Raw genomic sequence first — 1096809 nt, forward strand, 5'->3', positions numbered from 1 at the left:
CTGTTGCACCAATGCTCTGGCAAAAGTCAAAAAGGCAAAAGGAAAATCTCAAGGGATGTGCCGAATTCCTGAAAAATTGTGCATTGTACAACTACTGCACTTCCTTTAAAATCACCTTTGTGCACCATCAAAACTAATCTTTTAATCTCATGTTGTAACACATAGTTGCAGTAGATTAAGTCTGGGGCAGGATAATGTCATCAGCAATCTGAAAGCACAGAGTAATTCACCAAATAAGGGAGATCTGTTGGAGCACATGGTGAGGTGGAATTAGTAAACTGGAGGAAAGGAAGTGGTAACCTTCACTTGGTCAGTGGGCTATGGGTTGGTGGTTGGTGGTGGTTATGATGGGGAGGCAGATGGTGTGGTAGTGGGGACATGAGTGTAGGAGGAAGATACAGATAAAGACTTTAAGCTTATATTTATAACATAATCAAAGACCCCACCCACCCCAGTCACTTTCGCTTCTCCCCCCTCCCATTGGGCAGAAAATGCAAAAGCCTGAAAGCATAAACCAACAAGCTCAAGGTCAGCTTCTATTCTGCTGTTATAAGACTATTGAATGGTCCCCTTGTACAATAAGATGGATTCCTGACCTCACAATCTACTTTGTCAAGGCCTTGCACCTTATTGTTTGCCTGCACTGCACTTCCTCTGTAACTGTAACACTTTATTCTGCATTCTGTTATCGTTTTACCTTGTACTACCTCAATGTACTGATGTGATGAAATCATCTGTATGGATGGCATCAAAACAAAGTTTTTCACTGTACCTCAGTACATGTGACAATAATAAACCAATTTACCAATTAACCAATACAGAATATTAGGTTAAAATTTGAGAGATTTACAGGCAAACAAGGTCAGCAGCTCTCGAGGTCTTTGGAAAAAAATGATGGCATATGATAGATGTCATTGTACATATTGGAATTCTTCCTTCTTTTCTTCTTTCCTTCCTTCCATCCTTCCTTTCTTCTCAAAATTATAACTTGTTTCAGACATTGAACAATTTTTGTTTTTTGAGGTCTAACCATTGATGTTCAAGCTAAGGGGGATTTTGGGTCATGATGGAAAGAGCACCTCAATGAAGAAATTAAGAAAGAATTGCCTAAAGTTGTTAATCCCCTTCCCCACCACCCCCCCCCCCCCACTCCCGAGGATGTTATTTTACATGTGAATGAATCCTGACCTGGAAAAATGGCACGGGGCTAAGAAAGATCCAAATAAAAGAAAAGGATCCTCATCAATTTAGATCTTGCACCAAAGAAGAAATCCATTCCCCCATCTGTTCTTGATTTAGAAAGAGGTAAACTTTAATTTGCTAATTGCTACCACTTGCTTCCCTCATCTTAGATGACACTAATAATCTCTGCCTCCAACTAACTCTTTGTCTTTCCTTAGAAGACAAATAATGTTGTACAAAGATAATAAAATTCAGCTAAATAGAAAGGACCAAAGGACTAAGCATCGGTGGAAATGTGATATCTGCATGTCAGAAAAAATAGTAAAGTATCTTTGCATAACATCAAAATACTTTAGAAACGTACTTCAAAGGACCAAACAATACTGGTGGTGGCAATGTCAGGCATCACTTTGCAATATGACATTGAGCTCTGCCACAGATATATATAGCTGTTCTTTTATTACAAAATAAAAATGCCTTTGCTAACAGTTTTCTGATTGCTCATAAAATTTGGCCTGAGAACAAACAGCAGCTTTAAATCTCTTCAATGCAATTTTGTTTTCTTGGAACAAGTGTGCAGCCAGACATTCTTGAGGGAACTTAACCTTCTCACTATGCAGAAAAACTCCCAATACTTCACTAACTTGTGCTGGCTGAATATCACTGAAATTCATTTTTGTTTCTTAAGTGGCTGCCAATAATGTGATTTTGTAAGCCTTTGCCAAAATGCAATGCTCTCCTGTTCATAGATGAAAAGATTTTTCTTTTAACATCTATTTAGGTTAAATCAGACACTTGTTAAAATAGGGGAAACTAATAAAATGAGGACAAAGGTGATTTTAGACTTCTGTTTTTCAATTTGACAAATAATCATAAACATTGCCATTAAACGTATGCACTTAAATCGAAGTAAAATTGAAGTAAAACTCTCAAACATTTTGGAATCAAACAACATTCTTTTTTGACTTAATTCTGATAGGTGACACAGGTATGACACCTTCACTTATGTTTTTAAGGATACCTAAACTGGCATGAATTAAACGAAGAAGTAAAAGCAGAGAGTGTTGGAAGTACTCAGCAGACCAGCCAGTGTCTGTGGAGGGACAAACAGGGTTAACATTTCAGGCCAATGACCCTCCATCAAAAGTAAAAGAAGTTTTTTTTCTGAAATCAGAGAGTGATGTGATTCATGCAGTTTTTCTGAAACATGATTGGTCGGAATTATTATGTTATGTAATTTAGTGCATAACTCTTCAATGTTGAGATGATGGCAGAAATGAATGAATTAGCTTGATTTAATACAGATGTGTCGAGCCTTGAAATTTGGTAACACCCAAAATTGATGTAGAGGAAGCCAGGTAGGGGCGTAAGATTAGTAGGATTGCATTAGTATGGGGGAGGGTTGCAGCTAGCACTATTTGTGCTACTTATTGCCGCAGTTACCATACCGCCCTTCATTTCACTTCTTTCTTCCCTGCCGACACCTACATTGTGTATCTCCTGCTCTCACTAATTGTACAATCTCCAGTTCTCTAAGCCTCCCTCCTTTCATGCAATTCCTTCCCCTATGAAAGATGCATTATCAAATTCAGCTCATTAACACTCTGTTATGGATATCATCAGGGACAAGTTGCAGAGGTGGGGTGCAGAGGTGTGGAGGGGATTGGATTGGCTTGAGAAAACTGGACTTCTACCAATGCAAATCTTTTCTTTTTTTCTCTTTCCAGGCTAATTGATATACCTTGCTTCCAGTTGAGCATGTGTGGGTTGACAAGGCAAGTAGGTGCCATTGCTGACCTCTGTGGGTGTGTGTTCAGTGCTAGTGGGATGATTTTGGTCCTAGTAGGATGTTGTGGGTCTGGGTAATGTGAAGGAGAGAGCTTCAATCCTGGGTGAAATCGGATCCCTCACGCCAGAGATCTTTGTATGGGGGCTGGGAGCTGATAAGGGCAGCTTGGAGTCCAAAGGAATCCACTGTTGATCTCTCTGCCTGCTGGCAATGCCATAATAGCAATTACCTCTCCTCTAAGTTGTTCTCGCTACCCTTTGGCTGGCAAGTTTCCCAAGATCCCCAGACAACCTGTAAAATAAATGAAAGGCTGCCAGGCTCAGTAAAACACTTAAACTGATAATCTACAGCCAGGCAATTGGTTAATTACCACTTTTAGCCCCACCTCCATTAAAACTGGATGGATTAGGAAAGTACTTGAGATGTTAGCATCTTAGCCATTTTATCAGGCAGAAGACCATGCCTGTACCATTTGGCCAAAGCTTGCCTGCACACATACCCTTCTCCCACTGGAGAAGGACATGTTATTTTATTGGTAAGGGTCAGCGAGGATGGGAGAGATGGATGATAAGGAATTTAGGATATAGGCAATAGATTTTGGGATTGACTGAAGTTCAAGAAAGTTGAAGGAGGGGAGGCCAGCCAAGAGAGCAGTCTATATCTGATAAAACCTTGTATTAAGATTTCAGCAGCTCCTATTTCATACTCTCTTATAACATAGAAGAAGGTCATTTGGCCCATCGACTATGCCAACTCTCAGAGCACTCTGATCAACCTCATTTCCCTGCTTATTTCTCTATAACCTAGTCTCTGTCACATATCTATCCCCTTCACCCTGAATCTCCCACCACCCACCTACCCGAAGTGTAATTTTCAGTAGCCAATTAACCTACCAACCAGCACATCTTTGGGATGAGAGAGGAAATGGAGCACCTGGGTGAAATCCATGTGGTCAGAAATATCAATGGAGGTTAGCATCAAACCTGGGTCACTGGAGCCGTGAGACCGAAGATGGAGCTGTAATTGGTGGTGAGGAGGAAGAGTTCATGGAGTCATAGAGCGATAAGAGTCATACAGCACGGAAACGGGCCTTTCGGCCCAACTGGCCCACACCAACCAAGATGCCCATCTAAGCTAGTCCCATTTGCCCACATTTGGCCCATATCCCTCTAAATGTTTCCTATCCATTTCCCTGTCCAAATACCTTTTAAAAGTTGTTAATGTACTGTACCTGCCTCAACCACTTCCTCCGGCAGCTCATTTCATATACTGACCAGAAAAGAGTGGCTCCTATTATCTCTCTCCCCTCTCACCTTAAACCTATGCCCTCTAGTTCTCGATTCCCCAGCCCTGGGACAAAGTTTGTATTAAGTGCACAAGGCAGACACATGCAATGGAGCTCTAAGGCCATGGAGGTGAGAGTGTTGTGGAGTACAGTAAAGAGACAATACGAGACAATCTAAAATTAAAGTGTGAACTTCTGTGTTGGGATGAATTGACATTAATTTGTAATACTGAGGAACCAACGTAATAGTAGTTTCTACTTTCTGGTAATCTAATTGTAACCCTGAGCTGCTCTTGTTTTGATAAAACGCCATCAACCTGAAACAACAGCCCAGCTTTTGCAGTAGTTCGAATGACAAAGCTACCATTCTGAGCCCATTATTATTCCATTAAATCTACACCAAAAGCAAGATTTTCACACACGTGCAATAAAAAGTGGAATCCCAAAGATGTAATCGGTGATTTCTATTGTTTTGCAGGCTGTGCAGTTTGCAGTTGTCCCCAACAGAATCAAGGAAAATCACTGGAGTCCATATAAATTTTCTTACAAACTGGTCCCACGATAAAACTTTGAAAATCTAATGCTTGGTTACTTGAGGTTTAGTTGAATTTTTAATGAAGCACTAAGTTACTTGGCAAATTATTTGTGTGTGTGTTGCCCTTTCTTTTCCTGAATATAAGTTGTTAATAAAGTTTATAGTACTTTATGTTCTATCAGGAGAGGCTGGACAAACTTAGGCTCTTTTCTCTGGGGCAGCGAAGGCTGAGGGATGATCTGTTGGAAGTATATAAAATTATGATGTATAAAATTATGAGGGTCATAGATAGGGTGGACAAGCAATATCTTTTTCCCATTATTGAATGATCTAATACCAGAGGGCATGCATTTAAGGTGAGAGGGGGTAGGTTCAAAACAGATGTGAGGGGTACGTTTTTTAGTCAGAGAGTGGGGGCTGCCTGGAATGTGTTGCCTGATAGGGTAGTGGAGGCAAATTCATTGGTGGCATTTAAGAGGGGCTTGGATGGGCACATGAATGAGAGGAAAATAGAGGGATATGGGCATTCTGTAAGTAGGAGGGATTAGCTATGTTGGCACAACATTGTGGGCTGAAGGGCCTGTTCTGCGCTGTACTGTTTTATATTCTATGTTCTTTAATCAGAAATATGTCTTTTCAAAGGGTGGGGAACCTTTAGAATTCTCTACCCCAGGTGGCTGTGGAGGGACAATTTTTTTCATTCAAATCAGAGATTCATAGATTTCTGGGTATTAAGGGAATCAAGGGATATGGGGATAGTGCAGGAAATTGGCGCAAGGTAGAAGATCAGCTACGACATTGATGAATGGTGGAGTCGGCTAGAAGGGCTGGATGGCTTATTTCTGCTCCAATTTCTTATGTTCCAATCTTTACCAAGCATTGTATAATGTTTAAAGAGTTACTTAGCAGCATGCCATCTGTGAAATTTTGGTTGCTCAGCTTGATGACTTTTCTGTTGCTGGGCAATGGGATCCATTAAGCTGTTGCATCACAGCAAGTGGTGTTGGAAAAAGAGAAGTTCTCAAACAGAGATTACTAGAACAGACTTTTAATAGGAGATTGGAAAGTGTTTCACTGCTGACTGCAGATTCTGAGCACTCAGCAGGTTCTTTGATAGATTTCTAAACTTTAAGGGAATAAAAGAGAGAAAGCTGGAAACACTCAGCAGGTCAGAGGGTATCTGTGGAAAAAGCAGCAGAGTTCACATTTCACTTCAAGGACCCTTCATCAGGACTGGTCAATGTTGGCATCCAGGTGGATTGGGAATTCTGGCGATGGGAGAAAGGGTTCACAGTTTGGGGGAAAACTCCTGGCCAAAGAAATAAACACAGAGGTGGAGATGGTGGAAGATGAGTTTAACATCGTATCAGGTTTGGAATTCCTTATGATGAGGATCCAGGGAGTAGCCGCTGCTGAGAACTGATTGTTTGAGATTGGAGAGGGGAAAATCAGAAGGGATGATACAAACATGGCAGGGAGTGGATCTGGTGGGAGAGATGACTCAGAGGAAAGTGAAGAAGGAGAAATGTCATGAGAGCTATTGGAAGCAAGACCCATTGAAGTGTATAATCTTTGACATCTGAAAGGATGGAATAAAGGTCAGCTGTTGTATCGCTGAATGCAGTGGACAATGAAATGGAACAGTGAGCTCCAATACCACGGCCAAGAAAGTGCACCAGTGCCTCTATTCCTCAAGGAGCTAAAGAAATTTGGCATGTCCCCTCTGACTCTCATCAATTTTTATTGATGCACCATAGAAAGCATCCTATCTGGATGTATCATGTATTGGTATGGCAACTGCTTTGCACATTACCGAAACCAGCCTCCCCTCCAATGGACTCTGCCTATACCTCTCGCTGCCTCAGTAAAGCAGCCAGCATAATCAAAGACCCCACTCACCTTGGACATTATTTCTTCTTCCCTCTTCCACCAGGCAGAAGATACAAAAGCCTGAAAGCACGTACCACCAGGCTCAAGGACAGGTTCTATCCTGCTGTTATAAGACGATTGAATAGTCCCCTAGTACGATAAGATGGACCTCACAATCTACCTAGTTATGACTTTGTACCTTATTATCTACCTGCACTGCACTTTCTCTGTAACTATGACACTTGTACTACCTCAATGTACTGTTGTAATGAAGTGATCTGTATGAATGGTATGCAAGACAAATTTTTCACTGTACCTTGGTGCATGTGACAATAATAAACCAATTTACCAATAGCTTTGATATAGAGTGAGCCAGAGTTCTTGCAGAGAGAGATCAAGCTTGGCGTAAAATATGGAGATCAGCATGAGATGACAACAGTGCCTTGAGAAATGCTGGATAGTTTGAGCATACCTGTCCGAATTATGAAGGGTGGAATTTGGGTAGAAATCTAAATGAGTTGGAGCCAAAGACGTTTGGCTATGAAGAAGTAACCATGAATCAGAATCAGAATCAGGTTTATCATGACTTATGTGTCATGAAATTTGTTGTTTTGTGGCAGCTGTACTGTGCAAAGTCATAACATTACTATAAATTACAAAATAAATAAATAGTGCAAAACAAAAGGAATAATAAGTTAGTGTTCATGGGTTCATGGACCATTCAGAAATCTGATGGCGGAGGAGAAGAAGCTGTTAATAAATCACTGAGTGTGGGTCTTCAGGCTCCTGTACCTCTTCTGCCTGTGACCGCAAGAAACTGCAGAGCGTTGTGGACACAGCTCAGCACATCACAGAAACTAACCTCCCCTTTATGGACTCCGTCTATACTTCTCGCTGCCTCAGTAAAGCAGCCAGCATAATCAAAGACCCCATCCACCCCTGACATTCTCTCTTCTCCGCTCTCCCATTAGACAGAAGATACAAAAGCCTGAAAGCATGTACCATCAGGCTCAAGGACGGCCTCTAATGAGAAGAGGACATATCCCAGGTGATGAGGGTCCTCAGTGATGCCGCCTTCTTGAGGCACCACCTCTTGAAGATGTCCTCAATGGTGGGGAGGGTTGTCCCCATGATGGAGCTACAACCCTCTACAGCCTTTTGCTCCAGACCAATAAGATAAGACATGACTAAGGAAACAAGTTTTAGTCAAAACCTTATCAAAGATAAGATGGGAAACAGAAAACGCTGAGGGAGAATAAGGCAAAAAAGAGACTGAAATCCTACCAGAGAGTGGAAGTGAACTTCTTCAAGATTGGCATTCTTGGAAGAGAAGTGGCAGCGAATCCAACTGTAACTGAAAATCCTAAAAAAAAGCTGCAGATGTCAGAGATATGAAATAAAAATAGAAAATGCTGGAAACACTCTGCAGGTTAGGCAGAATTTGTGGGAAGAGAAACAAAGTTAATGTTTCAGTTTGAAAATTCCTTGTCAGAACTGGGAATGATGGAATCTTGGGATAGCGCAGGAAAGTGGTGAGGTAAAAGGAACAACCATAATCTTAACAAATGGTAAAACAGGTCGAAGGCTGGTCGACCTAATCTTGCTCCAATTTCTTATGTCCTTGTGTTTAGATTGACTTCCTAAATAACCTATTGAAAGTATACTATTAAAGAACGATAATGTTTGGACACCTCACTATGGTATTAAAAGCAAGTTCAATATCATACCAACTTCATTTGATTTTATGTATCACACTTTCTTGTCTTATGTATTGCTGTGTTATATGATCCATCAGTATCAAAGCTGCTATCACAGCTAAAAATATACTTCTGTAAAACACACTGCTTAAAAAAAACAAAAACTGACTGACCTCAGTTTGATATAAATTATTACGTGCCTGACAGTGAAATAATCCACAGATAGAGTTCAGCCAATGAGAAAAATGTAGTCCTTGTTTCTGAGATAATGTTGTCCTCTATACTGGATGCCTGCCCTGTAATTCATTGGCGATCATCCAGTATTCTTTATCTTATGAACAGTCAGATTTAGGAGAAAGAAAAAAAACTCCAATATATGAATCCAGGTGGTTTTAGATTCTGTCTTTTAGTCTCATCAAGCAAGACAATTGCCAACATTTTCCTCGGAGCAAGTCCAATTCCATTACTGTAACTTTGCCAGTAAAAGAAGTTTCAGTTGCACTTTTGCTGAAGTTATGCCAGCTCCAAAGAAATACCTGGGCAATGAAATGCAAAAAGGCTATTGTTCTTCTATGGTCAGCATAGAGCTAAAAGATGTGAGCTAAATGATCCAACAGATTTCACAGAGAACAGTGAAAAAGATAACCGATTCCCAAACAAAAAACAATGAATACAGATAAAACAAAATAATTAAACGTTATTGTTGGCAGTGAATGAGTTTATAAGGTTATGTAAAGGCAGAGATGATCAAATATTTAATTTTATTTAGATTAGTGTTCAATGGGCAATCAAAGAGCCACTTGACTTCTCTGGGCCAGCTTAACATTTGTTGGCTTAATATTTATTGCTAAAATCTATGCCCAAGGAAATCAAACTGTCAATATGGTTTCATGAAAGGAAAATCATGTTTGACAAATTTGCTAAAGATGTTTGAGGATGTAACAAGCAGAGTCAATAGAGAGGACTCTGTAGATTTAGTGTATTTGGATTTCCAAAAGGCATTTGATAAGGCACCATATAAAAGATTGGTGCACAGATGAGAGCTCACAGTATTGTGAGAAGTGTGTTAAAGTGTATTGAAGACTGTTTACGAAGCATCAGCCCAATACATCACAGGCACATCCCTCCCCAGCATCAGTAGTATCTACATGAGATGCTGCTTCAAGAAGGCAACATCTATCATCACAGATCCTCACCATCTGGGCCATGCCATCTTCTTGCAGCTACCATAGGGCAGGAGGTACAGAAGCCTGAGGTCCTACACCACCAGGTTCAAGAACAGCTACTTCCCTTCAACCACTAAGTTCTTGAACGAACCTGCACAACCCTATCACTACCTCAGTATAGCAACACTTTGACCGCTTTGACCACTTTACACTACAATGGACTTTATTTTTTTTTGATTGAATTGTGTTCTTTCTTGTAAAAATTGTGTATAATTTATGTTTATGTTTTTCTTGTGAATGTTGTGTATCTGACACTCTGTGTCTGTGATGCTGCTGCAAGTAAGTTTTTCATTGTTCCTGTGCATAAATGTACTCATGCATTTGACAATATTCTCGACTTTGACTTTGGTTATCACATAGAAGGCTGCAAGTTGGAATAAAGCGATCTTTTTCAGGCTGGAAGGATATAATTAGTGGATTACTCCAAGGATCACTTCTTGATCCTCTATATTAGTGACCTGGAGGAAGGGGCAGAGTGCAAATATCCAGATTTTCTGATGAAATGAAAATAGGTGTGAGGGGAAATTGCAATGAGAATATATAGACGTTGTATATACTAGCTCTGGAGTTAGTCCAGAAGAGATTCACTAGGATAATTCCTGGGATGAGATGATTATTCTGTCGCAAATGGCTAAAGAAGTTGGATCTGTATTCTTTGGAATTTAGAAGAATGAGCATGATCTTATTGAAACAATGAAACTGTGCTAGTGTCTTTACTTTCTTAGGAGGTTAAGGAGGTTTGACTTGTCACCAAACACTCTGACAAACTTCTACAGATGTACTGTTGAAAGTATCCTGACTGGTTGCATCATGGTCTGGTACGGCAATTCGAATACACAGGAATGTAAGAAGCTGCAGAGAGTAGTGGACTCAGCCCAAGACATCACGGGCACATCCCTCTCCACCATCGGTAGTGTCTACAGGAGGCGCTGCCTCAAGAAGGCAACAACCATCATCAAGGATCCCCAGCATCTAGGCCATAACATTTCCTCACAGCTACCATTGGGCAGGAGGTATAGCAGCCTGAAGTCCCACACCACCAGCTTCAAGAACAGTTATTTCCCTTCAATCATTTGGTTCTTGAACCAACTGACACAACCCTAATCACTACAGTTTAACAATACCAGGACCATGTTGATCACTTTGCACTGAAATGGACTTTGTCTTTTTTTGTTTTTAATTGTGTTTCTTCTTGTAAAAATTGTGTATAATTTATGTTTTTCTTGCTTATATGATGCTATCTGCCTGTGATGCTGCTGCTAGTTTGCATACATATACTTATGTACGTGACAGTAAATTCAACTTTGACTTTGAGGCAAATAAGCTCCTGAGGGATAATGACAGGGCAGACATCGAGAAGTTTTCCCTAGTGAGTGCGTCTCAAATGAGAGGACATAGTTACAAGATTAATGAAGGATCTTTCAAAACTGAGGTGCAGAGGAACTCCTTCTTGCAAAGTGGTAAACTTCTGAAATTCTTTACCCTGGAGGGTTGTGGAGGCTAAATCATTTGGGGTATTTAAAGAGGAAGTGGATACTTCCTTGAAAGATCAGGAAATGAGGGACATGAGGAATTGGCACTGAAGAGGTGAGGCCTGGAACAGGTCATTGATTGGTGAGGCAGTTTGAGTGGCCCAATTTTCTTTATTTCTTACGTTCTTATCTCTAGCTGCAATATCTGCCTCCATATAAAATGTTAATATCACTGACTTTGTGGAGGCCAGGTAGAGCTTTGTCCCCAGACAAGACTATCCAAAAGCCACTTGCAAAGCCAGTGCAAGGCATACTCAATAGGATGTCCAGTTGTTCAGCTGGAGTCCCCCTGACCTTACAATAGTCCATGTAAAGTCCACATCTGTGTGCAGTGCACACTTATCAGGCTCATAACTCTCTAGGTTGCCTGGTTTTCTTTTACATTGGTTACTTGTACCAAACAAGAATTTTGTTTTGGTATCTCTTCTCTCAGGCAAATGACCTTGCCCTTCTCTGCACTCAGCTGATTGCCAGAATGCCAAACCTCTTGCAGCAGCATATTTTCCTAATCAATCTGTAAATTTGGAACTTAATGTGCTGAGACGTTGTTTTTCACTGAAAATTATCATTTTCTCACACGCACATTGTCTTTAGATGTGTTTAAGTGGCAGTATCAGCACAACAAATCCGGCGGCTCAATGTCTGAGATTCAGATGCAGCCCACTGTGCCCAGCAGGCTCCCAGCGAGTAATGAATCAGCTCAAATCCTGAAGCTGCTGCTTCAGGAATGGACCTATTGAAAACATCTTTCCTGGAAAGCTCAAATGGATAGTTCCCTAATGCGGGCACTGGGATTGTGATGCAGATGGTTTTCAATGCAGATGCCTCCTCAACCTTATTTTGTCTGCTAATTTGCATGAGCACTGTGTGCAGCCATCAATTCACTGTTGTCCTGATGCAGGGCCTCAACATGAAGTGTTAATTGTCCCTTTGCTTCCACAGATGCTGCCTGACCCATTAGTTCCTCTAGCAGTTTGTTTGTTGTTCCAGATTCCAGCATCTGTAGTCTATTGTGCTTCCAATTCACTGCATGGCCTCAGCAGGAAGTCAATATCATGCATGAACTACATGAAGTCCCACACCACCAGCTTCAAGAACAGTTATTTCCCTTCAATCATTTGGTTCTTGAACCAACTGACACAACCCTAATCACTACAGTTTAACAATACCAGGACCATGTTGATCACTTTGCACTGAAATGGACTTTGTTTTTTTTTTGTTTTTAATTGTGTTTCTTCTTGTAAAAATTGTGTATAATTTATGTTTTTCTTGCTTATATGATGCTATCTGCCTGTGATGCTGCTGCTAGTTTGCATACATATACTTATGTATGTGACAGCCAGCCTGTAACTCCTAAAGGGGAAACACATTTGGCTGCAGCAGTTGTGAGTCTGATATTTTGAAGTTGATACTGACCTGGGAAACTTTGAAGGACTTTGGATAGAAGATAGCAACTTCAAGGAATTTCAATGTTGCAAATGAGGCCTTAGTGTCCACCTCTTGTTGTCTGGTAAGACAGAATAAAATGTAAATCAAAAAACTTCAGATGCAAGAAATCTGAAACAAAAACAGAAAATGCTGGAAAGACTCAACAGGTGAGGCAGCATCTGTGGAAAGAGAAATAGTCAATATTTTTGGTCTGCGATCCTTTGTCAGAACAGTTACAGCTGAGTGTTTCTAACATTTACTGTTTTTGTTTCAGAATGAAATGTAGTCAATTTTCACTCATAGAACATAGAACAGTACAGCACAGGAACAGACACTTTGGCCCACGATGCCTGTGATGATCATGATGCCAAATTAAACTAATCCCACCTGCCTGCAAGTGGTCTGTATGCCTCCATCCCCTGCCTGTTCATGTGCCTGTCTAAATGCCTCATAAATGTCACTATTGTATCTACTTCCACCACTACCCCTGGCAGCACGTTCCAGGCCCCCACCACACCTTGCGTAAAAAAAACCCGCAAATCTCAACACAATACCAGGGACCTCCCTTATGCAGCAATGGTTGGCAAACTATAGATATTACAAATCTCTTCAGCTTTCGTTGTGAAGGTGCCTGATACACAAACGTCTGTTGCCACACTCGACTCGACAGCCACTTCCGTTGCTATCCTTGCTCTGCTCCGAGGTTGTTGTTATGGCTAGAACAAATTCTGGTAAGCACTTACAAAATAGCTTGCTGATATTCAGGTAGAAGAGATGATCCCTTAAAATTTTGTGTAAATATAGCCACCTGCTGAGAATTCCTATCTATAAGATATCTCTATTAGTCACATGTACATCGAAACACACAGTGAAATGCATCTTTTGCATAGAGTATTCTGGGAGCAGCCCACAAGTGTCACCATGCTTCCGGCGCCACCATAGCATGCCCACAACTTCCTAACCCATACGTCTTTGGAATGTGGGAGGAAAACCGGAGCACCTGGAGGAAACCCACACAGACACGGGGAGAACGTACAAACTCCTTACAGACAGCGGCTGGAATTGAACCCAGGTCGCTGGCACTGCCTCCCTCTTCTTTGGCTTGATCCTGGGTTTGGGCTGGGAGTTGTTGAACATGGATCAGTAGAGATGTCTAAAATGAATTGAGAAGATGGGTCAGGCATCATCCTTGTTTAGACCTGGGATTTTGGTAGAGAGAGGTAAGACTGGGGAGACTTATAGAGGCGCTGAGCTAGGATTGATAGAGATGTTAGCCTAAGGTTGTTGATGGGGAAGTTGGTCATGAATCAGTAAAGCCCTTGGACTCGGTAGGCTGGTAGAAGGATCTGGCAAGGGATTGGTGAAAGGGTTGAGCTAGCAAGTTAGGGTGAGGATCTCGGAGATTCTGGGCTGGAGGGGGCTGTTGACTGCAAGAGGGATGAGGGTTTGTCAGGACATGGAGGAGAGTCAGCAAACTGGTGGTTGGGGGGGGAAGTGGGGCAAGGATCAGCTGCAAGGGATTGCTCTTTGGGGGATAGGCAGTAATGGTTAGAGGAAGAGGCACCCAAGCTGAATCCCAGTGCCAACCTCCATTGGCAGTTGCTGTTCAGACAGATTTCCTTTAAATAGTGTTGAAGCTGTTCACACAAGCTCTGTGAAGATCTGCTGGGGCATGACTGGCATCCTACTGTCTACATGCAGCAATGAATTCTGCTCGAAGGTAGTGAGGCCCTTCTATAGATGGCCAGATCGTGTTACATCATTGGGATGTAATGGATACATTAATGTTAGTGAGAGCAAGGAGGCAGCTGATTTCTTGCCAGGCTGAAGCAGTTTGAGGTCGGATATTGTGAAGAGGTTCCTCCAGCCTACCAAGGAGGTATCCTGCACTACCTGGCCATTGACTACCCTGGAACGCTTATACTTACTTTGGGCCCAACCAACTGACCATATCCTTTACAAAGAACACCTGGGCCACAAAATTTAGGCTTCCAGCACGCATATTTTTCTTTTTGTGTTTCAGTGGTTCAGAATCTGGAACAATGCATAACCAGTGGGGTTAAATGCTAGCTGGTGGCCCTCAAATACGTATAGGCAGATACAGTATATGAAATATTACAGAGTAAGTCAATTAACTACATTAATAAATTTCATTTCAACAGTACTCACAAACAGTATGATGCATACATTGTGTTATAGCGTGAAGGAGTAAAAGAGTAAAATGCAGAGACAGAGCAAAAGCTTTGGAAATTAAAGAGTGTTCAAAGGGAACAATTTTAGTTAAGTCTTTAAAAGGAGAGAGTAGTTTTATTGGGGAGCAAGTTCTGGAGGATTGCTTGAATTATTCAGCACTACAATTGAATAGTGAATTATACTGAGAAACAAGTCAGTTATGAAGTGAAATAGGAGTGTGTAATGCAGGCTGAAACATGACTGCAGTACTGAGTATTTGCTAAGTTGTCAGATGTGCTGTTCAGATAAAATAAACAGTGCACATTTCACTTGTTTAATTGAAGTAAGGATCTCTTAGAAAGATTCAAGGACAAACCTGGTCTCCTGGGAAATAATCATTCCTCATTCAACTTTGGCAAAAGAACTGTTTTATCTGATCATTTAAAACAAAGCAGTTTGATTGTGCAAGATGGCCACTCTATTTCCCTGATGACATTTATTGCTTTTCAATAAATTTGTTGCATGTTTCTGTACTTTGGGACTCAGAAATGATATCATTGTCATCAGGGAAACAGAGTGACCATTTTATTCAAAGGTTTCTTTGTGAACAACTTTGTTATAAATGATGAGGTAATACATTTTTATTTGCAGAAATTGATTGAGGGATAACTGTTTAACAGGAGACCAAGTGAAAGCTCTTGTTTGTACTTGGATCTTTCTGTGGTGTGATATAAATACTTTGTTTTCTTTTCATTACATATATTTGATATTTTTTTCTGTATGTATTTATTCAATAACATGTTGAGACTTCCTTAACAATTTATTTAAAAATGGATTTTTACAATGAGTACATTAAAGTTGTGCATAAAAAATCTCTGATATATCAGAATAAGAACAGGTTAAAATCTCTTTATATCATATGTATAAATCCGTAATTAAATTGTTTCTGCTTCATGCCTTGCTAGTTCATAGCGTACAAAATATGTGCCTCTCTTTTGTCTAATTCTATTTCAAAGCAGCACAGAACACAGAAGGAAGCTGTTAAACTATTCCTGTATCAGTTCTTTGTTACTGTATTTAATTCCCCCCAAATTTTTCCGATAACCGTGTAAATATTTTCCCTTCTAATTTCCCTTTGACAGTTACTGTTGAATCTACTTCTGTCACACTTTCAGGTAGTTCATACCAGTAAAACATTTTCCTCATATCACATGTGGTTCCTTTGCCTTTCACCTTAAATCTGTGCCATCACTACTAACTGTTCTACCACTGGGAAAAAAATATTATGTGTGTTCTGTCAAAACCTTTCATGATTTTGCACACCTCCATCAAACCACTTTATCTTAAAATCTACTGATGCCAAAAATGTGAAATAATAAAAAAAATGCTGCAACCCCACAGCAGATCAGGCAGCATCTGTGGAGAGAGAAACAGGGTTAATGTTTCATATCTAAGACCCTTAACCAGAAATCCTCAAACTTTTATGGTCAAAAGAAAGTAACCCCAACTGTTCTTGGGTTTTCACATAACTGAAGACGCTAATTCTTGGTCCCTTTTTACCCTTGTAAGGTTTTGACATCAAAGACGGTACCCAGAACTGAACACAATATGGATTAAACCAGTTTCACGAACATAACCACCTTGATTTTAAGTTCTATAAATAAAGCAAAAGATCCCCTTTATTTTTAAAAAAAAATTCTTAAATTATTCTGGAACTTTCAGAAAACATACCCCTAAATATCTCTGTTCCTAGAGCCTCTTTAACTTGCACTATTTCGTTTAGACTGCCTTTCCTCATTTTCCTAACAAAATAAATCACTCTGAAATTTTCTGTATTAAATTTCTTGAGCCCTGTGTTTGGTCATTTCACCAGTTTGTCTATGTTTTCCTGCTACTATCCTCCTCATTCCATTTCTCAGTTGTGTCATCCAAAAACTTAGAATATATTCCCTGTACGCCCAAATCCCATTGATTAATGCATATCAAAAAATAGGCAGCAGAACCAACATTGAGGCCGAAGGGTCAGTTTTTTTGATTACTATTTTTACAATAATAAGCTTCCTAATAAGACATGGTAATGCAATGGGTTAAACAGTGGCCTTTGATCTCAAAGCCCTTGGTTCAAATCCAACCCAGGCTGATGGAATGAAAGTCTCCTCTGTCTGCTGGTTTTAAAGTCCTGTGTGAAATGAGCTTGGGCAATCTCATTCCAGGTCCCAATGGACATGGCCCTACAGCAAAAATAAAAATCCCTAATTCGGCATGAGTTGAAATGAATGGTCAATCTCAGTTAGAGAGGCCCAGCTGGCTGGTGTGGGAAATGTATAAACATAACTCTTGTATGCTTAGAGGTGCCTTTCTGAGGGGCATTGTTGGGGTAGAATACAAGAAGTTTACTTTGCATTAAACTTTGGCTCTACCGACTGGGAGTGCTTGGTGTTGACAATGGCTGCCCGCAATAGTTAGTGTATCACTCTCAAGCCTTAACTTCTCTTTAACTTAGCAAATATAAAAGTTCTCAAAGATAGATCTCCCTAATAAGTAAAACATAAAATGTGTTGAAAAGAACTGTGTTAGTCTGAATAACTTGTATGTGCAACGTATTTGGCTCAGCAAAGATTTTTTACATATTAGCACAACCTACAACACTGACAAGTACACATGCTGCCCAGGATTTTTTGCCATAATTACATCTTTAGTGAGAAATTTTCCCACTAGGATGTACTCTAACCCCAGCTGCTTTTTTTATTGTAATCATTATTTACAAAGCACCTTTATCATCCTATAGAATCTGCTTGAAATGCTTGGCAAATTGATTCTTCAATTATCTATGTCGGGTCTTTACAGTTTGAACTTGAGAATATGTTGGCTCTTCCATTCCCTTCAGCTAGAATACTGAACATAAAGGAAAATAGGTGCTTTGTGCACCAAGCGCTGCTGTGACACATGTCCGAGCAAGTATATTGGATTAGGTCTTTTTGAAATTCACGTTGTTTTACAGTATGTGCTCTTGTAGTTATCATGGCAGACTCTCCAGCAATTCACACAAGAAATCCTGGAAGCATCAAAAGATGGCACCGTGCTTGAAAGAGTGACTAATGACACTTCTACTTCTATATTCTGCAGTTGCACAGGCACTTTTAGCAGAAAATTGAGCTCTCAGTGCATAGATATTTAGGAGACAAAATCATCATTCATTTCCATGACCCACCTCCCCCACCCCACCCTCTACCCTTCTGCAAGTAACTTTGTTCTTCTCCAAATTCATAGGAATTGCCAACATTTTGGTCTCTTGCCCATGTGAAGATTTAAAATATTTTTGCAAACTATTTAACAATGGAAGGTATAAAGCAAATCTCAATCACAACCTATGCCAAGCTCCATAGATCTGCATTTTTTGAGACAACCTCTCATTAATCTTCAGAAGAAGATTTGGTTGAAATTTTTTTGTGTCTGCAAATAGCAATGTATCATCAGGGAGGCTGGTTAGTGTGGGAGAACATACTGACATTGAAAGTATATCCTTTAGTCAGTGGGAAGTATACCAATCATGCAACAGGTGCCAAAGGAGTATCTATTATCTATGAAACAACTAATAAGCAACTGAAATAGTGCAACACATTTGCTAATTCTCATACAAAACCCATAAAGGATTCACATTTGGAACTCATGTCAGTATTTCCCTTCACGGATAAATATAAAGATCAACAAAAGCATATTCAATTGTTTACAAGCAGAGGGTATTGCATGATAATGAAATATCCTATCTGCGGCCTTCCATTGCAATTTCTCACCAGATCTGTCCAGACTTCCTCCAAATCTAAATGGTGAAACCTAAGTACAAGGAAAGCCAAGGTAACAGAATGATTGTAATGCAAACTGTAACATATTGGTTACATTATTCTGATAATTTGTTGTTATTTGTAACATGGCACTTTGGGGCAGACCTTCACTTGCCCCAAGATGATTGGCTGCCTGTCCCTGGACCACGTTACTTCCTTCAGCATTGTCTTGGAGGCAGTCTTCCACTGGGACCCTGACAAGTCCAGCATATTACAATGCACTGCTAGGTCTCTCTCAGTGAAATGGACTGGCTGCACTCAAAGAACACATCTGATGGAACCAGCCTCAGCTTACTGGCTGTTAAAGCTGTCAAAGTGATCGAATATTCCTCTCTCTCTTTTACCCACACAAACACACGCAGTTTGTTCAATAATTAAATCAAATAATAAGCTCTTCTTACTTGACTCAGGCAGTTCCTTCCATTTCTTTTAATGGTGCTACTATACTTGTGTGAGATAGAACCTGCTGCAGGCTCAATGGGCAGAGTTCCCACACTTGGCACTGAACTGGAGCAGTGTAGGAGCCCTGGGGTCAGTAAGCTGCTGAGCAGAAAGCTGTGTTTCAGTCTACATTTGGGAAGGGTCCAATTATGGACTTATCTGATCGCAGATCCAGGTGCATCTTGGCAGAGGATCTTCCTCTTTAACTCTCATTTGGATTAGCTACTATTTGTTCCTATACATGTTCATGGAGTCTGCTACCTGAGGCCATTTGATGCTGCTTATCTTCATAAAGCCTACCTGACACATGATCACCCTCTGTGCTTTCCACAGAGAAGGAAGCTGAGTGTACATTCTGGAAGCAAAATAGTAGCACTAGTAAGAAATGAGTAAAGCAAAATTGAACATAAGAGAACATCTTGAAACAGGTTTTAAAAATAATTTTCATGATGACACAATTTGTTTGAGGAGTGTGCCAGCACCTACTAGCCAGCCACATTCAGGCTGGTTTCCTGGTTAACTTTCAAGGAGCTGTTGTTTTTATTGTGAGATTGGCAATGGCTTCTCTCTACTTTTATTAGGTAACAACAAGCCTGGCATGGTACTTATAACTCCTGAGGCTATTTCGAACTCATTGGAGGTTGTATTCTAAATAACCATTACCAAGAGCCATAAAGTCATAAAGTCATAGAGCCATTGAAAAAGTTACAGCATGGAAATAGACCCTTTGGATGTAACTCCTGCTCTTTTTTTGCAATTTGGCACCATCTTTACAGAAGTATCCCTTTTCCTTGGAGACAATTTTGAAGCAAGTGCTGAAAACATAAATGCTTAATGCTTGGAACTCCTCATATTTAAATTAACATCAACTAACATTTTATACCCATGCAGATGTTCTCCAGAAATTTGTTCATTCACTTTTTAAGGAGTAACAATGCCCTTGTTTCTGCTTCATCTCGACTTAGCTATCCCTACATCAGAGGAATCAAACCTAAGATCCTGAAGAAAGAGAAACAAAGGACTGCAGATGCTGGAATCCATATGAAAACTACTCTAATGCTGGAAGAGCTCAGCAGGCCAGGCAGCATCCGTGGAGAAAAGCAGGCGGTCAACGTTTCGGGTCAGGACCCTTCTTCAGGACTGAAGATAGGAAGAGGGGAAGCCCAATATATAGGAGGGAAAAGCAGATAAGATATAAGATAAGGTATCTTTATTAGTCACATGTACATCGAAACACACAGTGAAATGCATCTCTTGTGTAGAATATTCTGGGGGCAGCCCACAAGTGTCACCACGGTTCTGGCACCAACATAACATGCCCACAATTTCCTAACCCGTATGTCTTTGGAATGTAGGAGGAAACCGGAGCACCCGGAGGAAACCCACACAGACACAGGAAGAACTTACAAACTCCTTACAGATAGTGGCGGGAATTGAACCCAGGTTGCTGGCATTGTAATAACGTTACACTAACCGCTACACTACAGTGCCTGCCCAGAGCAGTGATAGGTGGACAAAAGAGGGGAGGCGGGTTGGGCACAAGGTAGTGATAGGTAGATGCAGGTAAGAGATAGTGATAGGCAGGTTCGGGGGGAGGAGGGGAGAGCAGATCCACTGGAGGATGTGTCAAAGGAAAGGAGAGAAAGAGAAAGAAAGGGTAGAAAAAAGAGCAATAGGCTAGGAAAGGGAAGAAGAGAAGAAGCATGGTTGGGGGCGGGGTGGGGTTTGTGGGGAAGGGGTGTGGTGATTACCTAAAGTGGGAGAATTCGATATTCATGCTGTTAGACTGCAAGGTTCCAAGACAGAAAATGAAATGCTGTTCCTCCAGTTTTCCCTTGGAATTCTGGCAATGGAGGAGGCCGAGGACTGACATATCTGATGGAGTGGGAAGAAGAGTTGAAGTGACTGGCAGCAGGGAAATGCAGATCACGGTTACGGACAGAGCGCAGGTGTTGTGTGAAATGGTCACCTAGTCTGTGTTTGGTCTCACCAATGTAGAGGAGGTCGCACTTGGAGCACCGAATGCAGTAGATGATGTTAAGGGAGGTTCAGGTGAACCTGAAAAGACTGTTTGGGTCCCTGGATGGAAGTGATGGAGGTGGTGTAGGGGCAGGTGTTGCACCTATGGCGGGGGCAGTGGAAATTTCCCGGTGTGGGAGCGGGATGGGTGGGGGGAGGAGTGAACTAGGGAGTCACAGAGAGCGCGGTCCCTGCAAAAGGTAGAAAGAGGTGGGGAGGGGAAGATATGCTTGGTGGTGGGGTCCCATTGGAGATGGCGGAAGTGGCGGAGAATGATGTGTTCGATACGTAGGCTGGTGGGATTAAATGTGAGGACAAGGGGGACCCTATCCCTGTTGGGTCTGGGAAAGGTGAGGGGTGAGAGCGGAGGTGCGGGAAATGGCAGAGATATGGGTGCGAGCTCTCTTGACCACAGTCGGGGGGAAGCTCCGGTTAGAAAAGAAGTTGGATATCTTGGACGTCCTGGAGTGGAAAGCCTCATCATGGGAGCAGATGCGGCGGAGGTGGAGAAATTGAGAAAAAGGGATAGCATCCTTGCAAGAGACAGGGTGGGAGGAGCTGTAATCAAGGTAGCTGTGGGCGTCAGTGGGTTTGTAGAAGATGTCAGTGGATAACGAATCTCCTGAGATGGAGATAGAAAGATTGAGGAAGGAGAGAGAGGTGTCGGAGATAGGCCAAGTGAGTAGGAGAGCCGGGTAAAAATTTGTGGTGAAATTTATGAAACTGTCGAGTTCCGCATGGGTACAAGAGGTGGCACCAATGCAGTCGTCAATATAGCAGAAAAAGAGTTGAGGACTGAGGCCGGAGTAGGCTTGGAACAGAGACTGTTCAACGTAGCCAACGAAGAGGCAGGTATAACTGGTGCCCATGCAAGTGCCCATAGCCATGCCCTTGGTCTGTAGAAAGCGAGAGGAATCGAAAGTGGTTTAGTGTGAGGACAAGTTCAACCAGGTGGAGGAGAGTGTTAGTGGAAGGGGACTGGTTCTGTCTCTGGTCAGGAAAGAAGCAGAGGGTGGTGAGACTGTCATGATGGGGAATAGAGGTATATAGGGACTGGATGTCCAAGGTGAAGATGAAGTTGTGCGTGCTGGAGAACTTAAAGCTATGAAAGAGTTGGAGAGCGTGTGATGTGTTACAGACATAGGTGGGAATGGATTGGATCGGGGGGGGGGGGGTGGGGGGGGGGGGTGAACAGGATAGTGTCCAGGTAGGAAGATATGAGCTTCATGGGGCAAGAGCATGCAGACTGCTGGGACAGTCCTTCTTGTGAATTTTGGGGAGGAGATAGAAGCGGGCAGTCCTAGGTTGTGGGACTATCATGTTGGTAGCTGTGGGGGGGGGGGAGATCTCCCAGGGTGATGAGGTCAGTGACGGCGCAGGAGATAATGTCCTGGTGGTCCTTGGTGGGGTCATGGTTCAGGGGTAGTTAGGAGGGGGTATCTGCGAGTTGGCATCTGGCCTTTGTAAGGTAGAGGTCAGTACGCCAGACTACCACAGCACCATCTTTGTCAGTTGGTTTGATGACAATGTCAGGGTTGGTGCAGAGGGAGTGGAGAGCAGAACGTTCAGAAGGGGTGAGGTTAGAGTAGGTGAAGGGGGCAGAAAAGTCAACACGGCTGAGGTCACGCTGACAGTTGGCTATGAATAGGTCCAGGGAAGGTAATAGGCCCGGTGGGGGAGTCCAGGTGGAAGATGAGGGCTGGAGGTGGGAGAACATCATTGGAAGGTGGGGAGGACTCCTTTCTGATCCAGGATCCTAAGATCCTGAAATTATTTATGGCATAGCTCCACATTACATAAGCTATTTCTCAACCAATCCATTGAAGGATGCCCATTAGCTGGTTGTCTAAGAATGCATTTTCTGCAGTGCATACAGATAAGGATATTTTCAACATAGTCTGATTCTGCACTGGAGGCCTAAGTAAAGCAGGTGGAGAGCAGAAAAGCTGTGCTTTATCCACAGGGACACAAAAGGCCACCTGAGAAACTCTCAGAAGGCAGTGTGATCAGATGACCATGAAGGTTGAAACCAAGAGTGACAACCCGATCCGGATGATATGCTGCAGAAAGTTCAATGCCTTCACATTCATACTCAAGCTCAATGAATGGATTTTCACATGGCATACCCTACTAAATCCATCAGAAGCATCAGTACTGCTCAATGCAACACTTCAATATCACTCATCTACCAACAAGTTCTATCAACCAAGACTTCCATCTGAAGTTCACCCTCACTGACTCTGTCTTGCTGCAAGCCTCTTGCCCATAACTCACAGCTTGCACACACTGCCAGCTATTCCACTAGGGCAGGCACAGTGAAACAGACTACATAGTGTTCACCAGTACACTTCCTCATTGTGTTCAGGACAATGCAAAGTGTAGTGAATGGCAGCAAGATATGAAGGAGGCGCACTAACATCTCTATTTGCTTTTAAGTTTAAGGAGATTTGGCATCTTATCAAAGACTGACAAACTTCTTCAGATGTTTAGTGGAAAGCATTCTGACTGGTTGCATCACAGCCTGTTAAGGAAACTCCAAATCACAGGAACACAAGAGGCTACAGAGAGTGGTGGACTCAGCCAGTTCCATCGTGGGTACAGCTCTCCCCACCATCAAGGACATTGACAAGCGGTGATGTCTCAGGAAAGTGACATTCATCATTAAGGACCCCCACCATCTGGGCCATGCACTCTTCTCATTGCTGCCATCAGGCAGGAGGTACAGGAGCCTGAAGACCCACACCTCAAGGTTCAACAACAGCTTCTTCCCCACTGCCAGCAGGTTCTTGAACCGACCTGGAAAACCCTAATTCTATCTTAGAATATACTCCCCTCAACTTGCACTAATGTCATTATGTTTATGTTTGTTTATTCTGTCGGGTGAGTTATGTATAATTTATATTAATTTAAGTTCATGTAATTTATGTTTATCATGCTTGTAGTGTACTGTGCTGCTGCTGCAAAAAGCTAATTTTCATGGCATTCGTACCCTGGATATTTATGCCCTGGGCTGAGGTTCTTGACATCTGTCTTTACCAAAAAGAAATGCTGCTGAAGTGCAGAAAAGGGAGATTCATTTGAGATTCTGGACGGGATAAAAATTTGATAAAAAAATATAAAGGCTTGCTGATGATACAAAGATAGGTGGGAGGGTGGTCTACAGGGAGTGTGATGCGATGGGCTTTGTGGGATATTGACAGGCTAAGCAAATGACCATGGATCCAAAGGATGAAATAAGATAAGACAAGATAACTTTATTAGTCACATGTACATCGAAACACACAGTGCATCTTTGCATAGAATGTTCTGGGGGCAACCCGCAAGTGTTGCCATGCTTCCAGTGCCAACATAGCATGCCCACAACTTCCTAACCCGGATGTCTTTGGAATGTGGGAGGAAACCAGAGCTCCCAGAGGATACCCACACAGACATGGGGAGAACGTACAAACTCCTTAGAGACAGCAGCTGTAATCGAACACGGGTCGCTGGTGTTATAATAGCGTTATGCTAACCACTACACTACCGTGCCAAATATAATTCGGAAAAACTTGAGGTCATCCACTTTAGTAGCAAGAATAGAAAGGCAGAATATGTTTTAAATGGTATTGAGATTTAAAGGTATTAGTTTCTCAGAGGGAACTGGATGTTTCTGCACACACATCACTGAAATTAACATTTAGGACAACAAACAATTAGGATGGAAAATGTGCATTGGCTGTTATTGCAAGAGATTTTGAATACAAGAGTAGAGACATCTTTCTCCAATTATATCGAGCCCTGATGAGACTAGATTATTGTGCACAGATCTGATCACCTTACCCAAGGAAGGATGTACTTACCATGGGGGTACCATACTTTCCATACCCACTTTAACTATTCTGTGTCTATACTATCCTGAGTTTTGAATAATGTGAGGTGATCTCATTGTTAAGTACAGAATTCTTAAAGGACCTCAGAGGATGGATGATGTTTTATCTGACTTGGATGTATTGAAGCAAAAGTCACAAAATCAATCAGGACCATTCAGCACAGGGATGAGAGGATTTTTTTTCACCCCGAGGGGAACTGGCGCAAGTTGCTTCAGAACTGTATTCAGGTGCACTATGTTCCATTTTAGAACCAAACAGCACTTGCTATATCTGAAAAACTGCTTTGGAACTAACTTGCTTTATTTTTGCTTATTTTCTTTGCTTTATCTTTTAATGCAAGAATAATTTTCAAAATATTGATATGGTGACCTATGAATTACATTTTGGGAAACTGATATTATTACAAGATGGTCTTGCTCATTTGCTTTGATATTGCTTCCATGCAATATTCTGCCTTTCATGCACAATTTCACGCATCTGTGTGGTTGTATCTATTGTGGATTTCAAAGGAAGCAAATTTCATAATGCAGGCAAATGATCAAGCATTAGATCATTAATGAGTCAGTTTGCCACCAGCTGTGAACCATCTGCATCACTGCTGATCGACATGGCTAGTATGTATTTACTTTCTGGGGATCCACTGGTGTCATCTTGCTGGTAAGAACAATCCCAATCATAAATGGCAAGGTCCTGCATGGAAGCCAGGGCAAAGTGTGATGTAACCCCATCACATGGGCAGACTGGAACAAGCCCTACCCACAATGCTTTGACAGCTGGTTAAGTCGCACAACAGGTTTAACCATAAGTGCGCATGGAATTCAGAATTATTCTAAGTATTCAAAAACTACTTGATTTTATGAAGAATTAAACATTGTTAAAAATTATTAAGATCTAGAAAAGAGTAGAAATGCAAAACATATAAAAACTTTTTCAAACATTTACGTAATCATAATTAATTTAAAAGATGTGAGAAGAAGTGTGAATATAACTGTACTCTTGTTCTATGCATTCCTCTCCATTGAAATAAATGGAGACAAAAGATACTGGAATCTGGAACAAAATACAGAACACTGGAAGAACTCAGCAGGTCAAGCTGCATCTGTGGAGGCAAAAGGTGTAATTTGATGTTTTGGGTCGAGACCCTGAATCAGTACTGAGAAGTAAATTGACCTGCTATTCCTGTGGTCTAAGCTGGGACAGGCTTAGCAGAGTGAATCACCAGTGTGATTTCCGTATTTGTGTGGGAATCCCAAAATTGGTAGCAATGACATGAAGAAGTACCACAGTTACACATGGGATTGATCTCATTTTCCTGCAAATCTTAGCATTTAATTTTTTTGTCATGCTGTTCAGATTATATTTTACTTTTATGTTGGTGTATTTATTTGTGGGATGAGCTGATATCATAGTATATCCAAAATATTTTTCCCATTGTCATTTCCAAAATTAACATCAGAATTGAAAAGTTCAATAGCATTCTTGTGCTCAGTCACAGCACAGTAGGTGGCCATAAGACCTAATGAACCCATGCCAGGTCTCTGAGAGAATTATCCAATTTGTCTCACTCCCTGCTCCTGTCTCATAGCGTGGAACTTATTTCTTCTCAAGTACGTAACCAATTCACTTTTGATCTTAAATTATTTTGGTTTAAAACAGAAAGTAATTTAAGATTTTGGCCCCAAATGTGATATTAAGCCAATATCTTACAAAAGTTTACCAGATTTTGTGAAGCTAAGATCTATAACTAATGAACAAACAACATCTAAAAGGGCTAAAATATGCATCCAGCATTTTGACAGTAGACAAGTATACAAATCAACCAATATTTGGAACAAATCAGAAATATGAACTAACATTTTAAACCATGTTTATGAGTGTAAAGCCAAATAAAGTACAGACCTCAATTAAGTTATATCTGTAATTTGCAGCAGTGTTTAAAACCTAATTAGAGGCTGGCCTTTTTAGCATTCCCAATTGTCAGTTCTGTAATCGATAGCCAAAACTAATTAGCTTATTGCAGTTTGTCATAGACATTTGCATAATGCTGCCAAATATAACATACTTTGCTTTGTTCTCCAAAATATTGAGAAAGTAACCTTTATCCTGTGATATTTTTCTCCATTATTTCTGCTTACTTTGGAATAATTGTAGCTGAAACCATGCTGATCGATCAAATTCTAACAAGGACAAGAAATACTTTGCCTAATAACGTATACAATAAGAAAAATGTAAAAGAAAATACTACAGCTCAACTATTAGTTGCCCTTATCTGAAAGAAAACAATTTTGAGTATGCCGCTACAGTATGCCATAAGATGTTTTAGGAGTTGTTCAAAGTCTACACTGTTTTCAATTCAATTCTCTTCGATAGAATATCCTGTAAGGAATAAAGAGTAGAAAGCAAACTGCTTCAAAGATTATGTAATATACTACAGTAAATATGTAAAAGTTTATAATTAAAATGTGTTCACCACATCATGATCAACTCTAACAAGCTTCCAAGCAGTTAAGCAATTTTTTTTGTCACTTATGCACAATTTATTTTGTTGCCTTTGGCAGGAAAGAATGAAGTGGATAATAAAAATGAAAACAGAAAGTACTCCAAGAGTAGAAGCAAAGGATCTGAAAATCTTTATAGCCTCTGTAATTGCCTGTTAGTATTTGGCATGGCACAGGCTAGAAGAAATAGGACCTCAAAGTTAAACAGATTTTTGGAGCATCTCTGTACATTTGATACCATTTCTTAGTAATGATGCAGACCCAGGCTTACAGCTATTTCAGATTATAACTCTTACAGTCTCTTTGTCCGTGAGCCATGGCGCCACATTGTTGCCACAAGGGACAAGTATGAAGATAAGAAGCTTTCACCAATGATATTTTATTTATATTATTCATAAAGTCTCTGTTTTTGTGTCAAAATTCAAAGCAATAAATGCGACTAATGAGAAATTTGAGGGTAAACATTGCATAAACATGTAGATGGTAGCCCTGCAGTTGGGAGGCTCAGTGAGATTTATCAGTTTTTAATGAATGGTTTTGAGGATTTGTAGACATAATTATTAATTTATATATTGGAAACTGTTGGCACTAAAGTGTCAGACAGAAGTAAATACTATTTTAAAATAATTAATTCTTTGAATACTTCAAACATAATTTTCTGTAGGATAACTGCAAATATCATAATAACAGATTAGTTGTTTGTTATCACATTGTGGTTTGTGGAGTCACCTTGTAACTAACCCAGCAGTCATACTTCCTGCAAGATAGCTGAATGCTTCTGTTGATTGAATTCTCAAGAGTGCTAAACATCAGAAACATAGATAACTAGAAAGGGTATTCATTCCAATAACTGCCATGTGCTTTCAGACCACCACAACTGAATAACAAAAGTTATTCAACATTAAGACACCTCAGCAACAGACTAGATGCTTTCATTTTTCAATGATCAAAGTTACCACAATGTTTTGAAGGACTGATAATGCAAATTTCTGAAGATCAAAATCCATCACTTTCCAGTTTCTGTTTTTTTTTGTGTCCTACATTCATGAGTCCAGTCTTCTGGGCAAGTCTCACCACCTTACCATGAACAATTTATTACACAGAACTAGAAGTTTAATGTGCTGATAACTGTCTCCATTAAGCCATGTTGACTGATCCTATCACAGACACACCCTTTGTTCTACATATCCCCCTCCCCCACTTTCGCCCTACTGAAAGCACACTTGTGCCTTTCTCTTTCCCCGATCTGATGAAGGATCACAGACCCAAAGCATTGGCTGTTTCTTCTTCTACAGATGTTGTCTGACTTGCTAAGTTTTTCTAGCATTTTCTGTTTTTGCTTTTAATTGAAATTTCTGCCTTAACTAATGATCTTATAGTGCAAACCCTTATTCCATCATTCATAGATTCACCCAGAAACATATGATCAAATATTATTTTGTTGGTTCTGAACCTTCCTACTTTTGCTTGAGAAAACAACTGATTACTGTAAAAATCTGACGAGCCATGACCAAAACATGCATTCTATAAGATAAGATAAGACATCTTTATTAGTCACATGTACATCGAAACACACAGTGAAATGCATCTTTTGCACAGAATGTTCTGGGGACAGCCCACAAGTGTCACCATGCTTCCGGCACCAACATAGCATGCCCACAGCTCCTAACCTGTACGTCTTTGGAATGTGGGAGGAAACCGGAGCACCCGGAGGAAACCCACGCAGACACGGGGAGAACGTACAAACTCCTTACAGACAGTGGCGGGAATTGAACTTGGGTCGCTGGCACTGTAATAGTGTTATGCTAACCACTACACTACCATGAAGCCAATTAATGGGATAGTTCATCATAAATGGCAAAGGAAATTTTTGTGATCCCATTAACCAAATGATCAAGAAGGCCAGTCAGACCCACTGGATGTGGGTATCCTGCTAGAGGTCAATGCAGAATTCAGAGGTGAAGCTGTGCTAGATATCTGGAGCAGGGGTTTATATGTTCCCATACTCCATTCAGATTATAAAAATGCAAGAAATGACACCATGTCATTAATATAAATGAAGTGGAATGGTTTAGTATGTGCATTGCACCATAGAAAGCATCCTATCTGGATGCATCAGGGCTTGGTACAGCAACTACTCTGCCCAGGACCGCAAGAAACTGCAGAGAGTTGTGGACGCAGTCCAGCGCATCACAGAAACCAGCCTCACCTCCATGGAATCTTGTCTTTACCTGTCGCTGCCTTGGCGAAGCAGCCAGCATAGTCAAAGACCCCACCCACCTGGGTCATTCTCTCTTCTCTCTCTTCCATCAGGTAGAAGATACAGGAACCTGAGGGCACGTACCACCAGACTTAAGGACAGCTTCTACCCCACTGTGATAAGACTATTGAACGGTTCCCTTATACGATGAGATGGACTCTGACTTCACAATCTTCCTTGTTGTGTCCTTGCACCTCATTGCACTGCACTTTCTCTGCAGCTGTGACACTTTACTCTGTACTGTTATTGTTTTTTACCTGTACTACCTCAATGCACTCTGTACTAACTCAATGTAACTGCACTGTGTAATGAATTGACCTGTGTGATAGGTATGCAAGACAAGTTTTTCACTGTACCTTGGTAAAAATGACAATAATAAACCAATACCAATACCATTGTTAATTGTTAATTTACAGTCATAGTGTCATACAGCATGGAAACAGGCCATTGAGCCCAACTCGTCCATGCCAAACAAAATGCCCATCTAAGCTAGTCCTGTTTGCCCGTGGTTGAAACATATCCTTCCAAATCTTTCCTATCCACATATCTGTCCACGTGTCTTTTAAATAATGTACTTCTACCTGCCTCAACCACTTCCTCTGGCAGCTCGTTTCATATATGTACCACCCTCTGTACGATAAAGTTGCCCCTCAGGTTCCTATAAAACTTTTGGAGAAGATCCAAATGAATTACCTGTGGGAAGATCTGAATATGAAGAATATCTCAAATTTTTTATCGATTGACACAAACAAAATTATATATCATAATTAAATTGATTAAAAAAAGCACCTTTTCCATATTGGAGTGAACGTGGATTTTGGCAGATTAATCTGTTGGGAGATTGCATACATTTTGTTAAACTAATGTTGATTTAACGATGAAGGCAAGTGTTTAGTTACAATGCTGGCAACCCTCTCATATCCTTCAGCAACATCTTGCCCTTCATTTATAAATATAATTGTTAATCATTGTATTTATATCCTGTGGAAAAAAAACTGTTGAGAAATGCTGATGTGAATCTGGAGGAACCGAAGAATGACCTAAGACACATGCAGAAATTCACACTTTGATCCAACCAAAGTAGACTGAAGAAATATGCATGACACCTCCAGGACATTCAGAATGGTATAGTGATAGGTGAAGTACAATGGATCCACATTTTACTTCAATTTGACAGTCTTATAGCAAAATTGTACATAACCAGATGGAAATTTTTAAAAAAGTATTTACAATGCAAACAGGCCAATTTCCCAAATGCCATGCAGCATTTATGCTCCATACAAGCATCCTCAAGCAGTCTTTACTTCACCCCATAAACATATCCTTCTATTATTTTCTAACTCATGTGTTTGTTTAGCTTCCCCTGAAATGCATCCACCCTATTCACCCAGTGGCTGTGGGTTCTACAGTCTAAAAATTGAGTAAGAATGTTCTTCTGAATTTCCTGTTGGGTTTATTAGTGAGCATGTTATATTTATCAGCTTGATTGTGGTCTTTCTCTCAAAGTAGAAACAACTCCTCTACATCAACCTTGTCAAACCATTCAATAATTTTAAAGACCTTTATCAAGTCAGCCTTTGGTCAGTCCTTTTCTGTTGAAAGGAACCCCATCTTTTTCATACTTTCCTGATCGATATGATATCTCAGTCCTGGTCACATGCCAACAGGGATCTTATAACCTTCTTTTAACCTTCTATGTGCTTATATAATATGGAGATCAGAGTTGTTCACTGTATCCCCAGCACGTATTTATCATGGTCCTGTATTAGTTTAATAGAACATCCGATTTAATTGTTTTAAATAGGCTTTTTAACATTGCTGCCTTAATGATTTGTGCATCTATAAACCCAGATCACTCAATTCCTCTACCATATTTAGACATTAGTTTCCACAAAATATGTATGTTGCCTCCTTATTTTTTCTATCAAAATGTTCTAGCTCACATATTTATTTTGAGTATCATCTGCCAATTACTCACCCTTTATTTAGTTTGGGAACTCCACCTATCAATCATCTATGTTAATGAATTAGATGAATGGACTAAATCTTTATTTTTGCTGATGATACGAAGTTGGGTAAGAAAATGAACTGTGAGAAAGCCACAAATTATCTGCATGGAGAAATAGATAGTAAGTGGGAAAGAAGGTGACAGACATGTAGCAAACTATGTATAATACACATTGATATGAAATATAGAGTAAGTTCATTTCATGGTACAAAATTGTGCAGAATGATTTGAGTGTGCATGTACAAAAAACATAAAAAGTGAAAATGGAGGGCCATCAAACAATTAGGAAAAATGGTGTTTTAGCCTTCATTGCAATGTAGAGGTCTTGCATTCATTATGTAGGGCTTTGGTAGACCACACCTGGACTACAGTGTGAAATTTTTGCCTCTCCATCCAAGAAATGATGTACTTTCCTTAGTGACAATTTTAGGGAAGTGCTGGTCTTAGACTGAGGGGATTGTCCAATTAAGAGAGACTGAGAAGAATGATAGTGCAGGAAGATGGTGCTGGAGTAAATGATCATTGAATGGTAGATTGGGCATGAGAGTCCCAATGGAATTATAGAGTCATTCAGCATAGAAACAGATTCTTCGGCCTGCCTCATCCATGCTGACCAAGATGCCTATTTACACTAATCCCATTTTCCTGCATGTGGCTCATATCCTTCTACTCCTTGGAGACACAAGAGACTGCAGATGCTGGAATCTGGAGCAAAGAAAACAAACTGCTGGAGGAACTCAGCAGGTCAAACAGCATCTGCGGAGGGAAATGAACAGTTGATGTTCCAGGGTGAGACCCTTGGATCTGGACTGAAAGAGTAAAGGGGAGATACTCAGTACAAAGAAGTGAAGGGAAGGGGTGGGGAAAGAGCTGGCAAGTGATAGGTGGATCCAAGTGAGGAGGGGTGATTGGCAGATGGAGGAAGGAAGGGTGGAAACAGTGACAGAGGCTGGGAGGTGATAGATGGAAGCAACAAAGGACTTCAGATGATGGAATCTGATAGGAAAGAGAGGTGGAGCATTGAACCAAATAAGGGAGGTGGTGTGGGCAGATGGGAACGGTGGGGGGAGGGGGCCTCCATTTACTGGGGCATCGAGAACCAGGGCCACAAACTCAGAATATAAGATTTAGGACAGAGATGAGGAGGAATTCTGTACTCCAGCAAATGCCCTGCACTGAATGTACTTAAGGCTGATATTGATAATGTTTTATGTTCCAAGGGAAGAAAGGGATATGGGGATAGATCGGGAATGCGGAGTTCAGTTTGAGGATGAGCCATGATCATTTTCAGTGATGGAGCAAACTCCAAGAGTTGAATGATCTGTTCCTGCTCCGATTCCTTGTGCTCGAGTCTTCTTGTATTATTGCAGTCATCCTCTTTGTCAACCAGACCCTTCCATTTTAAGTCCAAATGATCTGTGTAAATATTGAACAACACTGGTCTTGGCACCAATCCTTATGGAATACCACATCCCATCATTTGTCTGAGAAACTGGCCCTTTCTCCTGGTCTTTGCACTTTATTTTGTAACAAGTTTGCTATCCACTCTGCTTCTCATCTCCTTACTCCACATGATCTGTCCATAACTATGACTGTGCGATTTCTTATCAAAAGTTCTGTCAAAAATAAAATTACATCCACTGTATTACCCTTACCTCCTCTTTCTGTTACTTTGTCAAATAATTCAATAGGTTTATTAACCATGAACTATTCTTTTGGATCCTGTGATATTCTTCATTATAATTTAATTTTTACATTTTCTAGTATACCTTTGATTAAGGATTCTATTCCTTTTCAATTTCTTATGTATGATCTTAGACTTGCAACATAAATCACACTGAATCTACCAGAATGTTTTAAGAACAGATGCAAAAAATTTAATCAAAATATTTAAAGGTTACGTACAGATTTCCTCCAGCTCCAAAATGGTTTCAACTCATAATTACATTGTGAAATTGAGAGGCCAATTGTTTCACTTCGTCCTGGTATGTGTAACAGAATCAACTGAAAAATAATTTAAAAGGAAAAGTTGAAATGTTAAATATGGAGAACACAATTGTACAGAATGTACCTTCCGACATAAAGCATTATTGGCAGGTAATCTACTTGGCAACTGGAAAAGCTTTAAAAGAATTCCGCAAACTTTATGAGAGTGCATCATGCCTCATTAAGCAGTCAAAAGATGACAGAACTGTTTTACTAATTTCCTGTGTAGACAGTGAAGTAAACAAGACAGACTATGCTCATATTGCAAAAGGAACTGAGATTTTGGCCTTGATGTTATCTTCCCCCACAGTGGGTGGGAAAGGTTCAGATGGCCCTCAATGGGTGCATGCCTAGCATGGCAGTGTATTGCAGCGATAGAGGGAGCAATACACTGCCATGCTAGGCATGCACCCATTGCCTTACACATATTTAACTTTTTACAATGACAGGTCTTGAAGCACCTGTAGAGAGGCAAAGTAGCTTGTTAGTCTTGGAGACACATGAGACTGCAGATGCTGGAATCTGGAGCAAAAAACAAACCGCTGGAGGAAAACCAAACTCCTCAGTGGGTCGAGCAGCAGCTGTGGAGGCAAAGGGATAGTCAACTTTTTAGGTCGAGAACCTGCATCAGGACTGCGAGTGTAGAGGGAAGACAGTCAGTATAAAGAGGTGAGAGGGAGGGGTGAGACAGTGGCTGATAGGTGGTAGGTGATACTTCCCTTCAATCATTTGGTTCTTGAACCAACCGGCACGACCCTAATCAGTAGAGTTTAGCAACACTATGAGCACTTTGATTACTTTGCACTAAAATGGACTTTTTTTTATTCTAATTGTGTTCTTTCTTGTAAAAATTGTGTTTAATTTGTGTGTAATTTATGTTTTTCTTGTGAACACTGCTTATATGATGCTATGTGCTCGTGATGCTGCTGCAAGTAATTTTTTCATTGCACCTGTACATACATGTACTTGTGCGTATGGCAATAAACTCTGACTGACTTTGATAGATGGTAGCAGGTGAAGCTGGGTATGGTGAGCAGATGGAGCCGTGGGGGAGGGGAGAGGGAAGGTAAATACAGATGCTGGAAGATGATAGGTGGAACCAGATGAGGGAGGAATGATGGGTAGATGGAACCAGAGAAGAAACCCAGATAGATGGGTGTGTGGGTGATGGGTAGATGGAAATGGGAAAGTTGAACAAGGGGAGGGGGAACATAGGTGGACTGGTAGAGTGGGAACGGACCACAGATGGAGTGGGTCACCTGGGTTTCTTCCCCATTGGCCTATCTTACCTGTCTCCTCCCTATCTGGTTCCATTTGTCATGCACTCCGAATAAGCATTTTTAAAACGTTCAGAAATAGTGAAAAGAATACCTTCTTTAAATACTTAAAACTATTCAAAGCTCCTTAATGAGCTTATGAAAATTCAGGATTAAAACTGCAGCGTACTCTATCAAATCATCTGTTATGTACAACATGACTTCTTCTGTTGCACCTTGCTGTCAACCAAACACAATGTTTTCTGGATGAAGAAAAGGAAATAGAGAATCAGCCTTGGTCAAATCAAGTATAAACATCCCCACAAATTCCTCTATGCTCCCAGAGCACAAAACTCTGGGAAACATTTCCCCAATTGTTCAACTACCTTCTACATTATGCAGTTATACACTGTCCAAGACCTTATTGAATAATTTGCGGTGAATATGCATTCACTCTATGGTAACTTGTGTTATAGCTTGACAGTTCTCCAGTAATAAATAACTTCTAAGATCAAACCTTGTTCCAAGCTTATGTAACATCTGTCCTACTTTTGCCTAACCTTTCTTCCTCTTGTAGCCTTTCCACGTGAGTTGATCTTTTCAGACCTAATTTTAAATGGGCTGATGGTGAGTGGCACCTCTCTGAATCACCTTTCCAGTTCATGAAAATGCCACAGGAGTGTGATATAAAAAGCAGATCTCTTCAACTGACCGACGGCATTTGCAAGATGAGATCCAAATCAGGCGTCAACAATTTCAGACTAGTGGACGATATTCTCTATGGCAAACTAATTGTAGAGATGATTTCAGTTGCCAGGAAAACAGAAGAATCCTCGTGTGACCTATTAGATATTTCCCATAGGTGGCCACCAAAGAAAGCTGCTGCAAGAATAATAATTTCACCCATTCATCCAACATTTGAGCCTGTCATTCTTGCACATTGGATTTCCCAGGGAACGTCAGCACCAAGGACCATGATAGGCAGACAACTTCCTAGCCTGCTGATAGACCTTTCATTGCCTGCCATGAGACTTTCTGGCCAAATGATTCCTTTGCACAACTTCAACAAAATGGTGTTGTGCAGTTCAAAGTCAGCTTAGAGAGTGAAGCAATTCACGCACATTTCTGGGTAACATAGATAGGAGATTCAACTCTTAATATTTTGGTGAGTTTTTCTACCTTTCTAACATTCTTTTTTCCAGAGTAAAATTCCCCCAGCTGACATCAGCAATAGCAACATTCAACATACACAATTCATCTGCAGTATGATTTTCAATTTCATTGATCTGAGGAATGGCAGCTCTTATTTACTCAGGGGACAGCTGGGCTTTAATATAACTTTTCCCCTGAAGTGGGGCTATTTAAAGGGCCAACATTGAAGTTGCATTATTTGTCCTCAATGCGACATGCTGTGACAAATACAGCCTCACCTGGGTGCCTGGAATGATTTACATGGTCATACACAAAAGGATAAATTCTTGACCTCCTCATGGCCCTTACACTTTATTTGTCCACCTGCACTGCACTTTCTCTGTAACTGTAACACTTTATTTTACATTCTATTTTCCTTTTTACTACCTTGATGTACTTATGTTTGGAATGATCTGTCTGGATGGCACGCAAGCAAAAGCTTTTCACTGTATCTCAATACATGTGACAATAATAAACCAATTCCAATTGCAATTCTGATTGGGGCCATTATCGCTCTCAGCTTTGGCTACTGATCTCTGCCATATCTCAGAGTTTGCTGCTCATTCTTGCATTAGGGAGGTCACTCAAGCTCCATACTTAAGAAGAGATGATATCATCTACTATCTCTTCAGTCCATAGGATTAGACAGCGTGGGCATAGGCATTTGTTGACAATGCAGGCTTTCCCTGAGCGCAGACATTCTTAGACTGCACTCAGGTCCCAACAGAGACCTCCATGGCAACTTCCTTCCAGGAATGTCTGTTTGTATCCCTGAAGAATCTAAAGGGCTGCTATAATAAACAAACATCCTTTTGTGGGCATTGTTCTTCACAGGCTGTTTAGGTCCCTCCCTTGGGGAGCATTTTCCAACTCCAATCCTTTCATTGCAACATCCATTTATTTAGTAGCAGCAGTCTTCTGTAACTGGAAGAGCGTTGTTTGTATTGTATTAGGAGTTGGTTGCGTTGAATGCATCTGCTGGTCCAAATACCGGCAGCTGCAAAAACTGCAACATGTGAATGCTGTGCTGAAACTCACAATCTCATAGAGTCATAGGGTCATACAGCTGTACAGCACAGAAATGGGCCCTTTGGCCCAATGTATCCATGCAGAAATTTTTGCCCACGTACACCAAGTTTCAGTGTGGTGTTACACAGAGAAACCCAATAACTCTGTTTGGTAAATATCACAGCTGAAGATCTATATGTGGCTTTTACAAACAGTGTAAGGATGATCCACCACATAATTCAAACACAATTGAAAGGTAGTAGGACCATTTCTCCCCCTCTCCAGCTGTTTCAAGAATACTTCTTTGATAGGGAAAGTTTATTATTTTATTAAGGAATTATTTTTATTTTATTATTTTTTAATAAAAGTAATATTTTATTATGTAAAGCTCTTAAGAAGGTCATTGACATTCCATTGACTGCACATCCATAGAAAATTATATGATTCTTTGCAGGTGTGGAACATGGATTTACTTGAATGTCATTGGACTTCAGAAGTTAAATTCTGAGTAAAAAATGACAGAAGTCATGGAATTTAAAATATTAGGTTTTGACTGAAGTTTTAAGATGTTAAGGGGAATTGAAAGAGATATGGTGGGGTATTGTATTCTGCTTGAGGAGTCCATGATTGGAGGGTGTGGCTGAATAATTACAACCAGACCTTTCAGGAACACATTTAGAAGATTCAATCAAACCCAATCAAGAATAAAAATCGTATGTGGAAACCATGTAACATGGGGCATTATGTAAAAGGAAAATAGGGGACTGGGGAATTGTTAGCAAGATTTTACAACTTTTCACAATTAAAGGATATTTATACACAAAATAATAGAATTAATAGCATTATTAAAATCTTTATTCACAACGGTGGTTAGGAATATGTAGGAAAGGCAAACTATGTAAAATTGGAACAAAAATAGCCATGATATTGAATGGTGGAACAGACTTAAGGGGCTAAAATGGCCTACTCCTGCTTCAAGTTCGATGTTTTCATGTTTAGATTTGTGTGGCAGTTTTTTTACACAGGGTGTTGGAGGTGCTGGAACGTGCTGCCATGGGAAGTGGTAGAAGCAAATACGATAGCAATGCTTAAGAGGCATTTAGACAGATACATGAACAGGCAGGGAATAGGGGGATATGGATCATGAGCAGGCAGATGGGATTAGTCAGATTGGTATCATGGTTGGTGCAGGCATGGTGGATTGAAGAATCTGTCTATGTTCTTATGGTCATTATTTCTCCCTCAATCTATCCCCATAGATATATAATTGGAATAGGGCATTAATTCTCACGTAAACAGGAAATGTAAGGTATTGTAAGAAGGTGGTAAGGTTGGCCTTCAGGTTTGATAGGAAAAGGTTTGTAAAGACAAAGGAATTCTATTTGGAGGTTGAGGAAGGGAAATTGGTCTGTACTATTTTTTGTCTGAAAGCACAGTGATTTTAAGTGTGCCATTTACATCCAACTCTGGCTAGCTTCCCTCTCTTACCTTCAGCTTCAGTTGCTTTGATCCCATGCCCTAGAAATCCCTGCCCTTGTATATCCTTAAGACTTAGCTTTTGACTTCCCTTCTTAAATATCTTCTTCTTTGCTTGGCATCCATTTTTATCTGATTACACCTCCATGAAGCACCCTGGGGCTAAGTCCAGCATGAAAGAAAGCAGTGTTCAATGCACACATATAGAGGCATGATGCATACTGGTGCATATTATTAAATATAGACAAGAAAGATTGCTTCTGCCATGAAATTCATAAATATAACGCATAGAACCAGTTACCAAATTAAGTTTCTTTGTCATCTATTATTTTGCAATATGTGTTGCTGAGAGTTTGCAACTTCTATCTTCTGGAAAAATTTTGTCTTTAGTATCCTTCTTCAGGAAATTAGTCATATAAAGTCCATGGCAATGCAAGCGGATACACAAGAGTACATTTTCCAATTGCTTTTAACTTGATTTGTGAATCTAAACTGGGCATAACTAATGTGAAGTTAGGTGTAGATCAGTAATCTTGTCCTTTGCCCATTGTGAGCTCAATTCATTTTGGGAGTAGAGTTTTGATAGCTCCAGGAAGCATCCACCTGCTTGTGGGCAGATGCAGGTACTAAATGCTAAATGATGAAAAATGATATTTTCTATCAGTTTTCCTTTCTAAGGCTATTTACCTTACTGTATAAAATGAGTTCTGAGCTTCATCTGGAAATTTGAGAAGCTTAGCTGCCTTGCTGGCAGGAGTTGTAGGTTGGCAGATGCGTCCATATCACTACTTTTCTGCAACTGACACTCTCATGGAACTAGGTCCGTGGTCATAGAGAGTCATACATCGTTCTACCTAACATGTCCATTCTGATGTTTACATTGTCCTGATGTTTCCAGTCCTGATGAAAGGTCTCGGCCCGAAACGGTGACTGTTCGTTTCCCTCCATAGATGCTGCCTGACCAGCTCCACTCTGGATCTGGATGAATCTGCACTTTTATTTGGTTACATGGTTGGGTAAAATAATAGTCTGAAAGAACATGACCTTCTCCAACCTACTACATTCTTCAAACACCAGTGATTTTGAAAAGTTTTGGTTCAATTTCACAGAGGATGATGATGCTAGGTGGTGCTTCCTGTGCCTCTTGTCCTTGCAAAAAGAGAAGGTGAATGTTGTTGCATTACTCCCACATAGAGAAGTGCTCCTTTGTGGGTATTTCATCTTGCCTAAACCCACTCCACACAATCTACATTACTACATTAGTGCAATGCGGAAAGAAAACAACACGGCCATAAAGACATACTTCAGATGAAATGATAGACCAGGGGCCTATCTGTCTTCTGAGATAGATGTAAAAGATATCTCAACACTGTTTGAAGAGAGCCTGAGCAACAGCAACTTGTCATCATGCATCCAAAATGCTTGCTGTGTTCTATTATAAAAAGAGTTTTGGGTCAATTTGAGATTGTGATGTTGAGTAAGAGAAGAAATAATGTTCAGTCAGGATGAAGAGATGATGAGTGGAAAGCAAATGTGTAGTGCATCAAGAGAGCACAGAGTCATGACAGGAGTTTCTTAATCTACAATTGTTGTACACAAGGGCAGAGTACCTTAACTAACATCTGTGAAGACAGAAAACAAGGGATAGCAATAAAACATTGTGCTGAGGTTCTGTTCCCAGACAATAATCCAAAGAACCTTTCAATGCCAGTTTGAAAGTTTGAATTTGGGTTTGAATTTGGTCTTCTTATAAATAACTTAAGGTTGCATTCACTTATGCTATCTAGGGAGGAAAATCTGCCATTCTTGTCCAGTTTGGTTTTTACATGCTCCAGTTCCAAATTAAATTGAACTGTTCTTTTCCCCCAGTAATCTAACAAATCATCCAGCCAAATGAAATTTCTCCACTAACAGCAGTTTTAGACAAAGGCTTACACTCCCACTCACCATGCAGTGATGCTTAGGGAGAGAGGAGGAGAAGGAAGTAGGAAAAGAGGGAGAGCAGAAAAGGGGCAGAGGGGCAGAAGGGAGAGACAGAAGGAAAACCTTCTCTGCAGGTAATTGTTAGGATGAGTCATTAATTGACACAGCTGTTATCACGATAATGAAGGATTTCCATTGAATTATACAGGCATTTGTTGCATGAGAAACTCACCGATGAAATGAAAAGAGGATGGAAATACACTTGCTGCAGCTGTTCAGATTGCTTGACATAAAGACATACAACTCCTTTGTTAGTTTCCTCTGACAAATATTATAGTGAGAATATTTATCAGCAAAAAGACTTTGAGAAGTTTGAAACAGGTACTCAAGGGAGGTGGCATGAATGCTGTCAACACTACATTGGATAAAGTAGCTAACTGGGAGCAGCAGCGTACTGTGAACATGTGTACAAGAGGGAGGTATGCAAGATAAAACTGCACAAGAAAGAGGTACAAAGAAGAGGTGTGCCCATAGAGAGGTGTGATCATGAGAAAGGACACGAGTAGTGTATAGGAGATCAGTGATGAGATGGTGAATGCAGGGCAGCAGAGGGTGTACAGACAGTGGCTCAGTATCCATACCCTATCTGTGGAGCAGTGTCTCTATAAGTTTAAATCAACACTGCAGGTAGATGTCAATCTCCTTTGAAAGATCTGCTGGGTGTTGGAACTGATGACCACCATTGCTCACCACTGCAAAAGTTACTGCCACCATCAAATTCCTTACTTTAGGCTTTTCTCAGTGCAGAGACAGCTCAAGGATCTCTTAAATGCATGGTTGATAATACATATGATAAGTTATTAATAGGTTGTTTGTCAGAGTGCTGATGTGTCAACTTCCCATGTTAGTTGACACCCTTGGCCAGGAGCTCGCTAGCAGAAGTGACATGACGACCAGGTGTGTCCTTGAGCAAGCTATCAGTCTGTTGAAGAACCTTATCCGGAGACATTCTGCATATCTGCCAGCCATGGTACCCAGAAGTCATCCTATATAACAATGTGCAACAGGAGGGATTAACGATGGAAAGAGAAAGCAAAGAATGGATAATACTGAAACATTAGTGGATACATGGAGTGAAATGATAGAGTATGCTCAGCAGAACAAAGTGAGGAATCAGGGGATGAGGTGGGGCCTATGCACTTTTGAGCACATGATGTAGATAAACTGGAAGATGTACTCACTTTATTCCAAGCTGGTTACTTCTGCTCCTTTCACTGCAGCCAAGGGCAGGGCGCAATGCTCCTGCTGCTTATCTGCTCAGCTATCTCCACCCATTTCCTTTTGGTGATAGCAGTAGGTTTCACCTTCCTGTAGCTGGGGAAAAGTATGCCCCTCCTGCTTCTGATTGTGCACAGCATTTAAAAGAAACATTACTAAACTGGGACTTTACTCTTTGTGAATCCATTCCAGACTATTTCTGGCTCCTCTAAGTTCATGTTCTGTATCGACCATTTAAATATTGGTCCACGTTATGTCAGGAGGTTGTACAATACGCCAAGTGTGCAGCATGGAGATGTAAAACCCAGAAGGAAAAGTTTAATATTTCAGTTATCAATATTGAAGAATCTACCCATTGATTTTAGTTCTGAGTTTCATGTCCATCTCTGAATCTGCCAGTGCTTTAACATCAGGCCTACATATAAGATAACCATTCACATTCTATTTTTCTCCCATACTCTTGGACTGAGTTATCTTTGTTACAAATTTTATCTTTTGAGTCCAGCACGTAATGGAACGTATCACCTCAGGTCTTCCAGGAGCAGCAAGACCCATATTTGTGCCAGAGGTCTTTCAGCCAACAATATTGTTTTTTTTCCCCAAGAGAGGCCATTAACATTCCAATGAGGATCTGGAAAATGCATTAGGCTGGCTTTGGTGGATTTTCCACAGCTGTCATAGCACCCAGTCCATATGTGCACATTGCACTTGACGATGACAACTCAAGCTGTGCATTATTGACAGTGGCACACGCTCTTCAACCACAGCTTACGACATTTCTGGTTTATGCAGCACTTCCCAGAAACCCAAATGTGAACTAGTGGGGATGCTGGGAAATCACACAGGTTTTAAACACAATACTTCCTTTATTTGTAAACTTTCCCTGTGGTCAATTGGTCTGAAAACAGAGTCTCTGCAAACTATTTCATGCTTCTGTCTCTATCACACATTATCAACACAGTAGCTACTGAACAAACTGTTGTAACACTGCTACTTAAATCGAATAACAAAACATTGAACCATAATTATCTTTAGGTTAATGTAATCAAACAAGATTAAACCACTCCAGGATGCCCATTCAAAATTTAGATTCTTCTGACCTCTTTGGTATGAAAAATCTGTCTGCATGTTGCAAAGCAAATTATTTCTGCACAGGTTTTGAAATTTAACGCACTCATGTATTCAGCCGCTATTCTGCTGATATGTTCAAATGATAGACAACTACCATTTGGCTCGAATTGCTAAAAATAAATTACTTCACAAAATTCTGCTTTTGACCTGGAGGTAGATTTGAACCTATTTGCCAGGTGCTCACTGGAGAGTGGCCCAGGTTACTCAGCTGTTGAAAAATCTGTGAAGGAATCAATTTTCCAATTTTAACCTTGGCGAAGACAGTAAGGATAACTACCCAAACTCATGAGATACTGCTCCAATTTTTGCTCACCAGGATCCAGGTTACCACTTATCTGGGTTTTTACTGATTTTTTTCTGCGATGAGTCAGAAGCCACTGAGGCCTTGTGGCTTCCTGAGGCAGGACAGTCCCAAAGGGGTACACTTATTTACTTTCTTTGTGGAGTCAAGTGGAAAATGAGTGCTCCTTGGTACCACTAAGAATGCTTAGGCTGTCCTTGCCACAGACTTCTGGCTTCCTGCTTGTGAGGTCTCTATGATTAGTCTCAGTGGGACCCATGTAACATTACCTGTTAATGCCTGTGCACTGTGGTTTTTCTATCGTTTTTGCTGACTAACTCCCAATTCAACATGTCTAGAACCACTTGTATGTTGTCTGGGAGTTAAAATACTTCAAGATTATTCAAAATATGCTGGAATTAAAGAGTTAAAATTCTCATTTCTGAAGCAGTGAGCAAGGGTGCAGCTTCTTCAGGTATTCCCCTGATTAGCTTTTGTCTGGAGTTAAAATTTGGGTCTTATTTCAACCTAATATTAACCTTGCCTCATGAGTAACATTCTTAAGTCTGCAGAGAAAAAAAAAGGTACATGGTATTGACTTAGTCTTGGCTGACATTTAAGTCCAGGATTAGGAGTTAAAATTGTTTTCTTTCAAGTGAAATGTTAAACAGAGCCCATGACTATTCAGGGGACAGAAATTCACTTAAGACAATCTGAAGAAAATTAGGGGATTATCTTGGTGTCTTGGCCGACATTTATTTGTTTAATGATGTCATATCTCATAACTCTTTGTCAGATTTTTTTGTGCATTGCCTAGTTTATTCATTTACCAGAACTACAACTATGACCCCAGTCCAGAAGTATTTAGTTGTGTATGAAGCATGTTGGAAAGTTTTGATAGAATGAAGCAAGGATGAAGAACTGATAGCAAGTTTTATTTGTCCAGTGCTCTTCTCTAGGGAAGTGCTTAGGGATTGAGGATGGCTTGGTTCCACACTAGTTTTATGGGTTCTGATGCTTTCATGGGATCCACAGACTCTTTCACGGGTAGAGCAGGAGGTGCATGGCAGGGTGGGTGGGTATGCAGTCAGTCCACTCCTTCTGATGTTTATACTCTGCTTCTGTGTGCTCCTCACTCTTGCTGAATTCTCTACTTTGTGTGGTTATAGGTGAGAGAAAATCTTTGAATCTTTTTCACCTTCCATATGGTAATCTCATCACATGACAAAACTCAGAAGAGAGTGTTTGTTTCAAAAGTATGGTGCTGGACATGTGAACTGTATTGTCTTCCCACTGGAACTGACTGAATGTAATTAGGACTTTAGTGCAAAGCATATTGGCTTGGCAGAACACTGACAATAGTTTGTTTATGTTTTTAAGGGATTTGGATCATTCTATAGAGACAGTTTGGTGTATCTACTCAATTCTTTGAAGTGTCTGCTATAGGTAGTTCTGGTCTCAGAAGCATATACGAGGCAGGGATTTCTGCTGCTTGACCATGAATTTGGTGCCAGGTGTAAGATCTTGATCTTCAAGTGCACTTTTCCTCAGTTGACCAAAGGCTGTGCTAATGCACTGGAGGTGATGATGGATTTCACCATTGATGTCTGCCTTTGCATATGGGTGGTTCCCAAGAAATAGTGAGTGTTCTAGATCTCTGGGATCTTGTTGTGGATCTTTATTGTTGGAGGATGGTGTTGTACAATAGGGGCAGGTTGGTAGAGGAATTTCATTTTGCAGACATTGAGGGCCATCCTCAGTATGCTTCAGTGAATGAGTCAACGATAACTTGGAGATCAGCCTCTGAAAGAACATATATGAACTGCAGCTCAACTATTGAGGTCAGGGTGACATTGTTTCTGGAGTGGGGTTGATGTAGGTTGAATAGGTTCCCATTAGTTAGTCCTGTCCAACCACAGAATAAAAGCTAACAATTGAAATAGAAAATCTGTAAGTCTATTTTCAACAGCAAGACAGTTCAGAACTAAATTACAAAAAAAAGACTAAATTACAAAAGCCTCATTATGATAGCCACAATATCTCATCCAGGACAGATAACAATGTAACATATGAACAAAAAAAAACATAGTTTAGTCGGTTTAATTTTACTATTAGTACATGCAAAATTCCTTTTGAAACATAAGTGTTTATTAGTTCAAGGACATGTTAATCATGTGAAAAATGTCATGGAGAATCTGGCAATTGGCAAGTTTGTATCCAAGTTTTAGCTGCAGATGATTGAATTTCATTCCTACTGCTCCAAGATTCTTGAGCAATTGTTTGATCCATGCTCATTTATTTACAAACGGAATAAAATCAAATGAAGCTTTGTTATTTTGTGGTTACTACAGCATATTTTGAATAATCTTGAAGTATTTGCTTGATCCTCCAGGGAGAGAGGAATGAAAGTCCCATAACCACAGAGGTTATTTGTTTGCAGTGGTGACAGAGACTAGTGTTCACACAGATGTTGCTATTATGACCTTGACCTATTCTCACCAGTCTATCTATTTCTACTGCTGGTTCTGGATATTTGGATGCTTGGTGAAATTTCACATTGTGATCGTATACTGCACAAAACTGATAAAAAAATAACTCAGTACATTGACAAAGTTATAAAATAAAATGAGTATACCATATTGCTGCAATTTCTGGATCAAAATGGATGTTCTTGATTACCTTTGCAAAGCTCGGCCAAGCTGCGTGAGGCTGAGGCAGTTGTCCTCAGCCAACTGAACAAACAATCTGGGGTAGCTGGCTGTAGGGCACGGATAAGCTTGCTGCCTGAGAGACTGTGATGGGAGGTGAATTAGTGCCCTTGTGATGGGAGTTTGGGTGGGTGGGGCTATCACTGGCCTAAACCTGCAAATTGGACAACCTCTCAGAGACTGGTAGACAACAATGCAGCCGTCTACTGGCATTCAGACTGTTCCACCTTTGTTTCAATGTGCCGACCCAGAGCCAAGCTGGCTGACAAATTCCTGACCATGGTGCCTAGTCCTTGCAGTTTTCACTCTTCTTGTTGGAGTCAGTTCTCTGCACTACTTCAGGACCACGCTTATGATGAAGAGATGTGCAATCAGTTCTCTGCGCTACTTCAGGACCACGCTTATGATGAAGAGATGTGCAAATATAGGAGCATGTCTTTGCTCTTGCAGAAAAGAAATTGGTTTTCTCCCTCACCGCACAGCCTTTCTCTTTCATAGCAGCCATAGTTGCTGTCCTACTGCCAAGGATGAGAAAGAGGCTACAGAGAACAGGTAGGGAGACTTTTGGGCTAATGTCCTTCTCTGAATCTCTGATTACCAAGTGTTGGCAGCTAAGGGGTTACACTGAGCCAGCTGTCACTGGATGCCACACCAGTCCCTTTTTAAAATTTTGTCCTGGGTGAACTGCCTTAATGCTGTTTCATGTGTACTTTTTATCAACTTCATGATATTTTGAGGCTGCTAGAGCTAAAAGCAGCAATATTTTAAAGCACTGAAATGAATGAAATCCAAATTTCTAATGGTACTTTCATTGCAAAAATATTCCTTGATATTTGATGAATTTTAGTAGAGTTTTCTTGGTCAAATTCTATGATTGTTCCCATAATTTTAAGGGAAGTATGAATTACAAGGAGGAAGAAGAGAGGTAGAAGGCAAATATTATTGAGGAGGTATAAATTAAGGTGACAACTTATGAGGTTCTTTTCTATGTCATACCAGCAGAGGAATCCTTAATTCTTGATGAGAAATTGCTTGAAAATATCCAACTAATATATAATATCTAGCATAAGTAGTGGGAAACATGCTGGAATCTATTATAAATAATGTAGTAACTGAACACTTGGAAAGCATTAAAAGGATAAGACAAAATCAACAAGGGTCCACGAAAGGAAATCATGCTTGGTGATATTAAGGAATGCAACTAGCAAAAAAGATAAGGGAGAACAGTGGACATAATGCATTTGGACATTCATAAGGCTTTTGATAAGGTCCCACATTAGAGGTTAGTGTATAGAATTAAGGCACATGGGATTAGGGATATTATACTGGCATGGATTGTGAATTGGCTGACAGATAAGAAACAGAGTAGGCATAAACAAAGACAGACACAAAAGATTCTGCAGATGCTGGAAATCCAGAGCAACACACACAAAATGATGAAGGAATTCAGCTGATCAGGCAACATCTATGGAAGGAAATGAACGGTTGATGTTTCAGGCCGAGACTGTTCATCAGACTGGAAGCAAAGGACTAGGAATAAACAAAGTTCTTTTTTTTCTGGGTGGCAGGAAGCAACTCATGGGGTGGGGCAGGGATCAGCTCTTGGACCCCAGCTATTCTCAATATATATGGGATAAGGCACAATAATTTGCATGAAGGAACTAAATGTAACATCTCTAAGATGACACAAAGCAAACTATTGGGGTAATGTGAGTTGTGAGGAGGATGCAGAGAGGTCCCAAAGTGACTTAGGCAAATTGGGTGAATTGGCAAATACATGGCAGGTGCAGTTTAACATGGGTAAATGTAAAGTTGTCCATTTTGGTTCAAAAAGTCCGATAATTATCTGAATAATAACAGATTGGGAAAGGGAAGATGAAACAAAACCTGGGTGTCCTTGTATACAAATAACTAAGAGTAAGTACTTGCAACATGCAGTTAGGAAGGCAAATTGTACATTTGTCTTCATTGACAGAGGATTTGAGTAAAGGAACATGCATATCTTGCTATAGCTATATAAAGTTCTGATGAGTGAAAATCAAAAAAAACTACAGATGCTGGAAGTCTAAAACAAAAGGAGAAATTACAAGAAATACTCAGCAGGTCCAGCCACATCTGTGGGAAGAGAAACAGTGTCAACACTTCAGATCGGAGCGTCTCCCACTTGATACATTGACTCTGTTTCTCTTCCCACAGCGCTTTGATGAGACCCCCATCTAGAGTTTTGTGTGTTGTTTTGGTCTTGTTATCAGAGGAGAGATGTTCTTTCCATGGAGAGAGTGCAACAAAATTTTCCCAGACTGATTCCTATGGTGGCAGGACTGATGCATGAGAAGAGATTGGAAGTGTTAGGCCTATATTCACTGCAGTTTAGAAGAATAAGAGACAATTTCAATGAAACTTACAAAATTCTAATAGGACTAGAGAAACTAGAAGCAGAGAGAACGTTCTCAATGGCTTGGAATCCAGAATCAGAGGTCACAGCCCCAGGATACAGATTATGCCATTTAGAAACAGGTTCAGGAGAATTTCCTTCACCCATTGGGTTGTGAACCAGTAGAATTATCTAACATAGAAGGTAGTGGAGGCTAAATTATTAAAAATATTCGTGAAGGAAGTATGTATATTTCTTAATGCTGAAGGGATCCAGGGATATGGAGACAAGGCAGGAATAAGGTACTGAAATGAATGACTAGCCGTGATCATTTGAATGGTGGGGAAGGCTTGAAGGGCTGAATGGCCTCCTCTTGGTCCTATTTTCTATGTTTCTATTATCTAGGGAGTCAACCGTTCACACTATGGGAAAGCTCACGACAATTCAGGTGTCACTGAGCAATCTAGATTCCGCCACCTTTTTTTATTTAAACAGTATTTCAGTGTCACTGTGTAAGTGGTTTAGTTTGCATTTGTATCAGTTATAATTCCTATAAAATAATTCTAACCTATATAAATATGTATACCATCTCCTCCTGATGAAGAAAGCAAAGAAATAGTTTAGTGGTCTATAGTGCATTATGTAAGATATAAGATATTTATTAGATAAGATAAGATAAGATCTTCATTAGTCACATGTACATCAAACCACACAGTGAAATGTGTTTTTTTGCGTTACTGAGAATGTGCTGGGGGCAGCCCACAAGTGTTGCCACTCTTCTGGCGCCAACATAATGTTCCCACAGGTCCTAACTCGTACGTCTTTTGAATGTGGGAGGAAACTGGAGCACCCAGAGGAAACCCACGCAGACACAGGGGGAGGACATACAAACTCCTTACAGAGAGTGGTGGGAATTGAACCCGGGTCGCTGGCACTGTAATAGCGTTATGCTAACCACTACACTACCGAATAGAAAGGTGTTCCATTATATAGAATCTGGATCCATCCATCTTATTGATGAAAATTTGCACTTTGGCACATGATCAAAACAGGGTGAGCCTTGATGACTGTAGCAGTTGTCCTAGTGATGGATAACATCACAGTATGTTTGTGGTGCAGTGCAATCCAATCTGAAGCATGAACTGTCTTTAAGTATAAATGAGGAGGAGGCATCTAAACAATGAGAAATGGATGTGGTTAAAATGAAATATTTTGCTTTAAGCGCCAAAATCTTAAATATGATATTTAGACAGCATAGACATACATTTGAAATTTTGATATGTTGATGTAACCCTATTTTGACAAACCTGGTAATATCTAATAGAAGCTGATCATGTGTGGATTTATTATGAATTTCTGGGGAGGCAAGTATAATTGAGAGTGCTCATGATATACTTCGCCTCATGATGTAACCACAAGGTTTGAACACTTTAATGTGACTACTACCTTGGGGTATATTTACCATTGTTCAGATCCTCCATCTTACACATAGTTAAATTTAAAAATCATTATGGGATTTTTTTATGAAGCACCATTCAGAAGCCTGATCTGGGGAATGTGTTAATTTGCCACCATGTCTAAGGAATTTAAATTTATTTGATTGAATAAAACTGGAATAAAAAATCTTGTATCAGGAAAATGAATTGTGTAACTTGCAAAATTGTCATATATATATAACAAAATCCCTTGCACTAATGTTGTTTAAGGAAGGAAATATACCATTCTTACTTTGACTGGTCTTCCTGGATTTCACATCAGCACCACTTATTTTACTCTGCCCATTTCTCTCCTATTATCTTTCCCCTCCCACTTCTGTGGTCCTCTCACCTCTCTACCATTTATCCCATCATGATTTCCTCTCCACATACATAAATTGCTCTCTGAAATGGCTGAGCAAACCATTCAGTTCAAGGGGAATTAGGGATGCACAATAAATGCTGGAACTACCAGCGCCCCGTAAATAATATCCAAACAAAGGATTCAGGTGAAAACATAAATTGAAAGATAATCAGGTGTTTTAACTTTTGCTAATGCAATACTCATGGAGAAGGACAATTAAAATTACAGGAAGAAAGAAAATGCAACCTGTTGAGCTTGAATTTAAAGATTATTTGGGTCTTGGAGGAAAGGGGATGTGAGGAGATCCAAGCTGTTCTACAGTTGTCACAATTTGTTTTCATAGTTAGTTGGTTCCCAAATAGTGCAGACCTTATTTACTGGAGGGATGTAGCCTCCCTCAGTGTTAGTTAATGGACTTTCCCCAACTTGCTTCCAGGGATTCCAAGCTAATGATCTTCCACAAGGAAAATTCCTATTTTATCTTCTCATTCCAGAATGACCCGTCCACCCCCTGCACTCATCTGCTTCCTATTCCTTTGTCACTCACATTTCTCACTCCCTCCACAAACCTCTGATCTGACCCCCTGATTTCCTTTATCGCTTTTGATTTCCATCTCTGACACCCCAATAATCTCCAATGCAGCATCAGCCATCCCAGATCTCACCATCCCTCTGTATCTTCCTCACAAACCCCAACTCAATCATTCCAATCCTCTCCACATGCTGTACAACCTTCCTCTTTGACAATCACCCACCCCACAATTTTCTATCCAATCTTCTCCACATAGCCCTATCTTCTTCCACCATCCCTAGCTACTCCCCACTGACCATATCCGTACCCAGAAGCTCTTCCCGACCGTGGGGTAGACTACCAAGGCCTGGCACTCATTTGCCACGGACTTGCTGTGGATTGTCCCTTCAACACCTGCAAACACTTATACATTTAATTTTTCTGGTGGAACTTCATTAAACTGTTTCCAAGGCAAGTATGATCAGGAGAATGTGAGTGCACACAGAACAACAGACTTTTATCTTGTTTTCTCCTTGCATTAAGAGGCAATTCATAATTTCTTACCATCTGTAATCAATTTTTCTGTTCTCAGAGTGAGGTGAATAACCTCATATTTCCTTACATTTTGTTCCACCTGCCTCCTTATCACCCACCCATTAACCCATTAATATTCCGATGCATTCTCCTTATGTCCTTTTCACAGCTTACACTTCTACTTAGCTTTCTATTGTCAAAAAAACTTGCACTATACAAAGTTCCTTCACCTATGCCATCTGATTTCAGATTTACAACTTCTGCAGCCTTTGCTTCCTTAACTTAATTTGGCTCATAATTATAAATTTCAGGTACAAATAGGTGGAGAATCACATCGGTTCATACTGATGAATTGTTTATCAACTTCATTTCATGTTGTTGGCAGGATTACTAAAGACTTCAAATTAAAACAAAATAAATCTTTCTTTTTTTTCTTGTTTCCCCTTCTATTACAACCAGCACCATTTGGTTTCCCATGTCATTTTGAATGTGGTTCAAATGGTTTAAGAATCCCAAAATTGGCTTTGAGTGATTTAGTCAAGTTCATAATAATGTAAAATTTATGTCATGTAAATCTATTTGATTGATTTTCTGATAGAAAAAGATCATTGTCTAGAAACACATTACTGCTAAATACCCTTTATGGTAACCTCAGCACATTGTGCGCTGCCTCTGACTTTGATGGAATGAATTTCAGAGAAAAAGTACTGTGCATTGACACTATATAGAGTGTTTTGTGCTAAAGATGAGTTCCAGACAACCTGCCTTATAAAACTGTTTTTGCCCTTTGGTAGAAAACAACATACTACGGTGTGCATGTTGCACCAACATCATTTTGATCCATTAATGCTTGCTTTGAATTATTAATATACCAGGAACTCACTGGAAATCTTGCAATCTCTATTTGGCTGGCAGAGTTTTTTGCTATAGTAAGCATCCATCAACATAGGTATGTCCCAGTTGTCAATTGAAGGCTCAGACATAAACCACCCAATAAGAGGTGTCAACAACTCCTATTTCCAGAGTTTAGACAAGAGTTCCATTCATCATAAATATCCAAACATGAATAAAATTATATACTGTGAAAATAACATTAAACATGTCTACAACTTGTGTACACAGGCTGCCACAGGTTAGATCATGGCTTTCATTTTCAATGGAGTAAGGAGGACATTCTTTTGAAACAATTTGGAACTAAAGTCATTTAACTGGAAACTACTTGGCACAACAGCTGTTTTGTTTTGTTCAGCTACTGGCCACTGAGGCCAATGAAGTTTAGCAATTATGTGACGAATGTACATTAAATGCCTAAATGGAATCTTATGGGACTTCAAAGAAAAGTTTTGGAGATGCAGAATCTGTGTCTGTAAAAGATTACTGTTGTACTTCAACTTCAGACATTGCCAGGAGCCCATTCTGGAATATTGGTCAAAGTGCATAATGCAGTCTTTCTCACATTCTAACATTAAAATTAATAGCCAGAAAACTGGATTATCCTGCATACTCAATTGGCTGCAAGGCACTTCTTTGTACTTATAGAGCAGATTTGCAAAATGATGCTTTATATTTCTTTGTGATTAGCTGCCTGTTTGATTTTTAAGATGCATTAGAAATACTTTCAAAGGGCACTTCGACAGTCACTGCACAACCCCCCCCCCCCCCCCCCCCCACCCCCAGCTTCATTTCTGAGGCCATCGAGATTGAAGGCTGGAAACGCTATGGGTCAAACACAATGGCAAATATAGCTCACAGTTGGTCAAGGGTTACTTCTTTAGTTATTTTGTGTTTGAAGAGTGTGAATTAAATGTTCAATATGGACATGTTAGTCTGTAAAGATTTTGTTCTAGTTTATTTGTTATTTTTATCAAATTTATCCTGGCTTGCTGAAGGTGTAGAAATCACAACTAGCTTGCGATTTTCTCTGGTAAAGTAATGGCAGTGACAACACTTTCCATGTGATTTGTGGAGTCACTACATTACTGAATAATGGGTGCAAAAAATAATTTAATTCATAATGAATGAATGTTTGGTTAGAAGAGTAGTCCCAGGCACTCAACATGAGCAAATATCTGAGTAAGAATCAAAAGAATTAACAGAGCCCATGAGAGTTTTTCTTGCTACTTTTAGTGAAGTGCTTCAGGTGATTAATCAAACTGAAGCTACTGGGACCCAAGCTAATAATGAAAAAGCCTATGTTACGGATTAGGTTGCTATTTGGTGAATGTCCTTTTAAGACATAGTACAGTAGTGTGTGTGTGTGTGTGTGTGTGTGTGTGTGTGTGTGTGTGTGTGTGTGTGTGTGTGTGTGTGTGTGTGTGTGTGTGTGTGTGTGTGTGTGTGTGAGGCGTTATTACAACAACAGGAGATAAGGAAGAAGGAGAGGGAAGGGACAGAGAGAGACACTGCCTGCTGGTCTCTGTATCTGTGGATGAAAAACAATAACTGTGTCTGTCACTACAATCCACATGTGGATTTTTGGAATAATCCAGTGGAGTCCACTTTGTCATTAACCTGTAGAAGGAAACAGCTAATCCTAACCGCATCCTATTATCACAACCTTACTATTGTGCCCTTCCCCTTTCAGATGTCCAATACAACACCAGGTGTTCAAGGATAAGGGCACATTGTCAATTGATCTGATACTGGTAACCACCGGTTCAAAAATAAAAGCACACTGTCACTCATCTGGTTACTGGTAACCAGATGCAAATACTTCAAATAGAAGCTAGTTTACAGGTGGTATCTGCACATCCTGAACCACTGGGTAAGAGTGACCTGCAGAGAGGGCAGGCAGAAACAACCTATTTTGATGCCAGCCTGCTAGAGGGAATGCCACACCTGTTCCAGTGCAGACTGTCATGAGGATTTAACTGGGGTAGAATGCAGGAGGTAAATGAGTACGTGGGATGAAAGCTTATGTCGAATATGAAGAGGGATGGAGTAAAAACCTTACACAAGGTTTTGTGCAGAGTTTGGAACCTATCCTTTCCAGTTTGGAAGAAGTGTGGTTAGGATTAGCTGAGGCTCCAGCATTGATCAGTATGTCAGCCTCCTAGAAACAGCTGACCAGTCTGAAAGTGTAGGTTCATGTAGCACCTGATGGCCAAAGTCTTAGCAATAATCAGAATATGCCCAGCTTTTGGATGCTACGTAGAGGCTGAGGTTTCTGTTGTGCAAGCTCAGATTGCTGCTGTCAACTCAGGATTCAGTGTTCACAGGGGTTTGCAAAATAGTAGCAGTCTAGGAGCATGACCTGCAGCAAAACAATAGGATTCCCGGGGTGCTGAGGTGCTGGAGTGTCAATGTCTCTGTGCACCATAAATCTAGCATTCTCTTTTAGGAATGGCAACATGAAAGCCCAACAAGAAAGCACCAGACCATGAGGAGTCCATTATCCTCACAAAATCAAATGTTTGCTCTGTCTGCAGCTTTGTCAAGAAAAAATGACATGTATTCAGTTGTGTCAGATATAGAGCACCATTGACCACCCTTATGCAAATTGCAGATGACTCCAACTCTAAAATGGAAGAAGACTGCCATTTAAAAATTAATGGTCGCTCTAACCTTAACAGCCCTGTCAAAGCACTCCTCATCCAGTTCCATGCATGGAGTTTTAACAATGTTTTCTTTTAATTCTCCTTATCTTCATCTAATTCACCTTTGTTTGCTATGCCTCCTCCAAAACCAATGCTCTTTGAACAGTCAAGTTGTGTAAATTAGAGAAAACTGAAAAAGATACAGCCTGTTTGGACCAAAGTTTAAGGAACCTTATCTACTTCCCCATGTCCCCATTCTCTCTTTCTCTCTCGTTCACAGTGTGAAAGCCTCTTAGTTGAATATTTGGAGGTACATTATACAGAAGACAAATGCCGGAAAGGTTATCATATTGATGCACATTTTAGTTACATAATTTACTGCACAAGCATTATTAATAACTGTGACTGATCAACAGGAGATAATGATTTTTTGGTGGGCCTTATTAATTATTGTTTGCAGTAGAATTGAAATGTTTACATAAACACCAAACTGGAGATTTGCGGGCTTCCAGACAGAATCAGCATCATCAGTGAAATTCAAAATCTCTGTTATACTCCAATACTCATGTATGCTGATCTGACCTTGTTAAATTATTAACTGAGTGATATCCTGACATTGCAATCCTGCACTTTGTTTAACACAAGAAGATAGCACAAACATTTATATGAAAAAGGACACTGAAAATTGCACAAAGCAAAGTTAGTCAGAAAAGGGATGATTAAAATCTCAATATATTTTTAAAAAATTAAAAAAAAATTTATTTACAGCGTGGTAACAAGCCCTCCCGGCCCAACGAGTCCGCGCCGCCCATTTTAAACCCAAATTAACCTACCCGTACGTCTTTGCAATGTGGGAGGAAACCAGACACGCAGGCACGGGAGAACGTACAAACTCCTTACAGACAGTGACGGGAATCGAACCCCGATCGCTGGCGCTGTAACAGTGTTGCGCTAACCGCTAAGCTACCGTGCCGTCCATATATATAATTACATAATTCCGTCTATCTACACTTTAATTAACAAGCATCTAGATCAATTATTTTTAAATGTGATCTGAATAAGATTGCAATGTAAGCAGATTCATTGAATTGAAATTCATTAAGTATATTTTTCTATTTGCTTTTATGAAAGCTTGTACTCAAGTTAGCTGCTTCCTGAATTATTTATCAGTAGGTTTTCAGAAAACAAGATCCTATTCTCAAGCAAGATCCTATTCTCAAGCAGTGCAATCATACTGTGGTGACAAATGAAGGCCAAATACCCTACTGTAGGATTAGCAGGTAGAACAAACTGCAAGGCAGCTGTCAGTCCACCTTTCCCTTTATCTACTGACAGTAAGGGAGTTCCCATGAAGGGAAAGTAAAAAGAAAATAAAGAATTACTCTTCTTAAAGATATTTCTGTGGTGCCCCTATAGCTCTACTAATTCTACCACACACTGAAGTTTTAATTGTTAAGCACATCTATGGTGCCAGTGCTAGAAATCTACATTCAAAACTTTAAATACTTAATGCTAGCGTTATAACTTAATTGGTTCTGGCACCAATAAACAATGCTTCCTCAAGGAACCAAAGTGATTATATAAACTGCTAGTTTTAATTCAATGCTTGGATTGAAGGTATAGATTAAAATATAAGGGCAGACCCCAGCGTAACTTTAGTAAAGTTTCTCATTGTAATGAATGGTGTTATCAATGTCCTGTATTATTGAATCAGAATCAGGCCTATTATCACTGACATATGTTGTGAAATTTGTTGTTTTGCAGCAGCAGTACAGTGCAAGGACATATAATTACTATACATTACAAAATAAATAAATAGTGCAAAAAAAAGGAATAATGAGGTAGTGTTCATGAGTTCATGGACCATTCAGAAATCTGATGGCAGAGGGGAAGAAGCTGTTAATAAATCGTTGAGTGTGGGTCTTCAGACTCCTGTACCTCCTCCCCGATGGCAGTAATGAAAAGAGGACATGTCCCGGATGGTGAGGATCCTTAGTGGTGGATGTCACCTTCTTGAGGCACTGCATCTTGAAGATGTGCTCGATGGTGGGGAGGGTGCTGGCTGAGTCTATAACACTCTGCAGCCTCTTATGATCCTGTGCATTGGAGCCTCCAAACCAGGCTGTGATGCAACCAGTCAGAATGCTCTCCACCATACACCTACACAAATTTGCAAGAATCTTTGGCGACATACCAAATCTCCTCAAACTCCTAACAAAGTAGAGCTGCGGGCATGCATTCTTTGTGATTGCATCAATATGTTGGGCCCAGGACAGATCCTCTAAGATGTTGACGCCCAGGAACTTGAAGTTGCTCACCCTTTCCACCGCTGACCCCTCAATGATGACTGGAGTGTGTTCTCCTGGCTTCTCCTTCCTGAAGACCACAATCAATTCCTTGGTTTTGCTGACTTTGAGTGTGAGGTTGTTGTTACAACACCACTCAACCAGCCGATCTATCTCACTCCTGTACTCCTCCTTGTTGTCATCTGAGATTCTGCCAACAACAGTAATGTCATCAGCGAATTTATAAATGGTGTTTGAGCTGTGCTTGGCCACACAGTCATGAGTGTAGAGAGAGTAGAGAAGTGGGCTAAGCACGCATCCTTGAGGTGCGCCTGTGTTGATTGTCAGTGAGGAGGAGATGTTACCAATCCACACTGACTGTTCTCTCCCAATAAGGAAGTTGCAGAGGGAGGTACAGAAGCCTAGGTATTGAATCTTGTTAATTAATACTAAGGAGATGATGGTGTTGAATGCCATCTTTTTTTTTACAAAATAAACTTTATTCATAATAAAAGACAAACTACATACAATTACAAAACAGTGCAAGCCTTTACATTCTTGTATAGATCATTCATTAGTGTTACCTTTTTAAATAGAAAATCAGCACCAATGCCACACGTGTGGCTCCCTGGAAACTACCCAGTCGCGTATTTACAATATTTAGGGGCTTTCTCCCTGACCCCACCCCTCCCTCTCCAGTGGCAGGAGAACCCTAAACTGTAGTCCTTCCGCACTAAGCTTCTGCGTTGGCTGTGCCCAGCTTCACTGCGTCCCTCAGCATGTACTCCTGCAGCCTGGAATGTGCCACCCAGCAGCATTCCCCTACGGACAACTCGCAGTGCTGGAAGACCAACAAGTTTCGGGCAGACCAAAGAGCGTCTTTCACCGAGCTGATGACCTTCCAGCAGCAGTTGATGTCTGTCTCTGTGTGTGTCCCCAGGAACAGCCTGTAGATCAGAGAATCCTCTGTTACGCTGCTGCTGGGAATGAACTGTGACAAGGACCCTTGCATCTTCCGCCACACCCTCCTCGCAAACCTACAGCCTGAAAAGAGGTGGGCGACCGTCTCGTCCCCAGCTTAGTCCTTCCGGGGGCAGCGTGCGCTGGGAGTGAGGTTCCAACCATACAGGAAGGATCTGACTAGGAGGGCCCCTCTCACCACCAGCCAAGCGAGGTCTTGGTACTTGTTGGTGAGTTCTAGCGATGAGACATTCTGCCAGATGGCCTGGACAGTCTGCTCAGGGAACCACTCCACAGTATCCATTGAGTCCTTCTCCTGCAGTGCCTGCAGGATGTTCCGTACTAACCACTGCCTGATGGACTTATGGTCAAAGGTATTGGTCTCGATGGACAGCAGCCTGACGTATGTTTTGCTGTTATCTAGGTGCTCCAAAGCAGAGTGGAGAGCCAGTGAGATTGCATCCACCGTAGACCTATTGTGGTGGTAGGCAAATTACAGGTGGTCCAGGTCTTTGCTCAGGCAGGAATTAATTGTAGCCATAACCAACCTCTCAAAGCACTTCTTCACAGTAGATGAATATTGTTAATGATATGTGCAGGTTATGTTTACCTAAGCTTATGTGTCCTGACAGTAAGGCAGTAATCTCAAAGATCAGTTTAATAAAATGCATTTGCTCATTTATGACTTTTGTAGGTTGTTGTCTGCAATACATTGTAAATATTTGTTTTTAAATGCCAGTGAAATCCATGATAGATGTAGTAGAGAAAGAAAATTAAGTATTATTGGTCAGAGAAACAGTTGAACAAAGCATTCCAACAGGCTATCATTTGGATAAGATGATAAACAGTGGCACTGCTAACTGTAAAATATGATGTCAGACCTGTACCTTAGGTAAATCAATTCCAGCAATCATTAAATTAGCTCAATGACCTGGATACCATGGCTGCTGTCCATTTGCTCAAGCAATAATGCTTTGCTTTTTAGCACTTGATTATTCCACGCATCAGTTCCCTTTCATTCAGTTGTGTTTCAGCTGTTGCCCAGTGAAGTATCCCTCTGAGATCCTAATAACACCTACATGGTTGGTTTGGTAATATTGCACCTAATGGAATTAGCACCACAGTTGTTAAATGGTGAGTGAGCTGGGGGGTGGGGGGGGATGAAATTTCGTATAGCCTTTAAAAAATGACAGGCAATTAAAGAGGTTCATGCAGTTGTTGCAAGGTGAATTGCTGTCAATGTCACGAGGAACAGGGGCTTACAGATCACCAGACACAAGTATGGAAACATTGTTGACTGAACCCAGTGCTGGAGAATATTTCCAACTTGGAGATGGATATGCAAGTGATGCTATGCCATAAGTGGTGCTATATGTAAGTGGAGAATCTGCTGCTTTTCATCTTCTAGATGGTAGAGGGCATGGGTCTGAGAGGTTCTGTTGAAATAGTCTAGGTGAGCAACTGCAATACATTTTGCAAATAATACACCCTGTCATAATACACCACCTCCTCTGGTGGCGGAGGGAATTGATGCTTAATGTGGCTGATGGATAGATAATGTGCCTTTTACAATTTCAGGATTTGTTTAATGACCGTCTAAGTATTTATGAAATGTAGTCAGCGTTGTAAAGTATAAAATGCATCAGCCAATCTGTGCATAGCAAGATCCATGGGGATGAGATATATGACCAAATAAGTTATTATAATGATATCGGTTGAAGGATAAGTATATCTCCAGACTCAAATGAAGAACTGTAAATTGTGCCCTGTGAATGGTGGAAAGGGTTTGGAGCATCAGAAGTTGAATCACTCTCTACAGAATACCTAATCTTGAACCTGCCCTTGTAGTAATGCAAATAGAAAGAGCTATCCATTTAGGTAAAATTTTAACCATGGCTTTGTTGTACTATTCATACATCAAAATGTGTACCTTCTGTAAAATGTGAAGCACCAACTCACCAAGGCTACATCAACATCTTCCACATCCCAGAAATACAAGCATCAGGTGAATGGGAACATCGTCCTTCCTTCATGTCATACACATTCTTTCATCTTTACTTGGTCAGAATATGAAACCCTAACTAACCACTTGTGCTGTACATTTATCACATGGAATCTAGTGGCTTAATAAGACAGCTCACTGCTGATTTCTACAGGCCAGTTAGTGATAGGCAATTATGCCAGTCTTTCCAGTACTACACACATCCCATGAATGAATATATAAGAATTAATGGATAGGAATAGCTTGCTGCAACTCCTTGAGACCAATGCCTTTGAGCTCGTAATTCATCCCCACCAATAGTAAGTACTAAGGAAGATTTCTACGGCTGGTATCAACTTCAAGAAATTATTGGAAAAACTCAGCAGGTCAGGCAGCTTCTGCGGAAAGAGAAACAGTTAATGTTCCAGGTCTGGGATCCTTCATCAAATCTGAGAAAGAGAGAAGCTAGTCTAAGTAGCAGAAATGTTTGTGGAGGGCGATGAATGAAACCAGGGAATTTCTCTGTTAGAATGAAATAATGTGACAGGTAAGGAGCAGTTAAAATAAGATTAAGTTTCTTAGTCTGTGTAGTGTGTCTCTATTACTGTATAGTCTGTGAAACTTTGTATAACCTGGCCCAGTGGGACATGCGGACTGAATGCAGCTGCTCTGTAAAGTGATTACCTACTCTGTGGCTTGGTTTCTCCATTGTAGAGGAGGCAGTATTGTGAACACAGAATGTAACACATTATGCAGGTGAATCGCTGCTTCACTGGGAAAGAGTGGACCCTGGGTGGTGGGAAGGGAAAAGTTGAAAGGGCTGGCATTGCAACTCCTGTGATTACAAGGGAAAGTGCCCTTAGATGATGACTTGTTGGTGAGGACAGAAGGGCAGACCAGAGAGTTGCAAAGGCTGCAATCCCTTTGAAATGCTGAAAAGGGAAGTGAGGTGGGATGTTGTTGGAGCTGCTAGAAATTTCGAAAGATAATTTGTTGAACAAAAAGGCTGGTGGGGTGGAAAGTGCAGACCGAGGAAACTCTATTCTTGCTCTGTTCAGGAGAGGGGTGAGAACAGAAGTGAGGCAAATGGATGAGATGTAATTAAGTGTTCTGTTCGCTAGCTTGCTGGTTCAAGCTAGCCTGATCTGGTGCTAGCCAGGCACAAACTTCAATTTGGGACAAAAGGATATAACCTTAAAATCACAGATGGGTCATTCATGAGAGAAGTTAGGAAACATTTCCTCATCCAACATGGCAGAAGTGTGGAAGTAGCTCCCACATAAAACTATAGATGCAAACAGAGTTAATAACTATAATTTTGACTTTTTTCTAGCCTGGTGTATTAAAGCAGACATAGTGGAGTTAAGAAACAGCCATGAGCACAGTGAAACACAGAACAAGCTCAAGGGGATCAGTGACCTTCTCATTCTAAGATTTTTTTTAACTTTTTTAAAATTTTATTTACAGCATGGTAACAGGCCCTTCTGGCCCAATGAGTCCGCGCCGCCCATTTTAAATCCTTATTAACCTACCCGTACGTCTTTGCAATGTGGGAGGAAACCGGAGCACCTGGAGGAATCCCACGCAAACACGAGAGAACATACAAGCTCCTTACAGACAGCAACGGGAATCAAACCCCCATCGCTGGTGCTGTAATAACGTTGCGCTAACCGCTACTCTACTGTGCCGCCCTGAGTGTTCTGTCAAAAGCAATGCTTATATCGGCACCCTAAGGAGAGTTCTCCTAATGGCTTTATGATGGGCGTCACCCCAAAAATATCAATAGATTTGTTTTTGGATTCATTTTCTGAATGCAATTGCCCAATTGTAATCAAATTTTGGTCTTCCATCAACCAAAGATTTGTTATTTGTCCTTTTGAACTTTTCTGATAATAAAAGTTTCCATCTTAGAAATTCTGCATGTATATTTTTTTGCCAAAAATAAAGCACTAATGATCTGGGAAAATGTACAGTTCTTAAGATGTGATAATGATCAGGATTTCTAAAAGAATTGGCACGGCACAGTAGCATAGCGGTTAGCGTGAAGCTATTACAGCGCCAATGATGGGGGTTTGATTCCCGTCGCTGTCTGTAAGGAGCTTGTACATTCTCCCGTGTCTGCGTGGGTTTCCTCCGGGTGCTCCGGTTTCCTCCCACATTGCAAAGACGTATGTGTAGGTTAATTTGGGTTTAAAATGGGCGGTGTGGACTCGTTGGGCCGGAAGGCCCTGTTGCTACATTGTAAATAAAATTTAAATTTAAATTGTAATTATGCTGATTAAGCAACAACACTAATGTGGGTTATTATTGCTATCTCTTTATGAAGAGTATGAACAAATATGGAATCAGAATCAGAATCAGGTTTATTATCACTGTCTTATATGACATGAAATTTATTGTTTTGTAGAAGCAGTGCAGTGCAAAGACATGAAAAACTATAAATTGCAAAATAAATAAATAGTGCAAGAAAATGGAACTATGAGGTAGTGTTCATGGACTTACTGGAACTTGCAAATACAGCTGTTCCTTGGAATGATATGATTGCATTTGTTAAATGCTTTTGTTCCATAGAAAGATATAATTCCATTAATAAAAAATAAAAGAATAATTTTTAGGTAGGGTAGCTGTGACCCTCCAAAAAGGAAATACATAAGTAAATGTGTAAATAACAGAGGTAGAATTTAATTCTTGGTTGGGGAGCTAATGAATGTAAAGGCCTCTGGTCTGAGGCTTGGATTTTACCCCCCACTATCCTCAGGTAGTTCACCAGAAAAGGGACTGCCTGTAGTACTGATAGAAGACCTGGAACATTTTGATGACTGGTTCTCTTGATCAAGCAGGCTCCAAGGAGAAGGATACTCTCTCAACAAACCACCAGCTGCTGGCTAGCTTCAGGTCAGTGGGGACATGGTCCATGCATGAGAAGGGGTAGGAAACTTGTTGAGGCAGGTCATTTTTCAGGATTTTAAAAGAGGAAACTTTTTCCATGTAAATGTAAGCTTATCTTTTGGTCTCTTCTTCAACTAGCCTGCCAGCTGAAATCTGGACTGTGAATTGTACATTCTTTTTCCAGTAGAATCCCAAAGTGATTTCCTCATTCTTGGTCAAGTTTTCTGACATAGGGAGGAAGTGTGTTGACTGGAAATGAGGACATTATTCTTTTATTTAACCATGGATGGAACAAGTTCAAAGCAATCTGACATTCAAAAAATCTGAATTCCGAGTAGTAGATATATAAGCTTATAAAGGCTAACTTCAAGAAAATCCCGGAAAATGTGAAGCAAATTAATTGTGGGGATTGTGTTCCATGAAACAGAGTTAGCTTGCATTAGAATGTGGTTTATGTATAGAAAAGACCCAAAGATAATTTGAGAAGTGGATAAATTGAAGAGGCAAGAAGCCATGTAGCAGATAGAAGATTTGATCAAAAAAATTGTGGAAAAGTGGATTGAAAGTGAGGATAATGAAAAAGCATACAAATTTACCTAGAGAAGAAGTAAGGCAGAGGCAGTTAAGGATTTTGCCATTGTGCTAAATAAATGGAAAGATACAAAGAAAGAAAACTGGAAAAATGAAAGCATATTAAAAACCTTAAAACATTATTGTTTTAATACTTTATTTATACAGCACGGTAACAGGCCCTTCTGGCCCAATGAGCCAGCACCGCCCAATTAACCTACTAACCCGTACACCTTTGGAATGTGGGAGGAAACCAGGGCACCGGGAGGAAACCCACACAGTCATGGGGAGAACGTACAAACTCCTTACAGACAGTGATGGGAATTGAATCCCGATCGTTGCCACCGTAATAGCGTTACGCTAACCGCTACGCTACTGTGCCACACCATGATATGCTACGCCATTTATTTCCATGGACAATAATGCAGGTATTAACACGTTGGTGCCCTGGATATATTTTGCATAGTTATTGAAATTCCTGAAGGACTTCTCTGTAGTTTTGGAATATAGGAATACAAGACCTAAGGCAGATCATTGGATCCATAAACTTGTTATAATACGTCTTAACTATACCTCAACTCTATTTGATTATCTTCCTTCCTTATCTTTGTTATCTGTACCTAACAAAAATCCATTGGTATCAACTTGCACACTTAAATCAATATGGTATCTATTGCTTTTCATGGGAGGGACTTCCGTATTTCATTTACCTGTTATAAGAGAAAATGCTTCCTGATTTCATTCCTTATGACCTACCTCTATTTTTACCATCAAGTGAGGCAGTGCCAGTCTAATCTACACCACAAAAGAAAATCAGCTCCTTTGTAGCCAGAACAGTAGGATGCAAGTCAAAGGAAATCATGCTCAAGCTGCTAAGCATTCTGAACTTATTAAACCTTGATTAAGACACTTCGATTCAATCACTGGCATACATTTGGGATATAAAGCCATGGGGCAATTTATTGATTAAATGTAAACCTGATGCTCTATGTTATTGGGCAGAAGTAAGAAGACATTCTCGAAGCATTTGAACTTCTCAGCCTGGAGTGGAAGGATTTGGGTTGATTATGTTAGATATAAAAATGAAGTTTATAATCAATGTCAATAACACATGTGGCAAACTTCCAGGTAAAATAGCTCCCAAGTAGCAGTTAGAACTCTATAAGAGAGTTATCTCTTGTTGTTACCAGAAAAATAGATTTCCATTGGCTTCCCCTGAGGTATAGAGGCAACTTGGATAAATTTCTTGTTCAGTATCCAGATGACTGGACTATTAGTTCAAATCACACCACAGCAGCAGGGGAATTAAATCCAAGTCAAGAAGTCTGCAATAAAAATTGCTTAGCTCTAATTTTATCATGAAATGAGGTGGCACACAGTGCTGGTCTCATCTGCACCTGGAAAGAAAATCAGTTCTCTGTAGCAATGCTTTCCTTTGACTTGCAAAATGCAAGTCAAAGGAAAGCATGGTGACTGTGAAACTAGTAGATTGTTGCAAAAACTCATCTAGTTCACTAATTCCTTCAGGAAAGGAAATTGGTGAACTTAGTTCTGTCTTGCTTGTATTTGATTCTCTTACTCACCAAAAGATTATTTTTTAACTGCTTTCTAAAATGGAGCAATTAGGGGTGAGTGACATATACTGGTGATGTCAAATCTTATAAAGGTATAACTAAAGGAAAAAAAAGCTATTGCTGTAATACCCCAAGTTATTGCCTCTTTAACCAGTATGTATTGATACATTGGTGTCAAGGCTACCTTTACAATAATTACGGAACATTTTGGCAACATTACTGATTAAAAATTACATTTAGTCTCTTGAACTTGTTCCCCTTTTCAATTACTGCATCTGATTTGTGCCTCAGCTCCTTTGACTTGCTTCTGCATCACTTCCCGGAGGACATTTACTTCACAAAACTACTGGTATTGGTATTGGTTTATTATTGTCACTTGTACCGAGGTACAATGAAAAACTTGTCTTGCATACCGTTCGTGCAGATCAATTCATTACACTGTGCAAATACATTGAGTTAGTACAGAGTGCATTGAGGTAGTACAGGTAAAAACAATAACAGAGTACAGAGTAAAGTGTCACAGCTACAGGGAAATCTTGAGAATTTCATTCTGCTCAGCATCTGCTGCCATTTCAGGGAGAGACTTTCAGAGTTCCCTCCCATTTTTGTTAAATTCCTAAGACTAATTGAGGAGATGATCACTTAGAATCATTTAAGCAGCATTTAGATACTATGATGTTAGGAATGTAAGTTTTTCTATCTGAGATGGGTCAAAATCCATATTGATCTTGTAATGCGGCAATTGGGTGTATTATTGTACCACTGGTTGGTACCAATGCACTTTCAAGGTCCAGTTAATATTTTTGTTTTCTGTTCCTCCTTCACAATATGTTCAGTGCAGCAAAAAAAGTATTTAAATATTAGGGTCAACAAGTAAAGAAGTGAGTGGTGGAATCAGATACAATCACTAAGTTTAAGAGGCATTTGGGCAGACACTTGAATAGGCAAGGGATAACAGGACAAGGTTCCAATATGGGCAAATGGGATTACTGCAGATGGGCAAAAGGGTCAGCATTGACTCTTTCCAATAATCTATTCACAAACATTTACTGAAAAAAACTAGTATGACTTCTTAATCCTAGCTTCCTATGCATTGATATTTGCATTTATTTTTGAGGCGATCTCTCAAACAAATGGTGAGCAGAAACCGGAGAGACCAGCAGAGACTTGCTAAGCCACTTGGAAAGGTCCTGAGGCAAGGAAATGGGGAGTCAATGTGACCTTGACTTCCAGTGAGGGACAAGAGCATGGCAGAAGGTCTTCTTGAAGAATGTCACACTTCTCAGAAATGACAGCCTTGGAAAACTCGAGTCTGCCAATACGTTGTTCATCAGACAAATCCAGATCAGATGTAGTTTCTCTGAAGATCCACAGGGTGTCGGCTCTTCGCTGATGGGCTCTGCCATTGCCTCAAGCCCAGATCTCCCTGATCCACCCTGAGAAATGTGCCACCCTATAATGGGACGAGAAGCTCAGCAGCTAAATGCTGGAGAAATGCTCCCAGTATTTTCCCAGCACATCACTAACTTCCAATGACTCTAGTCCATAAACTACATTTGTGAGCAGGATCAATGAGGCAGTTCCTGGCAGAAGAGTTGCTGGCCCGAAATGGTGATGGTTTCTCTTTCCACAGACCTGCTGAATTGTTCCAGCATAGATAAACACCATTCTGCCTATTGCCCTTGGTCAACTCTTCGATAGGTCTATCAAAATAGTCCCACTCTCGTGTCTATCTCCATTGCCCTTGTAGTGTGGCAGTTAGTGTAACACTATTACAGCGCCAGCGACCCAGGTTCAATTCCAGCCACTGTCTGTAAGGAGTTTGTACGTTCTCCCCGTGTCTGCATGGGCTTCATCTGGGTGCTCCGGTTTCCTCCCACATTCCAAAGACGTACAGGTTAGGAACGCTAAGATCCTTTGAGATCCATCATCAAATTGCATTATGTTCTAATTGGCCATTCCCAGGACAATTTCTTCAGGCTCTTGTGCATCAGGGTATCACCTTCTCTGGCACTGGATTCATACTCACTTCCTGTTTCTGCCTCTCCATCTTTGGAGGACAATCCTACATTTGACGGTTGAAAAATTCTTTCATGCCTCCACCTTGTGTTGCTGACAGTCTGTACTCTCTAAAATCCTTCCCTGGTATGTCTCTCCTTAACTGTTCTCTTGATGTACTTTTTTTTCTAGAGCACTTATTATTTCTTATTTCTTATTTGAATTCACTTTGTATGTTCTTCTGTTCTATTTCAGGTATATCAACCAAAAGTACAGGTCATTCCTGGTGTCCAAGTTATTCTGCACACAGCAAAAAATACGTTTGAAATCAATCTTCAGTATACAAACATTACCTCACAAACGTATTAATAACAGTTAAGAAAAGTCATCAGCTTTTTTGGTAAAATAATATTTGTTCCTCTACTTCCAGGATATCAGATCCAATTACCCTAATTACCTGTGTCTTGACAGAAAAAGTGTCAAGTCAATGTTGATTAGATTAGATTTCACAAGGGGATGAAAAAGCTTCAGTTAATATGTCCTAAAGTCAGAAAGGTTAATTGTTATTTTATTGATTTGTAACAGGGAGAAGTTTGTCCATTACTAAAGTATTTGCATCCAAAATAGTGAGTAAATAATTGCCAGACTTGTGGCAGTGACAGCATATAATTTTCCCTCACTATATATTGGCATGGTCTCAAGGACAGCATGATAGCAACATTGTGATTTTGCCATTTATTATTAATTTTATAATAAAATTAAATACAAGTACTTGTGCATATGACGACAAACTCGACTTTGACTTTGACTTTTATGTTACTCTGATAATCAATTCAACTTTTACACCATGTCCTCCTCTAACTAATGGAATTTTCAACAGGTTGATTTAATGGGGGGAGGCGGGGTGGGTGTGATTGTGGTTTGATTGGCAGAATTTGCGGGTAATTCCAGTGAGAAGCTCGGTGGATATGAAGGCTGGACCTCAGTATTATGTCAGTGATAAGCTTCTGGCATCTTGTTTGTTTTTCCAGAGCACTATTTGTTGATTGGACTACCAAACTAAGACAATTGACAATACATTCATTCTTCAGCCTTCATGGCACGATTGGCTGAGAAATACAATGTTTATATAGCACATACAGTAGGTTATTTTATATGGATGAGTGATGTGATAAAATAAGGTAACATTTACAATAACACAAAGCTGCAGCTCTCTAGATCTGGGAATGTTTTGTATTTTGTTGTCCAGACTAGCAATTGGCAAATGCTCAATTTCTGACTTCTGCAAAGAGTCTTTGGTCTGGCAACCTGAGAAAAATCTCAGACAGAATGAGGGTAGAGTAGTCCTGGACCAGACTTTCCACTCCACCAGCCTTTGCATTTAATAGATCATCCTTTGCAATTTCCACCACTTTCCATGAAGTTCCACCACTAGGCACATCTTCCCCTCTCCACATTCCACAGGGATTGCTCTCTCTGTGACCCCCTTGTCCGCTCATCCCTCCCCACCAATCCCACTCCAGGCACTTATCCCTGCAACAATGCAGAATATTACACCCACCCCTAAACCTTCTCCTTCAGCACCATCCAGGATCCTAAACAGTTCTTCCAGGTGAGGCAGTCATTCACATGTGAATCCATTGACGTCATTTATTGTATCTGGTGCTCCTGGTGCAGCCTCCTCTACATCAGTGAGAACCAACGCAGAGTAGGGGATCGCTTTGTCGAGCATCTTTGCTCTATCCGCTGTGCCAGCGGGATCTCCTGGTGGCCAGCCATTTTAATTCCACTTCCCATTACCACACTGACACACTTGCTCATGGCCTCCTCCCCTGCTGGGTCGAAGCTGGATGTAGAGCAGAGGAACAGCACCTCTTACTCCACCTTGATCGTCTCCAACCTGAATGCATAAACATCAAAATCTCTAACTTCCAGTAATCACTCCCTTCTGCTTCTCCCTTTCTTCCTCCTGATCCAACTGGCCCCCTTCACACTATCTCTTTTCCCTCCCTCACCCTCTCCATCTGCCATCACACATAATTCCTCCCACTGATTCCCCTCCCTACCTTCTTCCCTTTATTCCATGCTCCATCGTCCTCTCCAATCAGATTCCACCTTCGTCGGCCCTTTGTCACTTCCAACTATCACCTCCCAGCTTTTCACATCATTCCCACTCTCTTTCCTGCCGTATCTGCTTATCACCCCCTCACCTGCATCGACCTATCACTGCCAGCTCTTGCTCCACACCTTACTGCCTTCCCCCACCTTTTTATACTGGCTACCTCCCCCCTTCCTCTCCAGTCCTGATGAAGGGTCTCGACCCAAAGTGTTGACTGTCCATTTCCCTCCATAGATGCTGCCTGGCACGCTGAATTACTCCAGCTCCTTTGCGTGTTGAATCAAATGCTTTGTCAAAGGAGTAGGTTTTAAGGAAAATTGAAAATCAATGTATGACTATATGTAAGGTAAGGTATCTTTATTAGTCACATGTATTTCAGAACACACAGTGAAACGCACCTTTTGCATAGCCGATTCTGGGGGCAGCCCGCAAGTGTCGCCACACTTCCAGTGCCAATAGCATGCCCACAACTTCCAAACCCGTACATCTTTTGGAATGTGGGAGGAAACCGGAGCACTCAGAGGAAATCCACGCAGACACGGGGAGAACTTACAAACTCCTTAGACAGTGGCTGAAATTGAACCCGGGTCGCTGGCGCTGTAATAGCATTACACTAACTGCTACACTACCAGTAGGGAAGCAACTTCAGATCTTACAGTTGAAAGTACTGTTGGCTGCAGCAGGAAATAGGCCTTTCGTTATCTGTAAGCGGTCAGACTTGGAGGAAATTGGTGTTTTTGGAATAATTGATAGGCTATAGGGTTAACGAAAATTACAGACAAAGAGAGGGAAAAAGCCAAGAGAAGATTTGAACACGAGAGTGATAATAGTCATTTTAAGTATGGTCTAAAATAGGAGAGGATGATGCAAAGATGAAGTTAGCAAAGGCGATTCCAGAATGTGACCCAGGTGGCTAAAGGTACAGCTACTAATAGTAGGTGAAGGTTATGCATAAAATGAGTCAGAGGATTAGAGAATTCAGTAAGTGTAGAACTGGGAAAAACAGCAGGAAGAGGACTGTGAAGGCAATTAGTCATTCAGAATGAGAATTTTACCTTGAAGGCTCCAGAGGAGTAGGACCCAATGTTCAACAGAAAGAAGAGGCATAATGAGCGTGAAGCATGATGTGGGATTGGACATGGATTTTGGTTAAGTTAAAAGTAATAGTGGGTGAAAGGAACGATTTGGCCAGCAGATCATTGGTGTATTCGTATCTGGAGGGGACAAAGAGGTGGATGGTAGTTCTCGTAACCAGGTTAATGGGAGTAGCAGGCACAAATGCTGTTAGGTAGGTTGAAGTCAGAATTATTTGTGATAGATATTAAAGGTCCCCAATCACATCCAACATAATGCTACTGGCACTAATTCCCATAATTGGAATCCGAATTAGGGAACTTCTCCAATATCAGAAGTCCTCTGGGGTTAGCAATGGAAGTTCTCCAACTTCATTTCTTTGCCTGAAACTTGTATATAATATTGGCTTCTGTTACCTTCTAGTTTGAAAATGTAAGCAGAATTCACTGCTGGAGCTAATTGAACTCTTGCCACAGTTCAACTCTATAATTAGAACTCTAGCAGAGATTCTCAAAGTGGATTATTCCTAGTTAATAAATTAATAACAGGAATAAAGGTGCTGTTTATTTCTACTTGATCAAGCAGAGCACTCACAGATTTCATCTTTCAGTGAACCTTGTTTGGAAATAATGTCCATTGGCACAATTTCCCTTTGTTGATTCCTGTATTTCTGAGACTGCTATAAATCTGTCAGGTGATAGAAAAGATTATGGAAAAAATATATGTGGTATGGAGTCATTTCAAGATCCATTGGATCATTCATAAGAAGTATTTTATGCCAGCTTAGATTTATAGCACTGTTATGCAAACCAAGAAATTTCATCAAAATAAACATTACATTCACCAGAGTGTAAGGCAAATAACCTTTCCTAAAATATTATGGTATTTGATTAAGTCTGGTAGTAGATACTGTTCAGCTCAAAAGACTAAATTATTTAATGCAAAGGTTCGGCTTTACATTTTATCAATTTGGTTAACCACTTACATCCTCAATAAAATAAAATTTTAAAGAACTTCCATAATGTAGCTGTATCCTCAATAAAGTTTGAGCTGGAGGAGAAAAAGACAAAAATTATCTGCAATATCAGCATAGAGGAAGTCCCATTTTGAGAGCTGGTGTGAATTTTAGTGATTCAAGGAAATATGTACCTTTGGATGGATGGTAGATAGCACACTGCAAAACCATTAATGCTCTAAGAATGAATAAAATTGTATTTCAACCATCAAAGACATTTAATAATTCATTTTCAATGCTAATTAGCTACTTTATTTTTTGCTGGATACAAAGAATACTCAGTATAATCATTCATACTGATTTTTATTTCTGATTAACATGAGAGATGGCTGTGTTGGGAAAAGCAGATTTTTTTGCAGCATCAGTATATCCAATGACTAAATGTTATAAGTAGTGGCAATGGGAGGACTTTGGCATCGTTTAACCACCGAAGTACACTACGTCCTTTCATGCTGGCATGTCCCAGTGAACCCCAGATGTTGCTTTATAATAAACTATCTGCAGGTGTTTCTGAAGCTGAGCTCAGTTTGGACAAAGATAATATTGGAAAACTTTACTATTTTGCCAAAATGCATCTCCTTATCCAGTAAAATTTAAGCAATACTTTCACCTAATTTAAATGAACCAGATTTGAATTTATTCCAGACTCGTTAACTTGAATCGATTTAGTAACTTTTAACTTTGGCGTATACATCTTGATAATATCAACTTTCAAATGCTTGTAATACTCTTCGTTGATTTCAATGGATGACTATTCTGTACATTTGGTGTTAAATATAGAAATTGTCTCATGGCATTTCACAGAGACATACTTACAAAATGGATGCATAGTCTAAGAAAAGGGCTCCAAGAAGGCTAACCAAAAACTTCTAACGTTTTAAGGAAGGATTGAAAAAAAAGTAATTTATAAGACCGGTGGGATTTGGGAAAGAATGTAGGTCTAGATGTTAGGCTGAAGGCTCAACTGGAAGTGGTGGAAGTGAAGGGAGAGTGGAATGCATGCAAGGTCATATCACATATAGATAAAATAAAGACTTAAGGTTTGATCCTCAGATAATCTTGGAGGTGATGTGTGGGTGAAAGAGAAAATATTTCTAGAAAGGTTCTGGTTATATCAAGGAGATGTGGCATCAAGTTAACTGATTAATCTACTTTTTAGCCATGATATCGAGGATGACTTGCTTCAACTCTAGTTTTGTGGGTTCTGAGGTGGCTAATGAGGCCAATGTGGGAAGTGCAGGTTCTTCCACAGATAGGGCAGCAGATAGGTGGTTTGTGAGTTGGTGCTCTCCTTCTGCCACTTTTGCAGGGCTTCTGTGTCTTCCTAATGGGTGGCCTCAAAGCTCTCAATACCATGCCGAATGCTCCTTCTCCACTTTGAGCTGTCACAGGCTAGAAGTCTCCTGGAGTCATCAAGGATTCTGTGCTTTTTCAAGGATGATTTGAGTACGTCTTTGAATCTTTTTCTCTGTCATTTGGTAATCTCCTCCCATGAAAGAGCTCAGAATAAATTGTTTTGGGAGTCTGGTGTCATGCATGCAAGTGAAGTGGCTGAACCAGTATTGCCAGCTGAGAGTAACTAGTGCCTCAATACCGGGGATTTTGGCCTGAGAAAGGACGTGAAGTTGGTTTGCTCATCCTTCCAGTGAATCTGGAGAATTTGGCAGAGACAGTGTTGACTGTAACACTCAGTTTATACTCAGTACACCAAGGCAAAACTACAGACGAAAATCTGCACTAAACTCTCTTATTGAGTTAGTACTTGGAATAGGGAAGTCATTTTATAGTTAGACTTATTGTAGATTCTGAGGGAAGAAATAATGGTGGTAGTGACGTAATATTCTGAAATCCTGTGGAATTGGAACTTTTGCCAGAGTTCTGAAGATGGTAAATGTAACAAATTATGTTCTCCAAATAGTGCCAATTGTTTGAGCCATCCCACTTTCACCAGCCCTGTCTATGTCAATAGCTTTCAAAAAAGAGGCTAATAGCCATTTTTCTCTAGCTTCTGTAACCTCTACATTGGTTGCCTCCCCTTTAGCCCAGCATTTCTTTCTTCTGATAGATCTTTAGAAGACTTAAAAGATAGCAATATTTACTGTTTCTTATATGTGGTCACTTATCTTTAAGCACAATATTTTGAGCAACATTTCTTTGAATTGCCAAGGATTTTTATGTGGATTTTCAAATGTATTAAGTAATAGACTTGATCAAAGATTGTAAGAAGTTGAAATGAGGGAAATCTGACCATGTGGATAGAGAGGCAGTTTAAAGGGTAGGGGGATATTATATTTCTTGGATTGGAAAGATGTAATGAATGATGGGTGTTCAACTGTGTTGTGTACTGCAATTATTTGTAATGCGTATCAATGATCTAGCCTTGGAATTGGAAAGAATAATATGAAAATTTCAGAATCAGGTTTATTATCGCTGACTATGACGTGAAATGTTGATGCCAACATGGAGAATATGTCAAATTGTAATGAAAATCAAATAAGGTGACAAAACTGCATGATTTGTCATTTAAGCAATGCCAGCCTTTCTAGCACTGCCTCTTTATCTCTTTTTATCATAACTAAGAGCCCAACAACTTCCCTATTGAGAAATTGCTATTTTTCTGTAAATACCAGTTCAAAGTATTTGTGCTGGAATGGTCAGTGATTTATGTAGCTGCGCAGAAAAATTCTTTAGCTCTTCCAGGTGATGTTAAATTTTACCATTTAAGGTATAATTCTCAGCCCATATTAATATCCAAAATGCACTTTTTCATATTTTCCTACTGTGAACTTCATCACTAATGATGTGGTAACTGCGCTCTTGAAAAAATGCAAATAGAGTTAACACAATTTTATGCAATACAAATCATGTTTTATAAACCTATTTGAGTTTCTTGAGGATACAATTAGCAGGATAGATAAGAAGAATTTGAACGTGTTCAGGTTTGGATTTTCAGAAAGCAACACAAGAGGTTGCTTGTGGAATTGTGGATAATATATTGACATGGATTAATGATTGTTCAAGAGACTGAAAACTGGAGAGTAGTAATAAGTAGGTAATCTTTGAAGTAGCACAAGGGTGAGCCAGGCTTCAACTATGTATAAAATACATCAATAACTTAGCTGAGGGTACCGTGTAATAATGATATGAAGTTAAATAGAAAAGACAACTGCTAAACTGGTTACGTGATAGGAGAGAAGTTGGCTTGTGGAATGCATAGTATAGATGTGGAAATTATCCACTTAAATTGGAAAATGGAAAAGTAGAATAGGTTTTAAAAGGCGAAAGATGAGTACGTGTTGAAAACCAGAAGGATTTTGGGTCTTTGTACTCAAATCACAGAACATTATCAGACAGATACAGCAGACATCTAGGGGATTGGAAAATAAGATTATGGGTGTCTTGCAGCAATGCACAGAGTTTTGGTGAGACCGTATTTGTGGAATTTATTGCCACAGATGGCTGTGGAGGCCAAATCATTGGGTATATTTAAGGTGGAGGTTGATAGGTTCTTGATTCATAAGGGCGTCAAAGGTTATGGGGGGAAGGCAGGAAAATGGTGTTGAGAGGGAAAAATAAATCAGCCCTGATTGAATGGCAGAGCAGATTTGATGGGCTGAATAGCTTAATTCTGCTCCTATGTCTTATCATCTTATATCTGGCATACTGTGTACAGGTTTGGTATCTTCACCCACAGTGGTTTAATATTGCTTAGTGAGCTTTCAATGGATGTTCACAGGATTGATTTCTGACTTGAGAAGATCGTCATATGAAGAACAATGCCTCACATTAAAGCACTTGGGGAGCTTGGCAGAGTAGACATTGATAAGAGTCTAGAATGACTAGAATAACTCGATACATTTTGGTAAGAAGATTTTTTGAAAATTTCTGAAACTTTCAAAGACAGGCAGGAGTTATTTATGGATGCTTGCGCACAAATCTTTGAAGGTGGCAGGACAAGTTAACAAAATGGTTAATTAAATATTCGGGATCCTGAGGAGGGTGTACAATACCCTGGAGGTTATTCTCAATCTGCATGAACACTAGCTTGACCTCAGATGGAGTACTGAATCCAGTGACGGCCATGAGAGTTTAGAAATTAAGTGAACACATTGGAGAGGGTAAGGAAGAGATTCACCAGAATTGTTTCAAGACTGAGGGATTACAGTTATAGAGATAGACTGGAGACATCAGGATTGTTCACCAAATAGAGACGATTAAAAGGAAATTAGGTAGCAAAGTTTAAATAAAGAAACAAGGCCAAAGATTCAATATTCAGAAGGTGTAGATCAAAGGTGATTGGAAAAGCAGAGATGTCATGAAAAAATACACTTTTTAATGCAATGAGCAGTTAGGAATTGGCTTAATTGGGGCTTTAAAAAGTAAGTTGGAGACAAAAATGCAGAAAGTTGGGGAAGCGCTGTAAAACTAATTTGAGCTGGCACTCTTTCTATGCTGGCCTATTCTTTCTATGCTGGCCTATTCCATCATTCTACAAAGACATTAAAAACACAGAAAGCTAGAAATTGGTTTTTATTTACTCTTGGTGAACCAAATATACGTTCCATTTTGCCTTAGTGTCAAATTGGGGTTTACCAAAAGACTCATTGGATTGGGACATCCTCCTCACTAATCATCAACACAGGTGCACTGCAAAGATGTATGCTTAGCCCCGTGTTCTACTCCTTTCACACTCATGACTGCGTGGCTAAGCACAGCTCTAATATCATCCCTAAGGTCACTGATGTTGGCTGAATCGCGGGTGGTGATGAGTCAGTGTTCAGGAGTGAGATAGAACATCTGGTTGAGTGGTGCTGCAATAACGACCTTACACTTAACATCAACAAAACCAGGGAGCTAATCATTGACTTCAGAAAGGGGAAGTTGGGAGATCATGTATCAGTTCTTACTGGTGGGTCAGAGGTGGAAAGAGTAAGCAGCTTCAAACTCCTAGGCGTTAATATCTTGGATGGCCTGTCCTGGGCTCACCACATTGATGAAATCATGAAGAAGGTATGCCAGCACCTCTACTTTCTTAGAAACTTTAGCAGATTTCACATGTCACCAAATTAACTAACTGATGTACTGATGAAAATATCCTGACTGGTTGCATCACGCCCTGGTATGGCAATTCCAAAAGACAAGAATGCTATAGGCTGCAGAGAGTTATGGACAGAGCCTGGTCCATCAACAAGGATCCCCACCATCTGGGTCATGTCACTGCTAGTGTCAGGCATGGAAGCCTGAAATCCCACACCACCAGGTTCAGGGACAACTACTTTCCTACAAATATCAAGTTCTTGAACCTACTTGCACAACCCTAACCCTACCTCAGCAATGGAACACTACAGACCACCTCTTGTCTTAACATGGGCGTCTTTGATTGTGTCTTTGTTTTCTTTTGCAATGTCTTGCTTTTGCAGTCTTCCTTTTCACCATATAGTATAATTTTTATGTATAATTTGTGTATAATTTATGTTCTGTGCAGTTATCTGTACCTATGTGCTCATGATGCAGCTGCAAGCAAATTTTTCATTGTATTGTAGCTCACCATACTTGTGCAGATAACAATAAACTCAACTTGACTTAAGATAAGATATCTTTATTAGTCACATGTACATTGAAACACACAGTGAAATGCATCTTTTGCATAGAGTGTTCTGACGGCAGCCCACAAGTGTCGCCATGCTTCCAGCGCCAACATAGCATGCCTACAACTTCCTAACCTGTACGTCTTTGGGAATGTGGGAGGAAACTGGAGCACCCGGAGGAAACCCACGCAGACACGGGGAGAACGTACAAACACCTTACAGACAGCAGATGGAATTGAACCCGGGTCGCTGGCGCTGTAATAGCGACACGCTAACCACTACACTACAGTGCCTTGCCGTAGTTTTCTGCCACTTACAGGTAATGGAACTGGACTTGCATGTTCAGAGACAACAGCTGGCAATCACGGAGTAGAGCAGAGTGGGAGAGGGGAACCAAGGGGGAGGGAAAGTCAGCAAAGGGTTAAGTGGCACAGTGGCATCTGATGATGCACACCATGACCTTCTCCTCCACTCTTTGAGTGGCACATTCAGGCCACTGCCATAATGATCCCCAGGGTGCAAAGATGATGTGATCCTTATCAATGTTGCATGTCTACGAAAAGGTAGCACATGGAAATCAATACTTTATCAGTTGATGTCCCAGCAGTGGTCCCTTAAATCATGAACATCTCCCAATTTTATTGTGCGGTTTGCTCCTTGTTTCACAGTGAGTGAAAAACCAAGGTTGTAGGTTGTGATATTTTGATCCAGTTTCTGTTGGTAAGTCAGAAATGTGTGCTGGACACATTGACAACACTATCACATGCATGAAATACAATGGGGAAAGGACACTTGTGTTGGCGTAAATAGCAGCAGGAAGTGCCAATTAAGTTTTCCAGTGGGAGTAGGGGGTACTTCCACTGGGAATTGGGAGTAAAACCATTTAATACATGCACAGAATACTTCCTACGCATAAAAAAATAGATGTAATAGATTTTTTTTCTGATCCACTTTCTAGGCTTTAGTCATAATGTTTAGAGGTACCAAATACAAGACAAAGAGGAGCCCAGATGGCTCAAAGAGTCATTGCTGTCTCCAACACTTGCATGAACTGGAAGCAAAAGAAAATGAAGATGACTCAACTTGAAGAAGCAGTGCCACACTTTAGATACTTAGCACAAAAGCCTGGAATTCCATTTTAGAGGTTGCCTGATTTTAGTCAGTCTTTCAAATGAAAAGGGGTGGGGAGGTCTCTGTTCTTTTTCACCCCTAGAAATTCCTGACATGCTTTTCTTCCTGTAATGTTAATCTGCCAGTCAGAAGTATCCCCTTCAAATTTAAATCAAATTAATGAGCTCCTGCAGCTGGACCCACTCAGCTATAAGTTCCTAACAATTAGCAATTACATTCATAAAGCCATTGTTGACTGGAAGCACGCCCTACCTTATTTAAATGAAGTTGCCACGTTGCTGCAGCATTTGAATAAGAGTTCTTGAAGATTAATGGCCACAGCCATATTAAGAGTCCTCATCTGAGCAACAACAACAACAACAACAACTAGATACATTCCCTTTTGAAGTTGCTGATGGCCAAACAGATAGGTGCCCTAGGGAACATAATAGATCGTTGAAGAAAGTTTCTGTGGCAACTTGGGTAAAAATTACTGCGATGGCATCTATATAAGCCATTAAAAAAATAAACTTTTGTGTGATCTTTTTGATTATTTATGCAGGAGAATAGATTGCTTAGCTAAAAAAAACTCTTCAGTAAACTCTGCCAAATAGCTCTGGCTGCAAGTTGTTAAAGCTCTTGCAGTTCTTTTCATGAACTAAATTATGAGTGTCATTTGGCCCATTTTGCTGAAAATCCTTAACCGCAATTTCTGTATATTGTTCCTGTTTCAAAGCACAGTTACACAGCAGTCAACAACTCTTATTGGCTGACTGAAAGAAACCATCAAACCGGTCCTAACTTTGCAGAATGTGACCTCCAGTTAAACTGTGGATATGATTGTATTGCATTTCTGCTGCAAAGCTGAGAAGAGTCATGAGATGAGTCTGTAGACGTTCTTATGCAACAGCTGAGAGCAGAGGTGGGATGGAGAAATGCTGTAAACAGACCATGACAATTGGCAGGAAAGCAGATAGAAATCTACATGATGATCATGCACACATTACACATGAATTGAGTGTATCACCTTGTAATTTATGAAATCAATGGGCTTGTCAGGAAGAGTCTGCAGATCAATGCAAGGAGACCATGGAGTTTGGCAATGAAAATATGCTCAAAAGCTAGTCCTATTCTACTGCTTCTCATGTCTACAGAGAGAGCAATAAAAATGCATGACTGTTATTGTTACTCTGTATCACTATCAAGCCAGCAAATGAGACAAAAAGAGAATTCAAAATGAAAAATGTGATTACTTAAAACTCACATAGATTTAACATTACGAACTGAATAAAGAAACGAAGGTGTGCAACAGAAAGGATATGCCAATTGTGGCAACTCATTGTAGGTTTGGTTGCAGAAGGCAACAGAAATCTGTAACTGCTTCCTGAAGGAGGTCCAGTGTTACGGACTCAGTGAAAGTCCCTTTAAGATAGAGAGTGTGTGTGTATGTGTGTGTGGGGCGTGCTTACGTCAATAGAAGATAAAGGACGTAATGACGTTGTTGAAGAAGTAAGAAGAAGAAGAAGAGAGAGAGAGAAGGGAGAGAGACACCAGCCTGCTTGTTTTTCTCTATCGATGGATGAGAAACAATAACTGTGTTTACCACTGAAATCCATGTATGGAAAAGTTGGAAGTAATCCGGTGGAGTTCACTTTGTTGCTGACCTGTAGAAGGAAACAGGTATTTGTATGTGGACGACCACGGTTCGGATGCTTTTCGGGGTGAGGAAGTCACTACCGAGTAAACACTGAAGTGTCGTTTGGGTTCCATCGTGGAACATTTGGATTTCGTATGTACTCTCTCTATGTTTTTCTACATCTACATCTTATCTTCAGACAACGGTGGTTGTTGAAGAAGCCCTTGCTCATGTTTCACCTTATGGCTTGCGGAACTGAACTTTAAGAACCATTCAGGAACTGGGAGGTTTGGACTTTGTCACACACACGACGAGTTTAGTTTTGGGGTTAACGTTCGAGGTTTAACATTCTTGAATTCTAACATACTAACATTTTTACTTTTATTTTACGTATTATCATAAGTAGTGATTAATAAAATAGTTTTTAACACTGAATCATGCTCAGTGTGTTTCTTTTGTTGCTGGTTTGTGACAAAATTGGGGGCTCGTCCGGGATAGTTCCCAAGGTTAACGAGTGTCGTCTGGGATTGTACCCCAGATTGACGAGATTTGTTCGGGATTCAATCCAAAGATTTTTGAGGGAGGTCTGATAAATTCTTTTTAATTGGCTTGTGTGTGTGGAAACCAGCAGCAATGGATATTAAGGCATTTTTGGAGTCACCAACCCAAAAGGGATTGGAGGTGGCGAAAAAGGATGATTTGATAAAGATTGCTACAAGGCTAAACCTTACAGAAGTAAAGCAGTCTATGAGAAAGGCAGATATTCAGAGACTGATAGCTGGCCATTATGTGGAAAAGAAAGTGTTTGAGAAGGAAGTGTTAAAACAGTTTCCTGGCAGTGAAATAGCAATTTCTGAGGCACAGGTGCAGCTGGCAAAGATAGAGGCTGAACGAGAGCAAAATAAATTAGAAGCTGAACGAGAGCAAAAGAGATTAGAGGCTGAACGAGAGCAAACTCAGTTAAAGATAGAGGCCGAACGAGAACAAACCCAGTTAAAGATAGAGGCCGAACGAGAGAAATTAGAGACTGAACAAAAGATAACTCAGATGAAGATAGAGGCTGATCTAGCAATGAAGCAGATGGAATTGAAGAGGATGGAGCTGGATAACGAGGAGAAAAAGAGGCAGCATGAGTTACAAATGAAGCGTAGGAGTTCGGAATCTGATTCTGATGATGGTTTTTCAGCCAGCAGGGAGGTTCGATTAGTCCCTCCGTTTGAAGAAGATCAGGTTGATCAGTATTTCCAACATTTTGAAAAGGTTGCTGTGAGTTCAAACTGGCCAAGGAAAGGATGGGCTCTTATGGTACAGAGTGTGATTAAAGGTAAAGCTCAAAAAGCTTATTCTGCTTTGTCTGTTGAGGATGCAGCTGATTATACCAAGGTAAAACAAGCTATTTTGAAGGCCTATGAATTGGTCCCTGAGGCTTATAGACAAAAATTCAGAGACTTGAGGAAATCTGCAGATCAGACTTATATGGAATTTGCCAATGGAAAGAGAATATGTTTTGAACGATGGTGCCTGGCTAAAAATGTAGATGGGGATTATGATAAATTGACAGAATTGATACTAGTGGAAGACTTTAAAAGATGTGTTCCAGCTGAATTAACAACATATTTAAATGAAAAGGCAGTGGAAACTTTACAAGAAACTGCTAGGTTGGCAGATGATTATGCTTTAACCCATAAATCCAAATGGGGACAACCTAAAACCTTTCAAAAGAGTTACAAAGACAATCCAGGTAAACCGGAGATTAAATTGGGAGGTAATCAAAAAAGGAAAGGATGAAAAGAAGCCAGGGCTGGAGAAACCTGTTGAGCGTACTTGTTATTACTGTAGGAAACCTGGCCACGTGATATCTAATTGTGCCCTTTTGAAGAAAAAGAAGGAAGCTGGGCCCAATGCTTGTTTTCAGGCAATTAAAAATCAAAAAGGTTTAGGAGATGCTGTTAAAGATCAGTCCTTGCAAGAGGGAAAAGCAGAAAAGTTGGAGGAGGTGAGAAAAGAATTCCATTCGTATGTATCAGAGGGTTTTGTTTCACTGAATGATGAGTCACCCCAGGTGCCAGTGAAAATTCTTAGAGATACTGGGGCTAGTCAATCTCTCTTGCTGGACAGTGTTTTAAATTTTGGTGAAGAAAGTGACACTGGTGAAGTAAATCTAGTACGAGGCATTACAGGTGAGACCATGTCTGTCCCTTTTCACAGGGTGATTTTAAAGTCAAAGTTCGTAGAAGGACCAGTCGAGATAGGGATAAGACCTAGTTTGCCAGTGGAAGGAGTTTCTTTGTTATTGGGAAATGACCTTGCAAATGGAGAAAGTGATCCTGTGGTACGGTTAACAACCAAACCAAGGATTGATGAGTCTGAGAATGATTCAGATGTTTACCCATCATGTGCGGTGACTCGAGCTAGAGCTAGAGAATTAGCCAAGACAGACAGTCCGATGCAGTCTGATGTGGTTCCTTGTGACAGTCCTAAACAGGAAGAAAATTTTGATGCCTTATCTGAGACTTTTCTGTCTTCACTGGAAGATCAACATCCTTACAGTGAGCCTGAATTTAAAGATTTGTCTTTGTCGAGGAAGGATTTCATGGTGGAACAGACAAAGGACCCTGAGTTGACAGAATTGAAAGAAAAAGCACTCTCATGTGAGGAGATTGAAAAAGTACCAATTGGATATTATGTCAAAAACGGAGTGTTAATGAGGAAGTGGAGATCTCCCCATGTCCAAAAATTTAAAACTCGGTTGGAGAGAGTCTGCCAGCTAGCGAGAGAGAATCTGAAAACAAGCCAGATAAGAATGAAGACATATTTTGATAGACGTGCTCGGCCTAGGACATTCGCAGTGGGGCAAAAGGTATTGGTATTTTTCCCTAGCCAAAATAATCCCTTGCAAGCTCGTTTTTCTGGACCCTATGTTATTGAATCTCGAGTGACTGATCTAACATATATAATCAAAACACCAGATAGACGCAAGAAAACACAACTCTGTCATGTAAACATGCTAAAACCTTATTATGAGAGGGATTCAGTTGTGGCCTTGGTGGATGGTGAAAAGGTTGTTTCTAGAATGCCTGATGTTGATGTTGAGGAAGGCCAATTTAGACCAAATATTGTTCCATCGAAACTAAAAAACCAAAATATCCTGGAGAACCTTGAAACGAAGTTGGACCATTTACAAGTTTCACAAAAACAACAGATGAGAGAATTAATTTTAAAATTTAAAAATCTGTTCCCAGATGTTCCAAACAGAACATCGATAATTACCCATGATGTTGATGTTGGGGATGCAAAACCAATCAAACAACACCCATATCGAATGAATGTGGAAAAAAGTAAACTTGTTGATCAGGAAATAAAATACATGTTGGAAAATGATATTATTAGACATTCTACTTCAAATTGGAGTTCGCCCTGTGTTATTGTACCTAAACCTGATGGAACTGTTAGATTTTGCACAGATTACAGGAAAGTGAATGCTGTAACAAAGTCAGATGCTTACCCTATTCCTAGAGTGGATGATTGCATAGACAGAGTGGGAAAGGCAACATTTCTTACAAAGATTGACCTATTAAAAGGGTACTGGTGTGTTCCATTAACAGATAGAGGAAGGGAGATTTCAGCCTTTGTAACCCCTTCTGGATTGTATGAATACAATGTTTTGCCATTTGGAATGAAAAATGCTCCGGCAACATTTCAAAGAATGATTAATTCAGTGATTCATGGGTTAAAACATACAGATGCCTACATTGACGACTTAGTGACTGGGAATGATACTTGGGAAGATCACATCTCTGCGTTAGAAAGGTTGTTTGAAAGACTTTCCAAGGCTAACCTTACAGTTAACTTGGCTAAAAGTGAATTTGGCCATGCCACTGTGACATATCTTGGTTATGTTGTAGGTCAAGGCAAGCAAGCTCCTGTTCAGGCAAAAGTTCAAGCAATATCTGAGTTCCCTATTCCCACAGGTACGAGGACTGTTAGAAGATTTTTGGGAATGGTTGGATATTATCGAAAATTTTGTAAAAATTTTGCTGATATTGCTCTTCCCCTAACTAATCTTCTGAAGAAGGGAGTAAAGTTTGTTTGGACAGATTCTTGTCAAGAAGCATTTAAGAAGCTGAAAGCCATTTTATGCTACCATCCTGTGCTCAGAACACCTGACTTTGAAAAGCCATTTTCATTAGCAGTAGATGCCAGTGATGAAGCTGCAGGAGCTGTGTTGTTGCAGAAGGGTGACCTTGATGATATTGACCATCCTGTAGCTTACTTTTCAAAGAAATTTAATGAGCATCAAAAGAATTATTCCACCATAGAGAAAGAATTACTGTCGCTTGTTTTAGCCTTGCAACATTTCAGTGTATATGTTTGCACCGCTCAGAAACCATTGACTGTGTATACAGATCATAACCCATTGGTGTTTCTGAGCCGAGTCAAAAACAAGAACAGAAGGCTGTTAAACTGGAGTTTAATTTTGCAAGAGTTTGATCTCATGATAACTCACATTAAAGGCAAAGATAATGTGATTGCTGATTGTCTTTCCCGATGTTAAATGGGAAACATGTATCTGTACTAATCTGATAGTCTGTAGTTGTGTAGCATGATAATTATTAACATTACTAACTGTATGCGCGGTTAAATTTTTCTTGGGGAAAATTTTTTTTAGGTGGGAGGTGTTACGGACTCAGTGAAAGTCCCTTTAAGATAGAGAGTGTGTGTGTATGTGTGTGTGGGGCGTGCTTACATCAATAGAAGATAAAGGACGTAATGACGTTGTTGAAGAAGTAAGAAGAAGAAGAAGAGAGAGAGAGAAGGGAGAGAGACACCAGCCTGCTTGTTTTTCTCTATCGATGGATGAGAAACAATAACTGTGTTTACCACTGAAATCCATGTATGGAAAGTTGGAAGTAATCCGGTGGAGTTCACTTTGTTGCTGACCTGTAGAAGGAAACAGGTATTTGTATGTGGACGACCACGGTTCGGATGCTTTTCGGGGTGAGGAAGTCACTACCGAGTAAACACTGAAGTGTCGTTTGGGTTCCATCGTGGAACATTTGGATTTCGTATGTACTCTCTCTATGTTTTTCTACATCTACATCTTATCTTCAGACAACGGTGGTTGTTGAAGAAGCCCTTGCTCATGTTTCACCTTATGGCTTGCGGAACTGAACTTTAAGAACCATTCAGGAACTGGGAGGTTTGGACTTTGTCACACACACGACGAGTTTAGTTTTGGGGTTAACGTTCGAGGTTTAACATTCTTGAATTCTAACATACTAACATTTTTACTTTTATTTTACGTATTATCATAAGTAGTGATTAATAAAATAGTTTTTAACACTGAATCATGCTCAGTGTGTTTCTTTTGTTGCTGGTTTGTGACACCAGTCTTTCTCATACACTTCACCTCAAAGTGAAGATATGTTGTTCCAGTTGGTTACAATCTGTATGGACAGTAAGGATTTCTGCAAAGACATTTCTTCTCTCTGGTCTTGCAGCTTCAGCTTTGTTTGCACCTTTCTCTGCACTTTCCCCATTTTTCTTTTCCTGAAGTCAGGGTGCAGTTTTCTGAAACTTGACAATGCAGCATTTGAAGCTTTGCTTGGTCAAAAAATGAAGTGCAAATTTTTGGAATATAAAATGCTCAAAGTAAGCAATTTGTACAGAGGCTGAGAAATAAACAGACTGTAAGCATTCACATAAGATAATCTCAAAGCTGATTGAAGGAAAGTTTTTGAAAGAGAGATTGAAAAAGAAATGTTTGTTGTTTGGTACTCAGAATATTAATGGAATATTTTGGATAGTAAAACTCCTTCAGGACTTCTGAAAAGTTGTTAATAATATACTTGAGGCAATTTTAATTAAGAGACAGGAAAATTACACAACCAAACAGGATATTGGTTGTACTGGACAAAACCGCCAGACTTGTCCTGACTCTGCTCAATGTGACCCTGGGTTCAATTCAGGATAGGATATAATGCGGTAAAAAAAAAGTGTCCTTTGAATACCAATGGTGGGTATCATGCAGGATTGGGATAGTGAGGTGATGGTGGTGGGAGTTGAGAATGTGAGAGGTGCAGGCTGGTGATTTTTGCAATTTTAGGGACATTTCCACCACCTGTCAATTTTGTCCCACTCCAAACCCAGCCTTTTTACTTCCTTGAGTTAAGTCATAGAAAGAATGGGTATCTTGCAACTGCAGTGGCCTAATTTAAATACCAATCTTGCATCCCAGTTGTATTAATGAAATGTACATCTCATTTTAATTACTGAATCAAAAATACAGGCCTTGGGGATTACAGTCCATCAGGAAATGTTGGTATCAATGATGATCCAAATGCAGGCAAGATTTAATTCTGTTCTCTTTTTTTACACTCTTTGCAGGTTAGGAAAACCATAATTGTTTTTTGTATTATTCCAAAATAAACTTTATTCATCATGAAAAAACAAACTATATACAATAACAAAACCGTGCAAACCATTACATTCGTGTACAGATCAATCATTAGTGTTACCTTTTTATAAGAAAACACAGCACCGATGCCACTCATGTGGCTCCCTGGGGTGATACCCCAATCCCATATTCACACCACTGAAGGGGCTTTCTCACCTGACCCCACCCCTCCCTCTCCAGTGGCAGAAGAACCCTAAACTGTCGTCCTTCCCCACCGAGCCCTTGTGTTGGCTGCGCCCAGCTTCAGTGCGTCCCTCAGCACGTACTCCTGCAGCCTGGAATGTGCCAGTCGGCAGCATTCCCCTACGGACATCTCGCAGTGCTGGGAGACCAACATGTTTCAGGCAGACCAAAGGGCGTCTTCCACCGAGCTGATGACCTTCCAGCAGCAGTTGATGTCTGTCTCAGTGTGTGTCCCCAGGAAAAGCCCATAAAGCCATAATTATTTTTTATACAAAATAAACTTTATTCATAATAAAAGACAAACTATATACAGTTACAAAACAGTACAAACCTTTACATTGTTGTACAGATCATTCATTAGTGTTACCTTTTTATATAGAAAACAGCACCGATGCCACACGTGTGGCTCCCTGGAAACTACCCAGTCCCGTATTTACAATATTTAGGGGCTTTCTCGCCTGTCCCCACCCCTCCCTCTCCAGTGGCAGAAGAACCCTAAACTGTAGTCCTTCCCCACCGAGCCTTTGTGTTGGCTGCGCCCAGCTTCAGTGCGTCCCTCAGCACGTACTCCTGCAGCCTGGAATGTGCCAGCCGGCAGCATTATTTGCTGGGATACACAGCTATACCTTGAGGAAATCCTTCTTCATGCTGCATTAGCTTCCCTCAGTTGGGAACTTGCTGCACCACTCCACAGTGCATATTTTACTCCTTCTTAGGGGCTTCTGATAAAGCATTTTACACTGTTGTAAGCAGATATGATTTTGTCTGTGTCTCTGAATTGAGTTCTGACTCCTTAAATGGACGAAACAACTTGGAGAAAAGATTTTATAATTTATGTTGATTAGCTACAGAAATTACAATAAAATTCCAAGTTTAACGGTCAACAGGTAATCTTTGGCACGCCCATTCTTCCTTAATTGTCAGGTTTCCTATGCATCCCAAGCCCAGAATGAGTGGTCAGTTGGCCACACTGAGCGAGTCCAACTGAGCACAGTAACAACTGTCTATGCTCCAGGCCTGGATACTTCTGAGGTCCTGTCTGTTATCAAGGAATTGGATGTAACTACAGTCTTAGATATTACCACAGTGCATTTTCTCTCTGGGATGCCATTACTTTTCCCTGCAGTTTCCAGGGACAGTATTTTGGACCAGTCAGAGACTTCCACAATTTATCGTTGAATTTACAGGAAAGGCCATGTGTCAGGAACAGACAGAGGCTCTATGTTAGTGGCAGAACTGCCAACCGCCTGCTCTCTCAGTCACACCTGACCCATATTGTGGAAGGGTCTGTGATTTCCACATTGGCTTCATTAACCTCACTAACCATCTGAGAAACCAAAATGGAAGTAAGTCATTCTCAATCCTGAGATATTGCTTAAGAAGAAGACTGAAACTCTGGGCTACTGTTCTAGCATAAATTCCATCATCTTACATCCTGTGCCTCAGCTAATGAAGCCAGGCACCCTATATGCTTTGTTAACTACTTTATTAACCTTTAACGATCTGAGAAGATATTTCTGATACCACTTGTCTTGATAAGACTAGAGTTTCCAGTTAAAATCCTATTTCATAAGTATCTTCCAAGTATCTTCCCGGGACAGATTTCACACTGATGTGGCAAAGACAATTATATCTTCAAACATTATATGAGAGATGCCAAACCAAAAGGTTATAAAGTATTTAATACGCCAAATAATGATACAGATTCAGAAACTGTCACACACAGAAGGTTGTAGTTTGACATATAATCCCAAATGTGGACATAATTTCCCTCAATGTTCCTTTCAAATCTATCCATTCCACAGATAGCTATCACTAGCTATTAGTTCTTCTTAGCCCTCAGATGATCATTTATATTCTATCTCCCTCCGTTTAAATGTCGCCTAACTCCCTCTGGCTAGTGTCATTACTTAAATAAATAGCTTATATAGTTAGATGGTGTTCTGATCATTTAAAATGCTGCCTCACACTTCTGAGTTATATTAATCCTTACACTTTGTGCTGTTTTCAGGTAACCACTATCACATCTGAGACCTATTCTCCAGAGCAAATTCATCACAGAACAAAAAACAAGCTGCTGGAGGAACTCAGTGGGTCAGGCAGCATCTGTGGAGACATAGTTGACATTTTGGGTCAAGACCCTGCTCCAGGACTGAGAGTGTAGAGGGGAGATAGCCAGTATAAAGAGGTAGGGGATGGGTAGGCAGGAGCTGGCAGGTGGAAGGTGGAACCAGGTGAGGAGGGGGGGAAATGGGCAGATGGAGCCAGGTAGGAAGAGGGGAAATGGAGGTAGAGACAGTGGCTGGAAGGTGAAAAGCATAGACAATAAAGGGCCATAGATTGGAGAGATTAATTCACAGTACATGCTGAATTGTTAGGTTACTGGAAAATTCACCCAAAGTTATAGTAGCAAAGTGGGAAAAGCTTTCAAAATTTTGAGCACACATATTTTCAGGAAATGATAGATCACCATTCACAGTTCTTTTTTGAAGGGTCTGATGACAGAGATCATTTCATTCTATGTCTTTATTAATTATTCAAATTTAATTCATGTACTATTTTAACAACGAGGCTAAATTTTTTCACTTCCTACAAAATAACAGTAGTGTCATTTTAAGAGGGCCTGCTCACGTAAAGCCAATGATTAGGTTTACTTGCACTCACTTTTCCACTGTCCTTTAATGTTACACACATGCTTTCTGGTGCTTACATGCAATATCCAATAATATTCATCTGCCATATGTCAGCCAATTACATAAGTGGTCCAATCTCTTTAAGGTGGGATTTCTGTCCTACTCATCATCTGCCCACATAGTTTCCTGTTAGTAATAAATTTAAAACGACTACTACAGACATCCTGTTCCCTATTACTCACAAACAGCAGGGATGCCAGAATAGATTCCTGTGCAGCTTTACCAGTCACTTTGGGGCTGACGTCAAGAAAGGAGTGGATATTGAATATTCCTGGTTTTCGGTGTTTTAAGAGGGATAGGGAAGGGGGGAGAAGAGGTGGAGGGGTGGCGATACTGGTCAGGGACACTGTTACGGCTGTGGAAAAGATGGATGTTGTAGAAGGATCATCTCTAGAGTCCGTATGGGTGGAATTAAGGAACAAGAAAGGAGCAGTTACTCTACTAGGAGTATTCTATAGGCCCCCCTGGTAGCAGTAGAGATATAGAGGAGCAGATTGGCAGGCAGTGTTTGGAGAGAAGCAGAAATAACAGGGTTGTTATAATGGGAGACTTCAACTTCCCAAATATAGACTGGAATCTGCTTAGTGCCAAAGGTTTGGATGGGACGGAATTTGTTAAGTGTGTCCAGGAGGGATTCCTGACGCAGTATGTTGACAGGCCGACTAGAGGGAATGCCATGTTGGATCTAGTTTTAGGAAATGAACCTGGACAGGTGAAGGATCTATTGGTGGGTGAGCATTTGGGGGACAGTGACCATTGCTCCATAACCTTTAAAATTGTCATGGACAGGGACAGGTGCAGAGAGGACAAGAGGTTTTTCAATTGGGGAAGAGCTAACTACGGGGCTATAAGGAGAGAACTTGGGAATGTAAATTGGGATGTCCATTTTGAAGGAAAATGTACCATGGGGATGTGGTCGATATTCAGGGATCTTATGCAGGATGTTAGGGATAAATATGTCCCGGTGAGGCAGAGAAGGAATGGTAGGGTGAAGGAACCGTGGGTGATGAGAGAGGTGGAACGACTTGTTAGGGAGAAGAAGGTAGCATACGTGAGGTATAAGCAGCAAGGTTCAGACAGGGCCCGTGAGGAATATAGGGTAGCGAGGAAGGAACTTAAGAAAGGGCTGAGGAGAGCTAGAAGGGGACATGAAAAGGCTTTGGCTAGTAGGGTTAAGGAAAATCCCAAGGCCTTTTTCAAGTACGTGAAGGGTAGGAGGATGGCTAGGGTGAAGGTAGGTCCGATTAAGGACAAAGGTGGGAGAATTTGCCTGGAGGCGGCGGAAGTGGGAGAAGTTCTGAATGAGTACTTCTCTTCGGTATTCACCAGGGAGAGGGGTCTTGATGATGCGGAAGGGAGTGCTGGTAGGGGTAATGTTCTCGAGGTTTTAGATATCAAGAGAGAGGATGTGTTGAAGTTGTTAAATAATATTAAGACAGATAAATCTCCGGGGCCTGACGGGATTTTCCCCAGGCTGCTTCGAGAGGCTAGGGAGGAGATTGCTGAACCGCTGGTAAGGATCTTTGAGTCCTCGTTGTCTACGGGGGTGGTGCCGGAGGATTGGAGGGTTGCGAATGTTGTCCCCTTGTTCAAAAAAGGTAATAGGGATAGGCCAGGGAATTCTAGACCGGTGAGTCTCACATCTGTGGTGGGTAAGCTGTTAGAAAGGATTCTAAGGGATAGGATTTATGAACACCTTGAGAATCATGGACTGATTAGGGACAGCCAGCATGGCTTTGTGAAGGGAAGATCTTGCCTCACAAGCCTGATAGAGTTCTTTGAGGAGGTGACCAGGAAGATTGATGAGGGCAGTGCGGTGGATGTGGTTTACATGGATTTTAGTAAGGCATTTGATAAGGTTCCTCATGGTAGGCTTCTTCAGAAGGTCAGAGGCCAAGGGATCCAATGAAGCTTGGCTGTGTGGATTAGGAATTGGCTTGCCTGTAGAAAGCAGAGGGTTGTGGTGGAAGGAGTGCCCTCGGATTGGAAGGCAGTGACTAGTCGTGTCCCACAGGGATCCGTTCTGGGACCTCTACTTTTTGTGATATTTATAGATGACTTAGATGAGGGGGTGGAGGTCTGGGTTGGTAAGTTTGCGGACGACACTAAGATAGGCGGTGTTGTGGATAGTGCGGAGGGCTGTCGGAGCTTACAGAGGGATATTGATAGGATGCAGAGCTGGGCTGACAAGTGGCAGATGGAGTTCAATCCGGAGAAGTGTGAGGTGGTACACTTTGGAAGGACAAACTCCAGGGCAGAGTACTGGGTAAATGGCAAGGTACTTGGCAGTGTGGAGGAGCAGAGGGATCTGGGGGTTCATATTCACAGTTCATTGAAAGTTGCCTCACAGGTGGAAAGAGCAGTTAAGAAGGCCAATGGGATGTTGGCTTTCATAAGTCGCGGGACTGAGTTTAAGAGCCGCGAGGTGATGATGCAGCTTTACAAAACTCTAGTTAGGCCACACTTAGAGTACTGTGTTCAGTTCTGGTCGCCTCATTATAGGAAGGATGTGGAGGCATTGGAGAGGGTGCAGAGGAGATTTACCAGGATGCTGCCTGGATTGGAGAGTATTGAATATGAGGAGAGGCTTAAGGTGCTAGGGCTTTATTCACTGGAAAGGAGGAGGGTGAGAGGAGACATGATAGAGGTATATAAAATATTGAGAGGAATAGATAGAGTAGACAGTCAGCGCCGCCTTCCCAGGGCACCAATGCTCAAGACGAGAGGTCATGGCTTTAAGGTTATGGGTGTGAGGTTCAGGGGAGATGTCAGGGGGAGGTTTTTCACCCAAAGAGTGGTTGGTGCATGGAATGCACTGCCTGGGGTGGTGGTGGAGGCAGATACATTGAACAGGTTCAAGAGCTTGTTGGATAGGCATATGGAGGAATGTGAGAGGGGATATGCGGGAGGAAGGGGTTAGGTAGTGTGAGGGTGGTCTGATGGACGGCACAACATGGTGGGCCGAAGGGCCTGTTTTGTGCTGTATGGTTCTATGGTTCTATGGGGCTCATTATCTGGCTCTTCTGATACATTCTACTGCAAGTGTAGCAGCTGAGTGGCAGCAGGAGAGCAAATTTATCTGCATTTCTGCCTCCACTCACCTTAAGTCAAACAATCGATGTGGCGGGGTGAGTTGGAATGGTAGGCTGCGGGGTATGTGGAACATCCAGGCCAGAAACTTCTATGTGCCTAACAGGTGGAAAATTAAATACAAATAATAAAAAACTGCAGTTGCTGGAAATCTGAAATAAAAATATAACAAAAAATACCTAATGGAAACACTCAGAGGTCAGGCAGCACCTGTGGAAAGAAAAACAGAGTTACTATTTCAGACTAAAGTCTAGTACACAGGCTCAAATGGTAAAAGTGGGGTCCAAATAAAGTTTGTAGTTGATTCATGCCCTGAACTCCTGTTTAAAAGGTCATTACATCTTTCTCCTGGGATCAATATTCTTCTCTTGAAAACAACATATTGCACAGCCTTATTTGGTCTCTTTCAGTGATGCACAATGAAGATGCACCTATAGTGCTTCGATTCCCAGCTCCAATATTTAAGCTAAATGACTTAACATACCCTTCCAGCTCTCATTCCCCATGTTTCCCTCTTCTCTCCAGTTCACTGCTGTCGACAGAGCTTTCAGCCATCCAGGTCTCCATTCTAAATGTTCTGTCTCACCTCATCTTCCTTGTTGCTTATGCTCTTAGTTTTGAAACCCTCCTCAGAACTTATCTCACCAACCACATCTTTAATCATCTTCCCAATTCTTCTATAACTAATGTTCTTTATTTGTTTGCATCTTCCTATTAAACAATGTAGGACTTCTTATGTTAAAGGTACTATAAGGAAGCTAGGTGTTGCTATGGATCACTGTTTACTGTGACAAATTGTCTACATTGCCCCTTTGTGAAAATGGATGTGAATAATCCATTCAGTTTAGTTTTCATTTCCTGACCTTCTTTAATAGTTTTACCTTGAGTTAATCTTTAATGGACCCATCTGTTCTTTGGCTTTTTTCTACTATTAATATAGCTGCAAAACATGTTTGTTTAGAAATTAAAAGTATCTAGTTTAGCATGTTAAACAGTTCATTGCTAGGAAACTCAAAAGCCAATGTTTAGCACATGAAGGATATCAGGTAAGTCTGAGGCCAACCCAGCTTGGGAATGAGGGGGAAGGATCAGGGATCAGAAGGAATATGGGGATTGATAAGTATGTAGAGGAATTGAGTAAAGCCATTAGACTGAGAGATGTACAAGGATTTTCAGTGGAACAATCAGTGGGGTAATTGGATACTAAAAAGTGCATTACATAAAGGGGAACTACCCGGTTCCAGACTTCAGGGAGGACACGTTTAGTGATGAACCCTGTAAACCATGCTGAAGCAGGTCTTGCAAGTGCTATGCTGTGCTCCTGCTGAACTGGCCTACAAGTGGCACAGGACATATTTATTTGAATGAAAATTCCACCTCTCCCTCTCAGCTCTTTCTACCAGCTATCTTCCCTCTACTCTCTCAGTCCAGATGAAGGGTCTCGACCTGAAACGTCGACATATCCCTCCACAGATGCTGCTTGGCCCACTGAGTTCCTGCAGCCGTTTGTTTATTCATCTGGATTCCAGCATCTGCAGTCCCTTGTGTTTCCAAGTTATTTTAGTTTTTATTCAACTTGAATCATTGCGACTTATGCAATTTAATTTCCAGGCAGATAGATACATGGTGCTGCCTTTTTCAATTTATTCTCCTTCCTTGTTCTAATGGTTTCATCAGCCATCCTTGGTTCCCTTTTAGATGAATTCCAAATGTTTTTTCTGTTTCACTGAATTTTTAAATTATTTTATTTTTAAATATGTTCAATTTCATTATTAAACCACTGTGGTCTTGCAGTGTAAGTTTAAGGAATATCATGCTTTTTCCTCATCCGATGTAACAGCCCTAAATATATTCCATTTTACTCTGCCCTATTTTTAAATTCATTTTCCCAAACTCTCTTTTAATAAAACTGAAAATAACAACAGAATTAAGGATTGGCCCTGGCTTTTTCATAGAACTTTCCAGAATACTCCTGATGTTAGTCAGGCAGAAGTGTGACGGAAATTAAACTGAGACATGAATATGATATACAATATTAGAACATAGAACAATTACAGCACAAATCAGGCCCTTTGGCCCACAAAGCTGGGCCGAACATGTCCCTACCCTAGAAATTACTAGGCTTACCCATAGACCTGTATTGTACTCAGCTCCATATACCTATTTAACAGTCTCTTGAAAGACCCTATCGTATCAGCCTCCACCACCGTTTCTGGCAGCCCATTCCATGCACTCACCACTCTCTGAGTAAAAAACTTACCCCTGACATCTCCTCTATATCTACTCCCCAGCACCTTAAACCTATGTCCTCCTGTGGCCACCAATTCAGCCCTGGGGAAAAGCCTCTGACTATCTACCCTATCAATACCTCTCATCATCTTATATACCTCTATCAGGTCCCCCCTCACCCTCCGTCTCTCCAAGGAGAAAAGGCCGAGTTTCCTCAACCTGCTTTCATAAGGCATGCTCCGCATTCCAGGCAGCATCCTTGTAAATCTCCTCTGCACCCTCTCTATGGCTTCCACATCTTTCCTGTAGTGAGGCGACCAGAACTGAGCACAATACTCCAAGTGGGGTCTGATCAGGGACCTATATAGCTGCAACAATACTTATGGCTCCTAAATTCAATTCCCCGATTGATGAAGGACAATACACCATACGCCTTCTTAACCACAGAGTCAACCTGCGCCTCCACTTTGAGTGTCCTATGGACTCGGACCCCAAGATCCCTCTGATCCTCCACACTGCCAAGAGTCCTACCATTAAGACTATATTCCACCAACATATTTGACCTACCAAAATGAACAACTTCACACTTATCTGGGTTGAACTGCATCTGCCACTTCTCAGCCCAACTTTGCATCCTATCCATATCCCTCTGTAACCTCTGACAGCCCTCCGAACTATCCACAACACCCCCAACCTTCGTGTCATCCGCAAACTTACTAACCCACCCCTCCACTTCCTCATCCAGGTCATTTATAAAAGTCACAAATAGTAAGGGTCCCAGTACAGATCCCTGAGGTACACCACTGGTCACCGACCTCCACTCAGAATATGACCCCTCAACAACCACTCTTTGCCTTCTGTGGGCCAGCCAGTTCTGGATCCACACTGCAACGTCTCCTTGGATCCCATGTCTCCTCACCTTCTCCATAAGCCTCGCATGGGGTACCTTATCAAACGCCTTGCTGAAATCCATATACACTACATCTACTGCTCTCCCCTCATCGATGTGCTTAGTCACATCCTCAAAAAATTCAATCAGGCTCGTAAGGCAGGACTTGCCCTTAACAAAGCCATGCTGACTATTTCTAATCATATTATACCTCTCCAAATGTTCATAAATCCTACCTCTCAGGATCTTCTCTATCAGCTTACCAACCACTGAGGTAAGACTCACCGGTCTATTATTTCCTGGGCTATCCCTACTCCCCTTCCTGAATAAGGGAACAACATCCGCAACCCTCCAATCTTCCTGAACCTCTCCCGTCTCCATGGACGACACAAAGATCATCGTCAGAGGTTCCACAATCTCCTCCCTTGCCTCCCACAGCAACCTGGGGTACATCTCATCCTGTCCTGGCGACTTATCTAACTTGACGCTTTCCAAAAGTTTCAGCACCACCTCTTTTCTAATATCCACATGCTCAAGCTTTTCAGGCCACTGCAAGTCCCCACTACAATCCCCCAGATCTTTTTCCGTGGTGAATACTGACGTAAAGTATTCATTAAGTACCTCCGCTATTTCTTCCGGATCCATACACACTTTCCCACTGCTGCACTTGATAGGCCCTATCCTTTCGCATTTCATCCTCTTACTCTTCACATACTTGTAGAACGCCTTGGGGTTTTCCTTGATCCTGCCCGCCAAGGCCTTCTCATGTCCCCTTCTGGCTCTCCTAATCTCTTTCTTAAGTTCCTTCCTTTTAGCCTTGTACTCCTCCAGATCTCCAACATTACCTAGCTCTCTGTACCTTTTGTAAGCTTTTCTTTTCCTTTTGACTAGATTTATTATAGCCTTCCTACACCACGGTTCCTGTATCCTATCATGACTCTCCTGTCTCATTGGAACATGTCTGTTCAGAGCTCTACACAAATATCCCCTGAATATTTGCCACATATCTTCCGTACTTTACCCAGAGAACATCTGTTTCCAATTTAATCTTCCAATTTCCTGCCTGAGAGCCTCATAATTCCCTTTACTCCAAGTAAACACCTTTCTAGCTTGTCTGTCCCTATCCCTCTCTAGTGCTAATGTAAAGGAGATAGAATTATGATCACTATCACCAAAATGTTCACCCACCGAGAGATCTGACACCTGACCAGGTTCATTACCCAATATCAAATCAAGCACAGCCTCTCCTCTTGTAGGTCTATCTACATACTGTGTCAAGAACCCTTCCTGAACACACCTAACAAACTCCACCCCATCTAAACCCCTCACTGTCTGGAGATGCCAATCGATGTTTGGGAAATTAAAATCCCCCATCACAACAACTCTGTTATTCTCACACCTTTCTAGGATCTGCTTCCCTATCTGCTCCTAAATAACCCTGTCACTATTGGGCGGCCTATAAAAAACACCCAGAACCGTTATCGACCCCTTCCTGTTCCTAACCTCCACCCACAGAGATTCTGTAGACAATCCCTCCACAACGTCCACCTTTTCCGCAGCCGTGACACTATCTCTGATCAACAGTGCCACTCCCCCACCTCTCTTGCCTCCTTCCCTGTCCTTCCTGAAACATCTAAAACCTTGCACTTGAATCAACCATTCCAGCCCCGGAGCCATCCAAGTCTCTGTAATGGCCACCACATCATAGTATCGATCCAAGCTCTAAGCCCATCCACCTTGTTCACAACACTCCTTGTGGTAAAATAGACACATCTCAAACCTGTCTGAATACTTCCTTTCTCTATCACCTGCCCACGACACCCACTCCTAGCCTCCTCCACTCGAGAGCCAAACACTTCCTCCCTAGTCTCTCCAATACGGATCCCACCCTCCAACAATTCTAGTTTAAACTTTCCCCAGTAGCCTTAGCGAACCTCCCTGCCAGTATGTTGGTATATTATTATATTATAGCATATAACAAAAATAATATATTATAGAGAGAGAGTCAATAAGGTCCTCATATGAGATTTGCCAAAGGCAGAAACTTCTTCTGGCCCAGAAGTGGACCTTGATGTCCAAAGGGGTGTTGCTCAGGGAGAGATTTTCAGGCCAGGAATTGCTTCCAATTCAATATAGATTGTAGTGAACAGTTGGTAAACTCACATGATTTTCTTTCAAGACAGAAACAGAAAATATTCAGAAGCTAAATTTTACTTTAGAAGTGGACTTCAGCTTGTCCTGTTTTCTGATGTTTGCTGCAATCATGTACCTGCATTGATAGTGCAGACTAGGGAAAATACTCCCACATAAAATACGATTTGATGGCATCTGAAATTTTTTTTCATGCAGTGTTAGAGAACACAGAATAAAGTCACAGTTCACATAACTTTGCTGGCTCATTGAAAAGGCAGTTCCTTATACTCACTCCTTACCCGAAGCTCTGGATTTTTTTTTCTTTTATGTGCAGTTTCCTTTTGAAAGTTACTATTGAATCAGCTTCAGTAGAACTGAATTTTTGAATCAAAGGACAATGTGTTGCATCTAATACACTGCACAGTTAATGCAAGCAGCTGAGTGGGAATTTCTACCCTCAGTGTCTCAGTAGCTTTCAGTCATGTTTATGGGTTAGCGAGGATATGTCAGATTAGTCTCTGGCTTCCAACTGAGGTTAAGGTGCACAAGATGTTCCATCTTTTACTTTCCTAAAAATTTCCAAATGTTTTGTGTAAAACCAGACCTGTATTCTTGTTGCATCTGCAAACCCCAGTTACCTTTCATCTGAGTGCTGCAGTTTTGCTTCAGTGAATACAAAAATTACTGTAATTAAAAATGACCTTTCAACTTCTCCACAGTTATAATTTGGGTGGAGGAGCCTTTTCTGCTTCATGAGCTGTACATACTGAATGGATAATTATCATGAAAAAGTAACAAGAAACAAATACAAAAGATGAAGTGATAAAATAAGAATGGTAATTAGGATTACTCTTAAAGTACGGACAGAAGTAAATCCCCCTGTGGTAGAAACAGCACTGTCGGTGGAAGAAAACAAGTAGCATAGATTCACTGAATCATTGAGAGTCTGCAGCACAAGAGACCATTCAATCCCTTATATTCATGCTATCAAGAAAATGCTATCTAGCATAATCTGACTTTTCAGCACTTGATCTGTATCCCAGCATGTCTGGTTCTTCAAGTAGATACATAATTACCTACTAAATGCATTGAGGATTTCTACTTTCCTTTCAGGTTGTAAATTCCAAACTTCTACAACCCTCTGGGTGAAAACATTCTTCCTTCCTTCCTTCATATCCTTCTGCCAGTTATTTTAAATCTATACCTCTGGTTTTTGGTCCTACTGGTAAGGCAACAGGACTTCACAATTTATTCTAAGCCCCCTCAAGTTTTATACACTTCAATTAAATCTCCCCTCAGCCTCCTCTGTTGCAAGGAAAACAATCCCACCTTACATAACCTTTCTCATAGCTTCACTTTTCAGTCCTGACAATGTCCTGGCAAATCTCGTCTGGATTAAATTCCCTTGCCATTTTTCTGCTCGGCTGAACAGACCACCTGCATCTTCCATCAGTTTCATTCTTTCTTCCTCATTGTCAACAACTTCACATCTGTCCTAAATTGCCAACCCCTTATTTTTAAACAGGGACTCATCTCCACGTCCACCATGTCTTGACCCCTCATGATCTAATATGTTTCAATTAAATCCCTTCTCACTTTTCGATATTTTACTGTGTATAAGGTCCAAGGCTTCGTCCTAGTAGAATAGTCCCTGTCACCAACCAAGTTATCTCTCACTTTTCTAAACACCACATGACTAATCTAGTTCTTGAATTCCAGATGCCCTTTCGTGACAAAGGATCAAAATGTTAACATTTGAACAAAATGAAATCCTTAACATTTCCTTTTTTACTATGCTTATCTCATCCAATATTTCACATTCTCCTTTATTAATTATAATATGGGCATTGCTTTCCTCTTTTGAAAAGATAGCCAGCCTCTGCACATAGATGTGCTCTTAGGTTGCAAGTAAACCCTATTTTCTCCTTTTTTATCCTGTTTGTTTTTCTTTCTGTAGTTATAAAACTTTTTTTTTTCTGGCAACAGTTTTTTGAGTATTCTGTTTGCTTTCCTAATTTTCCCTCTAATTTCACACCTACTCTTTTTTTTATTTTTCCCATGTTTTCTGCTGCATTAAATTCTCAGTATCTGACATAACCTTCCTTTTTTTTATCCTATCTTCTGTGGACCCTATTATCCAGAAGGTTCCCTCTAGCCCACATGACCAGTGGACTGTTTGGGCAAGGCCACTGCATCCTGAAGTATGAATGGCTCCTTGATCACCTCATTGTCTAATCCTATCATCCTTTCAAACACACAGTCCCCTTGGTCCCAGTGACTCAATTTGATCTATGCCCATGATTACTTAAATTCTTAATTCATGTATATTGTAGCATCTTCCACAAAACCTCCATAGGCACCTAGACCCACCTTCCATTGACAACCCAACAGATAATTTCCACTATAACTCAGAGTGCCCTTCTTGCATAAATGCCCACCACTGTTTTACTCCGCAGGAATGGAATGTTCTTAAGATATTTTTTATACATGCTCCTTCTCATAACACACCACTGTATCAATAAGCATACTTATAGTTGCTTCCTCAATCAATATGGTGGCCTTAAGTAAACTGTTCTTATCATCCTCTTTGTGTGTGTAACTGATGTTGTTCAGCATTCCCATTTCTACCTTCTCACTATCCAATTCCACCTTGTGCATGATACCCTAGAGGGACTGCTCTATACCCTTGCCCCCTTGTGCCTGAGAAATATGGGGAGTACTGTCTTTACCAGCAGTAACTTGACCCTCTAGAATATTTACTACCTAGTGACAATAATAGAATTGAACCACCTTGAACAGGTGTTCTGACGCTGGACGGCTCTGGTAACATCCATGGCAAGTTCTCCTGCTTTTTACACTCACCAGCTTTGAAACAAACCCACATGTTTCAGCTGCAAGCTGCCACATTGCCCTTACCATTCATATAGCTTTGTTCCTTGCTTGCAGCTTGGAACAAAGCATGCCACTGGAGAAACCACCTCAATTGTTTTAATGCCATCTCCATACTGGCAGCTCTTCTACAAGCTCCCTCAAACATTGCCTGCCATATTAAATAGTTTCATCCAAATTCTCTCATTTGCCAGTTGTTTCATGGAATGATTCTGACTTAGAGTACTGTGTCCAGTTCTGGTCGCCTCATTTTAGGAAGGATGTGGAAGCGTTGGAAAGGGTGCAGAGGAGATTTACCAGGATGCTGCCTGGTTTAGAGAATATGCATTATGAGGAGAGATTAAGGGAGCTAGGGCTTTACTCTTTGGAGAGAAGGAGGATGAGAGGAGACATGATAGAGGTGTATAAAATATTAAGAGGAATATATAGAGTAGACAGCCAGCACCTCTTTGCCAGGGCACTAATGCTGAATACAAGAGGGCATGGCTTTAAAGTAATGGGTGGGAAGTTCAGGGGAGATATCAGAGGAAGGTTTTTTACCCAGAGAGTGGTTGGGGAATGGAATGCACTGCCTGGGGCAGTGGAGGAGGCGGGTACATTGGTCAACTTCAAGATATTGCTAGATTAGCATATGGAGGAATTTAAAATAGAGGGATATGCGGGAGGAAGGGGTTAGATAATCTTAGGTGAGGTTTAAAGGTCGGCACAACATTGTGGGCCGAAGGCCCTGTATTGTGCTGTACTGTTCTATGATTTGAACAATTACCCAATCGAAACAGTTTTGGAAATTGTACCTCTTTGCCAGTTTCTTCACCAGGACCACATATTCATTAAGCATTTCCTTTGGTACCTCATTTGTAGCTCTTTAAAATCTTCAATGGCACCAGATTCAAGTGTCCCTTCAAGGTTTTCACTATGTCCTCATGGAGACGTCATCTTGTTTAGGATGTTAGCAAACTCATTAATATCTCACACGTCTCCAAACCTACCATCAACAACAATATCACCTTCTTCTGACATACGGCTGAATTTCCACGACGTCAATTATATTGTTCACCCTCAGAAGCATTTCCACTCATGTCAGTGACTGTGAAAATGGTTGAATCTGCATATCTCTCAAGCTTGCAATGTATCTGCCAAGTCCAATGCCTGTTATGATACTGCTCTACTTAATGAACTCCATCTTCTGTCTCTTTTATGTTGGATCACTGTCTTTCTATTTCTTCAAGCAGGAACACCCCATCTTTGTCAATAATGTGTGCCTGTCAGCTCTTTAGAGTTGTAGCTTACTAAGGCAATAACAGAGGTAGAGCCATCGACAGAACATTCATTGCTGAAGGCAGTAATCACTCAACTAACAGCACTATCTAGTGCAATAATATATCAAACCCACATGGTACACTCACTTACATACATTCCAATCACTCTAAGTCAGTGCATTCCAGATCATAACTACTTGCTAAATATGAGAAAAAAAATCTCTAGCTCCCTTTTCAAATATACATTGTATTTCCTTTAGGTTAAAATGTATTCTACCACTATTACCATTTTAAGTAGGGCAATGTAGATCATAAAAGACTCACTAAATAAATGAAAAAATAATCTCATCTCCCTTCTAGTTCATATGCCAATTAATTCTCATCTCTCTATTCTGCTTACTTACTTTCCTGTCAGTGGAAAGAATTTCCCCTTCTATCAATACACATAATAAATTTGCACACTTCTGTTAAATCTTTTCTTAGTTTTCTCTGCTTTAAGAAGACAACCCTCGCATCGCTTCAATAAATTTGTGGAAATAAATTGTACTTTTTTTTAAGGAAGTGGTTATTTTACATTTCCCCTTATATATATTTTATTCATAAAAATGCATGGATAAATCAGTAGTAATTGCAAGCATTGTTAAAAGATAAGAGAGGCTACATTGAATAATCATAGGAACTAAACATAAACCTGATGAAGGCTGCATGCAAAGTCATGTTGTTAATTGCTTTATAGCTTTATTAAAAGGCCTAGCTTCATGAATCCCAAATCAAATTACTTCAAATACTGGAAATTTAAAACAAAATAAATATTGCAGGTCAGAAAGCATCTGTAGAGAAAGCAGAAGAGATAACATTTCAGGTAGATGACCTTGCATCAGAACTGTTTTGCTGTCTGGACATTAGCCTATATACAGCTACACATATGGCTGGACATTGAAGGCTTACAAAATATCCTTTATTGCAAGTGTAATGACTACATTCTGAAGTGAATGGAGTCAATGGCATTCTGCGTCTTGGGGAAGCCCGCAGATCTCTTGAAGTCAAGTGCTTACTCAGCTTGCTCCTCTTTGGGGAGGAATAATGATATGTATGCAGCTTTCTTGAACAGTATTTATCTGACCACCCTAATGAAGCAAGTGTGTGACAAACTCTGTTGTGTTGCAGATCTTTCAAGTCCCAATTTTCACCAAACTAATCCATAGTTTTTGTTGACTACCCAGGTCTAAGCAGCTATTAGCAAGGTGGCTTTTGCGGTGCTCTGAAGCTGGAGTTATAGCTTAAGCATTAGGCTTACCACAACAATGTTGTGCTTGAAGAGCTCACACTTGGAGTATTTTGGTTTCTTCCTTAGGAAAGATACACTTGCTATTGCCTGGGATAGAGTAGACTAAGCATTTATTTTCTAGAGTTTAGAAGATTGAGAGGTAATCTCATGCAGAGATAAAGTATTCTTGGCGGATTCAACAGGGAAGATATATCCCCAGCTGAGAAGTCTAGAAATAGGGATCACATTCACAAAAAGGAGAGGCTATTTACAACAGTAATGAAGAGAAAATTCTTCAGAGTTGGGAATCTTCGGAATCCTTGAGCCCAGAGGGCTGTAGAGGCTCAGTTATTGACTGCAATCACAACTAAGATCAACAGATTTGTAGATATTAGAAAAATCAAAGGATATGGGGTTAGGGCAGAAAAATGGTGCTAAGCTTAAAGCCCTTGATGAATGGTGAAGCAGATTCAAGTAAGTGAATAGTCATCTATTTTTTGTTCTTAGAGAGATATGACTTACTGTAGAAGATATTATCTCCCATTACACTTCCTACCTGATTTTGCAGATTGCCTTGGTCTGAGTGCCCTATTAATCTCCCTATGAAGTTGTACCCCAGGCCAATGGTTAGAGCAGAGTTTTTGCAGATTTGAAATCCCTTGACACACCATTGCCCATAGATTCTGAAGAAGTCCAGGAACATCAAATACTCACTGAATATGAGCATCTCTAAGTAGAAATTAATTAATGTCTTTGCTGATGCTTTCAAATACCAGATTTGGGGGATTCTTCCTCCTGTTGAATAATTGATCAATTTGTTTGCATTGAAATTGTTTGTTTTGGGTGGCACAGTGGCACAGCAAGTAGAACGACTGCCTCCCAGTGGTAGAGACCCAGGTTCAATCCTGACCTAGGGCCCTGTCGGTGTGGAGTTTGTATGTTCTCCCTATGACCATGTAGTTAAATATGGGGGGGGGGGGGGGGGGGGGGGGGGGGGGGGAAAGAGAGAAGTTGATGAGAACATGGAAGAATTAAAAAAAAAAGAAATTAATGTAGAATTAGTGTAAATGGTCATGGTGGACTCAATGAGCCAGAGGGCTTGCTTCCTAGCTGTATCTCTCTACTTGACACAATGTGCATCATTGTGATCCAACTTGACATTGCTGGGGTTAAATCAATGTCCCAGAGTGAGTGATATCATGAGCGATACTTTACGTATTTCTGGCAGATTATATCAATGGTAATATATAAGCTAACTTTGCAGCTGAGCAATTATTATAAATTTGTGTCGAGTATTGATAAACCTATTCTGCAATCTCTTCGATAGCCACTGTTTATAAGATTTATCTGTTCTTATAGTCTAATAATGAGATCATTGAGTCCATGAACAGTCTTGTTTGGATCCACAGAAAATATTTATGGATTACAGTCCATCCATCTAATTGAATCACAAAATTACAATTGGATAAATATATTTCCAATCCAAATAAATGATGTAGCTCGAGAAATGATGAACAATAGATAATAAAGAAAAAAGAACCAAATATTAATTTAAATATTAAGAGCTAGAAAGATGATTAACTGGAACAAATACACAAAGTACCCTGACCTGAATGTAGGGCTCAAATGGTGCATCAGTTTTTTTAAAAAATGCTTAAGATGTTAAAAAAATTCAACTATGATAATTATTTAACCAAAATGCTTCAGGAATTTTATAAGGGCTGACTAAACCAACTATAAGGCATCAAAATACAATGCTATTTTTTAAAAAATGCACCAATGACTCCAGCTCTTCACAAAGACATTAAGGTACATAAATTAAGTTGCTTAAGTGCTAACCTTGAAGGAAAATCAATAACAGCTGTCTCGAGAACATTTTATTTCTTTTGTGCTTTTTGCAGACCATGTTTGTTTTCTTGCTCTAGATTCTGACTGAAATGATTAAAATGAAAAAACTTCAGAGATAAATATTGCATTCTCAGATAAGGAAACAAGTTTGTTATAATAAGTATGCTCTATGTGAATTGATTTTATTCACTTATTAATGAAATTATTAGTTTATAAATTCTGTGTTCTTTTAATTCCCTTTCCTCATCATAAGGGTTTACATTTTGTTTTCAAATAACATAAGGAATAGAACATAGAACAGTACAGCACAGAACAGGCCCTTCGGCCCACAATATTGTGCCGACATAGCTCATTCCTCTAAGATTTCAAACTAAGATTTCAAAATCTGAATTTGAAGTAAGCACACTAAGATTTCAAAATTTATTTTTTTATGGACAGGAATCTGAATGCCCATATCCCTCCATTTTCCTCTCATTCATGTGCCCATCCAAGCCCCCCTTAAAAGTCCCCAATGAATTTGCCTCCACTACCCTATCAGGCAATGCATTCCAGGCATCCACCACTCTCTCAGTAAAAAACGTACCCCTCACGTCTGTTCTGAACCTACCCCCTCTCACCTTAAATGCATGCCCTCTGGTATTGGATCGCTCAACAATGGGAAAAAGATATTGCTTGTCCACCCTATCTATGCCCACATCTATTCTCCCCACATTCCCATCAACTTCCCCCAAAATCCAACAATCCAAAACGTGCACACACCAATTCCACCGTGGGTGCGCAGCAGGGTCTTTAAGTTATTGGTTGGTACACGGGTTAAGGGTTATGGGAAGAAGGCAGGAGAATGGGGTTGAAAAAAAAATCAGCCATGATTGAATGGTGGAGTGACTCGATGGGCCAAATGGCCTAATTCTGCTCCTATATATTATGGTCTTATGGCAACTGGAGCAACACACAAGATGCTGGAGGAACTCAGCGGTGCAAGGACATAGCATTTCACAACATCCCATAATTCTGTAAATGACTAGTAATTTCCTTCTGACATGTTCAAGTAAGTCATTCAGTTTAGGGGCTTAATTGTGATAGGCAATAAATGCTGGCCTTGCCAGTGATGGCAATATTGTGCGAATGAATAAAAGTTCTCTGGGAAGCAATGAATCAGGTTCTCCAGGAAGGCAGCTGAAGAAGTTGTTATTTCATGTAAGAATCATTTTACCTGTTAAAAAGTAGTTGAGGGCTGGGATAGATCAGCCTTCATGGTATCAAATGGTGGGCCAGGCTTTCAGGGCCAAGTGGCCTACTCCTGTTTCCTTGTGTCCTTATCTTATATCTTGCATTTTGCAGCCAAGCTCACCACTGCTCCAAGCAACTTTGTCTATGACCCTTTACAGACTGCAACAGGAAATATGAGCAATATTAGTCACTCAATAATCCATTACATTATTAAACAGGTGATGACTTGCTTCTTCATCATTTTTCTCATGGAAGATGCATGATAGTGAATTCAGATAACAACATTTCCCGAAGCTGGGATGTCATTGACTCCACTCTAGTCTCTTGCAGGCTTTTTTCACATAATCCTGCTGTCTTCAAAAACCACAAGAACTTCATTGTCATTAATAACCAACAACATACTATACGGCTCCCTGCCTATTTATTTTTTATTGCTACCTTATTTCTTTTATTTTGTTTCTGTCTTTCTCCTTTTTTCGCCTTTCCACACCAAATCAAAGGTTTTGAGGGAGATGAGATGAGATATGAGATGATATGATATGAGGAGCGGGGACTAATTATTCAGCGGGGACTAAGTGCTCTACCCTGTAGTTGGCTTATGATTCCTTTAACTCCTCAAGACCCCATGCAATAGCTGAAGAACTTAAGCCCTCATCAAAAATACCACTGTATTCAAAGCAATGATGAGCACCTTACCAATTCCTGCTCATCCACCTTAACAGTTATGTCCACAATAACTTTCTGTCCTTCCAGATTAAAATTAAATGGCTCCTGTCTAAAAATGGAAGTTGATATTCATGTCAACTGATGAGCCACCAATTGCTCTAGGAACCAGTGCTGCACACTAAGATTTCAAAATTTATTTTTTTATGGACAGGAATCTGAATCAAGAATCAAGAATGTTGAGGTCAAGATGGGGTCCTGGTGCACTCAGTAGAAATTATATGACAATGAAGAAGAGCCTTAACTTGGTACTCCTGTCAATATCATTATTGTTGATAGTGTTACGGACTCAGTGAAAGTCCCTTTAAGATTGTGTGTGTGTGTGTGTGTATATGTGTGTGGGGCGTGCTTATGTCAATAGAAGATTAAGGACGTAATGACGTTGTTGAAGAAGTTAGAAGAAGAAGAAGGAGAGAGAGAGAGAGAAGGGAGAGAGACACCAGACTGCTAGTTTTCTCTATCGATGGATGAGAAACAATAACTGTGTCTGCCACTGAAATCCATGTATGGAAGTTGGAAGTAATCCGGTGGAGTTCACTTTGTTGCTGACCTGTAGGAGGAAACAGGTATTTGTGTGTGTGGACGACCACGATTCAGATGCTTTTCGGGGTGAGGAAGTCACTACCGAGTAAACGCTGGAGTGTCGTTTGGGTTCCATCATGGAACATTTGGATTTTGTATGTACTCTCCCTATGTTTCTCTACGTCTTATCTTCAGACAACGGTGGTTGTTGAAGAAGCCCTTGCTCATGTTTCACCTTATGGCTTGCGGAACTGAACTTTAAGAACCATTCCGGAACTGGGAGTTTTGGACTTTGTCACACACACACACGACGAGTTTAGTTTTGGGGTTAACGTTCAAGGTTTAACATTTTTGAATTCTAACATACTAACATTTTTACTTTTATTTTACGTATTATCATAAGTAGTGATTAATAAAATAGTTTTTAACACTAAATCATGCTCAGTGTGTTTCTTTTGTTGCTGGTTCGTGACAAAATTGGGGGCTCGTCCGGGATAGTTCCCAAGGTTAACGAGATTCGTCCGGGATCCAATCCAAAGATTAACGAGTGTCATCTGGGATCGTTCCCCAGATTGACGAGATTTGTTCGGGATTCAATCCAAAGATTGTTGAGGGAGGTCAGATAAATTCTTTCTAATTGGCTTGTGTGTGTGGAAACCAGCAACAATGGATACATTTTTGAAAAAAACCCTCTCCTGGAGGATTGCAGGGGATGAGGAAGCCTGATTTGGTGAAAATTGCTGCAGAGTTACATCTTGAGGCAGTAACGCGATTTATGAGAAAGGCAGATATTCAGAGACTGATAGCTGGCCATTATGTGGAAAAGAAGGTGTTTGAGGAGGAAGTGTTAAAACAGTTTCCTGGCAGTGAAATAGCAATTTCTGAGGCACAGGTGCAGATAGCAAAGATGGAGTTAGAACAAACACGACTGAAGTTCGAGTTGGGACAAAAGAAATTGGAGGCTGAACGAGAGCAAACCCAGTTAAAGATAGAGGCTGAACGAGAGCTAACTCGGATGAAGATAGAGGCTGATCTAGCAATGAAGCAGATGGAATTGAAGAGGATGGAGCTGGATAGTGAGGAGAAGGAGAAACAGAGGCAGCATGATTTACAAATGATGCAAAAGAGTGTGGAATCTGATTCTGAAGATGGTTTTTCAGCCAGCAGGGAGGTTCGATTAGTCCCTCCTTTTGAGGAAGATCAGGTTGATCAGTATTTCCAACATTTTGAAAAGGTTGCTGTGAGTTCAAACTGGCCAAAGAAAGGATGGGCTCTTATGGTACAGAGTGTGATTAAAGGTAAAGCTCAAAAAGCTTATTCTGCTTTGTCTGCTGAGGATGCAGTTGATTATACCAAGGTAAAACAAGCTATATTGAAGGCCTATGAATTGGTACCTGAAGCTTATAGACAAAAATTTAGAGACTTGAGGAAATCTGCAGATCAGACTTATATGGAATTTGCCAATGGAAAGAGAATATGTTTTGAACGATGGTGCCTGGCTAAAAATGTAGATGGGGATTTTGATAAATTGAAAGAATTGATATTAGTGGAAGACTTTAAAAGATGTGTTCCAGCTGAATTAACAACATATTTAAATGAAAAGGCAGTGGAAACTTTACAAGAAACTGCTAGGTTGGCAGATGATTATGCTTTAACCCATAAATCCAAATGGGGACAACCTAAAACCTTTCAAAAGAGTTACAAGGACAATCCAGGTAAACCGGAGATTAGATTGGGAGGTAATCAAAAAGGAAAGGATGAAAAGAAGCCAGTGCTGGAGAAACCTGTTGAGCGTACTTGTTATTACTGTAAGAAACCTGGCCATGTGATAGCTAATTGTGCCCTTTTGAAGAAAAGGAAGGAAGCTGTGCCCAATGCTTGCTTTCAGGCAATTAAAAATCAAAAAGGTTTAGGAGATGCTGTTAAAGATCAGTCCTTGCAAGAGGTAAAGGCTGAAAAGTTGGTGGAGGTGAGGAAGGAATTCTGTTCTTATGTATCAGAGGGTTTTGTTTCACTGAATGATGGGTCACCCCAGGTGCCAGTGAAAATTCTTAGAGATACTGGGGCTTGTCAATCTCTCTTGCTGGACAGTGTTTTAAATTTTGGTGAAGAAAGTGACACTGGTGAGGTAAATCTAGCACGAGGCGTTACAGATGACACCATGTCTGTCCCTCTACACAGGGTGATTTTAAAGTCAAAGTTCATAGAAGGACCAGTCGAGATAGGGATAAGACCTAGGTTACCAGTGGAAGGAGTTTCTTTGTTATTGGGAAATGACCTTGCAGATGAGAAATTGTTCCTGTGGTACGGTTAACAACCAAACCAAGGATTGATGAGTCTGAGAATGATCCAGATGTTTACCCATCATGTGCGGTGACTCGAGCTAGAGCTAAGGAATTAGCTAAGACAGACAGTACGGTGCAGTCTGATGTGGTTCCTTGTGACAGTCCTAAACAGGAAGAAAATTATGATGCCTTATCTGAGACTTTTCTGTTTTCACTGGAGGATCAACATCCTTATAGTGAGCCTGAATTTAAAGATTTGTCTTTGTCGAGGAAGGATTTTATGGTGGAACAGACAAAGGACCCTGAGTTGACAGAATTGAAAGAAAAAGCACTCTCATGTGAGGAGATTGAAAAAGTGCCGATTGGATATTATGTCCAAAAATTTAAAACTTGGTTGGAAAGAGTCTGCCAGTTAGCAAGAGAGAATTTGAAAACCAGCCAGATAAGAATGAAGACATATTTTGATAGACGTGCTCGGCCTAGGACATTTGCAGTGGGGCAAAAGGTGTTGGTATTTTTCCCTAGCCAAAGTAATCCATTGCAATCTCGTTTTTCTGGACCCTATGTTATTGAATCTTGAGTGACTGATTTAATATATATAATCAAAACACCAGATAGACGCAAGAAAACACAACTCTGTCATGTAAATATGCTAAAACCTTATTATGAGAGGGATTCAGTTGTGGCCTTGGTGGATGATGTAAAGGTTGTTTCTAGAATGCCTGATGTTGATGTTGAGGAAGGCCAATTTAGACCAAATATTGTTCCATCAAAACTAAAAAACCAAAATATCCTGGAGAACCTTGAAACGAAGTTGGACCATTTACAAGTTTCACAAAAACAACAGATGAGAGAATTAATTTCAAAATTTAAAAATCTGTTCCCAGATGTTCCAAACAGAACATCGATAATTACCCATGATGTTGATGTTGGGGATGCAAAACCAATCAAACAACACCCATATCGAATGAATGTGGAAAAAAGTAAACTTGTTGATCAGGAAATAAAATACATGTTGGAAAATGATATTATTAGACATTCTACTTCAAATTGGAGTTCGCCCTGTGTTATTGTACCTAAACCTGATGGAACTGTCAGATTTTGCACAGATTACAGGAAAGTGAATGCTGTAAGAAAGTCAGATGCTTACCCTATTCCTAGGGTGTCTATTGCATAGACAGAGTGGGAAAGGCAAAATTTCTTACAAGATTGACCTATTAAAAGGGTACTGGTGTGTTCCATTAACAGATAGAGGAAGGGAGATTTCTGCCTTTGTAACCCCTTCTGGATTGTATGAATACAATGTTTTGCCATTTGGAATGAAAAATGCTCCGGCAACATTTCAAAGAATGATTAATTCAGTGATTCATGGGTTAAAACATACAGATGCCTACATTGACGACTTAGTGACTGGGAATGATACTTGGGAAGATCACATCTCTGCGTTAGAAAGGTTGTTTGAAAGACTTTCCAAGGCTAACCTTACAGGTAACTTGGCTAAAAGTGAATTTGGCCATGCCACTGTGACGTATCTTGGTTATGTTGTAGGTCAAGGCAAGCAAGCTCCTGTTCAGGCAAAAGTTCAAGCAATATCTGAGTTCCCTATTCCCACAGGTACGAGGACTGTTAGAAGATTTTTGGGAATGGTTGGATATTATCGAAAATTTTGTAAAAATTTTGCTGATATTGCTCTTCCCCTAACTAATCTTCTGAAGAAGGGAGTAAAGTTTGTTTGGACAGATTCTTGTCAAGAAGCATTTGAGAAGCTGAAAGCCATTTTATGCTACCATCCTGTGCTTAAAACACCTGACTTTGAAAAGCCATTTTCATTAGCAGTAGATGCCAGTGATGAAGCTGCAGGAGCTGTGTTGTTGCAGAAGGGTGACCTTGATGATATTGACCATCCTGTAGCTTACTTTTCAAAGAAATTTAATGAGCATCAAAAGAATTATTCCACCATAGAGAAAGAATTACTGTCACTTGTTTTAGCCTTGCAACATTTCAATGTATATGTTTGCACCGCTCAGAAACCATTGACTGTAAATACAGATCATAACCCATTGGTGTTTCTGAGCCGAGTCAAAAACAAGAACAGAAGGCTGTTAAACTGGAGTTTAATTTTGCAAGAGTTTGATCTCATGATAACTCACATTAAAGGCAAAGATAATGTGATTGCTGATTGTCTTTCCCGATGTTAAATGGGAAACATGTATCTGTACTAATCTGATAGTCTGTAGTTGTGTAGCATGATAATTATTAACATTACTAACTGTAAGCGCGGGTAAATTTTTCTTGGGAAAAATTTTTTTTTAGGTGGGAGGTGTTACGGACTCAGTGAAAGTCCCTTTAAGATTGTGTGTGTGTGTGTATATGTGTGTGGGGCGTGCTTATGTCAATAGAAGATTAAGGATGTAATGACGTTGTTGAAGAAGTTAGAAGAAGAAGAAGGAGAGAGAGAGAGAGAAGGGAGAGAGACACCAGACTGCTAGTTTTCTCTATCGATGGATGAGAAACAATAACTGTGTCTGCCACTGAAATCCATGTATGGAAGTTGGAAGTAATCCGGTGGAGTTCACTTTGTTGCTGACCTGTAGGAGGAAACAGGTATTTGTGTGTGTGGACGACCACGATTCAGATGCTTTTCGGGGTGAGGAAGTCACTACCGAGTAAACGCTGGAGTGTCGTTTGGGTTCCATCATGGAACATTTGGATTTTGTATGTACTCTCCCTATGTTTCTCTACGTCTTATCTTCAGACAACGGTGGTTGTTGAAGAAGCCCTTGCTCATGTTTCACCTTATGGCTTGCGGAACTGAACTTTAAGAACCATTCCGGAACTGGGAGTTTTGGACTTTGTCACACACACACACGACGAGTTTAGTTTTGGGGTTAACGTTCAAGGTTTAACATTTTTGAATTCTAACATACTAACATTTTTACTTTTATTTTACGTATTATCATAAGTAGTGATTAATAAAATAGTTTTTAACACTAAATCATGCTCAGTGTGTTTCTTTTGTTGCTGGTTCGTGACAAAATTGGGGGCTCGTCCGGGATAGTTCCCAAGGTTAACGAGATTCGTCCGGGATCCAATCCAAAGATTAACGAGTGTCATCTGGGATCGTTCCCCAGATTGACGAGATTTGTTCGGGATTCAATCCAAAGATTGTTGAGGGAGGTCAGATAAATTCTTTCTAATTGGCTTGTGTGTGTGGAAACCAGCAACAATGGATACATTTTTGAAAAAACCCTCTCCTGGAGGATTGCAGGGGATGAGGAAGCCTGATTTGGTGAAAATTGCTGCAGAGTTACATCTTGAGGCAGTAACGCGATTTATGAGAAAGGCAGATATTCAGAGACTGATAGCTGGCCATTATGTGGAAAAGAAGGTGTTTGAGGAGGAAGTGTTAAAACAGTTTCCTGGCAGTGAAATAGCAATTTCTGAGGCACAGGTGCAGATAGCAAAGATGGAGTTAGAACAAACACGACTGAAGTTCGAGTTGGGACAAAAGAAATTGGAGGCTGAACGAGAGCAAACCCAGTTAAAGATAGAGGCTGAACGAGAGCTAACTCGGATGAAGATAGAGGCTGATCTAGCAATGAAGCAGATGGAATTGAAGAGGATGGAGCTGGATAGTGAGGAGAAGGAGAAACAGAGGCAGCATGATTTACAAATGATGCAAAAGAGTGTGGAATCTGATTCTGAAGATGGTTTTTCAGCCAGCAGGGAGGTTCGATTAGTCCCTCCTTTTGAGGAAGATCAGGTTGATCAGTATTTCCAACATTTTGAAAAGGTTGCTGTGAGTTCAAACTGGCCAAAGAAAGGATGGGCTCTTATGGTACAGAGTGTGATTAAAGGTAAAGCTCAAAAAGCTTATTCTGCTTTGTCTGCTGAGGATGCAGTTGATTATACCAAGGTAAAACAAGCTATATTGAAGGCCTATGAATTGGTACCTGAAGCTTATAGACAAAAATTTAGAGACTTGAGGAAATCTGCAGATCAGACTTATATGGAATTTGCCAATGGAAAGAGAATATGTTTTGAACGATGGTGCCTGGCTAAAAATGTAGATGGGGATTTTGATAAATTGAAAGAATTGATATTAGTGGAAGACTTTAAAAGATGTGTTCCAGCTGAATTAACAACATATTTAAATGAAAAGGCAGTGGAAACTTTACAAGAAACTGCTAGGTTGGCAGATGATTATGCTTTAACCCATAAATCCAAATGGGGACAACCTAAAACCTTTCAAAAGAGTTACAAGGACAATCCAGGTAAACCGGAGATTAGATTGGGAGGTAATCAAAAAGGAAAGGATGAAAAGAAGCCAGTGCTGGAGAAACCTGTTGAGCGTACTTGTTATTACTGTAAGAAACCTGGCCATGTGATAGCTAATTGTGCCCTTTTGAAGAAAAGGAAGGAAGCTGTGCCCAATGCTTGCTTTCAGGCAATTAAAAATCAAAAAGGTTTAGGAGATGCTGTTAAAGATCAGTCCTTGCAAGAGGTAAAGGCTGAAAAGTTGGTGGAGGTGAGGAAGGAATTCTGTTCTTATGTATCAGAGGGTTTTGTTTCACTGAATGATGGGTCACCCCAGGTGCCAGTGAAAATTCTTAGAGATACTGGGGCTTGTCAATCTCTCTTGCTGGACAGTGTTTTAAATTTTGGTGAAGAAAGTGACACTGGTGAGGTAAATCTAGCACGAGGCGTTACAGATGACACCATGTCTGTCCCTCTACACAGGGTGATTTTAAAGTCAAAGTTCATAGAAGGACCAGTCGAGATAGGGATAAGACCTAGGTTACCAGTGGAAGGAGTTTCTTTGTTATTGGGAAATGACCTTGCAGATGAGAAATTGTTCCTGTGGTACGGTTAACAACCAAACCAAGGATTGATGAGTCTGAGAATGATCCAGATGTTTACCCATCATGTGCGGTGACTCGAGCTAGAGCTAAGGAATTAGCTAAGACAGACAGTACGGTGCAGTCTGATGTGGTTCCTTGTGACAGTCCTAAACAGGAAGAAAATTATGATGCCTTATCTGAGACTTTTCTGTTTTCACTGGAGGATCAACATCCTTATAGTGAGCCTGAATTTAAAGATTTGTCTTTGTCGAGGAAGGATTTTATGGTGGAACAGACAAAGGACCCTGAGTTGACAGAATTGAAAGAAAAAGCACTCTCATGTGAGGAGATTGAAAAAGTGCCGATTGGATATTATGTCCAAAAATTTAAAACTTGGTTGGAAAGAGTCTGCCAGTTAGCAAGAGAGAATTTGAAAACCAGCCAGATAAGAATGAAGACATATTTTGATAGACGTGCTCGGCCTAGGACATTTGCAGTGGGGCAAAAGGTGTTGGTATTTTTCCCTAGCCAAAGTAATCCATTGCAATCTCGTTTTTCTGGACCCTATGTTATTGAATCTTGAGTGACTGATTTAATATATATAATCAAAACACCAGATAGACGCAAGAAAACACAACTCTGTCATGTAAATATGCTAAAACCTTATTATGAGAGGGATTCAGTTGTGGCCTTGGTGGATGATGTAAAGGTTGTTTCTAGAATGCCTGATGTTGATGTTGAGGAAGGCCAATTTAGACCAAATATTGTTCCATCAAAACTAAAAAAACCAAAATATCCTGGAGAACCTTGAAACGAAGTTGGACCATTTACAAGTTTCACAAAAACAACAGATGAGAGAATTAATTTCAAAATTTAAAAATCTGTTCCCAGATGTTCCAAACAGAACATCGATAATTACCCATGATGTTGATGTTGGGGATGCAAAACCAATCAAACAACACCCATATCGAATGAATGTGGAAAAAAGTAAACTTGTTGATCAGGAAATAAAATACATGTTGGAAAATGATATTATTAGACATTCTACTTCAAATTGGAGTTCGCCCTGTGTTATTGTACCTAAACCTGATGGAACTGTCAGATTTTGCACAGATTACAGGAAAGTGAATGCTGTAAGAAAGTCAGATGCTTACCCTATTCCTAGGGTGTCTATTGCATAGACAGAGTGGGAAAGGCAAAATTTCTTACAAAGATTGACCTATTAAAAGGGTACTGGTGTGTTCCATTAACAGATAGAGGAAGGGAGATTTCTGCCTTTGTAACCCCTTCTGGATTGTATGAATACAATGTTTTGCCATTTGGAATGAAAAATGCTCCGGCAACATTTCAAAGAATGATTAATTCAGTGATTCATGGGTTAAAACATACAGATGCCTACATTGACGACTTAGTGACTGGGAATGATACTTGGGAAGATCACATCTCTGCGTTAGAAAGGTTGTTTGAAAGACTTTCCAAGGCTAACCTTACAGGTAACTTGGCTAAAAGTGAATTTGGCCATGCCACTGTGACGTATCTTGGTTATGTTGTAGGTCAAGGCAAGCAAGCTCCTGTTCAGGCAAAAGTTCAAGCAATATCTGAGTTCCCTATTCCCACAGGTACGAGGACTGTTAGAAGATTTTTGGGAATGGTTGGATATTATCGAAAATTTTGTAAAAATTTTGCTGATATTGCTCTTCCCCTAACTAATCTTCTGAAGAAGGGAGTAAAGTTTGTTTGGACAGATTCTTGTCAAGAAGCATTTGAGAAGCTGAAAGCCATTTTATGCTACCATCCTGTGCTTAAAACACCTGACTTTGAAAAGCCATTTTCATTAGCAGTAGATGCCAGTGATGAAGCTGCAGGAGCTGTGTTGTTGCAGAAGGGTGACCTTGATGATATTGACCATCCTGTAGCTTACTTTTCAAAGAAATTTAATGAGCATCAAAAGAATTATTCCACCATAGAGAAAGAATTACTGTCACTTGTTTTAGCCTTGCAACATTTCAATGTATATGTTTGCACCGCTCAGAAACCATTGACTGTAAATACAGATCATAACCCATTGGTGTTTCTGAGCCGAGTCAAAAACAAGAACAGAAGGCTGTTAAACTGGAGTTTAATTTTGCAAGAGTTTGATCTCATGATAACTCACATTAAAGGCAAAGATAATGTGATTGCTGATTGTCTTTCCCGATGTTAAATGGGAAACATGTATCTGTACTAATCTGATAGTCTGTAGTTGTGTAGCATGATAATTATTAACATTACTAACTGTAAGCGCGGGTAAATTTTTCTTGGGAAAAATTTTTTTTTAGGTGGGAGGTGTTACGGACTCAGTGAAAGTCCCTTTAAGATTGTGTGTGTGTGTGTGTATATGTGTGTGGGGCGTGCTTATGTCAATAGAAGATTAAGGATGTAATGACGTTGTTGAAGAAGTTAGAAGAAGAAGAAGGAGAGAGAGAGAGAGAAGGGAGAGAGACACCAGACTGCTAGTTTTCTCTATCGATGGATGAGAAACAATAACTGTGTCTGCCACTGAAATCCATGTATGGAAGTTGGAAGTAATCCGGTGGAGTTCACTTTGTTGCTGACCTGTAGGAGGAAACAGGTATTTGTGTGTGTGGACGACCACGATTCAGATGCTTTTCGGGGTGAGGAAGTCACTACCGAGTAAACGTTGGAGTGTCGTTTGGGTTCCATCATGGAACATTTGGATTTTGTATTTACTCTACCTATGTTTCTCTACGTCTACGTCTTATCTTCAGACAACGGTGGTTGTTGAAGAAGCCCTTGCTCATGTTTCACCTTATGGCTTGCGGAACTGAACTTTAAGAACCATTCCGGAACTGGGAGTTTTGGACTTTGTCACACACACACACGACGAGTTTAGCTTTGGGGTTAACGTTCAAGGTTTAACATTTTTGAATTCTAACATACTAACATTTTTACTTTTATTTTACGTATTATCATAAGTAGTGATTAATAAAATAGTTTTTAACACTAAATCATGCTCAGTGTGTTTCTTTTGTTGCTGGTTCGTGACGATAGTCAAAGAGTCACAGAGTCATAGAGTACTACAGCACAGTAACAGGCCCTTTGGCCCATCTAGTCCATGCCGACCTGATCTTTTGCCTAGTCCCATCTACCTGCACTCGGACCATTGCCCTCCAAATTCCTCCCATCCATGTACCTATCCAAACTTTCCCTAAATGTTACAAGTGGACATGCATCTACCACTTCTGCTGGTAGCTCATTCCACACTTGCACCACCCTCTGAGTGAAGAAGTTTCCCCTCAGATACCTCTTATATATTTCACCTGTCAGCCTAAATCTATGTCCTCTAGTTCTAGTCTCACTCAACCTGAGGGGAAAGAGCCTGCAGGCATTCACCCTATCTATGCTCCTCATAATTTTGTTTACCCCCCCCCCCCCCCCCCCAATTCTCCTGCGCTCCAGGGAATAAAGTCCTGACCTATTCAACATTTCCCTATAATTCAGGTCCTCAAGTCCCGGCAACATCCTTGTAAATTTTCTCTGTACTCATTCAATTTTATTGATACCTTTCCTGTAGGTAGGTGACCAGAACTGAACACAATATTCTAAATTCAGGTTCACCAATGTCTCATCCAACTTCAACATAACATCCCACCTCTTGTATTCAGTGCCCTGATTTATGAAGGCTGAAGTGCCAAAAGCTCTCTTTATAACCCTATCTACTTGTGACGCCACTTTCAAGGAACTATGGATCTGTATTCCCAGGTTCCCTTGTTCTACCGCACAACCCAGAGCCTTACCATTCACTGTGTAAGTCTTACTCTGGTGTGTCTTACCACAGTGCAACACCTCACACTTGTCTGCATTAAACTCCATCAGCCATTTTTCAGCCCATTTTCCAAGCTGGTCAAGATCACGCTGCAAGCTTTGATAGCCTTCCTCACTGTCCACTACGTCTCCAGACTTGGTGTCATCCGCAAAGTTGCTGATCCAGTTTACCATATTATCATCTAAATCATTAATATATATGATAAACAACGACAAGCCCAGCACCAATTCCTGCTAAATGGCACACCACTAATCACAGGCCTCCAATTAGAGAGATAACCATCTACTACCACTCTCTGGCTTCTCCTGCTAAGCCAATGTTGAATCCAATTGGCTACTTCATCCTGAATGCCATGTGACTTAACCTTCTGGAGCAGCCTGCCATGCAGGATTTTGTCAAAGGCCTTGCTAAAGTCCAAGTAGACAACGTCCACCGCCTTTCCTCATCGACATTCATGGTAGCCTCCTCAAAAACTCTATAAGATTGGTTAGACATGACCTACCATGCATAAAGCCACATTGACTATCCCTAATCAGGCCCTGTCTATCCAAATACTTATATATCCTGTACCTTAGAATGCCTTCCAATAACTTACTCACGACTGACATCAGGCTCACTGGCCTATAATTTTCCGACTTAGTCTTAGAGCCTTTCTTGAACAACGGAACAACATTAGCTATCCTCCAGTCCTCCGGCACCTCACCTGTGGCTAAGGATGTTTTAAATATCTCTACCAGGGTCCCTGAAATTTCTGCACTAGCCTCCCACAAGGTCCGAGGGGACACCTTGTCGGGCCCTGGGGATTTATCCACCTTCATTCGCCTCAAGACAGCCAGCACCTCCTCTTCCGTAATCCGGATATCATCCATGACCTCACTACTCTTTTGTCTCTGTTCTATAGTTTATGTCTGTCTCCAGAGTAAATACGGATGCAAAAAATTCATTTAAGATCACCCTCACCTCTTTCGGCTCCATGCATAGATGATCATGCTGATCTTCAAGAGGACTAATTTTGTCCCTTGCTACCCTTTTGCTCTTAATATTGCTCTAGAAACCCTTGGGATTCTCTTTCACCCTGTCTGCCAGAGCAACCTCATGTCCTCTTTTTGCCCTCCTGATTTCTCCCTTACGTGTTCTCTTGCATTTCTTATACACTTCAAACTCCTCATTTGATCTAAACTGCCTATACCTTATATGCACCCCCTTTTTCTTTATCAGGGCCTCAATATCCCTTGATAACCAAGGTTCCCTGAGCCTGCTAGCCTTGCTTTTTATTCCAATAGGAACAAACAGTTTCTGTACTCTCAATATTTCGCTTTTGAAAGCCTCCCACTTACCAATCATCTCTTTGCTGGAAAACAACCTATCCCAATCCATGCTTGCTGGATCCCTTCTGATGCCATCAAAATTGGCCTTACTCCACTTTAGAATCTCAGCCCAAGGACCAGTCCTATCCTTCTGCATAATTATCTTTAAACGAGTGGAATTATGGTCACTAGATCCAAAGTGTTCCCCTACACACACTTCTGTCACCTGCCCTATCTTGTTCCCTAAGAGAAGATCCAGTATCACATTCTCCCTAGTTGGGACCTCTACATATTGATTGAGGAAACTTTCCTGAACATATTTGACAAACTCGATCCCATCCAATCCCTTTACACTAAGGGAGTCCCAGTCAATATGTGTAAAGTTAACATCACCTACTATCACAACCTTATTTTTATGCAACTGTCTGCTATTTCCCTACAAATTTTTTTTAAGATTAATGTTTCTTTATTAGTCACATGTACATCAAAACACATAGTGAAATGCAGTTTTGAGTAGAATATGCTGGGGGCAGCCCGCAAGTATCATCACGCTTCTGGCACTAACATAGCATGCCCACAACTTCCTAACCTGTACGTCTTTGGAATATGGGAGGAAACCGGAGCAACCAGAGAAAACCTATGCAGTCAAGGGGAGAACGTATAAACTGCTTACAGACAGTGGCTGGAATTGAACCTGAGTCACTGGCGCTGTAATAGCATTACGCTAGCCGCTATACTACTGTGCCTGCTTCGAATGCATGCCTCCATGGAGCCTTAGTCCAGCACCTTAGACTGCTCAGTCACACTGGATCCCATATTTTATTTACTTTTGAGTTAACATGCAATGTTTGAAGAAAGCAGTGTACAATAAAATCTTTCCATTCTTATACTTTAAAATTGTACCCCTTGGCATCTATGCTCTCCTATTTTTCTTCCCATCAAAACATGTCATAGAATCATAGAAATCTACAACAGTGCAGACCACTCAATGCATCATGGTCAAGCCAGGACAAAAAAAAATTGCTACTATTCTCAAATTCTAGTTCTGGTCCTTAGCCTTTTATGTTATGACATATCAAGTGGGCAGCCAGGTACTTCTTAAAATATTGAGGGTTTCTATCTACACCATCTTTTTCAGGCAGTGAATTCTAGTCCCCATGACTCTGACATCACACATTCCTACATCATGTAGTCTAATACACATTTGGAGTCCAAAGGTGAAGTTCACTCTTGCTGCTAAGGAATTGCCTGCCAGATCTTGCACCTTGTGCAGGAGTTAAAACCCCACAGATCTTAATGATTATTAGAGCACAAATTCAAGGGGCAAAGGAAAAGGTAATTACTTCTGAAGTATTGCTTTAATTTAATATTTTTTGCACAAAATAAAATCTTTCATTTTTAAAAATTATTTGCTTCAATTTTAATAGTTTTTAAATATCTCTTAATGTAAGGTTGTTAAAGTCAACAAGAAGTTGCTAAGAGACAAAGCGGTATCTCTACTCTTGCTCTCTGTCAAAGTTTGTCAGGGTTTTTCTGGGATAAGACCTTTCAACTTCACCACCCGTGGCCAAGTCACCACCCAGTCCATTGTTGGACTCCAGTGGGATAGACCCTCCATGTCCAGGTAAGTAAGTACAGGCACGTGGGCCCAGTCTAGCACACATTGATTTTGGTAGATTGAAGTTTTGAAAATTGTGTGAAATTCTTGACAGCTGATTTGATCAGACAAGACTGACAATAATTAAAATTCATGTAACTCACAATTCTTTTCTGGTTAAAAACTATTAGTGCCTCATCTATTGATTACATCTGATTTATGTTATTTATTTAGCCATCTACTGTCTTACATTCTTTAGATGACTGAAGGTTTGCATCATTTCAACTAAGTTTTATATTGGTGCACTTATTCTGAACTTTTCAAAGTTCCCAAAGCTGCTGAAATGTTTGTGTTCTTAAAGGGGTGGATATTTTTCTATATCTACTTATGATTTTGATTTTGCAGCAAAAAAAATATGTAACTGGAGAAAATGTGTATTCAGTCATTTCCAACTATCGTTATTCTTTTGAATGCAAACATCTAAAAATATTCCTGTTACAAAGATTAATGTTATTCATGGTTATTTGTAATGAGAAACATATGGAAAGATTTCAGTGAGAATGGCCCTGGTTTCTTTAGTCACAAAATGTCATTTTCACATATTTTAAAATTAGAAAAACAAACTATGAATCATTAAAGCGTGTGTAAAAACATAAAATAAAAATCTTCCTATTTGAACAAAGTACCCATCAAGCTGATTATGTTTTCTTTAACAAATTACAATGATATTTAATAAATGGTCCAACATTCCCTACTCCAGATTGATATTCACTTATAAGAAAAATACTATAAAAATTAAATTTTCTCTTCAAAAGTTGCAGGGAAGCATTAGGTCTATAGCTAGATAGATTGATGTTACCATATCTGACACCAACCACATTGTTGTGGGTTCAGAATCACATAGAGGCCAGACTAAAAAAAGTTTTCCTTCTCTGAAAGATGAATGAACCAAAAGGATTTTTGCAACAAATTAGTAGTTTCATAGTCGCCAACAGTGATCTGCATTTCAGATTAATGTAAACAATAGTGAAATTTACATAATGTAATTCCAAATTCAGTTCAGTCATTGGAACAAAGAGTACATCAAGATGAATGAATTCAATGGTACCAAGTTGGAACTACATTATTTAACACTAAAAGAGGAACACAGCACAGGAAATCAGTCAATTAGAAATATGATTACTCCACTACCAAATATGATATTAGCCAAGAAATTCCCCAGTATCTGTACCTTATTGATGCTATAGAAAGTTTTTGAGTTTCCTACAGAGAGAATTACACAGAATTTCCTTCATAACATGACTAGCATATAAACTGGTGTAAATTCTAGAACAATTACACTTGGAAAAAGCATTGAACAGATAAGGTCCAGGACACGTTAGTGCAGTTGTGACACAATATCTGTAAAGTCTGTGGTTTTCATTAAAGCATTTAGGGTAAGCCTTGACTCCAATTTGGAGTTCACAACACCTTTATGTTTTATCCACCTAAGGCGATGCCTACTCTCATCTAAAGTGCCAAGAGTTGACACAGGCTACCTTAGGTCATGGAGAAGACCAAGAAGGCAACATCCCATCACAGAATCATGAATAGTTCACAGAAAGACTTGTGCATCTTCTAGGAAGAAATGGATATCAAGAAATCTAGTGCCTTAAGTGTGTTGGACAGAAAAGCAGCCAGTATTGTCTAACTTACGATTTTGACTGCTTGTTTGCTCACTTGCTTAAAATATAATAAGATTATTGCTTTCTCAGGTCTCCCATAATCTTGTGCCATGACTTGGATGGTAAACATAATAAAATAGATAAGCCACAAAGAGCAAATAGCTATATCTGAAGAATGCATGCTCTTAATGTTATCTTGGAAACCGTGATTTTGTAAGGCAATAAGTACCAGACAATATACTAAAGTGTCAATTTTGAAGTACTCATTCTTGATTACATTATTAACAATTGCAGGGCATATTACTACAAACATATTTATTCCCTTTTGTTTCTTTGTGTTTCATGACCATCTCTACTTATTTTCTCTTCTGACATAGAATACCTTCCCCCTACACCAACTTCACCCCGTCACAGATATTCCCTTTTATTCTTTCCTCCCTTCCTGCCTTTCATAGTCTCTGAATGTGCTTAAAATCCAATGCATCTCCAACTTTTGCTCTCCACATTCAGACCTCCAGCATCTACTTTGTTTGCTTTAGTATACATATTTCTTCTTCTGGATTTTGGATTTCAACACTAAATTGAACAATTTCTGATAATCTCCTATGCCAATACAGTATCTCACATTTCCAGCAGTCATTTTCTCCTTCTCCTCTTCTGGTTGGTGTTTCAGATTTCATTCTCTCCTTACTTACACCTCCTCCAGAAATACTTTTACCTCTCGCTTTCAGCTGGCACCACCACCACTTTTCAATTAACCTCTTTTGTTACCTACCCTATCACAAACCGTTTTTTGCTCTCTTTCTTTCCTCTTCTCTGGAACTGAAAAAAACATTTCACTTTTAACTTTTGCTAGATCTGATGAAAGGTTATGGGATTGAAATGTTCCATGTGTTTCTCTCTCCACATATCCCACCTGAATTATTGAGTACTTCTAGCATTTTCTAATTTAATTTTAAATTTCCAGCATCTGCAGCATTTTTCTTTTGGATGTCTCCGTTGAAGTATAAATTAAAACTGCTGCAAAATTATTCACCACCATTTATTTTACTTCATCTATTTTACTATATCAATGCTAGAACAAATTTAGCTAATAAACACACAGTATGTCAGTTTACATATTAGAATCAAATCAATTTGACATCTAGATATTAAATTACTGTAATAAGAATCTAAATACTGTCAAATAACCCCTCATATTGTATGGTTCAACAAACAAGAGAAATTATCCTTTTGATATTTTTATGAATTGTTGAAAGTTCAATGGCACTGCAAAGACTATTAAATTAATGCCTGCAAGATGGTTTTGAATCTATCCCCTTAAGAATATTCCTGTTGATAAAATAGATAAATCTCTGTTTGGTTAATATAAACCAGTAAATTTGGTAACGATCTGATTCTCATCCATTTTTATCCATTTATCATGACGGCATGGTACCTATCAGGAACTCACTCTAAGATAAGAAATTGTTTAGTTACTTTGTGTAAAGATGTTTACAATCTATTGGTTCATTATTTCCACTTCACAGGTAAACTCATTCATTAGAGTGTGATTAAAAGTTAGTGATCGACATGCTCACAAATGGGTTTGTAGTGTTACTACAGAGAAGCACCATTTTACAATTAGAACTTGCAGCCTACCAATACTTTGGCACCAAGGAACAGCAGTTACTGTATATCCCATTTGTTTCACAGGTGCTGAATACAATTGGATCATCCCAATTTTAATGAAGTTTGGGAGCAGCTAACATGATAAAATCAGGTAATTTAGCTTTTGTCTCACTCTTTCTGTGTCGGTCTTCTTTCATCTTATGATTACACCGGCCTGTTGACAATCAAGTACACTTCTATTCTAATTCCTTTTACCAGAACTTGATTTATAGCTTACTGTGTCTTGATGGCCCTAGGGATGTCTAGATATTTCTTAAATGTCATGAGAGTACAGGTCCTCCCCAGGTTATGGCAGGGTCCTGTGAACTGTTCATAACCCAGACAGTTCATAACTCAGAAATGCAACCACAGACTGAGTTCCCAAGTGCCAAGAGATGTCTGCAGCCTTGCGGTAGCAGACAAATGCATCCCGCTGGTCTCCCAAATGCTCATTCATGTGCACAAGCTGTACATAAGTTGGGTTTGCCTCCACCATCCGGTCAGGCACTGTGTTTCAGATTCCAACCACCCTCTAGGTGAAAAGTAATTCTTCAGGTTCCCGTTAAGCTTCAGGCCTCTAGTTTTAGAACACGTAAATTTATGCTTTCTGGTTTCAGATACCTCACCACAAATATTAACAAATGTGCATGCAAGGCCAGCAATGAAAGGTACGTAAGAATGTTATGTAAGGAGTAACAATCAGACAGAGATAAGAACAGCACTGATGCATTATTGGACCATGTACATGGAAAACTATATTGTGATAGAAAGAACAGAAAAGTTGCTCTATTTTAATAGAGGGCATTTACAGAAACAGTTACTGAAATTATTGCACCCCAAACAGGGAAATGACTGAAACCTGTCTGATCGTAATGCAATTTCTGTTTTGTAACTACATTTAAAATCTGATTTGGAATTTACCTTCTCAGGAGATGGAAAAGTAACACTGACTGTTCTCTCGCAAGGGCCCCAGCTATGCCTGCCTCTTTGACAGCTATGTGTGTTCCAAGCTTATACTGGTTACGCCCCTCAACTCCTTCTCCACCACATAGATGATTGCATTGGAGCTGCTTCCTGCACCCGCGCTGAGCTCGTCAATTTCATCAACTTTGCTTTCAACTTCCACCCTGCCCTCAGATACACTTGGTCCATCTCTGATACCTCTCTCTGGAGGCAGATTAACCACAGACATCTACAAGCTTCTACAAACCCACTGACTCCCACAGTCACCTTGACTACACCTCTTCCCACTCTGTCACTTGTAAGGACACTATTCCCTTCTCCCAGTTCTTCCCCCTCCGCCGTGTCTGTTCCCATGATGAGGCTTTCCATTCTAGGACATCAGAGATGTCCTCCTTTTTGAGGAACCGGGGTTTCCCTTCCATCACCATCAATGCCGCCCTTGCCCGTATCTCCTCCACTTCCCGCACGTCTGCCCTCACCCCTTCCCCCCCCCCCCACATAACAGGGACAGGGTTTCCCTTGTCCTCACCTACCACCCCACAAGCCTCCACATCCAACACATCATTCTCCACAACTTCCACCACCTCCAATGGGATCCTACCACCAGGCACATCTTCCCCTCACCCCCTCTCTGCTTTCTGCAGGGGCTGCTCCCTCCCCACCAATAACCCCCCTGGCACTCATGTCTGCAACTGCACCAAGTGCTAAACCTGTCTCTACACCTCCTCCCTCACCACCATTCAGGGTCCCAGACGGTCCTTCCAGGTGAGGCAGCACTTCACCTGTGAGTCCAAGGGTGTCATTTATTTCATCCAGTGCTCCCGATGTGGCCTCCTGTACATCAGTGAAACCTGATGCAGATTGGGTGACCGCTTCATCGAGCACCTTCGCTCCGTCCGCCACAACAGCCAGGACCTCCAGGTGGCCACCCACTCTAATTCCACATCCCACTCCCACACTGACATGTCTATCCACGGCCTCCTCTACTACAACATTGAGGCCAGACACAGGTTGGAGGAATAACACCTCATATTCTGCCTTGGGAGTCTCCAACCTGATGGCCTCAACATTGATTTCTCTAACTTCTGGTAACCCCACCCCTTCTTTTTCTTTCCACCTAGCTCCTTTATCTTCCCTTATTCCTATGGCTCCCTTCCCTCGCCCATCTCCTCTCCTCCCCTCCTCCATCCTTTATTCCATGGTCAACTGCTCTCTCCTACCAGATTCCTTCTTCTTCAGCCCTTTGCCTCTTCTACCTATCACCTCTCAGCTTCTTACATCTTCCCCCTCTCACCTGGACTCACCTATCACCTGCCAGCCTGTGTTCCTCCCCCTCTCCCACCTACTTATTCTGGCTTCTGCCCTTTTCCCTTCCAGTCCTGATGAAGGGTCTCGGTCTGAAATGTCGACTGTTTATTTCCCTCCATAGATGCTGCCTGATCTGCTGAGTTCCTCCAGCACGCTTTGTGTATTGCTCCAGATTCCAGCATCCGCAGAATTTCTTGTGTCTACTAAGAATGTTTATTTTTCCCTTTATTCAAATCCAAGGATTGAGAAATAATATTGTTGATTGGACTAAAATAAACAGCAGCCTGTGTGCCTAGTTCACTAGAATTCTACATTTAATCAGATTTCCAGCAACACTGCTCCATGGTTCCATTACACAGCTGTTAATAAAGTTCAAGATGACCTCAAATTTATCTTTGATTCTGACATTAGCAGACTGAAAAATGTTTCTAGCATGTAGTAGCTACAAAGAAAAAACAAATTAAGGGAACAGAAGCCTAGAAAGAAATACCAAATGTGCAACGCATGTAGTTAACATTCCTTTGTCTGTTATTTTATTGAAGGTGCCAATCCTTATAAAATAAACAACCCTTACAATCAATGACAGATGCATGCACAATATGTTCATATAACAATATAACAATCAGAAAACTACCATTTTACCCACAAAATGCAAAGGTTGAAGAATTGGAATAGAAGCATGCATTGGCACAAAATGGGTATCCTGAAGGGAACTTTAAATCAAAGGTGTCAAGCAGAGCCATTCATAAAATCGGCATGGTATAGGCAACAATCAGTCAAGGTAATGAGAAAATTATAGAGAAACAAAGGACTGCAGATGCTGGAATCCAGACGAAAACACTATGATGCTGGAGGAACTCAGCAGGCCAGGCAGCATTCGTGGAGAAAAGCAGGCGGTCAACGTTTCGGGTCAGGACCCTTCTACAGGACTCAATACTGGGGACAATTTCTAAGAAAATTATATCGAGATAGCTCACAGTAGGTCATAGGAGGAGAGTTAGAAGGTGACCAGGAAGAAACATGGCATGTAGCAGACCAGAGCATTTCTGTGGCATCAAGAGAAGCTCCCCTGCTCTTCCTGGCCCCTGAGAAAATAAATGTTCACTTTTTTTTGGTTGGCATGTCATAGTTTCTTTAAGGATCTGCAGTCAGGCCACTGAAAATCCAGACCAACTGGGGAGATGAGGAAATGTTGCAATGGGCATTAGAAACACTAAACAAGGCAGAAAATATAGTTCAAGTAGTATCCGTGGAAAAAAATCAAAGTTAACATTTCAGGTTGATGACCTTTCATCAGAACTGGAAAAAAGTTAGAGAGTTTGATGTGTAGAGAAAAGGGGGAAGAGGCAGAAGTAATAGAATGAATGATCTGTGACACGGTGGAGACCTTCAGACCATGATTGACAAAATTAGTTGTGGAACTGGCTGAAAAAGTGGTAAAGGCTTTTGAATAACAAATATTTATCTGGGGAAGTTTTAAATAGGAGAAGATGAATAGATCTGAAATGACCAGAAAAAAGCACAGTGAATGCTGAAAAGACTAGAAACAAAGCTGGAATGGCTGATTTTCCAATACCATTGAATTCAATGTTTAATTCAGATAGGTGTAATATCTTGCTGAAAGATGCAGGGTTGTTCCTCAAGCTTGCATTGGGATGTTTTGGAACAGTGCATGAGCCCAATGTAGAGTCGGAATGGAATGGGGAACTCAAGTGACAGGCAACTGGAAGCTCCTTCTCATACTTGCAAGCTTAATGGAGTTGCTTTGCATAGCAGTCACCAAATATGTGTTTGTCTTCCCAGTGCTTTTGAATTTTTAACACTATTTATTTAATGTAAATGCCTACTAAGTGGGTGCTGTACACACTTGGAAATTACTGAAGTCCAACTTGACAGCCAACACTCTGAGGTTGATTATGACAGATTGTGACAAAGACTTGTTATCCCAAATATCTGTTTTCCTCCCCAGTTGAAGTCCAATTGCTCTACTAGTTAATTTGGATACCATAGCAATCAAGGGCTATGGGGATTGGGCAGGAAGTGAATGAGATAGTGGATCAGTCAGGATTTTACTGAATAGTGCATCGGGTTCCAGGAACTTGTGGCCCATTCCTGTTTTTATTATGTATGTTTGTAAAATGCTAAAATTCATTTCTGGGAACAAGTAATTAATGAAATAATGAATGCTGCAACCAAAAAAATGACTAACAGGGAAGCTTGAACATTATAGCGAAAAAGCAAAATATGTTAGGAGTAAAAATAAGGTATATTGAGGGAAGGGGCCATGGTTACAAAACAAATGGAAATGTTTCAGCTACCTTTTCAGACATTATGCATATTTATCTTTTCTTTTGACTTTAATAACTACTTTTTTTTAGAGCTACAGTTCTTTTTTAGCTGTTTTTCTCAGGGAGACTGGTAAGTTCATGTGACTTGCAAACTTGCTCAACACTTGTTTTTTGCATGTATCAGTGGAGTGGGGAAAAATAAAAGCAATTTAATTGCATCAAGACAGGTGCGGACTAGAAGCTGACAAGTCCCCTGATTCCCGTATGCAAGTTTCTTAAAATAAATAGCTGCAGAGACATTAAATGCATTGATTGAGATCTTCCAAAATTCTCTGGATTCTGGAAAGGTGCCAATGGATTGGAAAATTGCAAATGTATTCAAGAAAAGAGACTGACAGAAAGTAGGAAACTTTTAACCAGCTAGGAAACATCTGTCAATGTTAAAATTCTGGAATCCACCATTAAACAGGTGTGTGGCAGCCTTTTTGCCTATAGGATGATGGTTTATGCCTTGTAGGTTCACTCCATGTTGAACATCCTCTAGTATGGCACAGGAGCCCTACTCTGGCATAGCAATTTCTGCCACACATGCAGCAGATGAAAGCAATTGGCTGAGAAGGTACAAAATTTGCTGGCCTCTGTTTTCTCCAAACCCTTTCCTCGGCCAGCTGAGCTTTCTATTTTTCCTGAATCCTTCCAAAGCCCTCCTAAACAGCCACTCAGAGCTCCTGACTGCTGGCTGTCAGTGCTTATCTTCCATTTGCCAGCTTTACAGTTCACATGCAGTCCATGCTGTAGTGGAGGTATGGACATCCAGAAGGTCATGACCCAGTTCTCCATGCAGAATGTCATGGGAATATGGCAGTGATCCATCCAATGCCAAACATCATTAGCTTAGTAATGAATATTTTACTGACAGACACTGTGTGCTTCAGAAACTCTAGGTACTGACCTTCCCCTGCACAAAGACGCGTAAGATGCATCTTAAGAAGGGAAGGTGGAGACTTAAGCTTTGAATATATTGTCCAGGTCTTACAACTGAAGAGGAATTCATGGAGGACATGAGCTTGGTAGGATCACAATTTTGGTCAAATTATTGTTGGTCTACACTTGCACATCTTGGACGACAGTTGCTATTTTTGTTATGTGCATATTGATTTCAGCATGAAGTGACAGATTTCTGATGATTGTGGAGCCTAGATATTTGTCAACAACTTCTAGTAACACTAATGCTCATTGGTTATGGTGTGGCACCACCTTTGGCCATGACATCTTCTTGATGCAGGTGTTCAATCTCAACTCTTTAGAGGCAGGAGAAAGTCTGTCCATTGTTCCTAGGCATGGGATCCAAGGAAAGCCTGGAACAACTCCATGAATAGGATCTGGTGAAATTTGTTCTAGCCCTCAAGTAAGGCTGAACAGTATACTTCATGTCTAACTGCTATGAGTTGCAGGCAGCATTGACAAGAATATGCCAATGAGTAGCAGCATCAGAATGCAATCCTGTTGGATGTTATCGTCTTTGCAAGAAACTGAATGGCTTCAATGGGCAACTAATTTTCTTCAGCTCATTGACTATGTTGCCTCCTGTTCACATGGTCGAGTGCCTTGGTAAGGTTGATGAAAGCAATATATAATGGTCCCTTTATTCATGGCATTTCTCATGCACCTTCCAAACTGAGAAATTCATATTGATTGTAGACCTCCTAGTTCTGAAGCCATTCTGGGATTTGTGGTATATATATTCAACCAAGATCTGCTCATTGACTAGGGCAACAGGGAAGTAATAATCAGGGAAGTAATATGTATGCAGATATCAAGAGAGAGGATGTGTTGGAGTTGTTAGGAAATATTAGGATAGATAAGTCCCCGGGGTCTGACGGAATATCCCCCAGGCTGCTTCATGAGGCGAGGGAGGAGATTGCTGAATTGTTGGTTAGGATCTTTGAGTCCTTGTTGGCCATGGGGATGGTACCGGAGGATTGGGGGGAGGCGAATGTTGTCCCCTTATTCAAAAAAGGTAGTAGGGATAGTCCAGGGAATTACCGATTAGTGAGCCTTACATCTGTGGTGGGTAAGCTGTTAGAAAGGATTCTAAGAGATAGGATCTATGAGCATTTAGAGAATCATGGACTGATTAGGGACAGCCAGCATGGCTTTGTGAAGGGAAGATCTTGCCTCACAAGCCTGATAGGGTTCTTTGAGGAGGTGACCAGGAAGATTGATGAGGGTAGTGCAGTGGATGTGGTCTACATGGATTTTAGTAAGGGGTTTGATAAGGTTCCACATGGTAGGCTTCTTCAGAAGGTCAGAGGCCAAGGGATCCACGGAGGCTTGGCAGTGTGGATTCAGAATTGGCTTGCCTGTAGAAAGCAGAGGGTTGTGTTGGAGGGAGTGCATTTGGATTGGAGGGCTGTGACTAGTGGTGTCCCATAGGGATCGGTTCTGGGACCTCTACTTTTTGTGATATTTATTAATGACTTAGATGAGGGGGTGGAAGGGTGGGTTAGCAAGTTTGCAGATGACACAAAGATCGGTGGTGTTGTGGATAGTGTGGAGGGCTGTCAAAGCTTACAGATAGATATTGATAGGATGCAGAGCTGGGCTGACAAGTGGCAGATGGAGTTCAATCCAGAGAAGTGTGAGGTGGTACACTCTGGAAGGACAAACTCCAAGGCAGAGTACAAGGTAAATGGCAGGATTCTGGCCAGTGTAGAGCAGAGGGATCTGGGGGTTCATATCCACAGATCACTGAAAGTCACCTCACAGGTAGATAGAGTAGTTAAGAAAGTTTATGGGATGTTAGCTTTCATAAATCATGGGATCGAGTTCAAGAGCCAAAGTAATGATGCAGCTTTACAAAACTCTGGTTAGACCACACTTAGAGTACTGTGTCCAGTTCTGGTCACCTCATTATAGGAAGGATGTGGAGGTGTTGGAAAGGGTGCAGAGGAGATTTACCAGGATGCTGCCTGGATTAGAGAGTATGGATTATGAGGAGAGACTAAAGGAACTAGGGCTTTACTCATTGGAGAGGAGGATGAGGGGAGACATGATAGAGGTATACAAGATATTAAGAGGAATAGATAGAGTGGACAGCCAGCACCTCTTTCCCAGCGCACCAATGCTCAAAACAAGAGGACATGGCTTTAAGGTAATGGGTGGGAAGTTCAAGGGAGATGTCAGAGGGAAGTTTTTCACCCAGAGAGTGGTTGGTGCGCAGAATGCACTGCCTAGGGTGGTGGTGGAGGCTGATATGTTGGTCAAGTCCAAGAGATTGTTAGATAAGCATATGGAGGAATTTAAGATCGAGGGATATCTGGGAGGAAGGGGTTAGGGTTAGGTGTTTTGAAGGGCGGCACATTATGGTGGGCTGAAGGGCCTGTATTGTGCTGTATTGTTCTATAGTTCTATGGTTCTATGAGAAACAGGAGCAGGAGTAGGCCATCTGGCCCGTCGAGCCTGCTCTGCCATTCAATAAGAACATGGCTGATATGGCCGTGGATTCAGATACACCTACCTGCCTTTTCCCCATAACCCTTAAGATAAGATCTTTATTAGTCACATGTACATCAAAACACAGTGAAATACATCTTTTGTGTAGTGATTTTTTTGGGGGGGCAGCCCGCAAGTGTCGCCATGCTTCTGGTGCCAACATAGCATGCCCATAACTTCCTAACCTGTACATCTTTGGTAGGTGGGAGGAAACTAGAGCACCCAGAGGAAACCCACACAGACACGGGGGGAACGTACAAACTCCTTACAGACAGTGGCCAGATTTGAACCCGGGTCGCTGGCTCTGTAAAGCATTATGCTAACCACTATGCTACTGTGCCTATGATGCAAAAATCTAACTGTCTTAAATATATTTAATGAGGTAGCCTCTACTGCTTCCCTGGGCAGAGAATTCCACAGATTCACTACTACCTGGGAAAAGCAGTTTCTCCTCATCTCCATCCTAAATCTATTCCCCCAAATCTGAGGCTATGTCCTATAGTTCTAGTCTCACCTACCAGTGGAAACAACCTTCCTGCCTCTATCTTATCTATCCCTTTCATAATTTTATAAGTTTCTATAAAATCACCTCTCATTCTTCTGAATTCCAGCGAGTATAGTCCCAGGCAACTCAATCTCTCCTCATAGGCTATCTCCCTCATCTGCAGAATCAACCTAGTGAACCTCCTCTGCACCGCCTCCAAAGCCAGTATATCCTTCCTGAAGTAAGGAGACCAGAACTGCATGCAGTACTCCTGGTGCAGCCTCATCAGTACCCTGTATAGTTGCAGCATAACCTCCCTGCTCTTAAATTCAATCCCTCTAGCAATGAAGGACAACATTTCATTTGCCTTCTTGATAACCTGTTGCACCTGCAAACCAACCTTTTGTAATTCATGCACAAGCACTCCCAAGTCCCTCTGCACAACAGCATGCTGCAATCTTTCAGCATTTAAATAATAATCTGATCTTCTATTTTTCCCTCCAAAGTGGACAACCTCCCATTTACCAACATTGTACTTCATCTACCAGACTCTTGCCCACTCATGTAACCTATCTATATCTCTCTGCAGACTCTCTGCATCCTTTGCATAATTTACTTTTCCACTCACTTTAGTGTCATCAGCGAAGTTAGATACGCTACACTCGGTCCCCTCTTCCAAATCATTAACGTATATTGTGAACAGTTGTGGGTCCAGCACTGACCCCTGCGGCACCCCGCTCACCACTGATTGCCAACCAGAAAAACACCCATTTATCCCAACTCTGCCTTCTATTGGTTAACCAATCCTCTATCCATGCTAATACCTCACCCCCAACTTCATGCATCCTTATAGATAAGTCTTTTATGCAGCACCTTATCAAACACCTTCTGGAAATCTAAGTATACGACATCCACCTGTTCCCTTCTATCCACTGCACTAAGTATATCCTCCAAAAACTCCAGTAAGTTTGTCAAACAGGACCTGCCCTTCCTGAATCCATGCTGTCTCTGCCTCATGGGACCATTTCTATCCAAATGTCTCACTATTTCTTTCTTAATGATAGTTTCAAGCATTTTCCTGATGATAGACATTAAGCTAATTGGCCTATAGTTACCTGCCTTTTGTCAACCTTTTTTAAACAGTGGTGTGACATTCGCAGTCTTCCAATCCACCGGGACCTGCCCAGAGTCCAGGGAATTTTAGTAAATTATCACAAACGCCTCTACTATAACTTTTGTCATTTCTTTCAGTACCCTGGGATGCATCCCGTCAGGACCAGGGGACTTGTCTACCTTTAGGCCCACTAGTTTGCTCATCATTACCTCTTTAGTGACAGTGATTGTATTGAGGTCTTCACCTCCCATCACCTCCATAACATCTCTTTTTGGCATGTTAAATGCATCCTCCATAGGAAGATCGACACAAAATAGTCATTCAAAACCTGAGCCATTTCCACTTTACCCGATATTAATTCCCCCTTCTCACCTTCCAAGGAACCTACATTCACTTTAGCCACCCTTTTTTGCTTTATATAATTAGAAAAACTTTTAGTATTTGTTTTTATATTCTGTGCTAGTTTACTTTCATAATCTGTCTCCCCTTTCCTTATTGCTTGCTTAATGGTTCTTTGTTGCTTTTTAAAATTTTCCAGTCTTCCAGTTTCCCACGGCTCTTGGCAACTTTGTATGCATGAGCTTTCAGCTCGATGCCTTCTTTTATTTCATTAGTTATCCAAGGCTGGCTCTCCCCACCCTTACTGTCCTTGCTTTTAACTGGTATATACTTTTGCTGAGCACCGTGAAAAATCTCTTTGAAAGTCTTCCACTGTTCCTCAACTGTTCCACAATATAGCCTGTATTCCCAGTCTACGCTAGCCAACTCCTCCCTCATCCCTTTGTAGTCTCCCTTATTTAGGCATAATACACTGGTTTTAGATTGATCTATTGCACCCTCCATTTGTATGAAAAATTCAATCATACTATTATCACTCTTTCCAAGAGGATCCCTAACTACAAGATTGATAATTTTACCTGACTCATTGCCCAGGACCAGATCTAAGATAACATGTTCCCTTGTAGGTTCACTAACATGCTGTTCAAGAAAGCTATCACAAATGCACTCTATGAAGTCCTCCTCAAGACTGCCTTGACCAACATGATTCGCCCAATCTATGTGAAAGTTAAAGTCCCCCATGACAACTGCCATTGCAATCTTACATGCATCAAATATTTCTTGGTTTATTGCCTTTGCCACTGTAATGTTATTATTCGGTGGCCTATAGATAAATCCACCAGTGATTTTTTCCCTTTACTGTTCCTAATCTCTACCCAGATGGACTCAACATTCTGCTCCTTAGATCTTGTATCCTCTCTCACTATCATCCTGATTTTATTCTTAATTAAGAGCGCTACCCACCTCCCTTACCTTCCTGCCTATCCTTCTGTATTACCTGATACCTTTGGATATTTAACTCCCAGTCATCTCCATCCTGCAACCATAGTTCTGTAATGGCCGCTAAATAATACCCCTTTGTACTGATTTGTCCCACAAATTCACTGACCTTGTTTCGAATACTATGGGCATTCAGATAAAGTGCCCATACACTCATTGTCCTTTTAGAATCTAGTAACCTTTGTGTCCTTTGTGTTTGACTTTTCTGTACTCCTTTCTTACTTCTCTTTTCTAACTTTTGCTCTGGTCTCTGCTTTGCTTCCCTGTCTCTCTGCATGGATTCCCATTCTCCTGCCATATTAGTTTAAACCCTCCCCAACAGCTCTAGCAAACAATCCCCCAGGACATTGATCCCAGTCCTGCTCAGGTGTAGACTGTCTGGTTTTTGAACCGGTTCCAATGCCCCAGGAATCTGAAACCCTCTCTCCTGCACCACTGCTCAAGCCATATATTCATTCTAACCATGCTGCTATTCCTACTCTGACTAGCATGTGGCACAGGTAGTAATCCTGATTATTACCTTTGAGGTCCTACTTCTTAATCCATCTCCTTAGCTCCCTAAATTCAGCTTGTAGGACCTCATCCCGCTTTTTTCCATATTGTTGGTACCTACATGCACCACGACAACAGGCTGTTCACCTTTCCCTTCCAGAATGCCCTGCAGCCGCTCTGAGACATCCCTGACCCTTGCACCTGGGAGGCAACACACCAACTGGGAGTCCCATTTGCGGCCACAGAAACTCCTGTCTGTTCCCCTTACCATGGAATCTCCTACCACTATAGCTCTGCCACTCTTTTTCCTGCTCTCATGTGCAGCAGAGCCACTCTGGTGCCATGATCCTGGTGCCTTCCCCTGATGACCCATCTCCCCCAACATTATCCAAAGTGGTATATCTGCTTTGAAGGGAGATGACTGCATGGGACTCCTGCACTACCTTCCTGCTACTGCTCTGTCTGTTGGTCACCCATTCCCTATCTTTCCTTGGGCCTTTAGACTGTGGTGTGATCAACTCACTAAACATGCTATCCACAACATTCTCAGCATCGCGGATTCTCGAAAGTAAAGCTATGCCCAGCTCCATTGCCATCATGCAGTCTGTCAGGAGCTGCAGCTGGACATACTTCCTACACATGTAGTCATCAGGGACACTGGCAGCCTCTCTGAGTTCCCACATTGTGCAGGGCGAGCATGGCACGGGTCCAAGCTCACCTGCTATGACTAAAAAAAATTGAGGGAAAATAAAGAGACAGAAAAAGTGAATAAGAGCCTACCCTCACATTATCTTAGTGTTACTTGCCCTTCTCACCGAAGTCTGGTATTCACAGGTTAGTATTCACTCTCAAAATGGCCATTCCAAAATGGCCACTCCACTTGACCCTAACCTTTTATTAGCAGCTGATAATAAGCTAATTAGCCAATCACCTATGAACTAACAATTAGCTGACTTGGATATACAGATAAAGTACCACATAAAAGATTACTGCACTCGGCAAGTGTTAATGGATCAGTATCAATAGAGGACTAGATAATTTACAGAAAAGAGAGATTTGTGTCATTTTTAGGTTGGAAAACTGTAACTGAGGTGATCAGTGCTGGGGCCTCAACTACACAATTTGTACTTAAGATTGAGACTAAGTATATTGCAGCCAAATTTTCTGATAAGGCTGTGAGGCGTGTGCAAAGAGTCTTTAAAGGGTTACAGATAGATTAAGTGACTAAGCAAAAATTTAGTGGATAGAGTGCCATATGCGGAAAAGCAAGGAAAAATAGTAAAGCAGAACATTGTTTAGATGCAGAATGCTATGGTACAGAGGGATCGGGGTGTTCTCATATTTGAAAATCAGAAAGTTAGTGTACAAGTATAGCGTGTAAATCGGAATGCAAATGGAATGTTTTACTTTATTGCAAAGGAGATAGAGTACAAAGGTGAGGAAATCTTCCTGCAATTATACAGTGTGTTGGCAGGCTACAACAGAATTGGTCTCCTTATGTAAGAAAGGATATATTTGAAATGTGGGCAATTCAGAATAGGTTCATTTGTTTGATTACCGGGACAAGGGGTTATCTTGTGAGGAAAGGTTGAGGAGGTTAAGCCTATATTCTTTGGAATTTGGAAGAATAAGAGATGATCTAATTGAGACAATAAGATTCTGAGGTGATTTGACAGAGTAGATGCTAAGAGGATCCTTCCTCTTGTGGGAATCTAGAACCAGGGCTTTGTTTCAAACACAAGTCTTCCATTTAAGATGGAGGTATAAAGGAATTTCATCTTTCAATGGGTCATAAATCTTTGGAATTCTCTACTCGAGAGAGCTGTGATGGTTGAATCATTGAATATATTCAAGGCTAATATGGATAGACTTTTGGTCTACTGGGGAGTCAAAGATTATGGGACCAGGTGTGAAAGAAGAACTGAGACCAAGATCAGGTAGACATGATCTTATCAAATGGTAGAACAAGCTTGAAGGGCAAAATAACTTACTCCTGCTCCTATTTTGTTTAGGTTCTAATATCCTATGTCAGTCACTTTTCATCATTAATGCAACATTAACACAACATTTTATATTATTCCAAAAATGCTGAGCTCGATATATTGTTTCGATTCTTAGTCAACAGGATATTAATATACTATCATGTTGGCATGTTACTTAAGTTTTATTTATGGAAAATGATAAAGATGCATGTTTATATTCCCGTTTTATTTGTGATGAACTAAACACCAAATTAAGTGTGGAAATGTAAAATTATCCCTTTAATCTGTTCACTTAAGATGAGCCAATACTCTCTTGAATTTAAAAGAATGAGAGGTATTTTCATTGACACATCCAAGATTCTTTAGGTGTTTAGTAGGGGCGTGGGGATGATGTTTCACTTGGCTGAGTGCCCACAATTAGGAGTCACAGTCTCAAAATAAGGGGTCAGCCATGTAGGACAGACAATGAAAGAAATTTCTTCATCCAGAAGGTAGTGTATCTTAGGAATTTTCTGCTTAATAGGTTCATTCATTGAGTATATTCAAGATGGAGATTGATAGGTTTTCTGGATATTAAGGAAATCAAGAAATATTGAGTTAGAGCAGGAAAGTGCACTGTGGTACATGATCAGCCACGATCTTATTGAGTGGCAGGCAGCACAAAGGGCAAAATTGCTGATTTCTGCTTCCATTTTTCATTTTCTTATCATGTGGTGTGTTGCCGAGGAGTGATGAAAATCATTGTAGATAAAACTCTCTGCCTTTGTGACTCTGAAGGTTAGATTAAATGACCAATGAGATAGTTATATGAATTGGATGAGAATGGTCATGCCGATTAAGTCCATTGGTGAATGGTCATTTGCCTTTCAAGGCTTGAATACTATGGGAATTGTGTAGAAGTTTGTGGTGAGTGTAGGATAACTGGTTTGTTTAAAGTGTAGCATTCAAGTTTCTATAAGAAGAGTCTCTCAGTTATGAATGGTGTACTTTAATTATTTATATGCCACACCTGTAATATTCTTTGTTAGTGCAATTTTCCAGAGTTTTTGTTCAATTAGTCACAGGTCACAATGATGGATTTTCTCTTTGTCTGTGGGTGATAGTAAGGTTTCATTATCAATTAAAAAGTTCAATTACATTCAGGTAAACTTAACATGAGTTTAAAGCAGGCAATCAGAAAGGATTTATCTTGCTTAGTAAACCTTTAGTTTTGTTATGGCATTGCCTAACTTGGGAAAAAGTAATATAAGCAGTCCACCCATTTTGAATTTGTAAAATAAATCATTCATGAAATAATGAAATGATCACTTGTCGGACTCATACCCTTATGAAGCCTGGTTCCAGTAATACTTTTACAAACAACTTTGAAAAGTGATTTGATGAACAGATAGACTTCACCTGCAATTCATTGCTTTTTACAACTGCACTTGCAAAACTTATAGAAGCAGTTTGCATTACTTCCTTCTCCATATTTCTGATGATACCAGATTTTAATCTGTCTGGCCAGTCAGAGAGGAAATAGAGACACTGCTGTTATGTGTACAGGTAACATAGTGTGATATAAAATGTACAGTCTAGAAAGAAACAATTCTGGCTTTGCTAGTACTTATTATCGACGTGAGCTTCAAAAAGTATCTTTGCCACATAGTTATCCATTCAATGTCACAGTGAAAAGAAAACGAACTGCTGGAGGAACTTCTGGCTCCATCTGCTCATCATCTCCCTCCTCACCTGGTTCCACCTATCTCCTGTCAGGCCTTGGCTCACCCCTCCCCCTCTCCTCTTTATACTGGCTATCTTCCCTCTACACTCTCAGACACTCTCGACCTGAAACTTTAAATATTCCTTTGCCTCCACATATGCTGCCTGACCTGCTGAGATGAACTAGCAATTTGTTCTTTGCTCTGGATTCCTGCAGACTCTGTGTCTCCAGTGTCACAGTGAATTTCATATTCTCACCACTCTAAGTAAACAGGTTTCTCCTGATTGCTGTTTGATTTTTTTGGTTTATAGTAATTAATGGGATAGTAAGTCAATTTTATTTCAATGTAAGAAGTAGTAGAAGTAGGTCAGTTGGCCCTTCATAGCGACTTTACCATTCAATTTGAATATGGCTAACATTCTACTCAGTACCATTCCCTTGCACTAATGTAAAATCCTTTTGGTCTCTTTAATATCCAAAAATCTATTGATGTTTATCCTGAATGAACCCAATGATTGAAACTCCACAACCACCTTGGGTAGAGAATTATAAAGGATAACTGTCTCTGTCCTGAATGTTGTATCCTTTACCTTGAGAATCTGACTCAGCCAGACACCTCAGCCAGGGGCAGCGCTAACTTCACATCTACCCCATCAAGTCTCATGAGAATTTTGTAGATTTCGTCAAGATTACTTCTCATGCTTATAAATTCTAAAGAACATAGGCCCACTCCAGTTAATCTCTCTCCTGATGAAAAACTTGCCATCCCTGTAATCAATCTTGTGAACCTTCACTGCATTCCCACTATCTCAAGTATATTTTTTCTTAGTAGGGAGACCAGGCTAGTACCTAGTGTACATAATATTCCAGATGTAATCTCGCCAGGGTCCTATATAATTGGAACAAGACGTCTCTGCTCTTGTACTCTTGTAATTGAATCCTCTTGCAATATAGGTCAACATATGGTTTCCCTTCCTAATTGCTTGCTGTAACTGCATATTAATTTTCAGTGATTCCTCTTCAAGGACACTCATGTCCCTCTGAAAGTTATTGCTTTTCAATCTGTCATCATTTAAAAAATACGTTCCATGTTCTACAATGTTCTACAAAACGATATGTTCAACAAAAGTGCATGACCTCATATTATATTCCATCTGCTATATTTTAGACCGTTCTTTTAGCCTGTCTATATCTCCCTGAAGCTGCTCTGTAATCTCCTCAAAGCCTACACTGCTACCTAGCTTTGTATCATCAGCAAACGTGGATATATTATACTTGATATCCTCATCCAAATCATTGATATAGATTGTGAGCAATGGGGGCCCCAGAATGAATCCCTATATCTCTATGGCAATCCACGAGTCAAATGAAGTATACCCGAAGTATTTGTTTATTTCCTCAGCCAATTCCTTATTCCTTTCACTGTTTATAGGGGACCTACATTAACTTCTGTTAATCTTTTCCATTCTATGTATCTTCAGAAGCTCTTACAATCTGTTTTCTCATGTTTCTCACTAGCCTACTACAGAAATCCACTTTCCCATTTCCTTATCAATTTTGAAAAATTCCCAGTCTTCAACCTTGCTGCTTTTTTGAGCAATATTATATCTTTTTTTTTTCCTTTAATCCTATTTTAACTTCTCTTGAGAACCATAGTTGGATCACTTTTCTTGTATTTTTTTGCTTCATTGGGATATATATTATTTGTAAACTATGTGTTAATTCTTTAAAGGCTTTCATACCTCTTAATGTGGATCTACCATAGCTAACTCATGCGTTATGTCTGGTTGTACAGGCTGTTCAGATATAAGACCCTGGTTTCAAATTGATCTAAATCACTTTCAATCATTTTTATAAAATTCTGTTACATTATGATTACTGTTTCTTAAAGGTCCTTTAACTATTAGATTGTCAATTAGCTTTCCTCATTACACAGTACTAGATCTGTAGAGCCTGTTTCTTTATTGGTTCCTTAACATACCGATCAAGAAAACTATCTCTTATACATTCCATGAATTCATCAATCACACCTTTGCTGCAAATTTGGTTTGACTAATCTGTAAATAGATTAGTCCCCAAGACTATTTTATTACCTCAGTCGCATGTACTTTCTAATTTCCTAATTTATACTTGTCCTTACATTACCATATACAAAACACTCTGCCTTTTGCTGTTCCTTAGCTCCAACCAACCTGTACCTATTTTTTGATTTTCTGTGCCAAGATCCTCCTTATACACAATCTTTATCCTATCCCTTATTATCAGAGGTACCCCAACTACTTTTCTATTTTGCCTATCACTTCTAAAAGTTAAATATCATGAAATCTTTAATTCCCAATCTTGGTCACTCTGAGGTTATGTAATTCCTTTTTTAAATGAAAAAGATAGCTTGACCATAGATTAAAAGTCCAGCTTGGAAGTCCAATCACAGTTCAAGAAAACAAATAGCAAGGCTTCACCATTTTCATTAACGTTTTACTGCTGATTTTAAATAAACTTGTCTATATTGACAACTGAAAGTAATCAGATTTCACTCTTGGCTAATATTTGTGGGCACTGAGCACTTATCTCATTGCTTCCTTTTCGGAAAGCAATGTCAAAAATTACAAATTTTTTTTGGTTACGTTTTGGAAGATTATTTCAGCTGTTACTTTAAAAATTCAGAAAAAAATAGCTTAAGAATATATTAAAAATGCTTTATCTCTACAATTACAATAGCAATTATATTCTATTTTTGTAAGATGACCTCATGTTTGACGTTGCATGACTGTAAGATATAAAAGGACATTTCTAAAGTATGGCTTAGGTATTCTTGCCAACCTAAACATGTGAGTAATGATGCATTAGAATTTATAGTTATTAGTATTAGTTTGCCTTATTGAAAAAGAAATACAATAACTTATTTTTTCTTTACCAACATATCATAATAATCTGGAAATCTACATTAAAAAATCGACTATCCTGGGCTTCCTCAGTGCTTTATGTGGTCAGCCCCGACCCTAAATTTCTCAAAATGTAATAGACATGTGGTGTCACAGGTAGACAGGATGGCAAAGAAGGTTCTTGACTTGAGTCAGGGCACTGAGTATGGAAGTTGGGATGTTATTTTGCAGTTGTACAAGACATTGCTGAGGCCACATTTCAGGGTCCCAGACAATCTTTCCAGGTGAGGCAGCACTTCATCTGTGAGTCCAAGGGTGTCATTTATTGCATCTGGTGCCCCCGGTATGGCCTCCTCTACATCAGTGAGACCTGTCACAGATTGGGTGACCACTTCATTGAGCACCTTCGCTCCGTCTGCCGCAACAGCCAGGATCTCCCGGTGGCCACCCACTTCAATTCCACATCCCACTCCCATACTGACATGTCTATCCATGGCCTCCTCTACTGCCACGTTGGGGTCAGATGCAGGCAGGAGGCACAACACCTCATATTCCGCCTTGGGAGTCTCCAACCTGAAGGCCTCAAGATCAATTTCTCTAACTTCCATTAACCTCATCTCTTCTTTTTCTTCCCCCTACTCCTTTGTCTTCCCTTATTCCTGTGGCTCCCTCCCCCTGCCTTGATGACCTGCCCATCTCCTCTCCTCCCCTCCTCCATCCTTTATTCCATGGTCCACTGCCCTCTCCTACCAGATTTTTCCTTCTTCAGCCCTTTGCCTCTTCTACCTATCACCTCTCAGCTTATTATATCTTCTCCCTCTCTCCCACCCACCTACCATCACCCTCTCATCTGGACTCGCCTATCACCTGAACTCACCCATCGCCCCACATTCTGGCTTCTGCCCTCTTCCTTTCCAGTCCTGATGAAGGGTCTCGGCCCGAAACGTCAACTGTCTCTAAGAATCTTCTTCAGTGATTTGCCCACCACTGAAGTAAGACTCCCTGACCTGTAATTCCCAGGGTTATCCCCACTCCCTTTCTTGAACAAAAGAACAATATTTGCCACCCTCCAATCATCTGGCACTCCTCCTGTCGCCAGTGATGACACAAAGATCATCGCCAAAGTTGCAGCAATCTCTTCCCTCACTTCCCATAATAATCCTGGATATATCCCTTCCGGCACCGGTGACTTATCTATCCTAATGTTATTCAAAAGTTCCAGCATATCGTCTTTCCTCACATTGACATGCCCCAGCATATCAGCCTGTTGTACGCTATCCTCACAAACGTCAAGGTCTCTCTCAGTGGTGAATACTGAAGCAAAGTATTCACTAAGGACCTCCCCTACCTCTTCCAACTCCAGGCACATGTTTTCTCTTTTATCCTTGATTGGTCCTACCCTCACTCTAGTCATCCTCCTATTCTTCACATACGTGTAGAATGCCTTGGGGTTTTCCTTAATCCTAATCACCAAGGCCTTCTCATGCCCCCTTCTAGCTCTCCTAAGTCCATTTTTAAGCTCTCTCCTGGCTACCTTGTAACTCTCCAGAGCCCTTTCTGATCCATGCTTTCTAAATCTTCGGTAAGCATCTTTCTTGCTCTTGACAAGATATTCTACATCTCTTGTCAACCATGGTTCCTTCACTCTACCATCCTTACCCTGCCTCATTGGGACAAATTATCCAGAACCCCATGCAAGTACTCCCTAAATAACCTCCACATTTCCATTGAGCACTTCCCCAAGAAAATCTATTCCCAATTTATGCTCCCAGATTCCTGCCTAATAGCATCATAATGCCCCCTCCCTCAATTTCTTTCCCATATTGTCTACTCTTATCCCTCTCCAAGGCTATGGTAAAGGTCAAGGAGTTATGGTCACTGTCTCCAAAATGCTCTCCCACCAAGAGATTTGAAACCTGATCAGGCTCATTGCCTAGTACCAGGTCCAGTATGGCCTCTCCTCTAGTCGGTCTGTCCACATACTGTGTCAGGAATCCCTCCTGGACACTTCGAACAAACTCTGCCCCATCTATCCCCTTTACACTAAGGAGGTGCCAATCAATATTAAGTAAGTTGAAATCACCCATGACAACAACCCTGTTATGTTTGCACGCCTCCTGATCTGCTCCTCAGTGTCTCTGCTGTTGTTGGGGGCTCTGTAGAATACTCCCAATAGAGTAATCGCTCCCTTCCTGTTTCTGACTTCCACCCACACTGACTCAGTAGATGATCCCTCCAGGACATCCTCCCTTTCTACAGCTGTGACACTGTCCCTGATCAGCAAAGCTACTCCCCCACCTCTTTTCCTCCGTCCCTGTCCTTTTTGAAACACCTAAACCCTGGAATATCCAGCAGCCATTGTGACAGCCAAGTCTCTGTAATGGCCACAATGTCGTAGTTCCATGTACTTACCCATACTCTGTTCATCATCCTTGTTCCTGATACTTCTCGCATTAAAGTAGACACACTTCAGCACATCCAGCTGACTACAATTTTGCCTTTTCAACTGCCTATCCTTCCTTACAGCCTTTCTACACTCTGCACCTACTTGTACACTAAATGTACAAACCTCTGACCTCTGACCTCTGGTTCCCATTCCCCTGCCAAACTAGTTTAAACCCTCCCCAACAGTTCTAGCAAACCTGCCCACAAGAATATTGGTCCCCCTCCAGTTCAGGTAACCTGTCCCTTTTGTACAGGTCATACCTTCCCTAGAAGAAATCCCAATGATCCACAACTCTGAAACCCTGCCCCCTGCACCAGCTCCTCAGCCACGCATTCATCTGCCAAATCAACCTATTCTTATCTTCAGTGGCGCGTGAGAGTAAGAATAGGTTACAATCCAGAGATTGTAGGCAGCAATTCAGAGAGTACTACCTTTGAGGTCCTGCTTTTCAGCTTCCTACCTAGCTCCCTATATTCCTTCTTCAGGACCTCATCTACCTATGTCATTGGTACCAATATGTACCACAACATCTGGCTGTTCGCCCTACCCCTTCAGAATGCTGTAGACCCGATCCGAGACGTCCCAGACCCTGGCACCTGCGAGGCAACATACCATCCGGGAGTCTCTTTCACATCCATAGAATCTCCTGTGGATGTGAATATAAACGTATGGAGGTTATACTTCAATTATATTGACCATTGATGAAATCTCATCTGGATTACTGTCTGCAGTATAGGTCTCTTTATTTAAGGAATGATATGAATGAATTTGAAGCAGTTCATAGAAAGTTTACTAATATCTGGAATGGGTGGGTTAGCTCATTAGAAAATCCTGGACATGCCAGAGTTGTATCTGTTGGAGTTAACAAAAGTGAGAGAGGACTTGATTCAAACATATAAGATCTCTTAGAGGGGTCATGAATCTTTGGAAGTCTCTGCCTCAGAGGGTGGAGGAAGCAGAGTCTTTGAATATTTTAAAGGCAGAGATGGATAGATTCTTGATAAACAAGGGGTAAAGGTTATTGCAGGTAGACTGGAATGTGGAGATGAGGTCAACCATAACCATATTAAATGTCAGGGTAGGCTCAGCAGCCAAGTGGCCTACTCATGCTCCAAATTCATATGTTCATATGTACATAATTGGAATACAAGAGTAGTGACAAACATAAAAACAGTATGAAAAAGCTTTAAAAGAAACATAAAAAGGAAAAGATAGGCAAAAATGTCAATCACTTATGGAATCAGGAAATGGCAGAGATAATATGTTGTGTCAGAAGCCACGAAGAAGACACAGAAACAAATCCAGAGTCAAAATGAGGAGCTTAAAGAAATTAGCATTAGTAAAATCCAGTAATGGAGAAATTAATGAGAACGAAAGCTGATAAACCTCTGAGACCTGATGTACCTAGGGCCTTCATAGAGGTAGCTATGGAGATCATGAAGGGACTTGTCATCTTCCAAAATTCCACAAGTTGTAGAACAGTTCCCACAGATTAGAAGGTACAAATGGAACCCACTATTTAGGAAGGGAAGCAAAAGAAATGGTACTTCAGGCCTGTTAGCCTGATAACAGCAGTGGGGAAAATGATGGAATCCATTAATTAGGAAGTGACAACTAAGCATCAGGAAAATAACCATTGGATTGGGCTCAGTAAACCTGGATATTTGAAAGGGAAGTCTTATTTGGCAAATCTGTTAGAATTTTTTGAGTTTGCAGGCAGCAGATTAGATAAGGGGAACCAATGAATGCAGTATATTTGGGCTTTCATAAGGCTTTTGATAAGATGCGGTACAGGAGGTTATTAAATGACATAAAGCACAGGGGTAGGGGATAATATATGGGCGTATATGTTGGTTGAAGGACAATAAAGAGAGAACAGCAATAAATGGGTAATTTTCAGGGTGAGAGGCTGGGGTGCAGCATTTGGTGCTGGGGCCTCAGCTGTTCACAATCTATATCAATGATCTGGATGATTGGATGAAGTGCAATATATTTAAAATTTTAGATAATTCACAGCTGGGCAGTAGGGGTATGAGGAAAGTGCAGAGAGGGTTCAGAGAAGTATAAACAGGCAAAGTGAAAGAATGAGGCCAAAGGTGAAGTTATCCACTCTGACAGAAAAATATAAAAGAAACAAGTTTTTTTTAAATGGTGTGAGACTGAAAGGTACTGGTGCTCAGAAGGGCCTGGATGTCCATAAATACAAATCATTAAATGTTAACATGCAGGCACAGCAAGAAATTAGAAAGGCAAATAATATGTTGGCCCTTACTGCAAGAGGATTCAATTACCAGAGTAAAAACCTCTTAGTGCAATTGAAAGCTGTAGTTATGGGGAGAGATTGGATAGGCTAGGTTTGTTTCCTTGGAGCAAAGGAGGCTGAGTGGGTGACCTATAAAGTAATTATAATTATAAGAGGCATGGATAGGGTAGGTAGTCAGATTTTTTTTAATCCATGGTGAGGGTATCAAAAACAAAAGGGCATAGGTTTAGGGTGAGAGAAAGGAGTTTTAAAAGGGATTTTAGTGGATTTTCTTTACACAGGGTGGTTATTATCTGGAACTTACTGCCAGAAGAGGTGGTGGAACCAGATACAATCACCACATTTAAGAAGCATTTTGACAGGCACTTAAATGGACAAGGCACAGGAGAATACAGACCTAGTGTGGACAAAGGGGATTAGTGTAGATGGTCAACAAGATCAGCAAGGACTTGGTAGACCAAAGGGTCCATTTCTGTGCTGTACAACTCCATGACTGTATGCCTCTCCACAGGGCTCCGATGAGCCTGGACCTGAAATATTGTGAACAGGTCTGGACTCTGACTAAGGAAGCATATAAATGCTATAGAGGGCGTGGAGCAATGGTTCACAAGGTGAATTCCAGGGATGATGTGTTTGTCCTATGACAACATATAATGTCTAGAGTTAGAAGAATGAGAGATGACAGAACAGATGTAGGAATGATATTTCCCCTGGCTGGGTTGGCAAGAACTTGGGGCTACAGTCTCAAAATGATGGTTCATTCAGAACTGAGATGAGAAGAAATTTCTCCAACCAATGGGGTAGTGGATTTTTGGAATTCTCAACCCAATGGGTCCATGGATGCTCAGTCACTGAGTATATTTATGACATGGATTGATAGATTTCTAGATATTAAAAAAATGAAGACATATGGGAATAGTACAGGAAAGTGATACGGAGGTGGAATGTCAGCCACGGTCCTATTAAATGGTGGAACTGGCATCCTGGGCCAAATATCCTACTCTTGCTTCTATTTCCCAAGTTCTTGTATTATTAGTTAAAGTGTATCATTTGATACATGGGTATCATATGAGAAAGACTTAAGTATTGGTTACTCAAGCTATCTGGAAAAATATAGTTGTGCCTGCAGGTTGTGCATGCGGGTGAGAATATTTTAAAATTCTTAGTTATGCAACTTGCATGTAATAGAATATTACCTTGCAACAAAACTCACCATCATTACATATTCCAGGGCATATGGAGATGCTAAATTCAATATTCATTGCATAAAGCCACCTTGATCAGTTTAAATATAACAAAATGTGCAACAGTCAAATTTAAATGTCAAAACTGAATAAAGCTCCAATGAACTGCTCTTGCCAATCAAGGAAAAATCAATGACATAACTTATTCTTCATATTTTGTTTCCGAAGTAAATATTTAGAACTTTCTAATTAAGAAATAAATAACCTTAAACCCAAATAATTACAAACAAAATCCAGTAGCAGAAGTAATGTCATCTGCTGAAACAGAAACCATTTCCTCACATTTGAAAGCTGTTACATTCAGAAAGCAACCCTTTAACCAAATTATATGCTTGCAGTTACAATTAGAAGTGAGTGCTAATAATTTATCTATTCTACTTTGCCATGTCACTGGTGAATATATACTAAAAATTACAATTCTTCCTTGTTTTTTCTTTTCAACTTTACCAAGGGTCATGTTGGTCCTCCATTTGCCTTTGATCTTGCAACCCAACTACACAAGTTTCAGTCGTCCATTATATGACCAATTCCAATTTCTGAAACACAAGTTTTTGATTATGGTTTAGCTTTAATCAGTAATTCTTCCCCTGAGCTGTTCTTATATTTCTTTATTGTCATATTATCAATTTCTACTTGACATGCACCATTATTCATTTTACCATTAAATCACACCTGTCACCTCCCCTTTCACAGACCTCCCTCTACCCTTCCTTCTTCTCTGTCTCTATACTGTTGAAAGTATAATTTCATCTGATTCTGATATAATGTCATTGAACTTAAATGCTCAACTTTTTTCTCTCTCTCCACAGATACAATCTGATCCGCTGAGTGTTTTCAATATTTTCTTTTTATCTCAGCAGCCTACCTTTCTGCCTAAACTCTATACTTAATCCAACAAAATACATAGCAATGTCAGATCAAATCAAATGTCAGCCAATACAGCTTTTAAAAGTTACTTGAAAAGCAAAAAAAAAGTGCAGATGCTGGAAATCTGAAGTACAAATTTCTAATGAAAAGTTATCAAACTGAAATGTTAACTTTCCTTCATCACAGAGGTAACATACATGCTGAGTATTCCCAGCATTCCTTGTGTTTTTCCAAAAGTTAGTTTCTGTCTGAAATGATGGAAATCTTGGAAAGTAATTTTAAAAATTGCCTGAATGAGAGAATACTGTTCAACTATCTTCACAATCAAGGATTAGAGCTTGCTGTTGGCCAGGAAGAATAAATAATTTAATTGTGTGGCAAAAGATTAGCGATCCTTAAACAGTGGACAGTTCCTAAGAGGATTTTGCTTTCACTGGAATGATTATGGATGATTGGATCTGAGAACAAAACTATTACCACTTCCTACTGAGGATGCACAATTAATAATTAATGCACTAATAAAATAGAATGAACATTTTCAAGTGTCATAACCAGTCTAACAGCTATCTTTTTTTGCATAACATTATTTATTTATAGGTAAGGGTTTTTTTAATATCAGTGCTGAACTGACAGCTCATATTTTGAAATAGGCATGAACACACAGTCTCATTATTTAGATGCATGTGCCTAAAAACTGGATTGCATAGCACTATGCTTTTGTGCCAATGCAATACATTTTAAATGGGGAACTAAAACCAAGAGATTTGGGGATTTACTGCAGGTGCACGAAGTTCACAGTTTTCCTTAAAGGTTCCCCATGCACTTGGCACAGAAAATTGCAGAACGGACAGTGGCATCTGACAGCACACAACACATCTCTGGATGCCACTGCTGAGATTTCTTTCCATTCACATAGATTCAAGCTTTCACAGGGCTTTTGATGCAGGTTGCAGCATAATTTAAGAAAAGAACTCCCTCAGGATGTCCCAGCCCTTGAAATATGCTCCAGACCTGCCTCAGATATAGCCTTTTTAACTCCCTCAGTAGATAACCCCATCCCTGTCACAGCTCACAACCCCTTGGCCATTCCAATGCCAGTCTGCTGAATTTACCTCAATCCACTCCTGACTACCTAAACCCCCACTGAACTACCAATCTCCTGTCCAATCCCCGAATATTAACCTTCCTTTTCTCAACTTTCTGACTTCTAACTCTTAATCAGAATCCACCCACTTCCCCCCACCCCCCCACCCCCCCCACACACACACACACACTTCCCCACTAACCTATCTGCTTACAGAGCTGTTGACCAAAAGTGGGTTCTGGGCTAAGCTAAGCATGACTACTCTTTCAAAGCACCAGCACAGGTACGTATGCCCTGGAAGATTATTTTCACTCATTCACTTTTTGAGATGGAGTATTGCTGGCAAGGGCAGCATTTATTACCTGTCCTTAGCTGCCCTTGAGAAGGTGGTGGTGAGCTATCATCTTGAACCACTGGAGTTGTTCTGGTGAAGGTACTCCCACAATGCTGTTGGATAGGGAGTTCAAGACTCAGTGATTATAAAGCAAAGGCATACTTTATAACTATGCTTCAAAATTATTGTATTTCCATTGAAAGACTGAAGCATAAAGAGAGCTCCTCGGTTTCAAATACCAATCTTTTCATGCTGCTTCACTTTCATTGTCATTGCACATAAATTCACTTTCTTCCTATTTTCAAACTAATATTCCAGGAACTCTTTATCTTTCTCTCTCCACATGTTTTTAAATCCCATATCCACCCAATTATTGTTGATTTTCTTTAAATATCTTTGATCTTGTCGATGTGGTGTGTATTCTTGATCCTGTAATTGCCTTCATGATGGATAAGACCACTATAGCATGAAAAAAAACTAATGTGAAACAATTTCTGAGGAGCTGACTAATCATACTTTCTCCAAGAGAACCTTGTATAGTGAAGTAAAGAGCAATACCATATCAAACATGAAAGGAAAGTTATGAATTGTGAATTTTCACTGGAGAGTATGTCAAGTAAACCATAATTTCATAAAATTCCTTAAACCTGAAATTTCTGTGCTTTAGCTTTTGTGTACTTGGGCATATTCTGACCTAACGCTTTGACAACAACATTGAGTTAAAACTGAACTTGTATTATATCATTTTCTTTAAGCAGTGGTTCATTTATAAAAATGCAGAAGTCCAAGTGCCCAATTTATTTCAGCTCAATTCAAGTTAACCTATAACTGCACAAACTTCATTAATGGACATGTTTAAATAAATTAAAGAATTTTATTGGTCCCACATTTTCGCAATAAAGTTGGCAGTTACCTGGGTAACTGTGAGAAAGTTCTGGACACCTGTACAAGTGTGCTTAAATGGAGAAGTCCTGAAATTTCACACAACTGATTGTCATAGCTGTTGTGGTCTGATATTGGATTCCTCATGATGTCCAGCAACATATCACAAATCTCTGTAGATTTGTAATAGTTCCACCGGGAAATCTTAGTGATTCTGCACCAGTTTAGAGTTCACCAACTCCATAAATTTCAATGGAGAGGAATGGCTGTGTGGGAGAGATCATATATGGTTTATAACTGAGTTAATTTAGTCTAGTGTCCTTCAATCTTCTAATCTGTTAAAAGTAATTTTTAATTGTTTCAGTATATTTGTAAAATTTGGAGACATTCACAAACATTCAAGTTGCTCAACAGCTTCGCCAGCTGATTCAGCCTTGAGGTATGGCTTTAGTGGCTGTCAATACATTTCTGTGGGATTTACAATCAGAAGACTGTACTGGACAGAGCTAAACTGATTTGGTTGGACCGGTCTTCTTGAAAAAGCTGTTGCTGGAGTTTCCATTCAAGGTAAGAACAAGGCTTAACTGGCAGGTCAGTGCCAAGTGTGGGCAGTGAACCACTCTGAGGAATTTCCAGGCTGCTACATCTAAAGGGGATAAACAGATATTCTTTCCTTTACCAACTGTAATTCTGGAAATCCCATAGAACTATGTAAACATTGCTTCCCTCGGGTTTCAATGATTCTGCTGAAATTATAGTGGAGAAGCTGGAAAACCCCAGTAAAAATTAATCTCAATGGAATTTATTACAATATTTAATCAGGGTATTTTTGATGGAAACTGCTGATTTTAAAGTTGTGTAAAATAGCATGATTATTTTTTCAACTTTACACTTTATGTAAATGTTTTAAATTAATTTTATGGGTATGTTCAATGATATCCTTTAGAATTATGTTACTTTATATGTTGTCATTATATAATTATTGTTATTCCTAGCTATATACACTTTGATCCAAGTGAAGAAAAAGAAGGCAAATAAAAATTATGGAATTACTTGAATACACTCTTAAATGTTTCTCCTATGATGTGACATGCCCTGACGTAACAATTATGAGATCCAATGGTTAGTAAAGTGTTGGACAAACTTCTAAAATCTTACTTCAATAATTCATTGTTTATTTTCTACTTAAATCTTGATTTGCATGATATAATAAAAATATGGTTTGTAACTTTAAGATATTGGAATATATGTCTGAAAATGCAAAAAGCTAGTGTTTAATCAAGTTCATGCTGCAAATTCAATCTTATAGGCTATTTATTGTGGATTTTTTTCATGATATTGCCCTTGTTATGTCAGAATTATTAACATAACTTTATGGAAAAGTCAGTATAAGTTTAAAGACCTTGTATTCACAAAATTATTTTCTTATCTGGGTGGATTATCTTCTCTGAAAGCCATAAAACAGATGCAAATAACATTGGGCTAATTTGTGTTAAAACTGATACATTTCCCACTGTCATATTAACGTTTTGTGGCATGCAGCTCAAAGGTCTTGCCTGCATTATTGCCATTGCCAAGGCAGGAAAGGTGCAAACAGTGACTAGCTTTTTCTTACTGTTTTCAAATATCTCTGATAATCTAAGACATTTAGAAAAGGCTGAAAAAAAAGTTGGTTATAAATACTTATACAATGATTGATAAAAAATAATAACATTTAATAAATTCACCTGAAATACATTTATTATAATTTAAAACACTGATATTAATTAAAATGGAGTACAAAAAATTAGCTGGCTTTTTAATGAAATTGGTGACTTGATTCAACCAAAGTGTATCTGGCCTTTAGCCCAGAAATCTATGGAGCCCCTGGACTCCTTAATGGTGAGGCCAAGAATGGCACAAGAACTTAATTGCATGTAAATTAATTAAAAGCAATAGTAATTAAATATAGTAAAAAAAACTGCCTTCATATACAATTTTCATGAAGGTCAGTGTCCCAGATGTGGCATAGTTTTTTTATAATTGTACCATAACTTCCTTGCTCTTGTATTCTATGCCCTAGCAAATGAAGGCAAGTATCCCACATACCTTCTTAAATGCCTTAACTACCTGTGATACTCCCTTCAGGGATCTTTAGACATATATCCCTAGGCGCGTTCTAGGCACCGACCACACACTCTGTGTAAAATTAAATTTGCCACGTAAATCTATTTTAAACTTTCCCATTCTCACTTTAAAGCTTTGCCTTCTAGTTTTTCACATTTCCACCCTTGGGTAAAAGACTCTGACTATCTACCCTGTGTATGCCTCTCATAATTTTATATACATCTATCAGGTCACCGTTCAGCCTCTGATGCTCCAGAGAAAATAATCCAAGTTTGCCCAACCTCCCCTTATAGCTAATACTCTATAATCCAGACAACATCTTGGTGAACCTGTTCTGCACCCTTTCCAAAGTCTCCACATCCCTCCTGTTTAAGATTTCTTTATTAGTCACATGTACATCGAAACACACAGTGAAATACATCTTTTTGTGTCACGATTTGGGGGGCAGCCCACAAGTGTTGCCATGCTTCTGGTGCCAACATAGCATGCCCACAGCTTCCTAACCTGTATGTCTTTCGGAATGTGGGAGGAAACCGGAGCACCCGGAGGAAACCCATGCAGACAAGGGGAGAACATACAAACTCCTTACAGACAGTGGCCGGATTTGAACCCAGGTTGCTGGCGCTGTAAAGCATTATGCTAACCACTATGCTACCGTGCCCCTGAACTGTGGTCACCAGAACTGCACACAATACTCCAAATGTGGCCGAACCATAGTTTTATATAGCTGCCACATAGCTTCCTGACTTTTATACTCAGCACCCCGATTGATGCTCTATGCCTTCTTTACCACCCTATCTATTTGTGTTGCCACTATCAGGGATCTAGACCCCAACAGTACATCAATGCTGTTAAGAGTCCTTCCATTCACTTTATGCTTTCCCCTTACATTTGAACCACCCTCCCCCCCAAAGTGCAACACCTCATACTTGTCCAGCTTCCATTTCTCTGCCCACATTTTCAACTGGTCTATATTCTGCTGTAATCTTTGACAATCTTCCTCACTATCCATAACTCCATAAATTATTGTATCATCTGAAAACCTACTGATTTTTTCATCCAGATCATTTATATATATCACAATTCTGTCCTGATCACTTATATATATATTACAAACAACAGAGGTCCCAACACTGATCCTTGTGGAACTCCACTGGTTTCTGGCCTCCAGTCAGAATAACACCCCTCCACCAATTACCCACTGTCTTCTATGGCCAAGCCAATTTTGAATCCAATCTACCAAGTCTCCGTGGGTGCCATGTGCCTTAATCTTCTGTATCATCCTACCATGAGGGACCTTGTTGAAAGCTTTACTAAAGTCCATGCCCTGCCCACATTAATCATCTTTGTCACCTCTTCAAAAAACACAATCAAGTTTGTAAGATATGACTTCCCCAGGACAAAGCCATGCTGATTATCCCTAATCAGTACACATCAATTTTCATGTCATCTGAGAACTTACTAATCATATGACATTTACATGCAGATTATTGATGCATATAACAAAAAGCAGGTCTAACTCTAACAAACATGAGGTCTAAGTAACTTTTATTGTCATGCTAAGCTATAATAATTACTTCAAAAATTTCCAGGTCAGAGAAAGGAATTTTATGTATTTGCATTGTAATTCCTACACATGAATATTTCAAGAAGTTGAATTTAAAAGAAATAAGTCAATTTATAGTATTTAAATTTCTAGCTAAATATAATGTGTGTATTTCAGTCTTTGTTTAGTACTCCATATAATGTTTAAAAGGGTAATTAAAATGTGTGCATTTTGCTTTCTGGTATGTGGTCTACAAATTCCTTGATGTAATTGGTGGCTCATTTGGCTGAGGATCTCTTTGAAGTTATGCCTGACAGCAGCAAGTGTTGGAAGATGGGATATTTTCACTACTGAAATTAATAAGTCTTTGCGATGAGCTTTCTTTTGGGTCAGCAATGAACATTGTTTCACAGTTGACTGCACATTTTGGTCTAATATCTAGGATGGGTGTTTCAGCTGTGGAATGCCCAAGGCTAAATACGAGGGCATTCCACACCCATCCTAGATATTAGACCAAAATATCTAATGTTTTTAATGTACATTAGACTTTTATGCACTTTTAATTCCTTCGCAACCTCTGAATGATAATAACTGTCCGCTCATCAGAAACCACTTGCATAACAGTAGGAAACAATACTGAAAGTGGAAGATGGTGGCACATATACATGGGGTGCCATTTGCAAGTTCACATTATCTTTTTATAAAATCAGACAGATGATTTCAATTGAACCAAATGTGTGTTCACAGATGTGACATAAGTGACATGTGACTCAAATCTCATACCAGTCAGTATATTTACTTCACAGAGAAGGTCAATATTTATTTGTGTAATGCTTTTCCAACTTTGCAAATGCTTACTGACCCTGAACAAATTGCTTAAACGGCCCTAAAATGAATGTCACTTATGTTGAGGCCAGATGGATATTGCCATGATACACTGCAAAAATAAACATGATGAAGCTGCACCGTCTGTGACCTAATGCAGGACAGTGGCTTGTTTGACTAATCACACAGATAATTTTGAAAATTGCTGAATTAAAATTGCTCTGTTTGTGGGAGTAATCTAATTATATTGAACATTACAGGCACACATGTTGTGCATGTTGGTAACTGTCTTTGTAAATTGTTTATTTTAATGTTTTCTACATCAATATTTGTGTAATAGATATTTCTGGAAGCAGAGTACCAATATTTCACATAAAGGCCTTTATCTCATACTTGATAATGTAATGCAGCTCAATATTATGTATATATTTACATCATCATAACAAAACTTGAACCTGGCTCTTTTTGCATGGGCCACATTGATGTTTTCTTGACTTAGTATGTGGTATTGAGTAATGAGGAGATCTGCAGAGAGCAGCTTGCAATGAGTTGCCACGTTCCGGTGCCATCTTGCCAAGGATCATTTCATTCTCATGTGGTATAATTTTAATATTTATGTTAAAAATAACAATGTTGACAGATAGTCTTTTAAAAATTAACTTAAATTATGTGATTAAATTACATTGTTGATCCACAATGTGCTTTCAAAGTCATATTTTTTGGTGGTTTCTTTGAGAAACTTAATTGACAGGCAAGCTTTCTTGGGTGTTTCTTAAAGTGCATCATCAATAATTATTCAAAGGCAGGTCACCAAGTCTCTTTCTGCTGTTGAGACTGGGCTAATTGTCTAAAAAGAAGAAATATACATTTATATTTTCTCTTTTTAAACTTCAGCATGTTAGCAAATGGGAGCCCAAGGAAAAAGCAGCATGTTCACTAAATCATCTAAGAGGTAGAAAATAGAGAGATGTGCTGAATGGCTGTTTTTCAGATTGGACAATGATATGCTGTGGAAGTCCCAAGGTTCATTGTGAGGACCACTGCTGATTCTAATATACATTACTGTCATAACACAGGGTGCAATTCCAAAGTTTATAGAATTCAAAACTTGAAAATGTAGTTCATCCTGAGGAAAATTATAAGTGATATCAAAAGACCGAAGACAGGCTGGTGAAATGGGTAGACACATGGCAGGTGAAGTTCAATACAGAAAGATATGAGGTGATGTATGTTGATAGAAAAAATGGTACATTCTAAAGGGCACAATTCTAAAGAGAACATAAGAAGACAGGGACTCAGTGATGTTAGTGTGTAAATTTTTGATGGTGTCCAAAAGGATTAACACGTGTAATAAATATGGGATCCTGGATTTATAGAGGCTTCAAGAATGAAAGCCAGGAAGTTATGCTAATCTAAATAAAACATTAGGTTGATATCAGCTGTGATACTGTGTCCAATTCTTGGGACCAGACTGTAGGAAGGATGTGAAGGATGGGAAAGGCTATGGAAGAGATTCATTAAGATGGTTCCAGTGAATAGACTAGAGAAGCTGGAATTGTTATTTTTAAGCACAGATATTTGACAACATGTTTAAAATCATTAAAGGTTTAGTAGAATAAGTAGTCAACTGTTTCCATAGGGACAATAACCAAAGGGCATTGATTTAAGATGATTGGCAAAAGAATAAGAAGCAACATATAGAATCATATAAACATACAATACAGAAATAGGCCTTTATGGCCCACCTTGTCCATGCCAACCGTAATTCCCTTTGCCCATGTTAGGCCCATATCCCTCTACTCCTTTCATATTCCAAATGCCTTTTAAATGTTGTAACAGTATCTTCCTCCACTATACTTGTGGTAGCTTGTTCCAAATATTCACACCCTTTGTATGAAAAGTCTATGCCTCAGGTCTCCTTTAAATGTTTCCCCTCTCACCTTAAACCTGTGCTAGACTCCCCTGCCCTGGGAAAAGGATTCTATCTATCCTACCTATGCCCCTCATAATTTTGTAAAATTCTGTAAGGTCATCCCTTGGCCTCCTATGTTCCAGTGGGAATAAACACAGCCTATCCGATCTCTTCTTATAACCATAGCCCTCCATTCGAGGGAAAGCTGTTTACTTTAATGAGTATACAGTATATGGAATGAAGTGCCCGATGGAGTGATGGATAAAGGTTCAGTAGTAGTTTCAAAAGTGTGAAGAGGAAAATAAACGTTAGATGTTCACAAATGCTCTCTTATTGCATGATTGATAACATATCATTATAACAAAATTTGAACTTGTGTTCATTTGTGGAGCAGTCACTTCTGATTCCATAAGCCTTTGCAGTGCCAAGGCCATGTGTCATTATGCACACAGCTTAAGCCGCCTCCTTCCCTTATTCCTTTCTGATCACAAGAAGTAGATGATGTAGCATGAATCTACTGCTTCTTTTCCTCCTTCCATCATGACCATACACATTCAGATAGTCAGAAGTATGGCTATACAGGAGATAGACAGTAGAAGGGCAAAGATTTTGAAGGCATTCCATCACTCAATCTGACATCAGCAGTGGACAGCTCAGACCTTGTCACTTTGTTAACTAAGTGATGGGATCTGAACATTGTAAGTCATCAGGTATGAGTGTCCCACAGCAAAGTCAGGGGTGAAGGGAAGTCCGGGCAGTAGCACCCAAGAAGGTGAAGTTGTGCAAAGACCTCCTGCAGAGGAACCTTCAGTTAAATCCTCAAGGTCTAATTGAAAGCTAGACAGTAAGACACAGGTCTTGCTTCTGTCATTCCATCTGCAGATTTCAGAGACTGTGATGAGTAACCTGTACCTCTTACAACTAACCCTCGACAAATCAATCATCTGCAGGCCTGCAAGTAATTGATAATCCCTTTAAATAGTGAAAGTTTGGGAAGGGTGAAGATGTGAGGAGTAATTATCTTCTGCTAATTGCTGGATCCTTATAATTTGATCATTTGAGTTTGGAAAATGAATTGTGTAATGACTGTCTGTTTGGATGCAACACAGTCCAATTTTGACTACCTGGAGTAGATGGACTGGAGATCATTTTAGGCTGAAATTGCAACATATGTGAAATTGGACCAGGCACTTCTGTGCACCATTCATATTAATGAGCCTGTCATTTTCTTAGTTTTTGGAGTGCACAAGTGATGTCAATATCATGTAACTCCCAAATCCCTCCTCACTGACATAAATTGGAGCAGAATGCAACAAAGTATGATACATTGGAACAGTATTTATAGAACTAGGAGCACATTGTGCTGATTTGATGCTCATTTTGCTATTGAAAAGAACACCCTGCTGAAATGAGAAGACTTGACTGGACAGAAGCAGTCTGTGATGTTGGCTGAAAGGCACAGTTGAACATACTATCATAAAGGGAGTAGTGCGAGGTGAACTGCTGCCTTTGTGAGAAAGGACATCAATATCCTGAAACTGCATATGAGGTGATCTCTGAGCTACCCCGCCTCCTCTCACCTCTCCTTCTCTTGGCCCATAGTTCTGCTGGACACACCAAGTACAAATCTGAGTACTGTTTAAATGTGTTGTGAGTTTCTGCTATTGTCACCCTTTCAAGCAGTGAGTTCCAGACTCCTTGCACTCTGTAGGTGAAAAAGCCTTTCCTTGTCCCCCCTCTAATCCTTCCATTAATTATTTTAAAAATTATGCTGTCTGGTTTTAGACCTCTCTACTAACAGAATAGATTGTTCCTATTTACCCAGGCCCCTTTTAAATTAATCCATCTCAATTAAGTCTCCCCTCAGTCTCCTCTGTTTAAATCACTCTTACTTATTCAATATTTTCTAATAGCTACAAGTTTCCAGTCTTGCAACACCATTGTAAATTTCTTCTGAATCCTCTCTAGTGCCACCACCTTCCTGTAATGTGGTAACCAGAACTGTATGCAGTACTCAAGCTTTGGTCTATCTTGTGTTGTGAAAGTTCCAGCATAAACTCCCTGTGGTTATATTCCATCTCTTGGCCAGGACAGGAAAGAATCCCATATACCTTTTTAACAACCTCATCAACCTGCTACACTTAAGGATTTGTGGATATGCACTCCATGTCCCTTTGTAACATAACACCTCTCATCCATTGTTCATTGTCTTGCTGTTTCCAAATGTTTTACCTCACACTTCTCCAGACTGAATTCTATTTGTCACTTTTCTGCCCTGCTGATCAGACCTAAATCTTCTTTGTCACTGTCAAGCACAGGGATAAGTCTTGCATCATCTGCAAACTTCTTCATAAAGCCTACTAACATTTAAGTCTTAATCATTCATAAATACTAAAAAAAGACAAGGAAAAGTAATAGGAAGGCTATAGCACAGCTATATAAAATTCCTTATAGTCATAAAAACATCTGTCAACTAATATCCTTTGTTTCCTGTCATTGAGCCAATAGTGGATTGTTTGCCACACTCTCTTGGATCCAATTGGCTTTTCTCTTTCTGACCAGTCTGCTATTTGGGACCTTATCAATTTCAAACAAGTTATTCAGACATGACTTTTCCTTACCACATCCACCTCTGACCATTCTTGATTAATCTATGTCTTTCTAAATGAAGGTTTCTATGGTCCCTTAGAATGGATTCTAACAATTTTCCCACCACTGAAGTTAAAATAACTGGCCTGTAATTTCTTGGTTTATGCCTTCTTTTTTAAATAGTGGAAGTATTACTCCAATCCTCTGACACCATTCCTATAACCAGGAAGATTGAAAAATTGTCGTCAGTTCCCACCCTCTCCAGAACCGGTCCTAATCTCTCTCACCTGCATCAACTCCCAGGCCACACATTCATCTACATTATCTTTATATTCCACCCCCCACCCCCCCACCGTTCCCTCCCCCCATTCCCATCTGCACTCCCCACCTCTCTCATTTGGTTCCATGTTCCACCTTCATTTCCTATCAGATTCCATCATCTGCAGCCCTTTGATGCCTCCACCTTTCACCCCCCCAGCCTCTGTCACTATTTCCACTCTTGCCTCTTCCATCTGCCTATCATCCCTCCTCACTTAGATCCACCTATTGTTTGCCAGCTCTTGCTCCACCCCTTCCCCTCACCTCTTTTTACTGGCTATCTCCCCTCCACTCTTACAGTCCAGATGAAGGGTCTCAACCCGAAATGTTGACTGTCCATCTCCCTCCACAGACACTGTCTGGATCATTGAGTTCCTCCAGCATTTTGTTTTTTGCTTTTTATATTTTTGTACATTCTGCCACATTGAACTAGGTATAATATAGAAATAATTATCTTTCAAGGTTCTGCTTCTTAGTCTTTATCCTGGTTCCCTAAAATATATCTGTAGGACTTCAGTTCTTTCTCTATGTTGTTGGTACCAAGATGGACAGCCTCCATCTGTTCGCTCTCCCCCTCCAGAATGTTCTACATCTTCTCAGTGATATCCTTGACCCTGGAAGCTAAGATACAATTCTGCAACCTCAGGAATGCCTATGTGTCCCATTAACTATAGAAACCTTATGACTATTGCACCCTTGATCTTTCTCCTCCATCTCTCTTTAGTTAAGCCAACCCTTGGTGAGTGAGGGGGTACGAGGTTGATGTAAGAAAGGATGTGTGCGGGAATGGTTGAATGGATGGAATAATGGTTTGTGTGATTAAAATTTTGTGTGTGTGTGTGTGTGTGTGTGCATCTTTAGGCTAAAAGAACAGTGTTTATAGTGGTGTGCAGTTAACCTTCACATTTCTTCCAGGTTCATGAAATTTCCTCTGGCATCATTTTGTGCTGCATGGATCCTTGCTCCTGCAGGAGATCACTGGAGTTACTTCCCTCTAGAGTCTTCTAACTGTGGCTTGTAACCAACTACACCACTCCCCTTCCCCACCATCCCGGAACACAAGTCATCCTTATTGACATGTCTCTTTCAGAGAACAGGAGTGCTTTCTTCCTCTTTCTTCCATGGCAGCCATGAGGAATGTCAGACAATGCAGCAAAATATCAGCAACTGTTTGATTCTATTGGAAACTACACATGTTCGATTTCAGCACTAAACCACCCTAACAGAGTTTTCTTGACTAATTTTGTTTTGAATTATGCACAAATAAAAATAGAAACATAGATTTTAGAAAAGGTGTTCATGTGATTGTCTTAAACACTATTAAAGCCATACATTCACAACTGGAAAATATTGTGCATCAAATTATTGACTAAGAAAGTGATTAAAAGGTATGATAACTCATGAAAAATGATAACTCATGATAACTCTTGAAAAATCCATTTTTCAAGTCTAATACATTCCATTTCTAAATACTATAACATTTTTAAAGCTTTTGCAAAATTCAAAACTTCTACAAAATTCCTATTAACATATCAGTTTAATATAAAACTTATTTTTACAGTGCATGCATTGCTTAACTGACAAGAAGATATTCAGCTAAAACCATGTTCTGCAATTTAAACAATATTTTGCGTGACTTTTAGTCAGTTTTAATTATCTATCTACGTGTTTGCTCAAAAGGAAAATATTTGGTTTTGTTCAGTCTGAGTTCCTTCCTTAATTGAAAACTAATAATGACAGAAAACTATTAAATAATGGAGGACTGTTTGATATATCAAAACCATCACTTATGGACTAAGCATTCAAAATGTAATGACTTAATAATGGGTATTTTTCATCATGAAATAATGTAATTGTATAAATGTTTATTGGCATCTATTGCAAATTTGTAATTTTTCCCTTTTGATGTTGGAGTAGTTTTAATATGGCATATTCATTAGGAATTTTAGGGCTGGCATCTGCAAATCCCAATCCAAACATTTGGCAATATCCAATGCTCAGATTTATTTGATGTTATTTTTGAATAGTTTATTCCTCTGACATAGAGACACAGAATTTCATTTGCACGTGGAACTTTGAGCCAAAAGATACTTCGTGGGACACCTTCCCTAGCTTGTCCCATTGTTGCTCATGTTTGATTTTGGTACAAGCTTTCCATATAGTCCTTTGGAAGTGATAATTATAATATTTGCCCATTAGCACACTCGTATGTGAGTTATTTAGGTTCATGTGGATTAATTGAAACTAAACTGCGTTAATTGACATCTTGCTTTCAACTCTAAAGGGAATGTGACTGGTAAAGCTAATACTATTATGTAAGTAGGGGAGCAATGACAACAACAAAGGCAGTGCAGGTACAGGAATGGGCAACCTGTTTCACTGACACTGACATTAACAACCTGCTAGCAGGAAAGACATTCTAAATACTAGGGGCACCAGGAAGCCATCAAAAATGAAAATGAAGCATCATGGATAGGAGGTAGCCAGACAGATGTTACGGACTCAGTGAAAGTCCCTTTAAGATAGAGAGTGTGTGTGTATGTGTGTGTGGGGCGTGCTTACGTCAATAGAAGATAAAGGACGTAATGACGTTGTTGAAGAAGTAAGAAGAAGAAGGAGAGAGAGAGAAGGGAGAGAGACACCAGCCTGCTTGTTTTCTCTATCGATGGATGAGAAACAATAACTGTGTTTGCCACTGAAATCCATGTATGGAAGTTGGAAGTAATCCGGTGGAGTTCACTTTGTTGCTGACCTGTAGAAGGAAACAGGTATTTGTGTGTGGACGACCACGGTTCGGATGCTTTTCGGGGTGAGGAAGTCACTACCGAGTAAACACTGAAGTGTCGTTTGGGTTCCATCATGGAACATTTGGATTTCGTATGTACTCTCTCTATGTTTTTCTACATCTACATCTTATCTTCAGACAACGGTGGTTGTTGAAGAAGCCCTTGCTCATGTTTCACCTTATGGCTTGCGGAACTGAACTTTAAGAACCATTCAGGAACTGGGAGTTTTGGACTTTGTCACACACACACACACGAAGAGTTTAGTTTTGGGGTTAACGTTCGAGGTTTAACATTCTTGAATTCTAACATACTAACATTTTTTTTTACTTTTATTTTACGTATTACCATAAGTAGTGATTAATAAAATAGTTTTTAACACTGAATCATGCTCAGTGTGTTTCTTTTGTTGCTGGTTCGTGACAAAATTGGGGGCTCGTCCGGGATAGTTCCCAAGGTTAACGAGTGTCGTCTGGGATTGTACCCCAGATTGACGAGATTTGTTCGGGATTCAATCCAAAGATTTTGAGGGAGGTCTGATAAATTCTTTTTAATTGGCTTGTGTGTGTGGAAACCAGCAGCAATGGATATTAAGGCATTTTTGGAGTCACCAACCCAAAAGGGATTGGAGGTGGCGAAAAAGGATGATTTGATAAAGATTGCTACCAGGCTAAACCTTACAGAAGTAAAGCAGTCTATGAGAAAGGCAGATATTCAGAGACTGATAGCTGGCCATTATGTGGAAAAGAAGGTGTTTGAGAAGGAAGTGTTAAAACAGTTTCCTGGCAGTGAAATAGCAATTTCTGAGGCACAGGTGCAGCTGGCAAAGATAGAAGCTGAACGAGAGCAAACCCAGTTAAAGATAGAAGCTGAACGAGAGGAAAAGAGATTAGAGGCCGAACAAAAGAAATTAGAGACTGAACAAAAGCTAACTCAGATGAAGATAGAGGCTGATCTAGCAATGAAGCAGATGGAATTGAAGAGGATGGAGCTGGATAGTGAGGAGAAGGAGAAACAGAGGCAGCATGAGTTACAAATGAAGCGTAGGAGTTCGGAATCTGATTCTGATGATGGTTTTTCAGCCAGCAGGGAGGTTCGATTAGTCCCTCCGTTTGAAGAAGATCAGGTTGATCAGTATTTCCAACATTTTGAAAAGGTTGCTGTGAGTTCAAACTGGCCAAGGAAAGGATGGGCTCTTATGGTACAGAGTGTGATTAAAGGTAAAGCTCAAAAAGCTTATTCTGCTTTGTCTGTTGAGGATGCAGCTGATTATACCAAGGTAAAACAAGCTATTTTGAAGGCCTATGAATTGGTCCCTGAGGCTTATAGACAAAAATTCAGAGACTTGAGGAAATCTGCAGATCAGACTTATATGGAATTTGCCAATGGAAAGAGAATATGTTTTGAACGATGGTGCCTGGCTAAAAATGTAGATGGGGATTACGATAAATTGACAGAATTGATACTGGTGGAAGACTTTAAAAGATGTGTTCCAGCTGAATTAACAACATATTTAAATGAAAAGGCAGTGGAAACTTTACAAGAAACTGCTAGGTTGGCAGATGATTATGCTTTAACCCATAAATCCAAATGGGGACAACCTAAAACCTTTCAAAAGAGTTACAAAGACAATCCAGGTAAACCAGAGATTAAATTGGGAGGTAATCAAAAAGGAAAAGATGAAAAGAAGCCAGGGCTGGAGAAACCTGTTGAGCGTACTTGTTATTACTGTAGGAAACCTGGCCACGTGATATCTAATTGTGCCCTTTTGAAGAAAAAGAAGGAAGCTGGGCCCAATGCTTGCTTTCAGGCAATTAAAAATCAAAAAGGTTTAGGAGATGCTGTTAAAGATCAGTCCTTGCAAGAGGGAAAAGTGGAAAAGTTGGAGGAGGTGAGAAAGGAATTCCGGTCGTATGTATCAGAGGGTTTTGTTTCACTGAATGATGAGTCACCCCAGGTGCCAGTGAAAATTCTTAGAGATACTGGGGCTAATCAATCTCTCTTGCTGGACAGTGTTTTAAATTTTGGTGAAGAAAGTGACACTGGTGAAGTAAATCTAGTACGAGGCGTTACAGGTGAGACCATGTCTGTCCCTTTTCACAGGGTGATTTTAAAGTCAAAGTTCGTAGAAGGACCAGTCGAGATAGGGATAAGACCTAGTTTGCCAGTGGAAGGAGTTTCTTTGTTATTGGGAAATGACCTTGCAAATGGAGAAAGTGATCCTGTGGTACGGTTAACAACCAAACCAAGGATTGATGAGTCTGAGGATGATTCAGATGTTTACCCATCATGTGCGGTGACTCGAGCTAGAGCTAAAGAATTAGCCAAGACAGACAGTCCGGTGCAGTCTGATGTAGTTCCTTGTGACAGTCCTAAACAGGAAGAAAATTTTGATGCCTTATCTGAGACTTTTCTGTCTTCACTGGAGGATCAACATCCTTACAGTGAGCTTGAATTTAAAGATTTGTCTTTGTCGAGGAAGGATTTTATGGTGGAACAGACAAAGGACCCTGAGTTGACAGAATTGAAAGAAAAAGCTCTCTCATGTGAGGAGATTGAAAAGGTGCCAACTGGATACTATGTCAAAAATGGAGTGTTAATGAGGAAATGGAGACCTCCTCATGTTCCTGTTACTGAGGAATGGGAAGTTATTCATCAGGTTGTTGTTCCAAAAGTTTATAGGGATGAGATTTTAAACCTGGCCCATAGTATGCCTTTGGGTGGTCATTTTGGTGTGAATAAAACTGTAGGGAAGATCTTGAAACAATTCTATTGGCCTGGTTTGAGAAAAGATGTGGTGATGTTTTGTCGAACCTGCCACACATGTCAGATGGTAGGTAAACCAAATCAAAAACCCCCTGTGGCTCCTTTGAAACCAATTCCTGCTTTTGGTGAACCCTTTTCGAAGGTGATTGTGGACTGTGTTGGTCCATTACCAAAGTCTAAGACTGGAAATCAGTATTTGTTAACCATCATGTGTGCCACTTCTAGATTTCCAGAGGCAATACCCCTTAGAAATATTAAGGCCAAGACGGTGTCAAAGGCTCTTGGAAAATTTTTTACCTTGTTTGGTTTGCCAAAAGAAATCCAATCTGATCAAGGTAGTAATTTTATGTCAAAAATTTTTCAACAAATAGTCTATGAGCTGGGAGCAAAGCAGATTGTATCATCTGCATATCACCCAGAATCTCAAGGAGCTCTGGAGAGATTTCATTCTACTCTCAAAAATATGCTGAAGACTTATTGCTTTGAAAACACAAAGGATTGGGACGAAGGTATCCATTTACTTTTGTTTGCCGTTAGAGAATCGATCCAGGAGTCAATCGGATTTAGTCCGTTTGAGCTTGTGTTTGGACATAGGGTGAGAGGACCTTTGGATTTGTTAAGAGAGCAATGGGTTAATGAGGAAGTTCACTTGAGTCTGTTGGACTATGTCCAAAAATTTAAAACTCGGTTGGAGAGAGTCTGCCAGCTAGCGAGAGAGAATCTGAAAACAAGCCAGATAAGAATGAAGACATATTTTGATAGACGTGCTCGGCCTAGGACATTCGCAGTGGGGCAAAAGGTATTGGTATTTTTCCCTAGCCAAAATAATCCCTTGCAAGCTCGCTTTTCTGGACCCTATGTTATTGAATCTCGAGTGACTGATCTAACATATATAATCAAAACACCAGATAGACGCAAGAAAACACAACTCTGTCATGTAAACATGCTAAAACCTTATTATGAGAGGGATTCAGTTGTGGCCTTGGTGGATGGTGAAAAGGTTGTTTCTAGAATGCCTGATGTTGATGTTGAGGAAGGCCAATTTAGACCAAATATTGTTCCATCGAAACTGAAAAACCAAAATATCATGGAGAACCTTGAAACGAAGTTGGACCATTTACAAGTTTCACAAAAACAACAGATGAGAGAATTAATTTTAAAATTTAAAAATCTGTTCCCAGATGTTCCAAACAGAACATCGATAATTACCCATGATGTTGATGTTGGGGATGCAAAACCAATCAAACAACACCCATATCGAATGAATGTGGAAAAAAGTAAACTTGTTGATCAGGAAATAAAATACATGTTGGAAAATGATATTATTAGACATTCTACTTCAAATTGGAGTTCGCCCTGTGTTATTGTACCTAAACCTGATGGAACTGTTAGATTTTGCACAGATTACAGGAAAGTGAATGCTGTAACAAAGTCAGATGCTTACCCTATTCCTAGGGTGGATGATTGCATAGACAGAGTGGGAAAGGCAAAATTTCTTACAAAGATTGACCTATTAAAAGGGTACTGGTGTGTTCCATTAACAGATAGAGGAAGGGAGATTTCAGCCTTTGTAACCCCTTCTGGATTGTATGAGTACAATGTTTTGCCATTTGGAATGAAAAATGCTCCAGCAACATTTCAAAGAATGATTAATTCAGTGATTCATGGGTTTAAAACATACAGATGCCTACATTGACGACTTAGTGACTGGGAATGATACTTGGGAAGATCACATCTCTGCGTTAGAAAGGTTGTTTGAAAGACTTTCCAAGGCTAACCTTACAGTTAACTTGGCTAAAAGTGAATTTGGCCATGCCACTGTGACGTATCTTGGTTATGTTGTAGGTCAAGGCAAGCAAGCTCCTGTTCAGGCAAAAGTTCAAGCAATATCTGAGTTCCCTATTCCCACAGGTACGAGGACTGTTAGAAGATTTTTGGGAATGGTTGGATATTATCGAAAATTTTGTAAAAATTTTGCTGATATTGCTCTTCCCCTAACTAATCTTCAGAAGAAGGGAGTAAAGTTTGTTTGGACAGATTCTTGTCAAGAAGCATTTGAGAAGCTGAAAGCCATTTTATGCTACCATCCTGTGCTCAGAACACCTGACTTTGAAAAGCCATTTTCATTAGCAGTAGATGCCAGTGATGAAGCTGCAGGAGCTGTGTTGTTGCAGAAGGGTGACCTTGATGATATTGACCATCCTGTAGCTTACTTTTCAAAGAAATTTAATGAGCATCAAAAGAATTATTCCACCATAGAGAAAGAATTACTGTCGCTTGTTTTAGCCTTGCAACATTTCAGTGTATATGTTTGCACCGCTCAGAAACCATTGACTGTGTATACAGATCATAACCCATTGGTGTTTCTGAGCCGAGTCAAAAACAAGAACAGAAGGCTGTTAAACTGGAGTTTAATTTTGCAAGAGTTTGATCTCATGATAACTCACATTAAAGGCAAAGATAATGTGATTGCTGATTGTCTTTCCCGATGTTAAATGGGAAACATGTATCTGTACTAATCTGATAGTCTGTAGTTGTGTAGCATGATAATTATTAACATTACTAACTATGCGCGGTTAAAATTTTCTTGGAAAAATTTTTTTTTAGGTGGGAGGTGTTACGGACTCAGTGAAAGTCCCTTTAAGATAGAGAGTGTGTGTGTATGTGTGTGTGGGGCGTGCTTACGTCAATAGAAGATAAAGGACGTAATGACGTTGTTGAAGAAGTAAGAAGAAGAAGGAGAGAGAGAGAAGGGAGAGAGACACCAGCCTGCTTGTTTTCTCTATCGATGGATGAGAAACAATAACTGTGTTTGCCACTGAAATCCATGTATGGAAGTTGGAAGTAATCCGGTGGAGTTCACTTTGTTGCTGACCTGTAGAAGGAAACAGGTATTTGTGTGTGGACGACCACGGTTCGGATGCTTTTCGGGGTGAGGAAGTCACTACCGAGTAAACACTGAAGTGTCGTTTGGGTTCCATCATGGAACATTTGGATTTCGTATGTACTCTCTCTATGTTTTTCTACATCTACATCTTATCTTCAGACAACGGTGGTTGTTGAAGAAGCCCTTGCTCATGTTTCACCTTATGGCTTGCGGAACTGAACTTTAAGAACCATTCAGGAACTGGGAGTTTTGGACTTTGTCACACACACACACACGAAGAGTTTAGTTTTGGGGTTAACGTTCGAGGTTTAACATTCTTGAATTCTAACATACTAACATTTTTTTTTACTTTTATTTTACGTATTACCATAAGTAGTGATTAATAAAATAGTTTTTAACACTGAATCATGCTCAGTGTGTTTCTTTTGTTGCTGGTTCGTGACACAGATCAAAGTCCATAATTGATACTCCGAGTACCCGATCATAGCACCAGAGACAATTTTAAGGGCTTTGAACATCTGGTCCAGGTTGGTGAAAAAGCCAATAAACTGGTGGAGTCATAGATAGCAAAGAAGGTATACTAAGGATACAGTATACTTTGTATTCTATGCAGATGGAAGTTAACATGGTTGTGTAGTGTTTAGTGTTACGCTATTACAGTGCCGACGACCCGGGTTCAATTCCGGCCACTGTCTGTAAGGAGTTTGTACATTCTCCCCGTGTGTCTGTGTGGGTTTCCTCTGGGTGCTCTGGTTTCCTCCCACATTCCAAAGATATATGGGTTAGGAAGTTGTGGACATGCTATGTTGGCGCCACAAGCATGGTGACACTTGCGGGCTGCCCCAAGAACACTCTACGCAAAAGATGCATTTCATTGCGTGTTTCGATGTACATGTGGCTAATAAAGATATCTTATCTTATTTCATCTTATAATCCAGACAGGTATGAGGTAATGTACTTGAGGAAGTCAAATTCTGGTAGGACACAGAGAATAAATGGCAGGGACGTTAGGAGGGACCTTGGGATACAAGTCCATAACTCACTGAAAGTGATGACACAGTGATAGGGTAGTGAAGTAGACATTTGGCATGCTTGCTTTTATAGGCTAAGGCACTGAGTAAAAGAGATGGGATGTCATGTTACAGCTGTACAAAACGGTAGTGAGACCATGTACAGTTCTGCTCACTACACTAGAGAAAGGATGTGGTAGCAATAGAGAGAGTGCAGAAGGGATCCACCAGGGTGTTGCCTGGAATGGAGGGCAGTAGTTATAAGGAGAGATTGGATAGGCTGGGTTCATTCTCATTGGAACATAGGAGGCTGAGGGGCAACCTTATAGAGGTTTATAAAATCTTGGTGGGCATAGATTGGATAGGCAGTTAGAATCTTTTTCTCAAGGCAGGGGAATCTAGAACTAGGAGGCACAGGTTTAAGGTGAACGAAAATCAGTTCAAAGGAGATCGAAAGGGTAAATTTTTCACACAGAGGATGGTGGTTATCTGGAGCAAGCTATCAGAGGAGGTAGCAGAGGCAGATATAATTACGTTTAAAAGGTATTTGAACAGATAGATAAGAAAGGCATAGAGGGATATCAGCCTAATGTAAGCAAGGGATGAGTGTAGCTAGACATCACGGGTGGCATGGATAAGGTGGGTCGAGAAAACCCCTTTCTGTGCTGCACAGTCTATGAAATTATAATTCTATGATCGCCATCTGTCAATAACTACACTCCTAATTCAGTCATGACTTCCCCAAAATTCACAAACATCTCCTCACTTTACACACACATTCAGTTGCATATGATAAATCACCATCACGAGTGGAATGCAACAAACCCAGAGGAAAGGGTAGTTTGTGTGTCCATGCCGACTCCTCAGAGGACATGCTTGCACACCAGTTCCAATTTGGAGGACTCAAATGGAAACTATTAAGCCTGATAGGCATGCACACACTTTAGGGCATTGTCCAGTCTGCCAAAAACCCTTCCTGACATGTCTATGGGCATGGAGGAGTCCAGCAATCACAATAGGCTCCAGCAATGCCTGCTGTTTCGTTGGCTACATAGAACAGTCGCTGTTCCAAACCTCCTCTAGTACCACTCCCCAAGTCTTTCTCCATTACAGTAACAACTGCATTTGTGCTGCTTCCTGCACGGAACTCAGTTTTATCACCTTCGCTACTAACTTCCACCCAGCTCTCAAATTCATGCGGATCATTTCTGACACTTCTTTAGATCTGTTTCTGAATGAATAAAAATGGTTAACACGTTGATTTGCTTGGTACTGACTTCCAAGGTTTGAAGAGGTGGGAACATCAAGATGATCAGTAACAGAGGGATGGCAATAATGTGACTATGTGGTCTCTCTTTATTTGTTATCACTAATGAGTCATGGACCTCATCTGGAGATCAATAAATGTTGCCCATCCTTTTTGCAATTGACAGTGTTGAGGATTGATCATACTTCTAATTCATACTTCTAACATCTTTCCTTTTGGTAAGATAAAGTAAACCACCAAAACATCCCTGCTGTGCACAGGGCAAAGTCCTGCAGGAAGCATACTTATGTGTCATGCCATGCAGTAGTAAAAAGTGAGACTGAATTCACAATTTCACAGACTATCTAAAAACTTAATGGAATGAAATGGAGGTCAGAACCTCCATTCAAAGATGGATGAAAGCTAATAAATAAGTCAAAACACTATACTTGCACATGTCCGATTGTTATTGCCACTATTAAAAGAAGCAATATTGTATGCATCATGGTAAGTACTTGCTTAGCAGATACCCAAAAGAAGACAAAGTGGTAATAATAAAAGGTGGAGAATAATTTATAACCAGTGATACTCATGATAACAATCTCACTGTGAAAATAGGGAATAATAGTGTTTGGCCAAGGGCCACAAATACAGTAGCAACTGGCAACTCATTACGTCAAGCACTATCATATTATCTGGTACTACTTTGTCTGTAATAAACACAGAAGATGCCAGAAACACTCAGCAAGTCCAGCATCATCTGTGAAAAGAGAAACAGCTAGCAGGACTCTTCATCATTACTAGCTCCACTCTTTGACATTGATTGAAGCAAATTAATTTGTGCATTAATTTTCATTTCTCCTTGTGATAGGGAAGGTGGACATTCACCACAATAAGATATCTTTATCACATGTACATCGAAACTCACAGTGAAGTGCATCTTTTTATGTAGAGTTTTCTGGGGGTAGCCTGCAAGTGTCTCCATGCTTCTGGCGCCAACATAGCATGCCCACAACTTCCTAACCCGTACGTCTTTTGGAATATGGGAGGAAACCGGAGCACCTGGAGAAAACCCATGCAGACACAGGGAGAACATACAAACTCCTTGCAGACAGCGGCTGGAATTGAACCCAGATCGCTGGCGCTGTAATAGCATTACGCTAACCGCTACACCACCGTGAAAGAGACTGCAAGTGAGTACAGAAGAATCCAGGTGTTCTAATGCATGAATCACTAAAGAGCTAGGGAGGCAGACCCATCATGTAGTTAAGAAGGCAAATGGCATTTTGGCCTTTATTGTAAAGGGGTTTAAAAATAGGGAGGCTTTGTTGCAATTGTGCAGAGTGTTAGTGAGGCATCACCTGGAATACTGTGAATATTTTTGTCCCCTTACCTAAAAGTAACATTGGAGGCAGTAGAAAGGAGATTCACCAGACTTAATTCCTAGGATGATAGGGTTGTCCTACCAAACGAAACTGAATTGCTTGGGCCTGTATTCCTTGGAGTTTAGAAGAATGAGGGGTGACCTTATTCAAACATATAAGATCCTAAGGGGCTTGACAGGGTAGATGTTGGGATGATTTCATTCATGGGAGAGTCTCAAACAAGGGGAATTAATTACAAGATAAGGAGCCGATCATTTAAAACTGAGGTACATAGAAATTTCTTCTCGCATAGGGTGGTGAATCTCTGGAATTCTCTGCCCTGGTGGGTGGTGGAAGGTGGATCATTAGAAATATTTGAAGTAGAGGTGGATAAATATTTGATAGATTGAGGAATAGAGGGATATGGAGAAATGGCACAAAGGAGGAGTTGAGGCCAGTATAAATCAGCCATGATCATATTAAATGGTGAGGCAAATTTGAAGGGCCTGATGGCCTACTCCTGCTCCTGCTTTCGTGTATTCTTGCTTTCTATGCTGGTGCTCAGAGCAATCAAATCAATCCCATTCCTCCACTTATTTTCATGTAACCTATTCTCTCCACTTGATTGTTAACACACTCTTGATTCTCTCACCAACCATCTACACTAGGTAAAATTTACATTCGTGAATTAACCTGCAATGCAGGAGGAAACAAGAGCCCAATGAGGTCACAGGAAGAATGTGCAAACTCAACACAGACAGCAACCAGATTGCTGGATTGAACCTGGGTCGCTGGAGGTGTGAGACAGCTTAAATATAAATGACTAGACATAAATCCAAAAAACATTCTGGAATACCTCCTGTGGCTCAGACCAAATTAAAATGTTTTGAGCATTGTAGTAGTTCACTGAAGAACACTATGTGAGCATAATTTGGCTAATATAAAAAGTATCATTGTATAGCTTGTACTTCTGCTTCACTTAATATAATATTGGGAAGCATATAGTCCATATCAAACTGATCTGGAACTTATTACAGCTCACAATTGTGGTTGTATTTGCCTCAGGGGTCTCTATGGAACTGGCCATTATCTTGGGCAAGTTTAACACTTACAACAAGCATTGCTAATGATTTAGGTCTGGTACTAATTGGTCTCTACCAAAGTACCTTAATGTTGCATTATAATTTAATTCTAGGTCAGCTTAATGTCATGCTTTTCCTAGCCAATTACTTGGACTGTAAATCACAGAAATAAAAACTGCAAATATAGGAAATTTGTGTATGTTAAAATGGTACTTGAGTGAAATTTGCAAAGATTAACACAAAACTAATGTGGAAACAAATCCAGCATAATAACTGACTGCCTCAAAGAAAGTCATCACAGTACCGTCCTTAACTACTTCCTTCTCATGGTTGAAGTGCTGCCCCTGAATTACAGTGTGGATTTTATCCATCTAGCAGTACAATGGCATGGTTTTATTTTGGCCTCATAGAGGTCTTTGAATCCATCAATCAAGAGGAGACAAGTTTGACTGCCCTCTGAAATTCACTTCCATCCTATGTCCGCTACATCATGACATGCAAGCTGTGATTTTGACCATTAGTCTGAGTGCAGATTGATGTCAAATGAGACTGCATTATCACCAAGCGCAACACAAAAGGCGCTGGAGGAACTCAGAGGGTCAGGCAGCATCCATGGAGGGAAATGAACATTTGACGTTTTGGCTCAAGGCCCTTCATCTGGACTGGAAAGAAAGGGGGAGGAAGCCAGTAGAAAAAGGTGGAGGGAAGGGGTGGAGCAAGAGCTTGCAGGAGATAGGTGGATCCAGGTGAGGGTGGTGAAAGGCAGATGAGGGCAGGAATAATGTTAGAAGCTTGGAGGTGATAGGTGAAAGTGAAAAAGGGCTGAAGGTGATGGAGTCTGATTGAAGAGGATGGTAAAGGGAGGGAGGGAGGTACAGAGGGGAACCGGTGGGAGGAGTGTGTGGGTGATGGGCAGGTGGAGGGGGAGAGGGGAAAGACATAGGGCGATGGGGACCAGTTGGATCAGGAGGAGAGAGAAAAAAGAAGGGAAAAATAGGGGATAAGGGACAGAGGGGGACCAGTTACCAGAAACTTGAGAATTTAATGTTCATGCCGCCAGGTTGGAGACTGCCCAGACAGAATATAAGGTGTTGCTCTTCTAACTTTCATTTGACCATAACTGGCAGTGGAGGAGGTGGTTGACAGACATGTCAATGTGGAATGTGAAGTGGAATCCCCCTCTATCCCCAAGCACTGGCCCCTGTAAGCATGAAAAGTGCTACACCTGCCTCTACACCTCCTCCCTCACCATCATCGAGGGCCCTAAACAGTCCTTCCAGGTGAAGCAGTCCTTCACACGTGAATCCCTCAGTGTTATTTACTGCATCTGGTGCTCTCAGTGCGGCCTCCTCAACATCGGTGAGACCGGACACAGATTGGGGGGATCCTTTCATCAAACACCTCCGCTCTGTCTGCCGTGCCAGCCGGGATCTCCTGGTGTCCTGCCATTTCAATTCCATTTCACGTTCCCACACCAATATGTCTGTCCACGGCCTCCTCCATTGCCAGGTCACAGCCAAATGAAAATGAGAGGAACAGCACCTCATATTCCGCCTGGGTAATCTCCAATCTGGCGGCATGAACATTGAATTCTCAAACTTCCCGTAACTGCTCCTCCTCTGTCCTTTTCCCCATATTTTTCCCTTTTTTTCCCTTCTTTTTTTTCCTCCTCCTGATCCAACTGGCTCCCATCATCCTATGTCTTTCCCCTCCCCTACCGTTTCCACCTGCCCATCACCCACACACTCCCCCCACCAGTTCCCCTCCCAATCTGCCTCCCTTTATTCCATGCTCCACCATCCTCTCCTATCAGATTCCACCATCTTCAGCCTTTGTCACTTCCACCTATTACCTTCCAGCTTCTGACATCATTCCCACTCTCATCTGCCTATCACCACCCTCACCTGGATCATCCTATTACCTGCTAGCTCTTACTCCAACCTTTTCCTTCACATTTTATACTGGCTATCTCCCCCTTTCTTTCCAGTCTAGATGAAGGGTCTCAACCCTAAACATCGACTGTCCATTTCTCTCCATAGATATTGCCTGACCTGCTGAGTTCCTCCAGCGCCTTTGGTGTTGCTCAGATTCTAGCATCTGCTATCTCTTGTGTCTGCATTATCACCTAAACACCTCTCTCAAACATCCTCACCACAATGTTGCATCTCACCTCCAACAAGCTTCCCACTGGAGTTAAGTTCATTTATGGGACAAATGGGAAAAACTTGATTGACACCCCATCCACCACCCTTTCTTTCCACTGCTAGCGCACAATGGCTCCAAAGTGTAACAATTATAAAATGCCCTGGGTAATTCGCCAATAACTCCCAAGCCCATGATCTCTGCTCTCAATAATGACAAGGGCAGTAGGCAAATGAGAACACCAGCACCTGCGAACTCGCCTCTGAGTTGGACACCATCCTGATCTGGAAATATATTGCTGCTGCTTTCTCATCTCTAGATCCAAATCCTGGAACTCCCTTCCCAACCACTCTGTGGGACCAACTTCACCAGAAGGATTGTAGCAGTTCAAGAAGGCAGCTGACCACCACTTCTCAAAGGCATTTAGGAATGACCAATAAATGCTGACCTTACCAGAGGTGTCCAGATGGTGATAAATGACTAAACAAAATAATTACAATGATGCATCCCTTCAAATCACTAAATTTGACAATATTAATCATGAAATTATGTAAAAATCCTAGAATCTATTGTGGATCAATATGTCATTACAATTATTGACTTTGAATTAAGAATTTTTAAGAATAAAGAACTCACACTTACTGATCTATTGATGAAAAGATGGTAAGATGACTAAGTACAAAATTGCCATTGTTTTCCACATTTAGAAAGCAGTATTTTCTGATCATTCACTTCATGAGATTATTAACCTGGAAGTGGAGAAATGAATTGGATGAATAGATAACTGTTATTTCAATAAAGTGCAATCAATGAAAAAAAAATAGAAACTACAATGTAATGTGTTAAATTACACCATTCATCAGCCAAATTTTCCATTTCTTTTAGCTGCTGCTCCAGGAGCTTTGGTTTGATCCTAGGGTGCTGTCAGTGTGAGTTCATGACCATGCAGTTTTCCCCAAGGAGCTCTGGTTTCCTCACACATCCCAAAGGTGTACTAGTAGGTTAAGTGGGAATTATAAATCACCTCTTAGTGTATGTTCATGACTATAAGAATGAAAGGGGAGTTGTTGGGCATATATGATTTAATTGCAGGGATACAGGGAAATGCGAGAGACTATGGAACCAATAGGATTAATTAGCATAAATTGATAATGAGATAAGAAATGCTGTTCTGAGGTGTAATCACACTTAACTAATTTAAGTAAAAGAAAATAGTTATAATGAACAAAGTCAATCGATTATGCAACATTCAAAAGCTGTACAGAAAATACCAATTCAAGGTAATTTCATCATTTACTGATGAAAAGAATTTCATTGCCTTCAAAGTGCTTTCAAATGTGCTGACCAGCTAATAGTTCAAAGTATGCCAGAGGAACGGAGTTGACAACATAATATTGCTCTGTTTCTACTGAGAAATTTTAGTCCAGTCTTTTTTTTGTTTCTTTGTTTTTTGAAATTTTTCTGTTTAGCTTAGTTTGGTTTGATATATTGTTTATAATTTTTCTTATTGATTTGGATTTTTTTCCTCTTTCTTTTTTTTATTTATATAATATCTTTTTCTTTCCTTTCTTTTATATTTTATTCATTTACTTAGAGATCGTTGGATCTACAGATTTTTTTATATACTATTGTTCTTTATGATTATCTATGCCATGATTGTTCTCCTGATCTCTTTGTATTACATGTACAAACATTGATGTTATATATTAATCTGTATTAATTTGAAAACTAATAAAAAGATTGAAAAAGAAAGAAAGTTCAAAGTATGCCAACATAAATCTCAGAAGCATAAATCCAAGTTTTCCTCCCGTCTGAAAGTGACACCAAAAGTATCATAACCTCAGACAGTTCTTGCCACATAACATTAGGCCCTAAGAACAAACCAACAGTCCTCTTCAAATAAAGACAACAGTCGTTCTTCAAGCTTGCACATTGGGTGTTATTACAGCTACATAAATAAGCTCTTTGGCATGATGAATGGCACACATTAAAAACCAAAACTGAGGAATTTAAAATCAAATTAGCAGTAAATTCATTGGAAATGAATACATTGAAAACCAGAACCACAGAGTCTATAATTGGAGAATAAATCAACAAGACTTCTGAAGACATTAAATATTTTGTTTAGATCTCAAAATAATTCACAGACTTGCAAACATTTTTATAGCACATCATTTTTAATGGCAATAGCTTGGAAAAGCAACATGCTTTTCATAACTGGCTTAATAAACTTCCGGTCACTGTACTTTATAGCTTAATAAATGCACTACCTGGCCAACCTAAGTGGAAGTCAGATTAAAAGGTCCTGTGGTTTATCCCTAATCTGTACTGTGGTAGCTAATTTCATTTGAGATAATAGTTGAGCTAAGGTAGAAGAGAAATTTTAAATAGCATTTTTCTTCTGATGGTAGTAATACTAGAGTTGTAGAGTTACAGGTTGAGTGAGAATAGAAATGGGCTCAGCTGTAATGCACAACACAAGAACACAAGAAAATAGGAGCAGGAGTGGACCACCAGGCCCCTTAAGCCTATCATTCAATATAATCATGGCTGGTCTTTGTTGGCCTCAACTTCTATGCCAGTTCCCCATAACCCTAAATTCCTTGGTTTTTCAAGTATTTCTCAATCTCCACTTTAACTATATCTATTGATCTGGCCTTCACCATGCTCAGGAGCAGAGAATTCCAGAGATTCACTACCATGAAGGAAGAAATTTCTACACACCTGTTTTAAATGATCAGCCCCTTATTTTGTAGCTAAATTCACTTGCAATATACAGAATAGTCTCCCAATATACACTGCATTAATGCACGCACGGAGAATCATTGCTTAGTTAGTTAATCAAAGACTACTGGCTTTGGAATGCAGTTCAACACTGATTTGTGCTTTCATGAAAGGAAAAGAATAATCAGAAAAACATGAAAAGTATTAAACTTCATCACACATAAGTTGTTAGAAATGTAACCACCATTTAATGTAAGTTGCCACATCTAATTGAGCTTGACACAAGAATTAAAAGAATCTCCTGTTGCAAAGTGTTAATTAATCTAATCAGGCATAAGAAGCCTTGATTTAATGTTCCATCTTCACATGTCCAATGATGGAACACTTCATCAGTACTGCACTCGATTATACGCTCCAATTCTACATTGTAGAATGGTCCCATAAGCTTCTGACAGGTAATTGAGAATGCTAAGACTTAACAAACTGACACTACATACAAAGTAGTGTCTTTAATAACATTTATATGTAATTTGCAGAGGCCAAGTGGGTTACTTTGTTAAATTTCTTGATTGTATGATCAATATCAGTAGTATAGCAGTAGACTTAACACCAAACTGCACTAGTGCTGAATGAATTCTTGAGTTAATTGAATAACTTGTCAGCCAGTACTTCCCCCCCTACTTCTGTGCTATTTATCTGTCTGTTATTGAATTGTGTCTAATGTTATCCTTCTTTCCAATTTTTGTTTGATAACTTATCCTTAAATCTGGCAAATGTTTAAAAGTGCAGCAAATATTCAATGCTGCAACAGCATGCTATATCCTATATAGGATATTGGGGAGGTTGCGGGGAGATCCGATAGAGGTTCTTAAAATTATGAGATGCATAGAAAGGGTAGACAGTCAGAATCTTTACCCCAGGGTAGAAATGTCAAACACCAGAGGTCATGCTTTTGAGATTAGAGGGGGGAGTTTAAAGGTGATGTCAAGGGCAAGTTTTTTGTGCAGACTGGTAGGTGCCTGGAACAGGTTACCAGGGGTAATGGTGGAAGCAGCTAGTTTGATGAAGTTTAAGAGACTTTTAGCTGGACACATGAATATGAGGAGAATAGAGGGATATGGATGATACACAGGAGGAGGACATTTATTATAAATTGGCATCAAGATCAACAATAACATCATGGGCTGAATGGCCTGTCCAGTGCTGTACTGTTCTATGTTCTAAAGGACAAACTCACAATGTGAGGCACTTCTAATGCCTGGAAGTTAACACAATATTCAAATGAACAAACAATCGGCGTAATTGGCACTGATTGGGACACAGATGGGACAAGGCATTTTATAATTTAAAAGAGTTCAGTTCTCAGCAGTTCAGGCTACATCTGTGGAGAATTTAATAGTTATCGTTCAGGTCAATGATCCTTCATCAGAACTGTAAAAAATTAGAATTAAACAGGAAGAAGCAGAGAAAACAAAAGATCTGTATTCGCCAAGATTGCTGGAGTGATTTACCAAAAATAGATAGAGCAAGGCAAAAGATGTAGTGAAACAAAAGGATCAGTCTAAAGGAGGTTTAAATAAAGCAATCATAATCCAAAACAAAAAATGGAAACTGCAACTGCTTCTGGTAATTTGAAATAAAACCAAAACTGCTGATAGTAATGTTCTCAGGTGCATCTATTTCAATGCAAGGAGTATTGTAGGTAAGGCAGATGAGCTTAGGGCGTGGATTGGCACGTGGGATTATGATGTTATTGCTATTAGTGAGACATGGTTGCAGGAGGGGCAGGACTGGCAGCTTAATGTTCCGGGCTTCTGTTGTTTCAGACATGATAGAGGGGGAGGGATGAAAGGGGGAGGAGTGGCATTACTGGTCAGGGAACAGATCACGGCTGTGCGTAGATAGGACAACCCGGAGGGCTGGTCTACAGAGGCCATATGGGTGGAGCTGAGGAACAGGAAAGGTGTGGCCACACTAATAGGTTTGTATTATAGACTGCCCAATAGTCAGAGAGAATTGGAGGAACAAATCTGTAGGGAGATAGCAGACCGATGTAAGAAACAGAAAGTTGTGATAGTAGGGGATTTTAACTTTCCACATATTGACTGGGACTGCCACACTGCGAAAGGGTTGGATGGCTTGGATTTTGTCAAATGTGTTCAGGAAAATTTTCTAAATCAATATATAGAGGTACCAACGAGAGAGAATGCAATACTTGATCTCCTACTAGGGAACCAGGCAGGTCAGGTGACAGAAGTATGTGTAGGTGAGCATTTTGGGTCCAGTGACCATAATGCAATTAGTTTCAAGATAATTATGGATAAGGATAGGTCTGGTCCTCGAGTGGAGGTTCTAAATTGGAGAAAGGCCAATTTTGTGGAAATGAGAAAGGATCTAGGTAGGGTGGATTGGGATAAGTTATTTTCTGGCAAGGATCTGCTAAGTAAATGGAAAGCCTTCAAAGATGAAATTTTGAGAGTGCAGAGTTTGTATGTTCCTGTCAGGATTAAAGGCAAAGGTAACAAGCATAGAGAACCTTGGTTTTCAAGGGATATTGGTGAGCTGGTTAAGAAAAAGAGAGAGGTGTATAGCAGGTATAGGCAACTAGGAATGGATGAGGTACTTAAAGAGTATAGGAAATGTAAGAAAATACTAAAAAAGGAAATCAGGAAGGCAAAAAGAAGACATGAGGCTGCTTTGGCAGATAATCTGAAGGTAAACCCAAAGGGTTTCTACAGGTATATTAAGAGCAAAAGGATAGTAAGAGACAGAATTGGTCCCCTAGAAGATCAGAGTGGTCATATATGTGTGGAGCCTCAGGAGATGGGGGAGGTCTTAAACAGTTTTTTTGCATCAGTATTTACTAAGGAAACTGGCATCGTGGATATGGAAGGAAGGGAAACAAGCACTAGTGTCATGGAACATATAGAGATTAAAAAGGAGGAGGTACTTGATGCTTTACAGCGAATAAAGGTAGATAAATCCCCAGGGCCTGACAAGATATTTCCTCGGACCTCAAGAGAGACTAGTGTAGAAATTGCAGGGGCCCTGGCAGATATATTTAAAATGTCCTTAGCCATGGGTGCGGTGCCAGAGGATTGGAGGATAGCTCATGTTGTTCCATTGTTTAAGAAAGTCTCAAAGAGTAAACCAGGTAATTACAGGCCAGTGAGACTGACATCAGTAGTGGGTAAATTATTGGAAGGTGTTCTGAGAGATAGGACATATAAGTATTTGGACAGCCAAGGGTTGATTAAGGATAGTCAGCATGGCTTTGTGCCTGGTAAATCATGTTTAACGAATCTTGTGGAGTTTTTTGAGGAGGTCACTAAGAAAGTAGATGAAGGTAAGGCTGTGGATGTTGTTTACATGGACTTTAGTAAGGCCTTTGACAAGGTCCCACATGGGAGATTAGTTCAGAAGGTTCAGTCAATGGGTATCCATGGAAAGGTTGTAAACTGGATTCGAAATTGGCTGAGTGGGAGAAGACAGAGAGTGGTTGTGGATGGTTGTTTCTCAGATTGGAGGCCTGTGACTAGTGGTGTGCCTCAGGGATCTGTGCTGGGGCCATTGTTGTTTGTTGTATATATCAATGATCTAGAAGATAATGTGGTAAATTGGATTAGTAAGTTTGCGGATGACACTAAGATTGGAGGTGTAGTGGACAGCGAGGAAGGCTTTCAAAGCTTGCAGAGGGATCTGGACCAAATGGATAAATGGTCCAGAAAATGGCAGATGGAATTTAATGCAGACAAGTGTGAGGTGTTGCATTTTGGAAGGATAAATCAAGGGAGGACATACACAGTAAATGGTAGGGCACTGAGGAGTGTGGAGGAACAAAGGGATCGGGGAGTTCAGATACATAATTCCCTGAAAGTAGAGTCACAAGTAGACAGGTTTGTAAAAAAAGCTTTTGGCATCCTGGCATTTATAAATCAAAGTATTGAGTATAGGAGTTGAAATGTTTTGGTGAGGTTGTATAAGTCATTGGTGAGACCAAATTTAGAATATTGTGTGCAGTTCTGGTCACTGAACTACAGGAAGGGTGTCAGTAAGATTGAAAGAATGCAGAGGAGATTTACAAGAATGTTGCCGGGTCTTCAGGAGTTGAGTTACAGGGAAAGATTGAGCACGTTAGGACTTTATTCTTAGGAGCGGAGAAGAATGAGGGGAGATATGATAGAGGTTTACAAAATGATGAGGGGCATAGACAGAGTTAATGCAAGTAGGCTCTTTCCACCTAGATTAGGAGAGATAAGTACGAGAGGACATGGCTTTAGGGTGAAAGGGGAAAGGTTTAGGGGGAACATTAGAGGGAACTTCTTCACTCAAAGAGTGGTGGGAGTGTGGAATGGGCTGCCATCTGATGTGGTAAATGTGGGCATGCTCTTAACTTTTAAGAGTAAATTGGATAGATACATGGACGAGAGAGGTCTGGAGGGGTATGGGCTGGGGGCAGGTAAATGGGACTAGCAGAATAATGTTTCAGCACAGAATAGAAGGGCCAAATGGCCTGTTTTCTGTGCTGTAGTTTTCTATGGTTCTATGCTGGAAAACTCATTGTCCAAATGTGTATAATAAAATATCTTCATTGCACAGAATTATCGTACAACACCCTGTTGGAATATTAAAGGCATGTCTGAGATGCTTGAAGATGTAACCACCCTCCCACACCTCATGACATTAGCTCTCCTTCAATTCTGGCCAAATAACTTTTGGTCTGTCTTTTTATCATATTTTGTTTGCATACTGGGATGTTCTGTTATCTTAAATACATATAAATGCAATAAGTTGTTATTGTTAGATTAGTCTTAGCGTCCTGTATAATAAAGGTTGGCAACAACCTGTGGGATTTCATGCTCAGTTTGGATTAAGACTTTTTAATAAGCTTGATCTAAACATAGAAAAAAGAACTAAAATCCAGAGGTGATCATAACTGCCTTCATCATCAATGTATATTGGATTAAGTATGACATGAGGAACCCTGGTAAATTTGAAGATAATATCAAAGGGAAAAATCTCCAAAAGCTGGAATCATTATTCACACATAGGAAAGTGGTTATGGTTATTGGATGTCAGTCATCTCAGTCCTAGGATATCATTTAAAGGAATCCTCAGGACAATGCCCTAGGCCCTACCATCTTCAGTTGCTTCATCGATGACTTTCTTTCCATCTTGTAGGTGGAAATGGAATATTGCACAACTTATGAATCCAATATTTGGATCCTCAGCAAATGAATTGGTATTGGTTTATTATTGTCACTTCTGTCGAGGTACAGTGAAAAACTTGTTCTTGCATATTGTTCATACAGATCAATTCATTACACAGTGTACTGAGGTAGTACAAGGTAAAACAATACAGAATGCAGAATAAAGTGTCACAGCTACAGAGAAAGTGCAGTGCAGGTAGACATTAAGTTGCAAGGCCATAATGAGGTAGATTGTGAGATCAAGAGTCTATCTAATCATACTAGGGAACTGTTCAATAGTCTTATAACAGCAAGATTGAAGCTGTCCTTGAGCCTGCTTGTATGTGATTTCAGGCTTTTGTATCTTCTGCCTGATGGGAAAGGGGAGAAGAGGGAATGTCTGGGGTGGGTGGAGTCTTTGATTATGCTGGCTGCTTTACCGAGGCAGTGAGAAGTATAGACAGAGTCCAAGGAGGGGAGGCTGGTGTCCGTGATGCACTGAGCTGTGTCCACAAGTATCTGCAGTTTCTTGCAGTCGTGGGCAGAGCAGTTGCCATACCAAGATCACAAGATCACAAGACAAGGGAGCAGAAGCAGGCCATTCGGCCCATCGAGTCTGCTCCAAGGAAAGGGAAAATAGAAATGAGGAATGGGGGAAAGAAAAAAGAGAAAACAAAACCTATTCTAATCCCAATTTCCGGCCTTATCCCCATATCCCTTGATATCCTGACTATTTAGATATCTATCTACCTCCTCCTTGAACGCCCCCACTGATCTGGCCTCCACTGCTGTACGTGGCAAGGAGTTCCACAAATTCACCACCCTCTGGCTAAAGAAATTTTTCCTCATCTCTGTTTTGAAACTGTACCCTCTAATTCTAAGATTGTGCCCTCTGGTCCTGGACTCACCCACCAAGGGAAACAGCCTAGCCACACTTACTCTGTCCTTTCCTATCAATATTTTAAATGTCGCTATGAGGTCCCCTCTCATTCTTCTGTACTCCAGTGAGTACAGTCCAAGAGCCAACAAATGCTCCTCATACGTAAGCCCTTTCATTCCTGGAATCGTCCTCATAAATCTCCTCTGAACCCTCTCCAACGTCAGCACATCCTTCCTAAGATGTGGGGCCCAAAACTGCGCACAGTATTCCAAATGAGGCCTCACTAGTGCCCCGTAGATCCTCATCAACACTTCCTTACTTTTATACACTATACCTCTCGAAATGAATGCCAACATAGCATTCGCTTTCTTTACCACTGATCCGACCTGGTGGTTAACCTTTAAGGTATCCTGCACGAGTACCCCCAAGTCCCTTTGTACTTCCATGCTTTGGATTTTCCCTCCTCCTAGATAATAATCTGCCCGCTTATTTCTGCTTCCAAAGTGTACAACTGCACATTTCTCAACAGAAAGCTGTGATGCATCCAGATAGGACGCCTTCTGTGGTGCATTGATAAACATCGGTAAGTGTCAAGGGGATATACCAAATTTCTTTAGCCTCCTGAGGAAATAGAGAAGTTGGTGAGCTTTCCCGGCCATGGTGTCTGCATGGTTGGACCAGGACAGGTTATAGGTGATGTTCAATTCTAAAAACTTGAAGCTCTCAACCCTCTTGACCTCAGCACCATTGATGCAGACAGGAGCATGTGCACCAACCCCCTTCCTGAAGTCAATGACCAGCTCTTTTGTTTGGTGGAGATTTCTATCTGCTTTGGATGCATTGGTGCACAGGTGTGGAAGAGTCGCACTGGCATACAGTACATAGAGCAGAATTAGATAATGAGGAGGTGTAAATGGGGATGTTGAATGAAATTTACTGTGCACCTGCATAGAATTATGTGCCCAGTACATTTATGACCATCTTATTGATTGAGTAAACAACAATATGCATGCATATTTAAAATTGCATCAAGTCAATCAGTCTTAGGCAAGGTTGTGCATGGGACATACCTCAACATCTCTGCATTGAGTCAGAGTAAAATGGTGTTGAACACCTATGAAAGAAGGATTCTCCAAGTTATAGGGGCAGTGAACTATTCAGTTGCCTGTGGAAACAGTTAAATGTAAATGCCTGTGGTAGTTTTGGGCCAGGATTGTGCAACAGTAATCATGGACTTAGATTGAATTGAGTCACGTGAATTGAGGGATTGAGTGTTGGGAAGTGAAAAAATCCAGGAGCCAGATGCATTGGGCCTCCTAAACAGATAACAAGTAAACTTTGAGAGGTACTGAAAAGTTGATGTCTTACAGACATTGTCACACAGGTTGCAGTTCCAATGGTCTTCAAGAAAATCAAGAAATTGGTGGCTGCCGTACCGCTATCCAGTACAATGAAAGAAATTATAACCTGGGATGAAAGTATTTTGAAGATAAGGAGCTCTTTCTGTGAAGGCAGTTGTGGTGATCAAGGTAGAGGTAGAGATGCAATGGCACCAATTCAAATGGAAGCTTATGTTAGTCCATCTGCAGAAGAATGTGATCATTGGGCTAAAACGAGAAACAAAGGACTGCAGATGCTGGAATCTAGATGAAAATCACGATGATGCTTGAGGAACTCAACAGGCTAGGCAGCATCCATGGAGAAAAGCAGCCGGTCAACATTTCAGTTCAGGACCCTTCTTCAGGACTGAAGATAGGAAAAGGGGAAGCCCAATATATAGGAGGGAAAAGCAGATCAGTGATAGGTGGACAAAAGAGGGGAGGCAGGGCGGGCACAGGGTGGTGATAGGTAGATGCAGGTAAGAGATAGTGATAGGCAGGTGCGTAGGAGGAGGGAAGAGCAGATCCATCGGGGATGGGTCAAAGGTAAGAAGAGAGAGGAGAAAAGGCTAGGAAAGGGAAGAAGAGAAGAAGGTCACCTAGTCTGTGTTTAGTTTCATCAATGTAGAGGAGGCCACAATTGGAGCACCGAATGCAGTAGATGATATTAAGGGAGGTGCAGATGAATCTCTATCTCTCACCAATGTAGAGGAATCCATTATCTCCAACAGGACTCCACCACCAAGCATATCTTCCCCTCCCCACCTCTTTCTGCCTTTCGCAGGGACCGCTCTCTCCAAGACTCCCTCATTCACCCCTCCCCCCCTACCCATCCCGCTCCCACCCTGGGAACTTTCCACTGCCCCCGTCATAGGTGTAACACCTGCCCCTACATCAACTCCATCACCTCCATCCAAACAGTCCTTTCAGGTGAGACAGAGATTGCTAAAAGCAAGGTAAACAGCTAAAGATGTCCCAGGTTTATTTCTACAACATTCTACACATTCTGTACAGAAGCACAAGCCAGAGGTACGTATAATTTGGCTCATTACAGCACCCTGGGACACCACCACTAATTATTTGAGGAAACGTGGATAAAATAGCTAGCAATATTACATAGTCAGTTGGGCCACCCAGCTCTTCCTGCAAGCTGCAACCATTTATAAATGGATTCTCAAGGTGCAAAGCTACTTTATGTCCCCCGGCTCCCTTCACATGCTGTGTGGCCATCTGAAGTTTCTTCAAGTTAAGCTTAGTGCTCTTCTATCTCCCAAGTTACAATCACTGGAGAAAACTTTTATAAGGCTGCTTAGCTCTGTAAAATATTAGATAACCTTAGTATTGCATGCAGGTCTGGACTCCACAGTAAAGGACGGACATGAATGCACTGGAGAGAGTGCAGAGGAGATTAACCAGATGTTGTCTGGGATAGAACATTTTAATTATGAGAAGAGACTAGATTAGCTGTGTTTGTTTAACCTAGAGTGTGAGAGGCCAACAGGGGACCTGATAGAGGCATACAAAATTATGAGGGGCATAGGTAGGGTGGATAATGAGAAACTTCTTTCCATGATGGAGACATCTAAAGCTGGAGGGCAAAGCATTAAGTTGAGGACTAAACAGTTTAGAAGGGGTCTGAAGAAAAAAATTTCACTCAAAGGGTGGTTGTAATTTGAAATGCACTGCCTGAGAAGGTGGAGGCAGGTACTCTTACAACAGTTAGTAAGTATCTGGACGAACACTTGAATTGCCAATGCACATATGGCTACAGACCAAGTGCTGGTAAATAGGATTAGTATATATGGGCACCTAATAGTTGGCATGGACTTGGTGGGCTGAAGGACCTGTTTCCATGCTATATGACTCTATGACAATATGGGGGTTATGGGCTTGCAGAAGAATCCATAGGGTGGGAAGTACAACTCTGGCACAGAAAGGTCCACACATGTAATCCACCATATTGAACTGTTAGGCTTCTGTTCCCTATATAGAAGTCTGAGACCAGAATAATTTGTTAACTTTAACTACAATGTTCATGTTTTTTATACTTGATGTTTAGTGCAATGTTCAAGAACAAAAACCTTGATGTTAACCCACCTGGCAGGAATAGGGTGGGTTTGGGTTGTTGTCCATTTATATATTCCATCTCAAACTTGTCCTGCTCTCTTTGAGTGAATAAGATTGAAATTAGGGATATTGGAAAACTGGAACAATAATAGGTCATTATGCCTCTCAAGCATATTCTATTTTCCAATTAGGTCATGATTAGTCTTTACCTCAACTCAATTTATGCATGTTTACTCCATATTCCATGATGCCCCAATAAAAATACTGAAAACTTCTGTTTTTGTAACAAAGTAAAACTTAAAATATTAAATAGGACTCTGGATAACAGATTTTAGTTTTATTCCTGAAGATGGATTGTGGAAGGGATACATATTTACTTGCTTATGCATTGTGGCTGATACAGTTTTCTGTCTTCTCATGCACAAAATATATTGCAAAGGGTTCCAAAAATTGTTTATTTTAATCTCTGCCCACGACTAACGTCATGGGGATCCACTAATTTTCATCATGCATTTTTCCATATTTGGAGACCCAGTTGTTTATTTTTGCCAATCCATTTGTACAAAAGAGCAAATGTCACTTTTATATTTTAAGGATTCAAGACCCCATGCCAGCTTCTCCCTTTTCATTACAGAAGTATAAATCAATTGTAAAAATATTATATGACTGGACCAAAAGTTAAACTCTCATTTGTTTACAATATTGTTATGATGTGATAAATCTGACTGGATTTCATACAAATTAATAAATTTAAAAATTGTTAGTTTATAGAAAGAGCTTGCAGAGCAATTACTGCAAAATTTGGTAGTGTTTTTGTTGTAATACTTTGGCGTCCTTTTGTGAATTAGATCTCTTGAGCTCTTAAATTGCAAACATTTTGAAAGTAGAGAACACAAACTACCAGGAACAAAAATGATTATACAGTCATCATGGCAAGTTATGAAGTTTAACTAAATCAATCTGATAATTTGTGGAAATCTCACAATAAAAAGCTGCCATATTGATTCATAAAGTCAGCAAATGAAGGGATTGTGGGGTAGATAATAGTTAGGTCAATTAAGTCTGGTAGGAAGAACAGACAGGGCCATATTAATGAACACAGTGGGAGTGATGGGCTGAAGAGTCAATGAAAGGAGTATTATGGATAAGGCAGATGGATTAGCACATGGAACTATGATTTTGTGGCCATTACAGATCCTCGGTTGAGAGAAGGGCAGGACTGACAGCTCAACGTTCCAGGGTTTCAACGTTTCAGACATAATAGAGATGTAAAAGAGGTGAAGGAGTTGCACTACTGATTAGGGAGAATGTCACAGCTGCAATCAGAGAAGACATACTGGAGGGTTCATTGAGGATTATTGAGAAAGGCAAGAGAGGTCATTGCTGGAGCCTTGACAGAGACCTTTGTATCCTATCTAGCCACAGGTGAGTTCCCAGAGGACTGGAGAGTAGCCAATGTTCCTTTGTTTAAGAAGCGCAATGGGGGTAATTCAGCAAATTACAGGTCAGCGAAGCTTACATCAGTGCTAGGAAAATTATTGAAGTGAATTTTTAGGGATAGAATTTACTCTCATTTGGATAAGCATTGGCTTATTAGGGACAGTCAGCATGGCTTTTTGCAGGGCAGGTCATATCTTACGAACGATTGAGTTTTTTGAGGAAGTGACGAAGAAGATTGATGAGGGTGGGGCAGTGGATGTTGTCCGCATGGACTTTGGTAAAGCACCTGTCGGTCCCTCGTGCTTGGCTGATCCAGAAGATTAAAGCACATGGGATCCATGGTGACTTGGCAGATTGAATTCAAAATTGGCTTGGTCATAGAAGAGGGAGTAGTGGTGGAGGGGTGCTTTTCTGACTGGAGGTCTGTGACCAGTGGTCTTCCACAGGGGTCAGTGCTGTTGTTTTGACAAAAAAATGGACAAAAATATAGATGGGCTGATTAGTAAGTTTGCAGCTGACACAAAAATTAGTGGATTTGTGGCTAGTGAAGAAGAATACAATAGTATTAGTTGGAGATATGGGCGAAGAATGGTAGATGCACTTTAATCCAGACAAGTGTGAAGTGTTGCACTTTGGGAGATTAAATCTAGGAGGAAAATATACAGTAAATGGCAGGGCCCTTAGGAGCATTAATGTACAGAGGGATCTTGGGGGTCAAGTCCAAAGCTTCCTGATAGTGGCAAACACAAGTAGATAGGACGGTAAGGAAGTCGTACAGCATGCTTGCCTTCATTGGTTGGGGTGTTGAGCATAAAAGTCGGGAAGTCACTTTGCAGCTGCATAAGACTTTAGTTAGGCCACATTTAGAGCATTATGTGCAGCTCTGGTCACTGTGTTACAGGAAGGATGTGGAAGCTTTGGGCAGGGTGTAGAATAGGTTCACTGGAATGTTGCCTGTATTAGAGCCTTAGCTATGGAGGCTGAGGGAAGACCTGATAGAAGTATATAAAATGAGGAGAGGCACAGATAGGATAGATAGTCAGAGTCTTTTTCCCAGGGTGAAAATGCTACATACTGGACGGCATAGTTTTAAAGTGAGAGGGGGGAAGTTTAAAGAGGATGTGCGAAGCGAGTTTTTTTACACAGAGTAGTAGGTGCCTGCAACATGCTTCTGGAGGGGGTGGGGTGGTGGGAAGCAGATCCGATAGCTGTGTTTAAGAGACATTTAGACAGGTACATGAACATGCAGGGAATTGGTCATGTGCAAGCAGATATGATTCATTGGCATCAATGTTTGCACAGATATCATGGGTGGAAGGGCCTTTTCCTATGCTGTACTATTCTATACTATTTTGTTCTTTGTTCTAAACCCAGCTTACACACTAATTTTCCACATGGTCTTCTTGAATTGACTTACACTGACTCTACTTACAATGCGTGGTTCATCATTAGTTTCTATCAGCTGCTCAGAACAACCAGGGCAAAATGGCCTTGACAAGATTAATGTAGGATTATTGTAAATAGATGGTTGATAGTCAGTGTGGACTCAGTGGCCTGAAAGGCCTGCTTATGTGCCGTATCTCTCTATGATTTTATGACTTTATAAGAGATCCTGTTAAGTACTAAATACAGTAAACTATTTTTATGATGTTATAGTCTAAGCATCATGATTTGTTAAAGACACAACAGACTTTATTAAGTGCTGAATAATTTGGACTCCAATCTGAAATTAACATTCATGCCGTTAATAAAATTCCTTCTTCAAATAATATTGAAGCTTAAATGATCCACAGCTATGTTTACTAACGGGAGTGTGACTTTGCACTCAAGTGTCAAATAAGCTGAAAGACAGTACATTGATAACTGGTTTATTACTGTCACATGTACCAAGACACAGTGAAAAACTTTGTTTTGCATGCCATCAATACACATCATTCCAAACATAAGTACATAGAGGTAGTACAAAGGGAAAAGCAATAACAGGATGCAGAATATAGTGTGACAGTTACAATTACAGAGAAAGTGCAGTGCAGGTAGACAAATAAGGTGCAAGGGCCACAACAAGGTAGATTGAGAGATCAAGAGTTCACCTTTATTGTACAAGAGGTCCATTCAAGTCCTATAACAATGGGATAGAAGCTGTCCTTGAGCCTGGTGGTGTGTGTTTTTAACCTTCTGCCCAATGGAGAAGAAAGAATGACCAGGGTAGAAAGTATCTTTTATTCTGTTGGCTGCTTTCCTGAGGCAGTGCAAAGTGTAGACGGTGTCAATGGAGGGGAGGCTGGCTTTCATGAAAGACTGGGCTGTGTCCACAACTCTCTCAATTTCTTGCAGTCATGGGCGGAACAGCTGCATACCAAGCTGTGATGCATCCAGAAAGGATGCTTTCTATGGTGCATCTATAAAAATTGGTGACCGTCAACAGAAACATGCCGAATTTCCTTAGTCTTCTGAAGAAGTAGAGGAACTGGTGAGCTTTCTTGGCCATATCATCTACGTGGCTGGATCAGGAGAGGTGATGTTTACACCTAGGAACTTGAAGCTGTCACTACTGAACATATACGGCTGATACTGGCTTCCATTTAAGAATGCGGATGGGCAGCAAAAATGAAGAAAGATTTGCTGTGGTAAAGTATGGTATATAGCAATGATTTTCTGGTCATTAAAATTAAAGAATGGAAAACCATAGAACAGAGTTGTTTCCAGAATGTAGCATGAGAGCACAGAATGACCCATTTTATGCTATAATAATGTCTTCATTATAAAAAAGCATACAATTTGATTGACCATAAGGGTAGTCTGATCAATCCATTATATCTATAAATCTGAAAACTAAAAAAACTGCAGATGCTGGAAATCTAAAATAATAACAAAAATGTTGTAAATAGTCAGCTGGTCAGGCCACATCTGTGGGATGGGAAAAAGAGCTAATGTTTCCATAAGATGATAAGGTATTGGAGCATAATTAGGCCATTCAGCCCATCATGTCTTCTCCACCATTCAATCATGGATGACTTTTTTAACCTCCTTCTTCTGCCTTGTCCCTGTAACCCTTAACCCCCTTACCATTCAAGAACTTATCAATCTCTGCCTTAAATACACACAATGACTTGGCTTCCACAGCTCTCTGTGGCAACTAATTCCACAGATTCACTACCCTCTGGCTGAAGAAGTTCCTCCTCACCTCATGTTTAAAGGAACATCACATTATTCTAATAGGGTTTTGGATCTATTCTCAGATCCAAGACTCTCCTGTTAGTGGAAACATCCTCACCACGTCTACCCTATCTAGGACTTTCAGTATCCAGTAGGTTTCAATGAGATCCTCCCTCATCCTTTTGAACTCCATTGAATACAAGCCCAGAGACATCAAATACTCTTCATATCTTAAGCCTTTCATTCCTAGGATCATTCTTGAAAACATCCTTTGGACCCTCTCCAGCACCAGCACATCCTTCCTTAGATACGGGGCCCAAAATTGCTCACAATGTTCACGATGTGGTCTGATCAAAGCCTTATAAAGCCTCAGCAGTAGATCCTTGCTTTTATGTTCTAGTCCTCTCAAAATGAAAGCTAATGTTGCATGTGCCTTCTTTACTATCCACTCAACTTGCAAGTTAACCTGGAAGGAATCCTGAACGAGGACTCCCAAGTCCCTTTGCATCTCTGATTTCTGAATATTTTCCCCATTTAGAAAATAGTCTACACCTTTATTCTTCCCACCTAAGTGCATAACCCCACACTTCACTATGCTATATTCCATCTGCCACTTCTTTGCCTACTCTCGCAACCTGTCCAACTCCTTCTGCAGACTACCTGTTCCTCCATCTACCTTGGTATCATCTGCAAACTTGGCCACAATGCCATCAGTTCCTTCATCCAGATCATTAATGTCTAAAGTGAAAAGTTGCGGTCCCAACACTGATCCCTGAGGAACTCAACTAGTCACTGGCAGCCATCCTGAAAAGGACCCCTTTATCGCCACTCTCTGACTTCAGCCAGTCAGCCAATCTCCTATCCATGCTAGTACCTTGCCTCTAACACCTTGGGCTCTTATTTTGTTTAGCAGCCTAATGTGCGGCACCTTGTCGAAGGCCTTCTCAAAATCCAAGTAAATAACATCCACCAACTTTCCTTTGTCTAACCTGCTTGTTACTTCCTCAAAGAATTCTAACAGATTTGGCTGGCAAGATCTCCCCTTAACAAAACCGTGCTGACTTTGTCCTATGTTATCATAAACCTCCAAGTACTCCGAAATTTCATCCTTAATAATCTTACCAACCGCTGAGGTCAGGCTGACTAGCCTATAATTTCCTTTCTTTTGCCTCCCTCCCTTCTTAAACAGTGGGGTCACACTGCAAATTTCCTGTCCTCTGAGACCCTCTCTGACCGCAGTGATCCTAGATCACTACTGTGCATCTACAATCTCTTCAGCTACCTTTTTCAGATTTCTGGGGTGTAGTCCATCTGGTCCAGGTGATTTTTCCACCTTCAGGCCTTTCAGCTTCCCCAGCATCTTCTCCTTAGTAATGGCCACTAAACTCACCTCTGCCCCCTGACTCTCTTGAATTTCTGGCATGTTACTTGTATCTTTTACCATTTCCCTGTTCCCCGTTACTACTTCTCCAGCATTATTTTCAAGTGGTCCAATGTCCATTTTTGCCTCTCTCTTGCCCTTTATGTATCTAAACAAAAATATACTTATGGAATTTTCTTTTATATTATTGGCTAGTTTACCCATGTATTTCATCTTCTTCTCCCTTATAGCTTCAGGTTCAAAGTTTCAAGTCAAAGCCTCTTCACAGAATTGGGAAGGAGACAAAAGAAACTTTTGAAATTGGGAAGGAGACAAAGTGTAGAAGGCTGCAATGTGCCCAGATGGAAGATAAAGCACTGTTCCTCAAACTGGTATTCAGCCTCATTGGGATTGGGATAGAGTCTCCTCCTTGATTCTGATGAAAAGTCTCCAGCCTGAAATGTTAACTTTGTTTCTCTTCCCACAGATGCAGCCTGACCTGCTCAGTATTTCCAGCATTTTCTGTTTTTATAGCTGTAAATCTAATTTGCATGATCCACACCCAAGATATAGCTCCATTTGGCAAATCATTATCAACCATTGGAATTGACCATAAACTGGTTTTATTGCTTAGAAGTCAAAAATTTGCAATTATAAAAATCATGACAACCAAAGTATTAATCCACTGGATTAATTCAACTTCCCTTAACATTTAGTCATCAATACTGATCAATGCCTCGGTGAAATAAATGATAATGCTATATGTAGATATTAGAAACATTGATTTAGAGATAAAATAGACTTCAATGTTTCAAAAGTCTTTAATGCATTTCCTGTTAGCATGGTGATCTGAGGAAATAGATGAGCTTCTACATGATTGCTTTGAGTCGATAGACTGGTCCATGTTCAAAGGCTCAGCAGCCAGCCTCGATGAGTATGTCACCACCATCACAGACTTTATCAGCAAGTGAGTAGAGGACTGTGTATCAAAGACGACAATCCGGGTGTTCCCAAACTGGAAACCATGGATGAACTGGGAGATCAACTCACTACAGAACTCCAGGACTATGGCGTTCAAATCAGGTGACCCTGACCTTTACAAGAAATTGATATATGACCTCTGTAAAGCTATCAGAGATGCAAAGAGACAATACCAGTCCAAAATGAGTCCCAGACAAGCCATCAGTTGTGGCAGTGCTTACATGCCATAACGGGCAACAATACAAAGTTGGGCAGCATCGCCGACAACAGTGCATCTGTTCCCGAGGAGCTTAAAGCATTCTATGCACGTTTTGAACAGAAGGGGATTGGACTGTCACCACCTGCCCCGACAGCCTCTAATGCACATGAACCCATAGTCAACATTGCAGATGTAAGATCAGTTTTACAGAGAGTGAACCCACGGAAAGCATCTGACCCAGACGGTGTCCCTGGCCGTGTCCTTAGATCTTGTGCAGATCAGTTGGCAGGGGTATTTGCAGACATTTTTAACCTCTCTCTGCTTCAAACCAAAGCTCCCACCTGTTTTAAAAAGACCATTATAATTCCAGTACTGAAGAAAAATAAGGTACCGTGCCTTAATGACTGCTGCCCAGTGGCTCTGACATCCAGCATCATGAAGTGCTTCGAGAGGCTAGTCATGGCACACATCAATTCCAACCTCCCAGACAACCTCGACCCACTTCAATTCACCTACTGTGAAAACAGGTCTATGGCAGATGTGATCTTCCTGGCCCTATACTCATCCCTGGAGTACCTGGATAGTAAAGACACCTATGTTAGACTATTGTTTATTGACTACAGCTCCGCCTTCAGTACTATAATTCCAACCAAACTCATCTCCAGACTCCTAGACGGGACTCAACACCTCCCTTTGCAACTGGATCCTTGACTTCCTGACCAACAGACTGTAATCAGTAAGGATAGGCAGCAACACCTCCGGTTTGATTATTCTCAACACTGATGCCCCATAAGACTGCATCCTCAGCCCTCTACTGTACTCCCCATACACTCATGATGCTGCCAGATTCTGCTCTAACTCTATCTACAAGTTTGCAGACGATACCACTGTAATCGGCCAAATCTCAAATAATGATGAGTCGGAGTACAGGAAGGAGATAGAGAGCTTAGTGACATGGTGTCATGACAATGACCTTTCCCTTAATGTCAGCAAAACAAAAGAGGTGCTGAGGTCAAGAGGGTTGAGAACTTCAAGTCCCTAGGAGTGAACAGCACCAATAGCCTGTCCTGGTCCAGCCACATAGACATCACAGCCAAGAAAGCTCACCAGCGCCTCAACTTCCTCAGGGGGCTAAAGACATTTGGCATGTCCCCTTTGACCTTCACCAATTTTTATTGACGTTCCGTTGAAAGCATCCTATCCGGATGCATCGTGGCTTGGTACAACAACTGTTCTGCCCGTGACTGCAAGAAATTGCAGAGAGTTGTGGACACAGAAACCAGCCTCCCTTCCATGGACTCTCAGTAAAGCAGCCAACACAATCAAAGACCCCACCCACCCCAGACATTCTCTCTTCTCTCCCATCCTATTGGTCAGAAGATACAAAAGCCTGAAAGCATGTACCACCAGTCTCAAGGACAGCTTCTATCCAATTGTTATAAGTCTATTGAACGGTCCCCTAGTATGATAAGATGGACTCTTGACCTCACAATCTACCACGTTATAGCCTTGCACCTTATTGTCTACCTGCACTGTGTTTTCTCTGTAACAGTAAGACTTTATTCTGCATTCTGTTATTGTTTTCCTTTGTACTACATCAATAAACTGTTGTAATGGAATGCTCTGTTTGGACGGCATGCAAAACAAGATTTTCACTGTACCTTGGCACATGTGACAATAATAAACCAATTTACCAATTCATTGCTCTCAGTTCTCTCTTCATCATAGGACTTGACACTAAATTTAACTTTAGTGCTGTTGCTTCCAATCCTTGAGTAATCAGCATTACTGACGGCAAGAGAAATGTGCTTATCAAATAAATTAGGAATTACAATACTGTCAAAAACTGAGAATTGCAAACACGATCCTTAATCTTATCCAGCTATGCGTCACAGCCAGAAGTAGAAAGACTAACAAAGATTTACTGAATAATCAGAATATACTATAAGTAATAAGTGGAAGGAAACTGGAAATGATTCCTTCATTGTAATCGCTGACATGCTAATGTCATCTTCTGAACTCCTCGATTAAATGACTGCCTCATAATCATCACTGTTTTTATCTATGATGGTTCTGCACAGTCTGATTTGCTATCAAACCTGCTGCTTCAGAAAGACTTTGCTTATGGGTGATAAACAACTAGCAGGAATATTTAGCTTGGCACAAAATATACATTTAATTTCTCTATCAAGAAATCTAACAAGATTCTTCTGTTCAGGACTGGAGCCTGACAGAAGTAAAGGAAAGCTACAGTTGAAACTACCCAAAGAATGAAATACAAAGCAAGATTGCAAACTAAATGAAAGATAACAGCATATGGTCCAAAAAGATAAATACTGTAAGAAGATGCAAATTTTTAACTCTGAACATTGAAACTCTACAGGATTGACAAACCTTGGTTGAAGAGGGATATTGAAGCTCTTTCAGGAAATAGCAGGAGGCACATGCCAGGAGTAGGTAGCTGGGATTAGCTGAGTCCCTTGAGAAGTATAAGGGATGTAGGAGTACACTTAAAAAGGAAATTAGGAGGGTGAAAAGGGGACATGAAATATCCTGGCAGATAAGGTAAAGGAGAATCTTGGAAGAGTCTATGTATATTAAGAGCAGAAGGGTAACTAGGGAGAGAGTAGGTCTACTTAAAGATCTATGTGATAATCTATGTGTGGAGTCAAGGGACTTGGGCCAGGTTTTAAGTGAATACGTCCTGCCTGTATTTACTGTGGAGAAGTACATGGAAGCTAGTGAGTTCTGGGAAGAGAGCAGTGATATCCTGAAATGTATTGACATCACAAAGGAGGAGGTGTTAGTGGGCTTGAAGAGCATAAAGGTGGATAAATCCCTGGGGCCCAACTAGGTGTACCCTAGGACATTGTGGGAACCAAGAGAGGAGATTGCTAGGACCCTGGCAAAACTTTTGTATCTTTGTTAGCAATAGGTGAGGTACTGGAAGAGTGGAGGGTGGATAATATTGTGCCTTTATTGAAGAAGGGCTGCAAGGACAAGTCAGGGAACTACAGGCCAGTGAGTCTTACATCAATGGTGGGGAAGTTGCCAGATGAGATTCTGAGGGACAGGAATTATTTGCATTTGGAAAGGGTAGGATTAATGGCCAGCATGGCTTTGTTCATGGGAAATCACATCTCACAAATTTGACTGAGTTTTTTGAGGAGGTGGCCAAGAGGATTGATGAGTACAGGGCAGTGGGCATTGTCTACATGGACTTTAGCAAGACCATTGACAAGAACCCCAGATGGTAGTTTGGTCCAGAAGGTTCAAATATATGGGATTCAGGGTGAGATAATAAATCGGATACAAAATTGGCATGGTGGCAAGAGCCTGAGGGTTACTTTTCAGACTGGAGAACTGCATCCAGTGGTATGCCACAGCAATTGGTGTTGGGTCCTTTATTGTTCTTAGCGTATATTAACGATTTGGAAGAGAATGTAAGTGGCATGATTATTGATTTTGCAGCTGACACCAAAATTGGTGGTATAATGGACATTGAAGAAGATTGACTAAGATTACAACAGGATCTCGATCAATTGAGAAAGTAGGCAAGGAAAAGGCTGACAGAATTTAATTCAGACAAGTGCGATGTGATTCATTTTGGGAAATTAAACCAGGCCAGAACATATATAGTGAATGGCAGGACCCTGGGGAACATTACTGAACAATGAGATCTTGGGTACAAGGGCATAATTCCTTGAAAGTGGTGACACAGTTTGACAGAGTGGTGAAGAATGTGAATGGCGTGCTTGCCTTCATTGGCCAATGCATTGAGTATAGGAGCTGGGATGTCATGTTACAGTTGTAGAAATCATTGGTCAGGCTGTACTTGGAGTATTCAGTGCAGTTCTCGTCACCTAGCTAGAGGAAAGATGTGTTAAGCTGGAGAGGGTGCAGAAAAGATTCACAGGACTGTTGCCTGGACTGGTGGGCTTGAGTTATAAGGAGAGAGTGGATAAGCTGGGAATGATTTCTCTGGAGCAAAGGAGGCTGAGGAGTGACTTTATAGAGGTATATAAAATTATGAGGGTCTTAGATAAGGTAGATAGTCCCAGAGGAGGGAAGTCTAAAGCTGGAGAGCAAAGGTTTAAGGTGAGAGCGGGAAGATTTAAAGGGGATGTCGGGGACAAGTTTTTCCACACAGAAGATGGTGGGTATATGGAACTAGCTGCCAGAGGAGGTGGTAGAGTCAGGTACTATTACGATGTTTAAAAGACACTTGAATAGGTACAAGGATATGAAAGAGAAACAAGGGACTGCAGATGCTGGAATAGAGATGAAAAACACTCTGATGCTGGAGGAACTCAGCAGGCCAGGCAGCATTCATGGAGAAAAGCAGGCAGTCAATGTTTCAGGTCAGGACCCTTCTTCAGGACTGAAGATAGGAAAAGGGGAAGCCCAATACATAGGAGAGTAAAGCAGAGCAGTGATAGGTGGAAAAAAGAGGGGAGGCAGGGTGGGCACAAGGTGGTGATAGGTAGATGCAGGTAAGAGACTGTGATAGGCAGGTGTGGGGGAGGAGGGGAGAGCAGATCCAACGGGGGATGGATAAAAGGTAAGGAGAGAAAGGAAAAAAAAGGAAAAAAAAGAGGTGGTACAAGAGCCTGAAGACCCACACTCAATGTTTCAGGAACAGTTTCTTCCCCTCTGCCTTCAGATTTCTGAGCAGTCCATGAACCCATGAACTCTACCTCATTGTTCCTCTTTTGCGCAATTTTATTTATTTATTTATTGGTAACTTATAGTAATGTTTATGTCTTCATGCCTTGCACTGTACTACTGCCACAAAACAACAACTATCTCGACGTATGTCGATGATAATAAACCGGATTCTGAAAAACCTAAGTCTGTGATAGAACATGTTCATATGATCTGAACAAGATGCATTTACATATATATATAAATATATATATATATATAAATATATATATGTTTTTATGTCCTGATCCAATGACATTATTGAGAAGCACAGGAGACTGGAGCCCAAGCTACAGCTGCAGTCTAAAAATTCCCTCATCATGGGTTGTTCCCCCCCACTCTCCCTCTCTCTCTCTCTCCTTCCGATCCTTCCATGGTCCCCCTATTTTTGTCCCCTTTGCCACACCCCCTCCAGCCCCCATCACCCACTTCCATCCCCGTCCTGGTTCCATCCACCTACAACCCACACATTTCTCCCCCTATCTGGTCCTGGTTTCTTCTGCCTTTCCCTTCTACCCTAATATTTCCCATTATCACCTTCCTTATCAGGTTCCAGCACTGGTAGCCTTTGAGTTCCTGCTTATCACCCTCCAGCAGCTGTCTCCATCTTTACCCTCCTCCTGGCTCCACCTTCCTCTTGCTTTTGTCTATCTATCATATCTCCCTACTCCTCTACTCCCCCTCCCCTACCTGGCTTAATCTGCCCTTCATCCTTCAACACCGCCCCCAGTCCACCAATCACCTCTGCCCTCTGCCTCACCACTCCCCTTCTCCTCTTTATACTGGCAATTTCCCTTCTCCATTCTCAGTCCTGACGCAATGTTTCAGTCTGAAATACCGATGATCCCTTTCCCTCCACAGATGTTGCTTGGCCTGCTGACTTCCTCCAGCAGGTTGTTTTTTGCTCCAGATTCCAGCATCTGCAGTCTCTTGTGTCTAAAAATTCATGATTGATACCCTGACTTAATTTGTGAATCTGAACTTTCTCTGCAAATGTTCTTGCAGATTCCACCTTTGGGCATATGTGTACTGCCTGTGTGGCCAATCATCACCATATTGATTCCTCCAGTAATAGTTAGCTCCTATTAATGTCACTATGGATGTCCCCATTGCACGAATATTTGGGTTGTTAAATGCAGGAGAACTCATTATGGGTTTTCACTGAATCAATGGACTTTGGGTGGTGCTTGATTATACACAGTCTATAGTGACTGTTGAAGTCAGATGATCCAATATCAACTGTATGCCTTTACACCACTAACAAAACTGCTAAGAATCAAAATAGTTGCATAGTTGAACTTTATGAGAACATTTTGAAAGTAGTTAGTTGGATTCAGAACAATACAATTTATGCTCTTAAAGCTGGAAGGGGAAGTTACCACAATCATGGTGCCATTAGTTACATGAATCGTATCCGGGAATCATTGTCCCTGCACGCATGAGGAGCGCATTGAGTTAACTGTGCCAATTTCGCGACAAATGTTATTTCTCGTGAAAATTCACGCATTCCCTTAAATTCTACGCGTGGTCATCATTTTTTACATAAAAAAACAGATGCTGGTAGGTCCAATTTCGAGGCGCTGCTGTAAACTTGGCACAGAGGAAGCAGTTGAAAGTAGCTTTTGTAACTGTCAGATTGCTCTTGGTTGAATATCCTCTCCTTGACTTGAATGGAACAAACTTCTAGTGGAGCTTTATTGTCCCAATGGCAAAGGAATTCAAGAGACCAGGAAATGAATGGCAGATTCTCGGCCATTGAGACAAGCTCAATTAAAACACATAGTAGAACATAAGGCGGGTGGTAAAGTTAAATGAGCTATCATACTGTAGAAGCAATTGCGTAAAGGGAAATAAGAACAGTTACGTACACACAACGTGTCTTTTAACTTGTGGATTGCTCTGGTAATGTTTTTGGGCTCAAGGAATCTCAAGTCCTGGAGGAGAGGAGATTGAGGAGGAACCGCAACGTATCACAAAAATACAGAAGCAAAATAGGATGCCAAAATTCCGAAATAGGAGTAGAGAGGCGGGATGAGCCTCAATGCTTTTTGTAATATGGCTGTTGGATACATTGAGCCAAAGGCGGCTTCCTTGCGTGCAGTAAATTTCTAAGAATGGCTTAGATTAAATGAGGCAAGAGCAGGCAATCACAGTGAACCAAAGGACTATCGCTAAGGTGTTGTGTTCTCTGACTGAGGCCACTTCAGAGAGGGTGCAGTCCGCTCCAGGGTGTAAGGAGATAGTGGCTGATTACAACACGGGCTGCTCTCGACTTACCCTGCTCATGTTGTCCAAGCCGCTAGCCTGCGTCGACGGTTGCCACGGGTAACGAACCGTTTATTCTTCACTGCGCAGGCGCTGGGTCGGTCTCCTGGCAACGCGTGGCTGGTAGCCGGGGGTGGTCGACTGCGACTGATGGAGGCCGTGGTGTGCGACGAGAGGTTGGCGACCATGTGGCCTCCTCTTCGAGACGATAGCCACGGCGAGGGAGAGCAGCCGGGAGAAAGGGCCGGCGGGAGTAGGACTGGGCCCGGTGCAGATGGACCGGGAGAGCAGGGCAAATGTGAAACCCGAGAGGCAGCAAGGCAGCAGGAGGATGATGACGGGCAAGTTACGGCCGAGGCCGGGGATGATGCTGCGCTGGAAAGCAATGAGGGTCGCATTGCAAATAAATGCCTGATCGGGAACTGGCAGGAAGAGGTACTTACCCTTAAGAAAGGAGCTGACGAGCAATTCCCCAAATCTCTGTTTTACAGTCAACAATTAAAAACAATTTATTTCACTGTTTATCATCCTCTCCACAACACTCTAGCTACTTAACACGGTTCTACTATCTGACTTCCTGAGCATTTCTAGTATTTTCTGTGTTTCAGATTTTCAGGATCCACGGTACTTTGGGTCTGTAACAACTTATCCAGTTTCTGGTAGTTGTTGAAGCAATGGATAATTGTCAGAATGCTATGGGTTCCAGTTGTTTTACAGTAACTATAATATGTATGTGAGTTTTACAACAAGCATGGCTGGACACTTTTACTCTGAAGGACTGTTCACTGTAGGGGCAGTATGGACATACATATTAATGATATTTCACAATGGAAGTTCATTTGCATCCCCATCCCACTGCCACGAAGGGCTTCTTTGGCAGCAGTGAGACAGGCATGATGGTACATTAGTTAAGAGTTTCAATGACCTGGTTTGTTCATGTGCTGGATTCATCTCAGGTGATGTCTGTATGAAGTTTGTATGTTCTGTCTGTGTTTGTCAAGGTTGCCCCCAGGTGTGCTTGCATCCCAAAGATTTAATTGGCAACTGCAAATAACTCCCTAGTGTAGCTAAGTGACAAAAGAATCAAAGGGGAGTTAATGGGCATCTGAGAGAATAAGTTGCAGGGTCACTGGCGGAAAAAGAGAGGGGGGGAATGAGACTGATGGGGTTGCTCTGCTAGGAGCTGGTGTGGACAATGGGCCAAATGGCCACAGAATGGCCAATTCTGTGTTGCAATAAGTAAATTCTATATATACACATTGGCAGATTCTAGAACTGTTCAGGTCTCAGTCATAAATAACAAGTGCTTTCCTGTTCCACTAAGTTTCAGAACTATGCCAATTTATCGACAGCATCCTTTTCATAATGGCAATAGGGGATTTTTTTTCGGGATTTGGAGCTAAATCCTATTGGCCTAGCATAGTGGCATATTTACTCTGATTCAGAAGGTTCTGTGTTCCAGTTTACACTAAACACTTAAGCACAGCAGTCTAGACTGATGTGCCAGTGCAATATTGAGTGATTACAGATGAAAGTTTTTTTGTGTGAACTCTTAAACTGTGGTTTCATTTGTTGTAAAAGATCCTAATGTTTTTCAAAGAAGAGTTGCCCTGGCCAATATTTATCCATCCCTCGATTGCTTCAAAGAGCAGGTTGTTTAGTTATTATTACGTTGTATTATTACTGTGTGCAAATTAACCGTTGTATTTCCTCTGTGACACACTGACCACACTTCATTGACTGTAAATTACTTTGGGATGTTTGGATATGAATTTCAGAAGCACTACATAAATGCAAATTGTCCGTTTTTTTAGGATATACTTTGGAAACAGATTTCAGCTTCTTTATATCAATACCTATTGCTTTATTATAAAAAATGTAAGAACATAAGAAATAGGAGCAGGAGTTGGACATCTGGCCCTTTGAGCCTGCTCTGCACTTCATCATTATGATGTCTGATCTTCTACCTTTGCACCATTTTCCAGTACTATAGGTAGCACTGTGGCACAATTAGTAGAGCTGCTTCCTGACAGTTTCAGCACCCAGAGTCAATTCTGTCCTCTAGTGCTGTCTGTGTAGAGTTTGTGTGTTCTCCCTGTTACTGCGTGGGTTTTCTCTGGGTGCTCCACTTTCCTTCCACATCCCAAAGACATGCAGGTTGGTAGGTTAATTCACCACTGTGAGTTGCCCCAAGAGTGTAGGAGGTGAGTGGTAGAATCTGGTGTGAGTTAATGAGAATGTAGGGAGAGTTAGAACATGGGATTACTGTAGGGTTAGTGTAGGTGGGTGCTTGATGGTGAGCACTAACTCAGTGGGCCAGAGAGCCTGTTTCCATCTTGTATCGCTGTAAGACTCTATCCCCATAGTCCTTGAATGCCCAAAAATCTGTGAATCTCTATTTAGATTAAATCCATTCCGTGTAGAGAATTCCAAAGATTCACTAATTTCCGAGTGAAGAAATGTCCATCCTAAGACTACCACTTGCAAACTATGTATCTCCACTCCCCACCACTCTCCTGCTCCCACATGACTCCTTAGTCATGGAACTTCCTGCATCTAGCTGGTTAAGCCTTTTAGGAATTTTGTAAGTTTTGATGAGATGTTATCTGATTCTTCTAAACTCTAAAGAAAATACCCCAAGTCTGCTTAATTTCTTCTCAAAAGCAGACTCGTCACCTGACAAATCAATCTAGTGAATCTTCGCTACTCCTGAATGGCATGGTAAGGAGACTGAAACCGTGCACAGGTTGCCAAGTGCAGTCTCACCAAGGCCCTATACAATTGTAATAAGACTAACTTACTTTTGAAATCAAACCCTCTTGTAATAAAGTCTAACATATCATTTATTCTGTGAATCACCATAATTGATACATTTTTTAGCATTCAAGTGAAATTGTAAAAAGAATCCTTCAATAATGATAATAAATATTTCAGATTTCATACAATTAACCAGTTTTTCATAAGTAGTTTGTATTTAGCTTTACATTCCTAAATTACATTTTATTTTCTTGAAAATATACGTATGGATGTTCTGTCCTCTGATGAATGATTTGAGAAGCATCTTTTAACATTACTGAATGCCAAGTGTGGAATTATACATACTGGAAAATGTAATCAACTATGTTCAAGAAATTAGCATTTATTAATCAAGGTATTGAGTATAGGAGTCAAGAAGTTATGATGTATCTGTATAAAACTCTGGTTAGGCCACATTTAGAGTGTTGTGTGAGATTCTGGTCACCTCACTATAGGAAGGATGTCGAGGCTTTAGAGAGGGTGCCTTTAGAGAGGGTGCAGAGGAGGTTTACTAGGATGCTGCCTGGATTAGAAGGCACATGCTATCAGGAGAGGCTGGACAAACTTGGGCTCTTTTCTCTGGAGCAGCAGAGGCTGAGGGGTGATCTGTTTGAAGTGTATAAAATTATGAGGGGCATAGATAGGGTGGACGAGCAATATCTTTTTCCCATTATTGAGCAATCCAATACCAGAGGGCATGCACTTAAGGTGAGAGGAGGTAGGTTCAGAACAGACATGAGGGGTACGATTTTTACTGAGAGAGTGGTGGATGCCTGGAATGTGTTGCCTGATAGGATGTTAGATGCAAATTCTTTGGGGGCTTTAAAGAGGGCCTTGGGTGGGCACATGAGTGGGAAGAAAATGGAGGGATATGGGCATCCTATAGGTAGGAGGGATTAGCTATGTCGGCACAATATTGTGGATCGAAGGGCCTGTTCTGTGCTGTACTGTTCTATGTTCTATATTTAGGTGTTGATACCCAAGCCGCATTCCAGTACTTAAATTGCCTAGTTTAAATCACTTCACAAAAAAAGTTATTTGCATTCATGAATGAAATCAATTCCTGTTAGTTTGAAGTTAAAGGTAATGACCTGGAAATTACACCACCAGCAAGGGTGTACAATAGGGGTTGGTTTCTAACTCAAAGGTTGCTGAGTGCTATAGGGGCAAACAAGAAGTTCTTGCCACTCTTATCCTGAAGAAGCAGTAATACCTTGCAGATGCAAGTAAAAGGCTTTACATTTATTTGATATCCTTGCTCCAATGTTGGTTTGCACTCAGGAAACCACTTTGCTGCAGGATGCATTCAGTGAAACCAAACCTCCTAAATGCCTGATATCCAAGAAATTAAATAAACAACCATAATCTGGATCCAAAAGATAATGAAATGGTCATCCTGACACTATACTAAAGGATCCTCTATTCTATCCTTATACACCCACCTCACTTCCATCACTGTCGTCCTTAATCTCCCTATCCTGCATTAATGTTCCTGAATGAATCCTTGCCCCCAGCACTGAGCCTTGAACCTGTTAGCAGTTGGTCATTTAAAACTTAGCCCAACATCAACCTGCAATGCTAAGATGTTTGTCAAGGCAAAAGTTATGAGTTTGAGGCTGCCAGGTTGTCTGATCCAGATACCAAGTAACTGTTGTGCAAATCACTCAACTATCCATCTCACCTACTCTTCATAATTATATATGCCTTCCTTGTAGGCAGTCCCTTACAATCTAGAACAGCTTGCTTCTACTCTAGTTTTGTGAATTCTGCTGTGGCTAATGCAGACAGTGTCAGAATAGAGTGTTTGTTTCAGGAGTTTGGTGTTGAGCATGAGATTAACATGGCCTGCTCAGCAGTGCTGACTCAATAAAGGTGATGTTTGTCTGGGAGAAGGTACTGATGTTGATTCACTTACCCTTCTGGTGGATTTGTGAAAACAGTGTGGTTGGTTTTATTCTAGAGCCTGCTGTTAGGGAGTCTGAGACTCAGAAACGTACAGGGATCATGCCAGTCGAGTAGACCAGGAGTTTTGTACCAGGTTTGTGGTCTTGATCTTCAAAAAACCTTTCTCAATAAATCAAAGTCTGTGCTAGCACATTTAAGATCATGGAAAATTTCATCATCAATATCTGCCTTTGCTGAGAGATGGCTCCCGAGAAATGAGAGGTGGTACACATTTTCCTGATTATTGCCATAAGCCTTTACTAATGGAGGGTATTGTTGAATAGCAGAGACATTTTGGTGGAAGAGTTTTTCCCAGCAGATGTTGACTATAAATCTCATTCTTTTGTATGCTTCAGTGAACAAGTTACTGATGGCTTGGAGCCTAGTCTACATGCACATGCAAACACAAGCATAGTCTGCATACTATTGCTCAACGTAAAATGTTGGGGTGATCTTGCTCCTGGAGTGTAGTTGCTGTAGGTTACATAGTTTTCCATTCATTCTGATGATTAGTTCCTTACTCATGGGAAGTTTGTTGGAGGTGACATTAAGCAGTATGGTGAGAAAATTGAAAAAAATGTGTTGGGGCAATGACGCAGCCTTGTTTGACAATGATTGTTTCTAAGAATGGATTTGTTACAGACCAGCTGGGTGGAATCATTGCATGCTATCATGAAATAGAAAACCAGAGGGCATGGGTTTAAAGTCAGGGCTAGGTGGTTTAGAAGGGATCTGAGGAAGAATTATTTCACCTAGCAAGTAATTGGCATGCACTGCCTGAGTGACTGATGGAGGCAGGTACTCTTACAACATTTAAAAAGTATTTAAACAAGCATTTATTTTGCAAATGCATTGACTGCTGTGTGTCAAGTGTTGGAAAATGGGGTTAGTGTGGATGAGTACTCAATGGTCAGCATGGACATGGTGGGCCGAAGGACCTCACTCTGTGCTGTATGACTCTGACCATTTGCTGAGGAATTACAACTGGAATGGAACATTATGCCACCATCAACAAAATTCCCCACTTCTGACCTTTAGATCAGAGGAAAGTCATTGATGAAGTGGCTGAATGATGCCCTGGGACTGGGATGATTGACCACCAGTTATCACAACCATTTTCTTTTGTGCAAGGTATGTCTTCAATGACTGGAGTGTTTTTCTTTGATGCCCATTAACTTCAATTTTACCAGGGAACCTTGGTGCCACACACAGTCAAATGTTGCTTTGATATTAAGAGCAGTCACTCTCATCTCTAGAATTCTGCACTTTGTTCCATGTTTGGTCCAAAGCTGTGATGAGGTCAGGAACCAAGTAGTCCTGACAAAATTAAAATTAGATGTAAACGTGTAGGTTATTGGAGAATAAGTGCTGATAGCACTGTTTACAATAGCTTCCATTACTTCTTTGATGATTGAGAGTGCACTGATTGGGCAGTAATTAGCTGGATTGGATTGGTCCTGCTTTTTGAGAATGGGACAGACCATGGACAATTTTCTCCACTGTTGAGTCGGTGGTATAACTGCACTGGAATAGCTTGGTTTGAGTTGCAGTTAGTTCTGGAGTGCAGCCTTCATTGCTACATCTGAGATGTTACCTGGTTCCATAGTCTTTAGTATATCCAGTGCTCTTAGTCATGTCTTAGTTTTTTTAGTTGGAATACTATATGCAATTCTGGTTGCCTTTCACTTCTTGTCATTCAGGAGTGATAGCAAGGCTGGTCTGTTTTGGTTGTTTATGGTATGGAATCCAGGGTACTCATGTCAAGAACAGAGTCACAAATGAGGATGACTTCTTTGAAGTGTTTATTCCAGCCAGTACTAACTACCCCTCTGTCCTTGAAAAGTTCGCTTCTGTTCTTGGCTGTCAGTGGGATGGGGCATTTGGGTATTTTTGGCTTTGACAACACTGAAGAACTTAAGCATGACATGGCTGTAAATAAGTTGCTGAAGCTTCTGTGCTCTGTCCAACAACCATGTGTTCTTAAAGGCATATGTCTTCTGCTAGACTTCTGCCTTCAGGTACCTGTAGAGTTGTTCCTTTTTCCTTGAGGAAAGGTATAGCTTCCAAGCTGGGAACACTTTGCATTTGAAGTTAATTAGCTTCTTGAAATAATTAAATCCTTCAAGTCCAAATGAACTTGGATATTCTCATCAAACCTGCAATGTTTCTCCTTAGCACAGAAACCAAGAGTGTCTTGGTGTCAACAGTGGTGGATTTAAAGACACCCCTTATGCTGTGGACACTCTGACTTTTGGTGGTTGCTTGTTGACAGTTTGTCTGTGAGGCATTGTCTGAGAAGAACTATCTTTGGGGTGTCCATGAGAGTTTTGACATTGATCTACTAAAGCAATGTTTCTGTTGATACTGAGTCTTGTGCATCTTGCATGATAATATGTGCAGCTGTATAAATGCATCCAAGATTGAACTCTTTATCCATCAGCTCACTCATAACACTTGAGACGTATCCAATGGTTAAATGGAAAACCACATCACAATGCTTCTGTTTAGGTTAAGGTGAGAGGGGGAAAGTTTAAAGAAGATGTCCAAGGCAATTTTTTACACAGAGAATGGTAGGTGCCTGGAATGAACTGCCAGGGGAGGTGGTACAAGCATGTATGATTGCAATGTTTACGAGGCATTTAGACATGCACATGAACAGCCAGGTGATTGGGGGATACAGACCATGTGCAGACAGATGGGTTTAGTTAACTTGGCATCATGGTCAGTGCAGACATAGTGGGCTAAAGGGCCTGTTCCTGTGCTGTACTGTTCTATGTTTTTCAAGAATTCTTTGTTTTCAATCTTGATTCTTCCATAAAACATATAAGTATTAAAAATATATCTTTAATTTTCTTTGATTTTTTTTTCTTTGACTCTTATTCCAGCGGATTTCGGCTCCTATAGATCAGCAGGAAGCCAAAGTCACATCACATGCTTTAGCTTTCAAGAATGGGCATAAAGGTCTACTTAGCATTGATTACTTGTCAAAAATGCCTGATGTAACTACGTACAGAGAATTTTATCCTCCTCCCAAGGGACCTGAAGAACGGGAAATAGGTAATTATCAGCTGAAAAGAGGAATTTTTTTTATGGCATACATTCCTTTTCTAACTTACAAAGGTGGTTGTTATGTACAAGTTTTATCTGGGTTATTGATTTATAGACTCAGAATTTGATTACGTTTAACTTTACTTCATTTTGTATATCTATGTAAAACAAGCAAGAATATGTTTTCTAGTAATTAATAAACAATGAATATAAGTATTTATGGGATAAGAAGACAATTAAACCTAACAAACCCATTTCTTTTTCATATTTTTCAAGTTCATTATCTCCTTTGTACCATATTCATCAAACCAGTCTCTAGAATCAAGCTAATTACCTATTGGAGCCCCTTTTGCTGGGTAGCCCAGTCAATGTATTCCACAAAGTTTAAGATCTAAGAGATCTAACTGGCTTCCCTTCCTGTTTTTTCATGATTGTGAATTATTAACATAGATCAATTTTTGCCAATCTGTTTGATATTCTTAATAAATTAGACTGCAACACATGTTCAATCACACACAGTTGATGACATGAATATTGTAAAGAATGTTAATATTAACTTGACTGTTATATATGATTATGCTAAATGTATCTTATTTTTGTTCCAGGCATAAAGAAACAATTAATTGAAAAGTACATGTATCACAAGATATGGTAAATATAGGGAATTGGGCAGGGGAGAAAAATTCACTTTTTCAAATGTATTCCAATCTGTTTTGTTGCTGAAGCTGAAGAAAAGAGCTTTCCAGTTATACTGTAACAGGAAACATCTGGCAAAATTCATATTGATTGTTTTCAATTCTAAACTGTTAATATACTAACTTATTTCAAGTTTGACTTCTGGCGCATTTTATTAACCCCTTGCCAAAAATGGTTAATAACTTGTATAATTAATTATGATATGTCAACAAAGGATAAGTTTGAAACAAAAATAGTAAATGCTGAAAACAATCAGACAGCATCTGGGGAAAGAACCAATTAATATTTCAGGTTCTGGATCCTTCATCAGAGCTGGAAAGGAGGGAGAACAAGTTAGATTTCAGTAGCAAAGAAGTATGGGGAGGATTGAGTAGAACAAAAGGAATATCTCCAATAGGGTGAGCTCAATTGAGTAAATGTAGCAGTGGAAGTAGTGGTTAGGATTAGACTACACTTCTTTGTCTGTGTAATGTGTTGCTAATAGTAAGGCGTTGGGATTTGACCAGCAGGCCAGAATATACTACAGAATAAGAAAAACTTTGTCAAAATGATGAAAGGCAAAAATGGCCAGTTCTGATACAGACAGAAAGAAAGAATGAGTTACCTAAAGTTGGAGAATTTGATATTGAATCTAGAAGGCTGCAACATGCCCGGATGCATTGGGCCTCATTGTAACATTGCAGGAAGCCACAGACAGAAAGGTCATAGTGGCAACGGGATGGTTAACTAAAGTTGCAGGCAACAGAAAGCTCAAAATCATTCCATCTGATTGAACACTGATACTCCAGAAAGTGATCACCAAATATGGATTTGCTTTATCTAATACAGAGGAGAACACATTGTACATACTGAATGTAGTACAGTAGATTGGAAGAAGTGCAAGTGAATTGCTGCTTCATCTGGAAGGACTATTTGGGGCCATGAATGATGGTAAGGGAAGAAGTGAAAAGACGTGCATTGCATCTCCTGTAGTTGCATGGGAAAGTGCCATAAGATGGGGAGTGATTAGTGTGGATGCAGAGCAGACCAGGAAGTTGTGAAGGGAGAAGCTCCTTTGAAGTGCTGAAAGGGGATGTGTCTAGTGGTGGAACCTTGTTGGAGTTGATGGGAATTGTGATGGATCTGTTGACTGTGGAGGCTGGTGGGGTGGAAGCTCTGTCCGGGTGGAAATGGGATTGAAAGCAGAGGTGCGGGAAATAGATGAGATGCAGTCAAGGCTCTGCCTGCAATGTTAGGGGAGAGCTTGATGGACTTCATACTGCCAGCATTTTGTATATTACCTAGTTTCGCAATATTTGCAAGAAGGGTATTAATTCTTTTATAGCACAACATAACCAATCCCTATAATAAACATGTGGATTATCTATGGGATATATGATGGTGTGAACAAATGTTCCAGTAGGGCATGTAGATGATGAAAAGCACTGTGTTTTGGCCTTAACTTGATCTAATTTAACTGCAGGTTGTCCCCGGGTTAAGAACCCTGATGTATGGATGCTCCTACATAAGAACGAGCTCTCATAGTAAATTCAAAAGTCTGGCATATGTACAAATGTTCGTTCCTATGAATGACAGAACTAGTTTTCTCTCTCTCTCCACTTTTAGTAATTGTTCTTTCTTAAATGTCATGTGTACTTTTGATGCCATTCAGTAAAATACTGCGGCGGTATCATTACCTTATTGAGTGATTTTTGTGTACTTTCTGACTTATGGACAAAATTGACTTGAGGACGTCTATAAAAATGGAACCTATATATTACCCGGGGACAGCCAGTAGTCCAGCTCACCAGCCAAAAAAGTGTAGACTTTTATAGCTCCAGCTAATAACTGTGACATTATGTAGGTGCAAATTTATAATGCTTCAGTAATTGTTAAATTAGTTAATTCTTTGTTTTTCCTTTTAGTTTGTTCAAGTTCAATCATAAAAAAGTGCTAGACAATGATAGGCACATTACAAAATTAGCTCAAAACCCAAATCAATTATTTTAGAATATTTCACTTAGAAATTGAACTCACAATCAAAATATGTGAATACATTTTTGGTTCCAGCTCTGGAATTTGGAGCATTTTGGAAAATAGGAAAATAGAAATTTCAAAGTCGAGTTTATTGTCATATGCACAAGTACGTGTATGCACAGGTGTAATGAAAACTTACTTGCAGCAGCATCAGAGGCACATAGCAGCATGCCTACAAAGTGTTGCCTCTCTCCAGTGCTATCTTGGACTGCTTATGAAATTTACTTGATTATGATGCATAATACATGATGTCCTAATGCAGACAAGTGTGAGGTAATGCACTTTGGGAGGACAAATCAGGATAAGACTTACACAGTGAATGGTAGGGCACTGAGGTGTGCGGTAGAACAAAGGGACCTGGGAATACTGATGCATAATTACTTCAAAGTGGCCTTGCAGGTAGATGGGGTCATAAAGAGAGCTTTTGGCACATTGGCCTTCATAAATCAGGGCATTGAGTACAGGAGTTGGGATGCTATGTTAAAGTTGTATAAGACGTTGGTGAGGCCAATTTTAGAGTATTGCGTGCACTTCTGGTCACCTACCTACAGGAAAGATGTCAATAAGCTTGAAAGAGTGCAGAGAAAATTTACACAGATATTGCTGGGACTTGAGGACCTGAGTTATAGGGATAGGTTGAATAGGTTAGGACTTTATTCCCTGGAGCGCAGGAGAATGAGGGGAGATCTTATAGAAGTATACAAAATTATCAGGGTATAGATAGGGTGAATGCATGCAGGCTTTTTTGCCTCAGGTTGGGTGAGACTAGAACTAGAGGTCATAAGTTTAGAGTGAAAGGTGAAATATTTAAGGGGAATCTGAGGGGGAACTACTTCAGTCAGAGGGTTGTGCGAGTGTGGAATGAGCTGCCAGCAGAAACGGTGGATGCGGGTTCAATTGTAACACAAGAGAAATTTGGATAGGTACATGGATGAGAGAGGTATGGAGGCCTATGGTCCAGGTGCAGGTAGATGGGACTAGGCAGAAAACTAGGCCAGCATTGACTAGTTGGGCTGAAGGGCCTGTTCCTGTGCTATAGTGCTCTATGAAAAAAAAGTCTGGCTTTTCTGACCAGTTATGAGTCAGTGATTCAGTCCAAGTTGACTAATCTATGTGAAATACAATTGCAACTTTAAATTGTGTAGTATAAAATAAGTATTTTCTTTGCTTATTTTAAAAATGTATTCACTTTTTGAGATCTGGAAATCACTGGCTTGATCATTATTGCCCGTGAAAGGATGGCAATGAGCGGTTTCAGTGAGTCATAGTCATATAGCACAGATACAGGCTCTTTGGCCCAAAGAGTCCATGGCAATCATGGTGCCCACCCATCTAGTCCCAATTTCCTGCATTCAACCCATATCCCTCTAAGTCTCGCCCCTGCATGTACCTATCCAAGTGCTTCTTAAATGATACTGTTGTACCTGTCTCAACTACTTCCTCTGGCAAATTGTTCCATATACTCACCACCCTCTATGTGGAAAAGGTTGCCCCTCAAGTCCCTTTTAAATCTTTCCCCTCTCACCTTAAATCTATGCCCCAAGTTTTCGACTCCCCTACCCTGGGGAAAAGACTGCTACCATCCACATTATCTGTGTCATGATTTTATAAACCTCTATAAGATCACCCATTATTCTCCTACGCTCCAAGGTAGTTTAGCCAAAACCTAGTCTGGCCAACCTCTCACTGTAACTCAGGCTCTCTAGTCCTGGAAACATCCTTGTAAATCTTTTCTGCACTCTTTCCAGTTTATCTATGTCTTTCCTATAACATTGTGATCAAAACTGTACACAGTACTCCAAGTGCGGCCTCACCAACGACTTGTATAACTGCAACATAATGTCCCTACTCCTATACTTAGTGCCCTGACTGATTAAGGCCAGTGTGCTAAATGCCTTCTGCACCACCCTGTAACAACGCTTTCAACAAACTATGCACTTATACTCCTCAGTCCCTCTGTTCCATTACACTCTCTAGTCCCCTACCATTCATAGTATAAGTCCTACGCTGGTTTGACTTTCCAAAATGCATCACCTCACACTTGTCTGTTTTGAAATTCATTTGCCACTCCTCAGCCCACTTTCCTAACTGATCAAGATCCCTCTGTAATCTATGATGACCTTCACTATCAATAACACCTCCTAATTTCATGTCATCCACAAACTTACTGATCAAGCCTTGTGCATTCGCATCCAAATCATTTATATAAATAACGAATAACAAGGGTCCCAACACCGACCGCTGTGGCACACCACTAATCTCCTTGCACTGTTGCAGTCTTTCTGGTGAAGGTATTCCCATGGTGCGCTTCCAGAAACTGGACCCAGCAACGATCAAGGCAATATATTTCTAGGTCAGGATAGTGTGCAATTTGGAGGGGAGCGTAGAGGTGCTGTTAGAGACACAAGAGACTGTAGATGCTAGAATCTGGTGCAACAGACATGGTGCTATACTAACTCAGTGGGTTAGGGAGCATCTGTGGAGGGAAATGAGCAATCAATGTTTCGCATCGAGACCTTTCATCTGGACTGGCTGAAGGGTCTTGACCTGAAACGTTGACTGTTCATTTCCCTCCACAGATGCTGCCTGACCCACTGTGTTACTCCAGCACTTTATCTGTTGATGCAGATGCTGATGTTGACTTGTGCCTGAAGCCCATATCTTGGAGCAAAGGATGTGGATTTGGCTCTGGACTTTGCACTGGAGATGGAGGGAACGAATGCTTAGGGTTGTGGATGAGGTACTAATCATGTGGGATGCTTTGTCTTGGGTGGTATTGTGTGTGAGGGTTGTTGGATCTGCATTCAGTCGGGTGAGTGAAAAGTTTTTTACTAGACTCTTGATTTGTGCCTTGTTGATGGTTGAAAGGCTCTGGAGGTAGGCCATTCACTGTGGAATACCCAGTTTCTGACCTGTTCTTGTAGCTACACTATTTATGTGGCTAGTACACTTGGATTTCTGATTAATTGTGATGACTAGGATGTTGATGATGGGACATATGATTATGGTATTGCTGTTGAATGTCAAGGGTAGGTGGTTAACCCCTCTCTTGTAGGAGATGGTCATTACCTGGGCATTTTTGTGGCATGGATATTTGCCACTTTTCATCCCATCCCTGAATGTTGTTGAGATTCTGCTGCATGCAGGGAAGGACTAGTTTATTTGCTGAGGAATTACCAATGGAATTGTTCATTGCACAATTATCAGTGAACATCCCCATTTCTGGAAGGAAGGTCATTGATGAAGAAGCTGAATATGGTTAGGCCTAGAACACTACCCTAAGGAACACTCACAGTGATATTACTGGGGCTGAGGTGCTGACCTCCAAAAAATCATTACCTTCCTTTGTGCAAGGTATGACTCCAACCTCTTTAGTGTTTTCTCTTTGATTCCCATTGACTTATGTTCTCCTAGGGTCCCCTGATGTCGCACTCAGTCAAATGTTGCCTTGATGTGAAAGGTAATTATTCTCAGCTCACCCCTGGAATTTGGCTGTTTAGTCCATGTTTGGACCAAGGCTTTGGTGAGGTCTGGAGCTGAGTATTCCTGGAAAATCTCAAACTGGGCACTGTTGAGCAGGTCATTGCTGAGTAAGTGCTACTTGATAACACAATTGACAAAACCTTTGATCACTTTGCTGCTGATTAAGAGTATAGTTTTTGGGTGAAAATTTGCTGAATTGGGTTTGTCCTTTTTGTGATCAGGATATACCCTGGCAATTTTCCATAATGTCAGATAGATGTCAGTGTTGTCATAGCTCAGAAACAGGCCCTTTGTACCACCATGTTCCTGCCACCCCTTTTGCCCATCCACACTAATCCCATTTGCCTACATTAGGTCCATATCCTTCCATGCCTTGCTTATTTAGTTACCCCTCTAAATGTCTCTTAAATATAGTGATTGTATTTGACTCCACTACCTCCTCTGGCAGTGAGTCCCAGATATTAACCATTCTCTGCAAAACATAAACTTTCCCTTTAAATTCCATTTAAAACTCCTTCGTCTTAAACTATTCCCACTTGTTTTTGATTTTCCTGCCATGAGGAAAAGATTCTGACCACCTGCACTGTCCAAAGCTCTTACACTTTTATATACCAATATTGGATCATCCCTCAGTAGTATTAAATCAACAGCTTTCCTTTTTGGGAATAATTTTCTGTGTCATTGTTTAATATTTTTAATAGTTTTCAATAATATTTCCCTTTAGAATTCAAATGATTTCTTCCATACTGATCAGGTTGAATTCAAAATGTTATTTACGTTTTACTGTGGTAACTAATTCCCTATTGGCTTCGTTTCTAAATCTTGCCCATCATATGATTGGCTATTTGTCACAAATTTCTGAAATTAGTTGGAAGAGTGAAACTTGAAAACCTTCTTTGTGTTGGTTCAAATAACAGTGAAAGTTTGGTTTGGTTCTTTTACTACTGTTACACCATGTTCTATAGGTGTATAAAGTTGCTTTCTCAAAAACTAGCTTGGAAACATTAGCTATAATGAACATCTGTTTCAACCCCCTTTGATATATTGGTTCCCTGACACAAATAAATGGTGTGCCATACTCGAGATGGCTTAATTGAATGACATTTCCTCAGTTTATTATGGGACTTGACTTTTACAGACAGATTTCAATCCAGCTATTTTGTTTCATCTGGCTTCTGTTGCCATGTGCGAACCATACGTTGCATGTGAGAATTTTGGATGTCTATTGCTGCCTAGCTTTAATTATTTTTGGTCTTCTATGCAGTAATAGTGGTAGACACACTATAGTTGATACATCACTAAGCATACCCATTGCTAACAGCATGTTCTTGTATCTGTTTTCATGTTTTAGCAAGGAAGTATATGATGAATATAATAAAGCCTTTGCAATTGGACCAATGGAATCACTGTCTGTAACAGGACGGGACTTCAAAATGGAAGGCTTCAGATCTGTTCCACGTCCTCCTGTTATGGTAATGATCTGAACATAAGACATTGATTATTTGGCTTCATGCGTCAATAGTTGGTGCAAATAAACCAAATAAAAATCCAGCCATCCAAACATGGGAAAGGCGGAACAGTCTAGCTATTTGCCGCAGCACTTTTTAGAATGCACGTGTGAACATTTCTCAAGGAGTAGACAGGAGTGAAAATAATGAAAGAAATTTCTATAACAGGTGATTAACATGAATAAATATCTTGCAGCAAATGCTGTATTATATGTTCAGAATGAAAAATTCTTGAGAACAAAATATATTTCTTTTTGCTTAAAAACAATTACACCTCATGATTCCCATATCAACAGTCATTTATTTATATTATTACTGAAATCTGACTGAAAAAACAGTGGGAAAATCATATGAAATTTACTCCTGTATTTCAGATTTATATACAAAACGTGCCCTGACCACCCCAGTCATTTGCTTAAGTGGGAATAGCTATGATGGATGTTGTAACTTTATGTATGAAATTGTGAATCTTACCATTGATCACTGTATAAACTTAACATTGAATATATCTCTATCAAACATTATCTTATTGTTTAAAGCTGATCCAGCCTTCCTATAAAGTATTACTGAATTAATCTGAAAATTGGATAGCAGCAAATTTTATTACTTTCCCGATTTACTCCCTCCTCTTGCCCTATTCATCAAGTTTTTGATGATCTGCTAAAATGTACAAAAGGCTGGATTGTATGATGAACAAAAACATTTGCAAAGCGGTATCTGGGGAAAAACACAGAAAATTCCAGCAAAGTAACTTAGGGATTGCGATGCATGTGAGGGTTTTGAGTACCATAGTATTGATACATTCATTTTATTTTTACACAAGCTAGTCTATAACAAAAGACAGCGGAAACTACAAATATTGAAAGTATAAATTAAGACATGTCAGAACTTCAATTATGTAGAATGTGTTTTTATGTGCTTTTTAATTGATTTTTAAGAGTAAAGTCTATCATGAAAGGGAATTGCAATCTTAAGAGGGTCATAGCACATAATACATTCCTCAATTAGCAGCTTCCCTGCATTTGATGAGAGTCTACACACAGAACACTTAGAGCTGTCATTGCCAGTCCACATACAGTACCCAATTGGTAGTTTCTATGTGAAAGTGAAACATGAAGACATAATTAACGTTCATTATGTACAATGTGCAGGAAAGAAAGTTGAAAGAGCAGGGATGTGCACTGCATTTGCATTATTTAAAGGGATGATCAATTACTTCCAGGGCTGTTGGGTAGTTAGTTGGAGTTGAGTTTAATTCATTGCATGGGGAAGAACATAGAATGGTACAGCACAGCTCAGAAACAGGCCCTTGGCCCACTATGTCTGCATCGACCATGATCCCAGACTAAATTAATCTCAAATACCTGCATGTGATCTGTATCTACCCTATCTATGTCTCTCATAATTTTATATACTTCTATCAGGTGACCCCCTCAGACTTCACTACTGCATTGAAAACAATCCAAGTTTCTCCAACCTCTCCTTATAGAAAATACACTCCAATCCAGGCAACATCCTGATGAACCTCTCTGTATCCTCGTCAAACCCTCCAGATCCCTCCTATAGTGTGGCAACCAGAACTGTACACAATACTCCAAATGTGGCTTAACCGAGTTTTATACACTGCAACATGAAGTTATACAGTGGGTTTAGGTAAATGTGGAAGCTCGATAGCCCTTCTTTGCTGCTTCTTGTGGGTGCTTTTAGTAATAGAACCATTTGGCCTCCAGCAGCAAAAATACAAACATTAATGTATTTGGAGGTCTAGGTTTTCTAATGCAGAAGTGACAAATATCTGTTACTTTCCATAGAAGTTACAGCTATGCACTCATACCTGGACTGCTTTACTTATAGAGGCGAAGGTCACTGCTGCCCTTATCCACAGCATCCAGGCCATTCCAGGCAGTGCCAGCTTGATATATGCCAAATTTTGGTTGCAAGATATGAAAAGTCATGGGGCTGTGTACTCAATAAGGTGGGAATTCATTACCTTCTTAGGCAGAGAGCTGAAGGTATCGTGGGCACCTGGACTTCATAGAATGAGCTTTGAATAGTCACACTCATTTGGTACCCTGGAGCTACTCAAAAAAGGCAAAGGTTATCACTTTTTATACATCTGGGTGGTACATAACCAATAATTGACAGTCAAAAGAATATTCTTATGTCAGTGCCACGTATCTGGGAAGTGGATATGATACCATTATCCTGAGGCAATCAATCGCACGCATATTTCAGTCAGTACGCTGGAGGGTTGGGTGGCTCAGGAGGGACAAGGCCTATTGCCTCTAGCATTGACTTTTTTTTTTACATATTTATTCATTTTTTTGGGACAAAGTCATTGCTGCCAAGGTCAATCTTTTATCCGGCTTTAATCACCCTGAAGAAGCTATGGTAAGCTACCTTTATGAACTACTGCAGCCCTTCTGGTAAGCATACCTCCACCACGCTTTTGAGTAGGTTTTAGACCCAGCAACTATGAAATGTGATATATATGTCCACGTAAGTATGATATGCATGAGGGGGGGACAATGTAGATAATGGTGTGCCAATGCATTTGTTACCCTTTTTCTTTTTAGTGGTAGGAGTCACTTTATTAGGATGAATAACTGCAGTGCATCTTAGGGATGATAAACATTGCAGCCACCATGTGCTGGTGGTGGAGGGAATGAAAGTATAGGATTGTGCTTGGGCTTCCAAACAAATAGGGTACATTGTGTTGTATGGTGTCAAGCTTCAAGTCATAGTGAGGTACAACACAGAAACAGGCCCTCTGGCTCACCAAGTCCACACCGGCTATCAAGTATCCATTTTATACTACTCCTAACCTAACCCATTTTATTCTTCCCACATTCTCCTAAAATTCACCCTGCTATTCATCTACACACTAGGGGCAATTAATTGGAGTTGCACTCATCCAAATAAATGGAGTATTCCACCATGCTCTTGACTTGTGCTGTGTAGATCATAGAACATTTTTGAGATGTCAGGAGGTTAATAACTCACCGCAAGGCATCTACTTTCTCACTGCTCTTGTAATCACAGTATTATGCGGCTGGTCCATTAAAGTTTCAGATAAATGGTGATCCTCAGGATGCTGATGGTGGTGATTAGTCCAGTTTTCTGCTCGTGCTGAAGTGCACAATTGCATTTGTAGCCATGGGACCATGAGGGACTTAGTGGAAAGTGCCACAGATGTCCTCAAGATGAGATTCTGTCTTCTGATCTCCTCAGTGTCCGCTGTATGACTATCCAGAGAAGATCTTGGGCATTATCGTTATGCTGCATGTAATGTAATCATGAGGTTATAGCCTCGTATACTACATAGCAGCAAGAATAGGATTAGAAGGAGGAAGGTAGCAACTGGTAGCAAAGAGAAGCTAATCGTAAACACTGACATATCATGGCTCTGTAGTTCACATGATGACCCCATTTCACCAGCTTTGGATGCATACAGACAGGTAATCAGTTTCTATTATGTGGATTATTGGCATGAAGTGAAACTCTTGCCATTTCCTCTTAATAATCAATGCCATTACCATTCCCTATTCCTTCTAAAAGAAACACTTGGGAAGTAATATGCTATTCAGATGATAACTTTAAGAAAGTATTTAATTTAGAGGTTTTAACTGTTGTGATGCGGGATTCAAATGTTACCTTGCAAAGCTCTTCCACCTCAAAAATGCTCAATATGGAATGCAGGAGAAGTTCTTTCAAGCTCCATAAACTCTGAAGAATGATCTCTACATGTTTCTCTGACAGCATTTCCAAAGACAGTGACAAATGGTTTACCTTGTTCAGTACAAAACAGGCCATTATGCTGACCTGACCTGAACAACCCTGACCTTTTGCTGCCCACCAACACTGATGCAATACATATAGAGTGCACCATTTTCCAACTGGATGCCAAGAATTCCTGAAAGCTTCCTCCCCTTCACAAGGAGAAGCCTTGACCTGTGCCACTTAAAAATCAAGGCGGCACTTTTGCTTGGATAGTTTAACACTGTAAAGTGGACTACAGGAGTGAGAGGATTTTTAATGAATGTGTTGTGATATGTGTGTAAGAACTGATGGCCATAGTTCAGGAACTAATCATAAAGAGAAGGAATGAGGTGCATGTGTGATTGTTAGAGTAGCTGGAAACATGTTAAGTATAGTTCTACACCAAAAGAAGAATATTCTGTTTTTATCATTTTTTTTCCTTCCAGTCTCAAGTTCTTGTAAAAAAAAGATTCTCACATGGAGTGTCATATCTATTCCATTCTTGAAATTATGTGAATTCATTTAATAGAAAATGAATAATAGTTTATTCCCTTTTTCATTCTGTAAAGTTTATACATGTCTTTTATTTATCAATTTATGGTAACTGTGCATCACTTTGGCCTGTTTTATTCTATATTTACGTGTAAACTGTTATTTACAGTGTCATGATTATAAAACTGAACAACCTATCACAATCTGGTTGGACCATGTTAAGCAAGTGCAAGTGAGTACAATTTTTAGAGAAATGGGGGAAATGAAAGCTGGGACATAAGGATTCTAAATATTGCATTTACAAGTGTGCAGATGATATGACATGCAGAGAATTAAACACAAATGTTTAGAATATACTGTTCAAAATATTTTGGATCTAAATTTAATTGCAAACATGATTAACTGAAATTTTTCATTTGGTAATAAATTGATTTTAAAATACTTTGCATACGATTAGATAAATTTTTAAAAGGCTGAAATTGAATCATTTATAAAATCTAGCCTTTTTACTATTAGTGATTGTAGACCCACTTATGTAGGCTTTAAATGAATTTCCATCAGCAAAGATACTGGAGAAAACTTTTTTAATTGGATTACACAAGGCCAAGTTGGATAGCTTGTGTATCAAGACCAGTTAATTCAGAATTTCTGCCCACACTGGGTTCTCTGTTTCAATCTGAAACCCTGTGTGGTTAAGTATATGTGCTTCGTTCTGAAATGGAGCTGTGTATAATTAGAAATCTCACTGACAGCTGTAGATTTACGAGGCAGGGGGTATGAGGAGGAGGCCAGCACTGACAGCTGCTTGATGCTTGTTAGAACAGTAATGGAAAAAATGGCTAGGCTCAGTAGGTTATTTCAACAATCATATCTTGAGTTTAGCTGGCTCAATCCAGCTATGTTGAAGATTTATGGATGAGTGACATATTTCACTACTGCAGTCCTGTTGTTTTAGAGTCACATACAGTGCATCAGTAAACAAATTATTTGAAGACTAAGAAATAACTTTATTCACTTAAGGAAAGTTCCATCAATAATATAATTAAAAAATGGATAAATTGATATTGAAAATTAGGTGACATGCTTTCATACTTATTCAAAATGCTTAAGAATAAGCAATTAAGAGAGATGTGTACTGCTTACAATAGTACATCTTGTTTGCATGGTTAAAATCAAGAAAATGTGGCTATAAGAGAACTGAAAGGATATAAATGTTTTATAAAATGCATTAATCTAGGTAGTGAGTGGAATTCTTGTGTAGCAATTGAAACATTAAACTGGAGGAAAAGCCAATAAGAAGAAAAATTAAAATTGTAGTACTAAAGACAAATGCAGTTAATCAGCAACTCAAATCAATGATTCAGGCAGGGAAGTAGTTGCAGTAATATGATAATCATAGCAGATCTCTGTTATTCCAAAGGAAAAGTGGATAGATCGGTGACAACTGAAAAAAATGGAGTGAAAATTCATGTAGTTTCATACAGAAAGTCCATACTTTGTGAATCTTCTCAGTAGAAATTTGGGACTGATGAAATATTTCTTTTGTAATGACCTATTTGTCAGAGTTGACCAACAACAATCCCTGTATTACTATTATGTGTATTTTCCCTTGTATGTGTGCTGCTTATCATATCAATAAATTTTCACCATTCATTACATACAAAAATCATTTTAATATAAAAAAATTATTAAAATGGTAGCCTATGTTAAGACTATTGTAAGACATGTCACATGGAGAAGAAAATGAGAAAGAACAATGCTCCACTGGTTGAAAGGCTAGGCTGAGTATTTAAAATATGCAGATGGATACAAAATAAAATCAAGATTAAGAGTTACATTATCTGCTGAAAATACTCAAGAGGTAAGGACAATTGTAGGTCCTTTCTTAAAATTGGAGGAAGTATTTAAGCATGTCAAAAGTTGCCACTAAAGACTGAACATCTAAAGATTAAAAAAAAGTCAGAATTAGTCCATTATATCAAATATTAGATTTGATGTAATGGGCCATGGTTCTTGGGGAGCTATAAATTAGTACATATTGTGTATCTAACCCCTGATGTTAAATGCACTGAACCTTCACTATTTGAAGGGAACCATGCATAAGGAAGAATAGGTTAGAGAGTTGGTGCTGGAGTGTTATAATTCCATTAGTGGCTTGAAGTCCCTTCCCATAAGCCTTGAAGTTGCACTTCAAAGTACCTGGATTTTCAGACAGCATGCAAGAAATTCACTCTCAAGACTTTTAAAGTTATTAATGCTCTTGGGATCCACAACAGATTAGCATTCAACTTGACAAAGGTATCAATAGTTTGGAGAGAGATGAGACGAGACTGTCTTGAATATTGCAATAATTTTTATGGTCCAGGAAATATGCTGGTTTGACCATTATGTCCAATAAATAATATTTGGGGTGTCAGGATAGACTACATATCATTATTTATATCCTTTGAGCCCAGGGAGGAAGACTCATATGAAAAATAAAGATAACTTATGTGGTGTTTATCAGCTTTAATTGCAGTACAATGTGGTTGTTGATCCCATGAAGCATTGTGCTTATGAGCTAACATTTGGTTAATTAGATTATGCAATATATTTCTGTAACATTAATGTACTGAACGTAAATAAAAAATCCATTCAATACAAGGTATCTACTGTAAAAGGGAAGACTCTTTATGCAAATCTAAACATAGTTTTTCTTCTCATCTCTGCTGTGCTTATATATTCCAAATTCTTTCTGTGTCCATGCACATTTACATTTTGACTGCATTATTTGGATCTCTTTTTTTTAACATGCCTGCTGGGCCCTTCAATCCTGTGTCTTTCATGCACACTGACTACACTGCCTATTTTTCCCAGTCACCTTCCATTTCAATTCCGCTTCAATTCACTTGTCCTTTCACCATTTCCCTGGCATCCTTAATCTTGCCTTTTAACATGAACTATTTTACCATTATTCATGACTATTTTTCCATTTCCCACAGCTTATGTCCATAGTCTCAAAAACAAGCTGCAGCTAAAATTTATTTTCCGCTATTGCTGTGGGATTTTTTTCCCACTGTATCATCTCAATTCCATTTTTTTTAGGTTTCTTAATCTTAGTGTGCACCAACGTTAAATACCTTATTTGACTCATATTTTCACCATCATGTCAATGTGACTTATAAAGTTTGGTAAAGTTGTGGTAAAACCTGTTTTGCATGTTACTGATTAGTGGTAGAAATGTCCCTCATCATTCTGGAATGTAAGCCAGAGACAGCTTGTCCATTCCCTTAATGATTGCATTAACAAAGTGCCAAAAATCATAAAAACAGAAATTGCTGAAAATACTCTACAGGGCAGCCACATCGTGGGATGAGAAATTTAACATTTCAGGGCTATTTCCCCTGAAACATTAATTCTCTTTGTCTTCCCACAGAGGCAGCCAGACCTGCTGAATATTTAGCGTCTTCTGTTTCTATTGTATATTTCAAGCATCTGCAGTCTTTTTATTTTAAATGGATTAAAAATGGCAATAAAAGAATCTTCTATAAAATAATCCTCATTTAAGCATTCCCACTGCTGTTTATCTTTAGACAATTAACATAATAAGGTTACAGAAGATTCACAAAATTTGTTTAAGTAATAGCGATCACCCATTGCTAATCCTCAGCAGTATTATTTTTAACACCAGGATTATAATATAAATACTGTGCTGAAAATATTGGTCATACAACTAATAAAGAATTTTTGTTTTCTTTGTCTCTCAAAACAGGGTGTCACTGAAATAAAGACTGGTGATACTCCATTTAGAAAAAATACCTCATTTACTAGACCAATAATGGAAGCATTGGATACTTAACAACATGTACCTGGAAAATATCCTGGCTCCCAGCTACAGACTAATCATTTACAGAAGTTGGATAAAATTTGTATTTTACTTGTTTCTCTTCAATACCTTCTTGATGGAGTATTTGGATCATTCATTCATCATCAGTTTTGAAAAAAAAATCAAGTAATTAAAAATAAAATTAGAAATAAAATAAGAGATTAGAAAATATTTTTAGTACTGTACACTGCAGATCAGTGTGACTGAAAACTGTTCCATATTGATGATATTTTAGGTTAGAAGTTGCAGGTGCTGTCCGATCTGCTGAGCATTTCCAGAATTTTCTGTTTTTATTTGAAATGTTTAACATCTGCAGCACTTTTAAGAATCTCAAACACTGTCTGCCTGGTAAAGTTTAGAATTGTACACTCCCAGCCAACAGTTTTGTGCCCATTGGTTATTGGCCAGGACATTATATTACTATCACCTCCTGATCTTCTGCCAATTAACTTTAATGGATAGAAATTTTCAGGCAATGCACCAACAGCATATCCTAGTGGAATTTAATTTTATAAAGTTTTAGCTGTATGATTTCATCTTTGTAATCTATAGTGGATTAGAAACAGACAGACCTGAAAACTGATGACATGACCAAAAATGATGGAAGCTGTCTCACTTTCCCAGTTCTGATGAAATTCTGCTTCTCTTTCCATAGAAACTGCATGACCTGCTGATTGTTTTCAGCATTTTCTACTTTTGCTTTGGAGTTTTCATGATTTTCATTTATTCCTGAAAACTGATGAACCAGTTCGGCCATTATAACAATGATGGGATGAAATAGATAAGCGTGAGAAATACAATGGTATTTCACCCAGTGTTGCAAGAGTGAAATGCCATTGGATTTTTCAGGTTTATTTATTTCGATAATATTGGAGTGCATCCAAAACAGCATTAAGAGAACTGGGCTAGCCACTAGGTGGGGTGATAAGAAGAATGCAGTGCTGGCCAACTGTTGGAAAGGCAGGGCAAGCAGGTCCAGCTGAAAAAACATAACTAATCAGGGCCTTTGGACATGGAACTCCAGGCTGTGAAACCAGCCTGGGAAACTTTTGTGAGCCCTGTGTTCTCAGTAAGGTCTGCATGTTGGTATGTTGTGGGTACAGGAGGCCGGACAAGTGGGACTCTACCTACTGAAGCTATGTTGCTCTCTCGAACTTCTCCATCATGTCAGTCTGAAAGAGGCTGAGGAAGCAAGCACTATAAGCTTCCCCAAGCCCAATTGACTTTGAGAGATAAATCAGACTGGTCTTATGTTCAGCTCTGTGCTGGAAGCTTCACTTTGAGATAGAATTCACTTATAGAGCCGAATACAGGGTTGGCCCACTACCTGCTAGAACATACTAGAACGCATATGTTCTTATTCAATAATATTGAGGAATTTTAAAATTAAAATATAATTGTTTCAGGTGCCCTGGCCATACCCTTAGATCCTGCATAGATCAGCTGGCGAGGTATTTGCAGACATTTTTAACCTCTCACTGCTTCAATATGATGTCCCCACCTGCTTTAAGAAGACCACTATCATCCCAGTACCCAAGAAAAACAAGGTAATATGCCTTAATGACTACCGCCTGATGGTTCTGATATCCACTATCGTGAAGTGCTTTGAGAAGCCGGTCATAGCATGCGTTAATTCCAGCCTCCCAGACAACCTCAGTTTGCCTACCAGCAAAACAGGGCTATGGCAGACACCATCTCCCTGGCCCTACGCTCATCTCTGGAGCATCTCGACAGTAAAGACACCTACGTTAGACTTAGTTATTGACTACAGCTCCACCTTCAATACCATAATTCCAAGCAACCTCGTCTCCTAGGCCTGGGACTCAACACCTCCTTTTGCAAATGGATCCTTGACTTCCTGACCAACAGACTGCAATTAGTAAGGATAGGCAGCAACACCTCCGCCATGATTATCCTCAACACTGGTGCCCCACAAGGCTGCATCCTCCACTCCCTATGCACCCATGACTGCGTGGTCAGATTCTGCTCTAACTCCATCTACAAGTTTGCAGATGATACAACCATAGTGGGCTGTATCTCAAATAATGATGAGTTGGAGTACAGGAAGGAGATAGAGAGTCTAGTGACATGGTGTCATGACAACCTTTCCCTCAATGTCAGTAAGACAAAACTCTTCCTTATTGATGCACCAATGCATCCAAAGAAAATGGAAATCACCACCAAACAAAAGAGCTGGTCATTGACTTCAGGAAGGGGGCCAGTGCAGATGCTCCTGCTTACCTCAATGGTTCTGAGGTTGAGAGGGTTGAGAGCTTCAAGTTCCTAGGATTGAACATCACCAATAGCCTGTCCTGGTCCAACAATGTAGACACCATGGCTAAGAAAGCTCACCAGCGCCTCTACTTCCTCAGGAGGCTAAAGAAATTTGGCCTGTCCCCTTTGACCATCACTAATTTTTATCAATACAGCATGGAAAACATCCTATCCAGATGCATCATGGCTTTGTATAGCAACTGCTCTGCCCGTGACTGCAAGAAACTGCAAGACACAGCTCAGCACATCATGGAAACCCCCCATGGACTCTCTATACTTTTTACTGCTTCAGTAAAGCAGCCAGCATAATCAAAGACCCCACCCACCCTCGATGTTCTGTCTTCCCCCTTCTCCCATCAGGCAGAAGATACAAAAGCCTGAAAGCATGTACCACTAGGCTCAAAGACTGCCTCTATCCTGCTGTTATAAAACTATTGAATTGTTTCCTGGTATGATAAGATGGACTTTTGACCTCACAATCTACCTCATTATGATGTTGCACCTTATTGTCTACCTGCACTGCACTTTCTCTGTAACTGTAGTATTTTATTCTACACTCTGTTATTTTGCCTTGTACTACCTCAACACACTTAATAAATTAATTTGTATGAACATGGTAAGCTTCTTCAGAAGGTCAGAGGGCATAGGATTCAGGGAGGCTTGGCCTTGTGGATTCAGAATTGGTTGCCTGTAGAAAGCAGAGGGATGTGGTGGAGGGCTGTGACTAGCGGTGTCCCACAAGGATTGGTTCTGGGACCTCTACTTTTCATAATTTTTATTAATGACTTGGATGAGGGGGTAGAAGGGTGGGTTGGCAAGTTTGCAGATGACATGAAGGTTGGTGGTGTTGTGGATAGTGTGGAAGACTGTCGAAGATTGCAGGGGGACATTGATAGGATGCAGAGCTGGGCTGAGAGGTGGCAGATGGAGTTCAATCCAGAGAAGTGTGAGGTGGTACACTTTGGTAGGACAAACTCCAAGGCGGAGTACAAGGTTAATGGTAGGATTTTGGGCAGTGTGGAGGAGCAGAGGGATCTGGGAGTTCATATCCACAGATCGCTGAAAGTTGCCTCACAGGTGGATAGGGTAGTTAAGAAAGCTTATGAGATGTTAGCATTCATAAGTCATAGGATCGAGTTTAAGAGCTGCGAGGTAATGGTGCAGCTCTACAAAACTGTGGTTAGACCACACTTAGAATACTGTGTCCAGTTCTGGTTGCCTCATTATAGGAAGGATGTGGAAGCGTTGGAAAGGGTGCAGAGGAGATTTACCAGGATGCTGCCTGGTTTGGAGAGTATGCATTATGAGGAGAGACTAAGGGAGCTAGGGCTTTACTCTTTGGAGAGAAGGCAGATGAGAGGAGACATGATAGAGGTGTACAAAATATTAAGAGGAATAGGTAGAGTAGACAGCCAGCGCCTCTTTCCCAGGGCACTAATGCTCAATACAAGAGGGCATAGCTTTAAAGTAATGGGTGGGAAGTTCAAGGGAGATATCAGAGGAAGATTTTTTACCCAGAGAGTGGTTGGGGCATGGAATGCACTGCCTGGGGCAGTGGTGGAGGCAGGTACATTGGTAAAATTCAAGAGATTACTAGATAAGCATATAGAGGAATTTAAAATAGAGGGATATGTGGGGAGAAGGGTTTAGATAGTTTTTAGGTGAGATTTAAAGGTTGGCACAACATTGTGGGCTGAAGGGCCTGTATTGTGCTGTACTTTCTATGATTCTATGAATACATAAGACAAGTTTTTCCACTGTACTTCGGTACATGTGACAATAATAAACCATTTACCAATTTATTATTTGAGCTGGAAGCAGCGAACAGGACACGAGGGGATATTACAAATTGCAGAAAACTGCACATTACTCATATGAGAGCACATGGTTTGAATAAAATAACCATTTTTTAAAAATCTCCTTACAATTTTGATAAGATCCAAAGTATTTATAAAAATACAAAAGTAATCAAACATGTCTTGGAAGGAGATTACAATAAATAAACAATTATGCATGGTTATCCAATTTTTTGCAGAGAATTCATACAAAAATAACATTGCAGGGATTTTAACCTATAACTTGAGTTAAACTAAGTAACATACAAAATTCTTAGAGAGCTCTATGGGGTAGATGCAGGGAGGATGTTGACTTTGAATAAAGAGTTTAGAATTAGAGATCACAGTTTCAAAATAAACAGTAGGCCATTTAGGACTGAAAAGAGAAATTTCTTCACTTTAAGGATAGTGAATATTTGGAATTCTCTTCCTTGCCAGGCACTGTGGGCTCAGCCATTGCTTGTGTTCAAAACACTGATCAATAGAGTTCTGCATTTTAAAATAATCAAGGCATATGGGAACAGGGCAAGAAAATGGTATTTGAGGTGGACAAATACCATGATCTTGACAAATAGTGAAGCAGGATCCAGGGGCTGAGTGTTATGTTCAAATGTTAATGTTAATGTTCAAAGCACATAATAAATAAGCCAAACTAGTCAACAGGGCATATAAAAACAGAAAATGCTGGAAATACTCAGCAGGTTGGGGAGCATCTATGGAGAGAGAAATAGAGCTAATATTTCAGGGGAATGAGTAGGGCAGCCACTTTATTCACTATTACCAAGATAGTTATGGACATGGAAGACATGTTCACATTGCAACTTTTATTTCCCTCCATGGATGCTGCCCTACCTGCTGATTTCCTCCAGCACTTTTTGTGTATTGCTTCACATTGTAATTTTTAAGCTGTCCTTCAGCCTGCAATCCCACAGTGCGTCAATGGCAATCTTTTTGATCTACTCTTGTTAATGAATATTTTTACATGGTAAACATATACTTCATTGCCACCTGTTACTGGCCTTTTGTATTTATTCACTGCACTCAAATCTCTAACTCTTTAGCACTCAGAATCTTTGCTTCATGCTCCTTCTTGCACCTAGACTTGCAGTTGATCTTCCTGTCAGGTTCTGAGCCTTAACTTCAATGCCTTCTGCTATTTATTTCTCACTTTCCTGTGCTCAGCTGTGCCTCACACTTAACTCTCTGCTTTATTATCTTGGTTGTTTTGATCAATACTCACATTGTTGGTCTTCATTTTCTGCATTTCACCCAAACAAGCACACAACTTAGCCCACACCTTTCAAATGACTTCTGTACTCCATGTGCCAACAAGTGCTGGGTTGGTGCATATTAAAGAATGCTTCGATACATATTAAAACATGATAAGAATAAAATATTAGATTAACTCAGGTGCTCAGGCAATACATAATTTATTTGCAGGTGCCCAATGGTCATGGTTTTACATCTTTTTAAAGAGAACCCAGGGATAACATATGCAGTTATAACCGCTCAAATTTGTCTCCTTAATGCCTGATAGTTGATTGAGTGACACTGTTTTCTGTGAACCTTAATGGTTCCAATTTGGGAAAGACCAGTGATACACCAAGAAAACATAAATTTTATTGCTGCTACATCATTGCTATATCTGTGAATGCCCCAGAGAAGTCGAAGCTTTAACTGCCCATAACAAAGAAAAATACTTTTGGGCACTGGACCCACGAAGGTAGAAATGCCCCCACTCCTAACCATGAATCAGAGTCTAATGTATCATTTGAGGCCATTGTATCATGAGTGATGAAACATCCCAGAATCCCATCCTGGCTAATGGCCAAATGAAGAAAACTAAATCTAGATTACTTGCACCATCCCTGCACAGGTGGCCAGAGCAAGACTTACATTTGATATTACATGTTAAGTCTTTTATTCCTGGTGACTTATAGAAAAAAACTAATGACAGACCAGTGTTACATTTTTAATTCAACATCACACATTATTGACTTAAATTTCCAATTTCATAATACAAATCCATATTTACCCAGGGTCTAATGCTATTTATGTGCTTGCACACCTTACCATGCACGAAGGTCACAAACAGAGTTTCCTTTGAGAGCAACTCAGATACCTTCCAACAGTCTCATGGCCTCTCCAAGGCATCATGGGTTATAAACAAAAGCTTTTTGGACAATGCTTCTCAATCTTTCAACATTTAGCACTGCTGATTGTTAGCCCCATGCAAATAGGGTGCAAGTTACACTAATTAATCCTTCAAATGTTCGTTGAATGTAATAAATAAATAGCAGCTTGTGAAATCTAAGAGTCTGCCAGCCTTCCATGAACTTTGCCTGAGTCTTTTGGGGCACTAACGGCCTGCTTTAACAATTCTCGATAATGTTCATTGCAAATACGCAGCCACAAACACACTAAGTAGTAAGAAAACAGATCATCCATCTAGCTTGTACCACATGACGATGACATATTGGATGTCTGTCCAAGATATAGATTGTCTTCTCAATGCTTTGCCGTCCACTGGAGAGGTGAAAAACCATATGAAAATCCCAAGGCTATTGAATGAAAAGAAATCTGAGGCTATTTCAGGAAATCAAATTGACAGATTTTTATCAATTGATTTGGATTTACCTTGTGTTCAATGTTGTCTCTGCCCTAGGACTCACATCTCTGACAGCTTACTGGGTCAATAAATTGCTGGTGTACATTGCTACTAAAACAAGCATGTTTGGCGTCTGAAAAGGACTTATCAGGTTAACTTAAGAAATGTGCTCAAAGCCTTCTTCAAAAGATGCAACATCTTTCTGACTTCTGGGGACCTCTGACCCATGATCACTCAAAGTACAGAAGGAGCATTCAGGATATTATTGAGAAACTTGAGTCAATGCATAACGAGCATACAACCTCACAAACTACCCACCCACCCTCCTCTGTGCTTTGTATGAGGGTCAGTAGTTCTCACACTGATCTCATCAGCCTCACCAGAACTCACAAAACCACGGTGGAAGCAAATCATCCTCCATACTGAAGGGCTACCTTAGAGAGATAGAGAAAACTTTCTTCAACACAGATGGCTTCCCATCTACAAAGGCAAAAACATGTGGAAGCAGAATTAATGTTTCCTCAGCCCCCTACTCTGCTCCCTGTACACTCACGACTGTGTGGCCAGATTCTGCTCTAACTCCATCTACAAGTTTGCAGATGATACCACTGTAGTAGGCCGTTTCTCAAATAATGACGAGTTGGACTACAGGAAGGAGATAGAAAGCTTAGTAACATGGTGTCATGACAACAATCTTTCCCTCAGTGTCAGCAAAACAAAAGAGCCAGTCATTGACTTCAGGAAGGTGGGCAGTGCACATGCTCCTGTTTATATCAATGGTGCTGAGGTTGAGAGGGTGAGAGCTTTAAGTTCCTAGGAGTGAACATCACCAATAGCCTGTCCTGGTCCAACCATGTAGACACCATGGCCAAGAAAGCTCAACAGCACCTCTACTTCCTCAGGAGGCTAAAGAAGTTTGGCACATCCCCTTTGACCCTCACCAATTTTTATCACTGCACCATAGAAAGCATCCTATCCGGATGCATCATGGCTTGGTATGGCAAATGCTCTGCCCATGACCACAAGAAACTGCAGAGAGTTATGAACACAGCTCAGTGCATCACGGAAACCAACCTCCCCTCCATGGACTCTGTCAATACTTCTCACTGCCTCGGTACAGCAGCCAGAATAATCAAAGACCCCACCCACCCTGGACATTCTCTCTTCTCCCCTCTCCCATCAGGCAGAAGATACAAAAGCCTGAAAGCATGTACCAGCAGGCTCAAGAACAGCTTCTATCCCGTTGTTATAAGACTATTGGACAGTTCCCTAGTATGATAAGATGGACTCCTGACCTTACAATCTACCTCATTATGGCCTTGCAGCTTAATGTTTGCCTGCACTGCACTTTCTCTGTAACTGTGACACTTCATTCTGCATTCTGTTATCATTTTACCTTGTACTACCTCAATGCACTGTGTAATGAATTGATCTGTATGAATGGTATGCAAAACAAGTTTTTCACTGTACCTCGGTACACATGACAATACTAAACCAATTTACCAATTCATCAGAAGGTCCTGATGGCAGGCCATCAATTTGAAATGTTAAGTCTGTAAGCTTTCAATATTTATTGGAGCTTACATTTACTTGTGGTTAATGTATTATAAGCTTGTCAGTTTGGCTTTCTGATGCCAAATACCCGTTTTCCTCAGTTTGTAAACAATTAGATGTAAAAACCTATCTGACAACCTTGCTTTGAGACTGTGCATTTTTCTTGCATTTTTTTTTCCAGAGATTGTATGCACCTCTGAATCCATACTTCAATTAAAGTGATTACTCCAGCTAAAGGGCAGCAATAGTGCCATTGCTCTCATGATGGCACTGATTTTAGTAACTCTGAGCTTGTACAGTGTGTGAATGATAAATTCATAAAGTCAGAAGACAAGATATTGAGGTTTTACTGAATTTAATGCCTATAGAGATGTATGATTGAAGCAAAAGGGGCAGGAAAAAGAAGCATTTCAGCATTTTCCTACTTCTAAAAGGATAATGAGAGTAATCGAACGTATGGTTTCAATTTTTGACTTGTCATCAATTTATAAACGTGAAAGCATCATCGTGTTCTAGGATTACCAAGACCTTCTACAACTTATTAGATATTCATACCTTTGACTGGATTTGCTTGCAGTTGCGTCACTGAAGAAATTAGTTTAAAATCAGCAGAAAGCTATAACAAATTATATATACTAGGACAATAGCAGTTCTTTTTATCATGTCAGTCTCTGTAAAGTGACACAGTGAGAAGTTTGTCATTTTATTGTCATTACTTTATAGACACCAGCTATGGTATCTGGCAGTGTTAAAGCTGTTTCAGATTGTTTTAACCACATAGGTCAGGTTGCTGCTTTCTGTACTGACTATGGTAAACTTTACCTCTCATTCTACCTTTAACACTGTTTCAGAGGCTACAAATTAAAATCATGAAAAATAAAAAATGAGGTCCATCAATTTATTTTAATATTAATAGTGATAATCATTGCTACCATTGTCTGCATTGTTGCTATCATATATATTTTCAGATTTTCTTTAGTTATATTTTAATTTGCATTTGTTAAAAAAGACTATTTAAAGTGTTGAATAAGAGCAACAGGAATAAAAATTGCTAATGCTTTCTGCTTATTGTTTTTTTTCAACCAGTGATGGAGTGCATTCTGAATACCTATTAATTAATTGGGAAGGGAGCTGGAGATTACACAGTGGAAGACACAATGCTAGAATCTTGCAGTTACCACTAGCAGTTTTCTATGACGTTTTGAGTTGAATCATAATCCATTCTAATAGAGTCATGGAGTGTTTGAGCTGTACAGCACAGAAAGGGGAATTCAGCCCATCATATCCAAGCTGACCTTCTTGCCCACCTACACCAAATCCATTTGCCCGCATTAGGTCCATATCCTTCTATGCCTTGACTGGTTAAGTGCCTATCTAATTGTCTCTTAAACATTGTGATTGTATCTGATTCCACCACCTCCTCTGGCAGAGAATTCCAGATATCAACCACATTCTGTGAGAAAAAAAAACTTTCCTCTAAAGTGCCCTATAAAACTCATACCTCTCACCTTAAACCCATCTTGTCTTTGATATTCTACCACTGAGTGGGTTGCTTCTTTCCCTGCCACATACAGTTTTTAAAAATAATCTAGAATTGGAATCTGGGTTTAAGGATATTTTGTACATGAGCATGACACAACCAATGAGCAAGCACCCAATTGCCTGTTTTTTGGGCTGGGCGAGTCCTCAAACATAGCACTAGGTTAGTTAACTTGAACCAAGGGCACTGGCCGAAAAATCTGCAAATTTAAAATAGCACACTGCTTTGTAATTCACTGCTATGTCAGCTAATTGTCTTAGTGGTGAAACAACTGGTTTCAGCAACAAATTAGATATGTAGGACAAAGGTTGAACTCAGAGTTGTGCCAAGCCTCTGCACCACTGGGCTTAGTCCAGAACAGAGGTAAGTCATTGATTGTGAAAGCCAAAGAGATAGCACTGATTTTAGTAAAATGAAGCCAATTTATTTTGAGATTTATCAATTTTTAATTAAATAAGTTCAATTTCACGCCATCAGACATGTCAGTTTACATTGACACTGCATTGTAAGGGTGATGGCTTGTTCAATAGGCACTTATGCATGTTGTCAGAACATATGCTCCACAATGGTTGAAGATGCATTGTTCATGGATGCTCTTTTTTCTGCCATTTGTCTGATTTTCCATCATTATTCTTAATGAGATATGGAATAGCTACAGAGTTTTGCTGGATGGTTATATCTGTTGCACTTTCACACACTCACTTCTTCACTACTCTGAAAGCAGATTGAGCAAAGATTCAGGAAAATAAATATGCACCTAACTGAAACTGGTATGAGCAGAAGTCTATGTCACTGTTGTGATTCATTGGCAGGAACATACAACCATTATTGTCCTCCATCTGCTGCCCTCATAATCAGTCAATTCTTCCCAAGCCCAACCCGTGGGCTGCAAAAGGTGTCATGACAGTTTGGTATTCATCCTTGCGTCACAGACAATCTGTCTGAGGATGTCTGTAATTGGTCAGAATTCCCAAGGGCTAACACCAATGGATATTTGTTGCCCACATGCATAAATAAGGTCAATGTTACTAGGCTAATAGTATTGGAGAGTAGGCACATCATCAATACCTGTTTGTTTAATTATATCCATCCATTATAGAAAGGATGTGGAGGCTTTGGAGAGGGTGCAGAAGAGGTTTATCAGAATGCTGCCTGGATTAGAGGGCACGTGCTAGAAGGAGAGGTTGGACAAACTTGGACTGATTTCTCTGGAGTGGCAGATGCTGAGGCGAGACCTGATAGAAGTTTACAAGAATACGAGAGACATAAATGGAGTAGATAGCCGGTATCTTTTTTCCAGGGTCAAAAGATCTAATACTAGAGGGCATGCATTTAAGGTGAGAGGGGGTTAGTTTAAAGGAGGTGTGTGGGGCAAGTTTTTTCACACAGGGAGTGGTGGGAGCCTGGAATGTGCTCAGGCGTGTTGGTGGAGGTAGATATGATAGAGATATTTAAGAGGTTCTTAGATAGGCACATGAATGTGCAGAGAATAGAGAATATAGACAGAGTGCAGGCAGAAGGGACTAGTTTAGTTAGGTGTTTAGTTAGTAGTTTAGTTAGTTCAGCACAACTTCGTGGGCCAAAGGGCCTGTTCCTGTGCTGTGCTGTTCTATGTTCCATCTGCTTTGGCCATGTACTTCCACTGGAAACTGATAATGATTTTGCTGACTAAGGAGGAGCAATAGGATAAAGAGAGGAGTTGTTTTAATGGTGAAACAAATGGTCTCAGTAGCATATTGAAAATGATGAAAGAAGTTGAAGTTAGGGATGTGCCAAATTTCTGCTCCAACTGAGGCTGGTGAAGAACAGAGGCAGTTGCTCGTATGTGGCCATCAAAGAGCTCTGGTATTGCTGACATTAAGCTGGAGGAAAGTTTGTCTCACCCATGCTGCAATGCTGGAATGGTTGGAGATACAAAGACACATGAGAATTGTTGTCATATATTATTGCATGTTTCTGCATGACACATCCAAGGGATGAGATCTGGGGACATCAGGGAAAATAATGCCAATGTATGAGGTAAATCATTTGACTCTGTTTTACTAAAGAATTCCAGGTGACGAGAGACATCAGTAATGTTAACCTGTCTGTTTTAGGTGCTGAATTATGTGCTGTGTATATAGAGCATTTTAAATTAAATGGATTTTTGTTCCATCATTTGAATGGCTGAACCTATCACAAGAACAAAAATGAAACCATGGAAGTCATCATTTCTTATCTTTTCTTTCTTTTCACATCCTACTTCCTCTTCATCCCACAATCTCTTCTGATGTACAAGCTGCAGATTATGTAAAAATATAACTCTAACTTTTATAACATTTTCTCTTTCTCTATTATATTGCCAAGAAGTGCAAAATGGATCAGGCAGTGGGAGACAAGAACCCTTTGATTTAATATTTATGGCTCAGCTCAGTTACTGATGCTGTGCATAACTTGGAGTAGTTTAGAGATGGATTTTGCATTTGGTTTAACCCCAGGTATTGTTAACGTGCAGCCAAAGCAAAGGCAAAGCATTATTGTAGTTGCTAATATGAGTAGAAAAAGACTTTGATGCAGAATAAGATCATAAGGCACATAGAAATGCTTGGTGCTCTAGGAGACCTGTCAGAAATCCTGCATACAAGTTCAAGAGGAATGGAGGTGTACAGCACCAGCCTTGCACTGGGGTTGGTAAAAGTCTTGAAACCCACCCTTTTACAGCATGGCAATTCCATTAGACGATGGAGAAGGCGAGCGTGATCCAACAGCTGATTGCCAGTGTGTCAGCTTCCACTGCAAAACAAGGAAAAACCATTATCTGAATCGTGCAGTAGAAGCTCAGATATCTGCCATGCAAGCACAGATTTTTGTCATGGTTCCTGGTAATAGTATGCAAAAGAGCTTGCAAATTGTCACAGCAATCCAGAAAGCTCTGATCCGACAGGCTTCTATGATGAGTGAGGCCCTTCCTTAAGCGTAATGGAAGAGGCTTAATGGAGCATAAATATGAGCTCTTTGATGATTTGCCCAGTTTGTGTATGTTTACCAGATATTAGCTGTGTGTAAGTTAATGCCCTTCAAATAAAGCATCAAGCACAACACATAGATGTGGGCACATACCACACAGAGTGCTAAAAAGTATGTGCATTGGAGTTATTTTTTTGATACAGAACCTAAACCAGGGAATGTAAAAATTAATTAACTATAAAATCAAGAAATTGGACCAGGCACCTTCTACTATGATTCATTCTAAAACAGGCTTCACTTCCCTCTTGAATTTTGTATACATGATTACATCATTAACGTGTGTGCCTCCTTACTTAAGACAGAGATCACAATTAAGTAACCATGTAAATAACTCACAATAACATGAAGAGTTCATCATACTGAAAGTAGTGAACTATGTGTGAATTGAAGTGACCTGTCAATGGAAGATTCTAGCTGCATCCCACAGACCTTTTGACCTGTGAGCCCAGTACTCCCACTGATCATGAGGACTTGGGACCACCCATCATCATGGCTGTGGTATGATGTCTGCCTGGGAGACACATACAGCACAATGCCCTCCCACTCATGTTTTCCCCTCTTTCAAACACCTTCCCTAGCCTCAGGCTACCATGAACAGATGTCATGTCCTATATGCTGGTGTGTGAATGATGAGGCAGATACCTGTCTGGAAAGCAACAAAGTTTGAACGCTTTTCACAATTTTTAAGACCAAGGATGTCCCAGTTAAGGATTTAGTGTTTTCTTTTGCCTCATACCCATTCAGTGTACCAAAAGTTACAGGAAGAGAGGGAAAGGATTGCTGTACCTTTGGCAATGATCTTTCTGTCCTCACTGGCCACAGGAGTAGTGCCAGATGATGGGAGGGTGGCAAATGTTTAAGAAGGGGAGTAGGGATGACCCTGGGAATTACAGACCAGTGAGTCTTACTTCAGTGGTGGGCAAATTACTGGAGAAGATTCTTAGAGACAGGATTTATGGGCAATCAGAGAAGCATAGGCTGATTAGGGACATTCAGCATGGCTTTGTGAGGGACAGGTTGTGCCTCACGAGCCTGATTGAATTCTTTGAGGATGCGACAAAGCACATTGATGAAGGAATGGATGTGGTGTACATGGATTTTGGTAAGGCGTTTGATAAGGTCCCTCATGGAAGACTCATTCAGAAAATCAGGAGGCATGGGATCCAGGGAAACTTGGCTGTGTTGGTTCAGAAATGGCTTGCCAATAGAAGACAGAGGGTGGTGGTAGATGGAGCGTATTCTTCCTGGAGGTTGGTGACCATGGTGTTCTGTAGGGATCCATTCTGGGACCCCTGCTCTTTCTGATTTTTATAAATGACTTGAATGAGGATGTGAGTTAGTAAGTTTGCTGATGACATGAAGCTTGGTGGTGTTGTGGATAGTGTAGAAGGTTGCTGTAGATTACAACAGGATGTTGATAGAATGCAGAGCTGGGCTGAAAAGTGGCAGATGGAGTTCAACCCAAAAAAGTGTGAAGTGATACACTTTGGAAGATTGAATTTGAAGGCAGAATACAAGGCTAATGGCAGGACTCTTCGCAGTGTGGAGGAACAGAGCGATCTTGGGGTCCACATCCATAGATCCCTCAAGTTTGCCACGCAGGTTGATAGGATTGTTAAGAAGGCATATGGTGTGTTGGCCTTCATTAGTCAGGATATTGAGTTCAAGAGCTGCCAGGTAATGTTGCAGCTCTATAGAACCCTGGTTAGACCACACTTGGACTGTTGTGTTCAGTTCTAGTTGCCTCATTATAGGAAGGATGTGGAAGCTTTAGAGAGGGTGCAGAGGAGATTTACCAGGATGCTGCATGGATTGGAGAGCATGTCTTATAAGGATAGGTAGAGTGAGCTAGGGCTTTTCTCTTTAAAGCAAAGGAAGATGAGAGGTGACTTGATAGAGGTGTACAAGATGTTAAGAGGCATAGATCGCGTGGACATTCAGAGACTTTTCCCAGGACAAAAATGGCTAACACAAGGGTGCATAACTTTAAGATGATTGGAGGAAGGTATAGGGGAGATGTCAGAGGTAATTTTTTTACACAGAGAGTGGTGGGTGCTTCGAATGCACTGCTGGCAGAGGTGGTGGAGGCAGATTCATTAGGGACATTTAACAGACGCTTAGATAGGCACATGAGTGATAGAAAAATGGAGGGCTATGTGGGAGGGAAGGATTATATAGATCTTAGAGCAGGATAAACTATCAGCACAACATCGTGGGCCGAAGGGCCTGTACTGTGCTGTGATGTTCTATTTTCTATGTTCTAAAAAAAAATGCCTAACGTTCCAAATTCTAGCCAATGGACTCTGTAAATTCCTATGCTGATAGATTCACAATTATTTTCAACACAAGGTTCAGGCTACACTGTCTGCTGAAGTTGTTTCAGCAAGTTAAATTTCCTGCCAGTCAAAAATTGTAACATATGATCGGAAAATAAAAGTAATATCCATAGTTTCTTCTCAGAAACAAAGTTTAATTCAAGGAATCCTTTTTATTCTTAATTATATTAATTGGATAGTATGTTATTTTGCAACAGCTGTTTGCAGTTATGTTTTCTGCACCTACACAAAACTGCCTAATTTTGTGAGCTGACCTGTGCATGACCCTTGGATCATAGCTATTTCTGGGAGTCTTGAATTCCTTTTGCATACCATTACTTCTTAATGGTTTGATGCAAAACACATTTAATGAAGGGCATGTTCCTCATGTTCTAGGATTACCGAGACCTTCTACAACTGTTTATTTTCATTCTTTACATATTCTAGAAATATTTTTGTTAATATTCTTTGCAATAGCTCCATTTCTTTTTATCTCACATGCATATTCAAAAAAATTACAATCATAAAGATTGGCTGGTTCATTGACCCCTCTAATAGCATGTAAATCCACCAAACTGGGAGGACCATCTGTGAGTTGGATGTGATTTATAAACCAAGGTTCGATTGCTGAGTTGGATGGAGCTCAATGAGTTGGGAAGGATAGATGTGAAGGGGTGATGGAAATGCTGGTTTTGGAAGAGGATGGTGTGTAAAGGAAATGTGTTTGCTGAATTAGAACATGGAACATAGAACATTATATCACAGTACAGGCCCTTTGGCCCACGATGTTGTGCTGACATTTTATCCTATTCTAAGATCTATCTAACCCTTCTTTCCCACATAGCCCTCCATTTTTCTGTCATTCATGTGTCTATCTAAGAGTCTCTTAAATGTCCCTAATGTATCTGCCCCCACAACCTCTGCAGACAGTGCGTTCCACGCACCCACAACTCTCTGTGTAAAAAACTTACCTCTGACATCCCCCTTACACCTTCCTCCAATCACCTTAAAATTATGCCCCCACATGTTAACCATTTTTGCCCTGGGAAAAAGTCTCTGCCTCTTATTATCTTGTACACCTCTATCAAGTCACCTCTCATCCTCCTTCTCTCCAAAGAGAAAAGCCCCAGCTCACTCAGCCTATCCTCATAAGATATGCTCTCCAATCCAGGCAGCATCCTGGTAAATCTCCTGTGCACCCTCTCTAAAGCTTCCACGTCCTTCCTATAATGAGGCAACCAGGACTAAACAGTTAGGGGACTGCAATTGGCAGTTGGAGGTCGAGTCATGACACTGGGCCATTATGCGTCTGATGACTGGGACTCAAGTAATTGGGTCTTGCTGTTTATGAGTTTGGGGCCTAACTGAACCATGCCAACCAAGATTCCTATCTATGCTAGTCCCATTTGCCTGTGTTTGGCCCATTTCCCTCTCAACCTTTCCTATGCAGGTACCTGTCCAAGTACCTTATAAATGTTGTTAATGTATCTGCCTCAACCACTCACTCTGGCAGCTCATTCCATGTACTGACCATTCTCTGGGTGAAAAAGTTGCCCATCACATTCCTATTAAATCTCTCCTCTCTCACCTTAGACCTATACCCTCTAGTTCTTAATTCCTTAACCCTGGGGAAAAAACTATGCACATTCACCCTACCTGTGCCCCTCATAATTTTATACACCTCTATAAGATTACCCCGCATTCTCCTACACTACGGTGAAAGAAGTCCCAACCTGCTCAACCTCTCTCCATAACTCAGTCCTTTGCATCCTGGCAACATCCTTGTAAATCTCCTCTGTACTCTTTCCAGTTTAATTGCATCTTTCCTATAGCGGGCTGAGCAAAACTGAACATAATATTCCAAATACATCCTCACCAATGTCTTGTACAACTGCAACATAACAGCCCAACTTCTGTATTCAGTGTTCTGACTGATGAAGGCCACCATGCCAAAAGCCTCCTTCAGCACCCTATCTACCAGCAACACCACTTTCAGGGACAACCCACAAAAAGTGTTGGAGGAACTCAGCAGGTCAGGCAAGCCTGATGAAGGGTCTCGACCCAAAACGTCAACTGTTTATTTCCCTCCATAGATGCTGCCTGACCTACTGAGTTCCTCCAGCACTTTTTGTCTGTGTTGCTCCAGATTCCAGCATCTACGGAATCTCTTGTGTCACCACTTTCAGGGAACCGTGTACTTGTACTACTTGGTCCCTCTGCTCTACACCACTCCCCAGGGCCCTTTCGATCGGTGTGAATGTCCTACCCTCATTTATCTTTCCAAACTGCAGCAGCTTACACTTATTTGAATTAAACTCCATTTGCCATTCCTTGGCCCACTTACCCAGATGATTGAGATCCCTCTGTAAATCACAGTCAATGACACCACCTAGTTTACTGCCATCTGCAAACTTACATTCTCATCCAAATCATTGATATGGTTGTCAAATAGCAATGGGCCTAGCACTGAGCCCTGGAGTCTCCAGTCTGAGAAACAACCTTCCACTGTCACCCTCTGCTTCCTACCATCAAGACAATTCTGCATCCAATTAGCTAGCTATCCCTAAATTGGGAGAGTTGAGGAGGTTCAGACCACAACCATTCAAACAAAAGTTAAAATAATGATTTCTAGCATTATCTATTCATTGGTAGGTCATCTTTGCCAAATCTTAGACGACCATGTGGATGGATTCTGTGAGATATCATCATCTTTGATACCAGTGGGAGATTACCAAACCCTTCTGGAATTTGAACGACTTGGTTATAAAATTCATTTCAGTAATGTCTGCTGCTAGGATGATATATGTGCCAGTTTTCTTCATATTCTTTGCACAATACATACTTGCATGTTCATGGCACAAGATCCAATGCCTTCTACATGACAAGGTGAGGTAGTGCATATAATGCCATTTAGAACATAGAACAGTACAGCACAATACAGGCCCTCCGACCTTTAAACCTCGCCTAAGACTATCTAACCCCTTCCTCCCACATATCCCTCTATTTTAAATTCCTCCATATGCTTATCTAGTAATCTCTTGAATTTGACCAATGTACCTGCCTCCACCACCGCCCCAGGCAGCGCATTCCATGCCCCAACCACTCTCTGGGTAAAAAACCTTCCTCTGATATCTCCCTTGAACTTCCCACCCATTACTTTAAAGCCATGCCCTCTTGTACTGAGCATTGGTGGCCTGGGAAAGAGGCACTGGCTGTCCACTCTATCTATTCCTCTTAATATTTTGTACACCTCTATCATGTCTCCTCTCATCCTCCTTCTCTCCAATGAGTAAAGCCCTAGATCCCTTAGTTTCTCCTCATAATGCATACTCTCCAAACCAGGCAGCATCCTGGTAAATCTCCTCTGCACCCTTTCCAACACTTCCATGTCCTTTCTATAATGAGGTGACCAGAACTGGATACAGTACTCTAAGTGTGGTCTAACCAGAGTTTTATATAGGGGCATCATTACCTCACGGCTATTAAACTCGATCCCATGATTTATGAAAGCTAACATCCCATAAGCTTTCTTAACTACCCTATCCACCTGTGAGGCAACTTTCAGTGATCTGTGGATATGGACCCCCAGATCCCTTTGCTTCTCCACACCACACAGAATCCTGCCATTAACTTTGTACTCTGCCTTGGAGTTTGTCCTTCCAAAGTGTACCACCTCACACTTCTCTGGATTGAACTCCATCTGCCACTTCTCAGCCCAGCTCTACATCCAATCAATGTCCCTCTGCAATCTTCGACAATCTTCTACACTATCCACAACACCACCAACCTTTGTGTCATCTGCAAACTTGCCAACCCACCCTTCTACCCCCTCATCCAAGTCATTAATAAAAATCACAAAAAGTAGAGGTCCCAGAACCGACCCTTGTGGGACACCACTAGTCACAGCCCTCCAATCTGAATGCACTCCCTCCACCACAACCCTCCGCTTTCTACAGGCAAGCCAATTCTGAATCAACATTTAGCTGGAAGTCTGTAGAGAAGGAAATCATTAAGTCAGAGCTTGTGTAACACTTATTTGACACAAACACTGCAAAATCAGTCTTTAACAATGCAGCTAATGCCATATGTTCAACATGCATGAAGAACCCAAACTTTCAGCAAGAGGAGGAACATTGCCTTTGATGGTTGCTATACAACCAGCAAAGATAACTACCAAGCCACCCTCCACCCTCACTTTGGTAAGTCAGACCACCAGGCTGTGTGTTTTCTCCTTGCATACAAACAGAAGCTGAATCATGAGGATCCAGTACAGAAAGTCGGACAGTGCTGGTCTGAGGAAATAGATGAGCTTCTACATGATTGCTTTGAGTTGATAGACTGGTCCATGTTCAAAGGCTTAGCAGGCAGCCTAGATGAGTATGTCACCACCATCACGGACTTTATCAGTAAGTAAGTTGAGGACTGTGTACCAAAGAGGACAATCCGAGTGTTTCTAAACTGGAAACAACGGATGAACCGAGAGATCCATTCCCTAGTGAAGTCTAGGACTGCAGCATTCAAATCAGGTGACCCTGACCTTTACTAGAAATCAAGATATGACCTCTGTAAAGCTATCAGGGATGCCAAGAGACAATACCAGTTCAAAATCGAGTCCCAGACCAGCCATTAGTTGTGGCAGGGCTTAAATGCTATAATGGGCTACAACACGAAGTCAGGCAGCATCACCGACAACAGCACATCCCTTCCCAATTAAACTAATGCACTTTATTCACATTTTGAACAGAAGGGGATTGAAATATCACCAGCTTCCCCAACAGCCTCCAATGCACATGATCCCACAGTCATCATTGCAGACGTAAGATCAGTCATTCAGAGAGTGAACCCGTGGATAGCATCTGGCCCAGATGGTGTCTCTGGCCATGCCCTTCGATCCTATGCAGATCATCTGACGGGGGTATTTGCAGACATTTTAGCGTCTCCCTGCTTCAATCTGGGGTTCCCATCTGCTTTAAGAAGACCACTATCACCCCATCCCTAAGAAAAACAAGGTACCGTGCCTTAATGACTACTGCCTTGTGGATCTGACATCCACCATCATGAAGTGCTTCGAGAGGCTGGTCATGGCACGCCGTTGCACAGGTTGATTGGGTGGTAAAGAAGGCACATGGCATGCTTGCCGTTATTAGTGGAGGCACTGAGTTCAAGAGTCAGGAAGTTATGTTGCAGCTTTATAAAACTCTGGTTAGGCTGCATCTGGAGAATTGCATTATAGGAAGGATGTGGAAGCTTGGGAGAGGGTGCGGAAGGGGTTTGCCAGGATGCTGCCTGGATTAGGGGGCATGCGCTATAAGGAGAGGTTTGACAGGCTTGGGTTGTTTTCTCTGGAGCGGTGGAGGCTGAGGGGAGACCTGATAGAAGTTTATAAAATTATGAGAGACATAAATAAAGCAGACAGCTGGTATCTTTATCCCAGGGTCGAAATGTCTAAAACTAGAGGACATGCATTTAAGGTGAGAGGGGTAAGTTCAAATGAGATGTGTGGGGCAAGTTGTTTATACAGAGAGTGGTGGGTGCCTGGAATGCACTGCCAGAGGTAGTAGTGGAAGCAAATATGACAGAGACATTTAAGAAGCTCTTAGATGGGCATGTGGATGTGAAAAGAATGGAGGGATATGGACATTGTGTAGGCAGAGGAGATTAGTTAGTTTAATTCGTTCAGCACAACATTGTGGGCCAAAGGGCTTGTTACTGTGCTGTACTGCTCTATGTTCTATGACGGGGGGTAAGCAGTCATGATGGTGAGGGCTTTAGCTCTGGAGAGTTGGTGGGTTTTCGAAAGGGTGGGGGTTTAAAAATAAGAAAAGCAATAAGCTCATCAGAAATGCGATGTAAACCCCATTGACTTTTGGATTTAGTGAAAGCACATTGGGCAACAATCGAGAAATACCAATGGATAAGACAAATGGTAAATTAAATGCATTAACAACTCATTAAAATAACCTTTAATTGCAAATTTTGGATTTAATCCAGGGTGTATGGATTTCTGAGCTCTCTGAAATGCACTAGAGTGGCATTGAACCTGAGATGAGGATCTGTTAATGAAATTCACAATGAACACCATAATTTCATGGCTTCCGTCTTGTGTGAGAATGATAGTGTTCATTATAATGTCAATGATACTTAGCTAATTTTGGAGGCAACTTTGAGTGGATTGATGCTACCCATTTTTTTCTTCATCCACAGTTTTGGACCTGCTGACTGTAATTAGAAAGTCTTGGTACTTAAAGAGGGGCACTGCTTGTAAAGTTACTGTGGGCTCTTTCTCTCTGGTGGAACAACATGCCATGTAGAATGATATATAGGGGTATGAAGGGCAGAGATGAGATGGTAAAAAAGTAATTAGGATGGTGACAATGGGACACAAAACAGCATGGGTGGGTGATTAAAGAAAATAGCAGGGCATTTTATGAGTACATTAAGGGCAAGGAGGTAACTAGGGAAAGAATAGGGCCCATTTGTCACTGAAGTGGAAATCTGCATGGAACTGGAGGATGTAGGTTTGATCTCCAGATCATCTTATCTGTATTCCCTATAGAGGAGGATATTGTAGCTGGAAAATTAAGGGAAAGGATTGATGGAATTCTAGAACAAGTTGACATCAAACAGGACGTTTTAGATGTTGTACCAAGCTCAAAGGTGGATAAATCTCCAGTGGGTGGGAAAGGAGGGGAAGGGAGTGATGAGATGCATCTCTGGTTGCTATGGGAGACAAGGGAGGATATTCCTGGGTCTCTGAAAAAGAAAATTCATAACTTCTTGGCAACAGAGGAGGTGTTAAATGACTAGAGGACAGTGAATGTGATACCTTTATTCAAAAAGGCAGCAGAGATAACCAAGTAATTACAGGTCAATGAGTCTAACATGGGTGGTAGGAAAATTATTGGAAAGAATCTAAGGTACAGGATTAATCTGCATTTGGAGAAGCAGGGATTAATCAAGGATGGTCAGCATGGAGCAAATCTATCTACGTAACTTGAATGAATTTTTTGAAAAGGTCCCATATGTGAAACTAGTTCAAAACAGCCCATGGGATCCAGGGCACCTTGGCAAACTAGATCTGGAATAGGCTTATTGATTGGAAGCAAAGGGCAATGGTCAAGGATTGTTTAAACGTTTGGAAGCCTGTGACCAGTGGTATATTTCTGGGACCCTTGCTGTTTATCATATGCATTAATGATCTGGATGTGAATGTAAGAGGTATAATTAGTAAGTCTGTAGGTGACATGAAAACTTGTAGTGCTGTTGATGGTGAGAAGAATAGATTTTGGCTACAGAATACTGCTGATGAGTTCGTAAGGTGGGCAGGGAAATGGCAGGTGGAAGTTAATCACGAAATACATGAAGTGATGCATTTTGCGAGGACTAGAAAGGCTGGGATATGCAGAATGGTAGGACCCCAGAAGGTATTGAAGAGCTGAGGGACACTATGGATGTTTCCAAGGATCCCTGAAGGCAGCAGCACAGGCTGATAAAGTGGCATATGGGAGGTTTGCCTTCATTAGCTGGGTTTTACAATATAAGAGCAAAGGTTTGCACTGGAGGGAGTGTAAAGGAGATTCACCAAGACATTGCCTGAGATAGAACATTTCAGCTATGAGGAGAGACTGGATAAACTTGGAGTGGAGAGCACTGCGGGGTGGCCTCATTGATTTATACTAAATTATGAGGGGCAAAGATAGTGTAGGTGGTGAGAAACTTTTCCCCTTAGCAGAGGTTTCTATAACATAGATTAAACATGAGGGGATGGAGAGTTGGGAATTTGCGAAATTTTTTTTATTCGGGGGTTGTTGCAACCTGGAGTGCTCTGCTTGTGGATGTGGTGGAGACAGGTACTTCCATGCCATTTAAGAAGCATTTAAATGAGCAGTAGAATGCCATGGTATAGAAGGCTATGGGTTGAGTGCTGGTAAACGGGATTTGTTTTGATAGGTACTTGATGACCAGCGTGGATACAGTAGGTCAAAGGGCTGTATGACTGTATGACTCCATAACTCTATTACTCTGTTGGAAACAAAGGGTTCTAAGAAGTGTGTCAGGCTTGGTTGAGTACAAAACTGAAACACACGTTGTCAAATATGTCAGGCAGTGGTGTCACACTTTTTACATATACCACACCAGTTGTGTGCCTCTGAGGTTGGTGCTGCACCCATTGTTATTCGTCATCTCTATCAACGATTTGGATGGGAATGTACAAGGCATGGTTAGTAAGTTTGCAGATGACAACAAAATAGGTGGTATCATAGGTAGTGAAGGCAGTTATCAAGAATTACAGCGGGATCTTGATCAAGTGGGCCAAGGAATGGCAAATGGAGTTTAATTCAGATTAGTGTGAGGTGTTGCATTTTGGGAAGTCAAACCAGGGTAGGACTTTCACAGTGAACAGTAGGGCCCTGAGATATTGGTTTGTGTCAGAGGGGAAATGGGTCAAGCCTCTCAGCACTATCGCTCTCATGTCCTCCTAAACATTGCTGGCAACGTGCAGCTGAGCACTTCGCTGTAGATCAGTGGGGCACGGCAGAGCCAAGGAAGGATATTTGTCAGCCTGCGCTAGATGGCATTCAGGGTACACAAGGCCCCAGCGAGCCCTTTATCCACTCACATGATTGCTGCATTGTGGTGGACACCTATTTCATAGAAAACAGCAGCCTTATAGTATTATGAGACAAATATGTTGCTCCTCCTACTCCAAGAGGACTCCTCACACTCAGCAAGGCTGCTTTTTGTGTCTAGGATATCTTGATTACCTCAAACCTTCCTTGCTGGTACTCCAGAGGTTTCCTGTTATTTGATCTCTCAGAATGTGCAGTATATGTGCCAGATGGATGTCAACATGGATTTTACAAAGGCATTAAGATGCATGGGATCCACAGTGACCTGGCTGTTTGGATTCAGAATTAGCCATCGAAGACAGAGGGTAGTGATCAATGGGACTTATTCTGGCTGGAGGTCCGTGACTATTGGTGTTCCCCAGGGAGCCGTACTGGGACCTCTGCTGTTTGTGATATACATAAATGTGGATAGGTTTGTTAGTAAGTTCGCAGACGATGCAAAGGTTGGTGGCGTTCTGAAGATTGCCAAAGAATACAGCGTTATATAGATAAGATGCAGACATGAGCAGAGAAATGGAAGATGGAGTTTAATCAAGCCAAGTGTGAGGTACTGCACTTTGGGAGATCAAATGTAAAGGGACAGTACACAGTACATGCAGGACCCCTAACAGCATTGATATACAGAGGGATCTTGGGGTCCAAGTCCATCACTCCTTGAAGGTGGCTTCACAGGTTGATAGGGTGGTAAAGAAGGCATATGGCATGTTTGTCTTTATTAGTCGAAACATCGGATAACAGGACAACACTCCCTGGAGCAGCGGAGGCTGAGGGGAGACCTGATATAAGATTATCCATCAAAGGCTTCTGGAAGCAGGTTCAATCCCTTGAAATATATTTAATTTGAGCAGAATACTTCTATAGATTGCACAGTACTTTTCACATCACCATGTGTTACTGATGATTATTATGGATTGGGAAGTCTAAAGCATTCTCAAATGAAATATTTTAAAATTAAATTAGATTAAAATTTTTTGTTAATATCAGCATCATTTGTTGATGTCCAAGAGAGACAAACATAAATCAAATTAATTAAATAACATTAGGAATTCGTTATTGATGTCAAACCCAGTTTACTTTTAGATTGACAGTGCACTTAAATTTGCCCCAGATTTATTTTATGTGACCGTTATAACGCAAACAATGCAACATTGAATATTTATTTTTTTGATTATTTACAACTAATTTGTCTTTACGTTAGTTATTAATGTCAGGGATATTTGAAGAGCCTTGAGCTCTTTTTCACTGGAACAGCAGTAATCTGGGAGATATTTAAGGTCTTGAAAGAATTGTTTGGAGTGGAGGCGGAGTTATGGCGGTGAACAAGGGCTCCGTAATACCCATTATATTGAAGGCTATATGTGCCAACAGGATTTGAAAATAGCCTCTGCAGGTTAACAGCTTACTCTAAGCATCTGAAGATCTGCTAGAAATACACGGGACAGATCATGATGTCAGTCAACATTCAATGTTTCAATGCAAGTGCTGCCATTTTGTAGCTCAACAAAATGCTACAAATCAATGCCCTGTCTTAAATTCATAACAGCTGTACAGATTAAAAAGCTTGAAGTACCCTCCACCAGGGATTATTTTAAGTAATTATCACTGCTTGCTTTCTTCTTTCTATTGTGTTGCATTGTGTTTGATGACTCTAGGTCCTCTTCCTGGAATCATATACGGAATGGAGAATGAACAGAGGTCACACAGGGGGCAAAGACAAAGGGGAAGGTGGAAAAGATCTCTGTCTCAGTAGGTGGCCACATCCGTACAGGCTGTTGAGGAAACAATTCTCCTCTCTGAAATCAATTAATGATCAATATTTGAAGCATATGATCACTCTGTGTATTGTTTTAATGTATGCTTTCCACGTGCCTTTGCATATGAACTCTTACCCAAAGGCTGCAGAATGCCTGGTGGGAGGCTGCTGGCTGTGGATGGCTTTGAACAGTCCTAGGCCTAGAAAGATCAGCTTCAGACTGCACCACTTCAACACGGGCATTAACAAATGGAGTTGGCTGAAGGGCAACAACAAGGGTAATAACCGAATGGTAGAGATGTGTTCGCAAATATGGTTACCTAGACTGAGGATAGTGAGTTTATGCTCCACAGAGGCAATGCCATTCCCCCAGAATGGTACCTCATATTGTCATAGAATCACATAGCATGGAAACAGGCCATTCAGCCCACCATGTCCACACCAATCAGTGGGCGCCTGTCCGTATTAGTCCCATCTTCCAGCACTTGGCCTATAGCCTCCTATGCCTAGGCAATTCAAGTGCTTGTCCAGACATTTCTTACATGTTGTCAGTGACTTTGCTTCCACCACTCTCTCTGGCAGTGTATTCCAGGTACTCGCCACTCTCTGGGTGAAAAAGATCTCTCTCAGATCCCCTCTAAATCCCTTACACTAAATCTATGTCTTTTATCTACCTCTGATATGGGGAAAAGTTTCTTGCAGTCTATCCTATGTATACCCCTCATAATTTTATATTCCTCAGTCAAATTCCCCCCTCCCCCTAACTTCCTCCACTCCAGGGAAAACAAACCTAGCCGCTCCAGTCTCCCCTCGTAACTGAAACACTCCATCCCAGGCAACATCATGGTGAATCTCCTCTGCACACTCTCCAGTGCTATCACATTGTTCCTGTGGTGCAATGACCAGAAATGCACATACTTCTCCAACTGAGATCTGATCAATGTTTTGTAAAGTTGGAGCGAGCATACTCTCCCTGCTATTATATTCAATGCTCTGACTAATGAAGGGCAGCATACCATATGCTTTCTTAACCATATTATCCACTCTCTGTATGGTAGTTTAGCAGTTAGCGTAATGCTATTACAGCACCAGCGACCCGAGTTCAATTCCCGCCGCTGTCTGTAAGGAGGTTGTACGTTCTCCCCGTGACTGCGTGAGTTTCCTGATTTTCTCTCACATTCCAAAGACGTACAGGTTAGTAAGTTGTGGGCATGCTATGTTGGCGCCGGAAGCGTGGCGACACTTGCAGGCTGCCTCCAGAACACTAAACGCAAAAAGATGCATTTCACTGTGTGTTTCGATGTACATGTGACTAATAAAGAAATCTTAAATCTATATAATTTCACACTTGACCTCACAAGTGCCCATCAGACCCGACTTCTTCCTCAATGAGCTTCAACTTGTGCAAAGCCCTGTTGCCTATATCCTATCCTGCATCATCCAAGAACAACAATACTGTCTTTCCAAATGAATGCTGACTCCCAATAACTAAAATTTTAAATGTTCAACCTTCCATGTAAATCCCTCATGACTTTTTAAATATCTAAGATCTTTACCAGTTCTGCAATATCTTGCATTTATGTAGCACCTTTAATGGGGTAAAACATCTACAGAGCCATTAGCAGTCTCTTACCTCCTTTATCCCAATATTGATTGCTGTGCCTTCAGTTTCTGAGGCATCATGTTTTGAAAGTTCATCTGCTAAATCTAGCTTCCCCACTTCCCCTCCTCCTGTATATTCCTCCCTAAAACCCATTGTTTCAACCAAGAATTACACTTCCGACTATTTCTTCCTCCAGCTCAGTACCATTTTATTTTAATCACTCTTCCCTAAGAACGTTTTTCTGTATTAAATATATAAATGTGAGTTGGTATTGTTTTGCTCAATGACTTACTTTAATAGTTTGAATAGGAATAGTAATGAAGATTAGCCAAAGGAATTTTCCCCAATTCATACTGTTTTTTTAAACTTGACTAATGTTTCCACATTTTTTCTTGAAATTAATCAGTTTTAAGTGAGAAAAAAGTGAAATCAGTGAGTCATAGAGTGGTACAGCACAGAAACAGGACCTTCAGTCCACTCATCCATGCTGACCGAGATGCCTAATTACACTAATCCCATTTTTCTGCATTTGGCCCGTATACCTCTATTTTTCCTATCCTTGTACCTGTCCAAATGCTTTTTTAAATACTGTGACTTTACCTGCCTCTACCACCTCCTCTGACAGCTCATTCCATATACCCACCACGCTCTGTGCGGAAAAACATGCCCCTCACCTTTCTTTTAAATCTTTCCCGTTACCTTAAATCTGTGTCTTTTAGTTTTAGACTTCCCCACTCTAGGAAAAGGACTCATCTACCCTATCTATGCCCCTCTTAATTTCATGAACTTTATAAGGTTACTCCCCAGCTTCCTTCACTCCTGTGGGAACAATCCCAGTTTATTCAATATCCTTGTAACTAAAGCCCTCCATTCCAGGCAGCATCCTGATGTATCTCTTCTGTACTCTTTCTACTGCTACCACATCCTTTCTACAGTGTGGTGACCAGAACTGCAGGCAATATTCCAAGTGTGGGCTAACCAATGCCTTGTACAGCTGCAATATGATGTCCCAGCTCTTATACTCAATACCCCTCCCTTTGAAAGCGAGCAAGCTAAGTGCCTTCCTCACTACCTTATCCACCTGTATCACCATTTTCAGGGAGCAGTGAATTTGCACCCCAAGGTCCCGCTGTACGTCAACACATCTAAGTTTCCTGTCCTTTACTGTATATGTCCAGCCAGTATTAAATGACCCAAAATATATTACCTCACACGTGTCTGGATTAATTTCCATCTGTCACGGCTCCGCCAAACTTTCCAGCTGATTTATATCCCTCTGTCGTCTTGTGATTGGCTGATTGCAGGTTACTGGTTTATTTAATCAGTTGCAGGAATACTTGTCATAACAATTACGAGTAATGACCCATCGGCACTGAAACAGTATCAGATCAAGGAATGTAATTTGAAACAACAACTTAAAAGTTGCTAAGATATGGAGGGCGGAATAATTTAGACATATTTGAGTAGAGATCAATCAAAAAAAAGACATGCTGGTTGAAACAAATGCACCTGGAGTATTCAGTACAGTTTTGTATTGTAATTTTAGGGATATACTAGCATTAGAAGCAGTCTAGAAGAGATTTACTGGATGAATTCCTGGGATGAGAGGATTGACCAAAAATGGATAAAAAAGTTAGATCTATATTCTTTGGAGTTGAGAAGAATGAAGGAACTTTCTATATAAACATACAAAGCCAAAGGGGGCACAACAGAATAGGCATTGATATTTTTCCACTAGTGGGCTTCAAAGGGACATAATAACAAAATAAGGGGTCAGCCACTTAAAACTGAGGTGCATATGAATTTCTTCTTGCAGGGGATGATGAATCTCTGGAATGCTCTACCCTGAAGAGTTCTGGAAGCTGGATCATTGTGGGTATTTATAGATGAGGTAGATAAATTCGTGAAAGATCAGGTTATTGAGGACTATGAACCTAGCACAGAAGAAGAACTGAGGCTTGGGACAGATCAACTGTGTTCATATTGAATGGTGGGGCAGACTTGAGGGGCTTCTACTTTCTCTATTTCTATTTTCCTGTGTTCTTAATTCCACCCCAAAATTCTTATGCTTTTGAAAGTATTTCAAATTTTAAGTCAGAATATCTATACACAATATGGACATCTCTCACGTTCTCCAAGCATTAACTGAAATGACAGTCAATCTGATTTTATCTGGTTTATTTGAACAAAATATTTAGCAATATCTTAGATACACAGTATGTACAGCTTATATGGGGAAAATATTAGGGTAGAAATTTGCCTTCGGTTACCAGTGTTAAATGGGTGTGAGAGAAAAAAAATCAGACAGCAGGAATCATCCCATCCTCGCATTTTGTTCCATCACAGTCTCCAGGACCATTATGTCAGGAAGGAGGTACAACAAGCAGTCAGAACTCTCACACCCATTTAGCTCTCAAGAGCGAAGACAAATTTCTACACTTTATATTTAAATTTCTTCTCAAACACATCATATAAATCTTAATATAGAAAGCACAAAAAATAAGGGTTTATTGTTGAAAAGTATTCAGCTAAGAAGAAAAATGATCTTAATAAAAATTACTTATTTTGCAGCTTTGTTCAGGTATGAAATATACCCGGGATAATTCTAGGCTACAGATATCTTCTAAGATCTGTTCTCCAGAAATTAACATAGCCAAAATTTGTTTATGTAACAAATAAACTACAGCTTGAACAATCACTGTTCTGCAGTATAATAGTGTACAAGCAATTTCACATCAAACATCATATTAGATATCAGAAAATTCTTTCTGTTCGCCAAGCAGCCAGTATGTCCTCAATTTGCCTTTGCCCTGTCAAAAACAAAGCAAATGTTACACATACACGAGCCAAAACTATCAATAATACTTAAATGTTTGACAATCTTTGCTATATATATGAACATGATTTCCCCCAAGTTACATGATGGATTAAGGCACAAACCAGATAGACAAGAAAAATCATAGATCCCATCTCTTGCTTCTGAAATTAGCTTATGGCAAATCAGCAATAATTTGTGGGATTGATCTGTTTTTTTTACTCTTTCACAAAATATGAATATCATTGGCAATGTCACCATATATTGCTCTCCCCCAACTGCCTCATTAGTTCATGGGTAATTAAAGATCCACCACTTTTGGGGACTCCAGAATCACAAATAAACTAGATTGGCAGATTTCCTCCCCTGAACAATATTAGTAAACCCATGGGATATTACAACAGTCCCACAATTTTGTGTTTAACATTTCTAAGATGAATTAGTTTCAGCCTAATTAGCTGTCAAAAATTTGAATGTAGGGAGTAAATAAATGGAGATTATTACTCCTGATTTCTTGCTCCTATTGAAAAGATTATATGGATGAAGATAAGATTGGATACAGCAAAAACAATTAGGATGATAAGCAAATGGGAATCAGAGGTTGACAGTAATTTGTACATGGATTAGGAATCAGAACTCCTGCAGCTGCATTCAGGTAAGAGTTTGTTTTCCAGTATATATTTTTTGTGGTGGTCTGCAGTGATCCCTTTAAGAACTGCTAGCTTGGCCTTGTGTGGAACTATTCAATGAAATGACGCTGTGTATTTGTGCATGCAAAGTGCCTAATGTCCAGTCCTGACCTGGGTCCTGAGCATCTATTATTCTGGCTATGCCAAGATGCTGGGCATGCATTTCTGGCTTATAATGGGCACATGCTTCCTGCCTGGCCACATTGGAGACTCTGGTGACTGTTCAATAATGAGAAACCAAGACTATGGGCGATCCAAATGGATCATATAGATAAATCATTAAAATACAGTGGTCAGATATATAAAAACACAGAAAAGAATATTAGCTTCTATATCAAGATGGCTGGAATATAAAGGGAATTTAGTTTTACTGCAGCTGTACGAAGGGCTGGTTAGACCACATCTGGATTACTGTGTACAATTCTGACAGCTCCTCAGAAAAAATATATTGGCCTTGAAAGGATATCAGTGCAGATTCACATAAAAGTTACTTGGATCAAGAGTTAGATGATTAACCAAGATCCTGTAAATTAGACTTGCACTCCCTAGAATATAAGCTGTTATGGCAATATTACACTGAAAATTTTCAGATATTTAAAGAACTGATAGAGTAAATAGAGCAAAACACTTTTGGTTGATGGGAAATCAAGACCATGGGGACATATCCTTAATGTCAGAGCCAGGAAACATTTCCTCTTGTAAAGGCAGGCTAATGTGTGGAACGGTCTTCCATAAAAGCTAGCAGATGTTAGCTCATATAATACATTTAAACCCAAGATCAAAGACAACACCAAAAAAAGAAATGGAACTAAATCAGATGGATAATTTTAAGGTACAGATCGGCCAGAATTACATTGAATGGCAGAACAGTCTTTTGCCCTGCTCCTGCCCCTGTCTTAAGTTCATTGTGTCTCAAATATCTGTACTTCAAATATCAAATCATATTTTGGACAATTGAGGTGTTAGAGGTGGAATTCCCCATTTTGTAGATCCATTGTCGAACAAATTGCCCTTTAGCTTGGGTCCATCAAATAAACTTGGCTTTTAACAACTATCCTGTAGTCTTTCTGAATGGGATTGCCTAATCAGGAATCATTTTGCATTGTAGGTTGATGCTTCCAAGGAGCTAGCTTGACTCTGACAACCAGAAGTCAGGTGAAACTTTAATGAACTAAAAACAGAAAATGCTGGAAATACTCAACAAGTCAGACTGCATCTTTGGGAAAAAAAAGAGTTAACATTTCCAGCGAAAGACCCTTTGTCAGCACTTTGTCAGAGCCTTTTCTGAAGCCATTCCCAGCTAGAGTTTAATCCAGGACTGAGATATGAAGGGATGCTTACTAACTCACTAACCTCACAATATTCTTCACTCCTAAATTTCATCAGGAAAGGTACATTTGCTACCACCAAGACTGGTGCATCATCAAAAAAAGTTAACAAAATTAATGGCATTGTTAGCATCATACAGGTGTCTTACTCCTTTGCTTGTGAGCAACATCAATGGCAATGACTAAAATAAAGTTCTTTTTAATCAAAAATGCTCTTGATCAACAATTTATGAGATTAATATAATTTAAGCCATGGCTAATGTCAAATGTATCAAAAATTTTGAAAGCTTATGAATGCCGCTGACATTCAAAAGTTATTAAAAGACATTGCAACAATTAAGTGATTTTAAAAATGATTACAGATTTAAAATAAACAAAAACAAAACACAAGCAACTGTTAAACAATTAAAAACATCTAACTCAATTAATTTTAAAAAATGTAAATTACCTAAAAGTTACCTTACCCCTCGCAGTCATTGAAATTGAGACATGGTTCCTAAATGAGCCTAACCTTACTCACAGGGTAGATTCACCAATCTAAGCACTGCAGATTTGCTGCAAGTTTGTGGTCTGCCCCTGAGCTCCTTGAGGAATCCATTACTGGAGTTCAGTTGAGAAATCATCAGCGAGGAGTGGCCAGGACTTCTGCATTTCTGAACTGCTGGCTTTTCTGCATTTCTGAACTGCTGGCTTTTCTGCATTTATGAACTGCTGGCATTTCCCTATAAGACCTAGCCCAATTTTTTGGATGCCTACAACACAACTTGAAGCAACAGAAATTCACTGGAACAGATTCAGCTGCAGATTTGTAGTGATTCCAGAAAGAAGGAAGGGAGAAAAGGGAAAGAACAGGACTCCAAGAAAGAATTAGGATTAAATGATTGCTCTTGCAGAGAGCTGGCACACACATGATAGGCTAAATGGCATTCTTCCATGCTCCAGTGACTCTGAATCCAGGTACATCTGAGGCTGTTGAATACCCACATTGTTGAAATTATATGGTGCTGTTCTGGGATGGCAAAGTGGCAAATGTTTTGTTCCTTTAAATTAATGAGCTGTAGCTGTAACTGGAAATTGAACTGGTTCATGAGAACACTGGTGAGCTTTCCTTGTTTTATTTCTTTACAGTGATGCTTATTTTAGGCTACTATTCTTAGGATTTTGGCATTTTGTCTTTGGTGCTTCATTTGAAAGCATTTGAGTGAAATGGGTTTGGAAATGCCTGAACCATTCCACATTAATAATGATGTGCTTGAAAACAGGGCAAAATATAACTGGCTGCATCAATTTTGAGTTGGCTGTTTATTCAAAGTGGCAAAATGGAAAATGGGAACAGAGTCAATTCTTTATTCCCCCAGTGAGCTGAAGGAATCTCTTAGGATCTTAGAGGTTCAGATCATTAACAAGCATATGAAGCTTTTTGAAGCAGAATGGATAAATGTTCCATTTCTAGGGAGTGGAATTAATTATTTCTCAAAACTGGCAATTTTTTTATATATTGGTGAGTTTTCCCTAATGGGTTGATTATACACGTGACTGCTTGAGATTTAAGGCATTTGGCTGAATTTTCACTGGAATCAAATAAATTATTTGATCACTCAACCAGCATTGAGTCATTTGTCATCAATGACTCAGTTGGACTGCAGCCCTGATATTGGTCCTTGTGCCAAAATGGTACTGACATTAATATATTTTAAATTTGTGTTACTGCAAATTGAAGGAAGGAAATTTTTATCTTCTTATAGAGTCCCAGCTCCTATAATTTGTCTTTCTCCAGCCCCTATCATTCATTAGACACAATGATTTCATGTCACTGTTAATGCTTCTCCTTGGTTATTACGCCAGAAGATATCAATAGACACTGAATGAAATCAAGATTCACATTCAATTTGCTTTACTTCCCTGCATCTGTTCTCTAAAAAGCAATTGTGTAGGAGTGAACCAATTTATCTATAGATTCTAGTTGAAGCAACTCTATCTTACTGAAAGAGTGAATTTTTCATTTTTTTTTACAAAGGAAAGTTTAGAATTGACAAGATCACAGGACTTTAAAATGTGAGAAGTGTTGAAGGCATAAGTTGAGCAAAGAATTTAATCAGACTGTGAGCACAGAATTTAAAATAAGATATACAATCCTGAAACTTGACAAGGGAATGGAAGAAAACAGCTGTACATATGGAGAACAGATTCTGTGTTGAAACAGTTAATGTTCCTTCAAAGAAAAACAAAGCTGGATACGGTCCCCCAATGGTTTGCCTGTTTAAGGTACAATTGACTGAACTATACAGGTCACAGCAGCCTCAAATGATTGACTGATTTCAGAATGGCATTAGAAATGCTACAGTTGGTCTCAAGTGCTGCAGGATTTGACAAGGAGAAATGGCCATGATTTCTGTTTCTGAACATTATTCACCGACCTGTAACAGAAGTGTATGTGTGGGTTTCAAAAGAGAAAAGGGCTGGGATGCTCCAGATGTTTATGACTGGCCTACTTCTCACAGAATATGCTGTGGTGCTGTATGCAAGGTCATACAAATATCACAATTCAATTAAAAATAGAATTAATAGCTATTATCACATTTTCCTGCCTTGGTGCATGAACTTAAATTGTATGCTCTTGATGAAACAATGGACAGAAACACTTTTATTCTATAACCCTTAGAGAAATGACTAACTCATCGGAAAATAGTTCTTCTACAATCATATGCTTCATTTTTTTTTGTATCATGGTATTTGCGAGCAATCCAACTATGTGGCATTTGGGTATCATTCACCTGACTGGGATTGGTTAACTTACTGGTGGAAAGATTGTTGACTAATGCATCTGGAACTCTCTTAACTTTCATTTGTACTGAAAAAAGGACCAATTGTCAATGATACCTATTCAGATAAATTTTGCGAAGTACCGTATTAGAAACCTCCAATTTCAAAAGGTTCAATATGTGCACAATATATAGATTCAGAATCCAATGGGCTTATGCTATACCTTTGGATTTTAACTCTTAAACACTAGATATGAGAAAATTGAGTTTTGCAGTTTTTGTCATGATTATCACTAGACAGATCTTGGTAGCAACTTTCAGTTTAACTGGTTATTGAGTAGTCAGTGGAAGACCAATTGCAGAGATCACTTGATCAGCAGCAGGCAGAGGACTGAAATATTACCATGGTTTAGCCTATTTCTGGTACATTTGCAAGTTGCCAATGGACAACATGGGCTGAAAGGCAGCCAGCTAATAGGAAATGCAATGGGAAATTTGCCAATTATATATGCAGAAAGGAGCTGGTGAAGGTTAATTGAGCAATCAGTATCAAGTGAAACAGTTTGTTTGAGGAGGCCAGGAGAAGGATTTGGCCCTATGAAAATTAGCAACACAGTTTTCAAAGGCATTATTTGGCAGTAGTCCATTTGGGAGCAACTGGTTAGGTTGTTCTTTATCTGCTATACATTATCTACCTTATGAAATAGGGGTTTCTAACATAGAGCTTTGCAAAATTAATCCCAATGGGTATCCCTGACAAGCAGCCTTTGTTTCCCCAAAACAAATGCAAGTTAAGAGAGATCCAAGTGCATTAATCAATGAGCTTTCCACCAAATTTGTCTCAACAGAAATCTTGTTTGTCTCTTTTCCAGCATATTCCAAAATTATGGTTAGTCACGAAAAGAACAGAATGATAATTAGGGTGTTGCGATTTTTGAATGGCTGTCTTCCCGTTGCTGTGAAAGCAAATCTTAGTTTTTTTATCCTGAAGATCGCAACTGATGTTAGATTACAGATCTATGCCTGAATGTAGAATTTTGGTTAATCGTGAAATAGCTTTGCATGGAAAATGTGCAGAACCATTGAACGATAATTAGCTAGCTAGCCTCCAACATACGGTACGTTCATTGCCTCCTTGCCAACTGGGAACAGTGGGAAAATGATCAGCTACCTGCCTACGTTAGTTTCTCATTTACTTTGGAAGGTTGAGACTACTTGCAATGCCTGCACTCTTTGTTAATGGAGCATAGTCCAGAGGTCTAGAATCTACAGGCCCTTTCCAATATGATTTTAATCTCTTATGTTTGGATGACAAACCAAAGGACCAGATCATCTATTGATAACAACTGCACAATTTTCACTTATTGTAGAAATATTTAAAAAATGATGGGCAGGCAATCTGTCCAATCATTTACTGCCCATGTGGTAAAGGCAAAAATCCCACAAGTGAAACTTGAAAGAATGGGGATGGATTTTTTAATCATTGCTTAAGTATTTTGTAGAATTCTTTGTATGGTAGCAATAGGGCTTCCAGGTCATTCATTTTTTTTTAACTGGGCAAACGTTAATTTTGAGGTTAAAAAGTAAATATACTTCAAAGATACTTCATAACTTCTGGGACATTCTGAAAAGGTTGTGAAAATCACTGCATAATGTAATTACATTGTTCTCTCTTTAACAAGGATTGCACCTCAGCTGAATTTTGACCTGATGTACTGTATTTACCACCACCATCACACCACTGTCAATCCCAAAAGATATTATTAACTTATTCATCGTTTAAAATACTCTAGAATAACAGCAATGGCTCATGTTCCATTCATAACATCCATGGCCGTGATTATGAGAGTTGTGCTAAACCTAAGTTGAATATAAATTTACCTTCATTTCAACGTCTCCGCGGAGTTCCAGTTTAAAACTTCTGAATTCATCCAAAACATTCTTGGTCATTGAGGATACATGGATTTTCAATGCTAAAAAATTGAAAGGTGAATGTCAACAATGAGATGAGAGCAGAAATGTATTTAAGCTAGTTTTCTTTAAATTGACTTTTAGGTATTAGCTTTTACTGCCAAATTCTTTATATGGTTCTAATTTCAGTAACTGTTTAGCTTAAGGGTTTAGCTTAGCTTGGATTATTATATGGCCTCGGAGGGTTCTTACAGCCGACTAAGTTGACTATCGAATTTCAAGGGTATAGTAACTCAAAGTCAAATTCTGGGATGGGCTGTCCTCAGATCTATTTGTAGCTTGTAAATTAGTCCAAAGAATGTTACGGATATAACTATTAACACATTTTAAAACAAAATAAAATATTTTTTTACTGCCATTTAGAACTTTTACTTCTGATTCTTATTACAAAAATAATTCTAAATTTGCACAGTGCACAAATTGCTGAATTTATGTGTGATCCATAGTTTTTGTTCCAGCTACTTGGCACAAGACACACATTTGTACAAGTGGTCTTTGGGTTCAATTGATGGGATGTTAAATCACAAGGGGGGTGGGGTTCCTTTTGGCAGGATTCCTGTGCCAACCATTCACGATAGACAAAGGTCTTCATATAAATGACAGGACAGGAGGTTGTAGAGATGAAACCATGAAATTCTGAGAATGCAAAGATCTTGCCAAATATAATAACAAGATCTCACTACAATCTCACTACATCTTTTTTTATTCTGTGCCCCATCATTTGTTCTTCTCATAGCTGGCCAAATTAGCAAGCAAATTGGCTGTTTAGCAGGAAAGCCAGCAACAGGAGGCTACGGCTGAGGACCATTGGCAATGATCCCCAGCAATCTGGAATATGTGCTGAATAGATGCACTGTTCAGTCTGTCAGTTGGGAGAGAAAGCTTATGAGTTGGTTGGGGGAGTAGCAGACAGAAGCCTTAGGATCATTGGTTAAGAGGGGGAGAGGTAGTGGGGCTGGGACAGAGGTTGGACAACAGAACATAGCAGCAAGGAGATCCCATGATCAACTGGAGGTATGGCTGTTGGGTTGGGAGATAAGGACAGGGTTGGTGACACTCCTGATCCTCATGGCCCAGATGCAGTGTTTAAGAAGAACATATCCTCTTCAGTTATCAACTCGTCACCAGTTTGCTGTCAGATTTTTCAAACATATTTCCTTATGACACAGTTGGAGGCCATTCAGCCCAATGTCTACGCTGGCATTCAGAGCATTCCCATTAGTCCCATTCCCCCACTTACTTCTCTGTCACCCATTCTCTCTCACCTGTCCATCAACTCTCTCTGATGCTTTTGTCACTCACCAACACGAGGGGCAATTTTACAGGGGCCAGCTAACCTACTGGCATGTCTATGCACCAGGGTTTAAACATAGTCAGGCACAGAGTGGCTTGAGAGGAACCCAAGCTGATCACTGTCGAGTTAATTCAGTTTGCTAGCACTGTCAATGACCCTTTCCATCATTTTGCTGATGAACGAGTTAGGGCAGGGATTGATTGGATTGGATTTATCCCACTTTTTGTTGATGGATGTGCCTACAAATTGGATTTCTCCTACTTTTAGTATGCCAAAACATGGTTGTGTTTAGCAGCAATGCTGAATATTGTTTAATTGTTAGCTTGGTGGAAGGAGTCAGAGAATAGTAGTGGTGGGTTGTTTCTCAGTCTGCAGGTCTGTGACTAGCAGTGTGCCACAAGGATCAGTGCTGGGTCCTCTGCTGTTCATCATCTTTATTAAGGATTTGGATGAGAATGTAGTTGACATGATTAGTAAGTCTGTGAATGAGACCAACATTGGTGGTATAGTGGACAGTGAAGAAGGTTATCTCAGATTACAACAGGATCTAGATTAACTGGGGAAGTGGGCCAAGGAATGGCAGATGGAATTTAACTTGGGCAAGTGAGAAGTGTTGCATTTTGATAAATTAAACCAGGGTAAGTCTTACACAGTAAATTGTCGGGCCCTGGAGAGTGTTGTAGAACAGAGAGACTTAGGGGTACAAGTACACAGTTCCCTGAAAGTGTCGACACTGGGAGACAGAGTGGTGAAGGTGATTGGCACACTTGACTTCATTGATTAGGGCATTGAGTACAAGAGTCAGGACATCATGTTACAGCTATACTGGATGTTGGTGAGACCACACCCGTATTGTGAGTAGTTCTAGCTATAGGTAAGATGTCATTAAGTTGGAAAGGGGTGCAAAAAAGATTCACAAGGATGTTACTGGGACTGGAGGGCTTGAGTTATAAGGAGAGACTGGATAGGCTGGGGCTCTAGGCTGGGGTAGAAGGCTGAGGGGTGACCTTATAGGGGTACATAATATCATAAAGGGCATAGATAAAGTGAATGGTCACAGTCTTTTTCCCAGGGTAAGAGTCTGAAACTAGAAGGCATAGATTTAACGTAAGAGATGAACGATTTAAAGGGGATCTGAGGGGCAACATTTTCACACAGAGGGTGGTGGAACGATCTGCCAGAAGAAGTGGTACAGGTGGGTAAAATTACATTTAAAATACATTTGGACAGGTACATGGATAGAAAAAGTTTGGATGGATATGGGCCAAACAGGGGGGGAAATAGGACTAGCTTAGGTTGGCAACTTGACAATGTTGACAAGTTGGGCTGAGGGGCCTGTTTAAATGCTGTATAACTCAATGACTCATAAGCCAAAATCTGCAGAAAAACATGTTGTGAGATCTGTGACCCACTCCAAGTGGCCAGCATGGCTGTAAAAATGCTTCCAGTGCTGCCAGCAGTGTCACTACTAAGGTTCCCAGTGAATTAATTTCTCAGCAGCTCAATGCTGAAAAGTTTAATTTAAGCACATACTGTGGACAAGGGAAGGTCTAAAGAGTAGTCGGCAAAGAGCCCTAAAGCGTCCAAGTTTAATGCATTTAAAAGGTAAAATTGTTCCTTTTCCATAGATGCTAGCCCAATTTCAAAAAAATATGCAGAGAAATGTCCATACATGGAGAAACACAGTAATCCAGTGGTGGCTTTTGTGGGTTGGGGTGATGGGAGGGATTTAAGAAACAGAGTCTTGGAACCTCTGCCAAGAACAGCACTGATAAAGCAGGAGATGAGGTTCTGGACAAGATTACAATGGCTGGGTGATGAAAACTGTGGACATAATAGTAGATTGGAAGAGAATATCATGTACATGAGCCAGTTCCAATATTCAATGAGATTATGGCTAATCTGAAGATTAACTGTACCTTCCCTAAACGCTTTATCCCTTCATTCCTTTGGTTAACAATCAATCTCAGATTTAAAATTAACAAGTGAACTAACATTACTTGCCGTTGTGGAAGAGTGCATTGAGGTATTACCTATCTTAATTTTTGTAAGGCCTAGCACTAATTTTTGGGCTACATCATAAAATCCTAAAGTCTCCAATCAGCAGCAATTAATATCTTGAAATATTCAAAAAAATCACTCCTTGTATTTTTCTTTCTACTGGGTAAATCAACTCAGTTAAGAATCAGCCATTAATGTCTGTTGCAATCAAACTCCTTTCAGAATGGATAGGAACTACTATTATAGTTAGACTGCCAAAATGTTTTTCGATTACATTGCTAGTAATACCCCATTATAATATACTCCAACCTTACATTTTTTTGAACGTGAAAGATTGAGTTTTCATTATACATTAGATTTAATGCAAAACTTGATATTATGTTTTCTTAATAAATGCCTACCCTCTCCAGTAGATTCCATACGGGATGCTGTATTAACCGTATCTCCAAATAGACAATAACGTGGCATTTTTAACCCGACAACCCCAGCACACACTGGACCTGGTAGAGTAAGGAAAAAGGAAAATGGTTCCAAATTATTTTTAAATCATTAAAATTAAACTTTTTTCACACACAACAGGATATTTCACTGTGGAACTTTTTGGAACAGGGACAAAGAATGAATCATTTAAAACATCTTATGTCCTCCTAAATAACTCTAATATGTATGTTTTTTTTGGCAACAGTTTGTCTACTTTCACATGGTAATGAAAAATTAATTCACTCCCAAGGTGAAACAAATTTCATGCCCCATTTTTAACTGTAACATTGCCTTCAGAGGTGGTTATGGCTCTGGGATAGAGGACATAGACCTATGGAAGCAATGAAGAACAATTCTGGAAGTTGTCTTACAGAAGGTAGGGATGTGTGTTTTTGAGTGTGAGTGTGTGTGTGTGTGTGTGTGTGTGTGTGTGTGTGTGTGTGTGTGTGTGTGTGTGTGTGTAGGAGGGGGGACTGGAAAATAGGAAACTGCTTTTGGTTAAGGGGCCACAGGTCCAATCATTTAGGCAGCTTTAGCACAGTTGGCTGGCAATTACAGAGGCAGTAGCAAAGAACCAATTCCTTCAGCACAACCCATGTGGTTCACCAATGCCCTTCAGGGATGGATATCTGCTGTTCTTACCTGGCCTGGTCTATGCTCTACCCCAAAACCCTGTCATTCAGTTGAAAGACAATAGGGATGGACAATAAATAACAGCCATACCAATGATATTCATATCCTATGATCAAATAACTTTAAAAAATCAACAAATTAATAATTTACCAAGGAGAATGACGTGGAGGATAGAGAGATCAATGTGGAGCATGAAAATATGCTAGAGCATTTTGAGATTAAAAAAGGAGGCAGTGTTGGGTCTTTTAAAGAACACTAAGATGGATAAATCCCCAGAGCCAGATGGGATATACCCCAGGTTGTTGAGAGAGGCAAGAGATGAGATTTCTGGAGCCTTGACCAAGATCTCCATGTCCTCTTAGCCACAGGCAAGGTCCTGGAGGACTGATGAGTAGCTAATATTGTTGCATTATTCAAGAAGGGAAATAAGTATAATCCTGGAAACTGTAATCCTGAGTCTCACATCAATGGTAGGGAAGTTACTGGAGAGGATTCTTAGGGATAGGATTTATGAGCATTTGGAAAACCATGGCCTAATTAGGGACAGTCAGCATGACTTTGTGCGGGGCAAGCCACGTCTTACTAACTTGATTGAGTTTTTTGAGGAGGTGATAAAGGGATTGATGAGGGTAGAGCTGTGGATGTTGTCTACATGGATTTTAGTATGATGTTTGACAAGGTCCCTCATGGGAGGCTCATCCAGAAGATTGAGATGCATGGGATCCATGGTAACTTGGCTGTTTGGATTCAGAATTGGCTTGCCCCTAGAAGACAGAGGGTAGTGGTCAATGGGACTTATTCAGGCTGGAGGTCCGTGACTAGTGGTTTTCCGCAGGGATCTGCATCGGGACCTCTGCTGTTTATGATGTATATAAATGACTTGGATGAAAATATAGATGGGTAGGTTAGTAAGTTCACAGATGATGCAAAGCTTGGTGGTGTTGTGGATAGTGTAGAAGATTGCCCAAGCATACAGTGGGATATAGATCAGTTGCAGATATGGGCAGAGAAATGGCAGATGGAATTTACTCCAGCCAGATGTGAGGTGTTGCGGTTTGGGAGATCTAATGTGAAGGGACAGTACACTGTTAATGGCAAGATCCTTAATAGTGTTGATGTACAGAGAAATCTTGGGATCCAAGTCCATAGCTCCCTGAAAGTGGCTGCATAGGTTGATAGGATGGTAAAGAAGGCGTATGGCACGCTTGCCTTTATTAGTTGAGGCATTGAGTTCAAGAGTCAGGAAGTTATGTTGCAACTTTATAAAATTCTAGTTAGGCTGTATCTGGAATATTGCATTCAGTTCTGGTGGCCCCATTATAGGAAGGGTGTGAAGACTTTGAAGAGGGTGCAGAAGAGGTTTACCAGGGTGCTGCCTGGATTAGAGGGTATGTGCTTAAGGAGAGGTTGGACAAATTTAGGTTGTTTTCTCTGGAGCGGCAGAGGCTGAGGGAAGATCTAATTCAGGGTTATAAGATTATGAGAGGCATAGATAGAGTAGATAGCCAGTAGTTTTTTCCCCAGAGTCGAAATGTCTAATACTAGAAGGCATTCATTTAAGGTGAGAGGGGATAAGTTCAAAGGAGATGTGCAGGGCAAGTTTTTTTTTACACACAGAGAGCAGTGAATGCGCTTCCAGGGGTAGTGGCTAGACAAATACAATAGAGGCATTCCAGAGACTCATCGATAGGCACATGAATGTGCAGAGAATGGAGGGATATGGACATTGTGTTGGAAAAAGGGATTAGTTTAGTTAGGTATTTAATTACAGGTTTAATTAGTTTGACACAACATCGTGGGCTGAAGGTCCTGTTCCTGTGCTATACTGTTCTACATTCTATGTTCTATGTTTACCATATATAACTGAAAAGGCATTTCTTTGATATTTGTTAAGTTCTTTTTTTAATTCCCTCAGTTTACTCCAGTGGTTGATTCCTAGTATTGAAGCTAATTTTACCTAATTAATCCTTTTATTCCAACCATTCCTATTCATGTCAAATTAAATGACCAACTCATGCAATTCCAAATTCTTCTTCATTTTAAAATTCTCCATATCCTTTCTCTGCTTTTGTTCCCCTGAAGGAAGCAGTCCTGGCTCAAGGAAGCTCTCTTCATGTCTAAGAGCCCTTAGTTAGATGTCTGCTACTGGCGACCACAAAAATCTCACCATGTGAATAACAGAAAATTTTCAGTTTTCTAATTTCTCTCCTAGAGTCAGCGTGGAATTTTATAGGTGCTGACCTTTGTGTGGTACCTTGCCAAAATGCAAATTTGTTGCACGAGACTCCTGACAGAAAAAAGGGAAAATCAACAAGGATCCCTCACTAGGCACATTGTAACTATGACCCAGAGTGAAAGAGTACAACCTCCGCAGAATCACAACCAGTGAATGGTGTTGTTAAGCAGTGCCTCTGAATAGTAGGATCTATGAAGTAACAGTATATATTCCTAATGAGAACCGCAGGTTACATTAACATAATTTACCTGTGTGCATTCCTATTCTTAGCTTTAGCTGGTCTTTGGGCTTGTGTCGTATTTTAAATGATCTCACGGCATCCAGTAATGCTAAGGACATTCTAGCAATCTCTCGTGCATGGAGTTTCCCATTCCGTACTGGGAGCCCAGACACAACCATATAGGCATCTCCAATTGTTTCCACCTGATCATGAGAACACAAACATGGCATTAGTTAAAGCTAACATAGGAAGAATCCCTATTTTCTACTAGCATAGTAAAGTGAAACGTTGTTGATACCATAGAAACTTTGGCTCTGATAATTCACTGAGATTCTTATTTTCCATTATAAGTTTGATAGCAGAGCTCCCAAAGAAGAAAGCAAATGGATGCTTGTAGCTCTTTACACTGTTTCTACAAATTCAAGGCCATCACACTATACATGTGCACAGTGCAGGAGTGTTTCTTTCACCCAAAGCCTTTGAACGCTACAAAAATTATCCAATGTCTACTTAAAAAGCAGCAATGGTTTCAGTCTCAAAACACTGTATCAAGACCTTATTTTTTCTACCTCTTTCAACTTATGAAATTGTAAAGTAAAAATTGTCTGTCACTCTCTCTCCAATAAGAATTTTTCCCTTTGCATTGTTTCAAAACTTTTCAGAGTTTTAAACTTTTAAAGGCTTATAAAAATGATGAGCAAAACCTTTCAGCTGTTCTATAAACCCGTCTGTACCATTGTGAAGTAACTTCTCCACACCACTGCCTCCATTTGTGGTATCTCTCCACCCACTAGGACACCACTGCGTTCACTGAAAACATCTTCTGGTAAATGGGTCAATGGTTGTGATTATCAGCATGCATGTTTTATTAGAAATATGCTTTTACAGTTGTACTGTAATATGGTTGCCAGTGGTTGTTTAATAATGTAACAGAATGTTAAGAAACAGATCTAATTGATATGTAACATTATTATTCAACCCAGCTAAAACAGTCAATGTATTCAATGTAATTGGTGGTACCTTTAAGGCATAAAGTAAGATATATCTTTTTATGCTTTTATCAAATCCCTGAAAGTTATATTAATTTAATGCCAATATTTTTCCCTTTGGAAGTAAAAATATTGCCTAATGCTAGATTACAGTTCTCTCTCTGCCATAGCCCTTTAATACTTTGCATAATTGGTAATTCCTTATAGCTGAGCTTGGATAGCGATTTCAGCAGACTGTTCAACCAAGCACAGAAATAGCTTTAATAGATTTTATTTCCATCAGCATTTCTATCACCCAGCAAGGGTTATAGGACAGTGATCAGAAGCCAAATGACGTTTGAATGTTTCTTTCTTTGTAGTTGGCTTCAACATCATAAACTGATTTCCTCTGCTGTTGTGAGAATCAGCAAATCTAGCACTAGCTGGTGAATGAAGGAGAATGCATGGTCAATTCACATGCATAGTGAGCGATCAGCAACTCTACACAACATATGTTGCTGTGGTGTAATTCAATCCCATATTTTTGCAATTAAGTCTGGACAAAACTGGTTTAAATACAGCATGATTTAGTTGTTTATTTTTAACAGAAAGCATGTCTTTATGCTTTACTATGCATAAGTAAAGACCAACTGACTAGAGAACTGTATCAGCAACTGCTGCAAAAATTGTGCAACTGTAATTGCATTTACCATCTGTAATAGTGGCAACTTCTAGCTTCAGGTATGAAATTGTTCCAAACCAGACACATTGAAAACTAACCTGACATTATTTATTCCATACAATCAAAGGTTTATAAATCATCTGAAATTAACTTCAGAAATGCCTGACTTGGTCATTACCCAAATAAATCACAATACTTTCAGCACATGAAATAATATCACAAGAATACATGATCAACAATTTTCTACTGGCATGAAACTCAGCAATGATAGATGATTGTTAAACTTGCAATAATTAGCAAAAGAACTCGGAAGAGATGATGGGGATTCTGAAGCAAGTTATTGTAATCTAGAATGTTTTGTTTAAATGGGTAGTAGAAACAAATGAAACGGCAACTTTCACAGGGGAATTGGATAAATACCTAAAAAAGAAAAACCCTTAGGACTATTAGAAAAGAGTAGTGGTGGGACTAATTGGATATTCCTTCAAAGAACTGGCAAGGGGACAGGTTGATAGGTTGATAGGTTGATTATCCTCCTCCTGTTGGTACGATTCTGTTTAGCCAAATGACCAGAAGGCAACACATAGGTAATTTAACACATACACTTTTATGAATATGGACCAAGTAGGTTCTTGCTTGGCTAAATATCACCATAGTATTTGGGGTGGTGATCAATTTAATTCTCTTTTACAATTTTTTTTGCAATACATGCTACTTTTGGCATTTAGTGACTAAATATTGTGGTTGTTCCAATTGAGAATAAAATTAAGGCTAAGGTACAAATGATATGGGATATTGCCATAATACAGTATTTTGAACAGCTGGCATAAATCAACAAAATTAAACCATATGAAACAAATTACTATGTAAGCAAAAATCTTCAAGCATTAACTGATGTCCTATGCTACTGCTGCAGAAAGGAAACAAGCAAACAGCAAACTCCTCCCATTATGTTTGTTTGCATAAATAGCCTGGATAATGTAGTCAGTGAAGAAGAGGCAGTGTTGACAGTTGGCTTTCAGCAATGTTTTCTACAGGGATTTAATTATCTCTGTGGTGTGACTTCTCCTTTCTGATGCTGGTCCCTGAAAAGCATGAGTTCAATGGGATCCTAGCACCCTGTCATAGCTAACTTGTTAGCTGAATGGCCAATCAATTAAAGATATTTCACAAAAAACAGGAAACCAGGAGGAAGGAGGCATAATTTCCAGATAATATTTTCAATATTTCACAGCATCTGAAATGAAGTTTGGAAGATGCATATAAGAAGATTGAAACTACTATATCTCCAGCAAAACTTTAAAGTTATAATGTGTTACAATAAAATCCATCAGAGTATGAAGGATCTGGGGAATTACAATCTACATGTATGAAGTTACATTTTAGGATGAAGGAATCTGCTAAGCAGTAATTGTGGGCTTAGTATCCCAAATTACAACTCACACAACAAACCAGAACATTTTCGTTATTTTACAGCAAAACTAGCTCATAAATGTCTGAAATTTTCATCAATTCTCTGATTTCACTTAATTACAACAGAGAAGGTTGCAAAATAGTGCAGACTGTGGAAGGAGGAAGAACCAACAACAACCTTAGGACTGACAGATAATCTGCTGGAAGAACTCAGCAGGTCAAGCAGCATCTGTGGGAGGAGAGGATGATGTTTTGGGTCGAAACCCTCCTTTGGGACTAAGGGTGGAGAGGAAAGACAACCAGCATAGATAGGAGAGGGGGAGTGGCAAGATGGCCCAGTGGGTGATTGATGGAACTAGGTAGGGTGAAGGATGATGGACAGATGGAGCCAGGTGAGGGGCAGGGGATGGGGGGCAGGCTTTGGAGACCGAGGCAAGTGGATAATAGATGGAGGCAGACAAAAAAGGGACAGATGGAGCTGGGTGTGGGGAAGGGAGGGTCAAGGTAGAGACAGCTAAGAAGGTGATAGCAGGAGCCAGCAGTTCTGGAATCTGATAAATAAGAAGGTAATAATGAAAGGTGAAACTTTAGGATTTCTTTGTTAGATTAAGGTGCACAGAAAGCAGGAAACTTCTGTTGCCTTTTCACTGCCATTACAAAGTTCTGCCCAGAATACTTCAAACATTTCTGATGATATAATCTACATACCTTATAGACATCAAAGTTGTCAATAATAGCATCAAAACAGGTATAAAGATCATTCAGTAAGGTCACAACCTGGAAGATAATTTTTGAAACATTTCAGTAATAATGTGTTGAAAGTAATAATAAGTATTGTTGAAAGTAATAGAAATTGCCCTCAGTTACTTTCATTAGTGCTAATTAATGTATTACTGTTGGCTGTTCATTGTACTCTCCCTTTGAAATTTAGCTCCACTGAAGTCAATGGAGCCAAACCTGCTGCTGTTACCATGAGGACGATAGAATCCAACAAACACAGATGAATTCTGAAATAATTTTAGGTGCTAGTAAACTAAAATAAAAATATACAAGTACTCACTCATGCTGCCTATTTTCACTTGGGTCTGGAACTTACTTAAACTGCTGTTTAAGTGTTTATCCCTAGAAACATTGGGAAACGCTCCTGTCATATTTCTTCTGAAATGCTTAGAATGGTTATTTTTAAACTTAATTTCCAGGCGCTAATCCATGAGGATAATAACTCAAAGACTTAATTTGCTATGCATTTCCAGAGATACAGAATTCATGCTATAAGTTGAAAAGCAACAGAAAATATAAAACCAAGGGCAGCAGAAGGTCAACGTACTTGAGGAAAGAGGTAGGTCTGCCAATATTTTCATGTGCACCAAGTACGAACCACAGAAAGTGACTAAGGTTTCCATTGTTAGCTACTGAGGTTGTGGATCATATGACATCTGTAGAGATTCTGAGATAATTACAGATAAGCCAAGCCATTAGCCTGCATTAATTCAACCATTCAAAAAAAATGACAATTCCCTCAATGCAGCACTTTTGTATTGAATCATTGGAAATGGGCACTACTGACAAGGTCAGCATTTAAAGCCCTTGTGGTGATGGGCAATCTTCTTCAACCACTACAGTCTCTGTGGTAAAGCCACTCTTACAGTACTATCAGGTAGAGGATTCCAGTGTTTTGGTTCAGTGGTGAGGATCAGCAATGTATTTCCATTTTATAATGGTATTCTGGGATGGGGAACTTTCAGGTGGCCGTGTTGCCATGTGCCTGCTGGTATGTTCCTCTAAGGCATAAAAAATTATCAGATTTGGAGGTGCTGAAAAAGAATATTAGTGATTTATTGCAGTATTAGAACATAGAACATAGGACAATTACAGCACAATTCAGGCCCGTCAGCCCACAAAGCTGTGCCGAACATGTCCCTACCCTAGAAATTACTAGGCTTACCCATAACCCTCTATTTCACTCAGCTCCATATACCGATCTAACAGTCTCTTGAAAGACCCTATCGTATCAGCCTCCACCACCATTTCCGGCAGCCCATTCCATGCATTCACTACTCTCTGAGTAAAAAACTTACCCCTGACATCTCCTCTATATCTACTCCCCAGCACCTTAAACCTATGTCCTCTTGTGGCCACCAATTCAGCCCTGGGGAAAAGCCTCTGACTATCTATCCTATCAATACCTCTCATCATATTATACACCTCTATCAGGTCCCCCCTCATCCTCTGTCTCTCCAAGGAGAAAAGGCTGAGTTCCCTCAACCTGCTTTCATAAGGCATGCTCCACATCCCAGGCAGCATCCTTGTAAATCTCCTCTGCACCCTCTCTATGGCTTCCACATCTTTCCTGTAGTGAGGCGACCAGAACTGAGCACAATACTCCAAGTGGGGTCTGACCAGGAACCTATATAGCTGCAACAATACCTCACGGCTCCTAAATTCAATTCCCCGATTGATGAAGGACAATACACCATATGCCTTCTTAACCACAGAGTCAACCTGCTCAGCCACTTTAAGTGTCCTATGGACTCGGACCCCAAGATCTCTCTGATCCTCCACGCTGCCAAGAGTCCTACCACTAAGACTATATTCCGCCAACATATTTGACCTACCAAAATGAACCACATCACACTTATCTGGGTTGAACTGCATCTGCCACTTCTTAGCCCAAATCTGCATCCTATTGTTAGATGGTTGGTAGCATTTTATGTTTGAGAAACTGGACACTGCGCCTTTCAAGGCGGTTGCTTTGTCCTAGATAGTACTGATCTTCTTGAGAGCTGTTGGAGCATTTTCCATCACAATCTAGACTTGTGCCCTATAGTTGGTGGAAAGCTCTTGGGGAGTCAGGAAGCCAGTTACTCATCGTAAATATTCAGTCTCTGATCTGCTCCTGAGGTATTGTATTTTTGGGCCAGTTCAGATATTAGTCAACTGTGTGCCTAGGAAGTCAGTGGTGGAATATTTGGTACAAGTAATGCAGTTGATGACCAAGGGAACATAGTTAGACAATGTTGGATCTTGGCTCTGACAAACTTACCATGAGAAAGGATCCGATCTTCAGAGCTAATGGGAAACTCTTCAACTCACATTAGTTACATTCCAGGACCAAGGTGATCCAACCCTCAGTTCTCAAGCTAATGTATGCAGGTGACACCTGCATTTGTGCACTTTCAGAGGCCGCCTCCAAGTCATCGCCAATTCATTCAACAAAGCAAACGAGAGGATGGGTCTTACATTCACCGTCTTCAAGACCAAGGTTCTCTAACAACCTGTCCCTGCTGCACCACACCACCCTCCAATAATAAGAGTTCAAAAATGAGACCCAGGGAAGTGTGCATGACTTCTCATATCTCGGAAGGCACCTCTTGGTGAAGGCAGACATCGACAATGAAATTCATCACTGCGGGTTATGTAACAGTAAAGCCTTTGGTTGAGAAAAAGATTATAAGAGTCAAGACTTCAGACCTGGCACAAAATTAATGTTCTTCTGGGCGGTAGTGATCCCTGCCCTGTGATACGCTTCTGAGACCTAGGCATCCTACATCAGGCACCTCAAGCTGTTGAAAAAATATCACCAATGCCATATCTGCAAAATTCTCCAAATTCACTGCAAAGAGAACCAGCCTCTCCCAGGCCAAAAACACCAGCACTGAGGACCTAGTTACTCTCAGTTGGAATCACAAGCCTGATTCCCAAAACAGATACCCTATTCCAAGCTCTATCACATGAGGAGATTACTAGACAGGCAGAGAAAAAGATTTGTTGATGTGCTCAAAGCTTCCTTCAAGAAATGCAGCCTTTCCTCTGCTTCCTGGGAACCCATGGCCCACGACTGCTCAAAGCGGGGAAGGAGCATTTGGGATGGCTTTGAGAACATTGAGGCCATGTATCAGGAGTACCGAGAGCCCTGTGTGAGTAGAGGAAGGAGAACACCAACTCACAAACTTCCCACCACCTGCTCAGTCAGCCACCACCACTGGCCTCACCTCAGGACACACAAAACCAGAGAGGAAGCCAGTCTTCCTCCCCCCTGAGGGGCTGCATAAGAAGAAGTTGTCAGATTCTCCCTTTTTAGCAGTTATCATTGCTTGGTATTTGTGTGAGGTGGAAGTCACTTGACCCATCTGTTAAAATCTTGCTGATTTGAAACCAGTGCTGGAAATTTGGAGTATAAAGGTCTACCTATTGCCCCTTTATTTATTCAACTAAAGGAAGAAACCTACCACCGTTCTATCCACTCCCTGGCACCACCCCACCATCACCCCATCCTATCCCCCCCCAACCCCCCAAACTCGCATCATCACCAGTACCACTTAGACATCACCAGCTTCTTGCACACTAGCTACTGGTTGGTTTGTTCTCAGTGTTGCTGAAATTCTACAAATACTTGCTGCTTTCTATAGACAGTTTAAGTTGCAGATGTTTACAAGGACATTTGTGTGAATTCTCTGCATTTCCTCAATGGGGCCTTTGCATGTAACCTACCTGCTGCAGTGTTCAGACCAGAGCAAAGGCACAATGCCAGAGGGCGTTATTTTATTCATGTTACTTTGTAGCGAAACAAAATAATTTAACAGAAAGGCTACCAGCAGGATAAAGGAATGACTGCTTTGCTAAAACTTGTGATAATGTTTAAATAGGTTTGAATTGTTTGCAGAGGACACATTATGTCCTTATTTTTCTTCCTCTAGGCCTAGGCCCTGGTAATAAGGGTACTTACCCAAACTCAACAAGTTTAGTGTTAGTACTAAGCGTGGTCAAATAATATAAATAAAATGTATTTTTTAAATCTGTTTCAGCGTATCAAATTTCTTCAACTACAACTATGACTGGTCTTCAAAAGTTACATTATTGGCTGTACAGCACTTTGCAAAGCTCTGAGGTCATGAAAGTCAAAACATAAGCCTTTTTTCAGTCATGAAAGTTATTTGTAGGGAGTACAATTTGCTAGTATCTGATATTTGCTCTAAAGACCTTTCTGGTACCAATTAGACCATGATTCAATTTGTATCTTATAATCTCACAAGAAAGCTATACCCTTCACTGAAATTAGAATATAGTATTATGCTAATGCCAAATTGGAAAGTTTCAATATACTACCTGCAGCGGTGTACTTTCTGCAGACATTGAAGTGAATCCAACAATATCGCTGAAATAAATTGTGACACTGTCAAATGCCTCTGCCTGGACAGTTTCACCCCACTTCAGCTGTTCTGCCACGGAGCTGCAACAAAGAATAATAGTTTAATAACAGGTCATGAGTATCTCACATCATAAAGCATTTTGACTTGGAAACATGACATTAATAATTAGGTGTTGGAGGTTAATTTTTATTAGTCAATGTCACGAAAAGCATATGACCTTAAATCACCATCTACATTAGTAGCTTTGTGAAACATCTCTGTAGTTTAGCACTTAACCATTTTATGATTCAATTAATATAAATATAATATATAATATTAACATAAATTACATGTCTGGTGTTGAATTACATAACACATTCTTTAATGTTGAAAAAAAAGTTGGTTGAAGTTTGAAGTAAACAACTTACATTTATTCCAATTTATAACTAAAGCATGGACTATAGTATTTGAACCGTTAGGGAAGCCTGAATTATCGTGGAAATGAGTTTGTAGATAGCATTCTGAAGCCTACAACTTGGATTGCGTGTCATCCACCTTTTAGGCACATTTCAACTTTACGCTGGGCAGATTGTACTGGAAAGCAGTTCTGGCTGAAATTGTGTCAGATCATTGACGTGTGATTCATGTTAGTATTTCTAACCTTTTCCCAGTGTCAGGGGCACACGAAATGACACTGTTACTCACAGATCATCTATTTCTACCCTTACTGTTATAAGTTGGAATAGCTGGTTCTACAACACAATCATGGAACAGGAGCAGTAGAACCAGGAGTACATTGTGCTACCCTGTTGCTTTTTTCACTATTCAATGGAATAAGGAGACCTGAGCAGGAAACCTCGGATCTGACTTAAGGCTGCTCAAACAAATTCGAAGAGCATGCTACAACTAACAGGGTGTTCCTTCCGGCATGTAACCACTGGGATGCTCACTCCCTGGGTGCTTCAGTGCTGACTCCAATGGCAACTCCATTAGTGGAGGCATCATGGCCATTGCTACCCACTTCAGGCGAGTTGGAGACATAGGGACAGGAGGCAGAAGATCTTATAATTAAAGAGTCTAAAGCCACAGAACTTTCAAAAATACTTCAACCTACCTGAACCTTTCTGATGTGCAATATATTCACAGAGCTCAGGCCCTCTCAGCCTATCACTTCCTTATATGATATTCTGCAGGAAAACCTTCAACTATGTTTCTGTGCATGGGCTGATCTCTCCATGAAGATCTGGGTCATGTTGACTCCCAACTTCCTTGCCAGATGGTCATTCCAACCAGCAGCAGATCTCTGACCTTTCTCCCAATTTGCTGCTCAGTGTGGCATCAGGCAAGTCACCCAGCCACACACCCAAAGAAAGTTATTTGGGGTGTGGAAGGAAACTGGAGCACCTGGAGGAAATTCACAGGGAGATTATGCAAATTCCACAGAGTCAGCATTGGAGGTCAGGATTGAACCCAGCTCACTGAGTTCTGCTCTACTACCTGCATCACTGTGCCACCCAAAGTCTTCCTTATCTCAAGGAAGATGTGATTCATGTAGGCGCGGTAGTGTAGCGGTTAGCATAATGCTATTATGGCACCAGAGACCCGGGTTCAATTCTGGCCACTGTCTGTAAGGACTTTGTACGTTCTCCCCATGTCTGCGTGGGTTTCCTCCGGGTGCTCCGGTTTCCTCCCACATTCCAAAGACGTACAGGTTAGGAAGTTGTGGGCATGCTATGTTGGCGCCGGAAGCGTGGCAACACTTGTGGGCTGCCCCCAGAACACTCTACGCAAAAGATGTATTTCACTGTGTGTTTTGATGTACGTATGTACGTGTGACTAATAAAAAGATATCTATATCAATATCTCTGACCTTTTCCCAGCGTCACGGGCATACCACATGACGCTGTTACTTACATATCACCTATTTCTACACTTACTGTTATAAATTGGAATCGCAGGCTCTACAATACAATCATGGAACAGTTGAGGAGAAGCAAACGACTGCAGATGCTGGAATCTAGATGAAAATCTGTGGAGAAAAGCAGGAGGTCAACGATTTGGGTCAGGACCCTTCTTCAGGTTGACCGCCTGCTTTTCTCCACGAATGCTGCCTGGCCTGCTGAGTTCCTCCAGCATCATCGTGTTTTTCATCATGGAGCAGCTGCAGCTGAACCAGGAGTACATTGTGCTGCACTATTGCTTTTTTCACTATTCAGTGGGATAAGGACACTGAAGGAAGCCTCAAATCTGACTTAAGGCTCCTCAAACAACTTCAAAAAGTGTGCTACAACTAACAGTGGTGTTCTTTCTAGCATGTAGTAACTGAGATACTCATTCGCTGGGTGCTTCAGTGGTTGCATTGCCTGAAGTGTGGACTCTGAGGGACAAGGACTACTCTCCGCTTCTGTGTCTCCTCACACCAATGCACTGTTGAACCATAATGTGTGAGCACAGATATAATGAGAACCACCCAAATATGACAATGGTAGTGGAAAACACCATTTGTCTCCCCAGTTTGCCTACCACCACAACAGGTCTACAGCAGACGCAATCTCACTGGCTCTGCACTCAGCTGTGGAGCACCTAGACAATAGCAAAACATACATCAGGCTGCTGTTTATCGATTACAGCTTGGCATTCAACACCATCATCCTCTCAGTACTAATCAACAAGCTTCAAAGCCTGGGCCTCTGTACCTCCCTCTGCAACTGGATCCCTGACTTCCTTATCGGGAGACCACAATCAGTATGGATTAGTAGTAACATCTCCGCCTCGCTGACAGTCAACACAGGTGCACTTCAAGGATGTGTGCTTAGCCCACTGCTCTACTCTCTCCACTCGTGACCGTGTGGCTAAGCACAGCTCAAACACCATCTATAAATTCATTGATGACACCATTGTTGTTGAAGGAACCTCAGATGGCAATGAAGAGGCATACAGGAATGAAATAGATTGGCTGGTTGAGTGGTGTCGCAACAACAACCTCGCACTCAACATCAGCAAGACCAAGGAATTGATTGTGGACTTCAGGGAGGGGAAGTCAGGAGAACACACACCAGTGTGTTCAGTGGTGGAAAGGGTGAGCAGCTTCAAGTTCCTGGGCATCAACATCTCAGAGGATCTATCTTGGGCCCAACACATTGATGCAATCACGAAGAAGGCACACCAGCAGCTCTACTTCTTTAGGAGTTTGAGGAGATTTGGTATGTCACCAAAGACACTTGCAAAGTTCTACAGATGTACAGTGGAGAACATTCCGCCTGGTATGGAGGCTCCAATGTGCAGGATCAAAAGAGGCTGCAGAGGGTTGTAGACTCAACCAGCTCCATCACGGGCACCACCCTCTCCACCATTGAGGACATCTTCAAGATGCAGTGCCTTAAAAAAGTGACATCCATTATTAAGGACCCACACCATCTGGGACATACCCTCTTCGTGTTACTACCATCAGGGAGGAGGTATGGGAGCCTGAAGACCCACACTCAGCATTTCCGGTACAGCTTCTTCCCCTCTGCCACCAGACTTCTGAATGGTCCATGAATTCATGAACGCGACCCTATTATTCTTCTTTTGCACTATTTATTTATTTTTGTAACCTATAGTAATTTTGCTGTCTTTGTCTTGTACTGTACTGTTGCCGCAAAACATGAAATTTCACGACATGTGCCAGTGATAGTAAACCTGATTCTGATTCATGAGATTTTGTTCCCTGCAGTCAAATGTCAAGATGATGCTGAGAGATTCATCATTATGTGCTGCATGCTGCACAATCTCATAGAACACCAGAGCCTGGGAGCCAGGAGTTAGAGCCTAAAGAACAGAAGAAGCAAGAGCAAGGAAGAGGTGTGGCCATGAGTGGAATGACTCTGCTCAGTGCTCACAGCTTCATCTCCCAGATAAGAAGAGGAGTCGGATCTAGGCTGCAAAGGTTATTAGAGACTCCTGAAGAGAGAAGATTTTCATAAGGAACCCGAAAAATAAAATTCCCTCAAGTAAACCACGTGACTGTCTCCACATTACAATTCTTAGCATCAACACAGTGCACTAATAATCAGCCAGGAGAGCACAGAAAATGCATCAAGTCCCTTAATGTCCTTCTTACTCAAGAACGAATGATTCCTGATCCAATTACATCAATGGCTTGTTACACATTTGAGTACTTCCTGATGACTGGTACCTCCCTTGAAGAACTCAGACCTCCACATTAGTAACACTTTGTGAGCAGCTCCACTCTACAAGTGTAAATGCTGGTGTGCAGGTCACTTTGAAATATCTTCTGAAATTTTAAAATCTGTATTAGCAGTGCCCCATTATGTGAATCTCACACTCTTGGAAGATACTGCTGTAGTAACTATTTCCAAGTCAACCCCATTTTATAAGACAGTCCTATGAAATACTGTTATCTATTTCCAATTGGTCCATCTTGTGTACAATATTGTTATTTTTTGTCAGTCTTAAACATCGCAAGGATTACAAATTATGTATTTGATTAAATAACAATGTAAAAGGTTCTGAAACTGTATCCTCCAAACACCAATAAAAGATTTCAGATATGCAATCGAAATTGTCAGAACATAGAACAGTACAGCACAGAACAGGCCATTCAGTCCACAATGTTGTGTCGACGTAGCTATTCCCTCCTGCCTACAGAGTGCCCATATCCCTCTATTTTCATCTCACTCATGTGCTTATCCAAGCCCCTCTTAAAATCCCCCAATGAGTTTGACTCCATCACCCTATCGGGCAATGCATTCCAGGCATCCAGCACTCAGTAAAAAATGTACCCCTCACGTCTGTTCTGAACCTACCCCCTCTCACCTTAAGTGCATGCCTTCTGGTATTGGATCACTCAATAATGAGAAAAAGATATTGCTTGTCCACCCTATCTATACCCCTCATAATTTTATACACCTCCAACAGATCACCCCTCAGCCTCTGCCGCTCCAGAGAAAACAGCCCAAGTTTGTCCAGCCTCTCCTGATAGAAAATGCCCTCTAATCCATGCAGCATCCTAGTAAACCTCCTCTGCACCCTCTGTAAAGCCTTGACATCCTTCCTATAGAGAGGTGACCAGAATTGCACACAATACTCTAAATGCAGCCTAACCAGAGTTGTATAGAGATGCATCATAACTCCTTGACTCCTATACTCAATACCTCGATTAATAAATGCAAGAATGTCCTCTTCGTGTGTTGTATCATTCGAACGGTTCTATGAAACTGACTTTGTTATTTAATTACAGTAAAACTGTTAGCCCCATGCTACCATTGTTTTAGATCACTGTATCTTGTTACTCAGCTCATGCAATGTTATTGGGAATCTGTTAGTTAGATATCAATATGACAATCTATAGTTCCTGCCAATAGTTACAATAGCAACTGCGCACCCAAGCATTTTAAAAGAATTTATGGAGAAGACTTACAGAGGTAATATTACACACAATTAATAATTTATTAGAAATATACGTGGTGACAGAAGATGAGAGAAACACTAGAGTGTTGGTAGTAAAGGGAAGTTTTCCGAATGGTCACATGCTGAGTAATGTGCGACCTTGAAATCAAAACCAAAAATTTTAAAGATGCAAACAATACTAAAGTTTAAAAGATAGTTGAAACTGCCCAGTGCCAGCCTTTGGAGTCTGCTCTTTCATGGGATGGGTGGTGGTGGTGGTGGGGGTAGGTATTAACATAGGAATGTCACCAAACATTCTAAACCACTCCAACTATTAGAAAACAAAAAATTCTTTCCACATTTTTAAATTAAATTGATTAAAATTTTTAAAAATATCTAGAATGTATTTTTAAAAAATTAAATACATATAAATCAACTCCATTAAATTAAATAAAAAGGAAATTGGATAAAAGATAAAAACGTATTTAACTGGTACTTAACAGTGCCATTAAAGTTATGGAGTCATGGAGTTAAACAGTACAGAAACAGAACCTTTAGCCCAATTCATCCATGCCTATCACATCCCCTTTAAATCTTTTCCCCTCTCATCTTTAATCTATGCCCTCTAGTTTAAGACTCTCTACCCTGAGAAAAAGACTGTGACCGTTCACTTATCTATGCCCCTCATGATGTTATATACTTCTATAAGGTTACTCCTATGTGGCAAGGAGAAAGCTCTCCAGTCCTGGTATCATCCCTGAGAATCTTTTCTGCACCCTTTCCAGCTTAATGACATTCTTCCTATAAGCTAGGTGACCAGAACTGCACACAATATTCTAAGTGTGATCTCACCAACATCTTGTGCAATTGCACAGTTGTAACATGACATCCCAACTCTTGTATTCAATTCCCTGACCGATGAAGGCAAGCGTGCCAAATGCCTTCTTCATCACCCTGTCTTTCTGTGTCACCAGTTTCAGGGAAAGATGTATTTGTACCTCTAGGTGTCTTTGTTCTACAACGCTCTCCAGGGCCCGGCCATTTACTGTGTAACTCTGCCCTAGTTAAACTTACCAAAATGAAATACTTTATACTTCTCCAAGTCAAACACCACCTGCCATTCCTTGGCCCACTTATCCAGATGATCTAGATTGTATTGTAATCTTAGAAAACCTTCTTTGCTGTCCACTATACCACCAATTTTGGTGTTATCTGCATATTTACCAACCACGTCAACTACCTTCACATCCAAATTGTTAATATAGATCACGAACAACACAGCACCAATCCCTGCAGCGTACAGTTGGTCACAGGCCTCCAATCTGAAAAGCAACTCTCGACTACCACCCACTGACACCTTGTATCCAATTGGCTATCTCATCCTGGATCCCATGTGATCCAACCTTCTGGACCAGCCTACTATGGGGGACCTTATAGGCTTTCTTTCCCACTGATATTAATGGTCCTGATGGATTTGCACCAGGTTAATCGAGCAGAAGCTTGGCAGGCAGATTTTGCAGTACATGCCAAGAAATCCAAGGAAGAATGTGATCTCCTATTGGATAGCACTTTTGCTGGGATTATTGAACTGCCTATCAGAAAGCTGGATTTCTGCCTGTGATCAGGAGCACTGACCTTCCACAAAATTGGTTAAAGGTAATGAACACACATTAAATTTGTCTTGTATCTTGGTAAGCTCACATTCAGAGGGATTTAGAGGATTGGAAAGCATGCTGAAAAATAAATTTTGCTTCAGCAGAAGTCTGAGAAGTGACCAAATAGAGGTAATTAAAAATAAGTGAAGTTTTAATGGAATAGATACAGATAAACTTTTTCCACATGAGAAAAAGCAACATTAAAAAGTAGAAGAAACATTTTTATCCACAGACCTGTGAAGACATTTTCAAACTTGAAATAAAGCATGATGGAGAAAAATTGTATAGATAAATTTAATTGGGAAGTTAGGAAAGTTGGGAGGAAGCTCAAATGAAACATAAGCAACAGTGTGGATTGGTTTGATGAAATGGTACTTTGTGTTTGATAGTCAATGTGATTCTATGTAAACATGTCACACTGTTAATAAACTATTCTACCACTGGAGTCCCTCCAGTCAGAATATGGCCATGGTCCATAATTCACTGATTTGCACTCTCAGCATATGCTGGCACTGGGGAACTGGAAAATCCAAGCAGGAATATTCATGAAAACCCGTTTAACAAACCTAGCCTCAAAGTCATGTTGTAGTTGCATAAATCACGTTGAAGTTTATTGGCTTGGATTTTGTGGTCAGCAGTGAATGAACAGCACTCACTGTTATTTACACTTGCAGCTGCCTGCAGATTTTTTGTAGGCTTTGGCGTGTCGATTTATGGAATCAGGCATCCAAGACAGTGTGGCTTTCTCTACAGGGGATCTGTGGCATGTGTTAGGACTGCAACCAAAAGCATGTCTCCTTGACCAATCAAATGTAAGTTCTTATTCTAAGGCACAAAGTGTCAGAATTGTAGCGGATAGAGTCCAAAGCGGTATCAGTGTAAGAAATGGAAAACAATCACTAAGGTGAAATACAAGGATGATTAATTAAACTTTGATAGAATGTGGTCTAATTTATTTCATACATTTGATCTGGAATAACACACAAAATGCTGGAGGAATTCAACGGGTCAGGCAGCAGCTATGGAGGGAAATGATTAGTTGACGTTTCGGGTCGAGACCCTTCATCTGGACTGAAAGATAGAGGGGAGACGTCCAGTATAAAAAGGTGGAGGGAAGGGATGGGGCAACAGCTGGCAGGTGATAGGCGAATCCAGTGGGGGGGCGATAGGCAGATGAGGGAGGGAGGAGTGGGAATGGCGTCAGAAGCTGGGAGGTGATAGGTGGAAGTGACAAAGGGCTGAAGATAATGGAACCTGATAGGAGAGGAAGGTCACATTTCCTCTCTCCCCCCTCTCCTTTCTTCACACTTTGCCATCTCCCCCTCCCTCATCTGCCTATCACTCCTTCACCTGGGTCCACCTATTGCCTGCCAGCTCTTGCTCCACCCCTTCCCCCCACCTTCTTATACTGGAGATCTCCCCTCCTTCAGTCCAGATGAAGGGTCTCGACCCAAAATGTCGACTGTCCATTTCCCTCCATAGACCTGCTGAGTTCCTCCAGCATTTTGTGCGTTGCTCCAGATTCTAGCATCCTCAGTCTCTTGTGTCTCCATTTGATCTGGGATATCCATTTTGAGATTACAGTTATTTTACATTGTCACTAAGCAGCACCATGATGGTCTCTGATAGAGAAAAGGCAACGTGTTTGAAAATGGAGAACTGGGATTGCTGCTTCAGATGCATTCATGGACAGACTGGGCAAAAAAGGAGCATTGCTCAGTCTCTTCCACTTTTCTTCTTGCTCGCATTTCTCAGCTGCCTACTGTATGGCTGTGGCAAGTGTTGTGTCCTCATGGCTGGTGAGATTATGCAGCATGAATCTCAGTGTCTCTTTGTCTGAGTAGAGCAATATAGGCACAGGAAGCATTGTTTCAGCATAGCAATATTCCACTCCATCACTTTTGTGGATGTATTCTGACCACCTGTTCATGGCTTGTCCACTAGTGTGATGTAAGCAATCATCTTTATTGAAGAGCAGACATCACACCTGTGATTTTTCACTGAAGCTCAGGCAAGAGCATTGTTACCCGAATACCGAGTGTTTATGATCACTGACTGAAAACCCTTCCCCTGTTCCCCCTTTCACTTCCAACAGCTTTGACTGGTTATTCTCCCAGCTCTACATTCTGAGAGCATTTTCTACAGAAGCCTTGCTATCTATGAAACTTCAACAGCTTTCACACTTTGCATTCTACTAAAGACTGGTAAAATAATAGCATCTGCAAATAGAAATCAACCAGCAGTAGCCACATTAGTCGCTGATGATCTACGCTGATGGTGGATAAGCTGGGTTTCTTACAGCAAGTAACTCACTTGCTGACACCTCAAAGCCTTTCTACCACCTACAGGCCCAAGTCAGGAGTGTAATGGAATTTTTATCCATTCTCCTGAATGAGCGCCGCTCCAACTCTCAAGAAACTCAATAATATTCAGGACTAACATTAGGGCTGTTAGATGGTAGAGTTTGCTTGATTGGAACCCCCATAAACCACCCTAAACATTCATTCCCTTCACCGCTGGAGCACAGTGGCTACAGTGTGCACCATCTACGAAATGATCTGCAATTATTCACCCAGGCTACTCTGACAGGCTGTAGATGACACCTTCTAAAGCTGCAACCTCTACCATGTAGAAGGGCAAGAGCAGCTGGAGTATTGGACCACCATCCTGATTTGGAAATATATCACTGATTCTTCATCCTTACTGCGTCTAAATTCTGGAACTCCCAATCTAATTGCAACCTACACCAGAAGGTTCAAGGCAGCCTTACACTACGACCCTAGGGGCAATTATTGATGGGCAAAATACGCTAGCCTTGCTAGCAATAGACTAATCCCCAAATAACAAAATATTTCAAATACTCATCACTCTGAGTGAAGATATTTCTCCTCATTTCAATCTGAAATGGCTTAACCCTTAATTTGAGACTGACTCCTAGTTCTAGATTCTCCTGCCAGAGAAAACATACTTCCTGTATCCACATTGTGGAGGACTCTAAAAATTTTATACGTTTCAGTGAGTTCACCTGTGTCCTGACAGTAACCACAGACACATCCACTACCATCTAACAGACCTGAATATTAAATGAATAACATTTACACTTGATGTACACTAGAGTAATGGGAAATTATGTACAAAATTTACCCGATTCTAAATGAATACTGAAATGAAGTAGCCTCCTATATAAAGTGGGCTGTTCTTCCGATGCAAGTCCCATGTTGGAACAGAGTGGGTGGAGTTTCCATACCTAAAGACCAATGTTGTACTTCTGCAGCAGGAAGGCAGCAGCAGAAAATCTAGACCACAGTCTTGGTTTGGTTGCATCAGTTCAATTCCACATAAATATACACACTATATCATTTTATATTTATCAAGCAAAAATAACTCAAGGCAATCCACAGGCTATAAAGAGTTGATGTAAATTTCACCCAGTCTACTTTAGTACCACATTACTTTCTATAAACACCACATTACTTTTGGTATGTAAATAACTACTGTTTCCCTTACACCCTACTTTCAATATTTCACAAGCCTTATAACCTGTGAAAAGTAATAGAAGTTAAAAGTAACTATATATACATACATACAGATTTGTAATTTTCCAATTATGGTTTTGGTTCTCCATTCAGATTATTTATACTTTTGCAAAGGTTTTTCTTTAAGAAAGATTTCTAAAGTAACATCATTTGTATAGTAGTGAGAATGCTGCAGGATTTTTAAAGTTTCATTAGACAAGCATGCTCTGATCATAAGCTTGACAATTTGCTCTTACTGAGGTAATATTTGATAGAGCAGATTTTCTGCTTTTCTCTTTTCCTCAAGGTAGGCTTGTGTTCTTTCTTCTACAAGTTTCTCCAGGTTATTGGCATACTGTTCCATTCTTGACAGCAAATTGTCCAGGATACTGCTCCTGCCCTCACTGAACGTGTTGGAAGCAAAGAAAGATGGTTGAGAGATCCATGTCACCACACAAAGGGATGAAGGTTAATTTGACTCTTTTGGTGCAGAATTAGATACAAACATAAGTTCTGTTATCTTTCCCATTCAAACAATATCCTAATGTACTTTAAGACATATACCAGTTACACGAAGAAAAATTATCTTCACTTCTGCTATTAATTATACTTTTCCTCCTGGCTCTCTCTATTTATAAATATTACATTAACCACATTACAGCCCAGTGTTAGGTTGCACTTTATCCTGGGCATTGCTGGAAATATATGCAGCATTTAATTGAAGTGGTGTATTTTTACTTACTTATTGAATCTTCTAATGAGAACCTTAATTTGGTTAAAATCAGGCCTTTCAGCAGCATCTTCAGCCCAGCACCTCTCCATGAAGTTGCCCAATTCTTCACTGTGATAATTGATGTCAACTGTCGGCCTAAAATACGGCTTCTGACCATTTTTGACCTTCTGCACAATTTCTGAAAGGGTTAAGAACTTGCAATGAAACTTACAAAAGCATTTTTAAATATATACAAAATACAGGATAATATTCAGCTGTAGTGCAACAACATACTTTTTTTTAAAGGAACCTGGCTCGGCCTCAGTACTTTTCGAAAGCAATGCTATATGTATAGTTGATAATTAGCCTGACTGAAAAATTAATAGAACTGTCCACTAAAATCTAATTCTGATATATTATTGGTTTGTTTGTTCTACATTCAATCAATATAATTAAAGGAAACATTTTTACTCAGAAGCTCAAACAAAATGCTGAGATTTTGAACAGGGTTTTACTTTTGCAGAGAGGGAATTTTTCTATTTCAGACTTTTCACTTCTCTTTGTAAAAAAATGTTAACCTTGTTTCACAAGTGCTGCTATCTCCAGCAACTTAGGTTAATATTTACCTCAATTTAATATGAATTGCAAGCACATACTCAGTGCTAATGGCCAATATCTGTGAAGATTCAAGCTTCACCAAAATTCCATGAAGGTACTTCTTCCCACCTCCTTTTAAGAAGTCTGATAGTAGTCTCTAGTCAGCATTTATTGTCACTGGGCAGAGTAAGTGTAATGTTTGTTCTTCCCATTGGTGCCTTAATAGCATTGGGCTCTTAAATTAAAATATCCTACTTCATCGGACAAGTGGGGGACCAAAACTGCCCTTAGTGTAGGCACTGAAGAGAATGCTAGCAAGGATGATAAGTGGGAAGAAGGTAGTGATTGCCATGCCCTGAATTTCCTGTGAAGCAACCACTGTGCAGAGTTCCTGAAAAGCAGATGAATCAGGCCAATTGTGGAGAATCTAGGCAGGGAATGAACCAAAAGGCACAGGCCATCGCAAGGATGGAGAGAACCAGATCTGTGTCAAGTTTATAAATCTGACTCAAATGTGCAACCATTTGTGAAATAAGGAAATTAAACCTTCTTTAAGTGACATCACAAGTTTAAACAGAGAGCTTTCGGTTGTTTGATAGTACAACCATAGAAATATACATGGGCCCATCCTAGAGACTGAATTCTAAACCATCTGCTGCTGGAAAGATGCAATAACTTCTCTTATATCATTCCAGCAGCCACTGACATTAGCAGATCCTACTTGCATACAAGAGCTTCCAACCCCTGGGTATTGTACTAAACCCTGACGATATTTACCTGTGACTCAAAAAGCAACTTTTGAAATATAACAATGAAAATCATAGTCGAAAAATTATGAAAGATAAAATAATACTCAACCTAAATATAACAATGAAAATCATAGTCGAAAAATTATGAAAGATAAAATAATACTCAACCTCGATCGACAACCTTAATAAACCACTTGCCAAGCCTATAATTTCCCCTGACTTCCCCCCGCTTCCCCCACCTGCAAATTGCAATGTAGACCTAGGCAAAGCTATATATACAATATTAAAAATAACAGAGTATCCAAATGGGCCTCAGTGCACAGTTTGATATGTATGATATCTGCATATACCTTACAATACTGTACGTATGTATGCAACTTTCCTTCACACCAGTTTAGCTCCTATTTTTGTGAGGGCCACTGGGTGTCTTCGTTGTTTAAAATGGGTTCTCAGTGAATAAGTGTCTGCTAAGGACTATGCAGAATTCACTGTGTAATAATTCTTTATTAATTGAAATTATTTTGCAGCAGTAATGTGAACTATTCATATTAAAAGCATGGCCTTGTCAAAACTTAAAAAAAAACAACTCTGTACACTCTCATCTTGTACCATAGCCTTTAATGTGGCACCTATTGAATGCCTCCTGGAAATCCAAAAATCACTACCTCCACTGGTTACACTTGATCTGACCTGTTTCTTACATCTTCAAAGAGCCCCAGCAAAATTGTCAAACATAATTTCCTTTTCTCAAAACCATGTTGACTCTGCTTCAATCTCTCCCAGCCTCTCTAATCTACTTCCGTAACTGTAGTTACTCATCCCAGGAACTATTCTCAGAAATTGTTTCTAATGCTAACCCTCGCTAATGGCTTTAAATCCATCCTATAATGTGGCTAGTTGGGCGGGCCAGTGTTTTCAAAGGTTCAGCATAATTTTCATGCTTATACCACTCAATTCACCTTCCTCTAAATACTTAGCGAACTTCATATCCATGCTATCAATGTCCCTTTCATGCCATGTGCTTCAACTCTGCTGATAACCTTATCAAAAGCCTTCTCAAAGTCCATATAAACTAGATTGACAGCATTAGCCTCATTAACACCATTGGTTGACTCATGAAAGGACTTGTATCAAACTGGTTAAACATGATTTGTCTTAAATCCATGCTGGTTTGCCATAATTAATCATCTCAGATCTGATAGCAGGAGTTACCAGGCTGAATATTTATAAAGGGAATCGTATGAGCAAATTAATATGTGAATGAGGAGCAGGAGCAGAGCCCACTGAGCCCCGCAAGCCTGCTCCACCATTCAATAAGATCATGGCTGATTTGATTGTACTCTCAATTTTGCATTCCCATCTATGATCAGTGATCTATTAACCTTTGCTTATCAAAAATGAATATTTTTAAAGCAAAGGTAGATACAAACATTCTAATTCCACTACCGTTTACAGAAGAGAGTTCCAAATACTCATGACCCCGAGATAATAAAAATCATCACATCTCCCTGTCTTAAAAAGGCAATCCCCTATTTTTAAACAGTGATCCCCCACTTCTTGATTTTCCCCACAGAGGAAACACTCTCTCCACATCCTGCCAAGACCCTTCAGGATCTTATATGTTTCAATCAAGTCAACCTCTCGCTCTTCTAAACTTTAGCAGATACAAGTATAGCTTGTCCAACCTGCTCAATCTCACTATTTGTCCAGTAAACGGAACTGCTTTCAATGTTTTAATATTCTTCCTTAATTAAGGATACCAATACAGTACTCCTCATGTGGTCTTGTCAAAGCCATATATAACTGAAGCATAATTTTCATGTAAAATTTTCCCCGGCAATACACAAAAACATCCTGTTAGCTTTCTTAGTATTACACTAGGACACCCAGATGCCAACACATCTCAGAATTCTGCAATCTCTCGCCATTTAGATAATAGCTTCTTTTTTTGTTCTCCCGTCTAAATAAACAATTTCACATTTTCCCACAATATAGACACTGTTACAGATCTTTGCAACTTGGTAAATCTATTAATATCCCCTTTACAGTCACAAAAGACCGCTGATTTTTGCTTGCTTTTGTAGTCACCTTACATCTTCACAACATAATTTCCTACCTATCCATGCGTCATCAGCAAATTTAGCAACCATACCTTCAATACTAGTCATTTCTACAAATTTTAAAAAGTTGAGGCCTTAGTACTGATCTCTGTGATACACCTTTCACTGCAACTCATCCACGATCAGCCTGCAGATTTCTTACATTAATCACCAAACAACTACCATCATCTGGAATCCTGGCTGCCTTTTTCCTTGCTAAGTTTGCTGAGGCAATTTAAAAAAAACTTTATTCATTTTCCTGTATGTGGGCATCACTGGTAAAGTCAGCATTTATTTCCCATCCCTAATTGCTCTTGAGGAAGAGATGGTGAGTGGCCTTCTTGAACTGTCAGTATTTCTGGTGAAGATAGGATCACAATGCTATTCCATGTGGACTTTCAAGATGTGGAACTAGCAATGATGCAAGAACAGTAACATATTTCTAAGTCAGGATACTCTTGATTTTGCCATGTATCACAACAGAGGACATTTTAGAGACAAAATGTACCTTTTGGACTGAGATCCATTCCTTCTATGTAAAATGGACCATTTCTTAAGGCAATTTCTTGAAGTATAATACCAAAGCTGTATACGTCTCCTTTCTGGGTACCTTGAGGTGGTGCTCTTCCCCATCTGATTAATTCTGGTGCCGTCCAAAGTTTCTCTGTTGCAAAGAAAGAGCACTCAGTTTGAAATTTTAATCACACTCTCCAAAGTTTATATAAAAAAAAGCACATCATGCACAGCTGATAAAAGCAATCAGTTCTGTCAAGTTTAAAGCTCCGTGGCTCAGTTGGGTCAATATGTGAATGCAACAACCAAGCTCACTCAAAAATCATTTTCACCAATTATCGTTTTCATTTAGTACTCTTCAAAATTTCAGATGGATGTAAATGTAAAATTTAAATGGTAATTCCATTGCAAAGCTTATACCCATCTTAAACTTACTTGCATAGGATGCATATGAATCTTCATTATTACACGACGAACGGAAACTCGCCAAACCATAATCTGTGATTTTTAGCACAAAACGACTATCAACAACACAATTGGATGACTTAAGATTTCCATGTGACCCAATTATGCTGTTATGTAAAAATGCCATTCCCTGTAGAACAAAAGTGACTAGGTTAGTAAAACATTTGATTGCCTGTGAATAACTTCTTTAGTTAAATGACTGTGTAAGAAAAGGCACAAATGAAGACCTGATCTTGATTTGGCATAGATTCACTCTCAGTGAAGTGAGCTCACTTGTGATTCCAATTAGACTTTTGATTAATCAGTCAGTAAATTGCAGAGTTCGTTCAATAGGAGTAGTAAATGCTCTTATACCATACTCTTTTCCCCTTGTATCAAGAGAAGGATTACCCAAGTTATTTGATTGCATTTGTGACTTTGCAAAAATAAGAGGCAGCTGAATTTCATACAAACGTAGCAATAGTAAACAGTAAACTGCAGAAATTCAATCTTTCCTCTTAAGATAAGATTTCTCTATTAGTCACATGTACATCGAAACACACAGTGAAATACATCTTTTGCGTAGAATGCAACATAGCATGCCCACAACTTCCTAACCCATATGTCTGTGGAATGTGGGAGGAAACCGGAGAGGAAATCCACACAGTCACGGGGAGAATGTACAAACTCCTTATAGACAGTGACGGGAATTGAACCCGGGTCACTGGTGCTGTAATAGTGTTACGCTAACCGCTACACTACCGTGCCTTTGTGTCATGGCTTTGCTTTATACCGGTAGTACAACGTTGGCAGCAGGTGGCCAACTATTGACAACACTGTAACCCAGAAAGGATACAAACTTCAGAACTTCAATAGTGTTTCGTCCCTGCTCATTCTTAAGCCCCAAAAGTCAGGGTTCCTATTTGCACGTTCATGACACGATACAGAGGAGACACAAGAGACTGCAGATGCTGGAATCTGGAGCAACAAACAAACTGCTGGAGGAACTCAATGGGTCGGGTGGCATCTGTGGGAGGAAAGGAGTTGTTGACGTTTGGGGTCAATGCATCAGGGCTGAGAGTGGAGAGGTGAGATGGTCAGTACAGAGACGAGAAGGGGAGTGGCAAGAGAGGATTCTGAGGTGATTGGTGTACCGAGGAGGGGTGTGAGATGACAGGCAGGTAGTGCCGGGTAGGGGAGGTGAGCAGGGGTGGAGTTGGAAGACTGGCAGGTGAATGATAGATGGAGATGGAGATGGCGAGAGAGAGAGAGAGAAGAGAGAGAGAGAGAGAGAGAGAGAGAGAGAGGAGAGAGAGAGAGAGAGAGAGAGAGAGAGAGAAACAACATGTCGACATATGGGCAAGGTGAGGGGGGAGAGGAGTGTGAAGATGGGAGACAGCTGCTGGAGGGAGATCAGCAGGAACACAAAGCGTTGGATTCAGATCAGTAAAGAAGGTGAGAATGGGAACCATTAGAGGAGGGGAACTGCAGTTGGAACCAGATGTGGGGGGGGGGGGGGGGGGGGGTGGGGGCCGGGGAGTGGAACCTGTGTGTGAAGTGGGTGGATAGAGCTAGGAGGGGGAAGGGGAGGGGGATGGGGGATGAAGATGGGTGGGGGGGCTGGGGAGATTGTGGGAAAGAGGAAATAAATGGGAGGACTGGAGGATCAGAGAGAGAGGGAGAGGGGGTGAGAAGGAGAGGGGATAAGAAGGGATGGGGTTACTTCACACACAGGATCACCCCCCACACCTGGTTCCAACTGTTGTTCACCTCTCCCCTAATGGTTCCCATTCTCATCTCCTTTACTGATCTGAATCCAGAGTTTTGTGTTCCTGCTGATCTCCCCTCCCCCTCCACCTCGCTCCATCTGTTGTTTTTTCTTTTTCCTCTCTCTCTCTCTCTCTCTCTCTCTCTCTCTCTCTCTCTCTCTGCCTCCATCTATCATTCACCTGCCAGTCTTCCAACTCCTCCCCTGCTCACCTCCCCTACCCGGCACTACCTGCCTGTCATCTCACATCCCTCCTCAGTCCACCGATCGTCTCGGACTCCTTTCTTGCCACTCCCCTTCTCCTCTCTATACCAGCCATTTCACCTCTCCACTCTCAGTCCTGATGCAGGGTTTCGACCCCGAACCTTGACAATTCCTTTCCTCCCACAGGTACTGCATGACCCATTGAGTTCCTCCAGCAAATTGTTTGCTGAATGACATGATACAGTTTGACTACACACCAGCTAAGTCAAAATGACTTGGGTCCCTATTTCACTCTTACTTTCCTACAGCACCCACAGCAGTCCAGAAGTGCATTTAAGCTGGGACGGTATGAATTTAAAGTTGACCACTTTGGCAGGGATACTGAACAGCACTTGCACTGTAGCCCACTCACAAATGCAAGTGAGGAAGCAGTAACATTTGGCCAGTTATCCCATGATTGCCGAAGTAAAGAACAGGAACTCCTTCGCAGTGTTGTGTTAAGCATCCAAACGAAAGCATACAACACGGTGGCTCTTTCTGAGAGTGGATCCAATCCAGGTTAATTTCTGCAGGGCTGGCCCACTTGTACAACTGACTTTGGACGATTCACATAAACAGCATCAACAAAATTATGGCAGCAATTGTATAGCTGCATAAAATGAAGCACGCCTGCTGGGGACTCTGTTTTTCACACTTCACATACAGTGACACAGCAGAATATACCCACCATGCAATGTATAACTGATTTACATGGAGTGACTTGTTCAGTAGTTAAGTGTCTTTTGTAGCCTAGGTCAATTCCCAAAGTAATATCTATTCCAAGAGTTAGAGAGGTACCAACACAATAACATCGATTTTTCTAACCTAGTAACCCCTCCCCTCTTTCACCTCCCCCCTTTGTTTTCCCTCATTCCTGTGGCCCCCTCACCCCTTCTCTTTCCCCTCCCCTGCCCTCATGACCTGCTTATCTATTCCCCACCTCCTTCCCTTTATTCCATGGTCTACTGTCCCCTCCTACCAGATTCCTTCTTCTTCAGCTCTTTGCCTCTCCCACCTCTCAGCTTCTTACATCACTCCCTTTCATCCCTACTCCCCCACCCACCTACCTTCCCCCCTCACCTGGACTCACCCATCACCTGCCAGCCTATGCTCATCCCCCTCCCCAGAACTTCTTATTCTAGCTTCTGCCTTCTTCCTTTCCAGTCCCGATGAAGGGTCTTGACCCGAAACATCAACTGTTTATTTCCCTCCATAGATGCTGCCTGACCTGCTGAGTCCGTCTAACACTTTGTGTGTGTTGTTCCAGATTCCAGCATCTGCAGGATCTCGTGTCACCACTGGAGTTGTCAGATCTTGAATTTGATTGTTTCCTACCACCATAACAGTACGTACATAAAGATTAACTCACATTTATACAGCACTCTCAGAATCTCCCCAAGTGGTTTGGAGCCATGAGGTACTTTTGGGGTGTCATCACTGTCGAAAGTCAGAAACACAGCAGCCAACTATTCACACCAAACTGCCACAAACAGCAATGGGATAATGACCAGTGTATTTGTTTTATCTTTCTGATCACTAAATATTGACTAGGGCACTTGTAATACGTAAGTGTGTGATAGTGTAGAGGTGAAGTTACTGATCTGGGTTAAAACCACAGTAGTGGGGCAGGCACGGTAGTGTAGCGGTTAGCGTAACACTATTACAGTGCCAGAGACCCGGGTTCGATTCCGGCCGCTGTCTATAAGGAGTTTGTACGTTCTCCCCGTGTCTGCGTGGGTTTGCTCCGGGTGCTCCAGTTTCCTCCCACATTCCAAAGACGTACAGGTTAGGAAGTTGCGGGCATGCTATGTTGGCACTGGAAGCACGGTGACACTTGCGGGCTGCCCCCAGGACACTCCACGCAAAAGGACGTATTTCACTGTTTGTTTCGATATGCACGTGACTAATAAGAATATCTTGTCTTAAATATTGGTGCAGCAAGTCAATGACCCGAAACTGGGCAAGTCAGAAAACAGGCATGTTTTAACCTGCAGGGAAGGGTCAGAGAGAACAAAGGGAATATCTGTGATTGGGTGGAGTTGTGTCACAATCAGATCCCACTGAATAACGGAGCAGGCTTGAGGGGCCCTAGGGCCAACTCCAGCTCCTATTTCTTATATTATGTCCTTATGTCTACTGGGAGAAATATCCCTTCTCCTTTGTGAATAGTGCCAGTGGATCTTTTACATCCACACTGGAATGGGTTAAATCTCTCAAGCAAAAGACAGTTTCATTCAAACGATGTGAACATTGCTGGCATGTCCGGCATTTATTGTCTATCCCAAATTAGCCTCCTGCTTGGCAACTTCAGAGCCAACCATATTGGGGGGTATGGAGTCACACATGAAAATGGCAGATTTCACACAGGTGAACAGGATCAGTTGTACACGATCACTATCACTGGTACTAACTATTTAATCAAAAATGTATTAACTGAATTTACATTCAGGTGGATCTGAACTCCTATCAAGATCAATAGTCAAGCCTTCCATGTACCCAACCTGTAACTTCACCATAACTTGACTGTATCTTCATTATTTCCACCATCTTGTCAAAAAAATTCCACACCATTTGTCCAATATAAAAATCCAAGGAAAACAAAATTAAAAATGAGCACTGATCTCACATATCCCTCCCTGAACCAAAGAATCATGATGGAGTGTGGCAGACCTATTTGGGCAGAAAAATGGCAAGAAGTATTCAATCAAGTGTGAGGTTATGCATTTGGGGAAGTGCATTAAGGCATATGTATATACAGTAAGTAGAAGGATATTGAGCATTGAGGGGAAAAAGAGACCATGGAGTGTACATCCTCAGATCCTTAAAGGCAACAGGAAAGGAAGATAACGTGGTTAAAAAGGAGTATGGGATGCCTTCTTAATTAGCTGAGGAATAGAATATAAAATCAGAAGGTTATGCTAGAATTGTATACAATGCTGGATTTAGCCATAGCTTGAGCACTGTATTCTTAGGCAGTCCTTTGGGATTATTTCCACACAAGTTCTGTGGCTTCTGAGGTAGCCGATGAGATCAATGTGGAACCTGAAGACTGTGCCTCAGGGTATGACAGAAGGTGCATGATAGAGTCAATGTATTCCCTCCAATGTCAACACTAGGTTTCTGTGTGCTTCCAATGTATGGACTTGAGGTTCTAAGTGTTATCCCAAATGCACTTTCCCTGGTTCAAAGTTTCATAGATTCTGGAATTGCTCCTATATATTGGAAGAATAGCTAATGTGACCCCACTATTTAAAAAAGGAGGGAGAAAACTGACTTGTTAGCCTAACAGCAGTAGAAGGGCAAGTGTTGGAAACTATAAAGCAAGATGTAATCACAGAATATCTTTAAAAGAATAGAAGGACTTAAGATAGCCAACACATTTATATGAAAGGAAAATGATGTTTTGACAAACTTGCTTAAGTTTTTTTTAAAGATGTGACTGCTAGAATAGATAAGGGGGAATCAGTGGATGTGGTGTATTTGGATTTTTGGAAGGTGTTTAATAAGGTCCCGTAAGGAGGTTGATCAACAAGGTCAGAGCAAGTGCAATCAACATGGATTGAGAATTGGTTATTTGACAGAGATCAAAGAGTGTGAATAAAGAGATCCTATTCAGGTTGGCAGGCTGCGACTTGTTGGGTACTGCAGGGATTAATGCTTGGGCTACAGCCTTTCGTTATTTATATGAGCAATTTGGGGATATAGTGTAATATCTTCAGTTTGTTAACAATACTAATTAAGGGGAGATTGTGAGTATGGGGAGGATGTAAAGAGGCTTCAAAATGAATATATTGTGAAAAGCTGAGAGGTTAATCACTTTAGTGCACTAAACAAAAAGTGGAGTATTTGTTAAATGGTGAAGGCTTGGATATTGTTGATATTCAAAAGGACCTTGATGTGCTTGTTAAGGAGATTTGGCTTGTCACTGAACACTCTAATAAATTTCTACAAATGTACTGTTGAAAGTATTCTGACTAGTTGCATCATGGTCTGGTACGGCAATTCGAATGCACAGGAACGTAAGAAGCCGCAGAGAGCAGTGGACTCAGCCCAATGCATCATAGGAACATCCCTCCCCACTCTTGGTAGTATCTACAGGAGGAGTTGCCTCTAGAAGGTAACATCCATCATCAAAGATCCCCACCATGCGGGTCATGCCATCTTGTCACAGCTACCGGCAGGCAAGAGGTACAGAAGTCCCACACCACTAGGTTCAAGAACAGCTACTTCCCTTCAACTATTTGGTTCATGAACCAACCAGTGTAAAACTAATCACTACAGTTTAGCAACACCATGACCACTTTGATCACTTTGCACTAAAATGGACCTTTTTTGTTCTAGTTGTGTTCTTTCTTATAAAAATTGTGTATAATTTATGATTAATTTATGTTTTTCTTGTGAATGCTGCTTACATGCTATGTGCCTGTGATGCTGCTGCAAGTAAGTTTTTTGTTGCACCTGTGCTTACATGTACTTGTGCATATGACAAGAAACTCGACTTTGATGTAGATTTAAATAAGGGAGTAAGGAAATCTTACTGCCATTGCATAGGGCCTTAGTGAGACTGCACCAAGGAGTATTATGTACAATTTTGTTTGTTTTACCTAAGAAAGAATAGAATTGACATAGAGAGAGTTCAGCAAAGATTTTCCAGATTGGTTCTAAGAATGGCAGTTTGTCATATGAGGAGAGATTGAGTAAAGTGGGATTGTGTTGCTTAGTGTTTAAAAGAGTGAGATCAAACATGGCCATATTTACTGGTTGATGCCACTCCCTGCATTTCTCTTGCATAGTTATTGCAGTGTTGATCACGTCCACTGTACCCCTAGTGGATGGATTACTCACTGCAGTTTGGGAAGTAGCTCTTTGACCACAGGGAGAAGGCAGTTGAGGACTTGGGCAATGATTTTCCCAGTGGATGAAGGAGATCCCCCTGTAGTAATCTCTCCTTATGAAAATGGTCATTATTACAGCATCTCTAAGATCCCTTAGCATTCCTCCTTTTCCCAGATGTGTGAGATTGTGAATTTGTCACGGAAGGTCCACTCCAAGGTTCAGAACTTCAGCAGAGTTCTGCTCGGGGCCTTTTTCAGTTGGCATTTGGCATTTTCAACCTCTTGTTGATCAAAGGTAACAACATACTGATTGATTAGTTCCCTATGGGATGGAATCAAGCGTGCTCATATCAAGGACAAATTCAGTGTTGAGGGGTTCTTCATAAAAAGTGCTGTTTCCAAAGACCCTGACAGGATCTGTTTTTGATAATTTCACCTCCATTCTTGACACTCAGTGGGGTGGGCCTGGGTATTGTGGGATGTACATGGTCTTGACAGCACTGAAGAATAAATGCATATCATGGTTATCAGCTGTTTGCTGAATATTCCGCACTCTCTACACTAACCATCTGTTCTTTAGGTCATATTTATTCTGTTGGACTTCAGCTTTCAGGTATCTGTGGATTGTTTCTTTACCTTTAAGACATGGTGGAGTTTCCAGTCCAGGAATACTTTGTGTTTGTGGTTACTTAGCTCTTGGATCAGCTGATCAGTCTCATCAAATCAGTTCTGGTACTTGAGAAACAAAGGGCTGCAGATGCTGGAATCTGGATGAAAAACACTATGATGCTGGAGGAACTCAGCAGGTCAGGCAGCATCCGTGGAGAAAAGCAGGCAGTCAATGTTTCGGGTCAGGACCCTTCTTCAGGACTGAAGATGGGAAAAGGGGAAGCCCAATATATAGGAGGGAAAAGCAGAGCAGTGATAGGTGGACAAAAGAAAGGAGGTGGGGTGGGTACAAAGCGGTGATAGGTAGATGCAGGTAAAAGATAGAGATGGCAGGTGCGGGGGAGGGGGGGAGAGCAGATCCACCAGGGGATGGGTCAAAGGTAAGGAGGAAAAAAGGGGGGTAGAAAGAGAAATAGGCTAGGAAAAGGAAGAAGAGAGGAGGCATGGTTGGGAGAGGGGTGTGGGGGGTGGGGGTGGTTTTGTGGGGATTACTTGAAGTGGAAGAATTCAATATTCATGCCATTAGGCTGCAAGGTTCCAAGATGGAAAATGAGGCGCTGTTCCTCCAGTTTGTGCTTGGAATTCTCCTGGCAGTGGAGGAGGCACAGGACTGACATATCTGCGATGGAGTGGGAGGGGGAGTTGACGTGACTGGCAATAGGGAAATGCAGATCGTGGTTAGGGATAGAGCGCAGGTGTTCTGCGAAACGGTCACCTAGTCTGTGTTTGGTCTCACCAACGTAGAGGAGGCCACACTTGGACCACCTCCACCCAGGGACCCAAACAGTCCTTTCAGGTGAGACAGAGATTTATCTGCACTTCCCTTAATATCATCTACTCAATTTGGTGTTCCAAGTGCGGCCTCCTCTACATTGGCGAGACCAAAAGCAGACCAGGTGACCGTTTCACAGAGCACCTGCGCTCCGTCCATAACTGCGATCTGCATCTCCCCGTTGCCAGTCACTTCAACTCACCCCCCATCACAGCTATGTCAGTCCTCGGCCTCCTCCACTGCCAGGAGAAGTCCAAGCGCAAACTGGAGGAACAGCACCTCATTTTGTGTCTTGGAACCTTGCAGCCTAATGGCATGAACATTGGATTCTCTCACTAAGTAATCCCCACAGCCTCCCCATCAACACAACCCCACCCCCAACCATGCCTCTGTTCTTCCCCTTTCTTCTACCCTCCTTTTTTCCTCCTTACCTTTGACCCATCCTCCAGTGGATCTGCTCTCCCCTCCTCCCCCGCACCTGCCTATCACTATCTCTTACCTGCATCTACCTATCACCACCTTGTGCCCACCCCGCCTCCCCTCTTTTGTCCATCTATCACTGATCTGCTTTTCCTTCCCATATATTGGGGTTCCTCTTTTCCTATGTTCAGTTCTAAAGAAGGGTCCTGACCTGAAATGTTGACAGCCTGCTTTTCTCCACGGATGCTGCCAGGACTGTTGAGTTCCTCCAGCATCATAGTGTTTTTCATTCAGTTCTGGTGCTTACTGTTTGAGAAGCCAAGAGTCTATTCACAGGAGTACACAATACAGCTCTGATCACCCCGTTACAGGAAAGATGTGATTACACAGAAAAGGGTGCAGAGGAGATGTACAGACATGTTGGCATGACTGGAAATTTTTACCTGTAAGGAAAGACTGGATAGGCTGGGGTTGTTTTCTTTTTAGAGAACAAGGACTGTCGAAGTGCAAATAAAAAAAATTCTGCAGATGCAGGAAATTTGAAATAAAAACAAAAACTACTGGAAACACTCAGCAGCATTGTGGGGGTGGAGGAGATTAAAGTGTGGATAGAGAATCAGAGATAACATTTCAGGTGGGAACTTGTCAGAACTTTTCTGAAGAAAGGTCACTGATCCTAAAATGTTAACTCTGTCTCTCTTTCCATTAAATCGCTGGTTCCTAATATTAAAAAGAACAGTGTTTGGAACTCTCTGAAAGTACCTTACGGACTTCAAAGCGTAAGCAAATCTGTTTATAACTGTCGAAATCAGAAGACGTTCTTTTGTCAGTTACATTTACTAAAATAACTATTATTCCAGCAGTCAAGAGGTCCCATTTTATAAATCTGCTTTCCTAACAATTGATTCAGTTTTTCTTTATTTGGCCCAGCTCGATTGCAACAGGTTGGAGTGCGATTTATCAAACCAATTTAATTATGTATTTCATAATTCAAATAAGCCATTTCTATAACATTTTGCTCTCCTATAACTTACCTTCACAATGTCATTAATTAGTGAATATCGGAACACCCAGTCAAGATTAATATTTTCATTTTCAAGTATATCCTGCAAAGACAAAAATAGAAGCCATTTAAAATAAACTTATGCTTCTCTCTCATTTGTAATGAATCTGCAATGATCAACTTTTTTTTGGTAACAATTCCATAAATGGTTATTTTCATAACAACAAATTAAAATTTTCTCAGTAACTAAATGCCGTTTTTATAACAAATTCACTGTCAGATGGTCTGAATGATGTTACAATAGGTACAAATTTAAATCTGCAGTCTTTGGTTTAGGTTGGAAATCAGCAGCAAAGTTGAAAGAACTGACCCCAGTTTGGGAAAGAGTTTTGAATACGGTGGTTGGAGAGAGTGTGGTAGGTGCTGGTGTTGCAACTATTTCACTGCACTTTGCCAAATTATAATTAAGACCATTAACTATATCTAAGAGTGATAAATGGATTTTCCAATAATCATAAACAAAGTGCTGTGAGAACACTGATGTGATTTTGTATTCAGTATCTTTCTCCTTTTCTTTTAAAGCCTAGTCGCAGAACCACAAATAATGCATTTCTTGAGCTCAGATGGTTTAGAACTAAAGCACATTTGTGCAGCTGATCAGAAAAAGAAGCAACAATAAAGTCACTTATTAAGCTCTAAGATTCCGTGGAACATTATAGATAACATTCATTACGGATGCAGTGGAGCGAGTAAATTGAAGGGAGGAAGGTGTAGGAAGACCTCATTTACTGATGAGGTCCTTCAAATTATGATGGATGTTCTAAGCGAATGGAGAAGTGCCCTCTGCAGGTCAGAAGGACAACCCATCATAAACAGTGTCCAGCAGACATACAAGGCATTACATAGTTGTCAGCATAATCTGCCCGAACTTGCTAATTTTGTCATCTTTGATAAAGTGCCAATTTAAACAAGTAGAAATACTGCCAGTCATATAGCTGCACTTCACATGGATAAAACTACCAATTATTTTATATTGTGGTATGTGGTATAAATGACATTGGTAGACAATGTCTCCTTGAAGGATTCCTATTGATAAGTTTATTAACATAAATCAAACAGTATGCTTTTTAGTCAGTAATATAATTTTCAATGATAGTTTATATAGTACTACTCAATGCTGCAAGCTTTAGAAATCATTTTGCTTAAATAATGACTTCAAAACTTGTATGAAATCAGCTGCAGACCATTGAATAGAGAGGCCAACAAGAATTTAAATTTATGACTATATACTTATACAGATAAAACCAAAATACAGAAAAGAACAAACTTTAATTTTGCCCTTAACAGCCAATTTCTGATTTCTGTTAAAATAATTTTCAAATAATACATTATTTTTTTGCAGAAGAAGGTGGCTATTAAGTGGGTGAATGCCATTGTGCTGGGTGTGAAATGTGCAATGGCTTGTGAACGCCAAAGGCTAGGAGGTCGTAGGGGAATATGTGACAACAATCCCATCTGGTGCAATTACAATTGTTCTTTGTGTTAAGCTTGTTAGTCATTATACACCCATTGCTGAGGGCACATCAAACTCATCCAAATTTTTGCATTGATTAACGAATGCCATCTCATACTTCATGATCTGTATTTCCAACATTTGATCAAGTTTTATTTTATTGCTTTCATAATAAATTAATATGTTCCTCTTTGCTGCTCACCCCTTCCAAACTACTTGGAGTTTTTATTCATGTGGAAATGCACTGAATATAATGTTTTTAAACTGCCGCAGGAATCTTCTGGCACCACCCTAAATGATCTTGCTTTCAGTGCCTTATCAGTGAGGCTGAAAGCACAAGCTTTTACACACTCTGTCACTCCTTTCAGTATCTTCCAATTTAGCTCTATTCAGCAACATTACTCGAACATGATATCCATTCCAATTTAATGCTTCATTTACCATTAATAACAATTTTCAATCTTTCTCATTTCCATAGAAGCACAGAACAATACAGCACAATACAGGCCCTTCGGCCCACCATGTTGTGCCGACTTTCAAACCACTCCTACGACTATCTAACCCTCTCCTCCCATATATCCCTCTATCTTAAATTCCTCCATATGCTTATCTAACAATCTCTTGAACTTGCCCGACGTATCAGCCTCTACCACCACCCCAGGCAGTGCATTCCATGCACCAACCACTCCCTGGGTAAAAAACCTCCCTCTGATGTCTCCCTTGAACTTCCCACCTATTACCTTAAAGCCATGCCCTCTTGTATTGAGCATTGGTGCCCTGGGAAAGAGGCGTTGGCTGTCCACTCTATCTATTCCTCTTAATATTTTGTATACCTCTGTCATGTCTTCCCTCATCCTCCTTCTCTGCAATGAGTAAAGCCCTAGCTCCTTTAGTCTCTCCTCATATTCCATACTCTCTAATCCAGGCAGCATCCTGGTAAATCTCCTCTGCACCCTTTCCAATGCCTCCACATCCTTCCTATAATGAGGCGACCAGAACTGGACACAGTACTCCAAGTGTGGTCTAACCAGAGTTTTGTAAAGCTGCATCATTACTTCACGGCTCTTAAACTCGATCCCACGACTTAAGAAAGCTAACATCTCATAAGCTTTCTTAACTACCCTATGCATTCAGTGGTCTGTGGATATGAACCCCCAGATCCCTCTGCTCCTCCACACTGCCCAGAATCCTGCCATTTACCTTGTACTCCGCCTTGGAGTTTGTCCTTCCAAAGTGTACCACCTCACACTTCTCTAGATTGAACTCCATCTGCCACTTGTCAGCCCAGCTCTGCATCCTATCAATATCCCTTTGTAAGCTTCGACAGCCCTCCACACTATCCACAGCACCACCGATCTTTGTGCCATCTGCAAACTTGCTAACCCACCCCCTCATCTAAGTCATTAATAAATATCACAAAAAGTAGAGGTCCCAGAACCGATCCCTGTGGGACACCACTAGTCACAGCCCTCCAATCCGAATGCACTCCCTCCACCACAACCCTCTGCTTTCTACAGGCAAGCCAATTCTGAATCCACACGGCCAAGCCTCCGTGGATCCCTTGGCCTCTGACCTTCTGAAGAAGTCTGCCATGCGGAACCTTGTCAAACGCCTTACTAAAATCCATGTAGACCACATCTACTGCACTACCCTCATCAATCTTCCTGGTAACCTCCTCAAAGAACCCTATCAGGCTAGTGAGGCAAGATCTTCCCTTCACAAATCCTTGCTGGTTGTTCCTAATCAGTCCATGATTCTCTAAATGTTCATAGATCCTATCTCTAAGAATCCTTTCCAACAGCTTGCCCACCACAGACGTAAGGCTCACTGGTCTGTAATTCCCTGGACTATCCCTACTACATTTTTTGAATAAAGGGACAACATTCGCCTCCCTCCAATCCTCCGGTACCATCCCCGTGGCCAACGAGGACTCAAAGATCCTAGCCAACGGTTCAGCAATCTCCTCCCTCGCCTCACGAAGCAGCCTGGGGAATATTCCGTAAGGCCCCGGGGACTTATCTGTCCTAATATTTTCTAACAGCTCCAACACATCCTCTTTCTTGATATCTACATACTCTAGAACATTACCCTTACCAACACTGTCCTCAGCGTCATTAAGACCCCTCTCCTTGGTTAACACTGAAGAGAAGTATTCATTGAGAACCTCACCCACTTCCACAGCTTCCAGGCACATCTTCCCACTTTTGTCTTTAATCGGACCCACCTTTACTCTAGCGATCCTTCTGCTCTTCACGTACAAGTAAAAAGTCTTGGGATTCTCCTTAATCCTACTCACCAAAGCCTTTTCATGTCCCCTTCTCGCTCTCCTCAGCCCCTCCTTAAGTTCCCTCCTTGTTACTCTATATTCCTCACGAGCCCTGTCTGATCCTTGCTGCTTACACCTTATGTATGCTGCCTTCTTCTTCCTAACTAGTTGTTTCACCTCCCTTGTCACCCATGGTTCCTTCACCTTGCCATTCCTTCTCTGCCTCACCGGGACAAATTTATCCCTAACATCCTGCAAGAGATCCCTGAACATCGACCACATCTCCACAGTATATTTCCCCTCAAAAATGTCATCCCAATTTACACTCTCAAGTTCTCGCCTTATAGCCTCATAATTTGCCCTACCGCAATTAAATATCTTCCCATCCTCTTTGCTCTTATCCCTGTCCGTGACAATTCTAAAGGTTATGGAGCAATGGTCACCGTCCCCCAAATGCTCACCCACCGAGAGATCTGTCACCTGACCTGGTTCATTACCTAAAACTAGATCTAATATGGCATTTCCTCTAGTCGGCCTGTTAACATACTGTGACAGGAATCCGTCCTGTACACACTTAACAAACTCCGCCCCGTCTAAACCTTTGGCACTAAGCAGGTACCAATCAATATTTGGGAAGTTGAAGTCTCCCACTATAATAACCCTGTTATTTTCGCATCTTTCCAAAATCTGCCTCCCAACCTGCTCCTCAGTATCCCTACTGCTACCAGGCGGCCTATAGAATACTCCCAGTAGAGTAACTGCTTCTTTCTTGTTCCTAACTTCCACCCATACTGACTCTAGAGAGGATCCTTCTACATTATCCACCCTTTCTGCTGCTGTAATAGTGTCCCTGACCAGTATCGCCCCTCCCCTTTCTGAATTGCTTCCATTCCATTGCAGCCAGGAAGTAACATATCTTTTTAGCACAAATATGATTTTACTTGTTCTGTAAATTGTAACTTATTGTTTAATTTTGCCATATATGCTTTCCTGAATGTTGGGCAGCTGCTGAGTTTCTGCTCCAGTCCTCCTTCTCCTCCCTTTAAGCATTGATGTTTGTCATTTCTTTGATTGCTTTTTAAACTGTTTGTAAATAAACTCAGAATAATTACATGTTTCTCACCTCACAAGACTATGACTTACTCCTCTCCTGCTTCTTAACTTTTCTTAACAGCCTTGTTTGTAAAAAGTCCTACCTCATAGGAACATAGGGGCAAAGAAGCAGGAGTAGCCCATTCAGCCTTTTGCCACTTCCTTACATTATATACATTTACACTGATTCTCTCAACATCCAAACATCATTCTTTGTCTTGAACATTCTCACTGACTGAGCCTCTACAGCCCTCTTGGATAGAGAATTCTAAAGATTCACTACCCTTTGGGTGAAGAAATTTCTCTACATTTCAGTCCTGAATGGCTGACTCTTAGTTCTTAAGATGGTGACATCCAAACCAAAGAAAACCTTATTCCTGCATCTACCTTGTCAAGCCCATTGAAATGTTACTGTATATATTTCAATGGGATCACCTTCTGTTCTTCCAAAATGAAGAAAGCATAAGCTCGTCAAGTCAAAGCAGAATCACTCTCAAAAGAGATATCTGTACTGTATTTCAGAGATGATTCCTTCTTATTAATATTTGTCTCAGCTTGTCAAATTTACATTCACATGGGCTTAATTAATTCATTTAAATTATTTATCCCAACCTCTACAAGCATGAAGAATGTAATGCCTCTTATTCTTCAAAGCAAATGTATAAAGTGAATAGATCAGTAATCTCCTTTTCTCATCAGGTTCAAAAACAGATAAATATAATCAGAATGATTTAAATTTCTCATGATATCTTATTCAGGCAATCTGAAGAGACTGAAGGATTTTCAGGCCTTTCAGCCCATCGAGTCTGCGCCGACTATCAAAAACCCATTTACACCAATCCCACATTAATCTTTTTTTTCTCATCAACTCCCCAGAGATTCTACCGATTCACCAGCACACGAAGGGAAGTTAACCAACCAGTCTGCATGTCTTCGAGATGTGGGAGGAAACAAGAGCACCCAGGGGAAATGCTTGCTGCCATGGGGAGAATGTACAAATTCCACTGAGGTCAGTGTCATTGGAGCTGCAAGGCTGCAGTTCAACTAGCAAATGATCCATTTCCCCTCAGTTCAGAATAGGACCCTATTTTTGCTCGAAGTTGAATGAAAAACAACTACCAAAGCTGTAACTTAATACTGAGGTCATCCTTCTTTGTGCCCTTATGGGGAATGACTATGTGGGAGGTTAAGTTACTGGAATAAACTAGAGTATTGATCCAGAGACACAAGTTTGAATCTCAACACGGCAGCTGTGAAATTTAAGAACAAGTAATCAAATAAACCCAAAAAGAGAAAGGATTCTCATCTTGTCTCTGTTGTATACAAGATTTTAGTAGAGGTTTCCACAAGGTCCCTCATGGTAGGCTGATCCAAAAGATTAAAGTACATGGGATCCATGGTGACTTGGTAGATTGGATCCAAAATTGGCTTGGCCATAGAAGATAGAGGATAGTGATGGAAGGGTGTTATTCTGGCTGGAAGTCTGTGATCAGTGGCATTCTGCAAGGATCAGTGCAGGGACGTTTATTGTTTGTGATATAATGAATTGGATGAATTAATTGAATGAAATGAATTGGATGAAAATAGGTGGGCTGATTAATAAGTGTGCAAATGACAGAAACTGGCTGAATTGTGGATAGTGAGGAAGGTTATCAAGGGATTCAGCAGGATATAGGCCAGTTGGAAATGTGGGCAGAGAAATGGCTGATGGGAGTTTAATTCAGGCAAACAGGACCCTTAGTGGCACTGATGTACAGAAGGATCTTGGGGTGTAAGTCCATAGCTCCTGAAAGTGGCAACTCAAGTAGCTGGCATGGTAAAGATGAAATATGGCATACTTACCTTCATCGGTCAGCGTGTTGGGAATAAAAACTAGAGAGTCATGTTGCAGCTGTTTTAAACTTTGGTAAAGCCACATTTGGAGGACTGTGTGCAGTTGTGGTCACTGTATTACAGGAAGAATGTGAAGGCTTTGGAGAGAGTGTAGAAGAGGTTCACCAGGATGCTGCCTAGATTAGAGACTATTAGGTATAAGGACAGGTTTGGAGGGCGACCTGATAGATGTACATAAAATTATGAGAGGCATAGACCACAAGATTAAAACAATTAATTTATGAAGATAGAACTTTAGGGAATACAGGAGAACGGTTAATTGAAAGGACTTTAGATGGTACCTGAAATCATTCAGTTCAGAGGCTGAGGGAAGGAAGGAAGGAGAACAGCTTGTCGATCCACCCAGGCAGTCAACAATGAGGATTGTAAAGGAAAGGTGAGAGGGGTGGCAGAAGGGTGGTGCTCATAGGAAGAGATGGTGGAAAGGTCAAGGTGTGCATTGGCAATGCGTGCTATATAACATCACAGTAATTTGAGCACTTTCAGCAGCTGAAAGTCCCACCAAGCAGGGAGGTTGTATTCCACTCCCCATTTCAAATCCTGCATTTCTTTAAATAACTGATTCCTCTGTGAAAGAAGTTGCTGAACTATTGTCAAAGATGCATGATTACAGACAGTATTTGTTTCATACGCAACATCTGTTAGCAAAAAAATGGCTTAAAACCACCTCAAATTAGTTAATTTCCTGCCCTTACTAGCACCATTCAAAATTCTGAACAAATTTGTGTACGCTGGGCTCAGACTATGTGACCAGAATATTTGCATTCAAGTCTGGAAGGGGCAGTCATATAAAAACATGTTAGTCTGAGGTCATATAGGTGATCCTTGGTTTTTGACATAATGAATTTGGTCAAAGCCACAAGCATCCACTCTAAACTTATTGAAGTTCCAAAATGTATTGCAAATAATGGTTTCATTTACATTTAGAATATTGGTTTAGCTCAGTGGTTCTCATACCACTTGGTAACTAAAGCAGAACAGATTAAATGGGTATGAACCACTTTGGAATGTCAAAACTTTTCTTTTTCTCTTTCAATACAGCTTATAATTATTTTTTTGTTCTTTTGTTAAAGGAGGCATATGCTACTATCAATAAGATAGTTTGGTCTGTCATGGCACAACAAAGAAGCCATGCATCCAAAGGACACAGGAGTACAAGAAAATAGGAGGAGGAGGCCACCCGGCCCCACAAGCCTGCCCTGTCATTCAATATTATCATCAATAATCTAAGCTGGCCTCAACTTCTCTTCTGTGCCAGTTCCCCATAACCCTCAATTCCTCTTCCTTCTCTGACAGTCACCCATGGTCAACGATGACTTGACTTACTTACTCTCCAGTTTTGAGGTTCTTTAGTGGTTAATGAGGTCAATCCTGGAAACCTCAGGCTCCTTCCACACATATAGACAGGGCAAGTGGGTGGCTAGTTTGTGAGGTGATGTGCTCCTTCCATTACTTATGCAGGGCCTGTGTGCTCCTGACTCACGGGATTGAGGTTCTCAATATCATCTTGAATGCTCCTTCTCCACTCTATATGGTCATGGGACAGAGGGCCCAAGGTTCCAAAGAGTCAGTGGGAATATTGCATTTCTTCAAGTCAGCCTTGAGCACAACTTTGAATCTATTTTCTCTGTCTTTCTAATAATCTCTTCCCATGACAGAACTTGGAATAGAATGCCTGTTTTGGGAATCTGGTGTTGGGCATGTACATACACTTAAAAGGTGAGTACCATTGATTATTGGTTGTTTAGATCACTTCCAGTTGCAGGTTTGCAACTTGATGGTTGATGAATTAAATTACAGAAATGCCTTTATTTTCTTTGAATAAAAAAATCCTTGTATGACTGAATTTTGGAAGAAGTCCACATTAAAACACAGATAAAATAAAAATTCACCCCTCTTTCTGTTTCCATCTATTTCTATCCCCCATAACATCCCTGACAGCCCTTCTGTGCTAACACCATAAAACAACCCTTTGTCACTTCCAGATTCTGCTTTTTCAAAAGCTCTCCTGGCAAGTCTGCCATCTTTTACCCTCCACAAACGTCAGTGGGTCTATAACTCTGCCCATCTTACAGTAAGTCCTATTCACAGGTGACTCCTGTTCTAGCTAACAGACATTGGCTTCCTTTGTGGCGATGCGAACAATTTAAAATTCAAATCCCTCCAGAACCTTTTTCCTCTCTAGGTCTAATCTCCTCCAGCCCCACAGCTCACATCCATGCTGGTCTCTCATGCATCCCTGAGTTGCACCGTCACGGACATCTACATCTTCAGTTCTGGAGATATAGAACACTACAGCACAGTACAGGCCCTTCAGCCCACAATGTTGTGCTGACATTTTATCCTGCTCTAAGATCTATCTAACCCTTCCCTCCCACACAGCCCCCTGTTAAATTAAATTAAATTTTATTGACAGGGTGGTAACAGACCCTTTTGGCCCAACGAGTCCACGCTGCCCAATTTAAACCCCAAATTAACCTACCCGTACGTCTTTAGAATGTGGGAGGAAACCGGAGCACCTGGAGGAAACCCACGTAGACACAGGAGAACGTACAACTCCTTACAGACAGCGACGGGAATCAAACCCCAATCGGTGGTGCTGTAATAGTGTTGCGCTAACCGCTACACTACCGTGCATTTCTCTGGGCTCTTGATTCTGGAATTCCCTCCATAAGCCTCTCTGCTAATTCATCATTCTATAAATCAGAAGTCAGTTCAATCGTTTCAATATATTTTATTTCTCTTAGCAGTTTTACCTTTAAGAGGTGTTCTTTCTACAAGTGAGGATTTACACTCTGCTTCACTGTGTACTCCTGCTGAATTCCCATTAACTGTTTCAACAAGCCTCACTTCCTGTACTCATTACCACTTTAGGCATATTGTGCAATCAAATTCAGTTTTAAACCAGATCAATACAGATATATTTAGCCAAGGATAAATACCAAGTTGCAAATTTTTCTTTCAATAAGCAGTATAGAAACCGTGGAGATAGAGAAACAACATAATTTTCATTTCTTTAATCCTGAAGCAAATTTCAGCTGGTGCTGGGATGAATAAAATGGAAAAGAATGTTGTCTGCACACCAGCTCTCATGGCATCACCAAAGATTAGCATAAACACTCACATCTTCAATACATTTCAGGGAGACCTCACACTCCACAAAGCAATTCAACTTGGAAAATTAGTCTAATTTCCATTGGCTCTTCCTAGCCTGACCTCTATTTTCTGTTGTAAAAATAGTTTTCCTTCTAAATTCTAATGTCATGAAGAAAGGAAGTGCTGATAACCTTTATCAAAATACTTGTTCAGTGTCAACGGGGGTATGGTATCCTGCTCTGGACTACACACTTTTGAAAAGTGCAACTCAAAGGAAATGCATTAAAGATATACTGCAATGATTCCAGTAAAGAGGGATTTTAGTTTTGTTAATAAATTGGACATGTGGGGGCTCTTCTTCTTGGCACAGAGGAGTTGCAATGGAATCTGTTAGAAAGTGTTTAAAATCATGACGGTTCCAGGAAGAGTAGATGGAAAGAAACTGTTCCCTATAGTGGATGGGTCAAAGACCAGAATGAAGGTGATGAGCAAAAGGAACAGAAATATCATGACGAAGAAAACCTTTTCTTTGTCTTGTGCAGTAGGTGGTTAGAATCTGGAATGAATAGTTGGGGGGTGGGGGTATAATTAGTGGAGGCAGATTCAATTATGGCATTCAAAAACGAATTGCTTAAGTATGTAAAAGCAAAAGAAAATTTTAGGGATATGGGCAGAGGACAGAACTGCTAAGGACTTTCTTCCATGCTGGAATTTTTATGCCATTCAGTGATCTGATGAAGCTTCTCATACAATTTAAAACTGGATACAAGGGGCAAATTTTCAGGTGTTGCTCTAATTCAAAATACTGATTTCTATTTTACATGCATCACAGTTTTTATTTGCACCGACTTTAACAGGGCTGCTGTTTCGCTACTGGCTGTTGTATGCCATCCTACAGTCAAGCTCAACCCTTGAGAGTGCACCAAGGCAGCTGCGTGGTTTAAAAAAATCTCAGCTGTTCAATTTAAAAAAAGATCAACTTGACAGATTTACAATGGTTATGTGGTTTGACAGTGTTAATAAATACAACGCACTACGCATGCAATGGGGACTTGAAACTCCATGTTTCTCTCAGACCTGAACTCCACGTCTGAAGCACAGTAGGAGCTCAGTGTGAATCAGCAGCAGTTGGATTTGTCACTTCTCCACTGTTTGGCGGAATAATAATAAAGCAGATGCCGCACTTAAAGTGGAAATCTACCCCGAGTATCGTTAGATATTGAGGGCCGGATTGTAAATCCAACACTTCCATTTTTCACACTGTTGCGCTAACATCTGTGGGTCCGCGAGGTCAATCGATGAGGCCTGGTTTCTGTGTCTACACCCCACCACCACTCCTCCTCAGGCCCCTCTCCTGGAGTGCCCTGATGGTCTTTTAACAGCTCCCCACTATCAAAGACCTCTTTAAACTATTGCTAATCATCTCTGATAAATAGAAAATAATTAAAACAAAGAAACATAAAAGACCTACTTGCATTTACCCTTTAAGTTAAGGTGGGTGACCTCATTGTGGTCATACTGCATAAGATAGAGAGACCCAGATGCAAAACAAATCCAGTCCCTCAACTCAGGACACAGGTCTTTTGCTCCTGGACTCAGTGGTGAGTCTGGAGTGAGGTTGGACAAGCTGGCATCTAACCTCCAGCTCACCTCTGACTTCTGCCTTCCAATATGCAGGCACAGATGTCAGAGAAGAGCTGGCCCTTGTACTGCTGTTACCCAGCAATTTCTCTGGAACCACCAGCTAAAGTCCAGTTCTTTCCATCCTGTTATACAAAAGCATGAAATAAAATAACATACAATATTTGATAGTGCAAATAGTTTTGGTTACAGTCCCTTCAAAACAAGTTTAACTTGCAAGCAAACCCCATGTGTCATTTTCCAATGAATAACATATCAGTTATTATCTTAATAACTGAAATCACCCAGTTAGAAACTGAAGAATGTAGTTTCTTGTTGCAAGCTACATCAGTGACTAAGTAAGTGTGCTTCAGCAAAATTGTTATGGTTTCCATCTTCATCTCAATTGTGTCATACATCTTACCTGAAGACTTCCTCGAGGGCAGTATTCTGTTACAATGCAAATATTTGGAGTATCAATGCAGGCACCAATAAACCTTGTCAAATGATTAAACTGCACATCCCGCATCTGTAACAGACGAAATGTCAGGTACACTTGAGATCGAGCATAGAGCTGATAAGACAGTTTCTGAAGACACACAGAAATTTGAATACTTACATGTTTTAGTTCAAATAGCACTTGCCTGGTGAGCTCAATTCTTTTCTTATTCACATGTTTTATTGCAACTAAATTACCCTGAAAATACAGAGGAATATTTTATTAATTAAATTGTTGCAGTGGCAGAGATAAGTAAAACGATTGTCGGCATAAAACATTTATTTAATTAATTTACAGAAATGGCATGAAACATTTTAAGAAACATTTTCTAGTTTTGAATAAATATTGCAAATAGTAACTTGACCTTAGCAATTTACTTCCATGTTGTATCATTATTACATTCAATTTTAAAAACATTTATTATCAATACAGCAAAATACAATTTAACACAAGTTGTATTATCCAAGAGCATGCAAAGGACTAATTCATAAACACTTCTCATTGGCCCAGGATTTGCTCATGACCAGCATACAAATCAAATAGTGTTCAGAGTTCCTTGAGTGACATAGCACGGAAACGGGCTCTTTGACCTACTGAGCCCATGTCCATCATCAACAACACATTTACATTAATCCTTCACCAGTCCTATCTTATTTGCTCCACAATCACCACAATTACTTTGATTCTACCACTCATCTACACAGTAGGGACACTGCTGCTCATTGTACATGATGCCCAAGGGTAACCTATTCAGGATATTTATCCAGTTGGAGGAGTATGAATATCATGCTAATCACAAATAGGAATTAATCTAATTCATTTATTGATCTTAAAAATATTGAATTTTCATGAGAAAGGTATTGGTAAGAATTAGGATGACAGGCAAGCTATTTGTATATAATTCCAGACTTTGCAATAGTATCTGGAACTTACAGCAGAGAAATAGATCATTTGCAGCAACAGTTCCCTCTTGGTGTCTATATCCCATATTATTACTCATATTCTAATTGCCTCTTTCCATCCTGCCTCCATTTCCCTCAGTTCCCTCCTACTTCACACGAACAACCATTCCATGAAGTATGCAAAAGCAAACGCTTAATGGTAGCACTTGAGGAAAGATACTATTTAAGGAATACAAAGCAATATCATGCAGCTCCTGACTTGATTTTAGCCCCTTTATTACTGATTTTCTGATGAAGTGGAAGACGGAGATTAAAACATAATTAGAGAAATATTGTGTTCAGTTCTGGCCACCATACTGCAGAAAGGATATGGTAGCCTTAGAAAGAGTGCAGGAGAGATTCACCTCTAGAATGGAGGACTTTAGTTACAAGGAGAGCTTGGATAGTCTGGGATTGTTCTCATTGGAATGTAGGAGGCTTAGGCATGACCTTATAGAAGTTTATTAAATTATGAGGGACATAGATAGGGTATATAGTCACAGTCTTTCTCTAAGCCTAGGGAAGTCTAAAGATAGAGGACACAAGCTTAAAGGAGAGGGAAAATATTTAAAAGAGATCTGAGGGGTAATTCTTCCACACAGAGGGTGGTGGATTTATGGAACAAGTTGCCAGAGGAGGTGATAGAACATAGAACAGTACAGCACAGGAAAAGTCCCTTCGGCCCACAATGTTGTTCCAAACCGATTACATCAGCAATAAAATGTCCAACTAAACTAATTCTTTCTGCCTACACAATGTCCATATCCAGCATTCCCCACACATTCATGTGCCTGTCTAAGAGCTTCTTGAATGCCCCTATCGTATTTTCCTCTACCACCACCACCCCAGACAGCACATTCTAGGCACCCACCACTCTCTGTGTAAAAAAAAACTTGCCCCGCACATCTCCTTTGAACTTACCCCTATCACCTTAAGTACATGCCCTCTAGTATTACACATTTCAACTCTGGGGAAAAGATACTGGCTGTCCACTCTCATGCCTCTCATAATCTTATGAACCTCTATCAAATCTCCCCTTAGCTTCCGCCGCTCCAGAGAGAACAACCCAAGTTTGTCCAACCTACCCTCAAAGCAATACCCTCCAATCCAGGCAGCATTTTGGTAAACCACTTCTGCACCCTCTCCAAAGCCTCAACATCCTTCCTATAATGGGGTGACCAGAACTGAATGCAATACTCCAGATGCGGCCTCGCTAAAGTTTTATAAAGCTGCAGCTTAACTTCCTGACTCTTAAACATAGTGCCTCGACTAATAAAGGCAAGCATGCCTTCTTTATCGTCCTATCAACCTATGTAGCCACTTTCAGGGAGCTATGAACTTGGACCCCAAGATCCGTCTGCTCATCAACACTGTCAAGGGCCTTGCCATTAATAGTGTACTGTCTCTTTACATTTGATCTCCCAAGGTGCAACACTTCACATTTGGCCGGGTTGAACTCCATCTGCCATTTCACCGCCCATATCAGCAACTGATCTATATCCCGCTGTGTCCTTTGCCAGTCTTTTACACTATCCACACCACCACCAATCTTTGTATCATCTGCAAACTTACTAACCCGCCCATGTACATTTTCATCCAGGTCATTTACATACATCACAAACAGCAGAGGTCCCATTACACATACCACTGGTCACAGACCTCCAGCTAGAATAAGTCCCATCCATCACTACCCTCCATCTTCTACGGGCAAGCCAGTTCTGAGTCCAAACAGCCAATTCACCATGGATCCCATGCATCTTAATCTTCTGGGTGAGCCTCCCATGAGGGACCTTGTCAAATGCCTTACTAAAATCAAGGTAGACAACATCCACAGCTGTACCTTCATCAATCACCCTCGTCACCTCGTCAAAACACTTAATCAAGTTACTAAGGCATGACTTCCCCTCCACAAAGCCATGCTGACTGTCCCTAATTAGGCCATGGTTTTCCAAATGATTGTAAATCCTATCACTAAGAATCCTCTCAGTAACTTCCCTACTACTGACATGAGACTCACTGGTCTACAGCTACCAGGATTATCCCCGTTTCCCTTCTAGAATAATGGAACAACATTAGAGGTAGGTAAGATCACAGCATTTAAAAAGCATTTGGACAGGGATGTGGATAGGAAAGGAATAGAAGGAAATGTGCCAAATGCAGGAAAATGGGATTAATGTGGGTATCTCAGTTTGGCATGCATGAGTTGGGCTGAAGGGTCTGCTTCTGTGCTGTACAACACAATGGCTCTAATATAAAAACTGCAAATTTAAATTCTAAATCCAGGGTAATTTGTGTATGATGTAAAAGGAGCAAAATTTCAAGAATACTTCTACAACTTTTTAATTCTGTAACCAATTGAAAAAAGTTGTAAGTAATTTGAGGGCTCGAATCAAGGAAGGATGCTGCAAAAATTATTTACAAGTGTTAAATATTATACAATTGCTTACAATTATATGAAATTGCTTAGGAATTATAACTATAAAAATCTATTTCTAAGCTTCGGGAAATAACCTTTGAAATTACAATTTCTCGGTACTTCATTTATCTACATCCCTACTGTTTATCATGGAAATTATCCACCGGAATTTATGCCGGCAGAGCCATGCATAAGATATTGGTGACATATACAGTTCTTTTTGTCTTCTATATTTTACGTTCTTTCCTTTGTATATATCATTATACATTGTTTCTTTTGTTTGTATTATACCCATCTTCATTATCTGAATTACAGTGATATTACATCATGAGCATAGGACCAAAATTTGAGGCTTTAAGTTATTCATCAGCTTGAAATATTATGACAGATAATACAGCTTCCATCATGCTATTAAAACCACAATGAAAGTAGCACTGACATGATAAAGGAACTGGATGTACACTTTTTTCAGACACTGATGCAACTTCTGTGTGTAGGTGATATGAAATTAATTAATTTATAGCTTTTCCACACCTTGTAAGAATCTATCCGCTTTACATTTACTACATTTATTTGAATTCCGTCTTACTGTATATTGTTCATTCTACATTTTTGTGGATAGGCTACAAATCAAGTCACAGATCACTGACTCCCTCAGCTACATTGATTACACCTACTTTCTTCTCATTGTCCAAGACTCAGAACACTTCCTCTGAATGAAACAGTGATTTACCAGTAATTCTTTCAGTCTACTATACTGTATATACGGCTTAGGAAGCAGTATGCCTAAACACAGAGCCGGTGACCATTCTGCAGAATATTGCCATTCAGTCTCAAAGCGTGACTCTGAGCTTCTGGTTACCTGTCACTTTAATTCTCCCATCTCACTCACACTCTGATACTCCTACACTATTTCATTAAGGTTTAATCATGAGCTTAACAAGAAGTATCTCATCTTGTGATTAGACTTACTAAACATTGATTTAGATAGTCATTCTGCAATTTCTATTTATACCCACCATTTCTTTACTTGACCAAAACCTTTTTGCCTTGCACCATCAATTCTCTTTTCACTTAATCCCTACTGCCTTCTCCCCTATTATACACTTCCCTATTGGTTTGCCTTCATGCCCCCCACACCCTCCCCCCAACTCTCCACCTTTATTCCCTGCACCCTGATTATATCTTTAACTCTTTGCAAGTCCAATGAAAGGTTGTGGATCTGACACATTATTTCACTCTGCGCAGGAGCCGCCATTGAGCATGACCAGTATTTTCTGTTTTTATTTCAAATTTCCAGCACCTTGCCTTTGTCTTGTGTAGAGTCAAAGTTTGTTACAACACAAATGTATGACAAACCAATTTGCAGTCCTCCCCCATTTTCCTCATTTCACTCATGTTGTCACGGGGATGTTCGATAACTCAACAACCTTTGCTCAGAAGTTTTGTGTGACTGAAAGACTGATCATTGATAAATCTTTCACTGACAACAGGACACCAGAAAAGTGCTGTCTGCTCATCCTGTCACCTGCAGAAAGTGCAAAACCTCACAAGATGTGCAGCGCAGATACTGCTTTATTTCTAAATATATTTTAATAATTTCACTGCTTTATCATTAAGCTGCAGCTTCAGTGCAGGAGCCATAGAGATAAAGATAATTCTGAATGATGTATATTATTCTTTGATACTCCATGGCTTTACGTGAAGATTAACTCGTCTCTTTAATCTCTGTTTTTGACTGCAAAGCAGAGGGAGAACTGGGAGACAGAGTACCTGCTGCTTGTTCATTGCTGCTTTCCTACTGCTATCAACTGGTAAAAGCTATTTATGTAACACCTGGTATATGCATGCTGAAAGGAAGAAATGATTAATCGATATAATAATATAATTGCATAATTTGGATTGGGCAGGGGAAGAGATTCCTCTTGTGATGTCACTGAGGAACCAGAGCCAAGTAGAAAAAGAAACAGCCTACTTTGATGTCTAGTTTAGTGCTATTACATTAATTATGCAGTGAAGCTATTTCCTGTCTGCACCTTATTTACACGAGGAGAGTGAAAGTTGATAGCTCTTCCATCCTTGTTTGGCTCTCAGCAGTGACATACTTTGTAGATACAGGTCCTGACCATGGGTTACCCCAGGGAATTTAAAGCACTAAATCAATATGATTAACAGATTTCACTCCGAGATTTCACTCCAGCAGCTGTGGGTTTCTGGCATCGGACTAGTGCATACATTGCAGATTCTGCATCTTCCTTCACACTTTCTCATATGAAAGTCTGACATCATTGCCACAAAGCAAATGGATGCACTAAAGATGGAACTGAGATGAGTACCTTAAAGTAGCAAGTCCTTGCAAAAAGCTGGTATTTCCCTTGAGTTGTCACTAACGAGCAATAACTTGAGCCTCTCTGCAAAGGAAGCAAAGAAAATGAAACAGCATTAACTGAAGAACACATGATCCCATCCATTTTAACCCTGAAAGAATAAGAGTCTAGTAACATTTTAAATAGCTTCCAAAATAACATCATACTTATCTTTCCCCTTGATGAAGTTTAAAGTCCATATATTAAGACACCACTTGCCATTATAGATATAAATGGCATAGGACACTGATTTGTTCAATAAAAGCTTTAAAAATTTTACTAGAAAGAAATGTTTCCATCTATTCTAAATATGGGCACCTTTTGACAGAATTGACTGGGTACATCGGGCACAGCCAAGCCTGAATTTACATTCTGTGTCTTCAGGAGCTAGTGCTTTGTACTTGCATTGCAAAATCAAATTAACTTTTGGTTTGATTTAGTAACTACTTGTCCAAGGAATAGCACTCAATTCCTCACACGTAATTTGCTGCCCAGCAGAGTCTACCAAATGGAGGTACTGAGAAACAAAAGCTTCTCAGGAAGTGGTAGAGGTGGGTACCATTACGACATTTAAAAGAGACTAGCTCAGTTAGGCAAATTGATCGGCATGGATGAATTGGGCCAAAAGACCTGTTTTCCGTAACAACCTAGGGTGAAGGAGGCAGTTTCCGCCTTCCAGTTTGACCTATCAGAAGAGGGAGCTGAAGGGGGCTCAGACGCTGATTGGCCAACTATATTGTCAATAAATGCTGTTAGCTCTATGACTAATTAGTCTTATTTTCCTGGTTTTTCCAAATAGTGCATTATTCAACTCATTTGTAAATTATTCCTCCGCATGTCCCTTGTCAATTCACCAGTGTCTCTCCTGGTTACCAAACCATTGGACATCAGAAACAATTTACCTCATCAAAGCACTTCTTGGTTTTGAACACTTCTGTTAAGTCCACCCTTAACTTTTTCTGTTTGAGGACAATCCTAAATTTGCAGTCTCTTCACATAACTAAAAACTCTAATTCCTTGATGTAGTAAATATCATTTCAAAGGTGGTACATAAATGTTGGGTTTGTACGATCCCTAAGCTGTTTGCCACAAGTAAAAATTAAGATATTAATAGTTTGAATCTTCTGTTGCATAATACTACCTTTCCACTTTCTCACATATCCAAGTAAATCAAGACATAACCAGGTTGTGGTGTCTGTGGATTTCTTTGGTGTGGCTGCCAGTATTATCACCAAAACAATGCAGAACCAATAACAGAACATCCTTTATTGAAGGGAAGCATTTCAAATTGAACAGCAGCATCAGGAACAACAATACATCAATGTCATACCATGTGATATTCTCAATCCTTAAAGACATGCACACCCTTATATACACTACACCGTTCCCGCTTTAAAAATAAACCCACACAGCCATCAGCTTTTTGCATATGAAACTGTGCAATTAATTATTTAAAGAGCTCTACATATATAATTGTAAATTTAACCAAATATAAACTTACTCAGTCTGTTAGTGCTTTCAACCTCAAAACTCTTCACGACAAGCAGTACTTCTCTGAAGTGTTTACTTCAGATTTAAGTGACTCGAGTAAATCAGTAAATCTTCATACAAGTCTCATACGTAGTCAGTCTAGTGTCATGTTTCATAATTGTGGCATTAACAGCTATCTCCATATTTTTGCACACATTGTATTACTTGCTCTGGATCACCACCTTCTTAATGACACCCTCATGCAGAAAACAATTTGCATAAACCATAACACAAATGCTTAATAACTCTAATAACTACAATCATACAAATGATCATACCACTACTTATCATGAACTCAATGTTAAGAACTTCTATTTTGTTTGCCGTTTAACACTCCCTCCTCCTGCTCATTTATCATTCTGTCCTTGCACCCTGATTTTCCTTTTCACCTTGTCTCTCCCCTTTTCTTCTTTCCTTTTCCAGCCTTTGCTGTGGATTCATCCATTGCTTTTCCTTGAGGATCCATGATTCTTTGGTTGCCTTATGCTTTTAGTTTTGTTTGTTGCTTTTTTTTCATGGACTAAGTGGTTTTAATCTAAAATTCTCCAAGCAACACTGACCATATGTGTGTGGCAGATAGCCTGAATGATGAAAGTGATGGTCCATGTTCTCTTTAAACTTCCTTTAGCTACTCAGTGCCTGTCTTTTGCTTGCTTCACCCTTTGTCATCAACTTCCTTTAAATCTTGGCTTCAGAATGTTGACATTTCTGATCGAGTCCACAGTATTGTTACCATTCGTGGAGTTTTGGTTGGCTTTAAACCTCTCTTGCCCACAACTTATGGTCACCTGCTTTTTCTCCAGACTGATGCTGTATTTAATTACATCTACCCTCCACTGCATCAGAATATGCAACCTTAATAAGCAACTTCAGATCCTGCCATGTATTCGGGTCATCAGTTTTGAATATACTGGAAAACCATGTACAAACCTTCCATTTCTACATCATGGCTCCATTCCTATTTAATGCAGCCACTTCACTCTCAAATTCAATAAGTGTCACATCCAGACATTCCAGGTCAATTTGACAACCAGAACTCTAATATCTATGACATCCTTGAAGAGTTCTTGACATCACTCAGCATGGTTCCGAGAACCTTAATGAGCATTTGGCCACCATCCCTAAATTGTCTGCTCTGCCGTGCATCTTCATCAATTCCTCACTTGCAGCCTGAAAGAAACTTCTTGATCAGTTTCTGTTCCTTCATTGTCTCCAATGCAGGGCCTTCATTTTAATCTCTCAAAGTTTTGCCTTGCTCTTTTACCATTCTTCAATGCTTGTAATTCTTGTCCGAAGTCTTCAGTTCAGCTGACAACTCCTCCAGCATCTCTTTTCCTTGTGAGACATCCAGCTTCACCTGGTTTGCTGAAGCATATCACACAATCAAGAATTTCCTTTATCCAAAAACATCAAGATGTTGGCTATATTTCCTGCAGTTTTTGAAACACACCTTCCACTCACTGAGAATTTGCAAAGTGGCAGTTGTTTCCCATAGTAGGGTCATTAAGGCTGCAAGGTGTTTGCAGGGTCCACACACTCCACAGTACTTTCCACCCACATGACCAGTCCTCTGCTCAAGCAAGCAGAATACAAGTGCATTCTGGATCTCCTTGCTGGCCAAGGCTATTACCCATTCAAAAATATAGCCCTTCAATCCGAGAGACTCAATCCACTCTGGTAAGTGTTATTGAACAGCGAGACCTTGGGGTATAAATGCATAGCTTCCTGAAAGTGAATGACACAGGTAGACAAAAGAGGTGATGAGGTGAAGTATGTTTGCCTTCGTGGTTGAGGCATTGAGTATAGGAGTTGGGACGGCACGTTACAGTTATACAAATCATTTGTTGGGCTGCACTTGGAATATTATGTGCAGTTCTGGTCACCACGCTGTAGGAAGGATGTGATTCAGCTAAAGAGGGTGCAGAGGAGATTCACAGGAATGTTGCCTGGACCGGAGGGCATGAGAGATTCCATAGGTGGGACTGTTGTCCCTGGAGTGAAGGAGCTTGAGGGGTGACCTTACAGTGGTTTATAGAATTATGAGGTGCTTCGATAGTCAAAATCTTTTTTCTAGGGTAGGTGAGTCTAAGACTAGAGAGCATTGGTTTAAGGTGAGAGGGGAAAGATTTAAAGGAGATCTGAGGGACAAGTTTTTTTTCCCCACACAGAGGGTGGTGGGTATATTGAATGAGCTCCAGAGGATATGGTAGAGGCAGGTACAATTACACCGTTTAAAAAAAACATTTGGACAGGTACATGGATAGGAAACTTTTAGAGGGACATGGGCCAAACATGGGCAAATGGGATTAGTGCAGATAGACAGCTCGATCAGCATAGGCAAGTTGGGCCGAAGGGCCTGTTTCCATGCTGTACTTCTCCACGAATCTATGATTCTGTTGAAAAGGAACGAAAGCCTCATTATTATGCAACTACAAGAATGTCAAGAAAGCATGTTAAACCTGTTTATATGTTCAGTCAGCTAGTATCAATAAATTAACTGCACAGAAGAGCAACATACTTGTATTTTGTTTCAATCTATTTCTAGATGATGATTTATTCGGTAGTTAGGTCATTCTTCAAAAGTTGTCAGCTTAATGTCCCAATATGTAGTATTTTACCAGCTGTGGGGAGTTGATTATATACAATTATATTTTTTGTTATAATATTATAGGCATGGTGGAGTAAGAACAGCTTTGTTTCCAATCAGTGTGTCTAGCCTATGATTTTTAGTGTAAAGGCGATAATGCTGTGTGTCCTAAAACTGAACCCTATTAGTGATAAATCCAAGCAGTGTCTCCACCAATGAAGTGGTTGCTGCCAAAGAAAAAGTAGAAGAGAAACTGAATTGGGGAAATAATGAGAAGGTATGAAAAGGTTGGTAGGGTTGAAGGTAGAAATGACACCTTATCCAGGTGGACGGCAAACCAGGATACCGAGGGAAGGAAATGTGGAAGTAGCAAATGTCACAACTTTACTGATTTCCATGGGAGTATTATGCCAAAGAAATGGACGATGCAAATGTTGCAATCCTATTCAAAAAGGAAAACAAAACTGCTAAGTACATGTCAGTCAAACTAAAATAGATTCATAGAGTTATACAGCAGGGAAACAGACCCTTCAGCCCAACTTGTTCATGCTGCCTAAGATGCCTATCTAAGCCTATCCCATTTACCTACATTTGGCCCATATCACTCTAAAGAGTGGGAAAACCTTTAGAAGCAATCACCTGGAAAAAAAAATCCAAAATTAATTAAATATGGGTTAATGAAGGAAATGCAGTATGTATTATATATTTTTAATAGTCATATTTATGAAGTACCATACAAACTTGAAGTCCATGAGCAGCAACTGTTTGGAAACAAAGCTGGCTAAGGGTAGAAAGCAGGGAGACACAGTGAATGATTGTTTTTCATGCTGCTGGGAAGTTTGCAATGGTGCTCCTCAGGAGAAAGTGTCACAATCACTGTTTCTTTTTGATACCTGTTAATAATCTTGGCTGGGGTATACCAGGCATAATTTCTTGATATCAAGAAACAGTTGCGTGCAATGGACATAGAGAGTAGTTGCATCTCTTGCTCAGCTACAGCAACAGTATCCACCCAAGCAATGCATTAAATTACACAAGTGTCTTCTGCCGCAAAAAAGAACAAAGATTATCAGACAAATTACTGCCCCATCAATCCACTCATCAATAAGGTAAAGGAAAGTGTAGTCAAGGTTGCTATGAATTGATACTTTCTCTACCAAAATCTTGCTCATCAATGTTCATTTTGGGTTTTGCCAGAACCACATGGCTCCAGCTACCCTCAGAGCCTTGGTCCAGATATGGACAAAGGAATTGGATTCCAAGGAGTGGCGAGAGTAACTGTCTTAATATCATGGCAACACTTGACTGAATGTAGCAAAGAGAACTGTAAAGTTGAAGTCAACAAGAGTCGGGGTGGGGGAAATATTCACTGTCTAAAGCCATTCCTTGCACAGAGAAAGAGGATTGTACTTGCTGGAGGTCAATTATTTCAACCTCTGAATTTTGCTGCAGGAGTTCTTCAAGGCAATGTTCCAGGCCCAACCATCAATTATTTCATCGTCAACCTTCCCCCCTGTCATACTAGAAGTGGGGATATTTGCACAATGTTCAGTTCTGTTCTCTCATTGTCTTGGCCAGCATAATCAAAGACCCCATCCACCAGGGACATTCTCGCTTCTCTCCTCTTCCATCGGGTAGAAGATACAGGAGCCTGAGGGCATGTACCACCAGTCTTAAGGACAGCTTCTACCCCACCGTGATAAGACTATTGAACAGTTCCCTTATACAATGAGATGGACTATGACTTCACGATCTACCTTGTTGTGACCTTGCACCTTATTGTACTGCACTTTCTCTGTAGTTGTGACACTTCACTCTGTACTGTTATTGTTTTTTACCTGCACTACATCAATGCACTCTGTACTAACTCAATGTAACTGCATTGTGTAATGAATTGACCTGTACGATCAATTTGTAAGACAAGCTTTTCACTGTACCTCGGTACAAGTGACAATAACAATAAACCAATACCAATACAAAACCAATACTCCTCAAATAACGAAGTGGTCTTTGTGCACATGACATAGATGATATTTAAGTAACTTTCATGCCGCCTATATTCCAAGCATTCATACCAAATCCTGGAATTCAATCCCAAGCTTTACTGTGGGAATGCATTCGACACACAGACCACAGCTGTTCAAAGTGGCTCACTGCCACCTTCTGAAAGACAGTTGAGAATGAGCCACTAATAGCAAGCCTTTCCAGCAAAATCCACATTCTACAAAATAATAAATAATAAAAACACAATTGATCAATGCAATCTTAAATCAGATAACCAAGCAGTCTATGTTGACATGCAGCAAGCCCCAAACAACATTCAGGTTAGAGCACACAGTGGTGGTTATATTCACTCCACAAAGTGTCAGGCAGTACCCATCTTGATCGAGAGAGTCTAAGTTACCTGGCATTTATGTTCAACGGGGTTATCACCACTAAATCATCAACATTCTCAGGTTTATAATTGACCAAAAACTTAATCAGGCCAATCACATAAATTTTGTAGCTTCAAGAGCAGCTCAGAGGCAGGATATCCTGTGGTGAATGACTCTCCAAACCCATCTGCCTTTTTACCATCCATAAATTATAGCAGGAATGTGACGGAATACCTTCCATTTACCCGTGGAGTTCTGTGATTGTTCCTTGACTAGCAATCTGTGAATACGAGTGCAAAAGAAGATCAAAGAGAGATCAAAAGAATGAAGAGTCTGTTTCAGCTGTGCCTGTCAAACCCAAAGTGTTTCATGATGACCTTGGAAGCATTCAATGTATAAAAGCCAATATTAGCCTGAAGGTGTATGCTACATTTTTAAGTTCATGCTGTGCCTTATAGCCTGCAGGAAAAGGCTGGGAAGAGGCAAAGAGGCAAGTTGTATTAAAAAAGTGGCTGCTGACCAGACTACACCAGTCGCTCATGCGGTGGAGACAATAAACACCTGTGGAAATTATAAGATGATAGTCCACAGAGAAGCAAGGCTTGACAGATACCCATACTTCTGATTGATGATTTATGCTCAGCAAAGGGATAGACAACAAATCTTCACTAGCCCTGACATGGCACAGGCTACCAGTAGATTGAGTTAGACAAAGATTGAAGGGAGTATTCAAAGATAAAACACTTTTGGACTGTTTAAATACCAAAGACCTTCATTTGAGAGAGCATCAGCATTTTCCAGACCACAATGGATAGATTGATCCAAGTCACCAAAATGTTTTGGGCTACCTGTCGGTGTCTGGGAATAGGAACACTAGAAGAATGTAGGTGGTATTCTGAAAAGCAACCACATTGTTGAGGAAGTCTTGTTGCCCTCTTGGAAGTAGATTGTTTTAGTTAGAAGTCAGATGCTGAAGGACTCCACCCACCTAAACACAAAGGTAAAGCAGTATTGAATGCACCTGGGTAACCATTTTACTGAATCAAAGTTCTGCCTGGGACTTCAGGTTCTGAGGACATTTCTTGCAAGGCTTGATTGGGTAGCTGCAGGTATGATGCTTCTCCTGGCTGGGGGTGTCTACAATCAGGGGTTACCATCACAAGGAAAGGGACTGGCCATTCAGGATTGAGATTTGAAGAAATTTCAAAATCTTATCGTCTCTAATCAAGAGGGCTGTAGATGCTCAGCCCCTGAATATATTCAAGACAGATTGACAGATTTTCCAATATTAAGGGAATAAAGGGACATGAGATCAGTGCAGGAAAGTGAGGCTGAGTAGAAGATCAGCCATAACCTTATTGATTCATGGAGAAAGCACAAGAGGCTTCTATTTCTTATGTTCTTGTTACTTTTAAGCAAAGTGCCCAAACCTGTGTCTAAGTTGATGCATCATAAAACATCAAGCTGTGTTCAGGGAGTTGAAGTTGCTGCCACATTCACGGGTTCATTATGATCCAGCAAGGCCATTGCTAATGCAAAACCTTAAAGTGTTGGAATAATTTTGTCACACCACAGAGAATAGAGATATGCAACCAATTGGTTTACAATGAAGGTCCTTTTCCAAAGGAGGGTTGCTGATACTCAACTATACAAAGGTTGTTTAGCTTTTGTCTACACTGTGACAAAATTCCATAAACATTTTATGGCTGTACCTTTGGATTCACCATAAGTAACTTGCAGTATGAGAATCATAAAAGGGTACATGGGATGGCTGCAGCTGCAGAGCAGAGATGGGCATAAACATTGCCAGCATATGACCACCATCTGATGCACAAGAGTAATACTAGAATGTGAATGCATTGACTCAATTGGCAATTAGTGCAGGTCCATGTGAGACACATACTGAGCAAGCGTGTCTTTGTTGGATAGTACGCCAGTCACAACCCAACAGCTTGCCACCGAGATGAGATGCGACTATACCAACTCGTAATCGATGGGGCAGAGAATGTGAAGATGATGCATTGGTATTATATTACAGGGAAAAAATACGAGTTAGACATCTAGTTTGGTGTGGTTCCTTGGTGACTCAGAGATGCTGTTCCACCACAAGGAAGAGACGTATTTGCATGAAGAAAACCCAGAAATATCAAGTTACCAGACGTTCTCTCTGAGTCAGGAATAGACAAGCAATAGGAGGACACTTTGAAGAAATATGTGCCCTGTCAAGAACACTCTGAGAACCCATCAGTAGCTCCTCTCTGGTCCTGGCTGAACAAGCCCTGGTCAAGCATACATATGTATTTTTCAGGTCCATTTGTAGGGAAAGTAATCATAACCAAAGTGGATAAAAACAGTTCCAATAGATATTTCTCCATCAAATGACAACTTCAAAGTGGAAAATGATCTTTGTGATCTTCCCTGTTATTTGTGACAGACAATGGAAGCAATTTTACCAGTGCGTAACCAGATGGATTGTTTCAAGTACATGCATACAGTTCCAAATCAGCCAGCCTCAGACAAACTGATGGAAAGGGCTGTTCAGTCTATGACAGAATGAAAAAGATGTAAGGTTGGGGGGGGTGGAATCAAGACAGAAGTACTCAGGGTGTATTTATGGTTTGCTGAACCACTGCTGGCACCAGAGCTAATGATCATTTTGAAGTAGGTGTTCTGGCATTTGTCCAAGACCAGAGAGACCTTGTGCAACAAAGACTGTTTTCATTTGTGGTTCATCTGAGTGACAGTTGCAAGGTGAAGTATCATCAAAACCATGTAAGACATGGTACGTTGTAGCCATCAAATGAACCAAAGGAGGATCTGTCAGAACCAGAAGTTTTCTCACCTGCTACTGAAACTAGTGTAGAAGGAAGACGCACCTCAAAGAGATAAAAACAGAGAATGCGGGAAATATTCTGGAGGTTAGAAAACATCTGCGGAGAGAGAAACAAGTGTTAAATTGTCATGTCAATGGAAGAACAGGTCATGAACGGAACCAACAGTCTTGTAGGAGATCAGCCGATAGCACACACAAGCAGAACTCTAATGGATGCAGAGATCCTCACTACACAACAAATTGATTAGAAGCCATTATATGTGACCTGTGAACTTGAGACATTTCCGCAATATATACACAGGCGAACACCATATGTGCACAGCGATCACAAGCCACAGGAGACCAAAGAGACTGCAGGGAATGCATGTGAGGATGTAGGCAGACAATGTGAGGTTCACTGCTGTCCAGGAAAAGACGTACCTGAAGCAAACTTATTGTAGCCAGAGAGGCGTCAAGTATCCCAACAGACTCGAGGAGCAGAGCTTCTCCAGACAAGGAGCTGGCTGGGTTGAAAGTTCAGCCTCACAGCAATGAGAAACATGGAGTGACCTCAAGTTATCAGTACTGCACAATAGAACAGATGTATCTTGTCTGTTCAGCTTGTTATGAATAAATGGACAACTGTTGGATAACAAGCCGAGAGATAACCTCAAGGTCGGGAGTTGAGATAACAGGTGAAGAAGTTAGAAAAACAAGTATACTGTATATCTGGAAAAGAACAGATTTATGCCTTACAACTGGTTGCAAAGAAAACGGGAGGCATCTGGAGCATATGTGAAAGCCTTTACAGAGCATTAGCAAGGATGCAGTAATCCCCCCTCATCTGGAATGGGGAGTTGGGAATACCTATCATCATAATCCTGGCCAGTTTGCAAGTGTGAGGGTCAATTTAGTAACAGAAAGTTAAATGTAACAATGCATATCAAGTAATCAGTATATGCGTGGGTTAATAAAGTAGCTTGGAAACAGAACTCTGTTGATTGTGATTATTTGCCTGGAAGTTTGGTCAGATAGTAATGGACAACAGGGGTTAGCCAAGGACAAAAGCAATGCCAAGGAAAACGAGCTTAAGATATTCAAAGTGGCAAGACAGAGTCAAATCTTTTAGTTATCAATGTAGGAGATTGAGGCAACTACCAAACAGGATGAAGCAATGCAGCACCTGAAGCAAGTGATTCGTATCGGATGGAAAGAGTCACAGTGCAAGGGTGAACCCAACTTCCATGCAGGATGAACTGGGCACCCAAGAAGACTTGATCAGAGGTTAAAAGATAATCATTCTCAAGCTATGTAGGAACTGTGGTAGCACACATTCACTCCTCACATCTGAGAGTGAACAGTTGCCTCCCCAGAGTGAGAGAGAGTACCAACTAGCCAGCAATGAATGGGGACTATCTGCTGAAATGTAGATCTCGAGAACAGAATCAAAGTGAACACTTCACTCTCAATTAATCCCTGACTGATCTTGGCCAAAAGTTACGTCTGATCTGCTTCATTCAGATAGGAAAATTTATCTGGTTACAGTTGATTATTTTTCAAATTCTTGGGAAACTTACAAAATAGCCATTGACAATCATTCACAAGCTGAAAAGACTCTTTGCCAGATATGGGGCATCATCAAAGTGCTCATCACTGAAACTGGGCCACAGTCTGCCAAGATGGCCAGATCATCACAGTCAGATACCTGCTGGAGTGTCCTAGTTTTTCTCAATACCCCAGCCCAACGGATGTTGGACAATTCTGTGCAAAGACTTGATAGACACATTAAAACTCTACTCCCAGCAACAGAAGGTCTGATGTAACTGCGCAAAGGGTCAAAGTCAAATTTATTGTCATGTGCACAAGTACATGTATGCATAAGTGCAATGACAAACTTACTTGCAGCAGCAGCACAGGCACATAGCATTATATAAGCAGCCTTCTCAAGAAAAACATAAATTAAACAAATTTTCCACAATTTTTACAAGAAAGAACACAAATAGAACAAAAAACGAGTCCATATTAGTGCAAAATGGTCAAAGTGGTCATGGTGTTGCTAAACTGTAGCAATTAGGGTTATGCTGGTTGGTTCACAAACCAAATGGTTGAAGGGAAGTAGCTGTTCTTGAATCTGGTGGTGTGGGACTTCAGGCTTCTGTACTCCTACCTGATGGTAGCTGTGAGAAGATAGCATGACCCGGATGGTGGGAATCTTTGATAATGGATGTTGACTTCTTGAGAGCCTCATGTAGATACTACTGATGGTGGGGAGGGATGTGCCTGTGATATATTGGCTGAGTCCATTAAATAAAACAATGGCACTAGAGAGCAATGACACTTTGCTGGCAGCTAACAGCAACATAGTTTCAAAGAGTGTAGGAAGACAATGAAGGCAGCCAAAATAAGAAAGGAACATAACTCACAACAGAAGTGTCAGAGACCTGTCACTGCCAAGAGTGAAGATGAAGTCCAGCTCAGTCACACACCAGATATGGCAGAAGGCTTAAGACACATCACAGCCCAGATTCTACAATGTCCTGAGAGAGAAGGGTGTCCCTTAGAGGAAAGGACACCTTAAGAAGAACACCAATGCACCACTAACTTGGCTTTACAGCACAGCTCAACACAAGGCCCCCAGGGAACTGCAATCAAGTAGAATCAAATATAGGACAACCTGTCAACCCAGATACATGAAGGGCTTTGTGCCAACATAGAGATGGGATAGCTGGTTGTATGTTCTCCTTCCTTTTTTGTCTTTCATTATTACAGGTATGTATAGTGCATCATAAGCTATATTGGTCTTGGACAAATTGTCCTTCAATCCTTTAAGAACTGTAACTAATTGTTTCCATTGTTGCAGCAATGTTTTAGACAGTGACGTTCCAGAAGGAGGCAGTTGAAAAGAAAATAACTGAAAAAGGATGAAAAGTAATGCCACGTGTAACTGTAAAGGATGCCTCCTGACTCTGTAAGCTACATTGTGCATAAATGACCTTTCTCAATAGTTTAAATTGCTGACAATGTCCAGTATCTTAGAGAGTGAAAGAGGGAGATACCAAAGCAAACAAAGCCTCGCCCTCTGACTTGACAACCACAGTCTGTCCATTCATCACAGGGCTCGGATGTCCTTTGCCAATCATCTGTCACCACAAAGTTTAATGTCTCCCCTGACTGACCATCCACCACTTGATCCCAATGTCTCATTTGCTCAGCCAATATGGTAGATCCAATCAGACCTGTGGCCACCAGGCGTCCTGGTTCTCTGAAACCCAACCTCTGAACAGAGCATCAGCCAACATCACATTCAATGCTCATTTGGGCCTTGAGCACAACTGAAGTTTGCAAGCAGGGAGACAAACAAAACAAGGCCATTGTATCTCAAGGACAAGTGGTGAACACAGTTGTCAAGAATTTGCAGTCCTGATCCTTGTCTGGTGACATGCAAGATGCAGCTCAGTCTCAGCTGCGATGTGCCCTCTCTGCTTCAACATACACTCTTCAGTTCACACATACAGAATGGCTCTTTGGATCAACAGGAAGAAAGTAGACTTCCATTAATAAAAGCCTCATAGCTGTGGGATTTTCCAAGTGGCTTTGCAACCAATGGAATACATTTGAAGTATAATCACTGTTACAATATGGAAAATACAGTAGCCAATCTGTGCACAGCAAATTCCCATAAACTACAATATAATAAATTGCTTCTTAGTAAACTTGCTTGAACAAAATTTATTTTCTGGGGCACAAGTGATAATTCTACTACTTCAAGATAATGCTGCAAGATTTTTGACTTACACTCAAGAGGCCAGATTGACTATCTTTTATCATTTCATCCAAAACACAGAACACCCAGCTGCCCAGCACTCCCTCAAAACTACACTGGAGCAGCCACCTGGATTTTTATGCTGCAGTCTCGAGTGGGATTAAGCTGCCTGCCTCTTCAGGAGCAGTCAATGTATGGCAGCTCTTAAAGTACAAGTTGCAGCACTATGATACACAAGTTTATCTTCATGATTTGTTACTGGTCTTATTGATAATAGAGTCATGGAATTAGAGTCAAAGTTATACAGTACAGAAACAGGTCCTTCAGCCCAACTCTTCCATGCTGTGTTACCTACCTGAGCCATTGCCAGTTGCCTGCATTTGGCCCATATCCCTGAACCTGTCCAAATGTATTTTAGCCATTGTAATTGTACCGACCTCTACCACTTCCTCTGGCAGCTCATTCCATATACCCACCACCCCTTCAGTGGAAAATCCTGCCCCTCAGTTCCACTTCAAATCATTCTCCTCTCACCTTAAGCATGCCAAACACCTTCTTCACTACCCTGCCTACCTATGTCTCCACTTTTAGGGAAGTATGTACTTGTACCCCTTCATCTCTCTGTTCTGCGCCAGGCCCTTACTGTTTACTGTGCAAGTTTTGCCTTGGTTTAGTTTCCCAAAATACATTACTTCACTCTCTATTAAATTCCATCTACCATCCCTTTTTCCACTTTCCCAGTTGATCTACATCTTGTTGTATCCTTAGACAACCTTCACTGTCCGCCACACCACCAATTTTGGCATCATCCACAAACTTACCGACCACGCCAACTACATTCTCATCCAAATTGTTCATAGATGTGGCAAACAACAAGGGACCCAGCACCATTCCCTGTGGAACTCCACTGGTCCCAGGCCTTCAATATGAAAAACAACCCCCCACTACCATCCTCTGACTCCTACCACCAAGCCAATTCTGTGTCCAATTGGCTAGCTCACCCTATATTCCATGTGATCTCACATTCTAGACCAGTCTACCATGTGACACCTGTCAAAAGCCTTGCTAACGTCCATGGAGACAACACCTACCATCCTGACCTCATCAATCCTCTTGGTCACCTCTTCAACTAACTCAATTAAGTTTTTGAGACATGATTTCCCACCCACAAAGACATGCTGCCTATCCCTAATCAGACCTTGCCTTTCTACATAGGATTAAGGAAAACCCCAAGGCATTCTACATGTATGTGAAGGATAGGAGGATGACCAGAGTGAGGGTAGGACCAATCAGGGATAAAAGAGGAAACATGTGCCTAGAGTTGGAAGAGGTAGGGGAGGTCCTTAATGAATACTTTGCTTCAGTATTCACCAGTGAGAGAGACCTTGACGTTTGTGAGGATGTTGTAGAACAGGCTGATACGCTGGAGCATGTCGATGTGAGGAAAGAGGATGTGCTAAAACTTTTGAAAAACATTAAGATACATAAATCACTGGGGCCGGACAGGATATATCCAAGGTTATGACGGGAAGCAAGGGGAAAGATTGCTGCATCTTCACTGGCCACAGGAGTAGTGCCGGATGATTGGAGGGTGGAAAATGTTGTTCCTTTGTTCAACAAAGGGAGTAGGGATAACCCTGGGAATTACAGACCAGTGAGTCTTACTTCAGTGGTGGGCAAATTACTGGAGAGGATTCTTAGAGACAGGATTTATGAGCATTTGGAGAAGCATAGGCTGATTAGCGTCAGTCAGCATGGCTTTATGAGGGCAGGTCGTGCCTCACGAGCCTGACTTGAATTCTTTGAGGATGTGACAAAGCACATTGATGAAAGTAGAGCAGTGGATGTGGTGTACATGGATTTTAGTAAGGTGTTTGATAGGGTTCCTCATGGAAGACTCATTCAGAAAGTCAGGAGGCATGGGATCCAGGGAAACCTGGCTGTGTGGATTCAGAATTGGTTCACCTATAGAAGACAAAGGGTGGTGGTAGATGGGGAGAGTTCTGCCTGGAAGTTGGTGACCAGTGGTGTTCTGCAGGGATTTGTTTTGGGTCCCCTGCACTTTGTGATTTTTATTAAATGGCTTGGATAAGGATGTGGAAGAGTGGGTTGGTAAGTTTGCAGATGACATGAAGGTTGGTGGTGTTGTGGATAGTGTAGAAGGATGCTGTAGATTACAACAGGACATTGATAGGATGCAGAGTTGGGTTGAGAAATGGCAGACTGAATTCACCCCAGAAAAGTGTTAAATGATACACTTTGGAAGATCGAATTTAAAGGCAGAATACAAGGTTAATGGCAGGACTCCTAGCAGTGTGGAGGAACAGAGGGATCTTGGGGTCCATGTCCATAGATCCCTCAAGGTTGCCATGCAGGTTGGTAGGGTTGTTAAGAAGGCGTATAGTGTGTTAGCTTTCATTAGTCGGGGTACTGAGTTCAAGAGCCGCGAGGTAATGTTGCAGCTCTATAAAATCCTGGTTAGACCACACTTAGAACATTGTGTTCAGTCTGGTCACCTCATTACAGGAAGGACGTGGAAGGTTTAAAGAGGGTGCAGAGGAAATTTACCAGGATGCTGCCTGGATTGGAGAGCATGTCTTATGATGATGAGAGGTGACTTGATAAGATAAGATATCTTTATTAGTCACATGTACATCTAGAGGTGTACAAGATGATAAGAGGCTTAGATCAAGTGGGCAGTCAGAGACTTTTTCCCAGGGCGAAAATGGCTAACACAAGGGGACATAATTTTAAGGTGATTGGAGGAAGGTACAGGCGGGATGTCAAACAAAAGTTTTTTTTACACAGAGAGTGGTGGGTGCGTGGAACGCACTGCTGGCTGAGGTGGTGGAGACAGATACATTAGAGACATCTAAGGGACTCTTAGATAGGCACATGAATGATAGAAAAATGGAGGGCTATGTGGGAGGGAAGGGTTTGATAAATCATAGAGTATGTTGAAAGTTCGGCAAAACGTGGGCCGAAGGGCCTGTACTGTGCTGTAATGTTCTATGTTCTGTAAATTGGGGCCTCTTTTGGGGCACGTATGACGTGTACAAAAAGGACGGGTTGCACTTGAATCCCAGGGGGACCAATATCCTGGCAGGGAGGTTTGCTAAGGCTACTGGGGAGAGTTTAAACGAGAATTGTTGGGGGGTGGGATCCGAACTGGAGAGACTGGGGAAGAGGTGTTTGGCTCTCAAATAGAGAAAGCTTGTAGTCGGTACGAGAGGAAGGATAGGCAGGTGACAGAGAAGGGTCGTGCTCTGACAGATGGTTTGAGATGTGTCTGTTGTAATGCAAGGAGTATAGTGAACAAGGCGGATGAGCTTAGAGCTTGGATAAATACTTGGAGCTACGATGTGGTGGCCATTACAGAGACTTGGATGGCTCAGGGACTGGAATGATTACTTCAAGTGCTGGGTTTTAGATGCTTCAGAAAGGACAGGGAGGGAGGCAAAAGAGGTGGGGGAGTGGCACTGTTGATCAGAGATAGTGTCACGGCTGCAGAAAAGGTGGACATCATGGAGGGACTGTCTACGGAATCTCTGTGGGTGGAGGTTAGGAACAGGAAGGGGTCAATAACTTTACTGGGTGTTTTTTTTATAGGCCGCTCAATAGTAACAAGGATATCGAGGAGCAGATAGGGAAGCAGATCCTAGAAAGGTATGATAATAACAGAGTTGTTGTGGTGGGAGATTTTAATTTCCTAAATATCGATTGGTATCTCCATACAGTGAGGGGTTTAGATGGGGTGGAGCTTGTTAAGTGTGTTCAGGAAGGATTCTTGACACAATATGTAGATAGGCCTACAAGAGGAGAGGCTGTGCTTGATTTGGTATTGGGAAATGAACCTGGTCAGGTGTCAGATCTCTCAGTGGGTGAACATTTTGGAGATATTGATCATAATTCTATCTCCTTTACGATAGCACTGGAGAGAGATAGGAACAGACTAGAAAGGCGTTTACTTGGAGTAAAGGGAATTATGAGGCTCTCAGGCAGGAAATTGGAAGCTTAAATTGGGAACAGATATTTTCAGGGAAAAGTACGGAAGAAATGTGGCAAATATTCAGGGGATATTTTTGTGGAGTTCTGCATAGGCATGTTCCAATGAGACAGGGAAGTTACGATAGGATACAAGAACCGTGGTGTACAAAGGCTATAATAAATCTAGTCAAAAGTAAAAGAAAAGCTTACAAGAGGCTCAGAGAGCGAGGTAATGTTAGAGATCTGGAAAAGTATAAGGCTAACAGGAAGGAGCTTAAGAAGGAAATTAGGAGAGCCAGAAGGGGCCATGAGAAGGCCTTGGCAGGGAGGATTAAGGAAAACCACAAGGCATTCTACAAGTATGTGAAGAGCAAGAGGATAAGACTTGAAAGAATAGGACCCTATCAGGTGTAACAATGGGAAAGTGTGTATGGATCCGGAGGAAACAGCAGAGGTACTTAATGAATACTTTACTTCAGTATTCACTATGGAAAAAGATTTTAGTGATTGTAGTGATGACATACAGCAGACTGAAAAGCTTGAGTATGTAGATATTAAGAAAGAGGAGGTGCTAGAGCTTTTGGAAAGCATCAAGTTATATATGTCACCGGGACCAGATGAGATGTAACCCAGGCTGCTGTGGGAGGTGAGGGAGGAGATTGTGGAGCCTCTGGCGATGATCTTTGCATCATCAATGGAGATGGGAGAGGTTCCAGAGGATTGAAGGGTTGCGGATGTTGTTCCCTTATTCAAGAAAGGGAGTAGAGATAGCCCAGGAAATTATAGACCAGTGAGTCTTATTTCAGTGGTTGGTAAGCTGATGGAGAAGATCCTGAGAAGCAGGATTTATGAAAATTTGGAGAGGTATAATATGATTAGGAATAATCAGCATGGCTTTGTCAAGGTTAGGTCCTGCCTTACGAGCCTGCTTGAATTTTTTGAGGATGTGACTAAACACATAGATGAAGGGAGAGCAGTAGATGTAGTGTATATGGATTTCAGCACGGCATTTGATAAGTTACCCCATGCAAGGCTTATTGAGAAAGTAAGGAGGCATGGGATCCAAGGGGACATTGCATTGTAACTGGCTGGACCACAGAAGGCAAAGAGTGGTTGTTGAAGGGTCGTATTCTGCATGGAGGTCAGTGACCAGTGGTGTACCTCAGGGATCTGCTCTGGGACCCTTATTCTTTGTGATTTTTATAAACGACCTGGATGAGGAAGTGGAGGGATGGGTAAGTTTGCGGATGACACAAAGGTTGGGGGTGTTGTGGATAGTTTGGAGGGCTGTCAGAGGTTACGGCGGGACATAGATAGGATGCAAAGCTGGGCTGAGAAGTGGCAGATGGAGTTCAACCCAGATAAGTGTGAAGTGGTTCATTTTGGTAGGTCAAATATGATGGCAGAATATAGCATTAATGGTGAAGACTCTTGAAGACTCTTGGCAGTGTGGAGGATCAAAGGAATCTTGGGGTCCGAGTCCATAGGTCGCTCAAAGCAGCTGCACAGGTTGACTCTGTGGCTAAGAAGGAATATGGTGTTTTGTCCTTCATCAATCGTGGAATTGAATTTAGGAGCCGAGAGATAATGCTGCAGCTATATAGGACCCTGGTCAGACCTCACTTGGAATACTGTGCTCAGTTCTGGTCACCTCACTACAGGAAGGATGTGGAAGCCATAGAAAGGGTGCAGAGGAGATTTACAAGGATGCTGCCTGGATTGTGGAGCATGCCTTATGAAAGCAGGTTGAGGGAACTCGGCCTTTTCTCCTTGGAGCAACGGAGGATAAGGGGGGGACCTGAAAGATGATGAGAGGCATTGATCAGATAGATAGTCAGAGGCTTTTTCCTAGGGTTGATATGGTTGCCACAAGAGGACATAGGTTTAAGGTGCTGGGAAGCAGTTATAGGGGAGATGTCAAGGGTAAGTTTTTTTTACTCAGAGAGTGGTGAGTGAGTGGAATGGGCTACCGGCAACGGTGGTGGAGGTGCATACAATAGGGCCTTTTAAGAGACTTTTGGATAGGTACATAGAGCTGAGAAAAATAGAAGGCTATGGGTCTCTAAGGTAGGGACATGTTCGGCACAGCTTTGTGGGCCGAAGGGCCTGAATTGTGCTGTAGGTTTTCTATGTTTCTATGTTTCTCGATCCTGTCCCTCAGAATCCTCTCCAGTAACATTTGCACCACTGACGTTCAGAACACCAGCCTGCAATTCACTGTCTTGTCCTTGCAGCCCTTCTCAAAGCACAGCTTTGGCCACCCTCCAATCTTCCAGTACCTCACCTGTGGCTAAGGAAGGTACAAACATCTCTGCGGGCCCCACCAATTTCTTCCCTAACTTCCCACAATGTCTTGGGATATGCTTGGTCAGGCCCAGGGATTTCTCCACGTTTATATGTTTTAAGACTGCCTGCACCTCCTCTTTTGAAATGCGCAAATTCCAATTGCACTGGAATAGACTTGTGAGCACTTACCAGGGATAATGTAAGCCTGCTGCCAGCACTTTTCCGGTATTTATCAGTGTTCCCCATCTGTAATTCTTCCCAACGGATTCGCCACAGCATACTGGCCAATTCCTTCTCCAGCTTTAGTTTCCTGTTAAAGTATCATTTTAAGCTCTGTCATGAACACCCTTCACTGAATCCTCCATTAGGTAGGCAACATCAACTCTAAAGTTAAATCTATTTAAGGTAGTAAGTTGGGAACACAGGTACATTTTCTTTAGAAGAACATTACCTCGTGTTGTGTCTGGGTTGTCTACAACCCAATGGTACGAATGTGATTTTTCCTATTTCAGGCAACCCAAACCCCCTGTGTTCCTTTCTCTCTCCTTCTGATCCACCCAGATTATTTCACCCCCCCCCCCCGCCCCCGTTTACCAAGCCCGAGCCCCCTAATACCCAGTTTCATTCTCCTCCCCCACCTGGTTCCATCCGATTGTCATCCACACACTTTACCTACTGGGTCTCCTCTCCTCTCCTCTCCTCTAATGACTCCATCTGCCCATCATCCCTCCCTTACCTGATTACACATATCACCTTCCTTACTCATCAGATTCCAGCATCTGTTGCCTCAGGTGTCTCCACTTATCATCTTCCAGCCCCCAGCTCTACCTCCCCCTTCCCCTCCCATCTGACTCCATCTACCTATCATCTCTCCGCTCGCTTGGTTCTGCCTATCACCTGCCAGCTCCTGCCTCACCCTCCCTCTCACCTCTTTATACCGGCTATCTCTCCTCTACACTCTCAGTCCTGAAGCAGGGTCTCAACATGAAGCATTGACTCTCCCTCTGCCTCCATAGCTGCTGCTTGACCCACTGAGTTCCTCCAGCAATTTGTTTCTTGCTCCAGATTCCAGCATCTTGTTGAATATACTCTTGTTTTAATAAGATTATAGTTCTTAATCTCAATAGCTTTAAATACAGAATAGAAAGCATTACTATTTTTAAAAGACAAAACCAAAATCTGTCAAACTTCTTCCTTTTTTTTGAAGGAACAGGATTCTAAATACTTTACCTACCGGTAAGCAAGGAAACTGAAGATCATAAAAATTGCCAGAATGAGGCCAGTTCCCAGTGCGACAATTCTGAGCAGAGACATAGTAGCTGAGGAAGCAAAAAAAGTGAAGTGTTTGTAAGCCTTCTCACGAGCAGTGTCTGGTTGTTCACCTCAACATGAAATTCTTCTATCTATCCTGTATTTTGCCTTAGATACCTTAAAAAACCAAAAAGCTTTTCATTCCTCTTGAAAAGATATAGCAACATTACATTTGTGGGAATTGTTTTTCTTCAGTTATAATGATATACTGAAGTTTTACAGATAATAAAACATTTACCAGCTATAGATCCAATGTAGGCTTTAAAATTTCACTTGGCATCTATACTGTGGCTGAATGTTGTAAAGGTCTTGCCCAGTCTTTACTGTGATGAGGGCATTTTGCAGTAAGCATTTCGGTCAAACACATTGAGACTGGGGGTAATTATTAATGTCCTGTCTTGATTTTGCCAATGACAGATTTTCCCCATCATCACACAGATACAAGACTTTGGCCTGATGAAAGAATCCATCACAAGGTTGGCACAAGTTTGTCATAACATCCTGTCCACCCTCATTATCACAATGCAGGAGGACACCATAGTCCTGAACTGTTACAATGAGGCCCAAAGCAAGTTTGAGGAACAGCAAATCATCAGTTTGGACATTTTGCAGCTTCTTTGATTTAATATTAAACTCTATGACTTCAGGTAACTTGATTTCTCTGTCCGTATTAGTCATTCATCTGTGATATTATCTCAGTTCATTTGTTTTTTTTCCCCCTCTGGAAGTGGAGGACTTCCCAGCCTGACCTGCCAAGCATGTCTTCCTGCTCTGAATTTTGCAACTCCTACATTCTATCGTCTATTTACTTTTCCTCTTCTCTAACTGCTCCCATTCACTCATTGACCAGATAACCTTGTTTGCAGCTTATCCCCATGGTCATCCCATGACAGACATCCCCCCTTGCTGCAGGTTAACAAGCTTCTTTCCTTTCCTTCTCAGTTCTGGCGACAGGTCTATGACCTGAAACATTAGTTCTGTTTCTCTTCCCACAGATGTGGCCTGACATGTTGAATAGTTTCAACACTTTGTTTTATTTTAGATTTTCAACAACAGTAGTTTGCTTTATTATTTTCAAGCATTTGATAAAGTCCTATATAAAAGGCTTGTTGACAGAATTTAGGTCCATGGTGTTTAAAGGTCAGAAGCAGCATGGAAATTGGCTTCAAGGCAGGTGTGTGGAAAAAAAGTAGATTTTCCAGACTGAAGGATGGTAGACAGTGGTGATTCCTGGGAGTCAATGGTGGGACCTGTATATTAGACCATAAGACAAAGGAGCATAAGTCGGCCATTCGGCCCATCGAGTCTGCTCCGCCGTTCTATCATGAGCTGATCCATTCTCCCATTTAGCCCCACTCCCCCGCCTTCACATCATAACCTTTGATGCCCTGGCTACTCAGATACCTATCAATCTCAGCCTTAAATACACCCAATGACTTTGCCTCCACAGCCATCCGTGGCAACAAATTCCACAGATATTACAATGGACATGCAAGGTAATACTTCCATATATGCAGATAAAGTGTTGTAAGCAGTGAGGAAAATAGTCATAGATTGTAAGTCAACATATAGGCTGGTTTAATGGGCAGACAAGTTGCAGATGAAATTTAATACAAAATAATGTGAAGTCATACACTTTGGTGGATGAACAAGGAGAGACATTTTTGACTAAGTGACACAGTACTGAAGGGTGCACATGTGCACACATCCTTGCAATGTGAAAGGGCATGCAGTACAAAAACAAAGAAGTTATGTTGAACTGCATGATATACAGGTTAGGTCATGACTGGAGTATTGCATCCATGTCCACTCACCATGCTGTAGGAATGATGTGATGATCCCCAAGAGTGTTCAGAAAAGATCTATTAGAATGGTTCCAGGGATGAGAGATTTCAGTTATAAGGTGAGAAGCTGGAGTTGTTCACCTTAGAACAAAGAAGGTAGAGAGGAGATTTGATAGTGGTGTACAAGATTGTGACTCATTTAAATGGGGTTAATAGAGAAAAGCTGATCCAATGGTTGATGTTTCAAGGACTAGGGGGTCGCATAAAATATGGGACAAAAGTTACTAGGGGGATACATAGAAAAACTATATTCAGAGTATTGAGAATTTGGAATCCATGGACTGAAAGGGTGGCAGAAGCAGGACAAATCAAGGAATTAGTAGGAAGTTGACAGAGAATAAAATTGTTTGGAGATTGAGAAAGAACAGAGAGATGGGATTTGTGGAAATGCTCTACTCAGAATTGTCATACACTCAATAGGATGGATGTCCTTCTCCTGTGTTGTATCTATATACGATGAGATGGACTCTTGACCTCACAATCTACCTTGTTTGACCTTGCACCTTATTGTCTACCTGCAATGCACTTCCCTGTAGCTGTGGCACTTCGCTCTGTATTCTATTATTGTTTTTACCTTGTACTACCTCAATGCACTGTGTAATGAATTGATCTGTACGAACGGTATGCAAAACAAGTTTTTCACTGTACCTCAGTACAAGTGACAATAATAAACCAATACCATTTCTAAAATTCTATATTCTCTGAAAGTATTATTCTGTCTGATCAATGACTAGGGCACCATTTTGAAGGGTACAGGAAGAGAACAGAAATATGGTATTAGAATAGAGAATAAATCTGACTGTATTGAATGGCGGAGCAGGCTTGAAGGACTAGTTCTGACACCATTTTCTGTTTCTAAAGTACAGGGCTCTGGGGAATAATCCATTGAAAAAACTGTTTTAGGAAAAAAATGACTGCTCAAGTCAATTAGGTTAAAAATACTTTAATTATAACTCTCCAGCATAGTGTACCATACTGCCTTTTTACCATCGATTATTCTACAGTTTTATATTGTAGGACAGTGTCAAACAGGGTCTAAAGTAATTGAAGGTCCTCAAAATTTCACACAACAATAAACAATACCTTGTTCACAGACTGTTTCATCAGCTTCAAACACACATGAAGGGTTGTCTGCTGGAATATAGCCCAATGGCCAGTGAATCTCTACATTGGGAATCCAGTAAATCTGTTTTTTCGTTCCTAGGTAGTGTGCAACTATCTGTACAAAGCAAAGAAATTCTGTTAAATCCACACCATTTGGCCACTGACATAATCAATAATTTAACAATTATAATCATGCATGATCCAAAACCACAATAAATGTGAATGTGAACTTGCATACATATCCTCTCCAATAAATAGTCAGGATATCAAGGGATATGGGGATAAGGCCGGAAATTGGGATTAGAATAGGTTTTTTTTCTTTCTTTCCACCATTCCCCATTTCTCATTTCTTTTTTCCCTTTCCTTGGAGCAGACTCGATGGGCCGAATGGCCTGCTTCTGCTCCCTTGTCTTGTGATCTTGTGAAAATAGTTCCAGAACTCATTGAAAATATACTCGTGACCCCAATTAGAAAAAAAAAGTATTCAATGTTACAAATGATACCACCATTTTAGGCCATATCTCAAACAGCAATGAGTTGGAGTACAGGAAGAAAATAGAAAGCTTAGTGGCATGGTGTCATGACAACAACCTTTCCCTCAATGTCAACAAAAGAGCTGGTCATTGACTTCAGGAAAGGGGGCGGTGTACATCCACCTGTCTACATCAACGGTGCTGAGGTTGAGAAGGTTGAGAGGGTTGAGAGCTTCAAGTTCCTGGGAATGAACGTCACCAATAGCCCACCTTGGTCAAATCACATTGATGCCACGGCCAAGAAAGCTCACCAGTGCCTCTACCTCCTCAGGAGGCTAAAGAAATTTGGTATGTCCCCTTTGACACTCACCAACTTTTATCGATCACCATAAAAAGCATCCTATCTGGATGCATCACTGCTTGGTATGGCAACTGCTCTGCCCAGGACCGCAAGAAACTGCAGAGAGCTGTGGACACAGCCCAACGCATCATGGAAACCAGCCTCTCCTCCTTGGACTCTGTCTTTACTTCTCACTGCCTTGGCGAAGCAACCAGCATAATCAAAGACCCCACCCACCTGGGTCATTCTCTCTTCTCTTCCATCAGGTAGAAGATACAGGAGCCTGAGGGCGTGTACCACCAAGATTAAGGACAGTTTCTATCCCACTGTGATAAGACTATTGAACGGTTCCTTATACAATGAGATGGACTCTGACCTCACGATCTACCTTGTTGTGTCCTTGCACCTTATTGCACTGCACTTTCTCTGTAGCTGTGACACTTTACTCTGTACTGTTATTGTTTTTACCTGTACTACATCAATGCACTCTGTACTAACTCAATGTAATGCACTGTGCAATGAATTGATCTGTACAATCGGTATGCATGACAAGTTTTTTACCGCACCTCGGTACAATAGACAATAATAAACCAATACCAATAGCAGAACTCAGCCCACTGGGAGTACTTATTGTCCAAATGGGGAGATTGGTACTTGCAGTAACATTGGAATGACTGGATGTTAAACCATTGGAGACCCTGCCGATATTTAAGCCAGACTTGTGTATGCTAATAAAGCCTACATTTGCAAATCAATATTTTTCCCTAGATCAATCACAAGGTGGACACTGATGAAATTGTTGCCATTCCCTAAGTTATTGAGGTGTCTTATTTCAGTGCTGATGACCAATATATATGCTGTATGCAATGGCATTCACTCTAGCAGTCAATTTGTTCCACAGTTCTCAGCAGCTTTCTTTGGGGTCCAATACCTATTTTAAATCAAGTCTCCCTCCCTGCCCAGATTCCTTTGATAGCCCTCAAAAGACAAATCTGTTATGAAGGTAGTTTTGCATCCTCAAGCAGATGCTCATAGTACATTGACAAAAATAAGTTGGCCACTTGTAGCCCAGAAATACCACAACAATAGTTATTTCCTTTGTATTGAATCATCAGTTCCCTGTTTGAACTGCTTCTCCTTGCCAGTGACAAGGACTGCAGTTGGTCAAGGCAGCAGTAACTCTCAGCCTTCTCTATGGAAGTAATGGATGAGCGATAGATCTGAGGCATGCCAATGATACCTACATTCCGCCTATGAATAATAGCAATAGCTCACACTAGTAATTTCATTTGAATTGATCCTGATAATTACTATAAGCTCAGTATTTGGAAGATTTAAACCTGATACGGATTATATACTGGAGGGTTTAAACTAGTCTGGCAGGGGGTTGGTACCCAAAGTCATAGTGTGTCAGAAGAAAAAGTTGAGGCAAACATTGAAATTAAGCAAACAAGTCCAGTAGGCAGGACAGGCAAGAACAGGACAGAGTACAAGGAAGGCCGGATGAGCTAAACTGCATTTACTTTGATGCAAGAAGTCTGATAGATAAGGAAGATAAATTCAGGGTATGGTTGGGAACATGGGATTGTGATATTGCAGTTATTATCGAAACATGGTTAAGGGATAGGCAGGACTGGCAGTTCTGGGCTACAGATGCTACAAGCCTGATAGAGGTGGAAGTAATTGGGGGAGGGCATTCAATTTTGATTTGGGTGAACATCATGACAGTACTTAGAGAGAATACTCCGGAGGGATTGTGGTGAGGCTATATGGGTAGAACTTAGAAATAAGGGGGGGTGATTCCTTTGACGGGATTCTATGAGTGGCCCCTAAATAGTCAGCAGGAATTAGAGGAAAATACATAGGAGATCACACAGATAGCTGTAATAATAGGTGATTTTAACTTCCCGAACATTGACTGGATCAGGCATAGTGCTAAGGCATTAGATGGTGTGCCCAGGAAAGTTTTTTCAAGCAATATGTAGGTGGCCCTACTATAGAGGGGGCAACACTCGATATCCTCTGATATGAGGAAATGAGGATAGGAGGAAATGAGGCTGGGTATGTGGCTAAAGAGCTGGAGCACCTTGGGACCAGTGATTACTATTTATTAGTTTTAAAATAGTTGTGGAAAAAGATAGGACTGATCCACAAGTCCTAAACTGGAGCAACACTAATTTGATGGTATTAGACAGAAACTTGCAAAGGTTGATTGGGAGAGGCTGTTTGCAGGTAAAGGGATGTCTGACAGGTGGGAGGTTTTTAAAAGAGAGTTCAGGGCCAACTTCTTGTTAGAGTAAAGAGCAACGCTGCAGACTTCGAGAACTCTTGCTGATAAGGGATATTCAGCCACTGGTCAGGGAAAAGGAGCAGGCAAATGTCAGGTATAGGCAGCTGGGATCAAGTGAATCCCTTCAAAAGTATAAGCAATGTAGGAGTATACTAAAGAAGGGATGCAGGAGGGCAAAAACAGAACAAGAGATATCTTGTTGGCTGCTTTACTGAGGTAGCGGGAAGTGAGGACACAGTCTTATAGGGCTCTAGCATAGAGGATAATCGTTGTGGAGGTGTTTCTGCCTATCCTCACTGATTGCGGTCAGAAAGTCAAGTATCCAGCTGCAAAGGGAGGTGTTGAGTCCCAGGTCTTGGAGTTTGGTGATGAATTTGCTTGGAATTATAGTATTGAAGGTGGAGCTGTGGCTAATAAACCATAGTCTAACGTAAGTGCTTTTACTATCCACATGCTCCAGAGATGAGTGTAAGGCCATGGAGATGGTGTCAGCGGTAGGAAAATTGCAGCGGGTCAAAGTTGTTGAGAGGTTGGAGTTGATGTGTGCCACGACCAGCTTCTCAAAGCACTTCGTGATAGTGGATGGCAGAGCCACTGGGCAGCAGACATTAAGGTGCATTACCTTTTTTTTAATATGTAGGTATGTATGTGGAATCAGCTGCCAGTGGAAGTGGTTGAGTCAGGTCCATTAACAACTTTTAAAAGACAGTTGGACAGGCACATGGATAGGAAGTATTTAGAAGGTTATGGGCCAGATGCTGGCAAATGGGACGACCTTGGATGGGTATGTTGGTCAGCATGGAGCAGTTGGGCTGAAGGGCCTGTTTCCATGCTGTATAACATGAATTCTACCAGGATGATAGTGCCCTTCTTAAAGTAGGTGGAAACCTCAGATTTAAGTAGGGAGAGGTTAAAAATGTCTGCAAATATTCCTGCCAGCTGATCTGCGCAGGATCTGAGGACACCAGGGTCACCATCCAGGCCAAATGCTTTCCATGGGTTCACTCGCCAGAAGGCTGATCTGACATCTACAACAGTGCCTGTAGGTTCCGGTGCATTGGAGGCTGTCAGGGCAGGTGGTGACATTCCAATTCGCTTCTGTTCAAAACATGCATAGAATGTGTTAAGCTCATCAAGAAGGGATGCGCTGTTGGCAGTGATTCTGCTCAACTTTGTTTTGTAGCCCGTTATAGCATGTAAGCCCTGCCACAACTGGCAGCTGGTCTGGGCCTCGATTTTGGACTGGTATTGTCCCTTAGTATCCCTGATAGCTTTACGAAGGTCATATCTTGATTTCTTGAAATAGATCAGGATTACCTGATTTGTATGCCTCAGTCGTGGAGTTCAGTCGGGAATGGATCTCCCGGCTCAGCCATGGTTTCTGGTTTGGGAGTACCCAGACTGAAAGACATTCGGACAGGTTCATGGACAGGGAAGGTTTAGAGGGATATGGGCAAAATACAGATAAATGGGACTAGCTCAGGAAGACAACTTGGTTAGCAGGATGAGTTTGGCTGAAGGGCCCTTTTCCATGCTGTATAACTCTATATGTATATATTCTAATTAGTCCATATGCTTGGAACCTGAACACTATACAAGTAGACTACACTGATAGGTTTTTCCACCATATTTTAAATGCATATAAAAATAAATTTTGTAATCTCATTTTTTCATTGGGAAGCATAGACCAGAAGCAGAATTGCAACTTTGCACTTCAGTGTTCCAATGTGCACTCTCATAAAACAAGAGATCATTGAATTCCCCCTTTATAAAATACTTACTTATCACTTTGCTCATCATTTGGAAAGTTTTATACTCACACGAATCTATCGCCAATATAAACCTAACCAATATATGTAAAATACAAAAATATGACTAACTTTATATTCCCCAGTTTTTGTATTGACCATATTCCAGAGACTAAAGTCGATGACTCTATCACCATTTTTGTCAATGGTCACCAATCCAGTAGCACCTACAATAAAAGACAAAAATTAAGCGAAACATCCAAAATAAATTATAAATTCAAAACAGCAATTGTACACTAGAAATGAGTTCTTAATATTGAAAAAATATAACGGGTGGCACAGTAACATAGCGGTTAGTGCAACGCTATTACAGCGCCAGCGATCGGGGTTCAATTCCCGTTGCTGTCTTTAAGGAGTTTGTATGTTCTCCCGTGTCTGCGTGGGTTTCCGCTGGGTGCTCCGGTTTCCTCCCACATTCTAAAGACGCACGGGTAGGTTAATTTGGGGTTTAAAATGGGCGGCGTGGACTCGTTGGTCCGGAACAGCCTGTTACCACGGTGTAAATAATTTTTTTTAATTTAAAAAAATATACATTTTAATGCATTTTTGATGCAATGACACCCATTTAGATTTCAACTGAAGTAGATTAGCAGTGATCACCAGAGTTTTCTTGCGAGTATTGAGCATTGATTTGAAAACTGGCATGCATACAACTCCTACATTGCGATATCTATTCTTACCTGTTGGAGGATATTTTAACTCCAGCCACTCACTAGAAATCAACCAACCAAAATTGCTCACGAAACTTACTGACCAACACCCTACACTTTTCTCATAGGTTCTTACTTGAAGTAGCTCTTCAGAGCAGGCAATAAGGGCATTTGCCCAGAACTGACAGTGGTCTTTCTTTAAATGGACAGATTATTGGACTCCTATCGAATCTCCACTGGGCAACCCCAGTCTCAGCTTTTCAGCTGTTCCTTATGACCCCTCCATCTCTCCCACACCCTTTCTGCAGCTCAAAACTAATTTATTTTCTCTCCTTTGAGATTAAGATATCTTTATTAGTCACATGCACATCGAAACACACAGTGAAATGCATCTTTTGCAATAGAGTGTTCTGGGGGCAGCCCGCAAGTGTCGCCACGCTTCTGGCACCAACATAGCATGCCCACAACTTCCTAACCCGTATGTCTTTGGAATGTGGGAGGAAACCGGAGCACCCGGAGGAAACCCACGCAGACTCGGGGAGAACTCTCAGTTCTAACAAATTATGTTCAGTCTGAAACGTTAACTCTGTTTCTCTTTCTGCAGCTGCTGCCTGACCTGCTGAGTGTGTTCAGTATTTTCTGTTTTTGTTTCAGATATTCTGCAATTTAATTTGATTTTCATCAGACTCCCGTTACAATTTTAAACATCAGCTTGCAGAAGGGAGTAGCCAGAACATTTCTGCAGGCCAAACAGTAGAGGCAAGGAGTCAAAAACCCCAAAGTGATAAATTAATAAACATTTTAAACTTTCTGTTGCAAGGCGAGGAAGGACATGGGGAACATTCAAGTCTTCCACTTCCAAGCCTCTTGGTTTTCCAGATGCTTTGCACCAATTTGCCACAGCTTCTTTAATCACAATTCCCAAACCTGTGATCTATACTATCCAGAAGTACAAATTACACATCTCAAGTCATAGATCTCTTTACTTGGAAATATATAGCTTTTCCTCCATTGTCACTGGATCAATATTCATGCTTTCACCTCACACCACACACAAAACCTTCAAACTCTTTTGCCATTAGTCCCTAATCCCAGAACTCTTAACTTTCCCAACTCAAATAGCTACTAGAACAAGTTGCAAATTGTTGCAAATTTAAGAACCAATTCACAAAGCTTTATCAACTCACCCATAAAAAGCAGGTCTATTTTCCTGTGAATGAGTAGATACTCTCACCTTTAAGATAGCAGAAATGCCCCGAAGACATTCTGTGGGCATGTTATTTGACAATAAAATAGACAGACACACAAGAGACTATAGATGCTGGAAACTGGAGCAAAAAAACAAACTGCTGGAGGAACTCAGCAAGTTATCAGCAGCTGTGCGGGTAAAGGAATTGCTGATGTTGAGAATCTGCATCAGGACTGAGAGTGGAGAGTGGCCAGTATAAAAAGGAGAGAGTAAGAGAGAAAAAGAGAGAGAAAGAGAGAAAATAAGAGAGAAAAGAGAGAGAGAGGACAGGAGCCAGTAGGTGTCGGGTGGAGAGAGGAGGGGTGAAGGATGATGGGCAAAAGGAGCCAGGTGGGGGAGGGGTGATGGAATTGGGACATGCATGGAGGTGGGTGATAGATGGAAGCAGATAAGGAAAAATAGGCAGATGGGGCCAGGTGGGGGAGGGAAGGGTGAAGGTGGTGGCAAAGGCTCGAGGGTGATATACGGGGACACAAAGGCTATAGGTGCTGGAATCTGATGTACTTGACAATAAAACCAACAATAGACCATATGCTCTATTGGGACAAATGACCAACAATTATCAGAGAGAGCTTTAAACAGAATCTTAAAAGGAGGAAAAGGGCGTCGAGATGGGAGCGCTTTAAGGGTTTTTTCTGGAGCTTAGAGTCTTGGCTGTTGGATACAAGGCCAGCAACAGTGAAATAATTCAACTTAAATCTTAAAAAGTCAGAATTAGAAGCAAGCATCTACCTGAGAGGGCTACCAACTGTGTGTAATGTCATCAGAGATACCTCCCAAACTCTAAAAGTCAAACTCCTATTGAATGAGAGCATTCTAACGTGTGAGTATGTTCAGTCAGTTGCAAGGGGTCCTACCAACCTTAATTTGGATCTGGGAGGGGCAACTACTCCCATTCCACATCACATCAGAATTAACTGGAACAAAAAGTAATTACAAAAGGAGATCTGAATCTACGGAATCAAACACCATCTCAGTAATCAGAGCTTTCAGTGTTACAGGCACTTGAGGACTGCAGGAAAAGAGTGGGTCATGTAATTAAATAGATTGCTCTACAAGAAGCTGACATGGACTCAATGAATGGCCTTCTCCTGCCCCACAATGATTCTATGCTTCTGCACCAAAACAATTCTGGGTTTGTGTGACCAAACAGTAATGGCTCATGAATCACCAAGGATGATGCAGCAGAAATAATCAGCAACCTGTGCAGAAATAATCAGCAACCTATGAAACCGTGGGGCCCCCAATCATAAAAGTCACAGAACAATGGGAACTAAAAAAATGTAAAAAAAAATCAGCAGCGGGCAATTGCAAATTAAATGTTGAGAAATGAATTCATTGCACAGAATGTACACCAACAAATCAGTAAATTAATGAAGTGAGGAGCAGCAGTAGGGTCGGAGCTCAGGGATTCAATGTATAGTGTGAAGCTGAGAGATCACAGCGGGATATAATACAGGAAGATCATGAAGAATGAGATTGTAAACTGGAGGCAGCCAATTTAACACCGGGCACAATAGTTGGAGCTGCTACTACACAGCTCAATTCTGATCTATGATGATTTGTGTATAGAGTTTGTACATTCTCCCTGTGACCAGGTGGGCTTTTGCAAGGTGCTTTGGTTTCCTCCCACATTTCAAAGGCATGCTGATAGATTAATTGGCTGAAAAATTATCTCCAGTACAGGTGGGTGGCAGGAGAATCAGTGGGAAGTCATGGGCATGTGACAGAGAAAAGTTTACAGAGAAAAAAGTAAAGGACTGATGGAATTGCTCGGAGAGCCAGCATAGACTTGAAGGGCTGAATGATATAGGAAGAAGCCTTAAAGGAACCACAAGGAAATAAAGACAAGATAGCTAGGAGTCTCCTGACTTGGAATGGATGGCCAACATAAACAAACTAGATATATTGCGAGAATGGTATTAACCAAAGGTTGGCAGTTATGACAGCTTAAGTACAGGAGAAGACCAAGGAATCGTATCCTGATGATCGTGGTTATTGAATGAAACTCACTTGATAAACACAGAGTCAAAGGATTGGGAACAAGCAAAATGGTAGCAAGTGGCGCCAAAATGGTATTACTAGAGAATAGTTAATATAACATTCAAAGGGTGATGTTTAGAAAAAGAAAATAGTTACTCAATGAAAACTAAATTATAAATGTTGACATAAAATCATTACTAAACTGTGACAAGTCGAAATAATATTTGTGGAGAAGTGGATAATATAAGAAAATTTTTAACATTCCATCAATAAGTCTGTTGTATACATATATAAATGCTTTCCATCTGTGCCAGTGAAGACTAAATCTCAAACTTTAAATTCTATATATCATTAGGGCAAGGCAAAATAAAAACAAAAATCAGTTGCTCTCAACTTTTATTTCTCACCTGAACCCATAAATTTACAAGTAGTTGCTCTCTGATTGACCTCAAGAGCTTACATGCAAGTAAAGTGACCTGCATTTGCTTAATTGGACCATTTCCCTCAGAAACTGATCATAAAAGAACAAATCAACTTGCTGGCTAAAAAACATAAATGTGTTTGAAACCACAGACATTCTGTGACTAATGCCATGGTAGATTTGCTAGAACAGACAGTTACTGAAAACATCATTATTTCTAATTCCCCACAGATTAAAATGTTGCAATCACTACAACATATTTTAATCAGGCCCGATCCAACAATTTCAAAACCATAATTTACATGAAACTACGCTCTGACTTTCCCTTAATCCCTTTGACCACTGCATGGGTTCATTGGAACCATTTCAACATCTATAAAGAGTCGGCAACAAAGTAATCAAGCAAGATTGATCAATTTTAGTACAGTTCTGCTCCCAAAATTGTTGCAAAATTTCAGGCTTTTAATAGAACTCTATTCATATTCTTAAATTCAATTAGTGTTCCAGCATCTTTAAAAACAAATTCTTAATCTTTGAGCACTGGAAGTCCTTTGCAACATTTAAGAAGTTATAAAACATACTGTCAATGAACATCTGCAAAAATTATTGCCCGCATGCTTCAAGGTCTATTTATAACAAAGAAGAATGCAAGAATCTAACTGTCTCAAGACAGTTATGATTTTACTTAAAGAATTAAAACAAATTGGTCTAGAAAATCTGCAGGACTACAAGGCTGCCATTACATTAGGATCACACCAGGTGTACAGCAAGAGTGAGCCTTCTGTGTGTTAGACTGCAGATATGATATGTTTGGCAAATTTTACAGAACTGTCAGTGGAAGATAACAACCCAACAATACCATAATAAAGGCATATCCATCAGGGACCCCACTGGAAAAAAAATCCCACAAACTCTGAGGAGCATCAGGAACTCCTGGGTTAGACGGTATCATTGTCCCTCTTACATCAAAAGGACGTAAGGTAAGAGAAAGGTCTACTGACATCAGGCAATCCATTAAACTGCAGTTGATGTTTCACCAAGATGGGCTCACACTTGATGAACTATGTTGGTGCTACACTGGAGAAACTAAACACAGATTAGGCAATTGCTTAGCAAAGCACATGCATTCAGTCCACAGGAGTGACCTGGATCTTCCCATTTCCTCTTCTCTAACCCATTCTGACCCCATCTCTAGGTGATAGGTTCAGAATGGGATAGAGAAGAGGAAATGATTACAAGGTCCAACACAAGTAACAACACCACCTTCTATCTGGGCACATTGTAGCCTTCAAAAATGGCCATTTTTAATGAAGTCAATCATTTGTGATATTGACTCAGCCTTTCTCTCCTCATTTGTACAGCCTGACTTGCTGGGCATGTCCCATAGCCCTGCTATTAGCATCTCATAAAACAGGCAAAGAAATATAATCCCCCTCTAGCTGCTCCATTAACCCATATGACTTTGCCTCACCCTAACGTAGATATTCCCTTTGTCCTATCCAATCCTCCCACCACCTTCTCTGCAACTTAAAAGCAACATTTTATCTCTCTTTCCAAGTTCTGATGATGCATCTCAGACTGAAGATATTACTTCTGCCTCTCTTTCCACTGTTTCTCTTTCCACACCCTTATCCTCCACTTCTGGGCACCTCCGCTGGAGAAAACTCTATATCTACTTTGTCAATCCCATTCAGAATATTATACATTTCAGTGGGATCACTGCTTATTTTCTAAACTCTGCTTAGTATACCTGGTCTTCTCTGTGGAGAATTCACTCATCCAGGGATCAACATAGTGAATGCAGGATTGACTCAAAAAACAGGAACAGTGCAGATACTAGAAGTGTGCACGGTACTCCAGAGAGATCTCATCAAAGGCCTGTACAACCTCAGCAAGGGTTCCTCACATCTGTACAACCCCTTCATAACTAAAGACAGAATACAATTTGCTTTCAGAACTGCTTGGGGCATCCATATGCCTACTTTCTCTGCCTCATGAATGAACAGACTGTCTTTACATCAACTAGTTTCTCACTGTTTAATGCTTTATTCCCCATTCTTCAAATCACAGAGGCCTAGAAATTGATGTGCACCCATTTTAGATTCATTGTGTGATGTGCCAGTGACAGTTTCAGTGGACATTGCTGCAAACTCCAGCAACATGCGAGGACAAATAGTTTGAATGGTATATAGTGACCGTTAGGCAATTTCCTCCGAATGCCAGGGAGCTGGACATTGAGTTCTCCTTTGGTTGGGTGGAAATGGTGGCAGTTGGCCATATGGCCAGTGTTTTATTTGATGGAGGGAAACATAAGATATTAGGGTCACCACCTGCGAGTTGAGGAATCAGGGCAATCTGGGAACTGGGGGATCAGGGAAAACAGAGGCTGGAACCTTTGCTGTTCAGGCTCTGAGGCTCAGCACCATGGTGGGAATTTGATAGAGATGACACAAGCTATCAGACATATCCAAGTTTGGGGAAGGTTCATTGACAAGCGTTCCAGCTTTGCATAGGGAATATCATCATGTGAAGCATGTTTTATGTGTATATTACCGCTGGTGTGCAATGGTGGTTAGCAACAAAGTGTGCCCATTCAAATTTCGGGAAAGTCACAATTTGACCTGGAAATTGTCACAATTGCTTTATTCTAAAGAATCAAGTTATCTTTATTCATGTAGTGCTGTAATAAAGCATAATGCATCTGAATTTATTTGAGCACATTTGAAAATAAATTTGATTATATTCCACAGCATGTATAGAATCCATCAATCATTTAATTGTTTGTGAACAAAAAGCTAACACTTTGTAAACTAGCACTCAAAATTCCAATGAAAACATTTTAATGCATTTGTTATTGACATTGTAGATAGTATTTTTAATCTAGAGATGTCTGACAACTAGCTTTGGGACAGAAATGATTATGTGATGCATTTAACCTAATACAGATACATTTGATCACATTTTAATTGTGATTTGTTACCGACAAAGGAGGGGTTAAGCTTATCGCTGCACAGTGCTGACCTGGATGCTGGGCCACGATCAAATTAATATACGCAGATCCATCATATAAAGAACATAGACAAAGGTGCAACCAAAGCAAATCTAATGAGATCAGGAACTGGGTGGTGCCATGATTTGCAAAATTATGTTTCCATGTTTATAAGCAAGGTCAAACCCAGTTCAAGCTGATTGAAGGAAATCTCCTTTCTCAGACGATTGTTGAAAATCTAAAGTAAAATTAATTTGGGAAGTCTCTAGTTCTCCAGCTTCTCGTCGATCACATTCAGTGCAAAACATATGGTTCATCAAATATCAAAGAGATTTACATTGTGAAGCACCATGGATACTAGTTCAGGGAATGGAAAAAAACTAAAGGCATAGCAGGAAGGATCAGTTATTCAAACTTAGATATTCTGATAGGTTATTGATTGAGAAATAGTGCTGACAGTGATCTATAACTTGACATCATCAACACAAAGAGTTAATTTGTTTTCTCTCTTTGCGGACACTGTCTGAACACTTGAGTGTTTTCAGTACTTACTTAGGATTTCCAGTAAGAGCAATATTTTGTTTTTGTATTGAAAATGTTATTTCCCTTTATCAGGATGAGTACAGAAAAAGTACAGAAGAAATATTTAACCAAAGCTGGAGCTTTGGGGGAGATCTTCTTGCTCCTCTGCTACCATAGCATCATTGCAGCAGAAGCCCTGTTCGCATCTCACAAAATTACATGAGTAGAGGGGAGCAGGAGTAATGGTGAGAGCAATAGGTTTGAACATCATACTTTCTCTTCTTTGGTATTAAATCTACTGATGGAGAAACAGCACATAAAATACAGCACCTTCACAGATTTTGGCATACTTGCATTGTTTTTTGCATGGAACACCATCTCACCCTTTCTGCGTTCTTTATCTCCTCATAACCTGCTTCTACTGTTCTATTCCCTTCCCTTCCGAAATTCCTTTTAATATTGTCATAACCAGTAATACAAAATTCACAAACAACTCAATTCTTTTGATTTTAAAACAGCACCTCACTTGCTTAATAATTTTGAAAAACTCGTCACACTAAATGGCACAATTGGAAACAGGTCTTGAAAGAAATTTAGTTAAACTAATGCTTTCACAGAAAGACAAGTTATTTGGTTCTTCCCATTTCCAGAAATATATCTTGTGTCAACTTTCTTATATTCAGCCCGGTTCCACTAAATAACTCATCATGTTAGAAGAAATTAATGTCACCATCATACAAATCATCCCTCTTAGGTTTTAGAAAGCACTGATTCCTTTTCAGTTTCCTGATTAATTCTTCTATCTCCATCAACACCCATTGCCCTTCTCACGGCACTTTCCAATGCAATACTCACCCTTTTATCTGTTCCTGTCCCACCACCCAGGCACCCAAACACTCTTTCCAGGTGAAAGAGCTATTTGCGTATACTTTTTCAAATCCAACATATTGCATTTAGTGCTCATGATGTTGTCTCCTCCACATCAGAGAAACCAGAGGCAGATTGGTTGACCACTTTGCAGAGCACCTCTGTTTAGTCCACAAGTTTGACCCCAAGTTTCCAGTGCTTTTCACTTTAATTCTCCTTCACAATCCCACCTCTAACATTGTTCCCATGCTCAATGAACAGCATTAGATCTTCCACCAGGGCATGTTATAGCTCTTGGGACTGAATAATGAATTCAACAGTCTCAGACAACCAGGCTTTCCAGTTTATACCAGAAGGTCATCAACCAATAAAGTGAACTCCATTTTTCTTTCTCACAATGTGCTGCTCAATCTGCTGAGTGGATCCATCATCCTCTTTTATTTTAGATTTCTAGCCTCGGCAGTGTTTCGTATCCACAGTTCAGCATTCTCCCCCCACCCCCACCCCCCATTCTCAGACATCTTCTTCTATTTAATTCTCCTCCACCCAAAGCTTTCATCACCCTCACTCATCTGGCACCACCACTGCATGACTCATTCAACCTCTCCTGGTCTTCACCATATCACAAATATTCCCTTTGTTAATTCCACCCCTCTCCCATCCCTGCAAACTTAAAACAAGTTTGACTTCTAACCATTGCCTGATCCTGATAAAATATTATCAACCCAAAATATTATCCCTTTCTACAGATGCTGCCTGACCTGTTGTGTGTTCTTAGCATCTTCTTTGCCTTGCTGCAAACAGCGCAGCCTAACTTAGTGCAAGGTAATCCAATGCTCAGGTCTGCACACCCCTCGAAGAGGGATTCTGCTTGCAGCTGTGTGAAGCCGAGTTTTGAGAGGCTTTCTCACTTTCCCATTCTGATGAAGGGTCTTCAGTCTAAAACATAACACCGCTTCTCTTTCAACAGATGCTGCCTCATTTGCTGAGTGTTTCCACTATTTTGTTTTTTTATTTCAGATTTTCAGCAGCTGCAGTTTTTTTTATTTTTAAAAAGTTCTCCCCTCACTGGACCTTGCAGGATATTTTTCAACTTAACAATCTCAGCAAACTTCAGCTTTCTCCTAATATTGTTGTTTAATTTAGCTTTCAGACACTCCTGAGCGCAGCTTCTCTTATCCTTAGCCAAACAGTGACTCAACAGCCATCAATGTAACTTAGACCTGCGAGCTCCCATTTCTCACATAATTACACTCTTTATAGATGTTGCAAGAAAGAAATCAGTCATTTGAAAGCTGAAAAGATTACACAGTTAGAAAAGAAAACAGCGAGATAAACTATTTCTCTGCAATGTAAACAGGAAATGACTGCAGCTGCCACAAATGTGATGAGTGCTTTGAGGGTTAAACGCAGATATAAAGCACATTATTTTCAACTCCAGATTTCTGGTTTCCTAACAATTTTAAATATTTATGCAGTTTAGTTTTAAGATGCATTACTTCATCCCATTAAGAAATACAGCAAGATAAACACTGCTGATTGCACAACATTAACATTTATAAGCTGCAGCAATATCCTTCTCCGAGCTAATTATTGACCAGTTAAAAGAGTAACGGTTAGTAGCTCTCAGACTGACCTTCCATCCTTTTCTTTAAAATAAATTATGACCATTTTATATAATGCAGTAACCTTGCCAGAAAGACAACTGCTTGAGTCAACAGCACTGAGTGTAATATAATGCTTCCTGCTGCCTTCTTACTTGCTGTTATTTGGGGCATTGACTGTCAACAGCATTCCTTTTTGAAAACTGAACTCTTAAAATCTCTAGTGTGTGCATTACCAATACATTTTAGGAATGGTCACTTTCAAGAAAGATTACAAAATGAGGTGGAAAATTTAGCTGAAGGAAAATTTAACTGACTTTCAAGTGGCAAGGAAGACATTAAAAGGTATCAGAACGAGAGCCCAAGAGAACAAGATAGAAAGGCTCGTAACAATAATGAGCAAGACCACTGAAGACCGTAGACAAGGATGGGACATGAACATCTTGCAAATGGCAGAAGGGAAGCAATGAAGAGCAACAAGGAAAATGATGATGGATGAGCCTAGCTTAAACATCATAGAAAGGTTAGCACAGGAGGTGGTCACTCAACTCATTATGCCTGTGCTGGCATATGCAAAAGGGATGGAGTATAGGAATAAACGCATCTACCTACAACAAGGTTTTGTTGAGGCCACTTCTGGAGTAGTGCATGCAGATTTGGTCTTCACATTTAAAGAAACATATTACATAAGACTCTTCAATTGACCTCTTGTACATTAAAGATGTATTCTTGACCTCACAATCTACCTCATCATGGCCTTTGCACCTTATTTTCTAGCGGCACTGCACTTTCTCTGTAACTGTCACTGTAAATATATTCTGCATTCTGTTATTGCTTTCCCCTTGTTTTTATACAAATATAAACTATTATAAATAAAAAAATATCTAAAATATAATTGTTTGTACTCAATTATCAGCTAAGTAATTAAGTAATTAATTAAGTAATTAACTAAGGAAGGATTCATTCAAATTACTATCAAGTGGCAATTAGCAGTAAGCAACAAACAATCTGTTGGAGGAACAGCGGTCAAGCATCGACTGAAGGGGGGGAAAGGAATTGCCAATGTTTCGGGTCAAAACCCTGCATGAGGACGGAGGGTGGAGAGAGGAGATGGCCACTAACCCCTCCACCTCCTTTACCTGGCTTCATCTACCCATCATCCTTCAACCCGCCTCAGTCCACCAATCACCTGCTGGCACCTATCTCACCACTTCCCCTCTCCTCTTTATACAGGCTATCTTCCCTATCCACACTCAATCCTAAAGAAGGGTTTTGACTCAAAACATCAACAATTCCTTCTCCCCCCCCCCCCCCCCCAGATGCTGCTCGACCCACTAAGTTTTTCCAGCAGATTGCTTGTTGCTCTAGATTCCAGCATCTGCAGCCTCTTATGTTTCCACAATTCCCAATAATCTGCTTCTTGATAGTCACTACCAGGGTCACGTGAATCCAGGCGCATTCTGGCCTTGATCTAAACATGGACGGAAGAGCTGAACACAAGATGTGATGTGGGAATGACTGGCCTTATCATCAAGGCAGCATTTTACTGAATGAGGCATTAATGAGCCCAGTTAAACAAACATCACTGGGAAACAGGAAGAAAACTCTCCATTGGCTGGAGTCATAACTCACATAAAGGAAAATGATTTCTGCTTGGTAAGGGGTGTTCTTAGCCCTGTGAGTTCCTCATCATAGCATCCTTGGCCTAAACATCTTTAACTGCATCGGCAGTGGGAAAGTGGAAGTTTGGAGATGATTGCACAAATGTTCACATCCATTACAAGTCCAGAGGAAGTGAACAGCTCATGTCTGCTTGCAGCATGACTTAAACAACATTTAGGAATGGTCTGATAAATGGCAACTAATAGATGATGCCATCTCCATCTCTACCTTCTCTAAGTGTTGGCCATTTCATCATTTCCATCAACATCCAAAGATCACCACTGACCAGAAACTTAACTGGACCATTCACATAAATACTCCAGCTTCGAGAGCAAGTTAGAGGCTGGGTATTCTGCAGCAAGTGATCCAGATTCTGACATTTCAGCCTTTCTCCAATGCTCAAGGCAGAGTGTATTGGAAGACTTTTCACTTGTTTGGGTGAGTGCAAGTATTCAAGGTGCTCAGCACTGATCTAGACAAGACAATCTTCTTAAATGGTACTTCTCAAGGTCCCTACCTGTTAGCACCTTGGGAATATCTTCACCATAAGGACAGTGACATTCCAAGGTGGCAGCTCACAACCATCTTCTCAAAGGTCATTATGAAAGGCTAATAAATAGTGGCTTTGCCAGCAATGTTCACAGTCCGTAAATGAATAAAATGGTCAGCAGCAGAATTGTTTTAAACAGCATGGAAGTGACAATAGCATCTACGTTGGTTTCTTGAACAGAGGTACTGAAGCAGAGGATGAGAAAAGCAAATGATGGAAATCAGGATCAAACAGTACAAATAGTCAGATACAACCAGCAAGATTAATTGGTGAAGCAAGTGGAATAAAAGCAAGGGACCAGAGACTGTAACTGGAACCAAAGTGGTAGGTTCATTTTTCCTTATAGTAATCTGAAGATAGTTGGATGTCACCTACCACTTAGTGCCAAACAAATAGTACAAAATGAAATCATGTCCAAGAATCCTCTATCTCCAGTTTAACAAATGGAAGACTGAAGTCGAGGGGTGAAGAAAGATACTCTTTAAAAACTAACAAAAATGCCTATTGATGTCACCAAGATGTGCAGGAAGAAGAAGGTGACCAAGCAGAGATTCTTGGATGTGTCCACATTGAGCAAGAAAGAAAAATTATTGCAGGATTGGCTGTTTTTCTATCAGCAGCATTGGAACCATGAAAGGGAGGGAAAGTAACTGGAAAATAGTATAATCAACCATATTAATTGCCAGTTAGACTTAAGATAACAATGAAAATCATGAGGATTACAGTAACTAAAATGCATTTTCAGGAGTAATGGAGATGAAACCGAGTGGTAACAGTCAGTTCATAGACTCAAAAGGAGTCAGAGGCGAGCAATGAGGAGGAGATAATTAAAGATGGACACAAGGAGGACGTTTTAAGAAGGGGAGATTTGATATTTGCCTTGATGGTTTGCTGAAGAAATGGGAACCATTTAAAATTAAATCTCACATGGGCAAAGGAATTAAATTGGGTAATTGGGAATTGTGTAGGAGCATTGGTCGGTCTTGTGAAGAGTGTGACAGGTAGAGGGAAAAAGTGTAGGACACAGCTGCCAAAAGCAAAGACAATTGTATGGGAGTGAGAAATTAGTGGGATTATATTTTATGAATGCCCTCAACCCTGACTGTAAGTAATTTTATGAGCTCCTATGTTTCTTGTTGTGGTGCTCGAGGAAATGTTATAGAAGAGGAATAATTTGATGGAGTCAATGTGTATGGAACCTAGGATTACATTTACCCTCCAGGATGATTCTGAAATAATCAGCGACTAAATAAGGACAAGGAGATGTATTGATATCATCAAACCAGGAGGGCAGTTGCGTGATGATATTGAGTGTATCGTCCGAGAGCTCTAAACTTAAGTCAAGACTTTTAAGTTCTATCTGGCATAAGTATCTACGAGTACCCTCACTATAGGGAGATTATACTGTATCAATCTACACTTCAAAGACCAGTTTACTTCACTACATTAGTCTCCACAGAAAGGTCTAGCTGTCAATAATCACTATTATTCCCAACCAAGGAGAAGATACTTCCAGCTAACAAAGCAGTTTAAACAGTTTATTTTATTTTAAGAGACATGTTTAATTCCAATAAGTAATTCTTAACAACAACTTGTAACTTAGAAATGATTTCCAAACACAAATACAATTCTTACAAGCTAAAAAGTCATACCAACAAGTTGCTGACGAACAAGTCATCCATCGCAAAAACCAAAGGCTGGGGAATAAATTCTAGGTCTTTCTGTAACCCCTTCTCTCTGTCATTCTCTCCTACCCTGACTGCTGTCTAACATTTATACTGTTTTTCCACTTAGTTGACATCATTGCCATGTGATGATTTTTCAACCACATTTTCAGGCCAGGTGACTGGAGTGTACAATTAAGTAAACATGGATCCCCTTGTTCTCTTGTTTATGTTAAGAGGCTGAGCAGGGAATATTGGTTAGAAGCTGAACTTAGCAAACAACAAACATCTTGAGCCTTGGAAAATTTCTGCTGTTTTTGCAAGAGAGATTTTAGCTTAATGAGTGACTACTTCTTGACCTTTGGACAGGTCATGCTGTTGTGCTAAAAAGCTGAGGTTAACAACAAGCCTTCTTGGGACCTCGAAAATGAGTATCCATCACAGTTGCATCAAATAAATATTCAACTTTGTACATTTTGGTCTTGGAGGAAATCAGAACTGCTATGAACGAGAGATGGTGTGGGAAATTGTAATCAGACCATGAAAGCTGAAGAGAGAGGATACTTGGCACATAAATCAAGACATAGGCAGGGCAAAGGTGGGTAACTTGGGAGTTAGAGAGTGAATTGTGGAAGGATTATAATAGCCACAGAAATTGATAATAATGGGAGTAAAGCAGGCCTGAGAAAGTTAAGAGAGTGAAGAAAATGATCAGAGATACCCGAATATTGATGGAGATCTTAGATCCAGACAGGTAGAATGCCAGGAGTTTAAGGAAAGACACAGATGAAGAATGACAAAAGAGAGAAAAGTTTTTACAATGTCAAAAGACATAAAGTTAATGGGAGTAAGTATCAAGAGAGTTCCGAAATAAATTTGTGAATGGGGCTATATAGGTATTCTATATAGCACCTTTCACAACCTGACAATTTCACTGTGTGTTTCACAGCCAATGAAATACATTTTTGAAAAGTAGTCATTATTGTCATGGTAAGGTTGTTATGATGTGTGGGATAAGGGGGGGGGGGGCAGTAATAAAATCAGAAGATGGGACTGATAGAATTATGAAGTTGGATGAAATCACTAAGTAGAAGTAACAAAAAGGTAGGGTGAGACAAAAGAGACATCCTAAGGAGAAACTTGACAAAATTTGGAAAGATAATGATTTTGAATAATTGCTGGAAGAGATTGCAAAAGTAAGGTATTTGAAGGCATAGCCTTGGAAGCTCTAGAAGAGATGCCAAAATGAAACTTGGCATTAATGAAACACTGGTTTAGTAAAGATCGGTACAAATAAGACATCACTGATGATATGCAAATGTCAAACTTACTAAGTAAACACTCTGTATATCTTTTCACAGCAAACAAATGAGACAAAATACCAGCAGCATACAAAAGCCCCAAAAGATTCAAGAGGAGGAAAACAGGAATTTAATATGTATATACTAGTAATGGGGAATATATTGGACTCAACAAATTATGTGGACCTGCTAATTAAAGGAATCATGAGTAGTGAGTGCAGTAACATTAGTTAGACTTTCTAAACTCTCTAGATTTAGAAACTGGCAGCTCAATTAATATTTTAACAAGTATAAGCAGATCAAAGCAAACCAATATGAATTTATGGAAGGATACATCTGGCTTGTTGAATTTTTTGAGACGGTCATTAGATGTCAATTGGAAAATGTCAACATATGCTTTTCTGTATAGACTTTGGAAGGCATTTAACAAGGCTTGGCACAAGAGATTATCAGCATAAATAAGAGTACATTGAATTGGAGATAACTATGGGCCATTGATTGACAATTGGTTGAGAAGTAGAAATTAGATTATTAGCAGATATGACACAGTATTTTACTGGGTCTTTAGCTTTCCACCATAAAAAGCAATGACTTGGATGAAGGAATGGAGTAGTATATCCCTGTTTACAAATGACACCAAGTTAGGAAGAATAGTTATGTAGATGGAAGTTGGAGGTTACAAATTCACATGGTCAATAGACATTGATATCAATTGAAACCTGTATCAGAAGACAACCAAAATTGCTTATTCTTTACTATCCATGTTATAATATTGCACAGTGTCAAACCTACTTCCAGTAAGCAAGTAGGCATAACTGTGGAAGATGATATTAATGTAAGGAAGTATAAAATAATCCACTTTGGCTTGAAGAAATATTAAACTTGGAAACTGGGAAGAAATTAAAAATAACAAAGGAATAAATTAATTTTATTGTCCATTTGCACAAATCATTAAAGATTGCTGCACAGATATGAAAAGTAAAAAGTAAATGGAATGTGGCCATTAATCTCAAGGAGGCTGGAACACATAAGCATGAAAGTTATGCTTCAGCTGTACAGTCTTGGACAGATGCCATCTGGCACATTGCTTCAATTCTAGCTCTAACTCAAGAAAGATATAATGACCTTAGAGAGGTGACACTGCAGATTTACCAAGAGGCAACATAGGAAACTGCATTTTGTTTGTAATTTTAGTGGGGCTGAACCATTTGCAATTTTACAGCAGTAAATCCAAATTCAAAGTCAAAAGGCTTTAAGAATTCACTTTACTCCATTTGCTATCCCAAGGCAGGATGTGTAACCTTGTGTTTCCTTGCAGGTTCCTCTCCAAGTCACACAACATTCTATCATGGTCCTTCATTGTCACTGGGTCCATCTCCTAAAAAACCCTGCCTGTGAGATAACCTTCACTAGAAAGACTACAGCAGTTTAAGACAGCAGCTCACCACCACCTTAGAGGGTAATTAGGGATGGAAATTAAATGCTGCCCTTGCTTGCAATGCCCAGATCCCAGAAAATGAATAAATAAACAAATCGAAATTAGGTCCGTAGTTATAATGTTACCAAATATTTTGTTATATATTAACTGCACATATCAAATCTTAAATATATTTTAAAGATATACCTTTACATATTATATCAATGAAGTTCATTGATAGGCAGCAATAAAAGGCAAACCAAAAGTTTTCGATTAGAAGCATCAGTAACAGATCTTCAAACTTACCTTGGAACTGCTGATCCAGCATCTTCCTGGTGATTGACAATCCATCCTTTTTGGATCCTCCTCCTGCTAGTGTCTCATTCAGAGCCTTAGCATACAGCAAAATTCCATCATAAAAACAACCAGCAATAAAATTTACCTGAAAAATAAAAATGGAAAATGCAGTTTTAGCAAGACCTTCAACTGGACTGTTTGTTGGAGGGTGTTTACAACACTTGTCCTATCACAAATGGCTAAATAAGTTGGACCTGCATTCTCTGGACTTTAGAAGAATGAAGGTGATCTTATTGAAACATACAAGATCCTAAGAAGACATGGCAGAGCAGATGTTGCAATGTTTCCACTGATGGGAAGATTTGAATGAGGGGACATAGTTACAAAATTAGGGAGGTGGTCATTGAAAGCCGTGGTGTGTAGGAATCTCTCACAGAAGGTGGTGAATCTCTGGAACTATCCACCCAAGATGGTTGTATTGGCTAGATCACTGAAGGGGCCAGGTGGCCTGCCTGATCCTGCTGCAATTTTTGAGAGTAATGGTTCCTGGCTACATCTGAAATCTAGTTATATGTATAGTTATATAGCTATATTGTAGTGGATTCTATAGTTTGTAGCCCATTGATGAGGTTATTTAAGCTTGGGGAACCATAAAATATTTCCTTAGATCCAGTATCACATTGAAAGGAAAGATCACATTTGAAAAGACTAGAGACTTGGAATTTCCAATTCTACAGAAAAAAGGACCATACATTAACCTCGTATCCTCTCACACTGGATCCCCAGCCCCATCCCCAGTACGACCAGAGAATGAAAAAGACTTCATACCAAGATTTTCCACACAGTCAGTCTACCCCAAAGCATTTTATGGCTTTTAAAGTATAGTCGCAATAGCAGTATAAAAAATGCAGAAAATTTGCTCATTATAACCTTAAACAACAATATGATAATAACAAACATGATGATCTATAAGAAATATCTATAAAGCAATACCTTGACAGGTATTTCCTAGGACAAACAATTGTTCTTCCCCATTGCACTGAGATCTTTAATGTCCAACTGATGGAGCAAACTGGGCCTCATCTGAATGTCTCGTCTGGAAGACACATATTGGGGCACCCCCACTGTATTCCATTGTCAGCTGCTTGTGTTCAAGTCTTTGGAACAGTACTTGAACTCTCAACCACCTGACTCAGGCAGTGAGAGTATTACCAGCTATATAGCTGCAGGCAGCAGGGCCCGAAACCACATCCAATGCTAATTCTCCTACATTTTGCTTTTTCATTTATTTACAGGATATGGACATTGCTGTCCAACCTTGGTTGCCCTTAAAACACTGTAGCATATATGGCCAGCAATGTGATATTACCAAGTACCTTGCTGGATATTTTCAGAGGGCAGTTAAGATATTAATATTACTGTGAGATATGGTGTCATTTATACGTCAGACTGAGCAAAAATGAAAGGTTCTATTTAAATTTCTACAAAAGTTGGTAGCTCACTGGTCACCATTAATAATACTCTTTTTTTCTAGATTCACCTAATTAATAGGAATTTGAATTCACTAACTACAAGGGTAGGATTTGAATTTGGGCTCTGGATTTTTAGTGCAATACTGTAGCTGCTGTTTCTCTACTCCAGCTGTGTGGCAAAAGCCCATGTCCTCTTCCTCTTTCCAGCTGACCCATTGGAGCAACCTTGTTAGATCTTCAGAAATAGCATCAATTAGGATTGTACATTTTGCCAATTTTATCGAGTTTTGTAAGCTTTCACCACCTCCATGCCAAGCAAGATACAGGAGTGTATGGATTACCCCAGGCATTCTGTTCTTTACACTGAGAACCTCACAAATAGTGGACAACTGCCATGGTTCTCATTAATGCTCACAAGTCGATCCCAATCTTTTTAATCAGGGAAGGATATGCGACTCAATGAACTCTACTAAAATAGAAGTTGGAGGAAATGAGAAGAAAACTTTCCACTGGTGGGAGTTGTAACTCACACAAAAGGAAAATGATTGCTGATTGGGGTGGAGGTGTCAATCATCATAGACATAGGACCACACTACAGGAGTTCCTCAGGGTGGCATCCTAACTGCCCCAGCTGTGACCTCTCTTTTTTCATAATCTCAGAAACAGGGACGCTTGGAGATGACTGCCCAATGCTCAAGTCCTTTCACAGGGAAATGAAACAGCTCATGCCGGCTTGCAGCAGGACCTGAACAACAATAAGGGATAGTCTGATAAACAGCAAGTGGCAAGCAATGACCATCTCCTTAACTACCTTCACTAGACATTGTGCAGTGATATCTTCACCTTTTCCCCCGATGTTAACATCCTGTGATCACCATTGACAAACTTAATGAGACCATTCACATTTATGCTAAAAATTTAGAAGCTGGGTTTCTTCAGCATTTCTTCAGTACATCCTCACAGTCCCCTGTCAATACAGGTAGACTCCATTTTAAAATTCCACTGCTAATTTGGAAGTGGATGCATATCAGGTGGTAGCTGATCTTCTTTGCATAAATTACAATCTTGTCAGCAAAGCTATAAATTGCTCCCAGTTTATTATCATTCAAGTGTTTTTAGAAATTAATTTAGTACTGAATTCTGGTCAGACTACAACAGTTATATACTATTTTTTTGCTCAAAACTGGGGTTTAACTGAGATTAAATCAGTATAATGACTAATGTTAAGCATTTTGGGGCTATGGTCATTACAGTGGAACTAAAAGAAGGACAGAGGATACGGTACTAATACAGACAAATGGAATTAGTATAGATGGGCAAAAAGATCAGCATGGACGTGGTAGGCTGAAGGGCCCATATCTGTGGCTCTATGAAAAGACCAACATTTCAGTAATTAAAATTTCAATGTTGAGAAAAGTGAGAGGTATCCTGTATTTTCCATTTAAAAATCAGTTTTGGGTGCAAAATGCCAGTTAATTTAATGTGTCACAAACCAGCAACAAAAGGAACACACTGAGCATGATTCAGTGTTAAAAACTATTTTATTAATCACTACTTATGATAATACGTAAAATAAAAGTAAAAATGTTAGTATGTTAGAATTCAAAAATGTTAAACCTCGAACGTTAACCCCAAAACTAAACTCTTTGTGTGTGTGTGTGACAAAGTCCCAAACTCCCAGTTCCGGAATGGTTCTTAAAGTTCAGTTCCGCAAGCCATAAGGTGAAACATGAGCAAGGGCTTCTTCAACAACCACCGTTGTCTGAAGATAAGATGTAGATGTAGAAAAACATAGAGAGAGTACATACGAAATCCAAATGTTCCACGATGGAACCCAAACGACACTTCAGTGTTTACTCGGTAGTGACTTCCTCACCCCGAAAAGCATCTGAACCATGGTCGTCCACACACAAATACCTGTTTCCTTCTACAGGTCAGCAACAAAGTGAACTCCACCGGATTACTTCCAACTTCCATACATGGATTTCAGTGGCAAACACAGTTATTGTTTCTCATCCATCGATAGAGAAAACAAGCAGGCTGGTGTCTCTCTCCCTTCTCTCTCTCTCTCCTTCTTCTTCTGCCTTCTTCAACCACGTCATTACGTCCTTTATCTTCTATTGACGTAAGCACGCCCCACACACACATACACACACACTCTCTATCTTAAAGGGACTTTCACTGAGTCCGTAACAAATGTCAGTGCTAAATGAGCTGATAATTCATAAATCAAGATGGAACCAGTAAGTATTTAGAAGCACATGTTGTGTAAAGATAGTCATTGGGAATATTTAAAATTATTGGCTTATACGGAGGCAGTTTAATTTCCAGTTTAATTTAATGGTGTACAATAGACAATATTGGATGTTCAAGAATCTGAATTGACATGCCAGTAACGAGAGCTTAGGCATTGTGAAGAAAGATCATCAATATGAAAAATTAATTCTGTTTCCCTCTCCACAAATGCTGCCTGACCTGCAATGTCTTTCCAGAACATTGTTTTATTTTGGAGTTAAAGCAACCACTGCTTTCTGCTTTAGAATTTGCACTTATGCAGTCCCAGGCATGTCACAGATGTTATCAAACAAAAATTGTACATTCTTCAGCATTCCAAAACTTTTATTAACATAATGGCTGCAAAGGCAGGGGGTTATTAACTCAATTATTCTACAGTCAACCTTATCAATGATAGAGCTACAGCACCTTGCACGTGTTCTTATCTTCTGTATTGTGTGAATCAGGAAGAACAGTGCAATGAAGGCTTTGCTCTGCTAGGATCCAATAGAAGGAAATTATTTCATACAACATCATTCACTTGCTTTTCAGAATGTCCCACAGCTCTTTCGTATTGTTGAAACACTTTTGAAGGGTAGTCACTACTTAAAGAACATATGAATTAGGAACAGAAGCAGGCCACTCTGGCTCTAAGCCTGCTCTGCCATTCAATAAGATCATGGTTGCTCTGACTGTAACCTCAACTCCACAGTGATTTTTTCACCCCTTGATTATCAACAACCTATCTACTGCTGCTTTAAAAATATTCTCTGCCCTTTGAGAAAATGAGTTCCCAAGACTCTTGATCATCTGAGAGAAAGAAATGTCCCAACATCTCTGTCTTAAATGGGCAACCCCTTATTTTTAACCTGCAAATCCTTATTTTAGATTCTCCTCTGAGGGAAACGCCCTCCATACATCCACCTTGTAAAGACCCATTAAGAGCTAATGTTTCTTTCAAGTCCCGTTTCAGTTTTCTAAATTCCGTAAATACAATTCAGTGTGATGCATTGTCCCTGCTGGTAGAGCTGCTGCCTCACAGCACCGGTGACCAAAGTTCAATTCTGACCTCGGGTGATGCCTGTGTGGAGTTTGCATGTTCTCCCTGTGACCATGCGTGTTTCCTCCGGGTGCTCTGATTTCCTCCCACAACTCAAAGACGTGCAGATTAGAAGGTTAATTGGCCACTGTAAATTTGCCCTGGTATGTGGGTGAGTGGTAGAAACTGGAAGGAATCGATTAGAATATGGGAGAATAAAGTGGGATTAGTGCGGGATTAGTGTAAATAGATGCTTAATGATCGGCTCTCTTATGGAAGAATTCAGAACAAGAGGTCACTGTTTTAAAAAAAGCATCACCATTTAACCCAGACAAGGCATTTTGTTTTCCTCTCAGGAGGCTGTAAGTCATTGAAACTCATTTCTTCAAAAGGCAGTGGAAGCAGTTGAAAAATTTTAAGGTAGAGGTGGATCAACACTTGATGAACAAGAGCGTGATTGATTACCTGGAGTGGACAGGAAAGTGGGGTGAAGGTTACAATCTGATTTGCCGTGATCATTTGAAATGGGGAAGGAAGCTGGAGCAGCTGATTGGTCTACCCCTGCTCCCAATTCATATATTCATTCATACAAATTATAATAATAAGTTGAGCCACCAACACTGATCCCTGTGGCACCCCACAGATGACTAACAATGCAAGACAGACAACACAGCAACTAATTTGGACATGGCATGCTCCCACAAACAACAATGTGATAATGACCAAATGGCTTGTTAGTTAATGAGGTTTCCTGAGAAATAAATATTAGCCAGGACATGGCAGCAACCAACTGGAAATTAGTGGTAATTCTGGCTTTGTCATTGAACTTTAGAGAAGAATCATAGTTTTCTCCAAGAAAGGTCACAGCAGTGCCTGTCAGATTAGTCATCCCCCCACCCATGATTTGTGTTGTGACTAATGGGGCTTTGCTATAATGATGAAATGAATTATCCCAAAGCACTTTCTATATATCTCTCCAGAAGCTGAGGAAGCACTGTGTGCATGAATGAGGTGAGCTGTACAACATTTATTACCAAAATTATTTAGTGGTCAGAACTTGGTGTGCACAGCAAGCAGTGATTAACAAGTTGAACATCAGCCATTAACGTACACAGTATTAGCTTCGATAGTGATAATGGATAAGCAACAACAATTTGTACGTATAATGCATTTGAACATGTCAGAGCACTTTGCAGTGGGGGGGGGGGGGGGGGTGTAAAACTTGACACCAAATACAATGCAAGGGAAAGTGACAGACAAAGCGCATTATCAAAAAGATAGTATTTTGAAGGTATTTGAAGGGAAGGAAAGAGACAGCGAATTTCAGAAGTGAGCATAATGGCAAAAGTTGTACTGCTTCTGTTGGTGCAGTGGAGAAAGTGACAGGAAAAACAGTAACTGGAATCAGATGGCTGAGTGATATGGCTGTAGATGATTTCCAATACAGAATGGAGTAAGAGCATAGAGTGACTGTAAAATGCAAGCGAGAACTGTGTTGATTTTTTTTTAGACACAAGGAAGTAGGCAGATATGGAGGTGATGGCTTTGAGGGAATTTGAGAATGTATTCAAGCTGCAGAGTTCTAAGTTGTTAAAATGTGTGAAAGATAAAGGTGGAGAAGCATATTAAAAATTGAGCTTGGTAATAAAATGGAAGTTGAAGTTTTGACCCGTGAGAGAGACTAAACAGAAACATAAATGAACACAGCTCATAGGAAGAGGTATTCTTGGTGAATTGGTTCAGGGTTAAACAGCACAGCAGACTTCGGTGCCACTTGATCAGTCAAAACAACAGGATAAAGCTGAAGATAGATGCAGTTGTCAGCAAGGTCCAAACAGAATGCTTTCAGTTCTGCCAATGTTGTGGCAAAGATCTTTAATTCACCTATGACCTGAATACTTATTTATTATAATTTTCTAAATGCCAGCTAGGCTCAGGTGATCCACTATAAACTTCAGTATAGGGACATTAAGGGCTCAGGCTCCAGCCCAGAATTTGACCTGTCAACTGGAACATTTAAGTTGAATCCTATTTACCTATTCCATTGAACATCTTGTAACAACATGCAATGAGCAGCAGGAATTCCACCCAGTAATCAGCCCAGCATGTCTCCCTCAGGCAACACTCAAACTGTTTAAGGTCCTTTGCTCTTTGCCATACCAACTGTCATGCTTCAGAACATAACATGGAAGAAATTTGTTGCTGGTCACATGTACTAAATAGTCGGTATAGTAGTAGCTAAATGGCAGGAGTAGAGTTCATTGGGCAGCTAACTCTATGTTCTGCACTTAGAGCAAGCACCAGAGAATGAAGTTCTACCCAGGAACTGTTCCATATCTAGTAATGTGTTCCACCATCCCAATAATCACCGGATACTATAATAATGGAGCAGTTAATGGGGATCTGTTTGCTCACATAATGGTCACTGAATTTCATAAGTAATATATTATCTGTGAAGCATATCAAGATACCTCACAGCTATTTGGTGCTAATACGAGATTGGCAGATTCACTTTATTTCTAGTTTCATTCTATTCATACAGTTATTTAATAAGGTATTTAAGCTTGGAGGCTGATCAAAGCATGATGTTTTGCACTGTGGTATAGTATAATAAACTTGGCAACCTAGAAGAAATAAATTTCCATCTGAAACTGTGTCAAGAAAAACTGTTGTCAGTTTTTTACTTTTCCTTAGCATGGCAGTCCTTGACCGAAAACGAATAAATGCAATTAGCACAGGCTGCTATAAATTTCCCTACGTTGCTCAGCAATCAATAAGGAAAATCTTTAAAATGCTTTTAAGGTTTGTGCATTCTAAGCACAACACTACTGGGCTGCTTCTGAGGAGTTCATTCATGGGTACACTTTCCATCTTTGTCTTATTCTTAAATTTATTTTTGTGCAGATAGAGGGGAAAAAGACATTTACAATAAAAGTAAGTTTTAAATTTGTTTCTATTATGGAATTATGGCACAGAAACAGGCCATTTAGCCCAAGACTTTATGCCACCAGCATTCATTCTATGTTCAAGTCTCATCCTATTTTTTCTCTGTTAAATTTAGCTGGATAGTCTATTACTCCCTTCTCCCTCATATTCCTCCCTATAAATACATCGATCTTATTCGCTTCAACCATTTCTTGTGGTAGTGAGTTTCTCATCCTTATCAGTCTTTGGATAAAAAAATTCCATCTGAGGTCCCCACTGGACTTCTTCATGACTCTCTTTTATTAATAACCTTTAATTATGTTATTCCCTAGAAGTGGAAGCATTCTCTCTGTATTCATTCTATCAAAATGCTTTCCTCATTTTAAAGACCTCTATTGGGTCATCCCTCTGCCTTCTTTCTCAGGAGAAAAGAGATTCTTTGTATCCATCCTTTCCTCAAACGTATACCCTCATATTTCTGGTATCATCCAACCAAATCTTTGCTGCACTCTCTCCAGTGCATTAAGGTATGGTCTGATCAAAGTGTGTACAGAACACAAGAAAATAGGAGCAGCAACAGGCCATGCCATTCAATATGATAAGGGCTTATCTACCCCAGGCCTCAGTTCCACTTCTGTGCCAGATTGTCCATAGTCCTCAATCTCAAAATTTTATCTACCTCCACTTTAATAATTCTAATGAGCTAGCCTTCACAACTCTCTGGGGCAGATCTTTAAAGTGAACCTTCTCCAAATTACCTCCAATGATATACCTTTCCTTAAATAAAGGTATGAAAATGGTATGCAATACTCTAAGATCTCACTAGTGTCTTATTCAGTTGTAGGAAAAGTCCCTTATATTTATATTCTAATTCGCTTGAAATAAAGGTTAGCATTTCATTAGCCTTCCTGTTTACCAGCTGCACCTATACGCTAGTATTTGTGTCATATAGGAGGAACTCAAGCCCCTTTGTGCTTCAGCTATCAACAGTCTTTCTCCTTTGAAACAATAATCTGTTTTATCACACTTCCTTCCAAAGTAAACAACTTCACATATTCCCACCTTATATTCCATTTGCTAATTTTTTGCCCTCTCACTTCTCCTATCAATATCTCTCTGTAAACTGGTTATATCCTCCAAACAGCTTGCCTTTTCTCCTAATTTTGTCATCTCCAAATCTAGCTCCCAAACATTCACTTCCTTCTTCTAAATCAGTAATTAGTCCCAGCGCCAACCCTACTGGTACGAATATTTTCCAATCCTTTATTCACCCTATTATGTTACCTCCAACACCATGAGCTCTTATTTTGCAAAGCAACCTTTTGCATGGCATCTGTCAAACAGCCTTTGAAAATCCAAATAGAACATTGTTCCTGTCTGTCCATCTGAGCTGCCTCAAAGAACTCAAATACATTTGTTTTCCCATTCATGAAGCCATGCTGCCTTTACCTGATCCAGGTTATGACTTTCCAAATGTTCTGCTATTACCTCCTATGATTTTTCACTTTTTCCCCCTCCCACCTCTTTTGAATAAGGGTATTACACTGACAATTTTCTAATCCTTCTATACTTCTCCAGAACCTACGGATTTTTAGAAGATTACAGCTATTGCATCCACCATTTCTGCAGCCACTTATTATAGGGTTCAAGGATACAAACCTTTAGGTCCAGAAGGAGATATCATTAGCTTGCCTAATGTTATTTCTTTAGTGATAATGATGGTATTTATTTCCTTCCCTATAATTTTTAGTATTAATTGGACATTCATGATATATTCCACTGTAAGGGCTAAGGCAACATATCTGTTTAATTCCACTGCAATTTCCTGGTTTCCCATAATCATTTCCTCAGACTCATTCTCCAAGGAACTGTAACTTCTCTCTTCCTTTTTTTGAAGCTCTTGTCAGTTTTTATATTTCTTTCTAGTTTGACCTCACTTTTATTTTCTCCTCCTTTACTGGGTTCTGATTTCAGTTTCAAGTTTACCAGTAACTTTTGCCATCTTCTTCTTCAAACTACTTTCCTCCTTAGTTAGTTGTTCCATTCCTCCCACCCTCTTAGAATCTTTCCTCCTCATTGGGATTTCTCTTTTTTTTGCTGGAAGTCATGAAATATCTCCTCAGGTCCGCAGTAAGTTCTCTTATTTAGCTTTAATACAATTATTTCAGACCCAAGTTTCTCACTCTCAAACTGGTTTCTAAATTATATCATGCTCTGATCACTAATTCCTGAGGGATCTACTAATCTCTGATCATTTATTAAACATGTCTCATTAGAGATTACAAGATCCAAAATAGCCAGTTCCCTGGTTGGCTCTGTAACCTACTGCTGTGGGAAACTAATCCAAATGTACTCCGAGTTTATTCTCAAGGCATTTCCAAATTGATTAACTCAATCTACATGAAAATTATAGTCACCCATAAGTAATGTACTACTTTTTTTACACTCTCCTCCTCCTCCCCCTTATTGCTTAATTTATAGTCTTTGTGGTTACTGTTTGGGGTCCTATACACCACTCCCACCACTGTCTCCGTTCTGTAACTATTTTTTACCTCCACTCAATGGGACTCTTCACTTTCTAAACCCAAAGCAATTCCCACACGGAACTTGAGCATTTTTTTATTAGCAAACCTACCCCACCACCTTTTCCTTCCTGCCTGTTAAATATCCCTGAACACTGTTCCCAGTTTTGATCTCCTTGTAAACTTGTCTCTGTAAGGGCTATCAGATCAAACCAGGTTATCTCTACTTGGATACAATGTGCATTTAGACATATAGCTATTATTTTTTTCTTTCCATCACATTCCCTTACAATCACCTCATCTGTTGGGTCCACCTTCTTTGCTTCCTGTTTTTCTGTCTTTCATTTCTATCTTTGTTCCTTCTTTAAAGGGGGATGGGAACATCCTGGTGAACCTCTTCTGCACGCTTTCCAAAGTCTCTATATCCTTCCTGTAACATGATGACCAGAACTGCACACAATACTCCAAATGTGGCCTGACCAAAGGTTTACACAACTGCAACATGACTTCCCGACTTTCATATCAACACCCCAACCAATGAAGGCAAGTACGCTGTCGGTAATTCACCAGACATGTTGCATCCCCTTTTTAGTATATTTATTACATTAGCTATTCACAGTCCCCTTGGATCCACCTTTTTCAAACCAATTAGTAATACCTTTGCTATCACTTCCTCAGCTTATTTTAATGTATGGACACCATTCCAGTAGACCTGGTATTTTAGAGGTTGATTTTATATACATATCCTTTTTCTATTTTAAATGCATTTCATCTAAAGCTATGTCCATTTATTCTATCTCCTTGGTAAGTAACCAAGTGAAATAATGATTCAATATTTCTGCCACTTCCTTGTCATTACCCTTGGTATTGACCTGTTCATCCTTTGCATTCCCATGAAACCTTCCTTTTTTGTTTAAATTGATGTATCTGTAAAATATTCTACTATTGTTTAGAATCCTTGTTAATTGCACCATTCCTCTATATTATCCTTGTGTTTTTCCTGACCTGTTTTACATCATATTGTTAAAATAAACTGAAAACAATAATGCTTATAACACAATCGAAAATCCATAAACTGTTATTTTATCATAATTCTATCTTTATAACACTAGTATGTGGATGTCCTGTTTATCCTTCCATAGGCATTAACCTTGGTGCTTTAACTTAAAAAAGGGCCAATTAAAATGATAGCTCAAAATATTTTCTTTGTCATAACACTCAGTTTATATATGGTTAGCTGGAAGTGTTTTCCTGAAACTTGAGTGTTGTCACCAGTGGAAAATAAAATCTGCCATAGACAAGTGAAGTCAGCAGTATTTCAAGTGGCATGTTTTCAAACAACATTTTTTGCTTCCAAAAATAATTCCTTGGTGTATTTAAGAGTAGTGACTTGACATTTAATTAATACAACAAGAGGTAAGCCTTTTAATCATTTTCTGGTCGACCTCCTGTGAGTAGCACAACATTTTAAATAACTGATTGTGACTTAATACGAGACAGGACCAATTCCTATTTATGTTATTGTATTGCAGCCAGTTTCTTAGCAAATGTTTAAAAATTATATTCAAAAACTTTTAAAGTGTACTTTTTAGGGTCCTCATGGCTGAAAAGAAAGCTTGCTTCTTTTTAGTAGGTCTGCAAAGAAGTCCAATTTGTAAGGCTCCCAATGACAATTAAAGCAAGACAGGGATGTGGCCCCATGAATGTAACTGCCAACTTCTGAACCGCAAACTTTGCCAAAACATAGCAGAATGTCTTTCGCAGTGACCTCTATGTATGTTACATGATTTTTGCACTGCCTTCCTTAGTTTCAACATATTCCACCAAAACAATCTGTGAATCCAACAGAAACTCCAGGTCCCAGGAGTTATCTTAACTTTGTCCAACACTATTTATACAATCTATCCCAGTTAATATCCATGTTATTTTTGTACCTGCACTGCATTTTCTCTGTAACTGTAACACTATATTCTGCATTCTGCTTTTTTCCTGCTTTCGTACTACCTCGTTGTACTTGTATATGGAATGATCTGTCTGGATAGCATGCAAACAAAAGCTTTTCACCGTATCAGTACAGATGACAATAATAAACCAATTACCATTAAGCAAGCAAAACTAAATTGACCAATAATTTGAATTAAGCAACTTTGAATTAACAGGACCAGGCTGTTCTGCTTTAATTGAAGACTTGTTCTAGAGTGCAATTCCCAGCTGCCATCATCATCCATAGTTTAGGAATCACATCTCGGTACCGGAGAAGATCCCTACAAACGCAGACTCAGATGTATATTTGGCTCTCTATCCTAGCCAATACTGCTCGAATATTTTCAGAACACTAGCAGGTCTAACTGCTTTCTCAAAGCATGAATACAAAACTAATTAAGACTACAAAGTGCTCAAGTGGTGCCACAGATCCACTTGAACAGAATAATTATTTTACAATATTTAAAATAATAAATATTTATTTATCTTCCACTTGATTTGTTTATTTATGCTAAATAAATACTATTTTATAGCCTGCACTTAATCCTTCAAGAGCACATAGAAAGACAAGTCTGGAGAATGTATCTGACAGCATTTGAGCTTAATTTTATTACTGTAATTATTCTACAAAAGAGAAAGTATCTGATAACGCAGCAGTGTCAAAATGCAACTTGGTTCAAAGCAAGCGTCAAGCCCAAATTCTGATTCTGAATTATTGATTAATTCATGGGATTGGATACCTCTGACAAGGCTAACATTTATTTACTGTGCTAAATGCCTCGAATTGGAGAAAATGCCGCCTTGAACTGCCCCAACACTGTCATTAGACAGGGCGTTCCAGGATCTTGATCCAATAACAATGAAGGAGCACAATATATTTCCAACTAGGGATGGTAGCATTGCCAACTAACAGAACATGACCTTTAAAAATCAGTGGCCATTGAAATACAGCAAGCAACAAAATATTGAGTTTAAATTTCTAAACTACTTTTTATTTACAAGGCAGAAGTTTTCAGAAACCAGGGATATTTAAATCTCAGCAAGAAGTACCATAATTACAAGAAAGTTGGACTGAAAATTTCTCAGTGAGTGATTTTCAATAATTGTCTTTTAAAACAATCTGAAGAATGTGACTATAAAAGCCAAAAACTGCAGTGTTGAGGTTTTTTTTATTTCCCTTAAGTGAACGGTCATGCAACTGAAACTCCAAAAATGCTAAAGCTTAAAGCTAATTGTTCCACATTAATATTTCCAGCAGCAGTATGCCCAGTATATTCATTATCTGCAATGTTAGGTAAATTAACTGAAGATGGTGGGGCTCTTTAAGGTAGTAAAATCCAATGTGATTAAAAAGGACAAACAAGATAACCACCCATGAAGAAATATGCATCAGTAGAAGTAACGATTATTTATCTTCCACTTGATTTGTTTATTTATGCTAAATAAATACTATTTCATAGCCTGCATTTAATCCCTCAAGAGCTGCAAAGAAAGACAAGTCTGGAGAATGTATCTAACAGCACTTGACCTTAATTTTATTACAGTAAAATTTGACTCCACTTTAAATCCATGACGTTGATTCAATTTTTTCAAATCTTTTTTTGCAACAATGATTGTTTCCAGTTATCTATCAGTGATGACGCTCAAATTACATTTTGAAAGCAAGTAAATCATGTAAGAACAAAAATGCTTATTCTGAATTGTTATTTAATATATTCATGTTTTTCTGTGCTTTGTTTTATCAGTGGTATAAAGTTATTTGCTGTTAACTTTGTGTTTATACTAATTAATTTCTAGACTCGTAACATGAGAAATGTCTTGATATTTTTGTTGAAGCTGAACTTACATCATGAATTTGTTACCTCTAAAAATGATAGCTGATAAGTGAAATCAATCTAGATTTATCCATTACTATTTAGTTATTTCAACAGGGTGTAATATTTTAAATGGATTTACAATGAAAATAGTGAGCAATAAACTTCATGTCACTGACTTCATGTTGCTTGCCTTCAGAAGATTTACATATTTAAGTCATAAACTTCTTTTATTCCACGCTTGTTACATTTTTAAATTTATAAAATGTAACTTTATCATTAGCATGTTGCAGAATTAACTGACCAAAAACATCACCCAAAATCTTATGATCAATGATGAAGGAATGATGCTCACTGCTTACATTGAAGAAGTCCATGCATAAAGCTTCTGCATGCTCTGTGAGGTGATCTCCCCATTCCTTAAGTGAGTTGTTATCAAGAGGCAGTTTTTCTGTAGGAGGAGGGGGAATCTACATTATCCAGAAGCAGTAATCCCATTGAGATGGATTACTAATCAGAATTAAGAACTCTGCCAGACCACAAATTAGAAATAAAGAGCACTAATGCTTACACAGCATTTTAAACACTTTCAAGACCAACATTAATTTGCATTTTATGACACAAATTTAAGGGGAAAAAAGTTAAAAGTACACCTTCTTAAAATGAATGGAATTTTTAAAATTGTGGATGCCTGAAATTCTATTATTCAGGAATAATGTATTGAATCATTGTAAAACCTGCTACAGGAATACACCTTTGTATAAAGTTCATGTCAATTCACTGATTGTGTGTTGATTCTTTCGGCAGAGATTGCAACACAATATGAAGGAGTAGTATATCACCAAGAAGAACTTCTAGATTTCTGCATTTCAATGCACTGGTGTAGTGAGCAGAAGTCATGGCCAGATGGATGATGGTGAATGGTGAGCATTTTGCCATTCTTATAATGGCAGGTTTTAGAGCAATATTCAAAACAAATTGTTCCAGAAGAAGTGACAGCAACATTTCAGGAAATAAACTACTAGTTTATCCAAATACACAATTTGAAATGCTCCCAGTTTTGCAACAGTATTACCAATAAATATAGAAAATTAGTAAATAAACTACATACTAAATTCATTACCTATACAGACAATTTCTGGCTTAAAGATGAAAAACATCATCAGACCCAATATATCCAAAATAAAATATTTTTTGTGTGTCTATGAGGAAAATACTCTGTTACTAGATGCAATAAACTGCAGAGGCCAGCTGCTTTATCTGTTCAGTAAACAAATAATGTATTACACTGCAGCAGATAAATTTACCTACTGAATATCAGGGAACCAGAGCTAATGGAAGCATTGACTGATAATGGGTTGCTGAATAGTAGTTGTGGTGGCAAATGTGGGATTACATGAGAAAGATGCCAAAACTCAATTAGACTTTGACTGTTAATATAGAATAATAGTTGTAAGACTTTTATAGTTCAGATGACATTTGTGTAGCATGATACAACACATCACAGAATTAGAATTAACGGACTAAAGAATGGACCAAGATGTAATGGTCAATAGAGAAAGCAAATTCTATAACTACCTGTCAATGGAATAGAATTATACTTTACAACCTATTTACTCACTTGTATTTCTCATTTTAAAAAATAAGCTAATAATACATACGTACACTGTGTTTGACATATTCTAACAGACATTGTGTGTGACATTTAAGCTGGTAACACTTCACAGGTACTACTCATCTGCATCTTACGACTTCCCTTTTAAGTGTATTTGGTTAACAAATAGGGGTACTGAAAAAATACTGGAATACTAGAAAAAAAGAGTAAATAGACTAGGGGATCCAAAAAACACACAATGCAGTTATGAATACACTGTAGATCATGAGTATGAAGCTCCAGCAGTTAATAGCACTTAAGAACAAAATAGAAGTGTTGTGTTCAAGGACACTTTACAATAGTCAATGATATAAATTACTAGAGCTTCAGATATCTGAGCAGAAAGATACAAGGGACATCGGACCCCAAAGAATTTAACAATTCAATTCATATTATCAAGTTTTGGCTGTTCACTGAAAACATTTTGTAGCAAAATAATAATGTGAAATGCGTGTATTGTGTAATTAAGTATAGAGATTTTAGGCCACTGCATAAAATGGACACTCTTGGAGAAATAAAATTAACTTAAAGGCACATATGACACCTCTAAGGAGGTCAGCATTTAAAAAGTACCATTTAAAGCAAGGAACATTTTTGCTGAAATCCACACTCATCAAATTCCCACAACCGTCAGCAAAGAACAGTTGACTCAGCAGTTACATTTGACCCAGCTGCAGCCATTTTCCCTTTATGCACAACATAATATCAGAAAGATGCTTCTGAATAATGTAATAAATTAACAATAATTAGAAATCTACTTTGTTCATAGGGTCAAGGATGGCATGAATGGCACCCGTGAACAATGTGGTTAGTTTACTTAAAACTAGAATTTTCTCTCATTCTGCTATTACTATACTTCCTGCAGGAATTGCCTCTTCTATGAAATAAATAAAGATCCAAGAAAATGAACAGTGATATATTTATTACAACAGGTCTCCTAGATAGAATTCTTTTCAGATGAACTGCAATTTTCATCCTAAATACTGGAAATGCACTAGTTTTTGTTTCAAGATTACATTATACCAATGTGTTGCACAGATCATTGGATCAAAGAAAGATAAACCGGGGTACTTAAGATACACAACCACTGGACAATCAAAACATTGGGCATATCCAGTGGTTACATAGCAATATGACGAGAATCAGATGCAGGTCCCTGTGCAAATTTGAGATATATACTTACTCCCGTCAGTGCTCGGTATGTAGAGGAAGGTCCGCTCCATCCATGTGTATTCTCATTGATCCCTTCCTATCTACTCAACCAACTAATCGCTTTGGTAATCAACAACTAACTTTCCAGTCTGTATTTCAGCCAACACTTACCAGAGCGTTGTCAAAATCAATACTCGGCACATTTTTTGCTTTTTCCCGTAAATCTTCTTGAAAATCAGAATACTCCGGGTCTTCGGGATGCCGGTAGGTAATGATCATCACCGACTGAAAAACAAACATTGTAGTTAATCTTGGTTCAGTTAATGTCTCGAGCAGCGTACGTGGGAGACAGTGGGATATAACGATTACACCACTACTTTGTGGAAAATCAAAGCGTATCGCAACCAATCTTTTAAACATGTAACACAGCGCAGAAACCACTGTCATAAAACTAGATTAATCGTTTTACAATATATGGATGTCCTATTTGGGGAAATGCGAGTCTAATAAAATATGAGGGTGGAGTTTTCTCTATTGCTAGGAGGTTTAATATTAGTGGGTGTGAACCATTAGTGAGAAAGCGCACGGTATCGTAAGACAATCTAAAGCAATGTAAGAGTAATTATTTTATTTAGAACATTCTCACTATATATTGACGCTCTGAAATGATTGATTTATATTTAATAGGCAAGATAATCTTGGAATATTAAAACAACGGTTAAATGGGGTTGATTAACTGTGATCTCATTGAATGGGGTAAACAAGCTCGATGGTTGAATTAGCTACTCTCTCCCTTTAATGACGTTTGCAGGTCATTAATGGTCGCTTACTGATAGGTAAAAACAGATTGCGGCGGCACTATAAATGAAACGTTAACAACGCATCTTTTACCAAACTGAGTTTTACAATCTACAGGGCAGTTCTTCCTGCCGGCATAACGGCGCTTAATAGAAAAGTTAAATAAGTTGAAAGAAATGTGTGTACTTTGAAAACCTCCCTCAGGAGGGGTTCGCTGTCGTGGTTCATTTCCCAGTGTTCGGTGGACTGTCCGCTTGACTTCACTCTGAGACTCTCGCCGAAGAGATCCACATAGAAAAACACATAGTCGCCTTCCGTCAGCCCTTCCTTCTGTGCGTACAACAAAATCTGCCGAAACTTTTCCAAAGGAAGACATATATAGACAACTAAAAGAGAAGAGACGCGGTGTAAATCAAAGCGTCAATTGTACATCGCAAGACCCTCATTAAACTTAAACCGATCATTTACCTTTCCAACAAATCAAAACTCACACTAATCAAAGATTAATTTTCAAGCATGATAAAATAGTTTAGTTAAGTAATTTTAAATAAAATTGATGTCATCGTTGAGTAGAAAAAATATGCGGAGGTTCAGATCGCGACGCACTTTGTGAGCACGGGTTAATCGATCGTTCTAATGTCCTTACGAGTTGCCTGTTATAGATGCAGGGTAGTGTATTCCACGATTCATTACTGGAAATGGGTCATGGCGAACTGTAAACACTAGATGGTACATCTATCTGGATTCTGTATTTGTGGTCCAAAACGCTCGCATAATGCCTTAATTGTATGTCCAAAGCAATGTGCACCGCTCGTAGTGAGCAATTTATTACGTTTACTAATTGATTCCAAGGCAATGATTTCGCATCGTGTCACTAATCAAACGTTCTGTCTTACAACGCTGTCAAATTTATCAAATTGTATGATAGCCCCTCTCCCGTCCACCAAGTCAACTTCCTTATTGTTTCAGCTATATCAGTGCCTCACCGATAGTAACTCCTGGGCAGATGTGTCACATCAGTGTTTTTACGTGCAACATCGGATACCGCTTTGCCATTGTGAACGTCTGACCAGTCTGAACCACCGACTTTTAACAGGTGAAATGTTGCACCAAACCCTTTTGCACCCAATCCGTCCTTTTAAACTCGGTGTAATCCCTCAAAACTTTAAAGCCCTTTTGATTCCGCGTCTCTCTCAAACAGCGGGAAAAAGTTACCTCCACTGTCCAGACAGAACAAAAAAAATGTTTCAATGTGATTTGAGTGGACCTCGGCGAAATGACACGGCCCGCAGAAACGGAGGAAATCAATTAGCGCAATGGGTTGATTTCTAAATTTTAAAAAATGCTTATTAAAGAACCAGGAGGCAACAGCGTGAATGGAGAAAACGCAACCTCAACGGTTAGGATATAAAATATTACATCACTTTGCTGACTTCTCCCCTCTGAAACATCTACTCTGGGAATAAGCGAGAACTGGGCATATTTTTCTTACAAATGCTATGGAGCGACGTTGCCGCCTAAATAATATCAAACCTCTTTACTGTCACCACATTTATAGAAGGGGTGGGGTCCACAAATCCACTTACTCCGGGCACTGTCTTTAATGAATTGTACAATTTCTACGATATCTGACAGCTCCAGTTCTTCATCCATAAGATTTTCGTGTTTCATCGTCATGTTTGGAAATTCTGACTCCAGAGAGGTATAAATCCCTTCCCCCATGAAGTAAAAGGGACGGTCATCCAATCTTAAGTCCCAGTAAACCAAGGCCGCCCTGGAGGTCCAGTTGAAAGTCTCGTGGATGTGTTTGGCAAATTCCCCAAGTTTGGTGTGGCTCGGGCCGGTCCGGATGGTGGTGTTGTATTCTCCCGTCTTGTTGTCAAAGCCGAAAGCCAACGCTCCGCTGGTGACCAGGGGTAGATTCCAGTGGCTGGCGAACCTGGCCACCGCGGCCGCGGCGTACGTGCAGCCCGGACCCACAAACACATCGGGGTCGCCCTTCATCTTAAACTCCACGGCGTTGAAGGGGGCGAGGTTATTGGAACACGAGCCGTCCGCTTCGCTGCTCTTGAACTTGTAGGTGAGCTCGTAATCTTTCAGCAGCTCCTTGTCCTGATTAATCCTCTCGACGGCCAGTTGGATGGCAGGACCTACCCTCGGCCAAGCCCAGGGATAGAAGGTGTTATTGTGGGGCAACACGATGGCCATGTTGATGGTTTTTAGTGCTTCTTGCGATCGGCCCGTGCCAGTGACGAAGTAGAAGAAAATAAAGAAACATCGCACCTTCATGGTTCACGCGAATGAACAATATATGGCAAGGAAACCAATCGGTATCTTTAAACAAAAATCCTTATGTTTTCCACGCAGGCATCTGGAAGGGAGAATAAAAAAGTGCAATAATGTAACTGAGAAAGGTTGCTGAGAATGAGCAAAAGTAGTGAAATTGACGAAAACCCTCGTTTTACTTACTTGGTCATCATCCGTTCAAACCGCGTTCACCAGGTCTCTGCCCGTCTTCATTCTCCGGCTCTGAGCTGTCCCGTCTGTGTGACAATTGATCAGCCCTGGTTCATTCATGTTTTTTTCTTGCTCGTCTCTCGATCTACATCGATCGTTTAAGGGGAAAAAAATCCCTCCCAACCTCAGTCATTACCATAGAGGGCCTCCACTTGGTGTGATCAGCCTTTGGCCAGCACGTCAGCGAGAGGCAACGCGTTGGAGACCAGCGGGACTAAAGCGCCATCTGCCAGCGCAAGCCGTCAGCGACACCGCATCCTCCCGTTTCACTGCCCCGAAACACACTCAGGACTTGCACACAACCTCGAGGACCTTATAAAACGGCATAAAATAACGAATGGCTGGCGAGTACGTTGCCAGCAGTAAACGCGCAAGTTACCGGTTATTTAGCTTTCCTCCCAGTTGCATTAAGTCGGTCAGACGAAGATTTAAAAAGGTTCATTTCTATCAGGGAATTAATAGAGAAAGAGAGAGAGAGAGAGAGAGAGACTCGGGGAGCCAGGCATTCTGGAACTTGAAGGAAGTTTATCAGGAATGACACGGAATTTAACATTCCGCTCTGTGGCTTCGCTGCTCGGTCGTAGCTCGGAGTTGCATCGTTTGGACGGACCTAATGTGCCAAATCAATAACTAAAAATACCGAGTTTGGCCGACGTAAAATGTAAACAGACACTTTTTACTTAGTATAATTGTAACTCCGGGACAAAACACACTCCGCAGCGTTTATTTTAGAATCTGCTTTTATTCCCATCCCGCAAAGACTGGAATTAGTGTTCAACCAAAGTGTAAGCCTTACTCGGGTCGTTATTTCGCTCAAGCCGGGTCTTTGTGTCAATCGCGTCGAATGTAGGGGAGTCACGGCCGTGACATTTCGATCATCAGTTCTGCTTGAACTGCAAAAGCGTGGGTGCAAGAAGTAATTTGGGGAACAAACTGTGCGCGGGGCAACTTGGAGACGGTGGAGTCTTTGTAGACTGAACTTCGAGGGTTTCTACCTAACACTAGTTAAACCGAAATTCCCTCGAAATTGATTTAGTAATTATCCGAAAGGTAAGACACCTGCTGCATTAATAATGACAAACTTTTGAAGTGTTGTTTAGGTCATTCTGCACAATGAATATAGTAAAACTATTGGGAGAAGCAACAGAGCTACAGTGGGATAAAGGTCAACTGCAGTGAAATGCTTTAGCTAAAATCTCACGAAGTGGCCGCTAAAGTTGTAAGCGGCGCCTTCCGTGAACAGTTGTGGAAGACTTGGACAAAATCTGGATTCATTTAGTTTTCTACTGGTTCGGGAACTGCTGGCGGAAGCGCACGATACGTTTTCTCCCAAGCTTTTTTTTTGTTAAAGCGCGGTAATCAAAATATAACGAGTATTCAAATGGAATCGGACAGATTTTCTTCTACCGAGTTTCAGTGTTTGGCAGCTGTTTTCATTTTGTTATGAAATGAGCGAAACTGCCTCCAACCCCACAGAACGGTAGAATCCACTCTCTCATATTATACAGCACAGTAACCCACCAGAAGAAATGCTTTTCATGTGCCAGTAACTGAAAGAAAAATGAATCAGGCTTTATAGAAGTCACTTTGAAGAAGGAAGTTAAATGTGACAAGGACGCACGCTGAGCTTCTCGATACGTTGAACTGAAGTTATTTAATAACTATTATTCGAATATTACCCAATGATTACTGTTGGAACTCAACTGTTAACGAATATAATTATAAATTGAATATTAAATATATTTTAGAAGACTTTGTGGAATAATTTCCAATTTTTCTTCTCAGCTTTTGGGATATGTTTATTTAACAAAGGGGATGACTGAAATAACACGAGGCTAAATCAAGTTTGGCAATTGATTGAGATGTCGGAAACTGAAAGGGGATGCATATTGACTGGTGGATGTGAGAAGTGTTGTTCCTTGGGGGTATTATAGTGGAGCCTTCATTTATCCGTCTCTTGGATGAAAGAATGGAAAATGTAACACAAATGTCCAAACTGCATTAAATTATGTGGCACTATGTGCGGATGGCCTGTGAAATTACAATGAAACAGACAAATTAAATGAGCCAAATTAACTGTGGCAGATTAAGTTCAATATGCAGAAGTGTGGGATCAATCATTTTGGATATGAGGATGAATTCGAATATTTTCTTTAATGGTAGTTGCATTCAGACAAACTTATACACATGTCATAAAAAGCTACAAATACCTCGTGGCAACAAGTAAGCACAAAGACTGATGAAATATTGGTCTTTATCTCAAAGGAGCTGGATATGAAAAAGTGGTGCTTCATTTATGCGTTGGCCAGATCCCATATGGAGAGCAGTATTTAATTTTGGGCACCACACCTCAAGAGGATATGAAGCACGTGTCACCAGAATGGACGACACTTTATTTAATTGAGATCGAAGAGCAAATGAAGACCCCTCCCTCTCCACTCTGTGACATAGTATGAACAATAGTATGAAAACATTCCACCCTGAAATCAAGACACAAAGCACAACAAATGCTTGGAATTCTCTCCCTATCAGATTGTAAATGCTGCGTCAAACAAAATTGTCAAGACGTGGACATATTTTTATTAGGTGAAGGGTTTGTAGATCAATGGAACAATGGTTCGTTCATGAGGTGGAGGTACTGATTAGTTATTAGCTAACTGATGGAGAAGGGAGTTCTGTGCTTCCCATCTGAATTAGTGTAGTTCAGAATGAAGGAAAGCACACTTTATTTCGGGTTCAATGAATAATATATAACAGTAATTTTAGTAATACTCAGTAAACGTTTATGTGTGTTTTCATACACTGAAGAATATAGATGTTAGAAACAGAAAATGACGAATGGATCTGTGGAATAGACAGATGGCAAATTAGTTTTATCCGAAGCCTATAATTATTGGAAAGAGGTTTTCAAGTTTCATTGGTTCAGCCATCAGTGTAAATGCATACCCCGCGCGATGCAGCCTAAATTTGGGACGTTGCCATGTTAAATACCAGCTATTTAAAGCATAGCGTTATTTTTTTCTGAGCTCGATTATGGATTGTGATTATCTGAGTATTGCACGACATCTCTGCATCGATTTAAACCATGTGATGTGTAGTAACGTGGAAACTCAACAATGAGACTCGGGCACTCACGAGAAATTATCTTGCCCTCTCCTATGTTTGGTTATTTTTCATCACTTCTTTATATGTCGTTAACTGTATTTTAATTTACATTTTCATTTATACACAGCAATGCAATTACGTGCACCGGCAGTTCTGCATTCAGGTCGGTTGTTTTTGACGGAGTCAGTGGAATTGCAAACTTTGGAAAAGAAGATATGACGCGCACTGCAAAATAATGTGAATTAATACACAATTAACGTGCGATTTGGAAGGTCATAATAAATAATTTATGGCAAAATTATCAAATCTAGTGTCACAGGGACAACCATTTAAGAATTTGAGCACTCTCCTTTCTGAATGGCGCGACAGGAAAGCGACGGAGCCTTAGGAACAGGACTTTGACTCCAAAGTGTTGCAAATATTGTCTTTAGAATGTCGTGATTTTTTTTTCCACCTTAGCTGTTTAGTAACAGGTCTCCTCAAACGCCTCACTTCTGGAAACATTTGCAGTCTTCCGTGAGTGCTCTCGCTTTGCTTTCCCGGACTTCGTCTGCCACCTGGTGGCGTCTGATAATTCTGTTTTCCTGAAGTTAACCAAATGACTGAAATGGTTACTTTTGGTCGCGTCGTGCGGAGTAAGTTAATGTGGCGTTCTTAATTATTTATTTGCTGTAATCAAAAATATTTTCAAGTTGTCCTTAATATCCTTCCTCAATAAAATCCTGTTTCTATCAACTATTTTTAATAAATTATCTTCACTCTTAAATCGCCGACTATTAATGCACCCGTGCAGATAATGCAAACTATAAATCACCAGGAATAAAAACAACAGTTTAATTCAATATAAGTAGCTACATCTTAATGTTTTCAAATTACTGTTCCTGTAATTTGATTAATCATTGTACATCTTCAATAAGGTATCACCATCAAAATGACCCATTTGTTAACTGCCAGACAATAGGTCTTTATAAATATATTCATAAGTATAGGAGGTTTTTGCTCAGAAGCTGCATCACCAGCACTAAGGCAGTTGTAAAAGGCTCTGCATTTACAGAATACTGTATTTAGAATTTGGTGGGTTGAGTTTTAAGTCTCCTCTGTGATTTTTGTTAGGTTTTGCAATTCCTTAAACTTTTAGTTTCTTTCAGTGTTAGTCAATGGTAACGAGTTGCACAGTTAATTTGTTGGCTCACTAGAACTAGTTTCCTGGTAATTGCAGATATTGTGGCTGAATTAGGTCTTTGGAATTTTGACTAATGCAAGTGACAGAGACCTTTGCACAGAATAAGCAGTGGAGAATCCAGTGCTATGGAGTACAAGTCCCAGAGAGTACAAAATGTAGAATGTGGTGACATTAGGTGAAGTGGGGAAACATTTCTAATTATATGTGAGCTGAGAGACTGGAATAAGAGAAGGTAGGACTCCATTCTCTGAAAGTTACCGCACGGGTATACAGGATGGTGAAGAAGGTGTTCAGCATGCTTGCCTTCATTGGCCAGGGCACTGAGTGCAAGAGTTGGGATGTCATGTTATAGCTGTTGGTGGAGTATTGTATACAGTTCTGGTCATCTAGCTATAGGAAGGATATCATTAAGCTGGAAAGAGTGCAGAGAAAATTCATAAGGATTATTGCCAGTACTGGACGGCTTGAGTTATAAGGAGAGGCTGGGGCTTTTTTTCCCCTAGAGCGTAGGAGGCTGAGGGGTCACCTTATAGAATTAATAAAATAGTGAGGGGCATCGATAAGGTGAATGGCCACAGTCTTTTTCACAGAGTAGGAGAATCTAAAGCTAGAGGGCGCAGGTTTAAGGTGAGAGGGGAAAGATTTAAAGGGGCACTGAGAAGCAAATTTTTCACACAGAGGGTGGTGAGTATATGGAACGGGCTGCCAGAGGAACTGGTAGAGACGGGTATAAATACAATGTTTGAAAGACATTTGGACAGATTCATGGATAGGAAAGGTTTAGTGGGATATGGGCTGAATGTAGGCAAATGGAACTAGCTCAGGGAGGCACCTTGGTTGGCATGGATGAGTTGGGCCGAAGGGCCTGTTTCACTGCTGTTTGACTCAATGGGAGAGGATAATGATAATGACCAGAAGTGAATAATTGTGCCTGATACGTCACAGCACTGCCTCACAGAATGGGCTTGCAATGGATGCCAATGACCTGCAGTCTGGCATGAGTCAAGAGGAATCAGGTGTGGGGGTTTACCAGACAAAGGATGCACGTATCTGTACTGATCCAGAGAACTCAGACGAGGCCCACATTTGGGATGATTTCATGACCAGACTGCACAAGTGCACAGCAAGATGCTCAGCAAACTGTCAGACCCACCTCACCAAATTTCGGGGATATTATGGATCAGGGAGGAGTCAGACAGCCACTCTGCTTCAACGGACATTTGTTGTGGAGGCACTGACATTTGTTGTGAGGCCATGTGAATTTTACTGCTTTTATGCAGTCGTAGCATGATTCAGCTGGAGGTCTGGTCTCTGCCACGTGCAAGCAGTTTAAAGTTCTGAAAGAATAGTAATATTATTAGGTGTCTCAAAAGAGCAGGGAGATACCATTCATAAGCAGATTCATTGAGCAGTAAGATGTCATTCATGAACTGATTGCTGCTCTTAATAGTCATAGGTTTAATATTAATGAGCAGCCTGCAGTTCTGTAGGAGTAAGGTGGGGGGGGGGGGGTTACTGCATGTGAATAGGTGGCTGTCCCCCACGAACAGAAAGATGCTGCATGGCAGTAGATTACATTCCTGCAATGAGACATGACACATAGAGACTTGTTCCTCTTCTGAAGGAGTAGAGGCATGGTCTCGGCCTCCATCCCTCCCTGATCCACACCTCTTCTTCATCATGAGTCCTGCTCAGATTGTGCAAAGGTGACTCTGAGGAGAAAAGTGAAGGCAGCAAGGGCCAGACACTATGGCTAGGATTCCAGGAGCTGGGTCTGGAGGTCTGGGTGGAGTGGACTGAATGCCAGCAGATCATTTCACTGCTGCCTACTCAGTTCACTGAGAGGTCAGGACGACACAGTGGCACAGCTATGAGGGCTGCTGCCTCTCAGCTCCAGTGACCTGGGTTCAATGCTGAACTCCAGTGCTATCTGTGTGGAGATTTTACATTGTACCTGTGACCTCTTGGATTTCCTCCAAGTGCTCTGGTTCCTCCCACATCCTAAAAATGTGTGAGTTGATAGTTTAACTGGCTACTGTAAATTACCCCTAAATGTAGGTGAGTTGTAGAATCTGAGGAGAGTTAAGGAAATGTGGGGAGAATAAAATAAAGGGATTAGTGTAGGATTAGTGCAAATGGATGCTTGGTGGTCAGCGGGGAGCTCAAGACCAGTTAAGTTGAGTTTATTGTCATGTGCACAAGTACGGAAAGGTACAGAACAATGAAAAACTTGCAGCAGCATCACAGGCACGTAAGTACAGACAACACACAGAATATAAATTATATATGAATTATACATAAAATTATACCATACAGTGAAAAAAGAAAAAAAGGACTGTGCAAATGCAAGACAGTGCAAAAAAACCAAAGACACAACTGAAGACAAGTCCATGGAAGTGCAAAGAGGTGCACCATGGTGTTCCATTCCTGAGTTGGGGTGAGGGTTGTGCAGGTAGGTTCAATAACCTGATGGTTGTAGGAAATTAGTTGTCCCTCAGCCTGGCAGTGTGGGACTTCAGGCTTCTGTACCTCCTGTCTGGTGGATCAAACAGCCCATTTCTCTGCTGCATTCCTCCATGGTTCTGTGCATCTACGTCATTGGTCAGTTTTAGGTCATTGATGCTCCCCCTCATATACACAGCTAATCATCTCCCACCGTGACCTCTTACCTGTGACTCACAGCCAGCCAATCCAGACTTTTCCCTCAGAAGGCGATGGGCAGCTGTCTGAAGCAATCCCACATAGGGCAAGAGCTTTTCCAAAGATGTCTCTGTGGACAAGTAACAGCCTTCCAGTAGCCAGGCTGCAGCCACGGAGGAGACATTGGAATGTGGCACTAAGACACCAAAACCACTAACAAGGTCGCGAAATGTGAATGGAACTAGCGTGTGCAATCTCACTGAAAACATGTGATGTTTTTAGATCTTATTGCTTGTTTTTCTGTTATAAAAGAATCTGAACACACCACCTCTGTTGAAATGCATCCTTGTTTAGGGCAAATAAGATCCGTCTTTGTGCAGAGATAATTGGCACTGGTGTGACAGCCACTGATACTGCCGCAGACCTTGTCATGCCTAGGATAGAATGATTACTCACAGAAGGCTACCAGCAGTGGCACCACTGAAGCACCCATTGAATAAGCATCTGAATGGCTAACTGCAAAGAAAAAAAACACTCCCTGTTACACTCTGTGAGCAGCCAGCATTGAGTTCTGAAGCTGCTCATTCAGGGCTCCCACTGTTACCAGTGTCGCTTTAAGTATGCACAAATGCAGCAAAGTAACATTGTGACTGTGCAATGGAGGTTGGAGATTGCAGGTTGCATCCACAGACTCCAATTCACAGCAGTAAAGGGAGGAAACTTGTGGTATACAACTTGTGATCTGGTTGTTGCATCACTGACACTGGAAAAAGTCAGACACGTTAAAGTTACTTGTGAGTGGAGGTGCTCGGATCAATTTTGCAATGGATGAGATTTCACCCAGAGGTGACCACTCATGCAATCACTTTTTGTGCACATGGAAACTGGGTGTTAGTGGATCCAACTTCTCAACTTAGTTGCTTTACCTCATGAATCAGAGTTGGTTACAGCTCAGAATTTTGCACCAGCTGTTTGGAGCCAATACCAAGTACAAATTTGGCAATACTTTAGCGCAGTTGGGAATTTCATTGGGAGAGATTACAATGCCACTCAAGCAGGAAACTGAAATATTAAATGACTTTTTGGAAATTTGACACTGAGGCATGGCTGTGACAATGCAGAAGAACATTTGCTTTCTACTTGATTTATGCTATGATTGACCTGAATTCGTGTGGGCCAACATAGAAGGGAGTTCAATTCCCTAAGGTTGCACTTGTTATAGTGAGAGAAATAACAATAATTCAGAAGTTGATTTTAAATGTAATAATCAACTGCAGTTATGTTCAGTTATATAATAATTGGAAACAGTGATCATGTTACAATCGTCCCACCCCTACATGAAATAAAAACAGAAAGCGCTGAAAATACTCACCAGGTCAGACTGCATCTATGGAGAGAGAAGAAATGAGTTGCTATTGGTATTGGTATTGGTTTATTATTGTCACTTGTACCGAGGTACAGTGAAAAGCTTATCTTACAAACCAATTGTACAGGTCAATTCATTACACAGTGCAGTTACATTGAGTTAGTACAGAGTGCATTGAAGTAGTACAGATAATAACAATAACAGTACAGAGTAAAGTGTCACAGCTACAGAGAAAGTGCAGTAGTTGACATGGTAGATCAATGACCCTTCATCAGAATTGCGCGACAGGGAATGGGTAGAATTTCCTTTATGATGAAAAATGGATGCTTAAGAATAAAGTATGATCTCTTGCTTTTTGCCTTATTCTCCATACATAACCAGGACTTATCAGGTATCAGTGTCTAAATAGGTAGCAATCAAGCTTCTGTCACAAGATTGTGCATTCAAGTCCCTTTCAGAAACTTGACCACTAAATATAGATTATTAAGAATATCCTTTGCTGTCTCTGCATCACGATCCACTTGTCTGCTCTAGGCAGTTGATAGGGCAAAATTGCAGTCATTTGGATGGATTGAAGTGTGTCTACTTTAATGCAAAAAGTATCAGAAACAAAGGTGATGAACTTAGAGCATGGGTCAGTACATGGAACTCTGATGTTGTGGCATTACAGAGACTTCGCTGTCATAAGGGCAGGAATGGCTGCTGGATGTTCCGGGGTTTAGATGTTTCAAAAGGGGCAGGGAGAAAGGTAAAAGAGATGGGGAGTGGCATTGCTAATCAGGGATAGTATCACAGCTGCAGAAAGGGAAGATGTCCTGTAGGGATTATCCACTGAGTCATTCTGGGCGGAGGTCAGAAACAGGAAGGGAACAATCACTCTGTTGGGAGTATTCTATAGACCGCCCCCCAATAGCAACAGAAACACCGAGGAACAGATCAGGAGGCATATTTTGGAATGGTGCAAAGATAACAGGGTTGTTGTCATGGGTGATTTCAACTTCCCTAATATTGATTGGCACCTCCTTAGTGCAAAAGATTTGGATGGGGCAGAATTTGTTTGGTGTGTCCGGAAGGATTCCTGACACAATATGTAGACAGGCCCAACTAGAGGAGAGGTCATTCTGGATCTGGTACTAGACAATGAACCTGGTCAGGTTTCAGATCTCTCAGTGGGTGAGTATTTCAGAGACAGTGATCTCAAATCCCTGACCTTTACTCTTGCCTTAGAGAGGGATAGGAGTAGACGGTATGTGAAAGTATTTATTTTGAGGAGGGGAATTATGATGCTATTAGGCAGGAACTTGAGAGTGTAAATTGGGAGCAGATGCACTCAAGAAAATGCACAATGGAAATGTGGAGGTTGTTTAGAGATCACTTGCAGGGGGTTCTGGATAGGTTTGTCCCATTGAGGCAGGAAAAGGATGGTAGGGTGAAGGGACCAAGAGATGTGGAATATCCAGTGAAGGATAAGAAAGAAGCTTATGTAAGGCTTAGGAAGCAAGGATCAGACAGGGCTCTAGAGAGTTACAAGGTAGCCAGGAAGGAGCTTAAAAATGGACTTAGGAGAACTAGAAGAGGGCATGAGAAGGCCTTGGTGAGTAGGATTAAGGAAAACCTCAAGGCGTTCTACTCAAATGTGAAGAACAGGATGATGACTAGATTTAAGGTAGGACTGATTAGGGATAGAGGAAGAAATGTGCCTGGAGTCAGAGGAGGTAGGGGAGGTCCTAAATGAATATTTGCTTGAGTATTCACCTGCGAGAGAGATATTGACATTTGTGAGGACAGCATAAAACAGGCTAATAAGCTAGAACATGTTGATGTTAAGAAGGAGGATGTGCTGGATGAGCTATATCCCAGGATACTATGGGAAGCGAGGGAAGAGATTTCTGAGCCCTTGGCAATGATCTTTGCATCCTCACTGGCCATAGGAGTAGTACCAGATGATTGGAGGGTGGCAAACATTATTCCCTTGTTCAAAAAAGGGAGTAGGGATAAACCTGGAAATTATAGACCTGCAAGTCTTACTTTAGTGGTGGGCAAATTATTGGAAATGATTCTTAGGGACAGGATTTATGAGCATTTGGAGAAGCATAGTCTGATTAGGGACAGTCAGCATGGCTTTGTGAGGGGCAGGTCATGCCTCACGAGCCTGATTGAATTCTTTGAGGATGTGACAAAGCACGTTATGAAGTTAGAGGAGTGGATGTGATGTACATGGATGTTAGTAAGGCGTTTGATAAGGTTCCTCATGGAAGACTCATTCAGAAAATCAGGAGGCAGGGGATCCAGGGAAACTTGGCTGTGTAGATTCAGAATTAGTTTGCCCATAGAAGGCAGGGTGTGGTTGTAGATGGAGTGTATTTTGCCTAGAGGTTGGTGACCAGTGGTGCTCTGCAGGGATCTGTTCTGGGACCCCTGTTCTTTGTGATTTTTATAAATGACTTGGATGAGGAAGTGGAAGTGTGGGTTAGTAAGTTTGCAGATGACACAAAGGTTGTTGGTGTTGTGGATAGTGTAGAAGGTTGTTGAGGTTTACAATGGGGCATTGATAGGATGCAAATCTGGGCTGAGAAATGGCAGATGAAGTTCAACCCGGAAAAGTGTGAAATAATTCACTTTAGAAGGTCAAATTTGAATGCAGAATACAAGGTTAATGGCAGGATTCTTAGCAGTGTGGAGGAACAGAGGGATCTTGGGGTCCAAGTCCATAGATCCCTCCAAGATGCTGCGCAAATTGATAGGGTTGTTAAGAAGGTGTATGATGTGTTGGCCTTCATTAGTCGGGGGATTGAGTTCAAGAACCGCGAGGTAATATTGCAGCTCTATAAAACTCTGGTTAGACAACACTTAGAATTTTGTGTTCAGTTCTGGTCACCTCACTGTAGGAAGGAGGTGGAAGCTTTAGAAAGGGTGCAGAAGAGATTTACCAGGATGTTGCCTGAACTAGAGAACATGTCTTATGGGGAAATGTTGAGAGAGCTAGGGCTTTTCTCTTTGGAGCAAAGCAGGATGAGAGGCGACATGACAAGATGATAAGAGGCATAGATTGAGTGGAAAGCCAGAGACTTTTTGCCAGGGTGGAAATGGCTAACATGAGGGGTCCATAATTTTTAAGGTGATTGGAGGAAAATACAGGGGAGATATCAGAGCTAAGGTTTATACACAGAGAGTGGTGGGTGCATGGAACATACAGCTGAGGTGTTGGTAGAGGTAAATATATTAGGGAGATTTAAGAGACTCTTAGATAGGCACATGGATGATAGGAAAATGGAGGGGTATATGGGAAGGAATGGTTAGATTGATCTTAGAGTAGTTTAAAGTCAGGACAACATCGGGGACTGAAGGGCCTGTACTGTTCTATTTTCTATAAGCCAAGATTCACTCAAGCTCCTTCTCTGCACAGCCCTGAAACTGCAGATTCCTCCAGTTCTGTCCTATGTCATATGGAAGTGGGAATCATGGCAAGGTCAGCACTTATTACGCTTTCCTGATTGCCCTTTCATAAGTAACAGTGAGGTGCTTTTCATGAATCATTGTAGTCCTTCTATTCAGTGTACTTCAACAATGTAGGAAGCTTTAGGATTTAATCCCAGTGATGATCAAGGAAAGGCAATGGCAATATATTTTAAAGTCATCATAGCGTAACTTGGGGGAGAATCTCAGGTGGTGAAGCTTACATGCAACTGCTGCCCTTGTCCTTGGTGGTAAAAGCCACAATTATGTGAGTGCAGCTGAAGTATCCTTGGCAAATACTTGCAATGTATTTTGTAGATGGTACACACTGCAGCCCTGGTATATTGTCAGCAGAATATACAATGAATGATAGAATGTCTTTTCAATATCTCTACTGTGAGGCAACCTTTAATTTTTAAATCTATTTGCAGTGATGATGGTTTGTCAGGTTTTAAAGTCATGTTAAATTACTTATTCTGTTATCATTAAACTGCTGAATATAAGAATAAAAAAAAGAATCAAAGATCGTTCTTTAGGAGTAATTTTAACTTTTATCATCAAGCAATAAGCATTCCACACGAAAGAAAATTGCAAGAATTTTTAAAATAGAGGACCAATTTATCATTACTTGTTTCCCATGTGTTGACAAAAGTTATACAGTGGAATTATCAGATCATTAAGTCTGGAATACTGCATGACAGTTGTTATAGACATATATAGATAGGAAGTGGTAGGCTGTTGACCACATTTAAAAGGTACTTAGACGGGTACATGGATAGGAATGGTTTAGAGGGATGAGGGCCAAATGCAGGTAAATCGGACGAGCTTAGCTGGGAATCTTGGTCAGCATGGACCAGTTGGGCCAAAGGGCCTGTTTCTGTACTGTATGACTCTATGAGATATCAATAAAGATCTTCGTTACAATGCACTAGACTGATGAATTGATTAAAGATAGTGATACTCTTGAGGAACTTCACTAGAAAAATAAAAGACAAAAACTCTAATGGACCACCTAGTTTAAATGGAATTTATTCTGATTGTGGGAGAACTGAGCAACTTTCTAAACAGTGTTTAAGAGCTGCAGAACACACTGGCTCACTTGAGTCAGGAATTTCAGAATTCAAACTGTGAAATTATTTGGTACATTGGGTGGAATAACAAAGACAGTACCATTGTAAATTTATGCCAGTGTGTGAGGGAGAAATTCATCTGGTGCTAAATGTTTACAAGAGTATTGGCTGTTAGGTGAACTCCCCCCTTTACAACTAGTTCTATTGAAATCACTTGAACAGAGCTTATTGCAGTCAAGAATACCAGTCATATCTTTCCTGCCATATGGAAGTTTGCTCTTGGTAAAATCTCTTGAGAATAAGCACGTCCTCATCCGTATTGTCCTTAATCAGAATCAGTCTTGTTTGTGGACCTTACCATCATTCATGAGCCTAATCTTTGAGGTGCAATCGATAGATATTTTGAGTGTCGATCAAGGGAAGACTTAACTATGTTTGTTTCCATTCCTATTCCCTTTGCTTTTTCTTTTTCCTCTTGCTGCCTAAGAGAGACAGAATTGTTCAAAATGGGAGGAATGTTCATATAGACAAGGTAGTTTCTTAATTACTTCAACTTTCCAGTTTACCCAAATGTCTTCAGAGATGTTTTGAGGGTGTCCCTATAACGAAATCTTTGAAGACTACTTGGCTCTTCCAGCCTGCCCCTCCATTCGATATCATTATGGCTGATCTAGCCCAGGTCTCAGCTGCTCCTCTTTGCCAGATACCAATGGCCTTCAATCCCCTAATCTTTCAAAAAATTAATCTACCTCCATTTTAATGGGCTGGCCTCCACAACTCTCTGAAGTAGAGAATTCCAAAGATTCCCTAGCCTCCATGAGAAGTTGTTTCTACGTAACTTGGTTTTAAATGGCAGCCCCCTTATCTTGCACCTATGTGCCCTATTTCAACGTTCTCCCACCTTGACATCTACTCTGTTATGCTCAATAATATCACCCCTCATTTTTCCACTGATAATACAAAGTTTTTCTTTCATGTTTTGATTCAAAACCTGGGTTTTAAACAAAGGTTGGTGTGACCACAGCATTTTACAGAGCTAGCATAGTTTGGGCTTGGGTGATCCTTGTTGTTGAAATATGCAATGCATTAGCTTTTCAAGGTGAATCTGCTCATAGAGCCCTGTGTTAGATATCATTGTTAATACTTGCTTCCTGGGAAAGAAAGTTACTTCATTGGTGCGTGCTCTTTAAGATGAGATAAGACAAGATTTCTTCATTAGCCACATGTACATCAAAACACACAGTGAACTACATCTTTGCGTAAAATATTCTGGGGGCAGCCCACAAGTGTCGCCACACTTCCGGCGGCAACACAGCATGCCCACAACTTCCTAACCTGTATGTCTTTGGAATGTGGGAGGAACCCGGAGCACCCGGAGGAAACCCATGCAGTCACGGTGAGAACATACAAGCTCCTTACAGACAGTGGCCAGAATTGAACCCAGGTCGCTGGCGCTGTAATAGTGTTACGCTAGCCACTACACTACCGTGCCACTGTTGGTGATTTGGGTGTATTAATAGAGATTCAAGGTTATTTTTGCTGGTCTCCAGAGCCTTTTCTATTTTGCTTGAGTAAATTCTTCATCTGGTGTCATGTTCATCAACCCAGTGCTAATAAAATTGATGATGAAACACAATGGCTCAGTAAATATCTTCTAGATTGCAGTTTTTAGACCCATCCATTTAGAGTTTTCTGTTTCAATCGGGTAACCAGAGATTTCTTCGACCATGCTTTGCTCTAGTTCAATGGGAACAGGGCAGAACTGTACATTTCACTCATCTGTGACTGACTAATTTTTATGTTGTTCCAACATAACCCTGGAAGGAAAAAGTCTTGGGTCTATCTACCTGTCCTGCTCCTTTGAGAGTTTGTGCTCATAAACTTAAAGGGCCCTCTGTTCTCCTACATACCTCAGTAATCTACTATTTTCTATGCACTCCCTTGCCTTATTTATCATTCTCAAATGCTTTACCTCATTTCTCCAGATCACATCTAATTGCCACTTTTCTGACTACCCAACTGGTCCACTCATCTCCTCCTGCAATATATATGGTCTGTATTTACCATGGAGGAAGACATGGATGTTAGGGAACTCAGGGAAGTTAATAGTGATGGCTTGAAGGAAGTCCATATTACAGGAGGAGGTACTGGAGGTCTTAATATGCATAAATGTAGATAAAGTGCATCCTAGTGTTAACCCGATTTGAAGTTTCCCTTCTGTCTGTGGAAGATCACACAGTGCCACAGTTTACTTCAAACGAGTTTTATTTAGCAATATATTGCTGGGGAGAAATCTCCTTACTCTATCGTGGAGACGGCTGCGGAGTTCTCCAAAGTACAAAGGAGTAAGCAGTTATTTATACAAACATTTCATGCACACTTTAATTAGCCAGGCTCCACAGTTCTGGGTTGAGCAGGAAACGGACAAAGGGCTACTGCAGATGGACAAAGAGCAGCCTCACACCCCAAATTCAGCTAATCGCTTCGCAATCGGGTGAGACAAAGGCAGGTATCACTTCATTGTTTGAGACAGCCTTCCCATTTCCCATTAAGATTGACGATCATCTCCATAGTCAAACTATATGGGAATCCAATTAAGTTCCAGACACAGCAATTACCACACAGCACCCAGCCCAGAAAAGCAGTGGTGTGGCTGTTCTGGCCTGAAGGGCCACTTTTCGAGCACTTGAGCAGCCATAATTCTCATCCATCTTAAGATATGAATACAGTTATAGTTTATTAATCCTACACCTCCTCACTCCCCCTATTATCATATCATGATAACCTAGAGGGGTCTTAGAATGGGGTCGAGATTTTATTAATAAGGTACCTTGCAGCAAGTATTCAAGTAGGTCAGCACCACACAGCATTTATTATAATAACTATAAAGACCTATTGCTCCATGCAGCAGGTATGATGCCACTGACCCTCCCATCTGCCACCCCAACCAACCCTTCCCTCCTGCAAGTCCCTGCCCAAAGTTATCTACTTGCTTCTGAATATCCAGAATGGCATGGGAAATATTGTAGGGTCTCATCCCTAACATTGGTGACACATTTATCCCCTATTATGGCACATACTCCCCCTTTCTGAGCTAACAGGTAGTCCACAGCATACTGGGGGTGTTGGACATAAAGTCGAAGTTCTGCTATTTCCTGGTTCACTGCCTCCAGGCCCTTGACGGTGCTGTTTCCCAGCACAGTCAGTCCGCAGACGAGGTAGTTCCGATTGTTTGCGGCCATGGTCCCTGCTGAACCCCCTTGAGAGAGAACACTCAGAAACGCATAGCCTAACGATGATCCCACTACCAGAGGACCCATCCATTCTTCGCAGAATTCTTTACTTACTGACCGTGCTGCAAGTCTTCGTCGGATACGAGCCTTCTGGGGGCATGGGACCGTGACTGGCCCAATCGCTCCTATTGCGAATCAGGCTGGCAGAGTGGGGGTGGCGGTGATATAGGTACCATTGAAAAGGAGCACGTACCCTTCCTTGGCCCGGTAACAGGTTATACTGCCCATTTACTGTGGACTAGGCATCTGAGAATACCAAGTGATTCCAGCAACTCTCCTCCCATGAATTCTCAGATAGCTTTCCCTGGTTAGCCATTCCAAAGAGACATTTGACACTTTCACATGGGTACCGTTCCCTTCCCCACAAACCTATCGCTCCCCTGCAAGTAGTTCAACACACCTAGTGTTGACACATTCACACCTAAACCATCCTCCCCTTAATGCACACTTTCTCTCCCTACAAGTGGTGGTGGCATATGATAGCGGGTGCTGTACTATTACTAGCCCACAACCCCATCCCTTACTGGTGAAGCAGTGGGGAAAGGACTGGTGCTAGTTGTCTGCTTAGGTCTGCTGTGGTTCCTTGCAAAACATTTACCTGGCAGCACCCTCCTGTAAGATCCCATCTGCCCAATGCACTTTGTTTACGAGTATTCATAACTTAAGAGAGCCCTGGGGCTCTAGCTTGGTGTGGCTCCAAAAACACCATTTTACTGATTCTGCCAAGGGGTAGCAAATGGTGTGATTACCATGCAGTTGTATATGGGCTTTGTAAAATAAATTGTCCTCTAATTGCCCACACAACGAGTAATGATGAAGAGTCCACATTTAAGAAGCGTCTATGCCCTGTGGTGGCCATTGTTTACAGTCACTTAAATGAATCCAGCGTTCCTGACCCTGTACTTTCACCACTGTAGGGGTCTGCAGTAGTATCTGGAAGGGGCCTTTCCACCGAGGTCCCGGCTTAGGTCGTTCCCAGTCCCGTATCAGCACCGACTCTCCAATTTCCAGGTTAGGCAACTCCGCATCCTTTCCCTCCCGCTGCGTAAAGGCGCTCTTTACCTGTGAATGAAGGAACTTCAAAGAGGTCGTAAGTTGCCTGAAATATCTTTGTAGTTCATTCCCCATAATATTAAGGTCAACCTGGGTGGGGAGCTGGGTGTCAACATCCCATGGGTTTCTTCCCGGGCATCCATAGACGATTTCAGCAGCTGACACCCAGGTGGCCGAGTGGGGAGTAATTCTCATGTGGTATAAAGCTAATGGGAGAACCTTCAGCCAATTTAGACCTGTCTTCTGACACTAATTTAGTTAATTTATTCTTCAGGGTGCCGTTGGCTCGTTCTACTATACCCACTGCCTGAGGGCGGTAGGTGCAATGGAACTGTCGTTTGATATGCAGTGCTTCGCACAACTCCTTATTTATTTTCCCTATGATGTGAGGACCATTGTCTGAACTAATCTGTGGAGGTACCCCAAACCTTGGTATGATCTCTGAAAGCAATAATTTCACCACTGTTGAGGCCTTATTGTTAGTGGTAGGAAAAGTTTCAATCCATCTACTAAATACATCAACAATAATAAGACATTGGTCATAGCAATGTATACGCGGTAACCCAATAAAATCGAGTTGTATACGTTCAAAGGGTCTCCCTGGCAAGGGGGTTCTGCCTGTGGCGCACCTCACCCCTTTCCCAGCATTGGTTTGTTGGCATATTAAACATGATCGTATTTTGCCTTGTGCTGCTTCCTCCAATCTGGGGTGCCACCAGGTACGTAGTAAAATATTACTCATTCCCCCCTTGCCAAGGTGGGTGTCAGAATGCAGGCAGTCAATAAGCATTGGTAACAAAGAATCAGGTATACATACTTGACCGACTGGAGTGGTCCAGAGGCCATGTGGCGCAGAGTGCGTACACCCGTGCACCTTCCATACTTGTTTTTCTGAGTCGGGGCGTCCCCCTGTAAGTGCTGCACAGTAACCATGTCTGGGGTGCCCTGCGTTGCTATTGTCAGTTTATAAACAACCGCCTGTTTTTCCGCGGTCGGAATGATACTAGTCCCCCAGTGTGCTGCCAATTTTGCCTCTGCATCTGCCCTGTTATTGCCCTGTGTTATTAGGGAGGCGTCTGAGAGGTGGGCTGAGCATTTGATGATGGCCAATTTATTAGGGAGGAGGATGGCTTGGAGGAGGTTCTTCACGTGAGCCGCATTCTGTATGGGGCTGCCTGTAGATGTCAGAAATCGTCTGTGCGCCCATAGTTGACCAAAATCATGGGCGACTCCAAAAGCATAGTGGGAATCAGTAAAGATATTAGCTACTTTGTCCTTGGCTAAAACACGTGCTCTGGTAAGGGCGAAAAGTTCTGCCTTTTGGACAGAGACTGGGGGCTGTAAAGATGCAGACTCTGCAACATGGGATTCATCTACTATAGCGTAACCGCAAAGGCGCATTCCCTGTTCCGAAACAGAGGAACTGCTGTCGACATACAGGTTTAAGTCTGCTGGCTGGAAGGCTTTATCTGAAAGGTCCGGATGGGGTGTAGTCAAAAAGTGGTTACGCAGTAAACAGTCATGTGGTGGGTCTTCAAGGTCCTCAGGTGGGGTCTCTAGGAAGGTGGCAGGGTTAATGGTGGTACAGTATGCAAAGGAGAGGAGCGGGTTATTCAGGAGCGCTATCTCATATTGGTCATGAGTGCCATTATGGTATGGGAAGAATAAACAACCACGGACCATTGCAGGGTTATATTGGAGGCTGCTGTTACGAGGGAGTAGATTGCTGGAAGCATCTGAGAGCACGGTGGAAGTCCCTGAGCAACCGAGTCCACCTGAGTAGAGTAATATGCCACTGGTCCTCTTCTATCCCCGTGGGCTGTGGCGCAGTCCTCCAGGACGTTCGCAAAAAGCTGGAATGGGCGATCATATAGGGATCGTCCCAGGGCTGGGGCACTGGCAAGGGCCTGTTTGAGCTTATCAAAGGCCTCCTTTTGTTCCTTCATAAGTTCAAAAGGTCCCATGGACTGGCTTGAAGTCAGGGGTGTGAGGTGCTTAGTAAGGAGGGCCACGTTAGGTAGCCACTGCCTGAAGAAATTTACTAAACCTAAGAAGGCGCGCATACCCTTCAGGGGAGCGGGCGGTGCAATAGCAATGATGGGAGCAATACGTTCAAGAGTGAGCTGCCGCTCAGTGGCACTTAAAAGGATGCCCAGAAATTTTACCTGGCGCTGGGTTCGTTTCACTTTCTGTGGAGGTATCACGTATCCCCAGGAGTGGAGTGAGTTAAGTAACCTGTTGGTGTCCGCGATGTTGGCGGGCTCCGAGGGACTTGCTAATGAAAGGTCATCGACATACTGGACAACAATCGATTCGTCAAAAAGTTGTAACTCTTGGAGTTGTTTATGCAAAACTTGGGAGAAAATAGTCGGGGAGTGTGTAAAACCTTGCAGGAGAGGCGTCCAGGTGTATTGCTGACCTTGGAAGGTGAAAGCAAACAGGTACTGCGATTCAGGGGATAAGGGAATTGCAAAAAGTGCGTGCTGGAGATCTATGAGTGTAAAAATACAGGAGTTGGCCGGGATGTTACTGAAGATGGTAGCGGGGTTCGGGACCACTGGATGCAGTGGCTCCACTATATCATTGACCTTATGCAGGTCTTATACCAGGCGCCTGGTACATCTAAATTGTCCCAATGACATAATCTATAAAATCCTCTGGGTTGGTTTTACGGTTGGGCGCCTGACTCATGACTAGGGACATCTCCCGAGGTTTCCAAAGGGTGTAAATTTGGATCGTGGGATTAGCGGACGCTTGGGCTGGATCGGGATTGGGGACACTCCTATCGGGGAACTGTCTTTTAGCCTTAATTCCCTTTCCCTTATTCGGCATAGGTGATGGGTCGGGACCTCTAGGGTCATCATTATTAGTGGTAGAATCAGAGTCGTAATCATTGTCCATCTGTCCCCTACCAAAAGGTTCCGCCGTATGTCTGTGGCTTTCGAACCGTTCAGAGGCGCCCTCTCTCTCTGTCTGAGCTGATTTCTGGTTCGGGACGTAACAGGGTCAAGGGACTGTTCCTGTGATGGGACTTGGCTGACTAGCCACATTATATGGAGGCGGCAGTGAAATTGGGGGGTAGATAGGGGCTGTGGGTCGAACCCTCCAATCCTCCTCACTCTCGTCCGTATCGGTATTTTGGAACAACAGGGGCATACCAGACACGTCGGAAGGTACCTCCACTTTCTCCTTGCTATTATTCTTTTTATTACTATTTCTACGTTTTTCCTCATTCTTCTGATCTATCCCTTCCCTTTCCCTTCTGCTTCTCTCCGCATCGTGGTCTCCGCACTGAGACCTCAGAACTTCCCAACTGTTGGGATTGCCTTTCTCATCACATACACTAATCTCTCTTCTAAGTGCATTATGTTCCCAACTATTCTGCTTAGATCTATTTGTTAGGTCTTCAGCCGTTTTTCTCCAAGTAGACATTAATATTTGCCATTTTCCCCAGTATTGCTTTCCCAAATCGCCTTTTCTGCCTTTTGGCACTTACCCAAATCCCAGGTTCCCCCTAAGGGCCATATTTCATTTCCCAATTTTTTATCGAGGCGTGCCGATAATTTGCGGAAGTTATACTCATTTTTCAGATTGTCTTTACATAGTTCAGATAGTGGGGTATTGGACCCAGACTTATCGAGAGTTTGTCCCTTTTTTTTCTTGCTCTCTCTCTCTCTCTCTCCTTTTTTCTTTAACCATACGGTAAAGATTGCTGCAATTATCTTATGATCGATCTCTTTCCTTCACCCACTTCAGGGTCCTGACCTTCCCGTGGGTGATTTCCCCTCTTAAGAACCGGTCTATGGCAGGGTGGTAGTACTGGAGAACTGATCTCAATACTTAGAGCTCTAAACTTTAAAATTCGTGAACTTAAACTAACCCTGACTGGGGACTTGAACCCCAAACCTTAAATTGACCTTTGACGTTAACAGGGGCGTCCAAGCCCAATCATATAAAACTTGCCCAAGGCAAACCACAAATGAACCTTGACATTAACAGGGGCGTCCAAGCCCAAACATATAAAACTTGCCCAAGGCAAACCACAAATGAACCTTGACATTAACAGGGGCGTCCAAGCCCAAACATATAAAACTTGCCCAAGGCAAACCACAAATGAACCTCAAATAAGCTTGATTTTAACCGCAGTTCTCTTAGCTGTGGCACTCAGACAGGTTCGCAAGGAGTCCGTCAGAGGATTTTTGATAAGCGAAGGGATTGGTCAAGAGTCTGGCTGCCTGAGAGGGATCAAGGTGAAATTTACCTTGTGGGCCCTTCCGTCTCAGGTAGTCATTGTCCCTGTCGATTGTTCACGCCGCTTCCGAAACCTTGTCTTGGACTCCTGGCTGGCTCACCAAGTTGTCAACCTGATTTTGAAGTTCCCCTTCTGTCTGTTGGAAGATCACACAGTGCCACAGTTTACTTCAAACGAGTTTATTTAGCAATATATTGCTGGGGAGAAATCTCCTTACTCTATCGTGGAGACGGCTGTGGAGTTCTCCAAAGTACAAAGGAGTAAGCAGTTATTTATACAAACATTTTCACGCACACTTTAATTAGCCAGGCTCCACAGTTCTGGGTTGAGCAGGAAACGGACAAAGGGCTACTGCAGATGGACAAAGAGCAGCCTCACACCCCAAATTCAGCTAATCGCTTTGCAATCGGGTGAGACAAAGGCAGGTATCACCTTCATTGTTTGAGACAGCCTTCCCATTTCCCATTAAGATTGACGATCATCTCCATAGTCAAACATAATGGGAATCCAATTAAGTTCCAGACACAGCAATTACCACACAGCACCCAGCCCAGAAAAGCAGTGGTGTGGCTGTTCTGGCCTGAAGGACACTTTTTAAATCAGTATTTCAAGCAGCCATAATTCTCATCCATCTTAAAATATGCATACAATTATAGTTTATTAATCCTACACCTCCTCACTAGGACAATGTGGGAAGCAAGAGAAGAAATTACATGGCCACTTGCTAAGATATTTGTATCATCAATAACTACGGGTGAGGGGCTGGAAGACTGGAGGGTGGACAATGTTGTGCCTTTATTTAAGAAAGGCTGCAAGGAAAAGCCTGGAAGCCTATCATCAGTGGTGGGTAACTTATTGGACGGGATTCTGAGAGGCAGGATCTACATGCATTCGGAAAGGCAGTGACTGATTAGTGATAGTCAGCATGGCTTTGTGCACGGGAAATTGCGTCTCGCAAATTTGGTTGAGTGTTTTGAAGAGTTTACCAAGAAGATAGATGAGGGAATTGTGTGAGACATTGTCTACATGGACTTTAGCAAGGCCCTTGACAAGATACTGCGTGGTAGGCTAGTTGGGAAGCACATTGGATCCAGGGCAAGCTAGCCAATTGGATACAAAATTGACTTGATGGTGGGTGACAGAGGGTCGTGGTGGAGTGTTGTTTCTAAGACCGGAGCCCTGTGACCTGTGGTGTGCTGCAGGGATCAGTGCCTGGTCCACTGTTGTTCGTCATTTATAGTAACAATTTGGATGAGAATATATGTAGCATAGTTAGTAAGTTTGCAGACGTCATTAAAATTGGTGATACAAGGGGCAATGAAGCAGGTTATTTAAGATTACAATGGATCTTGAGCAACTGGGCCAGTGGGCTGAGGAATGGCAGATGGAGTTAATTCAGATTAATGCAAGGGCAGGACAAACCAGGGCAGGACTTACACAGTAAATGGTAGGGCTCTGGGAGTGTTGTAGAACAGAGAGACTGAGGGGTGCAGGTACAAAGTTCCTTAAAAGTGGTGACACAGGTAGACAACAGGGTGGTGAAGAAGGTGTTTGGCATGCTTGCCTTCATCGGTCAGAATACTGAGTACAGGAGTTGAATGTCATGTAGCAGCTGGACAAGATGTTGGTAAGGCCACATTTGGAGTACTACATACAGTTCTGGTCATGTTGCTCTTGGAAGGATGTCATTAAACTGGAAAGGGTACAAAAAAGATTTATGAGGATGTTACTGGATCGGAAGGGCTTGGGTTATAAGGGCAGGCTGGATAGGTTAGGATTTTTTTCCCCTGGTGTATAGAAGGCTGAGGGTTAACCTTACAGAGCTTTATAAAATCATGGATAAGGTAAATAGCTAAAGTCTTTCCCCCAGGGTAGGGGAGTCCAAAACTAGAGGGCATTGGTTTAAAGAGAGAGGGGAAAGATTTTAAAGGGACCTGAGGGGGAAATTTTTCTCACAGAGCGTGGTGGGTATGTGGAATGAGCTGCCAGAGGAAGTGGTAGAGGTGGTAAAATTACAACATTTAAAAGGGATTTAGACAGTTACATGGATAGGAAAGATTTAGATGGATATAGGCCAAACACAGACAAAGGGATTAGCTCAGTTAGGCAACTTGGTCAGTACGGACGAGCTGGGTCAAAGGGCCTGTTTCTGTGCTGTACAGCTTCATTACTTTATGACTCTATGACTCTTTTTCTTTCCCATTATCAAACACTGAACCACTTTTTGCATCTGTTGAAAACTTCTTAAATCAGTTTTTTTGGCATTATTCATTCAAAGGATGTGGGCTTTGCAGGCTGAGCCAGCATTAAATTCCCATACCTAATTGCCCTTGAGAAGGTGGTGGTGAACTACCTTCTTGAACCACCGCAGTCTCTGAGGTGTGGGTTTACCCACAATGCTGTTAAGGAGGGAGTCCCTGGGTCTTGACCCAGTGACAGTGAAGGAATGGCGATTGTATTTCCAAGTCAGGATGGTGTGTGACTTGGAGGACAACTTCCAGATGGTGGTGTTCCCATGCTCCCAACTGCCCCTGTCCTTTGAGCTGGTAGAGGTCACGGATTTGGAAGGTGCTGTCTAAGGAGTCTTGGTGAGTTGCTGCAGTGCATCCTGTAGATGGTACAAACTGCTGCTACTGTGCATTAATGATGGAGTGAGTGAATGGTTGTGGATGGGGTGCCTATTAAGCAGGGTGCTATGTCTGTATGGCGTTGAGCTTCTTGAGTGTTGTTGAAGCTGCACTCACAGGCAAGTGCAGAGTATTTCATCGCCCTCCTGACTTGAGCCATGTAGATGGGAACAGGCTTTGGGGAGGTGAGTTACTCACTGCAGGATTCCTAACCTCTGTCCTGCTCCAGTAGCTACATTGTGTGTATGGCTCCTCCAGTTCAGCTTCTGGTCAATGGTAACCCCCAGGATATTGATAGTGAGGGATTCAGTGATGGTAATATCATTGAATGTTAGGGGGTGATCGCTGAATTTTCTCTTGTTGGATATCGTCATCGCCTGGCACTTGTGTGGCGCGAATGTTACTTGCCACATATCAGTGTGTTAAATCTTTACTTAATTCTAACCCCTGTGGAACCCAATTGGAAATAAGTTTTCAATCTCTATTCATTAACCATTACACTTTCCACCCTTTCCCTAACCAAGTTTGGCAACCTCTCCCTCAACAAGTTGATTCCTGGGATATCCCATCCCCCTAACCATGCTAAGTAAGTCTTCCAGAAAATCTTCTTTAGCCTAACACTTAAAGTATGAACGGTGGAGCATTTGCTGAAGGATTCAGAATTAGTGGGATAACTTGAACCCAGGCTTACCATAGAACTAGTTACTGCATGTGAATACTTTATCTCCCTATGTTTTCAGAGTGAGACATAGAGCCACAGACTCATAATGCACAGAAACAAAAACCTAGCCCACCATATCCATGTCACCATCAAGTACCTTTCTGTACCAATCCCATTTACCAGCACTTATTCCTTAACCTTCTCTGCCTTGATGGTTCAAGTGCTCATCCAGATGCTTCTTAAATGTGAAAGTACATGACCCCACCACCTTCTTCGGCAGTGTTTTCTAAATTGCAACCAACCCCTGGATGAAAAAAATCTTCCTCAGATGCCCTCTAAACCTCTTAGTTCTAACCTTAAACCTGTGTCCTCTGGTCTTAGACACCTCCACCTTGTACGAATACTGAACTAGGGCTCACAGGCAGTCCACTAATCTGAATCAATGAGTACTCTGGCAGTTCCTTTACAGGAGCCAAAGTACAAGAAATGAGTTAGGGTAGGTTGGGTATGGAGGAGGGGTTGTGAATTGGCTGGGAATGGGCTTGTATATTTTTGTGTTGCCTCCTCACCTTTCCGTCAATAGTTCTCCAATGATACCTTCCAATCTGGGAGCCCCTGCAGGGGATTTTACTGAAATGGAGTCACTTCACATAATGTATTATATGTTAACTTTACATGGGAGCCAATTCCATCCTGTAGGTTGGTAAACTGCCAGTTAGTATAAGTGCATGGGTGGTTCACTTGTGCAAAGGGTTAATTAATATTGAGCTGGAGATTGCGTATTGGACAGAGCACACTGGTTATTTGAAAGAAAAGGACAGTATTACCTCTGTTGCTGGGTATAGTTATGTCACATTTCCACGGTAGCAAAGGCCAAAAGGTCAATGTGTGCAGTGTTCTGGTACAAGGTACCAACACCAGAGTGCCTGGTCACCTTTGTGATTGCTACAGCTCAGTCCCATAGCAGCAGTCTGTGTCATCAACTTCTAGGTGCTGAAATTGCTCCTATTTCATCTGTAGCCTTCCTCATCTACTTTTCCTTGGGTCAGTTTGTAGACCACATGCATTACAGTTTTATTGGTATTCCTAACTTGCTGAAGTCTCTTCCACTCCAGATCAGTTGGAGTGCTGAGCTACACATATTCATACAGAACAAAAACACGCTTTTTGGCCCACCATGTCCATGCCACCTGTTGTATCCATCTACACTTATACCATTTACCTGCATTGGGTCCATAGCCTTGTATGCCTTGGAACATTGGGAGTAACATATTTTGCTCTCTCTCATGATAACAGCAAGCCACATCCCTGCCTCACCAACCAATGTCTGGTATGGAGGCAGAAATACATGTGGGTTAGACTGCCCCAGAATCTGTTGAGGTGCTATTACCTGCAGCCAAATCTTCCAAGACTTGAGCTCCTAAAGGTTTCCAGGACATATCCCCTCAAGATCTGAGTCTCAGCTGCCTTTTCCACCAGCCATATTATTACAGTTTGTAGTCGTAATTGTGGCAAAATATGAGAAAATAAACCTAAAAATCCATTATGGGCTAAAGTCTGAGTGATTATTATTTCTTTTGGCATTTATGAACATGATTAAAGTTCAAAATCCTCGTTTTATGAACTTGCTTGCCAAGTGTTTCTGTAGTAGTGCAGACTTGGCAAAGCCAGGTGACATGCAAATGAATGATGATTTAATGAATTAAAATTTCTTTATCGGCGGGAAGAATGACCAGTTTTACTGATCTCCTAGGTGGGAAATGGATGTTGTAATGATGATAGGCGCAGTTTCGGGGAAATAATTTCAATGAGATGTTGGCACAGAGCTTTGGCTGCAGGCTGGTTTTGGAGTACTGCCACCATGCTGTTCATCAACTTCATGTGGTAGACGGACTTCTTCATCTGCCAGCAGTAGCTCTGCTTCCTGTATGGAAAAGTTATGCAGGAGGCAGTAGACCACTTAACACTCTCTCTGAAAAGCCCCCAGGACATGAAATGATTATTTAATACCCCAATGGACTGCACTAGTTGAGCCATGACTGCTGTTGCATCTGATATCTGCAGGCAAACATATGATTTGGAGTGTTGGGTTCAGCCAAGTCTGAAGAGGGATTCCCTTGACCCTGGCCAAGTTGCCTGAATAATGTTTCACCTTTTCAAATAGAGGGGTAATCATGGACCACTGCAAGTTATAAGTATCATGAGAGCTACTTTAAAAGTGATCATAAACTCACATGAAATATTGCTAGTGACCACAAGCTAGTTAATCATTAATGCAGGTGGGGAAAAGTAATTAGACTGGGAGGAAGCTTATGTAGAACATAACTACATGGACCTGTGGGGGTACCTGAGCTCTTTCTGTCCTGTAGATTCTGTGAAATTTCGTAAACACATGTGGCCTGTCAAACCACGCTTTTATACAGTCGGAAGTGCATTGCAGTTTCTACATGTATCTCCACCTCCAGCCTGAAATGACATTGATGTCCAGAAATTCAGTCCTGTGCTTATCATTAAAAGCCAGATATAATGTTATATCAGGTATAATGTTCAACCTCAGCATGGGCTGCAATATTCTCAGAGTGCTGATGCAACCTTGTTCTCGTTTTCCCAGTTGTTTCTACAGCTGCAACAAACAGTCTGCTGGAGGAACTCAGCGGGTCGAGCAGCATCTGTGGGCGGAAAGGAATTGTTGACGTTTTGGGTTGAAACCCTGCATCAGGACTGAGAGTGGAGAGGCGAGATAGTCGGTATAGAGAGAAGAAGGGGAGTGGCGAGAGAGGATTCAGAGGCGATTGGTGGACTGAGGAAGGGTGTAAAATGACAGGCAGGTAGTGCCGGGTAGGGGAGGGGAGTTGGGGTGGAACTGGGAGACAGTGGCAGTTGAATGATAGAGGGTGGCAGACAAAGAGAGAGAGAGGAAAAAGGGGGAGAAAAAAACAAGGTGGGGGGAGGGGAGTGTGAAGATAGGAGACAGCTGCTGGAGGGAGATAAGCAGGAACTCAAAGCATTACCGGAGCTGGATTCTGATAAGGAGGTGAGAAAGGGAACCATTAAGGGAGAGGTGAATGACAGTTGGAACCAGATGGGGGTGGGGGTGGGTAGGAACCTGTGCTCTTGATCCTGTAGCCATAAGGGATAGCTGATGTTACTCTCATCCATCAGTGAATTCCACATGGCGTATGGCATATTCTGGTCACCACACGACAGGAAGGATGTGATTGCATTCGAGACGGTGCAGAGGAGATTCACCAGGATGTTGCCTGCATTTCAGTTATCAGAAGAGATTGGATAGGCTGGTTTTGTTTTCCCTGGAGAGGATTATGAGGGGGATGAATAGGGACAAAATTATGAGGGGGTTGGATACAGTCAATAGTGAAAATCTTTTTTCATGGTGGGGATGTCTAAGAAAATGGTTTAAGGTGAAAGGTAGGAGGTCATAGTCATAGGCAAGTTTATATCATATGCACAAAGTATATGGATGCAGAGGTGCAATGAAAAACGTACTTGCAGCAGCATCATGGTACATAACCATATAAGCAGCATTCACAAGAAAAACATAAATTAAACAAATTATATACAATTTTTACAAGAAAGAGCACAATTAGAACAAAAAATAACAAAGTCCATTTGAGTCCAAAGTGATCAAAGTGATCATCAAACATTTTTCACACAGAGGAGCTAGCATCTGGAGTGTGCTGCCTGATAAGGTGGTGGAGGCAGATACACTCATGGCATTTAAGACACACCTAAGACAAGCACTTGAATTGCCAAGGCATAGAAGGCGATGGACCTAATGTGAGTAAATGGGATTCATGTAGATGGGTGCAGCTGTGGGTATGGACGTGGTGTGCTGAAGTGCCTGGTTGTGTGCTGTACAACTACAATTCTAACAGGTGCAAATCCAAAACAAGTAAATTTCATGCAAACAATATTCTTGGAAATCTTTGCTCCAGATAGATGCTAATGATTTGATCCTTTGCCAGTGAGTTCCCCTTTGAATATTGTTGGACTGTTCAATTCTGAATTGCAACATCCTGAAGCACTATTTGGATTCACTACTGAGTCTTCACCATGTTAACGTGAATGAAAATGAGTTCATGGATGTATTGGTTCATTTGAGACCCCTGCCCTATTGAAGTAGGAGTCCTGCCTGCCTATTTTCAAGGTTCTGATGGCAATGTTGGCAGCTGGAACGGCAGCTGCAGAAGGCCTGTAAGCTCTGCCCAGAGTTTTTACTTGATACCATCCTGTTGCAGTCTGAAACCAAGGATAAAAATCAGCTCTAAGAATCTAGTGAACTCTTTTTGAGAGTACAGCAAGGATCTCCCTCTACTAGTCAAAAGGGAATGTAGGAAACCAAAGTCGAATGAGATTATTTGCTTCATACCTGATGACAAAATCTATCAAACAACATTTTAGGCGAGAAGTGGCCATTTAGATTCTGGGAAGTCTCTGCCATCTGGAAAATCATTGTTCTTAGTACTCTATTTGCCAGTGCAATAAATTTTAAGAATCCAGCTCCAAGAAATGGCTTAATTCACTGGGTGACATAAACGACCAGTATCTTTTCTACTTAATGTGAGCTTTCTGCCATGGTTCTTATCAGAGAGTTGGCCCCAAGGCAGCACGCTTGTTGTCAGAATCAGGGTAGGGAGGCTGTGTACAGTGGCTTCTACATTCTCGAGCTGCTGGGACTCTTCTTTCCTCTAAAACTTCATGAGAATTGATCCCAGCTTCTCCTCTAATGCTGAACTACTACTTGCTCCCATCTTGCTAATCATCTCTTCATTTTAAGCAGGAACCTATATCAATACTTAAGGCAGTTCTTCCTTGGGGAGGAGCAAATTGTGGCCCAGAATTTGCAGACTGACTGATTTGTGCAATTAATATTTTCATGCATTTTCAACTTACTCAAAAATCTGTTAAATTTTTAAATTTTTTGTTAAATCATAGAAAGTTCCTCAATATTCCTCAAATATATAATACTCCTCAATAGATAATAGTTCCTCAAAATGTACTTCAGTATTTGTTGCCATGACCAATTTAAAGATGTTTTGATGAATGAATTGGAAAAAACTTGCTACGAAAACAGAAAATACTAGAAACACTCAGCAAGTCAGACAGCATCCATGGAAAGAGAAACAGTTAATGTTTCCAGTTCTGGATACTTCGTCAGAATTAGACACGGAGAAATACAAGTTAGTCTCCAGTAGGAGAGAAGGTGTGGGGATGGGGTTATGGGGGTGTGTGAGTAGAACAATGAGAATACTTCTGATAGGGTGAATCGAAATGGCTCATTGCGGGTAGTTTTCAGCAGAATAAGCTTCCCTGTCTGTGTAATGTGTTGTAAATGGAGAGATCCTGGGATATGCCCAGCAGGCCAGACTGTATGTACAGAATCAGAAAAACTGACTCAACATGATTACAGACAGAAATGGCCAGTTCTGATATTGAGACAGTGAGCTGCTTAAAGTGGGAGAATTCAATATTGAGACCAGACACTGAGTCTGCAATATTTTGATTTCCTTTTACTGGCAAAACTTGCTTATGTTTTTAAAAGGCACTTGAGCCTGTTGGAATTTCTTTCTTTGGAAATCATTGAATAGCTATGTGATTAGAGAGGTTTGTTTTGTTTTACATGTCTAGCTTTATCCAGCAGTACCAATTACACATTTCATTCCATTATAAATCCACTGGGCATTATAAAATTTCATGATGCAATTTATGTTTTTTTTCATTGATTCCCAGGATGTTGGTGTCTATTAATGATTGCCCTGGAGCCAGTAAGCTGCCTTTTCAGACCAGTAAGTGGAAATCAAAAAAAAACTGCAGATGCTGGAAATCTAAAACAAAAACAGAAAATACTGGAAATATTCAAGAGGTCAGGTCACATCTGTGGGAAGAGAAACAAAGTCAACAATTCAGGTTGGAGACACTTTATCAGAACTGAGGAAGAACTGACTCTTTCCCCATAGATGCGGCCTGACCTATTGAGTATTTCCAACATATTGTACTTTTGTTTTGCCTTTTTGAACTACTGCAGTCCTTGCATTGAATTTAATTTATAACATGAGGAGTTCGGCCAACCAACAACAAAGAAATAACAATATGCTTCCAAATGAGGACACTGTGTAACCAGGAGGGGAACTTGCAGAAGGTGGCATTCTGCTGCACTTGTGATAGAGGTTGCAGGCTTGGAGCTTGCTGTCAAAGAAGTTTACTGCTGTGCAGAAGTTGACTGAAACATTCTGTTGGAGCACTGAGGTATTTTTCTGAAAAATACTTATTTGTAACGGTTTCAAAGATTATTGTAGCTGTTGGGAATCAATATACAATAGATCTGGATTTATATTATTTCAGATATTAATATATTCTGGTGGCCATTGCCTCCCCAATCATCCCATCCCTTCCAAATCACCAAAATTATCTTACTTGATGCACTGTTTTTGATATATAACTGGATTTACCATTATAAAAAAGCTCAGTCAATTTGTATCAATTTTAAAACAAGGTTGGTTGGCAATGCCAGTTATGCATTTATTGTGTAAGTAATTTAGAAAAAGTTGATTAAGGCTTATTAATCACAGTTGATCTGCCGGGAGGAGATGTAAATGGAAAAAGATGAATGAAAACACAAAAGGAGAGAAAAGAAAAAAGGCCATGCATTCCAGGCAACACCTCGAATCTCTTCTGCACTTTCTCTATCGTCATTCATGCTAAACAAAACCTTTCAATGTATCCCGGTACATGTGACAATAGTAAAGCAATTACCAATTTCTTGTCTGGTGCTGGTTTAACGACTTCTCTTCTGGTCTGGAGAGGAATTTGAGGTGGGAAGGAGAGGATCCAGTTGCTGTGGACTATGTAGGCACCAGTGACAGAGATAGGGCTGGGAATGAGGTATTGCTAAAGGGCTATGAGCAACTTGGGGCAAAACTGAAAAGAAAAACCACAGAAGTAATAATCTCCAGATTATCTGACCAATTCTGCAAAGCAACAGAGGGTAAATAAATCTAAGGAGTAATGCAAAACTCAAAGTCCCTTTACCCTCTGGAGCCCTCTAGTCGCCTCTCTTGTAGTTATACCTACTTTTCCTGACCGTTAACCAAAGGATGTGACTGCCTCTGGAGCAATATAAAGGTAATTATTCCCCCCACTCCGATGTGTCTGATGCTCAGACTCCAGCTCATTAACTCTGAGTTAAAATTCCTCAAGCAGCCAACACTTAAAACGATATGGTCGCTGTGTACCACAGTGAGGATTACCAATTCCATGTGCTGCAGCTGCAAGAGACTCAAGACTCAAGATTCAAGATTTACTTTATTGTCATTTCTCTGAGTATTTACATACACAGAAAAAATGAAGTACTGTTTCTCACCAGCTCATATCAGTGCAACAAAAAGAACAGTGATAAATATCTAAAATAGTCTGTAAAAACATCTCTAAAACAAAACTAAAAACATATCAACACCACATATTCATATCTGTTAAAGTGCGTTTATGTATTAATTAGTGCTTATTCAGTTCGAGATGAAGTTCAACATATCAGGTAACTAACTATCAAACTGTTTCTGTATTGATGTGAGTATTTACATGTGTGTGGGGGGAGAGCTTGTCTGTGGAAGTGGAAGGGGACACAGTCCATTTATGATCTTGACTGCTTGTGGGAAAAAACTGTTCAGCATCCTACTAGCTCTTATACCTCTTCCTCAACGGCAGGAGGGAGAACAGGTCGTGGGAAGGGTGATGAAAGTCCTTAATGTTGGCCGTAGCTCTGCAAACGCAGTGTTGCTGATAGATCGCCATCAAAAAGGGGAGAGGGGCACCAATGATCCTGCTAGCTGTCTTCACCATGCTATTGAGCTGCTGTTGTTCATAGGCCTTGCAGCTACCAAACCAGGAGGTGAGGCAGTAGGTCAGGATGCTTTCAATGGTGCCCCTGTAAAAAGTGATGAGGTGTGGAATAGGGAGTCCTGTCTTTCTGAATCTCTGGAGGGAGTAAAGCCGCTGCTGGGCTTTTTTAATGATGGCTGCAGTGTTAATAGTGGAGGTCAGATCATCCGCTAGGTGAACCCCCAGGAACTTAATGTTGCTGACCCTCTCCACAGCAGCACCATCAATAGTCAGCGGTGTATGATCATGCTTGCCAGCCCTCCTGAAATCAATCACCCTCTCCTTTGTTTTGTCCACATTGAGGGCGAGATTGTGGAATCTGCACCATGCTGTTAGCTGCTCCACCTCCATCCTATATGCAGACTCATCATTGTCACTGACGAGACCCACCACTGTTGTCTCGTCAATCTAGCAATGCAGTCGTGTGTGAGCAGGCTAAACAGTAAAAGGCTCAGGACACAGCCCTGAGGTGAGCCTGTGCTCACTGAGAAGGTTCCTGATGTATGACTGCCAACTCCAACTATCTGCTGCCGCTGTGTCAGGAAATTGAGGACCCAATTGCAAATGCCAGTATCCACCTCTAACAGCCTCAGCTTTTCCACCAGCTGTTGTGGAATGATCATGTTAAATGCTGAGCGCTGAGCTGAAGTCAATGAAGAGGATCCTGGCGTATGTATTCTTCCCCTCCAGATGTGACAGTGTGAGGTGGAGATTGCATCCTCTGTGGATCGATTGACTCTATATGCAAACTGTAGGGGATCTAAGTTTGCAGGAAAACAGGTCTTAATATGCTGCATGACCAATCGCTCAAAGCATTTCATTATTATTGGTGTAAGGTCCACAGGGCGGAAGTCATTCAGGCAGGCTGGATTTGACTTTTTAGGAACAGGAATAATGATGGCACTTTTGAGGCAGGTGGGCACTACTGCCTGGCTGAGTGAGATATTAAAGATGTCTTTAAAGACCAAAGACGTCCTTCAACTGCTCTGCACAATCTGTTAAAACACGTCCTGGAATGTTTTCCGGCCCCACAGCTTTACGTGGATTGACGCTGGGGAAGGCCTTTTTCACTTCAGCTGTAGACAGCTGAAGTACCTGGTCTTTTGATGATGGTGGAAGCATCTGTGCCTGAACGGTGTTATTTGCCTCAAAATGTGCATAAAAGACATTAAGTTTATCTGGTAAAAAGGGATCATTGTGACATATCCGCTGGGGGGGGGGGGGTGGAGCTTGTAGTCGGTGATTGTTTGAAATCCCTGCCACAAATGATGTGTGTCTTTTATTGTTCGTGAAGTGGCTGTTAAGTTTCTGTCTGTACAGTCTCTTCGCCTCCCTGATATCCCCCGGGACAAATTTTTCCTTGCCAATCTACATGCAGCAATGTCCCCAGATTCAAATGCAGCATTACGGGCTCTCAGCAGTGAACAGACTTCCCTAGTCAACCAGGGTTTCTGACTGGCACGCATCTTGATGCTTTTGGACCACAGTCATGTCATCTATGCATTTACTGATGTCGCCAATGACGGTCTCTGCGTATTCCTGCAAGTCAGTGACGTTGTCATATGTTGCTGCCTCTTTAAAGATATCCCACTGTGTATTTTCAAACAGTCTTGCAGTGCTGGAATTGCTTCCTGTGGCCACATTTTAACTTCTCTGACCACTGGCTTGTCTTGTTTCACCCTAGGTCTATATGCAGGTGTGAGCATGACAGCTAGGTGGTCAGAGTTACCAATATGGGGAAGTGGGGGCTACTCATATAGAGTTTTCATGTTTGTATACACCAGGTCTAATGTGTTATTGCCCCTAGTTGCAAAGTTCACATGCTGATAAAATTTTGGCAAAACAGACTTAAGGCTTGCCTGGTTGAAATCTCCAGCTACTATAAAGAAAGCATCAGGGTGAGCCATCTGCTGCACGCTGATATTGTTGTAGAGCTCATTCATAGCCTCCTTCACCTTAGCACTCGGTAGTACATAAACTGCCACTATAATAATCACCGTCAACTCCCACGGCAAGTAGAAGGGTTGGCATTTCACAGTCAAGAGCTCTACATGTGCTGAACAGAGTGTAGAAACCACTTCGGCATCTTGGCACCACAATTTATTGATGTAAACAGCCAGGCCGCCTCCCCTGAGCTTACCAGATAGCGAAGCTACTCTGTCTGCTCTACGGAGTATTAACCCCTCCAGTTGAATCACGGCGTCCGTAATGTTCTGATTAAGCCAAGTCTCTGTGAAAACGAAGACACAACAATCCCTCACGCTGCGTTTGGAAGCTCTCCAAAGTCTAATATAGTCCATTTTGCTGTCTAGTGAACAAACATTTGCCAGCATGATTGTAGGAACGGCCAGCTTGTGTGGATTAGCAGTTAGCCTAGTATGCACTCCTCCGCGCTTGCCCCGTTTCCGCATCCTGTTGCACCGCTTACGATGTTTCCTTACCGGTGCTACTCCAGGCACGACCGCGGACTCCTTTGGGCCTACTCGGCGTAGCGGTCCAAGCTCGCTCAGCACACTCAGCCAGTGTTCCTCGTAACAAAAGACTTTGTTACGAATGTCCAAAAGAAACTGACAGTCATACGCACACTTTCCTTTCACTCCTCTCACTTCACTCACTTTACTCAAGGACAAAAGCACTACATAATCACTAGGAGAGGCTGCCGCAAACGTCGGTCGCGCCGCCATCTTGGCCCAGCAAATCCATTCAAGTTAATTAATTAGTTTGGATTTAATTATTTTAATTGAGCACTTCTTAGCTGTACTGGCATCCCCTGATTTAAATCTCTTGACAAATCAGAAGAGTCTGGGAAGAAACAACCATCAAAACACTACCTGCTATCATGTGACAGCGCACTTCAGCACTGACAGCCAGGAACAGGTTGTGACCGGCCTATGTTTCTCTGTTTTCCCAGGATTCTGCTCTCTACTCACCAGATGTATATCTCTCCACTCTCAGAGGTTCCCACTGTCCACTCATCCAGCCTCTGTCTCCTCATGCTCTCAGACTCCTGCTCTCTACTCACCAGGCCCAGGTCTCTTTAGTGTCCCAGATTCTCATTCTTGATAGTCACTCAACCTCTGAATCTCCTGCTCTTTATTGACATTTGATGTCTCAACCTTCCGCTCTTTTTACTCCCTCAGCCTCTCGGTCCCTTGCTCATTATACTCCCTTGGCCTCTCAATCTCTTGCTTTGAATATTCCCTCAGCCACTCAAATCCTTGCTCTTAGTACTCCTTTGGCCTCTTAATCTGCTCATACCACAAGTGTGTTCGGCAAAGTACATAGAACATTACAGTACAGTACAGGCCCTTCGGCCCACAATGTTGTGCCGACATTTTAACATCTCCAACAAGAGAGAATATAACAGCCTATCCTTGACATTCAATGGCATTACTGTTGCCAAATTCTCCCCATCAACATCCTGGTGGTTGTCATCATTGACCAATTATTCAACTGGACCAGGCACATAAATACTGTGGCTACAAGCAGGTCAGAGTCCAGGTATCTGGCAATAAGTGGCTCACTCCTGATCTCCCCAAAGCCTTTCCACCATCCACAAGGCATAAGTCAGGAATGCTATGGATTATATGCCTAGGCTACTCTGACAGTACCTCCAAAGCTTGCAATCTCGACCATCAGGAAGGTCAAGGGCATCAGGTGCATGGGAACCAACCAACTACAATTTTCCCTCCAAGTCACACATCATCCTTATGTGGAAAGATATCACTGGTCGCTCCTCATTGCTGGGACTGAATCTCAGAACTGTCTACCTAACAGCATTAGGAGAGTTGCTTGACCAGGAAGATGCAGCGGTTTGAGAAGATGGCTCGCCACCACTTCTCAGAGGGAATTCAAGCTGGGCAATAAATGCTGGCCTTGTCAGTGATACCTAGTTCCCCCCAAAAAATAATAAATAAAGGGATTCTTCACATTATTAAATCCATTTGTAAAGAACAGAACTTAAAGTAAGCAAAACAGTTTTAGTGTTTTGGGAGGGGTGATTGGAGGTGAAACAGGCTCTGGAATTCATTGATATTTGAACTAACATCAATCCAGACCTGTTATATTTCCAGCATTCTCTGTTTCTTTTTATTATAAAAATAATTGTCGTATGTTTTCAAGAAAATAATGATAATTAAAATATCCGTTGAAGGTTTAGATGCTTTTACATGCACAGTCACATTATTAAGAATGCAATTCAGTTCAAAGAACAGACTTGCTGAGTGGAGACTTATTGTTCTCAATGGTCAAATGGGGCAAATGTAAACCAGCTGCCAATTAGAGAACTACTTGGCTTCAATCAACTTAAGATCCCTTTATTTCCACATACATGGTAGCATTGTATGATTTGAAACATTAAGGCCAAAAGCCATTACATATTTAAATACCTTCATGAAGTCACAACATTTTAATTAAGAAGTAAATAATTAACCAGGGTAATGAAATCATTACAGGTCTCTCAGTAGGTAGCCAAAATAATTTCCTGCAGAATCAGAAATGTTAGTAAGTTTAACTCCAGGTGGTTGCTTTAAATCCATGAATTACACTGTTACAAAGATCCTATCAGCATCTTTATTTAATCCAGGTGGCAGTGGCAAAAAAGTCATATTGATTCAGGAAATTAGAAGACAGCAGAAACAAGGAACAAGGGCAAAATACAGAAATAATAAAGAACCTTCTAGAAACTTGATCTGCTGATGTACGAGTCTGGAACTGAGCTTTGGTTGCATGCACTGTTGGCAAGGAAACCTGCCAAAAATGAGCTCATGCCATGTGGTGGGCGATGGCCATGGCAACTCTGTCATTTTAAGACTGCACAGCGAAAATCTCAATGATCAGACCAGGACAGGCATGGTATGCAGCATATTGTTCACACTCCAGAAATATCCTTTCACAATGCACTCCATTGAAGGAGGGCTTTAACAGGAGATAGAGTTATAGAGTTATACAGCATGGAAACAGGCCCTTCGAGCCACCTCGTCCATGCCGACCATGTTGCCCATCTGCCCGTGTTTAGCTGATAGCCCTCTCAACCTCTCCTATCCATGTACTTATCCAGATGGCTTTCATATCATACCTTCTGATCTACCCATGCAGAAACTGTTTGCATAAACAACCTTACAACTGCGTGCTTTGGGTGGGTGAGGTTATATCATCACATCTCCCCTATGCTCTTGGGACATAGTCTTTAATTGCTGGATGTGACATCAATTCCTTATCCTTACTGTGGAAAAAAATGGCAGACAACATCCACAAAATAGCAGCCCACTGGAGGTGGCATTTAAACCTTGGTTCTAATGCCACATGGCTTATAAGGAGAAAGGGATTTTATTGCCTGTAAATCGAATTGTGATGTCTTACAGATATGAGACGCACCATAAAAAATACAAGTCTTTCTTTCTATTGGGGAACATAAAACAAGACCGATTTAATGGAGTCATAGAGTCTTACAGCACTGGAGGTGGCCTTACAGATCGCCATGAATATTTAAGTGTTTACAATCATGCTTGTTGCATGCTCAAGAAGAGCCACAAAAAGTCAAGCTTCTGCCTTTTTCTCTGTTCCCTTAACTCCAGGAAGATTAACAGTTTTTGTTATTGCCCTTCCTCCCAATGCATCAGATGTCAATTGATGATCAGTGGGCAGGCCTCTCAGCTCTGACTCAGAAGACCGTGGGCTCAAATCCTATACCACAGGCTTGAACACAAAATCCAGGCTGATACTCCAGTACAATATCGAGGGAATGTATTGTCAAATACATTGTCTTTTGGATGGGAGGCTATGCTGAGGTCTGCCTTCTCAGTTGGATATTAAAAATGCCATGTCACTATTTTGAGGAGAGTCCAGTGTCCTGGCAGCTGTAAAACAGATTATTTGGTTGTTCAACACACACAAAATGCTGGAGGAACTCAGCAGGTCGGGCAGCATCTATGGAGGAAAATGAAACGTCGACTGTTCATTTCGCTCCAAAGATGCTGCCTGACCCGCTGAGTTCCTCCAGCATTTTGTGTGTGTGTTGCTCCAGATTTCCAGCATTTGCAGTCTCTCTTGTGTCTTATTTGGTTGCTCCATTTTTTGTGGGGAGTTTGTTAGAAGCAAATTGGTTACCTAGATTGTAACAAAATCTTTACAACAATAGAAGTATTTAATCAGCTGTACAGTGCTTTGTTTTGCCCCAAGTGCATGAAATATAGTGTATAAATGCAAATCTTTCTTTCCTTTGCTGCAGGTTACCATGGAGATGGGAAGATGTTGCTGCACTCGAGGAGCTGGGCACAGATTGGTTTCTCATCAATTATCCCGATCATGATAACGAATGGAATTAAAGCAACCAGTGTACATGAAATATCTTGGAGCATGATTCCTCCCATGTCTCTCTATCCCAATATTTTGCCCCATGTCATTCACGATCGTCCTAGCCCACAGTTGCTCGGCTTCATTAGATTGTATTAGTAAGATTGTGTTATTTGGTGTTTCATGAGGAAACTGGGTAGCAGGTGAGCATGCACCACTATTGCAGGAAGGTGTCAGAATCAGAATCAGAATCAGGTTTACTATCACTGATATATGTCATGAAATTTGTTGTTTTGCAGCGGCAGTACAATGCAAGACATAAAAGTTTACTAGAAGTTACAAAATAAATAAATAGTACAAAAGAGGAACAACGAGGTGGTACTCATGGACCGTTCAGAAATCTGATGGTGGAGGGGAAGAAACTGTTCCTAAAATGCTGAGTGTGGGTTTTCAGGCTTCTGTACCTCCTCCCCGATGGTAGTAACAAGAAGTGGGCATTTCCTGGATGGTGAGAGTCCTTAATGATGGAGTGAGAAGTAAGTTGCGTGGGATTGTAAACTCATGAAGTAAGTGGAACCACAGTTCAGAAACAGAGTTCCATTTCATATATTACTCTACTGCAATTTCGAGTTAATGGAGACGGAATTTCTACCCCATGACATTTATTTCATACTGCAAGGATTTTATTATTTATTCAATACTAACACATGTATATTTAGTCAAATCCTCTAAATTTTAATACTACAGTAAGTTCTGAAAATCTACAGACTTATAGTCTCTTGTTAAAATATTAATTTAGTCATTCTCACTTCTTCAACCTCAATGCTTTCTTGCATGCAAAAGAATTAGTCTTGTGATGATATGTTTAACAGGTTTACATTGCATTTTCAGACTACTTTAGAACTCCAACATATTAATGTTAATTCTTTTGCAAACTAATAAAGATTCAAGACAATATTTTTATTTTCTACTTTAGTCCCACATGTTTGGTGTTTACATTTAATTAGCATCTAAGTAATTTAAGATCTAAGAATTTGTTCATACGGCAAGTTAAAACTCAGTAGTCTACATTATACTGAGGACAATTGGTTACTCAAACTTAAGAAACATGTGTCAGTTGTAAGTTTGTCAGGATATCTGACTTAGAATTTTTGAGGCAGAGTGAACGGATGAAAGATGTCTTCAACAATGCCTTTTAGGTATCTCTCTTTATATAAGGACACACAGGGAGAAGGCCTTTTTAAAAAGTAAATTTCACTGCATTGTTTTCCCAGAAATGACATGGTTATTTGTTGTCATGGTTGTTGGCCGCTGCTGTCTATGAAGTAAGTTTGGGATTTCTCAATACAGTTCCTATGGATACTTACCCATTCCATCTCTGGCAATGATGTTTTGTGCACTGACAGGGATTTTCATGACATAATAGGGCCCTGTAGGCAGGAATAGATGGGGAAGAACAAGCCTATTATGAATAAACCTACATATATAGTTAGACTGCAAATATGAGCATAGAAATACCAGAATCCTGCAGAATACAAATATTCAAAAACAAATACACTGCATAAGGTGGCACAAGAAATTCTGCAGGTGCTGGAATCTGGAGCAATACACAAAAAGTGCTGGAGGAACTCAACAGGTCAGGCAGCATCTATGGAAGGAAATAAACAGTCGACGTTTCGGGTCGAGACCCTTCATCAGGACTGGAAAGGAAGAGGGCAGAAGCCAGAATAAGAAGGTGGGGGGAGGGGGAGGAGCACACACAGGCAGGGGATAGGTGAGTTCAGGTGATAGGCGAGTCCAAGTGAGAGGGGGAAGGTCCATGGGTGGGGGAGGTGGGGGGAAGATGTAATAAGCTGAGAGGTGAGAGGTAGAAGAGGCAAAGGGCTGAAGAAGAAGGAATCAGGTAGGAGAGAGCATAAGGTGAACAATTTGAAATAAATATTTGGATTTACATCATCTCAGGCCATCAGAGAGTTATTTGAAGTTGGGACACAAGAGACTGCAGATGCTGGAATCTGGAGCAAAGAATAAACTGCTAGATGAACTCAGCATCTGTGGAGGCAAAGGGATGATCAAGACCCTGCATCAGGAAGTTTTTTTAAGTGCAGTCACTGTTTTAATGTGGAAAATTAAGTAGTAAATTTGAATATGATTAACAGTGAGATAATGATTAATCTGTTAATTTGGTGGTCATTGTATATTTTATATCTGTCTGAAAAGGCAGTCAGGTCATGTTTTAATACGTCACCCAAAGATAGCATTTATGGCAGTGTCAGCCTGTGTCGTGTGCTCAGGTTTTTGGAGTCGAACTTGAATTGACGATCTGATTTGCAGGTGAGGAGACAACCACAGAGCCAAAGCTGAAAGCAGACATCTGCAATTATTTAACATGCAATTACAAACACATGGTCTTCAGTGACAATTCAAAACATGTTGCTTCATGTGGACATTTTAAAAAATTTGCACTTATCAAAACAATTGGCAATGTTGGAGGTGAGCCACAAAGTTAGTAGCATTACATAAAAACCTGAGTGAAGAGTTACCCAGAAACATTTCACAAGACGCCCCTATGCGCAACATACCTCAAAAAGATACAAATTTGTGTGAAGAAATACAAAGCACTGAAAATGGAATAGAAGAATAAGGTTTAATAAAAGAATCATAGAATTGCACAGCATTGAAATGGGCCCTTTTGGCCCAGCTCATCCATGCCGACTATGATGCCTGTCAATGTTAATCCCATTTGCCTGCATTAGGCCCATATCCTTCAACTCCATTCCTATCTAACTTCCTGTCCAGATGGTTTTTTAAGCATTGTCACTTGATCTGCCTCTACTACTTCATTTAGCAGCTTGTTCCAGATAACCACCACCCTCTTGTGTGGAAAAACTTGGCCTCCCACTCATCTTAAACCTAGGTCCTAGTTTTAGATTCCCCCACCCTAGGAAAAAGACTCTATGACTATCTATCCTATCTATGCCTCTCATAATTTTATAAACCTTCATAAGGTCACCCCTCAGCGTCCTACGATCAATGAGAATAAATCCGGCCTGTCCAGAATCAGAATCAGAATCAGGCTCATTATTACTGACATATGTTGTGAAACTTTCTGTTTTGAGGCAACAATACAGTGCAAGACATAAAAATTACTGTAAGTTACAAAAATAAATAAATAGTGCAAAAGAGGAATAATGAGGTAATGTTCATCAGTTCATGGATCATTCAGTAATCTGGTGGCGGAGAGGAAGAATCTGTTCCTAAAATGCTGAGTGTGGGTCTTCAGACTCCTGTACCTCGTCCCCAATGGTAGTGACAAGAAGAAGGCATGTGTCATGTGGTGAGGGTCCTTAATGATGGATGTCAGCTTCTTGAGGTGCCGCCTCTTGAAAATGTCCTCAGCGGTGGGGAGGATTGTGCCTGTGATGGAGGCAGCTGAGTCTACAACCCTCTGCAGCCTCTTTCGATCCTGCGCATTGGACCTTCCATACCAGGTGTGATGCAACCGGTCAGAATGAGTCTCTGTTGAGACACCAACTCTTCTTAAACTCTTAATGAAGTAGAGCCGCTGGTGTGCCTTCTTCGTGATTGTATCAATGTGTTAGGCCCAAGATAGATCCTCTGAGATGTTGACACTCAGGAACTTGAAGCTGCTCACCCTTTCCACCACTGACCTCTCAATGAAGACTGGTGTGCATTCTCCTTTCTTCCCCTTCCTGAAGCCCACAATCAATTCCTTGGTCTTGCTGACGTTGAGTGCAAGGTTGTTGTTGCGACACCAATCTCTCCTCATAAGTAAAGACATCCATTGCAGGCAACATCATCCTGGCAAATCTCTTCTGCACTCTTTCTCTTTCTAACTACATGCTTCCTGTAGTGTGGTGACCAGAAATGTACTCCAAGTGCAGCATGACATACTTGACCCCAGCCGAATTTCAAACGTGATATATTTGTCATTGCGAAGACAGCCTAATTCCACTTCTGTAACATTATCCAAGTTTACCCTGCCTCAGCTCATCTGCTGCTAAAATCCTTATCCATACTTTTGATACCTCTACTCTGGTCCACTCCAGATCACTTTTCACTAGAATTGGGCTGGGACCAGTGTCCTAGTAAATCAGATAAATAAGGTTTTAAACTAAATAGTGGGGAGACGGGATGGTGGGGGGAGTGGAGGTGGGTGGGGATGGTGGAGGGTGGGGTGGGGAAGGTCTGATGAGGACAAAACCATAATTCAGGCAACAAAGTGGGAATGATATCTAAAGTCTGTTAGAATGGGACAGTGCATATAGACATAAGAATTAGCCTGGTGTTGGAGTCAGAACAGGGGGAAATGGTAATTGAAGGATTTTTATCTGAGTACACACAACAGTGAGAACATGATTGGTGAATTAATGGCACAAATATAAATCTAATAGCCATTTTAGGTGAGGTTACAAGAAGACCAAGGTTGAGAATTAAATATTCCAGGATACCTGTCTTTCAGAAGAGGAGGCAGGCTAGCCCTGATTTTGAAGGATGGGATAACGGCTGTGGAGAAGAAGGATCTTAGTTCAGAAAATCCGTAAGTAGCATCAGTTTGGATGGCATTAAGGAAAATCAAGGGGTAGAAGATATTGGTGCAAGTTTTCAGAGAAGAAAGTAAATACAACTTTTCATTGGTATGGTATTTAGTGGTGTGATTGTAAAAGAAACATAGCCTTGGCCACTTTCTTATCAGTACGCTGCACTGCCTGTGCCAGTAAGCTTACTTTATATGTTGTCAACAAGCCCACAAACAGTAGTGGTAATGCAGAGCATAGTATAAATCTGGAAGATAGAGGTACCTGTGACAAGAATAATGCAATAGTTCTGGGGGACTTTAATTTACCTATAAACTAGGCAAACCAGCTTACTAGTAACAACAACATGAATTCACTGAGTGTTTATGAGTTGGTTTCCAAAATTAGCATGTTGAGGAATTAACAAGCAAACAGGCCATTTTAGTTCCAGTATTACATAATGAGAAAGGGTTAAATGACGATCTAGTAATTAACACACAAAAGACTGGAGGAACTCAGTGGGTCAGGCAACATCTATGGAGGGAAATGGACAGTCAATATTTCAGGATCAGATCCTGTGCATCTGTACTGAAAGATAAGAAGGGACACAAAATGCTGGAAGGACTCAGGGAGTCAGGCAGCATCCATGGACAGAAATGGACAGTCAACGTTTCGGGTTGAGATCCTTCACCTGAACTGAAAGGTCTGGTAGTTAAGTTGCCTTTGGGAAGCAGAGATCATAACAGGGTAGAATTTTGTATAAATTTTGTTTAGTTTGAAATCTGGATCTTAAATCTGAATAAAGCCAACGACAAAGGGATATAATCAATTATGAAACTGCATTAAAGGGAGGACAGTAAAGAGCAATGACTAATGTTTAAATAATTAATACATAGTTCACAAGTAATATCTCTCCCTTGTAGGTAAACAGAAACAACAGGAAAAGTGGTCCACCTTTGGTTATCAAGAGAAGGCAAAAATGATTGGAAATCAGTGGAAAAGGCTTATAATATTGTTATAAAACAGTAAGCCTAAGGAGTAAGAACATTTCAGAATTCAGCAAAAGAGGTCAAAAGCATTGATCTGTTCGCCCAACATCCTGCACGTTGGCCAATCAACACTAGCTCCTAATTAAATAATGCCTTGATTTTAAATTTCTCATCCTTCTTTTCAAGTCCCTATTTTTATCTCTACTTTCTTGCAGCCTCATTAGCTTAGAGCTATCATCACTCCCTCAACTGTGACCATTTAATTTGACGTCTTGGTCAGCACAGACACTGAGGGCTGAAGAGGCTCTTCTTATGCCATACTGTTCGATGTTCTATTAGTATCCCCACACTTAAATCTCCCATTATTGGATACCATGCCTTAATTTACCAAGGAACCAAGCCTTGGAATTCCTCCCAAAACCTGTCTGCTTCTTTGAGGCCAGATGCAGGTTGGAGGAGCAACACCTCATATTCCATCTTGGTAGTCTCTAACCTGACGGTATCGCTTTCTCTAACTTCTGGTAACCACTTCCCCCTGTTTTCCCTCCTACCCCTTTGTTTCCCTCATTCCTGTGGCCCCCTCACCCCTTCTCCTTCCCCTCCCTCACCCTCTGGTTCCCCACCTCCTTCCCTTTATTCCATGGTCTACTGTCCTCATCCTATCAGATTCCTGCTTCTTCACCCCTTTGCCTCTTCCACCTATCACCTCCCAGCTTCTCACATCATCCCTTTCATTCCCCCTCCCTCACCCACCTAACTCCTCCCTCTCACCTGTACTCACCTATCACCTGCCAGCCTGTGGTCCTCCCCGTACCCCTACCTTTTTATTCAGGCTTCTGCCCCCCTCCTTTTCAGTCCTGATGAAAGGTCTCCACCCGAAATCTGCAGAATCTCTTGTGTCTCTCTTTTCTGCTCTTTCCTCCTTAAAGCCTACCTCTTCGACCATGCATTTGGTCATCTTTCCCCATACCTCTGTACTGTATGTATATCAGCATCAGTTTCTTTTTGTTAGCCTCTTGAAGTTGCTTGGGACAATTGCTGTTATGGCAAAGGTGCTATATAAGTAGAATTTGAGGTGGTTGCTGTTTATTCTCAGTCTGATTTCAGATTGCTGTATTGGAACTAGTTTCAAACTGATTACTACTGTAACTATTTATGAGAAAATCTATTATAACAATTCAGATATGGTTGTTAAGGGTCCAATGTGGTTCATTTTATCCAACCAAACTGATGTGAGGCAGTGAAATTCCTGTACATTACTGGTAACAAAATAATTTATTTTCCATCCTAGAAATGGTACTTCCTAAATAATCAATGTGGGCTGGGAAGTCTATCAAACTGAATGCATATTCACCCATGTAAACTGACCTTTGTCTTGAACAGGAGCAAATATACCAAGAAAAAAAACAAGTTGCAGCAATTGTTGGAAGCTATAGTTTGCAATTAGTGAAAAGGACATCAAATGCAGTTTAATTCATGAAAATCAGATCAACTAAGAGATTTTATTACTTTGTGCAGCTTTATTATCAATCAAAATGACCATTTAAAACAGCTTTTTATAAATAAAGTCACAAATTATGAACAATAATTATAGTAGTTCTGTGCCATGAATGTTAGAATATATGCTGCTTCTATTTTGATTGGGGTGAATTTCCTTCAAAACTTTCCTCCCACAGGCGAATCTTACATTCAAACAGAAGTGTGGTGAAAATCTCATTTATGCTCATAAATGCATATTCATCACACTTTTGGTACATTTGCAATGACAGGGGGAACAGTTCAAGGGAATTCATCTTTTTCTTTATTTACATATATCCAGTAAGTAATCTTCATTTTTCCACAGTCCACACTTTATAGGTTCAACGCTCTGTGATAGCTTTGCCTTGTAGTTGTGTGCTGTAACATTTCATGTTCTTCATAAACAAAAGGTAGTATTTACATTAAAACATTAAAGAAAACAGAATAATTAAAGAAATTATCACAGATTGGTAATGTAAGAAAGATATATAAATAATATTTAAGCTGATGGTGAATTTTAAATAAAATGTGCTCTTGTTTGTGAATTATAAGCTTCACCATTTAGAATGTGCTATAAAATCTGTCCGATGAGCGCATGAAACAAACATGAGGGGAAAGCCTACCCATCCTTATCTTCAACAATCTACCTGTGGCAGATGCATCTGTCCTCGACACCATCAATGAAATGACCACCTCACAGTTCCAGTGGAGACAAAGCTCTGTCTTCACATCGATGATGCTTTCCATTGTGTCGTGTGGCACTGCAATCAAGCTAAATTGAATACGTCTTATGCTTGGGTGGTGTGCAAGTTGAAAAATTTATGAGCTATATCTCATTGGCCGTTATCATTGTTTTATATCTTAATGATCGGAGCTGTTGGGTTAGTGGAATATATACTTCTGTATTCACTGATATAAATGATAAAAATAAGGTGGTGTCAACAAAAATAGGGAACTTCAAAATACAAATGTTTAGAAAACTGTGTGCAAAATACAGCACAATGATGAACCCACTGAGATCCTCCAGCACTTTTTGTGTTGTACAAGAATAGCATAGTGATTCAGTTGCTAGGCTAATAATCTAGAGCCCTGAACTAATGATGCATGATTGAATCTCTCCATAGGAATTTAAATTCAGCTGATTAAAAAAAAATTAAGTTAAAAGCCAGCATAGAAATCGGTGAGCAGAAAACTGCAAATTATTGCTGAAACCTACCTGTTTATTAATTATCCTCAGGGAAGTAAAGTAGTCTGTTCTTACTTGGTCTGACCTATAAACCTATCCACTCCCACACCAGTATGATTGACTCTTAATTGCCTTCAATAATAGCCAGTCAGTTCATAAGCAGTTGGATATGGGCAATGAATGGTAGCTTTGCCAGATGCCCACATTCCAAAAGATGACGAACAAAAAAAAAATAAGCAATTTTACCACCAAGTGAACTGTAGTAAATTTATATTGCAGGAAGTTTGGTATTTGGTATGGAGTAAGCTCAAATCAGAACTTCCCTCCAGCATTAGTAAGACAAAAATAAATCTAATATATCCAGACTCTGTCTAAAATCAGCACAAAAGAATGATCACCACAAATATGTGCCATTCGCAGTAAAAGAATGTAAAGTATTTTCATGAGCGATGCTTTGAAGGGTCTTCACAGAAGCTGGAAAAGTCATAGGCAAACTGACCTTCTGTCTCAAGATATTATTTGTTTTGTTTTAAATCACAGAAGCCCCTTTGTTGGTTTCTACATTGCTTATGGGTCTTTCTATCCATTGCAAATAATGTGGATTCTTTCTTGCAGTATTTGCAGTGCCATTCATCTGAATTGTTTTCAATTATGCAAATTTGAAAACAGACAAGAATGAATGAGGTTAAATCTAGCATAACATGGCAAAATTGTTCACCACAATAACTCATAAGAAAATTTGATATCTTGGGCAATCTTGCAAATTGCTCATATGTAGCACTTATCTGTCCCTTTGATAAAATGAGAAACATGTGAAAAATTAAGAACAGATTTGTTTAATTATTTTCAAATTGTTTCCAATGGGATTAGATCTAGGCTATGCATAATATTTAGCCTTCCAATTCATCAAGTAAAATATGATATTTTTCATTTGTTTGTACAGATATTATTCAACATGTATGGAATATCAATGCCACTGGCTTCTTTAACGTACATGAAAAGGTTTTTGTCCAAATCTCTTCAGGGATCTACAGGGTCTACATTATATGGAACCCTAAATATTAATTCCTAGTAGAATTATACTGTATTAGCCTTTTCTCACTGGTGCTTTTTTTTGTAGCACCCCCACCACCACCCTACCCCCCACTAAGCCAGTAGGATGTTTGCCTGCAACTTTCATTAGGCACATGTAGCAATTCAAAGGCAAGAAAATCAAAGCTGTGAGAAAGGAAACACAGTTGTAGCTGGTCACAGGGCAATATGCCTTCTCAGAAAAATGACAGAAAGAAGGTTGGGGCATATAGAATTAGTCCATGGATATATATCCATTGGAAGTGTGGTAATGAGGTAACTTCTGATGGAGAGCTGGAGAGAATGTCCAGGCCACCTGATGGAAATAGTGGCATCTGGTATCCTAAGATGTGCCATACTTTCTGGGAATAGGTTCAGTGATGTTCTGTGAGTGTCTTTGGCGATGTAAGTTGAGGCATTAGATGCCAGAGTTTCATCACGTAGATAGTTTCAATAACTTCCTTCCCTACCACATTCTTTCCTTTTCAGTAGCTGGAAGAGGATGGGTAGTGAGGTCAAAAAGGCGCCGTTGCATTAAGAGCAACTTCTCCAAACCCTCAAACACTTCCTTAATCAACTGAAGATCAGAAAACTACAAATGTTGGAAATCTGAAACAAAAACAAAAAGTGCTGGAAACATTCATTAGTTCCCTTGTTGAAATTTGTCATTTAGTTCCTCATTTTCATTGCTTATAATCATATAAAATTCGATAGTAGATCAAGAGACCATTCACTTTATAAATAAGACACCTCAAGTGTGCCTTCTTTGACTCTATTACTACTATCAATATAGCTTTATAATATTTTCTACATCATAATCACCCAGGAGGTCAAAGAAGCTGAACCTCTGTAAACTGTACGACATGAATACTATCTGCTGCAACTTCACCCCCCCATTCAAAGTACCTCTCTCTTGTGCAGCCACTTGTGTTCAACATCCTCCAGTGCACCTCCATCCTGTGTACCCAACTCCTTTGCAATTCTCTTTTATGTGAAACTTGTTCTCATTTACATCTCTCCTATGCACTTGATGATCCCAGCACGTTACTGAATATATCCATAGTGCCTCGTACACCAATCTTATCATTTTGAAATCTGATAAGATCAAATAAGCTGCCTCCACACAAGTATTCTCTGACAAACATTTGTCAGAAGGAACTGAGTCAGTAGCTGCAATAAGTTTATGTTTTATTCAGATGGGACAATGGCAGTTGCTTTGGTGCTTAAACATGCTTCCGTTTTCCCAAACACTGGAAAACACTTCAAATATTTGGATCTTATTATTGTCAATTAAGGACCTGGTGATCTCCATTCCAAAGTTTTGAAGGAGGTGTTGATAGTGGTAGTGAATGCATTGAGTGTCACCTTCCAAAATTCCACAGATTACAGAAAGGAATGGGGTAATATACTGGTGTGGATTGGGGGACTGCTTAATGGATCGAAAACAAACAATAGGACTAAAACCTGTCATTCTTGAATTGGGTGGCTGTGCCTATGGGATGCCTCAGGGAACTGTGCTTGTGCCCCAGCTGTTCAAAATCTATATCATCGATTTGGATGAGGGACCAAGTGCAATGTATCCAAGTTAGGTGATGATACAAAGCTGGACAGGAGTGTGGCTGTAAAAAGGACGCAGAAAGGCTTTGGGGAGATTCAGTTAAGCTAAGTGAATGGATGAGGACAATGCCACGTCCTTGTCCATTCATAGTTCTCTTCTGCACATAGGAGTAAAATGTGGAACAATGTGAGGAAGAGAAGTAGAAGTAGAAATGCTTTTAAAAATGATAAGGGTTTGAAAGATTTTCATGTTCAGAGGGACCTGAGCATCCTTGTCATGAATGACTGAAAGTTAACAAGCAATTAGGAAGGCAAATGGTCAATGAAATTATATATGGCCCTGATGAGACTGCACCTGGAATATTGTGTCTAGGTCTAGTCTTCTGATATAAGGAAGAATTTAGAGTTCAAGAAAGGTTCATTGGATTGGCTCTTGGGATGGGGGATTGTTCCAAGAGGAAGATTAAGCTCAGAGTTGGAAGGATAAGACATTCTCTATAGAATTTATAAGAATGAGAATTAAAACAGACAAAATTCTTAAGGGTTTAACACAGTAATGAAAAGATAATGTTTCCTCTGGTTACAATGTCTAGAACCGGGTTTACAATCTCACAATATGGTGTTAGCCAGTCAAGACTGAGATGAGCAGAAATGCTTTCTACCCAGAGATTAGTGAATCTTTGGAACTCAAAGCAGCTGAGTATGGTATTATTGAATGATCACAAGATCACAAGACAAGGGAGCAGAAGCAGGCCATTCGGCCCATTGAGTCTGCTCCAAGGAAAAGGGAGAAAAGAAATGGGGAATGGGGAGGAAAAAAAACTATTCTAATCCCAATTTCCGGCCCTATCCCCATATCCCTTGATACCCTGACTATTTAGATATCTATCTATCTCTTCCTTGGACGCCCCCACTGATCTGGCCTCCACTGCTGTACGTGGCAAGGAGTTCCACAAATTCACCACCCTCTGGCTGAAGAAATTTCTCCTCATCTCTGTTTTGAAACTGTACCCTCTAATTCTAAGATTGTGCCCTCTGGTCCTGGACTCACTCACCAAGGGAAACAGCCTAGCCACATCTACTCTGTCCTTTCCTATCAACATTTTAAATGTCACTATGAGGTCCCCTCTCATTCTTCTGTACTCCAGCGAGTACAGTCCAAGAGCCGACAAACGCTCATCATACGTAAACCCTTTCATTCCTGGAATCATCCTCGTTAATCTCCTCTGAACCCTCTCCAACGTCAGCAAATCCTTCCTAAGATGTGGGGCCCAAAACTGCACACGATATTCCAGATGAGGCCTCACTAGTGCCTCATAGAGCCTCATCAACACTTCCTTACTTTTATACACTATACCTCTCGAAATGAATGCCAACATAGCATTCGCTTTCTTTACCACCGATCCGACCTGGTGGTTAACTTTCAAGGTATCCTGCGCGAGTACCCCCAAGTCCCTTTGTACTTCCGTACTTTGAATCTTCTCTCCTTCTACATAATGATCTGCCTTCTTATTTCTGCTTCCAAAGTGCACAACGACACATTTCTCAACATTGAATCTCATCTGCCATTTCCTTGCCCATTCTCCTAAACTGTCTCGGTCCCTCTGCAACCTTCCTATCTCCTCAATACTCCCTACTCCTCCACCTATCTTGGTGTCATCCGCAAACTTAGCCACGAAACCATTTATTCCATCATCCAAATCGTTGACGTACAAGGTAAAAAGGAGCGGTCCCAGCACCGACCCCTGCGGCACACCACTAGTAACCGGTAACCGACCAGAACAAGATCCTTTTATTTCCACCCTTTGCTTCCTGCCAACCAGCCAATGCTCCACCGGTTCTGTCATCCTACCCGTAATTGCATCACCTCTCATCTTATTAATCAGTCTCTTGTGAGGCACTTTGTGGAAGGCCTTTTGAAAGTCTAAGTACACAACATCTACCGCCTCTCCCTTATCCACCCTACCTGTGATTTCTTCAAAAAACTCCAATAGGTTGGTCAGGCAGGATCTTCCCTTCACAAAACCATGTTGGCTAGGACCTATCTTGCCTTGCGCCTCGAGGTATTCCGTAACCCCATCCTTGAGGATAGATTCCAATAATTTTCCCACCACTGACGTCAGACTAATAGGTCTGTAATTTCCTTTATGCTGCCTCCCACCTTTCTTATACAATGGAACTACATTTGCGACCCTCCAGTCCTCCGGAACCACGCCGGAATCTATTGATTCCTGGAAAATTATCGCCAATGCCTCCGCTATCTCTAAAGCCACCTCCTTCAGAACCCGGGGATGCACCTCATCCGGTCCGGGAGACTTATCAGTCTTTAGCCCATTTAGTTTTCCTAGCACCTTCTCCCTAGTAATCTTAACTGAACTCAGTTCCATTTCGTGAGACTCCTGACTAACCGGCACATTGCTGATGCCCTCCACGGTGAAGACCGATGCAAAATATTCATTCAATTCCTCTGCCATCTCTCTATCGTCCATTACAATACCTCCTGCACCGTTATCAATTGGTCCTATATCAACCCGTGTCTCTCTTTTACTTCTTATGTATTTAAAAAAAACTCTTAGTATCCTTTCGAATGTTATCCGCCAACTTCCTTTCATAATTCACCTTTTCTTTCCTAATGAACTTCTTAGTTTCTCTCTGCAGCTTTTTAAAAGCTTCCCAGTCTTCTGTTTTCCCACTAATTTTTGCTTCTTTGTACGCCGCCCCTTTTGCTTTTATTTTAGCCTTTTCCTCTCTCGTTAACCACATTTGTGCCTTTTTTCCATTCAAAACTTTCTTTTTTCTTGGAATATATCTCTCCTGCATTTTCCTTATTTCCTGTAGAAATTCATTCCATTTCTCCTCCGCCGTCCCTCCAGCTAGCTTACTCTTCCAATCAATTTGGGCCAACTCTTCTCTCGTACCATTGTAATTTCCTTTGTTCCACTGAAATATCGATACACCAGTTATCAGCCTCTCCTTCTCAAACTGGAAACTGATCTCAATCATATTGTGATCACTGGTTCCCAGTGGTTCCTTTACCTTTAGTTCCCTAATCACCTCCGGTTCATTACACAGCACCCAATCCAAAACAGCCGATCCCCTGGTGGGCTCTTCAACAAGTTGCTCCAGAAAAATGTCCCTTAGACATTCCACAAACTCACTCTCCTGAGTTCTACCGCCTTGCTGGATTTCCCAGTCCACCTTCATGTTAAAATCCCCCATAATTATCTTCACATTGTCACTCTGGCATGCTTTTTCTATCTCGAACTGCAACTTATTGTCCACTTCCTGACCGCTTTTAGGGCGCCTATATATGACTGCTACAATTGTCCTTTTACCCTTGCTATTTCTTAGCTCCACCCATAAGGATTCCACCTCCTCTGACCCAATGTCCTTCCTTTCTATTGATTTTATATCATTACTAACCATCATGGCCACACCTCCCCCTCTGCCTACCCGCCTATCCTTCCTATACACTGTGTACCCCTGGACATTCAGTTCCCAATCACATCCATCATAAAGCCATGACTCGGTGATTGCCACCATGTCGTGTTTATTAACCTGTAGTTGTTCCACTAGGTCATCTACTTTATTCCTAATGCTACGTGCATTTAAATATAGTACGTTTAGTCCGGTATCTGCTATTGATGTTGTTGTACTTCTATTGTTCAGCAGACTATCCTGACTTTTCAACTGTCTATCCTTCTTACCATCTTCACTACATACTATCTTAGACATGTTCCTATATACCTCATCCCCTATCCTAACATTCTGTATCCTAACATCCTGATTTGTTGTACTTCTATTATTCAGCAAATTATCCTGACTTCTCACCTGTCTGTCCTTCTTGCCATCCTCATTGGACTTGTTTCTATAAACTTCCTCCCTTGTAAGCTAACATCCTGGTTTCCATCCCTCTGCCAGATCAGTTTAAACCCTCCCCTACAACTAAATTAAACACTCCCGCCAGGATATTGGACCCTTTGGAGTTTAGGTGCAACCCATCCTTAGCGAATAGGTCTTGCCTCCCCAAAAAAAGGTCCCAATTATCCAAAAATCTGAAGCCCTGCTCCCTGCACCAGTCACTCAGCCACGCATTCATCTGCCAGAGCTTTCTATTCTGCCTATCATTGACACGTGGCACAGGTAGTAATCCTGAGATTACTACCCTTGAGGTCCTACTTCTCAACCTTCTCCCTAATGCCTTGTATTCCTCCTTCAGGACCTCTTCGCTTTTTCTACCTATGTCATTGGTACCTACATGTACCAAGACTTCTGGTTGCTCAACCTCTCCCCTCAGAATATTCTGGACCCGGTCCGTGATATCCCGTACCCTGGCACCAGGGAGGCAACACACCATCCGAGACTCATAGTCGGTATCGCAGAATCTGCTATCCGTACCCCTTACTATAGAATCCCCAATAACCACTGCATTTCGCTTCCTCCGCTGGACCACAGTACCAGGCACGGTGCCAAGGTCCCGGTCGCTGAGGTCTTCCTCCATCAGGTCATCCTCTCCAACCAAATCTAAAATGAGATATCGGTTTTTGAGGGAGACCGCCACTGAGGTGCTGTTACAAATTCTTTATAACTCCTGTCTATCTCCTGCTCGCTCTCCCTACCCAACCGAAGGTCATCGAGCTGCAGCTCCAGACTCTCAATCCCTTCCTTGAGGAGCTGCATCTCAGTGCACTTTGCGCAGATGTAGTTATCGGGGAGTCTGGTTGTCTCCCAGGGTCCCCACATCTGACACTCCAAACATAAGACCAACCCCAGATGCATACTGCTGAATACCACTGAGTTCAACAAATAAACTAATAACTTACCCCCTCTCTATTAGTCTCGTCTCTTTCCCGCTCTCGCCGAAGCCCGTTGAGCTGAAGCCTAACCCACTCTGCTCTCTCTGACTCCGCTGCCTGCTCCGACGCTGTCCCGCTGGATATGGTTGTCTGCTTTTTAAATCGCCCGCAGCGCTTCCGAGTGACGTCACGGCTCCTGCGCAGTCACTCGCCGCTATCCCGAACGCTAGAAAGAAAAAAAAAACTCGCTCCTCATTCATTTCCGGCACTCTCCGATCTCTGGTCGCTGGAAAGGTGCATTAGGTGAGTGAGGCTAAATGGCCCACGGCTCCTACCTCTTATGTCCTAATGTTCTTATCAATGTCTCCCAAGGATGTTAATTAACAGTAACTACTTGCTCACATCCAATGATTAAATCTCTAGCTTTGAGTAACTTTTCACTGCCACCCCTAACTATTTCTGTTAAACTCAGGAGAAGCCATATTGGAACCGAGATGAAGCCCACTTTAAAAAACAAAAAAAATATTCACCTATTCCCACTCCCAACCAGCCTGTTATCAAGGTTTAACATACTCTTCTAAATCTCTCTTAAACATCTAAAAAAAAATCCATTTGACAAACAGTATTTTTCAGCTTCTCTTTTTCACTCGGGCCAGAAACTTCTCTGCATCTTCTAATTCTTGAAGAAGTATAACATAAAACCCAGCTGTTCCTCACTGGGACCTAATTTTACCTGAGGTCTTGGTTGAAATGTTGCCATTCCTGCTCAATGGCTTTCTGTTGCCATCACTCAGCAACTTCTTCATCTGCCATAATTCAGTATTGATTCTGTTACTTCTCTCTCTTTCTTGTTTTTATAAACTGACAGTAACCAGCTGTATCGTGTGGTTTTGTAGGTTCTTCTAATCAGATCAAGATATGTGAAGTAACAAACATTCTACTTCTCCTCCCTCAACTGGCCTCCTGCCCCTGAATCCATGGTTTATGAAGTTTTTGCTGTTTAGAAGACCCAGTCTGTTTGTTCTCTGGAGAGCTTGAACACCCACACTCTCACATGGCAAGGCCCCACAAACTGCAATGTGATGATAACCAGATATTCCATGGCTGAATTATAAATGCTAACCAGACACTTCCCTTCCTCTTCCAGAGGTATCATGAATGTTTGTTTTACTTCCACAAAGATCCTGCCTGTCCTCAGAATAATGTCTTATCTGAAAATATAGCACCTCTGGCAGTGTTGGATTCCCTCTGTACCATACTGTTCTGATATATCAGTCTGGATGGCATGTTTAAGTTTCTGCAGCGGGATTTGAAACCACAGCCTTAATAAAAAGATTAAAAAAGAAAGAAAGAAACCACAGCCTTTTAATTCTGAAGTAAGTGTATTAATAGTGAGGTGACTGACAAATGATCAAGCCCAAGGAGGGTAAATATCTTAGCTTGTTGACATACAAATGATAAATATCAATGCTTTTCATAAATCTGTTGGTAAATTTAGTATATCATTAGTTAAGATAAGAAAATATTTCTTTATTAGTCACATGTACATTGAAACACACAGTGAAATGCATCTTTGTGTAGAATGTTCTGGGGGCAGCCCGCAAGTATCACCACACTTCTGACACCAACATAGCATGCCCACAACTTCCTAACCTGTATGTCTTTGGAATGTGGGATGAAACTGGAGCACCCAGAGGAAACCCACACGATGCACAGGGAGAATGTACAAACTCTTTATAGACAGTGGCTGGAACCCGGATATCAGGGTGACATGGTGATGCAGCATTTAGTGTTGCTACCTCACAGCACCAGTGACTCAGGTTTGATCTTGACCTCGGTTCATGTCTTGTGGAGTTTGCACTTTCAAAGTTGAGTTTCTTGTCACACGCACAAGTACATGTATGTGTAGGTGCAATGAAAAACTTACTTGCAGCAGCATCACAGGCACATAGCATCAGATACACAACATTCACAAGAATACCATAAATTATACATAAACTAGATAAACATTATGCAAGAAAGAACACAATTAGAACACAATTAGAAAGAACACAATTAGAACAAAAAAAGACAAAACCCATTAGAGTGCAAAGTGGTCAAAGTGGTTATAGTGTCGTTATACTGAGGTTTACGCAGGTTCAGTCTGTGACTGTGTGGGTTTCCTCTGGGTGCTCCAGTTTACTCCCATATCCCAAAGATGTGATGGTGGGATAATTTTCAACTGTAACCTACTCCTTGTATGGGTTAATGACCAAAGAATGAAAATGGAATTGATGGACATGTATGAGAGAGGGTTAAGTTCCATGAGCGTACAGAGAGATAAGGAGAAGGGGAATGGGATCAAAGGGATTACTCCCCACTGTGCTGGCATATACCCAGTGAGCTGAATGTCCTCTTCCTGTACCGTTATAATATAATATTCCAGCAGTATAATCATGGAAATCAGCAACAGTGTGGTTAGGGTGCCTTTTCCTGGACATATGGCTAAAGGTCAGGGTGCTAGACACTTGCTGTAGTGTACATTGTACACTTCCCTAGTGTACACTGTACACTTCCCCTGTTGACAAGTGTGTATTAAAAAGTCACTGATGAGCCACCAATGGTTTTCTGACCATGTATTAATGCAAGTTCCAACATGACCCATCCATAGAATTATGGATTCACCACATACTGTCTTCAGCTCCTCAGTCTCAATTTATACTTGTACTCATTTTCCCATCTTAAATAACTCCAAACCATGAAGTGAAAGAAAAATTCAAATCTTTCAAAGACTTACTTCCCACAAGGAAATTAAGTTTAATAATAAAACCTTATATAAAAAAAATAAAAACTCAGTAAAATTAATGACTACAATTACAGAGCACACTACAGTTTGATTTGTACTGGCTGAGGTTGCATTTGAAACAATGGGAACAATAGAGTTGGCCTGAATGACATTTCCCACTATCCTGCTCCCCACCAAGCCTCTCATTGCCTGCTACTTTGCTGCTTATTGCATGTAAATAATGACAGGACAGTCCAATAGTTGGGATGGATATACAATATTTTTGCATTATTAAAACCAATTCCTAACATATCCATGGGAAAAATCAGAAGTGGTCCTTAGGAAGTTGTAGTAAGTAATCTGACATGTGTATATTCTCTTATTCCTGCATTCTGTTCCCAGTGATTGAACTGTTGAAGGTTAATCTCCACTCACCTTTTGGTGGGTCTTAGCTTCTCATCTTTAAGATGCTTCTGCCCATTAATGAATTAATGATCCCATGCTCAGAACTTATGGTGCTATAGCAGTGTTCTTCAATGCCTCACTCCCACTGTAATCCTGGTACTTCCATTTATACCAGCAGGCTCCAATTTGTCAGCAGAAATCCTGCTAGGGAGTCCACCGTCTACATTTAACAAATCTCACCCGGAAAACTGGGTCAAATATGTTAAGGCTGATGGAATCCCATCCTCCCAGAACTCTGAAAAGAAAAGGAGAAACCTGCCCTGTTCTGATAAATCTCCAGGACTATTTTCTTAGGGATGGCCTAAGGGAATGTAAATTATGAAATTAAGTTTAAATTGGGTAAATGCCGATTTGTTTCCAGAGGAATTAAATATAATTCAAGTTGGAAATAAATCCAACATGAAATTCAGGAGATACTTCTTTACTCAGGCATTGGTTAGACTATGAATGTTGGAAGATGGATAATTGAGGCAAATATACTGAAGGAAAAGATGGATCAGTACATGAGGGAGAAAGGTGGAGAAAGAAATGCAGATGGTGTTAGATGAAGTAGGTGAAAAATATTGTGTGGAATGCTGTAGAAATATCAGCACAGCCCCATTTGTTAATGTTTCTTTCCCAAGCTTATTGACTTTATCAGCCAGAAGGACAGAAGCCACATGAGAATGCAATTACCTAGAAGTTCTCCTCAAAGTCACACACCACCTTGACTAACAGATATTGTTACTTCATTGACACTCCGCCCAGTTCTGGAATTCTTGACTGAATCTCCACATGGACAGTAGTGGTTCAAGATGATGGCACACCACTACGTTCTCAAGGACAATTAGGAAAGAGCAATTAGGATTGGCTTGCCAGCAATTCACACATTCAGTAAGTGAATAAATTAGTTTTCTTTAAAAAAAAGGTTGTTGGGCCAAATGGCCTATTCCAGTGTTGTAAATTCTGTTATTGTTTCCTCCATGTGCTACCCATATGCATCAACCCGGCCCTGGCCTTCACCCCACTATTTCCACCTAACTCTCTTCTTTGGAACTGAAATTAACAGATGAACAGAGTATTAATAGAATAACAAAGGGAAACAAAGGAATGTAGGGGATATATATTTATTGGCCGGTATAGCAGATTGGATGGTATAGTCATGGTATTAAAGAAATAAAAAAAACTGGGGTAATTTTTGCTCAATTCTCAGCTCATGAGCATCTCAGTAGAGAAAATAACTTTTTTCACAAATGTAAAAAATCAGAAGCATGCAGGTTCCAAACTCCCAGCTTTAGCATTTACTGCTCTTACAATCCAACAGTTCAGCTGATCATTGGTAAAAGCAACACTGATAACTAGATCAACAGTTTTACTCAAATCATAATTGTCTACAGACACTGCTGTGTGTTTTCATTTATTTTAAACTGAACTGGAATTGGTAAGTATTAAAGTCAATGTGGTAGTTGTTCTAGTCTGCTCCACCAGGCACCATGAGGCACATTGATATCTTACTCCTACACAATGCATAATGAGACACAACTGTTACAGTCTGCAGTTTTTCTTTCACTGTTACATGTAATTTGAAATTTGATGCTTTAAACAACCTAGAAGTAAGCATGACTTAAATTGCATACTTCAAATTATAAAATAAAGCTAGCTCAATTTCTCCTTGTTTTACTTCACTTTGGGGTAACAAGACATCAGATCTCAATGGCACCAACCACAGTGGGAGGTGATAAATAGCTTTTTTTCCAATCTTTTGCTTGTATTCTTCAGGACTGCAGAAATTCCTCAAATGGAAAATATTCATAGAGAATAACTGAGACTGAAGTTCACTTCAGTTCAAACAATGCATACATGTGGACTTTTCTACAGATATGCATTCAACAATTTTTCATTAAAAAATCATGGATTTAAAATGGCACATTACTACATTTGAGGTTAGTTTAAATTGTTCTGCACAAGGGTAGCATGTTTGTAAGATTATGTATTGACAAATAAAATGTCAGCCTTTTTTGATCTTGAAAGCAACCTTGGCAGAAAGAATGATGTAAGTTTTCAAAAGATTCTTAAAGTGGCAGAAAATGCACAATGGTATTTACTTAATTTAACTAAAATTAATTAGGTGGACTGAAAAGTGTCACATGGGATGTTAATGGAACAACTGAACAACACAGGCTTCTATTTTAAACAGTAAACCATAGAATAAAAATTCCAATCAATTAAGTTCCTTGCTGAAAATTAACAGACTTCCTTTACATTCCACAGCACATTATTTTCATACAGGCCTTGACCCATTTATTTTAAATGGGTTAAAGACAACATAAAAGTAATATGCAGGAAAGCAGCATGAACTCTTTTTGAATTCATCATTGATTTTGTGAACTGTGACCATATTAATGGTACGCCTGCCCTTGAGGCACAGGTTATGGAGTTACGATAATCTTGGTTGACATATCTGGGCAGAGTATAGAGACAATTTTGGACTGTTGGTATAGCCTCTTAGGTGGAAATAAAAGTCTTATGGTACCATTTCAAAAGGCAGGGGAGTTAACTCTGGGTCAATATTTATCCTTTCATCACCATTACTAAGGCTGATTATCTGGTAACATAGGACCTGGCTGTGTGTAAATTCCTGAACAGTTTTCTACATTGCAACAGTGACTGTCCTTCAAAAGTCTTCTCTGGGTTGTTATAAGGTCATGAAAGACACTGTATGATGCAAGCATCTTTTCCCTTAAATATCTTATTGAAATTAAGTATTTCATCAGCTTTTTATATACTCTATTATTCAGAAAAGACTGGGAAAGAAAGGATTACCATAAATCTAGTGCAAAAAGGTGAGTTTTCAAGGAATTTTTTTGACGTGCTCAAACAGGGTGTGGCTTATACATCAGTGTATATGTTGTTAAACTGGGTCTTGACAACGGCTGTGGTCGTATTCAGCAGCACATCTCAGATTTCTGACCCACTTGACCATTTGCTTTTGGAATAACTCTGCACTCCCACTGCAGGACTTGTCTTTCCCCTGATTTTAGGTCTGGCGACATCCCTGTCTCCCAAAAGTTCTAATAAAACTGAGGCAGAAAGGGCGAAATTACTGAAGCAGGCATTAGTGGTGGTAGTTGTTCATCACTGTCTGACAACACCAATTGTGTCTCCATCCCTGTTGCCTCAAAGTGAAGGTCCACAGTACTTACCTAATCCTCCACCACCCCCAGACTGTAGCTAGAGGTGTAACTTTCAAGGTTGGTTTTGCAAACTTTTCAAATCTTGAAACCTGGGCAGGAAATTTTCCCACACCGTGTACTGTTTGCAAAGTGAGCAGGTCTCTATCGTGTGGACAAAGAACAGTTTGTTTAAAGATGTTGTGGATATTTCAAGAAATGTATTTCAAGAAATGTATTTTCTTGAAATTGAAATCCTGAAATGGAGGAAGCCACTTCTACATCACTGTGCTTCTGCACCAAATTTTATGGTGTTTTAATTAGTTTCACAAAGGCATGGTTTATTGATATCCACGATGGAAAAATCATTGCAAGTCATGATCAGTTTAATTATGGACAATGAACCCTGGAAAGTCAACAACTTGCCTTCATACATTGCCTTTAAACATTAAAAACACCCTGAGCGGAATGCTTTAGGTGGAAGGAAAAGAAATTGATGAAGGAAGGAAATATGAGCATCAAAAGCTTGCTCGAGGAATTGGGTTTCAAAGAGTAAGTTAAAGCAGAGTTTTCAATGTAATTGAGACAGTTATTCCTGGAGTGAACTCCCTGTTAAGGGAATGATTAGCCATGGTGCATTGGACAACCAAACCTCTTCTGTTTTAGTTAATAGTGAAACATCAGGTGCAGTTGAAAAACAGTAGAAGTTTAGCAGTTTATTCAGTGAGGCTGAGGCATGTCTGATCCACAGAATGGCAAAACTGATGCATAATGGCCCTTTACATTCCAAGGTGAGAGAGAGAGTTGTTTCTGCTCATGATCACCATCCAGTGACCACTGCTGAAATTATGCATGTGTGGAAGTCAAGGGAGAACAGGAATTGGCTTGCTCAATACCCTCCTGAGGCTGAATAGTTTTCTGATATCCATAGTCACTCCCTGGGTCATGCACACAAATTTAAATTTGATCCCTTTGGGAGGGAATTTTAAATAGATGTGTATTATAAGCATTTGTGCATGCATTTGATAAGACAAGATATCTTTATTAGTCACATGTACATTGAAACACACAGTGAAATGCACCTTTGCATAGAGTGTTCTGGGGGCAGACCACAAGTGTCGCCACGCTTCCGGCACCAACATAGCATGTCCACAACTTCCTAACCCGTACATCTTTGGAATGTGGGAGGAAACCGGAGCACCCAGAGGAAAAACATGCAGACATGGGGAGAACGTACAGACTCCCTACAGACAGTGAACACAGCTTGCTGGTGCTGTAATAGCGTCGCGCTAACCACTACACTATCAGGCCTGCCCCATCGGTTGAAACATCTGCTCAGGCAACAATGCCAGCCAAACGTTTAGTTGTGTGGGGCCTCACAGTGACAACTCTCAGCCGCTTCTTCACATTTAAACTTCTGCTACTGAGAGGGAAGGAAGATGTGGCTAATGTTCTGTGCACAGTAGGATCCCACAGACAGAACTGAAATATGAAGAAACCTAATCAGGTGCCATGGGTGAACAAATGTTGAGTAGGATGCCAGTATAATCATGGACACGAACAGTTACAGAGAAGCCCAACCAGCCTGCTGAAAAAACAACGTCAGATTACGCCCCCTTCCTGGCTCCCAGCCCATTGGCTCAACAGACTGCAGCCCATCAGGTGTCCATCGAGATAGAGTTCGGATGCGATGAGACTTTCAGCCTCCAGGACCCTTGGAGACAGGATAATTACCAAGCCCACAGGCAGTGGCATTGAGTGCCAGGGCCAGTGTGTCCAGACTTTGGCTGAAGTTGTACGATTGTCCAAGTTACACCTGGAAGTCCAGCAACAGGCTTCAGTTTTTGTGGATTATGTGTTTATCCAAGAACGACATTGCATCCTTAATATTCTTAATAATATTTGGGGAAGGAGGGATTCTGCCATGTCTCTATTGTCACCCATTCCCCCCACCCTTCTACTTCCACTCTCTGCTCCCTCCCTTACACATCCATAGTTTTGGACATGACTCTCATTAGAGTTATGTGAATCTATTGACAGATGCACTGTGAATCCAGAGCAAAACCACCTCAAAGATTCATCAGGGAAGAAGATTGGACCTAACAAGTGAAAAAAAAATCGGTTAGGATAATGTTAACCCAACTCACTTGACAGGATCAGTTCAGGCTTTTATTTGCATCTCATCCAATAGTACTCCAGACTGAGTCAATGGAGAATAAACGACTGGTTATAAAATGGGTGGCTGATGGCTGGCAGGGACTCAGTGGGCTGAAGGGCCTGATTCCATGCTTTATCACACATTGACTTTTAAAAGGCAAACAATTCAATTTGGTTATTTTCCCACCAGGTGGTTTGGAATAATATTACTCTGAAAGAAATGTTCCAGTTGGAATCAGTTCCTTCCATTAAATCTGATAAAATAGTGAAATAGAAATCACTTATTTGAATTATTGTACACTAACAGAAAGAGAGTCAGATTACATAGAACATAGAACGTTATAGCACAGTACAGGGCCTTCAGCCCATGATGTTGTGCCCACCTTTTAGTCCACTCTAAGATCAATTTAACCATTCTCTCCCACATACCCCTCCATTTTTCTATCATCCATGTGCCTATTTAAGAGTCTCTTAAATGTCTCTATTGTATCTGCCTTTACCAGCACCCCTGGCAGCTCATTCCATGCACCCACCGCTCTCTGTGTAAAAAACTTACCTCTGATATCCCCCCTGTACTTTCCTCCAATCACCTTAAAACTATGCCCCCTCATGTTAGCCATTTCCACACTGGGAAAATATCTCTGGCTGTCCACTCGATCTATGCCTCTTATCATCTTGTACACCTCTGTCAAGTCCCCTCTCATCCTCCTCCTCTCCAAAAAGGAAAATCCCTAGCTCACTCAACCTATCCTCATAAGACATGCTCTCCAATCCAGGTAGCATCCTAGTAAATTTCCTCTGCACCCTTTCTAAATCTTCCACATCCTTCCTATAATGAGGTGACCAGAACTGAACACTATATTCTAAGTGTGGTCTAACCAGGGTTTTATAAAGCTGCAATAAATATACCTCGTGGCTCTTGAACTCCATCCCCCGACTAATGAAGGCCAACACGTCATACACCTTCTTAACCACCCTATCAATTTGCGCAGCAACTTTGAGGGATCTATGGACTTGGACCCCAAGATCCCTCTGTTCCTCCACGTTGCTAAGAATCCAGCCATTAACCCTGTATTCTGCCTTCAAATTCGACCTTCTAAAGTGAATCACTTCACACGTTTCCGGGTTAAACTCCATCTGCCACTTCTCAGCCCAGCTCTGCATTCCATCAATGTCCCATTGCAACCCTTGACAACCTTCTACACTATCTACAAAACCATTAATCTTCTAGTCATCAGCAAACTTACTAAGCCACACTTCCACTTCCTTATCCAAGTCATTTATAAAAATCACAAAGAGCAGGAGTCCCACCCTGCGGAACACCACTGGTCACCGACCTCCAGGCAGAATACGCTCCATCTACAACCACCTTCTGCCCTCTTTGGGTGAGCCAATTCTGAATCCACCTAGCTAAGTTTCCCTGGATCCCATGCCTCCTGACCTTCTGAATGAACCTATCATGGGGAACCTTACCAAGTGCCTTATTAAAGTCCACATACACCACATCCACTGTTCTACCCTCATCAATGTGTTTTGTCACATCCTCAAAGAATTCAATCTGGCTTGTGAGGCATGACCTGCCCTTCAGAAAACCATGCTGACTATCGCTAATCAGACTATGCTTCTCCAAATGCTCAGAAATCCTGTCCCTAAGAATCTCTTCCAATAATTTGTCCACCATATTGTTGTGTGTTTTTTGTTTTGGACTGAACTTCTGAGAAGGGATACGTACTCCCATAAACATATCTGTAACTGAGCACAACCTTTCAGCTAATGACTATTTGTTTTGGATTATTTTAATATCTAACATACCTAACTCCAGCTTAAACATTCATAATCTTGCAGCAGGTGTGTGTTACCTAACATTCCAAAAATGAACTTAGCAAGCTTATCTGGAGGCAGGTCCTGCAAACTGAATCACTCAGAGAAACAAGAGAACCAGGTTCAAGTGCTGGAATTCCCTATTTAACAGCACTGTGGAAAAACACCATCGCCATCTTCTCAAGTACAACCAGCAATGGACAATAAATGTTAACATTGCTAGTAATGCCTGCACGCTAAAACTGATCTAAAAATTAGGTGACTGGAATAACTGGTGATACAAAAGCATGTAAACATAATTTTCACCAATGAATCAAATGACACATTATTCCCATACAGACGAGTGGACTGTTTTTTTTCCAAAGTATAAAAATATTCAGAAATAATTTTTAAAGGATGCCCTGAAAATGGGTATACTTCTGCTTCAGCCCTTTGCCTCTTCTACCTATCGCCTCTAGCTTCTGACATCACTCCCTTTCATCCTCATTCCCCCACCCACCTACCTTCCCCCCCTCACCTGGACTCACCTATCCACTGCAGGCTGTTGCTCATCCCCCTCCCCGACATTCTAGCTTCTGCTCTCTTCCTTTTCAGTCCTGTTGGAAGGGTCTCAACCCAAAACGTTGACTTGTTTATTTCCCTCCATACATGCTGCCTGGCCTGCTGAGTTCCTCCAGCATTTTGTGTATGTGATATTAATGTGAATTTGTTCTTTGGATTTATTTTTCTTTGGAGATATGATTGTATTTATTTTACATCAATGACAATAACAAATAGTACCGATGAAAGTAACAATGAAAGAACAATTGCAAAAGTTCAATATTTTTAATGGATAGGAACAATCAGAAAATGGCTAGTTGTGTTAGCAAGAGACATCTGAATAAAACAAGTCCAGAAAACTGCAATAAAAATTAACCCTGATATGAAAGAAACCTTCAATTCTACTTGTTAGAAAAGAATGGAAACACTAATGGCTTGGGCTTTCAGCCATTTGCATCATATCTGTCTTAAAATCATTTTATCATTCTGTTGTATTTTGAATAACACCAAAAATATTTCTCCTTGCTGGCTTCCTGGTAAATGAAGTATTCATTTTATTTTTTTCTATTCGCTTTTGATTTTAAACTAACTTTCCAACAATTTGTAGCGGTTTTCCTGTTTTTTGTCTTTTGTACTTCAGATTTGTCTTATCACATAAAATATTTACAACTTTACCTGATTTCCTCCCTCAATTTATTTGCATTCTGAAGTGTTCTCTCAACCTTTCCTTAAGGCTCATTCTCATTACAATTGGGATTGTAGCAATGTTTTTCATTCATGTATTCCCTCAGCCTGCACTGTGAATGCAGATCCACCTTCTGACAAAGGGTCTTTAACCTAAACCGTTCACTCACTTTCTCTTTCCACAGAGGCACCTTGATTTGTTGACTTGTTGACTGTTTCCTGCATTTTGTGTTTTGTTTGTTATTTGTGATTTCCTGCATTATTTTGAGTTTCAGAGCCACAGTGAATTGACACATAAATCAAAAATCACATGGATTAATTAGACACATAATTTACGGTGGTCACACTTTGCACAAAAATGTTATAAGGCATCAGCCTGGTAGCTTGATTTTCCTTATCTGAGGCTTTTATTTCAGCACAGTGTTAGTTTATTATTGCTTTGCTACATTCCTTGAACTTTGAAACTGCTGAGGCCTCTGTTACAATAAGATCAATTTTTGCATCTCTGTGTTCCAATTCAATCGCTTCAAACATTTTATTGAACATGTGTGGTGAACTCTGTATATTGTTCTATGATAGATTTTGTTAGCCACTTATTTTTTAATTGTGCAACTGCTTTAAGTCCTTCTCAGAATCTTTTGCTCTGTCTTCTGTAAGCACAATCACATTATGCAATTAAAAGTTAACCAGGCAATTATAGCAAACCAAATAAAAAGTTCAATATACCACAACCTTCAACTCAGATGCAGAATCTGCTCTTGATTTCCCATACAGTAGAATGAAGATTTTGATTCCATCCAAAGGAAGTGGTATTAAATTTAACTCCAAGAGGATAAGCAGATTGCACCTGTGATTTACAGGGAATTTTGTCATATTCAAAACTATTACAAAATCCATCCATTTTTGTATACCTATTTATGAGGAATAAAACTGCAGGTGCTAGAATCTGAAACAAAAACAGAAATGCTGGAAGAACTCAGCCAGTCAAGCAGCATCAGTTGGAAAAGAGAAACCAGTCAATGTTCTGGGTATCTTTGGGTAAACAGCTCTCCCATCTTTTCCCATTATCATGGTTATGCTTTCTCACCCTGTTTCCTTAAGCAAAAAACAAATTGCTGGAAACTCAGTGGGTCGAGCAGCATCTGTGGAGTCAAAAGGGCTAACTCCAGATATTGTTCCAGAGTCCAGCACCTGCAGCTCTTTTGTGTCTGTTTATTTAAAATGTCTCAGTAATGGTAAGCGCTCATGCTCCTTGTCACCCGATGTGTCTTAACTTATCTCCATATAAACTTGTTTTACACCTCACTCCTCCCCCTCAGCTCTGTTTTTAAAAACTGTAAACCCTATACTCTCCCCCTAGTTCTGAGGAAGGGTCACTGACATTGACTAATTTCTCTTTCCACAGACGCTGCTTGACCAAATGAATTATTCCAGCATTTCTGTTTTTGTACAAGAATGGTAGTCACTATAACTTTACAGATAACTTTTGTTTAATTAATCTCTTCTCCCATCTCCAAATGGGGCATGGACCCTCTCTCTGATGTGTACAAGAGTCCATATATGAAATACATATGATATTGATCCATTCTTGGAATGGATCAATATCATATCAATATCATATGTATAAATATTTTTGATGGGTGTGGTGGTGGGACAATGATTAAATTACAGACCAGTCACCCAGAGACTTGACTAACAGGAGACCTGTGTTCTAAAACCCACCACAGTAGCTGTGGAATTTAAATTTAGTTAATAATCTGGATTCTTTAAAAGGAAACCACTCATCAGTAGCCTGGTTCATTATGTCCTTCAGGAAGGGAAATCTACCATCCTTGCACAGTCAGGTCCATAAGTGACTCCAGATCGACCAATGTGGTTGAATCTTAAAGTGCCCTCTGAAACGGTCCAGCAGGCCACACAGCTCAAGGGCAATTAGGGACAGGCAAAAATGCTGGTCTTGCCCAATATCCTGAGAAAAAGAATAAATAAATAAAGTTTATTATTAACAAGATTAAAAGCATTTCATGTTTCTTGCATGTTTGCACTTTGGGATTTAAGGGGCCTACAAATGTCCAGCCTCTGTGAAGTCAATTGTTCCTAATTGTTACTAATCTGCACTTAGTTAATGAGATGTATAAACGTAGGGCAGATGATTTGAAACTTTTTTTAATTTCCAAAGCTTATCCTTTTACAATCAAAATTGAAGGTATATCAAAGTAACCACCGAAAACTTACGCAAAAAACCGTTTGCAAATGATCTGAGAATGGCTCATATTCAAATTAAGCACATTTTATTCTGAAATTAACCAATTAAGTTGTTTACAACAGAAGAAGCAGAGTCTCACAGATGGTCGTAATGTGAGAAATAAGTTAATCAGGACACGGGAGCCAGACCAGTTGATTTAGATTTGCAGGCACATATATATATTTGATTCTCTTTGTTCTTGGGATGGATTGAAGACTTGACCTCAACTAACCTAATATCTCTGGTGCAGAGGGAAATGAATGGGTGTTTGGTGTCCAGTCAGTAGTATGTGATGGGTTGTCTCTTGCTGATCTTTGTTTCTTTTCATCAATTGCATCTCAGCCCACATACAGATAGTGCATCAAAGCTTCAGCAGTAAAATTCTGCCCTCAGCAGATGCATGACATGTGTAATAACAGATCAGCAGCCCATTGTGCAATTTACTGAATTTCCTTTCAATTTCAATGGAAGGCAAAATCTGACAGACTAAATAGCAGACACCTAGGGTCTCTCCTATTCAACTTGTGCCCCTGCTGAACTGGAATTATTTATCCACACTCTTATTAGATGAAAACTGCACATATAAACTACTTGCTGATGAATATTGATCCAGGTGGTGAATCTCTGGAATTTTCCACTCTGAAGGTTGTGGAGACTAGACCATTGTAAGTATTTAAAAAAGAAGTACATACATTTTTGAAAGATGGGGGAATTCAGGGCTATGGGGAACAGGCACAAAAGAGGAGTTGAGGCCTGGAGAAGATCAGTCATGATCATATTGAATGGCAGGGCAGGATGAAGGACTGGAGCTGCTCAACCTGCTGAGTTCCTCCAGCAGGTTATTTGATGCTCTAGATTCCAGCATCTGCAGTGTCTTGTGTCTCCATCATTATAGGCCTTTGATGCCTTTGACTCCTTCAGTAGAGAAGAATTATGGAGGATTCTCCTTGAATCATATCCTCAAATATTTGTCACCATTCTGCTTGCTACATGATGACATGCAACTGTGTTCCTCACTACAGAGACTGAGCTCAAGCAAGATCAAACAACCTTTTTCTCATTCCTCCTCACTCCAAAACTTTATTTCAGCTCCAACAAGCTTCCTGCTGGAGTTGTGTTAGTTTACAGGACAAGGGGGAAACTGTTCAACTTGTGCCATCTCCACTTAAACCCAAGATCACTCCAACTTCAGTCATCAAGTTGCAGCATACAGGTGACTCTTGCATATGTGCTCAGTCAGAAGCCGAGCTCCAAATCACTGCATAAGAAGATAAGTTTTACACTACACCTCCAGAAGACAGAAGTACTCATCAACCTGTTCTGCTGCACAATACCATCCCCCAATAATCAAAATCCATGGTAAGATCCCACTGAGGAAAGCCTCCCATATCTTGGGAGCCACCTGTTATTGAAGAAGATATCCAACATCATCTCCAATTTGCCTGCACTGCTTTTGGCTGACAACAAAAAATGTTTCTGAAGATCAAGATGTCAAACACAGTGCTTTGCTCATGGACTACTGAGCCCCAGTGGTCCCTACCCATGTCTATGCACAGACACCTCAGAGTACTGAAGGAGTAACACCAACTTTACATTGGCAAAATACCTAAATCCATTGGTAGGTAGGTGAACCATCTGCTCCCAGGCCAACGTCCCTATCATTGAGGGTCTTGTCAAACAGAGCCAGCTCTGATGCAAAAGTTACATTCTCTGCATGCCTGACACCAGCATCTAAGAACAAACAGTCTATTGTGTGCTGCATTAAGTTAAAAGCAATTTCCAGGAGAAAAGAATATCAACCCATATTTCTCTGCATTAAACTTCATCTCTCTACCAGCCTGTTTATACCCTCCTCAAAAAAATGTAATATCTTCACAAACCATGGGAAACACTGACCTAGGGTAGTTTAAACAACTGGTGAAGCATCCATGGCAGAGGTCTTCAAGTCTCTCTGACAGGAGCATAAATGGATTGTGTGCAAAAAGCACAAAGACCACACAGTATTCCAAACAACCCATCCATGCCCCATTGAGCTCCATCTGCTTTATCTGTGCCAGAGTCTGTGAATCTTGCAGAAGACTCATATGTTGTCTCAAATCTCACAGATTTTTGACCCAAGGAATTACCAAAGAAGAGAAAAAAGTGTTAAGCAGACAGCACAAAGCCAACGTATGAGCTTTGATCTGCATGTGATTCTTATGTAATTCATTTAACTCTTATCCTTTCTTCACTGCCACAGTTTCCTTTCAGGTACTAAAAGATACATTATAGGTTAACATCTCTGATTAACCATGCAAGCTGAATACCTGCTCCATTATTCAAATAGACCATTCTTGATTGTATGATTGCTAATACCCACCTTAATAGCAAACCGAACACTTGATTCTTACCTTGGACAATTTTTGAAAGACCCTGACACGGATAAATTACAGATGTGCAAGACTGCAGTCATAATCAGAATTCAAAGACTGATCTAAGAATGTCTCCATTCATGAGTATGCTTTGGCTGATGGAGGCTCCACAGCCCTGTGCTTCTGTTGATGTTTCTGTCTATTCCCGGTGTCAAGCCATTGCATATCAGGCACTAGTTTCCTTTCCAAGATTTCTGTGAAATCAAGCCAACCTGGCAGATCTGTCTTGTGTGCCATGGCTGGTCTGATGTTGTTGACAGAACACTTAGCCAAAAAAACATTTATTTTTACTTTAGGAGGATAACTTTATTATCATACTCCAGCAAAATTTGAAATCAAAGCAGAAACATCTGCAAATACCATGGCTGGCCAATCAATTCCAAAATTCTGTTTCATGCTTTATATTTTTTGGACCCCACAGTTCTAATATAGCGTCTCATTCACATGTACATATTTCTAGAACATGTGTTTGACACCATATTGGAGTGGATGTCAATACATGTGCAGCTATCATTTTGCTTAATATATACAGAGTAAACAGTGTGCTGGTGGTATCAGGGCTCCAATTTTGGATGTCATCATGTTGCTGGTCCTGAATGGCTGACCTCCTTACTTTGAGACTGTAACTATTAGTCTAGATACCCCAGCCTAGGGACATATCATCCATTAATTCACCCTGTCAATAAGAATATTTTTTATTTCTCAATGAAATCACCTCTCATTCTTCTAAATTCAAGAAAGTATGGGCTCCATATTCTTCATCTCTCCTCATAGGACAAAATCTATATTCCAGAATCAAACTGGTGAACCGTTGTCACATTCTCTCCATTACAAGTGTATCCTTCATTAGATAGGGAGACCAGAATTGTGCACAATTCCACAGGGTGCAGTCTCATCAGGGATCCATATAATTGCAGTGAGATATCTTTATTCTTGTACTCAAATCCTTGTGCACTGGAGGCCACATAACATTTGCCCTCCTAAATGTTTGTTGTACTTTAAGTGATTATTGGTTTACTATTGTCACTTATACTGAGGCACAGTGAAAAACTTGTCTTGCATACCCATCATACAGGTCAATTCATTACACAGTGCAGTTACATTGAGTTAGTACAGAGTACATTGATGTAGTACAGGTAAAAAGCAATAACAGTACAGAGTAAAGTGTCACAGCTACAGAGAAAGTGCAGTGCAATAAGGTGCAAAGTCACAATAAGGTAGGTTGTGAGGTCAGAGTCCATCTCATCGTATAAGGGAACTGTTCAATAGTCTTATCACAGTAGGGTAGAAACTGTCCTTAAGTCTGATGGTATGTGCCCTCAGGTTCTTGTATCTTCTACCTGATGGAAGAGGAGAGAAGTATTGGTATTGGTATATTATTGTCACTTGTACCAAGGTACAGTGAAAAGCTTGTCTTACAAACAGATCGTACAGGTCAATTCATTACACAGTGCAGTTACATTGAGTTAGTACAGAGTACATTGATGTAGTACAGGTAAAAAGCAATAACAGTACAGAGTAAAGTGTCACAGCTACAGAGAAAGTGCAGTGCAATAAGGTGCAAAGTCACAACAAGGTAGATCGTGAGGTCATAGTCCATCTCATTGTATAAGGGAACCATTCAATAGTCTTATCACTGTGGGGTAGAAGCTGTCCTTAAGTCTGGAGGTACGTGCTTTCAGGCTCCTGTATCTTCTACCCAATGGAAGGGGAGAGAAGAGAGAATGTCCCGGGTGGATGGGGTCTTTGATTATGCTGGTTGCTTCGCCAAGGCAGCAAGAGGTAAAGACAGAGTCCAAGGAGGGGAGGCTGGTTTCCGTGATGCGCTAGGCAAACACTGAGGTACTTCTGATTACTAACAACTTTCAATCATTCACCATTTAAAAAATACATTGTGTTTCTATTTTTCTTGACCAAAGTACATTGTCTGATAATTTTCTATATTATATTCTATTGGCATGTCCTTCCCCATTCACATAGCCTGTCCATTTCTCATCTGAGATTTATTACAGTCTCCTCAAAACCCGCGCTACTGCCTAACTTTGTATCATCAGCTGCATATATTGCACTTGATCCCCTTATCTGTATTGTTGATCAGGATTGTGAAAAATTGGGCCCCCGGCATCAATTCCTGTGGCACACCAATTGTCATTGCCTCTCAACCCATGTATTCAACTCTATGTTTTCTGTCCATGAACCAATCCTGAATCTACATCAGCATGTTATCCTCAATATCCTACATTCTAATTATGTTCAATAATCTCTTGTGTGGCACTTTACCAATGGCCTGAATGTCCAAATACATCACATTAACAAGTTCTCCTTCATCTATTTTACTAGTTACAAACAACCCAGTTTTATCAAGCTTGATTTCACAGAATCATTGAATGGCTATAGCCTAGAAGGAGGCCCATTTGGCCCATTGTGTCTGTGTTGACCCTCTAACAGTGCATCTAACTATTTCCAACCCCTACCCCTTCTCTGCAGCCTTGCAAATTTTTCCTCACTATATAGTTATTCATTTCCTTCTTGAAGGTCACAACAGAACTTCCTCCACATTTGCAGGCAATGCATTCCAGATTCCAAGCACATACTACATGAAAATGTCTTTCTTTATGTCAATATTAATCCTCTTCCCTTTTATTTTATATCCATGACCTCTGGTCCTTGACCACTCAACCAAATGGAACAATCTCCCACTCTCCACTTTGTCCAGACACCTCATCATTTTAGAAACTTCTTGCAAATTCCTCATCAGCCTTCTCTGCTTTGAGGAAAACAGCCCCAGCCTCTCCAATCTGTCCTTGTAACAGTAGTCCCTCCTCCCAGGAACCATTGCGGCAAATCTCTTTTGGACTCTCTTCAGTGCCTCCACGCCCTTCTTTTAAAGAGGTGACCAGAACCGACTACAATATTCTAGCTGACATCAATGCTTTTATATGCCATGCCCTTAATGATAAAGCCCAGAATTAGGTTTGCCTTATTAACTGCTTTCTCAATCTGCCTAGCCACCTTCAATGACTTGTGCACCCATATCCCGAGGTCCTTGTTCTCCTGCATCCCTCTTAGAACACTATCCTTTATTCCATATTGCATCTTCCTACTCTTCCTATCAAAATATATCACCCCTGCTGTAGCCTTCCAGGAACTTCTCTTGGCTTCACCAATTGGATGGCAAGGTGGGAAGGCCACTGCCAGTCACTTCAAAGGATAATGAATTTGGGTTAAGCTTTCAACGCCACCCTCCAAGAGGCAGGGAACCAAGCCTATATTGAGGCTTGACCCGCTGAGTTCCTCCAGAAGATCGTTTGTTGCTCCATTGAGCCTGCCTCTGATTTGTTTCTCTTTCCCTGGACCAATTCAATCACTAATCAAAAGATCTGCATGTGGTCAGTAACACCTATTTTTGCCATAGTGTCACTAACGTGGGAGATCAGAGCGAATATCTGGCCCAGCTAGTTTTGCAGATTTGGATCTTCCACTAGTCGAAGGTCAAGTTGGCTAACCTTCCCATGATTCCCAACTGTTTATTCTGAAAAGTTGCTTGTCCACAGTATGGATAGATATGAAAGAAAGTGAATAGTTTGGGCTGGTGAGGAAACAGAGGGCTAGAGAGGATAGTGTTTAGAATCAAGGGATCCTGAGAGGTGGTGTCATGAGTATTGGTAGAAGGAGGCATCAGGAGTGAAGAAGGGCATCAACACCAGGAGAAGGAAACAACGGGCACCCATAACATGCTTGAGCATCTAACTTGGCAGGCTTGGTAGCGTAGCAGTCAGAATAATGCTTTACAGCGCCAGCGACCCGGGTTCAATTCTGGCCACTGTCTGTAAAGAGTTTGTATGTTCTCCCCATGTCTGCGTGGGTTTCCTCCGGGTGCTACCTTTTCCTCCCACATTGCAAAGATGTACGGGTTAGGAAGTTGTGGGCATGCTATGTTGGCGCCGGAAGCGTGGTGACACTTGTGGGCTGCCCCCAGAACACTACGGAAAAGGTGCATTTCACTGTGTGTTTCGATGTACATGTGACTAATAAAGATATCTTATCTTATCTTACATATCCTCTGACTATTTGTTCACAGTGAACCTAACAGCAAGTTCATAATATAGACTTTGTGATTGAAATAGATATTTGTGCCTTTGTTACTTTGTGCAGATCTTCTGATTATTTCAAAGGCAGAGTAAACAAATGCTTTGTAAAGCAAGAATTTATAGGAATCACAAACTTGCCTGATCTTACACTGGAGGAGCAAATATGTTGGGAGACTGCAGATAGCTATAAGAATAATAGGGTTGTAACAAGAGGTGACTCTAAATTCCCTAACATTGACCAGGATTGCTATTGTGCTAAGGGATTAGATAGACAGAATTTGTTAAGTGTGTCTAATAAAGTTTTCTCAAACAGTATGTAGGTGACCCCACTAGAGAGGGGGCAACACTTTATCTCTTCTTGGGTTAGTGGCTGAACTGTCCAACAGGGGGCAGTAAGGGCACTTTGAGACTGGTGATCATAATTCTATTGGTTTTAAAATAGTTGTAGAAGAAGACAGGACTGGTTCATAAGTTCAAGTTCTAAATTGGGACAAGACTACTTTAGACTTGTTGATTGGGAGAGGCTGTTAGCAGGTAAGGGGATATATGGCAAGTCTAACAGGATTAGGGAACCCTGACTGATGAGGGATATTGAGGATCTGGTCAGGAAAAGGAAGAAGGCATATGGTCAGGTATATGCAACTGGGATCAAGCAAATCCCTTGAGAAATATCAAGGATGTAGGAGTACACTTAGGAAGGAAATCAAGGGGGCAAAAAGGGAACATGCTTGCAGACAAGTTACAAGAGAATCCAAAGAGATTCGTTAAGTATATTAAGAGTTAAAGGGAAACTAGCAAGAGAATACGAGATGTAAATAGGGAGAGACCAGCTCTTGCTTCCCCCTTTCCCTCTATCTTTTTATACTAGTTATCTCCCCTATTTTTATCAGTCCAGTTGAAGGGTGTCGACCCAAAACATCGACTATTTTCCTGCATAGATGCTGCCTGACCTGTTGAGTTCCCCAAGTATTTGTGTGTTTCTGTTGGGAGAGAATAATTTCCCTTAAGGATCAGTGTGGTCATCTGTGTGTGGAGCCACAGGAGATGAGCGAGGTCTTAAATGAATATTTCTCATCTGTATTTACTGTGGAGAAGGTCTTGGAAGCTAGGAAATTCTGGGAAGAGAACAGTCATGACCTGAAACACATTGATATTACAAAAGAGGAGGTGTTGGCAGTCTTGAAGCACATAAAGGTAGATAAATCCTTGGGTCCTTACAGATGTATCCTTGGAAATTGTGGGAATCAAGTGGACAAATTGCTGGGGCCCTGGCAGAGATTTTTGCATCTTAGCTTCAAGTGAGGTACCAAAGACTGGAGGGTGGCTAATGTTGTCTTTATTTAAGAAGGGCTGCAAGGAAAAGCTAGGGAACTATAGGCTGGTGAGCCTAACTGTGGTGATGGGAAACTTCCTGGAGGGGATTCTAAGAGGCAGGATCTATCTGCATTTGGAAAGGCAAGGAATGATTAGGGATAGTTAGCATAGCTTTGTGTGTGGGAGATCGTGTCTCATGAATTTGATTGAGTTTTTTGAAGAGGTGACCAAGAGGGTTGGCGAGGCAACGTGGTAGAAGTTGACTTTAGCAAAGCTTTTGACAAGGTCCTGCATAGTAGACTGGTCCTGAAGATGAGATCACATGTGATACAGGATGAGCTAGCTAATTGGGTATAAAATTGCCTTTGTGGTAATGGAGAGTTAATTTTCAGATTGGAGGCCTGAGACCATTGGTGTGCTGCAGGGATTGGTGCTGGGTCCCCTATTGTTTGTCATATATATTGATGATTTGGATGAGATTGTTGGTGGCATGATTGGTAAGTTTGCAGATGACACAAAAATTAGTGGTGTAGTGGACAGCCAAGAAGGTTATCTAAGGTTACAACAGGATCTAGATCACTCGGGAAAGTTGGCAAAGGAATGGCAGATGGAATTTAATTCAGACAAGTGTGAAGTAATGCACTTTGGGAAGCTAAACCAGGCAGGACTTACACAGTATATGGCAGGTCCCTGGTTTAAACAGAGAGACCTAGGGGTTATAAGTAAATAGTTCCCTAACAAGGTGGTGAAGAAGGTGTACGACATGCTTGCCTTCATCGAACGGGATACTGAGTACAAAAGCTGGGACTTAATGTTACAACTGTACAAGATGTTGGTGAGACTGCACCTGTAACATTGTGTGCAGTTCTGATCACCATGCTATAGGAAGGATTTGATTAAATGAGAGAGGGTGCAGAAAAGATGCACAAGGATTTTGCTGGGCCTGAAGAGATTGAATTATAAGGAGAGACTGATATAGGCTGGGACTGTTCTCCTCGTAATGAAAGAGACTGAAGGGTGAACTTATAGATGTTTAAAAAATCATGAGGGGCATAGATAAGGCGGAGGATCACAGTCTTTTTCCCAGGTTAGGGGAATCTAAAACTAGAGGGCATAGGTTTAAGGTGAGAGGGGAAAGACGGAAAGGGGACCTGTGAGGCAAGTTTTCCACACAGAGGGTGATGAGTATATGGAATGTGCTGCCTGAGTAGATGGTAGACACAGGTACAATTACTTTGACATCAAAGGAGAATATTTGGCTGGTTCCCAGTCGAACAATCCTATCAGTCACATCCCCCCCCTTTATTTCCCTGTGACTCAACTCCCCCCCAGATTCTACCCCTCACCCGCACACTGGGGGCAAATTTCAGCAGCCAATTAACCCACCGAGCCCGCACGTCTTTGGAATATGGGAGGAAACTGGAGCACCCGGGGAAACCGAGGCGGTCACAGGGAGAACGTACAAATTCCGCGCACAGACAGCACCGGAGGTCAGGATCGAACCCGGGTCGCTGGAGCTGTGAGGCAACGGCTCTACCTGCTGCGCCACTGTGTCACTTAGATGGTTTCAAAGGACAATTTCTATTTACACCTTGCCCCAGACCAAACTTTGTTCTGTTACTTACCCTGTTACACCCCCTTTCCCCTGATCACCCTTTAACCTGCCTTCCACCTTTAAAAGACAGTTAGACAGGTTCATGGGTAGGAAAGGTTTAGATGAATATGGGCCAAATGCAGGTAAATGGGACCAGTTCAGGAAGGCACTTTGGTTGGCATGACAAATTGGGCCAAAAGGCCTGTTCCTGTGCTCTATAACTCAATGACTCTATAACACACTTAGGACTCCCCTGATCATTTTATCCTAACAGTATCGGTGCTCTATCTCTGATGGGTCTGTCTAGTTGTTGGAAGATGATCAGTCCAGGGATGGTGTTGGAGGAGTTGCTTGTTTAATCTGTGGAGCAACTTTCCCAATTTGGGCGATGTTAATGAGAAGGCGTTGAATGTCTTTGTCATGAATAGTGCCTCGGTAGATACTGGGTGCTCTATCTGGTTTTATTCTTATTATTTTGTATTGCAGAACAGAGTGGTTTGTCAACCATTGCAGAGCATACATTAAAGTCAACCACATCATTGTAGCTTATATAAACCAGACAGGGTGTAGGCAGCAGACTTCTTTCCCAAGAAAACATTGTGAGACAACTGAAGCTTTACAACAATCTGCCAGCTTCATGATTTGATATAAACTTTTTACTTTAAGATTATTCAGTTAAATGAACTGAAATTTCCCAGGTGCGGAGGTGGCATTTGAATTCATATCTCTGCACGACTAGTCCAATTCTCTGGATTATTAGCAAAGTGGCGTAACCACTATTCCAACTTAGTTATTTGTTTATCTCTTATTTCCATTAAACAAAAAGAAACAAAAAAGTTGAGTGGTTCTCAGTGATTCCGGAAATGTTTTATGACTGCAACTAATAGTTTCAGATATGAAAGAAAATGCAAGGTATTTTGATTCTGATGCACATAGTAAATTTAGAATCTGAGCTGCCTGTTCCTGCAAATGATGTTGATACTATGTTTTTTAATCTAACTTTCCCAACAGGGCAACGTGATTGACAGCTTTGGGAACGGAGAGCACTTCCCAAAGGAAGCTGGTCCGTAAACATACACAGGCTCATGACATCCTGAAACAGATGGCAGTATTTTTTAATACCAACACAATGGAGTTAATTGTGATTGAATATTTAGGCTTTGGCCAGAAATTCTAATTTATTAAATTGATATTATATGTCTTAAAAAACAGAGGAAAGGAGCCTGCTAGTTCAACTGATTGACATATAGCTTCTACTAAACTCCTAATTTATAGACTTACAAGGGTGCAATTTTATTATTAAAGGAGAGGAAAAACAAGCACTGTCCTGGGATGTTTGTTAAATAGTTTGCCAGTCATGAGCTTAATGAAAAGCAGCTGTCAGACTCAGTGTACAGATCTGCCCATTCTTTCAAACAATGATATTAAAATATGCTGTGCAGTTCTTTGCTCAATATACTATTAAAAATCGTCAGAAAACAAACACAAACTGTTTTATTTTTAATGGAGACATTTTAATTAAAGAAAATATTACAGGAAGAGCTTGTATGTTTTCTTTCTGTGAAAGGCTATCAACCCAAAACATTTACATAGAATTATAAAATCATGGAAAATTTCTGACACAGGAGGCTTTTTAGTGCATTGCAGCCATGCTGGTTGTAAAAGACATAACCAGTCTAATCCTACTTTCCAGCACTTGGTCTAAGGTTCTGCAGGTCACAGTTCTTCAAATACATATCCATATATATTTTATTGCGATGACTGTTTCTGCTTCTCCCACCCTTTCAGGCTGTGAGTTCCCGATTGCTACCAACCCCTGGGTGACAAAATGTAAACTCACCTTCTTCTAATTACTCTACTGATTATCTCTATCTATGCCCTTTGGTTTTTGATCCCTCTGCTAAGAGAAATGTGTCCTTCCTATTTTATCAAAGCTTCTCACAATTTAATATGTTTTCGTTATGTCTTCCTAGCCTTGTCTGCTCCAAAGAAAACAACTCCACTGTATCCAATCTTTCCTTATAACTGCTTTTTTTTCAGTCCTATCAACATCCTTGTAAATCTGCTCTGAATGTTCTCCAGTGTATCCCTCTTATAACATAATGACCAGATTTGTATGCAGTGATTAAAGTGAGGTCAAAGTAGTGTTGTATTAAGTTCCAGCATAATCTCCATGCTCTTATATTCTATGCCTCGAAAGTGATTAAAAGGAACCTTTTTAACCACCTTCAAGGATCTTTGGACATACATTCCTTGGATTGTTTGTTTCCCTACACCTCTCATTTATGGTATCCTTCCATTCATGTATATTCTATTGTCCTGTTTCATCTCCCACAATGAATTCTCCAAAATGAATTCTATTTGCCATCATTCTGCCCAACTGACCAGACCATTTATATCTACCTGCAGTATAAAGTGTTTCTACTCATTATCAACCTCCTAGACAACGTTTGTGTCAGCTGCGATCTTCTTTATGAAGCCTCCTCCATTTAAATTATTAATATATACAACAAAGAAAAGGATGGATCTCTGAGCCCTATTGATCCCTGTTGGAAACAGCATTCTAGTCACAAATACACCCAACAGCCATTGACCTGTGCTTCTTGCCACTAAGTCTTTAAAATTTCCTTCCTTGCTTTTTTTAATACCCAGGGATATATTTCATCTGAGCCACGAGGTTTATCCACTTTCAAAGATGCTAAACCATTAATACATCCTCTTTTACTATGTTTGTCCCATCCAATATTTCAGCTCCTTCCTCCTTAACTACAATGTTGACAATGTCTCCTCCTTTGTGAAGACAGCTATAAATTATTCATTCAAAACCCTATAATCACTCTCCACCTTTGTACACAGGTTACCTTTTTGGTTTCTTATATATCATCTTTCTTCTTTCATTTTTGTCTTTCTCTTTAAGTACTTACAGTAGTTATTTGGGTTTTCTTTGCTTTTACTTGCCAGTATTTTTCATGCCATCACCTTGCCTTCCTAACTTTCCTTTTAATTTTACCCCAACATTTACGACATTCTTCTGGGCTTTTTGCCATATTAAGCCATTGAAGTATGTCATAAGCTTCCTTCCCCCCCCCCCCCCCCCCCCCCCGCATCTTATCATCCAGGAGCTCTAGGTTTGACAGTTACACCTTTATTCTTTGTTGGAGCACTTTCATCCTGCACTCCTTGAAATCCCTGCTTGAATGTTCCAATTACTCTGATTTACCTTCAAGAAGTTGTTTTCAATCCAATTTGGCCAAATCACTTCTAGGCCTAGTATAACTGGCTTTCCCTAAATTTAGAATCTATTCGTATTTGCTATTTGTCCTTTTCCATAACTGTTAAATCTAACAAAATCAAGATCACAACTACAAAGAAATACTTCCCACCGATATTGCTTCCACCTACCCAGCACCATTTCCCAAAACTAAATCTAAAATTGGTGTTTCTGCATATTAGCTGAATAAATTCTCCAGAATACAATTTAGAAATTCTATGCCATCTACACATATAAAAATGATTGCATCCCAATTAATGTTAGGGTAATTGAAATCCCCTACACTTGCTGCCCTAGTTTTTCTGCACTTGTTGGAAATTTTCCATCACACCAATCTTCATCATACTGCTTTGAGGTCTATAGTGTACTCCTTGCCATTTGATTTTCCCTGTTTTATACATTTTTGTGTTCTCTTTGTTTCTTAATCCATGGATTCTGCCTGCTCTGCTTGGTACTTCCAGCATTTCCTGTATTACTTGTGTTCTTTTATATTAAGCAACACTCCACAATCGAATGTTCTGCTCTGTAAATGACACCATTTTTTTTATTATTAACAATCCATTTTGATATTGTTGTACTTAGGTAGTGCACAATTTAGGTACCTTGAAACAGTCAGTTGGAGAGATAATGTCTTGATAGGTTTTCCACTGGCATCTGGCTTTATTCAGATTGTTGTGTTTGGATTTAATCAAAAATTGAAATGTAACTACAGTTTCCAGTGCATTTGGACCAACAAGCCTGCTGCAATCATTTTTAGATACCTTAATAAAATGACAATTAGACCAGGATTATCAAACTTTTCTTATTTTCTACACCTTAAAAAATGTCTTCTTTAACATCACATTTTGAATTTCTGATGGATCACTGGTAAAACCCAACTACACAAAAAAATCAGGAATTTTCTAAGTGTAATTTTTTTAAAAAATGTTTCTTTCCTATAGCTTCAAAAGGAGGTAAATTGTATTGTAGGGGGTGGCACGGTAGTGTAGCGGCTGGCGTAATGCTATTACAGCCCCACGACCTGGGTTCAATGCCCACCGCTATCTGTAAGGAGTTTGTAGGTTCTTCCTGTGTCTGCATGGGTTTCCTCTGGGTGCTCCGGTTTCCTCCCACATTCCAAAGATGTACGGGTTAGGAGTTGTCGGCATGCTATGTTGGCGCCAGAAGAGTGGCGACACTTGCAGGCTGCTCCCAGCACATTCTAACACAAAAAGATGCATTTCACTGTGTGCTTTGATGTACATGTAACTAATATATATTTAAATAGGGATAGTACATTAAAAGCTTTTAAATATTGTAAACTAGCTCTGATTTTACAGAAAACAAATCAGACAATCCAGTGCTGCATTAGTTTACAAAATCAACACAAATACTACAACTCTTTCTAATATATTGTAGGGCTTTAGTACTTAAATTAAGGCTTTCAGCACTTCTAAATATACAAAAATACAGTACCACAACTTCTCTGCCAGGTGGCTCCAGATCTACATAATACTCATGCTCTTATTATGGTAATTCCAGTAATTTATATTCACTGAAAATATTTGCACATTTCCCCAAACCTATTCCCCTAAAATATATTACGCTAAGGCAGATACAACTTCAACATTCGACCTTATGCACTCTAACACTGATTTTTATTTTTACTTGCATCAACAGCAGTGTTGAAACCACTTTGATTTTTACTGATTATTTGTTAACTTAATAAAATTCATACCTGCAGTCACTGCTCTTGTGACTTGTTGCAAAATTAGAATCAGAATCAGATTTATTATCACTGACTTATATGATGTGAAATTTCTTGTTTTTGTGGCAGCAGTACAATGCAAAGACATAAAATTACTATAAATTACAAAAATAAATAAATAGTGCAAAACAAAAGGAATAACTCGATAGTGCTAATGGGTTCATGGACTGTTCAGAAATCTGATGGCGAGGGAAGAAGCTGAATCAGTGAGTGTGGGTCTTCAGGCTCCTGTACTTCCTCCCCAGTGGTAGTAACAAGAAGAGGACATGTCTCGGATGATGAGTGTCCTAAGTGATGGATGGCACAATTTTAAGGCACTGCCTCTTGGAGATGTCCTCAATGGTGGGAAGGGTTGTTCCCATGATGGAGCTGGCTGAGTCTACAACCCTCTACAGCCTCTTCCGATCTTGTGCATTGGAGCATCCATCCAAGGCTGTGATGCAACCAATCAGAATGCTCTCCACCATACATCTACAGAAATTTGTAAGAGTCTTTGGTGATATACCAAATCTGCTCAAACTTCTAATGAAGTAGAGCAGCTGGCATGCCTTCTTCATGATTGCAGCAACGTGTTGGGCCCAGGATAGATCCTCCGAGATGTTAATGTCCAGGAACAGTGGTGGAAGTATAACATTTCTAATAAAACAATTCAAATATTTTCAGTGAATATAAATGACTGGAATGAACAAAATAAGAGCATAAATATTCAAATATTCTGACAGCAACCCAAGATCATTTTATCAGCAGTAAGGTCCAAGGTGCTGATTCTGTCAAACAAGGGAGAAGTGCTGCTCTGTGACTGAACGCTCTTAACCTGAGAGACTGAAGACTATTCGTCAAGTGTAGTCCATGGAAATACACTGTCGGTTTTACCAGCCTACCTGGCCATGGAGAAGTTGAATCCTCAGTCATATCCTTGGTGATTTTCCCTCAGATTCTCCTCCTTATTCATTACTGAAGTCAGTGTAGCGATCCTCTCTGGTTTATCTCTGGAGCTGTCGCCTGTGACTTTGATCTTAATGAAGCTGTTTGGTCAGTAATCTGGCTTCGTATGCTTTCTGGGAAACAATGCCTGCACTTCCAGGTAGCCATTAACCACAGTTTGAAAACCACTAATTAATCTGTCAACACTAGTTATAAATATTGTTATAAATATACTTTTTATACTCCACTTATTTTATAGCTGCTGTGTTCCAGCTAGGAACTATTTTATCTTGACAAGGGGTCAAACCTGAAACATTAGCTTTTCCATTTCTGTCTTCATAGATGCTCTCTGACCAACAGAAGCTGTTCAGCGTTTTCTCTTTTTATTTTTTATTTCCAGTATCTGCAATATTTTGCTTTTATCATCTAATTCACATTGGCTGGAGCTTCATGAACATTATGGGCCTTCAGAGATACCAATTTATAAACTTCCTCTCCCCTTGATCACTATTTAAATATTTAGAGAAAGATTGTAAACTGTAGTCTGAGAATATTTAAATTAATATATATTCTGCAGCTTCAGCAAGTCCATGAAACAAAAGCCACTGAAGTTGTGCAAACTTCTGGGTAAGTTCTAATATTCATTTATACCCTCTCAAAGAAGGGTTATGACCACCCTTAACTTCTCTCCTTCTCTTTCCAACATTCAAAATCAGGACAGGAAAAGGCATTCAATTCATCTGGAATTCCCCATTCTACTACAGTATAGCCAGGCACACCACCAAATGACCCCCAAGCCATAAATTAATATTCTGGAAGAGACAAAAATGCAAGGAAAAACAATTTAAGGCAGTTTTGAAAGAATTCAGAGAAATTTCTTTGTCGATCCCTGAACAACTAAATGAATTCGGGAGGCCAAAAATGAATGAACTCCACTAATCCTGGCTATCCTGCTATTTCCCCTGTGCATTAGAAATCTCCTTTGTTTTGGGGGGTCCTTTTTGACATTTTACCACCACTACTGAAAGCATGTCGACCATTTGCAAAATTACCCAGAAAAGACCCAGCAATGATTGAAGGCATCAGCCTCATTTACAATGATACAATGAGTGTGGGATAAAGGGCATACGTTTAAATATTAAGAATGCCCCTTTGCTCACAACCAGCACTCCCCACACTTTTCTTGATGGGTGAAGCAGGAGACACGAGGGACTGCAAATGCTGGAATCTCAAGCAACAAACAATCTGCTGGAGGAACTCAATGTTTCAAGCAGCATCTGTGGGAGGAAAGGAATTGTCGACATTTCAGGTCAAAACCCTGCATCAGGACTGGTGAGGCAACCTGGCCGTGATCAAAGGGCAACAGTGATCCAAGCTTTTGTTTGTTCAGGCAATGGTGCAGATTTTGCTCTATGAGTAGGGTGTTCCATGCTCACAGTCATTAAAAGGTAACATGGACAGCCAGCCCTGGTGCCTGCAGGTCCCGCAACTAAACATGGAAATATGTAGATGTTGTCCAGGGATAGCCTGCTTCTTCCCAGGCTGCTCAGTAGCCATCTTCCATGATGGAATCTGCACAGAGATCAAGGCTGTGTAATTGCTCACTATTCTTGCCGTAAGGATAGATAGAAGAGTTTGGGCTTCTGGAATCTGATGTAACTGAGCTTTTAATGGCATAAGAAGGGATAATTGCTGTTGAACTAGACCCCAAAGTTTTAATTCTGTGACTGTGGAATCTCACTTTCTTGGAAGAAAATTAACATTGCAGACTCTTTTAAAAAGTAAATTTTATTTAAGTTCTTCTACTTTTTCTGGGTAATGTTTCTAAACCCATTTGAACATTGCAATCTTTATTTTGTTTCCTGTGCACTGATTTAAATGCAATTCATATTTCATGATGCCTGCTTCTTACTTTGCAGTCTGCATAGTTCTATGAGGATTCTTTGATGTGATTAGTTGTGGCCTTCTGCTTCCAGCCTGTCCATACATCCTGGATTCAATTCTGGGTTTTGTCTTGGAGTAAATGGTGGATAACCGGAAGTGTCTGCTGATTAGCATAGGGAAAACCAATGGGAAGTGACAGGTGAGGTGAAAGGCAAAATCTATTCTTTCCACGGTCACAGAAAAATGCAAACCAATTGTTCTATTCAGTTCCATGAAAATGCACAAAGCAGCCACAACACTGACAATCAGGATCATAGGGCCTCATCACTTCCATATTGAGGTAGGTCTATCAGCCAAAGCAGGAAGACACATTACAGACATTCCAAATGGTGACATCTGCCATATCAGAATTTATAGGTCAGGTCTATTTAGGGGCCGCTTTCATGCCTTTTTTTGTTAAGATATATGCAACTTAATGTGACTGAGATCCTTATTGAACTCAGTCTGTTGCTTGGATCACGTGTTTGTTCATTTGCACCTGGTATTCCCAGGTCACGTGCAAGTACTGACCATGTCTGAATCTGTTATGGGGAGTATAACAAGAATACTGATCTATTGCTCCCCATGATCCTGTTAAAGACAAATGAAACAAATGTAAACAGTGATGCATGAAGTGGTCTAGCTCCATTTTAAAGCATTGCAGGATATCTGTACTCATTACACTTTGATGAAATATATGCAAACACTCCAGTACTGAGATATTGTCTTTCAGAATAGACATCAAGCTGAAGACCCATCTACTTTCAGAGTTGGGCATTAAAAATCCCACTGCACTATTTTGAAGAATCATAGGAAAAATATACTTGGTTTCCTGGCCAATACTTATCTTTCAACTAACGCCTAAAAACAGACTGTTTAATTGTTATCAAATTGCTGTTAATGTGCATTTGCATTTACAAAAATTGTTATGGTGACAACACTTCAGAAATGATTTTATTGTTTGTAAATAGCTCTGGAACATTTTTTGGTGGTGAAAGAAAGAAAATTACTGGAACCTACTATTAAGGACGTGGTAACAGCCATTCAGAAAATAATAATAGGATTTGGCAGAATCAACATAAATTTATAAAGTAAATCCTGTCTGATAAATCTGTTAGAGTTTTTTGAGGTTATGACTAGCAGAATAGGTAAGAATGAAACTGTTTATATGGTTACAAAACTTGTATATATGGAGGTTTGGTTAAGAAAGAGAAATAAGACCATAATAAATAAATGGTTTATTTTAGGACTGAGAATCTATGACCAGTGGTGTGCTGCAAGGATTGTTGTTGAAATCCAGCAGTTTTCAATCTATATTAATAACATGAATGAAATGATCAAGTGCAATCTATCCAAGATTTCAAGTTCGCAGATAACACAAAGCTAAGTGGCAGCGTGGGTTATGAAGCTACTGGGGAACATAGGCAGGTTAAGTGAATAGATGAGGACTTGACAGGTGGATGATACTGAAGAAAAGTGTGAGGTCATCCATTTTGGTAGAAAAAGATAGAGTCACCGAACATTGTTTAAATGATGAGAGTTGAAAGGTGTTGGCATTCAAAGGGAACTTGGTGGCCTTGAACACAAATCACTGAAAGTATGGAGCCATAGCTAGCAATTAGGAAGGCAAGAATATGTGAGCCTTCTTTACAAGAGGATTTGAGTATAAGAGAAAAGATGTACAAAGTGTACAAGAAGTTGGTGAGGCTGCATTTGGAATATTGTGTTCAGTTTTGGTGACCCTGCTATGGGACTTGAGGGGCTGAATTATGGAGAGAGGTTGAGCAGATTGGGACTTTATTCATTGGAGTGTAGGAGAATGAGGGGTGATCTTATAGAGGTATATTAAATGAGGGGCATAGGGAGAATGTGCACAGTCTTTTTACCTGGGGTTGGGGAATGAAGAACTAGAGGACAATGGTTGAGAGTGAGAAATGAGAGATTTAATAGAAACCTGTGGGGCAACTTTTTTGCCCAGAGGGTGGTCAGAATATGAAATGAGCTGCCAGAAGAAGTGGTTGAGATAGGTACATGAACAACATTTAAAAGGTACTTGGACAGGTACATGGATAGAAAAGGTTTAGTGGGATATGAGCCAAAGAGAGCAAATAGGAATTGCTTAGAAGGGGATCTTGGTCAGCATGGATGAGATGGGCTGAAGGTCCTGTTTCTTTGTTGTATGATTCTACGTCTTTCTCCATTTATATAGGACCTTGGTGAGACCACATATGAAATATTGAGATAGAGGGAGTGCAGCAGATTGATCCCTGGGATGTAGGGTGTATCCCATGAGGAAAGATTAAATAGACTGGACCTGTACTCTCTGGAGTTCAGAAAAATGATAGGCAATGTCATTGAAATGTACAATAGGGCTTGACAGAGTTTGCCCTGGCTGGGGTGCTTAGAAAAGGGGTTTACGGTCTCAAACTAACGATTGGCCATACAATACAAAGATAAGGAGGATTCTTTCCACCCAGGGGGTAGTGGATGTCTCAAGAGAGTTGCAGAGTTTCGGTTGAAGAATATATTCAGACAGAGATCACAAGATTTTTGGATAAAAAGGGAAACTGGTAATGAAGGGTTAGCATTGGAAAGTGGTGCTGCACTAAAAGATCAGTCCTTACTGAGTGACAGACCAGGCACAATAGTTAGAATAACCTATTCTGCTTTCTACTCTTTATTTTAAACCAGGGTTTAAACTAGATTAGCAGGGGTGTGGGTCCCTGAGCAGAAATGAGGCAGTTGAGAAGTTGAGGGCAAATACTGTTAATAATGAGAGCAGGTTTAGTAGTCAGGACAGCCAGGGACACAGTAAAGGGAGAGCAAAGGCTGATGGTTTAAACTGTAGTTATTTCAATGCAAAAGGCTAAACAAGTAAGGCGGACAAACTCAGTGTGTGGATTGGCTCAGGGGACTAGGATATTATTGCCATAACAAAAACTTGGCTGAGGGAAGGGCAGGACCAGCAGCTCAATGTTCCATGATATAGATGCAATAGGCGTAATAGAGGTGCCGGTAAGAGAGGAGAGGGGTGGGGAAAGTGGGGGCATTGCCTTTCCGATGAGGGTCAATGCAACAACAGTGCTAGAAAGGATTTTCTTGGGGGATCATCCAGTGAGGCTATATGGGTAGAACTTAGAAGCAAGAAGGGGATGATCACTTTGATGGACTGCATTAAGGAGCCCCCAATAATCAGAGGGAATTGAAGGAGCAGATGTGTAGGGAGATCCCAGATTGTTGTAATAATAATAGGGTAGTATTAGTGGGAGATTTTAACTTCCCTAATATTGTCTGCCTTACCCACAGTGCAAAGTGCTTGGATGGGATGGAATTTGTTAATGTGTCCAAGAAAGCTTCCTTAATCAAGTAACCCTAGTACAGAGGGTGCAACACTGGGTTTCCTCTTAGGGAACGAGGGAGGGCAAGTGACTGAAGTGTCAGCAGGGGAGCACTTTGGGACCATTGACCATAATTCTATCAGTTATGGAAAAATATAGGACTGGCCCACAACTTAAGGTCCTAGATTGGGGCAGGGCTAATTTTGGAGGCATTAGGAGGGAACTTGGAGAGGTCAATTGGGTGAGGCTGTTTGCTGTAAGTTTAAATGTACATTTCAAGTTTGAGTTATAGCTTCAGGTGATAAACCAAAATCTGCTGGAGACTGAAATTAAAACACAGAAAAACACTGTATTTCTGGAAATAATCAGCAAAGAGTCTGATGGAGTCACATCGAGTTGAAACATTGACTCTATTCCTCTCTCCACAGATGCTGACTGAGTTCCGCTCTCCACAGCCTTGAGCTCATTTACTTTTTTGCACAAGTGGTATCATTGCCTAAACCAGAGATTAAATTGTGAGGTGCTAAGTATTAAGCAAACAGAAATGTAAAGATTGACATGGGATGATGTATACATTACAAATCTTTGTAAGATGAAATGTAATGTGCAGTTGTTGAACAGGTTTTTGTATTTTTTTTGAAAAACATGCATGTTTATAGTTAGGGTAAATATGATTTAAAAAGCCCATCTTAAAAAAAATTAATCCTTCTTACTTTGGCATTGAATCACAATTAATCTTCATCTAGATGGAAATACAGAAATAAACTTTCTTTTTCAATCTTTTTATTAGTTTTCAAATTAATACAGATTAATATATAACATCAATGTTTGTACATGTAATACAAAGAGATCAGGAGAACAATCATGGCATAATCATAAAGAACAATAAAATATAAAAAAAACTGTAGATCCCACGATCTCTTAGTAAATGAATATAATATAAAAGAAAAGAAAGAAAAAGATTTTATATATATGTAAAGGAAAAGAAAGAAAAAAAAATCCCCAAATCAATAAGAAAAATTATAAACAATATATCAAACCAAACTAAACAGAAAAATTTCAAAAAAAAACAAAAAAAAGAGAAGAGACTGGACTGAAATTTCTCAGTAGAAACAGAGCAATATTATGTCGTCAACTCCGTTCCTCTAAATTGCAAAGTTATTGAAAGGGGATCTATATCATGTGAAAATATTGAAAAAATGAACTCCAAATATCTTCAAATTTAAGCAAAGGATCAACAGTACCACTCCTAATTTTTTCCAAGTTTAAACATGATATAGTTTGAGAGAACCATTGAAAAGTAGTAGGGGGTATTGGATCCTTCCATTTAAGCAAAATGGATCGTTTGGCCATTAATGTAACAAAGGCAATCATACGGTTAGCGTAAGCAGATAAATGGCCAGACTCTATCCTTGGTAATCCAAAAATTGCAGTGATAGGTTGAGGTTGTAAATCAATATTCAATACATTTAAAATAATGTTAAAAATGTCTTTCCAATATTTTTCCAAAAGAGGACAGGACCAAAACATATGTGTCAAAGAAGCCATATTCGATTTACATCTGTCACATATAGGATTTATATGGTGATAAAAATGGGCTAGCTTACCTTTTGACATATGGGTCCTGTGAACTACCTTAAACTGTATCAAAGAGTGTCTGGCACAGAAATCAACTCCGTACCGAAAGCCACAGGCTGCAAAAGGTAAATATGTTCATAGTCTGAAAAAAAATCAAGTCTGTCCCTGTTCTATTGACACAGTTAGCTATTGATAGGACTAAAGATTTCTTTGGTATATATCTGCATTCATTTTGAAAATAATCTCCATTACATGCAATTTTGTATTTTCCTTTTATTTATCTGATTGCAAAGAAATCTATAAGTATGAATTTAAGAATGACTATTTAGTCAGAAAGCTGTCAGTTAAAGGCTATTTGTCAATAAATCGCCCTCATAAGTGGGACTCCATGAATTTACCGTCTGTGCCACGGGTTTGTGGCAGAGGTGCAAGCAAAGTTGTGGGGGATGTGAGGATGATGGGTGGAGGGGAGGACAAGCAGGAGCATAGTTCCCCCAAATACTGATCCATAAAGAAATATAGGATTAAAGATAAGTGCACATTTGTTTACCCCTTAATGTTAAGAATGCACTTGCATACTGTTCTGAAAGCCAACAAATTTAAATTAATACACCCGTTATTTCTTGTTACACTCTTGTTATTTCTTTTAATTACTTTCTATTGGTTAGAAGAATCCTGGAAAATTAACTGCCTAGTATCAGAACTAGAACAGTGACATTCCATACTTATATGACACTAGCTCTGTTAACCTGAAAATAAGAAAAAGCACAATCATTGATTAACTCAAGAATGTGTTTATAGTTAATGTGTTCCTCTCTCCCCTAGAGGGCAGTCAGGATGTTTGCAAAGAAGTGATTTTCACTTTATGCACCACTTCAGTACCTTTCTCTGGGAGAAGAGTATACAGGACTTTATTGTTGACAAAGTGACTCATAAAACTGGAATCTTTCTTACACTTATGTAAATTCAATGGCACACATAGAGGCACTCAAGCTCCCATTTAGTTTGTTGTGATAAGATCCCTCAGAGGCGTCAGGAATTTTGATTCTCTCTCCTTTATTTTTTTTGCTTCTTTATTACTTGACATGAAATGTTTCAAGAACTGCAATAGTAATGAAAAAATATTAAGTATTACACAATGTAGCCTTTATTGTCTCACAAAATAAAATTAACCAAAGTGAATAACTATGAAAAACTATTTAAAACTTTGGGAATTTGAAGGTGTTTTCATGCCAGTACACTGTCAGTGGCTATGTACCAATGCTGCAATTTAAATACAGCCCAAATCCAACATCAGGGCCTGACCACACACTAGAAGTATATTGAATGACATTCCTTAAGGAGAACCTTTCACTCAGCTCCCCATCAAAGTCAATCTGTGTCTTGGCAACTGATTTACACTCCGTGTGGTATTGATCTGGTGACACCAAACTTTTATAGTCTGAATGCACTCTTTAAAGTATATAAATGTGGTGTCAGTTGGAAATTCATTCTGCCTTACATTGAATAGTGTAAATTCTGAGAGAGAGGTCTTACACTGTATGGACTTAATGAAAATGATGAGCTGTTAAAGATCAATATGTGCATAAAGCTCTCTAAAATGATTCACCAATCCCTTCAGGCAATTAAAAATGGGCCTGGATACCAAACAGACATTACGTTTTAATCCAGTTACCTATATGATGGAATATTTGCCCCCACCAAGAAATACAGAGTTCGATGTTAAACTGATAACTGAATATTTCAAGGTCCCTTGGTTAGCTGATTATTTTTCATCTTAAATTAATGCAAAATGCTTAGAGAATATGGATACTGCTCCCTCCAATCACATTAATATCCCTTGTTGTTCAAACATTATATTGATTCATTAAAAATCATGATGATTTCTCCAGATTCTTCTTATTACAATAGACTGTTATAGGATGTGGAAAGTTTATTCGATCCATCGTGTAGTTCTCTACCCAGTCAAATCTCATTTCTCTGCTTTCTGCTCTATTCTTTAATAGTCCCCTGTTTCAAGCCACTACCTTATTCCATTTTATGGATAAATGATAGACTCTGTTTCGGGAGCAATTCATGAAAAATGTTTCTGCATTTTTACAGTATTTCTATTTTTTAAATTTCCTTTGTGATGACCTCATTGCTATCTGGATATTTATGATTTCAGAATCTTAAAAGATCTTGACCATATCTCATCCCACTTCCTAAGCATTTTGGATCCAGTGAAAAAGTCCTTCTTTGAACCTGCAAAATTCCAGTAACACCATCAAAAGCCGTGAATAAATTCAACATCGTCTCTTCCTTCTTGTACTCTCTGCCTCACCATACAGAACCAAGGAATCCTTTTGCCATTTTTTAAGCCATGAACTATTCGTGCCAACATTTTATTGACTTTTGTATCTGCACACCTCCAGTCCCCATAGACCTCCTTTGATTCACAACTTGATTTGAAATCTTATTGCTTGAGAAAAAGACAAGTAGGCAAGTGTAGAAAAGAAAGCAAGACCGATTAGTTATTTTTTTAATCAGATTTTGGAACATGAGCTGGCAAGGCAGTGTTTACTGCCTCTTTGCAAGGGCAATAAGAGTCAATCACATCTATCAATGAAAATGATGCTAGCTCACTAATAACCAGATTTTTGGAATTCGAGTTCAGAACTTGCCATGGTGGGATTTGAACTCGCAACCTCTGGGTTGCTAGGCTACGATTCCCAATTATTGCTATGTTGCCCTTTGCTCACACTGTAAACAAACCAAAAAAGTATTAACCAGAAATTCTTGGAAATGCATATTAAAGACCGTGACCGTGATCAGTCAAACTGAAATCATGCAGCTTTGTCTAATGCATATTGAGGAATGAACTCATTCTGAAAAGGGATTAATTATGAAAATGAAACTCAAGGTTTAGAGAAGAAATATTCAAAGACAACGCATTTGTAAGAAATTGAATGAAAATGCTGCAATGCCTTCTTGCCATTAACTGTGGTTCAGCTGCTGTCATTTTCAGTTCAAGTTTCACTCTTGAGACTCGTGTAATTACTGTTCTAAATGACAGCTTAGATTTTTGTATTCATGTATCTGGAGTGGAACTTGAATCACAAAAATAAAACAAGGCTGATGCTCCAATGAAGTGCTGAGAAAGTTCTGTACTGCTGGAGATGCTATTTGATTATGGAAGTGATCTGGTGCTGGCAGCTGGATTTCCTCCTGTTGCCCAATGCAAGTTGGGTCAAGCAGCAATCCAGGTTTGGTTGGGGGAGCAATTAAATATAAAGTATAAGAACACCACTGCTGGTAAAACAAGACTCTGCAAATATTTAAAATACTGCAAATGTTGGAAACCTGAACTGAAAATGTTGGAGACATAGGTGAAACAGTGTCTATGAAGAAAGAAGGAGTTATGTTTCAGGTCCATGATCAGCAATTCCAATGAAAGGTTAACTTGGAACATGTTAACATTGCAACGTGTGCTGCTTGACCTGCTGAATATTTCCATTTGTTAGTTTTCAATGGATATTTACAATATCTTGCATAGTCCTTCGCTGGTTGGACAAAACATCTACGAGTTGTGCATTTGGAAGAAAGTCAAGGGAATCCTATCATAGATGTGCCTGTTCATAGCTAGCTCCAATTTACCACTCATGTTGGTCAAAGCTGGTAGTTTAAGTTACAAGTAAAAAATAAGTTGAGGAAACTGTGTCCAAATAATTTTTAAAAAGCTTTGCTTACAAGTAACTTTACATTTGCAGTTCTTGTTGATCTTAATAATTTTATTAGAAGCACATTGGTCCAGTTGTGTCAGTACTTGTGTAAAATTTACAGTGTTTCAAACAATATAATGATCACTTGTTCAATGAGACTGCAACATGGAACCAGACAATAAGGTCTGAACTGTTAGTGCACTGTAACGATGAGGCTGTGTTACTGGACTAGTAACCTAGACGTTTGACATTTTGATCTGGGGGGGCATAAATCCAAAACCCATCTTGGCAGTTAATTAAATAATTTGAGAGTAAACAAAAATAGTGCTTATTATTACTAATGAAACTACATTATTATTAGAAAATATAACTTGTCTTCTAATAATCTTTAGGGAAAGAAGTCTTCCATTACTCCATCATGTTTCCCTAGATCCACTGCAATACGGTTAACTGTAAACTCAAATGGTCCAGCAAGCCCCTCAGTTGTATCAAAGCAATGACATACTGTGCCAGTAACTTCACTCGAGGGGCTGCATGGACTAGAGCAGGTTGCTCATCATAAACTTCTAGAATGAACAACGAATATCTGACTCAGCAATAATGTCTCAATACTGTGAGTGAATTTAAAAAGGTTTTTAAATTTTGTGCAATCAGTCCTAAAAATACCTTAATTTTTCATTGATTCTTATCAAAGATCATTATTTGAAACATTAACTCCATTTCTCCCTGAACAGTTGTTGTCCGACCTGTTTTTTGTTTAATTTCAGATTTCCAGTATCTGTTCAAGTTTGCTTCTGCATAGCTCCTCTCCTTTGTGCTCTTTCACCTAGCATCCCATCTATTGACCCTTCAGCGGCCTAATACTATTTTGAGGGTTCACATACAAGATGAATTTCTCATCTTTGCTTCCTCCCCTCACCCAACAACCTTGAAGTATTGCAGACCACATACAAAAAACATGAGACATAAAAGACTGCAGATGCTGGAAACTGGAGCAAAAATCGAACTGTTCCCCCACCTTTCTCCATCTGCCAATCAACCTCTCCTCACCTGGATCCACCTAGAGCTTGCCTGCTCTTGCCCACCCCTTCCCCTCACTTCTTTATCCTTCTACTCTTTCAGTCCAGATGAAGGGTCTTGACCCAAAACATCAACTATCAATTTCCCTCCACAGATGCTGCCTGACCTGCTGAGTTCATCCGTTTTATTTTAAAAATACACAAAACACCTTTTCTTTGGTTTCCATGTGTCTTCCGCTATTGAGAGGACACCACAGAGAGTATCTATCTCAAACCATCAGCCCTGGAAGGGATGTGCTCAAGGCAATCCATCTAATCATCAGCTATTGGCCTACTTTTTTGTTTTCAAGAATAACTTGCATTTCAGTTTATAATAAATATTGCGTTTCAAGGCATTGAATTGGAAACACTGTGTTCGATGGCGAGAGTCAATTTCAAAGCTTGTACTTTGCTCTACTAATAAAATGCTGTGTTAGTTCCAGTCACGGTTCTGTGACGATATTTGGGCGCTTTCCTGCATCAGATGGCTCTCTTACACCGTCGTTTCGGGTGGCAGCACATGCCTCTTGTGTCAGTCCTTCATAACTTGTGCAAGACTGGTTAAGAATGTGTTTCATCTTTTGCGATGACGTGCTTTAAGGTCAGCACCCTTAAAAAAATGTGTATAATCTTGGAACGGGAAGAGCAACAAATACAAGATCCAGGCTGGTGGAAGAACAGATTCCATCTGTTTGCAGACGTTGGGATGTGCAACAGGGAACTCGAGGTCGCCTGAGGGAACCCATGCGGAGCTGCGGTGACTGAAACCCTGTGCCACACACATCGACAGATGGCGTTGTTCTGAATTCATCCACGCTGTCGTTCACTCTAAGGACTGGATTTTACATAAACGGGAACTCTGTCACCGATTGTGTCACAAGATTTTCTGAATTCTTCTCACTTTGCTGAAGAAATTTGCTCCAGAGAAACAGTTTCCCTCTCTGAAGCAATAAATGAGAGTAACTTCTAATTGCACTGAGGAACTTGAACCTTTCCATTGTCGACCACACGGCCACCCTCAGAAGTCAAACGGCAAATACTTCAATTCTTTCAGCTGTGAGAATAGATGTTACAGTGTAAACAAAAAAAAAAGCCTTTGAACAGGGAGATGAATCCGGACTGACGCAGGGAACCAATTGGAAGATCAAGCCCTCCTCCCCGTGGCTCCCTGTGGTACAGTCTTGGCTAACCCGCTATTTAAACGGCGGCTTTGCAACACTCAACACGAAAAGCAACCAGATTTTCCACGGTGTGCGATCGCGTTCGAGAGAACAGATCCCAACCATCTCCTCCCAACTTCTGCAAACTTTTTTTTCCCCCTCTCCTTTCAACTTTCTGGTTTGCTTCTCCCCCACCCCCTCCTCTCCCCATCCCGCGCACGAGTAAGGCAACTAAACTGCTCCCAAAGATGCGATCCGTTTCAACCGGTCGTGTCTTCTTGTACTCGACGTGGGTCTCTCTCGTCCTTGGCAGCACGGTGGATGTCAGCGTGCTGGTGCTGCTGCCGGTGGAGAGCACGTACCTCTTCTCCATGAACAGAATCAAACCTGCCATCGACTACGCCATCCAGAACCTGGCGCAGCCCAAGTTCAACTTCAGCGTGCGCTACTTGGACTCTGAATGTGGCAACAAGGCTCTCTTTCAGCTGGTGGACATCAGCCTGCTGCAGAAACCCGATGTCATCGTGGGTCCCGTGTGCGACTACGCGGCGGCGCCGGTCGCCCGCCTGGCGTCCCACTGGAACATCCCGATGGTCTCAGCCGGACCCCTGGCGTCTGGCTTCGCCCACAAGGTCCCCGAGTACTCGCACCTCACGCGGGTCTCCCCGTCCTACTCCAAGATGGGCGAGATGTTCCTGGCCATGTTCCAGCGCTACAGGTGGAAGAGGGTGTCCCTGGTGTACGCCGAAGATTTCGAGGAGAGGACCTGCTTCTTCACAGTGGAAGGGGTCCATGTCGCCTTTGTCGGCGCAGACTATCACATGCATTCAATTAGTATCTTTGATGAGGACGATCAGTTTGACGACATCGTGCAGGATATCCGGAACCATGCCAGGAGTGAGTGCACTTTTAAGTAACAACTTTCCGAAATCCATTCATTCTTATCTTTTCATTCCCATCACCTGACTCCTTCTAAGAGAAAGATTACTTCGGGTGTAAGTTCAACAGGTTAAACCTCAACGTTAGATTCTCGTTTAAACAGCCCATTAATGTGCATACAGGTGAGTTTGGTGAGAGAGGAGGGTCGGCTTGTTGCACGGTTGTAGGCAATAAAAAGGGCAGATAAACTGGAAGGACACTGGCAGGTTAGGTGGGCAGCATGAATGAAGCTCAGGTATGTGGATTTAACAAGCAGGAGGAAGGATCACTGGAAGAACCGGGCGTGATGTACCCGACACTTACTGAACGCCCGTCTTTTTACTTTCTTTTCGGATTCTGAGGTGTAAAATTACTGGAGGCATATTAGATAACAGAGAGAGAGGGAGGGAGAGCGTTCCTCCTGCTGGGTTGCAGTAGTCAAGCGGTTCCATACAGCACAGCAAAGTAAACAAAGTTTAGACTCGTTTCTTTAATGTCATGAATATCTGTTCTGCCATGAAAGAGCGTGGGAGGACTAGTTAAGATTTTGTCCAAAGTGCCTACTCCAACGAACCTGCCTACTCTTTGTCTGAATGCGCATAAATTAGGAAACATTAACTTTTGCCAGCGATGGGCGATTTTGATATCGCAGGGTCCAATTTATTCTAGTGTCTGAGTTAATAGTTATTTATCGAGTGATTTCATCCGTGTTTAGTTTGAAATCTATAACTGGTGCAACTAGGGATTAAAATAATAATCCTCGTCCAAAAAGTACTTGGAGTCTCTCAAAGGGTTCCACTCCAGTCTGCAGTATCTGTGGCACTGGCATTGCAAAACGGTCAAGGTAACACCAGAAAGCACGTCGCATCGTATATCAAAAGTGACAATATATTCAACTGGATCAATAGACAGCAACAATATGATCGTAGAAATTCACGGATACTAGAGTAATTTAGTAGCTGTATATCAAACCCTGTAGGACCCAACAATCTAGCCAAAACTGCTTGCAAGAACAGGTGGGTGAATAGTGACCTGACCTCGTCGTCTATTTTACTGGATTAAAATCATTTGAATATGTTTTCCTGGGTCATGCAATCCACGCAACAGTTTGGAAGTAATGTAGCAAGACCATAATCAGAAGACAGAACACTGTAGAAACATCTGGGTACGTGCTGCAGGGTTACAAAGCAGGATTCAGAATATCTGGTCTGGAAAAGGATCATGACAACAAGCAGTGGAGAGTCCAGAGTATGCAAGTTCAGACGAGAGCATCTGGTTGGACAGCATAGTTGTTTGATGAGGGTACACTCTTTTGATAAAACTTACTCTCTTAATTTCAATGACAAAAACAAATGTAGGTGGTTTTCACAAAGTGTCTTGTCATTTTTGCTGTTTCCTCATCTTTACAGAAAAGCAATTAAACATCAGCGTAACTTCTCTTTGAGGTACCTCCATTCTGCACCATGACCAAGTTAAATTCTTCTAAAAATCCTTCTTTGTAACATAATGCTTGACTTTAACTCTTCCTCAACAGTTCACAATAAGGTCTCTTGTACCAGTTTAGCCCAATTACATAAGATGTATTGACATTGGGAGTACATATCATCCAACCATTACATCCAGTTACTTTTGTCTTGAATATTTGTATTTTCATAAATTAACTGGACAAATATACAAATGAAATCATGACTTTTTAAATTGTTAAACACATTAAACTATTATAACTATATGTTAAAAATCCTGGTTTCCACACTTTATAGATTTGAGTTCATCTGTAACTCTGTTGCTTTTATCCTAACTCCCAGTGAGCCCTGTTAACGCAGTTCCTGGTCTAACAGTATCTTAATTTTAACATTCTCATCCTGTTTCTCAAATGCCCTCATTGTCTTGGCCCTTCCTCTCTCTGTGATCTGCCCAGCCCTATGACCTTCTGAAATCTCTCCAATCCTCCAATTCCGGACCCAGGCACTTTCCTAATTTTTATTGCCTCACCATCAGTAATCATGCCAGCTCAAGGACAGCAATCAAGGACAGCTAACTCTTGGCAATAAATTCTGGTTTTGCCAGTGAGAATGAATATGTAGAAAACCGTATAGGTTCAGTTATAGTATTCAAAGCTGTATATCAGATCCTGCTCTGAATATTACACATAGTTATATTCATTGGCCTTATCTCAATGAGGTTCATAGCTGTGCTTGGCTTAATTAGTAGAATCTTCATTCTGAGCTAAATGATGAAAAGCTACGTTAGCATCAATTCCCACTCCAGCATTCACATACATATTCTCAGCAATTATTGTGTTGAGGGGGTGCTGCAATATCTGAGATGCAGAATTTTAAATCAAATATTGGAATAAAGATTTCATTTGTCTGTCAAATGGATGTTGAAATTTTATTTCATCGTTTAAAACAGGAAGGAGTTCTGCTGCTCTTACAAAACTTAGACTTTAATAAATGCCAGTAAGCACTGATAAACCTGTATTTTATCCTGTTGTTGATTAAGGCCATTGCATTCACTTATATAACAACTCTGACTGCAGTGCCAAGTTATTAATCATATGCAAAGTCTTTTGAAACATGATAACGTTCTGCATATGTTTAATCCTTTTGATCCTGTTTCCTTTATTGTATTTAATTACTTCTCATGTTTCAATCTGCCTCAAAAATTTATCCTTATTATTGATTTACACAATGTTGGTTGACTATCTGTTTCCAGCAGATTGTGGCTCCTGTCTCCTCTACTGATAACAGATTGATTCTATTTGTTATGGAGGCCAGCAGTTAGCCTTGCACATTGGGTATTAAACCAATTTTTTTAACTAATTCCAACCTAACAGTCCCTGATAATATGTTGCCCAATTTGACAATTTCATAAGATTACTTCCTAATTTTAATTCTGATTTTCTCCTGTGAATGTTATACTCTTATCCTTTAGTTTCACACTAATTTGCTTGGATGAATAACATGTTTATTTCTACCTCAATATTAGAAGTAAGAAATAGGAGCCAGAGTAGGCCATATGGTCCTTCAAACGTGCTTTGCTATTCATTGAGGTCATGTCCATCTAATATTGGCTTAGCTGCACATTCCTGCTTGTTCCTTATTATCCATAACTCCTTTGTAGTCCAAAAATCTTCCTCTCAGTTTTGAATGTATCAGTGACTTGGCCTCCAAAGCTCTTGGGTAGATGACTCTAAATATTCATTGCTGCATATGAAAAGAAATGCTTCCTCATCTCCATCTTAACTGGTTGATTCCTGCATTCTGAAACTATGTCTTAAGTTGAAGATTCCTTCCAGAGAGGAAACATCCATCCATCACTTACATTGTCAAGCCTCTCCAGATTCTTAAATGTTTCAATAATATTACCTCACATTCATGTAAAGTCCAATGAGTTTAGACCCAACCTGCACAACCTTTCCTAAAAGGCAGCCCTCTCATGCCAAGAGTTAACATAGTGAACATCTCTGAACTGCAGTCAATGCAAGTGTAGCCCTCCTCTAATAAGGAGACCAAAACTATAAGCAGTACGCCAGGTGTGGTCTCAATAATGGTCTGTAATATTGTAACAATTCCCTGTGTTTGGCCTCCCTTCATTTTTTAATAAAGGCCTACATTTCATTTACTTTCTTATTGACTCACTGAACTTGTATGCTGACTTATATGTGTCATGCACCAAGACAGCATTTTATGGCCTGCTTTTGTATTCTTCCAATCGCATTGGGTAATCTCACATTTCCTCACATTATACTCCATCTACCTATCAATATCCTTTAGGAGACTCTTTGCAGCTTCATCACAGCTTATTTTCCCACCTTATCTTTTGTATAAAAGAAGATTTGGTTACAGCACACTTTATCACTTCATCGGTCACTAATGAAGTCCTAACAGTGATCCTTGTAGTATGCACTAATTATAACTTGCCAATTTAAAAGTCGTTTATCCCAACTCTGTTTTTTTGTTAATTAGCTAATCCTCTACCCATACTAATGTGTTGCCCAAATACCTTCGGGAGTCTTTATCTTCTGCAGTAACCTTTGATGAGATGTTATCACATATTTATTTGAAGTACAAATACATTACAGCTACTTGTTGCCCCTTAGACTCTCTGCTCCCTACATCCTTAAAGAACTCTACTTACTGTGTAAAATAAATCCCCTTCATAAAATCATGTTAACAAAACTTGATTGAATGATGGTTTTCTAAAATAAGGACATTTCTTAACATTTGTTTCATGCCTTCTCTCATTTTTATTATCTAGTAACTCCTTGCAATTTGCTCCAAAAATGGCCTCAGCATTAATTTGCAGTGTTGGTATTATTTGTTACTACCTCCTGTCTAATGCCCTTAAGTTGCACCATTACAGCTTACTAGCTTCTCACATTGACCAAATGCTTAGTTTGTATGATCAATTGTGATTCCCTTTTGCAGCCTCTGCCAAGAAATGGTGGGTTTGAAAGGGTGGCACGTGGAAGAGGATAGGATGGGGTTGCAGCTGGTTATCAGTCAGGGGAAAATAATTAGGAGAGGAGGCCAGTGGAGGTGTCATTCAGCTAATGATTCTGAGGAGAGGTTGAGGAAAAAATCAGGGTCAGTCGGGAGTCTTCAGGCACCGAGGTGAAGAGACTGTAGTGTGAGAGTGATCCCAAAGAAAAACAATTAAAGAATAACATATCTGGAAGAAGGTGGGCACCTTGGACTCCTCAGCGGTAACCAGGTATGAGGTTGGGCATCTTAACTAATCACAGACCTTCAAGGTAAATCCTCATTCAGAAACAAGAGTTGCCCACCAAGCTTCATAAGTACAGAAAATAATTGCATTGTCAGGCAGCATGTGTGGAAAGAGAAACACAGTTATTACTTCAGGTCAGGGACCTTGCATCAGAATTGTATTCTGCAATTGGATCATCTTTCATTCTTCTAAATTCTGGAAGGTAAAGGTCCAGTCTGCTTAATCTCACCTCATAGGACTACTACCACCCCTGAACCCTGAGCTCCATACCAGGAATCAATCTGGTGAACCTTCATGGTATTCCCTCCATTGCAAGTATACCCTTCCCCGGGTAGGGCAACTTGACCTGGATATAACTTTCTGGGTGTTGTCTAATGATGGGCTATATATAATTTCAGAAAGATGTCTTTACTCTTGCACTCAAATCCTCTTGCAATAAAGGTCATCATACCATTTGCCACCTTAATTGCTTGCAGTACCTCTAAAATTACCCCTGCATGTGTACCTTGGCATGGACATCAGGAGATCTACGTTGGTGAATAGTGCCACGGCATCTTCTATGTCTACTTGAGCATAATCCCTCGTCAGAAAGTGGTTGCCAATGATAACTCAAAATAAAAAAATGTAATTGTTTTTTCATATGATTTATGAAGGAATTGGCCCCTTTTTTGATCCTTAACCTGGATCCATTAGGGATAAAATTTGCCTTAGGCAGTAGAGAAAAATGAGCAGTAGAGGAAAGCTGTCTTGATATATCACACGTGGGTGGATTTTAATGGAGAAGAAAATCAGGCAGAGTACAAATCCAGCTGCTGAATCACTGTCATTAATTTTCTACTGCCACAACAACTTCCTATCATTCTGTCAGTATCTTACATTGCCTCTTAAAGAGTAAATACTTCCAGCTGTCCAACATATTGCCTAGCTACTCTTGTCCTTTGGAGTATGAGTTTCATTTGGTCTACATTAGGCCATGCTAAAATTAATAGAAGACATCTAGTAACTAGGATGCAGAGGTTTAAGGCAATTGGTAGGAGGACAGAAGGGAATAATTTCAGTTGATGAGGGGTGGAAGTTTGAACTTACTGCCTGAAAGGCTGGTTGAGGCAGAAACCACCACCACATTTAAAAAGTGGCTGGATGAAGACTTGACGAGCCATAACCTGTTGATGAGGAAGAGCACTTGGCTGAACATTGAGCCAAAGGATCCAGGAGAACTGGGAACTTGGGCAGAATTGGCCTCAAATGTCAGTTGTGGTCCAGTAGGTTCCACAATGGGTTCTGAGATGGAAGGTTTTGGGTTGATCTTTGGATATTTAAACACAAAACTCAGCTGACACTGCAGTGTAGGACTGAGGGAGTGGTTCACTGTTGGAGTTTTTTAATTTATCCATTTTTCAGGATTTGGGCATTAGCTGGTAAGGCCCACATTTGTTTCCCAACCCTAACTGCACTTGAGAAAGTGGTGGTGAGTCATTTCAAAGCACATTGCTGGGGTATTTAAGAGTCAACCACATGGGGTGGATTTAGAATTGCATTAGGCCAGACCAAGGAAGGAGGGTGGGTTTCCTCCCCTGAAGTACAGTAGTTACTCAGCTGGGTTCTGTCTTTCAGATGAGACTTTAAATTGAGTCTCAGTTGCTCACTTCGGTGGATGTAAAAAAATGGCAAAATTTTATAGGCAATTTAACCTTGATGTCCTAGTCAATATTGTCAATCGACATTTCTGGCCACAGTCCCATTGTTGTGTGTGAGAGCTTACCATGCAAAATTGGTTTCTGTACCGTTTACATAAGTACTTAAGGAAAAATATTAGCTGGAAAGCACTTTAGGCCATTCTGAAAGCAAAGTCACAGGTAAAGGTAATTTATTCTTTAGAACACTTAATCATTAAGTGTCAGGCCTTCTAATTTGCAAAATGACAATTTCACTACTTACAGTTCTGGTTGCCATTATTCTAAAAAAATGATTTAGAGGCACCAGAGAGGGTGCAGTGAAGATTTTCAATGATGATGCCAGGCATATTTGGAAAAGATGAACAGACTGGGTTTCCTGTCTCTCAAGAAAAAAATGAGGGGTGGAGATCTTAAAAACCATGAATGTTTTGATAGACTAGACAGCAAAACTGTTTCCTCTGTGGGGAAGAGCATCACCAGAAGACACAAATATAAGATAGCCATCAACAAATTCAATGGGGAATCTGAAAGAAAATTCCTCCCCAAAGATTGATGAGAATGTGAAAGTCGCAATCTCAGGGAGTGGTTGAAGCTAGGTGCAGAGATGTATTTAAGATGTAGTACAAGCATATGAGGGAGAAAGAAATAGGTGATCACGCTGATAGATTTAGATGAAGAAAGACGAGAGAAGACTTGGGGTATGAATGCCAGCATGGACTGGCTGGGACGAATGGCCTTTTTCACTGTGTATTTAATGTAATATGATGTAATTGTACTTGCATCACCTGAAAACAAACAGTGTGGAATTGTTGGATATCTGCTGAAGATACAAAGTAGCAAGAACATGGTCCTCCATAAGATACAGAACATGTAATGGCAAATGACTCTGACAGGCAAGATTTCTGTATTTAATAACTGACAATCATTAAAGAAAGAAATAATTTGTTTTTATATCTTCATTACATTCAAAGTCATTTCCTTGTAAAATAATTGCAACAAATATTATGTAATGCTGTTAAGAATACAGGATCATTTAATCTGTTAACATTGAATGATATGTAAAATTGAGTAGAATCTTTTTAGATTGCTACCATGCATTTATCCTATAACTGAACAAATAAATTACTGATACTTAATTTTTATCATTCAATGCACTAAATTTGTTCTAATTTTACAAAAGAGACTTGAATATTCAATATGTGGGAGAAATGGCGCAGGAATTGTTTCTATCAAACCAAATGATTCAACAATTATCAGACTATTGTTATTACTTCGAAGCAAGTCCAAACTATCATACAGTTTATCCAATGCACCTATAGGCATGGAAGGCAGTTAGTTACAGCATTGGTCTTTACTTCATTCTATTATATCAGGGCCTTAGAGGGGAGAAATGCAAGTTGCTTTTTTTAACCTCCATTTATACTTCTTCTCTATGTAAAGGTATAAATTGCATTATCATGGTTTTTGTTGAGCTCCATTGAATCTCCCAAATCTATGGGTTTTAATTGTCAAGTTCAAATACACCTATAGCTGTGCCCTTCCCTTTCTCAGTAACTGTCTTTGGCCTTCCGATCCACATTTCTGTTTTGCTCCCCTTTTTTTACTCCACCTTTGGTAGTTGGTCTTCCAGGAACCTGTTCCTTTTTTCTAAAATGTCCTCCTTAAAAAGGATCTGAATGAGATTTTTATCAAGTCATGCAGGGTGTAGACCAAATGGACAGAGAGGAACTGTTCCCCTAGATGGAGATTGTTTCTTGATGCTGAGGCCATAAATGCAAATGTATAAGTACAGGTGGGTTTGTTGCCTGGTGTTATACCATATGAAGTGATGTAAATTTGGACCTTAAAATTGCTGAGAATGGAAGCGGGTCAGACCAATACTACTTCATATTTGCTGCTGAAGAAATGAAATTGTATTTATCTCGCACCTCCCACAACTTTAGAATGCAACAATCTGCTTTTCAAGCAAGTAAGCTCTTTCTGAATAGTCCTCTCTGTTGTGGAGTGCAATATCTTTTAATCCTAGAGCATAATCTGAATCAGATAAATTATTTGCAAGCACATAATGCAATGCTAGGTAAATACAAATGTAGAATTTGTGCTGCATTTTAAACACAATGCATACTCATCATACATGATCATTGTATCAGATTCATGTCCTGAAAATGCATTTGTGTGAAAATAATACTTTCAACTGTGGTGTTTGGCTTAGGGGCTTAGTTTAAGCGTTATCTCAAAGACAGCAAATGTAGTGACTCATAGAAATATACTGTAAGGATGGATATGTGATGAGAAGTTTTGCTTGATAATATTTGGATATTAGGAAGCATTTATTAAGTAACTCAGACAGCTGTTTATGATAAAATATCAAATCTCAGAAAGGATTTGGTTTACTGCATTCTCACGAGATCACTGAATCCAAATCAATTGGAACAGTAAGTAGTAAGTGCATCCAGGTCAGCCTGCAGTCTTCTATTTCTTGTAAACCTGAGTTCAATCAAAGCTCTGCTGGCTGCGTCCTGATTTGCATCTGTGTATGTCTGTATTGGCAGATTGACATTGGCTTCTGGTTAAGAACTGCATAGATTTTAAAATCTAATGGTTGTTTTGAAATCCATTCATAGCTTAACATTTCTTTATCTCTGTAACCTCTCCCAGCACAAAAGCCTCCTGAGATATCTGTGCTTCCTCAACTCCGTCCTTGATTTTAATCTCTTCACCATGACCAGATGAGCTTTGAGCTTGTGAGACTCCAAAAATAAAAGCAGAAAATGCTGGAAACAGTTAACTGCTTCTCTTTCCGTAGATGCTGCCTGATCTGCTAAGTTTTTCCAGCATTTTCTGTTTTTATTTCAAATTTTCAACATCTGCATTGCTTTTGCTTTTATTGAGATTGCAGTACTAAATTAGTGTAGGTAGCTTCTAAACAAAGCTTGCACAAATATAATTGGGTAGACATAAACTCTTGTTCTGAAATTTTAATGATTTTTAGTTATCTGGACCACACACCTGACATACAATTTGTATGCCAGGTGTGTGGTCCAGTCTGATCATAGCTGTACTGGTTTATGGTGAAGGTCAGCCTGATTATGAGCATTAAGCTTCTCACTCCTGATAATTATTCAGAGACCATCATTGAAAAGGTATAGTGGCATTAAAGGGGTATATTTATGCTTGCTGTGACAGTTGATTGATATTTTCCTCTGTCAGTCTCTTCATTTCAAGGTTGTTATTTAGATAAACTATTAGTACCCATGGTACTCCATCCTGGCAAGAGTTAGGAGCAACTGTTTACATCAACATGCCCCTGTTTACATCAACGGAGCTGAGGTCAAGAGGGTTGAGAGCTTCAAGTTCCTAGGAGTGAACGTCACCAATAGCCTGTCCTGGTCCAACCACATAGGCGCCATGGCCAAGAAAGTGCACCAGCACCTCTACTTCCTCAGGAGGCTAAAAAAATTTGGCATGTCTCCTTTGACCTTCATCAATTTTTGTAGACGCACCATAGAAAGCATCCCATCCGGATGCATCACAGCTTCGTATGGCAACTGCTTTGCCCAAGACTGCAAGAAACTGCAGAGAGTGTGGACACCGCTCAGCACATCATGGAAACCAGCCCTCCCCTCCATGGATTTTGTCCACACTTCTCACTGCTTCGGTAAAGCAGCCAACATAATCAAAGGCCCCACCCACCCTGGACATTCTGTCTTCTCCCCCCTCCCATTGGGCAAAAGATACAAAAGCTTGAAAGCACATACCACCAGGCTCAAGGACAGCTTCTATTTCACTGTTATAAGACTATTGAACAGTCCCCTTGTATGTTAAGATGGACTCTTGACCTCACAATCTACCTTGTCATGGCCTTGCACTTTATTGTCTGCATGTACAGCACTTTCTCTGTAGCTGTAACATTTTATTCTGCATTCTGTTATTGCTTTCCCTTGTACTACCTCAATGCACTGATGTGATGAAATTATCTGTATTGGCCTTTAGATTGGAAAAGGTTCTTCCACAAATTATCTCTGAAGACCAGACAGGATTTATTCAGAATTGTTATTTACACTTTAATATTAGGAGATTAACGAATATTATATATACCCCCTCATCCCAAATTCCAGAGTGTGTTGTCTCACTAGATGCTGAAAATGTTTGACAGAGTCGAATGGGAATATCTATTCACTACACTTCAAAAATTTAATTTTAGCCCTAAATTTATATCTGCAATTAAACTGATTTATTATACACCTATGGCTTCAATACTTACTAATAATCAAAGATCTCCTTTGGTTAGGGTTTTTCGAGGTACTAGACAAGGTTGCCCTTTAAGCCCCTTATTATTTGATTATTGCTTTGGAACCCTTGGCTATTGCACTCCGGGACTCTTCAAATATATGTGGCATTACTCGCGGACAGGAGATTCATAAGATATCTCTTTACGCAGATGACCTGTTACTTTATATTTCTAATCCAGAGGAATCTATCCCCGCAGTACGATCACTACTAGATCAGTTTAGTGTTTTTTCTGGCTATAGATTAAATATTAATAAGAGCGAACTTCTTCCATTAAATATGCAAACCCAATTTACGGGCGATTACCTTTTAGATTGGTAACTGACTATTTTATGTATTTAAGTGTTAAAATTACCAAGAAACATAAGGACTTATTTAAAGCTAATCTATTGCCTTTAATTGACCATGTTAAACAATTATTTACTAAATGGTCCCCATTGTCTTTATCATTGGTAGGCCGAATTAATGCGGTTAAGATGAATATTTTACCAACATTTTTATATTTATTTCAAGCGATTCCAGCTTTCATCCCGAAATCTTTTTTTGACACTACTGATTCCAAAATTCTTTCATATATTTGGCAGAATAAAAACCCAAGGTTAAGTAAGAAATATTTGCAAAAACTAAAAAAGGATGGTGGTATGGCCCTGCCTAACTTTAGATTATATTATTGGGCAATTAATATCAGATGTTTAACTTTTTGGATACAAGATTCAGACGTAATTCAATATCCCAAATGGGTACACCTTGAGCACCAATCAATACTTGGATTTTCATTAGTTTCTATTTTAGGAGCTTCACTCCCTTTTGCACTTACCAAATTAACTAAACATATGATTAACCCAATTGTTAAACATACGATACGAATATGGTTTCAATTTTGTAAATTTTTTGGATTGAATAAATTTAACTTGTCAAGTCCCATTCAACGTAATTTTTTCTTTCATCCGTCCAGAGTTGACTCAGCTTTTTCTATATGGAAAAGGAAGGGAATAGTATGTTTTCGTGATTTATTCATTGATAACTGTTTTTCATCTTTTGAACAACTGTCTAACAAATACAATTTGTCTAGATCACACCTTTTTTGATATTTGCAGATTAGAAATTTTTTAAAAGCTACTATACCCTCTTTTCCGACACCTTATAAAACTGAAATTACGGAAAAAATTTTAGGTCTTAATCCTTATCAGAAGGGCTTGATAGCAATAATCTATGATTTAATTATGAAAATACGTCCAGAATCACTGGACAAAATTAAGAATGAATGGGAAGGTGAACTCCAGACATCTTTACCTATAGAGACATGGAAGAAAATTCTTCATTTAGTTAATACATCTTCAATGTGTGCCAGACACTGTTTGAAACAGTTTAAGGTAGTTCACAGGACCCATATGTCAAAAGATAAGCTAGCCCATTTTTATCACCATATAAATCCTATATGTGACAGATGTAAATTGGATGTGGCTTCTTTGACACATATGTTTTGGTCCTATCCTCTTTTGGAAAAATATTGGAAGGATATTTTTAACATTATCTCAAATGTATTGAATACTGATTTACAACCTCACCCTATCACTGAAATGTTTGGATTACCAAGGATTGAGTCTAGCCATTTATCTGCTTCTGCTAACCATATGATTGCCTTTGTTACATTAATGGCCAAACGATCAATTCTGCTTAAATGGAAGGATCCAATACCCCCTACTACTTTTCAATGGTTCTCTCAAACTATATCATGTTTAAATTTTGAGTGGTGCTGTTGATCCTTCACTTAAATTTGAAGATATTTGGAGTCCATTTATTCAATATTTTCACGATATAGATCCCCTTTCAATAACTTTCCAATTTAGAGGAACAGAGTTGATGAAATATTGCTCTGTTTCTACTGAGAAATTTCAGTCCAGTCTTTTTTTTTGTTTTTTTTTAAATTTTTCTGTTTAGTTTGGTTTGATATATTGTTTATAATTTTTCTTATTGATTTGGGGATTTTTTTTCTTTTATATATATAATAAATCTTTTTCTTTCCTTTCTTTTATATTATATTCATTTACTAAGAGATTGTGGGATCTTCAGATTTTTTTATATTCTATTGTTCTTTATGATTATCTATACCATGATTGTTCTCCTGACCTCTTAGTATTACATGTACAAATATCGATGTTATGTATTAATCTGTATTAATTTGAAAACTAATAGAAAGATTGAAAAAGAAAAGAAAGAAATTATCTGTATGGATGGCGTGCAAAACAATGTTTTTCACTGTACTTCAGTACATGTGACAATAATAAACTAATTGATCAATTGACCAATTTAGCATCAGCAGCAGAGGATAAGGTGGGAATTGCTTCATTTGGTACCTTTCAATCCTAACTTTGTGGTTTTCCTTGCCTTTGTGTCCATAGTTGTGATAATGTGTGCAAGTAGCCACACCATCCGGAAAATCATGCTCGCGGCGCACCGCCAGGGAATGACCAATGGAGACTATGTATTCTTCAACATCGAGCTCTTCAACAGCAGTCTATACGGTATTTGAACCTTTCCCCTCACAATTTCTTTTTTTCTACAGATAATGATTTACAGTGGTAATTCAATGCTCATTTTCCTTTTTGCCTTACAACACTAAACAAAGAAAGGCAACAACTTTGAAATAAATATTATAATGCACTTTTTCCTCAATGCCGCTTCACTTTTTACTTGGATGTACAGTGCGAAAACAAGCCATTTGGCCTAACTATTTCATGCCAACATTTATTCTTCATTCCTCCTCCTTCCACCCTTCTCCTTTAAATTATACTTTTCACTGATGTGTCCATTTAGCCTAACTGAAAAACACGATGATGCTGGAGGAACTCAGCAGGCCAGGCAGCATCCGTGGAGAAAAGCAGGTGGTCAATGTTTTGGGTCAGGACCCTTCTTCAGGACTGAAGATAGGAAAAGGGGAAGCCCAATATGTAGGAGGGAAAAGCAGAGCAGTGATAGGTGGACAAGAGAGGGCAGGTGGGGTGGCCACAAGGTGATGATAGATAGATGCAGGTAAGAGATAGTGATAGGCAGGTGTAGAACAGGAGGGGAGAGCAGATCCATTGGGGGATGGGTCACAAGTAAGGAGGGAAAGGAAAAAAAAATCACCTGCACCTCCCTTAATATCATCTACTGCATTCAGTGTGGCCTCCTCTGCATTGGTGAGACCAAATGCAGACTCAGTGACTGTTTTGCAGAACACCTGCGCTCTTTTCGTAACCGCGATCTGCATCTCCCCATTGCCAGTCACTTCAACTCCCCCTCCCATACTATCACTGATAACTCAGTTCTCGGCCTCCTCCACTGCCAGGAGAATTCCAAGCGCAAGTTGGAGGAACAGCACCTCACTTTCCATCTTGGAACCTTGCAGCCTAACGGCATGAACATTGAATTCTCCCACTTTACATAATCCCCACAACCCCCCCCCCCCCCACCAAGCTTCTTCTCTTCTTCCCTTTCCTAGCCTCTCTCATTTTTTCTACCCCCTTTTTTCCTTTCTCTCCTTACCTTTGACCCATCCCCGAGTGGATCTGCTCTCTCCTCCTCCCCTGCACCTGCCTATCACTATCTCTTACCTGCATCTACCTATCACCACCTTGTGGCCACCCCGCCTGCCCTCTTTTGTCCACCTATCACAGCTCTGCTTTTCCCTCCTATATATTGGGCTTCCCCTTTTCCTATCTTCAGTCCTGAAGAAGGGTCCTGACTTGAAACGTTGACCGCTTGCTTTTCTCCATGGATACTGCCTGGCCTGTTTGAGTTCGTCCAGCATCATTGTGTTTTTCATCTAGATTCCAGCATCTGCATTCTTTTGCTTCTCTGTCTATTTAGCCTCCCCTGAAGTGCATTTATAGAATTTGCTTCAATCACTATTTATGGTAGCAAGTTCCTGATCGTTATCAATCACTGGTAAAAGCATTTCATATGAATCTCCTATTTGAATTTTTCATGACTGTCTTTTATAAACAGCTTCTTGTTTTGCTCTTCTCCACAAATGTTAGGATTTTCTCTGGGCAATTAGTCATGATCTGGATCTGAGTGATGGAATTAGATTTAATAATGTCTTTTAAAAGAAAGTTGGATGGATATTTGAGGGAAAAAAGTTTTTGGAAGAAGTTAGGTATGGAACAGACTGGATGCTCTCATTGGGAATCATAGCGAGCGCAATGGGACAAACTTCCTCCTTCCAAGCTATAACAATTCTATGCATCTGGATTCAGGATCATTTGTTAATCTTCCTCTTTCCAGAGAAAAGAGTTGTCGACTTTCCATCACATCCTTCAATTTCTGATTTACCCATTTAAGTCTCCTGTATCCTCTCCTGTGCTTCCATATTGTACTATCCTGATCGGGATTGTGTGCAGCAATCCAAGTCTAATGAGAGTTCAGTGTAGGTTTATCATAAATTCTCTCTTTGGCAATTCCCACCAGTTAGAAATAAATTGCTCAGCTGGTTTGCCTTTATATGGCTTTATTATTCTGTGGGCTATCAAGATTTCTTAGTTCTTCTAACTTATTTAGGTTCTAAAACTAAGTGTCCTTGTTGTTTTTCTTCAGAAAATATAACACTTCATACATATCCATGTAGAAGTTTGCATGTTAGTTAAGTGGCAATTCATTTATTACACCCACTCCCTGATGTACGAATGTGATTATGAATATCTAGACTCACAAGTGGCTCTCCATACTTAACAGTTTTCAGTCATGCTAAGGCCTTTATAATAACTTAAACCCTTACATTAATTGATGGAGAAATTGTAAAAAAAAATTATCACTAAATATTGTTACTTGTTGGAATATCTCTGGATGAAGTAATTTATAACGAGCATCTCTAAAGTGAATCATTAAGCAATGGATTTTTAATTGAGGCGGCAACTTTCAGCCACTCACCCACTTCCTGAAAATGGCTACAGACGATGTTCTGTCTTCTTTTCCTGCTTCCATCTCAAGGTAGTGACAGTAATTCCTTTGCAGCCCCATCTTGTGGAGAAAGCAATCATCCTCCCTTGCTCTCAAAGCATATTCCAATTTACGAACAGATTTCAGGAACATAATTCATTTGTACATTGTGGAGTTCCTGTATTATGTTATGGTAATTTTTGTAGTTCTCCTCAGTTTTGTTGCTATCCACAGATATAATTGTTTCATTGAATGCAAAATTAAATGGCTAATATAAATTGTAAATTGTCCTAGCATTGAGCTTTCTGGGATTCCACCTTCCACTTTTGGCTACTCTCTCACCTTTCTTCACTTTGATCTGGACCTATTTTGTTAGTTGTTTCTGGATGCTGTTTGCACTGTTATCCCTAACTTTCTGAAAATATAGAGCAATGCTTATGCAAGGGAGCTGCCTTTGAGTTCATTACTCAAATAGCCTTTCTCTAAGTATGAATTTAGATTTCACCTACATGTTCTTGTACCATCCATTTTGGGGTGAGAAACAGACTATTTGAGAGTAATAAATCAAATGCATTATAGAAACTCTTCGGTTGAACCCTCCAAACAAAAGCAGTTGTCGCTTTTAATGTTCCTTGGAAGCCCACTTCATCTCATGCAATAGATGTCCAGCAGAGAATAGCTAACCCCTTCAATTCAGTTTGCTAACTTAGCTCTAGCTCACGCCCACGTAATTACAAACACTTGTGTACATTGTGGAAGGAACTGCAGTAAAGGTGTGGCTGAAGCTGAAATTATATTCAGTTTCAGTAAGGAACTTTTAATCATACTCATCTCTATTCAAAGTTCTGCATGGATATTTTAATAGAAAAGCCAGGATTTTAATGCTATCCAGTAAATGGCAGTGCAGATATATACAAGACTAGGTATTAAGCTGTGAATCAGCCTTCACAGAAAGCATCTCTTCTCTATTTGCTCATTTGGATCCAATTGCATACTAGTTATTTCACTGGGCTCATAATCTAGAGATCCGGAATAATGACCTGGAAATATAAATTCATGGCAGCAGAGGAATTTCAATTTTGTCAGTGAATTAAATCTGGGATTAAAATGCTTGGAGCAGTAATACAAACTCATTTGGTTTGTTGATGTCTTTTAAGGACTTGCTTCATCTGGTTCTTAACTGCTCTCCACTCAGTTCAAAAACAACTAGGGAAGAGCAATAAAGTCTGCCCTTGCCAAAGTCACCCTCATCCCACGAATCAATAAAAAAACACTCACTTCCAGATCTACAAAATATGGCCATAATGTTGCCTCCAGCAATGGAGTGTTGCTATACAATAGGTATCTCAGCAGCTAAGTGCTGTATAATACATTGCCTGTTAATTTTAACACACTCTATGGACTCTGTGTTTGGCCAGTCTGCTGTGAGTTATGAAGTTGCTCAGTCAAGTCTCCTGATTCTAGCAAATAACCAAAGCAACAAATTGATGTGGTACAATTATGGTCCTAGGTTCTACCCACAAGCTCCAGTTTTTGTCAGTGCAAATATTATGCGAATAGGCCATGAGGTGCATATCTGTCTATGTAAGAGCATCAGGTGCACTAACGTGATTAGCACCAGGAAGTCGCTGGCACTTCTGTTTTACCTGGAAGCACTTTCTAGCTGGCATTAACTTATTCTGGCTTAATTTGATTCTTGAGCAACTTGTCCATAAAAAAAAACAGACATCAATAGATCCAGTTCTGGGGTTACATTGACTTTCTGAGAGATAGTGTGATACTTTGAAGCCCCATTATGAATACGGATGTTGCTTACATCAATCTTTTGTGTCTATTCTGTACTGTTAAAGTAAAATCTAATTATTCTAATTTTGTTGCAAGCAGTAAATAGGTTCTGTATCACATCTGCAGCAGGCTAATCAATTTCTTACACTTTTTGCCAGCTTTAGGTGTAAAAGGGCAGGCATGGTGGTGTAGTGGTTAGCGTAACGCTTTACAGCGGCAGTGACCCGGGTTCAATTCCGGCCACTGTCTGTAAGGAGTTTGTACATGCTCCCTGTGTCTGCGTGGGTTTCCTCTGGGTGCTCTGGGTTCCTCCCACGTTCCAAAGACATATGGGGTAGGAAGTTGTGGGCATGCTATGTTGGCACCAGAAGCGAGGCAACACTTGCGGGCTGCCCCCAGAACACTGTGTGTTTCGATGTACATGTGACTAATAAAGATATCTTATCTTAATACTGACATTAATATCATAGCTGATTTTAAATACCGTGAATATTTATATTCATTAATTATTTTAAATAATTGATATAGCTAATTATTTCCAAACAATAAAATAAGATTGTATTATTGTAAAGTATTAGCTAAATAAAATCCTTTATTTTCTTAGGAAATGGCTCATGGAAGCAAGGAGATAAATTTGATCTTGAAGCCAAACAAGCCTACCAGTCACTTCAAACTGTGACTCTACTGAGGACAGCAAAGCCAGAGTTTCATAAGTTTGCTGCTGATATGAAAAACAGATCACGCCATCAGTATGATTTGACATATGAAGATGATAATGTACGTAAGTCTGACATATAATTTAAAAAGATGTAAATATTGATCAATCGTTCTAACAGAAACTTAATTCTGGAAGGTAAAGATCACATGAAGGGTAGAATCAGTGAAGTTTGATTTGTGAATGTATGAAAGTAATAACAACAACAAATTAGAAGGACATCAACCACACTAAATAATAACTGAAAGAGTTACTTTGTCACCTTATAACAGGATTGAATAATTTACTTGCAATGTTGATTGATATTATAAATATATACTTTGGAAAATATGATCAGAGTAATCTTGCAAATTTTTTTTACTTATAGGAAAACTTAGCTCAGGATGCCTATATTTTCAATATGTCTAATCAGGCAAAAAAGAATGGAAAGTCAGAAATTTACCATATGATTTTATAAATTTATCTGTTTGCATGTTATAGCTGAAGATATTGATTCCATTTCTGGTGACATGATACAGGCTGCTGTTCCCCAGGAGCCATTAAAATCTTCCATCATAGCAGGGAGATTATGCTGCAACTGTACAGGATACTGGTGAAGCTGCACCTGGAGTACTGCGTGCAGTTCTGGCCTCCTTACTTGAGAAAAGCTATACCAGCTTTGAAGGTGGTACAGAGGAGGTTCACCAGGTTGATTCCAGAGATGAGGAGGGTAGTCTATGAGGAGAGATTGAGTCGCTTGGGACTATACTCGATGGAATTCAGTAGAATGAGAGGGGATCTTATAGAAACATAAAATTATAGAAACATATAAAATTATGAAAGGGATAGATAAGGTAGAGGCAGGAAGGTTGTTTCTGCCAGTAGGTGAGACTAGAACCAGGGGATAGAACCAGGATTTGGGGAAAAAGATCTAGGACGGAGATGAGGAGGAACTGCTGTTCCCAGAGAGTGGTGAATTTGTGGAATTCTCTACCCAAGGAAGCAGTAGAGACTACCTCATTAAGTATACTTAAGACACAATTAGACAGATTTTTGCATTGTAAGGAATTAAGAGTTCTGGGGAAAAGGCAGGTAGATGAAGCTGAATCCATGGCCAGATCAGCCATGATCTTACTGAATGGCGGAGCAGGCTCGACAGGCCAGATGACCTACTCCTGCTCCTATTTCTTATGTTCTTATAGCTTCTCCAGATGGTTGATAAAAGTCTCCAACAAACAATGTGATATTGTGATTTCTTCTGTTTTACTCCTAAAGCTATAAAATCAGAAAAATATCCCAAATAAATAGTTTGATATTTTTCTTCCCACATCAGGAAATCCTTAAGTATCTTTCATTGCATCTAATTCAAGCTATTATAAAGTACACACAATTAGGAGGCTGGTTTTCTAAGCAAGGACAACATAATCTCTCATACATTCCTCCTTACCTGACCAAAGCAGCTGAAATATTGGAGGACTGAGGTTATTGTTTCCATCAGCTACATCAGTTCAGTCTGGTGGAATCAACAGAACTAGGACAAATGATTAAGGAATTTCAAATGTAAGTTAGATCCAAAACTATGCATTGTGTTTTTTGGGATTTTCAACATTGGGTCAACATTTAATACAACTGAGTAAGGCCACTTCCCAGGCCAAAATTGTGAGATTCCCTGAATTATATTGGTTCAGGAAGTTTCTTCATGTTATGTGCACTTTCTGAGGTTCACAGAAGCTAGAGAGCACAAACTTTAAAGAATTTTACTTCAAAGGAATATTTAAATACCAAGAAATTGACCACCAGACACTAATGAAATTATTAATTGGCTAAGATAATATTAATCCATTGTGGTGATTTTAGCATATGTGAATAATAGATGGAGGCCTGAAACCAAAATAAATATGTACATTTTTGTGATAGAACCATTTGAAGCTTTAGTAATAAATTAATCTGAATACCACTCCAAATATATAAGGAATTCATTTTAATGGAACAAAAAAATGAAAGAATCAATAATGCTTGTTGTGCTGTTCGTGGAAGATTTTATGTTTATGATTATGTCGGTGAAGTTGAATGGAATCCCAAGAGCAGGCTGACCAGTTCTATCTAACAGCTAAAGAAGAAATTTTATGTCAGGTTGTGAAGGATCCTGTCTTAACTTTACCTTGAGAACGTGCATTGGGTTAGTTCTAGACCTTTTCACCTCTGAGCTGGATTTAATTATTTCTATGTAATTTCTATGAAATTTCTATGTAAAACCTTCTCCAAGGATTAAGGGAGGGATTTGTTCAAATTAAGGACTAATTGGAGCACCCTTGAAATGTAAACCAATACTGTCCTGGTTACAACCAGAATGCAGCTTGCTGAGAAAAATAATAAGAAAGGTGTAGAACAAGCTACTTTGGACCCAATTCTTTGGAATTTAGTAAATGAAAAGCAGTAGCATTCTTCACAAAGAATATTCCTAGATGTGTTGCTGGTACCTCTTTTGATTTCACTTTCATTTGTCATTTTCATCTGAATGCTCCCTCATCTTGAAAGGCAAGCTATAAACTGAAATTATGGAGAAATCAGCTTATGCGTCTATTGGGGATTGGGGGAAGATGAACAAGTAAGAATGCTCTCAGTGTTTGAAATACTCCTGGAAGGTGCCAGTGATAAGTGTGATGAAAATTCCTGTTGTGGCATAACATTTGTTGCATCTGTGTTTTGCACACACATCATGAGGTGTTCTGTTGGGAGCAGCTATTGTTATACCAAGCCCATCCACCCCATCTTTATTTCCCTTCAAATAGGAGTGGCACTGATGGTTGGCTTACAGCGAAGGCTTCAGAAGGAACCTGGTTATGATCTTCATTCCCCTGTGCTTGTAGACACATGATATATACAATAAGATGTTAATAAAAACATGTTTTCATGTCATTTGGACACAGTCAATAGCTTTCTGGAGCCAAAGAAATCTAGTGGTGAAAGCCATGATGTCGTCATTGGTTAAGGATGCATCTGTGGGCAACATTTAGCCTCATGTCCTCTGTTGCAGCTTGGCAACAGCCATTCAAGTTAGAGTTTTGGTAGCCATTTTCAATTTGGTATTCATCAGCTGTTGAGTCCCTTCATCCTTCAGAGACTAAAAGCCAATTTGTGTCTGTGATGGGTGTCATACCAGTAAATGCCAGCAATGTTACTCTGGTTCCAACTTGTATCTCAGGCCCTACTCATACCACAAACCTTCTAACTATTTTATCTGAATGCCCTTGCTGCACATATTGTCTAATTCCTAAAAGGGAGAACCTATCACTAGTTAGGTTAGGGTATCACAAATACCATCCAATGTGCTTCTGTGGCTATCCCCCTTTAATAAAAACTAATCCCAAAATTTTTAAATTGAATGTGCATTCTAAAAGCTTTTGCAAAGTTTCAGCTTGAGCTCTGCAAGATAGGAAGTGGATTAGAAACATTGAATTGCATAAACACAATTCACCAAAATTAGTGCTATGTGCTACTTAAGTGTCGTCAGCAGAATGCTTTATGACATCAGCCATTTCAAGAGTAGATAATACAAATTTATCTCTATACCGTCTTTGGACACATTTATTTACTCTGTTTAAAAAAAATGGGCAATAAAAAACAAAAGTGTTGCAAATGTTTTAAATCTGTAGGCTGATTTTGCTGCAGATGTGAAGAAACTCTAGAAAATTGTGAGCATCCAGCAGCTATTTTTTTCATCCATATAAATTGATAGACAGCAAAAATGGGCACTGAAAGGATGCAATTTCACAGTCTTCTGTTCCATATCTTCATATGTGAGAGATTAGAAGAGATTTCTTCATGTAGAAGGTAGTAGTGTATGGAATATTTTGCCATGGGGATTAATGGAGTCATAGATCATTTTCATTTAAAGTAAAAACTAAATGAATGTCTGAAGTTCAGCTCTGGGGAATTTAATTCATTCTTGTTTACACCACTGAAGTCAGAATTAGGTGCACATTTATATCTGGGCCTGATTTTGACATGTGGAATTCTGTGTGTATATTAGTGGAGACTATTAATCTGAGTGTACCATACATTAATATTTAAAAAAAAGATCACAAATGTGGTGTAAACTTTCTTAGTTCTTTAGAGTTTGATATATTCAGCACAAAGTTATTTTTTCAAATTATAAGATAGTTGTAAAAAAATCCAGTGAACAATAAGGAGTGTTTAATGCAGTGAATTCATTCATCATCTGGATGGAATGAGTGCCTGAAAAGTTAATGCAAGCAGATCACATATTAACTTTCAAAGGGAGTTGGATATATATTTGAAATGGAGAAATTTGCAAGGCCACTGGGCAAGAACAAGGGACCCTTTGGATATTGCTTTCAAAGAACTGCGCAGACACAATGATCAAATAATGTCCTTCCACCCTACGTGACTGTGTACATGGAATTTTGTAATTGTATATACAGATCTTTAAATCAAGCCGTTGAGAATACATAGAGTAACATTTCTGTTTGAAAGGATATGTCACTCCCCCTCTCTAGGGATACAGTTCATTTTGTAAATCCAGAGAGACCACATGCAGGTTAATATTGACAAGGGTTTAGCAACCCGTACATGTGTGCAAATGTGTGGTTGGGAGTTTAAACAGCTAAAACTGTTCACTTTATCAGCAAAAAAGCATTAGTACGTCTCACAGTGTTTGTCTAGCTAGGATCATGCTACCCATTACTGTATTGGTTTATGAGGTAATCTGTGCAACCACTCATAGGTATACCTCAACAGCTCCAAATGATGAATCATCCAGACTGGCTAATCATTAATGGTGCCCTGAAGTGCTGCAGACCTGCCTAGTTTAGATAACATATTATCTAGTTTGCCAGAGTAAGTTGCTAGAATTACATTACATAGAATTTCACAGAATTTACTCCAGAGGAACAAACCATTCAGCCCAACTGGTCAATACTCCATACAAGCCTCCTTCCAAGTCTACTTGATCTAGCCATATTATTATCATCAAAAAAGAAAGTCCAACAGATACTGGAAATCTGAAGTAAAAATAGGAACTGCAGGAAATAGTTAGTACTTCAGGTAGTAACTACAGAGAGACAAATGGAGTTACTGTTTCAGGTTGATGAACTTTCATCAGAACTTTTCAACACACCCTTCCATTATAAAAACAGACTATGCTGGAAACAGCAGGTCAGGCAGCATCTTGGGGGGTTGGGTGGGGTGGGGCGGGGGAGTCGGGGAGAAGCAGGGCCAATGATTTAGTTCAGGCATCCTTCACCAGAAACGCAAAAGTGACAAAACAAGCTTTGATTTTAGGTTGCAGAAAAGTAGAGCAGTAGAGAGAATAGAAGGAATGCCTGCGACTTACAGTCAACTTTGTTCTCTCACAGAGAGCAGGAAGTGGGAGAAACTTCAGGATAACCAATGAAGAGTTTTACAGAGCACAATTCATTTTTAATATTAATAGACTGGCTTCAGTGAGAGAGAGCTTATTTATTGAGGGAGGAGCTTTTGCCCTTCCAAGAATGCTCTACAGCACAATGCCTCATTTTTGACAGTAGAACAGTAGGCTGTCACATTCTATCAAATGTTGCATGGCTTTTAACCAGCAGGTCAGGACATGAATATCACTGTGATATTTAAATTTGCATATGTTATGACTCATACAGCTCATACAAACCATCCTGTTGAGCTGTTAGACTGGTCTCCTGCAGAGAAAACTGGTAAAAGCTTCCCTGATTGGTAATCAGTTTCCTCAAACCTCTGAACTGTGTTTCTGTATTGCAGTCACTCTTGCTTTATTTTGTCAGCGGTGCAATAGCTTTTCTGCTCTATCCTGTTGTTATTTTATTCATCCAGATATTCATATCTGCAGCCCTCTTCCTCCTTCAGTCACCATTGTGCTGAAGTCCCAGATTTTCCCCACTTCAGATCTTTGTGCTCAGTACCCGAACAAAGTGGAATTCTGAGCTCCTTTCAGTTTTTCCCTTCCTCCTACCTCGTAGTTGCTGCTCGATGGACTTCACCCACTGTCTTTGTTAACTACAGCAATCTGGGATCTTGATCCTTTAGGTTTCTCAAAAAAGTAAGAGATACTTGGAGCCAAATCAACTTGAAATTAATGGATTGTCATAAAATTCATCTGGTTCACTGATGTGCTTCAGGGAAGAAAATTTACCATTCTTACCTGGTCTGGTCTATTATATACAGTATGCCACCATATCCACCAGTCCAGGGGAAATTAGAGATGAACAATAAACAGTAAATGAATAAAAGAAAGCCTTTGATGCTACCTAGAGAATGCAGTAGTGGATTTAGCATGTTTGGTAATATTAAGATAGTGCAGTACAAATGAAAGTGCTGATATCAGTTAGGATCAGTCCAGTAATTGGATTTGAACTAACTAAGAAAGAAAGACTTCTGTTTGTATAATGCCCTTTTCAGGAAGCTCAAAGGATTTTCCCACAAATGAAGTAGTTTTCATTTGTGATTATTGTGGTAACAAATAAGAAGGTAATAATGAACAGAGGTAATCAGTTTTAGTATTAATGATTAAAGGACTAAATTGGTTTAGATGCAGGTGATAAATTTCCTCTTTCTCCAGAAGGTTGTTATGGTATATTTTACATCTACCTGAGCTGACAGACACTTAATTTACTGTCACGTCCAAAAGACATCATCTCAGCAGTGCAGAACTGAATTGCCAGCCGAGATATTAATTTCCACGCTTTGCCGTGAGGCTTGAAACCATCTTCTTCTGACTCGGGGATGACCGTGTTACCATTTGCATCACAGCTAACACATTAAAAACCCACAGTACTATAGCCTTTCTGACCAGACTCAAAAGTTCAAAAGCCTGTTACCATTCAGTGAAATACAGTAAAACACTTACTCATTCTGCAATTTGGTCCAGCATTACAAAACTGTGCCCCCTCCTTTTTCTTTAGCTGTGGGCCAAGCAGAGCCATTTGATTTGTAACTTTGTTTTAATTCAACAAACTCAGTGGCAGAAGTAAATACATAAAAGAAAACAATATGCCAAGGATTAATTACGACCATTTAGAATGTACATTTCAATTACACTCTGAATTCTTTAAAGAAGTACAGTTTAACTGATATATCCAGCCATTTCATTTCAATTAGATTTAAGTACATTAACAAACAGATGGAGGGAGTTTGTGACTGCCTGCAGCTCTGCAGTTGACGCATGACAATGACAATTATATCAGAATTATTAAATATAACCTTTACTTAACTAACATCCCACAGATGTCACAAAACAATATTCTGGCGGACACAAATGGAAGAGCTGAAATATTTTCAACTATAGCAAAATGCTTCTCTTTTTTCCTTGCATGGAGAAATTAGTGCATCAGAAGCTAAAATTAGGTGTCTTCAAAAGACAAATGGATGAATTTTCAAAGGACTTCAGAAAAATGGTAAGAACCCAAGGAAATCTGGTGTATTTTAGGGATTAAATTAGCATTTAAATATCCAATATAAGTGGCCAGATATGTCTATTTATGAGCTGAGAGAATATGCTCCATCTGTATTGGTAATACCAATACAAGGGCATTCAGCTCCATGCCTGAAATAGGCTTAACCTCCTTGTGTATACAAATCAGAACTGGGTTTATTTTCATTGACTTGTATATCGTGAAATTTGTTGTTTTGTGGCAGCAGTACAGTGTAAAGGTATAAAATTACTATAAATTACAAAATAAATAAATAGTGCAACAAAAGGAATTACCACCTACTTGAAGTCTCATTCGTGAAATTGGGATGCTGTCAATATAGCTGGCAATAAGCAGACGGAGATAAGGGAAATTGAGCCTACATACCACCTCAGCAACAGACCTTAAGGCACTATTGGAGCTCAGCATTAAAGTAGTGGAACCAGGAGCAACAATAGTGCAGACATTGGGCACTTAGCTATAGGCCACCAATGCAACCATAACACATTTTACTGAATGCAACAATAATCCTATAATTAGTGGTCAACAATGCTTTAGAATGGACAGATTCAGTCTGACCAAATTCACAGACGGTTTTAAGTCAGTAACAACTGAAGTAAACTATGAAAAACCCTACTACAGCTGTTTTTAAAAAGAAATCCAGCCAAAATGAAGCAAGTACCAAAAATCTAGTAATGATTTACAGTTTCAAATACAAACAGTGCTTTGAGACTAATGCCTTCTTTCATGCAGATTAAGCCTATGCTTGGATTTTTACAAGTGGTGTTGTCATGGTAAGCGTTCATACTGTTCATTTGTAATGAAGAGAACAAACTCTAATAGAATTACATTATATTGTCAATCGTGTTTGACATTACAGATATTAACATGTAAGTGCCTTTAAATGCACACTAAGCTAAAGGATGCAGAAGCCGTGAGATTGAGTATGTGAGGAAGAGGCTCCATTTGTTTAAGTATTTAGCTAGGTGAGTCGTTAATCTCAGTAATGTTCAAGTTGTTGAGGCTGAAGAGAAGTCCAATTACTTCCAAACAGGAAAAGAGGAAATGTCAGATGGCCAATCAATCATAAGCAGTCTGGCTTGATTCCTGCTGGCTGTGATAAGGTCCTGAATATGGTGGTACATGTAGGGAGAGAGTGGGGGACATAAATCAGGAAAATAAACAAGCTAACAAAAAATGAAAAGTAACAACAATTCCTTTCGCTCTGATTACACTGGGTAATTTTATCAAAATTTCCATGATTAGTCCAGATGCTTGTCCACCTGGGCTTGTATATTGGAAATTGCAACAGCAACTCCCAAAAACTTTACATCTATGCATTTTATTTAAAAGTAATAACTGGAAAATGAGGAGAGTGGTAGATTTACCTTTGCATCGGGTTGGCCCACCCAATGAATGATCCACCAGTACGAGTGAGAACATGATGACCTGTAGGTGTTATGTCCAACAGTCCTTTTTTCAATCAACATAATTAAAAATAGATGAACTGGTTTTTCAATTCAATGTCATCTGTGAGATCACACTATGCAAGATAGCTGTCTTTGCCGTAATTGGCAATACAGCATAAGTGGAAGGACATCTTTTGCACAAGGTATGAATTTCAGAAGTAGAGTATAATGTGCTGATGCAACTATATACTGCATTAAGCGCTAATGAATTTCAAAGAAAATGAGTCAGCCCGTATTATGAATCCTGAATCTCATAGAAGTTAGTTCAAATGGAGGTGGTAAGTTTGATTCTTGAATCCGTTGCATTTAACTGATATCAGTCCAGAAGCTTTAAAGGTCAGCAGATGTATTCAATTCAAATTCTTAACTTTGACTGGTGAAGTAGGAATTCAACACTGTTTGGTACTTGCTCACAAGTTTTGTTTTACCACACCTCTGTTATTGTACCTGTGCTTAGAAGCACAATGAAACAACACTTTTTCTTAAAAAAAAAGTTAGTCTGACATGTTGGGCTCTGGCTACTTTACCTTCCCCAGTGACAGAAATATGTAAATACAACTCAACAAATTAGACTAATCAAAGTCATTTGTTCAGTTTTAATGCAGAAAAGTAAAAAAAATCAAAACAGAAAATAAAATGTAAATCAGAAGGTATTTTTCTATTGAAGGTGGACACATAGCATATACTTTCCTTAAAGAAAAAGTTAACTGTGAATGTATCTGAGTTTGTGATGGGACTTAAGACATTCCATCATTTAGCGGTGAAACTCTGGAATCTGTGGAAAAGGTTACATCATGTTGATCTCTTTTTGCCCTCTGTGGTAAATGGGAACTTAACAGGTATGCTAATAAATGACAACCCCATTTGTAACTAATTTGCTCTAAAGAATGTAGAAACATATCGAATCATAAATGCCTGACTTGTTCTTTCATGTGTTTAAGCCGAGCACTGACTACTGATAGACAGGCTTTTGTGTCTCCTGCAATTATAAGAATAGGAAGGAATTCTTCAGAATGACACTGGATAATTTGTCACAATGAATAGCTCTATTCAGTGGTCAGAGTACCATTGAAGCAGGGTTATACCAAATAAACTGAACAAAGTGTGGTGTAGCCTACACTGAATTTTCAAGGGTATAGTCCAAGATGATTATTCTCATCCTTTTATCCATAATTTAAGCAGAATGCTTGAGTTAAGCATTTGCATTCATCCTCATTATTCCTTACTTGAAGCAAAGAAAAGGGTCCTGAGGATTGGAGCCACCTCTTGTACTAAAGCATTGCTATAAGTTGCAGAATTTTTTTTACACATATGCAATACTATAAGGAAAATGTTCACAAAAACATAACAAATACAAGAAGAAGAAGGAAATAAAACAGAGATTGCTGGAAACAGCAGGATGGGGAGCATCGGTGGAGAGAGAAACGGAGTCATGTTTCAGATCAGTGAACTTTCAATAAAACAGTCATTTCACAGATGCTAACTTTTTCCAGCATCTGCAGTCCTTTGTTTCTCTAAGTTTTTTTTTCCAGTATTTTCTGTTTTTATATCAGATTTTCAGAAATTGTGGTACTCTGTTTCAGAGGGCTAATAATTTTTGCATCGCATCTACATGCTGCCCTCAGTGTAATCATCCAAAGTCTATGCAGGACTTTTGTATGTATGCTGAAGGCAACCGTCACTTTCTCACCACTACCTCTCAACCCTTTGACTTTGTCACTTCTAATTTGTTATTGTGTTTGTCTGCGAGAAGAAGTTCCTACGCACTTCAGTTTAAAATGACCGTTCTCTTATCTTGTAACTATGTCCCTTCGTTCAAGACTCTCTCATGAATGGAAACATCTCAACATCTACCCTATCATACCTCATCAGGGATCTTATATATTTCAATAAGATCACCCCTCATTCTTCTAATCTTCAAGGAATATAGATCTAATTGTGTAGTCACTTTTGAAAGGACAACTTTCTCACCCATCCTTGTGAATCTCTTCTGGACTGTGTTCAATGCCAGTATATCTTAAATAGAGGGACCAAAACTGTGTAGTGACAGAACCTCACCATTAATGAAAAATATTTCAGCCATGTCCATTCCGACATACTCAAACTCACTTTATAACTCTCTCCACTTATGGATTTCCTTTCTTTATTCTAATAGTTTTCTCAAAAATCATTCTTTTGTTTTGGCTTTTAGTTGCTTTCCTTAACCTTTTCTTCAATGGGTCATGGACACTGATTACATTATATTTTACAATTCACATATGAATAAGAAGACCTCAAAAACTGGTTCATTTTAATGAAATAGGCTTTATTTTAAAGAGGTCTCTGGAGAGGTGCCCTAGTTACTTACTTGACAAGTGCGGCATGCTGTGTGTATGTTGCTGGATCATTAAGTCCATAATATACTAGAGTTGAACCCAGTGTTGTCTTTGATGATCTGTGACTTTTGGAGAGATAATGCTTACCTCAACACTCTGTCCAAGGTGTGTTCTCATTCACAAATACTGTATAACAATGATGGAAAATGTACAAGGATATTGGATGAGGAGCGTCCCATGTTTGGTGGTTTTCTCTACTGTCTGACAGCTTGCTAATATTAATTGTCCTCATTTGTATATGGAGAATGCCACTTGGACATGGTGTTCCACTTGTTAATTTTATACAATCATGAGTCAAACTGAGCAGAGGCTTATTTTCCATATATTTGACATGTAGTGAAAAAGCTGCAGAAAAGCAACGGATTTTTTTTTAAATTGTGTGAAGCATTGTGTTGTATAATTTTAAAAACAAAGAAGTTTCACATAATTTGAGCTATCAGCCTGTGCTCTTCAATCTTTCATAAATCACAACAAACTAAAAATAAAACTTACAAAATCTAACAGATGTGATAGGTTTTCTATTGTCTTCTGTTTGTTTATTTAATCAGGGCCAAAATCAGCAAGGACAGAGTTCACTAAAGCAATGAGTGCTACTGAACAGTTACACAAACTTCCTCTCATTGGCACCAAACTAAGTCCAGATTGTTTTGGCATGCTGATACTAAAATGACATTGGAATATTGAGTCAGGACTGAAAATTACATGTGAGGATATACATTTTTTTTGGCAATATTATTTTTAACAAGGTGCAGCAAATGCTGACATGGACGTTTTGGGAATTCTAACTCCACAGTTAGAAAAAGTATGAAAAGCAATAAACTGCAGATGCTGGAAATACAAAATTAAACCAGAGAGAGGTCATCAATATGAAACTTTAATTCAGTTTCTCCCTCCACAGATGCTGCCTGACCTGCTGAATATTTCCTGCATGTTCTCATTTTATTTCACTTACTACTTGACCTCTTCTGGCTGTGAGCTGGTTTTCTAGAGCTGGTTCAAATTGCAGGTGTCTACCGGGGAGTTGTGTGGCGGGTGGTAAAAGACTCTTTTCATGATTTCTGGCTTTGGTATACACCAATTGCTCCCCTCTGTGACAGTAGTTGCGGGCATTCTCCTTGAAGTATAACTGAGGAGTGAGCAGAGGGCATGCAGAGCAAGGTAAGCTTCCAAGAGGAGGAGAGCAGAAAGAAAGCTCTCAGCATTAACCCATATCTGCACAAAGTCTTCAAGAATCATTTCTTCTGCCTGAGCCTCATGGAAGAACAATGTGTGAGATGCCTGAACCTTAAGAGGGACCACCACACTGAAAAATGACAGCTGCTGTAGCCACAACTGCAAGCTCAGAGCTGGGCAGGAACCAGTTGCTAGGGGTTGCTAAGGCAACCTTGCTAATGTAGTTTTATGCATCTTGTTGAAGCTGAAAATATTTGCAGCAACTCGCAGTTTGACGTCTACTGTTATGCAAGAGAAGTCACTCATGCTATCCATTTCACGAGGCCTGACTGCATTTCATCTCTCTAGTCAACAACTGTCAGAGGTAGTGTAAGGATTTGGTAGCATTTCAGGCTTTCATATGATGCTAACCACAAACTGCTGGAGGAACAGTGGATCGAGCAGCTCCTATAGAGGCAAAGGGATAGCTGGTGTTTTGGGTCGAAACCCTACACCAGTCCTGATGCAGGGTCTCGACCCGAAATGTTGACTATCCCTTTGCCTCCACAGATGCTGCCTGACCCACTGAGTTGCTCCAGCAGTTTGCTTTTATGCTCCAGATTACAGCATCTTGAATCTCCATTTCTTATGATGCTCATTGTCACATTTCAGGGTCCAATGTACTGTGCTGAATGGCTCCCAGTCAATGAGGAGTCTAGCAGTTAGATCCAGCGTTTTACTGTGCACAAACATCTGTTCCATGTAAGTCCTCATCTGTGACCTTACCACCTGACAAACTGGCACCTGAGGTGGTCTTCCATGCTGCTGGCTAATCCTGCCCATTCATCAATCTCAATTGCACACAGTGCCAGACTCAAACTTCTTGAGTGCAATAATGAGGTTGTGTATCAGTTTGTATTTCTCATTATTATCCTCCTGTTCCTCTTTTGACTGACCAGGTTGCCCTTCTTGAGTATCTGTAACGAGAACGACACCAAAGTAACTTTGATAAGTGGAGCAGTGAGGAATAAAAGATGCATCCTTTTGGTATGGGCTGATGGGGAGGTGGGTTGTGAGATGGATGATTAGGCATGAGGAAACCATCATCTTAAATGGTTTCAGCTCCACTTCTGGCCCCAGTCTTGGCAATGACATCCCAAAAAATGATGTTATGTACCAGCAACAAAAGAAACACACCGAGTTATGTATAAGTGTTAGAAACTATTTTATTAATAACTACTTATGATAATAAGAAAAACAAAAGTAAATATGTTAGAATGTTAGAAGTAAAAATGTTAAATATTAGCCATTAACCCCAAAAACTAAACTTGAGGTGTGTGTGGGGCAGATTCCCAAACTCCAAGTCCAGGAATAGTTCTCAAAGTTCAGTTCAGCAAACCATAAGGTGAAACGTGAGTAAAGGCTTTTGCAAAACCACCGTTGACTGAAGAGAAAATGTAGAGAGAGAATAGAGACATTAGGAAATCCAAATGTTCCACGATGGAACCCATATGACACCTCAGTCACTGATGATCTCCACTGCTTTGTTCCGAAGTATCTGCCACCCCGAAAGGCATTCGAGATGTGGCCGTCCACACAAATACCTGTTTCCCACTACAGTTTAACGACAAAGTGGACTCCACTGCATTATTCCAAAAATCCATACGTGGATTGTAGTGACAGACACAGTTATTGTTTTTCATCCATCGATACGGAGACCAGCAGGCAGTGTCTTTTCTCCTCTCTCTCCTTCTGACTCTGACTGAACCAAAACATCAGCACGTTGTTATCTCCTGTTGTCGTAATGATGACACACACACACACACACACACACACACACACACACACACACACACACACACACACACACACACACACACACACACACACTACTATGCTATGTCTTAAAGGGACATTCCCCAAATAGTAACCTAATCCGTATCAATCATGAATGATGTCTTCTCCATAAACATTTTGATATGTGGGTGAGCTTATTATTCTCCAGTTGGCTCTTTTAGCCTCCAATTTAATACCACCTTTCCCTGCAGGAGAGTGGGAAGTATGCCAATGAGTGTTATGCCATGTGTTTTGGTGTTGTGCTCATCATTGCTGAATAGATGGCAGTGGGTGCACAATGTGAGGCGTGAGGCCTGAGATGGTGTATGTAAATAAGAGGGTGAAATGACCCCCTTAGAAGCTATTTTTTTGACAAGTGAGTCATGGGCATATGATGAATTGAGCAGTGCTTGAGTTTGATGATGCAATTGATAGGCAATGGCATTTAAAGATGCATTTAGTGACCTTGTGTAAGGTCAGTGAACTTCTCAAGGTACTGCAGTCTGGTCCAAGGAACTTGGCTGTGGCTGTTGACCTCTGGCTATGAGGCTCAACTCCTTCCTGAGCACTCATCTAAAGAACCTGACCATAGTTTTGAGACCTTTCTCCTTCTCTTCAGCTCTTCCACCAAGGCCTTCAAGTGGCGTCTGTGAACCCTCAAGCCTGTTCTCTCCTGTGTCGTGCCATTCTTCAATGTCTCTCATCAGATCCACTTCCTGCATGACTGGCAATGACAGTTGGCTTCAGAGGTGCAGATCAGCTTGAATCAGTGTGGGATGGCTTTAATTTGAGCTAGCTACTCACATCGTTTGTTACCTGGTAATGGGATAAGCCAACGAGTAGTGGCTGGATGATAAAATCATTCAAGTGAGCAGACACAATGAGTTTGGTGTACCCCTGCATTGAAACTGTCATGAGTGTTGAGAAAGTGGGTGTCTCCACTACAAGGAATGGTTGAAGTGAGCAATCTAAGTACATACAGTATATGGTGAGTTAGCCAAGAATATAAAAAAAAGGCAATAGAGGGCTTTTCTGGTAGATTTAGATCAGGACAGACTGAATTCAATTCAAGTGGAGTATGAACACTTGCAGTGACTGGTTGAGCTGAAAGTCTGTTCCATATCCCTCCCTCTCTCACCCCACCACGCCCCATTGCCCCATCCCCACCCTAACCCATCTGCTCCACTACTGAAAACTAACTTGTTTTCTCTCTTTTCCATTTCTGATGAAGGACCTTGGACCAGAAACATTGACTATTTCTCTTTCCACAGATGTTGCCTCACCTGCTGAAAGTTTCCAGCAATTTCTGTTTTAATTTCACATTTCCAGCATCTGCACTTTTTCTTTTGATTTTCACGCCTGTTTCAATGCTGTCTATCCTGTGCTGTGTGAAGGGTATGTGTTAACTGAGTTTGATGATCTTCACATTTGTTTTAAGCAACTATGGAACTTGGCCTCCCATGAGTTCCTTAAAATCCAACAACTGCACTGTATGAGTATTGAATATGGGTTAGGTCCAACACATTATATTGATCAATGGTGATGGCTCATAATATTGATACTGCTTCATTGATGTTTCAAAACATGTAAAACACAGTGCCAACTTTTGTCCACATTTATTTACAGTTTAATTGCTGTGAAGTAACTGAATGAACCATCCAAATACAGAATAAGTAAATTGCTTAAGAACAATTGACAAGAATTTTCGCAAAAGATCCATTATGGTTAATAAGAACAAAAAAATAGGAGCAGGAGTAGGCCATCTGGCCCGTCGAGCCTGCTCCGCCATTCAAAAAGATCATGGCTGATCTAGCCGTGGACTCAGATCAGCATTTTCCCCATAACCCTTAATTCCCCTACTATGCAAAAATCTATCTAACTGCATCTTAAATACATTTAATGAGGTAGCTTCTGCTGCTTACCTGGGCAGAGAATTCCACAGATTCACTACTATCAGGGAAAAGCAGTTTCTCCTCATCTTTGTCCTAAATATATTCCCCTGAATCTTGAGGCCATGTCCCCTACCAGTGGAAACAATTTTCCTGCCTCTATCTTATCTATCTCTTTCATAATTTTATATTTTTCTATAAGAACCTCCTCTGTACCACTTCCAAAGCCAGTACAGCTTTTCTCAAGTAAGGAGACCAGAAATGCACACAATACTCCAGGTGCAGCCTCACCAGTACCCTGTACAGTTGCAGCATAACCTCCCTGCACTTAAATTTAATCCGTCTAGCAATGAAGGCCAACATTCCATTTGCCTTCTTGATAACCTGTTGTACCTGCAAACCAACCTTTTGTGATTCATGCACAACCACTCCCAAGTCCCTCTGCATAACAGCATGCTGCAATCTTTCACCATTTAAATAATAATCTGATCTTCTATTTTTCCTTCCAAGGTGGATGACCTCCCATTTACCAACATTGTACTCCATCTGCCAAACCCTCAGCCACTCACTTAACCTATCTATATCTCTCTGTAGACTCTCCACATCTTCTGCACAATTTGCTTTTGCACTTAATTTAGTGTCATCAGCAAACTTAGATACGTTACACTCGGTCCCCTCTACCAAATTGTTATTATATATTGTGAACAGTTGCAGGCCCAGCACCAACCCCTGTGGCACTCCACTCTCCACTGAATGCCAACCAGAGAGACACCCATTTATCCCAACTCTCTGCCTTCTATTGGTTAATCAATCCTCTATCCATGCTAATACATTAACCCCAACTCCATGCATCCTTATCTTATGGATAAGCCTTTGATTTTGGAAAGGTGCAAAAATAACAGGGTTGTTGTCATGTGTGATTTCAACTTCCCTAATACTGATTGGCACCTCCTTAGTCTAAAAGGGATAGATGGGGCAGAGTTTGTTAGGAGTGTCCAGGAAAGACTCCTGACACAGTATGTGGACAGGCCGACTAGAGGAGAGGCCATACTGGACCTGGTACTAGGCAATGAGCCTGATCAGGTTTTAGATCTCTTGGTGGGAGAGCATTTTGGAGACAGTGACCATAACTCCTTGACCTTTACCATAGCCTTGGAGAGGGATAGGAGCAGACGATAATGGGAAAGAACTTCATTGGGGGAGGGGGAATTATGAGGCTATTAGGCAGGACCTTAGGAGCGTAAGTTGGGAATGGATGTTCTTGGAGAAGTGCACAGCAGAAATGTGGAGGTTGTTAGGGAATACTTGAATGGGGTTCTGGATAGGTTTGTCCCATTGAGGCAGGGTAAGGATATTAGAGCGAAGGAACCGTGGTTGACAAGAGACATAGAATATCTTGTCAAGAGGAAGAAAGAAGCTTACTTAAGGTTTAGAAAGCATGGATCAGACAGAGCTCTGGAGAGTTACAAGGTAGCCAGGAGGGAGCTTAAGAATGGACTGAGGAAAGGTAGAAGGGGACATGAGAAGGCCTTGGTGAGTAGGATTAAGGAAAACCCCAAGGCGTTCTACGTGCATGTGAAGAATAGGAGGATGACTAGAGTGAGGGTAGGACTGTTCAGGGATAAAAGAGGAAACATGTGCTTGGAGTCAGAAGAGTTAGGGGAGGTCCTTAATGAATACTTTGCTTCAGTATTCACTAGTGAGAAAGACCTTGACATTTGTGAGGATGGCGTACGACAGGCTGATACGCTAGGGCATGTCAACGTGAGGAAAGAGGATGTGCTGGAACTTCTGAAAAACATTAGGATAGCTAAGTGACCAGGGCCAGACGGGATATATCCAAGGTTATTACGGGAAGCGACAGAAGAGATTGCTGCGCCTTTGGCGATGATCTTTGCATCCTTAGTGGCCACAGGAGTAGTGCCAGATGATTGAAGGGAGGCAAATGTTGTTCCTTTGTTCAAGAAAGGGAGTAGGGACAACCCTGGGAATTACAGATCAGTGAGTCTTACTTCAGTGGTGGGCAAATTACTGGAGAAGACTCTTAGAGACAGGATTTATGGGCATTTGGAGAAACACAGGCTGATTAGGGACATGGCTTTGTGAGGGGCAGGTCGTGCCTCACGAGCCTGATTGAATTCTTTGTGGATGTGACAAAGCACATTGATGAAGGTAGAGCAGTGGATGTGGTGTACGTGGATTTTAACAAGGAGTTTGATAATGTTGCTCATGGAAGGCTCAGTCAGAAAGCTTGGCTGTGTGGATTCATAATTGGCTTGCCCATAGAAGAAAAACGGTGGTTGTAGATGGAGCGTATTGTGCCTGGATGTCAGTGACCAGTGGTGTTCCACAGGGATCTGTTCTGGGATCCCTGCTCTTTGTGATTTTTATAAGTGACTTGGATGAGGATGTGGAAGGGTGGGTTGGTAAGTTTGCAACTGACACAAAAGTTGGTGGTGTTTTGTATAGTGTAGAAGGTTGCTGTAGGTTACAGCAGGACATAGATAGGATGCAGAGCTGGTCTGTGAAATGGCAGATGGAGTTCAACCCAGAAAAGTGAGAAGTGATATACTTTGGAAGATTGAGTTTGAAGGCAGAATACAAGATTAATGGCAGGACTCTTAGCAGTGTGGAGGAACAGGGGGATCTTGGGTTCCACGTACATAGATCCCTCAAGGTTGCAGTGCAGGTTGATAGGGCTGTTAAGAAGGCATATGGTGTGTTGGCCTTTATTAGTCGGGGTATTGAGTTTAAGAACTGTGAGGTGATGTTGCAGCTCTATAAAACTCTGTTTAGATCACACTTACAGAAGATTTGCCAGGATGCTGCCTAGATTGGAGAGCATGTCTTATGAGGATAGGTTGAGCAAGCTAGAGCTTTTCTCTTTGGAGTGAAGGAAGATGTGAGGTGACTTGATAGAGGTGTACAAGATGATAAGAGGCATAGATTGAGTGGACAGTCAGAAACTTTTTCCCAGGGCGACAATGGCTAACACGAGGGGGCATAATTTTAAGGTGATTGGAGGAAGGTACAGGCGGGATGTCAGAGGTAAGTTTTTTACACAGAGAGTGGTGGGTGCGTGGAACGCACTGCCAGCAGAGGTGGTGGAGGCAGATACATTAGGAACATTTAAGCGACTCTTAGATAGGCACATGAATGATAGAAAAATGGAGGGGTATGTGGGAGGGAAGAGTTAGATAGGTCTTAGATGATCTATTTAACATTGTGGGCTGAAGGGCCTGTACTGGGCTGTAATGTTCTATGTTCTTTAATGTGGCACCTTGTCGAACGCCTTCTGGAAATCCAAGTATACAACATCCACCTGTCCCCCTCTATCCACTGCGTTCATTATATCTTCAAAGAACTCCAGTTAAGTTTGTCAAACAGGACCTGCCCATCTTGAATCCATGCTGTATCTGCCTGATGGAACTACTTCTTTCCAGATGTCTCACTATTTCTTCCTTAATGATAGCTTCAAGCATTTTCCTGACTACAGACTAACTGGCCTATAGTTACCCGCCTTTTGTCTACATCATTTTTTAAGCAATAGTGTGACATTTGCTGTCTTCCAATCCTCCAGGATCTGCCCAGAGTCCAGAGAATTTTAGTAACTTATCACAAAAGCCTCTACTATAACTTCTGCCATTTCTTTCAGTACCCTGGGATGCATCCCATCAGGACCAGGGGTCTTGTCTACCTTTAGGCCCACTAGTTTGCTCATTACTACCTCTTTAGTGACAGCGATTGTATCGAGGTCCTCACCTCCCATCGCACCATAACATCTCTCTTTGGCATGTTAGATGTGTCCTCCACCGTGAAAACCAACACAAAATATTAATTCAAAGCCTCGGCCATTTCCACATTACCCAATATTAATTCCCCCCTCTAATCTTCCAAGGGAGCTACGTTCACTTTCGCCACCTTTTCCCGCTTTATATAATTATAAAAACTTCTACTGTTTTTATATTTTCTGCTAGTTTACTATGAAAATCCATCTTCCCTTTCCTTATTGCTTGTTTAGTGGTTCTTTGTTGCTTTATAAAGTTTTCCCAATCTTCCACTTTCCCACTACTTTTGGTGACTTTGTATGCATGAGCTTTTAGCTTGATGCCTTCTTTTATTTCCTTTGTTATCTAAGGCTGGCTCTCCCCACCCTTCCCCTCCTTGCTTTTAACTGGGATATACTTTTGTTGAGGACTGTGGAAAATCTCTGAAAGTCTTCCACTCTTCCTCAACTGCCTGTGTTCCCAGTCTACGCTAGCCAACTCCTCCCTCATCCCGTTGTAGAGTCCCTTGTTTAGGCATAATACACTGGTCTTAGATCGAACTATTGCACCCTCCATTTGTATGAGAAATTCAATCATACTGTGATCACTCTTTCCAAGAGGATCCCTAACTACAAGATCGTTAATTTTACCTGACTCATTGCACGGGACCAGATCTAAGATAGCATTTTCCCTTGTAGCTTCACTAACATGCTGGTCAAGAAAGCTATCATGAATGAATTCTATGATGTCCTCATCAAGACTACCTTGACCAACTTGATTTGCCCAAACTATGTGCAAGTTGCTGCTGCTACTGCCATGACAACTGCTGTTCCATTCTTACATGCATCAGATATTTCTTGGTTCGTTGCCTGTGCCACTGTAATGTTATTATTCAGTGGCCAAGAGACAACTCCCACCTGTGATTTTTTTTCCCCATTACTGTTCCTATTCTCTACCCAGATCAACTCAACATTCTGCTCCTTAGATCATATATCGTCTCTCACTATCACCCTGATCTCATCCTTAATTAAGAGCACTACCCCACCTCTCTAACCTTCCTGCCTATCCTTCCTTATTATCTGATACCCTTGGATATTTAATTCCCACTCATCTACATCCTGTTACCATGTTTCTGTAATGGCCACTAAATCATTCCCCTTTGTACTGATTTGTGCCATAAGTTCACTGACCTTGCTTCGAATACTACAGGCATTTAGATAAGAGACAAAAAAATTCTGCAGATGCTGGAATCTGGAGCAATACACAAAAAGTGCTGGAGGAACTAAGCAGATAAAGTGCCCTTCCACTCATTGTCCTTTTAGAATCTAGTAACCTTTGTGTCCTTTGCATTTGACTTTTCTGTACTCCACTCTTACTTTTCTCTTTTCTAACTATTGCTCTGGTCTCTGCAGTGCTTCCCTCTGTCTTTCTACATGGATTCCCATCCCTCTGCCATATTAGTTTAAACCCTCCACAACAGCTCTAGCAAACAATTCCCCTGGGACATTGATCTCTGTCCTGCCCAGGTGCAGACCGTCTGGTTTGTACTGGTCCCTCCTCCCCCAGAACTGAATCTGAAACCCTCCCTCCTGCACCACTGCTCAAGCCACATATTCATCCTAACTATGGTGTATGGTTACTGGTGTAGGCAGTGAAATAAGTTCATCCAATGAAGTTGTGGTAGGATGTAGGAGTACTTGAAAATTCTGGGCCAATAAAGTTAGAATTTGTCAATAAAGTCTTAATATTCCTTTTAACAATGCAAAAATGCCAACAAAGGAAGCAGCTTTGTCTTTGTATAGATATTTCTCCAGCTGTAGCAGCCAGAGCAGCAGAGGGGAGGAGCTAGCAGTTTTTATTTTAAAGTTGTGTGATTGGCTAAGTGTGTGGCAACTCAGTCAATAAAAGGAAGGTAGGGTAAAGCAGAGTGGACATAGTGAGAGCAGGTCAGTGTAGGAGTGGGAATCTGAGGCTTTGGCTTAAGAGGAGGCACAGGTAAAAACAGGTAAGATTTTTTTATCGTAGTTAAATAAAAAGACATCAAATTATAACTAAATAAATAAAGTAGGGATGCAGGATCAGGTGATGTGTTGTAGCTGCATGATGTGGGAGCTGGTGGACCCCTTTGTGGTTCTGGGTGACCACATCTGCAGCAAGTGTTTGTTGCTCGAGGAACTTGGACTCAAAGTTGATGACCTGGAATCTGAGCTTCAAACACTGCGATGCATCAGGGAGGGGAGAGTTACCTGGACGCTGTGTTTCAGGAGGCAGTCATGCCCATTAGATTAACTACTTCAAATTCGGTCTGTGGTCAGGGACGAGAGGGTGTGACTGTGAGTGAGGCAGATAGGGAGATCCAAGAAGTAGTGCTGGAGGAGCTTCAGCCCTTGAGCTTGTCTGACAGGTCTGAAATTCTTGCTCCCTGTGTGCGGATGAGAGGTGGGGCTGTAGGAAGGATGAGAAACAGAACTGTGGTTCAGGGAGCCATTCGAGAGGGGTCAGAGAAGAGAAATGTAGTTGTGATTGGGGATAGTATAGTCAGGGGAATAGACACGATTCTCTTTTGCAAGGATTGAGAGACCCGAAAGCTCTGTTGCCTGCCTGGTGCCCTGGTTCGGGATATGTCATCTGACCCGCAGAGGAATTTGGAATGGGAGGGGGAAGATTCAGTTGTTGTTGTCCATGTGAGTACCAATGACATGGGTAGAACAAGGAAAGAGGTTCTGCTGAGGGAATTTGAGCAGCCAGGGACTAAATTAAAAAGCAGAACCAAAAAGGTAATAATCTCTGGATTGCTACCTGAGCCCCATGCAGATTGATACAGGGTAAATAAGATCAGAGGGTTAAATGCCTGGCTCAAAGATTGGTGTGGGAGAAGTGGGTTTGAATTTGTGGGACATTGGTACCAGTATTGGGGAAGGAGGGAGCTGTACCGATGGGACGGGCTCCACTTGAACCATGCTGGGACCAGGGTCCTATCGAATTGCATAACTAGGACTGTAGATAGGGCTTTAAACTAAATAATAGTGGGGTGGGTCCAACAGATGGGAAAAGTATGGATAAAGTAAAAGGGAAGGAGCATGCAGGAGAGATTACTTAAGTTTCCAGAATAAAGAATAAGATGAAGTTTAGAAAGGGATAAGAATTTAACTTCAAGCAACATGGAGACAAATTTGAGAAGAAGGGGGATGAATACAGGACTGAAGGTGTTATATTTGAATGCACACAGTATACAAAATAAGGTAGATGAGCTCGTAGCGCAGTTAGGAATTGGCAGATATGATGTTCTGAGCATCAGAGTTGTGGTTGAAAAAACATCACAGCTGGGAGCTAAACATCCAAGGATACACATCCTATTGAAAAGACAGGCATATGGGCAGAGGGGGTGGGGTGGTTCTGTTGGTAAAAAAAAATGAAATCAAATCCTTAGCAAGAAGTGACATAGGATCAGAAGATGTAGAATCCTTGTGGGTAGCGTTAAGAAACTGCAAGGGTAAAAAGACCCTAATGGGAATTATATACAGGCCGCTGAATAGTATCCAGGACGTGGGGTACAAATTACAACAGGAGATAGAAAAGGCATGTGAAAAGGTCAATGTTACGGTGGTCATGGAGAATTTCAATATGCAAGTAGATTGGGGAAAATCAGGTTGGTACTGGATTCCAAGGGAAGGAATTTGTAGAATGCCTACGAGATGGCTTTTTAGAGCAGCTTGTGGTTGACCCCACTAGGGAAAAGGCAGTTCTGGATTTAATGTTGTGCAATGAACCAGATTTGATTAGGGAGTTTAAGATAAAGGAACCCTTAGGAAGCAGTGATCGTAATATGATAGAATTCACCTTGGAGTTTGAGAGGAAGAGGCTAAAATCGTATGTATCGGTATTACAGTTGAGTAAAGGTAACTATAGAGGCATGAGAGAGAGGAGATGGCCAAAGTTGATTGGAAGGGGACCCTAGCAGGGATGATGGTAGAGCAGCAATGGTGGGAGTTTCTGGGAGTAATTCAGAAGACGCAGGATCAGTTCATCCCAAAGAAGAAACACTCTAAAGGGAGGATGAGGCAACAAAGAAATGGTGGACGAATGTCAGTCTTCACTGTGGAAGACACCAGCAACATGCCAGAAATTCGAGAGAGTCAGGGGCAGAAGTGAGTGTAGTTGCTATTACTAAGGAGAAGGTGCTTGGGGAAACTGAAAGGTCTGAAGGCAGGTACGTCACCTGGACCGGATGGACTACACCCCAGGGTTCTGAAAAAGGTAGCTGAAGAGATTGTGGAGGCATTAGTAGTGGTCTTTCAAGAATCATTAGAGTCAGGAATGGTTCTGGAGAAAATCGCAAATGTCACTCCACTCTTTAAGAAGGGAGGGAGGCAAAAGACATGAAATTATAGATCAGTTAGCCTGACTTCAGTGGTTGGTAAGATGTTAGAGTTCATTATTAAGGATGAGGTTTCGGGATACTTAGAAGCTCATGATAAAATAGGCTGGTCAGCACGGTTTCCTGAAGGGGAGATCTTGCCTGACAAATCTGTTGGAATTCTTTGAGGAAGCAACAGGCAGGATAGACAGAAGAGTCAGTGGTTCTCTTTGCTTGGATTTTCAGAAGGCCTTTGACAAGGTGCTGCACATGAGGCTGCTAAACAAGATAGGAGCCCATGGTATTACAGGAAAGGTGCTAGCATGGATAGAAGATTGCCTTCTGCCAATCAGCCAAAGAGTGGGAATAAAGGAGGCCTTCTCTGGTTGGCTGTCAGTGACTAGTGGTGTTCCACAGGGGTCGGTGTTGGGTTTGCTATTTTTCACGTTATATGTTAATGACCTGGGTGATGGAATTGATGGCTTTGTGGCCAAGTTTGTGGATGATACAAAGATAGGTGGAGGGGTAGGTAAGTAGTGTTGAGGAAGTAGGGAGTCTGCAGAAGGACTTGGGCAGGTTGGGAGAATGGGCAAAGAAGTGGCAGATGGAATACAGCGTAGGGAAGTGTATGGTCATGCACTTTGGTAGAAGGAATAAAGGCGTAGACTATTTTCTAAACAGGGAGCAAATTCAGAAATTGGAGCTGCCAGTTCAGGATTCCCTAAAGGTTAACTTGCAGGTTGAGTCGGTAGTGAGGAAGGCAAATGCAATGTTAGCATTCATTTCAAGAGGACTAGAATATAAAAGCAAGGATGTAATGCTGACGCTTTATAAGGCATTGGTCAGACCACATTTGGGGTATTGTGAGCAGTTCTGGGCCCCATATTTAAGGAAGGTGGTGCTGGCATTGGAGAGAGTCCAGAGGAGGTTTACAAGAATGATCCTGGGAATGAAGGAGTTTACGTATGAGGAGTGTTTGATGGTTTTGTACTCACTGGAGTTTAGAAGGATGGGGGGGATCTCATTGAAACCTACCAAATATTGAAAGGCATGGATAGAATGGATGTGGAGAGGATGTTTCCAGTAGTGGGAGAGTCTAGGACCAGAGGGTACAGCCTCAGAACAGAAGGACGTCCCTTTAGAAGAGAGATGAGGAGAAATTCCTTTAGCCAGATGGCGGTGAATCTGGAATTCATTGCCACAGACGGCTGTGGAGGCCAAGTCATTGGGTATATTTAAAGCGGAGGCTGATAGGTTCTTGATTAGTAAGGGCGTCAAAGGTTATGGGGAGAAGGCAGGAGAATGGGGCTGAGAGGGAAAAATAAATCAGCCATGATCGAATGGCAGAGCAGACTCGAAGGGCCAAGTGGCCTAATTCTGCTCCTTTGTCTTATGGTCCTTATTCCAGATTTAATTTACTATGTGAATAATGTGATTGCCATTTCTGCTGTCAAATGTGTGGAGCGGCTAGCAGCACTGACCATCGTCGATGCTGAAATGTCTGAAGCCAGGGTCTGTGTTGGGTAGGAACCTGTCTGATAATGGTGCACAGGAACCCCATTACAGGAGAAGATAAATGCAAAGCTGGCAACTGACCCATTGAACATCTGCCACCACCTATTGGGTTCCGTCATCTTTAGCCCTTTGTTGCCTCCAGAGTCACAACCTAAAATATCGACTGTTCATTTCCCTCCACAGATGCTGAGTTTCCTTATTTGTTGCTTGTTTCCAGCATCTGCAGTCTCTTGTGTTTCTATCTCCTGTACCCAACTGACATTCTGGATTCATCCTTTGACTTTGGAGTTTGCCAGGTTTTAGTCTCTTGATGGAATTAAAAACTTTAGGATTATGTCCAACTAGTTACTAAGCAAAAAAGTCATTGGGTCCTAATATATGGTCAGCATCACAATAATAGAGTGTGTGTTTACCAATCATCTAAGTACACATTAAAAAATCACATGTAAAATCAAGGTTAGGATTCCAGCATTTTAGTAACAGAATGATATGCATTTACTGTTGCAGTAAGTGTTGTTTGTTTTATTTGCCCGATTGTAAAGTAAAAGCTTGCAGTTTTAAAATAGAAATGGGGAAAATGATGGTTGTACATGTTGGTTCTATTCAGATTGAACTGGATTTATAAAGCTGTTCAGATAAAAATTAGTTTTTATGGGGATGCATCTTTAGCCACTGACAGCCCATATTTACAGACATCAATCTCCCTTACCACTCGCCTTAACACACTGTCTCTGAAAGTCAGCTCTGAGCAGCAGCTGACAATTTCTCCACCATCTGGAGCTTTGGGGTTGATGAGAGCCCTCATTCTGTGCTCACAGCCCACTGATTAAATGGGCTAAAGCTGACATTTGTTTCCAACCATCCCTCCAATTACTGTTCAGGTATTAAAATCAGATATTGAGATGAAATGTATTGGGGGGTACTAAATTTCTACTTGTCTCATATCCAGATAAACTGTTGACTGGTATGAAAAGCACTGGTTTAGAATAGTCTCTGACCTTACTGCTCAACCCAACCTTAGCTACAGAGAACAGGCCTGGTGGAAGAACTAGGCAAAGGGTAGTATTTATGTTAGCCTCCATTACTTCATAACACATTTCTACATGTTTCTTCTTTTTTGACATAAACATACCATAACAAAACACAATGGCAAGGAAAGCAATAAAATAAAATAAGTAATGTATTTTACTGGATTAAATAATTCTGTAGAGTTCTCAGGTTTGAATTTGGCATGAAAGTTGCACAAATGTGGAGACCATGTGAAAAGAATGTGCACAATGTCATTGAAGGTATTAGGCGTAATTGGTAAGACCCAGATTTCTTGTAAGTGGCTTCCATGTTGGCCATTCTTCCATATGATTTGTGATTAGAATTGGCATTACAAGCAGCCAGGGAATTAAAGGTATTCCATCAATTTCCAAGTGAGAGACTTTTACTTCATAGAACTGAATGAATTTCCCTAGGCTATATTATAAAAATATTGGAGGAAAGCCTGACTTTAGTAATAAAAAAACTACCTCAAACTTATTAAAACAATTCTTGAATTCTTTGTTGCCTTGATTTTATGCATAAACTCCGTGGTAGCTTTTTAACACATTATTGATTCCCTCTAATGTTTGACTGGTGGTTTGTGGATGGACATCATTTAGGTTCAAATTGCAAAAGGCACAGTCCTGATCAACTTCTTCCTGATATGAGCCTTTTAGTGCACTGATTTCTTTTTATTTTACTAATAGATATGCTTGTCACAAAACTAACAAGTACCATGATTCCTCTTCATAAGATCACTTGTCTGTGAATGTGCTCCATTTGGAGAGAGTGGATTCAGTTCCATTCTCAAAACACAGCTTCTCTGTGAAAATTGGCAATGGAATTCCATACTGAAATGAAAGAACAAACCCTTGTGGCAGGTCAAGACCTGAGGTAAACAATACAAGCAGATAATAATAGATGGAGAAAGCCAGCCATAAAATTTTAATGTAGCAATCCAGGGAGATCCTAACTTCTTCTGTCTCTTATTGTTTGCTGAATTATTCATTTTTCCACAATTTTGCAATACTCTCCCCAGTTCTCATAGCAATTACTCTTTATGTGAAGGGAAGAAGAAAAAGTCTAATTCTAACATGAATTATCAGTAGCTTTTACCCATGTCCCCTTGTTCTACAGTTTAAATTAAATTTGTTTTTTGGGTCAACTTATCCTTACTGTTAACAGTTTTATATAATTCTATAAGGCAATTTTTTGAATTGCTAAATAGAAAAGCTCTGCTGTTCTTCCTCCTTAATTCAAACCCCAACACTAGGGGTCAGCCTTGTGACTTTTCTCTGCAAAGCCTCCAGTACTAGAATAAGAACAAAAAGGAAAAAAGGCCACCCAGCCTTGTGAACCTGTATTCCCTATGACTTAGGTAATGACTGATCTGCACTTCAAATCCTTTCTTCCTTATTCTCTTGATACTCCTTGATTCTACTGCTTTGGCTGGATAATTCAACATGTTGTTAACTGTTGGGTTAATTTTATCACTGAGGCCACTAGTCTCTTTCGGCATAATCATTGATTATTGCAGTATCACTCATGGATGATACGTGTACATTATTTCCTTCCTACATGGGTTACATTTCATTTGCCTGCTTACATACTTTGTTCTACCCATTCTGTAATTGTCTGCCCCATCCGATTCTTCTTAGTGAATTAGAATAGTCCCTTTGAACCCTGTGTAAATGGAGTCATTAAAAGAGCTTTGATGCTTGAAAGAAAATCTTCAAAGCACAGAATCCTCTGATGGTTGCGTTTTAGCAAATCATGTTAGAATAATTTTCTCAAACCAGGAAAAGGCACTGTTATTGATCTCATTCATATAACCCAGCACATTTACATTTTCAGAATTGATATTGCACATTATTATGATAACACAAGAACTTCAGAAATTAACCTTAATCACAGATCATAGCTGCTTCTGCTCTATTCTAATATATTTCCTATGATAGAAAATTCTTACCACGTTTATAACTCTCTTATTAAGCGTCTGTGTTATTTCAGTACTTCTATTGTGTTAGTTAAAGGAAAAAAATCAGAATTTCTAACCTCCACTTTGAGGAAGTTCCTCATTCAGATAAATCCCATGAAGCACAGGCACATTAATGCAGCCTGCAGGAACCAGGCTCATGAGATATCTGGAAATGTGGAGGTTTGCATGCTTGCAGTTGGATAAGGCACTGTGAAACAGAAGGGCAGCTATCTAGATTGCTTTTGTGTGATCTGTTCCTCCCAGGTTTACAAAATAGTGAGGATCGGTTCAGATTTATCAGCAATGAAATTAGTTGGAGCTTTTATGACACCAGTTTCCATCCCTATACATTGCAATCACTCCCCAGAGTAAGTCATTGAGATATATTTGCAGCCAATCTGATCATACCAGTTTTGCATTGATGGGTGAGGCTGAATATTTATCTAGAAGGGTCCCCAATGGAAGAATCTGCATGAATGTTTCAATTGACCTATTCACTGTGATCATGTGGCTAAATATTTTGTAAATGTCCAACATATTTCAAAATTGTACATCATTCATTCATGCCCAGAAATTCAGTCATGTAATATTGCCACTTTCAGTATATGTAGAAAACTTGTGTTTCCTGGAGTTAAACATGATTTTCATGGCTTTTGGGTTGTATTTTTCCACTCTGGACATTTACCTGGGCATATTCCTATCACAGGGAGATCCTGAATAAATCATAATTTTATGATTGAAAACATATATGATTGCATAATTGTAAGTTTGTAGCATTGTTGAAAGAAATTAGATCACATGTCATTGGACACTGCTCAATCATGCTTTAATCACACTACTTCAATGTGGTTTTGTGACCTAAAGGTACCTCCATAAGCAGGTCCTAGCCTGGCAATGGGAACTTGACTCAGGATTAAGTCAGGTCACCTTTAATTTAATTACCTATTAGTGCTTCTTCAGTGCCTCAGTTTTGAGTCCCTCATCCCAAAAGGTTATGTTTGATTCCTCCACCATAATCTCCCAAACCCTTTCCCGACTCACCTATCACCTTTCCCTGTCACCTGGCTCTAAAGATTTCACTCACCCAAAGCCACACCTGACCAACTAATCAGTCATCAGCTTCTGACCCCTGCCCCAATCTCCATGATTCAAGGTAGTCTCACCATTCCTCAACTCTATCCCCTGCAATCATTGGATCCAGTCCCAAGTCCAGACTGTTTTCCCTTGCATGCAAAGCTTTTCTTTTTCCATAACAACTTTTTTCGATAACCTTGCCTTTGCCATGGACATTATTGAATTAAAGGCCCAGAGCCAATTTAGCAGTTGGTATGTGTGCAGTGACTGGTTAATACACTGCAATGGGTACTGATAAATTTCCACACTTTGGATTAGGGTTGCTGTACTAAATGTTATGTCCCTGCCTTATTCGTGTTTATATTCTTGCATTCTTTCAATTTCTATTGAGTAGCAATTCTGCAGCAATCTACATTGAATTGGCCATCTATCAGGGGTGTATTTCAGGCATTTCCTACAGGTGGTTGACTTTGTGATCTTAAAAGAAGAGAATGATTTAATGGCAATCATGTTTGCTGACAACTTTCATCATTTTTTCCCATAAATGAGTGGTTATCAAACACCATTTATTACATTATTATGATATACATAAGGAAGAAGGAATTGGTTTTCTTCATGCCTTATATATGGGCAAAAAATAGAAGTTGGAACACCAGTTTCATGGTATAGTCAAGGTATAAGGGGATGTCAGGGGTAAGTTTTTTACACAGAGAGTGGTGGGTCCATGGGGGACACTACCGGCAGAGGTTGTGGGGACAGATACATTAGGGACATTTAAGAGACTCTAAGATAGCCACATGAATGATAGAAAAATGGAGGGCTATGTGGGAAGGAAGGGTTAGATAGATCTTAGAGCAGGATAAAATGTCAGCACAATGTTGTGGGCTGAAGGGCCTGTACTATGCTGTAATGTTCTATGTTCTATGATTTCCTGTAGTGATATTTTAAGCGCTATCAGGTGTCCACCATAGAACAAGTGAATTTTACTCAGCCCACAGTAATTGTGTGCACTTCAGGTTGCCACACAATGGTAAGGATATGGTTATGTTAGAGAGAGTGCAGGATGTTGTCTGGATTGGAGGAATTTAGTTATGGGCAGAGATTGGATAGGCTCGGTTTGTTTTCCCTGGAATGAAGGAGGCTGAAGGGTGACATGATAGAAGTGTGTAAAATTATAAAAGACAGTGATAAGGTTGATAATTGATACCCCTACCAGGGGAAAAAGATTTCAAAAACAAGAGGTCACAGGTTTAATGTGAGGGGAAGGAATTGTAAAAGGGATTTGAGGGGAAAGTTTTTTTTACAGAGTGGTTGATATCTGGAACTCACTGCCAGAGGAGACAGTGGAGTCAGAAACAATCACAATGTTTAAGAGATATATGGACAGGCAGTTAACTTGGCAAGGCACAGAAAGATACAAGCAAATGTGATTAGTGTAGAGAGGCAAAAAGGTCACCATGGACAAGGTGGGCCCATTAATGTGCTGTAAAACTCTGACTCTAAAGAGTAAAAGTAAAATTCAAATAACCAAATTGACATGTAACTTCTGATGTTTTGATGAAGTCTATTCCAAGACAGTAACATTGCAAAATAGTTTGGGTGATAGGATGGATCTTCAAATATTTATTTATGCATCATTATTTCACTCATTTGTGTTAAGCCTGGATTTAATTCACACTGTTCCATTTTGTTCTAACTGGTTATGTCTTCTGCAGGTAAACATGTTTGTTGAGGGGTTCCATGATGCCATTGTTCTTTATGCCAATGCACTTCAAGAGGTTCTAAAGCGAGGATACAGTAAAACCAATGGATCACAAATTGTACAGAAGATGTGGAATACAACCTTTGAAGGTAAAGAAGTAAGATAAGATATCTTTATTAGTCACACGTACATTGAAACACACAGTGAAATGCATCTTTGCATAGAATGTTCTGAGAGCAGCCCACAAGTGTTGCCACGCTTCCGGCGCCAACATAGCATGCCTACGTCGTCCTAATCCTAACAGAATGTGGGAGGAAACCCACACAGACACGGGGAGAATGTACAGACTCCTTACAGACAGCGGCCAGAATTGAACCGTGGTCACTGGCGCTGTAATAGCATTACGCTAACCACTACACTACTGTGCCTGCCCTTTGCCAAAGTACCCATTTATGAGGACCTGCATCCATTTCGATATACCAACGACACAATTTCAAGGACTTCATCTGTTTTTAAAAGCTATACATGTCTACAAACATTGGTAAAAAGCACTAAATAACCTGACCGAATCAGATATGTAAATTGAAACATATAATAAGAGTGATCTCTGGTAGAAATCAGAGAATTAAAATGCATTGAATTAGTTTGGTAATAATGTGACACTGATCGTGTCTGAATTCAGATTAAAGCAGGTATTCAAATTCAGATTTGAAATTAAAATCTGTTCAATTCTCATCCCCAGTTTATGCTTGTCTGAATTCAGCTCTTCCCTTGGATGTGTAGTAAATGTTTAAAATATTTAAAAAGCATGTCATACTAAAAATATATCTCAATTCACAGTATGATGCACTCCCACAGCGTAAGTACAAAATAGATAACAATTAAAGATTTAAGGAAATGCTTAGTCTATTAGAAAACAAAACAAATGTAAATGATGAGGCGATACTTTCAGTTGGCTGAAGTTTAATAGTAGAATCATAAAGTTGTACAGTTCAGAAATGGGCTCTTTGGCCCAACTCAACCATGCTGACTGTGATGTCTACTAAACTAATCCCATTTACCTGCGTTAGTCCCATATCCCTCTTCTCTTTTCCTATCCAAATACCTGTCCAAATAGCTTTTAAATGTTGTAATTATATCTGCCTCTAATCATCTCCTCCAGTGACATTCCATATAACCACCTCCCTCTGCAAAAAAATTACCTCTCAGATCTCCATTAAATTTCCCACCCCCCCCCCCCCCCCCCACTCCCCTTAAACCTATGTCCTTTAGTTTTAGACTCCCCAAGAATGGGAAAAAGACTCTGACTATCTACCCTATCTTTGCCTCGTATTCTCATAAACCTCTATAAGGTTGCCCCTCAGTCTCCTATGCTCCAGTGAGAACAAACCCAGCCTATTCAGTCTCTCCTTGTAAATAAAGCCCTCTATTCCAGGCAATATGCTGGTGAATCTCTAATGCACTCTCTCTGATTCTATCACAGCCTTTCTGTAGTGCAGCAACCAGAACTATACACAATACTCCGTGCAGCCTAACCAATGTTTTTTTTTACAGTTGCAGCATGACATCCCAACTCTCATAATCAATGCCTTTGTTTACGAAGGCAAGTATATCAAATGACTTCTTCCCTATTTTCGGCAAACTATGGACTTGCACCCCAAGTTCACTCTGTATGTCAACACTCCTAAAGTCTCTGCAATTTACTGCATACGTCATAACACAATTTGACCTCCTAAAATGCATCACCTCACACTTGTCCGGATTAAATTCCACCTGCCACTGCTTCGCCAAAATTTCCAGCGGATCTATGTCCTTCTGTATCCTCAGACAACCTTCTTTGCTATCTAAAATGTCATCAATTTTTGTGTCATATGCAAACTTACTAATCAGACCACCTCTATCCTCATCCATGCCACTTATATATATTGACAAACAACAAAGGTCCCAGAACCGATCCCTGTGGTACACCACTGGTTACAGACTTCCAGTCAGAAAAGTAACCCTCCACCATGACCTTCTGCTTCCTATCACCAAGCCAATTCTGGATCCAGTTTGCCAACACACCTCAGATCCCATATGCTTTAATCATCTGGACGGCCCTACTGTGCGGGACCTTGTATTGGTATTGGTTTATTATTGTCACTTGTACTGAGGTACAGTGAAAAACTTGTCTTGCATATCGATCGTACAGGTCAATTCATTACACAGTGCTGTTACATAGGGTTAGTACAGAGTGCATCGATGCACAGAGTAAAGTGTCACAGCTACGGAGAAAGTACAGTGCAATAAGGTGTAAGATCATAACAAGGTAGATCATGAGGTCAGAGTCCATCTCATCATATATGGGAAACATTCAATGGTCTTATCACAGTGGGGTAGAAGCTGTCAAAGGTCTTGCTAAAGTCCAAGTACACCACGTAAGCTGACCTGCCATCAGCAATTTTTTTAGTTACCACCTCAAAAAACTCAATCAGATTTGCAAGACAGAATGTCTCTTGCACAGTACCATGCTGTCTCCCCCAGTCAGTCCCTGATTTTCTAAGTGAACATAACTTTGGTCCCTTAGAACTTTTTTCCAATAATTTTCCAAAATAAGGCTCACCAGTTTCCTGACTTATTTCTACTCCCCTTTTTGAATAAGGGACAAACATTTGCTATCATCTAGTCTTCTGGAGCATCACCTGAGGTTAACGAAAATGCAATATCTCTGCCAGAGCCCCAGCAATCTCCTCCCTTGAGAGGAGAATTAAGAAATGCCTGTGATGGGTCTGTGCAATTTTGCATACAATGCACCTTGCCAACCTGGTGGAAGATTTTCAGTATGAAAAACTTGTAATAAAGTCACAACCTTTATTCTAAGAAGCAGTTCTTGAAATTCACTACGTGTTGCCCACATTTTACTACTAGATTAAAAAAACAGTTCCTCAGAAAACTTGAGTACAATCATTCACATTCTGTTAAACTCAACATAGTAACAGACATAACCACTTAAGCCAACAGTATAAATGAAGAATTTTCTGTCAAGCAAATCCTTTCATGAATGATATCAACCAAGGTGGTGGACAATGCAGAAAAAAATGGGCATATATGTGAATAAGGATCTTTATAATCGCCATCCAATAGCAACAGTAAGATCAGTGAGTCAGAAACATTAGTTTTATGTTTACTATAGTGCTTCTATTCCATAAAATATAAATTAGAATACTTAAGCGCATCAATAGGACTGTTTCATCTTTGACTGAACATCCTTAGACACCTCATCAGATGAAATATTAACAAATGTTTTAAACGAATTCAGTTGATCAAGTTGCATGACTTGTATTAAATAAAGCAATTCCTAATGCTAGTTTCTTAAAGCTCCTCATTCTTTTGCCTTATCAATGCTTTGGTCCTCTGTTTCTGAATTCTGAAACCATCCCAATTCTCCAGCTTACTTCTGTTTTGACAACATTATATGTTTTTCCTTATGAGCTAATACTACCTTTAGCTTCTCATGTTAGGCACAACTGGACCACCCTGTTGCATTTATTTTTACCTTAAAGGGATATATATCCCTTGTAAACAATGTATTAATTTGTTAAATGCTTGTTTCGTGTCATACCTTTTAATGTAGTTTCCTAATCTACCATAGCCAACTGATACCTCATGCTGTTTTGGTTTGCTTTATTCAGATTTAAAACCCCACTTTCATATTGTATTAAATCACTTGCAATTTTAATGCAAAGTTCTAACATATTATGATCACTGTTCCCCAAAGGCCCTGTAACTACCAGATCATCAATTAACCCTTACTTATTACACAATAAAATAGCCTGTTCCCCCATTGGTTCATCTACATTCTGATCTTGAAAATCATTTCAAGACTGAGATCCATTTTTGTTGGATATAAGTATTCGATGAAATGGATCTTTGAGGCTCAGGTCAATAATGATCTAATTGAAATGCAGAAGAGTGAATGGTGCAGAACTCTTTCAAATGCTTGCATATGACTGTCTCTGCACCACATTCTTCTTGCAGGGAAGATTGGTGAAGTTCTAGGGGGCTATTGTGCTACACAAATGCCAGGAGGGGCACATATTACTCCTGTGAGTTAGGCATTTGGAAAAGTGTTATCATCTGGCTGATCTGGCAACCTGGAAGTAACCAAGTTGTTGAGTTGTTCTGTCTAGCTCTTGATGAACTCTTCAACAACTGAACTTTGGAAGGGACACAGTTCATGGCCTGTTTGAGAAACACATCACAGTGTACCAGAGGGAGTGGTGTGGAATTTTCTCTGTCTGTCCAAACATATTTCAGACAAATCTATGTTTGAATTGGCCTGTATTCAGAGTCCCTTTGTCTAAAAAAAACAAAAGCAAAATCATTTTAATGACTCTAATATTAATTATTGTTAAGGCAAGTCATGTATTCTAATAGCTGGAATTATCCAGCATTCTCTTAACTAAATTAGAAAATAATATGGTATCTGGAACGAACACAGACATTAGAAAACAATGTCAATTTATTTGGGAACGCCAACAAAAATGTTGGAAGAAGAATGGGATTTCCTGTTGTATATTTCTTCATGAATCTGTTGAATCATCTCTTGTTTCATTTGGAATTGAAGAACTTTTTTTCATTAATTGATTTCATCATTTGGTGCATTCCATTTATCAGGCATAGCAGGCCAGGTGTCAATTGACGCCAATGGAGACAGATACGGAGATTTCTCTGTGATAGCAATGACTGATCCTGCAACTGGTACACAAGAGGTAATTAAAATCATTTCTTTAAAGTTACTTCTCAGTGAAATTTTTTGTGATGTAATCATAAATATTTGTACAGGACTGAATTAGCAGTTTATTGTGAATTGCTGAATATGCCCTTCTCTGGTATAATAATCAAAATTCATTATTACTTTATTCAATTGATTGTTTATATCCGTGCATGATTTTATTTAAATACTTGAAAACTAAAGGTTGATGGAAATGGTCATTTACATTTCCCCATTGTTACCAAAAACATTTTGGGCATAGAACTAATTTGGACAAAAGGAGTAAATGCACATTCATCTCAGAGGGTTTGCATTTTTTACATTTTCTTTAGTATTGCCATCAGCAAGAGAGGTTTTTCAAGGTGGCCGGAGAGTGTGCAGATTGTGTATTATCTTATATAAGTTATTGCATTGCAGCAGCTGTTACAAAACACATTCTTTTCACCTCTTGGGTATCAAGCTCCTTTGGCTCCAAAAGCACTGAGTACGTTGCAATAATATTCACTGTGTGCCATTGGATGGATTTACTTTTGTTTCCTGGTACATAACATAACTGAGTAAATCTTACATAATTAAAGTTGTCAACTATTTTTGGGCAACTATATAACACTGAAGAATTGCACATGTTGTTGAACCATTTGCTGCCTTTTAATTATCTTGTGTTACCAAAGTACCAAAGCTATCACACTATGTATGTTGCTTATAGTATGTATCTCTGAGACAGATGTTACTGAAATTGGTGCAATGTGCCAAATTGCATCCTCCTTTATTGAAATATACAATGATTCTACAAACAGAGCGCGATGAAAGCATTTATCTTTCCCAAACCTATCAAATGTATTGCTTTCCCAAATTTGAGTCCTTTCGTTGGTGACCCATATCCCTTCCCCATCACAGCCACTTTTTTCCAATCCTGTTCCAAAACAGTATCTGGCAGTATATTTATGGTTGTTTGTGGCACTGAAATTGTGCTTGTTGGTTTTTGATTCTAAAAAAGAGAGGAAGTTATTGTTTTCTTGGCTTTGGTGAAATGCACAGAATATAGGTCCAAGGGATGAAATAACTTTCAATTATATAGATCCTCAATTCTTCTGTGTTTACTTGATTACAGGTAATTGCTGACTACTATGGCTTGAATGGCACCTTTGAACTTAGGCCAAATGTGAGACTTCCCTGGGCAAATGGAATGCCACCTCCAGATGAACCAAGCTGTGGTTTTACCAAGGACAAAACTGCCACCTGTAAATCATGTAATTTTTCTTCCAATATTGAACTTTTCTCTCATTTCAAAAGGAATTGGGAGAATATAAATTAATGAGTTATATGTATAGAAACAGGTCCTTTCGCTCATTGTATCTATAATTAGACTAAGACTTAGATTAATCAATTTTTATTCAACCCGTATTCCCATCAACTTCCCCCAGATTTTTCTAATCACCTACACACTAGGAGAAATTTGCAGTTGCAGATTAACCTGCCAACCTGAGTGGCTTTGGAATGTGGGAGTAAACGGACATCAGGATTAAACGTGGGTTGCTAAATTACAGAGAGAGCTTACACAAATTGGATTCATAGTCTGAGAAAATTGAATTATCCTGTGGAAGTGATAGTTGGCGATGAATGTAGGTGGGTGAGGGGGAGAGTGTGCAGGATCAGGGGCCTGGTCTACAAATTAGAGTCTGGCCTTTCAGAAGTAAAACTGACAAACATGTATATGCAAAGGGTGGCAGAAATTTTGAACTCAATTCCATAACTGGCTGTTGTTAATTATAAATCTGGGACTAGAAAGTTTTTGTTAACAGAGATGTTAAGGATATGGTTAAAAAGCAGTTATATGGAATTAAGTCACATATTAGCCTTGATATGGTTGAATGATAGAAGAGGCGTAAGGGCTAATTCATTTCCTCTTTTTCCTACGTTCCTTTACACAAGAGATGATTGGGAATCATTTTTCTTTTATTCTGCTTTTTGAGTTCAGATGATGAGTTCATTGCAGAGTAATGCTTCAGTTTAAATTGGAGCAGAGGTAAATACGAAATGGATTTATAAAAAGTAGTCACTGAAAAACATTTTTCTTTAATATGGCAAAATATAGTTAGAGAAGTGCGTTTTCCAAATATCAGCCTTATTTAATCTGAATAACTAATCCGTATGATCAGTAACATCTTGTCTTGTTCTGTGTAGGTGGGCTTGGAGAGTCTGCAGTCACAGGCATTGTAGTCGGCTCACTGTTGGGATGTGCACTGCTGCTCGCTTTTTACTTGTTCAGGTAGGAATTACCATTTGGGAATTAAGCCTGGTGAGGAAAATAAGAATCATTCCCTTTTACTAAATATCTGCATGGACTTATTCTTTTACTTAAATAGCTTGGGCATTTTAAGAAACAAGCCTTTATTTCACTCCGCTTTAAAAAAAAATCTGCTGGCCAAAATGCATTTTGGCATTTTGTTAGATGTCTCTTAATTCCATGTATACAGGGTTCTCAACTGGTAGGACTTTCTCAGAGCTCAAGGGGCTCTGCATAGGCCACTAGTTTGATTTAAATGAATGAATAAAATTACTGTAGCATGCAGAGGTCCTCCCTGACACCAGTGACATCAAGCAGTTGGCCTTACTGAGGTAAATAATCAGCTGTTGTTGAAATAAATGTCAAGGCATATTTTAAGAACTAACTCATACATCACCACACAAAAAAATGTCAAATTGACAACTTGTTGCTTGAAACATGCAGCTCTCCTTTGAGTTTGTTTTCTTAGTAATAGCTTATTTCCTAAGTTTTATTTTAAAGTTTTAACAGCAAAAGAATTTCTCAGCTGAATCCTTCATGTGACCTTCCAAAGGTTCTGTTTTACACTTGGGTTTGACTGTATGATTTCATTTCCCCTGTGGATATCACACTCTAGTGTTAATGGTGGAAAGTAAACTATATTGGAATGCAGCCGAGCTGACTGAGGTCAAAGTACCGTAGCCCGAGGCAGGGTTCTATAATTTTGAGGGCAAAGGGTAACACAAGGGCAGCGCAAAAGGCAAGGGTTGCCTGTTCTCATTTATCAGAACTACTTCTTAAGCTTACTATGCCTTTATTCTTCCTTTAATAATGTAGGCGTCATATAATCACCCATATCCATCGGAAGTAGGGGCCCATGTCTCTAGACTTGATCAGTAAATGCGCTACTATAGGTGCGTGTTATCCTCACAGCAATCCTCAATTAAATGCCGTCTCCAAATCTATCGGTCCAATCTTTTCAGTGTCGGTGGTGGGGGAGGGGGTGTGGTGGCTGGCAATGGCAATGTTGATACATGGGCACTATTACAATATTATACATCTGAAGGCTTAAAGCTTTTCTAGACTGAGTTATCATACTTCTAAGTTACCAAAGTTTTTTCCCATTGATATTCTTCCCTCAAATTTAGGGAATACAGTAAATACAAGAGAAGAGATTTAGTAAATATTGTGGCATGAGCACCTCTCAGTGAAGGATTCCCGGATAAACCAGGTTGAATTCATTACAGTCACAGGGGTCATGGAAAGGCCAGGGAAGCTAGGGAAATCAGGGAAGAGAACAGTGATGTCCTGAAAAATATCGATATTACAGAAAAGGAGGTGTTGGTGGTAGAGATGGATAAATCCCTGGGGCCTGACCAAGCATATCCTAGGATGTTGTGGGAAGCAAGAGAAGACATTGCTGGGGTCCTGGCAGAGATTTTTGTATCTTTCTTAGCCTGGAGATTGGCTAATGTTGGGGCCTTATTTAAGGAGGGCTGCAGAGATAAGGAAACTATAAGCTGGTGAGCCTAAAATCAGTGGTGGAAAAGTTACTGGAAGGGATTCTGAGAGACTGGATATATCTTCATTTGGAAAGGCAAGGATTGATTAGGGAAAGTCAGCATGGCTTTGTGGATGGGAAAATGTGTCTCACGAATTTCATTGAGAGTTTTGAAGAGTTGGCCAAGAGGATTGATAAGGGCAGGGCGGTAAGTGTTGTCTACATGGACTTTAGCAAGGCTTTTGACAAGCTCCCACTTTGTAGGCTGGTCTGAAGGGTGAGATCTTATGGGAACCTGGGTAAGCTAACCAATTGGATACAAAATTGGCTTGGTGGAAGGAGACAGAGGGTGGTAGTGGAGGGTTGTTTCTCAGATTGGAGGCCTGTGACCAATGGTGTGCTACAGGGATTGGTGCTGGGTCCACTGTTGTTCATCAAATATATTAATGATTTGAATGAGAATGTTGGTGGCATGATTAATAAATTTGCAGAAGACATCAATATTGGTGGTTTAGTGGACAGTGAAGGTTGTCTAAGGTTAAAACAGGATCTGGATCAACTGGAAAAGTGGACAAAGGAATGGCAGATGGAATTTAATTCAAGCAAGTATGAAGTGATGCATTTTGGGAAGTTAAACCAGGGCAGGACACACACACTGAGTGACAGGGCTCTGGAGAGCATTGTAGAACAGATAGACCTTTGGGTACAAGTCCAGAGTTCCTTGAGAGTGGTGAGACAGGTAGACAAGGTGGTGAAGAAGATGTATGGCATGCTTGCCTTCAGCACATGGGGCTCTGAGTACAAGAGTTGGGACATCATGTTATAGCTGTATTGGACATTGGTGAGACAACACCTGGAATATTGTGTGCAGCTCCTGTTGCCATACAATAGGAAGGATGTGACTAAGCTAGAGAAGGTGCAGAAAAGATTCACAAGGATGTTGCCAGGGCTGGAGGGCTTGAGTTATAAGGAGAGACTGGATAGGCCGGGACTATTTTCCCTGGAGTGAAGGAGGCTGAGGGGTAACTTTATAGATGTTTATAAAATCATGAGAGGCATAGATAAGGTTGATGGTCAGTCTTTTTCCCAGGATAGGGGAGTATAAAAGTAGAGGCATAGGTTTAAGGTGAGAGGGGAAAAATTTAAAGGAAACCTGGGGGTGGTCAGGTTTTTCACACAGAAGGTGGTGAGTATATGGAACGAGCTGCCAGAGGAGGTGGTAGAGGTGGGTACAATTATGATTGAAAGTCAATTAGACAGGTTCATGGAGAGGAAAGGTTTTGAGGGACATGGGCCCAATACAGGCAAATGGGACTACCTCAGGAAGGCATCTTGGTTGGCATGGGCAAGTTGGGCTGAAGGGCTTGTTTCCATGTGATATAACCCTATGACTCCATGACCAGAAATTCTCTGGAAACAGGAAAGAAATTCTCTGTTCATTTCCTCTAAGTGTGACCAGCCTGGAGGATGGGGGTAGACGAAGTGGGAAATTGTAACTTCGATGACTACAGTGGTATTGAAAAGATATGCTTTGATCTCCAGATGTGCTTAAAAGTTAGAGATTGACAGCGTACTTACTTGATTTCGCACGCACAGGTGGGAGGCGGTCTCGCCCTTTGAATGTACAGTCAGAAATTTACCTCTTAGAAGTATTAATTCCTTTATTCATAGAAGAAGGCCCATTTAGATTCTTCAAAGTATTTAAAGGAGATGGTAGCCTAAAAGGAGCTCATTGAAAATAAAGCTTTTGGTTGAATGAGACCATTGAAGTGTATGAGAGGTGGAACAGACTGCAATATTTTAACTTTTTCTGACAGGCCAGATGGGCTGCACTGGTTGGTTTTGGTCCTATACTGCCACTGAAATATCTAATGTTATGCCATAGGAAAAGGTCATTCAGCCCATTGTACCTGTATAGGCCTTTCCACAGAACCATTGAATCAACCCCACTGGGCTGTCAGTTTCTCATAGCTCTGTAATTATTTTCCCACTTAGTCTGTTTCCACCATTTGTAGATTATTTTAAAAAAGGGCCTATGGCTCACAAGGCATGATTAACCCAAAAGCAGAAATGCAGCAAGAAATCAGCCAGTCAAGTAGCATTTGTGAAACAAGAAACCAGTCAACGTTTTAGGTCAGTGACCCTTCGCATTGACTGATTTCTCTTTCCCCAGATGCTGCTTGACTGGCTGAGTTCTTCCAGCATTTCCGTTTTTGTTTCAGATTACCGTATCTGCAGCGTTTTCTGTTTTGGATGATTAACCCGAACCTGTTTGATCTGATCGATGCAATACACCAAATCCATCCTGCTTACTCATTGTAATGATTTTTGTCAGGTAGCCAGAGATAATCACCCTGCCCATGGGCTTATTAGGAATGATCAACTGCCTTCAGACCATGCTGTTTCTTTCAGCATGGCCCAAGCTCAGTCTACTGCCAGGAGGTTGACTCACAACCGATGGGTTTCCAATTATAAGTGGCCAGTTCTGCCCCTGAATGAGCGAGATCAATATATTTTTTAAATATTAAGGGATCGGGGATCAGTGCAGCAGAGTGGTGCTGAGGTAAAAGCTAGTAAGTAATGGAGCATGCATGAGAGGTTGAATGACCTTCTCCTGCCTCTAATGCTCATTTTGACAGCTGGTCAGGACCCTGTCCCCAGCCACCAAAATTAAAGTTAACATTGGGAATGAACAGGAATATTTTATAGAAGGCTGAGGAATGGTAAAATATGATTCATGGTATGATGTAAAAGAATTGTTCATGATTTTAGAAATAAGATTTATAAACAGCAAAACAAAAAGGAAAAACAACTAAGAAGGGAAGAATTAACCTTGAGTGTATTATGCCAGATGTTCTAATTCAAGTGTTTAATTCAGATTCACAATTCCCTCCTTATTCGTCCAACATAGCTTCAGCCAACAAATGTACACCCTGAATGCTCAATGCCATATTCCCAATTATTCATTTTTAAGTTACTCAGCTGCCGAAATGTTACCATTCCAGAGCAACATTTGCTGTTTTGAAAAATGCAGACTTGTAAATGAATTTTCTGCATTGATGATTGAGTGAGAAATCCTGAGCAAAGCCTGTACTCTAGCAAATTGATTCACTATAATTGAATGGTAGTAATACATCTCAGTGTAGCTAGAGAGGTTATTCTCAATGAACCTATGTACTGATCACATGATCATTGGCTCAATGTCACCAACATTGCCCAAAATGTTTAATGAACCAAATTAAGACCACTGGCAATTGTCCTTGCATTAGGATCGCTTACTGGGATAGTGGATCATTGAAGTTGTCAGATTGCACACATGGCTGTTTCAGTGCAACAAGCAGTCTAGTGGTCAGTTGGATGCAATAGACAGGCATAGACAGTGATTGGGAAATGAAGACACCCACTTGCCTTCCCACTCTCCCTGCCCTGGTAGTGTGCTGATTCAGGCCAAGGGACCCCAAACTTGTGCCTCAAGTTTGTGAGGTATTGAGGGAGAAGGAATGGAGAGTGCCATTTTGACAGCAGGAGCTAAGTAGAATGGTGGGGAGCCACCGAATTGTTTTAAGCAGCAAAAGAGTTGGGGATCTGATGTCCATGGTAATGTGGCAGGCTGAATATAGTCTGCAGAGTGTGTGACCCTATCAGTTGACGCTGTGAATCTATTTGGGGTTATGACCCACAATTCAGGAAGCCCCACTTTAAGCCATGGGAAAGCTGGAAATCTTTGGAAAGCTATGTACGTGCTTCACTCACTGCACTGTGGCAAGAAAGAATGATGAAGGTCAGCTCTCTTAAATAGGGCTGATCAGTGACCTCCCTTGCATAGCATCAGATGACAATTGTGAGATTGTTGTAAATATCTCTCGGCAGGAACCCTACACATAATGTTTGTGACTGCAGTGTCTGAGGTAAGCACCATGCACTGAGGCTGGAGTTGTGGCAGGAGCAGGTTGCAGAGTTAAGACCTTCTTACTGCAGTGCATACTCTCCCAGGAGAATGCTGACTAATGCATGCAGGTCTGTGAGCGACTCATTTCTGCAGATCAATCATTCGTCAAGGTGATGTGTCTTTTGGAGACCAACATCGATTATGAATGGTTGACAATAAAACACCTTTCTTTCCACTACAATAAATGAATTTTATTTCTTTACTTTGATAATAAGATGCTGTATGGAATTCACTGAACAAAATGAAGGTTCAGCTTGTGGCAAAAGCTGTATAATCATTTTCACCTATCTCCTTGCATTTGGAGAGAGGACAATTTTATCAGAGGCCTGTGGCCAGATTATAGGCTGTTCTCCTTAGTCTGGTAATAGGATGCAGAATCAAAAGATAGAGCTGTGGAAGAGAGGGGAATGAGAAATAATTTCTTGAAGACTTGTTCTGTTCATTTCTGCAAAATTATAAGTACATTTCAAAGAGACAAGCTTTGTAGTCTGTTAGGAATAATGTACAGAGTAAATCTTTGTGAAAGCAGTTAACAATGTTGCCACACATAACGACCAGAGACATTCTTCTTGTGGAAAAAAGGAGAACATTCTTCTTGTTTTCATTAATATTTATTTGAAATGCCAGTAAATACTTCATTACATTAAAACATTTCATTATTGAGCACCAAGAAGTAATTCTCCTAACATGCAATTGTGATGGACATTCTTGACTATAACATAATGCAAAGAACCAGGCAGCATATTTCAATATGTGTTAGTGGCAAGTTCCCTGCAACAAGTTCACATTGGAAAATCACCTTATTTATATTAAAAATGCAAAAAAAAAGAAACCACACAATTTGAAACATCTCTATAAATTAGGCATGTCCTGTAGCATTCTTTGCTGATTTTGGAAGTATTCTAGTAAAGAAACCTAGCACATCGGAAACAAACTCTGTCAAATATTTGTCCAGGAATGTGCTCTGAAGCCATTTCAAATTCAGATTGATCTGAAAGGAAGCCAAGGTGGATCTGTTTAGAATTATCCCAATTTGTCCAGTTTGGACTTCTTACAATTTTAGACACAGTTCACTGTCTGGTTCAGCTAAATGCAGCTTCAGATTTTTATAGCACAGATGTTAAACTCAAACAATCTGAAACTGACTGCAGAAAGCTGATCAAAATCTGAAATCGGAATTGAACTCACAAGTTTCAATAGCTTTAGAATCAGCATTTGATCTGTGCTTCAGTTCAAACTTTTAGTCACTGAAGTAATTATTCTCTCCTCCATTAAACATTCACGACTCCATTTTCTGAAATCATGGCACTTTGAAAAAGATTGTGCTGAGGAGTTCACTAGAATAACTTGGAAAGAATTATACTTTATTTTCCTTCAAAAGAAATGTTAGAAGCTGAATTACCTGGAAGATAGTTACTGAGCAAACACGATTTTAAGGCCTGGATTTTTTAGTGCAAGTTTTCATTCCGAATAATCTTGCTAAGTCTTGGTTTGAGTTGTTAGTCACGGAAATAAGCACCCAATGATCTGCGTCATGTTTCTTATGGGATGTATGTAGGATTTTGTAGATAAATTAAGATGTTTCTTTTAAAGTTTTTTTAAATTCCATTGTTATGCACAATGATTATTTCCACAGCTTTATTTATGGAATATCCTGAGTTTATACCTATTAACTTTTCCTCTTTAGTCACTTGGCATTAGGAAGTGATCATTTTGACTAGTTCATGGTCAGCAGTTTCTTATTTATTTCCACAAATGATGTTGCACTTAGAACAGTGTGCTTGCTTGTCAGCCTCCTTGCGGAAGCCAATGAACAGTCAATAGTGCATCAGCCATTTAAATCTCCAGCAATTCATCTTTTCTGATTAATTGATGGATGTGTGCATCACTGAAATTGCCAGCATTCAGTGTCAACAGTAAGTAGCCTTCACAAGACCCTAGAGAGCCTTTGAATTGCTGCATTTCCCAGGGTCAAAATATTCATGCAGCGCTGTTAGTTGATTGCAGAATTTTAACCCACCGATTGAAACTAAACAGAAGACTGAGGTTGGAAACTTCAAAGTCTCTGACTACAGTATATTGCAGGGGTAAGCAATTTCCCTCCCTTATTGTCCAGCTGATGTGCATCATACAGGCCAAGGACCACTATCCAGTTAGATATTATCGAGGCTTCATTCTTTAATCCAGTGCACTAGCTGCATTTGAGCCATCACAGCAAATTAACGTACAGCGGTTGGGCAAAAGGGAGATTTCTCTGTTAACTGATGACATTGGTCTGCAGCCCATGCATAAGTACACAACATCCATATAATGCTAATACATAATGTATGATTGATTACAGGTTATTTTTGAGTTGGGAGGCTCCAAATTATGGGCCACCACAACTATTCACAATCCATATTTGTGATTTGGATAAGAGGAATAAGTTTGCTGACGATCCAAAACTGAGTGGAATTGTCACATGGGGAAGAAGCTTAGAGACTTCAGAGGGATACAGACAAGCAAAATGAATGGGCAAAGACATGGCTGTAGAAAAAATGGAAGAGTATAGTGACAAATTGAAAGGTGTTGATACTCAGCAGGATCTTGATGTCCTTGTACAATTAACATGCAGGTGCAGCAAGCAATTACAGGTTGTAACTCTCCAGTCCGGCAACCGTGGGAGCTGATGGGTGCCAGACCGCAGAAAACCTGGATCACAGAAATTACCCTCAATCATCCTCCTGAGCAGGGAACTGTTCTTTTTAAGTATAAACACTCCCCGAGTCACGTAAGGATTCCGAGAACTGTTGGTAATCCAAAGTTTCTGTAAGTTGGAAACACTGTCAGCTGAGATCACAAAAGTTCCACCATAGGTTAATCGGCTAGAGATTAGTATATATCATAGTTAACTTTAGATTTTAATCAGATCTCAGTTAGAATTAGGTCATTAGTACAGATCTGTACTACAGATTCAAAACATTTTGGACTATGGGAATTGCTGGACCACAGAATGCTGGATCAGAGAGTTTCAACCTGTTGTTTGTTGGCCTTTCATGCAAGAGGATTTGACCACAAGAATAAAGACACCTTACTGAAATGTACATCTACTGCATTCGGTGCTCCAAGTGTGGCCTCCTCTACATTGGTGAGACCAAACACAGACTAGGTGACCATTTCGCAGAACACCTGTGTTCTGTCCGTAACCGCAACCTGCATCTTCCCGTTGCCAGTCACTTCAATTCCCCCTCCCACACTCTCACTGATATGACAGTCCTCGGCCTCCTCCACTGCCAGGAGAATTCCAAGTGCAAACTGGAGGAACAGCACCTCATTTTCCGTCTTGGAATCTTGCAGCCTAAAGGCATGAACATTGAATTCTCCCACTTTAGGTGATCCCCACCCCCCTTCCCCACAGCCCCGCCCCTCCCACCCCCCTCCACCCCACCATGCTTCCATGCTTCTTCTCTTCCTTTTCCTAGCCTCTTTTTTTCTCTTCTTACCTTTGACCCATCCTCCAGTGGATCTGCTCTCCCCTCCTCCCCTGCACCTGTCTATCACTATCTCTTACCTGCATCTACCTATCACCACCCTGCCTCCCCTTGTTTGTCCACCTGTCACTCCTCTGCTTTTCCCTCCTACATACTGGGCTTCCCCTTTCCCTATCTTCACTCCTGAAGAAGGGTCCTGACCCGAAACGTTGACCGCCTGCTTTTCTCCACGGATGCTGCCTGGCCTGCTGAGTTCCTCCAGCATCATCATGTTTCATCTAGATTCCAGCATCTGCAGTCCTTTTTTTCTCTAGTATTACTGAAATGTGTGTTTGTCCTTGGTGAGAATGTGCCTAGAATATTATGTACAGGTCTGGTCTTGCTTCCTGAAGAGAGTGATATTTGGGAAAGAAATGGTGCAATATAGTTCAACCCAATGCATCTTGGTGTGGAAGATTGACCTGTGAGGACAGTTTAAGCAGAATGAGCCTGTCGTCTCTTGAGTTTTGAAGAATGAAGGGTGATCACACTGAAACACAAAGAACTCTTATGGGAATTGACAGGATAGAACTGGCATTTGGAACCAGGGGTCACCGTCTCAAAATAAGGGTTCAGCCATTCAGGCTGAAATGGAAAGAAATTTCTTCACCTGCAGGATAGTGAACCTTTGGAATTCTCTGCCCAGGAATACTGAAGAGGCTCAGTTGAGCTCATTCAAGACACACATTGATAGATTTTTAGAGATAAAAGGAATCAAGAGATAAAGGGGTTAGTGTTGGACAATTGTAACACCCTGTAAACCATTTTGAAGACACATTGACGCATGATTGCAACAGTTTGTGTCCATGACTAAAATATCTCTGACTTTCCATTGCGGAACACAGAACAGTACAGCACAGGAACAGGCTCTTCGGCCAACCATGATGTCAATTCAAATCATGTCTGTTTGTAGTTTATATCCCTATATTCCCTGCTTGTTCATGTGTCTGTCTAAATGCCTCTCAAGTGTTGCTATGGTATCTGCTTCCACCACCTCCCACAGCAGTGGGTTCCAGGCAACTTCTACTCCCTGTGTAAAAAAAAAACTTGCTTTGAAAATCTCTTTTAAACTTTCCCCCTCTCAGACTGAATCTATGCCCTCCAGTAACATTTCCATCCTAGGGAAGAAGACTATCTGCCCTATTTATGCCTCTCATAATTTTATATACTTCTATCAGGTTTCCCCTCAGCCTCCGATGCTCCAGAGAAAACAATACAGGTTTGTCCATCGTCTCCTTATAGCTGATACTCTCTAATCCAGGCAACATCCCAGTGAACTTCTTTTGCACCCTCTCCAAAGCCTCCACATCTTTCCTGTAATGCGGTAACCAGAACTGCACACAATAATCTAAATGTGGCCTAACCAAAGTTTTATACAGCTGCAACATGACTTCCCAACTTTTATACTCAATGCTCTGACCGATAAAGGTGTGTACACTGTATGCTTTCTGTACCACCCTATTCACTTGTGTTGCCACTTTCAGGGAGCTATGGACATAAATATAGACATTGAGTACCTTCTGTCTGAGATGCTATGGAAGTGGAGATAGAATAGAATGGTACATTACAGTTGAGAAAAGAAGGTTACTTTTGAAGTTGACCAGTACTTCCACTCCACAAAGAATGGGTTCCAAACACTAGGTAAAGTAGTAGTACCAGTCTTCTCCATGCTCTTTATCACTGCACAAAGACATTCTGGCAAACCTGCCAATACACCAAGCATTTCATTGCGAGAGCCCGCCTTTAGCAGGCAGACTTGCCACAGTCCACACCTAGGTCCTCGCATCGGTGGCATCATTTTGTAGAACCATATCACTGGTTCCTGGACTTTTCTTAAAGATTAGAGATTGGATTAGAGAGTATCAGCTATAAGGAGAGGTTGGACAAACCTCCTCCCCCTTCTCCACCAGCAATTCATTCTCAGCATTGCATCTTGTTCAGGACCCACCTCAGAGTCATTGAGTCATAGAGCAGTACAGCACAGAAAACAGGCCTTCGAGCCAAGTTGTCCATGACAAGTGTGATGCCCGTCTACATTAATCCCACTTTCTTGTATTAGGCTCATATTCCTGTATTCCTTTTTTTATCCAGGCACACTGTTGTTGACAGTGTAGCCTTAATCTACAGGGTGATATTGATGTGTTGGTGAAATGGGCTGAGAAGTGGCAGGTGGAGTTTAGAGTCAGAGAGTTGTACAGCAGGGAAACGGACCTTATGGCCCATCTCGTCCATGCCAACCAAGTTGACAGTTCCCTTTCCTTGCCTTCGGCCCATATCCCTCTAAACCTTTCCTATCCATGTACCTGTTTAAATATCATTTAAACATGGTAATTGTACCCAACTTCACCACTTCTTCTGGCAGCTCATTCCAAATACCCACCACCCTCCATGTGAAAAATTTGTCCCTCAGATCCCCTTTAATTTTTTTCCCTCTCACCTTAAACCTTTTGCCCTCTAGTTTCGAGTCCCCTACCCTAGGAAAAAGACTGTGACCATCCACTTTATCTATGCCACTTATGATTTTATAAACCTCAATAAGGTCACCCCTCACACTGCTATGATCCAGGGAAAAAAGCCCCAGCCTATACAGTTTCTCCTTGCAGCTCAAGCCCTCCAGTCCCAGTAACATCCTCGTGAATCTTTTCTCAACCCTTTACAGCTTAATGACATCCTTCCTATACCCAGGTGACCAGAACTGCTCACAATATTCCAAGTGCAGTCTCACCAATGTTTCGTACAGCTATAACATGACGTCCCAAGTCTTGTACCTAATACCCTGCCTGATGAAAGCAAACGTCTTCTTCACCTCCCTGTCCACTTTCAAAGAACTGTGTACCTGTATCTCTAGGTCCCTCTGTTCTACAACACTCTCCAGGGCCCTGCCATTTACTCTGTAAGTCCTGACCTGGTTTAACTTACCAAAGTGCACTTGTCCAAGTTAAATTCCATTTGCCATTCTCTGGCCCACTTCCTGAGTTGGTCTATATCCCCTTGTAAACTTAGATAGTCCTCTCAACTGTCCATTACACTGCCAATTTAGGGGTCATTCGCAAATTTACTATGTTAACAACATTGTCATCCAAATCATTAATCTATATGACAAACAATAGTGGACCCAACACCAATCCCTGCAGCACACCATTGGTCATAGGCCTCCAAAATGTAAAGCAACTCTCCACCAGCATCTTCTGCCTCCTTCCACCAAGCCATTTTTGTATCCAATTGGCTAGCTCACCCTGGATTCCATGTGCTCTAACCTTCTAGGCCAGCCCCGCATGCGAGACCTTGTCAAAAGTCTTGCTAAAGTCCATGTAGAACATGTTTACTGCCCTGCCCTCATCAATCCTCTTGGTCACCTCTTCAAAACACTCAATCAAATTTGGACAAATTTGTGATACACTATTTCCTACACACAAAGCCATGCTGACTATCCCTAATCAGTCCCTGCCTTTCCAAATGCTGGTAGATCCTGTTCCTCAGAATTCCCTCCAGTAACTTTCCCACCACTGATGTTAAGTTCACTGGCCTGTAGTTCCCTAGTGTGTCCTGCAGCATTTCTTGAATGAAGGCATAACATTAGCTACCCTCTTTCTTCCAGTATTTCACCTGTGGCGAAGGAAGATACAAACATCTCTGTCAGGGCCCCTATAATTTCATCCCTAGCTTTCCGCAATGTTCCAGGAGATACTTGGTAAGGCCCTGGGGATTTGTCTACCTAAATATGCTTTAAGACCACCAGCATCTCTTTTGTAATGTGGATATGTTCCAAGACATCACTATTCATTTCCCTTAATTCCTTAGCTTACATGACCTTCTGCACAGTAAATACAGATCAGAAATATTTGTTTAAGATCTCATTGTGGCTCCATACATAGACAACCACGTTGATCCTTAAGGGGACCTATTCTCTCCCTAGTTACCCTTTTGCTCTTAATATACATGTAAAACCTTAGAATTCTTCTTTACTTTATCTACCAGAGCTATGTCATCTCCTCTTTTTCCTTCCTGATTTCCCTCTTAAGTGAACTCCTAATTCTCTAATAAATGTGGGGTGATGTGTTTTGGAAGTACTAATGAAGCTAGGACATACACTGTGAATGGTAAGGTTCTAAGAAGTATTGAGGAACAAAGAGACCTTGGTGTGCAAACCAAAAGATCCTTGAAGGTAGCAGCACAGATAGATAAAGTGGTTAAGAAGGCACGTGGGATACTGGCCTTCATTAGTCAGGGCACTGAATACAAAAGCAGGGAAGTTATGCTCCAACTTTATAAAACATTAGTTAGATCTTAGTTGGAATACTGCATGCAGTTCTGGTCACCACACAATAGGAAGGATGTGATAGCACTGGAAAGAGTGCAATGGAGATTTACTAGGAAGTTACCTGGGATGGAACATTTTAGTTATGAGGAGAGACTGTAGAAGCTAGGTCTGTTTTCCTTGGAGTGGTGGATGTTAAGAAGGGACAAAACCAAGGTGTATGATGTTATGCAGGATATTAGAAAGGGTAGACACTGCCAGTGAGAGTGGTGGAAGCAGAGTAGCTGACAGCATTTAAGAAGCATCTTGGACTTTTTCTTTTCAATCTTTTTATTAGTTTCCAAACTAATACAGATTAATATATAACATCAATGTTTGTACATGTAATACAAAGAGATCAGGAGAACAATCATGGCATAGATAATCATAAAGAATAATAAAATATTTAAAAAATCTGTAGATCCCACGATCTCTTAGTAAATGAATATAATATAAAAGAAAGGAAAGAAAAATATTTATTATGTATTTAAAAGAAAAGAAAAAAAATCCCCAAATTAATAAGAAAAAATATAAACAATATATCAAACCAAACTAAAAAAAAATTTCAAAAGAAAGAGACAAAAAAAAGTAAAAAAAAGACTGGACTGAAATTTCTCAATAGAAACAGAGCAATATTATGTTGTCAACTCCGTTCCTCTAAATTGGAAAGTTATTGAAAGGGGATCTATATCATGTGAAAATATTGAATAAATGGACTCCAAATATCTTCAAATTTAAGCGAAGGATCAACAGTACCACTCCTAATTTTTTCCAAGTTTAAACATGATATAGTTTGAGAGAACCATTGAAAAGTAGTAGGGGGTATTGGATCCTTCCATTTAAACAAAATGGATCGTTTGTCCATTAATGTAACAAAGGCAATCATAAGGTAAGCGTAAGCAGATAAATGGCCAGACTCTATCCTTGGTAATGGAGGAATTTAAGTTAGAGGGATATGTGGGAGGAAGGGGTTAGATAGTCATAAGTGTGGTTTGAAGGGCGGCACAACATGGTGGGCCGAAGGGCCTGTATTGTACCGTATGGTTCTATGGTTCTCTATGGTAATCCAAAAATTGCAGTGATAGGGTGAGGTTGTAAATCAATATTCAATACAGTTGAAATAATTTTAAAAATGTCTTTACAGTATTTTTCCAAAAGAGGACAGGACCAAAACATATGTGTCAGAGAAGCCACATTCGATTTACATCTGTCATATGTAGGATTTATACGGTGATTAAAAATGGGCTAGCTTATCTTTTGACATATGGGTCCTGTGAACTACCTTAAACTGTATCAAAGAGTATCTTGGACTTTTTAAGAGCATTTGAAACACCTAGGCATTGAAGGCCACTGGCCAAGTGCTGGAAAATGGGATTAATATGGATGGGTGCCCACTTGTTGACATGGACATAGTGGGCCAAATGGCCTGTTTCCATGCTGTATGATTCAATGACTCTACCTGTCCAAATGCCTTTCAAACATTGTAGTTGTATCTGCCTTTACCACCTCCTCTGGCAGCCCACATAACGAACATTCTGTGTGTGAAAAGCTTGCCCTTCAGATCTCCCTTAAATGGTAAATTGGTCTATTCTCATCACACGTGCGGAGTTACAGTGAAAACTTTTGTTTTGCATACCATCCATGCAGATCATTTCACTACATCAGTGCATTGAGGTAGTACAAGGGAAAACAAGAACAGAATGCAGAATAAAGTATTACAGTTACAGAGAAAGTGCAGTGCACGCAGACAATGAGTTGCAAGGCCATAATGAGGGAAATCATTCCCCTTTCACCTATGCCCGAACCTATGCCCTTTAGTTTTAGACTCTCCTATGCCGGAAAAGGACCCTATACAGTATATGCTGCTCATAATTTTGTAAACTCTATAAGGTCACCCCTCAGCCTTCCACACTCCAGTAAGAATAAGACAAGCCTATCCAATCTCTTCTTATAACTACAGCCCTCCATTCCGGACAACATGCTGGTGAATCTCTTCTGCACTCTTTCAGATCCTACCACATCCTTCCTTTAGTATGGCAACCAGAACTGCACACAATTTTCCAAGTGCAGCCTAACCAATGTTTTGTACAGCTGCTCCGTGATGTCTCAACTTTTATACTCAATGCTTTAACCTTTGCCAAATATCTTCTTTGCTTTTGCTGCCATTTTCAGGGAACTATGAACTTTAAGCCAAACTGTAAAGCAGGTGCTGTTGATATTGGTTTATTATTGTCACTTGTACTGAGGTACAGTGAAAAATTTGTCTTGCCTACCATTCGTACAGATCAACTCATTACACAAGTGCATTGAGATAGTACAGAGAGTTGTGGACACAGCCCAGCGCATCACGGAAATCAGCCTCCCCTCCATGGACTCTGTCTATACCTCTCGCTGCCTTGGTGAAGCAGCCAGCATAATCAAAGACCCCACACACCCGGGTCATTCTCTCTTCTCTCCTCTCCCATCCGGCAGAAGATACAGGAGCCTGAGGGCACATACCACCAGGCTCAAGGACAGTTTCTATGCCACGGTGATAAGACTATTGAACAGTTCTCTTCTATGATGAGATGGACTCTTGACCTCACAATCTACCTTGTTTGACCTTGCACCTTATTGTCTACCTGCAGTGCACTTCCCTGTAGCTGTGATACTTTATTCTGTATTCTGTTATTGTTTTTACCCTGTACTACTTCAATGCTCTCTGTACTATCTGAATGCACTGTGTAACGAATTGATCTGTACGAATGGTATGCACGACAAGTTTTTCTCTGTACCTCGGTACAAGTGACAATAATACACCAATACCAACACCAATACCAATACCAGGAGCTGTATGTTTTACTGTCAGTAACACCTCAAAGTCTGGATTAGTATATTGCCAGGTGCACTTCCAGTACAGGACATGACACAGAAGAATGACTGATTTAGATCTGTAATGTAGGTAAAATTAAAATCAATTAAAAAATAATTATTAAGTAATGCTCATTATCTCTGGAACAGTGCTGAAAGTAAAATCTGAAAGAGAAAAGCTAGCTCAGCATTCCAACTGTGATCCTGTATCATCAGTTATTTCGAGACACAAGATACTGCAGATGCTGGAATTTGGAGTGACAAACAATCTGCTGGAGGAACTCAGCGGGTCAAGCAGCATTTGTGGGGGAAAAGGAATTGTTGACACTTCAGATGATGCAGGGGTTTCAACCCGAAACATCAACATTTCCTTTCCCCCCAAAGCTACTACTCGACCTGCTGAGTTCCTCCAGCAAATTGCTTATCATCAGCCATATATCCTTGTTAAAATGCGAAATGAACCACTTGTGCACAAAGTAAACTTTGTAACATTGCTATCCATTTTTTTGCAGGAAGAAATACAGGATAACTGTTGAGAGACGAGCTCCAGTGCATGAAGCTGACAATGGTAAGCACCACCACTTGCGAGAAGACTCTGTTCGATCCAATCTGTCAACAGCTTAAACAGTACAACCAAATCTTCCTTTATAAACTTTCAATTTTTAGGGGAAGTTATCAAAGGTGTCACTGCAAACTAAAAAAAGGCTGATATGAAATTCATTATCTTGAAGTGTCGGCTATTAATTTGTTACAGTTTTGCTTTTGAAAACTCAGGAAAAATGCATTTATTATATTGCACCATGCTACTGGAAGCTGCATCTCTGTGAAGCTTATAAAATGTGATTCAGCCTGTTTCATTAAGGTCAGCAGTGACTCATACTGGCAACTGAAGAGAACCTTCACAAGAAGATATTTTGTATATGGGCATTTACCCCAATATATATTTCATGGGAATTGTCCCATATGCCTAAAAAGGAAACTATTTGAACACTATAGAAATGGGGGTCCATCTTAGAGGTGTGATATTATACGTTATGATTTCATGCTAACAGTTGTAAATTTAAAAAAAGCTGTGGTGAATTCAGTGCTATTATTGGGTTTCAAATTACTCTTGCTGATGCTATTGTGTGAATGCTTGATGCACTTAAATCAAATTTCTAACACAGCTATTCTGATGGGGTTATTGATCTGTTTGCTTTAATTGGGTGCATGCCTTCATTGAAATAGCAGAAGGAGAATTTGGTACATTTGGTAAAAGTCATCCAATCTTGTTGAGAAAGGACTTTCTGCCCTTTGGCAGTATAAACGTGTGCATTCTGCATGAATGTGTGTTTCCTATTTCACTTGTACAACAGCGCAGTTTGAATTTTCCAGTTACTGCTTACACCAGAGAATGCTACCTGGAACACTGTTGCTCTTAGATGCGTTAGAACTGCAACTTTTTTTTTTCAGAGATGATTTTTAAAGCTTCAATGAAAGAAAAATGACAATAGCTTGTATTTATGTAATGATTTTAATCATCAAAGCTCCAGAATTATTAATCTAGGAATGTTATTGCCATGTTTTATTCATAAGACTTTAAACAGTGACTTGCTCACTGGCAAGTTCATTTTTCTTTCACTAATTGTTGGGTTTATAAACACTCCAGCTTTGAAAACAGTTGTGAAGTGTTAGGATTCAGGTATAGTTAAACTACAAGGACTATATAATGAATATTGACTTTCGTCTTTGACAGTAAAAATGATATATCTATAAAATATTTGGAAATATCATTTTCAAGGAGTGGACTGCAAATAAGTCAATATTTTTATTCTATAATATAATTGTTAAGAAATTACTAGTATTTTAAACATATACCAAACAATATCATGTACATATTAAATAAAATTAATATACCTGTACAGTATTTGATCAGTTGAAACTTTCAAGCCTGTTTTAGAAAGGTTCTTGAAAATAATATTATGTTATTATGCAAGTTGATTATTTAGATGCTGCTATTTGTATTTTAGTGAGCACCTGAGAATATAAATCATAGGAATGTTCCCAGTAAAGCTTGTATTGTGTTGTGGAAAACGGGGCAATTAGTTACACATGTTGACAAATTTATATCAACTCATAACAGTGAAAAATTTATTGAATATTTTAAGTTAATTGTGCCTTGTAATCTCTTAATTAGATTATAATTGCAGCAGCAAAATTAGAGCACATTGTTACATTAACTTGTGTGCTGTATATAAACATCTCCTGCCCCAGGAAATGCGATTAATTTTCCTCACTTAATAGTGAAGGACTTGGTCGCTTATTTTTTCCTTGTGTATTTCTACACACAAATAATATTGTAGTTGCCACAGGAATACTCTGTACAAGTGTAAATACTGTACATCTCATATGAGTGTATTGATGGATTATGTAATGTGGTTTCTGCCATCAGATTATGGTTCGGAATGTATTGCATAACTCCCAACCCAACTGCAAAAGAATCATAACTGCCTTTTAAAAATGGAAGCTCATTATCAAAAAAAACAATCAGGTGTCCTCTGAATATTTGAAATCTGTGGTACTGAAATTGAATTGTGACTTAGGGGTATGGACGTTTGCAGTAGACTTTCCTCAAACAAGATCATTGTTTTGAAATGAATGAATATTTGCTGAAATGAAAATTTATTTGGATTTTATATTTCTGTCACTTCTAGCATGTACCACTAGAGACAATGTTAGCATCTGATGCTATGAATAGTCAATTATGCATTTGCCAGTGCTGCCAATGTTCAGACTGTGAGCTGCTGTTTTAATATGTAATTAAAAATAGAAATAATGTGTGTTTTAAGGTTAAATGATATGAGAATACTGGGGAAAAAAATTGGTAGATATGGTTTTTAAGTGCAAATGCAAGGTGCCATACAGTATAACAGTAAAATACTGGCATAAGTTAGAAATATCTGCATATAATGTGATATTTATTTAACAGTTGTGTAGAGTTAATATTCATAACTGTAGATAGAGTTTTTTAAAATACATTTTATGGACCTTGAAGATGTGTAAATGTCTGTCTTTGTAAACTATTTTATTTTCTGTAAACTGATGTCATATTCTTCATAGAATATTAAATCAAGGCAGATATTGGCAATAAAATAATGAACAATAAAACCCTTTGCTCCTTTTCTGTGTAATTCTATTAAGTACCTGATGCACACACTTGATGTTTGCAAAACGCTTAGCATGCTACAGCTGCTACTATATCTAAGTAAGCTCTTTGGCCAGATGAGTAATGCTCGTGATCAAGTAAAATGTAAACACCCAAGCATGTTTATCAGGTTTGATGGTGCACTCTGGGATAGCAGTACCTACATCACTTTTAACTGCATGAACAAGTATGTTCTTTTGTATTTAAGTTACACCTACATGTTCGATTGTGATTAACCAATACTGTTATGTTTTTTTAACCTCTTTACTGCTGATCCTCCATCAAGAATTCACTTTTTGAAATGTAATAATTTTTGCAATATTTGTCACTTGTAGGAAGGGAGTTAACACATGCTTCCCATTTTATCCCTTAGGTCCCCACTGCTGCCACCCACTGCTATGCTTCCTCCTTCAGCTGAGAGCACGGGATGATCTGGGTCACAATCTACTCCATTGTCACCATTAATGCCACACTATACATGGTCAACAGGAGGTGCACGCCTGCAGGACAGGACTGGTCCTGCCAGTTCTTCCTCGAGCTGAGATGGGATGTACTATTGCTTCCAGGCCTTGGCCTACTCAAGTGCCCACTGATGTATAACTTTCATTGTTTTATTTTCATGTAGAATGTGAATATTTTTTTAGAAGAGAAGTTTAACTTCTCCCATGCATTAACATATTTGCTGTGGCTTCCTACATTACAAAACAACTTACCCACATCTTTCGATGTAAAAGATGCCCTCCATTAGTAGCAATATAGATATTACACACAATATTAGGTTGAACAAAAAATGTACGAACAACTTCAGGAGATTTTATGAACATGTAGCTTTAGTCCAGAGTCTTCCCAAGAAATATTTTATTAAGAACCTAGCTCTAGTCCTTTAACAGAAATGGGTGTCAGCTAATTGTTGACAGGATTCTTGGTGAATGTTAAAGTACTGATATTTCTACAAGCTAATTCCCATTGCTTCAAAAGATCAGTTAATTAAAGACTTGTTTGAAAAGCAACCCATGTTTGATCAGTAGTATATAAATGCAAGCTGTCAATAAAGCCGGATTCCTGATACATCAGTGATCACTGATATCATAATTACAGGAATCAATTATTGAAATGAATTAAATTCAATTAACTATCAATTGAAAGCTTTTCAAGATTCCACATAAAGTTTCTTGGATCAATTACAATAATAATTACTTTCATTTATATTGTATAATTAATGTATCAAAGCAGCAAGATGCTCCACAGGTGTGATTATCAAACAGACAACGGTGCAGGTTAGGATATAGATTCCAGAGGGTATTAGGTAAGTTAAAGTTTACATTGAATCCATGAAGGGAGGTCTGAGAGGAGAGCACTTGAATCCAGTTTTGAATAATTAAATCTAGCGATAGCAAAAGCATGGATGAAGGTATCAGTAGGAGCTGATTGAAGGGATTGGATGTTAGCTGATTGTGATGATAGTGAGGGCAGGTGGTCAGAGATGAGCTGAGCCTCAGATGCCAAGATTGCAAACAATGTTGGTTTCAGTTAATCAGTAGGGAGAGGGATAAAAATACAGAAAATAAGGAAAAGGAGTAGTTCATAATCATCCATGCTCCACCATTCAATAAAATTGTGGCTGATCTGATCTTTGACCTCACTTCCTTGCCCAATCCCAATATCCTTGATTCCCCTCTAGTCAAGAATCTTCCATTGGATCTCAGGCTTTGTGCTGTACAGTGAGGACAAAGGTTTTGGCTCTCCCAGTCTTGAGGAACATTTGTGATTAATAAACACTGGATGTGTTATACCACCAGCATGGCCAGTTGGAGGCAATTGAAAGTATGAGAGAGGTGATGAAGTAGAACCGAGAATAGTTAGTGTACAACGGAAGTTGCCAATGTATTTTTGAATGAAATTGCTGAGAGGTGGGATGTAAAAATCCAGGGCTAAGTCTTCTTTGTGTCTACTACATGTTTCTTAAATGTTTTGCACAAGTTTTGACATTCTCCTAAATGTGACTGCTGTTCCTTCACTGAACCTGTGTGACTCTCTGACTCCATCTAATTTATCTTTGTTCTTTCAGATTGTATCCCTTGCAAGATTGTAAACTTCCTCCTATGTGGGAATGAAGAGCTGCAATTTATGCATGTTTCAATCAACATTTAATAATCCTAGAATTTATTTTCATCCTCTAGTTTCTCTCCTCTCTCCTCCATGCCGGCTCTAAGCTCATTTTATGAGCAAGACCCACCGTCTGCCCCTCAACACTGTTTCCATTAAACCAGTCCGTTCAGAACCTCAGGTTAACTAATCTTTTTAAAGGTTTGTTTCAAGTAATGTCCCCATTGCCTTCAAAAATCTGCCTTCAGTACCTCTTTAATAAAAAACAATATTTAACCCCTCTATCCTTGCAAACTATTGTCTCATCTTTAACTTTCTTTCCTCTCAAATGACTTTCCACCCAAATCTGTGTCACTGTTTCCAGGAAAGTTATGTTTTATTCCCTCCAGTTGGGCTTTCTGAAATGGGTGACTCTCATCAAATCATTAATACAGAAAGTGACTCCCCAACCTGCCTGCAGCCTTGGTGAACCACGCTGTGCCCCAATGCCACTCCATTGTGACCTACCTGGGTAGGATTGCACTAGCCAGTTTTCGTTTTATCTGTGCAGTTATTGCCAGGGACACTCTGGCCTAAAGCTGTTCCTATTTCTTATATTCTTATGACGCCCAGCGATACCCCTGCACAATTCTCTCCACTCATTCACCCATTTGCTTTTAGCCATGTTCACTCCTGCTCCAACTTGATTTCAAAATATCATCCTTGTTTTCAAATATCTCCAGTGACTTGGACCTTCCAGTATTCCATATTAACAACCTCTTGTCTTCTTGATTTCATTGATCCTCCAGTTCTGTCCTCTTATTTCCTCTTGATATTAATTGTCCCACAATTGTTGCCGAGTTTGGGGGCCAAGGCAGATGCACTTCTATCTGCCTCGGCCCCAAACTCTGCAACTTTCCCCTCTAGCTTTCCATCTTTCTTCTTTAAAACACTCCTTAATGTCTACCTCTCAGACTAAGCCTAAGGTAATGTGTCTGATAGCCCTCTCTCCCTCTCTGGAGCTCAATGCAGAGTTCTATCTAATTTTTGTTTGATATTACTGCCATACTCCTTGGGCCCTTTCATTATGCTAGAAGTGCTATATAAATGCAAGTTGTTCTTGTGACCAGGTAGTTGCAAATTGGAGTGGAACTCAGAGCTGCCAAACACCAACCAGTTAAACTGTTTAAAACAAGGGTTGACAAAGCAAATGACAAGTTATCCAGCTCACATCAATCCAGCACTTTGGTAGTCTAGGGAGAAGGTGGTCTCAAACTGGTCTGCTGTAAGTGCCCGTGATAAAATCTAGCTCACCCAAAGTATGTGCATGTTCTGTTCTGGTACGAGTGAACACTGCAACAAGTTTCATGTTCCTTTTGGTTTCATCAAGAACTTTGGCTCCCTCTAATCAAACTCTATCTCAGGATGCTTATCTTCTTTGGCCAAAGTGTTTCTGTAATGATCTACTGATATATTAATTAAATGGGTCCAAGACTAGGATTTGGGATCAGATTTCTAATAGGTCTTCCATGTGATGGAAGTTCAGCTGTATCACAATTTCACTGACAGAAGGATACTGTAGAACCTAGTACTTGGATAAACTGTAAGGATTTTTACAATTAGAACAAAGCCATGTGGCCCAACAAGCTGTTGTCTTGCATCAAGTATGAACAGCAACAAGACTTGAGTAAATAGACCTCATACTATGTTTGATCTTTGTCATTTTACAAATATTCTAAGAGAACGTTAGTAGCTTGAATTTTCCCATGTGTAGTGATGAAAGCTTAGATGGATTTTTTTTATCAAGTCACTTCAGAAAAAAAATTAAAATAAGACATTTGAAAATATAAATAGCAATGTGTATCTGTGAGGGCTTGTTTTTGACTTTTTTAAAAATAAAAGACATCCAAGCAATGATTTTTTTTGCTAACATTGTAAATAAACAGGCTTTTACTTTGAGGCAATCATTTTAAGAACTGTTGGTTCAATGTATGATTTGTTACACTTCAAGAATGCCCTTATTATCATACCAGGATTTTAAAATAGCCTTCATTGATTCAGGAGTTGGCTCACCACGACTTTCTCAAGGGCAATTGAGCACGGCCAATAAATATTGCCATTACCAGCTGCGCCCACATCCCACAAAAGAATAAAAAATGACAAATATCTGCAAAACATTCCTGAACTGTGTACTTGCGATATGATCCAGAGGCCAGCTCTGAAATTATTTGTTACATTTAGCTCTTAGAATTTAGTAATTGGTTGTATGAGATGATATTTTCATTATGGCAATAATATCTAACAGCACAAACTACTTTGAAATGCTGTAAATGATCAAATACAAATTAATTGCAGCAAAATATTTTGGGCCTTTAGAACTGTATTTTACCAGTAATGTATCCAACACATTAAATAATAAAAAATGCCCTTAAACACTCTGCATGATACTCTAGATTTATTAACTTAACTATATGAGTGCAGGTCTAGCAACATTCAAGAAGCTCATGCAATTCTGGACCATGCAGACCATTTGATCGGTACCCCCATCCACATTAATTTCCTCCACCACTTGGGCACTGTCACAGCACCATATCCAAAATGTACTGAGCTAGTTGAACAACACTCCTATACCTCTGATTTTACCACCAAGAAAGACAAAACCAGTGGGGTCATGGAACACCATCACCTCCGGCTCCCATCTAAGTAACAAGCTGCTCTGACTTGGAAATGTATTGCTATTCCTTCATCGTTTGGAGGCCTAAATCCTGGAACTCACTACTCACAGACTTCTTGTTTTGAAGGGTGCAAGAAACAGGTTCACCACCACCTTCATAAAGACGATCAGGGATGGGCAATAAATGGCAGTGATGCACTCAGCTGATGACTAAATTTTAAAAAAAGATTATTTTAATCAACATTAAATTCTCAATAACTGATCGGCTTTTAAACTTTGGTTTTAACATTTTTAAAAATTGGCTTGACTCAGCTGTAGTTCTATCAATCCCAGACTGACGCCAGTGCAGCTGCAGTCAGACTGCGGTTCTTGCACCACTATGAAAGGGAAATGGCGTTTGGATGACATTAAATGTTAGCAACAGCACTATAAAAATCACATCACTTTTTACTGACTTTGTCTTGAGGCCAACTGATGCCAAGAGCCATTGTGTATAAAACTACAGACATTCTGAATTTACTTTTTTCAGAAAGTTAGAGGAATTGCTTTAATTGCTACAAAACATTGTTTACTTCATTTTGCTAAGATGGACATAAGGACTGGTAAAAGCCAGATAGAGAAATTTCACTGTGAGGTAAAGGTTTGTCCTCAGCATTCCCTGTCCAGAGATATGCATTTCACATTCCACACTGAGAAACAAAACCCCTGTAGCAATAACACGAGCTAATGAGTGGGATTGAGAATGGTGATTCCCTAGTTAACTGGTGCAATAACCCTCACTGCTTGTGCTCACAAATAAATAATAATCAGGTGAGGTTAAAGGAAATAGTGAGCCTATGGAATGGTATTTCATAATTAAGATGTATTTAGTGAATGCGAGAGAGGGGAAGGAGAAAAAAGCAAAAGATATCACTATATACTATATGTGCCTAAACATAATTAAGAAACATATATGACAGAATCTTTGAACCAAAATTTATTGATTATTTTGGCAAAAATGACAGAATTTCCTCTTATTTAAGTTTTTTTGTGATATCAACTTTCAATGGTATGTCATGGAATAAAATCGAAACAGTTGAACTTTTACATCTCATCAAAAAATACCCAGAAGGCAATGTTGTAATGTTGTGCCAGAGTTGGAACATGAACACACACAACAAATAATTATAAAAATATAGTTGTACTTTACATGGACCACTGAAGTAATACTAAATTTAAAATTGTGTGCTGGTTTCACATGATTAAAATATTCCAATTCAAAATAATTCCTATCAATCTGCAAATAAGCTTCAGTAAGAATCTGGAATTGTGTTTTGAAAATTGAGCAAACCAGGTGCAGAAAACAACAGCTACACATCAGATGGAATATAAGACTTTGCTTAAGAATTCCTCACAGACCTACAAGTTGCTGTGGCAATAATTTAAGGGCTTTAAAACAGATTTATACCGATTGGCATACCAGGCCTAAGAGTGACAATTTGACAGAGCCTGTGTAACAAAGAAACTTCTTATCCAAAAAAATGAATTTTTCCACCATACAGTCTACCCGCTATCTGACACTCCTGTGTGATGTTAACTGTTGCAAAGGAAATATTAATCAATCTTGAACTGTGACTTCAGCAATCAATGTTTGCTAAGATAATTTGGATGGTGCATTTCTTTCAAAGACATGCTCTGTCTAATGAGATTTCCTACTCTGGAGTGGTTTCAATTAATTGGGATTAAATTTCGCTGTAGGGTTGTTGGAATTATGTTTGCTGTCTATTACACCTCCCAATCTTTATTTTGGATTTCCAGCATTTGTGTTTTTTTGCTTTCTGACAGGCTGAATTGATATCACCCATTTTACAGTATCAGCAAAGTTCAGACTAAACCTTATTGCATAATAAATTCAGAATAATCATCTATAACAACTCAAAACAATGCAAAACAGATAACTTAACAGCTTCCAATTTAAGGTCCAATACCAAATTTGGAGCATTGGAAAAAAAAGGTTTGGACAGTTCAGAAATTCAAGCATTGGGAAGATCGATGGAATTTTTGTTATTAATTATGAATGATTTATTACTCAATTGTGAAAGGAACCTGGCCTAGAAGCACATTGGGTCTAAAAACGAAAAATCTTCAGAGTTCAAATTAAAACAAATATAAAAGGATTTTGTTAAATATCTTTTCAAGTAAAGGCTGTGGCCATTGGGGATATTAGATGCTACAAGACCGCATGCTTGGTTGCCATGTTGTTGACCTGGTCTAGCAGTGGGGTTAGTTGAGGCACTTAGCTTCATGGATAATTCTCCAAGCATAGTGACTTGGTGGCACCCATCTCTTTTTCAAGTATGATGGCTGTTGGTTCATATTTAGTTCACCACCCTTGACAGGTTTTGGTTTTCAGTCTTGATGACTTTTTTGGTTTCAAAATTTACTTGCATTGGGGTTACACAGAGGGGATGAACTTAATTAATTCTTGGGATGAAGGGGTTTATGTATGAAGAGAGATTGACTGGGTTGGATCTATACATTGAAGATTCGAAGAATGACAAGTGATCTTACTGAAGCACAAGATTCTGAGGGGGGTTGACAGCATGGATGTTGAAGGGATATTTCCTTTAATGAAGGTATCTAAAATCAGAGGAATGGTTTCAGAATAAGGGGCCACCCATTTAAGATGAAGTTGAAGAATTTCTGCTCTCAAAGAGTTGTGAATCTTTGGAATTCTGTACCACTGGATATGTTCAAGGCGAAGATTAACAGACATTTGATCGACAAGGGGACAAAGGATATAGAGTGAGTGTGGGAAAATGGTGTTGAGGCAAAGATCGGCTCATCCATGATCTTATAGGATGGCAGAGCAAGCTCAAGAGGCAATTGGTCTACTCCTGCTTCAGGTTATTATGTTCTTAGATTATGCACCCTTCTCATCCCAGGTGGAGGTGTCATTTTGGTCTCCAACAAACTGACCTTGAAGCAGGCACTACTAGTTGACTAAGCAAAGCCTAGCTTGATTAGCAGGTTTATCCAGGTTACAGGCTATATTGGCACATGTTATAGTATTAATTCTGGGCCACAGGGAATAGAAGAGACTAACTCTTCCATAAACATAGAACATGTTCTATGGAGGCAGTTCAGAGGTGCAACCATTAAAATGGACATTGGAATTTTTGGGCTTAATTATAACTTGTTTATTGCTCAACAGATTAAGTAATCTGGGCCTAGAATTACTTTGGGAGTGAAGAAGAAAATGCTGGAAATACTCAGCAGATCAGGCAGCATTGGTGGAGAGGGAGACGGAGTCAAAGGCTCAGGTAGATGGCTTTTCAACAGAATTGGTGAAAGGTCATTGATCTGACTCACTCACTCTATTTCTCTTCCCACAGTTGAGCCATGATCTGCTGAGTGTTTACAGCATTTTCTGTTTTCATTTTGGATTTCCAGCATCTGCATTTTATTTATTTTGGATTAGTGGGTTTTTATTAAGATCATATGTGCATTCAGAAAATTGCCTGTACTGATCAAGAATGAAATCAGGTTATCTAATGACAATCTAAAGCCTTTGATATCATAAAGTTTGAAATGAGCATGATTATTAACAGTCAGTGGTAAAAATGTATCAGATAGTGGAAGGGTATTGATGAGTGAAATGGAAGTATTCTAGAAGTAAAATTCTGGGCTGATATTTCATAGGGAAAGGGGTTATTGATGATTTTGTATTATTTTCACTATGAATATTTTCAGTTAATATACTTTACAGGATATATTCACAACCAGGGCCATAGTATCTATTAACAATATTATTACTTGTTGATCCAAGGAAACCAGTATGTCCATCTAAAATATACATGATAACTGATCAGTGCATTGCAATAACAAATGTTAAGACTAATTAGCACATAAGGGACTTCAGTTAAGCAATACATGTGTTGTAGAAGGAAGACGTAAACAGACTTTTTCAGAATTCAGTTATTTTCCGATTTGGAGTTTATTTTTAAGCAGTTACACTAAAGGTCAGCAGTAGTCCAGTGTTACTTCAACAATTGATGCAGCTTTATTAATTATTTTTCCAACCAGCAGGAAGCAAGGCTTAAACAGACTTAAACCACTGTGCTCCATCTGCACTCTTTAGTTTTGTTTGTTGGAATGGGCCTTAGAGAAATGTCCTTGAATGCAGAGGGCATGACTCATTAAATATCATTGTAATAATATATCAAGCAGGAAATGAGTTTGTTTAAATTACAAACTAAAGCTTAGTTTGTGGCATATTTCTGCACCGTATGTTCAATGATCAGTAATGAAATTTATTCCTTCTCAAAAAAAAAGCTGTATAATTATAATTCATTATTAAAGCATACAGAAAAGGCAAAAAGCATTGGTTGAGCTTGAATGGGTACTTTTAGATACAAGGTTTACTTTATCAAAACCTTATGTATATAGTCATAATAATGATTTCATTCAAGGAAATTGCATTGCTGGCATAAATAGACTATTGAACTATTTAGCTTTAAGAACTCTAAAAGACAAAAGAAAATTCAAGGATCATTGATTGTGATAACAGAGAGCTCAGAGGACAAATCTGCTTGAGAGTTCTTGCAAGCAGCATATGAATAACAATTTGTATTTACAAATATACAAATGAAAAGCAAGAGTAGGCCACACAGTTCTTGAGTTTGCTCTGCCATTTTATAATTGTATGACTGATCTGATTGTAATTTCAAATCTGCATTCTGTCCAAGCCTCATTACCCCTTCATAACCTTAAATCTATCCACCTTTACCTTAAAAATATTCAAAGACTCTGCTTCCATCAGCCTTTGAAGAAGAGAGTTCCAAAGATTCATGACCCTTGGAACAGACATTGTGGGCTGAAGGGCCTGTTCCTTTGCTGTACTGTTCTGTGTTCTATGTTCTATGTTCTATGAATAAATTTTAACTCATCTCTGACTTAAGCAGGTGCCATCTTATATTTAAACAGTGACTCCTAATTCCAGATTGATCCACAAGAAGAAACATCCTCTCAACATCCATCCTGTCAAAACCACTTAAAGATCTTATATGTTTCAATCAAGTCAGGTCTCATTCTTCTACATTTGAGCAGACAATCTGCCCACTCTAGATTTCAGTTAAGTAACCCTTCTTTGACTATTACATCCTTCCTTAAATAAGGAGATGAACACAGTATTCCATATGTGGTCTTATTAATGCCCTAACTTCTTCATAATCTTCCTTAGCTTGTAATCAATTGCTCTTGCAAAAAGCAATAGCTTTCTGATAGCCTACCTAATTACTTGCTGTACCTTCATACTGGCCTGTTATAGATCATGCATTAGGACACCCAGATCACTTTGCATCTCAAAACTCTGTGACCTCTCAGCATTTAGGTAACTTCCTTCCTTTTCATTTTTTTCCTGCTAAAATGGACAACTTCACATTTTCCCTTATTATACCACATTTGTTGGATCTTTGTCTACTCAGTTAAACTATTTATATCTTTTTATAACTTCCTTTATATAAAACGTTGAGCAAAACTTCCCAAGGTATTTTATAATGCTCTTCATTAACAAAATTTAGCACGAGAAGATATTAACTAAGATGATGAAACCTTAGTCAAGCAAATAGGTTTATAGCAATTTTAATAATAACACCTTCTGTTAATATATGTTTAGAACAGTTAAAACATTGCAAGGTGCTTCATATGGGTCTTGTCAAAACTAAATGTAGCTGAGCCAGGAACACTTGGTCAATAAGGTAAGTTTTAAGGAGCATTTAAAAGAATGTATAGAGACAGAGAACATTAAGCAAGAATTTCCCAGAGTTTAGACTTGTAGTATATGGAATATTGATTGTCAGAGACACTGTTACTTTCCAGATATCATCCTTTTAAGCTGCTATCTGTGTTGCATTGAGGTGCAAGGAAAACTCCTAAGAGATGGTCTGTGAAGAGCCCTTGAATCAACTACGTATATCTAATTTGATGTCTTTACATGTATTAATCTGTACACTTTTTTTGGACTTTGTTAAAAACCCACCTGAACAAATATAATTTTACAAGCAGCTTGGCATCAGAAGGCATATTTCCCAATGATGGAGTAATTAGATTTGGGGATGATCAGAAATGAATGAGTGTTAATATCCCAAAAGGTTAATGATCTGAAGGAGTCTACAGAAGTGGGACAGGGTTTTGAAAACAAGAACATAAATTTTATAGCTGGGATATTGCTTAACCAGGATTCAATGTACATCAGCATGCATAGATTTTGAGATAAGTGATGACATGGGCAGCAGAGTTTGGATTAAGTTGAAGTTTACAAAGGCTACAATGAAGTGTACTAGCCAGGAGAGCCCTGGAATAGGCATGTTGAGAGGTAACCGAGTCATCGATACTGGTTTCAGTGGCAGTGTTGTGCGGTGGAACTACTGATCATAGTGGTGGCATAGATATGTGGTCTGAAGCTTATCTCAGGGTGAAATATGGTGGAAGGCTTGCAAACACTCTCTATTGCTGGGGACACAGATGGAGTTTAGTGGGTATAAGTTCAGGGAGTAGCTTGACAATTAAGATGTATGGGAAGGAAAAGAAGTGATAGTTTAATGCAGAGTTTGGAGATAATACTGCCAAAGACAGCATGCAGATGAGAAATAGTACGCAAGGACAAAACCTTGGTTGAACTCCAGAATTAATGGCATGGTTGTGGAAAGGTGATCCTCTGGCTATAGATAATTGTGGTCTCATCCATCTGACAGTGGTAGAGGGGCAGCAGAGGAAATGATGCCATCAATTCAGGCTGCAGAAAAGTTAATAACCATAAGGAATGAATGGATTACATTTGATGCAATCACATGAGATTCCATTAGTGGTTGAAGTATTTCAGTACTTCAGAAACCTGACTGGACAAATTTAAATAAAGAATGGTGGAAAAGTCTAGCATGATTTTGGAAGGCTACAATAAGTTTAAGGACTTTCGAGAGGAAACAGTGGGTGGGGAAAACATGCTATTTTGCAAGGGCAGAGGAGCAGTGATTTTTTTTGAGTAGAAGGGTGATGATGACAAGCTTGAATAAGAAGGGTGTGAACTTGAGGGAGAACCGACTGACATGAAGGCTGCAAAGGGAAATGGCGTCTTTAGCTGCTTAGTGGGATTGAGAGCTGGGTCTAATAGACAATATATTTAATTGTGATCTCACCTAGCTGATAAAGGTGGAGCGGTAATGGAGGGAAATAATGCAATCGATATGTCATAGGCTGCATATAGGGTTAATAACCACAAGGGTGGATCGAGAGTGGAGAGTGAATGAGGGGTGGTAAGGGAGAAACTTGAGAATGGACGTTTGAGGTATAGATTTTAAATTGAAGTTTAAGGAAATCAATTCCATCGTTAGCAGTTGGGTATAGGTTGGGGTTTGGATAGCCTTATTTGTCAGTTTAGGTGCCCCTGCCCATGATTTATGGGTGTAAACAACATTTATGGCTGAGGTGAGAGTTTTAATGTATTGGCTGCTCTCTTGTTTCTGGAAGAGGAGATGGTGATTTTTGTTTCTTCCACTATGGATCATGTAATCTGAACTAGAGGAGCACTGAGCGAGTGACAAACTGCTCAGGCATGCTGATTTTGGGATGTGTTATTAAGCCAAGTGTTCGTCTGTATTCTCCAGTGGTTGTAAAAAACGTTGTTTGGCAAAATAAACACGATTAGGCACGGAATCCTAAGTTGTTTCTGTATATGTGTTTTCATTTCTGTGGGATCTGGTAGCCGAAGTGTGGACTTTTGCCTGATGAAATGAGTTGTGAGAAGTGTTTGACATTGAGAAAAGTTGTGTGGGTGTGAAGGGAAACAAAGTCATGTGAAGTAACTATTTGGTGAGGCAGCCTTTGAATTTTGAAAGTTATGGCATTGTAATTCTACCTTCCTTTTTGGGCTTATAATTCTCCTGTTATGTATTCTCTCTTTCCCCTAATCCTTCTCAGGGTAAGGGGAGGGAAGTTCTCCCCTTTTAAAAAAAATTTTTAAATTTTATTTACAGCGTGGTAACAGGCCCTTCCGGCCCAACGAGTCCGCGCTGCCCATTTTAAACCCAAATTAACCTACCCCTACGTCTTTGCAATGTGGGAGGAAACCGGAGCACCTGGAGGAAACCCACGCAGACACAGGAGAACGTACAAACTCCTTACAGACAGCGACGGGAATCGAACCCCGATCGCTGGTGCTGTAATAGCGTCGCGCTAACCGCTACGCTACCTCATAAGGAACAGTTCTAAATGCTAGAAGCAGCAATCTTCTTCACTGCAATGTGGACATTACATCATTATGGAGACTCTCATTGTGCTGCCGTGCAGGGCCTGGAGATATTTACCTCACTCATCTTCAGAAAATATTACTGGAATCATCAAGTGCACAAGACAGACCTGATCACCAATTAATGACCCTGGCGCCTCACTCCTGTGTCATGACACTCTTCTGAATATTTTGGGGTGGATAAATAATTTTTATCGCACAGTAGAAATCCTGTTTAATTCTTGATTTTGTGGGTTGACATATAAGCCTTTGACTGTCCTGAGTTCCATCATTTGCTTTTCATATCTGTACAAGTCATTTCAGCCCAGGTCAGTTTTCTCTTTTTTTTTCTATAGCCACTTGGAAGGGTTTGAACTGTGTAGATCTTCTGACAAGGTATTGCTGATCTTTTTGATGGAAAATTTTGTAGCTTCTTAACAAAAATGGCAAAGATCACTTGATGCCTGGACACATAAATATCTTAGGTAGTGGCAATCTTGCCTGGTAACGATCACACTGTCCTCCCAATGGAAATGACTTTCTTTCCAGGTAACCTATTTCCTCTCACTTGCCCATCCACTCCTGCCATCTACCTAGGAATAATCTACAGTAGCCAATTAACCTACCAACCAACACATCTGGAAACCAGAGCACATGGGGGAACCCCAGCAGTCACAGACAGACATGCAAATTCCACATAGAGAGCACACAAATTCCACACTGAATCAAAGTGCAATACAGACTGTCCTCAGGTGGAGAACAGGTTCCATTTTTACAGATATCCAAAAGTTGATTTTTTTCTATAAGTCAGAAAATACACAAAAATGACTCTATATGGTAGCCACTACACCACAGAATTGTAACGAATGGCATCAAAAGTATATAGGACAATTACTAAAAGTGGAGACGAAGTTAGTTCTGCTGTTTGTAGGAACAAACGTATGTATGTATGTTGGAGTTTTGAATTCAATAATGTTACGGGAGCTTGTTCTTATGCAGGCCGGGGGACGGCCTGCAGAGACTGAAATGTAGCAAGAAAAGAATAGGATTCCTCAATCCTACCATGAGCAGCAATTTCTTGTTTGCAAAGTTTCATTATCATAAAAACTTTGATGGTTTGATGGTGTTAATTGAAGATATAATATAAATTATGTAGCTTGCAATTTTTGGAGGGTTTAAGTTTTTAAATTTCAATATAATCCTAAGTATATTTTTTGAAATTGACCAAGTCCAGTTAGCGCGACGCTATTACAGCACCAGCGATCGGGCTTCGATTCCCTTCACTGTCTGTAAGGAGTTTGTACGTTCTCCCATGTCTGCGTGGGTTTCCACCGGGTACTCCGGTTTCTTCCCACATTCCAAAGACGTACGGGTAGGTTAATTTGGGTTTAAAATGGGCGGCACGGACTCGTTGGGCCGGAAGGGCCTGTTACCACGCTGTAAATAAAAATTAAAAAAAAAATTAATTTACATTTTTGAAGATTCACTAATTTAAGTCATTTGCTGATTGGCTTTGCGCAGAACTTCTGCTCATATGTTTTGATCTTTGGCAATATCATTGTTGCACAGGAATATAGAATAATCAGTAGGGAACAGGAAAACAAAGAATTGGAATTAGAACTGGAATTGGTTTATTGTTGCCACTTGTACCAAAGTGCAGTGAAAAACTTGTCTTGCATACTGTTCATACAGATCAATTCATTACACAGTGCATCGAGGTAGTACAAGGTAAAGCAATACAGAATGCAGAATAAAGTGTAACAGCTACAGAGAAAGCACAGTGCAGGTAGACAATAAAGTACAAAGTCATAACGAGGTAGATTATGAGGTCAGGAATCCATCTTATTGTACTAGGGAACTGTTCAATTGTCTTATACCAGCGGGATAGAAGCTGTCCTTGAGCCTGGTGGTACGTGCTTTCAGGCTTTTGCATCTCCTGCCCGATGGGAAAGAGGAGAAGAGAGAATGTCCATGGTGGGAGGGGTCTTTGATTATGTTGGCTGCTTTACCGAGGCAGCAAGAAGTATAGACAGAGTCCACAGAGGGGAGGCTAGTTTCTGTGACACGCTGAGCTGTGTCCACAACTCTCCACAGTTTCTTGCGGTCATGGGTAGAGCAGTTGTCATACCAAGCCATGATGCATCCAGATATGATGCTTTCTAAGATGCATTAATAAAAATTGATAAGTGTCAAAGGGGACATGCCAAATGTCTCTACTATTGTGCTCACATCTTCTTGCATTAAAGTCCAACATATTGCATGCCTTCCTAATGACTTGCTGTCAACTTTCGGGGGTGGGGGCGGAATTCATGTGCAAGGACACAAAGGACCCTCTGATACCAAAACCTTTATCTATCTATCTATCTATCTATCTATCTATCTATCTATCTATCTATCTATCTATCTATCTATCTATCTATCTATCTATCTATCTATCTATCTATCTATCTATCTATCTATCTATCTATCTATCTATCTATCTATCTATCTATCTATCTATCTATCTATCTATCATATTCCTGACCATTACATTAACTTAATCTGTTTGTATCTCCTGAATCTTCTCTGCAACTTCTTTGCAACCACCATCTAGTTTTGCATCATCAGCTAACTTGAATATGTGAGATTTTATGTCATTTAAATTATTCATCTAGATTGTGAAATGATGTCTCCCCCCCCCAGCATTCCACATCGTAGCCTGCCAACCTAAAAATGCCAGTTTATTCTCACTCTGTTTTCGTCCATAACCCAGTGTTAAATCCATGCTAATATATTCCTCCAAATACTTTGTGCTCTAATTTTTTTTAATAATTGCTAGCATTACATCTTATCAAATGCCTTCTGAAAGTTCAAGTACACCACATCAGCTGGTTTATCCCTATTGGTTCTGTTGGTTACAATCTCATGAAGTTCCGATAGATTTGTCAAATGTGATTTCCTTTTCTTAAGTTCCAGTCAGTGTTGGACATTCCCCCTCAGTACATAAAACAATTATGCATTTTTAATGCTGGTTGGACATCTGAGGCTGGTCCTCAGTTTGGGCACTTCTCACCCATTTTCCATCTGCATGGAAATATACATAGACATGCACAAACATACCACCCTGACTCACTTACATAACATTATTAACTTGAAATATTAACAATTTCTCCTTCCACAGATGAAGCTGCTATCCAGTATCAAACAATCTGCTCGAGGAGCTCAGAGGGTCGAGCAGGATATGTGGAGGAAAAGGAATTGTTGATGTTTTAGGTCGAAGCCCTGCATCAGGGCTGAGAGTGGAGAGGGGAAATAGCCGGTATAAAGGAGAGAGAGGATGCTTTGCCCCAGTATCATGGTAGTGTAGTGGTTAGCATAACGTTTTACAGCGCCAGTGACCCAGGTTCAATTCCCTCCGCTGTCTGTGAGGAGTTTGTACGTTCACCCTGTGTCTGCATGGGTTTCCTCCGGGTGCTCCGGTTTCCTCCCACATTCCAAAGATGTATGGGTTAGGAAGTTGTGGGCATGCTATGTTGGCACCGGAAGCATGGCGACACTTGCGGGCTGCCCCAAGAACACTCTATGCAAAAGATGCATTTCACTGTGTGTTTCGATGTACGTGTGACTAATAAAGATATCTTATTTTATTTTATTTGGTCCATCAAGTCTACGCCAGATCACAGAGCAACTTCATTCCTCTACTAATTTCCCTCCAAACTAATCTCCCTATATTCCCATCAACTCCGCACAACTTCTATCACTTATCCATGTACTCATGACAATTTACAGGGGCCAATTAACCCATCAACTAGGACATCTTTAGGATGTGGAAGGAAACCAGAGAACTGTGAGGAAATCTGCACTGTCCAAGGGAGACTGTGCAAATTCTACACCGACAGCACCGGAAAACAGAATTGAACCTGGATTGCTGGCGCGGTGAGGCAGCATCTCAACAAGCTGTGCCAATGTGCAACCTGTTTTGTTTTATACATGAACTTATATTTTATATATATGCTTAGTCTCTAGGCTACAATAATTGCTGGGGAACCTTAGAGGCTGTAACAAGTTTAGCATTAGAGGTGATTCAGGGGTATAGTGGCCTGGTGTCAACATGGGAGAGGCTGGAGGGATAGCTCATGGGAAACCCTGAAATAGGTGCAGCACACCATTGAGCAGCTTTTTAACTCAACCACCTCTTTTCCTACTATATCAGCATCAGTGTGAGCGACGTCAATTAACATAAGACAGTATCAATTGTATTTAAACACACACAATTAAACATGTGAGTTAAAGGAACTTGGACATGTCAGGGAGAACCATGAACCACTTGTTATAGAGTCGAGGCAAAAACTACATGTTGCTTCAGCGATGCCTTCCTGGATATACTGCTTGTGCATTGTAAGGGCCTGGTTCTTAACCACTGGGCTTCAGACCCCACAATTGGTACCATGTCTTCACTTTTCTTTCATGGGAGGCTTCCAGGAAGCCCAGAAAACTAATCGACCTAAAGTTAATGTCTTATGTCAATATAGTTCTAATTCAGTGACCAGCATATGCAGAATGATAGCCCACCTCTCCTCAAGACAGCTGCCTGGTGTACTGGAGTGTAATCTGCAAGTTGTCTGGTTGGATGCTCCTTCATGCTGCTTGCACTTTTCCTCGATTTAACTCCTCTCCCAAACTCAACCCATGTGTTTCTTGAAGTCAAACACCCTCCTTTACAACTGGACTATGACAGATACCAATACTCTTTGAAATAGATGTCCCAATGGCAGTTAGATATAATAAATGGGGCCATACATTGTTGTATGACCTCTTACTCCACTCCTTTCATCATAGGCCTCTAATCATCAAATTAAGCCAAATCAAGATGGATTGAAGATTTATAACAATTAATTTGAATCACAATTCAGTAAAGTAAATAATTAATTATGGAGGACTGGTGGTCATGAAACTATTAGATTGTTGTACGAACCCAGAGTTCACTAATGTCCTTTGGAGAAAGAAATTTGTGACCATAATCCAGTCTGGTTTATATGTTCCTCCCATCCGTTGCAATGTGACTGACTCTTAAATACCCTCCAAAATGATCTGACAAACTTCTCGGTTCCAACACTATTAGGGATGGCAATAAATGGCAGCTCACATTTCCCACATCCATTAAGTGAATATAACTAAAATGATTTGTCTTATAATTAAGCAAGAGCAAAATTCACTGCCACACCATCAGGGACTTTAACAGTTGGTGGTGTCCAGCAATCCTTCCCATCATCTCAGTGCTGCAAATCATAATAGTTGCAGGAGTCATTGCATCAGAACCACATTAACAGCTCCCAAATCTGCTAGCAGTTGAAGATTAAGGCCCTGTTTGAGGTTCCAGAACTCAGTAAAGTGAAAAGCCATTCAGACCAGTGAACTAGAGCATAAATATTAAAATGCTGTTCAGTGTAAACGAAGGCCAGTGATGCCTGTGCCAGCCCTCTGAAGGAAATATTTAGACAACATTCCCATTTTCATGTTTGTTAAATACTTCCTTTTATATGCTTTCCTTACTCATTGTACTGTCAAAGATTCTGTCACTGGTGTTTCTGGAAATTCATTTCTTCTGTGTAAAAAGTTCTCCTAGTACTGGTCTTCCTTCTTTTGACGGGGAACTTATGCTCTCAGAACTCTTCAATAATTTGTTCTGTCACCAGAGAAACTCCTACTTGCCTGCTTTCCCGAATTCTGTCTTCATCCCAAATCATGTGGGTGAGATTACTTGCATGATATGGTGAATGTGCATGCTATTCGAGGTACTATCTGGGAATGTTGGGATACCAGAACAATACTGCATATTTAAATAGCTCACTAACACAGCAAAGTATCACAAGGCACAGTCAGAGGATTACCAGTAGCAAAACTTTGATTCATCTAAACCGGAAAAGTGAGAAGGCAAGTTAGAATTCCAGAGAAGGGGAAGGAGAGGGGTGAATGGGACTATAAGGAATATCTTTCAGAGGCTAAGGCCAGGGTTGCCCATAAAGACTGGCATCATCTCAGCTACCCTGGCCTTAACCTATCAGAGATATGCCCTTTGTCCTATCAATCCCTCCCTGACCTCACTGTAACTTTTTCACAGTTCTGATGAAGGGTCTTATACCTGAGAAGTTAACTCTGTTTCTCTTTCTATGGATGGTGCCTGACCTGCTGATTGTTTCCAGCATTTTCTGTTTTTATTTCACATCTCCATCATCTGCAGTTTTATTAATTTTCATTTGTTTGCTTCTCCTGCATATAACAGTTTTCTAGATCCTTTTGGAAGTCCACAATCTCATGCGGTGCATCAAATAATCAATGAAGCATTTGGAATTAAACCAAGCTGCAGAAGAGAGCATTGGCCTTTGATATGTCTTTTGGTTGTCTGGGATATTTTCTTCCGATTGATTTTGTGTTCATAGCATCCATCAGTGAGATAAAATATTTGTCTTAATTATAGTTATCTTCTTTTGTGCAGTAGCTTTTGTAGCATCTAAACCACAATGTGAACTTGTCAGAAATAGATAAATTGCATCCACTAAATTAAAATTCTGTTTTTCAATCTCTTTTTAAAAATAAAATATAATGCTAACTCTGCCAATTCCCATAAGAACAAAAGGTTCTACATCAAATCTGGTGGAAACCATACAAAATTCATCATACATCTGGAAAAAGGTGGAATGGCACTGAAATACCACCTATATATTACAAACAAAAATGTAGGTACCTTGGTTACCATAGCTTCAAACATAGATAACAGCTGCTCATCTGAATGTGCACCATGATTGCAAAGAAGCAAAGCAGAAGAGGAAAAATATGGGAGCTGATACATCTGTAATTTGGCAAAATCTGTGTGTTTACCTGAAAAGAAGCAATTTAACTCATTTTCTGTCATTGTCTTTGGTGGCTGCATTTAGCATTATATTGAAGCAGCTAACTACATTGACATTTTTATTATTCAGATTATCTTTTATGGTTACCTAGAAACCTGAAGGACTTAATCTATTTATTTCAGAAACTCATTACTAAATTCAACATGTTTTTCGGAAGCTACAGTTCAACTTACTGAAGCTCTCCTCGGTACTGTTAGAAAAATCTGATATTTATAATTTCAAATATGCTAGATTCAGCAGAAGCCTATTAGTTTAAAACTGGGCAGGCACAGTAGTGTAGCGGTTAGCGTAACGATATTACAGCATCAGTGACCCGGGTTCAATTCCGGCCGCTGTCTGCAAGGAGTTTGTACGTTCTCCCCGTGTCTGCATGGGTTTCTTCCGGGTGCTCCGGTTTCCTCCCACATTCCAAAGACGTATGGGTTAGGAAGTTGTGGGCATGTTATGTTGGCTCTGGAAGTGTAGTGACACTTGCGGGCTGCCCCCAGAACACTCTACGCAAAAGATGCATTTCACTGTGTGTTTCGATGTACATGTGACTAATAAAGATATCTTAATCTTAACTGGACATCCATATTCCACTGCAGACCATCAGAACCTTATTTTATCAGAAGCTGTTAGCTTATGTCCTCATACTTTCTTATGACATAGGAGGATGTTGTGAGGCAGCAGTGCTACCTCCTGTATCATTGTGCCGTCCTTTACTAGGGGCCATAGTTTCAAATTAAAAAGACAGGAATGAGAAGGATTTTTGATTGCTCTGGAAAGCAAAACAACTGCAATTGTTGGAAATCTGAAATATAGACACTAAGTGCTAGAGATACTCAACAGGCAGTGAGCATCAGTGGAGGTATAGTAGCCAATGACTCTTCATCAGAACATTTTAGTCTGTAGGCAGCCGAATATTATGGGGAACAGGCAGCAAAGGGGAATGAAGGTTGGAACTGGGCCTGTACAAGATCCAGCTCCAGCCTGTACAAAGGTCGATCTATATAGTTGCTGAAAGTGAATCATATGAATCCCATGTCACTGTTGTCAAGGCAGTGTCCAAATCCAACAATCTTTACAGTTTCATCTTCACGTTCTCCCCATTATTAGTAAGAAATGAGGAGGTTTGCTGATAATTGCTAGGTATTTCATTTCCACTGGTACCATTTCATACCATTTCATTTGCAAAAACCAAAGCACTCTGCACCCAATTCCTTCACATTTAAACTTAGGCTGTTAAGAGGCAAGTAACAATAAGCCACTCTCTATAACACATGTCATATCTCCAGCAAGAGAGAATCTGACCAAATCCATTTGACATTCAATGGGAGTCGATGGCATTTCCATTATCAAAACTCCTATTGTGGGAGATCACTATTGACAAGAAGCATGAATAGGCTGACTACATATACAAGGTAGCTGAAAGAACAGGTCAGAGTTTAGATATTCTGTGGTACTCACTATTTCACCTCCTGACTTTTTAAACTCTTCCGACCACCTATGAGGTACATCTTTTAATATAAAGTGTGCTTACTTTGAATTATGTTTTAAAATGCTGCAGGATTCTGTTGGTTTAGGGCAGGGATTTATTTGGTGACATACAGATCAATTTGAATGGACACTCAGGAAAAGGATCATAAATGCCACAATTGTGTGGCCAATTGGTGTAGGAATGGCTGAATACACCCAAAGTGGAAACTTTAGATTTGTATCTTTATTAAATTGGTAAATTGGTTTATTATTGTCACATGTACCGAGGTATAGTGAAAAACTTGTCTTGATACCGTTCATACAGGTCAATTCATTACAACAGTGCACTGAGTGCATTGTGGTAGTACAAGGTAAAACAATAACAGAATACAGAATAAAGTGTTACAGTTAGAGAGAAAGTGCAATGCAGGTAGACAATAAGGTGCAAACTCACAACGAGATAGATTGTGAGGTCAGGAGTCCATTTAATCGTACTAGGAAACCATTCAATAGTCTTATAACCTTGGGATAGAAGCTGTCCTTGATCCTGGTGGTATGTGCTTTCAGGCTTTTGTATCTTCTGCCCGATGGGAGAGGGGATGGGTGGGGTCTTTGATTTTGCTGTCTGCTTTACCGAGGCAGGAAGAAGTGTAGACAGTGTCCATGAAGGGGAGGCTGGGTTCTGTGATGCACTGAGCTGTGTCCACAAATCTCTGCAGTTTCTTGCAGTCACGGCAGAACAGATGCCATATCAAGCCGTGATGCATCCAGATAGGATGCTTTCTTTGGCGCATTGATAAAAATTGGTGAGGGTTGATTGGGACATGCCAAATTTCTTTAGCCTCCTGAGGAAGTAGAGGCACTGGTGAGCTTTCTTGGGTGTGGCATCTATGTGGTTGGATCAGGGCAGGCTATTGGTGATGTTCACTCCCAGGAACTTGAAGCTCTCAAACTCTCACCCTCAGCACCATTGATGTAAACAGGAGCATGTGCACCGCCCCCCTTCCTGAAGTCAATAACCAGCTCTTTTGTTTTGCTGACACTGAGGGAAAGGAGGGAAAGGTTGTTGTCATGACATCATGCCACTAGGCTCTCTATCTCTTTCTTGTACTCCAACTCATCGTTATTTGAACTACAGCCCACTACAGTGGTATCATCTGCAAACTTATAGATGGAGTTAGAGCAGAATCTGGCCACACAGTCATGAGTGTATAGGGAATGGAGTAGGGGACTGAGGACACAGCCTTGTGGGGCACCAGTATTAAGAATAATCGTGCTGGAGGTTTTGCTGCCTATCCTCACTGATTGCGGGGGTCAGGAAGTTGAGGATCCATTTGCAAAGGAAGGTGTTGAGTCCCAGGTCAAGGAGTTTGGTGATGAGTTTGCTTGGAATTATTGTATTGAAGACGGAGCTGTAGTCAATAAACAATAGTCTAACGTAAGTGTCTTTACTGTCCAGATGCTCCAGAGATGAGTGTAGGGCCAGGGAGATGGTGTCTGCCATAGACCTGTTTCAGCGGTAGGCAAATTGCAGTGGATCGAGGTTGTTTGGGAGGCTGGAGCTAATGCGTGCCATGACCAGCCTCTCAAAGCACTTCATAATGGTGGATATCAGAGGCATTGGGCAGTAGTCAATAAGGCACGGTACCTTGTTTTTCTTAGGTACTGGGATGATAGTGGTCTTCTTAAAGCAGGTGAGAACCTCAGATTGAATCAGGGAGAGGTTAAAAATGTCTGCAAATAGCTCCACCAGCTGAGCTGCTCAGGATCTTAAGAACCCGGTCAGGGACACCATCCATGCCAGATGCTTTCCTCGGGTTCATTCTCCAGAAGACTGATCTTACGTCTGCAACGGTGACTGTGGGTCCAGTTGACATGGAGACTGTTGGGTGGGTGGTGACATTCCCATCCCCTTCTGTTCAAAATGTGCATAGAATGCATTAAGCTCATCGGGAAGGGATGCACTGTTGTCGGTGATGCTGTCCAACTTCCTTTTGTAGCCCATTATAGCATGTAGGCCCTGCCACAACTGACGACTGGTCTGGAACTCAATTTTGGACTGATATTGTCTCTTGGCATCCCTGATAGCTTTAGGGAGGTTGTATCTTGATTTCTTGTATCGGTCAGAGTCACCTGATTGGAACGCCACAGTCCTAGACTTCAGTCTATGACATAAATGATCTGTAGGTAAGCTGTATATGAATTGAAATCATACTGATTCACTATATCCAAAAGCAAAGATTTGGAAGATATCTTGAATGTCATGGATTTAAGAGTCCACTTTTGCAATACTTAAAGCCTGAATTATGCCTATTTCCCCACTGTGAATCTTGTATGCTCCAGCACATAAAGAATGACATTTTGGCAAGGAGATGTTTATTTTAATCACTATTTCATGGCATTCTGTAAATTCCATTCTGTTATTCTGTCCAGTTTTTAATACAATCTAGTTTTTCCTATTATTTATTGTCACCTACTTTGTGAATGGCTTGGTTTAATGTTTCATGTTTGTTGAATCTAGCCAACTGGGATTGGAATTTAAGAGATTTACATCATTTGTCATCACCAAATACAACTGTAACCCATTTACAGTTTCTTGTGGTGAACATCTGGAGTTGATCTACTGGGAAGAATAGTATGATTGTAGCTTTTCTCAATGTTTTGATTTTGCAAGAATGATCATAGTGGTGGTAAATAACAATTAATCTCTGGAATCTCCTTCTGAATTTTATATTCTTACTTTTTATGTAACAGCTAAAGAAATTCATTTGTTACCAGGAATGGAGATAATGAATACTGTTAACATGTTCGCATCAAAATATTGAAATCAAAATGCTTAAACACACTGATATCATCCAGTAAATCAAGTAAACGTAGTTATTCTTTTATAATACTTGGACATTTTTTAACATGAATTCTGGAAAGATGACTACAGTGTCACATCTAGCTTGTTCTGATAAACTTAGTAACTCACTGAAAACACTAATGGAAATACTACACAGTTATTAGGAGTAGGATGTATTTTTCTTGCTTGATATTGCTTCCTTGCTTTTAGTAGTAATTTCTTAGTATCTGTTGCCTCTTTAGTAAAACGGCAGATATTTGTCACTAACAGCTAACAAGAATAGCAACAGATAAATCTGTAATCATATATTTGAACACTTCAAAGGCAGCAAATGGACCAAAATAAGTGTGAATGATGGAAGATTTGGTAAATCTAATTGTGGATTGTACGATAGGCAAATATCAGCTCATCTGTGTGTACCTAAATAATGAGTAGAATAGATGCATAGAAACTGGACCCATTTGTCATGTGTGCAAGTTGTACGAAAAAGCAGTTTTGTGCACATTAGGTTGTATTGGCAATCATTTCCGTGCTGATTTATGACCATTGGGAAATTGGTCCTGAGACCTCTGTGTGCACTTGACCTTAGCACGGCTGACTTTAGTCCAGTGTCGGCTATGCAGCTGTTACAGTCAAAGTTTTCACGGCATGCTTTACCTTTACAACCAGCAGAAACTTAAGCTTCATAGGAAATCTGCAAGCTTCATTGTTAACTCACAACAAAACCTAAGACCATACTGTGCAGGCTTTGGGAATGATAAAGAAACTAAAGCAGAAATGCTGGATGTACTCAGCAGGTTAGGCAGCAAGTGTGGAGAGAGAAACCTAGTTAAGGTGTCATTAGTTATCTTTCAGCAGAAAAGGGCATTATGAAAGATCATCAACCTGAAACAAATCTTTTTCTCACTCCATGGATGTTACCTGGCCTGGTAAATATTTCTAGCATTTTCTGTTTTTATTTTAGATTTTCTGTAACTGCAGTAGTTTGATTTTGCCAGTTAAAGGGTCTGAACTGTTACTTTAATGTCCTGCGCAAAACATCTTTCAAATGTATTTTTCAATGGCCAATTCTATGTTAAATGGATTTTCCTGAATTGATTGCATCCCTTTTTTTAAAATGTATTGTGAGGTTCATGCAGGTACTACAGACCCATTAATCAGCTGGCAATGTGCAATGGTTCAGGGCTACTTGTGGCACTGGAATCAATTGACCATGCAGTGGCGGGTCGGGGGAATGGTTCAAGACACATTGGAAATTGCTGTGACCTCCCTCCCCCATGTTTTTCCTCATTTCCACAGCAGCCTTTACGGTCACTGTTCTGTGGCTACTGTGGGGAGAGAGTCCTTTAAGCCCTAACTTGTTGCCCAACCATCTGAGTGCCAACTATGAGCTCTACATACAGGTCCTCATGGGATTTGCAAAAGTCCCTGTTTAGTGCATGAATCTGTGTGCTAAATGCCATGGCACTACTTTTAATGTATTTTTACCCAACTTCACAAATCTTTTTGGGAGATTGGTGTGAGGCCTAGTGCTATGTTTAGTGTATCAATAGGAGAGCAGCAATTTCTGGTCTGGAGTACCTCCTAAATGGTGACAAGCAAGAAACAGTGGAACTCAAAAAATCTTGGAGTATCTACATACAGAGACCAAGAAAGTAACTTGCAGAAAAAATGGGGAAAGAGCAGGGTGAAGGGTACAGTTTGGATTATTCTCCAAAAAGCTTGTATGGACAATGACTAAATGAGTCCTTGTTTGTGTAATGATTCGGTGATTCTATAATGAAAGTATCATGGATGGATACAGAAATGGTATGGCTGATGAAAAGGTTGCCTTTATATCTAGAAATCTGCATTGCAAGGACATAGACTAATTTACACCAAAACAAAAACCATAACAAGAGAACCGCTTTGTGTACAGCGCCCTAGGAAGGATGCGTTGGCTCTTGAGAAAGTACAGGTTATAGTTACTGGAATGATATCTGAATTCTACTAATTAAAGGCCAAACTCAAATACCATCAAAGTGAAATAAATCATGAGCCACTGTTTGTTCTGTTTTCTGAGAATGACCTACAACATTCACAGAAATCCTTGTTCTTGTTGCATTTTGTTTTGGACTCCAGAGTAAATGGACAAGCTATTGGAGAGAGTTCTTAAGGACAAGATTTATGAGCATTTGGAGAAGTATAGTCTTATTAGGGATAGTCGGTATGGCTTTGTGAGGGGCAATCATGCCTCATGAGCCTAATTCAGTTTTTCAAAGAAGTGATAAAACAAATAGATGAAGGTAGAGTGGTGGATGTGGTATATATGGACTTTAGTAAAGCATTTGACAAGGTTCCCCATGGTAGACTCATCCAGCATGTCATGAGGCATGAGATCCATGGAGATTGGCTGTGTGGATTTGGAATTGGCTTGCCCACAGAAGGCAGAGGGTGGTAGTAGATGGAGAATATTCTGCCTGGAGGTCAGTGACTGGTGGTGTTCTGCAGGGATCTGTTCTGGGACCCCCCTATTCTTTGTGATTTTTATAAATGACTTGGATGAGGAAGTGGAGGGATGGGTTAGTAAGTTTGCGGATGACACAAAGGTTGGAGGGGTTGTGGATAGTGTAGAAGGTTGTCGTAGGTTACAACAGGATGCAAAGTTGGGTGGAGAAGTGGCAGATGGAGTTCAATCTGGAAAAGTGTGAAGTGATACACTTTGGAAGAACTAATATGAAGGCAGAGTATAAGGCTAATGGCAGGAATATGAGCAGTGTGCAGGAACAGAGGGATCTTGGTGTCCAAGTCCAGAGATCTTTCAAAGTTGCTGCACAAGTTGATTGGATGGTTAAAAAGGCTTATGGTGTACCGGCATTCATTAGTCGGGGGATTGAGTTCAAGAGCCGAGAGGTAATGTTGCAGCTCTATAAAACTCTGGTTAGACCACACTTGGAGTATTGTATTTAGTTCTGGTCACCTCATTATAGGAAGGATGTGGAAGCTTTAGAGAGGGTGCAGAGGAGATTTACCAGGATGCTGCCTGGACTGGAGAACATGTCTCATGAGGAAAGGTTGAGCAAGCTAGGGTTTTTCTCTTTGGAATGATGCAGGATGAGAGGCAATTTGATAGAGGTGTATAGGATTATGAGGGCCATAGATGCAGTGGACAGCCAGCACCTTTTCCCCAGGGCAGTAATAGCAAATACCAGAGGACTTCTGTTTAAGGTCAGAGGAGGAATGTTCAGGGGATATGTCAGAGGTAGGTTTTTTACACAGAGAATGGTGGGTTCCTGGAACACACTGCTGGGGGTGGTTGTAGAGGCTGATACAATAGGGATATTTAAAAGGCTCTCAGATAGACACATGGAAGTAAGAAAAATGGAGGGTTATGGGTTGTGCAGGAGGGAAGTGTTAGATTAATCATGGAGGAGGTGTTCATACAGTTTGGCACAACATCATGGAGCTGAAGGGCCCGTACTGTGCTGTACTGTTCTATGGTCTATGTTCTAACGTCAAGAAAAAAACATCTGGCATTAACCAATGTAAAGCCCTTCTTTTACCACGTGCCACTGCAACTGATGAGATCAGCACTGACAAAGAACTTCCACCACACTTTTAGTCACCTGTAAAAAGGACAAAGGACAAGAGGAGTTAGGGGAGGGGCAAGGGGTAAGAATGTGCAAAGTGCAAGCTTATAGAGATAGCTCTCTTTGTGCTATATTTTTATACAGTTATGTAAAATAAGTCATGTGGTCAGAGAGCATGAGTGTGTAGGGAGATCCCTGGTGTAATAGTTAGAATAAGCACTCTGTTTGATGCTCATGTGTTATCCTGCATTTGTAGAACTTATCAGAGCTTCTGGAATATCCAAGATTTGCTTTAGGATTCATGATACCCTTGTCTTCTATACTGGTTAGAAGCCCCTTCCCTTTGTTACCAAGACATTTAAATGCATGCAACAACAACAACAACTGCATTCACCAACTCAGCATAACAGGTCTTAAATTGTTTGACAAATCACTAACAGTGTAGCACTGTAACTAGCAGGCATGCAAAGCTTAGACAAGGACTATCCTCCCTCCAAGCGTCTGTCTCCAGACTGAAGCCCATGCACAAGGAGAAAATGTGCCTATGAGAGACTTGTGCCAAACACATCATCATCGAGCATCCTACAGGAATTCTAAAGGATTCTTCCACTGCCTGTATGGCCTTTGGGCTACTTGAATTATATGGCCGACAGAGTCTTCAATTTAAGCCACAAGAGAATGCAGATGCTGGAATCTGGAGCAACAATCTGCTGAAGAAACTCAAGTGGGTTGAGCAGTTCTCGAAATGTTAGTGATTCCTTTCCTCCCATAGATGCTGCTCGACCTGCTGAGTTTCTCCAGCAGATTTTAGTTGCCAGGGTCTTCAACATTTTTTTTCATAATCTAGTCATAAAATGTTTGTGTCTGCAGCACCAGCACTGGGAGAATGAGAAGGAGCAGGGGGAAGAGGAGGAGGACTAAGGAGAAGAGGACGGATAATAATAATCAAGAATTGATCTACCTTGGTATGACAAATATTCAAAGAAACCGTTTCCACTGCCAGTGAGGAAGGGAGTCCTAAAGACTTGTAACCCTCTGAGAGAAACATTTTTACATCATCTCTGTCTTGAATGGACAACCCTTTAATTTTAAATAGATACCCCTGGTTCTTTATTCTCCCACAAGAGGCAACATTCTTTCCATATCTACCTGATCAAGACCCCTCAGGACCTTACATATTTCAATCAAGTCTACTTTCACAATTTGAAACTCGTTGCAAGCTTAACCTGGCTAACCTTTCTTCATAAGACAACACTCCCATTCCACATTATTGTCAGGCAAATATTTTCTGAGTTGTCTGCTATGCATTAATGTTCTTCTTTAAATAAGAATACTAATATTGTAAACATTACTCCAGATATAACTATATAACCGAAGCATACTAGTCTTTTGTGAATCACGCACGAGGACACACATGTCCCTCTGCATCTCAGGGCTCTGAAATTTCTCAACATTAAGGTAATAAGTTTCTTTTTTTTACTTTGCTTGTGTGAAATAATTTAAATTTTGCTGATTTTGTTTTAATAGTTTCTTTAACTGCAACACTTGGAAGACTCCTTCGTGCATGAAGTCAGATCATTCACTATTGCATTGCAAGCAAGGTTTGATATTAACAGCCTCTCTTTTTAGGTTTCTCTGATAGCAATATAATGTTTGACTAATCTGAGCCCAGTTCTAAAAAGAAATTAATTCAAGCAGAAAAAGTCATCAGATTTACCACAATGATTACATTTCAATGATCTCATTTGGCAGACACCAGAAGTGTCAGCTTGGAAGATCAAAGTACTGCATTGGCATCATGGTAAGGGTGTTCTGTTTAGGCTCAGATTTAGACACACTATTTAATTAATTGACTCGCATTATTTGGGTATGCTCGATCCTTTAAATGTAAAAAGGGGATTTTTCTCCCTTTCATGATATTACTACTTATTCATGACTAAGAATGCAGTTTGTGACTACTTATCTATATATCTTGTTTCCCATTGGAGTATTGAATTGATAGACTTGCAAGTGGCACAAATGCTTTAAAATGTGAACCAGATGAGGATTAAAGACAACCCTTGACATTATCATGAAAGCCTTCAGTTTAATGAGAAGCAGGAGGTTCACATTGATAATCTGCTTCAGGGAAAGAACCATCAACCTGTTACAAGTAAGGATCAAACTTTCACAGTAATATGAGTCCTGGATCGTATTACTGTGTTATCTTTTGCAAGTGAAGGCGCAACTGACATTGGGTTCTGATCAAAGGAATCAGAATAAATTAGTGAATAGATTAGCTAATATATTGCTTCTTTTAAAGTCCATGTCTAATACAGAAAGAACGATGATTATATATTGTTTGAACTTTGCAAAAGCAATTATGCATTATTATATACATCTTTACACTATCATATCTATTTTAAGCCAATGCAATTACTAATTGAATCAAAGAAAATAAACCACAAATCCACGACCATTGTTCAAAAATTATTCAGCAACTTTCTCTGATTAGAACACCTTCAATTTTGGTAAGCAAGCTGCATCCAATCCAAACTAAAACCCATACTTTTTTTCCAATTAATATATCCCCAGACAGTAATTAACCTCTAATATAAATTACTGCTGTCTAGTAAACATATGGTACTTGTAAATTCCCAGTGCAAACTAAATTTATTTTGTATGTAGAGGGTCCGCTCTTCAGATTTATTTATAATTTTAAATTGATTCTCAGATAAAACAACAAAGTAAATTAGAAAAACTACAGCATGAAAATTTCAGAAAGCTGTCTACCTAGAATGTGTGGGAACAGTGTCTAAGGATCAAATTCCCTTGGCTGAACCATTGTTCACTTTGGTAAACCATGGAGGAGCAATGGGGAAGTGCAGAGAGGAAAGAGCCTTCAGTGTAATGGGCTCATCATGAACTGACTGATTTAATAAGTTTCGAAGCAAGTCAGTTTTACTGGGCAGGTGATGAAGTTGAAGGGGTGTTGGTGAAAGGATGGAGGGGACTAATTTAGTGAAGGTAAATGAAATTGTTGCTTCTTTCTGGCCTGGCTACACCCCAGATCTAGCTCACAATGTTTTTGAAGAATTTTAGCGTTATACTCAAAATTTACCAGTATGCTGTGAGCTAGTAAAAATACATATCCAAGTCCTCAAATTTTAATATAGTTGAGTGAATTGATTTGCTCTCCTTTTTGGATATCTGGTACATGTAACGTCTGCTCAAAGGCTCTTACATATCAGAACAAGCAAGCCAATGTTTTATCATAAAGAAACCAGTCTATAACATGACACAATGAAAGTAACATGTGACATATGATAATAAAGAAAATTCTTTTACTTTGTTATAGATATTTGTTTGACGTATAAGGCCTGTGTTCTGGGATTTATTTGCTTGCCGCTGCTTGATATGCCTTGCTTTCTCCATCACTCTTTTCAGCCTTGGTGGTCTCCTGAGCTCTGGGCCATGACCTTTCATCTTGGTTTCTCATTAAGAAAAAGCAGAAGCATTTGAATGATTTTCTTCACCTAGCCGAGGAGTACCAATGCCCTCAACCCTGGTTTCTTCACCTCGACCTCAAATGAAATCCGATGAATAACTACAGAGCAAATCTTTGACCTTTTAGGTATGCATGGAAGGGCTCATTCTTCAGTGCTTACAGACAAATGTAAGAATATCAGGAATGAGTCCTCTATTCCTGTGTTGTCTGACTTTTTAAGTCATTATTTATCTACTAAAATATCTTAGGTTTCTCTGGTGCTGTTTAGCTCGGAATTGTTGTGTAAAACTTCTCCTGTTTAAACAGATGGAAAACATACCAGAGTACCGCATGCAATGTAGCATTCAAGCAGTAAAAGGCTAATGGTGCCATTGTCTACCTGCAGACAGTAGCCTTTGTGAGTCAGATCACATACAAGAAACCAGTTCAGTATCATTTCCTGTGTATGCTCACGGTACTTTAAATAGCAGAGACAGCTGGATGCTAGCTGTAGGGCTTCAAATTAAAGCAAACCCAATTCATTGACCATGAGCCAAAGCAAAGTGTTACAACTACTATTTCCTGCACAGACATGCATAGGAAAAGTACTAATTTATTAAAAGTTACATATGAGATCAAAGTTTCAGTGTAAAATAAGAGCATTCCTGCTTGGTTATCCTCTGACCATTATCCATTGTTGCTTATGCAATGAAACATATTTTCCAGTTACACCAGTTCCTGCTTGCTGGTTCATCAAACTCTATTCTCAAATTACTGTTCTACAGTATTCCATAAGTAAAGATTTCCAACAGCCTGACAAGGGGAGGAAGATTAATGCTGAGAATCAGAAAATTAAATGAAAGATTTGGGAAGGCTTGATTAAAAGAAATCTTTTAGAAAGATCCAGAAGGTAGGGAGAGATATAAACAAAAGGAGGTAGAAACCAGTTTGTGGTCATTAGGTTGGAACTGGTGCTGGTACACTGAGTGCCCGTGGTAGACACCTTCTGGTTTAAATTTCTCTTCAACTCTAAAATGTCTCTGCATAAACACAGACCATTCAGCCCAACAATATGTTATTCTGCTTTAGCCACTCAGTCTAATCCTGCACATTTCCCTTCTTCCCTCTCCTTCTACTCTTTAATATTACTAATTTTCAAGTATTTGTCAAATCTATTTGAAAGAATTATGAAATCTGCTTCAAAAGTGATCGTTGACAAAGTTCAGATTCTTACCATCATGTGTCAGATTTTTATTTTTCCAGCTTCTTTTTTTTATAAAATTATTCTAGATTTTTGCACTCCAATTACCAGCAAGTGACACCAAATGAAATACAAGAAATTGAATTTTGTGATAATAGCAGGTAGCTATCTTGTGCCAGTACTGTGAAATGCCCGTATCTTTCACTGCAGTCTAACCTTGGTTGGCTGTAGCGTGTATCATTTTCCAACTGGACAACATCAACTTGTAAAAGCTTTCTCCACACCACAGAGAGAGGACTCAATCGGAAATAGCTATAGAGTACTAAGGGATTAGATGGGGCAGAATTTGTGAAGTGTGTCCAGGAAAGTTTTTTGAAGTAGTATATAGATATCCCTGCCAGAGACGGGGCTACACTCAAACTCCTCTCAGGAAATAAGGCTGGGCAAGTGGTTAATGTGTCAGTGGGGCAGCACTTTGGGACCAGTGACCATTATTCTACAAGTTTCAAGATAGTCATGGGAAAAGCTGGGACTAGTCCTCAAGTTAAAGTCCTGAATTGGGGCAAGGCTAATTTTGAATGCATCAGACAGGAAATATCAAAAGTTGATTGGGAGAGGCTGTTTGCAGGTAAGGGGACGTCTGACAATTGGGAGGCTTTTAAAAGTGAGATAGGAAGAGTTCAGGACCAGCATTTTCCTGTAAGAGTGAAGGACAAGGCTGGCAACATCAGGGAACATCGGTTGTCGAGTTATATTGAGGGTCTGGTCAGAAAATAGAAGGAGGCATATATCAGGTTTACCTTGGGGTGTATAAGGGACGTAGGAGTATACTTAAGAAGAAAATTATAATGGCATAAAGGGGTCATGAGATATCCCTGGCAGATAAGAGAAAGAAAAACCCTAAAAGATTTTATGTTATTAAAAGGATAGCTAGGGAGAGAGGATCAGCATGGTAATCTATGTGTGGAGCCATGAGAAATGGGTGAGGTTTTAAATTGATACTTTTCATCTGTACTTACTGTGGAGAAGGATATAGAAGTTAGTGAGTTCAGGGGAGGGAACTGTGATATCCTGGAGCATATCAACATTACAAAGGAAGAGGTGTGGGAACTCTTGAAACATGTTAAAGTGGATAAATCCCCTGGCCTGAAGAGGTGTATCCTGGGACATTGTGGGAAGCAAGGATGGAGATTACTAAATCACCTCTATTGTGCATAAAGTGCCAGGATCTGAGCTAATGAATGTGATTGTCAGAGAAAGAAATGTCATGTCTTGTTCCTCCTCTGACTCTTTACACTTTGCTATTTGGGCCAGGTCAGTGCCAAGTCTTTGGTATCCGGAATGGTAATTACATAGGGACATTGTGAAGGGAGCATGCAGTTAAGGGAGCATGTTTCAACCATCTGAACCATGGAAGAAAGATGTGGTGGGATGTGACTTGGAGGATCTGTGGATTCAATGTTTGCCAATAATTTCACCTCTAAGTAACTGAGGCTGCTTGCAAAGCATTTCTGTAGTTGCAGGCTACCTTGTCTTGCAAGAGAAAAGGAAAGTGTTTCTGTGAGTGTATTGCAGTGTGTGTGAATTATATGCTTGCCATTGTGTAAGGCGCAAGATGCATGATAGTGTTGGAAGAGTGTGACCATGTATCATTAGATTTCTTTTGGCAGAGGGATGAGCCCCTTTGGATAACATTGCAGGCTTTGTCCTCTCTAATGGCTGATCTTGAGGTCTTCCAAAACTTGCGTGGCCCCACTTCTTCCACTATGGCTGCCACAGCTGCTCTGAGTGCTCCCCAAGCTTCACAATGATTTCCAGCAGTGATTGGATTCAGCAGTCACCTCCTTCCAAGGAGGTACTGGCACGTTGTCAATTGGTGCTGGTCATTTCCTGCAGGTGATTGGGATTCCTGAAATTACTTGTAGTTACCTTGAGCTGCTGGAAAAATCATTGTGATTGACACCTCTGAATCTCACAAATCCTTGTGTAAAAGTTGTGCAATACCAGAACCAGGAAAATAGACTTGACATTTCAGCAGATCCTTTTAATGTCCAAATAAATTTCTGGCTCTGAAGGTTTAAGATTGTCCCAACATATTGATTAACGAGTTAAATTGATTAATGGGTCTAAATACTGGAACTCCCTGCTCAACAGGACTGTGGGAGTACTACCATTGCAAAGATTGCAGCAGTTCAAATAGCTTGCCGTCAACCCCAAGTGCAATAAATGTTGGCTTTGTTGATGATGCTTGCACCTTGAAAGAGAATCTGTACATGTCTTATCTGCTCTATTTTGAAATGAATTAGTAATAAATGTTAATTTGACAATTTCAGTTAAGCTATAGGATGCTAATAACCTTACACCTTATTATAACATGAAACATTCTTGCCTTCCAAAGGTGATGTCATCAAGAGAGCAGAGTTGACTTTCAGAGCCAGCCAGACAATGTCACATTCTTTTTTAAAATTACAAAGGCATCCACTGTGATTTTTTTTAAACTGGCAGCACTGTTAGAAATGTAGAATCTATGAAGAATACACTGGGGAAACTGTTATCATATCAGCATGTTGAATCTGATTAACTAGGGTCTGACCAAATTGCACAAGAGTTTTCATTGTTGTTTGGCTAAATTGTTGTTGCAGGTCTATAACACAGAGATTATTTCTATCAGTCTTAAGAGCAATAATTATTCAAACAAATATCAGTTAAATAATTAAAATTTCTGATCTTTGTGATCCCAATAGCAGTCATTGTTAATAAAAGACAATTACAAATTATGTCAGTAACATTAATATACCCTATGACTGCACTTGAAGTTATCTTATGGTCTTCAAAAAATGAACAAATGAAGGGGAAAGGTATGATAACATTAATTTTAACATTTGTTAAGACTTTGTTGAGGTTTGCTCATGATGAATTAATGAAACTAAGGAGGCTCTTCCAAAATGAGTATTTACCTCAAGATTACGATGTGCATTGGGGTTACGATTTCCTTTTCATAAATCTATATTAACTTTGTCTCATGCTATTAATATTATCTAATGGTCCTACTATCTCATCCTTGTTAATGGATACCAGCACTGGTTAGCCTCACATCCCTCTCTTTTTTATGATAATGAAGTTACACATGCCACCCTCCAATCCAAATTATCGCTATTCATGTGTTTTATTCTCTTTGGTTCTGTGCCGCTAATAATGTGTGGAATGCGTCTACTATTCCATGACATAGTTGCTTTGTTTGCAGTATTCTTATTTTAAACTCACATTGTTACTACTTCCACAATTTGAATTTTAGCTGAGCAAAGGTGGATGGAAGTACAAGCAAGGACATAGATAAGCAAAGCAACTTCTGGATTCAAGTACAATGTTCACTGAAACTCAAACCTATGTCCATAAAAAAGGCAGATGAAAAGACAATAAGGATTATATGCTGAATGTTAACTAACACAGAGCACTCTGTGCTGCTAATAATAAAAAAAAGGTTAGGAAGCATGTACAATATGAATTTAGCATGGCCCAGGAACATGAAGAGATCCTGGACCTACTTTGAAAGAAGGAGAAATGATGATTTTCAAATTTACAATATGGTAAATGGGGATAGAATATTTTCTGTAGTTGGTGAACTGATATTGTGGTCGGAGAAAGGTAGGAGGCATTAAGAGGTGCTTTGGAAAGAGAATAGAACAGAGAAATTGATTTTGCATTGGTTTAACAAACAGCTAGCATGGATATAATGACTCCAATTTAAAGAAGGAGGTGGAATGGTACATGTGAGCCTTAAAAGGGCAAATGTTTTTTGAGTTTGTAGATATGTGGAGGGCCTTATTTCAGAATACTGCCGAGAGACTCCTTTACATCTGGATTAAGTCAGAGGCCTGGACTAATGACCTGGAAACCACAAGTCTGAGTCCCACCACATAATCTGGGCTGAAAAGTTTAGTGTCAGGTATGGTGATTGGTAAAACATTCATCAAAACCCATCCGCTTAATGTTTACTTAAAGGAAGAACTCCGATGACTTTAACCTGTCTGACTTATGCGTAACTCCAGATCCACAGCAATGTGGTTGAAATTTTACTACCCTCTGAAATGGCCCATTAGAAACTCAGTTGTATGAAACTGCTATGCATAACATAAGATAACATTGTACAGATTACCTGACATCAGCCTATTTAACTAAAAGAAAAGATATACCCAGCTTACAAAGTCCTCCTTACCTGTATCTGGAGAGTTGTGGTAAAATTGCTAGTTCTCGACTGACAGTTTCATGTCAGCCTTAAGAGACGAAGCCCTGAGTGACAATAAGGCTAGATTTTGGTCTTCTTTTGTTTCTCTGTATTTGATAAGGATCCTCAAGTCTTGTTCGGGCATATTTCTCTATGATCTGCATCCTCTCAGACAGTGGGACAGTGAGGTCATAATGGTAAACCTGCATCACTCTGCAAACTCTCAAAATTCTCTCAAGGTGAATTGGATTCCATTGTCACACACAAACTACTCAGGAATTCCTTCAAACAGGTTTTGAATTGCTTTGATAATTCTTGTGACGCTCAAGTCTATCTTCCTTCTGCCAAATGGGAACAAAATAATAGCTTACAATTATGAGACAGTATAGAAACAAAGGACCGCAGGTGCTGGAATCTAGATGAAAATAAATCAACTCCCATGGTTTGCTATGGTGGATAATATCCCAGTGGTCATCATCTCTTTTTGTTATGTATTTCAGTATTTCTGGAACAGGCAACCTATTAACAACATTCTCTCTATCTTAGTCAATGGTAATCCACTGTACACCTGGCATAACTCTTAACTTGTGTTTTTCAGTACTCATGTGGCATTGCCGTATCTGCTGGAATAATTCTTCTTCAATTTCTTTTGACTATGATAATGTTGGATCCCATCCAATAGAACACCATCATCCAGTGAAATGTCTGTGATTGATCAATAATGTCCAATTGTTGTCTGTATTTATTTTGTCTTTTTTGGACCACTTCTGATTCCCCTGTTGGGAAAGCATCTGTAATTCACTGTCATTTTCAGTCATTTCTCTGATCTTACTCAGTTTTGTTGGTGTCACATTACACGGCAGAGTATCTTCACACTTAGATCTTTCATTTCCTGTTTCTCCTGTCCTGACTGATGAGGTAATAGGTCTGCCTGAACTATTTCCTTGGTTTGTATTTCAGAGTAAAACCATAACTCTGAAGCCTAACCTTTGCAGTTTTGCTGGCACTCTATGTGGATTTTTCTGGTATATTTGGTCCAAGGCTCCTGGTTGGTTTGTACTATGTATATGCTTTAGCAGGGATAAGACCATAAGACCATAAAATCATAAGATATAGGAGCAGAATTAGGGTACTCGGCCCATCGAGTCTACTCCACATTCAACCATGGCTGATTTTTTTTAACCCCATTCTCCCGCCTTCTCCCTGTAACCCTTAACCCCATCACTGATCAAGAACCTATCGATCTCTGCCTTATATACACCCAATGACTTGGCCTCTACAGCCACTTGTGGCAACAAATTCCACAGGTTCACCATCCTCTGGCTGAAGAAATTCCTCCTCACCTCAGTTTTAAAGGGACCTTTTATTCTGAGGCTGTGACCTCAGATCCTAGACTCTCCCACTAATGGAAACATTCTCACTGCATCCACTTTCTCCAGGTCTTTCAGTATCCAGCAGGTTACAAAGGGATCCCTCCTCATCCTTCTGAACTCCATCGAGTACTGGCTCAGAGACATCAAGCGCTCCTCATATGTTAAGCCTTTTATTCCTGGGATCATACCTGGGATGGATGTGGAACTTTTTGCATCATACATGACCGCTACTAACTCACTTCCTATGTTGCCACATCTTGTTTCTGTCAATGTGATGAATTTGGTTAACCATCTTGTATGACAGCTGCTCCCAGGACTTTGAGACATTTACTTGCAAGCTGTAGAGTTTTTGTTTAGGCTGCAGTGACAAGTGCACCTTTGTTAAAATGCATTTATTGGATTGTGACCTCTGGTATCTGGCATCTTCATTCATTAGTTCTTTTAGGTTTTCCAAATCTAACATGTGAGAAATACAGTAAAAAATACTGGAAAGCTTTTCAGATCGTTCTTGTCTTGCAGTGTTTTCATCTGAAATTAACTCTATTTGGTGTGAGATCAATCTAAAGAATTGTCATTCTTTTTAATTCATGTTGCACTTGTCAGCATCTAGCTTGAGTCCAGTCTTCCTGGTTCATTCCATTCATGACAATTGAGGACCTTCTCATCTGCTCCATAGATCTAGATGTCATCAGCTATGTCTACTGCTTCCTTGCATCCTCTGCAAATCGTATCCATGTTCTGCTTAAACACACTCTCAGGCCAAATGGTGGACATTGGAATTTGCAAAGTCCAAATGGTGTGTTAAATGTTGTCAACAGTGAAGATTCCTCATTAAGTTTCACATTCCAAACATATTTCTGGCATCAAGTTTGCTGAAAACTTTGGCTTCTGCCTTTGCTGGTGTGCTTTCTATCACAATGGTTCGGCTCAGTCTTCTGGCTTTATTTCAGAGTAAAATTATAACTCTAAAGTCTGAATAGTATTCCTTGCAGTTTGGAGACACAAACAACTGCAAGATGCTGGAATCTGGAGCAAAAAATAATCTTCTGGAAGAACTCAACGGGTCAAGAAATTTGTGGAAACAAAGGGATTGTTGATGTTTGGGGTTAAGAGACTGTAGAGGGAAGATAGCCACGATATAGAATTGAGAGGGAGGGGTAGACAGAGGCTGGTAGATAGGCGGAAACAGAGGAGGGGAGAATAATGGGCAGATGGACCTCCAACAGTTTCAGGGGAAGGCATCAGGGGACCGAGAGGGGTGGGTGGGAAGGGATGAGCAGACCAGAGAGACATGGAAAGAGTGGTCCCTGAGGAAAGGAGAAAGAGGTGGGGGGGTTGGTGGGGGGGAGAGGGGAAGATGTATCTGTTGCTGGGATCCCATTAGAGCTGGTGTAAGTGGCGAAGGATGATGTACTGGATGTGGAGGCTGGAGGGGTGAACATGAGGACCAGGGGAACCCTATTTCTATTCTGTCTGGGGAGAAAGGATGTAAGAGCAGATGTACTGGAAATGGAGGAAAAGCATGTGAGGGATCCATTAACTACGACAAGGGAGAACCACGTTTCCTAAAGTGGAGTACGTTTCAGAAGTCCTGGAGTGGAAAGTCTCATCTTGAGAGCGGATGCTCAGTTCTGGAAAATGTGTTGCAAAGATCAGAAAATACAGGGCGAAAGATAGCAAGTCAGAGAAGTAAAGAGGAGGTAAAATAATATTGGAAAATAAAATCAAGGAAAAACCAAATGTTTTATAGGGACATAAAGAAAAAATGTTTAAAAAAGGAAAGAGTAGGACCCATTAGAGACAGTAAAGGTAACTTATGTATGAAGATGGAAAACATGGGTATGGTTCTTAATGAATAATGTGCATTATTCTTCACAAAAGAGGGAAAACACAGACACTGCAGTTAAGGAGATAAGTGAGAAAACTATAGTGAGAAAGAAAACATTTTGTGCTTTAACATTCTGAAGTAAAGCATCGCCAAGCTCAATCCCGGGCAATTAAGAGAAACAAAGGAGGAAATACAGACAGTTCTGCCTGAATATATTATTGGAAAAATTCAGAGGGAGTATTAATTATCATTTAGACAAGCATGAATTAATCAAGGACAAAAGGAAAATAGCAGAGATTCTGAAAGTCAAACATAAACAGAAACTATTGGAAATAATCAGCAGGTTAGGCTACATTGGTGGACAGAGAAATTGACTTAAACAAAGATTGTTGCCATTGATCTGTTAAGCAAAGGTCATGTCTAAATAATCTGAAAGACTTTTTTGAGGGAGTAGTTTGGGGGAGGGGGGATTCAATTAGGGGTGCATTTGATTTTACCGAGAGTTTTAGCAAGTTCCCACATGGTAGACTTGTCAGTAAAGTGAAAGCCCAAGGGATGAAATGGAAAGTTGGCAATTTGGATCTTTAACTAACTTGGCGAGAATTAAAAGGTAATTGCTGCCTGGTGATTTTGTTAGGGTAAGACTTATGCAGTATGTAAGGTTCGGTACTTGATCCTTCAATTCTTGTGTTGAATATATACACATACCACACATGGAGAAGCATAAGATAAGCACTTGATGAGGACAAACAAGACAAAGGAATACAGAGAGTAGGATACTGAGGAACTGATGGACCTTGGAATATATGAATAGAAATATCTGAAGGTAGCAAGACAGGTAACTGAGGTGGTTAAACGATGTATTTCATAGGCAAAGAATATAAGCAAGTGGAGCCTATCTGAAAACTGTGAAATGCACTAGTCAGGCCACAGCTTGAGTACTGTGTACGGTTCTAGTCAACACATTACAGGAATGATGTGATTGCACTCAAGAGGGTACAGAGGATATTTACAAGGACATTGCCAGGACTGGAGAATTTTAGTTATGAGGAAAAATTGGATAGGAAAATATTGTTGTCTTTGGAACAAAGAAGGCTGGAGGGAGATTTAATTGGAGTGCTTAAAATTATGAGGACCCTACTTAGCAGAGAGATCAATAACCTTAGGGCGTAGATTGAAAGTATTTGGCAGAAGGAACAGTGGGGTCTGCAGCTCACTGCTTGAGGTAAAGACAGAAACCCTTCTCACATTTAAAATGTACTTGGAGATGCACTTGAAGTGCAGCAATCTGCAGGGCAATGGACCAAATCCAGGCAAGTAGGATTAGCTGGATAAATTTATGGTTGGTGCAAACATGATAAATTGAATGATCTCATTTTGTGCCATGAATATCCATGGTTTTGTGCTTTTTTGATTCAATGTAGGAGCTAACTGAACAGCTGAATTTCTGCATGGTTATGTATAATGGGGATTACCATTATTTGCTGATATTTAGTTCATTGAGCTGGTTAATATTAAGCATGTATTAAAATTTTGTGAAATATGCTTCAGGAAACATTAGATGGGCTCCAGTACTCAGACAAAATATTTTAACAATCCACCATTGTTGATAGGTACTAATTACATGGCAGGACAAAGAGTTAGTTTGTCATTGATATCATGTGGATTTAATGCCTAAAGTAAGAAGCTTGAAGTCTATCTTTGCATTGGCTCCCATGTTACTCTGCTCTCCCATATTAGTAAAAGAAACTAATACTGTGAACATTTTGTTTTGAAGGGCATTCATTTACTAATTTTGAAGAAGGGTAGAAAGCCAGACAAGCAAATGTGATGGGTTAAGTGTTAAATTTCCCAAAGACTACAACCACCTCATCAAGAAATTTTTTGTCATGTTTGTCACTATTTGCAAATATTTATTTGCTTCATTACCTACAACCGTGAAGAGAAAGAAGACACTTGACCCTTTGTGCCTGCTTCGTCCTCAAGTACGATCATCTTTTACCTCAGTGCTGCTTTCCTGCACTATCCCTTGATTCCACAATATCTAAAACCTAGTCTTGAAAATCTGTCTTGAATATATTCTGTGACTGATCCTCCACCACACCTTCAGCAGTGAATTCCAAAGGTTCATTACTCACTAAGAGAAGAAAAATTTTCTCATTTCTGTCCTGGATAGCCAACTTGGTATTTTGAGACTTATGACACCCCAACCAGGGGAAATTTCAACTCTACATCTACCATGTCAAGCCTCATGTGAATTTTGTATGTTGCAATGAGATTATCTCTCATTCTTCCAAACTAGTCTTGCTTAATTTCTCCTCATATGATGCTATGAAATGAAGTCATAGCTGTGGCAGCTATTGTATAATGTGTAGTAAGGAGACTGATAAAACCACTGGAAGGTATGCATCACGTTCAAGTACAAATTCTGTTGTCTAACTCAATCAAGTGCATTCGTCAATCATAAATCATCAGTCAGATGCACTGATAAGATAAGATAAGATATCTTTATTAGTCACATGTACGTCGAAACACACAGTGAAATGCATCTTTTGCGTAGAGTGTTCTGGGGGCAGCCCACAAGTGTTGCTGCGCTTCTGGCGCCAACACAGCATGCTCACAACTTCCTAACACGAATGCCTTTGGAATGTGGGAGGAAACCAGAGCACCCAGAGGAAACCCATGCAGACACAGGGAGAATGTACAAACTCCTTACAGATAGCGGCCGGAATTGAACCCGGGTCACTGGCGTTGTAATTGCGTTACGCTAACTGCTTCACTACTGTGCCTGACCTGTTTATGGGTCAAGAAATTCAGCTCAAGTTGTGTCCTGAATAATTTGGCCACATGGTAAGTCTTGGTAAGGGAATTGAAATTCCAATTTTATTGGAATAAGACTACAGTAAAACTCTGATAATCTGCTATCCAACTATCTGTAAATCCCAGTGTCTTGACATCTGGCTCACCAGGTAATGTTTGCCATGTTCCCCTTCCACTCACCAGGGCCCCAGTTCCCGCATTTTCTTTCAAGTTACCCCGTTCACGGGAAAATTTATTATTATATGATGTAAGATTTTAAAAGAATGAACTTAAAGAGTATTGAGGCATTAGTAGAAATGAAAACATCCAATGGACCAGAAAATCAGTGACCCTGGCATCTTTGGATTTTTGGACACTAAGGGAATCTGAGGATATGGAGGAAGAGATTACTCAGATGGCAACCGATCTGCTGAATATTTTCAGCATTCTCTATCTTTTCCAGTTTCCAGCATCTGCACTGTTTTGATTTTCCAGTTTTACACTTTTTTTCCCCTCTCTTCCCCTGTTTTCATGCCTTTCTTCCTATTTACAGCTCCTTCAGAAAGATCACTTGCAATCAACAAACCTTCATCATCCTCTCTCAGCCGATGCCACCACAACATGTATCCTTGCTCTTCACAGACATTAATTTTATTCTCTACACTCCCCCCTTTTCTCCGCAACTTGACCTTTTATTGCTTTCTAACTTTTCTAGGTTCTGATGAAAAATCATCAACCTTCAGCATTAACTTTGTTTCATGTGTTATGTTTCTTTATAATGAAGAAGGAGGTTGGTCAGCCCATCAAACCTATGCTGGTTCTCAGAGCAATCCCATCAATTCCATTCCTTGACTTATTTCCCCGTAACCTATTCCCATTCATATGCCTATCAACCCCCCTGATTCTCCTACCACTCAACTATACGAAGGATCATTTACAGTGGCCAATTAACCTACCGACCAGCACGTCTCTGAGATGTGGGAGGAAACTGGACCTTCAGCTTACTGACTGCCTGCCGACCATCAATCACTCATTTACACTAATCCTACACAAATCCCTTTGTTTTATTCTCCCCACATTCTCAACAACTTTCTCCAGATTCTACAACTTGCTTGCACACTAAGGGCAATTTACATTGGCCAATTAATCAACCAACCCGCACATCTTTGTGATGTGGGAGGAAGCTGGAGCACAAGAGAAAATCCACACAGTCACAGGGAAAGCATGCAGACTTCACATAGACAGTACCTGAGGTCAGGATTGAACCTGGCAATGTGAGGCCGTGGCTCTACAAGCTGTGCTACTGTGTTGCATGTAGACTGAGGAGCCGGATGCAAAGTGTGTCTTGCCTCTCTGCTTTGACTGAGGTCCACCTCAGACCTATTGCCGAGTCCAGTGGCAAAGTGAACTGTCCTCTGACCCCCAGCAGGTTCCTGATTTCCAGGTTGCAATGAGCAAGTGTGAAAGTCAGGAATGCACTGAGCCACACACAGGCTTCAGTTCAGTATGATCCAGGTCATTGTTTTCAGTGATAAAACTTTTTAGGGCCTTCAACAGAAAGAATAAAACAATTGGTTCATAAGTACTATGCTAAATACCCTAAGTCCTAAATATAATGTTTCAATTGCCCACATTTTTGTCTTTTTTTAATCTATATGTTATGAGGTGTTAATTCTATTTGGTTTTGTTTACCTTTGACAAAATGTTTGCAATTTAGCCTGTGAAAATAATTTATCTAGCATGTTTCCTCTTCAGTTATAACAATGTTTTGTTTAGCATAGAGCTACATATATGCTAATGCTGAATAATAGCAATGAAAATAAATAGCACAAATGATAATTGTTAAAGTCAATGAACAGGCTTTAAATTCACTTTCTTGGTACATGCAAATCTTTTCCCCTCCTCAGTGTGATTTTGACATCATCTTTGGATCACTAGTGGCAGTTTTAATGATTTCTGGATATACTTTTAAGATTTTAGCTTATACAATTTGACTGAAACAAATTTCTTTTATCCCTAGAATAGTAATATTACTTAGAAATCAGGAATGTTAGAAGTAGCTTCTAACTTTAATATTAATGTTATCTCGGTAAAATTAAGTTATAACCTTTTACAAATATTTGAAAAATGTTACTTTTGAGAGTGATTACCAGCTCTCGGGGAAAAGAATGGATCTGGTTGCTGTGCCTAGCAACATCTGAAATGCATTCTAAAAGAATGTGTGCGCATTAAAGGTGCACCTGGCTTCAAGAACAAAAAAAAGACAGATTATTATAGCATCTGCTTTAAGTGCTTGTCAAATTGTGCAGGCTAAACATTTCAAGGAGCTGTGCCATTGAGTCTGACAATGGAACAAGAAGCTCATAAGCATTAAAGAGAGGAATGTGAGGTCATAAAATCAAACTGTAGCTGTAGCAAGTTGTGAGATTCAATTTAATACATTTTGCAATTTGAAAAATGACAATAAAATTGTTGGAAATAAAATCCAGCAGACAAATTAATGTTTTTGACAGGTAGACAATCTTATCTAGTCTGTGTGTCATTGACCCTGAGTGTACTCATAAGAACATAAAAAATGGGAGCAGGAGTAGGCTATTCTGTCCTTCAAAGCTGTTCCAATTCAGTAAGATCATGACTGACCTTTCACCTCAACACCAACCCCTGGGGGATCTTGACATGGTGGATGTGGAGAGAATGTTTACCCTTGCAGAATGTTCCAAAAGAGTGAAAATCCTAGTACCAGGGACCATTGCTTAAAAATAAGGGGTTGCCTAGTTATTGAGGCATTATTTTTGTCCCTCAGGGGCCACGAATGTTGGAACTCCTCCTTTCGTGGAGTGGAAGCCAAGGCTGAATATTTTTAAAGGCAGAGATAGATAGATTCTTGATAAGCAAGGAGGTGAAAGGTTGTCTCAGGAATGTTGCCTTGAGGCTACAGTCAGATCAACCATGATCTAATTAAATGGTGGAGCAGATTTACAGGGCTGAGTAAACTTTGTTGCTTCTAATGTGTATGTTTGAATATTTGGGTATTTGTATTATCCCCAGATTCCACGATTCCTCTTATATCCAGAAATATATCAATTACTATTTTGAATGAACTCAATGACTAAACCCTTCAAGGTAGTTAATTCTAAAGATAACCACACTTTGTGTGAAGAAATCTCTCCTTATCTCCTAAATGGTCTACCCAGGTTTTTGAGACTGTGACTCCTGGTTCTAGACTCCTCAAAAAGGGGAAATATTCTCTCCATACATTCCTCTAAGACTTTTGCTTTTATTACTAAACACAGCCTTGCTGTCATAACCCAGGTTTCAAAAAAAGAGGTGGGTGCTTCTGACAGCAATATAAAGATAGAACTTAATGGGATCCTTGGATTTGCAAATCTTAACAAGATTTAGATTATAGAACAGAAGCAAGGAACTGAATAGCATAAAAAGTGGCTATTCCATTCAACATGCCTATGCTGGCTTTTTGAAAGTAATCTCATTGTTTTTGTCCTCTATGACGTCCCTATAACCCTACACTATTTTTAAATTAATTATTTGTTTTCAGGAACTAGGCATTGCTGGTAAGGCCAGCAGTTTTTGCCCAAAGCCTATTGGCCCTTGAGGTGTGGTGGTGAGCCACCTTCTCGAACTGCTGAAGTCCTTCAGATGAAGATATTCCCACAAAGCTGTATTCCTGCAAAGGGTATTCCATGATTTAGACTAAGTGACAATGAAGGAACAGTGATGTATTTCCAAATTAGGATGGCATGAACCTTGGAGAGGAACATGAAGGTTCGGGTATTCACATTCACCTCCTGCTTTTGCCCATCTTAGTGGTACAGGTTGAAGGTTTGAGAGGTACTATCAGAGTTGCCTAGGTGTGCAACTATTTTATGCAGATGGTGGAACAAATAAATGCCTAGGCTGCTGCATGGGATACAGATCAAATTAGCTACTTTGTTCTGGACAGCTTCTTGAGACTTCTATATATCCTTTGTATATATCCTATGAAAGTTATTATTTTATATGTACACATTACCTTTTCAGGTATTGCATTCCAGATTCCTACGTGCTGCCAAGAAATGTTTACTGTTTTTATTTTGCCATTTATCTTAAATCACCCAATAGTCCAATATCATCTCACACATGCCCAGCGTGAGCCAAAGAAAAACACCCAGCAGGTCAGGCGCATCTGTGGAAGGAGAATCAGAGTTAACATTTCAGGTCAGAGACTCTTCGTCGCTCTGTTTTCATGAAGGAATCTCAAACATTAGCTCTGTTTCTCTTTCCACAGATGCTGCCTGACCTGCTGAGTGTTTCCATCATTTTCTGTTTTTATTTCAGATTTTCAATATCTTCAGTTATTTTGATTTTCATTTACTGCAGAAACATTCATCCTGGACTACAATTAAGCTTGTTCCCAAAGATTTTATGACCAAATCCTCAAGTCTACATGTTTATTTCAAGGTATGTTCTATGTAATTTAATACCAAAGTTATTCACAGATCTCCAAATCACCAACAGTTTTATTTTATTGCAAAGCAAATTATGGGAGTCTCTAGGTGCCAGTAATTCCTCATAGATATAAGTATAGAGGTTATATGTCACTTGGGATTGTATTTAAATGTTATTATGTTCTTTAAGTATCCACCTGGCTCGCTTTGGGTATTTAGTATATTGCTCTTTCTTTTCTACACTGTGTGTTTTGTCAACAGACAAATCTGAATCAATTATTTGAAAAGCATTTGCTCAGTTATCCTGCTTTTTGTGATTTTTCTGAGCTGTGCATCAGGCATTAAGAGTTTGCAAGGTTAGGTCAAGTACTCGGTTCATAAGTAGGTGACAGGTCACACAGGGATCCAATGTTTATAATGAACTAAGTGTGCAGAGATTTTGATTGATGGGCATTTTTTTCATGCTCTCAAGGCTAATTTGAGATTATAGACAATAGTATCTTTCATTTTTACAAGAGAACAATCTTCTGTTTTTACAAGAGTTGTCATAAATGGGAATGGAGAGAGAACGAAAATCCAAGTCCCTGCTGACAATACAAAAAAAGGAAACAGTAGGGCTGCCAATTAGTCATCAAGTAGATTATCACTCAGGAATACAAGCAAGTTGAAGCTTGGGAACGTTTGTTGAAGATTCCATTCACAAATCTTCAGAAAATGAAGTAATTCATGCCTGCATGTGGCAAGACCTAGACAACAACATTCTGGCATGGACTGAGAAGTGGCAAGTATTATTCATACCACCAAAGTAGCAGGCAATGACAATTTCCTATGAGAGGGAGACTTACCAACCACCCTTGACATCCAATGGAGTTCAAGTTCTCAAGTTCAAGTTTATCGTCATGGGCATACATACCCAGGGTATAAATGCCATGAAAATTAGCTTTTTACAGCAGCAGCACAGTACATTACAAACATGACAAACATAACTTACGTAAACTTAATACAAATTATACATAACTTGCACGACAAAATAAACCAAAATAGCATAATGACATTAGTGCAAATTGGGGGAATATAGTCTGAGGTAGAATTAGGGTTTTCCAGGTCGGTTCAAGAACCTGCTGGCAGTGGGGAAGAAGCTGTAGTTGAACCTCGAGGTGTGGTTCTTCAGGCTCCTGTACCTCCTGCCTGATGGCAGCAATAAGAAGAGGGCATGGCCTGGATGGCGGCAGCCCTTTAATGATGGATGCTGCCTTCCTGAGACGTCGTCTCTTGTAGATGTCCTTGATGGTGGGGAGAGCTGTACCTGTGATGGAACTGGCTGAGTCCACCACTCTCTGTAGCTTCTTGCAATCCTGTGCACTGGAGTTTCCATAACAAGCCGTGGTGCAAACCAAAGTAATTCCTACTACTGAGTTTCCTGCCATCAGCATCCAGAGTTCAACAGAAACTCAGCTGAGGCAGCGATATAAATACTATGGTTACAATGTCAGATCAGAGAGTGAGAAGCTTGCAGTGCAATTCACCTCCTGACAACCCAAAGTCTTTTCACCATTGACAAAGCACAAGTTAGGAGTGTGTCAGAATACTCTCGACTTGCTTGGATGAATGCAGCTCCAACAATTCTCAAAATATTTGAAACCATCCAGGACAAAGCATGAATGGAACCCCATCCACCATTACTATTCCCTCCATCTCCGCTACTTCATGTATGCGTAGAAGTCTATTTACAAAATACCCTGTGGTTATTTGTTCAGGTTACTCTGACAGCTCATCCTAAATCTGCAACCTCCCATTACTAAAAAGTAGAAGGGCTGCAGCCAGTGTTATTCTGACTGGAGGTCAATGACCAGTGGTGTTCCGCTATGCTGGGTCCTCTGTTGTGTGTGATATATGGATGTAAACAATGGGTACAGCATATTTGCCTTCATCAGTCAAGGTGTTGAGAATAAAAATTGGGAAGTGACGTTGCAGATGTATAAAATTTGCTCAGGCCACATTGGAGTATTGCGTGACAGTTCTGGTTGCCGCATTACAGGAGGATGTGGAGGCTTTGGAGACAGTGCAGAAGAGTTCCACCAGGATATTGCCTGGATTAGAGAGTATTAGCAAGAAGGAGAGATTGGACAGACTTGGATTGTTTCCTCTGGAGAGTCAGAGGCTGAGGGCGTGACCTGATAGTATATGAAACTATGAGAGGCATAGACAGGGTAGATAGTCAGAGATTTTTTCTCAGGGTGGGAATGTCATATGCTAGAGAGCATAGGTTTAAGGTGAGATGGGGAAAGTTTAAAGGAGATTTACAAGGCAAGTTCTTTTTTTTTACACAAAGAGTGGTAGGTACCTAGAATGTGTTGCAGGGGGAAGTGGTGGAAGCAGATACAATAGTAATGTTTAAGGGGCATTTTGACAGGCACATAAATAGGCAGGGAATGGAGGGACAGAGAACATGTGCAGGCAGATGGGATTATTTAAAATTGGCATAGTCAGCACAGATATCATGGGCCGAAGGTCCTGTTCCTTTGCTGTACTGTTCCATATTCTATGCAAGTTGCATTGGAGTTCCACCATCTGTGGGTTCTTCTCCACATTGGTTCCCAGATTAATTTGGAATATATCCCTGCACCTTCAATTTCAATGAATCTACATATTGGAGCTTCATCAAAGGGACTGTAAAAATTCAAGAAGGTAACTCATCACCAGTTTCTCAAGTGGAGTTGGAGATGGTATTAAATGATGGCCTTGCCTGCAAAGCCACGTCCTTAAATATGAATAAATAAGCAAAGCTGGGGCTAAACCAATGCATGGAATGGAATAAGATTCAATAATAAATTCTGAGATGAGAAGGAGAAAGGAAAATGTTTCAGAGAATTTACCATATAAATAAGAGAAGGCAACAATCAGGAGTCTAAGCACATACACACCAATCAATATTCTATTTAAAATTGAAATTGTTGGTTAATTTTAGAAGTTTATGAATTATACAGCAATCACCTAGTGCAAGGATCACTGGCCTGCTTACAAAGGCTACAATGTCAAATAAACTTGGTGAAGCTAGATATTATGCCCTTAATAAGATCTGATCCTGTCTTCCTCTTTTGCTCCCTGCTCTTGTGGTTGTCACATGAATGGAGATGGTAGGCCTTGGAAAGTGACAGGGGCACTATTGCAGCTTATTATGGCATCATCTGCCTTCATATTTACTTGGCTAATGAAGGCATCTGTTTTAGCTGTGGCCTTCAATGGCACAGCCTTTCCTCACTTAAAAGTCAACTATCCTGGAGGATAAAGAATGTGGATGTAAGAATTACTCATTATTTTAAAGTTTTCAAATGTTTTTATGATACAAAGAGAACTGAGTGTCTACATATACAAATTCTCAAAGATCACCAGCAATGTTGTACGGATGGTCTAAGAAGGGCATATGTTACTTGAGTTACAAAACAGGCACTGAAAAGAAAAACAGGGAGATCATGATAGATTTTGTAAGTTCCTTGCTCAGTTTTAGCTGGACTATTGAGGATAATTGGCACCACACCAAGAGAGATGTAAAGGCCTCAGAAGTGGTACAGAAGTGGCATACTGGGGATGAGCAACTTCATTAATGAGGAAATGTTGGAAAAATTAGAACTGTTCTCTTAAAGACAGAAAATGTTAAGGCTTTTAAGAAGAAGAAAGGTTTTCATAGAGCCAGTCCTGAGACTGTTTGCAATCGTTGAGGTAACTTGTGTGCTGCAACATAAGGACATCAGAAAATATGTGATCTGCCCCAGGCCTCATCTCCTCTTATGTGCCAATTCCCCAAAGCCCTCACTTCCCTGATCTTTCAAAAAATTATTAATTTCCTCTTCAAATCCCTTAATGATCTAGCCTGCAGAACTCTCTGCCGGAGAGAACTCATCAGTCTCGATGATAAGAAGTTCCCTCACATCTCAGTTTTAAATGACCATTCCCTAATCTTGTAACTTTATCCCTTCATTCAAGATTCTCCCACACAGTGGAAACATCTCGATATCCAATCTGTTGCGCCCCCTCAGAATCTTACATAATTCAATAAGATCAACCCCCAATCTGTCCCAACTCCAAAGAATGTAGATCTAATTTCTTTAGTTGCTTATGATGGGACAAACCACTCATCCCAGGAATTAGCTGAATGAATCTCCTTTGGACTACCTCCAATGTCAGTAAATCCTTTCTTAAATAATGGGACAAAAATTGTCCTGAGTTCACCAGGTATGGCCTCACCAGTACCCTACACTTCCCTGTAGCTGTGATACTTTACTCTGTATTCTGTTATTGGTTTTACCCTGTACTTCCTCAATGCACTGTGTAATGAATTGATCTGTATGAATGGTATGCAAGACAAGTTTTTCACTGTACCTCGGTACAAGTGACAATAATAAACCAATACCAATACAATATTTCTCTATTTCTAAACTCTGACATGGTTTTGCATTATCGATTATGAGCCCCATAATAATCTAAAATAGTGGCATCCATCTCTGCATTAAATCCCACAGTACCTGGTTTGCCTCAGTTTACTCATTCTTGTTCTTTCTTTTTCAATCTTTTTATTAGTTTTCAAATTAATACAGATTAATATATCAATGTTTATACATGTAATACAAAGAGATCAGGAGAACAATCATGACATGGATAATCATAAAGAACAATAAAGTATAAAAAAAATCTGTAGATCCAAAGATCTGTTAGTGAATGAATATAATATAAAAGAAAAAGATTTATTATAAAATATAAAAGAAAGAAAAAAAATCCCCAAAACAATAAGAAAAATTATAAACAATATATCAAACCAAACTAAGCTAAAGAAAAAAAAAATTCAAAAAAACCAAAAAAAAACTGGACTAAAACTTCTCAATAGAAACAGAGCAATATTATGTCGTCAACTCCGTTCCTCTAAATTGAAAGGTTATTATAAGAGGATCTATATCATGTGAAAATATTGAATAAATGGACTCCAAACTTCCTCAAATTTAAGCGAAGGATCAACAGTACCACTCCTAATTTTTTCCAAGTTTAAACATGATATAGTTTGAGAAGTTTACTCATTCTCAGGAATTATCTAGGTCTAGGTACAGTGAGCTTCCAAGTTCAGATGAGATCTGCTATTTCCAGTTTGGTATCAGCAGGCACTGAGAGTAGAGAGAACAAAAATATTGACATAAGAATCTGAGGGGTGATAAGAAGAAATGTTTTCACTCAGAAAGTTGTCAGCATCTGGAATGCTCTATCTGAAAAGGTGGTAGAAGTTGATTCCATAAATAATTTTGCAAAGGGAGTTCGACAGGTCATTAAAAATTATGAATTTTGGAGTAAAGGACAAAAAGCAGGGGTTAAGGGCCAAACGTAACAGCTCGTTCAAAGTGCAAGCTCAGGCACGTTGTACCAGATGGCTTTTTGCTGCAGTGCATTGGTTTCTATGATTCTCCAATTACTGTGGTGCTTGCACAAAGAAGACAATTCAAAATGTAGGAATGCAAGGCAAGCTATGTTACATCATAGAACTCTGCCCATCTAACATCAAGTTCTCAACCAAATACAATAGCAAAAGCAGAAACAACTGCATTTGTCTAGTTCATGTGGATTTTATGATTTACAAGGGATGTCTTGATAACTGAGCTGTCCACAAGTCGTTCCACAACAAAACACCAGAGCTGGATTAGCCTGCCATCAGCTATAAAGGTTACTCTGATTTATTTTGATAGTTAATGTAAAATGGGTAACGGTGAATGGCAGCTCTTCTTACACTTCTTTTGATTTTTAATTCCATTAAAGTCAATAAAAAAATGCCTTATTTTATCTTAGGCTTCTCCTCACACTCAAAAATCTGCTGTACATTGCTTGTTAGTTAATGTTCACTTTCTTAATAATTATTACGATAGCTCCATTATAAAACAGTCCATGCTGAAATTATTACCTGAGCCAGCATGTAGCTGAAGGGTGGTCCTTGGATGATCAAGATTATTCTTTGCAGCTGTCGCCTCCGTCAGCACAATACAATCCCATACTCTGAAGCAGGACAGAAGTGGAGCACCTGTACAATGAGGCCGAATTATCCACCATAATCATCATTAACACTACTGTTATCTTAAAGTAACATTTTAGATGTGAAAATGCAAGCTCTTCTCTTTCATAAAAGATCCCATAACATCATTCTGAAGAACAACAACAATATTCTCATTAGTACCTACGCAATAATTATCTTCCAATAAATAGCAATCTTGATAAAACCATAAGACATAGGAGCAGAATTTAGCCATTTGGCCCATCGAGTCTGCTTTGCCATTCAACCATGGCTGACTTTTTTTAAAACCCCATTCTCCTTCTCCCCATAACCCTTAACCCCATCAAGAACCTATCAAATCTCTGCCTTAGATACACCCAATGACTTGGCCTCAACAACCGTCTGTGGCAACACATTCCAGAGATTCACCACCCTCTGGCTGAATAAATTCCTCCTCATCTCAGTTTTAAAGGGATATTCCTTTATTCTGTGCCCTTGGATCCTAGACTCCGATTAATGGAAACTTCCTCTCCACTTCCACTCTATCCAGGCCTTTCAGTATCTGGTAGGTTTCATTGGGTCATAGAGCACTACAGCACAGAAACAGGCCCTTCGGCCCATCTAGTCCATGCAGGCCTTGTTTTCTGCCTAGTCCCATCTACCTGCACCCTGATCATAGCCCTCCATACCCCTCTCATTCATGTACCTATCCAAACTTCTCTTAAATGTTACAATTGCACCCGCATCCACCACTTCCGCTGGTAGCTCGATCCACACTCACACCTCCCTCTGAGTGAAGTAGTTCCCCCTCAGATTTTCCTTAAATATTTCACCTTTCACCCTAAACCTCTGGTTCTAGTCTCACCCAACCTGAGGCGAAAAAGCCTGCATGCATTCACCCTATCTATACCCCTCATAATTTTGTATACTTCTATAAGATCTCCCCTCATTCTCCTGCGCTCCAGGGAATAAAGTCCTAACCTATTCAACTTTTCCCTATAACTCAGGTCCTCAAGTCCCAGCAACATCCGTGTAAATTTTCTCTGCACTCTTGCAAGCTTATTGATATCTTTCCTGTAGGTAGGTGAACAGAACTGCACACTAAATTTGGCCTCACCAACATCTTATACAACTTCAACATAACATCCCAACTCCTGTACTCATTGCCCTGATTTAAGAAAGCAAATGTGCCAAAAGCTCTCTTTACAACCCTATCTACCTGTAATGGCACTTCTAAGGAACTATGGATCTATATTCCCAGGTCCTTTAGTTCTACCACACACCTCAGAGCCCTACCATTCACTGTAGAAGTCTTACCCCGGTTTGTCTTCCCAAAGTGCATCACCTCACACTTGTCTGCATTAAATTCCATCTGCCATTTTTCAGCCCATTTTCCTAGCTGCTCCTGATCACTTTGCAAGCTTTGATGAGCTTCCTGGCTGTCCACTACACCCCCAATCTTGGTGTCATCTGCAAATTTGCTGATCCAGTTTACCAGATTATCATCTAAATCATTACTATTGATGATAAACAACAATGGACCCAGCACCAATCCCTGCGGCACACCACTGGTTACAGGCCTCCAGTCAGAGAGACAACCATCTACTACTACTCTCCGTCTTCTCTCGCTAAACTAACATTGAATCCAATTGACTACTTCATCCTGAATGCCAAGCCACTTAACCTTCTGGAGCAGTTTACCATGTTTGTGGTTGAGAAAGGGGCAATAATAATTTGTGTCTTTGGATCTGGAAACTACCAGCTCTGCAGCTGGCTCAGATATCAAAGACATTGACGATATGCTGCACTCAGTATCTGGCTTTGCCACTATATCTCTAAACAGAGATGAAAGAAGGAAAGCACCCAATAGCACTGAGGATCATCTGTGGCCCAAAGTGAAGTTTGTTGCCAATTTCAAGAGGCATCAATTGTATTTTCATAAAATGTAACACTTAACTCTGTCATCTGGTCACTGCAGGAACAGACTTAATTTCAACTTTCCTCAACATGTACGTATGTTATGATCTACATACTCTTGTTTGTGCTCACAAACTACAAAGTTTTCATTCATGACGTCTGATGAAAGCAATTACTAAATCAAGCCAAGAACAGTGTCTGCGCACACTTTTGTGCAACAACAATTTCATGAGAACATTTGGCCCTGAATTCACTCACTATTCTGCTGTTGAGCAACAAGCTCAAGAATACTGGAAATCTTCTGGATAGGTTATTCGGTGAACCTGTTTTCAGCAGGTTTCTTCTCAATGACATTCCTAGGATCTTCCATATATCAGTAATGTCTTATTGAATCATTTATACGTATTGAGGAAGAATAACACTGTACTCTCCACATTCAAGGACTTGTGCTTGCATTTCACAATGGATAAATTAAGCAACATTAGAAGGTACCCATTCACAACAAAAATTTGCTTGCCTGCAATGTTATTAAAAAATGGAGAGAAGGACCAACAAAATATGGAAGAGTGGAACATAGAGCAGCAACTGAGGAAACAATGCAGTTTGAGTAATTGCTCCTTCCTTGAAGGATTCATTGGAACTAGGGACTCTATAAAGACCTTACTGAAAATAACTATGTCAGGGGCAATACCTTGAAGAATGAGAGATATGAGGAGGAGATCAGTGTTGTACATCCAACTGCATATACTTGCTAGGAGATTTGAGGAATTCATGCAATTTCAGCATGACAAGATAAGGTAAGATAAGATAAGATAAGATCTTTATTAGTCACATGTACATCGAAACACACAGTGAAATACATTTTTTGCTTAGTGATTTTGGGGGCAGCCCGCAAGTGTTGCCATGCTTCCGGCACCAACATAGCATGCCCATAACTTCTTAACCTGTATGTCTTTGGAATGTGGGAGGAAACCGGAGCACCCGGAGGAAACCTGGAGGACGGGGAGACACGTACAAACTCCTTATAGACAGTGGCCAGATTTGAACCCTAGTCACTGGCGCTGTAAAGCATTATGCTAACCACTATGCTACCGTGCCTGGCAAAAAAGTACAAAAGAGTAGTACCATGATGGGGCAAAAGACAAAAACATAAAAATGAGCATCCCACAGAATGCGGCCATAGAAGCTAAATTGGACATTTTAAATTGAAGTAGGGCCAATTTTGATGGCATCACCAGCGATCTGGTGGGTGTGGATTGGGATAGCAACACACAAAATGCTGGAGAAACTCAGGCAGCATCTATGGAGAGAAATAAACAGTCAACGTGTTGGGTCGAGATCCTTCATCAGGACTCCTTCCGGAGGACATCGACTGGTTATTTCTCTCCATAGATGCTGCCTGACCTGCTGAGTATCCCCAGCATTTTGTGTGTGTTGCTCCAGATTCCAGCATCTGCAGAATCTCTTTTGTCTCCATAGATTGGAATAGGCTGTTTTCTGGCAAAGAGATGATTCCCAAGTGGGTGGCTTTCAAAAGTGACATACTGAGAGTACAGAATCTGTATGTTCCTGTTTGGATAAAAGTCAAGGCTAACAGGTTTAGGGAACCTTGGTTATCGAGGGATATTGAGGCCCTAGTAAAGAAAAAGAAGGAGGCACATATCTGGTATCGGCAGTTAGGACCAAATGAGGTGCTTGAGAAGTACATTTCTTGTACAAGAAATGCAAGAGAACACTTAAGAGAGAAATCAGGAGGGCAAAAAGAGGCCATGAGGTTGCTCTGGAAGACAGGGTGAGAGAGAATCCCAATGGTTTCTATAGCTATATTAAGAGCAAAAGGATAGCAAGGGACAAAATTGGTCCTCTTGAAGATCAGCATGATCATCTATGCATGGAGCCAAAAGAGATGGGGGAGATCTTAAACGATATTTTTGCATCCATATTTATTCTGGAGACAGACACAGAGGCTATAGAACTGAGGCGAAAGAGTAGTGAAGTCATGGACTGTATCTGGATTACAGAAGAGGTGCTGGCTGTCTTGAGGTGAATGAAGGTGGATAAATCCCCAGGGCCAAACAGGTTGTGGGGATTCGGAACTGTGGGAGGCTAGTGCAGAAATTGCAAGGGCCCTGGCAGAGATATTTAAAACATCCTTAGCCACTAGTGAGGTGCCGGAGGACTGGAGGATAGCTAATTTTGTTTCGTTGTTCAAGAAAGGCTCTGAGAGTAAGCCGAGAAATTATACGCTGGTGAGCCGGATGTCAGTCGTGGATAAATTATTGGAAGGTATTCTGAGGGACAGGATATATAAGTATTTGTATAGACAGGGCCTGATTAGGGATAGTCAACATGGCTTTGTGCGTGGTAGGTCATGTCTAACCAATCTTATAGAGTTCTTCAAGGTCACCAAGAGGTCAATGATGGAAAGGTGGTGGACGTTATCTACCTGGACTTCAGCAAGGCCTTTGACAAAATCCCGCATGGGAGGCTGGTCCAGAAGGTTAAGTCACTTGGCATTCAAGATGAGGTAGCCAACTGGATTCAACATTGGCTTTGTGGGAGAAGCCAGAGAGTAGTGGTAGATGGTTGTGTCTCTGACTGGAGGCCTTTAACCAGTGGTGTGCTGCAGGGATTGGTGCTGGGTCCATTGTTGTTTATCATCTATATTAATAATTTAGATGACAATGTGGTAAACTGGATCAGCAAATTTGTAGACGACACCAAGACTGGGGGTGCAGTGGGTAGTGGGGAAGGCTATCAAAGCTTGCAGCATGATCTTGATCAGCTAGGAAAATGGGCTGAAAAATGGCAGATGGAATTCAATACAGACAAGTGTGGGGTGATGCACTTTGGGAAGACTTCTACAGTGAATGGTACTAGGGCTCTGAGGTGTGCGGTAGAACAAAGGACCTGGGAATACAGATCCATAGTCCCTTGAAAGTGGCAACACAGGTAGATAGGGTTGTAAAGAGAGCTTTTGGCACTTTGCCTTTCATAAACCAGGGCATTTAGTATAGGAGATGGGATGTTATGTTGAAGTTGTATAAGACGTCGGTGAGGCCAAATTTAGAGTATTATGTGCAGTTCTGGTCACCTACCTAAAGGAAAGATAACAATAAGCTTGAAAGAGTGCAGAGACAATTTACAAGGATGTTGCTGGGACTTGAGGATCTGAGTTATAGGGAAAGGTTGAATAGGTTAGGACTTTATTCCCTGGAGTGCAGGAGAATGAGGGGATACTTATAGGGGTATACAAAATTATGAGGGGCATAGATAGGGTGAATGCATGCAAGCTTTTTCCCCTGAGGTTGGGTGAGACGAGAACCAGAGGACATAGATTTATAGTGAAAGATGAAATATATAAGGGGAATCTGAGGCGGATCTTCTTCACTCAGAGGTTGGTGCAAGTGTGGAACGAGCTGCCAGAGAAAATGGTAGATGCGGGTTCAATTGTAACATTTAAGAGAGGTTTGGATAGATGCATGGATGGGAGGGGTTTGGAGGGCCATGGTCCGGGTGCAGGTAGATGGGACTAGGCAGAGGATCAGGTCAGCATGGACTAGATGAACTGAAGGTCCTGTTTCTGTGCTTTAGTACTCTATGACTCTATGCAAATGTGATGGAAATTATCTGATCCTGAAATCCCTGTGAGAGAGCAGCTTGAGTCCTACCTTACTGAATCTGAAAGGTTGTACAATGTTCGAACCTCCCACCGAAGGTAGGACAAAGTATCAACTTCCCAACAAACCCTGTTGTATCCCTCCATCTATGTTCTCTCCAGAAATGCACCGAGCTGTTTGTCACCACACATTTCAGTATCTTTTTCTTATCACCCTTATTTCACGAGTCTAGCATCATAATCTTGGCAACCTCACTTACATCATTTTGAAGTCATTTTTCGAAACAAAATAATTTCCTTCATTAATTAGATTATTTTCCATCTGAATTAACTGAGTTCCTTATTTATGCATCATGTTAAGGGCAATGATGTCATTGTATAATTAAGTGACTAAGAATTTTCCAGATAACATTTAAATGATGGATTTACAGCATGTATATTGTGTCTACTTTTTCATTGTTGATTACAGAATTAGATACATATCAATCAAACAGTCAACTGCTATTGAATTTGAAAGGCAAAAGTATTGGTTTCAAACAGTGAAGACCCAACATTGTTGAATTCAGTCATACTTGTGGCCGACGCAATACATTATTAATAGGTTTACTCAAATTCTTTAAGGTCATTTATAATTCCTGCAATCTGTTTAAATATTATTAGTCTTTTGTTGTTTTTTTTGATGATTTCCTGTTTATTTTTTTTCCGAGTTAAATCAACTGTTCATAATATGGTATTATTGCTAATAACTAGACCAGTCAATAATATAATCTAACATAGAACATAGAATCTGGTAGCACAGTACAGGCCCTTCGACCCACAATGTTGTGCCGACACTTTATCCTGCTCTAAGATCTATCTAACCCTTCTCTCCCACCGAGCCCTCCATTTCTCTACCATTCATGTGGCAATCTTGAAACCATTTCTGACATACTAACAATGGTATTAAAAGAATTTAGCCAGAATTAAGTACTTCCAATTCAAATGGTGTCACAAAGAAAATCACATACTTTTCAAATAGTGAAGCAGTAATGATGTCCAGCAGTCTTACATTTAATCACTGGAAAAGTTGGAGAGCTGACATTAAAAATACAATCAGACCTGAACAATGTACAACTAATCTTTGGAATTACTAGCAGAGAGAAGCAAATAATTCAAATAGTACTGATTATTTATTTTATTTTACCTCTCTTCCTCCTCTTCCTTCATTTTTAACTACTGAAGTTCATACCATCTGTCTTTAAGGACAAGTGTAGATTTAACAGCTTCATGTACGTGTCTACAATCCTGCATAAAAAAATCTTTTCACAAAATTCAAGCTAGCATGCTCTATGGATGCATGAGTTTTACAGTGTAACGCGGGCATGGTGCTTTATTGAAAATACCATTAGTTCCAGCAAAGCTTTCATCTGCTGGAAATATGCAGAGTAGGAAAACTGTGACGTCAGTTCTTGTGCAAAGTTGCCAAATTGGACTTTAACTATTCAGCTAATGCCATATGTTTAACATGCTCCATGTGCTTAACACTTGCTTCTTTTAAGGGGATTGTGAATTATTTGCAGGTTTGTGGCTAAATGATTTCAATGGTGTATTGGTTTATGTAGTGTTTGGTAGTGGCACAATGCTCAGTTGTCCTTACAAGGTATTTTAAAGTTTGGTAAATCTATGGTGAGTGTGATGCCAGAAGCTCAATGAATCTGTGTTCTCAGTTGATCCCAGATAGGTGTAAAACACAATGATGCTGGAGGAACTCAGCAGGCCAGACAGAATCCGTGGAGAAAAGCAGGCGGTCAATATTTTGGGTCAGGACCCTTCTTCTGCCTGGCCTGCTGAGTTCCTCCAGCATCATAGTGTTTTTCATCTAGATTCCAGCATCTGCAGTCCTTTGTTTCTCTAGTATTACTGATCCCAGCTAAGGGTATTTTCTCAATCACTCCCCCTGAGTGCTGCATAGCAAGGAAGAAAGAAGGGAGCACACACAGAGTTAGAATACCTGCAAGAAAAGAAAGGAGGAAAGTAGGCAAGAAAGGTCCTCCACAGGAATCTAAAAATGTGTTTTGAGAGTAACCCTCTTGCATCCATTTTATCAAAGAACCTAACAGCCACTAAGGAGATCCCCACTTAACCATACCACATGATCCAGCAGCGCCTTGTGAGGAATACATTTTTACTGGCTACTAAGATTATGAGTGTTGGTGCAGGAAATACCTGATATATCCAGTTTGCCATGTATTGTTGGATAAGGGAGGTCCTGGAAGCTGTTGATTCCATTCAGGCCGAATGCATATCATTCTCCATTACAAGTGAGAAATGGGTCGATCAATCACACAACTTTGCCGGATTCTGAGCTTCACAGTCATGCTGTGAACCACTGACTGTGCTGTCATTGTTTTGGGAGCTCTACACATCAAAGTTTGTGAAGAACCACAAGCGAAAAGGGATTCCATTCACTGAACATTCATCTGAAGTGTGACCAAACATAATGCATCATGTTGGTTCATGCCCATTTTCCAGGGGACAATCATAATGCATTCTTTTTTGCCACAGACTAATGTGTCATCCATGTGCCTGAAAGAGAATCTAAGTGGTGGTTACTTGGCAACAGGGACTTTCCAAGACTACATGAATCAGAATCAGAATTATTCTCACTGACATATGATGTGAAATTTGTTGTTCTGTGGCAGCAGTACAGTGCAAAGACATAAAATCTATATATTACAAAAATAAATAAATAGTGCAAAAAAAAAGGAATAATAAGATAGAGTTCATGGCTTCATGGATCGTTCCAAACTCTGATGGTGGAGGGGAAGAAGCTGTTCCTGAAGTTTGGGTCTTCAGGCTCCTGTACATCTTCCCTGATGGTAGTAACGAGAAGAGGGCATGTCCCAGATTTTGAGGGTCCTTAATGATAGATGCCGCTTTCTTGAGGCACTGCCTCTTGAAGGATTCCTTGATGGTGGTGGGAGTTGTGCCCTTGATGGAGCTGGCTGAGTCTACAATCCTCTGCAGCCTCTTGTGATCCTGTGCATTGGAGCCTCCATACCAGGCTGTGATGCAACCAGTCAGAATGCTCTCCACCATACATCTACAGAAATTTGTAAGAGTCTTTGGTGACATACCAAATCTCCTCAAACCCCTAATGAAGCAGAGCCGCTGGCATGCCTTCTTCGTGATTGCATCAATATGTTGGGCCCAAGACAGATCCTCTGGGATGTTGATGCTCAGGAACTTGAATTTGCTCACCCTTTCCACCGCTGAGTCCTCAATGAAGACTGGTGTGTGTTCTTGCGACTTTCTCTTCCTGAAGTCCACAATCAATTCCTTGGTCTTGCTGACATTGAGTGTGAGGTTGTTGCAACACCACTCAACCAGCCGATCTACATCACTCCTTTATGCCTCCTCATCGCCACCTGAGATTCTGCCAACAACAGTGCCATCATTGGCAAATTTATAGATAGTGCTTGAGCTGTGCTTAGCCACACAGTCATGAGTGTAGAGAGAAAAGAGCAGTGGGCTAGGCACACACCCTTGTGGTGCACGTGTTGATGGTTGGCGAGGAGGAGATGTTATTGGCAATCCGCACTGACTGTCGTCTCCCTACAAGGAAGTCGAGGATCCAGCTGCAGACAGAGGTACAGAGGCCCAGGTTTTGAAGCTTGGTTATTAGTACTGAGGGAATTATGGTGTTTAACGCTAAGCTGTAATCGATAAACAGCAGCCTGACGTATGTCTTGCAGTTGTCCAGATGCTCCAAAGCAGAGTGGAGAGCCTGCTGTAGACCTGTTGTGGTGGTAGGCAAATCGCAGCATACAATCTAGCACAAGGACAGTAAACTCACAATAAAAATTAAGCCATCACATGAAATGCCTTAAAACAGATGACTACATTCTCAAAAACTTAGCCCACTGGCTGGATCATTTTGGACAGGCTGTTCTCAACCTGCCAGTGTGGTCCCTAAAATTCATTGTGTTCCGGTGCACTAATGAAGTGGTGAGGCACTACTGCAGTGATCCTAAAAAGTTATTGGATTGTGCTCCATGGAGCCACTAACAATTCCCATCGTAGCACTTTTACATTATCCAAAATCTGTTGGAGCATGTGTTTGCTGGACTGTTGTGAGATGCAACTTCATGATGTGAATATCCTGATTAACAGAGCACAAAGTTTATCTGTTGTATGCAGGGAGCATCATGATTCCTATCCTTATTTTCAAGGGCTATCTAATTAAACATTTATTGTGTCCAGGATGACCTGAGGCAACATGTTAGAATGGCATGCTTCCTCAGCTGGGTGATTTAACTTACACTGCTTTGTGCACAAGTGAAATCCACCCCTCCAAGAGAGTGGATGGTGGAAGGAGCTGACGCAAAGTTGGCAAGATCAGATCCTGCACCATTTCCTCACCAATGGCTTTATGCTTTTGACCAAGTAAAGCACCAACCATGATCCCAGTGTCTTAGGATATATTAGGTATGTTAAATTCCTGCAGGTGATTTTCTTTTAAAATGGGAGTAATATATCATTTGTGATAAATGAATATATGCTACCTGATCTGATACACATACTGTATATATACTGAACAGAATATTGAACATTTCTTTAAAAAACTAATTAAAACTTAACATGAGCTGAGTACAGCATGAAAAATGGTCTTCAGTTGCAATTAGTAAAACATTGGACATAATATATTCCAGGATTTTTTCATTTCCTGTTTCTTGATTCCATTCCTGTCAAAGGGTCTAATTAGAGCCAATTTAACAAAACTGAAAAAATGGAATGGACTAAACAAGTTTAAAAATCAAAGGGTGGAATCATCCTGTCTCTGTGTCTCTAAGATTTTTAGATGATAACTATTTAGTAACTGTTCATGTTGAAACAGTAAAACTAAACCACATGAATACAAGTTTCCATTTCATTTTTGCTTTGTAAAAGTTGCTTGTGGGAGATGTTCCTCCTGTGCCAGCATTTCATAGGAATCAACTTCAAAGCTTGAATTGGTGAGAGTTAATATAGCACTTGACTTTAAGCTTTGATGATTGTCTCATTGAGTCTTGCTGGGATGCTGCAAACTCGTCCTGTGGAATCCACGTCAGTGACTGTTGTGTGAAAAATATTGATACATAATTCTACACTATAATCCAGAGATTCCATTTGTTGAAGATCTGATTCTGAAGATAAGTTCCAGTGGGAAACTGTGGTATACATGAATGAGCATAATGGCCATGATCTTCATCACTTGACAAATCCAAGAAAATTGCAGAGAATCCCACCAACCACCATACTTACCCATTTTTGAACTGACAAAGATCTCCAACTCCATAAACCTAGAGAGATTATGGAGGGTCCTAATCAAATTTGAAAGACCTCAACATTTGTCCCCATTCTCTATCAATGGATCCACCAGAGCCAGTCCCATTTCAGAATTGGGGTTAAACAAGACTGCATCATCACATTCACTCTCTTCCCAATCTTCATTTCTGCAATAGTTGGTCTCACCTCCAATAAGCTCCCTGCCAGAGTGGAGGTAACGTAAAGGATGAGTCAGAAACTGCTCCATTCTTGTTCTTCCACGCCAAAGCCAAAACCACTCCAACTTCAGTCACTGAGTACACTGGCAATGCTTGCTTATTTGCACAGTTGAAAGTAGAAATTCAAACCATCACTGATTCTTTGACCAAGGTGTGCAAGAGAATGGGCATTAAACAAAATTTTCAGAAGACATAGGTACTTTAGCGACTCTCTCTTACCCCACCACACACCACTTTTCCAACCCTGTGCACTGCCTGGCATTCAAGGAGATCATGGCCAAAGTGGATCACATCCAGTATCTCAAGAGCAACCTCACAGTGAAGGTTGACAATGATGACAAAATCCATTGGTGCCTCCAGTGTGCAAGCACAGCTATCAGATACCTAAGGTAAAGTCTGTTTGAGGTCCAATACCTCAAACCTAACAGCACGGTAGTGTAGCAGTTAGCGTAATGCTATTACAGCGCTAATGACCCGGGTTCAATTCCGGCTGCTGTCTGTAAGGAGCTTGTATGTTCTCCCCGTGTCTGCATGGGTTTCCTCCGGGTGCTCCGTTTCCTCCCACATTCCAAAGATGTACGGGTTAGGAAGTTGTGGGCATGATACGTTGGCGCCAGAAGCATGGCGACACTTGTGGGCTGCTCCCAGAACACTCAACACAAAAGATGCATTTCACTGTGTGTTTTGATGTACATGTGACTAATAAAGAAATCTTATCTTATCTTATCTTATGGCTTATGAAGCAGCAGTGACTCCACCCTTCTGTATGTATCAGAGAAATGCACCTCAAAGTACTGGAGAAGTATTAGAAGGATAGATGAACCGATGTCAGCTCTTGCCCCAGACCAACATCCCCAGCACTAGGGCTCTGAGCACGCTCAACTAGCACCAATGGCTGGGCTGTATAATCTTCATACCAGACACCAGACTTCAGAGCCAGTTGGAACCTCCATCTCAGCAAAGATCTTCAGGAGAACAGAGAAAATGCTTTATGGCATCTTTAAAATGTCCTCAAAAAGTATACAACTTCTTCATTTGCACATGGGAATCCCTGACTCAAGACTGTTCAATCTGGTGGAGAAGCATCAGAAAGGGCACTAAGAACTTCAGGACTTTTTGACAGGAGCACATGGAGGCTATGTATAAATAGTGGAAGGTGCATACAACAATCCAATTAACCCACCCACACACCCATCAAGCTCTGCGTATTCCACATGGCAATTGACTCTTCTCTGTTTATATGGATAAGTACTCCTTCATTCCTGATTTATCAGTGCTGTTGCATACTACAATTAGTCTGAACCTCATCCATATTTCAATTTCTATAGTCTACATCAGCTTCAAACAAAAGTTTCTACCAGCTATAACATAAGTTACATTCTAAAAAGGCTTCAACTGAACAATCTATTATGTAACATAGTAGGCTTGCCAACAATCTGAAGGTTGGAGACTACTGGAACCCTTTTAACAAGCATAAACCATTAACTGTATTCTAAGCTCTTAACTCTAAGCTGTATAATGGGGTTCTCTTTTTTCAGTATTGTTACCAAAGAAAATAGCAGGCAGCTTCTCAAATATGCAGCTGTATTGGAAAAGGCCAAAAGCATAGAACTGACATTCAAGCTATTTACTTATTGCCTCCCTACAAGCGATGCAAATTGGGGCCATGTCAGGAAATTCTGCCAGACACATTTCTGGCAAGACTAAGGTCCGTAAAAGAATGGTCTGCATGGCCTCCTTCTGTGCTGTCATTTCTGTGATGCTATGATTTAATGCAAGATATCCACCAGTGTAACTTATGTCTGCAGAGTAGACTGTAAAAGTCAGCGTGTGGGAACTGCTGGGGATGATGGCAAATGTCCAAGTGATATTATCCTTCTGAATTCCTTGTAGAATCCTTCTGTTTCAGGCTATAAGCTCAGGCACCCCCAGAGAAAAGAATACGTAGGAATTAGTGAAAAGCAAGTAGAAAGTATTTTCTCACTAGTTAATTTTTTTTTGTATTTACAACCATAATATAATCAAGTCTGCTGTTAGCTGTCTTCCCCTCATTTTCCCTTCTTATTCATCTTCTTCTGAAAATAGTGATTTATAGCAGAGCTATTTGTAGTGTCTTTTTCCTGGTTGATATTGGCTATCTCAACAAAAACTACGAGTCAAACCTGGGTCCTTCCAATTATTTATCCTCAACGCTAGACCTAATCACAGGGCCAATTAAGAAGCTTTACATTTACAATCACTTGCTTGAAAGAAGTGGTTGAGCGCACTGAATACAATTAACGCTGTTGGGCCAGAGAAATTCCTGGATGTAATACTGAAGATTTGCATTCCAGAACTAGCTATGCCTTAAGTGAAGCTACTCTAGTATAGTTACAACAAAAAAAAACAGAATAAATAGAAACTGACTAATTATTGCCCAGTCAATCTACTTCCAATCATTAGCAAAGTGTTTGGAAGCTGTCAATGAAAGTGTCATCAAGTAGCACATATTCACCAATGGTCAGTGTGGGTTTTGCCAGGACAACCCAGGGATACTATTGACAAGAAACCCAACTTGCCCAGCTACACTTTACTCTGTACTGTTATTGTTTTTACCTGTACTACCTCAATGCACTCTGTACTGACGCAATGTAACTGCGCTGTGTAATGAATTGACCTGTACGATCGGTTTGTAAGACAAGCTTTTCACTGTACCTCGGTACAAGTGACAATAATAAACCAATACCAATACTTAGCCAGTCAGAGGCTGGGTGTCCTGCTGAGAGTTACTGACCATGTGTCACCTCAGAGTTTTTTCTACCAGCTAAAAGGCACAAGTCAGGAGTGTGGTGGATTACTCTTGCTTGGGAGAGTTCAGCTCCAACAATACTTAGGAAGAAATAAAAAACAGAAATGCTAGAAATACTCAGCAGATCAGGCAGGATCTATGGAGAATGAAACTGAGTTAATATTTCAGGTCATTGATCTTTCATTAGAACAATTAGGAAGTTCCATATCTTCCAGAACAAAGAATTAATCGGCATCCCATCCGTCACACTAAACGTTCCTTCCTCTGTCATCAGCGCATTTCCCAAACTTGTGGCCTCCATCACCAAGGACACCAATAGCAGACACATAGGAACAGTAGCAACTCCCCTCTAAGTCACATACTTGGAAATATATCGTCTTTCTTATTTGACACTGGATCTACTGTATATCCTGAACTTCCCCACCATCACTAGAATTACCGTAGTGGCTCAAGAAGGCAGTTCACCAGCACCTTCTGAAGGGTAATTAAGGGTGGGCAATAAATGCTAACCAGTTAATAACAAATTTCAAAGTATCATATTTCAGCAAAGTGTCTGTGATGGTTTCGTTAGGATTATCGCAAACTAAATTACAGGGAAATTGATGATTATGAAGTTTGACATAATGGGCAGAATTCAAAATATGCCACTTTCAATAGCATTATTGCAGCTATAGCAAATAGCTTGGGTCAATCATAAGTGAACAGTAATCAAAATGCGAAAAACAACCTGCTTGCTGCCATAAAATTAATAGAGAATTTATGGTACTTCAAAAAAAAAAGCAGCAATTTTAACAGGAATGCTGACAATTTAATTGCAGAAGATTTATGTCTTTGCTTGTATACAGCTTATTGCTGAAACCCAGTCTGCTGCCATGGAGACCAAGAATGCAACTATGTAAAAGAACAGGCAGATTCTTCTACACTCAATTACTACATTTGTGTGCAAACTGAGAAAAAGGAAAGACCCAATATTAAACCAGTTGCAAAAAGGCAAGATAATGTTTTATGGGTTTGACAAGAAATTTCTACTTATTGAGTAGGGCAATTGAACTCAAAAATATACTTCTAGTACACTTTTTTTTCAAAAATATTCTGGTCAGTGTTGTGCCTTCAAAACATTCTGTATTGTACTTTAAATAATAGGGTTATACTTCTTTTTATAAAGCATTAAAGGAATAACTTACTTCAAATGACTTATTATTAGATGTGCAACATCTGAGAATCAGCTCCAAAGTTTGCTCTCTAATTTTCAGACAATTACAAAAAAAGACTCATTGTTTGAGCACTGACTAGAGAAACTAGTAAACTTATTATTTTAAAATGCACTGGATTTCTCTGCTTTGGTTAAAATTAAAAGGATTCTAAACTGGAAACCTGAAATAAAAAGTTTGTAATGCTGGAATTATGAAGTGAAGCACTTGGCTAACTCGTCAACTGGATCTACAGTTGAATTTCATACTTTTACCTGGCTGGTGAATTATTCTGATACTATGAGATTCATTACACATTAATTATAACATACATATTTTAATGTTGAACATAATTCAGAAAGAGCTGAATGTTAAAATAGTTCACCAAGGATTATGAATATGTATTTCATTCCATGTGGGCATGGTAATGATGATCAATTGGTAACATATTAGTAAGTTTATATACTGCTGGAGAAAGTAATTTGGGCAAAATGCTAACAAATCCCAAATACTTGTAAGCTTACCACCTCATTTTGTGACTTGTTACCTGCAAACTGCAATGTTGCAGAAAATGCCCCCAAGCTGCGATCATTTGAATTTGAACAACAAACTGGAGAGTTTCCTGAATTACTTGCCCTTCTATTGAACATTCTGCATATTTCAGCTTCTTTCAATTTTACATGTCAGATTTCAAAGAGGGGTGCTGATTCTCTTCTCAGTTACATTACAGTTGTCACATGCAACTTACAATGAGGCACTTGAGAAGTTTGTTTTGCATGTTGCACTGTAATAGAAACAAACACTTACAAAGTTGTAATCCATCCAACAGAAAACAAAGGGATTGCACTTGTACAGTTGTTAAATTTTATTATCAATAAAGATGTAAAATATTCTCATGGTAGCTGTAACAAATTGGTAACTGTTCAGCAAATTCTGTTGCATTTGATCTGTCCTCAACACACAGATGGATTGATATTATGCATGTGTATTTTGAGAGTTCCATGTTTAACATGTAATTTTTCTACCTTTCTTTGTTAATCATAGTCAATAATGTAAACTTGGAGATTTTGAGATATTTTAAAGGAAATATTTGCACTTTGTTTCTTCTGCCAAATATTTTAAAACATCTGGACAACTTTCAAACCACAGAAGTTCTCAATTGTGTTGCTTTTGCCATTTCCCTGGGTATTCATGCACTGTATTCCGTAACTGGATATTCTTCGAGAATTAAAGGCCTCAAGAGTGTTTCTAGTTTGAAGGATAACTTTTCTGGGGCCTGAGGCTCAGTGGGGTAACATAGCTGAAAAATGTTGTCAATGCCAAAATCATGACCACAAGATGCCTTTGGAGGCATAACAACATAAACAATTTGTATTAAATGATTGTGAATGCAGAATATTCTGTAAATCTTAAGTCTCAGCCTAAAAGAACATGGACAAATTAGATTTTTAAAAATATTCTTTTGTTACCGTTGACCAAAACCCTGTAAGTAACTGAACAAAGTCTGAATGTTTAGGGATCAGCAATTTAGAGAGCAAAAATCATGCTGCTATTGGTTCTTGAAACATCTCCATTAATACTTGGGAGCAATAAAAAGTGCCCAGCAATAATATCATTTTGGTGTCTATAATATGCATTAACGACTTGGATGATGAAAATGAGCTTGCTGATGATAACATTGGTGGATTAACAAATAGTGAGGACAGAAGAACCTACCAGATCAATTAAGTGAGTGAGCAAGATGTTGAAGGATGGAGTAAAATGTGGGAAGCTTGAAGTCTCCTGTCACCACATAGGGGCACAGATCTCTAAAATTTGTGCCTATTCTTATTCTCAAGTTCTTCAAAAGGACTTCACACTCCTTCCTAATTAGGTAGAACCCACTACCAGCTGTAATCTGTCCTAGGGGATATCACTTTGCAGAACAGGATGTTCTTTCTAAGGCAAGTCAAGCATCCCAGATACATCCCTGTTAGCCAAGGCATCCATCATCACCATGGAAATTAAGGGACTTCCACAAACGCTGAGAATTTTGATTGAATTGCAGGGAGGGCTAAGTAGTTGCATTCCTGACAGGATGTTTTCCCTTCCTTCTGCACATTCCCATCCATGATGTACAATAGATGACAATTGACATGCTGGCTGGTCACCTGAAAAAGAGGTTATTTACTTTGTGATACCTTCTGTCCCTCTGGGAATTCTCTCTTGTATTAATACGTTAAGTACAAAGCATAATTTTTAGGCATAGTTTGATTTTATTGCTACAAATGTAAAAAAAAGCATGTCATGAAGTCATACAGCGCTGAAACAGGTCCTTCAGCCCACTAAGTGCATGCCAGCTCTTAAAGCACCCATTTACACTAATCTTGCACTATTCTCATCTTTCCTAGCGATAGGCACAGTGATGGTGTAAGACAAGGCAAGGTTATTTTTGCTACCAGCAGGCCTAACAACAAGGAACAGCATATAAAAGGGAGGCAAGTTCCTAGTGGGACCAGACTCTTTGGAGTGGCTATTTTGAGAAGGACAGTTTTGAGGTCGAAGCTCAGAGGCTTTGACAAGGTAGTAGTAGTAATGGCAATCAGTGGAGTTGTATGCTCCTCCTGTGAAATGTGGGAGATCAGTGAGAGGTCAAGTCTCCCTGACAACAATGTTAGCAGGAAGTGTGCCCAGCTGTAGCTCCTCTCAAACTGCATGGATCGGTTGGAGTGGCATGTGGACTCACTGAAGAGCATGCAGGAGGCAGGAGGAGTGATAGAAAGGTGCTTGAGGGAGATGGTCACACAACATGTTCAGCCCAAGAGTAGATGGGGGACCACCAGGAAGGGCAGGCAGACAGTGTAGGAGTCCCCTGCGGCTATTTCCCTCTCTAACAGGTATACAACTTTGAATACTGTTGGTGGGAAATGGCCTCTCAGAGGAAAGCAGCAGCAGCCCAAATCAGTGGCACTATAACTGGTTCCCCTGTGTAGCTAGGAAGGACAAAGTATAAACAAGCAGTAGTGATTGGGGAGTCAACAGTCAGGGGTACAGACAGGTGTTGACATGTGAGCAAGACTCTAGAATGGTGTATTGCCTCCCTAATACCAGGGTCACGGGGTCTCAGACCAGTTACAGAACATTCTGAAATGGGAGGGTAGGCAGCCAGCTGTCATGGTCCATGTTAGTACTAATGACATACTGTAGGTAATGAGGTCCTGCAAAAGGAATTTAGGAGGTTAGGTAGCAAATTAAAAAGCTGGACCTCTAAGGTAGTAATCTCAGGATTACTCCCTGTGCCATGTGCTAGTGAGTAGAGAAAGAGGAAGATTGGACAGATAAATACATGACGAAGGAGCTGGTGCAGAGGGGACGACTTCAGGTTTTTAGATCATTGGGATCTCTTCCAGGGCAGGAGTGACCTGTACAAAAAGGATAGGTTGCACCTAAACTGGAGGAAGAATAATATCCTTGCAGGGAGGTTTTGGGAAGGTTTAAGCCAGTGAGGCAGGAGAGTGGGACCGCAAATGATGGTGCAGCAGGTCGGATGTCAGAATCACATGTATAAAATAGAACAAGCAAGAGACAGGTTGGGAAGCATAAGAGGGCCGTAGGCTCTAACGCAGAGAGCCCTGCAGGTAAGACAGATGGTGTCTGTTTTAGACCTGTTACGGTGGTAGGTGAATTGCAGTGGGTCGAGGTTGTCTGGGAGGCTGGAGTTGATGCATGACATGACCAGCCTCTCAAAGCACTTCATGATGGTGGATGTCAGAGCCACTGGTCAATAATCATGGAATAGTGTGTATACCTGGAATATTGTGTACAATTCTGGTTGCCATACTACAGGAAGGATGTGATTAAGCTGGAGAATGTGCAGAAGGGATTCACATGGATGTTGCTGTGACAGGAGAGGTTGAGTTATGAGGAGAGACTGGAAAGGCTGGGATAGTTTTCTCTGCAGTGAAAGACACTGAAGGGTGAACTTATGGAGGTCTATAGAATCATGAGGGGCAAAGACAAGGTGAATGGTCACAGTCTTTCTCCGAGGGTAGGGGAGTCTAAAACCAGCGGACGTAGGTTAAAGGTGAGGGGGAAAGATTTAAAGGGGACCTGTGGGGAAACTTCTTCTCACAGAGGGTGATGGATATATGGAATGAGCTGCCAGACGAAGTGGTAGAGATGAGTACAATGAGAACTTTTGAAATGCATTTTGGCAGGTTCATGGATAGGAAAGGTTTTGTGGATTATGGGCCAAATGCAGGCAAGTGATTCCTAGCTTAGGAAGGCACCTTGGTCGGGATGGATGAGTTGGGTTGAAGGGCCTGTTTCATTGCTGTATAACCCTATGGGTCTATGACTCTGCATGGGAGGAAACCAGCAGAAACCCACCCGGTCACAGGAAGGATGTGTAAACTCCGCAATGATAGCACTTGAGATCAGTATTGAAGCTAGGTGACTGGAGTTGTGAGGCAGTAGCTCAATAAGCTGCACACTATGCTGCTGTGGAGGGAAAATAAACAAATACCTTTATTCAGCCTCATTTTTAAGAGGCTGGATTTTTTTTACAACTTTGTTATCATTCTTCTTGGAAATCTCCAGATTTCCAGCGTTTGCAGTCTCTCTTGTGTTATCATTCTTCTTTGGTCCCTATGCACCTTTTCATTGTGATTATTTTTGTGACCCTTTTTGCTAGTGAAATAACAACCATTTTGTAAAAGAGAAAGTCAGCAGAGGAAACCTTCACTACACAAAGTAACCAGAAATGTTCTTAAATGGTGTGATAAGGTTACAGTTTGTAGAAACATAGAATTATTACAGGGCGGAAAGGGCTTATTCAGCCCTTGGACCACATGCCAATTTAATTTACTGGAAGTAAAACATTATGCAAGTCTCTCAGTTATGTGCAATTCTTTTTTGTGATTTTCTAAATAGGAATTATAAGCTTGCAGATTTTTGTGTTACTGCCAAGCCAGGGAGTTGTTGCCTTAAAATAATCTTAGCATGAGCAACAAACCAAAGCAAGTTCTGGATTAGATCTTGACATTGCCCTCACCATGAGAAAAATCTTCAACTAAACTTTGCTGAGTTTGTAAAATCGATGCAATTCTATTCCTTTCCTCAGACAGCATGTTTTGTTGACAGACACCGCTTGCAAACTTGCACCCTTATTTTAAGAAACAGAGCTTCTGACTCCCATACTCAATGTTTTATTTTTATCTCTGTAATCTTGCCTGCTTCCATTGTTACCTCAGTCATCACCTGCTTTTATTCTCATCTCTCATTGCACTAAATTTCCTTCTGGTCCCTTGTCATAGCAAACATAAATTCTTCATCTTTTTCATGGTCTTACTCTCTGCTGTCTTTGCAACCTCTCTTACTTCCAACAACACTAAAGAACTCAACAGCACTGAAGACAAAGTAACCCACTTGTTCATATTCCATCCACCAGACTAAACAATCTGGAACAAGTGGGTTATATTCGCCACCACTTGTACAGTGTGTACCATTTACAAAATGTACTGCAGTCATTCATCTTGGCTACTTCGAAAGCACTCCCAACCCCACACCTCCATCACTAAGCAGCAGACACATGGAAGCACTATCAGATGAAAATTTCTCTCCAAGCTTTAGCTCATTCTGAGGTGGAAAGGTATTGTCATTTCTACATTGTCACTGAATCTAAATATTGGAAATCCCTGCACAACTCATACCGCGAGTATTATATTTGGTAAGAAAAACAAGGAGTGCGGAGGAGATTTATGAGGATTTTGCTGGGATTCAAGGGATTGAGATATGGAGAGAGGTCGAACAGGTTGGGATTTTATTCATTGAAGCATAGGAGAATGAGGGGTGATCTTATAAAGGTATATAAAATCATGAGGGGCATAGATATGGTGAATGCACTAAGTCTTTTTCCCAGGATTGGGGAATCAAGAATGAGAGGCAATTGGTTTAGGGTGAGAAGGGAGAGATTTAATCGGAACCTGAGGGCAACATTTTCACCCAGAAGGTGGTCAGTATATGGAATGAGCTGCCAGAGGAAGTTGTTTAGACAGGTACATTAACAACATTTCAACAGTACTTGGACAGGTACATGGATAGGAAATGTTTAGAAGGATATTGGACAAACGTGGGCAAATGGGATTAGTTTGGATAGGAATCTTGGTCAGCATGGACGTGTTGGGCTGAAGTGTCTGTTTCCATGCAGTATGACTCTATAACTGCACTGTGAGAGTACCTTCACTACAAGGATTCAAGGAAGCAGCTCAAAACCACCTTGTCAAAGGCAATCAAGAATATGCAAAAGACATACCGAATAAATGAATAAAAAAACTGTGCAACTATTAAGAAAGGAAATCTGATGAAATAGCTGTGAATCATTTGGCTGCTGCATATTTTTGTCATTCACATGTGTTTTGGTGAATTATTTTTGGGAAAAGATACCAGCTTTTTTTAAAAGTATATAATGATATCACTGCTGTTGGGAATAACTTTTCTCTTTCCAATAAAATCACCTCTTTTTCCAAATTAAACTTTATGGAACTAAATGATGAAACAACATTACTGCATGTTATTGATGCCTTGCCCATTCTTATTGGTGATACAGGAAATAATTACATTTCCTGTATCACCAGTAAGAACTGATTGAATATATTATGATTGTGTATGATTATAACTGACTTATAATATTATGATTACATTAAATAAGTTCACAGTTGAAAGCACCTCACAGATCTTACAACATAATTTAAGACTAATCCTGAGGATACTCCCACAAATTACAAATTAATAAACCTGCTGTTTGAACTTATAATTGGCAAAGTAATTTCATTATACTGGTATTGGTATTGGTTTATTATTGTCACATGTACCGAGGTACAGTGAAAAACTTGTCTTACAAACCGATCGTACAGGTCAATTCATTACACAGTGCAGTTACATTGAGTTAGTACAGAGTGCATTGATGTAGTACAGGTAAAAACAATAACAGTACAGAATAAAGTGTCACAGCTACAGAGAAAGTGCAGTGCAATAAGGTGCAAGGTCACAACAAGGTAGATCGTGAGGTCATCAGGTCATAGGTCATAATCCATCTCATTGTATAAGGGAACTGTTCAATAGTCTTATCACAGTGGGGTAGAAGTTGTCCTTAAGTCTGGTGATACGTGCCCTCAGGCTCCTGTATCTTCTACCCGATGGAAGAGGAGAGAAGAGAGAATGTCCTGGGTGTGTGGGGTCTTTGATTATGCTGGCTGCTACACCAAGACAACGAGAGGTAAAGACAGAGTCCAAGGAGGGGAGACTGGTGTCCGTAATGCGCTGGACTGTGTCCACAACTCTCTGCAACTTCTTGTGGTCTTGGGCAGAGCAGTTGTCATACCAAGCCATGATACATCCTGATAGGATGCTTTCTATGGTGCATCAGTAAAAGTTAGTGAGAGTCCAAGGGGACAAACAAAATTTCTTTAGCCTCCTGAGGAAGTAGAGGCGCTGGTGAGCTTTCTTGACCATGGCATCCACGTGGTTTGTCCAGGACAGGTTGTTGGTGATGTTCACTCCCAGGAACTTGAAGCTGTCAACCCTCTCGACCTCAGCACCATTGATGTAGACAGGTGTATGTACACCGCCCCCTTTCCCGAAGTCAATGACCAGCTCTTTAGTCTTGTTGACATTGAGGGAAAGGTTGTTGTCATGACACCATGCCACTAAGCTCTCTATTTCCTTCCTGTACTCTGATTCATCACTGTTTGAGATACGGCCTACAACGGTGGTATCATCTGCAAACTTGTAGATGGAGTTAGAGCAGAATCTGGCCACACAGTCATGAGTGTATAGGGAGTAGAGTAGAGGGCTGAGGACGCAGCCTTGTGGGGCACCAGTGTTGAGAATAATCATGCTGGAGGTATTGCTGCCTATCCTCACTGATTGAGGTCTGTTTGTTAGAAAGTCAAGGATCCAGTTACAGAGGGAGGTGTTGAGTCCTAGGTCTCGGAGTTTGGTGACAAGCTTGCTTGGTATTATTGTATTGAAGGCAGAGCTGTAGTCAATGAACAATAGTCTAATGTAAGTGTCTTTACTGTCCAGATGCTCCAGAGCTGAGTGAAGGGCCAGGGAGATGGCATCCGCTGTACTGCGATGTATTATAATTGGTAAGAAAAACAAAAAAATTACTTATTATTTAGAAAATAAGAATAAGAAGTAATGTAGCAAAGAGATCTAGACTACAAATAAACAGATCATTTAAAGTAGTGACGTAGGTCAAAAAGACCATAAAATAAACCAAACCAAGCACTAGTATTTATTTCTACAGCAAAGCAATTGAAAAGCAGACAATTTATGTTGAACTTACATCAAACCTTGTTTAGACCAGACTTGCAGTGTGTGCAGTTCTAATTGCCAGATTGTAAAAAGGATATAAAAAGATTGGAAAGGTTTCAAAAAAAGCTGCACAAGGATGGTACAGAATGGTACAGTTTTGGCTTTCAGGATGAAAGTTGGACCATTTTCCTCTTGAGATATGACCTGGTAGAAGTCCTTAACATTCTGCAAGGCTTTGAAAGAATAGATCCACAGAGAATGTTTCCACTTGTGGGCAAAAGCTGAACTAAAGGCCAGTGATATAAGATGGCCATCAAAAAATCATGCGTGAAATGCATGTAATGAATTGACCTGTACGATCGGTTTATAAGACAAGCCTTTCACTGTACCTTGGTACAAGTGACAATAATAAACCAATACCAATACCAAGTTAGAAGGAAATTCTTTACCCAGTGAATGTGAGAATGTGAAGTTCATTGCCGCAAGGAGTAGCTGAAGCAAGTGTAGAAATGCATTTAAGGTGAGGATAGATATGCGTCTGAGGGGTAAAAAAATAGAGATTTTGCTGCAAATAAAGACGGGAGGAGGTCTGAAAAGAGCACAAATGCTACCATGGACAGCTTAGTCTACAAGTCCTGTTCAACATTGAACATTTTATGTAATTTCAGTTAATGAATCAAAGAAACATACGGTACAGAAATAAGCCCTTTCAGCCCATCTTCTCTATGCTGACTATGACACTTAGCCCATTTAGTATTGCTCTACTCCATTTCTCTTCAAGTTCCTGTCCAAATGCTTCTTAAACATTGTAACTGTATCTGCCTCTATCACTCCCTCTAGCAGGTCGTTCCACAAAACCACCACCCTCTGTGTGAAAAACTTGCCCCTCAGATCACTTTTAAATTTCTCCCCTCTCACTTTAGACCTGTGCCCTGTAGTTCTAGATCCCTTTGCCCTGGAAAAAAGACTATATATCCTATCCATGCCCCTCATAATTTTATAGACCTCTATAAGGTCAACCCTCAATCTCTTAAATTCGACCCAGTCTCTTCTTATGACCTCCATTCTGGGCTTTGCTCTGGTGAATCTCTTTTGTACTCTCTTTATTGCTACCACATCCTTCCTGTAGTGTTCCCCACAAGGCTGCATCCTCAGCCCTCTACTCTACTCCCTGTACACTCATGACTGTGTGGCCAGATTCTGCTCTAACTCCATCTACAAGTTTGCAGATGATACCACCGTTGTAGGCCGTATCTCAAACAGTGATGAGGCGGAGTACAGGAAGGAGATAGAGGGCTTAGTGGCATGGTGTCATGACAACAACCTTTCCCTCAATGCCAACAAAATGAAAGAGCTGGTCATTGACTTCAGGAAAGGAGGTGGTGTACATGCACCTGTCTATATCAATGGTTCTGAGATCGAGAGGGCTGAGAGCTTCAGGTTCCTGGGAGTGAACATCGTCAACAGCCTGTCCTGGTCAAATCATGTAGTTGCCATGGCTAAGAAAGCTCACCAGCACCCCTACTTCCTCAGGAGGCTAAAAAAATTTGGTTTGTCCCCTTTGACTCTCACTAACTGATGCACCATAGAAAGCATCCTATCTGGATGTACCACGGCTTGGTACGGCAACTGCTCTGCCCAGGACCGCAAGAAACTGCAGAGAGTTGTGGACACAGCCCAGCGCATCACGGACACCAGCCTCCCCTCCTTGGACTCTGTCTTTACCTCTCATTGTCTTGGCAAAGCAGCCAGTATAATCAAAGACCCTCTTTTGTCTCCTCTTCCATCGGGTAGAAGATACAGGAGCCTGAGGGCATGTACCACCAGACTTAAGAACAGCTTCTACCCCACTTGTGATAAGACTGTTGAACGGTTCCCTTATACAATGAGATGGACTATGACTTCACGATCTACCTTGTTGTGACCTTGCACCTTATTGCACTGCACTTTCTTTGTAGTTGTGACACTTTGCTCTGTACTGTTATTGTTTTTACTTGTACTACATCAATGCACTCTGTACTAACTCAATGTAACTGCACTATGTAATGAATTGACCTGTATGATCGGTATGCAAGACAAGTTTTTCACTGTACCTCGGTACATGTGACAATAATAAACCAATACCAATACCAATAATATACAATACTCCTAGTACAGTGTAACCAGTGTTTTGTACATCTGCAACAAGATGTCCTAACTCATGCCTCAGCATAAGAAGGCAAGCATATCAAATGCCTTTTTCACTACCCTATCTATCCATGTCAGCACTTTCAGGGAGTTATAGACCTGCACTCCAAGATCCATCTATATATCAATGTTCCGAAGGTTCCTGCCAAGATGCATAAACAGTTGAAGATTAAATTGAATTTCAAATAATTTCTTCATTAATGTAATCCAAAATGACAATACAAGTTCTACCTTAACTGTTCCATTTGTTGAAATAGGAATTCCTTGATGTTGAAAAAAAGCAACCTAAGTCAATATTATAGTTTGGCATTTTTCGGACTTGGACTGTTTTCAGCCTTGGATTCACTCACTTACTCACTGACTTCTTAATTCCAGATTGGTTTGGGGACTTCCTGACTGTCCATTTGGCCCATATCCCCAAATTCCCTTCATCCCAAATTCCCCAAAATCCCTGATCTGTGACTCACTAAGACGTTAATTGACTGAGTACCAGTGGAATCCCACCCTCCCTCTAAGGGAACTTAACTCTGGACAAATACCTCCTCCATTCCTTTAAACTCTGGTCCCAATTGGGCCCTCAATCTCTTGCCAGTCCATCATGAACATATCCTGGAAGAGTTCCTACATATCCACCTTCTCTAGTCTTGGACATTCACCACTTGGCCCTAGTTTGTCTGCTGCATTTTCCTTCATGCATTCTTCCTATACTGTGCACATCAAATTCTAGGGCAGCATATCTGTTGGCTGCATTCAAATACAAAAACCAATGGTAAATACTTACTTGCTACTTGTCCATTTTAACTAATTCTAAAAGCAATAGATAAGTATTAGCCCCCTAAAAAACATGCACAGTAGTTATTGTACTTCTTCTTTTGTTAGCCTTTCTATATGCTTATGATTGTTTTAGATTTCATTTTCATTATCTGTTCTATTAGCACTAAATGCACTTCTTGTTTCAAATGCCTGTAGCTCTCACTACTCACCAATTGAACCCCGCTTTTGATAAATTCTTATTTTTAGGATTGGAAACTGATTTGTACCTTTCCCATCTCATATTTGAAAATGTGTTGCAGCTGATTACAATCTACCTAATTTGTCCCTTTTTTCTGGAATAATTTGCTTTGCCAATTAAGTATTCCTATTTTCCATGCATTTTTTCTTTTCGTATATTGACTATATCGTGATTACTGTTTACCAAATATTCGCCTTCTTTTCCGTTGACAAAATGTTATGCCACGTTATCCAAAGCCATGTTGTATTGCTTCCTTCCTTGTTGGCATAACAATCACTGATTGAGAAGACTCCCATGGACACACTCAGTGCTCCTTGTATTAATTTATGTAAACATGTTTCCTATTCCAGTATATAAGTTAAATAGAACTTATTTCAACAGCCAATGAATTAATCATTTGTTAATCTATTCTCCTCTAACTTGTATATATTTTGTATATTCTAAACTTCCTAATATATGCAGTGGTACTTTCATGTCCACTGACATATTAGGTGATTTTAGAATATAGAATATATTTTTCTGTTGAAGTATTTAAACTGAATTGTCAAATCCCCTACCCTCTTCTCAGACTCCAATAGAGCTATTCTCCATCTCCAATATTTCCTTCTGAAAATTGTGTACGTAGTGAAGGTCTTCAGTCAAAATCAAATTAAGGTTGCCCAGAAAAATGACGGGTTGATGGCCCATCTGAATATGATGTGAAAAAAGTTAATGCCTAAACATCGGTAGCTGCGTGTTTCCAAAAAAGGCACATGTAACTGAAGCATTTACAGGACTTGACTGAAGGTTAAAGTGTGAAGAAAGGGACAGGAATGTGAAAGGAGTTTTCACAAGTGTTCACAAATGACAAAGCAATCTGAAGTTCTCTACAAAATTTTTTTTAAAAAAAGCAGATGATGGAAACCTGAAATGAAAGCAGGAAATGCTGGAAACACTCGATAGGTCAGGCAGCATCTGTGGAAGAAGTAACAAGGTTAATCTCTCAGGTCTGAGACCTTTCTTCAGAATTGGAAAAGAGAGAAAACAATTTTGTTTTCAATTTAAGTTGAGGTGGAGGAGAAAGGGATAGAATAAAGGAAATATCTTTGATAGGGTGAGACAAAATGAGTTAATGTGGCAGTTAGAATAAAAATTATGCTTCGTTGTCTGTGTTATGTGTTGCTAATAGCAGGACTGTAAGGTATGCTCAGCAGGCCTGGCTGTGCTAATGGTGAGATAAAGCTGGGCCAAAATCACAGATGGATGGCTGGCAGAAATGGCCAGTTCTTTTACTCTGGCATACACTGGACTCTGTACTATTATTGTTTTTACCTGTACTACATCAATGCACTCTGTACTAACTCAATGTAATTGCAATGTGTAATGAATTGACCTGTACAATCAGTATGCAAGACAAGTTTTTCACGGTACTTCCATACAAGTGACAATAATAAACCAATACAAATACCAATACCTGACGAAGACAGACAGAAAGACCAAGTTACTAATATTGGAGAATTCAATATTAAGTCCATAAAAATGCAGGGTGCTACAGATAGGTAGGTCAGAGTGGGAGTGGGATAGGAAATTTAAGTAGCAGGCAACTGGAAGCTCAGGGTCATTCCTGCGGTATGAAGGCAGGTGCTCGACAAAGCAATCACCCAGTGTGTGTTAGGTTTCTTCAGTACAGAAGCCACGACATTGTAGCTTCCAATGTTGTAAGCTTGATTGGAAGATGTGCAAGAGAATTTGCTGTTTCACCTGGCAAGACTGCTTGAGTCCCTGGATGGTGGGAAGGGAAGAAGTATGAAAAGACAGGTGTTGCACCTCCTGCAGTTGCACAGGAAAGGGAAAGTGCCATAAGACAGGGAGTGGCAGGTGGGAAAGAAGACTGCGTCAGGGATTCACGATCTCTCTGAAATGCTGAAAGGGGAGGGAAATATGTGACTGGTGCTGGAATCGTGTGGAGTTGGTGGAAATTGCGAAGGATGGACTGTGGAATGAGAAGGCTGGTGTGGTGGAAAATGAGGACCAGAGGAAACTTCTTTTTGCTCTGTTGTAAATTGTTTCTCTTTCCAGAGATGGTGCCTAACCTGCTGGGTGTTTCCAGCATTTCTTTGTTTTTACTGGAATTGGTTGCAGATTAGTACATGAGGTTAAAATACAATATCGTATGGTTGATGTAATACATGATAAAAGAAGGAAAGCCAAGAATATCGTCAGGCATCAGAGTTGGATCAGCCAAACCTGGCAGTATGCAACCATACCTGCATCCCTATGACAGAGATAAACCGCTCCTCTAAGTTCTGGGACAACATGGTGCCAATTGCAGAGCTCTAAATATTATTGCAAGGCCACAGGTATCCTTGACTTTATTCCCTTTTCCAGGTTAGCATAAGGATATCTTCAGCTCTATAAAGAGCTGGTCATTTGCATACCAAAATAAGGCTAACATTTTCACTTATCCATGTGTCAATCCATTAGACATCTAATATTTCTTCCTTTTTAATGATGACATGTTCTAGAATTTCACAGATCCCCTCTCTGAATTCTTGAACTACAATGTCCTTCTTCTTTGTAAATACAAATGAAAAATATTCATATGAGGATTCATCTAGATCCTTTGGCTCCAACCTTGACACTTACAGGGTTTATTTTTATAACTATCCCCAAAATGTTCTCCCATAAATACTTCAACCACTTGGCCAGCTACATTCTCTAAGGTTAGACCAGTACTACCCTTTCTCTGAGAGAACTATTTATAGACTATCTGAAAAAACTCTCCTGGACATATTTTAATAATTCCATCTCCTTGAAGCCTTTCACACTTAAGCAAATCCAGGTAATATTAGGAAAGTTGGAATGTTCAACTGCTACAACCCCTTACATCTCTCTCTGTGATTAGACTGCATATCTGCTCCTGATTATCCTTCTAATTGCAAGGAGGCCTGTTGTACACCCCAGCAAAATGATTACATTCTTATGTTCCTAAGCTCTACCTGTATGGCCCCATATGAAGACCCTTCTGGGATATCCTCCGTCATTAGTGCAGTAATGCACTTCTTAATGTCACCTCTTCTTTTACCTTTCATCCTTCCCCCATCAGGTAAGTTTCATTTGTTCCATTACTTCTTAAGTTCTCAGTATTCCGACAAGTGAATCTCTTTCATTTTTATGCATCAACATGCAATTTTCAGTGACAATGCAGAAACAGAAAAAGATATCTTTATCTTTATTAGTCACATGTACATCGAAACACACAGTGAAATACATCTTTGTGCGTAGTGTCCTGGGGGGCAGCCCACAAGAAGCAAGGAGGAGGTTAATTTAGAGCATGAATTCATATAAAAACTGCAGCTTTACTCTAGTAATTAAAAGGTGCAAGTATCAAAAAGTATTGGATTTATTGCCAATGAGTACTACTGAAGAAACATCACGGAGGAAGAAACCTGAACATGACCGACATACTCTGGATGCTGGAAATCTGGAAGAAAAATAGAAGATGCTGCAAATATTCCTCAGGTCGAGACAATGTTTGATGTCAATGATCTTACAACAGAACTGTCCTCAGGAAATGTCAAAGACTGAAGTGTTAACTTTGTTTTTCTCCATTTGTCTTTGCTGCCTGGCTTGCTGACTGTTTCCAGCAACTTATTTTGTTTTTATTTTAAAAAGATGTGTATTTGCTTCATATTTTTTAGATTCTTTTGATTTTTTTTAGATCAAATACATTCCTTTGTGTGACAGATTAGACAATGTGGTCAATTTTTCCAAGTGGTCCTCAATTTCAATAAACAATTTTCAAGAACAACATACACAAATTTTGTGTAAAGATAACAAAGCTGATCACAACAAACAGACAATCTGTTATTCTGCCTCATTTGGATATTACTTCCTTACAATTTGTCCTGGTCCTTCTCCACTTTCCTCCTTGTGTGTTCTTTGTAGCGATAATTAATCATGTGCCCCATTCTTTGAGTCCTTGGTATGGAGGCAAACAACCAGACCTGATCCCATCCTTTCATACTGTACAGCTTGAAATCAGTCATTAAGATCTGTCACGTATAATCATTTTTCTTTGCTCTTTCTTCACAAAGTGCCAGTTTCTCTCCAATTGGCATAGCCAGTCATCCTGACAATGTCTATTCAAACCTGGCAAGAAACAGTGGACTTTATGGGTCACACTGATGACCTGCAAGTTCCTTCCTGTTTTTAAACTATTACTTAAACTTTATTATTCAAACTTAATCAGGAAGCCCCATTTCCTGATCTCTGAAGCAATCCTTTCAGTGTTGCTTATTCTTGTATGTATATTGTGCTTTTGTTGTGTACATATTCACTTTATCCCTTTATAATACCTCTTGAATTGTTGCCATAGGTTAAAAAATGATCTTTCCTCACTGGTCAACTGGATACTGCCAGGTCAACTGATGTAGTACAGATTCACCCAAGGAACATTCTCACACTTTTATATAACAGTTCAGTGCAAAATATTGACAAAAAATAAGCAAATATGAAATATGTTTCATTTCTGCCAACAACAAACTGAACTATTAACCAAATGTCAGTGTTAGTATTGTTTGAGTTTGCTCAAAACATTTTTATAAACAGGAGCTAACTGTTTATGATACTCCTCTGTCCAAGTAGGTGCATCCTGTCTGAGGAAGTGCTACATTTTAGCAAATAAACACATTTTACTCTAGGGTATGTGTGGTAAATTAAAGTTACTAAAGCTGCACCATGATTACTATCAAAATAATAGAAAGAAAGGAAGAAAGAAAAAGAACAAATTGTTGAGGAACCTCAGTGTGAACATTTCTATTACATTTTACAGTAACACTATTTTTTGATGGTCGTTTTATGTTAAAAGATGTTTCAAAAATTAGGCATTGGGATATTACCTTATGGGTTGTTTCATAAGTTTTGGGACATTATCAATATTGTTTTATCTTTCATATCTTAATAAAGGAAAGAGATAAAGAAAGCACTTTATCAGAACCACAGCAATTCCCAAGCTTGTATAATTCAAAATATTATCACCCCATTACTCTTTTCTTGATTTGTGCTGGTTTCTGAAATCCTGAAACGGAATTGTCTTTACTTTTTTTAAACAATAACTGATTCTGTTGTGTATAAACAGCATATCTTGGGATAATTTTTCATCTTCAATGTATGGATGTAGATATGGACAGATCATCTGCCTATTATGGAACAATTTGAAATTTCTCATCTTTGTATTCTGGTGATTGACTACAATAACATTAAGCATGATTTAATACAATTAAATTCATAGCATATAAAAAAGCTGTGGATTTGAAATGTAAGAGCCAAATTCCTTCAATCAGTCAGCTGCATCCCAGAGAGCACCAGTGGAGATCAGGTGGAAATGGTTGATGAAAGAAAACATTGTCAGGTCCTGAAATTAGTTAAGTCTTATTCAGTCTGGTTAGGGTTGGATCATCTGCCTGCTCCTTACAAGACCAACTCTGGGCAGAGGGCCAGGGCTGCCATCTAACCTGGGAGCTCCCATTTGTCTTGGTCCATAAGAAACCTGGCTCTTATTACAAATAAGGTGAAGAGTAGAAGGATGGTGTTGTGCTCTCTCGGGGGCCCAAGCTGGAAAAACAAACTGTGGATAACAACCAGACTGGTAGCATTTGCAGTTCATCAGTGCCAGGTAAAGAACGAAATGTTCCACAGCACATCGATTTCAAAGGCACCATTATTATCAAAGTCTGCCTCGAGGGTTAGTAGAATTACCAAAAGCTTAACTGGGCTACTTTGTCTGCATTGTAGGTGTTTCAGTTAGAATTTTATTAAGGGATAGGGTTAAGTAGAGAGAATCAGACATTCTAAAATGATTTAAGCCCCACATCCTGTATTTGGTGATTTACCATTGTCTCCCAGTTAAGTGGTTACCCCATTTTAAATTTCTCGTTTTTATTTCATTTGAAATGTCTCCATGTTCTCACCCCTCCATCTTTACTGGCTCCTCCAACCCAACAATTTACCAATTATCTGTCCAACATTTCTGGCCTCTTGGGTGTTCTTGATTTTAATCATCTTACTTTGGTTCTCAAGGCTCTAACCTCTGAAACTCCTCCCAATACCCCTTTTGTGAGGGTTGAGACCTTCAAGTTCCTAGGCGCAAACATCACCAATAGCCTGTCCTGGTCCAACCACGTAGACACCACGGCCAAGAAAGCTCACCCACACCTCTACTTCCTCAGGAGGCTGAAGAAATTTGGCATGTCACCATCAACCCTCACCAACTTCTTTGATGCACCATAGAAAGCATCATATCTGGATGCATCATGGGACCTGCTTGGGACCGCAAGAAACTGCAGAGAGTTGTGTACACAGCTCAGCACATCACAGAAACCAGCCTCGCCTCCATGGACTCTGTCTACACTTCTTGCTGACTCGGTAAAGCAGCCAACATAATCAAAGACCCCACCCACCCTAGACATTCTCTCTTCTCCCCTCTCCCATCAGGCAGAAGATACAAAAGCCTAAAAGTACGTACCACCAGGCTCAAGGACAGCTTCTGTCCTGCTGTTATAAGACTATTGAACGGTTCCCTAGATGGCTCTTGACCTTACAATCTACCTCATTATGACCTTACATGTTATTGTCTACCTGCACTGCACTTTCTCTGTAACAGTAACACTTCATTTTGCATTCTGTATTGTTTTACCTTGTACTACCTCAATGCACTGTGTAATGAATTGATCTGTATGAACGGTATGCAGGACAAGCTTTTCACTGTACCTCAGTACAAGTGACAATAATAAACCATTTCCAATTCCAATTCCAATTGACACTTTATCGCTCTAGAATAATTTAGGATGCTTCTAGAATCTCTTTTCTCGTCCACTCTAATATTTATAAATAATGTGTCAAATTCTGTATGCTAACATCCCTGTGAAGATATATTTCCACTTCAGGATGGTGTGTAACATGGAGGGGAGACTGCAGATGCTGGCATTTCCATATACTTGCTGCTCTTGACCTAATTAGTGGTAGAGATCGTGGGTTTGATAGATCCCATCAAAGTTGTCCACATTGGCTTGTCAATCCTGCTTGCAACTGTGGCTTATGAGTCTTATAAACAGTCCAGGGGAGTATTGTCTCTGAAGTGTTTACATACTACCCATGCCGGCATAGTAAAGTGGGTGCTGATACAGTAGCACAAGCAGACGATTAGTTAAAGAACAAAAAGCAGAAGTTGGGATTAAGCAGATAGTTATCAGGTTCACATATAGTTACTAGTTTTCTGCCAAGGGTCCACGGCTGAGTCCACAGCTATCCACAATTTATCTAATTAACTTAGGTGAAAAATATAGAGCGAAATGTAACAATGTATTCATCAGGGAAGGGAAGTGAACTATGAGAATGATGCATAGAACATCCAATGAGATAAAGTAGACAAAAAGGTGATAGACTAAATATATTGTGGGAAAGTAAAAGGTTATTCAATTTGGTGGGCACAAGGGAAAGGCATCAGAAGATACTGATGTTAACTCATCAGAAGATACATAAGAGTTGCTCTAGAGATGAATTTTAGTATTTCAATGAAGAAAATTAGTGAGTAGCCACAGCAAGGAATTAGGAACTGTCATGTCTTACGTAGAGGATGAAATACGATGAGATGGACTTGTTTGACCTTGCACTTTATTGTCTACTTGCAAAGCACTTCCCTGTAGCTGTGACACTTTAATCTGTATTCTGTTATTGTTTTTACCCTATATTACCTCAATGTGCTCTGTATTACCTCAATGCACTGTGTAATGAATTGATCTGTACGAACGGTATGCAAGGCAAGTTTTTCACTGCACCTAGGTACAAGTGACAACAATATATCAATACCAATGCCAATACCAAAATAGGGAAGCACTGCTGCAATTATGTAAGGATTTGTTGAGACCATACTTAGATTATCGTTTGTACCATTGGTTTCCAAAGCTAACAAAGGAAATAGGATCAAAAAACTGCAGGTGCTGGAAATCCAAAAGTAAAAGAGGCAAAGGATATACTCAATTTGGAAGTGATGTAGCATAGCTTCAAGTGATTTACTCCTGGGGTTAGTGGTTGACCTTTGAGGATAGACTGGGTAAAACTAGTCCACACTGATCAGAATCTACAAGAATGAGAGGTAAAATTCTCAAGAGATATTACCAAGACAGATCTTAAGTGCCCTTAAACTAGGGAGCTAATCTCAGGTTAGGACTGAGATCAGGAGAAATTCTTTTAATTAGACAGTTGTAAATCTTGGATTTCTCTACTCGAGAGTGATATGAATGCTCAGGAGCTGAATATGACATCAAAAGACTTTAGGACATTAGGGATCAGGCAGGAAAGTGAAGTTTGAATCAGCCCTGATCTTAATAGTTGATGAATGGTTTTGAACCTGAAATATTAGTGCTGTTTCTCTTCACACAGATGCAACTAGACCTGCTGAGTCTTTCCAGCATTTTCTGCTTTCATTTAAGATCAACATCACATTGCTGATCTTGAAAATAAAATTCATCAAAAACACTGATATCACTATTTAATGCTGATATATTTTCGAAAGAGTATTGTTCTACAACAAGTATTTTATGCTTGTGTCAATAGTGCAAATAAAGGAACTTAGTCTAACGGCATTAAATATCTATGTGCAAATTACATTTGGTCAAAAACTATGCCCTAGTGTGAACTATAGTTCAGGACCTGATTCTCATTTCCATCCCTTTTCCTCCTTCCCCTCCAAAGTACATGCACATGATTTATTCTGCTTTGGCTAATTGCAGCCTGAACAGCCCTTTTGTTTTTCATTTCCTAAAGACTTAAACAGTCCAAATTGCATTATAAACTGATAAAAAATATGTTTTTTTATTATTGGCATTCTCTTCAGTCACAAAGGTCTTCTGAAATAAAAAAGACTGTTCTATTATAAAATCTTTTCCAGCAACTTTAAAAGTTAAGTCTTCATTTTTACTGATTCCCAATAATTCTTAATTGAGATAAACCTATTAATTCAAGAGCAGTATTGATTATCTCAAATAGTCTGTGAAATAATAATTGGGTGGTGGAGCCTTCTGTTGGCTAAGCAAAGTATTGCACCTACAAGTGGTTCACTTGAAACCACTTAATGGAACTTCAGCATTGAGAATAGACTTCAGAATTGAAATTATGCAATGTGAGTGTTTTAACAGCACCTTTAAAATGCGTTAAGAACTTGTCTTCTATAACTTACAATATAACTTGAAAATTAATGATCGCAGAGCAACTGAACTTAGAATGCAAAATTCGTTGGTGTACTGCCTGTCTTGAACGGGCTGATTGCTTGCTCCATTGTGGGCCTGATACATTTCTTCCCATTCTCTTAAGTCTGCCTCGACCACACACCTTTATATTATTTATGTTCAGTATTTATCCATCAACTTGTAAGCAGGCAAGGTAATGACTTGCTCCCTATCCAGTACATGGTCTGTGCTGTCACATTTACTTTTATGTTCCTTTCCAGAGTGTGGATATCAGACATGAATTTCAAACTTGCAGGGTCATTTTTGATGTTAAAGTCTAGTGCAACAAAGCAACAGCAAAAAGAAAGGGGAGTGCAAGAGATCAGAGTTCATCAGTGTGAAATGGTGCATTTTGGGAAGTCAAATAGAGGCCAGATATATGGAGTAAATGGTAGGGCATGAAGGAATGCTGATGAACAGAGAGACCTTTAGTTCCAAGTCCATAGTTCCCTGAAAGTGGCAACACAGGTTGATAGGGTGGTGAAGAAGGCATATGACATGCTTGCCTTCATAAGTCAGGGCATAGAATATAAAAGTTGGGACATTTTGTTTCAACGTTACAAAATACTGATTAGGCCACATGAAGTATTGTGTACAGTTCTGGTCACCGCACTATAGGAAATATATGATTGCACTGGAAAGAGTGCAGAGGATATTAAGTAGGATCTTGCCTGGACTGGAGGACTTTAATTATTGGTAGAGATTGGATAAGGGGGGGGGCTTGTTTTCCCTGGAGCAAGGAAGGTTGAGGGGTGAACTGAGACTATGAAAGGCATGAACAGGGAAGATAGTCAAAATCTTTTTCCCATGGTAGGGGTATAATAAACAAGAAGGCACAGGTTTAAGATGAGAGGAAGGAGTTTTAAAGGGGATCTGAAGCGTAAGTTTCTTTTTACACAAAGAGTGGTTGATGTCTGGAACATGCCACTAGGGATGGCGGTGGGATCAGATACAATTACCATGTTTAAGAGGCATTTAGACCAATAGACATGGAAGGATAAGGTCCTGATGTGGACCGATGGGATTAGTGTAGACGGGCAAAATGGTTGGTAGGACTTGGTGGGCTGAAGGGCCCATTTGTGCTGTATGACTGTGATTGGAGTCAGAGCCAGGAGTGGCAACACGCAACAGGTGGGGTGGGGGTTGGAGCAGTAAAGGGGGAGAAACAGTAATGGAGAATGACAATGATGGGGAGCGGCATTAATGGGGTGCGGTGGTGACCAAAGTGCGGTAGGGCAGGGTGGAGGAGTGACAGTGCAGATGAGGGAGGGCTGGGCGAGGAGGAAGCATGGTGCTAGGGAAGCAGTGCTGAAGGGGGAAGGACAGGGTTGAAGAGTGATGATGGCAATGGTGGGGATGTGACAGTAGTGGAAGGCACCGTAGTGTAGCGGTTAGCGTAACGCTATTACAGCGCCAGCGACCCGGGTTCAGTTCCGACCACTGTCTGTAAGGACTTTGTACATTCTTTCTGTGTCTGCGTGGGTTTCCTCTGGGTGCTCCGGTTTCCTCCCACATTCCAAAGACATATGGGTTAGGAAGTTGTGGGCATGCTATGTTGGCGCCGGAAGCGTGGCGACACTCACGGGCTGCCCACAGAACACTCTATGCAAAGACACATTTCACTCTGTGTTTCGATGTACATGTGACTAATAAAGATCTCTTATCTTAGGTACAGCTGTCAGAGAAATGGTGATGATCGATATTTTTAATGTGCGCTCACAAGAAGTACGTCTTCCCTCCAACTCCACCTTTGAACATTATCTTCCTTCCCATTGGCTGCTTCAGATTAAAGCTAATCATGGAGAATGGGCTGATGCAGGGTCTTGACCCAAAATGTTGATATTCCCTTTGTCCCCACAGATGCTGCTTGACCCGTTGAGAACTTCCAGTTATTTATTTATTGCTGCCACTTTCAGCACCTTCAGTCTCTTGGGCCTTAAACAGGGATTTTTTTTTCAAATTCAAAAAAGCTAACACTTATTACAACTATGGAAAAAAGGGACTTCTCGTTTGCCTTCCACAATATAGTGAGCACTGCACTTCTGACTGGAAATCTGTATATTCTTCCTACCCACCGTATTGGAGGTTTAGTAGTCTGAGGTTTTCTGAAGCAATTTCAAGGCAAATGTATGAAGAGCGCATCATTCACTTTATCCTTCTAGACTCTTTTCAAACCAGGGGAACAGAAGGCATGTCACAAGGTTGGGTGCTTCAGACACCTTCTCCACACATTATACCAAGCTCCTCAGCTTGCGCTAGCCCTGCTGCTATTGTGGATGTTGGAGAGAGTAGAAGTAGTGATTTTGGGAAAGGACACTAGAAGCATCAAATTATAGGAACAAGTCAACATGAAGTAAGATCGGACTTAGATTTACAAGGATGCTGCCAGGACTTGAAGGACTGAGTTATAGGGAGAGCTTGGATAGGCTAGGACTTTATTCATTAGAGCGTAAGAGACTGAAAGGTTATTTATAGAGGGGTATAAAATCATGAGGGACATAGATAGGGTGAATGCATTCAGTCTTGAATTGGGGTATCAAGAACTAGAAGGCATAGGTCAGAATCAGAATCAGGTTTATTATCACCGACATATGTCATAAAATTTGTTGTTTTGCAGCAGCAGTATAATGCAAGGCATAAAAATTACTATAAGTTACAAAAATAAAAAAAAGTGCTAAAGAGGAATAACAAGGTAGTGTTCATGGGTTCATGGACTGTTCAGAAATCTGATGGCAGGGAGGAAGAAGCTGTTCCTGAAATGTTGAGTGTGGGTCTTCAGGCTCCTGTACCTCCTCCCCGATGGAAGTAACGTGAAGAGGGTACGTCCCAGACGGTGAGGGTCCTTAATGATGGACGTCACCTTCTTGAAACACCACCTTTTGAAGATGTCCTCGATGGTGGGAAGGGTTGTTCCCGTGATGGAACTGGCTGAGTCTACAACCCTCTGCAGTCTCTTTTGATCCTGCACATTGGAGCCTTCATAACAGATGGTGATACAACCAGCCAGAATGCTTTCCAACATACATCTACAGAAATTTGCAAGAGTGTTTGGTGACATACGAAATCTCCTCAAACTCCTACTGAAGTAGAACCACTGGTGTGCCTTCTTCATGATTCCATCAATGTGTTGGGCCCAAGATACATCCTCTGAGATGTTGACGCTCAGGAACTAAAGCTGCTCACCCTTTCCACTACGGACTTCTCAATGAAGACTGGTGTGTGTTCTCCCGATCTCTCCTTCCTGAAGTCTACAATCAATTCCTTGGTCTTGCTGATGCTGAGTGTGAGGTTGTTGTTGTGACAACACTCAACCATCCTGTACACCTCCTCATCGCCATCTGAGATTCTGCCAACAACAGTGGTGAAATCGATGAATTTATAGATGGCGTTTGAGCTGTGCTTGACCACACAGTCATGAATGTAGAGAAACTAGAGCAGTGGTTTAAGGTGAGAGGTGAAAGATTTAAGAGGAACTTGAGGGACAACTTTTTTTTTACACAAAGGGTGGTATCTATGCGGAATGAGCTGCCAGAGCAAGTGGTTGAGGCAGGTACAATAACAACTTTTAAAAGACAGTTGGACAAGTATATGGATTGGAAAAGTTTAGAAGGTTATTGGCCAAATGCTGGCAAATGACTAGCTTGGATAGGGCATCTTGGTCAGCACGGACCAGTTGGGCCAAAGGGCCTGTTTCTGTGCTGTATAACTCTATGTATAATTTCATTCCCTTTACCAACTTAATGTGCTACTTTTAATTTTGGGAGTTGAATTAATCTCATTGATATCGATTTCTTGCAGCCCCAAAATGGTGGTCGTGGGCCGTCCCTCTTAAATGACACAATTCTTTCCGTGATGGTGCTGTCACAATAAAGTAAGATCAAAGTTTGCCAGAGTTTGAATCAGTCATGATGATGGGCTTCTAAAGTTTAATGCAGTATAAAGGGGTACTTTCTTATGCAGCATCTTTAACAACTCTCAATAACAGGTGCAGAGCACGCAGCAGGGCATACCCAACATTAATTATAGACATGCAGGAATAGGTTACTTGCAGAGTGAAGGGTATAATCATAGCCATTTATAAGAGAACCAAGAGGATGTTTCCATTAGTATAAAAGTCTATGATCTGAGGGCACAGCCCCAGAATAAAGGGACGTCCCTTTAGAATTGAGATGAGGAGGAATTTCTGCCAGGCAGTGGTGAATCTGTGGAATTTGTTGCCACAGAGGCCTGTGAAGGCCATCATTGGGTATATTCTTGATTGGTAAGGAGTTAAGGGTTACGGGGAGAAGTCAGGAGAATGGGGATGAGGGAAGAAAAAAATAAGTAGACTCAATGGGCTGAATGGCCTTACTCTGCAAAGTGATGTAAGTTGTCATCAACAGTGCTACCAAGTGCCACTTACTCACCTATAACCTACTCACCAATGCTTAGTTTGGGTTTTGCCAGGATCACTCCATTTCATCACCTCATCACGTTCTTGGTCCAAACGTGGACCATAGAGCTGAATTCCAGTGGGAAAGTGAGAGTGACTGCCCTTGACATCAAGGCAGCATTTGACTAAGTGTGACATCAGGGTACCTTGGTGTAAATGAAGTCAATGGGGCTCAAAGGAAAAACACTCCCAAGGTTTGAGTCATACCTTGCATAAGCATAGGTGGTTATGATTGTTGAAGGTCAATCATCCCAGCCACAGGACTTCATTACAGGAGTTCCTCAGGACATGTCCTAGGCCCAACCACTTTCAGCTGCTTCATCAATAAAATTCCTTCCATCATATTGCCAGAAGTGGGGATCTTTGCTCAGATTCCATATGTTTAATTTCATTTGTAACTCTTCAGCAAATGAAGCAGCCCATGCCATAAGAGAAGAGCAGGCATGGGACCAGGTCTGGAAGGATATTTCCTCAATCTAGTTATGTGGAAGACCTTGGGCTAAAGTGAAACATCAGGATTAGACAGTTATTTTGAATGTATTTTTCTTTATTGTGGAACAATATTCAGACATCTGATGGGCTCAGGCCATGAGCTTCCTGTTGTCTATGCTTCACTGAAGATTGGTGTGCACTGAATGAGGAGGCGGCCCTTGCCATACTACCTTCCTTCATGGATGTATTTTCATTCAGATCCCTGACCATCGGCCACTGCTGATCATCTATGGTCTGAAAGCGGCCATTCTGTGATGGGAGCTACCTGACTACAATGTTGTGTTGTGTTTCTGTGAGTATTCCATGGAATACTGCACCTCAAAACATACCTGTCATATGGAAAAATTACAATTATGAAGGAGCATGTTATCACCGATGTTCATGTCTATCACAAGGAGATAATTCACATGAAGGCATGGCTCAGAATCCATGTTTTGGCCAAGTATTGACCAAGTGATAGCTGGCCTGGTCATTCCAGAAAGTACATTTGATTTTTTCCAACAGGGATTGGATTATTCCGTCATTCTGGGGGATAACAACTCAAAATGGTTCATGGTATTACCAATGGGATATTCCAATGCCAACTCTGAAGCTAAACAGTCAGTATGAACAGTGAAGGAATCATTGAGAAAACATTTATTGAGCACAGAACCAATCAATTGATGAGCACTCTTCATAATCATGTACAGGACAGCTCTGTTCTCTGCTACAGGATACTCACCAGCCAAAATATTTTTAGGTGCTGCCTTGGAACAGAGTTAATATCTCAGGTCAGGTACCTTTGTCAGTTTTGGTTAACTCTTTTTCACAGATACTGCCTAATTTGCTGAGTGTTTCCAGCATTTTCTGTTTTTGTTACAGGTTTACAGGAGGGAATTGAAAGTGAAATTGGGAAGTAAAACCCAAGAAACTCCAGGGAGTACAACTAGTTAGTATCAGTAGCTTCACTAAAAAAAATGAGTGGAAAGTATCCAGCACGCCTGCACTGTTAAATATGCCTCAGAGATTTAGAAAATCTATGATGTGAAATCTTCACCTGTTTTCAGTGTTGTTCACTTATTTTTATCGGAGAATTAGTGCAATATATGTTTATTAATGTGCTGTTTGAAGGTTGGTGGGATCATAATTACCTTAAGGCACAGCAGCACATAGTGAACTTTTGCAATATTGCATGCATCAGGCAGTTAAGTAATGACTGCTGGAATGAACATATGTATTTCCATGATAGTTCTGGCTTAACCGAGTTATGTAATACTCCACAAAACAAAAAGAACCCAATACATAACAGGCTGCACAGAACAAAAGCATCTGGACCGCTACCTACAATGATAACTTCCATTTCAGAATCATTGGTCTGTGGTCTATAAATGGTTGCATGTTTTTGGAGTGGTACTTCATTTCATTCATGTATGCATTGGTGTCAGCATGCAATCTGATGACGAATATATGAGTAATATCTGTAAAGTACTGGGCCTCAGTGAAACCAGCCAGTTCATTGCTTTTTCTACACACTAGGTTGCAGTTGATCAAATGGAAATAGACAATAACACCACAAGGACTTCAATCCAGAGCCACTTTCTAACACTTCCAAGAGTCTCCTGCCAACTTCCACATGGTGACTACAGGGAGGGCTTGTAACAGGGGATGTGCAAATTCAGCAGGGACCTAGATCTCCGTCTTTCCCCCACCTTCCATCACTACACTTTCAGTATAGAGAATTGCAATTCAGATAACAGCTGTTATTGTTTTTTGCTTTTTATACTACCTCGATGTACTGCCTCAATGTACTGATCTGTCTGGATGGCATGCAAACAAAGCTTTTCACTGTATTTCCATACATGTGACAATAATAAACCAATTACATTATGTTTTCAATCAGTCAATTTTAAGAAGAATATGTAAACTAAAATGATACAATCATCTGTTTGTATAGAGTTTTGAAAAATTCAAGGCTAAAAAGTAAAGCTTCCCAAGCTGTATGACCCATAAGGTAGATGTAAGGAAGCACTATTACACAGACTGAGAATAAATTACTATAAAGTAAGAATTGGAGGTATTTCAACATGATATGGACCAGTAACCAAATTCATCAAGGGCTGCCACTAACTCACAAGAAACATATATGTTGGAAAAGATACATGCAGAAGTGGATCTGCAGCAGAGTCACAACGCAACTGCACATCCATTACTTCCTGCAGGTTTAAGTGCTAGGCTTAACAGGCTGCATAAACCAGCAGGAATCAATTCAAATAATATTTTACATATCCCTTTATTTGACCAGTAATGCTCCATTGCTTAACTATCAATATAAACAAATTTTGTTTATAATGTTAAAATTTAACAGTATCTGCCAGGTATTGCAATGAGTTACACATTATGATTGATTAATTGCTCATGTTAAACGGAGAGTATTGAGAATGTGTGTCATCATGTTCCTCATTGATTCAAAGTTACATTTTACAATTCAATATTTTTTCCAAAATGGAAAGAATTACACAAATTCTGCATGCCAGCCTTGCACCCACCCACGCCTCCCACCACCAATAGCATGGGAGGCAAGAGAAATGATCCTTGACTGAAAAGTATTAATGTAAAGGAAATTGAAATTTCAACATCGGATATGGCCTGAAGTGATAAGCCACGCACATCTCCATATACATCCTGTGGCTTTCCCTCCCAAATTATTCTTTACAACTAACACAGGAACAGAGTGAGGTTCATCAGTGCAATAATTGCTGCACGCGAACATAATTAAATAAAAAACATCAAACACAGAATCCAGTGATCAGCTCTGCAAACTCATTCAGGTTTAATTCTGTAAAATCTCAGAACTCATTGTATACTTCATGCTTTTTGATGTATAAACAAATAACTTAATGATTGTTTAGATAAAGTCCAGCTGAATGTTGCTTCCCTGGATGATTTTGATGCTTGACAATGATAGAAGACCTTTATCTCCCCTTTCTAGCATAAATTTAGATTTAATATGATAATTCCACAGTATGCTTGCAAAACCAAACTTCTGCTCAGTGTCTGGGACTGTTTAAAGCTATGTTGGTTAAAAACTGCCGCATTTGCATGAACCCTAAAGCCTAGCTTATCAACTGACTACAAAATATTCTTTTAACTTCTATGTAGTAAGACTTTCTTTTTCAAAAATATGATACTGTGCCTCACCCTCTGGTTCATGTACCTAACATAGTTGTAATCATAAGAGGAAGAGAAACAAGTTGTTTTGTCCAAGCAGATGATTGATTGAATAAAAGGCACAGGTTGGTCACGAACTGGTGACGTGGAAATGAAAGCCCATAGAAAGAGGATAGGATAGCCACTGATTGCCCTGATAGAGTGCATCTGAATTCAACCAGAGAATTACATAGTATATACACACCAATCAGCCCAATCGGTCTGTGCCAGCATTTATGTTCCACTCAAACCTCCACAAGTCCCCCTTTATCTAACTTTATCAGCACAACATGTCTTCTACCACATTTTTCTGTCCTCCCCCTAAGGTGTGGGGAATCTATACTAATCTGCTCATCTATTTGACCTGTGCAAAGATATTTCTTCTGAATTCCCTTTTGATCTTTTGTGTGACTGCCCTATATTGATGGCCTTTAGGTTTTTTTCCTCCATTTATGTCTTCTCTATCAAAACCCATAATCCTAGAAATTTCAGAACATTCCTCAGTTTCTCAATTCAAGCCACAAAACGACTCAGCCTGTTCATTTTCTCCTGTTCGGTATAACCCTGCATCTCTGAGATCATCTTGTAATTTTTTATGTACTCTGTTTACTGCCTTTGCACCTTTTTTATAACATGATGACTAAAACTGTAACCAGTATTCCATATACAGGCTAAACAAGGTGCAATAAAAATTTTGAGTAAACTTCTTTATGTTTCAGTACCATCCTTCTAAAAAAAAAATCCTTATACTTGCTTTTATTTCCTAAATGTTTCATTAATCTGTTTCACAATTATCAGAGATTTGTGTAGTTGTACTCTCAGATCCTCATAGAAAGTACAACACAATACAGACCCTTCGGCCCACAATGTTGTGCCGACTTTTAAACCTCGCCTAAGACTATCTAACCCCTTCCTCCCACATATCCCTCTATTTTAAACTCCTCCATGTGCTTATCCATAGCAATCTGTTGAATTTGACCAATGTACCTGCTTCCACCACCGCCCCAGGCAGCACATTCCATGCCTCAACCACTCTCTGGGTAAAAAATCTTCCTCTGATATCTCCCTTGAACTTCCCATCCTTTACTTTAAAGCCATGCCCTCTTGTACTGAGTATTGGTGCCCTAGGAAAGAGGCACTGGCTGTCTACTCAATCTATTCCTCTTAATATGTCTCCTCTCATCCTCCTTCTCTCCAAAGAGTAAAGCCCTAGCTCCCTTAGACTCTCCTCATAATGCATACTCTCTAAACCAGGCAGCATCCTGGTAAATCTCCCCTGCACCCTTTCCAATGCTTCCACATCCTTCCTATAAGGAGGCGACCAGAACTGGACACAGTAATCTAAGTGTGGTCTAACCAGAGTTTTGTAAAGCTGCATCATTACCTTGTGGCTCTTAAATTTGATCCCACGACTTATGAATGCTAACATCCCATAAGCTTTCTTAACTACCCTATCCACCTGTGAGGCAACTTTCAGGGATCTGTGGATATGAACCCCCATATCCCTCTGCTCCTCCACACTATCCAGAATCCTGCCATTAACTTTGTACTCCACCTTGGAGTTTGTCCTTCCAAAGTGTACCACCTCACACTTCTCCAGATTAAACTCCATCTTCCACTTCTCAGCCCAGCTCTGCATCCTATCAATGTCCCTCTGCAATCTTTGACAGTCCGCCACACTATCCACAACACCACCAACCTTTGTGTTCTCTGCAAACTTGCAAACCCACCCTTCGACCCCCTCATCCAAGTCATTAATAAAAATCACGAAAAGTAGAGGTCCCAGAACCGATCCTTGTGGGACACTGCTAGTCACAGCCCTCCAATCTGAATGCACTCCCTCCACCACAACCCTCTGTTTTCTACAGGCAAGCCAATTCTGAATCCACACGGCCAAGCCTCCCTGGATCCCATGACCTCTGACCTTCTGAAGAAGCCTACCGTGTGGAACCTTGTCAATCCTTTTGCTCATTTACCCTATATTTATTTTCCAGTTAAGCTATGACCTCCTTATTGCTCTCAGCAAATTGGAATACTTCACACATATTGGTAATGACATTAATCTGTGATTACGTCCGTGCTAGGTAAATTAACAAGAGAGTGGGTCACAATAAAACATGATTACTACTTTATATTTAAAAAGGTCATATCTCCCTTATTTGTTGAATCCTCCTCTGGATTGACTGTTCCCAAACCCCCATCCACCAAAGTATAGTTTTATCTGTGCTTTTGATTCCAAGGTCTGAAGTTCTGATATAAAATGTGATCAACGGTGGTTCCCTTCAGAACCATTGCCTATGATGAAACAGAAAGGAATACTGAACATATTGTAGGAACATAATTCCTTCCTCTTCAATTCCTCCCACCTCCATGATCTACCTTTTCTGTTCAATTACTTTACAGGTCAATGAAATTAATTTTCATTTTTTAAAATTCCTTTCACTTATTAGTTTGCATTTTTGTTCACCTTTCTTCCATTATTAAATAATCCTGTAGATTATTCGCTTAACATTATTGATCCTATGTGAGAACTTCCCATCTTGCGACGCTTGTTGTTATCAGTTCTAAAGGATCCCTGGAACCCAGCAGCTTGATGGTATAAAACTGGCCGAGCAGCCAATCATTTTGACAAACTTTCCAAATTCTATGTGGTATGCTGTTTAATTTTTAACAAGTTAATTATTGTTAACTTATCATTAACTTGTTAAAAATTAAACAGCATACCACATAGAATTTGGAATAAACATTATTAAAGTAGAAGATGAATTATAAATTTTAAAAACTGAAATAGCTTATATCGTGAAATCATCATGTGATTAAATTACATGGAAATAGAATCATTCTAAATTTATTATCAGACATTTGAATGCATATTTTAAGTAAACATTTGATTTTATTTATGCCTTACATGTTTTTAAAGATAATGTTAAAAGTCTCAAGAAAGGCAAATCAGTAAACATTACATAACATAAATACAAATAATTTTTCAGGGGCTGATTGCAAGCAATTATTAAAAGAAAAACACCACATTTTGTGCAACTAAGGAAAAGGTTTTCAAGGTATTATGAAATATAACTGCACTGTACATAGCCAAGCTCTTTTCTTTTTGCTCAGGATTCATTCCCATGATTGAGACTACTAATTGAATCAGTGCCAAAAATGCATTGTCTATATACAGATGCATTACTGATAGCACGACTTTCAGTATTTTTACAGTACTTTCTATGCACTGTCTACATACCGTATACATTACTGACAACTGCTGCACCCACAACCTGGTGCAAACCCCTACCTCCACACTGCTGTGTCAGGAAGCTGGCCCAGGTCTCAGCCCTCTGCTGACCTTCCTCCCATCATGAAATGGTAATCTCATCATCACAAGGCTCAGTGTGGAGTGAGCCTCTGAGTCAATGTGCAGAGGCTGCCTGTGAGGGCTGGTACTGGGCAGGTTGGGGCAAATGATGCAGTCACGCAATGCTGAGACGCTTGGTCGTGGGATATCCTGGCTGGCGTGGTGAGTATTACTCTATGTGTTGACAGACTGCCCAGATCCCACAGTGTCTCTAATTACCTCCATTTGGATGTGATTGAAGCTGTCTGTTTTCCTGTCTTTGTTTGGCTTTGTAGCTCTCACAGCCTGGGGATCTCTGTCGAACTGGCTGGGGTGCTGCCTCGAGTCCCACACCTCAGCACTGGGTGGTCGTACTGCTAGATCCAATCCATCCAACACCAGCCCTCACAGGCAGCCTCTGATCAATGGCTCAGTGGCTCACTCCACACGTAGCCATTTGGTGAGGTGATCACTGTTTCAGTGCAGCAGGAGCACCATTGGCAGGGCAGGAGTTGGGAGCAGGTTCCCAGCAGAGGAGTGCGCAACCCAAATAGATGTCTTCTTTAAAGTGCAAGGTGGTAGGTACCTGTGAGAGTTTGGACACCAGGACCAAGAGCACTATAATGAGTTGCCAATCTGGTGGGTAATGCTAAGCAAGGTACCAGTGTACCAGAATTCACATCAGTTTCAGCTTCATTGTAATGGAGAAAGTCTGTGATAGGGCACAGGATCACCAAGAGCAAATTTGGGAATTATGTAATCATTTAAAAGTCCCAACATTGTTGGTTCGTAGAAAAATGATGACAACATTAGATAGTTTCACCATCATGACTGCTACAAAATCTGGCCCACAGTTTCTAATGACCACAAGTAATCGTGAGATGTGTATATTTAAGATGATTATAACTGAAAAAATATTAAAAATTGATTAGAATATAAGTAGGAATTCCTCACCCGACGATATTGAAGAGAAAATTTAAAGAGGATTTACACAGTTATTTAAAGCACGATGAGCAAGGATTACTGAAGTAATTGTGACCTCAACTACTGGGAAGCACTGGGCGAAAATGGAAGCCCTGACTCCACCAACAGTTCTTGCCTATAGTGTTCCAAGATTGGATTCCACATGCAGTTCAGCGGCAGGGCACAAAGCTGCTTAGTTCCACAGCACTTATTTTGGGAATCTGCCTACTGAACTTGCACAACAATACGTCTGACACAAGCCCAATAAACTCATTCTTCTGAATATAGAAGACTTTCTGTGAGGGAGAAGAATATGTTAAAAGTAATTTATATTTTTTTTAGTTTTTATATTACAACGAAGTTCATTACATATTTTAGGTAATTTTCCTTTTTTTTCAATATATGATTAATACCTTTTTTAATTGTTTAATTGATTTTGAATGCCATTAAACTTCCTGACGCTTTCTTTCCCCCATGGATGCTGCCTAACCTGCTGAGTACTTGCAACAGTTACTGTTTCTAATTCAAACAATTTGACAGTTTTAGTGGCTGTGGATTACTTTTTCATCAGATTCATCAGTGGGACTTGTCCTGGCCCACCAATGTTACAGCACTGTGTCTCATAAGGCCTCCTCGCCACACAGGCCCTCACCATTTGGAATCCAGTGTCAACTGTGATCTGTGAAAATTACCTTGGAAGATTTCCGTTCATCATTGGACGGTACAGGAGGCTCACTGCTACCTGCATGTTCTGACCCAAAGTTAACTGGAAAAAGCATATCAGCACTCCATCTTACATTTCTCCCAATTTTTACTTTCATTGAAATCAAAAATTCTCAAGCTGGACATGTGGACATATAAATACTGGAGAATGAAACCTGGTGAAATTTGGCAACATTTGATATTCTGCACAATGGGTATAACATTTCTGTTTGTGAGAATAATCAGTACCTGCTCTTTTTTTTATATTTTTCCATCTCACTGAGGGAGGTTGCTGACTTGAGATGGGTCCTATTCCCTTGCATCTGGCGATCCTATTAGCAATCCACCATAGCAACAACGGATCAGCTAATCCTTAGTCCCAGCAGATATATCTTGCATTTATGTTTTAATCAAACCATTGAAGATCTCTTCGCTGACAATCAACACAGATGCACTTAAGGAGGAGGGCGAAGCCCACTGCTCTACTCTCTCTATGCTAATGACTGTGTGACTAAGCACAGCTCAAATGCCATCTATAAATTCTCAGATGACACCACTGTTGTTGGTAAAATGTCAGATGCCGACAAGGAGGCATACAGGAGTGAGATAGCTCAGCTGGTTGAGTGGTGTCGCAACAACAACCTCGCACTCAACATCCGCAAGAACAAGGAATTGATTGTGGACTTCAGGAAGGATAAGTCGGGAGAACACACACTCCAGTCCTCATTGAGGGGTCGGCAGTGGAAAAGGTGAGCAACTTTAAGTTCCTTGGTGTCAAACATCTCAGAGGACCTATCCTGGGCCCAACACATTGAAGTAATCATGAAGAAGGCATGCCAGCCTCTACTTTGTTCAGAGTTTGAGGAGATTTGGTATGTCACCAAAGATGTTTGCAAATTTCTATAGATGTACAGTGGAGAGCATTCTGACTGGTTGTATGGAGGCTCCAATGCACAGGATTGCAAGAGGGTGCAGAGGGTTGTAGACTTAGCCAGCTCCATCAGGGGCACAACCCTCCCCATCATCGAGGACATCTTCAAGAAATGGTGCCTCAAGAAGAAGGACCCTCACCATCTAGGACATGCCCTCTTCTTGTTACTACCATCGGGGAGGAGGTACATGAGCCTGAATACCCACACTCAACGTTTCAGGAATAGCTTCTTCCCCTCCACCATCAGATTTTTGTACGATCCATAAACACATAAATACTACCTCATTATTCCTTTTTTTGTACTATTTATTTATTTTGTAGTTTATTATAATTTTATGTCTTTTCATTGTACTGCTGCCGCAAAACAACAAACTTCACATCATATAAGTCGGAGATAATAAACATGATTCTGATTCTGATTCTGAGAGAAACTGCTGGAAGTACTCAGCATGTCCTCAAAACAATAACTCTGATTTGCTCTCCACAAATGCTGCCTAACTTGTTGAGTATTTCTTCCATTTGCTGTTTTAATGTATATTTGCAGCATGTGCAGTTCTTTGTTTTCCAAGTCATTAAAGATGTCTGCCATCAGTGTTAAGAGATTGACTGTTATTTACAATTTTAGAATGCTAGAGCAGATAAACGTAACATGATTTTCAAGGACCAGTATTGAGAAATATAGGTATTATCAGGCGTAGCAGTTTGTCAAATTTTGTTCCAAGAGCACGATTATATAAATTGCCAAATGTATTGTGTCTGAGATTGGCATGGGTGAAACTATTGTTTTCAATTTGTGAATAGCTATGAAAATCATTGGGAGGAAATTAGTCGAAGAGTTTTTGTGTCTGATGTTTAGTGATTAACATTTCTTGAGACTTTTTAAGATTGCATCTTCAAAAATATTATTGTTTAAGGCCTGGAGGAAATAAAATGCCTGCTGCGTTTACTTAAAACATATAGTTAAATGTCTGAAAATAAATTTAAAGCAATTAATGAATGGAAAATAATGAGACTCATTTCTAAAATTTGTTACATCCGAGAGTGTGCAGGGTCTTCGTTATAAATTCAAAAAAGATGTCAAAACCTGCTTTAATCTGAGCTATTTCTGTTTTATATAAGGTTACATTTCCTGGGCAGGTGCCTCCTTTACGAGACTGTCAGCAAGATGCTGAAATATACGTTAACCAAATCTTACGCAAATGTCTACTGTCTAGATCACACTGACCTCATTGCATTTGCTAATATTTACACAGCATCCTTGGATTTCAGATAAATAGCAAAGTTTGCTGATACAGATTAATGAATTTTAATGAATAGAATGTCACCACACAGAATTCATTGCTTTTTTCAATACATTTTATGTGCATTCATTATTCTAAAAGCCAAAAATAATTGTTGGCAAACTGTTTTATGATTTTTGTTTTACTTACATGTCTTTGTGCCAAATATTTCTGCACATATAAACACATTTTCAGGACTTACACTCAAAAGGTCACAATGAACACTTAGTAAACATAACAGACCATCATTAAAACACATGTCTTGGAAGTCAGCCAAATAAAAAGGCAATAACGAAACAGTATAATGATGAGAAACTCTACTTTTCTTAATGATATAAAAACTTTATGTCACCTTGTTCTTACATAAAAGGTGGATTTGGCAATGGACAGAAGGAACTTGGATAGAATTGAGGGGACATTGCTGGATTTAAAGACACTAGACTGATCTTCTAAGTATGTAGTTCCTGATTGAAAACTCAACAATGTGAAATTTGGAAATGAACTCTCATACACAATGGAGTTTTAAAGTAAATAAGAAAAGCAGCAGAGAGGAGGGAGAAAGTCACATGTAAGAAACATTTTTTGTCCACCTGCCTTGCATCGTATAATTGAATAAATTGGAAAATGTTATAATGACAGCAATTTCATTACTTTGGATATAAAACATGAATACTATAAAAGGTGCTCAGAAATTAGAATCACTAAATTGTTAGATGTTACAGCAAAGAAACATACCTTTGCTTAATGCAAGATTCCGTCGTACACAGGGATCAAGCTGTCATGTGCACAAATACAGCCACACACACAAAATGCTGAAGGAACTCAGCAGGTCAGGCAGCATCTATGGAGGGAAATGACCAGTCAACGTTTCGGGCCGAGATCCTTCATCAGGACAAATATCTTCTACTTATGCATAAATATCTTCCTTCAGTTGTGGTGGTAGAAGAAGAACAAGTAGTTTGAGAGTTTTAGAGTCAGGGTTGTAAGTTGTGAGAGCCCTGATGAGGGTGGAATTGGGAGGGAAGGCCAAATCTCCGCCACCTCTCCTGCCCTTCAAGGCCAAATCTTCACTTTCTGAGGGATTGAGATCATCGTGAATGGGATCTCAATCAACCGATGGGCTTGGGGTTGAAATGGGGTCTGTGAAAGAGGTCGGAGTCATGATCAGATGGTGGAGAGGATGATTAGGATCACAATTAAGGGGGCCTACAGTTCAGAGAGGGCCTGCGGGAGACCCAGAGTGAGGAGTGAATGGAGAAGATCAAGCACAGGAGCCCACGGTCTCAGTCTGGACCTTACAGTTCCCTATTAATTTTGAGGGGCTGCTTCTGCCTGAATGGCCCATGTCATACACAGGCCATGCCAGCAGACTTGTGGAAGCAGCATTCCAATGCACATCCAACAATACCATGAATGACCAGAGCCTCCACATCCTGGAGTACCTGGAAGCAATTTGGGAGACTTCAAGGACTAAGCAGTAAGCATGCATACAAATCTAGCTCTGCAGTCTATAGTTATTGATAGGCTTCTTGGCACATAGTGCACAAAAATATTCCTGCTAAACCAAGAACATTTCTTGGTCAATCACTTCATAAAAGTAGCCAAGATCAGTGAATGAGTCTTCAAATGCTGTGTCACTATCAAGTACATGGATAGCTTGAGTCACTGCTCAGTTTACCACATTTCAATCATCTCTCAGCAACAAGCTTTGTTAATCAGGAAAAAAAAACATAACATTCATGCGCTCAAACCCATCCTAAGCTTGCACATAACGAGTAGTTTACCCCTGCTGCCAGCCACACAGCCAGATCCTGACTCACTTCTCTCATTGAAGCAGAACGCATCTGGTTACTAGTGACTAACCATAAGAGGGAGAGTGTACCTGTATGTCCCTTTGATGATGACTATATCCTCACATCTCATCTCAACTTCAGCCCAAGACCTCTTCTGTTATACAGCTGTGGATACTATATGATGGTACACTTTATTCTTCCTCATTCTCCTCGATCCTCTGCCTCGTGCACTTGCTCTTCAGCCCCTGGCTGTATCTCTGAAAGGTTGTTTAAACAAGCAGCAGATGACCATAAATCTTGCACCAGTTCCTGACTACTGGCTGCCTCCTCCAGAAAGGTGCAGATAGAAAATTTATTGTTTCACCAGGCTAGTGATTTGAATGGCAACATTTTGTTGAATGTACACTGCCTTGAGTGCATTGTTTTAATTCAACAAAGACCAAATACGTTAATGTGGCAATTAGAAGCACAATATGCTTTGCCTGTGTTATGTGTTACTAATACCAGAGCTGTGTGATATGCCCAGAAGGTCAGGCTATAGATGGAGAGAGAGGAGAATTCCTGAGGTAAATGTGACCTCCTCACAAGTTTCATCCTCCCCCTCCTCCTCCTCAGTCTTCCAGCAGCTTGTACTGTGCTGTGCATCTCTATTTATCCCTACTTTTACTCAAAGTGGAAGGCCTTCTGACACACCCTTGTCCAGGAGCAACAGGTTTGTGAAGATTCCTTGATGTTGACAAAATGTCTGTCAGCACCTATTAGACCACTTCCCATAGTCTTTGCACTCAAAAATTATAGAAACCTAGCAACTGATATCAACCAACAACGAGCCTGTGAGCATCCAATGAGCCCTTTTAATAATGATTTTGGGGATGGAATGTCCACTTGTGTATGGTTGAGGGAGAGTTTCAGCAGAAATTGTTGAATGCTGTTTAAATGTCAGGAGAGAAAACTTAATAAGAAAAAAACTTTACAGGTCACTGTTATTTTCTGGAAATGATGGCAGAGTATGTTGTAGGTTGTTTTTTCAGTCTAGTTCAGTGTGAAAGGAATGTCACTCGTAGACTTGTAGTACTCTTCAAAACCATATCCTTGTACTTACACTAACCAGACTAGTTTCCTGTTGGTGATGTGACCCTTCTGTTGATGAGCTCATTCTGAATAAACCAAGCAGAATATCCTTTGCATTTCAAACCCCATCCCTCCTGCTTTGTACCAAATGTGGCTTCAAGTTGTTCCCAAAGTAAATGTTCCAAAGTTTGTTTAATTTTGTCTGTGCATGATTTTTTACTTACAAAAATAAATGGTATAAAAAAAGAATTGACAATAATGAATGAGAATGTATTATGGATCTTTGCTCACAAGTATGTCCTGGCATGAGGAAAAATGAAGTGCTAAAATGATTATTGGAGTCTTAAAACTGTAAAATCCACACATCCTGAACCTTGTTTTTGCCATTAGATTGCAAGGTTGAGAGTTCATTCTCTGCATTTTTCAATCTGTTTTGCAGTATGGTTCATGATTCATTTGTCTTCAGGAGTGCATGTATAGGAGCAATAACTATAAATCACTATAGTTCAACTAGCCACTCCCAAACGTTATATCTCTCAGCGTTTTACACCCTATCTGTCAATTTGCACAGGTGTAGATTGATATTTTTGAATGCCAAAGCAAAAATCACCTTAGAAGGTAAAGCGGCTGATTTCTGAGGCTTGCCACTGACACACAAAAAGTTAGAAAATTGTATGTTGTTGTGGATGAAACATGCCCATTTCTGGAATTAACATTATTCTGAACTAGGTGATCTGTCTCCATTGACCCTACCATGCTATTGTTGATTGGAACCCTCCTTTACCAGTATAGTATGCCTACCTTGTGGATGGAAATTGTGTCAGCTTTGAAAGTCTTGATTTCGGAGCATTAAACTGTGGGTTTAATTCCTGCTCCAGGGACTTGACCATATAATCCAGGCTGATACTGCAGCGTAGTATTGAGTCCTGTCAGAAATGCTGGCTTTTGGATGAGATATCATGAAGGATCCACTTACCTTTTATCTGCACATGAGGTATCATTTGAAGAAGAACATGGAAATTCTCCCAGGTATTCTGGACAATATTTATCTTGGACCTCTTGCTCCAGTTATTATTGATCTTGGCCTACATCTGAGGGCAAAATTAACACAACAGTACTTACTGTCGTGTCAGCTGTGTCTTGTTTGCCAGCACTTGGATCTTTGAATGAGAAGGTTATAGGTTCAAATCCTGCTCCAGAAATTTGAGCATGAAGTCTATGCTGATGCTCTAGGGGATCACTGAGCGAGTGTTAATAATGTTAAATGTAGATCCTGGCTAGTCTCCTAGCTGGATGAAATTGATCCCATGATACTATTTCAAAGAAGAGAAATGGAATTCCTCACAAATATTTATCTCTCACAGATAGTCGTTGAATCAGATTATCTGGTCATTATCATTTTGTTGTTCTTGGAACCTCCTGGTGCGCTTGTTGGCTCTTTAGTCTTCGAGATTACTACAGTGACCATGCAGCAGAAGTGGTTCTTTGCCTGGAAGCTCTTTCTAACTAAGTGAGTTTGTGAAGGTTTTATATAAATACATATCTTCATTTCACTTTAAAATTTGTGCTTAAATGTGATGACTTTTTTTGATTATTAATTTTATCAAGGTGAAGGATCTTTGGATCAGGGAATAGAATATTTACCATCGCAGTCATCCACTCCCTACACCAAACATCCTAAATCAGTTATTCTGTGCCTCAGAAACTCAGTTGTAATTTGGCCAGGATTTTATTGTATTCTTGCAGCCTAGCAACATCCGGCCTGTCACTTGATAATGGAATGAAGGGGTGAACTGTGGCCGTGCAGACTTAAACGTTGCACTATTGATTTCTTTGGCAATGAAGATTTTAAGTAAACAGTTACACCTGAGGAATGAGCGGTATTTTGATATTGGTAGGTCCAACACTTGTGTTAACATCCAAATTCCAGCATCACTTCCCATATTGATGTTGTTAGCTTCTGTTGGCCCTGTTGCTGGTGTTTTGAGGTTACCTACAACTACCAATGCACTAGAATATCACATGTGCACAACTGAGCTGACTAAAGCATCTCCACATGTTTCTGGAATCATGTGGAGATGCTTCTGTAGGCCTAAAAATAACCTCAGTGATCAACGATGTGAAGCTAGGATCGCCTGCAATGTCCCAGTTAAGCACTTCACCAAATACCCCACGTGGGTATTATCTGACTTCAACTAGCATGGATAGATATGGACTGCATCTAATCATGCTCAAACAGCATACTGCATTTGCAGCTCATGGAAAATCCACAACCCACTTACTTGGGAGGTTCTGACAGTATTTAACAAGAACAGCTGATGCCACTTAATGACCTGCTAACCTTGTAACAATTCATAAGATTTTGCTAGTTGTTCTTCAAATCCCATATGAATAAATGTTTATTTATTAATAAAGAATTAATAAACTACTTATTAATTCTTTTGTTTTATTCTCCCTGATTAAGTACCTTCAGATTATCACAGGTACTATTTGGTTCCTCAATCTTTGATGGATGAGCTGCTGGAGGAAGAGAAGCAGCAGCATCAGGTGATCCACAGTGGGGCCTATGCTGGGGCTGTGAGGTGGGTGCGCACAGAAGGCCTTTCCCTGCCTGGAGGCGAAGTAATGGTGGTGTTCGCAGCTAATGGTCAAGAATGATCCTCGCTCCAGCAGGCAACAGGTCCTGCAGCAGGATACCAGGCAGGTAAATAGGTTAGAGGGCATGTGCTGTGAGGAGAGGTTGGACAAACGATGGTTGTTTTCTCTAGAGCAGTGGAGGCTGAGGGGAGATCAGGTAGAAATTTATAAAATTACGAGAATCATAGATAGACAGTCGGTATCTTTTTCTCATGGTAGAAATGTCTAATACCAGAGGGCATGCATTTAAGGTGAGAGGGGGAAAGAAGATAGATGGGTCAGGTTTTTTTACACAGAAAGTGGTGGGTGCCTGGAGTGTGCTGTCAGGGCCTCTATGGTAGAGGTGTTCAAGAGACTCTTAGAAAGGGACATGACTACGCAGAGAATGGAGGGATATGGACCATCTGTAGGCAGAAGGGATTAGGTGTCATTAGTTTAATTAGTTTGGCAGAACGTTGTAGGCCAAAGGGCCTTTTTCTGTGCTGCAATGTCCTATGTTCTATGAATAACCTCCTGAATGGTGAGGGGTAAGGTAAGATAAGATATCTTTATTAGTCACATGTACATCGAAACACACAGTGAAATACATCTTTTGCGTAGAGTGTTCTGGGGGCAGTCCACAAGTGTCGCCACATTTCTGGCGCCAACATAACATGCCCACAACTTCCTAACCCATACGTCTTTGGAATGTGGGAGGAAACAGGAGCACCCGGAGGAAACCCACGTAGACTCAGGGAGAATATACAAACTCCTTATAGACAGTGGCTGGAATTGAAATGTCCCCTCCTGAGGTGCCAGGATGCCCAAGAAGATGACTCAACCTTTAGCCCCTGTGGACTAAATGAGAATCAAACCTCAGCATGTGATATGTGACACTGTGGGTGAACATCAGACATTAGGATGAAAAGTGTTAATCAGAAATATTGCATATTGTCTAATTGATTCTGTGAAGCAATTTGATGTCAGTGTGTTTGGTTTAATTGGAGCTGTGTGAAAGAGTAGCTACTTATCTGGGAAAACAACCTAACAATGTTGTTTACAAAAGTATAAAATGTGGAACTGTTAACCAAAGCTTGAGGTCTGGAATGGACAGCTATGGGGAAATGTAATAAAATGGGAAACAGTGGGAAATGCTGAGGTGAAAAGGTAGTAAACATAAGAGCTTGCATTTAGAAAGGAAAGGAATATGCTTTATCAAGGAAGGTTAATGTTTGCAGATGCTAATTGCATGGACATCCATAACAAAGAGATGTCAGCTGTGACAGGAGTGATATCTTAATGGGTAAATGAGAAACAGTAAGTTGCCTTTTATACTGACCTCCAGACAGTACTCTTTATAAAAATCCTTGATCCAACATTCTAACTGCACTGAGGGCATATGGCAATTTATTCAACACGAATTCAACAAAAATTTTCTGTCTGTCTATCCAGCATGTGAGGACACAGAATTTAAAACCCTCAGCTGCCATAGTGGGATTTGAATTTAAGTACTTTAAAATTCTGATAATCCAGCATGATCAGGGCTTTGGTGGTGCTGGATTAGCAGGTTTTCGGGACTGTTGGATGTTATTGTCCATAAGTCGAGGGATCGAGTTTAAGAGCCGCGAGGTAATGATGCAGCTCTATGAAACTCTGGTTAGACCACACTTAGAGTACTGTGTCCAGTTCTGGTCGCCTAATTATAGGGAGGATGTGGAAGTGTTGGAAAGGGTGCAGAGGAGATTTACCAGGATGCTACCTGGTTTAGAGAGTATGCATTATGAGGAGAGACTAAGGGAGCTAGGACTTTACTCTTTGGAGAGAAGGAGGATAAGAGGAGACATGATAGAGGTGTACAAAATATTAAGAGGAATAGATAGAGTGGACAGCCAGTGCCTCTTTTCCAGGGCACCAATGTTCAATACAAGAGAGCATGGCTTTAAAGTAATGGGTGGGAAATTCAAGAGATATATCAGAGGAAGGATTTTTACCCAGAGAGTGATTGGGGCATGGAATGCGCTGCCTGGGGCAGTGGTGGAGGCAGGTACATTTGTCCAATTCAAGAGATTACTAGATAAGCATATAGAGGAATTTAAAATAGAGGGATATGTGGGAGGAAGGGGTTAGATAGTCTTAGGTGAGGTTTAAAGGTTGGCACAACATTGTGGTTTGAAGGGCATGTATTGTGCTGTACTGTTCTATGTTCTATGTTCTGACACTCTTTCAATGATAATAAATCCCCCAGTGAAACAAGTGCATTGAAAGGGGATGCAGGAACCAGAGGCCCAGCAATTCGAAAGGGGGTGCAGGAACTAGATCCCCAGAGAGTGGAAAGGGCGAGTGGGACCCTGGACCGAGGTGAGTGGAAAGCGAGCATGGCAACCAAGGACCTGCTGTGTTGAAGGGAGCATGGAAAGTGGGGCCTTGGTGAGTTGAAAGTGAGTGTGGCAAACATTACCTGGTGGATAGTAGGTTACTGGAGTTTTACTGTATTAGGGTTATTAGTTCAGACTTCTGGATGATTAGTGTGGCAAATTAACCACTGCACCACCAATTCTTTGTTGAACCACAACTATATCTGGAACAACCATTCAGTATGCTACTCAATGTGTCAGGCTCTTCTTCCACAGCACAGCCAAGCACCCTCGTCTGACTTGTTGTGTTTCCTTTCATAATCAGACCTCAGTCTAATCAACGGAGCACTGTGACAGAGCTGTCAGCAGATGGGATAAAAAGAGAGAGGCAGTACCAGCAGATCATGAGTTGCACCAAGTCCTCCACAGAAATCTGAAGTTGCTCTTGAATCAGAGATCTTCCCAGTACGCTGTAAGTGTGGCTGTCACTTGGCAAAAGTGTTGTGCAGTGTCTTCTTACTGTTCAGGTTATGGTGTTGATCTTTTGCTGCATGAAGCCTGTCATCAATGAAAGAATAATTCATTTTTAAAAGAAAATACATGTTGTGCAATCATATCTGATTGAAGAAGTCTTGATCCCAAATTATATTCAAAGCTGTGGTGGATATTGTTTGGACCAACTCCCACTGTGCAATAACAAGCCAGCTGCTGCTTGCCCAGGCTCTTCATGCTCCTGCTTTTGATACAACTGGTCTTCCTCCAACTATTAACAAGAAATACAAGATTAACAAGGGAAAATTTCATAAACATGTGGTCTGTCTTGCTGGCTGGAGACATCTTGCTGTAACTCAATGCTAGATAAAAGGTTCACCATTTGATTGTAAAGAGGAAAATGGATGGTGTTGGTTGGAGGGAGGAGACCTTCTGGTTTACCTTTCATTCTGATGGATTAATTTAACATAGAGAGGTATCCTGTCGAAATTAAAATATTAAATACACCTGTAAATTCATTGGGGTGCAATCTTGGCAATCTTTGTAGCAGAGAATCTGTATTGGTTTTTTGTTCAACTCCATTCACTTAGGTTCTCCTTGCTCTTTAATAACCTCCAACCAATAAATACAAAAAAATCTCTTCTAAGCTGCAGCACAATAAGATACGGAAAACAAAACTGAACTGGCTTGTAAGGCTATACTCCCAAGGTGATGAAGTGAAATCAACACAGATATGTTGTGATATCGCTTGTGCAAAAGGAAATTCAGATGGAAGTGATCTGAGCAGGTAAATAGGTGGAATAAAACAAGAGTATTCATTTACAAGGCTCGTAAGGGTAAGCTGATTCAAGCACTGAAGCATATTTCATCTCATCTTATGGATAGTTTATTGTTAAGAAAGAACAATGATGATCACTTGATACCCATGTGGCCATCTCAATGATAGAAACTGTTAAAACTGATCTCACCTGTACACTTTGTACTTGGTTTCGTAGCCTTGGATTTAACTGCAGATCCCTGACTGCGGACTGCAGCAAAACCAGTTGATTGTGGTAGATGAAAATAATCCTACTGGACAGTGTCACAGATATTCGGTCTGCTGGCTTAAATTCTCACGTAGTGTGTGTGTGCAAATAAGTCATTATCTCTTTGGAAGTATATATGCTGAATTATAAACTGGCAACAAGGAAGGTAATTTCTATTCAGAATTGTTGAAGGATATTCATGATTCTTGCTTGGCAAGTTTTAGGTAAGCTTTACCATCAAAACTATAATATCATGAGGTATTCCTGCAAATACTTGCATTGGATCTTATTTGCTTAAGGCTAGCAATAGCGACAAGAGATAGTGGCATTGATATAAGAACATAAGAATGTAAGAAATAGGAGCAGGAATTGGCCATCTGGCCTGTCGACCCTGCTCCACCATTCAAGAAGGTCATGGCTGATCTGGTCGTGGACTCAGATCCACCTACCTACCTTTTCCGCATAACCCCTAATTCCCCTACTATGAAAAAATCTATCTGACTGTGTCTTAAATATACTTGATGAAGTAGCCTCCATTGCTTCCCTGGGCAGAGAATTCCACAGATTCATTACTCTCTGGGAGAAGCAATTTCTCCTCATCTCCGTCCTAAATCTATTCCCCTGAATCTTGAGGCTATGTCCCCTAGTTCTAGTCTCAGCTACCAGTGGAAAGAACCTTCCTGCTTCTATCTTATCTATCCCTTTCATAATTTTATATGTTTCTATAAGATCCCCTCTCATTCTTCTGAATTCCAGCGAGTATAGTCCCAGACGACTCAACCTCTCCTCATAGGCTAACCCCTTCATCTCCGGAATCAGCCTGGTGAATCTCCTCCGCACTGCCTCCAAAGCCAGTATATCTTTCCTCAAGTAAGGAGACAAGAACTGCACACAATACTCCAGGTGCGGCCTCACCAGTACCCTGTACAGTTGGAGCGTAACCTCCCTGCTCTTAAATTCAATCCCTCTAGCAATGAAGGCCAACATTCCATTTGCCTTCTTGATAACCTGTTGCACCTGCAAACCAACCTTTTGCAATTCATGCACTGGATTTATCACTGGACTACAATAAATTTTTGCCAGGAGACCACTGAAAGCCCAAGATGTGACCTGTGAACATGGAAACCAATATTTCTGAAGCATATGACACACTAAAATCTGTACAAAACAAAGCAAAAGATATCTTGTTTTGTGATCTTATGCAGAAACTGGAAGATTAACGTGAAATCATAGAAATGGCTGTAAGCTGTAAGTTTGGGAAATGAAGCCAGAACCAATTGAGATAATTAGTATTTAAATTGTTTCAATAAAGAATTTATCCTTTCATTGCAATTTTTGTGATGTTTTATGTTATACCTTAAACAATAGGTTCATGAGAGGACTGGTAGATGAATGAATTCTATCAATGTTGATGAGCACTTAAAACTTTAAATGCAAACTTGAATATAAGATTACTGTGTCAATGAAAATTGCATCAAAGAATGTGAGAAAATTTCATCCATCACAACCAATTGGTATTCAGTTGTGGACTGCAGACCACAGACATCTGCAGTAAAATTTAAGGCTATAAAGTCAAGCACAAATTGTACTGGTGAGACCATTCTGGTTCATTTCTATCATTGAAATGGCCATCATTTAACACATTATTGTCAGTTTAGAACAGCCAGGTGTTTCAGTTTCCCAAAGAAAAGTTATGTTTTGTTATGGACTCAGTGAAAGTCCCTTTAAGATAGAGAGTGTGTGTGTATGTGTGTGTGGGGCGTGCTTACGTCAATAGAAGATAAAGGACGTAATGACGTTGTTGAAGAAGAAGAAGAAGAGAGAGAGAGAAGGGAGAGAGACACCAGCCTGCTTGTTTTTCTCTATCGATGGATGAGAAACAATAACTGTGTTTGCCACTGAAATCCATGTATGGAAGTTGGAAGTAATCCGGTGGAGTTCACTTTGTTGCTGACCTGTAGAAGGAAACAGGTATTTGTGTGTGGACGACCACGGTTCGGATGCTTTTCGGGGTGAGCAAGTCACTACCGAGTAAACACTGAAGTGTCGTTTGGGTTCCATCGTGGAACATTTGGATTTCGTATGTACTCTCTCTATGTTTTTCTACATCTACATCTTATCTTCAGACAACGGTGGTTGTTGAAGAAGCCCTTGCTCATGTTTCACCTTATGGCTTGCGGAACTGAACTTTAAGAACCATTCAGGAACTGGGAGGTTTGGACTTTGTCACACACACACACACGAAGAGTTTAGTTTTGGGGTTAACGTTCGAGGTTTAACATTCTTGAATTCTAACATACTAACATTTTTACTTTTATTTTACGTATTATCATAAGTAGTGATTAATAAAATAGTTTTTAACACTGAATCATGCTCAGTGTGTTTCTTTCGTTGCTGGTTCGTGACAAAATTGGGGGCTCGTCCGGGATAGTTCCCAAGGTTAACGAGTGTCGTCTGGGATCGTTTCCCAGATTGACAAGATTTGTTCGGGGTTCAATCCAAAGATTTTTGAGGGAGGTCTGATAAATTCTTTTTAATTGGCTTGTGTGTGTGGAAACCAGCAGCAATGGATATTAAGGCATTTTTGGAGTCACCAACCCAGAAGGGATTGGAGGTGGCGAAAAAGGATGATTTGATAAAGATTGCTACAAGGCTAAACCTTACAGAAGTAAAGCAGTCTATGAGAAAGGCAGATATTCAGAGACTGATAGCTGGCCATTATGTGGAAAAGAAGGTGTTTGAGAAGGAAGTGTTAAAACAGTTTCCTGGCAGTGAAATAGCAATTTCTGAGGCACAGGTGCAGCTGGCAAAGATAGAAGCTGAACGAGAACAAACCCAGTTAAAGATAGAAGCTGAACGAGAGCAAAAGAGATTAGAAGCTGAACGAGAACAAAAGAGATTAGAGGCCGAACAAGAACAGACCCAGTTAAAGATAGAGGCCGAACAAAAGCTAACTCAGATGAAGATAGAGGCTGATCTAGCAATGAAGCAGATGGAATTGAAGAGGATGGAGCTGGATAGTGAGGAGAAGGAGAAACAGAGGCAGCATGAGTTACAAATGAAGCAAGAGAGAGTTTGGAATCTGATTCTGATGATGGTTTTTCAGCCAGCAGGGAGGTTCGATTAGTCCCTCCGTTTGAAGAAGATCAGGTTGATCAGTATTTCCAACATTTTGAAAAGGTTGCTGTGAGTTCAAACTGGCCAAGGAAAGGATGGACTCTTATGGTACAGAGTGTGATTAAAGGTAAAGCTCAAAAAGCTTATTCTGCTTTGTCTGTTGAGGATGCAGCTGATTATACCAAGGTAAAACAAGCTATTTTGAAGGCCTATGAATTGGTCCCTGAGGCTTATAGACAAAAATTCAGAGACTTGAGGAAATCTGCAGATCAGACTTATATGGAATTTGCCAATGGAAAGAGAATATGTTTTGAACGATGGTGCCTGGCTAAAAATGTAGAGGGGGATTACGATAAATTGACAGAATTGATACTGGTGGAAGACTTTAAAAGATGTGTTCCAGCTGAATTAACAACATATTTAAATGAAAAGGCAGTGGAAACTTTACAAGAAACTGCTAGGTTGGCAGATGATTATGCTTTAACCCATAAATCCAAATGGGGACAACCTAAAACCTTTCAAAAGAGTTACAAAGACAATCCAGGTAAACCGGAGATTAAATTGGGAGGTAATCAAAAAGGAAAGGATGAAAAGAAGCCAGGGCTGGAGAAACCTGTTGAGCGTACTTGTTATTACTGTAGGAAACCTGGCCACGTGATATCTAATTGTGCCCTTTTGAAGAAAAAGAAGGAAGCTGGGCCCAATGCTTGCTTTCAGGCAATTAAAAATCGAAAAGGTTTAGGAGATGCTGTTAAAGATCAGTCCTTGCAAGAGGTAAAAGCGGAAGAGTTGGAGGAGGTGAGACAGGAATTCCGTTCTTATGTATCAGAGGGTTTTGTTTCACTGAATGATGAGTCACCCCAGGTGCCAGTGAAAATTCTTAGAGATACTGGGGCTAGTCAATCTCTCTTGCTGGACAGTGTTTTAAATTTTGGTGAAGAAAGTGACACTGGTGAAGTAAATCTAATACGAGGCGTTACAGGTGAGACCATGTCTGTCCCTTTTCACAGGGTGATTTTAAAGTCAAAGTTCATAGAAGGACCAGTCGAGATAGGGATAAGACCTAGTTTGCCAGTGGAAGGAGTTTCTTTGTTATTGGGAAATGACCTTGCAGATGGAGAAAGTGATCCTGTGGTACGGTTAACAACCAAACCAAGGATTGATGAGTCTGAGAATGATTCAGATGTTTACCCATCATGTGCGGTGACTCGAACTAGAGCTAAAGAATTAGCCAAGACAGACAGTCCGGTGCAGTCTGATGTAGTTCCTTGTGACAGTCCTAAACAGGAAGAAAATTTTGATGCCTTATCTGAGACTTTTCTGTCTTCACTGGAGGATCAACATCCTTATAGTGAGCCTGAATTTAAAGATTTGTCTTTGTCGAGGAAGGATTTTATGGTGGAACAGACAAAGGACCCTGAATTGACAGAATTGAAAGAAAAAGCACTCTCATGTGAGGAGATTGAAAAAGTGCCAACTGGATATTATGTCAAAAATGGAGTGTTAAGGAGGAAATGGAGACCTCCCCATGTCCAAAAATTTAAAACTCGGTTGGAGAGAGTCTGCCAGCTAGCGAGAGAGAATCTGAAAACAAGCCAGATAAGAATGAAGACATATTTTGATAGACGTGCTCGGCCTAGGACATTCGCAGTGGGGCAAAAGGTGTTGGTATTTTTCCCTAGCCAAAATAATCCCTTGCAAGCTCGCTTTTCTGGACCCTATGTTATTGAATCTCGAGTGACTGATCTAACATATATAATCAAAACACCAGATAGACGCAAGAAAACACAACTCTGTCACGTAAACATGCTAAAACCTTATTATGAGAGGGATTCAGTTGTGGCCTTGGTGGATGGTGAAAAGGTTGTTTCTAGAATGCCTGATGTTGATGTTGAGGAAGGCCAATTTAGACCAAATATTGTTCCATCGAAACTGAAAAACCAAAATATCATGGAGAACCTTGAAACGAAGTTGGACCATTTACAAGTTTCACAAAAACAACAGATGAGAGAATTAATTTTAAAATTTAAAAATCTGTTCCCAGATGTTCCAAACAGAACATCGATAATTACCCATGATGTTGATGTTGGGGATGCAAAACCAATCAAACAACACCCATATCGAATGAATGTGGAAAAAAGTAAACTTGTTGATCAGGAAATCAAATACATGTTGGAAAATGATATTATTAGACATTCTACTTCAAATTGGAGTTCGCCCTGTGTTATTGTACCTAAACCTGATGGAACTGTTAGATTTTGCACAGATTACAGGAAAGTGAATGCTGTAACAAAGTCAGATGCTTACCCTATTCCTAGAGTGGATGATTGCATAGACAGAGTGGGAAAGGCAAAATTTCTTACAAAGATTGACCTATTAAAAGGGTACTGGTGTGTTCCATTAACAGATAGAGGAAGGGAAATTTCAGCCTTTGTAACCCCTTCTGGATTGTATGAATACAATGTTTTGCCATTTGGAATGAAAAATGCTCCGGCAACATTTCAAAGAATGATTAATTCAGTGATTCATGGGTTAAAACATACAGATGCCTACATTGACGACTTAGTGACTGGGAATGATACTTGGGAAGATCACATCTCTGCGTTAGAAAGGTTGTTTGAAAGACTTTCCAAGGCTAACCTTACAGTTAACTTGGCTAAGAGTGAATTTGGCCATGCCACTGTGACGTATCTTGGTTATGTTGTAGGTCAAGGCAAGCAAGCTCCTGTTCAGGCAAAAGTTCAAGCAATATCTGAGTTCCCTATTCCCACAGGTACGAGGACTGTTAGAAGATTTTTGGGAATGGTTGGATATTACCGAAAATTTTGTAAAAATTTTGCTGATATTGCTCTTCCCCTAACTAATCTTCTGAAGAAGGGAGTAAAGTTTGTCTGGACAGATTCTTGTCAAGAAGCATTTGATAAGCTGAAAGCAATTTTATGCTACCATCCTGTGCTCAAAACACCTGACTTTGAAAAGCCATTTTCATTAGCAGTAGATGCCAGTGATGAAGCTGCAGGAGCTGTGTTGTTGCAGAAGGGTGACCTTGATGATATTGACCATCCTGTAGCTTACTTTTCAAAGAAATTTAATGAGCATCAAAAGAATTATTCCACCATAGAGAAAGAATTACTGTCGCTTGTTTTAGCCTTGCAACATTTCAGTGTATATGTTTGCACCACTCAGAAACCATTGACTGTGTATACAGATCATAACCCATTGGTGTTTCTGAGCCGAGTCAAAAACAAGAACAGAAGGCTGTTAAACTGGAGTTTAATTTTGCAAGAGTTTGATCTCATGATAACTCACATTAAAGGCAAAGATAATGTGATTGCTGATTGTCTTTCCCGATGTTAAATGGGAAACATGTATCTGTACTAATCTGATAGTCTGTAGTTGTGTAGCATGATAATTATTAACATTACTAACTCTATGCGCGGTTAAAATTTTCTTGGGAAAATTTTTTTTTTTAGGTGGGAGGTGTTATGGACTCAGTGAAAGTCCCTTTAAGATAGAGAGTGTGTGTGTATGTGTGTGTGGGGCGTGCTTACGTCAATAGAAGATAAAGGACGTAATGACGTTGTTGAAGAAGAAGAAGAAGAGAGAGAGAGAAGGGAGAGAGACACCAGCCTGCTTGTTTTTCTCTATCGATGGATGAGAAACAATAACTGTGTTTGCCACTGAAATCCATGTATGGAAGTTGGAAGTAATCCGGTGGAGTTCACTTTGTTGCTGACCTGTAGAAGGAAACAGGTATTTGTGTGTGGACGACCACGGTTCGGATGCTTTTCGGGGTGAGCAAGTCACTACCGAGTAAACACTGAAGTGTCGTTTGGGTTCCATCGTGGAACATTTGGATTTCGTATGTACTCTCTCTATGTTTTTCTACATCTACATCTTATCTTCAGACAACGGTGGTTGTTGAAGAAGCCCTTGCTCATGTTTCACCTTATGGCTTGCGGAACTGAACTTTAAGAACCATTCAGGAACTGGGAGGTTTGGACTTTGTCACACACACACACACGAAGAGTTTAGTTTTGGGGTTAACGTTCGAGGTTTAACATTCTTGAATTCTAACATACTAACATTTTTACTTTTATTTTACGTATTATCATAAGTAGTGATTAATAAAATAGTTTTTAACACTGAATCATGCTCAGTGTGTTTCTTTTGTTGCTGGTTCGTGACAGTTTTCACAGACTGCAGAGCTGAGACAGAGACAAGCAACTGAAGCAATTTCAGTGTTAATTCGAAACAACCTGGTGGACTTCATAAATTGGAAATTCATTCAGAAAATGAGGAACTGGGATTGTAAGGCATCTACAGGCAATAACAGCCACAAGCCGAGTTTGAGTTTTGAGTAATTTTGAGGAAATGGCCTTCATCTATGAGAGTTGTTTCTATTCTTCTGATGACAACAATAACTTTCATTCGCATAGTACCATTAACATAGAAGGGCCTAATAATAGAAGTGCAGACTAAGAAATTGAAAATAAATATTTGCAAGTACTTGGAAATAAAAAAGTTCATATCTACAAAAGTAACCATGAAGTTACTGAATTGTTATAAAAATCAGACTGTTCCTTTAATTTCCTAACATAGTCAGAACCATGCATGTCTTCTGTTTAACATTATGGTTTCTTCTGGTTATCCCTCTGGGTTGATGGGTGAAAACAATGCCTCCTGTGTTCAGGATTTATCTTTTTCCATTCACTACAGCCATTTTAATCACTTCCTTTCAAATCTGAAGAATCCAATTCCTCCCAGTCATTCCTCATACCTCAGTCCCTTTATTCCTTCAGAAATTTCCCAAGGCCTGATGAAGGGTCTTCGACCTGAAAGGTCAACTGTTTCTCTTTCCACAGATGCTGCCTGACATGCTGATTATTTTCCAGTATTTTTTGTTTTTATTCCCACTCTTACCTTGCTCAAACTGTTCTAATAAATGCCAATGTAAGCTCTAGGATCGGCATCTCACCTCCTGACAAGGCATATTGCAGCCCTCAATAATTTCAGGTAAATAGGCTTTGCAGCTTGTATGGCTTGTTGGGCGGCACGGTAGCATAGCGGTTAGTGTGACACTATTACAGCGCCAGCGACCTGGGTTCAATTCCCGCTGCTGCCTGTAAGTAGTTTGTGCGTTCTCCCTGTATCTGCGTGTGTTTCCACCAGTTGCTCCGGTTTCCTCCCACATTCCAAAGACGTACAGGTTAGGAGTTGTGGGCATGCTATGTTGGCGCCGGAAGAGTGGCGACACATGCGGGCTGCCCCCAGCACATTCTTAGCAATGCAAAAAGACGCATTTCACTGTGCGTTTCAATGTACATGCGACTAATAAATAAATATCTTATCTTCTGGTGAAAGGTTACCAGCCTGTGATATTAACTTAGTTTTTTTTTCTTTTCCAGATTCTATTTGACCTGTTGAATATTTCTAGTGGTTTTGTTTGAGGTTTCCAGCATTTTCATTTCTTTTCTTGCATGCATAAATACTCTCCTGATCTCCTGCAGACAGATCTTCTGTGATTAGTAAGCTTTCAACACCCTCTCTCAGCCAGCATCATCACCACTTGTGTCATTCATTCTCTTTGTTTTGTACATTATTATTGACATTTCTTTTAGCTTCTCCATGTTTCTTCCTTCTCTATAACTTCAAACAAGTTCTGATGAAAGGTCATTGACCTAAAATGCTAACTCTGTTGCTCTCTCCACAGGTGCAGTCTGACTGCTGAGTATGTCCAGTATTTTCATTCTTTACCCCAAAAAGCACCAAGCCAGCCACTCTCTCCCTTAAGATTCCCATCTCTTCTCTGTTGAGTCCAAGGAAATAAGATCTGGGTTCACCATTGCTCTTTACTTCTGGGTCTATTATATCAAGTTCCACCAAGCTGCACTGTCCTCTGCAGAAACTACTCACATTAACGAGAATGAAGATTATCCTTAGAAATCTTCTCACTTTGAATAAGCCTGAAGAGCTCACATGGTAGAGACAGTCTATTCTGCTGCTTCCTTTCTCCCCTATTCTTCTTGTCCACTAACTCAAAAATCCTTTTCAGAATCCTCTGACCTAATCTTGAACTCTCATCTATCTAAAGTTACTCTTCCATGACTACAGATAAATTCTCTAATTTCATCTTATTCCTGAGACAGATCTCCTATTCTATTGAGCACATTAAATGTTTCTTCTCATTGTGAATGGTCCCTTCTTACTCAGGTGATCGACATTCCATTTCAAAACTGTCCATCTCCTCTTTTTCACACGCAACCCCTGTGTCCTTTCAAGCCAGTGCACCATTTCAAATTTCCTTCACAATCTTCTTCTGTTTATCATTTTCCTCCTCCTCTTCCTTGACCCTGCTGCAATATTTGGGCATGATTTCCTACATCACTTTTCCAAAACACAGCTTTCCATTATTCAATGGCTTCAATTTTACCTGCATGATCATAACCAGAGGATTCCCAGCAACAACTTTCAATCTAGCTCTCAAACAAGAGATCCAATGTCAACCAAGTGTCCATCCTCAGTACTGTACCCTCACTTGATTAATTGGAATGCCTTGGCAGTATCATGTTCATTCACAAGTGTACTCAAGCTCATACATTCTGACTTTGGTGGAGAATCTTCTATTTCCTAGAAAAATGACGCAATTGGTGCTCAAGCCATCAACATGCTATATTTCCTGGCTTTCAACAACTATTCTGCTGAGATTACAGTGAAGCATCAGTGGTATCCTTGTGGAATATTTGTATAATGGTGACAGCTACCTCTCCATCACTCCTCTCAGCTGTTTCAAATTATCTCTAGTTAAACATTGGGAACATCAAAGCCTTTTGCTTTTGGCCCTTTGTGACACGATCTATATCTTTACAAATAATACCACCCCATTCCCTCATCTGTTATAGGCTGAAACAGACTCTTTCCAACATTGACATTCAAGTCATCATCACGTGGCCTGTCCATCAAACTCGTCATTGTGGCTATCCCTCGAGATCAAGGACGATGGTCTTCATTCTGTTGACCTATTTAGAAGTAGCCCACAGAGCGAAGATGCCAGTGTGTGTATTTGTTTAACGTGTACTTAATGCTGCACTACAAAAAGCACACGATACTTCACAAATCAACCAACTGATTCCAATGGCATGGAAACCACGACGATTGGAGCTGATGGATTTGTTGCAGCCTTCATCCACCTTCACAGCCGTTGAGTTCGAGGTAACTTCATCCGCCTGTTCCACCGTTGAGGTCTTGGTTGGATTGTTCTTTGTCAGGGACATCACCATCGACCGTACCGCCATGGGTGACCCTACCAGGAGCATAGCTCCAGATGGAATCGCTCTCGGGACCTCAGGACCACACAAGCTTCTCCACCACGACAAGGTGACAATCCACGGAGAAATCCATCAAAGATCAGTTACTTATATAGAATCATTAAAATCACAGTCATTATGACATGGAAAGAGGCCAATCGACTCATTAAGTCCATGCTAGAAGTTATGTAGCCTTATCCAAATTGTCTGTGGGGAGTTTATTACAGAAGCCAGTGGCGAATTTAGTTCCAATACAATAATGGACCAGATTTCACAGCACTTTGTGGACACAAACGCCTATGTTTTTTTACAATATAAGGAGTGTTCCCTGACTGTTCCACTTCAACCTGTGTTCATTCCTATTGCCATAATGTCTTATTCAGCAATGAAGAAGAGTAGTGCCTAGTCCTGGATCCACCTAGCACTCTGCATCAGATCAGCTTGTCCACCTCCCCTACATCTGGAAACCACTGTCAATGAAAAAGACTTTAAGGACTTCACCTATGAGAGGAATAAAGACAGATTGAGTTTTAGTTCCTGTGTGACTCCTAAAATCCATGCAGTCATGGTGTATAACTGAATACCATTCTCCTGATGGTCCTGATTAAAGTGGTGTAGGCCCTCTGCATACTGCCACTCTAGAGTGTTTTTGTTTTACAATGTAATGTACAATATCTAGTCCACGATGTTGTCACCCTACCTCTGAAGCACACAACCAGTGTGCAGGTCTTCTTACTAGGAGTACCATATGAAGAACATCTACCAGATTCAGTGTTTTACATTGTTTTCAATTTAATGCAAATAGACTTTCTATTTCATGCAGTCTGGATTACAAGCTTAATATTATAAGATTCAGTAATCCAATGTAAATATCTAAACACACTGCTATTCTTGCCTTTCCTTTGTGAAGTGAGGTTAGCCAACTATGGTATACAATTTAAAAACAAAGTAACCCTTGAAACTATTCAGTGCACGAAAAAAGTCATCATGTCAAGTAATTTCTACCTTGGTCACTAGAATTGCCAGTGAAGTTGTCTCAAAAAATGATAAATTGTGCCCTTCCTCTCATTTTTCCATCCTATCTGAAGATCAAAATTGATGTCAACATGACTTTGATGTTTATGCACACAATCTGCTAAAAAAATATGGAAATGATCTGTCTCCAATTATCCCACAATGATGTTAGTTTAAATAAAAAAAGCCCCAAAGGAAAATACTTGAAGATTAAAGAAAAGAGACTGAGAAAAAAACGCAAAGGAAGGGAGTGATAGCAAATTAAACTAATTCCAGGAACCGAATGACAACTTTGATTTGTGAATATTATCAGGATTGAGAGTTCCACTGCTGACTAATCTAAAGTTGTTGATGCTTGAAATTAAGGTACAAATCATATCTATAAAGGTCTATGACTGATTATTACAACATGTGAGTGATGAGTCAATGGCAAGGGAAAAAGATTGTGCGACCTCTCCAATTGTCCTTCAGAGCACTGACAATTTTCACTGCTCCATATGTAGTGGCACTGCATTCAGTTGCCTTGGCACCTGGCTTGGGATTGCTCTTCAAATCTTTTCATTTTCCATCTCTCTCTACTACTTTAAAGCCCATCTCATTTATTGATCCAAGTATTTGTTTGTGTGGTTTAGTGTCAAATTTTATCTGAGGTATCTTGGGCACTTTATTATAAAGTTGACTGCATGATATTACAGACCCAAATCACTCAGGGAGGAGGTCAAGCCTTATTTCCATTAGGTTGCCAAGTTGCATGCATTGAACCGGTGGTCACAGGGAGACTATTGACAGGATCAGCTGTGAAATTTAGTTGTACCTATAAGGAGTGCCTTTCAGTCGCTCAAGACCTGGACAAATAGTTGAGGGCGATTGATGCTTACTCCACCCAATATTTGTTTTTTTTTTCTTTCATGCCATGTGGACTTCACTAACACATACACATTTCTTGTCCATTCCTAGTTGCCCATAAACTGTGGAGGCAGCTAAGAGTCAATCGAACAGATGAGTTGGGAGTCACATACAGGCAATGCAAAGTAAGGACAACAGATTTCCTTCATGGAAGGACCGTTAGGAAACAGGATAGATTTTATGACAACTTGGCACCTACACTAGCTTTTTACTCCAGATTTATTTAATTAATAACTTCTGGGATTGAAACTCATAAGTCTTGGCCTATTTGAACTGTTGGCTGAACCATCATGTATTGTACCCACTCTTCGACCAAACAGTTCTGACTCCAGTCCTATAATTAGAGCATGGCCCACAGAGTCATAGAAAAACAAGTGATTCAGTGCATTATGTCCATGTCGACTATCAAGCAGTCATCTATACCAATCCCATTTACCAGCACTTGCTCCATAGCCTTCTCTACCTTAGGGATTCAAGTGTTTATCTAAATATTTTTTAAATGTTGTGAGAGTCTCTACCTCCACTATCCCCTCAGTCTGGGTGTTCCAGATTCTAACCAACCACTGAAACACTTCATCTGAGGCAACATCCTGGTGAATCTTCTCTGTACCAATGCAATCACATCCTTCTTATAGTGTGCTACCAGAACTGTAGAAAGTACACCAGCTCCGGCCCAACCAACGTTTTATAAAGTTGCGCCATTGTTTCTTTGCTCTTATATTCTATGCCCCAACTAAGAAAAGCAAGTATTCTGTATGCCTTCTTTCTGTTCCTCAATGTCAACAAAATCTTTCTGTTCCTCAGTGCTCCCTAGGGCCCTACCGTTCAATGTTTATGTCCTAACCTTATTTGGCCTCCCAAACTACATCATTTCACACTTACCAGGATTTAATTCCATTTGCTATTGCTCAGCCAGTCCTACCAACTCATCAATATCATCCTGTAGCCTAAGGCTACCCTCCTCATTATTGACAAAACCACCAATTTTTATGTCATCTGCTGACTTAGTAACTGTACTTCCCACATTCGTATCCAAATTGTCAGTACTTACAACAAATGGTAAGGATCTCAACACTGATCCCTGTGGCACACCACTACTTACAGACTTCCAATCACAAAAAATTATGCTTCACCGTCATTCTCTGCCTCCAATTTTGGATTCAATTTGCCAACTTATTTGGGATCCAATGGACTTTAATCTTTTAGACCAGTTTCCCATGTGTGATCTTGTCAAAGGCCAACTGAAGACCATGTAGACTACATCAATCATACTGCCCTTAATATGCTTGTAAAATGCTTTGGATTTTCCTTAATCTGGTCGATCATTGATATTTCCTGTCCCCTCTTTGCCTCTTAATTTCTTTTTTTAAGTACCCTCCAACACTTTCTATACTCAGATTTACAGATTTATGCAACTACATCAAAACAATTCTGTAGCAGGGATTTGGACTGCTTACTCATTTACAAACCCGTCCCATCTCCAGCCAGTAATTTTCAATGGCTGCTTGTCTATTTTCTAGTTCAGGGAACAACATTCAATTGTTGCAAATCACAGTTAAAATCCAGATATCTGTAAACCAGATTAAGGAGTGATGGCAAATCCTTCCTGGAGGTTATTAGTGACACATTTAGGATATTATTAAAAATGTTTAACATCTTGTTATGGTACATTTTATGAACTTGAATTCAAAAACACCAGATTGGTGATCTAAATTCATGGTCACAATCCGACCGTTGCATAAATTGGTTTCAGCACCGTTCTGATCCAGTACATTAGTAAACAGAATATTTTTATTTAATAATGTACAAATAATTCAGAAAAGTCACTTTTAGTATGCAATCTTCTTCATGGAATGGTCTAAGTGTGATCATTTAGTGATGTATTACACTTTAACTTTTTATATTTGCTATTTTCAGAGGTAATAACATAGGAAGTGTAAGTTTAGCATATTTTCTCTTTCCCACACCTCTCCCACCCTAAACTACTCAGCTCCACTATATCCTTTTCCACTTGGGTTAGTAAACAAGAGGAAATTGTGGAATAAATTCTTCCGGATCTCCTTGACTACCAAGGTTAACCATGGGTCAGCCAACAGGAATATTGCTGCTTTGGGAAAGGTTCCCTCATGATGTGGAGCATAAGAAGGATCCATCCTAGTACCACATTTGCAATTATCTTTCCACGATGGTTCTTCAGTCGCCATGTTTCCTGGCTGAAATTTACTGAAAGAAGTATCTCAAGAGCTTTACTCAAAGGATTCAGTTAGATATTCACCTGCTAATACCATGGCATGGTCACCATTGCCTATTCCTGTCAAGATAAAAGAAGCTCCATTTATTGATTCAACTGGCTTACTCTAGCCTGCAATGTGTGACATACATTTCACATAACAGTTTGCAGTTCACTGTGGTACTGGGGTCTCTCTGCCAAGAGGGACAGTTGAATCTCTTCTTCCATCGAAAGGACATTTCGGGTTTTCTCAAGGTCCAGAGTGTCATCCATTGTACTCACTTTTCTTTGCATGATCTTCATTACCATTCCAATATCTTTCTGAATGAGAAGGCAATATACCCCTTCAGTGCCTGAACTGCTTGAGAACTCAGTGAACTGGCTAGTTTTCTAGCACTGATTTTAGCACTGAGAAATGATCTTCAGGTAAACATGATAAATATGTGTACACTTAGTTTTCATTGAACAAATCCAACTTCTTTAATGCATCTCAATAATGCATTAATTTTGGACAACTGCTTCCCACAAAGCAATTCTAATTTCTTTCATTTGGTCTAATGTCTATTAACAATTTTAGCCTGACTGCATCTGTTGCCATTTCAGTCTTCACTACTTCCTTTGGCCTTTACTGGTGTTCCAACAGTTCCTCTAATGCTAAAGCTGCCTTCACAATGTTTGGTTTCTGATTTTGCACCAAACATTTCTCTTGGTTTCATTATTTCAGCCTGTCCAAGATTATTCTTAGATGTGGGAAAGTAATACCTCTCTTGTACTTCGGGACAGAACACAAGAAGAAGCTTGTGGTCTAACAAACTGTTCTCTCTCACTGTTATGCTTCAATCTATATTTCCTTGCAACCTTTCTCTGCTTTATTGATGGCACAATGGTTCATTCTTTGTCCCTTAGACGCAAAGTTTTGGAACCCTCCTTAATTCCATCATAATGTGTAGGCAATTACAACCACAAATCTAATGAATATTTCTTTTTTCAAACCTTTTAATGCTACTAGATATACATTGAAGTGGCTCTCTTTTCTCTTCTTTATAGACAATCCCACAGAACTTCCTTCTGCTTCAGTTCTGTGGTTTCTGAGGAAGCTGAAGAATTCTATACTGGCTCCACAGACACTGCCCCAAGTGGGTCAGGTGGTGTTTGACAGGGAAATTAGGTGGGATTTTTGGGGATGTTGTACACTCCATCCTCTGTTTGCATGTGGCCTCTCTGTTCTCTTGCCATTGAGACTTGGTGCTCAGTGCCTTCCTAATTGCTCCTTCTCCATTTTGACCAGTGAGGATGTTGCATCTTTGGCATGGAAATGCTTCCTTGAAACATTTCCTCTGCTTTCCTGGAAATCTCTGAGTATGATGGAGTGAGGAGCAGAGTGCTTGTCATAGAATCATCAAGTCACAGAGTATGGAAATAAATCCTTCCTTCCACCAAGTCTGTGCCAATCAGAAAGCACCCTACACTAATCCTGTACAAATCCTGTTTTATTTCTCCCCACATATAAATCAATTTCACTTACACACAAGGCGGCAATTTACAGTGGTCTATTAACATACCAACCTACATGTCTTTGGCACGTGAAAAGAAACAGAAGCACCCAGAAGAAAGTTAACAGGTCACAGATAAAATCTGTAAACTCCACACAGGCAGCACCACAGGTCAGGATTGAACCAGATGGCTGGATCTGTGACAAAATGACTCTACTATCAGTGCCACTGTGCTGTAAGTCTAATGTAAGTGGACATTATGGCTCACCCACTGAAGATAGGTGAGCATTATCAGAGCTGTGTTGACAGAGATATTAGCCTTGCCAATGCATGTTGAGGATTTGGCTGAAACGGAATTAGTTGGACATTTCCAGAATTTTGTCTATGTATTGATGAATCTAAAGCATACAGAAGGGTGAAGACCATTTCTGTTCAGGTGACTGGGAGTCTAATCTTGTCTTTGAAGTTTTGGTCTTTTTTGTGCTGGCACAATGGGAATAGTGATGAATTTCATCATTATTGAGAAGCAGCTCTCAAGATAAATGACTCATGTTTTCCAGGGCTATGCTGTGGGATTTTGATTATTCTGGGACAGTGTTAAGTGACAGACACTGATGCATTGCATATTTTGTATGAAGCCCATCCTCTTGTACACTTCAGTGGAGAAGTGAATAGAGCCTGGCCTCTAAGTATGATTGAGGTAGGAGTGATCTTGGTTCTGGAGTAGAGGTTATGGAGGTTGAACATTTGCCAATTTGTCCCATGGATTAATTCTATTCCAGAAAGAGTTTGTTGGAGGTGAGATGCAGTACTGCTATGAGGAAAATTAAAGAAAATTAAGAAGAAAATTATGACAAGGCTTGTGTGACCGCAGTCTGGTCTGACATTAGACCCATTCAATTAAGACTGCAGCTCACATCTAGTTCCGCAGCATTTGCAGAATGTAATGAAGTTCTGAGGGCAGTCACATTTAAGACATAGGGAACACACAGTTCATCTTTGTAATTTATTTGAGAAATAATTATACAATACCTAACTGGTGAATAGTTTGTCCAAGTTTGCAAAGAGGAGCTTGATAAAATTGCTTTCAGTTGTGTTTGTACTTAATAGTGAATTTGTATGTAGTTCCTTTCCTTAGAATTTTATCATGTCCATTGCATCCTTTAAAACAAATGAGTCAAAAAACTTTTAAAATAGCAGACACCGGAATTGCATATGTTATAACACAATCATTATAGAAAGCATTTAAGACAATCTTATCCTCTAAAATATTCATGATGATTGATCATTATCACGTGTTATTAAGATTTATTTGAAATAATTTGCTAAATGATGTTGCTTTGAATTTATTTAGTTCTTCAAAAGAAACAATACAACCACTTAAAACACAACGGTAAAATAGAATATAGAATATTTAAAAATTCTGGAAATAAAAAAAATGCACCTATCCAATTCCTTCAACCACCGTGTTATCCATCTACTTCTCTTTAATTATTTTATCAGCAACATGTTTCAATTTTAGGTTGTGGGTTGTTCATAACATAGCAATTCTGTTTGCATTATACTGAATTAAGAGCAGCTGAAAAGAGATATACTGAAAGCTAAATGAAGCAAGTTACTGTTAGCCTAGGTATTTATAAGGTCACCTTACTGAAAAAAAATGAGTCACAGGATAATAATTTGCTTTGCATCACTGTATTACTTAACATTACAAGGATAGCAATTCTTTATGAACTAGCTTGGCAGAACTGAATATTAAATAAGATGTTCACATCAGGGCAAGTGATTTTTAGAATTACTTAGATGATGTTGTTATTTATACTACAATAAAAATCTTATTATCATCTTATCTAGTTTTGTTACATGTCAAAAATCATCATTTAATAATTACTTGAGGGTCAGATATTTGAAAATGAATTAATTGTAGTTTACCATGGCTACAGATATCATTTTATTCTAGTTGAGTCGAATAACAGAGGCAATTTTTTTGCAATCTTTCTATTAACAAGTCATTGCTAAGCGGTTTGAAGCTAGATGATACAATTTTCAGGATTTGGTGTCAAATTAACAACCATTCCTATGGCATCATGAATTGGAAATTAATGAGACTGGTAGTCCCTGACATGGATTTTTATATGAATTGTAACTATGCCACATAGATGGTACTTGAAACCAGGTTTACGAATGGTACTAAGAAAGGTTACATCTTAGCCAGCATAGATGAAAGCTGTAAATTAATAAGAGTACTAAGAGGTTTATCAAATCGATAAAAGTGTGACAAATGGATTCCAGTACAGGCAAATGTGAACTCAGACACTTTGGAGCTAAAAAAGAATTGAACAGAGTACTTTCTAAATATTCTAATACTTGTTAAAAGTAATGGAACTCCCAAAGTGCTTTGGGTTTGGGTGCATAGATCATTCAAGTGCTATAGATAGGTACACATGTGGCTGACTTTTATATCTTGAGAAGCAGAATATGAGTGGTGGAACTAAAGCCACTGCCATGCTGGACCACACCTGGAATGCAGTGGAAAGCGATGGGAAGGATATAGGCCTCAGAGGGACCACATCACATATAATATCTGGACTCCAAAAATGATGTTACAGAAACTGACAGACTAAGGGTTGAATGAAGTTTAAGATGTTTAGTGGAATTAAAAACAGATAGGGAGAAACTATTTTTGTTTGCTAGGCATTTAGGACTTGGAAACACAGTCTATGGATTAAAGAAGACACTTCAGAAGTGAAATAAAAACAGAAAATGCCGAGAACACTCAGCCGGTCAAGCAGCTTCTGTAGAAAGTGAAACAAAGTTCAGGTTGATGATGTATCTCAGGGATCCTGATCAAAGTTCATTGAACTGAAATGTTAACATTCTCTGCATTTGTTACAGATTTCCAGCATATATACTTCTTTGATTTCAGGAGTGACATTAGGAAAGGATTCAAAATGTAAAGGCTGGTTTTATTTGGAAACTCTCTAATGTTGATGGCAAGTGTTGCTAGATCAATAACACATGTTAAGCCTGAGATTGATAGATTTTTCCTCACCAAAGGAATTAAGGGATGCAATGGAAAGGGCAATTGCATTCCTTTGATATATATTTAATGACTTGGATGTGGGTGGGCATAAGAAATTTTCAAAATTTGGAGTTGACACAAAAGTTTGGAGGTGTGGTAAAGAGTGAGGAATTTTTTTAAAAAAATCAAGGAGAAATTGATAGGCTCTTAGAGAGGGCAAACGTCAAGTGGGGGATGAAAGTGCTAATAGGCATGCAGGAACAGAGGAACCCCAGAGTTCAGAAGTCTTTGAAATTGTCAGGATATACTGAAAACAGGGTATGTAAGACATATAAGTTCAGCTTCAGAAATGGAATTATAAATAAAATCATGGGCATAAGAGGCAAGGGAATGTAAGGAAAATCTTCTGTTTTTACACGGAGAGTAGTAACAATCTGGGAATCACCGCTTGTAACAACGTTGGAAACAAAATCAATGAAGGCTTTCAAAAGGGAATTGAATAGGCACTTGTGAGAATATAATTTGCTGGGCCACAGAGAAAGGATGGAGGAATGGAAACAACCAATCATTATGTAAAGAGTCAGCATGGACTTGATGGGCCACATGGCCTTTTTCTACATTGCAACAATTCTATGAATTCCATACATTCTATGAATTCAACATCCTATCACAAAGAGCCAGGAGAAAAATTTTTGCAACAGAGCTTTACTGATTCAGCTGAAAATGTTCTCCTTCTCTCTCATACGTAAATATGATCAGTCTACCGCTGAAGTACTACAAAGACATTATACCCATATAAACTTCAGTGATTCGTTTTGAAGGCAAATATCTCTGCGGTAAAAGAAATTCTTACCTAACTTTTTACCTAACAATTTATAATCAGGCCTGCTAGAGCTACTAAACCTATTCAGCACAAAGAAGGAATTCAATCGAGAGAATCAAATTCCTTCATTATTAATCATAACCTTTTAAGGACTATTTAGCTTAAAGACATTCACCCAAATATCTCAAACCTCTCTTTGGTACATAGAGTCCAAAGACTGAGTATTATTCAGCTAGAAAACGTAGTCCTTTCTCAAGCTCAGAATTCATTTTTCACAAATAATTCAGTGTACTTTGGCGACAGGAAGAGCAAACACTCAAATTACAATTACTGGCCCAGGTTTTGTGATAGTAGCTAAGCTGTTGGTGTTCACTAGCACTACACCACAATACTGACAACTTCAGGACTTTTATCCACGCATCACTTAATGCAGAAATTCCAAATTTTCTGCCTGATGCATCTTCATCCTCTCCACATTTTGCAGCCTTTTCCAGTAGAACCAAGGGAAGTCTACTTGATGAATTTTCGATATTTCTGAAGAAGTTCCACTTTAATCTATCCTGAAAACCTTACACGATTACATGAGGTCTTAGTGAGATTTTAATAGCATTATAAGGCATACTTGGCAAATTATCATCCCTAATCAATTGATCTTAGTACACATTTTTTAATTTTCATACATAGATATTCCAAAATAAGGATTTCTAAAATAAATTGTACTTTAGTTTTTAGGGAAGTTTATTTTTCTGTGGGTTCAGTTTCCAGTTTATTCATGTACATATGATTCAAATTTTGTTAAGCATCAGTGTAATGTTTAAAATATAAATTAAAATGTATTTTGTATTTACTTCTCTCTGCAAACTCTTCAATATGATTGGCTGGTCAGCCAGCTGGAGGATTTCACAGCTGCTTGATGCCAGTGAGCCAGTGAACTGGTTTCCCTGACGCTGAATCTCCATAAGCAGCTTCCTTTGCAGTCAATAGCAATTAACATTGCCTGGCTACTGATCGCAAATTTGGGCGTAACACATAGCGCATACAAATAATATCAAATTGTAATCTGCTGATGGCATCACTTTAAAATGTTCAATGGATGACATTCATCTTGGGCATTGGGGTAAGATGGGCAGTTTCAGAGTGACACCTAGTATTCACAACACCCAATAGTCAATTTCATCATCTTCAATGGAGTAGAAAATTGGGTGTGGCATGAAACCAGTTTCTCAAACAGGTTTACTTTACGAGAATCACCTCCATTTAGCATCTGCTTTAATGTTTTATGTGACTGATCTGAAACAACCAATTTTCTATCACCGTCAAAGACAAATTTCTATCCCATTGAATTTAATGACAGACCACTTTATTGCCCATTTCAAAGGAGGCACTGGAAGAAAAGGGCTGCTTTTCCATGGATATCTTACTTGTGTCCACTGGTCTGAATAAGGAATGGAAGGGCAATGAGGAAGGTAAGGTGGACTCCTTTCCTACAGCATCTCTGCAGGACACTTCCCCTGGACCTGCTCCACCACAAGGTCCAATGCTGCACCTAAGAACCTCTGTGCTCTCTCCCCCAGCACCTGTGCTATCCTGTTTCATGCCACAGTGTGTCAGGTAGTCTATCTATACTTAATGGGCAGGTCGAAGTAGCTCACATTGACAAAACAGGAAAATCATGTCTAACTTCCACTTGAATGGTAAACGATGAATGTTTGGTTTACTACCTTCAGCCCAGTCCTTGCTTTGATGATCAAACATGAGGTCCAAAGTTGTGTGCGAAAATGAGCCTTTCAAGTTGGCGCACAGTCTGAATATTGTCAATACTTAACATCTATTTACCTGCTTTGGTCAAAGTAATACCTTATGACTAAAGGAATGGATAGAGTCTGATCTTCAACAGTGAGTGGATCAGCTTCTAATCCCTAGGTTTATTCATCCACAAGGTATGAGAGTAGTGAGTGAGATAGATAACACATTGGTTTTATTTTCCAAAATTCCCAAGATTCTGGGAAAGGTTTCTTTAGATTGGAAAATAATGAAAAGGAGGAAGACAGAAAGCAGGATATTATGGGCCACCTGGCTTAACATCATCTTATGGAAAACAATGGAAGCTATTATAAGAGCTGTTGAGGCAAAACCCCTAGAGAAATTCAAGTTAATTAAGCAAACATGACTTTGGGAAAGAGAAATCATGTTTTAAATTGAGTCCTTTGAAGAAGTAACGTAAGCTGTGGATAAAGGGGAACTAGTAAATGTCATCAGTCATAGAGTTGTACTGCACCAAAATAGGCCCTTCAGTCCACCATGTCTATGCCACCATTGAACCCATCTATATTAATCCCATTTACCCACGTTTGGTTCATAGTCTTCTATGTTTTGCCAATTAAAGTGCTTGTCCAGATGCCTCATTACTGTTGTGAGAGTACCTGCCTCCACCACCTCCTCAAGTAGTGTGCTCCAGATTCTAACCACTCTCTGTATGAAAAGAATTCTTCCACACATCCCCTCTAAACCTTCTACCTCTCACCTTAAACCTATGCCCTCTTGTCTTAGACACCACCACCCTGCCTATCTACCTTATCTATCGCCCTCATAAATTTATGTACCTCTATCAGGTCACCACTCAGCCTCCTCTGCTCCAGAAAAAATAAATCCAGCCTATCTAATCTAACCTTATAACAGAAATGTTCTAATCCAAGCAAAATCCTGGTCCTGGTAAATCTCCTCTGCACCTGCTCCAGAGCAATCACATCCTCCTATAATATGGTGACAGAACTGCTCACAATATTCCAAGTGTGGCCTAACCAGTATTATAAAGTTGTTAGATGACATCTCTGCTCTTATATTCTATTTACAATACTTAGGTTCCCAGATGGAATATGATAAGGTGCTGAGTTAAAGGTTACTGTGGAACTCCTCCCTCACTAACATCCAGGGACATAAACTACCCTTCCAGGTGAGACAGAGATTCATGTGCACCTCCCCTAGCCTTATCCATTGCATTTGGTGCTCTCAATGTGGCCTCCACTACCTCGGTGAGTTCAAGAACCTCCTCAAGCACAGACTAACTGTTTTGCGAAGCACCTACATTCTGTCCACAACAGCCATCTTGAGCTTCCAGTTGTATGTCATTTCAGCTCCCCTTTCTATTTCCAAATTGACCTGTCTGTCCTTGGACTTCTTCACTGCTATGGTGAAGCCAAACTCAAACTAGAAGAACAAAATCTCAGTATGAACATTGAATTTTCCATTTTCAGGTAACTCACACTCCCTGAGTTCCTTCCCCACTCCTACAGGCCCACCAAGGTCCTCTCTCCCTTTGTTTTCTTTTCATCCCTCTACCCCATTATCTAGATTTGCTAGCCTCCTCCATCTCATTCCATCTTCCTATCATCCCTCCCTTATCTGATTGCACATCGTCCTCCAGCCTCTGTCTCTACCGTTCCTCTCTCCTCCCCCTACCTGACTCCTTCTGCTTAATATTTTTTTTCCTTATCTGTTTCCACCTATCAGGCATGAGCCTCTGACTCTAAACTCTCCCCCTCACCCACCACCACCGCCCCCCCCCACCCCCGGCTCCATCTGCCCATCATTGCCCACCTCACCTGGTTCCACCTATCACCTACCAGCCCCTGTCTCACACTTCCCTCTCGCCTCTTTACACTGGCTATCTTCCGTCTACAGCCTCAGTACTGATGCAAGGTCTTGACCTGAAATATCAATGTCCACAGATGTTGTCTGACCTGCTGATTCTCTCCAGCAGTTTGTTTTTTGTACAAGACACCACAGTGACTGTTCAGCCTTAACAGAATGTTCCTCCATTAAATAGCTACCACTGAGAAATTATATCATTATCTCCGGGTTCCCTTCTGGTCATACACCAGCTTAAACCAATGATCTATCACTGTTCCTTTACTATTACTGTTCTGGAATGCTCTACCAAGCACAAATTCTGCAGTGGTTCAACTCAAAGGCACCTTCTCAGGCCAACTAAGAATGGGCAAGCGATCAGGCCTTGGCTGAGTAACCCATGTCCTGAGGAAAAATAATAAAATAAAAATACTGGTGAAAGGTGAATATGAATGAAGCTAGTTCACCATGGTTGGTAGTTGGTGTGGATGGGGGAGTGGAATGCATCAAGACTATTTTGTGTATTTTGGTTCTCCCTTGAAATGCAATGATGGAATATTGCACATGACTGTAATCTAAGTTACTTCATGCCTAAATCATATCAAATATCCATTATGACAATATTACAAGTGACATGTATATGACAATAGCTCAAGAGCCGTGAGGTAATGTTGTTTGTGTTCAAGAGCTGCAAGGTAATGTTGCAGCTCTATATAACCCTGGTTAGACCACGCTCAGAATATTGTGTTCAGTTCTGATTGTCTCATTATAGGAAGGATGTGGAAGCTTTAGAAAGGGTGCATAGGAAATTTACCAGGATGCTACCTGGATTGGAAAGCATGTCTTATAAGGATAGGTTGAGCGAGCTAGAGCTTCTCTCTTTGGAGCGTAGGAGGATGAGAGGTGACCTGATTGAGGTGTACAAGATGATAAGAGGCATAGATCAAGTGGACAGCCAGAGACTTTTTCCCAGAGCGGAAAAGGCTAACACAAAGGGGCATAATTTTAAGGTGATTGGAGGAACGTACAGGGTAGATATCAGAGGTAAGTTTTTTACACAGAGAGTGGTAGGTGCGTGGAACGTGCTGCCAGGGGTGTTGGTAGAGGCAGATACATTAGGGACATTTAAGAGACCCTTAGACTGGCACATGGATGATTGAAAAAGGGAAGGTTATGTGGGAGGGAATGGTTAGATTGATCTAGAATAGGTTAAAAGTTCGGCATAACATCGTGGGCCGAAGGGCCTGTACTGAGCTGTAAAGTTCCATGTTCTGGTTTCTATGTACACTGGGTTTCAGTTTTCATTGGAAAAATAAATTTAAGTGTAGAAAGTATTTTCTAAAGTATTGCTAAAATTCCTAGGATTATTCAATAAAAAATGGTATTTCACCCACCAGAATATTGCAATGCAGTGGCCTTTGTCATAAATCCATAATCATAATTGTTGGGCTTGTGTCAGCTTTTTCCCTGATGTCCGTTCTTGTTCATGAACAGCAATTCAGTGCCAGATTTTTCTCTGTTTAAAAAAGGTCACCATACTTATGTTGCTGTGGTCTGACCCTTGGACTACTACAAGATAAAGTCCCTTTTCTGTCTCATGTTCCAAAGAGAATCTGATCTATCATTCAAGCAGTAAGTCAGTGGGTGACTGGATGTGATCCAGATTTTGTGTGTGTAAAATTATGATGCTCTCAAATGATTCAGCATGTTAATTTCATATCAATTACTGACCACACTCAAGGGTTATTTGCATTCACTCAAATTTGCCCACTGGGTCATAAGCATAAATAGGGTAACATTCCATTCCATAATGCTTTCCAGCTGAGTTTATTGCTAATAGTCCCTTTCTAAACATTATACTGGAGCCTGCTCACCATGAGAAAGCTGCTTCAGAGACTCATTTAATTTTAGTGTCCCTAGTCATTTTTAACAGTATAAATTCAAAATATTTTTTTCAATTATTGCATTAGTTATTTTTTTTATTTACAGCGTGGTAACAGGTCCTTCTGGCCCAACGAGTCCGCGCTGCCCATTTTAAACCCAAATTAACCTACCTGTACGTCTTTGGAACGTGGGAGGAAACCGGAGCACCCGGAGGAAACCCACGCAGATACGGGAGAACGTACAAACTCCTTATAGACAGCGATGGGAATTGAACCCCGATCACTCGCGCTGTAATAGCGTATGTTTGAAAAATAGAGTAGATGCACAACACATTGAATAAACCATGAAGTGATACATCTCCTGTAGTGGTGGAAAGTATGGTGAATGATGGAACCCTGTAAAAGTCTGAATCATTTCCATAGAGTAATACATAATAGAGCATTGGAACAGGCCCTTTGGCCCACCCTGTCCATACTGGCCATCAATACCAATCTCCTGTTCTGGCACTTGACCCATTGCTTGCTGTTGCAAGTTGCTCAAGAGCTCATATCTAAATACTTCTTAAATATTGTAAGAGTACCTACCTCCTTCACCATCTCGGGTTGGGGGCAGGGGTGAAATCCAAGTCCATGAAACCCATTATAAAAAGGCCCGAATTCTTTCTGGAATAGATATATTCAAATCTTTTCTTTCAGAAGTCATGCTTTACTATAAACACTCTGTATAAACATACTGTATGCCTGACAAAATTGTTTGAGATTTTCTTTAAAATGACAACATGATGGAATTCTAAAAGAAATATTTCACTGGCACAATTTCCCAAAATACAATTTAAATGTGTTTTGGGAAATTGGGAACGCTTCACATTCTCAGATTGCATAACTGCCTTCAAACAATCATTTTCTGAGTTAAAATAAACAAAAGGACATGCAATTAATAAAAACATATAAAAAACACAGAAGCAGCAGTAGATCAATTGGCCCCTCCACCATTCAAAAAGATCATGCTGAATCAATCTTGGCCTCAACACCTCTTTTCTGCTCTCTCCCCATAACCCTTAACTCCATTGCAGTTTAAATATCTCCCAGACATCCCCTTGAATATATTTAATGACACCACCTCCACAGCTCTCTTGGGTAGAGAAGTCCAAAGATTGCCAATCCTCTAAAAGAAAAAATTCCTCCTCATCTCCACCTTAAATCCTTTATTGTGAAACTATGCTCCCTAGCTCTAGATACCCAAACTGCATTGAGGTACAGCAGCCAATGGGCCAAGTGCTGGAGAATAGGATTAGTATTGATGGTCAATATGGATAGGGTGGCTGAAGGGCCTGTTTTCATGCTTTGTGTTCCATGACTCTATGAAAATGATTCAGATTTCTTCAAAGTCCTACCATTCATCATATTTTCTTCATGGATTATTGAATATTTTATCTTATCTTGGTTATTTTGCAGTCATAATATTGACTAGGGAAACATTCTCTCAGCATCCACTCTGTTAGTCCCTCTCATATTCTTATATGTTTCCATAAGATCAAATCTCATTCCTCTATATTCCAATGATTACAAACCCAGCCTGATCAACCTCTCTACATACATCAACCCCTTCTTTCCAGGAATCAACACCGTGAACCATCTCTGCATTGATTCCACATCCTTTCTTAAATATGAAGACCAAAACTGTAACATAGTACTCTGGATGTGGTCTCACCAGTACCCTGTAACTCCTTTGTAACCCCGCACTCCTTTGTCTTCCCTTATTCCTGTGGCCCCCTTCCCCTGCCTTGATGACCTGCCCATCTCCTCTCCTCCATCCTTTATTCCATGGTCCACTACCCTTTCCTACCAGATTCCTTCTTCTTCAGCTCTTTGCCTCTTCTACCTATCACCTCTCAGTTTATTACATCTTCCCTCCTCTCCCCCACCCACCTACCTTCCCCCTCTCACCTGGACTAGCCTATCACCTGAACTCACCTACCCCCTGCCTGCGTGTGCTCCTCCCCCTCCTTCTTATTCGGGCTTCTGCCCTCTTCCTTTCCAGTCCTGATGAAGGGTCTCGGCCCGAAACATCGACTGTTTATTTCCCTGCCTGGATGCTGCCTGATCTGCTGAGTTCCTCTAGCACTTTTTGTGTATTGCTCCAGATTCCAGCATCTGCAGAATTTCTTGTGTCAAGGTTGCATAAAAGCTTCCTTACTTTTATACTCCATGCTCCTTGCAGTAAGGGCCAGCATTTTCATTAGCCTTCCTAATTACTCACCATGTTTATACACTAACTTCTTTGTGTTTCATGGACTAATGATTGTTTGCATAGCTACTACAGCTCTTGCCTCACAGCTGTTTGTGTGAAGTTTGCATATTCTCCTGGAAACTGTGTGGGTTTCCTTCACGCGTTCCGTTTTTTTCCCACATCACAAAAATTTACCCCTAGTATGTAGGTGAGTGGCAGAAACAAAGGAGATTTGATGAAAATGTGTGGAGAATAAAATGGGATTAATGTAGGATTAGTGCAAGTGGGTGTTTGATGATCAGTGTGGACTCATTGGGCGGAAGGGCTCATTGTTCTGTGTGACTCTATAACTCAATGACCCTATAACCTCTTGGTACCACCACATTTTGTCATCTCATTCTGTTTAAATAACCATTCCCTTTTGTATTTTTACTTTGCAAATGGATAACCACATTTTACTCCATCTGTCACCTTCTTGGCCACTCACTTAATCTATCTATATTGCTTTGCCGGACCAAAGCAATATAGATAGATTCCTCATTTTGCTAACCCGCCTATTTTTGTATCATCATCAGAAAACTTGGCTACAGTACAATCTTTCATTTCATTCAAGTCATCAATATGGATTATAAAGAGTTGAAGCTTCAGCACCAATCCTTGTGCCACCCAACTACTTACTGATTGCCACTCCAAAAATGGCCCATTTCTCCCAACTTTCTTTTTTGTTAGTTAGCCACTCCCCTATCCATACCAATGTATTACCCCCAACTCTGTCTGATCTTATCTTGTTCAGCGATCTTTTATGTGGCACTTCATCAAATGACTTTTGGAATTCCGAATACATCACATCTACTGATTCAATAGATCATCTACTTGTTCCACTTTACTAACCCAGCTTGCTAGAATCCCAAAGAAAAATTTATGCATGTAATTGTGAGATAATAAGTTTTTCGATGATTTTGCTGAAACCAATTTTTGGGCATTAGATATTTCTGTTACTAAGATTTTTTTCAAAGAGCATATTTAGAGATTTGGGCAGAAGAAATAATGCAATGCCACCTTGTGGCATGGCAAACAGTTGCTGCCAATCAACAACGTCATATTGGAACAATTTTTGAAAACCTGTCAGATTGCCATCTAGTGGTACAATGGATATTTGGATTGTACACAAACATTTACTCAGAAGGATGGAAAACCAAAAAATGTGCAGATGTTGGAAATCTGAAATAAAAGCAAAAAATGCTGGAACCACTCCATAAGTCAGGTAGCATCTGTGGAAGGAGAGAAGAGTTATTGTTTTGGGTTTGAAACCCTCTGTCAGAATTCCAGTGTCAATGGAAAGTATTTCAGTTGATGGACTGTTGTGAGTGTTGTAGCTCGATTTGTGACTGGTGCTGTTAGATAATTTGGAAGAGGATACCTTCAGTTTCAACTCAAAGATTTGTGGACTTCTTCAACTACAGCAGCAAATATGAATGGGTTATGGTTGGACTACGATTGCTTGGGCTGAGTTGTCAGATGCAAATATATTGGCATAAATGTAAAATTATTCATTACAGGATTAATAGGAAAATATTAGTGTAGATGGAACAGGAAAGAGGTATGAATGGGTATCAGGCCAATGTCTGGCTATTGACAAAGGAGAAATGGGACGATAGGAAGTGTCAAAAGCAAAATGAAGTGGTGATCAAGTGGAGTACTTCCACCATAATACAGAGCTGTGGTCAAGACCCACCAAGAATGATAAGGTATCTTTATCAGTCACATGTACATCGAAACACACAGTGAAATACATCTTTTGCATAGAGTGTTCTGGGACACAGCCCACAAGTTTCGCCACGCTTCCGGTGCCAACATAGCATGCCCACAACTTCCTAACCCATATGTCTTTGGAATGTGGGATGAAACCAGAGCACCCAGAGGAAACCCACACAGATATGGGGAGAACGTACAAACTCCTTACAGGCAGCAGCCAGAATTGAACCCGGGTCGCTGGCGCTGTAATAAAGTTACGCTAACCACTACACTATCGTGCCTGTACATTGGACATGTAATATACATTGCAGGATTCACCCAAAGTTGGGGGGGACCACAGTCCAAACAAAAAAGATAAAGCTCAATCTCAAAAAATTTACATGTGTAAATGGCTGGGAGGGCTCAGAGAGAAAAGCTGCATTGATTATGGTTCTAAGGCAAAAGAAAGAGAAAAAATGCAGCATATGGTGGAAATACAGCAGGTCACGCATCATTTGAGTGAGAAACAGAGTTAATGTTTCAGGTTAATGAACTTTGTCTTATTTATTACAGCACAGAAGGAGGCTATTCAACTGATGAGGTACATGCCACCTCCTAGCAGAGCCATCCCACCAGTCCCATTCATCTCGCCCCCAAAGCATTCCAATTTATCCCTTCTCACGTGCCCCTCAGCTCGCCTTTGCAAATTACCTACATCAATGCTAATTCACTGTAGCTAATTAACATACCAGCACACTTTGGGACTTGGAAGGGTGCTGGAGCACTCAGCCACAAGTTTACACAGGAGTACATGTGATAGAATGGAAAACAATAGAGACTACAAGAGGGCGAGGAGTTGCAATACTAATTAGAGATAATATATCAGCTGCACCCCAGGGAGACATAATGGAGGGCTCAGACACAGAGTCCATATGAGTAGAACTCAGGAATAGGACGGGTGCAATGACTCTCTTGGGGGTGTACTATAGACCTCCCAATAGCCACCGGGACATTGAGGAACGGATATACAAACAGATTAGGGAAATGTGTAAAAATTACAGGGCTGCGGTCGTGGGAGACTTCAACTTCCCTGATATAAATTGGAACCTTTTTAGTGCAAGGGGATTAGATGGGGCAGAATTTGTTAGGTGTAACCAGGAGGGGTTCTTAAATCAATATGCTGACATTCCAACAAGGGGAGAGGCTATTCTGGACCTGGTGTTGGGTAATGAGCCTGGCCAGGTGACTCACCTGTCAGTGGGTGAACAATTGGGGAACAGTGACCACAGCTCATTAACTTTCAGGATAGCTATATGTAAGGATAGGTATGGGGCTAGTGGGAGAGTTTTTAATTGGAGCAGGGCTAATTATGAAGGTATAAGGCAGGAACTCGGTTGAGTAAACTGGGAACACCTTTTTGCTGGAAAGTCCACGTCGATCATGTGGAAGGTGTTTAAGGATCATACACATAGGGTACAGGATAGATACAGTATGTCCCAATTAGAAGGAAGGACATGACTGGCAAAATAAGGGAACCTTGGATGTCCAGAGAAGTGATGAACTTAGTCAAGAAGAAAAAGGACAAGTATGTAGAGCTTCAGAAGTTAGGATCAGATAGAGCACGCGAGGAATATAAAGAAGCTAGAAATGAACTCAAGAAAGGAATTAGGAAAGCCAGGAGGGACCATGAAAATTCCTTAGCAAGTAGGATTGAGGAGAATCCAAAGGTATTCTATACGTATGTAAGGAATAAGAGGATAATGAGGGAAAGGGTAGGACCACTTAAGGATAAAGAAGGGAATCTATGTTTGGATGCAGAAGATGTGGATGAGGTTCTGAATGAGTATTTCTTTTCAGTATTTACCCAGGAAAGGAATGCTGAAATTGGAAATGGAGGCGTAAACATTTTAGGGCATTTAGAGGTCAAGGAGGAGGTTGTGTTAGGTCTCCTAAACTGTATTAAGGCAGATAGGTCCTTAGGACCCGATGGCATATACCCCAGGTTACTGAGGGAGGCGAGAGAAGAAATTGCTGGGGCCTTGACCAGTATCTTTGTATTCTCTTTGACCACGGGTGATGTCCAGGAGGACCAACAAGTGGCTAATGTTGTTCCTCTATTAAAGAAAGGAATAAAGGAAAATCCAGTTGTTGGGAAATTGCTGGAGAAAATTCTTAGAGATAGGATATATGAGCATTTGGAATCCAATGGTTTGATTAGAGAAAGCCAGCATGGTTTTGTGCAGGGCGAGTCGTGTCTTACTAACCTGGTTGAGTTTTTTGACAAGGTGACGAGAGAGATTGATGAAGGTAGAGCTGTGGATGTCTTCTCTATGGACTTCAGTAAGGCATTCGACAAGGTCCCACATAATAGGTTAATGAAGAAAGTTTGGATGCATGCGGTTAGTGGAGAATTGGCTGTGTGGATCAAGAACTGGCTTGTCCATAAAAAACAGAGAGTGTTGGCTGAAGGGACTTATTCGGGCTGGGGGCCTGTGAGTAGTGGTGTTCAACAGGGATCTGTACTGGGACCTCTGCTGTTTGTGATGTACATAAATGACCTGGATGAGTATGTTGATGGGTGGGTTAGTAAGTTTGCAGACGATACCAAGATTGGTGGAGTTGTGAATAGTGTAGAAGACTGGCAACAGATACAGTATAATATAGATCAGTTGCAGATGGGGGCAGAGAAATGGCAGATGGAGTTTAACCCAGATAAATGTGAGATGTTGCACCTTGGTAGGACTAATGTCAAGAAGCAGTATACTCTTAAGGGCAAGACCGTTAACGGTGTTGAAGAGCAGAGAGATCTTGGAGTGCAAGTCCATGGCTCATTGAAAGTGGCAACACAGGGAGATAGGGTGGTTAAGAAAGGTTATGGAATGCTTGCTTTCATTAATCAAGGTATTGAGCATAGGAGTCAAGAAGTTATGATGCATCTCTATAGAACTCTGGTTAGGCCGCATTTAGAGTATTGCATGCAGTTCTGGTCAGCTCTCTATAGAAAGGATGTTGAGGCTTTAGAGAGGGTGCAGAGGAGGTTTACTAGGATGCTGCTTGAATTAGAGGGCATGTGCTATCAGGAGAGGCTGGCCAAACTTGGGATCTTTTCTCTGGAGCGGCAGAGGCTGAGGGGTGATCTGTTGGAAGTGTATAAAGTTATGAGGGGCATAGATAGGGTGGGCAAGCAATATCTGTTTTCCCATTATTGAGCAATCCAATACCAGAGGACATGCACTTAAAGTGAGAAGGGGTAGGTTCAGAAGAGATGTAAGTTTTTTACTCAGAGAGTGGTGGATGCCTGGAATGCATTGTCTCATAGGGTGGTGGAGGCAAATACATTGGGGGCTTTTAAGAGGGGCTTGGATGGGCACATGAATGAGAGGAAAATGGAGGGATATGGGCATTCTATAGGTGGGAGGGATTAGCTATGTTGGCACAATATTGTGAATCGAAGGGCCGTACTGTTCTATGTTCTATAAATAACACATAATGGTGGCGCCAGAGACAGTGATGAAGGTATGTTAATTTTAACTGATCTGTCTAAATAGATGAATGTGAACAGAGGACAGAGAAACAAAAAGAATCCTACAACTGTGAAATACAAAACAGAACAAAATCTGAATAAAAGGGAATGCTGGAAATAGTCGTCACGTCAGACAGCATCTTTGGAGGGAGAAAAACAAGGTTTACTTTACGTGTTGATGAATCTTCACCAAAACTGCCCAGATTTGATACAAACCAGAAAGGCTGGTAATCTGAAATTGTTGGATTCGCCAATGAGTTCTAAAGACTGTAAGGTGCCCAATTGGAATACTGTTCATGTAGTGCTGTAGATGTGGTCTACATGGATTTTAGTTAGGCATTTGACTAGGTTCCACATGGTAGGCTGCTTCAGAGGGTCAGAAGGCATGGGATCCAGGGAGCTTGGCCATGTGGATTCAGAATTGGCTTGCCTGCAGAAAGCAGAGGGTTGTGGTAGAAGGACTGCATTCGGATTGGAGGGCTGTGACTAGTGGTGTCCATATGGATCAGTTCTGGGACTTCTGCTTTTCGTGATTTTTATTAATGACTTGGATGAGGGGGTAGAAGGGTGGGTTGAAAAGCTTGCAGATGACACAAAGGTTGGTGGTGTTGTGGTTAGTGTAGAGGATTGTCAAAGATTGCAGAGGGACATTGATAGGGTGCAGAGCTGGGCTGAGAAGTGGCAGATGGAGTTCAATCCAGAGAAGTGTGAGCTGGTACACTTTGAAAGGACAAACTCCAAGGCAGAGGACAAAGTTAATGGCAGGATTCTTGGTAGTGTGGAGGAGCAGAGGGATCTGGGGGTCCATATCCACAGATCCCTGAAAGTTGCCTCACAGGTGGATAAGGCAGTTAAGAAAGCTTACGGGGTGTTAGCTTTCATAAGTCATAGCATCGAGTTTAAGAGCCGCGAGGTAATGATGCAGCTCTGTAAAACTCTGGTTGGACCACACTTCGAGTACAGTGTCCAGTTCTGGTCGCCTCATTATAGGAAGGATGTGGAGGCATTGGAAAGGGTGCAAAGGAGATGTACCAGGATACTGCCTGGTTTAGAGAGTATGCATTATGAGGAGAGACTAAGGGAGCTCGGGCTTTACTCTTTGGAGAGAAGGAGGATGAGAGGAGACATGATAGACGTGTACAAAATATTAAGGGGAATAGATAGAGTGGACAGCCAGCACCTCTTTCCCAGGGCACTAATGCTCAATACAAGAGGGCATAGCTTTAAAGTAAGGGGTGGGAAGTTCAAAGGAGATATCAGGGGAAGGTTTTTTACCCAGAGAGTGGTTGGTGCATGGAATGCGCTGCCTGGGGCGGTGGTGGAGGCAGGTACATTGGTCAAATTCAAGAGATTACTAGATAAGCATATGGAGGAATTTAAAATAGAAGGATATATGGGAGGAAGGGGTTAGATAGTCTTAGGCAAGGTTTAAAGGTCAACACAACATTGTGGGCCGAAGGGCCTGTATTGTGCTGTATTGTCCTATGTTCCTCCAGCATACATTGGCTTAAATGCAACAGTGTAAGAGACCAAACACAAAGAAGTCAGAATGGGAGTGGGTTGGTGATTTAAATTGACATGCAGCTGGAAGACCAGGGGCCACTCCTGCCATCTGAACAGTGGTGTTCTGCAAAGTAGTCACTCAATTTGCATTTGGTTTCTCCAGTATAGAGGAAAAGATTTGTGGGTCACTCATTTGCGGAACAATAAATTGGAGGAAATACAATTGAGTTGTTGTGTCACCTGGAAGGAGTGTTTAGGCCTCTAGATGGTGGGAAAAGAAGAGGTAAAAGGGCAAATGTCTGTAAAAAGCCTGAAAGCACCTACAACCAGTCTCAAGGATAGCCCTATCCTGCTGTTATAAGATTATTGGTTGGTCCCCTGGTACGATAAGATGGACTCTTGACCTCATAATCAATCTCAAAATGGCTTTGTACCTTATTGTCTGCCTGCACTGCATTTTCTCTGTAATTGTAACATTTTATTCTGCATTCTGTTATTGTTTTCCCTTGTACTACCTCAATGCACTGATGTGATGAAATGATCTGCATGGATGGCATACAAAACTTCACTATACCTCAGTACATTTGACAATAATAAACTAATTTACCAATTTATCAATGTTGCATCTTCTCTGATTCCATGGAAAGGTGCAAGGAGAAGGGAGGTGTATATAATGGAATGGAAGTGCGAACCAGCCAACCATAGAGGGAGCATTCCCTTTGGAATGTTGAAAGGGGAAGTGGAAGTAAATTTGTCTGGTGGTGGTGCCATGTTGAAGGTGGCAAAATTACAGAAAATGTTCCATTGAAGGTTGGCTGGTTGGTGAGAACGAATAAAGACTATCGTTGCTCTCAATGGAAGGTGAGGGAAGTGGAACAGGTGTGGTGAAGAGTCCTGTTGACTATGGTGAAAAGGCAACAATAAGTGATGAAGTGATCTGCATGGATGGCATCCTTGCAGCCAGATTTGCTAGGGTGGTTCTGGAGAGTTTAAACTAGTTTGCGAGGGGGATGGGAACTGGAGGAGTAGGTCAGAGGAAGAAGGGGATGGGGAAAAGTCAGGTCTAACAGGTAGAGAGGCTTTGAGGAAGGAGAAGCAGAGTACAGGCTATAAAAGTAGTAAGGCGGATATGGGCTAAGGTGCATTTACTTAAATACAAGAAGCATCAGGAATAAGTGAGATGAACTGAGAGCTTGGATAAGTACATGGGACTACGATATTGTGACTATCACAGAGACATGGCTGACATCAGGGCAGGAATGGATATTGAATATTCCTGGTTTTCAGTGTTTTAAAAGGGATGGGGGGGGAAGAGGTGGAGGGGTGGTAATACTGGTCAGGGACAATATTACAGCTGCAGAAAGGGTGGATAATGTAGAAGGATCCTCTCTAGAGTCAATATGGGTGGAAGTTAGGAACAAGAAAGGAGCAGTTACTCTACTGGGAGTATTCTGTAGGCCCCACAGTAGCAGTAGGGATACTGAGGAGCAGATTGGGAGGCAGATTTTGGGAAGATGCAAAAATAACAGGGTTATTATAGTGGGAGACTTCAACTTTCCAAATATTGATTGGCACCTGCTTAGTAACAAAGGTTTAGACGGGGCAGAGTTTGTTAAGTGTGTCTAGGATGGACTCCTGTCACAGTATGTTGACAGGCCTTCTAGAGGAAATGCCATATTAGATCTAGTTTTAGGTAATGAACCGGGTCAGATGACAGATCTATCGGTGGGTGAGCATTTGGGGGACAGTGACCACTGCTCCATAACCTTTAGAATTGTCACGGACAGGGGTAGGAGCAAAGAGGACGGGAAGATATTTAATTGGGGAAAGGTGAATTATGAGGCTATAAGGCGAGAACTTGCAAGTGTAAATTGGGATGACATTTTTGAAGGGAAGTGTACTATAGAGATGTGGTCAATGTTCAGGGATCTCTTGCAGGATTTAAGGGATAAATTTGTCCCAGTAAGGCAGAGAAGGAATGGCAGGGTGAAGGAACCATGGGTGACAAGAGAGGTAGGAGAACTAGTTAGGAAGAAGGCGGCAGCATACATAAGGTGTAAGCAGCAAGGATCAGATGGGGCTCGTGAGGAATATAGAGTTGCAAAGACGGAACTTAAGAAGGGGCTGAGGAGAGTGAGAAGGGGACATGAAAAGGCTTTGGCGAGTAGGGTTAAGGAGAATCCCAAGGCCCTTTGCTCGTACGTGAAGAGCAGAAGGATGGCTAGAGTAAAGGTAGGTCCGATTAAAGACAAAGGTGGGAAGATGTGCCTGGAAGCTGTGGAAGTGGGTGAGGTTCTCAATGACTACTTCTTTTCAGTATTCATCAAGGAGAGGGGTCTTGATGACACTGAGGACAGTGTTGGTAAGGGTAATGTTCTAGAGTATGTAGATGTCAAGAGAGAGGATGTGTTGGAGCTGTTAGAAAATATTAGGACAGATAAGTCCCCGGGGCCTGACGGAATATTCCCCAGGCTGCTTCGTGAGGCGAGGGAGGAGATTGCTGAACCATTGGCTAGGATCTTTGAGTCCTCGTTGTCCAGCGGGATGGTACCGGAGGATTGGAAGGTGGCGAATGTTGTCCCCTTATTCAAAAAAGGTAGTAGGGATAGTCCAGGGAATTATGGACCAGTGAGCCTGTGCTGGTTAAGCTGCTAGAAAGGACTCTAAGAGATAGGATCTATGAGTATTTAGAGAATCATGGACTGATTAGGGACAGCCAGCATGGATTGGGGAAGGGAAGATCTTGCCTCACTAGCCTGATAGGGTTCTTTGAGGAGGTGACCAGGAAGATTGATGAGGGTAGTGCAGTAGATGTGGTCTACATGGATTTTAGTAAGCCCTTTTGACAAGGTTCCGCATGCTAGGCTTCTTCAGAAGGTCAGAGGGCAAGTGATCCAGGGAGGCTTGGCCGTGTGGATTCAGAATTGGCTTGCCTGTAGAAAGCAGAGGGTTGTCGTGGAGGGAGTGTATTTGGATTGGAGGGCTGTGACTAGTGGTGTCCCACAGGGATCGGTTCTGGGATCTCTACTTTTCGTGATATTTATTAATGACTTAGATGAGGGGGTGGAAGGGTGGGTTAGCAAGTTTGCAGATGACACAAAGATCAGTGGTGTTGTGGATAGTGTGGAGGGCTGTCGAAGCTTACAGAGGAATATTGATAGGATGCAGAGCTAGGCTGACAAGTAGCAGATGGAGTTCAATCCAGAGAAGTGTGAGGTGGTACACTTTGGAAGGACAAACTCCAAGGCGGAATACAAGGTAAATGGCAGGATTCTGGGCAGTGTAGAGGAGCAGAGGGATATGGGGGTTCATATCCACAGATCACTGAAAGTTGCCACACAGGTGGATAGGGTAGTTAAGAAAGCTTATGGGATGTTAGCTTTCATAAGTGGTGGGATCGAGTTTCAGAGCCGCAAAGTAATGATGCAACTTTACAAAACTCTGGTTAGACCACACTTAGAGTACTGTGTCCAGTCTGGTCGCCTCATTATAAGAAGGATGTGGAGGTGTTGGAAAGGGTGCAGAGGAGATTTACCAGGATGCTGCCTGGATTAGAGAGTATGGATTATGACTAAAGGAGCTAGGGTTTTACTCATTGGAGAGAAGGAGGATGAGGGGAGACATAATAGAGATATACAAAATATTAAGAGGAATAGATAGAGTGGACAGCCAGTGCCTCTTTCCCGGGGCACCAATGCTCAATACAAGAGGGCATGGCTTTAAGTTAATGGGTGGGAAGTTCAAGGGAGACGTCAGAGGGAGGTTTTTCACGCAGAGAGTGGTTGATGCATGGAATGCGCTGCCTGGAGTGGTGGTGGAGGCTGATACGTTGGTCAAGTTCAAGAGATTGTTAGATAAGCATATGGAGGAATTTAAGATAGAGCGATATGTGGGAGGAAGGGGTTAGATAGTCTTAGGAGTGGTTTGAAGGTCGGCACAACATGGTGGGCCGAAGGGCCTGTATTGTGCTGTATTGTTCTATGGTTCTATGGTTCTATGAAGAAAAAGGAAGAGACAAGAAAGGAACGTGAGTAGGCTAACAGGTTAGTGGAAGCAGAGTCTTTGAATAATATCAAGGCAGAAGTAGTTGGATGCTTGATAAGCAAGGAAGTGAAATATTAGCAGTGGGTAGGTGGCAATGGGGACCTGAGGTTAAAATGAGATTAGCCATAATGAATGGTGGAGCAGTTGCAAGGTCAGAGTGGTCAGCTCCTGCTCTTATTTTGTATGCTCATATGTAAAGGACAGAAAAGGTGCTATCAAAACTCCAAATAAAGGGAAACTTGTAAGGAGAAAAAAATGTGAGTAAAGTGCCAAAGCAGAAGTTTAGGTTAGGGTGTGTGGTTCAAATAAGCCTTTTTACTAATACGGAGAGTATGCAGAACGAATGCACAGATTGAAGCTGAATATGGTAGCTATTACAAAAACATAAACTGCAAAATAGTTAGGACAAAGAATTAAATATATCATGTCTGCAGGAATAACTGGGAAATTGAGTAGCGATGAAGATGGATTAAGGATGAATGAAATATAATGAGGGTTAAATTAAACAAGAACTAAGAAATGTAAAAGGGTTGAAGATCTTTACTGACTATTCTCTAGGAAATAGTTGCAGTAGCAAAATATATTTATGCAGAAATTGAATGGGCAGTTTGCAAAGTCAGGGTCATTTTAACAGGGAAATTCAACTTGCATCTAGATGAGGATAAAAATAGTTTATGTCTAAGAGGCAGTAAATTTCTGTGGTGTGTTCCTGATGTGTCCTATATGTCCTACAATCACATTAGATTTAATAATGAGAAATGAGCTGAGTTTACTTAACAGTTGTGCATGAATTCTTTTCTAAAAGGGGTAATGCAAAGCATCTGTGAAGCCCTGTGAAGGCTGACATCCATGTGATGAGGACAAGGTTGATCATTGCAAACTGCACAAATCTATTAAAACCACAACAGTATTCATAAAGGATTTAAATGAGCTATAGACCCAGTCTATATCCTTAAGATGCAAAGTTTTTTCCTGCCAAATCAATGACTGACTGAAAAACTAAGAAACAACATAAAACCAAAGGTAAAAGAATAAAAGAAAGGAAAATGCCAGTCCAGATCCTGGAATGGGAGAAAAACATGTTGGATGATTATGTGGATTGCACAAGAGATACATTCTGAACATCCTGAGGAAACATCCTGAGAGAACATCCTGAGAAAAGTAAGGAACAAGGACTGTCCAGAATAACCATAAGTAAAAAATGACACTAAATATTGTCAAGTTTCCTGGACCAGATGACTTACATAGCAGAACCTTAAATAAAATTCTCTCACTTCAGTGCCCATTCCTTGTGATTGAAAATTGTCCACATCACTCCACTATTTAAGAAAGATGAAGGAGGAAAGCAAGGAATCATCAACATCAATTATGACATAACATCCAGTGTTGGGAAATTATTAGAGTCTATAATCAGGGATACATTGGTTGAAAGCATTGTGAATTTTTAGTTGATCACATACTGCCAATATGGATTTGTCATGCTTTAAAACTGACTGAATGTCCTGGATAGTTAATGTGGTGGTCAGTAGAACATCTGCAGATGTTACTCAAATGAATTTCCTGAGTTATTTGATAAGGTCTCTCATAAGAAACTGTAAAGCCAAAGCTCATAACATTCAAGTCAAACTATGTTCCAAGCAGAAAATTATCTGAGGTGTAGAAGACAGAGCAAAGGATCTTCAGTTTTAGAGGGCAATTAGGGATGGACAGTAAATGCTGGTCAAAGCAACAATGTCCACGTTTCATGAATGAAAAAAATTTAAAGAAGAACTCAAATTAACAGAATATTATCACTGGTGTCCTGGATCTGTGTTTGGGCTGAAATGATTCAGCATATTTACACATCACAAATTCAACTTTACTGATGACCCAAAAACAGATAGCACTGGAAAGACTAGAAATGGAAGCATTAATTATGTTTTAAAATGGTCAACATCCAGAGATGGTTAATAAATATGAGAAGCAAATAACAGCAGATGTTGGAAATCTGAAACTAAACCAGAAATTGCTGGAAATACTCAGCATCCAATGAGAGAGAGAAAAAAATAGTGGTTCTTAATGTATTCTAAGAATGATTTCTACTTAAGGGCAGAGCAGGTTTATGTTACTTATTGCATGCTACACCTACGTGTTATTATTTTTCAAAATTCTAGAGGTTCTAGAATTGTTCCTGTGGGAGATAGCAAATTTGACCCCTCTATTTAAGAATGGGGTGAGAAGAAACAATGAACAACCCACGCATTAGCCTGATGTCAGTGGAAGGGAAATTGCTGGAATCTATAATGAAAGATCTAATAACAGAACCCCTAAAAATGAATAATAGGACTGAGCAGATTCAATTCTATTGTGAAGGGAAAATCAAATTTGATTAATCTGCTGAAGTTGTTTAATGATGTGACAAAGTGGATAAGGGGGAACCAATGGATAAGTTGTATTTGGACTTTCAAAGGACATTCGATATAATCCCACACAGGAGGTGAATCAACAAAGTTAGACTGTGTGGATTTTGGCAAATATGCTGTCATGGATTGAGTTCTGATTATTGGACAGAAAGCAAAGAGTGAGAATAAGTGTATTACTCCCAATTTGTCAGTTTATGACAAATAGGTACTCCAGGAATTGGTTCTCAACCCCTAACACTTCAGAATCGATATCAACAACTTGAATGAGCATACAAAATATCACATTTCCACATTTGCTGATTATACTAAAGTAGGTGGGATTGTGAGTAGGGCGGAGGAGGTAAAGAGGCTACAGGGGAACATCAACAAGCAGATAAGCTTGATACACATGACAAAAAACTCTTGTTAAATGATGTGACTTTGGATGGTGTTGATGTTCAAAGAGATCGTGACATGTTTGTACACTTAAGGCCAAGCTATGGGTGCAGCAAACAAAGTTAAGAAGATAAATGGTATGTTGGCTTTATTACGGGAATATTTGAATGCAGGAGTAAGGAAGTCTTACTGGAATTGTATAGAGACTGTAACTGGAGTATTGTGTACTGTTTTGGTCTCTATACTAAGAAAGCTAGTTCTTGCTATAGAGTGAGTGAGACAAAGATTCACTAAATGGGTTCCAGGGACAGCAGATCTGCTCTAAACATCAAAAATATTTCTCTCATATCAGCTATGGTACGATGGAACATATAAAAAATTTATTTCTAACCTCTGAACTAAAAGACTGATGATTACTTTTAAAACTCTGCCAAGTGAAATCACATCAAATGAGATGGAAAGCGCGATTATTGCAGAATCTTTCTTAGACAACATGATTAATAGAACTCAAAATGTTTGCAATAAATAATACCAAATCAGCAATGCTATTCCCCACCATTTGGAAAATTTCTTAGCAATTGCTGAGGGAATGGATAATAGTACATATATTAGTGAAAGGAAAAATGACAATAGTTATTAGTATTGAAAAGAAAGATCAAAGATCTAGGAAAATAATTTGTAAAAGAGCCAAATAATAGTAATTGATTGATTTTGCTATAAAAGTAGCATGATTTGAAGCCATTCATCTCAGACCAAAGTATTTTTTTAATGAGAACCAGGCTACAAAAAGAAGCCAAATGAATTGTTTAGCCAACTTATTTTTATTGCATGAATTATGATTACTAATAATCAGATGGTGTAAACTTGTTTTATATCAGTGACATTCAGCTCAATGTGCCTCAATATCTCAAAGAAAGTTTAATTATATATACATATGTTTCAGCAGCATTGTATAAATGCAAGTAAGTACAGCTCTTCAGCTGTATGCTCCATATTACAGTGTAACCCTGCATTAGGGCAGTTCAGGTAATGGAAATTCATCCTTACAGAATTCAGAGATCACTACCAGACAATATGAGATGCAGAATAAAAATTCACTCTTATGGAACTTATGCAAATAAATAAATAAATAGATAGATAGATAGATAGATAGATAGATAGATAGATAGATAGATAGATAGATAGATAGATAGATAGATAGATAGATAGATAGATAGATAGATAGATAGATAGATAGATAGATAGATAGATAGATAGATAGATATAAACTGCAGCAACACACAAAATGCTGGAGGAAGTCAGTGGGTCAGGCAGCATCTATGGAGGGAAATGAACAGTCAACCAGTCCTGATGAAGGGTCTCGACCCGAAACAGTGACTGTCCATTACTATTTGAAATCAATCAGTGAATTTACAATCTTATAAAATAGCAAAAGCATATGATAGCATTTTAAGCTCATCATCTTTGATACTGGGATTTTAACAAAATGTGACTATGTGTATGATGCAATGGGAGACTATCGGAACCAGAGCCTTTGTTTGCAGGAGGGCATTGAAATATGCCAGAGACAATTACTTTGAGTGTTGGAGGCACAAAGTGGAGGCAGCAAAAAGAACAGTTAAATTATGACAGATCCATTTATATTTTAATTTAGTGCTTCTCCAAATAATATATTTTGTTAAATTTTATGGTAATGTAAAATGGATGAAAGGGAACCGCAACCTATTTTATGTCTCTCCCAATTCATCACAAGATTTGTGCTTTCACACAAAATTAAAATCTACCCCAAAATCTGCATCAATGTTAAACTGAAAACTTTACTTTTGCCCAGAAGAACTTTCTGAGGTTTGCTAGTTATTGGTTCACTTGAAGAATTATTTTTCTTCAGTACTATTTGCAACCATTTGCCTTAAGTAAAAAGAGTGTTCCCAATGAATGCTTCAGTTGCTTTATTTGACTGATCCTACCGATGAATATGGAATTGTTAACAGTTCAAAATAGTGTAAGGAATGGAGTGATGTTGAGTTTTGTTTAGCTTTGCAGTTTATATTCCAAAATTTGCAGGTTTTTCAATAATTGAGGAGGAGAGTCAGGAAAAGAGGATTGGGTACAAAAGACTTCCAGAAATATCTGAAGTCTCCTCCAATAACCAAAATCCAATGTTAATTCCAATTGGTTTCAGGCATTGTAATATTTCCAGAACTTGTGACACTCCAACTTGATGTCCTGACATGTCAACATCTCCATCCACTTTCACCTTCACTCAAAATTTAGCCTGATAAAGAGAGCAGTGTTATTAATTTGCTATTAGCATTGGTTTATTATTTGCACATGTACTGAAATACAGTGAAAAGCTTTTGTTTGGTTGGCATCCAGTCAGATCATGCCATACATGAGTACATGGAGGAAGTAAAAAGAAAAACAGAATGCAGAATATCGTGTTGTAGCTCCAAAGAAAGTGCAGTACAGGTGAACAAATAAAGAGTAAGGACCATGAAGTGGTAGATTGGGAGATCAATTTCTGGATATATGTTTGAAAATGCTTATATTTAGATCAGTTTTGAGATGTCAATTAACAGCCTTATCCTTTAGATTCCCATATTTATCTTGGATTTTTGCAGGGTAGTTATTACTAATTAAATTGACAGCTACATTTTCTGGTCTAGATAAGCAGCCTCTAGAAGCTCATCTAAGCAAAAATCTCATCCTGCTCTTTTATATTATCGAATGCCCTGCTTAAAATACAGGTGGACTTTGAATTTGGTAACAGTACATAATAGGCAAAAGCAAATCAATAGCTTTTGGAAAGGAAAATTAGGTGGAATGTGAGCAAACTAAAGCTGGATTTTCACTTACACTTTTCAAAACCCAGATAATACTTACAAGCAAATAATTAACAGTTATGATACTCAAAGTCTCAAAGTCTACAGTGGTTTTGTAGGAACCTGCACCAGATCCTGTTTTGCTCACCCATTAATACTTGGAGAAGAATTCCTCAAATACGTATTTTTCCATGCTGGTCTAATGGTATATGCTGGGCTAATAATATCTTTTATAATCTGCATCAATAAGTTAATGTCTACAGATAGTGCCAAAGCACATTATAGTGCATGTATCAGCAAAGCAAGTACAAACTGTTGTTTAATTGAGAACAGCAGAAACAGTGCTGGTTCCTGAGATGACTCCAGTTGTGTCCTGGAAGCAATACCACTCTGTTAATTTTGAGCTAACTTTTAAATTTCCTCCCTTCAAGCTAACGTAGCTAACTCTGTTGTGGAATCTATCACCTGAGGTATACTCACAATCGATCTTTCTCCACCTGCTGCTACTGCTGTAAAAGAACCAAGTCAATCATACCTGAAAACACAGCAGGTATTAAATCCATCTATTTCAATTGTACCCCATCCTATGTAATTCTGTGTGAAGGTTTCGCAGTTGACTTTTAATGAAGCTTCCACATTTGAAAAGGGTTTTTGTTTGTCACACTTCTTTAATATTTCATTTTGGAGATAAGTTACACTGGACACAAATTAAATTAGCCTCTTAGTCATTCTGGACAACATTCAGGAATGGATTATTCACTGGCAGTTACATCAAGCCACATAAAAGCCAGACCACGACCATCTTCAACAGGAGGAGGTGATCAAACTTCCTCTGACATGCAAAGGCATTGCAATTGCTGAGTCCTCCACCATCAACATCCAGGGGATCACCTTGTTCCGAAACTTAATAAGATCTGCTACTTCGGTATCTTAACGTCAATAACAGTTCAGAAATGTGTGTCTTGAGGCAAGTGATTTACTCCTGACACTTCAAGCACTTTCCATCTATCGGGCTGCCAAATTCAGGAGTGTGATAGTAATTGCCACTAGCATCAATGAATGCAACTGCAATAATACTCAAGAAGTTCAACACCATCCATGACAGAGTAACCCATTTTATTGATACTCAGTCTATATATTCATTCCCTGCACCAGATGCAAATGGTAAGAAATTCACCATGGTTCCTCGACCCAACAACATAGAACTGCACTTGCATCTGCATCTGCAATTCACATAACTATGTTGTCCTTCCTTCACTGTTATTGGGTCTAGATACTGCAACTCCCCCCCAATAGCACTCCACACCAGGGCTATATCAGTTCAAGGTAACTGATTGCCTTCTTCTCAAGGGCTGTTACGTAGAAGCATTTATGCTGATACTGTTGCTTCTCAAAATAAAAATTAAAGTCGGTGTTTGAAAATATTTACTTTTTTTTCACTGCAATTAATGTAGCAATAAAAATTTGACTCTTGGCTACTTTGGATTATCAGTACATTCTTTTCAAAGTTTTATATAGGATTCTTAGATAATAAGGTTTTATTCCACTAACGTCTATCTAATTATTACCATGTGCTGAGTATCAGTTCTGGGAAATCTTAAAAAAAAGGAACAAGGCACTTAAGAGTTCATAGTAGGCAGCCTGCCAAGTCTTATTTCCTGCAGATTTTTCAATACAATTCACTCAGGAACTGCTAATATGTTTGACTAATGAGTTATTTCTTAACAAAGGCAAACATAAACAAACTGAATCAAAGCTGTAAAGAACTTTCTTTGAATTAAAGTGAAATGGCACTCAGGAATTTTGTGCATACCTTGTAATTCACTTAATCCAAAATTTCATGACCAGATGAGTGAAAGTCTGATTCCTTGAAGCGGTAATGTGAGATAAGAGCATACTAAGTACTTAATTTGTTCATCTGAAAGTCCTTTGCTCTTTCAGTGAAAATATTCACATAATTAAAATAAGAAACTTTGTGCCTGCACTAAAATATAATCCAAAAACATGTCTTGAATGAATTAAACATCAATATCCTCGTATCTCATACAATAGTTCCAAGAATTTAAATTATGATTAGTTGCCCAACTGTGTCATAGCATTCTTATTTTATATGGATTTATCTTAAAAGTGTATTGATAGAATAAACAGAGTGAATAATTCAGATGCAGTGATATATAAAAAAATGGTTTTGTATGCATGCAGAATTGATCATTTTATGTTCTGTATGAACATTTTGTTCAATAAACATCTTTCAGGAGGAACTTTGAAAACCAAATATTCTGGGAAATTCCATTCCATCTCTAATTTCCCTTTTCTCTCCATAGTCTTCATTGCCATCTCTAAAAATTCCTGTTGAAATTTCCTGTAATCCTGTGTTTGAATATCATCTCTGCCACATTTCTGAAGCATCATCTTTGATTGTGACTATGTCACAACGTCCCTCTTCGTCCATGGCGATGATTCTGCTGTTTTTGACCTCATCAGCCTCCTTGAACACCTCTCTTCCATTATCCAGTTGAGTTGGGATTCCATTGATTGATTCTATATTGTCCATTCTATCACATTCATTGCAGTAGCTAATCTTAATATCATGTACCACCACCTCTGCAGCACCTATGATCTATTCCTGCTTGTCTTTTTCTCATATGCTTGTTGCTTCTTGAATGATAGATGGTAAGAGTTCATGTGTAACATTACCAACAGTTATTTTGTTTTTCAGATCTACTTGCAACATTTGGCCCATTGAGTTTATGCCTGCTCTCAGAGCATTCCCATTACTCCCATTCCCCCACTTACATCCCTGAAACCTATTCTCTCTCACATGCCCAGCAACTCTCTCCAATTATCCTGCTAACTACTGACATTTGGGGCAATTTATGGTAGCTTAATAACCTACCATCACCTCATTAAGATGCAGACAGAAATACAACACTATGGGGAAATGCATGCAGTCACAGGGAGAGCATACACACTCCACACAAGGAGCATCTGAGGTCAGGATTGAACTCTGGAGCTGTGTGGTTTGATTTCTACATGACCTTTGTCTCTGTTAGCTTGGTAGGGTTGGACAGCATGTCCTTTTTCTGGCACTTGATAAGAGAGAACATTTTTCAATTAAATATTAAGAAGAACAGTCACTATCTTCAAACTCTGACACAAAATCATACCTTCCCTCCGATTTTGTTTCCATTCTTAACCACAATCTTGGTGTGAAGTCAATTGTTCACAACATTGTCATCTTATCTGAGTCATTGCAGAGCTTTCATCTAATCAATCATTCCTTTGATATCATCCATCTTGTTGTTTCTGTGTCAGCTCATGTGTTGCTGAATAATTTATCCGTATCTTTATCACCTCCAGATTTGATTATTCCTATCCAACTAGTCATTTCTCCCGGCCAGCTTCCCATTCTTCACTCTGACTAAACTTCAGCTCATTGTAACCTTTCTGGTCGCATCTTAACCTGATCCAACTCCAGCAACCTATTACTTCTGAGCTGCCTGATTCTACCATTCCTCCAGCACCTCATATTTAGAATTCTCAGTCCTAATTTTAAATTCCTTCCTGACCTTGCAACTCACTGTGTTTGTAATGTCTACTGGCCTCAGCACTTTAATTCTGTGTTTTTTATGAACTGCTGCATGTGATTAAACCTGTGAACTGCAGGAGTCAATAGATTTCTTACAGGGATTGAAAGCTACACCTGTAAAGCATATTGTCATAGTTTCAAGAGCTAATTTTGCGTAGTGTAGCGGTTAGCGTAACGCTATTACAGTGCCAGCGACCCGGGTTCAATTCCGGCTGCTGTCTGTAAAGAGTTTGTACGTTCTCCCCGTGTGTCTGTGTGTGTTTCCTCTGGGTGCTCTGGTTTCCTCCCACATTCCAAAGACGTACGGGTTAGGAAGTTGTCGGCATGCTCTGTTGACGCTGGAAGCGTGGTGACACTTGTGGGCTGCCCCCAGAACACTCTACACAAAAGCTGCATTTCACTGTGTGTTTTGATTTACATGTGACTAATAAAGATACCTCACCTCACCTCACCTCTTTCTGTACTATGACAAACAATCAGGAAATGGAGGGCTGGCATGAAGCAAATGTGCCAGTTGGAAAGTGACAGTAATTTAGAAGATGGATATAGAATCATAGAGTAATATAGCATGGAAACAGGCCCTTTGGCCCAACTGGTCCACACTGACCAAGGTGTCCACTTAAGCTAGTCCCATTTACTTGCATTTAGCTCATATCCCTCTAAACCTTTCTGATCCATGTACTTATCCAAATGTCTTTTAAACATTGTTGTTGTATCCACCTCAACTACTTTCTCCGGGAACTCATTCCTCTGTGTGAAGAAGTTGTCCCTTGGGTCCCTTTTAAATTTTTCCTCACCTTGAACCTATGGCCTCTGGCATAACAGAATTGTTTTTGACATCCTTCTGACAGTACAGCTCCTTGTTCTACATATATTTATGCAGATCCTACCTGTTATTGATTCCATGTGCACCAAAAATCCCTTCCCTTGTCTGGAAAATACTATGGCACAAGAAATGATTGCAATGTGGATGGGATTAAATAATTAAGTAGCAAGACAAAAATAGGTTCCAGTAATTAGTCCCAATAAGTATAATGCTAATGTGACCAATTACATATGAAGGGTGATTGTTTTATGGCTCAGTTAGAGAGCTAATATAATCCCTCGTTGCTATTTCACAACTTACATTTACGATTTAGAAAATGGAATCAAAAACATAATTTCTGTAGATGACACTAAATTTTGATGAGAAGACTGCAGCAAATTATAGGAGCACATTACAGGAAGAACTTGAATTACTGCATACAGTTCTGGTTGCCAGGTAGTAAAAAGGATATGGAAACACTGGAGAGGGCACAGAGAAGATTTACAAGGATGTTTCCAGAAATGCAAGGATATACACATCAGGAAATAATGAACTGTCTGAGTCTCTTTTCTTTTGACAAAAGAATGCTCAGAGATGCCCTAAAATAATGAAGGGTTTGGAGGGAGTGGACACAGAATGCTCCCCCAGGAAGAAAACCATAGTAAAAGCTATTATTAAGAGACAGTCAACAAGAAATCCAACAGGGAATTTAGAGAATGGTGACAATATGGAACTTACCTACACAAGGTGCTGTTGGAAGTTATTTTATGGATACATTTTATGGAGCCTGAGGGCACGTACCACCAGACTTAAGGACAGCTTCTACCCCACTGTCATAAAACTATTGAACAGTTCCCTTATACAATGAGATGGACTCTGACCTCATGATCTACCTTGTTGTGACCTTGCACCTTATTGCACTGCAGTTCCTCTGTAGCTGTGACACTTTACTCTGTACTGTTATTGTTTTTACCTGTACTATATCAATGCACTCTGCACTAACTCAATGTAACTGCACTGTGTAATGAATTGACCTGTACGATCGGTTTGTAAGACAAGCTTTTCACTGTACCTCGGTACAAGTGACAATAATAAACCAATACCAATACCAATGCCAATTTAAGTCTGAACAAACATTTAAGAGAGAAGAGAATAGAAGGTTATGCCAGAAGATTTAGAGGAGGATCAATGAGAGAGGAGCATGAATGCCAGCATGAGTAGTTGGGCTGAATGGCCTGTTTCAGTGGCCTAGCTACCATTTAGTTATGTTTATTAATTCACCTTGAACAATTAATATTATGAATGACTGACAAATATTATTCCTTGTGTCTGCAAGGATCTATTCTAAATATTTTATCATTTCCATATGGAACTGAGAAATGGTTCCCAGCTCAACAATTGTGCATTTGCAGGCAATAGCCAGAGTCCATTTCAAATCTTTGTTTGGCAGCCAACTTCTCTTGGGTCTCCATGCGGATATCATTATCTCACCCTTGGCGTTCTTCCCGTGCCCTCTTGACCTGGGAGAGTGAACTTACTTCCTCAGCAATCTGATCTCAGGTCATTTTTCTTCCCTCTTAGTACTGTGGTGAAAGCCTACATTAGGTATTATAATGCTTCAGCAACGCCAAAATGATGGTTTTTTGGTTTGGTTTATTATTGTCACTTGTACCGAGGTACAGTGAAAAACTTGTCTTACAAACCGATCTTACAGGTCAATTCATTACACAGTGCAGTTACTTCAAGTTAGTACAGAGTGCATTGAGGTAGTACAGGTAAAAAAAATAACAGTACGGAGTAAAGTGTCACAGCTACAGAGAAAGTGCAGTGCAATAAGGTGCAAGGTCACAACAAGGTAGATCGTGAGGTCATGAGGTCATAAGTCATAGTCCATCTCATTGTATAAGGGAACTGTTCAATAGTCTTATCACAGTGGGGTAGAAGCTGTCCTTAAGTCTGGTGGTACGTGTCCTCAGGCACCTGTATCTTCTACCCGATGGAAGACTAGAGAGAATGTCCCGGGTGGTTGGGGTCTTTGATTATGCTGGCTGCTTCACCAAGACAACGAGAGGTAAAGACAGAGTCCAAGGAGGGGAGACTGCTGTTCGTGATGCGCTGGGCTGTGTCCACAACTCTCTGCAGCTTCTTGCGGTCTTGGGCAGAGCGGTTGCCATACCAAGCCGTGATACATCCTGATAGGATGCTTTCTATGGTGCATCGGTAAAAGTTGGTGAGAGTCAAAGGGGACAAACAAAATTTCTTTAGCCTCCTGAGGAAGCAGAGGTGCTGGTGAGCTTTCTTGGCCATGGCATCCACGTGGTTTGTCCAGGACAGGTTGTTGGTGATGTTCACTCCCAGGAACTTGAAGCTGTCAACCCTCTCGACCTCAGCACCATTGATGTAGACAGGTGTATGTACACCGCCCCCTTTCCCAAAGTCAATGACCAGCTCTTTGGTTTTGTTGACATTGAGGGAAAGGTTGTTGTCATGACACCATTCCACTAAGCTCTCTATCTCCTTCCTGTACTCCGATTCATCACTGTTTGAGATACGGCCTACAACGGTGGTATCAACTGCAAACTTGTAGATGGAGTTAGAGCAGAATTTGGCCACACAGTCATGAGTGTATAGCGAGTAGAGTAGAGGGCTGAGGACGCAGCCTTGAGGTACACCTGTGTTGAGAATAATCGTGCCGGAGGAATTGCTGCCTATCCTCACTGATTGAGGTTTGTTTGTTAGAAAGTCAAGGATCCAGTTACAGAGGGAGGTTTTGATTCCTAGATCTCAGAGTTTGGTGACAAGCTTGCTTGGTATTGTTGTATTGAAGGCAAAGCTGTAGTCAATAAACAATAGTCTAATGTAAGTGTCCTTACTGTCCAGATGCTCCAGAGCTGAGTGAAGGGCCAGGGAGATGGCATCTGCTATAGACCTGTTTCGGCGATAGGTGAATTGCAATGGGTCCAGGTTGTCTGGTAGGCTGGAATTGATGCATGCCATGACCAACCTCTCAAAGCACTTCATGATGGCGGGTGTCAGAGCCACTGGTCGGTAGTCATTGAGGCATGTTACCTTGCTTTTCTTTGGTACTGGGATGATAGTGGTCTTCTTACAACAGGAGGGAACCTAAGGTTGAAGCAGGGAGAGGTTAAATATGTCCGCAAATACTTCTGCCAGCTGATCAGCACAAAATCTGAGCACGCTACCTGGGACACCATCTGGGCCAGGTGCTTTCCTCGTGTTCACTCTTCGGAAGACTGATCTTACGTCCTCCACTGTGATCACAGGTTCAGCTGCGTTGGTGGCTGTCAGAGTGGATGGTGACAATCCACTTCCTTTTTGTTCAAAACGTGAATAGAATGCATTAAGTTCATCAGGAAAGGATGCGCTGTTGTTAGCTATGCAGCCTGACTTCGTCTTGTAGCCTGTTATGGCGTGTAAGCCCTGCCATAACTGGCGGCTGGTCAGGGACTCTATTTTGAGTTGGTATTGCCTCTTTGCATCCCTTATAGCTTTACGAAGGTCATACCTTGCTTTCTTGTACAGATCAGGATTACCAGATTTGTGTGCAGCGGTCCTCTCCTTCAGTAGGGAGTGGATCTCCCGGTTCATCCATTGCTTCCTGTTTGGGAACACCTGTATTGTCATCTTTGGTACACAGTCCTCCACACACTTGCTGACAAAGTCTGTGATGGTGGTGGCATACTCATCAAGGCTGGCAGCTGAGTCTTTGAACATGGTCCAGTCCACTGTCTCAAAGCAGTCATGTAGAAGCTCATTGCACGACTCTCTGTACCGGATCCTCCCGTTTCAGCTTCTGTTTGTATGCAGGGAGAAGGAGCACAGCCTGGCGGTCTGATTTCCCAAAATGAGAATGAGGGGTGGCTCGGAAGGCATCTTTGCTGGTTGCATAGCAGTGGTCAAGGGTGTTGGCGCCCCTGGTGGAGCAGGAGATGTGCTGGTAGTATTTTGGTAACACACTCCTGAGGTTGGCCTGATTGAAGTCCCCCGTGATGATAAAGAGGGCCTCAGGGTATCCTGTCTCAAGATTGTTGACCACGGAGTATAGCTCATTGAGTGCAGGCTTCATGTCCGTCTGTGGTGGGATGTAGACTGCCATCAGGATAGCTGAAGCGAACTCCCATTGGCAGATAGAATGGTCGACACTTCACCGTTAGATATTCCAGGCTGGGTGAGCAGGAGCTCGCCAGGATCGTCACGTCCGAGCACCACAGGTTATTGATTAAGAAGCAGACCCCTCCACCTTTAACTTTGCCTGAGGACTCTGTACAGTCCATTTGATGAATCGAAAATATCAGTACTGCCCATATCAGTACTGAAATTCTTCTTATTATAACAGTGCATTGCATTCTTTCTGCTAAGAATTGGAGTGCACAATGAAGGAACCTATGATACGTATACACAAATATTGCTCATCTCTAGCTTGTGAAAGGATCTGACTTTTAGCAGAGTTTATCTCTGGAGCAATTTGCTGCGAAAGTGAATCACTCTTCTTCAATGAAATATTATTATGGATCATACAATGTTTATCCCTTTTCACCTTTTCAACTATACTGTTCAAAACACTTTCCGAGTTTCCACCATTTCGTTAATTATTCAACTCGGAGCAAAAGTTGCTTTAGCTATTCCTGTTTCATTCAACTTTTTTTGCTGTAAGTTTAAATAAGAAAACATTAGTGAACACTAGGAAAAGAGATGAATTTTCTTCTCTTTTCCTCCTAACTATTGACTTGTACTATACAGGATGTTGAAAATCCCAGCCATGCATTTTAACCTAGAATTTATCTTCAAACCCATCACATCTATTGTTAAACTTTCATATTTTGCGTCTCCAATATTTACCACATTTTTCTGAGCTCTCCATAGCTGAAATCCTGCACCAGTTTTTGTTACCTCTGGAATCAACTTCTCCAAATTTGTTCCTTCCATCAGCTGAAAGTATTGGACACTGGATCCTTTTCTGCTGTGGCTCCTGTTTATCCGTCACCTCTATCCTTTGTCCCTTTTCTCTCTCCTCCTTGTCTACCCAGTTCTCCCGACATTCACCCCAGCTCCCCATCAGCCTATTGTTTTCCCCTCCTCTACCCACTGCATCTGCCCATCAGATGCACACTCCTTTCACTGGGTCCCCTTCCCCCACTGTTCCCATCTGCCCACCCCAGCTCCATCACTTGATTCCATTGTACACCTTCTTCTCCTATCAGATTCCATCATCTGCAGCCCTTTGTTACTTCTACCTATCACTGCCCAGCCTCCGTTTCCACTCTTCCCTCCTCCATCAGCCTATCACCTCTCCTCACCTGGATCCACCTATCACTTGCCAGCTCTTGTCCACCCCTTCCCTTCACCCTTTTATACTGGCTATCTCTCCTCTATCTTTCATTCTAGATGAAGAGTCTCAATCCTAAATGTTGACTGCCCATTTCTCTCCACAGATGTTGCCTGACCCACTGAGTTCCTCCAGCATCTTGTTTGTTACCTCTTATTGCAACTTTTATTTCGTTCTCACCTGTTTCTCCACCGCAGGCAGAAGAGCTTACAGCTACTTTTGTCTTGTATGCATGGAATCAATGTTTTTTTTCACATGGCAATTCATCTTGTAACAAGTCAATCAGTATCTGAAAAACCGAACTTTTTATTTTAGCTAGAAACTTTCACAATAGCACCATTAATCTATTTTTCTCTTTTAGATATTGATGACCTGCCAGACATTTAAAGAATTAACTGTGAAGTGCTTTCTGTCATCCTGCCAGGTGGTATCAATCTTTCTTCTTCATTGTTTCTATTCACCTACTGTGAGAAGTTGTGAGTTTCCACTATGTATGGACAGTCAACATGTCAGACAGTTTCTGTGGAAAGAGAAACAGTTACCGTTTCAAGTCTGGGGCCCTTCATCAGACTTCAGATTTCGAGCATCTGCAATTTTCTTTTACTTCCAATCATAGACTATACCTGATTTATGTGGGACGTACCTCACAGTTACTTTTCAGAAAACATTTTGGCTTATTCACTGCCTGTTGTTTCTCTGATAGTGAACCTTTTCTCAACCAGGACCTCTTGTAGTTTTAATTGCTGTGCTATTTTATACCTGCTTCAATATTATGTTTACTATTATTATTGTTTAGGAAAACCTGAGTCTAGAATGTGAGTTTATTCAAGATTTGCATGATGTAATTCCTGTCTCACAGTGGACCATAGAGATTTAAAATAAATCTGAGCTTTCTTGACATTGCAATGTGTTTTCCAAATGATCTGTTTTGCAGTGCTAAGTATGTGCAAGAGTATCTGGTGCTGGTTGGAATCCTTCCACACATTTGCTCCTTTTAAAGTAATTTCTTTATCCTCTTTCATTGACTTTAATTTACTTCAAAGGATCAAATGTGTTGTGAGGTGAGTCCAATAAAAGGCTGATACCTTTCTCATATCAACCATTCTTCCCACTTGGCTTCAACATTTCTTTCAATCTCAATAAACTTTAACTTTTAATGAAGCACAAGATTGTCTGATTTTGAAGAGCCTCCATCAAGTTCCTGTATGTGAACATAGAAGACAACACCTCTACAAACTTGGAGACACAAGAGACTGCAGATGCTGGAACCTGGAGCAACACACAAAAAGTGCTGGAGGAACTCAGCGGGTCAGGCAGCATCTACGGAGGGAAATGGACAGTCAATGTTTCAGGTCGAGAAGATGAAGGGTCCAGATGAAGGGTCTCAACCCAAAGCGTCGACTGTCCATAGATGCTGCCTGACCCACTGAGTTCCTCCAGCACTTTGTGCGCTGCTACTCTGCAAACTTTCTCTTCCCCTTTTCAGTCTCAAACCTTTCTCCCTTCGCTACCTCTCTGTCCTTTGTCTTTTCCTAACTTCATTTTTGTTATTGGCTAACAAAGTCTATTTATTAATTAGTGTGATAATGTCTTTTTCAGAGGCTACCTAAAAAAGTTGTAATTCAAGCATTCGCAATTTATTTTGCTTACTTTGCTCTCTAGTAGTGTCCACCAATTCCCTGCTAAAAACCAAATGAAATGGAAGTAAGCTTCCATCAACATTTCTATCAGAATTGCTTCCTAATGGGAATGCATTGTAAACAAAGTGAAGCTACAGCCTATCAGATGGAGTTCAGAAATCATGCCTTTATTTAACTGGGTATCAAAATAGGAAGTAAACATCGACAGAAAAGAATGCTGAGGAAATGCAATTAGGAAGTTTCATTTCTGCTGGCCTTAGTTCCTCTGCAACCACTTGTTAACAGCTTGAAATCCATCATCAGACCATGTCCCTTTACTTTAGACACTTTCCATCGCATGCAGCTGAACTTCGCCTTACTCTCTTTCCAGTAGATGTTGTTAGTGATATTCTGAGCCAAGTGACATGCATTGACCTTTGCAATTATTTAGTGTTTCAAATGCTCCTGATTCTTAATCAGGAAATTGCAAAAAGCAACCTCCTTATTTCAGCAAAATAAAAGGATAGTTCAGCAGAAAAGACCCATAACAAGGCACCATCAGGAGAACTATTTTAGAATGCGGTAATCTTCAAAATATGACTTTAAACAGCTGTTCAACACAGGTATCCTAAATGATTACAATATGAGTGCATTTCCAAAACATTTCAACCAGAGAACAAGCAAATTATCACAACTAATATTCTGATCATTCTTTCTTTGATAATATTGCAGTTTTAATCACTATAAAGGCTTGAACACATGACTATTGATTCAGAAGTAAGCTTTTCTTCAACGGAGTAGTAGATGCATGGAGCAGTTATCAGCAGAGACAGTGGATCTGGAGGGGAAAGGTATATTTATAAGGGAACTAGACTGATATTTGTTGAGAAAGAGATTATAAAGATGATTACTGCTTTGTCTGATTTATTTTTCCAAGTCAGGTATAAAAAGAAGCATGAATTCTACAATGAAGAGTTTGGAAAACATATCGGGGTTAGTAGCTTATGCAGATCAGAAAGCAAATCTCAAAACCAGGATCCTGATTCTCAAGGTGGTAAAGAATGTAAGACAGCACCTTGTGCAAACAGAAGCCCTTGGAAAGTTTTATAAGTTGGTCTGTTCTGTATTTTTGTTTAATTTTTCAGCAAAACTATGAACTGAGAGTTGTGCAGCAAAATTATAGGATGTAACTTTTATACAGGTTGTGGGAAGTTCAGAAGCTGTTGGATGAGGTATTCCATCATTTGAATCTAGGCTGCCATTTTCATGATACTTCCATTCTTGGTACAGTTTTTGATTTGATTAGTTGGAGTTGGATCATTTGAACCATTTTTGACTTGTTTAGTTGAAATAGGATTATTTGAACTTTTATCTACTGTGTGCTGTAGAATTCCTTTATATCATCTCCATGCACAGTCCGTACTCTGGCTACCATCACAGTCAACACTGGGCGACACAGTGGCCGCCCAGTTCAATCCTCACCTTGGATGCTGTCAGTGTGGAGTTCCAAAGTTTTTTCTGTGACTCTGTGGGTTTCCCCGGGTGCTCTGGTTTCCTCCCACATCCCAAAGAAGTGTCCATGGTAAATTTCCCCTAGTGAGTGGTAGTATTTGGACAGAATTAACGGGTAGTTCAAGTTCAAGTTTATTGTCATGGACGTACATACCCAGGGTATAAATGCCATGAAAATTAGCTTTTTGCAGCAGCAGCACAGTACATTACAAAGCAACAAACATAAATTACATGAACTTAAATTAACATAAATTACACATAACTTACATGTATATGAGAAAGATGTTAAAAAAAGGATCAATGTAGGATTAGTGTAACTGGGTGATTGATGGTTGGTGCGGACTCAATGGGCTAAAAGGCCTGCTTCCATGCTGCTCCTCTCTATGACTCTATGACTATAGTTCTGAGCAGTGCCGACTAGGGTATTCTGTGGGATGGCTGTGTTGAAGCACAAAGTGGAATGCCTGCTACCACTCACTTAGAAATGTCCCAGGAACTACATCACACAACACAGGCACAACTACTTGGGCACCTTGGTGAAAGCCTGCAGTTGCCACTTAGGTTTCAGCAGTCAGCAGAAACCATCGCATTTTCTATATGTTACATGGTGATTCACAGATACCAGCTAGATACCAAGAGCATCTTTCCTTGTGCGTTGTTGCAGAAGGAGAGATATGGCTCACTAAAAATTATTGTTTGAGCATCAGGTGCTGATAAAATGACATTGAGAGAGGAGCAGAAATAATGTGAAGAGAACTGGGGGCTTTGGATAATCAATAAAAAAATTATTGCCACTGCTAGATGAATGCAGAAGGAGGGCAGAGACTGAGGATTCTCAGCATACACTGTGAACTGATTCCATAGTTTCAAGGTTAATTGTTCATGCTGAGCCAGGAGACGAGAGGAACTGCTTCAGCTTCAATCACAAGCTCCAGATCACTCCCATGGCTCCTCATTCACAACAAGGGCCCCACAAACAATTCTGGGCATGGTCTCCTGGTCAGGACCTTACTGCAGGCCAAGGTCAAACCTCAGTCAGCAGCAAGGAGAAGATCCAGTCAAAGAACTTGGAGAAGGAAGCTGGCTGTCTTCTTGTGAGAGATTGTACAAAATTATTTTTGAATTAAACAAATAACTTATATTTTGATTCAATTTACAAGACCAGGAGGGTATCCCAAAACTCTTTGCACTCAATGAGAGATCTTGGAAACATAGTCCTTGTTTCTGTCCAGCTAACAGGGCAGCCAAGTTGTACATAGAAAAATCTAATGGAAACGAATCTGTTGTTTCAATCAGTCGGTTCTGCATTGAAGTGACTACTCCATCATAGGTGTTCTGACCATTGGCCTCAACTCCACTTTTCTGCCTGCTCTCCATGACTTTGGATCTCATCACTGTCCAAAACATGATTTATCTTAGTCTTGAATATTGGCAGTTCACTAATACAGAGAATTCCAAAGATTTACAACCCTCTGAGGCTGACAGCTTATTCTGAGGTTATGCTCTTTGTTCCAAATCCATCAATAAGGAAATAAAAACCTTCACAGCATCTCATGTCAATGTACTCAGACATCTTTTGTGTTTCAGTGATATGTTTGCACTGGAGAGGATGCAGAGGAGATTCACCAGAATGTCACCTGGGATGGAATGTGCTTTAGCTATGAGGAGAAACTGGTAAAAACTGAGAGAACACCTGATTGAGATGCACAAGATTATGAGGGGCACAGATAGGGTAAATAATGAGACAGTTTAAGATTAAGTGTAGGAAATTTAGCAGGAATTTGAGGATGATTTTTTTTCACCCAGAGGGAGGTTGATGGTACTGCCTGAGGGGGTAGTGGAGGCATCTACCATCACAACATTTAAGAACTATTCAGGTGAGTACTTGAACCATCATGGCATTGAAGGTAATGGAATGACTGTTGGGCCAAAGGGCCTGTTTCTGCATTGTATGATTCTATGACTCCCAGCGTCAGCCTGCAGTCAGATTTGAAATTGCAACTTCTTATCCAGAGATAAAAAATCTGTCAATGAGCTGAGACTGCCAGCTTAACATAAAATATCTTTTTGTCATCATTTGGCTTTAAGAGCAACTCATCATTTGTTGATAAATGTCTAGAAGAATAGCAGTTGGATTGAATATCTCTTTTTATCGATTCATTGTGACATTCTATTGCCTTTGTATGTAAATCTTGCACGAGAGTCAACATTAAATACAGGTTTGAATTGCTATCTAGTTTGGTCCAGATGTGTGTTTTGATGTACATGTGACTAATAAAGATCTTATCTTATCTTATCTTATCTTATCTTATCTTATCTTATCTTATCTTATCTTATCTTATCTTATCTTATCTTATCTTTTCTTGTCTTGTCTTATCTTATTTTAACTGTTGGGATTCAAAGACTGAAATCAGGACAAGGTGCACTAACTGAAAAATCTAAATTGCCGACTCTACCAGGTTGCTGTAGGTAACACTGAAAACTCTTGGCTCTTCTGAGAACCCTCAAGTCCTAAGTTTTTATTGGTGAAGTTGCTGTTAAGGCTCTTACTTTACCAGTTCACTTTATCCTTTTCTCACCCCCTAAACTTCAAATAATGAATGAATAGCCTAGCTATGGTGTGTCCTTTTGCAATGCCGGGCCACTTTACAGTCAAATTAATCTGAAAACAATTAACATCTGGACCAAACTAGATAGCAATTCAGACCTGAATTTAATGTTGATTCTCGTGCAAAATTTACATACAAAGGCATAGAAAGTCACAATGAATCTATAAAAAGAGATATTCAATCCATAAGGTTCCATCTTCCACCTGTTTCACCGGGACTACTGGTTGCCACACTACCATCTCTCATTTCCATCCTATGAACTGTGTAGCACCCTGGTTATTGTACTGAGTTAATCAGCTAGAGAAGTGGATGGAATTATTGTTCCTGACAATTCATACTATAAAGCCTCATTCTCCACATTGGTCTCAAGATCAAATGTCTTCAAATAAAATAAGATAAGATTTCTTCATTAGTCACTTGTACATCAAAACATACAGTGAAATGCATCTTTTTGCGTAGGGTGTTCTGGGGGCAGCCCACAAGTGTTACCATGCTTCTGTCACCAACATAGCATGCCCACAACTTCCTAAGCCATAAGTCTTTGGAATGTGGGAGGAAACCAAAGCAACCAGAGGAAACCCACTCAGACACAGGGAGAACGTTCAAACTCCTTACAGACAGTGGCTGGAATTGAACCCGGGTCGCTGGTGCTGTAACAGCATTACACTAACTGCTATACTACTGTGCCTCCTCAGATTTGTGGCATCACTTGAAGAGACCACAGTCTTGTGGAGAGGTCTGGGAACTGGGAATAGGGAAAGACGAACTGTGAAATCTCAGGAAATGCAGTTTTCAGCTTAGCAATGACGATGTTTCAGAGGTTCACATTCTCCCCTCTGAGTCAGGTTCCACGACAGGAACTTGAGCAGAAGAATTCAGACGAAATCTCCAGTGAATCACTGATGGAGTATTCCACAGTTAAAGGTGTCTGCTTGGTATCTTCTTGGTGCTTGCAGTAACGTGTTATCCAGCTGCTGCACAGAAGGTAGGGAAGACAAATGAGGGTAGGACTTTCATGGTGAACAGTAGGGTCCTGGGGAGTGTTGTAGAATAGAGGGACATAGGAGTACAAGTACATGGTTCTCTGAGAATGGCGGCACAGATAGACAGAGTAGTGAAGAAGGCTTTTGGCACGCTGGCCTTCATCAGTCAGGGCATTGAACATTGAAGTTGGGATGTTAGTTTCCAGTTGTACAAGACATTGGTGAGGTCGCATTTGGAATATTGTATTCAGTTTTGGTCAGGAATGATGCTGTTGACCTGAAAAGAGTGTAGAGGAGATTTATGAGGATGTTGCCAGGACTTGAACAGTGGTTGATTAGGTTGGGACTTTTTTCACTGGAGTGCAGTAGAATGAGGGATGATCTTACAGACGAGTATAAAATTATGAGGGGCATAGATAGGGTGAAGGCACACACTCTATTTCCCAGGGTTGGAGGATCAAGAACTAAAGGGCATGGGTTTAAGGTGAGAGGGGAAGTGCAGAAAGAGAAAGTATTAGATACAGAAAGCACAGAGACACAAATGTTGCCACTGAACTGGATCTGACATTTTTAAGGAAGGGGAAGGGGTTGAGCGTTATAGTTTGAGTAGAAGGTGTTAAGAAGTGCCTCATCAAAGCATATAAAATATTTAAGATAATTCTTGATTATGAGTTCAGAGTAAACTAGGAAATTTGGGCAAAATCACACCAGCAAATTAGTGAAGAACAAACTCAGAAAAATATCAGGAAGAACACATCTATACTCAAAAAGTGATAACTGTTTTGCATTATGTTCCAGGCACAGTAGTTTTACATTAACACCAGGCTGTAAACAATTGGATAATGAAAGGAACAGTAAGGGAACCAGACTTGTGGGTTTCAATGGTCCTGAGAACTTTATCATTCTTGAGTTGTTATATAAAATGCTTGTTCATGAGCAAGACAACTTTGAGATGTTATTGCTCAAAATATTTTAAAAAATGACAGGAAGCAGTGTATTGCAGAGGTGCAGCTCAGTGGGAAGTAATAGCTAGAATTGACGCTGAGGGGGTTAAATTGGATAGCGACTGTAAACAGTGCAGAGATTGCTGATTAACCCATGCCCATTGATTGAAGTGCAGGCAGCATGCCAACTTTGTTTTCATTGGCTAGATGCCTCAGCAGGGGACTAATATCATGACTTGGCAGCTTCAGTAAAAGATAAGTTACATTTCTTAAAGGAGTGTGCAGTAAAGCATGAGCTGATGTTCATGCAGAAAGCCACTCTGACCTTTTTTTAATAGCATAAAAAGGAAGGCAGCAGAGGAATACAATGAAATAGGAGTAAGATCGTTTGGACCCTTCTGTCTGCTCCATCATTCAATAAGTTCATGACTGATCATTTACCTCAGCACCACTTTCCAGCACTAATCCCATATCCCTTGAATACCTTAATGTCCAGAAATCTGTCAATCTCTGTCTTGAATATACTCAGCCCTCTTTGAAACAGAATTCTAAAGAGTTACTATCCTTTGAGTGAAGAAATTTCTCCTTATTTTAGTCCTGAATGCCAAACCCTTTACTTTGATTGTTCCGACCTTTGCTTTTAGATCTCAGCCAGAGGAAATAACAATTCTGCATCTACTCCATCAAACTCTGCAAAAACAAAAGCCTATAAGATCTTGGTATGTTTCAATGATATCACCTCTGCTTTGTTTCTCTCTTAGAAAAATCCTCCTATCCCAAGAATCAATCAGGTTAACCTTCACAGCACTCCCTCCATTGCAACTGTATCCTTCCGGAGGCAGGAAGACCAGATCTCTACTCAATATTCCAGTTGCTGTCTCAACAGGGCTCTATATAATTGCAGTAAAGCATCAAACCTTCTTGCAATGAAGAACATTATATCAGTTGCCTTCCTAAATGTTTGCCTTACTTGCACTTTAACTTCATGTACAAAAGCACCCAATTCCTCTGAGCACTAATACTTTTAAAGTGAAAGTCTATCTACAAAGTGGGGCAAGTCTAATTCTGATGACATTAGACAAGAACTTGCAAAGACTAATTGGGAGAAACTGTTAGCAAGTAAAGGGATGTCTAGCAAGTGGGAAACTTTTAAAAATGAGATTGGAAGATTTCAACATCAAGTGAGGTGAAGGGCAAAGATGGCAGGATTTGAGAACCCTGACTGACAGGGGATATTGAGATCAGGAGAAAGAAGGAGGCATATGTCAGGTATAGGCAGCTAAAATCAATTGAGTCCCTTGAGGAGTATAAAGGATATAGGAGTACACTTAAGAAGGAAATCAAGAGAGCAAAAAGAGGATCTGAGATATCCTTGACAGATAAGATAAAGGAAAATGCCAAGAGATTCTATAAGAAGAACAAATGGATAATTAGGGAAAGATTAAGTTCCCCTGAGGATCAGTGTGGTCATCTATGTGTAGAGCACAGGAGATGGGGGAGGTCTTAAGTGAATACTTCTCATCTGTATTTACCATAGAGACGCTCGTGGAAGCTAGGGAATTCAGAGAAGAGAAGAGTGATTTCCTGAAACATATTGATATTACAAAAGAGGTGTTGGCAATCTTGATGCACATAAAGGTGGATAAATTCCCTGGGGCCTGACCAAGTGTACCCTCGGACATTGTGGGAAGCTAGGGATGAAATTGCTGGGGCCCTAGCAGAGATTTTTGTATCTTCTTTAGGCAAGAGTGAGGTACCATAGACTGGAAGCTGGTTAATATTTTGCCTTTATTTAAGAAAGGCTGCAAGAACAAGCCAGGGAATTGCAGGCGTGTGATCCTAACATCAGTGGTGGGTAAGTTACTGGAAGGGATTCTAAGAGATAGGACCTATCTACATTTGGAAAGGCAAGGAATGATTTGGAATAGTTGGCATGGCTTTGTGCATGGGAAATTGTGTCTCATGAATTTAATTGAGTATTTTGAAGAGCTGACCAAGAATATTGATGAGGGCAGGGTGGCAGACATTGTCTACATGGATTTTAGCAAGGATTTTGACAAGGTCCCACATGGTAGACTGGTCCAGAAGGTGAATCACATGGGATCCAGGGTGAGCTTGGTGGAAGGAATCAGAGGGTGGTAGTGGACGATTGTTTCTCAGATTGGAGGTCTGTGATCAGTGATGTGTCACAGGAAATGGTGTTGGGTCCCCTGCTGCTTGTCATACATATTAACGATTTGGATGAGAACATAGGTGGCGTGATTAGCAAGTTTGTGGATAACACCAAAATTGGTGGTGTGGTGGACAGCGAAGAAGGTTGTCTAAGATTACAACAGGATCTGGATCACCTGGGAAAGTTGGCAAAGGAATGACAGATGGAATTTAACTCAGACAAGTGTGAAGTGTTACATTTTAGGAAGCTAAACCAGGGCAGGACTTACACAGTAAATGACAGGGCCCTGGGGAGTGCTGTAGAACAGAGAGACCTGAGCGTGCAAGTACATAGTTCCCTGAAAGAGATGTCAGAGTACACTTAAGAAGGAAAGACAATTAGACAAAGTGGTGCAAAAGACATATGGCATGCTTGCTTTCATTAGATAGGGCACTGAGTAGAAGATTTGGGATGTCATGTTACAGCAGAATACACATCATAAACATCTGAGGCCTTAGCAGTGATGCCAGTGTCACACCCTTAGAAACATTCTCATTATCCATAAACTTTACCTTTCTTGTCCATTAACTAATTTTCATCAACAGTAGTTTTTACCCCAGTCCCATCTGCTTTAATTTTGTTTAATGACAATTTGTATGGCATCTTATTGAAGGCCTTCTGAAAACCCAAACACATCACATCCAATGGTTTGCTCTTATCAATTCTCCTAGTTACAACCTCAAAACTTCTAACAGATTTGTCAAAAATCATTTCCCTTTCATAACTCTATGTTTACTCTGACTAATTCTATTATTATTTTCTCAGTGACCTGTAATCACTTCCCTCATAATGGAACCTTGCAACTTCCCTAATACTGATTTCAGGATATCTGGTCTGTAGTTCCCTGTTTCCTCTCCTACTTTTTTAAATATTGTGTTTACCTTTGATACTTTACAATCTATGGGAATTTTTCAAAAATCTATGAATTTTGAAATGTGACAACCATTAGCTGCATTACTTCCAACTCCATCTCTTTTAAAACTTTTGGGTGCAGGTCTCTAGATCCTGGGGATTTTTGGCAATTAACCCAATTACCTTTTAATCTATTTACTCATGTTAATTTATTTCAGCTGATTTTTCACTCCCAACCTTATTGTTCTCCACTCTGTCTGAGGATTTGTTTTGGTCCTTTTCTAATGAAGACTGACACAAAATATTGATTTAATTTATCTGCCATTTCTTTCATTCTTAATATAATTCCTTCTGTCTGTCTGTCTGTCTGTCTGTTAGGAACCCACATTAAGCTTTGCTTTTTTTTAATATATCCACAGAATTTTTATATTTATATGTTTCTTGTTGGATTATTCTTTTATTCTGCTTTCCTTTTCTTTATCCTTTTCCTTATTAAGTTCTTGGCCTTCTATGCTGAATTCTGAAATCTTCCCAATTCTCAAGCTTACTGTTCTTTTTTGCAGCATTTTAAGCCTTTTCCTTTATTAATGTCTCTTGTTAATCATTATTCCTGTTGTGTTTTCATACAATAAAGGGTTACATATTTGCTGTAAACTATGTATTATTTATTAAACATCAACCATTATTGTCTTATCCTTTAAAATAAATTTCTAACTTAACCCTAGCCAGCTCACTTCTCATATTTTTGTAGTTAGCTTTGTTTAGATTTAAGTCCAGGTTTTGGATTGAAATAAATAATTTTCAATATTTATTTAATACTATTATATTTTTATCTCCCTTCTCTAAAAAACACAACTGCATGATTATCAATTAACTTTTTCTTAATGCACAATTATTGCTGTCACCTACATCCAGACGATGCAACCTGTAATAAGCCTAGATCCAGAGAGGGTGCAGAGGAAATTTACCAGCATGTTGCCAGGATTGAAGATCCCTAGTTATTGGGCAGAGATTGGATAGCCTGGGTGTATCTTCCCTGGAGCAAAGGAAGCTGAGGCATGACATGATAGAAGTAGATAAGATTATGAGAAGTATAGGGAGAGTAGATAGTCACAATCTTTTTCCCATGGTAGGGATATCAAAAACAAGAGGTCCAAGGTCCAAGGTGAGAGAAAAGAGTTTTAAAGGAGATCAGAGGGGTAAATGTTTTATACAGAGAGTGGTTGATATCTGCAACACACTGCCGGGGAGGTGGTGGAATCAGATAAAATTGCTATGTTCGAGTGGCATTTAAACAGACACTTAAATAGGCAAAGCATAGAAGGAAACAGTTCTAATGCAGGGAGTTGGGATTAGTGTAGATGGGCAAAAAGGGTAGGCATGGACATGGTGGGCTGAGGGGCCCATTTCTGTGCTGTACAACTCTATGACTCCAGAGCTGCCCAAGATCATTCTGCAAGGCCTTGGAGGGTTTCTCCACTAGCAGCTGTTCTGCATGCCTTCTGCTCATACTCCCAGTTAAATTATATTCCGAGGGAAATGTCTATTAATTCACCCCTGTATGGGCGCAACTGACTTGTAAACTCAGTGGAACCTGTCAGCATTCGCAATACTGTTTGCTTCCTGTTGACTTCTGCAATTTGAATCAATTGTAAACAGTAGCAAACATGCAGAATTGCAGCAACAGCCAAGAGAAGTCAATCAGAAGTTAAACTGATAATGGCTGTGAACCCATTAAGTATCATTGGTGTTGGGTCATTCTTGTCAGACACATAACCTGTAAATTTAAGAATGGGTGCTACCTGCAATGTTCAGCTCTAGAATGGTAGAGATGGCATCAAATCCTTGATCTATCTGCTCTGAATACTTACAGCAAAGATTACCAAACACAAATTAATGACCCAACCAATATGTGACTGATTTGTTCATCCCACAAGCGCACGTTCACTTCAGTCACCATCTTAGAACTCAAACAGTACTTGTACTGCCCAAAAGCCTGTTGCAAAGCATCCCAACTTCTCCTGTTAATGCTTTGCAAATTTTGTATTGGCAATAAGTGTAAAAACAGTGCAGTACAAAGTTAAGGTCTGGATATATTCCAAACGATGACTAGTTGAGATTTATGATATTGTAAATGTGTTTGGCTATCAAAGGAACTTGCTGAGTTGAAGGACTGGAAGAGTTAATATATGACTGCCTCAATTAACAGTAGCTTGTGAATATTCTTATGATGAAAGCTTGTCTGAATGAAAGGACCTTGGCCGTGTATTCTTTCAGATATTCTGCCTCTACTTCGATGTAACTTTGCCAAAAACATAACAAAAAGCCTGTTTATACATGTAATCACAGTTTATGGTAAGGTTACACCAGTGCTATGGCAAAAATACCTAAGAAATTCAGGAATCTTATTTATTCTGCAACAGGCTTTTGTTTCCTGAAACTGATTTCAATAAACTGAAATACATTTCCTGTATTTTTGGCCACTAATAAAACTGAGTTTCTTTTCCACTCTTAGTTTCTTGGAATGTCATTTACCAGGTCATTGTCGTAGAGTTGTACAGCATGGAAACAGGCACTTCGGCCCAACACGTCCATGCCAACCAAGATGCCTATCTAAGCTAGTCCCATTTGGCCTATGTTTGGCCCATATTCCTCTAAACATTTCCTATCTATGTACCTGTCCAAATGCCTTTTAAATGTTGTTAATGTACCTGCTTCAACCTCTTCTTCTGGCAGCTTATTCCAGATGTATTGCCAAGAGACAATACTAGTTCAAAATCAAGTCCAAGACTAGCCGTCAGTTGTGGCAGGGTTTACATGCTCTAACAGGCTATAAGACAAAGTTGGGCAGCATCGCCGACAACAGCACATCCCTTCCTGATGAGCTTAATGCATTCTATGCTGTTTTGAACAGAAGGGGATTGGAATGTCACCATCTGCCCGGACAGTCTCCAATGCACTTGAGCCCATGGTCACCATTGCAGATGTAAGATCAGTCTTCCGGAGAGTGAACCCATAGGAAGCATCTGACCCAGATGGTGTTCCTGGCCATGTCCTGCACAGAACTGCTGGCGAGGGTATTTGCAGACATATTTAACCTCTCCCTGCTTCAATCGGAAGTTCCTACCTGCTTTAAGAAGATCGCTATCATCCTAGTACCTAAGAAAAACAAGGTAACATGCCTTAATGACTACTGCCCAGTGGCTTTGAGAGGCTGGTCATGGTTCGCATTAACTCCAGCCTCCCAGACAACATCGACCCACTGCAATTTGATAACTGCCAAAAAAGTCTATGGTGGATGCCATCTCCCTGGTCCTACACTCATCTCTGGAGCATCTGGACAGTAAAGACATCTACGTTAGACTATTGTTTTTTGACTACAGCTCCACCTTCAATACTATAATTCCAAGCACACTCATCACCAAACTCTGTGACCTGGGACTCAACACTTTCTTTTGCAACTGGATCCTTGACTTCCTGACAAACAGACCGCAATCAATAAGGATAGGCAACAACACCTCCGGTATGATTATTGTCAACACTGGTGCCCCACAAGGCTGTGTCCTCAGTCTTCTACTCTACTCCCTATACACTCATGACTACGTGGCCAGATTCTGCTCTAACTCCATCTACAACTTTGCAGATGACACCGCCATAGTGGGCCGTATCTCAAATAATGATTGAGTCAAAGTAGAGGAATCAGGAAGGAGATAGAGAACCTAGTGACAGGCTGTCATGACAACAACCTTTATAAACAAAAGTGCTGGTTATTGACTTCGGTTGGGGGGGGGGGAGGCAGTGGTGCATATGCTCCTGTTTACATCGATGCTGTTGAGGATGAGAGGTTTGAGAGCTTTGAGTTCCTTAGAGTGAACATTACCAATAGCTTGTCCTGGTCCAACCATGTCAATGCCACTGCCAAGAAAGCTCATCAGCACCTCTACTTCCTCAGGCAGCTAAATAAATTTGGCATGTCCCCTTTGACCTTCACCAATTTTTATCAATGCACCATAGAAAGCATCCTATCTGGATGCACCTTGGCTTGGAATGGCAACTGCTCTGCCCAGGACTGCAAGAAACTGCAGAGAGTTGTGGACACAGCTCAGCACATCATGGAAACCAGCCTCCCCTCCAGGGACTCTGTTTATACTTTTTGCTGCCTTGGTAAAGCAGCCAACATGATCAAAGACCCCACCTACCCAGACGTTCTCTTTTCTCCCCCCTCCCATCGGCAGAAGATACAAAAACTTGAATGCACATACCACCAGGCTCAAGGACAGCTTCTATCCCCCTGTGATAAGACTGTTGAACAGTCCCCTAGTATGATAAGATGGAATCTTGACCTCACAATCTACTTTGCTATGGCTCGGCAACTTATTGTCTACCTGCACTGCACTTTCTCTGTAACTGTAACACTTTATTTTGCATCTGCTATTGTTTTACCTTGTACTATCTCATTACACTGTAGTAATGAAGTGATCTGTATAAACAGTATGCAAGGCAAGTTTTTCACTACACCTCGGTACATGTGACAATAATAAACTATAAACCACTAAGTACCATCCTCTAGGTGAAAAGTTGCATCTCAGATTCCAATTAAATCTCTCCCCTCTCGTCTTAAACCTTTTCCTCATAGTTCTTGGTTCCCCAACTCTGGGAAAAAGACAGAGTGCAAAGTCCTAGCCTGCACAACCTCTCTCTATAACTAGTTCTGGCAACATCCTCATAAGTCTCCTCTGCACTCTTTTCAGCTTAGTGACATCTTTCCTACAGCAGGGTGACCAAAACTGAATACAATATTCCAAATACAGCCTCACCAATGTCTTGCACAACTGCAACAAAACATCTGTACTCAATGTATTCTGTACTCAATGCCCGGACTGATGAAAGCTAGAGTGCCAAAAGCCTTTTTCACCACCCTGTCTACCTATGATGCTACTTTCAGGGAACCACGTACTTATACTCCAGATCCCTCTGTTCTGCAACACTCCCTGGGGACCTACCATTCACTGTGAAAGTCCTGCCCTGACTTGTCTTCCCAAAATGCAACACCTCACATTTATCTGAATTAAACTCCATTTGCCATTCCTAAAGCTGTTTTTAACAGAAGAAAATTCATGTAGCTACAGTCTTGGGATGGAGATTCCTGTGCACTAACTTAAGTGTTCTGGTTGATAACATTCTCAAGGGTGTTTCAGCAATGTCATTAACTCACTCAATGGGTAAAGTAAAATTGATTACTCTTTTAATTAAACTAATTGACAAAAGTGTCTTTAAATTCAACTTGCTAGTTAATGTTAGAAATCGAGTTAGAACCTGATAAGCTAGTGATGGGCCTTCTTGAATCATTGCAATCCCCATGGTAATGATATCCCCATATTGATGGCATTCTTACATGTAACACGAAAGAGGCTTCCTCAAAGACCCCATTGACATCAGTTTTACTTGGGCGTCTCAAGTTACAGCCTCTTTCATTGCATCTGTTTCTGAGGAACAAGAAATAGAAATTTGTCTTGGACAACAATATTCTCCAAATTCATTTAAAGGAAAAGTTCAATCACGGACATCAAAGGAGAAGTACAATCTCCAGTATTTCTTATTTCTTTTGCTCTTTTGTAATGGAAACCCTAACACGGTATTCAACAATATCAGTCATAATATCCAGAGATACTGAAGCTGATTTGTGATCACTTTTTCTCCCACCTCAAGCTGTTTTACAGCAGCATGATTCTTAGACTTTGTATAAACTTAAAACCTGTACAAGTTAAGCTTAGTTCATTTAGGGATCTTTGGGCTAAGATTAGGTAAATTACCAAACCTTTGGTGCCATTATGGAGATTAACTATTCATTTAAAAAAAATAAAATGTTACTATGTTACCTTCTCAATTGATTTCCCCCAAATTCCTTTGCAGTTGTGCAATGATTTACCAGCAGATATGCCAATGTAATTTTAATGCATTGCTTTATATAGGGATGATACTCATTTATGGCTTTGATATCAGAAAAGTAGGAATTCATGACCACATTAATGAATTAGATTTTAGTTAAAGTATTGATTGTAAACCTCTTGCCCTTACTTTCAGTTCTCTTTCTTCACTATCATTATAACTTTCTCCAGTCCTACAAACTTTCAAAAGGAGTGCTTAGCCTCACCAATGCCATTTTGTGCAGCCATCATTTCAGTAATCATTATTGCGAGTTGTGGATTTAACTGTTTAGTCTCTTAAATCTGGAATCCACTCCCATAACCTTCACTTCTTCTCCTTCTTTAACATGGTCATTAATTCTTGCCTCTTTGAGACACCAATATTAATAGATTCTACTAAAGTGCTAAGTTCTGGTTGATTTCAGTGATGTGTATTGCTTTGGCTGAGAGTAAGTGTAGACGAGGTAGTTATAGAAACAATTTGTTTTGTGAATATTGGTCAATTACCTCTCTCTATCTGTCTTTTCTTCCATCTTAAAACATGTTATACCTCCGACTTTTCTAGTACTGTCTGAATTGCTGACAACTTCCAGCATTTTCAATTTTTACTTCACGTTTCCAGCATCAGCCATATTTTGATTTCATATTGGGTCATTGTACTACTTAGGGGGAGCAGAAAGAAAAATGATTTTACAGCACAGAGAATGGGCAATAATTTTAAATAGAATTTAAAAATGACTAAATGGAAAGTTGCTGAGAGAACAAGTGGAACAAATAAATAAGAGTAGGTGAAGCCATTCATTGCTGCCTGTGATGAGGCACTGCTGGACTTCCTTGCTGAGGAGATAAGGAGCCAATGGAAAAGAACAATCTGAGCACCCTGATGTGTATTAATTTAATTTATAAAAATGAAACAACTGCTTGAATTTTACAGAACTCTAGACATGCAGGAGGACCTCCCTGAATTTTCTCAGAATACAAAGAAAGAATTAGCGAAGGCATAGAATTCTTGCAAAAGTGGTGGAAGTGAACGATGAAGAAATAAAGAAACGAGAATCTCAAGGAGAATTATGAAAAGTGGAAGGTAGGTATGTAAAACATTCCAAAAGTCTTACGTGTAATGACTACATGAGTAGCAATTGCTGGTCTGGAAAGAAAGAGAAAAGAAGTCTACTGTCTGCAGAGAAGAGACAACTGCATGGACATCAGGCAGGAGAAGTAGATGAGATCATGGAGAGATTTTGAAGACAAGGACAAGAACTTTATACATTCAAGTAGGCCCATGAAAAGATGACTCCTTTCTAAACAATGATTCAGATGGACAGAATGACTCAAAGGACTCCAAATCAAAGGACTCCAAATCTTTAAAGGAGACATTGTTATTTATAGAATTTATGATGAAAGAACATTTTAAAAATGCCCTAGCTTTATTTCTTGAAATGGGTTAGAGAACATTGTTTAGCTCATATTTCTTTTGGCAGTTTTTCATGTTCAATGCTTCTTTATTTCTGGTTTGAGAATACTTTTGGATAAATTTCTATTTCTGACACATAGTACAGCACTCTATCCTTTTACTAGCTGGCTTGAACTTGCTGTTGGGATTGCCAGAGGGAGCAGTGAAATTCAGAGACTCTCAGGTATATTGGCAAACTTTGAACTATCATGTATTCTTTATGAAGATTCTGCAAAATTTGGAATATTTATGTAGTATCATATTTAGACTGTGAGCAAATCTCATATTTGGGGGATTATTGATCCCACAGTTGAAGAAAGAAGTGCATTAGAATGGGTTAGGATTTAAAGTTTACTTTTATGGTTCAATTGCTTTACTGTCACTTCCTACCAAACCAGTTGGAAAGTAGGATCTTAAAACCAAACATTTTTAGAATTTGCAGAAATTTGTTTGTGCATCGTTACTTGGGCATCTGCAACAACAACCTCCAATATTATCTGATTATTTTGCTTTAGAATTGCCAAGCCTGATGGAGGACCAACATTCATGGTATTTGATCCCACCAAAGCTAAAGAGGACAGGAAAGAAACAGTAAATCAAGAGACATTGGTAAAATGACGTACTTTTCAAAACCAGCAGGTAAAGCAGAAAGGCTGCTAGTAGTGACATCCAGAGTGGAGATGACTCAGTGCTTCCTCTGCCATTAAACTTAGTGCCCACCACTTTTTCAGCCAACACAATGTCAGTCAATGACTGTCAGGACAGTCTGGAGGCAGTCTGGATTTTATGACTCAGATTGTTGATCTGCATATCAAAATTATTCTCCACTCACCTCATTTTTGTGCAAGAATAACAATAAATTTACTGGGAGAGGTTTGCTACAGTTTGTTACCTTTATTCTTTTAAAATATGCTGTTCATTGTCTAAATTGACTTTTGTCTGTTGTACAATAGACTGTTTGCTGTGGCACAAACCCTGCCCTGCCTCCAACTCATTAACTGACATTGTGTAAGCAATAAGTACACTTAAAAAGGAAACCTAGTGGCACACGGAGGCTTGAATCTCACAGGCACGTTCTGTGTGATACAGGCCACAAACATCTTAAAAAAGTGCAGAAATAATTTGCATTTAGATTGCTCTTATCCCAACCTCAGTGTGTCCCAAAATACAACATAGTGAACTGAGCAATTTTGAAATGTTCCGAAATAGGAATTGCAACACCATTTATTTCGATTTAGAGTCCACCATATAAATGAGTCCAGTGTCTCAGGCCAGACTGGGTAAGGATGGCAAATTTCCTCCTCAAAAGGAAACTAATGAACCAAATGGCTGACCATTTTTATGGTACCATATTGGACTTGCTATAAGAAAAAATCAGCTGAAGTTTCTACATGTTTAGCAGGAAAAATTACATTTGATTCTTATTTACATGCTAACTGACATGTTCTATCTTCCCAATATTTATTTTTACTCCAGATTCCCGGTATCTTTGGTCGTTTGATGGGAACTTCATACCAAACAGTCAGAAGAGAAAAACATGTTGACTTTAGGAATATTAATCACTTGGTAGTGTGTAAAATTAGAACAACAATGTGGATCTTTGGATACCAGAAACAATGATGCAGGATGCCTTGGCAGTATTCCAGATATAAAGCTGGTATGGTGTAAACTCAGATTTATAATTTAAATGCTCTTACATAAACCATATTTTAAACTATTTTGGCAAAGGCTCTAAATTGCCCTTGGATACCAAGCACTATCTCATAGCAACAGCTGCTAATGGAATTCTACATGTTAATAAACCACAGCAATTTAAAAGTGTTCTTTTTCCCATAAATAGAAGATACTCTGAAAACATAGTTTGCAAACATTCTTAATCTATACTTTCCATGAAATTGAGTCACGCAAAATGTAGCCTAACCATTTGCTGGCAAGAGTACCTAAGGAATATAAACTGCATACAAGTACTGTAAAAAAAAGTCTGTGGAATAAGTCTTTCAAGATCAGGAATGCATTCTTGAAAAAAAAGAAGCAATATAATGGGATGAGTACAGTTCTGATCAGAATTCTTTGACCCTTTAACCTTTAACCAGAAATGTTAGTTCCGTTTCTCTCATCAGAGATGATACTTAACCTGTTGATTCATAAGCAGTGGGCCACCAAAAGCCCATCAATAATCCTATTTTTATTTGATTTCTTATCCTATTACTCAGCCACTATTACACAATACCATAGCAAGAACATATTGTCAACTAAGTAACATCTGTAGTCTTGCCAAAAAACAGAATTTTGAAAAAATAGCTTTGGTTTTCTAGGAACCATCAATAAAGAATACAGGAAGAATGGATTTTTTGATCCAGTCATAGATACACCAGCTGAATGTCAGAGACAAAGCTTTTATGTAAACTAATTTATCTTTTGGGAATTGAGTGTCACTAGCAAGGTCAGCATTAATTGCCCATTCCCATTAGCCCTTGAGAAGTTGTGGTGAGCTCCCTTCTTGAGCAGCTTCTTTGGGTGGATGGAGTCCCATAATGCCAGTGAGTAAGGCGTACTAGGATGTAGACCCAGCAACAATGAGAAAAGAACAATATGTTTCCAAGTCAGATGGTATGTAAATTGATGGTGTTCCCATGTGCCTCCTGGCTTTGTCCATCTCGGTGCTAATGGTCACAGATTAGGGTTGTGATGACACCCCAGTCGGGCAACTACACAGCACAGTTCAACAGTGGTGAAGGGAATGAATGCCCAAATTGTGGATGCACTGTCATTCAAACTGGTTGCTTTGTTCTAGATGATGTCAAGTTTCTTGATTGTTTTTTTTTCAGCTACATTCACCCAGCAAATGGAGAATATTCGATCACACTCCTGATTTTGTGACTTTTAGATGGTGGAAAGGCTTGGGATGTCAAGAGGTGAGTTAGTCACTACAGGCAATGCAGCCTCTTGTTGTATTTATATGTCTAATCTGGTTGGGATTCAGGTTATTGTAATCCACAGTTCTTGATGGGGTGCATGGGGGGTGGGGGTTGAATCAAGAATTATGTTGAATTCTCAACATTCATCCAGATTGGAGCATCAACAGCAGGAAACCTAATACTATCAGGACAGAAATGTTTACTTGGGAGTCATCAGGCTAACTATCTGCTTTCATCACCAATGTACTGTAGCTGTTCACACATATTTTGTGTGATTCACTAGAATGTGATCTTGCATTGACAGGCAATTTTATTTTAAACTTAATTCTTGGGCATCTCCAGAAGAGTAAGAATTTATTCCTCTACATGATTGTCCTTGAAGGTGGTGTGGAGTCTCCTTCTTGAATCACTGGTGTATTTGTATTGAATACAATACAATGTGAGGGGACAGTGACCACTGCTCCATAACCTTTAGAATTGTTATGGACAGGGATAGGAGCAAAGAGGACAGGAAGATATTTAATTGGGGAAAGGCAAATTATGAGGCTATAAGGCGAGAACTTGAGAGTGTAAATTGGGATGACATTTTTGAAGGGAAATGTACTATAGACATGTTGTTGATGTTCAGGGATCTCTTGAAGGATGTTAGGGATAAATTTGTCCTGGTGAGGCAGAGAAGGAATGGCAGGGTGAAGGAACCATGGGTGACAAGAGGTGGAAAAACTAGTTAGGAAGAAGAAGGCAGCATACATAAGGTGTAAGCAGCAAGGATCAGACAGGGCTTGTGAGGAATATAGAGAAGCAAGGAGGGAACTTAAGAAGGAGCTGAGGAGAGTGAGAAGGGGACGTGAAAAGGCTTTGGCGAGTAGGGTTAAGGAAAATCCCAAGGCTTTTTACTCGTACGTGAAGAGCAGAAGGATGGCTAGAGTAAAGGTAGGTCTGATTAAAGACAAAGGTGGGAAGATGTGCCTGGAAGCTGTGGAGGTGGGTGAGGTTCTCAGTGAATACTTCTCTTCGGTATTCACCAAGGAGAGGGGTCTTGATGATGCTGAGGACAGTGTTGGTAAGGGTAATGTTCTAGAATATGTAGATATCAAGAGAGAGGATGTGTTGGAGCTGTTAAAAAATATTGGGACAGATAAGTCCCCGGGCCCTGACGGAATATTCCCCAGGCTGCTTCGTGAGGCGAGGGAGGAGGTTGCTGAACTGTTGGTTAGGATCTTTGAGTCTTCGTTGGCCATGGGGATGGTACCAGAGGATTGGAGGGTGGCGAATGTTGCCCCCTTATTCAAAAAAGGGATAGTCCAGGGAATTACAGCCTTATGTCTGTGGTGGTTAAGCTACCAGAAAGGATTCTAAGAGATCGGATCTATGAGCATTTAGAGAATCATGGACTGATTAGGGATAGCCAGCATGGCTTTGTGAAGGGAAGATCTTGCCTCACTAGCCTGATAGGGTTCTTTGAGGAGGAAACCCGGAAGATTGATGCGGGTAGTGCAGTGGTCTGTATGGATTCTAGTAAGGCGTTTGACAAGGTTCCTCATGGTAGGCTTCTTCAGAAGGTCAGAGGCCAAGGGATCCAGGGAGGATTGGCCGTGTGGATTCAGAATTGGCTTGCCTGTAGAAAGCAGAGGGTTGTGGTGGAGGGAGTGCATTCGGTTTGGAGGGTTGTGACTAGTGGTGTCCCACAGGGATTGGTTTTGGGACCTCTAATTTTTGTGATATTTATTAATGACTTAGATGAAGGGGTGGAAGGGTGGGTTAGCAAGTTTGCAGATGACACAAAGATCGGTGGTGTTGTGGATAGTGTGGAGGGCTGTTGAAGCTTACAGAGGGATATTGATAGGAAGTAGAGCTGGGCTGACAAGTGGCAGATGGAGTTCAATCCGGAGAAGTGTGAGGTGGTACACTTTGGAAGGACAAACTCCAAGGCGGAATACAAGGCAAATGGCAGGATTCTGGGCAGTGTAGAGGAGCAGAGGGACCTGGGGGTTCATATCCACAGATCACTGAAATTTGCCACACAGGTGGATAGGGTAGTTAAGAAAGCTTATGGGATGTTAGCTTTCAGAATTTGTGGGATCGAGTTTAAGAGCCACGAAGTAATGATGCAGCTTTACAAAACTCTGGTTAGACCACACTTAGAGTACTATGTCCAGTTCTGGTCGCCTTGTTATAGGAAGGATGCAGATGCGTTGGAAAGGGTGCAGGGGAGATTTACCAGGATGCTGCCTGGATTAGAGAGTATGGATTATGACTAAAGGAGCTAGGGCTTTACTCGTTGGAGAGAAGGAGGTTGAGGGGAGACATGATAGAGGTATACAAAATATTAAGAGGAATAGATCGAGTGGACAGCCAGCACCTCTTTTCCAGGGCACCAATGCTCAATACAAGAGGGCATGGCTTTAAGCTAATGGGTGGGAAGTTCAAGGGAGACATCAGAGGGAGGTTTTTCACCCAGAGAGTGGTTGGTGCATGGAATGCACTGCCTGGGGTGGTGGTGGATGCTGATATGTTGGTCAAGTTCAAGAGATTGTTAGATAATCATATGGAGGAATTTAAGATAGAGCGATATGTGGGAGGAAGGGGTTAAATAGTCTTCGGAGTGGTTTGAAGGTTGGCACAACATGGTGGGCTGAAGGGCCTGTATTGTGCTGTATTGTTCTATGGTTCTATGGTAACATACTCCAAAAGCGCTCTCAGATCTCGACTCTGGATATTGACTCAGTGCATGATGAAGGAATGATATGTTTGTTAGTCATGCAAATACATTTTGGAGAGAGACTTAATAGTTGGTGATACATATAAGTGATATACTTTTGGAATTACTGTGTGAGAATCCTGCATGAATTTCTTGCAATGCATCCTCAAGTCATGAGCAAGAAAAAGTGACAAAAAAGCATATGTGAGGTTTAGGAAGCAGAAATCGGACAGTGCCTTTGAGGAATATAAAGGAAGCAGAAGAGGAATTAAACAGGAGGGCTAAAAGAGGCCATGAAATGCCTTTGGTGAGTAGGAGTAAAGAGAATCCCAAGGCACTTTATACACACATTAAAAACAAGAGGGTAGCTGGGGAGATGGTAGGACCACTCAAGGACAAAGGAAGAAATTTATGCCTGGAGCTAGAGGAAGTGGTTGAGGTACTAAATGACCACTTTACATCATTATTCACCAAGGAGAGGTTCATGAAGGATAGTGAGATCAGGGAATGGTATGCTGCTATTCCAAGGCATGTTGATATCAAGAAGAGGAGTGTTGGGATTCTTGAAGAACATTATGGTGGATAGGTCCCCAGGGCCTGATGGGACCTATCCCTGGTCATTGAGAGATGCAAGAGGGGAGATTGCTGAGGCCTTGACAGAGATCTTTGTATCATCTTTAGAGGTTCCAGAGGAATGGAGAATAGCCAAGATTGTTCTTCTGTTTAAGAAAGGCCATAGAGACAAACCAAGAAATTGTAGGCCTGTGAACCTTACGTCAGTGGTAGGGTAATTACTCAACAAGATTCTTAAGGATAGCATTTACTTGCATCTGGAAAAGCATAGATATTAGGGATAGTCAGCATGGCTTTGCGTCGAGGTGGCCATGTTTTACGAACTTGATTGAGTTTTTTGAGGAGGTGACAAAGATGATTGATGCGGGCAGGGCAGGGCAGTGGATGTTGTACGTATACGTGGACTTTAGCAAAGCTTTTGAGAAGGTCCCTCATGGTCGGTTGATCAAGAAGATTAAGATACATGGAATCCACGGATACTTGGTAGATTAGATTCAAAATTGGCTTGGCCATAGAAGATAAGAGGGTAGTGGTAGAAGGGTGTTATTCTGACTAGAAGACTGTGATCAGTGATATTCCACAAGGATCAGCGCTGGGACCGTTGTGGTTTGTGATATATATAAATGATTTGGATGAAAATGTTGGTGGGTGGATTTGCAGTTGACACAAAAATTGGCTGAGTTGTGGATACCGAGGAAGATTGTCAAAGGATTCAGTGGAATGTAGAACAATTGGAAATGTGGGCAGAGAAATGGCAGATGGAGTTTAATCTGGACATGTGAAATGTTGCACTTTGGGAGGTCAGAAGCAAGAGAAAAGTATACAGTAAATGGCAAGGCCCTTAGGAGCACTGATGTACAGAAAGATTATGGAGTGCAAGTCCATAGCTCCCTAAAGGTGGCAAAATAAGTCAGTTGGGAAAAGAAGGCGTATGGCATACTTGCCATTATCACTCGGGGCATTGAGTATAAAAGTTGGCAAGTCACATTCCAGCTACACAAAACTTCGGTTAGGCCACATTTGGAGTATCATTGTGCAGTTCTGGTCGCTGCATTACAGGAAGTATGTGAAGGCTTTGGAGAGGATACACAAAAGATTCATCAGGATGTTGCCTGGATTAGAGAGTATTAGCTATAAGGGGAAGTTGGACAAACTTGGATTGTTTTCTCTGGAGAGTCAGAGGCTGAGAGGCGACCTGATAGAAATATATAAAAATATGATAGGGTAGATAGTCAAAGTTGTTTTTCCCCAAGTTGGAAATGTCAAATACTCAAGGGCACAGATTTAAGGTGAGGGAGGTATGTTCAAAGGAGATTTATGAGGGAAGTTTTTTTGCACAGAGTAGTTGGGTGCCTGGACCATGCTGCCAGGGGAAGTGGTGGAAACAGATACAATAACAATGTTTAGGAGGCATTTAGACAGGCACATGAACAGGCAAGGAATGGAGGGATATAGACCATGTGCAGGCAGATGGGATTAGATTGGATTGGCATCGTGGTTGGCAGAGACATCATGGGTCAAAGAGCATGTTCCTATGCTGTACTCTTACGGTAGTGTAGCGGTTAGCGTAACACTATTATAGCACCAGCGACCTGGGTTCAATTCCCGCCGCTGTCTGTAAAGAGTTTGTACATTCTCCCCGTATCTGCATGGGTTTCCTCTGGGTGCTCTGGTTTCCTCCCACATTCCAAAGACGTACGGGTTAGGAAGTTGTGGGCATGCTATATTGGCGCCAGAAGCATGGCGACATTTGCGGGCTGCCCCCAGAACACTCTCTGCAAAAGATGCATTTCACTGGGTGTTTTGATGTATATGTGACAAATCAAGATATCTTATCTTACCTTATCCTATCTTATCTTAGAATACAATCTCCATGTTGAAGACTGAGTGCTCAAAGGCAAGATTTTAAAATGCATCATGGGTGTAACAGTTCACCTTTGTTTGATGGATTCTCCATTTGGATTTTGATCCTGCAGCAATCGTCACAAAAGTATAAGATAATTTTGTGGATAAAATGTTGTGCATTAATAAAAATTGATTGGGATCAACCAATTGCTGATTTTAAAAAATGTAGAAAAAGAACGCCACTTTAAGGAGCTCAGTTGACCTATTTCTTGTTTCAAAACAGTTGTGTTTGGACTGGATTCAACAGCTTGGTGTAACCGTTTTGGTAAATGACATCTGTAGGTAATCCTATTTTCTGGTTTAGTTTGTTATGAAAGTAATTGATAATATTAATCATCTCTGAATTAATATGAGTATGTGAAAGAAATTTAAAGACATTTGTGGGACATATTTTCCCATGTTAGTTTGTGGGTAATGTTTGCTTAAATTTATTGGAATTTCAGGCTTGCCTGGGGGAGATAACTTTACCTCAGCATACCAGTAAACATCCAGAGGAATATGAAGTGTAACAATTATCACAAAACAGTTTTGTGTTCCCAAGTCTACAATCCAATTTTACTGAACATTATACTTTGAAAGAAAATGTATTTAATTTTAGCATACTGTGAGAGTAATTCAAAACGTCAGCACACCACTAAAATGACAGTTTATTTGTCATTTTAGGTTTGTTAGATAAGTATAACCTTAAAGTCCCTGCTAGAGCAGTCCATGTTTGGGCCACCATAACAGTGCAAATTCCTATCACGTCAATGGTCTGTTGCATTTCTTCTTATAGCATTAAAACTGAACATAAAGGGATACAGAATTGTGCAGTTAACTGGCTGACAAATGTCTGCATAAACTAAATATTGCAGACTGAATTGAAAATCAATGAAATACAGAAGTCAGATGATTTAAAAATGTTTCTTTGTCTCTTAGCATTCAGTGACCAGAATTTCATAACGGATTTTCATATTACATAAAAATTGTTCACTCTGAATTTTGTACATGCTATTGATTTGGGAGTGTGGTGGCAGCATAAAGACCAAGCAACTGGGCAAGCAGTTAGCAGTGTGGACCATTGGATCTCAGGGCATGCGTTTTAATCTCACCATGGCAACTGGTAAATTGAAGTTGAAATAATTAAATAAAATCTATAATTGTAAATAAAACTTGTATCAGTAATGATAAGCATGAAATGACTATTATTAATTTAGAATTAAAAATGCTGCTAATATTACAAATATGAAATAAAAATAGAAAAAACTGGAAACACTCAGCAAATAAGGCAACACCTGTGGAAGATAAAGTGTCCCTGACCTGAAACATTAACGTATTGCAATAAAAACAGGTTCCTTCAGGGAAAGAAATCTGCAAACCTTACCCATTCTGTCCTTTACATGGCTCCATAGATCTCACGGTAGTGTAGCAGTCAGTGTAACGCTATTACAGCGCCAGCGACCTGGGTTCAATTCCGGCCGCTGTCTGTAAGGTGTATGTATGTTCTCCTCGTGTCTGCGTGGGCTTCCTCTGGGTGCTCTGGTTTCCTCCTACATTCCAAAGACACACGGGTTAGGAAGTTGTGGGCATGCTATGTTGGCACCAAAAGAGTGGTGACACTTGCGGGCTGCCCCCAGAACACTCCACACAAAAAGATGCATTTCACTGTGTGTTTCGATGTACATGTGACTATTAAAGATATCTTATCTGATCTGATATCAATCAACATGGATAACTATTCATTGCCTCCTCAGTTCAGGAACAATTAGGGATGTACAATAATTGCTGGCATTGTCAATGATGTAAATGAATAGAAAAACGGAAATCATTTTCAGCAGCAAGTGAGAGGACTTTACAAAATTGAAACCACAGACCAGTCAAATACCTCTGTTACAACAAACAATCTGCTGGAGGAACTCAGCAGGTCGAACAACATCTGTGGGGGGAAGGAAATTGCCGATGTTTCAGGTCGAAACCCTGCATCAGGAATGAGAGTTGAGAGGCAAAAATCAGGACTGGGACTGGAGAAGCGAGAATCAGGTCTGAGAGTGGAGAGGTGAGTGGAGGAGCAGGGTTTCGACCCAAAACATTGACAACTTCTTTCTCTCGACCCGCTGAGTTCCTCCAGCAGATTGTAGCTTCAGATGACAGCATCTGCAGTTTATTGTGTCTCCAAATACCTCTGCTACTTCATTCTCTTCCCCAACCAAGTCCAAAGGCCTAAGACTTAGAGATCTGTCTGGAGATAACAAAGATATGGATGAGGCCTTCAGCAGCAGTTGATCTGTGGTACAGTCAGAAACAGTCTACATTTTGGAGATGGAATTAGGCAATATTCATGATGCTAAATAAATGACAAATGATTTGGTTAAACATACAACATAGGACAGTGTAGCACAGGAACAGACCCTTCGGCCCATGATGTCTGTGCCAACCACAATGCCAAATGAAACTAATCCATCTGCCTGGACATGATCCTTATCCCTCCATACACTTCATACTCACGTGTCAGTCTAAGTGCCTCTTAAATGCCACTATCATATTTCCACCACCAACCCTGGCATCGTGTTCCAGGCACCCACCTCTCTCTGAGTAGAAAACTTGCCCCGTACATCTCCTTTAAACTTTCCTCCTCTCACCTTAAAGCTATCCCTTGAGCATTTGAATAGTATATGATGTCAAAATTAAGAATCAACCAGTTGCCAAGGAGAAAGATTGTGTTGACGAATAAGAAACAGAATTCATGATGGAGATGTAGACAAAGACTTCAATCTACTCAACATTTAGTTGGAAAATATTTCTGTTTGCAAATTCAATTTAGGACAAGCACTCTTTAGAGATAGTAGAGGGATCAAGATCAGTAGTGAACAGGAAGAGCTCAGTATATTCACTGATAATTGGAGGCAGTGCAGAAATGATTCACACTGTTGATTCCTGGAATGAAGAGGCTGATTAAATTGGAAAGGTGAGCCTGTTGGGCCAGACTTACTGGGGAATAAAACAATGTCTCTGATGGGATGTTTCCTCTCATGAGAGAACCTGGAACCGGGGAGAAGAGTTTCAGAATAAGGGGCCTTTCATTTATGATGGAGATGAGGAAGAATTTCTTGTCTCAGAGGACCATGAATTTTGAAATTCTCTACCTCACATAGCTGTGAAGGCTAAATCATTAAATGCATTCATAGAGTCATAGGGTTACACACCATGGAAACCAGCCCTTCAGCTCAACTTGTCCTTGCCAGCCAAGGTGCCTCCCTGCTACTCCCAGTTGCCTGCATTTGGCCCCTATCCCTGTTAACCTTTCCTATCCATCTGCCGGTCCAAATGTCTTTTAAACCTTGTAATTGTACCAACCTCTACCACTTCCTCTGGCAGCTTGAAAACATCCTCAGCCTATCCAGTTTCTCCTCATAACTTAGTTGTCAGCCTTGTCACCAATCCTTCTATATTGATGCATCTATTATATGAATGTCTCATTGGACCCCAATTCTCTGCAATTCTCTTCCAAACCTATTTAAATTCCACACTTAAACAAACTTAACTGCACAAATAATTTTTATTACACGTCTGAAAAAGCTCCATCAAATTTTCTATCATACTTCCAAATTTGAACTTGCATCATCCAGTGTCTATATCTTCTGTTAAATATGTTTGACTTTGATTTTCTTCTTAAATTTGGAAGGAAACTTCTCTAAGCTCATCCTGAAATTGTATAATTACAAAAGAATAAACAGACTTTGTTTCTATTAACTAATATTCTAATCAGCAAAATAGAAAATTGAAACTATGTATTTCCTGTGACAAATATTTAGCAATACAGTACTGAACAAAAAATGAATTACAATGTTGGTATATAGTGATTTATCTCAACAAATGCTACAAATTTGCACTCAAAACTTGGAGCCTTGCTTCTGTATTCAGTTCTCAAAGGGTAAGTGTGATTCCCATTAATAAAATAAGGGTTCCCTGTAAAGCAATTTAGATAGCAGACATTGCTCCCACTGTTTTGATATCTCCCAAGTTTAAGAATTAAAAGGGAAAATATGCAAATAGAAACATTAAGTGAACAAAATGCTTTACATTCTGATGAATGGCACTGACCCTGAAACACTAACTGTTCCTCTTTTCATTGATGCTGCCTGACCTGCTGAGTGTTTATAGCTTTTTCTGTTTTTATTTCAGATATCCAGCATCTGCAGGTTTTTTTCATGTTCCTTACATTTGTCCTTCAGCTTTTAATATTTCTATACAACAGAGTTAAGATTGCAAAACAACATCAAACTATCACATTCTTGACGTGGCCATGGGAGGTAAAATTCTGTTTTCCGGCAAGTTTGTCATTGTTAGGGGGAATTCTTTCCATGATTGCCATTCTCAGAACATTTCTCAAAAGTTCAGGACACATTTCCACATTCTTTGCAGGCCTCTATTTGCATGACAAGGGCAGTGTTTACCATCTGCATACCGCAGCCTGTTCTTCACAGAACAATTTAACACTTGGCAATTGAACAATATTTGCCACACTGCTAAAGTTACTGGAAACTTTGTTTCCAGAAATAGGAAACTGTTTCCATGGTTTGACTGCAAGTACAAATTTACAAGACATAATTTTCTGAATTACTTTTGTTACTTCATAATATAAAGAATAAAACTATCAGAAGTTTTTTTCACATATTGGACACAACTGTATTTGTAATTTGCACATGATGGGATTACAGTAACACATTAAAATACTGGAGCTTGTGAACAATTGAGTGTGTCAATTCAACAATGTTTGGCTGTATGTCCTTTTACTGAAATTCCTCATTTGAAATATTTTTGTTCCTTTATTACAGAATTAATTAATACATTAAGCTTTCTATCATCTAATATTACAATTAGTACCTTTGTTCGATATTAAAATCAAAGAAAAATATCTTAAAGTTAATATAAAATATCATAACATAGCTTTAATGGATGACAGAAATTCATTCTTAAATTGGTTGTCACACATAGTATACGTTGTTGATTATTTTCCCAGAGCAAAATTATCTGCTGCCAAGACTTGATGGACTGAGTTATAGGGAGAAATTGGACAGGCTAGGACTTTATTCCTTAGAGGGTAGGAGACTTGGAGGTGATCTTATAGAGCTGTATAAAATCATGAGGGGCATAGATAGGGTGAATGCACTTGGTCTTTTTCTCAGAGTTGAGGAGTTAAGAACTGAAAGGCATGGGTTTGGGGTGAGAGAGGAAAGATTTAGGAAGAACATGAGGGGTGATTTTTTTACACAGAGCGTGGTATCTATGTGAAATCAGCTGCCAGAGCAAGTGGTTGAGGCAGGTACAATAACAACTTTTGAAAGACAGTTGGACAGGTGCATGCATCGGAAAGGTTTAGAAGATTATGGGCCAAATGCTGGCAAATGGGACTAGCCTGGATGGGGCATTTTGATTGGCATGGACCAGTTGGGCCAAAGGGCCTGCTTCCTTGCTGTGTGACTCTATGACTTTATAGTAAACATGAATCTTCAATATATTCCTAAAGCCACACATACAGAAAAGTGAACTTTCAAAGTGGATGGTATAGTATTCAATATTAACAACTTTGATAATATAAGATATCTCTATTAGTCACATGTACATCGAAACACACAGTGAAATGCACCTTTTGCGTAGCGTGTTCTGGGGGCAGTCTACAAGTGTCGCCACACTTCTGGCACCAACATAGTGTGCCCACAACTTCCTAACCCGTATGTCTTTGGAATGTGGGAGGAAACCGGAGCACCTGGAGGAAACCCACACAGATACGGGGAGAACATACAAACTCATTACAGACAGTGGCCGGAATTGAATGTGGGTTGCTGGCGCTGTAATAACGTTACACTAACCGCTACACTACCGTGCCTGCCCTGACTAGTGAACATGGTGAATATATGTCTCAGTTTTGAATTGAACCATATTCTGCTTAAATATTTAACATGCTGTTGAGAATGTGGACTTAATCTGAAACTGTACAAATTCAAAAACAGTGTAGCCACTGAAAATTGGGTCAAGATTCTGGAAAATTCATTTCAGTTATAGTGAAACAATTCATTCCATCTGCTTACACCAGATTTAAATCCAGATTTCAGAAAACAAAATGTCACCGCACTTGCCCACTGCGTGGTTTACATAATTATCTTGTTGGCTTGGAGACTAGTGAACATGGTTCTGGATATACAGTATATATTTCACAGTTTAGCAGATCAAAAAGAAAAGAAGAATGTGTTATGTAGGCAGCTTTTTTTTTGCCTTTCTGTTTTCAGCTAGGGTTCTCCTTTGCCTGAAATGCATATTACAAATTTGGGTGTGCATGATTTTCTGACCATAATGTATTGAAAATTATACAGGGTGCATTTACTGCTTTAACTAAATTCCCCAAAGTTCCATGCTGGGAAATCACTACAAATCCTGAAAGTTTAAATGCAAACCACAAATTCTCTGTAGGAGTTAATATTTTACGAAAAAACAGCATCATTACAGAAAATTAAGTGAAAAACTCCACTGCAGAAAACTTACTATATATTCAGAGGTAGAGAATATTGATGCAAACAAAGTAGTTCAAGCATATTGACATATCTGTAATGATAGCTCAAACTGAAATGTATTTTCATCGTAATCTGTTTAACCACTATCTTTTTGTAATCTTTAAGATTACTGTATTAAAATGTATACAGTATACAAATGTCCTTACATCTTAGCAATTTCCTGCATTCTTCATCTCCCATTCATTCCTTGATACTTTGACTCAGGTTGGCATACCATAACAATCAGTCATGCTCTGCGACTGTCAGGATCTTTGATGATCTTTCAAAGGATCTCCACTTAATGAAACTGTGTTGACTTTGCCCTATTTTATCACAAACTTCCAAATACTCTGAAATTTCATTCTTAATAATGGACTCTAAAATCTTACCAGTCACTGAGGTCAGGATAACCGGCCTGTAATTTCCTGTCCTTTGCCTCACTCCCTTCTTAAACAGGGTTGTCACATTGTAATTTTCCAGTCCTCTGGGACCCTTCCTGACTCCAGTGATTCTTGAAAGATCACCACTAATGCCTCCACAATCTCTTCAGCAACCTCTTTCAAAACTCTGGGGTATAGTCCATCTGGACCAGGTGATTTATCCACCTTCAGGTCTTTCAGCTTCCCCAGCCCCTTCTCCTTCATAATGGCCATTACACTCACCTCTGCCCCTTGACTCTCCTGAACTTCTGGCATGTTACTCATGTCTTCCACTGTGAAGACTGACACAAAATACCTATTCAATTCCTCTGCCATTTCTCAGTTCCCCATTACTACTCCTCCAGTGTCATTTTCCAGCAGTCCAAAGTCTACTCTTACCTCTCTCTTACCGTTATGTATCTAAATAAACATTCAATCTTCTTTTTTATTATTAGCTTGTTTACCCTTGTATTTCATCTTCTCCCTGCTTATAGCTTTTTTAGTTGTCCTCTGTTGGTTTTTAAATGTTTCCCCATCCTTTGGCTTCTCATTAATCTTCACCATATTATATGCCTTCATGTTTGCTTTTATGCTGTCCCTGACTTCCTTTGTCAGCCAATGATTGCCTTGTCCTTCTTCCTTGGGATGAAATTCTGCTGTGTCTCCCAAATTACTCACAGAAACCCCTGTCATTGCTGCTCCACTCCTGCCTTGCTGCTTAATTTACCTCTCCAATGATAGAGTAATGAGAGCAACTTTAATAGCAATTAATGCAGTGTAGATCGTGAGTTGAATTTAATACTTTCCCACCTGCTTGCTGTAGTTGCCCCCTGAGTCACTTCTATGTGTTTATATATTTCCCTGTAAAAATTGCAAACATTGTGAACTATTCTCTGGGGTTAATTTCTGCTTGCTCTATCAATAGAAACAAGATGCATTCAGCTGTAAAAGGGTTCTCCAGTTTGAGAGCCTTTGAAGCTTCTACTATCATCTGACTATGCAACCAGGAGTGTGCCTTGTTTAACTGTTACCAAGTGCTACTCTCGTCCATTTTTAGCTAAATACTGGTGCTAAAGTGCAACAAATTTCATAACGCTCTTCAGAACAAATTATTCCCAGTATTCAATTAGCTTTACTGTTCAGGAAGGGTTCAGTAGGATATGTCTTTCCACTCGAAAAACAAGAAAAAAATGCCCAGGTCAGGTAGCATCTGCACAGATAAACAGAATTAATATCTCAGATTGAAGACCCTTCATCTGAACTGGGAAACAGAGATAAAGAAAAAGGTAGTTTCCAGTTGCAAAGAATCTTGACAGGAGGGAGTCTAAACACTGCAAGGTTACTTTCCAGAAATGATCATCCTGGAATTACTGGAGCTGTACAACAGCATTACTAACCACTGCACCATTATGTCACCCTTATTTCAGCCATTTATTCCTGTTATTTTTGTGCCAAAATGATAGGAAGTTGTTTCTTGGTGATGTTTAAACAGTTTAAAGGCATAGTTGTAGTAATTAAGCAGGGTGATACAGATATATGTTATTCTATAAAAGGATGGGATCAAGATCATGTTGGTGGTGGCTACCATGAGGGGCATGTAAATGGGTCACAGGCAGCCCTTCATTGTCCAGCAATATCATAGAATTGGTTCATCATACTCATAGAGAATGGAATAGGTAGCATAATTGTTGCATTAGTGTTAAAACAGTTGAGGTAATTGAGTCTTGGCATCTTAGTACAGTCTTAGTCCAGCTACAATTTTTGTCTACTGGGCAGCAGAAATCCTTGGCCTCCTCTATGCTTCAGAAACCTGGACTACCAACAGCAGATATTTCAAGGCACTGGAAAAATACCACCAATTCTGTGTCCACAAAAGCTTACAAATTCGCTGGAAGGATAATTGAGCCAATATCAGTGTCATTTCCTAGGCCAATTTCCCAACATTGAGTCCCTAGTTACACTTGTATAACAACTTTGGGAGGCCACATTGTTTGCATGCCTGACACCAGACCCCTGAAACAGACCCCATACTGACCTCTGCCATGGGAAGGGATTATCTGGCTGGTGGAGAAAAAATTTCAAGGATATTCTCAAAGCTTTATAAAATTTTACTTAGGTCTTTTTGGAGTATTGTGTGCAGTTCTGGTCACCATACTATAGAAAGGGTGTGGAGTCTTTGGAGAGGGTGCAGAAGAGGTTCAGCAGGATGGAGACACGAAGGACTGCAGATGCTGGAATTCTGGAGCAAAGAAACAAACTGCTGGAGGAACTCAACAGTCCTACTGCAAGGTCTTGACCCAAAACGTCGACCATCCCTTTGCCTTCACAGACGCTGTTTGACCAGTTGAGCTCCTCCAATGGTTTTCTTTTTGCGCCAGGTGTACCAGGATGTTGCCTGGTTTGGAGTGTATTAGCTATAAGGAGAGATAGGACAATCTTAGACTGTTTTCTCTGGAGCATTGGAGGCTGAGGTGTGACTTGATTGAATTATGTAAAATTAAGAGTGGCGTATATAGAGTAGATAGTCAGAGTTTTTTTCCCAGGGTGAAAATATCAAATACTACAGGGCACAGAACAACAAACAATTTGCTGGAAGTACTTAAAGAGTCAAGCAGCATGTGTGTGGGGAAAGGAAATGTTGGCATTTTGGGTTGTAATCCTGCATCAGGATTGAGAGTGGAGAGGGAAGATAGCCAGTATAAAGAGGAGAGGGGAAGTGATGAGACAGGGGACAGTAGGTGATTGGTGGACTGACAAGGGGCAAAGGATGATGGGCAGATGCAGCAGGTAGGGGAATTGGGGGGTGATGAGGTGGGAGACAGAGGCAGGTGAATGATAGGTGGAGGCAGTCCAAAAAAAAAGGCAGATGGAGCTGTGTGGAGGAATGGAAGAGTAAAAGTGGAGACAGCTGAAAGAGTGATAAACAGGAACACAAAGGCTACCAGCGCAGGGAGATGATAAGTAGGAAAGGTGATGGTTGGAACCATTAGGGGAGAGATGAAGGGCAGATAGAACCAGATGAGGGGGGTATCTGGTGGGTTAAATGTGTGGGTAGTAGGTGGATGGAACCAAGAGGGGGAGGAGGATGAAAATGGGGAGTGGGGAGTTGGAAGGGGAGCATGGGAACGGAGACAAAAATGGGAGAACTGGAGGTGGATTAGAAAGAGAGAAAGAGAGAAGTGTGGACAAACACAGGAGGTAAGGGTTACCTGGAACTGAGCTGTAGACTGCCCAGGCAGAATATGAGGTGTTGTTCCTCTAGTTTGAATATGAGGTGTTGTTCCTCTAGTTTGTGCTGTGCATCACCATGGCAGTGGAGAAGGCCAAGGATGGACTGGTTGGTGTGGGAATGGGAAGGGGAATTGAAATGGCATGTAACCAAGAACTAGGGATGGTCATTGCAGACAAAGCACATGCTCTGTAAATCAGTAGCCTAGTCTCTGCTTGGAAGCCACATCGCGAGAACCAAATGCAATAGATGAGATTGGAGGATATGCACTTGAACCTTTGCCTCACCTGCAAGGACTGTTTAGATCCTTGGATGGGGGTGAGGGAGGAGGTGTAAGAACAAGTGTTGCACCTCTTGTGGTTGCAGTGGAAAGTGCCAGAGGTCAGGGACGGATGGGTGGGGAGGGTGGAGCGGACCAAGGACTCACAGAGGGAGTGGTCCCTGCTGAAGGCGGAAAGGGGTAGGGAGGAGAAGATGTGGCTGGTGGTGGGATCTTGTTGCAGCTGGCGGAAATTATGAAGGATGACATGCTGGGTGCGGAGGCTCATAGGGTGAAAGGTGAGGACTAGGGGAACCCTATCTCCATTCTGTTTGGAGGGAAGAGAGGTGAGAACAGAAGTATGGGAAACAGAGGAGATGCAAGAGCGGGCTCCATCAACCATAACGGAAGGGAAGCCACACTTCCTGTAAAAAAAGAGGAAATTTCAGAAGTCTTGGAATGGAAGGACTCATCTTGAGACCAGATGCGGTAGAGATGGAGAAACTGGGAGAAAGGGATGGCATCCTTACAGGAGACAGAGTGAGAAGAGGTGTAATCTAGGCAACTGTGGGATAGAGTAGGTTAATAATAAATATCAGAGAATGCTTTTTTTTCTCCTGAGATGGAGAGAGAGATCCAGAAAAGGGAGAGAGGTGGTCCAAGTGAATTTGAGACCGGGTTGAAAGTTAGTAGTGAAGGTGATAAAATTGGCAAGTTACATGCAGGTGCAGGAAGCAGCACCAATGCAGTCACTGATGTAACGGAGAAAGGGTTGGAACAGGGACTATTCCATGTGGCCAACAAAAAGATAGGGCCTAGCGAGGGCCTATGCGAATGCCTCTGGCTATATCTTTGATTTGCAGAAAATAGAGGAGTCAGAAGAGAACTTGTTCAGTGTAAGAATGAATTCAGCCAAGCAGAAGAGTTTTGGTGGAGGGGAACTGGTTGGATCTTTGTGGCAGAAAGAGATCTCTAAGACCTTCCTGCTGGGGGATGGAGGTGTATAAAGACTGGACATGGTGGCAGATAGGGAATCAGAAGTTATCAAAATGGTGGAGGGCATGCAAGGTGTTCCGGATGTAGGTGGGAAGGGACTGGACAAGGGGAAACTGAATAGATCCAAGTTATGAGGAGTTAAGTTCAGTGGGGCAAGAGCAGGCAGGAACAATGGGCTTACCAGGACAGTCCTGTTTGTGGATTTTGGGTAAGAGGTAGAAGCAGGAAGTGCGGGGCTGGGACTCTATCAGATTGGAGACTATGGAGGGGAAATCTCCTTAAGTGATAAGATCTGTGACAGTTCAGGACACAATGGCCTGGTGTTTGTTGGTGGGGTCGTGGTTTAGGGGTCGGTATGAGGAGGTATCCAAGACCTGCCATCTGGCCTCTGTAAAGTAGCAGACAGTCTGCCAGACTACAACAGCGTTGCCCTTTCCTGCGGGTTTGATAAATAAGTTGGGGTTGGTGCAAAGTGAATGGAGTGCTACGCGTTAGGACAAGATGAGGTTGGAGTGGGTGAGGGGAATGGAGAGTTTGAGGCAGTTGATGTCCTGATGGCAATTGGAGATGAAAAGATCAAGTGAGGGTAAAAGGCCCAAAGGGGATGTCCAAGAGGAAGGGAAGTGTTGGAGATGCAAGAAGGGGCCATCAGAGAGGGGGGGTGAGGAATCCTTGAAAAAGAAATAGGTACAGAGGCGGAGGAGATGAAAGAAGAGATTGACATCTTGATAGGCCCAGAACTCACTGAGGTGCAGGTGCAGGGGTACAAAGGTAAGGTCTCTGTTGTGGACTGAGGATTAGAGGGCATAGATAAGATAAGATCAGATCAGATCAGATCTTTATTAGTCACATGTACATTGAAACACATAGTGAAATACATCTTTGCGTAGATTGTTCTGGGGGCAGCTCACAAGTGTCGCTATGCTTCCGGCGTCAGCATAACATGCCCACGACTTCCTAACCTGGATATCTTTGGAATGTGGGAGGAAACCAGAGCACCCGGAGGAATCCCACGCAGTCACGGGGAGAAAGTATAAACTCCTTGCAGGCAGCGGCGAGAATTGAACCCAGGTCACTGGCACTGCATAGGTTTAAGGTGAGAGAGATTTGCGAGGCAATTTTTTTTCACACAGTAAGAGTCATAGGTGCCAGGAATGAGCTGCCAGGGGAGGAGGTAGAAGTAGATACCATAGCGATGTTTAAGAGGCATTTAGACAAGCACATGAACAGGCAGGGAACAGAGGCATACAGACAATGTGCAGGCAAATGTGCTTAGTTTTGATTGGCATCTTGTTCAGCCCAGACATTGTGGGCTGAAGGGCGTTTTCCTGTGCTATGTTCTATGTTCCTTGAAGAAACGCAACTTTCCCACTGTATCCTGGGAACTTCCTGCCCATTCAAAGTGGAGAAGGAGCACTCAGGATGGTGTTAGGAACCTTGAGGCCATGTTTCAGGAGCTCACAGAAGCCCTGCAAAAGTGGCAGAAGGAGTGCACCCCTTTGCAAACTACCCACCTGCCTGCCCCCTTATATGTGGAAGAGTCTGTGGTCCTCACATAGGTCTCATTAGCCTCCTCAGAACCCACAAAACAAGTGGTACGTCTTCTTCAGTCCTAAGTGACCACCTTAGAAGAAACTACAGAACAACAAAGACAATAGAACTTTGAACATACAGCCAGAACATGAGACGCGAACAAAGTCATGATCTACTCAGACCGAACAAGCTTGGTATACCCTTTGGGCTAACATGTTACAAGGAGTAAGGCAATGAACACAATGAAAAATAATGAGGCTGATCTTTGGGGTTCAATCCTTTGTCAAACGTGTTCAGGAAAGTTTCCTTAATCAATATGTAGAGGTCCCAACTAGGGAGAATGTGATACTGGATCTCCTCTTAAGGAATGAGACAGGGCAGGTGACAGAAGTGAATGTAGGAGAACACTTTGGATCTAGTGATCATAATTCCATTAGTTTCAAGATGATTATGGAGAAGGATAGGACTGGCCCTTGGGTTAAGATTCTAAACTGGACGAAGGACAATTTTGATGCCATCAGAAGGGAGCTGGCAGGCATGGATTGGGATAGGTTGTTTTCTGGCAAAGAGATGCTTGGTAAGTGGGAGGCCTTCAAGAGTGAAATATTGAGAGTACAGAATCTGAGGGACAGGATATATAAGTATTTGGATAGACAGGGTGTGAATAGGGATAGTCCACATGGCTTTGTGCGTGGCAGATCATGTCTAACCAATCTAATAGAATTTTTTGAGGAGGTTACCAGGAAGGTTGATGAAGGGAAGGCAGTGGACGTTGTCTAAATGGACTTTAGCAAGGCCTTTGACAAAGTCCTGCAGAGGAGGCTGCTCCAGAAGGTTAAGTTGCTTGGCATTCAGGATGAAGTAGTCAATTGAATTCAACATTGGCTTAGTGGGAGAAACTGCAGAGTGGTAGTAGATGGTTGTCTCTCTGATTGGAGACCTGTGACTAGTGGTGTGCTGCAGGGATCGGTGCTAGGTCAATATTAATATATCATCTATATTAATGATTTAGATGATAATCTGGTAAACTGGATCAGCAAATTTGCAGATGACACCAAGATTGAGGGTATAGTGGACAGCAACGAAGGCTATCAAAGCTTGCAAAGTGATCAGGAGAGGCTGGGAAAATGGGCTGAAACATGGCAGATGGAATTTCATGCAGACAAGTGTGAGGTGATGCACTTTGGGAGGACAAACCAGGTAAGACTTGCACAGTAAATGGTAGGGTACTGAGTTGTGCCATAGAACAATGGAACTTGAGAAAAAAAGATCCATAATTCCTTGAAAGTGGCATCACAGGTAGATAGGGTCGTAAAGAGAGCTTTTGGCACTTTGCCCTTCATAAATCAGGGCATTGAGTATAGGAGTTGGGATATCATGTTGAAGTTGTATAAGACATTAGTGAGGCCAAATTTAGAGTACTGTGTGCAGTTCTGGTCACCTACCTCCAGGAAAGATATCAATAAACTTTAAAGAGTGCAGAGAAAATTTACACAGATGTTGCCAGGACTTGAAGACCTGAGTTACAGGGATAGGCTGAAAACGTTAGGACTTTATTCCCTGGAGCGCAGGAGAATGAGGGGAGATCTTATAGAAATATACAAAATTATGGGGTACAGATGAGTGAATGCATGCAGGCTTTTTCCCTTCAGGTTGGGTGAGACTAGAACTAGAGGTCATAGATTTAGGGTGAAAGGTGAAATATTTAAGAGGAATCTGAGGGGGAAACTACTTCACTCAGAGGGTGGTGTGAGTGTGGAATGAGCTGCCAGCGGAAGTGGTGGATGCGGGTTCAATTGTAACACTTAAGAGAAGTTTGAATAGGTACATGAATGAGAGGGGTATGGAGGGCTCTGGTCCGGGTGCAGGTAGATTGGAGTAGGCAGAAAACCAGGCCGGTATTGACTAGAGGGGCCAAAGGGCCTGTTTCTGTGCTCTATGACTCTATGGACGAGTTGGGCCAGGAGGCCTGTTTACATGCTGTACAATTCTATGACTCCAAAATTAAATGTCTTGTTATGATATCATTCTGCTCTTTAAACAAATACAGATACATGATAATAGGGACATGTGTAACACAAATGTTTGATTAAAATTCAAGGATAATGTCATGTGATCTAAACTCACTGACATAACTCACATATTTTATCCTTGTGTTGTAATTCTTGGCTTTCAGTCCATCACGTTACATTTTCCATTGCATTGGCTTCTACTATGATGAATTTCAGAAACAAAGGCTTTATGATAAACTTGATTAACTTGGTCTTCTTAAGAATTAAACTTCTGGTTTCTATGACAATCGGGATTTGACAACTGCATTAGTAATTAATTCTTCTTTAACTACTTGCACATTCTCTTTTTATTCAGTGCAAAATGATTCCCTTTATCATAGTAATATACTGGGTAATTATTCTGAGTAGGTTACAATTACTAATGCATTTTCTTTGTTCTCGAAGACAAAATTAGCATCAGGGTATCTGGAAGAAAATGTTTTATGAGTGCTTCAAATGGTGGACTTTTGTAACCCATGGAGTGCTTTGAATCTAGCTCAACTTGATGGTATGCAAACTAGTTTGTCTGACTTTAGACAAATTACATTAACCTAATTCACTGTTTCCTGAGGAGCCTACAGTGTAAATCCCAAGGATTATTAGATTAACACATTTTTTAATTGAGGTTATTCTAGAAAGTATGCAAATTAAGAGCCATTTGTCCCCTTTTAATGAATAATTGCTATATACAGCAGTGGTTCCTGTTCTCTTGACACATGTTCATACGAGATTGGTGAAACTTGAAAAGAGATGTTGCAAGTGCCATTATGCTTTCTTTGCAGGAATTTTGCCAATATCCTGCCAAATTCATGTCCATCGATCCACAGAGAGGGCTAAAAAGGGTTTAGTTTTCTTCTGGCCCATGTCTTCATTAAACAGGAAAGCCACATTGACATCTCCCTCAGGCTGCCCAGTTGAAATTACGGTTGGATCTGCATGATATCAATGGAATTTAACATGCACGTATAAAGGAAGACTACATCTGATCCAGGGATGGGATGTAACTGGGGCAATTTTAGCTGCCCACCTGTCTGATTTTTCTGGCAATTTCCTGTTAAAATTACCCCCAAATTAAAAGGTTTTCTTTTATAACATGTTATTTATTGTCAAAGAAGTGGATTTGTAGCGATGTCTTAATCCAACCCAGATGGTGGGAACAGAATTGAACTCTCCATCAAAACTGCTTTGGTTCATTTACTGTTCTGTTCCTGCTCTATTCCTGTTCAGTTCTAATTTTCTTTAAATGGCTGGATTTTTGGAAGCAGATGGGCACAAAAATTGAGGTCCTATGAGGTAATAAAGGCCCCAAAGCATTTTTGACTGGAAAAGTTGGATGTTCCCTGTAGCACTCAGCTTGCTGAATAAAACCTTGTGGGATTGTTTACAGAAGCCAACTGGAAGCAATCATTACAGAGAGATACAGATGCTTATGCTTAACATAAGGATCTGCTTGTTATTGTAATGTTTGGATTTCACAAGCATTTTGACCCAGGAGGTGATTGTTTTTGCCTTGTTTACCCTGAATAAGCAATCACAAGTTATGATGAGCCCTGTTCTCACTTCATCGCTTTTGATATTGGCCTCCAAATGTCCATAACACAAACCCTCTAAATCATTTAGATTATTCTAGCCCAACCCACTCCCACAACTGATCCTCTGATTGAGTCCTGTTCCCTTATCAACCTTGACCTCCATTAATTTCCATTTACTCTATATCTAATGACCCAGTGATTTTAGTTTGTAAGTCTCTTTTTCTGTAAGTTTCTCCATAGTCTTGTCCCCCTCTTAATCTGCAAACTCCTTCTGCTCCAGATCCTAGATCTCCTCTCTTTCATTCTTGCTTTCTATTGTCTACCAGTCCTTCTACTCTATGACTGGTACCAGAATGAATGGTTTTCAAATCTATAGTTCCATTCATATCTTCATCACTGAAAGCCTATTTCCTTAATCACATTCAAATCATATTTACTGTCCACTTTCTTAATGTAAAACATTTTATAATGTCAAGGTGTAGGACTTTGCATAAATTGTGATTAAATATTTTTAACAGTGTAATCAAGATATAAAAATTAATAGTTAGCAATTTATAGTAACAGTTTTTTGTTGCATAAGATTCAGTATAGTTGTTGTGTTGACAGAAAGTATTTTTAAATTTTCCTTTACTTAACTTTTGCTCACTTATCATGTACTAAGTTGAAAGGAACTACTGGATCAAGGTGTCCTCTTTCAGTCTAGACTGTCTACTAGTAGGACACTTCTAAGACATCTATAAATTATCCATTTTCCTGCATTTTATGACAAAATAGTATGTTCTGAGGTATTGCTTGTTTCCTTTAAGAGAAATATTAATAGCTGCTGTACTTTAAAAAAAATCTGTTTTAAGCATGGGATGACCTATTTTAACCACAATCCTGAAGTTCTGAGACCAGATGTACGACTGAAAGCTTCTTGAAGAACTTCCTGAGTGTAATTGTTTGTGATTTTGAGAGATTAAATAAAGATTTCCTGCTAAACATTTCAGAAAATGCATGGAACTTTCCACTTCAAAATCCCGGCTGTAGCAATCAATAGTATCAGTTGCCTAGCAATGCAAAAGTAATTTCTCAAGTGAACACTGCTTCTTTTATATATACATCCCTATGGTAACAGATAACCAAATAGGATACCTTTGCCTTTGGTCCTTGTTTTGATTGCATGGTGTTTACTTTAATTCATTAGATTTTATAATCACTTTACATATTACGTAAGGCCATATTTTGATATAATTGGCAAAATATAAATGCATTTTGTTCATGTTGACAAATTACGAAGAGAAAATATGGGTCAACTTGAAACCCAAATATATTAAGTATACTTAGTGATTGTAAAGAAAAAGGAAAATTGGACCTAAATCAAGAAACAGGGCCTCTATTACAAACTCTGGATTACTACACAAACCACATGTAAAGTGATAAACAGATTAGATGGATGAGTATGTGAGCTGCGCGGTGGAAGGATGGAGTCCAATTTATGCGATACTAATAAATGTGATAAGAAAAGACAATAACGTTAGGGTGGGTCCATCTGGGCCAGGCAGGGACTAGGATCCCAGTGGAAAGGATAAGTGAGATACCCATTTGACTTTGAAAGGATCAGGGTGAAAAGGTAGTTCTAAATGAAAGAGAAGTGAGCAGAGTTGTAGAAATTGTACTTTTGATATATTACAGAAACTGAAGGCTAAAACACATAATGGAGCTGATAGAAATAAGAGATCTGAAATAAGAAATGAGAAATGCAAAATTGCCATTAATATAACTGTTTAGGTAAAATTGCATTACATGTGATGGGATAGAGACAATCCATAGTAAAGAACTTAAAATTTTTTAGTGTCAAAAGAGAAAAAAAATAGCAGTGGCAGATTGACAAAAAAAGTATTTAACCTTTTGCTCTTTTGGTCAGGATCCTCACTTGCCAAGAATGAAAGCCCTATGAAAAGTAAAGGTACAAGGACAACAGACAAAAAGAAAAAGCTTAAAATAGGGCAAAAAATAGTAGATATTCTGAGGAGTGGGTGATAATGGGAAAAAAAGATGACAAAACAGATATTGACTGCTACAAAAAAAGGAACATATGAGATAACTGAAAAATTACCATGAAGAAAAGGATGGAATAAGATGGGCCTCTTCAAGCGGAAAGCTGATAATTTAAATGAAATTAAGGAAATGGGGTGGAGCATATTGGATATGTTTTTGCACTAGTGATTACAGTAGAGGATGACGATAGATGCCAAACAAGCCAGAAAGACTAATAAAGAAAATAATGGCAATAAAAATGTTATAACTTTCCATGACCAAATAGTTTACATCCCAGGTTTATATACAAAGAGGGTGGGAACATTGTTGGTATGCTTGTGCTTTAGCATTTTGGGTTAATAAACCGTGCATGACATTCTAATATTGAAGAATGATGAGAGATGTAAACCAGGAAATTATGGACTGATTAGCTTGACATCTGTGTCAGGAAATTAATGAAGCCTGCAACTAAGTGATCGAGTAACTGAAAATTTGTAAATGCTAGTCATGCTTGACAAACCTATTTGGATTTTTTGAAGAGATGCCTGAAATACTAAGCAGGAAGGCTGTTGTGCAGTAAACTGACTTTGCCAGCAGCACTCACATAGTGTAAATGTAAGAAAACTACCTTTTAAGATCTTTAAGATCTTTATATAAATAATATATAAATACATCTATAATTTGTAGATCCAGCGTTTACCTGCGTTGAAATCTAAATGCCTCATATAAGACAAATAGCTAAAGTTGAATCTCATGGAAGTAGCAAAATATTGACCTAGTTAGGAAACTAAATGACAGGAGACAATAGGGGTAATGGGTAGTTGATCAAAGTAGCAGTGTTAAATTATGAAGACTTGAGAATGGATTAACCAAACACATTTTAATGTAGTTGAACATTCAACCTAAAGATGATAGAATTACTTCTGCATTTCGTGCTCATTTACAGCCATGGGTACTGCTTGCAAAGCCAATACTTATTGCTCATCCTTGCTTATGCATGAAAGGTGGTGGTGATCCACCTTGAACGATTAAAATCCTTCTGGTAAAGTGCTCCTGAAGTGCTATTGATCTAGAAATTAGACCCAGTGACGGTGAAGGCATATTGATATATTTCCATATCAGATGCTAAGATGCAGCAGAAGCACAAAGAACAATATGTTCACAAAAGTAAATGCAGAAATGAAGTTAATAATTTACCAGCCCTCACACTTTAAATGTAACAATCCTAAAATGAATAAACATATGGAAATGATGAACGTGAAGTTACAATTTACCCAAAATTCAGGGAGAATAAACTAGATAAAACACAAGCCAAATAGACATGCTAAAAAATCCTTCTTTCTCTCTCCTTCATGGCAGCTGCAAAGTGTATTGCCAATGTCCAGATTCCACAAGGAAAGTGCCTTTCAGGGCTACTCACTGCTGATTGCTGCACAACAAGATATTAAACTGATGGTGCAATGAGTGTAGAGAAATATGTGTGCCAGTTGTATTTACTGTGTATAAATTATGATCGAAGTAGACATTTGAAATAAAAAAAAGGCATTGAACTCAGTGTGGTCCTGCTGGGAATCATGCAAGCCTCAATTACAGTTTCATTCTGTGACTAAACCACCTGAACATTGTTTCAAACTTGTTTTTCACTAATTAGAAATCAGAATTGAGCAGTATGTTTTTCCATCACATCTGCACTAACTTGTGACACTTGAGTAAAAGAGAAAACATCTTCATAGACTGTAAATGCTGCATCGCTAATATTCCATGGTGTGTATCTTTGGAAGCATTATATCAAAGGCATTTCCTGTTTGGTCATCAGGAAAAAAATCAAATATTGGTATCTAATCACTTGAAAACAATATTACTGTCAATTTATTTTTGAACTGAAGTTATTTTCTTCTTCAAGAAGGATGTTAAAGCCTTGAGTAGGGTGCAGAATGTAATATCAAGGATAGGGAATTTCAGTTACATGGAGTAGAAACTTTGAAGCAAAGAGCATTAAAACTGTATTTAAAAGGTGTTAAATGTTATGATAGGTTTTAATAAAATAAATGAGGAAAAAGTGTGCAATAATATACCATGATAATATGATTATTTGAAGCTTTCCACACATTGAAGAATTTGCTCGATTAACTTTGTCAATCTTGATAGATCTTTAGATCAGAGAACCAGTGTAAGTGTTTAGAACAAATTTAGATTACAGCTTTGGTATTACTCCGATGTAATAACTATTTACATTTTGGAACGACTAAGAATTAGAAGTTTTAAAAATTATTAAAAGTGTTAAAAGACAGAAAGATTGCACATGGAAACAATTTAAATTAATTGATTCAAAAAACATAAATTATCTGAAATTTATTCTCTCGCAGTCATTTATCCCCATTAAAACAATTTTAAGTTGATGAATTTATGTCAGCTTTACCACATGCAGATTCTACAGGTAGATTTTCCAGCTGAAAAATTGCATGAAGAATCCAATATTAGATCTCCTTCAACAGTGGGAAGTATCTCTCAGGAAGTTTGGCACTTCTGCATTTAGGGAGTCCTGAGCCTTCTGACACTAACAATTTGTAAATTGGTTTATTGTTGTCACATGTACCGAGGTACAGTGCAAACTTTGTTTTGCATGCCATCCGTACAGATCATTTCATCACATCAGTGCATTGAGGTAGTACAAGGTAAAAACAATAACGGAATGTAGAATAAAGTGTTACAGTTACAGAGAAAGTGCAGTGTAGACAGACAATAACGTGCAAGGCCATAACAAGGTAGATTGTGAAGTCAAGAGCCCATCTTATCATACTAGAGGACTGTTAAATAGTCTTATAACAGCAGGATAGAAGCTGTCCTTGAGCCTGGTGGTACATGCTCTTAGGCTTTTGTATCTTCTGCCTGATGGGAGGGGGCAGAAGAGAGAATGTCTAGGGTGGGTGGGGTCTTTTATTAAGTTGGTTGCTTTACCAAGGCAGCGAGAAGTATAGACAGAGTCCACAGAGGGGAGGCAGGTTTCCATGGTGTGCTGAGCTATGTCCACAACTCTCTGCAGTTTCTTGCAGTCCTGGGCAGAGCAGTTGTCATACCAAGCCATGATGCATCCAGATAGGATGTTTTCTATGGTGCATCAATAAAAGTTGGTGAGGGTCAAAGGGGACATGCCAAATTACTTTAGCCTCCTGAGGAAGTAGAGGTGCTGGTGAGTTTTCTTGGCTGTGGCATCTACTTGGTTGGAGCAGGACAATGTGAAATGTCATTAGTGTTTCTTGGGAAAATCCATGTCAGATTGCTCAGTACGTTCCTTCATACTAAATAAGATCTGGGAATTTCACTTCCAGATATAACTGAAATATGAGCACATTTAGGAACTTCTGCAGGATGAAAGTTTATGAAAGAAATTAATGAATGAGAGAATATTGTGCATTTAAATAATGTCTTTCATGATCTTAGGCTGTCACAAAAAGCTATTTAGCCAATGAACCACTTTGATGTACAGTCACATGTGGGATAAGGGGAAAATAAAAATCCTCAAGATCACTGTTAAAAATAAGTCCATAGAAAGCAATATGGGAACTTTAGAGATAGTCCCCAACTGTTCTGCAAGCTATAGGATCATTTTCTGCAAAATGCTTCAATCTATATGTAAGTTATACTTTTTTTTTTGCCTGAGCTCACTATGAAAGCTTCTTGTTATTCAGCAAGAGTAATATCCCTGATTCATCTTAGTATTTGCTTAAATGTTATTAATAAATTTTAGCCGTCAAATCCATTATTCAGTGATCAAAAAGACACTAAGTGCCAAACCTAAAGTTAAAAGGGAGCCAAATCAGAGCACAGCAGGAAAGGGATCATACAAAGAGTTCTGAGCCATTCTTTCTCGCAACTTTTACAACTTATGTAAATGACTTGGATGAAGGCTAAATTTGCTGATGACAAAACAGAGATGGCATCAGCAGTTTGCTGTACATCTGTTTCCATTTTCATTTCCACTGAAGTTATGTTGACGTAAAAAACAAACCACTGGAGGAATTCAGCCAGTCAGTCAGTGTCTGTGAAGGCAGAGGGATGGCTGACGCTTCGGATCAACAACCTACATCAGGTCCTGATACAGGATCTCGACCCGAAAAGTCAACCATCCCTCTGCCTCCACTGATGCTGCCTGACCCACTGATTTCTACAACAGTTTGTTTGTTTTTTACTCCAGATTCCAGCATCTGCCGTCTCTTGTGTCTCAAAGTTATGCTGATAGTTGGGAGAAATCTGATATGGCATCATTGAATCATACAGCACCGTTGGCCCACCTTGTCCATGTTGACTATCAAGTGCTTATCTAATCTTTTGACCTATTACTGTAAGTGGAATTAATGAAAAAAAAGATCACTTTTAAAGATGTATTTTACATGTATGGCTAGGAATTCTAGTAAATCCAAAAGGGTTCTATTATTAACCACTGCTCCACCCCATCCCTTCACCTTCCCTGCTGCAAAGTTCACTTGGAAGTTCAAAAATGTGTCGCTTAGGATTCTGTTCTGAAGTGGGTTCTGGGGGTCCAGCTGTCGGCAGCCAGACATCCTGTTGGGTTTGTGCTATGGTCGGCCAGGGGTGGGATTGACGTCAAATCTCAGCAGCAATGAGAATGGGAACATTGGAGCCCAGCAGTGATGGATAGTCGGGGAGGACGTTCATGTGAAGTGGGGGACTTGCAGTGATGTTTGGGTTGGGTGGAAGATCAAGAGACTGGGAACTGGACCTTGGGAATCATAGAAGTTGGGAGAGTGGATGGTGATGTGTGGGTCAGTGCATTCCAGGGGGAATGAATCAGGTTGTCCCTGGAAAACTCAATAATGGTTGCTCCCAGGACAACATGGTCCAAGTTTCCAAGAGTATTGCATTGGAAATGACATCATTCTACGTGCTCCCGATTCAGAAATCACATCAGGAGTACAAAAGGTGGCTCATACCCAAAGGTTCCCAGTCGAATTTTCAGAACAATAGAGAAATGACCTGGAATTGGTCCTCATTGTATTTCACCTTTGGACAAAAAAAAATCAATTTCATATTGTATAATGTTGAAAAAAAAGCATCATGAATTGCATTTCTAGCCAATGGTGTACCCAGGAAAACTAAAAGATGCCTGGAAAGATTACTATAATAGATATGAATTAGCACTAATGTTGCTTCTTCATTGACTATAAATAATAAACAAATAATTTGAAACCTTTGGTGAATGAAGAAGACACTTCATATGCTGGAAAATCTTGATCATTTTTTAGGTGTGACCAGGAAGAATTGGAACAGCAATTGAGACACAGTCTAGCAAGGAGAATTTGATTGAATCAGCAAGGTGGTAAAGACCTTCAGGTTTATTAAAACATTTGTAAACTCTTTCACTGTGGAAAGGATATTATAAGTACTGAAGAACCATCTTGCTTTCATCAAGTAAGGTATGGAACAGTCCCACAGAGCTTCAGCACTACATTCAGGATGTTGTCACACCCCAAATATGTCCAATGCACTCAACCAATTTTTTATGTCATAAAAGATGGACTAAATTGTCTCTACTTTGGTACCAATCTGAAAGATTAAAGGAAACTGACTGGGATTATCTATTATGGCTGAAGTCATGTAAAACACATCAAACTTGTTTCTTCAACTCATGTGCTGGACTTCTTATAGTGAAGATAAGATTGTTCAGGCAGTATCCTTTTCCTGTTAATTCCATGATTCTCCATCACTTTTATCAACTGGATTTAGAACTACAGAACTTTGCTCTGATGCACATTGGTTGTGAGACTTGTTAGCTCTAACACCAGTCTGCTGTTAGTTGTGCCCTTGGACTGTCTCATTTAGCATGGCAGAAGTGCCTGCCACAACAATAAAGAATGTTCTTACAAGTGAGATGTCAATTGTTTGTATTAAGTGGGTTGTCCAACCTTCCATTCCATGTTGTAAGTTTGTAAGTTTGGAAAAACGTGGGACCATCATTTAAGAGAAAATAGAGAGTGGCATTGGCACATTGCAAGAGAATGTATTGAATTGATGGTACAATGAGAAAATATGAAAAAATACATAGAGAAAAATATGTCCTGATGTACTTTTTATATATATAATGAATGAGTACAGTTTTGAAAACAAATTTTGAAAAAATTTCAGAAACAATACCAGATATAATAATTCAAAGGTTTTCTTTCTGATTAAAATCAATTCATTAAAATAATGGCAGAGGGCTTTTGCTGCTTTGTCTATTGCAGACAAAAAACTGCACAGGAATGATGAAGAGATTTATATTCTACCAGCTAGAAACAATGTCATGCCATTTTGTGTTCTGACATTTATGTGAGATCTTTTCAATTGAATTGACATCTATTTGCTCCCCTTTATTTACAGAGATTGTGTAAAGCCAACCAAACACATAGTCTGTTGAGTTTGGGCTCTGGTATTGCATTCATGCAGCCTAGCAACCTAATAGTTCTGTCCTCAAGAGCCTACTGCGAACATTTTGAATGTGTCCCATCTCTTTGTTGTTACCTTGAGAATCATTAAAAGAAGAAACAGAAATGTCTTCAGAACAAGCTTTTAAAAGATCTATTTCTGCTCAACAGAATGGGTTGAAATTCAGCATCTTCTGCAAACCTAAGCATTTTTAATTTGTCAGAAGTATGTCTGGATTCATAATTAAAAAAGATAAAGTGAGTAAAAATCTACAACAATGGTAGTTCTGTAAGATATCTTTCGAAAATGGCTGACCAATACCCAAAAGAATAACAGCATGAAACACTGTGTGTTTCGATGTACGTGACTAATAAATAAATATCTTACTTATTTTATATATATTATAATCAACATTTGTACAAGAAAGGCACCTATAGACACTATCTGGCTAACCTACAGATTATTTAAGTTATGTAACATATAAATAGCATTTTCTATTCCTGTATTATTCCATCAAGGATCAATAGATTTTTGAATATCAGGGAATCGAGGCATATGAGGTTTGTACAAATAATGTATATTCCAGTAAAAGAAACAGGTATGGTGATCCATCCATGGGTAATTAAGGAGGTTAATGATGACAGTACTGTAGACTAAATGAGTTAACTGAGAATGTTGATATTGAGATCAAAGATCAACCATGATCTTATTGAATGGTAGAACAGACATTAGGGAGCCAAATAGCCTCCTCCTACTTCTGTTTCTTATGATGTTAAATGGACGATCAGATACTGCAATCATTATTTGATTCATGGGAACAACATCATCATCGAATAATCATACACAAGCCTTTAACTCTACTTAGATCTGTTTGTGGCATCAGAATAATTGATGTTATGATTTTGTTTGGCATCAGTTTTGAACATAAATGGAGATGGTTTCTTCTATTTTGGAAGCATTAGACATTTAAATGTAAGTACTCCCACAGGGTCTGTTGATCATCATGCAATATCTTAATATCTTGTGGTTGGCCTTGTCTTCCTTCCTTCTGCTTGTGTTTTATTTCTCTTCCTGTCTGCTCCACTGCAGGGGATAGTGGGCAAAAGTTGGTCTCTTGTTACCCTCAAATTTATGTCAAGAGTACCTGCCGCTTTTGTAAGCAAGTTAAATTGCTAATATAGCTGCCTGAGATAAGATAAAGAAATCACCACAGTTACCAGACTAATGTGCATCAGATGAATGATTCAGTTTTGAAGGTAGCAGACCTGCGGGGTACTCATGGAATGGTAGGCCATTCTTGTAAGAAATTAAGTTACCCTGGGTTTAAATGCACAAGTGATCACTTACATAGTCAATGAGGCACAGCATCAATGGTTATAATGGGCTCATTTCCAAGCTTTCCTGGCTATCCCCAGTGGATCAGCTATGGAAACCTGTTACATGGTAGGTATGTAGGCTTCTTTCCTACTGTTGCTTGTGTTTCAGAGGGTAATTGATGAAATAAGTGCCCTGAAAAATAATACTTCAAATACTTGTATGGTGGAAAAATATGACAGAGGTCCTAAAGGTTGCCTGGAAAAAGAACACTCTATGAAATATCACTGCAGCTATGAATGAAAACCAAAAAATACCTGAGATGCTGGAAATATGAAAGAAATACATGAAATGCTGGAAGTACATCATAGGTCAGACAACATCTGTTCAAAAATCCATAGGGATATCCAGGAAAGCCTGCAAATCATCCCACAAAGACAGTTAGCCATGTAAACAAGAATCTGTATTAGATGCTATACAACTTTTAAAAAGTTCCAAAGAGCTTTCCTTACCCTATTTGTTCAACAAGACCTAAGTAGTGCAGAATCTGTAAGGTATAAAACATTAAATCACACTGTACCACTGGTAATAATTGTCCAACTGAGAGAAATGCATGTGGCATAGGGGAGGAATCAGGCACCTGCCTTTGATAGTATAATTGCATTATTTACTCTTTTGTTTGTACAAACATTTTTTGTTTCAATAAGGCCATCTGGATACCTCTCACTGGTGTTGTACCTTCCCTAGACCTGTTAACTACTAGTAAGACCTCCACCTTCTCAAATTTTTCACTCCTTATTTTACTCAAATTTATCTCCCTCTGAACTGTTAACATTGCGTTTGTGAGGTCCAATACCAACATTACAGATCCTCCCCAGGTTACGGCAGGATCCCGTTTCTGTTAACTGTTTGTAAACTGAACAGTTTGAAAGTTGAAAATGCAGCTGCAAACTGAGTTCCCACAGGGTAGAAGATGCTGCAGCCCTGCAGCAGCCAACAAATCCATGCTGCGAATCTCCCAAATGCGTGTTCATATGTATGGGCTGTACATAAGTCAAATGTTTGTAAGCTGGGGAGGGCCTGTATTAAACTCAGCAACTGATATTCATTGGCAAAGCAACTTCTATTCTGTGAAGGGTGGTGCCAATATCCGATGCTCCTTCATACTTCCTCCAGACCATGACCACAACAATGAATATCACTCCATCATTTTACAGATTGCCACTTATCTTTGCTCTGGAGATCTTCACTCAATATCCTTCAACCTTCTAGCACCCCAATCCTACATTATAGTGTGCATTATAGTGAGAAATATAAACTTCACAGGTAAAGTGATCCATCAGTGGCTGACTAAGGAGGTTAAAGATGGAAGTACTATCAGCTAAAAGAATTAGCTTAAAATGTTGCGAGAAGAGTTGTAGGCCAGAAGACTGCAAGAGTTCCAAGAAGCAGTCATGGCTGACATAAAATGATAAAGGATGAGATAAACTACCAAGAATTATAAAGGAAGATGGTAAGAGCTTCTACCACTTTGTAAAAAGGAAAAGAGGAACAAAAATAAATTTGGGATCCTTAGAAGCAAAGAACGAGGAATAGCTGAGGCATTAAACAAATATTTTGTATTTGTCCTCTTGTGGAACTTGCAATAACTTAAGCAGAAATAATGAGGAACCAAGAGTTTTATGAGAGTGAAAGACTTAAGAAACTAATAAAGAGAAGGTACAAGAGAAATTAAAGGGATTAAGAGCCAACAAATGCCCTAAAGCTGACAGCCTGCTCCTATGGTTCTAATGAAGTGGCCTCAGGGAAAATTGGATGGATATGTGATGATCATCCAAAATTCCCCAGATTCTGACACAATGTCAGTGATCGAAAAATGAAAATGTAAACCTACAATTCAAGAAAGGACAGAGAGAAAAATATAGGGAAATAAAGTGGTTTGCCTGACATTAGTTTTCAGCAAACTGTTGAATAAATTGCAGAGATCACTTAGAAAATCATAGTCAGATTAGTCAGAATCAATATAGTTTTATGAAAGGGATATCATGTTTGACAAATTTAACAGGATTTTTTGAGGATGTAACTATTATAAAAACAAGGGAGAAGCCAATGGATGTAGTTAAAGACTTTTCCTTTCTAACCTTTCCCAAAAAAACTGCAATTTTTCTAATTTCTTCCAGTGCTGATGAAAGATCATCATCTTGAAATATTAACTCTGATTCCCATTCCATGGATGCTGCCTGACCTTTAAATTAGGAGTGCACAGCTGAAGTCAGGGGCCGGGGGAATGCACAAGTTGGTGGGAGAAGCAGTGGTTCCAGACCCCCAATAACCACATCAAGAAAATACAGGGTTACGGTCAAGCACATATGTCAGTTTTATACCATTAAAGACGTGCACACATGCAGTTCCAAAATCTGGCAAATTTAAGATCATGTGGACATCCATCACCACCCTAAAACTGGGCCTTAAGGCTCATCAGTGTTTCTTTAGCATGTTGCAGGCTCCTATCACACCTCCATTGTGCTGACCTCCAACTTGAGGTGCTGTCATTTTGTTCCTAATTTCTGGTCATATCCAGTTTTCACTAACTAGGTTAATGAAACTTCATTAGGACCCTTTGCTAAATTATGCAACAAAATTAATGGAAACTTTAATATTCTACCACAAATTATCAATCTAATGAAAAGTCAGAAAATTCAACTATCCTTGGAATATAGAGCATTACCCTAAGAAATTGGTTATTTTCTATCCCCAACTCTCCCACCTCCAGTTTTAATGCCAAGAAAATGGCTTAAAAGGGATCCCAATTTCTCAACCAGTCCAACTGCACTGGAGTTAAATATAAGTTCTCATGTCCGTAAAATTCCGCCTGAGAACGAATACATAATGAAAGTCAAAATCAAAGTCACAGTCGAGTTTATTGTCGTATGCACAAGTACATGTAAGCACTGGTGCATTGAAGAACTTACTTGCATCACAGGCACATAGGCATATAAGCAGCATTTACAAGAAAAAACATACATCAAACAAATTATACACAATTTTTACAAGAAAGAACACAATTAGAAAAAAAACAAAGTGCAAAGTGATCAAAAATGGTGGGCCGAAGGGCCTGTTTTGTGCTGTATGGTTCTATGGTTAAAATGGTCATAGTGTTGCTAAACTGTGGAGATCAGGGTTGTGCTGGTTGGTTCAAGAACCAAATGGTTGAATAGGCAAGAGTCATGAACAGTGATTTATACAAGATCATTGACAAGGCCAGCAATTATTATCCATACCTAATTGCCTTTGAGAAGATGATAAATGGCCACCTTCCTGAAATGTTGGTCCTTCTGCTACTCCCACAGTGCTGTGGATAGGGAGTTCTAGCATTTAGATCCAGCAAAGATAAAGTATTGGAGATATGTTTTCAAGTCAGAATGGTGTGTGACTTAGAAGGGAAGCAGCAGATTGTGGGGTTCCCATACACATGATGCCCTTGTCCTTCTTGATGATAGAAACATGGGTTTGGTAGATACAGCTGGGCTAGCCTGGGTGAGCTACTGCAGTGTATTTTGTAGCTGGTGCACACTGCGGCTACTGTGCTCCAGTGATGGAGGGAATGAATGTTCAGGGAGGTGCATGGAGCACCAATCAAGCAGGTTGCTTTGCTTAGATGATGTCAAGCTTCTTGAGTGTCTGAGGAGCTGTTTACATCCCAGCAAGTGGAGAATATTCTATCACTTTCCTGATGGGATGGTTAATCTATATGCAAGGAGCCCCTAACCACTGACTTCAATTTTGTCAATGGCTCCTTAAAGCCACGCTCAGTCAAGTGCTACCTTGATGTCAAGACAGTCACTCTCACTTTGCTTCTGAATTCAGCTCTTTGGTTCATGTTTGGATCAATGCATTGATGAGATATGGAGCTGAGTGGTATTGGTAAAACTCAAATTGGGTATCGGTAAGCAGGTTATGGAGTGTGTGCCATTTGACAGCACTATCATGGAATCTTTCATTACTCTGTTGATGAATGAGAGGAGACTGAATGGGTGGTAATGAGCTGAAATGGATTTGTACATCTTTTTGTGAATAAGACATGCCTGAGCAATTTTCCAAACTGTTGGTAGATGCCAGTGTTGCATTTGTACTGCAACAGCTTTGTAGAAGGCGCAGCTAATTCTGGAGCACAAGTTTTGAGTACTACAGCTGGGATGTTGTTAGGTCTCATTGATTTTGCTGTAGCAGTGCACTCTTCATATCACAAGTAGTGAATCAAATTGGCTGAAGACAGATTGTGGCAGTGTACATTTCTACTGTTGCTGCTGATCATCCACACCACGTCTGTACTATCAGAACAGAACCACAATGCATTTGGGCGTTGTGTAGTGTTAAATGATATTTAGTCAGAGTGTTAATTTGGGGAGCAGAAGAACATGGAAGGCCAGCAAGAATCACTGGCACTTATGGGTCCTTCAACAGGAAGGATGAAGACCTACTACTCTACCATAAGTGGCTTCTGTACATTCTACCACAGCAACCAAGAACTATAGCATCTAAAGCAACTACGCTTACACATATATGGCACCTTGGGACTCAAGATCCAGGCTGAACCACTTATATCCTTTATGGTTAGAATCTGGGAGTTTGTGAGTTAATTGTATGCTTGGGCGATTAAACATGGAAACTCCCAATTTTACATGTCCTCGTTCCAGGTTTCACAAATCTTTTGTAACCTCACCTCCATGTCGTGCTTTCCCTGCTTGCAACCAAGCCGTACAGGATACTTAAAGCTTTGAGCTACTGAACTTGGATCCTCTCTGACTTTGCAAATATTCCAGTCCATTCCTCTCAGATTTCTGGCAAAAGCGCATCAGGTAACTAACAAATCTATAAGGTCAGTGAATTATTTGGAGTCTGAGTGCATACAGTTCGGTGATCTAATCTGTTCCACATTCTTGCTGCTTGATTTTTATGCGATTAATTAGATTTACATGTAAAACTAAATTTGGTAGTTTCAATTAAAAAACATTTTTGATATGGAATCAGAACAGTTCAAAATCAAGCTTTATTAAAGAGAATGTATGTTTGAAAAAGAGGACAAACATAGCACATAGAACATAGAACAGTACAGCACAGAACAGGCCCCTCAGCCCACAATGTTGTGCTGACATAGCTAATCCCTCCTACCTACAGAATGCCCATATCCCTCCATTTTCCTCTCATTCATGTGCCCATCCAAGCTCCTCTTAAAAGCCCCCAGTGTATTTGCCTCCACGACCCTATGAGGCAATGCATTCCAGGCATCCACCACTCTGAGTAAACAACTTACATCTCTTCTGAACCTACCCCTTCTCACCTTAAGTGCATGCCCTCTGGTATTGGATTGCTCAATAATGGGAAAAAGATATCGCTTGCCCACCCTATCTATGCCCCTCATAATTTTATACACTTCCAACAGATCACCCCTCAGCCTCTGCCGCTCCAGAGAAAAGAGCCCAAGTTTGGCCAGCCTCTCCTGATAGCACATGCCCTCTAATCCAAGCAGCATCCTAGTACACCTCCTCTGCACCCTCTCTAAAGCCTCAGCATCCTTCCTCTGCAAGAGTTTTGAGCGATTGTGTACACGACCACAAATTTACAATTCATAAAGATTCCAGAGTTTGGGAGATGAAACGGGAGCAAGGGGCTTTGAAATATTTACATCTAACTGGTTTCTCACCTGCTAAAGGAGCCTTTCAGTCCTAATCACCAATTAATTACTAGAATAGTAGCAGGAAAGGCCAAACTTGATATTTCAGGAAAGAAAATGTAAATGAAAGTGATCCATTTGGTAAAAGATGATGAAAATGAATTAAACATCAAAAGCTGTTCTTTTGAGATTTCAAAGAACTAATAAATTGAACTCACCAGGGGCAAACTACTGCAGTGCAAAACAAAATCACCTGATTTTAATCAGATGTTCTTAATTTCATAGACATTCTCTGCGGTTACATTTTACTCACAATTTTTCCTGAGCGATTTAAAAAAAGGTTTAACTTTCATATCTTAAGCTTTTGCTTCCATATCTTTACCACTGGAAATGTGGTTTTGTGAATGCTTGATTAATTCATGCTAGTAAAATTCAATTGAGACCATGAAGCATTTAGTATAAATGTGCCTAAGTGGAGTCCCATTCTTCTTAGTAATGAGTGAATTTTCTTCTTCAGCTTTACCACTAGCTCTTTCAACCACACTCCTCTCTCTGATTTGTCACACTTTTTGCCTGATATCCAGCTTTGAACGAATATAAAAGCCTTCCAAATAAGCATTAGTAAAACGGATATTATTTTTCCATCATGAAATCTGTTCCTTGGACATTGGCTCCATTCCTCACTCTGTCAGTGTGGTTGGAAGGTCATTCAGGGTTAAATTTCAGGGTGTGAAATTTAACCCTGAATGACCTTCCAACCACATTTACATTTTGATAGCAAGACTGCCAGCTCCTTAATATCAGCCAATTCTGCCATTGCTTTAGCTCATCTGATGTTGATCTGAAATCCTTATCCATGGCTGTATTAGCGATTGGAATGACTATTCCAATGTTCCCTTGACTGTCTTCCCATCATCCAGCATCTATAAACAGGAGTCAATACAAAGCTCTGCTGCGCCTGCACATATCATGCACATTCCTATGCAGAGGTACTGATTCATTTAATGTTGTAAAGTGAATAGTGCATTTTAGCATTTGCATTCCCTTGGTGTTGTTCATTGTGCACTTCCAGGACTTTCCAGCATTGGTACTTCAGTCCAAAGGAGGAACTGAAAGCAAAATTGCAAATTTTAAGATGATAACAACAAGTTCTCAAACATGTTCAGCTGACTGTTTTTCAGAGAAATTCTACTGAGTGACCCACATAAATACTTAATTTCTGAAACATTGTCTTTAAAATGTTTTACCCATTTTCGCTGAATCTTTTGGACTGTCTCAGTCAGCGTTTTATGTTTTTTTTGTGAGAGCACAAAACAGACCCCCACGGTCTGCTTCCTTTTCCTCTTAAAGGGATTGTTAGTCAATTTTCAATAAACCCATGACATTCCAGAGAAAATAAACATTTGCTGCGAAAGATTCTTGGTAATATTGTCTGAGCTGCTTCTTAGAGTCAAAGCATTCAGAGTACATCTCCAGTTCCATTCTTTCCAGTGAGTCAGAGGTTTTAATAGAATATCAGCATTGTGCCAAACAGGATTACCAAAGAAACTGAACTATCTGCTTTTCCAACACTGCTGGAACTTAAAATGTGGTTTATATAAAATATGTTTTTAAACATCAAAGATTCTGAAGGAAAAGAAAATGAAATAAGGAGCAGTAATAGTAAAAAAGAGCACATTCTCAATTTCAATTTTTTGTCTCCCACTGATCAACCGATATTATTTAGAAATAAGTAAAAATGGTTCTTTGATCAAAAAAAAAAGAATTTTAACACAAGACACTGAAAGTGCTGGAATCTGGACCAACACAAAAGGCGCTCAGCAAGTCAGGCAGCATCTACGGAGGGAAATGGACAGTCGATGTTTCGGGTTGAGACCATTCATCAGGACTGGAAAGAAAGGGGGAGATAGCCAGTATAAAAGGGTGAAGGGAAGGGGTGGAGCAAGAGTTAGCAGGTGATAGGTGGATCCAGATAAGGGGGATTTAACTTGAAAGTCCCTGATGCTGTTAACACTGTATATTACAAAATTAAAATAAAATAAGCATATTTTCAAATTCACAAAGGAAGATTACTGTGATAAAACGCACTTCATAAAAGGAGCAATTGGTCAGACCACATTTGGAGTATTGTGAGCAGTTTTGGGTCCCATATCTAAGGAAGGATGTGCTGGCATTTGAGGGGGTCCAGAGGAGATTAACGAGAATGATCCCAGGAATGAAAGGGTTAATGAATGAGGAGCATTTGATGGCTCTAGGTCTGTACTCGCTGGAGTTTAGAAGGATGAGGGGGGATCTCGTTGAAACCTACCGAATATTGAAAGGCCTGGATTGGGTGGACGTGGAGAGGATCTTCCCAGCAGTGGGAGAGTCGAGGACCAGAAGGCACAGACTCAGAATAAAAGGACATCCCTTTAGAATAAAGATGAGGAGGAATCTCTTTAGCCAGAAGATGATGAATCTGTGGAATCCATTGCCACAGATGGCTGTGGAGGTCAAGTCATTGGGTATATTTAAAGCGGAGGTCGATAGGTTCTTGATTAGTAAGGGCGTCAGAAGTTATGGGGAGAAGGCAGGAGAATGGGGTTGAGAGGGAAATGAAATTAGCCATGATTGAATGACAGAGTAGACTCGATGGGCCAAATGGCCTAATTCTGCTCCTATGTCTTCCGGTTTTACAAATTATGATAAGGAGCCAGCGGGGGATTAGGGTGGGAACGTGAGGCTGAAAGTAGTAGGCTTGGGATCAGTTAGGAGGAAACTAGGATGGGCCGTTGGTGTCATGGGGCCACCTACAAATAGAGAAGTGGGTCCTGGGTATCCTATATAACATGTGCACAGCTCAAAAAATTGAATTGAAATTCTACATAAACAAAACATGAAAAAGAATGGTGAACTAGAATAATGGAAATGGGCAAAAATACTTAACATGCTTGAAGATACAAGAGAAACTGGTGATGCTGGAAATCTGGAGCAACACACAAAATGCTGGAGGAACTCAGCAGGTCAGGCAGCATCTATGGATGGAAATGGACAGTCGACATTTCGGGTGGAGACCATTCATCAGGATTTTCCAGTTCTGATGAAGGGTCTCCACCCAAAACGTCAACTATTTCCCTCTATAGATACTGTCTGACCTGCTGAGTTCCTCCAGCATTTTTTGTGTTGCTCTAAACATGCTTGAAAATTATATTTGTAGAAACCCCAAAAATCAAGAGTCATAATGGCTGATCAGTTTAGAGAATTCAGTAACAGATTCCACTGCATCACATGGCAGCTAGATTGTGACAAGAAATTGTGCCAATGACTTCAGGAATTGTCATTTTAATTGGTCTTACTTTGCAAATCTTGCCTGACATAAAAGCTTTACTCAATAATTGTGATAATGGGAGAGAAGGTGTTGCAACAGAAAATGAAGAACTTCTATAAGACTTAATCAAAGGTAAATTGATATTGGTTTATATGTTATTAAAGTTCACAACAATCTATGTTCCACTATTCATTTTTATGCATCCTTCACGCCTAGCAAGTTTGCCCAGCCATTTTGTTAGCCTAGACAGCCTGATTTTTTAAAATCTCAATTCCCTCACCTGGATTTGGACTGTTGGACTAATATTTGGATCATCATGTTGAAATTCATTGATTTGAATCACATCAGGTTTGGGAACCTGTATTCCTGCGAGTACACCTGATGCAGAAATGATGGCATAACTTTTTCCTACCCTTACTATTAAGGCATGTTTATTATTCCTTCCTAATTGCCTTGAGCTGATGCTAGCTTCTCTTTAACCAGAAAAATCATATTTATATTCCTAATCATTACTGTCCTCTTTAAGTTCACTTGCTTCACCCACATTCTTTCATGTATTACTATTACTTGCTCACTTTTCTTCATACCTCCCATCTTTCCAGTATATATATATATTTTTTTAAAGTTTGCTTGATTTTAAGTACATTATTAGTTCAAGATTAGTCATGTCTTTTAAAGTCTTTATTCAAATATAAACATTTGTAATCATCCAAGCAAGTTCAGGTTATGCTGCTTTACCTTTGTGTCTGGAAAGTACTCTAAATAGCCCTGTTCGAATGTCTTTCACTGTTGGTGCACTTCCTAAACTTACATTACTCGCATATCCCCCCCTTATATCCTTGAACTGGATCCACCAATGCTTCTTTCCTTGTTGAACCATAAACATACTGATCCAAAAGTCTTGGAAACACAGCATGGGTCTTTGCTGCTTAGATTATTCTTAACATATTCCATGGAACACATTTTATTGACTCAGCAAAGTTAAAGATACTACTCAAGTTGGGGTTAATATTTTCCTACCTACCCCAATTCTTGTCCCAGTGTCCGAGGATATAGTCTTCTTTTCTCTGAAGCCATCTCTTCAACCATCTAATAACCTACTTATTTTAAAATGCCCTGCTGATTTTAGTTGACAGAAAAGATAATTCTTTGATCATTATCTTGGAGATCTTGTAATTATCTTCTAATTGTTGTAATTATCCTAGCTGAAATTCCCTTTCTTCCTATTTGATCACCTACAACTATCTCCAAGAAAGAGGTTATTTGACTCAACTAGTTTCTGCAAGCTTTTAAGCTCCACTCAAGTCTGCTGCCATCCTGCTTCGGTATGACCTTCTGGTCTCCCTCATATAGTCATCTATCTTCTCATTACACACATCTATATAGAATACCGACAATAGTTGCTGAAAAAGGAAAATGTATTGCATGGAATGTAAGAATAATTTGAGTGGAAAATTCAAGAATGAACCATGGTGCCTTGCTATTTCCTTTCTCTGACCAATATCTTTCAAAAAGAGGCCTGCAATGGCGACTGGAGCAGAAGATGCAGAACTGTATTTCCGCTGTTCAAAAAGAGGAATCAGAAACTCACAGGTTCAAAATTCTCTTGAGGCCCCTCAATAAAAAGGTACTATTGACTTTTATAGTGCTTGGTAATTTTGTAGCCTCCCCTCCAAATTCCTTTCGATTCACAAGATCTATTGCCTGAAAATTCAGGCAATTCAAATTATTATTCAGCTGTTATAACCACAAAATAAAAAAATGAAGGGGAAGATCATTTTAAGGCTTTTATTTTAACTGCAAGGTTAACTCATGCCTTCACTTGCTCCAGGCTCAGTTATTTATCCCCTAATGTTCCAGCTATGTGATCACCAGAAAACTAGTGTATCACCAGGAAACCTTTTATATGAATCGCTAAAAATTAACATGCAGGTACTGCAAGCAATTCGGAAGACAAACACTACATTGGCTTTTACTGCACAAGGATTGAACTGTAAGAGTAAAGAGGTCCTACTTGAATTATACGGGGTTTTGGTGAGACCACAGTTTAATTAGTGTGTGCAGAATAGGTCTCCCTAATTAAGGAAGGATATAATTGCAATAGAAGGATAGGAATTATCCTATGAGAAGGGATTAAGTAGACTGGGCCTGTGTTTTCTTGAGTTCAAAAGAATGAACAGTGATCTTTTTGAAACATATAACATTCTTAAGGGCTTGACAAGATGAATACATAGATGATGCTTCCATTGGATGTGGTGTCCAGAATTGGGGACAGTAGTCACAATATAAGGCATTGACCATTTAAGGCTTCACCCAGAGTGAGTCTTGAGAATTCTCTGCCAAGAGAACTGCAGGGTTTCAGTCACTGAATGTGTTTAAGGTAAAGATCAATATTGTTGAATATTAAGAGAACCGAAAAATACATGATTAGTGCAGGAAAGTGGTCTCAATGAAGCTAAACTCAACTGTCTTTTTGCGATTATTTTTCAGCTTGATTTTTCAAGAGCATCCTACTTTGAATCTAAGTAAGTAGACAGATATCATTAATTAGGTTATCTTGCAAGCTCATATCATCAGCAAAGTTTGTAGATGAAAGTGCGATGGTTCTTACAGGTAACAATAGCAGCAGCAAGGTTTGCCTGATAACAATATGGATACTATGTCAAGAGCTGCAAAGTTGAGTCCATTGCCATGGATTAGATAATGTATAATAGACTGAAAGGAAATTATTTATGCCATTCATATTTTGCCTTCTTTCTTTATCCAGGGAAGTATCTAGTTGTCTTCTCTTGGGAATTTTCCTTATTTGCTGCCAATTCCTCTGTATGTTAAAGAATCAGAAACAAGTTTATTATCACTGACTTATATGATGTGAAACTTGTTGTTTGCTACAGCAATACTGTGCAAAGACATAAAATTACTATAAAATACAAGATAAATAAATAGTGCAAAGAAGGAATAATGAGATAGTGATCATGGGTTCACGGACCGTTCAGAAATCTGATGGCAGAGGGGAAGAAGCTGTTCCTAAATCATTGAATTTGAGTCTTCAGGCTCCTGTACCTCCTTCCCGATGGTAGTAATGTGAAAAGGGCACGTCCTGGGTGGTGAGGGTCCTTAATGATGGATGCCACCTTCTTGAGGCACCGCCTCTTGAAGATGTCCTCAATGGCAGGGAGGGTTGTGCCATGATGGAGCTGGCTGAGTCTACGGCCCTCTGCAGCTTCTTTTGATCATAGCAGGCAGTGATGCAACCGGTCAGAATGCTCTCCACCATACATGTGGAGAAAGTTGCAAGAGTCTTTACCAAATCTCCTGAAACTCCTAATAAACTAGAGCTGCTGGCGTGCCTTCTTCATGATTGCATCAATATGTTTGGCCCAGGATAGATCCTCTGAGAGTTTGATGCCCAGGAACTTGAAGCTGCTCACCCTTTCCACTGTTGACCCCTCAACGAAGCCTGGTGTGTCTTCTCCTGACTTCCCCTTCCTGAAGTCCACAATCAATTCCTTGGTCTTGATGACATTGAGTGCAAGGTTGTTGTTGTGACACCACTCAGCCAGCCGATCTATCACTCCTGTATGTCTCCTCATCACCATCTGAGATTTTACCAACAACTGTGGTGTCATCTTTGAATTTATAGATGACATTTGAGGTGTGCTTAGCCACACAGTCAAGAGAGAGCAGAGCAGTGGGCTAAGCATGCATCCTTGAGGTGCACCTGTGTTGACTGTCAACGAGGAGGACATGTTACTACCGATCCATACTGACTGTAGTCTCCTGATAAGAAAGTTGAGGATCCAGTTGCAGAGGGAGGTATAGAGGCCATGATTTTGAAGCTTCGCGATTAATACTGAGGGAACGATGGTATTGAACACTGAGCTGTAATTGATAAACAGAAGCCTCATGTATATTTTGCTGTTATCTAGGTGCACCAAAGGTAAGTGGAGAGCCGGTGAGATCACGTCCGCTGTAGACCTGTTGTGGTGGTAGGCGAATTGCAGCAGTCTAGGTCCTCTCTCATCAGGAGTTAACTCTAGCCATAACCAACCTCTCAAAGAACGGTAGATGTGAGTGCTACTGGGCGAGAGTTATTGAGGCAGCTCACCCTGCTCTCCTTGGGCACCAGTATGTTTGCTGCCCTTTTGAAGCAGGTGGGAACCTCAGATCGCAGCAGTGGGAGGTTGAAGATGTCCTTGAACACTCCAGCCAGTTGGTCGGCACAGGCCAGGTACACCATTTTGGGCTGATGCCTTGCAAGGATTCCTCTTGAAGGATGTTCTGACATCGGCCTCCGAGACAGAGATCAGAGGGTCACTGGATGCTGAGGGGATTCGCACAGGTGTAGTGTTATTCTCTCTTTCAAAGCATGCATAAAAGCCGTTGAGCTCATCGGGGAGTGAAGCGTCACTAAAGATTGTACTCAATCTCATTGTTAGTTCCTTATATTTAGTGCAGATGGCTCAATAACACTTAGACTAATCCTCTTATATCCAATTTGACATTGCAGCACTTCAAATGCTGCACTTGTTAATAGTTCTGTTGGCCAGCACTTTTCCTCATGATACTCAAGGAAATGCTACATCTTCCACCCAAAGATTTCTTCCTGCTCAGTAACAGTACACTTCCCTTTTAAATTGCCCTACCCACTGTGCAGGAAATCCCATAGCTGTGTTAAGTGAGCTCTTAGCATCAGTCTTAATTCAGGTGGAAGCTCTCCATAAATCTTCAAGTAGGCTGACCCCAGAATATCATGCAATGTTCAGATACTATTCTTAAATCCAAAGTGACCCTAAGTTCTTATCTGCTTACGTTTCTATTGAATTCCCTCCATTACTCTATCGACACCCATTCAAAAGAAGGCCTGGAACGTTATTGGCAAATATTTCATGTAACCAGAAGATAAGCTCCTGGCAACAAAAATCTACATTAGCTCCCTGATGGTCATTGGATTTGATAGCTGCCTTCTTTTACTGCCTCCGTCAAGCTTAGCTCATCCATTAAGTCACTGTATTTTCTTCCTTACATCATTTGACCTGTTCCCCAGAAGTGAGGGGTGCAGGGGGTGTGGGATGAGGGAGAACGAGAGGGCAAGAGCAAGAGAGCAAGAGAAAAAAGGAGATAAAGGAAGAGATTGACTTTCTGATTTATCTACATAGATCTAACCTGCTTCTACATCTGAGATCAGTTATTTAGCTAAAGTAGTGGTCATTTTTAAAGGAACCTTTTTTTTATGTCTTTACACCAACTATTTCCTTTTGAGAAAATCTATCAGCTAAAACATTTAGTTCTTCAACATTCATGATTTTATATCATCCAAGTGTCCTTTAAGCTCATCTGAAAGGCATACTGACTTCATATTAAACATCCGCTGAAATGTTATTTTGATTTTCAGCCCCCATTGCAGTTGCTAAGGAGACAATGTCATGATTTTCATGAAAGGTAATTTAATGCATTGTCAGTTCAACAATTTGCAGTCATTAGCTGCATCAGGGATGCTAATCAAACCACAGCAGTTGGCTTCTCTTATGAGCTTAAAGACCTTAAGTTTGAGCAAGCTGGATACATATCACAGGTGCTGTCAGGAAATAATAGTGATGTATCAGTCACTGAGTTCCCGATACAGAAAAGCAAGATTTGGTCTTGATTAAAAAGAATAGATTGTAGCGGCTAGCTACACTACTATAAAATAAAGACACGGAGTCGGTTGCTCGGAGTCAGAAGTCGATTGCCTGACAGGGGCGCGGTGCGCCTTTTATTCTCAAAACTCTTCCTGCGCTTCAGTTCCCACGCTGACGTCATGCGCGGGTCACCTGACCTTCCCATGCACGGGCTTTCCTAGCCCAACGATGGAGAAGAAGGAGGGCCCCGCACCATCTTGGGTCAGGGCCTCCGACAACGCTCGCGATCTCGGGAGCCGGTTCGATACCGGTAAGGTGAGTTGCCATATAACCCACCCCACCAGAACCGGCGACACCGTCGCGAAAGCCAGAATTAAATAACTATGACTTGGGTGGCCTGCCCCTGCGTCGCACTCGCTGGACCACTACTGGTTGGTCCAGGTTTAAATGAGCCGGCTTCAGCTGGTCAATTACAAAAACCTCCTCGCGCCCCCCCAAATCTCCAGCACAAACATAGACCCATTGTTCTTGATGACCCGGAATGGCCCTCCATACGGCCGCTGCAGCGGTGTTCGGTGCGCGCCCCTCCTGACAAAGGCAAACTTACAGTCTCGGAGGGACATCAGCATACGGGTCGGGGCCTGTCCATGTCGTGAGGTGGGTATCGGGGCCAGGTTGTCAAGCTGCTCACGCAGCCGGTCGAGCGTCACAGCAGGTTCTTCCTCTGGCCCCCGAGGGGCTGGTAGGAACTCGCCCGGGACGACCAAGGGCATTCCGTAGACCGTCTCCGTGGACGAGGCATGCAGGTCCCCTTTTGGCGCGGTACATATCCCCAGCAGGACCCAGGGGAGTTCGTCCACCTGTGCTGACTTCAGGTGTCGATGGAACCTCTCCACCAGCCCATTGGCTTGCGGATGATAGGCGGTGGTGAGGTGGATCTGGGAATCCCACAAGTCGGCGACGGCAGACCACAGGCTGGAGGTGAATTGAGCTCCCCTGTCTGAGGTAATATGTGCCGGGACACCGAAACGGGCCACCCAAGTTGACGAAAGGGCCCGTGCGCAGGACTGGGTGGAAGTGTCTGTGAGGGGGATGGCTTCGGGCCAGCTGGTAAAGTGGTCAACAATCATGAGGAGGTACCGCACTCCTCGGGAGACTGGAAGGGGACTGACAAGGTCAACATGAATATAGTCGAACCTCCGGTGGGTAGGTTGAAAGTCCTGCAGGGGGGCCTTGACATGCTGCTGTACTTTCGAGGTTTGGCAGTGTGTGCAGGACTGGGCCCGTTCGGAAACCTGTTTACGCAGGCCATGCCAGACAAACTTGTCGGACACCATCCACACAGCAGTCCGGATCGATGGGTGTGCCAGGCCGTGGATGGAATCAAACACCCATCGACGCCAGGCCGCAGGAACGATGAGGCGGGGTTTACCGGTGGAGATATCGCAGAGCAGGGTGCGCTCACCGGGGCCTACCAGTAGGTCTTGCAGTTGCAGGCCCGAGACTGCGGTGCGATAGCTGGGCATCTCCATGTCCGTTTGTTGTGCCTCCACCAAGGCGCCAAAATCCACTCCCTGGGACAAAACTTGGATGGTGGGCCGTGAAAGTGCATCTGCGACCACTTTCTTTTTCCCAGACAGATGGTGGATGTCAGTGGTGTGCTCTGAGATGTACGACAAGTGCCGCTGCTGCCGTGCTGACCAGGGATCTGAGACCTTGCTGAAAGCGAAGGTTAACGGCTTGTGGTCAGTGAAAGCTGTAAATGGCCTGCCCTCTAAGAAGTATCGGAAGTGTCTGATGGCCAGGTACAATGCCAACAGCTCGCGGTCAAAGGCACTATATTTGAGCTCTGGTGGTCGAAGGTGTCTGCTGAAGAATGCCAGTGGTTGCCAACGCCCTTTGATGAGCTGCTCTAGAACGCCTCTGACCGCTGTGCTGGAGGTGCCGACCATGAGGGCAGTTGGGACATCAGTGTGAGGATGCACCAACATGACCGCGTCCGCCAAGGCCTGCTTGGTTTTGACGAATGCAGTGTCAGCCTCCTCTGACCAAACAATGTCCTTGCCTCCGCCCGACAGGAGTGCAAACAACGGGTGCATGATGCAGGCCGCGGATGGTATGAACCGGTGATAAAAGTTTACCATACCAAGAAATTCCTGCAGGCCCTTGGTGGAGGTGGGTCTGGCGAAGTGGTAGACCTTTGCAGGCAGGGGTGAGCCGCTATGTTTGTTGATCTGATGGCCCAGGAAATCGATTGTCTCGAGCCCAAACTGGCATTTGGCTGGGTTGATGGTCAGGCCGAAATCCCTCAGGCGAGAACAGAGTTGGCGGAGGTGCGTGAGATGTTCCTGGCGGCTGCTGCTGGCAATCAAGATGTCGTCGAGGTATATGAAGACGAGGTCAAGGTCGCGCCCAACCGCGTCCATCAGCCGTTGGAAGGACTGAGCAGAGTTCTTGAGGCCAAAGGGCATCTGGATGAATTCAAAGAGGCCGAAAGATGTGCTCAGCGCCGTCTTTGGAAGGTCGTCCAGATGCACCGGGACCTGGTGATAGCCACGGACGAGGTCGACTTTGGAAAAAATGGACCGCCCGTGCAGGTTGGCAGCGAAGTCCTGAATATGCAGCACGGGGTACCGGTCCGGGGTAGTTATGTCGTTCAGGCATCGGTAATCGCCACAGGGTCGCCAGCCTCCGGCTGCCTTGGGGGCTATGTGTAGCGGAGAGGCCCATGGGCTGTCCGACCTGAAGATGATCCCTAACTCTTCCACCTTCTTAAATTCCTCCTTCGCAAGGCGGAGCTAGTCCGGGGGTAGCCGTCGGGCGCAGGCGTGGAGGGGTGGGCCCTGGGTGGAGATGTGATGCTGGACGCCGTACTTGGGCAAGGTGGTGGAGAACTGGGGCTTTAGTATGGATGGGAACTCTGCCAGGACCCTGGCGAACTCGTTTGTCAACATGGTGACGGAGTCGAGGTGTGGGGCCGGTAGCTTAGCCTCACCCAACGAGAATGTTTGGAAGGTCCTGGCATGTACCAAACGCTTACCCCGCAGGTCAACCAGCAGATTGTTGGCGCGAAGGAAATCTGCCCCGAGGAGTGGTTGTGCCACGACAGTGGCCAGGGTGAATTTCCAGGTAAAGTTGCTGGTGCCAAACTGGAGTTGCACCAAACAGGTGCCAAAGGTCTGGATGGCGCTGCCGTTGGCGGCTCTGAGGGCGGGTCCTGGTGTGTGATTGCGAGTCTCGTGGCTGTTGGGAGGCGCTGACCTCGGCCTCGGTATCTACCAGGCAACGATGGCCAGAATGTCTGTCCCACACATGCAAGAGGCTATCCGGGTGGCCAGCCACCGTAGCCATCAGCGGCGGCTGGCCCTGGCGTTTCCCGGAAACCTGCATGGTGGCTGGCACCTGCGGGCGTCAGCGCCCCACCGCTGGTGGTAGAAACACCATTGTTCGGTCGGTGTCTTAGACCTGGTGGCGGGTGGAGAGCGGTCAATTGTCGGGTCTGGCCTGCTGGGTCGCTGGGTACGTGGCGTGGCAACGCGCTCGACAGACACCCCGCTTTCCTTCTTCGCCCGCCAAAGGACATCAGCACGGGTGGCCACCTTCCGGGGGTTGCTGAAGTCGGCATCCGCCAGGAGCAGGTGGATGTTGTCGGGTAACTGCTCCAGAAAGGCCTGCTCGGACATCAGGCAGGGTTTGTGGCCGTCTGCCAGGGCCAACATCTCGTTCATGAGTGCAGAGGGTGGTCTGTCACCCAACCCATCGAGGTGGAGGAGGCGGGAGGCCCGTTCGCGTCGGGGAAGGCTGAAAGTCTCAAGGAGGGGCTTGAATTTATCGTACTTCTCCTCCTCTGGGGGCACCTGGATGAAGTCCTTGACCTGGGCTGCGGTGTCTTGGTTGAGTGCGCTCACCACGTAGTAGTACTTGGTGTCATCCCTGGTGATCTGGCGAATCTGGAACTGGGCCTCAGCCTGGTCAAACCAGACATGTGGCTGGAGGGTCCAAAAGGTGGGCAGTTTAAGGGCTACTGCCTGTACCTCTTGCTGTGCAGACATCGTGGGTCCAAAAATATTTGGGCCCATTGGGGTCACCAATGTAGTGGCTAGCTACACTACTACAAAATAAAGACACGGAGTCGGTTGTTTGGAGTCAGAAGTCGAATGCCTGACAGGGGTGCGGTGTGCCTTTTATTCTCGAAACTCTTCCCGTGCTTCAGTTCCCACACTGACATCATGCACGGGTCACCTGACCTTCCCGTGCGGGCTTTCCTAGCCCAACGATGGAGAAGAAGGAGGGCCCCACGCCGTCAAGAAGTAGTTCTTGATGAATAACTGGCATTAAAGACTCTGTCTTCATCTCAAGGGTGATGACTTGCCAGAGCAGATTAATTACCCATTTTAGAAACACCCAACTTTTTGTGTAACAAAGTTGTGGACTGAAAATGAAAATCTCCCAAATATGTTCAACAATGAGGCTGATTTAATAAAGCCCTGCTACAGGGGAGCCAGAGCACATATCAAGAAATATTAAGAACCCACCCCGCCCGGCCCCTGTGATTTTCTTACCAGTACATTTAATTGATGGAATGTCATAGGAAAGATACACGTTGCAGATGAATGGCAAACACTACCAATAGGACATTTTCATGATAGTATTCCTATATTTTAAACCTGAAGATTAAAAAGAAATCAGTAGTCTCAGAGAATGACAGATATGGAAGATGATAGAAATAATTATCGATTTAATTTCAATGTATTAGCATTCATTTCAAGAAGACTAGAACATAAAAGCAACGCCTTTATAAGGTTTTAGTCAGACCACATTTGGAATATCGAAAGCAGTCTTAGGCCTCATACCTAAGGAAGGATGTGCTGGCATTGGAGAGGTCCAGAGTAGATTTACAAGAATGATCCCAGGAATGAAAGGATTAACATGGCCTGTACTCACTGGAGTTTAGAAGAATGAGGGGGGATCTCATTGAAACCTACCGAATTTTGAAAGGCCTGGATAGAGTGGGTGTGGAGAGCACGTTTCCAGTAGTGGGAGAGTCTAGGACCAGAGGGCACAGCCTCAGAATAGAACCATGTCCCTTTAGAACAGAGATGAGAAGGTATTTCTTTAGCTAGAGGGTGGTGAATCTGTGGAATTCATTGCTACAGACAGTTGTGGTGGCCAAGTCATTGGGATTATTTAAAGCGGAGGTTGATAGGTTCTTGATTAGTAAGTGCATCAAAGGTTACGGGGAGAAGGCAGGAGAATAGGGTTGAGAGGGAAAAATAAATCAGCCATGATCGAATGGCGGAGCAGACTCAATGGGCTGAATGGCCTAATTCTGCTCCTATGTCTTATGGTCTTATGATCTAATTTCAGGAGTGAAATGACTTCAGTGGATATGGTGCAAAACAAAGAGGACTGGATTGAGATCATGCAAATAAGGAGCTTGTATTAAGTTTATTTTTGTCATCTGAGTGTTACTGTCAATGCTAACATTTATTGCCATTCCCATTTCTATGTGAGAAGATGGTGATGAGCCATACTTATGAACTCCTGCAGTGCTTCGAGTGAAGGTGCTCCACAAGGATGGATTTCTATCATTTGGATCTACAACAGCGAAGGGCATTCAATGTATTTCCTTGTCAGGACAACGGGCAACTTGAGGACATCCTGCAGGTGGTGGTGTTTCCAGGTACCTGCTGTCCTTATCTTTCTTGGTGATATAGGTCATGGCTTTGGGAGATGCTGTCAGAGTAACCTGGGCAAGTAACTACAGAGCATTTGACGACAGCCTTTGTGCGATAACGGTGGAGGGAATGAACATTTAGGATGGCAGATTGGGTGCCAATCAAGTGGACTCCTTTAAACCAATGGTGTTGAGCTTCTTGAGATTTGCAAGTTACCCTCCTGACTTGTGGCTTGTGGATGACAGTAAACTTAGGTTGTCAGGAGGTGAGTCACTTGCTGCAGGATACCTAGCTTTTGACTCTTCTGACTGCTCTTGTAGCCATGGTAGCTAGTCTAGTTGAGTTCATCAGGACCCTGCATCAAGTTTTGGGTGAATATCTTTGTCTAAGGTCATGTGGTTATTTCCTTTGTCTGTCTCCAAGTAAAATATGTCACTGAAAAGAGAATTTTGTACTACCTCAATCACCGACTTTGTGAGATTAGCAACTTTCAGCAATTAATACATTTGGAAAAGCAAAGCCTTTTTAATCATATGGCTGGTAACAATGTTCCATCCAGACAACACCAGCCCGTCCATTCATGACAGACAACACTGAAGTGGCAGCTCTGAGTAAAATTGCTCCATATTACTTTCATGAGGACAGCTTTGAGATGAAAAGCTATTTATTTTGTTATGGACTCAGTGAAAGTCCCTTTAAGATAGAGAGTGTGTGTGTATGTGTGTGTGGGGCGTGCTTACGTCAATAGAAGATAAAGGACGTAATGACGTGGTTGAAGAAGAAGAAGAGAGAGAGAGAAGGGAGAGAGACATCAGCCTGCTTGTTTTCTCTATCGATGGATGAGAAACAATAACTGTGTTTGCCACTGAAATCCATGTATGGAAGTTGGAAGTAATCCGGTGGAGTTCACTTTGTTGCTGACCTGTAGAAGGAAACAGGTATTTGTGTGTGGACGACCACGGTTCGGATGCTTTTCGGGGTGAGGAAGTCACTACCGAGTAAACACTGAAGTGTCGTTTGGGTTTCATCGTGGAACATTTGGATTTCGTATGTACTCTCTCTATGTTTTTCTACATCTACATCTTATCTTCAGACAACGGTGGTTGTTGAAGAAGCCCTTGCTCATGTTTCACCTTATGGCTTGCGGAACTGAACTTTAAGAACCATTCCGGAACTGGGAGTTTTGGACTTTGTCACACACACACACGAAGAGTTTAGGTTTGGGGTTAACGTTCGAGGTTTAACATTCTTGAATTCTAACATACTAACATTTTTACTTTTATTTTACGTATTATCATAAGTAGTGATTAATAAAATAGTTTTTAACACTGAATCATGCTCAGTGTGTTTCTTTTGTTGCTGGTTTGTGACAATTTCTTTCGCACATTTTAAAAATTGCTGCACCACCTCTGTACAAATCTTCATCAACTTTAAAGTTACCTGACACTAATTAGCATGCAAATTACGTGGTAGCACATTCTTCAGGTAAAGTTAGTAAACGCTCCCTGAAATGTCATCCAGTCAATTCAGGAGGAGTGCTGTTCAAGAGTCAAACAGAAAGAAACAAGTGTGATCCTTTTATTTTGTGAAGCTGTAGTTAAGTGCTACACTCCAGAAAATCTATCCTACATTCTCTGCTCTCATTTCCCTATTTTTTCTTTACATTCGGTTATCCTTTTCCTTTTGAAGTGAACAATGCTGAAATTGAATCAATAACTTGTGGTTGAATCTTTTCACATTTTAATGGAACTTCAATGTCTCTGTTCTAAATCTTTATTGAAGTCGAGTCCTTCTAAAAGAAAACTTCTTTTCTTAAAAAGCATTTCAAAACATGTGGAGATGTAAAGTATGAGAAAGTGATACTCGTGAAAAGAAACACCAATTTAGACGTGCAGCCAAATGAACTGAAACATTATACATTCCATAATGGATAAAGGCCATTTGTGAATAGTTTTTTCCTTTAAATTTTTCTAATAATAATCCTCATTTCACAGACCCTCTACCAACAATTGGAAGCAATCTAGCATTATTAACCTTCTTGAGTTTTTCTAATTTTGAAGATCTCTCTTATGTCCTCTATTAATTTTTTCTGAAATTTTCAGACTTCTTTATTGACAACTCTGAGTTGCTGGTATAATTGCAGTGAATCCTCATTATATCTTTCTTGTGGCTCTTGATGCCTTTCCTGTGATCTGTGACCCAGAATGATAGATAATAGCCAAATTGTGCTAATAAATTTATTTTACTAACTAAATATTTCCAGTTCTTATTTTCAGTTCCCTTATTTATAACAATCGTAATCCTGTTTCCTGGATTGTAACTTCAGACATGGAAACATGTTACTTGATACAGCAACACAATTTCTTTTTAAGTATTTCTCATTCCCACTATCCAGACCAACATCTATGAGAAATCTCTTGTTTTTACAGTTGTCCATAGTTTCATTCCATTGTTAGATGACCAATATATCAAGAAAAACCCTACCTTTATTATTACGTGCTGGTTTATGCTGGCCCACAGCACACTGTGAGAACTCTGCCGTTGATTAGTAGGAGGTATTTTAATGACTGTTAGTTTTGGCGTTTCACTTCAGAATTTCAGCAGAAGGAATTTTAACTGAATTTGTTACCAGGTTGAACATTATCATTATTGTTGTAGAAAACACATTACAGTTATCTGCACAGTACAAAGTATTAACGAGTTAAACTTTTGGCAAATACAAAACATGACCATGAAAGATATAGTTGCAGCAGTGGTATGAGTGTTTGTGGTTTTACATTAAATTGTGTGGAATTTAAACTGTGTGATTAGGATACCATGTGCAGAAATCCACTGATCAAAAGCTAGCAAAATAGTTCAAGAGACTTTATTTTTATAGAATAAAGTGGTAATATATGACACTTTTAAACAGAAATTCTAACACACTGAACATGTGACTTTTCTGATGGGCCAGATATTGCAGGCTTAAGTCCGTTTCCTGCAACCATCACTCTCATTCACCCCACACCAACACATATCTAGACCGGATGCAGAAGACCTATCTTACTGGTCCAAGGCAACCTAGGCTTCAGTGATAGGGTCCCCAATGCCATACTGAAGAAGACCCCTCCTCACACTGTCCTGAAAGTATTGACTGTGGATAAAACCTTACTCCCAGCTGTGCAAGATGTCAGTGCTGTGACAATTTTTAAATCTCTCTGCATTTAATAAATAAAATATTTTGGGGAGTATTCATTTCTTTTTTAAGGAATAAACAAATGCTAAAGAAATTAGAAATTGACAGAAATTAACAAACCCAAAATAATGTTTAAAACAAAAGTTAGCTTACGCTTTACTTTCTAACCAGTGGCTCTACAATCCCTATTGAAATCTATGGGGTCTTGGATCCTGCATCAGGAATAACCTAAAGCTATATCTGTGAGATGATTCCTCAGCATAAATGTAGGGTAATCTCAGCAAAATGGAGTTCAGCTGCTGGACATCTTGTGGGGTCCAGTGGTGGAGTGAATCATAGGTTAAGGGTTTTCAACCTGTCAGTGAATTCATTTGATAAATCATGTATGAAAGTCCTAGACCTGTTAATGCCAAAGCTTTGCAAAGATCATAAATAATGATGTTTTATTAAACTTGTGGAATAATTTACAGAAAAATAGCTGGCACTCTCACAAATACACACATTTAAATTCACAACCAAAAACAAACCTTCACTGTTTTAATTTTATGAAATGATGAACACACACAATTTTGAAAAAAAGCAATTTATATCTAGATTTTACTATTTTAAAATAATCTAGCCAGATTTAATCCTTGTTTTATCATGCCCTCTGGTGGACAAAATTAGAAATGTTTTAATTGCCCCAAATCATTCTTGAAATACAAAAATTAATACTTGGAATTTTATCCCTGGTCAGTAGCGCCAAGCATGGAACATTGTAATCTTAAATGTTAGTCAGAAGTCTAAGGGTGCATTAAGTAGGTGAAGTGTAGTCTCCCTCACTTCTGTAACTACAGCAGAAAGTCTCTTTGTTCTTCCTGACCACCACCGAAGTCAGGGCAACGGTGCAGAAGGAGCCTACAAGGTTATGTTTCCTTGTGACAAATAGATGACACAGGAGATGAAGGGCACATCAGCACTGCAGGTCTAGTCAAAACATTGGCATTCTATTATTATTCTGCAAAACCCTGTAATTGGTTGGGGAGAGGCAGCATTTTGATGTAAGAGACACAGTAAAGAGTTTGGGTAGGTAAAGAAAATAGTTACCATGTTTCCACATGCTTTAAAATGTAGCCCACAATGCAGGATTTTAGAGATCATAGTAGGAATATTGCATAAATTATCAAAGGAGTAGGATGCAATGTAGAATCAGAATCAGGTTTATTATCACTGACATATTTCGTGAAATTTGTTGTTTTGCAGCAAGGCATAAAAATTACTATGTTACAAAAATTATTTATTTTTGTAAAAATAATAGTGCAAAGGAGGAATAATGAGGTAGTGTTCATGGATTCATGGACCATTCAGAAATCTGATGGCAGAGGGAAAGAAGTTGTACCTAAAACATTGAGTGTGGATCTTCCTCAATGTACCTCCTCCCCCATGGTATTAATATGAAGAGGGCATGTCCTGGATGTTGAGAGTCTTTAGTGATGGATGCCACCTCCTTCAGGCACCACCTCTTGAAAATATCCTCGATGGCGGGGAAAGCTGTGCCCGTGATGGAGCTGGCTGAGTCTATAAACCCTCTGCAGCCTCTTTTGATCCTGTGCAATGCAGCCTCCATACCAGGTGGTAATGCAACCAGTCAGAATGTTCTCCACCGTACATCTGTAGAAATTTGCAAGTCTTTGGTGACATACTAAATCTCCTCAAACTCCTAAAGGACTGACGTGCTTTCATCAATGTGTTGGGTCCAAGATAGATCCTCTGAGATGTTGACGCCCAGGAACTTGCAGCTGTTCACCCTTTCCACCACTGACCCCTCAATGACGACTGGTGTATGTTCTCCCTACTTCCCCTTCCTGAAGGCCACAATCAATTCCTTGGTCTTGCTGATGTTGAGTGCAAAGTTACCTGATTGTTTAATCATATCACAGCTCACTGGAAGATGGACAGCAAACTGAGAAAAAAAATCATTCTGGAAACATGGAAGCAATCAAATCTGGAGTATAAGTATGCAACACACAAAAAGCTGGAGGAACTCAGCAGGTCAGTGCACAATGGATAGTTGACTTTTCGGGTCGAGACGCATCATCTGGACTGTGTGTTGCTCCACCTGTGTGTCCACTCTGGAACACAAGTACAATCACCATTTAGCTAAATAGCACCATCTGCTGATTCAACTCGGAATCAGAATCAGGTTTATTATCACTCACATTTGTCATGAAATTTGTTGTTTTGTGGACATAGTTTTAATTATAATATAGTATTAGATTCTTTAAAAATGAAACAAATTCCTGGATGGTTCTATTCAGAATCCAGGCACACTCCAAGTAAAATCACAATTTTGGGAAGCGGATATGATGGGAGTTAGATGGTGTTCTTTCCTGAGAAGGTGATGCAACATGTACAGATTGTGAGGACATGCAGGGTAGCCACAATACAGACCATGACAGCATAGTCCAGGAGTCCAGCCAAGGGAGAAAAAAGATAGAAATGCCGTGGTAATGGGGGATTCTATAATTGGGGGAATAAGTATCATCCTCTGCAGCCAAATGTTTGAGATTTGAGTCACATGCAGACCAATGCAGAGGATACAGGTTATCCTCATTGAAGAATATTGGCGAACCAGCCGAGATACGGAAACAATTCAGTAGTTTTCAGCTGGTCCAAAAACAAAATGAAATTGTTTTACAGAAGTAAAATTCAGAAATGTGACTTAACAAAAAAACATTGATCACCAATACCGTGAAAATCTAAACAAATAGTCTGGAATATAATCCAGTTGTCTACAAGGCTAATATTTTGTTCTTGGCCACTTTATTCTTGATGCATTTTTTGTCAAAGGGTCAAATACCAGTATTCTTTTTAATCTCACATGTGCCCCCAACGTTAACTGCTGCACAGCTTTATCTATCAGCCTGTTCAGGCTTTCCCGGCTCCAGAGAGGACTTAATTTTGGAAAAGTTAAGGGCACTTTACAAAATTAAGTTGTTGCTGTTCTCATTTTCCAGACTCCAAAGGAAACATCAAAGATGGAAGAAAATTCCAGTATCAACTTAAAAATTAAACAGCAAAGTCGTCACACCAATAGAAAGCTATAAATTATAAGGAATAATCTGAAAACGTTCCCAATGTCTTTGCAAAACACTTGAAAATTAAAGTACAAATCGTTCCTATATGCTCTTTCCCCATGGGTCCAGTCTCAGCAAGTAGGAAGAGGGAAACATTAGACTGATGGGGGTAGTGAAGTCTCTTTCTGGGGTGGAGCAGTCAGGTTGAGGGTGGGTAGTCTTTCAGTCGTGGAGGGTGCAGCTAGGGGAGGAGACAGCAGTGTCAGTCGGAGTGGGGGGGCAGATGTCGCAGTCTGGGTGGGGGCGCAGTGTCTCACTCTGGGTAGGGGACTGGGCAGTATCCCAGTTTGGTGGGGGGGCAGGGGGGAAGTGAAGTAGTTGCCAGCGCATTGGGGGGCAGCATCTGATCCACTGCCTGAGGGGGTATTGGGTTACAGCGCCCAGTTCGGGAGGTGGAGGGAGGGGATTGCATTCCTCAGAGGAACAAGGGCTTTACTGCTTCCAATGGAAGAAGTGTATGGAGTAAAGTCAGATCTAACATATAGAGAGGCTTTGAGGAAGGAGAAGCAGAGTATAGGGTATAAAAGTAGTAAGGTGGATGGGCTAAAGTGCATTTACTTAAATGCAAGAAGCATCAGGAATAAGGGTGATGAACTGAGAGCTTGGATAAATACATGGAACTATGATATTGTGACTCTTGCAGAGACTTGGCTGTCACCAGGCCAGGAATGGATACTGAATATCCCCGGATTTTGGTGTTTTAAAAGGGATGGGGGGGGGTGGAGAAGAGGAGGAGGGGTGGCGTTAATGGTCAGGGATATATTACAGCTGCAGAAAGGGTGGATAATGTAGCAGGATCCTCGCTAGAGTCAGTATGCCTGAAAGTTAGGAACAAGAAAGGAGCAGTTACTCTACTGGGAGTATTCTATAGGCCCCCCGGTAGCAGCAAGGATACTGAGGAGCAGATTGGGAGGCAGACTTTGGAAAGGTACAAAAATAACAGGGTTGTTATCATGGGAGACTACAACTTCCCAAATATTGATTGGCACCTGCTTAGTACCAAAGGTTTAGACGGGGCAGAGTTTGTTAAGTGTGTCCAGGATGGATTCCTGTCACAGTATGTTGACAGGCCGACTAAAGGGAATGCCATATTAGATCTAGTATTAGGTAATGAACCGGGTCAGGTGACAGATCTCTCAGTGGGTGAGCATTTGGGGGACAGTGACCACTGCTCCCTAACCTTTAGCATTGTCATGGACAAGGATAGGAGTAAAGAGGACAGGAAAATATTTAATTGAGGAAGGGCAAATCATGAGGCTATAAGGCTAGAACTTGCGAGTGTGACAAATTTGAAGGGAAACGTACTATGGAGATGTGGTCGTTGTTCAGGGATCTCTTGCAGGATGTTAGGGATAAATTTGTCCCGGTGAGGCAGAGAAAGAATGGCAGGGTGAAGGAACAATGGGTGACAAGAGGTGGAACATCTAGTTAGAAGGAAGGCAGCATACATAAGGTTTAGGCAGCAAGGATCAGATGGGGCTCTTGAGGAATATAGGGTAGCAAGGAAGGAACTTAAGAAGGGGCTGAGGAGAGCAAGAAGGGGACACGAAAAGGCCTTGGCGAGTAGGGTAAAGGAAAAACTCAAGGCATTTTTCACTTATGTGAAGAGCAGAAGGATGACGGGAGTAAAGGTAGGACTGATTAGAGACAAAGGTGGGAAGATGTGCCTAGAAGCGGGTGAGGTCCTCAATGAATACTTCTCTTCAGTATTCACCAAGGAGAGGGGCCTTGATGACGGTGAGGACAGCGTTGGTAAGGTTAATGTTCTAGAGCATGTTGATATCAAGAGAGAGGATGTGTTGGAGCTGTTAGAAAATATTATGACAGGTAAGTCCCTGGGGCCTGACGGAATATTCCCTGGGCTGCTCTGCGAGGCTAGGGAGGAGATTGCTGAACCTTTGGCTAGGATCTTTGAGTCCTCATTGTCCACGGGAATGGTATCAGAGGAAGGTTTTTTACCCAGTGAGTGGTTGGGGCATGGAATGCGTGGCCTGGGGTGGTGGTGGAGGCAGGTACATTGGTCAAAGTCAAATGATTACTAGATAGCATATGGAGGAATTTAAAATAGAGGGATATAGGGAGGAAGGGGTTAGATAGTCTTAGACGAGGTTTAAAGGTCGGCACAACATTGTGGGCCGAATGGCCAATATTGTGCTGTACTGTTCTATGATTCTATGTTAGGGGGTGAGGAGAGGTGGTGACAGAGGTCTCATGGTCAAGAGGGCAGACAGACAGGATGATGATTGCGGTCTCACCGCCTAGTCCTGTCCTCCCCTAGACCCACCCCTCCTCTCCCTCCCCAACACCACTCCTCCTCGCTCCCACTCCCCACAGCCCCGCTCCCCTCCTCTCTGCCCCCCTCCTTGATACCCTCCCCATCCACCCTATCACCACCCCGCCACACTCCACCCTCCCCACCCCACCCCTCTCCCCTCCTCATCCCCCTTCCCACCCCCTATCCTGTCGCCACACCCCTCCCCTCCCACTAAATGTTAGGGGGTGAGGAGAGGTGGTGACTGAGGTCTCGTAGTCTGAAGGGCAGGGAGAGATGATGATGATTGTGGTCTCACCACAAGGTCCTGTCCTCTCCCCTCCCCTCCTCTCCTCCCCCACCCTCCCCCCCTCTCCCCCCCTCCCCTCCCCTCCCTCTCCCCCCCTCCCCTCCCCTCCCTCTCCCCCCCCCTCCCTCTCCCCCATCCCCTCCCCCCCCCTCCCCTCTCCCCCCCTCCCCCCCTCCCCCCTCCCCTCCCCCCTCTCCTCTCCCCCCCTCCCCCCTCCCCCCCTCCCCCCTCTCCCCCCCTCCCCTCTCCCCCCTCTCCCCCCCTCCCCTCTCCCCCCTCTCCCCCCTCCCCCTCTCCCCCCTCCCCCTCTCCCCCCTCCCCTCCCCCCCTCTCCCCCTCCCCCCCTCCCTCTCCCCCTCTCCCTCTCCCCCCCTCTCCCCCCTCCCCTCCCCCCCTCCCTCTCCCCCCCTCTCCCCCCTCCCCTCCCCCCCCTCCCTCCCTCTCTCTCCCCCCCCTCCCCCCCTCTCTCTCCCCCCCCTCCCCCCTCTCTCTCCCCTCCCCCCTCCCCCCTCTCTCTCCCCCTCCCTCCCTCTCTCTCCCCCCCTCCCCCCCTCCCTCCTCTCCCAACCCCCTCCCCCTCTCCCTTCCCCCCTCCCCCTCTCTCTCCCGCCTCCCTCTCCCCCCTCTCTCTCCCCTCCCCCCCTCTCTCTCCCCTCCCCCCCTCTCTCTCCCCTCCCCCCCCTCCCCCCCTCTCTCTCCCCTCCCCCCCCTCTCCCCTCCCCCCCTCCCTCCCCCCCTCCCTCCCTCCCTCCCTCCCCCCCTCCCTCCCTCCCTCCCTCCCCCCCTCCCTCCCTCTCTCTCCTCTCCCCTCCCCTCCCCTCCCCCTCCCCCTCTCCCCCCCTCCCTCTCCCCCTCTCCCCCCCTCCCTCTCCCCCTCTCCCCCACCATCTCCCTCTCCACCCCCCTCCCCCTCTCCCTCCCGCCCCCTCTCCCTTCCCCTCTCCCGCCCTCCCCCACTCTCTCCCTCCCCTTCCCCCTCTCCCCCCCGCCCTCTCCGCCTCCCTCCCTCCCCCTCCCCCCTCCCTCCTCCTCCCCCTCCCCCCCCCCCCCCTCCCCCCTCCCCCTCCCCCCCCCCTCCCCCTCCCCCCTCCCCCTCCCCCTCTCCTCCTCCCCCTCCCCCTCCCCCTCTCCTCCCCCTCCCCCTCTCAGTCCCACGACCCGGATGTAAACAGCCGGCCGCCGGTGAAGATGGCGGCTGTTGTGCCGTAGCCTCCTGCCGCTGACAGCTCGCCGCTTCCCGCTGTCGCTCGGCCTGTCCGGGCCCGCTGCAGTCGGTGCGCCGGGAAAGGACCTGCTGTTGCCCTCGTCAGCCCCAGTGATGGGGGACACGGAGAAGTTCTGCTATGTTTACAGCTGCGACCTGGATATAAACGTCCAGCTGAAAATGTGAGTCAGCGGCTGGGAGGGAACGGGACCGGCGCTGGGGGTGGGGAGGGGGAGGGGGAAGGGAATTGGGGTGAGGGTCTGGATGTGGGGGGTTGAGGGGCTGGGTGATTCTGTGGCTGGGAGTGTGGGACTGGCTCAGTGGGGGACCGGCACAAGGGGTGGTGGGTGCTGGGTGATTGTGGCTGGGAGGGAGGGGGACCAGCACATGGGGTGAGGATGTGGAAGGGATGGGGTTGTTGTGTCGGTGGGGTGGTTCTGTGGCAGGGAGTGAGGTGCACTGGCATATGGGGTGAGGTGGTGGGTAGAGGAGAGGTAGTTCTGTGGCTGGGAGGAAGGAGTGTAGGAGGAACAGCACACAGCCTGGGGTGGGGGGTCTGGAGCTGTGGAGGGGTCCATAAAGTTGGTGAGCTAGGGGTGGTGAATGCAGGAGGGTGGGGGTGCTCCGAGACTGTCACCGCTGGGGTGTGGGAGAGTGATGGTGAGTACCGGGGGTGGGAGAAGGGGTGTCAGCAGCGAGTGCAGGAGAGAGGGTCAGTGGTGGGAGCAGGAGAGTGGGGAAAGCAGGAGAGGAGTGTGAGCTTTCGGGGGGGTGAGAGATGGGAGGTGGTTGAGCCCTGGGGTTGTGGACAGGGGATAGGGACTGAACTCTGGGGGTGGGAGGGGAATAGAGAGTGAACGTGTGGGTGGGAGAGGAGTGTGAGTGTCAGGTCTGCAGATAGGTAGGTGAGGCATGGGTGCCAGGGCTCTGGATGCTGTCTGGAGCTGGGATAGTGTTTGTTCTGGTGATTTAGATGAGAAGCCTGGGGAGTTCTGGATGTGGGTGATGAAGGCTTGGGTTGCTTGGGCATTTGCGGTTGGATTTGAGTATAGGGTCCGGAGTGTGGGTTTGGACATGCCTGGGCAATGGGGCTGAGTGACCTATCTGGGTCCCCTTTGTTGTTTTACAACAGTGAATTTGGCTCTGATAGGTGCTAGAATGGGTCCAGTTGCTGAACACAAGTCGATCCCTGAGCATGGCTTGTTGGTTCTGTACTTTTTTGGCGGTAATTCTGTATTCCCATGATATGTCAGAAATTCCCATGATACGTAAGACAATTACATTAAGTTCTAAGAATAGAACTAATGGTTCTGTTGTAGGGGAAAGAATAATGAGGGTTAATAACTAGTAAATAGGGAGGTTGATTGAGCTAATGTGAACCGCAGATAAGCCTAAGATTAGAGACATGGACTGCAGCACTAATGATGAGGTGGAGTACAGGAAGGAGATAGAGAGCTTAATGACATGGTGTCATGACAACAACCTTTCCCTCAATGTCAGCAAAACAAAAGAGCTGGTCACTGACTTCAGGAAAGGGGGTGGTGTACATGCACCTGTCTACATCAATGGTGCTGAGGTCCAGAGGGTTGAGAGCTTCAAGTTCCCAGGAGTGAACATCACCAATAACCTGTCCTGGTCCAACCACATAGACACCACAGCCAAGAAAGCTCACCAGTGCCTCTACTTTCTCAGGAGGCTGAAGAAATTTGGTGTCCCCTTTGACACTCCCAATTTTTATCGATGCACCATAGAAAGCATCCAATTTGGATGCATCACAGCTTGGTATGGCAACTGCTCTGCCAGGGACTGCAAGAAACTGCAGAGAGTTGTGGATGTAGCCCAGAACATCATGGAAACCAGCCTCCCTTCCATGGACTCTGTCTATACCTCTTGCTGCTTTGGTGAAGCAGCCAGCTTAATCAAAGACCTCACCCACCTGGGTCATTCTCTCTTCTCTCCTCTCCCATCAGGCAGAAGATACAGGAGCCTGAGGGTACATACCACCAGGCTCAAGGACAGCTTCTATCCCACAGTGATAAGACTATTGAACGGTTCCCTTGTATGATGGGATGGACTCTTGACCTCACAATCTACCTTGTTTGACCTTGCACCTTATTGTCTACCTGCAGTGCACTTCCCTGTAGCTGTGACACTTTACTCTGTATTCTGTTATTGTTTTTACCCTGTACTGCCTCAATGTACTCTGTGCTACCTCAATGCACTGTAATGAATTAATCTGTACGAATGGTATGCAAGACAAGCTTTTCACTGTACCTTGGTACAAGTGACAATAATAAACCAATACCAAAATTAGATGCATGTTAGTTTGATTACAATTTGGGATGATCACAGGGTAATTGTAGGTGAGACAGGGCACATGATCAATTTACTTTCTTCATCTGGGGAGATCATAACATCCCTTTTCATGTTCAATTAATTGCTCAAATGACTCCAGGGCTTCTGCTGCAAATTTATCACATGTAAAATTTCAGCAGAATATCAACTAGCTTTGAATTGTAGGAGCAAACAAAGACCACGTGGAGTTGGTGTTTGAAATAACAGATGATTTATTAAAAACTGATGCACACCAGGACACCAGAGTGTGAATTTGGTATAGCTTCTACATTCTCAGTTGACAAGATTACATAGAAACTTGATTAATAGTAAAATTAGGTTTGGGTAACAGAATGGTGACTACAGAAAGATTTGATTAAGTAACAAACTAAGCCTTGATTACAGAATAAAATGGTTATCCACAAGTCTAACAGTAAATCCAGTTTCCTATTACAACAATGGTAACATAATGAAGCTCCTGAAACTTGGGTGTTACTGCTGTAGTCCATGTCTCTAGTCTTAGGCTTGTCTGCGGTTCACATTAGCACAATCCACCTCCCTATTTACTAGTTATTAACCCTCATTATTCTTTCCCCTACAACAGAACCATTAGTTCTGTTCTTAGAATTTAATGTAATTGTCTTATTTAAAACTGTCTATTGTCTAGATCAATAGTTTCTTTAAGACAATTTCCTGTGACTTTTTAAGGTGAAAAGCCCATATGTCCAATCTTTATAAGTCAGACTTGTGATAAGCAATGAACACAAAATGCTGGAGGAACTCAGCAGGTCAGGCAGCATCTATGGAGGGAAATGAATAGTCGTTGTTTTAGGCCAAGACCCTTCATTGGTCCCGATTTAGGGTCTCGGCCTGAAATGTCGACTATTCACTTCCCTCCATAGATGCTGCCTGACCTGCTGAGTTCCTCCAGCATTTTGTGTCCATTGCTCCAGATTTCCAACATCTGCAGTCTCTTGTCTCCAGACTTGTGATAAGGTTGGTTTCCTGCATTGCCATAGCTGTTCAGTCTATCTCTGCTTCTTGAAAAAACAAATGCAATTATAGGGCTTATTATGACTCTTGTTGCATTTTAAACAAGCTTTTTTTGCAAAACAAGAAAGCTTTTTGTTCTTAATATGGTAAAAACAGAGCAGAGATCTTGCTGTTTAAGGTGCTGTTTGATGAAATAACAGAATGTTTGTGCTTTTGCAATTGTAATGAAGTAGACATGAAAAGCATTATCTCAGGTGGTATTTTTTGGTTTGCTTCCTGTGCCATACATTTTGGAGGGGAAGACTGGAGAATACAACCTATGACCTTAAGGCGAGTGCAAGAACCATATTCTTGGGTAATAGGATTAGGAAACTTTTAAGGAAGAGATGGTTATCACAAAGCACCAGTGTTCTTGCAAAAATGATGTTGGTTTATTATTGTCACATGTATTGAGGTACAGTGAAAAGCTTTTGTTTGAAAGCCATCTTAGCAGTTTATGCCATACACAAATACATTAAGGTGATAAAAAGAACAGAATGCAGAATATAGTGTTGGAGATACTGTGAAAGTGTAGTGCAGGTAAACAAGTAAAGTGCAAGGACTGTGACAAGGTCGATTAGGAAATCAAGAGTTCATCTTTATTGTATGAGAGATCCATTCAAGAGTCTGATGACAGCAGGATAGAAGCTGTCCTTGAGTCTGGTGGTACGTGCTTTCAAGCTTTAGTATCTTCTGGCCAATGGGAGAGGTACATGTCCATGGTGTGATTGCTCCTCGGTGTCTTGCAAATTGTTGTCATTCATTTGAAAATCTTGATTAGACAACAGAGTTGATTTTAGTTTTAGCCTGTGCCCAAAACAATTCCAGGAGAGTTCAGACTACATTGCAAGCCATTCACTGGATGAACTTCACATCAGTTTGCATTTATATAATGTCTGTTTTAATATGTTTTCCATATCTCAAGATGCTTTTTGCAATGTACAAGGAAATATGAATGTCGAGACAAATTTGGAGCTGTGAATATTGGGAATGATCATAACTTTGTTCATAGATGCAAGTTCTGAGAACAATGAGATACCTAGATTAATGAAGAAAAGTACAATGCAGAGACCAGGCATCTATAAACATGGTTGTCAATTGTATGATGAGTGATGCACAAAATACCCCAAGTTAGTGGGTGAGAGATCTTGGGTTATAGAGATTACAGAGAGAGGGCAAAAAAAGCAAGGCAAGAATTGGACAAGGATAATTTTAAACCTGAGGCACTGGGAAACCAAGTAACAACATGGGCCAATGTGAACTGTTCATCTTTTTTTCCCATGGGAAGCTTAAACTTTTTTTTCATGATTTGACATTTCGAAATCAATTCATTTTGTTTGCTAATAGTAATGCATTTGTGGTCAAGGACCCATCATTAGCCACTGGTGACGTTCCTGAAGACTGGAAGGTGACTAATGTTGTTCCATTGTTTAAGAAAGGTAGCAAGGACAAGCCAGGGAACTACAGGCCAGTCAGCCTGACATCAGGGAATTCTGAGGGACTGGATATACCAGCATTTGGATAGATGATGTCTGATTAGGAAGAGTCAGCATGGCTTTGTGCATGGAAGGTTGTGCTTGATGAATCTTTTAGTGTTTTTTTTTTGAAGAGGTAACCAAAAAGGTAGATGAGGGTAGGGCAGTGGATGTTTTCTGTTTGGACTTTAGCAAGGCCTTTGACAAGGTCCTGCATGGTAGGCTGGTCTGGAAAGTTAGGTCCCATAAAATCCAGGGAGAGCTAGTTAGGTGGATTCAAAATTGGCTCGGACGTAGGAAGCAGAGGGTGGTGGTTGAAGGTTCTTTCTCCAAATGGAGGCCAGTGACTAGTGGTGTGCCATAGGGGTTGGTGTTGGGATGCTTGTAATTCATTATTTATATAAATGACTTGGATGCGAATACACAAGGCTTGATCAGTAAGTTTGAGGATGACACGAAATTAGGAGGTATTAATAGTGAAGAAGGTTGTCGTAGATTACAGGGGGATCTTAATCAGTTAGGGAAGTGGGCTGAGGAGTGGCAAATGGATTTCAATACAGATAAATGTGAGCTGATGCATTTTGGAAGGTCAAACCAGCATAGGACTTGTACTATGAATGGTAGGGCACTAGAGAGTGTAATGGAACAGAGGGACTGAGTACAAGTGCACAGTTTATTGAAAGCAGCGTCACAGGTAGATTAGGTGGTGAAAAAGGTGCTTAGCATGCTGGCCTTCATCAGTCAGGGCACTGAGTATAGGAGTTAGAACATTATGTTGCAGTTGTATGAGTCACTGGTGAGGCTGCACTTGGAGTGCTGTGTACAGTTTTGGTCGCCCTGTTATAGGAAAGACGTGCTTAAAGTGGAAAGAATGCATAAAAGATTTATGAGGATGTTGCCAGGACTAGAGGGCCTGAGTTATAGGGAGAGGTTGGCCTGGCTAGGTCTTTATTCCTTGGAGCATGGGAGAATGAGGGGTGATCTGATAGAGGTTTATAAGATCGTGAGGGACATAGATAAGGTTGATGGTAGCAGTCTTTTCCCCAGGGTAGGAGAGTCCAAAACTAGGGGGCATAGATTTAGGATGAGAGGGGAAAGATTTAAAAGGGAGTTGAAGGGCAACTTTTTCATGCAGAGGGTGGTGAGTATATGGAACGAGCTGCTGGAGGAAGTGGTTGAAGCAGGTGCAACAGTATCATTTAAGAAGCACTTGGATAGCTGCATGCAGGGGTGGGGCTTAGAGGAATATGGGTCGAACGCAGGAAATTGGGACTAGATGGGTGGGCACCATGGTCAGCATGGAGTTGTTGGGCTGAAGGGCCTGTATCCATGCTGTATTGCTTTGTGAATCTATGACCTCTCAAAGTGTAGAGTTGCAGTGATGGTGTAGTACAAAGTACTTTAAGATAAATTGTAAAATCCATTGAACTGCAGTGAGTTCCAATATGGGCATTTTTACCAGAGGAACTGCCCTCTGATGTTCAGTGCATTTTTGACATCCGAGCCTACACACTGCGGTGTGGAAGTTGGAAATGTACTGCAGGTCAGATAATGGGAAATATGATTTTGCACCCATTGTGAATTCCAGATGAGTGGGGTTACCTTGTGTATGCCAGCCAGAGATGGCATAAAACTGAGGACAAGTGTAATCTCCGTTGAAAAGCCAAATTCAAGTTATGCCTTTTGTTTACTTTTTTAATGAAAGTCATAAAGTGATGTAAATTTACTGTAGTTTGTATTTTAACTAAATGTACTATAATTACTTGAATCCATTGTAATGTCCCTGAACATCAAAGATGGTGTTTTTCAAATCAATTGTACTGGAGTTGAGTCCACATGCTCTGCCACTTGAGATTTGCTGAGCAGGCTGTGGAGTGGAGGACTCGAGCGTGATCTTTCTCATGAGTGCCACTACAGATGGCCCGTGTTATGGCCGTTCAGGTGAGGGGCATACACCCTTACAGAATTCACAAATCACTACCCAAAAACTTTTTAATAAAATTCACTCTTACAGGATTTATGTGGAGAAGACGTGAATAAATAAACACAAAATGCTAAAGGAACTACATCTGTTATCATATTCTATTTTTAGTCACTTGATACTGTGGAACATTAAGATTTGGATATGACATTATTGCATTGATTGGGTTGGCAGTTACGCTGAGTCCCTCCTTTGCCATGCCCTCTACAGTCTGAGGGTGTGAGCAGATGTCTCAGAGTGCAGCACTGCCATGCTCTTCTTCTGTGAGTATTTTCTCTGATATGCTGCATTTATGGGAGCCTCAGTCGCCAGGGCCAGCTCCCTGAAGTAATCCCTTGGCCTTTAATCCACTTCCACTAAGTCACCACACTCTACCCCATTACCCTACTGTACACCACCTTTCTCTCATGAACCCCAATCCTCAAATCCTATCCCTTTACCCGATATCCCCACTTATAAATCCTTTCCTAATGCATGTCAGAAGATGCCTTGCAGATGAAGAGCACGGCAGTGCTACATTCTGAGACATCTGTTCATGTGTCCTCAGACTGGAAAGGGCGGAGTAAGGAAGGGTCTTGGCTGTGGCTGCCAGCCCAGTTGGTGTGATGACATCATATTCAAATCTTATTGCCCCACAGTACTGAATGACTAAAAATAAAAAGGGCAAAATTTGTTGTTTCTATTGCACAAGCCTTGTCCATTTGCCTCCACCATCGCCCCCGCCCCCCCCCCCCCACCCCAAGTCTAATGTTGGCCTCAGCTGTAAAATAAATAAAAGTGGTGGGTCTCATTGTCATTGCTGAAAAAATGGCGTAATGTGAGACAAAAACATCCCATGGGAATGCATCTCCACTTATAACATGGGATTCAATATTCAATGGGGAGAGGGGGTTTCTTTTAGAGAAAATCATGATTCAGATGGTTTTCCAGGAATGTCACCCCTCCATGATGCGGGTGTTGCCTGTATAGGCAAGAACAACCACGGGATTAGCAGCAAGGCTGAGAGAGAGTGGAAGGTCAGGTCAACCACAATTCAGACAGTTTGTCCGTTTGGAGGAGAAAAAGGTTCAACATTTTCATTGTAGGCTTATCAGTTGTAGACTATATGGTTTATGGGTTCATGAAGATAAGCTTATTTCACAGTACTTTTTATTATTTTTTCCGGAGTATTCTAAGGGGAAAAGGTGAACAGCTAGAAGTCTTGGTACATGTTGTACCAATGACATAGACAGAAAAAGAGAGGAGGTCCTGAAGGAAGATTACAGGGAGTTAGGAAGAAGGTTGAGAAGCAGGACCTCCAGGGTAGTAATCTCAAGATTGCTGCCCGTGCCACGTGCTAGTGAAGGTAAGGATAGCAGGATCAGGCAGATGAATGCATGGCTGAGTAACTGGTGCAGGGGGCAGGTCTTCAAATTCTTGGATCATAGGGACCTATTTTGGGGGAGGTATGACCTATTCAAAAAGAATGGGTTACACCTGAACTCAAAGGGGACCAATATCCTGGCAGGGATGTTTAATATAGCTGTTAGAGATGGTTTAAACTAATTTGGCAGGGGGAAGGAAACCAGGATGTTAGGATATAGGAAGAGGTATATAGAAATAAGTCCAAGATAGTGTGCAGCAAAGATGGTAAGAGGGACAGGCAGGATAATTTATTGAGAAATAGAAACACAGCGAAATCGGTAGCAGATACTGGTCTAAATGTACTGTATTTAAATGCATGTAGTATTAGAAATAAAGTGGATGACCTAGTAGTTCAGCTATGGATTAAAAAATATGACATTATGGCAATCACCGAGTTATGGATGTGATTGGGAGCTGAATGTCCAAGGTTACACAGTGTATAGGAAAGGTAGGTGGGTAGGCAGAGGGGGTGGTGTGGCCCTGATGGTTAGCAATGATATAAAATCAATAGGAAGAAGGGACATAGGGTCAGAAGAAGTAGAATCCTTATGGGCTGAGTTAAGAAATGGCAAGGGTAAGAGGACCCTAATAGCAATTATATATAGGCCCCCTAACAGCAGCCAGGATGTGAACTACAAGTTACAGTTGGAAATAGAAAATGCATGTCAGAGAGACAATGTCAAGAAAATTATGGGGGATTTTAACATGAAGGTGGATTGGGAAAGCCAGGAAGGTAGTGGATCTCAGGAGAGCGAGTTTGTGGAATGTCTATGGGATGGCTTTTTGGAGCAGCTTGTTGATGAGCCCACCGGGGGATCAGCTGTTTTGGATTAGGAGCTGTGTAATGATTAGGAAACTAAAGGTAAAGGAACCATTAGGAAGTAGTGATCATAATATGATTGAGTTCAGTTTCAAATTTGAAAAGGAGAAGCAGATATCAGGTGTATCAATATTTCAGTGGAACAAAGGAAATTACAGTGGCATGAGAGAGGAACTGGCCCAAATTGATTGGAAATGTAAGTTAGTTGGAGGGACGGCAGAGCAGAAATGGATGAAATTTCTACAAGAAATAAGGAAAGTGTGGGACAGATATATTCCAAGAGAAAATAAGATTATGAATGGAAAAATGGCACAAATGTGGCTAACGAGAGAGGTTAAGGCTAAAATAAAAGCAAAAAGGAGGGCATACAAGGAAGCAAAAATTAGTGGGAAAACAGAAGACTGGGAAACTTTTAAAAACTTACAGAAAGAAACTAAGAAGGTCATTAGGAAAGCAAAGATGAATTATGAAAGGAAGTTGGCAGATAATATACAAAAGGATACTAAGAGTTTTTTTAAATCTATGAAGAGTAGAAGAGACACGGGTAGATATAGGACCAATTGAAAATGGTGCGGGAGAGATTATAATGGACAACAAAGAAATGGCAGAGGAAGTAAATGAGTATTTTGCATCAGTCTTCACTGTGGAAGACATCAGCGATATACCTGATAGTCAGGGGTCTCGGGATAGAACTGAGTTCAGTCAAGATTACTAGAGAGAAGGTGCTCGGGAAGCTAAGTGGACTAAGAACAGATAAGTCTCCCAAACCGGATGAAGTGCACCCTCGGGTTCTGAAGGAGGTGGCTTTAGAGATTGTGGAGGCATTGGTGATAATTTTCCAGGCATCGATAGGCTCTGGCATGGTTCCAGAGGACTGGAAGGTCGCAAATGTAGTTCTGCTGTATAAGAAAGGTGGAAGGCAGCATGAGGGAAATTACAGACCTATTAGTCTGACATCAGTGGTTGGAAAGTTATTGGAGTCGATCCTCAAGGACGAGGTTATGGAATACCTAAAGGTTCATGACAAGATATGTCCAAGCCAGCGTGGTTTCATGAAGGGAAGATCCTGCCTGACCAACCTATTTGAGTTTTTTGAGGAAATCTCAAGTTGGATGGATAAGGGAGAGGCTGTGGATGTTGTCTATTTGGATTTTCAAAAGGACAAGGTGCCACACAAAGAGGCTGCTTAATAAGATGAGAGCCCATGGATTCACAGGAAGGATATTAGAATGGGTGGAGCATTGGCTGATAGGCAGAAAGCAAAGGGTGGGAATAAAGGGATCCTGTTCTGGTTGGCTGCCAGTTACCAGTGGTATTCCGCAGGGGTCGGTGTTGGGGCTGCTTCTATTTACACTGTATATTGATGATTTAGATTATGGAGTAAATGGTTTTGTGGCTAGGTTTGCAGATGACACCAAGACTGGTGGAGGAGTAGGAAGTATTGAAGAAACAGGAAGGTTGCAGCGAGACTTAGGCAGATTAGGAGCATGGGCAAAGAAATGGCAGATGAGATTCAGTGTTGAGAAATGTGCAGTTGTACACTTTGGAAGAAGAAATAAATGGGCAGATTATTATCTAGATGAGGAGAAAATTGAAAGCACAGAAGTGCAAAGGGACTCAGGGGTCCTCATGCAGGATACCCTAAAGATTAACCACCAGGTTGGATCGGCGGTAAGAAAAGCGAATGCTATGTTGGCATCCATTTCGAGAGGTATAACGTATAAAAGTAAGGATGTGTTGATGAGGCTCTATGGGGCACTAGTGAGACCTCATTTGGAATACTGTGTGCAGTTTTGGGCCCCTTAGGAAGGATGTACTGATGTTGGAGAGGGTTCAGAGAAGACTTATGAGGATGATTCTGGAATGAAAGGGCTTACATATGATGAATGATTGTCGGCTCTTGGAATGTACTCATTGGAGTACAGAAGAATGAGAGGGGACCTCATAGAAACATTCTGAATGTTTAAAGGACTGGACAGAATAGATGTGTTTCCCTTGGTGGGTGAGTCCAGGACTAGAGGGCACAGTCTTAGAATTAGAGAGTACCCATTTAGAACAGAAATGAGAAGAAATTTCTTTATCCAGAAGGTCGTGGATTTATGGAATTTGTTGCCACATGCAGCTGTGGAGGCCCAATCATTGGGGGTGTTTAAGGAGGAGATTGATAGGTATCTAATTAGTCAAGATATCAAGGGATATGGGGAAAAGGCTGGGAATTGGGGCTAGATAGGAATAGTTTAGATCATGGTGAGGTAGCGGAGCAGACTTGATGGGCCGAATGGCCTACTTCTGCTCCTTTGTCTTGTGATCTTGAATACCTTTTCTTACATGATGACTTCATTATTGAATTGTATTCTCTGCTTTGCTTTAATGCTAACTTTAAGAAGAAACTGCTTTACTGCATGTTTTGTAAGATGTCTTGTTTAAAATAGAGCAATTTCATAGTGCAATACTAATTTCTGCATGTAATTGAGGAGTTGCATTATTCTTTCTGTGTCAATCCGTACTTGCTTATATATCACATTGGTGTAGGAATGGCAGGGTAATTCCAGTTTAATGTCACTGACTGGAACATTATCTGAATTTTATGTTGAGTGAGGCCACCTGGAGGAGTCTGTCTCGCATTGTTTGGGCTTCACATCAATACTATTAAAGCTAGTTTAAATAATGTTAGAAATTTAGTGGTATTCAAATTACAGAGTATGTTTGAATATGTAAATTTTATGTTGGCTGCCCTCTGTATTGCAAGGAGAGATTCTCATTCCCTCAGTGACAGTACAAAGGAAGCACCTACAACTGGATCACCATTATGTTGCCTGACAGCATGATGGAAACAAATTCTGTCATGAATTTCAAAAAGGAATTGGATCAGTACTTGAATGGGAAAGAAAATTGCAGGCTATAGAGAAAGAGTGGGAAAGTAAGATTATCTGCATTACTCTTGTGGACAACCTTATGGTTATATCCTTGTGCTTTAAAGTATGATGTATGCTTATCATGAGTTTTGTGAACCTTTTTTATAGTAGTTATATACTGTTACGGACTCAGTGAAAGTCCCTTTAAGATAGAGAGTGTGTGTATGTGTGTGTGGGGCGTGCTTACATCAATAGAAGATAAAGGACGTAATGACATTGTTGAAGAAGTCAGAAGAAGAAGGAGAGAGAGAGAGAAGGGAGAGAGACACCAGCCTGCTTGTTTTCTCTATCGATGGATGAGAAACAATAACTGTGTTTGCCACTGAAACCCATGTATGGAAGTTGGAAGTAATCTGGTGGAGTTCACTTTGTTGCTGACCTGTAGGAGGAAACAGGTATTTGTGTGTGGATGACCACGATTCGGATGCTTTTCGGGGTGAGGAAGTCACTACCGAGTAAACACTGAAGTGTCGTTTGGGTTCCATCGTGGAACATTTGGATTTCATATGTACTCTCTCTATGTTTCTCTACGTCTACGTCTTATCTTCAGACAACGGTGGTTGTTGAAGAAGCCCTTTCTCATGTTTCACCTTATGGCTTGCGGAACTGAACTTTAAGAACCATTCCGGAACTGGGAGTTTTGGACTTTGCCACACCCACACACACACGAAGAGTTTAATTTTGGGGTTAACGTTCGAGGTTTAACATTTTTGAATTCTAACATACTAACATTTTTACTTTTATTTTATGTATTATCATAAGTAGTAATTAATGAAATAGTTTTTAACACTAAATCATGCTCAGTGTGTTTCTTTTGTTGCTGGTTCGTGACAAAATTTCAGGCATTGGGGATTTTTTACATCAATCCTGCTCCCCATGTTACTATTAAATACTTGTCTAGTTGGTGTGCAAACATTATTCTAAAATATTAGTTGTGAAGTGTTTTGCAGAAATGTACCTCAGTCTAATTATGTGAAGCATATTCCTCTGCACACACCAAAAAAATGAAATTTAACATTATACTTACCTACTAACTTTGCTATTGCACTGAATCATGCACGAGTTCTAATTCAGTAGCTGGTCAATTTAAATTTAAGAAATCTGAAATAAAAATCTATTACCAGTAATGGTTATTATGAGTATACTGGATTGCTGTAAAATTCATTCCATGATTTTATAATCATCTGTGTACTTTGTAACTGTTAATGCTTTGCTGTATTGTCAATATACTATATAACCATGAGTGCCCTGATATTAAGGAGTTAATGCCCATCACTTGTTTTCAGTAATGATCAGCGCGCACACATCCAGCCTTCTATCGTTCATCCTACATTAAAGTTCTGATTAAAAGCTCTGCTGCCCATATCTTAACTTGCTCCAAACCTTGTTTACTCATCAACCCTGTCCATGCTGACTTACTGTAGCTTCCATTAGACAGTATCTCTGTTCTAAAAGCATCTTTCTTGTTTTCTTATCTGACCAGAATTTTGCTCTTCCCCACCTTTGTAATCTCTTCCAACTTTATCAGCTTCTGAGATTTCTGTGCTCCTTCAATTCTAACCATCTGTGCATCCACAGTTTCATCACTGTACTATTGTCAGCTGTGCTTTCTGGCCAAATCTCTGCACTTCCCTCCCTAAACACTTTCGCTTCTCTACCTCTGTCTGTTTTTAAGATGCTTAATTAAAATGTATTTATTTGGTCATTTATTCTAGTATCACTATCTGTGGCATGGTGTGTGTCAAAATATTTTATTTACCCCAGTAAAATGTCTTTGGAAGTTTTGCTATTCTGAAGATACTATTTAAGCCATATAATTTACAATATTGCATTTAATTGCTCATCTGTAAATTGTGGCTGATATATTGAAGTTATTCTGATGCAAATATCACAGTGTATCAAAAATAGTCAATGATTTGTGGGATAAATGTCTATCTTTGAAATTCCAGAATGTTGTTTTCTATTGATCAATAATTGGCAACCATTGAAAATTATGGCAAAGTAATTGATGTTAACCCAAAAAGATGTGTGCTGTTTTATTTCCAATTCAAATGGAAGAGAGTCTCTGGAGAACTTGTGCACGTGTTTTAAATTGCTGAGCACTTATTAATTCAATTGCAATCATAGCAGATCTTATATTAAAGACAGGACTATTTTTTAAATTTATTGCTCAGAAAATTGCTGTGTGCTTTTAAGATTTTAGTATTGTTAGTGAAGAATAGTGTAGTTAAAATAACCAGTCTCTTAATTGAAGTAAGGGAAAGTATCTTATGCTTTAAATTTTTGAGTGTGGATTCAGCATGATACATAGATTACTGTATCTTGTTTTCCTTTGTGTATGTAGTGGAAGTTTGGAAGGAAAACGGGAGCAAAAAAGCTATAAAGCTCTTCTGGAGGATCCATTGCTTAAATTCTCAGGCTTGTACCAGGAAACCTGTTCAGATCTCTATGTAACAGGCCAAGTATTTGCGGAAGGAAAACCATTGGCTCTTCCTGTTCGCACTTCTTACAAAGCTTTCAGCACTCGATGGAAGTAAGTATATCTTGCTGCAGAGAGTTATTTTTGAGATTTTATTTTGATTTGGATGTGTTCAGAGAGTACAGAAATTTAAAACACTTTGCACAAAACATTGTGAAACTTTTACCTTAAATATTTTAATCTTAAATTTTGATGTCTAACTTACTCGTGTTTATCTTTGAACAATAGCATTGTGTTGCAGCAAACTCATTAAAGTAGGAAATCTGAAGTAATTTTTAAATTCAAAAGCTTAAAAAAAAGAAATAAAGATGGAAAGGCAGCAAATGGTGGAAGACAGCCTATTGAAATTTGACTCAAATCCATTTTTAAAACAATGCTTTCTATGCTTAAAATTTTCATCAAAAGGACCATTTGTCTATTTCCAGTTAAAATAAAATCAGGTCAGTCAGCATCTGTGTCAGAAGGGTTTGTTTCTACATCCTGGAAACTAGATTGAGAAAAATGGTCTTTCCATCAAATAATATGTTGGACAATGTGACTTTCAAAAGTGCTAATCAATTATAGCCAAGCTACTGATGAAATTGTAATTTTTGGATGGTGCTATTATAGTGCTTGTAAGAGGTGAAAGGATACTGATTAAAATATGCTAAATGTACAAAGTTTCTCCTCAGTTCAATGAAAGGGAAGAAAAATGCTGCATTATTTGCTAATTTTATTCCATAGCCTTCATATTAGAGCAAATGAAGACTGACTACTGAGTCAAATACTTGCTTTTTCAGTAAGTGTGATCACTGTAGTTTGACATTAGACTTGTTCTAGCTATACTTCTAACAAAGCTTAATCTAGTCTTGAGAAAAAAGTATAATTTTTCTCCTGAACACTTCAGTGTGCAACTTTATCAATGTAATTTTTTTTTTCTTTTCTCTATTTGAATCCCTTTATATCCTCGCTCTCCAATTCCTGGGCAGATGAACACAAGCTAGTTTAAGTTTATTGTCGTGGGTATATATAGGATATAAATGCCATGAAAATGAGTTTGTTTTTTGCAGCAGCACAGAACATTACAAACATGACAAGTATACGTTGACCTGAACTTAAATTAACATAAATTATAAAATGCATGACAATATAAACATAATGACATTAGTCCAAGTTGAGAGAGAGGAAAAGAAATATAGATTGAGCTAGTGTTAGGGTTTTTTCAGGTCGGTTCAGAAACCTAATGATAGTGGGAAAGAAGCTCTCCTGTTCATGTTTTGTTTCTTTACATTAGGAGTAGTTTTATTTGTTTTTAGCTTTTTGCATGATCATCTATACCACCATGAGTTTTTAATAAACCTGCTCCAAGAGTCATAAATTTGTACAGCATGGAAACAGGCTCTTTGGTCCGACTTGTCCATGCTGACCAAGATGCCTATCTATGCTAATCCCATTTTCCTCTACCACCTCCGATGGTAGGTTTTTCTGTATACCCACCACCCTCTCTGCAAAACCTCGCTCCTCAGATCTCCTTTAAATAAATCCCTTCTCACCTTAAACCTCTATAAAGACATCCCTCAGTCTCCCGCGCTCCAGTAAGAAGAATCCCAGTTTATCCAATCCCTCCTTATAAGTAAAGCCCTCCATGCCAGGCAACATACTGGTGAATCTTTTCTGCACTCTCTTAAGTGCTCCACATACTTTCTGTAGTGTGACCAGAACTGCACACATTATTCCAAGTGTGGCCCAACCAATGCCTTGTACAGCTGCAACATGATGTCCTAACTCCTGTACTTAATACCCCTGCCTATGAAGGCATTTGCTAAACGCCTTCTTCAGTACCCTATCCACCTGTGTCACCATTTTCAGGGAGCTTTGAATTTGCACCCCAAGATCCTTTCTGAGGTCGACACTTCTAAGGTCCCTACGATTTACTGTATATGTCCTGCCATTATTAGATGACCCAAAATGCATTACCTCAGACTTGTCTGGATTACATTCCACCTGCCACTACTCTGCCCAACTTTACAGCTGACTTGTGTTTCTCTGTATCCTTTCACAACCACCTTCGCTATCCAAGTTGTTTTGTATTTGTTTATGACAAACAACAAAGGTCCCAGCACTGATCCCTGTGGTACACCACTAGTTACAGACATCCAGTCAGAAGAACAATCCTCCACTGCTATCCTCTGTCTCCATTCACTAAGCCAATTTTGGATCCTGAAGGCTACTGAACTCACTTGCACCTCCTGTTTAAATAAATACTTGCCATATTTGTTAAATTCTTTAGTTTTCCTCTCTTTATTTTGGCCAGATGCTGAGGGATTGACTAAGTAGTTCCAATATTTTTATTGTTATTTTAGATGTGCAGCAATTTCTATTTTTCTGTATATGTGGTTCATCAGTGTAACTTCTTTGCTTATTGTTTTAAAAGTAATGATTTATTGTTGATTGTCACCTTCATGTTTCAAAAAAATTGGTACCAAAAAAATCAAAGATACACAAACAAAATTTTAACCTAAGTTGTTATCCCATTTGCTGATGTTCTTCATCCTCTGCCTTTCATTTTTTTTCACTCAATAGACTGATGTCAATTTTTTAAATAACCAAATACTTTGATGAAACAATAGTCCTGAAATAAGAGGATAGAATATAAATGATTGGAAGGCTTTTGTATAAGCTTATCAGTGCTAAGCAAGCAATTTAGGATCTTTGAGAAAAATAATGATGTCTGTTTTGTTTTAAAGCTGGAATGAATGGCTAAAATTGCCTGTAAAATATCCAGATTTACCACGGAATGCTCAAGTAGCTCTTACAATTTGGGATGTTTATGGACCTGGAAAAGCTGTCCCTATTGGAGGAACTACTGTTACACTTTTTGGAAAATATGGGTAAGCTGAGTTCTTCATTATGTGTCTTTTCCACATGATTGCAAAATGAACTGAAACTTCTTGTTGTCATCTTGTGGAGAAAGTCAAAGTAGCCTAAAACTTTATTTATACAGCAAGGTAACAGGCCCTTCCAACGCAACGAGCCTGCGCCGCCCAATTATACCCATGTTAACCTACTAACCCGTACGTTTTTGGAATGTGGGAGGAAACCGGAGCACCCGGAGGAAACCCATGCATTTACGGGGAGGGCATACAAACTCCTCACAGACAGCAGTGGGAATTGAACCCCGATCGCTGGTGCTGTAATAGCATTGCACTAACCCTGACGCTACTGTACCACCCCAAAACTTTGTTTATACAGCAATAAATGAGTTATTCAGACTGCGAATTATTTTTAAAATAAAATATTAAACACTTAAATTTATAAGAATATGCAATCAAAGAAGTACACTTAATTTTAGGTTGGTGTGAACTGTAACAGAATGTTACATATTCTGAGTTTGCTAAAATTGTGAATTGTAGCTTAATTTTTTTTGTGCATTTTAAAAATGAAACCATTAGAGGTAGCTACTAGAATTCTAAGCACATGCGTTTTGTTGTTGGCAGTGGTGAAGTTAACTATACACTTTAATTTCTTTTAAAATTATGTTTTATCAGCTAAAATTAAACTTCTTGCAAAAGATCTTTCATGTTTCAGAATAAAACAATTTGTTGCACATGGGCAAGTTTGTGAAAGATTACTATAGTTTAAAACTAAGATCATATGAGTTGTCATGTGAGTGACTTCCACTGTTTGGCTTGAAATTCATCTCTCTAATCTGCAGGATAGTTTCTTTGCTGCTGTGTGTAGTTCATACTACACCTGATCTGTTTTAAATATTGTTAATATGAGCAATTGACGGTTCTCATATTTTGATATGCATAAAATTAAGTGTTCCATATTTTACTTTGACTTTTTTTCTGTATCCTTTAAATATCAGAATGAAGTGGTTAGCAAAGGAGGAAAAATGTTTCTTTTAACTTGTCTCAAATTCAAGATATTTAATACAGAATCTGCAAATGGGCTTTTACGTGGATAAATGCATGAGAATAAGATTAGAGAATGGCAAGTCACAGAACAGAACAGTACAGCACAGCACAGGAAAAGGCCCTTTGGCCCATCACCTGCGCTGGTCTCGATGCCAATATAAGCTAATCCATTTTGCCTGCACATGGTCCATATCCCTCTATTCCCTGTCTGTTCATGCCTCTTTAACGTTGCTATAGTTTATGCTTCTACCATCTCCCCTGGCAGTGAGTTCCAGGCACCTACCACACTCTGTGTAACAAAAAAACTTGCCTCTCAAATCTCCTTTAAACTTTCCCCTCTCACCTTAAACCTATACCCTCTAGTATTTGACATTTCCACTCCGGGAAGAAGACCCTGACCCTAGATCTTATCTATGTCTCTCATAATTTTATATACTACTGTCAAGTCATCTCACAGCCTCTGATGATCCAGAGAAAACAATCCAAGTTTGTCCAACCTCTCCTTATGTCTAATACACTCTAATCTAGGCAATATCCTGTTGAACCTCTCCAAATCCTCTGCATCCTTCCTATAATGATATATTTCATTTAAAGGAGAAAGCAAATTTAAAAGCAAGTTAAACATAATCTTCTCTGGGTAGTTGGTAAAACTCTAAAGCCTATAATATGGGATGAAATTAATGAACCCTTGGAGTGATGTGGGCTTAACAATGATAATAAGAATTTATAAAGGAGTTTTTTGTTTGAGGGCATTTTGGTAAGTGCTTGGAACAAGTTCTGAGTTTTATACAATATGTAAGTATTAGCAAAGTTTTTTCATATATTTATCTTTCAGGATCTAGGTGCCACTGGCAAGGCCTCCATTTATTGTTCACTCCTAACTGCCTTTGAGAAATTGGTGGTGAGCTACCTTCTTGAGTTGCTTGCTAGGCACTCATTAGGCAGCTCCCCAGTCAGACTACTGTAAAGACTGTAAACCAGGGTATGGATGACAGACAGATATAGGCTGGACTGCGTAACGATGACAGATTTTCTTCCTCTGAAGGATATTAGTGAACTGGAAGGGGTTTGACAGTTATGTGGTCTTTGCAGCCATTGTTACTTGGACTAGTTGCTATTGCTTCTAAATTGCAGACTATTAACTAATGAAATTCCTCAGCTGTCATATTGGGATTTGAACTGTGGGCTCTGGATTACTAGTCCACTAATTTAACCATGTGCCACACCGTCCCATGATAAATTTGGAATTTAGTTGGGCCGTGGTTATGGTGTTGCTTGCAGTTCTGCTCATTGAACTGTAGGAAATAAATTGAGGCTATTAATTGATGCTATGTAAAATATCAACTGAAGATATTTGGAGATTGGAAGATTGTGCTCCTCGAGCTTTCATTTTCTTAGCATTTTGAATAAATTTTAGTATAGAATTCATCACATATCCTTCACAACTATAGCCAGTTTTGAGTTGCCTTATGGTTGTTTATTTTGACTGGTTGCTATTTTTTGTATGTAGTTAAATAACTGACTGTTCTATTGGCGCTTTCTGAATTTAGATTTTTCTTGTGACTCCTGCCTCACAAAGAGAGCCATTGATAATCAACAGTTCTGTTCCTTTTTATATTTAATTTATGTGGTATGGATGAATTTATCAATGACATACTTCCTCTTATGCTTTTAATTTGCAGCATGTTTCGACAGGGTATGCATGACTTGAAAGTTTGGCCAAATGTAGAAGCAGATGGGTCGGAACCTACCAAAACAGCAGGCAGGACTACAAGCAATGTATCTGAAGATCAGATGAGTCGCTTAGCAAAGGTAGGATTTGCACAAATGTTATGCATTCATAAGTAAAGAAGTAAATCATTTTTAACTTGATATATTCAATTGTTTTTATTTATGTACACTTCAGAATTTATTGGCAAATCATTCTAAGGATGAAAGCAAAGTCATAGCATAATGCAATCTCATTACATTGATGTGATTATTTGAAATTACTTTATTTGGAATGGATATCAACTGGAACGATTAAATATTTAAAGTAAGTAAAAGCTGTACCGAAGATGGACATTAATTCTTGTTGCAGTCTAATGAGCTGGCAGTAGATATTAATGATTTTATTTTCTTCAGTGAATATCAAAAAGAATGGATAAGATTGAGATGTTCCTGGAGAAGGATAGTGTGAATCAAATCTTTGCATTTTCAGAAGTGGAAATAGTTGAGGTGCAAGAATAGTACCTGAAAAGCAAGTGGAAATTAGCACAAAGAAAGTGATTGACATTGAGGAAGATCTCGTGTCTTGTGGTTTCTCTGGAAGTAAAAAAAATTAGAGCATAGCGCAAAGCAATGGAAGCAAGTGAGATCTGGCAAACTATCCATACTATCTTAAACTACCTATTTTGTTAAACAAGTTACAGTGGTGCTTGCACATTCATGTTGGCTTTATATTTGCTCCAAGTTATCTTCAGAAGTAAAAATGTTCAGGCATCATCTACAGAATTAGCTGTATGAATCCGTAAAGATAAGCTGTATTAATATGCATGTAACATATGCACCAGCCTGAAATTCTGTTTGCTGATACAGTCGTGGAAACTAGGAACCCTGCTGGTGGTTGAGAATTGCACAGTGAGATTTTTAATCAAAGAAATCCTTGACATTATTAAATTGAGTCTCTCTTTTATTGCACTCTCTGGAGGCCAGCTGCCTCCCAGTAGGAAATAAATCCAGATTGCTCTTCTATGTAGTTATTTGTGGCTTTAGAAATGGAGGGTTTTTTTTGAGATCTCTATCATATGTAATGTAGATACATGGGACTTTGAATAAAATAGAATATTTTTATGAACATGGGATGGTGGAAGCTCATGGAATGGGAAGTTTTTCTGTAGAACCTCTGACATCCTAGGGATTACATTATATTTGGTATCTACTTTCAACTATGTGTTCCCCTTGAAGTTAGAAATGGTGATCAGAGAATTTTTGTGAATAAAATTGCTTGGGATAAAAATAATTTTGAGTTAACTTGCCTTAATTACAAAGGGACTGCCTTTAACAGGAAAACATTGTTCAGTGCCTTATTTTGCTTTACTCGGTACTGCAAGAGTACTTTGGATAATAGTTGAGAATGCTAATGGTTTGATACAAATAAAGTATTTACTGCAATATTACTATTATGACTTTAGTTATGGAAATTGAAATGATCTTTTGTGTGATGCTGTTGTGAGAAAGGTTCTTTTGGTATCTTAAAGATAAAGGTCTGGACACAGTCTTTGTAATTTAAAAATGGTTTATTAACAAAGACAAACGCGGGGACAGAATGAATGGGAACAGATGCACATTCGCACACTCTCAAGCAGGAGATTGCGAATGTGGAGGGAAATCACAACGGGGTGAGGTGCGCACGCACACGCACAATAACTGGGTACAAATGATCAAGGAATAAACAATACAATGTTTGGACACCCTGATTCTGGGCAAACATTGGCTCTTTGGTCTCGGGAGTCCTTAACTAACTGCCCTGAAGTAGTGTACAGCTTACCTCAACATCCTCGGAGACTGAAAGAGAGAAAAACCAAACATGCACCACTTTTATGCTGCTGGGAGGCTGGGTAGCCCAGCAAGGACAAAGGTGTTTTAAACGGGCCAATAGTAGATGTGCCCAGGAACAAAGGTGCTCACACAGACCAATCCGATTGGTCCAGCAAGACAAAGGTGTTTACCTATTAGGGTGGAGCCAAACCTTGATTGACAGTGGATGTAGCTTCCGATCTAATAGGCAATGCTATCATCTGACCATGGGGGTCAGTAGTGTTGTCACTGTCACCTGACCCCTGGCCTTTCATACTTCACATGCTACAGTAGCTTTTTTGCAGTTGAAGACAACCATTGGGACGACTGATCAATCATTCGATTTTACTGACGACTTAGCGCAATTTAATGCTTAAATAGTGCTCCCCTTTTTGTTTCTACTATTGAATTCTATAGAAGTATGATTTTTCAATATAATCTTAGCTGCTGACTTGTGCTGATACCTTCTTGTGATACTGTATCACTGGCAAAGAAAATTGTGTCAAGAGAATGTTTGAAAGATCTGACATTCTTTTTTCCATTGAGTAATATTTTCATTGTGCGCAACCAGTGACATTTGCTTTGGCTGTTACTTAGCAACTGACAGATAATTCAGACTGAAGCAGATAAGCATTAATTAGTGATTGCACAATTTTACTAACTGGTGTGAGGTAGATGTCAAAGGAAGTTAAAGGTTATTTAAAACAGCTTTATAAAGTCAGACTTGTAATGAATCTCAGATGGAGTGAGGCAGGAAATTAGTAAAAGTTTGAGGTTAAGAGTTTGATGCTGAGAGGAAGTTCAGGCTCAAAATCAGCACAACAGTTTTCGGGTAAGGTGATTTAGTCACAGTTAGAAAGAGGTGGCACAAATGGAAGGATAATGGGGACAAGCTACTAATGTGCACAGCATTCGTGTTTATGCCTTTCTACAAGCTTTCTGTGGTGGTGCAGGAGAAGATGCACTTGCATAAAGCACTGAAGGATTGAAATTGACATATAGCATTGTAGAACAGAAAGCAATTGACAATGTAATGCACAACAAGGAAGCAAGTAAGTTTATGGTGAACATTTATAAAGTATTGGTTAGTAGTTTAGAACAATATTGTGTCCATTTTTTGCCATCACACCTAAAAATTTATGTTTAAGCACTGAAAATGATAGACCACAATGTTACCATAGATGAGGAACATCAATTATATAGTGAGACCAGTGAAGCTTGATTTGGTTTTGAAGCAGCGAAGTTTAAGAAGACTTCTAATAAAGGTGCAACAAACAATCTACTGGAGGAACTCAGCAGGTCAAGCAGCATCTGTGGGTGGATGGGAAGAAATTGTCGACGTTTCTGATCGAAACCCTTTATCTGTGTCGGCTTGAAACATCAACAATTCTTTTCCCCTGACGAATGCTGTTCGACCCACTGAGTTCCTCCAGCAGATTGTTTGTTGGTCCAGATTCCAGCAACTGCATTCTCCAGTATCTTCTTGTAATAAAGGTGTTCAGCATCTTGAAGTGTTTTGATGAAGATGTGAAATTATCTATTTTGGCAGGAATAGGTGAAAAAAACATTTATCTAAATGACAGGCAGAGAGATCTGGGTGTCGTAGTGCATAATTCGCAAAAGGCTAGTATGGGGATACAAAAAGTATTTAGGGAAGCTAAGAGAATTTATTGCTTGGGGAACAGAAGGCAAAAGTAGGGAGGTCATGCTTCAATTACATCGGAGATGATGAGAGAGACTGCATGATCCAGGCTGTCTCCCTCCCTTTGTCTGGCTACCTAGCTCTATTGAGACCAGAGATTTCTGTAAGGTAATGGGCTCAATGCTCCTTGCTGAAGGTTACGCAAGAGACTGCAGGATCCAGGTGGTCTGTCCGCATGTAGGGGGAGATATTATCCTGTCCCAATGATGGCCCACACTTTACGTTGATCACCTGGCTACAGCCTTGAACCCCGTGTCATAGCTTAGAGTTTTGTGTCAGGTTATTAGAACAGCAGTAGTAAGTCCAAGGTTTCATACCAGATTCCTGGTACAGCAGTGCGCAGGACTGGCAGAGGACTAGAGGGTGGGAAGGAGGAACAGGGATTCTTAATGGATTCCTGGCAGTCTGGTTCTGGACACTCTGAAGAGAAGTTGTGGAAGAAAGATGCAGAAAAGTAATTCCAGAGATGAGGACCATAGTACCATTTGTTAAGCAGTTAAATTTGAGTTTGTTTAAGAGGACCATCTTGGAAGAGTGCAGATTATTTGGCAGGAGGAGATTGCAGGCAGAAGATGACAAAATGTGATGTCTATGATTATTTATATGATCAGGAGGGATGTGTCTTTCACAAGAGGCTATTAACAAGATGAAGTTCATGGAATTGAAGGAAAATCATTTATCTAGTTGAAAAACTGTCTTGAGTCGCAGAGGCATAGAATATCTGCCTGCTGTACCTACACATTGGCAGGATGTAACTTACTAATGGTATCTACAAGGATTTATGTTGGGGCTTCAATTATTTGTTGTATCTAATGGCACCCTATGTGCTATTTATCCATGCTTTCCCACGACCGTATCAGTTATGTTGTCAGCATAAAACTATAGAAAATCAAAGTACAACCGAAAGGGCAAAACCTGTCAGCAAGATGAAGGGTATGCCTCTATCACCTTATGAGGTAGTGGGTTCCAAACCCCTACTACTACATTCTAAATGGTTGAAAAGCTAGAAGCAGCAGAGTTCCAAAGAGGTTTGATTCCATGTGCATTGTTCAATAAAAAATCATGAGTAGGTACAAAAAAAAGATCAGAATTGCTGGTTAAGTGTTGCCCTTTATATGTGGAGTACAGGAATGCAACAGAATAGTGGTTATGGTCGACCACACTTGGACTTTTATTTTGGGCACTGCACCTGGCAGGGATACATTGCTCTTCAGGACTGTAGGTCAAAATTACCAGAATAATACCTGGACTTTTAAGTGTTAACTTGTATACTTTCACAAACAGGATTTGTAGTCACTTGCATGGTGATTTGTTTAAAGCTTTCAGAGTATTATGAAGAACTGATAGCATTGATAAAGAAGCTGTTGTTCTTTGGTAGTGATATGGCATAAAAAATAGAGCCTACACTTTCAGGTGTAGTTGGAAAACACACTCAATTATGGTGCTAGAAATTTGAAAATATTCTGAAAATGGCAGTTGTTGCTCAGCCCAATACTAATTTTAAAACTGAGATTGGTTAACATTCTATTAAAAGAAATGAAAGATCAAACGCAAAGAGATGTTTGTAGGGTCGGGTTACAGGACAGCCATAATGTCATTGAATGGTAGAGCAGGTACATTTTCACAAGAGTAGAGAATTTCTGAACTTATTGTATTGACTTAAATACAAAGCTTTTATTCAAGCAACTGTGGTGTCTTTGGGTAAATAGCCCAGAGCAATTCATAGAATAAAAGTCGACCTGGTTGAAGGCAATAATTTTGGGGCACTTTGTGTATATTTAGTTGGATAGATAACTTTTCCTTTGAGTAATGGCAAGGTCTCAAATTAATCAGCTGCCACTTGCAAATTTCTGAGTCACCCCTGCAAGACTGAACGCAGTTTGTCCACAAAATTTGTCGCTTTTTCTTATTTTATTGCTTTATATTTTTGCATGAATTAATTCATCTGTCTGTTCTTATTTATTACTTGATCAATAGTTCATATCAATCAAGTATTTATTATGGATGAAAGAAGGAAATCTGGAAAGAAAATTAGGCCTCTGTGAGAGTGACTGTAAAACTTTCCATTTGTCATCAAATCATAACTGGGTTTGCATCCTTCAGTGAAGGAAACAATGCTATTCCCAGCCTGAGCAAGTGTGACTCCATTCCTACAACAACATGGCTGATTCTTAACCACCTCCTTTAGCTTAAAAGATTCAAGAGCAACTCAGAATATCTTAATTATGAATAACAAATTCCAGCATTAGTAATATAGAGTCAAGAACATTAGTAATATAGAGTCAAGGAAGATTTATGAAACACAATCCTGCCCATTCTTTCTATGTCTGTTCTAATTCCTATCTTCCAACATTAGGTCCATAACCCTACAGTCATTGCATTTGTAGCACAAAAATATGATGAAGGGTTCTGCCTCTTATCACCTTTCCAAGTTTTCAGGTATTGATTTTCAGACCCCCCTACTACTCTTTAGATGCAACACTTCTTCATCACTTTTCCTCTAATCATTTCAGCAATTACTTTTAATTTATGTCCCTGGTTTTTGACTGCTTTGCTGAGGGGAAAATAACTCTTTCCTGTTTACTCTAGCTTGGCTCCTCAGAATCATGTAGTTAATTCTCACTCGGCTTCCTCTGCTCTGCTCCAAAGAAGAGTCGTTTATCCACTTTCTTCTTACAATTAAAATTTTCTATTCCTACGAACATTTCAAAATGCCATCACATCTTCCCTGTAATGTGACCAGAACAGTATGCAGTAGTAGCAGCACTCTGATCTTGAAAATGAATTTAAAAATGATTCTGGCATACTGAATTGCAGATGTGTGAATTAAAAGGACCAGAAAATTTAGTTTTACTTGTATATGTGGGTGCTATTTGCTCGTGCAGTCAATTTAATTTTTGAACTGAAAGTTTGAAGAGTGATATCATCTGTGGTATTGCCTCATGGGTGAATAAATTCAGTCGAACCACTCAAGTTCAATGGTTAATGATAATATAGATTAATACTTTTCTTGAAGTCCCTTATGCTTCACAGGATATATTTAATTAATCTTCAAAGGCAAATGCTTAGATACCACTGCTGAAAGCTTTTCTTACAGAAGTTTAACCTTGTCAGAAAGCTATGATTGTAGATGGTACAGTCAAGATTCTTGGAGGTTCAAAGGGGAGTTATTATTTCAAATTAATGGGACAGAAGGAGGAAGCAAGTCCATTTGAATTGCAGTACTCATGTCCCTTTCACCCCTACCCCTCCCCCTCCCCCTCCCAGACTCAACAGGGATAGAGTCCCCCTTGTCCTCACATTTCATCCCACCAGCCTACATATCCTACACATCATTCTCCACTACTTCCGCCATCTCCAACAGGACGCCACCACCAAGCATATCTCCCCTCCCCACCCCTTTCTGCCTTTTGCAGGGACTGCTCTCTCCACGACTCCCTCATTCACTCCTCACCCCCCACCCCCCCCACCCATCCCACTCCCGCCCCGGGAACTGCCCCCGCCATTGGTGCAACACGTGCCCCTATACCACCTCCGTCCAGGGACCCAAATAGTCCTTTCAGGTGGTACAGAGATTCACCTGAACCTCCCTTAATATCATCTACTGCATTCATTGCTCCAAGTGTGGCCTCCTCTACATTGGTGAGACCAAATGCAGACTAGGGGACCATTTCGCAGAACACCTGTGCTCTGTCCGTAACCGCAACCTGCATCTTCCCATTGCCAGTCACTTCAAATCCCCGTCCCACGCTATCACTGATATGACAGTTCTCGGCCTCCTCCACTGCCAGGAGAATTCCAAGCGCAAGTTGGAGGAACAGCATCTCATTTTCCGTCTTGGAACCTTGCAGCCACCTTGCAACCTAATGGCATGAATATTGAATTCTCCCACTTTAGGTAATTCCAAACCCCCCCCCCCCCCCCATTGCTTCTCTTTCCTAGTCCACTTTTATTTCATCTCTCTTGAACCTTTGACTCATCCCCCAGTGGATCTGCTCTCCCCTCCTACCCCACACCTGCCTATCACTATCTCTTACCTGCATCTACCCATCACCACCCTGTGCCCACCCCGCCTCTTCTCTTTTGTCCACCTGCTCTGCTTTTCTCTCCTGTATATTGGGTTTCCCCTTTTCCTATCTTCGGTCCTGAAGAAGGGTCCTGCCCTGAAACGTTGACCGCCTGCTTCTCTCCACAGATGCTGCCCGGCCTGCTGAGTTCCTCCAGCATCATCATGTTTTTCATCTAGATTCCAGCATCTGCAGTCCTTTGTTTCTCTCATATCCCTTTATATCCCTGTTTCCCAGGGCCGAAGGGCCTGTTTCTGTGTTGTACCTACTGTGTATTTCAAGCATTCTCTATTTTTGTTTCAGGTTTCTAGCATCTGCAGGTTTTTGCTTTTCTAAAAGCCAATTGGGTTATTTCTCTAAAGGGAAGATTGGCACATCAAATGAAAAGACTTCCAATCTTTTGGTCTCCTTATCTAAAGAAGGATGTCCCTGCTGTGGTGGGAGTGCAGCTACAGTTTACAAGATTGGTTTCTAGGATCGCAGGAAGAAAGATTTGGGGTGAATGAACCATAGAACACTACAGCACAGAAAACAGGCCATTCGACCCTTCTAGTCTGTGCCGAAACATGATTCCGCTAGTTCCACTTACCTGCACCCAGTCCATAACCCTCCAGACCTCTCCTGTCCATGTATCTATCCAATTTATTCTTAAAACTTAAGAGTGAGCCCGTATTTGCTACATCAGATGGCAGCCTGTTCCACACTCCCACCACTCTGAGTGAAGAAGTTCCCCCTAATGTTCCCCCTAAACCTTTCCCCTTTCACCCTAAAGCCATGTGCTCTCATACTTATCTCTCCTAGTCTAGGTGGAAAGAGCCTACTTGCATTAACTCTGTCTATGCCCCTCATAATTTTGTAAACCCCTATCAAATCTCCCCTCATTCTTCTACGCTCCAAGGAATAAAGTCCTAACCTGTTCAATCTTTCCCTGTAACTCAACTCCTGAGGACCCGGCAACATTCTAGTAAATCTCCTCTGCACTCTTTCGATCTTACTGATATCCTTCCTATAGTTAGGTGACCAGAACTGCACATAATGCTCCAAATTTGGCCTCACCAGTGACATACAACCTCACCATAACATCCCAATTCCTATACTCAATACTTTGATTATGAATGCCAGGATGCCAAAAGCCTTTTTTACAACCCTGTCTACCTGTGACGCCACTTTCAGGGAATTATGTATCTGAACTCCCAGATCCCTTTGTTCCTCCGCACTCCTCAGTGCCCTACCATTTACTGTGTATGTTCTACCTTGGTTTGTCCTTCCAAAATGCAACACCTCACTTGTCTACATTAAATTCCATCTGCCATTTTCTGGCCCATTCTTCCAGTTGGTTCAGATCCCTCTGCAAGCTTTGAAAGCCTTCCTCGCTGTCCACTACGCCTCCAATCTTAGTGTCATCAGCAAACTTACTGATCCAATTTACTACATTATCATCTGGATCATTGATATAGACAACAAACAACAATGGCCCCAGCACAGATCCCTGAGGCACACCACTAGTCACAGCCCTCCAGCCTGAGAAACAATCATCCACTACCACTCTGTCTTCTCCCACACAGCCAATTTCGAATCCAGTTTACAACCTTTTCATGGATACCTGGTGACTGAACCTTCTGAACTAACCTCCCATGTGGAACCTTGTCAAAGGCCTTACTAAAGTCCATGTAGACAACATCCACAGCCTTTCCTTCATCTACTTTCTTGGTAACCTCCTCAAAAAACTCTACAAGATTCGTTAAACATGATCTACCACACACAAAGCCATGCTGACTATCCTTAATCAGCCCTTGGCTGTCCAAATACTTGTATATCCGATCTCTCAGAACACCTTCCAATAATTTACCCACTACTGATGTCAGGCTCACTGGCCTGTAATTACCTGGTTTACTTTTAGAGCCTTTTTTAAACAACTGAACAACATGAGCTACCCTCCAATCCTCTTGGCACCGCACCCGTGGCTAAGGACATTTTAAATATATCTGCCAGGGCCCCTGCAATTTCTACGCTAGTCTTTCTCAAGGTCCGAGGAAATATCTTGTCAGGCCCGGGGGATTTATCTACCTTTATTCGCCGTAAAGCAGCGAGCACCTCCTCCTCTTTAATCTCTATATGTTCCATGATCCTACTGCTTGTTTCCCTTCCTTCCATATCCTCAATGCCCGTTTCCTGAGTAAATGCTGATGCAAAAAAACTGTTTAAGATCTCCCCCATCTCCTGAGGCTCCACACATAGACGTCCACTCTGATCTTCTATGGGACCAATTTTGTCCCTTACTATCCTTTTACTTTTCATCTACTTGTAGAAACCCTCTGGGTTTACCTTCACATTATCTGCCAAAGCAGCCTCATGTCATCTTTTTGCCTTCCTGATTTCCTTTTGTTAGTATTTTCTTACATTTTCTACACCCTTCAAGTACCTCATTTGTTCCTAGTTGCCTATACCTGCTATACATCTCTCTCTTTTTCTTAACCAGAGCACCAATATCTTTTGAAAACCAAGGTTCCCTATGCTTGTTAACTTTGCCTTTAATCCTGGCAGGAACATGCAAACTCTGCACTCTCAAAATTTCGCCTTTGAAGGTCTTCCACTTACTGAACACATCCTTGCCAGAAAACAACTTATCCCAATCCACTTTTCCTAGATCCTTTCTCATTTCCACAAAATTGGCCTTTCTCCAATTTTGAACCTCAACTTGAGGACCAGACCTATCCTTATCCATAATTAACTTGAAACTAATGACATTATGGTCACTGGACCCAAAATGCTCAGCTATGCATACTTCTGTCACCTGACCTGTCTGGTTCCCTAATAGGAGATCAAGTATTGCATTCTCTCTCATTGGTACCTCTATATATTGATTTAGAAAACTTTCCTGAACACATTTGACAAATTCTAAGCCATCCAGCCCGTTCACAGTGTGGGAGTCCCAGTCAATATGTGGAAAGTTAAAATCCCCCACTATGACTACTTTCTGTTTCTTACATCGGTCTGCTATCTCACGACAGATTTGTTCCTCCAATTCTCTCTGACTATTGGGCAGTCTATAATACAACCCTATTAGTGTGGCCACACCTTTCCTGTTCCTCAGCTCCACCCATATGGCCTCTGTAGACAAGCCCTCCAGGCTGTTCTGTCTCCGCACAGCTGTCATATTTTCCCTGACTAGTAATGCCACTTCTTCCCCCTTTCATCCCTCCCCCTCTATCGCATCTGAAACAACGGAATCCCGGAACATTAGGCTGCCAGTCCTGCCCCTCCTGCAACCAGGTCGTAATGTCGTAATCCCACTTGCCAATCCACGCCCTAAGCTCATCTGCCTTACCTACAATACTCCTTGCATTGAAATAGATGCACCTTAGGACATTTCTATCACGTACAAACCTTTGATTTCTGTCTATACCTGCAGTCCTCGCATGACCATTTTCTTCCTCCACCTCACTATCTGCTCTAACATTCCAGTTCCCCTCCCCCTGCAAATCTAATTTAAAACCCTCCGGAGCGGCACTAGCAAACCTACCTGCAAGTATGTTAGTCCCCCTCCAGTTCAGGTGCAAACCGTCCCATCAGAACAGGTCCCACCTTCCCTGGAACAAGGCCCAATTGTCTAGGAATATGGAGCCCTCCCTCCTGCACCATCTCCTTAGCCACATATTTAGCTGCATGATCCTCCTATTTCTAGCCTCACTAGCACATGGCACGGGTAGCAATCCTGAGATTGCAACCTTGGGGGTCCTGTCGTTCAACTTTGCACCTATTTCTTTAAACTCTCTTTGCAGGACCTCCTCCTCCTTCCTATCCACGTCATTGGTCCCTACATGGACCATGACATCTGGCTGTTCACCCTCCCTCCTAGGAATATCAAGAACTCAATCCGCGATATCGCGGACCCTGGCACCAGGGAGGCAACAGACCATCTGGGATTCTCGATCTCTCTCACAGAACCTCCTATCTGTCCCCCTAACTATCGAATCCCCTATCACTACTGCTCTCCTCTTTTCCCTCCTTCCTTTCTGAGCTGAGGGTACTACCTTGGTGCCAGAGATGTGACCACTACAACTTGTCCCTGGTAGGTCGTCCCCACCAGCAGTACCCAAAATGGTATATTTATTGTTGATGGGAATGGCCACAGGGGTGCTCTGCCCTTCCCTTTCCTAACAGTCACCCAGCTACCTGCCTCCTGACTTTTAGGGGTGACTATCTCCCTGAAACTCCTGTCTATGTCTGCCTCACAAATGATCCGAAGTTCATCCAGCTCCAGCTCCAGTTCCCTAACTCGGTTTGTCAGGAGCTGCAGCTGGATGCACCCTTTACAGGTGTAGTCATTAGGGACAAGTGTGCTGTCCCTGACTTCCCACGTACTGCATACGGAGCACATGACTGCCCTAACTGCTGCCATCACTACCTACTTCTAAGTATTTAAAATAAAGGAACTTACCCGGCCTTACCTCTCTGGGTGCAAGCTCTTCCTCAGCCTCTGCTCGCCGAAGCCTCTTGAGCCAAAGCCTCAAGCTCCACTCCTACCCTGAGCCACTCACACACTGGCCGCTACTCTTCAGTTACCCCTCCTTATATTTGTCCCTGTCGATTATCCCAAGTACTCACTCCCTCTAATTAACCAACCAACACTCTGTTTTAAATAATCAGCCCCTACCTGCTAGAGACCCGCTGCTCCAACAGCTCCCGGGCCGATCCTGGCTGATAATGGGCTTATGTTTGCTTGAATTTAGAAGATAGAAAGGGGACCTCAGTAGAACTTAAAATCCTCACAGGCAAGACCAGATACAGGAAGGATGTTCCTGATGGTGGGGTAGTCCAGAACTAGGGGCCACAGCCTGTGGAAATGGGAAACTGTTTAAGACTCATGAGGAGAAATTTCTTTATGCAAAGAATGGTGAACGTATGGAATTCTCTACCACAGAAGGCAGTTGAGGCCAGATCATTACATTTATTGAAGGAATTGTATGTAGTTTTAAAGGCTAAAATGTTTAAAGGATATGGAGAGAAATCAGAAACGGGTACTGAATTGGGATGATCAACCATGATTGTAATGAACGGTGGAACAGTTCATAAGGAACAAGCAGCCTACTCTTATTCTTATTTTCTATTTTTGTGCTTTTGTTGCCAAATTAAATTGGGTTCACCATCCTCTTAATGTGATGGGGATCAAATTTTGAACTCTTTAATTGTGTGTGAAGTAGTAAAATGGTTATCACAAGACAGTTTTATCATGATATCACATATCATGAAAAGTAAATATCAGTCTACCTTCATATAACTTTCTTTATGTAGTGTAGATACCTCAATCGTAAATCTTACTACAATTTTATTTTACGTCCCAATGGTAATTTGCAAACCTTGCTTAGAGGGATGAACAGTATATTTAATCACATTCTTTCCTCATTCCTGTAGATATCCTCACCTGCTGACCCAAGTAGCAAATAGTTTTAAGAACATAAGAATTCTGAGCAGGCATAGGCTATGTGCTCCTTTGAGGATACTCCACCATTCATCAAGATCATGGCTGATCAAGTCAGCACCATTTTCTTTCCTGAAACATTAAATATTTCACACATTCTTTCCTTTCAGAAATCTATTGATCTCTGTTTGAATGAACTCAATACTGAGTTTAGTCAACTACAAGTAACCTATTACATTGATCCTGGTGCATCTTTTCATGGAAAACTGCATTTATATCTTGCCTTTAATGTAGCAAAGTGTCTCAAAGTACGTAAGTCAGACTCATTTAACTTAAATTCCACCCACACTAGTTTTTAATGAAATTTCATTCATTTTAATTGCCAAAAAATTGGCATCTTTAGACAAATTGCACATTGCTTATTTTATGTGAATCTTGGTATTGGTTTATTATTGTCACTTGTACTGAGGTACAGTGAAAAGCTTGTCTTACAAACCGATCATACAGATCAATTCATTACACAGTGCAGTTACATTGAGTTGGTACAAAGTGCATTGATGTAGTACAGATAAAAACAGTAACAGTACAGAGTAAAGTGTCACAGCTACAGAGAAAGTGCAGTGCAATAAGGTGCAAGGTCACAACAAAGTAGATTGCGAGGTCATGATCCATCTCATTGTATAAGGGAACCGTTCAATAGTCTTATCACAGTGGGGTAGAAGCTGTCCTTAAGTCTGGTGGTACGTGCCCTCAGGCACCTGTATCTTCTACCTGATGGAAGAGGAGAGAAGAGAGGATGTCCTGGGTGGGTGGGGTCTTTGATTATGCTGGCTGCTACACCAAGATAACGAGAGGTAAAGACAGAGTCCAAGGAGGGGAGGCTGGTGTCTGTGATGTGCTGGGCTGTGTCCACAACTCTCTGCAGCTTCTTGCAGTCCTGGGCAGAGCAGTTGCCGTACCAAGCCGTGATACATCCAGATAGGATGCTTTCTATGGTGTATCGGTAAACGTTGGTGAGAGTCAAAAGGGACAAACCAAATTTCTTTTGCTTATATTTTACCATTTGTATAAAAAGTAATTCTGATTTCTGCCTTGAAAAATACCACATTGTCACCTGGTAACTAGATGCAATATTTACCTCTCTGATTAAGTTGTTTATCAGGACTAGTTCCAACAACATTCTCAAGATGCTGACAATTTGCAGGCTGGCTCTCTTTCATCTTCAGGTATGCCTCTTGCTCTAGTTCTGGGACATTTATAAAAATGGCAAAATATAATATTGCTGTTTTCATTTCAGGATCAAGAGCTCCCTTCATTGCTTGTACAAATTGCAGCTATAATCCTAAACTGAGAATGACTATGTTGGGATTATCATACAACTCATGTTGATGTTTATAAGGGAAACCTCCAATATAAACTTGTCACACAGCAACTACACACTCTTGCAAATTAGGATGGAAAGTTTTAATAAAACAAATCAATAAGGAATGTAGATAAACATGATTTCGTGACAAAACTAAGCAAGGATGGTACTAATGCTGAGACAGTACAGAATGTGCTGTATTTAGCATTGGAAATTAGTGGAATATAAGCATATGGTCATTAACTGCTCATGCAAAGGTACAGGCAATGTCACAACACAATAAACTCTGGAAGCTGTGTAATGCAATTCACAAATCTCAAGGAAGATTTGTGGTACAATAGTATTATGACTCCCAATTTACTGATTACAGGATAAATAAATGAAGCATCTAATTATAAATCTAGCGCACCCAATAGGGGTCAATTAAATGACAATCTCGAACAAGTGGGGACCAGTTGATGATGGACACTGGAACTCTGCTGTCAGTAAATAAGCAATCACTTTTAGACACTTTGCTCCTGTTTTTTTTTCAGGTGAAGTTATGTAAAGTACTAAAATCATTAGTTGAAATAAACTCCCCAATTTATATAGAATATCAGAATATTTTGTTTGTAGGCTAGCTGATTATTTGTTTGCTTTTCTTGAAGCTTACTAAAGCACATCGTCAAGGTCACATGGTGAAGGTTGATTGGTTGGACCGGCTTACTTTTAGAGAGATAGAGATGATAAATGAGGTAAGCTGGATCTGGAGTTTTACTCATGAATAAACTTTTGGCTTCTTTTTCCAGTAGCTAGAAAATGTTCTTTTTATCCTAAAGCTTTGTGTTCTTTTGTGTCACCTTTTAGATTGAAGATTAATAGAAACATGACTTCCAAGAGTATTTTTGTTTTAATAAGTAGATAATCTTTGCAACATCATATATCCCATTTTGTTGCAGAGTGAAAAGAGAAGCTCCAATTTTATGTATCTCATGGTTGAGTTTCCTCGTGTTAAATCTGAAGACAAAGAATACGGTATTGTTTATTATGAAAAGGTTTGTCATCATTTTCCAATACATTTTTGCTATAGGTTAAACTTGCCTAAATTAATTGAGTGATTTTAATTTCAGTTAAGACTATAGAGTGTAATTGTTTCTGCTTGAAAATATTTCATTTTTAGTGAACCTGTATGTGATAGTTTACTGGTTTTATCTAAGTTTAACCCAAAAATATATTTTGGTATTTTCCTATTTTAGTCATCATATTCTTGGTTTTCTTTAGAGATGTAATGTTTAATACCTTAAGTGGATTCTATATCTGAAAGTGTTTCTAAATACATGCTCTCTGAATGCCTAACATGTACAGCATGTATATATGAAATAGTGTTTGGGAGTCTACTGGAATGCATTTGCCGGTGGCTGCAGGCATCTTTTGCTGCCTGGGAACTCTGTTTGTGGCCACATTTCTGACTTGCAAATTATTTGGTTGTGAATGGTTCATAGGAATAGAACCCTGCTGTAACCTGGGGATGACCTGTACAAGTGATCTGCCGCCTTGTGGAGGCAGGGGGGTTGCATTCCTAGAAAATGGTCCATATCGTGATTTTCTGTAATGTATCAAGAAATGAGACTTGAAAAAAAAGTATTTATTTACATTTTTTTTACATAAATTCCGTAAGAGCAAATTTTATTCTGCATCTCAGATATTTAGGTAGTGATTTGTGAATTCTGTAAGGGCGAATTTCCATTACCCAAACAACCGTAAAATGGGGGTCACCTGTATCCAGTTAATATTTGCATTTCAAATAGACCTGCTCGCGTTTTTGAATATTGTTGAGTGCCACTTCAAGCATTTTATTGCTAAAAAAGAGAACATATAGTATTTATTTTGTAAGTGGGTGTTTCTGGCTGAAATACTAAGTGTCTCATATTGTAAGGAAAGAGTTAAATTTTCCAGAAGTCATATTTGATTCCTCCTTGGTATGTGTAACACAAAATGGTGGTTGTAAGGAAGTAGAAGCTCAGGGCCTACCCCTTGCCCCTCATTTATCCAGGCCTTCCCCGTGAAGGTTTGAATCCTGCTGACTTTGCCAATTTTGTCTTATAACCACCATTTTGTGTTACACATTTTTGCACACACAACATAGAACACTACAGCACAATACAGGGCCTTTGGCCCACAATGTTGTGCCGACATTTTATCCTGTTCTAAGATCTATCTAACCCTTCCCTCCCACATAGCCCCCTATTTTTCTATCACTCGTGTCTATCTAGGAGTCTCTTAAATGTCCCTAATGTATTTGCCCCCACAACCTCTGCAGGCAGTGCGTTCCACACACCCACGACTCTCTGTGTAGAAAAAAAAACTTACCCCTGACATCCCCCTTATATTTCCCCCCTCCAATCACCTTAAAGTTATGCCCCCTCGTGTTAGCCATTGTTGCACTGGGAAAAAAAATCTGACTGTCCACTCGATCTGTGCCTCTTATCATCTTGTACACCTCTATCAAGTCCCCTCTCATCTTCCTTCTCTCCAAAGAGAAAAGCCCTAGCTCGCTCAACCTATCCTCATAAGACATGCTCTCCAATCCAGGCAACATCCAGGTAAATCTCCTCTGCACTTTCTCGAAAGCTTCACATTCTTTCTATAATGAGGCGACCAGAACTGAACACAATAGTCCAAGTATGGTCTGACCAGAGTTCTATACAGCTGCAACATCACCTCGCGGCTCTTGAACTCAATCCCCGACTAATGAAGGCCAACACTCCGTATGCCGCCTTAACAACCCTATCGACCTGCATGGCAACCTTGAGGGATCTATGGATGTGGACTAAGAGTCCTGCCATTAACCTTGTATTCTGCCTTCAAATTCGATCTCCCAAAGTGTATCACTTCACACTTATCTGGGTTGAATTCCATCTGCCACTTCTCAGCCCAGCTCTGCATTCTATCAATATCCTGTTGTAATCTACAGCAACCTTCTACACTATCCACAACACAACCAATGTTTGTATCATCAACAAACTTACTAACCCACCCTTCCACATCCTCATCCAAGTCATTTACAAAAATCACAAAAATCTGGGTCCCAGAACAGATCCCTGTGGAACACCACTGGTCACTGACCTCCAAGCAGAATATGCTCCATCTACCACCACCCTCTGTCTTCTATGGGTGAGCCAATTCTGAATCCACACAGCCAAGTTTCCCTGGATCCCATGCCTCCTGACTTTTTGTATAAGCCTTCCATGAGGAACCTTATTAAACGCCTTACCAAAATCCATGTACACCACATCCACTGCTTTACCTTTATCAATGTGCTTTGTCACATCCTCAAAGAATTCATTCAGGCTCGTGAGGCATGACCTGCCCCTCACAAAGCCATGCTGACTGTCCCTAATCAGCCTATGCTTCTCTAAATGCCCATAAATCCTATCTCTAAGAATCTTCTCCAGTAATTTGCCCACCAGTGAAGTAAGACTCACTGGTCTGTAATTCCCAGGGTTATCCCTACTCCCTTTATTAAACATACCAAGGAGGAATCAAATATGACTTCTGGCAAATTTAACTCTTTGCTTACACATTGACATTCTCAAATGGTCTTTGAATATAGATCATGTCTACTAATATAATAATTAGACCAGTTTATTTGTGTCTCTTGTATGCAATTTTAACTAGGATGGTGATGAATCATCTGCAAATTTAACAAGCTCTGAGATTGTCAAAGTGCCAGATCCTCAGATGTCAATGGTATGTTTAACTTCAAATCACTTTTACTGTTTTTCCCACAAAATTCATGAGCTGCTTTTTGGTTGAAAATCTTTAAATGGCTTTCCTCCCGATGAACCTTTGAGAACATTGATCATTGTGGTGTGTGTTAGTACCACCTTCACGCTAATTGGAATAGATTCGGAATGTAAGACTTGAAGCTATTTCTGCCATTCAGTAATATCAAAGATGATTATGTGCCTTGGGTTCAATATTCTGCCTCTGCTCCCTGCATTGCATCTCTCCCCACACCCCCACTACTCGCCCTCGTGTCTTTATAGCTCCTCAGGATTCAATAATTAATTGATCTCAGAATCCAGACCCTTCTGAGAATTACTCAGAATTACAAGCCCCCGAAAAGAAATTTCTCCTCACTTCAGCTGTAAATGTACAAAATCTCATACTAATACTGTGCCCTGTAGTTTTAGATTCTTCAGCCAGAGGGAGCCAAATCATAGCATCTACCCTATCGGTCGCTCTGCATGGTTCAATGAGATCATCACTCTTTATAAGCTCCAGTGAGTACAGGCCAATCCTGCTCAATTTTTCATCAAATGAAATCCCCTCATTATAGTGATCTGCATAATGAATCCATGTTGCACCAATTTCAAAGGCATGTGTTGAGCAAGTGAATCACTTGCACAGTCCATTCACAGGTCAAACAGGAACTTGTTTATTTTGAGCAACCTTTCACGTTGAGGAGGGGGTAAAAAGAGGCTAATCCACCAAACCAGTGTGGTCCCACACAGTTCTAATTGTACAAAGCATGTAATTGTTACGCATATTTAGAAATGAAACATCTCCAATGCACAGGCTTCAACTATCATTTCTTGACCAACCCAAGGTCCCAAGATATGAATGTGAGGGATCAATCACTTTTGATATCACCTTCCCTGAATGATCATGCTTACAAAAAACTTGCATTTGCTAAGGGTTTACTGGTGTTTCATGCCTAACGTATCTCTTTGTTCAGTTAAGGCTTTGGTTACCATGTCGATGGTAGTAGCAGGCCTATTATCTCCAACTATTACATTTCTTATGGTGGCCTTCTGGTTTCTCTTATCTTGTGCTCTGTTTATTTAGTTGGGTAGAAATCGACATCTGTCTCGTACTATGCTTTCAAAATATAATTACAAGTCAGCCCTCCAAATTAGGTCTGACCACTTAACAAGTATGTTCTTGGTGTGGGACCAAAATTGGGCATGGTATTCCAAATGATTTCCTTTTGACTTCCCTTGTTCTTTTGCTCTAACTCTTCCTCTTGCCCCCCCTAATTGTATGCTGTATGGCTGAGAAAACAATAGAAAGGTTATGGAGCCAGATAATATCTAAGCTATAGAACTGAATTTGTGCTTCAGAACTAGGTGCAACTCTAGCAATACAGCTACAGCATGTGTTGAAAATTGCCCAGTTATGTCCTATGTGCAGAATGTAGGACCAGTCCGGAATGGTTGATTGCCACCTTATGAATCAACTCCCAGTCATCAACAATAGGAAAGGTTTTCATTGAAATTGCTATCAAGCAACATTTGCCAGTGATCAGTCCATTCATTCTGAGTTTGAATTTCACTAGGATAATTGGTCTATTCCTCATTATAACTTTGAACACAAACTTCTGTTCATGTCTGGACCAGAGGTGAGATTTTAGAATTGTGAGACATTTCAAATGAGTGTTGTATCAAGACATTTGGTGTGAAGTCACTGGGAATTTAGGTGAAGACTCCTCTGGCTGGAATCATGCCTAGCACAAAGAAAACTGGCCCTGGTTGTTGGAGATCAATTATCTTAGCTCCAGGATATCACTAGTTCTTCAGGACATTATCATTTACCCAAATAACTTCAAGAGCTTCAACAGTGCCTTTTTCCATTTTAGACATTATGACGGAGGGATGTTTATTATTATTTGTGCAATGTTCAATTCCATTTCCAATACTTAAGAAAATGAAAGGTTCCATCCTGGAGTGCAATAGACATGGATACATTTCTAGCCAAACTGGTAAGTGACTGGTGGTATTTGTTCCACAAAAATGCCAAGCAATGATCTTCTCTGGTAAGAGAGTCTTGCCACCAGTCCTGGACATTCCATGGCATTACAATCACTACATCTCCTACGATCAATTTAATGAGTTTTTTTTTACCTCATTTACCTCATTCATGGTTTCAGCTTCCTCCATGCCTTCTTCCCTCTCCTCCATGCCACTAATCCCATATAATCTTGGGTTGAGCTTCACTAGTTTTAGCGGCATGTGCATTCCAGATTGTTCCAACATTGGAGATAGATGTTGAATTCTGGAATATTAAACAGAACACGGGAAGAACTCAGCATCTATGGAGGCAACAGTTGCATGTCAACGTTTCAGGTTAAGATCCTACATCAGGACCTTCCAGCGTTCTGTTTTTTGTCCCAACATTGCCTTTGTACCTTAGCCTCTTTAGCTACCTGGATCCAAAGCTCTAAGTCCCTCCTGAAATCTCTCCTTTTAATGCATATTAAAACTTTCCTATTTGATCATGCATTTGGTCACCTTTCCTAATACCTTGTGACTCAGTCAAGTTTTATTTTTGGCACCCATTAAAATGCTACATATAAATGCACATTATTGTTCACAATGTCCTGTGATTTTTATCTTTTCGAAGGATTTTTGAGTTAAATTTCCTGTGCACTCCCTGACTTGTGATTGCTGTTGTTGTCTTGGCTGTGCTTCATTCTAATGATATCTAAGTTACTGTTCATTTCCTTTTATTAAAATCTCAAATTGTTGATCACAAGAGTTTACATAAAGTTTAAGGAGATTTAAATATTTATTTAAATGCATATTGTTTGTTTCTTTCTGGCTTGTCAAAATCTGTGACTATGTTGTATGTTCTTTTAATAGGAGAATTTAGTAGAAAGTAAACATCATAAACTTGCTCGAAGCTTGAGAAGTGGACCTTCCGATCATGATCTGAAGCCAAATGCTGCTACACGTGATCAACTTAATGTGAGTACAAATTGAAAGCTTTCTCTGGTGTTGAACATTTTCTTTGTAATTTATCGTTTTATAATTTGGATTTATATTTAAGAGAATGCTAATTCTACTCCAAAGCTTTTCTATCATTTTTAACTAATTGGACAAATATCCTTTTTAACTTGCTATGTAAGCAATGTCTCTTGCATCTATCCTTTGGGGTCGGCTTGAAACCATCTGGGTGGGGTAGAATTAGCCAAGGCTTAGAGCAGCTCAGTGCAGAAATGTTTTAAAAGTCTATTGAGGTTAAGCAAATGCCACTAAAATAGTAATACATGCAAGCACTGCAGATAACATAAGGTGTTACAAGAAATTACAGTTGATTATCTAATGTAAAATACTACAAAATATTGTGTAATTATATGACATTTCTAACGACTATACACAGCTTTAACCATTCACTGTACCTCCTGTTCCATCTCTTTTGATTCTGGAAGTGATCATTCAAGGGTTGTCATCTGTACAAGTGATCCCCCTGTAGTTTCCTTATAAGCTGTCTTTATGTGTGATTCAGTCTCTATTTTGAATTTTCTTTGATTTTGAACGTTACTCGCCTTGTTTTTCCCATTTGTGGAGGGATTAGTTCAATCTGCAGTTTGATAGAGTTTGCAAAGTTGAATCTTCCTTATTTCGTAATACAAAAATCATACCCATGACAATTTAATTGACACAATCCCACCTTTGGACCATCTCCATCCTGTTTGCCTGTTACAAATCTGTAAAATCTTCAAGATAGAGCCATTTGATGATCAAGGCTTTGGGAAAATTCTAAGTTTATCAATATTCTTGAAAGACAATGCATGGGTTTTATTCTAGTGACTGTTCTGAAATTGAATGGCAATTGCTCTACCCACGACTGCAGGAAACTGCAGAGAGTTGTGGACACAGCTCAGCACATCACAGAATCCTGCCTCCCCCACTCTGTCTATACTTCTCGCTGCCTCGGTCAAGCAGCCAGCATAATCAAAGACCCCACCCACCCTGGATATTCTCTCTTCTCCCCTCTCCCGTCAGGCAGAAGATAGAAAAGTCTGAATGCACGTACCACCAGGCTTAGGGACAGCTTCTATCCCGCTGTTATAAGATTATTGATCAGTTCCCTAGTACGATAAGAAGGACTCTTGACCTCACAATCAACCTCGTTATGACCTTTCACCTTATTTATCTACTTGCACTGCACTTTCTCTGTAGCTGTGACATTTTACTCTGTATTCTGTAATTGTTTTTACCCTGTTCTTTCTCAATGCACTGTAATGAATTGATCTGTACGAACGGTATGCAAGACAAGTTTTTCACTGTACCTTGGTACAAGTGACAATAATAAACCAACTCTGTGGTTTATTTTTAGTTATGTCAGTTTACCATGATTTAAGAGTTTGCTTTATGGAGGCTGGCTACACCTCTTTAATTACTCTCGAGTATTGTAAGCAAAAGGATCTGGTGTTAACTTGAAGTAAGCAAGTAAAGTTACAACAGTAAACTCCTTCCTCAATAGGTAGAGTTGCACTGTCCTTATGTCAGACAAATCCAGACATTAAGACATCAAAACTAAGCAGTTGGTTGAGAACAAAGAACAAGTGGCGATGGGGAATCAGCATTAAACTCTGCACAAGTAGTTGTAAGTGTAGCTTGAACTAAAATGAACTTGTTATTAGAGTTTTAAGCAGTGGAAGAAAGATAATGAGATTAATCTATCATTAGTTCAAAATATATAGTTGTAATTTGTGGAAGTTTAATGAGCATGAAAATACCTCTGGTTGATAAAGATTATAAATGGGGTAGAGAGAATCCTTAGAATAACTCAAATGAAAATAATAGCCATGACTAATTAAGGTTATATCATCAATCAATGATAATTCATAGCATTAGTGTGCATTGTGTGGCCAATGGTGCAGCTGATGTTGAAATTTATTTTATTTTATGAGATCGCTTGCACCTGCCCCTGACCTAAAGTATTAAAATTGAAATCATTAATTTTTTGTTATGAATCTTTTTGATAGATGGAGATTTGTGCATATTGATGAGGATACAGTCCAACTTTCTCTAAAGTATGGATTTAATTAGGGGCAACACTGCAAAAACTAGTTTGACTATTTAATATGTGTTAGATTTGAGAAAACTCAAACTAATTTCTAGTGTACAAGATGAGTCTGGTAAAGTTACTAATTTATTGTTAATTTACTGCAAGAAATAGAAGAGTTCACACTCTAATAGTGCTTCTTTGGATATTGTAACATGTGTTTACTTCGGAGCACTTGGATCTACTATAGTTCTTGCTTTTTATTTTGTTCCTTTTACTTAAGGTGGGTTTTCCAAATCGCATGCTGTTTTGTGGGTTACCAGAGTAAATTGTACCATATTTTTAGAATTCAGCTTTTTTCCACGTTATTGTTGATAGTTTAATTAGCCCACAGTAGGAATGAATACCTTGAAACTACACTGTACATTATATACATTTGCTTTGGTTGTTTTTGCCCTGATTGGCATCAGCCAGGTTTTGTCTTGACAGGAATATTGGAAACTGGAAGAGGGGAAGGTAATTCATTAAAATATCAATGTTAAAACAGTAATTTCAGTCTCTATAATGTCCAAAGTAGGTTGTCCCTTATGTGGATAGTCATTACAGCAAAATGATTTTTCCATGGTAAGAAGCATAACAAGAATATTATCTTCTGATTTGCTTCATGCTATTGGGATTCATCAAGATAATTTGAGTAACAAGTTAGCTGGATCATAATAATATATTTACTTCACAGTATTTTTAAGTTGCATCTTTTTCTTCCAGATTATTTTAAATTATCCTCCTACTAAATTACTGTCATCTGAAGAACAAGATCTAGTTTGGAAATTTAGGTACTATCTCACCAATCAAGAGAAGGTTAGTATTTGTTAATAATGATTTGGATTTGGCTGTTGCATTAGATCCGGAAGCTTTTATGTCCTATAATTTCATGACATCTCTAATTCAAAGCAGCATAATTGGAAAATTTTGCTGTAAGTGCAGTGACTTGAAATTGAATACAGCCAATTGACTTCAGTTGTAGAGCATAGCTTCAAAAAAAGTGTTACAAATTGCATCTTTTTATGAGCCTACTTGGTTTGGAGTTTTAAGGTTAAAAGTACTTGGAAGATTCCACTTTAAGTAAGCTTCCCACGGAATGACTCATTTGGCTCGCCATAGAAGTTGCCACTGCCAGCTCATAGAAGATTGATTAATCCCAGCAGGTAGAGACCAAGGTTCCAACTTCACATCAAGCAAGTATGTCCCCAGATGAGTAGGGAACTAAGTGTGTACAAGAAGCAATTTTTGCACTTCTGTATTACATTTCAGGATCTTTCAGCCAAGTTGGAAGCCTCTTGCTCTTCAGCATTTGACTCAACCTGCTTTTGGGTTTGATCAATTTATGCTTTGGAGAAATTGACTGAAAATAGCACACTTAAAACGTGCAATGTATATAGCAAAGTGTTTCTATAACAGCTTTCTGCTAGTGCACACTCAGTATAATAAAGTTTGCTCATCACATTACCTTACCTTGAATTTTTTCCCACAATAGCCCTGTGAATTTCCATGGTAATGAGTGCCCAACCCCATTTAAATGTTTATGTAATGGTATTGCAATGACTTGAGGTATTGAACACACTTACTATTGGTTGAGCAACTTGCAGCAGTTTCCAAAACAGATGTGAGTTACTGTCCTTGCGATCAAAAACAGATTATCAAAACTGACTTGCATCATTAAAAGTATTTCTGTTCTCCAGGCCTTGACTAAATTTTTAAAATGTGTAAACTGGGACTTGGCTCAAGAAGCTAAGCAAGCTCTGGAACTGCTAGGAAAGTGGAAACCAATGGATGTGGAGGATGGTCTTGAGTTGCTTTCCTCACAATTCACAAATCCAACCGTAAGGCGGTATGCAGTTGCTAGGTTGCAACAAGCTGATGATGAGGTAAGAATGTTGTTGCTTAATTATGCAGAGCGTTTGAATGCAAGATAAATTGTAAATCTAAATTCGCAGAACTTGGTGCACTTGTTAGTACTGAGGTGAAGCTCATGATAAAAATGTATGTTTATATTCATGAAACCTACATTAGAAATTCTCTTAAATCTCTTTTTTATATTTCAGTCATCTAAAGTTCATTTTGCAAATGGATCTTATTAAATAATTTACAAAACCTTAAAAATTAAGCAAGGGAAGCTGAAGCACTCATTATTATTAGGCTGTGTTGTCTCTTAGCAACTCAGCAGTAGAAATATTGGCAGCCACATGGGACCAAGTTGGAACGTGCAGGTGAAGTTCCTAGAAAAGGTGATTTTTCTGTGTTCCTTTCTTTGGCCGACAAGATGTCTTCAATTTTCTGTTGCAGGGCCAATTTAATTGTAAGGAACATAGAACAGCACCGGAACAGGCCCTACAACCCATGGTGTATGTGCTGAAGATGATGCCAAATTAAACTAAATCTCTTCTGCCTGCACATGATCCATATTCATCCATTCCCTGCATATTCATCTGTCTATCTAAAAGCCTCCTAAACATCATTATTCACCTTCCACCTCTACCCCTAGCAGCCTGTTCCAGGCACATCACTCAGTGTACAAAAAAAACTTGCCTTGCACCTCTCACCTTAACTGCATGACCTCCTAGTATTTGACATTTCTACCCTGGGAAAAAAAATTTCTGACTGTCTACCCTATCCATGTCTCTCATAGTTTTATAAGTTTCTATCAGCGTATTCAAATTTCTATCAGTGTATTCAAGGTAATCACATGGTGGAATACCATGTGAAATCATATTGAACTAAATATGAATCACATCCATCCATGTGAAATATGGATGGATGTGATTCATATTTAGTTCAATAAATGATTGGTCTATTTGCCTAGGATATTGGAAATCTATATTGGTAGCCAAATTAATTGTGTTCTGCCCTAATGAACAAAATGTCCACTTCTAAATCATCATGGTCCTGATTTGTATTTGCTGTAGAAAATAAGTATGGCTGTCCTTAAGTTGAAATTTCAAATTTGGTTTCTTAAGTCAAAGCCCAATGGGAATACGCCTGAGGGCCTGATGGATTAAAGCACCATCATATGAGGGGGAAAGAAAGGGATCTTGATTAAAAAAAAATTCAGCTTTCTTTTTGCTGTGCAATGTACTTCAAAATAACCCTGAGGTATTGGAGTTGTTCTCTGGATATCTGGTTTTCGCTGTCAGATTTCCTGGTTTCCATTTAATGACTTCTGTGAGCAAGAAAAAAGGTGTGGAAGGAAAAAATGTCAACAGATTAGGTGAAACCAAAAATAAATATGTACAGTGAAGGTAGTTTAAGTTGCTGTACACCAGATCTGTTACATAATATAACATTGCTAAAGTGGAGGGAGCCAATGATGTTGAAGGAAAATAGATCTAATGTAAGAAGTATTTCTTGACCATTGCTGCATGTGAATCATTAGCCTAAACTGAGCTTTCATTGGTACTCAAGGTAAAGTTGTTTGTAAATTGTAAGGTTCAAAGTGATTCGGCTTACTCAAGCGTACTAGTCACCAAGAAATATCAAAATATGCTGGAACATTTCCAAAATATCAGTGAAGAATCAAAACCAGAAATGTAGTACTGTTGTAAATATCCAGGATTTTTTTAAATCAAGAAATAAAAGCAGCAATGAACCAGTTGACCCTTTGAGCCTGCTCTGTCATTCAAAAATTCGTGGCTGATCACCTGCTGCAGATCTGTTTTCCCATGCTATTCCCATTCCAATATCCCTTGATTCACTTTTATTTCAAAAAATCACACTTGTCTTGAATCTAGACAAAACATCTGAATATCTACTGCCTTCTAAGGTGGAGAATGCAAGGCATTTGAGTGAAGAAATGTCCCCCTAATATCAGTTCTAAGTAACCATTCCCCAACTCTGAGACTGTGACCCTAGATTTAGATTCTCTGCTGGGGAGCTATCTCCTTCCCACATATATCCCACTAAGTTGAAGAATCATGTGTGCTTCGATTGGATCACATCATTGTTTTAAATGCTGAGGAATTAATGCATAGTTTATTTAAATTCTTCTCCCATGATAATTCAAATTTACCCCAAATAGGTATCAGTTATTGAACTTTTGTTGCACTTGCTGTAAGACATTTGACTTGTTAAAAGACTGTTAGCCAGGAATTGCCAATTCAAATTCAAATTGAATTTTATGCTTGTGTTACTAATACTGTAATTAATCTGCTGGCAAACAGCATGAATTTAGAAACATAGCATAGTTCAGTAGAACTACTCTTACTCCAGTTGCATAAAGATTTTCTTCAATTTCATACGTATTTTTTTTCCCTTAAACTGAATTCCTGAAATCTCCATTTTCCATAGGATTTGCTCATGTACCTGCTTCAGCTTGTCCAGGCTCTCAAGTATGAAAACTTCAACGATATAAAAGTTGGATTAGAACCAAACCGAAGAGATAGCAGTCAAACTGCCATGTCTGAAAGTATGTCAAGTTCATTAGCAGGGACTGCAGAAATGGAGAGGTAAGAGCACTTTCTCTTGTATTTTTGTTTATATTTGAAGATTTTGCTTTAATTTCAGGCTAAGGCCATGATCTATTCATTACATAAATAGAAAATTCTGGAACACTCTGCAGGTCATGCAGCATCGCTAAAAAGAGAAACAACTTTAATGTTTCAGAACATCTGTTTGGATTCTCCTGCAGGAAAGTTCCCTAGGCAAAGAATCATACAAATGAATTTCAGATCCACCACAATGTAGCAATAAAAGAAACTACAATATGTCTTCTGAGGTTTTAACCTTTTAAATATATGTGCCCAGACATTTTTAGCGTGGGGGTGGGGAGAGGCATTATGAGGTGCTCTTTTTCCAGTTTTCAAAGGAATGAAGAACATAGCTTATTTATTACTAAGCTACTTTTTCCCAAGGATTGTGACTATTTGGAATTCTCTGCTTCAGGATGTTGAGTATAGCCAAGGCTGAGATACATAAATTTATGGGCACCAAGAAAACTGAGGAATATAAGGATAGAGTGGTAAGGTGGTGTCCATTTATAATTACAGTAGAACCATTTTTAATGAGATGTGACCTATTGCTGTTCCATTGTCTACGTGCTTAACTTGCAAGTTTCCATCACGAAAAACACAGAATAAGTTAATGAGCAAATAGCCATAACAGGGTTAAAGTTGTGGAAGTTCTACTTCTGGCAACCACTTGTGAAATACAAAAAATTGTGTGTCTGGAATGTAAGAAGGGACTATCTTAAAGTTGGCCTTTTGCTATTAAAATCTGCTTCTTTACAATGATTTTAAATGTTGAGAACTTACTTTTAGCAGTTCATTTTCTTTTTATCCTAATCAGAAGAGCTTGTTCATGGAATTGCACAAATTTATTCAATTTATCGTTTTTAATTTAAATCACTCCAGGAAGGTTTGCTGAAAACTTCCATGTTGTAGGAATGAGATAATAGAACCATTAAAAAAAATTGATGGCCTGGAAAAAGGTCACTCTGTTGTGAATGGGGTGGTGAGGAAGCACTACCCAACCTGTATCCATCTTTTAACATTTGGTATATATTACTACTGGTTATAGCTCTTCAAGTACAGATCCAATTATTTTTTCAATGTGATGTGGTTTCTGCATCTGCCACCCTTACAGGCAGTGACTCGCACACCCATACCACCTGCTGGGTGTTTTTTTGTCTTCCTCATCTCCTCTCTAACTCTCCAACCAGTTAATTGAAATCCATGCCCCCTAGTTTTTCATTCATTTGCTGAAGGAAAATAGGTATTTCGTATTTACTTTATCTAGACTCATCATTTTACGTATCTCAATTACATCTTCCCTCAATTTCCTCTGTTCCAAAAGAGACAACCATAGCTCGTAGCTCGTATCTTGGCTCGTAGCTAAAAAATTTCCAATTCTGGTAACAACCTTCTGGATCTCTTCTGCACCTTCTCTATTGCAATCACATACATCCTATAATATGGTGACTAGAAACACGTTCAAGCTCTAGTCTAACTAGTCGTTGAGCTGGACAGCACAGAAATGAGCCCTTTAGCACACCACATCCATGCTGACCTTTATGCCCATCTACTCTAATCCTAGGTTACTGTATTCAGACTGTATCCTTCAATTTAAATCACTGCTTAAATGCCCCCTAAACATAGTAATAGTATCTGATTCCACCACGTCCTTTGGCAGTAACTTAATCCTCAAATCCCCTTTAAAATTCCTACCTCTCACTTTAAACCTCCTACCTCTCACTTTAAACCTATGCCCTTTTGATTTTGACACCATGAGTAAGTATACATTTCTCCCTGCTCTTTTATTCTATGCCATTTTGAGATGGGATATATTGGAATGTGTGCTTAGGTGTTATCTACCATCAGAGTACAAGATGTTGTTTCAGCTAAATGGAATAAAACAATATCCACATTTGGCTGGAATGTCAATAATAAGAAACAAGAATATTATTTAATAATTCTGAATACCTTGATTAACATGATTTCTTTAAGCTAAAAGGATGAATTTTACATTGGCCATTTCTCAGCACTTATTCTTAAATATCATGTTTAATACTGTGGTGTTGAATTAATTTAATGAAGCTGATTTATGGACTGAACTTTCTCTTGTAGCTCTCAAATAATCACCAGTCAATATCCACCAGTATCATCTCCTCCTCCAGCTTCTAAGGCAAAAGATGGAACAGATGGAGAAAACCTAGAGGTAAAACAGTTGATGCAAATTCTTAATTTCAAAGATTGTAGCTATTTTAATTTATCTTCTCTTTACTGAAGTTTTAACAATCTTCTCTGAATCACGTTAAAGTAACTGAAATAAATTGGAAACTTGAAGGAATTATTTCACACCATCTTTTAAAAATGCCAGTTAAGTTAGCAGAAAAATGACTGAAGAAATTGACTGTCAGTTAACTCAAAAATAAAAGGTGTATTTTGGAGGAAAAAAAATGATGATAGAACATGGAAAAATCAATCAAAACAGGGTGACATTGGGAAAAGGGACTTAAATACTTAGATGCTAATTGAAACAAGCAAACTTGTGTTATAGTGGTCAAATTACCAGTGATTAATCAGATAATTCATTGAATTTAATAGTTAAATTGTGATGTGATAATTCTTCTTTCCTTTAGCAAGACCTCTGTGCATTTCTAATATCACGAGCTTGTAGGAATTCTACTCTGGCTAACTATCTATACTGGTAAGTGAACAACTTTTTTTGACTCTCCTATGATTTTATTTTGGGGATAACTAACTTATTTCCACATAAATAAGATTAACTTATGGAGTGTGCCTTAAATAGGAGCATCTTTCAGAACATTACATTTTCCCTATCTTTGGTATGACGTTCCCTGTCTTTGGTTTGCTTTTCCTTTGTATTTTTGTTCATTTCGGTTTGGAAGCAAGCTTTCATCTAAAGCCCCAAGAAGGGGAAGGATGAAAAGGATTTTGAGGACTTTGTTATCCAAATTGGTAACAAAGATCTGAGTTGTTTTTGCACTTGCCCTGAGAAAATGAGTTGAATTGAGCTGATTGTTTTAGGAATGTAATCTTGACAATTGGATACTTGCACCCTTGCAAGGTGAGTAAGGGTGTGATGAGTGCACAGGGCTGAGCAGCTGACCAAATCAAGCACATTAAGGAAGAAGAATGTAAACTACTAGAAGTGAATGCAGAAATCTAGCATCTTTGACTTTATTGAGACAAATAAGATCCTGAGCAGGCATGATAGATGTTGAGATGTTTTCACTAGTGGCAGAGTTTCATATGAGGGGACATAGCTACAAGAGAAGGGGTCAGTCATTTAAAACATTGGTGAATCTCTGGAATAATCTGCTCAAGAGGATTGTGGAGGCGAGATTATTGGAAGTATCTAAGGTGAAGGTAGATACATTTTTGAAAAATCAGGGAATTGAGGGTTTTGGGAACTGGCACAGAAGAGAAGCTGAGGCCAGCGTAGATCAGCCATGATCATGTTGAAAGGTAGGGCAGGCTTGAGAGGTCAGGTGGCCTACTCCTATTTTCTTGTGTTCTTGGAAGTGAATAAATCACAGACCTGGATGAAATGTATCCTAGGCACTTTTTTAAGAAAAAGGCAAGGGAGTAAATACCATAGGCTCTGACTATCACTTTCCTGTCTTCATTGCCCACAGGCTTAGAGCTGGAGGACTACTAGTATACAGTTTTACGAAAAGGGAGAGCAACTAAAAGCCAGCTAGCTGAACATCAGTGAGAGACAAATTATTGGCAAAAGTGGAAGGATAACATGCATCAGCATTTAGAGTGGTGCTGGTTAATCAAGGAAATTCAACATGGATTTGTTAAGAGAGGATAGTGCCTGACTAATATTGAATGTTTCTGAGGATGTATTAAGAAGAGTTGCTGAGCTAGCATACTTGCTGTAGTCTGTTGATTTTAGCAAGACATTTGACAATATTCCACATGGCAAATTGATCCAAGACAACATGGCACTGGATTAAAAATTGGCTCAGTGAAAGAAAACAAAGGTGATAATCAATAGTTTTAGTGACTAGTTTGACTCTGTGCAGAGCCTAGTAGTGGATCCCTTTTTTTTGTGTGGTACATCTCAAACATTTGGACTAAATAGAGGGGCCATGTATCTTGTAGATGATATTAAAATTACCAGTGTACTTTATAATGTGGAAGAATGTTCCAGATCAATTGGACAAAAATAGCAATTGGAGTTTGTTCAGAGAAGTACGAGGTTATAGTTTTGATGCAACTGAAATATATGCTCAAAATGAAGATGGAAGAAATTAAGAAATGAACATGCATGCTGCATGTAACATCGAGTGCTGAGGTGGATTTTATAGTGTCCCAGAAATATTTAGAAGATTACCATAATAGGAAAAACAATAGCTGAGGCAATAAACTGCATGTGTGTTTGCCAATTAGATTACTGGATTCCAAGATAGTCTGTTTCTCCAGTGATTCACAAGTAGGTAATTTTGCCTATTTTTGGAGCTCCCTTAGACACTGGTGTCTTGGGGAGGTCAAAAAATAGAAACAACTGTTAGCCTCTGAATTTGAACAAAAGCTGCAGATGCTGGAAACCCCAAACAAAAGCATCAGGTCAGGCAGCATGTGTGGGAGAGAGATGGAGTCAATTGTTTTGAGTCAAAGCCCCTTGATCAAATGGGGGGAAAAAGTGAGAAAACTAGCATGCCAAAGTTTGGCAAACAGATAAATATGAAATTATCCACTTTGGTGGGAGAGTGGAAAAACAAAATATTGCTTAAACTTACAAATGTTGCAGCTCAGAGTGATCAGGATAGACTTGAGCATGAAACATGGGAAGTTAGTGTGTCTTGAGCACGGGCCTTTATTCAAAGGGGAGAGAGTAGGAAGTCTTGCTGCAACTATAGAGGGCGTTGGCAAGACCACACCTGGAGTATTGGGTAAAATTTTAGTCTCCTTATTTAAGTAATACTATACTTGCGGTAGAGGTGGTTATGTTTTGGGCTTATTATTCATATAAATTTTCTCAAACAAAATTAATTGTTCCTTGTTTCCTAAGGTACGTTATTGTAGAATGTGAAGATCAGGATACTCAACTGCGTGACCCTAAAACTCATGAAATGTACTTAAATGTAATGAGGAGATTCAGTCAAGCCTTGCTAAAGGTATGATGTCTTGAATTTTTTTAAATCAAGATTTGTGTTCGAATAATTAACTTTATCAGAAGTGTGGTCTTGCATTTCGGGAGGTAAGGCCATATTTAAATAAAATTCAAAAACAAAATATAGCAGAACTAGAAAAATGAAAGAAAAACGGAAAATGCTGGAAATAGCTCTCAATCGAGTAGTGTCTCTGGAGAAATGGAGTTAAGATTTTATGCTAACGACCTTTCATCAGAGCTGTAGAAAAGTTGGGGAAAATGTTTAAGATGCAATGAAACTTGCAGGGTGGTTCGTGGCAAAGGGGTGAACAAGAGAAGTGGTAAGGGGAATGACAGGAGAGATAATGACAAAAGGGTTAATAGTGCAACAGGTGAGAAAATGTTAAAGGGGTTAGAAATAACAAAAGGTCAGTGTGGAGTAGGGAAACCCATCTATTTTTAGAGCATATCCTTTCTGATTGGAACTATGTTTACAGACATTTTATTGCCACTATTTTTGTGATGGGTTGCAGATAGGGAAAATCTGAAAATGCTGTTTCAGTTAGTCCTTTTGTAATTAACTCCAAATATGCTGATTGGCAGTGGTTTCCCAAATCGTAACTCATCGGTAGACGAATCTTCTCCTTATTCCAATGTAGAAACTTACATTACCGTCATTTTACTTTGTTGAAACAATGCAATGAGAGAGAGTTTTAGAAGGATATGTAGCTAACATATTCAAATATTGAATATAGTTGGACAAGGAATTATAAATATTAGCTTTCTGGATTTCCCTACTATACTATAAAAATATTTGACTATTAAGTTGTTTGTAGGTCAATTATTAAACAGAACTAAGCTTTTTTTGTGTGAAGGGTCATAAGGGGCTTGTTCAAAAAGTATTTATTTAATACCTGCATCTTTTTAGGGTGATAAGAATGTGAGAGTCATGCGCTCCCTTTTAGCTGCTCAACAAACATTTGTGGATCGATTGGTGCACCTTATGAAAGCTGTTCAACGAGAAAGTGGGAATCGGAAGAAAAAGGTATTTTCACAAATGGCTAGTCACTTCATCAAAGTAAATGTGAATAGAATGATAATCTTCATCTTGTAAAATATTCATTACAGCTAAATAGTCAATAGGGCAAATAAGTTTTTGTATACACAGATTTAATATTGGGAAATATATATGCAAAGATGTGTAATAGAGTTCGTCACAAATTTGTCAGTGTAATTACTTAAAAAGACTGGTTTTGTGCAAAAAGATTTCATGACAAAAATTTATTTTTAATAAAGGCTATGGATATGTTTTATTTTGTCCAAATGTAGTCTATAATTAACACAGTTCTTAACCCAGGACTGATTGAATGGAAATGTTTGTATTATTTAGCAAAATGACTTTATCATGAACACTTACAGTTCTTGGAATTCAGCAGTTAGAATAGTCAATGAATTTTTAAATTTGGCATTCAAAATTAAGTTATACAATATCACGCGGCAAGAGTTCACAAGTTCGATTGTTTACCAACTTTTAATGCAGCAGAGGGTCATAAAGTATTTCACAGCAGTGATTTCAAACAAACTTTACAAGCAGGTAATAGAATCATAGAGTTATACAACACAGAAATGGGTCCTTCAGCCCAACTCATCTATGCCGACTAAGGTGCTTTCCTGTGCCAGTCCCATTTGCCTGCATTTGGCTCATCTCTCTCTAAATCTTTCTTATCCATGTACCATACAAATGTCTTTTAAACTTTGTAATTGTAACCGCCTCTGCTACTTCCTCTGGCAGCTCATTCCATATACTCGCCACCCTCTGTGTGGGAAAAATTTGCCCCTCGGGTCCCCTTCAAATCTTTCCCCCCTCGCCTTAAACCTATGCCCTTTAGTTTTAGACTCCCCTACCCTGCGAGGAAGACTGTGACCATCCACCTTATCTATGTACCTCATGATTTTATAAACCTCTAGAAGGTCACCCCTCAGCCTCTTTCATTCCAGGAAAACAGTCCCAGCCTATCCAGCCTCTCCTTATAACTCAAGCCCTCCAGTCCCAGCAACATTATTGTGAAACATTTCTGCATCTTCTCTAGCTTAATTACATCTTTCCTATAATATGGCAACCAGTACTGCACACAATATTTCGGGTGCAGTCTTGCCACTGTTTTGTACAACTGTATCATGACACTCCAACTCTTGTACTCAATTCCCCTTCTGATGAAGATAAGCATATACCTTCTTTACCACTTTGTCTACCTGTGTTGCCACTTTCAGAGAACTATGTACTTGTACCCCTTGGTCTCTCTATTTTACAGGAATCCCCAGGGTTATGCCATTAACTGTGTATGTCCTGCCCTGGTTTAACTTCCCAAAATGCATCACTTTGCAATAAAGTAAATGGCCAAAAGTTGAATCAAAAGATGTTGGTTGTATTGGTTATTTTAAAGAACAAAGAAAGACACAGAGGTTTAAGGAATGAATTCCAGAACTTGGGGATGGAATGATTTGAAGCTGATCAAGAGGTCAGAATGGGCAAGAGGCCAGAACTAGTGATAATTAGGGGGCGTGAAGGGATGGAGGAGATTGCAAAGGTGGATGGGGCAAAGATATGAAAGGATTCGGAAACAAGGAAGAGAATTTTAAAATGAAGGTATTGTCCAACCTGACGGTTTCAGCTTGACAAGTTTGGGGGTGGTGGCTAAATGGATTGTGCATGGTAGGCCTAGGATAGTGGGGATAAGCTTATGTTTATGAAGGCTGAAACAGAAGAAGTTGGCTGCAAATTCAGTGGAAAGGTCGAGTTTAAAAGTAATGCAGGCGTAGATGAGGATTTCACTGCAGATAGATTGAGGTGAGGTGATGTTTGGACAACATTACAAACCTGGAAATGAATGAAGAATCATGGCGTGAATATATGGAGTATGAATTGGCTCTTTATCAAATTCTGGTTCAGTTTGAGACTGTTGCCAGGGAGAGGGATGGAATTTGTGGTAGGGATTGAATATAATAAGCTTTCATCTTCCCGGTAGTTAGAGGAAATTTTACTTAAAGCTAGAATACACTTGAGCATATTTTGTGGGAGTCACGAGAGAACTGTTGGTGAAACTGGAGTCGATGTGGACATGAAAGCTGACATCAACTGTTGTAAGTTTGCTCCTTTGAGGCAACTTAAGTCATTTTACTATGTTTAAAAAAAATAGATAATTTTGTTGGGTTAACTTGTAAGAGAAATAGGAACAAGGATAGGTCATTGGAGGACAGCAATTCTGTGGCTGCGACAGGATAGATGGGTATGACTGTATCCTCACTTTGTCTGTATTAAACAAATAAATGTCCGTTTCTTAGAGAATAAAATTTGTACAACATCTTCAATGACCTTGGTAGTCAAGATGTGTTTCGGTCAATTAACTACTTCTATGGTGTAACTTTGAGAAGTGTGGAAGTTGTTATGGGTACTGCAAGGCTCCAGCGACATCAGTGAGGGAAATGACGAGATAATCCATTCTTCTGCTTGTCTTCTCCAAACATTTTGTGCTACTTGCTGATAACTCCCTGATAATGATATACCCTTATTGCCCATATTAAATAATATACTTTTCTTCCCTTCTAGATCGAAAGGCTGCAAACATTGTTAGCAGACAATGAAAAAGTGAATTTATCAGAGATTGAGCCAATACCTTTACCTTTAGAGCCACAAGTTAAAATCAGGGGTATCATCCCAGAAAAAGCAACTCTGTTTAAGGTAAATATGGGTATAGCTTTATTATGTGTGCAATAATAATGAAATATTTTCTAAAAAAATATATACTATTTTGTATGAAATTAAATTTCTATTTTTATCTCTGGGCATTCTGGTTTCCCTTGCCTTCATAATCCTAGCAGACAAAAGGTGGGAAAAGAACTGAGTCATTGAGGTAAAACCTTGCACAGCACTATTTTATGGGCCTGAAGGAGTAGGAGTATTTTCTTCAGGCACATCCAACTAACTGTGTAAAAACAATGTCTTCCCTTCCCAAATAAAAACAAAAAGTACTGGAAAAAATCAGCAGCTTCTACAGTTTTATTTTAATTTTCTTAAATATTTTCAACCTTGGCAAACATCCTTCTCCCAACGTACCTTATGTTATCTCCCAATCAGGCACACTGTGAGCAAGGCCTTTGGGACGAAAGTAAGAACAAGCAGGGAGAATCAGGGAAACTTATTATTTTCAAATTTTCAAATTTCCAAAACCATAATCCTCCTTGTTCCAAGAATAGTTTCCAGCAAGTATTGTGTTCATATTCCTAGATGTGACCAAAGAGCAACATGTAAATTTGTAAGAGGACAGAGCCAAAGATGGATCTTTTATTCAAAGATGGATCTTTTATTGGAAGATGACTGTTAGTGCCAAAACCAGTGGGTAATTTGGTTAGGCTCGACGGAATACCTTTTTGAGCCCAGACAGTAGGAATATTTGCATGAGGAATAAAAAGGCACCATAATTAATGGTACAGAAAATGAAATTGGTATCTTTGCCAAATTTACTTTGGTTAAGTTGAGATCATGAAATGGCTTGCTGCTTCTAAATGTTGAATTTAATTTTATGTACAATGTTATTTTTTTTAACCTTACAACCCTTGCTTGCTGCATGAATTCCTGTGAAATGAATTTCCACTGCAAATTGAAAAAGGCAAATTGAAACTCTTGCCTTTTTTAAAAAAAAGCCTTATTCTTTAATAAAGCTAAATATTCAAATGTTGTATTTTAGGCAGTTGATTCATCAACACAATTTTATTCATTTCAAATTTCTTTTTGGAGTGTACAACTAGAGATTAAACTATACTCCTGTTATTTCAATTAATGAAACAGATTAATACTTCAGTAATGGTGTTACCTAAGAACTATGTGTCTGCTGATTGTGGGTAGGAGGGGAAAGCTGTGAAAAATAAGGTTTTTATCACAAATGTGCACAAATATGTAAATATATGTACATGCCCTTTTTAAACAAAAGCTTGTTTTTATATGGTACCTTTTAATGTAGTAAAACATTGCAAGGTGTTTCACTGCATACCTGCTTTGATTAAGTATTTTATCATGGACCCTAGTATGTCCTTGGGTGGTCAGGTGTAAAGTTCATAGCAACTTGACATCTGGCCATATAAGAAGATTTCAGGGTTGATGATAAAATGCTCAGTCAATGAGGCAGGTTTTAAGTAGCATCTTTAATGTGGAAAGGGAGGTAGAGATGCAGAAAGGCTTAGCAAGAATTTCCTGGAGTTTAAAGCTTTGGAAGCTGCAGCTGCCAATATTGGAGTAATTAAAGTGAGGGATTTTCAAGGACAGAATTAGAAGAGCACATATCTTGGAAGGTTGCAGGTTTGGAGGATAATAGTGATCGAGAGTAGTGAGGCAACACAGATTTGATTTTAAAAAAAAAAGGATGTGAACATTATAAAACCCAGGCAATCATGTTTTCACTTGTAGACAGCTGTCCTAATTTGTTCAAGCTTCACTATGGTGGTTTGGCATCTAGATTCTCAGTGAACTGACGACTAGATATGCATACCTGAATGTCTGTTATCCTATAATGGATGCAATTATAGTAAAAACAGGGATTCATTTCAGTATGCTTGGAAGATTTAAAAATATCTGAATAGGTAATCATTTATCCACATTGTAAAAGTGTCAGAAATGTGGTAGGCATTTATCAAACTGCTGAATATCTAATGGCCATACTGTGCATTAGAGGACTGTGCATTTTTTTTAATCCAGTGTTAAATAATTTCTGCTTGAGAGAGAGAGTTTGCTTTAAATATATTTATACACCAATTTTTATCCAACTTTGTTTCAGGATGCATAGCATTCATTCTGGTTAATATCATGGAGCTATAGCAAGGAATTTCAAATTTTTCTGATATTGAAATGCATAAGCTAGTAAGGCTGATGAGCCGTAATTTGAATTGAAAGCCTGCCAATGTTCAGCTTTCTTCCAGATTCAATGCCCTTTCATCAGAACTAGGATTAAAGTTAGAAAGTTAAGGTTCTAGGATTAAAGTTAAAAGTTAGAAAGCAAGCATGTTTTAAGTTCAGAATAGGTGGGGTGGGTGGACTGGAATGGAGAGAAGAAATTAAATGTTTGTGATAGGGTGGAGACCAAGAGAAATTGTGATATAAATGATGGAAGAGTGGTGAAGACTTATTAATTACAAATGATCTGTCTGGAAAAGATGTGAAGAGGAGGAGATGAAAGAGAACAGAAAGAGGGAAAAAAGCAATGATGGAACAGTGAGATACATTGTATTTGCTGGAAATGTGAAATAAAAGAGAATGCTGGAAATGACCACCAGGTCAACATTTTCATCAAGCCTGCTGCAAAGGTAACACTTGTTGCTTGGCAAAATGTCCTCTACCTCTCAGAGGCTGAATGCCACTCTCAAATACCTCCATTTAGCTCATGATCCTACTACCAAACATCAGGCCAGTGACCTCCAGTCACTGGCCTATCCTTTGATGCTTCCCTGCACAGCCTCCAGCTTCATAGACCCCTAACCATGCAGGGATCATTTCTGCTTCCTCCACCAAGGCCCAACTGATACCCCACTATCCTCCTCCACCTGGTTCTCATAGTGAACAACCTGCAACTCCAGCACTTCCTCCAAATCAAGGGGTTAACTATTTGAACTTGCAAGGATCCAACCTATGTACATCTCTTTGTGGGACACATGGAACACTCGTACTCGGGCCTCCTCACTCACTTATTATCTGCGACATTGATGATTGTATTGCTTCGTGATCTAATGTGGAACTTGAAAGCTTTATCACCTTTCCACCTTGCTTTCACTTTCCTGTGATTGATCTCTGACTCCTTTTGGTTGCCGATTTTTCTATATCCACCTCAGAGAGGGTAGATTATTGAGCAATATCCATTGCAAGCCCACTGACAACCACAACGATCTTTGCAAAACCTCCTGCCACCCTGCTTCCTGTAAGTATTCCATTCCATTCTCCCAGTTTCTACACTTGTGTTTCCAAGATGCCATCTTTTTTCCATAATCATGTCTTCCCCCTCCACTATAGATGACAGGGCTCTCAAACACATCTTTTCCATTTTCTGCATTCAAACTTTCGTCATCTTGATCCCATAGGGTTCCTCCTATCCTCACCTGCCATGCCACCTTCCTCCACGTCAAGTTGTTCAACTGTAATTTCGGGCTGTGTGTTACTACCAGACTCCCCTTTCCATCTGTTCCCTTTACAACATTCCAAATGAACTGTTACTTCCGTGACTTCCTGATATAGTCTTCCATCTCCCCTTCTCATTTTACTTCTCCATACAAACACAGGATTTGCAGCATCTGCCCTTTTGAGCTTTTCCTACTATTACAGGGACCCAAATATTCTTTCTGGGTGAGGCAGCTTCTCACTTTGATGGTTGTTACGTGGTGTCCTCAGCAATGGGGAAACCAAACTTAGATTGACTGACCTTTGCAGAAAACTTCCGTTCAGTCTACAAAGGTGACCCCGGGCTTCTAGTCATCTGTCATCTTAATTCTTCATTTCCCTCTCTCTGTGACCTCCGCAGCCTTTGACTGTTACAAAGAAGCCGACGAAAGTTCGAGCACAGTATCTGATCTGATAACAAAGCCCCTTACAGTCCTCGGGACTTAACGTTGTATCCAACAAATCACTGAAAATATTTAGCAGGTCAGGCAACATCTGTGAAGATGGAAACAGAGTTAATGTTTTAGCTGCTGTCCGACCTGATCTTTCTTGCATTTCTGCTTTTATTTCATAGTTCCAGCGCCTGCATTTGTTTGCTTTTTGATTACTCAACTCTATCCTGTCCTGTAAGTAGCTGTCCATCTAAAACAGTCTTCCTTTTGATGGTTGGCATTGAATTAAGACCTTTGGTTAATGTTATGATTCCAAATATTGTGACCACTTCCACATTTTTAATTTGTCAGGAAACATTTGCTTTTAGTGTAGTACACTAAGTTTAGTATCCCAAGCATTATACCATTTAATATTATTTTTATAAGCTGATGTGTTAAATTTGTGAATATTCTATCTGGAAGGAAATAATCATTAATTTTTCTAATAATATTTGAAAAGATTACCTGTTTACCTGGATGTTTAAAGTATTGACATTTCATATTAGAATACACCATGGGAGAAAGATTGACTATCTACCCTGTCTATGCCTCTCATAATTTTATATACTTCAATCCACAACACTCCAGAAAAAACAATCCAAGTTTGTCCACCGTCTCCTTTATAGCTAACACTGTCTAATCCAGGCAACATCCTGGTGAATTCCTTGTGCACCCGCTCCAAAGCCTCCACATGCATCCTGTAATGCGGTGGCTAGAAGTGCACAAAATACTCCAAATGTGGAAAGTTTTATATAGCTGCACCATGACTTCCTGAATTTTATATTCACTGTCCCGACTGATGAAGGCAAGTATGTTCTAAATCTTTACCTCTTGTGTTGCCACTTTTGGGAAGCTATGGATTTGCACCCCAAGATCCCTCTGTACATCTATAAGGGTCCTGCCATTTACTGTATACTTTCCTCTTAAATTTGACCTCCCAAAGTGCAACACCTCACATTTATCCAGATTAAACTCCATCTGCCATTTCTCTGCACATATTTCCAACTATAGTGCATCTTGTAGGTGGTACACGCTGCACTGGTGATGGAATTAGTGAATATTTAACAAGGTGAGTAGCAATTAAATAGGTTGTTTTAATCTTAGAATCCTGACATATAACCATATGGAAGAAGGAGAGATATTGAGGGGGGGATAAAAGTTTAAAGTACAGAGTGCTTTAGGACTAGTAATCTGTTGAAAGTATTACCTTCCAGTTTTATGAAAGAAAATAAAAGTACTGAGTAACTGCACTTTAATACAATGCTTCCTTGGGGTTTTGTAGTTCCACATTGATTCTGCAGCTGCTCAAAAGATAGTGTTCTGATTTGCTGTGGAATCTTGTTGGAATGCAATGAATGCTCTCCATTTGCAGCAACACCGAAACAATATTATAAAAAGAGAAAAATCTTACTGAAAATCTTACCAAAACTTCAAAAACCTGTTCTGTTATATTGTATTGTTGTAGAGTGCACTAATGCCAGCCAAGCTGATATTCAAAACTGAAGATGGAGGCAAATATCCTGTTATATTCAAGCACGGTGATGATCTCCGTCAGGATCAACTTATCCTGCAGATCATTTCACTTATGGACAAGGTAGGAAACGAGCTAAACTTAATGAGTCAGCAGGGAAAACCTGGCAGAAAGCTTGTCATTTTGTTCTGCACATGTTAATATTTATCAAAATTTAGCATTATTGGTTAATTAAAATCTTCAAAGTTGTGATTTTCACTGTTGTAATTTAATAGCTAATGTATGGGACACAACGGTGCAAATAACCAAAGGAAAGTCGCACCCTGATGAGACGTATTACAGAACTTAATTGAAAACTGAATCTAACTGTAATACATCTAAAAAAAATGCAGAAAAGATGAGACTTGTAATAGTCTATTGGTAATTGATTTATTAGTGTCACATGTACTGAGGTACAGTGAAAAACTTTGTTTTGCATGCCATCCATGCAGATCCTTTCACAACATAAGTACATTGAGGAAGTATAAGGGAAAAGCAATAAGAGAATGCTGAATATAGTGTTACAGAGAAAGTGCAGTGCAGGTAGACAATAAGGTGCAAGCCATGCCAAGATAGATTGTGAGGTCAAGAGTCCATCTTATCACACAAGAGGTCTGTTCAGTAGTCTTGTTGCAGCAGGATCGAAGATGACAAGCCTAGTGGTGCATGTTTTCAAGCTTTTGTATGTTCTGCCCAATGGAATGCTGCCTTGTACATGTTTTATTCCAATTGTTTAAAATGTTCTTGATGTTATCAGTGCTGTTTGAACCTATTAAAAACTTCAAATAGTAGATATAAATAGGATAGAAGCTTATCTTCCTTATTATTTCTTCTACATGTATGCTCAACATAGCAAGTCCTTTTATAGGACAGCTGCTCTGTTTTTCCCTATTTCATATATTTCCATATTTTTGTATGACATAGGAGGAGGCTATTTCTCCCTAATGCAAGGTTGCTCTGTTGTAAGTCACTGCTGGCTCACAGAGTAACCCCATTCCCCTACTATTTCTTATACATTTCCAACATTCCTATTATCTCTCCCCAGATTCTACCATTCACCTACATATTAAGGACAACTTACAGCACCCAAGTAACCTACCAACCTGCACAACTTTGGGACGTGGGAAGAAACTAGAGTACCCACGCACTCTCACAGGGAAAACATACAAACTCCACACAGACAGCACTGTAGGTCAGGATTGAACCCGGGTCTCTAACTCTAGTAACTGCATCACTGTGCTGCCCAACTAACTTTGCAATTTTTAAAATTGTTAACTTTATGCTTGCACACTGGTAAGTGGTCCAGTTTATTTTAAAATCAAATTTCTGCAATTACCTGCTCCTATCTCTCCCAACTAAGCTTCATATTGACCCATTGTGATGACTGTATAACTGTCATTACTGTATAAAGTAGCAGCTTCTGGAATCCACAGTTATGCAGTTAAGTGAGATCCTGATTCTCCAAAGTATGTGCTTTTATGGATTTTCTAATGGAATCTTCATCATCACTGATCTAATATAAACTTATCTCCCTATAAAAGTCCTTGAAAATGTTGGATTGTGGATCATAAAGAAAGATGAAATCAAAATTAATTCTGAATAACCAAATAGATCCTGAAAATTATTGTTACATGCAGAATCTTAATTCATTGTATAGAAGGAAAAAGATGATCTGTACTTTTCTAACAAAACGCCATAAAAAGTAGTAAACACACCAAACTGTTGTTCTGTGCCATAGACCCCCCAGTAGATGGTGCTAGATTCAGTGCCATATCTGAAATGGGAAATGTATTTTGGAGCTTTCTAAACTACTTGGGGTGCCTTTTTTTTAAGTGTTCAGCCTGCAAAACAATGTCCAAAATCTCTCTTGCGAAATAACTATGTATGTACTAAGCATCTTTGTGAATCAGGGAGTAATGCAGAACCTTGAGGAACAAGTAGGGCAATGTGATTGATTCACTTTAGTTTGCTTAAGAAGCCAGCATGATATTATTTGATGAATAACCAAATCATTATGTTGTAAGCCTCTGGTTCTTGTGATTCTACCTGCTTAATTAGATCTTAAGATAATTCCTGGATCTGATCTATTTATTTAGCCAAGCATTATTTTGAAAAAAAGTTACTGTTTAGAATTCAAAGTAAATTGTATGATTTCATGGCATCATAAACCTTCATAATTCCTAAGAATTAGCGAAGTGTTATTTTGTTTGATATAGAATCCAGATGAAGAGGGAATTTCCTATGGGATTCAGTTCCCTCAGATTTTTCAGTTTTCTTTTTTCCTCCGTCTGTACCCAAGCCTATGGCAATGTTCCTAAAATATTTACGTTTAATAATCCAAGGATTTTCATTGAATTTAATCAGTAGAATTTAATCTCCATTTCACTCCTCTTATGCAGTGGCTCACCAGGAAATTTAGTGCTCTTGCCATTTTGCATGAGTGTTCACTTAAGTATATTTATCGGTCAGTAATTTATATGAGTATTTTAAGTGCTGTATTTAAATAGGAACATTTTATCTTTATTTTTAATTGTGTCATCTTGTTTCTATTTCAGCTTTTGCGGAAAGAAAATCTTGATTTGAAGTTGACGCCCTACAAGGTGTTGGCAACCAGTACCAAACATGGTGAAACATTTTTCCTAATTAAGAGATGTGTATATCTGTGTACATTCCATTCCCTTATCATATTAAGGGAATGGTTGCATTTGAACTTTGGGAGGATAGAAAATCAGCTGAATTGGAGTAGATTGTTCAGAATTTCTTTTTTCATTTTAAGATCATACGTTTTGATAAAATGAAATTACTACTTGAAACACAAATGTAATTTTAACATTTTGTTTCCAGATTTGGTCCAATGTCAAAAGGAATTCATCCTGTACCTGGTATACCTGCTTTTCATTCATCCTACAGCATATGGGAGTCACTAGCAAGGGCAACGTTGACTTACCACCCCAAATTGTGAAGATAGCTGTGGCACATCACATTGAACTGCTGCAGTCCTTCTTCCTATGTATTGCTATATATAGAAAGAGGCTATTTGGCTCAGTGAGTGCATGCAAGCTCAAAGAGCAATCCTATATCCTCATTAATTTTCCCTTCAACCTGTCCTCCCCATGTTCCTATCAACTAGATTCATTCTCCTCAGGATACCCAACTGCACTAATTTACAGTGGCCAATTAACCTACCAACCCCCATGTCTTTGGGATGTGGAAGGAAACCAGAGTACCTGGAAGAATCCCATGTGGTCACACAGTCAGCATTGGAGTTCTGGATTCACTGGAGCTATGAAGCAGTAATTCTGTTTGGGATGCCACAATGCTGTTGGATACTAAGATCCAGGATCGATCCATCAGCCATGAAGGAAGGACTATATTTCCATGTCAGAATGGTGTGTCTTGGAGGGGAACATGCAGGTAAAGGAGTTGTCAGGGGCCTGCTGTCCTTACTTTCCTTAGTGGTAGGAGTCGCAGGTCTGGGACATGCTGTTTGAGTAACTGAAGTGCACCTGGCAGCCACAGTGCACTGGTAACAAAAGTAGAGAATGTTTAGAGCCATAGATATGGCACCAGTTGAACTGTGTCATGTGTAGTGTTGAACTTTGAGTGTTGTTGGCACTGCATTCATGCAGATCAATGTAAAGTATTCCAGTACACTCCTGCTGTGTGCTTTGTAGAGAGTTGGCTGTCTGTGAGGGGGGGGGGGGGACGTCCAGAAGGTAAATAACTCTCATTGAGGTACCCAGCCTTTGATCTGCTTTTGTTGCATGGTGCTTGTAAGGTGAGAATGTTACTTGTCACTTATTAGTCTGTGCCTGAATGTTACCTAGGTCTTGCTGTGTACCTGGATGGGCTACTTCATTTTATGAAGGAGCTGAAGGTGGTTGGATCCTGAGGAACTCTTGCAGCTAAGTCCCAGGGCTGAGATGGTTAATGATGATCATTTTCCTTTGGCTGGGGCATGACATAAGCCCATGGAAAGTTTTCAGGTTAATTCCCACTAACTTTATTATTATGAGGGTTTCCCATTGTCACTGTTGGTCATATGCTATCTTTCTCTTCACCTCCATCTTTGGTTTAATGCTGCAGTCAGCTCTAACAAAAACATTCCCAGATAAATCTAAACTGACCATTGATGAGTATTTGCTGCTTGATAGCATTGTTGCTGATATCTTCCAGGGTCTTGACAGGGTGGTAATTAGTTGAATTGGATTTGTTCTTTTTTTTGTAGAAAGCAAGCCTGAGCAATTTTCCACATAGATGATGGTGTTGTAGGTGTACTGGAACAGCTCTTCTAGAGCTGTGGCTAGTTCTGGATTGCAAACCTTCAGTACTGTAGTCTTATCCCATAGCCTTTCCTTTATCCAGTGCCCTCAGCTGCTGCTTGATATTGTGGAGTGAATCAGATCAGCTGAAGGCAGGTTTTTGTGATGGCTGGGACCTTGGGAGCAATTGAAGACAGATCATCCATTGAGCACTTCTGAAGTAGGACAAAGAATGGAAATGTTCTTGAAACCTTCTCCACTTATTTGTTTAATTGTCCACCATCATCCATGACATGAACTGACAGGACTACAGAGCTATGATCCAATTCCTTGATTGGGGATTATTAGTCTCTAACCATATGCACACTACTTTAGTTATTTAGCATTCATATGTCCTGAGTTTTGAGGGTTAACATTTCCCTTTCAAGTACATTTGGAATGCTCTTCTGCTGTTTCTGGCATGCTCTTCTACACTCTTCACTGAACCAGGATTGCTCCCTTAGCTTTAGAGTAAGGTAGAGTGAGGGATATACCAGTTTTTGTGGTTCAACCCTGTGGTGGGTAACAATTAAACAGCTACTGATGGCTCCCCAGTACGTCATGGATGTGTAGTTTTGAGTTGATGAATCTCTTAAGTGTATTGCAAGATGGTGTGTCACACAACGTGATGACAGAACATTTTTTTTAAACAAGGACTGTACAGTTCCATTCCTTCCAAAACAGTAATGGAGAAATGTATCTGCAGCAGGCAGATTAGCAAGGAGAAGGTCAAGTAATTTTAATTAGCATGAAGGTGAGTGAACCAACAAGACTTGGCTAGTTTGGTCAGTAATGATGCTACGTAGCCCTCTTGCTGATGGATATTGAATCACCTACCTGAGTTTATTTTTGCCCTTCTACTTCCAAATATTATTCAGCCTAGAGAAGTGTTGATTCATCAACTGAGAGAAGATGGTAGGTGGTAATCAACTACTTGCCTGTGTCTAACCTGATATCACAAGACTTCACAGCATCTGGATTTAGTACTGAAGGTCCTCAGACCATTTCTTCTTGAGTGTGTACAGTTGTATCATCATCTCTGTTGGATCTGTTTTGCTCATAGAACAGGGCATACTAAACGATTGTGATGAAAGAGTCTGGTACGTTGGCTGAAAGGTATTATTCCAAAAGTATAACTACATCAGCTTCTAGAGTGACTAGTCTAGAATACTTCTGATTTTAGATATCAGGCCCAGAGTCGTCCTGAGGAGGACTTGACCAGGTTGATTGGGCAGGGCACAACTTTGTAGTGTTCAGATCTGATGTCTGGGTTGATCTGTTTTAATTTTATTCTTATTTTGTTTTCCTAATTTTATTGCAATTGGATACATACTATGTCATTCAGAGTGCAGTTAAGAATTTACCACATTGGTGTGGCTCTAGATTCACATATAGAAGAGGTTGAGTAAGTCTGTCATTTTTTTTCTGCCAGCAATCCCACTCCCTCACTTATTTCCCCTGTAGCCCTGCAACTTTATCTCACTCAAATGCCATCAACTCCTTTTTTTGATTCTTTTTGCTACTTAACTACACTAAAGGATAATTTACAGTAGCCAGTTAAGCAACCAGTACGAGTGGCAAGAAACTAAAGCACCTGGTCCACACAGTCATAAATAGAATGTGCATGCTACACATGGACAGCACCCAAGGTCAGGATCAAACTTATGCACCTGGAGCTATGAGGCAGCTGTACTCACTACTGTGCTGCCCATTGAAAAGCAGATTCTTCCAGCTGGTCCCTATTGAAGTACCTTGCTTGACTTTTGTCCTCATCTTGGCCCTTTTATTCTTCTCTGAGTGAGTTTATAGATGTCAATGTGGTTTTTAGCAAGGAGTTTGATAGGGCTCCACCTGGCGAGCTGAGCAGGAAAATTTAAAAACCCATGGTATCCAAAGAAAAATGCCGCTGAATCTAAAATAAATTAACAGCTTGAAGTGTCCAGATGTTAAAATGATTTGAAGGTTGTTTTCAAAGGGATTGAAATGTATAAAATTCGTAAGGACATATCAGTGGTTGCTGGGAAGATGATTTTCCTGTTTGGAGAGTCCCAAACTTGAGGTCACAGTCACTGTATAAAGGGCAGCCACTTAGAACTAAGACGAATAGAACTTTCTTCATTAAGTTTTAAATCTTTAGAATTCTCTATTCCAGAGAGCAGTGAGTGCTCAAACATTGATTACATTCAAACCTGAGATCAATAGATTTTTGTTTACTAAGAAAGTCAAGAAGTATGGGAACGTTATTGAAGGCTGGAGCTGAGGTAGATGATCAGTCTTAATGAGCAGTATTATAAAGCTGAATGGCGTACCCTTATTTTTCATATTGTCATTAACATCTACTTTACATCTTACACAAACACAAGTTATTATCTTAATGCAAGAGTCACCCAATAACATTGAAAGCTGTATGCAGCAGTAATAAGATATATGGTAGACTGAAGAAGTAATGTTAGATTTTAGTAGTTTTTGTTATGGGTGGAATGAACAATTTGGCAGCATATTTCACCGCCTGTAAAATTCTAATGTCTTTAAAACAGTGTACACCCCATCAGTGCACTTGGTCAGGTAAACATGTCAGTGAGCAGAACTTAATGCATTTTAAATTGTTTCTGTGCCTTGTTTCCATTTCATGAACATGGTGAGTAGGTAGTTTAACCAAGCTTCTTGTTTGCACCAAGCATAGGAAAAATTGGACCACTTTCTTATGTTGAGCTGTGATACTTGGCAACTTTTAAGCATATTTACATTGAGTGTGGCATGTCCTTGCATAAAAAAACAAAGTTTTACATTAAAATTGAATGCACTATATATTTTTTTATTCTTCATTAATATTTAAACTCTTTTTCAGGCTTCATGCAGTTTATTCAGTCAGTGCCTGTGGCTGAAGTATTGGCTACAGAAGGAAGTATACAGGTGAAATGTAACTTGTAATTTTCTATTTCTATCTTTTCAAAAAAGAACCAATAGTTGAATTCCATTTCATGTCTCCTTTGTTTGCATGAAATGTATTCATTCAGATTAAGCAGCGACACTTCAGATATAATTCAACAATCTTTCATTGTTTCAACAGTGGTTTAGATCCCATAACATCAGCTTTAAATTTTAATATTTCAGAGTATAGGATATAACAAAAAAGCAAAAAAAATGATACTGCAACAGTTCAGTCATTTACAGCAGTACATACTTCATCTGTCAAATCACATTGACTCCTTATCTGAACCTCCTCTGTTGGCTGTACTCCAGTCAGTGTAAACTAGGTCAGCTGATGATGCTCTCTAACTGCTTAAACCTGTTTAAATTTGTCTCATTCTAATTGAAGTAAAAAGGAAACAATTGTTTTGTAATGAATTTAATTATAAAAAGGAATACAATGCATGTGCATTTTAAAACAAAGGATAATCTTTACTGTTGTTTTCATTGGTATTGCTGAAAGTAGCCAAATGTTTTTTTTCCTCAGCTGCTGATTCAAAAGGAAATTTAACCTTGTGTAGAAAGAACTTGTTTATTTTTCTTTCTTCTCACCACCCACCACCACCCATCTTCCAAATGATAGCTTAAGCCACTTTGTACTGCCAGCAAGTTAGTTGTCATTAGTGTCAAGTTTTCAAATAAATGTCCCAAATATTTTTGTCACATTTGCAGTTGTGTATCACTGCTTTTACAAAGCCATTTCATCAATAACTTCTGAATATTCCTTGAATAATAAAACTAAAAATGCATATTCTTTGACAGAATTTGTTTTCTATTTTTAAAATCAAGACTGATATTGACCTGTATTTATGTATAAAGAGACAAGTGTCATGTCTGATTAGCAATTATTTTTATTTGGATAACAAAATAATTTTGTCCTGAAATGCAGTTTAATATTATCCCCAAATCAACCACTCATCCTTGAGGGCATTTACAGAAGAAATGAGTTGCTGCATCCAGGTTTCTTCTCTGTGGTGGAAGCAGCACCAGAAAAGGGTTGAAACAACTTTTTCAGTTTCAGTTTAATTTTCTTTTATCTCAAATTTGCAATATTTGTACTAAAAAAAATCACAATAATATTGTAATTATGGGTATGCCTAACTGAAATCTCTTTTGTAAAGGGAAGAACTTGAGTTGTTAATCCAAAATGCAGATCCAGGAAATCCTTGTATCTTATGCGTTCAATTCTACATTTTCCAGAACTTTTTCAGAAAACATGCCCCAAGTGAAAAAGGGCCCTCTGGTATCAGCGCTGAAGTAATGGACACTTACGTTAAAAGCTGTGGTGAGTATTGTTCTAGTAATATTGTATCTAATATGGTAGTATTGCTAAAAAGTAAAATTTCTCCTTCCTTTAGCATTCTGGGTTGGATCCCAAATTTCCGTTTAAGCTGTAACTTAAGTTATAGGCATTCAGTACAATGTTAGATAGGGTCCTTTTTGAATAAAGAAGAGTGGATTTGATAAAGACATACAACGGTTGTTTTTGTATTATGGATTTTCAATAAGTGTTTGATTAAAATGCTACATAAATGAAAGAATCTAAGACACAAAGATGGAAATTTGTCTTTGGTGGCATGCTTAATATTGTGAAGTTAATGGAAGAGTCTGGAAGGATACAACACAGCTGCCACCATGTTGTTTGTTTAGCAGTTGTGACTGGGGCAAATTTGTAACCTATAGACAGCAAAGTATGTGTATTATTTATTGTCTGTGAGTACCAAATTGTTCCAACACAGCAAATGGTGCACACCTTCACACATCTATACCGCAAGTGATGCTAATTTGTTTTCTAGATTGTGAAGGGTGCCAGTGCATACAATGTTCATGCATAATGAAAGTATGTGTTGATAGACGAATAGTGATAACAGGGCTCACAAGAAAAACTTAATGCAGATAACATGCAGTGGGCATCAGCATTAACTTGCATAAGGGATTCTAATTAGTTATGTGTAAAGTGTTCAGATACTGTTAGATTTACAGAGGGCTTCATGGTGTAGGGTTCTGGTTAGTGTTATTTTTCTAATCTTGTCAAGTCTTTGAAAGTTTATACGGTATAGCAAAAAGAAGCAAAGATTGTGAATTTGCTGTAAGGCTTCACACTCTTGCCCTTAGGCATGGGTGCTATGGTGACCATCCACAAGGAATGAAGAAAAATAGGCAGGATCAAGGGAGGTCCATCAAGTAAAGCTGCTTCCTAGTGAGGCAGAAGGGTCCTTAGCAAGAGGTCAAATCCACCATGGGTGTTGAAGGAGTAAATCATAATGGTGCACCTCATCAGGGAGCAATGCTTTGGAGAAAAACTGTTTCAGTAACTAGGATGCCACATGCAGAACAAGGCCAGAATCCCAAAACCAGTGGCTAAGATCACAGAAGCTAGCAATTTGCATTTTTTCACATCAAAACAAGGGACATCTACAACTTAATGCATTTTGCTGCATTGGAGAGTTCACAGGTGCTCAGTACACCAGAACAGAAGGCATCTCTTGACAGAGCACAGCAGGCAGTACAAGGATGGGGTTTGCTGACTTCCTAATGGGAAAGAGTGCCAATAACTGCACTGCCACTGTGTTGAGGCAGCTATTTTTGACCTTGGAAATGTACCACAACTGTAAGGACTGCCACTTCTTGAATGTGCAACTGACACATATCCAGGTTACTGGCACATATCCAGATGGAGAAACCAATGCTTTATTTTAAATCAGTCACCACACCAGACCAAACTTCTGGCAGGCAAGGACCATCCTCTGACTATTAGCCCTTTGACTCCAGAGTGAAACCCATGCAGAAGCATGTTTTCCACATGACTTTACCTGTACTGGTGTCCTAATATAATACTTCCTACTGTCTGATGCATGGCTGGTGGATGTACTTTTATTGAAGGAGGATACTGATGGCCTTGGAGTGCAATCTCAAGCAGCTTAGGAAGCATGTAAAGGCAATGAAGGGAGTAAATGAGAGATTCAATATGAAGGTTGTGAAAAAGCTTACTACTGAGGGAAAATGAGAAAACAAGGTTAAATGATTTAAATGCTCAATTATAAGCGGTTTTGTTTAAGGTAATAAGTCAGTCAATTAATGAAGGATAACATTTAAGATGAAAGAAATGAAGGTTATGAAATTTTCTTCGTATAGTATTTGACTTTTGGAATGCCATACCACAAGTAGTGGTGGAAGTAAATTCCATGATGCCTTCTAAAAAGGAAGAGGATAAATATTTTGAGAAATAAAAGATGTGTGAGGAGGGTGGGTGAGGGGGAAGGTAAGGCAAAAAAATGGGCTAAAGTGCATAGGACAGAAGGATGTTTGCCCCTCTGTGACTTTTATCCTTTTTGTGAAAAGGGTCTTTAAAAGTAACTTTTTAGTAAAGTGAATCAACCACACTATTCATTGGGTAAATCTTGGAAGCAAGAGGAGAGAGAAATACCCAATCAAATAGCACATTACCAACTTTCATACTTGTGCCTTTTCACATGCAAGAATTTTTAAAAAATCATCTTAAAATTTTCTTTATAATTAACTAAATATTGTTAAAATGCTTAGTAAATTGAGAAGTTTTACCCATATTCAAAAGCCAATCTGATATTTTGCCAAATATCTGGATTAAAACTGTTTTGTCCCAAATCTACATAACCCAGTTGATTAAAGTAAAAGAATGGTCTCAAAACATCTAATAAACATTGTGACACTGGAATCAGTTCTAAATGGCTAAAGATTTATAAAATGAAAAATAAAATTTCTTCTTTATTTTCTTCCAATATTACCACATTTATTACTACAAAAATGAGTTGATTTGACTCCTCAAATTGTATTTATTATTGGATTAGTATTAGTTTTAAATATACTCCATACTTTCTTAAAATATGATTGACCTTTATATGGCTGACCTTTTTAAATATTTATTTATATTAGGGGATGTGGGCGTCATTAGTCACATGAGCATTTATTACCCATTCCTAATTACCCTTGGATAGGTAGTGATGAGTCACATGAAATGGTATGCACTTCTGGTAAGAGTATGCCATGGTAGAGCCACAGTGAACAAACTGTGCAGATGATGGTGTTCTTAAGTGTCCTGTCCTTGATAGGGCTAGAAGCTGTGGGTTTGGAAGGGACTGTCAGAGTAGCCTAGCTGAATAACTGTGGAGCATTTCATAGATGGTGCAAAATACAGCAATGGTCCAACGGTGATGGAGAGAAGGAGTGTTTAGGACAGTAGACAGACTACCAGTCAGTGGGCTGCTTTGTCCTGAGTGTAGGTGAACATTGAATGTTGTTGGAGCTCTGATCATCCAGGCAAGTATTACGTCAAAATCTTGACGTGCCTTTTCGATGGAGGAAAGGTTTTGGAGATGTCAGAAGACGAGTCCCTCATTTCCTGCTCTTGTAATTGGGACTCGGTGATTGTAATGCCATTGATTGTCATGGATAGGCAGTTAGACTCTTTCATTAATTATCATTGCCCAGCAATTCTATGGTTCCAATGTAATTTTACCAATTTGAGTTTATATAGCATCATCTGTCAGGAGCATGCATCAAATATTCAGGTTTGTACTCCCACTATTTTCCATACAGTAATTGGAAAGAGTTTCATGGGGGACCTGCAGCCAAATTTCCTGATGTCATGTAAAACCCCATATCTGGAAGTGTGAATTTGTTAAATTACTAGTCATATATCAAATGAGATTAGTTCTCGATTAAGTTTTTGGGTCTTATTGGCTCATCTGGATACCGTCCTGTTGCAGGCATGGCTAACATTGTATTTATGTTAAGAGCTCTTCTTTGATTGACTAGTAATATTGTTTCCTCATTTGGAGTAAACTCAAAGCAGGGAGACATCAATAGAAAGTTATATTAATTAACACAAGATTAGAATAGATGAGAGTAAAATGGTTAGAATAAGTAGATCAGAAAATATCAGAGAGGAAACTCTGATGAAGAATTTAAGGATCATATGCTGCATGGTTTTTGTGATTATAAATTCAAGGACATCACTTGGCAGGGTGTCATGTTTGTTAAGTTTAAGGATATTCACTAGGTTAGGAATAATGTTTCAATAATGACTATTATCTACAGTATCATAGTGGAATTTTTCCAGTATAGTTATATACAAAATGGGAGTTTTCCTGAAATTCAGTATTAACTATTGTATTTCTGTGTTCAATGTTCTCTAAAGATCTTTAATTTTTTTTGACAGCTGGATATTGTGTGATTACATACATACTTGGAGTTGGAGATAGGCATTTGGATAACCTTCTATTGACAAAGACAGGCAAGTTTTCTGGAAGTATCCCACTTCAACCTCTGCAGTCCAGAATCTGTATCATTTTTATATATGCTTTACAGCCTGCTTTCTTCTTATTTCTAAAATGCATTGCTATGTGCTTGATGCAGTTATACCTGATTTCAGTTGAATATTTGGTTTATCTTAAAATTAGAATCAGTTTAAATAAAAGTTCAGCAGAGGGCACTGCATGCCTATTATGTAACAGTAAAAAGTGGTGTAACAGATTCCTGCTGTTTTTCTATAAATCTGAATTGCATGTTTACACAGGCCTGAAAATATCGAACAGATAAATAAATCCCAAATCAATGAAAGGATCTAATACAAAAATCCTATGTATGTGTTTGAGTTGGGGTGGGAAAAGTAATACTTCGTATTGATTTTAATCTTGATTTATAGATGTGCAAATGTTACATTGGCAGTCATTTTTAACCTTCAAGGTTTTCTTTCATGTAGACGTGACCATGCTAACTCTTGTTACATAAATATATATCTAGAATATATGAGAGTGTTTACCTTGAAAGAGGAAAACTAGACATCCTAACAAAGAGATTTTTTTGTTTGGGAAAATTTCAGTTATCTTTTTGTACTTTATAGCTCTTGGTGTTTTTTCTTAATTCACAACTTTTTCCCCAATTTTCAGGAGGAAACCACTTTAGAATATAGAAACATGTAATGAATATTTGACTTATGGTGCAGCATTATATATATTCAGTTGTGCCTTATTTTGATATGCTGGAGTTTAAATGATTGATCCCTACAACTGCAATCCATCAGTTTTGTGCGATTATGTTTGTCAGCATTTATAGTAAACCGCTTTGTATGAAAGATCTTCTCAGAAGTCTCCTGAGAATAAACTGACAGTTCTGGCTAAACACCACAGGGACCATGTTTTCATGCTGTCCCCCTTCAAGCAGGTTTTGAAGGCCACCTGATGCCAGATAATGGAACATGTTGGACAGGTTTTAAAGAAAAAGGTTGCATTTTTGCATATCTGTTCTTTTCTAAAACACCTTCTTCCCTACTTTTTGATTTGAATGCAATGCTTTTTTGATAAAGCCCTGAAGTATTTTGATTTACTAGTTCCTTGACATAGGCTCTGAACAAATGCACCCTGATTTGCAGTGTTTTTCCTTAGTGTTTTGATATAATGTTTTTTTTCATTACTTGTTTTGACACTGACCACATTGATGTATAGCACAGTCTTTTAATTATAAATCTTTTAACATTATAGTTTATTTTGTTTAAACTATCCTTATCCGTGTTTTTATTCCTTACTTGCTCTACTTCATTATTTATTTAAATACCTGGATAAAGAAAATCCGTGGGTCACCATGAGCTCAGTTGACTGAAATGCTGACAGTTAACATTGAATTTTTTGCAATCTTTTTTCTGTGTAGCTAGTGTTAAATTAGTACCCAAGGGAAATGTGCAGAACTATCGGGCAGCACTTATTTCTGGAGGGATTTTTGCTTGAGTGCTCAGAATGAGCTTATCACTCAAGATTGGCAAAAGCAGGAACTGTGTAATGGAGAAAATACTTGGCTGTACAAAGGAAAAGTTACTGGTTGGGTGGTCAAGTCTGTACTTGATCTGTAAAGCACAAACAGATCAACATTCTAGTGTTTCATATTTTGCATGCTGTAGGTTAAGATGAATCTTCACAATGTCGCAGCAGTTCTTTTGCAGTTTGGGGTGAAATTGATTTGTTAAAAATGAGAGGGAGATGAAACCTGTCTGGGAAAGATTATTTTCTCATTTTGCCGGAGGGTTTGCTGAATTGAATAAGGAGTAGAATTGATTGCAAGTGTAAAAAAAAACACAGCAGGGCTACCATGAACTGCTAATAAATTTGAAAGAAAGAAAGATTTTTTTGAATACTTATATTTTGCACACAAGATATCATGTAAGGTTTTAGTTCGTGACTAGAGGCTATAAATATTGGGCTACATTACTCTTGTTTTCTTGGCAGAAGGGCCATAAAATGAAACTCCAGGAATTGTACTCCCAAAATACTGTAATACCTATGCATGCAATGCAATGCAAACTGAACTGTGTGTAAGATATAAAGTTTACTTGTTTAGCATTATTAGGGACATTGTGCTTGAAGTTTGGTAATGTGCCAACTGCCAATTTTCTTCAACTGATAATGTTCCATTGCATTTTGAAGTTGTGCTGTTCTTATTTAGTTTTCATTATTTGTGATACTGCAGGGAAATTGTTTCACATAGATTTTGGATATATTTTGGGTCGTGACCCTAAGCCTCTTCCACCCCCTATGAAGTTGAGTAAGGAAATGGTGGAAGGGATGGGCGGAATGCAGAGTGAACAGTACCAAGAATTCCGTAAACAGTGTTACACTGCTTTCCTGCACCTGAGAAGGTAATTTACTTGCTTTTCGGAATATTGCTAAAGTTGTACTTTCTCAAAGTACAAGTACTTTGAGAAAGGTCCTTGAATGGCATTCGTAACTGTAAATTTTAATACCTCCAGTTAAACTAAAGTCAAGTGGCAATAAGAAGTTAATTAATACAGATTGTAAAGAAAAATATCCATTTAATAGACCTCTAACATTCTCATAAAAATCCAAAAGTGTTTCATAACTAGATGCCCTTTTGAACATAGAACAAATATACAGCGGCATGCAAAAGTTTGGGCACCCCTGGTCAAAATTTCTGTTACTGTGAATAGTTAAGTGAGTAGAAGATGAACTGATCTCCAAAAGTCATAAAGACGAAACATTATTTTCAACATTTTAAGCAAGATTAGTGTATTATTTTTGCTTTGTACAATTTTAGAGTGAAAAAAGGAAAGGAGCACCATGCAAAAGTTTGGGCACTCCAAGAGATTTGAGCTCTCAGATAACTTTTACCAAGGTCGCAGACCTTCATTAGCTTGTTAGGGCTATGGCTTGTTCACAGTCATCGTTAGGAAAGGCCAAGTGATGCAAATTTCCAAGCTTTATAAATACCCTGACTCCTCAAACCTTGTCCCAACAATCAGCAGCCATGGGCTCTTCTAAGCAGCTGCCTAGCACTCTGAAAATTAAAATAAATGATGCCCACAAAGCAGGAGAAGGCTATAAGAAGATAACAAAGGGTTTTCAGGTAGCTGTTACCTCAGTTCGTAATGTATTTAAGAAATGGCAGTTAACAGGAACAGTGGAGGTCAAGTTGAGGTCTGGAAGACCAAGAAAACTTTCCAAGAGAACTGCTTGTAGGATTGCTAGAAAGGCAAATCAAAACCCCCGTTTGACTGCAAAAGACCTTCAGGAAGATTTAGCAGACTCTGGAGTGGTGGTGCACTGTTCTGCTTTGCAGCGACACCTGCACAAATATGACCTTCATGGAAGAGTCATCAGAAGAAAACCTTTCCTGCGTCCTCACCGCAAAATTCAGCATCAGAAGTTTGCAAAGGAACATCTAATCAAGCCTGATGCATTTTGGAAACAAGTCCTGTGGACCGATGAAGTTAAAATAGAACTTTTTGGCCGCAATGAGCAGAGGTATGTTTGGAGAAAAAAAGAGTGCAGAATTTCATGAAAGGAACACCTCTCCAACTGTTAAGCACGGGGGTGGATCGATCATGCTTTGGGCTTGTATTGCAGCCAGTGGCATGGGAAACATTTCACTGGTAGAGGGAAGAATGAATTCAATTAAATACCAGCAAATTCTGGAAGCAAACATCACACCGTCTGTTTAAGAAAAAAAAGCTCTCACAGTCCCCTGACCTAAACATCATCGAAAATCTGTGGATAGACCTCAAAAGAGCAGTGCATGCAAGATGGCCCAAGAATCTCACAGAACTAGAAGCCTTTTGCAAGGAAAAATGGGCAAAAATCCCCCAAACAAGAATTGAAAGACTCTTAGCTGGCTACAGAAGGCATTTACAAGCTGTGATACCTGCCAAAGGGGGTGTTACTAAGTACTGACCGTGCAGGGTGCCCAAGCTTTTGCTTCGGGCCCTTTTCCTTTTCTGTTATTTTGAAACTGTAAAAGATGAAAATAAAAAAAGTAATCTTGCTTAAAATATTAAAGAAATGTGTCATCTTTAACTTTATGCCTTTTAGAAATCAGGTCATCTTTTACTCGCTTAGCTATTCACAGTAACAGAAATTTTGACCGGGGTGCCCAAACTTTAGCATGCCACTGTAGAGCGTAGAAAAGTACAGCACATGAACAAGCCCTTTGGCCCACAATGATGCCAAATTAAACCAATCCTATCTGCCTACACATAATCCATATCCCCCTATTACCTGCATGTCCTTGTGTCTGTTAAACGTCACCATTGTATCTGCTTTGTACCACCACCCCACTTGGCAGCATGTTGCAGGCACTTGTCACTCTGTGTTTTTAAAAAAAATAACTTGCACATCTCCTTTAAACTTGCCCCCTCTCACCTTAAGTGTGATCATTCTTATAACACAGGTAAAAGTGGCCTCCTACAGTTTGCATAGCATAAATGTGCAATTAACAATGAGATAACTGGCCTGGTAATCTATTTTTGTGGTGCAGTGGGGGTCCTTTTCCTCCCAGCTGAAAGAGGGTATGTAGCCTAGGTTTATAATGTTTCTTGGGAAGAAACATCTCAATAAATGCAGCACTCCCTTTGTTGTACAACAGTTCTGGTCAGTGAAGTAGGCCTAAGCAATCATTAAGCAACTTGTTTAAGTATCTATGCACAGTATGAACATGACACAAAAATAAATTCCAGCAAGAAATAACATTCCAAACCAAACCTATAAATAAACCATTTAATTTGTTATTGATCAGTATGATATATTTGACTTTATCACAATACTCCTGTATAGAACATAGAACTGTATAGCACAGTACGGGCCCTGTTTCAACCTATGTTCCCAGGCCAGAAATGGCTAACAGGAAAGGGCATAATATTAAGGTGATAGTTGGAAGGTACGGGGGGATATCAGAGGTAAGCATTTTTACACAGAGTGGTGGGTGCGTGGAATGTGTTGCCAGGGGTGCTGGTAGAGGGAAGTACATTAGGGACATTTAAGAGACTCTTAGTCACATGGATGATAGAAAAATGGAGGGGTATGTGGGAGGGAATGGATAGATTGATCTTTGAGTAGGTTAAAAGGTCGGCACAACATCATGGGCCAAATGGCCTGTACTGTGCTGTAATGTTCTACGTTCAACACCTTCCACCTCCACCAATCTGTGGCAGTGTCTGAACATCCTTCTGGCTCCTTGTGGATTTAGGACATCTCTCCTACTTTTCATTATAGTGCAGGTTCACAAACCTTGGCTCTCTTCTACGTATTGCCATTTTCATTGCCTTACCAGGTGGAAGAAGGTTTCGATAGGTGCAGTTGTGAGACGAGGAACATGAGGGAATTTGAAAATAAAGATGAGAATTTAAAATTGAGAATTTAAAAACACTGAACTCAATTTGCAAGTCAGTGGTATAAAATAAAAAATGCAGTTCAGGCAGCATCTGTGGAGAGAATCATAGCATTACTCTTTCAGATCAAAGGCCCTTCATCAGAACTCGGGAAGAGAGAAAACATAGTTTTCAGTAGCAGAGAAAGTGAAGTAGGGATTGATAGGACAATGGGAATAATTCTGCTGGAAGAGGACAGGGATACCATGAAGATGAGTTGTAGGCATTATATGGTTGATGGGTTAATGTGGGCAGTTAGAGTGAGAGATAAAGAACTAAGCTAAAGCACGAGGACAGTCAGAGAGTAAGAATATAAACAAAAGAACATATAAGTTGAAAAATGAATAGCTGTCAGACATGCCCAGCAACCCAAGTTGTGCTGATGGAGAGAGAAAAACTGACCAATGTTACAGATGGATAAGATACAGCAGAAGTATAGAGACAGATACCGACAGAGGAAGAGAGTTAGCCAAAGTTGGATATTGAGTTCAAAAGGCTGCAATGTGCTGCAGATGAGGAGCTAACATTGAACCACATTTTGACAGTGCAGGCAACCACAGGCAGATAGGTCAGAATGGAAGTGGGATGGAGAATTAATGCAGCAGGTAAGAGAGCACAGAATGAACACAGATGCTTCACAACGTGGTCACTGAATCTGACTTTCAATTCTCCAACGTAGAAGAGATGTTTCTCCATTGTGAACACTGAATGCGGATAGTGCACTAGATTGGAAGTGCACGTGAGTTATTGCTACACTTGGAAGGACTGTTTGGATGCTTGGATGGTGGGAAGGGAAGAGGTAAAAGGACTGGTTTTGCATCTCCTGTGGTTGGATGGGAAAGTCCATGAGAGCAGAAGTGGTTGGTGGGGAACAGAGGAGCAAACTGGAGAGTCAAGAGGAGAATAGTCCCTTCAAAATGCTGAAACAGGAGGGGAGAGGAAAATGTCTAGTGATCGAATCTCATTGAAACTGGCAGAGTTGGTGCAGTCTGTATGCACAGATGTGATAGATGAATGAGACCTGGTATGAGTTTGGATAAGGTAACTGTTTTGAATAATCTCAGCTTTACAGAGAGTAGAATGACGGAAGCTCTAAGGAGTGTATTGGAGTAATCAAAGCTGGAGGTAATAGATAAGGGTTGGGAGTTTCAAGTTCCCAGGAGAGAACATCACCAATAGCCTGTCTTGGTTGAACCACGCTGATACCACAGCCAAGAAAGCTCACCAGCCCCTCTGCTTCCTCGAGGCTAGATAAATTTGGCATGTCCCCTTTAATCCTCACTGGGATGCATCATAGCTTGGTATGACAACTCCTCTGTCCTTGACCACGAAAATGCAGAGAGGTGTGGACACAGCTCAGCACATCATGGAAACCAACCTCCCCTCCAGGGACTCTGTCTATACTTCTCGCTGCTTTGGTAAAGCAGCCAACATAATCAAAGACCCCAGACATTCTCTCTTCTCCCCCCTCCCATGGGGCAGAAGATACAAAAGCCTGAAAGCACGTACCACTAGGCTCAAGGACAGCTTCTATCCCGCTGTTATAAGATTATTGAATGGTTTCCTTGCATGATACAATGGACTCTTGACCTCACAATCTACCTTGTTGTGATCTTGCACCTTACTATCTGCCTACACTGGACTTTCCCTGTACTGTAACACTCTATTCTGCACTCTGCTATTGTTTTTACCTTATGTTACTTCAATGCACTGTTGTTATGAATTGATCTGTATGGACAGTATACAAGACAAGATTTTTAACTGCACCTCTGTGCATGTGACAATAATAAACCAATTTACTAATGTAATTTACCAATAAGCATGACCTGTGAATTAACACTTGTGATAGTTCAATCATCTCTCCAATAGGGACAGCAGTCACAATTTTTTTATAGCTTGATATGTGAAAAAGATCTTCCTTTCTTATGAATTCAATGTACACTATTCTTCGACTATGTCACCAAAATATTTATTCTTTTTCCAGATACTCTAATCTAATTCTGAATCTTTTCTCACTGATGGTGGATGCCAACATTCCAGATATTGCTCTGGAGCCTGATAAGACTGTGAAAAAGGTAAGCACTTCAGTTACCAATTGAAATTGTGATTATTTATAGTTATTCTTAAAGAAAAAAGTAACAAATGAAATTTTTCAATTTTTGATTTGGATTCAAATCAAAATTGGTGTATTCATCATTTAAAACCTCTTGTGCAAGATTGATTTGAAACTTTGTGAAAATGTAATCCCTCTTGAATGTTTTTTCATGTTCTACAAAATACATTTTCTTGCTGCTCTGTAGAACAAGTGAGTTAGATGAAGTCCTAAAACAAGGCATTTGTCTTTTTAATGTTCTGTTTTATAATAATTTTGTTCCTTCTCTCAATACAGAATTGTTACCCTCACAAAAATAAAATTTTCATTTATTCCTTTTTTTCCATGATTCATACTGTGGCCACTGCTTCATAAGGGGAATAATTTAGATTTTTAAATTATTATTAATTATAAAGGTGCGGTAGCTGCCACATGTACTTTTGTGCTCAGTGAATATTTAGAGGGAAGCAGTACATCTCATTGCTTCCAACTTGAGTGAGCCTGAAGCAAGTTGACTCTTTAAAAAAAAATGAAAAAAAACTGCATATATTATGCAGTGTAGGTTATCTTCAGAGTATCATGATTGTCTTGAACAGCTGTAATCCTTGTGATGTCTGGGGAGAATTACAGGATTTTTGGCCAGAAGATGATTAAGGAATGTCTATGCAAGTGCAAGTCGGGACATCATGTGATTTGGAGGTTCTTTTATTTTTGGGAGTTATAATACAAGGGTCGGACCCATTAGGGACTAAATGATAATCTGTGCATGGAGTCAAAGGATGTGGGAGAGGTTTTAAATGAGTACTTCTCATCTGGATTCACTATGGAGAAGGACTTTGCAAATAGAGAATTTAGGGACAGGGGTGGTGGAATTATGAAAGAAATTACCATTAAAAGGAAGAGGCATTAGATTCATTAGTGGGCTTGTAGGTGAATAAAGCCACAGGGGCTTATAAATCCACAGGATGTCTCGCAGGCCACTATAGGAAGCAAGAGGAGATTCCCGGAACTCCTGACTTGTTTTCTAATACCCTCTCTAAAGAGGTGCCAGATGATTGTAGGACAGTGAATGTAGTGTCACTATTCAAGAAGGGTAGCAGGAATAAACTGGGTAATTATAGCTTAAGTCTAACATGAGTGGTAAGGAAATTATTGTAAGAAATTGGAAGGATAGTATAAATTGACACTTGGAGAGGCTGGGATTAATCAAGGGTAATCAGTATGATTTTGTTAAGGGAAGATCCTAACAAAATGAATTGATTGAATTTTTTGTGGAGATGACTTGATGTTTCTGTGAAGGTACTGCAGTTGACGTAGTCTGCTGTCCCCCAGCATTCTGGCACCTCTTCTGTGGCCAGAAAAATTACTAACACTTCTGTACACTGACTCTATTTTATCTGCTACTTTGACAAATGCAACTCCTATGCTTATCTCCAACACTTCAAATTGTATCTTATCAAGTTGACCATTGAATTGAGTTAAATTGGGATTGTTGAATCTGAAATAAATGTCCTAGTCAGCATCATTTTCCAAAGCACTTCTCGCAAGTGGCCTCCTGCAGTAAGCCAGTCGCCTGTTCCTTTCACAGACAGCAGTCTTTATTCATGCAGCTCTCCTTATAATTTCAAACAGATTGCTGCTTTAGGTTACATTTGAAAACAGCTTGAAGGCTGGTTCTCGTTTATATTCATGATTACTATAACCTTACACTTTTTACTCTCAGATTATGGCTTCTATTCCCTAACATCCAGCATATTATGCTGGTGCTTATTGTCATGTGGAATGAATTAATTTGTCCCAACACTGGCCTCCTATCACAAAATGGCTACTGGGTTATCCACTTTTGGCACTATTGGCCAATGATGCTTGTAAACATTTCAGCTTGTGTTCTAGATTTCAGCATGCTTAGGGTGAGAGATTTCACTTCCAGTTAAAGTTACAAAGGGTTTCTTAATAACTTGTGAAAAATAAAATGTAGCCCTTCTGGATAGAAATCCTTGTGAAAGTGAAGATGACTTTGATGTCCATAGTGCAAAAATTATGATTAAGCCATGTTTATGTGGTAGCACAGATGTAAGAGGTGATCACTGTACCAGCTTACTTTCATTAGTCTACTACAGAAATCTGGCATGTTAAAAATTTAAGCATTGATCTAGACCAGCTGAATAAAAAATGGAAAGCCACCAGTGCTAGCAATGTGTAAGACAGGTATTGTAGCAGAGCATACTGGGTGTAAAGAAATTGTAACACATTTTTGTAAATAATAAAATAGGATAGGATGGTTCTGAATATTGAGTGATTTTTTTGATTGTTGACTTAATTATAGAATGGAACTTTATAAAAATGGTTTTGCTTTGATCACCTATCTAATGTTTCATCTCTGGGAAGTTTGAAGTGGATTGGAATTGGTGTTGTGATGGGTAGAGGAAGGAGAGTAACAGTTTGAAAATACAAACGCTTTCCCATATTTCTAATTTCCAATGTGAAACAAGATTATTGAAATTATTTTCTAGTGTTATGGTAACACGTTCTTGATGTTCTTTCTTGCCATGTAGATAAATAGATGATGCAACTTAACGTTAAGAATCAAGAGTATGGGTCTTGTTTCAAAGCACAACTGTTGTACTTCCATATGTTGCCTTGAACCTGTCAGTAGAGCTATTTCAGGATGAACAAGAATATTTTTCTGTCAATTTTTCTAAATATTTTCTGACACTACTCCATACATTATTAATAGCATTCTGCATTTTTTTTTTGTTACTGAATTCTACGTAATTACCTGTTTTTATTCATTAAAGGCATTTGTTTTTACTAATTTTACAGTTCACTTTATTTTTTCAGATTTTTGTAGAGCATTAGCTATCACATTTATTCAGCAGCTTTAGAATGAAGCTGTCTGACATGCTATGGAGGCATGGTAGGTTGGTCAGTTAAACAAACACTATATGTCATATTATGATATGACATGTAACTCAGCTAGTGCTTTGATTTATTGTGGTACTGAATCTAAATATAATTGACAATGAATTTGTGTGTTTAGGTATTGTTAGGTATACACAGTTGCCAGCTTATTAGTAAGATGTGTTTATAATTAAGGTTTTCCACAAATTTCAAGGTTTTTTAACATGATTTCAATCTGCTGGGATAATCGGAAAAAAGACAAATGCAGAACTTTAATTGTTTCCGAATAAAATTAACTTTCTCACCATTGTTGTAACATATCTACTGGTTGATATTGAACCAATAGAGCTGAAAACTTCCACAAGCATGAAACAATGCAGTTTTACAACTCTACAAAATCTACCATTTAAGAATTTTTAAAAATTGTGCTAATGTACAAGAAATTAACTTCCATCAGAAGTAAGAAAAGTTAGCAATCAAATGTTTTAATTTACCAAAGAGAGGGAGAGATGGACATAAAAGGGGATGTTTGTGAGAAACTGAAATCAAGAGAGATTGAATAACCCAAAAGATGGTGGTGTTGGCTGTGAGAAGGTGTTGAAGACTCTTAACTGCAGATGATCTGTCAAGAAGGGAATGTAAATGCAAAGAGATGATTGATGACAGATGAAAAGAAAAGCCATGCTGTAATGGTGGGGTACAAAACCTGATTCTCCCTGGAAATCTGAAGTTACAGAGAATGCTGGAAAATCTCAGTAGATTAAGTGACATCTTTGGAGAGACAAAAACTGAATTTACAAATTGATGACCTTTCATCACAACAGGGCAATTCTGACTCAAACCAGAAAGGTTAGCGATCTGAAATTATTAAGTCTTGAAGGAGTAATTGGAGAATGAAATGTTCTTCGTCAAGCTTAAGTTGAGCTTTTTTAGAACAATGCTAGGAGCAAAAGATAGGATAAGAATTAGAAATAAAGTGACAGGCATCTGGAAGCTCAGGGACACCCAAGGTCAAAGTCGAGTTTATTGTTGTATGCACAGGTACAATGGAAAATATACTTGGTTCTGCAGGTTGGTTCAAGAACCAAAATGATTGAAGGGAAGTAGCTGCTCTTGAATCTGATGATGTGGGACTTCAGGCTTCTGTACCTCCTGCCTCATGGTAGCTAGGAGAAGATGGCATGGCCCGGATGGTGGGGATTTTTGATGATAGGTGTTGGCTTCTTGTGGCAGCACCTCATGTAGTTACTACCGACAGTGGTGAGGGATACACCCATGATGTATTGGGCTAAGTCCACTACTCTCTGCAGCTTCTTGCATTCCTGTGCATTCAAATTTGCCATACCAAACCTCAATGCAACCATTCAGGATACTTTCAGCAGTATATCTGTAGAAGTTTGTTAGACTGTTTGGTGACATGTTGAACCTCCTTAACCTTCTAACCCTTGCCATCTGAGCTAGAAATTCTGTAAAGAATTCATCCAATGCATCCACTGCATTCTCCAGTGTAAAGAAGACCACATTGTGAGCACTAAATGTAGTACATTAAAATGGAAGTGTGTGCATGCTGCTTCACTTGGAAGGATTGTTTGGTAAGCTGGTCCGATAAGTTAGGACACATGGGATCAAAGGTGAGCTGGTTAATTGGATCCAAAATTGGCTTTGTGATAGGAGGTAGAGGATAGTGGTGTACGGCAGGGATCGGAGCTAGAACCCTTGTGGCTTGTGATATATCAATGACTTGGATGTGAATATAGGAGGTATGATGAATAAGCATGCGGATGGCATGAAAGTTGGTGATGTTTTAGATAGTGAGGAAAGTTGTCTAAGGTTACAGTGGGATATGAAATGTTGGGCAGAGTGTTGGCAGATGGAATTTAATGCCAATGAGTGTGAGGTGATGTATTTTGGGAAGTCAAATATGGGTAAATGGTAGGGCACAAAGGAATGTGATGAACAGAGGAACCTTGGAGGTTCATGTCCATAGTTCCCTAAAAGTGGCAACACTGAGGGTGATGGTGAAGGCATATGGCATAGGTTGGGGCATAGAGTATAAAAGTTGGGATTTTATGTTGCAACTTTACAAACCATTGGTTAGACTACACTTGAATATTTTGTGCAGTTCTGTTCACCACACTATAAGAAGGATATGATTGCACTGGAGAGAATGCAGAAGAAATTTTTCAGCGTTTTGCCTAGATCGGAGAACTGTTAAGGGAGAGATTGGATAGGCTGGGCTTGTTTTCCCCAGAGTGAGGGAGACTGAGGAATGACCTAATAGAAGTATATAAACTTATAAGAGGCATAGATAAGGTAGATACCTTTTTCTTAAGGTAGGGGTATCAAAAACAAAAGGGCATCAGTTTAAGGTGAGAGGAAGGGATTTTAAAGGGGATTTGAGGGGAAAGTTTTTACACAGGTGTAAACTGGCAGAGGAGGTGGTCGAGTTTGATACAAACACTATGTTTAAGAGAGGCGCACAGATTGGTAAAGCATAGAAAGATAGGGAACTGGTACGGGCAAATGGGTTTAGTGTAGATGGGCAAAAAGGTGGGCTTGGATGTGGCTAGCTGAATAGCCTGTTTCTGTGCTGTGCAACACAGTGACTTGATTAGCCACTATATCTCCTCTATCTTTCAGTCCATATGAAGGGTCTTGACCCCATTTGTCGACTGTTCATTTCTGTCGACAGATGCTGCCTGAACCACTGTGTTCCTCCAGCATTTTGTTTGTTGATACAGATTCCAACATCTGTAGTCTCTTGTGTCTCCAGATTATTTCATTTGGTATCAAGGTATTGCAGGGCTACAGACCAAGAAGTGTGACGTGAAAGTAATTTGAAGTCCACTTTTGGCCTCCTGTCCCATAAATTTCTGATTCTTAACATGCCAAACTGTAATTTGAAAAGCCATGCTTTCAACAGAGCTGGAGCACCAAGCCCCTGTGATTAGTGCAGCTATGTACAAAGACAGTTTGATCTTGATCATGACTCAAAATATTGGCAAATAAATAGAATCTTTGCATTTGTTTTATTTAGTACCATATCTTAAGAAGAGAATACTGAACTTAGTGCTTGAATTTTCAACTTGGGTTTGATCCTGACCTCAGATACTGTCATTGTGGAGTTTGCAGATTCTCTCTATGACCATATGAGGTTCCTCTGGTTTCCTTTCACACCCCAAAGATTTGCAGGTAGTTGGCCACAGTAAATTGTGCTTAATGTAAGAAGGTAGCTGGCTGACAGAGTAGGTTATACGGAAATAAGGGGGATTGGATTTGGATCTAAGAGCTAGTATAAACTTAATAGACCGAATGGCCTCCCCTTGTGGTTTTAAAAGAGTATGAGGAAATAACAAAGTTTGAAAGCTGGGGATGGAAGTGATATGTTTGTCTCTGTATATTGTCATTCTACATATAGGTGCAGGACAAATTCCGCCTGGATCTTTCTGATGAAGAGGCAGTTCATTACATGCAGAGCTTGATAGATGAAAGTGTGGGTGCCTTGTTTGCTGCAGTAGTGGAACAAATACACAAATTTGCTCAGGTGGGTACCAAAAAAAAACTAACTTTGTTTTATTCTTCAAAAGTTGAACCCTGTTATGGTTATTATCAGCAGAATCATCATGTTAATCATGTAGAAGTATTATTCCATTGAAACAGCACACAGGACTTCCTTGATCAGAAGGCTTTTTCCTCCAAATTTTTCCCTGTATAATGTCACATTTTGTTCATTTTCTCATTGACAGTTGTGCCTTATGAATTTGGAATGTCTTGAAGTGTTTGTGACAATGAAGGAAATGTTTCATTCTTGACTCTTCTGGTTTTTTATAATCACAACTTTCTTAGTGGGCTTGTAATACAAATTTTTTTTCTGTCTTATTTTTGCTTTTTTTTTTGATTCTGCTTAAAGGGCCTGCATTTCAGATCGTAGTTAATACCACCTGCCTGGTTTAAAATAGCACTGAAGGCGGTTTGTTTCCAGTGATTTGTCATTAGGCTTCTATTCTAAGGCTACTCTGGAAAATATGAAGCCTGTGGGAAAACTAAGTTCTGAAATGTGAAAGTGTTAGGATGAAGGATACTTAAACTAGTTTGTTTTAGAAAGGCCTGTGGCTCCAACAACCCAGTGTGGAAGTCTCTTCCATGAACTACTTATTCCAAATGTAAAAAAAGGTCCATCAACATTACATGTACCTTTTTAGTTTGTGTCCTTACTAAAGACTGCAATTAATTATTTTGCTGTAGTTAGATTATCTATTTCAATATAATCAATATTGTATGTAAAATGTTGAGCGATTTTAATTACAAACCCCTTTCTTCTGCTGTGATATTTTAGTGTTTATCTAATTTCTTAAGTATCATCATTAACTCTCTTAGGAGAGGTAATGTGAAAAAATGATGTACTTCATTAATAGATGTAAAGCATTAAACAGTGGTACTTAGATGTTACTGTACATTGAAATTAGCCCAGATCACACTTTCTGTCTGAGCACTGTTTAAGATAGAAATCATCTCCAGTATTAGTTAATAGACACCCTAAATTTGAGAACACTATGAAAGTTAATTTACAGCATTTTCAGCTTTTAGTTGGTTTGAGTACCATAGATATAATGAAAGGAATTATAATGTAGCAGACTGGTTATGAATTTCTAGATGACTAAGCACTCTTCATTATTTTTCTCTTTATAGTACTGGAGAAGATAGATTCCATCTGTAAAGGCTAAGCAGAACATAATCTTTGAAGAGGAATATCATCTGTTGCAAATTTTGATCTTTACCACATAAGAGCAAATTCAACTATGGGCAAAATTCTGCACTGAAATTTGCACAACAAAATATTTTGAGTGACTATATTATTAATAGTGCTAATGATTCCAGTGGCCAATATGAAAGAAAATTGAACCAATTTGTTCTGAAGCATGCCAGAGAAAACTTTTGCAAAGTTATTTTCTTATGATAGGTCTGAGAAATGTATTCCAAATAAACAGTGCTGTATATTGTAGCAGATATATAGCTTTGTGACTTTTGCCATTTAATTATAGTGAAAATACCAAAAAAAAATTCTGCAGTTGAATGGTGGTCATGAATATATTGTAAATATATTCATATTGTTACTGCCTCAAATGTATCTTTCACATTTGTTACAAACTGTTTTACACAATAAATTATCAACTTCTGTAAAGAGCTTTCTTTTAAATGCATTCATCTGTGGTACAATCAAGCAAAAATGGATATTGAGTTGCAAAGCAGTGTTTTTTTTCTTATGAATTTAATCACTTCCATCAGCACTGTATATAGGTCAATAAATAATGTAAATAATTTGATTTGAGCAGCTTTTACACCATGCAGATTTTATCTGGTGTCCATATAAGTTTGGAAAACAATTCCTGGATGTTGGAGGCTAATTATCTTTGTCCAATAACCATAACAAGGAATTCCATGGGGAGAGCATGCTTGGCACAGCTATCTGCAGGTGCTTCATCAATGATTGTTTCCACTATCAGGAGGAAAGTGAAGCTATTCACTTGTACAGAACATAGTGCCATTGAGCTTTCTCATACAATGAACTAACCCGTGCCTGTATCCAACAAAACTTGACCAACAGACAGGCTTAGAGTAATATTAGCAATTAACAGCAACCCAGCACAAGTGGCAAGCAATCACTATCTTCAAAAAAAAAGGCACCTGGACCTGACATTCAATGACATTCTCATCCCTGACCCCCATTAACAGTCTGGAAAAGAATCACCATTGACAGGCAACTGAATTGGACTACATCAGTTTAAAAAAAAGTCATGCTACGAAAATAGGTCAGATTCTCGTTATTCTGCAATGTGTCTTGTTATACTTGTGACTCTCCAAGGCATGTCAGGAGAATGATTAAATACACTCCACTTTCCTAGATGGGTGCATCCACAAAAACGCACAAAAAGCTCAACATCATTCAGAACATAACTATCTGCCCGGCACACCATCCTCATAATTATTCTCTTGGGATTTTATGCTTTACTAAATTGTATTGTCAATACTGTTGTAGCCTAAACATTTGACACACGCATTCTATTGCGGTGAAGTTTACTTTTCGCAGGATGCAGTGCAGCAGCTCTTCAAAGCATCCTGAGTGTCTCTACCACCCAGTAGAACAAATGCCAGAAAAAGCTGCAAATCATTCTGCAAGATATCACTTAAAACATGTAAAATAATGGGAATTTGCATATGTAAAACTAATTTGCATATCTAGAAGGCAGTTCTAGGGGAATACAATCAAACTATCCTTTAAAGGTACCACTGCAAAAATGTTTATAAAATTGCAATAATGTTAGTTATAGACCATCATCCTTATTCATTATAATTTGCTACTAATAGGACAAGTAGTACAAAAATGAGCCACAAATTTCTACTTTGATAGAAATGATGAGAATTTTGAGGAATGCAATCAAGCAAGCAAGTGGATGATAAAGCATATGAAATTGGAAAAGTAAGCCAACTGATTTCTTCAATATTTGATAAGCATGCTGTCATATCGGAATTGCAGAAGAACCAATATGCTAAGCATATGTGAGAAAATATGGGTTGCACTTGCACTTGTAGATTATTAATGAGGATTTTGCTTAAAGCTTTTGTCTAGACAGTCATTAAAGAGATGAATCTGTATATGACCAGGATAACCAACTTTATCGCCTTAACCAATCACACTGACGAATTATTAAATGGCCAGTTCAGTACATGTGCCAAGAGGTAGAATATGTGCTAGAATATTTAATTCAATGTCAAATGAAGTATAGATAGCAAAAAGATTGCTCTAACATTGAGAGAAAAAAATTTCAAAAGCGCTTGCAGTCATGTAGATTCCCGTACTCTCAATTAAAGGATTTGACTCTTCCTGCAGTCTACATTGGCCCAGAACTTGCTGTCAGAATTAAGTAAATGCACACTCGCCTCCCAATGATGTCTTGATCCAAAATACTAATTATGTGATGCCATTGCATCGGTGAGCCAGAATAAGAATAAGACCTACTTGGGGAAGGGGTTAAACTTGACAGATGGCCACAGGCTTATGAAAGGCACAAATCCATACAGATCTTCTGAGTGAACCCAAATCAATTTTCAAAAATTTTTTAAACTTAAGCATTTTAAACAAAACCTTTAAATGCTTAAGAAATTCAATTAAATTATCTTACACCATGTTCGTAGCAGCCATTCCTCTCCATTTAAATGAATGAGGTCCTCTTCCTACACCTGCTGCTGGACTTTGCATTTCGATTTTGAATTCACAGTCAGGGAATTAGTGAAGAGAGGTCTGCTGCTCTGGGATTTCCACATTCATGTGGGAATCCCAAACTCGGTGATGCTTAAAATGTTGGTGGTTTGGCATGAAACTCATGGTATTTCCTATTAAACTTTCCCCCAATGCCTTCTGTGGAACTTGATTATTTGATGTTATCAATGATTTTGGTTACTGCTTGATCAAAACACATGCATTTATTCAAGCATTCAGAGTCTGTGCAGTCAGTACAGTAGCTGAAGAGAGCAGCACATCCAGTAGAGACCCATTTTTTATAAGTCATCTGTAGGATATTAGAAGATCATCATTAATGCGTCTATCATTGGAGCCCTGAGATGCAATACGATTGCCACGTCCCCATCATAAAATTCTATGTGTTACACATGACAAAAACATTTCTGAACTAACTGCATAGAAACTGTGACTATGACTGCAATTGATATTCTGGGTTTCCTATGGGAAGTGGCTCCTCTTCTGACACGCCATTTATAAAGTACAAGTAAGGAGTCTTAAAGAATATGCTGTAGGCAGCTCGGCACCAACAAGGAAAAAATATTTGCTTGATTGGCACTTCAAAACCACTCTAAACATTCAATCCCTTTACTTATGAACATATCATTGTTACAGAGTACACCAGTGTACAGCAGTAACTCACCAAGGCTTCTTTGACAGCACCACTCAAGCATGTAACCTCTACCACCTAGAAAGTCAAGGGCAATAGTTGCATGGGGACCCCATCATGTGCAGGGATGATGCAGTAGCACAGTAAGTAGAGCCACAGCCTCTCAGTGTCAGGGACCTGGGTTAAATCCTGACCTCGGGTGATGCCTGATCAGAGTTTGCAAGTTTTCTCTGTGATCACCTGGCTGTCCTCCAAGTGCTCCGTTTTTCTCCCACATCCCAAAGACATGGTCAGAATTGACTGCTGTAAATTGCCCCTAATGCATGTAGGTGAGTGGTAGAGTCTGGGGTTAGTTGATGACTGTAGGGAGAATGGAATTTGGGTAGGATTAATATAAATGGATGGTTAGTGGTTGGTGGTGGGTCATTGGGCCTGTTTTCCTCTCTATGGTTCTACCTGCAAAGGAATCACAAGGAGGAACTTTTTTTATGCACAATATCATTGTAGGCCAGTTGAGACGCACCCTCAGCTTCCCCACCCCCCACGCCGTACCCCCTCAGATGCCCAGTGCAGATGCCCCTTCTGTTCACTAAGTGTCCTGACACCACAACAGTAACCAACACCTCCTCCCCTCCATATTGCTGGAAATATAATCCTCACTCCCCCACCCAAGCAGCTTTGACTCCCAGTGGAACTCCATCCAGTTAACAAGTTCAGGAAAAGTCAGCAGCTCGGCCTTTGTAGACAGAGTCTGTGAGATGGAACTCGCTTCTTATAAAGATGATTAGTCAGGGCTTTCAAAAGAGAATTGGATTGACACAAGTAAATAATTTACAGGGCTATGGATAGAATGGGGGAAGGAGAAAGATGGAATTGCTGTTAAGAACTGCCGTAGATTCTGTAGACAGATTGGCTCCTTATATACTGTGGCAACTCTTTGATTCTGAGATTTTCTCTATGCTCTTGTTTTTTCTTTACTGTTTGATCTTTGTCTTGGTACTCCCCACCAACAGTGCTGTGGATACCATCAGCAGACTTAATGCAATGTTTCAAGAAGGTGGTTTATGACTACTTTATTAAGGGCTATTAAACATGGATAATAAATGCTCCCCTTGCCAAATGTTGCACACACAGCCTGTGCTGTTCAAGTAGAAGCTACCCAGCCTGACCCACCTTCTACACTAAATCTGCATCCTGCAGGTCATGGCTCTTCAAGCACACACCATGTACTATTTTAAAAGTGATGAGATTTCTGCCTCTCCGACCCTTTCAAGTAAAGAGACCGAGGTCCCTATCATCCTCAGGGTGAATTATATTTTCTCACTTCCCCTCTAATTCTTCTACCAATTACTTTAATCTATGCCCCTCATATGTGACAATCTGCTCAGAGAAATAGCTCCATTACATTTATTCTAGCCTGGCCCCTCATTATTCCAATTAACCTCAATTAAATACAGAGAAACACACAAAATGCTGGAGGAACTCAGTGAGTCAGGCAACATCTATGGAGGGAGATGGACAGTCGATGTTTTGGATCAAGACATTTCATCAGGACTGGAACGAGAGAGGGGAGGTAGCCAGTATAAAAAGGTGGGGAGAAGGGGTGGAGCAAGAACTGGCAGGTGATAGGTGGATCCAGGTGAGAGGGGGATGATAGGCATTCTCTCCTTCTCTCAGTTCCTTTGTCTCCACCACATCTGTTCTTGTGATGAGGCTTTCCACTCCAGGACATCTGAGATGTCCTCTTTTTACAGAAAATGGGGAGCCCCCTCCCCTCACTGCTAATGATTTAGCCTTACTCGCATCTCCTCTATTTCCCACACATCTGCCCTCACCCCATCCACCACCACCACCACCACCCCAAGACATAACAGGGATAGACTTCCCCTTGTCCTCACCACCCCACAAGCCCACATATCATTCTCCACAGCCTCCACCATCTCCAGTGAGATCCCTTCCCCTCCCCTCCCCTCCCTCCACTTTCCACAGAGATTGCTCTCTCCATGACTCCTTTGCTCGTCCCTCCCCACCGATCCCCCTCCAGGCACTTCCCCCTTCAACCGTGCTTCCTGTTACACCTGCTCCTACACCTTCTCCCTCACCACCATTTAGGGCCCTAACAGTCCTTCCAGGTGAGGCCGTCCTTCACATGTGAATCCATCGGGGTCATTTATTGCATCCAGTGCTCCCGGTGCACCTCCTCTACATCGGTGAGACCGGACACAGATTGGGGGATTGCTTCTTCGGGCACCATCACTCCATCCGCCATAACAGCCAGGATCTCCTGGTGGCCAGCCATCTTAACTCCACTTCCCATTCCCACACTGACATGTCTGTCCATGGCCTTCTCTACTGCCAAGTTGAGGCTAGACACAGATTAGAGGAACAGCACCTCATTTTCCGCCTTGGTAGTCTCCAACCTGACGGCATCAACATTGATTTCTCCAACTTCTGGTTCTGTCCCCCTTTTACCCCCTTCTCCTACTGGCTCCATCTTTCCCCTCCCTCACCCTCTTGATCTGCCCATCACCCCCTCATTCCTCCTCCCTCCAGTTCCCCTCCCCACCTCCTTCCCTTTATTCCATGGTCCACTGTCCTCTCTTTTCAGATTCCATCTTCTTCAGCCCTTTGTCACTTCCACCTATCACCTCCCAGCTTCTTACATCATTCCCACTCTCCCCCTCCCTCACCTGTCTATCATCCCCCTCTCACCTGGACCACCTATCACCCACCAGTTCTTGCTCCACCCCTGGCTATCTCCCCTCTTTCTTTCCAGTTCTGACGAAGGGTCTCAATCCGAAAAGTCGACTGTCCATTTCCCTCCATAAATGCTGCCTGACCAGATGAGTTCCTTCAGCATTTTGTGTGTTGCTCCAGGTTTCCACCATCCACAGTACCTCTTGTGAACTTCAATTAAATCTTCCCTTGAAAACTTTTTCAAATAAAAGATTACAGCGCCAGTGATCGGGGTTCAATTCCCGTTGCTGTCTGTAAGGACACCCAGTGTCTGCGTGGGTTTCCTCCCACATTCCAAAGACGTATGGGTAGGTTAATTTGGGTTTAAAATGGGCGGCGCGGATTCGTTGGGCCGGAAGGGCCTGTTACCACGCTGTAAATAAAATTAAAATTAAAATTAAAAATTAAAATTAAAATTAAAAATTATCAATCTTACCCAAATGTTATTCATCACTATAATGTTCCAGTTTCTGAAAGCATCCTCATAAAGCTCCTCTGCACCCTCTCCTGTGCAATACTAAAGGTGTTCCCTAAATGATGTTTCATACAGTTCTGGCATAACCTTTATGCTCTTACATTCCAGACTTGAATCATAGAAGAAAGCATCCTTTATGCCTTCTTTTGCATAAAAAGAAACTTCAAATAGCCACCTAGCCACATCCAGTTGAGCAACATTCAGGTGGGTTTGTGAAATTCTTCCATTAGTTATCTCTGACACAACATTGTAACAAAAGAGGCAGCTGTTTTAAAGAATGAATTCAGAGATCCCAGGAAATGAACTCAAATGGTAGTTTCAAATTCTCGTTTGCCACATTTTGTGTGAAAGATCAGGAAATTGAGGACTATGGGGAACTAGCACAGAAGAGGAGATGACACCTGGGAGAGATCAGCCATGAATATATGGAATGGTAGACCAGGCTTGAGGGGCTGAGTGGCCTACTCCTGCTGCTACTTTCTTATGTTCCAATAAAGCTTGAAGTAAATCTCATGATTCAAAAGGTGGCGCAGGAAGAAATGGACGGACAAGTATTGCATTTACTGCACCTAGACTGGAACATGGCAATGATAACCAAAGCAGTGTAAAGAAAAATAGACCAGGGTGTCACGGAGTGAATGCCTTCAGAAAGCTGAAAGGAAAGCTTTCCTCTGCAAGTAATCTGGCACAAGATGCAACTGTTGTTTGTATCTATAAGTGGGGCAATGGGCCAAGATTATAAATATGTTGAGATCTGAAAGGAAGTGTTTCATTTCTAACTCTTTTATTAAAACTGGTGTGAGGAAAGGTCTGTCTGAGGTGCAGAGCAGTAGGTAAATAAAGCAGAGCCAAAGTCTACCCAATGTGTCACCTTTTACTTCCTCTTCCCTGGAACATGGCAATGATAACCAAAGCAGTGTAAAGAAGAATAGACCAGGGTGTCACGGAGTGAATGCCTTCAGAAAGCAGAAAGGAAAGCTTTCCTCTGCAAGTAATCTGGCACAAGATGCAACTGTTGTTTGTATCTATAAGTGGGGCAATGGGCCAAGATTATAAATATGTTGAGATCTGAAAGGAAGTGTTTCATTTCTAACTCTTTTATTAAAACTGGTGTGAGGAAAGGTCTGTCTGAGGTGCAGAGCAGTAGGTAAATAAAGCAGAGCCAAAGTCTACCCAATATGTCACCTTTTACTTCCTCTTCCGTTTTCCGACCCCTTGTGAATGATGCATAATAAGTCATTTTAAATTGCTATTTCTTCAATCTAATTCATTGTTGTTGGCTTAAATATTCAGAATTTGGCACCTCTGGCTGAAGATGCTTACAAATGCTTTAGCTTTGCCATTGGTGTTTTGATAGAATTAGTCTGCCAGAGAAATTAGCTTTGATGGACTGAATAGCCTTTATCATACTTGACGTTTTGTACATGTAGACTGAGGTTTTGAAACAGATATTTAACTTGTGTTACACATGACAATCATGTTCGTCTGCCTTAAAATATGATCAAATTAGCTTGTCGTGCTCAAGGCCACAAAATTGCCTTCTCCTTAAAAGTCCACTGCCACATACTACAGATAGCCAAAAAAAAGCTCAAAATGTCAGATTCAATTGTTGACATCCGTATTAATTTACAAAAGCTGTATTACAGTTCCCAGGGAGATGTTGACATTTTACCTTGTATGTCAAAGCTCATTCCAAAGCTACAAGCATTTTATGTTAATCATTTCCCCATACAGTCACAAACAGCACACTAACGTGCAAAGGTCATCTGTCTTATTAAACTTGATCTTCACATTTACTGCCTTCAGCATATTTTAGCTGAAACAATTTCAGTCAGATTTTGACATCCCATCAAGGTTACCTATAATGCAGACAGAAATAGTCTCTTAAATTTATTAAGTAACTGAATTATATGACTTCCCTTTATTCCCTTGTCAGTCAAAAACTTCTGTGAGCAAATATTGATAGCTTCAGCCTAAAACTTCTGACAACAAGTTGTACTTTGCTGAAACTTCTGTTACCAATGCTTTATTTTCTAAAGTAGGGAAATGAAGTACCTTGAAACTGCTCCTACAATTTTACTTCCTAATTTACACATATAAGCTAACATACCGATAGAGCAAGATTCTATGATTTTCAGAAAAAGAATGTACCAATTATTCTAAACAAAAAATCATGCACATTGTTCAAATGGAATAAAAATTAATATCCATGATACCTCCACTTAATCCATCAGTTTACAAACAAGAATTTTTGTGTGCATAATCCTCAAAACTGCTTTTAATTGTTTTGTTTACTGCCTGTGTGACCTACTTTTCAAAAAATAATTTTCTGAAATGTTTCAGAAGAGGAAGTAAATTTTATGTGAATTATAGATTGTGTTGTCATGAATATTTTATTGCTGTTTATCCCTTGGAGGAAAGCATTTTCAAAATCTCAGTAAATTCAGCATGATTAATATCTGTCCATAAACTAATATAGCTCCTCACTACTGTTGTCTGAGTATGGGTTTTCAAATGTGTGATTATTTATACATACCTATTTATTTTCAGCATTTTTTATGAAATGCAAATGGTCAATTGTAGTAAATTTTGATCTTCAATGTTTATAGATGGTATATACTGTATAATGAAGCTGCTAATAAATGCAAGAGGGATTTAGTGTCGGTGTTTTTAACCAGTAGGCCATTAGAATGCAGTACTCATTTCTACAATTAGTAAAATAATTTAACGGTAAGCTAGATAAAGACAAGGGGAAAAGGTATAGAAAGGTAAGAAGACAGGATTAGAAGAAGGGTGGAAGAAAGCTTGTGTGAGCTGGAAACTGTTGGAGTGTTGGAAACATTGCACAATTCTATTCAAAGACAACATTACAACATTACTGCAGGATTACATTATGGAGGTCATCTTTTTAAACATTGCTGTTAAGGCCATCTTATATTGCCCAAACTTAGTTGCCCTGGAAAGATGGTGGTGGTGTATATTCCTGCACCACAAGAGTTGTTCTGGCGAGGTTACACTTGTAATGGTGTTAGATGTGGAGTTTCATTATCTTGATCCAGCAAAATAAAGGAACTATCAATATAATCTCCAGTCAGGATGGTTTATGACCTTGGGATAATGGTATTTCAATGCATCTGCTGCCTTTGTCCTTCAAAGTGTTGGAGGTTGCAGGTTTGGGAGGTGTTGCTGAAGATCCTTGGTAATACATCATTTAGCTCGACCAGGCTGCAGTCATTGTACTCCGCTGATGGATAAGATGCTGATCAAGCAGATTGCTTTGTTCTGGACAGTGTTGCAGCCACACCATATGAACAGTAATCTATCACCCTCATAACTTACACTGGTAGGTGGAAATGAGGCTTTGGGGAATCAGGAAAATTAACATTTTCTTCTCCTCCCCCATTTGCACAGTTTATGGAGAGCTTTTGCTGAAATGATTGCAGATAACTTGGAGAAAGTGAGAAAATTCATTAGCGTCCTTCTTATTACAGTCAAGATCAGAAAAATTTAATCAGCGGAGAACTTGAAAAGCTTGAGCTGGTACTCAACACAACATCAGAATAAGGTTGAGACCAGGTTTCTCTGTGAGAGTAGGTGAGAGCACTTACTACTTCACAAATGTGCAACAACAAACAGAAGTTGTTCAGTACTTCCACAAGGGTTAGATGATTAGTACTGAAATATTAACATGATTAATCTAAGCTTTCAAGCAACCTTTCAGACACTAAAACAGGTTTTTACAAGTGTTGAGTCTCATTGCTTCATATTTTGCGACAGTTGAAGATTTTAAGAGAAAGATTAATTGTTATTTTTTCTTTCTCTGTATTGCTCCTTAGTCCCATGTTTCTTTCCATCACTTTATTTTGCTTTCTACACATGATTCTAGATTGAATTTGATATTTTAAATGACACTACTTGGTATGGATGCTGCTTGCCTCAGTATGGATTTTCAACCTGGTTGCTTGAGCAAACATGTCACTGCTTAATCTGCTCACACAGTTCTGAGATCCTCTACAAACCCCAATGTAAAGGCCTGCAGACTCTCTTTGGGCATGTGTAAGTGCAAGGTACTTTAAGCAACATTCATGATGAACTGATATCAAAATTCAGCTCATAATTTCAAAATTAAAATATTGTATTGTGTTTTGTATTGTACTTGTGTATCATGCAAATGTTTAGCAAAACATTTAAAGTTCATGAATCTGTTTCAGCATCATCCAATCAATCTAATTAGGGAATGTTAATTTTCTAATAACTGACCACTATTTGAAAGTTGTATGCATGATTCACATTTCTGTCCTTTTGTACAAAAATGCAAATTTCTTCTGAGTATGAAAATTTATTCAAAGGTAATCATAGAGTCACAGAGTCATACAGGACAGAAACAGGGTCCTTGGCTCACCTACCTATGATGATGATCAAGAACCCATCTATGCTAATCCCATTTACCAGCTTTCTATGTTCCATAGCCTTCTCTGCCTCGGCAATTCAAGTACTTGTCCAGATGCTTTTTATATGCTGTGAGAGTACTTGCCTCCACCAACCTCTCAGGTAGTGCATTGCAGATTGCAACCACCCCCTGGGTGAAAAAAATATCCTCTTACTCCTCACCTTAAAAATGCCCACTGATTTTAGACATCCATTACAGAGAATATTATCTTATTATCTACCCCATCTCTGCCCTTCATAATTTTGTACAACTTCATCGGGTCCTGCCTCAGCCTCCTCTGTTCCAAGAAAAACATACGCAGCTTATCCAGTTCCTTCTTTTAACTGGAACATTCCATCCTAGGTAACATCCTGGTAAATCTCCCCCGCACCCTCTCCAGTGTAATCAGATGCTTCCTAGAATGTGGATGGAATTTGGATTCATCCCTATCTTATGAACAGCTTCCTGACTAATATGTAACACTGTAAATGATGTTTCGTGACCTAATTTTGAACATTTACTCTTCCTGGAGGAAGAATTAAAGCAGCTTGATACATGTGGAGTAAAGTATTTGCAGTGCATTTCCATTGATGAGGATAATTTTCCATGTCAGGATCACTGGATGAAATCAGTATGAAATTAACATAAATCATCCATCTGCCAACTTCTGCCAGAGCTCATCTCTTAAATATCTCAGCTATACTTTTTGCCTTTCCATTAATAACTTGTCTTCAGTTTAGGATCTCTTTCTTCAAAAGCACTTCCTTTTAAACTTGTTTGAAGAACTACAGAGTCAGAGAGTCATTGAGATGTACAGAACAGAAGCAGGCCCTTCAGTCCAGCTCATCCATGCCAGCCAAACCACCTACCTGAGCTGGTTTCATTTGTCTGCGTTTGGTCCATATCCCTCTAAACATTTTCTATCTATGTATCTGTCTAAATGTCTCTTAAGTGTTGTAATTGTACCCACCTCCACCACTTCCTCTGGAAGCTCGTTTCATACATCCACCATCCTCTATGTTAAAAAGTTGCCTTTTTAAGATCCCCTTTAAATCTTTCCCCTCTCACTTTAAAACTATACCCTCTGATTTTAGACTCTCCTACCCTAGGAAAAAGACTGTGACCATTCACCTTATCTATGCTCATGACTTTATATACCTCTATAAGGTCGTTCCTCAGCCTCCTGTGCTTCAAGAAAAAAAGTCCAAGCTCATCTAGTCTCTTTTATAATTCAAGCTCTCCAGTCCCAGTAATATCCTTGTGAATCTTTTCTGCATCCTATCCAGCTTGATGACATCCTATAGCTAGGTGATCAAACTGCACACAATACTCCAAGTATAGTCTTATCAATGTCTGGAATAACTGTACCATAATGTCCCAACACTGGTACTCAGTGCCCTGACCGATGAAGGCATACATGCCAAATGCATTCTTCACCACCCTATCTCTAACTGTGTTGCCACTTTCAGGGAACTATGTACTTGCAACCCTAAGTCTCTCTGTTCTAACAACACTCTCCAGGGCCCGGCCATTTACTGTGTAAGTCCTACCCTGGATTAACTTACCAAAATGCAATACTTTGCACTTAAATTCCTCCTGCCATTCCTTGGTCCACTTACCCAGTTGATCTATAGATCCTGTTGTAATCTTAGATAACCTTCTTCACTGTCCACTGTACCGCCAATGTTGGTCTCATTCACAGATTTACTAACCATGTCAACTACATTCTCATCCAAATCATAAATATAGATGACAAACAACAGTGGACCCAGCACTGATCCCTGTGCCACACCACTGGTCACATCCTCCAATCTGGAAAAACAACCGTCCACTACCATCCTCTGACTCCTACTTCCATTCCTAGATCCCACGTGATGTAACCTTCCGGACCAGCCTACCATGCGGGCCCTTGTCAAAGGCCTTGCTAAAGTCCATATAGACAACGTCTACCGTTGTGCGCTTATCAATTGTCTTGGTCGCCTCTTCAAAAAACTCAGTCTTATTTGTGAAGCACAATTTCCCATGCACAAAGCCACGCTGACTATCTCTAATCAGTCCTTGCCTTTCCCAACGCAGGTAGATCCTGTCTCTCAGCATCCCCTCCACTGACTTACCCACCACTGATATTACGCTCACTGGCCTGTAGTTTCCTGGCTTGTCCTTACAGTCCTTCTTAAATAAAGGCATAACATTAGCCATTCTCCAGTCGTCTGATTGCTGACCCATAGCTAACGATTATATAAATATCTCTGCAAGCAATTTCTTCCCTGCCTTCCTACAATGTCCAAAGGATACAGTTGGCCATGCCATGGGGATTTATCCACCTTCATGTACTTTAAGACTGCCAGCACCTCCTTTTTTGTAATGTGGATATGTTTTAAGACATCACTATTCTCTTCCCTGAATTCCCTATCTTCCAAGAGTTTCTCCATGATAAGTAATGATAAGAAATATTCATTTAAGACCTTGCCCGTCTCCTGTGCCTTCACACATAGGTGACCATATTGATCTTTAAGGGGATCTGTTCTCTCCCGAGTTACCTCTTAATATAATAATAGAACCTCCTTGGATTCTCCTATATCTTATCTGTCAAAGCTATCTCATGTCCTTTTTTTTGCCCTCCCGATTTCCCTCTTGTGCATTCCTATATCCCTTATGCTCCTCAAGGGATTTGCTTGATCCCATTGCCTATACCGGACATATGCCTCCTTTTTCCTGACCAGAGCCTCAATATCCCTCATAATCCAGGGTTCCCTAATCCTACCAGCCCTGCTCTTCACTGTAACAGGAACATGCTGGCCCTGATCTCTTCCTATTTCACATTTAAAAGCCTCCCACTTGCCAGATGTTCCTCTACCTGCAAACAGCCTCTCCTAATCAACCTTTGCAAGTTGCTGTCTAATGAAAAGAAAAATGCTATGTAAAAAAATTACAAATTAAATGGCATTTATATTAATAACAAGGACTTTAGCATTCAAATAAAAGTTTTATTAACTTCATTTCTCTATTGTTCTTTTCTATCAGTTCCTTGTTTATGACTAACTTCCTGTATTTTAGATGATTTTTATATTGTTGCTATTTTTAAATTGTCCTTATTAATATGTTTCTGAAGGCTGTAAGTTTTGCTGGACTCCCTCAAGGAAAACAGGATACTAAACAATTAAAACTTAAGGTTACAAATTGCACAGGAAGGAAATGTCCTATCACTTAAAACAGGAGCATTTGCTGTACGCAGTTGGTTTAAGAAAGAAATCTTCTGAAATATCATGGTTCACAAAGAGTTAAGAATTAAGCCTTAGAGGAATTGTTTCCAAGGATGAGGTGGTGCAATAGTTAGCATATAGGCTGTCTAAGTATGTCTAATGGCATAATGGGTGATAGATGAATTGCCCAAGTGACTTCCTATTATCTTGGCATCACTTTGGCTCAGAATTGTTCCAGGAATTGACTCTTCTTGGTTGCCATAGAGACCAACTTTCTGTAAGTGCATTTTAGGAGAATGGGCATCATTCTAGGAAATAAACCATTTCAATTTTATTGGGTAGAACACTTGATAGAAGATCATTCAAATTGTTTTGGATTTGAAGAGCTTTTTGCTTTTCTTTTTGTTTCTCCTAATTTCTTTTTTTAAAATCTCTTTTGTTATATTAGCCCTGGAATGCTACGTGGAACAAAGTATTCATTTGAATAAAATGTTGTGCTTAATCATATGCAAGGAGAAATTAATAAAACAAGCAGGATTGTAAAAATTGATGTAATTACACCAATTGCATTTGAGGTTTAGTATTGTAAAATGCCTCTGGAGTTGTATAGGAGCATCACCTGGTAAAAATTTAAACTGGACCAAAGAAACAAACAGAGAGACAGTGACCAGAAGTCTATTAAAGTGGAAAGTTCTAGAGAGTGCCTTGGATGAATGAAAGTCATGAAGAGGTGTGTGTGTGTGCATGTGTGTGATGGGAGATAGAATTCCAGCTGGCAGTGATGCAGCAAAGAAAGATGGGGGAGTTTGGAAGGAATTAGGTAGGATGGGTTTCTGCCTAAAAAGCTAAAAGTAGTTCTCACAGAGTTGTAGGCCAGAGAAAATTACAAAGATAGCCAAGGTCAAAGTAATGGACAGAATTCAACATAAGGATAAGAATTATAAAAGCAGTAGAAGACAGGAGGATAGGTGATGGTACAGGCCATCCCTGGGTTAAGAATGCCCGACTTATGGACACCCCCTACATATGAACAAACTCCAATAATACTTTTAAATTCAGAAGTCTGATGTATGTATATACGTTTGTTCCTACGAGCAGCAGAACTAGTGTTTTTTCTCTCTCTCTCTCTCCATTTTTTGTAGTTGCTCTTTGTTATCAGTCTTATGTGCTTTTGATGTTATTCATTACAATACTGTGGTGGTATGGTTACCATATCGAGTGATTTTTGTGTGTTTTCTGACTTATGGATAAAATAGACTAGTGGACGTCTGTAAAATCGGAACCCATTTGTTATCTGGGAACGTCCTGTACTTGGTAAGAGGTACGATAGGGGCAGACAAATTTTAGATGAGATCTACTTGATGGAGGATGAAAAATGGAAGTCTGGCTTGATAAAATAGGAAGGCCTATGACATGATGTGTTGAGGATCTGTAGTCAATTATTTTCTATTTAGCTCATACCATTAGAGAACCCCACTCTTGAAGCATTAGTTATTTTAAACATGTTAACGTACCTGCTTGTTTTGACCATGCTGCTTGGCCCAATATGGGACCACCCAGCTTTGAATGAATGTTAAAACCAGATCCTTGGCTGCAATATTTCCAATAGGTTTTTTCTGGTTCTATAACCACCAGTCCCCAATCCCACCTCCCCATTTCCTGCTTCATGTGCCAAGAACTCATGCAATAGACCTCTTACTTCATGAATAACAGCCACTGCAAAGTGATTCTTTATGGAATTCTGGATTCTGGAGCTACCTGGGGACAGATTACAGTGTTAGCTCGTGCATGAACATGACAGGAAGTTTTGTCTCACTGGTTTGATCTCAGATTTTGCACGCAACATAACTATCACAAAACATCTGTAATTGGAAAATTAATTTGTGACAAAATATTACAAGATTTTGCAAAGAGATATGGCTTTTGACAAATTTTATTACTCAATCCTGCAGATGCTTGATGTTAAATTTAAACACGGAAGCATTTTTTTTGTGAAAAATGGTCATACTTGTAATACAAGAAAGAAAAGTTATAATTCAGTGAAGAAAACAGATTTGGCTATGTATTTTGAAGCCTCACAAATAAACTACTTTATTGTCCATGTTAGAATACACAAGAATCTTATCAAGAGTTGTATAGGAGCAATGGATCTATCTAAATCATAGTGATCAGTATGTGCTTCCAGTATTATTAAACTTATGACTCTTCCACAGAAAGAATCCCAACAGAACACTTAAATCTTTGATTTGGCAGCCATTTCACACCACTAAGTAGTTTTGAAAGGACAGAAATGATTATGTTCCTTGATAATATTTGAGTTATAAATTTGACACAATATAATAAAGTATTGTTAATTAGAAGTGACAACTACAAGGAGAGCTAAATCCAAATGTCTTAACAGTGTGCAAGGAAATAGAAGTGGTAGTAACACTGTACAATTGTATTAGATTTTTATGTAAGCATAAGATAAGGACCCAGATGTTATCGGAGTTAAGCCATTCCATGGTGTCCTATGTTAATCTCCCTCAATCTTCCAATGAAAAAAGTTTACATTATGAGTTGCTCATAGTGCAGCAATAGCATGGTGGAAGCAATGTGGTAGCTGGAACCTTGGGACCAATAGTCTACCTACCTAATCAATGAGATGTAAGATTTGAGAAAGAAACAGATAAATTATAGTCAAATCAAGTATATATAATAGATGGGAAGAAAAATTGTAATAAAAGGGAAAGAACAAAAAAAAACCAAGAAAAAAAAATTGAAATCTTACATTTTAATTTTAAATATCTCTACCAGTTTTTATGAGACTCCACATTTCAGTTGTTCCCTTTTGGAACTAAAGTGGCTGAGCAGCATTCCAGGGACTTAAATCAAATTGTTGTTATTTCTGTAACTTCCTGAGGCAAATTCATTTGGTAGCAAATGCACAAATTCACTATTTTTTATGAAATTCATGGAGGAGGCAGCTGTTGTTTCGGAGATTTGCAATTCATAGCCTATCTCTTCTTCACCACAAGCTACAGAATAATTTGCTCATCAATAAGTGATTTCAGTTAACTGTGGTGGAGTTAGTTTCCAGTGACAATACTTAGATGTTCATACGATTTCCTATCATTTATGTCTCTGCTTAATCCTTCCCTACTCATTCACTGATTCAGGTGTCAGCAGTGACTCACTTTATGGCTCTCTGGCTTCTGGGTTTGTAAGTTGTAGGTTCAAGTCCCACTTCAGGAATTCAAATCAAATAAAATATAAGTCGGCTCTTCAATAAATTATGTAGAGGGTCCCTCTCTGCAATTTGAAAACAAACTTGGTTTCTCTCTTATAATAAGAAGAGAAAATGTTGGAATCACTCAGCAGGTCAGGTAGCACTGGGGAAAGAGAAGCAGAGTTAATATTTCGGGTCAAAAACCCTTTTTCAGAATTGGGAAATAGAGAAAACCAGTTGAACTTAAGTTGCTTAGAGGGTGGGGAGGGAAGGATGGGATAAAGGAACATCTATGATAGGGTGCATCTATGGAATCTATGAATATATGTGAATAACATCTATGGAAGGTTGCAGTGTGCGCAGGTGGATGATGGTGTATTGATCCTCAAACTTACACTACAGTTCATTACTACAGTGCAGGAAGCAACAGACAGAGAGGTCAGAGTGGGAGAATCAAAATGACAGGGAATAGAAAGCTGAAGGTCACACCTGCTGACTGAAAACGGGTACTCCACAAAGCAATCACCCAATCTATGTTTGGTTTCTCCAGAAGTTTCTCTCTTTCTCAGTTTTGATGAAGGGTCTTAGACCCGAAACATTAACTCTGTTTCTCTTTCCATAGATCCTGCCTGACCTGCTGAGTGTTCCCAGTGTTTTCTGCTATTATCTCAGATTTCCAACATGTGCTGATTTTTGATTTTCCTTCGATACTCTCCCATTCCAAGATTCCATGGCATGAACATGGAAAGGAGCAGTTGATTTGAGCAGAAAATGAACAATTTACTGGCTAAGTGCCTGTTTTGCTACACCATAACAATAATAGATGTCTCTTGCTTAACATTTAAAAATATCGTATGATTAATAATATACTAACTTTGTTTCTTATCTTAAATATGCCAGTGCTTCCTATTTCTTCTTTGAAAAAAATAGGCTGACAATGTGATTTGAACTCATACATTTCTTCTATCTTCATCTCACTTAAGTGTCCTTTCCTTATGAGTGAGTGATTGCATGCTACTTTCTGATGGAAGGTACTGCACCCATACTCAATCCTGTTCCAAACCAGCAATGTACATGTGCATCATCACTCAGTGTGGATCAGGAGTGGAAAGCCTGACTGATTTTTCTTTGTCTAAATGAAGGATGTTTATACCAGTTCCTAATCTGCCACATCTTAACTGATTCAACATAAATTGAAGGTTAGAATTGGAATTTGTTTTCATGTGGCTTAACAATACATCTGGAAATTTATCCTCCATTACAAGTGATCAGTGATGGACAGTGGCACACTAGGAAGAGCTTCTATCTCATGGAACAAGAAAGAGAAAATGCTTGAAGGGTCCTTCAACCTGAAAATTTTTTTAGTTTAGTACAGAAGGAAGCCATTTTTCCATTGAGTTTTGAAGACAAATAACAAATGCCAAATGCTGGTTGAGTGGTATCTCAACAGCAACCTCTCGCTCAATGTCAGTAAAACTAAAGAACTGAGTGTTGACTTCAGGAAGAGGAAGGAGGGCGAACATGTGCCAGTCTACATTGGGAGATCGGCGGTGGAGAGAGTCAGCAGCTTTAAATTCCTGGGCGCTAACATATCGGATAATCTGTCCTGAACCCAGCACATAGATGCAATCACGGGAAGGTGAACCAGCGTCTTTACTTTCTTAGAAGGTTAAGGAGATTTGGCGTGTTACTGAACACTCTAACAGCCTTTTACAGGTGTACTGTTGGTAGTATCTTGACTGGTTGCATCATGATCTGGTACGGCAATTTGAATGTGCAGGAACATAAGACTCTGCCCAATACATCATGGGCACATCCTTCCCCACCATTGGTAGTATCTACAAGAGGTGCTGCCTCAAGAAGGCCACATCTATCATCAAAGATCCCCACCATCTGAACCATGCCATCTTCTCTTAGCTACCGTCAGGCAGGAGATACTGAAGCCTGAAGTCCCACACCATCAGGTTCAAGAACAGTTACTTCCCTTCAGCCATTTGGTTCTTGAAGCAACCTGCACAACCATATCACTACCTCAGTATAGCAACACTATGAGCACTTCGACCACTTTGCAATACAATGGCCTTTTTTTTGTTCTAATTATGTTCTTTCTTGTATAATTTTGTTCAATTTATGGTTAATTTATGTTTTTCTTGTAAATGTTGTGTCTCTAACACTAAGTGCATGTGATGCTTCTGCAAGTAAGTTTTTCATTGCACCTGTGCATACATGTACCTGTGCATATGAAGATAAACACAACTTTGACTTAAACTAGTTTTTCCCAATGTTCATGTTTTTTTTCTCCTATAGGTCTTTATCTAATTTTTATTACCCACTTACTATTCATAGAGTATTAGGCCATCTTATCTCTAATGTATTGTTGCAAACTAATAAACTTAATTTGAACAGAAGAATTTCTCATTACAATAGAATTGTAGAATCATAGAAACTCTTGGTAAAGAAGGAAGTCACTGAGAGTCATATGGCACAGAAACAGGCCCTTTGGCCCATTGAGTCCAAGCCAATCACCAAGCACCCAATGATAGTAATCCCATTTTCATTCTCCACACATTCCCATCAACTCCTCCCAGATTCTAGCTCTCACATACACACTACGAGCAATTTACAGTGGCCAATTGACAACATAACCTGCACATCTTTGGGATGTGGGAGGAGAGTGGAGCACTCAGAAGAAACTGATGCACTCACAGGGAAAACATGCAAACTCCACATAGACAGCACCAGAGGTCAGGATTGAACCCAGGTAACTGGAACTGAGGCAGCAACTCTACCAGCTGTGCCACTCTGTCATGCAGCCCAAAAATGGACTTTAGTTTCACTCCACTTCCCACCTCTTGATAGATAAGGCTTCTTTAAAAAAAATTCTCTAAAAGCAGTTTTAGTGCATATGAGAAATCTTTGCCAAAATATTCCCATAATCATAACTGAAGCTGCTGAAAATGCACAGTGACTCTCAGTTTCTGAGAATGGAGGATAAGGGAAATGTTTCAGATCTTCATGCCTGGGTTAGATTTCCACCAGTATTCTGAACATGCAGGTCATTCAGCCCTTGGAGGATGGAGAGCCATTGAATTAGGTCATGGTTGATCAGTGTTTCAGATCCATTTTGCTGTCTTTACTCTGGAACTCATAATAACCTTACTTAACAAAAATCTTTCAAACAGACTTCCAAACTGTTTTGTGGCCCCAACTTCAGCAGCTTTATTGAAGGAGAAGGTTATGATTTCCACAAACCTCTGCGTGAAGGAGTGGGTTTTGACATCAGCCATGAGCAATCTGGTTCCAGTTTTGTTCTCGAGATAAACGTCTTGGCTTGGCTAATATTCTAGCCTGGAGTTCATTTAATTGTCTTTGGCAGGCTCCTGGGCCTCCGTCAGAGTCCACAAATATTGGAGGTGTACCAGGCCTCGTTTGTCCTCAACCTTGCAGGCAGTTTCCAAACTGCAGATCTGAAAATTATCTTTTATAACTTCTTTCTTTTGAACTCTGGCATCCAAGAAATTAATTGTTCTGTGGATGTTTGTTAGATATACTGAATTTCAAAAACTGTAACTTCCACAACAACTTTCAACATCATCGACAGGTCATGTTCCAAACTATGATTGACAGGTGTGCCTGATTTACCTTTTAAGGGCTGACTTATTGAAAACCAGCTGTCCCATTCCATACTCCCCTACTGAAGCTTTGCTTAAAACTCAACACCAAATCTTAAGCACTATATCAATACTAATACTGTGTCGACAACTGGCTGAACCTCTGGGCTTGCAGACCCATTATTAGGTCAGATTAAAAAATAGGGATTGAAATTGTTGCTGACCCCTCCACGTGAGTGAAACACTGGTGCACAGAAGTGCTGGGTATACACATTAACATCGAATAGCGTACTTCAATCATTTGACCAAAAACACTGAAACACAGCTTAAGTTGAATGCTAAGACCCGTTTCAGCCTTTGTTCAAGGGCTCTCGCCGACCTCGGCCACCACCTTTTGTCTGGGTGTCCTAATCTCAGTTTAAAGGTAGGTATTGGCCAATCTTTTCTCTTCCAGAAGCTGGTTTTCTATTTTGATTTTGGCAATACAACATTTACAGTTTTTTTACATATTATTCATATGTAAATGAGCAAAAGGCAACTTCCAAGACAGGCTTGAAAGTCTTACTTTTACACTTTCAAGGATTGTTATTATGTTTTTGCCAAAAGTATCTTACGGGTATTTCTTGAAGTACATTTTCCCAAGTATTTCTCTGTGATATTTGAAACCCTCCTATTATCCAGCCATTAGACTAGTATATATCTGCCACCAATATCAATTTCTGTTGTTATTGAAAATTCCCACTGGCATATCACTGTTCCCATGGAAACCAGCTGCATCATCCTTGCTGTGTAAGGAAATTATGAAAATGAATAAACATTGAACTATCTAATAATAGCCACTACATAAAATTAATTAAATACAGTGACTCTTTAATTATCTGTCTTGTTAAATTAATTGACATTTCTATGTCTCAATAGTTAGAAATTGCTCATTAAGTAGTAATCACAATCAATGACACAACGGCAACATCTATTTATATACAAAAACGTACTAAAACATAAAAATAATTACCAAGGTACATACTAGGTCCGATGAGAAGCATCTGAATGCAGGAAAGAGGGTTAGAGAACCAAAGAGATTTAGGGAGAGAATTCCAGTGCTTAGGGCCTTGGCAGTGGAAGGCACAAGCATCAATGATCAAATTGGAATGAGGATAGAATTAGAAGAATACACACTTCTTGGACACTTATAGGACTGGAGCAGGTGGCAGAGACAGGGAGACCCAAAAACATAGAGAGATTTGAAATCAAGGCTGGAACTTTTAAAACCAAGCCATTTTTTAACTGGGAGCCAATGAAGGATAGTGATAGGTGAAAGGCACTTGGCAAGAGCTATAATACCAAGAGCAGAGGTTTTAATGACCTAATGTATAAATAAAATAGCAAAGGAAGCTGATTGTGGGGTGCTAGAATAAGTAAGTCTGAAGATAACATGAAGTTTTAAACCGAGGAAGGGGCAGTGTCTGGTAATGTTACCAAAGCGGAAATAAGCAGTCGCAGTGATGGCATCGTTCAATGTTCATCTCAGGGTTAGATATGACATCAAAGGTGTGAAAAATCTGGTTCAGTTTCTAACAGTTGCCAGGGAAGGGGATAGAATCAGTGACTTGGGAGTAGAGATTGTGACTGGGTCTTCCCAATATCTTGTTGGAAGAAATTTCTGTTTATCTTTCATCAGATATTGAACAAGAATTGGACAATTGACTGACAGTGGAGGGTCAGTATAGGTGGTGGTGAGATAGAGCTGGGTGTCATCATGGTTTGTCCACTCACTGTAAATATATTTCCAGAAGATACTGCTGAGGAACAGCATGCATAGGAGGAGAAGTCCAAGAATAGATCCTTGGGGAACATCAGATGTAGTAGCACTGGCAGGGAAAGTGGAACCATTGCTAATGACCATATTGCTAGTGTCTAATTATAGTCAGATAGCTTAGAGTGAATCCATGAAAGTGCAGCCATGTGACTGTGTGCCATGATAGTGGAGGGGGTTTTCAGGAGAGTTGTGATCAACCATGTTAAACACTACAAACAGATCTAAATGAATGAGAAGCAATAGCTCACAAAATGAATACAGATGAATAAAGACCATCTTAATTAATTAATTCAGAATGACTTTGGAGTCCACTCATATACTTGTTAAATATTCCATAGGTTTTCACTTTAAGCACATTGCCCAGAAGTCCATCCCATGCATTGATCACGTTATGTAAAGAATTAGTTTTTGACAGTAGTGTCCAGTACATCTTTAATATGTTTTGCTGTCACTATTTAGTTTAAAGTATTGATCTGGATTTTACCTTTTCTATCCAATTTCTGCTTTATACACTTCAATAAAGCAATTTCCCAGTAGGCCTCTTAAATGTTTGGCTTTCTTCAAGTGCATGGATAAATATACCAGTAAGTCATAAACACATTGGAAATGGCATAAAAATATGCCAATGAACTATGCTGGATAATATATCCACCTAGAAAGGAAGTCAATAAGCAAGCAGCTTCAATCTGACTCTATTTAAATAGTCCCTTAAAAAAACTGCAGAAGCAAATGTAAAACAAGCAAAATTACAGTAGCTTTGCTGATTGTATGAAAAATAAAATATAAACCAGCAAATACAGAACACTTCAACCAGAGACTTAAAACTGTCTTTGATATGAAATGTTAACTGTTTTTCTTTTCACTGATGCTGCCTGAGTGGCTGAGAATTTCCAGCATTTTCTGTTTTTGCTTCAGATTTCTAGCATCTGTGATTTTTTTTGATTTTCAGACCTAAGATTGTGTCTGGAGTTGTAGTCATTTCAAAAATTAAGACTGGATTCAGGATTTGTCTTGACCATTACAAGCTGCAATGGTCTGATTACATTGTTGAGTGTTTTGCACAGTCTGATGGCTTATCAAACTAGATATCTTTAGTTTGTGGAACCAAAATTTTGACAGGGGACAAAAATAAGAAAGAGCTTGCATTTACCTTTCAGTCTCAAAGTGCTTTACAACCAATGATGTGTAATCATGTGTTGTCCCTTTCTGAACTAAACTTACACACAGAAGATTCCCACTGATGGAACCATCATCATGCTCAGGTAATGATATTTTAGTAATATTATTGGATAAATATTGACTAGAACACAGGGAAGATGTCTCTGGATCTTCGTCAAATTGTGCAGTGGGATCTTTTTGCCCATCCAAGAAAGCAGGCAGGGCTTCAGTTAACTGCTTCGTCTGAAAGTCCCACCTTTCACAGTGCAGCATCCTCTCAGCGATGCCCAGGACTGTCAGCCACGATTTTGTGCTCAGTCTCTGGAATTTGAACAAACACAAAATTAATTGCATTAGTCTGCATTATCATTGAAAATATTTATACTTTATTCACTAACAGTTTGATGCCATAAATGGTGTAACTTATTGCAACAGTGTTTTCTGTAAAAATAGTTTTAGAAATGGAGTGAATAATTTCTAACAACAGAAAATATTTGCTGCTTATTTCTACTTACTCCAAACTTACAAGAATATTTTTCCACCACTCAGAATTCCAGAGAATTGTAATCTATTCAAGTTCATATTATGTTTTTCAAATCATTTCAATTTATATTTTCTCAGTAAATTTTCCAGAATTTTGTTTCTACTGTTTTCACTCTGATATTTTCATCTTTTATTTTCTGTTTATCTTTCAAGTATTTTGAATGCAGAAAAAGAAATCCTCCATGTGTGCAAAACTGACAATTACAGCACCAGACCAGCCACTTAAATGTAAAAAATAAAATCAGTAAATACTGGAAACATTCAGCAGGTCAGGCAGCATCTATGGAAAGAGTTCCCAGTTCTGACAAAGTGTCATTGACCTGAAATGTTAACTGTTTTTCTTTCCACAGATGCTGCCTGACCTGCTCACTGTTTTTTCGTTCAGATTTCCAGCATCTGCAGGTTTTTTTTGATTATTTTTTCACTTAAAGGTAAACTTAACTACTACCTGCCTGATGATTTGTCTGTTGTTCAAGTGAACAGACATCTCAAAGGGGAAAAGGTACATTTTCCTACACTCTTTGGACTTCATAATAATAAATGTCCTGCAAGGACTGTCCATGAAGCAGCAGCTATAAAGAAAAGCCTACCCTATTATAGTGAGCTATTCATGATGACTATAATAACGTTGGTCATTTCTTGTTCTCTTGGACAGCTATAATCACACCAGCTTTGGTTCCAGAGCTTTTAAAACAAAACTGGACCGGAAGGTATTTTCAAAGAACCCAACATTTTATTTTGAGTTTCTTTATTGTTGATACTTTTGGCTTAGGTGTTGTAATCAATATTTTTATCAGAGTCCATACAGGCTGCTTCTAGACTCTGGTTAGCACACTTTTTTCCTGACAATTTTTGATTACATGATTGATTGAACATACATGCTTACAAGTTGAGGGTTGACTGTATAAATAATAACTGAGGAAGTCAGTGGATTAGAGTTTCTATACTGGCAGTGATAGGATGGCAAATCCAGTTTCAAGCAATCAGCTTGTGTGATGGGTGCTGATTGCTGTGGGTAATCATGTTAAGTTTTTACTAGAAGACAATACATTAGATATGATTCAAATTCTTCACTGGAAGTTCCACCCTAATGATTTGCTCACTGTTGACAGCTTTGTACAAGTAACAGGACTATCATTCATTGTTCAAGCAGCAACAATGAAACTGTCCAATAATTGCAAAGTTCAGGGCAAGATCCTAAAAGAGATTTACCCAATTGCCCTGGATCCCATGGACCATCTTTTGGACCATTCTCCCATGTGGGACCTTTTCAAATGTCTAACTGAAGTCCATGCAGACGAGATCGACCTGCAATTCTCATTGACACTTTGTTACTTCTTCAAAAAATTCAATCAAACTAATTAATGTTTTCTTTAGAGAAGCAGAAGCTGAGGGGAGACCTGATAAAAGTTTATAAGATTATGAGAGGCATAGACAGAGCAGACAGCTGGTATCTTTTTTCCCAGGGCAAAATGTTTAATACCGGAGGACATGCATTTAAGGCGAGAGGGGGTAAGTTGAAAGGAGATGTGCGGGGCAAGTTTTTACACAGAGAGTGGTGGGTACCTGGAATAAGCTGCCAGGGATGGTGGTGGAGGCAAGTACAATAGAGGCATTTAAGTGGCTCTTAGATAGGTGAATGAATATGCAGAGATTGGAAGGATATAGTGCTGTGAAACAGGTTCAGGGTCTTAGAGGCAAGGACTCTGAACACAGAGTTAGAGATAAATGATTTATTTACAGAAGACAAACACGGGGAAAGGGTAACGGGAATAACACACACACATGCGCACAGTTTATAGCGAGCGTGGGAAAATCACAACAGGGGTAAAATACACACACACACACACACACAAAATGAACTAGGTACAGACAATCAAGGAAAAACAGTATACCTGTCACCCCTTGACTCAGTGCAGGCACAGCTCCATGCTACCAGGGACACTTACTAAAATGTTCCCACCCCTTTTAACAGTGCACACCTCACCAACGATTTCTCCAGCGCCATTTCACAGTGCTTGGCCTAGAGCAAAGCAGGGTCATCCCTCGCAGACAAAAGAGAGAGAGAGAGCTGAGCACATGTGGCACTCTTTATAGTGCTGGAAGGCTGGGGGGTCCAGCCCAGGTAATTTAAAAAGGCCAATGGCCTGGTGCCAGCAAGAGCTAATCGATCACCAAGGCCAATGGTCAGTTATGCACTGATGGGTGGGGCGGGGCCAAACCTTGATTGGCAGTGGTGTGTCTTCTGACCAGGTAGGGGCAGTGTTGTCATGTGACAGCCACAACCCTCCACAATACATATGGACATTGTGCGGGCAGAAGGGATTAGTTTAGTTATGCACTTAATTACTAGTTTAATTAGTTTGGCACAACATCGTGGCCCAAATGACCTGTTCCTATGCAATACTGTTCTATGTTCTAGTCAGGCAGGGTGATTAACAAAAGCCATGCTGACTATCCTTGAATTATCCCTTCCTCTCCAGGTACAGATTAATCTGCCCCTCGGAATTTTTTCCAATAATTTCCCTTCTACATATGATAGTCTCAGTGGCTGGTCGGAACCCAAGCAATCTTCTCCCATGTCTCCGACTGAAGCTTAGGATTCATCAGAGACTGGATATTTAATCAGCTTTAAGCCCACCTGGACCGCTAATCCTCCTTCCTTTTTAATGGTAACTTTATCCATTTCTTAATATCCTTTGACAACTGAGAGTTGTTGACTGTATCTTTCATCATTATGACAGCATGTTCAGCTTGAACTCTACAAAAGCCTGAAAGCACATACCACCAGGCTCAAGGACAGCTGCGTTCCACTATTATAATACTATTGAATGGTCCCCTAGTACGAAAAGATCAACTCTTGACCCCACAATCTACATCGTCTGGCCTTGCACCTTATTGTCTGTCTGCACTGCACTTTCTCTGCAACTGTAACATTTTATTCTGCATTCTGTTATTGTTTTTCCCTTGTACTACCTCAGTGTACTGATGTGATGAAATGATCTGTATGGATGGCATGCAAAACAACATTTTGCACTGTACCTTGGTAAATGTGACAATAATAAACCAATTTACAATTTTATTTTATTTTTGAATGACTCTCACCTGTCGGACATGGACTTACATGCAAGAAGATGGTCCCAGTCCACTTTTGAGATGGGACTAGCTGGATTCCTCTTGCATAAAGCAGTATGGCCTTGATGGACGAACAGTTTCTACATGTTACCATTCTATGATTCTGTAGGAAGAAAAGAAGGACAAGTTAAATAGTTGGGAGTTGGGGGATACCAGGACCTGCAGTTCAGAAGGAGAAGGAAATCAGAACTGGCAATTTTAAAGGGATATTGGGCACGGCAGTTCAGAAGAAAATTTATGGGAATCGATCAGGACCCTTTGGGGGTCATTGGCCAGCAATTTCTAAAGTTGATCATAGGGTTTGAGCCAGAATATCAGTGGGCTGGTAGCTGGATCATGGATGACAGGGGGTGAGGCATTGTGAGATCTGAGGAAATGGGAGAGAGAGGTCAGTACAGTGTCGGGGATGCCTGGACAACGCAGTTAAGTAATTCACTTAAGAAGCAGCTATCCCAGCCTGGTGATGCTTCGGGGAGACGGGCACTCTTGCCATGACATGTTTCAAATTTCCCTGATAATGTTCCAAAAGGGGAATAATGTCATCCCATATATCCATGACCTGGAAATTGTGACATGGTCACAGAGGTGAGTGCCACCCAGAACTGCTGGGTGAAATTTCTGGAGTACCAGGAAGTGACCTTGAAATGATTAATAATTGTGCCTCACTTCAGAAAAAGAACAATCTTTGTTGGCAAAACACCAAAAAAAAAATGAAATTCAAACTCTTAATGAGTGCCTAGAAATTCAATTTCATTTTTTTTCAGCGTTCTGCAAACAAGAATTGAAGAAAATGAGTTATCCCTGATGTCCTGATGTTAATCATTGGTCATTATCTCAATGCCACTTGCAGGAGCTTACCATACACAAATTGGCTGCTCTGTTTCCTCCATTACAACACTTCAGAATTTCAACATTTTGAAGCGATTACACTTCAAAAAGTTTATCATTAGCTCTAAAGCATTCGGGATGTCCTGTGGTCATGAAGACCAAACAGATTTCCTTTTTTTTGTGTTTGGCTGCCTTTACACAATGTCAGAGCTGTGATTACTGAGGTTTATAATCCCACTGGCACCTGTCAGTGAAAGCCAAGGATTCTGCAGTGGAAAAGACATTAACATTATTATTCCATTGCATGAATTATTGACAAAGATCACCTGAAAAATGTGAAGTAGGTTCCATTCAAAGATCTGCTAGAGGAAAAACTGTATTCAAACTACCACCACAAGTGAAATGCATACATTGAATGGCAGAAACATTTAATTTATATAATGTAATTGAAAGGACACATTTATATTCCATGGTGCAGACCAGGATTCTTCTCTGGCTGATAAGCAATTGTGTGGTAGCAATATCACTTAGCTGTAAATCATCATTTGAATTTTTGGCCTTCTCTTGCTGCCCTCTCCTATGCCTGCCTTGTGTCAGAAGCTGCTTGTAGAGTACTGTTCTTGAAGAAGTGGAAACACTGATGAAACAAGCATACTTTTATTTATCTATTCATTTAGAAGATGTGTGTGATGTTGGCAAGGGCAACAAAATTGCCTGCTGTATCTTTAAAAGAGCGACATGGGGAACAGAGCTATACATGTAAACAGGTCTTTATTCAGCACCAGACACACAAGGGAGACTTGGTGGGAGAATCTTACATTTTATTGAACTCAAAGTGCGTTGAATTTTTACACCTTTTAAGTACAAAGATAACAGCATGTGATTAAATACAATCTCAATACTTACAATTGCATTACTTACTTCAAATTTTGGGTGTGGTCACATGGTTCCATGGAATTACACATTCACAATGTGAGCACATTATAAATGACAAGACCAACTCTGAATACTCAAACACCTTTGTTGAGACAAGGTAGTTTATGTCAATATTCTAAAAGCTTCTGAGGACTAGACCAGACATGTAAAACATCCTCCTTTTACCACAATATTACAAGGGGTGACTCTCTGGATACACAAACACCCAAACTATTGATTGACAGAACAAATATGACCATGACCATGTGTTATGTGCTGAGTGGCAAAATAGTCTGAAACCTTCCTTGATCTATGTCACAATGGTGCAAAATACCTTAGCTAATGATGTTTGATGCTTAGCTCTCTACGGTCCAATTAACACAGCCCCATTTTCTGTATATTTGGCCAATGCTCATGGTCATGTCAGTTTCCAAAGTATAGTTCTTCAGTGACCTTCTGTTGTGAACTGGTAGCCATTCCTTTCACAGACAGCAGTGTCTGTTTATGCAGTTGTCCTTGCAGGTGATATTTGAAATCTATTTGAAGGCTGGTTCTTGTTTGTACTAATAGCTATTATATCTTACACTTTTATATTCTCTGATTATGGTTGCTATGCCCTAATATTGCTCATCACTAATAGCCTTTGAGATGGTGGTGGTGATGGGGTTATGCAGAGTTCTCCCCATTGATATTAGTTTTACCAGCACCCTTTGCCTTGATGTCATTGGCAGTCTCTCTCATCTCGCCCCTGAAATTCATAAGAACATAAGAAATAGGAGCAGGAGTAGGCCATCTGGCCCGTCGAGCCTGCTCCGCCATTCAATAAGATCATGGCTGATCTGGCCGTGGACTCAGCTCCACCTACCTACCTTTTCCCCATAATTCCCCTACTATGCAAAAATCTATCTAACTGTGTCTTAAATATATTTAATAAGGTAGCCTCTACTGTTTCACTGGGCAGAGAATTCCACAGATTCAATACTCTCTTGGAAAAGCAGTTTCTCCTCATCTCCATCCTAAATCTATTCCCCCGAATCTTGAGGCTATGTCCCCTAGTTCTAGTCTCAGCTACCAGTGGAAACAACCTTCCTGCCTCTATCTTATCTATTCCTTTCATAATTTTATATGTTTCTATAAAATCCCCTCTCATTCTTCTGAATTCCAGCGAGTATAGTCCCAGGCAACTCACTCACTCCTCAGGCTAATCCCCTCATCTCCAGAATCAACGTGGTGAACCTCCTCTGCACTGCCTCCAAAGCCAATATATCTTTCCTCAAGTAAGGAGACCAGAACTGCATGTAGTACTCCAAGTACTCTGTACAGCTGCAGCATAACCTCCCTGCTCTTAAATTTAATCCTTCTAGCAATGAAGGCCAGCATTCCATTTGCCTTCTTGACAACCTGTTGCACCTGCAAGCTAACCTCTTTTGATTCATACACAAGCACTCCCAGGTCCCTCTGCACAACAGCATGCTGCAATCTTTCACCATTTAAATAATAATCAGATCTCTATTTTTCCTTCCAAAGTGGATGACCTTGCATTTACCAACATTGTACTCCATCTGCCAGACCCTTGCCCACTCACTTAACCTATCTATATCTCTCTGCAGACTTTCCACATCTTCTGATCCTCTGCACAATTTGCCTTTTTACTCAATTTAATGTCATCAGCAAATTTAGATACTCTACACTCGGTCCCCTCTTCCAAATCGTTAATGTATTGGTATTGGTTTATTATTGTCACTTATACCAAGGTACAGTGAAAAACTTGTCTTGTATACCGATACAGATCAATTCATTATACAGTGCATTGAGGTGGTACAAACAATAACAGAATACAAAGTAAAGTGTCACAGCTACAGGGAAGTGCATTGCAGGTAGACAGTAAGGTGCAAGATGAAAACAAGGTAGATCGTGAGGTCATAGTCCATCTCATCGTACAAGGGAACTGTTCAATAGTCTTATCACAGTGGGATAGAAGCTGATCCTTGAGCCTGGTGGTATGTGGTCTCAGGCTCCTGTATCTGCTGCCTAATGGGAGAGGGGAGAAGATAGAATGACCTGGGTGGGTATGGTCTTTGATTATGCTGGCTGCTTCACCAAGGCAGCGAGAGGTATAGACAGAGTCCACGGAGGGGAGACTGGTTTCCGTGAAGTGCTGGGCCTTATCCACATGAAATTCAACTCTTTTATCTATAGTGAGAAGATATTTTTTATCTTTTATCTTTGTAACTCCTCAAAAGGAGTCTAGATCTGAGTTATCCTGCCAAACTGTGCTGTCAAACACTGGGCAGTACCAATACCAGCTGAAATTTAAAATAGTTAAGCCAATTAAATAAAACCTTTCAGTTTGAATTATTTTATCAAGGGTATGGAGGGCTGAGTACTTAAAGGCACATTTACATTATGTAGTTTCATCATTCAAACCAAGTGACCTGAGCATGAAACACAAGGATGACATTGCAATTCAATGCTGAGGGAGTGCAGCACCATCAAAACTACTGGTGAGATTAAACCAAGGCCCACCTCTGCCCGGTCAGGTGGACTGAACTCATGCCATCATATTGATGAAAAATACAGGTATTATCCATACCCAAAGGGTATGTTTATCCCTCTACTTATGTCACTGAAGCTGAGTATCCAATCATTATCACTCAGAGGGTGTTGCGAGTGTGGAATGAGCTGCCAGTGGAAGTAGTGGAAGTGGGTTCAATTGTAACATTTAAGAGACATTTGGATAGGTGCATGGATGAGAGAAGTATGAAGGGCTATGGTCTACACTGAGAGCTTGGTCTGCACAAATTGGCTGCGATTTTATGTTACAACAGCAGCTAAACTTTAAAAAATGTTTCATTGGCTATAAAGCCCTTTGCAATTCCTGATAAGGATGTGAAAATGCCAGAGTTTCTTTCTAAGAGCCATGATGTGGATTTCTTACAATAAAAATTTGGCCAAACGATCCATTTTGCTTAAATGGAAGGATCCAATATCCCCTACTACTTTTCAATGGTTCTCTCAAACTATATCATGTTTAAACTTGGAAAAAATTAGGAGTGGTACTGTTGATCCTTTGCTTAAATTTGAGGAAGTTTGGAGTCCATTTATTAAATATGTTCACATGATATAGATCCCCTTGTAATAACCTTTCAACTTAGAGGAATGGAGTTGACGACATAATATTGCTCTGTTTCTACTGAGAAATTTTAGTCCTTTTTTTTCTGTTTGTTTTTTTCTGAATTTTTTTTTCCTTAGCTTAGTTTGGTTTGATATACTGTTTATAAATTTTCTTATTGTTTTGGGGATTTTTTTTTCTTTCTTTTATATTTTATAATAAATCTTTTTCTTTCCTTTTATATTATATTCGTTCACTAAGAGATCGTTGGATCTACAGATTTTTTTAATATACTTTATTGTTTTTTTATGATTATCCATGCCATGATTGTTCTCCTGATCTCTTTGTATTACATGTACAAACATTGATGTTATATATTAATCTGTATTAATTTGAAAACTAATAAAAAGATTGAAAAAAAATGGTCAGCACATTGGTGCAACAGGTAGTGCTGCTGCCTCACAGCTCTGATGACCTGATCATCTCTCATGACAGACTGATCTCTGGCGCTGTCTGTATGGAGTCATGGAGTCATGGAGCACTACAATACAGAAATAGGCCCTTCGGCCCATCTAGTCCATGTCGGCCTGGTTTTCTGCCTAGGCCCATCTACCTGCTCCCGGACCATAGCCCTTCATACCACTCTCATCCATGTAACTATCCAAATGTCTCTTAAATGTTACAATTGAACCCACATCCACCACTTCCGCTGGCAGCTCATTCCACACTCACACCACCCACTGAGTGAAGTAGTTCCCCCTCAGGTTCCCTTTAAATATTTCACCTTTCATCCTAAACCTATGACCTCCAGTTCTAGTCTCACCCAACCTGAGGGGAAAAAGCCTGCATGCATTTAGCCTATTTATACCCCTCATAATTTTGTTTATCTCTATAAGATCTCCCCTCATTCTCCTGTGCTCCAGGGAATAAAGTCCTAACCTATTCAACCTTTCCCTATAACTCAAGTCCTCAAAGCCTAGCAACATCTGTGTAAATTTTCTCTGCACTCTTGCAAGCTTATTGATATCTTTCCTGTAGGTAGTGACCAGTACTGCACACAATACTCTAAGTTTGACCTCACCAACGTCTTGTACAACTTCAACATAACATCTCACCTCCTGTACTCAGTGCCCTGATTTATGAAAGCCAATGTGCCAAAAACTCTCTTTACGACCCCATCTACCTGTGATGCCACTTTCAAGGAATTATAGATCTGTATTCCCAGGTCCCTTTGTTCTACCGCACAACTCAGTGCCCTAACATTCACTGTGTAAGTCTTACTCTGGTTTGTCCTCCCAAAGTGCATCACCTCATACTTGTCTGCATTAAATTCCATCTGCCATTTTTCAGCCTATTTTCCTAGCTGGTCAAGATCACAGTGCAAGCTTTGATAGTCTTCCTTGCTGCCCATTATGCTCCCGATCTTGGTGATCCAGTTTACCAGATTATCATCTAAATCATTAATATAGATGATAAACAACAACAAGCCCAGCACAGATTCCTGCTAAGTGACACACCACTAATCACAGGCCTCCAATTAGAGAGAAAACCATCTACTACCACTCCCTGGCTTCTCTCGCTAAGCCAACGTTGAACACAATTGACTACTTCATCCTGAATGCCAAGTGATTTAACTTCTAGACCAGCCTCCTGTGCAGGACTTTGTCAAAGGCCTTGCTGAAGTCCATATAGACAATGTCCACCACCTTCCCTTCATCAACCTTCCTGGTAACCTCCTTAAAAAACTCTATAAGATTGGTTAGATATGACCTGCCACGCACAAAGCCATGTTGTCTATCCCTAATCAGGCCCTATCTATCCAAATACGTATATAGCTTGTCCCTCAGAATACTTTCCAATAATTTACACACAACTGATTTCAGGCTCACTGGTCTATAATTTCCTGGCTAATTCTTAGAGCTTTCTTAAACAATGGAACAACATTAGCTAGTGTAATGGTTAGTGTAACACTATCACAGCGCCAGTGACCCAGGTTCAATTCCGGCCACTGTCTGTAAGGAGTTTGTACATTCTCCCCGTGTCTGCGTGGGTTTCCTCCGGGTGCTCCGGTTTCCTCCCACATTCCAAAGATGTACGGGTTAACAAGTTGTGGGCATGCTATTTTGGTGCCGGAAGCGTGGTGACACTTGCAGGCTACCCCCAGAACACTCTACGCAAAAGGTGTATTTCACTGTGTGTTTCGATATACATGTGACTAATAAAGATATCTTATCTTATCTCTATCCTCCAGTCCTCTGGCACCTCACCCATGGCTAAGGATGTTCGAAATATCTCTGTCAGGACCCCTGCAATTTTTGCACTAGCCTCCCGCAAGGTCTGAGGGGACATTTTGTCAGGCCCTGGGGATTTATCCACCGTAATTTGCCTCAAGAAAGCAAGCACCTCCTCTTCCATATTCTGCATACCGTCCATGACCTCACTACTCTTTTTCCTCAGTTCTATAGAATCTGTGTCAGTCTCTCGAGTAAATACAAACACAAAAAAAGATGCAGTTTGCATGTTTTGCCTGTGACCATGTGGGTTTCCCCTGGGTTCTCTGGGTTCCTCCCACATTCCTATGATGTGGGGGTTGATCATTTAATTGACTGCTGTGTAAGTTACCCCATGTGGATGTGGGTGGAAGGAGAATTAGGGGAGAGTGTACGGGCTTGTGAGAGAGAATAAGTTAGTGGGTAATAAGTAGGGGGAAAGAGATTGATAGGATTACTGAGAGCTAGCATGAATTGATGGGCTGAATGGCCTCCTTTACCATTATAAGAAAATATGACAAATATAATGTACTCAAGGAAAGACATGAATATCTTCCCCACTGTCAAACAACACAATAACACAAGAAAATAGGAGTAGGAGTCAGCTACCAAGGCCTTCAAGGCTGCTCTGCCAATCAATGCGATCATGGCTCATTGATGCTAGTATCAACTCCTCTTCTGTGCCAGTTTCCCATAACACTTAATTCCTCAATCTTTCAAATATTTATCTATCTCCGCTTTAAATATATCTATTGCACTGACCTTCATCACCTTTGGGGCCAGAGAAGTCCAGAGATTCACTACCCTCTGAGAGAACAGATTTCTACACATTTCAGTTTTAAATGACCAGCCCCTTATTATTCAATTTGTTCATCATTCTCATGAACAAACTGAAAAACATCTCATTATCTTCTCTGTCAAACCCCCCCCCCCCCCCCTTAGGTCCTTTTATGTTTGAATAAGATCACTCCCCATTTTTCTAATCTCCAAAATGTCCAGCCTCTCTTGGTAGGACAATTCTCTCATCCCAGGAATTAACCTGGTAAATCTCCTTTGAATTGCCAAAGAATTGAGGGCCAAGAACCAATCCCTGGAGTACTCCAATGGTTATTCCCTCCAGCCTGAAAAGAACTCATTTATTCCAACTCTTTGTTTTCCATGTGACAGCCAGTTTTCAATCCATACTCCTTTCTAAACATTGGGCTCTTAATTTGTTCACCAGCTTCTGATATGGCACCCTATCAAATGCCTTTTGGAAATCTAAATACACCACACCTACAGGTTCCCCTTTATCAACTCTCCCTGTGGCATCCTCAAAAAATTTGAGTAATTTGTCAAACATGACTTACATCTCATAGAACATAGAGCACAGAACATACAGCATGGAACAGGACCTTTCGCCCACAATGTTGTGCCGGTCTAATTAAATTAATAATAAAATGTCCAACTAAACTAATTCCTTCTGCCTAAATATCCATATCCTTACATTTCCTGAACATTCATGTGCCTATCTAAGATCCTCTTGAGTGCCCCTATCGTAGTTGCCTTCACCACCACCCCAGGCAGCGCATTCCAGGCACCCACCCTCTGTGTAAAAAACTTGCCTCTCACATCTCCTTTGAACTTACCCCCTCTCACCTTAAATGCATGTCCTCTGGTATGAGACATTTCAGCCCTGGGAGAAAGATACTGGCTGTCTACTCTATCAATGCCTCTCATAATCTTATAAACCTCTATCAGATCTCCCCTCAGACTCTGCCACTCCAGAGAAAACAACTCAAGTCTGTCCAACCTCTCCTTATAGCACAAAACCATGTTGACTAAGTTTGTTTATATTCAGATTTCCTAAATGATTAGCTATTTCATCTTTGATTATTGACTCCAGCATATTACAAATAATGAATATTAAACTAACTGGCCTATAGTTCAGCACCTTCTGTCTTCCTCTCTTTCTGTACAAGGAAGTCACATTGGCTATCTTCTAATCTTCTGGTACCCTCCTGGAATTTAGCGAGTTTTGAAAAATTTCCACCAATGTGTCCCCCACCTCTGCAGCCACTTCCTTTAAAACCATCTGGTGCAGGCAATCGGGTCCTGGCAATTTTCTGCCTTTAGCCTCATGGGTTTCTCTAATACCTTATCCCTTGTGATTGTGATTTTTTTTACAAGTTCATCCATGTTCTTTGAAATTAGCCCCTTTGTTATCTTAGGGATATTTGAAGTGTCCTCCACGGTGAAGACTGATGCAAAAAATTGATTTAACGCAGCTGCCATTTCTATGTTTCCTGTTTTTAATTCACCAGGCTGGTTCTCGAGAGGTCTCACACTCACCCCAATTGCTTTCTTCCTATTTATATACCTACAGAAATTCTTACTGGCTATTTTGATATTACATACAAGTTTTCTCTCAAAATCTATTTCCCACCTTCTTATGAGCTTATCAGTCTTTCAGTGCTGGATCGTAAAATCTTTCCAGTCCTCTGGCCTATCACCAGCCCTTGCCACTTTGTGTGCCCTGCTTTTCAATTTAACATTATCTTTGACCTTCTTTGTTAACCATAGATTGTGCTTCTTTCTCATGGAATCCCTCTTTCTAATTGGGTTAAAGTCCTGCAGAATGTTATGGACCAGCTGTGTGAATATCTACCATTGTTCATCTACTGACCTGTCTCTTAGCTTATTTTCCCAGACCACCTTAGACACCTCCACCTTTACACCATTATGATTGCCCTTATTTAAGTTGAAGAGAGTGGTTGTTGGTCCTGCGGTGTTCACCCTCAAACTGCATCTGGAATTCTATCATATTGTGGTCACTATCTCCTTGGGGATCTGTAACCACAAGATCTGATATTAACCCTTGCTCATTATTCATGTATCCCAAACTGTACAGTTAAACATGCTGAGCTCATTCAGTGTGCCTTACATTATAATGTAAAATTGTTTCTTGAAGTGAGCCAACTAAATCTGAAAATATCCTTTACTCCCTTTGCCTCTAGCCTCCTGTAAACCTGTCAGGAACGGATTTGGATAATGCCGATACCAGGCTTAGCATTTTAATCTCAGCATTTGGGCATTGCCAGTTGCACACCATTTTAAAATAAATGAGTCAACATCCATATTATAATAATATCATTTACATAACCTAGACCCAATCATCTACAGCAGGCCATTGCCCTTTCGTGAATCATCTTCCTGCAGGCTTGTTCAGAACTATTGGAGTCAAAGATTGTCACAAGCACAGGAAAGTAGCACACAGCTGTCATTTTGGAATCATACTCCCACAGGCATTTGTCCTCACAAGTAATTTGTATTGGAAAAACACCTAAAGCAGCATATCAATAGATGAGATCGTTGATATCCTGTTCTGTTGAGTGCTTGAACTGCTCTGGCAGATATTCCTTACTATCCTAACAAAGAACAATCTACAATGGTGCAAGGAGGACATAAGACTTGAGATATAAAAATAATTAGCACCCGTGTAATAATTTAGGTTATTAAGGAATAGCCAAATTCCAAAAAAATAACAAGGGTGTTTGAAGAATAATTCAGAGGTTAATTTTATTTTAGTAGATGTTTCACGTCTGCTTAAATAACAAATAACAGTCATTCTGTCCTTGTACCTATTTTTAATACCATCTTCTCTCACCCTTCCCACCCCTGTGTCAAATAGCAGGACAGAAATCAGGCTGGCTGTCTGATCCCCAGTTCCACTGCTCTGCATCAATTTCCACAAGGTATGTAAACAACTTGCTTTTTGATTTCTTTTCTTTTCCCTGTTTCCTGTCACTCATAGCTGAGCCTGAAGAGCTTGCTATGAAAAAAAAATGCCAATCTATATCCCTATCTTGCAGGGGGTAAATTGCAGGGTATGAAAAAAGGATGGTAGTGTGGGCTGTATTGAAAGCTCATTCAAGGAGTGGGCACAGGCATACTGAGCAGAATGGCCACTTCACTACTGAATGATTCTGAATTCCTTTATCTCCAATTCCAGAAAGATAAGATAACATAAATGTGAATCAAAATAAGAGAATGCTGGCAGTGCTCAGCTGGTCAGGCAGCATCCATGGTGAGAGAAATACAGTTAATGTTTCAGCTCAGCTTTCTTCCTTGATCACAATCTCCATGGTCAATAGCGAAAACTACTCCCAAGGCCCTCAACATCCCCCCTATATTGGAAGGCTCCTTATGTGAAGAATCTTCCGAGGATTTCCAGCTCCCACTGAATGCAGAGGTACTTTTGCAATGGCAATCAGAGGCAAACATCAAAGGCAGAAAAATCTTCACTTATTTGAAGGCAATCAAAAAGATCAAAATAGCAAATTTTCCGAATTCTACATTTGTAATATAATGGAATTTCCTCACAGTTAGCTAATTTTAGTAATCTTGATCGAACAGAAAAGAACATGAAGGTCTGATGGACATATTGCTTGGGTTACACTGGGAAAGTGCCTTAATGTGTATGATATGAGAATAGTTGTGATAAACATAAAAACAGACTGCGACCGTCTATAAGAATGCAAAATGGAAAAGACCAATGAGGGAAAAAATGTGGGTCCCTTAGAGGCAGAAATGGAAACATTTACAAAGGAGAATAATGAAATGACTAAGGAATTAGTATTGGCCTATTATTGTTACATGTAATGAGATACGGTGGAAAGCTTTTGTTTTGTGTGCCTGCCAGACAGATGATACCATACATAATTACATCGAAGTAGTAAAAGAAAAACAGAATGCAGAATATAGTGTTGCACATTCAAAGAGAGTGCAGTTCAGGTAGACAAATAAAGTGCAAGGGTCATGGTGAGGTAGATTGGGAGATCAAGAATTCCAGAGTTCATCTTTTAGCATATGAGAGATCCATTCCCGAGTCTGATAACAGTGGGATAGAAACTGTCCTTGAGTCTGGTGGTTCATGCTATCAGACTTCTTGTATCTTCTGTCTGATGCGAGAGAGAAGAATGACCAGAGTGAGGTCCTTGGTTATATTAGCTGCTTTCCCGAGGAAACGGGAAGTGTAGATGGAGTCAATGGAGGAGAGGTTGATTTGTCTGATGGACTGGGTTGTCTTCACAAATCTGCAATTTCTTGTGCTCTTAGGCAGAGCAGTTGCCATACCAAACTGTGATGCTTCTGGATAGGATGCTTTCAATGGTGCATCTATAAAAGTCGATAAGAGTCATTGGAGACATGTCGAGTTTCCTTAGACTTCTGAGGAAGTAGATATGTTGATATCCTTTCTTGGCTGTGGCGTTCACCTGGCTGGACCAGGACAAATTATTGGTGATATTTACACCAAGGGACTTGATGGGCTCAACCATCTCCACCTCAGTGCCATTGATAGAGACATACTTGATGTCTGTCTTCGTGGAAGAAACCACAAAAAAATCTCCCATAAGTGCTGGATAACTGAGGATCCAGAGCAAATGAGGAAGTAAAAGAAATTACTATTAGTACAAATAGTAATGCTGGCAAAGTTAACTGCCATGGATCTATATCCAGAATTTTGAAAGAGGTGGATATAGAGACAATGGATGCTCTGGTTATCATCCTTGAAAACTCTCTGAATTCTGAAATGGTTCCTGCAGATTGGAAGATAGCAATGTGACCCTAATATTAATGGAAGGAGGAATAGAGAAAACTGGGAACTACCAATCTGTCATCCAGATGTAGGTAGCCGGGCTATCACCCCAGTGTGATAAGACTATTGAACGGTTTCCTTATACGATGAGATGGACTCTGACCTCATGATCTACCTTGTTGTGATGTTGCACCTTATTGCACGGCACTTTCTCTGTAGCTGTGACACTTTACTCTGTACTTTTATTGTTTTTACCTGTGCTACCTCAATGCACTCTGTACTAACCCAATGTAACTGCACTGTGTAATGAATTGATCTGTACCATCGGTATGCAAGACAAGTTTTTCACTGTACCTCTGTACAAGTGACAATAATAAACCACTACCAATACCATTTAGAAAATAATATTACGATTAAGCAGAGTCACCATGAATTAATGTCAGTAAGATGTGATGCAAGAGTAGCACTGCCTCACTACAATAAGGTATAAGTAATAAGACTACATTTCATATTATATTTCCATATGACAAAGAAGGAGATCATTCAGCCCATCACGTCTATGTTGGCCCTCAGAGCAATCCTATCAATCACGTTCCTCAATTTATTTCTCTACAACCTATTCTCTCACCCATGCCTATTAAGCACACATCCCGTTCGTTTACCACCCGCCTACACTGGGGACGGTGATCATGAAGGAGAATGTGCAAATTCCACACAGCCAGCACCAGAAATCAGAATCAAACACAGGTGGCTGGAACTATGAGGCAGCTGCACCATCTGTATTGCCACTGTGCCACCCTGTAGAATACTGTGGACAAATTTGGCCTCCTTACCTCTTTGCTGCTGAGAACATACAGTGAAAAATAACCAGACTGCTTCCTGAGATGGTTGGTCTATCACGAGGACTAGGCCTCTGTTCTTTAGAGTTCAAGAAAATGAGAGGTGATCTCATCACAACATGCAGAATACCTAGGGGGTCTCAGCAGAGTGCATTCTTTGGAATAACAATCAATCTGCTGGAGGAACTCAATGGGTTGAGCAGCATCTGTTGGGGGAAGGAATTGTCAATGCTTCAGGTCAAGACGGATGCAGGATTTCGACCCGAGATGTCGACAATTCTTTTCCCCCCACAGATGCTGCTCAACCCACTGAGTTCCTCCAGCAGATTGTTTGTTGCTTCAGATTCCAGTATGTGCAGTCACTTGTGTCCACATCCTTTGGAATTCTCCATCCCAGAGGGCTGCAGAGATTCGGTCATTGATTGCATTCTAAACAGAAGTCAATAGATTTCTGGATATGAAAGCAATCAACTGAAGTGGAGGTAGTACTGGTCTGGTGGGAAAAGATCAGCAATGATCTTGTGAATGGTACAGTAGGCTTAAGGGGGCTGAATGGCCAAGTCCTGTTTCTGTTTCTTTTGTTCTTATTATTTATAATAGAAGAAAAATCACATGTTGAGATACATCAGAATCAGAATCAGAGACACAGTTATTATGTTTAGAGTCAGTTCCTGATGTTCAGCTCATTTCTAACATGAAAAACTGGTTGAATTTAATTAAGTCCCATGCAAAGCTTATGAGGTATTTAAGAAAGGATTTTCTCAATCAGCTGTGTTAGTATTTTGTTACTGTGAATGGGAACAATCAGGGCATCATTATGTAGCATGGAGTTTATAGTTGTAGGTATTTGTACTATTTGAAATCATAACTTGAATTAAGGAGATTTGGATTCTGATCTTTCAAATAACTGGTGCAGGCACAATGAGCTACAAGCCCTCACACTGTACGCTATGAATCTAGAGTATTATGCAGCATTTATTGGATGTATTTGTTTTTAATGGAGTTTACAAAGTGCACTTTGACACAACAGCATGAATTTTAATTCTTTCTAGCAACTGCAAATGAGAGTAGCAGAATTAAAAATCAAAGTGCTGCCATTTTGGTTCAAACCTTAAGCCAGATGTTGCCCTGCATCGTATTATTTCCAAGGAGTGCATCAGCAGAAACAGAAGGGAAGTAATATTATTTTTTGAGTTGAAGGGGAACCATGTGTGGGCTCTGCCCAAGCCCCCGGATCAACTTTTCTGCTGGCTGGATCAGCTTCCAGAGCTGGAATGTTGCAATACAGCAGCCATACAGATCCACTTACCAACAGCTCGTTAGTTGCCTGATAGTTAAAATGGGCCATTGAATTCCACATCCAATTTAATATAAGGTGGACAAATCAAGAAATGTATTATGGCACACTGAACAATTCCATATAAGATTATTAAGAATTGAAAATGCCAGTAATGACTTCCATAGATCAGGTGCTTTATAGTTCCATCAAACATACTTCTATTGGTCCACTGATAGCACCTCATCCTACATCTTCTTGCATTCAGACTATAAAGCTGTATATATTGCCACCATCCTTTTCCCAGGCCCTCTCAAGTCACTAGTAAAATAAGCCAAGCATTTTTCAAATGCTTTTCTCATTTAAGAAATGTGCTTTGATTCTGACTGTTATTCCCAGGACATGGATAGAAATCCTTGCTCTGATTAAAAGTGTGTTTTGTATTGAACAACCAGTTTATGTTTCACTCTAAAGTTAATGTACCGTAATCATTACATCAGCTGGAAGATTTTAAATGGTGCAGTTAGAGAAATGGTACTTCTGTGGAATCTGTAAGAATACCGGCAAAAGTAAAATAGTGCGTTCCACATTGCAAAGGGATTTCAGTTTACAATCCAAGATTGTAAAATATTATGAAATTAATCAATATTATCATCATGAAAATGACTGTAATTTTTTTGAAATACAGTGAATAATGGTTCATTGTGGAGTACAATAAATATTCTACTTTGATAGCTAGAACATAATTATTTTACAATTTTCATACTAATCTCGTCATATCAGTCCCATGAACAGTGGTTAAGGTGGTCTAATTGATCTGTTCTAAAAGTATTTATGAACCATAAATCTTGGGACTGTCTTGTCTTTAGAATTTTACAGCCTTTGCTTTCCAGTGAGGAGCATTAAAATGATCAAGAGCCTAGATGCAAAGGCCCTTTACCATTCTGTCTAATCTAATCCAGGCCATGTTTCAATCCATTGCATTTGCTTGAAGCTGATTCCAAGGTATCAAAGTTAGAGGCTGGCATGCACTTGCACCAATTCCTGAAACAAACCTAGGCACCTACCATATCCCTGACCTGTGACTGGAGATCATTAACATGGGGTTCAGGGTGGTTAGTAAAATTGAAAGATCAAAGGATGCAAATGAGCAGCGATGATTTGCAACATTTGGTGAGGCAGGCTGCAATAGTTCAGACACATAAAAAAAGTATGGGCAGAAAAAAAGATACAGAAGTGAAGAGCGAAAGGAAAGAAGGAGAATGCAGAGAAGAAGTAATGTATGGCTTGGAGTATCCTCTAATTTTGCACCCACATATCTGCTAAGACAGTCCCTCAGTCATCTTTGATCACTTCCACTCCATCTCTGTGGGTTCTGAGGTAACTGATGAGGTAAATATGAAACTAAGCAGCAGGTGGATCAGGAGGTGCTTGGCAGCGGGGAGTTTGGGAGGTGGTGTGCTCCTGCTGTCATTAGTGCTGGGTTTCTGGGTGCTCCTGACAACATGGACATTTTCAGTGCTATCCTTGATGTTCCTTACAACCTTGAGCAACATTCTTGATATTGTATTTTTTGAGGAGTTTTGACAACATTCTTGATTTTTTTCCTCTTTCCGTCTCTTGTTTATCCAGCCAATGAAGTTGGAGGATTTTGTTGAGATGGCCTAGCTGACATCTCTCCAGTGCTTCAAGGTGTCTGCTGTGGATAGTCTAAATCTCTGAAGCATATAGGAAAGGAGGGATCACTTCTGCCCAGATCTTCAAATGCCCTTTTCCACTGACCTTTTCTTACCAGAGGCCACAGATGTACAGCTACTCTAAGTTCTACTAACTCATAATTTGAGAGACTGCTGAATTTTGAACCTTTGTGAGTGACTACATTTCACACAAATCTCTGCAATATTTTACAACTGTCTATCAAACCTTCTGTTAAATCTCTTCCCATAAATGCAAATTGTCTACATATTGCTTTTGTTTCTGGGGTTGGGGTTAGAATGATGGAAGTGGTCATAGTGGGGTCTTAATATTCTACCTACTTTTCAGGTACAGTAGAAAACTGATCATTTTTCTGGACTTATTTGCAAGTTTGCCAATTAGACCAGGCCAGTATTTTCTGTTTACTTTAATGTATTTAGAAACAAAATGGATGGCATATTCCAACAATACTTTTGGGTAGAGAAGGGAGTTAAGGTTCATTTTGCTATTTTCCCCAATGCATCAATACACAGTATGAGCAATATGCACGGTTATGTATGTGAATTCCTTTTGTGAATGCTTGTATGATTGTTAGGTATTGAGTGTGCATTACAATAGTTGCTCAGTGCAAGCCAAGAAGCAATTAAATTGATGACCTTGAGAGGGATGCCTGACTTCACATTGGAAAAGCTGAATGGTGAGTCCAGGGTTTAAATGCATCATATACTGACTTAATGTTGAAGTCTGTGCAGTGTCCAAGTGGAGGCAGACCTTTGCCAACATTTTGCCTAGTGTATGAGGCAATGAAGACTCTAATGTCCATATGTCCCCATGACCCAAGCTCTCAAAGTCAATGGGGGAGGGGGGCACACCAGAAATGTTGAAATCAAGGGTACTGACTGACGTAGTAACAGTTTTGGATTTCATTTGGAGGTCCAGAATACACATGAATGGAGATTCCTGAAGAGAATGCGATGGCAACCTGATTTAAAAAAAAATTGAGAGCAGTCTTAGCGAGGAGACCTCTAGGGAATTTGACCATTTTCCCTGCCCAGACAGTTGTGCTTTTGACTTAGGCAATTGACCTCAATGCATTACTGGGGACACAGACGTCTACCAGGGGAATGAAACATATGGCTGTACATCAGCCCACAAATACCAGTGACAATTGCAGTATGTGAGATCCAAATTAAACATCAAGATCATGAATCCATGAATCTTCAGCTCTGATATATTTTGAAGTGCTGTTTGTTATTAACTTAGCAAATAACAAATTTCACACAGTGTAATTCACTCTTTTATACTAGAATATTTCAATAGATGATATAAAAGAAAGAGATCAGTCAAAATCAGTAAAATAATTCCCTAAATTATGTTTCATGCTGCTATTGTTGCTTATACTCAGCTCCATATCACAACGTCAGCCAGTGAGTAGAAATACTGAGCTCTTTGAAGGCAGCTACAGTCCAGTTTTGTGAAAGTGTTGTTCAACATGTAGCAGTCCCAGCAACTCCAGAGAGGACAGGTAGCACAGACAACGAGACAAAATGGCTCTGAAAGGATGTGGGATGATTGAGATTTCATTATTTCACAGTAAGGAGCCCACAAATGAAAGAACTACTGTTCTAATTAGCTTTATGAGCCGAGAGGTGTTGTAAATAAAGGGAAGCAAGTTTAATATTGAGATCATCCTGAGCAAAATTTGGGATTTCTGTTCATGGGAGAACCAAGCAAGACACATGATTGTTCAAGAGTGGACTTTGCTGGTCCTGTTTGAGAGTGTACTGATTAGAGGAAGCAATAAATAATGGAAAATAAGGAAGTGACCTACCAAAGATCCATCCATTTAAATCAAAGGTTTATTCCTTCACACCCACACCCTTCTTGCCATGTAACTTGCTTATTACTTCATAAATGCAGCCCAGAAAACCTGAATTACAAGACAGGATATTTTCCCATGAGATTATGTGGTGGTGGGATCAAAAGTGGGAAGGCCTGATAGACAAATGCCCATGAGTCAAGGGATCCTTTTAAGAGAGAATGCTTTGCATCCTTAACTTACTTGTAGATACGTTTAACCCATCCAACTCTGTTTTTGTCTTTTTTACATTGCCAGCAATACTTCTTATTGCAAAAAATATTTAGTTTATCTACCTTGGAATTCCCACTTGATTGTGTTAGTTTGTTCGATGCATTGTCTCTAATAGCACATAACTGGGGAGGAATTTTAAGCCAACTTTATTTTCAGGTAAATTCAAGATTTATGACCCAGTGATGGTGAAGGAACGGTGATATATTTCCGTCAGGTTGGTGTGTGGCTTGCAGGCAACTTCTAGGTAGTGGCGTTCCCTTGCTTTTGCTGCCCTTGTCCTTCTAGCTGGTAGAGATCATGGGGTTGGATGGTGCTGTCTAAGGTGTCTTGGTGAATTGATGCAGTGCCTCCTGTAGATGGTACAAGCTGCTGATGTAGTGCATCGAACCACAAGGCTCAAGGACAGCTTCTATCCCGCTGTTATAAGACTATTGAACAGTTCCCTAGTACAATAAGGTGGACTCTTGACCTCGCAATCTATCTCGTTTTGACCTTGCACCTTATGCCTACCTGCACTGCACATTCTCTGTAGCTGTGACACTTTACTCTGCATTCTTTATTGTTTTACCTTGTACTACCTCAATGCACTGTGCAATAAATTGATCTGTATGAACTGTATGCAAGACAAGTTTTTCACTGTAGCTCAGTAAAGTGACAAGAATAAACCAATCCCAATTCTAAATCAGTGATGGAGTGAGTGAATAGTTGTGGATGGGCTGCCTATCAAGCAGTCCTGTATGGTGTCAGACTTCCTGAACGTTGTTGAAACTGCACTCATCCAGGCAAGAGTGAGGTATCCCTTTACACTCCTGACTTGAGCCTTGTGGATGGTGGACAGGATTTGGGGATTTAGGAGGTGAGTCACTTGCCACAGGATTTATAGCCTCCAGCTGCTCTTGTACCCATATTGTGTATATGGCTACTCCAGTTCAGTTTCTGGTCAATGGTGACCCACAGGATATTGATAGTGAGGGCTTCAGTGATGGTACTGCCACTGAATATTAGGGGTTCATAGCTGGATTTTCTCATGTTGGATATCGTCGTTGCCTGGCATTTGTGCAGTGTGAATGTTATTCGCCACCAATCAGCCCAGGTCTGGGTATTGTCCAAGTCTTGCTGTATTTGGATGTGGAGTGCTTCATTATCTGAGGAGTCACAAATGGTGCTGACCATTCGTCCTTCTGACCTTACGACTGAATGAAGGTCATTGATAAAGCAGCTGGAGATTCCAATGTTGTAGCTGTACTTCAACAGCTTGGACAAGGGCATGGCAAGTCCTAGAGCACAGTTCTTCAGTACTATTGCCGAAATGTAGTCAGGGTGCAAATGTATCCAAATGTCTTTAGCTGTTTTCTGATATCACAGAACAGTCTTCTTTAGACTTCATTATCCCAACGCCTTCTTGACTGTCTTTCCATTCTCCATTCATGATTCAAATGTATAGGCACTTAACCTGTCCCCCACCACATGCTTCTCACACATCATTCCCCATCTTGCTTCCTTGCACATGTTCCAGCTCCTCAACACTTATCCTTCCCACCTTTAAGCCTTTCTTTCCACTCATTGTTACCTATTGATCTAATACCACAACCACTGACATTGGGTTCATTTTCACTTCCTTTGTTCCATCATGGGTGAATATACCATTGACTGCCTTTGTCCCATATTCTGCACTTTTTCTTCCTTAAGCGGTCCACTCTCCACATCCTATTATTCTTTTTAAGACCCTCCTTCTGACCCTCTCTTCAGCCAATGGACACATGCATCAACCTGACTTATTGCACTTACTGACACACACCTCCCTTACTCTCTCTCTCTCTCTCTCTCTCTCTCTCGCAGGGCAAGGTGGTACATGGCTGGAAGCAGCAGGTGCTAGAGGGTAGCTGGGCGAGGGGGAGATCTTGGTTTTATTAAAGTTGTCATTGCTGAGGCTGTGGCTAATTGTCTGGCTGAAACATCAAAGATTACAACATCTTTAAGTCCCAAACTTTTCACAACAACAATCATGGCCCAGAACCAGTCACTGGAGTTCACAGTAGCAGCCTCCAGGCAAATTACTGCTGAACAATTAGTGCTCCCAATCCAAATTTCTCAGCCATCATCTTTTATAACCAGAAGTCAATGGTCCTAGTGGCATTTGATGGATGATATCAACAGTCTTTACTTAGTAAATGCCATATATCAGATCCATATAAGGTAAGCACAAGGCAACCTACTCAGTGCTTTAGTATTTTGTAAATCATAGAAGTGATTAATTGATTTTTCACTCAATGAATCTGGATTACCTGTCTCTTAGGAATAAATAGGGGACAATGAGGTGATTTTGTTAAGAATATTTATAAAGCTCAACAAATGAAATACTGCTCTTTATTCAAGTTTATTTCTTCAATAAAATTGTCAGGCACTTCAGTTTCTGGATCATTAGTTAATTTCCAACCACCACTATTTTTGTTTTGTTTAGTGACAGCACTAACATTTCCTTTCACCTTTCTATTCAATATATGAACAATCAACACTGGCTGACCTCTCTGATAAGTGGGACAATTCATGCCTCAAACTGACAATCCAGAGGTCCATGAATATCTTGAGAGATACAGAGGAAGATAAGGCAAACAAAAGGTTGCTCATGACCGGTGCTAGGTTGCAATTACTGGGGAGAACCTGGGCAATCACAAAAGAATCAGAGGGGAAGTGCAAACTAAAAATCAGGGAGGTAAGGAACCCATATGAGAAAAGAGTAGTCACCAACATAAATGGGAATCCAAAAGTGTTCCAGGGACACATAAGTAACAAAAGGGTATTACATAGATAATTGGAGCCTGTTAAGGACAAAAATAGAAATTTGCATATCAATGCTGAAGAATTTGCACCTGTCTTCACCAAGGAAACAAAAGTGAAAGAGGAGATAGTTGAGACACTGGATGTACTAAAAATTGATACCATGGAGGTATCAGAAAAATTGGCAGTACTTAAAGTGAATAAAACTTAAAGTGAGTTCAGGACCAGATGGGATGCATCCTAGGATGTTGAGGGAAGTGTGAGAGAATGTCACAGGAGTACTGACCATAATTTTTCAGTGCTCTTTAGATATGGGTTTGGTTCCAGAGGACTTGACAGTGGCATACATCATTCCCTTGTTCAAAAAAGGGGAGAGATAAGCCCAGCAATTACAGGCCATCAACTTTAGGACAGTTAGTTTAACCTCCGTAGTGGGAAAAGTTTTAGATCTGAAGTTTTAGTTTTAGTCAACTGAAGGAAAATGGATTAATTAAGGCAAGTCAACACTAATCTGTTAAGGGCAAATCATGTTTAACCAATTTGATAAAAAAATATATGGAAGTACAGATAAAGTTGATGAAAGTAATGCAATAATTATGGTTACATGGTGCCATGTAATAGGATATAAGCAAGGTTGAAACATATGGCATAAAAGGGGCATTGATAGCATGGATATGAAGTTGGCTAAGTAGCTGTCAATAGAAGGCCATGGTGAATGATCTTTGTTCGGACTGTGGAAAGGTCAATAGTGGTATTTCTTGGAGCTGGGATTGGCATTAGGTCCTTTTCTTTAACTAAATTAATAACCTTGACTCAGGGTGCTGGTAACAATTTATGAGTTTGCTGATGTGAACTGCATAGACGATCATGAAGGATTGCACCATGATTAAACAGGCTGGTGGAATGGGAAGACACATAGCAGATGAAGTTTAAAGTGAAGAGACGTGAGGTGATGTATTTTGGCAGGAAAAAATGCATCATTTTTGAGGAGGTATTGGCGGCCTTAAAGCCCATTAAGGTGGATAAACCCCCAGGGCCTGACCTAGTGCATCCTCGGACCTTGTGAGAAGCTAAGAAAGAAATTTCGGTGGCCCTTTCAGAGATAATTGCTTCAGCTTTAGCCAGAGGTGAAGTTCCTGAAGACTGGAGGATGGCTGATGTTCTTACCATTATTTAAAAAGGACAGCAGAAGACAAGTTAGTGAACTACAGGCCAGTGAGTCTGACATCAGTGGTGGGTAAGTTACTGGAGGGGATTCTCAGGGACAGGATCTATCAACATTTAGATAGATAAGGTCTGATTAGGATAGTCAGCATGGCTTTGTGTATGAAAAATTGTGTCTGACAAATCTCTTCGAGTTTCTCGAAGAGGTAACCTAGAGGATAGATGAGGGTAGGACAGTCTATACAGACTTTAGCAAGGCCTTTGACAAGGTCCCTCATGGCAAGCTAGTCTCAAAGGTTAGATCGCATGGGATCCAGGGAGGGATAGCTAATTAGGTTCATAATTAGCTTGATGGTAGGAGCAGAGAGTGATGGTCGAAGGTTGTTTCTTGGACAGGAGGCCTGTGACTAGTGGTGTGCCACAGGGGTTGGTGCTGGGACCTTTGTTGTAATTTATATGAACTACTTGGATATGAATATACAAGGCATTGTTAGTAAGTTTACGGATGATACTAAAATAGGTTTTATCATAGACAGTGAAGAAGGTTATCAAAAATAACAGGGAGATCTTGATCAGCTAGGTAAGCGGGCTGAGGATTTGCAAATGGCTTTCAATTGAGATCAGTGTGAAGTGTTGCATTTCAGGAAGTCAAACCAAGGTAGGACTTGTACAGTGAATGGTCGGGCCCTGGGGAGTGTTATGGAACAGAGGGTACAAGTACATAGTTTACTGAAAGCAGTGTCGCAGATGGACAGGGTAGTGAAAAAGGTGTTTGGCACGCTGGCCTTCATCAGTCAGGTCATTGAGTACCAGAATTGGGATGTTATGTTGCAGTTGTACAAGACATCGGTGAGGCCGCATTTGGACTATTGTGTACTGTTTTGGCTGCCCTGTTCTTCTTTACATTTAATGTAAGTTGTTTTAATAACTCTAGTAAACAAGACTCTGATCTTAAAGTATCAATGGCTGAACATATATGAACCACACCCATAATTTATCTTAGTTTAAACATTCCACCAGGAAAAGTAATAAGAAAGCAAAGGACATTATGATTCCTTTCTTCAGTCACTGTACATGTCAATTTATAATAAAACCTGTTCATTTGAACTGAATAAATCTTGCCTTTTCAATTAAGTGTACAATTACATATTGCTACAGTTGTATAGGGACTTGGTGAGACTGTACAAATTTTGTCTCCTTACCTACAAGAGGATATACCTTCCATAGATGGAGTGCTATAAGCCATTATGCAGTGTTAAAGTATAACTATCATAACTGCTCTTCCACCTCAGTACCGACTTCCTGCGCTATTCCTCTATCCCTGCATTAGAGCATAATACAAAATATCTTTTTTGGGGGTAAAATGTTTTTATACACAATGGATTTTTCTTTTTTCCCCCCCCCCCCCTTATCCTAGATCATCATCAGTTGTACCTACTTACCACTCTCCTGTAAAAATGAGGCAAATAATTTGTTTTGAACATCAAGACATTCCTTCATGTTCCAGAAGATTAATTAATTAATCTCTAAATGGCATCGCACTTCTGTCAAAAATATTTTTACTTTTCCTATGTTAATAAGCTCCTTTCTGTTCTGACCAGGAGCATAGACATGAATCATTGTCCGAATGCTTTCTCTCTCCAGAGATGGTTCTTGGCCAACTGATTGTTGTCATAATTTTGATACTTTAATTTCCTTTTTGACAAAAGGCTATCCTCTGGTATTCTTGCACCTTATGCTGTTTTATTAATGCACAGAATTAATGCCAATTACTTCCAGGATCAATGTGCAAATGAGCTGACTCATGAAACACTGTTGAAAACTCCTCTCCAGACTACCAACCTTCTTTCTATTGGCAATTTCATCAGTCAGAAAGGACTAGTTTAGCAAGGCCTGGACCTCATGTTTAAATGGTCTTCAGTTTATTATTTTCTTTGAGCAAAATCCCTTGGTTTTGTGACGATACATGCCTTGTGCTGAGGAACAACTGGGGTAAAATATGGTTGTTTGAGATTGCAAGTTGTTTACAAAGCAAAAGTAAATGGTACTAGATGCAAGGACCGATACAAAAGTGACACTTATGAGGGTAATCTGCTGTAGGATAAAATTACAGCAGACTTGTATTCAAATATTTTCCTTAATGAGTACCTGGTACACAGAATGCAGTGGGATGAATTGGCCTTCTCATTGTCTTTCCCACAAAGATCATTTACGATAAAATGAGATTTATTTATTAGTCACATGTACATCGAAACACACAGTTAAATGCATTTTTTTGTGTAGAATGTTCTGGGGGCAGCCCGCAAGTGTTGCTACACTTCTGGCGTCAACATAGCATACCCACAACTTCCTAGCCCGTATGTCTTTGGAATGTGGGATGAAACTGGAGCACCCGGAGGAAACCCATGCAGACACGGGGAGACCATACAAACTCCTTACAGACAGTGGCCTAAATTGAACCTGGGTTGCTGGCGCTGTAATAACGTTATGCTAACGGCTACACTACCATTATTAATTATCTCTGCCTTATTCTATTGGACATTGGTGCTGAGAGCAACTGAAGGGAAGGACAATTTTCAGAAGGTAATTTTGCTTGCTTCTCAGTTGTAAATGTTCTGAATAGCATCTCAAGGATCTCTTGGCCATGGGAGGAAGATTCAGGCAGGATAGTCCAGCCAGGCCTGCAATTCTTGCCAGATAGCAACAATTTATCAAGAGGCACTCAGGGCAATCTGGAAATAAATGGCTCATTCATTCAAGCACAGCTGTAGTTTCAAATAAAGAACGAGAATGGCAGGCACAGTAGTGCAGGGCAGGCATGGTAATGTAGCAGTTAGCATAACTCTATTACAGCGCCAGCGACCCGGGTTCATTTCTTGCTGATTTGTATGTTCTCCCCGTGTTTGCAGCCTTGCGGGCTGCCCCTAGAACACTCCTTGCAAAAGATATATTTCACTGTGTGTTTCGATCTAAATGTGACTAATAAGTATGTATATCTTATACATTAAAAATTAATAAGACTTGAATTGCAGATATGTGCTGCAATAAAGTTCAATGTAGCAGTTCTACTTCTGGTGTGAAAGAAGTGACAACCTGTATATTATTGGTTTTGTCAGCTCTTCCACTAGCTTTATTCAGCGTAAGTTTCAGGGTTCCCATGGATCTGTGGAAATCCCCAGCTTACTGGTTTAGCTCCAGAGGTGATTCTCTGGCTGCTTTCTGTTGCTGGACTCCTTTTGTCAGAGATACTCAGAAGCATTCCTGTACAGTGTTTGATAGACAATAAGCCTGGGGGAGGAACTTTGTGGCTTGTCATGGGCTCCCAATGGAGTTTAGTTGGTGGGGTTTGTCCCAGCGCCTCCATGTCACCTAATTACATCATTCAAGGCTTTATTGCTACTAAGCAGGTAACTGCTTGGTTCCAGGACCATCTCAACCAGCAAGTCCAGCCTTCCAGATCAAGAGAATGTTAATTCAGGGCAATGACACAGTTGGGGCCAAGGCTGGAGGTGAGAACAGAAAGGCATCCTGAAGGAAAATATGAGCCAATGGCTTTCAAGTTTGTATATAACATTAGCGCTGGCATAATCATTTGTCCATTCTGATAACTGGTTGATGTCTTTATATATACAGTATGTGGCTCTTGCAGCTACACAATAAGATTTTGACCCTTACCAAAGATCAGAGACAACCCACAGAATTAAAGAGTAGAGCTGTTTATTAGTTCATAAAGAAATATTAGTTGCAAACACCAGAATAAGATTACATAAAACTGACATATGGAAAGCAACAGATGGGACAAAGTGATTAACAAGCAGTGAGGCAGCTCAGTCTTGGCAGCTCTTCCTTTTGGTCATCCTTTTGATCTACTTAAATGATTAAGCCAAGACAATCGAAAACTTAATGGATTCACTCAAAAGAACTCTCTCACTTTCCCTCTTAAAATCTTCCTCCTCTCAAAGTCTGCTTTTTGCTAAGTTCTTTGGTTATGGAAGGCCCCTAAATGACTCACTGATTTAGACAGACTATTAAATAACCCATCCAATTGTAAGAAGATGGGTAGAAGGATGAATTTTCATAGCCTGGAGACCTGCCCCAAAATACTTTTCTTCCTCACATCTGACTATTTTTTTATTTTAGTTTATACATTAAAATTCATTCAAACTTAGGAGATAGAGAGCCTAGTGACATGATGTCATGACAACAACATTTCCCTCAATGTCAACAAAACAAAAGAGCTGGTCATTGACTTTAGGAAGGGGGTGGTGACACGTTCCTGTTTACATCAACGGTACTGAGGTCAAGAGGGTTAAAAGCTTCAAGTTCCTAGGAGTGAACATCATCAATAGCCTGTCCTGGTTCAACGATGTAGATGCCATGGCCAAGTAAGTGCACCAGTGCTCTACTCCCTCAGGAGGCTAAAGAAATTTGGCATGTCCTCTTTGATCTTCACCAATTTTTATCAATGCACCATAGAAAGCACCCCATCCAGATGCATCATGGCTTGGTATGGTAACTGCTCTGCCCAGGACTGCAAGAAGCTGCAGGGAGTTGTGGACACAGCCCAGCATGTCACAGAAACCAGCCTCCCCTCCATAGACTGTCTACACCTCGCTGCCTCGATAAAGCCCCCAACATAATCAAAGACCTCACACACCCCTGACATTCTGTCTTCTGCCCCTTCCATTGGGAAGAAGATACAAAAGCCTGAAAGCATGCATCACCAGGCTCAAGGACAGCTTCTATCCCGCTGTTTTAAGACTATTGAACAATCCCTTAGTGCGATGAGATGGACTCTTGACCTCAGAATCTACCTTGTTATGAACTTTTATCTTATTGTCTGCCTGCACTGCACTTTCTCTGTTACTATAAGACTTCATTCTGCATTCTGTTATTGATTTCCCTTGTACTACCTCAATGCACTGACGTGATGAAATGATCTGTGATGGCAACTAAATTTTTCACTGTACCTCAGTATATGTGACAATAATAAACCAATTTACCAATTTGCCAGTTAAGTGTTGATTAAACTATTCTTAAAAAGATTTGTTATCAGGTTAAAATTAACCATTCTCTTCTTTCTCCCAACCATAAATCAAAAATCTGTTTATCTTGGCCTGGGATATGTTCAGTGATTCAGCCTTCATTCTTTCTGGGCTAAATAATTCAGAAGATTCAAGCCTTAAGAGGAAGAATATCTTCTTCCAAAGTGGGCAAGACCCTATTCTGAAACTCTGGCCCATGATTCCATGAGAAAGGGAAACATCCTTTCTTCCTTAATTATGGCTTTCCCTCTGCCATCATTCACAGTATCCTTGACAAGATATCATCTATTTCCCACACCTCTGCCCTTATCCACTGCCCTCCTGGACAGAGCAAGGATAGAGTTCCTCTGGTCTTGACTTTACATCCCACCAGCTTTTGTATTCAACAGACTATCTCTCTCTATTTCCATTAACTTCAGCAAGATTCCATGGGCAGCCATATCTTTCCCTCTGCCCCCACCCGCAAGCCTTTTTGTATCCCTTTGTGACTTCCTTCTCAACTTCTCCTTCTTCACCAACCATTCCCTTTTTCATGGCACTTTCCCATGCAAATGCAGGAGATGCAACACCTGTCTTTTTATCTAATACTTCCCTACAATCCAGGGACCCAAGCAGTTCTCCAATGTGAGACAGGGATTCACTTGCACTTCCTCTGATCCAGCGCAGGCTGGGTGAAGGCCTTGCACTCAATTGTCCATCATTTCAATTCTCCTTCCCACTCTTTCTGTCTGTGGCCTCCTGTATTGTAATAATGGCGCTCAAAGTAAGCTTGAGAAACAGCACCACATCTTTCTTCAGGTAAACTGCAAAATTTCAGATTTAAGGTTGAATTCCATAATTTCAGATAACTTACTAGCCAGTTCTGATATAGATTATCCACCTGTAATATTAACACAGCTTTTCTCTTTCTATTAACGCTGCCTGACAGGCTAGGCATTTGCTATAATCCTAACCTGCATTTCACAATTTATTACATGTTCCTTTATTTGTTTTCCCTCCTCTCTGACTATCAACTCATATTTCCCCAAATTCTGACCCACATGCTTAGCTTATCTCTATCCCTTTGCTGACTCTGTGCCTTCCTCATAACTTCTCCATCTTTCTTCACCTCATCAACAAATTTGTGAACTTAGTCCCTTTGTTTACATCAGTGGTTTTCAACCTTTCTCATACCGCAGCCCCCCAGAACATGTCCTTGTTAGATGGCGGACCCCCAAAGCCCTTAAAATCAAACAATCAATAATTCATGCATGCAACACTTAAATTACTGCACATAGGCCCTATTGAAATAGTGACTATTTCAATCACCGATAATTACCAGTGGTGTCTTTCAGTTTTCAGTTCAATGTGAAGGTTGTGCTTGTTTTGCACTGCAGAGTTTGTCCAACCTGGTGGTATGTGCGACAAACATACGCGTTTGTCATCCTCAATATTCAGTCTTGATCTGTATTTGGTTTTCATGGCAGTGACTGCAGAAAATGCTATTTCACACAAGTAAGTGGTTGCAAATGGTAACAGAACATTGACGGCTTTGCCGGACAGCAGTGGATACTCCTGGGAACATGTTATCCAGAACGACAACAGTGGCATTCAGTTGAACTGCAAGCGCAAAGTCCTGTCAGATGACAGTTCAGCCAATTCTTCTTGTTTACGTCCAGTTAAATTAGTAAGCATACATTCAAACGGACTTCAAATCCAATCAAACATGCTCGTGTCATTGTCGCCGAAATACTCATGGAAATAATGTGACAGCTGTTGAATATGGTTCAAAATGGTGCTCGCAATAGCCTCTGTCTTAGTCTCGTTCACTGTCATAAAGTCAGCCAGCAACAGAAACATATCATAGACACCTTGCTCGCATCTTCCCTTCTAGATACGGAGTTTTTTCTGGAAGGCATTGATTTTGTCATGTGTTTTCAGAACATTTGAGCCAGGTCCTTGCAATGATAGATTTAAGCTGTTCAAAATGTTGAAAATATCTGCAAGATAAGCTAATCTGGCAACCCATGTATCATCTGTCAAGAACTGTGCCAATGATCCGTTATGCTCATTTAGAAAAATGAGCAGTTTATCTTGCAATTCATATACACGCTGCACCACGCGGCCTCGTGACAGCTATCTGACTTCTGTATGTAGCAACAAATGCTTATGCTCGGCTTCCATTTCACGGCATATGTTTTCAAACAAATGATGATTGAGCGGCCTGGCTTTGATAAAGTTAACGATTTTAATGCACATGGAAAACACATCCGCAAGATTTTCATCCATATCCTTTGCAGCCAAAGCCTCATGGTGAATCATGCAGTGGGTTGCTGCTACATGTGGAGCTACTTCTTTCACTCGTGCGACTAGACCCAACTTCCGTCCCGTCATTGCGGCAGCACCATCCGTGCATACTCCAATACACTGTGTCCACGCCAATGCCGATTGTACAAAAAAAGTGTCAAGCACACGGAAAAGTTCTTCACCTGGGAGCACCTTGCAAAGCAAAAAGTCTTCCAAAGCCTCTCGTTCCCAGCAATATCGAACATAAACCAACAACTGCGCAGCACTGGTAACATCGAGCTGAATCGCAAATCTGACTTGCTGAAGACGTGTTATCTTCCGCCATATCGCCAATTCTTCTGCTTACTGTGTTATCAGACAGTGGAATGGTTTTCAGTTTTTGACTGGATTCTTTTCCCAGTACAACTTCTCACATATCTACTGCTGCAGGCAGTATAAGCTCTTCTCCAATTGTGTGAGGCTTTCTGGAACGTGCTATTCATAATGCTACCAAATATGATGCGCAAAGAGCCTTCTCATTTACAGTGGCACAGGCTGTCATTTTGCCTTTCTGCTTGAGGTACAGCTCCTTTTGCCACTCAAAATATTCCTTCGGCTCACTGGCAATATCTAGATGCACTGTTGTTAAATGGTGCTTCAGTTTCGCTGGTTTCATTGCATCATTGGACAGCGTTTGCAAACACACAACACAGAGGGGTTGGTCCGCATTTGTCCCCACTGCGATGAAGCCATATGAAATGTATTCTGGATCGTACTTGCGTTGTTTTCTCTTTCAGTCACCCTTATCCCCTTCGTCATCAGAATCTTCCGGTTTCTGGTCAGCTTTTCTCTTCAGAAATTTCTCCATACTCAGCAATACACGCTGGACAGTTTAATTACTATTACTGATAAACAAAATTATCAAAACTAATCTAAAATTTACATGCTTGTTCACTTTTCGTTTAACAGTGACGTCACTGTGGCATAAATGCACGGTAAGTAAGCAATATTATTAAGGCACACCAACAACGTCACTCAGTCTCGCTAACACTACAGTGCACAACAGAATAGTAGTGAGTAGTGAACACTACTGACTACTCTGACTACACAAATTGAATATTAAGCGGCAGCTTACCAGAAGGGAACACCGTCTAAGTCTCTAAGATTGTCGCTTATAACAGATAGAATAGATATGGCCGATTTTCTGAATAGTGGAAAACTGGAGCAAGCAAGTAAGCTACGTCTTTGTAACAGATTGCTTTTCCATTTTTTTCTTGGCTTGCTCGCGGACCCCCTGGCAACCCGCCGTGGACCCCCAGGGGTCCGCGGACCACAGGTTAAAAACCTCTGGTTTACATCACTGATATGGATTATAAATAGTTGAAGTCCAGATCAAATCCATCAGCCCCCCTGATATTTACAGCACAACAGTCTGAGAATCACCTGTTTATCCCAGCTTTGTTTTTTAGATTGGTGGACATGAATTCTCATGAGTCTTTGCATATCATGAAGACCACGTGGCTTTTGCCTGCACTTTTCCTGATGTTTAAATTTCTCTCTTGGGTCTTGGAAACTGGAACAGAACACACGTCTAGTTTGTGGTCCCATCAGTATCATTACTACTTATGCCACTTTAATTCTCATTCCCACTCCCACTCTAATTTATCTGACTGTGGTTCCCTGCACTGTTACAATGAGCCCCAACAGAAGCTTGAGGAACAACACATCAACTTTACTCTGTTCACATTGCAATCTTCAGTCCCAATATTGAATTCTCAAACATTAGATAACTCTTTACCTGTGTCGGAACCTGCCATTTCTGCCAGTCAATTATCTGTGATTTTGGCTCAGTTTTCCTCTCTCCATTGGTATAGATGGATCAGCTAGCAATGTCCCACAGCTCTGATATTTTAGCAACAGTAACAGAGAAAAAGAAACATCATGTACCCTTAACTTCCACATTAACCTATTTAGTCTCGCCCCGTCAGAGATTCTCTCTTTGTCCAATCCATGCCTGCCCCATCTTCTCTGCAACTTAAAACAAATTTGTTTTCTCTCTTTCCCAGTATGGGAAAGTATCAGACCTGAAGCATTAACTCTGATTGTCTTTCCACAGATGCTGCCAGATCTACTGAATGTTTCCAGCATGTTCTGACTATATTTTAGATTTCTAGTGTCTGCAGTTCATTTTCTTCAATTTTCAAAACTTGTTATGAACTAATTTGGCTTTATAGTTCAACATTCAGTTGTCTTTTTTGAGTGCTGCTCTGCATTGGACAGGTTTCACATCTCTTTTCATTTTATTCACTGGTTCTGATTTTTCCATCCTGCGTACATTCTTTTGAAAATAAGGGTTAAATTCTGTTATTAATCAATGCAAATTTTTAGTTTTCTGATCAACTTTGATTTCACTTCTCCTTCAAATTTTACACAGCAGCATTTGTGACCCCATTACACAGATTTTGTTCAGATCGATGTTCAGGTTAATGAAAAACTGTTGTGGCCCTATCATTGTGTTCTGGGGGAATCCCACTCTCAATGTCCACCTCTCACACCCAATGTGACTCAGCTATGGAATACATATCTTCTCCTTGGCCTTTTCTATGGATTCCACTGCAGCTTTGAGTTTGACATAGACTTTAAAAAAAATCTTTTTTAACATATTTAAGAATGTCAAATTACTCCCCAAAGTAGGCATTTTGATCACAGTGTCATATGAGAGTAACCTGAAAGTGACTGAAAATAAGTCATTCCTTTTGATTTTTTGAAATAATCTAAACATTTTCAAAATGTTCCATTTGGTACCCATCCACCCAAATGTTCCTTGAGGACCTGGAAAATTACAAGTCTCCTCAGTCTTCAAGGTGCATTTGAAGTCCTGAAGTCTTCAAACACACCTCACCCTGGAAGCCTAGCCAATTTGTAGACCACTACTTTTTCAAATGTTGTAGAAACTCAGTTTACTTTGGATAACATTTGTGTCTGAACTCCTGCAATCCTTTTTACAGCTTTGGTTTATTTCAGGTGAGTCAGCTTGAGGAAAACAGCATAGCCCGGTAAAAACATCAAGCAACCACATCATAGGGCAGTCTTGTTCCTTCTACAAAGATGTTCAAATAAATCCATGTTGTACTGCCCTTTCCTAATGCCTATTTTCCAACCTTTCCTTGAATTTAGCCCTTTGATTCTGCTATATTGAAGATCACACTAAACATTATCAGTTGTGGTGACTGCCAATACAGAATGCCTTGAAATCCATTTCCTGTGAATTCTGCATTCTTGACCAACAGCTAAGTTTGACCAATTGCATTTTATGTTACTTCCCACATTGATGCAGCTACATATTACATTTACAAACTCTGATGGTTAAATCTGAGTCTAATTTTCATTTTTTTTCGTTGATTGAAGTGTCCAGTGAGAGGAAATTGGCTGTTACAATATACCTTTCCTATTTCTTCACAGAATAATTTGTCTTCCTTCACATGCTGGCCTGGGTCCTTACAGTGCAAATCAAATATCTGCTGGTAATTTTAATCATGTTAGCATCGTCGTGTTAACATAGAACATATAACACCACAGCATAGTACATGCCCTTCGGCCCATGAGGTTGTGCCTATGTTTTAGCCTCCTCTAAGATCAATCTAACCATTCCCTCCCACATACCCCTTCATTTCTCTATCATCCATGTGCCTACCTAAGAGACTCTGAAACGTCGCTAATGTATCTGCCTCCTCCAGCACCCCTGGCAGTGTGTTCCACGCACCTACCACTCTCTGTGTAAAAAACTTATCTGTGATATCCCCTCTGTACTTTTCTCCAATCACCTTAAAATTATACAGCCTCGTGTTAGCTATTTCCACCCTGGGAAAAAGTCTCTGGCTGTCCACTCGATCAATGCCTCTTTATCATCTTGTACATGTCTATCAGGTCACCTTTCATCTTCCTTCGCTCCAAAGAGAAAAGCCCGAGCTTGCTCAACCTATTCTCATAAGACATGCTCTCCAATCCAGGCAGCATCCAGGTAAATCTCCGCTGCACCCTCTCTAAAGCTTCCACATCCTTTATAGGAAGCCATCCTTCCACATCGCTTCATTATAGGAAGCGACCAGAACTGAACACAATACTCCAGGTGTGGTTTAACAAAGGTTTTATAGAGCTGCAACATTATCTCACAGCACTTGAACTCAATCCTCTGACTAATGAAGGCCAACACGCCCTATGCCTTCTTAACAACCCTAGCAACTTGTGCAGCAACTTAGAGGGATTCATAGACTTGGAGCCCAAGATCCCCCTGCTCCTCCACACTGCTAAGAATCCTGCCATTAACCTTGTATTCTGCCTTCAAATTCAACCTTCCAAAGTGAATCACTTCACATTTTTCTGGGTTGAACTCCATCTGCCACTTCTCAGCCCAGCTCTGCATCCTATCTATGTCCCGTTGTAACCCTCGACAACCTTCCACAACATCACCAACCTTTGTGTCATCTGCAAACTTACTAACCCACTCCTCCATTTCCTCATCCATGTCATTTATAAAAATCACAAAGAGCAGGTGTTCCAGAACAGATCCCTGTCGAACACCACTGGTCAACTACCTCCAGGCAGTATACGCACCATCTACCACCACCCTCCGTCTTTTATGGGCAAGCCAATTCCGAATCTACAAAGCCAAGTTTCCCTGGATCCAATGCCTCCAGACCTTCTGAATGAGCCTATCATGGGGCACCTTATCAAATGCCTTACTAAAGTCCATATACACCACATTCACTGCTCTACCCTCATCAATGTGTTTTGTCACATCCTCAAAGAATTCAGTCAGGCTCGTGAGGCATGACCTGCCCCGAATCAGACTACGCTTCTCCAAATGCTCATAGATCCTGTCCCTAAGAATCTTTTCCAATAATTTGTCCACCACTGAAGTAAGACTCACCAGTCTATAATTCCCAGGGTTATCCCAACTCCTTTTCTTGAACAAAGGAATACATTTGCCACCCTCCAGATATCTGGTACTACTCGTGTGGCCAATGAGGAAGCAAAGATCATCACCAAGGGCCTAGAAATCTCTACCTTTGCTGCCCATAGTATCCTGGGATATATCCCGTCTGGTCCTGGGTACTTATGTATCCTAATGTTTTTCAAAGGTTCCCAGCATATCTTTCTTCTTGACATTGACATGCCCTAGTGTATCAGCCTGTTTTATGCTGTTGTCACAAACGTCAAGGTCTTTTTCACTGGTGAATACTGAAGCAAAGTATTCATTAAGGACCTCCCCTACCTCCTCCGACTCCAGGCACGTGTTTCCTCTTTTATCCCTAATCTTCACTCTAGCCATCCTCTTGTTCTTCACATATAAGTAGAACGCCTTGGGGTTTTCCTTAATCCTACTCTCCCAGGCCTTCTCATGCTCCCCTTCTAGCTCTCCTGTCCATTCTTAAGCTCCTTCCTGGCTACTTTGTAATTCTCTAGAGCCCTGGCTGATCTTTGCTTCCTGAACTTTAAGTAAGCTTCTTTCTTCCCCTTCACTAGATATTCCACATCTCTTGTCAACCATGGTTCCTTCACCCTACCATCCTTTTCCTGCCTCAATGGGACAAACCTATCCGGAACCCCTGCAAGTGATTTCTAAACAACACATTTCCGTTGTGCATTTCCCTCAGTACATCTGCTCCCAATTTACAACCCCAAGTTCCTGCCTAACAGCATCATAATTCCCCCTCCCCCAATTAAATACTTTCCCATACTGTCTGCTCCTATCCTTCTCCAAGGCAAGGGTAAAGGTCAGGGAGTTGTGGTCACTGTCTCCAAAATGCTCACCCACCGAGAGATCCGACACCTGACCAGGTTCATTGCCTAGTACCAGATCCAGAATGGCCTCTCCTGTAGTCAGCCAGTCTACATATTGTGTCAGGAATCCTTTCTGGAAACACCTAACAAATTTCGCCCCATCCAAACCGTTTGCACTAAGGAGGTGCCAATCAATATTAGGGAAGTTGAAGCCACCCATGACAACAACCCTTTTATTTTTGCACCTTTCCAAAATCTGCCTCCCGATCTGCTCCTCAGTGTCTCTGTTGCTATTGGGGAGTCTATAGAATTGTCCCAATAGAGTGATTGCTCCTTTCCTGTTTCTGACCTCCACCCACCCTGGGTCCTCAGTAGATGATCCCTTCAGGACGTCTTCCCTTTCTGCAGCTGTGACACTGTCCCTGATCAGCAAAGCCACTCCCCCACCTCTTTTACCTCTCTCCCTGTCCTTCTGAAACATCTAAACCCTGGAACCCAGTGCCAGTGACCTGACTGCTGTGGCTTTCCCCTGCCCTTGTGACAACTAAGTCTCTGTAATGGCCACAACATCGTAGTTCCATGTACTGACCCATGCTCTAACTTCATCATCCTTGTTCCTGATACTTCTTGCATTAAAATAGACACACTTCAACCCATCCAGCTGACTGCAATTTTTCCCAATCAAATGCCTTTCTGTCTTTCTACACACTGCATCAACCTGTACACCAACTGCCCCATCCTCTGACCCATCACTCGGGTTCCCATCACCCTGCCAAACTAATTTAAACCCTCCCCAACAGCTCTAGCAAACCTGCCTGCAAGAATATTAGTCCCCCTCCAGTTCAGGTGTAACCCGTCCCTTTTGCACAGGTCAAACCTTCCCCAGAAGAGATCCCAATGATCCACAAATCTGAAACCCTGCCTCCTGCACCAACTCCTCAGCCACACATTCATCTGCCAAATCAACCTATCCTTACCCTCATTGGCATGTGGCACAGGCAGCAATCTAAGGAGATTACAACCCTTGAGGTCTTGCTTTTCAGCTTCCTACCCAGTTCCCCATATTCATTTTTCAGGACCTCATCCTTTTTCCTACCTACGTTGTTGGTACCAATATGTACCATGAATTCTGGCTGCTCACCCTCCCCCTTTAGAATGCTGTAGACCGATCTGAGACATCCCTGACCCTGGCACCTGGGAGTCAACATATCATCCGGGAGTCTCTTTCATGTCCACAGAATCTCCTGTCTGCTCCCCTAACTATTGAGTCCCCTATCACTACCGCTCTCCTCTTCTCCCTCACTTCCCTTCTGATTCACAGATCCAGACAGTGCCAGGGACCTGACTGCTGCGGCTTTCCCCTGGTATGTATCCCACCCCCCCCAACAGTATCCAAAGCGGTATACCTGTTATACAGGGGTACTGCCTCAGGGGTACTCTGCACTACCTGCCTATTCCCTTCCCCTCTCCTCACAGTCACACAGCTACCTCCCTCCTGCAACTGAGGTGTGGCTACCTCCCTGTAGCTTTTATCTATCACCTCCTCATTCTCCCATATGAGCCGAAGGTCATCTAGCTGCAGCTCCTGTTCCCTGACACGGTCTGTAAGGAGCTGCAGCTGGATGCACCTCCTGCAGGTGTAGCTATCAGGGAGACTTGAGATCTCCCAGATCTTCCGCATCTGGCAGGAAGCACACACTACTGACCCTGGATTGATTGTCACTCTTTAGCTAGGCATCAGAGACCGAGAGTCCTGACTCTTGCTCCAAGTCACGGCCCTCGCTACCTGGAAAGGAACTCAGTCCCGACACTCACCACTTTATATGGCTCCCACTTCTCACACCGAGAGTCCCGCTTCTCGCTCCAAGCCATGGCCCTCTCTACCTGGAAAAGAACTGGGTCCTTTAGTTAGTTGGTTAGTTACCAATATTTTTGATGCTGTCACACACCAAGTCATAAAGAGTACAGATGGACCTTTACATTGGACAAAATGAAATTTAGAAAAGAACAATTGTTCTCAGAAAGAGGTATCTGGTTCTGGGTAAAATTATTTGAAATATGTGGGTAGTTTGTAGAAGTTAATCAACCTGCCAGAGTCATAATAGCTGCTGAGACAGTGGATCATTAAACATTATGGGAAATGAATAAAAATGTGCCAGTAATTTATATATTATATAAAAACACACCTTTTGCTAACCACTAACTAGCTCTGATGTGACCTGTGACCCCTTATGTGGGTATGAGAATAGGTAAATTTTAAGAATAGTTTGATTAAAATAATTAACAAATAACTTCACGAATTGTACATTTTGTGCATCATTTTACTGCTCTCATATTGATAGGATGCATGTTATTCATCCCAAAAGCATTTTTATCCAACTTTCCATTTCTTTTAATTAGTAGATATAACTGAATACTACTCCTCTCTGAAAATTTGCAATTTGCATGGCATGATATAGCTTTTTGAATATGCAAACTGGCCCAGAATTTCCACCAAAAAGCCAACAGTACTAGGTGGAACTATTGGCATTTACTTTTGCAAATGCGAACTCCAAAACCCTATCCTGTCACACTGCTGATCACTATTATCAAGTCCACTGCACCTTATGGAGTCCACTGATGGTGCACAAACTTCCATGTTTTTCATCAGTTGCAGAGGGATGTCTGTTTGATAGACCTGGTGGAAGTTCAGCAACTTCATTCATTTCCATGGAGAGGAATGTTTGCAAGGGAGAGAGGTATGTGACAGATAATCAGAATGGAGCCAGCTTCCTTGACAAGTTCTTCCCAAGCAATTCATTCAAAGTAAGAATGCTAAGTGGCTAATGGAACCAGTGAGTCTTAATGATGTAATTCAGAACCATTGTAAGTGTCTAAATTCAGAACCATTTTGTCTTTCCTCAGATCTCATACACATTTAATTATGTACAGAAGGCAATAACCTGGGATTTGTGGTTAAAATGATGGAGAAATGGGTAGATTTTGTTGTCATTGCATCGTGAAACAGATAGCCATTTCTCTACTATTTACCTACTGGGTTAAACATCTAGAAATCTATAAATGTTAACAGTGAGTTATTGCTCTCTACAGAGTGCACTGTTCTGCAATTTTCTTTAGCATAATCTTCTCATATCAGTGGGCTGTCAAGAACTTCATGTTTTTGCAAATTATGATTGTTGTAAAAAAGAACACTAAGAATGTAACAGTCTGCTACATGAAATATATATATATATATATATATATATATATATATATATATATACACACACACACACATATATCTATCTATCTATATATATATATATATATATATATACATATTTTTAAAGTAACATCTAACCCATAATTAATGGCTCAAGAAACTAATATTAAATATATGGATTGTAATTCCCTTGGAGAACATTTCAGAATATGTTACACTTCCAAATAATAAAAAACAACAAAGTTCACATCATATATCAGTGATAATAAATCCGATTCTGATTCTGAAAAATATTGCTACTTAGCTTTTGGGATGCTTGTTTCTAATATTTCAGTTTCTACCTTAATCTTACATTTATGTTCCAATCTTTAATTCAAGCTCCACAAATTTTAGTTAAAATTTGTGCACTTCTAGTGTCATGTAGTCATACAACACAGAAACAGGACCTTTCGGCTCACCATGCCTATGCCAACCTATACCAATCCCATTTACCAGCAGTTGGTCCAAAGCCTAACATGCCGCAGTGATTTAAGAGCTTGTCTAAACTTGTTGAATGTTGTGGCTGTACCTGCCTTCACCACCTTCTGAGGCAGTGTGTTCCAGATTGCAACTATCCTCCAGGTGAAAAATTCTTCCTCAGATCACCTCTAAACATCTTACTCCTCGCCTTAAAACTATGATCTCTAATCATAGCCTCCTCTGCCATGGGGAACATTTCTTACTATCTACCCAATCTATCCCACTCATAATCTTGATTACCCCTATCCTCACTCAGCTTCCTCTGCACCAAGGAAATCAAGCCAAGTTTAAGCAGTCTCTCCTCATAACTCCTTCATTGATATCTAATTTGTTATAATAGCAAGGGTCCCAGCACTGATCCCTGTAGTACACCACTGGTCACAGACTGCCAATCACAAAAGCAACCTTCTAATATCACGCTCTGCCTCCCATTACCAAGTCAATTTTGAATCCAATTTGTCATCTTGCCTTGGATTCCATGGGCTCTAACTTTTTGAGCCAGCCTTCCTTGTGGGATATTGTCAAAGGTCATACCAAAGTCCATGTGGACTACATCAACCACCTGCCCTCATCAATGGAGGTTTTTGAACTCCATCAAATTCATCAGACAGGACCTCCCACCAACAAATCCATGATGACTGTCTATGATCAATCCTTGCCGTTCCAAGTGTAGATTATTGGAGAAAATTCTGAGGGCCAGGATTAATTTTCCTATCATTGACTGCACAAAAAAACTCCTGGTTTATCCCTGCTGCCCTTTTTGTATAAAGGTACCATATACATTGTCTTCTAATCATCTGGCACCTCACCTGTGGTCAGAGAAGATTTAAAAATTTTCTCCCTTGCCTCCATTAGTAATGTGGGAAACATCTCATTAAGCCCCTGGATTTATCCACCATTGTGCCTGCTAAGACATTATTTTCTATTGGGTTTGTTAAGTATGTGACTTTCTCAATGCGATTTTCTGTACCACCATTCTAATTTTATCAGTGTTGCTTGTCACAGATCGTGTGTAATTCAAGCCTCTCAGCAAATGGCCTCAGGAAAGAAGTCCGTGTTAAATCCTTGTGGAAGCTATGACAGATGATAGTTTATATTTTTGGTCAAAGGAAGAATTATTGCAGCAGAATGTCTTCTCACTTTTGATTTATTTTTACTTATTTGAAACCACTATTAAATCAGAAATTAAACAAATAGTTATGGCTAGCTGAATTTCACAGTAGGACATTGCTCCTTAATTATTTGGAGATAATTAATGATTGCACCAGTCAGAGGTTAAATAACTTAAGGCAAAGACATGAAGACCTGGAATTCACAGCAGCAGAGGTAATGGTGGCAATTGCCATAGTTTTGACTGCTAAATGCTTTGAATCTCTATTGGCAAATTTATGCTGAATTACTGGAGAAATTATTAGAATATATTGAATTGCATGGATTACTCCAGCTGAAGTATTCAAACTATATATTTGAATGTTGAACATGCACAGAAACAGGGCCAAATTCATAATTTAGAGAGCAAATTTATCTGGGTTTTTTTAAGACAACAATTAGTGCCTGCCCCTTTTTCATTTTGGCTGTAAGAAGAATACAGAAGTCTCAGCCTTTTGGCTTCAGTCATTCAAGCAGTCTGTAATCCCAGTGCTCAGATTTTAATAGACTAAGAGTCGGGTTGGATGAAGTAGGATTGGACAAAGCTCTTATGAAGACTAAGTATTGGCATAGGTAGTTGGACCAACAGAGCTGTTTGTGTGCTGTATATTTATGCAAATTTGTATGATCAGCAATACAAATTACATATTAGATAGTCATATTTGGACAATTGTTTATAGCCAGTGACCATCAATCTGCTCCACTCGAGTATAAGCAATCAGCGCTGCTTTGTGCTGTGCATCAGTGAGCCTCGTCATGCCTGAACTACTCTACAGAATAATTTAAAGATGCACCTAAAGAAAACAAAACAATTCATTCCTAAATTAAACATTGAACAACTATCCCTGTAATTATGTTATATTTACTGAGTCCACCAGTAACATTCTGCAATGTGTTAAGTGGCAGTAGTGATCATAAAGATCTCTCCATTGATTTTAGTGGGCTTGAGTCTGAGGGGGGATGTCATGCTGTGTATAAAGGACTGATTCACACACAAGTATGTTCTTGGTCAGTGTACTTAGTAGGGTTAGTGAATAAATTACTACTACTTCATCACAAATGAGTTGAAGATGTTGTTTCTAGCTGAATAGAGGTTTATTGTTTCAAAACTATTTATTTCTATTGTATGGCCTTTTCCCAAAATCAGAGCTTTTTTAACACAATAAAGTTACAGATTAAATGTCTGATAAGAAGCATAATGGGTTTTGGATTGATTTCTCTCTTTAATGATGCTTTCAAGATTTTTGACATCTATGATTTATAAGGTCTCTTCCGAGTCTATTCACAGAAGCTGGTGTCTATTTAACTTGATGGTTGTAGTCCCTGCAGTTCCCAGGAGGGAGTACAAATGGAAGGAAAAGTGGTGATCTTTTACATTGCCTCACATGCTGAAGTACTGGAACTTATGAATTTGTGATCAAGGAACCACAGGGAAAAAAAAAGGTGATTAGAGTATGCAAACTCCAAAAATTGGGTTGAAGTCTTCTGACAGCAAAAAGAAATGCTCATTAATGCATGACATTTCTTTATGGTCAGCACTGCTTTGAAATCAGGTCACTGATATTTAGTTAAACGTCCCAGTATCCACCCCGTGGTTTGCTTTCAGTTCCCTCACCTCTTTTCTTGCTGCAGCCACTATTAATCTGGCTAGGAGACAGAGCAGAGTGGAAGAGCAGACTGCCATAAATCAGCAGGAAGTGAACATTGTCTGCATCTGACTATTAGATCGAACCGAAGGTAACATTTTCAGCTCAAATCTCCAGTGCTGATTTTCTCAGTTCATGTTCTTAAGTATTCAGCAACCTGAATTAACACTAACACCATAAAAATAATTCCACCATTGTTAGTTAAGCAATACTTGGCCACACCGGTTTTCTCACTATTTCAGCTCCATGCCCAAAATATCACTGTATATAGGGGAGAAACAAAGGACTGCAGATGCTGGAATCTAGATGAAAAACACAATGATGCTGGAGGAACTCAGCAGGCCAGGCAGCATCCGTGGAGAAGAGCAGGCGGTCAACGTTTCGGGTCAGGACCTTTCATTAGGACTGAAGAAAGGTCCTGAAGAAGGTTCCTGACACAAAACGTTGACCACCTGCTTTTCTCCATGGATGCTGCCTGGCCTGCTGAGTTCCTCCAGCGTCATTGTATTTTTCATATCACAGTATATGCCTTTTATTTTTCCAGCATTGACATGTTCAGACAGAAATTGGATTGCATTTTCCAGCATCAAATGGGCAAAAAGCTGAACAGTGGGATGGCATGTGTCCAATCTGAGGAAAGATTGTTTCCTCTACTAAATTTATGGGATCTGTTGGCAAGGTCTATCTCTGGCTGAAGAATGCCAAAACAAAACTTTTACTCAGTGGGTAGTGTTTGAGTCTCCTCTGATCAGGACTCTTAAAGGAGCTCTGTGACTGCCTCTGAAAGATGTTAAAACAGAATGGCTGAAAATTGTATGGTGGCTGGAAAGGCTCAATAATTCTATTGCCCATGGCAGGCCAAAATTCCATAGCACATGAGGCCCATGGCATTGATGACTATAGTTTGGACATTGCACATCTTGTGTGCTCAGACGTCTTTGTCAGGAAGAAAAGTAGGTACGTTGCAGGTCTGGGTTAATGAATTTTTGGGTTCTGGAGTGATCACAGAGGAGAGAGGCTAGTGTGGTGAGAGTGGGAGGGGGTCATGGCATCCAACAGAGGGAATCAGGATCTTCAAGCTCAATGTGCATTTTTGAGTAGGTGGGTGGTTTTGATCGCTGTGGGCTAGTGACAGCTTGGCTTGCATTTGTGAAGCAGACTCACAATAGTCAACTTAGCAATGGGGGAAGATGTATTGGAGGGGGTTCATCCAGCAATTGTGGATCCTGAAGAAGGCTGGCCCAATGACTGAGGTGATAGTTGTTGACAGGACCTGCCTTCTGACTGGAGATGGTGGTGGTAGGAGTAGAGGTTGGGCTTGGGATCGGGGTGGTCTGAGAGTGAACCAGGGGTCAATGGGGAGGGCCAAAGATAACATAAAAAGTTGTGGAAGATAGAGGGGTCAGGTTCGTGAAAGCTGATAGCCTTCCAGCTGTATTTGACGTTTGTCACAAAGTGCATTACTCACTACAGGTCGTAGAGTAGATGCAGTTCTGTGTTACACAGCTATACAGAATGAACCTTGGAAGACTGTAGGTCTTTCCAGACCTCCATGGTAAATTTATAATCCAGAAGGGTTAGGATGTAACTCTCTGTCTATGGCACTCACTGCCTTGGTGAAGCAACCAGCAGAATCAAAGACCCCACCCACCCGGGTCATTCTCTCTTCTCTCCTCTCCCATCAGGTAGAAGATACAGGAGCCGGAGGGCACAAGATCACAAGACAAAGGAGCAGAAGTAGGCCATTCAGCCCATCGAGTCTGCTCCATGAGCTAACGAAAACTATTCCTATCTAGCCCCAATTTCCGGCCTTATCCCCATATCCCTTGATACCTTGACTAATTAGATACCTATCAATCTCCTCCTTAAATGCCCCCAATGATTGGGCCTCCACAGCTATATGTGGCAAAGAATTCCATAATTTCACTACCCTCTGGCTAAAGAAATTTCTCCTCATTTCTGTTTTAAACTGGTACCCTCTAATTCCAAGATTGTGCCCTCTAGTCCTGGACTCACCCACCAAGGGAAACAGCTTAATCACATCTACTCTGTCCAGTCCTTTCAACATTCTAAATGTTTCTATGAGGTCCCCTTTCATTCTTCTGTACTCCAGTGAGTACTGTCGAAGATCCGACAAACACTCATCATAAGTAAGCCCTTTCATTCCAGGAATCATCCTCGTAAATCTTTTCTGAACCCTCTCCAACCCTGGCACATATCACTAGGCTCAAGGACAACTTCTATCCCATGGTGATAAGACTATTGAATGGTTCCCTTATATGATGAGATGGACTCTTTACCTCACAATCTACCTTGTTATGACCTTTCACCTGTCTACCTGCAATGCACTTCCCTGTAGCTGCGACACTTTAGTCTGTATTCTGTTATTGTTTGTACCCTGTACTACCTCAATGCATTGTGTAATGAATTGATTTGTATGAACAGTGTGCAAGACAAGTTTTTCACTGTACCTTGGTACAATTGACAATAATAAACCAATACCAATACCATCATCATCATTACAGTGTCCTTGATGGCACCATACTGTGATGCTGAGCTTCTGCCTGTATGTGATGAATCTGATAGGGAGGGCCCTTCTCTTCATTAGTCAAGCAAGGCCTTGATATTTGTTTGAAAGTTCTGATGTGGAGGCATTCTGCCAAATGACTCTGACACTTGCCCTTGAGAAATCATCTTACAGAATCCACCATCTCCTTTCCCCGCAGGGCCTTGAACACATTCTGTGCAGACCACTGTCTCATTGACTTGAAGTCAAAGGTGTTCTGCACGAATATTTTGTGAAGGACAGGTAGTAAGACACAATCCAATCCATATGAATGGAATGTTCACAACAATGTGTGCAGACCTATCCTTCACAACCTTGGTGACGTTTAGAAGCTCAGCGTGTGGTGACACTTGGTGTTAGCCTTCCCTGGGTCTTTGCACAGATTGATGCAGCTGCACACAGAGATAGCCCTCAGGCTGAGGGCTGTGCTGGATGCATTATTCCCCTTTTCCCTGAAAATTTTTATGTTGTATCACTGCAGACATAATATCCAGATAAAATGAAAGGCAGATCCAGTGACTGCAGCAGTGCATTGCTTCCACAGTCCCAGCTTCAGCTTCACCTTGGCTACATGACCCAGTCATACACAGCTCCTCTGGACCATATTCCTATCATTTTCAACTAATTTGTGGATGGCACATTGGAACAGCCAGTGACCCAGGTTCAATCCTGATTTCCGAAGCTGCCCATGTGGAGTTTGCACATTGCATGGATTTCTTCTAGTTTTCTCCCACATCCCAAAGACATGCAAGTTGATAGGTATTGGTATTGGTATTGGTTTATTATTGTCACTTGTACCGAGGTACAGTGAAAAACTTGTCTTACAAACCGATCTTACAGGTCAATTCATTACACAGTGCAGTTACATCAAGTTAGTACAGAGTGCATTGATGTAGTACAGGTTAAAAAAAACAATAACAGTACAGAGTAAAGTGTCACAGCTACAGAGAAAGTGCAGTGCAATAAGGTGCAAGGTCACAACAAGGTAGATCGTGAGGTCATAGTCCATCTCATCTTATAAGGGAACTGTTCAATAGTCTTATCACAGTGGGGTAGAAACTGTCCTTAAGTCTGGTGGTACGTGCCCTCAGGCTCCTGTATCTTCTACCTGATGGAAGAGGAGGGAAGAGAGAATGACCCAAGTGGGTGGGGTCTTTGATTATGCTGGCTGCTTCACCAAGACAGCGAGAGGTAAAGACAGAGTCCAAGGAGAGGAGGCTGGTATCCGTGATGTGCTGGGCTGTGTCCACAACTCTCTGCAGTTTCTTGTAGTCCTGGGCAGAGCAGTTGCCGTACCAAGCCGTGATGCATCCAGATAGGATGCTTTCTATGGTGCATCTATAAAAGTTGGTGAGAGTCAAAGCGGACAAACCGAATTTCTTTAGCCTCCTGAGGAAGTAGAGGCACTGGTGAGATTTCTTGGCCATAGCACCTACATGATTTGACCAGGACAGGCTGTTGGTGATGTTCATTGGCAGGCAGTCCAAACAGTGCCTGCCAATCTGCTCCTCTATATCTCCACTGCTACCGGGGGGCCTATAGAATACTCCTAGTAGAGTAACTGCTCCTTTCTTGTTCCTTAACTCCACCCATACGGACTCTAGAGATGATCCTTCTACAACATCCATCTTTTCCACAGCCGTAACAGTGTCCCTGACCAGTATCGCCACCCCTCCACCTCTTCTCCCCCCTTCCCTATCCCTCTTAAAACATCAAAAACCAGGAATATTCAATATCCACTCCTCTCCTGACGTCAGCCACGTCTCAGTAATAGCCATGATATCATAGTCCCCCATACTTATCCAAGCCCTCAGTTCATCCCCCTTATTCCTGACACTTCTTGCATTTAAGTAAACACACTTCAGTCCATCTACCTTACTACTTTTACAGCCTGTATTCTGCTTCTCCTTCCCCAAAGCCTCTCTGCCTGTTTGATCTAACTTTTCCCCATTCCCTTCTTCCTCTGACCTACTCCTCCAGTTCCCTTCCCCCTCACAAACTAGTTTAAACCCTCCTGTACCACCTTAGCAAATCTCGCCGCAAGGATATTGGCCCCCTTCTGGTTCGGGTGTAACCCGTCCTCTCTGTACAGGTCCCACCTTCCCGAGAAGAGATCCCAATGATCCAGAAATCTAAAACCCTCCCTCCTGCACCAACTTCTCAGCCACACATTTATCTGCCACCTCCTTCTATTCCTACCTTCACTATCACGTGGCACTGGCAGCAATCCCGAGATTGCTACCCTTGAGGTTCTGTTCCTCAATTTTCTGCCTAGCTCCCTGAACTCACTCTTCAGGACCTCATCCCCCTTCCTACCTATGTCATTGGTGCCAATATGGACCACAACTTCTGGCTGCTCTCCCTCCCACTCAAGAATTCTGTGGACCCGATCAGTGACATCCCGGACCCTGGCACCTGGGAGGCAACATACCATCCGGGATTCATGCTCACTGCCACAGAACCTCCTGTCTGTTTCCCTGACTATCGAGTCCCCTATCACTACCGCATGTCTCTTTCCCACCTTTCCCTTCTGAGCAGCAGTACCAGCCCCAGTGCCAGAGACCTGGTAACTGCAGCTAGGCCCCTGCAGGTCATCCCCCTCAACAGCTTCCAAGGTAGAAAACTTGTTACTGAGGGGAACAGCCTCCGGGGCTCTCTGTCCTGTCTGCCTGCCTGACTTCTTCTTCCTCTTCCCTCCCCTGACCGTCACCATTCTATCTGCCTCCTGAACCTCAGATATACCTACCCTAAGGGGGGTGACTGTCACCTGATGCACCGTGTCTACATAACTCTCTCCGTCCCTTATGCTGCGCAGTGTTTGTAGCTGCGACTCCAGCTCATCAACTCTGAGCCGAAGTTCGTCCAGCCTCAAGCACTTACTGCAGATGTGGCCATCTTGGACTGCAACAAGGTCCATGAGTTCCCACATCAAACAGCTGCAGCACACCACCATGTCCTCCATCTGACTACCTTTCTTTTTTCCCTAGTTAGTCCCACCTACAAATCTATAATGACCAAAAACTAAACCTTGCCTTTACCTACTTACCAGCTACTTGCCCTCCTTGCCCCTTCACGCCGAAGCCCCTTGAGCCAAAGCCCAGAACACTCTGCTGCCACTCACTCCGCTGCCCGCTCCGACGCTGCCCGCTCTCTAGGCTGTTTGCTTTTTAAGCTGCCCGCGCCGCGCCTGCGCAGTCCAGCCCCCACTCGACTACTTAAAAAACTTATTAAAAAATCTAAACCTTACACTAAAAACCCTAACAAAAACTAACCCTTACACCCAAAAACCCTAATAAAAGTGATAAACAGAGAAAACACTTAGCTGCTCCGAAGTCCTCCGAACCGAAGCCCGAGTCCTCCGAAGGGAGTGCTGGTAGGGGTAATGTTCTCGAGGTTGTTGATATCAAGAGAGAGGATGTGTTGAAGTTGTTAAATAATATTAAGACAAATAAATCTCTGGGGCCTGACGGGATTTTCCCCAGGCTGCTTCGAGAGGCTAGGGAGGAGATTGCTGAACCGCTGGTAAGGATCTTTGAGTCCTCGTTGTCTACGGGGGTGGTGCCGGAGGATTGGAGGATTGCGAATGTGGTCCCCTTGTTCAAAAAAGGTAATAGGGATAGGCCAGGGAATTATAGACCGGTGAGTCTCACGTCTGTGGTGGGTAAGCTGTTAGAAAGGATTCTAAGGGATAGGATTTATGAACACCTAGAGAATCATGGACTGATTAGGGACAGCCAGCATGGCTTTGTGAAGGGAAGATCTTGCCTCACAAGCCTGATAGAGTTCTTTGAGGAGGTGACCAGGAAGATTGATGAGGGCAGTGTGGTGGATGTGGTTTACATGGATTTTAGTAAGGCATTTGATAAGGTTCCTCATGGTAGGCTTCTTCAGAAGGTCAGAGGCCGAGGGATCCAAGGAAGCTTGGCTGTGTGGATTAGGAATTGGCTTGCATGTAGAAAGCAGAGGGTTGTGGTGGAAGGAGTGCCCTCGGATTGGAAGGCAGTGACCAGTGGTGTCCCGCAGGGATCGGTTCTGGGACCTCTACTTTTTGTGATATTTATAGATGACTTAGATGAGGGGGTGGAGGGCTGGGTTAGTAAGTTTGCGGATGACACTAAGATAGGCGGTGTTGTGGATAGTGTGGAGGGCTGTCGGAGCTTACAGAGGGATATTGATAGGATGCAGAGCTGGGCTGACAAGTGGCAGATGGAGTTCAATCCGGAGAAGTGTGAGGTGGTACACTTTGGAAGGACAAACTCCAGGGCAGAGTACAGGGTAAACGGCAAGGTACTTGGCAGTGTGGAGGAGCAGAGGGATCTGGGGGTTCATATTCACAGTTCGTTGAAAGTTGCCTCACAGGTGGAAAGAGCAGTTAAGAAGGCCAATGGGATGTTGGCTTTCATAAGTCGCGGGATTGAGTTTAAGAGCCGCGAAGTTATGATGCAGCTTTACAAAACTCTAGTTAGGCCACACTTAGAGTACTGTGTTCAGTTCTGGTCACCTCATTATAGGAAGGATGTGGAGGCATTGGAGAGGGTGCAGAGGAGATTTACCAGGATGCTGCCTGGATTGGAGGGTATTGAATATGAGGAGAGGCTTAAGGTGCTAGGGCTTTATTCACTGGAAAGGAGGAGGATGAGAGGAGGCATGATAGAGGTATATAAAATATTGAGAGGAATAGATAGAGTAGACAGTCAGCGCCTCCTTCCCAGGGCACCAATGCTCAAGATGAGAGGTCATGGCTTTAAGGTTATGGGTGGGAGGTTCAGGGGAGATGTCAGAGGGAGGTTTTTCACCCAGAGAGTGGTTGGTGCATAGAATGCACTGCCTGGGGTGGTGGTGGAGGCAGATACATTGAACAGGTTCAAGAGCTTGTTGGATAGGCATATGGAGGAACGTGAGATAGAGGGATATGCGGGAGGAAGGGGTTAGGTAGTGTGAGGGTGGTCTGATGGACGGCATGACACGGTGGGCCGAAGGGCCTGTTTTGTGCTGTATGGTTCTATGGTTCTATGGTTCATTATACAGTGCAGTTACATTGGGTTAGTACAGAGTGGATTGATGTAGTACAGGTAACTTGAAGGTCTCAACCCACTCGAACTCAGCACCATTGATGTAGACAGGTGCATGTACACCACCCCCTTTCCTGATTGATTGCCGCTATAAATTGCTACTAGTGTGAAACTGAGTGGCAAAATCTGTGTTGAGTTGAGGGCAATGTGAGGAGGATAAAATGGAATCAGTGTGGAGTTAGTGTAAAGGGCGGTTCATGGTCAGCACGACTCAGTGGGCTGAAGAGCCTTTTTCTATGCTGTACAACCCTATGACTGTAATTAGATTTGACAATGCAGGGGCCACAAGATTGGTAGGACTATTTCATGGAGGTTAACTCAGATCCTCAAGGATAATTCAAATTGAGCACAGATGACCATTGAAGCGGAAGATGGTAATGTCATTCATTACAGGGAGGCTTTGATCTGAGAGTCTCCATTCTCAGGGATCATCACCCAAGTGTACCCATATCCTTCCTGATGGCTTGATGAAGAGGGCAATCTTGTCGAACTCCACCTCTGATTGGGAAACATTTCATTTTCCACCCATTAATTAGGTCTGTGCAGAGCAGTCAGACCTGATTGCAGATTCCCTCGTCAAAGCCCAGTCTGGAGAGGATCAAGCTAAGGCAGGTTTCCACTGCTGTGCTCCAAGTCCTGGGCCTTGCTCAGGCTGATTCCAATGCAACACTGGATCAGGCCTCACAAGCCTGTGCGAACCAAAATCATACACCCAGGTTTGTGAGGTGAGCTGTTGGGTATCATAGAACATGGAACATAGAACATAGAACAATTACAGCACAATTCAGGCCCCTCGGCCCACAAAGCTGTGCCGAACATGTCCTTACCCTAGAAATTACTAGGCTTACCCATAGCCCTCTATTTTACTCAGCTCCATATACCTATCTAACAATGTCTTGAAAGACCCTATTGTATCAGCCTCCACCACCGTTTCCGGCAGCCCATTCCATGCACTCACCACTCTCTGAGTAAAAAACTTACCCCTGACATCTCCTCTATATCTACTCCCCAGCACCTTAAACCTATGTCCTCTTGTGGCCACCAATTCAGCCCTGGCGAAAAGCCTCTGACTATCTACCCTATCAATACCTCTCATCAGCTTATACACCTCAATCAGGTCCCCGCTCATCCTCCGTCTCTCCAAGAAGAAAAGGCCGAGTTCCCTCAACCTGCTTTCATAAGGCAAATATTTTTCATATTGGTCATTTCTATGCATTAACACCCCTGATGCATTGAAGACCCAGAAGTAAAATAATATGCTTCTTAGACTTCATCATTTCTCTGATTCACCTTTATGATTGCTTCCTAATATTGTGCAGTAGTTAAAGCAATAGGATTTCTAAACCATAGCTTTTTTCTTAACTTCCCTGCAAAATCAAGAGGAGGAAGAGCACTCTCCAGTGATAACACTCTGGAGAATGTGGTGTGTTCACACTTCACTATAGACTTAAGCACATTATCAAGTCAGCTACTGCAGTGCACTATACTTGCCTTGTCAGGAGTGTCATCCTGAATGAGATGTTAAACTGAGCCTCTGTCAGCAGTATCAGGAGAATATAACAGGTCCCTTGACACTATTCAAAGAGCAGGCAGTCCTTCTGGTCTCCAAACAACCCAAAGCACATCTGTTGGAGATTCTCTTTGCATCTGATATTTGGGAAACTCCATTGTGTGCAATCAGATGCAAAGAGAATCTCCAACAGATGTGCTTTGGGTTGTTTGGAGACCAGAAGGACTGCCTGCTCTTTGAATAGTGTCAAGGGACCTGTTATATTCTCCTGATACTGCTGACAGAGGCTCAGTTTAACATCTCATTCAGGATGGTATTTCCTTATATGGCAAAAATGACTACTGTTCAAAAGTACTTTGGCTATGAGCTGTCTTGGGACATCTGAATACTGTGTATAAATACATCTCATTCAGGAACAGGATATCTCTCCCAAGTTCATCCAGCAACCAGCACTGTTCCTCTATCCTGAGGCACCCAGTCCTGATGCAGGGTTTCAACCCAAAATGCCGACAGTTCCTTTCCCCCCCCTCACCCCCCAACCCCACAGATGCTGCTTGACCCACTTCCCAGCGGATTGTTTGTTGCTCACCATTCCTCTATGTTTGTGTTTGGATGTATAGAGTCCAGTCTGGATGGAGAAGAGGGTATTGTAGGTTGACTAGGGGGACTTGGGGAGTGACAGTTTCTGTCAGGAACCCATAGATGTGAAGTTTTGACTTCACAAAGGGCATACAGTCATTGCTCTTTGTCAAGATCCATGCTTGAAGTCCACCTAACTGACAAGCTTGGCTTCTGTTTGTGGCATCAAGCAAGTGGCAACAGGTTAGTTGCCTGCTCTTGATGGACTGGGAGTACTGGTTGTTGGGATGGGGAGTGACAGGGTTCAGGCAGACCACAGAGTTGGGTCCTGGGCTAATCAAAGTGATCAGGGTCAGGGCAGTCAGAGATTTAGTCCCAAAGTACAAACAGTATGCAAGACAAGTTTTTCACTGTACCTCGGTACAAGTAACAATAATAAACCAATACCAATGTCAATACCATTGATTAGGTAATCTAGGGTAGTGAGATCAATGTGTGTGAATGTGGTACCTGAGGGAAAAGGGTTGGTAGAAGATAAAGCTGGGATCTTACCGGAGTGTAGTCTCAGATCAAGGCAGCACTGTGAATGCCTCATTATTCTAGGTGTGCACAATAGCAGCATTGCTGATACAGTGTGGCCTAATTTCCCTTGGAGCATTCAAAATGAAATGTTGCTTGGGGAATTACAACATTTGATGCTCATCTGATGTGGAAGTTGCATCAAATGTCACTCACACTGGGAAGCTGAATTTCCAGGGTGATGCTGAATAATTTGAAAATGGTTATTTATATGGTTTGCTCAGCAAAAGTGCATTTTCAGTTGCATGGTGCTGAACTAAACAGTGCTATGCAATAGAATGATGAGGTAATACTTTCCTCATGGGCCAACACAATTTCTAAATTTCACCACTAGATGTCACATACCTTATCCTTGACATGCTTTGACTGCCTGCAGCCAAAGAAACACCAATGATTCCAACACCAATTTCTCATCAGCCAAAAGCCAAAAGCCTGGAACAAGTGTCCTGGGTCATCCCAAGGAAACATTAACCCAGTTAGTCTCGGAGACTTATGACATTGAAAAGTGATCTTAAAGATACTCTTAGGAGCAACTCAATACAGAAAAATCATAAGGGCATTTTCTTCCTCTGGCCTTACAAACTGTGCCACATGATATGGCATAGAGGCTGGCTACTCCACCTATTGTACCCATGTCAGCTTCTTGAAGAAGCTATCCAATTAGTCAAATCCCCTACTTTTTCTCTGTAACCCTGCAATTTATTCCTTTCAAGTCTTTATCTAATTCATTTTGAAAGTCGTTATTGAATGTGTTTCCATTATTCTTTCAGATGATATGTACCTCATTATAATAACTTGAAGCACAGAAAGTAATTTTCCTTATCATGATTCATGCTCTTTGTCAGTTACTGACTAGCTGCTGAGCCTGCTGCCCTTATTTATTGCAGAATATCTTTTCATGATTTTGAGTGCTTTATTACATCTGCCATCAAAATTCTCTGCTCACACTTTCTTCAATCTCTCCTTGGTCCCACATCACTGTTCTAGTAAACCACCTTTCCATTCTCTCTGAGACCTTGTCATTCTTCTTAAAATGCCATGTGTAAAATTAGCCTTAATTCTCCATTTGGAGACAAATCAATGATTTATAATTGTTTAGCGTTCCATGATTTAGAATGCCTTTATTTATAAGACCAAGGATCCCTTATACCTTATCAATAGGCTTCTCAGCTTCAACAAGAAAAATGTGTATGTTCACCCACAGATGTCTCTCTACCTGCACCATTTTTTAAAATAGCTTAAGTCACCTCTTGTCATTGTTGCTCCTGTGTATCTCTTCACACTACTCTGTGTTAACTTGCCATGTGTCTGGCCATATCAACGGTCTGTCTGTGTCATTCTGAAAGCTGTCACTATCTTTCCACACGGTTAAATGCTTTTCTAAGTTTTGTGACATTTACAGTCCTGTGCACAAAAATCTAGTTCATCGATATATATCAAAAAGGTCAGCAATTCCAACACCAATTCCTGTGGAACATCAGAAAAGTAATTGACTAGTGAGTATGGCAGTTTTTATTTCTCTCTAAGCTAAAGACAGACATCCTAAAATATAACCCAGTGAAAAAAGTGCAAGTAAAATTATTAACTAGACTAAATTATTATTAAGCATTGTAAATAGAGTCATAAAGTTATACAGAATGGAAACAGGCCATTTGGCCCAACTTGTCCATGCCAACTGAGATGTCTATCTGAGCTAATCCCATTTGCCTCCATTTGGCCCATATCCCTCTAAACTTTTTTATTCATGTACATATCCAAATTCTTTTAAACATTGTAATTGTACCCGTCTCTACAGCTTCCTCTAGCAGCTCATTGCATACACCCAGCACGTTCTGTGTGAAAAAGTTGCCCCTCAGGGCCCTTTTAAGTCTTTCCCCTCTCATTTTAAATCCATGTCCTTTAGCTAATTGTAAAACAATTACTAACTGAACTAAATTATGGCAGACATGGCAGGGCAATTGGTGCATTGTGGTTGCAGTGTGTGGGAGCTGGTGGAGACCATTGTGATCCACGGCAACCACACTGGCAGGACGTGTCTGCAGCTTGAGGATGTTCAGCTCAAAGTTGATGAGCTGAAGTTTGTGCTTCGGACACTGTGACACATTTTGATCCAAGAGGCAGCTAAACCCCTTAGATTTTCTAATGATTTGGTCACCAGACAAAGACAGGAGCCAGTGGTTGCAAGGAAGGCAAGTATGAGGATCCAAAAGGTAGTAATAGAGGAGCCCAACTTCTTAGAACATAGAACACTGCAGCACATGAACAGGCCCTTCAGCCCACGATGTTCTGCCAAACTAATTAGACTAGTAATTAAGTGCCTAACTAAACTAATCCCTTCTACCTACATAATGTCCATATCCCTCCATTTTCTGCACATTCATGTGCCTGTCTAAAAACCTCTTAAATATCTCTGTTGTATTTGCCTCCACTACCACCCCTGGCAGGGCATTCCAGGCACCCACCACTCTCTGTGTAAAAAACTTGCGCCGCATATCTCCATCAACCATTTCTCCAACCATATCTGCAATTGATATACATCCCGCTGTATCCTTTGGCAATCTTCTACACTATCCACAACACCACCAACCTTTGTATCATCTGTGAACTTACAAGCCCACCCATCCACATTTTCATCTAGGTCATTTATATACGTCACAAACAGTAGAGATCCCAGTATGGATCCCTGCAGAACACAACTAGTCACGGATTTCATCCTGAATAAGTCCCATCGACCACTACCCTCTGTCTTCTATGGGGAAGCCAATTCTGAATCCAAACTGCCAAGTTAACATGGATCCCATACAACCTAAACACCTGGATGAGCCTACCATGAGGGACCTTGTCAAATGCCTTACTAAAATCCATGTAGAAAACATCCACAGCTCGTCCTTCATCGATCACCTTCATTGCTTCCTTGAAAAACTCGATCTAGTAAGACACGACTTGCCCTGCACAAAGCCATGCTGGCTGACCCTGATTTGGCCATGGTTTTCCAAATGCTCATAAATTCTATCACTAAGAATCCTCTCCAATAGCTTCCCTACCACTGATGTGAGACTCACCAGTCTATAGTTACCAGGATTATCCCTATTTCCCTTCTTGAATAATGGAACAATATTAGCTACTTGCCAATCCTCTGGGACCTAGCCTATGGCTAGAGAGGACACGAAGATCTTGGTCAAGGCCCCAACAATCTCATCTCTTGCCTATCTCAATAACCTGGGTTAGATACCATCAGGCTCTGGGGATTTATCCACCATAATGTTCTTTAAGAGACCCATACCACCTTATTCTTTACCTCAAAATCCCCTGGCACATTAGCACGCTCCACACTACTTTGCCGTGCTCCTATTTAATACTGTCCTGCAAAGTCCATACTTATCCTTATTTATAGCTATCTTAAAACTTGTGGTCACTGTTCCCAAGATGTTCCCTCACTGAAAGGTCAGTCACCTGCCCAGCCTCATTTCCCAATACCAGGTCCAGTATGACCCATCCTCTTGACTATCTACATGCTGATTTAAGAAACCCTCCTGGATGCAGCTAACAAATTCTGCCCCATCCTAAACCTCTTGCACTAAGGAGGTCCCAGTCTATAGTGGGGAAGTTTAAGTCACCCATAACAACTCTATGGTTTTTACACCTTTCCCTAATCTGCCTGTATATTGGTTGCCTAATGTCCTGGTGGCTATTGGGGGTCTGTAGTATAATCCCATCAGAATGATTGCACCTTTCTTATTTTTGACTTCTGCCCATATAGACACAGTGGATAAGCACCCATTATGTCCCCTCAGAATGCAGCTGTGATATTGTCCCTTATTAATAGTGCAACTCCCTCCACTCTTTTGCACTTGTTCAACAGGTACAGTGTTTTTCCAGCCTTTATAAATATGAGCAGACACTACAGTGAGGTTGAGCAAAATGACCACAGTATTATTGAGGGAAAAAAAGCAATAGAACATAGAACTGTATAGCACAGGAACAGGTCCTTTGGCTCATGATGTTGTGCTAAACTACTTAAACTAGTAATTTAAAGCCTACTAAGATAGTCCCCTCTGCCTACCAATGTCCAAATTCCTCCATTCTCTGCCCAGTCATGAGCCTCCTAACTGCCTCTATCATATTTGCCTCCACCACCACCCCTGGCGGCACATTTCAGGCACACACCACTCTCTGTAAAAAAACTTGCCCTGCACATCTCCTTTGAACTTACCCCCTCTCACCTTAAATGCATGCCCTCTGGTATTAGAGATTTCAACACTGGGAAAGAGATACTGGCTGTCTACTAATCTTATAAACTTTTATCAGGTCTCCCCTCAGCCGTTGCTGCTCCAGAGAAAAACAACCCAAGTTTGTCCAACCTCTCCTCATAGCGCATACCCTCAAATCCAGGCAACATTAGCATCCTGGTAAACCTCTTCTGCACCCTCTCTGAAGCCTCCACATTCTTCCTATAATTGGGCAACTACCCTCTCCCTATTCATCCTCTTGCTCTTAATGTAGGTGTAGAATGCCTTAGGATTCTTTTTAATCCTATTTACCAAGGACTTTTCATGACCTCTCCTGGCCCTCCTAATTCCCTTCTTGAATTCTTTTCTAGCTTCTTTATCATCCTCAAGGGCCCTGTTTTTGTTGTTAACTTTCTAACCTTACATACGCTTCCTTTTTCCTCTTGACTAAATTCACAACCTCTCTCATAATCCAAGGAACCCTTACCTTGCCATATTTGTTTTTCCTTCTTACTGGAACATACCTGTCCTGTACTCTGTGCAGGTGGTTTTTAAGCACCCTCCACATGTCAGATGTGGACTTGCCCAAAAACAGCCATTGGCCTCATTAGCTACCGCAGAACCCTAAAACCAGGTTTGCAGCAGCAGAGCATCCTCGATCCTGAGGGACCACCTAAGAAGAAGATATCCATTGAGAAATAAGGACTCCTCAAGAATGATGATCCATCCACGGATAAGTGAGAAAGTTAAGGACAGTTGCAAATTCAAGAAAAGCTTATAATATTGCAAAAATTAGTGGGAGGCAAGAAGATTCGAAAAAAATGAGAAACCAGCAAAGGATATCAAATAAAGCCATAAAGATAATGAAAACAGGTTAAGAAAATAAGCTACCAAAAAATATAAAAACAGGCAGTAAGAGCCTCTACAAGTATATAAAAAGAAAAAAAACAACTTGGGTAAACATTGGTCCCTCAGACATTGAGACCAGGGAATTATTAATGGGAAATAAAAAAATGTAAGGGGCTTTGCAGAAATATTTTGTTGTGACTTCATGGTAAAAGTATCCTGATAGTCCTGAAATAGCCAGGAGGCAGAAGGGAGGAAGAAACTTAAAACAATCATCATCTCGAGGGAAACAGTACAAGGCAAACTAATTGGACAAAGTGCTAACATATGGTGTGTACCTTTTCATTTATGTCCTAGAGTTCTAAAGGAAGCAGCAGTAGAAATGGTGGATGCATTGGTTGTAACCTTTCATAATTCCCCAGATTCTAAAGAGGTTTCAGTTAATTGGGAAACTGCAGATGTTATGCCTATTTGACAAAGGAGGAAGACAGAAAGCAGGAATCTACAGATAGTTAGCTTGATATCTGTCATTGAGTAAATAGTGGTCATGTAGAAAATCATAATGCATATCAGCAGAGTCAACATGGTTTTTTGAAAAGGAAATTGTGTTTGACATGTTTGTCAGAGTTTGTTGAGGTTGTAATGATCAGGCCTGATAAAAGGAAACCAGCTGTTCTAGTGTTTCCAGAAGGCATTTGATAAGGTACCATGGAAAAGGTTACCATACAAGGTGACTCATGACATTGGAGGCACGATAGTAGCATGGGCAGACAACTGGCTAAATGACAGAAAACAAGGTCAAGGTACACGAGTCATTTTCTGGTTGGCAAACTGTAATTCACAGGCTGACACAGGGATCAGTGATGGGGTCTCGACAATTTACAATCAACATTAATGAATTAGATAAAGGGACTGGGTGTATGGTAGACAAATTTGCTGATGACATTAAGTTAGGTGGGAAAGATAGTTGTGAGGATGATGCAGAGAGCATACAAAGAGATATTGCTAGATTTAGAAGGTGGATGAACGTTTGTCAGATGGAGTATAATGTGGGAAAATGTGAGGTTTTGCAGTCTGATAATAAGAATAGATAAACAGAATATAATATAATGGATGGACGATAAAATGCTGTAAAGAGGGATCTGGGTGTCCTTGTACATGAAAAACAATAAATTCACATGCAGAACAACACATAATTGGGAAGGCAAACAGAATGTGGTGTTTTATTGCATGGAGGATAAAGTATGAGGCTAGTCTTGGTACAACTGTACAGGGTGTTGGTAAGATCATATGCGGAATACTGCATATGGTTTTGGACTTCTTATTTAAGGAGGGATATACTTTTATTGGAAGCAGCTCAGCAAAGATTCACTAGATTGACTGCTTGGATGAAGGAGTGCCTTATGAGAAAAGGATGAGTAGGTTGGAGGAAAATGGGGTGATCGTACATACACTTCTGGGAGGGTTTGTTAAGGTAGATGGTGAGAGCATGTTTTCCCTTGTAGGGAATTCCAGAACTAGGGGGCATTATTTCAGAGAAAGAGGTCATGCATTTAAGACAGAGAAGAAGTGGATTTTTTCTCTCCAAGGATCATAAATCTTTTGAGTTCTCTATCCCTGAGAGCAGTAAAGGCTGAGATAGACAGATTTTGGCCTTTGGGAGCCAGGGGTTATGGAGAACAGGAAGGGAAGTGGAGATGAAGCTAAAATTATATCAGCCATAATTTTATTGAACAGTGGATCAGGCTCAAGGGGTCATGTGGCCTACTCCTGCCCTTTCTCCTTATGTTTCTTGTTTTATGTCACATTTCCTTCCAATCTACAAAACAGACATTCACTTCTACTCCCTGCTTTCTGGCCTTTGGCTTATTTCATTTTCATTCTGCTACCGTCACTTTAATCCTATGGACTTCAAAGTTGCTTCCAAGTCAAAGGCCTTTTGAAAATCTCTAGACAGCTTATCTACTCTGTATTTATCAAGATCCACAGTAAAACCTTATTTTATTAAGAGGTAGGATAGATGTAATAAAGCTATGCCTTTACAAAAAAATACCTCTAATATCTTCTACTTGATCTAATAGTTGCCATTTTACTGAATATTCCTTGAACTGAAAGCTCCTCTGACTGCATTTTTCTTCTAATTCAGTTGAAGTTGGACCATTGTAAGTATACAAAATATTCTTTCAGAACAATGATTCAATGCATTTAACTGGAAACACAAGAGCCTGCAAATGCTGGAATCTGAAGCAATAAACAATCTGCTAGAGGAACTCAGCAGGTCTAGCAGCATTTGTGGGAGGAAAGGAATTGTAGATGTGAATCCTGATGCAGGGTTTTGATCTGAAACGTCAACAATTCCTTTTCTCCAGCAGATTGTTTGTTGCAATGGATTTCACTGTTTTTCAAAAGAGGATACCCTAATCCATGTTTCACAAATGCGCTGGCTAAATAGTACTGAAGCTATATTCAGACCATTAAGAGATTGACTAGTAGTGTTGGGAATATTGCCAACAACAGAACTCTTACTGCACATTGGAGGTGACTTTCCTACAACAAATAATTAAACATGATATCAGTTACAAAACACAAAAGTCACTGTGCCTCCTACTGCACATTGGAGGCCCTATTAACAAAATATTGTGTGTCACATAATTTGTTGTACATTGATTCAGAATCAGGTTTATTATCACTGACATATGTTGTTAAGTTTGTTGTTTTGTGGCAGCAGTACAGTGCAAGACATAAAGACATAAAAATTACTGTAAGTTACAAAAATAAATAAATAGTGCAAAAGAGGAATAACGAGGTAGTGTTCATGGGTTCACGGAAAGTTCAGAAATCTGATGGCGGAGGGGAAGAAGCTGTTCCTGAAACGTTGAGTGTGAGTCTTCAGGCTCCTGTACCTCCTCCCCAATGGTAGTAATGTGAAGAGGGCATATCCCAGGTGGTGAGGGCCCTTAATGATGGATGTCGCTTTCTTGAGGCACCACCTCTTGAAGATGTCCTCGATGGTGGGGAGGATTGTGCCTATGATGGAGCTGGCTGAATCTATAACTCTGCAGCCTCTTTCAATCCTGCACATTGGAGCCTCCATACCAGGCGGTGATGCAACCAGTCAGGATGCTCTCCACCACTTCTGTAGAAATTTGCAAGAGTCTTTGGTGACATACCAAATCTTCTCAAACCCCTAATGAAGTAGAGCCACCGGTGTGCCTTCTTCATACAACAATTGAACACATTCAGAATTAGTTGCTTCTACCAGAATATGCTAAATTACCATTAGACCAGAAAAATAATATTAGATGCAATGCAACAAAAATATCTTTTTAATCTGAACATTTGAATTTATAAGGTTCATCTGCTGCCTCCCATATAAATATTGACTTGATGATTTCTTGTCCATATGGAAACACAGATTGATAAAAACAATTTGTATCAATGTAGTGATTTCCAGATAGTTAACAAAAGCAAATAAAGTAGGCCTTTTTAAACAAAACAATCTTACAGATTGGCAAGATCAGTGCTTATTGCTCATTCCTAAAATTGTTCTTGAGAAGATGGTGATGAACTTTGTTTCTGAACTGATGACCAAATGTTTGGTAAGTGACATTGGTTTTACTAAGTATCTTAAAGGAGAGAGAGAGAAGGGTAGAAAGGTTTAAGTTTGGGGCCTAACGAGCTGAAGAAACAATTACCAGAAGAGGAACAATCCAAACCAATGAGGCCATAACCAGATGAGCACAAAGGGCACTTGGATAATGAAGTTTGGAGATAACAGAAGTGTGGATGGTTATGGCACAGAATCAGAATGTCTCATGGCCAATGGCCAGTTTCAATGTTTTTAACGAACCAATGGATGTTACAGTTTTCTATTTGAAGACTGTTTTCACTAACTGCCTGCTACATCTATCCAACAACTGAAAGATGCCCCATGCTTAACAATCTCTGCCAGAGGAATTAAGAGAAGTAGTGGTGAAGGACAACAAAGTATTGTTGGGTTTTAGTGCAGAACTTAACATATTTTAGTATGATGTTGCCAAGATCTAGCAGCTAAGTGCTCTAAGATGGGGACAAGGATATATTCTGGTGGGACAGTGCTAGAAAATGAAAGGAAGCCAGGGCAGACGATTCTTACCTAAAATTAGACAGATAAGAATGGAGTCAGATGGGTCCTTCCTCAGTTACTCGGGCAATTGAGGAGAGGCATTGAAAAAGGATCAGGTTGTCAATCACGTCAACTCAGGAATGATGAGAAGGGGTAATTAGCTACAGTCTCAGTCATATAAGGTTTGCTCAGAAGCCTTATGTAAAGCTGTTTCTATAGTGTGACCCTGCAGCTCAAGATTGCAACCTAATATCTTCAGCCACAATACAACAAAGAGCACATTTTGCAACTTTGTTGTATGTTTCACTATTTAAAGGGACATTCTTCGGACATAAAAATATAGAAACATTGAAATTAGAAGCAGGAGTAGGCCATTTGCCCCTTCGAGCCCGCTCAGCTATTCAATTTGATCATTGGCTGAACACCCAAATTCAGTGCCCTGTTCCTGGTTTGCCTACATATCCCTTGACATTGGATGACCTGACCAGGCAGCTTCAGAATAATTTTAGGTTGCTCAAGTGTGCTAAAGCTAATATGGAATGCTTTCTTCAGCATCTTAATTGCCCTCAGAAGTGACCCAGTGAGCTACTCATTTGTCCTATTGCAGTTAAGTCTGAAACTAGATGGACCACCTTGCATTGACCTAGGCACCACATTCAGACACAGCAAAGTTGTTTAAGATTAAGATATCTTTATTAGTCACATGTACATCGAAACACACAGTGAAATGTATCTTTTGCGTAGTGTTCTGGGGGCAGCCCGCAAGTGTCGCCACACTTCTGGCGCCAACATAGCATGCCCACAACTTCCTAACCCGTATGTCTTTGGAATGTGGGAGGAAACCAGAGCACCCGGAGGAAACCCACACAGACACAGGAAGAACCTACAAACTCCTTAAAAACAGAAGCTGGAATTGAACCCGAGTCATTTGCATTGTAAAGTGTAACGCTAACCGCTACACTACCGTACCAGACCAAGTGACCTTGCAAAGTCCTCCCCGCAGAGGTATTTAAATTAGCAGAGCCTTCCCACAGGCTAGTCTGACAAAGTCTCATTCACAGAATCATATCTTACAGATAAGGCACCAAACTCCTCCATCAAAGTCCTGTACCAAAGGCATGTCAGAAATACTAGAGGTGGTGACAGGAGAGAGTGGCAGCACAGACTCCAGGCCCTACGAAGTCTCTAGTCATTATGTCCAAAATGAGCAAGGAAACCTGCTCCTGAATACCATCTACCATCCTCCCATTGTTGATTAATTGGTGATTCTCCGTGTAGAAGAAGTACAGAACATACTTTGGGTGGAAGGCTTCAATGTCCATCACTAGGACCGACTTGATAGCCCCACCATTAACTGAACTAGCTGAGTCCTGAATGATATAGCTCCTAGACTGGGTCTGTGGCAGGTAGTGAATGAAATAACATGAGGGATTCTTGACCTCGTCTTCACCAAACTACCTGCAGCAAATGCATATCCACAGCAGAATTGGTAGAAGTGACCACTACACAGTCCTTATGGAGGAAAAGTCCCATCTTCACACTAACATCTTTCACTATGTTGTGTGTACTACAAACGTGTTAAATGCGATAGACTCAGAACAGACCTGTCAGCTCAAAGCTGGGTATCTATGTGATGCTATGGGTCAGCAGTAGCAGAGCAGAAATGTACACCACCACAATCTGTAACCTCAGGGCTCTACATATCACTCACTCTATCATTACCACGGAGCCTGAGGATCAACTCTGGTTCAATAAGGATTGCAGAAGGACACATCAAGAGCTGCACCAGGCAAACCTTGTCAAGTAACACAGGACTACATGCATGCTAAACAGCCAAATCAGCATGCAATAAGCAAAGCTAGGCGATCTCAGAACCAAGGCAGTCCTATCATATCTAGTTGTGAAGGGTGAGGACAATTAAACAGCTAACGGGAAGGGGAGGCTTCAAGAGCATCACCATCCTCAATGATGGCAAGGCCCAGAGTTTGCTTAAGACAAAGCTGAAGCATTTGTAATCATGTCCAGCCAGAGGTGCTGCACAGCTGAGCCAGCCTTTCATTTGCATTGGTGTTGTAAATGCAATACCTCGATCAACAGTTTTATTGGACATTTATGGAATTAGAAGAGTTATATTTATAGTTTCTAAGGAAGCTGGACAAGCTGAGTCATAGAAAGGGGATAAGCTGAAAAGAATACATGTGTTCATTCAGAGGGAAGTGTGGACACCATGTGGAGTTTCTGACCTGGACCAATTATTACTATAACTTGAAGAAATCAATTATAGACTAGCATCTGTGAGCATTGGATTGGCGCTGAAGGCATGCATTCGGATTTCACAATGAACACCAGACTTCATGATGCTAAATAGGTCAAAATAAAAAAAAAACTTCTAATTATTTTATATTCACATTGTATTCTGCATATTTTTTTCCTTTTTGTTGTCTGTGGAAGTAAATTCAGATACTTAGAAATTGGAATGCAAAAAATGAATTTGAATCCAATTTTTCAATGTTAATATTGCATTGCAAGTGAGTTCAGACAGGTTCAGAATTTTCCAGGGAATTTGGACTAGGTGCTTGCTTGTGTGATTCTGTCATATTTTGCATTGGTACTATTGTTATCAATGTGCACAGTGCATTTTATTTGCTTAATGTCAGAAATGAGGTTGGGAATTTCAGATTTATGACCTGTTTTATTAGCTTGTTGTTCAACAATGAGTACATCATGCTGAAGGTCGTGAAGCCTGTGTGATTAAAGGGACATGGCCTTTATAATTAATAAAGCAGGCACCATAGTTTAATTTTAATTAACAGTGTTGGCCGCCCATAGTGCAAGGTGGAATTGCGGGCTCACTCTCAGTCCAATTACAACAGCTTCCCCACACCTACCCCCCACCCCCCACCGCCACCAGCACCACCAACCCTGCTCATTTCCTGGTCTGCTCATCCGAACCTGGAACTCTGTTCTAAGGAAGACCCTTAGAGCCTTTCCCGTGGTTCCTTTCATCCCCTCAGTTTCTTCCTCCTCATCTTGATATCACAATCTATTTCATTTTCCCTCAGCTCAATGGTGCCCTGCTATGGAGAGAGCACTTTAATAGCACTGAGCCACTTTTCATGGGCCAGCATGCAAGTACTATTGTTGCTATGATCTCAGAAAGCAGCAGTCTATGTCGAGTGCACGGGTTGGCTTTTAATATCTTGTAAAGTGCGTAACTCATGCCAATGCTTTCTTAGAGCAAGGATGTTCCAATTTTGTCATTTGTTTTGGAGGCTTCAGATTAGCACACACTTAACACATCAAACATATGTGCAATCCAACTTCTAAGCAACATTGTATCAGATAAAATTAGGATTTACATCTGCATTTGAAAGCACTGATGACACAACCCACATTAACATACATGTGATCTCCAATGTGCACCAGGGATGAAGCTGCAATGAGACATTTCTATCCCAGCTAGTCAGGCTGAATGCAGAATACAACAGGCTTCAGAGTGTTTAATGTACACTGTAACAGGCAATGAATCCAAGTCTGTTTCACTCATGGTATTTTTCATTTTGGATTCAGATTTAATCATCCAGAATGAGATCTATTGGTTGTTATTAGCATAATTGTCTGATAAATATAGAAATTGATAAATAGACAAAGAGATTGATCAATCAACTTAACTATCCATCTATCAAAATTTGTTTACACAAAATTGATTCCTTGTCCTGATATAGATTTTCAGAAGCCAGTAAATTATATTCAATAATGTCATTTGCCTAGGTTTGGTCATTTTAAAAAAGAATCATGATTTTGACCATGTTAACAAAGGAATAATATGATCAACAAAAGATCTGCAACGGTTTATCCATGTCGACTGACCTTTCTACTTAAATTCATTTCTTCATGGCAGTTCCAGTATTTCTTATCCCTGCTTAGCTCCCTCTAGACTGAGGAGAGAGTTAAGGGTTGATCACATTTGTGGATCTGGAGTCATAAAAAGGCCAGGCTAGGTAAGGACAGCAAATTTCCTTCCCTGTGATACTAGTAAACCATCTGGGCTTTTTACAACAATATAGTAATTTCATGTTACCTATACGGAGGCTTTATTCTAATTCCAGATCTATTTACTTACTTAAATTTAAATCTCTAGCTGCCGTAGAGGAACTTGAACATACTGTATGTCTCTGGATCAATTGTCCAGAACTCTGATTGCTGGTCCATTAACTTAACCACTACACTACTGTACCCCCACCATGCTACAACCCAGACTGCCTCAGAGTGATGTGTCAAAGCTGTGTCTATGATTTATGCGTTTACACCGCATGCTTCTGCAAGTTTCTGTGAATGCAGCTCTTTATCATTACCCACAGATGCACCAGCCTGTCGATAGCATATTATCAAACAAATATGACCCCATTTGTTCAGCGATATGAAGCACATCTTAGAATGATTAACCAACCCCTCAGTTCATTCTTCTTGATATACTGTATACTAGGCCATGTAAACTAACTCCAAAATGTAAACGTTAATTATAATACTGCAGTTTCACCTTGTGTCTCATACTGAGGTTGAAGATAACACTTCTGTTCTGCTTCTTGGATGTCTATGCAGAAGTATTCAGCTATGCAGCATGAGACACAAATGCAATTTATGCTCCGACTTTACTGGTTTTGAAGAAAGGGAGGGAAAAATTGTCCTTCTTGGGGCAGTCTTGAAGGTGGCATCTACCTGGCACTAACACAAATCATTATACAGTGGCACAACTAATAAGGCCACTGCCTCACAGCATCAGAGACCTGTGTTCACTTCTGACCTTGAGTTCTGTCTATCTGATGTTTGCACATTGTCCCTGTGTCCACGTGGGTTTCCCCCCACATCCCATGGACATGCGGGTTAGTAGGTTAGTTGGCCATTGTAAATTGCCAATAGTGTGTGTGTGCGTGAGTTGTAGAAGCTGTGGGTGTTGATGATAATGCGGGGAGAATAAAAAAAACAATTAATGTAGGATTAGTGCAAATGGGTGCTTGATGGACCGCAAGAAACTACAGAGAGTTATGTACACAGTTCAGTTCATCACGAAAATCAGCCTCCCCTCCATGGACTCTGCCTATACTTCTCACTGCCTCAGAAAAGCAGTCAACATAATCAAAGACCCTTCCCACGCCAGACATTCCGTCCTTTCCCCCTCCTATCAGGCGGAAGATACAAAAGCATGGACCACCAGGCTCAAGGACAGTTTCTATCTGACAGTTATAAGATGATTGAATGGACCTCCTGTATCATAAGATGGTCTCTTGAACTTACAGTCTACCTTGTCCTGGCCTTGCACTTTATTGTCTGCCTGCACTTTCTCTGTAACTGTTACACTATATTCTGCATTCTGTTATTGCTTTTCCCTTGTATTACCTTGATGTACTGATGTTGTGAAATGATCCATATGGATGGCATGCAGAACCAAGTTTATTGGTATTGGTTTATTATTGTCACTTGTACCGAGGTACAGTGAAAAACTTGTCTTGCATACCAATCGTACAGGTCAATTCATTACACAGTGCAGTTACAATGAGTTAGTACAGAGTCCATTGAGGTAGTACAGGTTAAATCAATAACAGTACAGAGTAGTGTCACAGCCACAGGAAAAAGGCAGTGTAATAAGGTGCAAGGTCACAACAAGGTAGATTGTGAGGTCAGAGTCCATCTCATTGTATGTACATGTGACAATAATAAACCAGTAACCAATGGTTGTTGTGGTCTCAGCAGCCCAAAGGGCCCGTTTCAGTGCTGTAAGTCTCTATGACTCAATTACAACTTCTGCATTTTTTAAAAAGTTGTGCAAAGCCATAATATTGCATCTGAAGATAGGGGATCTTATGAACTAGTAGTCTTGGTGTGATGGAGGTACTTGTGATGCTGTAGTAAACATTTGAAACCATGTTTAATTCATGAAGGGATGAAAGACTTTACAGTCATTTTCAATATAAAAAGCACTAGAACAGTAATACAGTCAAGTGACTACATTACTTTGAAGTCCATTTCAATCAAAAGGGAATACTAATTTTTGAGGCTTATATTCTCTTATCTTCTGATGAGTTCTTATCTTATCCATTGTATTCTTCCAATCCAGAAATGGGAAAAAAATAAATGCTCTTACCACTTGTTGTAAAGGTAATAAGAAAATTGCAGGATTATACTGAAAACCAATTTAATTTACTACAGGGAAGGAAATCTGCCATCTTTACCTAGTTTGTCCTATATGTGACTCCAGGCCCACCAACATGGTTAATTCTTAAATGCTTCCTCAGTTTTGCGGAAATCAAGGATGGACGATAAATACCAATATTGCAAGTGGAGTCCACATCCCATGTATATATATGAGTACACAAGTAATTGTTGACATTACTCTATATTTATCCTTTTACTAGTTGTCCAACTTATGGTCTTTGTACAATAATTAGTTAGAATGATATTATTTAGCATCAAGCAAAGTCCTGAGTTATTGAATCAAAAAATAAATTGCAGATACTGGAAACCGGAAACAAAAATAGAAAATGCGAGAAACACTCAGTAGGGAATACAGCATCTGTGGAGAGAGAAACAAAGACACAAGAGACTACAGATGCTGGAATCTGGAGCAAAAAACGAGCTGCTGGACAAACTCAGTGGGTCAGGCAGCATCTGGAGAGGGAAATGGACAGCTGATGTTTTGGGTCGAGACCCTTAATCTGCACTGAGAGACAATAAGAAACAGAGTTAATGTTGCAGGTCCAGTTCTGGTGAAGGGTCATTGATCTAAAGCAATAACTCTGTCTGTCTGCCTCTCTTTCTCTCTCTCTAGAGATGCTGCCTGGTCCTTTGATATTTCCAGCATATGTTTTTGTTTCAGAATCTAGAGTTACATGTGGAAGGATTATTGACGATGTCACTGAAACAGAGCCTAACATTCCCTCAGGAAATATTGCCATGACAATGTAGATACTCAGACTGTTATCCACCTCATACCTATGTATTAGTGTAAAAGCAGATGGATTATGTTTCTGAATTAGTCACCTCACAGGTCTAGATTGTTAAAAATAATTAAACTACCACGCAGATAGCCTAAGTGATCAGGTTTTTTAACGGTAGCAGGTAAAATAAAAGTTATACAGCATTGTCACAAATTCTAGCATCAAAAGTTTACTGAGTTTTATTTGAAACAGAATTACATTTTATTTTACAATTGTTTACTTCTAACATGTCGAAAGAGATAGGAATGCAATTCCAAGTGCTGTCTTACATATCAAATTAATTATTGGGCAAGATTGTGTTGACAGTCAGCTGATATGTCAGTGTGTGCCAGACTTCTGCGCCTTCACACTGGAACACGATGAGGTCAGGTGAATGCACCTCGGGGCACAGAGTTGGTTTATTTCACTGTATGTTTATGTTCTTAATTAATTAACAGTAATTTAGTGTCTTTTTTACATATTTTCATTTCTTTTTTAGTTTTTAGAAACAATAAGATAAGATAAGATAAGGTATCTTTATTAGTACATCGAAACACACAGTGAAATGCATCTTTTGCATAGAGTGTCCTGAGGGCAGCCCGCAAGTGTCTCTACGCTTCTGGCGCCAACATAGCAGGCCCACAATTTCCGAACCTGTAAGTCTTTTGAAATGTGGGAGGAAACCGGAGCACCTGGAGGAAACCCATGCAGACACGGGGAGAACGTACAAACTCCTTACAGACAGCGGCCGGAATTGAACCTGGGTCACTGGCCCGGTAACAGTGTTATGCTAACTGCTGCATTACCATGCCTGCCCCTACAAATTTAATGTTTTTTTTCAACAAAGACCCTTGGAAGAATGCAACAGCGGGGCCCAGAAATAATGCCTCACTCGGAGCTGTCTGAGGCCTACTTGTAGCTCTTGTCCTGCTCCACTTTGCAGAGCAACCACAGTGGTGAGTCCAGATTTCTTTGAGCCACATGAACACAAAAGTTTAATGCGACCATAGGGCTCGCCCAGCGACAACAGCAAAGGGCTGGCTAGGTCCAGTGTGATTGATCCAATGAGTGAAGGCATGCCTGGTGATGACCTTAGACCTAAAGCTAAAATTACTGCAGTGGCTTCATGTTTTAATGTAGTATTGTATCAATAGACAGTGAGATATGGTCCAACAAATCATGTTTCTACTCACATAAATGTGAGCACAAATAAAGTAAGTTGAATTTGTGGAGCACCTCTACTGCTGAAGAACAGAAATGTGAGTAAAACCATTTGCTGGACCAAAGAAAGAAAGATTACAAAGGCTGACCAAGGCCTGGCTGAAGGGATGGCTTTAAGAGGATACCTAAATGAAGGGGAGGTGGTGTGGGGATAGAGCAGTTTAAAGAGAGAATTCCAGCCACAGGGATAGGTGGTTATCAGTGCAGCTGCCAATTCCATATTTCATAATAATATGGAAGGAGGGCTTTCAGATTATTCTCCCCACACTCCCCATCATCCCTGATTCTCCGACCACGCACTTATGCGAGGGGCTCATTAACTTACTGGCATGTCTTTTGGGATGTTGGAGAAAATTGGAACACCCAGAAGAAACTCACATGGTCATCAGGAAAATGTGCAAACTCCACACATCCAGCACTGAAAGTCAGGTTTGAACTTGGGTCCATGGAGCTGTGCAATAATGCCAATAGTGGAGCAACATAAATTCCCCTCCATTCATCCCCTTAGAGGCTCTCCAGAATTCCCTCCCTAAACCTCTCTGCTTCCTGACATCTCTTCCCTCTTCTAAGTTGCTGCCCAAAAACCATCCCTTGATACAAAGCATCAGCACTATTGAATCAACCTTACATATGGGTAAGTCCTTTCCTTCACCTACTGTGCCAGGTCAGAGTGGCAAAGGCAGTAAGTCACGACAAAGCCTGCAGCCAGGTCTGGGATGTGGCTCAGGGATCTGAGGTGGGGTTCGGGTGGGGACAGGCTGCCAGTGGTCACTAGTGGTGATGAGGCTGACTATCAATGGTTAGGTTGGGGTGATAATTTCGGCTGCACTGGGGGCCTCTCACCAGTTAGTGGTGTTTTGGGCAGTGGAGGTGCATGGCTGTATTGGTGGCTGGTCACGGATTGATGCTGAACGTGGGGGTCAGGCGTTGAGGGCAAACACTGGTTGGCAGTGTTGTGTAGGGTTGGGTTGGGTTAGGTTGGACTGGACACTGGTTGGTTGTGGTTGCTTGGAAAGAAATGGGTGGGGGCTGAGGGTGACTGTGTTGAAGGTTGACCAATGTCCCATCAGAGAATTGTGGAACTCCCTCCTCCATTCATGCTATGACGTGCTTTGCCACTGTTGAGCTGCCATAATTGTGTATATAACTCTGTGTACCTTTAAGAATAGAATGTATCATGTGGTATTACATTGATACATTGCTGTTTGGATGAGATTAACTGCCTTCAATAAACAATATTATGTTTATAGCTCTACTTCTGCTTAATTGCTTAGGCAAGCAGCAACACAAAGGAACAAACAAATCTTACACTGGTGTCAATTATAGGGCATTGCTAGCTGGCAGAGTAATGCGACAGCGATCAAGTGCAAAGTAAATGGTAAACAGGGTCTACATCAATGGTGCTGAGGTCGAGAGGGTTGAGAGCTTCAAGTTCCTAGGAGTGAATATCACCAATTGCCTGTGCTGGTCCAACCACGCAGACACCACAGCCAAGAAAGCTCACCAGCGCCTCTACTTCCTCAGGAAGCTAAAGACATTTGGCATGTCCCCTTTGACACTCACCAACTTTTATCAATGCCCCATAGGAAGCATCCTATCCAGATGCATCACAGCGTGGTATGACAACTGTTCTGCCGAGGACCACAAGAAACTGCAGAGAGTCGTGGACACAGCCCAGCGCATCACGGAAACCAGCCTCCCCTCCGTGGACTCTGCCTATACCTCTCGCTGCCTCAGTGAAGCAACCAGCATAATCAAAGACCCCACCCACCCGGGTCATTCTCTCTTCTCTCCTCTCCCATTAGGCAGAAGATACAGGAGCCTGAGGGCACATACCACCAGGTTCAAGGACAGCTTCTATTCCACAGTGATAAGACTATTGAACAGTTCCCTTGTACGATGAGATGGACTCTTGACCTCACAATCTACCTTGTTATGACCTTGCACCTTATTGTCTACCTGCATTGCACTTCCCTGTAGCTGTGACACTTTACTCTGTTTTCTGTTATTGTTTTTGCCCTGTGCTACCTCAGTACACTCTGTACTACCTCAGTGCACTGTATAATGAATTGATCTGTACGAACGGTATGCAAGACAAGTTTTTCACTGTACCTCGGTACAAGTGACAATAATAAACCAATACCAATACCAATACCACTATTGTACCAGACACCACTGTTCAGATGAAAGTAAATGCTTTCAATAAAAGGGTATTCTGTTTACAGTTCCACCTTTGTTTATATGTTTATGTAAGTAGCAACACAAAGGAACCTACAGAAACGACAATAGGGAGGGTGCCTTTAAGAGCTGATGCCCTTCTGGGATCGCTGCACAGCAAAGTGTTAGCAATTGCATTCATTGGAGCCCAGTAATGATGCAAACTGTGCACATCTGGTTTTAGTGCCTGATTCTAGCAGTAAACACCCTAACTCTGTTCAGCTGGTTTTAGTCAATTTTGTTATGTTTACCGGGGTCCTAATTGGGCACTAGTGTTAAACACACCATGTTTCATTGCACCACAAATGGGTGCCATCCAATTTATAGGTACATAAGGAGTAAAATGTCCTTGCAACACCCTAATGAACATGGCATGTGAATGAAAAGTAAAATACAACTGCAGGTATTGGACACATAAAATTACAAGTGAGAGACAGAGGGTGAGAGAGATAGGGGGTGAGAGAGAGACTGAGAGAGGGTGAGAGAGAGAGAGAGAGAAGGTGAGAGAGAGAAAGGATGAGAGAGAGAAGGTGAAAGAGAGAGAGAGAGAGAGAGAGAGAGAGGGGGGGGGATTGAGTTTAATTCCTTCAGCTAACTCCCTGACATGCCGATCTTTTCCAGCAGCTTCTGTTTTTATTGAATGTGAATGACATTATTTATACAGAAAACATATCATTGAAGCACACACGATTTGTGACCAAGTGTGCCTGGACAAATTTCCAGAGTGGAAAAATTTGATTGGGAAATCATTAAAATTACATTCAAAGTCAAAGTCGAGTTTCTTGTCATATGAAGTACAAGTATGCACAAGTGCAATAAAAAACTACCCGCAGCAGCATCACAGGCACATAGCATTATATAAGCAGCATTCACAAGAATAAAACATAAATTAAACACAAATTACACATAATATTTAGAAGAAAGAACACAGGTAGAATAACAAAATAAAGTCCATTTTAGTGCAAAGTGGTCATAGTGTTGCTATACTGTAGTGATTTCCATTTCCACTTCCAAAAAATGATAATTTTCATGCATGTTGTTCTGAAATAAACAGTGTTAAATAATCAAATTTCCGGGCTTAACTAAATGCCTGGATTGTTATGATATTATGTGATTTTGCTCCTGTGAAGCACATTCAGATATTTGAAGTTCATTAACAATGCTATTAAATTTTAGTTGCTATTGAACATTGTTTTTATAGTAAGGGCAATTTAAATACAGAGAGCATTACCCACATGCATCACCGCCTGGTATGGAGGCTCCAATGCACAGAATCACAAGGGGCTGCAGAGGGTTGTAGACTCAGCCAGCTCCATCACGGGGACAACCCTCCCCACCATCGCGAACATCTTCAAGAGGCGGCGCCTTAAGAAGACGGCATCCATCACTCAGGACCCTCACTATCCAGGACATGCTCTCTTCTCGTTACTATCATCAGGAAGGAGCTACAGGAGCCAAAGACCCACACTCAATGATTCAGGAACGGCTTCTTCCCCTTCGCTTTTAGATTTCTGAACGGTCCATGAATCCATGAACACTACCTTGTTATTCCTTTTTTTTTGCACTATTCATTCTTGTAATTTATAGCAATTTTATGTCTTTGCACTGTACTGCTGCTGCAAAATCACATATTTCACGTCATATACGTTAGTGATAATAAAACTGATTCAGACTCAGATTTCCACAGAATCACACACTCTGATGGAGATGCAGATGCCAGAATGAAAGTATAGCAAATGGAACAGTGTGAGAAGCTGATTTGATCCTCCATTGCATCTTTTTCATCTTTGCTAAAGTTAAATTTCACGCTTAGAAAGATAAAACCTTGTTACAATTTATAGTTCTTGGCTCTGTTCTGCACTTCTGCATTTTTCTGTTCTATCATTCACATGTTAACTTCTTCCCTTCCCTTTAAGAACTATGTCTGATCTTGTTTGTATATTAAATATATTTCCAAAGGGCTCTCTGAGAAGACCTTTATGTATCTGACAGTATTCACAATCTTTCTTTGCATTTTCGCATTTATTGACAGTTCAAACCATTACTTCCATCTGTGAAAAATATTTAGAATATATAAACTATTGACCTCATCTTTTGATATTGATCAGCCCAATAAACAAACGTTTCCATCGTAACTGTTGTCAGTTCTGATGAAGGGTTACATCTGAGACATAAACTCATTTCAAAAGCTGGCAGTTCTATTTGCATTTCCAGCTTAAGTGTTCTTATTTCAGATTTCCACCTGTCATAATTGTTCTTGTTTCCTGCTTCACAGAAGGTGCCCGCTCTCGGATCAAACACACTGAATGGTTGCTCTGAACAGAAATAGACATGTAATTTTGCATTTAAATTTGAACATTTAGTTTTTTTATACATATAAAACAATTTGACCATTCGCCTGATGCTGCTTGGGTTTAAAGACAACCTTGGATATATGGGTCTTAATTAAAATGGGTCTCATGAGAAGTAGTCAGTCCCAGGCTGGAAGCAACAGCTTACCCACACAAAGCCATAACGCAATGAGGAAACTTATACTGTGTGCACTGTACCGTGCAAAATCTTAAACCACTTTATGAAGAAGAGCTTTAGGATTTTCCACTTTGGGAACTGCAGTAAAATTAGAGGTGCAATTAAATCTAAAGTGAAGGAATTTAATTTACTCAGCTAATGATATGGAAATTAGTTGGTCTTTTTAACAACAAAAAGTGAAATTTGCATTTGAGGAAACAGAGATGGATGATCTGCAGTTACTAATCAAAACCATATTATTTATATTAAGGTAATATTATTGAAAGCTTTTGAATATTGTAATAAGTGCATGGTGATTTGCAATATAATAAATTATGCCTCACAAATCATTGTATATTCTTACAGAGGAGTTGTACTGTTTTCACAAGACAGAGATACAGATTTACAACAAAAGGATATTGCACATAGTGTTCCTTTACTCAACCGCTATGTCAAATAATTGCATATTTTCAGCACAATTCCTCTAGTTCTCAAATGGATGCTGCCGTATTACAGTGAACATATAATTTACTTAGCTTCAAGCATGCTGAAAATGATTAATAGTGACTCTGAAATATATCTCCCATTAAGGATTAATATTGAATCTTTACATTTATAAAACTTTCCTGAAAGTCCCTCATTTTTGATTAATTCTTCATGTTCTTCTACTGACTTTTCAGGGTAGACAGTTTGAAACTTCATTGAAGAAACAGTATCCATAGCTCACTTTCACTGCAGAAATCGATGTGAAATGGACTATGCTCAAGTCATTTAGAGTTAATAAAGAAAGGATGGGTTTGTGAAATTGGCTGAAGAGTTATAAAAGAATTGGACTAACACTGGATTATAGCACTGATCTTATATGAGTTCAAGTGGTAGCATTATGCATATCAATTTTTACATTCATAATAAAGGTAGAAGGTCAGCTGAGTCCACAAGAGAAATGGGTTAACAGCTCAGAATGTTTCTCCATTCTTCCGAACGAGATAAGATAGCTGACCAGCAGAGCCCCCATGGAATTTCAGGGCCTAATTGTTTTATGATAATAATTGGAGTAGGAGGAATGGGGCAGCCAAGGGTCAAGAGGATGGGAAATCATGTGTCCTCTCTGTCTATCTTCATGAGTTGCATGATAATCATAGGGGACTGGCCTTCGGTAGGGGAAGGTTGTAGCTTCGTCACCCATTGGGCAAGGAAAGGGGTTGTAGAAATCAGATATGCAATTTGCAGTGTCATCAACACAAAATCCAAACAGACACTTCAGTGTAGTGAAGGACTTATGTACTGCCAGTGGTACAATCTTTCATATGAGATCAGATTGAGGAGTTTTCTGCCTGCCATCTCGGAGGATAATGAAATGTTACACATCAGTTTTTACTAGGAGAGGCAGTAGAATTGTTTCTGTATAATATTTATTCCTCAGTGAAAAGCACCCAAATAGATTTTCGGTTCACTATCACCCTAGTAGCTACATTTCAAAAATACTTAATTGAGTGTAAAGTACTTTGTGATATCCTGTGTTGTGGAAACTATTATGGCCTAAAAATTAATCCCTGGTTGATGCCAGTAAACATGCTTGTAGTGCTATTAGTGAGTTGTAAACTACCTCTGAAATTCAGCTTTTGAAGTCGCTGGGATGAATTTCAGTGACAAAGCACAATATGTATCTTTAGTACTGCTGACTAGGGATAAGGCTATGTCTGGATGACATTAAAACACCTATGCTATGTATCTCAATATTTTCATGTCAATGCCAGAGGGTGGTTGGGTCATCTCATTAATCCTTGTTTCATTGTTACTGGCTAAGTGTCAATCTTTGCAATATTTAGCTAATTCACTTAATATTTGTAAAAGCTGGCTCTGTCAAACTGTGGTAGACTAGTAATAGGACAACGTACCAACATTAAATATCATTGATTGGGCACTTAAGAAAATTACCAGGTAAGCCACAAGGTATCATTAAATGTAGTTGAGTTATTTTGCTGAATCCCAGGTGTCATTTGTGTAAAGTTACATTTTATCTTTCACTATATTAAGGCTGTGAGCAAATTATTATTCAGATACAAATGTGCTTATGCAGGCTGAGTCACATCAATTGGCTCTGTCAGTTCCTAATCAAGTGACGCATCTCTAGTGTGATATGCTTTTACGACCCAAGGACAATCCTAGTTAAAAGAAAAGGTCAGGCAGAGGAAAGATGACACAGCTCAAGATCCCCAAAGACAGTCCTGCAGTTGCTGAATATTAATGCTTTGTTCAGATCCTCAGGGGAGCGTGGTATGAAATAAGAGTTTCCCGAAAAGTGCAGTAACAGATGCAATCGGTCTTAACCCATTGCTTAGAAAATGTGAAATCATAGCAACGACGCTGCCTAAAATGTTAGGATATCTGTGTTACATTGTTCCAAAATGAGGAATTAGAAAATCAAATGTTGAACTAAGGCCACATTTCCCTTTCTTATTGAAACAAATATTTTAACATCTTCGAGATCTTTTCTGAAGTCACAGTAGACTCTTGTCGGTATAGCAACATTTTCCTTGTAGGACAATGTAGTTAGAAAAGAAATTCTGTTCAATTGGATATGCCATACCTATCAGGAGTGTAGTTTCAAAAAGTTAAAACAAAACTATCACAATTTTTAACTCAGAACAGTTCAGTTTCTATGATTGTTTTACATGTCCTCAGCTGAATTACATCAATCAACCTTTCAGCTAAACCAAAAGGACATAAAATGTAAATAATTCAGTTGAATTTTAAGATGGGAGTTTCTTCATATTTTACAACAGGGTGGACTAAATGATACTAATAACCTTATTTCAGTACTGAAGCAATCTCTTTGTTTCACTTTGCTTCACGCATCCCAAAGGCATAATCTTTATCTTTATTTCAGTGATATTAGCCCAGAATTTGCTGAAGTGTAATGCCAATATAATGGCAAAATAGCAGCAAATGCCATTACTATTGTCATGAAAGTGCCAGCAAATGATGACACTGAATAATGGAAGGCCATAATATCCTGGGATGCCATAACCAGCCTACCGGAACTACCGTTGTAATTGGTAAAGGATCATTTTGCAACTTTGAGATCATCTGAAAACAACAGGAAGGGATAATTTTGTAATTAAGATCAGATTTATCATCACTTGTGAGAACAAGGGATGATAAATCTGAAAGATGCTGTTGACTCAAGATCAATAAATCTGTTATTTTGGGATGATCATATGATGGATAGCCAATATAGTTTAACAAATCAGGCATAAAATGATGCTCTAGCAATGTCGTAGCCCTTTCAGTAACCAGATAACACATAAATAGTGTAAAAAAATAAATATTATACCCGTTTCATAGGCTGTTAATAAGAATTAATTAATTTATTCAGAGAGTAGGTTTTAACCAAGTGCAAACTGTATGCTTTGTTAATAATCCCTGTTCTGGTTTCAGAAGTAACTTCAGTTTGATTACTCAGTATGATGAGCCAATCACAGGAAGATATGGTTAAATTTTACTTGCACTTGTGATTTTGCCCCAACCTGCATCATTCTGGGTATAACCAGAGAATGTTCTTTCAAGAATGTATGGATAGTGTTCTGGGTAATTTTGAAGGTCCATCATTTCCTTCCATTCTTTAAGGCCATCTGACTCTTGCAGCTTTTACCACCATTACATCATGGCTGACCTTCTACTTCACTGTTGTTTTCCTGTATTATCCCCATATCTGTTGTTTCCCTAATATCCAGAAATATATCCATCTCTGTTCTGAATAAATGCAGTGACTGAATCTCCATGGCCCTCTGGGACAGAGAATTCCAAAGATACATTACCGTCTATGCTAAGAATTGTTTCCTCCTGAACACCAGTAAGATTCCCAGTGAATGGCAGTGCTGCTGTGTTTAAATTGAACTGATCTGTTTATATAGCTGGTCTGCTTCTGAGTGAAAGCTCCCTCATATAACAATGGCTATGAGTTTCTCCTTTAGCCCTGGTTTTAGATTAGTGCAGAAGAATCAGGAGGACAGTTACCTTGCTCATGCTGGTCAGCACCAGTTAAAGTCCAACAAGCATTGTGCTAATAATGATAGATGGGTATTCTCTGATTTTTTCCTGGCGAATCCATTTATCAAAAGTGCTGTGATTTCAGGGATTTTGGAATGAAGCCCTGGTCTCTGGAAAAGATAAGGCTTACAAGTTCCTTGAAAAGCAACCTGCTCCCCCCCACTTCCAAAGAGCAGACTGTGCGCACCAGATGTCAGGACTGTGTGAACACCTTGTGTGAGGCAGAATCCTGAAGACTGTGAAGTCTCAGGGTCAGCTGAGAGATGAAGTTTGCATGTACAATTGTCAAGTGATAAAGCTGACAACCTTATCAAGATGGAATATTGTTGAATACGTTGACAGCCGGGGTCTGGAATTTTATTTTTAGACTCCATCTTAGACCTTGTGTGTCATGCACAGTTTCCCAAGAACAAAGGAAAATGACCTAGTGTCAGGAAGCTGCCATAGGCATGTTGTAACTAGTTGCTAGGTTACAACAGTGTGATGCCAGGTGAGCTTCTGATTTTCATTTGTCTGTCCTTTTGCTGATTATTCAACCAAGAAGAATGTTGTAAATCATGCCACCCAATAGTTTCACTTCACAATTCATTTTGCAATCTGCTTTCACTCTCTAATGGAAACGTAGTATGCACAGGGCTCGTGAATGAAGTGTACTAACCTGTGCACATACATTATGAAATGCTATAGATCATACCAAAAAGTATCTTTAACGTTAACACCTTTGTCATCCTTTATATTTCAAACTCCACCTTTCACAAGTATTATATACGGATACTTTGCCAATTCTTTCACATATGATTTCCTTAATTTCTTAGTTCATTCCCTTCTTCCTTCTTCATTAGTCATGGCCATCGAACTTGCTGAATTTTCTCAGAACGTCTCCCCCACCCTTCCCCAATCCTTTCTGCTCCTGCCAGCCTTGACTCATGATGGTCCACAGATGTACATTTCCATTATGAGTCTAAATAAACATACTTCATACAAACAATGCAGAATCTGTCCCTTTCTTTGGTGAAGGGCAGGCATTTTCAAATGAACAGCAATTTCTGCTGCAACAATGTATCAAGGTCAAATCACATTTATAAATCATATTTAGTTCTTGAAGATATGCTTTCACTTATACATACTATACTAGAGAGTACTTTGGAGTTTCTCTCTCTTTGTTGAAAGTGCAGAGTAAGTTTTTGTAACTTTTTCAGAGCACATCCGATGAGGTAAGGTCAGTGTAATGCGAAACTAATGGGGAATTTCACTGGCTAAGCCTGCCTGGTGAATGTTACAGCTGAGTGAACCTCGTCCTCATTGCTCAAATGCACCACAGTATACAGCATTAGAACCAGGAGTTGGTCATTTACTTTTCTTTTCTTCTCCACGTGCAATAAGATCAGAGCTGATCTTTTACCCCAGTGCCACTTTCTCATACCAACCCCATATCCATGGATTCCTTAATATCGTAAAATCTATCAGTCTCTGTTTTGAATTTATTCAGTGACTGAGTCTCCATGGCCCTCCTGGGTAAAGAATTACAAAAATATGTCACTACTCTCTGACTGAAGAAATGCCTTCTCTTTTCAGTCTTGAATGGTCTATTCTTTAGTTTGAATCTGTGATCTCTTGTTCCATATACCCCAGCTCAGGGAAACATCATTCCTGCATCTACACTGTCAATCCCTGAAGAATTTTGCAGGTTTCAATGAGGTCACTACTCATCCTTCCAATTTCAAGAGAGTTATAGGTCCAATCAGTTTGACCCTCTTCATAAGACAACCAGCCATATCAGGAATCAATCTGGTGAATCTCAGTAGTCCCTCAGTCACAAGAATATTCTTTCTTTGATAGAGAGACTAGACCTGTACACAATATTCCATGTATAGTCTCACCAGAGCTCTACAAAATTGTAGCAAGATGTATTTATTGTGTGCATTTTAATTTTCAGTGGTTTGTGGACAAGGACACTCAGGTGCCTCTGAACACCAGCACTTTCAATCATTCAGCACTTAAAAATAAACACTCCACCTTTTTTTTCTATTGAAGTGGATGATCTCACATTTTTCCACACTATATTCCACTTGCCATGTCTTTGTCCATTCACTTAGTCTGTCTGTATCCCTCTGAAGCTTCTTTACATCCTTCTCATGGCCCACACTGCCACCCAGTTTTGTATCATCAGCAGACTTGGATATATTACACATAATCCCTCATTCAAATCATTGACGTGGATTGTAAACAGCCAGGAACCCAGCACTGACCTTTGCAGCACCCCACAGATCACAACTTCCAAACATGTAAATGACTTCTTAAAATTCTTAATCTCCTTTTTTTTTTGTCTGATAACCAATCCCCAATCCACACTAGTATATTATCCCAATAAAGTGCTCATGATTTGTTGATTAACCTCTTGTCCGGCACCATATTAAAGGCCTTCTGAAAGTCAAAATACATCACATCGAATAGTTTGTCTTCGTATGCCCTGTTAGTTGCAAACTTAAAAAATTCAAACAAATTTGTCAAACATGATTTCCCTGTCACAAATCCATGTTGACTCTGCCCAATTCCTATTATTAGTTTCCAACTGCATTATTACCATGTCCTTTATAACAGATTGAGCATTATCCATACTATTGATGTTGGATTAACTTGACTATTGTTTCCTCTTTTCTCTCTTCCACTTTTCTTAAATAATTAGGTTACATTTGTTACCTTCCAATCTTTGGGAATTGTTCCAGAATTTAAGGAACTTTGGAAGATGACAATGAATGGCCATAACCACCCTCTTCAAACTTGACAGTATAGCTCATCAAGTCCTGAGGATTTATTACCTTTCAGCCCAATTAGTCTCTCTAATACTAGTTATTCTACTAATCTGATTTCCCTGGACTCCTCATTTACTCCAGACCAAGCACATTTCCAAGCCGACGTCCCTTGCTCACTATCAAAAGAAAGCTCTGGCTGATTTTCCCACCCTGGCCCAAGAAAGGAAAATAATTAATGTGTCCATTTGTTAACAGTTCACTACATTCCTGTCCAGGTACTGAGGTTAGCACCTTTTTGGTTTCTATAGCTCTAATTATCATTGGATAATGCTTTTATTAACTGAGTCTCTCTTTCACATTTGCATCTTTCCTTTGGTCAGCACTTTAATTCAATTTCAGATCCATGCATTTGAACCTCATTTTTCCCAAGGGAAATTTTGGTAAAGCTAAAAAAAACCTTGCTAAGCATTTATGTGGTTTGTCCTTTTCTGATCAAACAAGCATAAGGTCAGTTTTCTCATATTAAGTTATTACAGTTCTATTGGTTAACTCAATCTAGATCTCACAAGACAAGCAAAAAATGACCACTTTCATAAGAAAAAATTTGATAAAACTTCTTTGTTCAACAATGATGGAAACCTAAACTAATTACCTTCATTTATTTTTACTATGTATAAAGACCCCATGCACACCTTCTATGTCATTATGTTATAAATTGTGCTGAATTTCAAACAAAGTTGTTAAGTACGCTGCTTTTGACTGAAGAGTGTCAAGTCCCACTTGGTAACTGTGCCAAATGTAATTGGGTAAGGTCTTGAAGCTCTAGAGCACAGGAAGGAGACTTAGAAAAGAACAGGGAACCTCTGTGCTTTGTGGATATCCTTGTTAAAAAACAATATTCATTATGACCGACATACTTTGTGAGTAAGGAGCCATAAAGTATCACCATCTCACAAAGTTAAAATAAGTTATAATGTGACACCAAATCCTGATCCAGAGTCACCTGTGTTCAAGCTGACCATTTAACATGCAGACCCCATGTCCTTTGTCTACTTTTTTGTGTGTAATCATTCACATTGTATTACAAAGTAATTCACTTTTTCCCCTTCTGCATTTACCTAAACTGCTGTCAATAGCAGACAATTAACCCAGGGGGACAAGGGACAAGGAAAGACATAAATCAAGCAATAACGGTGTCTTTTGCAGCTGAGAAATTATCGATCGATGTTGTGACATTGTCTGCAAACTAATTAGCAAGTATTCTTTACATCAATTTTTAGGAAGCCTTTGTTGATCTTGTGTGAAATTATTCCTGTATTTTATTTCTCTTTCATTCACATCCTGCTGAGTTGGAAATTATACGTAAGTAAACAAAAACAAGTGTTTAATAAGAATATATTCTCAAAAGGCATAATTCTGAAGAAGTTTCAAATTGTTGGAATAAGAACAGGCATTTAGGTAATCAAAGTCATTTGCTATAATGGGTTTCCACTGCAGGCAGCCCATGATCAATGTTAGCTCTCATGTCTGCATCCTTCATTCCTTATCCTATCTATCATTATCTTTCCATGGAGTTGTGTTTGTACTCATGTGCATAGATGCAATATTAATAAAATGGTATTTCCTTTAGAATATTTACATAGAGTTTTTGTAACCAATACAAAACAGCATGAAGCTTAAGTCACCAGTTTATTTTTTTAATTAGATAAAACTCCATCATCTTAATTGCTGCTACTCCTTTGCTGAAATTTACTTCTGTCTTTCATGCCAAGTATTTCCTTCTCCCTGACAACACAATATTAACTGTACAAAGACTAACTCCATCCAAAACTGAACCCTACACTCAAATCTGGAGAAGCTTCATGACTATTCTCTTATACTTTTAATAGAATACAGGAAGTTTATGGAGACTCTCCAGTCATCAAACTAACACTCTCTATTAATTCAGTACTACAGTTTATTGGCCCTTTGATAAATTGTTTACTTTTCATACGCTCCATTATTCTTCAGCCTTTCTTCCTCACCCTACCTAAAGCAGTTATAATTAAGATTCATCACACTATCTCCAACTGTAAGTTGCTTTTTTTCTGGGTGTCTAATGCCATCACATTTCCTTTCACTGACTGCCTTTGAATGTTGGTTTCGGTAAATGATACATGGTCAGTGAGTATACCATGACAATTGCAGTACACCCAGTGAAGCTCAACCAAGTTCTTCGATTGGTATTTATGTTTTGTTTTGCACATTTCTGCAGCATGAGCTTTGTGGATATGAGGCCATCTATTCTTCCCACCGTACTCGGATATGTGAATGCATTAATATTGTTGCTTAGCTTCAATTTGAAGATGAAAGTTTTCAGAGACTGTATAAACTCCAGTTACAGAAAGAGTAACACATGGATACATGCTAATATTGAAAGGCTTCACTGCTTCCACAAAGTACATCGTGGTGGTACAAAGTTTTGTTCTTGGAACAATTGGCAGCTTTATTTCCTGCTTTTCCAGACTTCTGAGACTAGCCAGCTTAGCATTTTGAGAAAAAACATCGCAAGTTATGAAGAGTGATGGCTGTTAAACACCAACTTTCGTCTTATTTGCAAAGAATACAATAAAAATATAATTACTTGTCCCCTGTGATCTGCAAAAGCCCGGGAGTACTTTATTGAACTATGAGGGGCCAATTTTAAAAAATGAATAAAACATGTTAATTTATTCAAAACATCTGTCCCATTGATACTGATAGCACAAGGACAATGCACGTTCTTTAGTACTGCAGCAATAGACTCATAAATTTTATGTAACTCCAAATATTTCACCTTGTTAAGCAAAATAATCTTCACAATATCATTAAGTTTTACTGCTTGGTGTTCAGAACACACTGAATTAACATCTGGGTTAATAAAAACTGCCTTGCAATACTCATTAATGATGTTGATAAAATATAGAGAATTTATCCCTCAGTGCATCAATTTTGTCAAAAGTTATTATCTTTTAGTATCTGCATTTTAAGTATTTTACTACAACTAAATCTTTTTCATGAGCTCAAAACTAGATTTTCCTATTTCCTTTAAAAATTATTTTTGTAAGCAACTGTTTGTTTAAACTTTAATATTTCTTCTCAATAAGTCTATCTTGTTCTTCTTAATGGTAAAGTTACCTCTATAGAAACTGCCTCTTTATCTTTTTTCAATTGGTGGACTGTTAACTTCTAACCGGAATCAATGCATTTAGAAATACCTCATTCTGTCTACCTTCAGTTCTACTCTACTTGTAGTGACCAGAACTTAACACAAATCTATTATCATGTATTGTGGCTGATTTGATAAAGTAGTGCATTAGTCAGTGTGGAGATTAGGGAGAATTCAAAGGAAATCTGAAGGCACTTTTAACCCATATTCTGATTAAAAGGAGCCACACGAAGAAAGGGCAATGGATAAGATTGTAACAGTTAACATTCAAGGTTTTAAATTACAACTTTCTACACAGGCTGATTTCTTAATACCATAGTGATGCCAGAGGCCTTTATCTGCTCTCTAAACTATTGATCAGAAATGTCAAAGCATAAAGTCTGTGGTTATACATATGCAATGTGCAGGTTACTAAGTGAATTTTAATCCTCTCTTTTCTGAAGAACTATTAGTTAAATTTTAAGCCTCTAATTGTGCAGATAAAACTATTGATCATTTATTTAATAGGCCATGTCCACCTATTAACAATTTTAAACTTTATTTCTACTTTTACTGATTTATTTTAGAGCACTTAAAGACTGATGGAAAGGAGACTCCATATGTGGATTTGTTTTGCATCTGCATCATCTAGTGAGATCCATAATGAATACATGGACATGATACAGTTTTGGGAATATAACCTATTGAATTACATTTTGATTTTTTTATTGGTAATTTGCTGCCTGATACATGGGTTGTTATAACAGATATTCCAGATGCTAAAATAAGAAGATATGTTTGAATTCATGTCAGATAAAATGTAGACTAGATGATTAAATCATAGGACTGCTTAATTTAGACACAAATAAGGCCACACAATCAATGCATGCAGCTGGGCAAATTCAATTGATATGCAATGAGAGGGAACTGCATTTCAATAAATTGATTCTCTTTCCAGCAAAAAAAAAGAATGACACAATTTATAAAATGTGAGAGAAAAGCAAAACACTGCCTCTGTGCAAAAAAAACCCTAGAAATATCCAGGAAATGCTCAGCAGACCAGGCAGTATTTGCAAACAGGGGGAAAGAGTTAACATTTTAAGTCAATGACATATCATCAGAAAAAATGCGGCCTTATTTGTTGAGTATTTTTAGCATTTGCTGTTTCTGTTATAAAATGGGAAAATGGTTCTATGTTCAAAATATTCACAGAATACCATTCCTCTCACTGTTGTCTCAATGGAGTGATAATGTGTCTTACTTGAAAGTGCTATATGAATCTTGGTGTTCCTTTGCTAAATTCAGCATTAAAGGTTCACAGTAAGAAATAAGTTAGTGCAAAGGTAGACAATCTAATGCTCAGCTTTACCTTGCCGCTAACAATGATTATGATTTCCCTTTAATGAGAAATATTGAAAGTATGATCCTACCTTAGAGAAACAAAGGACTGCAGATACTGGAATCTGGATGAAAAACACAATGATGCTGGACGAACTCAGCAGGCCAGGCAGAATCCATGGAGAAAAGCAGGCGGTCAATGTTTTGGATCAGTACCCTTCTTCAGGACTGAAGATCCCCCTTTTCCCCTTTTCCTATCTTCAGTCCTGAAGAAGGGTCCTGACCTGAAACGTTGACCACCTGCTTTTCTCCACGGATGCTGCCTGGCCTGCTGAGTTCCTCCAGCATCATTGTGATCCTACCTTACATAGCTTCTTAATGAAACCACACTAATTTTAAACATGTTAACACTGTTCAATAAGCTACTGTAAAATTACGGATATAGTTATTTCTGCTATCATTTTTTTCAACTAAACAAAACTTGCTGTCAGGCTGCTTGTTTTTGTTTGGCTGATGTGGATGAGGCTTGGAGGTTAAGAATAACAAAAAGGGATTAACTTTCCAAGTATATGTTGTCTCAAGAGTACCTTACTTGCCATTGCTGCATATTCAGTTTTCTATTCTCTCTCTGCATTGCAGGTAAAGTGTATTCATTAGAAAAGGAAATATTTCCAGATGAATGGTTGACAGCTAATATGACATAGTTAAAACAAAACCAAAGAACCACAGACAGATTAGCTTAACACTAATAAGAGGAAAGATAATGAAATTCCTACTCAAAGATACATTAGACAAACATCTGAAATTGAAAATGTAAGAAAGTCAGGGAAGGGTAATAGAGTCATAGAGTCATAGAGTAATACAGCATGGAAACAGCATCCTTTCTGCTAGTCCCAGTTGCCCACGTCCGGCCCATAACCCTCCAAGCCTCTTGCCTCCATGTACCTATCCGAAGTGATGGTAGATCTTGTCCCTCAGAATTCCCTCCAGTAACTTCCCTACAACTGAAGTCAGGCTTAGCAGTCTGTAGTTCCCTGGCCTGTCCTTGCCGTCTTTCTTGAACAATGGAACAACATTAGCCACCCTCCAGTCTTCTGGAACTTCACCAGTGGCTAAAGACAAAGCAAATATCTCTGCGAGGGCCTGTACGATTTCTTCCCTGGCCTCCCATAAGATCCGGGGGTGCACTTGGTCAGGCCCTGGGGATTTGCCCACCTTAATGTGCTTCAAGGCTGAAAATACCTCCCTCCTCATAATATGCATACGATCCAAGACATCACTACTTATCACCCTCACTTCTCTGGCACCCATGATATTCTCCTTACTAAACACAGAGGAGAAACAGATGTTAAAAATCTTGGCCATCTCCTGCGGCTCCACACATAGGCGGCCCTGATGGTCTTTAAGAGGACCTAGTCTCTCTCTAGTCACCTTTCTACTGTGAGTATATCTGAAGAACTTCTTGAGCTGAAGAACATCTTTAACCCTGCCTGCCAAATCCATCTCATACCTTCTTTTTGCCCTCCTGATTTCCCCCTTAAGCCTGGTCTTAAACTTCTTATATTTGTCAAGGGATTTATATGTACCCAGCTGCCTAAACCCAGCTTCCTTCTTTTTCCTGACCAGAGCCTCGATATCTCTCAGCAGTCAGGATTCCCTGAACTTCATCCAAACAGGAACATATTCTGCCCTGGACTCTTGATATGACCCTTTTAAAGTCTCACACTTGCCAACTGTTCCTTTGCCTTTAAATAGAGTCACCCAGTCGACCCCAGCTAGATCATGCCTGGTGCCCTCAAAGCAGGCCCTGCTTCAGTTCAAGACTTCAACCTGTGGACTTGTTCTATCTTTTTCCATAACTATTTTAAAACTAACAGAATTGTGGTCACTGGACCCAAAGTGCTTCATACTTCACAAGTCTTATTGAAAGCCTGGAAGAAATAACAGAATGGGCATCAAAGGGAAATTCCTCAGATTTTGCCATCTGGGACAAGCATCAACAGGACCATCCACAATGTAATACCTTTATATGCAGTGTGGGGGAACAGAACAAGCCCTGTCTATGAGACAGCTGAAAAAATCATCGACATCCAACTTAGCTGAAGACAATCCTGCCAAGTACTTAGAATATGACTAAATGTTTCTGAAATTCAGAAGCATAAAAAAATTAAATATTTCAAGAGCTTTATAAAATAAGTAATCATACATTAACATTTAAAAAGATAAAAATAAAATGAAATTAATATGCTTATAACAATCTGGACTAAATTTCTCAATGAATACTCTCGTAAAGTTGTTGAGGAACTGTCAGAAATTCATGCTGCCTTGTTGGATACCACTATAGTGCGATTGGTGAAGACCAGGCAACAGCTGTTCACTTCAGGGCTTCTGTACACATGTAAAAGTTTCATTTTGGTTCTACAGACCATCCTTAGGTAATAAATGGGTTCCATTTTTACAGACATCCATAGGTCAATTTTGTCCATAAGTCAGAAAATACACAAAAACATCACTCAATATAGTAACCATACCTTCACAGTATGTAATGAATGGCACTAAAAACACATAATACTGATAAGAAAGAGCAATTACTGAAAGTGGAGAGAGACCGAGAGGGAGAGAGAGGAATCTAGTTCTGCCATTGGTAGGACTTTTGAACTTAATGGTATAATGGGAGCTTGTTCGTATCTAGGGGTGGACGTAAATTGGGTGTTCATAACCTGGAGATGGCCTGTACGTAGAAATGTTGGCAGTTCCATTGTGAACTGTCAATGTATCCCTGAAAAATCTGGCCAATATATTTGGATTTCCCAAACAAAACCTTTGCTAAGTGTGGAGTCAGGGTTCAGAGGAAAAATAAATAGCAAGCTGACTATAAAGCAGGAAGTAGATAATTGAGGTTGAAGAAAGATAATCAGATTGAAAGAAAAATGAAAAGTTTCACCAGGAAGTACTTACATGAATGGTTTGGACCTGGGAATTCAAACTACAATTAATACAGAAGAGGATGTTGACAAAATACCAAAGTACATGAATCAATTAACAAAAGAGAGGCAAAAGGAAGTTGCATATTCCATGGAAAAGATGTGTTTATGCTGAATAACGGAGCAAAGCAGTCCAGGCTAGAGATACACATGATAGTTAGATGAGCTAATAAAATAATAAGTATAATAAATAAATCATAGGGTTTCTAGGGGAATAGTATTAAAAAGCAGGGTAGAAAACACTTGGAAAATTGTGAACAGTTCTGGTTTCTGCATTAAACACAGAACATAGAACATAGAACAGTATAGCACCAAACAGGCCCTTTGGCCCACCATGTTGTGCCGACATAGTTATTCCCTCCTGCCTACAGAATGCCCATAACCCTCTATTTTCCTCACATTCATGTGCCTGTCCAAGCCCTTCTTGAAAGCCCCCAATGAGTTTGCCTCCACCACCCTATCAGGCAATGCATTCCAGGCATCCAGCACTCTCTCAGTAGAAACCTTACCCCTCACATCTGTTCTGAACCTACCCCCTCTCACCTTAAATGCATGCCCTCTGATATTGGATTGCTCAATAATAGGGAAAAGATATTGGTTGTCCACTCTATCTATGCCCCTCATAATTTTATACACCTCCAACAGATCACCCCTCTGCCTCTGCCACTCCAGAGAAAAGAGCCCAAGTTTGTCCAGCCTCTCTTGATAGCGCATGTCCTCTAGTCCAGGCAGTAACCCAGTAAACCTCCTCTGCACCCTCTCTAAAGCCTCGGCATCCTTCTTACAGTGAGGAGACCAGAATTGCACGCAATACTCTAAATGCAGCCTAACCAGAGTTCTATAGAGATGCATCATAAGTATTATAGGAAGATGCTGGAGGAGGTTAAAATGATACACTGAAATGACACCAAAATGCAGGAAAGATTGAACAGGTTGTGATGCTTATTCCATAAAAGAAAACGATAAGTTATGACTTAAGGTTACAAAAATGTTTGGTAGTGGAGCTAGAGAAGGTGGTGCAACTTGCAATGGAGACCAGAATCATTAGGCTATAGGTAATCATTAATGAATCCAATAAGGAGTTCAGAAGGAACTTATTTAGTCAGTGTGATTAGAATGTAGCAATCTTTGGTTATCAGGACATTTTGGTGTGTTCACCTCCTGCTTGCTGCTCTGCACTAAATTTTTGAATTCAAATTGAGCTCAGCAGTTTGGTACTGAGGTTGTCCTACTAAGTGGAGCGATCCGCGAGTGCTGACCAGGCCTCAGTGTGCAGAAATTGAGACCCCACCACATAGACTCCCAAATGGCTGCATGACTGCTGATAGTCCCACACATTTGAATAGGTGTTGACCTAGATGGAGAAAGTAAGTGAAGGTAATTTTTAAAATTTTAATATCAATGTTTTAATTAATTTGCGTAAGTGAAATACATTCTAAATATGTGTTAACTTTTCATATTTAATTATGTTAATGGATTCAGGTTTTTAAATTATTTAAATCTATTTTAAATGTCTCGAATTATGCCAAGGGATTGGAGGTGATGATCCTTATAAGAAGTAAGGAGGGAAGGAATAAAGACATACAGATAGCTGTGGGACTCTGTGGACTTGTACTGGATATTGGCTGTTAATCTAACCCCTGACGTGAAGACAGGGAAATTCGAAAAGTGACAGGAAGAGCCAGCAATGGACCACATGAAAGTGAGAGCAGGATGGATACTGGCAGCAAATGTAATGAAGTTTTCAAGTTCTTTATGAGTGCAGGAAGCAGCACCTATACAGGTGTTGATGTACAGGAAAAGACATTAGGAAACATTTATCCATGTTAATAATTTTTGAATTGTGATCTCTATCCTACAAAACGTTTGCTTTTCAAACAGATCACCCCTCTGCCTCTGCCGCTCAAAATCAATTATTTTTTCCCGGACAATGATGTTAGGGGAATGAGAGCCAATGGAGGTAATGAGAGTGAGGGATTAGTTTGATTAAATAATCTCATTGAATGTCAGTAGATGTTTGAGAGACCAAATGGCATATTTCTGTTTCCATGTTCTAATGTACCCAGTAGTACAAAACCAGTTGGACACAGTAGCTTTAATTTGATCACCTCAATTTGATTGCACTACACTTGTCCTACAGAAACAAAACGGGCACCTACAGATCTGATAAGGTTAGCCAATGTGAATACCTCATTCTGCATCTAAAGTGCATCTCACATCATGTTGGATTGGATGGTTCTATGGGTGTCCAGGAAGTATGTCAGAATCATTTAAAAGCCTCTTTTTTGTATGGAGGATCTAATGCTCATTGTAGAAAGCTCTGATGTGAGTTGCCTCTTCCAGGTATGATTACATTTCTGGGCTGATGTATTTTCTCAAAACTGAAATTGTGCTTTTGAAAAAGAAAGATCATAAAATCCTAATCTTAAGAACATTCAGGTATTCAGTGTCTTTATTACACCACAGTGCATTGATCTTACAAACTAATCACACTCGGTTAGAGGATGGAGTGGGGCTTTAAAAGTATTTTGCTTTTGTGTAATTGTACATAGGTTTGCCAACTTGGGTATTGATATCTCAGTCAGCACATACCAGATCATCAGTAAATATCAATATTGTTGAGACACTTCTGGCTGCTGTGTTACCAAGAATGGCATAAATATTAGATGTGTCTCATACTAGATGCAGAGAGATAGTAATCTACAGGAGATGCAAGTGAGAGAAACAAACAATTCAGCTTCTGAGACTGCATGGCTTGGCTTAAAAACTAGTGTTGCTATCAGTCAGCTCCTAACTGCCATCGATTTTTTTAAAATGTACTTAGTCTGGCCCTAATTTTTACATTCTACCAAGAATAATTTATCAGTGTCACCTTGAACATGTAGAAAAGGACACCACAGTGTACAAGAAAGATCCATTTTTCAAAAGAAACCAGCTACAGCTGTAATGAGACAGCTGTTAAGTAGATTTAAATGTTTTAAAGGTTTCAAGCCCGGGAAAGCAATGTTCTGTAATGCAAGAACACAAAAAGATTTTGGAAGGAGTTTTCTTGCAAAAACAACTGATTGAGTTGATTTATATTTTTGTTTTTTACAATAGGTTCCCTATTGATTTTTGGTATGAGCAAGTATTGAGGATAATACAAAGAAGGTTGCACACAGCAGATCTTAAAGTGAAATATGTTCCTCATTTGCTGTATCTAAGAAATGTTTTGTTTAAATCAATAAGCTTTTTTACTTCACATTCATTATAGGTTCACTGATGGCAGAAACCTGTCACACCAATTTAAATTATTTTAATATTCAAATGTACTTTAAGAGCAGAAAAAAAGCAACTGACTCTTGGGCAAAGTGGAGAATGGATGAAAAAAGACTTTGTTTACTCTGCATTTCTGATCTCATATAGAATAAATATACACAGCTGGAGACCTGCATCTTGTCAGTGGGAGTATCAGGCAAACAGCATTTCACTTACTATCTATCTCCTTTGCTTTCTTCAGCTTATTGGTACCCATCACGGAGAAGATGTCTAGCTTGTCTCCAATCCATTGACAGACTTTCAGTGGACTAGTCAGGACTTCACTGGTGATTGTTCCTTTGTCACACAGGAATTTTTTTACTTGCATTACTTTGCACAAATTAGAGACAGAATGGAACGAGCAATTCAGCTGATTTCAGTTGCTATATGACTTCCGTCCCGAAGAAATGAGGTGAGCCTGGGGCGCAATGGAGACTACACTTTTTATTTTTGGAGGATGTTTTTTTTGTTCAATTCAGAGCCAAAACGTAACAGAGAACACTATGTAAGTGTATGAGAGAGAAAGGTGTTGTGGTTCAAAGAACCTCTCGGCTACTGGAGCTGCAGATGTAACAGGTCTTAATGTAACAGGTCGAAAATATGTAACAAGTGTAGGAGAGGCCTAGTCATAGAATCTCCCTAAGCCCAAAGCACACTGAGTTTTTACACCTTTTAGGTATAGAGGTAATAACAGGTCATTAAACATGATTTCAAAAGTTACAATGCATAGTTTTCCAAATGTTCACAAAAACAACAGATGAGAGAATTAATTTTAAAATTTAAAAATCTGTTCCCAGATGTTCCAAACAGAACATCGATAATTACCCATGATATTGATGTTGGGGATGCAAAACCAATCAAACAACACCCATATCGAATGAATGTGGAAAAAAGTAAACTTGTTGATCAGGAAATCAAATACATGTTGGAAAATGATATTATTAGACATTCTACTTCAAATTGGAGTTCGCCCTGTGTTATTGTACCTAAACCTGATGGAACTGTTAGATTTTGCACAGATTACAGGAAAGTGAATGCTGTAACGAAGTCAGATGCTTACCCTATTCCTAGGGTGGATGATTGCATAGATAGAGTGGGAAAGGCAAAATTTCTTACAAAGATTGACCTATTAAAAGGGTACTGGTGTGTTCCATTAACAGATAGAGGAAGGGAGATTTCAGCCTTTGTAACCCCTTCTGGATTGTATGAATACAATGTTTTGCCATTTGGATTGAATCCCGAACAAATCTCGTCAATCTGGGGAACGATCCCAGACGACACTCGTTAATCTTTGGATTGGATCCCGGACGAATCTCGTTAACCTTGGGAACTATCCCGGATGAGCCCCCAATTTTGTCACGAACCAGCAACAAAAGAAACACACTGAGCATGATTGTTTCTCATCCATCGATAGAGAACACTAGCAGGCTGCTGTCTCTCTCCCTTCTCTCTCTCTCTCTCCTTCTTCTTCTTCTTCTTCTAACTTCTTCAACAACGTCATTACGTCCTTTATCTTCTATTGACGTAAGCACGCCCCACACACACATACACACACACTCTCTCTCTTAAAGGGACTTTCACTGAGTCCGTAACACTGTGCACAAATGGTTCTTCACAATTATACATTTACAAATAGGAGCATATCATACGGGGAAGATCAGATTTGAATATTCTAACACTTTTGTTGACACAAGGTAGTTCATGTCAATATTCTAATAACTTCTGAAGACGAAACCCTGACACCCAAAGCATTTGTCTTTGACCACTGTATTATGAAGGGTGGCTCTCTGGATACACAAACACCCCAAGTAGTGATTGACAGAACAAATATGACAATGACCATGTTTCATGTGCTAAGTGGCAAAATAACCAGTCAAGCACGCCATGGCTGGAGCTACATGCCCTCCTTTATTTGGTGATATAGTGGACAAAGTGTCTTGGCACTTCAAGATGCCTAGTTCCAATGCCTGGAGTTTCATCTATTGTTTCATAATATCAATGGATGACACACTTCATATACTTGTGTTTGGGATTTCACTGTAGTTCGATGAATTACATCATTATTCATGACCCTGTTTTCTGTACATATGGCGAATGCATATGAAACGGTCTTATTTGCTTTTTCCCAATGTGGAACATTATTTTATCTGGATATCTGTTCTAAGATCAAATACAGCCAATCCCCGGGTTATACAAAGGTTCTGTTCCCAGGGTTTTTTCCATAAGTCAGAAAGGAGCAATTTCATTGAGGATCGATTAACATGGATATCTATTTATTTTCTTCCCCTGTGTCATTATAATGGTATACGTTCAACCATTCAGTTCTTGAGCCACCGGCACGGCCCTAATCACTTCAGTTTAGCAACACTATGACTACTTTGAACACTTTGCACTAAAATGGACGTTTTTTGTTGCTGTTCTGTTTATATTCTTTCTTGTAAAAATTGTGTATAATTTATGTTTAATTTATGTTTTTCTTGTGAACGCTGCTTAAGTGATGCTATGTGCCGTGATGCAGCTGTAAGTAAATTTTTCATTGTACCTGTACATACATGTATTTGTGCATATGACAATAAACTTGACTATAACTTTCACATCCAATGGCTAGTTTCCATCCTTAAATGGATGTTACATTGTTTGATAAGGTACTTTATAAGTTTCAATAGAAGAGATTGCCTTGTCAGTTTACAAAGCAAATCTCTTAAGTGGCCTCCAACTGTGAACCAGCATCTGCGTTCTTAACAAACAATGATGTCTGTTTGATAACAGTGGGGAGGTTGCATGTAAACAGTTTTTTGAAGACTGGTTGTCTTTTGAATTAACAAGCTGTTATACCTATTCCATAACTCCTGAAGATAGTTGCATTTCTTTAAGTAACTTTCCTATCTTGAAAATTTCTTTTAAAAATTATGGAAGAATTTACCAAAGTTGGGTTGCTGTAAGCGAGGTCTTTAATAGCCCAGGGAGCCCTTTTCTTGTCAGTTTTCAAAGTGTATCTTTTAAGAGGCCTCCTGTTGTGAGCCTATAGCCTGTTCCTTTTACAGACAGCAGAGTTTGTTTTTGCAGCAGTTGTTGTAAGGCTGGTTCTTGCATGTATTACACAAAATAATATATGATATATGCCTGCAGGAAGATATAGACGGTCTGGTCAGTTCGTCAGAACAGTGGCAAATGAAATTTAATCCAGAGAAATATGAGATCAAGCATTGGGGAGGTACAACAATGAAATCAATGGTTACTCTACTATATACCCTCTGACTAAGGTGCACTACTCCCTCACGAAAGGAGAAGAAAGATAGAGTTAAAAGAAGTATGGTACAAAGAGGAGCAGAAACACTCGCAATTGATGAGCTGGGCCAAATTATTATTTCCTGTGCTATAATGTTGTTTGTGCTTCAATAATTCCATGTAATAATAAATTGTACAAGGTCATTGGTACTGGATGTATTTAATTCTTTTTTTGGGATGTTAGAGTTATCGGGATGCCACCATTTATTTCTTGCCCTTCCCTCACTGTCAAGGGAGATGGTGCTGTGTATCTCCAGTCCATTGTAGACAAAGTAAGGACACTAATTTCTTTCCCACATGACGTATGTGTAAAGATTTTAAATTTTTATGATAATCTTATAGCTTCATACTCACTTCCATCAATACCAGTTTAATAACTATTTGTGGTGCAAATGATAGACTTAAATGCAGGGGGCAAGATAAAGGAGTTTATAATGTGATACAAAAATTGGTCATGCAGTTGGTGATGAGAAAAACTTTACATTGCAGGAAAATATAGATGGTCTGGTCAGTTTGTCAGAATAGTAGCAAATGAAATTTAATCCAGAGAAATATGAAGTCAAGCATTGGGGAGGTGCAAAAAAACAAGGAAATGCATAATAAATGGGAATACTGAGAGACATGGAGGAATAAAGGTACCTCGGAATGAGTACCAATGGATCTTTAGAGGTAGCAGACCAGGTCAATAAGGTGGTTAAAAAGTCATGTGGGATGATTTCCTTTATTAGCTGAGGCAAGGAATATAAGAGCAAGGAGATTATGTTGGAACTGTATGGAGCACGAGCTAGATCATAGTTTATGGATTATGAGCAGTTTTGAGATTGCATTGAGAAAAGTATTGCAGTGACTTGTGAGAATGTTGCCAGGAATGGAAAATTTTAGGTGGGAGGAAAGAATGGATAAGACAGCTTTGTTTTCTTTATATCAGAAAAGGTTGAAGGGAGACTTAACCGAGTGTATAAGATTATAACGGGCTTAGACAGAGTAAATCAGAAGAACTTTTAGCTGAGATATCAAAGCCAGGAGGCATAGATTTGAAATAATTGTTGGGAGGATTGTAGAGGACATGAGGAACATTTGTTTCAGCCAGAGAGTGGCAGGAGTCCAGAATTTACTGCCTGAAAGGGTGGTGGAGGCAGAAACCCTTATGACAGCATGTAGATGTGTACTGAAATGCCATGGCCTGCAGGACTCCGGACTTGGTGCTGAAAGGTGCGACTTGGTTGGATATCCCTCCTTGTTTGTTGTGAATTTTCTCTTATTTCGATGCTTTCTTGCATCTTTCCTGCATCTGGACACTCTTGTCTCTGCTGACGTTAATCATCCACCTCTAATTTCCTTGGATTGAAGAGGCAGTCAAAAGCCAAACTAATTATTTGACACTTATGTTCCCAATCCTGCAAGGTGTGCATGTCCTGCTCTATGTAAGGATGGATTGCTTTATTATCTGTGAAATTTCAAATGAAATTGTGCACTCTGGCCGAGAAGATTATTTTCCATAAGCTAAGACATCTTCTTTTGAGCTAGGTATGACTCTGGCCAATGGAATGTTTTCTCCTCATGTACATTAACTTCAATCTTGCTAGGGCTCCTTAATGCCTCAATTGGTAAAAAGCTCTATCCATATCACTGAGTTCTATTTATATCATGCATCGTTGTTCTTACCTTTGAAAATGGGCTCATTTTCGCCTGAATTTGAATATTATGTCTAGAAATGAATTATCCTTGCTGGACCAACAATATGCAGATTATGAGTGGGTAAATGTCACTTGAAAATCCTATAATAACACACTTTAATACCCACTGTTATTTAGAAGTAGGTTGATAAAATATTAATTGAATGCATTGGATTTTGTGGACTGGACACACCTGAGTAATTTTCTACAATGTTGGGCAGATAGCAGCTTGGCAACTCTACTGGAAAAAACTTGACAAGACTGGTTTGTTCTTGACCACAGAACTAGTTTTCAGCACTGCAGCTGGAATATCCTCAGGACCTGTACCTTCTACTCTGTCCAGAGCCCTCATCTATTTCTTGATGCTCTGTGCAATGAATGAAGTTGACTGAAGATTGGCACCTGTAATACTGGGGAAATCATAGCACAATAGGGATGGATCATCCATTTGGCACTTCTGGTTGCAGAACGTTGACCCTTCTATGAAACAGAACTGGTCCCTTGGTTTGAAGATAAAGTAAATGATCTGCCAGAAAATGATTAAAAGACCAGGTTGAATACATTGCTGCTGCTGCTGATGGCCCAGAGTTCTTCATGGATGCTCAGTTTTGAAGCTGCCATTTCTGATCTGAATCTGTCTCATTTAGTACGGTGGTACTGCCACACAGTAAAGTGAAGGGTGTTCCGACTGCAAAGTAGTACACTTGTAAAGTAGCAGTAAAACTGTGTTTTCTTTCTCACGAACGTTCAGAGTAATTTTATGTTTTTTTTTAATGTCTGATTCAAATGGCTTTATTAATGATAACAGTGCTAAATGGGGCAAAATTATTCTTCCCCTTCCTCTCCTCCTTTCTATCCCAATAAGACAGCTACACCATTTGGGGAAGTATGAACCTAGGGAGCCCACCCAATATACAATGAGGTTAATGCCAGTCACTGCTGGGTCATAGTGCCAGATGCTAGCTCTATACTTCCACACTTCCCAAGGAAATATTGTGGCATGGAGGCACAGCTAGTAGAACTAGCCTCTTACCTCCAATGACCTGGGTTCAATCCTAAATTCTGGTGCTCTCTGCATAGAGTTTGCACATTCTTTCTGCGACCACATGGGTTTCCTCTGGATGGTCAAGTTTTCACCCACATCCCAAAGATGCTAATTGGCCATTGGAAAATGGCCCTAATGCGTAGGTGAGTTGTAGAATCTGGGAGGAAGTTAATGGACACCGGGGGGTGGGGGAAGTTGTGGGGGTTAATAGTTCACAGGGAAAATTAGTCAGGGAATAGAATTGCCTTGTATAGGCTCAATAGACTGAAATAGCCTCATATTATGGGATATAGGATTGCTGGTTTAGAAAGTTAGGTTTACATGAGTTAATGTTACACCGTAATCTATTTTTTCTCATTGTTCATTATGAGAAATGATGCCTATTGCATTTTGAAAACTGATGTAGAAGAACTAATTGTATTGTGCCTGAGAAAGACCAAAATGTTCTTAATAAATCATTTCAAAACATGGTCTCTGGCTGTTAGCTGAAACAAATCATGATTAGAATAACTACATTTCCATGCATGGAAGAAAGAGGTAACAGCATCTTACTTATTTCTGAGATTCTTCATTGACTTTTGAACTTGACACCTCTTTGCTCTTAACATTTCTTATCACCATCCAGGATTGAAGGTTTCGGGTTCTGCTTAGTTCTGGTGACTGAACAGATATCTCATTTATGGAAATCTATAAACATGAAAAGGCCTCTAAATTTCTCTAGATGTCGTAATAGGGGTGGATGAGTTCCAATGTGGGCCAACCAAGCAATGGCAGACCTCTTGCCTAAAGAAACTATCAACTAGATTTCATCTTGGGTCAGATATGCTGCCTAAAAGTCTACAGGTTCTGCCTCTTGAGCCACCAGTGTACTCTATCTCAGTAAGCTACAGATGTAGACTATCTACCATTATTAAAAGTAAGGACATCTTGAAGACATGGAAAGCTCAGGAGATGACCTTTAAGAGGGGAGTCAACTTTAACACTTTTCATTATTCCTCTTCTATTCGAGTAGCCAATGTACAAGCAGGCAGCTATCAAGTACCGCATTTTCTTGACACAGCCCCTCACCATCTAAGGATGCCGAAGATGTTCTGATCTAACTTGAGTGCAAACAATGGGCACCAACTTGTAGTGGTACTGTGCCTGGGTAATTACTGCCTTTGTCCGTCTGGAGGGTAGAGCTTGCAAGTATTGCAAAAAATGTCAAAAATCTGCTATCTATTTTGTATCTGGTGCACACTGCAACCATGCTGTGCCGAGGTTAGATTGTTTCAAATGCCCACCATTGATAAAGTTGATAGATTGATGGAGGTGCTAATCAATTGGACTGCTTTTTCCTCAATGCACTCAAGCTTATTTAGTGTTGCACTTGTCCAGACCAATGAGGAATGTTCTTTCACAACACTGACTTGTGCCGCATTGATGGTGGAAAGGCTTTGAGAAAACAGGAGTTGGGACACTTACTGAATGATATCCAGTCCACGGTGAATTCTTGCAGACCCAGCAATTAAGCTTCTTGTCAAAATGAGTTTTCAAGGAACAGTGATCTCCAAATTAATGGTGGGAGAGTTAGAATAATAATGTCATTGAATATCAGGGAGAAATGGGAAGACATTCTCTTATTAGAGATGGCCCATGTCTCACACGTGTGGTATTGTTACGGACTAGGTTACTATTGGTGAATGTCCCTTTAAGATAGACTATAGTGGTGTGTGTGTGTGTGTGTGTGTGTGTGTGTGTGTGTGTGTGTGTGTGTGTGTGTGTGTGTGTGTGTGTGTGTGTGGCGTGATGATGACAACAGAAGATAAGGGCATAATGACGTTTTTGGAGCAGACAGTCGGGGTCAGTCAGAGGAGAAGAGGAAGTGAGAGAGAGAGGGAGTGAGAGACACCAGCCTGCTAGTCTCTATCGATGGATGATAAACAATAACTGTGCCCGTCACTACAATCCACATATGGATTTTTGGAATAACCTGGTGGAGTCCACTTTGTCGTTAACCTGTAGAAGGAAACAGGTATTTGTGTGGACAGCCACATCTCGGATGCCTTTCGGGGTGGCAGATACTTCGGAACAAAGCAGTGGAGTCCACTTTGTCATTAACCTGTAGTGGGAAACAGGTATTTGTGTGGACGGCCACGATTCAAGTGCTTTTTGGGGTGACAGATGCTTTGGAACAAAGCGGTGGAGTAGTCACTGCTGAGTAGACACTGAGGTGTCGTATGGGTTCCATCGTGGAACATTTGGATTTCGTAATTACTCTCTATTTTCTCTCTACATTTTGTCTTCAGTCAACGGTGGTTTTGAAGAAGCCTTTGCTCAGGTTTCACCTTACGGCTTGCTGAACTGAACTTTGAGAACTATTCTTGGACTTAGAGTTTGGGAATTTGCCACACACACACACTTCGAGTTTAGTTTTTGGGGTTAATGTTTAAGATCTAACATTTTTACTTCTAACATTCTAACATTTTTACTTTTATTTTTCTTATTATCATAAGTAGTTATTAATAAAATAGTTTTTAACACTTTGCAAGACTTGGTGTGTTTCTTTTGTTGCTGGTCCGTAACAGGTATGTATTTAACTTGTAGCCTATAGACCCATCAGGTTCTTGAACTGACCTGAAAAACCCCAATTCTACCTTGGACTATATTTCCCTCAACTTGCACTAATGTTGTTCTGTCATTTTTGTTTATTGTGTCATGTAAGTTATGTATAATTTATGGTAATTTAAGTTTATGTAATACATATATTTGTCATGTTTGTACTGTACTCTGCTGCAAAAAGCTAATTTTCATGGCATTTATGCCCTGGGTATGTATGCCCATAACAATAAACTTGAACTTGTCAATTTAAAATGCTGTCCAGGTCTTGCTGCATGTGCTGATGGATTGGTTCATTCTCTAAGTGTCATTATGTTAAATCAACTAAAATGAGGATGGATTAATCCCAGCCTTAGAGCAGGTACAGCAAGAGCATTTCTGCTTTGAATTTCCTTCTATTGATCCTTTCCCTCATCTCCTTCCTTTCCTTGTCCTCTTCCTCTTTACTGTGTTGCTGTTGGCATGGGCAGAATAATGCAGAATACATCAGGTGACAATGAAGTGAGAATCTTTCTCTGGAGGCTTTGAACGCCCCCCCCCCCCCCCATACTAGTCCAGGCATTTGAAAAGTCGTTTTAAGAGAACAATTACCTCCACAACACTCTTGGTTGTTCCTCAGCTGCACTTCCTGGAGCCCTGACTGGTTTCATGAACCAAGGCTTCAGTGGGACGGTCACCCCCAAAGTGCGGCACTCATGGTAGCTGAAACACCCATGCTAGAGCGTTGCCTGAGTTGTGTAATCCATAGCAGTTATTGGCATTATCTTCTCCCATTGTTGTGGTTTATTTTTGTGAATGAAAGCTCTTTCTGCTCCTAAATAGGTCTTAATCCCACATGCACCCAGCGTATCTCTCCCCATACCATGGGAAACCCATAATCTCTGCAAATCCACGTAAGAGCATAAGAACACAATAGGAGCAGGGATAGCTCATCTGACCATTCAAAATGACTCCATCGTTTCTCTAGAGCTTGGCTGATCTTCCAATGGTTTCCTGAGCTCAGGAAACAATGGTTTCCTGAGCTATTCCCGTATCCCTTGAATAAAAACAGAAAATTATGGAAATACTCAGCAAGTCAGGCAGCATCTCTGGAAGGAAATAACAAAACAGAATTATTGTTTTAGGTCAACGGTCCTTCATCAGAATTGGGATAGTGAGAAAATAAGTTAGCTCTAAGTTGCAGAGAGGGTTGGGGTTGGGGGATGTCTAGGACAAAGCAAATATCAGTGTTAAAGCGAGGCTGGGGTTAGTACTGTGATTTCAATATTCACAGAGCTGTCTGCTTGGAATATTTAAGAGGGTTGTCAGAGAGGGAGAAGACAGACAAAGTTACATATGAAGGCTGTAATATGCAGGTCAGAGCTGTTGGTGAGACCTGAAGCCAAAAGAAGAATGCTGGAAATGACCTTATCCCTTGATTCCCTTACTACACAGAAATCTATCAATCTTTTCTTATCTGTGATTGAGCCTCCACAGCTCTCTGGGTTAGAGAATTCCAAGAATCACCATGCTTCTGAATGAAAACATTTCTCTTCATCCCCCTCCGAAATGACCCAACCCTTGCTCTGGCACTGTGACCTCCAGAAACACTCTCCTTTTCTGTAGCCTGTTAAGCACTTTAAAAATTCCAATGAGTTTCCTCTCATTTGTCTAACCTCCAGAGAATACAGTCCACTATGTTGTGGTTGAAAGAGCCATTTGGAGTTTGGGTGCATACAGGTCTTTATTCAGCATTAACAGACATGCAGGGGAGGCTGGGTGGATGAATCACCCGAAGCTCAAAGTGGATTGAGCCTTCATACCCTTTTACATTAAAGATAATAGGTGATCAAATAGAATTTCAATGGTTACAATTTGTAGTTCACTTCAATTTTTTTTGGTCTGAACGAATGTTCCTATAAAATTATACATTTACAACGGAAGCTCACCTTAAGTGACAAGATAAGTGGCACTTTTGTTGAGTCAAGAGTTCACCTCAATACTCTGTAAGCTTACGAGGATAAACCCAGACATCCACAACATCCTTCCTTTACCACAGTGTTGTAAGGGATGGCTCTCTGAATACACAAACACCCCAGTGTTAGTTGATAGAACAAATATGACTGTGAACACATATGATCTTCCTTGATATTATTCCAGGGTTGAAGCCCTCTCTATCTATGTCAGAATGGCACAAAATATATTTGCATTTCAGGGTGTAAATTGGTAAATTGGTTTATTATTGTCACATGTACCAAGGTACAATGAAAAACTTGTCTTGCATGCTGTCTATACGGATCATTTCATTACAACATTACATTGAGGTAGTATAAGGGAAAACAATAACAGAATGCAGAATAAAGTGTTACAGTTACAGAGACAGTGCAGTGGTAGGTAGACAATAAGGTGCAAGGCCCATAACAAGGCAAATTGTGAGGTCAAGAGTCCATCCTTATTGTATTGGGGAACAGTTCAATAGTCCTATAACAGCGGGATAGAAGCTGTCCTTGAGCCTGATGGTATGTGCTTTCAGGCTTTTGTATCTTCTGCCCGATGGGAGGGGAAAGAAGAGAGAATGTCCGGGGTCTTTGATTATGTTGGCTGCTTTACCGAGGTAGCAAGAAGTATAGACAGAGTTCATGGAGGGGAGGCTGGTTTCCGTGATGTGCTGAGCTGCATCCACAACTCTCTGCAGTTTCTTGCAATCCTGGGCAAAGCAGTTGCCATACCAAGCCGTGATGCATCCAGATAGGATGCTTTCTGTGGAGCATCGATAAAAATTGGTGAGAATCAAAGGGGACTAGCCAAAGTTCTTTAGCCTTCTGAGGAAGTAGAGGTGCTGGTGAACTTTCTTGACCGTGGTTTCAACGTGGTTGGACCAGGATTTTGCTGTAGTCCAATTAACATACGCCTATTGTCCATACATTTGGCCAAAGAATAGAAGAATGTATCATGGTTGTGTCACATCTGCTTGTTCAGTACCCAGTATTCTAGGTGCTGGGTCACCAAGGTCCTGTATGCTTGCACTGCTCACAGTTCAATGCGGCTAATTACTTCACGAGAGTCATTGGGCCAGTTCATTGGGTGAGGGGACTCGAGAAGGGTTGGAGGTCACTACAATCTCCATCTACCAGTTTCCCGCATCTCTATGGCAGCCTTATTTCCACATATGGCTGCCATGTGGATAGCTCTTTAAGTGTTGACTCACTTCCCAGCAATCATCATGGCAACGACTCAGCAGTAATGTGCTCTGCAAAACAACCTCAGGTCCTGTTATAGCATAAAAATCTGTGCGCTCAACACCATGGGACTAATTTCAATGTATGTTTGCCCAATATTGTGAATTTTTTCAGGAGACTGAAATTGCTGTTGGCACAATACGGAATTGGAATTGGTTTATTGTTGTCACTTCTACTGAGGTACAGTGAAAAACTTATCTTGCATACCATTCACACAGAACAATTCATTACACAGTGCACTGAGGTAGTGCAAGGTAAAACAATAAAGAATGAAGAATAGAGTGTAACAGCTACAGGGATAGTGCAGTGCAGGTAGACAATAAGGTCATAACAAGGTAGATTGTGAGGTCAAGAGTCCATATTGCACTAGGGAACCATTCAATAGTCTTATAACAGCAGGATAGAAGCAGTCCTTGAGCTTAGTGGTACGTACTTTCAGGCTTTTATATCTTCTGCCTGATGGGAGAGGGGAGAAGAGAGAATGTCTGGGGTGGGTGGGGTCTTTGATTATGCTGGCTGCTTTACCAAGGCCATGAGAAGTATAGACACAGTCCATGGAGGGGAGGCTGGTTTCCGTGATGTGCTGGGCTGTGTCCACAACTCTGCAGTTTCTTGTTGTCATGGGCAGAGCAGTTACCATACCAAGCTGTGATGCATCCAGATAAGATGCTTTCTACGGTGCAACCATAAAAATTGGTGAGTGTCAAGGGGGACATGCCAAATTTCTTTAGCCTCCTGATGAAGTAGAGGTGCTGGTTAGCTTTCTTGGCCATGGCGTCTACGTGGTTGGACCAGGACAGGCTATTGATGATGTTCACTCTGAGGAACTTGAAACTTCAACACTCTCAACCTCAGCACCATTGATGTAGACAGGGACATGTGCACCACTCCCCTTCCTGAAGTCAGTGACCAGGTCTTTTGTTTTGCTGACAATGAGGGAAAGGTTGTTGTCATGACACCATGTTACTAAGCTCTCTGTCTCCTTCCCAGGGCACTAATGCTCAAGACAAGAGGGCATGGCTTTAAGGTTATGGGTGGGAGGTTCAGGGGAGATGTCAGGGGGAGGTTTTTCACCCAGACAGTGGTTGGTGCATGGAATGCACTGCCTGGGGCAGTGGTGGAGGCAGATACATTGGACAGGTTCAAGAGTTTGTTGGATAGGCACATGGAGGAATGTGAGATAGAGGGATATGTGGGAGGAAAGGTTTAGATAGTGTGAGGGTGGTTTGAAGGATGGCACAACATGGTGGGCCGAAGGGCCTGTTTTGTGCTGTATGGTTCTATGGTTCTATGGTTCTATGGTTCCTTCCTGTACTCCGACTCATCATTATTTGAGATAAGGCCCGCAATGGTGGTATCATCTGCAAACTTGTAGATGGAGTTAGAGCAGAATCTGACCATGCAGTCATGAATATGCAGCAAATATTTTGTGCACCTGAAGAGTGGGCACTCTACTTTTCAGTCATGCATTCTTCACAAGAAAATAAATGCACAGTTCAATTTAACAATATTAATGGTAATGAGTGATTGAAGAATCACACAGGACCTGTGTCCATTCCAAGCACCACAGGTTTATTATATATACCATTGGCAGGAGGGAGTCACCAAAAACATCAGGCAACAAACTCCACTGAACAAAGAAAAAATCCATTATTATATCCTTCTACAATTTTTCCCAGTTGTAAACCAAATAATGTTAACAATTGATCACAAACATTATATGTATACTAAATCAGGTGTTCCCAATTGATCACAAACATTACATGTATAGTCAACCAGGTGTTCCTCAGATATGAGGGGACAGTTGTACTATCTGAAGGACAACTTTAAAACAGTTCATGGGTTTCTTCCTAATGCAATCCAGAGAGCTTCTGAAATGTCCCTGAACAAGAACAATAACTCTGTATTCTATGGCGATTCTACCTCATTAGGAGTTTGAGGAGTTTTGGTATGTCACCAAAGCCTCTTACAAATTTCTATAGATGTATGGTGAAAAGCATTCTGACTGGTTGCATCACCGCCTGGTATGGAGGCTCCAATGCGTAGGATCGAAAGACACTGCAGAGGGTTGTGGACTTAGCCAGCTCCATCATGGCTACAACCCTCCCCACTATCGAGGACATCTTCAAGAGCTGATTCCTCAAGAAGGCGGCATCCATCTTTAAGGGCCCTCAACATCCGGGACATGCCCTCTTCTCTTTACTACCATTAGGGAGGAGGTACAGGTGCCTGAAGACCCACACTCAACATTTCAGGAACAGCTTCTTTCCCTCCGCCACCAGATTTCTGAACTGTCCATGAATCCATGAATACAACCTCGTTATTCCTCTTCTGCACTATTATTTATTTTTGCAACTTATCGTAATTTTTATGTCTTGCATTGTACAGCTGCCACAAAACAACAAATTTCACGACATACGTCAGTGATAATAAACCTGATTCTGATTCTAATGACCTCAGAATGGCCCAAAACCTGTTACAGAATATAAAGCGCTTTTAAAATATAAACACTGGTGTGGTATAGAAGTCAATATGTGCACATCAAGCTACCACAATCAGCATACTTTTAATAGAGTTATTTCAGGGATACAAAATAGCCAGGAGAATAGCCAGGAGACAGGGAGACTTACCTGGTTATCTTCAAAATGTATAATGCTAAATTACAGTACTCATGTGTCTGGGTCTGTGTTACGTACCAGCAACAAAAGAAACACACCGAGTCATGTGTAAGTGTTAAAAACTATTTTATTAATAACTACTTATGATAATAAGAAAAATAAAAGGAAAAATGTTAGAATTTTAGAAGTAAAAATGTTAGATCTTAAACATTAACACCAAAAACTAAACTCGAAGTGTGTGTGTGGCAAACTCCCAAACTCCAAGTCCAGGAATAGTTTTCAAAGTTCAGTTCAGCAAGCCATAAGGTGAAACGTGAGCAAAGGCTTCTTCAACAACCACCGTTGACTGAAGATAAGACGTAGATGTAGAGAGAAAATAGAGAGTAATTACGAAATCCAAATGTTCCACGATGGAACCCATACAACACCTCAGTTTCTACTCAGCAGTGACTACTCCACTACATCTGCCTAACCCTGAAAGGCTCTTGAATCATGGCTGTCCACACAAATACCTGTTTCCCTCTACAGGTCAACAACAAAGTGAACTCCACTGTTTTACCCCAAAGTATCTGCCACCCTGAAAGGCACTCGAATCTTGGCTGTCCACACAAATACCTGTTTCCCTCTACAGGTTAATGACAAAGTGGACTCCACCGGATTACTCCAAAAATCTATACGTGGATTGTAGTGACGGGCACAGTTATTGTTTCTCATCCATCGATAGAGAAGCTAGCAGGCTGGTGTGTGTGTGTCTCTCTCTCTCTCTCTCTCTCTCTCCTCTCTCTCTCCCTCTCTTCTCCTCTGACTGACTCCAACTGTCTGCTTCAAAAACGTCATTACGTCCTTTATCTTCTGTTGTCGTCATCACGCCCCACACACACACACACACACACACACACACACACACACACACACACACACACACACACACACACACACACACACACACACACACACCACTATGCTCAATCTTAAAGGGACATTCACCAATAGTAACCTAGTCTGTAACATCTGTCATTGGAGAACATTGTCACAGTACTAGTGGATAGTTGTCAATGACTATATAACAATGAAGTACAGTTGATGGGTATGGCTCTATCCATGCATAAACACTTAGATCTATCCCTGTACAACACTGGAGCAACAGGCCTGTCATTGTATAAAATTCGGATGTAATACATGTCTGTCACTGTATGATAATGAGGTGCAGTGCTGGTGAGAGCTGTTGTTACTTTGTGACAAGTGTACCTGGCCACTTCTCTATTTTGTAACATAATACTTGACTACCCTCGTTCTTGTAACATATCTACTTATGACTGTTGCTTGTCTAATTGTTGCAAAGCTGCTTTTGCTTTGGCCAACTCTAACAATGGGTTGGATAAAGGCAATGCAGATATTCAACTGTGTGTAATTAAAATCAAATTGTCAACTGAACCATCAAATTCATAGGACCATGCTATCCAACTTTTAAGCCAACTTCTTATTTTCAGTTTGGTAACTTTAGAGAGCATGTTTACATATTCCTTGATCCATTGTTGACTGTTGGCAAAAAAAAAAGCTCTACAGCATTCTGTTATAGTTTATTCATTCTGTTCGGGATTTTACATGGAAATCTCCAGCTTTTCACTTTTCTCTTAAATGATCCTCATTTCCACTCATTCCCTTCTTACCAGGAAAAAAACGAACATTTACTGTTCCTGCCGTCCATTTGCAATGTCACAGATTCACTGGCACTGATATTCTAAAGTTGCTCATTACTGTCAGAAGTTGAAGGTAAGGACAAAAAAAATGTTGGTAACCAGGACGCAAATTTCAAGTAATTGCCAAAAGAACCAGAGGTGAGATGAGAAAAAAAATAATACATCTGGTGTTATGATCTGAAATGACAGCCTGAAAGAGTTGGTGCAAAGCAGATTCAGTAATAAATTTCAAAAGGGAGCTATAAAACAGTTGAAGGGAGATTATTGCAATGCTGCTGTGAAAGAGCAGGGTATTAATTGGACAGATCTTTCAAGAAGACACTAAAGCCTTCTTTTATCCAGTTCTATCAACAATTTGCATTAATTTAGTGAATTAGAGTAAAAAGATGCATGCTCTTTGATGGCAGGAGGAAAGGAAATGGTTGTCAAGGTATGGTGAGATAATTAGAAGTGATGGTCAAAAGGTTCATTATAACAAACTGGCTTTTGAAAAAACAAGATTTTGAAGACAGAGAAAAAAGATGGTTTTGGAATAAATTCTTCAGATTGAAATTGGAATGATCAGTACCAAAGACTGAGCAAAGGGAAGGTGCACAGGTGACTCGAGTCAGATGGAGGGGAGGGTAAAGAGGATGCAAAGGAATTTAAAGAAAAGGGGAAAGTTTTAAACTCACTTGCAGACAAGGGAGGCCAGACCAGATGGAGGTGAACCGAGAGCAGGACTCCAGGTGAAACAGAATGCTGCACTTTGGATGTAGGATGCCCAAAGATGGAAGGAGACAAGGAGGAATTTTCAGAAATCGAATTAAAGGAATGAAAAGCATGAATATGATTTTAATAAAGTAGCTTTAAAACAACTATTTGTACTCCTGCTGCCCTGAAGGCAAGCACAGTATGACTGTTATACTGATTAATGAAGTAATAAATTTACCGGTTCTTGGTGAGAGAGCTGCTAATCTGTACAACAGTTGGATATGTCATGTTTCACGTTATTGCATCAATCCCACTAGCATACTGAAATGAACGATGCCAGGAGGGGCAAACAAACAAAATAAATTTCAAAGGTCTCAGTGTTATTCCCCCCACCCACCTCAACGTTACTCTTCCTTGTTGCTTCTTGTATCTTTTATTCCCTTCCTCAGATACTGGTTCACTCCTTGTTTCCCAGTGATTGGCACCTTTCTCTCTCAATACTGGCCCTCAGCAGTTTCCTTCTGAAACCTCGTGGTACTAAAGGGCTGCTTGTTGTTTTTGGATTTTTGTTTATTCCTCACATTCTTATTGTACAACTGCACACTATCATTCGACATGAGTACTAATTGAATACGTGGAAATCTTCATGTGCTCAGCTAAATGACTTGATTCTGTGCACTGATGACATGTAAACTTTGTTAAAAGGAAATAATCAGGATGGATGTTTGTCCTCACCTCTCATTATTGCTTGCAATCTTAGCCTGCAAGGAAGGAGTGCTAGCAGTAGACTAATGATCTGCTTTATGTGCATACAGGAAAAGATAATGCATGGTGATGGCGGGTGAATGGTGGCAGTGTTTGAGGAGGTTAAAAAAATAATAATGAGCAGAGTAGGAGGTGTAAAGTTTGGTCCTGACAGCTGGAGGAAGTGATTTGATGCAGTGAATGGAGGAGGAGCAAGTGTTAGGATGACAAATGGTGCATGCAGGTCATGAAGGATGTTCTGTCACTGCAATCAGATCCCTGGATGATTCTCCTGGTCCTGACTCATCTCTACCACCACTGCCACCTCCTGTCAAACAGCTTAACTGTAGGCTTTCCTGTTGCCTGGTTGGAAGATCTCCCTAACCCCGCTGACATCCTCCATCAAGATTTCTAAAGCAATGAATTAGAATCAGATTCAGAATCAGAATCAGGTTTATTATCACTGCCTTATATGACATGAAATTTGTTGTTTTGTGGCAGCAGTACTGTGCAAAGATAAAAAAAATACTATAGATTACAAAAATAAATAAATAGTGCAATGAAAGGTATAACAAGGTAGTGTTCATGGGTTCGTGGACTGTTCAGAAATCCGATGGCGGAGGAGAAGAAGCTGTTCCTGAAACGTTGAGTGTGGGTCTTCAGGTTCCTGTACCTCCTCCCCAATGGTAGTAATGAGAAGAGGGCATGTCCCAGATGGTGAGGGTCCTTAATGATGGATGCTGCCTTCTTGAGGCACCACCTCTTGAAGATGTACTCGATGGTGGGGAGGGTTGTGCCCGTGATGGGGCTGGCTGAGTCAACAACCCTCATAACCAGCATATATCTCATTACCATAATGTCTCATAACCAGCATATACTTTTCTTTCTTTTATGATAAACTTCAGTGGCATTTGTAGCCACCTTTTAATAAGTGGAGATTGCCTTTAAATAGCAACACAGTTGCCTGGTATTTAGCCCCATGAGGCAAGTTGTTAATCAACAGCACCAGTGATGCAGGCAGATCAGCTACTTAATGATGAAGGAGGATCCTAGCCAATGTTTTTCTTTAATTGCAATCATGTGATTGGGTACGTACTGTCTGCTTGATGTCAGTTATGGCCCCAGAATGGGCGCAGACAAATTTCTTCTTCACACATGTTAAGTATGCCTGTGGAGTTAGAGAATTAAATCTGCATCCATTAAAAATACCTGAACCTTGGATGCGAAAACACAGTGTGACACAGAATGGTGTAAAATAATCTGAAGCAATTCAAAATTTATTGCTGCCATTTACAAAGGAAGATGCACAGTTACTATGGTTACCACTACCTCAGTGGGAGTTGCTTTGAGATTTGGTTACCGCACACCGACTTGATACTACCTCTGTGAGAATAATTTAGAAGTTGTCATATTATCATCTCAGAAACACCAGCAGACAGCGTCAAGACGAAACACATTTCCATGCACAGTAGGAGTATGAAACAATGCTGCTGAAATTAATATTGTTATTGTTTACTTGGTTCACTGCCCTCATTTCCATATCGTATCAGCTACATTAAATTACTAAGTACTTAATATTTTTCAACATCTCTGGTATCAGTGTTTGGTGCTAAGACATAGCATGATATAGACCCACTGAAACCCCATTTATCACAGACCACATTCCTAATTTCAGCCAATTCATTATGAACAAGAACTGACCAAATATCAGCAGTTTCCTTAGAGGGAATAAAAGAGAGGAAAAGAACATTATTTATATAGCGCTTTTAATGATGGTTAAAAACCTATTACAGAATCTAAAGCGCTTTTGAAATATAAACACTGGTGTGTTATAGAAGCTACTATGTGCATTGCAAGCTACCGCAATCAGCATATTTTTGATTGAGTTATCTCAGGGATAAAAATTAGCCAGGAGTCTGGGTGACTTCCCTGGTTGTCTTCCAAATTGTGTCATGTGTTTTTTTATGTCCACCTGAAAGGATCTCAGCTTAATTTCTGAAGCAGAAGACCTTACTCCAACATTGTAGCTCACCTTGCTATGACTGGGCATTGTGTGCTCAAGCCTCCCCAGAAGAGTTTGAACCTGTACCCCGATGATTCAGAAACTAAAGAAAACTGAAGAACTGAAGGTAGCCCTGATGGTGAAAAAAATCTGTCTGGTGTGGATGTAGGAATGGAGTAACCTGTTTACTATTGTGGGTACATGAGGAGAAGGGGAGTTTTTGAAATAAAAAATTTCAATAAAATAAACCATCTTCCTTTCCACTTGTTAAATGTTGTAATTATAGTATAGAAAAGAAAGATTTGCATTTATAGCATACCCTTCATAACTTCAGGAAGCGGATTTAATCCCAACTGTCATCTGTCTTTAAGAAGGAAGAATTGATCCACCCTCTTGAACCACTACAGTTAGTGCAGTGAACATATCTCCACAATCCTATTATGTATTGTATGATGTAAAAACTGGTATGTGTTACTAGCTAAAATAATGACCACCAAACATTAAGCTCAGGTTAAGTTTCCATACACTACCCACATGCCCCTGCTTTCAATGAGAAGTTCCCAGAATCAAGCTCTATCAGTGGCAAATCAGTAGAAAACCTGTTCAACGACACATGCAATACGGTGATGCAGGTTCTTATCCTAAAACGTTGACAATTCCTCTCCCCCCACAGATGCTGCTCGGCCCGCTGAGTTCACCTAGCAGTTTGCTTTTGTTTGTGTTATGCTGCATGGTTACTTTCGCTAAAGCAAGCAGCAAGTTTATTGGATTTAATCTGTTTCAGGAATCTCGAGTTTCCTAAAGAAAAATCATGCTTGACGTATTTATTGGATGTTTTGAAGAGGTAATGATCGACTGGATGGGTGAGAACAATGGATGTGATGGATTTGGACATTCAGAAAGCTTTTGACAAAGTCCCAGATAAGAGGTTAATGTGAAAATTTAAGAGCATGGGATTGGGGATAATGTACTGACATGGATAGAGAACTGGTTTGCAGATAGGAAACAAAGAGTAGGAATAAACCAGTTCTTTTCTGGGTGGCAGGCAGTGATGGGTGATTTTTGCGCAAAAAATAACAAGCGGATCATTTTAGATAGTGAACTGTCCAAGGGAAAGTTAAAACTTTGATTGTAGTTACTTTTGGCACATCAATACATTGTCACATCCAATACTAATGCCAAGTCCTTCCCTGCAGAAAGTCACAAAATCCAATTTAAAACAATATTCGGGTGGTTTCCTCCAAGAAAGAAGTGCAAAAAGAGGATGTGCATGATTAAGAGCCACGAAGTGATGATGCAGCTTTACAAAACTCCAGTTAGACCGCATTTAGAGTACCGTGTTCAGTTCTGGTCGCCGCATTATAGGAAGGATGTGGAGGCGTTGGAGAGGGTGCAGAGGAGATTTACCAGGATGCTGCCTGGATTAGAGCATATGGAATATGAGGAGAGGCTTAAGGTGTTAGGACTTTATTCACTGGAAAGGAGGAGGATGAGACGAGACATGATAGAGGTATATAAAATATTGAGAGGAATAGATAGAGTAGACAGTCAGCACCTCCTTCCCAGGGCACCAATGCTCAAGACGAGAGGGCATGGCTTTAAGGTTATGGGTGGGAGGTTCAGGGGAGATGTCAGGGGGAGGTTTTTCACCTAGAGAGTGGTTGGTGCATGGAATGCACTGCCTGGGGTGGTGGTGGAGGCAGATACATTGGACAGGTTCAAGAGTTTGTTGGATAGGCATATGGAGGAATGTGAGATAGAGGGATATGTGGGAGGAAAGGGTTAGATAGTGTGAAGGTGGTTTGATGGACGGCACAACATGGTGGGCCGAAGGGCCTGTTTTGTGCTGTATGGTTCTATGGTTCTATGGTTCTATGATTCTCAATAGGATCTCACCGAGTTTCGTGCAGTTGCTGGTACTTTGCTACACAACAGTTTGATAAAACCTTTGTGTCCTTCACGGGAGCCAAGATGCTACCTTGATGAAATCAATGCAGAAGAAATAACTTATTTGGTGAAAATACAAAGGAGTAGAAGAACAGGGAGCTCTTGAGATACATGTGGATCGTCCATTGAAAAATGCAGGGTACGTTGAGAAAGAGTTAAAACTGTATTTGGGATCCTAAGCTTCATAAACAGAGGCATAGGGTACAAAAGCAAGGAGGCCGTGATGATTTATAAAGGGATGTATTATATTTGCATCTTCAGAAATCTTTTGACAAGATAATGTGCAAAATTAAGGTGCATGGGATTATGGGTAATGTACTAACATGGATAGAGGTTTACAGACAGCAAACAAAGAAGAGGAATAAAAATGTCCTTTTCTGGGTGGCAGGCAGTGATTATGAGGGTACCTCAGCTATTCATAATAAATACTAATGATTTAGATGAGGAATTAAATACCTCCAAGTTTGTGGTTGACACAATGCTGGGTTGGAGTGTAAGCTGTGAGGAGGATGCAGTGAGACTCCATTGTGATTTGACAGGTTGAATTAGTGGCAGATGCAGTTTAATGTGAGTAAATGTAAGGTTGTCCACTTTGATGGAAAAAAAAACAGGAAGGCAGTTAATTACCTGAATGGCAATAAATTGGGAAAGGGGAGTTTTCAATGAGATGTCTTGTACACTGGTAGATGAAGGCAAGCAGACAGGTGCAGGAGGTGGTTAAGTCAAATGGGATGTTGGACTTCACCATCCATTTCCCTCCACAAATGTTGCTGACCTGCTTACTTCCTTGAGCAGTTTGTTTTTTATTCCATTTGCTTTTCTTGTTTCCTCTTTCTCCGTGAAGAAGTATGAGATTTTTTTTCTAAACCTCCCCAGTTCTGATGAAAGGCCATTGACCTGAAATGTTAACTCTATTTCTCTCTCCACAGATGCTGCCTGGCTTGCTAAATATTTCCATTTTCTGTTTTTAGAACACAAGAGGAGGAGTAGGTTATATAGCCCTTTGACCATCTTCTATTGTTCATCTTTGACCACCTCAGCTCCTTGTAAGATAAGATAACATAAGATTTCTTTATTAGTCACATGTACATTAAAACACACAGCGAAATGCATCTTTGCATTTGTTCCTGCATTATCGCCATATCCCTTGATTCTCATAATGTCCAGAGAGTTATTGATCTCTGTTTTGAATAAGTTCAATGGCTAAGCCTCCACTGCCCTCCAATGTAAAATATTTCAAATGTCTTCTCATTTGGAGAAGAAATAATGTTTCAGATCGAAGACCTGACAAAGGTCCTGACAAAGGGTCTTCTGCTGAAACACTAACTCTGTTTCTCTTCACACAGGTGTGACTGGGCCTGCTGTGTATTTTCTATTTTTATTTTAAATTTCCAGCATCTGTAGTTTTCTTTTGATTTTACTCTTTATTTTCAAACTGTGACTCTTATTTCTAAGTTCCTCAACCAAGTGAAAATCCTCCCTGCTTCCAGCTCATCAAGTTCAATTAGCATTTTGTAAGATTCAGTCAGATTACTACTGATTTTTCCAAAACCCTAGAGAATAAACACCTGGTCTACTAAATCTCCTTCATATGGCAAAACCAGTTTCCCAGGAATCAATATGGTGAATTTTTGTTGCACTCTCTCATTGACAAGTATATTCTTTTTTAGGAAAGGAGACCAAAGCTGTACACAATATTCCAAGTGAGGTCTCAGCAAGGCCCTAAGTAATTGCAATAAAACATCTTTCCTCCTGTATTCAAATCCTCCTTAATAAAGGCCAAAAATACAATTGCCTTCCTGCTTGCTTGCTGCATATTAGCAGCTGGTGCACAATGACACCCAGGTCTGTTTGAACAACAAAATGTCTCAATCTGTCACCACTTAAAAAATACTCTGCTTTTCTGATTTTTACATCAACATGAATGATCTTGCATTTTATTCTTTCTGCCATGTTCTTGCCTGATCACTTAGATTGACCCTATCACCTTCGAGCCCCTTTACATCCTCCTCTGTACTTACAATCCCACCTGGTTTTGTGGAAAATTGGCATTTGGTCCCATTAGCCAAACTGCTAATACAAATTGTGAATAGCTGGGGCCCAAGCCTTGATCCCTGCAAAACATGTTGGCTAAAAAATAATGTTTTGGTCGTAGGAAGGGGACAGAACCTGGGCAGTGAAGTAAATCTATGGTTTTTATTCCCTGCTCTGTGATTCTCTTGCTTCAATCATAAATCTCCAAATCTGGGTCATTGGATACTAACCCTATGCGGAGAGGCATGCCTTCATGCAACTTGTTTCCAGATAATTTAAGGCTCCAGTATTCAAAGAGCTCTCTCTGCTCACATACGGTTGACAGAGTTGAATAACACAAGTCTCCCCAGCCACATGATCAATGACTATCCTAATGGGATCAGCCCTGTAAAGTGGAGTGGTGTCATGCTGCTTACATTCAAGGTCAAAGTGGAGGGAAGAAAGTCCTTCTATCACTGGATATACATAGTAACCAATCTCCTTTCACTTAAATTGCCAATCTTCCATATTTGGGGATACATAATAAATTCTGGCCTTTCTGACAACATCTACATGATGTAAGTGAATTATAAATAGTTGTTTGGTATTAGAAGACCCTGGGAAGAGCGCAGTCTCTCATCCTTCACTAACCTGATTGGGTTATGGGTCAGTCTACTTTCCCATAGAGGAATGGTCATGCAGAGTCAATGTACGAGGTATTGAAGGTGGGGAGGGATTAGGATAACATGCACACACTCCCACTAACTCCCTCTGGTACCTGCAGCAAAGGAGCAGGGTCAAGTTGCCTGTACACCTCCAGCAGAAGAGGAGGATCTTAGGACCTTAGCCGCCTTGAGCTGAAGACCACCTATATTGCAAGAAAGGGAGTAGGGATAGCCCAGGGAATTATAGACCAGTGAGTCCTACCTCAGTGATTGGTAAGCTAATGGAGAAGATCCTGAGAGGCAGGATTTATGAACATTTGGAGAGGTATAATATGATTAGGAATAGTCAGCATGGCTTTGTCAAGGGCAGGTCCTGCCTTATGAGCCTGATTGAATTTTTTGAGGATGTGACTAAACACATTGATGAAGGGAGAGCAGTAGATGTGGTCTATATGGATTTCAGCAAGGCGTTTGATAAGATACCCAATACAAGGCTTATTGAGAAAGTAAGGAGGCATGGGATCCAAGGGGACATTGCAGAGTGGATCCAGAACTGGCTGGCCCACAGAAGGCAAAGAGTGGTTTTTGAAGGGTCATATTCTGCGTGGACGTTGGTGACCAGTGGTGTACCTCAGGGATCTGTACTAGGACCCATGCTCTTTGTGATTTTTATAAACAACCTGGATGAGGAAGTGGAGGGGTGTGTTAGTAAGTTTGCAGATGACACAAAGGTTGGGGGTGTTGTGGATAGTTTGGAGGGCTGTCAGAGGTCACAGAGGGACATAGATGCAAAGTTGGGCTGAGAAATGGCAGATGCAGTTCAACCCAGATAAGTGTGAAGTGGTTCATTTTGGTAGGTCAAATATGATGGCAGAATAGAGGATTAATGGTAGGACTTTTGGCAGTGTGGAGGATTGGAGGGATCTTGGGGTCTGAATCCATAGGACGCTCAAAGCGGCTGTGTAGGTTGACTCTGTGGTTAAGAAGGCATATGGTGTATTGTCCTTCATCAATCGGGGAATTGAATTTAGGAGCCAAGACATATTGTCGCAGCTATATAGAACCCTGGTCAGTCCTCACTTGGAATACTGTGCTCAGTTCTGGTCACACTACAGGAAGGATGAGGAAGCCATAGAAAGGGTGCAGAGGAGATTCACAAGGATGCTACCTGGAATGCGGAGCATGCCTTATGAAAGCAGGTTGAGGGAACTCGGCCTTTTCTCCTTGGAGCGACGGAGGATGAGGGGGGACCTGATAGAGGTACATAAAATGATGAGAAGTATTGATCAGGTAGATAGTCAGAGGCTTTTCCCCAGGGCTGAAATGGTGGCCACAAGAGGACATAGGTTTAAGGTGCTGGGGAGTAGGTATAGAGGAGATGTCAGGGGTAAGTTTTTTACTCAGAGAGCGGTAAGTGAGTGGAATGGGCTGCCGGCAACAGTGGTGGAGGCAGATACGATAGGGTCTTTTAAGAGACTGTTGGGTAGGTACATGGAGCTGAGAAAAATAGAGGGCTATGAGTAAGCCTAATAATTTCTAGGGTAGGGACATGTTCAGCACAGCTTTGTGGGCTGAAGGGCCTGAATTGTGCTGTAGCTTTTCTATGTTATGTAAGCTGTGGAAACAATTTTTGTATGTTCAACTGCTAAAGGTTCTCTGAGTGGGTCAAAGTAGGGTCAAGCTGAATTGTTGGTTTAGTATACATTTAGCTGAAGATGCCATATTGGGAAAAAGGAGCTCAAGCCTGCGCAAGGAACAATATCCTGGAGGCTGGTTATGGGGTCGATTGTACCTAAAAGGCTGAATGAAACTTATTAATGAGGCGACACAGCATTTTGTGAATGGAGCTCATCTTCCACTCTTCTGGAACCTGTATGTGTTCTTTTTCCATCCCTAGGCTGTCATCCAGTCTGTTGTTGTGGGGCACTTTCAATGGAGATGGATGCAAAGAGCCCACAGAAGTCATTCTGCAAAGTTTGCTCCTGATCCGTGCTTAGCTTACAAGTGTCTGCTTAAGCATTTCCGGCATGTTCAAGCTATAGTGATCAACAATTAGCACCAAAATTGTATGTTAACTTCATGCTTTCAAATAAACATGGCTTATTAGTACGCTTCCTACTTAGCATCTGTTTTCATCCTTTGGCCAAAATTAGTCCTTTACACTGAGAAATGGCAAGCAGTCAGCTTGTTCACTCCTATAATACATACAAGGAAAGCTAAATTAGATTAGAGAGTTCAAGCATCAATACAGAGGTCAAGGCCAATTCCTTCCAATAACTTCTGGGAACTGAGTGTTCCCAAGGCACCAAAGCATTGCTGTGTTTAACACCGCTGCAAAAAGAATAGGTACTTACTTAGCAAAAATATTTGAATTAGTAATGCAAATTCAAAGAAACAGAGGTGAGTTTACAAAAAAAATCTCCTGACTCAGGAGAATATCACAAGAATTCAAGAGAGCACACCTCATGTTAATGTACTTAAAAATTTTAATGGATGAAAAATTGAGGACAGTCTATGCCTGAATTGCCAATGTGACCCAAAGTGGGAGTGCAATTTTGTAAACTTTCCCTGATGAGTAATCAAAATCTTGATGCAAACTGTTTCAAACTTTTGATAATTTTAGGGTTTATGTCACAAGAGGGCATGATTGAGGTATTTTGTCAATCTCAGGCTCTTGGTATGGATATCAAAGTGAACAGTGTTATACTGAAAAAAAATCATTTTTAATAAAAGAAAGGAAAAGCAATAACATGACTGAAATAGTACAGGAGATTGAAACTGCTGCCAGCTCATAATCAATGAACTCCAGCTGTAACAGGAAACAAGAGATTTAAACCAAATTGTATTGTTATTATCCAATTACATTTTTACCTAAATATTGGATTTTTTTTTAATAGTTCCCCTTCTATTTGATTCTCTGCTGGGAGAATCATGAATTTCCAATCAACAAACAAGCTTCCAATCACAGATGGACTGTCTGAAGGTCAGACAATGTTACAGTACAGAAGCAGATGTTTTGGCTCATTAAGATCTGGAATGGTATTTTTCTTCATCTAAGCCACCTAGTATTTATTTATTTATTCTTTCTTTCTCCCTCTCCCTCTCCTCCTCCCCCACACACACACTGTCAAACATCAAGTGATCACTGAAGTTTAGAAAACCTTCAGTATTTCTTAACTGCTCTTCTCAGAACAATGGAGCACAGAAACAAACCCTTCGTCACTGAGATCACATTGACTATCAAGCACCCATTTATGCTGGTCCCACACTAATCCCATTATATTTATCCCACATTCCCATCAATTTATTTTACCACTCACTTAAATACTGGGGGTAATTTACAAATGGCTAATTAACCTACCAGATGATAGATCACCCCAGGAATATGAATGATGACAGTCACATGGTTCTATTGATAGCTAATCCTTCTACTCTATCAATTGACCAATTGAGGATGTTTATAGAGACAATGAGGCCATTTACCTGTAGATTGTAAGGTGGCTAGAAAGGTTAATCAGTTATTAAGGTGGATGTGAGGTGGGTTATTAAGGAACACCTCCATCCATTTCTTGGCTGTCCTGGCTGTTAGAAACCCCAAAGCTTGTCTACCATTGGCAGAGATGCCCAGGTCTTCCAGCCCCTCTGTGCCTCCATCCAAGCCTGAATGTGGTTCACCTGATCCCTTTGGTAAAGAGGTCATCAGATCAAGAAGTCTGAAATAAAATCCACCTCTTCCCTGAGACAGTGTCTGCCTGGTTTCAACTCTGATCTGCCTATGCACTCAGTAACATGATCATTGGATATTATTGGACATAATGCCATCCACAGAAACACCCAGAATGATTTTCATCTCATTGTTTTGCTTTTTTGCCATGAGTGGGGTGCTAGAAATTCATCTTTAAAAGAAAAAATAACTTCCACTCAAAGCCTTATATTTGAGTGTGATTGAAAATGGGGGATTTGCTCGTGATCGAATGTGTTGGCCTGCAGTTGATCTATTGTACAGCACCCATTGTTAACCTATTTATTTATTCCTCTTTAATATGAATAAAAGTGCATAGTCTTTGTATTCAATTTTCTACATTTGCTTGTTAAAGTAGGATTAAATTAACCAAAAAGCAGCCACTTAAAATTAGAAGCTGTAGATCCTATAATGGCAATCCAATGCTAACTAAAATAATTCATAGGAAAAATTGCTTTACTGCAATTCTTATTCAGTAGATATTAAAATTATTAACTCTACAGTATAGACACCATTCTGGCCAAATCTAAACTATTCACGAATATCCAACTATTTTTTGCTGACAGAAATATAAAAAATTGGAACTAATGGATTGAAATTACACATGATCTGGACTGTAATAGGAAAAAACATAGGAGTGATTCAAGGCTGTAATTTTATCCCAACTTTTAACTGTGGCATAATGATCCTTTAGTCAAGATTTCCACTTCCATGATCAATTTCTCAATACTTTAATGAGTTCTGTCTACCTGAACAGGGAATTATAGCACTGCTGTAAAATGTAGGGAAGGCAGCAGACAGGCTGACATGTGTTAAAGTAATCGAAACCAGGGTTTATTAACCTTTGGTCACAGCTCCTGCTGAAGGCTCTATATATTGGACCAATATGATAAAATAGGGCCTCCCTGAGCAAAGGAATGAAAACTGGAGATACGAATTCAATGACATGATTTTCAGTGGAACATTCAAATGTCAAAATCCTCTCAAGTTAGCATGACCAGGTAAATGAATATTCTGTCTTCAGATGAGGGAGAATGCAATGGGGCATGGCCATATAAAAGTACCTTGTAAAAGCCATTTTTATTTGTCTACTGCCAAACGTGCTCATAATTAATTCCTTGCATATGAGGCAAACAGATGAGCTGACCATGAATTTCGAATGGGAGTAAAAGAGAACATCAAAATAGCTCTGCAAAAGTGGCTCAGCCAGTTTTGTGGCGGGCTCCCATACCGTAGTGTTCTATTGGCAAAGAGACATGTACTCAGATGGTGTAGGCCTTTCACACACAAATGTGTCATTGCAGAAAATGGAAATCATTGAATAAACATGTTGAGGACTAGAATAGGTTAGGGGGTGTCTGGAGATGAACTGGTAGGATCAGTAGAGGGAAGCCCAGCAGAAAGAGGGAGAGCAACACACTAGGAGGGGGATCTTCATGGAAGTGAATCTGGAGATGATCAGAGGAAGGACACAATCAAGGATAGTGAGTTTGGTTTGGAAGAAGATCGGGTTCAATTGGGGAGAAAATTGAAGTGTGTGTGGGAGACAGCCAGTCTGGGTGGTGTGAAGAAATTGGCAGGAAGGGGAGCAGTGGGAGAGACAATTAAACATAACAAATTAACTTAACTGGAGGAAGGTGGATGCTCTGAGCCTTCTGGCAGTCTTATGCATATATACTCTTATGCATATACCCACTCAGTGAGAACAATATACCTGTGTTTCTCATGGCCTTAACATGAATTGGATCTTTTCAATTCACATTGCATGGGATTACTGAGTAATACTGCAGGTGTGATGGAATGCTGGGGTGGAAAGGGTTGGGGATTCGGTTAAAAGAATATGGAAAATTAGTCCATGATACTATGTCCAACTTTCACTCAAAGCTTGGTCTAACATGATATTTTACTCAGAATGTTATAGAAACTGTAGAACACAATAATATGTAGTTATATATACAGTAGAATACAATAATATATCGTGTCAATCAACTTTTTTTTACAATGTCAGATGAATAAGTCAGTGCTTAGAACCATAGATCCATAGAAGTGCTTCTGTCATAAGTTTGTCAATCTGTGCAGTATTGACAAAATTTCCATAGTGCAAGGAATCAGAATGGTCTGTTTCTTTTCCTTATCAGTATACAATGACACAAGGCAGTGAAATATTGATTGTGTTCTGTTCCTGGAATGCTGTGGTCTAATCTCCTTTCCTAATCAGTGGATAAACATCATATCTCAACTTTGTTCTGTTATATAAAGGAAACTTAAACACATCCTAACAGCGAGATATGAAAGAGCTACCATGGGTAATATGTCAATACAGAGGGCATTGTTGCATATGGAAAAGTGGCAAAAATTGGTTTTGACACCTAGTTCCAAATTCAATAAGACATGGGTTAGAAATTCATTTGAAAATGTAGATAAAATAGGGTTCTGACCAAATTTCATGCATGGGCATGAAGGTATTATTTTCGTGCATGTATGCTGTACAAGACATCATTCTCATGAGTATTGTGAATCCTGTCCTTCAGTAACCAAGTTCTACTTCTGATGAGGTATTTAGGTATTTATTTATTAGTCGCATGTACATCGAAACACACTGTGAAATGCGTCTTTTTGCATTTCTGAGAATGTGCTGGGGGGCAGCCCACAAGTGTCGCTACACTTCCGGCGCCAACATAGCATGCCCACAGCTCCTAACCTGTACGTCTTTGGAATGTGGGAGGAAACCAGAGCACCCAGAGGAAACCCATGCAGTCATGGGGATAATGTACAAACTCCTTACGGACAGCGGTGGGAATTGAACCCAGGTCGCTGGCGCTGTAATAGCGTTACACTAACCGCTACACTACAGACTGCAGATGCCTCCACTTATCACCTCTCAGACTCTATTAATATCTCCTCCTTTCCCTCCTCCACCTGACTCCATCTGCCAATCAACACCTCCTCACCCGAAGCAAGATGCTGGAGGAACTCAGTGGGTCAGGCAGCATCTGTGAAGGGAAATGGACAGCCGACGTTTCGGATCGACATTCTTCTGGATCCACCTTTTGCTTGCCCCACCCCTCCCCCTCACCTTTTTATACTGGATATCTCCCCTCTTCTCTTTCAGTCCAGGTGAAGGGTCTCGACCAAAAATGTCGACTGTCCATTTCCCTGCACAGATGCTGCTTGACCTGCCGAATTCCTCCAGCAGCTTGATTTTTGTTCTAATTCTGATGATGCTTTGTTAGAAATTCAAACTTAACCACTATTTCCCTTGTGGCAGATGCACTTAAAGTGACAGTTTTCAAAGGGAACTGATTTGGGGTAAGGGCCTCTGGTAGACAAGGGGACAACAGATTTGTATGTTGCCTTCCTGGAGCCAGAGGCAGGGGGTGGGAGATGTAGTAGCAATGCAGCAGGGTGGGGAGAAAAATGTAGAGGGTAAATCAAGCAAGTCCAGTGGGCAGAGCAGTCAGAGGCAGGTTAGGGAGTGCAGGAGGGCTGGCTGGCTCAACAACATTTACTTTAATTCAAGAAACCTCCCAGGTAAATCAGATGATCTTAGAGTAAGGATCAGAACTTGGAATTATGATACAATTGCAATCACAGAAATATGGTTGAGAAAGGGGCAGTGATAATAGCTTAATGTTCTGGGTACAGAAGTTTCAGGCATGACAGAAGGAATGCGAAAGAGGAGGGGAATTGCACAACTGATTGGGGGAAACATAACGGCAGTACTTAGAGAGGATATCCTGGAGGGATCATCCATTGAGGCCATATGGGAAAATTTAGGAATAAGAGAGAGATGAAGGGTTATATATTATAGGCCTCACAATAGTCAGCAGAATTGAAGGAACAGATATGTTAGCAAATTACAGAAAGGTGTAAGAGCAACAGGGCTATAATAGTGGGGATTTTTACTTTTCCAATAATTGGGATTGCCATAGTGCAAGGGGGTTAGATGGGGCAGAATTTGTTAAGTGTATCCAAGAAAGTTTTTTGAAACGGTTTGTAGACAATCCTAATAGAGACATGACTGTATTTGACCTTATCTTAGGAAATAAAATTACAGGTAGTGGAAGTGTCAATGGGGGAACACTTTGGAAACAGCGCCTATAATTCTCTAAGTATCAAAGTAGTTATAAAAGGGATAAGGCTGGTCTTCAAATTAAGGCCTTGAATTGGGGGCTGGCTGATTTCAAAAGCTTAAGAAAGGACTTGGTGAAAGTGGACTCAGATGCTTGCAGATAAAATGACATCTGACAAATGGGAGTCTTTTAAAATGGAATTAGTATGAGTTCAGGAACAGCATGTTCCAGAAAGGATGCAGGGCAAAGATGACAAGATTAGGGAAACGTGGATAACAAAGCCTTTGGATCTAATCTATGTGTGGTGCCAGGTGATATAGGTGAGGTCCTAAATGAATATCTCTCATCTGTATTCACCAACTAGAAGATAGTGAGTTCAGAGAGCGGTATGGGATAACCTGGAACAGGTCAGTATTGAGAAGGAGGAGATATCAGACACCATGAAATGCATAACATTTAATAATTCCCCAGGGCCTAATGAGATCTATCCCAGATTGGTATGGGAAACAAGGGAGCTGAAAATTGAGGCCCTGGTGGAGATTTTTGCATCTTTATTCGTCACAAGAATGGTGACAGAAGTCTGAAGGGTAGCTAATGTTGTTCCTTGATTTAAGAAGGGCATCAGGGATAACCTAGGTAACTACAGGCCAGTGAGTCTTATATCAGTGGTAGGGAAATTACTGGGGAAGATCCTAAAGGACTTATGTACATTTGGAAAGGCAGGGGCTGATCAGGGGTAGTCAGCATGGCTTTGTGTGGGGGAAATCCTGTCTTACTAAATTTGATTGAGTTTTTTGAGGAAGTAACTGGGAAGATTAATGAAGTTTATATGGACTTTAGTAAGGCATTTTATAAGGTCATGCAAAGAAAGACAATCCAGAAGGTTAAGGCACATGTGATCCAAGACAAGCTGGTTTAGTGGATCCAAAATTAGCTTGCTGATAGGAGGCAGAGGGTAGTGACAGAAGGATGCTTCTCTGATTGAAAGTCTGTGACCAGTGGTGTACTGCAGGGATCCATGCTGAGACCCTTGTTTTTTGTGATATATATTAACAACTTTGATGTGAATGTGGAAGGAATGATTAGCAGGTTGGTGGTGTTGTGGATAGCGATAAAGGTTTTCTAAGGCTATAGCAGGATATAGATTGGCAAAGTTGGGCGGAGCATTGAGAATTTAATCCCGCCAGGTGCAGGTGATGTATTTTGGGAAACAAAGAGGGGTAGAACATATACAGTATATGGTAGGGCACTAATGAACATTGAGTTAGACCTTGAAAATGGCAATGCAGGTAGATAGGATGGTGAAGAAGCCATATGGCATATTGCCTTCACAGAATATAAAAGTTGGACTGTTAAAATAAGATATTGAGCTATTTATTTATTAGTCACATGTACATCAAAGCACACAGTGAAATGCATCTTTTTGTGTTATAGAGAATGTGCTGGGAGCAGCCTGCAAGTGTCACCACTCTTCCGGCGCCAGTGTAGCATGCCCACAGCTTCTAACCTGTGCGTCTTTTGGAATGTGGGAGGAAACCGGAGCACCCGGAGGAAACCCACGCAGACACACGGGGAGAACATACAAACTCCTTACGGGCAGCGGCGGGAATTAAACCCAGGTCACTGGCGCTGTAATAGTGTTACACTAACTGCAACACTACTATGCCACCTTTACAAAACATTGGCGTCGGAAGCATGGCTACACTTGAGTGCTGCACGCCAGAACACTCTGCGCAAAAGATACATTTCACTGTGTGTTCCGATGTACATGTGACTAATAAAGATATCTTGTATCTTATCTTATAGATTGCCCTTGGAGTATTGTGTGCAGTTCTGGTCACCACACATTAGGAACGATGTGGTTGTGCTGGAAAGAATGTAGAACAGATTTGCCAGGACATTGCCTGGATTGGAGGACTTCAGTTAAATTGAGAGATTGGATAGGCTGCATTGGATTGGATATGCTCCTGGAGCGAAGGTTGAGGGGTGACCTGATGCAGATATATAAAATTATAAGAGGCATAGATACGGCACAGTAGTCAAAATCTTTTTCCCTTGGTAGGTGTATCAAAAACATGAGGGCATAGGTGTAAGGTGAGAGGAAGGAATTTTAAAGGGGAGTTGTAGGGATTTTTGTTTACACAGAGTGGTTGATATATGGAACTCGCTGCCATAGGAGGTTGTATAATCAGAAACAATCATTACATTTAAGACACAATTAGACAGGGACTTAAATAGGCAAAGCATTGAAGGATATGACCTAATGCAGGCAAATGGAATTCGTGTAGACAGGCAAAAACGTCAGCAACTGTGCTGTATAACTCAATGACCCTGTGACTCTGACTCCAAATGTTGCAGCAACATCATCAATTGTGCTGCATTTTGATTGACATTGCTGGTGTGTGGCCAGCAGCCTCTATATGTAAGTTTGTCGTGCTCGTGGAGAACAGTGATTAAACTTATCATTGCCCAAAGCACAGAAATATGGATTTAATTCAACCACAGATTTACCACTTCAAAACTACCATGTACTGTATAAAAGCCATGTAAAATACAATAGAATTGTTAGCCCTATAGGTCTGACTGTTGAAAAACATTTGCAGTAAGGAAGCAGAAACTTTAAAAGGCAGCCATATGATGTGTATGCAAATTAGCAAATGGATAAGAAAACAAATATGGTTAAAGTTAATTTAAAATCCAGTGTTCTCAAATATTCCCATGTCTCACAATGCATAAATTAGATGGGAATGCAGTACTAGGCTCAGGAAATAAGCTTGGATCTGGATGTATTGGGTCCCATCCAGTGCTGTCACTTTATGCATGACCTTGTTCAGTGCGAACGTCCTTCACCACAAACAAGACCATCCTCACCAGATGTCCCCTGACCAGAGGAAGCAGACTCAAAGACTGAGGGTTTTTTATCTCCCCAAGGCCCAAGAGTTGCCATCAGGTCTTCACTCTAGGTGAGAGAAGTTTTTTTGCTGTGTGAATTGTCAGATTATATCACTTGGTTAATAATACGTTATGGTATCTATTTATTCAAAAAGCTTGGGATTTTTTTTTATAGATCTCTTTATTTGTCACATGTACATTGAAACACACAGTGAAATGCATCTGTTTGCGTAGAGTGTTCTGGGGGCAGCCCGTGGGTGTTGCCATGCTTCTGGCACCAACATAGCATGCCCACAAGTTCCTAACCCATATGTGTTTGGAATGTGGGAGGAATCTGGAGCACCCAGAGGAAACCCACGCAGATACGGAGAGAACGTACAAACTCCTTACAGACAGTGGCAGAAATTGAACCTGGGTCACTGGTGCTGTAATAGTGTTACGCTAACCACTACACTACCGTAGAACAATTTCTGATCACTTTCACCATAGACATGTAATTCTTCCTGCCCAGTTTTTCTTTGTGCACACAGCACCAATCAATCATCGATGGCAAGTGCAATGACATCTGCCCTTACATCAGTTATATCACTGTTTATGAAAATTAGGAAGGAAAAATAAACAAGGGAATTGATCAGCACAATAATGCACAAGGAAGGGTGTTGAATTGGATTTTAGAAGTAGATTCAAGATTCCTTGCTGGACAAAAATGGATCAAGGGACACATGGTTAAATTTATCAATATGTAACACCGACAAGAAGGAGAAGGCTTGTGATACGGCCTTTTACAACCTATTGAGCACAGCTCTTGATTGGCAGTTTAGAACTGGTGGATGATGAAAAGGTGGGCTAGTGGGTTTCAGATCTGAAAGATGGATTTCTTCATACCCCTAAAAACTCTTGTACTTGATTCCCTTATTTTGTTGCTGTGGCAGAAAGTCATAGAATCACAGAAATGTACATCATAGAAATGAGCCACCTAATCCGTGCCAACTGCAATACCTATCTATGCTAATCCCATTTGCCCACATTAGGCCTGTATCGCTCTATGCCTCTCCGTCCAAGTACCTGTCTAAATGCCTTTTAAACATTGCAGTTTGTACCTCCACCTTAAGGATATTCACTACTCTGTGTGAAAAATTTACCCATCAGAGATCAGTCACATTTGGAACATATCTTAAGCAATGAAATTAAGGGTGCAAGGACTGTTGTGGTTGATATACAAAATGTTTGGTGGCCAATTACTTCTTTTTAGCTGGAGAACTTGTCCAAAGCAGGCATGAATTGCCTCGAATGCATGAATTTGTGTTTAAACTCTGCTTTCAGGCCACTGAGAAAAATAGCAGAACAGGAGCCATGTACGCTCAGCCAATGGTTCCTAGTCTTCTGCAGTGTTCCTGACAGATGATAAGGAGTCCATTGAAAGTCATTCAGGCAAAGGTAAGCAAACATAATAGTGTTTTTCCGTGGAGCCAAGAAGATAAAAAATAGTTCAAATTCAGCCCACACTTTCCCCTCTCTGATTTCCCCCTTCCCACAGTTTTAAAATGAAATTTAACCTGGAGAGCAATATCATTGCGCTAATACTTATATCCTTCCTCTAATTGTTCTGTTTCATTTAATTTGCATTGGATTTAAAATCAAGGTGAAAAAATCAATTTCCATTTCTGACTTAAATTACCATACACAAATTAAAAGGCCAAGTCAACGAATTAATGGCATTTGGGAATTACAATTACTCAGTTTACTGTTTGTCAATCATTGATTTCACTGAACCATAGAAGGTTACAGCTCAGATGGAAGCCATTCTATCCATTGTGCTTTTGTCCAAATAATATTTATTTACAAGTTGCTTCGAAAGGTATTGAAATGCAGGAATAACGAGATGGTATTGTGGAGCAGTGGGTGGGGATTCACCAGACATGAAGCCATTTGCAGCCAGAAAAGAACAATGAAACACAAAATGATACACAATTAATCAGATATTGAATATTGCCAGTAAAAGTGTTGGACAATGCACAGTGGCCAACTCCTGCAAAAGTCGGAAGCACTTGAGATCCAAGACATGATGTCTTGGCCTATTCTTTGCACATTTCTTCATTCCAAAGGTTTGGGCATGGGCAATGTTGACAGCCAAGGATCTGTAGGATGGGGGCAAAGTGGTAATCATTGTGGGGGCTGAGGGCTGTTGGGCAAGGACTAGAAGCTGGAGAGGTGAGGGAGTCTGAGGGAGAGTCGTTGCAATGAGTAAGTAAATACTTAGAGTTGCCAGAAACAGTTTCCCTGCTTTAGTGCTCGAGGAAATTTGATGCTGGCCTCACAAATGTTGTGATTCCTTCATCTGTATAAGTGGCCAATGATGTTTCAATGCAGGGCATAAAAAAAGCAGCCAGTCATAATGCAACATAACAATGTTCCTTCAACACTTCCAAATACCTTTTCAGTCACGTAATCAATAGAAATGTCAATATGTTTATTAATGCAGTTTTGTGGTGTACTATATTGGCACTTAACTTTTTAAAATCCTGATTGACTCTGGAAGATCAAACAGTTCCAGCAGATCCTGCTCCAGAATGGTTTCAAGTGCAGGGAGCTTTTTCTTGGATTCGATATTTGAGAGGCAGGAAAATCCTTGATAATAACAAGAGATATTATTCTTGAGAACAGTTCATTAATTCTCTGCCAGTGTTGTGCATCCCTCTTCTCTCATATTAAAATGTCCTCTTCTGTGTAGTCTCTCCCCTTCTAATAAACTAACATAGTAAATGTGCTGGGAAGTTTTGTCAAGCGATGTCTGTCATTCACCATACCATGCAGTTTAAGATTTCTCATGAAGTCCTGGACCACCACACCAAAAGAAGAAAGAAAAATGATTTATGTACCTAAAGCACTTATTGCATCGAGTATCAAGCCAACACAGCAAACAAGGTGCTCTATTGGTTCAAATAACATGCACAGAGAAGAAGAATCAACCTGCATATGGATCTGAGTCAATATAGTACTGTCTGAAATGTGGTCACTGTCATATTTCAAAAAAAGATGTTAACTAGTTAGTACATAGCAAGTCCTCAGAATGGCAATGAGGTGACCATTTGACGCAGGTGGTCATTGCCCAGCACTAGTGAGATGGATACTTACCACATATAATCCAAGTTCAGACGGTAATGTGGACCTACTGCATTCAGGCACAGACTGCCTCACTGCATTTTTCCCCTTGAATTTGGGTTCACATTTAAGCCAGAGGGGTATAAGGGTTGGCTTGACTGGGCATCTAGGGAGGAGCTCTATATAATGCTGCTCACTGCCTTCCTCTCCCACTCCTCCTATTCCTTCTCTTCCTGCTCCCATTGCTTCTCACCAGATTTTGCCCTCATGGTTGCCAGGAGGATGCAGCAGAAAATGAGAACAAGGATCCTTGTGAAACCTCTCCACAGGGTACAACAGGGTGCTTTCCAAGTAGTCTATTGACATCTTGAGCACCTTGAAGATACTGCACTAAGTTTATTGTGGCATTTTGGCTTCAGTTTTAAGGGTTTTGTTTTCACTATGACCACTTCTCCTGACTGATGAAGGAGCCAAAGCCTGAGAGTACAGCCTTTGTGCCCAAGAGCCATCCATCCTTCCATCTGGCAGAGCAAGTTATGTTGTGAATGCAACCCAGTCTATCACCCAAATCAGCCTCCTTTCCATTGACTCTGTCTACACTTCTTGTGGCCTTGGGAAAGCAGTCAATGTAATCAAAGACCCCTCCCACGCTGGTCATTCTCTCTTCACCCCTCTTCCATCTGGCAAAAGATACAATAGCGTGAGAACATGTGGAAACTTTAGAGAGGGTGTAGAGATTTACCAGGATGCTGCCTAGATTGGAGAACGTGTCTTATGAGGATAGGTTGAGCGAGCTCGGGCTTTTCTCTTTGGAGAGAAGGAGGATGAGAGGTGATACTCATCCTCCTTCAAGGTGGACAATATGTCATTAATAGAGGTGTACAAGATAATAAGAGGCATAGATCGAGTGGACAATCAGAGACTTTTTCCCAGGGCAAAAATGGCTCACACAAAGGGCCATAATTTAAGGTGACTGGAGGAAGATATAAGGGGGATGTAAGAGGCAAGTTTTTTACACAGAGAGTGGTGGGTGCGTGGAATGCACTGCCGGCAGAAGTGGTGGAGGCAGATACATTGGGGACATTTAAGAGACTATTAGATAGGCACATGAATGATAGAAAAATGAAGGGCTATGTGAGAGGGAAGGGTTAAATAGATCTTAGAGCAGGATAAAATCTTGGCATAACATCGTGGGCCGAAAGGCCTGTACTGTGCTGTGATGTTCTATGTTCTATGTTCAGATTGAAAATCCTTCATCAGGACTTAAGTTCTTTGTCTTTTCACAGATGCTATCTGACCTGTTTCTCACATTTCTGCTTTTATTTCAGATTTCTAGCATCTGCATTTTTTTTATTTTCATTTACTGGCTTCTTGGCTCCTTCCTGACACAGTTCCACCTTAGCACAATTGAATACCTATTATCCTGCAACGCTTTGACACATTTATTTTATAATGAGTATTCCCAATATGTACAACTTCAATCTATCTGTTCATATTTTAGTGAATATAATGGGATGCCCAACATCATGTCCCACTGGAAATACATAACTGAATTTAGATTATTGAAATGATTCTAAATCTAGCTCAGTTTCTCACTTGAAAATTTTTCTGTCCTCATTCCCTAAGAAACATCTCAAGTAAATGAAATGAATTAAAGATTATGTTCCTGCTGATAAACTAATGACGATAAACCAATATGCTATGAACTCTATCACCCCTTAGAAAATTACATATTCACATAATTGTAGAAATCATTAAGAGGCAAATATAAGAGATCTTGGTTAGATCAAAGCCTGGTGTGGGATTTTAGAGAACATAACCTTGCATGCTTTCTATCTTCAGTCTATTTATGCTGATACTCCTGTGCAGTGCTGAGGGAGAACTGCACTTCTGGGCATGTTACCATTCAGGCGAATCAATCGTCTCAGATGGACATAAAAGATCCCATGCACTATTTTGAAGAAAAGTAGGAAAGTTATCTCTTGTGCCTTGACCAATCCAATATTTATTCCTGAATCAACATTTCTTAAAAAGGACTAATAAGTCATTATCACACTGCAGTTTGTGAAACTTCGCTTTATCCTGTATTCACTGCTGTGTTTCTGGCATTATGACTGTAAATGCATGTCAGGAAGTACTTAATAGGCTGTAGAACATTATGGGATCTTACAAAAGAGACCTAAAATACACTATTTCAATGCAAGTCTTACTTTTAACTTGCTTGTGCTCCCCCTCCTGGAACTGTCAGGGTAACATTCATTGGAAAAAGTGATTGTTGTATTATTATTGATGCTGGTTCCTATGCTTGTAAAGATGGCATTATTTGGTACAGTGGAACTAACAAATGATTAATGTATAGTTGTCAATGCAAATGCTACACTCTCCTAGCTCTTTCCCATATTAACTTTGCAGCTACTTCTCCCATTCTGCCAAAAGATATCATATGACATCAAGGGAGGTTAACTTAGCCTTCTCAATGTAAGATTACAGCTGGGTCTCAGCACAAACAGCATTAGACTATTTTGTCCTTACTCAAAATGGTTTAACTGTACCAACAGTAGACAGAGTCTTCAAGAAATTCTTTTGTTAATCTGGAATTTAATACCATCACTGAATACACCAATAGTAACCTTATCCCCAGGAGCATGGTGCTACACCATTACTGCTACCTCAGAAGGCAGATCCGTGTAGAATGGTATGATCCCTTATCCATTGTGACGCATGGAAAACATCCTAGTGTGTAAAAAAAAAGATTGTCGTATTCACCTATTAATTTAATACTGCAGAATGTGTAGAATTTCTTTGAACTGAAGCTATTTGTACATTGAATATTTTAAAAATGCAGAAACTAACTGATGTAGTTGAAAATTGGAACAATTTTATATATTTAAACCAAAATCCTTTCTTATTCCTATTGTTAAACAAAAACTGATATACTTTATGTGTTTCATAATAATCCTAAAGAAAATTCATTGGGGTGATTACCAGGTTTGAAGCAGAATTTGATCTCAGCTGGACTCAAATTTAAAAAATAAGGCAGAGATTGATAGGTTCTTGATTGGTCAGGGGTTAAGGGTTATGGGGAGAAGGTGGGAGAATGGGTTTGAAAAAAAAATTAGCCATGATTGAATGGCGGAGCAGACTGGATGGGCCAAATGGCCTAATTCTTCTCGTATATCTTATGATCTCATGGTCTAATATGTTTGGCCAAAATTCAGACCGCATGTAAATCTACATGGTTGTTAAACTAAGAGAACTGGATGGCACAGTGGTCCATCTTCATGGGAACATATATTGGAGTAATTAAATATAAGATTACAAACTATTATAACATTATTAAATATAGCCGATTTTACTCCTCATATGATTTTATTCTCATTAGGTAAACACAGTCGACAAGGTATGAAGTGATTTGCCTGTTCAATATAGTTAGTATAATCTCTTTGGGTTTTCAAAGTATGCCAGGACTTGGTCATTTGTGAAGATGCAAATGAATGAGTTTATGGATTCTGATCATTAAGTCGCAACATCAGAGTTTGTTTTATAAGATAAGATAAAATTGGTTTGGAGCTCCCGATATTTTAGAAATACCCAGAAGTGCTAAATGATTTTGGAAGAATACATCCTGAACACTCACAAACTAAACTGTAGACTAAATGGGATGAATGATTTTATTCTGTGCTGTAACAATTTTATAATTCTATGCCAAAAGGGCAAGAGATAAAGAAGTAGAAAAGGGATTCTGGACACAGATGCTTCTTCAAATAAACAGATTTTGATTCTGGCCAATCACCAGAGTGCATTGGCTTCCTGCAGTATATGGTGTGAAGGCTACAGTGGAATTAAGGGCTGGACGTTGGGTCACATGGCTCTCATCTGGTTCTGGTGCCAATTGCAAATGCAGAGTGGGGATGGGAGGGAGGTTGTGGAGCTGGGGGAGGGGTTGCTTAGATCCTGATTCAGCAGTGTTCTTGGTGTTTTTTGTGCATGACTTTCAGTTCAAAATAATTAATATAAAAATGTGTGACTGTTTTTTGATATGTTTTCAAAACCACCACAGCATATACCCATCAACCAGTACACACAGACACAACATACATGGCACATATTCTGCTTATGTGAAATCCTAGCCACAGCCTAATTACTCCCACAGGTAAAAGGTTCACTGTCTCTTGCATCCAGTTGTAAATACTGATGATTAATGGGAAGAAGAAGTCTACTTACTATATCTCCCCATCACTACTAGTTTTGGTTCATTAACCAGAGTAAATAAGGAAAGGTTTTCTGTGTAGGATTGTGGAGAGAAAAATGTTGTGTGGTTATTTGAAAAGTACATGGTGGCTAAGATAAGTGAAAATTAAAATATTTCTGGTTGGGTGATGTGAGAGGAGCCAATTGCCTGCCTCATCTGTATGTATTCTGCCACCTTGTGATCACTGAACATAGATTTAACTCCAGTCCAATCTAATGGAAATTTTCTATTGCTATCAAAGATTGAAACAAAATGCACTTTGGCAGTTTTAATCAAGTACTAAAGATAGCACAAATGCAACAGACAAAGTTAGCCACTGCTTCCATTTGGCACTATTTAGCAATTAATCCTACTTGAAAACTGAATAATCAATGTGGAGAAATGGGCCATTATCATGTGCATTTCTGAGGCTGACCTGAAACTGTAAGAAGTGGTGATTAAACTGGCTTGGACTTTTCCCGAAAACTTCCACGTTGACATTGGATGATAAGTTTTCTCTAATTTAAAATCAGGCAGAGATTGACGGCAACATGCACATGGTTCTTTGTGCAGGATGAAAGGAAGTGACAGGAGCTCAGCCCTTTGTGTGCATGCAGCGGTGATGGACGACCACATTCTCTGGAAAAGGTATCCTTCATTTTGAGCACAGGAAACTCACCTGAAATCATTGAAGGCATTATAGGAAATAACTAGCAGCAAAAGAAAATAGAGAGAATGAGAAAATGTGAGTCAGAGCTGTGGCCTCAATGTGCACCCACTCAAAAGGTGTGTTCCAGACATAAATATGAGGAACGGATAGCAACATACTTTTGTTATGATGAGCATTGGGAGTCTATCACTGTGAAGAGATATTATTATATATAAACTGAGATCCCCTAATGCATTTGGGAGTTGAATGTAAAATTCACAGTCGCTGCATGGGTTTGCAAGAACGTATGAACTACCAGCTTCTCAGTGAAAATTTCATTTCCAATGCTCTTTGTTGCCCAGGTAAGATTGCTGGGTCTATCCCCTCTTACTTATGTGTTGATCTACACCATATCTAGTACATTATTATTCCTACAACTCTGAATATTGTAGTTGAAAATAAATCTCAAAATTGTAATTGAAGAGTTGCCGCTGCTAATTATTATTTTCACTCATGGGATGTGGATGTCATGGACAAGATGATGAGGGACGATGAGTCACCTTCTTGAACCTCTGTAGAGCATCTGGTGAAGGTATTTCCACAACATTGTTGGACAGGATGTTAATGATGAATGATCATATGCAGATTTCCAAGTCATGACACTGTGTGGGATTATGGTTATATGGTTATATGTAACTGCTGCCTTGTCATTTAGGTGAAAAAAAATCTTAGATTCAGTAGTGGCTTCAGAAGAGGCCTTGGTAAGGTGCCACAGTGCATCACATAGGTGGTAAACACTACAGAGGTGTTGCAGCAGTGACAGGTGTCAATATTTAATAACAGTAATAACATTGCATTTTCTACAAATGAAGATGCTTTGTAGGAGCACTGTCAAAATATTTTGACCAAACCACATTAAAAAAATTACAGCAGGTGACTAGAAGATTGGTCAAATGTTAGGTTTTATGGAGCATCTTAAAGGGATGAAAAGACACAGAAGGTTGGGAAGGAATTCTCAGAGCTTAATGCCTTGGCAGTTAAAGGCAAAGACACCATTGGTGAAGCAACTAAATCCAAAAATGATCATAAGGCAAGAACTTGAGGACTGCAGATATGTTGGATGGTTGTAGGGCTGGAGGACATTTTAGAGACCGGGAGGGGTGAGGTTATGAATGGATTTGAAAACAAAGATAAGAAATTTAAGACTGAGGAATTGCTTAACCAGAAGCCAATAGCAAGCACAATTGATAATACTTGACCATAATTTAGAACACAGTCAGATTTGTTCAATATGATCTTAAGGTTACAACAGGCACAAGGAGAGCCAATCAGGGATGTACTAGAATAGTCAAGTCCAAAACTAACAAAGACTTCCAACAGCAGATGAGCTGAGACATGGATGGATTTGAGTGATTTTATGGAGAAGGTTATAATGACGATATAGATATATCTATAGAATAGATATTCTATAGATAGAAGTTCAACCAAATATGACGGCAACATTTGAACAGTCTGATTCAGCTTCAGACAGTTGGCAGGAAGGTGAATGGAGTCACTGGCTTCAGTGTTCCCAATATTAACTACAAGGAAATTTCTGCTCATTTTGCAATGGATGTCAGGCAAGCAGCCTGGCAATTTAGAGGCACTGGTGTGATGGTGGGGTAAAGGTGGATATCATCACATGGGCACCACGTGTTAATGGATGTCATTGACTGAGGAGGATTATATTGCTGAGAAATAGCAGTGTCCAAGGATAGATACCTGGGGGAACCCCAGCAGTAATTGTGCAGCTGCAGCAACTGATGCTATTGTGGCTGATTTCAGGAAAGGAGGGGAAGGGAGAGCAACTTACTGAATGGTCTCATTTTTAGTGACAAAAGAATCCATGAGCTTCTCACATTTTTTTGGAGCTCTGCTTACAGGACACGATCAGGGGATTAAAAAATGTTTTGCAGAGAGGGAAAAAGCCAGAGATTAGCTTTTCAATATTAGAACCTCTTCAAGGCCACCTTTTATTGGCTACAGGCATTTAAGAGTCTGGAGTTACATGTAGACCAGACCAGATAAGGAGGGCAAATTTCCTCCCCTGAGGGATATTAGTGTACCAGGTGGTCATTATTCCTAAAATTAGCGACTATTGCGTTTTCTCAAATTTCAGATTCTTAATTCAAATTCCACAGCTGCCATAGTGGGATTTGAACTTCTGTCCTTAGATTGTTCATCCAGGTCTCTGAATTACTAGTCTGGTAATTTAGCTGCTGTGCCATCACTGTATCCAGTCCTTCAGCATCACTCAGTCTAAATCCTGGAACTCCCTGGCCAAGAACACGATGGGAATACCTTCACAAGAAGGACAGCAGCAGTTCAAAAATCTGGCTCCTCACATTCTCAAGAACAGTTAGAGATGGCAATAAATGCTGGCTTTTCTGGCAATGCCCAAATCCCAAAAATGAATATAAAGTATATTGCCACCACATCTCAAACTTGACCTCTTTATTCATTCTCCCAATCCCACAGTTGATTACAACTGCAAGACCCACCCCAAATCCAATGTACTCATGTCCCAGCACCTTCCAATTGACACCCAGCCCTGTGTGCATCAAAAATAAGAGTTCTGTTCTATTGCACAGGATGCTTTGGACCTCATGCACAATGGAATTTTGCTGCATCAGTCCCTCGTATAAATTGTGCATCAGCTCACCACACAGAGCACCTTTAACGTGCCCCTTCTGGACCCAGAATTTGTAGGTCACTATCCTTCTCCCTGCACCAACTGACTCCCTTACCCCCTGCACACCCTCTGCTTCTGATTACTCCATTTATGACAATTCCATGTAATGACTCTCTGCATCAGCAGATTACTGTTATTGAGCTTCTTAATAAGCCTTCCATCTGATACTGTGTTGAATGCTTTTTGAATGTCATATATTCAATATCTACTTAGCTATCTTGATCAACAACTGAATAATTACTTGACTGATTTGATTGTTGTGATTTTGTTTTGTAACTTGTAATTTCAAGAAAAAAGCTTTCTGCTGATCACTAATTCATCATTGATCCTTCCTGTTACTGCCTCTGTTGCAACATGGTTGGATGGAATAGACTGGACAGATCATTCTGTGTCCATATTTTAATCACATTGGACTATTTTAGATTATTTGTTATTTTGACTCATGTCCTTCATGCTTTCCCCTAAGGAATTAATATCATTTGAATGGAGTAGGAGGATGGGCATTTGCAGGTGGTATTTGGTGAGGTTTGAGGACTTTGAGGAGGATCCTTATTCCATGGTATTGCCATGTGGAATTTTTACAGCACAGAAAGAGGCCAATCTGTCCAGTGAACTTTATAGAATGATGCAGCCAATCCCATTGCTTATTCTTTCCCCATGTCGATGCAAATGAAATTCTCTCAAGTGTTTATCTAATTCCTTGCTGAAAGTGTTGTTTGATTCTGTTTCCACTACCCTTGCGGGAGCTTAATATTCCAGGTATCTGTTACTGTGGATATTGTACAGAAACCGGAGAATACTTGACTGGGTGGCATTTTATGGAAGTAATTATTTGTAAATTTATATTAACTAATTCAGAGCAATGTGAAGGTTTAAGTTTATGGCTTAATTTTCTACCCAAATTGCAGATGGTCTCTGCATTTAAATATGTAAACATTCCGAGAGGACTCTGAAATATTTACAACATATAATGATTCGAAACACCAACATGGCTATATATTGTTTCATGGATAATTCCAACTGAAAGGTGCTGTATATTTATGGCAGCATTTGTTGATGCTAGATCTGCTGTCCTCTTTTTCAAGCTTCTTTGGTGTCTACATTTATATCAACTGAGATTCATAAGTATCCATATCTTGGAAAGTGTCAGGACGTGCTGCAGAAGTGTATAATCTTGTACGATTGATAAATAGATGCAGGAGTGTAAAAATATTTGATGCTTTCTAAAACACCAGTTAGGACTCACTGGAGTATTGCCTTGAATTTTGATCACCATGCTCCAGCAAGGATGTGAATGTTCTACAGGGTGTACAGAAGAGATTTAATAGAATTGTTCTGGGAAAGACAGATTAAAGCTTCAGGAATCTGGTGTTGTTCTTGGGAAAAGGAAGGTTGAGAGCAGAGTTGATGGCAGTGTTCATTATCATAGTGGATTTAGATATGGTTACTAGAGGGAAGTTACTGGTTTAAGGACTAGGAGAAACAGATTTAAAGTAAAGGGGAAAAGACCTGGGAGGAGGTTAGGGAAGTACCTATTTTAAGAAGAGAATGGTCATGATCTGGAATTCATTGCCACCCAGTCAAATATTCTGTACAATATCCATCATAATATTTGCGTGGAACTTTAAGATTCCTTTTAATCATCATCTTATGTTTGGAATTGCAGCTTTGAGCGAAATAAGCATAAAACAATGAATCATTTTCATACAGATGTTAGAAGTGGAAGAATTCTCTCATCAAGATAGTCAATAAAATTAAGGCACTTTTGTGTCAGCCCCTCACAGAGACTTTTTACATCTATCTTGTCAGAACTGATTGAGTAAATATCCAATCCTTGCATTTGCAAATATAATTGAATTATGGGAAATATTCCTTTCATTCTTCACCATTTCTGTGGATTAAGAGACAAAGGTGTTTTGGAATCTGTTTTATGGGCTGCAGAAATCGACTGAAAACAATACTAACTAAAATAGCATTCAGCTTGACAATGTGCTTATAGGTTGCAGCATCAGTGTTCAGATTTTTTAATCTAAAACATTTTAGAAAAGTATGAAAATAAGAATATATTTATCTGATATTGATATGATTTAGGAATATTAATAAGGTATCAATTCATCAGTTTGAATGGTTCTCCATATATCTTGAGCTATGCATTATAGACTGCAGGAAAGAGGATTTAAAAGTTTAAACATTACATTGATTATTTTTCTCATAGTCAATTTACTATTTCTTTTCTTTGACTTACATTTATTTTCCTGTGTTCCCATGTTCTGTATAATTCTAGGCCAAAAGGACAAAAAGGTCATATGCTCTTGGGCTTTTGTCTTGTTCTCTGTACCACTGGTTACAGGAGGATTTATGAAAGGTAATTCATTTCCAGGTCTGTCTCTCTATCTCTCTTTCTCTCTCTCTCTCTCTCTCTCTCTCTCTCCCTCCTTCTCCCCCCCCCACTCTCTCTCTCACACACACACACACACACACACACACACACACGCACACACACACACACACACAAGACACACACACACACACACACACACACACACACACACGCACAACACACACACACACATACACGTACCTGCTGTCTCTTAGGAGAAGTCATTCCTAATTTGACAACTACATGAATCCTACTTGGAACTCATCAGTCTGATTCACGGTTAGTTGCCTAATTATACTAATGAAGCTGCATCATTGTGAAGTATTGTTGGATGTACAATCATGAAAATCTGTGAATTTAACTCATGGGTAGTCAGCACTCTGACTGCGAACAACTTTAGTAGATGAGATGGAAGACCACCTCCAGGAGGCAGTGTGACACAACATGTGTGTTCCTCATTATCTGAGGAGATGTTCAAATTCATTTTGTTTATTTTACATTAGCAGAGATTTGAAGTTCTTTTTCAGCGGGATATGCCTTGACTTTGTGTGATCGTGTAACATGCTTGGCTGGCTACTTTCAATCTCTTCCAATTTTTATTTCCATGCAGGAGTCAAGATTTATTTCTATCACCAACTCTATCGCTGCTTCCATTAAAATATCACTGTGAGTGAAACTCTGTGCATACAGACATGTTTCCACGCTTCAGTGCTCTTGAGAAAATGAACAATATGGATGTAAGCAAAAAAGTCTGTTCTGCAGATTCTATGCTGTACTTGCCTATTGTCATTCCGACACCACTACCAGTCATTCTTGGTCACTGGTTCCAGTATCGGTTGCAACAAGAGAACATTTCTTGTGCATCAAGGTGCAGAAAATGTCCCATCCAACAGTTTCTCAGGGCAACCCTCTTCAACATCAGTACATCCTTTCTAAGATAAGGGGCCCAAAACTGCACACTGTACTCCAAATGAGGTCTCACCAGTGCCCCATCGAGCCTCATCAACACATCTTTACTTTTATATGCTATTCCTCTTGAAATGTATGCCAACATAGCATTCGCTTTCTTTACCGCAGACCCAACCTGGAGGTTAACCTTTAGGGTATCCTGCACGAGGACCCCCAAGTCCCTTTGCACTTCCAAATTTTGCATTTTCTCCCCATCTAGATAATAATCTACCTGCTTATTTCTTCTTCCAAAGTGTACAACCGCACATTTCTCAACATTGTATCTCATCTGCCGTTTCTTTGCCCACTCTCCTAAACTGTCCAAGTCTCTCTGCAACCTTTCTGTTTCTTCAGCACTGCCTGCTCCTCCACCTGTCTTGGTGTCATCTGCAAATTTAGCCACAAAACCATTTATTCCATAATCTAACTCATCGATATACAGTGTAAAAAGAAGCGGCCCCAACACTGACCCCTGAGGAACACCACTAGTAACCGGCAGCCAACCAGAACAGGATCCCTTTATTCCCACCCTTTTATTTCTGCCTATCAGCCAATGCTCTACCCATTCTAATATCCTTCCTGTAATTCCATGGGCACTCATCTTATTTAAGTGCGGCACCTTATCAAAGGCCTTTTGAAAATCCAAATACACAACATCCACTGCTTCTCCCTTGTCCATTCTACTTGAGATTACCTCAAAAAATTCCAATAGGTTGGTCAGGCAGGATCTTCCCTTAAGGAAACCATGCTGACTTAGACCTATCTTGTCATACATCTCTAGATATTCCACAACCTCGTCCTTGAGGATCGACTCCAATAACTTTCCAACCACCGGTGTCAGACTAATAGGTCTGTAATTTCCATTTTGCACACAGTGAAATACATATTTTTGCATAGCGTTCTGGGAGCAGCCCGCAAGTGTCGCCAAGCTTCCGGTGCCAACATAGCATGCCCGCAACTTCCTAACCTGTATGCCTTTGGAATGTGGGAAGAAACCAGAGCACCCGGAGGAAACCCACGCAGACATGGGGAGAACGTACAAACTCCTTACAGATATAGTCAAGGTGGTGGGGAGTGGAATTTACACTGATAGTTACTTAATGCTTAATTCCATCTGCAATTCAGCAGATGAAGCAGTCCACCCGTGAAGGCAGGATAACTAAGACAACATTCAGGCATGGGCTGAGAAGTGGCAAGTAATATTCACAACACAGATGTGCCAAAGTAATGACCATTGAAACCCCACCATTAACACCTGAGGGTCATCATTGCCCAGAAACTCAACTGGACAAGCAACATTAATGCTTTGGCTATAAGAGCAAGTCAGAAAGACTTGACCTTTTGTAAACTGGGTTGCTCACCTCCTGACACCGCAAAGCTTTTCCATCATCTACAAAACACAAATCAGGAGTGTAATGGAATACTCTCCACTTGCCTGAATGATTGTAGCTCCAACAACAGTCAAGAAGCTTGAAACCACTCAAGACAAAACAGCCCATATGAATGAAACTTCAGCAACCATCTTGAACAATTGCTTAAATGACCACCGGTGCACTGCGGTTGCATTCTGTGCATTTGCAAATGTACTGCAGTTACATACTTAGGGTATTCTGAAAGCACCTCTCAAACCTGCAGAATCTGCTACTAAGGAACACTACCACCTGCAGGTCCCAGTCCAAGAAATTGTTTAGAATGGTCTACAACATCAATGGGTCTAAATCCTGGAACTCCCTGCTCAAAAGCACCCTGGAGGTACCAACATTATAAGGATTGCACCCATTTAAGAAGTTGTCTCACCACCACATTCTCAAGGGCAATTTGGGATGGGCAATAAATGCTGCTTTACCTGCAAAGCCCCCATCCTAAAAGGTGAATAAAAATATGTGCACAACTAGACAAGAATAAGATAGTATTTGTACTTAATTTGCATTGTAGCCACTTCATCAATGACCTTCCTTTCATTATAAGATAAGAAAAGGTAGATTTTCACTGATGTGCTGCCTGTGATTATCTTACACAATACCATTTCACCAAAATTCCTATCTGATTACCCTTGTGTGCTGAGAAAAATTTGCCAGATTACTTGAGTAACCACAATGTGCTACAAAGTAATAGGTACAAGTAGTGTAGCAGTTAGTGTTAACGTTTTACAGCGCCAGCGACCCGGGTTCAATTCCCGCCGCTGTCTGTAAGGAGTTTGTACATTCTCCCCATGTCTGCATGGGTTTCCTCTGAGTGGTCCAGTTTCCTCCCACATGTAAAGGTCTTTGAACAGCAGGGGTATATTTTAACCCACGGCAAGCTTTGAGCAAGCAGAGGACAGCAAGGGTGTGAGATGTGCTTCCAAGCTCAAGACTGAGGTCTGGAGTGTTAAGTGTCAAGTTTCATTTTCACCATACAAATAATAGCCAACAATCACCTTCAACAACAACAGAGCAACCACTTCCTCTGCCATTCAATGGCTTTAATATTGCTGAACCTCCTGTTAGCTTTGAACAGAAATTTAACCAGACCAACCACATAAGTACACTGGCTACAGAGCAGGTCAGAAGCCATATGCTTGGTGGAAGGACTCAACTGTTCATTCTCTAAACTCCTTCCAACAGATTGGTATTGGTATTGGTTTTTCATTGTCACTTGTACCAAGGTACAATGAAAAACTTGTCTTGCATACCGTTCGTACAGATCAATTCATTACACAGTGCATTGAAGTAGTACAGGGTAAAAACAATAACAGAATACAGAGTAAAGTGTCATAGCTACAGAGGAAGTACATTGAAGGTAGACAATAAGGTGCAAGGTCAAACAAGGTAGATTGTGAGGTCAAGAGTCCATCTCATCGTACAAGGGAACCATTCAATAGTCTTCTCACTGTGAGATAGAAGCTGTCCTTGAACCTGGTGGTATGTGCCCTTAGGCTCCTGTATCTTCTGCCTGATGGGAGAGGGGAGAAGAGAAAATGACCTGGGTGGGTGGGGTCTTTGATTATGCTGGTTGCTTCACCAAGGCAACGAGAGGTATAGGCAGAGTCCATGGAGGGGAGGCTGGTTTCTGTGATGCGCTGGGATGTTTCCACAACTCTCTGCAGTTTCTTGCGGTCCTGAGAAGAGCAGTTGCCACACCAAGCCGTGATGCATCCAGATAGGATGCTTTCTATCGTGCATTGATAAAAGTTGGTGAGTGTCAAAGGGGACATGCCAAATTCCTTTAGCCTCCAGAGGAAGTAGAGGCGTTGGTGAGATTTCTTTGCCATGGCATCTACGGGGTTGGACCAGGACAGGCTGTTGGTGATGTTCACTCCAAGGAACTTGAAGCTCTCAACTCTCTCGACCTCAGCACCATTGATGCAGACAGGTGCATGTACACTGCCCCCTTTCCTGAAGTCAATGACCAGCTCTTTTCTTTTGCTGACATTGAGGGAAGGGTTGTTGACATGACACCATGTCACTAAGCTCTCTATATCCTTCCTGTACTCCGACTCATCATTATTTGAGATATGGCCTACTACGGTGGTATCATCTGAAAACTTGTAGATGGAGTTATAATGTAAAAGTTGGAAGGGTGTCTCAACACTCTTCACTTTCCCAGGGGTAAGTGCTCCAACAATGCTCGAGCCTTAAAATAAGATAAGGTATCGTTATTAGTCACACGTACATTGGAATACACAGTGAAACGCACCTTTTGTGTGGAGTGTTCTGGGGGCAGCCCGCAAGTGTCGCCACACTTCCGGCACCAACATAGCACGCCCACAACTTCTTAACCCATATGTCTTTGGAATGTGGGAGGAAACCGGAGCACTCGGAGGAAACTCACACAGACACACGGGGAGAATGTACAAACTCCTTACAGACAGTGTCCGGAATTGAAGCTGGATTGCTGGCGCTGTAACAGCATAACGCTAACTGCTACACTACCGTGCTGCCCTCAACACCACACAGGACAAAACAGTCCACTCGAGCAACATCCCTACAACCATCTAAACACTTGTGCTGCCCACCCCGGACACAAGATTGCTGCAATGTGTTCAACCTGTAAAATCTTCAAGGCTTTGTCAACAACACCATGCTAACTTGTGACCTCTACCATCTGGAAGGAAAAGGGCAGCGGGAACACCATCACCTGCAGCTCCCAATCCTAGTCATATAGGATCCTGACAGGAAATGTGTAATTGCTTCATCATCATCATTGAATCAAAATCCTGAAACCTCTATTTAACAACACCATTGGACCCTTTTAAACAAACTGACTGCAGAAGTTTAAGAAGATAGCTCACTGTTGTTTTTCAGTCATAATTTGGAATGGCCAATGAATACTGGCCTTGCTGGAAACACCAAGCCAGAGAGAAGCCTGAATGCTAAGTCACTCTGAGAAAGAACTCTCACATCCCACTTTTTCCATGTTCCCACTACTGGGAGTTCCCTCGGGGCTGCTTTTAAGGTTGGTGACAACGCAATGTCCAGTCAATTTGCTGAATCTACCCAAAGCAACCTCATAGATGAGGGAGAATAAGTCCTCGACAACATCTGTTGCTTTTCCTGAGGGAAGCCACGCTATGCTTTGGACTTCTGTTGTAGTGCATCCCAGCCTCGAGGTGCCACATGGTCTATTCCTGAGAAAATCAATAAAGCAGCACTGCACAGATTAAATAAATGAATTATTGTATTCTAACTAAAACACATGGCAAGATTCTTTGCATGTTATTAAAAATGTTATTAACATTTCAGATTATTTTAACCATTTTTCAGGAAAAGGATTTGAAGTTAACAAATAAAAATAGAAAATGCTGGAAAAACATAGAGAGCCAGGGAGTTAGAAGAAAAGACTCACTTTTCACCAATACCATCTCTTCTGATCTGTCTCCATTGCCACAAATATAAAACAACTTTAAAAGTAAGAACTTATTTTGAAGTTTTTAAGAATGTTCTCAGAAAGACTAAAAAAGCACATAGATGAGAATAAGAATTGTTTTACCTCACATGTGTAAGAATCAAAATTTTAATTTCACAATGTAATCAAAATATTTATGTTATAAAGATCCTCCAGCCTTTGATGTGTCTAAACGTGGAATTAATAAGATATAACTTAAGACATACAAAGCAATGTTACATTACCAGTGAATTAAAAAGAAAAGTTGCATTCATATAGCTCTGACTGTCTCTAAGATGTATGGAATTATGAATATGCAGCGTTGCAATCCATGACTCTTCAAGTTCTTTTTAAATGTGTTGAAGGTTTCTGCATCCATCACCCTTTCAGCCTTTGAGTTCCAGACCCCTATCTTCATCTGCATGAAAGCACTTTTCCTCATCTTCCCTCTAAGCTTTCTACCAATTATTTTAATTCTATATCCTCTGAGCTAAGGGAAATAGGCCCTTCCAATTTATTCCATCTAGCTCCTTCATAATTTTATTCATCTCCATGTCTTCTCCAAAGATGGTTCATGAACCCATGAACACTTTTAGGATTGAAATTAGGGAAAGAAGTATCACAAGCATATTGCATTAGTAGTTTGAAACTCTCTTCTGCAGATTGATTCTGGTTCAATTGTTAACTTTACTTTTTGTGTGAAATGGAACAAAGTGGACTCGATCACAGATCAGTCATAATCTTATTAAGTGACAGACGTGGTTCAATGGGCAACACAAGCAACTCCTGTTCCGATGTTCCTTGACGGTTTACATTATAAATGTAGACAGAGGAATTTATAATGAGAAAGTTGGCAGAGTGTGTGCATGGCTCCAAGGTTTTTAATATATTATTGATATAAGATTTCAAATATTAATCTAAGATGATAGGACTTATCTGTAAAAGAGAAATAGAACAAGAAAATATTGAGGTTATGTATTAGAACTTCAGCTTGCTGCTTGAGCCTGACACTTGCATTGCAAATTATCTGTCCTTTACTGTTATAGAATGTATCCACTTCCATTTCCTAGTTAGTAAGTTTAAACTTTTGATAGCTAAATTTAACTAAGTAGTAATGAACGGCACAGTGGTATAGCAAATAGGGCTGCTGCCTCACAGATCCAATGACTTGGGTTCAAGCCTGATCTTCTATGATGTCTATATGGAATGTGCATGATCTCCCTGTGACTCCATAGATTTCCTGCAAGTGCTCTAGTTTTCACCCACATCCCAAAGATGTGCAGGTTGGTAAGTTAATTGTCCTTTGTATATTGCACCCCCCCCCCACCCCTCGCATGTAGAATATGAAGAGAATTAATAGGAATGTGGGGAGAATAAAATGGGATTACTGAAAATGGGTGGTTGATGGTCGGCACGGAATCAATGGTCCAAAGGACCTATGCAGGGTTTCGGCCTGAGATGTTGACAATTCCTTTCCCCCCACAGATGTTGCTCTACATTCTGAGTTCCTTCAGCAGATTGTTTGTTGGTCCTAAATGCCTATTTCTATGCAGTATGATTCTATGACTTTATGAGTAACAATCTTTTGCCTTGATATACCAATGTCTGCAATTTGTTATGGATGTCAATTTCTTTACAATAAAGACATGAACCTAAAGATTCTATGGAAAATCTGCTTCAAAGTGGGGCCATATAGGGAACCATGCAGGTTTAATGCTCAAAGCCTAACGTGTAGTGCACAACAGAACTGGACTTGCCTTCAAGAGTGCGCACAAAGGCCTTTCCTCTGCCAGTTCTGCTGTTGTGGAGCAGATGTTCTTCCGTGCAGCTGGCCATGATGCTGGCAGCTCACGTCACCAAATACACTCACTCTCCTTCAATGCATCACATACAGAATGGTATCTAATCATTCTGCATTAATTGAGGCTAAAGTACAAATCAATTCTGCAACAAATTTTGTGGTCCTATCAATTGCGCTACAAAAGCAAACATTAGAATGCAAGAACATAAGAACTAGGTGCAGAAGGAGACCATCTGGTCCTTTGAGCATGCTTCACATTCATTGAAATCATTGCTGATCTTTCACCTCAGTTCCATTCTTCTGTATTATTCCCATATTCCTCAATTTCCTTAATATTCAGAAATTTATCAGACTGTTTTGAATGAACTCACAGAGTGTCTGGGCCCTCCAGGGTAGAGACTTCCAAATATTCTTTACTCTCTGAGTGAACGAATTTCTCATCTCGGCTTACCTTTCATTCTGAGACTGTTCCCCTGGCTCTAGACTCTTCATTTGGGAGAAACATCTTCCCTGCACTACCTAACCTCTTCTCATTCATTAAATCCACCATCCCAAGAACCGGTTTGGTAAATCTGTTGCAAGTATTTCCTTTTTTTTGTATAAAGAGACCAAAACTGACCAAAACTGCACTAAGGCCCCATTTAATTGCAGTAGGACAGCTTTAGTGATGTATTCGAATTCTCTCATAATAAAGGCCAGCGTATCATTTGCCTTTGTAACTGCAAGGATTATATCAATAATTTAGTCATGGATCATGATAGAGATATCCAATCTGGAGATTTGCATTATTAGAAAATTGGGCCCAGAGTGGCAGGGAGCAGGAAGTAGAAAGAAGTCAGAAAACTTCCATAAAATTAAAAACTGTAACTTACACAACTAAATATGAACAAATTACTCTCGTTCCAATTCCCTCAGATGATTTCTGAATTTCAAGGCAATGGCCAATGGGTAAAATCTTACATTTGTCGAAAGTATTGATGAATTCAGACAAAATGCTAATTTCTTAAAATATTAAGACCTAAGAAAATATTCGAGTAACCGCTTGAGGACTGTGATTTCAGGATAAACTTTACAGAGCTTTACTAACAGAGAATGATCTTATGAGCAGAAGGCCGGGATCTTATGACTATGCTTAAATTAAGGACTGGTGCCTAGTTCATGATATCATATGCAAGTTTAGGAAATAAATCTCACCTTGCCAAAACTCTGGACCCTGACTCCTGCCTCACCCCCAACCCACACTCTTGACCCCTGCTCCGCCATCACTCTTTGCCCATATTCTGGATGCCAGTTCCAGCCACCCCAGCCCATGCTTCGGAACCCAGCTCCAGCCACATCCCTGACACATACTCTGGACCCTGACTCTGGTCACATCACTGGCCCACAATCTGGACTCTGACTCTGTCTCACACTCTGAACTGACCTCGTGAGGACAGGTGTGCATTCCATTCTGTTGGTGTCCGGAACAAATTTGAAGTGAACATCATGAGTAGATGGATCAGTGGATAGTCAGTCAACAGATAATGAGGACGTAATGTAATCCCAGTTCTCTTGCCTGATATCACTGCCAGTGTTGTTTCCTCCTGGCCATATAGAACTTATGCATTACCCATAAAATATTTTAAAAATAATTTTAGGGGAAAGGTTTATCATGGATTGGCAGTAAAATGTTCAAATGAGATACTGTCATGCTTCAAAGGGGCCAAGGAGACACCAAAAGCCTTCAATGTATCTTATATCTGAGATAAGCCTACATTGTACAATTACTGTTCATGCTACTTTTTAATTGAATCTTGTTATTTTAATTAAATCTTAACTTCTTATCAAGTGGATGGATCCTTAGAGATTGAAGGCTTAAAAAGGATACAACTTTAAAGGTAAACTGAAATCAAAGGAATGCATAATTGGACAATGTTAAAAGAGATCAAACCTACATTTATGTGGTGTTGTTCACCATCTCAAGACATCCCAAAGTTCTTCAAATTACTTCTGAAGGATAATCATTATACTTACATTGGAAATACAGCAAACAAATTTGTAAATAGCAAGCTCTCATAAACAGGGGGATATGGTAAATTGGTTTATTATTGTTACATGTGCCAAGGTACAATGAAAAATTTATCTTGCAGTCATAGGCAGAGCAGTTGCCATACCAAGCTGTGATGCATCCAGATAGGATACTTTCTATAGTGCATTGATAAAAATTGGTGAGGGTCAACAGGGACATGCCAAATTTCTTTAGCCTCCTGAGGAAGTAGAGGCACTGGTGAGCTCTCTTGACCATGGCATCCACATGGTTGGACCAGGGTAGGCTATTGGTGATGTTCACTCTCAGGAACTTGAAGCTCTCAACCCCCTTGACCTCAGCACCATTGATGTAAACAGGAGTGTGTGCACTGTCCCCCTTCCTGAAGTCAATGACCAGCTCTTTTGTTTTGCTGACATTGAGGGAAAGGTTGTTGTCATGACACCATGTCACTAGGCTCTCTATCTGCACTCCGACTCATCGTTTTTTGAGATTTGGCCCACTACAGTGGTGTTATCCACAAACTTGTAGATGGAGTTAGAGCTGAATTGGGCCACGCAGTTGTGAATGTATAGGGAGTAGAGTAGGGGGCTGAGGTCGCAGCCTTGTGGGGCACCAGTGTTGCGAATAATCGTGCTGGAGGTGTTGCTGCCTTTCCTCACTGATTGCAGTCTGTTGGTTGGGAAGTCAAGGATCCAGTTGCAAAGGGAGGTGTTGAGTCCCAGGTCTCGGAGTTTGCTTGGAATTATAGTATTGAAGGCTGAGCTGTAGCCAATAAACAATAGTCTAACGTAGGTGTCTAACATAGATATGACCAGATGATCTGTTTTTAGTGATGCTGATTTAGGGGTAAACGTTGATCAGGATACTAAGTAGAACTCCTTTGCTCATCTTTGAATAGGGTCATAGACTCATTCATATTCACTTGAGAGAGTAGATTGAGTCTCTGTTTGGTGTCTCATACAAAACAAATTGTACCTCTGGGTATGCAGCAACAGGTCATTGTTGCACTACAGATTTTTCTGGTCACACCTCAAGTCTCTAGGGTAAGACGTGAACCGACTTTTCTCTGAACGAATGTTTCCACTGAGCCTTGGGTGATCATATGTTTTAATGGCCACCTAATTACAGGCCATTAAGATTTTTCTGACATTGAGAAGGTATGAGATGTTGCAGTCAGTCGTCAATGCCTCAAGCATCTCATTTTGCTACTCAAGTAATGTATAGTGGAGGCATTCCCAGTTCCCTAACTAAGGTCAAATTGGTGGAACTATAAGGAGAAGAATAAATAAATCAGTTGCATTGCAGTTTGTGTACAGTGGATTTGAATTTTCTTAATGTATCTGAATTAATAATTAATGAGAATGCAGCGGCATAGTAGGCTGTAACTTAAGACAGTAAAGTTGTGAAAAAAGACTGCAAAGGGAAAATTAAATTTATTGTGACTGTGTCTCAATTGTAAGTTTAAAAATACCCAGGTGACCAGTCAGATATCAAGATAGCTTCCCTGAAGTGTGAAAATCAGTGATAGGACTGCAGGGAGCTCTGTACTTCAGGGAAGAATAAAGAAAGAAAACATATTAAGCCTATAAAAAAAGCAAGAAAACCATTATTAATGACAAATCTGACCATCACTAATACCCCTTTATTCCTCATCAAGTCCTTATTCTTCCATATGAGTGTAGGTTATTTACCATGGGAGTCTTAAAAGCTTAATCCTGCTGTCATCTGACATTCACTCAATAGCACATTTAAGCAAGGATCACAGAAATTGATTAGGGCTTGACTGAATTCCGGTCTTCCTTCCTAATTACAACATTGCTTCTATTAGCATGATTCAAATGAACAAATCAGTATCGATCAGGACTTCTAATTTGATAATTTTAGTACACTCTGTGTCCAGCAATCTTGCATAGCCATCAAGTAAATCAATGGATTATGATATGCTCCATCTCCAGAGACACCCAGGCATGTGGACAATACTGAAAGACTAGTGGGCAGTCAGAACCATCACACTGTTGGCCCTGCAAATCCCAGACAATTTCAAATTCAGAATAACTCACAACCTAATCCTGGAATCTTCGTTGACATGCTTTTGTAGAACAGCTTTTGTGACCAAAGTACTTTGCTGTCAATTAAGTACTTGTGAGTTGTAGATACTGAGGTACTGATGTGGGAATTACTCAGTGGGTGGCATACTTACACATCAACCACCTAGAAAATGTTCTCATGGGAATCAGATGATCATCCAGCCTGCTATCTGAGTAGGAAATATTTTTTAAAATATGAAACATGCAATAATAAATGGAATTGAAAATAATTTCAGCAGACTCATGAAATATGTCAAGGAGAACAGGGCATTAAGATGGCAGTCACCTCACAAAAACAAATGAGATAGGTATCAATTCATTTACTGAAAGTTGAGTCAACATGGTTACTAAAGAATACTAAATCAGATTATATGTACTTGGTAATTTATGCATTAACCAACATTTTGTAGATAATTTATATTCAAACAAAACAGAACATAATATAAATAATTATTTGCATGTCAAAGAAAAGAGTACTTCCTTTGAATTTACTCCTGTGTAAAAAGCACCGTAGCTGAGTAACAACATTACCTATGTTACATGAAGCTGCATTCTGCACACTTATGGAAATTTGATGTTTTGCACCATAGTGCTTCCCTTATAAATTCATGGAATTATAAACATCAGTACTTATTTATTATTTTCGTATAAAACACAGCTGAGGGCAGCAGGGAAGGCTATTAAACATGCCACAGCTTTCTTTGTTTGGTTTACTATTTTCTCTGCATTGAAATCGTGGGACATTAATATGAGCCAATGAGACGGCCATAAATGAACTCTCTTAACTTTATGGGCCAGAACTGGGTGTGTAACACTTTGAGCTACTTTTCCCAGAAGAACTAATGGCTTTTCCTCTCAGAGCTGAAGATAACATCATTTGTTAGCACTTACCATTTGTGTCTGTATCTGCCTTCATCGATTAGTTTGCTGCTCATCCACCATATGAGAACTTTATTATTCCATTGAGGGTGGTGTCATGGACAACGTCACTTTTAATGTTATGTGGCATGTAAAAGGACTGAAGTAAGGCTCAATGCTTTACTCTTGCTATTAAGGTAACAAAATCAAACTATGGACAATCATGATTCCATCACATCTCTGGGACATCGGTTGTAACAGCTTGAATCAGCAATGTGGCAAACTGGATGGGTCAACTGATCTTCCAGTCCATACTATTATCATTCAAAGTGTCTGTGGATTCACTTTGAATAACAAACGCAGAAATAAGTGGTCAGTGTCTCTGTCTTTTCTCAGTTTGACAACCATGATGTACAGGAAATACAGGTAAGTTAAACTTGCTGTGTGAACACTCTTGAAATACCATATACCCTACTGATTATCACTGCACAAACAATTGACTGCAGCTATTGACAGGGTACAGAATGCAGCAACTGGAATGTTTGAGGGGATAGAGGGTTTGGATTTTGAGGAACACTTTATAAATAGAGAACCTTCTCACTGAAAAGCATGAGAGTTGATGTGCTAGCTGCTTCTAGAATTCTAAAAGGACCAGATTTTGTGAACCATGACCATGACTTTGGTTTACCTTATTCAGAAGGAATAGAACCAGAGGAAATCCCCCATACTTGGATAAATAAATTCAAACCTAAAGTGGGGAAATATTAATGGCAAATCTCTGGAGTAGATGTCCTTTTATTGCTGAAGAAGCAAAAGTTTTAATTCAAATGCAAAATATATACATTTATTTTAGAAGATAATATGTAACTGTAGCATTGAACAAGCCCAGTATGAATGGGAGGAACCGATGACTTTGGCAAGATGCTCTCCACCACTGGAGGTTTCATTGCCTCAAGTCTGGGTCTGTGGTAGACCAGTTGCTGTGATATATTGATGAACAGCTTCCTTGCATTGTGGCACACCAGGAAGGCAGAAGGTGAATTAGATGACCCATGATTTATTTCTGTCCAGTAATTCTATGTGCCCATTTTAATATACCTTATCGACCAAAGCATTAAGAAAACATTTTCAAAAACACAAATGATGGTAAAAATATGCACTGATATGTTTTAGTGCAAAAAGTAGTAAATTGGAAAAAATATTAAGTCTTAGAAAGTATATACAGATGTAGCTGTGCATTGCTGGCAATCTCAGACCAATTGTACATGAAGGGAATGGAAGCCTTTGTGATTACAGAAGGCTTCAGCAGGTGCCTCCTAGTGATGTATGAGCTTTGAATCACACTCTAGTCTTGGGTAAAGCTTGCAATCGAGGCAAAACCAAAGCCATAACATGGCATCAGTCACTTGTCTTAATGCCACTATGTACTGCAAACTGATGGATGTTGCTGATATCCCCTACTGGAGCCTTCATGGTGCCAATGGCAAAGAGCCTGAAGATCAAAGCAACTTTAACAGCAATAAATAAAGCAGGAATTGCTGTAGCAAGGAGCAGCACAGGTCAAAAGACAGCTTTTCTGAAGAGATGTTGTTTTCTGCCAAACTACGTCTGGGAGAAAGGCAGATATGTAACTCTGGACTGAAGCCTATTGCATCTCTCTGGTCTCCCTGCAACTGAGCCTCCTCTCACCTGTTGATGAAGCTCTTCTTTCTTCTCATTCTCTTGTCAAAGTGGAAAGTCCATTTTCAGAAAAAGGAGCCTTAAGCTTACACTTACTTAAGCTTTACGAAGATTAACCACCATAAAAAGCAATAAAAAAGTGGATTTATAGCCAAACACAATTATGAACTTCCAGAAAAGTCTGCCAGGCATTGGCAGTTATTGGAATGGGAGCAGGTGAGAAAACACGTCGAGGTCACTGGCTTCTGCTCTGTACCTTCCGTGATCTGGTGAAAGAGATGAAGGAAACTGAAGAAAATCTGAATGGTTTTATAAAGGTACACACGGATATCCCTTTCAGAAATGCTGGATATATTCACCAGGTCCAGCACAATATATATGGGATTCATGTAGGATTAGTGTAAATGGGTGGTTGATGGTTGGCACATACTCAATGAGCTGAAGGGCCAGTTTCCATGCTATATCTCTTTATGACTTTGGTGAAGCTAGAAACAGAATTAACAGAAGGTTATTGAGTTTCCATTAACATCAGAGGATGTTAGAAATGCACATTTCTTAAGATAGTGTAGAGCCAAGAAAAAGAACAAAGTTGACTGGCTTGCAAAAATCTATGAAGAAGAAATGGCAAAAAATGAAAATGGTGATAATTAGACAAGTATGGAAACAAAAGGTAGGCCCAAAGGAGATGCAGAGGAGGAGCAGTGGGGTGTGGGTTTGGTGGAACAGAGTTGTCATGGGTAAGGACATGGTAAGTGAAAGATAAATAAACACAAAAGGATGGGTTCACAACATCTGTCTGGCTGCATGCTGACAGTGGATACCCAAAATTAACAGGAGGCCACAGCACTTCCCCTCTCTGGGTCTGGTATAGATTTCTTCCATTACCACCACCATCTGCTTTGCTTGAGTGCATGGGAGCCAGGTTTTCTTAATAATAATTACTAAATTACTCTGATTTAATCTTGCTCTTAAGGAAGCTCTCTTGATGACAATGAAGTCCCCACAAGCAGGTAGGGTAATTGAAATTGCTGAGTGTTAATAAAAGTATATTAAAGCTTTCATTTGATTTTGTTGAAATCTCAATTTATATTATGTAACTGAAATGCATATCATTTTAAAATCATGGACAAGTGACTATTTAAACTGCTGAGCCATAGAAGAGCAACAGCAAGTGATCGTTTGGGTTGAGCTGGAAAATTGATAATGTATCCAAGGTTTGAAAATTAAAACTAATGGCTTTAACAGGCTTTGACCAAACATTACTGAAGACTAATATTTCAGTATCTTGCCATGTAGTGAAGTTGAAGATAACATTGGAGGAAAAAGGACAAAAAAAATTTACTTTTCTATATGAAAGCCAAATAAAACAATATTGCCAAATTGGCCAGAGGTTACATGCAGCAATCAGAAGTTTAATTCAAAATAATATAATTTTCTTCAGGGAAGGAGACAAATGGGAAGTAATTCCTAAGAAATAAGTAGAAGTATTTGCATGTCTGGGGAGAGAGAGATAGAGAGGAGCTGGGTCTGTGTTGCACAAGTGAAATTAGGTTGCAGCACTAGAATGTCAGATCAGATTTAAGAGCTATAAAATCAAACGAGCTTCAACAGCACCACAGAAAACCATTGGCCTCTGGGTGTTTTTAGCAGCTTGCTAGTCCTGCAGTTAGATGGAAAATGTCACTTGCATTAATAGCCTACACAGAATAGCCTTTGCTAAAAATAATAGTATACTATTTTACATGCTAAAAAAATGATCAGACTGTATGCGTTGATGTGACAAAGTATGTTCAATGATAGTGCAGTGATCAAATGGGCTCTTCTCATTCTATATCTTCTCATTGTTATTTTGATTTTGATATAGTTGATTGCTGGTTGCTTGTTGCATGGACAATTGGTACTGTTTTCAAAAGTTAATAATTGCTTTTGTGGACACTCCACAAAGAGTTGTGATGCAAACAGATTTTAACGGGCTTAATCAATGCCATGTGATGTTTGTGATGGCAATATATAAGTTTCAACTTTCTTCTGGGTATAAGTACACTAAAATAAAATTTGAAAGAGTCAGTGAGAAGTTGTTACCTTGATAACAAGAAGAAAACCAACAGAAAACTGTTCAAGCAACCTGAAACAGGTATTTCTTATTGGAATAGGTAATTGAATGGACCATGATTAAAATACTTAATCAAACAATTGACAAGAGGATCTGACCGTTAAATGTGTATTGTATCCAGCTGTTCAAATAACCTATAGTTATATTTTGACATTCTTTAAAATGTTCTTGACATTTTTCTACTGTTTTGCTGCATGTTTTGGTTTCAAGTGAAAATTGGACATCCTCCCACGCATCAGCTTCATAGCTATTTATTTATACATGAAGTTTGACAGGGTATATCAGCATGCTGCTTGCAATGGAAGATGCTAGAGTCAAAATTTCTGCCTTCACCTGAAATCTGCAATGTGAAAGTCCAGGAGGATTCACAAAAAAATTACTTAGAGTTGAAGACTGGCCAATTTCCCCTTCCCTAGTATAGGAGTGCTGGGTCCAAGTATTATACCCTGTCATCTGAGATTAACTAACGCAGTATGGACAATTAATGAATCCCAAACCTTCCTAAACAAGGACAGCCATCTAATTACACAAACTTGCTGAGCTATTAAGGTCTGAATGTGAGTACAGGTACGAAGAAGTGTCCATGAAAGTGGATTTATGTCCACACAATGGCAAAAATGTACTCACTGAATAATGCATGTTTTGCCTACCTTATATAGGTTAGGCTTGCAAACTATTTGATACAAAATTATTCCTAGTGCAGGAGAAAATTGGAAGACACAAGCAAACAGCATGGATCTAGTTTCTGAAAATTTATTTTGATATACCATTACGGTTTAATTCCTTTACAATCCAGAGGGGAATATGAATGATTTAGAAGATCAAGAAAAAATCCCCAAAGTAATGTTTGGGCTTTTCCTAGAGTATTTGCCAATGGCCCTTAAATAACCAGACGTTAAACAGTTGTATGTCTTCCTCATTTGTACCTGAAAAATGCAAAGTATTTTACAATTGGTGCAGCACTTCACAAAACCACCTACTAGGCAATTAGAAGCCAGCTACAAATCACAACCAACAAACCAGCAAAGGCTTTAAGCTTCAGTGGAATAAGCAAGATCTTTCAACCCCCAGTTGTTGACTATGAGCCATCCATGTTATAGGCGACAAATCAATAGCAAGCTTTTGAAAATCATCCCTATGGATTCTTTGGATCAATTGCTTATTTATTTTTTATTGTTGCAGCATATTTTCCTCCTTCAATGGGTTTTCCAATGGAAATCTCTCAACGGGAAATTGCTGGGAACAAGATAAAGGCCTCGAGCCAGGCAGCAGGAATACATCTCCTTCTGTAGCAGAGGTTATGAGAATTGCTTTGATAGATAGTTCGGTGTGCCAGATGCACCCTAATCCTAGCATATCATGCTTGTGTAGTGCTGCGTGAAAAAATGTGCGTCAGGGTAATCATCAGCTGGCAGGGTCTGACTGGCAGCACCTGGTGGATGCCACCAATCATATTTTTGGATATTAACGCCCTCAATGAAGAGAGCTCACTGGATCAGCAGTGCACTGCAGTGTTGTAAAGGGATCTTTGTTAACATTCACTGCAGTGAAATACACACCAAATAACAAAACTGCACAGCTGCAATGTCAAACCTGAATATTGGCTTATTTTGCCTTAATTTTTATCTACATGTTCTTAATCTTATTGCCCACCAGCACTGACAGGGCCATTTAAATGGCTTGAAGCACCTATTCAACCTTTCAAAGGCTTTCAGATTTTAGTTGTCTCCTTATAATGACACCTAGCATTAGTTATCCCCATGCCTTTAAATTTCACTTGTACCCACATTTTCTTAACATCATCTGATTCCATCTCAACATTATTCTCAGGCATTTTTTCATTATTTTTATGAAGCTAATTAACACATCAACTGTTTTTCCTAGGGGTCTGTCTCATTTTGCTGTGATTTTTTATAATCCTGCTCCAGGCTGTTAATTTCAAATCTTTGTCCTATTAGTTTGAACTCACAGTACACCTCAGATAGCTTACTTTCAAATATGCTATCAGCATTTTCAAGACCTGGATTGTGTCCTCTTGCATCGTTGCTATTCCAATGATCTTTTTGCAGCTACCATAGGGCAGGAGGTACAGAAGCCTGAAGCCCCACACCACCAGGATCAAGAACAGCTTCTTACTAAGAACACTATGACCACTCTGATTACATTGCACTAAAATGGACTTTTTTTTGTGCTAATTGTGTTTTTTTTCTTGTAAAAATTGTGTATAATTCATGTTTAATTTATGTTTCTCTTGTGAATGCTTATTGTATGATGCTATGTGCCTGTGATGCTGCTGCATGTAAGTTTTTCATTGCATCTGTGCATACATGTACTTGTGCATATGACAATAAACTTGAATTTAACTTTGGCAAATTCAGCTTTACTAACATAAAACTCAATGTCTAAATACTCTTGTATTAAGTTATCAAAGTTTGTCTCTTTTTGAAAGTACTTTGGTAAAAACCTACCAGTATTCTAAAAGTGGCCTTACTAGTAATCAAGACCAATTTTAGACTGGAGGGTGGAGGAGGGGACTTCTTCAAAACTTCATGGTGTTCTCCCTTTAAGGGATGGCACCAAAATTCCAAACATGTACACACTGTATTTGGATCACATTACAAGGGGTAAACTGCACAGTGTGGAGTCACAACTTGCACAAAGGAGGATGGTTGTGCTTGTCGGTGTCGTTCATCCCAGCCCCAGAGCATTATATGCAAGAAAATAGTTGCAGGGATAGGTCACCTGTCCCTCTTAAGCCTGCCCCGTGGTTCAATATTGTGATTACTGTTCCCTCCTGAGAATAATGTTGAAATGGAATCAAACGATGTTAAGAAAATGTGGGTACAAGTGAAATTTAAAGGCATGAGGATAACTAATGGTAGGTGTCATTATAAGGAGACAAGTAAAATCTGAAAGCCTTTGAAAGGTTGAATAGGTGCTTCAAGCCATTAAGTAGCTCTGTCAGTGCTGGAGGGCAATGAGGTAAAGAAAAGATAGATAAAATTTAAGGAAAAGTAACCACAGGATCTCTTACTAATCATACCTCATCTTACACGACCAAATCTAAAATAACTTATTCCTAGGATGGTTTCATAATGTTTCGCTCTAAGAAACAATCCCTGACTCACTCCACAAATTTCTTTTCCACTGATTCCTTCCCATTTTGATTTGCCAAATTAACATGCAGAAGAAGATCACCAGTGATAATTGTAGTTCTTCTTTAGCTTCAATGCTTCCCCATTTATCCTTTGTCTTAATGTGAAGCAACACTCTGGGGGCCTTATAGACCAGTCCACCTCTGTCTGTTTTCCATGGCTATTCCTTATTTCCACCCAAAATAATTCCACTTCACAATCCACTGCACCCATATCATTTGTCACCATTCATTGAAACCTTTCTTGATTAATAACGTACCCCATCCCTTTTCATTTATACCTGTTCTTTTGGGACTCGGAACAATCAGGAACATTGAGTTCCCAGCCCTGGTCATCCTGCGGCCTTGTTTCTGTGATAGCTATTAAATCAAACATTTATTTCAACTTGTTCCTTCAACTCATCCATCTTGTTACAAATGCTACATACATTCAGATAAAGAGGCTTAAGCGTTGACCTTTTATCATTGTTACTTACTTCAGATTCAATGTACATCACATACCTTTGCTTATATTTTCTGTCCTTGCCCATCATGCTTTGATTTTCATTCATCCCTTCACTACCCGGAGCCACTGCTCTCTCATTTTGATTGATTAAACTTCCTGTCACTTGAAATCACACCTGAAATTAACTTAATGTCTTATCTACAAGCTGGGATATGTGCTTCACCAGGTTATGTGGTCCCAGCATGATACAAATGAAGTCTATCACAACAGAACAACTCTCTACTTCCCCAGTGCTGGTGCCAGTGCCCCTTGAATAGGAACCCATTTCTCCCACACCAACCTTTGAGTCATGTGTTTACTTGTCTCATCCTACCCTCAGTCATTTTGCACATGGCTCAGGTAATAATGGGGAGATTATTACCTTTATGGTTCTTGAGCCTTGAGCAACTTATAATAATATCCAGTCTCTTCGTACTCCTAGCTATGTTGTTGGTGTCCACGTGAATTATGCCAACTGTATCCTCCCGTTCCCACTCCAAGTTCCTTTCCAGCCAAGAAGAGAAGCTCTTGATTCTGGCACCAGGTAGGCAACACAGCCTTCAGCACTCTGTCTTTGCTGCAGAGAATACTATCTGTTTGCTAACTGTGTTATCCACTATGACCACTTAATTTGTCTTTACTTCCCTCACTGGAATGGCCCCCTGTGATCTGGTACTATGGATAGTTTGTACATCCTCTCTACAGTCCCCATTCTCATGCAAGAAGGGAACAAGAACATTGAACCTATCAGTACGAGGAAGATGCTGAGTGTCCCCTTGGACCAGCCTCTGGATCTACTACCTGTAGTCACTCCTGTTCTAATCACTGATCAAATTTGAGTTATTTGATCTAAGGGGTGTAACTGCCTCCTGGCACAGTGACAAGAAACTCTCCCCTACCTTAATGTGTGACAGTATCTGAAACTCAGAGTCCAGCTCATCAACTCTGAGCTGGAGTTCCTCGAGCAGCCAATGCCTGCTCAGATATAGTTACTGTGAATCACACAGAAGTCCACCAGTTCCCGTAGGTTCGGCTGCAACAAATAACTTGCCCAGCCATCTCTGTTCCATTTAATTACTTAGTTTTTAAATATCCACTCCTTAATCTCCATTGACTTAAATATCTTGGCCAATTGGATGAGATATCCTGTTCTGCCACTTTCAATGACTTTTACGCCATTCCCCCAAGGTCACTCTGCTCTTGCATTCTGTTAGAATGGAATCCTTTGATCTCTATTGCCTTTGCTTATTCTTCCTATTGAAGTGCGTTAGCCCACATTTCTTTGCATTAAGTTTCAGCTTTCATGCCTCAGCTCACTCTTCCAGTCTGTTTATATCCTGCTACAATTTATCACTAATTTGTTCCCAGTTCATTTTGCCACCAATATCGATCGACATCTCATCCATCGTCTTGAACATCTATACCCTCTACCACTGGTGCACTATGGCTGCAATGTGTACCATATACAAAATAAAGTGCAACTTGCCAAGGCTACCTTGATTGGATGTTGAAACCCACAAACTTTACTACCAGGAAAGATAAGAACGTCACCATGATCGTGTTCCCTTCCAAATCACATATTATTCTGACCTAACAATAGATTACTGTTCTATCATTGTTGCTGGTCTGATTGCTGGAAGTCCCTACCCAATGTTACTGTGCTGGAACAGCACCAATGATTTTTGAAGGCAGCTCACCTTAAGAATGTATAGAACACAGAACTATACAGCACAGAAAAAGGCCCTTCAGCTCACTATATCTGGGCTGACCGTGACACCAATTTAAACTGTACATCTGGCTGCATGTGCTCTATATTCCGCAAAGCCCTGACTGATCATGGGCAACTGAGGATGGGCAACAAATGTTGGGCAAATATATAAACTATGTCTGCTTAATTGCCTCAACTGAAAAGTATTATAAAGAGAAGTCAGCCCTGGAATAAAATAAATATCCATAGTCATAACCCATATTCAGTACATATAATTGGCCAAATGACCAGCTGTGCCATGTCCTCTTGATGTACCAATCATTCCATTGTGTATAATTTCTAAAGTAGATTAGAAAAGACACTGATTCAGCATAAACCGCTCTTCAATTATCTATTTTTCAATACCCCATTAATAAATATGCTCTCAAATTGCACGGAGCCAACAACTCATACAAATTGCTTTTGCTAAGGGCTTCTTTATTTCCAGACTGATTTATGAAATGCATTTTTAAGTATCCTGTGGTGGAACAGTCTCCCGTCTGACTGATTTTACTTGTTTTTTTAAATCATTACATGAACATCTGTTTGAAGCTTAACTTTTGTTTGATGAGCTAGCTTTTCACCTTTTTATTGAAATAGCAGATAGAATAAATATACACAAAAGTAAACACGTTGTTAAGGAAACAAATTGATCCCTAAAGCAGTGTAAAGTTCTACTTTTAACCCATTGTGAAAGAAGAATGTGTATCCAGCTGATGGAGCCAAGATGAGACTCCAAGCATTTTAACTCCTTGCTCTCATAAATACCAAGGGTCTGATCTATCTGCATCCAGCATCAGAGAAGTGAGGCCAACAGCTGGAAGTGGGAACAGCCTGGCAAGAGGCAACCACATCTGGGCCCTATAGTAATTACACCAAAGTAAGTTGATCTGGCATGCAGTTCTGGTATACTTGTGGTAACAGGGATTGCTTCATTCTCTGAACCTTGTTTACGTTTCTCAGGCTCCTTATTGGGAGCATAAGGTGATCAAATGCTCCTTATGCATCCAATAAAGACCTCTCACCATTGATTCCTCTGTTAGTCCTATCCTTGATCCACTTCCTCCCTTCTTTTTTCTTCTTTCTCCTATCCTTAGCTGCTTCTCCTCCTCCTTCTACTTGGCCTGTCATGAATTGACATTAATACAAGAAACCCATTCTAGATTGCACTGGAAAATGCCTCAACATCAGCCCAGGCATTCAAGTCACTCTGTGAATGCCCCACTAGTGGTTTCCACTGTAGTTTTAGTAGCTGTGATGGCTCTTGTAAGACAGTTGTTATTGTTAGGACCCTGACAGGAGTTAGGAATCAAGATGATTATATGTATGCCAATAATGATGTTGATGTACTAGGTCTGTGAGTAATAGGAGATAACTAACCAGCCTCCAAATTCACACATATTTTGTTTCTATTTTAATAAAATAACAAAACTGATAAAATGGAGGAAAAATTTAATAAAAATGAGAAGATCAATTGTGCAGTAAATTAAAATGGGAATAAATTAGATTTCATACAAGCTAAATATGTCTGAACTTGAGGAAATAATATTTGCTAATCATTCTGCTCTGTAGCTAGAGGTAGAGAAATTATGCTCCATAAAATCTTCTGGTCCACCAGCTGATTTCACAGACTCTGCAGGCAAGTGTGCTGCTCTTGGCTCACATCATTTGGATTCACTTACTGTGTCATTTCTCCAATTTTCAGGAGGACTTATTAATTATTCAGCAAATGCTCATAATTCTTTGATAAATGTGGAAAGATGGGACCAGCAGTTTAATGTCCCATCACCTTTTTGGCATAAACCATAGTCTGGTGCTGAATAATTGATTATTCAAAGCCCACATTTAAGTCAACTTTTACTGCTGGTAGATGATCAAGTGTACTGATCAACTCCCTGACGTTTGAAGTCTGTGCAATTTTTGTAGTTCAACAGCTTTAACTCATTTACTTGCACTTTGAAAAAAATCCTATCAAAGCGATGAAGTCATTGATAGTGGTGAGCTTTCTGGCTTGTGAGGCAGACTTTACATGCCTAACCATGCCAACATGTTACCATGGTAATGGGTCCTTTGTGCATTCACAATGCATTTTATTTTCTTGTCTTGCAGCTATCTTTCATTATGAGAAGATGGCAAGGTCAAAGGCAAGACAAAAAGGTGAAGCAACAAACAGACAGGAAGAGGGGAACCCAATAACTATGTTCACAGATTAAGCTTCCGTATCTGGGAAAATCTTAATAAGTGTTTGCCCCTTGCTTTCCCGTCATCCCACAACCCAGGTGTCTTTCTTCTCTCCACCGCCCCAGCCACCGCCATCCTCAACAGACCCACTGCTCATCTGGCAGCTCTCCTTGTGGAGACATATGGCCATACTGCTTTGCATTGAATCACCACTTAGGTCCTTCCTGTTGCCTCAGTGCTTGAGCTGCCACTGATGTTGATAGTGACTCCACGCTCACAAGCAAACATACAAAATTCTAGATGAAGTGATATCTCACCTGTCAAAACCTTTCAGGTGGAACTTGCTGATGGCTTGTTTTGATCTGTTTAAAAAGTTAATGTGTTCGAATAGGGTGGATATGGAGAAACATTTTCCTCAGGTGGGGAATTCAGAACAAAAGGAAATAACTTCACAATTCAGGAACAAAATCAGGAAGTGAAAAAAAGAGGTGAAATCTGAAGCTCTCCCCCAAAAGGCTGGGTTAATGGGAATTTTTAGGAGTGATACAGTTTGACTTTTATTAGTTCCCTGTACCAAGAAACACAGAACAAAGATGGGGAAATGGAATTGAGATGGAGTCAGTAACGAATAGATTGTATCGCGGAACAGATCAAGAGGTTGAATGCCCTTCTATTAATGTACAATAGCTTTTATTTATTTGCATACATAACTTCATAAAACCCTTTAATGTGCTGTTCCTAATGTATTATTATTAGGAAAATATTTTGATTTGTCTTTTTCATTTGAATTTGAAACAAGCTTCACACTACCTGAAATTGAAATGCATTGGTTTCATTTAGACTTTGCACTTGTGTAACCCTTGTCCCTATTCACAGAGCTTACTGGGCCTCCTAACTTTGTTTTATCTGCAAATTTGGGTACAAACAAAATTGTCTTTGTCTTTATTTAGAACATGTAGAATGTCATAAAGCACTTTACATCCACTCAAGTACTTGTGAAGCGCAGTCACCGTTCTAATTTAAGAATTATATAAGAACTAGTGTACCTACTTGCTGAAGTGTTTAGAAAGTCACACATTTTTATTAGAGAGAAAATGATGCTATGTTAATGAAATGATTTCTAATAGTCACTGCTATAAGTTAGGAAACCCAGCAGTCAAGCCAAATTCTACAACCAGAATGAGCTTTTAATGTCTCCAGTTGAGGGATAAATATTAGTCAAGAGAAATTTCCTCTGTTCTTCGATATAATGTTGTGAGACCAGAAGCATCCATCAAAGAACATTGACATATTCAAAACATGGCATTTCTCACAGTGCAGCACTTCACAGTGCAGCACTCCTTCAGCACTGTTCTGCAAAGCTGACCAACACTTTGTACTTAAGTCTTTGCAGAGTGACTTCAACAAAGAGACTTCTGATTCTGATGTGAGTGTGTTACCACTGAGGCCACAGCTGGCATCTTCTTGCATTTCTGCCATTGACGTCATTGATATATATGTCAGAAAGTTAAGGATCCAGAGCAGATGCCAGAAGGTAAATTTAGGATAAATTTCTCTTATCTCTGTTTTCTGTCTCCTAACTCTGGACCAATTACAAATGCTATGCTCTTTGGTCAACCCTCTGCTCAAACAAAAAAAACCAGAAAGGTCAGGCTATGCTCTTGCATTTTTGCGAATAATCTCTTGTACAGAATCTATAGAACACCATTCCCATTCAGTACTAAATGTGGAACTTGATGCCCAGAAGGGAATGTGGTGCTTGATGCAAGAGGTGTGGTCTGAGACAGAAAGTTGGAGATGGTGAGACCTGGAAACTGAGGTCTTAATTAAAAATAATACTTTAAACAAAATTCAAATTAGATGACTGGCTGCATTAGAACATAGAACACTACAGCACAGTATGGGCCCTTCGGCCCACAATGTTGTGCCAACATTTTATCCTGCTCTAAGATTTATCTAATCCTTCCCTCCCACATGGCTCCCCATTTCTCTATCATTCATGTGTCTATCTAAGAGTCTCTTAAGTTTCCCTAATGTATCTGCCCCCACAACCTCTGCAGGCAGTGTGTTCCACGCACCCACCACTCTCTGTGTAAAAAGCTTACCCCTGACATCCCCCTTATACCTTCCTCCAATCACCTTAAAATTATGTCCTTTTGTGTTAGCCATTGTTGCCCTGGGAAAAAGTCTCTGACTGTCCACTCGATTTATGCCTCTTATCATCTTGTACATCTCTATCAAGTCACCTCTCATCCGCCTTCTCTCCAAAGAGAAAAGCCCCAGCTCACTCAACCTATCCTCATAAGACGTGATCTCCAATCCAGGCAGCATCCTGGTAAATCTCCTCTGCACCCTCTCTAAAGCTTCCACATCCTTCCTATAATGAGACGACCAGAACTGAACACAAACTGAACCAAGTGTGGTCTAATCAGAGTTCCAGATATGTTCCAGATGCAGGTCCGATCCAGTAGAGGGGGTACATTAGTGTTAAAGAAGCAACAAGGAGTAAGCCTGGGAATCTTCAAAATTGACTCCAAATCTATGAAGTATCATGGCAACAGTTCATCATGGGCACAGAAACCTGCTCCCAGTTACCAACTACCAACCACCCTGAGTCACTGTCACTGCTTCTCCATGTTGAACAACACTTGAAAACAGTGCTGAGATTACCCTAATTTCCTCAAGACTGTGTCCTATACCTAACTATCTTCTATTACTTTCATTATAAGGTCACCATTGGGGGTGTTTGCTGATGATTGCGCAATGTTCAATTCCAGTGGCAATTTCTTCACCAGTGAAGCAGTCCACGCCTATATTCAGACAAGAAATGAGTGGGAAGTAACACTTGCAACAGGTAATGACCACCTCAGCAGGAGAGGTCTAAACAGCCACCTTTTACATTCAATGGTATTACCATGGTCAATTCCCCCACCATCAACATCCTGAAGTTCATCATTGGCCAGACAGCCAACTGGATTGGACACATCAATACTATGCCATTGAGAGGAGGTCAGAGACTGGGTACTCTGTGGCAATTGATTCCCTGGGCACCAAACATGAGAATGATGGACTATTCTCCAGTTGCCTGGATGAATGCATCTCCATCAAATCTCAAGAACACGACACCATCCAGGCCAAAGCAGCCTGCTTGATGGGCAGCCCATCAGTCACCCTAAACATTCATACTTCCACCAATATCATACAGTGGCTGCAGTACGTACTATCTATAAACAGCCATGTGGGAATAAAATATATTTGTAATATCTGAAATGTAGCTTAAAAATTGTGAGGATTTGGTACTTAATATTCATGGATGCAAAATGTTTAGGAATGGAAGGAAAGGAAAAAGAACAGGAAAAACATGGTAATGTTTGGAAGAGAGGGTATATTTACGGGACAAGGAGATAATAAATCTGATTAGAGTTGAGTAGCAAGATATTTGTGATCATATTCCTGGAGTATTCTGTCGGCCTGCAAATGTGGCAGAGGAGCAAATTTGCCTGGAAATTAGAGAGTTGTGCAAAAACTATGGAATGGTAATATTGGAGTATTTTACTTACTCAAATATTGATTGAGAAATTGTTAAAGAAAAACGGCAGAAGCAAGAATTACTGTAATATTTTCAGGAGAGTTTCCCTGGCCAGTAAGTTTGCAGTCCAAGTGGGAAGGAGTGCTGGACCGGTGCTGGGGAAAGAGGTAGGGAAGGTAGGAGGAAGTACAGTGGAGATAGCTGTAGGACTTGGTAGGCCTGTAATGAATGTTTGTTGCGAGCCTATCCTCTGATAAACACTGCTGCTTTGATAGTTTCCAATTCCCTGATTCCCCCCTTTGTCCCCTGTTCGAACTCCATTTCACTTTCCAACTCTTTTTGCTCTGATGACAAGATTTTCCCCACAGGTGTCTCTGAGGTGTCTTCCTTCTTCCTGAACTATGGCTTCCCCTGCACCATAGTTAACAGAGTCTTTGATTGCATCTTATTTATTTCTTGCAGTTCTACTTTCAGCCCCTATCATCCTGGACAGAGTAGGGAGAGAGTTGTCCTGATCCTCATCGTTCATCCCACCACCCTCTGCATTCAAAGGATCACCCTTTGCAATTTCTGTCTCCTTCAATGAGATTCCACTACCAGCCATATCTTCTTCACCCTTCGTAGCATTTCAAAGGGATTGTTCCCTTTGCAATTCCCTTTCTGAATTCACAAATCACTACCAAACAATTTGAGATATGGATTAAAAATTTGCTCTTATGGAAGTTATGTGAAAAAGAATCAGCACAAAATGTACACAGAGAACTGAATTAGTTTACCCAGGACAATGGTTGTAGACTGCTGGTTTAGAGTAGGAGGTCACTTAAGAGATTTGCTTTGGAAACTAACTTGATAGTTGCACAATATAATTCATCAAACAATGTAACATCCAATTCTTGTTGATTAAAACAACAACCCTTTCTCTTCTGCCTACAATACAATCAGCATTCCCCTGCCTGTAGACCGCACACCCATGGGGGCATTACAGTTGGGAGAAAACATTCAATAGGAACACAGCTCCATTTTGAACATGTGATTCAATGGGAAAAAAAGGGTCAGCATTATTGAAAATCACAATACAGATGTTTTTCTAGGAACACAACCCCTTTGTAATGTGGAGGTACATTGTACACCCACAGAGTTTGGACATAATTAAGTGTCTACAATTTCCCAACTTATTTCTTTTGTGACCCAGGATTGGAAACCATCAGGTCTTGCAGATTTGTCCCATTATAACGTCCCATCATTTTATCCATTCACAATTTAAAAATGTACATTAAATCCACCAATTTTGTTGTCTGTTGAACTGTTAGGTTCCCCTTTGAAAATGTTATCTCATCCTCTTTGTCTGCTGTGAAAACAGATGTTACATGTGTGCTGTTTTATTATTAATGATTATAATTTTGAAGGCATCTGCCTTAAATAGGCCTAAGGTTCTCCTTATTACTTTGCTCCTCTTTATATAAATATATAAAATAATTTATTGAGCGTTGATGTCTTTTCCATTTTAAATTCATATTCCCCTAAAAAGATTTATTAAAAAACTGTACCCTCTCGATTCAGAGCCTGCTTCAGAGCAATACTAAGGTTTATCTAACTTAATTCATACTGAACTCCCAATGGCAGCAAAGGAGTTAGAGGAGAAAAATATAAAGCAGTAATTCTCACAGCACATAAAGTGATTCTCTCACTGTAAGACTGATTGCAGAACTGTTGATTAACAACAGTAAGTATTGCTAGATGCAGCAGAATATCCAGATTGCTGAGTGTACAATTTTATTCTGAATATAAGAGGGTTATTAAATGTTGTATTTTTAATCATAACAAATAGCTCACTACATTTGCAAAAGGCAATTCAGAGAAATATTCCAATCATCATTCCTGTAATTAAAAAAGATTGACCGTGCCAATGTCTTGACAGAACTTATTTTGGGACAATGCAACTAAAATAT

General features: G+C 40.3%; 5 protein-coding genes across 8 annotated transcripts; 4 read left to right on the forward strand and 1 right to left on the reverse strand.

Annotated features, from left to right (window-relative positions):
* Positions 1-163078: 163078 nt before the first annotated feature.
* LOC127579985 (involucrin-like) lies at positions 163079-676839 on the forward strand. The gene is made up of 2 exons (XM_052033109.1): positions 163079-163768; positions 675868-676839. Exon 2 carries the CDS (start codon positions 675995-675997, stop codon positions 676553-676555), a length of 561 nt encoding a protein of 186 aa, XP_051889069.1. The 5' UTR covers positions 163079-163768; positions 675868-675994; the 3' UTR covers positions 676556-676839.
* spag8 (sperm associated antigen 8) lies at positions 202275-225876 on the forward strand. 2 transcript variants are annotated; one of them, XM_052033042.1, is made up of 6 exons: positions 202275-202587; positions 209778-209949; positions 210546-210591; positions 217487-217607; positions 222064-222126; positions 225646-225876. In XM_052033042.1, the coding sequence occupies exons 1-6, from the start codon at positions 202303-202305 to the stop codon at positions 225730-225732; spliced, it is 774 nt and encodes a 257-aa protein (XP_051889002.1). In that variant the 5' UTR covers positions 202275-202302; the 3' UTR covers positions 225733-225876. The 2 variants fall into 2 exon arrangements, with proteins under 2 accessions (XP_051889002.1, XP_051889012.1); XM_052033052.1 differs by lacking the exon at positions 217487-217607.
* npr2 (natriuretic peptide receptor 2) lies at positions 255040-387759 on the reverse strand. Of its 2 annotated transcripts, XM_052032917.1 has the most exons (23): positions 386374-387754; positions 385491-386275; positions 384091-384290; positions 383278-383391; positions 366281-366416; positions 349168-349262; positions 344164-344299; positions 341160-341244; positions 340115-340235; positions 320556-320630; positions 314983-315060; positions 314788-314892; positions 302915-302986; positions 293165-293324; positions 292725-292880; positions 288802-288970; positions 288317-288463; positions 277476-277599; positions 273078-273146; positions 269335-269509; positions 266139-266237; positions 262353-262444; positions 255040-255687 (listed from the first exon to the last, which is right to left on the reverse strand). In XM_052032917.1, the coding sequence occupies exons 2-23, from the start codon at positions 386191-386193 to the stop codon at positions 255625-255627; spliced, it is 3174 nt and encodes a 1057-aa protein (XP_051888877.1). In that variant the 5' UTR covers positions 386194-386275; positions 386374-387754; the 3' UTR covers positions 255040-255624. The 2 variants fall into 2 exon arrangements, with proteins under 2 accessions (XP_051888877.1, XP_051888886.1); XM_052032926.1 differs by lacking the exon at positions 288317-288463 and having other exon boundaries at positions 255046-255687; positions 386374-387759.
* npr3 (natriuretic peptide receptor 3) lies at positions 483002-564281 on the forward strand. Of its 2 annotated transcripts, none has more exons than XM_052033020.1 (9): positions 483002-483801; positions 496922-497044; positions 501829-502001; positions 533517-533652; positions 538160-538254; positions 539368-539506; positions 540441-540525; positions 557141-557196; positions 560186-564281. In XM_052033020.1, exons 1-9 carry the CDS (start codon positions 483153-483155, stop codon positions 560275-560277), a joined length of 1548 nt encoding a protein of 515 aa, XP_051888980.1. In that variant the 5' UTR covers positions 483002-483152; the 3' UTR covers positions 560278-564281. The 2 variants fall into 2 exon arrangements, with proteins under 2 accessions (XP_051888980.1, XP_051888989.1); XM_052033029.1 differs by having other exon boundaries at positions 539368-539497.
* A 133197-nt stretch (positions 676840-810036) lies between the features above and the next one.
* On the forward strand, positions 810037-900319 carry pik3c3 (phosphatidylinositol 3-kinase, catalytic subunit type 3). Its single transcript, XM_052036947.1, has 25 exons — positions 810037-810252; positions 824376-824564; positions 827237-827380; positions 830092-830221; positions 845169-845255; positions 845460-845555; positions 848179-848250; positions 851145-851249; positions 854062-854154; positions 855036-855221; positions 857638-857795; positions 859911-860001; positions 860426-860493; positions 862831-862936; positions 863840-863956; positions 866519-866650; positions 872006-872134; positions 874606-874675; positions 879200-879264; positions 880522-880606; positions 884519-884593; positions 886819-886987; positions 891993-892083; positions 898420-898545; positions 899691-900319. Exons 1-25 carry the CDS (start codon positions 810185-810187, stop codon positions 899703-899705), a joined length of 2667 nt encoding a protein of 888 aa, XP_051892907.1. The 5' UTR covers positions 810037-810184; the 3' UTR covers positions 899706-900319.
* The last annotated feature ends 196490 nt before the right edge of the window (positions 900320-1096809 follow it).

The sequence above is a fragment of the Pristis pectinata genome, chromosome 2 (genome assembly GCF_009764475.1).
Source record: "Pristis pectinata isolate sPriPec2 chromosome 2, sPriPec2.1.pri, whole genome shotgun sequence".
Classification (NCBI taxonomy): Eukaryota; Metazoa; Chordata; class Chondrichthyes; order Rhinopristiformes; family Pristidae; genus Pristis; species Pristis pectinata.

Coding starts and splice junctions, on each gene's coding strand:
- spag8 (XM_052033042.1), top strand. CDS start 202,303: ATGGAGGCCGTGGTGTGCGACGAGAGGTTGGCGACCATGTGGCCTCCT. Junction 210,592..217,486: donor TACATGTATCACAAGATATG/GTAAATATAGGG, acceptor TTCATGTTTTAG/CAAGGAAGTATATGATGAAT. Junction 217,608..222,063: donor TTCCACGTCCTCCTGTTATG/GTAATGATCTGA, acceptor TGTTATTTACAG/TGTCATGATTATAAAACTGA.
- npr2 (XM_052032917.1), bottom strand. CDS start 386,193: ATGAAGGTGCGATGTTTCTTTATTTTCTTCTACTTCGTCACTGGCACG. Junction 277,600..288,316: donor CTCTATCAAATATTACCTCA/GTAAGAGCAAAT, acceptor TCTTTGTTGCAG/CTCCGTGGCAGAACAGCTGA. Junction 269,510..273,077: donor ACAACTTTGATGTCTATAAG/GTATGTAGATTA, acceptor TCTCATGATCAG/GTGGAAACAATTGGAGATGC.
- npr3 (XM_052033020.1), top strand. CDS start 483,153: ATGCGATCCGTTTCAACCGGTCGTGTCTTCTTGTACTCGACGTGGGTC. Junction 538,255..539,367: donor CTGCAACTGGTACACAAGAG/GTAATTAAAATC, acceptor ACTTGATTACAG/GTAATTGCTGACTACTATGG. Junction 539,507..540,440: donor AACTGCCACCTGTAAATCAT/GTAATTTTTCTT, acceptor TGTTCTGTGTAG/GTGGGCTTGGAGAGTCTGCA.
- LOC127579985 (XM_052033109.1), top strand. CDS start 675,995: ATGGATATTAAGGCATTTTTGGAGTCACCAACCCAGAAGGGATTGGAG.
- pik3c3 (XM_052036947.1), top strand. CDS start 810,185: ATGGGGGACACGGAGAAGTTCTGCTATGTTTACAGCTGCGACCTGGAT. Junction 824,565..827,236: donor GCTTTCAGCACTCGATGGAA/GTAAGTATATCT, acceptor TTTGTTTTAAAG/CTGGAATGAATGGCTAAAAT. Junction 862,937..863,839: donor TCAGTCAAGCCTTGCTAAAG/GTATGATGTCTT, acceptor GCATCTTTTTAG/GGTGATAAGAATGTGAGAGT.